The sequence below is a fragment of the Aedes albopictus genome, chromosome 1, assembly GCF_035046485.1.
Source record: "Aedes albopictus strain Foshan chromosome 1, AalbF5, whole genome shotgun sequence".
Classification (NCBI taxonomy): domain Eukaryota; kingdom Metazoa; phylum Arthropoda; class Insecta; order Diptera; family Culicidae; genus Aedes; species Aedes albopictus.
The window spans coordinates 257,610,199-258,741,464 of record NC_085136.1 but is presented as its reverse complement, the minus strand read 5'-3'; the positions used below and the strand labels follow the sequence as shown (position 1 = coordinate 258,741,464).

Sequence of the window (1,131,266 nt, the reverse complement as noted above, 5' to 3'; positions counted from 1 at the left end):
AGCGGCAACGAACAGTTGCGAAGTGGAATACATCGCGCTTTCCATTGCAATCCTGTAGGAAATCTCAGTTTGGTGCGTCGTAAGGATATATAAATCTAATATAAATATAAAAATCTAAAATAAATTCAGTTCAAAACCGAATTTGCGACATTTTTTTTTACTTCCGCTGCTTTGCCTTGCGTTAAACACAATGCATTTCAGGAGGAATCCTTGAAAGAAGTCCTGCTGGGACTTCTCCTATTGCTTCTTCCGGGATTTCTCCCGGATTTCCTTCAGGAAATCCTCCTGGAATTACGTCGGGAATTTCTTCTGGACTTTCTTAGGGATTCCTCCTGGGCTTACTCCTGGAATTTCTTCGGGGCTCTCTCTTCAAAATCTTTCGATTATCCCGCATGGAAATTCTTCTGAGATTCCTCCCAGAATTCTTTCAGGGGCATCTCCTGAAATTCATGCAGAGATTACTCCTATAATTTCTTCGGGGATTTCTCCTGGAATTGCTTCATGGAATCCTCTTGGAATTCCGCAGGGCATTCCTTCTGGACTTCCTTCAAGGATTCCTTCTGGACTCTCCTAGGGGATTTCTCCTGGAATTACTTCGGTGATTCCTCCTGGAATTCCTTCGGGGTTTCCTCCTGAAATTATTTCGGAGATTCCTTTCAAAATTCCTCCGGAGAATCCTCCTAGAATTTCTTCGGGAATTCGTCTTGGAATTACTTCGGAGATTCCTCCTTGAATTCTTTCTGAGATTTGCATTTGAGATTCCTTCAAGGATACCTCCTAGAGTTAAGGATTTCTACTGGAATTCTTTCGGGCTTCCTCTTGGAATTCCTTTTGGACTTCTTTCAAGGATTCCTCCTGAAATTGTAGAGTATCAGGTGTTTAACTCAAGGCAAAAAGGGAGCATTCATAAATTACGTCACGTTAAAATTGCCCATTTTCAATTAAAATATAATATTAAAATATAAATCCAGATCTTATCTAGTTTTTTAAACACTATTGTGGTAACCGCGTCTTGCAAGCGCGAGTGTGTATATAAGACTGATTGTTCTGCTGTTCTGCTGCGCAGAGTGGGACGGCTACAAAGACTTCACGCAGGTGCGCGTATGCGCGCGACTGCCTTTGTATGAAGGTGAATGATTAAGACGCTCGTCACCACATCCCCCTTTCAATAATCTGAATTTGTACATAGGCTTAGAGAGTTCTAAAGTTTTACTAATACTTTAAACCGTTGTATATCAAAACCGTCTAAACGTCCTATGGGATAATCATCAATTCAATGTAGTGATTCGATGCCGCACTCAATGAATAAACTACACCTACTGGTACTTCTTAACTTCTACTTTATCGGCACGCATCATCCTTCAGACAATCGTGAACACTTCCGAAGCAAAGCTGCTCCGTATCTCCCCCCTTACAGTAACATATGTCTCCTTACCAAAACAATCGACCGGCCCTATATGACTTATGAAAAGCGTGACACTCTCCTCTCTAAGCACCAATCACCATCTGACAAATGGTAACGGCAGACAACCACGACCAGACACAGTTAGTTCAAATACTCTGACAATATTTTTTTTTCTTGAGCAGTTGTTCCACTTACTCCTTCTTATAGGTTCACTAGTCATTAACACACACATATTATATTCAAGTTCCGCAAATACGACTTTCTAAATATCTTCCAACAAATTATCACTTCTTATTAGTTATCGTGGAATTGTGGTTCCGTTCTTCATTTGGTCAAGTGAAATGCTTTCAGTCACTATGAATATTTACTTATGCAAAAACCATCAACACGTTCAATTTTTTCTGTATGGCTTTCATTTTATCTTAGAAGGGAGCACGACACCAGACAACAGACCAGATAACGCACAGTCAAATACACCACATGACGACTGCGTCGTGAATCGAACCAGCATTCCACATCATAAAACGGCCACATGGATCATGACATTAACCATACGACCCCGATGCCACGAATATCCTTTGCAACAGCAAAATTCCTTCATGTGAGCGGCGTGGAATGAAGGCAACATCATATTATGCTTTCCCATTGAATACCTCTTCCAAAAGACGCTCTTCTTGTGTCCCTCCTATGTGACGGCTGCAGTGTCTTCCAAAGTGTACTGGTGAATCCTTTTCTAAGACCATCCGCACTTCAGCACTATTCCGCAGTACCAGCGATGCTCTCTAAAATATGACTTTCCAGAACACACTTTGTCGCAGCAGAACCTATCCAATTACTGACCTCTCGCTTTACTGGATTCGTTTCTCGAAATATTCTCAAGTTGAATTTAATTCATTTATCATCCTCCACAATGGATTCTTTTTACCTATTAAATCCATTGATACTTGTACACCCTCAGTGAATTGAATCACAGCAATACGCTTCTAGTGAATTTAATCACAAGTTCTCAAAATGTTGCACCGACCTAAACTTAAAGAGCAGATATCTCTCCTCCTCCTGGTGCAATGCACCAACAAGACAATGCCTGCTTCTTAATCCATTGCTCGAGTTAAGGATAGCCTTGGTAAGAAACCCAAAATGGCCGCTACAATGGCCGACTTCTGCATCTACTATCGATTTTCAGTCGCACAAATCTCATTAAAAACAAAACCAGCACTCTTGATCTCCTCATTTTAAGCTTTTCACAAGCAAGCAAGAACAAAATAAAAGTGACACTGTTATTCGAAGCTTGCTTCTTGAGATTTGTGCATTTGAAGTTCTAGTGCGCTGTTGAACCAGGATTGCAAGGCGTTTGTCCTTTACTGAGACCACCCTCTGCCAATGACAATCTTGCAACTGAATTAAAAGACTCTCCACGCTCAAGGAATCCAAGGAAATCACCATTATGTCTTGCCGAACGCTCGCTCATGCACCGCTTCGACCACAGGACAGATACAACTAATCACATTCATAACAGGGTCCTGTTTACACACTGTTTGTACAACCACTCCAAACAACGCGGATTCAAACATAAAAATCTGCTACGCTCAATCAAACCACTCTTTGCATTCAAACTTGCAACACTTGTAACAAACCTTGCATTACTACGTAACAAACCAAAAAGATCCATTACATGAATAAGGCTGCAAACGCACAGCATCCAGGATCAGAACTCACTTTGTGTGAACACATACCTAATCAGACCGCTGTCAATTCACTTTAGAACCACAGATCCGTTTCTAATGCCAAAAACATTTACACAACAAGCCCCAAGTTTTACACAATAAATGTTACCGTTTTATTCTGATGGAAGAACTGACTGAAAATCTGATCCAAAGAAAAAATAGAGTATTCATGATGACCCAGACTCGCATCTCACTCAGTGTTGTAGCCTTAGATTCCAGTCAACCCACTGCACTCCACCAAATCGCACTCTGGCTATGCATTTGTCAAGCAGAAGCCCTTTCTCCAACAACAAAGACGTGAACCTGGATCATTATAATAACAACATTCATTTGGTTTACACAAAAAAAATGCGGACTTGAAATACAAAATTTCAACTGTGTTTGCTATATTTGAAGCAATCCTTTCCTCGCTCAACCGCTCCAACGATGCAGCTGAATAAAAACAATGCATAACAGAAATAATTGATACACGAAACTAGCATGATCATTGAAGAAAACCACTCTTTCCAGTTTAAAGGTCGTTCATTATCTCCTAGCACAAAAACACAATCACAAATCCAATCCAAAACATGATATGAAAAACAATGCTGTCTTTCCTGATGTCATCCAGTTCAATCACAATCTTCCATGTTTCTTCATTCCTCTGACGCTAGACCACCCTTTTGCACAAAGCCAGATCGAATTGCCAAGTGTTTAATGAGCTCTTCCGGCATCTATCGAAGTTTGGCCATCTGTGCCGGATGATCCGCTTTTTCTTTTGGACTCGTAGGGTATGTGTGCCATCAGTAATTTCACGCTCCCATATTCATCCTATTCGAAAACAAGCGATTACGGTCCCGATTGATCCCGTTCTTTTTGTTTTCATGGGTGCTCACTTTTAATAAAAAATACAAAAAATAAGAAACAAAACAAACAGTGCTTCAATCCCTTGTTTTTCGTAAGATGAAAATTAAAGCCAAATGCTTAATAAGGGAATCAATACCCTATATCAGCAGAGCGAAAAAAATACAATTTGAAAAGATCTTCCACAGGACCAGGATTCGAACCAAGGCTCTCGACAGAATCTCGTTGAGCAGCCTCTCGCCAGCCTTATTGACTATGATCCCTCTATGCATTCTCAGTGAATTCACCTCTGCTCTGCTCTAATACATTTCTTTTTCCTACCGCATGCAAGCGAGCGAATTCAATCCCAACTTCTTGCTACTCCTACTCAGACAGTCAGTCAGTGAATTCAATCACAGTTGGTCCCATGAGGTCTCAGTAACCCGATTAGTCAATTTCACCACAATGTTAGTGAATTGAATCACATGACTTATTCCTATCCGTGGTTTTCGAGTGAATCCAATCACAACATCCTCCTGCTCTTAATGAATTCAATCACAGTCTCTTCAATGCATGTTACCATTTTCATACTCACGTCCTCTCATCATCTTTTTAGTGAATTTAATCACGTATCTTCTCGTGGTTTCCAAGTGAATCTAATCACAAATACCTTCCATATGTCTTCAGTGAATCAAATCACAACATCCTTCATGCACTTTCTGTGAATTTAGTCCCAAACCAACTAAATCCAAAATAGACTAGATCCGAAACATGAGGAAAATCCAAACTGCATGAACAACCGTTGGGTGCTTGAACTAAATTATGGACTTTCTGGTGTGTCTGTTGAATGTAGTTCAAAATTAAGATAGTGCCATGCAACGCTGAAGTTTTTTTTAGACTGGGAACGATTGTCTTAAAGACTAGACATTTTTTGATAAAATGATAATTGTCAACCGAATGTGTGGATCAAAGGCTAGAATGCACCATCCGATACAAACCGAAGACAACTCATCCTATACATCATATGTTCGACACAAAACATGTTTTCAATTTCTATTTTTCACTACCTGGCCCGGCAAACTTTATCTTGCCAAGTTGCGGTGGTTTGACAACTGTTAAGGTCATTGTAGCACCGCACTCTAGATCGGTTTCATTCCGATCATGTTGATTTTCTTCGCAGCTAATAAAAAATCAGTACTTTGTCAATTTTCTTTCTTTTTTTTTAGTTGATTTTTATAACTTTTTTTTTTTACATATAAACACAGCCACCATGAATACGAATCGAACCATGCAAAAGTCATGCTGATTGGTTCACCCGTTCTTGACTTTTGTTGCCTCAAAGGAACTTCAAACTCATTTTTATATAGATAGATAGATAAACATGCAACTAGTTACCTGTGAAAACATGTACAGAAAAACGTTGCGTAAATTTCGTTGCATCTGAAAAAAAAACACGAATAAATAGGTGCTGGAAACTTGAAGAAGTCATGACATTTTTTTTTTAATAACACAGCAGCACTCTCAGTGATTGCACTGTCCCAAATACCCGCAGTGAATTTAATCACAATATTTCAAAGTATTTCTCTTTCATCATTAGTGAATTTAATCACGATGTCTTCAAAGTTTCTGGTAAAATTATGGGCATTCACAAAATTAGACGTCGTCTGATTCAATCTTTCTTTTGCTTTAAACCTCAACCATTTCGAAATGTAGGTTTATCAATAAATATCTCACGGAACTCCGTATATATTTAAAATACTCGAATTCTCCTCTCATTGATTGCTGCAAATTCAATTACAAAAAATGCCAACATACCTCGCAGTACAAAACAGCACACATCCTTCGCCGCGCCAGTGCATCTGGAACAACCCCGACGCTACAATCATTATACTTACTTTGTATGCTTTTCTGCTGAACATCACCGCATCTTGCAGTAAGTTCCAGCAAAAACAGACACAGTTGCACAATCTGTGTTACCTTTGCTCACCTGCGGTTGATCACTAGCACAGTCACTGTAAAACAATACTCTCGCATGCCGCGCGCATGGAACAATGGCTCAAGGTCATATTTTTTTCCTGCGCGCAGCATCCACGCTACAAGCGGCGCGGCGTCACCTCGTTGCTTTCTTTTCTTTCGTCACTTATTTGATAACCCTGCTGGGAAATCGAAACTATTCACATTATAATCCTTCTTCCTTCACTTTTCACGATTGAATTTCTATTACTTTTTTCTTCCAGGATCTATTTGCATTTTTCACTAACGAATAATATATTTTTTTCTCTCATGAACGATAATCACGTGATTTTTCTTTTCATCACTCCACTGCAATTAAAATTTCTCAGAAACGTGGCAATATATCAACACATAATATGAGCGTAATTCAATTCAATTGAAAACGAATCAAAATCGATTCATACGCGACCGAACACGATTTTTTTTTTTCATCCTCGTCGCCACTTGTGGTAACCGCGTCTTGCAAGCGCGAGTGTGTATATAAGACTGATTGTTCTGCTGTTCTGCTGCGCAGAGTGGGACGGCTACAAAGACTTCACGCAGGTGCGCGTATGCGCGCGACTGCCTTTGTATGAAGGTGAATGATTAAGACGCTCGTCACCACAACTATCAAATCAAAAAAAGTTTTTAAAACTTCACGTTACGAACATCCTTTTGAATATAGTTATCACCCACCAATCAGGCTCGGGATCATTTCGCTCGGCTGTATATATGACTCGCTCCTATAGTCTTTTTCGCATGCTGTCACACAAATGGCAAGAGGCTCGATGGTTCTCTATCATATGCATCTACCTTTCAAAAACATTAGCTATGTGTTTAGTTATTCTAGCACACATTACCAGATTGCACAGTTAGTTGGCTTCGGGAAGCCGTATCGTACGTACGCACTACGATAAGTTTGCATTTAAGTTCATTTTCATGAAATCACAAGGTTTCAAGATACGCAGATTTCTGTCTCACCGAGTAAGATTATACGGTGGACCATAAATGTAGGTTCTTTAAGTCAAATTAGCTATTTGAATTTTATAGGCGAAGTACCAAATAACAAGGATTCGTCAAACATCGGAGTCTGAGACTGATAATCTGGTAAAGCTCAACACACATTCCGAATTCATGAACTTAGTAGGAGACTGCAGATGCTGATCCAGCTAAGTCAGTGTACTTAACTGTGAAGTGATGTAACGTGTCGTATGTACTTATGTGCAACCATCACACAACGATAAGTTATTTTATTGCAATAAAATAGTAGGTAGTGCGAGAGATCAACTCAAAAGTGTATAGTGTAAGTGACCATCAAGAAGCGGTGTGCTTGAGACTGCAATAGATAACATTCAAAAACTGAATCAACCTGAAAGAAGCAGAGGTGAAGGTAGCTGATTGTTTCAATCGTCGTGAGCTTGTTGAACGTTGTTCGGCCTACTATATTGTCGCCGGGATCGCTTTATAGACTATCCGGTTTCCATCGAGCAACAGGTGAGTGGTGTGGTGGCTCAGTAGGCTTTGTAGTTTGAATGATGTGCATTTAGTCTTATCTGCCATTCAACCAGATATGTTCAATTCGCGACAAATCCCACGACTAGTATTGGAAAACTACAATATCTGAGTATCTGTGGTCAGTGACAAATATTTAATTTACTGATGGTAACGATAAAACTGCACCAATCAGAGGCACGTACCGTTTCTGGTGTCTTATGTGAGTTGTGTTATCTGAATGATTTATAAACGCATTGCGATATCTGGAGAAACAAATCTGAGACGAAAATGTTGTTCAACATTTCAGGTGTTATCACTGTAGGATTGAAACCAAAACTTGATTTCGGAACCGCTTTAAATCCGTGTGTATTATTATGATAAGGAATCCCATCATTCGCCGATGTGATGAGTTCTACCTCACTATAACCTAAAACCTTGGACAGACTGGTGGTGTACGTACCATGGTACAATTATCTTGAAATGAGTTTCATACTGATTATTGTCTCCAATCAAGATAGGCTTGGAATAATTTTCTTGACAACTTGTACCATGGTACGAATACCACCAATCTGTCCCTGACTTAAGACACCAACGAATACCGAATACGATGCAATGAATTGTATGAATGAGTTAAATTAGGTGTCTAGTAGCTCGCAATAAATCTGCTGTCGTAGGATGTGCGGTCACGTTTGCAGTCCAGGTGAATAGAATGCTAATGTGTGCGCTTGATATATCTATTGAAAATTTTAGACCGGGATTTGGTAGGTGATTCTACCTTTCTGCCAGCGATGGTGATTCCCTCAGTTTCATATCTGTTTTTTTCTTGGATACCCGAGCAGGAGAAAATAGCTGCAGAATAACAAACTCAGGTATGGGAAACTAAATAGGGGCTGTCCATTAATTACGTAAGGGTTTATGGGAGGAGGGGGGGGTTTGAGAAATCTTACGCGCCAGACAAAAATATTTGGGTTCTCATACAAAAAATCTTACAAGGGGGGGAGGGGGTGTCGAAAAGTCGCAAAAATCCCCTTACGTAATAAATGGACAGCCCCATACCTACAACCTGAATGAGATATTATGAAGCCCTGTATAAGAGGTATTGTGAGTTTCCTTGGCCACTGGATTCGAAGGTCGATTCGACACCCTATTTCAAACGTCCTTTTCTACGAACCTCGTCAATTTGATGTCTCCTTGCTGCCACTTTTGCACAAACTACCTCGTTTTTTGATGCGACCTTCTGCTGTCATCGTTGAAAAAGAAAGAGAGCAAGGATTAAATGGTCGGCGTTAAGTCAGAGGGGACCAAGTAACAAAATTGACGAAAATTAGATTTTTAAGGCATTTGATTAAGAATTACTTTGGCTACTTGGAGCATTCATCCGATTTTCTTAATGATACAATTAACGAGAGTTATAGCACAATTTTCTTTTGATAGAACTGCGAAAATTGATAATAGTGTGCAGTCAGAGTGGACCAAATGCTTGATGTCAAGAGAATTGAAAAAATATGTATTGGTTAAAATCCAATAACCAAACTAGTTTATCATTAAAATATAATACGTTTCCAAATCGTATGACTGTCTAACGCATTTTCTGATGATTATTGATCAAAAAAGCACGTGAAAATCCATTTTATTATGGTCAATATCGTATTTTACAGATCACCGTGTTGAAGTAAATTGTGACAATTCGCATGCAGACAGAGTGGACCATGTGTCTCTAAGAAAAAAAAGTTGAAATTTCCTTATTCTTTGTTATCCCTTCCCAATCAAAATATGTTTGTTTGGTAGCTGTTGGGCATCATATTGAAATGTACCAATACCCGTTTCACGAAGAAATTGATTTTACCGGTTATTTAAGAATTGTGTACTTGGTTCACTGTGTCTGAACGATTTTTTTGAAAAACGTCAGTCTTCTGAATGAATTATTATAAACTGTGTAACTACAATATTACAAATACGTACCGAACTATGAAAATACGTTCAAAAGTTGTTAGCTATTGAATGTTCAAGTTAAGAATTCTTAAGGTGAAACATCAAGAAATCCCATTGCAATTTTGCATACAAACTTTAGAGGCACAAATCTGACGAACGAAGTATCGAATCATGCCGCACTTGATTATCCTGGCTTTGCTCACTTGTAAAAGAAGGCAGCTTTTCCAAATCGAGTGCATTTGTTTACGAATTTTTAAGATTTGTGCTCTTGAAAACGTGAGTAGGGGTCCAACTCGGCCATTGTGGCAGCCATATTGGTATTCTTTGAAGTTTCTCCTTAAATAGCTCATTAATTGACTACTCTTCATGTGATATTGAACTGTTGTACTTGATCCACTCTGACTGAACATAAAAATTGAAAATGGTAATTAACAGTGTAATAACAAAATAATATCAAATTTAAAACTTCCCGCTCACATTATACATCAATCCTATTAACTGTTGTCCTACTTGTGCATTATTTTTTCATCAAATATGTACAAACTTGAGGGTGAACTGTAGTTGGTTGAAGATTTTCCTAAAATCGTTCAGTCAGAGTGGACTAAGTACAAATCAATTTCTTGGCAATTTCTCGGTTTCATGATTTTTTACACGTTTTTTCGCGATCAATACAGAGCGATGCTTTGATGAATAGTTATTAATATTTATGGCAAAAATTCAATAACATTTGTTGAAAAATTGAAAACTTATAGAGTTGCAAACTTTAGAGTCGTTTTTCTAGAAATTAGTTAAAAGACACATGGTCCTCTCTGACTTAACACCGACCAATTGTGAGTGAGGCAGCAAAAAAGCACGCGCCACTCTGTCACTTTTGACACATTCGACTGTGAAACCAGGTGTGAAGGCAAAAACGGACAATTTTTGGGACTGTTCGAGGCACGAACGTACCCAGTGGGGTGACACGGCTGTCAAACTCGGTACATCGCCGCTTCACCCAACATCATTTTTGGTACGGCGCGTTTTGGTACCCACTTTCTGGTCGGTTTACCCTAACTTGCTCCTGATTTTCGGGTGTGTTGCTAGTGTTTATTTCAGAAATTACACATTTCAAACGAAATCGTTGTTTTTGATGATTGTTTTTCTTTCCTTATCACTTTGCACGATATTATATGTAGCAGCGAAGCAGTGTCGATGTTTCCAGCGCATTTTTTCCATGAATTAAGCAATCAAAACAAAAACATTGGACGCCATGTTGCATTGAATGCTGGGTAGATGATTCTGGCCCTTCGTCATCCCCCTGCATGTTAACCCATATCCGCCCAGCGTCCTATTTATAGGACAGATGCCCCGAACGCCCAGCGTCCTTTAAATAGGACAGTCTTTTTGATGTGAATATCTCCAGAATTATGCAAAATTTAAGAATACTTTCTTCATAGAAAATATTCTCCACATCTATACCTTGCTCATAGTGGACAATATAGTTTATAACTGGTTCACTAGGTGACGTAAACGATACTGCAAAGATAACATATTGTCACGATCTATGAGTTTCATTTCCAATGCGAAAAAAAAATATTTCCCTGGAATCTTGACTATGGTTAATAATTTACAGTTCATTTCTTCGGCAGAGTTGTTAATCAATACATACAAAAGTCGATGTATGTATGTTTGTATGTTTATATGCTTGTATGTTTATTTGTTTGTATGTTTGTCTATTTGTATGTTTATATGTATGTATGTTTGTATGTATGTATATATTGCATCTTGCATTGCTTTATAGATTATCGTGCAAATGTTCAATCGTCTAAAATATTTGTTCACACGTCAAACACCAAGGAAAGTAGCAAGTAAACAAACCGATTATTCCATGCACCACCCAAAAAGTGTAACCGACGCTTAAACTTTCTAGCAGCGAAACGAACCAATGTATGCTTAAACTGGTGGGAACATATTGTGGTGTGACAAAAAATTTCTGCAGGGGGTCGAATACGGTGCAAAAAAAGCAATACATATGTATGCCAGAACATAGGCATAACTCTGAAATGCGTCAAGAAATTTCAATCAAATTTGGTATACACATTCCTTAGGATGTGGAGGTGGTAGCAGGGATATTGAAATTCAAGATGGCGGCTTAGGTTTCAAGATGGTGGTCAAAACTCCAGAATATGTTTTTAACGGCAATGCTGCTTCGGATATTATGCAATATGGGTATCTATCGATCGGACTTCACAAGTAGATCTCAAAGATGAATATCCGACGCCATTTTGAAATCCAAGATGGCGGACCATATCCAATATGGCAGCCATGGAATGGTAGTTTGATCTATAATATCATGCAATATGGGTATCTATCGATCGGGCTTGATGAGTAGAAGTCAAAAGTCTACATTTTACGCCATTTTGAAATCCAAGATGGCGGATCATATCGAAGATAGCGGTCACGGAATGGTAGTTTGAGCTATGATACCATGCAATATGGGTATTGATCGATCGGGCTTCAAGAGTAGAAGTCAAAAATCGACATTTGACCGAATTTCGAAAATCAAGATGGGTATCTATCGATCGGATTTCATGAGTAGAAGTCAAAATCGATATTTGACCCTATTTCGGAATCAAAGATGGTGGACCATATCCAAGATGGCGGCCATGGAATGGTAGTTTGAGCTACGATACCGTGCAATATGGGTATCTATCGATCGGGAATAATGAGTAGATGTAAACAATCGATATTAACGCCATTTTGAAATCCAAGATGGCGGACCATATCCAAGATGGCGGCCACGGAATGGTAGTTTGAGCTATGATACTATGCAATATGGGTATCTATCGATGGGATGCTAACATAAGGCTGAATTTCAAAAGGCTGAATGCACAAAAGGCTGAACACGATAGGCTGAAAGTAACATAAGGCTGAATTTCAAAAGGCTGAATGCACAAAAGGCTGAAATTGCAAAAATGCAGGAAATTAGTTATAGTACTTCTTTTTTTTCTGGCGTAACGTCCCAACTGAGACAAGGCCTGCTTTCAGCTTCTATACGCATTTCAACAGGTTTTAATTGAGAGCCTTCTCTGCCAATGACCACTTTGCATTTGTATATCGTGTGACAGGCAGGAAGATACTTTATGCTCGCGGTTGTTAAGGAATTTTCCATTACAAAAAGTTTCTGGCCCGAGGGAGAATCGAACCCGTCACCCTCAGCATGACTACCCGTTCGCTAACCAGATCGACTACATATATGAGTCCTAGTCATAGAATATGCTTAGTGAAGAGGCTAATACCAACTAACACAACAAATGACTGATGGTATTTCAATCGGAGATTTTTCCTTCTTTGAGCATGAGCTATTCTTTCGAGTCATGCTGTTACGGAGATTGGTTGCCATTACAGCTGCCAACAATGTGATCAGAGATTTTTCCTTCTTTTAAATATATGCTATTCTTTGGAGAAATACTGGCGATCAATAATGCATACTTTAGCGCGGAAAAACAGTCCTAACGCTTTCCGATTTCGAACATAGTAACGGAAGCATGTTCGTCCAATGAACCATCAATCAATGAGCGGTAGTGTGCGTCAAATGTCAAACTCAAACAAAACCAATGCAAGTGTCAGGACTGAGTGGTCGGCCAACTAGCAAATTTTCATAAAGATCATTATATCAGTGTACGCTATAGATAATTAGAGTGTTATGTATGTTTGTCTGTGATGTTAGTGTTGCCTTTAGGCCCGCATGACTGCCTTAAGGCTCGCCGTTTTAAAACTAGTCGAATCTTTATTTCAGCCTTATGTTATTTCAGCCTTTTGACATTTTCAGCCTTTTGTGATTCAGCCTTTCGTAATTCAGCCTTTTGTTATTTCAGCCTTTCGTGTTTCAGCCTTTTGTACGTAACCCCTATCGATCGGGCTTCATGAGTAGAGCTCAAAAATGAATATCCGACCAGTGTCGCGAAGCATCAGCGTACATGTCACAAAAAAGCTGATAAACACCAAACTTGTATCACCCTGTCTCTGCGGTTTCTGATTCGCTCTCTCTACAGTCGCTAACACCAGAAAAGACAGAATCCCATCATAGTCACCCGGTCACCCTTGTTTTGCTACAATCATCCTGACTTGGATACGGCTCATGTGAGTGTCATGACTCTCTCCGTCGCCTCAAGCAGATGCACGCGCAACAGCATGTAAAACTATGCATGTGTATTATCACAAGCACGGTACTACGTCATAAATCCTATTCGTTTTGCATAGCTCAGTTTAAACGCACACATTGAGCGCACCACTCAGTTCGCCCTGGCTACGGGAAACGCTCTCACTTCGCCCGTTATGCATCGTTGCTCAGAGAGATTGATTCTCTAGCAACCCGCCTGAAGCATACTCAGCAACTGCTATCGCTGCAAAGCTGCGAAGGGTGGAACCCACAACATGTTTGTCATTCCAGGCATGACATGCTAGCTGGTTCGTATCACCTTGGGAAGGGTGACTCCAGCAAGCGGTTCAAGTGATTGTCTCGTGATGGTCGTGATTATTCGCAAGACTGTATCCGACGCCATTTTGAAGCCCAAGATGACGGACCATACCTAAGATAGTGGCCACGGAATGGTAGTTTGAGCTAAAATATCATACAATATGGGTATCTACAGATCGGGCTTTGTGAGACACAGGGTACACAGATAAAAACAATGATTTTTACACGTCATGTAAACTTCATTTTAGTTATGTAAACTTAGTGTTATGAGGATTACATGATATATCATATAAATTTGTGTTATATGTCATGTAAACTCTCAGAGTCATGCTGATTTACATGACATATAATGGAAGTTTACATTATACTAGCTGTACCCGGCAAACTTTGTCTTGCCTACTGCGTTTTTTGACGTTTCAAGTTTCTAAAAACCAAGTCCCCGGTCAAAATGTATGGAAGATCGATTTCCAAAAACTCTCAATTTTCCCATGTTTTTTGCCTCATAAACCTTCCTTGGGTGAAAACTAACGGAACAAAACTAAGACGACCAAAATCGGCCCTTCCGTTCGCAAGTTATGCGCGGTCCCACGTATGCCACTGCATTTATATATATATAGATTTCATGAACTTTACATGATATGTCATGTAAACTTCTGTGATATCCCACGCTCCAATTATGTGCATCACATGTCACAGAATTTTACACTTTTTTTTCGATCTGTGTAGAGGGTCATGGTAGATGGTAGGGTAGCGGCCCGCTACTAGCGGGTAGGATAAAGGGTGGAGCAGACGGTCGGGTAGAGGGTTTGGGTGAAGGATATAGTAGAGGGAGTGGAGTAGAAGGTTAGTGTAGAGCAACGCTTCCCAACCTTTGCTTTCGCGACCCCCCAGTCTGTTGTCACCCCGCTTTTCGTAGAACAATCGCAGCATGCCTGCAAGCAGTTGGGGGGTCGCGAAAAAAGGTTGGGAAGGCGGGAATATTCAAATGTTGTAAATAAGCTTACATTACTACCTTCATGGTTTCGCTTAATGCGTTTTCGCCATTGGCGTTTTTCAATTGGGTTCTTTAGGGGTATCCGGATTATTTCAAAATCGGATTCTCCGCCCAAAAAATAGTCGAAATCCAAAATTTCATAATTTTTGGAGTTCGGGAACTATTTTTAAAATCCATTTAAAGTTTGTATGGAGAAAATTTTTTGTTCGGGTCGAACTGTCACTTTAACGATTGAACTGTCATTCTATCCACGAAAATTAAAACTGTTTTGTTGATTTAACCATCAAAACAAAAGTGTTGTAATCCAATAAAATCACGTTATACTCAGAAAAATGAGCTCTTTCGATTAGGCTATAGAAAATAGCAATATTTTATTCACTAAACAACCCAATTGACACCGATTTGGTTTGTTGTTGATGTTTCCTTTTTGTGCTGTGATTGTGAAGAGTGTAATCAATGATTACTAATCATGTCTAGTTTGGGTAGTGGCTTCGGCTAGGAAACCTCAGATCAATTTTCAGCGTAAGAAGCGCGTAGCCCAAGTGGCTCTACTTCGAAAAGTTCATTTTCGTAGGGTAACTTCTGTATAGATTACCTTGTGAACCCAGTTTGCTTGTTTCATTATAAATGAAGTGTCGTGCCTCGAGCATGCTATATCTTAGAATAACGTTAACAGTATGTTTCAACATTTCCTTATGGATGCCTTCAAGCAAGCTCTTGTATTCAGCATCTTTTCGCTGGTATTTGGCAGCATTGCTACGATGATTACATCACCTGAAGTAGCTCAAACATTAATTTGAGATGCTTCAGTTGGATGTATTACTTAGGTACAGTTCATGGATAACTTGACATAGAATTGCACGTAACCCAACTCTGCATGAGCAGAATTTGTCATGAGTTGACTGATTGGCATGTGTCAGATGAGGAGTCTCCATTTGACCTTCTTTGCACTTTTGAGTGTTCCTTCGCAAAATTTGCGTATTCAGGCGATCCTGCTTAACAAACTAGGGAACCTGTACTAATTGGTTGCGACCACATTTTACGGATAACTCGCATCCATTGCTACTCCAAGAGAGTTTCATTGTGGTTTTGTACCTACAACGCCCTCCATTGTGGTATGCCATAACTATTGCTTTGAAAGAAGCTTGTCCTCTGCGGTCTGTGCGAACCGTAAGAGGTATTCCTGAATAGAACTCTGATCTGTTCAAGTTCAAAATATCTTCGGATAAACCATTCTTTTGTATAGTTACGAATCTCTAGCTTCCGCTTGAGAATTATAGCTGTATAATCGACTTAGTGGGCCCTAAAAAGCTCTGCTTACATCAAATCTCCAGGTGCAAATGGGGGTTTGTCCTATTTTTCTCCAAAGGGATTTGAGTATTTCAAACATGTTTTGAGCTCTCGTAGTTTGCTATTGGGTATTTTCATGGCGTAAAATTGCTCTATAGTTTTAACCCGAAAGGGTGCGTGCGTTGTATAAAGAAGAAATGAGTTCCAGATTCATCTGGTTACCTCGTTCTTTCTGAAATGCTTGAAACGCATTGTCGATTATCACATCTGTGATATTCGTCTGGCTGACATGCCTTTTCATGTGAACTCACACGCTTCCCAATTTGGGATGTCCACAGTAACTCTTTTACACAAAGTTGTATACGTTTTCAAGAAAGTACTTGCTCAAACGTAGTTTTTGCTTGGGTGATTTCTTGAATATTGAGGATGCTTTCAATGTCACATTGAAAGTGGCATGACGTCACAAGCTACCTCCAATGAGCTATAGGCTCTCTTTACGCTTATGCGTTTTACAATGTCCTTTTCAGGGCACTGATTAAACCCGTTGTGGTATGGGCTATAAGCTCTCGTTGCGCTTATGCCTTCATTCCTTCTTCTACACTGAAAAACAAGAGAACCCAAATTTGAGTATTTTTAAACTCACTTTTGAGTTCTTTTTTGCATCCTGTTTCATTCGCTCTCTTTATTGTTGTCAAAGAGTGAATAGCAAAACAACCCAACTTTGAGAGTTCGATGCGGGAAGCCAAAATTGAGTAAGTGGCACAGTACCGAAAGTTGAGTAATTTTAACTGACGGTTGAGTAAAAAGAACCTTGACTTTAGGTACTTTGGCCGTATACGCCTAAATGCAAACTACCTACCTAAACATCGACTCCAGCAACTCAAAATTGGCTTCCCGCACGCAACCTCGAAGTTGGGTGGAATGAACTCACTTTTGGGTACTTTCGTTTTTCCGTGTAGGGCACCCCTTTCTATTTCATCACCTTTCCCTTTCCTAATCCCATTCCATCCCTTGCCCCATTCCCTCAGGTAAATGATGAAATAGGCTTATGGACTTATCCACCGATGAACTGAATTTATCGCGGTCCGAGAATTTTGACACTAGAGCGGGGCCGTTTCCAATCAGAATTGGACGATTCTGATTGGAACAGACCCCGCTCTAGTGTCAAAATTCTCGGACCGCGATGAATTCGGTTCATCGGTGGATAAGTCCATATGTATGGCGATGGCACAAATGTCCCAAATGGAGGATAACGTGCCTCTGGAGGCGGCCTTCTGATACCAGTTCAAAAACTGGTTGTCTAAATAATAGTGTTTTACCCGAACGGTTCTAACTTCGCGATTATTAATTATTCAATCGAGCCCAAATTTGTACCAAACAGTCAAAATTTGAGATTTTTTTATGCACTCTATGAAAAGTTACAGCGTGTTGAATTTTTTTATAGAGAGAAAAAAAAGTTGCCTATCCCAAACATTTTGGCCATCCCCTGTATATCTATTGCAGGAACAATGAAAAGAACTCCATCAGTTGCTATATATGCCCATCTCAATATACTGCCATTGCATCAATTTGGTAAACTACAAGCGGCAAAAAGTGCCCTGCAGTTTATCCGTTACAATAAAGTACTAGATGGGGATCTTGTTGGACATTTGAGGATCATCAAAGACTTCAAATTAAACATGGACATAAAAACAGGAGAAAATTGGATGATAACGAAAACCAACTGTGATGTTCCCTTCAAAGTGGTGAAACCATGTCGCTATGTTTGAGATGCTGGTGGGCCAAGTTTACGTTCAGGTTCTATTGTATTTTATACTGATGGGTCAAGAAGGGAGAAAAAACTGGAGCTGGTGTTTTTGGCCCTGGTATCAGTAAGGCTATACCGATGGGATGCAGTCCCACTGTATTTCAAGCGGAAGTTCAAGCTATTTTAGAGTGTGCCAACATTTGTCTAAAAAGAAATTACAGATTTTCCAAAATCTGTATTTTTTCGGACAGATTAAATGCACTAAAAGCTTTCACTTGTTAATCAAAGCTAGTTGTGGAAATGCATTATTTCTCTGAAGCAATTGACCAATAGGAACAAGGTAACTTTATACTGGATGGTCATTGTGGAATTCTGGGAAATGAAAAGGCCGACAATTTAGCCCGACAGGGTGCAGCATCAAGCTTTGCACGCCCTGAACCTTTCTGTGGAGTTCCTGAGTGTACTCTTCGGATGAAACTAAAAACTTGGGAAAATGTCCACGGTAGAATCTGTTTGGAATGCCACGGATACATCCAAGCAAGCGGAAGGGTTCATAAAACCCAGTACAGAAAAAGCCAGGTCCATATTGAATCTAAACAAAAGAGATATCAGGGTAATTACTGGTCTGATGACTGGCCACTGCCCGAGTAAATATCATCTAAGTAAGATTGGGAATATCCAATCCTCCGAAACTGTCGAGCATTTACTCTGCCCCTGCAGAGTGCTATCCCATCACAGATTGGCGGTACCGTCAACCCCTGTTGGTTTGTGTAGTGTCTACCTAATGGTTGTGTGCATAGGATATCTACCTACATGAAATACTATTCATTACAGTACCTAAGTGTCTAGGTATAATTCATTATGTCTACCTAAGGTAGTATAAATACGTGTGATCATTGGATCACACAGGAGAGACTGCACAAGCCTTGGACTGTCAACATCTTTAATATTCTTCTTTTGAAGGATATAAAAGTGGCGACGAGGATCAAGGAACGTGTAATTTCTTTTGAGTTATTGTTATTTTTGTGGAGAACGGAATTGTTCTTCTATGGCTTGCCATTATGTTGTGAACAGAATGTTCTTTTTGGCCGATGTTGCATTGACGAAATTGTCTTTTTGTTTTGGTAATAACGAAATGTTATTTTTTGTGGTGAACGAAATTGTTCTTTTGTGGCGGAATTGTCATATGTATGTTATGTTTTAGTGAATGGATTTGTGTTATTTGTACTTTTTGGTAAAGTTGCCGATATTGGGATGACGAAATTGTCTTTTTGTTTTTGTAGTTTTGTTAGCGAACAGATATGTTCTTTGAAAGTGACTCGTCAGTTTATTTGTGCTATTATTATTTTGGTGATGACTTTCTGAGTTTTCTAAAGGGGAAAGGACTGTAGTGTCTACCTAATGGTTGTGTGCATAGGATATCTACCTACATGAAATACTATTCATTACCTAAGTGTCTAGGTATAATTCATTATGTCTACCTAAGGTAGTATAAATACGTGTGATCATTGGATCACACAGGAGAGACTGCACAAGCCTTGGACTGTCAACATCTTTAATATTCTTCTTTTGAAGGATATAAAAGTTTGAACGACACCTCATGCAAACCAACAGGGTTCATTTTCTAATTTGAACTTCTAGTAACCCTGTGGGCGTCAAAAAACACACTGATGGTAACCCTTTTAGCTGTTTTGTTTTGATTCTGCGTTCCGTTTCACCCCGTTCCATAAGCAGAATGACGTTTGAACCATTTTTTTTAGTTTGAAAGATGTGCAGATCAGCAGGGGTCAAATTAAAAGGTGTTCAGATTAGATGAGGTCAAACCAACGTGGTCACACGGTATTTGGTAAAGAGTTTCTAGAGCCCTTGAAAATTTGGAGAAGTAATGTCAACAGGGTAATAAACTTTATAAAACGAGTTGTGCCTAGTTGCGATCAGGTGTTACATCAACCATTGTCCATCACAGCTCAATTGTGACAGGATATTTGACTAGCACCAAATTAAATATGGGTCATACCACAATATTCCTAAATAATGGACGCAGTGTTTGAAAACCTCTACAGATGAAGGATAAAAAAACATCTCGAACAATTCCAGATATAAAAAAAACTGTTCCATATTTCTGAAAAGACTATACAAAAGTAGTTATTCACGCTATGTATCAGTTACTTTGTTTCTTCAAGCTTCTAGTTATCCAGCTTTTTACGCTGGCTATAAAACAGTGAGGGGTGATTCGATTATGACATTTCTTGCCGACAGATTTTATAGTTAGGTCTGAGTATTCTAAAAATGTAGGTTGTTGATTCGACTGTCAAAAATTTTCACAAATGTTTGTAGTTGGCCGTATCGTTTCATGATTCTCATTTGTAATTACTTTTTTTGTAATTTTAGGCACAATTGATAGGATCAACATTATATTGGCAGCTGAGAATACATTTTTTAAAAAGTATTGGTAAAGGCTCATTGCAATCGAATGGAAGTAAGTGATGTGTCTCTTTGTGATGTGTCTCTTACCAAGCATGGAACAGTGGAATACGAAGCAACAGTTTAAATAGGAAGGATGTCTCATGTTTCGTCTGGGATCTGGCCGGATCTCTTCCCATTCACGACCCTTTTACATAATACATTTCGTTTTCCAGGGAATGCGTTAAAACAAAAACTGTATGCACCCAAGGAAAAACTTTGAGAATTTAACTGGATCCCTATGTTTTCATTTAACCTTCTGATAAGAGGTTCAAAAACTGAAAGTACCCACTTATGCACGAGCGGTAATAATGGCAATGGGTTTCAATGTTTCACATTGGGTAGGTTCATCTGAGCGCTTGAAATTTCGACGTTTCTTGGGGATCGCCTCGGGGATCATCTTCGAATGGTGGACAAAGGAACGAAACCGCTTCTATTTTCCTCTAAGAAACGCTCGTTTGTACTCCACTACCGCCATTACCGTTCGCGGATAAGTGAATACACCTGCTGGGCTATGAGGATCCAGATCGTTTGATATTTTCAATGCACGGAATTATGACGCTCAGTGAGTGTTGTTATGCCGGAATCTTAGTCAGACTTTCATAATCAAAATCCTCCTACAAGTTGTACAACCCTTCAGGATCGCTATTAGGACCCTGCAATTTTCTGATCTAATAGTCGAAAAAGTTTTTGCTGCAAACGTTTTGCACTCCATTTACAGGTGCCAGATCGTTCTGTATTTGACGAGGGTTAGTACTACAGTTAATTTTTAGTGAAATCCCTTCCTTGGTCCATGAATTGATATCCTGGCATTTATTTCATACCACACAGAGCGTATTTTTCACAGTATGAACCTAAAAAGCAAGATTTTTATGAATAAATTGGCAATTATAAAATAAATTTCATTTCACGAAAACCAGAATTATGAAATCCTTGACGTTTTATCGTAAACAACATTTTTTTTTTTCAATCTTGAGCTTGCTTCGATCAAACTATAAAAAAATTATAGTGTCGGCAAGAAATGTCAGAGAGGGGTGATTAAAACTTTATGGCACGCCAGCGTAAAAAGCTGGATACATGATACTCTTACGATGTCAATGAAGTCCTCAACTCAATTATGTACTAATATTTTCTCCTAATAAAGGAAAGGATTCTAAATAACTTTACCGATATAACTTTGTCATAGAGTCCAGCCCCAAGGGATTGAAGCATATTCACCGGGCAACAATCGAACTGAGGGTGTTAATTTACGGAAAGTAGGCCACCTTGCTCGAGCCTCGAAGGGCTTAATTGGTAGTTCAACTTTCAGACCAATGTTCAAACACCATGCAAACAATGCCACACTTATCAATAATCCTGCAAACTAGTCATCGAACATCGTCTTTCCAGAAAGTAATAACCAGTATAGGTGGTAGTCGTATTTCATAACTCATTCCACTTCTATTTGGCTTTCTATTTCTAATCAACGAGAGATCGCGTGATTATGATAAGTCATCATTGGCCATTATCCTTTTCACTCGTCATCAGTGAATCAATTTCCACTATCGCGCAACAATAATGACAATGTCTCAACCAGACTTCAACACTGCGACATAGATTTGTTATAGAAATCCTAAATACAGAGAAACTGGTTGTCAAAAATGTTTGAGCAAAAATTATCTACTTGTTTTATCGCTGACTTATGATTGTTCTCCATGCAGCGTGAAAACTTCTATAAGTGTAGTCCACGTGTGCGGAAAGCCTCCTTATAGCGGTTGCCAAAAGGTTTTGGTCAGAGTTGTTGGCTTTATTAAAAGTTTTGTGAAACAAGTCGGGAGAACCTTTAATAGAACATAATAAAATAAAAATGTTACTTAGATAAATAATGAATTCATTAAGTTGATGAACTTTTCAAACTATTAGGTTTTAACATTGAATGTCTAGTTATGTCCAGACATCGCAATGTGTTGAACAGTACTATCAGACAAGCATCTCTTCATTTTCACCCTTTCTCTACTCTTTACTATTCCATGCAACTACATCGTGATGGCGATAAGCTAAACTTATCATTTATCCGCACACTTCAAACTAAATAGAAACCGTTTGATAGTCCACGACCGATTACAATTTTCTTTTCTACACACTATCCCACAGCTGACGACGAACGCACTCAGTGTTGTAACCTCCTAACGTTCGGACGCATGGGACCACGATGACCTGCCCGCTGCTCAGTTTCGTCGTCTTCCTGGCTGTGGTGCTTCTGCATCTGGTGGCCTATTGTAAAGCGGCTCTCGTCGATTCATCCGGAATTGTTGTCGGCGGTGCGGGCCGGTTTAAGGATGATGACCCTCTGTGGACAGCCCGGTACGATCCGGCCACGCTGCTGATCCACATGAACACCGTTGGAAACATCAGCCTTCGCTTGGAAGGCTTCACGACCGCGGATCTGCAGGATCAGCCGAACATTCAGCTGAAGAGCGAACGGAGTCACGTGGCCACCGTGCTGGAAGGTGCCATTCCGATAGCGGAGATTCGGAACAACGGGATCTTCGAGGGCGAATTCAACGTGACGGGGTCGTTTTTGGGGTCTGCGAACTTGTACGTAGAACTCCGGACAAAGGATAACCGAACCGTAGCTTCGAAGGAGAAACTCCCGGTGACGGTCATTCGGGAGGAACGGGTCATTGATAAGGTGTTCACGATATCTGTTGCGGTGCTGGTTTCGATCTTGTACATCAACTTTGGCGCGGCCTTGGACATTCCAACGCTGAAGGTCATTGCCCGGAAGCCGATAGGGCCGGTTATTGGATTCCTAGCGCAGTTTCTGTTCATGCCCCTGCTGAGCTATGGACTGGGGCATGTCCTGTTTCCGGATAGCTACGAAATGCAGCTAGGTTTATTTTTCACCGGAGTTTCTCCCGCTGGCGGGGCGTCGAATATCTGGACCGTAGTGCTGGGCGGAAATTTGAATCTCTCGTTGGCCATGACCACGATCAGCACCTTTGCCGCGTTTGGTATGATGCCCCTGTGGATCTTCACCCTGGGTAAAACCATCTTCAACAAGGGGAACCTGGGAGTTCCCTATCGCAACATTGCCTCGTTTGCCATAGGGTTGGTGGTGCCTCTTGGAATAGGACTGCTCATCCAGCGTTACAGCCCAAGAACTTCCCGAATCCTCGTGCGAATCCTGAAACCCATGGCCGCCATCCTGATCCTGTTCATTGTTATCTTCGCCATCGTCACCAACCTCTACCTGTTCGAGTTGTTCTCGTGGCAGATTATAGTGGCCGGATTGGGACTGCCGTGGATCGGCTACGTTTTCGGATACATTGCGAGTAAGGTAGCTCGGCTGCCCACCACCGACGCTTTGGCCATTTCGGTGGAAACCGGAATCCAGAACACCGGCATTGCCATCTTTTTGCTACGGTTCGCACTGCCACAGCCGGAGGCCGATCTGACGACGGTTGTTCCGGTGTCGGCCGCCATTATGACGCCGTTCCCGCTCATGGCGCTGTATCTGGTGATGAAGTTACGCGAACGGTAAGTTGTTCCATTGTTCTTCTTCTGTTATAAGCTACATATACACATCACTCAAACGGTTGTTCGTACCATGCATCAACGATCTAGCATAGCAATTATGTAAGCAGGTTGGCCTGAGTTTGTCGGTCGTGTGGCCGGATTTAGCCAACCATTTGAGTGGTGCGTAAATAACCTTTATTTTTTCAGCAGGGCTGGTAGCGAATGTACAATGTAAAACACAGTTTTCTATCATAACCCGACTTTAGCCTGGCAATATCCTTTAGTGTCCTTGTTTTTATACGGTTAGAGTAGCTCGTGACGGGCTTGGTGGTCTGGGCGGCTGTTCGAGCCGGTATGAAGTTGATCATCAATATTAACTTTTTTTCTCGATCAGCCTAGATAGCTGTGTAGTGTCGGTAGCGATTGTCTTAATTGGCTAAGAATAACACTACGGATCGCCTGTTCCGGTGGTAAGAATCCACCAACAGGTGACCCCTAATTCATGGTGTGATGCGGCTTTATAAAGCATATATGCTTACCGTGCCTAGGAATGAATGGCTAGGGGGGGGGGTCTAATAAAACCAATACCAGGGCGCCTTCCACAGTATGTAGCCCTTACTGCGCTAACCGGAGCAATGATGGAGTGGACCTTATGTTTCTCCGAGACAATCGGCTGCCCATCTTTAGTCTCACTTGAGGCTAAATAAGGGCGGGATTATGAAGATGTTGTTAATTAGTTTAAATTTTCACCTATATGGTTTCGCATTATGCGATTTACACAGTGTATTCTGTGTATCCTCGCCTTTGGCGTTTTCCAATCGATACCGATCTGGTTTTATTGCTGTTGTTCTTTATTGTGCTGTTATTGCCAAGAGTTTAATCTTACCTAGCTTGGGTAGCGGCTACGGTTAGGATAGCTCAGATCAATCTTCAGCATAAAAGAACAGCAACGATCAATCTTTGCAGACTTATGCAGAATGGTACAACTCAAGTGGCCTTGGTACAAGAACCTTACTTTCGTAAGGGAAATTTTTATCTAGGAAACCTTGTGAACCCGGTGTTTGCTACTTTCAGTAAACATTAAAATGCAAACTCGCGTGTCTTGCCTCGAGCCTGTGTGCTTGTCAACAACGCAATAGTTGCTACACTCATCTCTAAACTAACCACCAGAGATGTATGTACCATCACAATTGATGTATTTGTTGGAAACCTCAGCAGGAAATACTGTCTGTGTGTTCGATGTATTTACAGCATGATGAATCATCCCCTACGGATGCTTTCAAACAAGTCATCGCATACTGCACTTCAAAAGACCTTCCGCTAATTGTTGGCAGTGATGCTAATGCTCACCATATTATCTAGGGCAGCTCAGACATTAACTCACTAGCGTGCACAGGGGGGGGGGGTGGCAAAGGGTGGGCACTTTTTATTTATTTTTTTTATTTATTTGGTATTCAAATGCATGTAACTTAAGATAATCATCTTTTTTAATGTTACAATGTGGTTCTTCATCTGGAGTTCACGTAATTTCTTAAAACTATAATTTGTTCTCTTTTGCTAATCATACCCAATCACCGCAGATTCTGCAGAAGATCCTTCTTGAATTGTGATGTAGAATTAAGATCTTTCAAATAAGTTGGCAAACTGTTCCAGCTAACAACACCCCTAACAAAAAACGATTGGCTATAATAACAAGAACTATGCTGCGGAACTCTGAAGCTTTTCGTCCGTGTTCCTCGTAGTGGCACGAGCTTTTCAAAGAGATAAGCGGGCGAAGAAGTTTTGATTATTCTAAACAAAGACACGCACGATCTGTATTTGTAAAAATTTACGAAGGAACAACCTATTAAGTTTTTTTGTAAGTGAGAAACGTGAGCATAGCGCGAAAGATTATACACATAACGTACACAAGCATTTAAAGCAACCCTGAGCTTATCGACTGATCCGGCCGTTGCATTAGAGTAGACAAAATCACCATATATAAAGTGAGGTAAAATCAAAGATTTAAAAAGTTTTAACTTAGTTCCAGAGTCATAATGCTTAGTTATCAAACTCAATCTTTTCAAAGACCCATAAACTTTGGAGCATTGGTTATTTATATGGGCATCCCATTCTAAATTATTTTTGAAAAGAAGTCCTAAATTTTTAGCATTATCAACAAATTCAACTACTTCACCATCAATTAAAATTAGAGGTGGTTGAGGAGGAACTTTACGCTTCGAAATAAGCATCGCCTTTGTTTTTTCTGAATTAATGGGAAGTAAGTTTTCTTTAGACCATTTTATGACATTGCGAAGATCATGGTTTATTAAATTACCAATGGTAAACAAGTCGCTGCTACCATCGGTATAAATATAAATTTGGACATCATCAGCAAAAAGATGTACCGAACAAAACTCTAGAACACTTGGTAAATCGTTTATAAAAAGGGAAAAAAGTACTGGTCCCAGGACGGATCCCTGTGGAACTCCAGAAATGGTTGATGTGAAATCAGATAGCTCATCGTTACAGGACACAGCTTGAGTACGATTTTCTAAATAATTTCTTATCAATTTTGCAGCAGGATTTGAAAAATTGTACAGAGAAATCAATTTGTTTATCAATTTACTGTGTACTACACGGTCGAAAGCTTTAGCAAAGTCTATTAATAATAGAATTGTTACGCCATTTTTGTCAACTGTCTGTGCGATGTCATCATGTACTTTCAACAAAGCAGTTTCGGTACTATGTTGACTTCTGAAGCCTGATTGGAAAGGATGGATAAAATTCATTCTATTAACATATTGCAGGATTTGGCCTTTAAGCAGCTTCTCAAACACTTTAGAAACCGTAGACAGTAAACTTATTGGCCGCAAATTCGAAATAGATTTTACATTGGGTTTTTTGTAGATTGGAATGACTTTGCTACGTTTCCAATTGGTAGGAAATTTACTAGCAGATATTATTGAGTTAAAAAGGTGTTCAAAAACAGGTAAGGCATAGGAAATAATAATTCTTAGAAAACTTATGGGTATTCCATCGAAGCCAGTCGCATTAGATTTGATATTAAATATTGCATTTATTATCTCATAGTCAAACACCGGTCTAAAGCGAAATCCATTATCATTTGAAGAAAACTGGATTCTTTCATTACCTAGAGCCGAAAAGTTTGATGAAAAGTAATCATTGATTGAATTCACGGAATGCTCACAAACAACAGATGAAGAATTTTTCGGTGAAATTCCAAGATTCTTTACATTTTTCCATAGCTGCTTACTAGGAAGATTCAGATTTAACCTCTGGCGATCGTAGGCTGCTTTAGCATTGAAAATCATTGAATTCACAGTGTTTCGCAATCTTTTGTATTGAGTTTTATTCTCAACAGTTTTTGACCGCTTCCAATTGCGATATGCTAAATCTCTTTCGATTATCGCTTTTTCAATATCGTGATTAAACCACGGATTCTTGCGAAACTTTCGAAATTTCAATGGAAAAAATTGGTCATGTAGTAAACTAAAATGATTATTCAACATATCAGTTAGAATATTCGGGTCATCAATACAAAAATAACTGTTCCAGTCAATTTCGAAAAAGGCTTCGAATAGAGATGCGTTATCGAAATTGAAGTAATCACGGTACCAGTAACCGGATTGTCTATCCAGCTTTGAAAAATTCAACGATGCAAAAATGAGATCGTGTTTAGAAATTCCTGGCATTGAAATCTGGCTGAATTTCAGTACTTCAACTGGTGTATTTGTTAACAACAAGTCTAATAGCGAACTTCCCGAATTGAAGAAGAAAGTAGGCTCATAATTTACAACATTAAAAGACATACTTTCAACTACATCGTTGAAAAGTTTAGATCTTCTAGTTTCTTTAAGGAGATCGGTATTGAAATCACCAACGAAAAAGGAAGAGGAATATCTGAAAGAAAATTCATTAATATGATTCTGTAGCAAATCAGAGCAGTCAACTTCAGGGGGGTTGTAATAAACAGCTAGTAGTAAACGATTATTACCTACTTGAATTTCTAAAATCATATATTCGGTGACATTAGATGAACGACTCAAATTTACTAATGATTTCCTGATCAGTCGATAAGTCAAGTCTTTTCGCAAGTAAATACAGATTCCTCCCCCATGCCGGTTTCGATCATTCCGAATAAGATGAGAACCCTCAATATTTATCATGGCGTCACTTATTGTATTATTAAGCCAAGTTTCTGTGAAACAAGCAATGTCTATCTTACAATCCGTTAGCATATTTTTAAGCTCCTCAGATTTACTAAATTTGCGCGCACACAAACTTTGCACGTTTATGTGGGCAATATTGAGCTTGTTCTTTTGCAGCACGGCGTTGACTACAGCTTTACAAATGATATTATTGTCAGAGATATTGCCGCTGGAAACCATAGTATCATCCATTGTCAATTAAGAGTTCAAGATACTTCAAGAAGAACCCACCCACAAAACCTACAGCAAAAGAGTAATCTACAGCAAAAGAGAACAACCACTTAAAACTAAACATAATCCATAGCATACGACGAATCATCGATCTCAATTTTGTCGCAGCAAAATCAAACTAATATAGCACATCTAATTCCACAATACTGATTCATTAGGCAATTCAAAATCTAATTCATATAGCAATTCATAATCTTCCAAAAACACATTCAATTCAAATCATATCAACTAAAGTTAGATCTGCATCTCTGCTGAACGGCAGCAGCATCTATACACGAATTCAGAATTATGAGAATAGAATCCCTATTAGTAGCAACAATCCAACAGCACCAGCAACAGCAACCCAGCAACAGCAACCCAGCAACAGCAGTACACCAGCAGCATCAAAAATACCCATTATTGATTCCCGGCAGAGGCAGCTACAAGCTTTTAGGAAGGAATGGATTCACGGAAAAAATCAGGAAAGAATTCACGGATAAACGCGGACTAGGAGAATGATATTGCAAGGAAAGGGTAAAACTGTTGTTAACTTTCAGGAGTGGATGGATTGATGGAATAAAAGTAGGAATGGAATCAAGGAAAAAGTAGGTAGGAAAAGAATATTTTATGAGGTAAGGGTTTTACTTCGTGGAGCAATCTGTTGGAGTGAATAGATTGCAGATGCGGCTTCCGATCCCTTCCGTTTAACAAAAACAACTCCGTTCCGAGTAGTAACATTCTCCAGTTGTCCCGATTTTCTCAACTTGATAGCTTCGGCCCGAATTTGTCTCGCATTGCTTGTTAGGTTCTCGTTTATGTAAACACGATTTGCACTCTCAAAGCCAATGTTTTGCAGGCATAACGAACGTTTTGAGAGATATTGGCGGTAGAACTCATTTCTCTCCTGGCGAAGAGAAAACTCGCAGAGAATGAGTGGCGATGCACCCGATGATATCGGCCCTCGGGTCATACGCCGCAGACAAACGATCGGGAGGTTGTTTTCGTCAAATCCAATTGAGACAGCAATTTTGCGAAAAATATCGCTCAGATCCTCACGACTTTGATATGGAATACCAGAAAAAACGAGATCCCTATTCTTCTCGATACGGCAAGCAGCTTCGGCAGCAAGATCAACATCGGCGCATACATCTGCTATAGCGTCTTCTAGCTTGGCAACTTTTTCCGAACACTCTTCCCGCACAGCCGTCAGCTTATCTTCGATGTTCGACATTCTTTTCTCCAGTGCCGCATTACAGCTCTCGATTTTCGTCTCAATTCTCTCGCTGGTAGTCCTGAGCATTGATTGCATCTTATTCCACAGATCATCCAGGCTCACTATCTCACCATCATCGTGTTTGGTGAGGTCATCACGGGATCGCTTAGCTGATGATCCAACCAGGGAAGATGTCGATCCAGATCGAGTAACCATACCAGCACTCAGCGACATTTTGAAGAAATGACAAGTGATAGCAGGCGATAGAAGAAATCTGAAGGGGTATAGCCACGAAATTTGTTTACGGGCAAGGCAATTTGCGACAATAATCGCTCAGAAAACACTTTTCACTATGATACTTCAATCGCTACGGCTTCTGGATGCTTTTGTTGATAATTCGGCGCACTCGTTTTATTCGACGGAATTATTTTACAGATGAAAAAATAGATTTGGCTGCGAACACCTTAGCACTAGGTACTGTCGCACATCCCTTCAGAATTACTTGCCCCCCCCCCCTTCTATAAAAAAATATATGCACCATTTTTGCAATTTGGATCTTACCACGCAATGTTGAGAATCACTGAGCTATGGTGCACCATTGACACATACAATTTCTTAGTATTTCATGCACAACCATGACGTTCTCAGAATCATCTAGACTAAACTCACACACGATCTTCTAACTAATCAGTGATGTCAGCACCACATTTGAAAAACATGCACCATTTTGGCATTTTGTATTCCAAAACTGTATTCCATGTACGTGAACCATGGTGACTTCGGCACCACATTGAATTCTAAGCACCATTTTTGCAATTCGCGCACCTAGCCATACAAAATAACGAGTATCACTGAATAATATTGACGACTAATACAGCACACTAACATCATGCACCTTCTTCAAAGCTTTCAATACACCATCATGATGTCCACAGAATGATCTAGGTAATCACGTATTATGATGATCGCATGAAATGCCTTTTTATCAATTAAGTATCTAATACCTCATACTGATATGCACCATCATGAAACTTCATGCACCATCACAGCTCTTCAAGCACCATTTCAGCGTTTATCATATCATCTAGGCATCTAAAGCACCGTAATGCCGTGAGCATCACATAAAATACATTTTTTGTATGCTATGCACCATTTTTGCAATTCATGCACCTAACCATATTGATAAGCTTTGAAAAACGGTGACAACTAATGCATCATCTAGCATCATGTACCTTCTTCAGAGCTATCCAACCACCATTTTGGCATTCACTATATCATCTAGGCATCTTATGCACCATTATGATGCGGTTCACAAGTGAATTTGATGCACCATTTTGACATTTCGCATACAAAATAGCATTCCTTGTTCCTGGTCTATGTTGATTTCTGTGCCGTATTGAGTTTCCTGCACCATTTTTGCAATTCGTGCACCTACATATGGAGTTTGTTGAGTATAACTGAATTATGGTAAAACTAATGCACCATACAAACATCATGTAGCTCCTTTGCATTCCATGCACCACCATGATGATCACATAAATATCTAAGCACCAACTCACGCTTCATCTAAGCATTTAATTCACATTTGAACTTCATAAGCTCAATTTTGCCATATCGTAATTTGTATTTCGATACCTGATCCATGTTGACTTCCGCACCACATTAAATTCTATGCATCATTTTTGCAATTCTTGCATTTTGGATCTAATCACCCAATGTTGAAAATCACTGAATCATAGTGGCAACAAATGCACCCCTGATACATACAATTTTTTTAGTATCTCATGCACACCCATGATGTTCTCAGAATCATTTTTAGGCTAATTTCACGCACCATCTTTTAACTAATCAGTGATGTCAGCACCATAGTCGAATAACATGCACCATTTTGGCATTTCGTATTCCAAAACTGTAATCCATGTTTGTGAACCATGGTGAGTTCGGCACCACGTTGAATTCCAAGCACCATTTTTGCAATTCGTGCACCTAGCCATACATAATGTCGAGTGTCGCTGAATAACGGTGACAACTAATACAGCACACTAACATCATGTACCTTCTTCAAAGCGTCCACAGAATGAACTAGGTATCCACGCATTATGCTGATCTCATGCACTATCTTTTAATCAACTAGAAATCAAATGCATCATACTGATATGCACCAACGTTAAATTTCATGCACCATCAAAGCTTTACAAGCACCATTTCAGCGTTTATTATATCATCTAGGCATCTGATGCACCATTATGTTGTGAGCTTCACATAAAATACTTTTATTTTATATTCTATGCACCATTTTTGCAATTCGTGCACCTAATCATGCAACATGTTGATAATCTTTGAATAACGCGACAACCAATGCAGCACACTAGCATCATACGTCTTCTTCAAAGCTTTTCATGCACCATTTTGGCATTCATTATACCATCTAGGTATCTTATGCACCATTATGATGTGGTTTACATTTGAATTTGATGCACCATTTTGGCATTTCGCATACAAAATAGTATTCCACGTACCTGGAACATGTTGATTTCTGTGCCACATTGAGTTTCCTGCACCTTTGCACGAATTGCATGTGCACCTTAATATGAAACATGACGAGTATAACAGAATCATAGCTAATGCACCATACATACATCATTCATTCCATGCACCACCATGATGTTCACAGAATCATCCAGGCACCATCTCACGCACCATCTTTGAATCAAATATGTGTCCTAGTATGTGTCTAATTGCGAAATAATGCACCAATTTGTGGAGAAATATTTCGAAAAACTCCTGGAAAAACTTCTGGAAGAGTTCCAGCAGGGGCTCATTAACGAACCCCTGGAGTAAACTCTGGAGGCATTCCTGGAAGAAACCCTGGAGAAATTCCTGGAAGAATTTCTGGAGGATTCTCTGAAGGCATTCCTGAAGGAATCCTTGGGAGAATGCCTGGAGGTTTCCTTGGAGGAACTTCTGGATGAATGTCCGGAGGAATTTCTGCAGGAATCACTGAGGAAATTTCTGGAGGGACATTTGGAGGAGTTTCTAGAAGAATTCCTGGAGGAAGCTATGAGAAATTCCTGGAGAAATCCCTGGAGGAATTCGTGAAGGAATCCGTGAAGGAATAACAGGATGAAACACTGGAGGGGTAACAGAAGGATTCCATGAAGGAATCCATGAAATAATTCATGGAGGAATTCCAGGGTGAATTGCTGGAGAAATTCCTAAAGGATTTTTTGGAAAAAATCCTGCATGAATTTGTGGAAGAATTACTCGAGGAATTCAATGACGAATCCTTGCAGAAATAACTGGGAAAATCTCTGGAGGAATTTGTGGAGCAATTTCTGGAGGAATCAGTGGAGTCATTCCTGAAGAATTTTTTGGAAGAATCCGCGAAAAAATTCTTGGAGCAATTTCTGAAGGCATGCTTTCAAGAATCATTGGAAGAATTTCTGGAGGATTTTCAGGAGGAATACTTGGAGGAATCCCAGGAGACAATCATAGAGAAAATCCTAGAGAAAGCTTTGGAAAAATTCCTAGAGAAATCCCTGCTGTAATCCTAGGAGGAATTCCTGAAGGAATCCGTAAAGCAATTCAAGGATGAATCCCCGGAGAATTATTAGAGAAACTTCTGGAAGAATCCCTAGAGGTTTTTCTGGAGAAATTCCTAAAAAAATGTAGGAATTCCTGGAAGAATTTCTGGAGGATTTCCTGAACGAATTCTTTGAAAAATTTCTGGAAAAATATTTGCGGCTTCCTGAAGGAATGATTAAAGGAATTCCTCGAGCAAAAGAATTCCTAGAGGGATTTTTGAGGAATATCTAAAAAAATCATTGATGAATCCCTGGAGAAATTCCTAGCGAAATCTATGGAGGAATACCTGATGAAATTTTTCGAAGAATTCCTGGAATAGTTCCAGGAGAAGTTTTTTTTCTGGAGAAAACCGTAGATAAATTCTTGTAGGAATACCTAGAAGAATTCTTGGAGGAATCCATGAAGAATTTTTAAGATGATTTTCTGGAGCAATTAATAGACAAATTTGTATAGTTGTTCCAGGAGAAATTTCTGGAGAGATTCCTTGAAAAATTCCAGAAAAAAATCCTGAAAAAATGTCTGTAGAAATCCCTGGAGAAATTTATCGAGGAACTCCTGGAAGAGTTCCGGGAGAAATTTCTTTAGGATTTTCTGGAGAAATCCGAACAGGAATTCATTTAGGAGTTCTTGCAGAAATTCCTGGAGGAATCTCTGTAGAAATTCCCGAGGGTATTCAAGATGGAATTAACGAAGGAATTTTTGCAGGAATAATGGAGGAGTTCCTAGAGGAATTTCCGAAAGATTTTTTTGAGAAATTTTTTGCGAAACAATCCTGGAGAAATTCCTGGATGATTTTCTTGAGGAATCTCTGCGGAAATTCCTGGAGGAATACATGTTTGAATTCCGGGAGGTATTTCTGGATAAATGGATCATTGAAGCCGACTTTTCCGCTACCCACCGCATCAAAACAAAAGCGCCACCGTATATGGACGGTAACACAGTGACAGCAGTCGAGTTACGTCAAACACACAAGGCTACGGTGGCGCTATCTGTTCATTTCATAGCGGCCGTTTTAGTTATTTTAGTGATCCATTCCTGAATAATTTTTTGGTGGAATAAATAAAGAAATTCCTGGATAATTTTTTTAAGAAATTTCTGGACAAATATTTAAGGCTTGCCGGAGGAATGTCAAGAGGAACTCCTCGAGGAATTTGTGAAGGATTTTTTTTAGTAATTTCTGAAGAAACTCATGGATGGACTCCTGGATACATTCCCGACGAAATTCCTGGAGGAATCCATGGAGAAATCCCTAAAGGAATCCATGGAGAAATCCCTAAAGGAATTCCTAGAGAAATTCCCAGAAAAGATCCGGGAAAAATCCCTGCTGTAATCCTAGGAGGGATTCCTGAAGGAATCTGTGAAGGAATTCAAGGATGAATCCCTGGAGAATTCCTAGAAAAAAAATCTGGAAGAATCCTTAAAGATTTTTCTGGAGAAATTCCTAAAAAAATGAAGTAATTCCTGGAAAAAATTCTGGAGGATTTCCTGAAGGAATTTTTTGAAAAATTTCTGGAACAGTTCCGGGAGAAGTTTTTTTTTTTCTGGAGAAATTTGGAATACCTAGAGGAATTCTTGGGGGTATCCATGAAGATTTTTTTAGACAATTTTCTGGAGCAAAAACTAGAGAAATTTGTATAGTTTTCCCAGGAGATTCCTGAAAAAAATCCAGAAAAAAAATCCTGAAAAAAGTTCTGTAAAAATCCCTGGAAAAATTTCACGAGGAATTCCTGGAAGAGTTCCGGGACAAATTTCTTCAGGGTTTTCTGGAGAAATCCGAGCAGGAATTCCTTAAGGTATCCTTGCAGAAATTCCTGGAGGAATCCCTGTTGAAATTCAAGATGGAATTACTGAAGAAATTTTTGAAGGAATGAATAGAGGAATTTCTGGAGGAATTCGCGAAAGAATTCTTTGAGATATTTTTTGCGAAACATTCCTGGAGGAATTCCTAGAGAAATTCCTGGATGATTTTCTTCAGGAATCTCTGGAGAAATTTCTGGGAGAATCCATGTTTGCATTCCGGGAGGTATTTCTAGATAAATTTACAGAGATGAACCAGCCACGGGCTGAAAGTCTCTTTAATAAAGATAATAAAAAAAAATAGATAAATTATTTATGAATTCTTAGAGGAATAACTAGAGAAATTCCTGGATGACTTCTTTAAGGAATTTCTGGGCAAATATTTTCCTGGAGGAATGTCCTCGAGGAATTAATAAAGGATTTTTTAAAAGAAATTTCTAAAGAAACTCATGGATGAATTCCCGAAGAAATTTCAGAGGGATCCATGAAGAAATCTGTGGAAGAATTCCTAGAGAAATTCCCGGAAGAGATCCGGAAAAAAATATTTTGAATTTCCTGGAGGAATCCATGGGGGAATTTTTCGAGGAATTCTAGGAGGAGTTCCTGAAAGAGTTCCGTTTCATTTAGGATTATCTGGAGGAATGCGAGGATCAATTCTTGGAGGAATCCCTAGATGAAATATTGTAGGAATTCTGACAGTCATTCCTAAAAGAAAATTTCAGGAGGAATCTCTGGATGAATTATTGGAGTATTTACCGGAGGAATTATTTGGGAAATTTCTGGTGAAATATATGAGGCTTCCTGGAAAATTAATGGAGGAATGCCTGAAGGAACTTCTCGAGGAATTTCTGAAGGAATGTCTGGAGGAATTTCTGAAGATATTAATTATTGCATCCCTGGAGGAATTCCTGAAGAAATTTCAGGAAAAAAATCCTGGAGAAATTCCTAGGGGATTCCGTGGAGGATTCCCTGGTGGAATTTCTCGCGGAATCATTCGAGGAACTCCCGGAATTCCTGGAAGAGTTTCGGGTGAAATTACTTTAGGATTTTCTGGTGGAGTCGATGGATGAATTTCGGGGAGAAATCTCTGGAGGCATCTCGGAGGAATTTCTGGAGGAATGTCTAAAGGAACTACTCGGGCAAATTCTGAACGAATACTTGGTGGATTTTTTTGAGGAATTTCTGAAGAAATTTATGAATGAATTCCTGCAGGAATTCGTGGATAAATTGCTGGAAAAATCCTGAAGAAATGCCTGAAGGAATCCGTGGAGGATTTCCTGGACGACTTCCTTGTGGGATTCCTCGAGGAATTCTTGGAAGGGTTCCGGGTGACATTCTTGGGGAACTCAGGCAGAAATTCCTAGAGGATTTTCTGGAGGAATGCCTGGAGGAACTGCTGGAGGAATTTCAGGAGTTCTTCCTCGATAAATTTCTGAAAGAATTCCTGGTGGAATTTCTGGAGGATTTTTTGTGGAATTTCTGAAGAAATCCATGAAGGAATTTCTGATGAAATTGTTTGAGAATTCCCTGAAGGAATCCATGGAAAAATCCTTGGAGAAATTTTTTGAGGAATACCTGGAAGAATTCCGTGAGAAATTCCTTTAGCATGTTATGGAGGCATCCGTGGAGGAAATATTGGGGGACTTCTGACAGACAGACATTCACAGTTTTCCTAGAAAAATGTCAGGAGGGATCTCTGGAGGAATTTTAGGAGTATTTACTGGAGGAATTCCTGGGGGATTTATATGAAGAATTTCTGGAGAAATATATGAGGCTTCCTGGAGAAATAAAATTTCTGAAGGAATTCCTGGAGGAATTTCTGGAAGAAGTTTCTGAGGAATTTCTGAAGAAATTCAGTAATGAATCCCTGGAGAAATTCCTTAAGAAACTTTTGGAAAAAATCCTAAAGAAATTCCTAGAGGATTGCTTGGAGGTATTCCTGGAAGAGTTTTGGAAGAAATTCCTTTAGGATTTTCTGCAGGAATCCGTGAAGGGATTCCTGAAAGAAATCACTGGTTGCATATTGGAGGAATTTCCAAAGAAATGTCTGAAGGAACCCCTCGAGGAATTTCAAAAGGAATATCTGGAGGAATTTCAGAAGAAATTCATTATTGAATCCCTGAAAGAATTCCTGAAAAAAAAAAACCTGGAGAAACTACTGGAGGAATCTGTGCAGATTCCTCGCTAAATTTTTGGAAGAGTTCCGGGAGACATTCTTTTAGGATTCTCTGGAGAAATTCTGGCTGAAATTCCTAGTAGATTTTCTGGAGAAATCCCTGGAGGAATTTCACGAGGAATTCTTGGAGGATTTTTTTTAGGAATTCCTGTAGGAATTTCTGGCGTTATTTTTCGAGAAATTTCTGGAGGAATTTGTTGAGGATTTTAAGAAGGATTTTTTGCAATGATTCATGAATGAACCCCTGAAGGAATTCCTGAAGAAATTCGTTGAGAATTCCCTGGATAATTTTCTGAAGGAACTCCTGGAGGAATTTCTCAAGGAATTCTAGGAGATATTCTTCAGAAATTCCTTTAGGATTTTCTAGGGGATTCCGTGGGGCAACTTCTAGAGGAATCCCTGGAGGAAATTTTTGGGGGAAGTGGATTTTTCTTAGAAGAAATTTCTGGCGGAATTCCTGGAGGTAATTTTGGAAGAATTCCTGGAGTATTTACTGGAGGCATTCCTGGAGGAATTCCTGGAGGAATTATTTGAGGAATTATTGGAGAAATATATGAGACTTCCTGGAGGAATTTCTGAAGGAATTATTGGAAGATTTTTTGAGGGAATTCCTGGAGGAACGCATGCACGAATCTTTGGAAAAATCCTGGAGGAATCTCTGTAGATTGCAATAAGGATTCCGATCAAAATGTTCTATCTAGGAGTTCCGACATTCTCCTAGCATCATTAATTGTCTAGAATCAAAATTCTTTCACAACGACAATATTTTTTTCTATAATTGATAATTTTCTAGATATTCTCCATTGTATTTGATACGTTTATAAAATTTTATAAGAGTCGAGATAATGACTTCATATTTAAGTTTCTTATTGCCTTGAAAACATTACCATCCGAAGCCTTCTCTAGAATCCCAATATGAAGTGCTTGGTGATGTTGGCACAACAACATGTTGAAACCCCTACTTCGGAATTTATATTGTGTGTAACACCATCATTCTATTTTGCACCATGATCACACATATATTACACCATTATTATAGTGCCAACGTGCCTCTTCATGTGAACCAACATGCCTACCAATCTGGTAAGTCCACTGTGACTATTTTACACAAGGTTGTTTACGATATCGAGAAAGCACTCGCTCAAAAACAATCTTTTTTGTGTGTTTTCTTAGATATCGAGGCTCGAGGGTGTCGAGGGCTTTGACAACGTGCCTTTCGATGCCATATTGGAAGCCGCACGGGGTCATGGTATATCTCCAATGATTTCCAATTGGATTCACCAAATGCTCAAAAGCCGATATCTCTTCTCTATAGAATATATATATATACATTGCGTCTAGCAGGGATTGAGAAATTGAGTGTTTGTGGATGCCCCCAAGGGGGAGTCTTACCACCGCTTTTGTGGAATCTCGTAGCAGATACGCTATTGAGGCAACTCAGTAATAACGGTTTTCCTACTTATGGTTTTGCCGACGACTACCTAGCATTGTTAGTTGGTATGTGTATCACCACCCTTTTCGACCTGATGCAAAGCGCCCTTCAGGTATAGTTGTGGGTTGGTGTCGCCAATATGGCCTTTCGGTTAATCCGAGTAAAACATCTATTGTTCATTTTACGGAAAGGCGAAACCGTAATGGCGTTCCACCTTTGCGTCTCTTTGATTCTGAAATCGATGTGACTGAACAGGTAAAGTACGTTGGAGTCATTTTTGATTCCGAGCTTTCCTGGACACCTCACATTGAGTTCAGAATCAAGAAAGCTTGTATGGCCTTCGGGCAATGCCGGCGAACCGTTGATACAACTTGGGGTCTAAAACCCAAGTATAACAAATGGATTTACACAACTGTATTTCTGTGCATTCTATTCCTCATGTGGAGTGTAGTGAATAGAATTTTCAAAGCAGACTTTTATTTTGAAAGAAAAAACTGCTTTTAAATGTTTGAAGATGACGATGATTTCAATGACGTATTGTTCAACGTTAATGGCCATGTCTGAAGCGTTCTCTTCAACTCCCACGGCAACGCTCGAAGTTCTATAAAAGGAATAGACCTTATTAATCCCCACGATCACTCCTTCATATCCATACCCTCGACTTGGCTTAAAAATAGAATAATTGGTTTCAAATCATCAGCCTTGTATGGGAAGTCGAAAAAAAAACTACTCTACCGTTAATGTTTTACATCAAAACAATATCAGCTTACCAAGTTCTGAAAAGATGTAAATCAGAAGTGTAATCAGTGGCTCGCTACCAGCCTTCGCTCGTATATACCGATGTCCCCATTTATATGTTTGTGTCAAACGTCAATATGTGTTTCTTGGAAGTCAATCTTCCTACCATTCCCCTTCACGTTCCTTTCCAGATATTCGGTACGCAAGGATGAACTGATCCCCAAGGGCCAGAGCCGCCATGCGTTGGCACCCACTGCCGAGGATGAAACTCCCTAATCGATGCCGATACGAATATATTTTCTTGCAATGCATGATATTGTAATAAACGTTTAAAAGAAGTTTCTGCATTGGGTACAAATAGAAATAGCATCGAGGAGATCGATTTTGTACTGATTTTTAGAAGAAACAATATATTGTTTTGTGATATAAATTTAACCGACCTCAATCCTTACTCGAATATCCGAATGTCCATCTCCGGTGTTTATTACTCCCTCTCACACACGTTACCTTAAATCTAGTAGTCGCAGTTCTCACATACTCTAGCAGTAGCCCTAGTCCCTCATTTCTCCTTCCTCGTCATCGTCGTCTATGCCCCGGATGTACAGGACATTATTGCACCGGATCAGTACCTCGCCCAGGTGACCGGTGTTCTGTCCATCGACAAACTCCTCGGTGTTGGCCAGCTGCATGTTCATATAACCATCCACGGACACCAGGAAGCCTTTGTACTCGTGGCCCCACTTGAGCTTGATGATCACCGGTTTGCCGGTAAGTCCGTTCAGGAACGGCTTCGGATTGATTGGCATAGCAGTCGTCATTTTGGCGGACGGTTTGAGGTTATATACCTGTAAGCGAAACAAGCAAAATATTATCAGAAATCTCATTATTCAAGTAAAACATTTGAAGGTACGGCATATTTATATAGTACTTACCAAACTGGACTACAAGCAATGGATTTTAAATACGTATTTCACGTAATTTACGCAAAAATAGTTTCCAGAAGAAGCGAACGCGTCTTTCGCAGAAAATGTCAACAAAACGTTTTGACAGTTTGCACAAATGAACACCGTACAGATGCGAATGAACACGCGATACAGTGACGTGTGGTAGGGGGATCCAAAACGGGTGATCGAGGAGCAGGTCAGTCGAATCCGAATCAAAACTACGCCTACCCTACACTGTATTAAAGTGCCCCACACTAACGAGTCTGGAATAACAAAGAGGAGAAACGTCAAAATTGGAACAGCCGATTTGCTGTCATCCCCATAGTTCCAATCTGGTTTCAACAGAAAAGCACCTGTTCATGGTACAGTAACAGTAACATATAAAGGAAACATACTGTGTGGAGATTACCCAAACTGCACTCAGGAAAATTGCCTCATACTTAATGGCAAATATCCATTAGCGTGGTTCAAAAAATCGTTTTTGCTCCACACCGCTTATTCGATTCCTAACCAGGTTATATGCCTTCTCCCAAAATTTGAGCTCATTTGGTCAAAAATTGAGACTGCACAAGCCCTTCAAAGTTTGTATGGGAATTACTATGGGAAAACGATGTTTTTCATTCGATCCACCGTAGCATTTCCCCAAGTGCCCTAGTGGGTTAGTCGACCCTTGGTAACCCTAGGCTACTCTATCAGCTACAACTTTGCCGAAGACCGCATTCAAATCGGACGCCTCATTAATTAGTTATCGATTTGTATCCAACTGGGCAAGTGATCCTCCAGCTTTCCAGCAGGCAACATTGTTGCACATGGCGCCAAAGATAGCACACTGAAATCATGGCTACTATGTTTCACTGCAAAATGCAGTGATGCCCACCGAACAGTTCAACCATCATGAGTAAAGATTTCGATTCTGGATAAAAATCGGTAACTAATTAATGAGGTGTTCGATTTGAATGCGGTCTTCGGCAAAGTTGTAGCTGATAAAGTAGCCTAGGATTACCAAGGGTCGACTAACCCACTAGGGCACTTGGGGAAATGCTAAGGTGGATCGAATGAAAAACATCGTTTTCCCATAGTAATTCCCATACAAACTTTGAAGGGCTTGTGCAGTCTCAATTTTCAACCAAATGAACTCAAATTTTGGGAGAAGGCATATAATCTGGTTAGCAATCGAATAAGCGGTGTGGAGCAAAAACGATTTTTTGAACCACGCTAATATCCATGTGCCAAACCATATCCAAAGTATATGCAACCAATACCCGATTACGCAGGCAAATTAGCACATGAATAGTATGTGCTCTAAATTGTATGAGTCGCTGCTGTATGGTGCCTCATCAAAAGTATGAGTCGCACTAATGGAAAACATTTGTTTACCCCCATTGCAAAAATCCATGTCCGGGACACAAAAGGAATGAAGATTTTTTTCCCAGTGTGGAGCAAGAGTTCGATTGTGGGACAACGGAGACCAGAAGGCGCGAGCGATGATTGGCCTGTTGCTTGAGGATAGCCAACTGAACCTCATCAAAGGCACAAAAACGGCTCGGGACACCTGGGAAAGCCTCCGCCGTCACTACGAAAAAGCAACCTTGACATCGAAGGTATCCCTCCTGAAGCAAATGTGTGAGAAGCGATACAGCAATGGTGAGGATATAGAACGGCATATCTTTGAGATGGAGGACCTCTTCGAGCGATTGACTTTGGCAGGCCAAGATTTGGATGAAAATCTGCAAGTTGCAATGGTGCTTCGAAGCCTTCCGGAGTCGTTCAATACACTCACCACTGCTCTGGAGAGTCACACTAAGATCAGCTCGGTATTTTCCCCATCTTTTTACTGAGTTCTCAACAGCAGATTTAACTCGGTACGCTCGGTTATTTATTTTGCGGATATTCTGTAAATGAGTTACCGAGCTCAGCTCACAAACTGTCAAAAGTTACTAAAGCACGGTAAATATCGTTACTGGTGAACGGTAAATACGATTACCGAGTGTACCGAAATAAATCTGCTGTTGAAAACTCAGTAAAAAGATGGAAAAAATACTGAACTCGGTGAAAAAATTACTGAGCTGGAACATCTGAATCTTAGTGTGTAGATCCGACGACGAGCTAATGTTGGAACTAATCAAGTTTAAGCTCGTAGATGAAGTAGCAAAACGCTGCGAAAAGGTGCCCAACGAGTCTTTGCTGATGGCTGGCGTGGACAGGAGGAAACTGGTTTGTAAGTACTGCCTGAAGCCCGGTCATAAAGAGAAGCATTGCAAGGCGTTGGCGGAACAACGGATCATCGACGAAAAATCGGAAGATCAACCAACGAGACGGAACGTGCCCAGGGCACAATCAGCCCGTCAAGAAATCCTCGAAGAATATTCCTTTCTGGCTAGACGAAAATCAAACTTCTCCAATGGGTGGCTGATCGATTCGGGCGCATCATCCCACGCGCGGATGTGGATTTGTTCCTCACCTTGGACAATACAGTCGGAACCCACTCGTTGAGCCACAACCTCCACCCAACCAACGAATTCGATTCGCTAGTTGGGTGAAGTGACAGCAGCACAAGGGGCGTGCGCATTGTTTTTTTTTATAATCATGTTTAGGTTGGAAGCAAAAAGGAAATTTTTTCAATTTGTTTCACATTTAGAGCAAAATTGATACGTTTTGCAAGATACATATATGGCCAATGCGAGAAATAATTATTTTCACCCATTTTTAGTCGGTGAAGTGAAAATATAGATGTTTATGAAACCACCCGGACCAAAAGCAAGCACAAAACGCTTTCAATGATCGACAAAATAAAGATTACCGATGTTTTGCATTTGTTTCGAAGTAATTGTACATATTCTTTTTTTTAGGAAGAAATATGAAATAGAAATTCTTTTCGATTATCAGTAAAGTTAAAGAAACCAAAAACTCATTAGCTCGCCCCTCGGAATTACAGATTGGTTGTCATTTTCAGTTTGACATTGAATTATGACATCCAGGTACTTTTTCGTTGGCTGGCAGCTCAACTAATACCCCGGACAGACATGTGATACGAGTGTGATTCCTGTACAACGGTACGCAGTGTCAAGAAAATTCTAACAAGGCTGACTTGAATTGAGAGAATTTCCAGTATGGCACTCATTTCAAAAGCAATTGTACAGTGATTCTTGTATCACATGTGTGTCATAAGTATAACGGGGCCCCAACTAAAAAGTCACCCAACTATTAAGCCCCCAACCAGCGAGTCATGACTGTACCGTAAAGCAGGAGGTAAGTCTCGCGGATGGGAGAACGACCAGCTCCGCCGGCATGGGGTCATGTCGCATTGTGCTCCTTCCTCCTGATGGCAGCCTCAACCGAATCACTCTTGCGGAAATGCTGTACGTGCCGGAATTGAAATCAAACCTTATATCAGTGAAGAAATTGGCATCCAAAGAAGCTGTTATTTGTTTCGACACTAACCCCACGTCTCCACTAGACAGAAATGTCTTGCCATTTTGCTGCCAGAAAGAGAAAACGTAACAGAAAGGATCAACACCGCTGCTTTCCATGCAAACAGCGAGAGAACATTTCTGTCATGACACATCTGTCCAGCAAAATGGCAAGACATTTCTGTCTAGTGGAGACGTCGGGTAACGGTTGCCGCATTCTCAAACACGGCAAGGTAATCGGGACAGCCACCATGACTGGAGGACTGTATTCGCTGAACATGCACCGAGATATTCTCATCAACACGTGGACCGGCGGCGATGAGTACCAGCATGGCAAGGACCCCAGCGGTGGCGGCATTGGATCAGCATCCCTCAATCGATGTTTTCTGGTAAGAGGACAAGCAGGAGGAGCCAGACGTCAAATGGTGTGCCTGTCGGTGCGATCATACTCAAGTCGGATTACACTGATCGATGGAAGAAAACACACCAAGTTTCATGAAGTGACGAAAGGTGATGTAATCAAGCTCGAATTTCATATGATTGTTCTGTATTTTGTCTTCCGAGCTTGAGGAGGAGTGATAGCGAAGCAATCTCGGAAGAATATTTAGATCGTAGTAGCCTGTAATTATATTGTTTTGAATAAAACTTAGTTCTCTCTCTGTGCTTGTACTAGACGGTTGTTCTTTCATTACACCCTACCAACATCCCTACGTAATAAGAAAATGTGACATTTTAAAGAACCGAGACTTTTCAAAAACTTATAACTGAGGACGAATCCTGGTGGGTTTGATAGGAACAAGCCAGAAGTTTCACCAGAAACATGACCAGCACACGATCTAAACGATACACGACACTATCTTGCTACGGAAACGGCTGCAAAGATGTAGGGATAGAAGTTTTGGAAACTGAAACCCTAAATACAGACCGATTCCGACATGTTGACAGCAGCACAACGACAATCAATCTTCACAAAGCAACTCAAATCAACACATACTGTGCACGTTTAGCTCTACGCGGAGATAGACCACTGCGCGTTATATCCGCACCGGGATCCAAATTTTTAAATTTCCGCATAAAACCGAAGATTGATCACAATTTGCGAACTTGAATGCGGAAAAAAGGCGACCATGACGCCGCTGGTTTCACCGTTAAGATGCGTGTCCAAAATCTCTAGAAATGTCCCTTAGTACCCGGCCTCAGAGCGAGTCCTTTCTTCAAACCTAAACCCGGTTTCGAAACCTCAGCACGACCAAAAACCAAACCAAAAGAATAACTATTGAATATATCCTATAGAAAACTATTTACAATTCACAGGGTGGGTTGGTTACCATCTTGGTTACCATGAGGGTTTCCTTCCCAGAGCCTGAAGCTTACTACCGATTTGAGTTGAACTCCCTCTTTTATTGTACGTGGATTTGCTAACTGAACACGACGAATCAGAACCGTCGTTTTTGGAATCGCCGTTCGAATCGCCGTTGGAATAGGGCACCGCATTGTTTTGATTTTGTATGGGATTTTGAAGTTTCTTGGCCTTGTTGTTTACAACATTTCTGTAAGAGTGAAAGAGAAGGAGAGAATTTCATGCAGTTCCCTATAGTCGTTCGATTGCAGATCGAGACAGCAACCAAACTCACACATCGCTTTGACATATTTAACGTAGGAGCAACACGTGCGTGAGATTTTCTCTCTCGGTTGATGTGGTTTGTTTCGATCCAATCTGACATTTCTTTTATGCTGCTCATGCATGCCGATGCTGCCAGCTGATGGCGGCAAGGATGGAGGAGCATAGTCGGAGGGGTGCTCCAATGCGTTTTCGGAAGAATTTGTCGAGATAAAAAGTTTTCGTTATAAAAAAATATGGAAAATTCTAGTTTAAAATTCAGCATTAAACTTTTCAATGCGTGTTTCATATATTATTTAACAGAGAATCAGTCTACACAGCAAAAAAAGTTGTTGAATATTACATCGAAATCGCTGCAACCAGGTCGTTACATCGATCGTTGAATATTACACAGCCCGATGTACTCGACGGCTTTTGATGTAATAAACAGATCCGATGTAATTTTTGGCGGTGTAATAAATTAGACGTACTTTCGATGATGTAATGGAGGCGATGTAAATAAAACCTATTGCAAAAGCTCCCCGAATGGTTGATCAAATTGAATTTTTGCCTTTTTCGTTCAGAATTCAGTATAGTTGCAGAAAATACCAGAACTATATTGAATTCAAGACGAAAAAGGATAAAATTCAATTTAATCAGCCAATGAGAAGATGTCGATAGTAAATGGATGAAGTACCTTATATGTTTATTTTCTTTTTTTTTCAATAATATACATGTTTGAACATAAACAACATTAATATTGTTCTATTCTATTAATATCTTTAGATGATGAACATGGTGCGCTCTCCTGCTCCTGCAAACTGCTGATGTTCGCACCGGCGCGAATGCATTTCCAAATTTTAGAGCAGCGTGTTCATTACTCGCTCCGAGCACCTTGCACTCGCCCCATGGATATCCTCGTAGACTTTGTCAAGGACTTTGTAGATTTCGCTTGTGCAGACCGAGCCATCAACGGTATCCAGCTGTTGTATTCCGAGATGTATTCCCACCTTTCAACGTTAAGTCTGGCGTGTCCTGGAGCAACTGTGGGACGTGTGCGACACTCGATTGATGTGGCGCTGCAGATCATGGACCCTCAGAACGGACGTGAGGATGTTGTATCGCCGGAGCAGACTGCTTTCTGCACCCCTGTGGAATAGAGAAAAGAGACATTCATTTATATCTTTCAAAAACATACAAAATAAAACAAAGTAGGTATAGGGCACTGCAAGCCGCGGTTGCAAAAAAGATGAACTTTTCCAGGTCTTTGGCGTTTCGTGGTCTCCAGGAGTTGTATGTGGTATTTTCCAGGGAGTTCTTAATGATTCTCTGGGGGTTCTTCCAGGAGCTTCTTTTGAGATTATTAAAGAGATTCCACCTGTTATTCCTTCAAGAGCTCTTGTCAGGATTCCTGCAGGAAGTACTCCCGAGATTCTTACAGAGATTTTTTGTGGGAAAGTAATACCTTTTGAGATTACTTCAGGAACTCCTAGATTCCTTCATCCTCCAGGAATTCCATCCTAGGTTCTTCTAAAAGTTTCTTTTATAATGTCTTCAGATTTTTTTTACTTCCAGAAGCTACTCCTCTTTCGGGATTCCTTCAGGAGTTTTCACGAGGATTGTTCCAAGATATCGTTACGAGATTCCTTAAGAAACTCCTTCCAAAATTCTGTCACGGATTCCTTCCAGAAATTCTATGCGAGATTCCTCCCGCAGTTCCTTTTCGTACTTCTTCAGGAATTCCTGGAGTTCCTTCCGGGATTCTTTCAGGTGCTACTTCTGGGAATTCTTCAAGAATTTCTTCCGCGATTCATGCGGTATTTCCACCGGGAACTTCTTCTGGGATTCATCCAGGAACTACTTCCAGGATTTTTTCGGGAACTCCTTTCGGGATTCCTTCAGGAGCTCCATCAGGGATGTCTCCGGGAATTATGACTGGGCTTTTGCCAGGAATAGCTTCTTGAATTTCTTCAGGAACTCTTTCCAGGATTCATTAAGGAGCTCTTTTCTAGTTTCCTCCTAGTGTTCCATTTGAAATTCGTATAGATCCTTCTGGAATTCTTCTGGAGGTTCATTCATTGGCGTAGCTAGGATTTTTGTCTGGAGGAGACCCAGGTAAGGGGGGGCCTGATTTGAGATTACTTTTAAGCGGCATGGGCGCCCGATATGTAAATATGCAAACCGGCATTGCAGTTTTGAGGAATCAAATAACTGTTTTAGATTTGTTCCTTATTTTGTAAACTATATAGATAATTCCTCCAGGAAATTTTCCATAGCTTGCTGCAGTGATTCCATCATGAATTACTCCAGAGATTTCATCAGGTAATCATCTAAGGATTTCGCCAGACACCACCAAATATTGTTGTTTCAGCGCGTTTTTCGAGGCTTTCTTTCAGGCTTCAGGAATTTCTCCAGAGATCATCTAATGTATTTCTGCAGGTACTTTCATGTACTCCTTGTACTCCTTCCTGAATTCCACTAGATATTGCTCCAAAAATTCCATCTGAAATTATTCGAAGTATTTGTAGGAATGTATTCCAGAAATTATTTCAGAGAGATTATTCACAAATTAATCCAGGAATTGCTTCAACATGTTGTACAAAAAACCCTTTAGCAGTCCATCCAAGTATTCCTTCAATACTTCGTCAAGAAGTTACTGCATACATGGATTTCTTAATATTTTTTATCTAGGAATCTCTACAAAAATTTTTACAGGAATTCGATAAGATTGCTCTCCTGAGATTCCCTAAGGATGTGCTTCCGGAATTCTTCATGGGGTTCCTTCAGGTATTCACCCGGGAATTTCTTCTGTGATTCTTTCAGAAACGATTTCAGGGATTATTTTAAAAATACCTCGAAGAACTCTTTTTGGGATGCCTTCAGGAAATCCTCCTAGAATAAAAGAAACACCTCGAGGAATTAATCCAAGGTTTCCTCCAGGAATTTCTCTTGGGTTGCTTCCGAAATTCCTCCTGGGGTTTCTTCAGGAACTCCTCCAGGAAGTCTTTCAGGAACTGCTACGGAGATTCCTCCAAGAGACCCTCTATGAAATCTTTTTAGAAATACTTCAGGATTTTCTCAGGAATGTTAGCGATTTCTTTAGTACCTCCTGGGATTTCTTCAGAAACTCCTCCTGGAATTCTTTCAGGAATTGCTCCTTGGATTTCAACAGGAATTTTTCCTCAAGGGATTCCTCCAGAAATTGCTACAGGAATTATTCCAGGATTCCTCTGGAAATTTCTGCAGGAGTTCCTCTAGAAATTTCAACAGATTTTCGTCCAGGAATAGCTCTAGAGATTCCTCCAGTTAGAGATTCCTCTAGGGATTTTTCCCGGAATTCCTCCAGAGATTCCTTTTGAAAGTGCTCCAGGGATTCTTCAAAGAAATCCCCCAAGAATTCCTCCAAGGATTTTCTCTAGGGATTCCTCCAGTAATTCCTGATGGAATTTATGCGGGGATTCCTACAGGAATTGCTCAAGAGATTTCTCAAGGAACTTCTCTGCAGATTGTAGTGTCTACCTAATGGTTGTGTGCATAGGATATCTACCTACATGAAATACTATTCATTACAGTACCTAAATGTCTAGGTATGATTCATTGGTAGACATAATGAGGTAGTATAAATACGGGTGGTCATTGGACCACACAGCAGATACTGCACAAGCCAATGACTTGTTAACATCTTTAATATTCTTCTGTTGAAGGATATAAAACTTATTACCCAGGAATGTTTAGGGTTCCTCCGGGCATTCCTTCAGGAACTCCTTTAGGAATACCTCCATGCATTCCTCCATAAGTAGCTCCAGAGATTTCTATATGGAATTGCTTCGAAAATTTCTCCAGGAATATACGCACTCGTTCATATCTTCAGGTAGAGTTGTAGAGGTTTCAACTGTATTCAGAGTGCAGCTAGAAACCTAACAAAAAAAAAAGAAATTTCTCCAGGGATTTCTCCAAAAATTCCTCTAGAGATACTTCATTCAGGAGAAAATGAATTCCTATATGGGTTTCTCCAGGAATTTGTCTAGAATTCCTTCTGTGTTCCAGAAATTGTTTCAAAGAATTCTCCAGGGATTTTTCCAAAAATTCCTCCAGAGATTCTCCAAGATTTTCTCCAGAAATTGCTCTAAGGATTGCTCCAGTAATTCCTCAAGGGTTTTTTTTTCAGAAATTTTACCTGTGATTCCTCCCAGAATTCCTCTACAGAATCTTGTAGGAATTCATCCAAGGATTCCTTCAGGATTTCTTCCAGGGTTTGTTCCAGGCATTCCTCTAGGGAGCCCTCCAGGAATTTCTCTTGGAATTCCTCCAGATAATCCTTCAGAAATTCTTCCACAGATTCATCCAGCAATTTCTCTAGCAATTCATCTAGGGATTGCTCCAGGATTTTTTTTTTCAGAGGTCCCTTCCAAAATTTCTCTAAGATATTCCACCAGGAATTCATCTAGGAATTCATACAATAATTGGACCATGCATTCGTCCAGGAATTTCTGCGATGCCTCCAAGAAGTCCATCATTTATTCCTTCAGAAATTCCTACAGAGATTCCCCCAAACATTCCGCTAGCAATTTCTTCAGGAATTCCTCAAGGTATACTTTCAGAAATCCTTCCAACCAACAATTTCTCCATGGATTCCGGCAGCAATTTATCCAGAAGATCCTCCAGGAATTGCTTTAGAGATTTCTCCAGGAATTCCTCTAGAGATTCCTAAAGAGATCCTCCAGGGATCGCTCCGGGAGCTCCAGATTGCGCCAGAAATTCCTGTAATGATGCCTCCAGAAATTCCTCTCGGGATCTTTTTAAAAATTTATGCAGGGGTCAGAAATTTCAGAAAATCCGTCCATCAAATCAACTTTTCCGGGGAACCTAAGATTTTTTCCAAATGAATACCAAAGGAATTCCTCCAGCCATTTTTATTGTAATTCTTTAAGATAACTTTAGAGGGATACAGGAGCCAGGAAATTCTTTCAAAATTATTTCCGAGAAATCTTCAAGATTTATTCTGTAATCCATCCATGAATTCTTTCAAGAGCTTTCTCTGCAGCTCTTGCAGTTTTTTTTTCAGAAATACGTCCTTCGACGCTTTTAGGAATATATCCTGTGATTCTTTCACAGTCACTGTGGCTTACCCTCAACATAAAAGTACTTATATGCTAGAAGCGCTTTTAGACATTTCTCCAGGAGATCCTTCATGAATTTTCTCATGGTTTCCTCCGGGAATTTCTCTAGAAAATGCACCACAAATCCCCATAGGAATTCCTTCTTAAATTCCACCAGACATTTATTTTTGAATACATTTCATAGCTATTGGTCCAGGAGGATTTTTCGAAAATTCCATAATCTTAGAGTTCTCCGGAAATACCTCCAAAAAAATTCAGGAATTTCTCCAGGGAATCCTTTCAGAAAATTTTACAGAGACATCGAGGGTTTCCTCCACTGATAGTTTCAAGGCTTTTACATATTTATTAGATTATGTTCTGTGATGAGTTCATATGCAGTATAGGAGTATAGAAAACTGTCTTTAGTGAAATTCCTGTAAGCATGTACTCGAAACGATACAACTGAATGTTTATTCTTAGAGAAATAGAGATCCAGGTGGAATATACTGCTAATAAGCATAGACAAAATTAATGAAAGAACTCGAGCTAGTCATGGAAGACATTATGTAGACATTTTCAAATCGGACGGGTTTGCATTATGTTCTATTGGCAAAAATTATGAATCGTGATACATCAAGGGAATCATGAAGAATACTCTGTAATTTCCAAAAGAGTTCCGCTGAGGGGCGGATCACTATACCAAAACAACTGAATCGAAAATGTGTTAGAAAATTCTTGATTTGGCCTAATGCGTTGAAAAATGCATAAAAATGCACCAAAAAATTCAATGCGTTGAAAAATGCACGAAATACTCACGTATTTTTAAACCCTAATGCACTAATGCGCAACAAAATGCATCAATGTGTAATGTCAGTACGTAAGGCTGTATCGAAAATGCGCCAGTGATCCGCTCCTCGAGTTCCGCTTTGATTTGTTACGATAGTTTTGTAACAAAAAAAATATAAGCTCCAGAAGAAATAATGCACGAATAAAAAAACTTTAATCTTCCAGAAATTGGCGGATTATGGGGGGGGGGGGGGGCTGAATAGCCGATATAGCCGAGGCGGTAAACGCACGGGTATTCAGCATGACCATGCTGAGGGTGACGGGTTCGATTCCCGGTCGGTCCAGGATCTTTTCGTAAAGGAAATTTCCTTGACTTCCTTGGGCATAAAGTATCTTCGTGCCTGCCACACGATATATATGCATGCAAAATGGTCATTGGCATAGGAAGCTCTCAGTTAATAACTGTGGAAATGCTCATAGAACACTAAGCTGAGAAGCAGGCTTTGTCCCAATGAGGACGTTACGCCAAGAAGAGAGAGAAGAGAGAGAGAGGGGAGGGGGGGGGGCTGACCCTCAGCCCCCCCTCTAGTTACGCAAAAAGGGTTCTTCGGAAATTGTTCAGGAGTTTGTTAGGGAGTATTTTAAAAAATTCATCCTGTAGTTTTTGTTTATAGAATTCCTCATGAAGTTTCTACAGGATTTTCCTGAGAAAATACTCCAGCAAAGAGTTCCTGAGATGGAACTTGTTACGAATCTCAGAAGAAATTCCTGGAAGAACCCCAGAGGGAACTTCTGAAGGAATTCAAAATAAATCTCCGGAAGAATCTCAACAGAAAGTCCGTGGGAGCCCCTCAAGAGTCTCCCGGAGATTTCCTAGTACATATTTGTGGAGAAACCGCGAAAGATTCCTGGGATTCCTGTGGAATCCCAAATGCACCTCCTGGAGGGGTGCCACCGTGCCGTCATCAAGTCATAAATCAGCGAAATGGCTGGAAAAAAAATCTTTGACTGGGAAGTACGCAGATCACTAGAAATTTATTGCTCTATCTCGATGCGTGAAAATTTCAGGCAAGGAATTGCTCAAGAAATGAGCAAGTTTTTGATTTTTTTTAACCCCAGTTCGGACTTCCGAAGAAACCTCAAATTTAATGAATGTAGAAAGGATTCCAAAGGAACTTGTTCTTCAGTGCCAAAGGAACTCCCAAAGCTTTTTTTTTTTATATCGAGCTCCGGGAGATTCAGGAAAGCGAGTCTAGAGAAATCCCAAAAGGAATACGTGGAGAAATCATAGAAGGAATTCCTAATGTAAACCCAGGAACCTTGGAAGACATTCCGGGACAACTTGAGGAGTACTAGAGGCTATTACAATTATAAAATCGGAAAGAATGATAAAAAATGGATCGGAAAAATTTGTGAATTTGGTAGGAGTCCATGATAAAATCATTAAAGCTATATCTGAAGGCATCCTCGGGATAACTTCCTTAGGATTTCTCGGAGGAACTTCTGAGGGATTCCTAAAATAAACGAACGCATTTTTGAATTAATATTTACAATAATTTAAGACGAATTAATGAAGAAATATTTAGAGTAAATTCAGAAGAAGAATCTTCAGAAAATACTTCAAATTTTTGAAAGACTTATCCTTGGAATAATACTTGAAAGAATCCATGATAAAATCATAGCAAGAATTTCTGGTTTCAGAAATACTGTAAAAATATATCTTATAAAATACTTATACGACTGATGCCGCTAACCATACGACCGAAAAAAACTTCGGAAAATATCTGGAGGGTTACTAAAAAAATCTTTTTTAAGAATATCCAAAGGATTTTTATGGATGAGCTTCTCGAAGAAATTTTGATGGAAACTTCGAAAAAATCCTGGTGAAATTTTCAACGATCCTTTAATAAAGGAACTTATAAAGTAGTCCTGGAAGTAGTCTTTGAGGAAAAAATACCTAGACAATTGGTGGGATTCTTGAAGGAATTTGTAGGAAGTTTTACAGAAACCTTGACAAAAAATGGAAGAATCCTTGGAAGATTTTTTAGAGCAATCCTTGTAGTATCTTTGAAAAAAAAAATGCGATCCTTGGAGAAATCTAGAAGGAATTCCTGATGGAATACCATAGTAATTCCTGCAGTACTAAAAGGCTTTACTGGAAGAAATATTAGAAGACAATCTTAGGAATTCCAGAAATAATTTTTGAAGGTATCCCTGTAGAAGTTGCTGGAGATATCTTAGACAGGGTTGCTTGAAGGAATATCAAAAGAAATTTCTTGAAAAGTCCAAGAAGAATTTTTGGTCGCATTTCAAGTCGATTCCCTAAATAAATAATAAGAAAAAATTCTAGAAGAATTCCTCAAAGAAAACTAGATGAAATTTCTGGAAGAATAGTAGAAGGAATTCTTGAAAAAAATGCCAGAAGGAATTTCTGGAGAAATCTCAGAGGAAAAAACCTATTTTTTTTGTTTTACCTTTTCATAGGTGACTAGCCAGTCGCTGAATAGCGCTGAAACCTCTAAACTAGACCTTGGATAGGAAAGAACTTAATCCTTCTGAAGCAGTTTACCAGACGTGCACGGATGGGGTGGCATCCAAGAAGACACTGTTGCAAACTGACCCGGAAGGTTACCGTAGAAAGAGCGAAAATCAGTTTTTTTTAGTAAGGTCTATGTAATCAGCTAGGTGCTCGTAAATGATATGTTTCACTAAAAAACACTATATTACAATAAATCAAAATGAAACACCTTCACTTACCGTCGACTCCTGCGAATTTGGCCAAGGAATCTCAGAAGAAAAAAAATCTGAAAAATGTTAGAAAGATTTTTTAGAGGAATACCACAACGTATTCCTTAAGGCATCTGAGATGGAACTTTTGGAAAAAATCTTGAAAAAATCTCACATAGCCAGGAATACCAGAAAAAAAATCTAGATAAATTATAGAGGGAAATTCTATAGGATAACTAGAAGTAATTCCAGAAGAAATCCCAGAAAGATATCCAAGAGGAACCTCAAAAGGAATTCCTCTTCAGGAAGAACCAGAGTCGAAAGAAATTTATACAAAAATAGCAGAAGGCATTCCTGGAAATTCTAGAATTCCATAAAAAATACTGAAGAAATTTTGAAAATAAATCGTGGAGAAGAGGAATCTTTGAATAAACATTCTGGAAGAGTCCCAGTCCTGGAAGAACTCCAGAATGAATTCCTGGAAAAATGCCAGATGGAACTCCAGGAGGAATCCCAACAATAATTCTTTAAAGAATACCAGAAATGGTTTCTGCAGTACCATGAGGAATTTCTTAAAGAATACTATAAAAACCTGATTTAATCCGTCTATGATGAACAAAACCCTTCGAACAGGCAAAAATTATTGTTAACCATATTTCAGTTACCTTTGGGGTATCCTCCGTAGCAGCCATGCTCGGCCTCATTAGTCACGCTTTCGTAGGCCACATTCGTTGTAACTGGTGGCTTGAACTGCCGTCTTCCACTTCCTGGCCTTGCCACCTCCCGGCGTTTCGTTCTTCAACGCTTTTTCTATGGAACTTTTCTGCTTCTCGTCCGTTGCCTCGGAGAATTTTCGATCTTTTGGCGTTTTTGCCCGACTTGCGTCGACCGCAGGATCCTCAACGGAAAAGATACATTCGTCCGATGAAGCCGTAGCATTTGCTTGTGTTTCAGTGGCAATCTTCTTCTCGGAACCTTAGCTTCCAAAATTATGATTGAAAGTTAGCTCCTCGCCCTATAGTAGAGGGAAAATCTTGGGGAAAATGGTTTAAATTCTAAAGGGTTTTCCTTATTGGAGTCAAATCCATCACAACTTTACTATTTCACTTACCGCAAACAACCCGACCAACTATGCACCGCCGGCCTTTCAAAGTATCGCAAGGTTCTCCATCGGGATACTCATCGATTGTCCGCTCGGAGTCCACCGCAATGAAATAGTAGCTCTCGTCCTTTCGAGCCACTTTCTGCTGTAACCTCCACGCCAGTTCCTTGTTTATCACCTCGCCAATATACTCGCTCGACAACTGTCCATACTGGATGTCTTCTTGGGGCCCACCGGGCAGCCAACACTGGATACTGCCTCTTCTCGAAACATTGTTACTGACAGCTTTCACCAGCTGGCCACAACTTTGGATGGCACTCCACCGGTAGTCGATTGCTCGCACTTTTCTTCCTGAAAGTAAATAGCAATAATGATAGTTAATTTTCGATCAACCGGCTGCCAAGTCCCAACTTACCATTTCTTCCTTAGTTTGATAGGGTGGCTTCAGCGGGGCCACACTTGCCACAGTCCGGAAGTGGCTTGATTGTGATACCGTCGCCTAGGAACGGAACCTTCGGATTTGCTAGTGTTAAATTTGCAGGGGAAAACCTTTTCGGGCAATAGTCGGAATGGGCACCAGCGATCATCCACTTACATTCCAATTCCTGCGCTCATCGAAAAAACAATACTCCTTCGCCAACTGTAAATTTGTTCAAAAAGATTACATTATATATTTATTATACTTTAACTTAACAAAATTGCCAAAATACCTATAAAAAGTTACGAAAAGTAGAAAAACGGCAGCCACTTTGAGAAGAAACAAAAACAATATGGCTGCATCATCGCGAGACTGCCGTCGATCCGGTCGATGACAGCAGTGTTGCGAGACTTAATATTGCCTGACAAACGAATGCGATATGACATCGGTTTTGTGTAATCATACGCACGTTTAATTGTAACCAGTTGGTTGCAGCTGATTCTGTGTAATATTCACATTTGCTCGATGTGAATATTACACAAATACAACGGAAACGAGAATCGTTACGGTTTTTCTGTGTAATGATGAGCCAGATGTAATTCTACGCAAAATCGGTGTGATAGTACATCTGAAAAAAGTGATTGCATAGGTTTTTTGTTACATAGGTCCAATTACATCGAGGCGGATTACAATATTTTTTGCTGTGTAGAGGTCGTTTGACGTAATAAGAGCATTAACATAAAGGTCTAGAATTTTACAAGAACGCATTGAAACGCTTCTTGAAATTTAACGGCGATTCCCAACCAGCTCAAGCAAATTCCCCTGGAATTACCTTCGAAGCAAAATCACAATACGACAATACTAAAACCGTCAAAAACTCTACTAGATTCAGAACAGGTTCCGAAACGACTTCTTTGGTGTGCTAGATGCAAGGAGAATACATTTTACTAAGGTGGCGCAGATAAACATTGCAAACCACTGGTTGTCTCTTCCATTCTTCTGGTGTTCTTATGGAACCGAAATAGTGACGTCACTATTTTAGTTGCATAAGAACACCAGAAGAGTGGAAGAGACAACCAGTGGTTTGCAATGTTTATCTGCGCCACCTTAGTAAAATGTATTCTCCTTGTGCTAGATGCACGTCGGGTAGGCGTAGTTTGTTCAAGTTTTGACGGTCCTGCTCCCTCCTTGATGTTCATTTCGGGTGGCGATAAATTTCATTTTCGAACAAAGCAACACACTCCTGGGCGCGCGCTTGACAGTCACTGTTGTGTGTGCTACTTTGGAAGACACCGCACCGATCCGGTATCAAAACAAAAATATTTGGAAAACTGTACATAAAAAAGCTGCTAAATTTTTAGTCCAACAAAATTCTTTGATTCCTGTTTGTTAGTCGAGTGTTTGGTATAACTTTTGCCATGGAAATGAAACAGATTGTAAGTAGCGATACAAAAATAGCTAATTTACTACCGGCGATCAATGGTTAGTTCCGCTCAATTCTAACATCTATTTTGGCTGAATACAGATCCAAACGGAGGAAACCGACAGCGGCCCCGTCAGGTTGCCGGTTGATAGCGAAAGCCACACGTTCGACGACTGGACCATCGCGTACACCAAGTCGCATATCCTGAAGAGCGTCTGCACCAACGACAACAAATGTGTTCAGGGCGAAACCGGCTGCTGTGAGCTGTGCGTGTAAGTTGACTTCGCTAACCGTATAGGATTCACTATTGTTGATCCTATAATCGTGGATTATGATTGTCCCCTCAGGTACAACTACGCGCTGGATTTGCCCCATCTGCCGGATATGGTGTTCCACAAGAACATTCTAACGATAAGTCACAAAAACGGCGCACGGCTGGAGTTCAATCCGATGGACGCCCTCAAGCTGGTTCGAAACGAAAAGCTGGACCTAAAGGTGGCCTGTTCCGACGAGTGGAAAGAGAGTCGCTCGTCGGCGGATACTCAGGAGAAGGTGAAACCATTCGATTGGTCGTTCACGACGGAATACAAGGGCACGGTAAACGAAGGCATTGCGGTGCAGGTGACCGACCAAAAAATCGACATGTTCAAGCTGATGAAGCGAGAACCGATTCTGTTCTACCACGATCTGACGCTGTTCGAAGATGAACTGCACGATCATGGTATATCGGTGCTTTCGGTTAAAGTGGTGAGTATTCAGTGGGATCGGGTTAATTGCAGTTAAGATTTAGGAGCTATAATCTGATTTTTTGTCATTTCAGCGAGTCATGCCATCCGGGTTCTACATCCTGCAGCGCTTCTTCCTGCGCGTGGACCATGTGCTTATACGCATCAACGACACACGCTTCCACTACGAGAAAGGCAACGATTACATGTTGAGGGAGTACACCCACCGGGAGGCCAAAATCGAACAACTGAAACGTGTTCCTCCGGCGCTGTTTACCAGTCCGAACGAAATTGCCGAGCACTTGCCGGTCGTTTCGAAAATCACGGAAAAATTGTCCCTGACGGGGAACGGATCCGATGCTGCCGCACCGACTGAGGACATGTCATCGTAAAACAAAAACGGAGACGCATCCTTTTTACACTATATGAATGAGTAGTCATAAGTTTATTCTAGCGAAGACCTCGCTCGGACAGCAAATCATGTGTGTCGTTTTTAGAATTGGATCGTGTAAAAAGAATCCTTTACTTAAATGCGATTTAAATAGTGAATGTACCGTTTACTTACATTAGCTTGGTGTGAGAGATGCCGATGACACGCCCCTCCTGGTCCAATCAGTCTATTGCCCTTACCCATCAGATTGTTCCACCTCCGGTTGTTCGTTGGATTTGGGAGGCGATAGGAAGTCATCCTGGAACTTCCGGTAGTCTCCGATGAGGGTGGTCAGAGTGCTTAGGGCGTTTGCAGTCGTTTCGACGTAGGTGTACTCGTCGTGGTCGAACTCGGTTGCCGTCGCTGTGGAGCAAAAAAAAAATGGAGGTCAACGGTTATTCTGTTCGTCAGGTTAAGGACACTTACCAACTTTCACCGGTCGATAGGTGGAGAAAATGGATTTCTTTTGTCGCACTTCCATCGAGTACATTTTCAAACATCCAAAGTCTTGCAACATCTAGTATGGGGAAGAGGAAACGTTTAAGTTTGGTTGTCCCTTGATTGATATTATACTTTGAAGTACTCACCTCCAGCAAATAGTACAGATGTACCGGGGCCATCATGTTGAACCGGGAATAGATGAACGTCAGTTGCACCCCCGGGTGGGACAGGCAATAGAGTAAAACAGCGGTCATCCACCGGTACAGCAGTCTGCGGTTGATCGCACCGTCGATCTTTATCCACGGTGTCAATGAGAGAGATAAGGTCTTCTTTGGTTTGCTGTGTGAAGAAAGATACAAAAAATGGAACATGTTGAAGGCGGTCTTTCAGGGAATTTCTCCGGAAATCCTATTTTAGGATTACTTGAGGAATTCCATCTGAGGATTTTTTTCGGATTCCTTCTCCCAGGAAATCCACTTGTGAATTCTTCTAGGAATGTCTCGTTGAGATTTCTTCAGTAATTCCTTTTGAGGATTCTTCGAGGAATTATGTCTGGTACATTTTTGCTGTACAAGAGAGTGGAACAAACAACTCTTAAGCAAACTTTGACCTAAGAAGCTGTTATTCAACTAGTTCTGTTCCTCAACGAATGCCTTCTGTGGATCCGGATTCTTTATAGATTCCTTCTGTAGAATGGATAAATCCAATATAATAATCCTTTGGAAGCTTTCGAAGTCTTTGATTCCTCCAAGAATTCCTTCTGGGATTAATCAAGGAATTCGATCAATGTATTTCTCCAGAAACCCCTAGAAGATTCCCAAACCGAACTCATGGAGGGTTTCCAGAAAAAAATAACTCCTGAGAATTTCCAAAAGAAACTTCTGAAAGGATATCAAGATGGAACTCCAAAGGAGAATTGCAAAAAAAAATCCTGGAGAATTTTCACAAGAAACTACAAAAGGACTCCCTGGAGCAACCAGAAAAAAAACTCCATAAGGATCTACTGGAGGATTTCTAAAGAGGAAGTCTCATAATAGCTTCCCACTAGAAATTTCTAAGAAATCTCACAAGAAACTACTTGAGGATTTTCAGGAGAAACTTTTGGACTTTTTTAAGAAAATGTATTTCGATAAGAAACACAAGAAGGAGAATTCTCAGAAAGAACTATTGAAGTAATCCCAGTAGGAAATCCAGAAGAAATTCCAAACACAATTCTAGAGGGAAGAATATTCTGGTAAATCTTAGAAGAAGAAGAACCCTGAATGAATTTACAGAAAATCTCAAAAGGAAGCTCTGGAGAAACCAGGCCCCTGGCATGAATGAAATTTATCGTAGCCAACATCTAACTGCCTTATACTCATATTCGTGCAAATTGAAACGAGCGTGTAATCAACAAACGCAACTTTTGTTTGATGTTGTGAGCCACACACGAAATCACATTCACAATGCGTGTTTGTTGGGTTGCTTTATTCAACTAATCGTATGCTCCTCTTACCGTACATTAATATTAAAGCGAGTTTGAAGTGTTTTGTGATCATAAGCGGTGGAAAAAATGATTCCAAAAACTGATCAACAAACCAAAATAAACGTTAAACAAAAAATTGTTGATGTTTTCGCATTTGACAGTGGGCGCTATTTATTAGCGCCCAGGACATCCTGTCTACCATGATTCCAATGCATTGATATAGGCCGTGTCAGGGGCCTGGGAGAAACCCTAGGGATTAGGAATTCTTTTAAGTATCCAAACAAAAAACTGTTCAAGTGATATCGTACGAGAATACGCAGAAAAAAATCCCTTGGGAAATTACTTTAATTCTAGATAAATTCCAAGAGAGTTCATAGAAAACCCCTATTAGGATTCCTGCAGGTAATCTTTTTTTTTTTTTTTTTTTTTTTTTTTTTTTTTTTTTTTTTTTTTGAAGAGTGACCAGGTGGAGCTGCAGGACAGCTGATGGCAAAGCCTGGACCCTTTCCCAACTTTCCCCCTACTAGGACTAATACTCACGATGGACTAGACGATGTCGTCAACTTGAGCAAAGTGTGTAGTAATTAGCATTAGGTCGTAGTAGTTTTTTTTTAAATACTGTTAACTTTTCCCATCGCACTAGTGTTTTGATCGAATGGAAGCTCCAAAGATGATTTGATAATTGAACAATATTTCAATAATCGAAAATCTCCGAGGTCACTGGACAACATTCAGAGATAAAAAAGGGTGTCTATGTCTATGCTAACGCCTTCAGAGTACTATTCTTAAGAAATATACAAAGAGCAAAAAGAAAAAAAACATGTGTCGTAGCTAATTTTTAATGATTTGATATTTCTGAAAATTATTCGAAGACAGCTACCAGAACTAGCGTTTTTAGCCGATATGGGCAACTAGTTTTTCTGACAGCTTCCCCAAACAATAATCAGATAATATCCTCAGTTATTTTATAATACATTCTGAAAATTATTTCAAGCTGATTACCAATAGTGTCAATAACCGATGTTAGTCATTGACAGCACCAGCATCATCTCCAAATAACTCATATTAGTGTTAGATAACACTTTTTGAGCTTCCATTCGATATTGTAAAGAAATTTGTCAAACCCTATTTATCAATATATAGTCAATAATGTATCAAATTGTGTTTCTAATTTCGCTAGTCGTCTTCTGCATATCTGTGATCATCTCAGTCCAAAGTAATATTATATCCATCGTAACCCTTTACAATGTCAACCGTCCTAAATCCTAACTAAATTCCTGCTTTTTTGATCAGTGAAATAATACCGTCTAAGATATAAAAACAAACAAGTTCAGTCAACTGATTTTTGTCAAAAATAAAAATGATAATGATTATTTGTCAACTTTTATAAATTCACAAAACCCATAAAAATAAGAAATACAAATACAAACTCCTATAATCAACAGTTTTATCTTTACCTAATCAGTCCATAATGTTCTAATTGTAATGAATCTAATCTGTAAGGCTAGTCAACTTATCCTAGCGTCCCCTGTCCTGTGTACTAACGAATTCAAGTAACGAATGATGAGTGTAACACAGAGACCTCCTCTACCCACTCTTGCGTTACGTTAAATTTAACAATTATTGTTAAATTTGAGAAAATTCAAAAAATGCAAAGATTAGGTCTATGCAAGCTGAATTATAATTTGTTTTTGACTTGTGATAAATGCACGACGGATACTCCTTTGGTTCCCATTAACACTTACGGCGATTCCTTCACTTGCGCTCAACTCGTAAACTAGATATATCTAGCTCAAAGTCCAAGCGGTGGTGAATGAACTGGCGCTAAAGTGCTAAGTGCTAATGGGTTAAGCCCTCCCATCGCGTCAAGATCGAATATCCAGGGGGAGGGCTATTAGGATTCCTGCAGGTAATCAAACAATAAAACTCATAAACGAATCCATCAAGGCATTCCTGAATAAATCTCCGTATAAACGCACTGAAGCATTCCTAGTGTTAATACTATTTTAAGTCCCAAAGCCAGTCTTGGTGGACTTTCCGATGGAACGCCTGGAAGAATTTTAAAAAGAACTTCTACGAAAACCAAATGAGAAACTTCTCAAGGAACGCCAAGATTTAAAAATAAATCACCCTCATTCTCAGGGATGGGAACACTCACTTGCAACGAGTTACATTCACTTGCTATTTTCTCAGCTCAGAGGCGTGCAATCAAGAAGCGATGTATGGGCGACTTTTACGTTGTGATTTCGTCTGAAACTTTGCCGAATAGAGTAGGGGTCGCACACGAATTCCAAGGTCGTGACAGAGCTGAGTGTAATTTACATTCACCTCGTGGAGAGTTGCCTTCGCAGCTCCCTCACGACTTCGGTATGCGTGTGCGACCTTTACTCTATTCGGCAATATTTTAGACGAAATCACAAGGTAAAAGTCGTCCATACATCGCTTCTTGATTGCACGCTTCTGAGGTGAGAAAACTGCAAGTGAGTGTAACTCTTTCCAAGTGAGTGTTCCCATCCTTGCTCATTCTTGTTTTCGATCGAATCCACTTCGTATTACCGTTTACGCCAGAAGAATACTACGAGATTACATATAGAATCCTTTAAAAAGGAATCACAGGAACATGCTTAGGATGCTATTACACTCTTTGCCCAGACGCCAAATATTTGACCACTTTTGACAGATAAATTTTGGTAGGTTGTTTGGCTTTGTTTGTCCCTATTCCTTTTTCGAGAGTGACAAATATTTTTGTTTGCCAGGTACACCTTGGTCAAAATTTTACTGTCAAAAGTGGTCAAATATTTGGCATTGGTCAAAGAGTGTCATACTAGCTTTAGCCTTAGCGAAATCTTAAGGCCGGACGGAACGGTGGTTGAATGGTTCGCCATTGCTCTGTTGTTAGTAAGATGCAAATCTCAACTTCCACTTCATATTATTGGCTAAAAATTTGATCGTTCATTTGCTCACTTGCGGTGCAAAATCGACTAAAGTTTCAGCTACGTCAGTGCGATGGAATTTGATATTTGCTTCTTCAAAATAGTGAGGCAAATTGTTAGAAAGAGAGGGAAGATAGGAAAAATTACACGTCGTCCCGCGCGGCCTTAAGGAAATCTCTGAAAGGTTCCTCGAGCAAATCCATAAGAATTTCTGGAGCAACTCAAATAGTTAGAAGAATTCCAGAAAAATCATATAATATTACCTAGGAACCTGAGAAGAAACACTCACACTTACAGGATTTAAAAAAGGAATTCCTGGATGAATTTCAAAAGTCACCCATTATTGTATTTTTTTTTTTTGGTGGAACTCCTGAGACAATTCCAGTAGAAACTACAAGAAGTGTTTGAAAAGAAACATGAAACAGAAGAGGAATTTCAGAAAGCATTTTTGGAAGAATCTCAAAAGAAATTCTAAAAAAATGCTTCTTAATACTTAATACACTTATAGCACAATTATGGGTCACTCAAGGAACAATCATTTCATAATATGAATCGTTTTTCATGCAAAAATAACACTTTCATTATTTTTATTTTATATTCTGTTCATTGAAACTCCTTTTCATTGTTTTTAATAAAAATCTGCTTGTACAATTCACTTTGGGCGGCGAAAATTACTAATATGTTGGTGAATAATGAAAACCACAATAATGGGTCAAAATTGGCTGTGTAACAATTATGGGTCAATTTGTTGCCTATTATGGGTCACTCAAGAGGAATCGGCTCAACAATAATGTTTTGTCTATTTTTTCAATGAATGATCACTTATCCTCGATCGATCAACTATAGTAGAATCTAAAACTGGTCTCAAATCTCTTAACGAAGCGTGTTTTCAAGATTTGGAATCAAATTTTCAAAATTGGGACAAAATCTTCAACACAACCACCGTTAAACGCCTAAAAGTATGCAATGCCCATGTACACAGAACTGTCAATATTATGCTGCACAAAAAGTGACCCATAATTGTGTGATTTTCGGTGTTCCTTGGCACAATAATGAGTCGCTTAAATTTTGCCTGAAATAAGCTTTAATTAGCTGCAGTCACATGAATTTATACATTTAGAACGTAAATTATACCTTTGTTCTGGTGACGATGCCATTTCGCACTTGAAAATCACTAAAGCTCGCTTTCAATGAGCTTACGAAAGCTGCGCACGCACTTTTCGATATTCACAACCGAGGCGTTACTTTGACAGATGGTTTTGCACCGAACAAAAAATATTAAGAGGAAACAAACCATCATCGTTTAGCAAAAACTCAAAAGCAGTTTTCTCGCTGAAATCTCAACCAATGTTAATAAGAATTTATCATTGCACTCTGGCCACCATCTGGATAACAGTGAAATAATTTTCAATGACGGTTTTGTGACTTCGAGGAAGAAAACTGCTTTTGAAAAATTGATGATTGCTGCAGGGATGGGAACACTCACTTGGAAAGAGTTACATTCACTTGGTATTTTCTCAGTTCAGAAGCATGCTATCAAAAAACAGTGTATGGAGCACTTATACCTTGTGGTTTTATCTAAAACATTGCCGAACACATCAAGGGTCGTACATGCATACCAACGTCGTGAGAGGGCTATGAAGACGAGTCTCCACGAGGTGAATGCAAATTACACTCACCTCGTGGAGTTGCCTTCAATTCTCTGTCACGACTTTTGAATGCGTGTGCGACCCTTACCTTATTCGGAAAAGTTTGAGATAAAACCACAAGGTAAAAGTGCTCCATACACTATTTTTTGATAGCATGCTTCTGAGATAAGAAAATAGCAAGTGAGTGTAACTCTTTCCAAGTGAGTGTTCCCATCCCTGGATTGCTGATGACTGAATGATGGTTATTTGAGCCTTAAAAATATGTATGTTTTAACGTAAAGGCCTGTGAGCGATACGCATACTGATACAAAACAAATCAACTTATGAACGAAAAATGATAATGGCTAACAAAAGCTTGCAAATAATTAGTATTTATCTATTAAAGTGGAAAGTGACTAATAATTGTGCGTGACCCATAATTGTGCAATGAGTGTACTAACCAAACAAAATCGTACAAGAGTACATGTAGCCAAGAACAAAAAAAAATGGAGATATAAGTGAGCAGAGAGGAAACGATAAGTGAACGATAAATCAATAAACCGAGATCGAGTTCGGTCTCTTATAGTTTGGAAGTCTAACGAAGCAGATGTGTTTTTACTTTTATTAAAGAAACCTCAAGTGATATCTTTAATGAACATTATAAATTTTAAGAAAAACTATATGCTCCAAGATTTTCAAACGCCATATTTTAATATTAAGCTTCTAGAATAAGCCAAATTCTTATCAGATGATCGAAAGGATTGAGAGCATCATTGCCAGGTATGCATATCCATATACAGTCGGGTCTCCTATTAGACGCTGCCACCCACTCTACGCCAAACGTGATTTCCAGGTTGTCTTCCAACCAATTGAGTTCATTTTTGGAATGTTACAAGCTTGTAATATACTCTAATCACAGTCAAAAAATCACCTAGATCGGTTGCAAGGACAACCTGGAAATTACGGTGGGCGTAAAGTGGGTGGCGTCTAATAGGAGACCCGATTGTATTAAAATTTTGTTAGTTAAGGTACACCAGGGCAAGTTGAAACAGGTGGGGTAAGATGAAACAGCGAGATAACATGAAGTTATCTAACCATTATAAACACTTTGAATGCCATAACACATAGTTTTTCAATCAAACAAACTTTCAGTAAAGGAAACACTTTTAATAATTATAAATTAAGGACAAGGTATTTGGAGTACATAGCTCAAAATTTCTAGAGCACCGTTTTTTAGAACCGTTGAACGGATTTGGATGAAAATGCATCACGCTAATTGTTCAGTGGTTGTCAACAGCGTGATGCATTTTCATCCAAATCCGTTCAATGGTTCCAAAAAACGGTGATCTAGAAATCTTGAGCAATGTACTCCAAATACCTTGTCCTTAAAATAAATTATAATTGGGGGATTCACTAAACAGCGTAAACTGATTAAACTGATTAAACGTTGCGATCACCAAGGCAATCTTTGATTATTTCACTCGCAAAATCATGAAACATTTCAAATAAGCAGAAAATCATGGCTTAATCTGTTTAGTGAGTACCCCTAATGAAATCTTTTCTAAAACTTCGCGTTTAATCTTGCCCCGGTGTACCTTATGTTGTATGTATGTACATACTTTTTTTTTACCCTTCTTACACTCCTAAAAGAATAAATACCGTTCGATAGAAGGCCCTAAGGGCCATGTCGCATGATTCAGCTCGACGATATGAGAAAATGTCTGGATGTGTGTTTCTTTTTCTTTTTTGAATTGCTTAATATCGTTATTCTGGGTTATTCTGCTCAACAGACACCCGAACGGCCCAGGTCCAGGTAGTGGTTGGGGATCGTCTCCTACAAGCAAAGTAGAAGGCTAGACTACACCCCGACCCACTAAACATATTCCCATTGCCGCCAAACCCTACGTCTCTCCTCCGATTCACCAAGAATTGATTTATCTTTATTTTAGAGACTTTCAGCCCTTGGCTGGTTCGTCTCTTTCCCACCAAGAAGGCATTGTTTCGGAGACGGACTAGTGCACCTTCAAGGTTTGCTATGTAGCCATGCACCGTGATTTGACCTCCTGATGGCTATCAGCTAGTACACAGAAGGACTTAACGACATGGGGCCTCCACCTGCCCCGGTCCTTACCGGGGACCACATGTTCGGATCCAACCCAGTAGACCGACGCCTGAAGGGGTATTTAGGGAGGTGCTCCGCCGTGAGCGGAACTTACTTGGTTTAGACGGTGACGAGCTGGTAGCGGTGCTCTCACGTGTGTGTGATGCGACCATGCCTAGGCGAGTCCACCCTAGAAATGGGAGGCCACCGGCCTACTGGTGGACCGACACGATTGCGGACCTGCGCCGCGCCTGCCTACGGGCTAGGCGGCGGATGCAGCGATCACGATCAGAGGAAAAGCGAAACAAACGGCGGGTGGTGTTCGCCGCTGCAAAAGCTACGCTGAAGACCGTGATAAGAGCAAGCAAAAAGGTCTGCTTTGACAGAGTGCCAATACGAACCCGTGGGGTGACGCCTACAGGATCGTTATGGCCAAGACGAGAGGTGTGATGGCTCCTACAGAGTAATCTCCAGAGATGTTGGAGGGGATCATTGGAGGACTTTTTCCGCGTCATGATCCTAGTCCTTGGCCTCCTTTCGTAGGTCAGCCGGGGACTGGGGCTGGCGATGAGGAGAGGGTCACCGATGTGGAACTAGCAGGGATAGCAAAGTCCCTTAGCATAGGTAAGGCCCCAGGTCCGGATGGAGCTATTGCAGAGGCTCCCGAGATGTTCAGGTCTGCTATGCAGAAATGCCTGGACGAGGGAGTTTTCCCAGAAGCTTGGAAGAGGCAGAGCCTGGTACTATTGCCAAAGGCGGGGAAACCACCCGGAGACCCGTCGGCTTATAGACCAATATGCTTGATTGACACGGCGGGGAAGGTGCTCGAAAAGATCAACCTCAATAGAATGTTGAGGTTCACCGAGGGCGAAAATGGTCTTTCGAGCAACCAGTACGGCTTCCGGAAGGGGAGGTCCACCGTAGAAGCTATCTTGTCGGTTACAAAAACCGCCGAGAAAGCACTCGAGCACACTCGAACCTAAGAGAAGGGGGATTCGTTTCTGTGCGGTAGTGACTCTGGATGTAAGGAATGCGTTTAATAGCGCCAGCTGGTCTGCTATTGCCAATGCGCTCTTGCGTCTGCGGATACCCGGGTATCAGTACAAGATTCTCGAAAGTTACTTACAGAATCGAGTACTAGTTTACATCACGGCGGTGGGTCGGAAGTGCTTCCACATAATCTCAGGAGTCCCGCAAGGTTTCATCCTGGATCCGGTGTTATGGAATGTCATGTACGACGAGGTGTTGAGGTTGGAGAACCCAGTGGGAGTGAAGATTATCGAATTTGCCGGCGACCCTGCTGTCTGCAACCTTCTGGTGCATCTGATAGGGCCTGAAGGGTAGTGATACCCTTCCTTTGCGGGCAGGTCAGATCGGGTTGCACGTGGGCATCAGTTCTTGATGTCTGTAAGCAGTTGGGCGCGGCCGGGGTTGGACCATTTGGGAAACTGGCTAAGCGCCAGCATGCTACAGTGATGGACTCTCCAAAGCGAGTCATCGATGTTCGTTGCTGCAGACTACGCAGCTAACCTTGAGGGTGCGATGTGCACTAGCCCCTCTCTGAAGCAATACCTTCTAGGTAGTTCCGGAGAGTCATAGGGTTTGGCGACTAAAGGAATGTGTTTAGTGGGTACGAGGAGAGAGTAGTCCTGGCTTTTACTATTGTAGTAGAAGACGGCCTCAACCCCACACTACCCCATCTTTGTTATTAGGGTGTCTGTTTGCAGATTATCCCCCTCCTATGGTTTAGAAGGAGGAAGAAGAAGACCGACGCCACGACAGCAACGCTATCAGGACTTCCTCTCCGTGGCCACTTGATCGTTGTAAGGGTCGATTTCGACCACAGGGCACCGGTATGACCTACGAAACCGACTCTGAACCCCGGAACCAGCTATTATGCCATCTGAACTAGCCATTCTCCGAGTCCACGTACCACCTCCTCTGTAGCTCCAAGACGATGTGGGTGATAGCCGTTAAAACGGCATTCCAGCCAAACTCATCCCTACACATCTTCTGGACAAGATTGTCCGGAGTTGTGTCCTCCCTGCATGTGGTAAGCATGCGGTCACGCATTGTGTGAAAATGCGGGCACACGAACAAAACGTGTTCCTCCGTTTCCTCTATACCAGCAGGAGAACCCGCATGACCGAAACGATGTAGATACTGTAAATGCTGCCTACAAAGTGCTATCCCAGATAATCTTCCATCATCTGTCATCTAAAACGAATGCGTTCAGGGGAAGTTATCAAGCCGTCGTCTTCGACGGCCAGTCGACAACGGTCTAGATCTTTACCGAACGGCAAATCCACCAGAAATGTCGTGAATACCAGGTCCCAACGCACCACCTGTTCATCGATTTCAAAGCGGCATACAACAATATCGACCGCACAGAGCTATGAAAAATCATGGGCGAAAACGGTTTTCCTGGGAAGCTGACTAGACTGATTGAAGCAACCTTGAGGGGGGAGGGGGGTGGGGGACACCTTGGGCCACTCGTTGGGTGTCTGTTGTTCAAGGATTTCCCGGAACAATTTAAATACATGGGTGGACTCGTATAGCCTTGTGCCTTATGACCTTCGCCGCTGCATCGCCGTCAGCACAGTTTGCGCCTGTCAGCACCTTTGCAGTCTTATGACTTGTGTCCTAGTTCCAGATACCTGAAGCAAACCTCCAGTGGCTCTTGCAATGTCAGATGACATACCTACCTTGATTCTCCCTACTTTAACGGACTTTTTTACGTCCACCACAGGTAGCTGAACCAAAGCTACCTGTGTCCCTGCCGGCCCCTTCCGTAGCCTAACGGCGACGGCAACCACCTGCACCTGCAGATCCACCTGCAGATCCACGAACTTGGCGTCGCTTCGCATCGCTTACAAGTCGTCCGAGTACTTCGACTGTTCGGTCTTGATGACGAGCACGTCGCCTTTCTCGCGCTTGGCACCTTCTTTTTTACGCCTTCTTGGTTTGGCGTCCCTGATTTCCTCGACTCGCGGCTTTTCCTACTTCCTCTTCCGTTCAACTTTCGTCCAAGGGGGGTCCTTCCCTGGCTTCACCCTTCTCTGTGGTTGCTTGGGCCTAACAACGGTCGCAACCCCCGGTTCTCTTCCATCCGGGACGGGCCAGGCTTTTCAGGCCCTTCCTTCCCAGCTTTCCGGAACACACCGACTTGTCGGCATTATTGCCGAACTTCGGGGTTAGTAAATATTTACCTAAATTTGCTAGCACCGCCAGACAGCTCCTCACATGACGGCTGACTTTTGGACTACCTGCGAAAACGAAGGCCTCCGTCTGGGTAGACTTCGTATTTTTTTCTTTCACACGTTTCACCGCAGTCTTCACGAGTCTCACGTGTTCCTGTTTGGCAGCGTCCATCGACTTACGAAGTCGCAACAGGGCTGTTTCCAGGTCTTTGCTAATGTTGGACTTCGTAGACGCAAAGTCGATGATCATGCCGAACTGCTGCTCAGTCACCTCGATTGGTTGATGGCCCTCAACAACAACGCTCCATCCAGCATCTTCACTGGCTGGCTTGCCGGGGAGTGGACCGGAGCTCCCACACTGGAGCTGCGTGCGCAGCTTGTCGCACCTACATCCTCAACGGAGACCTCTCCAACCCACTCCTTGCGAAGGGGTTAGCATCGGCACTAACAATTCCTCCTGATTGATTTTTGTTTAAATTGTTTTTCATGATTAATCCCACGAGTAGCACGGGAAAGGAGGTCCACCACGCCAGAGCCCTGCATTAACGCGGTAAGGGACGAAATACTGTGGAAGTGTCCAAGTACCCCACAGGCTCCGTTAACGATCGAGCATCTTTTTCACCCCTTCTATCACTCATTCCTCGGCACGATTCGCTTGAATTCTTGAATCTGCGTTAGTAGTCCTATTTTTAGGGGGTGAGTTGGTTCGTCTGGTAGCTCCTTACCTGACGGCTGCTTCACACGCTTCTGCGATTGCTTGCCGTAGTAAGCCACCGCGTCCGCCGCACTTTTAGATCGATCGAACATCTTTTTCACCCCCTGGACCATTTATTCCTCGACACGGGTCGCTTGACACCATGAGATTAGGTTAGCCTGTTTGGTGGGCTCTTACTACCGCAACAGGTCATAACTAAGTGCTATTCAAAGCTGGCAGTTACACAGTTACACAGGCAGGCACGAAGATACTCTATGTTTAAGGAAGTCAAAGAAATTTCCTTTCCTTTCCTTTCTGGACCGACCAGGAATCAAACCCGTCACCCTCAACAAGGTCGTGCTAAATACCCGTGCACTTCCCGTACCGGCTATATGGGCCCTAGTATCTAAATGGGACAGGTCTCTAGTCCTCATAGGCCGAGAAGCATGATAAGTCCCACCCAGTTGGAAAGTTACGCAAGGAAAAATAGTAAGAAGAACTAGAACAGATTAATGGCAATACTTACAATCGATTCCTCTCCTCGATGACGGCCACCCTCCGGTTGAATTCATCGCGCCGCGTTTTCGGCGGCGGTCCCATTTCTTCGTTGTTCACCTCCTCTATCGTTACGTCGTCCTCTTCGTCGTCGGACGACAGCCGCAAACTGTCATCCGGTTCGGCTCTTTTCGGATGCGAAGTGCCCGGTTCCTGTTTGATACGCACCCCATCGGTGGTAACCGAATCGCTGTTTGGGTCGGCGCTCAGGATACAGGTGGTCCGCAGCAACCACGGCGCAACGTGCTGCCAGTGAACGTAGGTAATGTGCCGGATGCCGGTTCGCAGGATGAACTTGAAGTTGAGCAGTACCTGAAGATCCTGGGCTAGCTCGGCGTGGTTGTTGCGGAAGTGGGCGCCCAGCTCCTGGACGGTAGCTCCCTGCTCGGCCTTGCCTTCGATAAAGTGGGCCACCGACCAGAGCCGCTGGTTCTGGTGGATTAGTGGTGTGGCCTCTTCCAGCAGTGGCCGTAGCTCGTCGATGTTGGGCCACAAAGTGTCGTTAGAGATTTTCGTTAGCAGGTTCTGCCGAGTGCCGAATGACGTCGGTAGGAAAACAGCCGGTATCGATCGGTTTTCCAGTTTGAGCCGGTAGTTCAGATCGCTGGGATGCCGGTAGAGAAGTCGAAGGCTTATTTTTAGATAGTTGACGACGTAGAAGTTGTGCAGCTTGTGGACCTTCTCGGTTAGATCATCGGTACCGGCTTTTTCGTTTTCCGGGTCCATCAGCAATCCATTGTCATCCTCGATGTGCGTGATTTCGTAACGATCCAACCAGTTGAAGTCCTGGACCTTCTGGAACTGCACAATGTCGTACGCCAGATCTACCATGTTAATCGGAGACTTGATCCCATCCGGCAACCGACCGAGATCCCGTTTCTGGAAGTCCCGCTGCGTTTTGGTGTACTCCTTGACCGTTCGGGTGAAATATTGCGCCAGGTTGTCCTCGCTGATTACCAACAGAGGAGTCATGCAAACGCGAGACGGTCGGATTCCTTTGACGCGTTCGATGATGTCCTTGTTTTTCAGGGCAACCGAGACGCACTTCTGGATAATGTTCCGGTCGTTGCTTTGAAGCAAGCAGTCGGGCGTCGAGCAAATGTTGGACGTCTCGTCGATCTTGATGGCCCGCAGTAGGGCGCCTCCGTTGAGGCTGTCCAGAATGCAGAAGAAGTGTAAGTATTCCGTGGGAATTTTGGTGAGCTTCTCGATCGGATGCATAACGTAGTTGAAGTAGACATCACTGGTTGACTCGAAACGGACTTTGGCGACCGATCGCGGTTCGTTCTTGATTTCCTTGGCCGGGCCTACTGTAGTGACCTGCGCAGGTTGTGCAAACTCTGGGAATTCGTTGTTCTGTAAATCACCTTGTTGGGCCAGCTCCGGGTCTGTATTTCGCAGATCCGGATGCATACTGATGAACTCGGTGGGCGATTCCAGTTCCAACTCGATGGCGTTTGTGGTGGCTAGTTCGCCGAGGAGTAATACGAGGCCTTGACTGCCGTCTTCAAACGTCACAGGTTCATCGTAGTCCAGACGATCCAGCAGTTGGATGTAGTGATTGTACACAAAGGTAAACATTTCCAATGGAATTCTGGTTGAAATTTGATTGAGATACGTTATGGAAATGTGATAAGGGTTATCTCCAGAGGATGACGGCACGATGCTTCTTTGGATGCTGATATTTGATTTAAGCTTTTTGGACAGTGAAATCAATCGGTAGTTGCGAATCATCTTCATCGCCATGGACAAATGCTTTTCGGAATAGTTCTTATAGATGTTGAAGAGCTGTACGCTGAACGAAGTTTTAGCTCGAGCGTTTGACACCGTTCCGTGAATCAATGTGGCCAATTTGTGGACGATTATGTCTTCTTGGGTCGTTGGGTTCACGCTGAAGTTCAGTTTTTCCTGTGTGTCTTGTGCCTGCCGGATGTCATAGCGCTGCTCAAAATCAGCGATTGTATCCGGAATGAACTGACTTACCGGGCGTGATCTGCCATCGTTCTGACCTTCAATCGGCCGGACGCCCTCATTCATCTTCAGCTTAGTCAGGGTAGTTCTAAGCATGTATACCAATTCTATGAAGTGAATCTTGAGTGCCATGGTGAAACTATCGACTGTGGTATAGATGTTCTTCAATTGATTCACAAAATTCTTCCCAAACCGCGCCTCCAACACCGGATTGAGACGAGCTTCCTCGACACAGAGCTTAATATTGGCGGCCACTCCACTTTTGTGCTTCACCATATAGCTGATACGTCGCTGGCAGGCCCGGGCAGTTTTGTTAGCCGACGCCGGAATGGTCCAGTGGAGAATGTCCCGATAAAGAATTGAATTGATTATAGTGTTTGCTTTGGTGGTATCGTTAAACAGATATTTCATAGCGATTCTACAGATCAGCAGTACGGTATCCTCGTTACGACTCCAGTCCACCCGGAGTTTGCTCATCAACTTCAGCGCCCGGCGATCAACTTCGTCGTACAGATTCCGCATCCTTTTGCCCGACGGCCGCTTTTCGATGCGGCGAACATGGATGGTCGGTTTCCGATCGTACCGTTTGTAGGTCGAGGCAAACGGTTTCACCGAAAGTTTAGCCTTCAAGCAAAGTTTCTTCTCTTTCAGAGTGGACATTTTCTTAGGGTTTGCGCCTCGGCTCGGCGTTGAGGAGGCGCCAGGTTTGTGCAGGGTCGCTATCTTTTTCAGTGTCTTCAGCCGTTTCAGTTTCGCCTGCTGGCTCTTCACTGCCGGGGCGTAATTCATTATCTTGCTCCAGTTGGATTTCAAGTGAACGAACATGGCCGTATCCATTCCAGCAGCTCCCCGATTATCCCCAGGCGGTAGTTTAAACACATCATTCACAAACGCCTGTTCTGGCGTACGAGGCTTACAAGCTTCTATGATTTCAGGCTTGACATGCAACTGCTGAACCATAATCTCCTTCCCGAAGGCGACGCTTCTTCGATTCAGTGGAGTGTTCACAGCAATTTTGTACAACGTCTCCCAATAGTTTTGCACATCATCCAAGTTAGCGAACGTGAACGACTTCATGGAGTACTCCTTCTCCTCGATCTCGTGGTAACCGACGGCAGAGTCCCTGGTATCCAATAGTGCTGTGTGTCGGTTGAGGTAGATAAATGTTTGATCCCGATCTTTCATTCGCTGTGGACCAAACTGGATCAATCCGGCATGACACAGCTTCTGACACATCTCGAAAATGTTGAAAATATACTTCCTCTGGCGGAACAACTGCAACCGAACCGCTTTCGGTAGCTGTTTAACCAGCATATGCTGCCGAATGGGATGATCCAACCAATAGTCGAGATCCTTCGTATAGAATCCAAACGTACAGATCTGACAGAACACGGACAATGGCAGCCGGAGAGTGATGTCCGTCAACAACGCCCAACCTTGCCCGTAGCTCTCGTACACATTCAGCGGTGGAACGAACAACTTCCACCCTTCCACACTGTAGATAGGGCCGATCTCCTCCTCGACGCAGCTCAAATCCAGCGACCTCAGATCCTCACCCGGCAGCGGAATTGCATCCGGCGAGAATTGGTAAATCAAATAGAACATGAACTCGTGGAACAACTTCATTCTCAAGCACTTGGCCAGTGTTCCCTCGTAACTCGTTCCGACAATCGCCGTCACGGTCTCAACCTCATTCGGCACCTTCTTCACAGTTTGCTGCCCTATGACCGACATCATCATCCTTGCCTTGGCCGCTTCAATCTTCCCCTTCAAAATGGGACTGCTGTCGTCCACAGTCAAATCACACGCGTACACCACATTGGACACCTTGTCATCCTTGGCCAGCCGAACATTCGCAATCTTCAAATAGTTATCCGTAGCCAGCTTGGCAATCAACCTCTGAACCGACTTCTGGCAAGCCTCCGCCTTATAACCGGACTCCCTTTCGAACCGCGCGATCTGCTTCAGCACCTCCCTGGGCTCGATCACGTGGAACTTCTTCACCAGCTCCAGTATCATATTGCACCGCTTGAGCACCTTCGCACTAATGTGCTTCGAGTTCATCATGGCCGAAATACCTCCCGGTACCTTCACCCCGTTTATCTCGTTGCATATGTTGAGCTGAACGTCGATCGAATCGATCACCGTTGTGTTGGCCGACGCGTACAGGTTCAGATTTATCTTGTAGTGCTCATCCTCCTCGTCGTTGTCATCATCATCCAACGATATGCTGAAATTACTCGATTCGCTCATATTGGAAATGCCGGAAGTGGATGCCATTGGATTCAGCGGAAGTGATGCGGAAGGTATTTGTTGCTGCGGCTGTGGCTTTTGCTCCTGGTGCTGCAGTGCCGATACATCGGGCTTCTGGTCTTGGACGCCACTCACAGAGACCGAGTGGTGGCTGCTCATTAGTTGAATCATTTCCTTGTCGAGCGAAATGGTTCGTTGGGTCATGCCCGGAAGGAAGTACCTGGAAAATGTAAAAGTTTTATAGTTAGATCTTGATATGTAGTAGTAGCGATACAGCGAACGAACTATAGCAGATAATGATAGAACATGATTTTTAACGAAACTGATTAGGCTGATCAGTGCAACGTTGGATCGATAGAACTCATGTGTTTGGGTTGCGGATGATAATTCGACGTTTTTTGTAACCTAAGCTGCCCCCACTCGCATAACAGTCCCATTTGCAAAAAGTAGGAATTGAGAAAACGGCATTTGAAGTTTGAAAACTTGTTTTCATATAAAACTTTGAAAAATCGCCAAAATTTGAGAAATATTTCGATCATCTCGAAACTTTCACAGATTGCTTTGCACATGAATATATAACTGTAAAAATTATTACAATCACTACAAAGTTGTTCAGTTTTGTGTTACGTAACACAAAAATCCATGATGGGACTGTTATGCGGGTACTTTTGATATGGGACGCTCATAACTTGGTATTTTTTCACACATTGACATAAAAATTCGTAATTTTTATTGTTGTTTTTGGAAGTACATAAAAAATGATGACTATTCATAACGTTAACTCAAAAGTGATGAAAAGTCAAATGTGACTGTTATGCGAGTGGGGGCAGTAAGGCGGATCGAAACAGAGTGGTGAAACAGGAGAATCCTTTCAGGATTCTAAGGAGAATCCTATCAGGATTCTAAGGAGAATCCTTTCAGGATTCTGAGGAGAATCCGTTCAGGATTCTGAGGAGAATCCGTTCAGGATTCTGAGGAGAATCCGTTCAGGATTCTGAGGAGAATCCGTTCAGGATTCTGAGGAGAATCCGTTCAGGATTCTGAGGAGAATCCGTTCAGGATTCTGAGGAGAATCCGTTCAGGATTCTGAGGAGAATCCGTTCAGGATTCTGAGGAGAATCCGTTCAGGATTCTGAGGAGAATCCGTTCAGGATTCTGAGGAGAATCCTTTCAGGATTCTGAGGAGAATCCGTTCAGGATTCTGAGGAGAATCCTTTCAGGATTCGGGGGAGAATCCTTTCAGGATTCGGGGGAGAATCCTTTCAGGATTCGGGGGAGAATCCTTTCAGGATTCGGGGGAGAATCCTTTCAGGATTCGGGGGAGAATCCTTTCAGGATTCGGGGGAGAATCCTTTCAGGATTCGGGGGAGAATCCTTTCAGGATTCGGGGGAGAATCCTTTCAGGATTCGGGGGAGAATCCTTTCAGGATTCGGGGGAGAATCCTTTCAGGATTCGGGGGAGAATCCTTTCAGGATTCGGGGGAGAATCCTTTCAGGATTCGGGGGAGAATCCTTTCAGGATTCGGGGGAGAATCCTTTCAGGATTCGGGGGAGAATCCTTTCAGGATTCGGGGGAGAATCCTTTCAGGATTCGGGGGAGAATCCTTTCAGGATTCGGGGGAGAATCCTTTCAGGATTCGGGGGAGAATCCTTTCAGGATTCGGGGGAGAATCCTTTCAGGATTCGGGGGAGAATCCTTTCAGGATTCGGGGGAGAATCCTTTCAGGATTCGGGGGAGAATCCTTTCAGGATTCGGGGGAGAATCCTTTCAGGATTCGGGGGAGAATCCTTTCAGGATTCGGGGGAGAATCCTTTCAGGATTCGGGGGAGAATCCTTTCAGGATTCGGGGGAGAATCCTTTCAGGATTCGGGGAGAATCCTTTCAGGATTCGGGGGAGAATCCTTTCAGGATTCGGGGGAGAATCCTTTCAGGATTCGGGGGAGAATCCTTTCAGGATTCGGGGGAGAATCCTTTCAGGATTCGGGGGAGAATCCTTTCAGGATTCGGGGGAGAATCCTTTCAGGATTCGGGGGAGAATCCTTTCAGGATTCGGGGGAGAATCCTTTCAGGATTCGGGGGAGAATCCTTTCAGGATTCGGGGGAGAATCCTTTCAGGATTCGGGGGAGAATCCTTTCAGGATTCGGGGGAGAATCCTTTCAGGATTCGGGGGAGAATCCTTTCAGGATTCGGGGGAGAATCCTTTCAGGATTCGGGGGAGAATCCTTTCAGGATTCGGGGGAGAATCCTTTCAGGATTCGGGGGAGAATCCTTTCAGGATTCGGGGGAGAATCCTTTCAGGATTCGGGGGAGAATCCTTTCAGGATTCGGGGGAGAATCCTTTCAGGATTCGGGGGAGAATCCTTTCAGGATTCGGGGGAGAATCCTTTCAGGATTCGGGGGAGAATCCTTTCAGGATTCGGGGGAGAATCCTTTCAGGATTCGGGGGAGAATCCTTTCAGGATTCGGGGGAGAATCCTTTCAGGATTCGGGGGAGAATCCTTTCAGGATTCGGGGGAGAATCCTTTCAGGATTCGGGGGAGAATCCTTTCAGGATTCGGGGGAGAATCCTTTCAGGATTCGGGGGAGAATCCTTTCAGGATTCGGGGGAGAATCCTTTCAGGATTCGGGGGAGAATCCTTTCAGGATTCGGGGGAGAATCCTTTCAGGATTCGGGGGAGAATCCTTTCAGGATTCGGGGGAGAATCCTTTCAGGATTCGGGGGAGAATCCTTTCAGGATTCGGGGGAGAATCCTTTCAGGATTCGGGGGAGAATCCTTTCAGGATTCGGGGGAGAATCCTTTCAGGATTCGGGGGAGAATCCTTTCAGGATTCGGGGGAGAATCCTTTCAGGATTCGGGGGAGAATCCTTTCAGGATTCGGGGGAGAATCCTTTCAGGATTCGGGGGAGAATCCTTTCAGGATTCGGGGGAGAATCCTTTCAGGATTCGGGGGAGAATCCTTTCAGGATTCGGGGGAGAATCCTTTCAGGATTCGGGGGAGAATCCTTTCAGGATTCGGGGGAGAATCCTTTCAGGATTCGGGCGAGAATCCTTTCAGGATTCGGGCGAGAATCCTTTCAGGATTCGGGCGAGAATCCTTTCAGGATTCGGGCGAGAATCCTTTCAGGATTCGGGGGAGAATCCTTTCAGGATTCGGGGGAGAATCCTTTCAGGATTCGGGGGAGAATCCTTTCAGGATTCGGGGGAGTATCCTTTCAGGATTCGGGGGAGAATCCTTTCAGGATTCGGGGGAGAATCCTTTCAGGATTCGGGGGAGAATCCTTTCAGGATTCGGGGGAGTATCCTTTCAGGATTCGGGGGAGAATCCTTTCAGGATTCGGGGGAGTATCCTTTCAGGATTCGGGGGAGAATCCTTTCAGGATTCGGGGGAGAATCCTTTCAGGATTCGGGGGAGAATCCTTTCAGGATTCGGGGGAGAATCCTTTCAGGATTCGGGGGAGAATCTTTTCAGGATTCGGGGGAGAATCCTTTCAGGATTCGGGGGAGAATCCTTTCAGGATTCGGGGGAGAATCTTTTCAGGATTCGGGGGAGAATCCTTTCAGGATTCGGGGGAGAATCCTTTCAGGATTCGGGGGAGAATCCTTTCAGGATTCGGGGGAGAATCCTTTCAGGATTCGGGGGAGAATCCTTTCAGGATTCGGGGGAGAATCCTTTCAGGATTCGGGGGAGAATCCTTTCAGGATTCGGGGAGAATCCTTTCAGGATTCGGGGGAGAATCCTTTCAGGATTCGGGGGAGAATCCTTTCAGGATTCTGAGGAGAATCCTTTCAGGATTCTGAGGAGAATCCTTTCAGGATTCTGAGGAGAATCCTTTCAGGATTCTGAGGAGAATCCTTTCAGGATTCTGAGGAGAATCCTTTCAGGATTCTGAGGAGAATCCTTTCAGGATTCTGAGGAGAATCCTTTCAGGATTCTGAGGAGAATCCTTTCAGGATTCTGTGGAGAATCCTTTCAGGATTCTGTGGAGAATCCTTTCAGGATTCTGTGGAGAATCCTTTCAGGATTCTGTGGAGAATCCTTTCAGGATTCTGTGGAGAATCCTTTCAGGATTCTGTGGAGAATCCTTTCAGGATTCTGTGGAGAATCCTTTCAGGATTCTGAGGAGAATCCTTTCAGGATTCTGAGGAGAATCTTTCAGGATTCTGAGGAGAATCCTTTCAGGATTCTGAGGAGAATCCTTTCAGGATTCTGAGGAGAATCCTTTCAGGATTCTGAGGAGAATCCTTTCAGGATTCTGAGGAGAATCCTTTCAGGATTCTGAGGAGAATCCTTTCAGGATTCTGAGGAGAATCCTTTCAGGATTCTGAGGAGAATCCTTTCAGGATTCTGAGGAGAATCCTTTCAGGATTCTGAGGAGAATCCTTTCAGGATTCTGAGGAGAATCCTTTCAGGATTCTGAGGAGAATCCTTTCAGGATTCTGAGGAGAATCCTTTCAGGATTCTGAGGAGAATCCTTTCAGGATTCTGAGGAGAATCCTATCAGGATTCTGAGGAGAATCCTATCAGGATTCTGAGGAGAATCCTTTCAGGATTCCGAGGAGAATCCTTTCAGGATTCTGAGGAGAATCCTTTCAGGATTCTGAGGAGAATCCTTTCAGGATTCTGAGGAGAATCCTTTCAGGATTCTGAGGAGAATCCTATCAGGATTCTGAGGAGAATCCTTTCAGGATTCCGAGGAGAATCCTTTCAGGATTCTGAGGAGAATCCTTTCAGGATTCTGAGGAGAATCCTTTCAGGATTCTGAGGAGAATCCTTTCAGGATTCTGTGGAGAATCCTTTCAGGATTCTGTGGAGAATCCTTTCAGGATTCTGTGGAGAATCCTTTCAGGATTCTGTGGAGAATCTTTTCAGGATTCTGAGGAGAATCCTTTCAGGATTCTGAGGAGAATCCTTTCAGGATTCTGAGGAGAATCCTTTCAGGATTCTGAGGAGAATCCTTTCAGGATTCTGAGGAGAATCCTTTCAGGATTCTGAGGAGAATCCTTTCAGGATTCTGAGGAGAATCCTTTCAGGATTCTGAGGAGAATCCTTTCAGGATTCTGAGGAGAATCCTTTCAGGATTCTGAGGAGAATCCTTTCAGGGTTCTGAGGAGAATCCTTTCAGGATTCTGAGGAGAATCCTTTCAGGATTCTGAGGAGAATCCTTTCAGGATTCTGAGGAGAATCCTTTCAGGATTCTGAGGAGAATCCTTTCAGGATTCTGAGGAGAATCCTTTCAGGATTTTGAGGAGAATCCTTCCAGGATTCTGAGGAGAATCCTTTCAGGATTCTGAGGAGAATCCTTTCAGGATTCTGAGGAGAATCCTTTCAGGATTCTGAGGAGAATCCTTTCAGGATTCTGAGGAGAATCCTTTCAGGATTCTGAGGAGAATCCTTTCAGGATTCTGAGGAGAATCCTTTCAGGATTCTGAGGAGAATCCTTTCAGGATTCTGAGGAGAATCCTTTCAGGATTCTGAGGAGAATCCTTTCAGGATTCTGAGGAGAATCCTTTCAGGATTCTGAGGAGAATCCTTTCAGGATTCTGAGGAGAATCCTTTCAGGATTCTGAGGAGAATCCTTTCAGGATTCTGAGGAGAATCCTTTCAGGATTCTGAGGAGAATCCTTTCAGGATTCTGAGAATCCTTTCAGCATTCTGAGGAGAATCCTTTCAGGGTTCAGAGGAGAATCCTTTCAGGATGCAGAGGAGAATCCTTTCAGGATTCAGAGGAGAATCCTTTCAGGATTCTGAGGAGAATCCTTTCAGGATTCTGAGGAGAATCCTTTCAGGATTCGAAGGAGAATTCTCTCACAAGGATCCCAAGAAAAACTATTGGTTCAAAACTTTATACCTAGTTATAGCAGAAAAATGCCAAAACAGAAACCCTGCCGAGATGGTTCCACTTCCCTACATATTGCGAAAAAAAAAATACTTTTTACATAATAGGATATTGGTTCCCTTATTAAGCATGTGGCTCCCATTGTCATCCTACGTTTCTTATTTTTGTATTTTTTGTTAGAACCCATGAAAACAAAAAGAACGGAATGAATCGGTGCTGTAATCGCTTGTTTTCAAATAGGACGAATATGGGAGCGTGAGATTACTGATGGCACACATACCCTATTATAATACCATTTATCATTTTTTTCGACGAACAAAATTAATACTGAAATTTCAAATACTCACTTTGTTGTCCGTTGCCGTCCCTCGTCCACGGAGCTTCCATCGATCGCCTTGATTCGCATCAAATTTTTCACCAGCGCGCGGGCATTCAGCCGATCTAGCCCCAGCTGTGTTGCCAGTGCCGATTGTGAGATGCCCTGTTCACCCGAGCTGGCAATAACATTGTACGCCTGCTGCAACACCGGCATATCGATGTACGCCTTCTGCGAGTCCAGGAATCCATCCTTCTGGTCCTCCTCGGGCTGCTCGTCCTTGTACCAGAGATCGTACACATCGGCATCCGGATCAATGAGCCTCATAATGCGAACCTGCTTCTCTTCATTCTTCTTGTTCTTCAGCATGTACTCGCGACGTTCCGCTTCCGGATAGAGCGTACGATACGTAACTGTCTCATCGGTTCTGACGTACTTCGTGAACTCATTACCTCGGAACCACTTACGCGCCTCAGCTCGTCCCAAAACCATCAGCTTAATCTCGTCATAATCGGCCATGTAGTTTGGGCGAGTCTTCAGGATATTAACCACCTTCTCGGTGATCAGCAGTCCTTTCGGTTTCATCTCGCAATAGTATCGAGGAAGATGGAAAACCATGCCCTGAATACTGGTCTCACCTGTCCTCTGGCAGAGGGCTTGGCGTGTGATGAGTTTGCAGTCGGTTAGAAATTTCCTGTTGTAGTACAGAATGCTGGAGTCCTTCGTCAACTCAACCAAAGAATATTTGCCCTGAGAGGTTTCCCCATTGAAACGGGAGCGGGCAATCCACTCTAGCATGCAGTACTGGATTATGGTCAACTCGGCGGTGAAATTCGGTTCGATGATAAACGATTCCCGCATTTTTTGCGACGCCACGATTGCAAATTTGTTGGGCCATCTGAAAATTAGGAAGACTTTGTATGAATACCTATGCTTGAGACTTCACAATCAATAATAGAATGAGCCGCATCAGATTTTTAGCCTTCGGAGATTCGGAGGCATTGGAATTAACGACGAACTGAGTGAAACGAAAAAATATAAAAGTAATCCTGAATCCTGGTGAAGAGGAAGTTGCGGTTGTTGAACCTTGGAAAACAACATGCAGAACATCATGAACACATTTGTCAGTTGAGCACTAACAGGGTGTTCCCATTTGGTGAGTTCGCTCCATGCTTTTTGCTCTGTAGGTACATTTTACATTACCATTATTTCGAATCACATGTAATTTCATAATAATCCATTAGCATTGATTAATAATACCATATCCCAAACCATTCCCGTACCGAAAACCCCATCAACTTTCTATTTACGAGGGCGTCGGTGAGTCGCTGGCATCTCGAAAATAGATATCCTCCCCTTCCCTACTATCCCTTTCCATCCACAAAACGTCTTTCTTTTCGTTTCAGAGAGCGATCAATGGCGCTTAAGCCTAGGCTTGTTAGCCAGGACACAGTGTAAATGCCTGTGCCCCATCCCTGGAGCAAGAAGGCCCAAGGAGTGACAAAATCTTTTAGCTACGTCACTCCCAACGTTCATGTTTAAATATACTTAAACACATACACTTAAGACCAACACATTTACATGATACAAATACAGTTACACAATCTGAACCTTGTCACATCACTCGCTTATGGTGAATATATGACGAAGCCACAGCTACAATTTTTAAGAGCACAAATCTGAAGAACGGAATGACGGTTTGCGCTGAAAAGTTGATCGATTGGTTACCCGCTGGTGTTGATCAATCGATCAACTTTTCAGCGCAAACCGACATTCGGTTCTTCAGATTTGTGCTCTTGAAAATTTTAGGTGTGGCTTCGTTATATATTCACCTTATAGTGAATCCCAAATCAACCCATTCCTAATATCCAACTCCTTGACACCTATGGGGGCGCCGGTGAGTCGCTGGTCTTTCATAAAGTAGGTGCCATATCATCACATCCTTTCCTATCCTCGTAACGGAGAAGATGGGCGTGGCCAGCAATGGAAGTTCTCATGTCTTTTTTGCTTCAACCTCTGATTGGATAGCTGTTCCTTCCCAAATAGCATCCCATAAGCAATTAGAATAGGAGTATTAAAGTTTTAACATGACAACTTCCAGTATGCAATCTACGAATTACTCCGTTACCACGCAACGCAACGCAACACAACGCAATAATAGAATGAGCCGCATCAGATTTTAACCTATCCTGAGTTTTCCAGAAAAAAAAATGCCGAGTGATCCGTATTTCAAGTACATTGTGGAACTGCTGTAACGCAAATCAACAACAAAGGGACCAATTCCATACCTAGCCTCGACTTGCTGATAGGTCATTGCGGCCAGTTCCTCCCGGGCAATCACCTGCCGAGTGTCGTAATGTTCACAAGAACCTCTAATGCCACTGGCCGTAATCGGACTGTATTTAAACCGGTGGCCGGGAAAATCCTTGGGCTCCTTCAACACGCCTGTGGCCGGATCGACGTGCTCCAAACGTTCGAAGAAAACGAAGCCCTTTCGCGGTTCCGGAAGCTGGTAGAACATGTACTCGCTGTTTATCAGAATCAGTGACCACACATTGTGGCAGAATTTCTCCGGAAGCGGCAACTTGATTTTCAGCCGAGTCCCCAGGCGGTTCCATAAATCTGTTGGGAATGCTTCATGTAAACAAAGCCGAACAAAGAATTACATTTTCCGACGCGAATAAGTACTTACAGTCGAGAGTTGTACCCTCCAGGCCTTCTAGGGCCACTTCCTCGTTGAGCACCGCCGAAAGCGGTGCGTTTCGGAGCATTTTACGAGTAAAATATCAGGTTTTTTCACGCGCTGCACTAAAAAACGGTGATTGTTGTGACATTTGCAAATTTGTGTGCCTTTGACAGGGCGTCGCGGCGTCCAGCTGATCCTAGAGTCCCTATAATTAGAGTCTGGCGGACTGTCACTTTAGACCGGAGCCAATCGAGCATGACGTCATAGTGTCCTCACCGATAAATGCTACACCGTGACGTCATGCTCGATTGGCTCCGATCGAAAGTGACAGTCCGCCAGACTCTAACTAGACTGACTCTAGCTGATCCATGGAGTTCGGCTTTCTTCGTGAGCGTCACCCTGTGTTGTTTGACAACATCACTGATGGTGCCGAAGAAAGCCGACCGCTACCCGAGCAAGCACGTGCTTGCACACATATCAGCTTTTACTCATTTATATTTTAAAAAGTGCACCACACTCCGAATAATCGTAAGAATTAGGTTAGGGCGGATAGGGTTGTCAGGATTATTTCATAATCCAAATCTGCATCTGAAAATCAATCGAAATCGAAGTTAATAAGTTCATATGATTTTTTTTTCAAATTCATGTGAAGATTTTATGCGGATTTTTTTTACGGAACAAACTGTCACTTTTTTATCGATTCGAGTTTCTTTCTTGAGGATACCTGAGGCCGAGCCTCAGGCAATTCCTGCAAGGAATCATCCTGAAATTATTGGAGGACTCCCAAGAGCAAATGTTGGAAATAATCCAGCTGAAAATGGTTGAGAAGCCCTGGCAAGGATACCTCGTTGGGATTTATCCTAAAAGAATCCTTGAAAAAATCTTTGAGGAAATCGCAAAAGGAATACTATAAAATCTTTAGAGAAATCTCTGCAGAAATTCTCGGAGGAACCACAAGAAGAATATGTGAAGGGTTACTTGCAATCTCAACAAGAATGTTTAGAAGAGTCCCTTCTTGAATTTGTGAAGCAATTCCAAGTGGATTTCTCTCGGATTGCCCTAATGAGGGACTGCCTGACGGAGTTCTCTAGAATTTCTTGCTGGGCTTGCTGAAGACATATACCTTCAAGAATTCGCCCAGAAATTCCTCCTGGGATTCCTCCAGGAAGTTCCATTGAAGTTCTTCCATTAATTTTACCTGTAATTTGTCCAGGGATTTCTACATATTCTTCCAGTGATTTTTCGAAAAAAATCGCAATATAGCTCTCCACAATCCACCAGAAATTTATCCTATGGTGTCTTGCGATGTTTCTTCAAAGATTTCTCCAAGGATTCCTCCTGAAATTTCTCGTGAGATTCATCCAGAAACTTCTACAAGGATTCATCCAAGAATTCTTCTGGCATTATCTCTAGGAATTCCTGCTGGGATTGCTTCTGGACTGTGTTATAACCGGTAATTTATGAACAAAGAGGCATTCTTCAAATGCGAATAGCATACGACCGAGTATGTTCATAGTCAAATCAGAACTGACCTTTATTCTTTATTTCTATATCCCGGATTGAAGGATGTCTACTTGTCGAGTTCATTTCTACTTCGTCTAGACACCAACCCTAATTTTCTTTAACAATTTTGTCTGGTTCTGACCTTAACTACTCACATGACATTTGACCATTCGCAAGACTGTCAAAAAAAAAATCGCGCCAAAAAACTTCTTGTCGCGTTTTAGCATGTTCTGTGGAAAGTAAGTTTTTTGAAGAATTTTCCTTTTTTGCAGTTGTGGAATTTCCTGATCGGATCCTGGAACTGCCGCTAATCGTTGTTGCCGTTCATTCTGCCTGCTCCTGCTGGTAAGTATTTTAGTTTTTACCAGAAGATAATTAATTTCACCAGAGACTTTTCATTTGCAGTGAAATATGCAATCATCTTCCGGAACCTCCTTGAGGCCGAAGCTGCTGGATGAAACGAGCTCGTCTGGAGTTGTGGAGCTTCCTGATCGGATCCTGGAACTGCCGCCAATTGTTGTTACCGTCCATTCCGTCCTCCCTCGCGTCCTCCTGCTGGTAAGTATTGAAGTTTTTACCTGAAGATAGAGAATTTCACCAGAAGCCTTTTATTTGTAGGGAAATGTGCAAGTATCTGCCGGAACTCCTTTGATGCCGAAGCTGCCGGATGAATAGCTGCCAATATGCTGACGAAAATCTTGCAGTTCCTAGAGCTTCCGCCTACTATACAAATTTTCGGTTTGGTTAACTATAGTGTTACTTTAATGGGTTTTCAATAAATGTAGAATGGGGGACAAGGGGGAGGGGGGGGGGTATCGGCGACGGAGCGGTTGATTTATGCAAATGAGTCATGGTTTGAGTTGCGTCGTAAGCAGTTTCCTCCCGCGTTTTGTCCCAGCTGCGTTGTTCAAGAAGTCTGGGAGTTGCCGGAAAGTCCTCGAAGGAGATCCACTAAATCCGCCTGCGTGCAGTCCCAGCTGCGTCGAAAGGAGATCCATTCAGGAGTTGCTGGAAAGTCTTCCAAAGAAATCAGCCCGCGTGTCGTCCCAGCTGCGTCGTAAGGTGATTCATTCAGGAGCTTCCGGAGAGCCTTCCAAAAAGATCCTCTCTAGAGTCGTCCCAGCTGCTTTCATCCAGGAGTTGCTTGAGGGTCATCCAAGGAGATCCGCCCGCCCATCGCCCTAGCTGCTTCGTCCGGTGACCAGTCCGGAAATTGCCAGAACCCTCCAAAGATTGCGCATATGGTAAGTTGCCGGACAGTTCTGGAATCCCGTCGGTGATTTATAGAGTAAGTTTAACATTTATGGGTTATTTATACGTTTTTATTTAAGTATTTATTAGATTTATAATAAAATAAAATTTACGAATAAACAATTTGTTGTTCCTTAATTATATGTGTTGACAAAGAAAAACAAATAAAAAAAAGAAAAAGATTTTTTGACGTATCGATGTCTGATAGATATCAGATAGATGTCTGGTACCCAATGTCTAGTAGATATTTAGATGATATCTAGTAGACACCATCTGTCACCGACATTTTCAGGTAGACAAAATGTTGCATTGGAAGGAGATTTCTAGTTGACTTGTAGAAGATATCTACTTCAATATCTACTAGATATTTTTTTCTGTCTAGTAGATATTTAGTAGATATCTAGTTGAATTTTCCGACCGGGATACATCATCATCTGTTTCACTTGAGAACCCATGTTAGTGGGTTCGGCGGTTTTACCGAGTGGGCAAAGCCACTACAGTTCTTCCCCCTTTAATTGAGATTATGTACAATTGTTTTCGTTAACAATCTTTTAAAATTCTGAATGCAAAGTATGCAAATAATCAAAGTGTTTAAAACATTCTAGCAGAAGAAACAATTTACAATCGTGAATTTAACGAACTAAATATTAAACTATTTTAAGCTTCAATCACGGAGATGGCTTCTTCTTACTGGATCAGATTCGTCTGTCTCCAAAAACTCGACGTGGAACGTAAACTCTGGAGCAACATTTGAAAAGGGCCCAAGAGGTCTTGTGTCTTTTTTCTAAAACGCTCCGTAGGGCACAACAGCAGCCCGCCCACGCAAATGAACACCGTTATCCGAAAGATCGATGTTTGCTCTATCTGATAACGGTCTGAGTTTTTGTGAATAAGTTGAGGGGGGCTCAGGAGCGACGTGTGAAGTCATTGTTTACCAATGCTTGTATGCCCTTTTCAAATGTTGCTCCAGAACTATGTGTTGAATGGGCTGCTTTGCTCCTGACAAATCTGAAATCACCGACTAAGGGGTTTCTTCACGGCCGCTTCATCTTCATCAGCCCTTCATCGCCGGTCCGCTTATTGATTGCCTTCAGCTGCAGTTCTTGCCTTTGCCGTCCAGCTTTTTCCTCTTAGTCCATGGTGGGGTTGATCTTAATGCTGGATATTTCCAAGTATTCCAAATGCACCTTTCCAGTATAGGATACTGCAAGATGACGTCACGAAGCCGTGAACTGACAGTTCAGCGAGCTTGTTTATATGGACTTAGTCTCTGGTGGAGATCCGGCAAAACTGTTTTTCGATACAATTTCAGTAAAACGGTACCCGGATAAAAACTAACCATAGAGTGTTTGGTGAAAACAATTTCTGCACCATACAGTATACCAGCTACAATAAAGTGTATTGTAATGAAATGGTTCGCCATACTATACATTTACATTGGATTTTTATGTAACAATATATCATACTGTTTTTCTTACGTTTGAACCATTCACTTTTCCGAAACATTATTTTTCCGTGAATTTTTAATTATTAAATCTCGCGTTTAGTATCATACAGGCGTATCTACAATGATCGATTTCTCTTCGTCGATTTTCTCTTCGGATTATTCCGGAAAATACGATCAATATTCGGATGATCTCTCGGTGTATTTTGGTGAAGGACGACTAGGGCTAGCATTTAAAACAACAAAAACAACCAAAAATGATTTGCAGGCTAAGTTATTAGCCGAAGAGATAATCGATGAAGAGAAATCGATCATTGTAGATACGCCCGTATGATACTGAGCGCGAGAATAATAATTTTATTCGTTTGAGATTTTTTCCGTGCTTTGTTTTGTTAATGTTTGTGACTTTTTTGCTGCAAAGGAAAGGAAAGAGAAAAAAGTGAATAAGTTGAAACATCAATTTTAAGTCAATAACCAAGATTGCTTTCGATAACCTGGCAATCATTTGACTCATTTATCCATAACTCAGTTCAGAAGCATAATATTGAAACAAGATGTTTGACAAACTTGTAGATAAGGGTCTGTCCATAAACTACGTAGACTCTTAGGGGGGGGAGGGGGGGTGTGGCCAAAGTCTACGCTCCATACAAATTTCGAAAATTTTGTATGAACAAAAGTCTACAAGGGGGGAGGGGGGGTCTGAGATGGCCAAAAAAAGTCTACGTAGTTTATGGACAGCGCCTAAGTGGTTTTCCTACAATTATCACCAAGGACGCCATATCCTAAATCTCATATATGCGGCGTGAGAGAGCTAGTACCACCTACTCATACTAAACGATCAAAAAACACTTTTACGCCGTAAATATAAAAGTTAGAATATGGCGTCCTTGGTGATAATTGTAGGAAAAACACTTATCTACAAGTTTGACGAACATCTCATTTCAATATTAGGCTTCTGAACTGAGTTATAGACAAATGAGTCAAATGATTGCCAGATGATCGAAAACATCCTTGTCAATAACATGTGTAAATCAGTGATAAACCAGATGTCCTAAGAACTGCAGGTCCAAGCAGGGATCCAAGAGATATGGCGGGCTAGGTGTGTAGAGTGCGATGAGAGAAATACGAATGTAGGCCAACTCGGAAAGATGCAGGTCAGATTACCGTAAATCAGTGGATGAGTTCAACACTATTCTTTCGGTATTTGCCTTTAGGGGAGTTTTCTCCTCTTCTCTCATGTGAACTTGCCTTCGACCACAATTGAATCAAATGCGATTGACAAACTTTATCTTTGACGTAGAGCCATCTTTAACATATGGACTGGACTGTACATTGAAATGACTTCTAATATAGGTTCGTCTGCGGGTTCGCTTTTTAACCTAACTTATATTTGAATAGAACTTGACAGTTTTCTTATGAGTTGTTATGTATTTCAAACTTTAGTCAAACTGGAGCCTCAATATTGCAATAACGATGAAGCACGCTGTAATGATACTTATGTACCTCGTCACCCACTTCATGCAACTACATTAGTGGTCTAATAACACTTAGCGCGCTCGGCATAGTTCCATCATGCCGCTTAAAGTGTTGCCACAAATACTGCTTAGTTTGCAAAACCCGGTTATCTGGCTGGTGGGGCATGGGAGCCTAAGCTTCAACTGTTAATGCAATCAGAGACTACTCAGACTTAGACGTGGGCGATCCTATATATGAAGGGTTATCCAAAACGCTGTGGAGAATTCCCAAAGCGCATAATAATACAACATAACAAAAGAAAAACATTCCAAAACCATTTGATTAAATGTATAACCAGTAGTGAAATTACAATTAAAAACAATTTATTTACGGTACATTTTATTGTTCGAAACCATTCATGTACCATACAACGTACGGTATATTTAAACCCACGTATCAGAATTTAGAACAATTCATTAACAATAAAATGTATGGTTTTGCAAAAATATATATATGGAGAAAAATATTTTTTTATATTGTTACGATACTTAACAACCTGTATAATATATTGTAAAAACCTTATTTACAATTCACGGTATGGTTTTCTACATTACATCTTATTGTTTTTGTATTTTTATTTTTACAGTGGTGTCTATTGTAAAAATATGGTTCTAAATAGTACTGTTACAATACAACGTTCGGTTTTTCTACTGTATTTTTTATTCGGGTAATAAGACGATTGGTTTTGTACTAAGAGAGTTGAATATAACCAATATTGCATCTTGCTTTGCTTCATAGATTACCGTGCAAATGTTCAATCGTCTGAAATATTTGTTCACACGTCAAACACAAAGGAAAGTAGCATATAAACAAACCGATTATTCCATGCACCACCCAAAAAGTGTAACTGACGCTTAAAATTTCTAGCAGTGAAACGAACCAATGTATGCTGAAACTGGTGGGAACATATTGTGGTGTGACAAAAAATTTCTGCAGGGGGTCGAATACGGTGCAAAAAAAGCAATATTTATTTATTTATTTATTTATTTGTAAGTTAATTCATCTGACAATAAATATTAGTCTTAATGAATCTTAAATACTATTTCTAAAACTATTCACATTCATTCCGAAGTCAAAATTAGGATATGCTTCATTAAAAACATTCATCATTGAGCGAATGGGCTCATTCACATCATAGTTATAAAAACGACGAGGAAAACGAAAGAAATCGCTAGAACGAAGCGTATAGGCGGGCACATTTATATCCAACGACGCTAGAAGGTATGGAGCATCCATTTTACCGGCCAGGATTTTGAACACAAATACTGCCTTGGCAGTTTTCCTTCGATGCTCTAATGTCTCGATGTTTATCAGCCGACATCTTGCTTCATACGGTGGCAGATTAAAGGGATCATTCCAATGAAGATTGCGTAGGGCAAACCTTACGAACTTACGTTGAACAGCTTCCATACGGTCAATCATTGTGGCATGATATGGGTCCCACACCACCGAAGAGGTTTCCAGTATGGGTCGTACTAGTGAAACGTACAAAGCCTTCAATGTATACGGGTCACGGAACTCCTTTGTGATTTTAGACACAAATCCTAGCTGGCGGCGAGCTTTCCGGAGAATTTCCTCATAGTGAATTTTGTACGTAATTTCGCTGTCTAGTATAACTCCGAGGTCACGTACAGATTCAACACGCAGGAGTGGTTCGTCATCCACGGCATATTCGTACACAATTGGACTTTTTTTGCGTTGGAAACTTATGACGGAGCACTTGGGGACACTGAGCGTCATGTTGTTCGCCCGGCACCAAACGACAAGCCGATCAAGCAGGTTTTGTAAACGAACACAGTCAGATAGTTCCTCAATTATCATGAAAATTTTCATATCGTCAGCGTACAAAATGCAGAAATTTTCACCGATTTCAAGGACGACGTCATTGAAAAAGAGAGAGAACAAAAGAGGGCCCAAATTGCTTCCTTGAGGGACACCAGAGCTGTTCGTAAACCATTCAGAGATAGATGAACCAATCTTCACCGCAAGTTTTCTGTTGCATAGATACGATCTAAGCCAATTAACGAGCTGAGCAGAAACCCCTAGCTTTTCCAGTTTAGCCAGAAGGATCGAATGACTGACGCGGTCGAAAGCAGCTTTCAAATCGGTGTACACGGCATCCAGTTGCTTGCCACGCGCGATAGTGCATACACAGAGCGATGAAAATTCAACCAGGTTAGTCGTTACGCTGCGTCCAGGGTAAAACCCATGTTGCTTTGGACTGATGTAGTTTTTTACGCGAGACAGCAGGTAGGTGGATACTACAATTTCAAACAACTTCGAGCACGCGCACAAAGACGTAATCCCTCGATAATTCCTGATGTTGCTTTTCGTATCCTTCTTATGGACTGGAAACATATATGAGGCCTTCCATAGAGTAGGAAAGCGACATTGTTGCATTGACAGATTGTACAAATGGCTCAGGGGGACTGACAGACTAGCGAAGCATTTTTTAAGGACACAGGCAGGGATCCCATCAGGTCCAGCTTGGTATGACATCTTCAGCTTTGACAGCGCTTTCGTAAAATCTTCAGCTGTAACCGTAAAAGTACCGGCATCAATAACATCAGCAGGAACGTACGAAAGTGCATCAGGAAAATTACGATCGTTTTGCGATTCGTCGAAAACTGATTCGAAGAACTCTGCCATCAATGCGCATTTTTCTTCTGTGGTGTTCGCCTTGCGTTCGTCTAGGTGCATAACAAAAGGTAGCCCAGAGTCCTTCCTCTTCGAATTCACGAAACACCAAAACTGTTTAGGGTTGCGCTTCAGGTCACGTTCAGTTTTTCTTGCAAAGCGCCGATAAAGCCGGTTGTTCAACTGCTTATAACGCTGGCTGTAGTATTTATATCTAGATTGAGTTTAAATAAGGGCGAAAGTAACATGAGAGAGTTCTCTTCATCGACTCTCTCTTCTCCAAATTAAAGTGACAAGATGCAAATTCAATTGAACTTTTTTATGTTTAGACGCTAGATTGCATCGCAATCTAGCGATTTATGACCAAAAAGTTCAACCATACTTGCATCTTGTCACTTTAATTTGAAGAAGAGAGAGTCGATGAAGAGAACTCTCTCATGTTACTTTCGCCCTTATTTAAACTCAATATGATGCTTTGCTCAACGATGTTTTATTTCTGCGATGTGCTCGACGTGCGGCGTTTCTTTCTCGTTTAGAAATCCGAAGCTCCCGACATGACCACGGTGGTTTCACTGGAGGACGTTGTAGTGGCACACAATCCGTGAAAACATGATGAAGGATCCGCTTAAACTTGTCTACGCTGTCATCAACGTCAGAGGAACGGCAAACCACAGACCAGTCGATTTCCATCAGCCGCTGGCTCAATACATCATAGTTGGCTTTTTTGAAATTGAATGCCGAGAGGTCGCATATGTCGTCCACATCAAAGGAATCAGTACAGCCGTGCACCGTCAGGATGTGTGGAGGATGAGCAGGATCAGCAGCAATCAGTGGATCAACAGCTTCATCAAGATCGCATTCTCCTACAAGCGACTCACTAACGAGGACAAGATCGAGAGTGTTTCCAGCGTGGTTCTTTACATCATTAACCTGTTCGAGTCCATTCGAATTCATGCCATCCAGAAACGTAGTACAGGAGCGAGATAGGCAAGCATTCGAGCAATCAACTGCACAAGCCAAACGATTATACCGTACCCACCGCAGACCGGGCAAGTTATAATCCCCAAAAATCACAATTTTATCGCCAGCTTCTATGCTTAAAGATATTTCCTCCACGCAGGCAAAATGTCTGTTAACAACAGTATGGATGCTTGACAAGTCAGGAGGTAAATAAATTCCACCGACAATAAGCGAATAGTGACTCAACTTAACAGTAACCCAAACGTGCTCAAATGTACGATCGTTGACAGACACAGATGTTGAAGAGAGATGGTTAAGTACAGCGATCAACACACCTCCAGAACGCTTTTTCTGACTATTTAAAGGGTTACGATCGCACCGATAAACCGTGTACTTTTCGTCAAACAGCATCCGAGATTCGATGATGTCGTCAAGCCATGTTTCCGTCAGTATCACGATATCATACGACGATCCGTTTACGGCGCTGTAGAAGTCATCCAATTTTGTGCGTAATCCACGTACGTTTTGATAGTACATCGTAACGTCTTGAAGATTCAACAAGCCATGTCTGCGAACGGTTGAAGATTCAGGGATTGTATAGTTCATACCGGAATTAAACTTGCCTGCATTCGGGGTTTGGAAGACCCCTCCTCCGACCTCATGCACAGGACCGGGATGACTGCTGGTCGCTGGCAGGAATGGCTCGACTGTGACAAGGGGAATTGGGGCTTCCATATGACTCGCAGGCGTGCATCCCAGTGACTGTTGAGTTAAGGCAAGTGCTTCAGATGATACTGGTTGATTTGAGATAGTTTGTCCAAAGCATGATGAAAGTCTGCAAGCGTTAAAGGGTTCAGGGAGCGTATTGTTCAAATCGAAAGAATACTTGCCTGCACTCGGGGTTTGGAAGACCCCTCCTCCGGCCTCGTACACAGGACCGGGATGGCTGCTGGTCGCTGGCGGGAATGGCTCGACTGTGACAGGGGGATTTGGGGCTTCCATGTAACTTGCAGGCGTGCATCCCAGTAATGACATCGTTGCATAATGAGGCTTATAGGCGTCCATGCTGGTAATTGAACAACAATCAGCGTACGAAGAAACTCTATTTTTTGAATACTTGCCTGAGCAAGCAAGCTGGAAGACCCCCTCACCGATTCCGAACACAGGAACGGAACGACTTGGATGGCCGGAACAAACAGTAGAGGAAACAGGAGAACACCGGCGGAGCTCGACTGTGTCGGAGGGCTTGGGGTCTTCCATCATGCTTAGTGATGTGCGTTCCGTTATCGACAAACTTCTTATTGAGGTGGTGATGCTACGCTGGAGGCTGAAAGATGGACCATCGGTGTCCGAGTAGCGGAAGGGGTCCCATCGTCGATCCTTGGAATTTTTACAGGTCCCCAAAAATCCCGTTCAGATGACAGGTTTTCGAATTCGCGAAAATAGATTCCTTTCGGCCAGACAGATGGATCAAGTGCAGCATTTTTCAGCTTCATATCCACTCCAACTTTGAACGAGATGAATGCCATTTGCTGTAAGTCCGCTCCCTTTCGCACAAGTTTCCTTACTACAATGGAATCTTGAGTTTGTAGGCAATGCTTCACCAACTCCAAAATCAGGCCAAACATTTCAATAGGTCCTATCTGCATTTGAGAGGCTCTCTTTGTTCACTTTCTCTTTCAATTATTGCAATATAATGGTACACTTTTCAACTATTTTTGCAGTACAAATCAAAAGACGATTGTTTTGACCATCGTTCAATGCAAGGAGACAATCATAATACAAATAAACAGCAGAGATATTAACGAAAGAGAGGGAAACCAAAGAGAGCCTCTCTTCTGCAGATAGGACCTTTAGACATGTTTGGCCTGAAATATCGTCTTCAGTCACGTGACGAGCGATTCTGGACAAATAAAGCCAGAACCTTTCGGGAGGCTTAGCAACCGTTTCCACAGTGCGACTGTCTTTCTCGATTGATTTAGTGCCTACAATCAGCTTCGCGTCAGGACGAGATGTTGGCGTGTCTTTGGCAGTAGTGCGAGTCCGCTTAATACTAGGCCAAGCAGATCGAGTCATCACAGGCGTTTCAGTCCGTATTTCCGTATCATAATGGTTTCGGGACGGAAAACGTAAATTTAATTTTCGCCGCTTGTTAAAAATTCTAACACCTTGTAAACAAGCTCGCTGAACTGTCAGACAAAGTGAGGTTAGATCAGGTGCTTGCAGTACCCTATAGATAGTAGAGTAAACATAGATCCGCTAAGATGAATCCGTTGTATCCAAACGAACTGTCAAAATCTGTATCCAAACGAGCATGACGTCACGATTTGGACAACATCAATGGAACGCATGACGTCATATTCAATCGTCGCACTTTTGAAAATTACTACTTACACGCTTGAAACATTTTAGTCAGCGGTGTCCGCGGATCTATGTTTACTCTACTATCTATACTTTCCAGCTTCTGCGATATCGTATACCCTTCAACATGAGAACCATCCTCGCCAATCAGTGTTGTTGCATCATCGACTATCGCATATCCCGAAGCAATTTCTCTAAAATTTAATTGTCTCCGGGGAAAAGCACCAAAAATAAAATAAAATAACAGCTAAAAATTGTGCTCAAAAAGCAAACGTAGTCCTACGGCAAAATTAGTCGGAAAAAAATATGCATTCATACACCGAGAAAAATTTCTACTCAATGACTGAGTTGGCCTTACTCAGAAATCGAAAAATCCTTTGTTTTCTTACTCAGTTTCGGCTAAAAGTGGGACAACCCATTGGCAATGGGTTGTCCCACTTTTAACGGAAACTGAGTAAGAAAACAAAGGATTTTTCGATTTCTGAGTAAGGCCAACTCAGTCATTGAGTAGAAATTTTTCCCTGTGTATGCACTCGACTGTAAATAGTTGATGCTCCAAAACAACTGTTCGACATATTATCCGGTCGAACTATAAAACACTGTCAACATTTGGTGCCAACACGAAATACGGAAACAAAATCCTTCCAGCATACAAAAACATAATTTGACGCGACACAGGCATTGAAAAAAAAACGGTTGAACAAATTGTCTCTTCAAAACAAGCTCACTGTAATATCACAAAAACCAACAGCAATCATACTCGCATAATGACACTTTCCACACAATAAATGCAAATGTAGAGTCAGATGGTAAACAATGCAACTTCGTATCGCTATTCGGCTATGTTCACTTGCTTCATCGCAAGTACTGTCATCCATATGAAAATGATGAGTGCGAGTTCGTTGTCGATTTTACCACTCTTCCAAAATGACTGACTCGATCTACCGAAACACACAAAAAATCACACGAAAAATAGGGTATTTTATCCAATAGTGGACCCTTAGCCTATAGTGGACCCCTAGCAATTATTCTCAAATTTCCCGCTCGAATCTGCTTCTACAGGTAAACTTCCACCGAGAGACTATGGCTCATGTTCCTAGACAGCAGTTTCATGGGACGAAACTAGGTTAGAAAGCGATAATTTGATTATTTTATCAAATTTGTAAATGTAAACAACTCGAGGGGGTCCACTATTGGTTAAATCTAAGGGGGTCCACTATTGTCACCGATTTAACATGCTAAGATAATACGATCTACCCAATAGTGGACCCCAACAATCCTATAGTGGACCCCGTGGGGTCCACTATAGGACAATTTGATCGAGATTTGAAATGATTATTTTATTAGAAATATAAGATGTTTTCGCTCGATTTTTGTGTGCAATGGGTAGGAAAGATATAGAACTTGTTGTGCAACCATTGGTAAAGACAATTCAATTAAGATATCATAATGTTTTTACGATCAGAGCAAATTTCAGTTACTAAGGGGTCCACTATTGGTTAAAATACCCTACACTACCGGCGGCATGAATCAAAAATATATACTAAATAAATAGCACGCTTGTCGCCAAATTGAATTTTGCACCGAAAACTATACGCCAAAGATAAAAATACCGATGGTCTTAAAAAAAATATTGTACAAAACTCAGTAACATCCCATCCTCGTCGCCACTGTTATAACCGGTAATTTATGAACAAAGAGGCATTCTTCAAATGCGAATAGCATACGACCGAGTATGTTCATAGTCAAATCAGAACTGACCTTTATTCTTTATTTCTATATACATCATCATCTGTTTCACTTGAGAACCCATGTTAGTGGGTTCGGCGGTTTTACCGAGTGGGCAAAGCCACTATACAGACTGCTACTGGGATTTCTCTAGAATCATTGATTCTCCATGATTTTTTCTTGGTTTTCCATGCAATACCTACAGGGAATTTATCAGACATTTTTGGAGGACTCTATATAGAGTAATAATTTGAGATATTCCTACTGAAAATTATTGAGAAATTTCCTAGGAAATTTCAACAAATTCAACAAATTGTTGTAGGAATGCCAGCAGTAATAACTGGAATACATGGGGGTTCTCCCATCAGCCTAGCAGGCAAAGAAAGCCCTTCAATTAATAACTGTGGAAGTGCTCAAAGAACACTAAGTTGAAGCGAGCCAGGCCAAGTCCCAGTGGGGACTTAGAGCCATAAAGAAGAAGAACTGGAATATAAAGAACGATTGCTAGATAAATCCTTGAGGATTTTTTTGAAGAAATCATTGCAGGTATTGCTGGAAGAACTTTGAGAGGATATTTGGAATAACTTTAAGAGGAATATCTAGGAGGAATTGCTGGAGAAATCTTTTGTGAAATCCTTTTTAAGTTCCTCCAGGAATGCCTGTGGTGACCCAATTTCTACTGGGATTCATTTGGTGATTCCTTTAGAGGTTTCTTCTGGGATTATTGCCGAAATTTCTCAAGCATTTCCAGATGCTGTTTCCGCAGTTATTGTTCTCAGGAGTTCTCCAGGAATTGCTTGAAGAACCCCAGCAAGACTTCTTGGGAGATTCACATCACGAATGCCTCGAGAAATTCCAGCAGCATTCCAGGGATAATTTCAACAGAATTTCTAAAGGGATCCTTAGAGGAATTCTAAAGGAATTGCTGAAAAAATCCGGTTGAATTTCATGAGCAACCCATACAAGTTGCAGCAGAATGAATGAATGAATGAATTTCATCGAAAATAATTGAAGAAATCCCAGCAAGAGTTTCTACAAGTAGTCCCAGAGGATTTTTTTGGATAAATCTCACAATTTTTAAAGGGAATTTCTGGAGAAATCCTTGGAAAAGCCTCTAGAGAGGAGTTTTTGGAGGAAATCCAGCAGGCATTCTAGGAGAATTTCCAAGAGGAATTTGTAGAGCAGGGAAATCTTTTGAAAATCCCTGTAGAAATCTCAGAAGGAACTTCGCTGTTCCCGCAGGAGTTCCTTCTGAGATTTCTACAGGGATTTTCAAAAGATTTCCCTCTGTGGGAACCTCTAACTAGAGGAAATCCGTTTGGAACTCTTGGAGCAATCCGTGGAGAAATGTCAAGAGGATCTCTTGGATGAATCTATGTAGAAATATTTGGAAAAATCCTCTTGGAATTCCTCCTCCTGAGATTGTTCCAGAGATTTCTCAAAGTTATTCTTATACAAGTTCTTAATATTAAATATTTTTCCAAATGTTACTATTAACCTTTCAGCACGCGCGCTGTTGTAAAAAGTACAACACTCACTACCAGAAAACCTCGCTCGTCGTATACAACGTGAGCGCGGTGTAGCTTCGGTTGCTTGATGGCGCGCGTCCTGAAAGGTTAACACCACAGACTAATTCAACACCAGGGCTGGTAGCAAAGACTGATGGTTGAAATAGTTATTTTAGTGACCAAGTTCACGAAAATAGTGACTAAATAGTGACTTACACATGGCAAAAAAGTGACTAAATAGTGACTTTTGGGAAACAAAAATATAATTAGCAGCCTAAAATTGTGAGCCGAACTTGATTCAGAAAATCTTGGGCTACCGCATAATAAACATTTTCGGGAAAAGCTTCTCTATCAAAAATTATAAAAAATGCATGTGTATACAATAGTTAACAAGCAGATATTGTGCAGAACTAGATGAATAGTAAGTCAATGAACGAAAAGGGTTGTTGAAACCTACAGCTTCTCTTTAGTCGGTTCTAGAGAAATTCAATGCGGAAACAAAGGTGCAAGTTCCTGGTATTTTTTTTTAGTGAAAGCTGATATTATCTTTAAGAATTTGAGATGAGGCTAACTGAACAAATTTCTAAATAGATTTATATGGAAACTAGATATTTCTTTGGATCTTATAGAGAAATTCAGGTCAAATTAGGCCCTTGAGCATTATTTGAAAGAGCTGCGGGATTTACTGCTGGCAAAAATCATGGAATAGTGTTTGCTAAAATTTCTAGAGAAAATTGTACAAAATTACAAACAAACGAAATTAAAAGAAATATATATTTTCCTGGTAGGGAATAACAATGTTTCAGATACGAAATTGCTTTTAAAAATTCCGGGAGAATTTATTTGATGATTTTTTTAAGAAAATCAAGAAAGCATAGATAGATAAATAGACCATATGTGGGCAAATTTATGTAAGAATTTCTCACATTTCTTTGAAAATATTTGCGAGGAACCTGTCAAAACTATAAGAAGGGGAAATTTAAGCAGAATTTGTTATAGAATTCCTGTAGTATTTGTTAACGTATACATTTCAAACATTTCCGAGGAATTACAAAAAACGATCATTGACGAAAATTACATTTTAATTTTAAATTTCTCCCACATTTGAAGTTTTTGAAAAAATAGTTCGAGGTGCAATTTCTCATTTATTTTTGAGTGGATTCTCCGTGGAAGTTATTGAATTTACAGAGTAGCTAGTGACTGGAGTATCTGGAAATCTGGGAAGCTGGGGAATAATAAGTGTTGATAGCTATCGTTTCCAATAAGCTTCAAAAATATCAGCAAAAAGGAAAGCAAAAAGTTAAAAACAAAATAGTCAAAACAGTATTTGACGGTGTTCCCGAAAAAAACTGTTGTCAAAAGTAGTGGACAATTTTTGAAAATCGAATGGTAAAAAAATGTCTAGGCGTGGAACTAGAATATCATACCTACAGAAATTTAGACAAAAGCTTAGCTAGAGATAAAATTTCAAGTAATATTCAGTGATTTTCGCCAAAATCCTGCATGAATTTATGCAGAAATTGTCATGGAGATCATACAGGAACATATTTCGAAGTCCGCATCGACAATTATTGTAACGTTAATTCCGTCGAGAACTTCTTCAAGAGTTTGGCAAATATTTTCTGCTTTTTATTTCCGAGAATGCCATTACAAGTTTATTCAGATTTTTCACCAATATTTGTTCCGGTAATAGTTCAAAAACATTCATCAATTTACTGTAGAAACTTCAATGGGAAAGAATGCTTGTTAGTTTGTCGTATAATTCTTGTGCAAAAAGACAACCCTTTCACTGAATAGATGAATCAGTTTCGGACTGGAGATTTTTCTGTTAAAGACACCTAACTTGACTTAACAATACTACAATACTCAAAATCAATTAGTCTATTTTGACAATTGATACATTTGCTAACACAGCTACTAAACATGTTATTGTCTCCAGTCACACAATGCTTCATTTGCACTTTTATCACTCCAAATCTTATTTTTCTCGCTGAATAGATTATCATTTGCCACAAAACATTAAAAATAGTTGAAAATAGTGACTTTTTAACAGAAAAAGTGACTTTAGTTGAAACATCTTGAAAATAGTGACTTTTTAGTGACTGACCCGAAAATAGTGACCAAGTCACTAAATAGTGACTCGCTACCAGGCCTGCAACACTCCTTTTGTGATTTTTTTAGATTTCTTTAGAAGCTTCTATTGGAATTTCAGCGTAATTTCCTACTTGCTAGGATTTTTTCGGATGTTCATACTCTGATTTCTTCAGGGATTGTTGCTGAGATTTTTTCAGTAATTCCTCTTAGAAGTTCTAAAAGGAGTCGCCTGAGGAATCTTAGCAAGACTTCCTGGTGCATTTCACCAGAAATTCCTTAATGAATACAAGCAGAATCCTTGGAGCAATCTATGCAAAATTATCAAGTGGATTTTCAGCTGCAATTACTAGGTAAATAGAAATCCCTGAAGGAATCACAGCAGCACCCTTAGCTGTTTGAAGGATTTCTGATTTTTTTGAAGGAACTCCTGAACGAATTTTTGAAGAGAACCAGAGAGGAATTTCTTAAGGAAACTCTTGAGGAATTCCCGGAGAAATCCCTGGAAGACTTCTTGGATAAATCCCTGAAGAAAAACCTGGATGAATTCCTGTTGCAATTCCAACAGGAATGGAATCCCTGGCAGAATTTTTGAAAGTATACCTGTAGAAATTCCTGTATTAATTGTTGGAGGAATACCTAGAGAAATTTATGAAGAGATCTCATGAGAAAATTCTAGAAGAAATCCTACATAAATTTCTGGAGGATTCCTTGGGGGAATTCTTGGAGAAATCCCAGAAGAGATTCCTGGAGGAATTCTTGTAGTAATTACTGGGAAAATCTCTAGTGAGAATCCTGGAAGAATGCCTGGAGAAACTTCTGAACAAATTCCGGGCGTAATTCCTGGATGAATACTTGGATATTAAGACCCAGCCGGAATTCCTGGATAAATTTCTTGGATGAATTTTTGGAGCAATCCCTGAAAGAAGTCCTGAACAAATCTCCAGAGGAATTCTGGAAGGAATTGCTGAAGAAATTTCTGAAAAAAATCCCTTGAGAAATTCCAGGAGGATTTCCTGGAAGAACCTTTGGAGCAATTTCTGGAGGAATCCTGGGAATATCCTTGGAGATATACGTGGGGGAATCCCTGGAGGAATCCCTGAAGAAAACCCTGTAGGAATCCCTGAAAAAAAAATCCTGAAAGTATTCGTGGAGAATTTCCTGGAAGAATCTCTGAAGAAATCCCTAGAGGATTTCCTGAAGAAATTCCTGAAGGAATCGCTGATATAATTTCTGAAGGATGTCCAGAAGCAATTCCTAGAGAAGTTCCTGGAGAAATTCCTGGATAAAATCCTGGAGGAATTCCTAGAGGTGTTCTTGTTGGAATTGCTTGAGGAATCTCTAGAGGAAATCTTGAAAGAATTACTGGATGTATCTTTGAAGAAATCTCCAGAGGAATTCTGGAAGACTGCTATTTCTATTACTTTTCTATTTCCGGAAAAAAAAATCCCTTGGGAAACCCCCGAAGGAATTCCTGAGAGAATTCCTGGGATAATCCTTGAAGAAATTTGTGGAGAAATCCCTGGAGGAATCTCTGGAGAAATTTCTGGAGGAATACCTGGAGAAATCCCTGAAAAAATCCTGGAAGTATTCCTGGAGAATTTCTAGGAAGAATTTCTGAAGATCTGCTGGGGGATTTCCTGGAGGAATCTTTGAGGGATTTCGTGGAGGAATCCTTGGGAAAATCCCTGGAGAAATTTCCGGAGGAATCCCTGAAGCTATTCCTGATGGAATCTCAGGAGAAATTCATGAGAAATTCCTGGAGAAATCCCTAGAAGAGTTTCTGACATAATTTCTGAACTTGTTTCTGAAGGATGTTCAGGAGCAATTCCTGGAGAAATATTTGAAGGAATTCCTGAAAAAATCCTGGGGTAATTCCTGGAGGAGTTTCTGAAGAAATTCCTTGATAAAATTCTGGAGGAATTGCTGTGGAAATTGTTGGAGGAATCCATGAGGTTATTCCTGGTGGAATCTCTAGAGGAATGTTTGGAAGAATTACTCGAATAATTTCTAGAGGAATTTCCAGGCAAATTTCCTAAAACATTCCTGAAGGTATTCCTGGAGAATTTCCTATATTTTGTGAAGAAATCCCTATAGGATTTCCTGGAGGAATCTTCGAAGGATTTCCTGGAGGAATCGCTGGGAAAATCCCTGAAAAAAACATCGTGAAGAAATCCCTGGATAAATACCAGAAGCAAGGAATCTCAGGAGAAATTCCTGGAGAAATGCCAGGAGGAATCCCTGAAAAATTTCTGAGGATATTCTTAGAGAATTTCCTGGAAGAATTTCTGAAAAAAATCCCCAGAAAGTTTTATTAAGTAAATCCTGGAGCGGCTGCCATGCTTTCTGAAGGATGTCCAGGAGCAATTCCTGGATAAATTCCTAGAGAAATTCTTGGGGCAATTCCTCGAGAATTCCCCGGAGGAGTTCCTGGATCAAATCTTGGGAGAATGCCTTTGGGAGTTGCTGGAGGGATCCTTGATGGAATTCATGGAGGAATTCTTACGACAATTACTGAATAAATATCTGAGGGAATCTCTAGAGGAACCCTGGGAGAAATTTCTGAAAAAAATCTCCTTAGAAATTCCTGGAAGAATTTTTAGAGACATTTCTGGAGAAATCCTCAAAGAAATCCCTGGGGAATTATATTCCTGGATAAATTTCTGTAAGAATTCCAGGTGGAATTCTATCAATCCCGGAAGCAATTTCTGGAGGAATTCATGAAGGAATGCATTGAGGAAACCTTGGGGGATTTCTTGGAAGAATCGTTGAAAAAAATGTAGGAATTCTTGGAAAGATCCATGGAGGATATCCTAGAGGAATGCCTGTAGGAATTCCTTCAGAGGAATTCCTGGAGAAATCTCTAGAGGAATTTCTGGAGGAATGTCTAGATGAATTCCTGGAGGAATATTTGAAGAAATCTCTGCAGGAATTCCTGGAAAAAATCCTAAAGGAATTCCTACAAAAACAAAATTGTGGATGAATTTCTTATGGAATTCGTAGAAGAATACCAGGAATAATTCCTGAAGTAATCGCAGATGGAATTTTTGGACAAATTTTGGAGGAATCCTTAGAAGAGTTCCTGAAGAAACTCCAGAAGGAACCCCGGAAGCAATTTTAAGAGGATTTAGTAAGGGAATCCCTAAACAGTTCCTGGAGGAAGTACAACAAATCCTTTTTTTACACGACTTTTTTTACGCGATTTTATTTTGCACGATTTTTTTACGCGATTTTCTCGAAGTTACGCGACTTTTTTTACGCGATTTTGGTTATTTGTGGAGGGCAAATCGCGTAAAAAAAGATTTCCCTTCGATTTTTTTACGCGATTTTACGAAGTTACGCGAATTTTTTTTACACGATCTTTTTTTGCGCGGACGCATCCATCGCGTAAAAAAAGGATTTAGTGTACTGAATTAATTCCTAGAGGAAATCCCTAATGAATACAAGGAGCAATTCCTGAAGAAATCTAAAGAAGAGTTCCTGGGAAAATCTTTGGAGGAATTTTTAAAATAAGTTGTTCCAGAAAGAATCACAGAAGCAATTCCCAAGTTAAACCCTTTAGAAATTCTTGGAGATATCCCTGGAGGATATCCTAGAGGAATGCCTGTACGGATTAACGAAGGAGTTTCTAGAAATACTCCTGGAGGAATCTCTAGAGGCATTTCTGAAGGAATTCCTGGATGCAGATTCCCAGAGGAATAATTCCTGGAGGAATCTCTGAAGAAATTTGTGGGAGAGTTTCTTGAGAAATTCCTGGAGAAATCCCAGAAAGAATTCCTGAAGAAATTGCAGATGGAATCCTTAGACAAATCCTGAAGGAATTCAAAGAAGAGTTTGCGGAAGAACTCCTTGAGGAATCCCTGTAGCAGTTCCTGAATCCTGTAATCCCTGCATGAGTTCCTGAATCCCGGAAGCAGTCCCATGAGAAATTCCTTAGGAAATCCCAGGAAAGCTTACTTAACAAATTCCTGGAAGAACTTCTGTAGGAAATAAAAATGAAGGAATCAAGGTCTGCAACAATTTTTAGACGAATTATTGTTGGAATCTTTGAATAGACTCCCAAAACAATGTTTTATACAATGTTTCATGGAAAAATTTCCAGCAAGGGTTTCTGAAAGATATTGCAGCTGAAATACTTCGAATTATTCCAGATTGAATTATTGAAGCAATCTCTAGTGGAATTCTTGAAGGAATATATGGAGAAATCGCTGAAGAAATCTTTGAAAGAATACTTGCAGAAATACCTAAAAGAATTGACATACCTTAGGGAATCCCTGGAGGAATCCTCGAAAAAATCACTGGAACAATCACTGGAGAAACCTCTAAAGATATCCCAGGATAAATACCCGGAGGAATTTCTGGTGAAACCCATAACCCAAGTAACATAACTAGCTGACTAACAGTTTCTTAAGCTTAAATTTGAATGGTTTGTTCCACTCTTGTACAACAAAAATGTTTGTTGGGAAGGGCTGTTTGCAGATCAGAAGGAATTTCCCAGCCTATCTTGATGCATGGGAAATTCCTTGCCTGAATTCCTTAAGAAACCGTTTTTTCTTCGATCGTAGTGCGCAGTTGCGAAGAAATGACAGTTCAAATGGCAGTCACTGTGAAAAGTTTTTGCCAGGAATCGGTTAAGAAGTTTCTTGAGCGATTCCTGTTGAACTTGAAACTAGGCTATAGTCTCTATGACATAGAGGAATTCTTGAAAAATTCTCTGGAGCAATTCATGATCAAATCAAATCACTGATGGAAGCTATGAAAAAAATCCTGAAGGAATTCGTCCATGCATTCTTACAGAAGCATCTGTAAAAATTTCTGAAGGAATCGTGGGAAGAATTCTTGAAGCATTTCTCGGAACAAACCCTAAAACAATTACTATCGGAATCCTGCAAGATACTCATGGAAGAATTCACGAAAAAGAAACTTCTAGAAAAGGCCCCTGAGGAATTTCTGAACAATTCCTGGAGAAGTTCTTGAATAAATGCTTAAAAGAATTTCTGATGGTGTCCTTGAAAGAATTCGTAAAGAAATTCCAAGTTTTTTTTTGCTCTTAGCATGATGTTGTTTGAATTGAATACTAGTGAAATTCGTGTAGCAGTAGCACATAACTGCACTCTATATAAATATAGTATTTATTTATTTCGTCAACCGTTCGTATCGTAGATGTCTGTATGGTCCTTCGTTTGTCTTCTTTTTCATCTGTTCGTTGTAGTCTTTTTTTATCAATAATAAGTACCCTTTGTCTGCCTTCATGTAGTATAGGTACTGGTTTCCTGAGTTCCGTTAAAATCCTCGCCTCGTCCGAATTTTCTTACACTGCGTTGTCCTGTTTTAATGGCGTCTGCTACGATGTTCCTGGCTGTATGTTGGTCCTTGATGGCAACGTGTTGTATGATCGTTATCTCCATGTCAAGATCATCGTAGATTCAGGCTTTTTTGTCCTTGATACCGCTGAAACCCTCCATAAGTGGCAAATTTCGGCATTCAAAGAACTTACCCACGCCGGTTTTTTTTATGCTCAATCAATTTATTAATAAGTATTACTAGTTCATAATATCCATATAAGGTTTTGTTGTATAATTTTCACGTTTCAGCTATGTTGTAATTGTTGTGTTCGTGTATCTTTTTCCACACCCACAGAATTTACTTGCTAACATCCTATACTTACGCGGAAATAGTACTTTCTCGCTTGTTTCCGTTCTGCGCACTTTGCCAATTGCTTTCTTATTTGTTTTACGGTAGGTAGGTATACTGCCGTGAATCGCATATCAGTCCCATCTTTGCTGGATTTCCTATGCAAATGGGACTGATATGCGATTCACGGTAGTATAGGTCTATACTTCTCGTTTTCTCTCAATTCTCGTATCCTTCATCTTCTCTTCATAATCATCCACTGGGAGAGAGAGTACAGAAAGTGTTTTCCGGGCTTTTTTTAGGTTTTACCAACTAATAAAATAATCCAAAAAGCGTATTGGTTCGTAAGGGGTTCTTATATAACTAGCTAACGCAAAAAATGGGCAAAGTAAATCCATCCTATTGTTTTATTTCGTATAAAATGTTTTGAACTACAAAATCAACCATTTTCTTTTATCAGTACGAATATTAAACCTTACAGTTCGGATTGGATACAATTGAAATGAACTTAAAACCTAGTGCGTATTCCAATCAATAAATAAATAATCAAAATATACTTGCTTTGAAATAATAAAACAAAAACGATGTTGGAATCACCTTTCTCTTTCTCTTTCTACATTATGGCTATTTTTATTTCTTTGATTTCGGCGCGCTTATTACGACAGGCAGTTAGAAGTCAAGGAGAATACATTTTACTAAGGTGGCGCAGATAAACATTGCAAACCACTGGTTGTCTCTTCCATTCTTCTGGTGTTCTTATGGAACTGAAATAGTGACGTCACTACTTTAGTTGCATAAGAACACCAGAAGAGTGGAAGAGACAACCAGTGGTTTGCAATGTTTATCTGCGCCACCTTAGTAAAATGTATTCTCCTTGGTTAGAAGTAACTTTCCATCGATTTGACAGAGATGACGCAAGTGTTTTCCTGTCTTCGGGGAATAATGCTAAGTCCTGTTTTCTATGGTTTGTTTTTTTTTTCTCTGTTCTCTAGTACATGAAGGATTTCCCTAAATATTGATTTGTTGATTTGCTATAATGTGGATTTTGATTAGCGGTTTTGCGGACCTACAAAATCTTTGTCCAGTGGAGGATTTGTCTTCATTCCTAGCCTCCATCATTCAGTGCTCTTGCCTCGAACATATGCTTCCAGTTTTTTGAAACTACAATTTGGCGTCTATGATCTGAAAAACCATCGGAAAAATAATCTTTTGTTGGAAGATCGAAAAATAATGGCAGAATAACTACAAAGGCAGATTTCTAAAAGACAGTAAACATTGAAAGACGATTCATTAATTTAATTTCGATCAGCCAATGGCTGACGAAAAATAAAATAAAGTCTGTACTGCATTGTAAATTTGATTCAGAATTTGTAAAAAAAAATGATGCCTTCTTAAGGTTTACGGTCTTTATAAATTTGCTCTTGCGAAAATTCTGCCTTCTATTTTTAGAGTTTTGAAAGCAACTCAAGAAAATGTCCAACACAGTACTCACGCATACTGTTTTAACTTAAACAATAGAAGGCTTCTCGTCTTTGCACTGATGCTCCAGGACTAAGATGACATGCATTCGGACACGGACAAGTACCACAACTTACCACACCATCGAAAGGACAATCTCCTCCGGCGACAGGTCCGGATTTTCCTCCTGGCCGTCGTCCGGAATGCTGGTTCCCTTGTCGTTGCTGCTACTGCTGCTACTGCCCTCACCACCAACAACCACATCGTCCACATCAGCCTTTATGATCACTTCGTCGACGACTTCAACGTTCTCGTCTTCGTCGTCCATCACGATTGCATCCTCGCCGGATTGTAAGAGCAGTTCGCTTTCGTCTTCGTCCTCCAAGGTGGCCAAAGGTTTTTCCGGGGGCGATGGAGTCGATGCATCAACTACCGGTGCGCCACTGCCAGAACCACCACCAACGACAACCTGGGTCGACGGTGTTGTCGGCGTGATGCCCGTCACGAAGGGGTAGTCCGCCTCTTCAAGGCCTTCCGGAGGCTTCAGCTTGGCGAACTCCTCGCGAAGCTGTCGATACTGCCGCCGGAGTACCATCGCGTTGAATGATATCGTACGGCCGGTACGCTCGTTCTGCAGCGGTTTGCTCAGCTCCGCTATCCAGTCTTCGATTTGTGCACAGATTTCGTTCCGCTTCAACCAGAAGTGCGTGTGGATGACCTGAAAAAAGTTTGGAAATAGAATTAGGTATAGAAAATGCACATGGGTACGACCACTGTCCAAGCTACAGCGTCAACATTATCTTAGGAGACCAAAACACTCAGGCAGGCCAGGAGAAGGAATTCAGACCGACGGACGTTTGGGAGTTCCAGCTGACGAGAGCCGCCTCCGAGAATAGGTTATCCGTAGTATACCTTCTTCAAACACCGACGTGTATATCGGTGCTCCTGGAGATTACCACAGCAGATCGAATCTCTGATCAACTACGTTCTAGGTAATGGACAGCACTTCCCTGACATTATCGACGTCAGGACGTGACACTAAAAACTCTTGTAATCAGCAATGTACGGTACCGACGGCCGCCTCGGTACTAGTGTACATAACTGAAACAGCCAGCGATAGCCCTAGCATGAGATTAAAATCTTGAGGAAGCGATGCCCGAAACTATCGCCGAGCTATTTGCTATCATCTTCGACACCACTATGCTGCAGGAGAGCGCCTAGAGTTGATCGTGCACTCGCCTGCGATGACCACTGTCTATTGCTCAGATACAAGATTCCGTTTTGTGATTGCGAGCTGTTTCGACCTCATCTTATCCTTCACTATGACGATCGAATGCGTCTCTGTTAGCTCCACTTTCACTATCGACTAACCGTATACTACGAGGGTAATGTAGATTCACGCCCGCTCAGCGGTAGTGTGACCCTCAATACGCCGTCATACGCCGCGTTCCATAGTATCAGGCCCAGCATTTACCCTTGAGGTGCCGTAGTGGTAATGTTGTGGCACCTCTCTCTTTCGTCGTAGAGGAACATCCGGAGCATCTTTCCAGAAGCTCTTATAGTATCCGGTAAAGTCTATCCGGGACTCTTAGGTAATGTATAGGATGTATCTCGATGGCGACTCAGCTGACACTGTTGAATGTGTTATTCACGTCTAGCGTACAACCGTACAATAGCGCATTCTTCTTCGCTTCTTTTGGTGCGCTATCTCACTAACTGGTTATTCGAGAGCCCAGCGTCATCTGACATATCGGCATAGATAGTCAGCCTCGATAGAATAATGCCTGTCCAGTAGACAATTTGGTCTGTACGCCGACGGGTCGCCAGATGGCTTTCCGTGTTTGAGCAGTAGGGTTTCGAACTACTTGGCCACTCGCGTCAATTCCCAGCACCTCACTTGCCACATATTTTACAAACGCACTTCCGTAGATAATCATCTCTAGCAACATTTCTGCAACGAGATCCACAGTCAATAAGCTACACGTTCACTCTGAAGCCGCTGAAGTGCTCAAAACAACTTTTATACGCAGACGGGTGCACTTCGTCAGCACAAAGATGGGTGCCGAAGTGATTTCCCATTTGATATTGCTGGAAGTTCGGCACTGTTGGTGCCGAGAATGGGTACTGGACTAGGTGCTGCAGTAAACTCGTTGAAAATCAACTTTCCAGCAGAAAATCTTCACAACAATCACTGTTAACAACAAATTCACGCAATAAGGTATCTGATTCAAATGGAAGAAGTGGACAAAAACGGTCGTTTCGTTGTGAATTTAGGTATTGAAAACTTTGTTTACTTGTAGTGCCGGGAATGGGGTAAAAACCCCTATGGATCGCCAATCCGGAGACGGCGGGTTCGATTTCCGTTCCGGTCGGGAATTTTTTTTTGTCTCCCTGGGCATAGTGCATCATTGTACATCATTGGGGACATCTTTGATTAATTTATTAGAATTGGTTCATTGGGGGGCTCGTTTCCTTTGGCATTCTTAGGAAATTCGATAAAAAATTTATTAACTTCTGTCTGCTTGTCGCAGAGCGTTCCTTTCATTTTCTTCGAGATTTTTTCAATTTTATATTCCAGATACAATAGTCTTATATAGCGCTATCAGTCATCCACATTATTGGTCGATTTATGAATCTAATATCTCATCAAGCTCATAGCTTGTTCAAAACTATCACGGTGCACTTGGCAAGGCTTTGCGGTGCACCAAGTGCACCGCGGTGCACGATCTGAAAACCCCTGGTTTAGGTTATGAGTTATGACTACTCTGGAGGCATCAGGGGTAGTGTTGAAGGAGGGGTAGTGTTGGCAGTCTGGCAGAGATTATCCAAGCTCATTCTCCTATTTACGCGCCTTGTTCAGTGCCAGCTATTGGATGGAAATAGCAGAGAAAGCTGTGGAACACGTCTTGACAGGTCGAGGTAACAAACTGGTGTGATTCATTATTCATTTCCTTTCTTACTACATACATATCACCAATGGCACAGCCATCACTTTTTCTCATCGCGCTGAGATCATACACCAATCCTCTCGCGTTTGTTATCCAGCTTCACCCTGTTGAGCAGTTTTGTCATTATGTCCGCCAACATGTCCGCCGATGGGCAATACGTCACATTTATGTTGCGTGATTCTGCCAAATCCTTCACGAAGTGATATTAGGTGTCCGTCCACGTGCTTGGATCACTTCAGTCCTGCATTCTCGTCCAACATCGTGATGCAACTTTGGTTGTCTTCGAAGATCTGCACTGGTTTCTGTACAGGCTCCCCGAAGTCCTTCAGTAACTTTTCGAGCCAAAGCAGCTCCCGACAACTTTCAGCTAACGAAATGTACTCCGCTTGGCTTCGGACCGGTCGATGAAAGTGCCACGCACGCACGCTTGCTTTCTGGCACACCACGAAATCAAACCACCACCCAAGCGAAACAGGTAGCTTGAATTCGATTTCCGGTCCTTCACATTTCCGACCCAATCTGCGTCAGCGTACCCCTGAAGTTCATTTTTGCCGGCACCTAATACCAGCTTCAGTTCACTTGTTGCCTACACCGCCTATAACTGCATAAGTCACATTCGCAAAAGTAGACGTTGGAGAAAATTGAGCTCAAAGTTTGCAACTTGCAATAGTATGGAAAAGGATCTAAATTTTAAATCAGGTATCGCAGAACCTTGCTTGCTTGCTCACCTGTCTTCCAAGAATCGATATATTTATAGTAATGTCTGGCTGGGTATTCACTGATCAGTACAGCAAACTACCGACGAGGCTCTGGAACTTGTCATAGTTCGGTAGACTCCTCAACTCCTCCTTTTGCAATAGATATCCGACGTGCATGATACCTTCGCATCCGCTAGTCCAAACTGTTCAACCAGCTTGTCGATATATGCCTTATGATCCAAGCAGTTGTTATTTGGAACCATTTAGCCAAGGCCTTCACAATCCGTCGTAATCCATGTTATTAGAGATGACGACCAGTGTAGCATCCACATAGACGATATACACTGCGCTGTTCCGCTTCTTCTGCACAAACAGGCACGGGTCAGCTTCCGCCTGCTTGAACGACGAGGTGTACCTGTGAGTTGCTCCTCCTAAAAATGGTCTGACTCCTCCTGGATAGGAATGATATCCTCATCTCGGCAAGATTCTTCACTTCCACTGGCATCTTCATAGACACTTTGGTCTGCTGGATCGTCGAAGCCATGCTCCAAATTTTCTCAAGACTCATTAAACCACGGAATTCTTCTTCATCGCTATCTTGGTCGGCCCACCTTCCGAATAATCGGATTCTTCATCGGACTCGTCCGATTCCTCCTGCTTCACGGTGCCTATCGACTTTGTCGGCAGCTTAGCTAGCTCGAAGAAATTGTCAGCGACTGCATCTTCAACCTTCTCACCCAACTGCAAAAAACGATCATCACGACTGAAAACGACTTCGTTTGCTTTCAAGTCGATGAAATGCCACGCTTTATGCTGCTGGGAATACCCAACGAAAATCATTTTCCTCGTCTTCGACTGCAGCTTCGTCCGCTTCTCCTTCGGGAGGAACACATACGCATCTGAACCGAACACCTGAAGCATGCTCATGTCCGGGTTCGTCCCGTACCATACCTCAACGGGCGTCTGTTGTACCGGCTTTGATCGCAGCATATTCTGCAGGAATTTTGCCGTGTTAACCGCTTCGGCCCAGTACCGGTAGTGCAATCCTGATTCAATGATCAAGCACCGAGCCATTTCCACGAGCGAACGGTTCTTCCGCTCCGCCACTCCGTTCTGCTGCGGCCTGTCGTATAGGGTAGAAGCTTCAGTTTTGGCCAGTCCGGAGTTTTGGCCATAGTGCGGTATTGAGCCTGTTGCGATCTAAACCTGCGTAAATTTATTTTTTACTAGTAGATCCTAATACAATATGATGATTACAGCCGTGAAAACCACACATTTCGATTAGAAACTGGCAGAAAAAAATATATTTCCTTAAAAAATCAGCTCCCATATATCTATTTTGGCCAGGGTGCTTCTAATTTGGCCACTCCCATAAGAAATACACGTGATTGGTCAAAACAGAAACCAAACTTAAGAATATGGCCAAAACTGCGGCAGTGCTTCTATTTTGGCCAGTGCCACTTTTAATAGAAAAATCAAGTATTGGCTTGATTTCTGCATTTTTGCTTCAAAATATAGATTGAAACCTTTCATTTGACACATTGGTTGTCTTCATAGGATTATTGATTATTTTTATAAAAATGATTTCCCTTAGACTGGCCAAAACCGGTGCCCGCACCCTACTGCTACTGAATGCCCTCCTACTTGAGAAATTTGACCAACTCTGCGCTGCGATACTCTCCTCCTTGATCCGATCTAATGATCTTTGGAGGCCTTCCGAACTGCGTTTTCAGCAGACGCATGACGTCCCGGATAGCATCCACCGTATACGACCTTCTCTTCAGAATGTACAGAGTGGTGTAGCGGCTGTAGTCATCGATTAGCGATAGGAAGTATCGACGACCACCGGGTGTAGCCGTCTTCATCGCCCCGCATAAGTCGGTGTGGATCAATTCCAACACTGCCTTCGAATTCCGCTTTACTTTTTTGGGGAATGGCAGCCTTTCCATCTTCCCTTCCAAGTAGAGTTCACAAGAATATTTAACTGAGCAGCTACGTACCTTGATACCGGTTGCCAAACCTTCACGCTCCAGATCCAGAATAGCTTGTGGATAACGGTGCCCCAGTTTCCTGTGCCACTCGTGTATGCAATCCGATTCCGATTTGGCAAGCTCTGCCTTAGCTTGCTTTTTCGACACCTTTCTCTGTTGACCGTGCCCAATCGCTTCTGAGCTACTGGTAGGTACCTTCTTTTTTCTTCTGCCGCTGGCACATGATGCAGTTCTTCTTCTTATGGCCGGGCTTTTCACAAAAAAAAACACCACACTTTTCTTCTTATCGTCCGCTTTCAGAACAACAGAATTCACTACCGATGGTTCCCGCCGCTTGAGCGCTTCGTTAATTATCTTCCCTTTCACTAGCTGTATGTATATGGTCATCGGCTTGTTGCTGCATCCTGCTCTTACCCATTTGTTGGTGAAAGGTAAGAGCAAGATGCAGCAACCTGGACCATGTTCAACCTACTTCATTGTACAGGACAAATAGCTTCATCATCAATTTTGCTCCGGTAGACTTCAATCTGCGAAACCAGTTGATCGGACCGCATGAAATGAGCTTCAATACTTGACCGATTATCATGCTTCATCTCGAGCACTTGCGTTTCAGAATGAATCGACTCGTGTTGCCGTCCCAAATTTGTTTTGGGTCTTCTTATCCTTTATATATTCGAGGTGACTGTCCGCAACTGCTCCAGTTAGTACCGGGTGATATTGTTATCTTTCTTTCTTTGCCTTGTTTATTCTCTGTTACTTCTCCAGGTTGATCGCAGCCATATCTCTAGGACCTCCCAGATATCTTCCTCGATAGCTTTCTTCTCGATACAATGTACAACTGCTAACTGCTCCCGAAAGGCCAGAAGTATGAATCGTTCGCTATTGAAGAAATTATTGAAGTTCGTACCACCGAAAGGCTTGATTCGCAGGATTTTCTTCAACTCCCATCTTAACGATCTTTTACGTACTGCTGCCGGAACAAAAACGATTCGAAATTATCTGAGTCCAAAATGCATTAGCAGAGCTGCCTCAGCGGTTGAAGGTTGATAACAGAATGAATGCTTTAATAAGTTCACCGACAAACTGACCATGTGTCATTGTTGAATTTCCGACAAAGAAGGAGCTGTCGCTTTGGGTGGACCTCTCATCTTTGTCACCGACTTGCGAAGTTTCAGCAAGTCCTGTTTAAGGTCCTTCTTCTTCTTCTTGGCGTAACGTCCTCATTGGGACAAAGCCTGCTTCTCAGCTTAGTGTTCTATGAGCACTAAGGTCCTTGCTGATGTTATTTCGCCCTCTGGTGTTCCCGATCACCTCATCGAGCTGCTCGGCGACTACCAACGTCTTTGGTAACCCAGTCCTGTTGCGGTTCAGCGCTTGAGTGAGATCTGCGCCACTCATCTTCGCTTCCTCCGTTGGTGCTGCTCCGCCATGAGCATATCCTGACTGCTTGTTCCGGCTTCCGCCCTTAGCCGTCACTCTCTCTACCTCGCCACTCGTACTCTTTGTAGTGTTATCTATGTAAGAAAGGGACTACCCGAGGGTTGGCACAGCCGCTTATTGAGACTGAGCGCAGAGCCGAATCAGTGCTTATCAGGAGTGTTCATCTGAACCTATGTACTTCCACCCAGTTAGTTGCCAAAGCTGTATACACACTCAGATTTGATTACCGAAGTCGGTAAAATTTTACTGGGTTTTTGAACAGCAGAGTTAAGTCGGTAAATAGTTGTGAAAACCGAAAAGTCGGTAACACATAAAATTTCGATCTGTCAAACAAATACTGATTTAGTCAGTAATAGCTGATAAAGCCTGTATCCGCAATAATCGGGACACAGTAGTACGGCTGTAGCTCTGTAATGAATCGGTAAAATTGGCCAAATCATTGACCGAGAACTCTTTGGAATATGTTTATTATGTGTGCCAAATTTCATAAAAGTCGATGCATTACTTTTAACTGTGGATGAAAAACAAACAGACGTGGTTTTGAGCATTTTGTACAATCATGACCAATTTTCATTCGCATGGTAGATGGTTCTTTCACGCTACAGTCCAAAGTTCTGTGATGATAATAATAAAATTTCGTTAGCAGCTATGATACTTATAGAGACACTTTCCTGCAAAAGTTCTGTTGGCACCCCTAGCGCCGACTCTGTTATCCTTCCCCGAGCAAAGTCCAACAACAAAATGACAGCAAATCGAAAACATGTTTTGTTTTCAGCAACAAATTGATATCACATTTTGATATCAGTTTATCTTTACTCAATTTGATTTCAAATTTTGTTTTCAGTTTGCTGTCATTTTACATTAATGCTAATGTTTAGTGTTAGAATAGTTTTACCTCTTTTAAGTAAACTATGTGTGGTAGATCGCGATTGCTCTTAGTAGGCCTGGTAGATACTGATTAGTTTTAAGAGAAGCTGTCAATAAAATAGGATGTGACCCATTATCTTGCCCACCACAAATGGCTGACGAGGATGGCATCCGAATCACACACAATGACCAAAGAGAATCTAGAAGTAGTGGTAGTTCATACGATTCAGACGTAGTTTCCCTTGAGTTTAATGACTGAAGTCGTGATGCTGTTATGGACAAAGAACTTGGAAGAGCATTGGCAGTTGAAAACAAATTGCAGAAGTAGTTGATGCTGGTAGATGAAGGAGAACCGGAATGAAAAATCGAATCTGCGCTTGAGACGACAGTACAAACAAATCCAGTGATTGCCAAGACAAGTCATGGAAAAGATGTCTCAAATAACGTCAAGAAAACATCGAATCAATGGGAGTATTCTATAGTTCCATAATTATGGCGACAAAGTAATCCAAATTGGGCGTATGATTTGTTGGACGGAGATTCTTGATGAGGACTTTCTGTGATAGGTAAATATATGTAAGATAGACGTCAAAGACCTTCACAGACATCGCGACGACGCGTTGGTCTGGAGGAGGTATGTATAATCAAAGTCCTTAACAGACAACGCGATGAGTTGTTGGTCCGGAGAAGGCAGAAAATGTCAAAATCCTTAACGAGCAACACGTTAGCAATGTGTTGGCTCGGAGAAGGTAGACATATCAAAGACCTTAACGGACAACGTGCTGCCAACTCGTTGGTCCGGAGAAGGCAAAGTTGTATCAAAGTCCTTAACGAGCAACTCGCTGGCAACGTGTTGGCTCGGAGAAGGCAAGAGAAATTATCCAAGTCCTTAACGGACAACGCGCTAGCAACGCGTTGGACGAGGAAGGCACTAAAAAATCCTTAACGAGCAAAACGTTAACAGCGTTTTGGCTCGGAGAAGGTAGAAAGCAAAGTCCTTAATGGACAACGCACTAACACTGCGTTGGTCCAGAGAAGGCAAAATAATACCTTTGTACAGTTTTCAGGAAAGAGTGAGATGACTTCAAAACATGTTGAGGAAAATCCAAATGACAATTGGAAAAAGGAGAAGACAATCCAGCTTAAAATGTGAACAATGAAAGACGATGAAGTAACAAAAAAGATTATTCGGAACTATTACTGCTAAGAATTCAGAGCACGACAACACTGGATAAGATTGATGGAGTTTAAATGCAATCAACACTCCTAGAGTACGCTGAGAATTATGTCACAAAAGTGTTTATGCAGTAACTTGGCTCGGATAAGGTATGTCCAATCATATTACTTATTTCTTTGCAGATATCTGGAGTTTATCACAAATTACATTTGCGTAATGATGAAAAACTCGAACGGGAACAGAACCTGATATAATTATTTTACTTAAATCGAGATGGAGGAGTTTGACCAAAGATGAATATGGGATGCCCATTAGAATGAACATGAAGAAAGATCGTCGATCGATGGTGGCTCTCAGCTATATTGTGAATGGAAACTACACATTTTCTAATTTGAAACAAAAGGAGATGTGGTAGATTGGACTGCTCTTAGTAGGCCTGGTAGATACTGATTAGTTTTAAGAGAAGCTGTCAATAAAATAGGATGTGACCCATTACCTTGCCCACCACACTATGTAAAGTAATTCTAGGGATATATCATTAGTGCAATTATACTTTTGCATTTATAATTTGATATCAATCGAAAAACTCTACATTTTACGATTTTTTTATTTTTCTTGCGCTGATAACAAAAGCAGTTATCAATTTGCTATCATCGATAGCAGGAATTGTTTTCAATTTGCTGTCACAGGAACATTTTTATGTTCTCATTTTTGATGTTTTAACCGTTAAAACGACCAAAGCGACAACAACCTGAGTTATCAAAATTTGCAATATCACAACATCAAAATTAGTTGTCAATTTGCTATCAGACTTTGCTCGGGTCTACTGTCAAAGGCTCGGGTCTAACTGCCACGTATACCGAGACTGTCATCGTTCGTTCACCACGAGTAGAAGTACCGCAACGTGCGCGTCCAGTATATTTTAATTCGTACTTTATTTGTATATTCGCTTTAATAAAGTTATTGTTTGTTACGAGTCATAATTCTCGGCCTTATTTCCCATCGTAACAAAGTGGCGACGAGTCTGCGGAATTTTCGCGTCGAAAGTTTAGACAATAACCGCCGTGGGGGAAACATGTCGCAGTCGCAACCACCTCAAGCACAATCATCGATGTCGGGCGGCGGAGAGCAGCCATTCAAGGAAACGATCTTGCAGATACTCAGCAATCAGCAGGCGCTGATGACACAGTTATCGCAGCAGGTATCGGCAATCCAAGGGAACGTCCAGAATGCAAATCGCAATGAACTGATTTTGGACTCCCTAGCGACGAATATCACTGAATTCGCCTATGACCTTGAGAAAGGTTGTTCATTCGATGCCTGGTTTTCGCGTTATGCTGACCTTTTTGAGAAGGACGCCGCTCAGCTTGCGGACGATGCGAAGGTGCGGTTGTTATTGAGAAAACTGAATCCCTCAGCGCACGAACGGTACACGTCATTCATCCTCCCCAAACTGTCGAAGGAGTTTACGTTCGAGGAAACCGTCGCCAAATTGAAGATTATCTTTGGCACACCTGTCTCTACGTTCCATCGACGTTATCAGTGCCTTCAGACGATGAAGGACGAAGATGAGGATTTTATCAGCTACTCGTGTAAAGTAAACAAGGCGTGTGTTGACTTCAAGCTCCAAGAACTGAAGGAAGATCAGTTCAAATGCCTTATCTTCGTATGTGGGCTGAAATCATCCAAGGATTCGGACATCCGAATGCGCCTTCTATCCAGAATGAACGAGACCAGCGATATGACCCTCGAGAAGATCGTCGAAGAGTGTAAGAGTCTCATCAATTTGAAGCGGGACACGGTGCTCATTGGGGGAAAACCACCCTCGTCAACTGTGGTCGCCTCGAATGCCGTTCGGACGCAGCCGAATCGAAAGGAGAAACCGAACCGAGCGAAGGATCAAGCACCGAAAACGCCATGTTGGTCATGTGGCGGCATGCACTTTTCAAGCCAGTGCAACTTCAAGGATCACAAGTGCCGGGATTGCGGTAGGACGGGCCACAAAGAAGGCTATTGCAGCTGTTTTTCATCCAAGCCTCGGCCAAAGCCGGGAAAAGGAAAGCAAGGAAATTGGAACAAGCATTCAACGAAAATTGTCGTCGTTAAAAATGTCACGCGCAGCCGGAGATACGTCGAGACAACCATAAACGGTGTTCCGGTCAACCTCCAGCTAGATTCCGGCTCCGATATTACCATCATATCCAGACAGAACTGGGTCAAGATCGGAGCGCCCAAAACATCGCCACCGGACTGTGAAGTGCAGACAGCATCCGGTGACAAGCTGGGAATCGATGCCATGTTCCGTGCCAACATTTCGATCAGTGGCGACCAACGAGAAGGTAACTGTTACGTCTGTAGCTCTAATCTCTCTCTAAACGTTTTAGGCTCAGACCTCCTCGATGAGTTTGGGCTGTGGGACGTACCATTCTCGTCCTTTTGCAAACTGGTGGACACCAAACAAGAAGACCACCAAGTCGCCGAACTGAAGTCCAAGTTCCCGACCGTTTTCACCGGCCAGTTGGGGTTATGCTCCAAAATGCAGGTGCACTTGTCGCTCAAGAAGGACGCCAGGCCGGTGTTCAAGCCAAAGCGACCGGTTTCGTACAATATGGAGGCCGTTGTGGAAGATGAACTGAAGCGACTCCAGGACAACGGTATCATCACGCCAATTACGTACGCAGATTGGGCTGCACCAATCGTGGTGGTACGTAAACCAGACCGCACTGTCAGGATATGCGCCGATTTTTCCACCGGACTCAACAACGCACTGGAGGCAAACAATTATCCACTGCCTCTTCCGGAGGATATCTTCAATCGAATGGCTAACTGCACAATGTTTAGCCATATCGATTTATCCGATGCGTATCTCCAGGTCCAGGTGGATGAAGAAAGTAGGAAGCTGATCAATATCAACACTCACAAGGGCCTCTACCAGTTTAACCGGTTGTCACCCGGTATCAAGAGCGCCCCAGGAGCGTTCCAACAAATCATGGATGCGATGCTAGCCGGACTAGACTGCACGTGTCCGTACCTCGACGACGTCCTCGTTGGGGGACGCACAGAAGAAGAGCATAGGAAGAACCTGTACAAAGTGCTAGAACGCCTCCAGGAATACGGATTCACCGTGAAAATTGAAAAATGCCGTTTCTTCATGCGCCAGGTGAACTATCTGGGCCAACTTCTGGACAAGGAGGGCATCCGCCCTGATCCCGAAAAGGTGAAAGCGATAGTGAACATGCCCCCGCCAAACGACGTCCCGACGCTGCGGTCGTACTTAGGTGCGATAAATTATTACGGGAAGTATATTCGGGAGATGCGACAACTTCGTCACCCGCTGGATGGACTGTTGAAGCAAGGAGTCAGTTTCGAATGGACAGATGAGTGCCAACGGTCATTCGATCGTTTCAAGGAGATTTTGCAGTCTCCACTCATGCTGACGCACTATAACCCCCGAATGGACATAGTTGTATCAGCAGACGCATCAAATGTGGGCATTGGCGCCCGCATAGCTCATCGATTCCCAGACGGCTCCGAAAAGGCAGTCTACCATGCTTCCAGAAGCCTCACCCCTGCTGAATCCCGATACAGCCAAATCGAGAAAGAAGCACTGGGGCTGGTTTACGCGGTCACCAAATTTCATCGAATGGTCTACGGAAGACGCTTCACCCTACAGACCGACCATAAACCGCTGGTGGCTATTTTTGGTTCCAAGCAAGGAATCCCCCCTTACACTGCCAACCGCCTACAAAGGTGGGCCCTAACTATGCTGTTGTACGATTTCCAAATCGAGTACATTTCTACGGATCACTTCGGACACGCAGACATTCTGTCACGACTAATAAATTCTCACATCAAGCCAGATGAGGATTTCGTGATTGCTTCCATCGAAATCGAGAAGGTTATCTGCAACATCGTCGGCCAATCTATCGAGTACCTACCAGTGTCATACAAAATAATAGCGGAGGCGACATCCGAAGACGACACCCTCCGCATGGTGAGGGATTACATCAGGAAAGGTTGGCTGAGTAAAGCAACATCCGAAGATCCAGGAGTACAACAGTTTTTCGCTCGACGGGAATCGCTGTATGAAGCCCAAAAGGTCCTGATGTACGGCGATCGAGTTGTCATTCCCAAGAAGCTCCAACAGAAGGTGCTTCATCAGTTACACAAAGGACACCCGGGGATCGATCGAATGAGATCCTTGGCGCGAACTTTTGTGTATTGGCCAAACATAGACGACCATATAACTGCTTTGGTCCGAAACTGTCAGGAATGCGCAGCTGTAGCGAAGACGGACACAAAAACGAAATTGGAATCCTGGCCAGTCCCCGAGAAACCATGGCAGAGGGTTCACGTGGACTTTGCCGGACCCGTCAACGATACCTACTACCTTGTGCTAGTTGATTCACTCTCCAAATGGCCGGAGGTAGTACCAACCAAGCGCATCACATCAGAAGCCACCATAGCAATTCTTCGCAAAATCTTCAGCCGATTCGGCATGCCGGAGGTCCTAGTCTCCGACAACGGGGCCCAGCTTACCAGCGACGTTTTCGAACGGTTCTGCGAGTCCAACGGTATCACCCACTTGAGAACAGCGCCTTTCCACCCCCAAAGCAATGGGTTGGCAGAAAGGTTCGTCGATACTTTCAAAAGAACAATGAAGAAAATTCAAGCAGGAGGGGAAGATCTAGAACAAGCCATAGATACTTTCTTACTCTGCTATCGCTCTACACCCAGCCGAAATGCACCAGGAGGAAAATCACCAGCCGAGATCCTTTTCGGCAAGCCGCTTCGAACATCGTTTGAGCTCATGAGACCACCAAGCAAGTTCTACAAGGATGTCAACTCCAAGCAAGCTAGCCAGTACAACGAGAAACATGGGGCTAAGACGAAATGCTTCGAAGTCAAGGACAAAGTGTACGCGCAAGTACACCACGGAAACGATTGGAGCTGGGTACCAGGAGAAGTAGTGGAGCGTATTGGGCAAGTCATGTACAACATTTGGCTGCCTGATCGACAACGGCTAATTCGCTGCCACGGCAACCAGTTACGAAAACGCTACGATACTAGCAGCAGCCCGCCGGAGGTTATCGGCCCTCAAGTTCCGCTCGAGATCTTGCTCGACACTTGGAGTTTGAACCCATCTAACTCCGGTGCTGCAGTAGAAACAGTTGAACCGCCTGCGGAGCCTGAAGGACTGGACGAGTTGCAGTTGGAATTCTTGCGTAGCTTGATGGAGCCTGATCAGCAACGACGTCGACTGCGTACTCCGGTTAGGCAACCTGAGTTAGAGGAAGTTATCCAGCGAAGATCGTCCCGGCAGCGGCGCGCACCAGTTCGGTACGAACCGTATCAGCTTTATTAAACAGGGGAGGTGTTGGCACCCCTAGCGCCGACTCTGTTATCCTTCTACTGTCAAAGGCTCGGGTCTAACTGCCACGTATACCGAGACTGTCATCGTTCGTTCACCACGAGTAGAAGTACCGCAACGTGCGCGTCCAGTATATTTTAATTCGTACTTTATTTGTATATTCGCTTTAATAAAGTTATTGTTTGTTACGAGTCATAATTCTCGGCCTTATTTCCCATCGTAACAAGTTCATCAACTTTGATCAATTGGTTTGAAAGTTACTGGTGTTGGTATACACACTAAGAAAGAATCGCAGAATTCTGTGAAAGAATTCACCGAATCAAAACTGTAAAACATGTTTTCACAGATCTTTCTATGAAATTTGATGTTTTCCAATCCAACTGTCACAACTTCACATAAAATTCGGTAAATGCAAACAAATTACCAAATTCTGTGAAATTTTTACACTACGGTTCGGCGAACATTAACATTTTCACCGTACGCTGCGATTTTTACCGAACTTCTGTGAAACCAGTAGTCGGTCATATTACCAAGTGCAAGCTGTCAAAAATTAATAGGTTTTTAATTTTTTTGCGTGAGAATAATAAAGTCATCGGTAAACTAAAGATAGAACAGCAGAACAACAAAAATGAAGATTTTACGATTTTCAACAGAAGTGCGAGATGCTGGTAGCTGGTATTCCCAGTATGTACTAATTTCTCAACAATAATATATTTTTGTAGTCATTCTTTTGAATTGCAGTTCCCGGATCCGTCATCGCGTTGGGAAGAGCAACATCCCATGAACGATCATACAAGACAACAGGCACTTTCGTCCCGTTAATTTGCGTGTTGCCCTCTCACTGACCAGCGTAATGAATAAATAATAGTATTTCAAATTAAAAAAAAAACTTGTTTTATTATGGTTTTGATTTGAGGAAGCAGTAAAATTTACCGAACAGTTTCGTGAATCACAAATATTCCAATTGGAAAATCGCCGAAAATTTGTAAAAAAATCACCGAAAGTGCTGTGAAACCTACGTAAATAAAGTACAAATTCACAGAAAAACTGTAAAACAAATCACCGAAATGTTCGGTGAATTTGACAAATGAGCATTTTTATTCTTTACAATATGTTCGGTGAATCAAAAAATCACCGAACAGTTCACCGAAAATTCTGCTGTTGAGATTTCGGTGAAATTTCACCGAATTCGGTGATTTATTCTTAGTGTGTAAGGGTGAGTGTTAGTGAAAAATTTTCGTGTTTTTCATGTGTGATGTTTGCCTATTCATAACTTTTGAATTTCTCTGCCAATTTTCATGAAATTTTTACAGAAGATAGTTGATTACGTGTATATTATGCCTGCAAAATTTGATTATTATTGATATAGTACTTTCAATAGTACAATCGAAACAATAAAGGGTGCTGACTGATTGCTGTCTGAGAGGCTAAAATCACGTTCAGTCCCAATACATGTTTCGACTATAAAATTGTTGATAGTGCATCAATTTTTTTGAAATTTTGCCTATGCAACAAATGTAGATTGAGAGGTTTGTGTTCAAAATTTCAGCCATTTTCTTCGCCAAATTCAAAAGTTACAGCGCTGGCAAGCAAAACTAGGGTCTGTACAAAATTCAATGGCGCACATTCTATTCTTTCATCGCTACAACAAAAAGTACTAGGGTAATTCGCTAATTGTTGAACACTACCCAAATGTTGAACAGTTTCTGAAAATTTTATTATAAATCTTACTTAAGTAATTTTTGCTCAACGTAAACGTATGATGTAGATGCATATACATGTGGGTCACGATATTGCTTCAATTAAGTTACTAAATTAAACATATTTTACGTCAAAAATATTGATTGAAAATTTTGTACCGCTGATGACACGAAAACTGCACAATTCTTAAGATTTATTTTAAGAAATTGCTGTTACGAAATAAGCTTTGCGGGCAAATCGACCACAAATATCAAAATCACACCATAGTTACAAGAACTGGAAGGATGTGCTTAACAGTTTAACATTGTTTAAAATCATATTTTCATTGTAATTTAATTTGAAAAAAATATTTTTCCTATCACACTATCATTATGCATCCATGATCCAATTGTTGAACACTGGCATAACCTACGATGTTAGCATGACCGCTAGAATTTTTTTTTTTTCACTTTACCTAACCGTGCATTTCATGAGGTTTCAAGGGCGTTCCAGGGATGTTCTAGGGGTGTACCAGTGGGCTTCAGAAAGATTCCAGTGGTTTTCAATGGGATTCAAGGGCGTTCCAGAGGTGTTCAAGAGGAATTCAGAGTGTTAAGGGGCTCCCAGGAGTATTTTAAGGCGTTCCAGGAGGCTCAGGAGCAACCCATGGGTTTTCAAGGGATTTCAGGGTCGTCCCATGAGTGTTCTTGGGGGTTGAGTGGGTCCCAGGGGTTTCTAGGAGAGTTTCAGGGGCTTTTAAAGGCCTACTTTTCTTCTATCGTTTTCGCTTCTAATCAAATCTTCTCTGCCATTTTTGCATCTAGTCATGTTTAAAACAATTTCAGTCCAGTAGAGCTCTCTTCAAATGAGCGATCCCTTGTCATTTAAATGAATTGTCACTAGCTCGGACTAGCTGGGCACAGAACACGAAAAACCTGAAAAAAAATCCGCCAGAGTGAAAAAATATCGGATGTCGGGTCAAAGTCGGGTCAAATTTTCTCAAATGTTAGACCACTGTTGGACTCACATCGGATAACTGTTGGGTCTATGTTGGGTTTGGTGGCCAAAATAAAAACAGGTGAATGATAGGTTGATGTCGGGTTATACGTCATCAATTACGAACAAAGCTTCAACCGTTCAACAATTGGCGAGAACCGTCCAACATTAGGATGAGCTAGCTTAAGGAAGCGTTCAACATTTGGGTTACAGACTTTCCATACAAATGTTCTATTTTCTCTTAGAAAATGGAATTTAAGGGAATACAAATTCAATGGGCAGCATAAGGGATAAGTAGATCTAGACGTTCACTGGATATTTTTCAACTAAAGTGAAATTATGCACGGAAAAACAAATGAAAACCAAAATGCCGGTACTAACCGTTCAACAATTGGCGAATTACCCTACAACGATCCACATGAAATTTTGCAGGTGAAATGAATACGTCTCAAGATGTTATGGAGCCAAATTTGAGCAATTTTAATGTATCTAATGCAGAGTTACAGGTGTATTTCTGTGTCCCGATTATTGCGGATACAGGCTTTATACATGTTGCTGTCTTTTTCGGTAATTTAACATTTAATTTGATTGGTCTTACTGAGATTTTCAGTTCCGGAAAATATTTTGTTCCCACCAGATTTGTCCCACTTTTCGATACATTTTGGATCCGTCCATGTTATATAGGAGCCTCCGATTCATGAGCCCCTGCCGACCGCTTTTGGAAGGATTGAAAATCCACGACGTAATGATTCATAACAACTACGGCAGAACCGGAACGACCTCTGGGCAAAGCTCGATGCGCGGGAATATCTAGTCAGTGAACGAGTAATATTCCGTCTGGAGATGCCGCAAAATATATCCAGTCTGCTGTAACCTAGGCTGTAACACTTGCACAAACATAGTCCCTGAAGGATTATCCAAGGCCGTTCCAGTTCTCTGGTGCAGAAGATCTCCGAGTACTTACCAAATGAGCGGCAAGGGCACAGGAATCGGTGTTGAACATGTAAAATCATGGCGATAGCTCTGATGATCGAAGCTATTTTATATTTTGACAGTTTGGAGCACGCGCGGATTATTGTTTATAGTTTACTTTAACGAAAGCTGAGTAAAAACTAACCGATGCTGAAAAGTCAGTACAGTTTTTTACTGACATTTGACTGAACTCAGTAAATCTACAACTTTGCTGAATTCTCGGTATAAACTATAACCGTGTTCAGTAAAATGTCAAAAAATATTACTGAACATCAGTAACGTTGTACGAAAATGCTGAAAACTCAGTAACTTTTGTATTTTACGGTTCAAAAACTGTAAAATAAATTACCGAACAGAGAAATCGAAATTGAGTGTGTACAAATCGGGAACGTATTTTTAGGACTCGCTACGAAAAAGAAGCCGGCGCTGACATTAGCCCTTCCACCATTCCAGGTCAGTGTCACTCGGCACTACTAAGAAAATAGAATGTCGTCACTACCAGCTTACCTTGGGCATGATTCGTTCGAATTTCATCAGCAGGAACTTTACAATGCAACGAATAAAAGTAAGAATCATTAATAGGTACTCACCTCTTTGAAGCACGGGCAAGGATTCTTCAACTGCTCCAGCATAGCGTATCGCACACACGCCTGGTAGATGTTACTGTTGTACTCCCGAGAGCTGTGCGTCCCACTCGGCGTACCACGGCTTCGCTCGAATCCTGGCTCGTTAAAGTATGGCTCCGGAACTAGGATGAGACTTTGAATTGAGACTAGTACCTGAGCAGCAAAAAAGATAACATGAGTTTTAGAAACCGTGACTAACAGTGAGTGATAGTGTGTGACCAACCTGCAGGAAACTCGACGTATGCGCATTCCACTTCTCCTCGGGTCGCCCATGCCACGTGTTCAGCACCGATAAGCACACCTTACCGTCGTTGTACAAATTGGGATTGAAGCGGACTGTGTTTCGGCCGGTCGTTTCCAAGTTGATCATCATCGGCGAGTTTGGATAGTCCGGCGGGAAGTACACGTCGAACTCGAAGCAACCGTTCGCGTACGGCGTCTCCGCCGGTCCGGTGATTAATACTTTCATTATATCTAACCTATCGGTATCACAGCGCACAAACACGGAACTACTGTAGGACAGTGGCAAACTGGTGGACAGGGTGACCGTCTCCTGTGCCAGCCGTTTCACCCGACCCGGATGGCCCCGGTCGCCGGCCATGCGCACGTTCGTCTCGAAATGGTGCGAAATGGTAAAACGGTAGCCGTTCTCCGTTTCCGCAATCATTTCGAAGGTGTCTGAAAATCAATACATGGAATTGTCAATCAGGGTTGCCAGATGTTTTTTTTTTGCCACTGGAACACAAACTTACCGAACTGCAACGCCTTCATCAGTTCCATATACTTCTCCTCGACCGATTTGGCCATCGGGCGCGAAACGACTTCCTTCTGTTCCTCCTCCACCGTTAGCGTTTCCACGTTGGTGGCGTTCTGGACCAGCATGGACGTCTCCTGGATGTCCGGAATCAACAGTGCCAGCCCTTCGTCGTCTCCGTCATCCAAGCTAACCGTTATCTTCTGCGTTTGCCCCTTGAGATTGGACTTTTTGTTAACCCTGGAAAAATAATTGCAATAATGAGCAACAGGGGGTCTCATCGCGATTCCAAATGCAGCGTACTTCAAACGACTCGCATAGGTGTCCACGCAGGCCTTCATGTTGGCCAACAGGGCTGCGATCGAAATCTTGCCTTCATTGTTCTTATTGACCAGCAACGATACGAGCTGATTCGAAAGTGAAATGGCCCTCAGCAGCTGCAGAATCGCTCGGTACAGCGGAATGTGACGCGTGATGTCCAAAACTGAAAGAAACGTTACGGAAACATTAATTCATCCTATCTTTAGAAGTAGACTGGTGAAAGTACCGGAATCGTTTCTCAAGTAGGAACTAAGCGCCGGAATCATGCAGGACTGTTGCAGCAGATCTAGGAAGATTGGTGGCAATTCCGGAAGCGTTTCGCTGCATTCGCGATAGCTTAGTACTTCGCTATCCAAGTTGGAAGGAACCTTGTCTCCGGGATTAATGTAACTTGAAAGTACCTAGAATAACGCTTGGTTAGGGTCTTGATGATCCGAGCAAGTTATACGACAACCAACCTGAAGCAACACAGTGACATGTTCCTCTTCGCTCTTCTGCCGCAGTAGAGCTTGCTCCACATTCCAGGACTGTTGCGTCGATCCCGTACCAAAGCCCGTTCCTTTCGCCCAGTACATATGGCTTTTGTCGTCCGAGTTGAGTTGATCATCGGCTGCTGCTGCCGTCGTCGTTGTTGCTGTCGCCGTACCATTGGCAGTGGCACCATTTGTAGCCTTGTTGCTGGCAGCGGCTTGAATCTGGAATGTGTAGTTTTGCATACATGCACAACAACCGTTAATAATCCACTCTTACTTAGGCGGACCCTACGCGAGCGTCAATACTTCATCAATATCAGTATTTTTTGTCGAAATTTTCATCAAACCTTCAGCTAAATCCAAACATTTCTCTAAAATACATTAAGCGACCCCAGACGACGTCAATATTTTGATGGTTTAACGAAACTTATCAATATAGTGATGCCGTTAGAATACATGCATATTTATTGATATACGACATCAGTATATTGATGTGCAACATCAATATGTTGATACAAATATTGAAGAAAAACAAAAAAAAAGTTATGTTCCCTCATTTCCACTCTCAGTTCGACCACGCTAGCTGAGAGCAGCTGAAGCGAAGCAATTGACAATAAAAATATTGTCAATATTGCTGTTGTCTGAGGCCCGTTTTAGAAAAAAAAATATGTCTAACGAAAACTCCTACAAAAAGTACTGATATTGATAAAGAGTTGATGCCCGCTTTAAAGCGGACCCAGACGACTGCATTACATATTGACAATATTTTTATTGTCAACTAGCTGTCCCGGCAAACTTTGTCTTGCCGTCTTATGGTGGTATGACAACTGTTGAGCTCAAAATAGCACCGCACCCTAGATTGATTTCATTTCGATCGTGTTGATTTCCTTCCCAGCTCATGAAAAATCAGTACTTTATAATTTTTCGTACTTTTCTAGTAGATTTTTGTAACTTTTTGTACATATAAACACAGCCACCATGAATACGTATCAAACCATGCAAGAGTCATCCTGATCGGTTCAGCCGTTCGTGAGTTGTGTTGCCTCAAAGGGACTTCAAACTCATTTTTATATATATATAGATAATTTTCATCCAGATTTTCGTGGAATCCGAGTCAAGTCACCCAGTTTAAGTCGCCCCACACAAAAATCGAAAACATCGGACTGAGAGGGAAAATGAGGGATATTTTTTCTAATTTTCTTCAATATTGGCATCAATATATTAATGTCGTCTTTATACGTGTGCAGGTGACATCAATAAATTGATGCAATTATTGAGAAAATCAGATAAGTTTGACGAAATCTACACGAGCATCAATTCTTAATATTTATTTGATCAATATTTCAAACATGTTAGAAAACCCATGAATTTGACGAAAATTCTAGTCAATATACTAATATTGATAAAGTATTGATGATTGTGTAGGGTCTGCTGTTGATCTCGCATTTCAATATTTCCGCTCCCAGTTCGACCACCGACCAGAATAGCGACTCAATAGGTGATCCGCGCTCGGACTCCGTGGAAATGTTGATGAAAGTTATTGACAATGAAAATATTGTCAATAATGCTGTCGTCTAGGGTCCGTATACAGCGCACACAACACGAACATCAATATTTCATCAATATCAGTCCGTTTTCTCGGAATTTTCATCGAACTCATGGGTTTTCCAATGTATTTTCGAAAAATTCTTCATTTGACCTGAAAGTTTAATGAAATTTCCGACAAAAAATACTGATATTGACGAAGCGGATTCAATACATAAACATGCAGCAAGAATATTGAAGAAAACCCTCCCCCACACCAGACTTACATTATCCGATGAGTTGGAATTGCTGCTCACTCCGGCGTTGTTATGGTGAGTGAAAATGCTCAAGCAGTTCAGTACCAGATGGATCGCCCCGACTTCGATGACCATCCTCCGGAGCAGCACTCCGTCGTCCGTGGTCAGTGGTGAACTGTCGAGCAGTTGTCGGAACACTTCAAAGGGTAGCGTTGGCAGTGACGATGAGAGGGCCAAACTGTAGATCTCGTTGCCTTCGCCATCTCCGGTAACGCCCAGTATCAGTCGCAGCAGGCACTGCGCTCGCACCTTGTCCCGCAGGAGGACCTCCGAGTAGGCGGGTAACTTCAGGAACAACGCAAACGCCGCTAAAGAATGCTGCGGAACGGCAGAAATGGCTTGCGTTTTGGGGGAGGCGTCCGCTAGGATGTCATCCAGGTCTTCGTAGATTTCCTCGTTTTGCTCAACCTTGACCCAATCACCACCGGGCGGACTCTTGTCTTTGTCGCCGAGTTGCTGCTGAGATTTGGGCGATTCTGGATATACCATGGGCAGGTAGTGCGCCAGCAGCGAAAGACCACCACGGCTGGAGAATATTTGCAGCGGCGAGGACAGTGGGATGCAATCGGCTGCCTTGAGGATCGGCGAAGAGGACGAAGAACTGCTAGCTTCGCAGGTCAGATCTACGTCTGGTTTGTTTTTGGCAAGGCTCTGTTGGAGACAAAATTGTTTGGGAATTATACAAGGAAGTTATGTTTTGAAGTTAACATTCTTACCAGATTGAGATTTATACATGGTGTGGAAAGTGAAATTCCTGATGATTTCAACATGGCAAGAACCTGCGAGATGGTGGTATCACTTGTAATCACTCCGTTTGGAATGGCCGTATGCCGCAGGATTACTCCATCCGGCGCGGTAAGCTTAGGGTCATCAATTTTCATTTCTAGAAAGAATAAAACACATATCTCAGTTCAAAATCTTATCAAAAATTTACAAATTTCAACTTACTGAACATTGACAGGATGTCCTTCTGCTTCATGGTGGTGGCCTGATTCTTGGCCTCCTTCAGTCGTTTGTCCTTGGCCGTCACTCCAGCGGCCACACTGAGAAATTCCATTCCAAGTCCCATCTCCCAAAGTTCCTTTCGATTGTCGCTACTGCCAGCCGCTCCTGCAATAGTCGCACTGCCACCAGAGTTGGATGCCCCAATCAGTGCCTCACTCATCCGACTGTCCGATGATCCGAGGTTCGGAATGATCCTATTGTACGCGGTGACGCAGTGGTCCAGAATATCCTGGCACTTGGAGTTTGTACTCAGGTAGAACAGCCTGAAGTGGGTGTTTGGTCGCTTCGACGGGTGGTTGCTCAAGTTGTACGGATTCGGGTCCTTGTTCTGGAGAGGAAGCTCGCTCTGAACGGCGACCATGATTTTCTCGCTTTCCAGCAGGATTTGCAACACCAACCGCCTTGTGAAACCGGATATGCACGATTTACCAGTGCTGTTCATTCGGTTGTTAAGCCCAGTTAGGTTTGCGCTACCACCATTGACAGTGTTGCCAACATTCACGGACGAATCGGACTTTCTAATCACGGAAATCAGGTTCAGCGTGAAAACTTCCTGATTCTTCGGATGACACACAGTAACTTTGGACAGGAACTTGATAAGGCATTCTTCCAGATCGAGGCACGCTTGGGGTGTCACTTCCGAAGAGATATTCGCTAGTTTGTTATTGCACAGCAGCAAGAGTAACGGTTCCCAAAAGATCGAACCTTCGAAACAGCCCAACCAGTCGCGCATGTGACCTTCGGAACAGACCTCCGAGAAGAATCCCAGTATTTCAGTTACCTTCTGAACGTTGACCATGGGGTAAACGACATCCCTGGAGCAGGAGCCGGAATATTTATGGTGTTCCTTATCGGCGTCGGTCATGCAAGAGCCGGATTCATCCGAGACACCATCAACTGAGGCAGCAGCGGCAGCTGCGGCTTGTTCCTCTTCGAAGACCTCGCGATTATCTCGCTCAACACTCTGGCCACTGGCTACGTCCGCCGATTGCTTTTGATGCTGATTGATACTGTTCAACGTGCGATGACAGAATTCCAAAATGACCGATGTCAACAGATTTGGCAACCCGGAATCGATCAGCTGTTGCACGGCCAGCGGTGACTGACAGGCCATCGAAATGGTAGCCAAGTGCGCCTTGGAAAGGTTCAACCGACTTATATCCTCAATCACCAGATGGCTGTACCATTCTGCGGCATCCGATTCCTCCTGTTTGATATCGTCCGTGATACATTCGCCATCCTTGCGATCGTCGGAGATCGATGCGGTCAGATCAGTGGACAAATTCGGCACCAGTACGCCCATGCGCTTCAGCAACATTGTGAACAACTCGGGTCGGATGCAGCACACCGAACACAGCATGGCATCGATGGCCTTCTTCAATGGTTCGTCATGTTCTAACTCCTGGTTCCAATCGTAGAGGGTTTCGAACAGTTCCTTGGTGATCATGTTTGGGAGATCCGGGATCAGATCGGTTGCGTACGATTGCCACAGGATCGATGACAGACATCGGATGAATCCGCTGTACGGATTGGTGGCGTGCAGTACAAATCGGTTCACCTGGTTCTGGTGGTAGCGCTCGTAGAGCCGCTGAACCCACGTCAGCATCGCTTCCACTCGATCACCCGTGTACTCGTTCTGGGTCGTGCAGAGATGATACAGAAGGTCCGATATTGAGTCATTGCACAGCTGGAACGTTTGTGGGATGCTTTCTTTTAGCAGGATATTGATTAGATTCAAACCACATTCTCTGCTGGAGAGTCCTATTTTGAGCAGTACGGTTTCCAGATTGTTCAGAGCGATGTTCGGACAAAGTGGAGCAATGTTCAACAAGGAACAGCAAGCTTCCAAGAATCCAGGAACCTCGGTTGCTGCCATGATCACTCGATTGGCCAGCTGCCGATCAGTGTTGTACATGACCACGCTGGAACACTGCGCCAAGATCCGCAGCCAACCGAGGCTGGTTTTAGCGGCCTTATCGTCATCGTTGAAGAAGTCACTTGTACCATCCGATGTTCCTGATTTGGTCGCCGGAGCCGTTCCGGCAGCCCAACTTGGTCCAGCTGCAGAGCCAGCACCGTTTCCGTCACTGAACGTTGTCGTTCCAAGGACCGATATTTGCGTCAAGCCTATGTTGGTGGCATCGCGAGGCCTGTACAGCCGGATGATAATGCTGGTGGCGATTTCCGGCTGGGCGAACTTCAATCGAATGCAGGTCATCCCGACGGTGGAGATCGGCTGGGTGATCGGAATCGGTCCCAGGTTACTGTCACGTGTAATCTCTATCGCAACCGCCGATGGGCATGAGGCAAGCGTGGATAGATGGGGTTGAAGTTGAACTTCTTTCAGGAGAACGGCTGTCGGAAGTGTGATCGTCAGATCCACGTGCGATTCGTTCGGGTAGAACAGATAACTCCAGGCCGGGTTGCGCGCTCGCCGGTGCGATGCGATCGGGGCTTGGATCAGAACGTCGGCAGGTTGGGCGGTTTGATTTTCGGACGAAATGGTACAGTACGGGGCGAAGTTGATGAGGCCGTCTTCGTTCCGCGTGGCGGCCATGGAACTCTTCTTGGACGAACTCGATAGGGTCGTTTGGAGATTGGAGGATTTGGACAACCGTTGCATAATCATCGATACCAAGCTCGGTTGGGTATTGATAAGGGCTCGATTACTTCGTACTAGGCTCTCGCAGAGTACCTTGATTCCGCCCATGTCGGTGAATATAGCAATGGACGAGGAATTGTCCAGAACCTTCAGGATGAACCAAAGGAACGGCTCGGATAGGTGTAACTTCGGCATGGCGTGCCGCATACTCGAAGCATTGTTTATGTAATCGAACAGGGGTTTCACTACCAGGACGGTTTGGGTAGCTGCTCGACAGATGTATAGCAGAAGTTGGAATACGGCATCGGCCACGGTTTGAGGTTCGGTCAGGCTACTACTCTTCGAATCGTTAATGGATGCACAGTACATGGACGAGGCAACTAACATGGCAAACGACGAAGTCGAACAGTGCGATAAGGTGCTCAACAGCCGGGTCATCGTTGGTGAATGCTGGAGAACCGTATCAGCGAAGCACGGAGTTTTTGGTCTGCTGGGTTCAATGTTTTGCTGTTCGGCTTTGATCTCGTCCGTTTGGCTTTCGTTGGAAGTATTCAAATCATTAAGAGTGGAGTTTTCGTAAGCTGCAGCATTGTCACTGTCTCCCGAGCGTGGATTCTTTGTGTTGACAAGAATCGATGCCAGTTTCAGCAGATCGATCAAAAGTGTACTATCGGTTACCGTTTTGCACTGGCGGGCATTTTCCGGACCCAGGACGGTCGCGAACAAACTGCCAAATCGGGTGGCGTACATGTTGTTGGAATGGCTATTCTCTGAAGCACGGTAGCAGTACAGTTTTTCCACGTTGACAATGTTGTTGTACACCAAGTGAGCTGTCCGAAGGGAAGAAACAATGCACTTGCTGTAGACTACCTGGTTAGAACGTTAGGACGCCGAGGTATGGCTAAGGTTTTTTAATTCAGTGTATACGAAACAAAGTCGGAACGGTATTGTCAGATTTCTTGAAACGTAAACACCGCGCGGTCGTTGAAATGTTTCAAAAAGGGGCTTTGCACAAAAGTTCACGCGGTCTATCGTTTTCGAAAGGAACAGCCGCACCGTAGGAAACGCCGCAATGTTATTTCCCATAAGCATGCAGTAAACAGGGGGTGAAAACCGCGGTTGTACCTTTCGGAAACGATAGGCCGCGTGCACTTTTGTGCAAATCCCTCAATATTAGCCTGTGCATGCCGGCAGGATCGACATACGAATGACACTAATGAGTGGAGCTTTTTTGTCGACCATTCAAAGCTTTTAACAGTGTTCGACATTCGATGAGAAAATCTTATTAGAATCGTATGTTTACGATTCCAATAAGATTCCAATAAGATTTTCCCATTGAACCATCATTGACTGAAATTTAATTCAACCGTTATTTTAAAGATAGAATTTTGATTTTTTTTTGTCACGCGAAAATTGATTTTTTCGTTAACCGTATGTTGGACGTACTTCGAACATATTGCGCTGGATAGAGGGCCATATCTGCTGTCCAGCGCATTACGTCCGACGTTATGTTTCACATATTCATTTGAAGAAAAAATTATTGTTTCAACCGCGACGACAATAGACTTACGTGAAGGTAGGTTTCATTCGTTAAATGAAAAAATAATTGAAGATCAAATTAGATTAGAACTAACAAAATTAGTTAGAAACAGTAACGTTACTGCAAGTATAACAATAGCTGGAAATTCAATCCTTCTTAATACATTTTTTTCGTTAAAATTAACCCTTATGTGACCGGCAGGGTACCCGGGTACCTTTTTCGATTTCGAATCTCGATATTTAAATTATTATTGAGAATAGGAAGTAGAAACTCTGCTAGATCCAAGAACTCGTAAATATTATCTAATTAATGTATCTATTAATGGGGTTGACCGAATTTTCAAGTGACGAGGGTCAGGGGAGTGGCTTTTGTTTTTTTATTACGTGGAATGCCGCTAAGGTACCCGGGTACCCACGAAACTGAAATGATCATATCTTCGTCAATTTTTCATCGTTTTTTCGGGAGCATGTGCTTATTGAAGCCCACATTGTTTAGCCTGGGATACCGTAAAGTAGCCATGACCAGCCAGAACCCCCACGGGAAGCCTGATCTGGAATCGCAGCTTCAAAGCCAACACATTTTATGATCCCAGGCTGATCAGACACTATGTGCTGAAGCAATTAAGGCAAGATTGATACCGATATTGCTACTAACCTACCGAAAATCCCGAGCATTGTTTTGTATGAAAACATGGGCGAAATCCGGATTTTCACCCACGGTGATCGGACCGGTCCAACCAAATATTATCTCGATAGGTAATGAGTTTGTGAGTTGAATGAGCCAAAAAAAAATCGGTGGAAAATTGACGGAGATATGATCATTTCAGTTTCCTGGGTACCCGGGTACCCTATTGACATTCTACGGGTGTTTTTTTATTGCTGGCCACACTACGGTTAATGCAAAACTGCAAACTAGAAAGGTGATTTTTTCAACGGTTGGAAGTTAAATTTAATTATTTATTGTAACGACCTCCATCTAACAAAATGTCTTTAATTAATTTATTAATTCTAGCTGTACCCGGCAAACTTTGTCTTACCTACTGCGTTTTTTGACGTTTCAAGTTTCTAGCCAAGCCCAAGTAGCCGGTGGAAGAGGTATAGAAAATCGTTTTTTGAAAACTCTCAATTTGTCCATGTTTTAGGCCTCATAAACCTTCCTTGGGTGAAAACTAACAGAACAAAACTAAGACGACCAAAATCGGACCTTCCGTTCGCAAGTTATGCGCGGTCCCACGTATGCCACTGCATTTTTATATATATACTAGCTGTACCCGGCAAACTTTGTCTTGCCTACTGCGTTTTTTTTTTTTTTTTTTTTTTTTTTTTTTTTTTTTTTTTTTTTTTTTGACGTTTCAAGTTTCTATCCGAGACCAAGCCCCCAGTCACAAAATGTATGGATGACCGATTTTCAAAAACTCTCAATTTTCTCATGTTTTAGGCCTCATAAACCTTCCTTGGGTGAAAACTAACAGAACAAAACTTGGACGACTCAAATCGGACCATCCATTCGCAAGTTATGCGCGGTCCCACGTATGCCACTGCATTTTTATATATATAGATATAGATAGAATATAGATTAAATGGTGTAATTTTCAGATTATATATCTCACAAAACGCCAAAAAATTGCAACCTGATTTTTTTTAGCAAATACACATTAATACATACTAGGCATACATTGTTGTACATACTGTCGAAAATTTGGAGAGGCACCACCTTTCTTAATACTATTACAAAAGATCAAATATTTCAAAAACACCAAAATATACCTCTTGATGTGTATTTGCTAAAAATTTAAGATTGCGATTTTTGCGATCTGTGAGATATTATAATCTTAAAATTAAAATAACGGTTGAATTGAATTTCAGTCAACGAGGGTTCAATAGGAAAAGCTGTTGTTTACGATTCCAATAAGATTCCAATAAGATTTTCTTATCTAATGTCGAACACTGTTGAAAGCTTTAAATGATCGACAAAAAAAGCTCCACTCATTAGTGTCATTCGTATGTCGATCCTGCCGGCATGCACAGGCTAATAGACCACCTCACGGTGAAATTCTATCTCTTTCGCTCTTTCAGAGAGTTTGAAAACAACAGGACCAGTACCCGTCAAATTTGACAGGTGTTGGTCCTGTTGTTTTCTAATTTCCCATAGGAGAGAAAGAGAGCGATTTCTTGATGACGTCACCGTGCAATGGAGTATTGATGTTATACAAGCCCAGATAAGTTAACTACACTGAGAAATATTTCTACTCAATGGCTGAGTTGGGCTTACTCAGAAATCGAAAAATCCTTTGTTTTCTTACTCAGTTTCTGTTAAAAGTGGGACAACCCATTGGCAATGGGTTGTCCCACTTTTAGCTGAAACTGAGTAAGAATACAAAGGATTTTTCGATTTCTGAGTAAGGCCAACTCAGTCACTGAGTAGAATTTTTTCTCTGTGTAACGGTTCGTTTTACATGGGTCTGTGTCATTTAGCATAAAGTAATTTTACTTAAGGCCGTTTAGTACAAGATCACTTGGCATAAAGACATTTGGCATAACTGACACTTGGCATAATAAAAAAGGGGTCTGGTACGTTTGGCATAAGGCCGTTTGGCATAATGCCATTTGGCATAAGGACGTTTGGCATAAAGGACACTTGGCATAAAGGACGTTTGGCATAATGGACATTTGGCATAAAATGATTTCAGTAAAAAGTGAACTACATACTTAACGTAAAAGAAGGAAAAGTATTCGAAAGAAGGATAATACATTACCGTCGTGCGGGGCTACTTTTGAAATGCGGGGCTACTTTGGACACTTTTGAATATGGATTTTTTGAATTCGAAATATGGTTCAAATCTGTTTGATGTCTTTGGGACTATTATGAAGCAATAGTTTTCCCTCCATTTGGTTGAAATTATTTTTCAAACAGACCGTTTATTGCTTGTCAGGACGCGAAAAAACATCAAATAAATCAATAAAATATACATATCGTATCAGAACATTTGGTCTGTATGCATTATTTCTACAGTTAATAAATTTCAAAGGGTTGATCAATTCATTCAAAATATATCAACGTAGCATATACAATCGAATATTTGTATCGTTATACATTATAAATGACCATTTCACCCAAATAAAGGATTGATGGTCCCTTTTTTCAGGCTATTTATATAGCAACATCACGCTGCTCATAATACCAAAGGTAGCACAGAACCATCTTCAAACGCATAAATTTATTGAAATCATGTCTGATATAGTATACTACAGTATTGGTACAAAGTAGTTTTCTAAATAAAGCTGGAATATGAAATGCAATTTGGTTATAGATACAAATGTCCAAAGTAGCCCTCATTCGGTTCTATATGAGATGTGTCCGATTGGTGTATGAACAACTTTTTTGTTTATTGGTGAATTTAGTTCAAATTTTGCATACATCCTACATACATACTCACAATTATTATGTGTAAAAATTGTAGAAATCCATTCACTACTCTGGGAGTTATAATGTCATAAAGTTGAAAAACCATGAAAAAGTGTCAAAAGAAGCCCCGCACGACGGTATAATGCATTATTTTTTATGGATATAAAATGCAGACAAGAACAGCCTATATACAAAAGAAGGAACATTCCCATTCCGAAAAAAATCATATTTATGGAAGCAAAAGGTTATTTCGAAAATAAGAGATCTAATATAATGCATCAACTACAAGTTTGCCTTCTTTCGCTTGAAGGCTGTTCTTTAATTTTTCTCCAGAGGGAAAATATATCTCACATATTCTTTATGCCAAACGTCCTTTATGCCAAACGTCCTTTATGCCAAACGTCCCTTATGCCAAATGTCCCTTATGCCAAACGTCCTTATGCCAAATGGCATTACGCCATACGGGCCAAATGTCTTTATGCCAAGTGACCTTATGCCAAACGAACTTATGCCAAATGACTTGTAACAAATAAAAAGTTTTGCGGAACACGACAAATACATCGCACTCCATGTGAGGCGACATGCAACGAGTAGCTTGAAATAAAACCCTACAAATGCGTTATTTTATAAGTCGTATTATGCACCACGTTGGACGCTGCTGTGAAAATTCAACATTACATAAATTATATGCGGTTATCAAAATGGATTACGAAGATTAATCCCTGTATGAGGAAGTTTCATAATTGTTCTTGGTCCATCGGTCAATCCAGTAATCCAAACAAATTTCCAACATTTCGTATGGAAAAAAGTCTACGGTGGGGGAGGGGGATGGGTCTGAGATGGTCAAAAATGAGTCTACGTAGTTTATGGACAGCGTTTTTTGTTCACAGCGTTAGTTGCTTACATAGTTTATGTTTGGTCCAGGAGTTTCTAATCCTAAGAAGGGTACCTTGATCCGGGGAACAGTACAAGACCGTCTTCATTTTGATGTCTGTGCTAGAGGACGATTTGCTTGTCTTGTACTTGATCGTTGCTCGAAATGGCCTGAACACCACAAATGCTTATTAAAGTATAGAAACGGAAGTACAAACCACATTCTATGATACAAAATAAACTGACAAAATGCTCACAATAAATTACAAACCTAACAGACTTCATACCAAATGTCCCGGTCCCGTTTTGCATTGCTTAAGATTTGAGATACGGAATAGCAACTAATTCCGAGATAATAGGAATATGGAAAACTAATGAATTTAGATAGAGCAGCAAATGTGGTGAGGGGAAAACGCAATATATTGAATAAGTGTTTCCTATGCTTGGAACAGGTGATGAACGCTCCTAGTGGGAGTAAATGAACGTATCCCGCAATTATTTAACACACCGTCCCTTACAAGTTTCCCAATATGTTTCAGACATACCCGCAGATCTGGCTAAATACCAGTAAAGTCAAGACAGAGACATACTTACAGACACACTCGATGATACTCATGGCCACTCCGAGATCGCTCTTGTCATACGAAAACGACAGCAGCTCTTTAATCAGCTGACTTTGGGCGTCAATCGGACCCTGTTGGCTGGAAATGGCACCACCAAACTGCACTAGATGCAAGATGACCTTTAGCAGAATTTCCTTCAACTTTTCCTTCACGTTGCACTTGAGCTCGAGCCAGATGAACAATTCCAACACCAGTTTGCACACCGTCGGACCAGCCTATTGGAAAGAAAAGACGCTCCAGTGAATCAAAATTCCCAGACAAATATCCATCAAACTCACGTATCGATTGCTATCCAGCGACGAAATCGACTGATCAACACCGGAGAAGAATCGTAGCAGCATTTTTTCGAAGTTCTCATCCCCGACAATCAGATTGCCCATCTTGCGGAAGTGATTGTCGCTGGTGGCCGAATTGGAATCGATGTAGTCCGCCTCGAAGTGCGGCTTGCAGGCAAGAATCAAGCACTGGAACCCAAGGCACCACGCTCGCAGTTTAATGTTCGGGTGTGTGGCCAACGCCTTCAACAGTCCATGTACAGCGCGATCCCCGAACGGTATCTTCGGAAACGAGTATGCATTCAACCCGGGGGCACTGCTACCGGGAACCTGCTCAAGCGTTTCCCCATTGAGAGTTAGCCAAAGCTGCAGGATCTTCTCCAGGTTCAACCAGGAATCGACCAGATGCAGATCGCAAAGAATGTTATCGAACACCTCCGTCAGCATGGTGTTGGTCTCCAAGCCTTGCTGGTATTCTTCGCCGGACCACGCCTCGACGATCGATTCCGGCCAGGCGGTAAGCTCTATTTGGGTGGGGTTTAGTGGATCCGTTGCCGTTACTTGGGGTAGGCTGGCAATCAGATTGAATGTTGCCTTCATGGCTAGCCTTCGTAGGGTTATCTCTACGTTGGTGTCCAGTCCTGTTTCCAGCCGGGCATCCATGGCCGATGATACGGTTCTGCGGTAAATAAAGGGAAAATAGTGGTTATAAGCATTTTTATTAGTAGAGCATTGGCAAGGGTTTGCTAGTTGAACATTGGCTTAATCCAAACGGTTAGCATGACTGCCAGATTTGTGTATCATTCATGTAGGAGCGCACTAGAGGTGTTTACAGGAGGTTACAGTGGGTCTTTCGGGCTTTACAAGAGAATTCCAGGAGCGATGTATTCCAGAAGTATTCTGGGGGTTTTAGGAGCGTTCCAGACGTCTACTATGTGTTTAAAGGGCGTTTCACTTGATTTCAGGGGGTCCCATGAGCGTTCCAAAAGAGTTCAAGATATTTTGTGGGCGTTCTTTGAGGTTTCAGAGGTGTTCAACGGGACTTCGGGAGTATTTTAGGGTGTTCCACGGACGTTGCATGGTCTTCCAGGGATGTTCAAGGGTGCCCCAGCGGTTTTCAGGAGCTTTTCAGGGGTTTTCAGGGACGTTGTAGGGAGTTCCAGGAGCTTTTCAGGGGTTTTCAGGGACGTTGTAGGGAGTTCCAGGAATGTTCCAGGGGGTTTCGGGAACGTTCCATGGGGTTTCATGAACGTTTCAGCGGGTTTTAGGAGCGTTCCAGGGGTTTCAGAGGCATTGCAGAAAATTTCAGGGATGTTCCAGGGGTTTCTGGAGTCCCAGAGGGTTTCGGATGCGTTCCAAGGGTTTCAGAGGCGTTCCAGTGTATTTCAGGGGGTTTCAAGGGTGTTCCAGCGGTTTTCATGGGGATTCAGGAGGTTCCAGGGGGTTCAAATCGTTTTGGGGCATTCCAGGGAGTTTCAGGAACAAAGTTTGACATTTCAACCACCACCACATATGCAGGAGGTTTCAAGAGTATTCCAGGGGATTTCAGGGAGTCCCGAGGGCGTTCCTCAAGGAATGTTCTAGCAGACTCAGGGGTTTCAGTAGCGTTCCAGGGAATAACATGGGGTTTCATCAACATACCAGTGGTTTCCGGGGGTTTCGGAAGGCGTTTTGTAGGGTTTCAGGGTGCTCTAGTGGAATTCAGGGGTGTTCCAGGGAATTTAAAAGGAGGTGTTCCAGGGAGTGCTTCAGGGAATCCCAGTAGCGTTCCAAGAGGTTTCAGGGGCGTTTGATGGGGTTTCAGGGACGTACCAGAGTTTTAGCAGGTTTCAAGGATTTTTTGGAGTGTTCCAAGGGTTTTCAGTTCCAGGTGTGTTTCAAGAGAGTTCAGGGGGCTCCGAGAACGGTCCAGGGGTATTCCAAGGGGTTTCAAGGGCGTTTCATGGGGTTTCAAGGGAGTTCCAGAGTGTTCCAGCGGGTTTCATGGGGTTTCAAGAGCGTTACAGAAGTTTTACCCTGATATCACCTGAAACCCCTGGAAACCCCTCCGGAATCTTCCTGAAACTCTTTCAAGCTACAAGGAACCCCGCGGATCCCCATGTTACCCTCCGAAACCTTTCTGAAACTCCCATGAAACGTGGAAATGAAGATCAGATAAATTTGTAACTTAGATAATTTAAAATGTTCACTACCGGAGTGATTCTGTTGTAAGTAGGCTGGTAACCGCGTCGCTATGCACTTGTTAGTTAGATAAACAGTTGAGAAAATAAATCTGTTCATTCCATTGTGTAACGTTCAATAGAACAGTTCGTTTTTCCTCTGCGTATTACAATTGGTTATGGGCCCAGGACCCAAATCGGAATAAAGTTGAATAGCGGAAGTATCGTTTTTGTGAAGAATGGCGAATTCAGGAAGTTCTCGTTCCGGCCAGTTTGGAGATGGATCAGGACACGGAAGTTCGGCTGTCACAGGAAGTGTTCGAGTCAACGGAGGATCCGTGGCGCTGCCTGCCATAGAAAAGCTGCGCGGAAGAGACAACTATTCAACTTGGGCCTTTGCTATGCGGATGATTCTAATCCGGGAAGGAAGCTGGAATGCCGTAAGCAACGACGAAGGATTGAGCGAGGACATCAAGCAACGTGCACTGGCAACAATTTGTTTGAGCCTTGAAAGCTATAACTACAGCTCAGTACAGGACGCAGCCAACGCGAAGGAAGCTTGGAAGAAGCTGGAGGCGGCCTTTCAAGATAGCGGATTAACCAGGAAGATTGGATTACTGCGGAAATTCACGTCGGTGCGTCTGGTAAACTGTGCAAGTGTAGAAGCTTACGTCGACGAACTCATGAGCACGAGCCATAAGCTGGCGTCAATCGGATTTAAGGTGGACGATTCCTGGCTAGCTGCAATCCTCTTGATGGGACTTCCCGATCAATATGAGCCGATGATTATGGGGCTTGAAGCATCAGGAGCGGCATTGACGGCGGACGCTGTAAAAGCTAAAATATTGCAAGATGTGAAGCTGGAACGTGGTCCGGTAAGCAGCAATACCGAAGGAGCTTTGTACAGCAAAGGGAATGTGAAGAAATCCAGCTCATCGAAGTCGAAGGACAGGACGGACTCAAGAATTTGTTTCAATTGTCAGAAGCCAGGTCACTTTGCTGCGAAATGTCCAGAGAAGAAATCTACGATGAAGCCGAGCAAGTCCAAGGGACTTTGCAGTATTTTTGCGATTGGAAACGTGAAGACGAGCGAATGGTACTTTGACTCCGGCGCGACCTGTCACATGGCGAGGGCGGAACAAAGATTTATCGATGAAGAGGCGATGAACCATGATGTCGGAACAGCTAACAACAGCAGTATGAAGGCAATTGCGAAAGGTTCTGTATCCCTGGATGGCAGTGAAGGTTGTGTGAATGTCGGAAGCGTGCTCAAGATACCGGATTTGGCTACTAATTTACTATCCGTAAGTACGATTTGCAAACGTGGTCACAAGATGATTTTTACGGCGGACAAATGTGAAGTATGGGACGAAGATGGAGAACTGATTATCACTGGTGTTGAAGATGGTGGGCTGTACCGAGTGAACCGTCAAGAACAAGCTTTCCTCACGAGCGGTATTGAACTGTGGCACAGACGCCTTGGACATCTCAACGAAGCAAGTCTGAAGAAGCTGAAACAAATTGCTTGTGGTATCGATTTCGAGAATGAAGCCTTAGCCAGCTGTGTATCCTGTCTGGAAGGTAAGCAAGTGCGACAACCGTTTCCAAGCAGCGAATCGAGGACCGAGGAACTACTGCAGTTGGTGCATTCAGACTTATGTGGTCCAATCGAAGTTCCGTCGAAAGGAGGCAGCCGCTATTTTATGACGTTTGTGGACGATGCCAGCCGGAAGGTGAATGTTTCCTTTCTCCAGAATAAAAGTCAGGCGTTTGAAGCATTCAAGATTTTTAAAGCCAAGGCTGAGAAGCAAACCGGTAAGCAGATCAAAATTGTACGATCGGATAATGGCACGGAATATGTGAATGGAGAGTTTCGCCAACTGTTTCAAGCCGAGGGTATTCGTCACCAAACAACATGTCCATACACGCCGCAGCAGAACGGCGTTGCTGAGAGAATGAATCGTACTCTGGTAGAGAAGGCTAGATGTTTGTTGAACGACGCTAAACTAGGCAAAGAGTTTTGGGCAGAAGCAATATCGACTGCAGCATATTTGGTAAATCGAAGTCCGTCACGAGCGTTGGAAAACAAGACACCTGAAGAAGCCTGGTCTGGTACAAAACCCAACCTGAAGCACCTGAAGATTTTCGGATCAAGTGTAATGGTTCACGTTCCCAAAGTCAAACGGCGGAAATTGGATCCCAAATCCAGGAGAGCCATTTTTGTTGGATAGTGTGAAGACACTGAAGGCTACAGAGTGTATGACCCAGCCAGCGACAGCTTCGAAATCAGCCGAGATGTAGCAATGTTGACTGAAGGCGTTCAAGTGTCGGAAGCGAGCCGTACCGAATCCGTCAAGCCCGTAGAATTCATGGAATTGTATTTCGAAGACGTTGTTGTTCCTGCGATAGAATCTGTGGAACAATACTGCGAACGGGCCGACGATAGCTTGGGAAGCGAAGATTTTGAGGATGCTTGCGATGAAGTTGCGCTCCACCGCAAACAAGTAGACCAGCTGATGAAATGCAGCAAGGGTTAAGGCGCAGCGGTCGGGAGCGCCGATGTCCAGGCAAGTATAACGATTTTATTTCTTATGGTTCATTTACTGGCGGAACCGTTTCCTCTCAGATGCCAACGAACGATGCGAATCCAACTGATGATCCAACGAGTTACGAGGAAGTCCTGCGTCGGCCGGATCGAAAGCGCTGGATCGAGGCTATGAAGGACGAGATGAAATCCTTGTACGAGAACCAAACGTGGGTCCTGGACAATCTCCCAGAAGGACGGAAGGCGATCAAAAACAAATGGGTGTTTAAGACGAAGCGTGGTCCCGATGGAAGTATTCAACGATATAAAGCGCGACTTGTGGTGAAGGGATGTTCTCAACGCCCAGGGATGGACTACGACGAGGTATACTCTCCAGTAGTAAGGTATGCGACGGTGCGTTTCTTGATGGCAATGGCAGTGAAACATGACCTGGACGTAGATCGAATGGATGCGGTGACAGCATTTCTCCAGGGTGAGCTGAATGACGAGGACATTTTCATGATGCAGCCGGAAGGATTTCCTGAAGTGACCGGCAAAGTCTGCAAACTCAAGAAAGCGCTTTATGGTCTGAAACAATCTAGTCGAGTGTGGAACATGCAGCTTGATGTCGTCCTGAAAGATTTCGGCCTTAACCGTTCAAGCGTTGATCCGTGTTTATACTGGATGATTCGTGATGACCAGATGATGTTTGTTACCATATACGTGGATGATTTCCTGATATTTACCAATGATCGGAATTTGAAGAAGCAGTTGAAGAGATACCTATGCACAAGATTCAAAATGAAAGACTTGGGAGAAGCAAAGTGTTGTCTAGGAATACGGATTTCGAGGAATCGTGCGGAAGGCAAGCTTTGGCTGGATCAACAGAGATACGTTGAAGAAATAATCGAGAGGTTTGGCATGGCCGATTCTCACCCAGTTACTACACCTACCGAACCAAGCGTTAAATTGGATAAATCGATGGCACCCAAAAACCAGACTGAAAAGGAGGAAATGGATCGTGTACCTTTCAAAGAAGCGGTTGGATGTCTATCATTCGTAGCACAAGTGACTCGTCCGGATATCTCGTATGCTGTTAACGTTGTAAGCCAATATTCTTCGAACCCCGGAAGGCAACACTGGGAAGCCGTGAAAAGAATTATACGATATCTGAAGGGAACAGCGGAGAAGAAACTGGAGTATTCAAAGCAAGGATCCCCTGATATCATTGGATATAGCGATGCAGATTGGGGAGGAGATCCGGACAATCGCAAGTCTACAACCGGATATGTTTTCACGATGCAAGGCGGAGCAATCTCTTGGTGTGTCAAGAAGCAACCAACGGTGGCTTTATCCTCTTGTGAAGCGGAATATATGGCACTATATCGCGCTATCCAGGAAGGCATGTGGTGGAACACATTGCGTACTCAAATTTTCGAAGAAGGACCTATTACCATTTTCTGCGATAACCAGTCCGCAATCTCCATCGCTGGTAATGAAGCATACAATCCTCGCACAAAGCATATCAGCATTCGTTACCATTTCGTGCATGACAGTTTACGGCAAGGTGAAGTCAAACTTGGCTATATTCCAACCAACGAGCAACCTGCGGATGGCTTTACAAAACCGATTGCAGTATTGAAGCAAAAGAAGTTCTGTAAGCTCATAGGCGTCGCGGATTAGGGAGGAGTGTTGTAAGTAGGCTGGTAACCGCGTCGCTATGCACTTGTTAGTTAGATAAACAGTTGAGAAAATAAATCTGTTCATTCCATTGTGTAACGTTCAATAGAACAGTTCGTTTTTCCTCTGCGTATTACAATTGATTCGTTAACAATTAGAGAGAATCGGTTAACATTAGGATGAACTAGCTGGACGCGTTCAACATTTGGGTTCCAGACATCCGATACAAATGTTCTGTTTTCCCTTAGAAAATTGAATTTAAGGGAAAACCAAATTCATTGGGAAGTAATGACCCGTCGCCGCCGGCTATTGTTATATTGTGTTTTGTTTATCCTTTTCCAAATATAACCTCACAACCCTCTGATGTTTTAGGGGTAGGCGGGGCAATATGGACACCCGGGGCAGAATGGACACCCTCAATATTTTGAAATATGCAAACTTTTTTGAACTTTTAATGAATGGAAAATATAGTCCATTTGTCTAAAACGTAGTTTCAGGAAAGAAACATTCGAAATTAAAATTGTACTTGATTTTAAACGAAAAAGTTGCGTCCTCCGTTTTTTGTGCATGGAAATTATGATTTTCATACCATCTAAAATAAGATTTAGTGATTAATTTATTGCAGGTCGATTAAAACCTGATATTTCTAGAACACATGCAAGTAGTTTTGCTGTATCTACATGCTTAACATGTTTATATTTTCTTCTTTATTATATCAAAAATCAAGTTTGGAAATATCTTCTGCTGCCGGGGCAAAATGGACACTCACCTTTTTGAAAGAAGCGGCAAGGGAAAAATATAACCTAAATCACAAACCAAACAAATTCTTCGATTTCATTATATTTTCGGTCAAATGTTCACTGTAGTAGACATAAGGTGAAACAAATTGGTTAAAAACGACAGAAGTGGAAAATAGTTGTTCTAGGCACAGCTGTACATGCCGACAAAAACAAAGCTTTATCCAAAACAGCCTGAATTTAAATTAACTGAACAAACATGAACTACTTCGGCGTATTATTCATCCATAATAGTTGTTTTGTAATGAAATGACTGTATAGGTGTAAATAATGTACGAAATTCGTAAAAGTCTCATGGTGTTCATATTGCCCCATGGGGGTGTCCATTCTGCCCCGTATGCTTGAAGACGGTCATGAAAAACTAACATTTTTCATAACATTTTTTGAAGTGGATAAATCATTTTTCTTCGTGAGCATTCTCATGCAATAGATGCTAAATAGACTTTAAAAGGATACATGTATCAAAAAACTAAACTTTTTTGACATCTTGCCAGGTAAAGTTGGCAAAAACCTTAGGGTGTCCATATTGCCCCGCCTACCCCTACTACATAAATTCAAAACGATCGATCCAAACGTGTTCGATGGAAATTCTGCCAGTGTTACGTCTGTTTGTCTGATGTATCTACTATGAATCTACCATCAAAGCATGTGCACTACTTACTTGTACAAAAAGGTCATCCCGTTCCTGCCGCTGCTAACCGTAGCGCTGGCATCCTTCTTGAAGACCCGCTTTTCCCGTTCCAGAATATCGTCCAGAATCAGAATGTCTTCCATGTCGGCGTCGTCGCACTCCATCAGCGAGGGAAGCTGATTTTTAACCGCGTCCGCGTAGCTGATGTCCTTCGAAACCTGAACACTGTGCGGAACCGGTTTGAAGGCGGTGTCAGGCGGCACCGGGGGTCGGGCCGCCGATGTACCCGCGGCTTCCGACGATGTGGTCGCCTCGTCACCGGAAGAATTCCCAGAGTCGTTTTCATCGTCCTTGTAGTTTTTGTCGGCTTCCAGGACGTCCTGGAGTAGGCAGGTGATGGCATGGACGGCCCACGGCTGCTGTTGGTTTTCCCAAACCGCTATCCGAACCAGCTGTAGTAGTTGATTGGTGGTAATGATCTTGGACAGCTGCACCACTGGTCTACAAGCCAGAACAAGTCGGGCGATAATTTTACAGGTGATCAGGAATAGGTCCATATTGCAGGTGAAGTCCATACTCAGAATCAAACCGATCAGTCCTCGGATCACCACGATTATGTTACCGATTTTCAGCGATTTCAGACCCTTGTCAAAAGCCGTTTCGTTGTCGTTGGTACTACTTTCGGAGCTGTTGTCCTTCGAACCACTTCCGCTACTACCGGACTGGGAACTTCGCGAAGCTCCATCTCCACTGGGAATTTTAACCGATTTAGCTTTGGTGATTTCGTTGAAGTAATCCCCAAACGATTGTTTGACACTGTTCTGCAGCTTCTTCAGTTGATTCTCGTGTTGCTTCAAGGCTATCTCCAGCTTGCTGGCCGGGGTTTGTAGCGGTTCCGAGTTTATCATATACATCTTCTCGGTAACGGCATTACCGTTGCCCCCGCCGGTCAAACTAGAAGTGTAGTGTTTACTCTGCAGGAACCGTTTCTTGAACGTCCTGGTCAACGTTCGTAGCCCACCGCTTCCCATGTTGAGCCGCGCCTTTACCATGTCCGTCTCGCCAGACATGAAATCCCACCGAATGTTGCTCTGGTCCTTTTTTCCATCGGCAATTCCGTCGTCCAAGCAAACCGACAGGAACAGCAGGATCCATCCCAGCAGATTCAAGTCCGTGTTGCACCAAATATTCAAACCACTGGCGCTGTTCTGCGACAGCGGGGCAAGCAGAGTTGCCAGACTTTTCAGAATGGCATCGATAACGATCGATCGGCAGCTTCCCATTGAAATGCTCTTGCGTCCGAGGTATGTCAGCAGGAAAAATACCCGATCCTGCGGGAAAATCCGGCTGTTCTGGGACGAGTACAGCTTGAGGAACTTGTCGGCGAGGAATTCACCCCACCACGGTTGGAAGCAGCACATACGAACCAGCATCGAGCAGGTAGCCAGCTGAATGTGGGTATCGCCATTGATGACCAGGGTGTCGAACAGTAGATTGCACGTCTCCAGGTCGAAGTACGGATATATGTTGGCCACGTTCTGGACGCCATAGGTGGTGATCAGGTGCAGGAGGGTTTCGATGAGGCACTCGCTTAAGACGCGTAGTTTGTCGGTGTAGATGGATGACAGGTCCGGACCGGATTTGAGTTGCTTGGGAGGGTCGGGTACCGAGGCGGGAAGTTTGATACGGTCGATTACCCGTTTGATGACGTTGAGCTGATGCTGGAAAGCCATGCATTCTTCGTAGACAGCGTACACTTTGGCGTTGTCTTGGAAGGACGCCGAGTTGGAGCTGCCGGAGCCGGCTTGGTCTCCGTTGTTCTCCCTGATTCTGTTAAGGAATGCTTGCATATGGGCTATGTTGGAAGATTCGCTGTTGATCAGCGGTTGTAGCAAATCCATGAGCTTACTGCTAGACAGACAGTATCGGCAGTGAACGTCTTCGTACAGGGCTTTGAGAATTTTGACCTGAGCTGGCAGATTGTTCTTTTTGTTTTTCAGATACTTCATAACGGGATCGGCGTAGCCTTCCCGATCAAGGATAACGATATGCCCGTAGAATGATCCCATGGGAATGCGACAGCGGGTTGCGGACATTCCGTATCGACCGGTTATGGTGATCTTCAGATACCGACATATGGGTGGAGGTTGGAGATCGCTCAGGACCAGAGTCCGTGAGCCAATGTCCTGGGAAACCACCAGCCGAACACTGTCGGCCTCCTCCTCGAAGCACCAGATGTCGATGAAGAGCGAAGCCAAATCCGAACAGGCCGGAATGATCAAATCAGTCAGCATAATTGGTGCGCCAAAGTCCAGGGTTATGTAACGCATCGCTCCGGAGTGCATTCGTTCCACGACGATCATCTGTTTCGGGGGCGTGCTGAGCAGTTTGTGCCACGGCAGCCCATTGGCGTTTTCGTCGGCGTTGCTGTCCTCGAAGAATTCCTGAATTTTGTTGTTCAGAGCGATGGACGCCTGAGGTTTTTCCTCAATGATCGAGGAATTGTTGACATTTCCTCCGACAAACACCATCCTGGGCTCAGTGCCGGACGGACCCCAACCTCCTTCTATTTCAGTGAAATTCCCATTCTGCGCATCGATTTCCTCAGCCGACGACTTTTTCGCTTCATTGTAATCATCCTTCATCTTGTGCTTCTTCAACGCCGAGTAGAAGATCTTATCCACCAGAATGTTTTTCACGTTGTTCATCATGTCGTCATCCAGATTCTCTTTCTCGTCCAACTTGATATGATTCTGCACCGGCTCAATATTGTTTTGCGCAGTATTCTCCATCAGGAAATCATCGATGATGTTAGTGGCTTGCATACTACTGGCGTCTACATTCTCCAGCCGCGTTGCATCCGACGTCGAACTGCACACGTAGTGCAGCGGTTCGACTTCCAACAAGCCCTTGAAATGATTCCCGATTCCCCTCCTCCTCAGCTGCAACGGAAGAAACTTCAGCTCGGATCCATCCGCAATGCAAACCGATCGCAAATCGATCGACTGATTGTTCGCCCCGGTTCCGGTTGTTTTCGTGATCGAGCAGGTATACGTCACGTTCGTGCTCTTCGACGCCAACGGTTGCGAGTCGAATATTTCCGACTCAAACGGCGCACCATACAGCCCAAACCTCGTCCGGAGCAGCGCCGTGTAGGGATTGGTTCGCTTCCGCATTTCACCGGCCACATCCTTCAGTATGGAAATGCACTTTTCCGAAATGGATCCATGGGAATCGCACGTGGATGTGCCCGAAATGAGCAGCGTAAACCAACGTAGCGCACCGGCATGGTTCGAGTGGACAATCTCCGGCAGGCAGGTGATGATCGCTTGTTTCAGTGACTTTTCGAACGAATTGCACACGTCCTTGACGATCATATTCTGGGCACCACTGGAATTGAAAGAACGAAATACATGTACAACACCTTAAATATCCACGTTTGTGAAAATTTACGCTGAACAATCATACTTACTCCAAAGCCACGCTGACAAACTTGACGCACTTGTGCGCAATGCTCCGGTTACCCCTCACCACACAGTGGCGAATGATTTCCTCCAGGTGGCGCTCCACAATCTGCACGCACTCCGACTGCTGCACGTTGATGTCGCTGGACGCGACATCTTTGACCTCGGCCGATGGCACCACCTTTTTGGCAAACGGATTCTTCGGATACCGATAGCGCACCATGCGGATCGACACGATCCAGATCAGTATGTCGAACAGGACGTTCTGGTGCAGCTGGATGGTTTCCTCCGCGCTGTACAGCAGCTTGAGCAGGTTCCTTAGCAGCAGGTTGGAGTCCAGCATGGCCAACCGTTGGGCGCGTTCGTTCTCGATTTTGTACACCTGCCGCGTCGACCGGACGGTGACGGAAATTTCGTTCAACCAGTCGCAGCCTGGAAATGTTTCGGGATTAGATTAATGGACCCTAACAGATTTTTCGCATTTGAATCAAATTACATGAAGTTGAAATTAAAAATCGGTGGCAGACAGCGGATAAAACTCTTGTTAGTAATGACAATGAAAACTGCGGTGGGTTGCAGTTAACTTGCAAGTCGCTGGTTAGTTTAAAAGGAAGAAAAACAATTATTTTGTAGAAAAACTTTTAGAGGCGCCATGAAACTTGTTTTCTTAGTTTAAATTCATTCGATGACATATTTGCTTTGCTACTGTGGGATAGTTCCGTTTCTCATAGGTAAGTAAAATAAGAGTGCATTTTTGGTTATGCCAAATATCATTAATTCATTTCATTTATTTAGTATTACATCAAATTCAAGATAAAACTGAATCAACAATATTTCTCCATAATACACGGTTCGTGGCTGCCGCTCTCCATCCTCGGTCGCACCCGATGCTCGCCAAGTCACGCTACACCTGGTCCGCCCATCGTGCTCTCTGCGCTCCACGCCTTCTTGTGCCAACCGGATCAGTTGCAAACACCAGCTTTGCAGGGTTGTTGTCCGGCATTCTTGCAACATGCCCTGCCCACCGTATCCTTCCGGCTTTTGCCACCTTCTGGATGCTGGGTTCGCCGTAGAGTGCAGCGAGCTCGTGGTTCATCCTTCTCCACCGCACACCGTTCTCCTGCACACCGCCGAAGATCGTCCTTAGCACGCGTCGCTCGAAAACTCCGAGTGCTTGCAGGTCCTCCTCGAGCATGGTCCATGTCTCGTGCCCGTAGAGGATTACCGGTCTTATCAGCGTTTTGTACATGGTGCATTTGGTGCGTGGGTGAATCTTTTTCGACCGCAGTTTCTTCTGGACCCTGTAGTAGGCCCGACTTCTGCTGATGATGCGCCTCCGAATTTTCACGACTCACGTTGTTGTCAGCGGTCAGTAAGAATCCGAGGTAGACGAATTGCTCCACCATCTCGAAGGTATCCCCGTCTATCGTAACATTACTACCCAGACGGATCCGGTCGTGTTCGGTTCTGCCTAATAGCATGTACTTTGTTTTGAACGCATTCACCAACAGTCCGACCTTTGCTGCTTCGCGTTTCAGGCGGGTGTACAGTTCTGCCACCGTTTCAAATGTTCTGGCAATAATGTCCATTGTCCGGATTTTGTGAAAATCGTTCCCCGGCTGTTGAGCCCGGCTCGTCGCATCACACCTTCCAGCGCGATGTTGAAGAGTAGGCATGATAGTCCATCACCTTGTCGCAGTCCCCGGCGAGATTCGAATGAACTGGATAGTTCACCCGAAACCCTTACGCAGTTTTGAACACCGTCCATCGTTGCTTTAATCAGTCTAGTCAGCTTCCTAGGAAAGCCGTTTTCGGCCATGATTCTCCATAGCTCTGCGCGGTTGATACTGTCGTATGCCGCTTTGAAGTCGATGAACAGGTGATGCGTTGGGACCTGGTATTCATGGCATTTCTGGAGGATCTTTGTCGTACGGTAAAGATCTGGTCCGTTGTCGACCGGCCGTCGATGAAGCCGGCTTGATAACTTCCCACGAACTCATTCGTTTTAGGTGACAGACGACGGAAGATGATCTGGAATAGCAATTTGTAGGCAGCATTCAAAATAGTGATCGCCCTGAAGTTCTCACATTCCAAATGGTCGCCTTTCTTGTGAATGGGGCAGATTACCCCTTCCTTCCACTCCTCCGGTAGCTGTTCGGTTTCTCAGATCCTGACTATCAGCCGATACAGACAGGTGGCCAACTTTTCTGGGCCCAGCTTGATGAGTTCAGCTGCGATACCATCCTTACCAGCTGCTTTGTTGGTTTTGAGCTGGTGAATGGCATCCTTAACTTCCCTCAGCGTGGGAGTTGGTTCATTTCCGTCCTCCGCTGCACTGACGTCGTCGTTTCCTCCGTTTCCATGGGCTCCCGTGCCTACGTTCTTCACGCCGTTCAGGTGCTGATCGAAGTGCTGCTTCCACCTTCCGATCACCTCACGTCCATCCGTCAAGAGGCCTGCGTCCTTATCTCTGCATATTTAGGTTCTGCACTCTTCGTCGAATCATTCGTTCCGTCGATTCCGTTCCACGTACCCGATGGTGCTCTCGGCTGCGTCGTTGATGGCTGCTTTCACTGTACTCCAGCAGTCCTCTAGAGGGGCCTCATCGAGCTCGCCCTCGTCTGGCAACGCGGCCTCGAGATTCTGCGCGTATGCTGAGGCGACATCCGGTTGCTTCAGTCGCTCTAGGTTGTAGCGTGGCGGTCGCCGGTATCGTACATTGTTGATGACGGAGATTTTTGGGCGCAGTTTGACCATCGCCAGATAGTGGTCGGAGTCGATGTTGGCGCCACGATAGGTCCTGATGTCGATAATGTTGGAGAAGTGCCGTCCGTCAATCAGAACGTGGTCGATTTGAGATTCCGTCTTCTGTGATGATCTTCAGGTGTAACGATAAGAGAGGCTGTGTTGGAAAAAGGTGCTACGTATGGCCATATTTTTGGAGGCGGCGAAATCAATGAGTCGTAGGCCGTTTTCGTTCGTCTGCTGGTGGGCGCTGAACTTACCAATCGTCGGTCTGAATTCCTCCTCCTGGCCTACCTGAGCGTTCAAATCACCTATGATGATCTTGACGTCGTGGCTTGGGCAGCGATCGTACTCGCGTTCGAGCTGCGCGTAAAATGCGTTCTTGTCATCATCAGTACTTCCGGAGTGTGGGCTGTGCACGTTTATTATGCTGAAGTTGAAGAATCGGCCTTTGATTCTCAATCTGCACATTCTTTCGTCGATCGGCCACCAACCAATCACGCGCCTCTGCATATCACCCATCACGATGAAAGCTGTTCCCAGCTCGCGTGTGTTGCCGCAGCTCTGGTAGATGGTATGATTACCTCTAAACGTTCGCACCATGGATCCCGTCCAACACACCTCCTGCAGCGCTACGATGCCGAGCCCGCGGCCCTTCAGTAGATCGGCGAGTATGCGGGTGCTCCCAATGAAGTTGAGAGATCGGCAGTTCCACGTACCGAGTTTCCAATCGCAAGTCCTTTTTGTTCGCTGGGGTTGTTGCCGTTGGTCTCGGTTCGTATTATTCTGTTGCTGATTTTCCGTTACAATGGTTTTTTACGGCTGGCTCGTAGGGCCTGACACCAACCCCCTACTTTCCGGAGGACCATAAGCACAGTTGAGCTTAGAGTCCTTCCCTGGCACTCGGACGTAGATCAGCCGCCCCTAACATGGGGATCAGACGCTGTTGTGAGCCGCTCCTCCTGGAGAACAGACGCCATTGTATCTGGTGTTGATATGTTTTGTCCGTCTGGTTCCTCTCTCGGCGTTTGGTATAGAGATGCAACTCTGGTAGTGGTAGTCATCCTCGATTATCACAGGGTCCTCGCCAAGTTCTTGCATCAGCTTCAGTAGCCAGACTAGCTTCTTGCTTGCTTCAGCAGATGCGACATATCGGTGGACGACAAGGTTACGCACTAATGCTTTCGTGCTGTTCAGCTGGGAAGTGGAACCATTTCGGCAGGGCTCCTTTTGTGCTATCACTCAGCCAATTTTAAACCAATTGACACAGTTTTTGAAACGGGGTGAGATATGTATAGTATCTAGCCGTGTACAAAATTTCAAGTTAATTGGCGAAAAGTGCCCGAAATATCGGCCACTGCCCAAGTGCCGAGCTTGAACAAGGAACCGAAATTCGATTTCTGATCGATGCGATCACCAGCCCAACATGTGTCAGCGTAGCCCTCTAGATGACCAGCTCCTCCTAGTAGCAGCTTCAGTCCAGCGGTTCCCTTCAAGTACCACAACGCTCGCTCCGTTTCCGTCCAGTCGCTCTTCATTGGCCTGCTGACCTTACACCGGAGGATGGACGGCCGAATGTATATAGCGACTTAGAGTAAAGCGCATACTAGACTCTGGTATTTCTCGGTGGTGGCCATTATCTTCTCCTTTTGCTTTGCGGTGACGTAGCTAAGATCCTTCGGTATCTGTGACGGTTTTACATACTGGATCTCGAATATAGTTAAAACCTTCGTTATGAAGCTTTTTTGACAGAAATCCTCCGTCTTATCGCCAGACATGGATGTCGAGATACTGCTTCACATTACCCAGACCAGTAATCTTCAATCTTCTTTTCCAGGTGTTTCCGTACTCACTGGTACTCTGTGTCGTCTTCGGTGGCGATCAACATGTCATCTACGTAAAGAAGGATGAACGACATGTCAGCCTTCACAAAAAGGCAGCTGTTAGCTTCCGTAGCTTCGCAACCAGCTCCTTCAAGACATCGGTGATGCTCAGGTTCCAGACCCTTCCAGCTTGCTTAAGTCCATATAAGGTCCTCCTCAAATGGCACACATCTTCCGGATTCCCGCATTCATTCCCGGGCAGCTGCCGCATGTAGATGGTTTCCGAAAGCTTGTCATGCAAATGCGCCATCTTGATATCGATATGCTTCACTTGCATCTTCCATTGAGCTGCAATCGACAATAGTGCTCGGAAAGTGGTGTGCTTCGTAACTGACGCGTGGACCTCATCGTAGTCGGTACCAAATTTTTGGCTGCATCTTTTCGCGGCGAGTCGAGCCTTGTACCTCGCCACACTCCTATACTCGTCAAACTTCTTCTGAAAAAACACCGACAGCCTATCGGTTTCCGGTTAGAGTATAAACGCATGATGTCCCAGGTGAAGTTTTCTTGCTGAGCTGTATACTCTTCATCTATCGTAGTCTTCCACTGTTCCCACTCTGGATTCGATAGCGCGTCTGATAGCAAATTGTGGTTCCTACGTTTGCTGACTCATCAGGTTGCCGGTTTCACGTAACCATTTCGATTCCGGCACTCCCTTGTTCGGTCGGCTTGACACATGTATCGGCGTGCTCGTTGACGATAATCCTTTCGGTGCGTTGAGGCGTCGTTCATCAGCAAAGATATTCTTCGTGCAATTCAATGAACGTACCGTTCTCATCTTCTTTCTCATTCGGATCTGACCGACCCGAAGCAAATTCTCCTTCATCGTTCGCTGGTTCACCGAGAACGTCTCGACGATAACAAAAAGGAATTAGCTTTTATATTGTCGGTCGAAGGGAAGTGCTCGATGGCATGAACCAAGCATTACGACTACTGATGACGCACCCGGTAACGTCTACGGTATGCCTTCTGATGAGGCTGGAAATTTGAAAGTCATCTTCCGTGTTGCTACATCCAAGTTTGTTCTCCTTCGTGATCCACACAAACGCGTCAACTCTATATGGTGACACGTGACTCATGTACAACTCTTCCCCCACCACGCTTGGTGTGGTGTAACCTCCAGTGCCCTATTCGGTAATCGATTTTAAAGGTAATTCACCATGTTTACAGTCGCTGCCCAGTACTTCGCCGGTAGTTCTGCACTAGTGATCCTCAGCCTAACTGTCTTTGCGGGCCAAAATTGAGTTTTGAAAAGAGACTGCGGGCCGCAAGTCATTCCAGAGTTTATTTTCAACCATTTTCAAGATTCAACACAAAATTCATTTGTTTAATTTTTTGAAACTATTGAACAAGGGGCAAAGATCTTAAAATATCGTAGGGAATTAAAACAGGATTTTCAAAACCGTAACATTTAGGTTCATTTCAGATTCATTTCAGAATGAATTGTAGGGATTTCAGGATTCTGGGAAAAATTTTCGGAAAATTTGTTGGAGATAACTGAGATCCTTGATGATTTTTTTTAGTTTTTCTTGCGTAATTTATTGGGAAGCCAATGAAGAAAAACCTGCAGACATGATTTCCTGAGCAATGTGTGCAAGTATTTGTAGCCGATATAGAATAGATATTTTAAGATGAATTCTCAAAAGTATTGCTAGGGAAATGAAGACTGAATAGTATCTTGCCTAATCCCTGAAGTTTTTAGCTAAATTCCAGAAGTTTGGGCAACACTTGCTTTTACGAGAACTTGCAGGCAAAAATTCTGTAAAATTTTTTGGAATAATTTCTTGATAGAAGTGCTGTAAATAAAAAACTTTCAAAAATCTTAAAAATATCTTCATGATATGGGCAAAATTTCAGTAGTTAATATTCATTCTCGTATTCATTTACACGAAAGTTTTAAAATATGGTGAAATTTCCGATTTCTTAATGGAACTTATGAGTGGGCCGCTTTCTAATACATTTCAAAATCAGTTCGCGGGCCGCACAAAACCTGGTTGAGGGCCGCATGCGGCCCGCGGGCCGCAGTTTGGTGACCACTGTTCTGCATCATGCACCACGCCGTTTCGTCAAACATGCGGTTTTTGCAATCTTGCTTAAAGTACTTCTTCAGGGATCAATTCTTGAACTCGCCACCGTTGTCGCAGGGAAAGATCTTCGGCGGTCTACCGAACGTCGTCCTCACCTCTATTACGAAATCCCTCAGCTCATCCTCAACGTCACGTCCGCATGGATCAGGTCCAACGATTGCTGAGATTACTTCTTGGCCTTCTTCGGAAACCTGAGTCTTGCGAATTTCGCTTTTTGACAGCACTTACACACGGATCGAATGCCGCAGTCCCCGAGGAGCACTGTGGTCGCTAATTTGTGCTTGAAAAGCTTCTGAACGGCATTGTTGTTTCGGTGGTCGAGCTTTCTGTGTCACACGACTTTTTTGCGGGTGGTTTTATTCGAATCCAGTCCCCATCGCGGTGAAAGCGCAGTTGCCATTCGTCTCACTAACCGCTTTCGCTTTGGATGGATTTTTCCGGTTTCTCTGGTCGCTTTTGGTGTCCGATTCTTGATCACTGGCTTGCTTCCGGCACTTCCCCTGCTTGTTTGTTACAGGAGAGATGCCCGTAAACTTCATCCATTTCGTCCTCGTGCTTCTACATGTCATCGCCTTTCCAGTACCGTTTGCAATCTAACTCATGAGATACGATACTTTGAATGTCAGCGTTAGCTTCTCGAAATGGTCTTTCAGTCTGTCCAATGCTTCGCGTACTGTTTTCATCTGTTTGATTAGGCCATGCTGGCTGCTCTCCATCAAAAGACCGATTTCGCTTGCGCACGCTCGCTGGTCTCCGACCAAGCTTCAACGGCAGCAATATTTCCCAGAGCGTTTTCCGTCGCAGCCACTTCTTCTGGTCGTGGCTTGATGATGAATTTCCAGAGGTCTTCCCGGATCAGCAGCAATGGAACACTTAAATAACTAAAACGTCCGCTATGGAATGAACAGATAGCGCCACCGTAGCCTTGTATGATAGACATAGCTCCACAGCCGTCACAATGTTTATGTCCATATACGGTGGCGCCTCTATTTGCATGCGATGAACGCTAGAAAAGTTGGTTTCATTGATCTATTCGGTGCTGAACTTCCAGCTGGTGTAATTCGATCCATTCAGCTTCGGAACATGAACTTTCTCAATTTCGGAAACATTTTCCACTTGTTGAATGGTTACTACGACAACGGATGCCCAAACGCTGGGCCCACAACCTCTTGAGAAGTTGAAATGAAAGTTCAGCCGACTGGGTTGATGGTCTAACAATAATTGATCATTGGGGAGGTATTTCTAATTGACTACAAACAATGTCATGGCATGCTTAGCATCACACTTGCTTATGTCCCTACTTCAACATCTCCTTCCGCAGAACGTTGGCGGACACACCGAGGACACTAATTAATTATTCAGTGTTAAAACGAGAGCAAAAAAACACCGATTAACTATAGACCAGAATAATAGTTATTTTTTTTTGCCTAAAATAAAACGATAAAAAAGGTCTCGGTAGTTCATTTTTCTTCTCAAATTTCGACCGGCATTTCCCTTTCTCGATTCCCTCACCAAGGTTGAGAAAATATATCAAAAGCTAAGAGACAGAAGCCTGTATAGATATTATAGTAAAACAATATGTTATATTAGTGCAAAAGCATATTCAAAATGATGAACATTGAACAACTGAGTGGAACGATTATTTTAAAAAGTAATCGATTAGTATTTGCTTTTAGGAAAACACAATCAAAACACAGCTAGAAACAAACTGAACAGGAGACAAAGGAAAGGAAAGTCAACACCGGACTCGAGCCGGGTGCTATATATCATTATGCTCAGTTACCTATGTAAAAGTCATTTTTGCGCGTCTTGTTACTGCTGAGACCGGTGGCGGAGTCGGGAAAGAAGCTGACGCCGTCCTTGCCCGCTGAACCGCCGGCCCCGGCCGTTGCGTGGTTGTTGTTGTTGGTCGTCGAGGCAGTATTGTGGTTTTGTTGCGAAATATTTGCGAATGATGTTAGCAGGATACTGGTTATGCCCTTCTTACGCACTGGAACTAGCGATGTGTGTGTTTGTTTGTGAATTGGTGGGATGCGGCCATCAAACCGAGAGTGCGCGTCACCGAAGCGAGATAGAGGACACGATATAAAAAAAAGAAGAAAAAGACACAAAAGGAAACGGGGGGCCCATTGTGGGGCCGATTAGCTTCTTCGGTGGTTCGGTTTCGGGTGAATGGGATCGGAGGAGAACAGGGATGGAATGTTTTGACCTATGGGGATGGGGAAACCAGTGCGACAATAAAGGAACAATGGTGCGTTTTATGCTTAAGCGTGATAACCGCGATTGGTGAACACACATAGCCAGTGTTGAGAGCCGGGGGATAGGAAATGCAGAATATGGCGGGCTGGGAATTAGGATGTGTGAGAAATGCGAAATCTTAAGCACCGACTCCGTGGCAAGGGAATATGAGTGAGTGACACACGGCAACAAATTTGCTGAAATGCCTGAAAGCGATTTCTAGCTTACCTCTCGTTTTCGCCTGGCCATCTTTGGACAGGTCCGTCATTGTTTTGATGTGAAGCAAATAGTTTCGGCCCTTAGATTTCAGCAACTTCGGGCTGGTGAGCGTCACTGAACCAGCCTGCTCACTAAGATCCATGCAAGTTGCCAGCTCTATGGGGCCCACCAGAATCTCTGCATTCCTTGCCTGGAGATACTCTTCGCTCAGTACGGGATTTTCGACAAAATCTGTAAAACCGAAATAATGTCAATTCGCAAAAATGGACGCTGATTCACAGTTTCAGACTCACTTTTTCCATCGCTAGATCCGATATTGAAGTTGATCGACTCATCGACGCGATTGATCGACTGGGTTTTGCGCCGTGAGCAAAGCCCAATAGACTTTTGTTTCAGCAGCGTGACTTGAATGGCCGGTGGGTTGGTGCAAGGTTGATAAAGAGAAAACTTGAAATCGATGTGACCCAACGAAGTGCACTTTGGCAGGTTCAGCTCGATGAGATGTTCGTCCCAGGTGGTACTGTGGACAATAAATCATATGATTATATTTGAGAGGAGATTGCGAGATAATACTTACGCATCGTTATGTAGCCTCCATGTCTTGGTCAGATGGGTGTCATCCCCGGGTCGAAGATGTTGCGGATGACGTCGCTGTTTCTGTGCCTGTTCCAACTCGCTCCAACAGCCGGGAACTTCTGCCGAGTACGGAGTCAGCATTTCGTTGAACAGGGTCAACGAATATAGTACTTTCAGGGTCGGAAGTGTAAGCTCCGGCTTGTAAGCCAACAGGATATCTGCCAGATGATTCTCGCCCAATACCTGACCTGCCCCAACTGCGGCAGTAGGCATCTGCGGAGGTGACGACGACGTTGAGGGCGTTGCATCGTATTTCAGCAGATTGGCGGCCGTGCTGGAAGTTGCGCCGTCTACTTCCGCGTATTGTGATCGATCGGATCCGGTTGCGGTCTTGCTACCGTTACCAATCATGGTAGCCATATCGTCATCCCGCTCGTCACTCGAATCCGCGTCCAAATCGTAGAACGAGTAGAAATGTAGACAACCTTTAACCGTACAGCCACACAACCGTTCCAAACTTTTGCAATACGTCGCCGATACAAAGCGGTCGTCCTTTACGCTGGCTTCCGAAACAATACCCAACGTCTTCAGCGAGAGTATTCGCAGCTTCCCGTCCTCACACGTCATCACGAAAATTCCGTTCTCGGTATCGGGACCTCCGAAACTTCGACCACTACTGTCACACTTTGGTAGCATCACGATTTCAACTGGGGTCTCCTCATCTGACAACAGCTTAACCGACGGATCATCCGGTTTCACTAAGCCCTCTTCGTTCAGATGGTACAGATACAATATCGTTTTCCATTCCTCCTCTTCGATCTCCTCCGGAATTTCTTCTTCCTGTTCGGCCTTCTCCCCTTCATCTGTTTTCTCCGCCGCTTCCTTCTCAATCGCCACTTCATTCGACAGTTCTTGCTTATCTTCAGCCGGTGATTTTGGATTTAACCGCAGTACCACCAACAAATACTTGTTATCACTCGACGGAATAACTTCAGCGATCCGGTAGTTATCGTGCGATTCGGCGTACATCGCCGGGATTTCGATGTACTGCAGCGGGATGCAGGTGATGCCGTGATTGGGCTAGAATAAAAATGCGAAATGCATGTTTATTAAATTTAGTAAAGTCAGTGTGTAGGAGATCGTGTTCTACAGCGCTCCTCTTATCGATGAAGAAATGAAGTTTACTATTAAAATATTAACCTAATTTAGATTCTCTTGTCGATCTTCATCTTTTTTTTTTTTTTTTTTTTGCTAGGTTTCTAGCTGCACTCTGAATAGAGTTGGAACCTCTACACTAGACCCGAAGATAGAAAAGAGTACGTAATCTTTCAGAAGCAGTTTGCCAGCCGTACGCGGAAAATGATATCCATTAAGACACTGTTGCCTACTGACTCAGAAAGTTACGGTAGAAGGTTGGAAAGTTTTCAATTGGTCAGTCAGTCAGGATTTGCCTATGTAGTGTTATGGGCAGTTGGTTTGTGTTTGTCGTCTTGTTAGATTTTGTGGTATGGTTCAATTTGTTTTTCTTCCCGTTAAGTCAGTTGTCGTATGTTTGTTTTTTTTCATCGAATCAATCAAACCCTGTATGTTAAAATATAGTCGATCCTGTGTCAAATTGTTTTCTTGATTTCGCTAATCGTTTTCTACTTCTCTGTGTTCATCTTTTGTGTCCTTAAATTGTCATCGGTCCAAAACCCACAGAAACATGCAACTGAACTTCTGATATTTTTCTGTTGGTGTCAAAATGCCATCTAAGAGATAAAAAAAAATACGTCAAGTTGGTCAGTTGATTGCAATAAAATTTTAAAATAATAAAGATTGCTTGTCAACTATTATGTATTCGTCCCCCTACAAATACTATGAAAAATGTTCAAATTCGTTCAATTGTCCTATCGGTCCTACCTAGATAAACCATGTCATTTTCTCAAGCGTAGCCTAGAAATGTCAACCTAGTCATAAACAAGTAACGTTGTTCAGTTAATAAAGCAGTCAGTTTTTGTCCAAAATGTCACGTCGAACGCATTGACGTCAACAATGCGTTTAAGTGTTCGCACGTTAGCTTCGAATCTATCAGCACAATTAAGTGCTGCAAATCTCCTTCCCACTATTAATTCTTCGGTCGATTTTAATTGCTTTATTTAAAGAAAATGTGACCAACTAACATTCTAAAAATTCGAAAAAGCGACTATGACATTAATGAATTACTAATCAAAATCAACCGAGAAACGGGAAATAGAGCCCAAACAACATTTTGAAGTCAGCTGGCTGTAAAAGGTTCCAAAACCTGTCACAAATCCTACAATACTTTTATTAGGATTTGTAACGATCATCAAAACCTTCTTAAATCCAACCGACTTGGAACTATTGCTTGGGAATAGACTCTAATGAGCCCTGGCGGATCCTCCATGTTTATCGAGCATGTCTGATGCATATGATCAGCCATACTCCATCTGCAGCAGCCGGTTCGTGATGAACCGTTGGAGGCGCATTAAAGTGTCAAAAAGGTGATATGTTTCACTAAAGAACACTACATTACAATAATCAAAATGAAACTCCTTCACTTTAATACCGTCAACCCCTGCGAACTTGGCCAGGGTAGATTCTCTTGTCGATCTTCATCTTGGATATGTAATATCAACTGAAATCGTTTTTATGCCGAACGTCCTTATGTCAAATGACCCAAATGTTCTTATCCCAGTTGAAGCGAGCCTACGAGGGGCTTATGCCAAATGTCATAATGCCAAACGTATACAAGATCCAGATAAGACACCGTTGTGCAATACTCTGCTGGATAGTGTCAAATATGGCATCAGGTCATTTGGCATAACGATTATTTTCATTTATTATTATTAAGGCTCAAGCATCCGTCATCATTTTTCGGAAAACGAAAAGCAGTTTTTTCATTGCAAATCAAAACAATGACCATGAAAATATATTCACTGTATTCCATTCCTCATGTGGAATGCAGTGAATACATTTTCATGGCAAAATCTTTTAATTTGAACGAGAAAACTGCTTTTAAATTCTTGATGATGGCAATAATTTCAATGACAAATGGTTCAACGTTAATGGACATTTCGCATACGCGAAATACACCTTCCTTTTTATGCCAAGTGTCTGTTAGGCCATATGACTTTATGTTAAATGACACAAACCCCCCGTATAGTTCTTCTGTAAGGCTGACGATTCTCTCAGAGCACACCTTTGCGCCTTCCGCTTGTATCGTCGGAGAAGTTCTACCAGAAGGTCAACACGTCCCACGACGGCTTCGTGCTGCGAGCCGAAATATTCAACGATAAAGATGGGAGCCTCTCGCCGGACGAACGATGTGAGGTGATCGAAAGGTGGAAGCAGCACTTCAATGAGCATCTGAATGGTGTGGAGATCGCAGACATGGAGGACTAAGGCAGTGGGATAAACAACTACGTCTGTGATGCAGGGAGCACCAACGAGCCAGCTACCACGTTGGGGGAAGTTAAAGATACTATGCAGAAGCTCAAGAACTCACCATACGGCAAATCCTCCAAAAAATGCCGCGCATACCAGGTCCCAACTCACCACCTGTTCATCTCATCAACTTCAAGGCGACGTACGAAAGTATCGACCGCCAAGAGCCATGAACAATCATGGACGAGAACGGCTTTTCCGACTGATGTACGGTGTACGGTGTATAGCTGCGCAAAGGTTTCGGGCGATCTGTCTAGTTCGTTCGAATCTCGCAGGGGACTACGACAACATGTCTGTTGTTCAATATCGCCCGGGAAGGTGTTACACGACGAGCTGAGCTTATTAGCCGCGGCACTATTTTCACGAAATCCGGCCAATTCGTCGTGAGTCACGAAAGGTCGGATTTCCCGTGACTTTCTAGCAGAACTGGTCTAGCCGCACAAGTTTTTCATATAACATATTCTCAGGTTCAGCTTCTAAAATTAGTTGTAGGCGATTGAATTTAGATATGACGAAATGAATTTTTCAACACTGGGTCGGACTGATGATGAACGCGTCGAAAAAGAAGTACATGCTGCCTGGGGGGACCGCGAACGACAGGGCAAGCCTAAGCAGCAGTGTTACGATAGACGGGGACACTTTCGAGGTGGTGGAGGACTTCAAACAGATCCTTGTTAACAATAGACAACAACGTTAGTCGTGAAATATGGAAGCGCATCATCAGTGGATATCGGACCTACTATGGGCACCGCAATAACCTGCGGTCAAAAAGGATTCTCATAAGCACTAAATGTACCGTGTACAAGGCGGCGGTTCTCTACGGGCACGAGACCTGGAGGACATGCAGGCACTCGAAGTGTTCGAGCGTCTTGTGCTTAGGACCGTATTAAGCGGTATGCAAGAGAATGATGTGTGGCGGAGAAAGATGAACCACGAACTCGCTGCCCTATACGGCGAACCTAGCATTCGGAAGGTGGCAAAAAACTGGAAGAATACGATGGGCAGGGCATATTGCGAGAATGCTGGACAACAACCTTCCAAAACTAGTGTTTGCAAGAGATCCGGACGGTACAAAAAGACAAAGTTGTTTGGCATAAAGTTACCTACAAGAATACTAAAGGTTTTAATTATTGAACGCTCACAGCGCCACCTAGTGGCAAAAATCGAGAATTTTAGATTTCTGCATAAATTTGACTAAGTTTTACCATACAAACTTCAAGCTCGTTGAGCTTGACTTAATCGATTTCGCTCAGATTTTGAACGTAACTTCTGGGATTTCAAAACAACTGATTGAGGAGGTCGTATTTTCCCGGAAGATTCCCGGATAAACTGATACGATTGATCAAGGCGACGATGGATCGAATGATGTGCGTAGTTCTAGTATCTAGTATCTCGAGTCCCTTCGAATCTCGTAGAGGATTACGGCAAGGTGATGGTCTTTCGTGCTTACTGTTTAACATCGCCTAAGGAGAGCGGGGATGAACAGGAGTGGAATGATTTTCAGTTTCACGAAGTCCGTTCAGCTGCTTGGTTTCGCTGATGATATTGATATTATAGCTCGTAAATTTGAGACGATGGCGGAAACGTACATCCGACTAAGGAGTGAAGCCAGGTGAATCGGATTAGTCATTAATGTGTCTAAGACAGAGTACAAGATTGCAAAGGGCTACAGGGAGGAATCACCGCACCCGCCACTCCGAATTTCTATCGAGGCGGTTGAAGAATTCGTTTACTTGGGCTCACTGGTGACCGCCGACAACGACACCAGCAAAGACATTCAGAGACGCATTGTGACAGGAAATCGAGCTCACTTTGGACTCCGCAGAACTCTACGATAGAACAAAGTTCGCCGTCACACGAAGTCAACTATCTACAAAACGCTGATTAGACCGGTAGTCCTCTATAGGCACGAAGCTTGGACCCTACGTGCAGAGGACCAACGCGCCCTTGGAGTTTTCGACGGCGGAGTGCAGATGGAAGACGGGACTTGGAGAAGGCGAATGAACCACGAGCTGCATCAGCTGCTGGGAGAACCAACCATCGTCCACACCGCGAAAATCGGGAGGCTACGGTGGACGGTTCACGTCATCAGGATGTCGGATAGCAACCAGACTAAAATGGTTCTCGAGAGTCATCCGACCGGTACAAGAAGTCGTGGTGCGCAGCGAGCTACACTGAAATAATTCTAAGAGCCTATTCTACACATACATTGTACCCGTAGTCTGACACGTTCACATCAAATGCATCGTTATACGTATCATATCATAAACAGTTCCGATTGAAAAGCCTTCTAATAAAACTCAACGACACTTGCCGGACTTATATGCACATAACACGATTTATGCATTAGCTGTGCATATAACTTTGACCGGGAGGAAAAGCAACATTGGAAGATAAAGTGGAATACAGTTTTGCAGAATGTCGCAATTCCAGTAAGTGAGCTTCGTGGTTGTGTGGCTAGCGGCGTCGGTCACTTAGGCGTTGTGAGTTCGATTCCCGCTCGAGCCCAAGGAAACTTTTTTTCAAAATGTGAAGGATATTATTGGAGTTGCATATACATTGTCGTACCCAGCCCACATGATAGAAGCAAAATGCAAGACATATAACAATATAATGGCGATTTGAGAGTCATACCACATGCGTCGCATATAACTCTCACTTCTCATTTTCAACCTAGATTAGATTCATATGATACTCCAATAGTGCAGTAATATAGGACTGACATATAACTATGATCGGAAGAATTGGCTCAGTGTAGGTGGGTCGACCAAGTGGAGGACGATCTGCGGACCCTACGCAGAGTGCAGAACTGGAGACAAACAGCCATGGACCGAGTGGAATGGAGACGGCTACTATGTACAGCAGAGGCCACCCAGGCCTTAGCCTGATCGGTAAGGTAAGTATGTAAGCGCCCCTCAGGCTATCTTGACATAATAAAAATTTTCTTGAAATTTGCCAGTTCCGTTTGAGCGTGCGCCGTCTGCGACGCAATACCAGAACAAAAGAGCAAGTCATTCGGTGAAGACGCAAAAATCATGCTCTAATAAATTCAACCTTTATACAGCCCAAAAGAAGTTTGAAACGATTTATTTTTTGATTGACGAAACCGCGAACACACGATTAGGTAGGGTGGGGCGGGGCAAGATGGGTCGCGGGGCAAGATGGGTCAGTGTTATTTTCGGGCGCATTACTCATTTTTTTGATTATGGTAATAATTTTGTTAGATGACCAGCATGAATATACAAAAGATTGGGGCATTGATTGAAAAATTATTCACTCTCATTGGAAATAAAAAATAAAATGGTTTTTAGCCATTTTTCTTATGCGATACATTCCATATAATCTCCATATAAACGGCCGCGGGGCAAGATGGGTCACCTTCAATTTTGAACGTTTTTTGGAGCATTCAAAAGTTATTTATTTTTTATTACAAGATTATCTCATAAATGACTTCAATTAAGCGGAATGAACGCTCAAAATTATAACATAAAATTATGATATTTTTTTAGTGAAAACATCGATTTTCAAGTCGCATTAGGACCACTGAAATCGTAAAGTTTTTTATCTTCCAAATAAATTTATAAAATGTTTACTAGTAGCTCTTGTTTACTTACACTGAGGATACTGATCGTAAGTTTTTCATAGTTTACATATTATGAACCAGTTATTTTTATTTTTTTCATCATTTCATAGTTCTCGTATGCTTTTCATACATTGAAAAGCGAAATCCATAAGACTTGTCGTATGAAAAATCTCATAAGAAGCATCGTATGAAAATCATAAGATGTGTTATGAAACATCATTGCTAAAAAACATTAAAACCTTTTATTGGCTTCTAACCACTTCAACTTCCGAAGCGTCGATGGGCGAATGAGTAAAGCACGCACTCGCCAACTTTGACGTTCCTGGTTCGATTCCAGGTTGCAATTTTTTTTAAATTTGTGCAAAATATTTCACAAAAATATGTATGATAGTCATAAGACATACTTTCTTATACGTTTTAGGTATGATTTTCATACGTGAATGTAATGAAATTTATACAATAACAGTATGACAATAATAATTGGCGCTTTGAATCCAAAATCATAGTTCGGAACTATGATTTTCGCAAGAAATTCTTGTGGCAAAAAATCATAGTTGATTCGTATGATTTTCGGAGTTGCAGTATCCTCAGTGTAGTATGGATATGGAACATATATGAATGCGGAACAAATCTTATATTTTGACGTTTTTCGTTGAGAAAATGTGAATTACGTAAAAGGTGACCCATCTTGCCCCGCACTTTTTTCACGACGCAAAATCGATCACTTTTTAAAACTGCTTGTTTAACATCATATTTTGTATTTATTGAACTTTTTTTCGATTCTTAGCATAGCTAACTAGTGTATTAAAGAGAAGCGGGCGAATACAAACCAATACGATTTGTATTTACAAAGTTATGGTGATCCATCCTTAGGTGACCCATCTTGCCCCGCCCCACCCTATGCCTTTTTTTGGGATTATATTAACTAATTGTTCACAACTGACTATTATAGTAAGTTCGATCACCTTTCACTGCTTCACCTAATTCTGCTTTGCAGTTTAATTTGGCGGGAAAAACTACAAGTATTGCGAGAGTGTGAGTTCAACTCATTTGAATGCAATTGCGTTACGGATGCAGTACAGTCTGGTTGAGCTAATCCAGACTCCTAGTTTCTAAATCATATCTGTATTTAGAGACAGGGAATCACACTTAGAATATTCAGATGGTTAAAAGAATACATACCTCTGCTCGGGAGTTACAGGATGCTACGCTGCTGGCAGCCGTGGACAGAGTCGACGATACGTTCGTGTTACTGCTGCCCACGGTGCTACTGATGCTGGTGGCACTATCCGCTTGCGTCGATGACTTCACCGAGGTCAGCTGGGTTGACGAATTGCTGGCACTGCTGCCACTGCCAATAACAGACGACGGTGGAGTTGGTGGAAGTGATAAAATGCTGCTGGATCCCTTGACTGCCGGCTCCAAGAGACCCATCGGCGGTGGGTTTGATGGGGAATCATCCGGAGTCAGCTTGTCAAGGGAACCCACCGACGGTGAACCGGAAGCTTCCATCAGTTTGCGTAACGTGTCGTCCAACTTGGCACCGAACTGCTGGCAGAGCGCAGCATCGTCCTTTTTCAGTGTATCCAGGTGGATGAGTTTATCAATCGATTCCAACAGCTGGGACTCGGTGTTACCGGATAGGAACTTGATAAAGTCATCTTCGTACTTTTCGTCAATGGTGCTCAGAGAAGATTTTTTCGGTGGAATGACAGTTATACTGGAGACCGGATTCATTCGAAATTTTGGTTCCGCAACCTCATCTCCAGACGTCGCTGACTCTTCTACGTTGTAGACAATCAGCAGCAAAGTGGTTTCTGTCTCGTCCTTGTCGACTTCCGGCTCGGTGCTATTAACTCGAATTCCACATACAATTTTGGTTCCAAGCATTTTCGGCTTCAGTGAAAGCGATGCTACCTTAGATTTGTTAACCACTCCTGCATGCTTCAAGTAGTACGTCGAAAGAGCAGTCAGTTCTATGTTGTTTACAACAGCGTTACAACTAATCGTAGTGGTCGTAAGAATGTCCGGATGGAGCTGCACTTTGAAGTTGAAGACTTTGACAAGCTGACGCTCTACGTTCCACACGGTAACATCCGCTGAAGGAATTCCAGTGCAGAACACATTTCCCCGATCCCCAGACGATATAATGGAGAATCCTTCGGTAGATACTGCCGGACTCGTGGCATAGGTCACCGAAAGCGGTACATTCTGAGTAAATTCTCCCTTCACGAACGGACACTCTGGCGAGTGTCGCTCGTGTTCACTCCACGGTTCGTCGGTTTTTTCCCAGCATACCAGGCACACGTTGCACGTAAAACACATCGCCCGATCGTCATTCCCATTGTCTCCCGGAAAGTGATAGAACCCGGCCTGGGCCATCTGATCCGGCAGCACCCACTTGTAGTCCATGTGGGGCCAACCCTCGAACGTTTGCCGCCGGGTCGCTTCCGAGAACATGTAGAAACGATTCAGGGCCGATGGTTCCGTGACACGGGCGCCCTCGAGCAGATCCGTCAACCGTTCGTTGATGGCCGAGGCAATCGCCAGCGCTGGAATGTGGCGATCGAGTCGCTTCAGCTGCATCACCATTTCGCCGGCCACCATCCGGAGCGACGAATGGGACAGCTCCAAACAGATCGTTTCCCACTGTAACGAAAAAGAAAATAATTCAATGCAAGAGTTTGTTCTCCTAGCTTCAAATAAGCAACATACCTTCTGCGCTTTGATGCCCCGCTTGGCATGCTGCTGGGCTTCGCCGACTTTCAACGTCAGCTCGTTGATAACGTCTGCCGTGTTTTCCAGTCCATGCTGTTCAAGATTCTGTAGGCACTGCAGGAACAGTACCGCTTCCGATAGGAGCAGCTCTATCCGGATGATGTCGTCCGCTTGTGAAACAGGCGCCTGGAGGATGGTGTCCAGCAGCAGGACACCGTTATAGTCGCCCCGCAGCGACACGTTTCGGCCGTTCCAGAACAGGATTTTGTCCTGGTCGGGCAGGTAGCGACATTGTGCCGGGAGATTTTCTGTAATACAGGAGAAAACATACGCATGGAAATGTTAGAAAATGTGATCAAATTATAATAATTGGCCAATTGTTGACCAGTGTAAGAAACTATATATTATAAATCGAACTAAACTGCCGTGAATCGCATATCAGTCCCATCTTTGCTGTATTTCCTATGCAAATGGGACAGATATGCGATTCACGGCAGTAAAGTAATTGTAAATGGCTGAAATAGAGGCGTATACCCTCAGTGTACCACTTACGAGTGTAGGAAACAAAGTTCCCTGCAAAAATACGCTCTTTTTTCCACGGATATTCAAAATACAGTAGACGTTCGATAACTACAACATGTTTACGTTTCACTTACTGAATGGAATTCGATAACTGCAACAACTGACAGGCGTCAAAGAACTACCACTTGTTGCAGAATGCAACTAATGTGCATTCGAAAAACATCGCATTGCATTAAAAGTGTATGCGAAAAACATCGCATCGCTGTTGACATTTCAGTTTGACGGATAGCGGTGCGATAACTGCAAAATGATTGCATTTAGCGGACTTGCAGTTAAAAAGCATTGCAGTTAAAGTGTTTGCACCGATTTATGCCAATAAACATCATTTTCGAGACAGTGAGCGGCTATTATGGAACACGAGCGGCTACTGGTACACTGAATGTCATTTATGGGCAAGGAGGCCAAGCTGTTTCAGGGGCGTTTCAGAATGCTTCAGATGCGTTTATACCTAGGGTGCCCAGGGGTTTTCAGGCGGTTTTAGGGGCGTTCCAGAGGGTTTCAGGAGCCTTTAGAAAACAATCTATATCGCCTTGAAAAGACTTCCAACGTTTTGAAATTCCTCTGAAACACCTCTGAATCTTCCGGAAACCATTTTAAAATCCCCCTGAGACACCCTGAATCCACTGAAAATCACCTAAAACGTATTTTAAATATATTGAAATTTTTTCTAAAAACCACCTTGAATCACCTTTAAAATTCACCTAAAGCCTCCAAAAATCCGCTAAAACGTCACCCTTGAAACATCTCTGGAACCTTCTGGACAACTTCCTGAGATATCCAGACTGATGGGATTTTCGAAGCCCTCCTATAACTTCCTGAAACGTCTAGACTCTAGAAATTTCCCTGAAAACCTCCTTTGAAATTTCCGAAAGACCCACTTAAATCTCCAAAAATTCCTCTGGAACTTCCTCAAACGTATTGGAAGCCTTAAAGCCCCTCTGGAACTTGAAATTCCTTTAAACTCCCCGAGTGGAAGTTTCACATAAGCCCGGAACAAATCACATTTTCTTCTTTTGTCACAGTGCCCTTTGACTCGCCAAGGGGGAGGACAATAAATAATAAAGGTAACACAGCGCAACATTATTTTGTCTCAAAAGCAAACTTATGTGTCTCTGACAGATTTTGGGCCGCTGAATCCGAATCTGGGCTCAGATTTGCTCTAGCACGTCACAACCCGCATAGAGAAATACAATTTGTATTTCAGTCCACACAATATGTCTCTTTTATCTGATACCACCTGATACTGTTACTGTACCACGGACAGTTGCTTTTCTGTTGAAACTATGAAACTCGAAGCATTCGATCAGAAAAAACGGTTTATGTAAGCCATTTCATGTTGTAACAGCATATCATATTGTGCAAAAATGGTCAAATATGGTAAGTGGGGGCAGGATGGGTCACCTAAGAAATGGACCCCTATAACTGTCTGAATATAAATCGCATTTCTCTGTATTCTACCACGACTCTCAGATACACTAGTCAGCTATGATATAAAAGTATAGAAAGGTCATAAAGTTTGAAACCTGTTTCTTGACAAGCAATTTTCAAAACATGACCCATCTTGCCCCACTTCATTTTTACGGGGGCAAGATGGGTCAGCTATCAGGAAACTCGATTTTTCTCCAACAAAAAAATACTATATCTTCTATTTTTTCTCTATACATCTAAACTTCACAGACGTAAAGATTACATAAAAAAGTGTTGAAACATATCGGTAGATTATTCTCAGAACTAGAAGATTTTTGTTCAGGTAGCCATGAACGGACTTTGAAAACCTATATTTTTTGTAGGAAAATTTCAAAAATAGTTTCGATAATGTAGATCACAGAATAGCCTTTCAATGAAGAATAAAACATTTTCAAAAACTATGCAAACATACCGAAAAATTAGGGTGACCCATCTTGCCCCGTCTACACAATACACGTAATTATATGGAATGTATAGCATAAGGAGTATAACGAAAAAATATTTTATTTTTTTCTGTGCAAGAAACGTAAAGAATTTTCAAAACAATATATCACTTTTTTGTGTATCCACTTCGTTCATCTGGGAAAATTATTGAAAGATTCAAAAAATATATAGTACGGTTGAAAACGGTACTGACCCATCTTGCCCCCTGACCCATCTTGCCCCCACATACCATAATATAAGAGTGAAAAATCGGAAGGCATGGTGGCAATATACAATGACCTTTTCTCAAACGGTTCGTGATTATTTTTGCGCAACATAATTACACATGCGTATTTCACTGTATGCTACTTAAAATGGACAGTTTGACAAATAGTTGCTTACATTGGTACCTATCTGTAACGATTGAACTTTGCAGCTTTCAATTTTGTAGAAAAGAAAAACAAAATCTTTCGCCCGTAGGTGGGGTGACAACAAACTGTAAATTGCCTCGGTTAACGGTTTCAAGCGCATGTAGCGGTCTTGATTTTTCAGGAAGAATGTGTTGTTAATTAAATCGTCAACATTATTTACCTTTACGCACAAAATTAACAAGTTTGACGATATGGTGCTTGATTTTCAGTGAACTTGCATAAACAGCTCTTCTTGCAATTCTTGTTCTTGTTGACTCTTGAGTCTTCAATATTGCAAGCTTGGCTAATAATAATTTCAAAAAATAGAAGGACAAATTGTGTATCACAGTGGCGATTCCCTAACCTCAAATCTACCTGTTCAACGAATGTAAATTCTTCAATTTTCTCAACAAACTGGCTTGTAATTTGTAGAAAATAACGAGAATAGCCGTTTCCGTCCATTTGCAATTTGATTCTGATCCTGAATGCTCCGCGATTGCAAGTTTTAGGGTCGTTGAACAGGTAAAAAGTGAGGTTACGAGACGCCACTGGTGTATCAACTTCCTTCCTGAAAATAGAAATCACATATATCAAAAACAACAAAAAAGGACCATGACGCTTCTTTGTTTGATCACGAAAAGTATCGGTTCTTGTTGGCACCACGAGTGTGTATCTTTCTCTGTAGAATAAATATACATTTAAGCCCCGAGACCTGACAGCAATCAACCAGATGATCACAAGGTTGTGCATTTGCCCAGGGACCCTGAAACGCATTAAAATACATTGAAATTTGTTGTCGTAGTCGCAATCGGCTGCGCTACACACCTAGTTACAGCACCTAGTGACCCTAGGTAATCAGTTTGTTTGTAACTGTCAAAAACTTATTCCCGACGCCGTTATAGTTACGCGTGAGAGTGGGAGTGTGCGTGTGCGAAGCCGCAAAGAAGAATATCAATAACAGCAAATCCACGAAAATCCTTTGGACGCGCACTCTCACTCTCACTTTCACGCGGCACTATGGCAGCGCGGTAACCAGAACTCCTACAAACTAGTCGTATTTTTAATAAAGCTCTTATTACTTGTTAAAGTCTGCCCAAGTTATTCCTGTCCTAAAACCCGAAACTCAATAGGTTATGGGCTCAACACCGAAGGATTTGGCGTTTGGAATTCCACAATTCCGAGGACACGGGGATCAGTACGAGAACTGGAGCTACAGAGTTCGATTATTTCTGGAAGCGGCTGGTGTTTCGGAAGTGCTAACCGGAGTAGCACCAGGTGTAGCTGCCGCAAAAGGGAAGTTTGAAGAGTTGTACCATAGAGCGAAATCGGTGCTGGTGAGCTGTCTGGCTGATGAATGCCTGGAGGTCGTTCGAGAGCGAAAAACGGCAAGAGAAATGTGGACTAGTCTCGAAACGACATTCGCGAAGAAATCAGTGGTCAACCAGACGCTCGTGAGGAAGCAATTGTCAAGATTAAGAATGGAAGATAGAACGGACATGCGAACACACCTCCTGGAGTTCGACGGGCTCGTGCGCAAGCTAAAGACGGCTGGAGCTACGTTGACGGAGGGGGATTTGGTGTCGCAGTTGTTCCTGACACTGCCAGAATCGTACGACCCGTTAGTCACCGCCTTGGAGAATGTACAGGAAAAGGTACTGACACTGGAAATGGTGAAGCAACGACTATTGTCCGAATAATCCAAGCGATCCGATCGACAAGGCAGTTTTGGTGAATACAGTCCCACGGCCTTTACAGGAAGATTCTAGGAGCTGAAAAAAAAGTTTACTGGAAAATGCCACAAGTGCGGAAGACGTGGACATGTCATGAAAGATCGCTGGAGACGTTCGGAAGAAGATGATGTATATGAAGAAAAGGGAAGTTCAAATGCTGCGGTTAGTTTTGTAGCTGATGCGACCAAAACATGTCTGAAGATGAAGCTTGATTCCGGGTGCAGCGACCACCTAGAGTGTGACAAGTCGGTATTCACAAGTATCCACAAGTTGGCAAGACCGGTGGATATCCAGGTAGCGAAAGATGGACAATGTATGATAAGCAAAAATGATTGGAGAAATTGCGGGATTGAGAAGTAACAAAGGAATTGAGATGAATTTGAAGAACGTTCTGTACGTGCCAGATCTTCGAGAGAATCTCATCTCAGTGCGAAAAATGACGAAAGCAGGCATCAACGTTGTATTCAAGAAATCCGAGGCCCTGATGGAGAAAAATGGTGTAGTGCTAGCGACGGGGAAGCTCAAAGGAGGTCTTTATGAGCTGGAGCTGTCAAAAAACCAAAACAGAGCCTACTATTGTAAATTGGAAAGCTATGTTCAAGGTAAGTTGGTTCGAACAAAGCCCAATGAAGCAGGCGTACGCAAAAAAAACCTGCCTCAAGTTTCTGGAAAGGTTGTAACGAAAGAACCGTCATCGAAGCCAAGAGAACACTCAAACACTCAGCGGAACATACGGTGCTGGACAATGCAGGAAGGATGGCGCACAAATACCAAAATGGCGATTCACACCAAAGTTTTGCGGGAAAGGAATCGTGCTGAAGTCGGATTGCCGGTTCGTAACAAGGTCTCAAGATTTGAAGACAACTTGGAGAAGACCACGGATGTTCGATTGAGAGGGGGTGTTGTCGTAGTAGCAATCGGCTGCGCTACACACCTAGTTACAGCACCTAGTGACCCTAGGTAACCAGTTTGTTTGTTACTGTAAAAAACTTATTCCCTAACCAGAACTCCTACAAGCTAGTCGTATTTTTAATAAAGCTCTTATTACTTGTTCAAGTCTGCTCAAGTTATTCCTGTCCTCAAACCCGAAACTCAATAAAATATATCTAAAAACCCCTTGAAGCATCTTTAAAATTTACCTCGAGCACCCTAAAATCCCCTAAAACGTCAGCCCCCTAAAACATCCCTGGAAATTTCTAGAGAACTTTCTGACACCTCTGCAGATTCCTTCAAAACCACCCCATCACCTCCTGAAACGTCTTGAAATTTCCCTGAAACCCCCTTGAACCTTCTTTGAAATTTCCCAAAAGACCCACTGGAACCCCCAAAAATTCCTCTGGAACTCCCTCTAACGTCTTGAAACGCCTTGAAGCCTCCATAAACCCCTTTAAGGACAAACGTCTTGAAATCCCGCTCCAACATTGCATCAGAACTTTAGACGCACAAATCTCAAGAAGCAAGCTTCAAACAACAGTATATTTTATTATTTCGTCCTTGCTCACTTGGAATAAGCATATAATAAGAATATAAGGTGCGCTGGTTTTGTTTACCAAGAGATTTGTGCGCTCGAAATCGTGAGTAGGTGTCAAAGTCGGCCATTGTGACAGCAATTTTGGGATTCTAACAAGTCTGTCCTTAAACTCCTGGAAATCATAAATAATTATTTATCGATATTTGCGGCTAAATCAACCGAGTTTCAAATAATTAAAAAAAAACGTAAATCTACAAATACTGGCGTGAGTGAAAAATGGACAATTGGAGCCCCTGAAACGCCTTGAAACTCCTCTAAAACACCTCCCACAGAAAAAAAACGTGTTAGTTAACGATTCTTTCTGGATAACGTTGATCCAAGTATGCTGCCTATGATCGCATAACTGTCCCATATGAATAGGAAACCCAGCAAATATGGGACTCACATGCGATCACAAGTAGAATAAGTCAGGTAGAAACGTTCGATTCCATTTTTTTTAGTTCGATTTCGCAGAATAATTTTTCTTTTTTTTAAGGTAACATCGGTGAATAGTGCTAAAACCTCGAAACTAGACCTTGAATAGGACATAGGACAGGAATCCTTCTGAAGCAGTTTACCCGACGTGCACGGATGGGGTCGTTATACGAAGAATTTTTCTAGCTACTTCAGAGAAAGTCTTAATGCACTTAATCATGATTTCCGTTACAAATAAGTCAGATATTCCTTGAAGGATTTCCTAAACAAAAATTCAGACAATTTTGCGAGCTTTTTCAAGAATCTTTCTTCTAGAAATTTTCTAAGATCTACCAGTAACAAAAAAATGGAATCTCTAAGCTTTTCAGTTAATTTCAAAACAAAGCCATAAGGGAACTGTTAGAAAATTTTAACCGGGTTCGGTCGCTAACTCCCCTCAAAAATCTATCAAAATCCATGACTTGTAATCTTGGTTCTGAAAAGAAACTTAAGAAATGCAAGCAATGGTTACATGTATTTCTCCTAAGTTTCTCCAAGAACGTTATATTGGTCTACCTAGTTCAAACTAATTTCAACAAAAAATTCTTACCACCAAAAATTCCCTGATTGACCCCATAATTCTCTGATAATTCCAGGTTTTTTTTCCAGGGTAAATAAAATTCCCTGATAATTTCAGGTTTAGACACCCTGCTTTACCCACTTAAAAATCTCCTGTCGAACTTTTTGTCGCAATCAAGAGAAGAAAAGTACCCCAAACGGACAGTGGCAAGAATATTACCACCAGCGCTGGTGGCCTAAACGGGCAGTGGCAGCTGTATTGTCACCTAAAGAAGCTCGAAGTACGCCAAATTGGCAGTGGCAACTATATTGCCACCTAGATTTTTGAGAGTTTCATACATTGCATACATTTGATAGTATGCGTAGACACCTCGTCTAGTTTTCTCAGTCTTATAAAGGGTTAAGGAGAAACATCAGAGGATACAAATATGGCAGCCACAATGGAAGACTTGGACCCCTATTCACGTTTGCAAGAGCACCAATTTTGAAAATTCGTAGACAAATACGCTCGATTTGGGAAAGCTGCCTCTTTTTGCAAGTGAGCAAAGCCAGGATAAACATGTGCGGCTTGGTTCGAAGCTTTGTTCGTCAGATTTGTGCCTCTAAAGTTTGTATGCAAAATTGCAATGGGATTTCTTGATGTTTCACCGTAAAAGGAGATTCAGGGGCGTTCCAAGGGGTTACGTGATGTTCGAGAGGGTTTCAAAGGGTTTTGGTGGATTACGTGGCGTTTCAGGGGTTTCGTTACAGGAGGTTTCTGGGGCGTTCCTGAGGATTTGAGGTCAATTAGTTTCAGCGGAGTTCCAGGACAAATCAAAAAGAAGATTCATAGGTTTTCAAGGTGGTTTAGGAACGTTCCAGGGGGTTCAGGGATAGTTCAGAGAGTTGTAAAGACGCTCCAGAGGGTTTTATTGGCGTTCCAGACGTTTCCATGAAGTTTCAGGGTCGTTCCAGGGGATTTCAGGGCTTTACAAGGGGTTTCAGGGATGTTTCTGGAGCGTTCCAGAGGATCTGAGGGAATTTCAGAATGGTAAAAGACTTTCCAAAGGCTTTCATGCGCTTTCAGAAGAGTTCCAGGGGCGTTTCAGGAATTTTCTGGAGGGTTCGAAGGCGTTTTAGGTATGTTCTAGGGGTCTCAGGGGGTTGCAGTGACGTTCCAAGGGAATTCAGATGATTTCAATGGCGTCCTCTCAATCCAACAAAAATGTCTTCAGAACCTTCCTGTAATTTTCTGATACGCCATTGAAACATATTGAAACCTCCCTTGGAAGCTATTGAAACCACCGGGAACCCTTCTGAAACTCCCATGAAACTTCAAAATGAAAATTTGACTTATCGAAATATTAAAATTTCAACTACCATTTTGAACCGTTCAACACTTGGCGACGATCATTTCTTTTAGGGAATGGAATTGATCGGAATTCAAATTCAATGGTAAGTGTAAGAAATGGCTAGATCTAGACAATCACTGGATATTTTTCTACACGCAAAAAAAAAACTCCACCTGTTCAACAATTGGCGATTTACCCTACTTTTTATTTGACTCAGCTTGATTTATAAAAGTGATTCATTTTATTACTCAGCAGCTGTATAGCAAGTTCATGAAATTTCCTGACTTTGCAGCTGTATTCTGATGGAAGCAGTCATGGAAGTTACATATAGACGATTCATCAAAAGAATAGGACCACTTCCACACTACCACAACAAAAGTATATTTTTGGATATTTAATTCTGAATACTAAAATACTAAAAAAATTCTGAAGAACCAGTAATTCTATGAACGATGACATTGTATGCAGGCCATACGGAAGCATATCTACTGAATTGGCCCTAAACACTAAATAATGGTCTTATTATTTTGTCTGACTGATATCTGAAGTTTAAATGCTATGTATCGTATCCAATAATTTCCACACATAAAAATTCTCATAATTTGATTAAATTTCTACCCAATCGCTATTGAAATTTCCACCCAATCGGTTCACTGGAAATCAAGCACCGTATCGTCAAAGATGACCGTTTTGCATTGAAATCGACTGCTAGTTTTATTGTTTTATCGTGAACTGTATTTTTACACGTTCCAAATAACATAAACTAGCCGAAAAAGTTCTTATAGCTTTGTTTTAGACGAGCACTTCATCTTGTATTGCTTGATTCATATCACAACAGATACAACTAGAGACGCACTCATTCATTCAGACACTGCCAACACCCACAGAAGAAAAGAAAAACTAAATAAAGCCACTTACCGGAAACGCGATAGCTCTGCAGGATCACCCCGGAGTTCACGTCGAGCACTTTAACCTCGCCGGCCCGGGTAAACACCAGGATCACATTCAGGAACGGATGATAAACGATCCGAACCGATTCGGTATCCACATTCAGGTAGCCATCCTCTTTCAGCCATTGGTCATCGGCGGCACCACCACCGTTGGCCATTGCCTACTGCTGTTGCTGCTGCTGCGTCTGGCTGCTTCACCAGTCGGAAGTAGGCGACTATGAAGCCAAGAGGGAAAATGACGCCCCTCCTCGCACAGCACTTTTTTTTCAAACACTCGCACTCTTCACTTGACACTCTTAGAAAAAGCTAGAAATAGTAGTCACTTCCTGTTCGAAATTGAAAATTTGCACCGTCGACGTATCCTCTTCCTGATTTTTTCATTGTTGTTGGTGTTGCGTAGATCACCATCGCGCCGTGGAGATTTTCGTGACATGAAAAGAACCAGATAAGAAAAACAACAAATCGAAATTAGTATACAGGTGATTAACACTGAGATGGTTGTGAAATTCGTACGTGAAAACGACGACGATGAACGTGGAATTTTCTTTCTAGGGCACTCAGGATTAGCAGCAGATGTTTCCAACATCCGCCGCCATTCGAGTTTTCCGCGAAAGAAAAAAAAACTAAACTGCCTATACTTTTGTGGAAAATAAAGAAACTTCAACTGCAGCAAGCAAACTGCGATGTCTGACTGCCCGATCGGTTGCGCTGTCAAAGAACGATTCAGACATCTAGCGTAACATGTGGGAATGGCTTTGACATCAATGGGATTACTCGAGGCAAGGAGAATACATTTTACTAAGGTGGCGCAGATAAACATTGCAAACCACTGGTTGTCTCTTCCATTCTTCTGGTGTTCTTATGGAACTGAAATAGTGACGTCACTATTTTAGTTGCATAAGAACACCAGAAGAGTGGAAGAGACAACCAGTGGTTTGTAATGTTTATCTGCGCCACCTTAGTAAAATGTATTCTCCTTGTACTCGAGGGGCCCCGATGCAAAGGAGTGTAAGCGGCGTAAGTGACCTTTTTGTCGATTTTGAGCCGAGCAAATCAAAAAAATCTTTAGATTTCAAGCTTTTCGGAGCTTATTTAAGTTATAACTTATATTAAGTCTATGGTGAACAACTTTGAGCTTCATTTAATCAAAACTGGGTTATCACCCCTTTGCTTAACCCCCTTTGCTAACCCCCTCACTTGCCACTACCGACATAATTAAATAAAAGTTTCCGAAGATCTGGCTTTCTCAGTCTTGGACTATTCAAAACGGTGAGTTTTGCTTTGCCCGACGTTTCGGCTCTATTATTGGGCCTTTTTCCAGGGGATACTATAAACATAGAACATTTAAAAAAAGAGTCTAGATATTCGCACTTCATTTAACAGATAATTTTCTTACGCTGTCAACCGCTCCTCGTTACATTGGTTTTGGTCTGATTTGAGGGGGAGCTTCTTGTATCTGACTTTGAATTTATAACATGAAAACACAGAGATTTCACTAATTTGAATGGACTTATTTACAATTTTGTTATAACTCAAATTCAGATATGCATACAAGAAGAACGAGGAACGATTAACAGCGTAAGAAAATTATCTGTTAAATGTAGTGCGAATAGTCTCTTTTATTAAAATGTTCTATGTTTATAGTATCCCCTTGAAAAAGGCTCAATATAAGAGCCGAAACGTCGGGCAAAGCAAAACACACCGTTTTCAATAGTCCAAGACTGAGGAAGCCAGATCTTCGGAAGTAACAGATTTCCAATCGCACTCATCCAGCTTAAATAATATACGTTGCGCGAAAATTTTCGAGCGCAAGTGCTCGTATACCACCGCCAGTACGGTAAATCATGTTTCGGCGCAGTATTCTTTGGTTCATTCGCGCACTTATTGTTAAAGACCAGAACGATTAAACGTACGAGCGGAGATCTATTAGCGATTTTGCACCATTTTCGCTCTCTATTTTCTTGCAACGGATAAGAATTATTTAAGTGAAAAGAAAATAGGGTTAAGTACTGTTCCTTTGAATTCCACTAAGAATTTGCATCCTTCGGCAGTTGTAAACAGTGGCATGCGCGGACCTGTCAACTGAAAAGGCCTATTCACTATCCTCTGCGCCTTTCCCACCTCCGCCATATGTTCCCTGAATCTAACCTCCAAAGACCGTTTTGTTTGACCAACGTAGACTTTATCACAATGGGAGCAACTGATTTTGTGAATGCCAGCCTTGTTTAGGGTGTTGACCGGATCCTTTGGAGAGCCTAATGAAGTCTTCAACTGATTGCTTCTGCTAGAAAAAACTAAATCGATCCCGAAATTTCTGAGCCTAAAACGTAAATTATTAGTGATGTGTTGATCGAAGGGGACTGACACTCGCTTCAAAGACTCTGAAATAGGGGTAAGAGTTGTTAGGGAACCTCGATATCGCAACCTCTCCTTTTTGTCGATGATGGCCTGAATTGTCCTCTCCTAGTATCCGTTGATTTTCGCTGTTTCGAATATGTGAGTGAGTTCCTTATTCTTCCCGTCATCGCTTAGAGGTAGAATCTGCATTCGGTGAACCATGTGGTGAAAAGCTGCCATCTTATGTTGGAAGGAGTGATTCGACGAATAGGGGATGACACGCATGGTATTGGCAGGTTTCCTGTAAATCTCGAATTCGAACGATGAACTGTCTTCCCTCTTAACTAAAACATCCAAAAATGGAAGTTTTCCCTTCTTTACGTCCTCGTGAGTGAACCTGATATCCTTATGCACATTGTTGATAACCTCTAGAACCTTAGATAAAGCTTCCCGTTTGATCACACTGAAAATATCGTCGACGTACCTCCACCATTTCTCCGGAAGTAAACCTTGCTCCTTAAGATTGGTTTCTAAATTTGCCATGAAAAGCTCGCATAAAAATGGGGATAGGGGATTTCCCATGGGGGCACCTTTGGTCTGCTTGTAGAACTGTCCACGGAATTGGAAGTAATTCTCATCCATGCACAGTCTGGCTAAACGTAAATAAGTCCTAACTTTTCTTTTCCAAGCTGCGTCAGACTTTTGGGGTAGTAACCAATCCTCGAGAAGCTTAAGAGCATCCTTTACAGGGACACTTGGGAATAGTGCTGCGACGTCGAAAGAAACCATAATCTCGTCCTCCTCGATGGATGATGATTCCAACAACTTTTGGGTGAATTCCTGACTGTTTTTGACCGAACTGGTGGGGAAGGGTTTTGGCATACTTTGGAACTCTTGGACTAACCATTTAGCCAATTTGTGGGTAGGGGATCCTTCAGCTAAAATAATCTCTCGCATCTGTTTCTTCCTTTAAACGAGCCTCTCCGATGATGGGTTTACAATCTTTCAGGGTCTTGTCTGTCAGCCTAATTAGTCCGGGTAGTGGGTCTACTCGTACATGTCTGTATGGTCCTTCGTTTATCTTCTTTTCCATCTTTTCGTCGTAGTCCTTCTTGTCCATAATAACAACCGCGTTACCTTTGTCTGCCTTCTTGTAGTATACTAGTTTTTTTTAAGTTCCGTTACAATCCTTTTCTCGTCTGAATTTACTTTACTGCGCTGTCCTGTTTTGATGGCGTCTGCTACGATGTTCCTGGCTGTATTTTGGTCTTTGATGTTAACGTTCTGTGTGATCGCTGTTTCCATGTCCACGATGATCTGTTACACGTACAAAAATTGGCCTATTAGTGGATACAACGTTGGCCTATTGCTTTCCATGCTCTAGAACCACAATTTTTTCAATATTTCTGCTGAAGTATTATCTCTGTTTGTTCACCAATCTTACTTGTTAATTACATTTTCGGAGCCAAATTTTCGAAAAACTGTAAATAAATTACTTAAACTAAAGTTCTATCTTAATTTATTAACGAAAACAACGCAACCCTATTTATTGGGTTATATTTTTACAGTCACCGTACACAAAATCTTTCTTCCTATTCGATCTTTTTGGTTCTTACGCAAGCAATGTTGTTGACGTCACTTTATTGGTGTTGTTGACGTCACTTTACTGATGGGTCAAGATTTGGGTACATAGTGAAAAAAATGTCCTCAATATTCGGCCCACATTCAATTTGTAAAATATTTATTATTCGTTGAAAACAAATATACAAGTTCAAAATAGCGTCTTTGATCGTCGCATAAAATGTTCAGTTATTGAAAAGTCAGTTCGAAATGTTCCAGAATCATGCCATTTATGATCATGTGTATAGACTACCCACTAAGCCGAAGAATCATGGCGTCTACAAAAGCTAAACAAAGTGACATTTTCCTCCTCTTCTCTTCTTCTTGGCGTAACGTCCTCACTGGGACAAAGCCTGCTTCTCAGCTTAGTGTTCTATGAGCACTTCCACAGTTTTTAACTGAGAGCTTCCTCTGCCAATGACCATTTTGCATGTGTATATCGTGTGGCAGGCACGAAGATACTCTATGCCCAAGGAAGTCAAGGAAATTTCCTTTACGAAAAGATCCTGGACCGACCGGGAATCGAACCCGTCACCCTCAGCATGGTCATGCTGAATACCCGTGCGTTTACCGCCTCGGCTATATGGGCCCATGTGACATTTTCATTTAATTTTAATGCTCCAAAGTGCTAAAATTGAAACGAAATGTTACAGTTGTATGCCGCATACCTTTTCCGATATCCAGTTATGCGTGTTTGTTTGAGTTTTTGGTTAACGTTGAGATAGGCCAAACGAGGGGACTATGCCAACGAAGCATCCCGATACCCTATGATCTAAATATTGAAGTTGAGGAAAATGCAAAAAAAAAGAGTTCTGACGAAAACAGTAAAATCTTATGTTAATCTACTGTTTGCTAATAGAAAATTCTGTAACAATGAAATCTAATGTTATTCTATTGTAACGATTCAAGTTTAAAAGTGTACTCTACAATACATATACAATAGAAATCATGGTTAACATAAGAATCTATTGTTTTTCCACAGTTTTTCCCATACACTCAATGGTTCATTTTTATACGGGTATCCTAACCCCTTATTGAGGTATGTCAATTGTTCCTGTGTGAACTGTTGCGTCGAACGGTTTACTACGAATCATTCAATGGGTTGAACCATCGGAACTGGAGTGTGGGTGTCCTTTATCGCTCTGGTCTCGTTTCGTAGATTCGTCAGCTTCTTTTTGTGTAGTCGTCTCTTCCTGTCTGCTTCACATTCCTCTGCTCGCTTTACCTTGGTGAGGAACAATGGGAAGCCTTTTGGATATTCGTTGGCCAACTTTAAATGCAGGGAATAGCACTTAAGTGTCAGCTTGTCCAACTTGGCGTAGTGGCGTTTGATGGTGTCTGCGATGTACTCTCCTTCGGCCTTCCTGGTGACGCTGGGTGGGATGTGCTTTTTAACCTCAATCCTATGATTAACTGGTGTTAGTTTCTCCTTTTGACACTTTTTCAGAAATGTTACGTCCTTCTGAATGCTGATGATGGATCTCTTCAAATCGATGAAGTAACTCTGCTCCGTCCGCTTGGTAGCCATGATGATGATAATCGTGGACATGGAAACAGCGATCACACAGAACGTTAACATCAAAGACAAAAATACAGCCAGGAACATCGTAGCAGACGCCATCAAAACAGGACAGCGCAGTAAGGTAAAGAAGCGTTTACCAAGAAGCGTTTCCAATATCTCCAGTTGGTAAAGGAGCGAATCTGAAGATATAATCAGCTATGGTGGACATGTCAACCGAGCCTGTAAAGATTTTCAATTCCAAAACCTTACCCTGGACCTTCAAAAGCCTCATTTTCGTCAGTGGACTCAAAGCCTCAAAAGACGCCGATGTCCGAGCAAAACTTCTTTCGATCCTGGAACACGAGAAACCTGAAGCACCAGCCACTCTCCAGTCGTTAATTGGCGAGTATCAACGCCTCATTATCCTGAAGGAAGGCACAAGCATCATCGCACAGCAATCCAGTTCGAAGTCAGCGTTTCACGTCATCAGGGACAGGAAGGATGCAGCGCCTGAGAATAGTTTCTCGAAGCCGGAAAGTAAGAAGCCGAAGACACCTTGTTGGCAATGCGGTCAAATGCACTTTGTGAAGGAATGCGCTTTCAACAAGCACCTCTACAGAGACTGCAACCGCGTCAGCCATAAACAAGGATACTGTCCCTGCTCCAAGAAATCGGCGAATCCGGCTAAAACCACACAGTCACAATTCACAATCAACCATCAGCAAGAAGCGAAAGAAAGGGGAAATCCAACGTTGAAACCAAAGGCGTGTTCGTTGTCAACCACGTTGAACACCGGGAAAGCAAGCGGAAGTTCGTTACCGTGGCAATCAACGGAGTACCAGTCCCTCTCCAACTCGATTCGGCCAGCGATATTTCCATTGCTTCGGAAACAGTTTGGAAGCAACTCGGCAAGTGAGCCGGCGATCAATCCATCATCAACTCAGACGAACCATAAGCCACTGCTGACAATATTCGGATCGAAAAAGGGCATTCCGATGCACACGGCAAATCGCTTGCAGCGCTGGGCTCTCATCATGCTGAATAATGTCTCAACAAACGAATTTGGATGTGCTGCTGACATGCTTTCCCGCCTTATCGATAGAAGCTTGCGTCCAGAGGAAGACTACATACATCATTGCTGCCGTATCCTTCGAAGAAGACATCCCAAGTAACCACAGTACTGAAGCCTTATTGCATGCAGACACCGTGGTTACTTGGGATGGCAAGTATCCTCAAGTTGATGGGCAACCAACCGTTACATCAAGATTCACCACTCACGATTTTCCTCGATGAATATGGTTTTCGACAAATGCCAACTACAGAACCAAGAATTGAGGGACAAATACCTGCTGGTGCAGAAGTTCCAATCTATGAAGTTCCTTCTTTACCGGTACCTGAATTGGTAAGACGCATACCAGAACAAGATGAACTACGAAATGAACCCGCAAATATAGAACCGCGTGCAAACCCAGAAACACCTGAACGACCTAGACAATTTCTTAGGCTCCCATTCAAGCTTTTTGGAGAAGAACGCAGCGCGACCGATAATGCTGCAGCATGGAACCAGACAGAGAGCATTTGCTGTTTGGGGGAAAAAATGGACTGTATCGGGACAAGTCAAAACTCGCGTCTGCTCTTGCAACAGTCAAACTTAGAACTAACTTTATTCAGGAAGATACAATAGTATTGGTATAGTCAAGTATGGTTAATTCATGGAATGTTTTCTCTACTGATGGTTTTCCTGATGGATGGATCGTGTTTCCAAGTGTAACAGCAAAGACAAAAGCGGAAGCAACTGACCCGGCTCTTCTGGGAGAAAAAGCGCCTCCTGGAAGAAGCGAATTGCGAGGAAATTGAATTACTGTGCCGTTCTCAAGATACATGTAAGTTCTATCAAATGCAAAAGACATCTCGCAGAAGCTTCGTGCCACAACGAAAAGTGGAAGCAGCACTACGACGAACACCTGAATGGCCTAGAAAATGTAGGAACGGGGGATCAAGGCAATCGAGGAAAGGTTATGTTGGTGCAGCAGAGGACCGGAACGAACCAACTCCCACGTTGATGGAACGCAAGGATGCTAACCACCTGATCAAAAATAACAAAGCAGCTAGTAAGGACGGTATGGCAGCAGCACTCACCACGCCCGGATGAGGGCCGGAACAGTGGGCCGCCTGTCTGCATCGGGTAGTAGTCAAGATCTGGGAACCGGAGGAGTGAGAGGAAGAGTTAATTTGTCCTATCCACAAGAAAGGCGACAAGTTAGTGTATGAGAACCTTCGATCATTTTGATTGTCGCTTACAAATTATCTTGCGTCGTCTATCACCTAAAGTAAATGAGTTGATATGAAGTTATCAAGTCGGTTTCATTGACGGCCGGTCGACAACGGACCAGATCTTCACAGTACGGCAAAACCTCCAGAAATGCCACGAACACTAGATCCCAACGCACCACCTGTTCATCGACTTCTGTCGGCGTACGACAGAATCGACCGCAAAGAGCTATGGAAAACCATGGACGAGAACAGCTTTCCCGGGAAGTTCACCAGACTGATAAGAGCAACGATGGCCGGTGTGGAAAACAGCATAAGGACTTCGGGTGAACTATCCAGTTCATTCGTATTTAGCCGGTGACGGCGATAAGGTGATGGACTTTCCTGTCTATTATTAAACATCGCCATGGAAGGCGTAAAAACTTTCTGTTTTATGGATGACATCGATATTGTAATTGTAATTTATTGCGGATTTTTTATTATTAGGAACATTTGGAACGGTGGCAGAACTGTCGGAGTGAATGCGGCTGAAACAAAGTACATGCTGGAAGGTGGAACTGAGCGAGAAAGAACAGGCCTTGGCAGTAGTATTACAATATACTACAATATACGGGTATACTTTCGAGGTAGTAGAATTCGTCTCAGCGGTCACTCCCGCACTACGGAAGTACAGGGGTTACTCAAAATAACTGGGACAGGTAAAATTTTCACTTTTCAAAAAATGTTCAACTCGCCATAACTTTTCGAAAAATGCATCAAATATTCTCATTTTTTTACTGTAAGTTCATCAACTAGTAGTGTATCAGTAGTCCAATTTTGGAGAAGATCGGATCATTGTCCACGGAGTTATAAAGATTCTAGAAAAAGGTAAAATTATCCGATAGCCAACTTTGAGCTGCTATATCTCCGGATTCAATGAACCGAATGCAATGGAATTTTGACCATTCATGACTTGTATAATGAGCTATGAAAAACCTTTGACTAAACTTAAAATACTAAACACGGAAGAAAATTATAACGATTAGAATATTTTTCTAATAAAACACCAATTTATCCAAAACTTTAACATCGTTTCAAAATTCAAGATGCAAATTATAGTTCAATTAATTTCCCTCTAAATGACTTATATATAAATGTGTTTTGAAGGAAAGTTACAACATAGCCGCTAATAAATTGAGAAAGTAATGGGATGCATATTAGAAATTGATGAATTTACTAAAAAATCGTGAAATGAATGAAATCGTTATAACTTTTTCTCTGCTATTCTGCTATTCTGCTATTATCAACGCATCCCCTGGCTTTCGCCCATCTGCGTTGTCTTTTCACTAGGCAATACGTCTACCAATTGATGTTTATGGGCTTGCCGGACCAAGTCATGTAGCTAAGCCAAACACCCCACCTACAACTGTTGGGTAGGCACCATTGTCCCGCCCACTGGTCTTTTACAGCTAGTTGTAGGTGCATGTGTGCGTGTAAGTATTGGAGTGTTTGTGTCAGTGTTGGTGTATTGTAGGCGCCAACTCGTTCTAATCCACTCTGATAGCTAACACCCTATTGAACCATTACCCTTAAATTTGGCAATCTATGAAATAGAATGAGTTAAACGCCTGTAAAAAACAGTTAGTTAAATCAAACAAGGAATATTAGTATTAAAGCGAAGATACAACGAAGCAACGCCCCGAACCTCGAGAGCACAAACCCCAAGAACCAAATGACAGGCAGTGCCGATAAGTCGATCGACTGGCCACCATCAGTGAATAACCAATCGAGTAAACCCCCCAGCACAAACTGCCACCAGCTCTCCCGACCTGCGCCCAACAAATCCGAGGCACAGCCCAGCCTTAGCTTCACCTTAAAACCAAAATCTAGATTACAGAGCACAATACTTCCCAAGTAACCACGCAGCTCGAGCCGCAAATCACGCACAACACGGCACAAATAAGACAAACACTACCACGCCCGTACAACCGAAACCGACCTAGAGTAGAGAAGGGTCTCTTTCCACTCCAACCCGGACTCAACTGCACCCACAGGGCAGCGCACCTCACCCACACCGCACTCATTCATGCATCACTGTCCGAGCCGCACGGTCACCTGGGTTGAGTCTATCTGCATGACCTCGCCCAACCCGTAACGCAGAGTTTAAATCCCTCTCTTGCATTACAAAGTACTCCCTCTTCCCAAAAATCTGTGCGTGGTATAAATGAGATCTTAAGGCTGAAGAAATCGTCACCAATACAACCGCCAACACTGAGCACTCAATGATGTCGGCCTTATCAACGACGACCCCCTCAGTCCCAAACCCAATTATCCCACACTACCCAAGTAACCACCCTGCTGAAGCCGTAAGCACCGCACGCACAAAGCACACACACACACCGACACGCACCACCCCACACAAACCACCAAGGCCGAACAAAAGCGGAAAGCGGTGCCACCACTGCTGAATCACGACTTTTTCAGTATAATGCAGCAATCGTAGATCCATTCATCCACCCTACTCAGCCCTAACGGTCCATAGCAATGCCTGTCAATATATGCGCCTCACACATGCAACCCCTACACCCTAACAGTATGGTCACTTGGGTATCCCTGGGTTTTGACATGATGGTCAGGGATCACAGCCATCAAAACGTTCCACACTTTATCAGGGCTTACGACCTGTAGACATGATGATTTCTCAATAGTTTCAAGCTCTTTCGGACCTTCCGCTATTGGAGACCATCATGGCTAGCGGTGTTAAAATCGTTATAACTTTTTCTCTTGTTAAAAATTTGAAGATAAGTTAAACGTTTTTAAGAGTTCATCATATAAGTCATGAATGGTCAAAATTTCATTGCAATCAGTTCATTGAATCCGGAGATATAAAAGCTCAAAGTTGGCTATCGAATAATTATACCCTTTTCAAGAATCTTTATATCTTCGTAAAGAATAGTCCGATCTTTTCCAAATTTGAATCACTGATACACAACTAGTTGATGAACTTACAGTAAAAATTTGAGAATATTTGATGCCCTTTTCAAAAAGTTACAGCGAGTTGAACATTTTTTGAAAAGTGAAAATTTTACCTGTCCTAGTTATTTTGAGTATCCCCTGTAACTCGCCCTAACATTTAGTGACAACATGTACCATGTATAAAACGCTAGTTGGTTCACCACAGGCCAGCTGATGCACTCTGTGGTGAACCTACGTTCGGAGTGTTGTTGGGAAGTGATTATTATTAGTAGAGGGTTCACGCTAATCACGCATTGATGCGTGGATGCCAAAGTGACAGATTGTACGAAGATAATGCGTAACTCGTAGGCATATGATAGATTGAACTGTGTTGTGGAAGTTGAAAGGAAGGAAAACTAACTTTTCATTTTGTTTCTACTTCTAGCGAAGGCTATGAACATACGAATTGTTTAGATTCTGCAGCACGGATAAATATGAATATACTTTTTAGCTTATTTCTTAATAATTCATTTCGTAGATTTAAACATTGACATGTGTGAAATGTATGCATTACGTTCATTTATGTTATACACTCCAAAGGATATCTGAAATTTATTGGTTTCCATGCATATCGGGGCATTGTTATTAGTCTAAGGACTTATGAAAATTTTTCAGTTGCCAACCGCCATTGCTTCTAAATGGATTTTTGTCGTCCGAGGATATTTTGCTGGATTTTCCTAATTTCGGTAAGTTAAATATGTATATTTGTTTGGTAGTAAATAAAATCCAATATTTTTCTTTCCATACCAGATTTTGCCATTCCTGTCTGAACGGATCCGGATAACTCGAAACAGTGGAGGAACTTCGGGAACAACTTGGAACCTCGCCAGGATTCCGAGAATTTTCTAATTGAGGTAAGTAAAAGCTGGATATTTGATTGAAACAATCAATTACAATATTGTTCTTTCCATAACAGATTTTGTCATCAACGGAAACATAAAATTACTGCATCCGGAAAACTTCGAATGGTGGAGGAACCTCAGGAGCACTTGGGAGCCTTGCTAGGAACTGCTGGTGCATCACATGGATCATACGTATTAGGGGCTGTCCATTAATTACGTAAGGGAAATTTTACGATTTTTCGACACCCCCACCCCCCCTTGTAAGATTTTTTGTATGAGAACCCAAATATTTTTTATGGCGCGTAAGATTTTTCAAACCCCCCCTTCCCCCATAAACCCTTACGTAATTAATGGACAGCCCCTTACTAGTTGTTATTGTTAAGTTTTGAAATAATTGTATTTTACAATGGAAATAAAGTAAAAATTTAGCCAAATGTGTATGTAATTGCTTTCTTTCTATAGTTGCGAAGAATAAAAAAAAACAAAAACAAAATCGAATATGCATTCTACAAGAATAAAGCCGATATATGCATCCTAATGCAAAAACGAAATATATGCATTGATTAAATAAACTTAAGGCCGGACGGGACGGTGGTTGAATCGTCCGCCATTGCTCTGTTGTTAGTAAGATGCAAATCTCAACTTCTACTTCATATTATTGACTAGAAATTTGATCGTTCATTTGCTCACTTGTGGTGCACAATCGACTAAAGTTTCAGTTACGTCAGTGCAGTGGAAATTGAGATTTGCTTCTTCAAAATCGCGAGGCAAATTGTTAGAAAGAGAGGGAAGATAGGAAAAATTACACGTCGTCCCGTGCGGCCTTAAAATATGCATTCCAATGGACTAATCCACGGTTTTCTTTTTCCTCTGGATTGCTTCTTCTTTTCATCTGTAACTGCGGGCAATGTTTACAAAAATGACATATTCATGAACATCCAGCGACCGAAAGTTCACTGGATGTTCACCGGATCTCGCCGGATGCAAGATGTGAGCAGTGATTTTAGTAAACACGGCCCGCAGTTACCGTTTCACAGCATGCTGTCAGTTGGCGTGTGACGTCATCGTGGATAAGTTCATGGGTGGGCAGATCGATATGGTTTTAGCACAGACAAACAGACGTTACGTCTGTTTGTCTGTGGAAAAACCACAAATGGGGAAAAATACAGATAACACTGGAGTACATAATACAATATTACAAATACCTAAAACAAACTGCTAATATGAAAATAGTGCACCATTTTTAATTAGTCTCTTTTTATATGTCACTCTAGAAATCTGATGTTGAAGAGCTGCTGGAAAAAGCATAATCGATTACTTTTGTACAAAAACATGTAGAAGGAATGTAATTAAAAAAAAATACAGTATTTCAATGGTTAATTCTCATATTAACAAAAAATAGGCCACAATATTACTGTAAAAAATAAAATAATATTTTAGCGGATTTCCTAGCAAATCTTGCAACCCAGCGCCTAATCGGCAGAAAGAGAACCAAAAAAACACACATCGATCGTCCTCCCCTAGGATAGGATACGACAACTAGTCAGCCCAAAAGGGACCAATTTGGGGACCAATAATCTTAGCAACGCGGAAAAACAAGACAGCAAGCAGTGAAATTAGACAGAGAAGTTGCAGGTGTCACATCCTATCCTAGGTCCTCCCTGTCTCCCCAACCCCCCGCACCCAATAATCAGAAGGAGAAAGAAAACTTACACATTTTTCTCCTGCCACCAGGCGACCCACTCACACTTGACTCGACTCGACACGACTTTGCGAAACAACGAAACTCACGAACCCCACGGCACGGATCGAAACCAACAAAAACCGAGAGAAAAATCTAGCTGGCCGCACGCGACACCGAACGAATCCACTTGCCACCGGAAGTTCCGGATCTGGGGCACACTTTGCACTACTTTTGGGCTGCTGCGGTTACTGGTAGCACAGGAAATTTTACGCGTGAAAAATCCAATCCCTTTTCCGAGTTCTTTCCTTGATGGCAGACGTCGCGAGAATTTTCTCCTTCGCCTTTCTCCGCTGCTTCGTTGATGGTGGCGATCTTCGCAACGAGGTGACTTACGGGCCTGTCTACCATGGGTTCGCATGTCGTTGACCATAACCGGAAGATAGTGGGATTTCAGGCCAAACATTTCAATAGGTCCTATCTGCATTTGAGAGGCTCTCTTTGTTCACTTTCTCTTTCAATTATTGCAATGTAATGGTACACTTTTAAACTATTTTTGCAGTACAAATCAAAAGACGATTGTTTTGACCATCGTTCACTGCAAGGAGACAATCATAATACAAATAAACAGCTGATATATTAACGAAAGAGAGAGAAACCAAAGAGAGCCTCTCTTCTGCAGATTGGACCTTTAGACATGTTTGGCCTGATTTCTGCAAGATAGGTGGTAAGAATTGAGTTCTTTATCCACTTATCCACGAGCGGTAATGGCGGCGGCGGGCACAAATAACCGATTCGAATTTTGACGTTTCTTGGGGATGGCAATCGGTTGGCGCCACCGAACGGTGGGTAAAGGGGTGAGAAGGAGAATGACACTGTTTTGACTTTCCCCCAACAAACGTCAAAATCCGAACCGGTTGGGTATGCCCGCCGCCGCCATTACCGCTCGCGGATAAGTGGATATTGTCGTTGTGGTTGAAACCCGAAGTTTCCCCACACCCGACAATCGAATTTTCTCAAAATCCATAGTGAAACCTAACGTCAGACGTAATGCGCTGGACAGCGGACCTGCCCGGATAAAAAATACAATCCACTTATCCGCTAGCGGTAATGGCGGCGGCGGGCACAAATAACCGGTTCGAATTTTGACGTTTCTTGGGGATCGAAATCGGTTGGCGCCAACAAACGGTGGGCGAAGGCGTGAGGAGGAGAATGAAATTGTTTTGACTTTCCCCCAACAAACGTCAACATCCAAACCGGTCCGATATGCCCGCCGCCGCCATTGCCGCTCGCGGATAAGTGGATAGAAAAACATACCCGAATAAAACGGTATCATTCAACAATTGCACAGGTTATCGTTTTCGCACTATATGTGTTATCATTCACAGGATCATAAATCAATCATACAACGTATCATATTAATGATAGCAGTTATAGTTTTCAGAGTCTCAATGATAGACTGAATGGGTTGTTAAGTATCGTTACCATTCAAAAATGCCTTTTTTCTCGAACAAAATTTTTGGTGAATTATTCATGTTATAATCACTGAATCATATTTTTTATGATACAGTGAATAATAAAAACAAAACGGAAATATTTCATCAACCCTGTTTTATCGGCAAGAAAAAAGTTACACCCCTGCAGATTTGATCGATTCCATGAACCATTACGTGAGTCGTTGTATCGAATTGATTTGTTTTTTTTATTTGTTTTGTTTCTTGGGGATCGCAATCGGTTGGTGCCACCGATCGGTGGGTGAAGGGGTGGAGAGGAGAATGGAACTATTTTGACTTTCCCCCAAGAAACGTCAAAATCTATAAATAAATATTTTAATTATATCTAATGTACGTCCATGCCAGCACTTCGACAGAATGATTAGCCCGGACAAGGAGGATTTATGAGAAGTAAAAGCCAGCTTCCGTTCCCAACCGGCGCTGAGAATAACAGCTGAGAAGTACAACTCAAGTAACCACAAGCATTATATCATTGCACGAATTAGACTGCATATCAACCTTTGCAATGCGAAATGCAGTAATTCTACACTTGTCATGCAATAATCCTTTAGATTGGCATTATCAATGTTTTGATGCATTACATTTTTTCTTTACATTAGGGTGCATTAAAAGGTGATACCGTCTACCCCCGTTGGTTTGAACGACACCTCATGCAAACCAACGGGATTAATTTTTAATTTGAACGTCTAGCAACTCTGTTAGCATCGAAAAATACACTACTGGCAACCTGATTTGGTGTTTTGTTTTGGTTCTGCGTTCCGTTTCACACCGTTCCATTAGCAGAATGACGTTTGAATCATTTTTAGTTTGAATGATGTGCAGATTAGAGGGGGTCAAACTAAAAAGTGTTCAAATTACATGCGGTCAAACCAACGAGGGTAGACGGTATACGATAATTCAATTATTCAACACTGCAGAAACTGTATAAATGCAATGTACAAACTAGCAAAGGTTGCTCTAACAATACAATAGGCTCCTAAAGGCCTATTTCAATTTCTGCATAATTCGATCAAGCATTGATTAAAACGACATGTTTACTCATTTTTTAAGTATTCCTATTAAATAAAGCCCATAAAATATATTTTCAAAAATTTTAATAATTTTTGCAACACTTCTTGTTTAGCACTAAATTTTGGGTAAATTTTGTTTACCGTGTATGTCAAACAGGAACATTTATTGTCAAAAGTGAGCCAATGTGGTGTCTTTTGCAACCCGCCGTTTCACTTTCGTTACGTCAAGGTTGACCTCGAATGTCAAACAAGACCTGCTCATCATTATTTTATTTTCAAGTTTATTAACTATTCTGTTATTGTTTAAGTTCGGAAAAATTACTATTGAGATCAGAAAAGCATGCTCTTCCGTGTTATGCAGCAAAACCGGGGAAATATTTTTCATTTTAGGACCCTATTATAAAAGCTTGACCCCAATGGTAAACAAATGAAATCAAGAAGAGCTAACAACTTCACGGTCAACCGGAATATCCGCATTTATCCGTTTCTAACCGTCGTTAACCGCGTCTAACTTCTGCTCACTTAGCAGCTCGCTTAGCAACGGTTAGCGACGGTTAGAAACGGATAAATGCGGATATTCCCGTTAGAAAAGGATATGTCATTCCCCTTGCGGTCAACTATAGCGGTCTTCAACACTTCTGGTTCGACTCCCGACCAACTTAATCCACCGATCGACGACTTTCTTCAGCAACACCATTTTAAAGATGACCTTTTCTCTTTTCTGATGATCACATGCCAATAATGATGGAAACCGCAATAGGAAGCAATCAGTGAAGTACTAGATCGAAAGTAGTGAGCTGGATTTTTGTATGGTGAGATGATCAATTCTCCGTTTCTGCAAAGAAATGCTGCAAACAGCGTGGGTTATATGATTTCTTGCCTAATTCGATGCTGTTTGAGCAAAAGTTTGGGTAACTGTGTTGTTGTATTATTTATTTCTTGCAACTTCAACAACACAGTTACCCAAAGTTTTGCTCAAACAGCATCAACTTAGGCAAGAAATCATATAACCCACGCTGTTTGCAGCATTTCTTTGCAGAAACGGAGAATTGATCATCTCACCATACAAAAATCCAGCTCACTACTTTCAATCTAGTACTTCACTGATTGCTTCCTATTAGCATAATGTTGTGAGCAGTGTACGAAGGGTGCTTCAATTTTCTTATATTGGTTAAATATCTTCTAGAATGCATTATGTATTTATCAGTGATTTATCAGAATGTGATTACAGGGATTCTATTACATATGCCATAGTCGTTTTGCCCTCTACTGAAATGGTTGAGGCAGAAGAACGGTTTCCTTTTAGTTAATGAAATATCTCTTGTTACCACTGTAGCAGAAACGGTCTACGGCACCACTGTATGGAACTCATAGCGGTCTTCAACACTTCTGTTTCGACTCTCGACCCGGCAACAAAAAAAATGGTTAAAACATTCATGTGGGGGGGGGCATTAGTACCGTCGATAACGAAACGGTGCTAAAATAGATTTTTGTTTTGGTTTTTCATGTTAAACGTATTAAACTGTGCTAATGCAAATGTACAGCACATGCATTTATGTCACTTTAGCAATGGCTGTCAACGTGCTGCAATATGTGGCACTAATTTAATTTTAGTGGGGCCCTTTTCGACTTTAATATTGCTTCAATGAGGTGTTTAAAGTAGTGCAGCATTATTTACACAATTTTAAATATAAATATATGGCCAAATTGATGCACTTATATACAGCTTCGTGGTTACTTGGGAAGTGGACGACATTGCCAAATACGTCAAGATTGGCCAGAAGAGGTAATAATCTCAATTGAGTACGGGACCCTCTGGAAGCTATATTTTCGGCACCGGTTTTGCACAACAGCCACACCGACAAGTTTCTGAAGAACCATCAACAAACCGGCAACTCCACGCGTAGGTCGACACACCACAACCATTCGAACATTTGAAGGCCGTTTAAATTTTAGCACAACCGGGTTCCTTTTCGGGAACAAAGCTTAAAAATCCAACAGTCTTGGGACCGGATCTGCCTTGGACTTGGAATCAAAAGGAAAGGTTGTTGCTCTAAAACCTGCACAAGCCGCAGCTCAAACACCAACGAAGTTCAAAACCATAATCAAATCCTCGGGCGCTTCCCCTTAAGGCAACAGTCTGAAGTTCTTGCACAAAAATACAATGTTGTAGATTTCCAAATAAAATAGCCTCAAAACTTATTTAATTCTTTTACTCTATTGAGCCGCCACACTATCGGAGAAATTAAAATTCGAAGGTCACGATAAGTGTACGACGGTACGGCAGCCAAGACGGCAGCACCCTCATAGAACCCCTTGCAAACGGAATGCCAAACAACAAACTTATCAAACTTAAGCGTCGATATTGCTTTTTTCATTGAAAATTTTCTTTGCCTCGCTGAGTTGTATGACGTTCTTATCCAGCGAAAGCTTGCGCGATACAGCAAATCGCTATATTTTACACTAACACAGCAAAAAATCTGTCAACAATAACAAAATACACATGCATCTAGATTGAGTTTAAATAAGGGCGAAACTAACATGAGAGAGTTCTCTTCATTGACTCTCTCTTCTGCAAATTAAAGTGACAAGATGCAAATTCAATCGATCTTTTTTATAGTCAGACGCTTGATTGCATCGCAACCTAGCGATTTATGACCAAAAAGTTCAACAATACTTGCAACTTGTCACTTAAATTTGAAGAAGAGAGAGTCGATGAAGAGAACTCTCTCATGTTACTTTCGCCCTTATTTAAACTCAATCTAGGCATTTTCAGCGAAATGCTCTATGTGCATGACAACAATCCACTCTCACAGCTAACGGATGACCGCCGTCAAATATCAGGATTGCCAACTGTCCGGCGACTGCTGTCAAATCTCTTTGTCGCCGAATCTGGCGCTGGGTCTTCGGCGCGGAAACCCAAAGGTGGGAATAAAATGTTGGGGTTTGCGCGCAATACCAAATCGTCCAACCTTCCGGCAATGACTTCATCGACGCCAAGGACCCGCATAGAAATTAACCAAACAAGACAAACCGTATCGTGAACGCTGTGTGAATGGTAACCTATTTTGATTATAGTTTTTGTATGTTCATCCGATTACGGTAAAATCATAGCAGGACTGCAACTACTGCTGGAACATAAGCCGTTATTGTTCAGAAATTTATCTGATAATGTTGCGATTCGACCACATTCGCATCTACCATATGAGAACATTTTCGAACCGCACTACATGTGGTTCACTTGCTGGGCTGAATCGCAACTCGAAAAATTGGCAGCCATCTTTCAATTTGCAGGAAATTAGGTAAAGGAATGTTTTCGTTTATATTTGTTTTTATTTTGCTCGGTAGTTTGCTATTATCCTATGAGTTCGTGCCGCTTAATCGGGAGCTCTAATAACTGCACTGGACGTGGAAATGGAGGTAAGTTGTGTTTTTTTTTTACATTCGTAGAGCCGAAGCATTGCGTCAACAATTGTTAACATCAAACACAGCTGCGGATACTGAGCCAACAAGGGCACCAACTGTGCCTCCTGATATGTCTACAAGGCTGTTGTTCGAGAAATTCGTGGTTGTGTTTCGTCCGAATATGCCGAAATGTAATGTATTCGTGGAAGTGGATCCATCCGCTCATTCGTCTGAGCTGCTGCAGTACTCGTCGGGAATTCAACCAGAATTGAAAATATCAGTTGTTGTGATTTATTGTGGATTTACCGGCTACTTGTATTCTACCGGTTACTTAAGTAGCCGTTACAAAGTAGCCGTTTTCATATAAAAATCAACTTGATTGTCAAAAAATGAATGTCGCTGAGTAGCGGCAACGAGGAATAGCGCATACAATAAAAATGTTTAAAAACAGTTTTAAGTTACTTTTTTTACAAAACGGCTACTTTGGAGGCCATACTGAAGCGACCGGTAGAATACAAGTAGCCGGTAAATCAACAATAATGACACATTAAGAGATTTTTTTTCATAATACATGATTAGAAATGTTTGCGTTTTGAATTTTACCTCAATTAAGTTTAGAAATAAATCAAAAAAGAACGCCTTATTTGAACCACACCACCAACTGTTTCCTGTTATTGTACGATTGTAGCCCAACCATAGTTCCAACAATAGAAGTACAAGTATAGAACGATAGAGGCGCTATTTCCCCATACTGTGGTTGTGACTAGGATGATTCAACCATAGTAGTCCTGATTTTCGAAAGGCGTGCTTCGGTGGTACTTAATGTGTCAAATAGTATTTATTTATTTTTCTATTTTTAGATACAGTCTGCGGGAGCGAACCGTTTGGAGACTGATCTGGCCTAGGATCTGGCATATACGGGACATACCACTTATACCGATGACAATGCGGATTCTTGCAGACAAGCAGTCCTACACAGCATTTATTAAAAGTTGAGCCCAAAATGCTTCCGCCGGTCAATTTGCGTTTACCTGTTCCAATTCATTAAATTTATCTATCAACCAGGACCCTCTCCCCGCTCCGCCCCGTGAGAATTTAATTGGAATACTATTTAAAAGATCCAATTTATTCTAGAGTGAACAAATCTATAGATCTTTGAAGAGTCTGGCTTTGTTAGTTTAGGAAATTTTATCAGAACCACTATGATGGCCAGACTCCCCTTCTGGGCGAAAATTCCGTAGTAATTCAGGCTACTGTAGGCATTTAGACCTCACTGTTATTGGTATTTTAAGGTGCCAAATCAACTTCCCCGATACATTATCTTTTACGAGAGTCTCGGATACTAGTTTGGATGACCACTGCAGCAAGCAGAAGAAATTTCCGATACACACTATTCTACTTTTAAATGCAGTTAGATGCTCCATTTCAGATTCAATCGCAATTTCCTGTGTATCAAAAGTAGTTTCGGGTCACCCGTATTCAGTCAAAGAGCAGGAAGTGCGAACGATGGCACTTTTCAGGTCCTTCACAAGGTAGCCAAGCTGAATCTTGGCGGTTGTTGAAGTAAAACCATCTAACAGTTTCTTACAATTTTCATTTCTGCACATCCATTAGTACAGAGAGCCATCGGCGACACAAAACCCCAAATATTAAGAATGAAGATCGTAACGATTGACTTGTCACAAGGAACATCTAAGGATTTGTTTTGGTATTCATTTAAGATTGCTATGATCAAAATCATTGAAATTTGACACCTTAAGTACCACATCCAAGACACACACCTACTAGATGTTAGTCACAAGATTTGTTGCGCCATTAGAAGTCTGATATATGTCTATTGTTCCAACTTTCCGGCAGTAGATTTCTCAACCTTATTGGATATGTTTACATTACTGTCGTCGGGCGAAATTCTTTCACAAAAAGTAGTATTTTGATATGGTAAACATTCTTAACGACCCGTTTCTCATATGGTCGAGTCTTCAAAAACTTTATTCATTATTGTCGAAACTTTACTCAGTAATGGTTGACTTATGGTTGAGATTACCATAATGATTATGGTTTAGAATCGACTATAAACCATATTCCGTGATGTTTTGGTGTGGTTTGGATTTATGCGGGGAGAACCCAATCAATTCGTTCATAACTGGACCCGGTCGACACGCAATCCTCAGAACGTGACACCAGCTGACGCAGCTTCTGAGCTCAATGTTCTAGCCTCGAACGCTCTGGACAAAGTTCGGCTTGTAATCACAACTCTCATCACAACTTTTGTAAACAATAACAAAAACGAGGAAATTTGACATTATCGGTTATATTCGATTCCGAGTTCGATTCGCTGATAATGCCAAAATCGAGGCCAAAATTATAATCGATGCACGATTTTAATCGATTATTGATGATTCTTCTAATTTAATCCACTTATCCGCGAGCGGCAATGGCGGCGGCGGGCATATCGGACCGGTTTGGATGTTGACGTTTGTTGGGGGAAAGTCAAAACAATTTCATTCTCCTCCTCACGCCTTCGCCCACCGTTTGTTGGCGCCAACCGATTTCGATCCCCAAGAAACGTCAAAATTCGAACCGGTTATTTGTGCCCGCCGCCGCCATTACCGCTAGCGGATAAGTGGATTGAAGTCCACTTATCCGCGAGCGGTAATGGCGGCGGCGGGCACAATTAACCGATTCGAATTTTGACGTTTCTTGGGGATCACAATCGGTTGGCGCCACTAAACGGTGAGTGAAGGGGTGAGGAGGAGAATGAAACTATTTTGACTTTCCCCCATGAAACGTCAAAATCTAAACCGATTGGATATGCCCGCCGCCGCCATTACCGCTCGCGGATAAGTGGATAAAGCATGATTAATTTAGTTATGGTCTAAAATCAAGATAATCTGCAGATGTCGCCCCCCTCGGTGAGGAATGCGCAATAAATATTTTTTACCAGTTTGAGTTTCATAATGTTCCACTGTTTCCGAAACGGTTCAGAATGCTTCAATCTAGTACCTCCTGCGAATCACCAACCAAAAAGGAGAAGAACACAATTTGACGTCTGCTCACTCTTTCGATGCACCAGCACTTTTCGCGGTTTTGTTTTGACCACCTTCTTCTTTTAGCACGTAAACGTTCACGCAAGCTGATGCGATGCAATTTTCTTGCATCCCATCTGTTTTGCTCCAAAAGTTTTCGGGGTTTTTTTTTGTGCATGAAATAAAATTGCACAATCCGCGTGCCGCCCCGTGAATCCGAACCCCGGGTAAGTCAATCAAAGTGGATAATCTGGTGTACGCGGTTGCAAACTGGAACTTGTTTGCTCGCATCTGGATCGCTTCCAAAACGATGGATGACGGTGATGGAGCGAATGGGCAGCTGGGGGCTGGCGCGGTAGCACCGGAGGAAGATCAGAATGTGTTCCTGACGGTTTCGGATGTTCACCTTTCACCGCTGGTTTCGGTCGGCGCCTGCTTTGTGATAGCCGTCATATACGTCGGTAGTTTGTACGTGTGGCAGTCGGAGCACGACCGGTGAGTTATGGGCCCAGGAACTAGGTAGTCAAGTGGACTCAATCGTCATTTTGCGCATTTCAGTGATCACCCCTCGACCATCAAGAGGCGTTTTTTCAGCGTATTCGTCGTAATGATGATTGCACCGGTTTTCGTCATGACCCTGACCTGTGACGCCGTGTTCCAGAAGCACACCATGTGGGAAATTATGGGTTTCCGGTTAGAGGGCCTACTGACGGCCATAGCTCTGCCCTTATTATTGACTGCCATCCTTTTCCTGGGACCATTGAGCGGAACGCTGACCAACGGGTTGTGGCGCGTCTACTCGGAACCAATGTACTGGCTGAATGCCGCGCAGGATTTGAAGTGGCTACGGAACCATCTGGTGGCGCCACTCTCGGAGGAGTTCACCTTTCGTGCCTGCATGCTGCCACTGCTGTTGCAGACCTTCCGGCCGCACACGGCCATGCTCATCACACCGCTGCTGTTCGGATTGGGTAAGTACCTCGTTTGATTGTTTGAAGGGACAGAGAGACCTTGCGAGAAATTACATGGGGAACTTCGAATAGACTTTCTATTAGGTCTTCCCTGAATTTGTAACAAAGCAACTCGAATTAATCCACCGACGGTGAACAGTAGCCTTCATACACGTATCAACTATTCTCCAGCACATCTGCACCACATCAAGGAGCGTCTGCGGGACGGAATGCCCCTGCGGATCGTGCTGACGGTGTCGTTCTTCCAGTTCTTCTACACCACCATCTTCGGCATCTATTCGGCGTATCTGTTCGTACGAACCGGTCACTTTGCGGCCCCCTTTGTGGCCCACGCCTTCTGCAACCACATGGGATTCCCAGATTTCCAAGAGGTGCTCAGTCAACCGGACCGGAAGAAGTTCATCTTCATCGGTCTGTACGTGCTGGGGCTGGTCGGTTGGATAGTGCTGCTGCCGACGCTTACCACACCCAGTTGGTACGCGAACAATCTGTTTTGGGCCGGAGCGGTGTGACGGAGGTGAGTGCTAGGAAAGTGTTCAGAAGGGATGTAAAACTTCCTCTAAGAATTTTGCCATTTTTGTAGCCTTCAGCAGGCTGCACTAGTTTAGTGTTTGTATAAATTTCCACGACTATACGCAACATACATACTACACAATCGAATTTTATACTGAGCTGCGCATTAAGATCACTGTTTTTGCTGTTAGGGTCTCTAGTATAGTTCTAGAATTTGAATTTGCTTGAAATAGAGGGAGCTATTGGCCAGCCATACATGTCATAGACATAAAAGAACAAGTCGATTAAGATCTCCAATTTAAGACGTGAACAAACAAAATACGATGTGTATTATAAACGACTTAGATACCTTTTGTAGAACAAATACAAAAATAAAATGTTTGATTTTTTAAGTTGAGTTATTCGTGTCACAAATATTTGTCACAAGTGTTCCATGCCAAACAAATTCCCCATTAATGACTACTTCAGCACTAACATCACTTAGGCCTGCCTCTATCTCTACTCGCAATCATGTACTTCGTCTTTAAAAAAGACAGTACACACCGCTGTAGTGAATGTAGCAAGTAATTGATTGAAATTAGTTGAGCGTGCTTTCGGAGCAGTACTAGATTGACTGCGAAAGTCATTGATAATGATGACGGCTCGGATGATGAGATGAGATCACCACCCCCGGAAACAGCAGCAGCCAAGGCAGCAGCTACAGTGCTGCTAATAAAACAAAACAAAAAGCCGCTCGTTCGATCACTAATCGGTAATAAATCAATAACTTTTTCCACAAGTATCCAATCGTTTTGCGGTCTTCGAAAGAAAGTTTCATAAATGATTTTTCCACAAGAAATGTTGATCAATGTGAATTAAGGAGACGAAGGGCGACCTTGTTAGAGTACAATAGATCATAGCAACCTTTGATTATTCGATGTATGACTTTTAGAAAATAAATTAGATCATTCCTTTGTCAACCACCAACCAGTAAAGGTGTCTCAAGTTTTCACTCTGTTAAAAGGTTGTGGGCCCAGTGAACCCAAACCGAGAAGATTCTGGAAGCCGATTGAAAAAATCCGCCACGATGGGAGACGACGAGAAGTTCCTCAAGATCAAGCCTTTCGACGGGACGGGTTTCAACAACTGGCGGTTCAGGATGCTGGCATTCCTGGAACAGCTGGAAATCGCGCACTGTGTCGAAGAGGAAGCGGAAGAGGAAATTTTCTGGGAAATCCTGGAAACGGATTCGGCGGCTGTCAAGAAAGAAAAAGAGGAGAAGAAAGCGTGCCGGAAGAGGCAGGACAACAAGTGTCGCTCGGTCCTGATCGGTGCGGTAGCGGATAGTCACCTGGAATACATTAAAGACAAGAGGAGTCCGAAGGAAATCTGGGACGGACTGCATGAAGTTTTCGAGCGGAAGAGCTTGACGAACCGGTTCATGCTGAAACGGAAGTTGCTGGAGATGAAGCACGACGAGCGTTCAAGTCTGGAGTCCCACTTTCTTCGTTTCGACCAGTTGGTTCGAGAACTGAAGTCAACCGGTGCGAAAATGGACGAGGAGGACATCGTGTGCCACCTGATGCTGACCATGCCGTCGTCGTATGAGTCGGTGAACACGGCAATGGAGGCGGTTTCGGAGAAATTGACCCTGGAATTCGTGAAGGGAAAGTACCTGGACGTCGAATCGAAGCGCAAGGGAAGAAGCTCATCGAATCAAGAACCGGAAGACGTCGCGTTTGCTGGTAAGTCCGGTGGAAAGTGTCGACTGAAGTGCTTCGGCTGCGGAAAATTTGGCCACAAACGAGCCGAATGCCCGGAATCTGGACCGCGTCAAGAGCAGGTCCGGAACCACGAGAGGAAGAAGCCTACAAAAGTCGGCGCTGGCGCTGCTGCGAAAACTGTGTCGTTTGTTGCCGGTTCTGGGGCAATCTCGGATGAAGAATCGCGGCGCTGGTACCTGGATAGCGGGGCGTCCGACCACATGGCCAATCAACGGGAGCTGTTTGAAAATCTGGAAGTGCTAGAAGAGCCTGTATGGATAGCAACAGCGAAGAAAGGTGTCAAACTGGTCGCTAGGCAACGTGGCGAAATCAACGTGTACTCGATTGTCGACGGCAAGCAGATCCGCATCCGCATGGAGAATGTGCTCTATGTCCCGGAGCTGACGCTGAATCTGATGTCCCTGCGCCGGCTGGAAAGTGCTGGAAAGAAGGTAATTTTCCACAAAGGGAAGGTTGTCGTTCAGGACGAAGACGAGGATGTTGTAGCAACCGGCAAGCAAGTTGGTGTTCTGTACGCGATGGATTTCCATTACCTAACAACGCCAAAACATGCCATGGTAACGGGAAAAATAACCAAGGAAATGGAGTTGTGGCATCAACGATTTGGTCACCTTGGCAGCGGAAACCTGATGAAGCTCATCGACAAGAAAATGGTGGATGGACTGGATCTGGACAGCAGCGTGAAACCTGGATGCTCGCCACCAGTGGTGTGTGAGCCGTGCCTGGCTGGCAAACAAACACGAGATCCGTTTGTCAGTCGTGATGCGAAGCGGACAACCCGTCCGTTGGAGCTAGTCCATAGCGACGTCTGTGGTCCCATCTCGCCTGTGTCCTGGGACGGATACCGGTATTTCATCACCTTCACGGATGACTACACCCACCTGACGGTCGTCTATTTGATGAGGTCGAAAGATGAAGCGCTGGAGTGTTTGAAGACGTACGAGGCCATGGCGACAGCACATTTCCAAACCAGGATGTCTCGTCTTCGCTGCGATAATGGAGGCGAATACAGCGGTAAGCTAGTGAAAACGTTCTGTCGGCAAAAAGGTATCCGGTTGGAAATGACGGTTCCGTACACACCGGAACAAAATGGCTTGAGCGAACGGATGAATCGAACCATCGTCGAGAAGGTACGGGCCATGCTGGCTGGAAGCAAAGTTTCGAAGCGCTTGTGGGGCGAAGCTGTATATGCGGCGGTGTACTTAATCAACCGTAGCCCGACCGTTGCCGTGGATGGAAACCGTACTCCGTATGAAGTCTGGAATGGAAGAAAGCCAAACGTGAGTAATCTTCGAGTTTTTGGGTCAGAATGTTTCGTCCACATCCCGAAACAAAAGCGGAAGAAGCTGGACACGAAATCCGAGAAGGCGACGTTCGTCGGATACGCACCAAACGGGTACCGTATTTGGAATGGAAAGAAGGTCTTCGTTGCTCGTGACATCGTGTTCAACGAATGCAAGATGAGTCCGGCTCCACTGGACGATAGCAAAAATGACGAAGAGCAGCTGATCGTGATTCAAGACTGTGTGCACCGACCGGCTCGTGTCGCAGAAGAGGACGAAAATGAGCCAGTGATCCATGACGAGCCTGAAGCTATCGCTGAAGATGACCTGGATGATACGTTGATGGACGAAGCTGCTGGAGGCGATCTGGATGAAACTGAGGTGCGTAGAAGCTGTAGAAATCGTGCACCTCCTATCTGGCATGAGGACTACAACATTTCGGCTTTCGCGCTGAACGCCGAAGAGTATGTGGACAACATTCCAAGCGATATGGAGGAATTGAAGAAGCGCGATGACTGGCCCCTATGGAAGGACGCAATCGAAGCTGAAATGGCATCCCTGGAAAAGAACCACACGTGGGTACTGACCAAGCTGCCCGCTGGGAGACGGCCTGTAGGCAACAAATGGGTGTTCACTATCAAGCGTGACGGTGAAGGTAAGATCGATCGTTACAAAGCCCGACTAGTTGCGAAGGGTTTTACGCAAACAAAAGGTTTCGACTACTCGGAGACGTATTCGCCAGTGGCAAAGATGACGACCTTGAGGATTCTGCTAGCATTGGCGAACCAGCGGGACCTGTACGTGCATCAAATGGACGTGAAAACCGCGTTCTTGAATGGCGAATTGACGGAAGAAATTTTCATGCGGCAACCAGCAGGCTTTGAGGCGGGAAACGATCTGGTCTGCAAGCTCAACAAGGCGATTTATGGACTGAAGCAGGCATCCAGGAGTTGGAACATGCGGTTCCATAGTTTCATCACCAGCATCGGATTCAAGCGTAGTCAGCACGACCACTGTCTGTACCACTGGTCGGAAGGAGAGGTGACCATTTACCTCGTTATATATGTTGACGACATCCTGATTGCTGGGAACTCGATTGCGGCGATCAACGGATTGAAGAAAAGATTATCCCGAGAGTTCGAGATGAAGGATCTGGATGACGTGAAATGTTTCCTTGGACTGAACATCAACCGGAATAGAACGAAGGGCGTTATGACGGTTGATCAGAAGCAGTACGTGATGAAGATTCTGCAGCGGTTCGGGATGGCAGATTGTCGACCTTCTGCTATACCGATGGATCCTCATCTGAAGCTACTCAAGTGTGAAGATCCGAAACGGTTCACGAAGAAGCCGTACAAGGAGCTGATCGGTTGCTTGATGTACCTGATGGTAACGTCGAGGCCGGACATCTGCGCAGCGGTAAGTTACTTCGCGAGTTTCCAGTGTTGCGCGACGGACGAACATTGGACACACCTGAAGAGGATACTGATGTACCTGCGAGCTACTGCCGATTATCACTTGGCTTTCCGGCGGTCGACGGATTCGGAAACACTCTCCGTGTTTGCTGATGCGGACTGGGGCAACAATCCAAATGACCGGCGATCCGTCTCTGGGTACGTAGTGAAGCTACATGGCGCAACGATTTCGTGGGCAACCAGGAAGCAGACGTCGGTGGCATTGTCGACCACTGAAGCGGAGTTCATGGCTCTTTGTCATGCTAGCTGCGAAGCGATGTGGGTGGTGAACCTCTTGAAGATGCTTGACGTGTCAGTTGCCTTACCGGTGACTGTATATGAAGACAATCAGCCGTGCATTGCCATCTGTGAAGAACCAAGAAAGCATAGAAGAATGAAGCACATTGATATACAGTACTTTTTCCTGCGTGACCTGATTCAACAGAAGCAGATCAAACTTCAGTACCAACCAACCGAGGTTCAAATAGCGGACTTGATGACGAAAGGCCTTCCTGCTCCACGATTTGGAAAACTTCGGACGATGCTGGGATTGATCAATTGAGGCGGGATGTTAGAGTACAATAGATCATAGCAACCTTTGATTATTCGATGTATGACTTTTAGAAAATAAATTAGATCATTCCTTTGTCAACCACCAACCAGTAAAGGTGTCTCAAGTTTTCACTCTGTTAAAAGACCTCTGGGATTTTTTATCTGAAAGTGTAACTTTTCCCATAGTAAATCCTATGAAAACTTTGAAACGCTTGCGCTAAATTATAGTTTCACCGATCGCGCTGAAATTTTGCACGGTTCATATGGGACCTAAATGGAATCTAAAAAGTCGACTGGAGCGAGGATTTGATATTTGTCCCATACTAATAAACACTCAATGGTGTCGGCAGAATCAATTACGACCCCCTCAGTCCCAAACCCAATTATCCTACACTACCCAAGTAACCACAATGCTGAAGCCGTACGCACTGCACGTACGAAGTATACTTACTGCACGTACGAAGTATACATACAGACCTACCCGCACCGCCTAAACAAACCACCAAGGCCGAACACAAGCGAAAAGCGGCTCCACCACTGTTGAACCACGACTATACCACGACAGTAGGTATAATCGCAATTAACCCGGGAGCGGTCGCGTCGTGTACTGAGTATACGCACCATGAAAAATGCACGCTTGTGATAAACAGTGTGAACGTAGTGCCGTTGTAGGTAGTCGAAGACGCGACTGCTCGAGGGTTAAGCAATCGTAGATCCATTCCCCGCTCCTACTCAGCCCTAACGATCCATAGCAATGCTTGTCAATATATGCACCCCACACACGCAACCCCCACAGCCCAACAGTATGGTCACTTGAGTATCCCTGGGATTTTGATTACGATGGTCAGGGATCACAGCCATCAAAACGTTCCACACTTTACCAGGGCTTGCGACCTGTAACCATGATGATCTCCGCTATGGGAAACCATGATGGCTAGCGGTGTTAGAGATTTTTCCTTCTTTTGAAAATAGGCTGTTCTTTCTAGTTTAACTATTCTGCTCATTATAAGTATTACAGCCATTAATTTTTGCATAAAAGTTTTTCCATCTTCTGTACATAGGCTTTTCTTCTAGCCTAACTGTTATACTCACTATGAACATAACAGCTATTAAATTCTTCATCGGATTTTTTCCTTCTTTTGAAAATAGGCTGTTCTTTTTTCATTATAAAGATTACAGCCATTAACTTTTTCATCAGAACTCCTTCTTCTTCGGAACATAGGCTGTTTTACTCATATTCGTATTATAGCAAATAACTTTTTCATCTGAAATTTGACTTCTTCTAAACACTTTCTAGTTTAACTGTTCTGTTTCACGGCGGCAGTCTACTGCTGCTCTTTCTAGTTTAAATGTTTTACTCATTATGGCGACTACAGCGCTACAGCCCTCAACAGAGTTTTTCCTTCTTCTGAACATAGGGTGTTTTTTCGTAATTTTACTTTTATACTCACTATAAGCATAACGGCTAACAACTTTTTCATCGGAGATTTTTCCTTCTTTTAAACATAGGCTGTTCTTTCTAAGTTTTAGAGAACTTGATTCAGTTGCACTTAATCTTGTTTATCATGTTCGTACTGGAACTCTGAATTTGTTTCCGGTGTAACTATAATTTAGACTTTAAAACGTGGAAAACTATTAGTGTGTTTATTCAATTAACCATTCAAAGCCAACCAAAATTTCAAGGTCGAAGACCGTTTCCCTCAAACATTAAACAGTTTCCTAGGGGCAAGACACTGTGCAATCCGGAGCAACTCTGAGCAATCCTGAGTAACATTTTTTGATCGAATCCATTCAGAAACGTCTCTACGAAGCGGGAAATCGGGCAAGACTGCTCGATTTTTCACTGGTATCAGGCAACATTTCGGGAAAATCAGAGTGATCCAGAGCTATCCAGTGAAATTCTGAGCAACACTTCGATAACAGAGTTACTCTCGCTGTATCTGTCTTGCCCCTAGACAGTTTCTCACCATCCAGTTGCCTTAGCAAACCGTTTAACCTTACAACCCATTTGGCCTAGTGGCCAGTTCGGCCTAACGACCCGACCCATCCGGCCTAATGGTTTATTCGGCCTAACGACCCTTTCGGCCTAACGACCCTTTCGGCCTAACGACCCTTTCGGCCTAACGACCCTTTCGGCCTAACGACCCTTTCGGCCTAACGACCCTTTCGGCCTAACTGCATTCGGCCTAACGACATTCGGCCTAACGGCATTCGGCCTAACGGCTTTCGGCCTAACGGGGTAGAACCCTAGAAAACTTTCTGAAGAAATGCTTGGAGAAGTTCCTGAAAAAATATTGTAAGTATTCCTAAATCGAAGCTTAGAGGAATTCAATTCCTGAAAAAAGTCTTCGAAGTAACTGCTAGATAAATCGTAAAATATATCCCCGGAGCCGGAGGCAAGGTAAGTATTAACACTTGGAAAGAAATAATAGTTGTAAAACGTGGATTGCACTTATTTTTATACGAGAGCAAAAAAACGTGCTGTTTTGACGTGACATGTGTTCAGATCAAAATTTTCATAAACGGGGCCCCAGAATTTCAGCTGTTACCTTAAGCTATTGCAGAGAAAAAAAAATAAAGAACGAAAACTTTACAAAAACCAGATGAAAAACCACAAGAACATTACCAGCATAAGAACTCCATTTGTTATTTCAAAAACTAAATTAATATTACGCCTTACTACAGTAGACGTTCGGTCGGTGCAAACGGTTTAACTGCAATGCTTTTTAACTGCAAGTCCGATAAGTGCAACAAATTTGCAGTTATCGCACCGCCAAGCGTCAAAATGGTGCGCCATGTTAGCCCAAATGAACAGTAGGATCACGTTCACGGTTATTTTTTGTCGTTTGACAACTTGTTGACATCTGTCAGTCGTTGCAGTTACCGAATTTCATTCGTTAAGTGAAACGTAAACATGTTGCAGTTATCGAACGTCAACTGTACTTTCAGATTTTCTATGAAAATTAAAAAGGATACAGCGAGAGTAACTCTGCTACTCTCCAGTTAGCCAGGTCTCCAGTTAGCCTAGTGGTTAAGACTATGGATCAGCAATCCGGAGACGTTTTCCCGTTCCGCTCGGAAAAATTTTCTTGACTCCTGTAGTGTATCATTGTCCTTGCCTCACAATGTACAAATAGGCTCCTAAAGTCCTATCTGGATTCTAGTTTTAAACCACAATATTTATATGGTACAAGAGTACATATTTATTTATTTTTTGACGTTTTTATTAACCGTAGTTGAAAATATATAATTTTTATTTTTTTAGTCTTTTGTCTCGTCCCTAGCCTAGGGGCAAGACACTGTGCAATCCGGAGCAACTCTGAGCAATCCTGAGTAACATTTTTTGATCGAATCCATTCAGAAACGTCTCTACGAAGCGGGAAATCGGGCAAGACTGCTCGATTTTTCACTGGTATCAGGCAACATTTCGGGAAAATCAGTGTGATCCAGAGCTATCCAGTGAAATTCTGAGCAACACTTCGATAACAGAGTTACTCTCGCTGTATCTGTCTTGCCCCTAGTCCCTAGCATATAACACATAGTTTGAGTGATTTTTTCACCGTGTATGTCAGATAAGGCATTTTATGAGACGTTTCAAATCAGCTGTTTTTTGAATGTTTTCCAGTTTTGAAGTCCAACCGCTGGGCCCATTTATTGACATTTTCGCTAGCATAACATGTGACACAGGCCCATCAAATAAACGGGGTTCATTCATCTGCAAAAATGCGTTAATCCGCCCACTATAATCAATATCCGTAGACCGTGGAGAGGTTTTTTTTATCTGCTAGTGATATCATGCACCTCGGGGGATTGATAAATGCCACATTAGAAATCAAAACATTTCTGTCAGCAAAAATCTGATTGGGGCTCACCACATGTTATGCTACTTTTCGCGAAAACAAAAACATAAAATGTAAACAATAACAATCAGCGGCCCACCGGTAGAACGTCTCGTAAAATAGCTTATTGATTGATGCACCAAGCGAAAAGAAGAAGAAGAAGTTTTGACATCCAAGCGGTGTGCCGTCGATGAGATCCTCGTCGCTGATTGGTCGATGGATGTAAACGGCACACCGCTTGGATGTCAAAACTGCTTCTTCTTATCGCTTGGTGCATCAATCAATACACTGAAATAATTCTAAGAGCCTATTTTATCAGACACCACATATACATTGTACCCCTAGTCTGACACGTTCACTTCAAATGAATCGTCATACGTATCATTTAATAAACAGTTCCGATTGAAAAGCCTTCTAATAAAACTAAATGACACTTGCGCATATCGGAGTTATATGCACATAACACGATCGATACATTAGCTGTGCACTAGGGGCAAGACAGATACAGCGAGAGTAACTCTGTTATCGAAGTGTTGCTCAGAATTTCACTGGATAGCTCTGGATCACACTGATTTTCCCGAAATGTTGCCTGATACCAGTGAAAAATCGAGCAGTCTTGCCCGATTTCCCGCTTCGTAGAGACGTTTCTGAATGGATTCGATCAAAAAATGTTACTCAGGATTGCTCAGAGTTGCTCCGGATTGCACAGTGTCTTGCCCCTAGGCTGTGCATATAACTTTGACCAGGTGGAAAAGCAACATTGGCAGATAAAATTGAACACGTTTTGCAGAATTCCGCATTTCCAATAAGTGAGCTTCGTGGTCGTGCGGCTAGCGGCGTCGGTCATTTGGGCGATGTGAGTTCGATTCCCGCTCCAGCCTAAGGAAACTTTTTTTTAATATATTAAGGATATTATTGGAGTTGCATATACATTGGCGTACCCATGGGTGTGGGCTGCAGCCCACATAATAGAAGTAAAATGCATGACATATGACAGTATCATGGCCATCTGAGAGTCATACCACATGCGTCGCATATAACTCTCACTTCCTATTTTCAACTTCTGATTAGATTCATATGATATTCCAATAGTGCAGTAATATATGACTGGCATATAACTGCGATCGAGAGAGTTGGCTCAGTGTAGGAACATTTTTGAATTCCCATAGTGCGAAAAATGTCGAGCTCCGTCACACAAGGTTGACCTCAAGTGTCAAAGTAGACCTACAGGTAGATGGAACTCTTTATTCAGGACTTCGAGACTTCAACACCAATAGTCGAATACTTCCTCTCGTGACAGCTCTGGTGGATATCACCACAGAAGGTGCTCAGAATCCCTCTGGATAGCTCTGGATCCAAGTCTGGATCACTCTGGTTTTCCAGAAGTGTTGCCTGATACCAGTGAAAAATCGAGTAGTCTCAGAGCCACTCTGAGCAATCCTGGAGTAACACTATTGGTTCGAATCCATTCAAAAACGTCTCTACGAAGCGGGAAACTGCCCCAGTACGGAGGGTTAGCCTAACATTAGCCTAACGTGAGACTAACTGGCCAGCATGTTAGGCTAACTTTTTGTCTCACTTTTGCCTAATGTTAGTCTAAAATTAGACAGATATGACACACTTTTGTTAGACATGTTGCAAATTCGAAACATGTTTGTTAGCCTAACATTAGACTAACGTTAGACATGTTTTAGTATGGGCTGTTAGACGAATGTTAGGCATAGATTTTATGCTGCTTGTTTTCATTCCAGCTGTCATCCGAGCAAGAAGTGTGATTGTAGTAGTGAACTTTTATCGGCGTTCACTACTACAACCGCACTTCTGCCTCGAATGAAAGCTGGACGAAACATATTTAAGGTGAATATATAACGAAGCCACCCCTCGAATTTTCGAGAGTACAAATCTGAAGAACCAAATGATGGGTTGTGATGAAAAGTTGATCGATTGGTCACCACCAGCGGGTGACCAATCGATCAACTTTTCAGCGTGGTGAGACATTGGATTCTTCAGATTTGTGCTCTTGAAAATTCTATGGGTGGCTTCGTTATATATTCACTATAGATAGTAGAGTAAACATAGATCCGCGGACACCGCTGACTAAAATGTTTCAAGCGTGTAAGTAGTAATTTTCAAGAGTGTGACGGTTGAATATGACGTCATGCGCTCCATTGATGTTGTTCAAATCGTGACGTCATGCTCGTTTGGATACAGATTTTGACAGTTCGTTTGGATACAACGGATTCATCAACACGGATCTATGTTTACTCTACTATCTATAATATTCACCATAATAAAAAAAAATCGGAGCCTGTTTTAATTTAATTTTTTTATTTTAATTTAAATTTAAATTAAAATTAAAATTTAAGTTTAAATTTAATTTTAATTAATATTAATATTAATTTTAATTTTAATTTTAATTTTAATTTTAATTTTAATTTCAATTTTAATTTTAATTCTAGGGGCAAGACACTGTGCAATCCGGAGCAACTCTGAGCAATCCTGAGTAACATTTTTTGATCGAATCCATTCAGAAACGTCTCTACGAAGCGGGAAATCGGGCAAGACTGCTCGATTTTTCACTGGTATCAGGCAACATTTCGGGAAAATCAGTGTGATCCAGAGCTATCCAGTGAAATTCTGAGCAACACTTCGATAACAGAGTTACTCTCGCTGTATCTGTCTTGCCCCTAGTTTTAATTTTAATTTTGATTTTAATTTTAATTTTAATTTTAATTTTAATTTTAATTTTAATTTTAATTTTAATTTTAATTTTAATTTTATTTTTAATTTTAATTTTAATTTTAATTTTAATTTTAATTTTAATTTTAATTTTAATTTTAATTTTAATTTTAATTTTAATTTTAATTTTAATTTTATTTTTAATTTTAATTTTAATTTTAATTTTAATTTTAATTTTAATTTTAATTTTAATTTTAATTTTAATTTTAATTTTAATTTTAATTTTAATTTTAATTTTAATTTTAATTATAATTTTAATTTTAATTTTAATTTTAATTTTAATTTTAATTTTAATTCTAATTTTAATTTTAATTTTAATTTTAATTTTAATTTTAATTTTAATTTTAATTTTAATTTTAATTTTAATTTTAATTTTAATTTTAATTTTAATTTTAATTTTAATTTTAATTTTAATTTTAATTTTAATTTTAATTTTAATTTTAATTTTAATTTTAATTTTAATTTTAATTTTAATTTTAATTTTAATTTTAATTTTAATTTTAATTTTAATTTTAATTTTAATTTTAATTTTAATTTTAATTTTAATTTTAATTTTAATTTTAATTTTAATTTTAATTTTAATTTTAATTTTAATTTTAATTTTAATTTTAATTTTAATTTTAATTTTAATTTTAATTTTAATTTTAATTTTAATTTTAATTTTAATTTTAATTTTAATTTTAATTTTAATTTTAATTTTAATTTTAATTTTAATTTTAATTTTAATTTTAATTTTAATTTTAATTTTAATTTTAATTTTAATTTTAATTTTAATTTTAATTTTAATTTTAATTTTAATTTTAATTTTAATTTTAATTTTAATTTTAATTTTAATTTTAATTTTAATTTTAATTTTAATTTTAATTTTAATTTTAATTTTAATTTTAATTTTAATTTTAATTTTAATTTTAATTTTAATTTTAATTTTAATTTTAATTTTAATTTTAATTTTAATTTTAATTTTAATTTTAATTTTAATTTTAATTTTAATTTTAATTTTAATTTTAATTTTAATTTTAATTTTAATTTTAATTTTAATTTTAATTTTAATTTTAATTTTAATTTTAATTTTAATTTTAATTTTAATTTTAATTTTAATTTTAATTTTAATTTTAATTTTAATTTTAATTTTAATTTTAATTTTAATTTTAATTTTAATTTTAATTTTAATTTTAATTTTAATTTTAATTTTAATTTTAATTTTAATTTTAATTTTAATTTTAATTTTAATTTTAATTTTAATTTTAATTTTAATTTTAATTTTAATTTTAATTTTAATTTTAATTTTAATTTTAATTTTAATTTTAATTTTAATTTTAATTTTAATTTTAATTTTAATTTTAATTTTAATTTTAATTTTAATTTTAATTTTAATTTTAATTTTAATTTTAATTTTAATTTTAATTTTAATTTTAATTTTAATTTTAATTTTAATTTTAATTTTAATTTTAATTTTAATTTTAATTTTAATTTTAATTTTAATTTTAATTTTAATTTTAATTTTAATTTTAATTTTAATTTTAATTTTAATTTTAATTTTAATTTTAATTTTAATTTTAATTTTAATTTTAATTTTAATTTTAATTTTAATTTTAATTTTAATTTTAATTTTAATTTTAATTTTAATTTTAATTTTAATTTTAATTTTAATTTTAATTTTAATTTTAATTTTAATTTTAATTTTAATTTTAATTTTAATTTTAATTTTAATTTTAATTTTAATTTTAATTTTAATTTTAATTTTAATTTTAATTTTAATTTTAATTTTAATTTTAATTTTAATTTTAATTTTAATTTTAATTTTAATTTTAATTTTAATTTTAATTTTAATTTTAATTTTAATTTTAATTTTAATTTTAATTTTAATTTTAATTTTAATTTTAATTTTAATTTTAATTTTAATTTTAATTTTAATTTTAATTTTAATTTTTTAATTTTAAATTAAATTAAAACTAAATTGAAATTAAATCTACATTAAATTAAAACTGAATTGAAATTGAATTAAAATTAAAGTGACTCACCGACACCGACACGATGAGGCCAAACTTAACGGAATCGGACACTGTTTTGGTGATGACTGGTTCCGGCGACAGTGCGAAGAGAACGAACCGAACTTATTGGCCAGCAGCAGCGACGAGGAACTGACGGGTTGGACGACGGAACGACTGAAATGGTTCCTACGAGTTTAAACTAATTGAGACCGCAAATTTTTCTCATTTTCTCGACCGACGAACGCGATTTTTAAGCTGCCGCAACTAACAAAGTTTTTTTCCACTGCCATTTGCTCAACTGTCAATGACGCGCGAAAAAATCGAACATTCAGCATAAATTCGGGGTTATGATTTATGCTCTCGAAAATTTTTCGATGAGCAACATAACTAACAAATGCCTAACAGTGTCGAACGCCTAACTTCCTCCGTGCTGGGGGGCAAGACTGCTCGATTTTTCACTGGAATCTGTCTTGCTCCTATAGGTCTTGCCCGATTTCCCGCTTCGTAGAGACGTTTCTGAATGGATTTGAACAAAAAGTGTTATTACTCAGGATTGCTCAGAGTTGATCCGGATTGCACAGTGTCTTGCCCTTAGGCATCAACCACCCGGCAACTCGTTTCCGAAACACACCGTCAGCTGCTTCTACGCCAGCTTTCCGACGGATACCAGGCTGGTGAACAGCCCTGGCACGTATACTTGACGTCCCCCATGGTGGTCCGCACATTGGGGCAAGACACTGTGCAACCCGAAGCAACTCTATGAGCAATTCTGAGTAACTGTTTCTGTTCGAATCCATTCAGAAACATCTCTACGAAGCGGGAAATCAGGCAAGACTGCTCGATTTTTCACTGGTATCAGGCAACATTTCGGGAAAACCAGAGTGATCCAGAGCTATCCAGAGGAATTCTGAGCAACACTTTGATAACTGAGTCCCAAGTAACAATTATACTTTTGTGGCAATCCTGAAGTAATTTCTAAGATTGAATAATAAAACTTAGCTATAAAGCTCTTTGTTCTGCAAATTCGAGATAAAATAGGTATAAACTATCCATAAGACTAATCTGGCCCACTCTTCAGGAGATCTTCAAGACTGGTTTTGAAGACTGCTTTGAAACTAGTTGTATTTATGTACTAACACTGATGATTGGTTATAAGAACTTCATAAAACTTTAACAAGAATAGCTTGAAGCATGTTGATCTTTTAGCTGTCTTTCTCAAAAATGCTAATAGTGCATGATAAATGAAATCTTTTACCTCAGCATTATGCAGATGCGAACTAGTTTTGTTTCATGGATGAAATGTTAATTGAACTGCGAATTAATTTTCATCAAATTGAAATGACTAATGCATCAAAATTGCCTGACAGATCATTGATGACAGGGAATCAAAATTTTCCGTGCCATACCCACTTTGTCGTTGATATGCCACCCAAAACATACGAAAATAACGAAGCGCCTCAAAAATAATATCATTAATTAATATACGAAGACATAAATTTCCTGTAAAAACAAAAGGCTACGCCACTTTTTCAATTCTTTCTAAACATGGCTGCCGTTCCAGGCGAACAAAACTCATGCAGCCGCCATCAATTGGCTTCTTTAGCGGTGTTGAGATAATTCCATATTCAGAATCTGCATGCAAAACTGAGCCGAAATCCAAATTTTCATGAATTTTGGTGCCCGGGAACCTATTTAAAAATCAGTTTGAAGTTTGAATGGGAGCGATTTGTCGAATCACCCCTTGTCGCATTTTGTACTGGGCGGAGCTGTCAAGCAGTTGGCCAGCTGTCAAAAGATGATTTCGAAAAATCTCTTCGAAAGCGATTTTAGGTCTCAAAATGAAGTTCTAAAAATCTGAAAAAAATCATGGTGGTTCAGAAAAAGGTGCTCTTTCGTATAAAATCAAAAAATCAATACATTTTTCTTAATTTAAAAACCCAATTGTTATTACCTTTAATCCAAACCACCTCAAAACAATGATGGAACCAAGTCACCTTGCATGAAATCTACAGCATTTATTGAAGATTGTTTTTACTAGTGATGATCTTAAGGCAGATTTGTTCGTCTTAAATGAAACTTATTCGTTTTATTCAAGAGTAACAGCCTTCGACAATTGTTTGTTTACCTTTTTGGAGCTAGAAAGTTGTTTCTGTACATTTTGCTTCAGGAACTGCCAATTCTATTATAATTTCGTATATTTCATAAGTGCATTTCTAAAACTTACTAGTACATATTACACTATTTAGCATACGCACGAGAAGAGTCACAGTAAGTACCCATTTTAGTTTCGATTCAAGCTGCTGTGGCCTGTGTGAGTAACTGGCTGAAGGTTGGACGACCTCAGCAAGCTACTCGCATTTTTGATTGGCTATAAAATGAATATTTCGTCGATATGATTACTTTTGATCTTCAAAACGGCAAAATTAACAGTGAGCAAAAATGTTTGAGTGTTTATATTTGCATAAAAAAGCCAATTTATTGCATAATTTATTAATTGAATTAATAAGATTTTATTACTCCGCTTAGTTCTTGTTCCAGACTAGTGGCTCTAGCTCAAGAATTGAAAGCTTTATTATGTTTCCAGTTCAAAACCGAATTAGCGACATTTTTTCTTTGACTTCCGCTGCCTTTGCCCTGCGTTAAACATAATGTCGGAAGTGGGGCGCTGTATTGTACACCTGGTGCTCTATTCAGCGCCCACTTCCGACATTGTGTCCAACGCAAGGCAAAAGCAGCGGAAGTCAAAGAAAAAATGTCGCTAATTCGGTTTTGAACTGGAAACATAATAAGAAGTTTTTAAAGGAGAATAACTCAGATGAATGGATCACTAAAATAACTAAAACGGCCGCTATGAAATGAACAGATAGCGCCACCGTAGCCTTGTGTGTTTGACGTAACTCGACTGCTGTCACTGTGTTACCGTCCATATATGGTGGCGCTTTTGTTTTGATGCGGTGAGTAGCGGAAAAGTCGGCTTCAGTGATCCATTGTACTTGAATAAATGAAGCATATACTTTTAATAAAGTTTGTTGATGTTATGTGTTGAAAATAACTTCAAATATGTCTTAAAACTCATAATAAGATCAAATGCCTTAGGGAATCAAGTTGTTTTATGCGGAGTTTTCAAAATTAACTTGAAGAAAACTTAAAAACCGCATACGAACGGAGATTATTTTCTCTTGATAAAAACAACTATAAATGTTTCATGAATTCTTCATGCTATGACAAAGCTTCCATAAAAATAAACAAATCTAAAAGGAATTTAAATTGTTACTTGGGAGTTACTCTCGCTGTATCTGTCTTGCGCCCTAGGGAACGTTCAAAAATTACGTCCAACATTTGGGGGAGGGGGGGGGGGTCTAGAAAAGTGTGACAGTACGTGTATTGGGTATAGGGAAATTGCGTGACAGAGGGGGGAGGGGGGGTCTAGAAATCCCGAAAAACGATGGACGTAATTTTTGAATCTTCCCCTAGGGCAAGACACTGTGCAACCCGAATCAACTCTATGAGCAATTCTGAGTAACTTTTTTTTTTGTTCAAAACCATTCTGAAACACGGGAACTGCTCGATTTTTCTCTGGCATCAGACAAAACTTTGGAAAAATGAAGTAATTCAGAAAGATCCTACACGCTAAGGTCAGTTTACCTATTTTTCTAAAATATGGGTAAATTTTACTCAAATTTGCGTAAACTTTACGCAAATATGGGTAAATAAAACTCATATTTTGAAAAAGTAAACATTCGCATTTATGGGTAATATTTACCCATATTTGGGTTACAATTACTCATATTTAGGTACACATTACCCATATTTGAGTCTTGTTTACCTATATTTGAGTATCATTTACGCATATTTGCGGTTGTGCACTTTTTGGAAAAAAGGTAAACTGATCTTAGCGTGTAAGGAATTGTGAGCAACTTTTTGAAAACTGATTCACTCTCGTTATATCTGTCTTGCCCCTGGGGTTTAAGCCGTACAATATTTTGATGTTAAACGGTTTAAACTGATTGGGTTTTTGGCACTTAGGCCAGCGCTAGCGCTGGAAATGAAATTTACTCTTTTTTTTCGATCAACATAGAAAAGAAGAGAAAAAAAAATGGTTAAATTCTCTAAAATGAGTGAATTCTGTTACCGTGTAGAGTCAATGAGTAGATATTTTTCTGCGTGTAGTTGGTGATGCGCCTACGCTTCTGCAACCATATATGCACATAAAAGCATAAAAAAGGCCTTTTGTTTTGTTGAGCTTTCATGCTTTCATTCATGAGTTGGCAACCCGCCCCTTTTTCTGAAAGCAGTGACTTCGCTGCTGATTCACCAAGCATAAATTTTACCACCGCATTGAAAGGTAAAAGTTACCGATTTTCAAATTGTCCTTGGTCAGTATCAGTGTTGCCACATTTAAATCTGTATTTTGCCTTTCAAAAATCTTTATAATCTGTATCACCATTTTTTGTCAAAAATCTTTATGAAATCTGTAATATTTCGCGAAAAATCTGTTTGAAATTCTGTAAGTTTCTGAAAAATCTGTATAATCTGTATCATTTCCAAAAATCTGTATAGGGTATTGGTTCCCTTGTTAAGCATGTGGCTCCCATTTTCATCCTACGAAAAACAAAGGATTGAAGCGCTGTTTGTTTTGTTTCTTATTTTTGTATTTTTTGTTAAAAGTGAGCACCCATGAAAACAAAAAGAACGGAATCAATCGGTGCCGTAATCGCTTGTTTTCGAATGAGATGAAAATGGGAGCGTGAGATTACTGATGGAACACATACCCTATATTGGTATACAGAATTCTGTATGAAAAGCTGCAAGAAAATCTGCATGATTACAGAAAAATCTAATGTGGCATCCCTGGTCAGTATTCAAAATAGTAATCTATCAACATAAAAGGTAGCAAACATGCCATGGTTTAACGCCCTCATTCGGGATATGCAGTTTCCCACGAATCACGTCGCTCGGAGTGATTTGGCTGTTGTAATTCGTGACAAATTTCCCAAATCTAGGTACCACTTTTTGGTGCTGCCTTGGGCGGACATCGACAACGTTTATCAGGTATACTCCAGTATGGCAAATACCATCGACATTCCTATATACAGAGCTTCCTCATTTCAGCTAACCTCGCAGCATATTCCGTTGCTAAACGAAATGCTTCGACTCGGGCTACAGGCCATCGAAGTAAGCCGATGCCTCCGGGCGGATTTTTCCATGGGATTCCACATGAAGCCAAGCATGCGACGGTTGCATCTGCACGTCATCTCCAATGATTTCACCGGCAGGGGAATGAAAACGGAGAAGCACTGGAACATCTTTCACACGGATCTGTTTATGCCATTCGGAAGTGAGTAAAAAATTGAATGGCTCATCCCGATTAGCATAAATTTAAATGTTTTCGCTTGTTGAATTATTTTTTTCGACGTTTTCAGGCATTTTGGCGGAACTGGAAGAACGAGGTCACATTCATCAGCGATCGCCAGCGTACATCCAAAGCCTGCTCAGCACTCCGCTGGAATGCAATCAATGTGACCGTCAATTTGAAACGATAGTCACGCTGAAAGCACACCTTCTGGGCCATCTAGTAGCCATTGGAGCAGAACCGTAACAAACGCGCAGAGAAAAAACACCTTCATTTTGCGTCGCCATGGAAACACACCCAGAGGAAGACTGTGCGAGAGATTCGAGGCTGTGATCAACACGTGGTGGTCGATTCAGCACGGGGATAATCTCTCGCTGGTTTTTACTGTATCTGCTTTGATCGAGGCGATAACTATCCGGGAGCTAAAGCCCCTCAAATATAGCAGAATACGTATGTATAATAATCCAAAGGTGGTTTCCATATCGGCTCGGCCAAAATCCAGTGTTTCTCAGTTGGTAAGTTTCAGCAGTGATGACGACGACCACGCTGCCAAAGAAAATGGCGTTTTTTGTTATGTTCCAGCTTCAACGAGGCATGGGTTTCGGGTAGACACACAAGCACAGCACCGGGTAACTGGTGGAACGCGAATAAGAACGAGCAAGTGGAATGTAAGGCTTTTTAAAGAGTATTCGCTCTGTGTTCTGGAAAAGTATACTGGAACAGACATACGGCGTTTTGTTGGTCAACATTACACGCACACAAACGAATTATTTTTATTTTGAAGTTTAGTGAACGTGTTCTGTTTATGGACCGGTGCACGCGAATTGGGTTTTTTAATTTTGTAAAATGTATTGAATTTTTGATTTTATATGATAGAGCACCTTTTTCAAAGCCACTATGTTTTTTTCCAGATTTTTAGAACTCAATTTGGTACCTACAATCAATTTCAAAGATATTTTTTTAAATCACCTTTTGACAGCTGGGCAAATGCTTGACAGCTGCGCCCAGTACAAAATGCGACGAGGGGTGATTCGACAAATCGCTCCCATACAAACTTCAAATTGATTTTTGAATAGGTTCCCGGCCACCGAAAATCATGAAAATTTGGATTTCGGCTTAGCTTGGAATACAGATTAAGAATATGCAATTATCTCAACACCCATTAAAAAGCCAATTGGGTTTTTAAATTAAGAAAAATTTAATGATTTTTCATTTTTAAACAAAAGAGCACCTTTTTCTGAGCCGCTATGATTTTTTTTTCAGATTTTTAGAACATTATTTTGGTATCTAAAATCAATTTCAAAGAGATTTTTTGAAATCACCTTTTGACAGCTGGGCAACTGCTTGACAGCTCCGCTCAGTACAATATGCGACGAGGGGTGATTCGACAAATCGCTCCCATACAAATTTCAAATTGATTTTTAAATAGGTTCCCGGGCACCAAAATTGATGAAAATTTGAATTTTAGCTCAGTTTGGCATGCAGATTCAGAATATGGAGTTATCTCAACACCACTAAAGAAGCCAATTCCCTTTTGTGACATTTGAGTGGGGCCGTGTCTAATACTGTATTTATGACACACATGTGATACGGGGTGTGGAGCGGAGCTGGTGTAATGGTTTGAACATTTGACTATCACGCTGAGGACCTGGGATCGAATTCCACTCCCGACAAGCTCACAAAATGTGGGCTCTTCCTTCAGAAGGGAAGTAAAGCGTGGGTCCCGAGATGTGCTACGGGAATCACTGTACAAATGCGCTTGAAATGAGTGCCATACTTATAATTCTCTCCGTTCAAGTCAGTCTTTTTACATTTTACAATTTTCTTGACACTGCGTACCATACGTGTATCACACTCGTATCACATGTCTGTCCGTGGTATAAGACAAATAAAGATATAATCTAACAAAATCGCTTTGAAGTATTTAAAATGTAAGTTCCAGAAGGAAACTTGCTACAAAATTTCGGATGGATCTCAAAAGGATCTCCTGGAAAAATACTAGAAGTAACTCTTTGAAGAATCCGAGAAGGAGGTTCTGATGAAATCCTAGAAAAAAATTTAAGGAATCCTCAGGGGGAATGACACTTCTTTTGTTAACCGAAAAAATCCACATTTATCCGTTGCTAGCCGTTGTTAACCGCGTCTAACTCCAACTCAGTTAGCAGTGGTTAGCGACTATTAGGAACGGATAAATGCAGATTTTAGAAAAGGATATGCCATTCCCGATGGGAATGCTAGAAAGATATTCTGAGAGAACCTCAGGAGAACTCCTGTATCAGGAAGAATTTTTGATTTCCCGTATTCTGAGATATTCTGAGAGAACCTCAGGAGAACTCCTGTATCAGGAAGAATTTTTGATTTCCCGTACGAATGGGAGGAATTTTGGATGAAATCTATCATGGTAAATCTTAAAAGCAAGTCTTTCTCAAAATTTTAGAAAAATCATTCATCGGATGTCAACAATACATAGTAAACAAAAAAAAAATCAGGTGATCTTATTGGTATATATCGGAACCGTAGACTACTGTGTAGTGAATATGATGATGATGATGATAAATTATTCAAAATGAAATTGTAAAATGATCGATCTTCAAAGTTGACCAATACCAAAAATAGTGAATGAATTATGTTTAGTGTATATGCCACTTTAATGTGGCCTGCAGAAAAGAGAATGCAATGGAAGCATTACAAGTGACACCACTATGCGCGTGTGTGCGTGATCAGTAGATTCGATTCATGCTGCCTGGAAAGATGAATGGAATGTTGCACAACCCATCACGGGGAGATGAAAGGAGGATGGTGATGCGAGAGAATGATATGATGGTAAGAATGGAAAAGAGAGAGCGAGAGAGAAAAATTGATGACTCGGTGGGATAGGAATAAGGCCGTTATTCTGCAAAGTATATAAATATGTACCAAGGTAAGAGATTCCCGTAAATGTCAAAAATGAGACTCACCAACACATCTGCGTTAGTTATGAAAAGTTGGTGTTTTTACACTAAAATGTCATTATTTCAGCAAAGTTTTTGAAGTTTTGTTAGTTTGGATGTTTCTAAATGCTGAAAAAATATGTTTAGAATCAATTAAAAAAAAATTGTTACCGATTTTCAAATGGCGATATTTTCTGTTTTATTGCATGGAGGTCACATTTAATCCAGTCAGATGCAATTAAATAATAGCTTCTAAGATGGGAGCGAGGGGGGCGACATATGCAGATTATCTCGATTTTAGACCATAACTCAATTATTTATGCATAATTTCAATCAAATTTGACGAATGAGCAATAATCGATTAAAATCATCCATATCCGAGAAATCCGATAAAATCGATTTTAATTTTGGCATAATCATCGAATCGAATATAATCGATTCACATCTCTTACCTAATAAGTGTCAAATTTCCTCGTTTTTTTTTTGTTTTTTGTTTACAAAAGTTGTGAGTACAAGCTGGACTTTGATTCCAGGAAAAGCGTCAGCTGGTGTCCTGGTCGGAGGATTGCGTGTCGACTAGTTCGACCAGGATCAATTATGAAATAATTATTTGGAAGTTTGGATGATTTGGAATCGACGATGCAGGCATTCCATTTGAAAAAGGATTCTATGAGGGTGCTGTCTGAGATACTGTGGTACCGTCGTACTCTTCCCATAACCATCGAATATGAAGTTCTCCGCGTTTGGCGGTTCAATAGAGATGAATAATAAAATCAAATTTGGGGCTTGTCCCGAGGCTATTATATTTTGAATTCTATGTTTCATTCAGGGTTTCATTTAAAAAACTTAAACAAGGAAAACTACGAAATACATTTTATGTTTGTTCAAGAACTTAAGTGCCCGAGGATTGATTGGTGGTTTTGAGCTTCGTTGATGTTTGAACTGCGGCTTGTGTGGATGTTTGAGCTCCAAGGCAGATCCGGTGCCAAGACCAAGGCCAAGACTGTTGGTCTGGTAAGCTGGTGTCCCCGAAAAGTGATCCGGAGCCAAAGTTTTAACAGCCTTTAAATTAATGTTCCCTTCAAAGACAAGGTGTTTCGACGTATGCTGGAGTTGCCAATTTGTTCATGATTCTTCAGAAACTTGTCGTTGTGGCCGGTGCCGAAAATTTTGCTTCCGGATAGGAACGGGACATATGCGCCGGATAGGAACGGGAGCCGGCTTTGGCTTCTCCATAAGTCCTTGTTCGAATAAACATTCTGCCAAAGTGCTGGCATGGCAGTACATAGAATATGATAATAACAACGGTTATGATTAAAATATCTAACTTATTTTTTCAACTCACCTTTATTTTTCAACGAATTACGAATTCCGATATGAACTCGACAGAAGTTTTTGTTTTGATTACAGCTGATAAACGACGCCTGGAAGAGCTGTTAAGTTACGGCGTCGCGACGTCTCAACCGTTTGAGCGATTTCTACCGGTATTGAGCGGATATCGTCATTTTATCCGATTTTTTCAGATAATTTCGGATTTTGACCATTTTGTTGAGAATAAAAAGCGATGAAAATAATCCAAAATGGAAAAATGGGGAATAATCCGATTAAATCGATTTAAAATCCAATGTAATGGAAGTAATGGTTGATAATTGGTAAAATCAAGATAATCAAATATAATAACGCATTATCGCATGATAATTGATCCAAAATGGATTATTGTCGCCCCCCTCGGATGGGAGTGCTTAATTTCTTAAGAAAGTTTGCTAAATAGTGATGTGCCCATACAAATCAGCGCAAACTTCATAACTATTTTTTGCTTTTTTCCTTTTCTCACTAATCCGTGAATATTAGCGGGAATCTCTTACCTTGGTATTTAGATACTTTGGTTATTCTGTAGACGATTTTCATGGCGGAAAGACGCTTATTAAGCTGCTAGTACACAGGGTCAAATATTTGTCCAAAAAGAAACCAATGCTCAAACATCGTGTTTGACTCGATCGAATTTTCATTAGTGTCAAACTGATGTTGTTTCTTGAGTTCTTTCCTTGTCAAATATTTGACCCTGTGTACTACTGGCCTTAGGTTTCGGAAAAAAAGTTGAATCAGTAGTGAAATTTTATTATTGTACGTGGATTTGCTAACTGAACACGACGAATCAGAACCGTCGTTTTTGGAATCACCGTTCGAATCGCCGTTGGAATCGTCGTTCGATTGCAGAGCGAGACAGCAACAAAACTGACACATCGCTTTGACATATTTAACGTAGGAGCAACACGTGCGTGATATTCTCTCTCTCTGTTGGTGTGGTTTGTTTTGATTCAATCTGACATTTCTTTTATGCTGCTCATGCTGCCGATGCTGCCAGCTGATGGTGGTAAGGATGGAGGAGCATAGTCGGAGGGGTGGTCCAATGTGTTTTCAGAAGAATTCGTCGAGATAAAATGTTTTCATTATAAAAAATATGGAAAATTCTAGTTTAAAAGTTCAGCATTAAACTTTTCAATGCGTGTTACGTATATTATTTTATAGAGAATCAGTCTAGAGATCGTTTAACGTAATAAGAGCATTAACATAAAAGTCCATAATTTTACAAGAACGCATTGAAACGCCCCTTGAAATTTAACGGCGATTCCCAACCAGCTCAAGCAAATTCCCTTGGAATTCACCTTCGAAGTAAAATCACAATAATTTGTTGAAAAATGGTTCCGGTTGTAGCCGTTGCTGGGCGATCCAGCATAAAACACGTGGCTTATGCGCCACTCCTCGAAAGGAGACCACGAGCCCAATTTTAAATTGCCCGGATGAGACTCCCAAAGGGCGAGTCCATTTAATTTCCTGGAAAGGATTTATGGATCGATCCAGCTGGCTACGATCTAAAACGGCCAAACGGGAAATCCCTATTACCACAACATAACAGCACAATCACGACGACACTCAGAGACGACGGTGAGAGATCTCACCTGAACCCCTACGATCCCACTAAAGAGAAGTTCTCATCACTGGCAGAACTCTCTCTTCTCACCACCAGATCCCTCACTGAGCTGGAAGACACTCATAAGATAACCCAATCAAACTCTACGTGTGGAGGACGGGACACGAAACTACAGCAAACCGCGCAGTGATGCTAAATACAATTAAACAATCATATTGCTAGGATGGAAACTAATAACACATTTATTTGGGGTTTGACGAAACTGATACGAATATATTCACTTACTACCTAGGATAACATACATTTTTATTGCAACGATCGAATTCGAATTCCTGTCATTGTATGTGTTCGTTCCCTATTTACAAACTCCTAGCTGGTGTGCGATTACTAGCCACTCCCTCTCTATCTCCCTATCTGTGCTCAGTGCTCTACTGCTCTATTCCCGTGACGTCACTTATCGGAAGCTCAGCTACGGCTATGTCTGCGCTCCTAGTATCCGACCTTCCTGCAGTGGTGGCTAAGACGGGCTCACGCACGCATTTTCACGGAACCGAAGACGGTGGCTCCCAAGACGCTATCGAAAGGAATTTCGATGTTCAAAAAGGGTCGATTGGCTCTAATGGCACTTCATCTCATCAGTCTTTTGACTGGCAAAAAAGATCCTCCGCGGTGCCCTCTGCGGACACCGCACTTCCCAACAAAAAAAGAATGGTGGACTCACCGATCGGTTCTGCTTACACACCTTCGCAGTCGATGACCTGCAGGCCGGGTCGTTGACTCACCGGCGGCTTGGCTGATTGATGGCGGTCGTTGGTCGTTGATCGGCTCGACACCGCGTGATCGCAATGGCAGTTGGCGTGCCCTATGCAATGGCGGTTTCTGGCAATTGATGCTGCCCGGCTGGTTTGTTGACGAACCAGCTTGTGGACCTCGTCCACTTGAAGGTCCCCGGGCCTTCTCGGACCGATATGGTGGCGGATCCGTCCGCTTCCGGCTGTATGGCGGTTGCCGGGTACTTCTCGTCCGTTGGGGAGGAAGCGGTCGCGCTTGGGCGCGGCGAACTGCGGATTGAAGAGAAACTGGCGGGATACGAAACATAAGCACTGGCACAAGAGCACATTCAGAGCACAGATTTCTTACCTCGGTATTTAGTTAACTAATCACTATCAATCGCACACAATTCTCTACGCACACCTTATAGCCTACTGTAGAACGAACAATTATTTAATTATTTAGCTATATCGAACATCACTTTAAACACCTACTTCTGGCATACGAAAACTAAGCACAAACGCGGACACTTCCAATTCTTTGGACGATCACGGACGAAATGATCGAGTCTTTGAAGCCTCAGATAAGGGAAAGTGAATGATCTCGGACGTACCCGGAAGTACGTCATTTCCCGAAACCCTTCGTGTTACATCGTGACTACACCGCTATGCGGATAACTTGACCGATAGTCGTGCTGCTTTCCCTTTCCCACCTTATCCAGAAAACAAATGGCCTCGACCTCGGAAAGCGTTTGTTAATGGATGCCTTTTCATTTGCCTAAGCTAAGGGGTATGCACAAATTCAAATAATTAGAGATAGATCGTATTTCCTTACAATCTATCTTATTTCAAATATTTACAGACTTATCTTACAAAAATATATACAAATTCTCCTGACCGCTACATTGCACCAGGGCTATTTTACGAAAATTTGGTTTAAGGACTTAAACCAAATTTTCGTAGTGGTTAATTTTGCATTATGTACAAATTCATTTTTTGTTTTGTTTTTTTTCAATCCCTTATAAGTTTAGTTTATTCTCATAATTTCAATATTTATCCGGGTTCCTAACCTATTCACCATACATCAAATTCAAAATATTTCAAAAATTATAACTCTACACATCATACAAAAATATTTACAAAATAATTACAAAATATAGGTTCATCCCAAAGAAGATTTCTACGAGCCATTCAACGTTCTCTGAGCAAGTGTGAGTACAGACACCAACAAATTCTCAAACCATAACAAATCTTAAAACGGCATTACTGCAGACACCTCACAGTCTCGGCAGAAGCCAACCATAACAACACACCATTGAGATCGTTTCTCGAACATCTCAATGAACGTAAACATACATATAACAGGTACACATGGAGAGAAACAAACATCGAACCTTGCTGTCGATTAACTGCCTCTCTCCGATACAACCGCACATAACATCAATAAACAGGATCATCCAGACTCGAAGCACACCAATCCTCATCGCTGGTACTACGCTCCGCATCTGAATTCTCCGCAACTGTTTCATCTCACAGAAACCCTCCAAGCCTGTTACTTGGATTTGCGCCTCTGTGTATGATAAAACACAATACAACCACAATCATCTACACACAACATGTATTGACACACCAGAGTAAACCCCGGCTCTCGTCAATAGATGTGTATGAAACGTGAATTCTCCCTACAATTCTCCCAAACAAACATTCAAAATGTTCCAAATGCCGATGCTCTATCCCGGCTCACACGAAACATTAATAAATGAGAAATACACAAGACCAACTCTATTACGTCACTCAGAGAAAATTCTCTTCGGACACTCACGACACTCATATACTGAAACACCCACTTACTCAGAGAAACGTCAAAGTAAAATGTAAACATTGAAAAGTGCAGTGCGACGGAAATTTGTGAAAGTTTTTAGGTAATTTTGCAGCAAAATACGGACGGGAAACGGCTCAAACTATTGGAAAAACTAAAGGAAGTGTCTATTGAACAGTAAGTAATCATGTTTTCTTTGTTTATTTGTGGTTTAGGTTCGCATTCGACGAAAATCGAGTTGACGACGGAGGCGATAACGGACGACTGACGGAGGCACGGCGCACAGGATTTGGACAGGACTGGATGACGAATCGATGGACGACCTGCTTTGAAGACCCTTGGCCGGCCGAATGGAGGTGGTTTAGGATGACCGATAAGGAAAGTATTGCTCCAACTTTTTATTACTTATTTATTAGATTTTAATGCTTTGTATTTGTTTTTAGGTACACGAGACGGACGGACATTGACGTGGAATGGACTAATGCGGCTAATAATATAATTACATCAAAGCGATTTTTATTTACATGTTTTGAATAAAGAAATAATTTTAAGTACTAATTTAACTTTAAGACTACCTTTGTGAACTACAAAACTAATATTATTCACAAATTTCGGGAACTTCCCACGTCTTATGAATGAATATTTTAATTGACCTTGAGGTCTGACCTCACCTTTCCCACATTCGGGCAGTACATCGATCCTTTCAAGTAAGAGCCAGTTTTTGAAGATGTTGTTGCTATCGCTCGATTGACTCGGGTTGCTCAACATCGTATTCTTCAATGAGAAACTTCTGAGTCTTGATTTTCGGTCATCATCTGACAATCCCCAATATCAGACTCGCGATTTTGACTTCCCATGAATGGTACTGCTCGTCATCACCCAACGGCTCTGAGCTTCTGTTTACGAGATCATCGCCCGGGAATTCTTCCAGGGCTCTCTCTGACTTCTGGTCGAGGGGATCGCGTATAGCACAACTTCTACTACTTAATGGATCTACTTTGAAAGAACCAATTCCTTTCTTCAACACACTACAAAGCTTCTTCTTGGACTGTTGAACAGTCCAAGGATGCCCCTAGTAAGTGAATGGTTTTGTAGGGGCAGCAGCTGATCCAAGGATCAGCGCTAAGCTTTGCAGTGGCGAACTAGTATTTTCGTTACCCGGAGCACTGCTCAACGGAGTAATCGTAACTCTTGGGCGTACCCAAGAGTTCATAGCTGGAAAAGAAAAGCTCTCTTCAAGTATTTTTGCGAGACCAGGCAAAGCACTGGTTCTTCGTTGCTGCCCAAGACAGTTACATAGCTTTTAAACAATTCCAGTCAAATTATGGAGGGTTTGGCTTGGCAAGCTTCTTGAGAAACTTGCAATGGAAAATGCCAAGTCTTTTCCCATCCAAACCCTCTAAATCGTAGCAATGACTACCAACTACTCGCTTGACAACCGCTGGTATATACTTTGGAGCCAGCTTAGCCGACACGCCCTTCCCTTTGTCCGAAAGTATGGTGTTCTTCTTCAACACAGATTCACCAACCGAATAAGTTGGACAATTGGCATTGGATCTCAGGTTGTAATACGACGAATGCTTCTGATAAGCGGCTTTCAGATTATCCCGTACTTCTTGAAGTAGCTTCTCCTTCTCTTCCGGTTTAAGGTCGGCATGGTCAGCTGCATTCGTATCGCGCATCTGCCGATACTCCCTGCCATCGGAGACTTGGTTCCTTCCGAATACAAGGAAATATGGTGAATACTTTGTCGTACTGTGGACCGTGTTTCGAATAGCGTTCGCAATCCGCTGCAGATTGTTCGCCCACTCTTTGTGGTTGTTCTTAATAGTGGCACGGATAGCGGTGGTGATTACTCTGTTCACCCTTTCAGAGTCGTTCACCTGAGGGTGATAGTTCGGAGTCTTCCAGTGCGACACGTGGTATCGTTCTAGCAAGTCTCCAAACGTCTTTGATGCGAACTGGGTTCCGTTGTCGGTTAACACCACTTCGGGAACTCCAAACAGCAGAAAAATCGAATTTTCAACGAAGTGAGTAAGCGTCTCGGCCGTCGCTTCTCTAAAGGGCTGGACCATGACAAACTTGCTGAAAAGGTCAGTTACTACCAACAAGCAGGTTACTCTCCCCTTTCCAGATGATGGTAACGGACCGACGTAGTCCATGGCCAAGAACTGCCACGGGTGCTCTACAACCTTCTTCTGCTCCATCATCGGTGGCGTTGTATTTTGGTTGGACGCTTTGCTTGTTTGGCACCTCATACACGCCTGACACTGCCGCTTTACCTGAATTCCCATTTTTGGCCACCAAAACCTCTGGCGAACCGCCGCTAGTGTCTTTTCTGGACCTAGATGCGCTTCTTCGTGAATTTTCCGGACGATTTCCGCCCGCTCCGCTTTCGGAGGATATTTCTTCCACCGGAAACGTCCGTCCTCGATCGTATCTGTCGATTTACAGTATCGCAAGATCTCTCCATCAACCACACGAAAATTACAGTATTCTGTGGGACTATCTTCGATCTTGGACGCTAGTTTCTGGTATTCTTCGTCTATTCCAACTGCCAGTATCGTCTCCACCGACCTCGATAGACAATCTGCCACAATATTATTTTTACCCTTCCTATACTCCAGCTCAATGTCATATGACTGGATCTTCAGGGCCCACCTCAACAGTTTTGCATTGCCGGATTCTACGCCGATCGTGAAAAGCCATAAGAGACTACGCGCATCCGTTACTACGCGGAAACGGGTGCCTTCTACGAAATGGCGGAAATGCTGAATCGCCAGCAGCACCCCAAGACACTCTTTCTCTACACTGGAGTACTTTCGCTGTGTGCTGCTCAATTTCTTACTGAAATAAGCGATTACTCGAGACTGGCCTTCTTGCTGTTGAATCAACGCGGCTCCCACGGCAAGGTCTGACGCGTCCGACTCTATGCAGAATGGCTGGGTGAAATCGGGATTTCCAAGGATCGGTGCTGCTATCAACGCCGCTTTCAAATCGCCAAACGCAGTTTCCGCCGCCTCTGTCCAGATAAACTTCTGTTTTGACTTCTTCAGAAGATCTGACATCGGCGCTACTATTCGGCTGTACTCTCCGATGAAACGCTGATAGAAGCCAGCTAGTCCCAACAATCGTCTCACGTCCTTGACATTTTTCGGACGAGCGTAGTCCAAAATCGGAGCAATCCGCGAGTTGTCAATCGAAACGCCTTCGTCCGTCAGCAAGTACCCAAGATAGGAGACTTTCTTCCTGCAGAATCGACTTTTGTCCAATGATATAGTCAAATTTGCCTTGGCCAACCTCTCGCCTACGATACGTAGCAGTCGGACATGCTCACTAAACGACTTTGTGGCGATCACAATGTCGTCTAAGTATACAAATACATAGGGTTCGAGGTCGAACCCTATGACCTTATCCATAAGCCGACACATCGTGAAGGGTGCGTTTGTCAATCCGAAGGGACACACCTTAAAACGGTACAAGCCCTTGGGTGTCCTGAATGCCGTGAAGTCTCTGCAGTCCTCCTTCAGGGGGATCTGAAAATAAGCATCTTTCAGATCCACCACTGAGTAGTACTTCGCCTTACCCAAACGATGGAATATTTCTCCCATATTCCTCATTGGGTAAGAGTCCTTTTTAGTGAGAGCGTTTATTCTTCGGGAGTCTAGACAAACACGTAGTTTCCCGTTAGATTTCCGAACGGGAACTAGTGCACTAGCCCACTCACTGGCGCATTCTTCTATGGCGTCCATTCGCCTATACCGCTCAAGCTCCGCGTCCATCTCTGCTTGAATAGCCGGTGAGCACCGGTACAGCGGCTGACGCCTCGGTTTCGCCTCCTCATTCAAAACGATCTCGTGCTGAATCACCGACGTCCTCCCTAATCGGTTCTCCGTAGTACACGGAAACGCCCTGATAGCCGCTGCCAACTCCTTCCTCTGTTCCATCGTCAGGTCATGCTCGGTTTCAATGGTATCCGGGGTTGCTATCGAAGGTTCCGGCAACTCTAGAGCCGGAATATCCAACGTTTCGTCTGGATCGGCTCCTTTGATCACCGGTAACGTCTCAATCGGAAGGACGGGCTGGCAGCTGACTTCGTTGGACTCCAGCCTGGTCTCTACCATTGCTACCTGTTCAAACCCATCCGTTCCTTGAATCATTGGCTGAATCCCGAAGGTCTTCCAAAAATTGTACCCTAATATCAAGCTCCTAGCAACCTGTGGCACTATCAGTGTAGGAATAACCTTCGTTATTCCGCGGAATTCCATCGGTAAATTCACATACCCTAAACTTCTATGCACGGTTTTATCAGCCGTCACAATCTTAATCGGACTTTGGTGCACCGCCAGACCGTTTTCCTCTGCTATCCCTGCCAAACTCGTGACGCTTACGCTTGCACCCGAATCCAACAGCGCGTCGAAGTCCTTATTGAAGATTCTGACTGCTACGTGCGGGCACATGTCTGTATGAACCTTCACCTCACACACGTCCTGATAGGGATCTACGAACGGAGTCACATCTGCATCTATGGGAACTCTCGAAACCGGAATGCTTTCGTTCCCTACCTGGCATTCCTGGTTTAGTTTCCCGAATTCTCCTTAGCGTGCGCTCTACCATCTCCAGAATGGTTCTCGCACGTTGTTACCGTCTTACCCAGCGCACCACACAGATAGCAGAACAGCCTTTTTTCTTCTGGACAATTTCGCCACAAGTGACCGTTTTTCCTGCAATTCCAGCACAACGGTAGTTGCGCAGAAGAGGAAGATTCTCGATTACCTACTCCCTGATTTCTTCCACTAACGCCAGCTGGCCGCTGATCCCTGTATCTCCTGTCTCTATCGAACTTGCCCCCGATGGCATTCACGTTTTCCGACTCAGAGTCTGAGCTATACGATTCGTCCTCTTTCTGCTCCACCTCAATATTATGGACCGCATTTGCCTTATTCGGTCCTTCTCGAGCATTTCTAAGACCGGATCGTTAGCATCGATCCTATACGCGTAGTACTCCAGTTTACGCAAACTGTCGACAGTTTTACAGGCCAATTTTGACCGGTAATGGGGTCGCATGTTATCCCAAATAACTTCAAAGATTCGCTGTTTATCTAAGGGAGTGCTAAGAAGTTTATTGAGCCGCTCAATTTCCATTTTGAAACTCAGAAAAGTTTCATTGCGACTCTGCTTCCTTTCATAAATCTTCTGGCGATTCCCTTGATCCTTATTTGGGTTACCATACATATACCGGATCCTCTCCTCAAACTGCTTCCAATCGTTGAACTCGTCAGCGTAACACAGGTACCAGTCGTACGCCTCTCCTCGCAGAATAGTGTGTATCCTCTGCATGAGGACGTCGTCGGCGATCCTATCCATTTTCGCAAGCCGACGAACCTTTAGCAGGAAATCCTCTAGAGACCTGCTTCGCGCATCGCCACTGAAGCTCACGTGCCACTTCTCCATCCTACGGTCTGCGTCTCGAATCTCAGCTTCGTTGATTCTTCTAACGTTACGCACCGGCTCCTGTTCTCTCCTGTTCCACCTTCTCTCATCTTCCGAAAATTCATCCGAGCTGAATACCATCTGCGGTTCTCCCCCAGCGAACGGTCTCGGAGACTCGTCTGGTCGACGATTCCAATGTCGTGTTGCATTCTCTCCCGAACGACGCTGATCGGCCTCTCTATACCCGCCTCGCTGCTGTCTCCACGATCTGTCGGACTGATTCCCATCGTACGGATTTCCCCACCGTTCATTACGCATCCTCTCACTTCTTCGCTGATCCCGATACTCGTTTCTACCCATATCCGCTTCTGTATCGTGTGCTATCTCATCTCTCCACGGTTCTCTCATTCTATACTGTTCTTGTTCCCGTTCCCGCTGAAGCTGTCTGTTCCCGACGAAGAAAGTTCCATCGCTTCGACGCATCGCTCGCTCATCACGGGTCCTGTAACTATCTAACCGATTACGCTGCCTGTCCCAACTCCCATTTCTTTCGTTTCCTTGGGAAAAACGATTCTCCCTCTGCATAACCCGATCATCTGTTATTCCTGGATTCCTGTCATCTTGTTGATAGTAACCGCAACTTTCAAGCCTTTGTCTGTCCCTGTCATTCACTTCATTTCCGAGAGCGACGTTCCTATCTAGATCTTTTTGCCTCGAGCTATGACTGCTTGGGAACTGCCTTGTTGTCGCCTCGGTTTTCCCATGTCGATTCGGGTATTTACCGCTGCTTTCAGATCCCGCATATCGTTCGCTACTTCCATGTCTGCTTGCCAAGTTTCCATTCTCCGAACCACTTTCTCCGTTTCCACCTTTGGCCCCCTCAGATTGACTCAAAAGCATCTCCACTTTCCGTTGTAACTCCTTGACCTGCGCTTCTAAAGCTCTCTCCCTCTCGCTAGGCTGTACCTGTAGTCCGTTAGCTTCTACTGGTGCCTCTGTCCTCGAATCCTGATTCAAATTTGGCTCAACCTGTCCCTTTGGTTTTGCACCATTCCTACTGGACTTTCCATCCCCTTCGAAGTTGAAAGGGTCTGGTCGCTTCTCTTGTTCCTTTCTACCTTCGAATTTGTTTAACTCCACCCGAATATCCTGCAGTAACTCTTTCCGCATCCGCTCAGAATCAGCATCCTTAGTCATTATTCTATAGACTCTGCCATAATAATGCTTCAACCGAGAAAACGTTCTGTCATCCAAACCATTTGCCAACTTATTCCTCAACTCTCCAACCCTAGAGCAAATTATATCGTATTCCTGGTCAATAGTAAACGGCGACTCATATACCCTTCCTTCCTTTTCATCCTCCTTAAACAAATACCTCAACATCCGATATTTCGCCTCAACATCATTATTCGTCTCTTCACCTTTTCCCCGAATCGTTAACTCATAATCCACTTCCTCATTTATCAAATGGTCCGCATAAGGAAGTCTAAGAGCCATTTTAACAAAATATTATAAATACAAAAAAAAGGAATATATAAGAAAAGAAGCTTTAATTCAACGATAATTTTCAACGTAATAGATTTACAACAAAATATAATGTCACACTACACAAATTCAATATTTCCCAAAGCTCAATATCTCCTAAATTCTCAATAATCACAAAAATTACTTTAACACTCAAAGAACTTTCCACAGACTCAAAATATCGAAAGAAACACTAAATCATTCGAAAACTATCAACACATGAACCTAAAACTATCCATAAATACCACAAAATTCATAAATTCACATAATTTTACATCAGAAACTCAATAAATTACTCAAATATTACGAAAACCTTTAGTTGGGCGCCAATTTGTAGCCGCTGCTGGGCGATCCAGCATAAAACACGTGGCTTATGCGCCACTCCTCGAAAGGAGACCACGAGCCCAATTTTAAATTGCCCGGATGAGACTCCCAAAGGGCGAGTCCATTTAATTTCCTGGAAAGGATTTATGGATCGATCCAGCTGGCTACGATCTAAAACGGCCAAACGGGAAATCCCTATTACCACAACATAACAGCACAATCACGACGACACTCAGAGACGACGGTGAGAGATCTCACCTGAATCAAACTCTACGTGTGGAGGACGGGACACGAAACTACAGCAAACCGCGCAGTGATGCTAAATACAATTAAACAATCATATTGCTAGGATGGAAACTAATAACACATTTATTTGGGGTTTGACGAAACTGATACGAATATATTCACTTACTACCTAGGATAACATACATTTTTATTGCAACGATCGAATTCGAATTCCTGTCATTGTATGTGTTCGTTCCCTATTTACAAACTCCTAGCTGGTGTGCGATTACTAGCCACTCCCTCTCTATCTCCCTATCTGTGCTCAGTGCTCTACTGCTCTATTCCCGTGACGTCACTTATCGGAAGCTCAGCTACGGCTATGTCTGCGCTCCTAGTATCCGACCTTCCTGCAGTGGTGGCTAAGACGGGCTCACGCACGCATTTTCACGGAACCGAAGACGGTGGCTCCCAAGACGCTATCGAAAGGAATTTCGATGTTCAAAAAGGGTCGATTGGCTCTAATGGCACTTCATCTCATCAGTCTTTTGACTGGCAAAAAAGATCCTCCGCGGTGCCCTCTGCGGACACCGCACTTCCCAACAAAAAAAGAATGGTGGACTCACCGATCGGTTCTGCTTACACACCTTCGCAGTCGATGACCTGCAGGCCGGGTCGTTGACTCACCGGCGGCTTGGCTGATTGATGGCGGTCGTTGGTCGTTGATCGGCTCGACACCGCGTGATCGCAATGGCAGTTGGCGTGCCCTATGCAATGGCGGTTTCTGGCAATTGATGCTGCCCGGCTGGTTTGTTGACGAACCAGCTGCCCGGCTGGTTTGTTGACGAACCAGCTTGTGGACCTCGTCCACTTGAAGGTCCCCGGGCCTTCTCGGACCGATATGGTGGCGGATCCGTCCGCTTCCGGCTGTATGGCGGTTGCCGGGTACTTCTCGTCCGTTGGGGAGGAAGCGGTCGCGCTTGGGCGCGGCGAACTGCGGATTGAAGAGAAACTGGCGGGATACGAAACATAAGCACTGGCACAAGAGCACATTCAGAGCACAGATTTCTTACCTCGGTATTTAGTTAACTAATCACTATCAATCGCACACAATTCTCTACGCACACCTTATAGCCTACTGTAGAACGAACAATTATTTAATTATTTAGCTATATCGAACATCACTTTAAACACCTACTTCTGGCATACGAAAACTAAGCACAAACGCGGACACTTCCAATTCTTTGGACGATCACGGACGAAATGATCGAGTCTTTGAAGCCTCAGATAAGGGAAAGTGAATGATCTCGGACGTACCCGGAAGTACGTCATTTCCCGAAACCCTTCGTGTTACATCGTGACTACACCGCTATGCGGATAACTTGACCGATAGTCGTGCTGCTTTCCCTTTCCCACCTTATCCAGAAAACAAATGGCCTCGACCTCGGAAAGCGTTTGTTAATGGATGCCTTTTCATTTGCCTAAGCTAAGGGGTATGCACAAATTCAAATAATTAGAGATAGATCGTATTTCCTTACAATCTATCTTATTTCAAATATTTACAGACTTATCTTACAAAAATATATACAAATTCTCCTGACCGCTACACGGTTACTACATGGCGCAGTTGGTAGGTTTAATTGAGAGTATGAATTGTATTGGAGAAAATTTGGATTTTGTACCGTAATTATTTCAAGAAAAATGTGCGGACGAGTGGGTACCGACACGGCAAACACAACATGTTCAGACGAGTGGGTTCTGACAAAAAATAAAGTGCGGACGCCCAGCACGGAGGAAGTTAGGCGTTCGACAATGTTAGGCATTTGTTAGTTATGTTGCTCATCGAAAATTTTTGGAGAGCATAAATCATAACCCCGAATTTATGCTGAATGTTCGATTTTTTCGCGCATCATTGACAGTTGAGCAAATGGCAGTAGAAAAACACTTTGTTAGTTGCGGCAGCTTAAAAATCGCGTTCGTCGGTCGAGAAAAAGAAAAAAAATGCTCGTCTCAAATAGTTAAACCCGTAGGAACCATTTCCGTCGTTGCGTTGTCCAAACCGTCAGTTAATCGTCGCTGCTCCTGGCCACTAAGTCCGTTTCGTTCGCGTCGTACCGTCGCCGGAACCAGTCATCTCCAAAACAGTGACCGATTCCGTTAAGTTTGGCACCATCGTGTCGGTGAGTCATTTCATTTTCAATTTGATTTATTTTTCATTTAATTTCAATTAAATTTTAATGAAATTTTAATTAAATTTAAATTAAATTATAATTAAATTTTAATTAATTTTTAATAAAATTTTAATAAAATTTTAATAAAATTTTAATAAAATTTTAATAAAATTTTAATAAAATTTTAATAAAATTTTAATTAAATTTTAGTTAAATTTTAATAAAATTTTAATTAAATTTTAATTAAATTTTAAATTTTAATTTATTTTAATTTAATTTTAATTTAATTTTAATTTAATTTTAATTTAATTTTAATTTAATTTTAATTTAATTTTAATTTAATTTTAATTTAATTTTAATTTAATTTTAATTTAATTTTAATTTAATTTTAATTTAATTTTAATTTAATTTTAATTTAATTTTAATTTAATTTTAATTTAATTTTAATTTAATTTTAATTTAATTTTAATTTAATTTTAATTTAATTTTAATTTAATTTTAATTTAATTTTAATTTAATTTTAATTTAATTTTAATTTAATTTTAATTTAATTTTAATTTAATTTTAATTTAATTTTAATTTAATTTTAATTTAATTTTAATTTAATTTTAATTTAATTTTAATTTAATTTTAATTTAATTTTAATTTAATTTTAATTTAATTTTAATTTAATTTTAATTTAATTTTAATTTAATTTTAATTTAATTTTAATTTAATTTTAATTTAATTTTAATTTAATTTTAATTTAATTTTAATTTAATTTTAATTTAATTTTAATTTAATTTTAATTTAATTTTAATTTAATTTTAATTTAATTTTAATTTAATTTTAATTTAATTTTAATTTAATTTTAATTTAATTTTAATTTAATTTTAATTTAATTTTAATTTAATTTTAATTTAATTTTAATTTAATTTTAATTTAATTTTAATTTAATTTTAATTTAATTTTAATTTAATTTTAATTTAATTTTAATTTAATTTTAATTTAATTTTAATTTAATTTTAATTTAATTTTAATTTAATTTTAATTTAATTTTAATTTAATTTTAATTTAATTTTAATTTAATTTTAATTTAATTTTAATTTAATTTTAATTTAATTTTAATTTAATTTTAATTTAATTTTAATTTAATTTTAATTTAATTTTAATTTAATTTTAATTTAATTTTAATTTAATTTTAATTTAATTTTAATTTAATTTTAATTTAATTTTAATTTAATTTTAATTTAATTTTAATTTAATTTTAATTTAATTTTAATTTAATTTTAATTTAATTTTAATTTAATTTTAATTTAATTTTAATTTAATTTTAATTTAATTTTAATTTAATTTTAATTTAATTTTAATTTAATTTTAATTTAATTTTAATTTAATTTTAATTTAATTTTAATTTAATTTTAATTTAATTTTAATTTAATTTTAATTTAATTTTAATTTAATTTTAATTTAATTTTAATTTAATTTTAATTTAATTTTAATTTAATTTTAATTTAATTTTAATTTAATTTTAATTTAATTTTAATTTAATTTTAATTTAATTTTAATTTAATTTTAATTTAATTTTAATTTAATTTTAATTTAATTTTAATTTAATTTTAATTTAATTTTAATTTAATTTTAATTTAATTTTAATTTAATTTTAATTTAATTTTAATTTAATTTTAATTTAATTTTAATTTAATTTTAATTTAATTTTAATTTAATTTTAATTTAATTTTAATTTAATTTTAATTTAATTTTAATTTAATTTTAATTTAATTTTAATTTAATTTTAATTTAATTTTAATTTAATTTTAATTTAATTTTAATTTAATTTTAATTTAATTTTAATTTAATTTTAATTTAATTTTAATTTAATTTTAATTTAATTTTAATTTAATTTTAATTTAATTTTAATTTAATTTTAATTTAATTTTAATTTAATTTTAATTTAATTTTAATTTAATTTTAATTTAATTTTAATTTAATTTTAATTTAATTTTAATTTAATTTTAATTTAATTTTAATTTAATTTTAATTTAATTTTAATTTAATTTTAATTTAATTTTAATTTAATTTTAATTTAATTTTAATTTAATTTTAATTTAATTTTAATTTAATTTTAATTTAATTTTAATTTAATTTTAATTTAATTTTAATTTAATTTTAATTTAATTTTAATTTAATTTTAATTTAATTTTAATTTAATTTTAATTTAATTTTAATTTAATTTTAATTTAATTTTAATTTAATTTTAATTTAATTTTAATTTAATTTTAATTTAATTTTAATTTAATTTTAATTTAATTTTAATTTAATTTTAATTTAATTTTAATTTAATTTTAATTTAATTTTAATTTAATTTTAATTTAATTTTAATTTAATTTTAATTTAATTTTAATTTAATTTTAATTTAATTTTAATTTAATTTTAATTTAATTTTAATTTAATTTTAATTTAATTTTAATTTAATTTTAATTTAATTTTAATTTAATTTTAATTTAATTTTAATTTAATTTTAATTTAATTTTAATTTAATTTTAATTTAATTTTAATTTAATTTTAATTTAATTTTAATTTAATTTTAATTTAATTTTAATTTAATTTTAATTTAATTTTAATTTAATTTTAATTTAATTTTAATTTAATTTTAATTTAATTTTAATTTAATTTTAATTTAATTTTAATTTAATTTTAATTTAATTTTAATTTAATTTTAATTTAATTTTAATTTAATTTTAATTTAATTTTAATTTAATTTTAATTTAATTTTAATTTAATTTTAATTTAATTTTAATTTAATTTTAATTTAATTTTAATTTAATTTTAATTTAATTTTAATTTAATTTTAATTTAATTTTAATTTAATTTTAATTTAATTTTAATTTAATTTTAATTTAATTTTAATTTAATTTTAATTTAATTTTAATTTAATTTTAATTTAATTTTAATTTAATTTTAATTTAATTTTAATTTAATTTTAATTTAATTTTAATTTAATTTTAATTTAATTTTAATTTAATTTTAATTTAATTTTAATTTAATTTTAATTTAATTTTAATTTAATTTTAATTTAATTTTAATTTAATTTTAATTTAATTTTAATTTAATTTTAATTTAATTTTAATTTAATTTTAATTTAATTTTAATTTAATTTTAATTTAATTTTAATTTAATTTTAATTTAATTTTAATTTAATTTTAATTTAATTTTAATTTAATTTTAATTTAATTTTAATTTAATTTTAATTTAATTTTAATTTAATTTTAATTTAATTTTAATTTAATTTTAATTTAATTTTAATTTAATTTTAATTTAATTTTAATTTAATTTTAATTTAATTTTAATTTAATTTTAATTTAATTTTAATTTAATTTTAATTTAATTTTAATTTAATTTTAATTTAATTTTAATTTAATTTTAATTTAATTTTAATTTAATTTTAATTTAATTTTAATTTAATTTTAATTTAATTTTAATTTAATTTTAATTTAATTTTAATTTAATTTTAATTTAATTTTAATTTAATTTTAATTTAATTTTAATTTAATTTTAATTTAATTTTAATTTAATTTTAATTTAATTTTAATTTAATTTTAATTTAATTTTAATTTAATTTTAATTTAATTTTAATTTAATTTTAATTTAATTTTAATTTAATTTTAATTTAATTTTAATTTAATTTTAATTTAATTTTAATTTAATTTTAATTTAATTTTAATTTAATTTTAATTTAATTTTAATTTAATTTTAATTTAATTTTAATTTAATTTTAATTTAATTTTAATTTAATTTTAATTTAATTTTAATTTAATTTTAATTTAATTTTAATTTAATTTTAATTTAATTTTAATTTAATTTTAATTTAATTTTAATTTAATTTTAATTTAATTTTAATTTAATTTTAATTTAATTTTAATTTAATTTTAATTTAATTTTAATTTAATTTTAATTTAATTTTAATTTAATTTTAATTTAATTTTAATTTAATTTTAATTTAATTTTAATTTAATTTTAATTTAATTTTAATTTAATTCAAGTTAAAATTAAAATTAAAATAAATATTAAAATCACAATTACAATTACAATAACAATTACAATTACAATCAAAATTATAATTAAAATTAAAATTAAAACTTAAACTAAAACTAAAACTAAAACTTAAATTAAAATTAAAATCAAAATTAAAATTAAAACTAAAACTAAAACTAAAATTAAAATTAAAATTAAAATTAAAATTAAAATTAAAATTAAAATTAAAATTAAAATTAAAATTAAAATTAAAATTAAAATTAAAATTAAAATTAAAATTAAAATTAAAATTAAAATTAAAATTAAAATAAAATTAAAATTAAAATTAAAATTAAAATTAAAATTAAAATTAAAATTAAAATAAAATTAAAATTAAAATTAAAATTAAAATTAAAATTAAAATTAAAATTAAAATTAAAATTAAAATTAAAATTAAAATTAAAATTAAAATTAAAATTAAAATTAAAATTAAAATTAAAATTAAAATTAAAATTAAAATTAAAATTAAAATTAAAATTAAAATTAAAATTAAAATTAAAATTAAAATTAAAATTAAAATTAAAATTAAAATTAAAATTAAAATTAAAATTAAAATTAAAATTAAAATTAAAATTAAAATTAAAATTAAAATTAAAATTAAAATTAAAATTAAAATTAAAATTAAAATTAAAATTAAAATTAAAATTAAAATTAAAATTAAAATTAAAATTAAAATTAAAATTAAAATTAAAATTAAAATTAAAATTAAAATTAAAATTAAAATTAAAATTAAAATTAAAATTAAAATTAAAATTAAAATTACAATTAAAATTAAAATTAAAATTAAAATTAAAATTAAAATTAAAATTAAAATTAAAATTAAAATTAAAATTAAAATTAAAATTAAAATTTAAATTTAAATTAAAATTAAAATTAAAATTAAAATTAAAATTAAAATTAAAATTAAAATTAAAATTAAAATTAAAATTAAAATTAAAATTAAAATTAAAATTAAAATTAAAATTAAAATTAAAATTAAAATTAAAATTAAAATTAAAATTAAAATTAAAATTAAAATTAAAATTAAAATTAAAATTAAAATTAAAATTAAAATTAAAATTAAAATTAAAATTAAAATTAAAATTAAAATTAAAATTAAAATTAAAATTAAAATTAAAATTAAAATTAAAATTAAAATTAAAATTAAAATTAAAATTAAAATTAAAATTAAAATTAAAATTAAAATTAAAATTAAAATTAAAATTAAAATTAAAATTAAAATTAAAATTAAAATTAAAATTTAAATTTAAATTTAAATTTAAATTTAAATTTAAATTTAAATTTAAATTTAAATTTAAATTTAAATTTAAATTTAAATTTAAATTTAAATTTAAATTTAAATTAAAATTAAAATTAAAATTAAAATTAAAATTAAAATTAAAATTAAAATTAAAATTAAAATTAAAATTAAAATTAAAATTAAAATTAAAATTAAAATTAAAATTAAAATTAAAATTAAAATTAAAATTAAAATTAAAATTAAAATTAAAATTAAAATTAAAATTAAAATTAAAATTAAAATTAAAATTAAAATTAAAATTAAAATTTAAATTTAAATTTAAATTTAAATTTAAATTTAAATTTAAATTTAAATTTAAATTTAAATTTAAATTTAAATTTAAATTTAAATTTAAATTTAAATTTAAATTTAAATTTAAATTTAAATTTAAATTTAAATTTAAATTTAAATTTAAATTTAAATTTAAATTTAAATTTAAATTAAAATTAAAATTAAAATTAAAATTAAAATTAAAATTAAAATTAAAATTAAAATTAAAATTAAAATTAAAATTAAAATTTAAACAGGCTCCGATTTTTTTTATCAAATATGTTTCGTCCAGCTTTCATTCGAGGCAGAAGTGCGGTTGTAGTAGTGAACGCCGATAAAAGTTCACTACTACAATCACACTTCTTGCTCGGATGACAGCTGGAATGAAAACAAGCAGCATAAAATCTATGCCTAATATTCGTCTAACAGCCCATACTAAAACATGTCTAACGTTAGTCTAATGTTAGACTAACAAACATGTTTCGAATTTGCAACATGTCTAACAAAAGTGTGTCATATCTGTCTAATTTTAGACTAACATTAGGCAAAAGTGAGACAAAAAGTTAGCCTAACATGCTGGCCAGTTAGTCTCACATTAGGCTAATGTTAGGCTAACCCTCCGTACTGGGCGAGTAAGTACCGACACAATAAATCAAAAGTACTTAAATTGTGCGGACGAGTGGGTACCGACACACTAATTAAAAAGTACATAAAATGTGCGGACGAGTGGGTACCGACACAATAACAAAATTATGTGCAGACGAGTGGGTTCTGACACTAAAAAAAAAAAGTGCGGACGAGTGGGTACCGACACAAAAATACAAAAGTACAGAGAAATGCGCGGAAGAGTAAGTACCGACACAGTTACAAAAAAATAATTTCGGACGAGTGGGTTCCAGCACAACAAAAAAAAATTGAAATGTTACAGAATACGTTATGAGCGAAAATCGAAAAAAAAGGTGGCACAGTGACAGTATCACAAGCTTATCATGTACATTATAAAACCTTATAAGAGTGTCAACGGATTCTAGTGGATTGAATTCGGATTGGGAGTTTGATGAGATTCGAATGGGGTTGGTTTTGGACTAGATTTGGACTGAATTCGGAATATATTCAGTCTAGATTTGGATCGGATTTAAAGTATAGTCAGATTAGATTTGGATTTGATTGGAATTGTATTTGAATTGACTAGATGATTTGATTTAGATTGGATATGGATTTGAATTTCGATTGGATTTGGATTGAATTGGTTTTGGACTTGAATTGGATTGGATTTGGATTTGATTGGATTCTGATTTGATTGGAATTGGACGTGGATTGTATGAAGATGATAGGATTTTGACTGGATTTAGATTGAAATTGAATTTGAACTGGATTTGAATTGGATCTAGATGATTGGATTTGAATTGTATTTGCATTGAATTTGAATTCCTATTAGAATTGGATTGAAAATGAATCGGATTTGGATTTCGATTTAGATTGGAATTGGATTGAAATTGTATTGGATTTGGATTGGATTTGAATTTCTATTGGAATTGGATTGAAAGTGAATCGGATTTGGATCGGATTTCGAATTAGATTGGAATTGGATTGAAATTGTATTGAATTTGGATTTGGATTGGAATTGGATTGAAAATATATTGGATTTGGATTGGACTTGCATTGAATTATTTTTGGATTTGAATTGGATTGGACCATGATTGGATTTAGATTTGGATTTGCATTTTATTCGGATACGGTTTGGATTTGATTTAGATTGGATTTGAATTGGATTTAGATTCAATTGGTTTTGGATTTTGGTTTGATTAGATTTTGTTTTGATTGGATTGGATTTGAATTGGATTTAGATTGGTTTTGGATTGGATTTAGATTGAATTTGGATTTGAATGAGAATGAATTGGTTTTGGTTTTGAATTTGATTTTATTGGATTCAGGTAGGATTTGGATTAAGTTTGGATTTGGATTGGATATGGATCGGATTTAGATATAGATAAGATTTAGATTAAATTTGGATTGGATTTGGATTTGATTTAGATTGGATTTGGATTGGATTTGGATTCAATTGGTTTTTGATTTTGTTTTGATTGGAATTGGATTTGAATTGGATTTGGATTGGTTTTGGATTGGGTTTGGATTGGATTTAGATTGGTTTTGGATTGGGTTGAGATTGAATTTGGATTTGGATGAGAATGAATTGGTTTCAGTTTTGAATTTGATTTTATTGGATTCAGGTAGGATTTGGATTAAGTTTGGATATGGATTAGATATGGATTGGATTTAGATATAGATAAGATTAAGATTGAATTTGGATTGGATTAGGATTGGATTTGGATTAGATTTGAATTGGACTTGGATTGGATTTGGATTGAATTTGGATTGGATTTGGATTGGATTTGGATTGGATTTGAATTGGATTTGGATTGGATTTGGATTAGATTTGGATTTGGATTGGATTTGGATTGGATTTGGATTGATCTGATCGGATATTGATTTGATTGAAATTGGATTTATATCAGATTCGAATTGGATCCAGATGATTGGATCAATATGATTGGATTTGGATTTGGATTTAGGTCGGATTTAGATTTGGATTGGATAGAATATGGATTGGATTTAAATCAGATTCGAATTGGATCTAGAGGATTGGATTTGGATGGGATTAAGGTTGGATTTGGATTGAATTTTGATTGGATTTTGATTTGATTTGGATTGGTTGTGGAATTGGATTGGATTTGGATTAGATTTGTATTGGATTTGGATTGGAGTTGGATTGGATTTGGACTAAATTTGGATTGCGTTTTGATTGGATTTGGATTAGATTAGAATTGCATTTGAATTGGATTTGGATTTGAATGGAATTGGATTTAGATTAAATCTGGACTGGATTTGGATTAGATTAGAATTGGATTTGAATTGGATTAGAAATGGCTTGGATTTGAATTGGGTTTTTATGGAATTTGGATTTGGATTGAATTTGTATTGAAATGGTTTTGATTTTGAATTGGATTTGGATTGTATTTGGATTGGATTTGGATTGGATTTGGATTGGATTTGGATTGGAATTGGTTTGGATTTGGATTGGATTTGAATTGAATTTGAATTGGATTTGGATTGGATTTGGATTGGATTTGGATTGGATTTGGATTGGATTTGGATTGAATTTGGATTGGCTTTGGATTGGATTTGTATTGGATTTGGATTGGATTTGCATTGCATTTGCATTGGATTTAGATTGGATTTCGATTAGATTGGAATTGGATTTGGTTTGGATTTAAATTGTATTTGGATTTGAACTACATAGAATTGGATAGGGTTTGGATGGGACTTGGATTTGGATTAGATTTCGACTGGATTTGTATTGAATTGGTTTTGAATTGGATTTGGATTGATCTGATCGGATATTTATTTAATTGAAATCGGATTTAAATCAGATTCGAATTGGATCCAGTTGATTGGATCTATATGATTGGATTTGGATTGGATTTAGGTCGGATTTAAAATTGGATTGGATAGAATATGGATTGGATTTAAATCAGATTCGAATTGGATCTAGAGGATTGGATTTGGATAGGATTTAGGTTGGATGTGGATTGAATTTTGATTGGATTTTGATTTGATTTTTATTGGTTGTGGAATTGGATTGGATATGGATTAGATTTGTATTGGATTTTTATTGGATTTCTATAGAACGTGGATTGGATTTGTATTGAATTTGGATTTGATTTGGATGTGTTTTGATTGGATTTGAACTGGATATGAACTGGATTTGGATTGGATTCAGACTGCATTTTGATTGAATTTCGATTGGATTTTGATTGGATTTGGACTGGATATGGACTGGATTTGAATTGCATTTGGATTGAAATATTGATTTGATTTGGATTGGTTTTGGAATGGATTTGGAATAATTTGGATTGGATTTGGATTGGATTTGGATTGGATTTACAGTGGATTTGGTTTGAATTTGGAGTTGATTTGCATTGAAATTGGATTTGAATTGTTTTTTTCATTGTAGGTTTAGATTGAATTCAGAATGGGTTTGGATTGGAGTCGGAATGGATATTGACTGGATTAGGATTGGATTTTAACCGATTTAGATTAAATTTGGATTGGATTTGGATTGAAACCGAATGGATTTTAGTATATCATTTTGATTGGATTTTGAATTGAATCAGATGGGTTTGTTGTTAAAATTTTGTTATCACTTCCACGTTTTCGTTGAAAATAATGTATTGATTGGTATTGAAAAACAATTTTAGATATAATCACTTTCAAATGATTTAAGTGTAGAGAAGGAGGCGAATGTAGTGAATATGATGATGATGATGATAAATTATTCAAAATGAAATTGTAAAATGATCGATCTTCAAAGTTGACCAATACCAAAAATAGTGAATGAATTATGTTTAGTGTATATGCCACTTTAATGTGGCCTGCAGAAAAGAGAATGCAATGGAAGCATTACAAGTGACACCACTATGCGCGTGTGTGCGTGATCAGTACACTCAGAAAAAAATCAAAACTAAATAGTATACATCCTACACTATTTCAGTTTCGCCTGGTTGACCCTAGGCCCAGTATAAATGCAGAATAAACTGACCTAGTATAACTTCCACTTAAACGTCTATTAGTATAAGTGAAGTATACCTAGCTTAGTTTAACCCAGATTTAGTTTTTTTACTGCTTAAAGTGGCTTATTTTCAGGCATCAAATTTCTCACTCACGTGATCGGATTCCTCGGATTTATCCACCTCCGCCATCATGATTTTTCACTGCATGGGGTGAAAAATAAAAGTCTCTCACTCCAGCGTTCGCGATAATTCTCTTTCTCTCCATGCACAACTCACGGATAAACAACAACGCATCAACTTTTTCACTCCGTATCCGAGTCACATACCGTCTCCACCGATGCACGTTTTGACGTTTAGTACTGCCGTGTTTACATTAATTGTTCTTGTTTTCATGGCCATCTAGATAACACGGAACCGCTCAGACGTCAACCGGATGGAAACATGGGTTGGTGCAGACTTAGCAACCATTTTCTCCTGCGAGAACAAACGATTTTGTGAGTGAGCGCTAGTTGGAGAGAGCATACTTTTATCACGCCAAGGAACCGGAGTGAGAGCCTTTTCAATCGTTTATGGGTGCAAGGAAAATATCACAGGCTGCTTTATCCGGATAATATCGCTGTGTGATAGATCGTTACTCGCTTGAGTGAGGGAAAAATTTGGTGCCTGCTTATTTTCCGATATTGTAAAAAATGAAAACGGCACAATAAAAAAAAAACAAGCAGTAAACACAGTTTATTACATTACATAGTTATACAAATGAAATTTTAAAAAATCGAAAAAAACTCTTTGGCTACGACTGTGGGCACCACCATGACGAACGTACAGCAGGTGCTTGCTGACTGGATTCGCAGATTCCACTCCGACCTCTGTTCGATGAGCTGAAGAGTATGATGATCCGTCTCGTGCGGAGTCCTTCAAGCGTCCGAACAGCTTCATCCTCCGTACACGTCCATGACCGGCTCCGGAGGTCCAGGCTCACTTGGCCGGCAAAACTATTACTGGGTTAGGATCACCTCCAAGTACCGCTGCACAGTTTCGACATACCCCTTTCAAATCTGTGGAGGTGTATTTACACCGTGGGATATTTGAGGACACTGTGATCCGAATGCTCCGGCTTCTCCTTTTTCCCCAGCGCTTGTAGGCTGCTGCAGCTCCGTTTTCTGGGGGGTCTTCTTGTATTATTTTCCGGTTAGTCCTCCTCACGACGAATATGCACCACACGGCAGGGAAAAAATCACGCGCGATTCTCCCAGCCGTGAGATTTTGGTGTGCGTTCAAGCGAGCTGAAAAAAAAAACGCAAAATTTGATATTGGGAATCTTTGAAAGTATATTTCTGTACATTACCTGCACATGGTTATCGGAATCGGAACGCTGGCCATGCCCCGGGACATCCGATATTATTTTCCGTTCCGATGATTTTTGCTACAGCTGGCGGCAACAACAACAACCTAAACACTGGTCAAAATAACTTCGTGCAAATCTTGCATAGTTTAGTTTTCTATGCGAGCCTAGTATAAGTTTTATACTAAGTTAAGTGTATATTTGGGGAATGATGAAAAATATTAAATTTAAAACTGATCACGATTTGTATCATTTCTGAGTGTAGATTCGATTCATGCTGCCTGGAAAGATGAATGGAATGTTGCACAACCCATCACGGGGAGATGAAAGGAGGATGGTGATGCGAGAGAATGATATGATGGTAAGAATGGAAAAGAGAGAGCGAGAGAGAAAAATTGATGACTCGGTGGGATAGGAATAAGGCCGTTATTCTGTAGACGATTTTCATGGCGGAAAGACGCTTATTAGGTTTCGGAAAAAAAGTTGAATCAGTAGTGAAATTTTATTAATTTGTTGAAAAATGGTTCCGGTTACTACATACTGGACTACTGTGATTGCTAGTCTTGACGCTTCACACTCCAATACTCCTCCTCGACAAAACTCCAATCTTCTCCCGTAATGTCTTGATCCTAACGTTTTGTCAAGGGGAATGACATATCCTTTTCTAACCGGAATATCCGCATTTATCCGTTTCTAACCGTCGCTAACCGTTGCTAAGCGAGCTGCTAAGTGAGCAGCAGTTAGACGCGGTTAACGACGGTTAGATACGGATAAATGCGGATATTCCGGTTAGAAAAGGATATGTCATTCCCCTTGCGTTTTGTAAAGGTTTCGTCACAATGTCTGCTAACATGACTTCAGTGGGGCAATACCGAGGGCAATACTTCAAAGTAATCTCCCTCTTGTCATTCATGTCGCGCAAATAAAATATTTTGTATCGATGTGCTTTGTTCGTTTTTCAATTTTGTCTCCTTCTACCAACTTGATACAACCTTGATAAAGACGGGCTTGGTGGTCTAGTGGCTACAGCTTCTGATTCGTATGCAGAAGGTCGTGGGTTCAAACCCTGGCCCATCACTTTCATCCTACTTTGTATCTTTCTATCCACTTTCTCTCTCTTTCTCTTCTCTACATATACAACTCATGTATATCCATATGTTCATAGCCATCGCTAGAACTAGAATCGAATTGCAAAAATTCGTTTCCCTTCCTTCTAACTTCCACTGCACAGTGTATATAACGTCTACAAGTTATGCTACCAAAGCGTGCCGCTTGTCCTTCATAGTAATCACCAAACAATCTATCACCTTACGAACATCCCCAATCCTTGGATCGCATCACCGACAAAACGGTGACCCCCAGATCTCACATCCTTTCCGTCTAACAAACCCAAGCAACCAAAAGTTCCGATTCCACTTGAAGAACCAACCAGTTTCGTTGAACTTAATTTTCCAAAAAGTTACTCATGTATTGTTTATGAACTTGGAAGTACAGTGTATCAAACAATTGTCCGTACAGCAAATTTATTATATTATAATGTATTGTATTGTTTATGAACTTGGAAGTACATGTACAAGCTTTTGATTTCTCTTCAAAACTACATTAAAGTAGAAAAGAGGTCCACAAAAAACTTACTTTGAACTTTTGAGCAGAGTTCAATTAAAATTTATCCGAACTCATGTTGAACTTTTGCGTGCCTCTAAAGCTCAAATAAAGTACAGTTGGACATATTCCAACAACTTGAAAAGTTCCGTTTCGAACTTGTTTCGTACTTGTTTTGAACTTACTACACAAAGTATAGATAAATATTAACCGTACCAAAAGTGAATTTCACTTGAACATCGGCGACAGCGAAGCTCGGGAGAAGTTCTCATTCAATTAAATCACTCGGAAATCGAGCTCATCAGCTACCCTGATAAAAAATATCATAAAAATACGATAAATTTTATTGTTACAACACCATTTTTTCGAAAAATATTCACCATTAAACGTATTGTAATTTACACGGCACACTCACCATCATCACCCCTATTGTTCTATACCATTCGGCGAATGGTAAATGGCATTTTAACAATAAAAAAATGGTGGTCGTTATGTATCTTAACCATAAAATTTTGAGAAAATTTTCATACACTTTTTCGCGAAAAACAATAGAATGTATTGTGTTTTTATCACGGGGCTGCTCACTCTAATAATATTAAGAAATGTTAAATATATTTATTCAAATTTTATAAATATGAATGCTATAAAATTTTGGACACTGAACTGAAATATCTTTCAGCAATCTTAGCAACCGCAGAAAATCTACATATTTTTCATTGTTTGTGACTGTCATTGTGGAAATCGGCAGTTCTTGTAATTAATATTTATATTCTTAATTTGATTTTACTCCAATATTTTTTTTAATTCTAGGGTGAAGATATTGATTGATCTCGTGGTTGGAATTTCCAAAAGTGCTGCTTCCAATCTCAAGAAACTGCAGCTTTGACCCCATTTCGGATTCTATAAAAGTTCGTCCAAGTTGTGCAATGGCCGCCTCCAAAAACTCCACCGTTTTGCACCCAGAAATTATGTCTTACAACCAAGCTACAACCCTTTGTGCAGGAATTGCCAACATGCTCCAAATAAACGATAACCTTTGTACTTAGAATTTTTTTTTTCTTTATTAAAGTGGCTTTTCGCCCGAGGCGAGTTCGCCACTCACTTAGAATTTTAAGGAATGTCGAAGGTCAAGATTTTGCACAAAACAATAAAGCAAATGTTGTTAATAATACAAAATAGTATTTAATTCTTTTTGGATTGTTCTACAACAAAATTTTGTGTGAGGCAGTTTTACTTGGGCGATTTGTATTAGTCGACTTTTGTTTTGTTTTTTTTGTTATAGGTACTTTTTAGCCAGGTGGATTGATGAGCATTATATAGAGAAATTGGGTTCTTTAGGGGTATCCGGATTATTTCATAATCGGATTCTCCGCCCAAAAATCAGTCGAAATCCAAAATTTCATAATTTTTGGAGTCTTTAAACTATTTTTAAAATGAATTTTAAGTTTGTATGGGGAAATTTTTTTGTTCGGGTCGACCTGTCATTTTATCGATTGAACTGTCATTCTATCCACGAAAATTGAAACTCTTTTGTTAATTTTACCATCAAAACAAAGGTATTGGGATCTAATAAAATCACGTTATACTCAGAAAAATGAGCTCTTTCGATTAGGCTATAGAAAATAGGAATATTTTTTTCACTAAACAACCCAATTGCACGTAGACTTCAGAGAGGCTGCCTAAAGTCTACATAAGCGGAGGAAGTTATATTGCCAACAACTGATCTTCGTAATTTGAGCAGCTCACGGAACAACACATATCAGTCACAGATAACTGAAAATGAATTATTGACAGACCGACGCAAAAGTGCTGTATGGAGATTCCTAATTTAAACTTTATCAAAGAGATGGTCTTAGGTACGACTTTAATCCAATCGTGCATCAAATAGGTTAACAGCAGCCTTGCTGCCTGATTGAAACCCGCGAGTGAAATAGCGTAATTCCTAACTTAAAGTTTTCGAATCCATTGAAATCTGGAGAATCACACCAAAACCGCAAAAAATGAAATTTTTGCTTCAGAAATAATTTTTTTTTGTTGACAGTCAAATAAACAAATAAGAATAAAGCAAAGGCAAAGTTTGCTGAGACCAAAATTTCAGTTCAAGTACATTTTTATGGCATCAGAACAAAGCTATAAATATTAAATATATTTAATCGTATGCGTACTCGTATTAAATATTATTTTTGGAGTGATCACCCCCGTGGTTTTTATGAGACATTTTTAGGGCAATTTTCAAGAGAAAACAATATATCTTAATGTTTTTTCATTGTTCTTACAATACAAATACAATTAATTGAATGGCGTCAAATGAATCGTTGTGACAATAAAAATACAATAATATTTGTTGTTATTTGTAAGCAGTTTTCGCTTTTGAAAATCCATAGAATTTATATTTCCCGCTAACATTTATATTGCGCGCAAACCCCAAAATTTTATTCCCACCTTTGGGTTTCCGCGCCGAAGACCCAGCGCCAGATTCGGCGACAAAGAGAGCTGACAGCAGTCGCCGGGCAGTTGGCAATCCTGATATTTGACGGCGGTCGCCCGTTAGTCATGGGAGTGGATTGTTGTCACGCAAATAGAGCTTTTCGCTGAAAATGCATGTGTATTGAGGTCTTGTTGACAGATTTTCTGCTGTGTTAGTGTGAAATTCAGTGATTTCCTGTATCGCGTAAGCCTTCGCTCGAAGGAAACGTCATGTTGCTCAGCGAAGCAAGGAAAATTTTCAGTGAAAAAAGCAATATGCACATTTTATGATAAGAATCAAACACTCTGATGTCTGTCTGGTATGTATTGCTTGACAGCAACGCTTCCCTCAAATATTACGGTAACGCCAGCCTTCGTCAAACGCTTAACCGACAACAAGTTCTCCCGCAGCTCTGGAACGTACACGGAGAAACTGAAAAACTCAAAATTAGGTACTTTTAAACTCAATTTTGAGTTCTTTTTCATCTCCCTTTTCATGCGCTCTTTCTGTTGTTGTCAGAGAGTGAAGAGAGAAACAGCTCAACTTTTGCAGTTCCGTGCGTCAAGCCAACGCTGAGTTTCTAGCACAGTACTCAAATTTGAGTGAATACAACCTAGTCAAAATTTCGGTTGGGTGGAAAAAACTTAAAATTAGGTATTTTTTTCACATGGAAGCAAGCGGGAACAACCCAACAAAAACATCGATTCCATCAACTCAAAATTGGCTTGACGCACGCAACCCCGAAGTTGGGTGGAAAGAACTCACTTTTGGGTAGTTTCGTCTCTCCGTGTAGAGCACCTGGGCCCTGTAGCATAATCAGGCCTAGGATAGGATGTGACACCTGCAACTTCTCTGTCTAATTTCACAGCTTGCTGTCTTGTTTTTCCGCGTTGCTAAGATTATTGGTCCCCAAATTGGTCTCTTTTGGGCTGACTAGTTGTCGTATCCTATCCTAGAATCAGGCTAATCCAGCTTTTTACGCTAGCTTACCATAAACTGTGAATCACCCCCTTTTCTTGCCGACACTATAAATTTTATTATGGTAGAATCAAAGTAAGCCTTGTAGAAATGTTTCAATGTTTACAATGCGGAACGTCAAGAATTTTCATTCCTTCGGTAACAAGAGAAATTCATTTTCAATTTTTTTATGATCTCGGTTCTAACGTTTTTACTATTTTAGGTTGATAAAGATGCTGTCGATAATTAGTTGGCAGGAAATATGGAAACAATGAGTACATTTCAAAATGGCTCTTCCATCCACAATTGAAGAAACTACACTGAACTGTATCCAGGTCTCAGTTTTGTTTTGGCTGAATATAGACATTTTTTATTTCGTCTAAACACCTGTGTCTGCCAATAATTTGAGCCTAGTTTAGGCTGATTTTACTGAACAAGACCTAGCAGGATCGAGATCTGGCGATATTTGGCGGAGTCGGTGATTTATTTCTGCCCAGAATGATTTGTTTCCCTTAACCCGCTTTCGGTATAGCGTGATCGACCGAAGACTTTTTAAACGGAAGTTATTATGTTTCCAGTTCAAAACCGAATTAGCGATATTTTTTCTTTGACTTCCGCTGCTTTTGCCTTGCGTTAAACATAATGTCGGAAGTGGGGCGCTGTATAGAGCACCAGGGGTACAATACAGCGCCCCACTTCCGACATTGTGTTTAACGCAAGGCAAAAGCAGCGGAAGTCAAAGAAAAAATGTCGCTAATTCGGGTTTGAACTGGAAACATAATACTTAAAAACAGAACCCGGCCTGCGACCTATGCACGGTTGGTTTGGCGTCGTTCATAAATTACTGAACGCTATAGGAGAATGCGTTATGGTTCATACAAGAAGTTTAGAATTTTCATACAGAAAAGCGTTACGGAGGGGGGAGGAGGGTTTACCTTCTCTGGTCGGTTTTAGTGTTACGTAATAAATGGATACTGCCTCAATACAAAAGAACCTCTATAATTTAATACATTGCCTTTGGAGACATCCTGCCTTGTATCGTAGTTTTCCTTCACAACCCTTAATGATTTCCCAAACATGCCTGATAAAAACCAGGTTGTAGTTGATAATGGAGTCAATTATCACTTCATTGTATATTGTTGCGCTAAAATAATCAGTAGAATTTGGCTAGGCTGGTAGAGGGTGTCAACAAACGATCAAACAAACGATTCGTTATTTCTTCACCGTAATGAACACTGTTCGTTGTGAATTCAGTAGTCGGGCCTACAATGATATCTGGGCTACGATGAACTTTGTAATATCTCTTCTCAACTCCATTTGACAAGGTCCTTTTAGATAGTTTTACAATCCTCCTCCGTTGCCTAAAACCGTAAAAAATATCAATTAAATTAAATGTAGTTTGCATTAAAGAGCCCAAAACTTTTTCGGCTTCCACACAATGAAAATTTTTGACAGATGAATCAACAAACCTCAACACCAAGCCTACTAAGATTAATCTATAAAAGTTGTCGGCAAGAATTGTCAAAAACGAATCACCCCCCGTAGTTTTATAGCCAGCGTAAAAAGCTGGATAATATTAGCTACAAGTTATAAGTTACAAGTACTAATATTACAAGTGCTAATAATTTGTGTTGCATAAAGGCTCAATTTTCCACTAATATTATTAGCACTTGTAATATTAGTGACCATGAAAATACAAGTTGTTTTGGTTCATTTACCTGTCAAAATTCATCCGACAGTTCACTATTAATTTGAAATGGCAGTTGATGTTTGTTTATATTCTGCATTTTCCGCGTAACATCCGGAAATAACTTTATTTCGAAGTTTTGCATTCTTTATACGATAGGGTAATTGATCCGATCATGGAGGAGTTAAGCGCTGGGTTCATGTTTAAACCACAATTGTATCGCCCCAAGCAAACTTTTTACATGGATTGAATTGAAAATAATAAAATCCATCCTTAATCTACGGGAAAATAATGAAATATTGCCACTTTGATGTTGTTATGAGCATTTTATTCGTTTTTATCTGAAAGATCATTGTGTTCCTAATGTTGCGGTATGTGTTCCTAATGTTGCGGTATTTTGTTCCTATTGTTGCGGTATCCCATTGAAATCATATGGGATACCGCAACATTAGGAACACTACCGCAACAATAGGAACACAGCAGCAAACACATTTATGAAAATATTTTTTTTAAATAGGTTTTTGGGCAAATCATAAGCAAACAAATGGTGCAATCTCATAATTTAAGCACCATACATCTATTAAAAATACCTTTTGGTAACATTTCAGTCGAAAAAGTGCTCAATTGCCATTACCGCAACAATAGGTACTACCGCAACGATGGGAACAATTACCCTAGGTGAAGAAAAGCATGTGCTGTTTGGATAATTTTCGGCCGCTCTGACGAAATATTTTTCTTACAAAGTATGGCACTGCAAGTACCTAGATTTTTAGTAAAATGTCCCAAAGATTTAATAGTACTGGTTGAAAAACAATGTATAAAGATTTAGCAACATGTATTATGCTTCTTGTTAAAATCCTAAGTGATCTGGGATGCAAAAATTGAGCTTTTACCTACTTTTATATGTCGCCACTCGATTCGAGTTAGTGTATGTATATTGTAGCTCTTGATTAGCTTAATGATGCGCAATACAAGCAATTGATTCAAATTTATTTCGCATCTGCAACTTTACCTGTGCTTATGCAGTGACCATAATATATAACTTCACCAAGAACCTCCAATCAAAGATGGGTATTGTAGAAACTTTGGAGAACTTGAGAGACTCAGCAGAAATTATATTTTGAATACAAAGTGTACATCAAAGCAATTTTCTCTTCAATGAGTTTCGAATACATACTGCCTAATTTAATCGTCGAAAACTGGAATTAAGGTTGACATGTTAGATAAATAACATCTTTTGAGTTCATCAAAATGGTAAATCGATATATTCAAAACTAAATATGACTTCTGCAATACTTAAAATCTAACTTGTAAATTATTATACAAGACCTTTGAGACTTGTAATAAAAAGTACAAGTCATAGCTAATATTTTATACTTGTAGTTTGTTTATGCAACATACACTTGTAAATTCTACTAATAATATTAGTCCAACCGACTTGTAGTATTGGACTTGTAACTTGTACTTGTAGTATTTTTATGCAACAGAAAATTATAAATTACAAGCTACAAGACTAATATTATTAGTAAAATTTTCATTATGCTACAGGGCCCTGGTTGACGTTGAGTGGTACTCCTCTATTACTCTGACCGTCAATAACGCCAACCGCTTCCGCTTCGAGAGTCTGTCCTTCCTTCGCAATGTCGAAAGTGATCGGTGCCCTCAGTTGCCTTGCCAATGAAAATGCCTCCAAATCGTTCACTACATGGTCACTCGTGCCGGAATCCAGTCTGAACGTCAATTTGCTGGAGCCGTTCCGTTGAAACTTACCGCCTTCCTGTTTGCCGCTGCTGATTCCGAACTGAACTCTTCTTCGCAATCCTTTTTCATGTGGCTTTTCTTTCCACACCTGTGACACCGGCCACCGAATTTCGTCTGCTTGAGCCTCGCTTTTTCTCCAGAAAACGCCGTGGGTACCCCTTCAAATGGATCATGATGCCGTTCTTGTTACTTCATCTCCTCCGCAAGCAGCCGCTGCTTCACGTGGTCCAGCGTTATTTCATCGTCCCCCAGATTTTCAAGCGCCGTGATTAGAGGGTCGTATGAATCTGGAAGCGTTCCGAACAGTGATACCACCATATCCGCATCCGACAGCTTGGCACCAGCAACACGTAGTTGGCGGATCAAGTCTTCAAATGCCACCAGGTGTTCACGCATCGACGAACCTTCCTTCATCTTCAAACGGCTCAACTGCTTCCGCACCAGGTTCTGCGTTCCCAAGGACTTCTTCGCAAACGTGTTTTGCAGGCTTGTCCACATAGCCTTGGTCGACTTCTTCTCCCGTATAACTTCGAGACACTCATCAGCGAGGAATCCGATCAGCAAGGATTTTGCCTTCTTATCCGCCTCTGCAAATTTGGCTTTCAAAGCTTCTTGCGCGGGAGGGTCCTCCGTCAACGTATGGTCTACTCCCATTGCTTCAACAGAATCCTATGTTTTTCTATTGTATTTTTTATCCGGGTATCTCCACCAGCAAAAGATGTTGCAGCAGCGATGCCAGCGACATTCTTCCTCTATAGTTAATGAGTTTATTATTGCTGACTGCACCCCAAATTGGACTGACACAATAGTGTGCAGTGTGCACACACCTTCAAAGTGTGATTATAGCGCAGGGATACATCGGATCGAAATGAGGTCTTCGGTGCACTTATTCTTTGTAAATGGAGGAATAAGTGCCCCTAAGACGTCAAGACGATCCGAGGCACTTTTATCACACTTTTTAAGCTGTTAGTACACAGGGTCAAATATTTGTCCAAAAAGAAACCAATGCTCAAACATCTTGTTTGACTCGATCGAATTTTCATTAGTGTAAAACTGATGTTGTTTCTTGAGTTCTTTCCTTGTCAAATTCTAGATTGAGTTTAAATAAGGGCGAAAGTAACATGAGAGAGTTCTCTTCATCGACTCTCTCTTCTTCAAATTAAATTGACAAGATGCAAGTATTGTTGAAATTTTTGATCATAAATCGCTAGGTTGCGATGCAATCTAGCGTCTAAGTGTAAAAAAGTTCGATTGAATTTGCATCTTGTCACTTTAATTTGCAGAAGAGAGAGTCGATGAAGAGAACTCTCTCATGTTACTTTCGCCCTTATTTAAACTCAATCTAGAAATATTTGACCCTGTGTACTACTGGCCTTAGGCGTACCATAAAAAGTGTGATAGTCCAATTTGGGATGTAGTCTGCAATAACTCTATTCCTGTTCACGATCAATGAGGTACAGATACAGGTGGCGCAGATAAACATTGCGAACCACTAGTTGTCTCTTTTGTTCTACCGCTGATCAAATGCAACTCAATTAGTGACGTCACTAATTGAGTTGCATAAGATCAGCGGTAGAACAAAAGAGACAACTAGTGGTTCGCAATGTTTATCTGCGCCACCTGTATCTGTACCTCATTGGTTCACGATCACGAATTTTCCGAATTTTAAAATCAGTGTGAACGCAGCCCGTCTGAGGAATATCACCTGATTTTGACAGTTCTCTTCACCCGCTTCACTTGCCGCTGATCCACACGAAAGAGAGAAAGGCGAGAGCAAAATCCCGCACGAGAGAGCACACGAACTAAAAAAAAGTTAAAAAAACACCTCGCGGTCGCGGCGCGGTGTGCAACTCGCAAAAACTCTTTGCAGTTTTCTTTGCTACGCGAACCGTCCGGGTCGGGTCGATCCGGGTCCGCCGCGAGTGTGTGTTTTTGCGCGCTTGACCAGACCATGTTCAAGGCTTTCTCTGCTGCTACCGTCGTCATCGTCAACGCCATCAGTTTGCAGGAAGAGTGAATTTGACTCGCCAGCGCCACTGCATCAGTTGGCACTACAAAGCAGTGCAGTGCATTGAAATTTCTCTGCGCGCGGGCTGCTACGATTGGTCGGTCGCTAGCTGCACAACGCGCCATACGGTCCGGTCGGTATTTATCTGCATTCCCACTAGTCTACTAGTCTGGGGCGGTAGATGTAGGATGTAGTGTGCCGTGCGCGATTCGCGAATATAGTGGATAGTCGTTAGTTTACCTGAGAATAACGGTTCGATCGCGATTGATTCGATAATCTAAAGGCATAGGTACTGTCGCGACTCCTTGGGTCACACCGTCACACCTCAGAAGCGGGCAGTGGGGTTGCGCGCGTGAGTGCGTGCTGCTGCGGTGTTTCGTTCGTTTTTGTGAAAGTCTATCAAACTCGTCACCACATCGGTCGGATTAATTAGCATACGACAAATCGCGATGTTTTGCTTATACGTTTTCATCCATTAGTATAATTTTCATTTTTTCTTGTTCCGGTCTGGTTGTGGCAGTGGTTGCTTAGCCGGTGGTTTCACTTGATGTGTGACACATCTAGGAGTCATCACAGAAGAATCTCAACTCATCCTGGTTGGCCGAAGTACGAAAAGTTCAGTGTCCAGTAGTGTTGCAGCAGCAGGAATTATCATGAGTGTTATTGATTTTATGTTCAGGTAATCATCTTGTGATGCATTCGAGGGGAAAGTATTGCTTACCATGAAACACATTCATTTGAATGTCCAGTCGTTTCCATATTCCATTGATGTTGCTTTCGTTTTGTGGCTACTACGATCATCTATAAATGGGTATAAATAGATTTTGCCAAATCGGCATCATATGTCGCAACATTCGCTTGCTTCGATTTTTCTGAGCACAGAATCTGATCTCTTTATTCTTCTTATTTTTGCGGCCCAACCAAGATTTAGTCTACATCTCATTACAAACAGTGTTCTATGAACACTTGTTCGAAAAAGTGGCTGTTTTTGCCTTCGCATGCATTTTAAATGACTCGAAAACTATACCGGAAGTCGAATCCAAACACCCACAGCATGGCTACACGTTGCAGCAGAGGGTTATTCATCTGAGCTAAGGAAGCCCCCACAGAAGAGTATTTTCCTCACTGAATAGCGACAGAAATGACAGAGGAGCAAAATCAGCTTCATATTTTGCGACACCTGTCTGATGACAGCGAGTTGAAAGACCGAAGAATGCTTCTGCCAATTCTACTGATCACAGAAACAACATAACACAACAAGAACGCCAGAGAGAGTGGGTCGTTTTTCTCCCTTGTCTTTATCTCATTTACCCTACGTCTCCACTAGACAGGAATGTTTTGCCATTTTGCTGCCAGAAAAAGAAAACGTAACAAAAATGATCAACACCGCTGCTTTCCATCAGGGATTGGCGGCATGCACCGTGCGGTGCGAAAAAAGGGTGTGCTTCACACAATCGCAAGTGCTCGTCTCCCGTTTTGCCGAGAGACAAGAGACGTATGAGTGAGAGCTTTCGTAATTGTGCGAGAGACAATCGCAGCACTAGCTCTACGGCGCAGGGAGTAATGCACGGTGCTTGGGACTGCGCTTATCTCCAAACAGAAAAAATCAATTAATAAATTAATTGAAGAGTTTGTGTTTTCGACAAAGTTGTTAAGCTTGTCAAGGGTTGACAAGTGATGGGTCGTTTGATTCGAAATGTTTGCAATCATGCGTAGTATCAAGCCAAGTGCAAAGTACGGAGACAAGCACCGAGAGAGTGCAGCGTGAGAGACAGGAGAGCTCCAGCGCGCGGCAAAGCAAGCGAGCAACACACAACCGATTGCGCGTACTCGTCTCCTTCTAGTTTGTTGTGCTGTCTCGTAGCAGAGTGTGCGGCACGCAAAGAGTTTTGAGTCGCACCCTATCCCTGCTTTCCATGCAAACAGCGAGAGAACATTTCTGTCAAGACACATCTGTCCAGCAAAAAGGCAAGACATTTCTGTCTAGTGGAGACGTCGGGTTAATGGTACAACAGGCGTCCTGTCATATTATTTTTTGAATCAATCGATAGGGTAATTCAAAAAGTTGTTCGAAATATAATTCATGTCGAAAATAACAATCAAAAGTGAATTGGCTTCTTTAGGGGTATCCATATTATTTCATAATCAGATTCTCCGCCCAAAAATTAGTCGAAATCCAAAATTTCATAATTTTTGGAGCTCGGGAACTATTTTTAAAATGCATTTAAAGTTTGTATGGGAATTTTTTTTTGTTCGGGTCGAACTGTCATTTTATCGATCGAACTGTCATTCTATCCACGAAAATTAAAACTGTTTTGTTAATTTACCCATCAAAACAAAGGTATTGGAATTCAATAAAACAACTCAAAAGTGAGTTTAAAAATACTCAAATTTAGGTTCTTGAGTTTCTCCGTGAACGTCGTTGAACAGGACTAATGACTGCTTCGACATCTTGACAGTCGCCAACATTCCTCCCTCCTTATCCCCAAAGTAGGTATAGGCCACTGCATTAAATTCTCTCTTTCTCTTTCACTCATACAGAAATTTTGTAAACAACAAGGCCACGAAACGTCAAAATCCCATACAAAATCAAAACAATGCAGTGCCCTATGGTTCAAATTTGGAAGGCATCCGAATTCAGTAACAAATTTTGAAAACGACGTATACCTAATCAATGCTACACCATTGATTATACGTCGTTTTCAAAATTTGTTACTGAATTGTTCTATGAGGGCGGCTTGATCTTGCTGGTGTGAAATTGACCTCGACCGGTGGATCATTGATTTCATCGATTAGTTCCGGTTGCTCGGTACGACCATTCTCTATCATTAACTCGGAACCGTCCTCAGTGCGTCCTAGTTGATTTGAAACTGCCGGTAATTGTTCATCCAGTACGACTGCAGCGACCAACACGTTTGGCCGTTTTCCGCGGCGTGCTCGCCAGAAAGTAAACTCCATTGGAGTATAAACGAAAACTCGTTGGCAATATAGCGCTAGTTCGCTGCGCCATTTTTGCGCTCTTTAGCTCTGTGCAAAGAGCACCAGAATTGAGAAGAAGAAGAAGAAGAAGAAGAAGAAGAAGAAGAAGAAGAAGAAGAGAATTGTTCATCCATTTCTGGTTGTAGTTCGACGTTGGAGGTTGATGGAATTGGAATCGTTTCCTGCTCACGTTGAATCCTTTGGATTTGCGATGCCGGTGATCTGGTTTGAAGGCCGAACATGGACTACCAGGATGTCCAAGGTGGTTGAATCCGTTTCGACCGATGTTTCATTGAAACGAAGCTTGAGTTGGTTTGAATGCGACCTTATCAGCTTATTTCGTCCATGCCAGTCGTCCAGTAGCACGTTATGGTTGACTCGAGCGATAGCTTCAATGATGACGGCGGAACCCCACGGCCATTTGGTATTGCTTCTGTAGACCTAAGCGTAGACCATGTCACATCTATGGAAGTCTCGTTTAGCTGACCCATGCTTTCGGTGCAACTGTCCTTCTTGGTGATGATTGCGAATCGCCGGTGGTGGTTGTTCATGATGAAGCAGATCCAGAGTTGTCCTTATGTTCCGACCAAGCATCAGCTGCGATGGAGTCTTGCCGTCCAGCACACCAGTTGGAGTGGTCCGGTATACTTGAAGGCATGTCTTTAGCGTTTCTGACATGTTTTCCCCCTCGTTGATTTTGTGCAAAGATCTCTTCAGAATATCGACGAATCGTTCCGCCTGGCCATTGTGTTGTAGGTGATACCATAGACTAATACGTGATATGGTGAAATCCGGAAGTGTTGAATGCTGTTTCTTCTGCACAGAACTGTGAACTGTTCCGATGTGAATTGTGTGCCATTATCAGAAACTATGACGTTGAGAATGCCAAAACGTGAAAACAGTTCGTTCAGGAACTCGGTTACTGCTGCTGTTGTCGAAGATCATACGATGCGAAGTTCTGGCCACTTGGAATAACCGTCAACAATTACCAGAAAGTACAAACCGTTGAGCGGGCCAGCAAAATCGATTTGAAGACGTTCCCAGGGTGATTTGGTTAGTGGCCAGGACTGCAGACGAACTTTCGTCGGTGTCTTCGAATGGATAGCGCAGCTCTCACATCGTCTAACAAAATCGGCAATGTTGTCATCGATCCTTGTCCAATACACGTAGCTGCGTTCGACAGCTTTCATCCTCTCTATTCCTGGATGTCCTCTATGGAGCTGTTTGAAGATACGCTGACGGAAGTTCTCCGGAGTGACAATACTTTACTACTGATAGTGCATCTCGATGAACGAAGAAAGGTTGTATTGTTGTGTTGATGATGTACCGGGATTCCCTTCTTTAGTCCAAAAATTCGCAGGAGTCTGGAGAGTGAATTTGCGACCTAGCAGCATTAGATGGAATTTTGTTACAGCGAACACCAGTTCGAGTCCTTCCTTCTCGATCTGTCCGTAGTTTATCTCTGTCGGAGTGAGTGATCGAGATGCATGTGCCACGGCTTTGATTGAACCATCCGGAAGCTTGTGTAGAAGGCAGGCACCGATTCCAGAATGCGATGCATCGGCAGCAACACTTATATTTTTTTTTTGTTTGTATTTATGTGTATTTTAACTTATGCTAATTCTACACTTAAAAAGCAACACTTATATCCATTGAAGGGTCATAGATAGTCAGGAGCAAATCCGATTGGAGTACGCTGGAACGTAGGGTTGTGAGTCACAACTTGTGACATGTTTGGGAGGCGGCATCTTCACAATAGCATCCACATTGGCTGGGTCAGGATGGAGGCCTTTCTCGTCTACGATGTGCGCCAGAAACTTCACTTGACTCTGACGATTGTTGCACTTTTCTTCTCGCAAAAAGAAACCATATTCTTGAAGTCGTTTGAACAGTGCGTTGAGAATCTGGTGATGTTCCTTTTCGGTTTTGTTGTAGATAAAAAAGTCGTCCAAAAACGAATCAACTCCTTTGAGACCAGCGATCACGGTATTCATCAATTGCTGCAAGGCCCCGGGGGCAGATTTGACATCAGGTGCGAGCCGGTTGAAACGGAAAAGTCCCCGGTGAGTATTGATTGTGAGCAGCTGCTTTGAACCATCGTCCACTTTCACTTGAAGGTAGGCGACGCTGAGCTTCGTAAAATTGTCATCAGGGACTGGTAGTGGATAGTGGTTCGGCTCCAAGACAGCGTTCACTCCTGTTGAGTAGTCAGCACATATTCAAACTTTTCCTCCAGATTTCTTCACAACTACGATCGGAGCAGCCCACTGTGAAAAATCCGAGGGGGGCGACACATCTAAATCGTGCAATAGATGTCGACGAAGATGCATCTACTTTTTTAGATCGGTGTGCAGCTGTGAGATTTTTCTATCTACTTTTCGCTGGATCCACTTTCAAATCCTGTTGCATGCTGCTTTGAGATAGAAGGAGATGTAAGTGGATGGGATGTAGATGTGCGATGGGCAGTCTAGTACAGAAAGTGAAAAGAGTTTAATTGCCTTTGACAAACAAATCCGTTTTGGCTAATTTACATCTGCTTCGACCTTATCCACTTAATTAAGCCCAGTATCATATGGATTGAATATTTATTCAATCATTTATATACTTTTTGTTTGACCCAAGTTGTATAATTATGAGAACAGCCACAAAAGACCGCGTTAATGTAAGCTGGTACAAAAATATATTTAAGCTCTTTTCACATTTGTTTGCTAGAACTCCGAATGTAAATAATCACTCGTTAAAAAAAAGTAAATCTGGCAGTAAACTTACCGGGCAAATTCACCTGCAATTTCTCCTGGAAAATTGTCCAACAATTCCTTCTGTTGCACGTGAACCCTCCATCAAATAATGTCGGAAAAATATCCAGCAATTCCTTTTATGGCGTTTTTCAGTAGGTTCTTCCCGGGAGTCCTCCAGCAAGTCACTACGGTGAATCCACCAGCAGTTCCCTTCAGCCGGAGAGACCAGTTTTAATTCCGAGAAAGCTTAGGCCCATTTTTCTTATAGCTCTCCAGTAATTGCTTCCTGGAAACTGTAGTTATTACTTCCAAAGGATCCTTTAGAATTTCTCAGAAAATTCATGAACTACCCACGGGAAACCCTCCAGCAATTCCTTCCGGATAATGCTCCAGTCATTGCCTGAAGGGTCAATGCTCCAGCAATTCTTTCGGGTTATCATCTAGTAATTTCTTACAGAAAATACTTAAGCAATTTAACAGCCATTGTTCCCGCGAATCTTTCATTAATTTCGTCCACTAAATCCGTCAGATACTACCTCCCGGGAATCATCTGGGCATTTTTAGCTGAATAACTTCCGGCAGTCCCTCCTTTCTGGCCAATCTTTCAGCAATTTCAATGTTTAAGTAATCTGTTTTGAAGCTAATTCGTCGGAGAAATCCTCCGCGATCGTCCATCAATTCTTTTCAGAGAATCCTCGAACTCGAGGATTCTCTGTAGCAATTCCTTCCAATCATGATCTGGAGGAATTTTCGAAGGAATTCCCGGAGCACTTCGCGAACGAACTTTCGGAACTTGATGCATCTCCCGGAATGATCCCTGAAAAAACTGCTGAAGGGATTCTCACTCCTGAACACCGAGATGAGTTTCATGATTAATACCTCACAGCTCACAGGACATCCTTATACAATTTCCCAGAAAATTATATATACGAGTCCTTGCACAGAATTTCTGGGAGAAAACCCGGAAGTCGTTCCTAGGCTCATCACCGTCAAGATTCTCTTTGAAATAAAAAAAAAAATGCAAGAACTCTTAGTGTATAACAATAGCGATAAGCATCTAAAATGCATAAACTACGTAGACTTATTTTTGGTCATGCCAGACCTACACCTTTCCCATCGTAGACTATTGTTAATACTAAATTTTCGAACTGTGTATGAACCGTAGACTTGGGCCAGATCCCCTCTTCTTCCTAAGGGTCTACATAGATTATGAATGAACCCGTTTGTCAAATTTTACGAAGTGGAATAATTTTTTATTCAGAAAGCTACTGATTGTGTACAATTCACCGCTACTTTTTTTCTTTTCATTCAGTTTCAACTTAGATACAATTTCAAATTCAGATCGGTGCCGTTGGTAGCAATTCCAACGGATCCGAAGTGCATTATAGGTCCCGATAGCAGACTACTCCTGGCATCACATTAGTAGGTACCCGTCATAGGTTCTTGCATTCCCCACCGGGAATTGAATTATGCAGCATGCAAATGGTGAGAGCCTAAAAACTATGTAATCAAATTAGTCAACGGTTCCTTACTACTAACGCCAAAATTCGGACATACCTCTTAGCTTCATATCGCCTATCGTACAGCAACGCAAAGGGAGGCTCTTTGAATCCATAGGGCCCATTTTCTACAGTGATTATAAGCCATAATTGTTCCATCGACCACCGGAACATTTAGCTTCAATCCGGCATTGTCGTTAATGTTGAGAGCAAAGTTGTATGTAAAACTTGCCATTTCTTCGCCGCTGTGAGGATTATCATTGTCGTCCGTTAGCAGCATTCACCCATTCAGCTGCCGATTGCGCTTCATCATTTTCATTTGTTGAGCTTGTTGAATCCTTCGGGTGCTTCATTCAATTTCCTTCTTCCTCAGAAACTTCCCGAGTGCGCCTATCCTAATAGTCACTTAGGGGTTTGAATGATGATTGTTGGTGGTCTACATCCGCAAGCTGATCCGGAAGAAGACAATGCTGTTATTTATTAACATACATCCATCAGCTAATTCAACGATTGTCGTCGTTAAACCTTGCAATTAAACACCGAATTGTGATGAGGTGAGTCATTATGGTCGGACCGATCGCTAGTTTCCGGAGATCAACATCTTCGCTGCCGTACAATCTGAAAATAAAATTTTATCAATTCATAATGAACTAGGTATAATCAACACTAAACAGGTCTCATACACATCGATTGAAACTTGTTTTGTGGTTCCTCCGCGGGTTCCTTCCAGCTTCTTGATGGTTGCCTCCGTTGGTGAAGCCGTCGTTACTGTTTCTGCTTGCTCAACATCCGTACTCTCATCAGATTCGCTGCAGGTGACCGTAGAAGGTGAAATAGAGCATCTCGACGTCGAAGAAATATCCGTTCTTGTCTCGGAAGCGGAATACGGAGATCAACCCCTGGCTCCAGCTGCAAAATACGTTGTATGTGTTAAACTGCATCGAGTGCTCGTCGATTGTGGTAGATTTTACTGAAATGTCACTTACCTCCCTCAGCCGAATCATATCAGCTCCGATACTGTTATTGGATTGCTCCTGTTGCTTCTCTACCGGATGCGGCAGGAGATAATCCTTGCTGCTTCCAGACGACCAACTTTGATTACGCAGTTCATTGTTTTGAAGTTTGACTACAAAATCTTTTGTCGTGTTTACGTCGGTTGCGTTAGATGCAAAGAGATGTGAATAGCTCGAAAAAAAGATTTGAGATGGATTTAGGATGGGAGCAGATAGTAAGATGGAAACGGATAATGCACAGTGCAAAAGATGTGTAAGATTATTTGTAAAACTAATGTCGTTTTCGGATTTGAACCTGGGTTAGAGCTGACCCTGACCCGCAATAAACGAACGAAAACGGATCCAGATCCGACCCGAGTCGAGTCAACATGTAAACAATGTGAAAATGCATCAAACTGTCAGTTGCGCATTTTCATTAAATTACTCTTTTCAGCGCACACTTGAATGCTGAAATGCTATTTGGTGCACTTATTTAATAATGCACATACCATCAATGAAAGTTTTCTACCCTCTGAATGCCCAAAGAGATAGCAATTTTGATTTTCAAGTTTTGTTTTGTTGGTTTGTTTACATCCATTTTGACAGATGGACCCCGCTCGGGTTGGATCGGAAAAAATCGGCAGAGCGAACCTCGCTCTGTTTGGGTCGGATCTGGAGCGGATCCAGATCCGACTCGATTGAATAACCGAACGTTTTGACAGCAGTTAGGGCGGATCCAGGGCGAAACTAGGTTCGCTCAAGGAATAAACGAAAACGACATAAGATAATCTGGATGTGTCGCCCCCCTCGGAAAAATCCACTGGGTGTGATTTTTATCCCCAATGATTGAAGTCAGCCCAACTTTAGGCCGTTCAAAGTGAAATTCACTAGTGTTTTCACCCGGGTGAAAATCTCTGCGCGCTCCGTGTGGCTCTGCGGTGCGGTTTTTTGACAGTTCGAAATGACATTTACAATATTTCAACATCCTTCTATCTGATCAGATGAAAAGATGTCTAATTTATGATGTCCATCAAGTCCATCAAGTAAATCCAAAGAGCAGAATTTTCATGCGCTCAGTGCGGACAAGCCTGCTGTCGGCCATGATGGATTTCGATTTGACGTTTGTCTAACAAGCATACTACTACAAAAATCGCCTGTAATTGGCTCTGACGGCAGCAAAATTGCACTCACTCCAATGGGAAATCCCATTTGTATCTGTCATCGTGTGCGTGAAGAAGTATAAACAAACGTGTTTTGTCTCGTTTTTTTCTCACGTTTGCCATACGACTCCCGCCAGGCGGCAGCACTGCGGCGCTGTCAAGGCCTATTTTCGTTTACATCATTCAGCAACATGTACATTTACACAGGCATACATCAAAGCGATTGAACGCTAGTGCCTCTGTTGGAAGGATCGCGGAAATCAAAAGAAATTTGAATTGATCGTTAAATGCATGTACCAAGCCCTTTTAAGAGTGTTACGTCTGTTTGTCTGTGGTTCCGGCATACGTCAGAAAGTCGTCCGCTTCGTTCTTGGTAATCTGAGAACACTTGTACCGCTTGCTGAACAAAGAGATTCGGGTACTGAAAAGCTCTTTCAACTTCTTCACTGTTACTCCAAACGAGGCTTTTCGTGCTTCGGGAGGGCAAAGTTGAAGTACTTACCATGGGCCGTAACGCTGAGGCTTCTAATTTGATTGCTACCGGTGTGGAAAAGGGTGATTAAGTCAAAATAGTAGCGCTGCGCGGGTTGCTCGAATAGTAGCCGCCGTTAATGTTGCTCTAACAGCAACCGAACTTTCGTCCAAGTTTGCTCCGTTCTTGAGGAAAATGTCTTCGTATTTCCTGTTCCAACGTTCGAAAACAAGGCCGTTTTTGGGATCGTATACGAATTCCTTGATGTTGGATGCCAGAGATTCTAGTATGAATTCCGGGTTGCCCGCTGACCGAATGAGACCGCTCTCTTGCAAGCCGAAGCGTTCCATCATCTGGACCAAACCAGCGTTTTGCTCTGCCATCTGCTGGATCTGCTACAAGATATGTTGGTATAATTCTTCCATCTTGGAACTGCAGCTCTTCCTCGAAAGCGATGAATTCGTGGTTAATCCTCGTCGCCAACTGATGTACTTCAGATTGATTACAAATTAAAGGTGTTTATTGTTTATGGCTAGTTTCCACTTCGTACGTACTGTGCAAAAGGATAGGACAAGTAATGGTCAAGTAATGATTCCGCTTCAAAATTACTTGTGCAGTTCGCAGATGGCAAGTAAGGAAAAAAGTGTAACACTCGTAACGCCACCCATGCGTATCAAATGGAGCTGTCACTTTTCCTGGCGGAAAAATAGCCCGCGCTATTATTCCGTAAGGAAAAGTAACGTTTCTCCCCATACTGGGTCAGTTGTCAAAATTACTTGCGGAAAAATGTGGAATTTTACTTGAGCGCTCTACTTGGCAACAAGAAACTAAGCTTTAACTTGAAGATACAGAATGAATCTACGGAATCTACCCAGCGTGGGACCTTACTTTTATATGGAAGTGTTGCTAGGTAGATGTGAGCAAGTGTGTGTTACTAAGATCAACAATTAACAAAATCAATGACTGTTTCAACTTCTTGGCAGTCTCCAAGAATTATACAAAGCTACGATTTGTATTCAATCATGTCCAGTAAGTCTTCTAAAACTATCCTAGGTCAATCCAAACTGTTCTTGAGTTTAGATTTTATAAAGTCTACCGGTGTTACGATAACTTCTTTCATTACACAAAGCTACGATATGTAATCTATCATACCACTTTTGGCAACACGTGGAATATTTCAACTCAAATGACATTTTAGATTTCATGAGCTTCACGAATTACAGCAGATTATGCATGATGAAAACACTAAGCTATTCTTGTAGATTTGAAGCACTTCATTATATAACATGTCTGGACGACCCTGAATATCCCAAAGGTTTATAATAATATCCAGTATACTTCAGATTGTATCAATAACTGCGGTTGATTATGTAACGTTACTGAGTATAACATGGTTGATTATGCAACGTTACTCAGTATAACGTATATGATTACTGTTACGAGTGTACCCTTTGAAGATGCCCCAATTTCGATCGAATATTTCTCCCTTCGCCCTTTTTCAACCTCTCAAGACATCCATAGGTCAATATTGGCCGAACAACAGTTGTGTGATCCATTTGATATTAACTTGGTTTTAAACCCCAAGTTGTACCAAAGGTTCGTCGGCATTACCCGAAAGCCACGCAAGCTTTCTTGATTCTGAACTCAATGTGAGGTGTCCAGGAAAACTTGGAATCAAGAATAACTCCAACATACTCTACCTGATCAGTCACATTGATTTCAGAATCAAAGAGACAAAAAGGTCGAACGCCATTACGGTTTCGCCTTTCCGTGAAAAGAACAATAGATGTTTTACTCGGATTTACCGAAAGGCCATATTGGCGACACCACCCCTCAACCAAATGAAGGGCGCTTTGCGTCAGGTTGACGAGGGTGCTGATGCACATACCGACTTACAATGTTAGGTAGTCGTCGGTAAAACCATAAGTACCCAGGTAACCAATAAGCATTTGAATAAGCCGTGTTTCTGTTTTATATCTGCATTTGACCTGCTTACTGCCGTATGATAGCAGTTCGACGGCTAAACTGCCCTATATTAGCAATTGAAATGCTACTTAAAATCTGACAGCAGTTATGTAGCATTTCAGATGCACGGTATGTGTTGGTCAACAAGCAGCATAACTGCTACGTTAGTGCCATAAAACTGCTAAGTGGGAGGAGTGATGCTAAACCCACAACACATTTCGACTTTTTAATTTACGTGCCCCGGCTGTAGATTAGCGTGGTTCAAAAAATCGTTTTTGCTCCACACCGCTTATTCGATTCCTAACCAGATTATATGCCTTCTCCCAAAATTTGAGCTCATTTGGTTGAAAATTGAGACTGCACAAGCCCTTCAAAGTTTGTATGGGAATTACTATGGGAAAACGATGTGTTTCATTCGATCCACCGTAGCATTTCCCCAAGTGCCCTAGTGGGTTAGTCGACCCTTGGTTATCCTAGGCTACTCTATCAGCTACAACTTTGCCGAAGACCGCATTCAAATCGGACGTCTCATTAATTAGTTATCGATTTGTATTCAACTGGGTAAACTTTAACAGTGATCCTCCAGCTTCCCAGCAGGCAACATTGCTGCACATGGCGCCAAAGATAGCACACTGAAATCATGGCTACTATGTTTCACTGCAAAATGCAGTGATGCCCACCGAATAGTTCAGCCATCATGAGTAAAGATTTCGATTCTGGATAAAAATCGGTAACTAATTAATGAGGTGTTCGATTTGAATGCGGTCTTCGGCAAAGTTGTAGCTGATAGAGTAGCCTAGGATAACCAAGGGTCGACTAACCCATTAGGGCACTTGGGGAAATGCTACGGTTGATTTAATGAAAAAAGTCGATTTCCCATAGTAATTCCCATACAAACTTTGACGGGCTTGTGCAGTCTCAATTTTCAACCAAATGAGCTCAAATTTTGTGAGAAGACATATAATCTGAATAGAAATCGAATAAGCAGTGTGGAGCAAAAACGATTTTTTGAACCACGCTACTGTAGATGCCATTATCATTCACTTGTCCTTTCATAGTAGCAACTAAAAAAACATGCTTTGGCAAATAAATTCCATGGTTTTGGCTACTTTCCAATGTTCGATTTAATTATCAGCACATGCCGGGCACATAGCATATCTGACGAAGCTTCTGCCGGTGTAATATTCAAGCTTTAAATTGATCAAAAAACCAACGCACATTATCTAATCATCTATAGCTTACATCGTAGCGAGGTTCAGCACCATCGTCAACCCGAAGATCGAGGGATCAAATCCAGAATTCGCCGAACTCAGCAAAAAAACAACAACAGAATTTCAAAACGTGCCCCCAAGCCTCAAAAGTTGCACAGGAGAGTGAAGATAAAAATAGAAGAAAAAGAGAAGCCGTAAAATGGGCAGGGGAAATTTTTTGTTTTTATTTTTTGACAATCTGGGGGTATGAAATTTAAGCATTTAATCAACCGTATGTTGGGCCAAAACCTGCATTTAAGTAGCACTTATGGCGCATATGGGGCAAATTAGCATTTAATGACCTGCCGTAAAGGCGCATATAGTGCCGAATTAATGCCATTTTAACTGCTTATTGGTTACCTGGGTAGGAAAGCCGCTATTATTGAGTTGCCTCAATGGCGTATCTGCTACGAGATTCCACAAAAATGTTGATAAGACTCCCCCTTGGGGGCATCCACAAACACTCAATTTCCTAATCGTTGCCAGATGCAACGTCGAGAAGAGATGTCGGTTTTTGAGCATTTGCTGAATCCAATTGGAAATCATTGGAGAAATATCACGACCCCGTGCGGCTTCCAATATGGCATCGAAAGCACCCTCGATATTTAAATATCTAAAAAAAACACCCAAACAAGATTGCTTTTGAGTGAATGCTTTCTCAATACAGTAGACGTTCGGTCGGTGCAAACGGTTTAACTGCAATGCTTTTTAACTGCAAGTCCGATAAGTGCAACAAATTTGCAGTTATCGCACCGCCAAGCGTCAAAATGGTGCGCCATGTTAGCCCAAATGAACAGTAGGATCACGTTCACGGTTATTTTTTGTCGTTTGACAACTTGTTGACATCTGTCAGTCGTTGCAGTTACCGAATTTCATTCGTTAAGTGAAACGTAAACATGTTGCAGTTATCGAACGTCAACTGTATCGTAAACAAGCATGTTGGTTCACATGAAGAGGTACGTTCCCGGGTAGAGCTTAATGGCAAAAGAATGGAAAATTTTACCATTAAAACAGAATGTTTGAATGGCAAAATGTGTTATTTGTTTGTTTGAAATAAGAGTTAAAATAACAAAAATAATAACAAAATTTTGTTAGCAGAAAAACTTAAAAATAACTTATTTTGCCATTGTAATAACAAAGTAATGGTAAAGCATGCGGATTAAATTGAAGAACAAAATAAGTTATTATTGAGATATTTATAACAAAATAAGACCTAAATTAACTGTTATCGGTGAATAACAAAATATGACGTTCTTGAGTTATTGATAACATAATAAGAACAAATTTAGCTGTTTATGTGGCGATCAAAATAATGGTAGGTTTAGTTGTTCAAATTCTATTTTAAAATAATGGTAGATTCAGTTATTATTTCAAAGTACCAGAAGAAAGGTAAAATGAGCTATTTCTATTAATTGTTTGAGGTCTAAATTAACATAAATTGATGTGCATCAAATAGAATCCATTGCGAATCAAAAACACAGCTGAGAATCCGGATTTGTTTACTTTTGCGAGATACGTCGAATTGAAAAGTAATGCTTGAAATATACAATATAATAGTTAATGGTATACACACTAAGATTCAGATGTTCCAGCTCAGTAATTTTTTCACTGAGTTCTGTATTTTTTCCATCTTTTTACTGAGTTTTCAACAGCAGATTTATTTCGGTACACTCGGTAATCGTATTTACCGTTCACCAGTAACGATATTTACCGTGCTTCAGTAACTTTTGACAGTTTGTGAGCTGAGCTCGGTAACTCATTTACAGAATATCCGCAAAATAAATAACCGAGCGTACCGAGTTAAATCTGCTGTTGAGAACTCACACACTAAGATCAGCTCGGTATTTTCACCATCTTTTTACTGAGTTCTCAACAGCAGATTTAACTCGGTACGCTCGGTTATTTATTTTGCGGATATTCTGTAAATGAGTTACCGAGCTCAGCTCACAAACTGTCAAAAGTTACTGAAGCACGGTAAATATCGTTACTGGTGAACGGTAAATACGATTACCGAGTGTACCGAAATAAATCTGCTGTTGAAAACTCAGTAAAAAGATGGAAAAAATACTGAACTAAGTGAAAAAATTACTGAGCTGGAACATCTGAATCTTAGTGTGCAGTAAAAAGATGGGGAAAATACCGAGCTGATCTTAGTGTGTATTAAGAGTAAAATATGTTATGGTGCCTAATGTTTATAAATAATTTCTCACAATATCAAAATAATGGCAAATTTAGCTAGGAATGTAAATTATGTTATTGTTTTGATATTTTGTGCAATTCATTATAAAAGGTGCTAAATTGCAAGTTTTACCATGATAGTAATTTTTGTTATTGATGTGTTATTTAGCATTATTCATGAATAACATATCAATGACAAGATTTGCAATGATTGTATATTTTGCTATTGATTTGCCATTTTATGTTTTTCATAATAACAGAAGAATGGCAAAACGAGATATGATGGCAAAACCAGTTATTATTTTGTCCTTTGTTTGCCATTTGCCTCTACCCGGGTTGGCCAAATGAACATCACGAATGTGATGATTGATAATGCGTTCTAAGAATTTCAGAAGAAAAGAAGTAAAACCAATAGGTCTGAAATACTCGATTCACTTTCGGAATAAAAAGAAAAAAATGTCTTTTCAATACCATCGTCATTTGGACCACCCTGTGTTAGATGGGGACAGCCTTTCAGTCTATCTGTTTTCATTCCCTCGTTCTTTTCTGTTGTCGGTGTTGTTTATGTAATCGTAAACGTTCTTCGCTTTCGTCTGTCATTTTGCCTGGCCGCTGGCTGAAATTTCATTCTTCAAAGTACAGACGTCGACGTGTTCACCCGCCGAACCAGTTGAATTAGTGTTGTTGATAACCAGAGCGTAAATTTTGCGAACTCAGCTGATGGTTCGCGCATGTTATCAGTGCCATTCAAATATACCTATAGCGGGGCAGGCGCCGTAAACGTCATAATAGAAGCACGCGGAGTTCATCGGACCGACAGATCGGGGGCGAATCGACAGTGGTCGCACTATTTAGGGAGGTGTTCCAAGGTAGCGAGTGGTTCGAGAAAGGTAAGCCCTTGATGGGAGATGCTATTACTTAGATCTAGTTAGTTCTTGTGGATATGTGGATTGCTCTGATGCGTAGTTTGTTCGGTAGCACTATTTCATTTGTGGTGTGAGATGTAGTACTTTTCTGTTAGATCCTCTTCTATCGTATCCTGTATGGAAAGTTTCAAGTTAGGTAATGTGAACACTGAATGAAAGATATTTCATTGCACTTTGCGGTAGCTATACATCAACTTTTGTTTAAATGTTTTATGGCACTTTGGTTCTGAGGATTTTCATCACATCTCTGTGTGATTGCGTCACTCTGTCTCTCGGCGCACAAGTGTCCACATTTGATCGGTATTGTTGTTTGAATTTCCGTGGATATGGTTTAACCATTATTCTGCCAATCGTTTATAACCGCAGTAGCCACAACAATCACGAAATATAACCCTGTAAACTGATAATACACCACTGCTTCTCTATCTTTTCTCGGAATTTTCGCGTCTCGTCCGTACGTAGCATAAGCGCTTGAGCACGGTGTTCGATTTGTTTACATCCTGATTCTTCAAGTGTTTTAGTTTTTATTTAGTTTTCTTCGTAAGCAAATAATATTGAACAGGCTACCATACATCAGTTGTTAGCCTTATGGATGTATGGATAACTGGCAGTATATATCTTGAGTTTTCCACGATTCTTCATTCTTGTGCCATTATTTTTCAGAATTTGATTCGATAGCTCGTTCAGAAGTTTAGGAGTCCACATTCAATTAAATCACATAATTTATGCAAAATTCTTTGTAGGTCTTAAACAATAAGAAAAGTAAATGATCTAATTATAGTAGACAGCGAAGTAATCGTACAGATTATTGAAGGTGGAGATAACTTACTTTGGAATTTACAGAGTGAGTACATCAAGAACACACTGATTAAAAGAAATGGATTTTCGTCGGAAGGAATTACGATCAGTTACAACTTGGAAATTACAATTATCCTGATCAATCACTTCGACCGGAAGAAAAACAATTACGTTAAGAGCATCAAATTCAGACATATCGTTCAACAAAAAGGTGACTCGGTTGCTCAGTTTGTTCTTCGTTTGAGATGGGGTGCTGCAGGTTGTGAATATGAAGACTTCCTCGACCGAATATTTACCGAATAACTCCTGCGTGTGATGAGATCATAGCAAAGGACGCAGTAACTTTCCAGGAAGCGTACGGATTGCATACACTTTCGTAGCGACTCGCAACACGGCGCTGGAAGTTAATACAGGTGCGTGGTCCCTTGTAACTGAGGAGACGTATAAGCTGGCGTATGAGATCGTGTGGACACCGAAGAAGTCGTCCTTCAACCAACGAAACAACAATCAAGAAACAGCGTCCTGCAAATGATGTGGATGGTAGCATGCATCTATCAAGCCAGAACCGTTCCCGTGATGTCATATGCCACAACAGCAATAACAAGAGCACATTGAGAATGTGTGGACATCTGATCAACAAAACACATCGAAAGATCAGGTGGACTCACAGAAGTTTCCACCATCGGAAATCGAAGTCGTCCAGGACGTTGTATAATCGCTGAGCTAAATTCACGATATAGCGTCCACGGGTAAGAAAATGATTGATGTCGAAATTTATGGTAGAACCATAGACAGTTGATAGAACCCTACTCATGGAACTGGATATAGTAAGTTAGTGCGACATCCTGCCTAGGTTCATCTGAAATCCAATGTATCTCCTGTGTTCGTCAAAGCTCGGGATATGCCACATACTCTGCGTGAGCAATATGCAGCTGAGATAAAAACTGGCGTCTGGATTCTTCAAGAAGGTGTATTATTCCGAGAAGTCATCCCAGCCAGTCCCACATAGTGGTGAAAAAAAAGGAGACTTCCGGCTCAACGAAAACTACAAATCCACCGCTAATCAGAGAATGGTGATCTATAGATCTATAGATGAGCATTTCATACCGAAAATCGAAACGATTTTCAATAAGATAAACGAAAGCCAAACATTTCAATAGGCCCTATCTGCATTTGAGAGGCTCTCTTTCAATTATTGCAATGTAATGGTACACCTTTCAACTACTTTTGCAGTTCAAATCAAAAGACGATTGTTTTGACCATCGTTCAATGAAAGGAGACAATCATAATACAAATAAACAGCAGAGATATTAACGAAAGAGAGAGAAACTAAAGAGAGCCTCTCTTCTGCAGATAGGACCTTTAGACATGTTTGGCCTGAATTGCTTTCACAAGCTTCCTCAAGCTTCCCCGTAGAGTCATTTCAAAATGCAGAAAGGCGATTACGGAATCACATGTCACATCAAGATAACTCACTTGAATGAAAGAAGTGAATCTTCTACGGAAGGACTTACGATCAGTTGGCGTTCCGGATGTGTGTGTGTGTTATTGAATGACAGAAAAAAGGCCATACCGAAGAATTCAACAATGATGAAGATACGCCTAGCAGATACTGCAAAAGGGTGAGGAGGAAGCACCAATTAGAGCAAAAATGGAAGCACGATCGTACACCATATGGAATGAATGAATGCTGAGATAGTCTGTAAGGAGCTTTCCATTCGTTTGTATTTTCGAAAAATGTTTGCATAAATTAAACAGCATGTACAAGCATACACATAAGGCGCTAGAAACAATGTCATTCGAGAAACTTTCAATGGAGAATAGTTCCTATACGTTAAGCTCTTTGTGGAACTGGCAACCCTGAAACAATAGCGACGTGCACCACAGTGGCTGCCTAACTGATGAATTAGAACGATAGGGCAGTGTGTTTCTGTTCGTGATAACAAGAACTATGGCAAGTCGTGCACCGCTGTTAGGAGATTGGCCGGAGAACTGATACCACAATGTGAAATGGTTTTGTTTTAATTATTTACCAATTAAAGTTAAATAAATGTGCAGCTATTGAAGCAGCTTGAAATAGAAGTTTGCCGGAAGAAAAGTAAACGAATCGCTTTAAAAGAACAGTTATTGTCTCGACGAATAACCTTGCTCGGAATCTGCATTTGTTGAAAAAAAAGGTTACGTTCAAGTGCTACACCTGTGGAAACGTCAGGCATAAGCGATTTGACGGCAGACAAAAGCCGTTGCAAAAAATGGTCTATTGTTAATCGATCTTGATGGAAGCTTGGAGTCGAGAAACTGCTAAGTCGGCCGGATTACTGGACGCGGATGCGCCTGCCCTTTCAGTCATATTAGCAAAGTTTCAAGAGATGGACGTTAAGGTAGTTACCCTGACCATTTCCTCCATATATGATGATTTGTGGAATTTGATCCGGGAGAAGGGATCGGTCAACGACATGGGGGACGTTGGAAGGTGTCTTCGCCAAGAGATGGGTTTCGTCGCAAACGCTAATAGAAAATTCGTCCATCAAGAATCACCTGATGAGCTAATCCGGAAACTCAAGCCGGCGCGGCGTGAGCGAAACTTGAAGAAAGCGATTTGCTTTCGCAGCTGTTCGTTACTCTTCCGGAATCCTACGATCATGGACGAAGACAAATTGACCCTGGATGCCCTAAGAGAGAGGCTGTTAGCAAAAAACAGGAAGAAAAGTGACCGAATGACCGATGGGTGACTCATTAGCGTTTGTTGCAAGCATTCACAAGCCGTGAAATGGACAACGAAACAAGTGATGGAAGTTCCACAAAAGCGAATCTACAAACAATGTTTCTAAAACTGGGGAGAATACAGTGGAGTTTATCTTACACATGGAGGACCCAAAGACCAAATTTAGTCTTTGGAGGAGCCGATTGCTTGGCAAACGCCGGACAACGGTTGGTGGAACATCTCATGGTCGGGGTGGTTCTGAGAAGTCTGCCAAGCTCGTTCGACACCCTGAACACCGGCCTCGAAAACTGTTCGGCTTTCTAACAATGCATGGTTAGTCGGGGACGAACACGAAGAGTCCCTCGAAAACGGTGAGAAGAATACGGCCGAGTTCAATCGCCACTGAAGACTTCTGTCAGCCCAGCGTAGTGAGTAAAGCAAAGAAAAGAGAACATACGTCCCAAAGTGAAGACTACAACGTTATTGGATACGATGCGGCTGCCGGTGGTATATAGTTGATATACCGAAGTGAAGACGAAGTGACTGCCAATATCGAATCGGAGGGAATGCTGCCAGAGCGTTGCCGAGAAGTCGTGATGTCGGAATTCTGTAATTCCGCAGCTGAGCCACGAAGGAATCCAATACATACCTAAATGGAAGAAGCCTGACAAAAAGTGACAAAGGAAGAGATCCAATCGTTGAAGGAGCACTGCGATCAAGTTAGCGTTCGGAACAACCGAGATATCCCTCACTACGCTGCTGCTTCAGCTATGTATTGTTTTTTTCCCTAAGACCCTAACACTTTACTTTGCAATAACCTCCTCAACCTAGAATAACGCATTCGAAACTGTGTCCGGTAGTTCTTATCGAAACTGTATCCTATGCTAAGAGGTTATGGGCTCGACTAGTAAGAACTCGGTGCAGGCATTCCTCCGTTCCACGGAAGTTCAGGGTTCCATATATGGACGTTATAGGATTACAGCCTGGATTCGCTGGTTGGGTCACAACTGCGCCCCGATTAGCGAATCGTGTTCATTCATTGGGGCAACTGACAACTGACCAAAATGCTCTAGACACACGCAAGTAACGAGAAATACGTCACGAAACAGTCGCAGATTTGCACAAACGTCCTGTATATTGTGGATTTAGCACCAAATTGGTGTCGGAAGTAACTTTATTGACTTCCGCTGCCTTTCGTATGCGTTAAACATACGTCGGAAGTAGTGCGCTGTATAGTAAATCTGATGTTATATACAGCGCACTACTTCCGACGTTATGTTTAACGCATAGGAAAGGTAGCGGAAGTCAATGAAGTTACTTCCGACACCAATTTAGTGCTAAATCCACAATATAAGAGGTGCAATGCAACGGCGGTCAGACGTCAAACTCATTTGGACAACGATTTTCACATTGACAGTGCTTTTTAGTTGGGTTTTGGCCCAACCAGTGAACATCCAACCATCGAGGCAGTCCAAAGAGCAGCCAACGAACGAATCGGCACTGTAAAATATACCTAAACTGAAGATTCCTCGGAAGTGGCTGCAGAAAAAGTTAAGTTCAACGAAGCGGACTAGAAGGAAAAGCCAATGCTGATTGGCTTTCTCGGAGATGATTACCTGGAGATTGTTCGTGATAAACGGACAGTGAAACAGATATGTGGCGAGCGTTGGAGAATTCATTTGCCAAAAAAAAAATCGCCTCCGACTTAAAACCTGGTTTGGAAGCAACTTGGTGCGTTGGAAGATGAAAGAAAGAAAATACTTGCGGAATCATCTGATGTGTTTCGATTACCTGATCCGACAGGTACGAGTGGCATGAGCGAAGCGAACCTTATATAATGTGGACGGTGTTCGGGACTCTTTCCAAGTCATACGAACCGTTAGCAACTGCTTTGGAGAATCTCGGCGATGACGATTTCACACTAGCGTGTGGGCACTTAACATAGATTTCAATAATGGCTTTTTCCCAACCATATGGCGTATATCCATCGTAAGTTGTAGATATGAAACGCATTCGCGACAACTACATATAACATCAATAAGCGAGTAATGAAAGTAATGTAAATTCCTAAGCATGTTTGCCTCAGTGTACGTCGTGCAGCCCACTGGATAGAGGCCAGGTCCGCTGTCCAGCGCACTACGTCCAACGTTAGGTTTCACGTAAGGATTTTGGGAAAATTCTATTGTCGGGTGTGGGGAAACCTACTACACAAATCGCCTGTCATATTCGTTTGCATCTTTCAGCAACGTGTACACTGGCAAACGTCAAAGCGATCGAATACGAGCGCCTCTGGTGGAACCATCGCGCAAATCAAATTAAATTTTGGTTGATCGTTAAATGCATGTGCCAAGCCGTTTCTAGAAGTGTTAAGCCTTCAGTACACGCTTTGCCAAGTGTGCAAACTTTTCCGCACGAATCCACCAACATCTAAGCAAACGCTTGAAATTTCCGATGTTTTGTCAATGTTGCGACCGCTGTTGGCCTGCTGGATTATGCGTGCGGAAAAATTTGCACACTTGGCAAACATTGCACGGTCAGAAAATTCACTCATTTTGGAGCTAAAGTGGGACAACTCAAAAATGAGTAAATTTTATTTCCAGCCATAGCACTGGCCCAAGTGCGAAAATTTCATCAGTTTAAGTCGTATAATATTTTTGCTGATGTGAAGAATATTATACCGCTTAAATTGGTTGGACTTTTGCACTTGGGCCAGTGCTATCGCTGGAAATGCAATTTACTCATTTTTTTTAGCTGTTCCAGTTTAGCTCAGTTTTGTGTGAATCTTACTCATTTTAGAGTAACTTTTTCTTAGCGTGTGGCGTAGCTAGGATTTTTTTCTGGAGGGGGCCCAGGGGGGGCCTGATTTGAAATGCAAATCGGCATTGCAGTTTTGAGGAAATAAAATGACTGTTTGAGATTTGTTTCTAGTTTCGTAAACTATTTGAGTATGAACAATTCCTCCAGGATTTTCTCCATACCTTGTTGCATCATGGATTCCTCCAGAGATTCGTTCAAGAATTCACCCAGACATTTCTTCGGATTTATTCTGGAATATCTTTAGAACTTCCTCTTCTTCGAGGTTTCCTTCAGAAATTTCTCCATAGATCTTCCAAGATATTTTTGCAGGTTTTACTTCAAAGATTTCTACAGGGATTTCTCCGATAATTCCACCTGAAATAATACTAAGTATTTCTGAAGGAATGTATTGAAAAAAGTTCTTTCAGAAAATTTTACTAGAAATTATTTCAAAATAATCCAGGAATTGCTTGAAAAATTTGTACAAAAAAATCCTTTAAGGGTCCATACAAGTATTCCTTCAATAATTCGTTTAGAAATTATTGCAGATACGGATTTTTTCATATTTTTTATCCAGGGATTCATGCAGAAATTCTTCCAGTAATTCGCTAAGAAAGCTCTCCTGAGATTACCTAAGGAATTCCTCATGGAGTCTCTTCAGAAACCCTCAGGGGATTCACCCGGAAATTCCTTCTGTAATTCGTTCAGGAACAGCTTCCGGGACTATTTTAGAAATGCGTGCAAGAACTCTTCTTGGGATTCCTTCCAAAACTTCTCCTGAAATTAATCCAGGATTTCAGGACTTCCTCAGGTATTTCAGCGATTTCTTCAGTACTGAGATTTCCTCAGAAACTCCTCCTCTGGAATTCCCTCAGAAAATGAAAATTGTATTTCTTCTGGAATTATTCCTAGGGTTGCTCGAGAAATTCCTCAAGTGATTCCTCCAGCAATTTTTCCAAGCTTCCTCTGAGAGTTCCACTAAAAAATCCTACAAGGATTCGTCCAGAAATTCCTCCAGAAATTCTTTAGAGGTTTCTTTAGAATTACACCAGGAATTCCTTCAGAAATTCCTCCAGCAATTGATCCAGGAATTACTACCGCAACTTCCCGGAGTTTATCTAGGTACTATTCCAAGAATTCCTCCAGGGTTTTTAACATGAATTCCTCCTGAGATTCCTCTAGGATTTCTTCAGGTATCCTCCAGGGTTTTCTTCAAAAATTTCCTCAGAAATTTGTCCCGGAATTTATTCAGAAATTATTCCAAATATTTCTCCAGGCATTCCTCCAGGATTTCATCCAAGCATTTCTCTAGGAACTCTTTCAGGAACTCCTCCAAGAATTCCTGCAGAAATCACCCCAGGTATTTTTGTCAGGAATTCCTCCAGAAATTTCTCCAGGAATTGATCCAGGAATTTTACCCAGGAATTTCTTCTGAAATAACTACAGCAATTCCTTCAGGTATTTTCCCCAATGCCTGTAGGGATTCCTTCAGGGATTACCCCCAGGTATTTCTTCAGGAATTCCTCCAGGAATTTCTTCAGGAATTGGTCCAGATCTTCGGAAGTTCCTACAGCAATTCCTCCAGAATTGTTTCCAGGGTTTCCTCCAGAAATTGTTTTATAAATATTTCCCCATGATTTCCTCTAGGGATTTGTCCAGGAATGCTTCCTAGGTTTCTAGCAGGTTTTTTTTTCAGAAGTTCCTCCTGAGGTTCCTTCAGAAATCCCGAGGATTATTCCAAGAGTTTCTCTAGAACATAGGTTCCCAGACTTTCAGGTGCGCGACCCCCTTTTGCCAGCAGACATACTTTTCGCGACCCACCATAGAAATTTCCTCATTTGATGTCTGTTACAGTAAAATGTTCTACTGTCCCTCGCGACCCCCTGGATGAAGGCTGGCGACCTCCCTGTGGGGTCGCGACCCACAGTTTGGGAAACCATGCTCTACAAATTTCTCTAAGGTTTCCTCCGGGAATTCCTCAAGAGGTTTCTTTAGAATTACATTAGGAATTCCTTAAGAAATTCCTCCAGCAATTGATCCAGGAATTAATACCGCAACTTCCCGGAGTTTATCCAGGTACTATTCCAAGAATTCCTCCAGGATTTCTTGCATGAATTCCTTCTGAGATTCCTCTAGGATTTCTTGCATAAATTCCTCCAGAGATTCCTATAGGATTTCTTCAGGTATCCTCCAGGAAATCCTCCAGGGGTTTCTTCAGAAATTTCCTCAGAAATTTGTCCCGGAATTTATCCAGAAATTATTCCAGATATTCCACCAGGCATTCCTCCAGGATTTCATCCAAGCATTTATCTAGGAACACCTTCAGGAATTCCACCTAGAATTCCTGCAGAAATTACCCTAGGTGTTTTTGTCAGGAATTCCTCCAGGAATTTCTCCAGGAATTGATCCAGGAATTCCTTCATGAATTTCTTCGGGAATAACTACAGCAATTCCTCCAGGTATGGATTTATCCAGGAATTCTTCCTGGGATTCCGCCAGGAATTTGTCCAGAAGTTCCTCCAGGCATTCCTTCTGAGGTTCTTCCAGTAATTGCTTCAGGCATTCCTCCAAGGATTTGTCCAAGAATTCCCCCAGGGATTCTTCCAAGAATTTCTCTAGAAATTTCAAAAGGTTCCTTCAGAAATTTCTCCACGGAGTCCTCCTAGAATTTCTTTAGGGAATCTTCCAGGAATTTATCCAGGGATTCCTTCTGGATTTCTTCCAGAGTTTGCTCCAGGAATTCATATAGGAATTATCCAGGGTGTCCTCCAGTAATTTCACTTGGAATTCATCCAGCGATTCCTCCAGGTATTCCTGTAGGAATTCCTGTAGGAATTCCTGTAGGAATTCCTTTGGGAATTCCTCCACGGATTCATCCAGGAATTTCTATAAGAATTCATCTAGGGATTGCTCCGGGAGTTCTTCTGGAGGTTCCTCCCAGAGTTCCTCCAATGATCCCATCAGGAATTCATCTAGGAATTTATCCAGGGATTATTCCAGGCATTCTTATAGGAATTTCTCCAGGGATGCCTCCAAGAAATCCTCCAATTATTCCATCAGAAATTCCTTAAGGAACTTCTCCAGGGATTCCGTCAGAGATTCCTCTAGGAGTTGCTTCAGGGATTTCTCCGAGAATTCTTTTAGGAATTCCTCCAAGGATTAATGTAGAAAATTTTCAAGGAATTTTCTACAGGGATTACTGATGCTGTTTCTTCAGATTTTTTCCAGGGATTCATCCCATAATTGCTTTTAGGATTCCTCCAGGTATACTTTCAGAAATTCCTCCAAGGATTCGTATATTATTTACTCCAGGCATACCTGCATTTCCTGGATGAATTACTTGAAGGATTTTCAGAAGAATTGAAGGATTTCTAGAGGAATATCTCCAAGAAGTCATCCAGGTATTCTTTCAAAATTATCTTCGAGATATCTTTATGGAGATCATCCAGAGATTTATTTAGGAATCCATCCATAAATTTCTTCAAGAGTACCCCCTATAGTTCCTGTGTAATTCTTCAGGAATTCACCCAAAGAAGATTCTTTCGAAATTCTCCCAGGAATTGTCCAGAAATTGAATTCTATATTCCTTCAGGTGAATTCTAGGATTTTACTCCGGAAATACCTCTAAGAAATTCTTCAATAATTTCTCCATGGATTCCCTGCAGAAATTCTTACTATGACACCTCGAGGATTTACTCGGCTTTTACGAGAATACCTTCAAAAAATCTTCCAATGATCCTTCCGGGAAAACGTCAATCAACGTTTCTATAAGATTATGTTCTGAATGATTTGAAAAACCAGAAATTGGAACCGCTACCAATACCACGCTGATTTGTATAGAATAGGCGAGGTTTTTTCAACTTAAGGCGAAACTAGAAGCAATTCTTCACTTTTTGGTTTTTGATTTTTTATTAAATAACAAAGCAATATTTTCAAAATCGGTTTTCGTGCACATGTAAAGTACGGATCAAGGTATCTTCTGAATTTTTTTGTGGTGGAAAATGTTTTTCGTTTTTGCAGAAACCATTTTCGAACAAAATTTCACAAAAAAATGGTTTCTGCAAAAATGGAAAACATTTTCCACCTCAAAAAAAATCAGAAGATACCTTGATCCATACTCTACATGTGCACGAAAACCGATTTTGAAAATATTGCTTCGTTATTTAATAAAAAATCAAAAACCAAAAAAATGAGGAAATGTTTCCAGTTTCGCCTTAATGTAAGTGTGACTGCTGAAGAGTGCAGTAATGCTTTTCTAGAATATAATGTTACTATTTTCAATTTCATCGTGTTACGTTTAGTTATAATAGGTTGTTGGTATGAATTTGCTGAGGCTGCTCAAAACACCCGCCCTCCTCCTTAACCAAATAGCTGTCTACTTTTTTTTTGGCGTAACGTCGAAACTAGGATAACGCCTGAATCTCAGCTTAGAATTTAATGGGAACTTTGAAAGATACTATAACTTCCTCAATGAACATATGAATTTGTGCAGACGCGCAAAAACTCGATGCCCAAGAAAGTCAAGGAAATTTATGGTTACCGACTATAAATCACCTTCAGCATGGTTTTAATTAATACACCCGCGTTTACGCTTCAGCTATATGGGCCCTTTAATATGTGCGATCTATTTTCTGTAGGGGTCCAAAAACTTCTGCTGTATTCCATTTAAATTCCCAACAGATTTTTTTCCACATGATGTTTAAATTCCACAAGGAAGCATTCAACATTATTTTGCAGTAATGCTGCTTGAAATTTCAGAGGTTCTTTGGGATATCCATTAAAGAATTCCTTTGCAAACTTAAGATTTCATTTCTCGGCAAAAAAAAATTGTTCAAAACATAATTCTGGTTTATATGTTTGGTATTATATTTATTCCAAACAAAACCAACAGAGTAAATATTGTCGTTGCGGTTGAAACCCGAAGTTTTCCCACACCCGACAATCGATTTTTCTCAAAATCCATACGTGAAACCTAACGTCGGACGTAGTGCGCTGGACAGCGGACCTGGTCCTCTATCCAGCGCACTGTGTCCGACGTACGTCCGACACACGGTTTAGGAGAAAAATCGATTTTCGCGTGTCAAAAATTCCGATTTTCAACTGCACGAACAATACGTAGACGATTTTGGACAATGATCTTGTAAAGTGTGACATGTTGAGATAAGTCTCTAATAACTATCAATTTAAACACATATCAAGCATAACTTTTCAATCCGACGTAACTCGAGAATGTAAACAAATCCGGGTTAACTGCTGTATGCATGATTCATAAAGCAAATTGAAGAATCCACATCACTGTTTGATGATTTATTGCTTAATTTGTTTAACTAAGCATATTATTCGAAACGACGTATCTAACTGTTTTGATGTTTACAACTTTACTGATAGATACACCGTTTTGATATATGAGAAAACCAAACGACGTATCTAGCCAAAATCAAAAGTAACAGATACACCAAACTGGCACCATACAAAAGCGACGTATCTGGCATGACGTATCTCTAACCAACCCGGTGTATGTGTATTTTTATCAAAATTCATTGTGAAAATGATATGGAATGAGTAGGTTTTGTTTCTTACCTAGTGTGTGCTATATCCCTGGTGATGTTAAGCACGAAAAAACTTATGAAAAGTCTTTTTATAAAAAACTATTTTAGTGAAATGGTCGTCAACATTGATCATGAATTTACTCAGATCAGTGAAAAAGTTAGATACGTCGATTTGAAAAATTATGCTTGATATTATGCCAAATCCTAGGGGCAAGACACTGTGAAATCCGGAGCAACTCTGAGCAATCCTGAGTAACTATTTTTGTTCGAATCCATTCAGAAACGTCTCTACGAAGCGGGAAATCGGGTACGACGGGTACGACTGCTCGATTTTTCACTGTTATCAGGCAACATTTCGGGAAAACCAGAGTGATCCAGACACGCCATTGACACGCCTTTTGATTGATGCACCAAGCGGTAAGAAGAAGAATTTTGACATCCAAGCGGTGTGCCGTTTACATCCATCGACCAATCAGCGACGAGGATCTAATCGACGGCACACCGCTTGGATGTCAAAACTTCTTCTTCTTTTCGATTGGTGCATCAATCAATACCTATAGCATGGAAACATTAGGGGCCCAATTTCGTTTGATCAGCACATTTTGGGCCCTTTTTAACAAAAGAGATGTTGACAACAATGCCTGTCAGTGGGTTGGATCCAGAGCTATCCAGAGGAATTCTGAGCAACACTTTGATAACAGAGTTACTCTCGCTGTATCTGTCTGGCCCCTAGGCCCCCCCAGACCCCCCCTCTAGGTACGCCAATATTGGCAAAGCGTGTACTGAAGGGGAACGTTCAAAAAATACGTCCAACATTTTGGGGGGAGGGGGGGTCTAAGAAAGTGTGACAGTACCAGGGGACTGTTACGGTCTTCTTGTTTTCTTACTCCGCATTAAAATTATGCTGCTGTGTTGAAAGATAGGTTGTCAGCTTGAGCCCTTCGCTTGAGCCGCTGTTATGCTGGCTACGAAAACATTGCATTGGTGGGATAGGGATGCCAATTCCTTGGACAGTACGTGTACTAGGTATAGGAAAATAGCGTGACAGAGGGGGGAGGGGGGTCTAGAAATCCCGAAAATCGATGGACGTAATAAATGAATCTTGTCAAGGCTGTACGTCTGTTTGTCTGTGCCTGCACTATAAAGTGCAACTTCGTCGGTGGTGCAACGCCTGATGTGTTGTTGCATGTTTGCGATCAATACTTATTACGTGAGGAAGGAACGGACAAAAGGCGGATGGATAGTTTCGCACCTGACCGATCAGATTATATCTAACGATTCATTAGAGCTTTAGGGAAGCATCCACTTGAGTGCGAAATCAGTTGTCTATTGGTTAACATCAACATTGTCGATTCAGGATGCTCTATTGGCTAAGGTAACTCAAATGATTTAAATTGTTTATTATCGGGATGGGGTTAGTGATCCTTCCAAATATAGTATAGCGCATTTAGTTTACCACTGGACTATCGCACTAGTTTTCACGAGTGCGAAAACGCTAATAAAAGTGCGCGATTGCATCAAATCAACTCGGTGTCTTCAGAGCACTTGTTCTCTATAGATTGAAGAAATAGTGCGCCGAAGACATCAACCTGATTTGATGCAATCGCGCACTTTTATTTACGTTTTCGCACTTATAATGTCGCAGTTCGCAGTCCAGTAGTGAACTAAATGCGGTATATTAAATGATTTAAATATATATAAATTTATTTAATAATTATTGACAAAGGCGTTAAGGCCTTCATTAATCTTAGGATAGTTCACAAGAAATGTTATGCATTCTGGACGAACATTTGAAAAGGGCCTATCTGCTTTGCGTAAACAAACATGTTTTTGTCTCTGTAGGGCCCAACTGCATCCACCCACGCACATCAACACCCTTATCAGAAAGACTGTTCTTCAAGCTATCTGTTAAGGGTGTTGATGTGCGTGGGTGGATGCAGATGGGCCATACAGAGACAGAAACATGTTTGTTTACAAAAAGCAGATAGGCCCTCCCCCTGGATATTCGATCTTGACGCGATGGGAGGGCTTAACCCATTAGCACTTTAGCGCCAGTTCATTCTCCACCGCTTGGACTTTGAGCTAGATATATCTAGTTTACGAGTTGAGCGCAAGTGAAGGAATCGCCGTAAGTGCTAATGGGAACCAAAGGAGTATCCGTCGTGCATTTATCACAAGTCAAAAACAAATTATAATTCAGCTTGCATAGACCTAATCTTTGCATTCTTTGAATTTTCTCAAATTTAACAATAATTGTTAAATTTAACGTAACGCAAGAGTGGGTAGAGGAGGTCTCTGCGTTACACTCATCACTCGTTACTTGAATTCGTTAGTACACAGGACAGGGGACGCTAGGATAAGTTGACTTACAGCCTTACAGATTAGATTCATTACAATTAGAAAATTATGGACTGATTAGGTAAAGATAAAACTGCTGATTATAGGAGTTTTTATTTGTATTTCTTATTTTTATGGGTTTTGTGAATTTATAAAAGTTGACAAATAATCATTATCATTTTTATTTTTGACAAATTCAGTTGACTGAACTTTTTTGTTTTTATATCTTAGACGGTATTATTTCACTGATCAAAAAAAAAAAAAAACAGGAATTTAGTTAGGACTTAGGACGGTTGACATTGTAAAGGGTTACGATGGATATAATATTACTTTGGACTGAGATGATCACAGATATGCAGAAGACGACTAGCGAAATTAGAAACACAATTTGATACATTATTGACTATATTTTGACAAATAGGGTTTGACAAATTTCTTTACAATATCGAATGGAAGCTCAAAAAGTGTTATCTAACACTAACATGAGGGTTATTTGGGGATGATGCTGGTACTGTCAATGACTAACATCGGTTATTGACACTATTGGTAATCAGCTTGAAATAATTTTCAGAATGTATTATAAAATAACTGAGAATATTATCTGATTATTGTTTAGGGAAGCTGTCAGAAAACTAGTTGCCCATATCGGCTAAAAACGCTAGTTCTGGTAGCTGTCTTCGAATAATTTTCAGAAATATCAAATCTTTAAAAATTAGCTACGACACATTTTTTTTTTCTTTTTGCTCTTTGTATATTTCTTAAGAATAGTACTCTGAAGGCGTTAACATAGACATAGACACCCTTTTTTTATCTCTGAATGTTGTCCAGTGACCTCGGAGATTTTCGATCATTGAAATATTGTTCAATTATCAAATCATCTTTGGAGCTTCCATTCGATCAAAACACTAGTGCGATGGGAAAAGTTAAAAACAGTATTTTTAAAAACTACTACGACCCAATGCTAATTACTACACACTTTGCTCAAGTTGACGACATCGTCTAGTCCATCGTGAGTATTGGTCCTAGTAGGGGGAAAGTTGGGAAAGGGTCCAGGCTTTGCTATCAGCTGTCCTGCAGCTCCACCTGGTCACTCTTCAAAAAAAAAAAAAAAAAAAAAAAAAAAAAAAAAAAAAAAAAAAAAAAAAAAAAAAAAAAAAGCAGATAGGCCCTTTTCAAATGTTCGTCCAGCATTGTTCAACGATAGAAAAGCTTAAATGTGATTACATATGTATATGAAAGCCCCAGGTAAGAGGTTGTAAATTCCAATGGAATTAACTCATCAGAATGTAGGTAAAACTGTTAATCTTATAGGTTGATTTGCACTGTAGGTAATTAGTTGCACGTGGTGTCACACTTCATCTCATTACGTTCGCTTCTATGGAAGTTTTAATTTCTATGCCCAAAACCCACATCCAACCCACTCTTACTTTATTCCCATCTTCTTCCGTCTCAAACGTTCCAGTTGGCAAATCATCCTCCTACCACTGTTCAAGATGATTCGCCGCCTCTTCAGTACCCTCATCACCGACTACCCACCCGTGGGTGAGTTCCTTCCGGCCGCTTCCACCAATCCATCACAATCCGCCCAGAACGGATCGGCCAACAACGGTGGCGTCACAACCTTCCGCTCGCCGCATCTGGAATCGCTCAACTGGCTACACACCGTATCGCCCTGCTTCCCCGTTTCGGGCGATCGCATCGAAATCATCTACGAGCCATCCGCCTTCTACAACACCCTGGTGTCCAAATGTTCCGTAGCCAAGCGGAGGATTATGCTGGCCAGCTTATACCTGGGCATCGGCAGCAAAGAGACCCAGCTGGTGAACGCCATCCACGACAACATGAAGCAGAACCTGCAGCTGAAGGTGGACGTCCTGCTGGATTTCACTCGAGGAACTCGAGGCGAGAAGAACTCCCAAACCACGCTGATGCCGCTGCTGCGAGAGAGCGATAACTTCCGACTTTCCCTATACCACACTCCGGTGCTCCGAGGGCTCACCAAAAAGCTGGCGCCTCCCCGGTGGAACGAACTGCTCGGAATACAGCACATGAAGCTGTACCTGGTGGACGACACGGTGATCATCAGTGGAGCGAATCTGTCGAACGACTACTTCACCAACCGACAGGACCGGTACGTCATGATCGAGGACGCCAAGCTGGCGGATTTCTACGCTGATTTCCTGAACAAAGTGCAGGAGTTCAGCTTGAAGGTGAACCGGAACGGTGAAGCGTGTCTGCACGAGAACTGGAACATGCTGCCGTATAAGAGTGCCCAGGTGGATTTCGCAGGCGAAGCACGCGAGCGCATACGTAGCTACTTCAAAGGGGTGCTGGAACGGCAAAGGAGTGTCTGCGAGGAGGATACAGGTAAGTGTATTGAAGTGATTCTCCTCTAAAGCCTGAAGGGATTCTCCTCAGAATCCTGAAAGGATTCTCCCCAGAATCCTGAAAGGATTCTCCTCAGAATCCTGAAAGAATTCTCCTCGGAATCCTGAGAGGATTCTCCTCAGAATCCTGAAAGGATTCTCCCCAGAATCCTGAAAGGATTCTCCCCAGAATCCTGAAAGGATTCTCCCCAGAATCCTGAAAGGGTTCTCCCCAGAATCCTGAAAGGATTCTCCCCAGAATCCTGAAAGGGTTCTCCCCAGAATCCTGAAAGGGTTCTCTCCAGAATCCTGAAAGGATTCTCCCCAGAATCCTGAAAGGATTCTCCCCAGAATCCTGAAAGGATTCTCCCCAGAATCCTGAAAGGATTCTCCCCAGAATTCTGAAAGGATTCTCCCCAGAATTCTGAAAGGATTCTCCCCAGAATTCTGAAAGGATTCTCCCCAGAATTCTGAAAGGATTCTCCCCAGAATCCTGAAAGGATTCTCCCCAGAATCCTGAAAGGATTCTCCCCAGAATCCTGAAAGGATTCTACCCAGAATCCTGAAAGGATTCTCCCCAGAATCCTGAAAGGATTCTCCCCAGAATCCTGAAAGGATTCTCCCCAGAATCCTGAAAGGATTCTCCCCAGAATCCTGAAAGGATTCTCCCCAGAATCCTGAAAGGATTCTCCCCAGAATCCTGAAAGGATTCTCCCCAGAATTCTGAAAGGATTCTCCCCAGAATTCTGAAAGGATTCTCCCCAGAATCCTGAAAGGATTCTCCCAGAATCCTGAAAGGATTCTACCCAGAATCCTGAAAGGATTCTCCCCAGAATCCTGAAAGGATTCTCCCCAGAATCCTGAAAGGATTCTCCCCAGAATCCTGAAAGGATTCTCCCCAGAATCCTGAAAGGATTCTCCCCAGAATCCTGAAAGGATTCTCCCCAGAATCCTGAAAGGATTCTCCCCAGAATCCTGAAAGGATTCTCCCCAGAATCCTGAAAGGATTCTCCCCAGAATCCTGAAAGGATTCTCCCCAGAATCCTGAAAGGATTCTCCCCAGAATCCTGAAAGGATTCTCCCCAGAATCCTGAAAGGATTCTCCCCAGAATCCTGAAAGGATTCTCCCCAGAATCCTGAAAGGATTCTCCCCAGAATCCTGAAAGGATTCTCCCCAGAATCCTGAAAGGATTCTCCCCAGAATCCTGAAAGGATTCTCCCCAGAATCCTGAAAGGATTCTCCCCAGAATCCTGAAAGGATTCTCCCCAGAATCCTGAAAGGATTCTCCCCAGAATCCTGAAAGGATTCTCCCCAGAATCCTGAAAGGATTCTCCCCAGAATCCTGAAAGGATTCTCCCCAGAATCCTGAAAGGATTCTCCCCAGAATCCTGGAAGGATTCTCCCCAGAATCCTGAAAGGATTCTCCCCAGAATCCTGAAAGGATTCTCCCCAGAATCCTGAAAGGATTCTCCCTAGAATCCTGAAAGGATTCTCCCCAGAATCCTGAAAGGATTCTCCCCAGAATCCTGAAAGGATTCTCCCCAGAATCCTGAAAGGATTCTCCCCAGAATCCTGAAAGGATTCTCCCCAGAATCCTGAAAGGATTCTCCCCAGAATCCTGAAAGGATTCTCCCCAGAATCCTGAAAGGATTCTCCCCAGAATCCTGAAAGGATTCTCCCCAGAATCCTGAAAGGATTCTCCCCAGAATCCTGAAAGGATTCTCCCCAGAATCCTGAAAGGATTCTCCCCAGAATCCTGAAAGGATTCTCCCCAGAATCCTGAAAGGATTCTCCCCAGAATCCTGAAAGGATTCTCCCCAGAATCCTGAAAGGATTCTCCCCAGAATCCTGAAAGGATTCTCCCCAGAATCCTGAAAGGACTCTCCCCAGAATCCTGAAAGGATTCTCCCCAGAATCCTGAAAGGATTCTCTCCAAAATCCTGAAAGAATTCTCCCCAGAATCCTGAAAGAATTCTCCCCAGAATCCTGAAAGAATTCTCCTCACAATCCTGAAAGGATTCTCCTCAGAATCCTGAAAGGATTCTCCTCAGAATCCTGAAAGGATTCTCCTCAGAATCCTGAAAGGATTCTCCTCAGAATCCTGAAAGGATTCTCCTCAGAATCCTGAAAGGATTCTCCTCAGAATCCTGAAAGGATTCTCCTCAGAATCCTGAAAGGATTCTCCTCAGAATCCTGAAAGGATTCTCCTCAGAATCCTGAAAGGATTCTCCTCAGAATCCTGAAAGGATTCTCCTCAGAATCCTGAAAGGATTCTCCTCAGAATCCTGAACGGATTCTCCTCAGAATCCTGAACGGATTCTCCTCAGAATCCTGAAAGGATTCTCCTCAGAATCCTGAAAGGATTCTCCTCAGAATCCTGAAAGGATTCTCCTCAGAATCCTGAAAGGATTCTCCTCAGAATCCTGAAAGGATTCTCCTCAGAATCCTGAAAGGATTCTCCTCAGAATCCTGAAAGGATTCTCCTCAGAATCCTGAAAGGATTCTCCTCAGAATCCTGAAAGGATTCTCCTCAGAATCCTGAAAGGATTCTCCTCAGAATCCTGAAAGGATTCTCCTCAGAATCCTGAAAGGATTCTCCTCAGAATCCTGAAAGGATTCTCCTCAGAATCCTGAAAGGATTCTCCTCAGAATCCTGAAAGGATTCTCCTCAGAATCCTGAAAGGATTCTCCTCAGAATCCTGAAAGGATTCTCCTCAGAATCCTGAAAGGATTCTCCTCAGAATCCTGAAAGGATTTTCCTCAGAATCCTGAAAGGATTCTCCTCAGAATCCTGAAAGGATTCTTCTTAGAATCCTGAAAGGATTCTCCTTAGAATCCTGAAAGGATTCTCCTTAGAATCCTGAAGGATTCTTCTTAGAATCCTGAAAGGATTCTCCTTAGAATCCTGAAAGGATTCTCCTTAGAATCCTGAAAGGATTCTCCTTAGAATCCTGAAAGGATTCTCCTTAGAATCCTGAAAGGATTCTCCTTAGAATCCTGAAAGGATTCTCCTTAGAATCCTGAAAGGATTCTCCTTAGAATCCTGAAAGGATTCTCCTTAGAATCCTGAAAGGATTCTCCTTAGAATCCTGAAAGGATTCTCCTTAGAATCCTGAAAGGATTCTCCTTAGAATCCTGAAAGGATTCTCCTTAGAATCCTGAAAGGATTCTCCTTAGAATCCTGAAAGGATTCTCCTTAGAATCCTGAAAGGATTCTCCTTAGAATCTTGAAAGGATTCTCCTCTGAATCCTGAAAGGATTCTTCTCTGAATCCTGAAAGGATTCTCCTCTGAATCCTGAAAGGATTCTCCTCTGAATCCTGAAAGGATTCTCCTCTGAATCCTGAAAGGATTCTCCTCTGAATCCTGAAAGGATTCTCCTCTGAATCCTGAAAGGATTCTCCTCTGAATCCTGAAAGGATTCTCCTCTGAATCCTGAAAGGATTCTCCTCTGAATCCTGAAAGGATTCTCCTCTGAATCCTGAAAGGATTCTCCTCTGAATCCTGAAAGGATTCTCCTCTGAATCCTGAAAGGATTCTCCTCTGAATCCTGAAAGGATTCTCCTCTGAATCCTGAAAGGATTCTCCTCTGAATCCTGAAAGGATTCTCCTCTGAATCCTGAAAGGATTCTCCTCTGAATCCTGAAAGGATTCTCCTCTGAATCCTGAAAGGATTCTCCTCTGAATCCTGAAAGGATTCTCCTCTGAATCCTGAAAGGATTCTCCTCTGAATCCTGAAAGGATTCTCCTCTGAATCCTGAAAGGATTCTCCTCTGAATCCTGAAAGGATTCTCCTCTGAATCCTGAAAGGATTCTCCTCTGAATCCTGAAAGGATTCTCCTCTGAATCCTGAAAGGATTCTCCTCTGAATCCTGAAAGGATTCTCCTCTGAATCCTGAAAGGATTCTCCTCTGAATCCTGAAAGGATTCTCCTCTGAATCCTGAAAGGATTCTCCTCTGAATCCTGAAAGGATTCTCCTCTGAATCCTGAAAGGATTCTCCTCTGAATCCTGAAAGGATTCTTCTCTGAATCCTGAAAGGATTCTCCTCTGAATCCTGAAAGGATTCTCCTCTGAATCCTGAAAGGATTCTCCTCTGAATCCTGAAAGGATTCTCCTCTGAATCCTGAAAGGATTCTCCTCTGAATCCTGAAAGGATTCTCCTCTGAATCCTGAAAGGATTCTCCTCTGAATCCTGAAAGGATTCTCCTCTGAATCCTGAAAGGATTCTCCTCTGAATCCTGAAAGGATTCTCCTCTGAATCCTGAAAGGATTCTCCTCTGAATCCTGAAAGGATTCTCCTCTGAATCCTGAAAGGATTCTCCTCTGAATCCTGAAAGGATTCTCCTCTGAATCCTGAAAGGATTCTCCTCTGAATCCTGAAAGGATTCTCCTCTGAATCCTGAAAGGATTCTCCTCTGAATCCTGAAAGGATTCTCCTCTGAATCCTGAAAGGATTCTCCTCTGAATCCTGAAAGGATTCTCCTCTGAATCCTGAAAGGATTCTCCTCTGAATCCTGAGAGGATTCTCCACAGAATCCTGAGAGGATTCTCCACAGCATCCTGAGAGGATTCTCCACAGAATCCTGAGAGGATTCTCCACAGCATCCTGAGAGGATTCTCCACAGAATCCTGAGAGGATTCTCCACAGAATCCTGAGAGGATTCTCCACAGAATCAGTGTTGGTAAACTCACACTCTGTTGTACTTCTTTATTCAAGGAAACTTAAGAACTAGAGAAAATTCTGACAATGCTAGGTATTTATAACCCGAGTTTGTTTATCGGTTGCCAAGGGTTACTATGGGTTGCTAACTAACATAGATAGATTTCAAATTCAAGTATTGATTGCTTTGATACTCTCCAACATTCCTCCCTTCTTATTTCCAGAACAGGTACGGCTCGAATCTTGAAGGCATACGGATCATCCTCTGAGGCCGAGCCGAAGGAGGCTCTGGAATGGAACCGGGTGGTTGCTGGTCATCTTCATCCTGCTGCGAGTCGGATTGACTTGCTTCTACTTCGGAATCAGCTTGCTCGGAATGAGCCGAAACTATTTCATCTTCTTCAGATTCCTCATCGGCTGCCGGGTTGGCAGCTGCTTCGGATTGTGGTCGAACTTGACGAATTTCAGGCGCTGGTGGTCTTGTGGATTGCAGGCCAAACATGTCCACCAGAATTCCTAGCGGCGTCGAATCTTCTTCAATGGAAGCCTCTTCGCTGCAACGGAATTTGAGTTGGTTGGAGTGACTTCGGATGAGCTTCTTCCGTCCGTGCCAGTCGTCCAAGAGCACATTGTGATTGACACGTCCGATGACTTCGATGATTACGCCGGAAGCCCACTGCCACTTCGTGTTGCTCGTGTAGACCTTGGCGTAGACCTCGTCACCTTTCTTGAATTCACGTGGAACCGCACCATGTTTGCGATTGAACTGCTCGTCCTGGTGATGATTGCGGACCACGGGCTTCGGTTGATCGTGGTGTAGGAGATCCAGAACTGTCTTGATGTTCCGGCCAAGCATCTGCTGCGAAGGTGTCCTTCCGTTTAGGACACGACTGGGGGTAGTCCTATATACCTGGAGGAAAGTCTGGAGCGTTTCGGAGATGTTCTCCCCCTCGTTGATTTTGCGTAACGACCTCTTCAAGGTGTCCACAAACCTTTCCGCCTGGCCATTGGACTGCGGGTGGTACGGCGAGATACGGAAATGCTGAACACCGTTCTTCCTGCAGAAAGTCGCAAATTGCTCCGATGTGAATTGGGAGCCGTTGTCGGAAACGATGACGTTTGGAATACCAAAACGTGCGAACAGTTCATTCAGGAACTCGGTGACTGCTGATGTCGTCGGATTCCTCACGATGCAGATTTCTGGCCACTTGGAGAAAGCGTCCACAACTACCAGGAAGTGTAGACCGTTGAGCGGTCCAGCGAAGTCAATGTGGATTCGCTCCCAGGGAGATTGTGCGAGTGGCCACGATTGTAGCGGAACCTTGGGTGGCGTCTTGGAGTGGATGGAGCAGCTTTCACACCTCTTGACATAGTCAGCAATGTCGTCGTCTATCCTTGGCCAGTACACGTGGCTACGTGCAACAGCCTTCATACGCTCCATTCCCGGATGTCCTCTATGGAGTTGCTTGAGAATTCGTTGGTAGAAGCTTGCCGGAATCACCAGACGGTTGGACTTCATGATGCAGCCCTTCACCACCGACAGGGCGTCTCGGTGGGCGAAGAATGGCCGAACTGCTGTGCTGGTGATGCTGTCCACGTTGGAGGGCCATCCACACTGGGTGTACTGGATCACTTGCTTGAGAACCGGGCACCGGGACGTAGCTTCTTGCACCGACTTGAATGTTACCGGTAGCGAGCTGATGGCTTCTTGAAGCGGTACCTCGACGTCATCTTCGAGTTGAATGGAAGCGATGATGAAATCCTCGTCGGGTTTGACGTGGCTGTCGATGAGACGAGAGAGTACGTCGGCGTATCCAAATTTCGTTGTGGAGACATACTCGATTTCGAAGTTGTAGCACAGAAGCGTCAGTGCCCATCGTTGGAGGCGGTTTGCCGTATGGACCGGAATTCCCTTTTTGTCACCGAAAATCCGCATAAGTGGCTGGTGATCTGTCTGGAGGGTGAACTTTCGTCCGAGCAGCATGCGATGGAATTTCGTCACAGCAAACACCAACGCAAGACCTTCCTTTTCGATTTGTCCATAATTTGCCTCTGCGGGGGTGAGAGAGCGGGATGCGTGGGCGACAGCTTTGAGCGAGCCGTCGGGAAATCTATGGAGAAGGCAAGCACCTATTCCATATTGCGACGCGTCGGCCGCAACGATGATTTCCAATGCCGGATCGTAGTGCGTGAGTAGCAGATCCGACTGTAGCACTTCCTTGAATCGCTCGAATGACTTCTGGCACTCGGGGGACCACGTGAACTTGGCATCCTTCTTTAGCAGCGCGTCGAGTGGCCGCCGCAGTTGGTGCATCTCCTGGACAAACTTACCATAGAAATTTACAGCACCGAGGAACGAGCGCAGACCCGTGACATCCTTGGGAGGTGGCATCTTGACGATTGCTTCCACCTTGGACGGATCAGGATGGAGTCCGTCGGCATCTACGATGTGGGCGAGGTATTTGATCTGCAACTGAAGAAGGTTGCATTTTTCCTCGCGCAGAACGAAACCAAATGCTTGAAGTCGTTGGAATAGAGCGGTGAGGTACTTGTGGTGCTCTTCTTGAGTTTTGCTGAACACCAGGACGTCATCCAGGAACGATTCCACTCCTTCGAGGTCGGCAATCATGCTGTTCATTAGCTGCTGAAAGGCCCCCGGTGCGGATTTCACACCAGGCGCGAGCCGGTTGAAGCGAAAGAGACCTCGATGCGTGTTGATTGTGAGGAGTTGCTTGGAGTCGTCGTCAACTTCCACCTGAAGGTAAGCATCACTGAGATCGATGATGCTGAAATAGCGGCAACCGTTGAGCTTGCTAAAGATGTCATCCGGGACCGGCAGCGGGTAGTGGTTGGGTTCCAAGGCAGCGTTGAGTCCGGTTGAGTAGTCGGCACAGATTCGAACTTTTCCTCCGGGTTTCTTCACTGCGACAATTGGAGCAGCCCATGGCGAATATTCCACTGGCGTGATGATGTCCAGGGACTGGAGGCGGTCCAGTTCAGCTTCAATCTTCTCCATGGACGTGAACGGAACTGGTCTCTTCGGCTTGAAAACGGGTCTGGCTCCGGGCTTGAGATAAAGTCGCACCTTCATCTTCTTGCAGTGTCCGAGGCCGGGCTTGAACACATCAGGAAACGCTGCTTTGTACCGTTGAATCTGATCGGTTGGAGCAGCAACGTGGACCTGGTTGCAAATCGTTGATAACGGGGTGTCCCATAGACCGAATAGCTCGATCCAGTCCAGACCGAACAGGTTGATTGGGCTGTTGGTTACGTAGAACGTTGCTGTTTTAGTGACACATCCGAGCGTGACTGTCGATCGGAGTTCACCAAGTAGACGGAGCGGATCACCTGATGCCGTTTTCGCCGTCCGTGTGGTGGGAGTCAGCGTTGGTGCCCCCAGCTTCTTCCTCCACTGCTTCTTCGAGATGATCGTGATGTCCGACGCGGTGTCCAGCTGCAGGGTGGCTTGCGATCCGTCGATGTCCACTGTCAGGAACTTCCGGTTCGAGGAGCCATCTTCCTGGTTGATGCTGAAAACGCCGTTCACGTTCGTCTTCTTCTTACCCGCAGCCTTCGATGAGTAGCAGCTACAGTACCCCTCTTTGTGGCCGGTTTGCTTGCAGTCCCGACAAACGTGCTTCGTGTAATTGCAGTCGCGGACGTAATGCATTCCGCCACACTGCCAGCAGGGCGTCTTGGGGTGATCAGCTTTCGTTTTCTTCCTGTCCTTGGATCCAGATCTGGGCGGTGCGGATTTGCGCTGCTTGACTGCACAAATTGTACTCACCGATTTCTTCTGCTCCACCAAGGCAGTGTCGTGTTTGAGGTTTTGGAGGCGTTGGCACTCGGTGATGAGTGATTCCAGAGTGCATTCGCCTTCCGCATTTCCCTCGAGCTTGGAAAGGAGTCTCGTCCTGATGTCAGCGTCCTTGGAAGATCGTAACCCGCAGATGAAAATCAGGCTCTTGAATTGATCCGCCGTGATGTTGTTGAGGTCGAAATCTTCGCAGCACCTGTTGACCGTTCCAGCGTACGTCAGGAAATCGTCGGCGTCGTTCTTGGCCAACTGGAAGCACAGGTAGCGCTTGCTGAACAACGAGATCCGTACGCCGAAAAGCTCCTTCAGTTTCTTCACCGTCTCCTCGAATGTGTAGTCCCGGGGGTGGCTTGGCAGCACGAAATTGACGTACTTGTCGTGGACAAGCACGCTGAGGCTCCGCAGCAGCAATCGCACTTTCGCAGCATCGTCCAACTTCGCGCCGTCCTTCAGGAAGAGGTCTTCGTACTTCCGGTACCAACGGTCAAAAACGAGACCATTCTCCGGATCGTACACGAACTCCCGGATGTTGGAAGCCAGAGATTCGATGATGAATTCCGGACTGTCCGTGGGCCGATGGGAACCGTTTTCTTGAATGCCGAAACGTTCCATCATCTGCATCATCCGAGCGTTTTGTTCCGCCATCTGCCGATTCTGGTCCAGGATTTGCTGGTAGAGGTCTTGAATGTGGGCTTCTCCAGATTTTGCCATCCTGATTCTTGATTCAGCAGCTCTTCCTCCAGCGTTGGATTCGTTACTTCTCGTCGCCAAATGTTGTACTTCTTTATTCAAGGAAACTTAAGAACTAGAGAAAATTCTGACAATGCTAGGTATTTATAACCCGAGTTTGTTTATCGGTTGCCAAGGGTTACTATGGGTTGCTAACTAACATAGATAGATTTCAAATTCAAGTATTGATTGCTTTGATACTCTCCAACACACTCAAAGCACATTCATGAGCTGCTTCTGCGTGAGCAAACTCATGTGCGATTCTGAAGCTAATCCAATTTCCGTCTTTCACAGTCTCAGACACCTGGATCTTCCCGCTGATTGAGATGGGACAACTGGGAATCCATCACGACAGCCTTGCCACCAAACACCTTCTCTCCGGATGCTTGAAGGATTCGAAACTCAAACTGGCGACCGGCTACTTCAATCTCACAGAGACCTACATGGACACGCTTACCAAAGATTGTCAGGCGGAGTGCAACATTTTGATGGCGCATCCGAATGTAAGTAGAATCCATTCCCAAAACTGTGGAACTGTGCTCCTATCCAAATGGTAATTAATTAAATTTCATGATCTCCTTTTAGGCGAACGGTTTCCTTGGCGCCAAAGGCCCGGCCGGCGGAATCCCGGCAGCTTACTCCCTGATCGCACGTAAGTTCTACGAAAAGCTAAAACAATCCGGCCAGGACCATCGGGTGTCGCTGTTCGAGTACGAACGGCCCGGCTGGACGTACCACGCCAAGGGTCTGTGGTACTACCTGCCCGATTCCTCACTACCGAACGTCACCCTGATCGGATCGTCCAACTTCGGGGAACGGTCGGTCAACCGCGATCTGGAGGCGCAGATCTGCGTCGTAACGACCAACGGTGGCCTGCAGCGGAAACTGCAGTCCGAGTTTGAGAACATCCTGCAACATTCGACGACGGCGGAAGCGGAACTGACGGCACGACCGGTGCCACGGTGGGTCCGGGCCGTTGTCGGACTATTTAGGAACTTTTTCTAAGGCCACATTCGTGGAAGTTGATGCCATGTCTTCTGCTTTGCTAGCATGTAGGGTGCCAGCGAAAATACTAAAGGGATCGACAACGGTCTTGAATTTTCGGTAAAAATATGACGTGGAATTCGGGAAAGCTATCAAAGTCTGAATTAATCATTTAACAATTGACTATATCAAAGTTTTAACGGTATTGAATTAATTTTACCGGATTTTGTTTCTACCGAAAACACAACACCGATGTCGGTAATTTGCGAGTGTTTGAGAGTGGAGAATTCTCATATTATTAGTCGATAATAACCAAGTTAAACCATCGGAATGCGCCGCATACGTCACCAAATTTAGCCAACTAAAAAGGTAAGAGTTAATTTGTTGACTTCCTACTTAATTTATTTTAACTTGCGAGCCAGGCAAACAAACTACATACAAGTGTTGAACGCTTTTTTTAAAGAAATTCAAAGATTCCTGATTATAAAATACCGATACCATGTTGAACTTATGAACAAAGGGTTTAATTGTTCTCGAAAAGCAGCAGATTTGGGTTGTGTTGTTAATCTGAAAGAAAGCCAAAATCTGTAATGACTGAAATACAACTCAAGACAGTTTAATATCCTAGTCAGTAAATGACTACACTAGTTTTTCCAATGTATGTTGAGCTCCGAGACTGACTCTAGAGAACACCTGGCGTGATGACCAAATCATTAAAGCACTTTTATATCCTGCAAATAAATAATACAATAGGGTAGAAGCTTCAGTTTTGGCCAGTCCGGAGTTTTGGCCATAGTGCGGTATTGAGCCTGTTGCGATCTAATTCGGCGTAAATTTATTTTTTACTAGTAGATCCTAATACAATATGATGATAACAGCTGTGAAAACCTCACATTTTGATTAAAAACTGGAAGAAAAAAATATATTTCCTTAAAAAATCTGCTCCCATATATCTATTTTGGCCAGGGTGCTTCTAATTTGGCCACTCCCATAAGAAATACACGTGATTGGCCAAAATAGAAACCAAACTTAATAATATGGCCAAAACTGCGGCAGAGCTTCTATTTTGGCCAGTGCCACTTTTAATACAAAAATCAAGTATTGGCATGATTTCTGCATTTTTCCTTCAAAATATAGATCGAAACCTTTCTTTTGACGCATTGGTTGTTTTTATAGGATTACTAGTTATTTTTATAAAAATGATTTCCCTTAGACTGGCCAAAACCGGTGCCCGCACCCTACCAATTGTACGCGCCCAACGCGTGCAGAACAGAGAGGTACCATTCATCAATACTCAGCGACGTGCCTCCAACGAGGCGCTTTCTTACACAATGCGCTTCGCATGGGCGGGGCCTAATTTGCAGCGTGCTCTGCGCTGACCGGTTGCCAAGACGATGGCAGGATCTATATAAACAATGTCAATTTTCATGTTTCTATCAGTATCAATAAATCCATTGACGCGTACGGATCGCACAAAAAGTGTTTTTCTCTAACCAGTGCCGAAAAGTGGTGGCTAGTTCGATCGAAGCGAGGATCGGCTGGCGTTTTCCCTTCCTTCCACCCCGAGACGGTGGCGAGTGTTTGTGTGCTCCTTGTTCCGAGTCGGCGCTGGCGTGCAGAGCGGCGGACGTGTTGGATCCTGTACGTCGTCGTTTGGATTGTGGTTCGCTTCCACCGATCGTGGCGATTGGTGTGCGGCGGTACGGCTGCATCGAAGCGGAGTCGTTGTAAGCTGTCGTGCTTGCTAATTGTGTGGTGCCCGGGAGTTGACACCAAGAGTTATTCATAAATTTTCCTTTTTCCTCGTTCGGTGTCACTTCTGGCATCCGGTGGCAAGCAAGACACGACGGTTTCGACGGCCAGCGGTGTTTCGGCATTCAAGCCGTGGTCCTTCGACGGAGAGAACGACGCGCTGGTGGCAGTGGAGTGCACTGCTGTCGGCACTTCATCGACGTCGGCTGGTGACCGTGGCAAGCACGGTCGTCGGCATCTATTGGCTGGTGGCAGCAACGAGCGCAGCTGTCAGCATCGAGTGTCGGTGGCTTGGGTAAGTCGTTGGTGCTGCAATATCAGGTGAGTGCAACGAACCTACCTCCAGTGAGTGTATACCCAACACCAATCTTGATACCTTGTTGGCTACAAACTAACTTACTCAACCTAGCTTAGGTTACGCAAATATTTAAAGGCCCTATTCGGAACTGCAATAGATATGCCTTTTTACTTCAAGGTATTCGTCATTGTCATCACATGTCACAAGTGTTTTAAGATGAACGAATTCCTCAACAACTTCAAACATATCCTCATCAATCGATTCTTTATAAGTAATACCACTAGGACCGCCTCTGTCTCTATCCGCAATCGTGTACTTCGTCTTGGTCGAGTTTACCGTCAAGCCTATCCTTGCTGTCTCCCTCTTCAAGGAGCATAAGCTTTCAACACTGCTCAACGATTGCTGCCGATGAGATCAATATCGTCCGAAAGGCCGAGGACAATGTGTGACCATCGATGATAGTGACATGCATAGGCGCCAACTTAGGGGGGGCAAGCATGGTTTTGCCCCCCCAATATTTGACGATTTTTAGATTTTCCCATACAAAAAATCAGAAAAACCAGGCTTTGCCCCCCCAATAATTTGACCAAGTTGGCGCGTCTGGTGACATGCATTCATACGCCAGACCTTCTTATCGCTCCTTCGAGTGCATTGTAGTCTTGGATTGCAGGTACATCCTTGAGGTACATCACACATCACAGAGGGACCTCCAGATACCAACTGGTTGGTAAAGTACATATGACGGAAACAAATTGTTATTATGCTTGTACCTAGTAGATTGAATAAAGAAGAGGCACTGAGGCGATATTCTAGCCCTTTGTATTTGTTGTTTTCAACAGGTTATGGGCCCAAGGTGTTCGGGAAGCGAGGAAACCAAGGAATTGTGGGAGATAGCGACGAGCTAGGAACAAGCAAGCCATGACTTTTATAATCTATGACAGCCATTAATAAAATGTTCATTCGTTATTAGAACCTTAAACAATACAGACGTTTACCTTAATCGATCTACGGCCATATCCAACAGGTTATGGGCCAGCTGTGAATTTGGAGAATATTGAAGTCGAATTTCAAGTCCTGTGAAGAGTCCGCCGCAATTGGATTTGCCGGAAGCTATCAAGATGGACAAATTTCCCTGATAAAAAGTATCATAAAAATACAATAAATTTTATTGTTACAACACCATTTTTTCGAAAAACATTCACCATTAAACATATTGTAATTCACACAACACACTCACCATCACCCCTATTGTTCTATACCATTCGGCGAATGGTAAATGGCACTTTTACAATAAAAAATGGTGGTCGTTATGTATCTTAACCATAAAATTCTGAGAAAATTTTCATACACTTTTTCGCGAAAAACAATAGAATGTATTGTGTTTTTATGAGACATTTTTAGGGCAATTTTCAAAAGATAACAATATATCTTAATGTTTTTTCATTGTTCTTACAATACAAATACAATTAATTGAATGGCGTCAAATGAATCGTTGTTACAATAAAAATACAATAATATTTGTTGTAATTTGTAAGCAGTTTTCGCTTTTGAAAATCCATAGAATTTATATTTCCCGCTAACATTTATATCCAGCATTTACGAGCACTAACGTCCGCCAGAATGATATGCACATTTTATGATAAGAATCAAACACTCTGATGTCTGTCTGGTATGTATTGCTTGGCAGCTGTTGATAAGATCTATCTTCAATCTTTTCAAATAACTGCCAAATATCACAAGTCAGACCTCAGGTCGTATGATCCATACCATAAATCGTTCACAATTCATGTGGCCATTAGTATCTGTAAATGCTGGAGAAAAATGTTACCGAGAAATATGGTTTTTCAAAGGCGAAATCTGTTTACATAACAACAAATATTATTGCATGTTTATTTTAACATCGGTTCAATTGACCCCATTAAACTAATTGTATTTGTATTGTTATCAATTGTAGTTTACTATTTACTAGATTCCTTTAATTTATTAGAAAACATTAGAAAAATCATTGTTCATCTTTTTCTTGTCTTAACATCCTCACTTGGCTAAACCTGCTTTTCAGCTAGTTTTCTATAAGTACTTCCTCAGTTATTCATTGAGAGCTTCCTCTGCCAACACGGCTTGACGTCTGTCAGTTTTAGCGAATAACATTCGATAACTGAAACATCTACTGTACTCAAATTTAAAACGAAAACTATAAAAAATATGCCAAGTGATTTTGTATTTGATTATACAAACATGATCCAAGCAACAATAATACTTATTGTTATTCATTTGTTACAAATTGTTTTTTAGTGTAATTGAGAAATAAACTCTTTTTTAATAAAAAGTCCATGAGAACTTTGCAGGCACTTTTGCAACTATTTAAAAACAACTTAAATTAATTTTTACTGATAGTAACTTTAAATTATTATAGAACTATTGAAAAACAATCGAATCAATCAGTCACTAATAAAGCTAATGTTCACTTATTGTACGAACTATGTGGGCTTGATTTCTATTGTAAAAAGTAACAATATATCTACTATGTGTTTTATTGTGAACAATAAAACCAGTCATTTGTTAATAATATTTACCATGTAATGAATGGTAATTTTTTATCCGGGTTGGAATCGAGAGGCTAGGAAGCGAGAATTATGAAAATTGGAGTTTCCAGGTCAAGAGTTTGCTGATGCGGGAAGAGCTTTGGAAGTTTGCCACGACTGCTCCGCCGGTTCCCGTCACCGAAGCCTGGAAGAATGGAGATGCCAAGACCCAGGGAACAATCTCGTTATTCGTTGGGATCATGCAGCAATCGTTGATCCGGAAGTGCAATTCAGCCAAGGAGATCTGGGACACGCTCAAGAACCATTACCAGAAGACGTCGCTCACCACCAAGGTATCGATCCTCAAGAAAATCTGCAACCTGACATACACCGATGGGGACGATATGGAGAACCACCTTCATGAAATGGAAGACATGTTCCAGAGGCTGACGAACGCGGGATTGGAGCTCGGGGCAACCCTGACAGTAGTGTTGGTTCTGAGAAGCCTTCCATCATCATTTGAAGCGCTAACCACGGCTTTGGAGAGCCGCCCGGAGGACGAATTGACGATGGACGTAATCAAGCATAAGTTACTGGATGAATGTCTGAAGCGAAGTGACAAATCGGGTCGCGCGGAAACCATGCTGCGTGCCGAAGTTGGACCCAAGAGTATCATCTGCCATCACTGCCAGAAACCCGGTCACGTGAAAAGAGAGTGTCGTTTGCTGAATCAGAAGACGGATGAAAAGCGAAAGTTCAAACCGAAACCACCGATGTCCAAACAAAGAGCTAGAGCCGTTAAGGAGAACGATCCGGCCGATTTTGCGTTTGTTGCTGCTTCTTCGACTGTCCCACCCACAGTTCGGGAGCGTCCGGTGATGAAGGAATGGATCGTAGACTCCGGGGCATCCAGCCACATGTGTAGCGATGAAGATTTTTTCGAAGACATCAAACCCGTATCAAACATGTCCGTAACACTAGCTGATGGTCGAGTAGCTGAAGTAGCCGCAAGAGGAACAGGAAAACTGCGCTGCCGAAACAAAAACGGTAAGGAAACGGTTATCACATTGTCGGACGTGCTTCATGTTCCAGAACTCGACGCGAATTTGATATCGGTTGGTCAACTGGCCGACAAGGGTGCGGAGGTCAGATTCACTGCCAAGGAATGTTCTATCGAGCACAACAACTTTGTAGCTGCGGTAGCTGCCAGACGAGGCGGCCTTTACAACCTGCAAGTTTCGAAGGGCAATGCGATGGCGGTTGCGGAACAACATCCGAAGAATTGTTTGCATAACTGGCACCGAAGACTTGGACATCGTGACGTGGAAGCAATTCAACGCATGGTTCGCGAGGGGCTCACGACTGGCCTGCCCATTCAAGACTGCTCCATCCAGGAAGATTGCGAGTGTTGCCTGGCAGGTAAGATGGCCCGATTGCCTTTTCCGCATCACACCAGACCACAATCCACGAAGATAGCCGACTTGGTGCACACCGATATCTGCGGACCGATGAATACAGTAACCCCAGGAGGAGCGAGATATTTCATGGTGATGATAGATGACTTCAGCCGCTATACTGTAGTCTATTTCCTGAAGCGCAAATCCGAAGCAGTGGAGAAAATCCAGGAGTATGCAGAGATGGTGCACACCCGTTTTGGACGATATCCGACTGCCATCCGTTCGGATCAAGGAGGAGAATATAAAGCGAAGCAGCTGGGAAGATTCTACCAAGAGAAGGGAATAACACCGCAGTACACCACCGTCTACACGCCACAGCAAAATGGCGTTGCAGAGCGGAAAAATCGAACCCTGGTTGAAATGGCAAGATGCATGTTACTGGACGCTGAAATGAGCTACCGCTATTGGGCCGAGGCGGTCAATACTGCAACGTATTTGCAGAACCTGTTGCCCAGCAGATCCGTCAAGATGACTCCTCAAGAAATATGGCATGGACAAAAACCCGACGTTAACCACCTGCACGTCTTTGGTTGTCAAGCGTACGTGCACATCCCAGCGCAGAACCGTACAAAACTGGAACCGAAGGCAACGAAGATGACGTTTGTGGGTTACTCGGACCATCACAAGGCGTACCGTTTCATCGATCCAGCGAGCGACAAGATTACCTTCAGTCGAGATGCACGGTTTTTGGAGAATGAGAAGGCCGTCAAGCAACACCCGAAGAATCCCCACGTAGTTGAAATCGAGTCGACGATTATTTCCGAGAGTGACCCTGAGGCGGTGCCAGCCGTTGCAGCAGACGAGATTGAAAGCGAATCGGAGTACGAATCCGGCGAGGAGACGCTAACATCATCGTCTGAAGAGGTAGTGACGCCAATACGACGTTCGGAGCGAATTACACGAGGACTGCCGCCGGTAAGGTACAGTGAAACCATCAATATGGCAAAGAAGTTTATTCCTGAACCGAGAACTTATGATGAAGCTATTAGTGGACCAGAAAGCGCCCTGTGGAAAGCCGCAATTGAGGAGGAGATGAAGTCACTCAACAAGAATTGCACCTGGGAGATGACCACGTTACCACCCGGGAGGAAGGCAATAGGATCGAAGTGGATTTTCAAGCGGAAAGAAGATGAGCATGGCAACGTTGTTCGCTACAAAGCACGTTTAGTGGCGCAAGGATTTACGCAAAAATACGGCACCGACTACGATGAAGTTTTTGCGCCAGTTGTGAAGCAGATGACCTTCCGGGTATTGCTGTCTGTCGCAAGTCAGAAGGGTATGATCATCAAGCATGCGGATGTGAAGACAGCCTACCTGCATGGAAAATTGGAGGAAAATATTTTCATGCGGCCGCCACCGGGATCAGAGGTCGATCCGAGTCTCGTGTGTCACCTACGACGAAGTCTGTATGGATTGAAACAAGCCGCCCGTGTGTGGAACAAAACCTTCGATACCGTCGTCAAGAAAATGGGATTTGTACAATCAAAAAACGACTCGTGTTTGTACATCCGGAACAACGGTGGAAAGATCGCCTACCTGGTTGTATACGTGGATGATCTCGTGGTGGCCTGTGAGGAAGAAGCGGAGTACGAAGAAATTATTCGAACACTGAATCAAAACTTTGAAGTTACGTCCTTGGGAGATATTCGCCATTTTCTCGGCATCGAAGTTCAACGAACAAACCAAGGAGTATCCCTGAAGCAAAAAACATACATTAGCAAGTTACTTCAACGTTTTGGAATGCAAGATGCGAAATCATCCAAAATTCCCCTGAGCCCCGGCCACATCCAAACAAAGGAGGAGGAGTCAGACAACTTGCCGAACAACCATCAGTATGCAAGTCTGATCGGTGGGTTGTTGTATGTTGCCGTCAACACTCGCCCGGATATTGCTGTAAGCGTGTCTATTCTGGGAAGAAAAACAAGCAACCCTTCTCAAGCCGACTGGATTGAAGCCAAAAGAGTACTACGGTATCTCAAGGAGACGATGGACTTCGAGCTGGTGCTGGGTGTGGATGACTCTCCGTTGCACATCTACGTTGACGCTGACTGGGCCGGCGATTCAAGCGACAGAAAATCAACCTCAGGATTCCTGTTTCGGTTTGCCGGAGGATCAATTAGCTGGAGTGCCAGAAAGCAAACGTGTGTGACTTTGAGTAGTACAGAGGCCGAATATGTCGCACTAACTGAATGCTGCCAAGAATTCCGGTGGGTTCAACGCATACTTGAAGATTTTTCCGTGGAGATTCCAAGTCCGGTGATCGTGTTTGTAGACAACCAAGGATGTATCAAACAATCAAGTTCACCTTCCGTGGGACGACGATCGAAACACATCGAAACAAAATATCACTACGTCCGGGAGTTGCAGCAGAACGGCGAAATCGAACTTCGGTACTGCCCGACGGGAGAAATGGTGGCGGACATGCTGACCAAGCCACTTCAAGCCGTGAAGCTGAAACTGTTCCGGGAGTCTGCCGGTGTCCTGCCGTCGAGGAGGAGTGTGGGAGATAGCGACGAGCTAGGAACAAGCAAGCCATGACTTTTATAATCTATGACAGCCATTAATAAAATGTTCATTCGTTATTAGAACCTTAAACAATACAGACGTTTACCTTAATCGATCTACGGCCATATCCAACAGGAATGGTATCCAAGAGACAATGAGGCGGTCAATACCCGATGAGGTTTTAAAATGCGATTAGGCTGAGTTCCAATACTCTTTGATATACTAAGAGGCGGTGAGGGGACCAACACTCGTTAAGGATTGATAACCTGCGCTGGAACCAAGAGGTAGAGGGTGCTGGCTGATCGATGCACGCTGGAGCTGGATGGCAGAAGGTGCTCTGGACGGAAGGCGCTTTTAGCCAGGAGGAGCTTGGTAGCCTCTTCAGTAGGGCAGTTCAGACTTCAAACATATAAAAAAATTCAAAGCTCCCATATGTTCATTGCAATCCTTGGTGCAAAACTAGAGTCCTGTCAAATTTTCTGCCATTTCGGTGGTGATTTAATGGTCCACTGCACGAATGTATACTGGTGTCGGCACCGCTCAAACGTCAAATTTTATGTGAGAGTAAGCAGGCCAGCATAAATTCGTGCAGTGGACCATAGTGGCACAAAAGCAAAATAGGTTTGTATGGGAATTACTATGGAGAATTTTCTAAAAAGGTTTGCCGCGCTGTAGAGCATTACCCACATGGATGAAGTCATAGGGTCAAAGCCGAATTGAATTCTTCAGACCTCAATGTGAATGTTGCCGAAAACTGGAACTTATTTCGACAATCGGGTAAAAAGTTATTAAACAAATTTTCACTCACATGCGCATCTTTATACACGATGTCCTGCAAGATGTGCAAGAAGGTAACACGCATACTATGATTGCGTGTCAAGCGTGTCGATCGAGCTGCGGTCTTCTGTTCAAGCATGCATGGATGATTATTGATTAATAACTTCTGTCTCGTAAGTCGAAACTAGTTGCGGTCTTCGGTAACATTCATCATTGAGGTCTGAAGAATTAAATTTGGCTTTGACCCTATGACTTCATCCATGTGTCTAAACTCTACAGCGCGGAGAACCTTTTTTTTTAATTCTCCATAGTAATTCCCATATAAACCTATTTTGCTTTCGTCAGCATATCTGCCTTCTGCCGTTTCAATTCCACGTACAATCGCATTACGTTCGACCTGTTCCCTCCCGAAATGTTGTCGCAAGTCGATGTGCTTGCTATGGGAATTCAGGAGTTGAATAAGACCTTAGGTTGTAATTAATCTTCCTTCTTCAGTAGTGGTCAAAAGCAGAATGAACAATTTATTCTAGAGGACTGACCTATATAATCGTCAAAATAATCATAGCCTCCTAGGCATTAAGATGGATTTTTAGTGGCCTCGTTGCTGCGCACCTTCTCGACGGAAGCTTTGCCTTTAGAGTTCATCAGAGCCGCCGCCTAGCTTCCATTACTCCTCCTCGACGGGTGAACTTCTGCTACTTCCCTGGATAGTTACACATTGGTCAGGGGTTTCGTCAGCATGTCGGCCACCATCTTCTCAGTGGAACAGAACTGCATCCAGATGATCCCATCTTCCTTCAGCTGGTTTACGAAGTGGAACTTAGTATCCACATTCCACATGTTTTGAACGATTGGTTGAACGTCCAATTGTTTAATACAAGATTGGTTATCTTCATGGTTTTCATGTTTTCACTAAGGGCCGATTTCACCTCGGCTTAACTCGTAAACCAGGCTTACCCATAGTTACGGCTAGATGGCTGGAGCTGTCGTGGATCAGCAACAGGTTGTTGTGGATTATGACCGGACTGCATAAGAATGTGTAACTCGGTTTAAAAACATATACAGAGGTGGAACTAATATTTTGCATGAGGGTGTATGTTTTCTTCTGAGTTTCTCGACTATATCTACAAAGGAGACACGCATTTATTTGACCATTTCAGCGATATGAGATGGCAATGGCAGTGCCGTGATTTAAGGGCCGCAATGACAGCTATGCATATGATATTGCTGACTGCACCCCAAATTGGACTGACACAATAGTGTGCACACACCTTCAAAGTGTGATTGCAGCGCAGGGCTACGTCGGATCGAGTTGAGGTCTTCGGTGCACTTATTCCTTGTAAATGGAGGAATAAGTGCACCGAAGACGTCGAGACGATCCGAGGCAAATGTGCACTTTTATCACACTTTTTATGCGTTTCAAAAAAAGTGTGATAGTCCAATTTGGGATGTAGTCTGCAATAATATTGTTTCTAATGGTTACGATTTATGCAGCAACGAAGAGGTTGGGTGAAGGAAACTGAAACAAGTTAGTATTGCTTTGTATTCCATTATGATTGATGTTCAATTAATAAATATAGGCCATTACCTAGTGGCATTGTAATCGGAGAATATGCATTGCGTTGTGTGAAGGCTCTCTTTTTGGAGAATGGATTCAAAAGGAATTATTTAGATCAGTTAAAAGTCGTCATTCAGTTTCAAGGGACAAGTGAGTGCATGTAGATGAATTAGCTTTTCATAGCAGATGCCGTTTGAAACGAAATTTCTTGTCAACTGCAATGTACGATTAGCAGAATAGTTTCATGATTGTTGTCCTGAACTTAATTGATAGACGCGAGGCCACATGGTAGAACGAGTAGAGGGTTTCCTTTTGTAGGAGTGTTTTGTAATGTGTGTTGGTTGAAATCCGAAGTGACCTGGGGTGAGATAATTGATTTTTACCTACTTTTGTGTGTCGTAAACTCGATTTGGATGAGTGAATGGTGCGCAATGCAAATAATCGTTTCAAACTTACTTCGCATCTGTAACTTCGCATGTCGCACAAGTTGCGACTTCGATTTGGTGCTGCGACGATAATAATGATAATATAGCGCATTTAGTTCACCACTGGACTATCGCACTAGTTTTCACGAGTGCGAAAACGCTAATAAAAGTGCGCGATTGCATCAAATCAACTCGGTCTCTTCAGAGCACTTGTTCACCAAAGATTGAAGAATTAGTGCGCCGAAGACATCAACCTGATTTGAAGCAATCGCGCACTTTTATTTACGTTTTCGCACTATAGAAGTCGCAGTTCGCAGTCCAGTGGTGAACTAAATGCGGTATAATAAATGTAATCAACATGTATAGAATTACATTAATTTTTTGGTATTTACATTGATTCTCTTATGTTTTGATATACACTAGAGTGCAAGTTGATAGAGAGGCTGGGTCTGCCAAAAGGGGACGCTACGCCAAGAAGAGAAGATGGTTGATAGAGAATAAATTGGCGCCTACCTACTTCATATTATTAGATGAAACCTAGTGCTTCCATGAGCTTGGTTTGGTTGGATAACATCAGCTTTGTGCCCATTTCCGTTCGAATGTTGGTATCTCAACGGCTGTTTTATATGCTATACATTTTGAATCGTTCGAGGGATTTCAGGTAATCATTGAGCAAACTAGCGGCTGCAACATGGCTGATATAGGTTATGATGTTGTGTGTTTCCGAGGAAGGAAGGGGAAATATGTATGTCTGTGCTTCTTTATTCAAGGCTCGATTCTGAGTTACTATCCAGTTCCAAGAAGGTAAGACATTGATTCGGTAATCTTCGTTTGTACAAACAGAGCTTTGATATTAATATTCGAAAAAGGATTTAGAAGATTAAGTGTAATATCAAATAGAGAGTTTAAATAAAACCATTATGTATTAAAATAAACACTGTACCAAAAGGAATAAGTAACTAATGGGAGTCGTTGAATGAAGCGAGGGAACTTCATGTATGTTTTGGTGGTTGGATCAGATTAAAACGATAAATAAGTTTATAGTCAAGTTTATAGAAATCATAATCATAACAATTATTAGATTTTGAGTTTCTAGTTAGACAACTGAAATGGTGTCGATTTGAATTGTGAATCTGATTAAATGTTTTTTTGATAGTGATGAGTAATTATCAGATTATTCTTTGAATACATTTGGAATTATATTAACGTGGAGTCTGAGGGGATTTTGATTTGTGCTTAATCGAGTCATGTCATTTGAAGTTTCATGGAGTGCTGTAATTGGTAGATGGGTGTTGCTTTATGATGGTTTAATGTTTAGACATCTTCGCCATATCATTGTTCGCAGTTAATCGGTGTGTTTAATCAAAGAAGGAAAATATTAGAGGAATGGAATAATATGGCTGTTATTTGAGTAATGAGTGACTTGATCGTTTGTGATTTTTTTATTGTAGGAAATGAGCTGATCACGACGGAATTCCTGATTGTAAATCATCAATATTTCAAGTGTAACAACGCAGTACGTAAATTCATTAACACAACGTTATTATCGAAATGTTATTATTCATAATCTACATACTACAACAAGTAAATATACAGTACAGTAAGTGTTGGGAAAATGCTACATAGTACTTTCTTTGAGATGTTTGATAGCAAAATATGAAATTGGTTACTAGAGCGATCGCTGTCTAGAGCGAATCCATGCTGAGGGTTTCGGGTTAGATTCCCGGTCGATCCAGGAACCTTCCGTAGTGCAAGGTTTCTTGGACTTCCTTGTGAATGGAATGTCTCCGTGTCTGCTGCACGATGTAATTAACACAGTCAATAACTGTGAGTGATCGTAAAAGGCTGGGCATAGAAGATAACTTTTGTTTCAGTTGGAGCGTTATGCTGAGAAGAAGGGCGAGAAGAATAATAATCAAAAAAAGAAGAAGAAGAAGAAGAAGAAGAAGAAGAAAAAGGAATAGTAGAAAAAGAAGGAAAAGTAGAACAAGAAAAGTAGATGAAGAAGAAAAAGTAGAAGAAGAGAAAGAAGAGAATAGTTACAACTAAATGGCAAGCAAATCACTACTTCAACTGTGCTTGAACGAATCAAAGTGTACGGCTGGTTTGAAATTGAAAAGGAGTTTACATAGAGGTAAGTCAAGTTTCTTTCATTAATTTTCGTATTTTAATCACTTACAGATGTGGGAGTTCGACCACCGATATCATCAACGCCAACAGTCGACAATAGGTTCAATCATTTCATCAGATTCGTTGCCTGATGTGTTGCAATGCAATCTACATGTGAGTTGATGCCACGATGAAGAGCGTTCTCTACTTGGCATCGTCGTCCAGGAGTATCGGTTGCAATACCAACATTGTAGCAACACACCGCATCAAAGAATGTTCAGTTGACCAGATGGACCAACGCAACATATTCGATGCAGGATGACTTGTCGATCGTATGATAATATACTTAAAAAAATATTAAAAAAGGGAGATGTGGTAATGATATTTATATTACATTTGTCAATTGTATGTCTATTGTCTGTGACGCATTGGTTGTCTATTTGTCTATGGAAATGTCATATTGATGATGCTTACACTGAAAAAAAATTACACGCCTGAGTAATGTGTTTTACATATAGATTTGCGCAAATTGTAAAAACCCATGAATGTCACGTGTGAAACATATTGAATCATCAACATCATTTTTGCACAGATCTATCAACAATCCACACTATTCTCATGTGTACCTTACACGGAATTCGAATGTAATACTTATGCATTTGGTTTGAAGTGCCAATCCAATTTCATGTTGTAAGGCATATGGACTTCATGTTTCGCTCCCCATATAATCGTCCAGGCAAAAATTGCAATAAGAAGTGCCCTTATTTCACGCGAGCTCGAAGTTTGCCATTACGATTTTAGTTTTGAATTTCAAATGATGTGTAAAAGTTAAATTACTTTTACACATCGTTTGTTATTCAAAACTAAATCGTTATGGCAAAAACGAACTCGCGCAAAATATGAGCACTATATAGGCGAATGCAATAATCTGTATTAATTAAAACTCGGAGACTGTGTTATAACAATTTATTGTAGCTCTATTATACAATTTAAACATTACTTACTTGGTTGGATACCCAACAAACATTTTTGTTGTACAAGAGTGGAATAAACCACTCTTAAGCAAACTTTAGCTTAAGAAACTGTTGTTCAGCTAGTTCTGTTACTTGGGTACTTCGTTCAATCTACGCCGGACAGAGCATCCTTCTCCATTACTAGTCCCGACCACCAAATGCTTCCAGTATCGCCGGACGATTAAATGTACTTACATCCGAGCCAAGACTTTTCCATAACCACAATCTCATGCGCGGCCTACCTCGGAGTCACCGGGCTCTTTCTGGTTCCTTACTGGATAAGTATTATTCTCGGATGTTGCTCTTCCAACATCCTTGCGACGTGATCAGTCTGGTTACGGAGGCCGACATATCAGTCGTTTACGGATGCCGTAGATTCTCAAAATTGCAGCTGCAAGTCGCTTTTTCACATTGCAGATAACCAACATCGCAATACTAGACCCTCGTATTTTATGGTTATGCCTGCAAAAATAGGATTATGTGAAATCAAATTAACGGCATTGGTTCCATATAATTGTTTATACTACTTAATTTTGTAGGATTGTTTTGTACTTACCGTAAAAACGAGATTAAGCTGCTCCTTAGTTAAGTTCTCCACCAGTCGGTTGGCCATGACGAAAAACCCAAGGAAAAACCGTTGAAGTTAAACCGTCTTTATTCATGTGTCACCAGTTATGAATTACAATTGAAAGAAACAGTAACGCAAATTCGTTTGAAAAATTACTTCATTTTCAATTATATCACATATGAAATTTTTATGATTTGACTTTTGGATTCAGGTCAAGATAGAGCTATTTGAATCCGAAGTGCAGCAAATATTTCATTGAAGTGAATTACATTTGATTCGGTGATATAAGCTTTGCTGTGAAATCCATGTTATGAATCAGATTTATGTAATGTGTAGAGAACATATAATACGTAGGAAAAGCACATCAGACTAACGTGTACGCTTTTGGCTCAGCTCAAAAGTCAAAACACATGAATCGATCGTGTCTATTTTTTTCAATGTATAATAAACAATAATAGTAAAAGAATGTGTTACATTATTTTGGTTATTGAAATACCACAATATGCAATGATAGGGATCTAGAGTGCGGGTCAATATCAAGTCGTTGTATGTCATGGTCGTCTCGATATTGATCGGCCTGCAGTGATAGTGACGGTGGAGCAATATCAGTAGTCAGCTGACAAGACTCATTTTGCACAACACTGACTGCAACATGTTTACGTTTCACTTACCGAATGAAATTCGATAACTGCACAAGTAACTGCAACAAATATAACAGGCGTCAATGAACTGTCACTTGTTGCCGAATGCAACAGGGGGATGACGAAGGGCCAGAATCATCTACCCAGCATTCAATTCAACATGGCGTCCAATGTTTTTGTTTTGATTGCTTAATTCATGAAAAAAAAGCGCTGGAAACATCGACACTTCTTCGCAGCTACTTATAATATCGTGCAAAGTGATAAGGAAAGAGAAACAATCATCAGAAACAACGATTTCGTTTAAAATGTGTAATTTCTGAAATAAGCACTAGCAACACATGAGACACACACCCGAAAATCACGAGCAAGTTAGGGTAAACCGACCAGAGTGTGGGTACCAAAACGCGCCGTACCAAAAATGATGTTGGGTGGAGCGGCGATGTACCGAGTTTGACAGTCGTGTCACCCCACTGGAATGCAACTAATGTGCATTCGGAAAACATCGCATTGCATCAAAAGTGCAGGCGAAAAACATCGCATCACTGTTGACATTTCAGTTTGACGGATAGCGGTGCAATAACTGCAAAATTGTTGCACTTAGCGGACTTGAAGTTAAAAAGCATTGCAGTTAAAGCGATTGCACCGAGCGAACGTCTACTGTAATGTAACATAATGGATCATATTTACAAATGTTCTTCAAAGACTATTAGGCATTGTTCTGTACCTTTGAAACATTTAAGCACAGACAAACAGACGTAACACTCTTCCAAACGGCACATGCATTTAACGATCAATTCAAATTTCATTTGGTTTGCGCAATCCTTCCACCAGATGCGCTAGTGTTCGCTCGCTTTGACGTTTGCTAGTGTACACGTTGCTGAATGATGCAAACGAAAATGGCAGGCGATTTGTGTAGTAGTGTGCGTGTTATACAAACGTCAAATCGAAATCCACCATGGCCGACAGTGTCTCGCGCGGTTCTAGCAACAGGTGGCAGTGTGCTCATGAGAAAGACACAGGGAAAAAGTTTTTGATGAATTTCCTCTAAGAGTTACGTTGGTTTGTCTGTGATTTAAGGTTGTTCAAACTTTTATGAAACTCATTAGTTGAAATCGGCATTTGTCGTAGTCATTATTTGTGCTATAAAAAGTGACGTTACCTAGTCTAACGCACCCAGATCCGTGAACTTCTATGAAACTCAGAGTCTTTTTAAAATACCTTTGAGATATTTCAGGATTACTAAACTTCCCCACAACTAAGACCTTCCAGCTAAGGGGAAGTTATGACGAAGCCACATCTCAAGCGCAAATCTGAAGGCAAATGTGGGACGCGACCGAGGATAAAGACTGCAGCCACGAACCGAGTGTTGTGGTGAAACTTATTATCCTGCTTTATATAGCCAAATCAGAAACTTAAATGAATTAACTACATCGGCTGTTTTCCTACTCTCCGCATCGACCAATGTGGCGCTAGCTTCTATGCGCGAAAAATCGCTAAAAGTAAACCGTAAAAATATTGTATGGCGAATAGCCTCTAAAGGCAAATATATCGAAGTGGAATACATTATTCGAAAAAATATTTGGTAGTGGTTGTGCACAATGGTGACTACTATTAAGCCTACCAAATATTTTATCAGTAGAAGCTTTCTATTTCAAGTAATTCAAGTTTAGATGCTTTTCACCATACAAAATAAAATGGATTTACTCCTGCTGATCAACTGTGGGTGTGCGCCAAGCGGGTAGTCCATTGCTGTAGATGCTAGATTTTAAACATAATAATAGTTTGGATAACCCCAGTTAATCTGATGATGTCCATTGAACATTCAGCAGATTCACTGGACATGATAGAATACAAATCATAGCATGTATAATGAAAGAAGTTACTGTTACACCCGTAGACTTATGGATCTAAACTCACGAACAGTTTGGATGACCTGGGATATCCCGACTAACCTGATACTGTCTATTGAACTTTCAGAAGACTCACTGGACATGATAGAATACAAATCGTAGCATGTATAATAAAAGAAGTTACTGTTACACCCGTAGACTTTAAGATCTAAGCTCAAGGGCAGTTAGGATGACCTAGGATATCCCGACTGATCTGGTACTGTCTATTGAACTTTCAGAATACTTACTGGGCATGATAGAAACCAAACCGTAGCTTTGTATAATGAAATAAGTTACTGTTACATCCGTAGACTTTAGGATCTAAACTCAAGAACAGTTTGGATGACCTAAGAAGATATCTCAACTTATCTGATACGGTCTACTGATCTTTCAGAAGACTCAGTGGACAGTTACACCCGTAGACTTTAGTATCTAAACTCAAGAACAGTTTGGATGACCTGGGATACCCCGACTGACCTGATGCTGTCTATTGAACTTTCAGAAGACTCACTGGACATGATAGAATACAAATCATAGCTTTGTATAATGAAAACAGTTACTGTTACACCCGCAGACTTTAGGATCTGTACTCAAGAATAGTTAGGATGACCTAGGATATCAAAAAAAAAAATATTCTGCATCATATTTCACCCTTTTTATGTTGTTGAGCACCAAAACCACAGATATAGGGTATTGGTTCCCTTATTAAGCATGTGGCTCCCATTTTCATCCCACGAAAAACAAAGGATTGAAGCGCTGTTTTGTTTCTTATTTTTGTATTTTTTGTTAGAAGTGAGTACCCATGAAATCAAAAAGAACGGAGTCAATCGGTGCCGTAATCGCTTGTTTTCGAATAGGATGAAAATGGGAGCATGAGATTACTGATGGCACACATACCCTACGTAGAAAAAACTTTAGCTTGGTTAAGTCGCTGGGTCAACTTTTTTGTAGAAGGCGAAAAGCGACTTTACTAAGTTGGATTTTCTCTGTGTGTTTCTCAAGCGTTATAAGCTCTCTCGCAAAGCTCCCAAAAACGCTCAAATAAGCTCGTGCTTCTTTCGCATCGTTCGCGCGTCGCGACGCCCAAGACACGATTGCGGGTGGATCTCCGAATGATCAGTTCGTCGCTGTGTTTTCGTAGTCAGTCCTAAACTAGCCCTCGACTCGATCGCTTCGGGTTCCGCGACGTCCCACAGTGTAGACTGCTCTTTTCGTTCGGTGTGTTCGCCTCGCCTGCTTAGCAGCGCAATGGTTTGCTTTGATCCATTGTTTACCGTTTATGTGTAATAATAATTTAAAACCACAATGATTGGAGGTACTAGACGGAGCTATGAAGCTAATCCAGTGCAGTGTTAATATTCACATCGATGATGTTTGCGTTTAGTTAACACATGTTGGGTTGTTTCGCAAGTTTTACAACAACGGTGCGGACCTGTGTCGAACGCGCGTGATCGACGGGATCGTGGTGTATGCGCGCCGGTGAGGGGTGCGAGGTGGCGGCGACGACAACGTTGTGTTTAGATGCGAAAAGTAAGCAAAGGACTTCTGCCTATGCGCCTGATGTGTGTTGATAGTGAGGCGTACACAGTGGGTAAACATCGTTTTTATTACGCAATGCTGCAAGTGCTTACTACGATGCGGGGTGCACACAGTTGGTGAACAAGTGCCTACTTGGATTGTAGTGTCGTATGCTTTGATAAGAAGAGAACTAGTGCGTGGTCCAAGCAAGACGAAGGAAGGCCTTTGATGTGTGTTCGACGCGTAGTGCGGAAGGTGATGTAGATCCAATTACCGAAAATACAGTGAGTATTGTGTGGGTGAAAAGCAAACGAGTGCAACAGCGTATAGTTGTACAGTACAAATTCATTGTGCAACAAGTGTTCTCTGCCTGGAAGCTGAAGTTGCGACTGTAAACGGATACTTGACCGTGCCGAGTGTGCTGAAAAGGCAGAACAACGATCTTCAATTGAGCAATATCTACTACACGGAGGAGAACAAATTAAACCTTTGTTGGCGAGAAGCGTAGCGTGTCGGCACAAGTAGTGCGACCGGAGAAGAAATTTAAAGGTCAATTCCGCTAATAGAATAAGTGACTTTGCGCTTAATTAGTGTGATCGCAAGCGCTGTGCGGGACCTAGCGGGACGGGTTGAGATCAGCCAAAAGGTCTCTTTTCCAGTCCAAACGTGTGCAATAACAGTGCGGAAGTTTCTATGTATGTGGTCGAGACGTGTATTGAGGAATGATCAAGTGATCAAGTTGATTTGTCACCAACGGCGGCAGCAGCCGAGTGCACTTGGCAATGACTGTTGCACCGTGGCAGTCGTTCTAGGTATCCTCTAATCGATATATGAGACGATCATATATGAGGCGGATGCGATCGTTTGAAGAACCGTGTGATGCGAAGAGTTAAAAGATCGAAAACGAAGAACCCGAACAAAATACCGGGAATTACGAGTCATTATCCGACGAGAGAAACAAAAACGGGTTAGGAGGAAAGCCCAACAGGAGCCGCCGAGAATCGATCTTCTTCAGGAAGGAGAACCACCACCAGAAGGTGGTGATGCTGTTTGGTTGGTTCACTTTTTTCTCATGTGCATCAGGGTGAGGCTTATTTTACGAAATTTCTTTAAAGCATTAAACATCGTAGATTCAAACAGCATGAAAGAGAATACATCAGGCAAGTAAAGATTCACTTCTACGTTGAAACCCACGTTAATATCGATAAAAATAAAATAAAAATATACAAGGGAATGTACGATTGTAAAAAGATTTTGCTAAACTAATTTTAGAAAGCATTTAGGTGAAATTCTAAAGAACTGAATCCCTCTAGAATCGTATTTCGACTACACTTGTAATTTTCCTCAGTGTCAGTTATCTAGGTATTTCTACAAGTGTTCCCTTCAGAGATTTCTTCAGGGAATTCTCCATATTTTCTTCAAAAATTCCACTAGATATTGCTCCAATAATTCAATCTAGAACAACCCGAAGTATTTCAGTAGGAATATCTTCCAGAATCCCTTACAGGATATTTTACCAGAGATTAGCTATAAATTAATCCAAGAGCTCCTTAAAACACTGTACAAAACATTCTTTTCGATGTCCATCCAAATATTACAACAATAATTCGTCCAAAAATTAGTGCCCTCCAATTTTTTTTTACAGAATTCTAGGAATTTGTTAAGAAAGCTCTCCTGGGATTTCCTAAGGAATTCCTCATGGAATTGCTTGAAGAGTTCATCCAGGGGGGGAACTTTCCTTCAGGGGGGGATTTCCTTCAGGATTTCCTCTTGGAATTCTTCCAGGAACTCCTCCAGTTACTAATCCAGTACTTCCTCCAGGGGCTGTTTACGGATTCTCTTAGGAATTCTTCTTAAAATTGCTTTGGGGATTCCTTCTAGAGTTTCTTCAGGAACCCTTCTAAGTATTCCTCCAGGATTTCTCCAAGAATTCCATCTGCGATTTCTTCAGGAGTTATTCCTGGTATTCCTCTGCGAGTTTTTTAAGAGATTTATCCACGAATTTCTTCAGGAATTCCTCTAAATTTTTTTCCAAGGATTCCACTATGAATTCCTGCAGGTATTTCTCTAGAAATTCCTCCAGAAATTCATCTAGAGATTCCTTCAGAAATTCCGTCAGGAATTCCACTAGAGGTTTCTCCAGGAATTCCTCTGGAGATTCCTTCAGGAATTCCTACAGGCAGATATTTTTTAAAGGTTCCAAGAAATCCTCCAGGGTTTCCTCAATGCATTCCTTCATGACTTCCTCCAGGCATTTCTCCAGAAATTTCTCCATTTCGGGATCCCTCCAAGAATTCCACCAGGAACTCCTACAGAAGTTTATCCAGGAATTTTTCAAGGGATTCCTCCAAGGATTTTTTCCAGAGACTTTTACAGAAATTCCTCCAACGATTTCTCCAGGAAATACTCCTGGGAATCGTCCAAGAATTCCACCAGAAATTCTTCTAGGTATTCTTTCAGGTATTCTTCCTTGGAATCTTGCAGAGATTTCTCCAGGTTTTTTTCAGCGATTCCTCCAGGAATTCTACCAGATATTCCTCCAGAAATTGCTTTAAGGACTCCTCCAGAATTGCTTCAGCAATTCTTCCGTGGATCCCTTCAGAAATGCATGATGGCATCCTCCAGCAATTACTCCAGGAATTTCTTCAGGAACTCCTCCACGAAAATCACCAGGAGTTAATCAAGGAATTCCATCATAAATTATGTCAGCAGTTCATCCAGGAGTGTCTCCAGAAAATCCTTCAGGAATTCCTTCAGAAGTTCTTCCAGGATTTTCTCTAGGAATTCTTCCAGATTTTCCTCCAGGAATTCCGCTAGAAACTCATCCAGGAACTTCTTCAGGATTTTTTCCAGGCGTTTCTCCACAAATTTATCCAAGAATTCTCTCAGGGATTCCTTCAGATGTTCCTTCGAAGATTTCTCCAGGAATTCCTCCTGAAATTTCTCTAGAAATTCATTCAGGAATTGCCTCAGCAATTCCCAAACAAAAACCTCCAGGAATTCCTCCAGGCATTCCTGCAGGATTCTATTTTTGCATTTTTCCAGGATCTCCTCTAGAAAATTCTCTAGGAATTAGGGTAGCGCACCCAGAAATCGCCCACACCCCAGTTTTCGCCCACGTACTGGATCTTTTTTATTTTAAATACATTAAATCTGTTTTTGAATGATTAATTCTAATGCCAATACATAGTTTTACATTATTCTTAATCAAAAACCTAAAATTTAGCATCACATTCTGAAATTGATTCGTAAATCGTATGCCTTGACAAACCATGCTAGACCAAGCCCTCAGCATATGTTAAATCACTAGAAATGCCATACATGAAAATAGGCATAAATGTATATATTGAAAGTGTTTATCGATATATTTTCGTTTATAACGTTGAATATTAATTTAATTATATTGTAAAAGCTCTTTTAAACGGAAATTTTGTTATTAAATTCGCAAAATTCCATTTAAATCAGATGGCGAAAACTGGTACTCGAATTAAGACACTGATCCATAATTCGCCCTGGGCGAATCTTCATATACTGTACTTCTCATACCCGCTGAGCCAGTTTTCGACCCTCTTGGGCGAATTTTACCGAAAAGCTGTTATTTTTATGAAAGCGGTGCGAAGGCCTAAACTTGCTTTATTCTAGTTCAAAATCGTTTATCTGGTAGGTATTTTGATAAGAAGGTGGATTGGATAAAATCTAAGAGGGGAAGGGATATATTGTTAAGCAATCTCGCATAGAAAAATACCAATTGACATAAAGTCCAAAGAAGGTTAGTTTTTCTCATGATGTTTATTGTTGAACAATGTAAAATCATATGCTGACAACCATAAATTACAATTTAGGCAAACCATATCAGATAGTGGCAATATGTTAAAGTACCAAAGTATTGTTGAGCTATAAGTAGATGCAAACTCGTTTGTAATGTAAACTTTTTCGAGAAGATAGCAAAATTCTTGGCGTTCATCCAAAATTTGTTATTTTTTGCGATAGAGTCCCGCTACCATGTGTTTCTTTGTTTCGTCTGAAGTAAAAAGACCCAATTCCTAATAAGAAAGCATAAATTGAAGCTTGTAATATTCAAATCTGATCGCTTGATGCGCTGGTTATCATGCATTTAATAACATAACAATTTCTGAAACAAAAGTTTGATTCTCGCTCAAAACGTAACGCGTAAAATGTGTCCAATATGATGATCAGAAATATTTCCTCCTTTGGATCATTCTTCTTAAGCCTTCAGTACACGCTTTGCCAAGTGTGCAAACTTTTCCGCACGCATAACCCAGCAGGCCAAAAACGGTCGCAACATTGACAAAACATTGGAAATGTCAAGCGTTTACTTCGATGTTTTAGTTTTGCAATTTAAGGGATTAGTAGGCGCTGAAATTGTAAATATTTTTGTCAGATTTATCCTTCTTTTCTGTTTTTTAGAGTTATTAATAGTGAAAACAGTGACATGATCACTCAAGTTCATCATTCCCTTTTCGGCCAAAAGGCATTCGGCCAAACGGCAATCGGCCAAATTACCCTTTTGGCCAAATGGCGTTCGGCTAAATGACATTCGGCCAAATAATATGAAACCAGGTCACTATGTTGTGTAAGAGGCAATAAATGGAGAATGCTACAACTCAAAATTCAGACTACTTCTGATCTAGTACTCGATTGTTTTATTTTTGAAAAAAAAAACTGCACCGGTTCATTATGATAATTGTTTAATAGAGAACAAATTTCAAATCATGGCCTTATTTAAATTAAATGATATAAACAAAAGATGGAAAATTAACGGAAATAGAAGTAATTCTATCATGTGGGAACCCATGGCTGGCTATTTGTGGTGTATTTTCTTAACTGGCAACACAATAGATACATCATTTTGACGTCATACATTAATGTTTTAGTTCATCTGCAGATAAATTACATTATCTTAAGCATCAAAACATGTAAAGAATGTTAAAACAATAAGTTTTTAAAGTGGGCGAAAACTGGTTCCAATGGTGGGCGAAAATAGGATCAAGGGGGTCGAAATTGGGGACCTTGAGGTCGTTTTTAATTAAACCATTTATTAAAGATTTCACGACATTATTTATAAATTTTTGTCCCGTAATAGCAAGAACACATGCGTTTTTACATATTTACCGAAAAAATGTAGTTGACTTGTCCTAGAAGTATGATTTTTAAGCTGCGGAAGACAAATTCCCGCATAAACTGGGCGATTTCTGGGTGCGCTACCCTACCCCAAGATTTTTTTTCAGGAATTCCTTCAGTTTCTCTAGGATCAAGGACCTCTGATCCAGAAATTGATCCTGGACATCCTTCAGTTATTATGTCAGCAATTTCTCCAGGATTTTTCCAGCAAATCCTCCAGTGATTTCTTCAGAAATTCTTCTAAGAAATTCCTGGAGGAATACCTTCAGGAATTTTTCACGGATTCATTCAGGAGTTCCTCTAGAGATTCCCCCAGGGATTTCTCCACAAATTTCTTCAAGGATTCTCCCAGGATTCTTTTACGAATTCCTACGAGGATTAATCCAGGAATTCCGCTAAAAATTCTTCCAGAATTTCCCCAAGGGATTTTTTTCAGAAATAGAAAAATATTAGAAATATAAATAGGAATCTCCCAGAATGCTTCAGGAGATTTCTCTAGAAATTCATCCAGTAGTTCTTTCAAAAATTCCTCTAGAGATTTCTCAACGAATTCCATCATGATTCCACAGGAATGCCTCTAGGAATTCCTGCAAGATTTTATACAGGAACTCCTTCAGGAATTCCTCCAGGAATTTCCCCAGGAATTCCTTCAGGAATTCCTCCAGGAACCAGAACCAAAGACATCCTTCAGAAAATATGTCAGCATATCCCTAGGGATTCTTACAGGCATTTCTGCAGGAAATTCTCTGGGGATTTCTTCAGAATTTTTTTTTCTTAGGGATTCCTCTAGGTATTCCTCCAGGAGTTCCTCCACAGATTCCTTCAGGGATTTCTCCACAACTATTTTTAAGGATTCCCCCAAGGATTCCTTCAAGGATTCCCCCAAGGATTCCTTCGGGAATTCCTTCGTCGATTTCTAGAAATTCCTCCAGGATTTTCTCAATGGATTTTTTTTAGAAAAAGAAAATAATACAGAAATAGAAATAGAAATCTCCCAGAATTCCTGTGCAGATTCCTCTAGAAACTCATCCAGTAATTCTTTCAAGAATTCCTCCAGCAATTCCCACAGGAATACCTTTTAGAAATTCGTCCAGGTATCACACCAGGATTTTATCCAGGCATTTCTCCACGAATCCATCTCCCATGAAATATCCCAGGAATTTCTCCAGGAATTCCTCCAGGAATTTCCCTATGGATTTCTTCAGATATTCTTCTAAGAAATTCTTCAGGAGTACTTCCAGGAATTTTACAGGGATTCCCCCAGACATTCCTCCAGGAATTTCTCCAGAGATTCTTCCAGGAGTTGCTTCAAGGATTCCTCCAGGGATTTCTCCTCGATTTTTTCCGGGGATATTCCCAGAGAATCCACCAGGAAATCCTCTAGAAATTCCTCAAAGTGTTCTTCCAGGAAATCCTTCTGAAAATTCTCCAGGGTTTTTTTTTCAGAAATTTATCCAGCAATTCCTGCCAGAATTCCACTGGTGATTTCCTCCAGAAATTCTTCCAGGGATTGCTCCAAGAATTCATCTAAGTATTTCTCCAGGAATTACGCCAGGAATTTACTCGGAAGTTTCTCCAGACATTCCTCCAGGATTCTCTCTAAGAATCTCTAGAAATCTCTAGAGAAATTTTCCTCTGGGAATTCTTCCAGGGATTGCTCCAAGAATTCATCTAAGAATTTCTCCAAAAATTTCTATCGGTATTCCTCCCATAATTTATCCAGGAGTTCCTCCAGATATACTTTCGGAATTTGTCCAGGAACTCCTTCGACAATTTCTCCAGGAATCCTTCAATCATCTTTTCAGAGATGTATGTTCCCAAAAACTTCTCCAGGATTACCCGATGTTTTTTTTTCAATATAACGAAAATTTCAGGAGGAATTCCTCCAGCGAATAATATTGGAATATAATTCAAAAAAACGCAAACAGGAACCAGGAAATTCCAGATTAGTCCTTTCTTATAGATGTTTTGTAGACATAAACAAAAAAATCATAGCAAAATAAATAATAAAAATAATAATTAAATAATAATAATAATAATATAATGTTATTATTGTAGTGCACAATCTACAATGATTGATGATTGGGAACTGAATGACTTTATTTGACAATGATTTCCTAGCTTGCAATAATCGCTACGCCTACTTCAACGGAAACGGAAGTAATGAACGTACAACGTATGTCTCCAGTTTAAACCCAGCCATTCTTAAAAAAAAAAACAATTCCCTTAGATTTTTCTTAACAGATTGCAGAGAAGTTCCTCTAGCCAATCCTTCAGAAATTTCATCAAAGGAGATTTTTCTAGAAATTTGTCCTGGGGGTTTCTCAGAAGTTCCACTAACATTCCTCCAGGAATATTCTCTTGGAATTTATTGAAACTTTCCTCCAGGGATTTTTTCAGAAATTTGTCCGGGGACGCTTCAGGAATCCCTCCAGAGATTCTTTCATAAATTATTTCCGGAATTATTTCCCAGGAGGGACATCTTAAGAAATTCTTCATGGAATTACTGCAGAGCATTCTCCAGATTTCCAGACATTCTGCAGAGATTCCTTCGAAAAAAAAAAACAGTTTCTTTAGAAATGAATTTTAGTGATTCCTTCAAGGATTCTTCCAGATTTGTTTAAAATTTCTGCTGGGTTTCCTTCGAAAATTCCTCTGACGATAATTTAAGAAAATATTTTAGGGATTTTTGTTCACTTCTACCTTCAGACAATTTGCAAGAAATTCTTTTATGGCAGTTCATCCAGGGTTTGCTTCAGGGCATAATCCAATAATCCCTTCAGAAATATATTCATGGATTTATTCAAGAACTCTTTTAATACCTTCGTCTGCCATTTCTGATCGGATTTCTACAGAAATTATTTCAAGGACTCCTTCAGGAGTTCTTCCGAGATTTACTTCCGAAATTTCTCAAGAGTGTCCTTAAGAAATCTCTTCAGGGATTTTTTCAGAATCTCCTTGAATGTTTCTCATAAAATTTGTCTATGAATTCCTCCAGGTATTCCTCAAAGATTCCTTCAGAAAGATTTTTAGAAATTGCTTCAGAATTATTTTTTTGAGAATTCTCGTCAGGAAATATTGAAAAAAAATCTTGCAATCTTCAGAGGTATCTCCAGGAATTCCTCTAGAAAATCTTTCAGGGTATCCTTGAAGTATTCCTCCAGTATTTTTGTATAATTTCATGAAGTACTTCTGTAAAATTTGAAGAAATATCTGAACGAATTCCTGGAGAAATTTCTGAAGGAATCACAGGAGTTATTTCCGAAGGTATCGCAGGAGCAGTATCGAAGAGAGTCTTTCTAGAAATTTCTAGGAGAATCCCTCTCAGGATTCTGGAAGAATTCGTCAGTTAGTTCTGGGGATATTCGTCTAAGCATTCTGGGAGAATCCCGAGGAAAAACTTCTCTCAGGATTCTGAGGAAATCCATCACAGGATTTCAGGAGAATCCATCTCGGAAATCTGAGGAAATCTCTCAGGATTCTGAAAGAATTTCTCTAAAGATTCTGAGAGAATCCATGACAGAAAACTGGAGTAATCTCTGCCAGAATTCTAGGGAAATTCAGGAAGAATTCACATTGGAAGAGTTTTTCTCTCTTTTCTGGAATAAGGTCTCTCAGGATGCTGGTGTGATAATTTTCAGCATTTTGGAGGAATCTTTCACATAATTTTAGAGGAATCCGTAGAATTATGGAAGAATCTCTTTAAAAATTCTGGAGGATTTTTTCACAACACTATTATATGGGAATACCTATCAAAATTCTAAGGAATCTCTGGATTCTTGGGGAATTCATTTCAGGATTTTGCGGGTTTCCTACCAAGGGTGAAATCTCTTTCAGGATTCTAAGAAAATTCCGGATGATCTGGGCTAATTCCTCTAAGGATTCTGGAAGACCCTCACTTAGGTTCCCACTCGGAATTCTGAGAAAATCTTTCTCAGCATTTTCAGGAACTCCTATCAGACTTCTTGGAGAATCATACTCAGCATTCTCAGAATTGTGGCGAAATTCCTCTCAGAATTGTGAAAAATTATTTCTTAGGATTCTGGGGGAATCCCACACAGTATCACTTAAATCAGTCTCAGGATTCTGCGTAAGATCCTTTTAAGATTCTGGGGGAATATCACTAAGTATTCTGCGGGTACTCTTCCACAGATTCTCTGAAAATTCGGCTTTCTGTGGTAATCCCCGTCAGTATTGTGAGTAAATTTCTGGAGAAATCCTTGGGATTCAGGGGCTATATTTTTAGAGATTCTAGGGCACTTTCTTTCAGAACTATTAATTATTGAAGAACCTCTCACAAGATTCTGGGCAAAATTTTCTAGTGAAATTTGGATGTTGGAGAATCCCTCGCATAAATTTTGTGATTCCTCTTAGGGTTCGGAAGAAATACTTCTCAGAATTCTTCGAGAATCCCAGTAAAATTCTGTTTTCTGTGTTCTGAAAGAGTTGCTCTCAGAAATCACTTTCTGGATTCTGGGAGAATCCCTCTTAGTAATCAGGAAAAATCCCTGACAAGATTATGGGGAAATTCTGGCGTAATAGTTCAAAAAATACTAGAGGAATCACTATCAGAGTTCTGGGACAATCCCTTTCAGAAGTTTAGGGGAGTCTTTTCAAAGATTCTAGGGGAATGTCTTTCTCAGAATTCCAGAGAATCCTTCTCAGGATGCTGGGGAAGTCCATTCTAGAAGTTTTCATAATCCCTTCCAGGGGAATCCTTATCAGATTTTCGGAAAAAAAAATCTCTTAGGTTTCTAGATATATTTCTCTCAAGAATCTGGAATTACCCCTCTTATGATCCCTCTCAAGATGCTGAGGAATGACTTGTAGAATTTTGAGGAATATCTTTCAGGATTCTGGCAGCATTATTCTCAGTATTCTAATGGATTCCACCCAGCATATTTTGGGAATTCTGGGAGAATTCCTAAAAGGATTCTGGAGGAATTCTTCTCAAGATTTTGGGGTCCTATTTCCCAGATTTCTGTGAGAGTATATCTCAGGTTGGCGATCGCGCCCAGTATTTTCAGAGAATCTTTCTCAGGATTCTGGAATAATCCTTCTTAGGGTTCTAAGCCAACCTTCTCAGGATTCAGCTTCATTTATTTTAAGTTTCTTGGGAAGTTCATCTTAGGAATCCGAAAATCTTTTGTTTTTGTGAGAATCTCTCACAATTTGTCTCTAGAATGTGGAAGAACCGCTCTTGGAATTCCTCTCAGGATTCTGGGAGAATTCATCTTAGGATTACGAAACATTTTGGAGAATCCCAAGGGAAAGCTTCTCTTAGGATGCTGAGACAATCTATCACAGGATTCTGGGAGAATTCCTCTCGGGACTCTGAGATAATCCGTCTCATAGATACGGAGTTATCTCTCTCAGGATTCTAGGAAAATCCTTAATAGAATTCAGAAGGACCCATATAGCCGAGGCGGTAAACGCACGGGTATTCAGCATGACCATGCTGAGGGTGACGGGTTCGATTCCCGGTCGGTCCAGGATATTTTCGTAAGGGAAATTTCCTTGACTTCCTTGGGCATAGAGTATCTTCGTGCCTGCCACACGATATACACATGCAAAATGGTCATTGGCAGAGGAAGCTCTCAGTTAATAACTGTGGAAGTGCTCATAGAACACTAAGCTGAGAAGCAGGCTTTGTCCCAGTGAGGACGTTACGCCAAGAAGAGAGAGGGAGAGAAGGAATTCCTACCAAGATACCGTCTTGCTTTGTTTTCTAGATGGTTCGCTCAGGATTATGGTGAATTTTCAGCATTCTGAAGAAATCTCTCTCATAATTCTAAAGGAACTCTTTCAGAATTCTTAAGGAGTCTCTTTGATGATTCTGGAGGAATATATCTCAGCAGTCTGTGTGAATTAATCCCAGTACTATTTGGGAATACTTCTTAGGGGTTCTGGGAAATCTCAGGATTTCTCAGGATTTTTCTTTCGATTCAAAAATATTTATTTAATTTTTTTTCAGAATGCTGTCTCAACGTTATATTCATTTTCGAATCAGTTTCGCGAAGTGTTTGATGAGCACAAATAAAACATATCATGAACTTGAACTACAGGGGATAGACAAAATGATCGGGACAGGCAAAATTTTCCATTCTCAAAAAAATTTCAAATTGCTATAACTTTTCGAAAAGTGTATCAAATATTTTCAAATTTTCACTGTAAGTTGATCAACTATTTGTATATCAGTGGACAAAATTTGGAAAAGATCGAACTGTTCTGCACAAAGTTATGAAGATTCTAAAAAAAGGCATAATTATTCGATAGCCAACTTTGAGCTGTTATATCTCCGGATTCAACGAACCGAATGCAATGAAATTTTGACCATTTATGACTTATATAATGAGCTATGAAAAACTTTTGACATAACTTAAAATTCTTAACACGGAAAAAATTATAACGGTTAGATTTTTTTTCTAATAAAACACTAAATTTTCTCAAATTTCAAACATCGTTTCAAAATTCAAGATGCTAATTATAGTTCAAATAAATTCCCTAAGATTGTCTTGGATACAGATATGTTTTGAAAGAAAGTAACAACATTGGCGGCAATTCATTGAAAAAGTAATGAGATGCATATTAAAAATAGACCAATTTACTAAAAAAACATAAAATTAATGAAATCGCTATAACTTTTTCTCTTGCTAATAATTTCAAGTTTAATCAAACGTCTTTTAGAGCTCATTATAGAAGTCATAAATGGACAAAATTTCATTGCATTCGGTACATTGAATCCGGAGATATAACAGCTCAAAGTTAGTTAGCGGATAATAATACCTTTTTTCTAAAATGCTTATAACTTCGTGCAAAATAGCCCGATCTTTTCCAAATTTTGTCCACTGATACACAACTAGTTGATCAACTTACAGTGAAAATTTGAGAATATTTGATGCACTTTTCGAAAAGTTACAGCAAATTGAAATTTTTTTGAGAATGGAAAATTTTGCCTGTCCCGATCATTTTGGCTATCCCCTGTACATGCAGCAAACGAATCATTTTATAGTTTTGTAATATTTTATAATATCGAATCAATGTGAAAACATCGATTCAAAGCATTCGATAATTCGGTAAATTGATTCTGCTGATCCGATTCGAATCGATTCACAAAAATCGATGTCTCAGCCAGATTTGTCCAATGCTACCATCTCTGTGCTGTGAAATTATTTGGGTAACTTTTATTGCACTTTAATTCAACTCCGGAAGATTTGCCGGAAGATGTGCAAATCGATAAAGACTTCCAACCAATAAAACAGCAGCTTTTATACAGTAGGCTTTGTAATGTTGCCAAATACACATAACAACAGCGCATCGTAGCTGTTCAAAGAACATTCTTCCATCTAGAAGCTGTGATGAAGAATCTGTTGGCGCCACCACACAGCTTGTTCAATGTAAACATTTGTAAGACACAATCAAACAACGGTGTTATTTATCTTCTCCAAAATTTATTCCAGAATGATCAGAAGTTCGGTGGTCCTTGTCATTCATCTTAGTAATGCTTACATTGATTTTACATATAGTAAGTCCAGCTCTAGGATAGCATGCGTCACGTAGTCAGCCAATTTGAGACCATTTTGCTGTCAAACGGAGACCAGTCGCTGATTGATCGAAAGGGGCTGTTCATAAACCACGTAGACCAAAATTTGGCCATCTCAGACCCCCCCCTCCCCCCTCGTAGACTTTTGTTCATACAAAAAAATTAAAATTTGTATGGAGCGTAGACTTTGGCCAGACCCCCCCTCCCCCCAAAAAGTCTACGTGGTTTATGAACGGCCCCAAATTGATACCCGTTTGCTGTGATCAGATCGCATTGTTATTGGTTTGGCCGTGTTGCTAGTTTATAGGTTAAGCATGTGATACCTATATTCAAAATCTTTATATTTTTCTGCTCAAGTTTTATCGACTTAAAAATGTCAGCATTCAAATGTAAACCATCCTAAAGTGGCTCCTATACATATCTGAAAATTTATAAATACCATTGATTTGATGCAAAATCAATTGAATTTTTGATATATTTCACTATAATTGAGAGAATTGATTTCTAACGAAATAATCAATTTTACTTGAAAGTTATGCTATTCCAGATGCAATTAATTATTTACGGTGCAAAATATGCATCCAAATTTCAATCGTTAAATTTAAATCGTTTGTTGGAATAAGAAAAGTGGCAGCACTGGATTTTCATCGTCGACGAAATCGAACAAAAAAACATCAAGGCAGGCGAATTTCTGTTGTCACATCCTATCCTAGGTCCAGCCCAGAGAAAATAAGTAGAGAAGCGAATAGTGTGAAGCCAAAAATACCTTATCGAACCGTCAAACTGGTATCCTAATGAACAAAATCAACAAACCTTGACGATTGCCGCAAAAGTGAAGATAAGTATTGCACTAATTTCAAACAAATTTTCACCAAAGTTTCCAAATATTATGGATAACAGTGCAAACAACATTGATTTCTTGAATTAATGAAAATTGTTCCATTTTGGAACATCAGTTTGATAATTCCTAGTTAATGCAACAACAGTATAAAAACTTTTCAAATGCGGTATGCGCGATAGGCACTACCTTAGATGGGTGGATTAATCTGCTTTGCGACAGTTGCCAGCATCCGAGCAATGAAATCAAAACAGAAAAAGTGTTGCCGTTCAGGCGGCTGTTCACTCTTCGCTTCTCTACCTATTTTCTCTGGTCCAGCCTACTACAACATTATTGCGTTTGACGTTTCGCAAGCTTTTGCAGCAAGATGAAGTTGAGTAAGGTTTCTTGTGGCACAATTATAAAACCTTGTCCGGAGTAACACAAAGCGGGCTATTTTCTATGCTATTTATATACAGGGTGTTAGGTTCCTGAGTGCAAACTTTTTAAAGGGTGATAGAGGACCATAAATGGAGAAAAAAATTGTTCTACGCATATGGTCAAATCTCAACCGTTACGTAGTTATTGAACTTCCCATGTTTATGACTCTTATTGCCTTAACTGGCAATAACTTGAAAATGGTCAAACTTATCGAAGTTTTTTTACCCTTATTCGAAAGATTATTCAATTTTCTAACAAATGGCATCTTTGAATCGATTGGTTTAGTTAAATAACTAAGTTTTCTAAAGCAAAATAGCTAAAAATAGTGTATTTTTATTGGTTTTTGTCAATTATCTTTGAAACATGCGTAATAAATTAAAATTCTTTCTTTGGCAAAGTTGTGGCCCCTGTTACACTCTACAATTCGTTCTTTGGCACCAAACTTCTATCTCTTATCGTTTTGTTGCAATTTCGATTTTACCATCGCATTTCAGATCATAAATTTGCAACTGTCATGGAAAGCACTTTTTTGCGCATTGTGTCGCACATTTAAATCAAAATTTCAAGAAAACGATAAGAGCTAGAAGTTTGATGTCAAAGAACGAATTGTAGAGTGTAACAGGGGCCACAACTTTGCCAAAGAAAGAATTTTAATTTATTACGCATGTTTCAAAGATAATTGACAAAAACCAATAAAAATACACTCTTTTTAGCTATTTTGCACTAGAAAACTTAGTTATTTAACTAAACCAATCGATTCAAAGATGCCATTTGTTAGAAAATTGAATAATCTTTCGAATAAGGGTAAAAAAACTTCGATAAGTTTGACCATTTTCAAGTTATTGCCAGTTAAGGCAATAAGAGTCATAAACATGGGAAGTTCAATAACTACGTAACGGTTGAGATTTGACCATATGCGTAGAACAATTTTTTCTCCATTTGTGGTCCTCTATCACCCTTTAAAAAGTTTGCACTCAGGAACCTAACACCCTGTATAGCAGAGTGGCAGCGTGGTTACCTCTCACCCCAGTCGGTCGAGATTCAATTCCCGTCGACGCCGATGGGATTTTCTGAGACATAAAACCCGTGATCACGGCTTCCCTCGGATAGGAAGTAAAGCCGTAGGTTCCGGCCCATGTGTTCGATTCCAAGTAACGGCAAGTGCTTTAAGTATTTAATTTTAAATGCGATAGTTCCAATTCCACATGTATTGTGTCACGGTATTATCGATTGAGGTATATTTAATCGATTCGATTCGTTTAGAGATGTCGTATAACTATTATTTAACAACTGTGAGAAGGCTGGAAAAGCGCCTTCTCAAGATGTTATTCAGTTAGTGGTTACATATGTAGGAGCCGAGAAAAGAGCTATGACTTGGTGGAATTGAAGCTGCTTGCACAGCATTTACATGTGGATTAAGTTCGCCAGATTCATTGGTGTAGGACTTGCATAGAAGCTTCCGTCCATATGCACAACACAGTTGTAGCATACTAATAACACGGGCTATTTGGATACAGTTCTTAACATGAATGACATTTATTGTTAAGCTCTTTATCCCAGGGGGATGACGAAGGGCCAGAATCATCAACCCAGCATTCGATTCAACATGGCGTCCAATGTTTTTGTTTTGATTGCTTAATTCATGGAATAAATGCGCTGGAAACATCGACACTGCTTCACTGCTACATATAATATCGTGCAAAGTTATAAAGAAAGAGAAACAATAATCAAAAAAACAACGATTTCGTTTGAAATGTGTAATTTCAGAAATAAGCACTAGCAACACACCCGAAAATCAGGAGCAAGTTAGGGTAAAGCGACCAGAAAGTGGGTACCAAAACGCGCCGTACCAAAAAAGATGATGGGTAGAGCGACGATGTATCGAGTTTGACAACTGTGTCACTGCTCTATCCTCAGCCTACTACAACAATCTATTCGAGTATCAGCCTACTACAACAGTAACTCAGCATCAAGTGGTATTGAGGACGTTTTGTTGATGTTTACAATGGGGGTTGGGTTGTTCCTCTTTCAGTCCGATTAGGGGTCCATTATGAGTTGCAGTAAGCAGATAGTCCAATTATCCTGGTCCATTAGAGCTATTAGCTCAGAAGAGGATCAGTGCCAGCCGTTCCCGGGACGGAGAGCAGCTGACGAAAAATTGCAAGTGCCGGGGCTGGAATCGAACCGAACCCATGATCATCCACTTATGAAGTGAAGGTGTGACCTCTACGCCACGGCCCGGGGCCCGGATTTCTCTGTGTAATGGGAATATGCCTGACTTCTTTGATCATTGAGTATTTTCGCACACGTTATACGAATGGAATATCGTCGAAGGTAGCTCTCACCTATGTGGAATTGATCATAGAGCACTATACATTTAATTTCACTTTTCTTGTAAACGTACAAGTTTTCTACTTTATGAAATTTGGATAATGAGCCACACCCTACTAATATTCACCTCCTCTGAATCTTCCAGGTTCTGTTCGGATGCGCTGACCTGAGATGATCGCTGCGCTGCTTTCACACATCCGCCGGATGACGAAGACACCCCGAACTCCGAAGGATGGTTCAAAAGTGCGTGCGCTGCATTCAGTGGTGAACGAGATCAAGTGAGTTGTGGGTGTGCAAGGTAATAGGAAATCTCATTTCCTTACCAGCAGCCGCCGGCCCGCGCAAAGAATCTAGCCTACTTTGTGAATCGATCAAGCCAGGGGTAAAAAAAGTGAAAGAAGGAAGCGATTAGCTACCTTCCTTCGACGACCGCGGTGAAGAGAGTGCTTCGAGGGGGTAAAAAGTACAAACCTACTGCATACTGCATAGTCTATGGTCTGAGTGCCGGTTCGCGGGGGCAGGTTCGTGGGAAGCCGTCTGCTTTGATCGATCGAGGTGAGGTAATTACCTCCGAAAATATATACGAAAAAAAAGGTGGAGCGGTGATTGAACCGGTAGCGCCGCTACCGCGGTGAAGTTCACTGTAGTGTGTTCATAGAGGAAAACAACGCCACGACGGTATTGTTCAGCCAGTATTATAACGGTGGCCCAGAAGCAACTGCGGGAAGCTGTCTGTCTGTCGGTCACGTAGTGGAGTGGAGTGGAGTGCCAAACTGCCAAAACAACGGCTAAATCAGCTCATATACATACGTCGTAAGCTTCGAAGCCGAAGTAGTAAGAAAAGAAGTGCTCGTCCAGATTGAAGAGATGGGTATTTTGGTTCTGGGGGCCTTGGCCCGGAGTAGCCAGGTGGTAAAGCTGACGCTGCTGGTGTTGCTGTTAGCCGGTACCGTTTCCGGGAATCACCACAACACGTCGCAATCAAGAGGTGAGTTTTGGGTTTTGTTTGTTTTTTTGATAGTATTTTTTTCGGGGCACTTTGCATCTGGGGGATGCAGATAAATCTAGGAGGAAAAAGGCCACAATTGGAATCAGCCAACCGTTACATGATGTGCCATTTTCCGTTGGTCGTCAAAACAGATAAACAAATGGTTTTCGCTCCTATTTGACGTTTGTTCACTATCACCACCTATTGAGCGCTTTGTGAAACACTACATTGGGTTATTATGATATCAATCGCAATGTGTTCCAAATGACACGTCTGTTTGTCTGTGGCAAAACCCATCTTTCGAGATGAATATGGCACTCCGACTCCCAGGGAGTGATCACCGCAAGTAAACAAGCAAACAAAAGTCCAATGAAAATTTATCGCCTCATACTTTGAAAGATCATTTTGCAGGTTGATCTTGACGGGTCGGGCTGTAAAGCGCAAAGTGCAAACATGAAGAACGACGGGCACATGATTGGTCCCAGATCAGTCTCTCCCATCCATAGCACACTGCGTCAAGTCAAGTCGTCAACACGCTCATTGAAGATGATGGTCAATGTAAACATATGCTGTTTGTTTTCACATTCTTTCTTCCTTGACTGCGCGCGCAGCAGCAAGTGCATTTTATACACTTCTAACGGTTCTCCATCAGCTTTCTGTGAAATTGTTGGCGTCAATATGTACCTAACCCTTCATCAGCCAAATGGCCCGTTGACGATTCAATAGAGTAGCCTAAGATTTATGGAAACCATGGGAATCAATCGAAGGGCGTCCGCCATCTTTGATTGAACTACTGGCGAATGACGTGACACGACGACCATCGGTATATCATCGTTATCTACTTCACAGTTCCGTTCCGTCCCTTCGCTGTCGCTGTCGACCCAATCATTTTTAATTAAACATAACCGAAAAAGGTGAAACTTGCTTGCTCATCCAAAAACAATGAGAAATAGGTTCAACTATTTAAAAAAAACCCTTGAGAAGCTATAAGATAAGCAAGCAACGCTCAACTCAAAGCTAATTTCCATCGATTGCTCCTTAACCCATTCTCGTTCGAGCACCGAAAGCAACAAGCACCATCAAAGAAGGCGCATAAAACATAACAGAGCAGCATCATATGCCAGGCTTACTTTGTTTTAACTTTTTCCTCACCATTATTCGATCCACACACTTCACCAGCGTTCATTACATGCGAGTCTGGTGTGGTATTTTTTGTTTTCTCAATACAGATACTCGGCGGAGTGTTTTTCTCGTTTGTCTGGAAGAAGCCTTTCTTTCCTATACTTGCAGCATCCAGCACTCCAGCAGCAGTGATTCCGTCCATGTCTTTGTTTTTGTGTTTCTCGAAATTCGTCTCTCATCCTTGCTTTCCGTTGTGCGCCGTCCGCTTGACTTGATAGTTCACACGCAACGACCGATTGGTCTCTGATGTGTCTGCGGCGGTCGGTCGTGGTTGCTGTGACCCCGGCAAGAGCCCTCCCCGAATGTACGGCCTATGCTATAGGTAACCTACACTTACTCGCTTCACAGTCAGTCAGTGTTATGGGTTATGGTGCAGACAAGACTCGAGATCGCTCACTTTGGGGGTAATTTTCTGTAGGTTGCAGTCAGTGATCACTACCGCTATAATTACATTTACGTGGCTGTACGTGTGGTACATTTGTACTTCTTTTCCTGCATTTCACTGAAAGTATGTCTATTCGTAAACGAAAATGAATTTCCTGGTAATAATTCCAGGTTCATTCGAAATCTATTTGAAAAAAATTTAAAAAAATGACAGAGTGTAAAGAATTTGTAAAATGTGTTATAATAAAAATTACTGACCGAACTTCCTCTGAAGCCAGGAATTCATTCCTTGATGAATGCCTGTCGCAATTCCTAGAGGAACTTCTGGTCGAATTTTGACGGAATCCTTGGAGGAATTCCTGAATGACACCCAGGAGGAATTCAGGGAAGAACCCCTTATGAAATTTCTGAAAAAATCAATAGAGGAATTTATGGAGGAATTTCTGGAGAAGTTCCTAGAGGATACCCTGAAAAAATCCCTGAACGAATTCCTGGCGAAATTCTTGTAGGAATCCCTAGAGAAACTTCTGAAAGTATACCTGTTGTAATTCTTGGAGCAATTCCTGTTAGAAGTCCTGGAAGAATCTCTGGCTGAATTCCTGGAGGAATCTCTTGCTCAATTTTTGAAGAAATTCCTTGAGGAATTCGTTGAGGAATTCCTGGAGAAATTCTTGGAGGAATCCTCAGAGAAATTTGTGGAGGAATTCCAAAACGAATTTCTTGAGAAATTCCTGGAGAAATGTTTGGAGGAATTCCTGGAATCTCTGGAAAAACCCCTGGAGGAATTCCTAGATAAATTCCCGGAGTAATTCCTGGAGAAATTCCTACACGAAACCCTGAAGTAATCCCTTGAGAAACTTCTGAAGAAATACCTGATGAAATTCCTGGAGCATTCCTGTAAGAAGTCCTGGAAGAATCTCTGGATAAATTCCTGGTGGAATTCCTGGGGGAATACCTAGATCAATTTCTGAAGATATTCCTTGAGGAATTCGTGGAGAAATTCCTGGAGAAATCCTTTAAGAAATTTCTGGAAGAATCCTCAGAAAAATTTGTGGAGAAATTCTAAACTGAATTTCTTGAAGAATTTCTGGAGAAATCTTTAGAAGAATTTATGGGGGAATTCCTGGAGGAATCTCTGGAAAAACCCCTAGAGATATTCCTAGATAAATTCCCGGAGGAATTCCTGGAGGAATCTCTAAAGTAATTTCTGGAGGAATCTCTGGAAGGATTCATGGAGGAATTTCTGGAGGCATGCCTGGGGAAATTCCTTGAGGAATTTCTGGTCAAATTATTGACGGAATCCCTGGAGCAATTACTGGATGACACCCACGAGGATTTCAGGGTGGAATCCCTTATGAAATTTTTGAAGAAATCCCTAGAGAAATTTCTGAAGGAATTAATGGAGGAATTTATGGAGAAATTTCTGAAGTAATTCTTGGAAGAATTTCTGGAGGAATTCCTGGAGAAGTTCCTAAAGGAAACCCTGAAGAAATCCCAGGACGAATTTCTGGCGAAATTCTTAGAGGAATCCCTAGAGAAATTTCTGAAGGAATACCTGTTGAAATTACTGGACCATTTCCTGTAAGAAGTCCAGGAAGAATCTCTGGATGTATTCCTGGTGGAATTCCTGGAGGAATCCCTAGTGCAATTTCTGAAGAAATCCTTTGAGGAATTCATTGAGGAATTCGTGGAGAAATCCTTGGGGGAATTTCTTAAGGAATTTGCGGAGGAGTTCCATAAGGAATTTCTGGAGGAATTCCTGGAGAAATCTTTTGAGGAATTTCTGAAGGAATTCCTGGAGAAATCTTTGGAAGAATTTCTGAAGGAATTCCTGGAGGAATCTTTGGAAAAACCCCTGGAGGAATTCCTAGGGGAGCATCCATTTAGTACGTCACGCTAAAAATGGGAATTTTCAACCCCCCCTCCCCCCTTCGTACGGGTTTTTCCTATACCTAATACATTGCTTGTCACACTTTTCAGAACCCCCCCTCCCCCCTCTAAGCGTGACGTACTTTATGGATGCCCCCATAAATTTCCGGAAGAATCCCTGGAGGAATCCCTAAGCCATTCCTGGAGGAATCTCTGGAGGAATTCCTGGAAGAATTTCTAAAGGCATGTCTAGAGGAATTTCTTGAGGAATCCCTAGAGGAGTTCCTGGAGGAATCCCAAGCGAAATCTCCATTTAGGGAGAAGAAATTCCTGGATAAATACCTGTAAAAATTCTTCTAGGAATTCCTGGAGAAATTCCTGGAATAATTGCTTAATGAATTCCTGATATGTCTGGAGAAATTTCGGGAGGAATGCCTGGACGAATTCCGGGAGGAATTCCAGAAGGAATTCCTGAGGGAAATTTCTGTAGGAATCCCTGGAGGCTTTCCTGAAGAATTTTCTGGAGAGTTTCCTTGAGAAATTGCTGTAGAAAACTCTGGAGGAATTCCTTAGGGAATTCCTGGAGGATTATTTGAAGGAATTGCTGCAGAAATTCGAAGAAAAATTTGTGGGGTAATTCCTGATATAAATCTGAAGGAATTCCTGGAGGAGTCGTTTTAGAAATTCCTGGATGAACTCTTGGAGGAATGTCTGGAAATGGGAGAATTCCTGGAGGGATGCCTAGAGGAATATCTGGAGGTATCCCTATGGAAATCCCTGTTTGATTTCTCGGATAAACTCCAGGAGGGATTTCTTGGAGGAATACTTGGAAAAATGTTTGCAAGAATTCCTTGAGCAATTTGTATTTATTTGTATATCCATCTGACCTAATTGGTCTCAATGAAATCTTAGAAACTAGATTACATCATAACACATTAAAAACGTATAATTACAAACTAAAACCATATAAAAACAACTACATCAATAATTTTCAAACATATCAATTTCAAACGCTGTATCAAATACTACATACAAAAATACACACATTCAATTCAAGAAACATAATTTACGCGTTAAAAGTAATCAAAGTTGCATCAACTACGGCCTCCATGTATCATTATATCGGTTAACGAACTCGCGAAACTTGACTCGTTTTGGCCAGGTAGTACCACTCATAGCTTGTATTCTATAATTTTCGTTCAACACTACTTTGAAAGATACATAATCAAGTTTCGAACTATCAATTTGCTTAGACACTAATTTTTTTACGTCTAAATTATCGTTCGAATTAGTTCCAAGACATCGAGATACCATTAGGCTTATTTCATGCTCTGTCACATTTGGATTAATATTCGTAAGGAATAACTCAAAAGTATTGTTGTCGGTCTGCGGGTGCTGCTCATCAGCTCTATATCCATCTGCGTGAGAATAAACACACGAAGAACTTTCTCCACGAAAGCCGGGCGACGACACAGGAGTAGAATGCCGTTGTGTGTTTCCATCTGACGAGGGCTTCTTAGTTGCGGTGATAGTGGCTAACGTTTCGCATATCGTTGCGACTTTGACTTTCAAGTCCATTATCTCCTCGTCTACGGATCGAGTTGCATTGGGAACATTAACCGACTGCTGCCGATCGCGGTATTTGCAGAAATCAGTCATACAGAATTCACACAGCCATATGACGTTGTTGAATAAAGCGTTCCATTGGTCTTTGTCCATACCGACACATGGTGTATGGAAGCGTTTACCACACTTGCCTTCGCACACTGCATACATGTCAACTTCGTGGATGGCTCCCGAACACTTTTCGCAGTTCATGGTGAATAGCAATGGAGCGCTATTGATCGAGGATCAAGATCATATACCGCCAACCACCGGGTATAAATGGGCAGATTTTGAAGGTTTAATCACAACTGAACAAGTATAACTCACTGAAGCGTTGTAAAATGTACACGAAGAGATGATACACTGATCGTGAAAGGAATAAAACCGTTGAAATAACATAGAAATTTGCGTTCAATCGCGAGCAAACTTTGATCACGTCTTCCGAAAAACACACACACTTCTCACTTTGAGAGTTCACTAAAGGAATGCTTGGGGGACCCCTGGAAGAATGCTTGTTGGAATTCCTGGATACATGCCTGGTGAAATTCCAGGATGAATCTCTAGACTAGATGATTTCCTGGAGAAATATCTAGTGGAATTGTTGCAGGAATTTCTGAAGGAATTTGTGGAGGAATCCCTGCTTAAATTCCCGGAGAAATCTCTGGAGGAATTTTTGGAGAAATCCATGGAAGAACTCCTTGAGGATTCTCTGGAGGCATCCTTGGGGAAATTTCTGGAGGAATACCTTGAGGAATATCTTGAGGAATTCCTGGAGGAATCCCGTGAAGAATCCCAGGATGAATTGCCAAGGGAATTCCAAGAGGTATTTCTGAAGAAATCCCAGGAGGAAGTACTTAAGAAATCGTAGAAAGAATTCTTGAAGAAATCCTGAAGGAATCCAATGAAAAGTTTGTGAACGAACTCCAGGAGGAATCCCTGTAGCAGTTTTTTAAGGAACCTCTGGAGAAATACCTGAAAAAAAACCCCCAGAAGGAATTCCGGAAGCAATCCCACGAGGAATTCTCTAGCAAATGCCAGGAGAGATTTTTAAATGAATTCCTGGAAGAATTTATATAAAAATCCCTGGAGAAATCTCCAGCCATCCATGTCTGCACTAATTTCTGGACAAATTATAGAAGAAATTTGTGGATGGACTATTTTTTGAATAATTTCTGGTAAAATTTTCTTAAACAATTCCTGCAGGAAATTTTTACAGTTATACTTCGAATAATTCCAGATGAAATTATTGGAGCAATCTCTGGCGGAATCCTTGATGAAGTAATCTCTGAAGGAATACCTGCAGAAATACCTCAAAGGATCTATGGTGAAATTCCTATCGGAATTCTTTGAGAAGTTTCTAAGAAATCGTCGAAAAAAAAATCATTTGAGAATCTTTATAACTTCGTGGAGAATGGTCCAATCTTCTCCAAATTTTGACCACTGATACGCTCAATAACAGGATATGGTTCAAGAAAGTTCTTCTTTTTCCCTACCGGAACCGCTTTCGGTCCGTAAAATTTGGCATGTTGTTTTTGTATTCTTCAAATAAAATTCATTAAATTTAGTCATTCAACCAAGCTTGTTATTTGGTAAAATTCTATAAGATTGAAGTGGTACTTTTAGAGAAATGCCTTTAGTATACCAGTAGCCGCTCATGTTCCAACAGCTGCTGAAATTTTGAGAAAAAAATGTTTTATAATTTTCGATATAATCCTAAATTATTAGTTTTCCAGGATTTTCCACAGGTTTCTTACACAGTTTCGATACTTGAATGTCTGTTCTCTGTGCTGGATGTGTGGTATTGTTGAAATTTCAGTATTATATCCATGATTCTTTCTTGAGTTCCTTCCGGGATTCCTCCTTGCATTTCTACCGTAATTCCTCCTTTAAATTCTTTCGCAGTTTCTCGCAGAATTCTTCCCGTGAGTTCGTCCTTGAATTGCTTGCTGGAGGAACTCCCAGGGATTTCTTACAAAGGTTTTTCCGATATGCTTCTAGAGTTTTTCGCTGGATTCCTTCCGCAGATCCAGTTCAGGATTTTCTTTTAGTTGTTTTTCGGGATAGCTTTCCAACAATCTCTCACGGGATTTTTGCGGGATTTCTCCAGTAGCTCCTCCCGGGATTTCTCTTAAAGGTTTCCAGAGTTCCTCCTCGAGCTCTCTTCCTTTCTTTTTACCGGGATCAGGTATCAGAAGGCCGACTCCAGAGGCACGTTATCCTCCATTTGGGATTACTCCGAAGATTTTTTTTCCAAGTTGTCCCAGTTTTTCTCAGGATTGCTTCTGTAGTTCCTCTGGAGATTTTTCCAACAAATCTGAACAAATTTTACACGGACTCCTTCCGATATTTCTCCGGGAGTTTCTCACAAGGAATTTCGTAAGTTATACCAGAAGACATAAAAAAATACCTGAAACAATTCCTTGTAAGAGCTCTGCGAGCAACTATTAACCATCCATTGGCATTAGGGTCATTTTTTGACCCAAACAGTACACTACGTCTGCGAGCTGCTGCCATCGTTATGCAAGAGGAAGGTTAAAGGAATCCCAAAAGGAGCATCCAGAATTCGGTACAATGTCTGGTAGAGATTCCGTGAATAATTCCGAGAAACTCGAAAAAATATTTAGGTGGATCACTGCATGAAATCCGGTAAACAACTACGAGGAAGAGCCTGGAAAAAGCCCTGAAAGAAATCACGGGAAGAACACCACATGAAATATCAGTAATAGACCCTGAAAAAAATCTTGGGAGAAAGTTCAGGGAGAATTCCGAAAAATACCAACAGCGGAAGGAATGTCCCGGAAGTAATTACGAGAGATTTCACTGGTGACACTTCAAAAGTAATCCCACAATCATCTTTAGGAAGTATCCCAGTTAAAATTCCTGTAGAAATCCAAGGAGAAGCTCCTGAAGAAATCGCTCGAAAGTTTATTGGAGACATTAAAGGAAATATACGGAAAAAATCCTTAGAGGAACTCCTCCGGAAAATTCGTGAAAAACTCCTCAAAAAATCCTTGGAGGAGCTCTAGGGGAAACCTCAGAAATAACTCCTATAGAAACTCTGGAAGAAATCACGGCAACATCTCCTGGGAAAGTCCCAAGAGAAATACCGAAAGGATTCCCGGAAAATCTTCAATGGTAATGCCTCAAGGGGAAACTCCGCAACAACATCTGCGATATATGTTTAGAGAAGCTGTTGTGGAGATCTCGGGATAAATCCTGTTAGAAATCTCACGAAAATGTCTTTGGGCAAAACGCAGGAGGAATTTCACGAGGGTCTCTCTGGGAGCAATAGCTGGAAAAGCTCTGGAAGAAAATCTAGAAAGAAATTCTGCAAGTATGTCGTGGATAACTCCAGGAGAAATCGGTCGGAGCCCTGGAAGATTCACAACGAAGAATTCAAGAAAGAATTGTTTGAATCTTGGAAAAATTGAATGCAGGAGTATCTCCGGAAGAAATTTACAAAGGATTACCGAGAACAATAGCGTAAAAAAATACTGTAGGAAGATTTCTGAACTTCAGACTCTAGTTTAATTTAAAAACACTTCACTAATACTTTACTTTTGCAAAAGAAAATAAAAAATGAATAACTCTTTTAAAGAAAAACTAGAAAGGACGAGCAAATTCCTTTTAATTCTACTACTGTGCTTATCTTCGGACAGATAGGCCTATTTCGTCTGTGACTTACAGACTTCTTCAGTGTCAAGTGCTCGACAGTCGAGCACTTGACACTGAAGAAGTCTGTAAGTCACAGACGAAATAGGCCTATCTGTCCGAAGATAAGCACAGTAGTAGAATTAAAAGGAATTTGCTCGTCCTTTCTAGTTTTTCTTTAAAAGAGTTATTCATTTTTTATTTTCTTTTGCAAAAGTAAAGTATTAGTGAAGTGTTTTTAAATTAAACTAGAGTCTGAAGTAACAAGTTCTACTAAAAGCTCTAAAGTAATAGTAAAGAGATTTCTGAAGAAATCCTGAAAGATATTCCAAGAGATATTTCTAAATAAGTTCCAGAAAGAATCCCTGACGTAATTTTTGGAAAAATCATTGTAGTGAAGTTTCCAGATGGACGCCAGATTCATCCGCGTCCACATGAAATTTACGGCATCTTATCTGGATCGTCGATTCGCCGGAAATATCTGCTAGATCCAGGTGCCCTCCGCTTGTTCCTCTAGCACGGCTATTCAGTTCCTTTCTTGATTTAAGTTGCTTTTCGAATGGCATTCCGGGGAAATTCCAGAGGGTTTCGAGGGGTTTTTTTAATGTTTTAAGGGTACTCCAGAAGAGTTTCAGGAGAGTTTTAGGGGGTTCAGAGGGTTTCCAATGTGTTTCAAGGAATTTTATGAGATTCAACCTCCCTGAAACACATCTAAACACCTCGGATCCCCATGGAAGCCTCATGAAATCTCATGAAAGATGTGTTTAAATCTTTAAACTCTTGAATGTGCTGGGACTCCCTGTAACACCCCAGAAATACCTCTGAAACCTTTGCAGTCCACTGAAACCTCTTGAATCGCACCGGAAACCGCTCTGAATCCCTGAAGCCCTATGAATCGCCCGCGTAACCCCAGGAAGCCTATATGAGATTTTCTTGAGAACCTATTTTTATATTAACCTCAAACAACTTCCAGTCATCAGTCTGTCATGCATCCTGAGCACCCCTGGAGGTGGTCCATCCGGGGCTCAGTTTAACCTTGACCTTAGATGCTTATCGACTTCCTTAATTTCTTTGTCGACCTGGATAAATAATACATTAGAAAAACATAGGCTTCTAATATAACAGTAGCATTGAAAACCATGCTTTCACAATAGAATACAATGTTTAAATAACAATAGAAAACAATAGAATCAAACGTGTTTAAACCGGTAGTTAACGATCGTAGCCCTAGTGTTCATGTACAACATAATATAGTAATTAAGTTCATAATCTCATCAAATTAAAGAAACTTACTTTGATTTTATGAATTTAATTTAGATTGTAGAATCAATTATATAGGCAATTCATAGGAATCTAGGTTATCAAATTTTAGGTTTTAGCTAGGGTAATAAATGTATAATTAGTTGCATGAAATTTAATGTGTATGTTGCGCAAACTCACATAATTCACATATGCGCTACGTTTAGAATAGAAGTAACTGAAATTCACTCTGTATCGATAGAATTATGTTTTAACTAAATCTCCGTAACTATCCTAATCAACGTGATTCATCAATTTTCGATTGTTTTCTCTTTTGCCTATACTTTTCGGCCTTCCTACATGTATAGGTAGCTCTTATGACGGTCTTTTGACGCACGCCGATTCTATCCCCGTTGGTCGCAACTGGTCACATCTTCAAAAGGGGTATCGGTATGCTCGGCGGTACAGGGTTGTCCCGATATTCCGAACATACTGCCTGCTAGAAAGAATTCTGAATAAAACTAAACTGAACTATCATTATGCATTTGAACTAGAAGTTTGTTTATTTTAGGCAAAATTTTAAGAAAACAGATCGAACAATTATCGAATACTTGGAACACTTATGTTGCAAATCGAGTAATGTTTAACTGCATTGATGGTTGAAGCTTTAGCTCCCATGCCCCACCAGCCAGATAACTGGGTTTAGCAAACTAAGCATTATATGTGGCAACACTTTGAGCGGCATGATGGAGCCGTGCCGAGCACGCTTAGTGTTATTAGACCAGTTAGTTGTATTTGACTTAACGCCGACCATATATAAATTAAAAACATTGCGTCAAACAATCTCGTTTGGCATAAACTAATAAGGACATTTATTATAATCAAAGATGGGATCATTCATTTGCAATCATTTACATTCACTTGCGAATAACTCGCTCCAGAAACATCGTAGAAAAAACTAATGTATGGAGTACTTTTTCATTTTTGTTTTACCTGAATCTTTGTAGAACAATGTACTAGCGTAGCGTCAATAATAAAGTCAACAGAAGGCAGCAAACGCAACTCTCCACGGCGTGATTGTATTTATTCGGCGAACTTTCAGATAAAACTACAAGGTTCAATTCATCCATACATAGTTTTTTTGATAGATTGCTTCTGAACTGAAATAGTATCAAATGAATGTAGCTCTTTGCAAATGAATGATCCCATCCTTGATTATAATATCGCCCAAGCATTGGCGACCCATTGAATATCAGCCAGCGACTAGAGGGTCTTGTTTCCCGGACTGAAAAAAATCCCGGGATTCGGGATTTTTATTTTCCAAATCCCGGGATTTCCCGGGATCCCGGGAAAAATCTAAGTTTTCTAAAAAACGATGAAAAAGTTAATGGAACGATTTCTTAAGCACTTTTAATTAAATTCGATCAACTAATAACCATTATATTTGAAAGAAAATACATATTTCATAGACATTTGATTGTGTGAGGGCAGTTGGAGACATTCAAAGGTATTTGAAAATTTTCAAATAAAGTTCATCTTCTTCCGCAATAGTTTAACTTGGGCTGTAGGTTAACTTCTGCCTTACTTATCCGAAGGAATTTTTTGAACGAACTTGATGATATTTCTAGAGTAATCCCTTATAATTCACCCTGAGACGTGAATGAATTCTGTTTGAGAATTTTATGAGGGAATTAAAATGGCAGTGTTAGAATGGTGGTTTGAAAATTTCAAACGGCAATTTCTCAAGATATTATTTGTCCGCATTTTGTTTTTTTTTCTTTGAGAAAATGAGAAAATTCTTCGATATTATTGTACGATTCGCTTTATTTTTTTTTTTTTGCAATTCGATATCACTCTGTTTTTTGCCATAAATCATCACAGAAATTTCTGCTGAAGATCTAAGAACGGTGTGCTGTTCCTTCTTGTAAATAAATTACTGATTTCTCTTAGAAATTTTGTCAAAATTATCACTTGTATTATCTCTAGTGATTGTTGAAATGAGCTCCGCAGAAAATTTCACCTGGACTTAAGAACAAAATGTCTCAACGAATATCTTTACGAAATCGTCAACAAATATTTTAAAGATTGTCAAAGTCCTGCAGAGGTTAGGGATTGTTTATCCGTTTTCTTTTGAACATTCTGCGAATTTTCCTCATAATTTAAACGTAAATGCACAGATCGAAAAAAGAGTGTAAAATTCTGTGACATATGATGCACATAATTGGAGCGTGGGATATCATGGAAGTTTACATGACATGTCATGTAAAGTTCATGAAATATCATGTAAACTTCCATTATATGTCATGTAATTCAGCATAACTCTGAGAGTTTACATGACATATAACACAAATTTACATGATATATCATGTAAACCATCATAACATTAAGTTTACATGAGTTAAATGAAGTTTACATGACGAGTAAATCTCATTATTTTTATCTGTGTGTGCAATCAATTGATCAGGGCTGTTGAATATTATATAACAACACAATATTTTTAAGGGATAACTCCAGAAACATCTAAAAATATTTGCAACAGTTTACATATTTCACATATTGTAAAAATGTTGAACATTGCCATAAATTCCAAGAATACTACCAGAACAATCTAGCTTAAAATAAATCATTTTATTTCACATTCCGATATTCTGTCTGTTGATTTAGTTTGATTATAATTGTAATGTAACGCCACATAAATGAAAAATGGAAAGGCAGTAATAAATTGTAAAATGTAAAATCAATGTAAAAACAAACGATTTCGGCTCAGTTATGCCCATGTGGCACCCGAGCCTTCCAAATAAACGAATGAGTAAAAAAAAATGAAAAATGAATGACATAAATTCAGCCACAATATCTTTGGTTTAATTAGTTGGACTTTCATCTAAACTTGATTTAAGTAGAAGCAAACTATAACTGACAGATAGCGTAGAATTGGATGGAAAAAAAGAAACATTGACAAAAAGAAGATTTCAAAGGGAAAAGATTTGTTTTAGTATTGCCTTTTTTATTTTCGGGAAATCCCGGGAATTTCTGAAAAACATCCCGGGATTCGGGATTTTTCAGATCCCGGGATATCCCGGGATTTTTGTCCCGGGAAATCCCGGGCAAGACCCTCTACCAGCGACCCGCCACTAGGTTGCGGCCCATAGTTTAAGAAACGCTGCAGGATAGAAGGATAGATGATGTAAACAGCATTAGCATCACTGCCAGAAAATTTCGGAAGTTCTTTTGAAGTGCAGTATGCAATTGCTTGTTTCGTAGGTGTTGGTTCGTCATACTACGCCGCATACACCAAAAAATAGTCATCTTTCCTATTGACGTGTTTCCAACTGTAACACGTCTCTGGCAGTTAGTTTAGAGTAGAAATCCTCTACATAGAGATGAGCGGAAGTTACATACGTCGATTCGGCAACGCTGTTTGTTTTGTTTACAACAGCTGCCAACACTTGCTACAAAACTAGATGTTCAAACTTTGTGCGTGACTTCGTTGTGGTTCAAGTTGTTTTGTTTACATTTTCTAATTATGGTAGATTTTTTTTTTCAAAATTTTGTTGAAATAGCGGAGCAATCGAAGAAATCTGAAATTCAATGCAAAAGTGTTACGCTAATCATATCGGCAGAAGTGAAGCAAGAAGCAGCAATGGAAGTTTTTTCGACAAGTGCAGCAACAAAAGTGTCGTCATAAGCATGAGCTTTTGAAAGCAGAATTAATAAATTTTTATCTTTTTACTAAACATACATATTGCCGCCAATATCTCGATATTAAAAATAAATAATTTTAATTTATTTAGTTCCGATTGCAATACCGTTCGAACGACGCCTTCCTACGAACGATAAGCATGTTCATTTGGCTCACACTTTGACAGTTCTCTCTGCACGATTGGCTCACAATGGCCGCCTCCGCAGATCTCTATAATGTAGGATTACTAGTTTAGAGACGAGTGAAGCGACTATTGCGTTATTGACATGCACACATGCTCGAGGTATCAATGCTATCGATACTTACCTTACCGGTCAGGCTAAGGCCGGGGTTGCCTCTGCTGTACATAGTAGCCGCCTCCATTCCACTCGGTCCATGGCTGTTTGTCTCCAGTTCCGCACTCTGCGTAGGGTCCGCAGATCGTCCTCCACTTGGTCGACCCACCTAGCTCGCTGCGCTCCACGTCTTCTTGTTCCGGTCGGATGACTCTCGAGAACCATTTTAGTCGGGTTGCTATCCGACATCCTGATGACGTGACCCGCCCACCGTAGCCTCCCGATTTTCGCGGTATGGACGATGGTTGGTTCTCCCAGCAGCTGATGCAGCTCGTGGTTCATTCGCCTTCTCCAAGTCCCGTCTTCCATCTGCACTCCGCCGTAGATGGTACGCAACACCTTCCGTTCGAAAACTCCAAGGGCGCGTTGGTCCTCTGCACGTAGGGTCCATGTTTCGTGCCCATAGAGGACGACCGGTCTAATCAACGTTTTGTAGATGGTTAACTTCGTGTTACGGCGAACTTTATTCGATCGTAGAGTTCTGCGGAGTCCAAAGTAGGCACGATTTCCTGCCACAATGCGCCTCTGAATTTCTCTGCTGGTGTCGTTGTCGTCGGTTACCAGTGAGCCCAAGTACACGAATTCTTCAACCGCCTCGATTTCATCACCGTCGATATGAATTCGGGGTGGCGGGCGCGGTGGTTCCTCCCTGGAGCCATTTGCCATCATGTACTTTGTCTTCGACACATTAATGACTAATCCGATTCGCCTGGCTTCACTCTTTAGTCGGATGTACGTTTCCGCCATCGTCTCAAATTTACGAGCAATAATATCAATATCATCGGCGAAACCAAGCAGCTGAACGGACTTCGTGAAAATCGTCCCACTCGTGTTTATCCCCGCTCTTCGTATTACACCCTCCAAAGCAATGCTGAACAGCAAGCACGGAAGACCATCACCTTGCCGTAACCCTCTGCGAGATTCGAAGGGACTCGAGAGTGTCCCTGATACTCGAACTACGCACATCACTCGTTCCATCGTCGCCTTGATCAACCGTATCAGTTTATCCGGGAATCCGTATTCGTGCATAATCTGCCATAGCTGTTCTCGATCGATTGTATCATACGCCGATTTGAAATCGATGATCAAGTGATGTGTGGGCACATTGTATTCGCGGCATTTCTGCAACACCTGGCGGATGGCGAAGACACGCTGTCGATTATAGAACGCCAAAGGTGAGATTCGCAAAGATCTTAATTCATCCGCAGCCGGCCATATTCAAAGCAAACGCGTGGGAGACGGTTTTGAAAGCGCAGCCGCTTGCTCGCACAGTCTGCTACAATCCTGCAGAGTTTACTGAACAAATCAGCACTGAATTTCAGATAATGGTTTGCTGAAATCTTCGGCTCGGCTTAACTCCGGGTGTTAAGTTGTTATTCCTAGGACGCATTCTGCCGTGACGTTACAACGTAAGGCGTCAAAACGTTTGGCCAGATTTTACACTACATATAACTCGTAAATTCGATCGCAAACCGTCAAATATTTTTGCATATTCGGATTCCTTGTAAAATTTCCAATAAGTTTAATCTGTTGAACAGTTGATTTTCATTGGAAAAGTATGTTAAAAATGAGAATTAGTAGCGTGACGTTACAACGTTGTAACGTCACGCTACTCATTCCATTTTTTAACATACTTTTTCGATGAAAACTAACTGTTCAACAGATCATACTTATTGGAAATTTTACAAGGAATCAAAATATGCAAACATATTTGAAAGTTTACGGTCGAATTTACGAGTTATAGTGAAAAATCTGACCAAAAAGGCGTCAAAACGTTGTAACGTCACGGTAGAATGTGTCCTAGTTAGTTGAAAATCGCTACCGACACTACCCAGGGAACAATTTGCCATCATTTAAACAAAAGCTGAGCACAAGAGGAACAATCCTTCATTCTGCTCCTAAACATCCAATTTTGGTGATTTTATTCAACCTTTAGCTGATTTGAGGTTCATTGGAAGGCTGATTTAAGGCTTAATATGCGCTTAATCAGTAATCAATCAAATTTATTAATTGGGTTTTTAAATTAAGAAAAATGTATCAATTTTTTGATTTTATACGAAAGAGCACCTTTTTCTGAGCCACTATGATTTTTTTCAGATTGTTTGAACTTTATTTTGGTACCTAAAATCAATTTCAAAGAAATTTTTTGAAATCACCTTTTGACAGCTGGGCAACTGCTTGACAGCTCCACCCAGTACAAAATGCGACGAGGGGTGTTTCGACAAATCGCTCCCATACAAACTTCAAATTGATTTTTAAATAGGTTCCCGGGCACCAAAATTCATGAAAATTTGGATTTCGGCTCAGTTTCGCATGCAGATTCAGAATATGGAATTATCTCAACACCGCTAAAGAAGCCAATTGTGTAAAATAAAATAAAAACACTTTCGTGAGCCTATTTTTACCATTAGCTGCGTCTATTTCCAGAAGAGATGTTTAGGGATGTATAAAATAATCTGTGGGAAAACTTGGAATTGAACTCGCACTCCTGTTTTATAGTCACTCACCTTAGAACCTACACCACACATAATTGTATACATATTCTCGAAAACAAGAGCATTACTTGTTGTGTCTGAATAGTCACGAACATAAGTTGAACTAAGTCTGTATTGAGGCTGAAGAAGCGATGTGGACTTCACGGTCAGCAGTCAAAAGTTATTTGATTAAAGGTTGATCAACAGATGATTAATTTTGCTTGTTGGTGTATGTTTTAAGGCTGGTTACCCAGGTGAATAATATTCTATTCATCTTGATATTCAGCCATCTATGTATTGCTGATTAAAGAGGTTGAACAAGCCATACTTCAGACCTATATTCAGCTGTCATTGTGTTCAGCCATTGACACCGTTAACCAGCTATTGATCAGCTAATACTCTCACTGTTCAGCATTCATTGTTACTTCAGTACACAACTATCTATGCTGATCGAGAAAAGAGGGGGTAATATTGATTTTTTTTTATTCTTAATCACTTAACCTAATTTCACAGCTCTATTGTTCACTAGGGCACTACGTGAGCGATTTCAATTGACAGCTGTACCTACAGTATTGTACAGAGCCTAGATGTATTCTATTATGCTTTATCGAACTGGTTGCCTTTCTGCTGCTTTCACTTTTCTACTCTACATGGTAGAATGATGAGCACAAGGATGATTGGTGGCCGTTGTTCCTTTCCAGTCCGATTGGGGGTCCATTATGAGTGCAATTCGCCGATGTCCAGGTATCCGGGTCCGTTTGAGCCATGGGGCTCAGAAGAGGGTCAGTGTCAGCCGCTCTCGGTGAAGAGCAACTGACGAAAAATTGCAAGTGCCGGGGCTGGGAATCAAACCCATGACCATTCGCATTTGAAGCGAACGTGTGACCAACTACGCCACGGGCCCCGGCCAGGGGTAATATTGATAATCAGCTTCATAATATTATATAGAATCATTTTCTGTTCCTGTAGGTATGTTTTACTACGGGGTCTCCAGTTAGCCTTGGGGATAAGGCTTTGGATTGCATATCCGGAGACGGCGATTTCCGTGCCGGTCGGGAACTTTTCTCGACTTCCCTGGGCATAGTATATCATTGTGCTTGCCTCATAATATACAAATTCATGCAATGGCTGGCAAAGGAAGCCCTTCAATTAACAACTGTGGAAGTGCTCAAAGAACACTAAGTTGAAGAGAGGCAGGTCAAGTTTCAGTGGGTACGTTGAGCCATACAGAAGAAGATGAAGAAGAAGGAGAAGAAGAAGAAGAAGAAGAAGAATAAGAAGGAGAAGATGAAGAAGAAGAAGTTGAACACAGGGACATAGACTGAACAAGGGAGCTCTTTTTTTGTAAAATTGAAATAGGATTTCTTAATGTTTCACCTTAAAAAAGGGTTCTCAACATTTGTATTTGTAAATGTACTTCCGTGTAAGTGCTGTTAAATTTAACTGTCACAAATCTAAATATTCAATTGCTTGTTTAGGGTTTTAGTCAAGTGGCATTTATTCATGGATACAAACATTTACCTGATAATCTGGATCAGGTACAATAGTATAGCAGTTTTATTTATTTGTTTACCATGGCGAACCAGTGAGAGTGTTGCTTTCTTAGAACCCATGCTTAGCAGCACAAGTGCACCTATATCATAAATTTGATAATCTCTTTTGATCCTCTGAACAAGATGCTCTAGATCTATGGATCCATTGTTGATTCCTCCCGACTACAACACAAAAGCGGTTTAAAGGGGGCAATAAATCTAATTCTTTCGAACCTTTCTCTGGTGCAGCTCGAGGCCACCACACCGACGCGACGTGGGCCTATTTCAGCGCAAACCAGAAACGGACGAGAAAGAAGCCATGGTAATCTAATTTATATTTTATGCTCTGTTTTACGACCGGACCGCCACCGACGTCGTCTTCAACGATCACCATTCTCGGTCGTTGCTTGTGGGTGCAATTGTCTTTCGATCTTCCGCTGAGCTGAGCTGGTAAGTGCAACTATACTATTTTCATTTCGGCAGCGGTAATAATAGCCTTTGCGCGAACCAATCTAGTCGATCTTATAATCGGTGCTTTTTACACCGTGTATCCATCCATACAATGCGCGCCTACTACCTAAAGGGGCATCACGGCTGGAGGCTTCCCGAACCAGATCAACTTCGAGGATTGAAGCGTAGGAGCTTCAGCCTAACAGTATCTGGCGTGTGCCGAGTCCGAATGGATAACAAACTGGAGATAAAGTAATCTTCGGGGTCTATCGGAGTAATCTATGAGGTACCAAGAGGCGTATGCTGGTAATGTAATTGTGTTGTTTATCGAGAAATGAACTACCATTACTGTTATAGAGTTGAAGTACTGATTTCGTTGACAGTTTGGACGACCTAGAACATCTCAGGATACTAAAAAACTGTGTTTTTTTTATTAATATAGAACAGAGAGAAAGTGATGATACATTCGCTCGCCCAGGTAGATGGAGAACATGAGGTAGTTAGTCAACAAAACCACTATTTTTTTTTCTAATGTTGTCGAGTACAGAACTCGGGATATTTTGAATGTGCTAGTATGCCTAGACAACTATCGCAAAGGGGAGCCAAACACTAAACACAAAACAGGCACGCTTGTTTACGGGTTTCGATTAATAGCTTTCTCGAAAATTGGTTCAGCCACGACGAAAACGACGACGACGACGATCAACGTGTACCGTACACAACAACTTTGCACAAAAGGAGATAGCAACTCGCTCGCTCGTTAGAGAAAATAGTGGAGTTCCTTTTCCATAAAAGGTAAGACCCAGGCCCACCACAATCGGACGGACAGCGCGTGGCCCAGAGGGCCACCTCGCGCTCTCCGGTTCGCCTAGTGTCCATTATTGAGCGGTTTGCGTGTGATCACTGCCCTATCTGCTGATCTACGAAGTGGTGAACGGTGGTTTCCTAGAAGAGTTGATCCTCTGGACTTCGTCCGTTTGACTGTGACTATGTAACTACTGGGTAGACTGCGAACGAAGGCCCATTTCAGGTGTATGGCGTTCTAATTTTGCTCACCATCATCGTTGTGGGCCCTTCTTCGTGCCAGCATTAATGTTATGCCCAAGCAATCGAGAGGAAATCCAGTCCGCGTCGACGTCGCAAATATGGCACATTCTTTCACGTACCTACCTCTTGCGGCAGCTTCACCGTTTGTCAGTGGCGAAGATCGAAGTGAATTGGCCTGAAGAAGTGAACAAGATTGAAATTGAGGAAGCCAACGAATATTTCGAGCTTGCAGTTAGACAATGGCCGCTGCATGACTGACAGGAATCAATCAACACAGACTGCCAACTTTGCCAGAGTGTCGATGATTTTATGTATTATATAATTGTTTGAAATATTTATTCCCTATACTTATTCTGACTGAATTTCTTTAAGACTTCCTGGATAAAGCAAATCTACGAGGAGTTTCCAAAGGAGTCCCCTAAAGAATTTCTTTAAGAATCTCTGGGAGATTTTTTCGGGAACTCGTGAAAGATTGTTTAAGTGGATCCTTATTTCAAAGTAATGGGAGATTTTCTGAAAGACTCCCTCGGAAAATTTAAGAAGGAACTCCTGGGGGAGTTCCTATAGGAATCCCTACAGAAATTCTCGAATGGATCTTACAATTTTTTTAACAACAGTACCTGTAAGAATTTCTAAAGAAATCCCAGAAAGATTTTCTGACATAATGTCAGATTTTCAAATAAAAAAGATCCCTGCTGAAATCTAATGCAAACTCCGGAGAAAGTTTTGAAATAGGTAAATCCATGGAAGATCGTTTGAGAGAATGTTTAAGGGAATTTCCAAAGGTTTTGTCGGGAAAAAAATCTCTAGAAAAGTCTTGAAAAAGGGGTAAATCTCTGAAGGATTTCCTTAAGAAGTTCCTGGAGGAAATTCTGCAGATACTCATACACAATTTTCTTACACAACAATCCCTAGTGGATTTTTTTTATGAAATCCTTGGAATATTTTCCAGTAATCTCAGTACAAATTTTTGAAGGAATTTTCGGAACATTTGCTAAAACTTTGTAATAGTGGCTGAAGGCATCGCTGAAAGTTTTATTAAAGGAATCTCTGAAATCCGACAGATTCTCCGAATTTTAGAAAGAATCCCTGGAGTAATTTCTGCTCAAATTCATGAATAATTTTATGGAAAAATAGATGAATTCCAGAAGTAAATCATGCACGATTGAAAGAATAAAAAAATAATAAAAAAAGACACGGACACGTTCAATGCTGCGACGGGAATCGAACCCGTGCTCCTCGGCACGATGCGACTAAGAGCTTGGTGACACTAGCCGCACGACCACGGAGCCACAATTCCACGAATTCTGCGTGGAATTTGTCGAATTAGATGAATTTTCAAACAAATCCCTGAACAAATCTGGAAGATTTTTTTTATGAATCCGTGAGGGAAATTTTGATTGAATACTCCGACAAATTTCCAAAAGATTTTTTTTAGAAGAATTTCCGTGGTAGATTTTTTAAAGTAATTTCCAAACGAATGCCTAGAGAAATTTCTGAATAAATATCCAGAGTAATTTCTGAAGTAATCTCTGGGCGAATTTCTCTAACAATCTCTGACATGATTTGTGAGAAATCATAGAGGAATTGGTAAAGCAATTCATGCCACATTTAGTAAAAGATTTTTTTGTAAAACTTCTGGAGGAACACATGGAAGACCGTCGTAATAAAGTTGAAAATGGTGGAGCCTCGTAGCCGTGCGGTTAGGGTCACCAAGCTTCTAATCGCACCATGCTATGGGGTGAGGGTTCGATTCCCGCTCCGGCCGCTTTTCGAGAGAACAGTTTCTTCTCCGCATCCACTGGTGCATGCTCCGTGTGTCCTTTGTCTTGTGTTTCAGTTCCATTCAGTCTGTACTGTACAGCCTCTGGCTGAAGACGGTGTCCGCATCTTTTTTCTTTTTTAAAAATTCTGGGTTCACATACTTTTATTTAACACCACAGAATTACAACAAAAGGCAACCGAGCAGATAGCGATATAAACCTACACTACTCGTACAGAAAGATCCTTCGGCAAATACAGCACAACCAGTAACCACGCTCTATCAAGTGCTTGTCGCGACCCAAGTAACCAGTAAGCATTTAAAATAGCACTCCTTCAGCTTTATAGTTGTCTTTACGACCAAGCAATTAATGCTAACTAGTCGTATATACGCCTTTAGTGCTACTCTACAGCAGGTTTTGGCAAAATAACGGGCTGTCTAAGTGCTACCCCTTCAGGCACGTCGTGATAAAATGTCAAAGAAGCGTAACAAAAATAGATTTACGTCTGCTTCTCGGTCTCTCAGTCCGTTTCTCCGCTTCCTCATCCTTCCACACCACTATGGGGCGGCTCCATACAAACAGGTGGCCAAACATATTTTCGCGTCAATTTCATAATGTCTTGCTCCTATTCGTAGGGTTTATGTCTGAAAAAACATGTAAAAACATGTTGAACAAGTTGTTTTAATACTTTTCGGCGTTTAAGGATTTCTGTTCCTATTTACAAAATGTATTCCAATTCGTAAAAACACGCTTCGTTAAGAGATCCAAGACCAGATTTAGACTGCACTATGATTGATCTACCGAGAAAAGCGGCCATGACGACCAAATGTTTCCTCAGATGGCCAATAGCGAGATTTTATATAGCAATATCTCAATCATCGCCGACAACTTGACTGAAATTTCAGAATAGCAGTTAGTAACAGCCAAATTTGGTTTCAATGTCTCCCAGGGATCCTAAGCTCAGACATAGAAGTAGTACCGAAGCGAAACTTTGCGAAACTTTTTTTTGTATAGAACGGTTTGTATGAAGAAAATTTGATGTTTTTAATATGGTATCGTTTAATAGTTTTACAGTCAACATTTCTACGTCAGATACGTCATTCGAAAGGTTTATAAGCAAGCTTTTAGAAACTACTTTAAAAGTATGACATTTTTCATTTAAGCCAAAGATATGTAAAGTTGAACACTTCATTCGTTTTACCAAAAATCGGCAATGGTTCCATTCTGCTACCAATATCTCGATAAGTATAGGGATTAGCAAACTAATATTCTAGGGTGTACTGGTCCAAGTGGTCTATTTTGAACTACCGAAATTGAATGGCCAGTTTTCGAATTTTGGCCACCTGAATCCCCTTAGTGCACACTCCAGCTGGTGATAGGTGGTACTTTTTGCTTGTTTTAGTAGTGATTTGGGTTCGAACTTAGGATTCGAAGATACTGAAATATATTTACTTCTCAATCTCTTGGTACTGCTCCACGATGCCACAGCTGTGCCGATGTCGTGCGTTGAATTTATCCCCAATATAAAGAATGCTTAGGGCCCATATAGCCGAGGCGGCAAACGCACGGGTATTCAGCATGACCATGCTGAGGATGACGGGTTCGATTCCCGGTCGGTCCAGGATCTTTTCGTAAAGGAAATTTCCTTGACTTCCTTGGGCATAGAGTATCTTCGTGCCTGCCACACGATATACGCATGCAAAATGGTCATTGGCAGAGGAAGCTCTCAGTTAATAACTGTGGAAGTGCTCATAGAACACTAAGCTGAGAAGCAGGCTTTGTCCAAATGTGGACGTTACGCCAAGAAGAGAGAGAGATAAAGAATGCTTGGAAAACAGCTTTAGTTTGAACACCTAAAACTTGTTTTCAAAAAGATATTCCGTTGCACAGTGGGAAAAAATAAGTGTAAAACGCGAATTAATTCAATATCTCTGCTCGGAGTGGATGGATTTGAACGAATTTTTGACACAAACTGTAAAAATCTCTATAGTTTCTGATAAGGAGGGTATCATTCGCCGCACGATGCTGGAAATCAGCGTATTGAGCTCGTTTTACCCCGTTCTCTCTCTCACACACCTTTTTGAGAAAATCCTCATTTATTCCCGACTGGCGTGCAAAATGAATGACTTATTCAACTCGTATTTGTGTAAAAACTTCCATAGTATCGGCAATTTGACATAGGGTTGGTCCTGCTCCTATTGATTGCGTTCCACTCCGGGCGGAGATGCATGTGAAATTTCAAAGAATTAGGGGATCTCGGGGTAATTTGAAGATATTTCAATTTTTAGGGCCGTGCGGTGAGCCAAATCAGCTCCATTCAATACTACGAAAGTTTTTACACAAACACGAATTAAATAAAACGTTTATTTTGCACTCCAGGATTTTTCTAAAAAGGTGAAAAAGAGAGAGAGAGTGGGGTAAAACGGGCCCGATACACTGATTTCCAGCATCGTGCGGCGAATGACACCCTCCTAATCTGAACCTGTAGGGATTTTTGCAGTGCGTGTCAAAAAAACATTCGAATCCATCTACTCCGAGCAGAGATATTGAATTTATTCGCGTTTTATACCTGTTCCCGAAGGGAAACCGCAATTTTCAAAGCAGCCGATTGGTTTTCAGCAACGCTTAAAACTGAAATTTATTTCACTAATTATTCCAACATTTCTAATTTAACTTAATCTAAATACTTACAAGAAGTGGTTTCCTTCCCCACTACTTCTTCTCCAAATTATGCCAAGTCGATATTTGGCGCATTTACCCTACCTGTACAAAGGGATGAGGATTGGATAAAGATGTTCACATAAATGTTCAGGTAAGTCACTTTTTGGATTTTTCTTTCTGCATCTACTTACTGTGTCCAAATTGACCTTTCTCCCCTATTTTGCTCTGGTGCGTATCTGCAGTAAATTGACCGCGACTAAGAAAGTGTTTTGGTAAACATTATTGCTCCCACATTAATCACTTAGTATCAATTGCTTACCTACGAACATTTGTTAAAGTGCTCAACAGATCTTTGGGCCTTCTAGCTCACCGTAATACAAAAATTACAAAACTATTAAAATGCACTTCTGAACGAGCTTTCTTCTGAATTTAACTGTTTTTATCGCGATGGCGCTATTCTTCCCTCGATATCAACGATACTCTCATTTCTGTTTTTTTTCTCCTCTTTCTCTATTCCAAACCTACCACTACTACAGCGTGTAGGTTGTCATGTTGGTCTATGCTATGAAACTAGAGCTGTTTAAAGTTAGACCTGTTCACTGTCCCTATCAAACTTATTACGGCGTCGTAACAATACCTATTTTTTCCCAATGTGCGTTGTGTGTCGAGCATTTTCATTTCTTTTTCGATCTGTAGCATATGATTTTCTCTTCCTCTTTCGAATACACTGAAGTTTCTTTTTACGACGGTAAAACCGCTTAAAAAAAACAGCCCTATTTCAAAATACGTTGTAAAAAACGCGTTTTTTAAAAACCGTCGTAAAAAAACGCGTTATTTCAAAAAACGTCGTAAAAAATGTCAAGTCACGTTAGATGTGATCCTGACTATTTTGCGCGTGTTTTTAAAAAAAAAACTCGATTTTTTCCGTACCGCGTAAAAAAAACCGCGTAAAAAAACTTCAGTGTAATCTTATGATCCGACCTAGGATCCATCAAACCATTCACCTATTCAGCATCAACGCACATTTTCCGACGAAATCATAATTAGTTATTTTTTTAAAAAAAAAGACACGGACAACGTCTTCAGCTTTTGGCTGTACAGACTGTATTAAACTTAACACTAGACAACGGACAAACGGAGCATGCACCAGTGGAAACGGGGAAAAAACTATTCTCACGAAAAGTTCCAACGCCCGAAGCGGGAATCGAACCCTCACCCCATAGCATGGTGCAATTATAAGCTTGGTGACCCTAACCGCACGGCTACGAGGGCCAAGTTCCATCAAACCCAGCTGCAGCTATGTTTGCTTCTGAGCTCTTGGATTGGCGAGGAAAAAACGTGGAAGCAAATCAGATGTGCAAATTTGTAAACAGAAGCATAGGCCCTGTAAAAGAGAGACAACATGTGCTGTGAAATGCATAACACATCTCCCATCCTCTTTGCCCTTAGCATTTAAAGAGCAGTTGGGAAGCATTCTGATTGCTTCCGAACGCAAACACCTCAAGCAGTTGAAATGCTAATTTACAGCCTAAAGCTTTTGAGCAGTACAGCTTATGCTATTTCAAGGCAGTTATGCATTCGAACTGCTTATGTATGGCAGCAAGCATCTCAGATGCATACTACGGGCTGCTGTACGGCTTATTTAAATGCTTAGTGGTTACCTGGGGAATCTATAAATTTCCGAAGGAACCCCTTGAGGAATTTCAGAAGGGATCCCTGGAGAAAAATCTGAAGCAATTCGTAAATGAATTCTAGGGTAAATCTTCGGAGACATTTTCTAGAAATCCTTGAATGTATTGTTATCTTAAGTAGGTACCATTTGGACTACCCTAATTCTACAATATTAATATATTAAAAATATACGAATAAACTGCTCCGAAAACATCGTACAGTTAAAACTAAAGCCTTCAGTACACGCTTTGCCAAGTGTGCAAACTTTTCCGCACGCATAATCCAACAGGCCAACAGTGGTCTCAACATTGACAAAACATCGGAAATGTAAAGCGTATGCTTTGCTGTTGGTTGATGCGTGCGGAAAAGTTTGCACACTTGGCAAAGCGTGTACTGAAGGCTTAACAGTTTTAGCGTAAAAAAAATCCTGATAAGTACGGACAAATTGTGCACTGGGGTGCACTGGCTCAGTGAAGAGATATAAAAACTACGTATTCAATAAAACCATTATTGGTTAAGAGCCGTGTGCCAAAAATGCTTCCTTCCAGTCAGATAAATACTATTGCACCAGATGGCACTGATATATAAACAATCATACATGGCTTCCTGCAGGGATTTTTCCGTGAACATATTCAGCAATTCCTTCCTATATTTATCCTGCACAGAAAAAAAATATGTAATCAAAATTAAGCGAGAAATCATGCACATAAAGGGAATGCTAGAGATAATGCACTTTTACATGAGATATAATGTAAAATTACATTACCATCGTGTAAATTTCCGCCAAACATCGTGTAAACCATCATGGACTCCAATCGGTTACGCGACTATAAGCGGAAATTTACACGAACGTAACGTAATTTTAGCATTCCCTTTATGTGCATGATTTTTCGCTGAATTTTACATGAATATTTTTTTCTGTGTGGGATTCCTACCGGGATTCATTACGTGTTGCCTCCCGAGAATTCACTAACTAGGGTTTTCCCCAGGATTTCTCCTAAAATTTCTTCAAGTATTCTTCCATGCAATACTTCCACGAATTCCGCCCGGGATGTTTTTCTAGGATTCCTCTCGGTATTCCCAAAGGGATTTACCCGGGATTTCTCCTTTGATTCTTCCAGGTTTTTCTCTTGGGATTATACACGAGATTTCAAGATGAATTCAGCCAGAATGCTTTCAGGGATTCTATTCATAACTCCTTCAGGTATTTCTCTCGAATTTCCTTCTTGAGTTTTATCTGGGATTCCTTCTGAATGTCTCCTGGAGTTCCTTCAAGAATTCCTCCAGAGATTCTTCCCGACATTCCTTCGATGATTTTTTCTAGGTTTCGCATAGCAATTTCACCTGGAAGCTGGAATTCCTTCACTGATTTTTCCTTTCAAGTTTTCTTTTCGATATTTTCAGCATTCCTCCGGGATCCATTCAGGTATTTTTTCCAGGATTCTTTCAAGGATTTCAGCAGTGATACTTTTGGGATTAGGATACTTCCCGGAATTTCTGCATTCATCATTCCCGGGTTGTCCACAAGGATTTCTTCCGGAAATTCATCAATGATTTTTTCAGAGATTTCTCATGAAGTTCCTTTGAGGATTCATCTAGGTATTTTTCTAGGATTCTTTCAAGGATTTTGCCCGTGATTACTTGAGGGATTAGTTTTAGGATTCTTTCCGGGAATCCTTCCAGCATTTATAAATTTATCACTCTCGGGTTTCCCTTAAGAATATTCGTCAGTGTCAGTTATTCACTTCACCTCAGTGGATAACTGACACTGAGGAAGATCACTAGTGGTAGTCGAAATACGCGTATGTGTCACAGGATGAGCAAAATAGGATGAAATTAAAAGGTACAAACTGATAACACTCATATGAAGATATCAAATCGTCAAAAATTAATACCATACAGTTTTGCTTACCTAAAGAACCTCAATATTAATAAATTTGTTTGATATTAGCTTTAGCATTAAGCAAGTCGCACAAATTCGTAGGTGGTACAGTCCCAGACCGCTGTTAAGAGAATTGCCTCTTTCCCGTCCTTTACTAACGCACAGAGATTTGATGCTAATCACTGACTCTAAGACAAGATTGACGCAATACTCCAATGACTGAGAGATGTCCTGGCCACGTCCTTGCGACAGCTGAGGGATAGAAAAGAAAGATAAGTTGGACACCTATGAAAGGTATGCAGAGACCTCTTTGTCCTCTCAGGCCTGTGTTACGGGAATTTGGGTATTTTTAGTAGAGGGTTCAGCCCGAAGGATACGTTTGGTCAGCGTTTAGGCACCATAACGATGTACAGGAACAGACTCACCAAATTATATGAAATCCAGTGCTCCAGTGAAAATTGTTGACTTCCATTTTCGTGTCCCGGACATCCAGCAGCAGTATCACAAAAAACTACAGATGAATCACGTGAAAATGAAGACGAATTCCGGCGCCCCCATGGGAATAAGACAAACTCTCATAACAAATGCGAATTATCCGGAGATCATTTTACAAGCACTTTTCGTGGCAAAATTTGCAACACCAGCCGTTTTTCAATTCGGCCGGCCATAATCAAAACAACGCGAAGCAAAGAAAACGCGTGACAGTTTCGAAAACGCAACCGCTCGCGCGCACAGCCTGCTACGAACTCCTACATTTTGTTTCAAAGAATTTGAAAAATATTCACAAAAATCTAAATATTGTTATTGTGGATTTGCTTCAATTATTTGCCTAGAACGATCCAAAGAGCACAATTTCATAATACTTTCCTTGTTTTTAGCTGCATGTGTTTGTTTATTATGACACATGTAATCAAGAATAAAAATAATTCCAAAACTTCTCTCGAAGAACAGCCAAATCGATCATAAAGAATCAAAGACTACAGGAAATTATTGCTTTGTTTTCAATTCTCGATCGCTTTTTAACACCCAAACAGATCAAATCACCAGATCTCATTCTCAAGCATCAAACACACGCGGTTAACTTTGTTGCGGTGTTTGGTTCCTTCCCATTATGCCCCTAAACATGTTGAAGGGCGTGCTCTGCTCGACAAATGCATCCGATTATTCTTCCCTTTCGTAAACAATGGCTTATAAAGTTAATCCGATTATTGATCCCTATGGTGAGGTGGCGCGGCGATCGGATATATTGTTTGGTGGCCGAGAGATTGTAAATCTCCGAGACGACGATAGTGATCGTCTACAAACGTGGCGCGGATGCTTTATTTTATTGCATTGTTTGAAGCGGTGCGTGATGGTGATTCAGTGTTCCATCTCAATTCGTGGCCCTGTTAAAGACGGTGGTGTGGAGTTCTTACCACAATCAAGGGCAATCAATTTGGGTTGATTTACAACCCAAAATGAAATGAGATGGGCGGCATTTGTTATATACCTACTTATTATTATTATTATTACTATCAGGGTGTTATCGACATAATGGTTTATTATGGTTGGGATGATGTTTATTTTGACTTATTTATAAATGACAGCCTTAAGTTGGTTTATCAACTTAATGTATCAACGTTATGTATTATCTGTAACTAACGGATCGTATCACCAATCATTGGTGACCTATAGATCCACGCCCTAACCTACTAACAAATACTCCTTCCCGAACTAACATTCTTTAGCTGCTAGTACACAGGGTCAAATATTTGTCCAAAAAGAAACCAATGCTCAAACATCTTGTTTGACTCGATCGAATTTTCATTAGTGTCAAACTGATGTTGTTTCTTGAGTTCTTTCCTTGTCAAATATTTGACCCTGTGTACTACTGGCCTTTTACTTTCCCGATGTTTGCAAGGACGTGGCCAGCGTCGTGATTGACTTTCTAAGTGATGAGTAAGTTACAAACCTTTTTCACTCATTCTCTTCAAATTCTCTCTGTATTTTCTATTGTTCTTGTCAATCCTGGAGCAGCAATTTCGCTGCGCACGGTCATCTATGCTCATGTTGATCAAGCACGCAGGCCTGAAGACTGATCGTTTTCACTTTCTTTCTACGTGTGGCGTCCAGGTGACGGACGCCGAAGCTTGACTAAATACACCGATGGCTACTGTTTTTCTTTTCTTTCATTTTTCGATGCTTTGTCTTAATCATCGTGATTAGAGACGCCGCCGCCACCGGCGTTGCCACGGTGATAATTAGCGGACTGCGTTTCTCTTACTTAAAAATCAGCTCGGTTTTTCCTTCGTGCGGTTCAGCTCGACTGACTGATCGCGCATCTCTCTGCACTCTTTGTCGCACCGCACCCTTTGTCGTCGAACGATAGTTGCAAAGATCGCGATCGTCGCGGCGGCGACGACTGAAAGTGAAACCATGGCGACGGCGACGGGAGGCGAAGCGTCGCAAGTTCGATCGCGGCGGAGATGGCTCTCGATACGGTTTCATTATTATTTGCGATCAAAAAAGCTGCCAAGAGGAGAAAAATTGGGTCACGACACATGCCGATATCACCGCGACACTCGTGTGTCGATCGATCCATCGACCTACCAGCGACCGCGGCGTGACATCTTTTCCTTTCTCCTTCTTCGCTTCGTTCTTCGACACTCTAAGTTGAAGGTGCTCATAATAACGTGTTTTTGTACCCACTTCCGGAAAAGTGACAAACATTTTTGGTTTTCGTTAAAATCTAAGCAAAACGGTCTGATGTAACAACTGCACAGGTTACCCGGGTAGAGCTTAATGGCAAAAGAATGGCAAATTTTACCATTAAAACAGAATGTTTGAATGGCAAAATGCGTTATTTGTTTGTTTGAAATAAGAGTTAAAATAACAAAAATAATAACAAAATTTTGGTAGCAGAAAAACTTAAAAATAACTTATTTTGCCATTGTAATAACAAAGTAATGGTAAAGCATGCGGATTAAATTGAAGAACAAAATAAGTTATTATTGAGATATTGATAACAAAATAAGACCCAAATTAACTGTTATCGGTGAATAACAAAATATGACATTCTAGAGTTATTGATAACAGAATAAGAACAAATTTAGCTGTTTATGTGGCGATCAAAATAAAGGTAGGTAGGTTGAAATTAGTCTATGGTTTAGTTGTTCAAATTCAATTTTAAAATAATGGTAGATTCAGTTATTATTTCAAAGTAGCAGAAGAAAGGTAAAATGAGCTATTTCTTTTTTTTTCTTCAATAAAATTTAAGTTCATCAATCAATGTAAAAACAGTTTTATTTAATGGAAACTAAAAACTCAAAACTAAAAAATCCGGATTTGTTTACTTTTGCGAGATACGTCGAATTGAAAAGTTATACTTGAAATATACAATATAATAGTTAATGGTATATTAAGAGTAAAATATTTTATAATGCCTAATGTTTATAAATAATTTCTCACAATATCAAAATAATGGCAAATTTAGCTAAGAATGTAAATTATGTTATTGTTTTGATATTTTATACAATTCATTATAAAAGGTGCTAAATTGCAAGTTTTACCATGATAGTAATTTTTGTTATTGATGTGTTATTTAGCATTATTCATGAATAACATATCAATGACAAGATTTGCTATGATTGTATATTTTGCTATTGATTTGCCATTTTAAGTTTTTCATAATAACAGAAGAATGGCAAAACGAGATATGATGTCAAAACCAGTTATTATTTTATCCTTTGTTTGCCATTAGCCTCTACCCGGGTATTGTTCTTTAAACGTATGAACCGTAAGAACAGATCTTCGAATCATATCTCATCAGCACTCCAATTTAGATGAAAATATCGCATTTTGTAATTCTTCTATGAATGTATGAACGGGTGTTACTATACAGTAGACGTTCGCTCGGTGCAAACGGTTTAACTGCAATGCTTTTTAACTGCAATTCCGCAAAGTGCAACAATTTTGCAGTTATCGCACCGCTATCTGTCAAAAACAAAACGTCAACAGAGTTGCGATGTTTTTCGGATGCACTGCAGCTGCATTGCGATGTTTTTTAGTGCATTTTGGCTGCGTCCAACAACATTTGACAATTGTTTGACGGCTGTCACTCGTTGCAGTTAGCGAATTTCATTCGGTAACTGAAACATAAACATGTTGCACTTACCGAACGCCTACTGTGCCACAAATCAGATTCTAGTAATCTAATCTAAAACGTTACTATTTTCTTATTTTTAAATCTAATCGTATACATAACTGGTTGTGGGAAAGCGTTCAGAACCACCTTCCGAAGGGCTACTTCCAATTTAGCGTGTACAAAAAACGAGAAGAAAGAGACAATAGCCGCAATAATCTTTCCGCGTTACTAGAGAGAGCGATGATTAGCAGCGCTTTCGCTGCTCATGATTTCCGTTCCGGACCAGCAACCGGTTGGGCGAGCAAACGCCAAAAATTTGCATAAAAATCTCGAATGACCTGGCGACTTCGACGACAACCACGGCGACGAGTGTGGCCAAGTCATGCGGGAAAAGTTTTGAGGTTATTTACTTTTGTTGGCCCGACTGCCTGGTGGTCACGAAATGCCGATTGGTCCTGGGCTCGTCTCGAGGAGAGTGACACATAGACACGTAAGAGCAAGCAACAACGAGTTGATCAGAAACAAAAACAAAAAAAAAATCGCGCCGAAACTGGTTGCGTTCGTGGATCACGATCTCGATCTTTGTGGCGGCGGGCTCTCACTCTCGAAGTGGGTATGTAGGTGACAGAAGCCAAATTGAGATATGTCGCGCTTTTGCCCTGATCATACACCTCTGATAGGATGTCACACAGCCGGAGGTTTGCCATCCATGGAGGGTGTTGTGTAAATGCTGTTTGGGGTTCATGTTCGAAATCATGCTTTTGACGGGAGTGAACGCGTGGGTCACGGCTTTTGACTGCGAGGAATTTCTAATGTGTATGTTTAGAAACTATGTGAATATGTCTGTGATTTTATTTGCATCAGTTAGAAGAGGCAATGTTTATGTTGATGTGAGCAATAGGCTTGGAATGGTAAGTGGTACTGTACCATAGATAATTAGATCTATGTGATACCCAGAATAGAATGGAAAGAGCTCACCAATCTGTTCTTTATTCTTACTTTGCATTGCGTAGGAGTTTTAAAGATACTAGAGACGCCATGTTATTCTATTCTCTCTTACGTTTAATAAAAACGTGACTGCTGCTCACAAGTCATAGTGCAGAGGAATACAAAATACAACATGTTCGCAAGTATCTTGAACATCCCTAGCTACGATCAATTGCGGCTCTCGAAGAACAAGCGCTACAATGCTCTTGCCCTCTAGGATGGGGTTAGGGTCTCCAGCAAAGTTTTCTAGATTGATTGGTGCTGCACTTTTATTACCTGGTTTTGATGTAGATTTGCTGAAACTGATCTAGATAAGTTTTATCTTTCAATACGACGCTCTAGTGTTCCCGATATGCATCCCAAAGGGTTGGAGTCTTCGACAAAGTGCTTTGGATTTGTTGGTACTACATTCTTACGTCTTCGGTTTTGATCTAGATCTGCTAAAACTGATCTAGATAAGTTTTATCTTTCAATACGACGCTCTAGTGTTCCCAATATGCATCCTAAAGGGTTGGAGTCTTCGACAAAGTGTTTAGAATTGGTTGGTACTACATTTTAACGTCTTCGGTTTTGATCTAGATCTGCTGAAACTGATCTAGCTAAGTTTTATGTTTCGATATGGCGCTCTAGTGTTCTCGACATGCATCATAGAGGGTTGGAGTCTTCGACAAAATGCTCTGGATTTGTTGGTACACTACAATCTTACGTCTTCGGTTTTAATCCAGATCTTCTGAAACTGATCTAGCAAAATTAACTATTTTCCATGCACGTCAGCTAATTCTTCAATATAACGACGACCATAATTAGCGAAAATAAAACGAAATCAAGTTTACTTTTAATTATTGCTGTAATAAAACCGCAATAAAAATCAAACAAAACCAATCAGCAATGGAATTGTTACTTGGGTTGACAATCTGAGACGCTCCAGCAGTAAATCGTATAGGAGATTCTTAAGGAATTCACAGAAAGCTATTAATTGGTGGCTCCCTGGAGGAACCTGCTAAAAGCCATAGACAGAATTCCTAGTACTTTCACCAGCGAAGTATCTCGGTTGTTTTTGTCAACATACCTGAACTGGCGGATGGAAATACCTTTCAGATCAAACGTTGGCGAAGTTTCAGTAAAGAACAACTTTAGCTTGTTGTGACTTGTAGACAGAACCCCCGAGGAAAATTCCAATCTCCCTGTCGAAAACTACCAGCAGTTCAGAATTTGCAAATGCATCAAATCGATTCAAGATTATTACAAGTAGTATAACTATAGATCTTGATTAGATTGTTTTTGTCTTAAAATCCGACAGTAACCGTCGCTATCAATTTATTCAAGAATTTCGCTTTGACAATTGAGAAATAGAATTTTAAAGTATGTCTAGTTTTAATTGAATTACTCCAAATTGTGAAGGAATTCTCAAAGTTCTTCTGAAAATTTCTCCGACATTACTCAAGAAATCTGTTTCCATTGTCAAGAAAACCACCAAGATTTACTTTAGGATTTGTCACGAAAGTAACTTAAAAGTTCCTTCACAAATTTCTCAGCTGTATTTAGAGAATGTCCTGGGAAACTGTGTAGTTACTCTATTTGTTTAGGTAGATATTTAATCAAAACTTTTTCCAATATTTGTTAGAGAACTTCTTCCAAAACTTTTTCAGGGATCCTTTTTGCTAAAATTCTTCTAAGAATTCTATTTAATAAAAAATGCATTTGTAGATTCCCTCTTAAGTGCCGCTATGCTTTGTGATTACCTCAGGAATTCCTCTTGAAATATTTGCAGCATTTTTGCCTGCTGACTGCGGCTGTTTTTATAATTTGTATTGTTGGAAGTTATTCTTTCCCCGAAGGGATTTTCTTAAAATTTCGGTACAAATTTGGCCAGAGATTTTGTGGAATATTTTTTCCGAAGTTTCTCCTGGAATTTCCCTATGAACGCAATCTTATGATTGGTCACTGTGTTAAAACATGCTAGAAGTGAAATTTTAATCAAACGTTCACTTGCGTCGATCTACATCGAAATTCTAAGAAAATCCTAAAATTTTGAAAATACAGTGCTTCCAATTTCGCTAAATTATCCAAGGGGACTCGAAGAATCATTACCAGCTTTAAATCCGGTGAGTTCGTTTTATGCTATTTTTAACTGTTTGTAAATTTTTACCCATATACTAATTGATACAATATTCATCTGCATTAGAGCAGAAAAACCCACTTGGCCTATATCTTGGTAATATATTATCTTATGCTGCCTTATTATCGATATGCTGCCAGGAAATATCCCCGAAAGTATTCCTACAGCCATTTTCAAAAAAGTCCATAAAACCTAAGCATTTTTGAAGAAATTCTTTAAGGAATTTTGGGAGGTTTGCCATGATGAAAATACGAGAAATTTCTGGAGTAACTTTCAGAAAAATCTCTGAAAGAATCCTCTGAGGGATTCTTGAAGAAAGAGCCGGAAAAAACTATCGAGCAAACTTCAGAGAACTATTCTTAGATTCCTTCTTAAGAATTCCAGGGAAAGCACTTGTGTTAATAATCTGGAAGGACCCTTGAGGAGATTTTTGAGATAATTTTTGTAAGAATCCACGAAAAAAACTTTACTGACGGAATTCATGAAGGAATCTCTTTGCAGGAGTCTTATTAGGAGATATTTTTGAATGAATGCTCGAAAGAATGGGAGGCTTCGGAGAAATTCCAGGTTGAATCCTTTTTTGTATTTTAGAGAGATTTCTAGTTTAAAATTCGGAGGAATGACACGATCGCTGTTTAGATTAATTTTTGAAGGAGGTTCTGGATGATTTTCTGAAGTATCCTTGGACTAACATCTTGAGGAGCAATTTTAAGAGTAATTCTCGGACGAATCCTCTTAGTTTTTCAAGTACTTCTCGAAGGGATTTATAAAAGATTCCTTGGAAAAATTTCTTTGGGGATATTTGGTAGCACCATCGGCAAGTTTTTCAGAAGAATTCTCGGGCAAAATATTGGCCCAAAACCCGTGTGAGAAAAATTTAAGAATCCTTGGAAAAAACTTCGAAGAAACATTTAAAGAAAATTTTAGATAAACTTTGCAAGATTTTTTAAAGGAATCCTCGGAGAAATTTATAAATCAGTGCTAAACGCTGAAGAAATCCTTGAAAGAATTTGTGGATGATCGTTGGAGGAACCCTCACAGAAAATTTGAAAATAATTCTCGGTAGAATTTCTGGAGGAATCCTTCGATGAATTTCCGAAGGAGACATTTTTAGAAATTCCCGGAAAAGAATGAGTATGACTTTTCGAAGAAATTTCTGGAGGAATTCCTGCGGAAATCCTTGAAGAAATTGTTGAAGCAATCCTTGGAAGAATTCATGGAGACTTTTTTATAGAGAAACCCATAGCAGGAGTCCTGATTTCAAGGGTTCCTTGGATAATTTTTCAGTAAAGTTTCTTCTGTTTTTTACGATAAATCCTCGAAAAGCTCTATGGATGAATCCTTGAGAAAGAAGATTGTTTGTGGGATTCTTGGAAAATGTTTTGACAATGTTTTGTTGAGATTATCAGAGGGAGAGGGGGTCAATAAATGTCGATTAAAACTTACGGACACGTTTAATGCTTCCAGAGAGCTATTCGCTCTTTGAAGGAAGCACGACCAGTGAATCAAAATTCAACCATCGCGCAACAATAACGACAATGTCGCAACCTGAATAGGTTTGTCCCAACTTGAACAGAATAGGACAAAGATCGTGCAACACTCGTTTAGAGATGTTTATGCTTTGCATTGTGATTTTCGAGTGGTAACTTCGAGTCAGTAAACACAACAACGCAACTGAAGATATACCGTCTACCCCCGTTGGTTTGAACGACACCTCATGCATACCAACGGGGTTCATTTTTAGTTTGAACTTCTAGTAACCCTGTGAGCATCAAAAAACACAATGATGGTTACCTTATTTGCTGTTTTGTTTTGATTATGCGTTCCGTTTCACCCCGTTCCAAGGGCAGATGACGTTTGGACCATTTTTAATTTGAACGATATGCAGATTAGAGGGGGTCAAAATAAAACGTGTTCAGATTAGATGCGGTCAAACCAACTAGGGTAGACGGTATCATCAAGAAGTTTTGATTTTGTGTTGGTAATAATTGATTATTCACGAGTTGAAAAGTACGCAACAAATTCAGCTTCCGTTTGGTCAAGAAAGTGAATCGTTCCCTAACAGGAACATCAAAATGATTACCCGAATCAGAATGCTCTCTTAGGATTTGAAATTCATAGACAAAACTCAAGCTATGAAAGCAACTTATGCTGCGAACAAAAGGCAACCCGCCAGAGAACATACGATCATATGATTGACTGATAGATCAATAACATTAACCTTCCGTAACCCGCGCGGTTGAGCACCTCCGTCAGCACCACGCTAATGCTGAGTACAAAAAGTGAGATTTTTTCAACGTGTTGTACAAAATATAACAGCGCGATCGCTCAAGGGTTAAGGAAACCTCGTCATCCTGCCATCGGAAATTATTACCGTCTACCCCCGTTGGTTTTGATTGAAAAGTGTTCAGATTAGATGCGGTCAAACCAACGGGGGTAGACGGTATCTAATAGAGTAACGGGCAAAATTTATGTTCTGTGTTATATATGTCCATATGTGACGTCCTATTTTATTACGCATTTGTAGTGCTCTACTATAGATGTCATATTTGTAATATGCATTTGTAGTGCTTCGTTATTTTTTCGTAATCATGGCGCCCAACGTGGGGCGCGGGTATTGGTAGGGATCCATATTTTTTCGTAATAGCTATTCTTTGAGTAAACTTTCGATACTTTCCAGAAGATGTCTTTTTGGAAATTCCAGGAGCAATCTTAGACTGACATTCAAGAAAAATCATTGAAGTAGCTTCTGGACCACTTAGGGGGATACTGTCTTTGGCAATGTTGATCAGAAGACTAAGAGCTTTTACAAAGAAAACAATTTAGTTCGAAAATCAGTCACTGTGTGGCGCTAGTGTTCTTAGGAGCTTCTAGTTTAGTCTAAACCTCGGTCTAAACGGCATATATCTCGCGTCATTAGAAGGGAACTGGATTTGGCAAAGTTGCTCCGAAGACTAAGTGCTTTCGCATAGAAAACAATTCAGTTCAAGAATCACTCACTACGTGGCTAGAAGCTTCCAATTTAGTCTAAATTTCGTGTATCTCACGTTCTGTACTACTTAGAAGTATACTGTCTTTGTCAAAGTTGCTCATAAGACTTAAAACTTTAACATAAAAACAATCTAGTTCGAGAATCATTCACTGCGTGGCGCTAGTGATATTGAGAGCATCCAATTTAGTTCAAACGTCATATACACTCCCGATCAAAAGCTTGGGGTCAACATGTAATTTTTCAAGGCTCCATATCTCCATCAATTTGCGTCCGATTTCAAAAATCTAGATCTTATTCGAAAGATAATAAGTCAAAGAAACTTTGAACATGATTTTTTTTTTAAATTTTTTTGACGTTTAATGTTTGTATATAAACTTTAGCTAAAGTTGCCAATTAAAAAAAAACGAATTTAAACTTACGGCAGTGTCGCTGGAAATTGGGTCGACCAAATTTTAAGATGAGAGCGGTAATATAACCTATTTTCTCTTAGCTTTCAACTAAAAAGCAGTTAGAACTTAGCTAAAAAATCTAGGTAAAAAGTAATTAAGTACATTAACTCACGATGTCATCGACCAAAAGTTTGGGGTCACTATCGTAAAACATGGAAAAGTGATTTGTTAAAAACTTTGTCATTTTCCATTCAATTTTAATTCTTGGACAAAGTTGCTCAAATTTAAATCTTGGACAAAGTTGCTCAGAAGAATAAGAGCTTTCATCTAGAAAACAATTTAGTTCGAAATTTGCCCATTATGTAACGCTAGTGATCTTAGCAGCTTCCAGTTTAGTCTAAGCGTCATTGATCCCTCATTTTGGACCACTTGAAAGAATTCCGCAAGGCAAAGTCTCGACAATTAGGTTCGAGATTCGCTCACTATAGTGTTGTAATAAGCTACGAGTTTGGTCTAAGCGTTTAAGAAATTCCCAAAGATATTGCTGAAGGAACGTTCAGAGTAATTTTCGAACCGATTTTCAAGGAAATTCCATACATTTCTTAAGGAATTTAATTGCTGCACGGATCTTCAAAGTAATGCTACCTCTCGGAATCACACAAGTGATTCCTAAAATAACTAAAACGGCCGCTATGGAATGAACAGATAGCGCCACCGTAGCCTTGTGTGTTTGACATAACTTCACTGCTGTCACAATGCTAATGTCCATATATGGTGCGCCTTTGTTTATATTCTGCGAACACTAGAAAAGTTTGCTTCATTGATCCATTACCGTTCAGTGCAATGAATTTTCTTTGACCGGAATGTTCAAGAAATTTAACACAGCATACTCCGTTCGATTTGACGTTTCTTCTCAGCTTCGTATTGGGGTCAAGAAAAATCAAAAGCTTGCTCATTTCTAGACCATGCCCTGAAATTTTCACGCATCGAGATTGACCAAGAAATTTCTTGCATTCTGCATACTACAGAGAAGATACTTGACGCTTAGATCAAACTGACAGCTCTATAGCTAGGGTGCCAATTATTGCACTACCTAAGAACGAATATTTCTATAAAAATAAGAAGAAGACCGTCGAATGTCATCGATATGTCAAATGATTGATTAGTTTTCATACTTTACAGGAAAAATATAGAAACGGGTGCAAAACTACTTTTAGTATTTATTACGGCGTGTGCCATGCCAATGATAGGAACCCTGTACCAGTTATGGATACATTTGCTAATTTGTGTTCCACTTCGCACTATTTACATGCATTCCTTATGGGATTAGCCACAACTGGTACACTATGGTGAAATAGGGTGCAAGGAAGCCGAAAATTTAAGGAAAATGATTTATTTCTATCATAATTTGAGCAAATTGTAAAGTTCAAATGATTGCAACCATCTTTTGTGAACGTGATTTGTTATTCAAAATTTTTTTCTTGTTGATTTGCATCATTAAAGGTTGAAAATCGACTATGACGAATTTGAGGTACTATAGCCATAATTGGTACACTGAGCCTACTTTTAATGACTTAATTCCCCCAACAGGGGAGGAAAAAAAGATTTTCTAGCACAGTACTCAAATTTGAGGGAATACAACCTAGTCAAAATTTCAGTTGGGTGAAAAAAACTTAAAATTAGTTATTTTTTTCACATGGAAGCAAGCGAGAACAACCCTACAAAAACATTGATTCCATCAACTCAAAATTGGCTTGTCACACGCAACCCCGAAGTTAAGTGGAAAGAACTTATTTTTGGGTAGTTTCGTCTCTCCGTGTAGAACACAAGTGCCACTTTGTGAGTAAATTTCTGTTTTAACTGTTCTTTTAATGCGGAAGCTTCTTTAGCCCATATGACGATGTGAATTTCTATCCCGCACAGAAAGAAATTCTGAAAACTACACATGACGTAAATATTAGAACTTTTAAATTTCCAATGTAATATTACACAAAATAATTTCTTGCACACAAAGTTGTAAGCAAGCTCCATACTGCAGACAACCTGTAATACCCCAGACAGACATGTGATACGAGTGTGATGTGATTCCTGTACAACGGTACGCAGTGTCAAGAAAATTCTAACAAGACTGACTTGAACTGAGAGAATTTTCAGTGTGGCACTGATTTCAAGCGCAATTGTACAGTGATTCTTGTATCACATGTGTGTCATAAGTATAATTTTACAATTCGATGAAGAATTATGTTGATAGCGATGGAGGTCATTATGTTACAGCGAACTCAACGTAGCAATTTTGATCTGTGTTAGATTATAGATTCTGCGGAAGGAAATCCACATTGATTCCAATTGATTGCAACCATTATTGTTGCCGCAATGTAATTTGAATTGTAATTTGTAATTTTATTAGTGATAACGTAAACCTGGTAGTTACAGAACTATTTTTCAAGTCAAGGAAAAAAACAATTGCTTAAAGTTGGAAAACAATGTCAGCCGTTGCTTCCATATTTTTTTCATAGGACAGATTCCGATACATATTATCTATTTGCTCCGCAATTCACTTGCACTCTATGTTCAACTTCTCGGTTGCGTACGTTGTTTGTTTCCGCGCTCTCAGATTAGATATTAATACGTAGTTCTAACGTTTCTGAAATCAAATAATTACAATTGAGGGGCCCAGCTGCATAGGGGTGTAAATGACCATATTATGTCCATTTTGAGCTGAGCATAAAAGAAAAATAGATTTCAAGCTTTTAGGAACTTTTTTATTAAAGATTATTACAACAAATCGGAGAAAATTGGGTCGATTTTGACACTCCATACACTCAAAAAGATAGCATGAAAACAGCAAGAGAGTGAGAGAGATGTGGACAGAAATATGTAATAGTAATTCCGTGTATACTATTATTTTTGAGTATACATTTTAAATGCAATGAAAATGATGAAAAAAAAACTTTAAACCTCATTCACCCAAAAGCAGGGTTTTGTGACTTACACCCCTTTACTTCTAATCCCCTCAATTTTCTTAAGTCTATGCATTGCAATCGCTTGCGATCGTTACTATTGTAGTAATAATGAGTTATAACGACATATTCCGGATTCGATTTCACTTCGACGACCTCAGGCACTCGACTGGCATCCCTTCCGGCTACGTACTTTTGTTTTTTTTTTTGGGTTATCCCATTTGAAAATGCCTTACAATGTTGAGAATTTGTCTCCATTTCCCAATCCAATAAGGTTTACTGTCGCTGCAATACATTACAGTGAACGCAAAATCCACATTCCAATCGATTGCGATCACCATTATTGTCACACTAGGTATACTGTGAGCTGTCGCTTTTGTCAGCTTTGCAAACGACAAATTCCGGACTGAATTTCACTTCGTCGACGGTTAGATTCCAACGTAAGTGTGCCTAGTGGGAGATGACGAACTATACGTTCAGACTACGTACGATCATCAGTCACTGAGGCGCTAATGGATTTCTACTTCATCACCAATTCAATCCGAGAGAAACCATTACAACCTTTTGCAACGGACGATGGTCTTGGGTGGCAGGGTGGCAGCACACAATGACAAACACAATTGGTCATTAATTATTCACCACGCAGCGTTTTCCTTATGGGGCGTCGTTGTCGCGTAAAGTGCAATCGATTGGTTGCCTACACATATCCATCAACTTTACACCGAACCGGGTGATCGTAGCTTGGATCGTAGTGATCGCATAGCGTAGCGGAGCGGGTTGTTTCAAAGCACGCAGCCATTAGGTAATGTCAAGTCAATCGTCAATCTGGTAATCGCTCCTATGACTACGCGTGCATTCGAAAACATCTTGTTTTTGCTCTCAGACTCAGAGCCTACTAGCTGATCATATGTCTGTGAGGATCATTGCAGTTTGCAGTTGCACTACTAGCAGGGGCGACTGTCAGTGATCGATTAATGTATTCCAATCTAAGCTACTGCGACGACGCCTGGTGGTGATCGCGACGATCAGATCACGTAACAACAAATTGTCGCACATCAACAAGCAGGGTGCACCTGGCTTGCTCGAAACAAGTGCGGCTCATTAGTGCCCCTGCTATCGGTGATTTTCGTACGGAATTGGCTGCATCATTAGCATTTTGCAACCAACATCGCACATGGCGCATGCCCTGCGTTGACTAAAAAGAACAAAACTGCGTTCCTCGAACACACGATCAATTAACATTCCAATAGGGTGCATTCGCTCCGGTCGTCGAATCGTTCGGCACGAAGTTGGACAGGTCTGGTGGAGCCTATAATGGGAGATGGCTCCTCTATTTGGTGGAGAATTTCTTGCGTTGTCCAAAAATTGGAACCATAGAGTAACAGATGTGAGTTTATAGCAATAGTAATGTCTCGCAATTCAAATTTTCACCGGCTCAACGATTCTCAGAAAAATGCTATTCCTACGAAATTGTAATCATTCGTCACTAGGAAGCATCACTAGCTAGATCACTAGTAGATACTCCAGTCCCGCCAGAACCAGAACCACCATGCACACAAGGGATCAATGAGATATCTGTTGGGACTAACAGGAATCTTCAGAGTGTGAGTGTTGTTGATCTTCTTATTTTAGGCGAGAATGGCGTCAGCTACGTCAAACTACAGCTGTTGAGAAGATGAGGGAAGTGATGCTTGCAATCACTTGCCCACTTCAGGCCGTTGAGTCCTCTACGCCTGTATAATGTCATGCATGTGTCGGAGTGTTGTTGGGAAAATGTTATTTTTGGCAAAGGGTTCACGCATTAATGCGTGGATGCCAGGCAGTGATAGATTGTGTAAATATTACTGGGTGAAAATGATGCGGCATAGTTCGCTTGGTTGCATAACTTGTAGGTGTTATATGATAGATTGGCGCTGCACTGTGCTGTGGAAGTTGGAAGGTTGCAGTGCTGTCATGGTAAAATCAGAAATCAGGCTACACAAGGCACATAAAATCCCACCTTTTTTTAAATTTACTCGCCCTCTTACTGGCACGATCCAATGGAAATAACTTCAATATGGCGCCCAATTAAGAATTATTCCAGGAAAATCCCGTCATGAATTGTTTTTTTTTCTGTAATTATCGTAGAAGGGGCGATCTTGCAGGACTTCCTTCTATGAGATGAGCCAGAATTCTTCTATAGTTTCTTCCGAGTATTTTACTGGAATGTATTTCCTGCTCCCATTTACGATTTTAGAATTTTCTCCACCAGGTATTCCTTTAGGGATTCTTCCAGGAGTTATGAAACTGGAATTTTTATAAAAAAGAATATTCTGGCAGGACTTCCTGGAATGATTTCAACGAAAGCTCATATAAAGATTCTTCCATGCATTCCTCTACATTCCTGTCCATGTATTTGTTTAATGATTTCTCCAGAGATTCCTCCAGAGACTCTGCCCTCAAGAAAGGTTCCTTGGATCCTCTTCAGGAGTTTCTCAAGGAATTCCTCTAAAGATTCATCAGTAAACTTGTCCACGAGTTTCTTTAGATATTCTTCGGAAATTCCTTCAGCGGTTTCTTCAGAGGTTTTAAAGCGAATTCTTTCAGAAGTTCATGTATGTATGTTATAAAGGAATTGGTGTAGGAAAAAATCTGAATTTCTTCTTGGGATTTCTCTAGGGATTTTTCTTAAAATTATTCAAAAAAATCTTGTAGGAATTTCACCAGGGACTTCTGAACAAATTCCTTAAATGGTGCAATTCCGGAAGAGTTTTTTTTTCATAGAGATTCGGATATTCGTTCAGAAATTATCCAGGGTTTCCCTTAAAAATCTGATTTTTCCCAGGAACGCCTTCAGAAATAATTGTTGGAATCTCTCCAGAGGTTCATATCCACAGTCATACCTAAAGACACTAGCGTGCACAGGGGGGGGGGCAAGGGGGGGCACTTGCCCCCCCTTCTATTAAAAAATTCTATGCACCATTTTTGCAATTCTTGCACCTTGGATTTTACCACGCAATGTTGAGAATAACTGAGCTATGGTGCACCATTGACACATACAATTTCTTAGTATCTCATGCACAACCATGATGTTCTCAGAATCATCTAGGCTAAGCTCACGCACCATCTTCTAACTAATCAGTGATGTCAGCACCACATTTGAAAAACATGCACCATTTTGTCATTTCGTATTCAAAAACTGTATTCCATGTACGTGAACCATGGTGACTTCGGCACCACATTGAATTCTAAGCACCATTATTGCAATTCGTGCACCTATAGTTATACAAAACAACGAGTATCACTGAATAACAGTGACGACTAATACAGCACACTAACATCATGTACCTTCTTCAAAGCTTTCAATGCACCATCATGATGTCCACAGAATGATCTAGGTATCCACGTATTATGATGATCGCATGAAATGTCTTTTTATCAATTAAGTATCTAATACCTCATTCTGATATGCACCATCATGAAACTTCATGCACCATCACAACTCTTCAAGCACCATTTCAGCGTTTATTATATCATCTAGGCATCTAAAGCACCGTAATGCCGTGAGCATCACATAAAATATTTTTTTTGTATGCTATGCACCATTTTTGCAATTCGTGCACCTAACCATATTGATAAGCTTTGAAAAACGGTGACAACTAATGCATCATCTAGTATCATGCACCTTCTTCAAAGCTTTCCAACCACCATTTTGGCATTCACTATATCATCTAGGCATCTTATGCACCATTATGATGTGGTTCACAAGTGAATTTGATGCACCATTTTGGCATTTCGCATACAAAATAGCATTCATTGTTCCTGGACTATGGTGATTTCTGTGCCGTATTGAGTTTCCTGCACCATTTTTGCAATTCGTGCACCTACATATGGAATTTGTTGAGTATAACTGAATCATGGTAAAACTAATGCACCATACAGACATCATGTAGCTCCTTTGCATTCCATGCACCACCATGATGTTCACATAAATATCTAAGCACCATCTCACGCATCATCTAAGCATTTAATTCATATTTGAATTTCATAAGCTCCATTTTGCCATATCGTACACCCAAATGTATTCCATGTACCTGATCCATGTTGACTTCCGCACCACATTAAATTCTATGCATCATTTTTGCATTTCTTGTATTTTGGATCTAACCACCCAATGTTGAGAATCACTGAATCATGGTGGCAACAAATGCACCCCTGATACATACAGTTTCTTGGTATCTCATGCACGCCCATGATGTTCTCAGAATCATTTTTAGGCTAATCTCACGCACCATCTTTTAACTAATCAGTGATGTCAGCACCATACTCGAATAACATGCACCATTTTGGCATTTCGTATTCCAAAACTGTAATCCATGTACGTGAACCATGGTGACTTCGGCACCACATTGAATTCCAAGCACCGTTTTTGCAATTCGTACACCTAGCCATACACAATGCCGAGTGTCGCTGAATAACGGTGACAACTAATACAGCACACTAACATCATGTACCTTCTTCAAAGCGTCCACAGAATGAACTAGGTATCCACGCATTATGCTGATCTCATTCACTATCTTTTAATCAACTAGAAATCTAATGCATCATACTGATATGCACCATCATTTAATTTCATACACCATCAAAGCTTTCCAAGCACCATTTCAGCGTTTAATATATCATCTAGGCATCTGATGCACCATTATGTTGTGAGCATCACATAAAATACTTTTATTTTGCATACTACGCACCATTTTTTGCAATTCGTGCACCTAACCATGCAATATGTTGATAATCTTTGAATAACGGCGACAACTAATGCAGCACACTAGCATCATACACCTTCTTCAATGCTTTCCATGCACCATTTTGGCATTCATTATACCATCTAGGCATCTTATGCACCATTATGATGTGGTTTACATTTGAATTTGATGCACCATTTTGGCATTTCGCATACAAAATAGTATTCCACGTACCTGGAACATGTTGGTTTCAGTGCCACATTGAGTTTCCTGCACCTTTGCACGAATTGCATGTGCACCTTAATATGAAACATGACGAGTATAAAAGAATCATAGTGAAGCTAATGCACCATACATACACATTCATTCCATGCACCACCATGATGTTCACAGAATCATCTAGGCACCATCTCATCTTTGAATCAAATATGTGTCTAATTGCGAAATAATGCACCATCGTTAAATTTCATGCATTACTAAAGCTTTTAATGCGTAATCGTGGCGTTCACTATATCATCTAGGCATCTATTGCACCATTATTATTGTATGAAGTTTCGTACATCGAAAATGCATTTCTTGTACGATGTCAACTCTAATGCATCATACTGACATCAAACACCATCTTTGAATGACATGCTCCATATCAGCATTCAATGCACCATACCAATGAACTCAATGTTATCAGAAGATCCTATACACCACGTTGACATCATGCACCTTTATTGCCGCACGCAATTTTATTTTTACGCAGCACCAACATTTTTATGTTTACACCATCTCCAAATCTCATGTTTTATCTTCTTCTATATTCTATGAATCAAATTGCAATTACTTGTCACGCATGCACTATCTCGACGTTCCCTTGATCATTAAGGTATATAATGTACTGTTATCGCGGATACGTTCCGGGATGAGACTTAAACACGGATAGTACTTGTCACTTCTATGGTTTATTTGATACTGCTTGATACAATCCATTGTGTCCTATTTATATTCGGCTCTACCCTATTGATACTGTGTAAAGAGCCTTATTATCGTTGTATACAATGTTGTATAGAAACTGTGTTACAATAGTTCAATATGGAACAAAGGAATCAATACGAAGTAATATAACAATAACAATATTGTCCTGAGAATTTATAATGATCATAAAGGCAAGTAACGTTAAACGTGAGTTGCGAAACGGAGCTGTAGTCTAAGCTGGCAGCATAAGGCATACTAGTACGGTGCGTTTCAGCCCGGTGTATTGCTACTGGCCTCGACATGTACCATACTCACATCACACACCTTTTTAAAATTCTATGCACCTTCTTAGTGTTCATTGTATCATCCACAATTGCATTTTATATACCATTTTGTGATTCGCGCATCAAAACAGCATTCCGCCCAAGTAACAATTATACTTTTGTGGCAATCCTGAAGTAATTTCTAAGATAGAATAATAAAACTTAGCAATAAAGCTCTTTGTTCTGCAAATCTGAGATAAAATAGGCATAAAACATCCATAAGACTAATCTGGCCCACTCTTCAGGAGATCTTCAAAGCTGCTTTTGAAGAATGCTTTGAAACTAGTTGTATTTATGTACTTGCACTGATGATTGATCATAAGAACTTCATGAAACTTTAACAAGAATTGCTTGAGGCATGTTGATCTTTTGGCTGTCTTTCTCAAAAGTGTCAACAGTGCATAATAAATGAAATCTTTTACCTAAGCATTATGCAGATGCAAACAAGTTTTGTTTCATGGATGAAATGTTAATTGAAATGCAAATTAATTTTCATCAAATTGGAATGGCTAAAGCATTAAAATTGCCTGACAGATCATTGATGACAGGGAATCAAAATTTTCCATGCCATACTCACTTTTTCGTTGATATGCCGCCCAAAACATACGAAAATAACAAAGCGCCCTAAAAATAATATCAATCATTAATATAAGAAGACATACATTTCCTATAAAAACAAAAGGCTACGCCACTTTTTCAATTCTATCTAAACATGGCTGCCGTTCCAAGCGAACAAAACTCTTGCAGCCGCCATCAATTGTTATTACCTTTAATCCAAACCCCCTCAAGATAATCATGGAACCAAGTCACCTTGCATGAAAACTACAGCCTTTATTGAAGATTGTTTTTACTAGTTATGATCTTAAGGCAGATTTGTTCGTCTTAAATGAAACTTATTCGTTTTATTCAAGAGTAACAGCCTTTGACAATTGTTTGTTTACGTTTACGATGCTAGAAAGTTGTCTTCGCGTCAAATTGTGCCAATTCTATTTTGTTTCTCTGTATTTTTGCAAATAATAATGAAGTGCAACTTACTAAAATTACACTATTTGGCATGAGCTTGAGCAGAGTCACAGTAAGTACCCATTTCATATTCGATTCGCATAGCTGTGGCCTGTGTGAGGAACTGGTTGAAGGCAGGACGGCAGCAGCCAGCTACTCGCATTTTTGATTGGCCGTAAAATCATTATTTCGTTGACATGATTACTTTTTCGCACAAGAATGGCTAAATTATCAGTGAGCAAACATGTTTATGTGTTTATATTTGCATGAGAACGCGGTTTTTCAACCAATTTGTTACATTTATTATTTGGATAGAAAAATAGTTCGTTGTCTTATTATTATTTCGCATAGTTCTTGTTCCAGAGTAATGGCACTAGCTCAAGAATAGAAGGCTTCAAGAAGTTTTTAAAGGAGGATTAGCCAGATGAAATGCACTTGAATAAACGAAGCATAAACTTTTATTAAAATATGTTGATGTTATGTGTTGAAAATAACTTCAAATATGCCTTAAATCTTATTATAAGATTTAATGCTCTTGTAAATTCAGTTGTTTTATGCGCGAATTTCAAAATTAACTTGAAGACAACTTAAAAACCGCAAACGAACGAAGATTGTTTTCTCTTGATAAAAACAACTACAAATATTCCATGAATTGGTCATGCTGTGATAAAGCTTCCATAAAAATAATCAAATCTAAAAGGAATTGAAATTGTTACTTGGGCGTGGATCATTTTGAGAATCACTTTACCAGCTCGAGAAATATCTGGAGTAATCCGTGAAGGCATTCCAGGAGAAATTTCAGGAGGAATCTTTGAAGGACTTTCTGGAGGAATCTCTGAAGGCATTACTAAAGAAGTGCTTGAAAGAATTCTTGAACGAAGCTCTCAAAACTGGAAGAGGAGTCTAGAGAAATTCCTGTAGAATTTGCAGGAGGAACTACTAAAGGAATTGCTGGAAAAATTATTGAAGTAATTCCCTGGAGGCATTCCTAAAGGAATCCTTGAAGAATTTCCGGGGGGAATCCGTAGAGGAATTCATGAAAGAATTCATGGAGGAATTTGTGGAGAAATAGTTCGAAAAAATCCTGGACAAATTTCTGGAAGAGTTCCAGCAGGGGCTCATTAACGAACCCCTGGAGGCATTCCTGAAGGAATCCTTGGGAGAATGCCTGGAGGTTTCCTTGTAAGAATTCCTGGAGGAACTTCTGGAAGAATGTCCGGAAGAATTTCTGCAGGAATCCCTGAGGAAATTTCTGGAGGGACATTTGGAGGAGCTTCTAGAAGAATTCCTGGAGGAAGCTATGAGAAATTCCTGGAGAAATCCCTGGTGTAATCTCTGGAGGAATTCCTGAAGGAATCCGTGAATTATAGGATGAAACACTGGAGGGGTTAAAGAAGGAATCCATGAAATAATTCATGGAGGAATTCCAGGATGAATTGCTAGAGGAATTCCTGAAAGATTTTTTGAAAGAATTCTTGCATGAATTTGTGGAAGAATTACTCCAGGAATTCAATGACGAATCCTTGCAGAAATTACTGGAGAAATCTCTGGAGGAATTTGTAGAGCAATTTCTGGAGGAATCAGTTGAGTCATTCCTGAAGGAATTTTTGGAAGAATCCGCGAAAATAATCTTGGAGGAATTTCTGGAGGCATTCTTTCAAGAATCATTGGAAGAATTTCTGGAAGATTTTCAGGAGGAATACTTGGAGGAATCCCTGAAGACATAGGAGGAATTCCTGAAGGAATCCGTAAAGCAATTCAAGGATGAATCCCTGGAGAATTATTAGAGAAACTTCTGAAAGAATTCAGAAAAACCTCTAGGGTTCTGGAGAAATTCCTAAAAAAATGTAGGAATTCCTGGAAGAATTTTTGGAGGATTCCCTGAAGGAATTCTTTGAAAATTTTCTGGAAAAATATTTGCGGCTTCCTGGAGGAATGATTAAAGGAACTCCTCGAGCAAAAGAATTCCTAGAGGGATTTTTGAGCAATATCTGAAAAAAAAACATTGATGAATCCCTGGAGGAATTCCTGAAGAAATTCCTGGCGAAAGCTATGGAGGAATACCTGAAGAAATTTTTCGAGGAATTGCTGGAACAGTTCCATATTTTCCGGAGCAATTAATAAAGAAATTTTTATAGTTGTCCCAGGAGAAATTTCTGGACAGATTCGTTGAAAAATTCCTGAAAAAAATCCTGAAAAAATGTCTGTAGAAATCCCTGGAGAAATTTCTCGAGGAATTTCTGGATATGTTCCAGGAGAAATTTCTTCAGGATTTTCTGGAGAAATCCGAGCGGGAATTCCTTTATGAGTCCTTGAAGAAATTCCTGGAGGAATCTCTGTAGAAATTCCCGAAGGTATTGGATGATTTTCTTGAGGAATCTCTGGAGGAATTCCTGGAGGAATCCATGTTTGAATTCCGGGAGGTATTTTTGGATAAATTCCTGAAGATTTTTTTTGGTGAAATAACCAGAGAAATTCCTGGATGAATTCTTTAAGTAATTTCTGGACAAATATTTAAGGCTTCCCGGAGGAACTCCTCGAGGAATTTGTGAAGGATTTTTTTTGAGTAATTTCTGAAGAAACTCATGGATGGACTCCTGGATGAATTCCTGGAGAAATTCCTGGAGGAATCCATGGAGAAATCCCTAAAGGAATTCCTAGAGAAATTCCCAGAAAAGATCCGGGAAAAATCCTTGCTGTAATCCTAGGAGGGATCCCTGAAGGAATCTGTGAAGGAATTCAAGGATGAATCCCTGGAGAATTCCCCGAAAAATTTCTGGAAGAATCATTAAAGGGTTTTCTGGAGAAATTCCTGAAAAAATGAAGTAATTCCTGGAAAAAATTCTGGAGGATTTCCTTAAGGAATTCTTTGAAAAATTTCTGGAAAAATGTTTGCGGCTTCCTGGAGGAATGATTTAAGGAACTCCTCGAGCAATTTCTGAAAGATTTCCTAGAAGGATTTTTGAGGAATATCTGAAGAAATTCATTGTTGGAATTACTGGCGAAATCCATGGAGGAATCCCTGGAGAAATTTTTCGAGGAATTCCTAGAGGAACTCCTGGAACAGTTCCAAGAGAAGTTTTTTCTGGAGAAATACGTGAATGAACTCTTGGAGGAATAACTAGAGGAATTCTTGGGGGTATCCATGGAGAATTTTTTAGAGGATTTTCTGGAGCAAAAACTACAGAAATTTTTATAGTTGTGGCAGGAGAAATTTCTGGAGAGATTCCTGGAAAAAAAATCCAGAAAAAAAAATTCTGTAGAAATCCCTGGAAAAACTTCTCGAGGAATTTCAGGAAGAGTTCCGGGAGAAATTAATTCAGGATTTTCTGGAGAAATCCGAGCAAGAATTCCTTAAGGTATCCTTGCAGAAATTCTTGGAGGAATCCCTGTAGAAATTCAAGATGGAATTACTGAAGAAATTTTTGAAGGAATGAATGGAGGAATTCCCGAAAGAATTCGTTGAGGTATTTTTTGCAAAACATTCCTGGAGGAATTCCTAGAGAAATTCCTGGATGATTTTCTTCAGGAATCTCAGGAAAATTTTCTGGGAGAATCCTTATTTGCATTCCGGGAGGTATTTCTGGATCAATTCCTCCAGATTTTTTTTGGATTCATTTATGAATTCTTTGAGGAATGACTAGAGAAATTCCTGGATGAATTCTTCAAGCAATTTCTGGACAACCATTTAAAGCTTCCTGGAGGAATGTCCTCGAGGAATTAATGAAGGATTTTTTTGAGCAATTTATGAAGAAACTCATGGATGAATTCCCGAAGAAATTTCAGAGGAATCCATGAAGAAATCTCTGGAGGAATTCCTAGAGAAATTCCCGGAAAAGATCCGGAAAATAATATTTTAGGATTTTCTGGAGGAATTAGTCGAGGAATTTCTGGAAAAATCCCTGGAGACAATATTGGAGGAATACTGGCAGAAATTCTTAGGGAATTTTCTGTAGGAATTCCGGCAGCAATCCCTGGAGGTATTTCATGAAGATTCCATGGAAGTATCCCTGGAGGAATTCCTAGAAGAGTTCTAGGAGAAATTGATTTAGGATTATGTGGAGGATTCCGTGAATGATTTCCTGGAAAAATCCCTGGATGAATGCCTTGAGAAATTTTTGGTGGAATCCATGGAGGGAGGAATTTCTGAAGGAATTCCTGAAAAAATCCTGGAGAAATTCCTGGAGGAATCCATGGAGGTATCCCTGAAAGAATTCTTGGAAGGGTTCCCGGAAACATTCCTTTAAGATTCTCTGGAGGAATTCTGACAGAAATCCCTAGAGGATTTTCTGGAGTAATTCCTGGACGTATTTCTGGATAAATTTTTGAAGAAATTCATTAATAAATCGTTGAAAGAATGAATCCCTGAAGAAGTCCTTGAGAATTTCCTGGAGAAATCCATGGAAGAATTGCTCGAGAAATTCCAGGAGGAGTTCCTGGAAGAGTTCCGGGAGAAATTCCTCTAGGATTTTCAGGAGGAATTTATAGAGCAATTCCTTGAAGAATCCCTGGAGGAAATATTGAAGAAATTCTGGCAGACATTCCTAGAGGATTTTTTCTAGAAGAAATTTCATGAGGAATCTCTGGAGGAATTCCTGGGGGTAATTCTGGAGGAATTCCTGGTGGTGATTCTGAAGAAATTTCTGGAGTATTTACTGGAGGAATTATTTGGGGAAATTCTGGAGAAATATATGAGGCTTCATGGAGAAATTTCTGAAGGAACTCCTCGAGGAATTTCTGAAGGAATTTCTGGAGGAATTTCCGCAGGATTTTTTTAAAGAATTTCTGAAGAAATTTTTTAACGAATCCCTGCAAGAACTCCTTTAGAAACTCCTAGAAAAAGTTCTTGAGGAATTCTTTGAGGAATGCAAGGAGAAATCCCTGTAGTTCGGGTGAAAATTTCCAGAGGATTTTTTAGAGGAATCCCTGGAGGAGTTCCTGGTAGAATTTCTGGCGCTCTTCCTTAAGCAGAAATTTCTTAAGAATTCCCGGAGGAATTTTGCGGAATTTCTGAAGAAATTCATGGATGGATTCCTCGGAAAAAATTCTGAAGAAATGCCTTGGGAATTTCCTGGAGGAATCCATGGGGGAATTTTTCGAGGAATTCTAGGAGGAATTATTGGAAGAGTTCCGTTAAAAATTCATTTAGGATTATCTAAAGGAATGTGAGGATCAATTCTTGGAGGAATCCCTAGAAGAAATATTGTAGGAATTCTGACAGTCATTCCTAAAAGAAATTTTCAGGTGGAATCTCTGGAGGAATTATTGAAGTATTTACCAGAGGCATTATTTGAGGAATTTGTGGTGAAATATATGAGGCTTTCTGGAAAGTTAATGGAGGAATGCCTGAAGGAACTTCTCAAGGAATTTCTGAAGGAATATCTGGAGGAATTTCTGAAGACATTAATTATTGCTCCCTGGAGGAATTCCTAAACAAATTTCAGGAAAAAAATCCTGGAGAAATTCCTAGGGGATTCCATGGAGGATTCCCTGGTGGAATTTCTCGCGGAATCATTCGAGGATTTCCAGGAGGAATTCCTGGGAGAGTTTCGGGTGAAATTACTTTAGGATTTTCTGGTGGAGTCCATGGATGAATTTCGGGGAGAAATCGAAGGCATCTCGGAAGAATTTCTGGAGGAATGTCTGAAGGAACTACTCGAGCAAATTCTGAACGAATACCTGGAGGATGTTTTTGATCAATTTCTGAAGAAATTTATGAATGAATTCCTGCAGGAATTCTTGGATAAATTGCTGGAAAAAATCCTGGATAAATTCCTTGCGGAACTCCTCGAGGAATTTTTGGAACGGTTCCGGGAGACATTCTTGGGGAACTCAGGCAGAAATTCCTAGAAGATTTTCTGGAGGAATTTTTTGTGGAATTTCTGAAGAAATCCATGGAGAATTCTGACAGACAGACATTTAGAATTTTTCCTAGAAAAATGTCAGGAGGGATCTCTGGAGGAATATTAAGAGTATTTACTGGAGGAATTCCTGGAGGATTTATTTGAGGAATTTCTGTAGAAATATATGAGGCTTCCTGGAGAAATGTCTGAAAGAACCCCTCGAGGAATTTCTGAAGGAATTCCTGGAAGAATTTCTGGAAGAAATTCCTGGAAGAATTTCTGGAAGAAATTTCTGAGGAATTTCTGAAGAAATTCAGTAATGAATCCCTGGAAAGATTCCTTAGGAAATTTCTGGAAAAAATCCTAAAGAAATTCCTGGAGGATTGCCTAGAGGTATTCCTGGAAGAGTTTGGAGGATTTTTTTTAGGATTTTCTGCAGGAATCCGTTGAGGGATTCCTGAAAGAAATCACTGGTTGCATATTGGAGGAATTTCTAAAGAAATGTCTGAAGGAACCCCTCGAGAAATTCCGAAAAGAATATCTGGAGGAATTTCTGAAGAAATTCATTATTGAATCCCTGAAGGAATTCCTGAAAAAAAAACCTGGAAAAAATCCTGGAGAAATTACTGGAGGAATCTGTGAAGGATTTTCTGTAGAGATTCCTGGCGGAATTTTTGGAAAAGTTCCGGGAGACATTATTTTAGGATTCTCTGGAGAAATTCTGGCAGAAATTCTTAGAGGATTTTCTGGAGTAATCCCTGGAGGAATTTCATGAGGAATTCTTGGAGGATTTGTTTTTTGAGGAATTCCTGTAGGAATATCTGGCGTTATTTTTCGAGAAATTTCTGGAGGAATTTGTTGAGGAATTTAAGGATTTTTTTTAAATAATTCATGGATGAATCCCTGAAGGAATTCCTGAAGAAATTCGTTGAGAATTTCCTGGATAATTTTCTGAAGGAACTCCTGGAGGAATTTCTCGAGGAATTCCTGGAAGATATTCTTTAGGATTTTCTGGGGGATTCCGTGGAGCAACTCCTAGAGGAATCCCTGGAGGAAATATTGGGGGAATTCTGGCAAACATTTCTAGAGGAGTTTTCCTAGACGAAATTTCAGGAGGAATTCCTGGAGGTAATTTTGGAAGAATTCCTGGAGGAATTATTTGAGGAATTTCTGGAGAAATATATGAGACTTCCTGGAGGAATTTCTGAAGGAATTATTGGAAGAACTCATGCACGAATCTTTGGAGAAATCCTGGAGGAATCTCTGTTGATTGCAACAAGGATTCCGATCAACATTTTCTATCTAGGAGTTCTGACATTCTCCAATTCTAGCATCACTAATTGTCTAGGATCAAAATTCTTTCACAACGACAATATTTTTTTACTATAATTGATAATTATCTAGATATTCTCCATTGTATTTGATACGTTTATAAAATTTTATAAGAGTCGAGATAATGACTTCATATTAAAGTTTCGTATTGCCTTGAAATCATCACCATCCGAAGCCTTCTCCAGAATCCCAACATGAAGTACTTGGCGATGTTAGCACCACAACATGTTGAAACCCCTACTTTGGAATTCATATTGCGTGTAACACCATCATTCTATTTTGCACCATGATCATACATATATTGCACCATTATTATAGTGCCCCCCCTAAGCAAGAATCCTGCGCACGCTAGTGCCTAAAGACTTAATTATTTAGAAATTCATGTAGATTTTCTACATTTTCTACATTCTCAGCAGCTTATTTTGGCAGTTCCTCCCGGGGTTTCTCCCAAAGTTCCTTCAGGTATTCCTCCAGAGATTGCACAGCATTTATTAAGCATTTATTCATAATCTCTGGTGAAAGTTCGTTGAAAAAAAAACGGAGGTGCTCTCACCAATTCCTGCGTACATTCAAACTGTAGTCGGAATTCCTTTTAGTTGTGTTGTATACTTTATTTGTGAAGTTTGTTACAATGGTGTTTTAAGTTGTTTTATGATTTATGTGTCAATTTGCTTTGTCAAAACTTAATCAGTTACAGTTCTGCTGCTCTTTAAGGTATTCTTTCAAAATTCCCTCGAAAAACGTATTTTTTCTCAGAGATTTCTCCTGTGGCTTTTTAAAGAATTCCTCCAGGAGTTTTTCGAAAGACTTTTTCAGAAAATCTTCTGCGGGATCCCTAAGAAATTTGTTGATGGATTTCTTCCATAACTCCACCAGTACCTTTGTCGGCAATTTCAGCAGGGATTTCTACAGACATTTTTCCAAGAGATTCCTTCAGACATTCATTTACGGGTTTGTACAGGAACCCCTCCAGAAAATTCTCAAGAAATTATTCTATAGGTTAATTTCCAGAGTTCCTGCAAAAGTTTTTCTTGTTGTTTTTCTAGGAATTAAAGGAGTATCTTAAGAAATTCCTTCAGGCATTTTTCAGGAATTCATGCTTGAGGAATCCTTGTAGAAATCTCAGAAAGTACTCTTGAATGAATCTCAGCAGTTATATCTGATTGAATTCTAGAGAAATTCTGGAAATTCCCAAGAAGAATTTCTTTGTAAAATAGCTGAAAAACTTTCTTTGATAAAATTCCTGCTGAATTTTTTAAAAGTAATTCGGGAGCAATCTGTGGACATATTCATGGAGAAATTCCTTTATGAATACTTGGGGCAACGTCTCAATAAGCTTCTGTAATGATCCAGACTTACTCTCGCACTCCGCGTCCGCAGTCTCGGCTTCATAAACAATTCGCTCTCACTTGTATTTAGTGGGCACAAACGCGAGAGTGTTGTGGATTGGCATCTAAGCCAAAAGAGAGATGGGCTTGTGAAAAAAGAGTGTTCGCGGTATGGCTTCGGAGCCAGTTCAGCGTTCTATTCCGCAGAACTGTTACTTGTTCTTTGGCTTGGTTGGTGAAAGCGCAGGTCTAGCGAATATGGAGTCATGAGTTCGATTCCCACCAGAATGCATTTTTTTCACAAATTTCATCTCTCCATTTTTTAAATTAGCAACATTTCCTGCCTTCTAATTACAAGTTTTTCCAGTAAGCCCTGTAGTAATATCATAAAAACTCATGCAAGAATTCCATACGAAACTCCTGGAGTAAGTCCAATATGTAGGAATTCTAATAAAAAACATAATGGAGTATTTCAACTTTTTGCAACTGAAAGAATTTTAGAGGAATTCCAGCTGGGTCTGCAAGAATTCCAGGGAGAACTTCTAAAGGAATCCCACAAGGAGCTCTTGTAGGAATCCCAGACAAAACTTCTGGATGAAACTCTTCTCGGGAGTAAATCATGGAAGAATCCCGGATGAAGTTCCTGGAGGAATCTTCAAAGGAATACCTGAGTGAATCCCGAAAGGAATTCTTGAAGGAATTCTTGATGGAACTCATGAAAGATTCGCAGAAGGAAATTCTGGAAGAAATTCCTGATGGAATCTCAAAAGAAGCCACTCAAGAAAAATCCTACATGGGTCTCAGAAGGAGCATCACTTGAGGAACACCTATGAATTCCTGAGGGACTCCCAGATGGGGTCTCAAAAGAAAACTCCTGTTGGAATTACAAAAAAAAACCTGGAGGAAATCCTGAATTTACTCCTAGAGGAACTCGTGTAGGAACTCCTGGAGGGATCTCAGAAGCTACTCTCGGAAGAATCTCAAAATGAACACCGTGAAGAATTTGCGAACGGACTTCTGGAATAAATTTCTGGAGAAATTCTTACTAGAGTCCCAAGAAGTACTCCTGAGGGAATCTAAGATGGAAATCCTGAAGAAATCGGAGAAGAAATGCCTGCAGAAATCTTAGAACGAGCTCCCGTAGTATTTCGAAAGCGATTCACGGATGAGTCCCGGTAATCCTGAAGAAACACCACACCTATCTACAGAAATTCCGGAAAGAATGCCAGAAGGAGTTTAACATGGGTTTTTAGGTGTGATGAGGTACTTTATGGGGTTTCAGAGGGTTTTATAAGTGGTGTTGAGGGTTTCATGGAATTAAAAGGGGTGCTACAAGAGATGCTCAAGAGATATCAGTGGATTACAGAGTGGTTTCAGAGGGATTAAAGGGGGTTTCAGGGGGTACCAGCAGATATTAGGGACGTTTCAAGAGATTACATGTGGTTTCATAAGGATATTTAGGAATATTTTAAAGGATTTAAAGATGTCTTGTTGCTTCAGGGGGTTCAAGAGAGTTTCTAGGGGTTCCAGAGGCGTTATTGGGCGTTTCTGGTCGTTTTAGGGCACTTTAGGGGGTTTTCAGGAACATTTCGGAGCATTTCAAAGCCTTCAGAGGGTTTAAGGAGCATTTTAAACCTTCAGGTCGCGAGCCGTTGTAAAAAATACAACAATTCCCAAAAACTTCGTTCGTCATATACAGCGCGAGCGCAGTGCAGTTCTAGAATGAAACCAACACTGAAAGCTTAAGGACAAGGTATTTGGAGTACATTGCTCAAAATTCCTAGAGCATCGTTTTTTAGAACCTTTGAACGGAATTGGATTAAAATGACGCTGTTGACAACCACTGAACAATTAGCGTGATGAATTTTCATACACATCCGTTCAATGCTTCTTAAAAACGGTGGTCTAGAAATTTTGAGCTATGTACTCCAAATACCTTGTCCTTAAAGCACAGACAAACAGACGTAACGCTTGTGAACTTTCCATGGATCACGCTTTTAACCCTCAAGCGATCGCGCTGTTGTATTTTGTACAACACGTTGAAAAAATCTCGCTTTTTGTACTCAGCATTAGCGTGGTGCTGGCGGTGGTGGCCAACCGCGCGAGTTACGGAAGGTTAACCATTATTTTAAACCTTCATAGTTGTGGCTTTCACAACCAGAGGCGCGCGCATAGTTTTCCTTGTGTTTGACGTTTCACACTAGCGCCTTCTGTTGACGATATGACACTACGCAGTGTTTCGTGAAACATTTCCACCAGGTGATGGTAGTGTGGACTGGGCGATGGATTTTCCCGAAAATTGTTCTAGGTGTTACGTCTGTTTGTCTGTGGTTAAAGGTTCTCATGGTAATCCAAGTGCTTTCATGGGCATTTCTGGGGGTTTTAAAGAAGTTTGCAGGATCACGTAAGAATAATTCAGAAATTTTCAGGGAGCTTCAGTGGCATTTTTGGAATCTAGGGCATTTCATGGGGTTTCAGAACCGATTTAGGGCTTTCCAGAGGGTTTCAAGAATGTTTCTGGGAGTTTCTTGGCATCTTTCAGTTTGAGGGAGTTTCCGAGGCAAAAAAGTTCGGAAAGTCAGAAAGGGGTTTTTAAGAGCATTTCCGGAGATCTCAGGGATTTTAAAGAAGTTACAGCCCAAGTAACATTTTTAGTCGAATAGTCTAGAAGAGGTTCTTAGAACCATCACAATTTTAAAACGGTTTTAGAGAAATTTCAGGGGGCCTGAAGGGGATTCAGGATGTATAAAAGGTGTTTTAAAGGGTTACCAGGGGAGTCCTGAAGATTATCCCTCTTTTAGAGCATTCGCAGAGCAAGACTTTAAGCTAGGATGGTGGCTACTTCTACCATCTACCTACAGGACATCTTGTGACTTCCAGGGGGTAGTTTAAAAGAGTTTCAGGGGTGTTTTTAGGTATGTATTTCCGGCCAGTTTAGTGTGATCCAGGATGTTTTCAGGAGCACTTCGGAGCGTCCCAACAGGTTTTAAGAGTATTTTAAAGGTTCTCATGGGGATTTATGTGGTTTTACGGGCGTTTCAGGAATGGTTGCGAAGGTTTTGAAATGGGTTTGTAGGGGTTAGCAGTGTTTATGGATGCTTCAGAGCATTTTAGGGAACCAGGTTGTTTCAGGGAGTTTCAGAACTGTTTTGGGGGATTTCAGGGGCACTTCAGCGGATTTTAGGGGGCTCAAAGGACGTTCCAGGAACGTTTCTGGGTGTTTCTGAGCACCTTTCAGGGAGTTTTAGTGGGTTTCTGAGGTCTGAACAGAGGGGAATTCAGGTGGCTTCAAGGAGGTTTTAAAAGTGATTCTGGAGATCTCAGAGGAGGAGAGTTTCGGGGGGTTCCAGTAGCGTTTCAGGAGCTTCATGGCGTCGCGATCATCTAGGTAATCTTGGATTATTTCAATCGCAATTTCATGAAACATTTCAATAATCAGATAATCATTGCGTAAGCCATGATCTGTTATTTATTCTGTTTAGTGAATCCCCCAAATATTTTCACAGTTATGTATTGAAGTGCAAAGCAATCTGTGTAATCTGTTTTGAAATGATCGAAATATTTTTCAAATTGGTGATTCTTCATCATTTTACATGGAAACTTCAAATGCCTTTTTCTCCATTCCTAGTTTTTACAAATGGGACTGATATGCGAGTGGGGGCAGTATAGGAATTTGTCAAATTCCCAATGAGTTTTATATCCACATTCATCAAGCGATGTTTTAGCTTCAACGAGACCATTCCGAACTACCGAATTTTTTGAAGGGTTGGGAACATCAAAAGTAGGTATCTTCTGAAATAAAAATGAGGTTTGAAATAAAAAATGCATGAAAGATCAATGAAACTTGTGAATCATAAAAAATACGATTGGGACGAATAATTAAAATCTAAAGTCAATATTTTCCAACTCGTTTACACAGTCCTACCGTCCTACATCCATTTGTCTGTGCAGAGTTTCTAAGAGCCCAATCACCGGCTACCACTTGTCGTTGACCAAATTAGCAAAGTTGTTATTCACAACTTTGGATGCATGCAGCTCTTCTTCCTACTTTTTCGGATTCGGATGAATAGTGGCTGTTTTAATTGCCGCGGTTGTCGTCGTCGTTCGCAGCCCTTTTATTTATTTGTACATGCATGGCAAATTCTTACACCAGAGAGACAGAAGATTTTTGCGTTTCTCATGCGAATGTTTTGTTTGAATTTAAATTGAAATTTATGAGACGCCAGAAGGAAGAAATATGAGCATTGAACACATGGAGATCACCGAAAGGATGGGATGATCTGGTTTTGGGTTTGAATTGTTTTGGATCATCGCTTCATCGGACACAGTGTTGCCAAAAGGACTCAACGCAATGAATTGTTGTTATTGAACTTTTATATTTTTATGTGTATAGATCTAAAAAAACCAAAGTTATCCATTATTTTTTCTTCTTGTGTTTTACAGGTACGTTATCAAGTGGATCAAAATTCCAGAAAAAATATGTCACACCAAGGTAATTTAAGTTACTGTTTTCCAAAACCGTACACAGAAAAATCCGGTTATATGCACCATACGTGAATAGTACAAAACAAATTAAATCGGTGTAAATTCTAAAATTACTCCACTAGGGTAGCACTCCTTGACATAAAAAAGCATTCGATAGTGAAAGTACAAGAAAAAGCGGTGATACTGAAAGTACAAAGGGAAATAGTTATTTATGCAACAAGTTGCAAAATGATGATTTTTTCAGCACGAGTCGTACATTTATCCAACGAGGCTTGCCGAGTTGGATAAATACGACGAGTGCTGAAAAAATCGGGTTTGGAACGAGTTGCATACAAAGTTTTTTGTAATTACGAAAAATACCCATTTAGAGCGATCTTTTCTAGCTACACAAATATGTACCTATCAGTACGAACCACGTGCGCGCACTCATGCTTGTCGGCGTAGTTTCTGTTTGATCAGGTAGGCTCTGGTGTAGTAGGCGTCACCAATGATCGAGCTCCCATAGGGCACTGCATGAAATTCTCTCCTTCTCTTTCACTCTTACAGAAATTTTGTAAACAACAAGGCCAAGAAACGTCAAAATCCCATACAATATCAAAACAATGCAGTGACCTATTGTCAAACAGTTGTGTGCAGGCAAAAGCAAAAGCAGATTCAGCAGCTGCCTCTAATTGATTTGTAGCTCGAATCCGAATTGAAATTGTCCTGATTCGGATTCGAGCTGCTCAGTAGATGTAGAGGCAGAGGTTGAATCTACGGAAGGCATGGTGGTAAATAAAAAGTGCGTATGAGGAAAAGTGCCGAAAAGTGTTACTTTTCAGCACTCTTAAGAGTGCCGAAAAGTAGTACTTTTCGGCACACCTGCATTAGGGGTGAAAAGTAGGCCATTTCAGCATACTTCAGCCAACTGAAATGTTCTACTTTTCACAACGTAATTACAAAAAAATTATTTCGAAGAAAAAGTGATATGATATATGATATGATATGATATGATATGATATGATATGATATAATAATATCTGCCACTTTATGATACCATGACTACAAGTCATGATATCATGACGATAACATCCATTATTATAAATACTTCTAACTCTTTTCATAAAAAAATCATGATGACCAATAGCGTTGGTTACTATGTACTCGTTTTCATTTATCAATCATCATGACACTGAGTATTCTTTTTAAAGGGTTCTCTTTGTCTGCCATTACATAAACAAATTTTAACATTCCTTCAGAAATATCCGTTGGTTTTTTTCCAGTAATCGAAACCACTCCACAAGTTTCTCCGGAAAATTCTCCAGGAGTTGCTTTGTGGGTTCTCCAGGAGCTTGTGTGGGATTTCTCATGGAAATCTCTTGGAATTCTTCCTGAGCTGATGATTCACTTAAATAGGAATACCTTCTATGATTCCCTCTTCATTTTTTGGGATTCCTCTAGATAATATCGTACAATTTCGCTTCGTTATTTTTGAGTTTGCATGCGAAGGTTTTGTTTGGATTCTTAAAAGAGTTGCTAATCAAAAAAGTTCCACCCGGAGTTTCTACGGGAATTCTATTCCTTCAGGAGTTCCACAAGGAATTGCAAAACCACAACGAATTCATTCTGAGGTTTGCTCGAAAAAATCCTTATGAAATTCCTTCAGTTTTTTTTTAGATTTTTTGAGATTTTGAGAGCTTTTGAGGTTCACCGTGATGATCCTTTGAATTTCCTTAAGCGATTCATCTCTTTCCAGATTTTTTTTGAAATTCGTCCAAAAATTCGTTTCAGATTCCTTTCGGAAGCACGTTTTGGAGTTTCCTCAAGACGTTCTTACTGGGATTCCTTCAAAAAATATTTTCTGACATTTCATCAGAAGTTTCTTCTGAAATGAATCAAAGAGTTCATTTTGGCTTTCCTAGAGAAACCACCGCGCACCGAAGGATTGTAAGGCAGGAAAAAAATCCTGTTTCTGAGATTGGTCCAGCAATTTATTCAGGTCTTTAGTCTTGAATACCTCCAAGAGTTGGATTCCCTTCAGAATCGTCGTCAGAAATTGTTCTGCAATTCTCTAGGAGTTACTACTGGGGATCCTTTATGGACATCTTCTGGAAATACTCCCGGAGTTCTTTTTAAAAACCCCGAGTTCATTCTGGAAACTGCCAGGAGTTCATTCTGAGAATTTTCCAGAAGCTCCTGATGAAAATCGTCCAAAATTTCGTAATAAGAATCCTTTGGGAAGTGCCATTTGAATGATGCTGGGTCTTTAGGCCGAAGGCCATTAGGCCGAATGGTCATCAGGACGAATTGAAAGTTAGCCGTTGTTTTTACCTTTTCCAACAATTTTTGCCAAAAACTAGTTTAACAATGAAACTAGAAAGAATAGCCTATGTGTTAAAGAAGGAAAAATTTATGAATTGAATATCAGCAGTTTCAGCGTCAAAAACTATTTTAGCAATGATACTAGAAAGAACAGCCTATATTTAAAAGAAGGAAAAATTCATGGGTAAAATATCAGTAGATTCAGCATCAATAAAGTATCTTCGTGCCTGTCACACGATACACACATGCAAAATGGTCATTTGCAGAGGAAGCTCTCAGTTAATAACTGTGGAAGTGTTCATAGAACACTAAGCTGAAGCTGAGAAGCAGGCTTTGTCTCAGTGGGGACGTAACGGCAAGAAGAAGACTCAATGACCATTCGGCCTAATGACCATTCGGCCTAATGACCATTCGGCCTAATGACCTTCGGCCGAATGGCCTGACACCCATTTGAATATCTTCCAGGGTTTTTTTACAACTCTGCTTGTCAAAAATGACTCTAATTCGTATTCTACGTCAGCGAGCAGTTCCCAACGTGATGCATTTGGAAGGTTAAGGAAATCTTTTCAGGTGTTTTTTTCTACGAATCTTCCAGGAGTTGTTTTGCCGGGAAATTCTTCATAAGTTTCTGAAAAAAAAAATACCTAAATACAATTTCTGGATTAGTTAGTCGTCAAAAAGAATTCTTGGAAGGATTCCCAGACTAAAGATCTTCTCCAGAAGGAATCCATAAAGAAAGTTTCTGTGTGGAGGAATCCATAGAAGTCATTTGTGATGAAATATTCAGAAAGAATTCCAGGAGTAATCCTCAGATTCGTGAATGAATTCGCAGCAGAGGGCTCCTTGAAAGAATTCCCAGGAAAAATCTCTGCTGGAATCCCGTGAAACATTTTCAGGAGGAGCCCCCAGCAAGAATTCCTGGAAGAATCCCCAGTAGTAATTCATGAGGAAATGCCCATGTAACATTTCTGAAGTAATCTGGAGTTCTTAGAGAAATTCTAAAACGGATTTCTGGAAGAATAGAAGGACTTTAGGGAGAAAACCCAAAATGCAGTGCTCGAAAGAATCTCTAGAAGCATATCCGGAGCAATTCTTAGCAGGAATGCATGAACGAATCTTCAGATGGTATGTATTCCTGGGGAAATCTACAATTTCCAGAGGAATCCTCTGCAGGAAATTCTGGAGTAAGCCGCAGATGGAATTTTTGGAGTAATTCACAGATGGAGCACTCATAAAGTTGCACTAACACAAAAAAGATAAAAGGAAACAGAAAAATAAATGGCTCGATTATTCAAGGTGAACGCAGGTGACGGCGGGTTCGATTCCCGTTCCAGTCGGGAAAAATTTCTCGACTCCCTGGGCCTCACAATATACAAATTCATGCAATGGCAGGCAAAGAAAGCCCTTCAATTAATAACTGTGGAAGTGCTCAAAGAACACTACGTTGAAGTGAGGACGTAGAGCCATAAAGAAGAAGAAGAAGAAGAAGATTGTAGTCGTTTCTCAATTCGGCTGGCCATACCCGAAACAACGTAAGAAAGCAAAGAAAAGGCGTGACAGTTTTGAAAAGGCAGCCGCTCGCGCGCACAGTCTGCTACGATCTATCTCTATCTTAAAAATAAGACACTTTACTTCAGTGTTCAAAAGTCCCCTAGGTGAATTGAATAAAACCTTAATGCTATCAATAAGGTTGATCGGAGAAGCTTTGTTTCAATGGACATCACGAATATGTTTCAATGTATTTTGTGAAGCTACATAATATGGCTGACTCTTAACTGGCTTCTTACTAAAAATAAGCTGATTTCATGCCTAAACATCGCTCCTAATTTGACTATCCAACACATGTTTCGCATCTCCAAAACTAATAATAAACTGCCAAATAAACACGCCCTTGAATGTGCAGATCACCCATCTCCCCAATCATTCACGATTTGCGGTCCGGACATTACTCTGGCGGCATCAATGGAACCGTCTATCAACCAACATCAAAAACCTCTTCACGTCCGTCCATCATCAGCCAGCAGCACGGCGTTTCCTGGTTCTACTTCAATATTCATAACAATCTCCCTCCACATATGGCAACCAACTTGTCTACGGGTCGACCGGCCGTGTCCATAAAAATCCAAACAGTAGCAGTGTGAAAAGTCATAAATTAATAAATAGCAAACACTTTGAAAGCACGGTGGTGTATTGCTTACAATTTGTAATCGTTTCTCTAAATTCTCTTCATGCGCCGTCAAGCATTTATTGATGGTTCATTACGCACGCACACGGTTTGCGTTTTCATCTGAGAAGGCTTTGATAGATTGATCGGTCACTACTGGTTACCATTGTCGTCATCCGTCAGCCTACTAGATCTGAAAGAAGTAGTAGAATGACGGTTAAATTTTGGTCGGCTCCAGAAACTTCAAGTAGCAGTTTCTGGAGCTGATCAGGAGTCGACCAACATTTAACCGTCATTCTACTACTTCTTCCAGATCTAGTAGGCTGACGGAAGACGACGCGACCATGGCCAATAAAAAGTGAAATTTTGTGGATTTCAATGTTCAAGTAACAAAGTTTTGTTTACATCGGCAAGTTTGTTCACATCACGATATTTTCTGTTCTTACGGTGTTGAAATACTCGTACGGATGACGAAATTTACATATGGAAATAATTTCAAAGCAAATAATGCTATTTTCTGTAAGAAAATAATTGCTGCAAGTGCAAGACAACCAAATCTAGCAAATGACTCATGAAATTTACTTCATAAACTTTTTAAAAATCAAAACAAACTAAAGAAAGACCAATAGATGAATTAGTATTGGGCTGAAAATCTTTATAATAAAGTCATAATAATAATAACCTGAGGGACCACATTTATGTACTACGCTATGTAGGTAGCAAATCCCGTTCGCTGCGGCTCGTTAGGTTCATTGCTTGCTGTGATGGTGAGTGACGAGGGGAACACATCATCGTACGATGTCATCGTCCAGTTCAAGCTCTGGTCGTAATGTTCGCGTTATTTGGGTCATTGCGATCGTATCGATCATACCGCATCGATAGGTATAAAGCTAGCTGAGTTATAAGCAGTGCTGAAAATGTCATTTCGACATATCTAAATTCAACCACATCCAGCTGATTTTAGAAGCTCAACCTGAGAATATGGTATATGAAAAACTTGTGCGGCTAGATCAGCTCTACAAGTGCTGGTTTGGCGTGCATTCTTTTGGTAGTCCATTCAAGGATTCCAATAATAATTCGTCCAACAATTATTGTAGACATGGATTCCTTCATATTATTTCCTAAAGAAATTTTTCCAGGAATTTGTTAGGAAAGCTTTCCTGGGATTTCCTGAGAAATTCCTCGTTGGATTGCTTCAGTAATTCCTCCTGGTTCTCCTCCAGGGATTCACCCGGGAGTTTCTTCTGTGTTTATTTCAGGAACAACTCCAGTGATTATTTAAAAAAATCTTCCAAGGATTCCCCCAGGAACACTTTTTAATGAGTTCCTCTTTGAATTCTTTCAGGAACTTCTCCAGGAATAAATCCAGTACTTCTTCTGGGGACTGTTTGGGGATGCATCCGGGATTCCTCCTGGGGTTCCTTCTGGAACTGCTACAGGGATTCCTCAAACATTTCCTCCACGAACTATTCTTAGAATTCTTTCAGGATTTCTCCACGGATCCATCTGAAATTTCTTCAGGAATTCTTCCAGGGCTCTCTCCACAAATTTCTTCAGAGATTCCTCCAAAAATTATTCCAGGGATTCGTCTGGGAATTGCTGCAGGGATTCCCTTAAAAATACCTCTAGAGTTTCCTCCAGAAATTCTTCTGGAGATTCTTCCAGGAGTATTTCTAGGTATTCCTCTAGAATATCCTGCAGGGATGCCTCCACGGATTCCTTCAAGAATTTCTGCAGGGCTTAACTCGAGAATTCCTTCTGTGATTCTTTACGGAACAACTTTTTAAAAAAAAATCCTCCAAATATTCTACCAGGAACTCTTCTTAGAATTCCTTCAGGAATTCCTCCTTGTATTCTTTAAGGAACTCCTCCAGGAATTAATGCAATTTAGGGGTTCCCCTAGGAATTCCTTTTGAAATGGCTTCTGGGATTCCTTCTGGAGTCTCTTCAGGAACTTTTCTTAGGATTCCTCCAGAATTTTTCCAAGAATTTGATCTGCGATTTCTTCAGGAATTATTCCTGGTATTCGAATTCCTTAAGAGATTCAATTTCTTCAGGAATTCCTCTAGGAATTTTTCCAGGGATACCTGCAGGGATTCCAGGGAATTTCTTCTGGGATTTCTTTAAAAATTCCTCCAGGAATTTATCTAGAGATTCCTCTAGAATTTCCACCAGAAATTCCACTAGAGATTTCTCCAGGAATTCCTCTGGAGATTCGTTCAGGAATTCCTACAGGCATTCCTCTAGGATCCATCTAAAAATTCTTACATATTTTTTCCAGAGATCTTTCCAAGAAATCCTCCAGGATTTCCTCAATGCATTCCTTCAGGACTTATTCCTCCAGTTATTGCTTCCGGGATTTTTCCAAGAATTCTACCAGGAATTCCTACAGAAATTTATCTAAAAAATCTTCAAGGGTTTTTTTCTAAGGATTTTTCCCAGAGACTCCTACAGGAATTCATCCAAAGTTTTCTTCAGGAATTACTTCAGGGAATCCTCCAAGAATTCCACCAGGAATTCTCCTAGTAATTTTTCCAGGAAATTTTCTTGGCATTCTTCCAAGAATTCCTCCTTGGATTCTTATAAAGATTTCCCCAGGACTTTTTTCAGCGATTGCTCCAGGAATTCAACTAGATATTCTTCGAGGGTCTCCTCGAGGAATTATTCCAGGAATTTCATCAGGGATTCCTCCAGGAATTTCGCCAGGAATTAATCAAGAAATTCTATCATAAATTATGTCAGCAAATCATCCAGTAATTTCTCTAGGAAATCCTTCAGGGATTCCCCCACGAATTTCTTCAGATATTCCTTGGAGGATTTCTCTAAGATTTTCTCCAGAAATTTTTTTACAAATTTCTCAAGGTATTTCTCAAAAGGATTTTTCAGATATTTAGCCCAGAGCTCCTCTAGAGGTTCCGCCAGAAATTTATCCAGTAATTGAAGCAAGAATTCCTCCAAAGATTCCTCTATTAATTCCTTCAAGGATTCTTCCAGCAATTCCCAAAGGAAAACCTCCAGGCATTCTTCCAGGATTTAATCCAGGAATTTCTCCAGGCACTCCTCCATGAAATTCTCCATGAATTACCCCAAGAATTTCTTCAGCAATTTCTCTAGGAATTGATCCAGGAATTGCTCCTGGATATCCTTCAGAAATTATGTCAGAAATTTCTCCAGGAATTTTTCCAGAAAATCTACCGGGGATTTTTTTTAAAATTCTTCCAGGAATACCCTCAGGAATTTTTCAGAGATTCTTCCAAACATTTTTCCAGGTATTTCTCCTGAGATTCCTTTATGAATTGCTTCAGGCATTCCTCCAGGGATTTCTCAAGAGATTTCTCCAGGAATGCCTTCAGAAATTCCGCTAGAAATTCTTCCAGAATCTTCTCAAGTGATTTTTTCAGAAATAAAAACATAATAGAAATCTCCCAGAATTCCTATGGTGATTCCTCCAGGAATTTCATCATGGATTTCTCTAGCAATTCTCACAGGAATACCTCTAGGAATTCCTCCAGGAATTTCTCTAGGAACTCCTCCAGGAAATTCTCCAGGAATTGCTTCTGGACATCCTTCAGAAATTATGTTAGCAATTCCTGTAGGTATTCCTCCAGGCTTTTCTCCGGAATTTCTCCTGAGATTCCATCAGGAATTGCTTCAAGAATTTCTGCAGAGATTTCTCCACGAATTTCTCCAGGAATTTTCCCATGGACTTATCCAGGAAATCCTTCGAGAATTCCTCCAGGAAATCCTCCAGAAGTTTCTCCAAGGATTCTTCCAGGAAATCCTCCAGTGATTAAGAAGTTCCTTAAGAAATTCTTCCAGGAAGTTCTTCAGGTATACCTTCAAGAATTTTTCAGGGATTCCCCCAGGTTTTCCTCCAGAGGTTTCTACACAAATTTCTGCAAGCATTCTCCCAGGGATTCGTTCGGAAATTCCTTCGAAAATTTCTCCAGGAATTCCTTTAGAAATACCGCTAGAAATTCCTCCAGGAGTTTCTCAAGGGATTTTTTTTTCAGAAATAGAAATAGAAATCTCTCAGAACCCCTCTGAAGATTCCTCTAGAAATTCATCCAGTAAATCTTTAAAGAAATCCTTTAGAGATTCTCCAGCAATTCCTCCAGGATTGCATCGAGAAATTCCTCCAGCAAATACCCCAGAAATTTCTTCAGAAATTCCTGCATGAGTCGCATCCTTCAGAAATTATGTCAGCTATTCCTTCAGGAATTTCTTCAGGATATCCTCTAGGGATTTCTTCAGAGATCCTTCCAGGAAATTCTCCATGAATGCTTTCAGGAGACATTCCTCTAGGAATTCCTCCAGAGATTCGTCCAGGAATTGCTTCAGGGATTCCTCCAGAGATTTCTTCACGAATTCCTCCAGGGAATCCTCCAGAAATTCCTTCAAGGGCTCTACCAGGAAATCCTCCTGGAATTTCTCAAGGTATTTTTTTCAGAAATTCTCCATCAAATCCTCCCAGAATTCCTCTGGATATATATCCAGCAATTCCTCAAGGATTTTTTTTCAGGGATTGCTCCAAGAATTCATCCAAGAGATTTCTCCAGGAATTCCTGTTGGGTCTCATCCAAGAATTCTTCCAGGAATTACGCCAGGAATTTGTTCAGAAGTTTCTCCAGGCATTCATCCAGTCTCTAGAGATTTTCCCATGAATTGCTTCAGGGATTCCTGCAGGAGTTCCTTCAGCGATTTCTCCTAGAATTCCCCTAATGATTCCTTCTGAAATTTCTCTAAGATTTCCTCTAGGAATTCCTCAAGAGAATACTTCTCAAAAATTTCTATGGATTCCTCCCAGAATTCTTTCAGGAATTTCTCCTGAATTTTGTCCAAGGATTCCTCCAGAAATTTATCTAGGATTTATTCTAGGGTTTCCTTACAAGATTTTTTTAGAAATTTCCTAGGTATTCTTCCACTAACTTATTCAGAAATTCCTTTACGTATACTTTCAGAAATTCCTTCAGGGATTCCTCCGGGAATTCCTCTAGGGATCCTAAGGGCTCCCTCCAGGCATTCCTGTTAGTATTGCTCCAGGAATTGCTCCGGGAGTTCTTCCAGGGATTGCTCCAGGAATTCCTAAAACGATTTCTTTAGAAATTTCTCTAAGGTTCTCTTCAAAAATTCATTCAGGAGTTCCTTCGGAAATTTCAGATTTCTTTCAATCATCTTTTCAGGGATATACGCAACAACTTCTCCAGGAATACCTGTTGACGTTTTTGAATTATTTCAAGGATTTCTGTTATTATATTCAATTCCATCATATTGCGCGATATATAAAAGCTAGTAGGTACAAATTTGCTGAGGGGGCTTGTCCCCCTCTGACCGAAAAGCTGGCTACGCCCTTGATTGACAGGCAACGCAACTATCTGTATCGCAGCGCTACCGTTTCACTGTGTCCGGACCTTTACACCCAGGGGTGAAAAGCACCACACAAAGAACGAAACTATGTCGATTTGAATATTTCAAGGTTACTCTGATGCACCGTTGTTGGTTGTTCGGTGGCGCATTCGTTTATTCCATAGAGGAGGAAATTCGAATTTAGCCGATTTTCAGTTTCATTCATGCGCTTCGCTTGTAGTACTGCAGTACCGTGACATAGTAACGAACACGGTAGCGGATGAGGGGGTAGAACTGAATCGCGATCGCGTGGGAAAGAGCAACCCTTTGGCATTTTACCGTAGTCTCTCTTAGTAGACACATATGTCGAGGTATGTATCGGTATGCTTCCGACGACCGCGAGTGCGGCTTTCGATGTCGCGTGGGAAGTCGTACGCCCACATACACCTGATCGATCCCACGCGTCGTCGTCGCTGTCGTTGATTCATTCATGGAGTTTGTGCTTTCGCTTATTGGACGGCTTTACTGGTACGACCTTTGTGCCCCATGGACCATGTCGCTGTTGCTCTTTATAACTGGCAGGTAAAGATCGAGTGATTTTAATCCAAGATATGCAACCTAACAGAACTAACTGCTAATTGAGCAACCTGCGCGTTGTGGTTGCCGGTTGTTGTAGAGATACGCTGTAGACGAGCAGCTGCTCGCCACAGATCAGTGTTTTCCAATTTTTTTGCACAAAGTTTGAAAACTTTTGAATTTTGAAATTAATGCCCGGAATAGGGCACAATCGATGAAGTACTAGATTTGTAGTAATGAGATTAATTTTAGTGTGGTGAGAAGGTAAATTCACCATTTCTGCAAAAATTCTCACCATACAAAAATTACTACAAATCTAGTAGTTCACCGATCATGTCCTATTGCATTTTGCGTGTGCCACACAAATTCCGCAAGAATACAAGTGTTAGAAATAAGGGAATATGTTCTTCGGATTGGTCATCTCAAGAAGGAGTATTTTCAATATATATGTGTTGCAAATATCAGTGGTTTTCAATTTATCATTACGGGCCACGCGAATTTCTTAAGGACCGAAAGTGTGGAAACGAAGTGAAATTATTTTCCGGGACATTCAGAATGTCTCAGGTGGTTTCAGGGGTCCCAGGTCATTTTAGGGGTTCTCAGGGGGGTTTCAAAAGAAGTCCCAGGGGTCTCAGAATGATTCAGAAGGTCTCTGGAGTGTTTCAAGTCTCAGTGTCATTCCAGGGGTTCGCAAAGGTTTTCAACAGGGACTTCAATGGTCTCGGAGGCGTTTCAGAGGTTTCTAAAGGAATCTGTCTCTGGATTCTGGAGAAATCCACCTCCATCGGGTTTCGGAAGCATCTTTCCCTCTTATTCTGAATGAATCTTCCTTCCAACAAATCGGACTCTTTATATTTACCATCGCCTGGAATTCATCCAACTCCATCGGTCAATCTTTCAGCGAACTGGCAACGTTGGCCTTCTTGAACTCGCCAATCCAGTTTTACACCGTCCAGCTCTGCACCCTCCTCTTGTGTGGTGGGTTCTTACTCATTGGGAAAAACCGAAGACCACTTTATCAAGAAGACTTGCAGAATTGCTGAAAATCCGGATTCACTGTTAGCAGCGCCATCACGGATGAAGGTGGCACTATTCTTGATAGTGTGTGTAAATCTTCATACTCGCACCAATACACTCCTACACTTTTATACATAGATACCACTTTAGCTCAACAGGCGGTGGTGCCGTCGGTGACGATTGCCGGTAGTATGGGGAAATAACAGAGTTCCATGTCTTCGTGATAAAGTAGTCTTCGGAAAAACCAACGCTGACTGTGATGCGGTGGGAAAACTCTTCACTCCCGCCCGTTCGAACCACGTCTCTCACGCCTTGGCGGAAAAATAATGGGAAATCCGCGATTTTCCCTTCGACAACCCAGGGTGGAAACCTCTGAGCTTTACAACACCACTTTATTACAATTTTTGCTCCTTGAGATATAGAATCTAGAATCCAAAAACCATTCAAACCTTCTCCTCCGACTTTCGGTTCTTGCGAAATTAGGATGGTCCGTGACTCCAGCTTGGGAACCATAGAGCTTTGCAACACCCATTTATTGTATTGAGTGCTCCTTGCGACGCAGAATCTTAAAATTATTCACACCTTCTCCTCGGACTTTCGATTCTTGCGAAATCAGCATGGCCCTTGACCACAGCTTGAGGACCACTGAGTTTTGAAACGCCACGGTATTGTAGTAATTGCTTCTTGAGACGTAGAATCTGAAAACCATTTTCACATTCACAACACCATTTTATTTCAATTAGTACTTTTTGAGATATAGAATCTAAAAAGCATTTGCTCCTTCTCCTTGGTCTTTCGGTTCTTGCGAAATCAGCATGGCCCGTGACACCAGCTTGGGAATCACTGAACTTTGCAACGCCACTCATTATACTGCGATAAATGCTTCTTTAGACGCAGAATCTGAAAACCTTTTTTTACTTTCTAATCGCACTATCGGTACTAGAGAAATTGGCATGGCCCGTGGCCTCAACTTGGGAGCAACTGATCTGTGAAACACCACTTTATTGCAACACATGTAATGTAGGGTCTTGTACCATTTGGGCAGGTGTACCTATTTTGGGCACTTGTCGCTATAACTAAGTCAATTTCAAACCGATTGATTTGAATTTTTGTACAGAGTTAAATTCTGTGCGTGCCTAACTCTATACAAAATTTCGAATCAATCGGTTTGAAATTGATTTAGTTATAGCGGCAAGTGTCCAAAATAGGTACACCTGCCCAAATGGTACAAGACCCTACATGCTTTTTTAGACGCAGAATCCGAAATTAATTTCAGTACTAGAACTTTCGGATTTTAAGAAGTGATATGTATCATAGTTAGTTGTTCCTGAATACCTAGAACCCCAATTTACGCCCAAGGAGCGTAAATCGGGGGAGCGCTATGTGGGAATCAGTGCGAAAATGGCAATGAGTTTCTTTCAGTATTCCTTTAACGAAACTCTTCCAGGATTGCTCCAGAAATTGCATCCGTGATTGCTGCGGGAACTTTCACCTAGATTATGTCAGAAATCGATTCCGGGATTTCTTTAGTAGCTCGTTCCTGGAATCCGTCGGGAACTTATTCCGGGATTACTTTGAGAGTTCTCTCCGGAGCCGGATCCTTCCGGGATTCCTCCGAGAGCTTATTCCGGGATTCTTTCAGAAACCAATTCCGAGATTTCTTCAAGAACTCCTTCTAGGATTCCTCTAGGAACCCTTTTCTGGGTTCTTCCAAGTGTTCCGTCTAGATTTCCTGCAGATCGTTCTGAGAATCCTTCGGTAGTTTATTCTGGAATTCTTTATTTGTAATGGAAATCCTAGTGAAGTTTGTTAAGAAATTCCTCCAGTATTTTAAGGAATACTACTGGAAGTTTTCGTTTTTGAGGAATTCCTTATGATTTTTTCTCCAATTTGTTTGCATGTTCCTTCTAGTTTTCCAATAGTTCCTTCCGGGATTCCATTTTTCTAGAAATGCCTTTTGGAAGTCAAAAAAGAAACTTTTGAAGACACTGCAAATGAAACTGTTAGAAGAATTGCGGGAGGAATTCCTGAAGGAATCCCTGGAGGATTTCATGGAGATATTCCTGGAGGAGTTTCTGGATGAATCCTTTGATTAATCCCTAGAGGAATCCCTGGAAGAACTCTTGGAAAAAAATCTGGAGGAATACCTCGAGGTTAGCGTGGCTCAAAATACCACATGTCAAAAAGTTCGATGGGCCCCATTCTCATTTCGTTTTATATGACGCCACGATGCTCTGGTCAAATTTTCAGCTAAATCCGTTAACATTAGGGCGGTGCTAAACTCGTTTGAAGTTTGTATGGGAGTTCATATGGAAAAACATCGTTTTTAGCATATTTCTCATGAGGAGCATTATTTTTACATAAAACATATAACCGATTATATAGAACTATAGTCTCACATGTGCTGAAAAACTTTGTCGAAGACCGCAAAGTCATCCGAAGCTTGTAAGAAAAGATATTACATGCAGACCATCTGGTGGTGCTTAACAATTAACATGTAAAGGAATAACAATAGCAATAAAATCTCATTGAATGAGCCCGCCCTGTCTAGGCAATAGCTTTTTTCGCAAGTGTCTGATCACGTTGCGGTCTTCGACAAAGTTTTTCGGCATATCCCAGGCTATATTTCTATGGGATCGATTACATGTTTTAAGGAAAACCTGAACCCCTCCGAAGAAAACTTCAAAAAACGATGTTTTCCCATATAAACGCCCATACAAACTTCAAACGAGTTTAGCACCGCCCTAATGTTAACGGATTTAGCTGAAAATTTGACCAGAGCATCGTGGCGTCATATAGAACGAAATGAGAAGGGGGCCCATCGAACTTTTTGACATGTGGTTTTGCCATACAAGCTTGAGCCACCCTACTAGGGTAATCCTTAAGGGAATCTTTCGATGATTCCTTGATGAATCTTCGAAGAATACTTGGAGAAATACTTGAAGGAATCGCTGGGGAAGGTCATGAAGCAATGCCTGGAAGAATTCCTGGAGGAATTCCTAAAGGAATACCAAGAGAACCTCAGAATAAATCTCTGCAGGAATCCCAGGAGAAATCTCTGATAAAAATCCACAAATTTCTGAACATAGTCAATAAAATAAACCAGGTTGATTTATTAAAAAAAAACATAGTTCAATTTAAACGTCTGAGAGTGGCATCAATTTCTACTTCTAGAGAAGGAACTGTTCATGAATAAATTACATCCGTAGCAGTCACTAGAATTCGAATTTGATTATGATGGAATTCTTGGAGAAATCCCTGGAGGAATTCCTAGAAAAATCCAGCAGAAATCTATGTTGGATTCCCTGGAGAAATCTCTGAAGGAATTCCTGGAGGAGTCCCTGGAGGAATTATTGAATGAATCCCTTGAGACATCCCTCGAAGAATTCATGGAGGAACTCCTGGAGAAAAGCCTGGTGGAATACCTGAAGGTTTTTCTAGAATAATCCCTAAGGGAATTCCTAGATGAATTTCTAGAGAAATCCCTGAAGGAATACTTGAAGAAATACCTGGAGGAATTCCTGGAGGAAATCTCAGAGGAATCCCAGGATGAATTCCTTAAGAAATTCCAGGAGAAAGTACTGAAGAAATCACAGATGAAATTTTTGAAAAAAATCCTGAAAGAATCCACAGAAGAGTTTGCGGAGAAACCCCTATAGCAGTTCCTGAAGATTCCACCAAGAGGAATATCGGAATCAATCTCAAGAGGAAGTCCTAAGGGAATCCGTTAACAATTTCTGGGAGAATTCCTGGATGAATACCTGGAGGAGTTTCTGAAACAATTCCAGGATGAACTCCTGGGGGAATTCTTGAAGGAATCCCAAGAAGAGTTCCTGGAGGAATCCTTGGAGAAGTTTTGAAAAGGAATTTCCGTGAGAATTCCTGGAGGAATCCTTGGAGGAATTTTCGGAGAAATTTCTCAAGAATCCCCAGGAGGAATCCCGGATACATTTACATGAGAAAATCCTTGGGAAATCCCAGGAGAGATTTCAAACGAAAACGAGAGAAACGAATTCCTGAAAAAATCTCTGGGAATCCCTAAAAAATCTGAAGGAATCCATGTTTGCAATTATTTCTGGTATGGAAGATATTATTGGCTGAACTTCCAAAGGATTTTTTGTAGAAAATGATAGAGGAATTCTTGTAATAACTTTGGAATAAGCTCTGGTAGAATTATAATGCCTTTGAGAATTCCTTCCTCTTTTTTTCGGGAAATTTTTCATCAATTGCTTTTGAACTTTCTTTTTTAATTCCTTCGATATTTGCTAGAGGTTTTCTTTGAAAAGTTATTCTTAATTATTTTCGACAATTTTCTGACACTACTGCTAAAATCGTCAGAATAAAATCATTGGTCGTTTAATTGATTTTTATGGTGTTTTTTTTTTCTTCTTGTTTTTAGCAAGTCATTTGCGAATTCCATCGGTAGTTCAGCAGTTATATTGAAGTGTTTATATTTCTTCGGAAATTATTTAAAATTTCGAAAATTTCCTTTGGAAATTTCTTAATTTTTTTCGGTAGTTTCTTTGGGATTTTTTCAAAAAAAAATCACTGAGATCCCTGCATAATTTTCTTTGGTTATGAAGTTACTTTTTATTTCCTTTGGCAATTGTTTTTTTAATCTTTCGGTAGAACTAGAACCCTTTTTGAGGTCGGGAACTACTGTGGGACTTCAGTCGACTTTTTTTTTTGAATTCTCGTTCGTCAATTTCTTCGAGAAAACTTTCGGAAATTTTTCAAAAACTGGCAGTTTATTTGGGCATTTTTCAGTCATTCTCATTTGAAATTCATGAGGTCTTATAGAAAGTATCAGAGGAATTCGCAAGCAAAAGTCTTACAGAAATAATTCTCAAAATAATTTGTAAAATAATTTTGGAAGAAATCGCTAAATTCCAAAAGAACTGCTGAAACAATTTAGAAAGGAAAAAAAAAGGAATTGCCAAATAAATTTTCAGCACAAAAGAAAACAACCTGAAAACTGATGATAAAACCAGGGCGTGTTTGTGGAATACTTATTAGTAAAAGAAATGCAAGTAAAATACTGTTCCATTTGATTCTAACACTGTGTTTGCATCCTATGACGAGATACTGAAAGTGACCTTACATTCGTGGGCTGATCTCAAAAGTAATTGGAATTAATCGTAACAATATTGACCTTGATTTTCTTTTACTAGCCTGAAAACTTCCAAAAGTAATTGCCAACGGAATATTGACCGCTAGAGTTACCATAATTGGTCTAAAGTAATTGACAAAAGCATTCCCAAAGGAATTGACCTATTCAAAAGATCAAAGATCAAAAGATTTACCAAATTAGTTGACAAAGACAGAAGTTTCAGAAAACAATCCAAATCCAAAGAAATTACCAAATGAATTTCCATAAGAATTTCGAAAAAAATTGCTGAATGTTTTTATTTAACGAAAAAGAGAAACATTGCTTGAAAATTTTATAAAATAATTGGCTAAGAAACTCCAAAAAAACTTTAAGAATTACCTATAAAATTTCTAAACTTTTTTCCCAAACAATTCCCAAAGGAACTGCCGAAGCAGTTTCCAAAGAATTTGTCGAAGATGTTTCCAAAGTAATGATCAAAAAAGTTTTCGGAATAATTGCCTGATAAATTGTCGAAGGAATTTCCTACTACACATTGCTAACAAAATTCCCGAAAAAATTACTGAATGGATTTTCTCAGGAATTACTGAAATAGTTTTCAAATAAACTATCAAAGAATTTATGTGCTGAACGAATGAAGAAATTGTATTAAGAGTTTCATAAAAAAAATCGGAAGAATGTTCCATACAATTGAATTTAAAGAAAAAAAAAACTAATCGATCAAATATTTTAATATTTTTTTCAGTTAGCGGTTGTATTGAACATACACCTGATTGGGTTCAGCCAATTTCAATAGGGTTGTACGTAATTTTTGGATACCTTTTTGTGTAGTGTTTCTACAACTTCCTTTGCGGTTGTACGCAAACTCAGGAACTAAAGAAAATTATATATAAAAAGCTTTTTTCTCACCACGACCTTTCTGCTCGCCGTCTTTTCCTATCGCTCCTCTAATTATCTTCCAAGTAATATATTATACATCTATTGTCCAGGTTCATACGATCAGGTCATACAAAATCTTATTATGATAAACGTTTCTTATCAGAAGCTGAAATTAGAAAGCTGAAAGCTCATTAGAATTATATTTCTAAAGCATGGCATATAGTTCTCGTCATAATCATATTTCTCAAGCATAGAAAACACCTCAATGATGTTGAATTCTCAAAATACGATCACAAATAATTTATCTCAGAAGCTCAGAATGCTTCTCACTGAAGCAAGGTTTCCATGGAAACTGAGAAAGCTTCTTACAGAAGCTGATAAAGTTTGGCAGGAAGCTTCTCGTAGAAGCTGAGAAAGCTTCTCGCAGAAGCCGAGAAAGCTTCTCGCAGAAGCTGAGAAAGCTTCTCGCAGAAGCTGAGAATGCTTTTCGCAGAAGCTGAGAAAGCTTCTCGCAGAAGCTGAGAAAGCTTCTCGCAGAAGCTGAGAAAGCTTCTCGCAGAAGCTGAGAAAGCTTCTCGCAGAAGCTGAGAAAGCTTCTCGCAGAAGCTGAGAAAGCTTCTCGCAGAAGCTGAGAAAGCTTCTCGCAGAAGCTGAGAAAGCTTCTCGCAGAAGCTGAGAAAGCTTCTCGTAGATTCTCGTAGAAGTTGAGAAAGCTTCTCGCAGAAGCTGAGAAAGCTTCTCGCAGAAGCTGAGAAAGCTTCTCGCAGAAACTGAGAAAGCTTCTCGCAGAAGCTGAGAAAGCTTCTCGCAGAAGCTGAGAAAGCTTCTCGCAGAAGCTGAGAAAGCTTCTCGCAGAAGCTGAGAAAGCTTCTCGCAGAAGCTGAGAAAGCTTCTCGCAGAAGCTGAGAAAGCTTCTCGCAGAAGCTGAGAAAGCTTCTCGCAGAAGCTGAGAAAGCTTCTCGCAGATGCTGAAAAAGCTTCTCGCAGAAGCTGAGAAAGCTTCTCGCAGAAGCTGAGAAAGCTTCTCGCAGAAGCTGAGAAAGCTTCTCGCAGAAGCTGAGAAAGCTTCTCGCAGAAGCTGAGAAAGCTTCTCGCAGAAGCTGAGAAAGCTTCTCGCAGAAGCTGAGAAAGCTTCTCGCAGAAGCTGAGAAAGCTTCTCGCAGAAGCTGAGAAAGCTTCTCGCAGAAGCTGAGAAAGCTTCTCGCAGAAGCTGAGAAAGCTTCTCGCAGAAGCTGAGAAAGCTTCTCGCAGAAGCTGAGAAAGCTCCTCGCAGAAGCTGAGAAGCTTCTAGCAGAAGCTGAGAAAACTTCTCGCAGAAGCTAAGAAAGCTTCTCGCAGAAGCTGAGAAAGCTTCTCGCAGAAGCTGAGAAAGCTTCCCGCAGAAGCTGAGAAAGCGTCTCGCAGAAGCTTAGAAAGCTTCTTGTTGAATCTGAGAAAGCTTCTGGTGGAAGCTGAGAAAGCTTCTCGCAGAAGCTGAGAAAGCTTTTCGCAGAAGCTGAGAAAGCTTCTCGCAGAAGCTGAGAAAGCTTCTCGCAGAAGCTGAGAAAGCTTCATACAGAAGAAGAGCAAGCTTCTCGCAGAAGCAGAACATGCTTCTGGTATAAATTGAGAAAGCTTCTCGCAGAAGCTAGTCGAGCTTCTGGTAGAAGCTGAGGAAGCTTCTCACATAATCAAAGCTTCCATGGAAGCTGAGAAAGCTTCTTACAGAAGCAGTTTTTATGCGAATTTCAAGTGAATTCAAGGGGTTTCAAAGCTCTTTAAGCAGTATTTCTGGTGGGGTTCGGAGTGATTTCCCCGGGGTTTAAGGTATTTCAGGGGTCTTTTAATGGAGTTTCAGAGGGTTTTCAATACGTCCCAGGATGTTCTAGGGAGTGGCTTCCTGGGATTTTAGGATGCTTCAAGGTGGTTTCAAAGATGTTTCAGAGTTGTTTATGGCGTTTCAAGACGTTTCAGAAGATTTCTGAGGGATTTTTGGGAGCTTCAGGGGGTTTTTGGTCGATTTCAATGGCGAATCAAAGGGGATTCAGAAAAGTTTCAAGGCTTTTCCATGTGTATCAGAGGGTTCCAGCTAGTTTAAGGAGATATCGGGGGGATTTGGAAGTGGTTTCCGAAGGTTTCGTGAAGCTGTAAATAACGTTTTCGAGAGGTTTTAGGGGGAGCCTATCTGATTGAAAACTTATTCGAGTACAGGGAGAGATATGATAAAGACAGATACTTGAAACACATAAGTTTACAAAACTGGCTTTTAAACTGCTCAGCCTGATAGGTTAACAACAGTCCAGACGATTCTAACCCGAGCATCATAGCATTTATATTGGTCCCGTTAAGGCGTCTGTTGTCCCGTCTACATATGCGTTAACCGAATAGCGCGGACGAGCTGCGGCTTTGGCTCCTCGTGTTTTTGCTCGCTAAACCGCTGCTTTGTGATCTAATACTGTTATCTCTGAGTGGGTAACTCATCCAGGTTATACTCTCAAGATGGTTGGAAACCACTGACGCTTCAGAACGATTGGACATCAAGAGGGGAAAATGCCCACTTTAATTGATGAATGTGATTTAATCGTGTTTTAATCCTGCTCGTCCATCTCCGCACACACGGGAACCGGTCGGTCGGTACCTATCGGTTGGTGGCTCTTGTGTCTTAGATATCGGTCCATAACACCAAGGCTACTGAAACTGGTAGCTGGCACTTGTCGTCGTCGTCATTCTCCGTTCGCCTTTGAGTGGGTTACCGGTGGCAATTGAATCTGTTACATTAGGATAAGGTTGCCGCGCAACGCTAGCTGATGACGAACGGGTTGGATGAACCAGTATGACTCAAGGGGTGCGAACGCCGGCACCACACCGGCATGTTAATGCGGGTACACATACGCTTGCTGCACATTGCACGAGCTCTCACACCAGCAGCGAACGACAGGAAGGAGTGTTGAGCCGGGTGTGGTCCAGGTCGGACGGCAGCAGGATTTGCTGTATCGTCGTTAGAGGCAAGTGTTTATGAATAAATCTTGTTCGCCCCCTGCAGGAGGGCGACCAGTAATCTTGTAATTGGGTGCGCGCATTTTGCCACATGCATTTATGCACTTGCTGCAGCCGGAGGAGTGCTAGCTGCAGTGAGTTGATTTCGCGTTCGTACTATTTGTAGAAGATGGAAGACTCAAAGACTAGAAGACTAACGGACTAGAAGATTAGCAGACAAGTAGAGTAGAGGACTAAAAGAAGACTAGAAGACTAGAAGACTAGAAGACTAGAAGACTAGAAGACTAGAAGACTAGAAGACTAGAAGACTAGAAGACTAGAGGACTAGAAGACTAGAACACTAGAAGACTAGAAGACTAGAAGACTAGAAGACTAGAAGACTAGAAGACTAGAAGACTAGAAAACTAGAAGACTAGAAGACTAGAAGACTAGAAGACTAGAAGACTAGAAGACTAGAAGACTAGAAGACTAGAAGACTAGAAGATTAGAAGACTAGAAGACTAGAAGACTAGAAGACTAGAAGACTAGAAGACCAGAAGACTAGAAGACTAGAAGACTAGAAGACTAGAAGACTAGAAGACTAGAAGACTAGAAGACTAGAAGACTAGAAGACTAGAAGACTAGAAGACTAGAAGACTAGAAGACTAGAAGACTAGAAGACTAGAAGACTAGAAGACTAGAAGACTAGAAGACTAGAAGACTAGAAGACTAGAAGACTAGAAGACTAGAAGACTAGAAGACTAGAAGGCTAGAAGACTAGAAGACTAGAAGACTAGAAGACTAGAAGACTAGAAGACTAGAAGACTAGAAGACTAGAACACTAGAACACTAGAACACTAGAAGACTAGAAGACTAGAAGACTAGAAGACTAGAAGACTAGAAGACTAGAAGACTAGAAGACTAGAAGACTAGAAGACTAGAAGACTAGAAGTCTAGAAGACTAGAAGACTAGAAGACTAGAAGACTAGAAGACTAGAAGACTAGAAGACTAGAAGACTAGAAGACTAGAAGACTAGAAGACTAGAAGACTAGAAGACTAGAAGACTAGAAGACTAGAAGACTAGAAGACTAGAAGACTAGAAGACTAGAAGACTAGAAGACTAGAAGACTAGAAGACTAGAAGGCTAGAAGAGTAGAAGACTAGAAGATTAGAAGACTAGAATACTAGAAGAGTAGAAGACTAGAAGACTAGAAGACTAGAAGAGACTAGAAGAGACTAGAAGACTAGAAGTAGACTAGAAGAAGACTAGAGGAAGACTAGAATGAGACTAGAGGAAGGCTGCAATAAGACTAGAATAAGACTAGAGCAAGACTAGAATAAGACTAGAGGAAGACTAGAGGAAGATCAGAGGAAGACTAGAGGAAGACTAGAGGAAGACTAGAGCAAGACTAGAGGAAGACTAGAGGAAGACTAGAGGAAGACTAGAGGAAGACTAGAGGAAGACTAGAGGGAGACTAGAGGAAGACTATAGGAAGACTAGAGGAAGAGTAGAGAAAGACTAGAGGAAGACTAGAGGAAGATTAGAGGAAGACTAGAGGAAGACTAGAGGAAGACTAGATGAAGACTAGAGGAAGACTAGAGGAAGACGAGAGGAAGACTAGAAGAAGACTAGAGAAAAACTTGAGGAAGACTAGGGGAAGACTAGAGAAAGACTAGAGAAGGACTAGAGGAAGACTAGAAGAAGACTAGAGGAAGACTAGAGGAAGACTAGAGGAAGACTAGAGGAAGACTAGAGGAAGACTAGAGGAAGATTAGAGGAAGACTAGAGAAGGACTAGAGGAAGACTAGAGGAAGACTAGAGAAAGACTAGAGGAAGACTAGAGGAAGACTAGAGGAAGACTAGAGGAAGACTAGAGGAAGACTAGAGGAAGACTAAAGGAAGACTAGAGGAAGACTAGAGGAAGATTAGAGGAAGACTAGAGAAGGACTAGAGGAAGACTAGAGGAAGACTAGAGAAGGACTAGAGGAAGACTAGAGGAAGACTAGAGGAAGACTAGAGGAAGACTAGGAGAAGACTGAAGGAAGACTAGAGGAAGACTAGAGGAAGACTGAAGGAAGACTGTAGAAAGACTAGAGGAAGACTAGAGTAAGGCTAGAGGAAGACTAGAGGAAGACTAGAGGAAGACTAGAGAAAGACTAGTCGAAGACTAGAGGAAGACTAGAGAAAGACTAGAGGTAGACTAGAGGTAGACTAGAGGTAGACTAGAGGAAGACTAGAGGAGACTAGAGGATGACAAGAGGAAGACTAAAGGAAGACTAGAGGAAGACTAGGGGAAGACTAGAGAAAGACTAGAGGAAGACTAGAGGAAGACTAGAGGAAGACTGAAGAAAGACTAGAGGAAGACTAGAGGAAGGCTAGAGGAAGACTGGAGGAAGACTAGAGGAAGACTAGAGAAAGACTAGACGAAGACTAGAGGAAGACTAGAGAAAGACTAGAAGTAGACTAGAGGAAGACTAGAGGAAGACTAGAAGACTAGATTGAACATATAATATGGAAAAGTAAATATTTAGATGGAAAACTAAAGCCATAATATAGGAAATAGAAAATAGAAGGAAGAAACAATTAATAGAAGAAAGCAGATAGAAAACAGAAAACATGCAGCAAAAAACAAGGAACAGAAAACAAAAGAAATAGCACATAAAAAGTAAATAGAAGAAGAAAGCCAGAAGGACACAAAAGGGAAATTGTCTTGAATTATTGAAAAACAACCTGTACTAACATAAACGTGAATCACTGTGGTGAACAGCTGCAGTGCAAACATTCATTTACCGCTGATTGATGATGAAGAATGACTTACCGGCTTCAATGATTGCATTAGTTCACGATTGCTGATCGAAAAGATCGAAGACCGGTTCGTTCGGAATAACCAATGCAGCTTGAACACTCTGTCTCAACCGGATAGCTTGTGCTAACGGTCGTCTCGATCGCAGAGTATGGAGAAGGCACACCTTTGGATCATTATATTTTTCAACTACGAAAGCCAAAGGGCCAACACATTGAACCTGTTTCCCGCAGACCGAGACGGAACGGAATCAATTCCGTTTGGGCATTGCTAACGTTATAAAAGAACTGACAGAGGGGCAGAACATTCGAAATCCCATCAACAACTGCGCGAGAGATGAGTCAGTTCCATCACGACGAATGCGCCGATTATTAACATCTTCCTCTTCTTCTGGTGCCAATGCAGCTTGGGGCAACGATAAAATAAGAAATTTCTTTTGTTGGTGTCTGAGATGTAGCCAGAATTCTTTGAATAGCTTTATCTACTCTTTCTCTCTGTTATCTTCCATCTCCTATTTTCCATCTACTAACTACTTTTTTTCATTTTTATTATTTCTTTTTTCTCCTGTTTCTTTTATTATTTTCGTGTTTTGTCTTCTACTTTCTATTATTTATCTTCTGTCTTTTACGATTTATATTTGTTTCCATCCTCTTCCTGTAATATTTAAGGTTGCTGCTAATCCTCTATTTATCCTTACTTACTTACTTACTTACTTACTTACTTACTTACTTACTTACTTACTTACTTACTTATTTACTTACTTACTATCTTACTTACTTGCTTGCTTGCTTACTTACGTATTTACTTACTTACTTACTTATTTACTTACTTACTGCTGCTAATCCTCTATTTATCCTTACTTACTTTTTTACTTACTTTTTTACTTACTTATTTACTTACTTACTTACTTACTTACTTACTTACTTTCTTACTTACTATCTTACTTACTTACTTGCTTGCTAGCTTGCTTACTTACTTACTTATTTACTTACTTAGTTTCTTACTTACTTACTCACTTCCTTACTTACTTTGTTACTAAATTACATTCTTTTTCATTTATCTACTTATCGAGTCAGTTTAAAAGCACTGCCAAACGAGTGTTCTATGTATAACTCACTTAGCACATCACTGTGCATCATTGCACCAGCCAGCCATTCCCAACATGAGACAGGTTATCATCGGCACAAGTTTGCCAAGATTACCAAGAATTGACGAGCAATATCTCCTGTGGTATGTGGTGGCCACCGCCACTGCCACCGAAGAAAGATGATGCTGCAGCGGAATCCTCCTGATGATGGAACGCGGCCCAATAAAAAAAGCAATAATAATAGTAATAATAACAACAAAAAGATTGACCACGCGCGACGTGCTCTTTTGGCTGCAACTCTTCCGTCTCTTTCTTCGGATTCTTTGCGCAGAAAGCCGGGTCGCCGGGCGGATGCACGCCATGCACTTTCGGGAACCGTGTAGCCAGAGTGCATCGGCGTGCAAAAAGCGCAGCAGGGCACATGTCTCTCTCGTGTGCGCTGCGCGCACACATTCTTCTCTTCGTCGACTTCTTCTTCCCCGTTCGGTCGAAGAGTTGGAACTAATCATAATTATGGAAATTTCTTAGCCCTGGGCGCTTGATTTATTGGTGCAGACGGGCGGTAACCGTGGTGAAAGAACGGCGATGCCTCAACAAGAATGATTCATGGAATGTCGGAGGGGCACAGTCAGTCGCGTCGCGGTTAGGACGATGAGCGACGATTCGTCTTTTTTTGTCGTATTTCTCTCCTCTAATAGCACCTTAATGTCGTGTAATGACATTTTGATGACTGACTGTGGTGTTGATGCGTCGTCGAGTAGGCTGTGGTCGGGTGGCTGTGCGCTGGTGACCATGGCGACGAAACGGTTAGCACCAATTTCTACTGAATTTTTTAGTATGAAATAAAGGCATGTCGGCGATGATGCGCGTTCGTGTTTTGTTGGCGGAACGAAGTGAAAGATGCAGCAAAAACAAGAAACAAGAATATTTCGCAACTAAAAAGTTAAGAATAATTCGTCTAATGGAAGATGCTGCCTTCCTTTATCTTTTGCGAATATGTCAGATTTCATTTTAAACTTTTATTGGAGTTTCAGAAGGGGTTTGGAGGGGGTTCCCGGGTAATGCAGGGAGATTTTAATAGAATTTCAGGTATGTTTCAGAGGCGTATCAAGGCTTTACGGGATTTTCAGAACGGTTCCGAAGTAACCCCCTAAGCCATCGCCGTCACGAATGAACTTTATAGTTTAAAGTGATGTCAATAAAAATGGCCCCTAAGCCATCGCTTCCCTACCTTAGCTCTCGCGACCCCCCAGTTTGTTGTCATCCCGCTTTTTGTAGAACAATCGCTACGTGACTGCAAGCAGTTGGGGGCTCGCAAAACGAAGGTTGGGAAACCATGCCCTAAGCTCGTATGAAAGCGTTTAAACGCCTTTGAAACGCCTTTGACGCTTCTGATACTCCCTGAAATCCCTTGGAACATTCCTGGATGGCTCTGAAATCCTCTGGAACACACCTGAAGCTATTGGAAAACATCTGGAACACTCCCAAAATCCACAAATATAATTCTGGAACACCTCTGCAACACCCTTGAGAATCCCTGAATTATCCTTCAAACTACTGTTTTTACTTCTAAGCCCATATAGCCGAGGCGGTAAACGCACGGGTATTCAGCATGACCATGCTGAGGGTGACGGGTTCGATTCCCGGTCGGTCCAGGATCTTTTCGTAAAGGAAATTTCCTTGACTTCCTTGAGCATAGAGTATCTTCGTGCCTGCCACACGATATACACATGAAAAATGGTCATTGGCAGAGGAAGCTCTCAGTTAATAACTGTGGAAGTGCTCATAGAACACTAAGCTGAGAAGCAGGCTTTGTCCCATTGATGACGTTACGCCAAGAAGAGGAGAGGAGGACTTCTAAGAATGGGGGGGGGTGTAATCTGCTCAACAGACACCTGAATAGGGAGGTCCATATATTGTAGGGGTGGGGACCGTCATCTACAACAATAGAAGTCTATTTCTACAACCAAAAAAGGAGCCCGAACTACCATTTCCTCATTCCAACATTCTCATCGCCGCCAAACCCTACGTCTGTCTCTTCGAAACCACCAAGGAGGCATTGCTCCAGAGAAGGGCTAGTGAATATCGGACCCTCAAGGTTAGCTGCGTAGCCTGCAGCCACGAACATTGATGAACTGATACTTCGTACACAGCGATTCGACTTTTCCGCAAGTAAAGCCGTATCAGCCAACACATAGAAGGACTTGCCGAGGTTTCTTTTCCAACCGCGGTCTTTGATCCAATTAAACATAAGCCTGGAGCTGGGTAAAAACTAGGCACGATGCGCATGAACAAACCAGACACCAACTCCTGGACGGGATATTTACTCGTCTGCCATATCGCTGCCATTTTTCCGAACCCCTCAGTGAACCAATTACCGTTGCCGACGGATACTCGATATGGGTCCTTCATGATGGCGATATCCGTCCTTCACTCATAAACTGCCTGACAAAGCAGTTGATGGGCTGCGTCATAGTGGTTCAGGTTCAGCTGTGTTACCTGCACTGGGATTTGTCAGCTGTGGATCTTCTGAAGGCTGGGCATCTTAGGACTCCCTCCTGTTGGGTGCTGGGTGACTTGTGTCCTGGTTCAAGACACCTGAAGCAAGCTTTCGGTAGCTCGTACAAGGTTAGTTGACATACTAACCAGCCCAACTTGAGCTTCCCTACTTTAACGGATCTGTTAGTGTCCGCCACAGGTAGCTTTACCAAGGCTACGTGTGTCCCTGCCGGGCCCTTCCGTAACGGAACGGCTGTTGTGGCCATCCTTTGCCTTATTCTTTCTCTTCTTCCACTCCACAATGGTCTAGGGGGCGTCCTCCCCTTTTCCCTCCCTAACTTGTGATTGCTGAAAACCTGCCAATGGTCGCTACCCCCTTTTCCCTTCAATCCGGAACGGGCCGACCTTTTCAGGCACACCATTCCCAGCTTTCTTGGCCGGGGTCTGACTTACCGGCATTACTGCCGACTTTCTGGGTTAACAATCGCCTAGCTCGTGGCGCCTGGTAGCTCCTCACCTGACTGCTGCCTCATATGCTTCTGCGAATGCTTGTTAAAAGCAACCGCTGCAGCGCTGTACTGCCCCTGAAACGCCCTGGAACACCGTTGAAACCCCTTGAAAACCCTTGGAACGTCTCTGAACTTCCTGAATCGCTCTTGAAACTGCCTGGAACACCACTGAAGTTTCTCAAACGCCCCTGAAATCCCCTGATACGCCTCTGAACTTCTGAAACGTCTTTGAAACCCTTTGGAACACTCTTGATTGCCCTTGAAAACCCATGGAACATCCCTGAAACCCTCAGGCACACATCTAAAGCCCCTGGAACGCTCTAGAAACTCTTGGATCACTCCTGAATCCCCCCTGAAATTCCTTGAAAATTCTTGGAACACATTTAAACCCCCTGGAATATCCCTGAAAGCCCTTGGAAACCCCTGAAACGCCCTTGAAATTCCTTGAAAGTCTCTGAAAACCACTGGAATGCCTTTGAAACCGCTTAAACACTTCTGGCACAGACAAATAGACGTAACACTCTTCAAAGTGACTTGGCATATGCGTTTAACGACCAATTCAAATTTCATTTTATTTGCGCGATCCTTCCACCAGAGGCGCTAGTGTTCGATCACTTTGACATTCGCCCGTGTACACGTTGCTGTATGATGCAAACGAAAAGTACAGGTAAGGTACCCCGGGGCAAGTGAGAATCGGGGGCAAGTGAGACCTATAGCTAGTATTTTTATTATTATTTATTTTTAAGACTAACATTCTTCATGGAAAACATAGGTATCACACCTACGTATACTTTGAATGCAAAAAATGTTATTGTTTCAACCATAAAGAGACCATATACGTTATTGTTGTTCATATGTAATTTTCAATTCACTAGGTGAGATTGACGTGCTCTACTACATTCGTCGTTTAAAAATAGATTTGTCATTATACAAATACTTTTTCGGTTTCAGGACAGTATTTGGAGTTCTTGCAAATGATTTCAAGCGAAAAAGCTGTATTTTATTTTTTTTTATTACCTTTAGTTTACTGCTCTCACTTGCCCCAGTGCATTTCGCTGTCTGGGGTAAGTGGGACCTATGAGAATAAACAAACACGATTTTATGGGTTCATCTCGCCTTGTCCAGCCTAAGATGAAATTAGCACGAAAGTCAATAAAAATTGACGCGTTAAGTAATCTACTGTTGAATTATACTTTATTACCTCTATTTAGATGATGAAATTCTTGTTAAAAATGGTAAAACCTTGAGTAAAACAAAAAAAATAATCAAAAGCATGTATTTTTTATGTTTTTCTCTAAATATCTTCCATTATTTTTTCACTTAACGCTGCATAATGAATTCTTTTGAGCATTCAGGAATAACAAATTAAAATAGGGTAATTACCTTTTCAAAATTCATGATTAAAGAAAACATTATTTAATGATCGTAAGATTATGTAAGGGAGAAGATATTACTGAAAATCTCGAAACCCCAGATTTACTTTTGGCGAGATTCATCAACTATATAATATAGAGACCAAGTTTCGAAATCTTTTGTCCCTTCACTTTACGGCGCTTTTTGTATAAAAAATCAATTTATATTGCATGAGCTGTTAGAGTTTATTCAAATATTTTTCCCCAGCGATTTTTTATGTCTTACGTAATTTATGCACGATACCATAAACCTCTTCTTATTTTAATCTCTAAAGATAGTCATTCATATAAGAGATTTATGATTTATGTTATCTTATTTGTTGCAACTTATATTAAGCCCTTTGAACAAAAACTCTGAATAGGTCCCACTTGCCCCGTGAAACGCAGTAAATGGAGATCTGCTACACTTTTCATTATATGCATAATATATGGAATTTTAAAATTTTGAAACAGTTTTAATGCACGTTAATAAGTACAAATATACTAACAAAGTCTTTTGGGTTCATTAGAATTATTAAAAAAAATGTGTTCTGAAATTTTTGGCATGACAAAACCAAATTAGCGATTTTTTAGGTCCCACTTGCCCCGGGGTACCTTATGTCACAAATATAGTGTGTGTGGTGTCCTGCTAACCAGAATCACCTTAAGCGCTACTGAATATATAAACCTTGTCATGAGTATATAAATACCGTGACATTTAGGTTGACGTTAACACTAAATGAGTTGTGCTAAATAAGTGTGTAGAGGAGTGAGGAGAAGAAGTCCGAAGGTGTTGCGACCTGTTCATAGTGTCGTGGAGTTTTCTCGGAAGTCCGGAAGATCACCGGGACATCTTTTATATTTTGTTAACTGGAGAATCCCACAGTGTGCGTGTTAGCAAACGTCAAATCGAAATCCATCATGGCCGACAGTGTCTCACGCGGTTATACCAACACGTGACAGTGTGCTCATGAAAAAGACACCGGGAAAAAGTTGTTGATGAATTTCCTTTAAGAGTTACGTTTGTTTGTCTGTGCTTCTGGAACCCCTTGAAAACGCCTGAAATACTTAATGAAAACCACTGAAATGCCCCTGGAACATGCCCTGAAATCTTATTAAACAACCCTGTAATGCTCCTAAACCACCTGAAACCCCTTGAAACCTTATCAAACGCCCTTAAAATCCGCTGGAACACCATGAACCATGAAACCTCCTGCAACCTTCTGGAGCCACTCGGAACGCCTCTGAAACCCTTGAAGTGCTTCTGAAATCCGCTGGAACCCTTCGAAACACCCCTAAAATTGCTTGATAATCTCTGGTACTCTCTTGAAACCCCCTTGAAACTTCACTGGTAGACCTTGAAAACCCCTGCAACGCCCCTGAAACCCCGTGAAAACCCCTGCAACGATAGTTAATTATTTTTGTAAAAAATGGCATTATAAATAAACCTCTTTCCAGGCCTCCCTGAAGAGTTCCCAAACCAAGGATCGAAACGTTGGAAGATATAAAATAATTTCGCCTAAAAATCAGTTGTGACCGCAAAAGCTTACAACAAACCATTTTTACGCCAGATCAACTACACTCAATCAAGAAAAGGCATGTCCATAAACTACATGGACTGCAAGGGGAAGGGGGAGGGTCTCGCTTAAGTATACCGTCTACTACCGTTGGATTGGCCGCATCTAATCTGAACACTTTTAATTTGACCCCCTCTAATCTGCACATCGTTCAAATTAAAAATAGGCCAAACGTCATTCTGCTGGAACGGGGCGAAATGAAACGCAGAATTAAAACAAAACATCAAATAAGGCTGCCAGTAGTGTGTAATGAACCCCGTTGGTTTGCATGAGGTGTCGTTCAAACCAACGGGGGTAGACGGTACGGTCCATACGAATTTTCAATTTTTTTTAATGGACAAAAGTCTACGAGGCACAAGGGTGCAATTTTGAGAAAAACTAGCAGAAACTCAATTTTTAATATCTCTTTAATGAGTTTCAGTCCAGCAAACATTATTGCAATGGATGAATAAACCGTTCTTAAGCTTGATTTCACAAATTTTAGCTGAAGAGGCTGTTATTCAGCTATCATTGTTACAGCATTGACTAGCTTTCAAAGAACTTGTAAATATTGATTTTGCATCTGTATTACAGCACTGAATATAGCTGCTGATCGAACAATTACTGAATTTATGATACAGAACACAGACCAGTTAAACCACTACAAAAGCATGTTAATATAAGTAATTCAATTTCTTCCAAAAATTTATTCGTAAGTTCTTGTGTATATATGGCATCTACAATAGCGCAAGAGATCGAAATAATACTTTTGGCTCCAAAATTGATATCCTCTCCTCTCCTTGGCGTAACGTCCTCACTGGGACAAAGCCTGCTGCTCAGCTTAGTGTTCTATGAGCACTTCCACAGTTATTAACTGAGAGCTTCCTCTGCCAATGACCATTTTGCATGCGTATATCGTGTGGCAGGCACGAAGATACTCTATGCCCAAGGAAGTCAAGGAAATTTCCTTTACGAAAAGATCCTGGACCGACCGGGAATCGAACCCGTCACCCTCAGCATGGTCATGCTGAATACCCGTGCGTTTACCGCCTCGGCTATATGGGCCCTATCCAAAATTGATATGTCTTTAGCAAAAGAAACTCTTACACTTCGACATCAAAATGTCTTACAAATCTCCCCGCGGGGATATTCCGTTCAAATGCTCGTTCAAGTATGCAGATTTGATTAGGTAAAAATGCAGCTGTCAAAACATTAGCACCATGATGATGTTGTCAAATTGTATGAAAAACAGCCATTTTCTTCAGATTTCGTTCGAAGAAATTGACAAACTACATATGAAAATGTCATAAATATTTGAGAGTTATTCGAGAGCTAAATAATGTTCCAATTCATTTATTTAGGCTAAAACTTACAGACTACTATGATTTGGGAATTTTTGCCCTTTTTTTTAAATCTTGACCACTGTGCGAGGTGTTATGAGATGACCCCATCTTACACAGTATCAACAAAACCTGTATAATTATGACAAATGGAATATAACAACGTCATATATGATGGGAATTTTTAAAATGTCTGCTAGAAAACGATTTGAAGGTGTTGAAGTTGAGTTCCGAGTGAGAATCGAACTCAGATCTTTAGGGTGTTATTAGCATGCCCTAGCTTTCTCAGCTATCTCAGCTTGTTGTAGAGCAGACAGTCAAAGTTGAACAGCTTTAACGATAATGAACAAATTGCAGACCTGCTTCGGCCGTGTATTAGTTGCTGCAGAGAGTACTGAGAGAGATAACGAGGAAAACTGTCAAGCGAAGTAAACTATCGAAATTCATCAAAATACCTTATGAAATTTAGCCAAAACTGTAAAGTGTGGATGCCATAAGCATTATCTTATGACAATAGATGATGCTTGTTATGACCTAATTACATAAGATAAACTTATGAAAAGAGCAGAAAAACCGTAAAATGATGAAGACTGGAATCGATCCATGAACGTCGAGATCACTGAGCTCGTGCCCAACATACACGGCTATCGACACTTGATAATACACTGATAGACAGCTTGCGGTAATGACGAGCACACAAATGTTTTCAAATTTACCATGGCAAAACGTGATCATCGACCAACAAACGCTTCTTGTGTGCGTTTTGTTTCCTTACTTATCAACCGGTTCGATAGCCGAGTGGTAGCGTGCGAGCCTGGTGATCTCAAGGTTCTTGGTTCGAATCCGACTGCCAACAGACCCTTTTTTTAATTGTAAATCGGGTCCATGGTAGAATTGAAAACATAAATCTGTTGAGATGAAACGAAAATCAGTCTGCACAAATCAAGTGGCGTTGTGCATTTAAGTTGACCCTCAGAATAGTAATTTCAACTGCAAGCCGCCTTTCAGTGTATCGTGTTTCTCAATGTGTATAAAAGCCAAGCAGTGCACAGTGGAAAAAAACAGTGCAAACCTACACTAAATTCTGTATCTCACGAACGCATCCAGTTTTTTCTAATAAACAAAACGGTTTTAGGCGTAAAATTGTCTGGAGAATCGAATGAAAGTGGATAAACAGACCGCACGGATCATTATCCTGCTCATTTTGCCCTAATTCCCCAGTTTTTTATTGACATTTATATGAAACTAGCTCTAAAACACTTCTGAAACATGAATGCGGTTTGCCTTGAAAGACTAAGATGTAGAGAATCGATTGGAAGTGATTGCAGTGACCGCAGGAATGTATTTATACTTATTTTACCCTAATTCTCCACACATATTGTGTTTTGTATGAAATTAGCTCTATAACTCACAAGAAACATGTGATGGTATATTCAGAAGCGTTTATTTGGAGAATTAAGATACAAGGAATCGATTAGAAGTGATGGCAATGACCGCGCTAATGAAATTATGCTCATTTTACCCTCATTCCCCACATATATTGAGTTTTGTATGAAATTAGTCTTATAATTCACAAGAAACTTATGGGTGGTATGTTATGAAGGGCTTTTATATCGATTAGAAGTGATTTGAATGACCGCGCGAATGTAATTATGCTCATTTTACCCTGATTCCCCACATATATTGAGTTTTGTATGAAATTAGCTATATACCTCACATGAAACTTAAGGGTGGTATGCTATGAAGGATGTCTTTAGTGGATCATGATACAAGGAATCGATAAGAAGTGATGGCAGTGTCCGCGCGAATGTAGTTATGCTCATTTTACCCCAATTGCCCACATATATTGAGTTTTGTTTGAATTTAGTCTTGTAATTCACAAGAATCTTTTATGTGGTATGTTATGAAGGATTCTGATACAAGAAATCGATTAAAAGTGATTTCAATGACCGCGCGAATGTTATTATGCTCATTTTACCCTCATTACCCACATATATTGAGTTTTGTATGAAATTAGCCGTATAAATCACAAGAAACTTAAGGGTGGTATGCTATGGAGGGGTTCTTTAGTGGATAATACAAGAAATCGATTGGAAGTGATGGCAGTGTCCGCGCGAATGTAGTTATGCTCATTTTACCCTAATTCCCCACATATATTAAGTTTTGTATGAAATTAGCTCTATAATTCACAAGGAAATTATGGGTGGTATGTAAAGAAGCGTTCATTTGAAGGATTATGATATAAGGAATCGATTAGAAGTTATTGCGCGAATGTAATCATGATCATTTTACCCTCATTTTCCACACATATTGTGTTTTGTATGAAATTAGCTATACATATGACTCACAAGAAATTTATGGGCGGTATGCTGTGAAGAAGTTCTTTAGTGAATCAATACAAGGAATCGATAAGAAGTGATTACAGTGACCGTAATGTAATTATGTACGTTTTACCCTAATTCCCCTCATATATTGAGCTTGGTATGAAATTAGCTCTATAATCCATGAGAAACTTAAGGGTGTTATGCTATGAAGGGTTTATTTAGTGGACTATGATACAATGAATCGAATAGAGGTGACGGCAGTGTCCGAGCGAATGTAATTATGCACATTTTATCTTAATTCCCCACATATGTTGAGTTTTGTTTGCAATTAGCTCCATAACTCACAAGGAAATTATGGGTGGGTATACTAAGAAGGGTTTCTTTAGCGATTTATGATACAATGAAGCGATTAAAAATGATTGCAGTCACCGCGCGAATGTAATTATGCTCATTTTTACCCTAATTCCTCCTATATATTGCATTTTGCATGAATTTAGCTAAGGTACACCGGGGCAAGTTGAAACGGGTGGGGCTAGATGAAACACGAAGTTTTGAAATGGATTTCAATACAATTTGGAAATTATTGTATTGAAATCCATTTCAAAACTTCGTGTTTCATCTTGCCCCACCCGTTTCAACTTGCCCCGGTGTACCTTATATAACTCACAAAACTTATGAGCGATATGCTGTGAAGAAGTTCTTTTAAGTGTAGAATAAGCTCAATGTTAAAATGCACGTTAATAAAAACAACAAAAAATAAAGAAGTTTCTTTGATCGATAAGAAGTTAATGCAGTGATCGCGTGAATGTTATTATGGTTATTCTTCCCTACTTCGCTACGTATATTGAGTTTTGTTTGGTATAAGCCCTATAACTCACAAGAAACAGCAATCATTTTTAAAGGATTCCTTGTATCATAATTCACTAAAGAAACTTTTCCTTGCATACCATTCATAATTTCTTTGTGAGTTGTGGAGCTACTTTCATACAAAACGCTATATATTTGTGGAATTAGGGTAAAATAAGCATAGTTACATTCACGCGGTCACTACAATCACTTCGAATCGATTCTTGTATCATATTTCACTAAAGAACTCCTTCAAAGCACACCACCCATAAGCTTCATATGAATTATATAGCTAATTCCATGCAAAATGCAATATATGTGGGGAATTAGGGTAAAATAAGCATTATTACATTCACGCGGTGAGTGCAATCATTTTTAATTGATTCCTTATGTCGTAATTCGCCATAGAAACCCTCCTTAGCAAACCACTCATAATTTCCTTTTGAGTTATGGCGCTTATTTCATACAAAACTCAACATATGTGGGGAATTAGGGTAATATGAGCATAACTACATCTCCGTGGATATTGTCATCACTTCTAATCGATCCCTTGTATCATAATCCACTGAAGAAACCCTTCATAGCATACCACCCTTAAGTTTCTTGTGAGTTACGCATATAGCTAATTTTATGCAAAACTCAATATATGTGGCGAGTTAGGCTAAAATGAGCATAACTACATATGCGTGAACACTGCCATCACTTCTAATCGCTTATTTGTACCATAATCATCTAAAGAAACTCTTCATAGCATACCACACTTAATTTTCTTATGAGTTATAGAGCTAATTTCAAACAAAACTCAATATAAGTGGGGAATTAGGGTAAAATTAGCATAACTACATTTGTGTGGTCACAGCAATCACTTCCAATCGATTCCTTGTATCATAATCCACTATTAGAAACCCTTCATAGCATACCACCCTTAAGTTTCTTGAGAGTTATATAGCTAATTTAATACAAAATTCAATAAAAAAACTAGGGAATTAGGGCAAAATGAGCAGGATAATGATCCGTGCGGTCTGTTTAACCACTTACATTCGATTCTCCAGACAATTTTACACCTAAAATCGTTTTGTTAATTAAAAAAACTGGATGCGTTCGTGAGATACAGAATTTAGTGTAGGTTTGCACTGTTTTTCCCCACTGTGCAGTGAGTCGATTCTGCGTCATAAAGTGGCCTTATGAAATTCATTCATTCATCGTTATGAATTGTTTAAAGGCCATTTCATAAGTGAGAATTTATGATAATCTTAGGTTTATTTAGCTGAGTGATAGCTGCGAGCAGGCAGAGCAGCCGTTCGATTAGCTGATGATGGAGAGTGGATGGCATGGTTTATAGCAGACGCATGTAAATGTCAAGCGAATATGCTTTAACCCTCTAATACCCAAATTTTTGGTTTTGATCTAAATATCATTTTTCGTCATCTAAAATCGATTTAAACATGTTTTGGAAGATGATTCTTTTTAATTCTCGATTTCGTGAATTTCAGTTTTTGATTTTTCTAATTTTTATTTTTAAACATTCCCACACTTTTATATTTTTCCTGGAAGCCTATTTGGGGTACGGATTTTTTGAGATGAAAACATTTTGAGATTTTATGATTATTGTTGAAATATTTTTATTTTAAACTTTTGTCTAAGAAAATTTTATTTTCCGTGTAATTTTAAGGAAAATAATTTTAGAGTGTATTCGATTCCTTTAAACTATTAAACTAGGATAGAATGATTTGGGAAAAAATCAAAACATGTTAATTGTAGCGATTCAATATAAAATAAACAATGATTTCTGACAGGTGACCAAAACATCAATTTTTCAATGATTTTTAAAAAATGTAAATACGCTTCAAAATACACCAAAAACCATTTTGAGATATACAAAACAGTCCTAAATTTCAGCCAAAAATATAAAAATTTTGATTTTCCACGAAACAAAAATTACAAAAATGCTCAAACTATACCCCGTCTAAAGGCGGGGTTGGGTATTAGAGGGTTAATATCTGTAAACAAGCTGCCTCCTTGTGATTTACAAATTTGTGCTGCAATTTTCAGATGATCTTTAATTTACTTGTTTATTTTTTACATTTTTGTGCTGTGTACCGTCTTACCACCGACGAACCGACCTGACAGTGGTGATTCAAAACTGCCCCCCCTCAATTTAACGGTCGACTAGCAAAGCGAGCGAACCCTTCTGTCAAATCAGCGCAGACGCGAACCTCTTCCTATATCAACACACGGGGGTTTGGAATCAAGCTAGCAAACCAACGCGAACCGTTATAGAGGTGGCGATAGTGTTTGGCTATTTTTCTTCTTCTTCTTTCTCGTTTGAGCCGTCTCTTGACCGCTCTAGTACAGGGCCAGTGACTAAGACTATATGCCCTATATGAAACTTTTTAACCGATACTGTAAAATGATAGCCTAGGATGTTCTGAAAAGCTTTGTTGGAGACCGCAAAACAATCCGATGCTGGTAAAAGTAGTTATAACCAACGAACCACATGCATGTGTTTATGTTTTAACATGTAAAGGAATAACAATAGGGGGATTCACTTAACAGCGCAAACTGATTAAACTGATTAAACGTCGTGATCACCAAGGCAATCTTTGATTATTTCATTAGCAAAATCATGAAACATTTCAAATAAGCATAAAATCATGGCTTACGCAGCAATTTAATCTGTTTAGTGAGTACCCCTAATAGCAACAAAATCATGCTGTTTCGCCAAGCAATGCCAACGCTATAATTTTTTTCATAAGCATCAGATCCCTTCGCGGTCTTCGACGAAGTTTTTCAGGACACCCTAGCCTATGTTTTCACATTATTGGTTACATTAGTGGGCTTCGTGGCCGTGCGGTTAGCGGCGTCAGTCGTCTAGGCGTTTCGTAAGTCTCGGAGTGCGGGTTCGATTCCCGCTCCAGTCGGGGAAAACTTTTCGTCAAACGAAAAATTCTCCATTGGGCCACTGGGTGTTATGTGTGTTGTCCGTTGTCTCGTGTTGGTAATGTTCAGTCTGTGCAGCCTCTGGCTGAAGACGGTGTAGTGCCCAGATAACCAGTAATCGTATAAGATGTTGCACAAGATGATAAAGTGGAGGCCATATGCGTGCATGCCTCCATTTAGGCGCTTGTAAAATGTACGCATATCGCCTCCACTTTAACATCTTAGTAAACATTTTATACGATCACTGGTTGACTGGGTGTCTTTTTTTACATGGTTTTAGAAACATTCGAGCTCTGTATGAAAGAAATGCAAAAAAGTGTGTTTTCCCATGTAAACCCCCATACAAACTTCAATCGCGATGCGCAAAACGTAGACATAACCGATCGTGCCCAAATTTTGCACACTTATTTGGATCCTGAAATGGGATCAAAAAAACTTAGATCTGATGGGATACCATTGAATTTTTCATTTTTCCATATAAACGATGACCCACTCTAGTGACCAGTTTGTCGAATTGAAAGTTTACCCCGGTTATTCGACAACAGTCGGTGTCGTATTAGTGGGGTAATACGGTAGTTTATGGACAGCGCCAAACCAACAATGAGATGGCTGCTTGGGACTAACAGGCATCTTCAGTGTGTTAGTGTTGATGATCCTCTATTCCAGGCTAGAATGACGCCTGGTACGTCAGGGTCGTCAGGTTGCATGTCAGTGTGGGGGAAATGAAGGCACTGATAATTGCAATCCCTTGCTCACGGCAGACCGTATCACTGCATCTGAGCAAGTTTCTTGTGGATGCCACAGTGTTTTTGGGAAACGGTTGTGTAGCACAGCTGAATTACATGCAGGCTTGATAATCCTCCTCGAAATCAAAAGAGTTTTGCAACATGCTCTAGAGCGGTGTTTTGCTTTTGCCTCGTCGCGAGGGAGCGAACGAACCCCAAACAAAGAGGCAATAAAAACTGAGCGAGGTAGAGGGGAACGAAAAAAGAGCCGATGATTATATCGGGTTTTTGAGTGCGATTTTCGCCTCGAGAGTCTTTCTTTGTATGGGAGTGGAACTCGCGAGAGCTTTTTGAGTGTGTGTGGACATGAGAAACACAACAAGCACTTATGAGTGTTGGACGAACTCCTCGCTGCGCGGCAAGCTCGCGCTCGGTGCTGTTGAGGATTTGCATTGTGATTTCTGAGTTTCATTGTCACTCCTCAGAAAATCGCCAAAATCGTTTCCTCATTTTCTCGCGAGGGAGTTTCTGTCAAGCCTGACATGACATAATAACGGAAGTTTACATGATATATTATGAAACGTACATACTCAGCTCTGGGAAATTCACCGCTCCAATTATGTATTTACATGATTGGTCCATTCTACGTCTGGTAACCTGTTTAGTGGGATCTTAACACCGGAACAGGCTTCATAGATAGCTTATTGAGAACTCACTATAATACAGAAAAGCTCTTCATATTATAGCGCATTTAGTTCACCACTGGACTATCGCACCAGTTTTCACGAGTGCGAAAACGCTAATAAAAGTGCGCGATTGCATCAAATCAACTCTGTGTCTTCAGAGCACTTGTTCACCATAGATTGAAGAAATAGTGCGCCGAAGACATCAACTTGATTTGATGCAATCGCGCACTTTTATTTACGTTTTCGCACTTGTGAAGTCGCAGTTCGCAGTCCAGTGGTGAACTAAATGCGGTATAACCAAAAAATATATTCGATTATGATTGTACTGGCCTTCAAAAGGTTCAAAATGCTTGCTTGTTTAGAGAGAAAAGATAGCCTTTCAGCTTTTCAGTAAAGCCCAGTAAAACGAGACATAATAAGGCAAAAAAGGTCAAAGACAGTCCGGAAAACAAGTTTCCGTTTTTTTTTTCTCGCTGCAGCATGCAATGATCAGCAGAACCATAATGCATCGTCGTGACGAGCTGTTCTGCAACGATCCGCGCTTCGAGCGTGCGATAACACACGACAAGCACATGTTGCTAGCTGTCGATGTTGATGTTGGTGCAAGAATAACTGTTTTTTGATCGTACAGCAATCGCACGCAGCCACTACTGGAAGGGTTTCTTCCACTGAAAAAAAAAAGTCATTTTACGGCCTGACAGAACCATTATCGCCCAAATTGGTGACTGTCAGCACCGGCTTAACACAAAATTCGAACAACAAAAAACAAGCTTGACAACTCAGGCCAAACATGTCTGAAGGTCCAATCTGCAAAAGAGAGGCTCTCTTTGGTTTTTGTATTATGATTGTCTCCTTGCATTGAACGATGATCAAAACAATCGTCTTTTGATTTGTACTGCAAAAATAGTTGAAAAGTGTACCATTACATTGCAGTAATTTAAAGAGAAAGTGAACAAAGAGAGCCTCTCAAATGCAGATAGGACCTATTGAAATGTTTTGCCTGAACTATTTGGAACAGTGCGGAACGTGTACTGGCATACTTGTCAACGGTAACACGCATCGTCTAGGGCGGTTGTCAAAACAACTCCCTGATGGATGGGCAGCTTCCTCCAATCGGAAGCTGCAACTTTGTTTTGTAGCAGCAATCTGCCAATCTACGTCTAATGGGGGTGTCAGTAAGTGTATCACGTGTCGTCGTCACTTGACAGGACTATAATTAGCCCTCTTTTTCTGCATCCGACTCTCGGCTTGATGGTTGGTTGGTTATATAAAGTCATGCCGATGACGACGGTTATAAAACACCGACATGATTGTTGTTTGATATATCCGCCACTCTTGTTCAGTCAATTTTCCACCCTACCAGCAATGCCGGTAGCAAAAGGGTCAACGTTTTCTAAATATAAAACCTAAAACCACATGGCGAAAGGCCGAAATCAAGAGACGAGACGGGGTGTATCCAATCAAATTAGCTTGTCACAATGGAATGGAACTCGCTTCAGGTCTCCAACCTTACCCAATATAGTAGGTTCCTGAAAGCTTTGACTGCCTTTGATAGCCGATTCGCTTGATTTAAAAATAGGATTAAGATTCTGCGGATTACCAACCAGCAGCGACGCGGCGGTGTAGGTTCGCTGGACTCTTGTTGGGGATTTCCCCAATCAGATAGGATTTGCAGCACCATGTGGCAAATGTGATCTTTCCTAATCAGGAGTATATCGGACGCTTAACTGTCGGACAAGTGGATTAAACGAGTTCGGAATTAGCATACAACTGGCTTCTGCTCTAGTTCATCACCAATCTGATGTGTATTAAAATGTTGATGCTACACACTCAAATTCAGAAATCTATCTCGGTAAACGGCACGATGAGAATCCAAAAGCTTATACAGTGATAGACATTCGTTTAGCCGAGGCCAAAAAGTTTTCAAAAAAGTGTCAGAAAACTCATACAAAAGATTTTAAGATAAAACTTTTTTATGTCAGTGATAGTATATCTAGCACTGTTCTTTAAAAATGTGATACATCACACTTACATATACACTGAAACAAAAACGAGGGTAAAAACCCTTCAAATGTAATTTTTTGCCTAGACATTCGTTTAGCCGAGGTAAATGAAAAATTGGTTTTCAATAGATTTTTTTGCAATTTCGTGAGAATATTTCGAGAATATACCCCAAGGCATTTAGTTTATGACGTGTTAGCAAGATAATTGACCTTAAAAGCGTATTTATTTGTGAAATTCAGAGAAATATTATAAAAAAATGTCCCGATAGGGAGAAGCGATGATAAACAAATTTATTCAAGAAAAATGATTTCTGTAAACACTCAAACGTTAGCTAGATTAGTAGTTTTGAAAATATGGCACAGAATTATTGTAAGAAATGTTCAAATTATTGCATAAAATGTCATGAAAAAATAAGTATATGGGTTTTTGGTTGGTTAAACCTTAAAATGGGATTGATAGAAGCTAAAATAAATAGTTCTGCGTTGAAATAAAGACGTGCCCTAATGCCTGTGGAGTATACCTGTTTGATACTAGCATTACCAAATGAGTTAGAAGACTGCTAAGTGAAATAACTGCAAGAAGTGTCAAAATTTGTGTACCCTGTTTATTTAAAAGCAGATGCTCATACAAAAATGCAAGATATGGTCAAACAATTAGCTTATTTCATTCAACCTGAAGAAATATATTATAAATAAGTCTTAGTTTTGAACCACATTCATTTTTTACATGATTTATTTGAAAAAAACGTCTAAATTTTTAAACAAGTAGTTCATGCTAGAAATTTGAATACTTTCGGTGCCATTTCTCGAAATGTGAGCCGTCCAGTGTATGTTATTTCAACCACAATACAGTCTAGAAGATACAGGGAGCTATGAGAAGACGTAATAGTAGTAAACGATGTGATTTATGCAAGTGAAACCATAATATTTCATCAAAACAATACTTAAATATGTGATTTTTTGATGGTTTGCGTTATTTTTGTCTGTTAAAAACATTGTTTTTCGTAAATTTACAACCTGCACTCGTCATGAAACTTTTATTAGATTCTTTTGCAACATTTCCGATTAAAATAAATCCATCAAATCTCAATTTGGAAACATATACAAATTTAAGACATATTTATATGAGATGCATGTAAAATTAATATGGCAACACTTTCGTAAACGATAAAATTCATGATTTACAAGCCGATCTATAATGCAGGTCGCCATACAAAATGATTTTGTTGGATATTTTTCAAAATTTGTTAACTTTTTATCATGGAATTCTAAAAATTGTACAATTCGGCTAAACGAATGTCTAGGCAAAAAATTACATTTGAAAGTTTTCTAACCTCGTTTTTGTTTCAGTGTATATGTAAGTGTGATGTATCACATTTTTATAAAACAGTACTAGATATACTATCACTGTCATAAAAAAGTTTTATCATAAAATCTTTTGTATGAGTTTCCTGACACTTTTTTGAAAACTTTTTGGCCTCGGCTAAACGAATGTCTATCACTGTACTAGCTTATAGGGTATTGTACCATTTGGGCAGGTGTACCTATTTAGGGCACTTGCCGCCAGTCTTGTAAACATTCGACACTTTTCACTACCTTCATTTCGTTGCCACAGTCGGGTGTCAGCTTGCTTTGTTACATTCGTGCGCTACCGTTACCTCTTACACACAACACGAGCGGTGGAACGAAGTTCAATAAACATAAGAAAGCGTCAAATCATTATCGTCTAACACGATGACATTTGTCTAATTCAAGCTTTTCGCATAGATTTGCAACCAATTCCGATTATGAATGTTAGTATTAGTTTATTCTTGCATGTTGCATTGAATACGACACACATTTGGCCAACACAGCTCTCATTATGGAAGAAGACAGGAATAACAAAAGCCGAACTGTCTCCCGAAGACGCTATCGTGGAGAAGTGCATTCGTTTGACATTTTTGTTTCGTACAGTAGTTTGATTGCTTGTGTGGCGAATGTCGGAGACAAAGGAGGCCGAATATCGACGAAAAGGTTCAAATGAATGTGATCTCTAACAAGACTGCTTGCCGCTATAACTAAGTCAATTTCAAACTGATTGATTTGAATTTTTGTACAGAATTAGATACTGTACGTGCCTAACTCTATACAAAATTTCAAATCAATCGGTTTGAAATTGACTTAGTTATAGCGACAAGTGCCCAAAATAGGTACACCTGCCCAAATGGTACAAGACCCTACTAACTTTAACCAAGATGCACAAATTCGTAGGTGGAACAGTCTCAGACCGATGTTATGAGAATTGCCTCCTTCCCGTCTGTTAGCAAAGAACAGAGATTTGGGACTAATCACTGACTCTAAGACAAGATTGATGAAATCCTCCAACGGTTGAAAGCTGTTCTGCCCACGTCTTTGCGACGACTGAGGAATGGGAATGAAAGATTAGTTGAACACTTAAGAAAGGTATGTAGACACCTCCACATCCTCTGAGGTCTAGGTCTCACGGGAATTAGGGTGTTGTTAGTGGAAGGGTTCAATCGAAAGGATACATTTTAACATTTATTTATTTGTCAACAGGTAAAAATACAGACCCAAATGACACAGCTATTCTAACATAACTTAATTAACTAACATAAAATTTGCTTAAATCTATGCTTAATCACTACACGAGAAACATTGAAATCAAAAACAGCAAAACAACTATTAAAAACACGGCACATACTCTGCATCGGCTCATTTATAATGTAATTGGCTCTGGCATGGCGAATGGATAGAAAAGAATAGGAACGAAGAGACCGACTTGGAATGTGGATTCCAATCTGACCAAGCAACGAAGAGCAGTCGATCTGATTTTGAAGAAGGTCGGATATGAAGCAGGCTTTAGCAACGTTCCTTCTATCATTCAGAAGCTCCAAGTTTATGAGTTTGCAACGACTTGGATAACTTGGCAGATTCAAGGGGTTTTGCCAAGCGAGAAAACGCAAAGCAAAGCGAATAAACTTTCGTTGCACCGCCTCGATACGCTGTATTTCGTTTTGATAAAACGGAGCCCAAACTACAGAGCAATACTCGAGCAACGGTCTAACAAGTGCGCAATACAACGACTTTAGGCAATAAACATCTTTGAAGTTTTTAGCAAAACGAAATATAAAACCTAATTGTGAAGACGCCTTGGAAACCATATAGGCGACATGGTCCTTGAAAGTCAACTGAGAATCCATCAAGACACCCAGATCTTTGACGGTAGACTCTCGTTTTAGATGAGTGTGATTTAGACAATAATCGTAATGTATTAGAGATTTTTTCCGACCAAATGAAATTATCGAGCATTTGGACCCATTTAGGACCATGCGATTGACATGGCACCAGTTAGCGAATGTTGCGAGTTGCTGCTGCAAGAAATTTGCATCATGTTGGCCCTTGATAATGTGGTACAGTTTTAGGTCATCCGCGTATGACAGTTTGAAGCAGTCTAGTACATAATTCACGTCGTTCATGTACAAAAGGAATAAAAAGGGTCCAAGATGGCTGCCTTGAGGGACACCTGAGGTAACTGCAAACGGAGATGAAGCGTGAGTTCCAATTTTGACAGACATTGTGCGACCAGTGAGGTATGAGTATAACCAAGACAGCAAGCTATTACCGATACCCAACTTACGGAATTTGGCGAGAGCGACATCGTGGTTCATCTTGTCGAATGCTGCTGAGAGATCTGTGTAAATTGCATCTACTTGGTGACCTTTCTCCATTTCGCGTATAATGAAAGAAGTAAACGTTGTCAAATTAGTGGTTGTTGATCGCTTAGACATAAATCCGTGCTGTTCTGGAGCTATGTAAGAGCCGCAGGTCTGAACCAGATGCTCAAGAACAATGCTTTCAAACAGCTTGGAGGTAGCACTCAGGGCAGCGATTCCTCGGTAGTTAGAAACTGTTCGTCTGCATCCTTTTTTATGAACCGGAAACACAAAAGAATCCTTCCAGCAACAGGGAAATACGCCGGTAGTCAAGGAAAGATTGAATACAGTTGAAAGCGGTATGGCCAACGAATTCGCACACTGTTTGAGTACCAGTGACGGTATGCAGTCGGGACCATATCCACTTGAAGATTTCAAATCCTTAAGCCCTGAAACAACCTTATCAGGGCTTACAATAAGTCCCAGTCCAGTGTAGGAAACGAGAGGTACATGTTGAGTAGCAGAAGCAATGTCCGAATCATCTAAAGCTTCGTCGGTAAAAACACTGCTGAATTGTGACCGAAACATTTCAGCGATTTCTGTTGTTGAATTGGCCTCAAGTTCACCATTCGTCATGGACGTTGGTAAACCGGTTTGCTTGCGCTGGTCATTAACGTAATGCCAGAAACTCTTGGGATCGGATCTTTGGATAGGTTTGGTCCATGTTTAAGAACCAAAACGATATACAAGAACAAACCCACTACAATATACGAATTCTAGTACTCTCGAGGCGAAGTTGTTGACTTCCATTTGTACCTTCTGGACATCCAGCCTTAACATCACCAAAAATTATACAGAAATCAAGAGAAAAATGAAGATGAATTCCGGCACACCAATGGGAATAAGACAAAATCTCTTAAAAATCGTGAATTATCCTACTCAACATTAGAGTAGGATAATTCACACACGTTAGAGAAATATGTTGTCCACTGAAAATTATTTTGCAAGCACTTCTCGAGGTAAAATTTGCGGGAAACGTTTCTCAATTCGACCGGCCGCATTCAAAACAACGTGGAGCAAAGAAAAAGCGTGACAGTTTTGAAAACAGCCGCTCGCGCGCACTGTCTGCTTCGATCGTTCCTAATGAGAATCGAACACCTAATAATCTCGATAAAAAACTTGCCAAGATTTCGGTAAACAATTGCCGGGATTCTGGTAGAGAAACTTTCTTCCTATGCCGAGATTTCATCAAAGTTTTACGACAGCTTGATCAATTTCTTGCTGAGAATCGGTATTGGTAAAAACTGTTGGATAATCGACAACACGTTTGTGCAGGTGTCAGGTCGACAATAGTAGTTTACGCAACAAGGTGCAGAATGGCGATTTTTACAGCACCAGTCGTACATTTATCCAACGAGGCTTGCCGAGTTGGATAATTACGACGAGTGCTGTAAAAATCGAGTTCTGCACGGAGTTGCGTACAACGTTTTTTGGAAGTTCATAAATTACCGCTTGAACAAAAATTTTCATCAAACTGCATATTGATGCTCATAGCCATGTTTAAAAAAATCTGATCATAGCAGGTTATACTGTGCAGATGTCACAGTTTTTCAAAACTGCATCCAGAAAGCATCAAGAAGTTGATCAAAACTGAAAACAGTGCTGTAATGGTTCATTACGCAACGCAAATCAGTGCTGTAATGAACCATTACAGCACTGTTAATTCTGTGTGGGAAAGTAGGCCTTTTCCTGTCAGATTTGCGTGAGGTAAAACAGCCTATTACGATGAGGAATTGCAAAAAAAAAATCAAGTATGTAGAGATACAGCACTTTTAATTTTGTCCTATGGGGTTGTTCGTTTCAATTACCTAAGGGTTTAACCGAGGAAGGAGGTTCGAAAAATCACGTAAAATATGTCTTTCTAGGATTCATCTCATCGTGTTTCCGTCTGAGAATCCACTAGGAATTCCTCTTTTTTTCTTTCTGGGTTTTGTCACAGTCATCTCAACGGCATTTCTGCAGAGATTTCCTCCAAGAAGATTTTTTCAGGGATACAAGGATTTCACACGAGATTCTATCAGAAATTCTTACCGAATTAATTCAGAAATTTCTCCCAACATTCCTTCAGGGATTTATCCCGGGATTCCTTTATGGGTTTCTCATGCATTTCCATCAGCGACTCCTCTTCAGGGATGCAGCCTGAAAATCTTTCAGGGCTACTCTAGCATTGTTTTCAAATATTCCTTCATTGATCCATCACAGATTTCCAAAAGAAATTTCCTCAAATATTATTCAAGATATTCCTCCAGAATTACTTCCCGAGATTCTCAAAAGGATTCAACCTGGGATTCTTTCAGGAACTTCTACCGGGATTCTTTCAGGATTTCTTGTGGGGTTTCTTATGGGAATTTTTCAGGATTTTTTCAAGTATTCCTCCGGCATGTCTCCACGAACTCCTCTGGGTATTTCTTTTGTGCATGATCCAGGTATTTGTTCAGGATTTTGTCCTGAGGTTCCGTCTGAGATTTTTGTTTCAGGATTACTTTCATGATTATTTCAAAGATTTTCCCCAGAGACTGGATTCTTCCAGATAATCTTTCCAGGATTCTAGTGAGGATTAAATATTCTAAGAATGGTCCTACTGAATAGAAATGTATCAATTACTACAAATTAGAGTGGAAGATTAAAAGAAAAAGAAAGAGAGATACCCAAGTAATCACGCTTTTGAAGCTATACGTATTGCATAAATAACGCACATATATTGACATGCATTACTCTAAATAAACCATAAAAGTTGAAATAAAGTGGGAAGTGGCGCCACTATTATTAAATCTAGACCAACATTTGAAAAAGGCGTAACAGCCATTTCGAATTTCTACTTCTCCCGTCCCTCCTAGGCTTACCCCCCATTATTCATGAAATCTTTTACCAGTAACAGATAGGTCTGACTAGCCTCTATCTGATAACGGGAAAAGTTTGCATAAAAATATTGAAATACGCCCAGGAGGGACGGAACAAGTGAGAATTTGCAATGGTTGTTCCGCCCTTTTCAAATGTTAGTCTAGAAATTACGATTATACCAGTATAATCGTAAGTCAGCAATAGTGGTGCCACTTGCCACTTTAATTCAACTTTAATGGTTAATGTAGGGCAATGCATGCCAATACATGCGCTTTAAATATGCAATACGTACAGCTTCAACATCATGGTTACTTGGGTAGGTATTAGCTAGATAGACATTTCTGTAGTAAGGCGTGATTCTTACTTTAATTTTTCTATTCGTTTTGAGTAGGTAACATGTTTTCACTCGTTTACAATGTCTGCTCAATTACAAATAAGAATGTAACGATAGTATAAGTTATGTTGAAATCGAACTTGCTCCTGTCACTTGACCCAACCCAAATCGAATTCGTTGTTTGGAACGAGGTTGTGGCTCAACGAGTGGGTTCCGACTGTATTATTGGAATATTACTATTGATAAACAAATATATTTGAAAATTTCAATGACGTACCTTGGGTGTACCTGTTTCATGTTAACGCTTTAACACCGAATGAGTTATATTTCTTCTAAAGTTTTCTTTCCTAAAGTTATTTCAAGAATTTCTCCGAGGGATATTTTTGGAACTTTTTGAGCAATTCCTTGTGGAGTTCTTCTAGAAACTCCTTTTACGGATTCCTCAGAAGGTGTTTCTGTCATTCCTCATGGAGTTTTGGGATTGGTCCAGTGATTGTTCTAGTTTTTTTTTTCAGGAATTCCTGATGGGGTTCTATGAGAAATTTCTTTTGGGTTTCTTCCAGAAAGTCCATCTGAGATTCCTCAAGTTATATCTATTAAAATTGTTGGTGGAGAAAAAATCCCAGAAGAAACTTTTGGAGGGATTCCTATCCTCCCGAATTCTTGGAACGTACTGTTGAAAAGCGATCAATGACTATTTTTTGTGTATACAAATTTTACAAATTTTACATAAAAACTGACAAGCCAGGTTTTGAAATTCCAAAAAGCTGGCAACTTCTCTGGTGAATTCAAAACAATTTGAAAATATTAAGTGTTTGGATTGTTGCAACAGGTCCGTTGCTCCCATTTCGGTTCTTACACATATTCTTTCTCTCCATTATCTTTCTCGAGCGAATGTCAGTTGGCTTTGTGCGTTGGAAATTTCTTAAATTGTGTTCATTCACCGGTCGCTTCCAAAACAGGCGAATTAAATTAAATGAGTCTGATGAGTAATGAAGTTTTCATTAGATAATTGAACAACAGTTTCGTTAACCGGGGTCAAATTATTCACCGGGTCAAAATTGATCAGACGTTTTTCCGTTAGATAAAGCATTCTCAACCCTTATGTGTCCGACAGAGTACCCGGGTACCTAGCTCCCATTTAAAAAGCACGGTGTAGAAAAAAGCAAAATGTTTGTCGGACATATAACGGTTAAAAAATCCTTACGTATAGCGTTTAGTATCTGATTTGAACAGCAAGAAACTTTTTAAAGTATGTTTAGTCTTACTGAAAAACGTCTGATCAATTTCGACCCTGAGATCATTTTGACCCCGGTTTACGGTACCCGATTTTTTTTTCTTTTGCCAAGAAAAGTGTTGCTTTTGATCCTTTGATGTAACTTAGGTGGTTTTAGCTGAACTAGACTACGTTAAATGAAAAATTCTGTAGAATAAATGTGTCAGTGTTGCCAGTTTATTAATTATGGGTATTTTGGAATCGATAAGAAACAAATGTTTTTGGAATTCCGCACTATAAAACGTGTTTCATATTTGCCATTGTAGTGGCACAACAACCTACTTTATTTCACCAAATCAATCAGTTGCATTATGGTTCATAATGCAACTCATTTCGATTGCATTATTAACCATAATACGATTGTTTGATTGACAACCAAAGTTTCCACGCTAAGACTTGGAAAATTGTGAGGGTTATAGCACGGCTTGCTTGATCCTAGTTTCATGCCTAGCATGATGGAGCACGAGGGTGTTCTCATTCAACCACATCGCGCAGCACGATGATACTGATGGTAATGATCAGTGAATAGTTTTTGGCATTGCAAAAAATGTTGTATGCAGCTCGTTGCAAAACTCGATTTTTACAGCACTCGTCATAATTATCTAACTCGGCAAGCCTCGTTGGATAAATGTACGGCTCGTGCTGTAAAAATCTTCATTTTGCACCTCGTTGCATAAATAGCTATGAAAATGTGTCTATTGGGATCTTTATTCCAATTGCCGTTTTATTTATCTCATTATTAATGTTGACGGAAAGTGTTGTAAAATATGTATTTCAAATCCGGTGCGTACACTTGGCGTGAAATGACCTGTATCAAAAGACACATATCGGCAACATTAGGTATGCGTAGCATCACGTAGCACCCCCGGAAAAACTCCGGAACCAAATGATCAAATGACTTTCTTTGTTTCAGATTTAAAAACTATTGTTATTTTGGTTAAAAAATTAAAATCGCTTGCAGAGAAAACCGATACAATAAAAGATTTTTTTTGCCATTTTAAAATTTTAAATGATCGCAATTTCATACTAATTTTGGCAAATGTTACATATATTCTCTTATTTTTTTTTCTTTTCCAGGTAAGTTGCCATGCATATTCATCTTCTAAGCAGCACCAGTGGTAATAAAATATTCATTACAGAGATCAGAAAAGTATGATATCAATTCCGCTTAAATCACGTATTGATTGAACGTTTTCGTCACAGGCCAATAAATTGACTCTGCTAGATTTTTGTGGATTTTAACCATTATTATAAAGTATGAAGGATTGATGCATATGGAGTTATTCATTTCTGACCGGGAATTGATTCATCACCATCCGACCAAGAACCAACACACAGTCAGCAGGAAAACCCTAATTGCGTTTTATAGACTAGTCGGCAGAGGATGACCCCAGCGAAGCCTACGCCGCCGCATGTGATCCAGTAACCTTCGCCTAGACAGGCAACTTCATCGTACGATCAAGGCCCGTGCCCGTGCATAATTAATTGGACCCTCGAAAATATTATCGGACCTTTCGCGCGGACGGCAGCCTCTCGATCGTCCTGGTCCAAAAATTATGGTGCTCGGAGAGATTGCACAGCGTCGCACGTGGTTCGACGAGGAACCCCATTCCCTCGAAATGTGAGTTAAACGTTCCTCTTGCGGAACAGGTTTAACTTGTTCGTCCACTGACTGGGCGAAGGCAAGGGTGATTCGTTTGGTTTATGTAGGTTCATACCTACATGCATAACTTTGCAGTTTCTCCTTCCATCGAGCCCTATCCGTTGTGATGGGTTCGATTGCCAAAAAGAAAGCATTTTGTAAGGCCTCTCATAAAAAAAACCTTACTCTTCATACTCATCAAATGTGTAGAATGTAGAATCTGACAATGACCAGAGCTAATTGGTTCTATATCCTCTAATAGAGCTGCTCAAAAGTCACTTTATGGCTAATTATTCGGTTGATATATGGCCAACTTTAAAATATCGTACCCAGTCTCAGCAGCGAGAGTTGGCAAAAGTGAGACAAAGAAAAAAAAATGTTGTCTATTAGCCAGTTTTTTTCTAGCACTTCTATTGAAGTTGTTTTTTTCGTTGCTTTATCCAGATTCTAACTGCTGCCCTACTTAAAAAATTACGGAACTCAAACGTTTGAGGTTCATACCTAGTATAAGATGCGAACTGCACCTCTTATTTAGTTGTGAAATGTCCAATCTATTGCATATCTAAAGTCTATGGATGATGAATGACTCTCGTCGTAGCATAAAACTATCTTCAGCTTTTTATGTCTCAAACCGCAAAACCGCACATTGTGCTTATTAGTTGCATCATACAGTCGGTTATAACCTGCACTATCCAACCTAACATCGAGCCCATTTCATAACATCGTTTCGGACAATAACCTTCCAAATTATCAATCGGGCTCAACCGTGCCTTATCCTCCTCTACTACACTACTGCCTAATACCAACAACGATACAAACCATGTGTAGTTTCAGTGTGGCCAATTTAGAACGGCTATGCGCCTGCTCAAAAGCACAAATACCACACTCCATATTGCGTAAGATTTCACATTTGCGCGCGCGCCCAATGTCCATAGTGCAATCGCGAGTTTTTGTGATCATTATTACTATTAGGTATAGCCGAACCTTGGCTTGGAAATATAGGGACAGAGAGGGTGCCTATCACAACGAATGGCAATCGCACCTTCAACTCTATGTTGGTATCTCGCAGGCTGGTGGTCATGGGCAATTCCCATTGCTGGGGCATCTGTTCCAAACCCTACTAGGTATCAAGTATCACTGATTATGATGACTTTAGCACATTGTTGGGTACCTCCGATTAGACATTCCTCAAATCATTGCATTGTATAACCTTCATTTTATGGTTTGTTAATTTGGGAACCATTGATCAATTCCAAAAACGGCGTACAAAAAGTTGGCACGACTTTGTCAAATTCATAGAAGGCCAATTGACGATCACATTGATCACATTCGACTGCAGCGCAACGATATGCTTCTAACAGAATGGGATTTCATGTATTGGAAACACATTCGCGATAATTATCACTTTATTTTCTAAGATCATTTGTGAACTTTTCAACTCTGCCGCGTATTTACATATTATTTAACGTATTTATGCTGATTTGAAATATTTGAAACAAACAGATTGAGATCGCCTTTTGCCGTCATTGGCGTCACCAATGAAGGATCCATCAATTCTCACCCAAATGTGTTAAAATATCCACCAAATGCCTACAATAAATTCAGAATTTATTGTTTCCGGTACTTCAGTTTGATTTAGTGCCAGGCGGTAACCCGCATTCGTGTGGGACGACGCGACGTCGCAGTCAATTGATTAACCACGAGAACTTCATTACGACTTTTGGGTTCATCGCTTCAATTGACCTACTTCCTGTGCTGCAGAGAGTTGAGTGTGATCAGTAACAGTCGAAACCGATGCGACCGAAGCGAAGGGCGCGAACAACAACGTAGAGACAGGGGGACCTACATGTTCTTCGCGAACGAAATTGAAATACCTCCAGAGAGCGGACCAAAAACGGGGGTATACTAATATCACAGAACAGATGTGTATTAGTGTGGGTCATCGGAACCGTTTTTTCAGATCAAAGCTTTTTTGGTTCCGTTTCGGGTCCTGAGTATCTGTGCAAAATTTGAGCACGATCGGTTGCGTCTACACTTTGCGCATTGTAATTGAAATTTGTATGGGATTTTGTATGGGAAAACATACTTTTTTTGCATTTTTGTCAGTTGAAAAAGTTTGTCTGAAACTTTTTAACCGATACTGTAAAATGATAGCCTAGGATGTTCTGAAAAACTTTATTGAAGACCGCAAAGCGATCCGATGCTTGCAAAAATAGTTATAATCAACGAACCGCATGCATGTGTTTATGTTTTAACATGTAAAGGAATAACAATATCAACAAAATCATGCTGTTTCGCCAAGCAATGCCAACGCTATAACTTTTTTCATAAGCATCAGATCACTTCGCGGTCTTCGACAAAGTTTTTCAGGATACCCTAGGCTATGTTTTCACCTTATCGGTTACATGGTTTTAGAAAAATTCGAGCTTGCTATGAGAAAAATGCAAAAAAGTGTGTTTTCCCATTAAAATCCCATATAAACTTCAAACGCGATGCGCAAAACGTAGGCATAACCGATCGTGCCCAAAATTTGCACACTTATTTGAGACCTGAAATGGAATCAAATAAGCTTTGATCTGATGGGATACCATTGAATTTTTCATTTTTCCATATAAACAATGACCCACTCTAATGTGTATCTTCGAACAAATGTGAAGTTTCGAGGTGGAAGTCGTGAAAATTTCATTTGGAAAACTAGATTGGAATGATTTTCCATGGGATAATAAAAAATAATCAAAGCGTGCTTCGCCGCCTCCCTATGCTCGCTGCAGGCTAAAGCTTGACTTCCACCACCAGGTTCGCTAGTGTTGAGCTATCAAACGGGCAGTGCTTTTCGTGACAAAGATTCACCCCCGTGCTAATATGGTGGACGGTGGTGCGGTGCTATCAACGCATGATCGTCTCATTTTCCGGAGGAACTTATGAAAAGATACAATAGCGAGTTTTTTTTTTCGCATTTAATTTATCATCCAGAAAATGCGAATAAATTAGGTTAATGTTTGGATCACGATCAGTTAAAATAAATATGAATTCTCTATTTAGCATAGCATAGGGCCCATATAGCCGAGGCGGTAAACGCACGGGTATTCAGCATCACCATGCTGAGGGTGACGGGTTCGATTCCCGGTCGGTCCAGGAACTTTTCGTAAAGGAAATTTCCTTGACTTCCTTGGGCATATAGTATCTTCGTGCCTGCCACACGATATACACATGCAAAATGGTCATTGGCAGAGGAAGCTCTCAGTTAAAAACTGTGGAAGTGCTCATAGAACACTAAGCTGAGAAGCAGGCTTTGCCCCAGTGAGGGCGTTACGCCAAGAAAAGGAGAGGAGGATTTAGCATAGCTTGGCGACACCGAATAAGTAACAAATGAGGGGTCTCCAGTTAGCCTAGTGCTTGAGGCTATGGATCGCCAATCCGGAGACGGCGGGTTCGATTCCCGTTACGGTCGGGGAAATTTTTTCGACTCCCTGGGCATAGTGTATCATTGTATTAGCTACACAATGTACAAATTCATGCAATGGCAGGCAAAGAAAGCCCTTCAACTAATAACTGTGGAAGTGCTCTAAGAACACTAAGTTGAAGAGAGGCAGGCCAAATTCCAATGCGAACGTCGAGTCATAAAGAAGAAGAAGTAGAAGTAACAAATGAGTATGTCAGTGAACTTTACTAACATATTTTAAGGAACAAGTTCCTTATCGAAACATTTTCAACGTTTTTGAGTGGTTTTGAATATTTCCTTTTCTACTGGACGTAATGTCCCTACGATATACAAAGCTTGCTTCTTCTCAGCTTGGTGTATTATAGCATTACCACATTTATTAACTAAGATCTTTCTCTGTCAACGATCATTTTGCATTTGTATATCATGTAGTACTCACGAAGATACTCCCTCCATACCCGTAACACCATAACTTCTATTTATGTAATGGGTCCAGAATGCACAGCTATGGAGTTTTATCCTGAACGGTTTCACCACCAAAAGGGGATCAGTTTATTATCTAAATTGATTTCAAGGTTGCATTAAGAAAATTCAAGGGCATGTGGGGTTTCAGAGGGTTTCAAGAGGTCTTTTATGATATTTTCAGGGCAGTTTCAAAGAGGTTTTAAGGCATTTCGAGTGGCTTCGGGAGGTTTCCCGGTGGTATTAGGGGGCTTCAGAGGCTTGCAGAAGGTTTCAGATGTGTTTGTTCAGGAAGATTCCAATTCGTAACAGGGCGTTTTGAGTATTTCCTGATAGTTTCAAGCGACATCATAGAGAGCTTCAGCGCACAGAGGTCCAATTTTGAGAAAAGCTGGCAGAAACTCAATTTTTAAACATGTCTTATATGGGATACAGTATATTGAGCATTCATCCATAATACCCGGAGCACTAACTGGCGTTTAAAAAATTTGGAAATATTGATTTTGTATCTTGTTACAGCACTGAATAGCTGTTGATGGAAAAAGTCCTGAATTTTTGATAAAGAACACAAACCAGTTCAACCACTACAAAAGTCTATTGATATAAGTAATACAATCGCTTTCAAAAGTTTATTTGTAAGTACATCAGACATCTGCAATGGAGTAAGAGATCAAAATAACACTTTTGGCTTCAAAATTGACATTACATGTCATTAGAACGAGAAATTCTTACAGTTCGACTTCAAAGTGTCTTACAAATCACTCCCCGCTGCTCCCCGCGGGGAGATTCTGTTCAAATGCTTGTTTATACAGGGTGTTAGGTTCCTGAGTGCAAACTTTTTAAAGGGTGATAGAGGACCATAAATGGAGAAAAAAATTGTTCTACGCATATGGTCAAATCTCACCCGTTACGTAGTTATTGAACTTCCCATGTTTATGACTCTTATTGCCTTAACTGGCAATAACTTGAAAATGGTCAAACTTATCGAAGTTTTTTTTACCCTTATTCGAAAGATTATTGAATTTTCTAACAAATGACATCTTTGAATCGATTGGTTTAGTTAAATAACTAAGTTTTCTAGAGCAAAATAGCTAAAAATAGTGTATTTTTATTGGGTTTTGTCAATTATCTTTGAAACATGCGTAATAAATTAAAATTCTTTCTTTGGCAAAGTTGTGGCCCCTGTTACACTCTACAATTCGTTCTTTGACACCAAACTTCTATCTCTTATCGTTTTGTTGCAATTTTGATTTTAACATCGCATTTCAGATCATAAATGTGCAACTGTCATGGAAAGCACTTTTTTGCGCATTGTGTCGCACATTTAAATCAAAATTGCAAGAAAACGATAAGAGCTAGAAGTTTGGTGTCAAAGAATGAATTGTAGAATGTAATAGGGGCCACAACTTTGCCAAAGAAAGAATTTTAATTTATTACGCATGTTTCAAAGATAATTGACAAAAACCAATAAAAATACACTATTTTTAGCTATTTTGCTCTAGAAAACTTAGTTATTTAACTAATCCAATCGAATCAAAGATGCCATTTGATAGAAAATTCAATAATCTTTCGAATAAGGGTCAAAATACTGCGATAAGTTTGACCATTTTCAAGTTATAGCCAGTCAAGGCAATAAGAGTCAAAAACATGGGAAGTTCAATAACTACGTAACGGTTGAGTTTTGACCATATGCGTAGAACATTTTTTTCACTATTTATGGTCCTCTATCACCCTTTAAAAAGTTTGCACTCAGGAACCTAACACCCTGTATATAAAAATGTACTACAAACGTCCAGGAAATTTCCATTACACCATATTTACTGAAGTGCATACAAACTCACATTTAAATTTCCACATTTTACAGTTACAGTTTCCGGATGTTAATTTAGACAGGTTAGATAGACCCAACAAATTCCTAGTGACTATGACACTGACATCCATTCTGTCCATAGGGCACTGCACTGTTTTGATTTTGTATGGGATTTTGACGTTTCGTGGCCTTGTTGTTTACAAAATTTCTGTAAGAGTGAAAGAGAAGGAGATAATTTCATGCACTGCCCTATTGCCCAGCATTTCGCATGCGTTTGAGTTTTGCACGTTGCTTGGCAACGCACCTATCTACTCATCACACACGTGCCATGTCATGCTGCTACCGTGATGCTGCGCCATATGGTAGATGTAGGCACTTGTACTGCACCAGCAGCACGGTTGCGATGTGGATGGATAACTGTAAACAGCAAGTAGGATAGCGATGGGTTATGTTTATTCCGGCGAGGAAGTTCACGTTCAGCACACACTGCGTTGTAATTTACTACGTGCGGGAAATAATAATCAAGATTTGTGCGGAATGGAAGCTGCTACCCGAATGAAAATTTAAATTGGATGATCATACTGTGAATTCGTATGGTTTTCTAGTTTATCCGCCCTTTTGATAGAAATCGTTCACATTTATTTTTTGTTTTTGAGTCAGATGGCAAATTCCAAAAAAAAATGAAACTCTTAGGCAATTTCGAAACGGGAGTCTACTCACGCGATTTGCCGCGTACTTCACTTCAACTTGCCTGCCAGAATGTAACTGTACGTAGATATAAATACCTAAACCACCCTAAACTACCGACCAAATGTTTGAGTCTTACATTCTTCTCAAATTTCCAAGAGCACAAATCTGATGATATAGTAGACCAACAATACTGAAAAAGGACTCGTTTATGGCTTACTCGCAGTTAACAATGGGTAACTGCTTCAGTCTGCTGTGTTCAACCGATCATAAGATTCGTGCACGAGAAAACATCCAAATTTGCACCCGATATCTAATATTTCCAGCTAACATAAAGTCGTAAATGATATTGAATACGATGCTAAAGTGGAAGTCGCATGCATACATGCTTCCCTTCAATGACGTAAAAGTGTACGAATACTGTCTACTACACTTTAGCGTCCTATTCAACATCAAATGTGATCGTGTTGACTGGGTTGTAGGATCATGAACTTGGGCTATCCTAAATAACATTTTAGGTTTTGCTCTATAAGAGATTTCCATGGCCAACATTATAAAACTTGCAATAAAAGTGATATATACATCAAAACCTCTTGATAACCTCTTTAAGAGCTTCTTCAGGATAAGTGGACCACTCTCGGAGAGGTTCTGCGAACCGTATTAAGAGTAGCACTAAAACTGTTTTAAAACTCAGTTGAAAAATTTTCCGTGCACGAAAAGAGGTTATGATTATTGTTGTTGTTCTTTTTTTTTTACAAAAACTATGACAGCTCAAGATTCAGAGAGGATTTTTCAATGGCACGTAAAGTTCAGGAGGAGACATCATTCGTAAATAGAAAGCAATCATTTCAAAGTAATATTTTAGTATTTATTGTGTTGCTAGGTTTATGCGCACTCAATTTTACCGTGAATATTGAGGTTGCAGAAATATAAAATTATTGCGCTTCGAAAATGGTGAATATTATCATCTTGGAATGAAATTAATTAGTTTGTTAATTTAGTAAAACTATTTCGAACTACAACAAAACTCAGCTGAAGGAATTTATTCATGCATAGCATGTTATGGAAATGACGGCAAACTATCAATTCATTGCTTATTTGAGCAAAATTATCTATTTTTGATTCACTCTATCCAATTCTTCAATATGGAGACGACCATAATTAGCGAAAATAAACGCAATGCAAGTTTACTTTTATGGTGACCGCAATGAACCTAGCAGTGTTATGGTTTCTGCTTTTCCACCAACAAATGTCGTTACTAATCGAACGGATCGCCATCTGTTGAGAGTTTGTACAGTTTTATTGTGGTAATAATAAATGCCAAAAGGATACATATCGGAGAGTTTTGTTTAGCATTTAGCATTAGCATTAAGCGAGTCGCACAAATTCGTAGGTGGTACAGTCCTAAACCGCTGTTATGAGGGTTGCCTCCTTCCCGTCCGAACCAAAGCACAAGGATTTGGGACTAATCTCTGCTCTTAGACAAGACTGACGCAATCATCCAATGGTCGAGCACTGTCCTGGCCACGTCCTTGCGACTGCTGAGGAGTGGGAAAGGATGGTTAGTTTTGGACACCTATGAAAAATGTAGACAACTCTACGATCTCTCAGGCCTAGGTGTCACGGGAATTAGGGTGTTGTTAGTGGAAGGGTAAACTCCAAAGGATACGCTTGGTTAACGTTCAGGCACACCATTGTTAGACTGCTTCGAATCTGTTGTCTGCCCAATTCATCCTGGTTGGCATTTGGTTGAATTACTAGATTCTTCGGTTGATAATCTGAAATATAGAATAATATTAACATCTTGACATACGATGGTACATAAGGTACATATTAGTGATACGCTCGCCACAGTTACATATTTTTAAAATATTATTTATATCGTACGATACATTTACCTGAATCCTGCTGAAATAAAATGTTAATTAGCAGTACATTGAAACACAAATACTACAAAACACAAGGAAAAGAGCATCAAACTTTGATCTTGGAATATTTAAAAATACGGTAAATATCAAGATCAAAATTTGATTTGGTAGATCTTACACCGCAACGCACCATTCTAAGGTGATCTACCCAAGTTACGAGTCACATATCGGAGAGTTTTGTTTACTCTTAAAATCTGGCTTTATTGATATCTTCAAGTATATATAAAACATAAACTGGTCGGCCGTACCTCTTGCCTAAACATTACAATAACAAAGCCTAGTACTATTTTCGCCGATCAGATAAACAAACCGACTGCTCGACCTCGAAGCAACTGTGTCGGTTGGTCGATACCTACCTACTCTCCAACTACACTAGACCGCGCACTCGACTTACAGTAAGGGCGCTTCTCTTTGCACTAGTAAATAATAGATGGATAGATAGATGAATCCGACGTGTTGTTGTGGCCGCGGTCCGCAAGCCCCCAACCAGCAGCTCTGGGCCTTACCGCCGACCAATAACCATGGCATGGTGCTGAAAGATGAAAAACATACGCCGGAATAAGCCGCGGCAGTTGGTGATCTTCATCGCCGCGGCCGCCGCCAGCACGTATAAATATAATTACTATTTATACGGTAACGCGAGAAAGACGCGAGTTCTGCGGAGCAAGATCAATGATATGATACGGTTGGAAGTTCAACACTGTTTGGGTTGAACTTGCGGGGCGTGATTGGAACTTTACTCTGACGGGGCCAAGTATGGGACCAGTTTACTAGTAGGTACATTGCTTATACTTAGCACTAGACTCGTTATAAATAAAGGCACCTCTTCTACTCTTCATATGGAGCTATGCATTGCTTCGCAAATTGGAACAATTTAGTTGTGAATTTGTGGAAAAGACAAAAACATCACATTTTTTGCCTAAGGCTGTATGTTCACTCCAAAAACCAAAATTTGATAGAGCCCCCGGAAGGGTCAAGTGTTATATACCAATCGACTCAGCTCGACGAATTGAGGTGATGTCTGTGTGTGTATGTGTGTATGTGTGTATGTGTGTGTATGTGTGTGTACAAATAAACTCACATCACTTTTTGGCAGTAAACCTCAACCGATTTTAATGACCAACGGTTCATTCGACGCGGAATCTGGTCCCATTGTTTCCTATTGAAAATGGTTCGGATCGGTCCAGCGGTTCCCGAGTTATGGCCATTTAGGTGTTCCGGACCGGTACCCCAGGAAGGGGCCAGATATGAAAACGCTACAAACCCATCCATGCGACACATCAAACTACGGTATTTTCGATAACTTGATGAATGGTAACCATGAAAATGGTCTCAGACCATATCTGAACCGGTAATGTCCCGGAACCGGTTCCGGGTGTTCCGCCGGAAGTGGCCAAACATAAAAATGAACTAAACCCATGCTTGCAACATATCAAACCGCGGCTTTTTTGATAACCTGATCAACAGTAAGCAGGAAAACAGATCTCAGATCATATCGGAACCGTTAGTGTTCCAGAACCGGTTCCAGATGTCCCGCTGGAGGTGACCAAGTATAAAAGTTAACCAAACCCATGCATGCGATATATCAAATGGTGGCTTTTTTGATATCCTGATGAACAGTAAGCAGGAAAATATTCTCATAACATATTTGAACCGGTAGTGATCTGGAACCGGTTCCAGGTATCCCGCCAGAAGTAGCCAAATATAAAAGTGAACTAAACCCATGCATGCGACATATCAAAGCGCGGCTTTTTCGATAACCTCTCTTCGATAATTCTCAAAACATATCTGAACCTGTAGTAATCCGGAACCGGTTCCGGGTGTCCGGCCAGAAATGGCCATATATGAAAGTAAACCCAACCCGTGAAAGCGACACATCAAATCTGTTTTTTTTCGATAACCTGATGATCGGTTAGCAAGAAAATAGGTTCAGACAACATCAGAAACTACCGGTACTGTTCCGGAATCTATTCCGGGTGCCCCGCTGAAAGTAAGCAAATATAAAAGTGAACCAAACCCATGCATGCGATACATCAAATCGCGGCTTTTTAGGCATCTTGATTTAGCAAAAGATAGTTTCGGATCATATTTAGGACTACCGCAACCGATTACGGATGTTCCATTGAAAATGGTCAAACGTAAAGGAGAACCAACCCATAAATGCGACACATTAAATTACTTTTTAGGTAACCTGATGAATGGTTAACAAGAAAAAATCATAGACCATACTTTGGAAAACCAATAGTGTGCCGAAACCGGTTCCAGGTGACTCACCGGAAGTGGTCAAATGTAGAATGGAACCAAACGTATGCACGCAGCGTATTAACGCGAAGAACGGTCAGCGCAAGAAAATAGTCTCAGGCCATATTAAAGACTACTACCGGTAGTGCTCCGGAACAAGTTTCGAGTACCTCGCCGGAACTGGCGAATTGCAAAAATGAACCACACTTATGCATGCGGTACATCAATTCGCGATTTTTTAGGAAAACTTATTAACACTTTGCATGGAGCTAGTCTAAGACCACATCAGGAACAATCGGTACAATCCCGGAACTGGTTCTGGGTGTCCATGCATACCCATGCAGGCGATACATCAAATCGTGGAGTTTAGGTAACCTAATGAACATTAGTAATGAAATATAGTCTCAGACTATATTTGGGAGACCTGGTAGTGCTGCGGAACCAGTTCGGGGTACCCCACCGAGAGTGATCAAATGTACCATGTGACACATCAAACCACGGCTTTTTTAAAAACCTGAGGAACGGTTAGCTAAAAAATAGGCTAGTATGGTACGTAAAATGAACGCTCACGGCGCACGCCGCGTTTTTGCTCCTGTTTAACGTTTAGTCACTACCACCGTCTAGCTAGCCGTGAAGAGAACTCACCAATTCACACAATTTCAGATTCCTGAGGTGTCAATATACAGTAGGATGAGTCAACGTTGCAGGTTTGATAAAATTTAAAATTAATCGCATCAACCCCTAACTAAGGTTTTCCAATTCCCTTTTGTGTCTAAAATTACGTGATAAAATTTTAATGCAATTGGTTGCGCCCTCGCGCACTGTAATGTGGTTGAAGTTTGTATAGGAAATTCCACATGCTTGCATTTTTTGTCAAATTTTACATGAATGTTGTAACCTATGATATGATAATAAAATATAGCCTTAAGTGTGCCTGCAAATATGTTGCAACAAGTGAACGGCCGCTGTTATAGATGGTTGGCTGAACGCCATTTGGTCGAATGCCATTTGGCCGAACGCGGTGATGCTGATGAACCTAAGTGATCTTGCCACTGTTTCCTATATCAGTATAACTCGAAAGAACAGCCATTGATTCAAAGAAAGAAAAATCTCTGACAAAAAATCCCAGTTTCAACGTCAACTAATATCCCTTGATGGTAAAACTTGAAAGAAATACTTATGATTAAAAAAGAAGGAAATATTTCTGATGATCATATTGGCAGCTAGAATGTTATCCAGAGTTTGCCCACGCCTCCAAATCCTTTTTATAATAATTCAGCCAAACGGCATTCGGCCAAACGGCTTTCGGCTAATTGGCCGGACACCGCTATGAAAATATAGCGACTGGCCGTTGGTTTTCGGCAATATCTCTTAAACGGTAAGAGATTCCGTTTAGGCGTCAAAAAACAAAAGGAAGAACTTAAGTTTTTGCGCTTAGAAAATTTTTGTTAAAAATAATCTATGATACAGACGGTACTTTTATCAGTATTTTTAGACGTTTTTTCTCTATGGTTAAGAATTTTTTTCACAGTGTATTTTATTGGATTGCTGAGATAATTAGGCGCCGATTTCATTGAAAAAAGTTTGTTTTACGATGCATAGTTTTTGAGATATCATTTTTGGAAGTTTGGGGCGTATTTCAAAATTTTGAAAAATCGTGAAATTTTATCTAGTGTTTGCCGGAAAATAGTCCATTATGATTTTTTTTTGAATTCTATATATGATCATATATCCGCGATCTCTAGCACTGGTGAAATTTTTATTGAAATCGGAGACCCTTCGGCCCAAACCTGTTCGGTAAAAAAATCCCCTGCTGAAAAAACCGCAAAGCGATCTGTGATTGTGTAAAAAGTTATATCTTAGCTTGTAAATATCGTCTTGATATTGTTTGGCCTCCAGTGTTAGTGAAGGTGCTCAAGAAGTCAACCGAAAATGCTGATATATTTCAGCTCTTCTCATACGTTGAACATAACGTCGGACTATGTCCCATCAATAATTTTTGAGTCAATTCAATGATGGCTTTGATGAAATGCTTGCTTTTCTTATAACATATTCAACGAGAAAGGCACTATCACCACTAGGTGGATTAATTTGGGTTTTTTATTATACCAAACCAATATCCAAATCCTATGTATTGTAGGCTGTACCAAAACTATGTCACCTTACACTTGTGGATTTTCCTGAGCATTGGTGATGAAATTGCACCAAGACTAGAATTCTTCACAGATTTTCTAACAGAGTCGTTAAACATCTAGGTATATTATCCCAAGTAACAATTCCATTGCTTCATGGTTTTGTTTTATTGTTATTAGGGTTTATTTAATTACAGCAATAATTAAAACTCACAGTTTTATGACTACTTTTATAAAAATCATAGATGAAATGTTTTATAGCATACTTGAAGATATCCATGAAGCCAGATTTTAAGAGTAAACAAAACTCTCCGATATGTAAACCTTCTGGCATTCATTATTACCACAATAAAACTGTTCAAACTCTCAACAGATGGCGATCCGTTCGATTAGTAACGACATCTGTTGGTGGAAAAGCAGAAACTACTCAACCGACACACATGTTATATAAAAGTTACGACAGCGCAAGTTTTGGTTGTATAGCAGTTAATTGGACGTAATTTTAACATTGTGTTGGAAAAACGTCAAATAAACTTCTATACAACCAAAACTTACGCTATGATAACTTTTATATAACATGTGTGTTGCTTGGGTACGACCCTACTAGGTTTATTGCGGTCATCATAAAAGTAAACTTGCTTTCGTTTTACTTTCGCTTATTATGGTCGTCGGTCGCCATATTGGATAATTAGCTGACGTGAATGAAAAATAGTTAATTTTGCTCAAACAAGCAATGAATTGATAGTTTTCCGCCAATTCCATAACATGCTCACATAAATAAACTCTCTCAGCTGAGTTTTCTTGTGATTCGAGATAGTTTTACTGAATTAACAAATTGATTTATTTCATTCCAAGACGATAATACTGACCATTTTCGAAGTGCATTAATTTTACGCTTCTGCGACCCCAATATTCACGGTAAAATTGAATGCGCATAAGCCTACCAACACAAACTACTAAAATATTACTTTGAAATCATCGCTTTCTACTTACGAATGATGTCTCCTCCTGAACTTTACGTGCCATCGAAGAAGCTTCTCTGTATCTTGAGCTGTCATAGTCTTTGTTGAAAAAAAAACAACAACAATCATCATAACCTCTTTTCGAGAATGGAAAATTTTTCAACTAGGTTTTGAAACAGCTTTATTGCTACTCTTAATGTGGTTTGCAAAACCTCTCCGAGAGTGGTCCACTTAGCCGGAAGATGCTCTTAAAGAGGTTATCCAGAGGTTTTGATGTATAAATCAGTTTTAATGCAACTTTTATAAAATTGGTCATGAAGATCTCTTATAGAGCCGAACAAAACTTAAAATGTTACTTGGGAGTCCTAAAAACCTCAAAAAATGTTTTTGAAGATTATTTCAATGGAACAATCACTTATTAGATGTTAGTCACTATTGAAAGGTTTAATGATCAAATGGTAGGATGAACGAAGGGTTCGATTAAATGAAAATTGGAATTAACGAACGTTGAAATCAAAATAAGGTCAAATAGATAACATATCCAAAACCACGCAAATAATAGCGAGGTTGCGGCAGCAGTGATGAAACAATCCGGCTCCAAAAGGTTAAGACATAGCAACATTAAACATATGACATATGGTTCAATAGATAAATGATAAAATAGGCATATTTTTCATATTTTCTAATGACAGCTGTCGAATTAGCGCAAAAACAAAAGGTCGAAATTAGACACTAGCGAATAGACTGCTTGGTCGCTAGGTATGCGGAGTGCTAAAGTAAGTCTAGGCTTCATAAAAACAATTCGCTTTCACTTGTAGTTAGTGGGCACAAACGTGAGCATGTTGTGGATTGGCATCTAAGCCGAAAGAGAGATTAATTTGTAGAAAAGGAGAGTGAGAAGGGCCCACATAGCCGAGGCGGTAAACGCACGGGTATTCAGCATGACCATGATGAGGGTGACGGGTTCGATTCCCGCTCGGTCCAGGATCTTTTCGCAAAGGAAATTTCCTTGACTTCCTTGGGCATAGAGTATCTTCGTGCCTGCCATACGATATACGCATGCAAAATGGTCATTGGCAGAGGAAGCTCTCAGTTAATAACTGTGGAAGTGCTCATAGAACACTAAGCTGAGAAGCAGGCTTTGTCCCAATGAGGACGTTACGCCAAGAAGAGAGAGAGAGTGCTCATGGTGTGGCTTCGGAGTCAGTTTGACTTTCTATTCCGCAGAACCGTTACATGTTCTGTGGTTTAGTGGGTTAAAGCGCCGGTCTCGCGAATACGGAGTCGTGGGTTCAAATCCCACCAGAACGCGATTTTTTTTCCAAATTTAATCTCTCAATTTGTCAATTAGCAACATTTCGTGCCTTCTAATTACAAGTTTTCCTAGTATTGGATTACATCCTATATGGTGGGATGCTGTGTATAAACTCTGGTAAGATTGTGGTTACGCTACGGTGAGAGGAATTCTTCTGGGACGCCGAAGGTAATCTTGTGCAATTCTAAAAGAAATACTATCCCACGGGACAAAGCTTTACGGAAAATTGATTGGAACTAAATGGAGCTCCACGGAGGATTCTTTTTGACATATGTTTTGGCATTCCGTAAGAAGATTCTTGGAGTTTAACAGAACATTCTCTTTCAATTCTTCCAGGAGTTCCCTCCGGATCGATCAAGAGTTTCACTGGGGATTCAACAAGAATTTCTTTGGGATTTTCGTTGCCCGGAATGCCTACCATGAGTTTCTTTGAGATTTTTTTTATCTGTATTAACGAGATTTTTAGCCCTAGGCTAGTTCATCTCGGGACCCACATTTTACCTCCCTTCCGAAGGAAAAATTCACATTTTGCGAGTTTGTCGGGAGTGGGATTCGATCCCAGGTCCTCGGCGTGATAGTCAAGTGTTCTAACCATCACACCAGGTCCGCTCCACAGTTTCTTTGAGATTCCTACAGGTACTAATTTATTGATTTCTTCAGGAGTTTCTTCTGAAATACGTAAAGGAAGAAAATCTCATGGGAATTATCTCCAGGAACTCACCCAGAACTATATTTACGTGTCCCCAAGGGCTTCCTTCTACGAGTTCTCTCTAGAATGCCCTGAAGTTCATTTTGAATCTCTGCTTCTCTGAAACTACTTGGGGGTTTCATTTAGAAGTTTCTACGAGACTTCTTCCAAGATTTGGTTTCTTTCTAAAATTTCTCCGGAAATTCCTTTCAAGATTCCTCCTGGAGTTTCTTCTGGGGTTCCCCCAGATCTTCCACCTAGGGTTTCTAAAAAGTTTATCTAGGATTTCAACAGGATTTTCTTCGAGAATTCCTCAATGAGTTGCTTCTGCTAGCAGTTTTTCAAGAACTCTTCTGGGATCCGTACAGAAATTTCTCTATGAGTTCCTCCTTTGATTCCTGCAGATGTCTCGTTTGGCATTCCTACAGGAGCTGCTTTTGGAATTAATCAATAACTTCTTCCTATGATTTCTACAAAGAGTGTCTGCTGGGCTTTATCCACAACGTTTTTTGGAATTTTTATATGATTAACAACTAGAATTTCTCCAGGAATTCTTTCCGGGAGTCCGGTACTCCAAGGGTTCTTTCTGAAAATCCCTCTGGAAATTATGTCGCAGTTCATGCTTGAAATCTCCCAGGACTTTATTCTTTCTGAAAATTCTCTGGGAGTTTCTTGTGGAAATCCAACAGAAGTGCCTTTTATGGATCTTCCAGAAGTTCTTTCTTCGAATTTTCCAAGAGCTGCTTCTGAAAATGCTCCCCAAGTTCCTTTTGGATACCCTCAAGGAGTTCCTTCTTATTTCTTGTCTTCCAGGATTTTTTTCTGGAAATCCTACGGAATTTTCCTCTGAAAATCGGAATTCAACAGAAATTCCTTTTGGGAATCTTCCGCGAGTATGACTCTCTATATTCAAAAAATCATATCTCAAAAACAAAACAACATACAATTCTGATTTTTTGATATGTTACGCTAAATATCCTGAATTTTCTGATAAAAATATAAAACCAGGGTACCTCTTTGGTCCCGAGACCATGAAAACGTGAAAAAACTAATATATTTGCATGTTTAACCTTAGTAAGGTCTTGGGGTCTTTTTTGACCTTTTCCGAATTTCAATTCGCTATAGCTTTTGTTTCAAAAGGCCTAGAAATCTGAAATTTTCAGACAATTATTTTTTTGTGGAAAACTATCATTTCCATTCATCCAAAACATTGGACGACCTCTAGGGGAGCTCCCATAAAAAAAAGTGACAAATAAGACCCTGGGGTCATTTTTGACCCCAAACTTTGAACGGCTCTCAAAAATCAAAAAGTGGCTGGGCCGATTTTGATTTTCTTTGGCCCAAATGAAAGCCACACATGTCTAGTTTTCAAAACCCCCGGAGAGTTCCGGGTTTGGTCACTGTGGCCACCGGGAACCTGCTTCAACTGAAAAATGCCGCTTTAGAGACCCTAACTTTGGCAAGCTATAACTTGGCAACCGAAAAAGTAATCAGGACCGTTCAAGAATCGTTGGAAAGGTATTCACGTGGACTTTGATTAAAGACATTAATATTGACTAATTCTTAAGAACCGGTTCCGGAAATCCGGAACATCCGGAAAGTAATGTTTTTCACGATAATGTGCTAGAAAGCACATTCATATTATTTACAGGATAGAAGTTTTTGCATCAAACTTCTTTAGGCCATAATACAATCTGTCGAGAACTATTTCTGTATGTTTCTGGTTATGTCCCGTCCTTCTGGAACCGGTTCCAGGGATCCCACAAGATGACCAACGAGTTGACTGTAACGAATTTGAACGGTTTTCCGCGCTAAACACATCTGCGTTGGTTAACTCATGATGAAATCTCAATAATTTTACATGCTCCATATTGTTGTGATATGTAAAAATATTGTTGGACATTGTGGTTTTATGTGGCCACCGGAGTGACCACCGGAGAAACCCGTATTAAGGGACTTCCATGTTTTTGCAACAAAGATAGGCATTCGACGGCTCTAACTTCATGATTTTTCATGGCCATGTGGCTTCTGGCATTAAATAGAAGAATTGACCATTCTGGTCTGTTTTGGCCACCGGAGTGACCACCGGAGAAATCCGTAATGAGGGAGTTTCATGTTTTTGCAACAAAGATAGGCATTCGACGGCTCTAACTTCATGATTTTTCATGGCCATGTGAGTTCTGGCATTGAAAAGAAGAATTGACCACAATAGTCTGTTTTGGCCACCGGAGTGACCACCGGAGAAACCCGTATTGAGGGACTTCCATGTTTTTGCAACAAAGATAGGCATTCGGCGGCTCTAACTTCATGGTTTTTTCATGGCCATGTGGCTTCTGGCATTAAATAGAAGAATTGACCATTCTGGTCTGTTTTGGCTACCGGAGTGACCACCGGAGAAATCCGTATTGAGGGACTTCCATGTTTTTGCAACAAAGATAGGCATTCGACGGCTCTAACTTCATGATTTTTCATGGCCATGTGGCTTCTGGCATTAAATAGAAGAATTGACCATTCTGGTCTGTTTTGGCTACCGGAGTGACCACCGGAGAAATCCGTATTGAGGGACTTCCATGTTTTTGCAACAAAGATAGGCATTCGACGGCTCTAACTTCATGATTTTTCATGGCCATGTGGCTTCTGGCATTAAATAGAAGAATTGACCATTCTGGTCTGTTTTGGCTACCGGAGTGACCACCGGAGAAATCCGTATTGAGGGACTTCCATGTTTTTGCAACAAAGATAGGCATTCGACGGCTCTAACTTCATGGTTTTTCATGGCCATGTGGCTTCTGGCATTAAATAGAAGAATTGACCATTCTGGTCTGTTTTGGCCACCGGAGTGACCACCGTAAAAAATCGCATTGAGGGACTTCCATGCAGTGTCTTAATTTGTCAAATTACAGTCATCCTTATCGACGCCCAGTGGCTCCTGCGTCGTAGATTTGTTTTTGTTGTGATTATCGTATCGACAACCCGTGTGCCACTCTCTGAAGTTCAAGCGATGAAAATTCATTACCTCGCGGTCTGCTGAATTTCAACCACCCACTGATATTCAAAGTCAGCATATTCATCTTCAATTGATATTTTTTGGTTTAAGCACGATTTAAAAGCAAAAAGTGCTGCTGGTTGATACCATTCACCTAAAGCAAGCATAATAAATATAATTAGGGCAACATATCGATATTTGCGTGCCTTAAATAGCCTAAAATCATAAAAAGTCATTTCCAAATTAAAAAAAATCATATTCACATTCACCGAGCTCGGGCTGAAGATCAAAACAGATCATCAGCAACAGTTGATTACACTACGAGGCGTCTCTCTCATTGGCTTGCTTTCTCTTTGTCATGTTCATTCTCGGCGTCATGTTGGTGGGAGACCGCATTCGTTTATTTGTGTTCGTTTTCGCACTGAGTGAACTTCATTAGACTGAATTTTTTAAGCACTGCTTCCATGTTTTTGCAACAAAGATGGGCATTCGACGGCTATAACTTCACGATTGTGCACGATTTTTAAACGCTCATATTATCTAGATTTATCACCAGAAGCAGTCTTTCGACGGCTCAATTTTCATGCTTCGACACGCGACATATTATCTTTATGCTCAGTCGTTATTCTTATTGTTCAACAAGGTTATTCTGTAGTAGAGGCAATTCATGTTAAAATATACTGCGATTCTTGTAGTCTGATACTGCACTGTCAATGGTAATATAGTTAGTTCGAGAATTGAGGATAGTTTTACTTCGGTTCACAAACAAACCTTTCATCGTATATTTTGGTTAACACCACTTAACGTTTTGGTCGTCTATGTTCACTGTTCTTGAAAATCACATCGTTTCTTTTCATTATTTTTTTAGATATGTCCACATTATTTGTTAGTACTTGATATGCTTTCTCCTTTCTTGCTGGCTCTATTTTCTTATACTTACGTGAAGTCAGCTTTTTCAGAATGAAAAGTTGTCTTAGTTGGTAGGAGAAGGGCTTTCTTGAGGAAGACAAACAATGTTTCCCTTGAATTAGGGAATTATCAAGTTCTGCAATCGAGGAATTCAGTCACAAATATTATCCATTTAGTGAGTTTTATGAACATTTCGCAATTCTTTAATTTTATAAATTAAATTAATTCGTCTAGTAGTTTCAACTGGCATACTCTTAAAAGTTCCACGGAGGATTCCTTTCGAGTCCGACTGACATCAAGGTATACACTTAATAAAATGTGCATGCTGCCCAGGGGCAGAATTTCAAACCAAGTATCTCATCAATGAAGAATACAGTCTCTCCAAGATTGCAGAATTCTGAGCTATGAGATTTTTAAAATTTGCGTGTTTACTGGTGCCACGTAGAGGTAGAATTCTGACACAAGTGTCCCATTTTGTGCAAGTCTATGTCATACTGATCAACTTTGCCGAAGACACCATCTTCCTAAGTTATTGGGATTCTGAGCTATACAATTTCTAAAATTTGCAAGTTCACTAGCGCCACCTAATGGCAGAATTGCGAAACAAGGTTTCCCTTTTATGTAAGTCTATGTCATACTGGTCAATTTTGCTGAAGACACCAACTTTCTTAGTTATCGGGGGGAGCGACACTAGTTTTGCTGAGCCGAAAAACTTCAAAAAAAGTCGAAAAAACCGGTAAAGGCCGCCTAGTGGCAGAACTTTGAAACAAGTGTTTTTTTTTTTTATGTAAGTTTATGTCATACTGATCAACTTTGCCGAAGACACCAACTTTCTAAGTTATCAGGATTCTGAGCTATGAGATTTCTAAAACTTGCATGGTCACTAGCTTTACCTAGTGGCAGAATTGCGAAACAAGTGTTTATTGTTATGAAAGTTTATGTCATACTGATTAACTTTTCCAAAGACACCAACTTAATGAGTTATCGGGGGGAGCGACACTTGTTTTGCCAAGCCGAAAAACTCCAAAAAAGTCGGAAAAAGACAAAAAAAACGTTAACGCCACCTAGTGGCAGAATTTTGAAACGTGTGTTTATTTTTATGTAAGTTTATGTCATACTGCTCAACTTTGCCGAAGACATCAACTTTCTAAGTTATCAGGATTCTGAGCTATGAATTTCTAAAATTTGCATATTCACTAGCGCCGCCCAGTGGAGGAATTTTGAACTTCGCAACTCATCGTCAGTAAGTTATTGGCGTACCCAACAACTTTTCCGAAGACACTATCCTTCCAAATTATCAGGGTCTTGAGCTGTCGCATATCGTAACGTTTGCTTGACAACCTGATATGGTTTCTGTAGTGCAATTTAGCACAAACTGTTGATGGTCCCTCTAGCGGTCAAGTTGCCAACTAATCCTATGAACCAAAATTCTAAATGGTAGATCTTATCAAGCCCTAAAACTTTGCCGAAGAAAGTATTGCGCTCACTCTTAACATACCCGAGATAATAGGCCATGCCCCCAAAAGGCCGAAAATCCATAAGCTCTTAGTCTCCTATTAAGCGGATTCCTATTGCACCCCCCGACCTGTGAACTTATAAGAGTCTCGACTGTATATACAAAGTTATAAAACAAGTTGAAAGAGACTGGCCAGGGCCAGGGGTAAAACCCAGTGCCCAGGAGTAATCAGGAACATTAAACATTAAACCACAAAATCCGTCAAATGAATCAGAGCCTTAATTCAATAAAGCTTTAAATAACAGTATAGTAAAATTTCCACAACTGTCGTATACACAATATTTGCGCCGATAAATAAATAACGTATCCAGCTACGCCTCTGACAACATCACGATTGGTGACCCCAAAAAATTTTCTTGCGCCCCGTTGTTGATCCTCATCATCATATGCTCGATCATTATCCTCGTTTCGTTCCAACTACTTTGCGTGGTCTCCCCCAAACCAAACTGTCGTTAATTTATTCTTCATCATCACTTCGTCGTCGTCGTCATCGCCGTCGCCGTGGACCGGTGCCCGTGTGCCACTCTCTGAAGTTCAAGCGATGAAAATTCATTACCTCGCGGTCTGCTGAATTTCAACCACCCACTGATATTCAAAGTCAGCATATTCATCTTCAATTGATATTTTTTGGTTTAAGCACGATTTAAAAGCAAAAAGTGCTGCTGGTTGATACCATTCACCTAAAGCAAGCATAATAAATATAATTAGGGCAACATATCGATATTTGCGTGCCTTAAATAGCCTAAAATCATAAAAAGTCATTTCCAAATTAAAAAAAATCATATTCACATTCACCGAGCTCGGGCTGAAGATCAAAACAGATCATCAGCAACAGTTGATTACACTACGAGGCGTCTCTCTCATTGGCTTGCTTTCTCTTTGTCATGTTCATTCTCGGCGTCATGTTGGTGGGAGACCGCATTCGTTTATTTGTGTTCGTTTTCGCACTGAGTGAACTTCATTAGACTGAATTTTTTAAGCACTGCTTCCATGTTTTTGCAACAAAGATGGGCATTCGACGGCTATAACTTCACGATTGTGCACGATTTTTAAACGCTCATATTATCTAGATTTATCACCAGAAGCAGTCTTTCGACGGCTCAATTTTCATGCTTCGACACGCGACATATTATCTTTATGCTCAGTCGTTATTCTTATTGTTCAACAAGGTTATTCTGTAGTAGAGGCAATTCATGTTAAAATATACTGCGATTCTTGTAGTCTGATACTGCACTGTCAATGGTAATATAGTTAGTTCGAGAATTGAGGATAGTTTTACTTCGGTTCACAAACAAACCTTTCATCGTATATTTTGGTTAACACCACTTAACGTTTTGGTCGTCTATGTTCACTGTTCTTGAAAATCACATCGTTTCTTTTCATTATTTTTTTAGATATGTCCACATTATTTGTTAGTACTTGATATGCTTTCTCCTTTCTTGCTGGCTCTATTTTCTTATACTTACGTGAAGTCAGCTTTTTCAGAATGAAAAGTTGTCTTAGTTGGTAGGAGAAGGGCTTTCTTGAGGAAGACAAACAATGTTTCCCTTGAATTAGGGAATTATCAAGTTCTGCAATCGAGGAATTCAGTCACAAATATTATCCATTTAGTGAGTTTTATGAACATTTCGCAATTCTTTAATTTTATAAATTAAATTAATTCGTCTAGTAGTTTCAACTGGCATACTCTTAAAAGTTCCACGGAGGATTCCTTTCGAGTCCGACTGACATCAAGGTATACACTTAATAAAATGTGCATGCTGCCCAGGGGCAGAATTTCAAACCAAGTATCTCATCAATGAAGAATACAGTCTCTCCAAGATTGCAGAATTCTGAGCTATGAGATTTTTAAAATTTGCGTGTTTACTGGTGCCACGTAGAGGTAGAATTCTGACACAAGTGTCCCATTTTGTGCAAGTCTATGTCATACTGATCAACTTTGCCGAAGACACCATCTTCCTAAGTTATTGGGATTCTGAGCTATACAATTTCTAAAATTTGCAAGTTCACTAGCGCCACCTAATGGCAGAATTGCGAAACAAGGTTTCCCTTTTATGTAAGTCTATGTCATACTGGTCAATTTTGCTGAAGACACCAACTTTCTTAGTTATCGGGGGGAGCGACACTAGTTTTGCTGAGCCGAAAAACTTCAAAAAAAGTCGAAAAAACCGGTAAAGGCCGCCTAGTGGCAGAACTTTGAAACAAGTGTTTTTTTTTTTTATGTAAGTTTATGTCATACTGATCAACTTTGCCGAAGACACCAACTTTCTAAGTTATCAGGATTCTGAGCTATGAGATTTCTAAAACTTGCATGGTCACTAGCTTTACCTAGTGGCAGAATTGCGAAACAAGTGTTTATTGTTATGAAAGTTTATGTCATACTGATTAACTTTTCCAAAGACACCAACTTAATGAGTTATCGGGGGGAGCGACACTTGTTTTGCCAAGCCGAAAAACTCCAAAAAAGTCGGAAAAAGACAAAAAAAACGTTAACGCCACCTAGTGGCAGAATTTTGAAACGTGTGTTTATTTTTATGTAAGTTTATGTCATACTGCTCAACTTTGCCGAAGACATCAACTTTCTAAGTTATCAGGATTCTGAGCTATGAATTTCTAAAATTTGCATATTCACTAGCGCCGCCCAGTGGAGGAATTTTGAACTTCGCAACTCATCGTCAGTAAGTTATTGGCGTACCCAACAACTTTTCCGAAGACACTATCCTTCCAAATTATCAGGGTCTTGAGCTGTCGCATATCGTAACGTTTGCTTGACAACCTGATATGGTTTCTGTAGTGCAATTTAGCACAAACTGTTGATGGTCCCTCTAGCGGTCAAGTTGCCAACTAATCCTATGAACCAAAATTCTAAATGGTAGATCTTATCAAGCCCTAAAACTTTGCCGAAGAAAGTATTGCGCTCACTCTTAACATACCCGAGATAATAGGCCATGCCCCCAAAAGGCCGAAAATCCATAAGCTCTTAGTCTCCTATTAAGCGGATTCCTATTGCACCCCCCGACCTGTGAACTTATAAGAGTCTCGACTGTATATACAAAGTTATAAAACAAGTTGAAAGAGACTGGCCAGGGCCAGGGGTAAAACCCAGTGCCCAGGAGTAATCAGGAACATTAAACATTAAACCACAAAATCCGTCAAATGAATCAGAGCCTTAATTCAATAAAGCTTTAAATAACAGTATAGTAAAATTTCCACAACTGTCGTATACACAATATTTGCGCCAATAAATAAATAACGTATCCAGCTACGCCTCTGACAACATCACGATTGGTGACCCCAAAAAATTTTCTTGCGCCCCGTTGTTGATCCTCATCATCATATGCTCGATCATTATCCTCGTTTCGTTCCAACTACTTTGCGTGGTCTCCCCCAAACCAAACTGTCGTTAATTTATTCTTCATCATCACTTCGTCGTCGTCGTCATCGCCGTCGCCGTGGACCGGTGCCCGTGTGCCACTCTCTGAAGTTCAAGCGATGAAAATTCATTACCTCGCGGTCTGCTGAATTTCAACCACCCACTGATATTCAAAGTCAGCATATTCATCTTCAATTGATATTTTTTGGTTTAAGCACGATTTAAAAGCAAAAAGTGCTGCTGGTTGATACCATTCACCTAAAGCAAGCATAATAAATATAATTAGGGCAACATATCGATATTTGCGTGCCTTAAATAGCCTAAAATCATAAAAAGTCATTTCCAAATTAAAAAAAATCATATTCACATTCACCGAGCTCGGGCTGAAGATCAAAACAGATCATCAGCAACAGTTGATTACACTACGAGGCGTCTCTCTCATTGGCTTGCTTTCTCTTTGTCATGTTCATTCTCGGCGTCATGTTGGTGGGAGACCGCATTCGTTTATTTGTGTTCGTTTTCGCACTGAGTGAACTTCATTAGACTGAATTTTTTAAGCACTGCTTCCATGTTTTTGCAACAAAGATGGGCATTCGACGGCTATAACTTCACGATTGTGCACGATTTTTAAACGCTCATATTATCTAGATTTATCACCAGAAGCAGTCTTTCGACGGCTCAATTTTCATGCTTCGACACGCGACATATTATCTTTATGCTCAGTCGTTATTCTTATTGTTCAACAAGGTTATTCTGTAGTAGAGGCAATTCATGTTAAAATATACTGCGATTCTTGTAGTCTGATACTGCACTGTCAATGGTAATATAGTTAGTTCGAGAATTGAGGATAGTTTTACTTCGGTTCACAAACAAACCTTTCATCGTATATTTTGGTTAACACCACTTAACGTTTTGGTCGTCTATGTTCACTGTTCTTGAAAATCACATCGTTTCTTTTCATTATTTTTTTAGATATGTCCACATTATTTGTTAGTACTTGATATGCTTTCTCCTTTCTTGCTGGCTCTATTTTCTTATACTTACGTGAAGTCAGCTTTTTCAGAATGAAAAGTTGTCTTAGTTGGTAGGAGAAGGGCTTTCTTGAGGAAGACAAACAATGTTTCCCTTGAATTAGGGAATTATCAAGTTCTGCAATCGAGGAATTCAGTCACAAATATTATCCATTTAGTGAGTTTTATGAACATTTCGCAATTCTTTAATTTTATAAATTAAATTAATTCGTCTAGTAGTTTCAACTGGCATACTCTTAAAAGTTCCACGGAGGATTCCTTTCGAGTCCGACTGACATCAAGGTATACACTTAATAAAATGTGCATGCTGCCCAGGGGCAGAATTTCAAACCAAGTATCTCATCAATGAAGAATACAGTCTCTCCAAGATTGCAGAATTCTGAGCTATGAGATTTTTAAAATTTGCGTGTTTACTGGTGCCACGTAGAGGTAGAATTCTGACACAAGTGTCCCATTTTGTGCAAGTCTATGTCATACTGATCAACTTTGCCGAAGACACCATCTTCCTAAGTTATTGGGATTCTGAGCTATACAATTTCTAAAATTTGCAAGTTCACTAGCGCCACCTAATGGCAGAATTGCGAAACAAGGTTTCCCTTTTATGTAAGTCTATGTCATACTGGTCAATTTTGCTGAAGACACCAACTTTCTTAGTTATCGGGGGGAGCGACACTAGTTTTGCTGAGCCGAAAAACTTCAAAAAAAGTCGAAAAAACCGGTAAAGGCCGCCTAGTGGCAGAACTTTGAAACAAGTGTTTTTTTTTTTTATGTAAGTTTATGTCATACTGATCAACTTTGCCGAAGACACCAACTTTCTAAGTTATCAGGATTCTGAGCTATGAGATTTCTAAAACTTGCATGGTCACTAGCTTTACCTAGTGGCAGAATTGCGAAACAAGTGTTTATTGTTATGAAAGTTTATGTCATACTGATTAACTTTTCCAAAGACACCAACTTAATGAGTTATCGGGGGGAGCGACACTTGTTTTGCCAAGCCGAAAAACTCCAAAAAAGTCGGAAAAAGACAAAAAAAACGTTAACGCCACCTAGTGGCAGAATTTTGAAACGTGTGTTTATTTTTATGTAAGTTTATGTCATACTGCTCAACTTTGCCGAAGACATCAACTTTCTAAGTTATCAGGATTCTGAGCTATGAATTTCTAAAATTTGCATATTCACTAGCGCCGCCCAGTGGAGGAATTTTGAACTTCGCAACTCATCGTCAGTAAGTTATTGGCGTACCCAACAACTTTTCCGAAGACACTATCCTTCCAAATTATCAGGGTCTTGAGCTGTCGCATATCGTAACGTTTGCTTGACAACCTGATATGGTTTCTGTAGTGCAATTTAGCACAAACTGTTGATGGTCCCTCTAGCGGTCAAGTTGCCAACTAATCCTATGAACCAAAATTCTAAATGGTAGATCTTATCAAGCCCTAAAACTTTGCCGAAGAAAGTATTGCGCTCACTCTTAACATACCCGAGATAATAGGCCATGCCCCCAAAAGGCCGAAAATCCATAAGCTCTTAGTCTCCTATTAAGCGGATTCCTATTGCACCCCCCGACCTGTGAACTTATAAGAGTCTCGACTGTATATACAAAGTTATAAAACAAGTTGAAAGAGACTGGCCAGGGCCAGGGGTAAAACCCAGTGCCCAGGAGTAATCAGGAACATTAAACATTAAACCACAAAATCCGTCAAATGAATCAGAGCCTTAATTCAATAAAGCTTTAAATAACAGTATAGTAAAATTTCCACAACTGTCGTATACACAATATTTGCGCCGATAAATAAATAACGTATCCAGCTACGCCTCTGACAACATCACGATTGGTGACCCCAAAAAATTTTCTTGCGCCCCGTTGTTGATCCTCATCATCATATGCTCGATCATTATCCTCGTTTCGTTCCAACTACTTTGCGTGGTCTCCCCCAAACCAAACTGTCGTTAATTTATTCTTCATCATCACTTCGTCGTCGTCGTCATCGCCGTCGCCGTGGACCGAGCCAGTGCCAAAACGGACCAGAATGGTCAATTCTTCTTTTTAATGCCAGAAGCCACATGGCCATGAAAAATCATGAAGTTAGAGCCGTCGAATGCCTACCTTTGTTGCAAAAACATGAAACTCCCTCAATACGGATTTCTCCGGTGGTCACTCCGGTAACCAAAACAGACCAGAATGGTCAATTCTTCTTTTTAATGCCAGAACCCACATGGCCATGAAAAATCATGAAGTTAGAACCGTCGAATGCCTATATTTGTTGCAAAAACATGAAACTCCCTCAATACGGATTTCTCCGGTGGTCACTCCGGTGGCCAAAACAGACCAGAATGGTTAATTCTTCTATTTAATGCCAGAACCCACATGGTCATGAAAAATCATGAAGTTAGAACTGTCGAATGCCTATCTTTGTTGCAAAAACATGAAACTCCCTCAATACGGATTTCTCCGGTGGTCACTCTGGTGGCCAAAACAGACCAGAATGGTCAATTCTTCTATTTAATGCCAGAAGCCACATGGCCATGAAAAATCATGAAGTTGGAGTCGTCGAATGCCTATCTTCGTTGCAAAAACATGGAAGTCCCTCAATACGGGTTTCTCCGGTGGTCACTCCGGTGGCCACATAAGACCACAATGTCCAACAATATTTTTACACATCACAACAATATGGAGCATGTAAAATTATTGAGATTTCATCATGAGTTAACCAACGCAGATGTGTTTAGCGCGGAAAACCGTTCAAATTCGTTACAGTCAACTCGTTGGCCATCTTGTGGGATCCCTGGAACCGGTTCCAGAAGGACGGGACATAACCAGAAACATACAGAAATAGTTCTCGACAGATTGTATTATGGCCTAAAGAAGTTTGATGCAAAAACTTCTATCCTGTAAATAATATGAATGTGCTTTCTAGCACATTATCGTGAAAAACATTACTTTCCGGATGTTCCGGATTTCCGGAACCGGTTCTTAAGAATTAGTCAATATTAATGTCTTTAATCAAAGTCCACGTGAATACCTTTCCAACGATTCTTGAACGGTCCTGATTACTTTTTCGGTTGCCAAGTTATAGCTTGCCAAAGTTAGGGTCTCTAAAGCGGCATTTTTCAGTTGAAGCAGGTTCCCGGTGGCCACAGTGACCAAACCCGGAACTCTCCGGGGGTTTTGAAAACTAGACATGTGTGGCTTTCATTTGGGCCAAAGAAAATCAAAATCGGCCCAACCACTGATTTTTGAGAGCCGTTCAAAGTTTGGGGTCAAAAATGACCCCAGGGTCTTATTTGTAACTTTTTTTTAGGGACTAAGGAAGGTTAATAGTACTCTGTACATTGTAGCCCCTTTAACGTATTTTTCCTGAAAACTACAATTCAATAGCTTTCAAACAAAAACAAAGAAGTTTGAAATCGGTCAAATGGTTCAAAAGTTACAATTTTTTGAAAATTTTTAGTTTTGAAAAACCTTGATTTTTTGAACCACCCTATATGAAAATTGGTCACCCTAATGACGAAATAAAAAAATACGGGTCTAATTATTTCCGAAGAACTACAAGCCCACCAAGTTTCACGACAATCGGAGATGCACTATATCGTTTTTCTATGGAATGGCTGTATATAAAAATGAATTTCTGTCTGTCTGTCTGTCTGTCTGTCTGTCTGTCTGTCTGTCTGTCTGTCTGTTTTTTTTTTTTTTTTTTATTCTAGGAGTCCAAAAATCTTCTAAAGACGCTGTGTGGGATTCGAATGTGCGCCTACCCACTAAAAACACTCTCCTAGTTCACCTCCACCTTAAATTCCCCTCCGGTACCACCATGCAGTATTTCTTCGGAGGGGAGGCGTTTTGTGCCTTGTGCACCATCACCAATTTGTTATTCTACGCTTTTGTTGTTATAGTTTCCTAAGCTCTTTCGCTACCTTCATGCTGAGCCATTTAGCTCTTGCTATTAATTTGTTTAATTTCTAGCGTTTCACCGATCAGCGTGCAACATGCGTCGTGCTGAGCCATTTAGCTCATGTTAGTGAATTTGTTATTTTCCTATTTTTGTCGCCATTCAGCGACACTTTAACTCCAGTCAGTGCACATTACAATTTGTTAATTTGTTAATTTGCAATTTGTTAATCTTCTACGTGTTTTCGCCATTAAGCGACTTACTTCGGCTCCTGTTAGTCCAAAACTATCAGTTCACCACGGTCGCTCGCTACTCGGATAGCCCCCGGCGGTGGACCCATCCTACTCCGACGAAGAGTTCCCCGGCGATGGAAGTTCTTCCGAACCGATCTTCCCGGGTCGGGGTCAAGGTCAGTCCTGAGATTCCGGTTGGAGACTGGCTTCCGGTTCAAAGGCGCCCCAACGACCGTTCTCCGGTGCTTTTCACGGCCTACTCTGTCTAGTCCCCGGCGGTGGACCTAGCCTACTCCGACGGAGAAAATCCCCGGCGACGGAAGTTCTCCCGAACGCGCAGTTCAATCACGACCGGCCAGGTGCCGAGGTCGACCCAGCGATTCCAGTTGGAGGTTGGCTTCCGGTTCACTGGCGCCCCGACGACCAAAAACCAGTACTACGTCACGGTCTACTCGGTCTTGTCCCCGACGGTGGATCAAGCCTACTCCGATCGCGGTCAGAGATCCTCTGGTCTTCACGCCATTTCCTTTGCAGCTCGGACAGTATTCGCCTTACTACGCGGTCGACAGCGTTCCATTTCTCTTCTTCGCGGCACATTTCACGGACGACATTGTCAGCTGTCATACCAGGCAAATCCCTGCGCGCTTCGTCGAATCTGGGACATTCGAAGACGACGTGTTCTGGTGTCTCTTCTTCGTTTCCGCACTCTGGACAGAGAGGCGAAGGTGCGTGACCAAACCGATGCAGATATTTCCGAAAGCAGCCGTGCCTGGACAGGAACTGCGTCAGATGAAAGTTCACCTCTCCATGCTTCCTGTTCACCCACTCAGATACATTCGGGATGAGCCGATGGGTCCACCTTCCATTTCCCGCATTGTCCCACTCTTGCTGCCACTTAGACAACGAATCCGTTCTAACGATGCTCCGTACGTTCCTTGTATTCCTTCGCTGATAGCATTCCACGTCCTCGGCCAGGGTAATGCAAATGGGCATCATCCCAGCGATAACGCATACTGCCTCCGATGAAATCGTACGATAGGCGCTTGCGACCCGCATGGCCATTAGTCGGAACACTCTGTTCAGCTTCCCTCGGTTACACTGTGTTTTCAGCGCTGCGGCCCAGGCCGGAACTGCATATCTCAGGGTTGAGGTTGCAACGCTAGCCAGAAGGCGTCTCTTGCTGCTTCTCAGTCCGCCGACGTTTGGCATAATCGTAGCAATCGCGTTGACAGCCTTCGACGCCCTTTCGCAGGCGTAATCGACGTGTGCGTTAAAATTTAAACGGTCGTCGACCATCACCCCCAGGTGCTTCAGCGCACGCTTCGACGCAATTTCGTATTCTCCGACGTTGATGTTTACTGATTGAACGGCTTTCAGCACTACTTCCGTTTTATGATGAGCCAACTGTAGTTTAGCTCCCGTCATCCACGCTTCAACGGTGTCCAACGCCTCCGCCGTCAACATCTCGACCTCTTCTAGCGTCTCGCCGGTTACCGTAAGAACGACATCGTCCGCGAATCCAACGATTTAAACTCCACTGGGCAGCTGCAATGTTAGTACTCCATCGTACATCGCGTTCCAGAGCGTAGGACCTAGAATGGAACCTTGTGGCACCCCTGCCGTAATCGTGGTTGATTTTTGGCCCAACTCCGTTTCGTACACCAGCACTCTGTTCTGGAAGTAACTTTTCAGTATTCTGCACAAGTAACTAGGAACACGCATCCTGTGTAGTGCTACGGCGATAGCCTCCCAGCTAGCACTATTGAAAGCGTTTTTCACGTCGAGTGTTACTACCGCGCAAAACCGTTTTCCTCTCCTCTTTTGCGTGGCTGCCTTCTCTGCACTATGCACGACTGTCCGGATTGCATCCACCGTTGAGATACCCTTTCGGAACCCGAATTGCTTCCTCGATAGACCATTCTCGCTCTCCGTGCAATGTGTGAGCCTGTTAAGGATTATCCTTTCCAATAGCTTCCCGAGGGTATCCAACAAACATATGGGTCTGTACGATGCTGGGTCCCCTGGCTGTTTCCCCGGTTTCGGCAGTAAGACCAACTTCTGGATCTTCCATCTATCTGGAAAATAGCCTTCATCAAAGCATTTTTGCAATACTATCCTGAACATGTCAGGGAACGCCTGTATCGCCGTTTTCAGCACTACATTGGGTATTCCATCCGGGCCAGGAGCTTTCTTCACCTTCAGACCCTTCGCAACTATTATTAGCTCTTCGTTGGAGATCCGTGAACCTCTGGATTCATCTTCTTCGTCCTCATATGGCGTAGGCGGCCACAGCGTTGGATCATGGTGCGGAAAAAGGCCTTCTACGATCGTCTTCAACTTTTGTCTGTCTGTCTGTCTGTCTGTCTGTCTGTCTGTCTGTCTGTCTGTCTGTCTGTCTGTCTGTCTGTCTGTCTGTCTGTCTGTCTGTCTGTCTGTCTGTCTGTCTGTCTGTCTGTCTGTCTGTCTGTCTGTCTGTCTGTCTGTCTGTCTGTCTGTCTGTCTGTCTGTCTGTCTGTCTGTCTGTCTGTCTGTCTGTCTGTCTGTCTGTCTGTCTGTCTGTCTGTCTGTCTGTCTGTCTGTCTGTCTGTCTGTCTGTCTGTCTGTCTGTCTGTCTGTCTGTCTGTCTGTCTGTCTGTCTGTCTGTCTGTCTGTCTGTCTGTCTGTCTGTCTGTCTGTCTGTCTGTCTGTCTGTCTGTCTGTCTGTCTGTCTGTCTGTCTGTCTGTCTGTCTGTCTGTCTGTCTGTCTGTCTGTCTGTCTGTCTGTCTGTCTGTCTGTCTGTCTGTCTGTCTGTCTGTCTGTCTGTCTGTCTGTCTGTCTGTCTGTCTGTCTGTCTGTCTGTCTGTCTGTCTGTCTGTCTGTCTGTCTGTCTGTCTGTCTGTCTGTCTGTCTGTCTGTCTGTCTGTCTGTCTGTCTGTCTGTCTGTCTGTCTGTCTGTCTGTCTGTCTGTCTGTCTGTCTGTCTGTCTGTCTGTCTGTCTGTCTGTCTGTCTGTCTGTCTGTCTGTCTGTCTGTCTGTCTGTCTGTCTGTCTGTCTGTCTGTCTGTCTGTCTGTCTGTCTGTCTGTCTGTCTGTCTGTCTGTCTGTCTGTCTGTCTGTCTGTCTGTCTGTCTGTCTGTCTGTCTGTCTGTCTGTCTGTCTGTCTGTCTGTCTGTCTGTCTGTCTGTCTGTCTGTCTGTCTGTCTGTCTGTCTGTCTGTCTGTCTGTCTGTCTGTCTGTCTGTCTGTCTGTCTGTCTGTCTGTCTGTCTGTCTGTCTGTCTGTCTGTCTGTCTGTCTGTCTGTCTGTCTGTCTGTCTGTCTGTCTGTCTGTCTGTCTGTCTGTCTGTCTGTCTGTCTGTCTGTCTGTCTGTCTGTCTGTCTGTCTGTCTGTCTGTCTGTCTGTCTGTCTGTCTGTCTGTCTGTCTGTCTGTCTGTCTGTCTGTCTGTCTGTCTGTCTGTCTGTCTGTCTGTCTGTCTGTCTGTCTGTCTGTCTGTCTGTCTGTCTGTCTGTCTGTCTGTCTGTCTGTCTGTCTGTCTGTCTGTCTGTCTGTCTGTCTGTCTGTCTGTCTGTCTGTCTGTCTGTCTGTCTGTCTGTCTGTCTGTCTGTCTGTCTGTCTGTCTGTCTGTCTGTCTGTCTGTCTGTCTGTCTGTCTGTCTGTCTGTCTGTCTGTCTGTCTGTCTGTCTGTCTGTCTGTCTGTCTGTCTGTCTGTCTGTCTGTCTGTCTGTCTGTCTGTCTGTCTGTCTGTCTGTCTGTCTGTCTGTCTGTCTGTCTGTCTGTCTGTCTGTCTGTCTGTCTGTCTGTCTGTCTGTCTGTCTGTCTGTCTGTCTGTCTGTCTGTCTGTCTGTCTGTCTGTCTGTCTGTCTGTCTGTCTGTCTGTCTGTCTGTCTGTCTGTCTGTCTGTCTGTCTGTCTGTCTGTCTGTCTGTCTGTCTGTCTGTCTGTCTGTCTGTCTGTCTGTCTGTCTGTCTGTCTGTCTGTCTGTCTGTCTGTCTGTCTGTCTGTCTGTCTGTCTGTCTGTCTGTCTGTCTGTCTGTCTGTCTGTCTGTCTGTCTGTCTGTCTGTCTGTCTGTCTGTCTGGCTGTCTGTCTGGCTGTCTGGCTGTCTGGCTGTCTGGCTGTCTGGCTGTCTGGCTGTCTGGCTGTCTGGCTGTCTGGCTGTCTGGCTGTCTGGCTGTCTGGCTGTCTGGCTGTCTGGCTGTCTGGCTGTCTGGCTGTCTGGCTGTCTGGCTGTCTGGCTGTCTGGCTGTCTGGCTGTCTGGCTGTCTGGCTGTCTGGCTGTCTGGCTGTCTGGCTGTCTGGCTGTCTGGCTGTCTGGCTGTCTGGCTGTCTGGCTGTCTGGCTGTCTGGCTGTCTGGCTGTCTGGCTGTCTGGCTGTCTGGCTGTCTGGCTGTCTGGCTGTCTGGCTGTCTGGCTGTCTGGCTGTCTGGCTGTCTGGCTGTCTGGCTGTCTGGCTGTCTGGCTGTCTGGCTGTCTGGCTGTCTGGCTGTCTGGCTGTCTGGCTGTCTGGCTGTCTGGCTGTCTGGCTGTCTGGCTGTCTGGCTGTCTGGCTGTCTGGCTGTCTGGCTGTCTGGCTGTCTGGCTGTCTGGCTGTCTGGCTGTCTGGCTGTCTGGCTGTCTGGCTGTCTGGCTGTCTGGCTGTCTGGCTGTCTGGCTGTCTGGCTGTCTGGCTGTCTGGCTGTCTGGCTGTCTGGCTGTCTGGCTGTCTGGCTGTCTGGCTGTCTGGCTGTCTGGCTGTCTGGCTGTCTGGCTGTCTGGCTGTCTGGCTGTCTGGCTGTCTGGCTGTCTGGCTGTCTGGCTGTCTGGCTGTCTGGCTGTCTGGCTGTCTGGCTGTCTGGCTGTCTGGCTGTCTGGCTGTCTGGCTGTCTGGCTGTCTGGCTGTCTGGCTGTCTGGCTGTCTGGCTGTCTGGCTGTCTGGCTGTCTGGCTGTCTGGCTGTCTGGCTGTCTGGCTGTCTGGCTGTCTGGCTGTCTGGCTGTCTGGCTGTCTGGCTGTCTGGCTGTCTGGCTGTCTGGCTGTCTGGCTGTCTGGCTGTCTGGCTGTCTGGCTGTCTGGCTGTCTGGCTGTCTGGCTGTCTGGCTGTCTGGCTGTCTGGCTGTCTGGCTGTCTGGCTGTCTGGCTGTCTGGCTGTCTGGCTGTCTGGCTGTCTGGCTGTCTGGCTGTCTGTCTGTCTGTCTGTCTGTCTGTCTGTCTGTCTGTCTGTCTGTCTGTCTGTCTGTCTGTCTGTCTGGCTGTCTGTCTGGCTGTCTGGCTGTCTGGCTGTCTGGCTGTCTGGCTGTCTGGCTGTCTGGCTGTCTGGCTGTCTGGCTGTCTGGCTGTCTGGCTGTCTGGCTGTCTGGCTGTCTGGCTGTCTGGCTGTCTGGCTGTCTGGCTGTCTGGCTGTCTGGCTGTCTGGCTGTCTGGCTGTCTGGCTGTCTGGCTGTCTGGCTGTCTGGCTGTCTGGCTGTCTGGCTGTCTGGCTGTCTGGCTGTCTGGCTGTCTGGCTGTCTGGCTGTCTGGCTGTCTGGCTGTCTGGCTGTCTGGCTGTCTGGCTGTCTGGCTGTCTGGCTGTCTGGCTGTCTGGCTGTCTGGCTGTCTGGCTGTCTGGCTGTCTGGCTGTCTGGCTGTCTGGCTGTCTGGCTGTCTGGCTGTCTGGCTGTCTGGCTGTCTGGCTGTCTGGCTGTCTGGCTGTCTGGCTGTCTGGCTGTCTGGCTGTCTGGCTGTCTGGCTGTCTGGCTGTCTGGCTGTCTGGCTGTCTGGCTGTCTGGCTGTCTGGCTGTCTGGCTGTCTGGCTGTCTGGCTGTCTGGCTGTCTGGCTGTCTGGCTGTCTGGCTGTCTGGCTGTCTGGCTGTCTGGCTGTCTGGCTGTCTGGCTGTCTGGCTGTCTGGCTGTCTGGCTGTCTGGCTGTCTGGCTGTCTGGCTGTCTGGCTGTCTGGCTGTCTGGCTGTCTGGCTGTCTGGCTGTCTGGCTGTCTGGCTGTCTGGCTGTCTGGCTGTCTGGCTGTCTGGCTGTCTGGCTGTCTGGCTGTCTGGCTGTCTGGCTGTCTGGCTGTCTGGCTGTCTGGCTGTCTGGCTGTCTGGCTGTCTGGCTGTCTGGCTGTCTGGCTGTCTGGCTGTCTGGCTGTCTGGCTGTCTGGCTGTCTGGCTGTCTGGCTGTCTGGCTGTCTGGCTGTCTGGCTGTCTGGCTGTCTGGCTGTCTGGCTGTCTGGCTGTCTGGCTGTCTGGCTGTCTGGCTGTCTGGCTGTCTGGCTGTCTGGCTGTCTGGCTGTCTGGCTGTCTGGCTGTCTGGCTGTCTGGCTGTCTGGCTGTCTGGCTGTCTGGCTGTCTGGCTGTCTGGCTGTCTGGCTGTCTGGCTGTCTGGCTGTCTGGCTGTCTGGCTGTCTGGCTGTCTGGCTGTCTGGCTGTCTGGCTGTCTGGCTGTCTGGCTGTCTGGCTGTCTGGCTGTCTGGCTGTCTGGCTGTCTGGCTGTCTGGCTGTCTGGCTGTCTGGCTGTCTGGCTGTCTGGCTGTCTGGCTGTCTGGCTGTCTGGCTGTCTGGCTGTCTGGCTGTCTGGCTGTCTGGCTGTCTGGCTGTCTGGCTGTCTGGCTGTCTGGCTGTCTGGCTGTCTGGCTGTCTGGCTGTCTGGCTGTCTGGCTGTCTGGCTGTCTGGCTGTCTGGCTGTCTGGCTGTCTGGCTGTCTGGCTGTCTGGCTGTCTGGCTGTCTGGCTGTCTGGCTGTCTGGCTGTCTGGCTGTCTGGCTGTCTGGCTGTCTGGCTGTCTGGCTGTCTGGCTGTCTGGCTGTCTGGCTGTCTGGCTGTCTGGCTGTCTGGCTGTCTGGCTGTCTGGCTGTCTGGCTGTCTGGCTGTCTGGCTGTCTGGCTGTCTGGCTGTCTGGCTGTCTGGCTGTCTGGCTGTCTGGCTGTCTGGCTGTCTGGCTGTCTGTCTGTCTGTCTGTCTGTCTGTCTGTCTGTCTGTCTGTCTGTCTGTCTGTCTGTCTGTCTGTCTGTCTGTCTGTCTGTCTGTCTGTCTGTCTGTCTGTCTGTCTGTCTGTCTGTCTGTCTGTCTGTCTGTCTGTCTGTCTGTCTGTCTGTCTGTCTGTCTGTCTGTCTGTCTGTCTGTCTGTCTGTCTGTCTGTCTGTCTGTCTGTCTGTCTGTCTGTCTGTCTGTCTGTCTGTCTGTCTGTCTGTCTGTCTGTCTGTCTGTCTGTCTGTCTGTCTGTCTGTCTGTCTGTCTGTCTGTCTGTCTGTCTGTCTGTCTGTCTGTCTGTCTGTCTGTCTGTCTGTCTGTCTGTCTGTCTGTCTGTCTGTCTGTCTGTCTGTCTGTCTGTCTGTCTGTCTGTCTGTCTGTCTGTCTGTCTGTCTGTCTGTCTGTCTGTCTGTCTGTCTGTCTGTCTGTCTGTCTGTCTGTCTGTCTGTCTGTCTGTCTGTCTGTCTGTCTGTCTGTCTGTCTGTCTGTCTGTCTGTCTGTCTGTCTGTCTGTCTGTCTGTCTGTCTGTCTGTCTGTCTGTCTGTCTGTCTGTCTGTCTGTCTGTCTGTCTGTCTGTCTGTCTGTCTGTCTGTCTGTCTGTCTGTCTGTCTGTCTGTCTGTCTGTCTGTCTGTCTGTCTGTCTGTCTGTCTGTCTGTCTGTCTGTCTGTCTGTCTGTCTGTCTGTCTGTCTGTCTGTCTGTCTGTCTGTCTGTCTGTCTGTCTGTCTGTCTGTCTGTCTGTCTGTCTGTCTGTCTGTCTGTCTGTCTGTCTGTCTGTCTGTCTGTCTGTCTGTCTGTCTGTCTGTCTGTCTGTCTGTCTGTCTGTCTGTCTGTCTGTCTGTCTGTCTGTCTGTCTGTCTGTCTGTCTGTCTGTCTGTCTGTCTGTCTGTCTGTCTGTCTGTCTGTCTGTCTGTCTGTCTGTCTGTCTGTCTGTCTGTCTGTCTGTCTGTCTGTCTGTCTGTCTGTCTGTCTGTCTGTCTGTCTGTCTGTCTGTCTGTCTGTCTGTCTGTCTGTCTGTCTGTCTGTCTGTCTGTCTGTCTGTCTGTCTGTCTGTCTGTCTGTCTGTCTGTCTGTCTGTCTGTCTGTCTGTCTGTCTGTCTGTCTGTCTGTCTGTCTGTCTGTCTGTCTGTCTGTCTGTCTGTCTGTCTGTCTGTCTGTCTGTCTGTCTGTCTGTCTGTCTGTCTGTCTGTCTGTCTGTCTGTCTGTCTGTCTGTCTGTCTGTCTGTCGTTGCTCATATTTAGTTATATAATATTTAGGTAAACAGAAGATAGAAGATTTGAGATACAAGATAGTGAATTGACGATAAATGGTAGAACATAAAGTATAGCAGATTTAAGGTTTTAGATAAAAGATTACTTGTTAACTGATATTTGACAAAAAGACCAAGTAGGTATGTATTTGTACCCAACTTTTTCCAGCAATGCTACCTTTTTTCCGAAACGCTAAGTTATGCATTCATTGTTGATCGTATCCGCGAAGCAATCGATTTCTTCACGCATTTTTTGCAGGGTTTTGCTTTACGAAGCCAACCTCTCTACGCAGCCGATCGATCACCACACATATTATTTGGGTCGCCCTACAACGACAGACTTCACGTCGTCTCGCCCGGTTGTTGTTTTGCCCTCGAATGGTTTTATAATTACTCCATCGTATTGGTCCACTTGTGGGGAGGTCTCTTGGACCAAGCCACCGCAGATGGTTCCATGTTAATCATAATTGCTCCATTTTTCCTGTCCGTTCATCGTGCGCGTAGGTACGTTTGTTTTACTTCGCTCGAAAAGTCGATTAATTGAACTCATTGGGACCGCGCGCGTAAAACTCGTCGTCTTCATCGTCGTAGTCCATGACTTTCGAAATTGACCTTTTTCGCCTTCTTTCCTCTCGAGTGACGTCGCTCGGCTGGTGCCTACTGGACCACATCAACCCAAGTAGGCGGTCCGTAGGATTGATTCGAACTTTTCACCGATCACCGTCCGACCACGCCACCGCGATGGCCCTCTTCGATCCACGCGGTTGTCAACGACCGACGGCGCTATGACTTTATCTATACACGCTCATTGTTTGCCTACTAATTACCTACAACTTTCTTTTCCTTTCGTTTCAGGTAAGCAATCAAGCGCAAAACGGCCTAATCTGACGGCGGTCTCGCCACGACACGAGTGCGTTCATTATCTCCCGGTGTAGATCTACGCGTGGTGTCGTCGAGGCGACTTAACGCCACAGCCGCCGTCAACAGTTTTCCAACGCCGCTAATAGGTAGGAGATTAGGCGAGGCGACGTGATCGCAAACATTGGATGTTGTCTGATCGCCTTGTCGGAATGCTATAGGGCACTGCATGAAATTCTTTCCATCTCTTTCTCGCCTACTGAAATTTGGTAAACAACAAGGCCAAGAAACGTGAAACTCCCATACAAAATCAAAACAATGCAGTGCCCTATAGGGCACTGTATGAAATTCTCTCCTTCTCTTTCACTCTTACAGAAATTTTGTAAACAACAATGCCAAGAAACTTCAAAATCCCATATAAAATCAAAACAATGCAGTGCCCTATGGTCCACTGCACGAATTTCTGCTGGCCTACTTACTCTCACACGAAATTTGACGTTTGAGCGGCGCCGACACCGCTCAAACGTCAAATTTCGTGTGAGAGTAAGCAGGCCAGCTGAAATTCGTGCAGTGGACCATTGCGTTACGTCTGTTACGCTGTTAGGAATGAGACTTGAATATCGCTTCGCGTTTCTTGAGCTTCTCTGCTTGCTGCGTTTCGTCTCACGATTCTTGGCCATACTGATGCAGCCACGGTTTTTTACATGTTTATTTTTTTATTCTTCAACTACTTAACCTAATTTACAGCTCTTTTGTCCACTAGGACACTGCGTGAGCGATTCCAATTGGCTGATGCTGTTACACTTTGTACAGCGCGTAAATGTATTCTTTTCTAAAACTACTATATCGAACTGGTTGCCGTTGCACTGCTGTCACTTTTCTACCATGTCCTTGGATAGAATGATGGACACAAGGATGTTGATGTGTGGTGTGGCTCTGTTCTTTTTCCAGTCCAGTCCGATTGGGGGTCCATTATGAGTTGCCGTTAGCCGATATCCAAGTTTCCGGGTCCGTTGGGGCATATGCTCAGAAGAGGGTCAGGTGTCAGCTGCTCTCGGGAAGATGAAAGTGCCGGGGCTGGGATTGATCCCATGACCATCCACTTATGAAGGTAACGTGCAGTCACGGTTGTCCTCGTAGATAATGACGGGCTTCACCGTTATCTTCAGGTCTTTAAGGATACCTGTCAACCTAATCGCTTCGGATGCTGCTGCGCTTAAGGCAACGTATTCGGCTTCGCTTGAAGATGTTGCCTGCCACCGTCGACCGTGACAAGGTTGCTCCGAATACCTTAAGTAGTCACTAACGGATTTTCGGTCCTCGGTATCCGCTGCCCAGTAGTATGGGACTCGCTTGTATGGAAAAAATAAATACTCGCTCCAGTCGACTTTTTAGATCCCATTTAGGTCCCATATGAACTGTGCAAAATTTCAGCGCAATCGGTGAAACTATAATTTAGCGCAAGCGGTTCAAAGTTTGCATAGAATTTACTATGGGAAAAGTTACACTTTCAGATAAAAAATCCCAGAGGTCGCCCCTTGTCTCCTTAATGCAAATCGATGAATGTTTCTTGTAGAAAAATCATTTATGAAACTTTCCCTCGAAGACCGCAAAACAATTGGATCAATTGGGGAATCAAAAAAGCCGACTGGAGCGAGAATTTGATGTGTGTCCCATACTACTGCCCAGTCTGCGTCGGCGAATTCCACCAGCGGTTCTGCAGCTTCTTCACGTCTGTATTACAAACAGAGCCCCTGCACCCCTTGCAAGTATCGTACGATCCGCTTCAACGTCTGCCAGTGATGATCGGATCGATTCTGCTGGAAACGTCCCATGTAGCTCACAGGTTAGCAAATGTCCGGACGCGCACAAAACATGGTGTATATTATACTACCCAACAACTCTCTATACGGTACCTTCGTCAATGTTCCGTCACGCTTCAGTTGGAGTCCTTTCCTCATCGGAGTTTTGCAAGAATTGCAGTTTACCATATCAAATCGCTGCAGGATCTTCGTTACTTGGGCCTCTTGTGAAAGTCGAAGGGTTCCTTCCTCACAATTGTACACCAGCTTCTTGAATACGGTAGAAGGTTCTTTCTTGAGCCTCACGATGGATGTCAGCTTCCTTCCAGCGATTAACAGGTCGTCCACGTATATAATGATGATCAGCTCGTCCCCTAGCGTGCATTTAGTGTACAGGCAGAAGTCGTGGGATGACCAAGTGAATCCCATCTTCAGCAACTGTCCATCCAGCCGCTCGCTATAGCAGTGGGGAGACTGCTTTAGTCCATACAGGGACTTCTGTAGCTTGCACACCATTCCTTGGTTCCCTTTTATGCCGTCCGGAACCGCCATATAAACTTCGATTAGGCCACCATGAAGGAACGCTGTTTTCACGTCCATCTGGTGGAACAGGAAACGATTATGCAAGCTGACAGTCAGAACAGTATGGATGGTGGCCAACTTCCCAACAGGAGCATAGGTATCCTCGTAGTCGATGCCTTGACGCTGAAGGTATCCTTTCACCACCAAACGAGCCTTGTGGCGAGCCTTCATTGCCGTTGTTGTCCTCCTTCACACGAAACACCCATTTCGACTGAAGCGGCTTGATACTCCGGGGACAGCGTTGCAATTTGCACACTTCGTTCGCCTCTATCGAAGCCAGTTTCTCTTGAACGGCTTTCAGCCAAAGAGCACGGTCGTCTCGGCCTCCGATATCGTTGCAGCAGTTTGGGATAGCTGTAATACATAGACCGGCAGAAACAGCTCCGTAACCATTGAAGAAATTGAGAAGCTTCCCGGGGAGCTTGCGCTCCCGTTCGCTGCGCGTCAAACTTGAAAATTTCAAGCCGAGCTTCGCCGCCGCCATGGCTTCATATTCCTAGAACATGCTGAAGACCTCGGACTTCCTCCGCATCATGTACAGCACCACAAAGTGGGTATGGTCATCGATGAAGCTCACGAAGTAGCGGGATCCGTCCCAAGCAGTGGGGTCTATGGGGCCACACACGTACGAGTGGATCCTCTCCAGGGGCCTGGTCGCTCGATCATGAGATCCGCCGAAAGGGTCGCGGCATTGCTTCCCTAGCGCACAAGCGTCGCAGAGTTTCAGCTTGCCTCCACGAAATTCAGCACCAGTTACCAGGTTATTCGATTCCATCGCCTTCATTCCTTGCTCGCTCAAATGCCCGAGCCGCCTGTACCAGAGCTCATCTGTCTCCGACATGCACAAGCTCACGGTAGGGCGTTCCAGGTCAATCTCTAGCTCGTACAGTCCGCCCCTCAGTTGGGCAGTGGCAATAACTTCCCCGTCTTTCTTCAATATTGCGACCTTGTCGACGAAGTTTACCTGTACGCTGGCTGTGACGAGCTTCTTCACGGACATCAAATTGTCGCGCAACTCCGGGATGTACATATGCAACGGGAATTATTTGTTGCTGTTGCCATGGAGCTCACCGACCGTTTTCGCAAGAAGAGATTGTCCTTCCTTGGCAACGTTAATAACAATCGGTTGCTTCAGCTTCCGGACCACCGAAAACGCTTTGCTATTGTTGATGAGGTGGTCACTGGATCCGGAATCGAGCTTGAAGACGATCTTGCCACTCTTCGAGTTGATGTTGCCCCGGTTCGCCACAAAACTTACTGCTTTCCGCTGATTGGCTGCAGCGTTAGCTTCACTACCGGCCTTCTGCCGACAGTCCTTCTTGAGGTGGCCACGCTTGCCACACTTGTGGCACTTACCCAGGAAGGGTTCCTTCGTTTTGTCGCCGGAAAACGCAGCCCCTTTGGCCACGCCAACTCCTCCACTTCGTTATTGACGTTTCAAATCTTCAGATAAGAGCCGCTGCTTCACGACTTCTATCTTCAGATCCAGCTCAGGAACATTTTCGAGGGTCGTCACCAGAGGGTCATAGGAATCTGGCAGCGCCTGGAGCAGCAGCACCCCCAGGTCAGCATCGTCTACTTTCGCAGCAGCTGTTTTCATTTGCCGGACCAAATCGTCGAACGCCAGTAGATGAGGTCTCATCGGATCGCTTTCCTTCAGCTTCAGTCGGTTGAGCTGCTTCCAGACCAGGTGTTGCGATCCAATCGAATTGGTTGCGAACGTCGCTTCGAGGGCTGCCCACATGTCCTTGGCCGTTGACTTCTCACGGATGACCTCCAAACATTCGTTGGCCAGCAAACTCACTATTAACGCTTTCGCCTTCCGGTCCGCTTCTTTGAACTCGATCTTCTCCGTCGCGACTTCTGGGATATTCTCCGTCAATTTCTTCAACACGCCGACCGAATCCAGGTGCATCTTCACTCTGAAGCTCCAATGTTGGAAATCCGGTCCGCCCTTGAATTGCAGAATTCCGCCTGCAGTGTTCACCGTGGTGCCCATAACCTTTTATAAGTGAAGGTAGGCAGAGCTTCAAATATTAGGTCTAGTTTATTTGAATAACAGTTTCAGACTAATCGTTAAGAAAAAATAACAATCTTAGTAACTAAGGTGTAGCTAGAGAAGCCTAAGGCGGTTGCGCCGGGTTGCTTCGTCTTCAAGGTCCCGTCAAAAGTTGCTCAGAAGCCTATCCGACTACCTTATGTGAACTTTCAAGTTCCGAAATTACCTAAATATGAAGCTTCTTAGAATGCTATTTACAAAGTAACCTCTAACAAGCTATTTAACTCAAAACATACTCTCTTATCAGATTTTTTGTTTACTTGGGTTTACTTTGGGATTATTCAAATTTTCCTACTCTAATCAATAATCTAAACAATAATTCGTTTCGGTCACGTTTGATGTTATGACGACAGCATATCAAACATACTTTAAGAGCACACCCACGCAACTTGCATTCCCTGCGGCGCGGTAAACCCTTCCAGAAGTGAAAGCCCAATCATCACCACCATTCATGGTCAACCGGAGACGGAATCACTACCACTACGCTCGCGGCCTACGGCCACGAGTTACACACTCTTCACATCCCACACTCGAGACGACGAAGAGAGTCTCCAAAAACCCAAACAATGCTAACCTTTCTTCAGCCATGGCAGACATTCAAAACAATCTCTTCCGTCCCATCCCAATCGCAGTAGCCCCGCGGTCGTAACCCTGCGTTAGTTAAAATGATACTGTAAACACATGGGATTATTATATCTAAATTGAGATCTCCGCAAGCGCAACATTTTGTTGTTGTTTTCACTTTCGTTACGCGATTCCTTTCAATTCGGTAGATACCTTAGTAGGCATAGCGGTTCGACTTCGGAACAACAAACCAACAACAACGGAACGATTGGTCTTTCAGCAGGCTTGGCACTTACTGGCGTAAAAATTCACCTTATTTCACACTTTCTTCGTATCTCGCGGCTGGCAAGGTGTCCCGAGAAAAAAAAAACACACACAGGGTGTTCTGTCCAATTTAATTTGTTTAATTTACTTTCGAATTTATGTACTACGCAGAAAAACTAAATATTTCAATTATACCTACATATTTTCTGTTCAACCTCTTGGATTTCGAAAAATTGGCTACTTCCGGGTCACCCTAATCAGCAAAGGCCGGTGCCGCGCCGCGAAACACGTCACAAGGTTTGGCAAAAACGGCCCAAGAGGAAAAGTGATATTAACTTTTCTTTCTTATCCGCTTTCAGACCTGTGGTAGAGTCCATTCAGTGAATCGGACAATTTTTCGGTGGCCAGGGCCAAACCGAACCGTTTCGTAACCGCTTTGACACGGCATTGCCATGGTAGTTAGGTCGGTCGGGTATGCTTTATGGCTTTGGTTCGGTAATTTGTCGCTTGTTGGAGCTAGTCTTTTTGCTACAATGGATCAATGAAGCCAACTTTTCCAGCGTTCACCGCATGTAAACAGAGGCGCCACCGTATATGGACATTAACATTGTGACAGCAGTGGAGTTATGTCAAACACACACGGCTACGGTGGCGCAATCTGATCTTTCCATAGCGGCCGTTTTAGTTATTTTAGTGATCCATTGGAGAAATTAAGCTCCAACGAAGGTAGAAATGACGCAAAATATAAGTCGAAAGAGATAAACATTTTGACGTTTCTTTGTCCGAAATGTAATGGATTTGGTTTTGATCATGTTTGCGTAACTGTCGTCGATTGGAATTTCGAACCGTACCCACGGATTTAGTTGCTGAATGGACCACGATTCCATGCAATTATTAGTCGGTCAAGGTTTTTTTGGTTCCACTTCCTGAACTAATGCACAAAATTTGAACGCGATTGGTGGCGTCTACACTTTGCGCATTGCAATTGTAATTAACTAGTACGATATTTTGCATGAGAAGATATTGTTTTTTTTACACTTTGTTCGAAGTTACAACATGCCAAAGACTATGTAAACGATTGTGTAAAAGTATCCCGACTAAAAAATTAGATCAAGTTTGTATCATATTGTGTTATGATGTTATAATATTTTTCTCTAACTTATTATGTTATAAACTAGCTGCAGGATGATGTTAAAATAACTAAAATTGTAACAAAAAGTACACTGGACTAATCAAGGTTAAAACCTATTTTGTTATAATCATATCAAAATTATAACAAAATGTGATATGAGTTTTAGCCTCTGGATTACTGCTTTCTATCATAATTTGTTATAATTTTGTTACATTATTTCCCAAATATCGAAGATTCAAAACGAAATTATAATACAATGAGTTATGAAACAACATTTATAACAGAATGTAATATAATTTAGTTATAGTATTTTGAAAACACCATCGGGTCATCGGAACCGTTTTCTCAGATCAAAGCTTTTTTGGTTCCGTTTCGGGTCCTGAGTATCTGTGCAAAATTTGAGTACGATCGGTTGCGTCTACACTTTGCGCATTGCAACCGAAATTTGTATGGGATTTTGTACGGGAAAACATACTTTTTTGCATTTTTGTCATAAGTTGAAAAAGTTTGTCTGAAACTTTTTAATCAATACTGTAAAATGATAGCCTAGGATGTTCTGAAAAACTTTGTTGAAGACCGCAAAGCGATCCGATGCTTGTGAAAAATGTTATAACCAACGAATTGCATGCATGTGTTTATGTTTTAACATGTAAAGGAATAATAATAGCAACATAATCATGCTGTTTCGCCAAGCAATGCCAACGCTATAACTTGTTTCATAAGCATCAGATCACTTCGCGATCTTCAACAAAGTTTTTCAGGACACCCTAGGCTATGTTTTTACTTTGTCGGTTACGTGGTTTCAGACAAGTTCGAGCTTGTTAAGAGAGAAATGCAAAAAAGTGTGTTTTCCCATGTAAAACCCCATACAAACTTCATACGCGATGCGCAAAACGTAGACATAATCGATCGTGCCCAAATTTTGCACACTTATTTGGGTCCTGAAATGGGATGAAAAAAGCTTTGATCTGGTGGGATGCCATTGATTTTTTCATTTTTCCATATAAACGTGGGTCATCGTCTCTAATGATTATATCATAATGAGTTATGAATATCATGATTTGTTAGGATTATGTTATATTTTTGTTACAATTTTCTAGTCGGGATAACCTAGGATGTCATGAAAAAAATTGTCGGACCACTTCTCTCCTTCTCTTTCACGCTTACAGAAATTTTGTAAACAACAAGGCCAGGAAACGTCAAAATTCCATACAAAATCAAAACAATGCAGAGCCCTATAGGGCCTTGTTGTTTACAAAATTTCTGGAAGAGTGAAAGAGAAGGAGAGAACTTCGTGCAGTGCTCTATTCGACAAAAGGCATCAACTCGACTATAATTTGTTTGATTTTCTTCGAGAACTTTTGAAACGTCTTTGACCCTTCTGAAACCCCCAGAGATTCCCTGGAACGCTCTGAAATCCGCAAGACCACCCCTGGAATGCCCCTAAAACTCCTAAATCTCGTGGAACCCCCTTGAAACCACATGAATACCCCTGAAGCCTCGGGAACGTCACTAAAATCACCTGGAACGCCTCTGAACCACCTTGAAAATCCCTGGAACGCTATGATCCATATTCTTTTCCTTCTTCTTATTTATGGCTCTATGTTCTCACTCATATTAATTGAAGGGATTTCTTTGCCTGCCGTATTGCATGAATTTGTATATTGTGAGACAAGCACAATGATACACTATGTCCAGAGAGTCGAGAAAATGCTCCCGACCGGAACGGAAATCGAACCCGCTGCCTTTGGATTTGCGATCCATAGCCTTAACCACTAGGCAAACTGGAGACCCTTATGAAACGTATTGGGACACCCTGGAAACTCCTTGAAAACTCATTAAACGCTCCTGGAATTCACAGGAACCCCTGTAATTCCATGAAACACCAACCCCAGAAATCCTCTAAAACATCCCTGAAACTCATTGAAAATCCTTGGAACGCCAATAGAACATCCATGAAACCTTCTATAAAATCTCTGAAGCCTCGGCAGCGCCGCTATAATGCCCTTGAACCTCATTTAACTCCATGAAATGCCCCTTAAATGATCTGGAATACGCTTAAAACCATTTGAAAATCTCTAGATCGCCCTAGAATCCCTCTTGAACACCTCTGAAGCCTCTGCAATGCCGCTGAAACGCCCTATAGTCAGGAATGGATAATAGTGAGGTTTGCCACTGAGCAGACACAAACGCAAATCAAGCCTGCTGGTAAACAACAGAGACCTGGATATATTCGCACTTATTCATTCGCGAGCTAACGAAGCTGGTACTCACTGGTCTGTGATTCACGAAGTCGCTCTGAGTATTTTGCACATCCCGCAGCTCCATTAGTTCTTCGCGAATAAAAACTCGTGAGTGTTTTTGTTTTTGTTTTGCTTCATAGTCACGAAGCAGGCGGATGCTAATAAACTCACACACGGCTTACTCTCGAAGCCGTGGGTAACCCGTTTGTTGGTTTTTTACTCGTGAGTTGCTTCACGATGAGGACAATTCCATCCCTGGCCTATAACGCCTCTCACATATCTTTAAAAGAAAAATCTGTAACGCCCCTGAAACGCCTTCTAATACCATCGAAACCCCTTGAAATTGCCTGGAACGCCCCTGAAGTTTCTGAAACGCTTCAACATGGTCCGCTAAAATCTCCTGGAACGTCCCTTGAAAACTGCTGAAACGTTACTGAAACACCTCTGAAATGTTCTGGAACACCTCTGAAATGCCCCTGATATTCCCTGGAACTCCATGAAATCCTTGGAACGTCCCATTAAATCCAATAAAACTCCTTAGAACTGCCTGGAGTGCTCCTGAAACTCCTAGGCGCTCCTGAAACTTAATTAAATCCCCGAAAACGCTCCTGAAACCCCTGGAACGTTTAAAAACGTCTGAATCGCCCATGAAGCCCTCTGAAACCCCTTGGAATGTCCCTGAAACGCCCCTGAAATTCCCTGGAACACGCTTAAAACCCCGTGGAAACTTCTCGAGCACCCTTGAAATCCCCTAGAACACACCTGAAACGCCTTGAAACCCATGAAACTCCTGGAACGCATTTGAAAACCCCTAGAACAACTCTGTCACACCTTTGAAACCTTTTGAAAACCCCTGAAACGTCTTTAAATCTCCTGGGACACCTCTGAAACAACTGGAACACCTCTAAAATCACCTGAAAGTTAATGAAAAACTCTGGAAACCCTGTGAAATGTCCTGGAAGTTAATGAAAACCTCTGGAACGCCCCTACAACCCCTTGAAAGCTGCTAGAACGTTCATAAAATCCACTGGAACACACCTGCAACGCCTTGAACCCCCTGGAATATCCCTAAAACTCCTGAAACATCTCTGAAAATCCTTGGAACGCTCCTGGAATACCCAAAAACAACTCCATAACGCTCTTGAATCCCTTTGAATAACCCTGGAACATCCCTAAAATGTAGTGGAACACCCCTGCAATGCCACAAACACCCCTAGAACGCTCCTAAAACTTCTTACAACCCCATGGAGCCCCTTGAATACTCTTGTATCCTACAAGACGCTGTCACCCATTTTATGCCCATTGCAGTTTCCAGTTTGTTTTGTAAGCGACACAGTTCATTATACTATAGCTATAGTAGGCACAAATAGCTCTCAAAAATTTAGCTGGATTGCATGCGAGGAAAGCTGAGAAATTGCGCTTGGCGTAAAATGGGTGGCAACGTTTATAGGAGAGCCGAGTGTACTCCTGAAGCCCCTATAAATACCACTGCTACGCCCGTGGAACCCCCTGAAAACCCATTGTACGTCCCTGAATCCCCTTGAAACACCCCAAGAAGGCCTATCAAACTCCTTGAAACCTCGTGAGATCATCTGCAATACCCATGGAACGCCTTTGAAATCGAAAAGATCTGGCAGTCATCTGAAGTATCTTGAAATCCTTTAAAGCCTTGAACACACAGAAATCCCGAAAGAAATCCCATCAAGAATTTTGAAAGGAATCATGAGGGAATCCCTGAAAGAATCCTTGGGGAAATCCCTAAAAGAAATCCGAGAAAAATCAATAATGGAATTTTGGGAGCAATCATGAAAAAATCTCCGAAAAAGAACTCCCTGAAAATATCCTGGAGAGAGATCTCTTAAAGAATCTCGGGTGAAATCCCTGGAAGAGTCTCGGAAAGACTATCGGGAGGAAACCCTGAAAAAAATCCAAAAGAATTTAATTAATATCTTTATTAAAGAAACTTTCAGCCCTTGGCTGTTTTGCTCTGAAAACCAAAAGAAATCCCTGAAGGAATCTCGCTTAAGAAATTTCGGGAGCAACCCCTACATAAATTCTGAGAAAAATCCTTGATGGAATCCCAGAAAAAAAACCCCAAAAAGCAATCCGAGAATAATCAATGAAGGAATCACGGAAAGAATCCCTAATGGAAACCCAGGGATGCTAAAAAAATCCGGGAGGAATTCCTTGCGAGAATCTCAGAGAGGAATCTCTGATGGAATCCCGGAAAATCCCTGAATGAATGATGCTATCTTGGAAGAAAACAAAAAAACTTCGAAAAAAATCCAGGTAGTTCTCCCGAACAAAGGTGGATAACAAAATGATATCACTTTGATACTTTGTTATCGGTGTTATCATTTTGTTATTCTTGTTATCATATTTTCCGATTGATGATAATCAGATGATAACAAATTTAGTTATCGATAATTTTGATCTATCGCGATAACATAAAAATACTAAAATGATAATAAAATATGTTATCTGTTTCCAAACGCATATTTAAAAGCTTTCCCAAAACTGAGAGTCTGATGAACCTCGAATCTAAAAATAGATTCCGCTTTCCATCTTCCATGCGACTGTAGTACGAAAGCATAACCTTCAATTACTATCACTCTCACTTAGTCCCGTTGGTATAGGGGCTATCAGCTGCGACCGACTATCACTCGATCAAGGTTCGAGACCCGCCTGGGCGCAATAGTTGAAAACTGGTTTTAAATTACAAGAAACTTTTTTCAATTGCTGACGATGTCGGTAAAGCAGATTTTTATTGTTTTGGTTGATAAAATAGCTTAGAACGATAATCAATTGATAACACAACCAGTTATCAATCATCTGTATTTTTTTATCTTGATAACTAAATGTAATGTTGAACAAAAAGTTGTATAACACAATCAGTTATCAATTTGAACTCGATGATAACTTAACTTCTTATCATTCTGGTATACGAGAAGTAAGTTTGAGATATTATTTTTGTTATGTTGTTTAATTCAACCTAAATGATAACAAACTCAATTATCAAACGAATGATAACCATGTGACAGAACTTGTTATAATTTTATTATTCGCCTCTGCTCGGGATAGTTGGGCGTTGACCAACTCGGTCACAGAAAAGATAGCGATTCTGCGAAGCAGAAAGCCAATCTGAATCCAACGCTCATTACACCACACGTTCTTCCTCGTAATTCGCCATCTCCTACGGTATCAGTAGGTCGGCTACAGAGGCACCGTCTCCTTCATTTGGGAGATTTGTGCCACTCCTTCGCTGCCCATAACTGCATAACAGTCACATTCAACAAAAGTAGGCATGGGAGATAATGGAGCTCAATGTTTGCAATTTGCGTTAGTATGAAAAAGGATTCAAATTTCAAAAAAATATCATGAATTCAAAATGAATCCTTTTGCAATGAAATCTTCTACAGCTCTTCTTCTATGCTGGGCGAATAGATGAAAAAATAATTAGACCAAAATATGATTGGCGGTACACTATGAGGCCAGTGTGTATTCTCAGTGTGACTGTTATGCGGTTACATTCGTGAATACTTGATAATGAGACAAAATGACTTGGTATTTTTTTTCACATTTCGTAGAACAAACTTGTCAAGTTCATTTGTGTGAATGTAAGTGCTCATGGTGTGGAGTTGATCCCCGGTATTAATTCAATATTGACATAAACTACAAATGTTACAAATATGCAGTTATGGGCAGTTCGGTCCTTCGATGTCCATTTCCAACACTCTCCGAGTGTACTATGAACAACAGTGAGAGCATTTTATTGTGAAGTGAGCATCTAAAAACCGAATGATATGGTCAATTTCGAGGAAGAACGTGGGATGAGGTGGGCGTTTGATTCAGATTGGCCTTCTTCTTGACGGAATCGTTATCTGTTCTGTGACGGAGTTGGTATAGGTGTGGTGAGAAAAATTCTAACTAAAGCTTGTTGGAATAAAAGATTCACACCCTTATGAATAACGCCGAGAGGAACAAACATGTTATTTACGTTTGAAATTGCACTCATAATTCGCAACTATATGTAATCTTTGCAGCAGCGTTTGCGCCATCAAGTGAGCCAGTTCTTAAGTCAATCGCCTATGGACGAAGAAAGTATGCTTAAAATTTTAAAGATATTCACTTCAAAAGTACTGTCCTAGAAAAAACGACGTTCGACGTGATCCAAAATTCTTCATTTCTTTTTTATAAAAATGACTGAAACTTTTGTATTCAAGAGTACGTTTGGGTAATCTGTTATGTTCTATAAACAATATCTGAGCCCATCGCTGAAGCACCATCTTTACTTTGCTGTTACCACTGCGAGGAACCCGGATACAAAAAAGCTGTGAACTTAAGTCTTCACTATAATCACACCGTGGTGGTTGCTTAAATCACACAATCACGACCATTACGCCATTTAACCATCAACTGTGGAGGTGTGAAACTAAAACCGCATAAATATCGCCGCCGTTTACAGCGCTGCGCTCTTCACGGCCTACTGCGATGAAGCTGATTGCTGCCATCATCCCCAGAGCAGCTCGATGATGAAATATGACTTTTTTTTTTCTTGAGTGCCTTCCCAAACTATTTACAACAACGGAACCAAAACTTTCTCGATGGTGTCGTCGTCGTCGCCGATTTCTTTGTTGTTTGCCAACGTACCTCGAAATTATTCATTCTTTGATGACGATGGGAAGTAAAGCAACCGACGGCGCACGACCACGACCGAACTCATTTCCGTTCTAAATTGCATTACGCCATATTTCCCAGCAAGATTGAACTCAAGCGCAAGCCGCCGCTTGCTCCGCTTTTGGAGGCACGACATCTAAAGAAAAGGAACTTCAGCGTATGTAAAAAGTGAATTATACCTAGATGGTAAACGCTGAAGCATCGCCGTTGTTCATCATGGATGGTTACCGCATTCGGTTCAAGTACGGGCTCAAACTTGGGTCCGAATCTGGTGACATGACGACAAACGATGCCGAGTGGTTTCCTCGGTTTGGTTTCGGATTACCTAGGGAATCGCGCTACTTGGGCAGTGGCTTCTATATTCGTCTGTTTTCCACTATAACTCAGTCAAATTTGAACCAATTGACACAACTTTTGGAATGTGGTGAGATAGGTATAGTATCTACCCGTGTACAACATTTCAAGTCAATTTGTTTAAAATTGACTGAGTTATAGTGGGAAACAGACGAATATAGAAGCCACCGCCCAAGTGGCGCGATACCCTACTTGGCGCGATTTCCGATTGCAGCTAGGCGTGGAAATGAACTACAAGGGCTACCCTAGTAATGCCTGTTGCCATCATACTGGTGATGTACCTAGTGTAATAGGAAGCAATCAGTGAAGTACTAGATTGAAAGTAGTGAGCTGGATTTTTGTATGGTGAGATGATCAGTTCTCCATTTCTGCAAAGAAATGGTGCAAACAGCGTGGGTTATATGGTTTCTTGCCTAATTTAATGCTGTTTGAGCAAAAGTTTGAGAAACTGTGTTGTTGAAGTTTCAAGAAATAAATATTACAATAACACAGTTACTCAAACTTTTGCTCAAATAGCATCAAGTTAGTCAAGGAATCATGTAACCCACACTGTTTGTACCGTTTCATTACAGAAATGGAGAACTGATCATCTCACCATACAAAAATCCAGCTCACTACTTTCAATCTAGTACTTCACTGATTGCTTCCTATTGCGTAAAGGTGTGAGACAGCCGGGACAGCAGTCATGCAACGGTGTGTGACAGACCTGTTAACATCGGATTCATAGTAGTATGCTCTGACATTCTTCACGGCAATTTTCGAATGAAATGAACGCAATTGGAGTATCATTTGATTCAAACGTGAAATCTGTATACAGTAGACGTTCGATAACTGCAACATGTTTATGTTTCACTTAGCGAATAAAATTCGATAATTGCACTTAGCGGTCTTGCAGTTAACAAGCATTGCAGTTAAAGCGTTTGCACCGAGCGAACGTCTACTGTAGTTCTGTTCGCCAGTGAAGCATGGTGTGTATCAGTGGATAACACTCAGCGGCATCAGATATTCATTAAAATATGCCTATTTATCCCATTACGCCCGAACCATGCTACAATCGTGATAAACGTCTCATTTTTTTCGGGAGTATCTCAAAATCATAAAATATAGTTATTGCAGTCATTTAAACGGACATCTATGGTGACATTTTTGATTAAATAAGCAGTGGGGCATATGCAAGTGAAACATTGAAAAAAAAGAACTATTATTCTTGATTTTTACGCAGTTGCCAACTACCTTATTATCGTATAGCTATTAAAATTTCTAAAACCAACTAGCGTCATTTAGCGGATATACATAGAATCAATTAGTTCAATATGTGCGATTGCTCTTGTTGTCCTGATTGATCATCTTTGCCGAAGACGAAATTCTTCTATGTGTTCTCATTCGAAAGAAACAGAAGTTTAGAATTTCCAAGATTTACTAGCGTCATCTAGCGGTTATATTCAGGTTCAACTTGATTGTCAACGAACCTGATCAACTTTTCTGAAGACACAATTTTTCTATATGGATTACTCTAGCACCACCTAGCGGATAAACCTAGAATCAACTAGTTGATTATCAGATAGCTCTTAATGTCACGAAGAACTTTGCCGAAAACGAAATTCTTCTATGTGGTTCAATTCTCGAGATACAGCAGTTTAGAAATTCAAAGACTAGCGGAGATGTTTATACAGTCTTGACCCGATTTTGTCTACCCCCGATTCTATTACATTTTTAACCCGAGTTTATCATACCCTGGGATTTCATAGGTTGTAGTGTAGAACATCGGCCCATAAAAGCATCATTCAATCAATTTTGCTTTTTTTATCTCATGTTTCAGAAAAGTTGTTCAATGTGGGCCACATAGGCCTGAGGGTTCTTTGGAAGCATATTTAAGCACCAATTACATACCGCTGGGTTGTTCTAGTCCATGTCAATAACTGTTGATAAATGAAACAGACGTTGGTAATACAAATAAGGAAGTAGACAAAGCTGAGAGGTAGTATCATGGTGTGCTATCAAGGTTCCTAGAAAACGTAAGAGTTCATTTCAGCTTCTTGATGCTTACATAAAGAATTATATAAAAAAACACCTTTGAAGATTCCAAGATAAATCGAGCGGCATTCTGGAGATACCAGGAGGAATCCAGAGTGAATCCTTGGGGGAATTTCAAAGAAAATACCTGGAGGAGTCCTTGATGAATTAATGAAAGGAAACAATAATATTTGAAAAACAAAATCCAAGATAAAGCCGTGGGTGTATACAACCAGAAATTTCGGAACGAATAATGGAAAAAATACGAGGACAATCTACTAAGGTTCCCAGGAAAATCCCTAGTGAAGTCCCAGGATTAATACCGGAAGATATGTTTTTGAAAGCATTCACGAATATTACCAAGGAAAAATGCTGAAAGTAAACTTGTAGGTATCGCTTGAAGAATCCTGATAAGAATCCCCAGAAAAGAATCTCGAAGAAGTCTCGAGATAACGGAAAAGAATCTGAAATTGAACCGAATGGAACTGTGGAAGAAATTCCATAAATAATCACAGAAGGAATCCCTGAGGTAAACTTTGAAAAAAAAAATCATAGCTACGCCAAGAAGAAGGAAACGAACACCAGGAGGAAAATTGGAACAATTTCGTTCACCATCTTTTTAATCTTGACTCTCTGATAAACTTTACCGAGAACTTGCTTGAATCCAGAGATACAACTAGTATCAATAAGTAGTGAAATCACAAGCTAATTGATAAATTATTAGGTTATTCTTGGGAAATGTCACAAAAATGTCATTTCGTTATTTGCTAATTTCACTGCACTTAGTCGGTAATGGTAATCGGCAACATTATTGATAACTTATCAGCGTTATGGACTGGTGGTAAATACGAACAGAAATTTTCATCGAAAGTGGTGTAAATAGAAAAAAATGTCATGACATGTTTTTCATGCAATGCCATGACATTTTCCATCCCTGTTTTTGACCTCCTGAAGAACGCTACCGGAGACAGCATTCTTACATCTGCTTTTTGTATCCCGAGATAGAGAAGTTTAAAAGTAAACTTGCTGACTAGCACCACCTCGCGACGGAATCACCAATTATTGACTCACCAGACTACTGTTGACTTTCAGAATAACTTTGTCAAAAACGACACTCTTCTATTTGCTCTGGATCTCGAGCTAGAGAAATTGAAACCTTTTTTCGCTAACCACCTAACGGCGAAATCAGCAGCTAATTATTGAACACCAGATTGCTCCTGCTTTTCTAAGGTACTTTGCCGAGAACAACATTCTTTTATCTGTTTTGGATCCCAAGATAGATAAGATTAAAACTTAACAACTAGCGCCACCTAGCAGCGTAATCACCAACTAAATGTTGAATCACCAGATAAGTTTCGACTTCCTGAAGAACTTTGCCGAAGATGGCCCTCTTCCATATGCTCTGGACCGCGAGCTGGACGGATTTAAAATTTTACTCGACAACTAGCGCCATCTTTCGGGATGAACCTGCCTACGGCAGAAAATCCCTAAATAAAAAAGAAAAAAAAAATAGCGCCATCTAACGGCGAAATCATCGCCTAAAAGTTGGATCACCAGTTGGCGCTTGACTTTCTGAAGAACTTTGCCGAAGACGACTCTCTTTTATCTGCTCTGGATTAGGAACTAGAGAAGTTTAAAATTTCACTTGACAACTAGCCCCACCAAACGGCGAAACCATCAAATAAATAAATAATCACTAGATAGGTCTTGACTCCCTGAAGAACTTTGCCGTAGACGACACTTTTCTATCTGCTCTGGATCCCGAGATGAAGAAATTTGAAATTTTACTTGACAGCTAGCGCCATCTAGCAACGAGATCACAAACTAATTAGTGAATCACCAGATTGTTCTTGACTCCCTGAAGAACTTTGCCGAAGACGACACTTTTCTATCTGCTATGGATCGCGAGCTAAAGAAGTTTGAAACTTTGCTTGACAACTATCGCCACCTAGCGGCGAAATCACAAACAAATTGTTGAATCACCAGATAGCTGTTGACTTCTTGAAGAATTTTGCCGACGACGACACTTTTCTTTCTGCTCTGGATCGCGAGCTAGAGAAGTCTAAAATTTAACTTGACAACTAACGCCACCTAGTGACGAAATCACCAATTAAATGTTGAATCACCAGATTGGTTTAACTTCTTGAAGAACTTTGCCGAAGACGACGCTTTTCTACCTGCTCTGGATCCCGAGATAGAGACGTTTGTAACTTTACTTGACAACTAGCGCCACCTAGCGGTGAAATCACAAACTAATTGTGGAATCACTAGATAGCTGTTGACTTCTTGAAGAACTTTGCCGAAGACGACACTTTTCTATCTGCTCTAGATCCCGAGATAGAGACATTTGAAACTTTACTTGACCACTAGCGCTACCTAGCGACAAAATCACAAACTAATTGGTGAATCGCCAGATTGTTCTTGACCTACTGAACAACTTTGCCGAAGACAGCATTGTTCCAAATCAAGTAGATATTCAGATATCGCATGTGATAACTTATGAGTGCCTCTACTGGCGAGTGAATATAAGCAACCAGTTCTACATAGCGTCTCTATCGGCCAAAATGCCAACTAATTGGATGTTAGTTCGCATTGTGTGGTAGATCTATTCTAGTATTACATTTTTTTCAAAGAAAGTATGGTGCTATCTTGTAATACTTCTGATATATTCGCTCACACCCCCAATTAGGCGAAATCCCATAAGCTCTGGGATTCCTACAACACGGATTCCTACTGCATCCCCGAACCAATTGTGTAGTAGGAGTCTAGACTGTAGTTTGGATTTTCTTGGACTCACTAACGCCACCTAACGGATACACCTAGAATCAACTAGTTCACTTTCTGGTAGCTCTTAATGTCCTGATCAACTTTGCTTGAGACGAAATTCTTCAAAGTGGTCTGGTTCTCGAGATACAGCAGTTCGGATTTTCTTGGTTTCATTAACGCTACCTAGCGGATAAACCTAGAATCAACTAGTTCACTATCGAATAGCTCTTGAAATACTTATCAACCTTGCCGAAGTCGACATTCTTCTGAGTGATCTGGTTTACGAGATACATAAGTTTAGCATTTCTAAGAATCACAAGTGCCATCTAGCGGATAAACCTGGAATCAACTAGTTCATTATCAGACAACTCCTGATGTATTGATCAACTTTGCTGAAGACGAAATTATTCTAAGTGTTTTAATTCTCGAGATACAGTAGTTTGGATTTTCTTGGACTCACTAATGCCACCTAACGGATACGCCTAGAATGAACTAGTTCACTTTCGGGTAGCTCTTAATGTCCTGATCAACTTTGCTTGAGACGAAATTCTTCAAAGAGGTCTGGTTTTCGAGATAGAGCAGTTTGGATATTCTTAGATCTACTAACGCATCTAGCGGATAAACCTAGAAACAACTAGTTCACTATCGAATAGCTCTTGAAGTCCTTATCAGCCTTGCCGAAGACGACATTCTTCTAAATGATCTGGTTTTCGAGATACATACATCAGTTTAGAATTTATAAGAATCACAAGCGCCATCTAACGGATAAACCTAGAATCAACTAGTTCATTATCGGACAGCTCCTGATGTCCTGATCAACCTTGCCGAAGACGAAATTATTCTAAGATACTTATTATATTCTCGAGATACAGCGGTTTGGATTTACTTGGTTTCAATAACGCCACCTAGCGGATAAACCTAAAATCAACTAGTTCATTGTTCCAAAAGCAGTTAAACCCTTTTGAAATGTTGGAATCTGATCGGAATGTTAACAAACATTAAGCCGAGTATACCGTATAGCCCCGATAGTTTGAACGATATCTCATGCAAACCAACGGGGTTCATTTTCTAATTTGAACTTCTAGTAACCCTGTGGGCATCGAAAAAACATACTGATGGTAACCCTTTATGTTATTTTGTTTTGATCATGCGTTCCGTTTCACCCTGTTCCATGAGGAGAATGACGTTTGAACCAGCGGGGTAGCGCGGACGTCAACCACGAATAGATGTGCCGTAGTCCACATCAACGGGGATGACATATCCTTTTCTAACCGGAATATCCGCATTTATCCGTTTCTAACCGTCGCTAACCGCGTCTAACCGCTGCTCACTTAGCAGCTCGCTTAGCGACGGTTAGAAACGGATAAATGCAGATATTCCGGTTAGAAAAGGATATGCCATTCCCCTTGGTCCACATGGATTTGACATGTTTTGGAAATTGACACTTTGGGCACTCTGACAGATCTGGGATGTGCACGACATTTGCGAATTAGTCATTACCATAAGTTATTACTTTGGTAAAACGTGTAAAACTAGCAAAAGGTTACCAAAATTTTGGAGTGCAATCTTTCGAAATTACACGACAACGCGGAGATAGCAAATAAATCTGTAAGAAATTGTGTAATGCATCAATTTTCAGCACAAAACATTTTGAACGTGTTTTTGTTGTGAGCTACGGGGATTCTGCCTTTTGCTGGCCCCCTGGTTTGAACCATTTTTAGTTTGCACGATGTGCAGATTAGAGGGGGTCAAATTAAAAAGTGTTCAGATTAGATAAGGTCAAATCAACGGGGGTAGACGGTACCTCACCCATGTTTTCAATTAGTGCATCTGCCAGTTGGGTGTAGTTAGTTTATTCTCCACAAGACGAATGATAAACTGAATGCGACTGATTGTTTTCGACGCATTGCCGTTTGCCCTGCTTGTGCAGTTATCTACAGATCATATACCTACGTTCTTTACACATATGACCGTTCGGAAAGCGGAAGATCACATTCTTACAGCTTGACTTGTTGATTCAGTGCGCGTTTGGTACATTTCCTATCAATGCGTGCGTAACGCTACAACCACTGACTGACTGGCACTGGACCCACTTGCTGGTGCAAACGAGGGAACTCGTTTTCCAAAGATTTATTCCCCTTGTTTACTGTCACTTCTTTCGTTGGTTCTACTAAGATCCATCTGCTGCGCCACCACGGTGAAGATCATTGAACTTTGAGTTTGTGGAGCGAGATCAAAGACATCCCAGTCAGTGGCATTTTTCGTTATATTTTTGTATGAGTAAGGACCACCTCGTTGTTGTTTGCCTTCCATTGCACGAGAAAAGTACCGTAAGCTTGTTAATTCTTACTGGAATTTAAAGAAAAAACGATAAATTACTATCAGCTTTTCTGGTGAAAAATGACATAATCCCTCGCAAAGATTGGGAGTTTGGGGATCATTTCAATTTGTAATCTTTAACCACGCTTATTGATTTCCTGCTGGCTTTTTTATAGACCATTATCGATCATCGTACGGCGTCCACCATTCACTCAACCAAACTCGCTTCTATGTACCGGCAATATTCTAGCCACGTGTGCGATCGTTAACTTCGGAAAAAAGAAACGACTTCTCTGCTTCTGTTGATACCCGGGCCCGTTGAACCAGGCGCAAATTACCATTAAAACGGCGTTAAGTGAAGGCGCGACACCGACTGCCTCTAGTCTCTACTACTGCTGTAACGAGCGTTTGATGACGTTTTTTTTACATTCATTGTAATGCATAACAGTATGCTAATGATGAAATGCATATGAAAGTAATTCCGTTGCACACGTCACTGAACTAGTCCTACCATACATGGCGACCGACGCCCACGAGGCCCGCGTTTAACATGTCAACTTCCAGTTCGATTAGAATGTCTGATTCGCTAATTGCATATTTGTACCATTTCTCAGCTCAATGAGCTAATTCACGGAAGTTTCAAGAAATTTTCAGAGATCGTCAGAGAAGGATTTTAAGGGGCTTCCAGTATGAGTTCTGGATGCTTTTTGCGGGTTTCAATGAGGAATCCCCCCAAGATTCCATGGGGTATCTCCACAAGAGGAATCTGCACGAGATTCGAGGAGGAATCTGCACGAGATTCCAGGGGGATTCTCCACGAGATTACAATAGGTATTTCCAGATTCCAGGGGGAATCTCCACGGGAATCCAGGAGGAATCTCCACGGGATTCTGTAGGGTTCTCCTCCGGGAGGACACTCGCCACAGTCCACTCCGGTAATTCCGTGTCTCGATAACTTCCTCTTGTCTGCCTATCACCGGTGCTACTCCTACTTCCCCGCCACCGTTCCTTACTCCGCTCCGGCGCCTGTCTACACGCTGATCAGTGACAACCCAAATTTCACTCTTTACACATTCAATGTAAACCCAGCAAGTACATGCTAGTTCGAACCCTACACCCCCATCCTTCTTTAAATGAAGAAATGCTTAGAATAACTTTTCGTTTAAACAAGTTCATCTTTCTTATTGTATGATTTTCTTGAATCGACCACTGAATATGGTACACATTCTTTTCTTTGGACTCCCACGCTATTAATCACATACGTAACAACCAGCTACAGATTTATTATCTGAGTCCTCTCCCATCATACAGAAGAGATGCCTTGTTATCTAGGGGCAAGACACATATCACGACTCACGGGGGAAAATCTGCGTACAAAGTGTTACTCAGGAGTACTTACAACTTCTCAACTTTTCTCCAGTCTGCACCAAAGTGTAATCTGGCATTAGTTTCAAATCCAAAAGTGTTATATGTGCTGAAGGAAAACAATTAGATTCAATGGGAATTTTTCACATAGAGTTGTTCACAATTTCTCAGAGTTGCTCCCGTTTGCACAGTGTCTTGCCACAAGCCTGCCATACTCTCGTCTATGTCACATACATTAATTCATAGCATTAATTTTGCTTCTTCATAGAAACCCCCCCCCCCACTTATTCATAAATCACTAATCGGTAGCATACAATTCTGCGAAGTAGCTACGCATAACTCTTTTTTTATCAATTTTGGCTTAAGTCGAGCACATTAAAGTATTATACATTACAGAAACGTATCTTATAAATTCCATATGCAAACCTATGTCAATCTATATATATATATAACCGTCATTATCATCTGTTGTTTATAACCACCCGCATAAACGATAACTAAAAGACGTACATAACCCAACATTCGGAATACAATTCGAACAGTATGCGGTATTGTTGAACCGTCTACATTACGGTCCGTGTATGATGTTGGTTTATTAGGGCATTCACACCCTGGCCCAAAATAGTCGTCAAGTTGTCCTATATGCTGAAGAAGATTTTTTTCTTACAAATAAAATAGACTATTTCGTGGAAATCCTTTTTCTTCTAACAGGCATTGTCAAGATATTTGGTTTTCTTGTGAATTCCTGCACGAACAAGCCTACGAAAAGAACAACCTTTCCAATCGTTCTGAAAACAATAGCGAATGTCTACAAGTTAAATATAATTATCTTTGTACAATTTGCTCTTAAATTTAGGGCTTTCCTAACCACAAAAATAATGCATCAGCCTCCCATAATGTTCATTCACTATGCTCATAATGTTGAATAAAAAAACTCAGAACTGTTTCTTCCAAGATCTTAAAAACTCTCCTACTACAAGTATTGGAATGCGTCAGAGTTAACTCGTTACAACATTTTTTTTTAAGATGAAGCGTTTAAATCATGAATACATCTACTCTATCTGTTAAACACAATGACGTATCAGTTTCAATTTGGGATTTTCCATCATAACACTTGATCATTGCAAAATTACATGATGATACTAGGGAATACTCAATTCGTCTTGTGACGTAGAAAGGTCTTTATAATTCATCGCCATCATGACGGTCACGACCATTAACAGTGCTGCTCACTAGTTCAAATACCCCAAGCAAACGTGAACGCAAGAGAGAACGTAGAGTCCAGCAACAGTTGTAAAACGGAAAATACAAAAAAAAAAGAATTTTGAAGAACACTACCACAAAGCAACACTATCCCTAGTTATTTCTCATATCATCTTTCAGGGTTAGAACAGTGTATCAGTTTACCACAGAACGTTGCCATTTCAACATTGTTGTACTTATTTGTATCAATCGCCTTCCGTGCTGTGAAGAAACTCAGAAAGACAGTCCATCTTTATAATACAGTTAGCCTGAATCTGATGTGCCGCCTCCTGGACATACCTTCAGCTTTCCATTTCACACAAACAAAATCATACGTAATCCCAGAAACCCAAACACGATCCATCATATCCCTAATACGAGACGTATATACAATACAACAATGATTTGCCGGATTCGAGAATTTTTTTTAATTACATGCTACTGCGCAAATTCGCGATTATGGATCCTCAAATCATCTCAAAGGTTAACTAATCTTGATTTGTGATGATCATCACCAAATATATTTCAGTTCTGCGCGTTGAGCTTCAACTTGCGTAAAATCATTAACTCCTTTAAATTTTTTTTAAGTAATTAAATATATTCACAATAACACTATAGTACTTTAAGGACTTTTAGACTGTTGTTGTTCTAGATCATCTTCTACATCATCATTTCAACTTCAAAGATCCACCCTGAGATCAAGCGAATCACTAAATTTGTGCATTTGAAAAAAATCCTACTTTCCCGTTGTTCAATACTTACTCAGAACTACATAAAATGAAATTTCCCAAGTAGAATAATTAATTAATTTTGACTCACGCAAAATAGTTTTGACCCACTCTGCACACCTAATGCACATCACATGTAAATAGTAGCATAAGAAATGTAAATAAAGTTAGTTGAATTTCGCATCTCGCCGCGTTTACACCTATCCAGGTCTTGCTTCGGTTTGTGGTGTCCGAAAATTACCAAATCGCGACGATCCCACCCGATTATACCCGCCTGCTTGTGCAGTGCTTTGTGGAAGTAATTTGTGCAAGAGTTGAAATCGGAGTGGGAAAGAAAACTTGTCTTCCGCTGGGAAAAGTGTCCCACGGACGAATGAAACAAGAAGAGTGGTTAAGTGCTAAACAAAATTTGGTCCTTCGAGCCGGATATTTGGACCGCCGGTGAAGAAAAAGTGTCCATAGAAGCGCCTACAAAAGGCCATAAATTAGCCAGTGCAGTGAAAACTACCTAGCGAAACGGCAAAACCAGTGCAACGGGCATACAATTGCCTCGTGAAAAGTGCGCGAAATTGTGATTCCCGGTAGCATTTAGACGCCTTGAACCACCATTGCTGTGACAAAATCCCGAAGAGAGTGCATTCCCCCCAAGAATCTCCCATTCTGCGCAACATTTTGTTGCCGTTTGTGTGAACGATCGTCATCAATCGTTGAACCCGCCGGCGCCGACCGACGACCGAAACGTTCTAGTTGTGTGGTGCAAAGTGCACAGAGGGTCGCGCGTCGAATTTGCTTGGACGAAAGTCGGTTAAAAATTCAAAATTTGAATTTCGATTTCGGGGAGAGTGATAAATCGTGGAGTTGATTCTTGGCGGTGGAAAACTACGTGTGTGTAGACTTTTTGATACTACCGGTGAACAAAATGGCGGAAGAAGCGAAAACCTTTGATGAGTGGCTGCAGAAGAAGCAAAATGTGACGGATTCCGTGGCCTTGTTGGAGTATTATGTGAAGAACTTTGACAAGGAGGAGACCAGAAAGGAGCAGGTAGAAGCTTGGGCGGAGAAGCTTGAGCGGTTTTACGATGAGTTCCATCGGGTAGCCGTCAAGATGGAGGCCTTATCCACGGAGGAGAATCCCATCGACTTGAAAGGTGAGCGTCAAAAATTTGATTCCCGTTATTATGTCTTGCGTGCATTCTATTTGAAGCAGATTGCGAGGGCCGCCAGTTCCTCTTCCTCCAGTCACTCCTCACCTACAAAGCCAATGAACGTTCGGCTGCCGGAGCTGATTCTCCCTAAGTTTAGTGGTCGTTTGGAGGACTGGTGCGTCTTTCGCGATTCCTTCCAGTCTGCTATCGGTTCTCGGAGTGATATCGGCCCCGTTGAGAAGCTGCACTACTTGAAAGGTCTGGTTCACGGTGAAGCGGCACGTATTCTCGACCCAATCAAAGTCAGTGAGCAGGGCTACAAGGATGCTTGGAGAACACTTACACTGCGATTCGAAAACAAGCGGCAGCTCATCAAGTGCCACATACGGACCCTCTTCGACACTCCAGCGATGCGTCATGAATCTGCCGAAGATCTTTTGGCGCTGGTCGATCGCTTCGAACAGCAAATCTCCGTGTTGAAGAGTTTAGGTGAACCAGCCGACAAGTGGAGTTCATTACTGGTTTATCTGTTGACAGTCCGCCTCGATTCGTGTACGCTCCGAGAGTGGGAGAACCACTGCGCCAAACTCGATGCCGACAACATCGCTTCCGTTCTGGGAGGAACCGCTTCGACATCCAGCGTAGTTGCTGATGACTCGACTTCCATGCCATCGTACATCCAGATGGTCAACTTCCTCCAGAACTATGCTCGAGTCCTGCACGCAGTTTCCCCGGCCACATTCGCTCCTTCTCCTCGCAACAAGCCCAAGCTTCCGCCTAACTCAGCCGCATTCCCCGTCGTAGCACCGCAGAAGAGCGCATCTAGTTCGACACCTTCGAGCTCCAGCACCAGCAACTCGGAGAAGCCGTGCGAGAAGTGTGGACAGGGACACTACCTGTACCACTGCCCGGAGTTCCAGAAACTGGACATCGCGCAACGAACCGACCTGGTAAAACAAAGGAACATTTGCTTAAATTGTTTGCGCTCCTCCTCCCATTTTGCCCGAACGTGTTCGGGCTCCCGCTGCCGCGTCTGCTACCGAAAACACCACACGCTGCTTCACACGGACAGCAGCGATACGAAGTCTACGTCCAGCACCCAGTCTGAAGAATCTACCTGCTGCGTCGCTGTCGAGGAAATGCTTCCCGGTCCGTCGAATCCAGCACAGTCGAAGTCCATTCTACAAGTTCAAGCCCAGCAACCGTGCACTCCTAGTACGTCGATCGTTCCCTCTCTTCGTGTTCATGACATTTCCGGGAATCCCCAGTGTGCTTTGGTCTCGCAATCCCAAGCCGTGATCCCTGGAACCGTTTTCCTTCCAACTGCGCTCGTGAACATCCGTAGCAGTAGAGGTCGCGTCATTACCGCACGGTGCTTGCTAGACTGTGCATCTCAACGAAACTTCGTGTCTGCCGGACTCTGTGAGAAGCTCCAACTACCACGGACTCGTCTGCCACAGCCGATGACAATCAGCGGAATTGGCAACACCACCACGCGTGTAGAGCACGAAGTATGCGTGAGCGTCTCTTCTCGTATTTCATCGTTCTCCGTGAAATGTTCTATGCTGATTCTCCCGTCGATCACCGTGAAGCTCCCACAGTTCTCCGTCGACACCCGTCAATGGTCGATACCAGAGCGCGTCGACCTTGCCGATCCGACTTTCGCGATCACCAGTAACATCGACATGATCTTGGGTGCTGCCCACTTCTTCCGTGTTCTCCGCTATGGTAGAATCTCTCTCGGTAACGATCTTCCGCTGCTCCAGAACACCGAATTCGGATGGGTCGTCTCTGGAGAGTGCATGCTGGAAAACCACGATCACGAGGATCCCCGTAACTGCCAGTTCAGCAATCCCTGCACAATCGACGAGCTGGTCAACCACTTCTGGCAGCTAGAAGAGGTGCAGCAGTCAAAAGGCTGGTCTCCGTCCGAACGATACTGCGAGGAACACTTCGTCGAACACACCGTCCGAAACGCAGATGGTCGCTACGTCGTCAAGCTCCCAAAGCGAGAAGAGTTGCTTCCCCAGTTAGACGATAATTGGTACAACGCAACGCGGCGGTTCTACTCCTTGGAACGATCGCTGGCCAGAGATCCAGAGAAACACGCCATGTACCAGAAATTCGTCCATGAATACCAAGCTCTCGGACATATGAGGGAAATTGATCCCAACGAGCGAGACAGCAAACCTCGCTACTATCTTCCCCATCACGCAGTCATTAAGATGGACAGCACCACTACCAAGCTCCGGACGGTCTTCGATGCGTCTTGCCGGTCGAAATCCGGCCTGTCCCTCAACGATGTTCTCCTCGCTGGCCCCACCGTCCAAGATACCCTAGTCACGATCGTCATTCGCTTCCGAATCTTCGAATTTGTCGTATCGGCGGACATCGAAAAAATGTACCGTCAGGTGCTGGTATCGGAACAGGATCAACCGCTGACTCGAATAGTATGGCGCGATCATCCTGATCTTCCGCTGAAGATTTACCAGCTACTCACCGTCACATACGGCACCAGTTGTGCCCCGTTCCTGGCGATCAGGGTGTTGCAGAAGCTCGCCGATGACGAAGAACAGCAATTCCCGCTGGCAGCTCCTGTGCTCCGCCGCGACTTTTACGTGGACAACCTGCTAACTGGCTCCAACGACACTTCATCTCTCGCCGCTACCTGCAAGCAGCTCACCGCTATGCTGGCGTCTGCAGGCCTTCCGCTTCGGCAATGGTCGTCCAATAACCAGACTGTGCTCAACGCCATTCCGCCGGAGCTCCGGGAGACTGAAACGCTGCTCGATTTGGACCATGAAGCCTCCGTCACCACGCTCGGTTTACGCTGGGAACCTGCCACCGACCTTTTGTCCTTCAAGCAGCCGAAGTGGAAGGAATATTCCACACTCACGAAGCGGGAGATTCTTTCGCAGATCAGCAGTCTGTTCGACCCTCTTGGACTTATTGGTCCGACCATCTCGAAGGCGAAAATTCTTCTTCAAGGCTTGTGGAAGCTCCACCTTGACTGGGACACACCAGTTCCTCCGGCAGTCGTCAGTGAGTGGCAGGATATACAGCAGAAATTCGCCGGTCTTGTGCACCTGCGGATTCCCCGGCATGCCGTCAGCCCCGGTTACGCACGCCTGGAAGTCCATGGCTTCAGTGACGCTTCGGAGGCCGCCTACGGTGCTTGCTTGTTTCTCCGTTCCATCTCTTCCGCTGGATCCTGCACTGTTCGGCTGCTCATGTCGAAGTCGAAGGTGGCACCAGTCGACACGAAGTCCATTCCGCGCCTAGAGCTCTGTGCGGCTCACCTGCTCGCCAAGCTTCTCGTCCATGCCATGAATTCCGTCGAGATTACCGCCACGGTCTACCTGTGGACCGACTCTACCATCGTACTGGACTGGCTCGCCGCAACACCGTCATCATGGAAGACGTTTGTGGCAAATCGCGTGTCTGAAATCCAGGAACTCACCACACACGCGATCTGGAATCACGTTCCGTCCAAAGACAATCCAGCTGATCTCATTTCTCGCGGTATGACCCTCGATGAGCTCGCAGCGTATTCTCTTTGGTGGCAAGGACCAGTATGGCTTGGTGCACTAGACATTCCGTGGCCAGCCAAGTATGCAACGTCGAAATCAACCAGTCTCGAAGCTCGCAAGATCGTCGCTCTTCCCGTCGCCGAAGATGAACCGTCGTGCAATCTAGTCCTCCGCTACTCCAGTCTCCGTTCGCTACTTCGGATCGGCGCCCTCATTCGTCGGTTCCGTGAGAACTGCCTCCGCCATAAGAACCAGCAAGAGCGTGTTGTCGGCCCTCTGACCGTAGCCGAAATGGACCAGACTCTGCTCGCCTTGATCCGTCAGGCTCAGCACGAGCATTTCGAGAAGGAAGTCCGTCAACTGTCCTCCACTGCGAAGGTGGACCGAAAATCCAAACTTCGGTTCCTAAATCCACAAGTGGTGGATGGTGTGATCCGCCTCGGCGGCCGGTTGCACAATGCTTCGATTCCGAACGACGAGAAGCACCCTATACTTTTGCCTGCCAAGCATCGTTTAACCGACCTCATCGTGACGAGAGAGCATCAGAAGACACTCCACGCTGGTCCTGGGTTGTTGCTTTCGTCCCTCCGCCAGAAGTACTGGCCTCTTGGCGGCCGGAACCTGGTGCGAACGATCGTCCACCGATGCGTAACGTGCGCCCGCGCTCGACCAAAGCCGCTCGAGCAGCTGATGGGCCAACTTCCTCCGGTGCGAGTCACTCAGGCGTACCCTTTTGACAATGTTGGCATCGATCTCGCAGGCCCGCTCTACGTGCGTTCGTCCACCAGAAGCCGCAACTCTCAACTGGAAAAAATGTACATTGTCGTGTACGTCTGCCTAGCGACTAAAGCGGCGCACCTTGATATTGTATCCAACCTTACCACCGAAGCCTTCATCGCGAGCCTCCGGCGCTTTACCAGCCGGAGAGGCAGGCCAGCGCACATCTACTGTGACAACGCCACCAACTTTGTTGGTGCTACAAGAGAATTGAAGGAGCTCCGCAAGTTGTTCCTGTCCCAACAACACAAAGAGTCCGTAGCACGCGAGTGTGGAGAAGATGGAATCCAGTTTCACTTTATTCCGCCACGATCGCCATCTTTCGGTGGCATCTGGGAAGCTTGCGTGAAATCCGTCAAGACCCTGCTGCGAAAGATCCTCGGCAATGCTCACCTCACGGAATCGGAACTCCAAACCGCTCTCGTGCAGGTTGAGGCAATGCTGAATTCACGCCCTATCACCCCACTACCGGACGATCCTTCCGAGGAACGCGCCCTCACACCAGGGCACTTCCTGATCGGTAGACCGCTGAACGCGATACCCGATCCCGACCTTCAGGATGTCCCAGAAAACCGTCTCTCCCGCTACCAAAGAGTACAGCAGCTCGCTGGACACTTTTGGTCTCGGTGGCACAAGGAGTACCTAGCCACCCTGCAAACCCGATACCGTTGGACTGAAGCGTTCGACAACCTCGCCGTCGGCTCCATCGTCGTCCTCAAGGAAGAAAAGATTCCTCCGCTCCAATGGCCTCTCGGACGTGTGATCAGCGTCCACCCCGGCTCCGACGGACGAGTTCGGGTCGCCACTGTGCGAACCAGCACCGGTACCACCCAGCGTGCCATCTCGAAACTATGCCTTCTTCCGGTCGAAGTTGATCCTGCCACCGTCGTCATTGATGCCTCGCAGTCGCCAGATGTTGGCCCTCGCTCAGGGAACAGAGCCGCCGGACGAGATCCCGGCCCTTGCTCAGGGAACAGAGCCGCCGGACGAGGTCCCGGCCCCTACTCGGGGAAATGAGTCGCCAGATGAGATTCTGGCCCACGCTCGGGGGAATCGAGTAGAACGAGAAGCATCTGTAAAGACGTTAAGCCTTCCATGTGGGTTCGCCCCATGGACCGGACTTAACTCAAGTTAAGTACCATTTCCCGTTCTATATGTTCAAACAATCTGGCCACAGATGCTCCGTTTTTTCAGTTCGTCATCCGCACCCAATTGCCAAGGACCCTGACCCTGGAGAGCGGCTTGTGCCCGCTGCACCACATCCGATCCTGTTGCGTTCATCCAAGATACACCATAAGCTGAAGAAGTTCCACCGCCAGTGGCTGATGAACTACAAATTTCATTGGCGGCCGGAATGTTCAATACTTACTCAGAACTACATAAAATGAAATTTCCCAAGTAGAATAATTAATTAATTTTGACTCACGCAAAATAGTTTTGACCCACTCTGCACACCTAATGCACATCACATGTAAATAGTAGCATAAGAAATGTAAATAAAGTTAGTTGAATTTCGCATCTCGCCGCGTTTACACCTATCCAGGTCTTGCTTCGGTTTGTGGTGTCCGAAAATTACCAAATCGCGACGATCCCACCCGATTATACCCGCCTGCTTGTGCAGTGCTTTGTGGAAGTAATTTGTGCAAGAGTTGAAATCGGAGTGGGAAAGAAAACTTGTCTTCCGCTGGGAAAAGTGTCCCACGGACGAATGAAACAAGAAGAGTGGTTAAGTGCTAAACACCCGTATTACCATATCTTGCCAACTGTGTCAATTGGTCACTTCGATAAACTGCATCGCATGCTAAACAATCATCCTGTTGTTGCTGTAATTAGTCCTTCCTATTCACAACTTTCCATATATTCCTGATGCAACGTTTCGCTGGTGACAAAGCCCATTTCTCAGTCTCTGTGCTGTGCCAGTGCTGAACGAGCACATCTACACTTATTATCTGCGAGGTCCGTTCACCATATGACCACCCATGCGCTCGTATTAACTGAGGAATGCACGAAGATACTCCATGCCTAAGAAAGCAAAGAAAATTTAAAAGAAAACTGCGAACAATTCGCGAAGCGATCGAGAATCTGTAGAAACCCTATTGTGAAAAACCCTCCTTCACTCTTTTTGGTGTTCTAGACAACTTCATGCTATAGAAAACATCAGAATTCTATTTCCACCGTAATCTTCCAGGAAACTTTTTTTTTCCACGTTCTCATGCTCAATTGGGATTCTGTCACATTCGCCCGCAAACCATTCGCCCGAAAAGACCATTCGCCCGAAAGACCATTTACCCGAAAGTCATGCGCCAATTCCATGCAATTTCTTTTTTTGGTTTGCCATGATGAAAGTTTAAGGACAGGCCCATGGTGTACTTAGTATCCGACCAATCGCAAGAACACCTGGACTACCGCCAATAATAATCATATCAGCTTAGTTTGAAAGAACGGCCTATGTTTTGAAGAAGGCCTAATTACTTGTGAAAATATTACATATTAGGTCATTAATTGTTACAGCATTGCTGATCGGAAGGATAAAGACAATACTTCAGCACAGAGTAGTCAACACTTTTAAGTTAATAGTGTTCACGACTGATCTCTCTCTCTCTCTTCTTGGCGTAACGTCCTCAGTGGGACAAAGCCTGCTTCTCAGCTTCCACAGTTATTAACTGAGAGCTTCCTCTGCCAATGACCATTTTGCATGTGTATATCGTGTGACAGGCACGAAGATACTCTATGCCCAAGGAAGTCAAGGAAATTTCCTTTACGAAAAGATCCTGGACCGACCGGGAATCGAACCCGTCACCCTCAGCATGGTCATGCTGAATACCCGTGCGTTTACCGCCTCGGCTATATGGGCCCTTAACATGTTCACGACTGATCTACTTATAACTACGTTCAGGCTTTCCAAATGTACAGCCTTCTCGCAACAGCCCGCGCAAGGCTGAATCGACACTCTCTTATGTGTGCAGACCATCTCTCGTTACCGCGTGCAACACCATCAGTGAGAAATGTATCGCCAACAGCACGCACACGCATGAGAGAAAGATGTATGGAAACAGCCGCTGCTTCGGCTGCTTGTCTGACAGTTGCATACTCGAGTCGTATCGAGCCGAGTGGGAAACGTCGCGAGTATTGTTGGCCGCATGGCGATGACATAGGCTGTCACGGGAGCACATGGCTTAACGCTAAAAGTTATTCACAAAATATGTGCTCAATAAATATTTTTTACAAACATGATATGCCTTTTGCAAGATGCCCCAGGGGCGGAAAGAAATTTGTGCCAGCGTTTTTCAAAATTGTAATCTGGCTAAAATATACCACTGATGTGAGATTAAACTCTCTTTTATATTGAAAACATGGCAGTGCATTTCACGTGCCAATAAAATATATTGCTATGCAAAATACTCTACTAGAACAAGACTTACAAGTACATATTCTCTATTTGAAAAAATACATAATACATTAAATGCGTCAAAAGTTTTGAGCGTGGCATATACCACGATACTCGAACGTTCAACAGAAGTAAAATGCTAGGGCCAGGCGCAGCGATTTTCGTCACTTCGTGTACATCCAACGAGAGACGGTTTGGGTGAGAACCGAGGTTGTCATCGGCGAACGAACGCACAGCGAAAGCAGACGATGTGAGCAGTTCCCGACAGTGATGTTGTACGTCGCATGAGTTTTATTCTTTGGGCTGTCATGAACCATGCATTCACAAGGCTGTCATGGGAATAAGAGTGTGACAGCCATCAAAATGCTATCATGATGCGGTACTTTTGGGAAGCCTCTACGTTTCGTTAAAATGAATAATAATTGATAAAAATCAGAACGTGTGAGCTGATTCATCATTCTTATTTGAGCAAGCTGTTCTTTTGAAATCATGTTTGGAATCCAGAAGTTGTAAAAACGCGAAGACGGCTAATAACAAGACAGACATCTACCCTCTTGCTCCATATACTTTGGGAGCTACAAGCACACTAGCGCCGCAAACGACTTCAGGGAACAACATCATGAATGAGTGTGCGTGCGATGCAACAATTTCCGTGTACGTATTAGCATGTACACGCACACAATCATGATTTAATGTTCCTGTGAATCGTTGAGGGCGTTTCAACCTGAGACGAGACTCGCGAAGACGGTCTTCTTTTTCACCGTTTTGTTATTTTTTTCTTCTTCCTATCTGTGTTGACATTATGTTTTGGGCTGGTGGTTCAAACACGTACGTGACCGCATCACCTCACATGCAGTGAGGCTGAATCCCATTCACGCACAAAATCATGTTGAGGTGAAATTTTGCATCGCCAACAATCGCCAAGCAAAGTAATCAGTGGAATATTTTGTTTTCAACTTTATTTTTGACAGTACAGGAGAAGAAAATGCTGCTCGGAGTGAATTTTGGCTTCAGAATTTATCTCGGATAGCAATACTTTCCTCGTTTTAGGTAACGTAATCAAACGGGCTACAACTGACAGCTCAGTTGGGCTGCACTTGACGTTGCTTTTTTTTCCTCTTCGCGAGTCTCGTCTCAGGTTTCAACCATGTCGCCTGCGACAGGGTGGGAGCTGTCTGTCTTGTTATTAGCCGTCTTCGAAAAACGTCAAGGTTTCCTATAACAGAATAATTTAAAAGAACAGCCCATGATTGCAAGAAGGGCAAATTTCTGGTAACAAATGACATAAAATTGAATTTAATTTCCTTGAAGGTGAAACTAGAAAGAAAAGCCTAATAGCAAAAGAAGGGACAATTCCAATCAATGTTTCTACAGCTATATTGGCGAAAATGTTTGTAACAGTATAAGTCTTAAATCAGACTGTGTTCAAAGAAAGCAAAAACCTCTGATGAAAATGGTTGCAGTAACTTTTAGTTGATAATGGCGTTCAGCCATACGCGTGAACGACGCCTAAACTGATTTCAGAAAGTGTTGTAGATTGTTATAGTTTTCGGGCGAATGGTCTTTCGGGCAAATGGTCTTTTCGGGCGAATGGTATTTCGGGCGAATGGTCTTTTCGGGTGAATGGTCTTTTCGGGCGAATGACTTTCGGGCGTTTGTTACATTCGGGTGTTTGTCATTCGGGCATTTGGAATTCGGGCGAATGGTTTTCGGGCGAATGTGACAGAACCCTCAATTGGAACTTCAAAGGTAAACCCCTTTTGCCCTCAGTCATATTCAAGGTATAAAACAACTATTCCGTCCTACGCCTCTAAGAGCAACAAGTGAAAATTAACTTTCCTTCCCAGTGCTTTCACGTAGTGCAAATATCATCCTGCTCCCAAAACCATTAACATTTGCTAGGACCTGCTGGGCAAACCATTCTTTCGTTTGCCGCCAAGCCATGAACCTGTCTTGTTACTACGCTCAAGAACCAGCCACAAACACCACACCCTTACTTTGGCCGGCCTTCCTCCACGATTATTCACCACGGTAGAAAGGCTGTTTTCTAGATCGGCACCCTGCCACAATCTATAGTTCTCCATTAATCGACTCCCTGTGACGATCTTCCTTGGACCGGCACCCGCCACGGTCGAAAATCTCTAGATCGGGAACCCGTCACGATCTTTACCTCTCCATTGATCGGCACCCGCAACGATCTTCAATAGACCGGCATCCGCCACGGTCACAAATGTCTAGATCGGCAACCCGCCACGATCTTTACTTATCTACTGATCGGCACCCGCAACGATCTTCCTTGGACCGGCACCCGCCACGGTCGAAAATTTCTAGATCGGCAACCCGCCACGATCTTTACTTCTGCACTGATCGGCACCCGCAACGATCTTTCTTGGACCGGCACCCGCCACGGTCTGCAGACATGTTTTCCCACTGATCACGGAAACAAATCTGATCCCGCTTTCATGATTCACAAATCATGAAACATGAAAGTCGGTAATTTTATGAAAACATGATCACGAATCTTAATTGTAGGATCCGATCAACTAATATTATGATTCGGTGCAACCATTTTCATGAGCTCGAAATCATGAAAATTATCAAGCGTTACGCGTACCTGTCAAAACGTGGTCATTCAGTGTGCGGCATCGTTTGTGAATGGTGGAAAAAATGTAAGAAGCCATTAATTTAATGGAAATATTGGTTTTAATTCAATAATTATGTATTTTTTGTGCTCTCTAGTGTATTGTTAGCAGAAGCCTTCTCCTAAAGAAACCGGTGAGTATAAAAAAAGTGCCAAAAATGTTTTTATTTCTAAATAACATCCGATTGCACGCCATCGTTCTCGTTCTAGTTAAAACGACTGCGGCTGTCATCCCTCGCGCCGGATCCGTCCAATCCCGTTCCGGCTTCGTCCGTTTCTGTCGACGCAGACGCATCCTATTGCACGCCATCATTCCCGTTCTACCGCAAACGACTGCGGCTGTCATCCCTCGCCCCGGATCCGTCCAATTCCGGCTTCGTTCGTTTCTGTCCCGGTGGCGTCAAACGACACCAGTCCCATCCCGAGTTATCGTTTCTGCAGCACCAAACGACGCAGGCACCGTCCGATTCCATTTCCGTGCCGGCCCGACTGCATCAATCCGTGCCGTGCCTCGCCCCGTACCTGTTCGATCCGGTTCCGGCTCGGTCAAACGACGGAATATCACCGACCCTGTTCTGACTCCGCCGTCTCCGTCGAAAGTCTTTGTTTCGTGGTAAGTGAATTTTATTTATAATCTTTCTTTTTGCGAAATTGAAACTAAGGGATGTAGCTGATGTAGCTGAATGGCCATATAAAACCCTCTAGAAACATAAGCGCTGCGCATCCGAAACCATGAGTCCAAGTCCCGCTACCATGATTTAGCTTCATGGTCCTTGAAATTTCACCAGAATAATAAGCGCTGCGCATCTGAAACCATGAGTCCAAATCCCGCTATCATGATTCACCTTCATGATCCTAGAAAAACAACCAGAATCATAAGCGATGCGCACCCGAAACCATGAGTCCAGCTCTCAATATCATGATTCAGCTTCATGGTCCTAGAAATTCCACCAGAATCATAGGCGCTGCGCATCCGAAACCATGAGTCCAAATCCCGCTACCATGAGTCCAAATCCCGCTACCATGATTCAGCTTCATGATCCTAGAAAAACAACCAGAATCATAAGCGATGCGCACCGAAACCATGAGTCCAACTCTCAACATCATGATTTAGCTTCATGGTCCTAGAAATTCCACCAGAATCATAAGCGCTGCGCATCCGAAACCATGAGTCCAAGTCCTGCTACCATGATTTAGCTTCATGGTCCTTGAAATTTCACTAGGATCATAGGCGCTGCGCATCCGAAACCATGAGTCCAAATCCCGCTACCATGATTCAGCTTCATGTTCCTAGAAAAACAACCAGAATCATAAGCGATGCGCATCCGAAACCATGAGTCCAAATCCCGCTACCATGATTAATCTTCATAATTTTAGCAAAAAAGTAACGCATTGGTAGCGTTACGAGAGAATGGATCATACTATCATGATCATAAATCATGGTGTATTTTTATAAAACGAAAATGCACTAGGCTCATGAAATCATGAGTCGTTTTTATGATTTTTGGGAGCAGAATTTCACCCGTGATAACCTTATCATATTTATCCAGTTGATCCAAAAATCAAGCAATCAGGCCGAATTCATCAAGAACGAACCAAGCAAGAATAGATCCGAAAAATAGATCCGAACAAATCATATCAACTACATTCACACACGCTGTCCCACATCACTCTTTGCCCGACTGACAACTTCGATAGCAGTTTCTGGAAAAAATCGGACACGATTCATCGTAGCCAATCTAAAAAACTGCACGCTGTGTAAACAACAGTGACATCATCGTTATTTTCTCATCATTCACTACTACACCTACATACAACGATTCCTGCTACCTTTTACTGGCGCTTAATCGCACGGAACTTTTGCCACAACCAAAATCGAAAACAAAACATTCAAAATCTTACTTACCGTAACGAGTGACCATCCCATCCTCGTCGCCAGATGTAGGGTTCTCCTCCGGGAGGACACTCGCCACAGTCCACTCCGGTAATTCCGTGTCTCGATAACTTCCTCTTGTCTGCCTATCACCGGTGCTACTCCTACTTCCCCGCCACCGTTCCTTACTCCGCTCCGGCGCCTGTCTACACGCTGATCAGTGACAACCCAAATTTCACTCTTTACACATTCAATGTAAACCCAGCAAGTACATGCTAGTTCGAACCCTACAGATTCCAGGAGGCATCTCCACGAGAACGCAGGAAGCATCTCCACGAGATTCCAGGAGGAAACTTGACGCGATTTCAGGAGCAAACTCCTCGAGATTTCAGTGGGAATATCCTCGAGATTTCAGTGGGAATATTGTTACGTTTGTAAATAGTTGTGAACATTTTGTCAGTTGATTTTCCATTTTATACTAAGGTTTGTACATCTGTCCCTGAATTTGAATGTGCATTTGTAGTGCTCCAAACATTTTAGGAGTGATCCAGTACAAAACACACATGCCGTCCCCTAACACGGACATCAAATTGTAGACGGTCTTGTGTTGTTGCTCAAATCAGGATGCCCCCTTAGGATTAGAAATTCCTAGACCAAAACAAGCTATGAATGCCGCAACAGATGCTGCGAACTTAAAGGCGAACTGCCAGAAAAAATACGATTACAGGATTGACTGATGGACCAAGAACAAAAATGAAACCTCGTCATCCTGGGATTGGACTACGTTATCTATTTAGATAACTGGGCACAATTTATGTTATCTGTTGCATGTTTGTGTTTTGTGCATTTGTAATGTTCCATTTTATTTTTCATATCTAAGTTCCCAAACGAGGGGCCCGATACGGAAAATAAAATGTGCATTTATAAGGTTTCAATGTACTATTCGTTATATTGGCGCCCAACGTGGGGCCTTGCGCATTTGTAAGGGTCCAATGTACTATTCGTTACATTGGCGCCCAACTAAAAAACCCACGTTCATGTTATAGTTTATTGTTTCTTTGTTGATCCATCTGGTTTAGGTTAGGTAAACTTAGAGTAGATCAGATATGACTGTCCGCAACAGTAAAGATAGATAAAGGCTAAGTGCTTGGTTGATGGAAGTTCTTTGGCCGTTGGCGTTAGATCATACCCTTTGCCAGGATTCGCTGGCGTTATTAGTTTTAAGTTAGCCTGGTGGCAATTAGTTTAAGGTTAGCCTGGTGGCAATTTAACTCGCGGAGTTATCTGGTAAGCGTTTGGCTTACGTATTTTAGTTGGTCTGGTGACACCAAATAAAATGATCATCGCTGCCATCAACCGACCACTTGGAAGGATGGTAAATAGGAGTTTTTTAGAATTTTTCAAGAATCGCGATTTCGATTCTTGAAAAATTCTTCCGCTGTTGCTGGTGTTGTGTTACGTTTGTAATTAGTTGTGACGTATGTAAAGTAGTTTTAAGAATTTTCCATGAATTGGACAATGCAATTCTTGGAAAATTCTTCGATTGTTGCATGGAGTGTGTTACGTTTGTAAATAGTTGTGAACATTTTGTCAGTTGATTTTCCATTTTATACTAAGGTTTGTACATCTGTCCCTGAATTTGAATGTGCATTTGTAGTGCTCCAAACATTTTAGGAGTGATCCAGTACAAAACACACAAGCCGTCCCCTAACACGGACATCAAATTGTAGACGGTCTTGTGTTGTTGCTCAAATCAGGATGCCCCTTAGGATTAGAAATTCCTAGACCAAAACAAGCTATGTAAGCAAGTAACGCTGCAAACAAAAGGCAATCCGCCAGAAGAAATACGATTACAGGATTGACTGATGGACCAAGAACAAAAATGAAACCTCGTCATCCTGGGTTCGGACTTAGTTATCTATTTGGATAACTGGGCACAATTTATGTTATGTGTTGCATGTTTGTGTTTTGTGCATTTGTAATGTTCCATTTTATTTTGCGTATCTAAGTTCCCAGACGTGGGGCCCGATACGGAAAATAAAATGTGCATTTGTAAGGTTCCAATGTATTCGTTATATCTTACTTTTCGTATCCCACTAGCTTCAAAATGTGGGGCTCGATGCGGAAAATAAAATGCGCATTTGTAGGGTTCTTTTAGCAGTTGTCTACATTGTGGTACCCATCGGGAGCACAATGCATTTGTAGTGTTTCGCAAAACTTTTTTTTCCGTTACAATATCCTCGAGATTTCAGAGGGATCTCCTCGAGAACCCGGGGGAATCTCCACGAGATTCCGAGGGGAATCTCCACGAGATTCCGAGGGGAATCTCCACGAGATTCCGAGGGGAATCTCCACGAGATTCCGAGGGGAATCTCCACGAGATTCCGAGGGGAATCTCCACGAGATTCCGAGGGGAATCTCCACGAGATTCCTGGAGAAATCTCCACGAGATTCCTGGAGGAATCTCCACGAGATTCCTGGAGGAATCTCCACGAGATTCCTGGAGGAATCTCCACGAGATTCCTGGAGGAATTTCCACGAGATTCCAGGAGGAATCTTCACGAGATTCCAGGAGGAATCTCCACGAGATTCCAGGAGGAATCTCCACAAGATTCCTGGAGGAATCTCCACGAGATTCCTGGAGGAATCTCCACGAGATTCCTGGAGGAATCTCCACGAGATTCCTGGAGGAATCTCCACGAGATTCCTGGAGGAATCTCCACGAGATTCCTGGAGGAATCTCCACGAGATTCCTGGAGGAATCTCCACGAGATTCCTGGAGGAATCTCCACGAGATTCCTGGAGGAATCTCCACGAGATTCCTGGAGGAATCTCCACGAGATTCCTGGAGGAATCTCCACGAGATTCCTGGAGGAATCTCCACGAGATTCCTGGAGGAATCTCCACGAGATTCCTGGAGGAATCTCCACGAGATTCCTGGAGGAATCTCCACGAGATTCCTGGAGGAATCTCCACGAGATTCCTGGAGGAATCTCCACGAGATTCCTGGAGGAATCTCCACGAGATTCCTGGAGGAATCTCCACGAGATTCCTGGAGGAATCTCCACGAGATTCCTGGAGGAATCTCCACGAGATTCCTGGAGGAATCTCCACGAGATTCCTGGAGGAATCTCCACGAGATTCCTGGAGGAATCTCCACGAGATTCCTGGAGGAATCTCCACGAGATACCTGGAGGAATCTCCACGAGATTCCTGGAGGAATCTCCACGAGATTCCAGGAGAAATTTTCACGAGATTCCAGGAGGAATTTCCACGAGATTCCAGGAGGAATCTCCACGAGATTCCAGGAGGAATCTCCACGAGATTCCAGGAGGAATCTCCACAAGATTCCAGGAGGAATCTCCACGAGATTCCAGGAGGAATCTCCACGAGATTCCAGGAGGAATCTCCACGAGATTCCAGGAGGAATCTCCACGAGATTCCAGGAGGAATCTCCACGAGATTCCAGGAGGAATCTCCACGAGATTCCAGGAGGAATCTCCACGAGATTCCAGGAGGAATCTCCACGAGATTCCAGGAGGAATCTCCACGAGATTCCAGGAGGAATCTCCACGAGATTCCAGGAGGAATCTCCACGAGATTCCAGAAGGAATCTCCACGAGATTCCAGGTGGAATCTTCACGAGATTCCAGGAGGAATCTTCACGAGATTCCAGGAGGAATCTCCACGAGATTCAAGGAGGAATCTCCACGAGATTCAAGGAGGAATCTCCACGACATTCCAGGTGGAATCTCCACGAGATTCCAGGTGGAATCTCCACGAGATTCCAGGTGGAATCTCCACGAGATTCCTGGAGGAATCTCCACGAGATTCCTGGAGGAATCTCCACGAGATTCCTGGAGGAATCTCCACGAGATTCCTGGAGGAATCTCCACGAGATTCCTGGAGGAATCTCCACGAGATTCCTGGAGGAATCTCCACGAGATTCCTGGAGGAATCTCCACGAGATTCCTGGAGGAATCTCCACGAGATTCCTGGAGGAATCTCCACGAGATTCCTGGAGGAATCTCCACGAGATTCCTGGAGGAATCTCCACGAGATTCCTGGAGGAATCTCCACGAGATTTCTGGAGGAATCTCCACGAGATTCCAGGAGGAATCTCCACGAGATTCCAGGAGGAATCTCCACGAGATTCCAGGAGGAATCTCCACGAGATTCCAGGAGGAATCTCCACGAGATTCCAGGAGGAATCTCCACGAGATTCCAGGAGGAATCTCCACGAGATTCCAGGAGGAATCTCCACGAGATTCCAGGAGGAATCTCCACGAGATTCCAGGAGGAATCTCCACGAGATTCCAGGAGGAATCTCCACGAGATTCCAGGAGGAATCTCCACGAGATTCCAGGAGGAATCTCCACGAGATTCCAGGAGGAATCTCCACGAGATTCCAGGAGGAATCTCCACGAGATTCCAGGAGGAATCTCCACGAGATTCCAGGAGGAATCTCCACGAGATTCCAGGAGGAATCTCCACGAGATTCCAGGAGGAATCTCCACGAGATTCCAGGAGGAATCTCCACGAGATTCCAGGAGGAATCTCCACGAGATTCCAGGAGGAATCTCCACGAGATTCCAGGAGGAATCTCCACGAGATTCCAGGAGGAATCTCCACGAGATTCCAGGAGGAATCTCCACGAGATTCCAGGAGGAATCTCCACGAGATTCCAGGAGGAATCTCCACGAGATTCCAGGAGGAATCTCCACGAGATTCCAGGAGGAATCTCCACGAGATTCCAGGAGGAATCTCCACGAGATTCCAGGAGGAATCTCCACGAGATTCCAGGAGGAATCTCCACGAGATTCCAGGAGGAATCTCCACGAGATTCCAGGAGGAATCTCCACGAGATTCCAGGAGGAATCTCCACGAGATTCCAGGAGGAATCTCCACGAGATTCCAGGAGGAATCTCCACGAGATTCCAGGAGGAATCTCCACGAGATTCCAGGAGGAATCTCCACGAGATTCCAGGAGGAATCTCCACGAGATTCCAGGAGGAATCTCCACGAGATTCCAGGAGGAATCTCCACGAGATTCCAGGAGGAATCTCCACGAGATTCCAGGAGGAATCTCCACGAGATTCCAGGAGGAATCTCCACGAGATTCCAGGAGGAATCTCCACGAGATTCCAGGAGGAATCTCCACGAGATTCCAGGAGGAATCTCCACGAGATTCCAGGAGGAATCTCCACGAGATCCCTGGAGGAATCTCCACGAGATTCCAGGAGAAATTTTCACGAGATTCCTGGAGGAATCTCCACGAGATTCCAGGAGGAATCTCCACGAGATTCCAGGAGGAATCTCCACGAGATTCCAGGAGGAATCTCCACGAGATTCCAGGAGGAATCTCCACGAGATTCCAGGAGGAATCTCCACGAGATTCCAGGAGGAATCTCCACGAGATTCCAGGAGGAATCTCCACGAGATTCCAGAAGGAATCTCCACGAGATTCCAGAAGGAATCTCCGCGAGATTCCAGGAGGAATCTTCACGAGATTCCAGGAGGAATCTCCACGAGACTCAAGGAGGAATCTCCACGAGATTCCAGGAGGAATCTCCACGAGATTCCAGGAGGAATCTCCACGAGATTCCAGGAGGAATCTCCACGAGATTCCAGGAGGAATCTCCACGAGATTCCAGGAGGAATCTCCACGAGATTCCAGGAGGAATCTCCACGAGATTCCAGGAGGAATCTTTACGAGATTCCAGGAGGAATCTTTACGAGATTCCAGGAGGCATCTCCACGAGATTCCGAGGGGAATCTCCACGAGATTCCGAGGGGAATCTCCACGAGATTCCAGGTGGGATCTCCACGAGATTCCAAGTGGAGTCTCCACGAGATTCCAGGTGGAATCTCCACGAGATTCCAGGTGGAATCTCCACGAGATTCCAGGTGGAATCTCCACGAGATTCCAGGTGGAATCTCCACGAGATTCCAGGTGGAATCTCCACGAGATTCCAGGTGGAATCTCCACGAGATTCCAGGTGGAATCTCCACGAGATTCCAGGTGGAATCTCCACGAGATTCCAGGTGGAATCTCCACGAGATTCCAGGTGGAATCTCCACGAGATTCCAGGTGGAATCTCCACGAGATTCCAGGTGGAATCTCCACGAGATTCCAGGTGGGACCTCCACGAGATTCCAGGTGGAATCTCCACGAGATTCCAGGTGGAATCTCCACGAGATTCCAGGTGGAATCTCCACGAGATTCCAGGTGGAATCTCCACGAGATTCCAGGTGGAATCTCGTGGAGGTCCCAGGTGGAATCTCCACGAGATTCCAGGTGGAATCTCCACGAGATTCCAGGTGGAATCTCCACGAGATTCCAGGTGGAATCTCCACGAGATTCCAGGTGGAATCTCCACGAGATTCCAGGTGGAATCTCCACGAGATTCCAGGTGGAACCTCCACGAGATTCCAGGTGGAATCTCCACGAGATTCCAGGTGGAATCTCCACGAGATTCCTGGAGGAATCTCCACGAGATTCCAGGAGAAATTTTCACGAGATTCCAGGAGGAATTTCCACGAAATTCCAGGAGGAATCTTCACGAGATTCCAGGGGGAATCTCCACGTGATTCCAGGAGGAATCTCCACAAGATTCCAGGAGGAATCTCCACGAGATTCCAGGAGGAATCTCCACGAGATTCCAGGAGGAATCTCCACGAGATTCCAGGAGGAATCTCCACGAGATTCCAGGAGGAATCTCCACGAGATTCCAGGAGGAATCTCCACGAGATTCCAGGAGGAATCTCCACGAGATTCCAGGAGGAATCTCCACGAGATTCCAGGAGGAATCTCCACGAGATTCCAGGAGGAATCTCCACGAGATTCCAGGAGGAATCTCCACGAGATTCCAGGAGGAATCTCCACGAGATTCCAGGAGGAATCTCCACGAGATTCCAGGAGGAATCTCCACGAGATTCCAGGAGGAATCTCCACGAGATTCCAGGAGGAATCTCCACGAGATTCCTGGAGGAATCTCCACGAGATTCCAGGAGAAATTTTCACGAGATTCCTGGAGGAAACTCCACGAGATTCCAGGAGGAATCTCCACGAGATTCCAGAAGGAATCTCCACGAGATTCCAGGAGGAATCTTAACGAGATTCCAGGAGGAATCTCCACGAGATTCAAGGAGGAATCTCCACGAGATTCAAGGAGGAATCTCCACGAGATTCCAGGAGGAATCTCCACGAGATTCCAGGAGGAATCTTTACGAGATTCCAGGAGGCATCTTTACGAGATTCCAGGAGGAATCTTTACGAGATTCCAGGAGGCATCTCCACGAGATTCCAGGAGGAATCTCCACGAGATTCCAGAAGGAATCTCCACAAGATTCCAGGAGGAATCTTCACGAGATTCCAGGAGGAATCTCCACGAGATTCAAGGAGGAATCTCCACGAGATTCCAGGAGGAATCTTCACGAGATTCCAGGAGGAATCTCCTCGAGATTCCAGGAGGAATCTCCTCGAGATTCCAGGAGAAATCTCCTCGAGATTCCAGGAGGAATCTCCTCGAGATTCCAGGAGGAATCTCCTCGAGATTCCAGGAGGAATCTCCTCGAGATTCCAGGAGGAATCTCCTCGAGATTCCAGGAGGAATCTCCTCGAGATTCCAGGAGGAATCTCCTCGAGATTCCAGGAGGAATCTCCTCGAGATTCCAGGAGGAATCTCCTCGAGATTCCAGGAGGAATCTCCTCGAGATTCCAGGAGGAAACTCCTCGAGATTCCAGGAGGAATCTCCTCGAGATTCCTGGAGGAATCTCCTCGAGATTTCAGGGGGAATCTTTACGAGATTCCAGGGAGAATCTTCACGAGATTTCAGGGGGAATCTTCACAAGATTCCTGGAGGAATCTCCACAAGATTCCAGGAGAAATCTCCACGATATTCTGAGGGGAATCTCCACGAGATTCCGAGGGGAATCTCCACGGAATTCCGAGTGGAATCTCCACGAGATTTCGAGTGGAATCTCCACGAGATTCCTGGAGGAATCTCCACGAGATTCCTGGAGGAATCTCCACGAGATTCCAGGAGGAATCTCCACGAGATTCCTGGAGGAATCTCCACGAGATTCCTGGAGGAATCTCCACGAGATTCCTGGAGGAATCTCCACGAGATTCCTGGAGGAATCTCCACAAGATTCCTGGAGGAATCTCCACGAGATTCCTGGAGGAATCTCCACGAGATTCCTGGAGGAATCTCCACGAGATTCCTGGAGGAATCTCCACGAGATTCCTGGAGGAATCTCCACGAGATTCCTGGAGGAATCTCCACGAGATTCCTGGAGGAATCTCCACGAGATTCCTGGAGGAATCTCCACGAGATTCCTGGAGGAATCTCCACGAGATTCCTGGAGGAATCTCCACGAGATTCCTGGAGGAATCTCCACGAGATTCCTCCACGAGGGATTCCTCCACGAGATTCCTGGAGGAATCTCCACGAGATTCCTGGAGGAATCTCCACGAGGTTCCTGGAGGAATCTCCACAAGATTCCTGGAGAAATCTCCACAAGATTCCAGGAGGAATCTCCACAAGATTCCAGGAGGAATCTCCACAAGATTCCTGGAGGAATCTCCACGAGATTCCTGGAGGAATCTCCACAAGATTCCTGGAGGAATCTCCACAAGATTCCTGGAGGAATCTCCACAAGATTTCTGGATCAAAACCAAAGACAAAACCAAAGACGTAGAAGTGTAGTACCAATCAATCTAGATAACTTTGCTGATGACCCAAAGCCTTTTGGATGCCTAGCAAAAGCACTGGATCTTAGTTAGGGATGTTCAAGATTAGTTTTGCATTACCACTGCATTATGTCTTATTAGCGAAATCCTTTTTTGTAGTCATTTATTGTCGGCACGACTTAAATTTGACATGCAAATATGAGATTTCAAGCCAATCGGTATGGAATTTACTATCGAAAAGGCCCACTTCCTAGTTGTGCAACTTATTATCCATCCTGCACTAACAACATCCGGTTCGACATCGTGAACGATGCCGCGCCGCCATCTATAATTACAAAAGTGAATTATTATCGTCATTTCCCTCCCTCTACAATATAACATTGCTGCTAAGAAGCAAAACATTCTTTCTAGCTGCTCAGAACTGTATGGAGGCATCACCCCTTGGGGCAAGGACGGAAAAAACTTAAATATCATGTTCTGGAGCTAAGTGCATACACTGGGTGCTGTTTAGTTGCTCTTGTTGTAAATCAACACCATGCTGCACGCGGCAGCTTGCCGGCTGCCGCCTCAGATTAATCGTTGCACCCCTGTGCACTTTATTAGCATATGCGCCGCAGCAACTGCAATACAACACTCATACAGCCAAACTGATTAAATCATTGCTCTTATGAAGTCAACGCCGTCGCCGCCGTCGACAACGACGACGGCAAATCACAATCTGTATCGTTGTTGTTAATCTCAATCTCAACAGTTCAGCCTCCCTGCCGCGCGCGCCGCTGCGGCTCAGCGCTCAGATTCGTTCTCGTTTAAGGTATCGCAAAGGCAGCCGGCGACCTCATCTGGGCTGGCGCGTTAAGTGCACCACTTACATTTCCATGTTCAAGAATGATATCTGCGTTTTTTTTTTCGTCTGATCTGACTTCCGTCTCCCTTCATCCGCATCCCTTTTCTTTGATTTGATTTTGACTCTCTGCCTCTGCTCGGATCCCTGTCAGAAATCCCGGTAATCCGTCTTGTTCTCTTTAGAACCAATCAACAAGTGTTCCGATCTGACTGACTGATCGTGTTCTTCGGCGCGGTGGTGGTAAAAGCCCTCGCCTCGTGACTCACTGTAGATAGGTAGGTGTAGGCAGTGGCGTAGCTAAGGATTTGGGGGCCCGGTGCGGAAAGAAATTGGTAGGCCCCCCAGAAAATTACATAAATCTTTACATTTAACTGTCGAATGATCGCACTGTTGCATTTTGTACAAATCGTTGAAAAAATCTCGCTTTTTGTACTAAGCATTCTAGTGATGCTGGCAGTGATGGCCAACGGAAGGTTAAACATTATCTATCTTATCTTATTTTCTGTATTCCTTTATGATTTTTTTTCGGGAGCGAAAGATTTTTTATAAGAATTATGCCGAAAAAGTTCTTTTTTTTATCTGTATTAACGAGGTTTTTAGCCCTAGGCTAGTTCATCCCGGGACCCACGATTTACTTCCCTTCCGATGGAAGAACTCTCATTTTGCGAGTTTGTCGGGAGTGGGGTTCGATCCCAGGTCCTCGGCGTGATAGTCAAGTGTTCTAACTATCACACCAGATCCGCTCCGCTGAAAAAGTTTTTAACAAATTATTTAGAAATTGCACAAAATAATCCTCTATAAACGCTTTCAAAAATTGCTTTACCTTTTTCTTTGGGAAATCTTTCTTGAAGAATAATTTGTGCAAGGATGTCATTCAGTATTCCTCTAAAAGCGCTCCTTCAGGAATGATGTTATTATTAGCTTTATTAATGAGGATTTCAGCCCCTTGGCTGGTTCACCTCAGACATTCAGCAATGTTTTGAAAAGTACTACAGAGTAATTCAAAAGATTCTTGCAAAGGCTTCATCGAGTATAGACATATTAGTTCAGGAATCTATCAATTATATCTCTGAGGATTTATCTAGAAGATCATCTAAAGAATTCTTGAAAAATTCCAAGAAAAATACTAAACAAAAACCACCAATGATTCATTCAGAACCAGATATTCTTCCAAGAAATTACATCGCGATCCCCTCAGAGGAAGAGAAGCCCTTCTAGAATTTCCTTAAAAATTCTTCCGTTTCTTCCAGGGAATCCTCTAAATATTCCTTTGGTGATTCTCCACGAAAGTCAAATATTTCTCCATAAATTTTTCAAGCATTTCTCAATTATTCCCTCAAATAACTTTTTCAGATATTTCTACAATAATTAAACTTGTTATTTCCTCAAGCATTCATAACTTTTCTTGGCATCCTTTTTAAGATTTCTTAAGAATTATTCCCTAGGATTACTTCAGAAATCCCACCAAAGATTCCTTTTTCCAAAAGTATTCTTCAAGAAGTTTCTCTAAAGGTTTTACTAAGAGATTCATCCTAGAATTCCTCCTAGAAATATCCAAAGAATCAATTGGATAATAATTAAAAAATAATTAATTAAATTAAGAATTTGTGATTGATTCCTCCAGAATTATTACGTTATTTTTTATATTATCCGTGCTCACTTCTAACAAATATACAAAAATAAGAAGCAGAACAAAAAGCGCTTCATTCCTTTGTTTTGAGTGGTATGAAAATGGGAGCGTATATGCTTAAATAGTAAAAGAACAGATACCCAATCGTGTCAAAACAAATAACTTCTCCAGAAGTCTCTCGAAGGATTCCTCCTAAGACTATTTTACCACTTTCTGCAGGAGTTCTTTAAGAATAGCTAGGAGCATCCTTTAAGTAATTAATGCAAGGCTAAGATTTCATAGAGGATATTCATCGGGAATTTTTCAGGAATCGCTTCAAGAATTCGTACGAGTATTTTTCCAAGGATTTCTTAAATATTTCTTCAAAAAAATCTCCTGGAAATTATCACAAGAGTCTGTCAGAATTTATTCAAGGATCTTGATAGAAACTCCTGCGAAGTTGCTGTTGGGAATCGACTGTAATCTTGACTCTGTAGATTAACGGCTACACAGTCTTAGGGTTCAAAAAAACCGTTGAACTGTTTAAGTGATTTCGAAGTGTAAGCATGTACCAATAACGACACAAAACGAGACAGTTAAAGTTAGACAAAACATTTGACCAAAAACGTTAATATTTATTTTCCCCCTGAGGAAGACACTATCCCCGTGTCGAAACGTCGGGTGAATAATAAAACTCGTTTTTTGAACCCTAAGACTGCGTAGCCGTTAATCTACAGACTCCTGCGAAGGTTTCATTAATCGTATAAAGCATTCTGCTTATTTTTTTAAATAACATCTCCAAAGCTTCCACCATTACTTTTGGGATTTTTCCAGGAATCGATTTTCTAAGGTTATTCAACATTCTAAAGGAATTCCTTCAAAGAAGCCTTTAGAAATTGCTCCCAAATTTCCTTCAGGAATTTTTCAAGAGATTTCTTTAGTAGCTCATCCAATAAGTTCTCTTGCAATTTCTCCGAAGATTACTTCAGATTTTATTCAAGTAAGTATTCTCTTAGATTTTTTTCAATTATTTTATTCATTCATTCTTAAACTGATTTTCCCAGGTATTTAGCAAATAATTTTATACAAGAAATCTTTTGGGAGGCTTTCATGCAAAGATTTCTTATTGTATTAATTTAATTACTCCTGTAAAGTTTTCCGGAGATTCTTACACAAATTCCTCCGAGAAATTCTATAGGAAATGCTCCAGAGGAGGCATTGAATGTTTTGCTAGATTTTTTTTTTTTGAAAATTCCTTTAACCTTCCAGGACGCGTGCCATCAAACAACCGAAACTGCACCGCGATCGCGCTATATACGAAAAGCGAGGTTTTTTGGTAGTGTTGTACTTTTTACAACAGCGCGCGCGCTGAAGGGTTAATAAGCCTATTCAAGGATTCATAAATTCCTCCAATGAATACTTAAGAAACTCAAATTAAAAAATATAGGAATTCTTTCAATTCTAACAGAAATTCCCCCAAGAAATTCTAATGGAATTTCTTCATTCATTTTTAGGAAATTGTTTGTGATCTCTTCTGGTAATCATCTTAATTTTTTGGGATTTTTCAAAGTAATTCTCTAGAGATTTTTCTCGGTCGTTCCGTTGTAAATTCTTGGATTTTTTTTAATTTGCAAAAGTGTATCTCATAGAACTTCAAAAGTAATAACAAACAAGCTTTTAAAAGTTGTCACTTAAATTTACAAATGAATTGACTTATTAATTTTCAAAGTACCTATCGAATGAATTTCAACATTGAACTATTGAAAGAATTACAAATGTAATTGTCAGGTATATTTGCATAGGGATTGCTGGTGGAACTTTCAAAGAATTTGCTGAAATCCCGTGATAAATTTCCAAAGCAGTTGCCCAAAGAGTTTCAAAAAGTGATGTTAAAGAAATTTTCAAAAATAATCTAATTCAACTTCGAGTATTATTGCTGAGAAATTTCCAAAAGAGTTATCGAAGATTTCGAAGGAAGTGCCGAAGTAGTTTTCAAAAACATTTGCAAAGAAAACCCCAAGAATAATTTTATAGGAATTTTCGGATTAAATCCAATCAAAGCATTTCCCAATAATTTGCCAAAAAAAAACTCCGTCAAAAGATATTCGATTTTTTTTCAGGTAACTCACAGAAAACTTGCCAAATAAATTACCAAAAAAATGCCATGTGAATTACCCAATCAATTCCCGTAGGGATTGGCACAGAAGATTCCAGAAAAGTGTTGAAGTTGTTCCGAAAGTAATTACCAGAGGCTTTCTCAAACGCATTGTCAAAAAAAATCAGAGAAATGTTGCAGACGGAATTCCCAACGAAATTTCCGTTGAAATAAAAATCTGATGAAGTTCGTAGAGATAAAAATCAGAAGCCATTTTTGTAGCATTGCCGAGAATAAGTTGAAGAAGTTTCCAAAGGAATTGCCTAACAATAAATCAAAGGAAATTTTCAGAGCAATTGCCGAATGGATTTCCAAATTAATGTTTAAAGATAATCCTTAATGAATTTGTACACGGGTTTCCAAATTAGTTTCTGAAAAAAAATAAAATAAAAATAATTCTGGAAATTCTAATAAATAATGTAAAAGTTCTTACGGAATTACTCCAAGAAATTCAGGCTTGTCCGCACTCGGCGCATGAAAATTCTGCTCTTTTGATTTACATCCCCTAAACCATCGTATTTATTCAATCTTTCAATCTTGCCTGATAGAAGGATGTTGAAATATCCTAAATGTCATTTCGAACTGTCAAAAAATCGCACCGCAGTGCCACACTGTGCGCGCAAAGAGAATTTCACCCGGGTGAATTCACCCCAGTGAATTTCTCTTTGCACGCTCAGTGCGGCACTATGGTGCGATTTTTTGACAGTTCGAAATGACATTTAAAATATTCAAACATCCTTCTATCAGGTAATTTAGGAAGATTGGATAAATACGATGGTTTTGGTGGTGTAAATCAAAAGAGCAGAATTTTCATGCGTTCAGTGCGGACAAGCCTGAAGAAATTCTACTTGCATTCCTCAATGAATCATTTAGGAATTCTTCCAAGGTTTTTATTAGATGTTTTTCTATTGATACCCCAACGAATTTCTTTAGCGATAACACCAGTTTCGTCCGGATTTCCTTCACGAAACTTCTAAGGAAAGTTTCTAACGATTTCATCAAGCATTTTTTTTCCATGTGCGGAGCTCCAAGAACTCTTTCTGGGATATCTTTTACAATTCATCTGGAAAATACTTCAAGGACTTCTTTACAAAACCCTCCAAGATTTCCTGCGAAATTTGCTACAGCGATTCCTTAGGAAATTCCTCCTTCATTTCTAAAGAAATTTCTTCAGTATTATGTAATCCCAAGAACTCCATAAAGAGTATATCCACAAACGATTCCTTTGGAGCTACCCCACATGTTTTCTTCAGCATTTTATAAAGAGGAATACTTTAGGAATTCCTTCAAGATTTTTTTAGAAACTTCTTCAAGAATTCTTTTTGCACTCATATGATTTTGAAGCCCTTCCAAGTATTTCTTGAGAATTTGTTCAAGCATTTCTTTAGTCATACCTGCAGGGATTTCCTCAGAAATTTCTCTAATAATTGCTGTTGGAAATCATCCAAAGATTACTTAGGCATTGTTTTCAAGTCCTCTTTAACAATTCGGTCAAGAATCTTTTAAGAAATTCCAGTAAAGATTTAATCTTTTCTCCAAGGATTTTTTTTTCCAAGTTACGAATAAAGATTCGTTCATGGATTTTTCAGTTTTTCTTCAGATAACCCTACAAGGATGAACATATTTATCCCCAAAGTATTCTTGCACAAATTTCCTCAGGGGATCTTGCAGAAATTCAACCAAGGCCCCCTGCAGAAATTCCTCCAAGGATTTTTTTTGAAGATTGTTTTTATTTATTTGCACCAAAGAATTTGGAATTCTTCACTAATTCGGTAAAAATTTTCCAGAACATCATCAAATATGCCTCCAAAATCAACCCAATGATTCTTTCCTAACACATCTTGGAATTGATTCAGGCGGTTTTGCAAGGATTTTTTTCAAATTTCTACAAAAAATGCTACAGACATTTCTACAAGGATTCCATCGGGAATTCATTCAAATTTCTTTAGAAAATCTCCCAAGAATCCATTCAGGTATGGCTCCAATCATGATCTCAATGATATTTTCCGTGAGGAACTCCTGCAAGATTCCTTCTCGAAGAAGTCTCTAAAATCATTCTTGGAAAGATTTCTTATGGTCCATCTAAAAGATTTCTTGAAGGGCTTTATGACATAATCCTTGAATGGCTTTATGACCGTTTCCGAAGAGGTATTTCTGAACGACTGCTTGAAGAAATTCCTACATAAAAAAATCTCAAAGAAATTCCTGAAGGATTTCTTGATATCCTGAAATCCTGAAAAAATGTTAGGAGGAGTTCCTTTAGGAATCATTGTAAGTATTCGTACACCAATGCTTAGAATTTTTTTTTAAGCAATCCCTAAAACATGTTCTGAAGTAAATCTTAGAGGATTTTTTGTAGAAGTCTTTGGAGTAACTGCCTGATAAATCGAAAAAGATATTCTTGCCCGAAGGAATTCCCACAGAAAGCCTTCAAGGACGTTGAATGCGTTCAGTTCTTAATTTTGATAAATGGGGCCCCTGAATTTCAGCTGCTATCTTAAGCTAAATCAACAGCTATGTTTGGTTCTGTGGTTAGGATATCATGGATGTTTTCATAATGGTCATGAATTTTACTTCCATTTCGGTATTGAATGTCATAAAATTCAATTTTGATCTCAAGCACTTTTTTTTTATTGTATTTTGGGGCTCCTGCAGGTGCAAAGAGTAGTCATCAAACTAATATAAACAAAACTGACAAAACTACACGAATAAAGTGTGTACATTTTGAATTGTTAATAATAGAACTTCAAAATAGCCATATGTGTTTCCCATTCCAAAATCTCTTGATAATAACAAAGAGGCCCCTATATAACTATCAGCAGATCGGCAAGTGTTGAACTTATACTTATAAAAACTTTCTCTAATCACAGAACTTTATTCAAACTGGGGCCCCGAATTCAGGGGGCCTCCAAATCAGTGATGGTTTATAACACTAGACCTGCCCCGATTTGGAGGCCCCCTGAATTCAGGGGCCCGGTGCGGACCGCACCCTCCGCCCCCCCCTTGCTACGCCACTGGGTGTAGGTAGACCAGGTAGACACCTTCTCACGCGGCCTGCTTCGCTTTGATCTAGACCGCCACCATCAAGCTCGGACGACGCGACCGTTCGTTGATCGCAGGCGGCTGGTCTACGGTATAAGGCTCATGTTGAAATCGCCGCGCAACCCTGTGTGCACTTGATGCCTGCGGTGAAGTGTTAATCAGCATGCGCCAGCTTAAGTCAACTCACTAAACGTCCGCCTGCCTGATGGTTCGTCCCGGTGCGCCGTGGTTCGCGCTGTGTCAGCTTATCGCAGGCGAAAGTGTGTTACATCGTAGTAGTAGACACTTTTCAACAATTTACGATCAGGGGCAACTGAAGCGCGAATCCACGCTGAAACGTGTCTGTTACAAGGATTTTAATTACCATTACCATAATTAACACACCCCTCGTACGTGCGGAGTTTTGTTTGACAGCGGTACTGGTGGCGCCACTGTCGCTGTTGTGAAACTTGGCAGTTACAATTAGGGTGGCTAGACATAATGATGATGGTGGCGCAAACACGGCGGAAATTAGAACTCCATAAAACGGTAATTTGATCACATATATGTATGATCCCGGGGTTATCACTAAGAATTTAAAGAAGTTATACAGCAGACCGTATTAAGTATTTAAACTGCATGCTGCCCTATATAAACAGTTTGAATGCATAACTGCCTTGAATTAGCATAGGCGGTGCCGCTCAAAAGCTTTGAATTTGTAACATACTTACCTTTCCGGTCAGACTAAGGCCTGAGTGCCCTCTGCTGTACGTACTCAGGATTCGTCTCCAGTCTACTCTGTCCATGGCTGTGTTTCTCCAGTTCCGCACTCTGCGAAGGGTTCACAAATCGTCCTCCACTTGATCGACCCACCTAGCTCACTGCGCACCACGTCTTCTTGTACCGGTCGGATGACTCTCGAGAACCATTCTAGTCGGGTTGCTATCCAACCTGCCCACCGTAGCCTCCCGATATTCGCGGTGTGGACGATGGTTGGCTCTCTCAGCAGCTGATGCAGTTCATGGTTCATTCACCTTGTCCAAGTCCCGTCTTCCATCTGTACTTTGCCGTAGATGGTACACAACAGCTTCCGTTCAAAAACTCCAAGGGCGCGTTAGTCCTCTGCACGTAGGGTCCATGCTTCGTACCCATAAATAACTACCGGTCTAATCAGTGTTTTGTAGATAGTTAGCTTCGTTTGATCGTAGAGTTCTGCGGAGTCCAAAGTAAGCACTATTTCCTGCCACAATGCGCCTCTGTATTTCTCTGCTGGTGTCGTTATCGGCGGTCACCAGTGAGCCCAAGTACACGAATTCTTCAACCGCCTCGATTTCATCACCGTCGATAGAAATTCTGGGTGGCGGGCGCGGCGATTCCTCCCTGGAGCCCTTTTCCATCATGTACTTTGTCTTCGACCCATTAATGACTAATCCGATTCGCCTGGCTTCACTCTTTAGTCGGATGTACGTTTCCGCCATCGTTTCAAATTTATGAGCTATAATATCAATATCATCAGCGAAACCAAGCAGCTGAGCGGACTTCGTGAAAATCACTCCACTCGTGTTAGTCCCCGCTCTCCTAATTACACCCTCTAAAACAATGTTGAACAGCAAGAAAGAAAGACCATCGCCTTGCCGTAACCCTTTGCGAGATTCGAAGGGACTCGATAGTGTCCCTGATACTCGAACTACACACATCACTCGATCCATCGTCGCCTTGATCAATCGTATCAGTTTATCCGGGAATCGGTATTCGTGCATAATCTGCCATAGCTGTTCTCGATCGATTGTATCATATGCCAATTTGAAATCGATGAACAAGTGATGTGTGGGCACGTTGTATTCGCGGCATTTCTGCAACACCTGGCGGATGGGCGGATGGCGAACATCTGGTCCGTTGTAGCGCGTTCACCCATAAATCCAGCCTGATATTGCCCCACGAACTCTCTTGCAATTGGTGATAGACGGCGGCATAAAATTTGAGAGAGTATCTTGTAGGCAGCGCTCAGTAGTGTGATCGTGCGGTAGTTCCCGCAATCCAACTTGTCGCCCTTTTTGTAGATGGGACACACGATACCTTCCATCCATTCCTCCGGTAATACTTCCTCCTTCCAAATCTTGGTAATGTTCCATTGTAGTGCTTCTCCACCGTATTTAAGAAGCTCGCTTGGTAGTTTATCGTTTCAACCGGCCAACCTCTTCCTCAACCTCTTGGAGGGGCCGGAAGTCTTTCGTCCTGCCCACGTTGACTTGTAAAAGATATCTTTATAGCCTAGTTTCGTGTTCGAAAGGAATCGTTCAAGAAACTTCTTCACCGATTCCTGGCAGAAACTTTCCACGGTGACTGGCATTTGAACTGTCATTTCTTCGCAACTGCGTACTGATCGAAGAAAAACGGTTTCTTGTGTAACCGTTGGTTCCAAGGTAGTCTTGTGGCTCCACCACAATTATAGATTTTCCCAATTTTCCTTCCTAGATTTCCCCTCAATACGCCCCTGATAAATATTTCCTATTAAACTTCGGGTCTGTGGCACTCATGGTAGTGGTAGACGTGTAAGTGTATGGGTGCTCCACTTTAATGTCACTGTCAGATGAGATCTCTATGTAAAGTATGTGACGTCACCAATAAACCATTGTATATAGTAGTTATAGAAGCCACAGGGTATTCCAAATATTAGAATTGAATCTTCTTGAATAGTCTTTCCACCATCTTTTGTGATTGCGTCGTTGTCCCGGGCTCGAAGAAGCCACCAAGCCTCGTCGTTTTAGTGGTCCAGTGAAAGCCCTTTTGTGTTTGTGACCCCCCCCCCCCCCCCCCCCCCCATCCGGCATCATTCTTACTATTCAACTGTTCTAGCATCCCTGAGTTTCCTCAATAGGCACCTTCATACGACTCCTGTTCCCATCTCAAGAGAACACTGACAGAAACAGAACGAATTAACTCAAAGTCACGCTTTACGACCCTGAAGATCCCTTACCACCCCAATCCCTGAGCTTGCAGGTTACACTTGGACGATTCAAGCATGGAATTTCTCATGCATCAAGATAGGGCGAAAAATTCCTTCTGAACTGCAAACAGCCCTTATACCAAAAAAAAATGAGAAGCGAGACAAGACGCGTCCGAAAGCTTATAGGCCAATTAGTCTTTTTTCAGTTTTGTTGAAGGCTATGGAAAAGGTTTTGATGGATTTTATCAATTCTTCTAGCATAAAAGAGCATCCTCTATCTGACTTCCCGTTTGCTTATCAATCTGGTAAATCAACGGTTATGGCACTTCATTCGTTAGTAACAGCGGTGTAAAAAAAAGTTTTCAGCGAAAAAAATAGCTCTATGCGCTTTTTAGACATATAAGAAGCTTTTGTTAATGCCTCCTATTCAGCTATGAGGAGTGGCACGAAGAATAAAATCTTTGACCAAGGTATCATACATTGGATTTACATTGCGCTTACAAAAAGTAAAATCACCACTGAGCTAAGAAGTTTTTCTATAATAGTAAGGGCAACAAAGGTTTGCTCTCAAGGAGGAGTCCTCGCACCACTAATGTGGTCTTTAGTTGTAGACGATCTTCTAAAAAGCTTGAAGGAAAAAATGGTTTAGAAGTTGTGGGCTTTGCAGATGATACAGTCATTATAGTGAGAGGAAAGTATGACGAAACTGTTTCGGAGAGAATGCAAAGGGCCCATACACATTCATGGAAGGCATTAGCATCAACCCTTTCACTAGGAGAAGGAAGATCAACCTAAGAACTTTTCGGCTTGGAGTGATACACATTCATCCTCAAATTGAGTCCGTGATCAGCAAGGCTTGTCACCTTTGATGATGCTCCAAAACTATCTGCAGTCCTGCGTCAATATTGCTATTACAGGAGCGATGCGCAGTACTCCGACAAAAGCTTTAGATGGAGATTCACGTAGATTTTTTTGCATTTGTTTTGGCATTTCTTAAGCTTGGGGTTTCAGATTTTCGATCTTTTTTTAAACTCTTCCAAAAGATTTTTTTCGGAAAATCCACCAGGAGTTCCACCAGTAATTCCTCCATGAATTTCTCCTCATTAATTGATTCCTTAAGAAGTTCATCTGGAAAAGTTCATGTGATTTTTTTATGTAATCTCTTTGAACTTCTCCAGAACTCCAGACCCGAGCAGAAGGGAATAGCAACAGCATAATAAAATGTGTTATTTTGGAAAAATAACTGAGTAGCGGAAAGAGTTATTTTCATGTTATTTACATAACATATCTTGTTATAAACTTGTCTGTCATAAGCGGCAAAATAACAAATATTATAACAAAGAAATGTTCCTGGAAGACCTGTTTAATAACATGTTTTGTTAGTTTCAATAACAACTTAATAACAGCGAATTTTGAAAATATTTCAATAACAAATTTTGATATGAATACGTTATTGATAACAATCTGAAAACAAAATTTGCTTTTTTTCTGTTGTGGATAGGAAAGGAACTTCTCCAAAGTCCCATATGCATTCAATGGGATACGCAACAATAGGATCTATTGTTAAATGTTTCATTCATATTTGGGACGCTATTGTTCTCGCAAGCGATTTCTTATCGAAAACAGAGAGAAACAATAGTTCTCGTTTATTTTCCAAACAACTTACGATGAAAAACTACCGTCGTTATGAAACCCTTTATTAGGTGGTTCATTGTTTATAAGATTAATTTACATTATTACCTCATTGATTGATCTAAGTGGGCTCGATGCAGTTAAATCAATAAAAATAAAATGTCTAAAAATAATCAATGGAGTTCTTGATGATTTATTTTTGTCGAAAATGTGTTGTTCGTCGTTAACCCGTAGGCTACGGGGCTTACAACAAAATTTCAAACCGCTGCCAAAGACGCAAAAATCAATATTTTTCAATGAAATTTTTAGGTTCACTTCACTATTAGTTGTAGTTTCAGTTATGCTGGGAGCCACAAAAATTGAAGCCACGAGGACAGTTTTATTCCGGTGGACGTCTGGGTCAGGAGGGGTCAAAATTGCATAACCTTCTTTTTAGCAAGGCCCCATTAGTTGGAATTCAAATGAATTCATCTGAAAAGTTGTTAGTTCTATGTATTGTTGTATATTACGTCAGGCCTGGGGGTTAAGAAGTACATAGGTGGTGTAGAACTTTTTCCAGGCCTCCAAAATATTTTCAATTTTGAGTCTAATTTCTTTGCGCTTGTAAAAGATTTTGAGGCACGCAAGAAGTAGATTTTTCTGTTCTAAGCTAGGTCTTGAGCATATTGAATTTAACTATAAGTAAAACTTGATGGTACCATACTGTTTTCGTTAGAAAAATCATGTTTTTCACGAAAGTAACACGATTTTTCAAGAAATTGCCTACTTTTAGGCGTTTAATGTTTCACAAAAGGTACCGCATTTATCGCCTAAAAGTAGGCAATTTCTTGCAAAATCATCTTACTTTCGTGGAAAACATGATTTAACTAACAAAAACAGTGTGTTACCATCAAGTTTTACTTATAGTTAAATTCTATATGCTTAAGACCTGGGACAGAAAAATCTACTTCTTGCGTGCCTCAAAATCTTTCACAAGTGCATAGAAATTAGACTCAAAATTGAAAATATTTTGGAGGCCTGGAAAAAGTTCTACACCACCTCTATACTTCTTAACCCCCAGGCCTGACGTAATATACAATAATACATAGAACTAACAACTTTTCAGATAAATTCATTTGAATTCCAACTAATGGGGCCTTGCTAAAAAGAAGGTTATGCAATTTTGACCCCTCCTGACCCAGACGTCCACCGGAATAAAACTGTCCTCGTGGCTTCAATTTTTGTGGCTCCCAGCATAACTGAAACTACAACTAATAGTGAAGTGAACCTCAAAATTTCATTGTAAAATATTGATGTTTGCGTCTTTGGCAGCGGTTTGAAATTTTGTTGTAAGCCCCGTAGCCTACGGGTTAAATTCCACCAGTTGATCCAAAATGTTTCATAAAATGGCTAACACTCTATTACACTCTCTATTTTCGTATTCATACCTAACTGAAACTGGGACAAAAAACAGGTATACTTTTCAAAGTACTTATAAAACAAAAGGCTGATAAGTTGGCACTGTAACGTAATGTCAGTAAGAAGAGGAACTGATGACAAAATAATATTTTCTCTTACAGTTCCTCACGGAATGCTGTGACCAACGAAAATCTCGAATGGTGTAGTTTTGATTGCAAAGCTAGTTATGTTGTAATATTAATGATCGAATATTTGTACTATGTAGTCTCAATGACACAATAATAACTGAACTTGTGCTACAACAAAACATGTTATTGAAATGTAATTTAAAGAAAATATACCAAGAGCACGATCATAACAAAATAAGATTGCCCAACAGAACATGTTATGGAACGGTGATGACTTAATAAGTTAATAATAACAAACCGAGATATAAAAACAGGTTTTGTGATTCCGTTGTTATTATTTTGATATTTTCCTCTGCTCGGGGAACATTTTCGTGTCCCCGTGGAAACCCTTCAAAATTGTATCTGGTATTTCTCTATTAAATCTCATAAAAATACTCTTGAAATTTTAAAGTTGCTTAAAGTTTATGTTTGGATACCTATGAGATTTCTCCAGGACTTCCTTTTGAACTCAGATGTTGCTTTTCTGAAATTTCATAGGTTTTTTTTTAGTTAAAAGTTCCTACGCCAATTCATGCATTTTTTTAATGTTATCAAGGATTTTGACAGGAATTTCTTTTGGTCTTCAAAGAGTTGTTTCATTCAGTATTCTTTCAGAAATTTCTTCTGAGATTGGTTCAAAAACTTCTTCATGAGTTCTTTATGGGATTCCTGCAGGAGTTCAGGTTTTTGTTTGGTTTTATTAATGTGTATTTTATCTTGAAGTTAGTTTTACACTTTTCTACAAAAATAAAAAGGTTTTGCTGGGTTTCATCCTAAACGTTGTTTATTATTTAAATTTTTTATTTAAAGACTATTTGTAAGTTGAGATATTCCGGCATAGTGAATTGGCAAAACCGTAATATTCTCTTGAATTAATATCAATGACACATTCTACCGTGACGTTACAACGTTTTGACGCCTTTTCTGTCAGATTTTCCACTATAACTCGTAAATTCAACCGCAAACCCTCGAATATTTTTACATATTCGGATTCCTTGAAAAATTTCCAATGAGTATGATCTGTTGAACAGTCAGTTTTCATTGGGAAAGTACGTTAAAAATGGGTATGAGTAGCGTGACGTTACAACGTTGTTCATCCACTTATGAAGTGAACGCGTGGCCACTATACGCCACGGGCCGGGCCTCAGCTTTCTGCAGGGCCGGATCTAAGGGGGGGCCGGGGGGGCCCGGGCCCCGGGCCCCCACATTTTAAGGGCCCCCACAAAAACCTTTTTTGGTTGCTAACATTAGCTTTATTTTTCATATTACTCAAGTACTGTTTTGAAAATAAGGATAAACATTTTTGGTCATCTCTCCGAGGGGCCTCCACATCCCCTCGGGCCCCGGGCCCCCACAATCCTTAATCCGGGCCTGGCTTTCTGGCATTCGTTATTACCACAATAAAACTGTTCAAACTCTCAACAGAAGGCATCCCGTTTGATTAGTAAAGACATCTGTTGGTGGGAAAGCAGAAACTATGACACTGCTAGGTTTATTGCGGTCATCATAAAAGTATTTAAACTTGTTTTCGTATTTTCCCTAATTATGATTGTCCCCATATTGAAGAATTAGATAACGTGTATAGTAAATAAGCAATGAATTAAAAGTTTGTCGTCATTTTCATGCTCACATAAATAAACTCTCTCAGCTAAATTTTCAGTTAATTCGAGATAGTTTTACCAAATTCACAAATTGATTTATTTCATTCCAAAATGATAATATTCACCATTTTTGAAGCGCAATAATTTTACGTTTTTCCAATTTTCACGGTAAATTTGAATGCGTATAAGCCGAACAACAGAATAACTACTAAAATATTTCTTTGAAATGATCGCTTTCTACTTGAGAATGATGTTTCCTCCTGAATCTTACGTGCAATTAAAGAAGTTTCTCTGCATCTTGCGCTGTCACAGTTTTTGTTGAAAAAAAAAAAACAACAACAATCATCATAACCTTTTTGCGAGTGGAAAAATTTTCAACTTGGTTTTAAAATAGTTTTAATGCTACTCTTAAGACGGTTTGTAATTTGCTATTTTGGGTCAGAATAAGATAGAACCACTAAACGTAAATCGGAAGTTGAATCACAAAAACGATTGCTCTTATTATGTGTATGTATCAATTCTAGAAAATTTCGCAGTCAAATATACCGTTTAAAATTTGAAAATCTGAGTTCTTCCAGATGTGTCAGCAACACCAGGAGTTTCTGTTTAAAACATTTCAGTTGGTCTCCAAGGAGTATTTTTCGGTATTCCTCCTGGAGTTCCTTAATTCTAAAGCTCCTTATGAGAATCTTTCAGGATGGTTTCTATGTACTTTGCTCGAATTTCTCTTGAGAAACTTCTTGGTTGGAAATGATGCTAGAAATAATTCCTAAAATTAATCATCAGAAGGAATTCTTGGAGAAATCCCGAACTTCACTCTTGTAGGTATTTCTTATTTTTTTTTATTGAATGCCAACAAGGAATTCTCAGAGGAATCTGCAGAAATCCACAAGGCATCCGTGAAGGTATCCTCAAAAGGAGCTCCAGGAAGAATGTCGAACGGAATTTCTGGAGGAATTTAAATATAATACAGGAAAAATTCTCGTTGAAACTTTCGAGGAAACCTCCTGAGGAGTTTCAGAGAAGAAGCATCTGGGTACAGAATAAACTCCTGGAAATTTCAGAAGGAACTTCTAGAGAATTCTTATAGGTATCCAATCAAAAACTTTTTATCGAGTTTCAAGAGATAATCAGTGGATCGAGTTTCAAGAGATTAAATAGTGGAATCCCTGAGCCTGTTACGTTCTTGGGGATTTTTTCCTGAAGCAGTTTCAGGAGATAACATAAAAAAATGAGATTTTCCAGAGGTATCCCAGACAAAACTTCTAAAAAAATCAGTTTATTAATTCCTGGAGGAATCGCAGAACAACCTCATGGAGGAATTCCTAGTAGAACACCCAATGCAAATCCCCAAGAAATTATTGTAGTGAGATCTTGATGGATCTCCTGGTGGATTACTCTTGGTGGAGTTCTCCTGGGAGAATTTTAAGAGAATCTTCTGTGAAACCCCAAGCAGAATCTTCTTATGGAGTACTTAAACATACGCCAAAAAATCCTCCTTGGATCTCTATTTAATTCCTATCAAATTCCTTGCAAAATTTGGTCCCAGTATTTCTTTAAGGTATCTCATAAGGTAACCGTCGAACCTAAATATGCCCTAGGAAGTAAAGAAAATTTCCATTACGAAAAAATCCTAGGCCAACCGGTAATCGAACCCATCATCACCGACAAACCGACAAACCAGCTAATACCAATTTCCCAATTTTTCTTGGTAAGAGACTCTCCTGCTCTCCTTTCAATCACTAGCACCATCTGTGCGATGATTTACACAGCTTCCTCTTCATGTGTGCGTGCGTATTCTCCTTACTTCGAAGCCTAATATTGCGGATTTTACCCCGTAATAGACTCACGCGCGGAAAATTTTGTCCCACTAAAATATCCTCCCACCGCTTTTCCAATAGATTGGATTTTGCCACCGCAGGCCACCGCTAACGAAAACAGCATTGAACGCACACTCTCGGTTGGTGCAATGAATGCATGGTTCGTTCAGCTGCTAAATGCCTTGCAAACTGACGTGTGAGTATTTATTTTTTCTCTTCGAAAATTTGCTCGAAAGTCTATCGACGAATAAAAAATGCAATAATCCGCAATGAATATTTTTTCGCAATAAGAAGACATTTCGAAAAACAATGTCATCCGCTGGTAGTTTTTGCGGGAATATTTTATTTGGTGACTTATCAACTACTTCGCCTTATGCGGTGCAATTCCATTGAACAATTCCATTCCATGCTAAATTATTTCTTCTACTGGTTAGATAGAAACAAGAGTACATGTGATGTGCACATCATTCAGCTGATTTTTTTTTTCGCTGTTCCATGACATCTTACTCGTGGTTTCTTTTGTCAGAAACGGAAATGACAGAACGAGTTACGATTTTCAAACGGTTTTAGATTCATATTTCTTGCCAATCCTGGATAAAGAGTGTCACGTCGGTTTGTCGGTGCCATCACCATCAACATGGTCACGTGGGTATTCAACGTATTCACAACTGTGGTTATATGGGCCCTAAGTACTAAGCATTGCAAAACCATGCTTGCTGTTCACAACACGAGCGCGACGGTTATTGACGTACAACACTGTAGTATCTATGATGGGTAAATTAAAACAAATTTATTATAACACACATCCTGAGTGCTTTGCTTTTGGCGTTTATACTGGTTGCTTTTATTTTAGCGTGTATGACAGCTAGAGCCAGAATGAGCCATTTTACGAAGTGACAACAATGTTGATGATGATATTGCTTTTCACGGGTTAGGACGCCACCTACTGTCAAAATTTCATTCATAAAATCGGCTCGTAAAATGAACTATTTTCAGTTTTGTGAGTGTTGTTGTCGCGGACGGTTGGATGTTAAATCTCACGTAAAAGTGATTCGGCTGATGGCGGATCAGCCGAATAGCAATAGGTTAGGTATTTTTGGCTCGGCTCGGACACTACAATGGCGTAAGTCGGTTTGGAATCGTTGCGCTTCCTCTTGTGGTAACGATGCCAAAAAAAAAGGTTTGTATGTTTACGGAATAATGGTTCCGGAAATGTCCGGAAGGCTCCATGGATAGAAATAGGGTAGGCAAGTTTTCTTGGTAGGCCACCTGTCAAACGGGCAGTGTGGTAGGCCAGGAGGAAACCTAAACAGGAGATTCCCTGGAGGAAATGTAAACAGAAGATTCCCTGGTAGGCCACCTGTCTGAAGAGCAGTACGGTAGGCCGGGAGGAAACTGAAACAGATGATTCCTTGGTAGGCCATCTGCTAGAAGAGCAGCTTGGTAGGCTGAGAGGAGGACAACAAAATTCCCCGGAAAGGCTCCCTGACGCAAGGGAAGAGGAGTAGGCCGGGAGGTAAGATTACAGACAAACAGATAATGTGATGCTGATCATCAGGCTTGTTCGCACTGAGTGCTTGAAAATTCTGCTCTTTGGATTTACACCTGTTACGAACGCGACGCGTGAAGTACATCAATTTCTAACAACTAGAGCACACTAATTCCAATCATTTCCTACATCTAGCATTAAACAAATCGCTTATTATAATCTAATGCAAAAGCTTGTATAATAATCGTAGAGGTAACGTTTTGTGAATCGTGTTGGTCACATATTCATGATAACCAGTGTAAATTGCAATATGCAAAATCAATTAGATCGAATTGAAAACGAGCGACCTTTCACACAACGTTGTATACGATATGTTACGATAGCGCAGCATCGAGGATGACTGATCAAGAACGAAACAAACTGCGCGTGCGTAGTAATCGATTAGCCCGGAACGCATACTCATTGCATACATGGGGATGAATCATTCTGATTCATATTAGAAACGATATCATATTCAAGTATGTTCACGGTTTCACAGCGTAAATGCGCAAGCGCGGTATGGAATTTCACCATCGGATTTAATGTTGCGCAATCGGATAGCACTTACACATAAGCATGATTTATAATTACGCAATATTGTGAAATTCATTAAACTAGAATACAAGCTACGCCATTTGTAATTGTTAGTTCCAGACATGCACCGATAGGATATAAAATTGTAATCAATTATCAATGCTCACAACTAACGTAAAGTCAAGAACACAACCCCAATGTATTGTAATGGTCGAGTACCAGAAAAGGTTTTGATCAGGGATTAATTATTTGTTAGCAAAACTTGTTAGCAAAACTTGTTGGAAAGATTCATTGCAGGATTGTATGTATACAAGTTAGAATTTTGATGAATCATGAGTTAATTAATGATGTAAAGAGGGTGAGCATAGTTTCTGGACGATACACATATAATAATTATGCTTTACGTAGGAATCAGGAAAAGACATGTAAAAAGAGGGTGCGAATAATGTCTGGACGAGAGTATAAAAGGCGATCGAACAATAAAGACGGTAGCAGTTTTGCCTTGTACGTCACAAGCTACAGAACGCTCATTTACTTGCTACTCGAAATCCTTCTTACCAAGCACTTTGAGAAGCTTTATCTTTTCTAATCCCTCCTATTACCCAAGCCTTCGAATGCGAAAGGAGTTGGCTGGAGCTTGATTGGAAAACTTAAGTCTTTGAAAAGTCACTTGGTACTTAGAATCGAGGAAGTCCTAAATCATACTGAATCGATCAAACTTTTTCCACTCTGCCACGCTACGGTTCCGAATGCGAGTAACTTTGGCAAGAGTCTGAAAAGGCCAGTTTGACACCGATTCAAGTGTGGGCAAGCATTTATTTTCTCACTCTGGTACGCCACGGTTCCGAATGCGAGTAACTTTGGCATGAGTCTAGAAAAAATATAAATGCATTGCGATCAACTTTTCCTCATCCGACTAAGTCACGTCTTCGAATGCGAAAGAATTTGACCGGATCTAGGAAGGCCAGTTGATTGCTCCCACATTCGATTTGGACCAATCGATTTTAATTATCTACCACTCAATCCTCCGAGTATCAGTAAGTAGTTTCGGTCGTCGACAGTTCAGTTCAGTGCGTTTCTCTTGCCTGTTGATCGGCACACGCGGAATCAAATACCGTCCCCCTTCGCAACGGTAAGTGCCCCGTCGTCAACAACACCATCAAACACATCATAAATTATAAACCTTTTCATTTTATCAGATACAAGGATGTTGAACTATCCTAAATGTCATTTCGAACTGTCAAAAAACCGCACCGCAGAGCCGCACGGGCCGTTCAAAGTGAAATTCACTAGAGTGTTTTCACCCGGGTGAAAATCTCTTTGCGCGCTCAATGTGGCTCTGCGGTGCGGTTTTTTGACGGTTTAAAATGACATTAAGGATATTTCAACATCCTTCTATCTGATAAGATAAAAAGATTTCTAATTTATGATATGTTTGATGGTGTAAATAAAAAAGAGCAGAATTTTCATGCGCTCAGTGCGGACAAGTCTGCTGATCATAAACAGATAATGTGATGATGATCACAGACAAACAGTTAATGTGATGCTGATCACAGACAAACATATGATGTGATGATGACACAGCCAAACAGATGATTTTTTTGGACACAATGGCAAAAAAAGAGATCAGAAGAAGGCGGATGTAATATCTATGATGGATAAATTAAAACAAATTTATTATAACGCACATCTTGAGTGCTTTTCTTTTAGCGTTTATACTGGTTGATGTTATTTTAGCGTGTTTGACAGCTAGAGCCAGAATTTTCAGTTTTGTGAGTGTTGGTGTCGTGGACGGTTGGCAAAGTATCTAAATATTTACCAAGGTAAGAGATTCCCGCAAATGTCAAAATCGAGACTCACCAACACATCTGCGTTAGTTATGAAAAGTTGGTGTTTTTACACTAAAATGTCATTATTTCAGCAAAGTTTGTGAAGTTTTATTAGTTTGGATGTTTCTAAAGGCTGAAAAAATATGTTTAGAACCAATAAAAAATATTTTGTAACCGATTTTCAAATGGCGATATTTCCTGTTTTATTGCATGGAGGTCACTTTTAATCCAGTGAGATGCAATTAAATAATTGCTTCTATGATGGGAGTGCTTAATTTCTTAAGAAAGTTTGCTAAATAGTGATGTGCCCATACAAATCAGCGCAAACTTCATAACTATTTTTTGCTTTTTTCCTTTTCTTACAAATCCATGAATATTAGAGGGAATCTCTTACCTTGGTATTTAGATACTTTGGACGGTTGGGTGTTAAATCCCACGTGAAAGTGATTCGGCTGATGGCGGATCAGCCGAATAGAAATAGGTTAGGTATATTTGGCTCGGATCGGACACTTCAAACACGTCAAACATGAATGTTTCATACGGTCACTAGCTCCACCTGTTGGAGCAAATATGTACTAAAATAGTACTTTTTGTTTCTGAACAGGATCATATGTACCTCCTTAACAACTAAGCTGTACTGTTGGACAGTAGTAGTCCAACATACACCATTTCTCCACGATAATTGCAAAAGTTACTTATTTTAAAAAAGATCGCTGAGCGTAAATAGCATAAAATTTGTGTGGAGAGTTTGTGCAGGCACATTGAAATTGATCTTCAAAGAGATAAACAGCTCCACAACGGGGAGGGGAGCACTGGAAGACAAAATATGTGCTAAAGTTGAATGACAACAACAGTTGAGTCTGCACCCCTCAATCATTTTCTTCTAAACGGGCTGTTTTCTTGATGAGTTATAACTAAACAAGTTCTTCTACAGTTTTTTTATGAATATCTTATTTTATCACCAAGTAAAATGTCACGTTCGAACACATACTCGGCATATGATCAGTGGCGGATGATTGGGTTATCGACATCTTTGATGGAGCTTTACTGTTACTATTGTGCATTGCATGGTTGCTGTCGGTAGTCATAGGATAACAATACAGCGAACAAAGCACGTGTCCTGTGAGTCAAGTGTCGCCACTTTAGAATTGATCACGTTCATTTATAAAACAAACCCCTGACAAAAAGTGGATAGGTCATTGTCATGCTTGTTTGTGCGTGCCCGATTAGGTTACATATGCACAAGTTACGTAACCTCCACCAATCCAAATTTCGGTAAAAAGTGGCCCCAATCGCCTTCGGGATGATTTCATCGAATCAGCAACTACCGTTAAATAGGAAGCACAGTCGAATGATTTAGCTGATTTAGTAGTCATCACCAGACAGAACAAGCAGCGCACCTCAATTCGATTTATTACTCATTCAGGCTACGTTTCCAGGTTATGTCAGTGTGGGAAAATCGCGATCGATTTTTTTTTGTTCCTCAGCGACTGATACCTACCTGTATCCCCATATGGAGCTTAGCTACTATGTACTATCAACACCGGCATCGGCTGATGGTGGTGGCATTTTTATGGTTCTTTGTGCAAGAAGAAAGCGAACGGCGGCTTCAATGTGGTATACATACGTTGGAACCTCGAGCAAATATTTCAATAGGACCCGGACCATCAGAAGTCGGCTGATGAACGTGAGTTGATTGCGAATTCGGATAGTCTTTGATTTGGGTGCTTTGAATTTGGGGTATAAACACAACAAATATTTGACCTAATTTTCACTGGAATTTATTATTCGCAAATTTATGGTTTTGTTTTGCATCTATGGCTTATCCATGCGCGGGTCAAATATTATAACCCATGATCACTTTTGTATTTGAATTTAAGAATAACAAAGTAACGTGAAATGAGCTCACCAATTCATGTGCATCCGTTCTTTACTCCTTTGCTGGCTGGAAGAGTTCTTTTGTCTGTCATCGCCTACTGTCTGGAACGAAGTACACCAGCCGAAAAACTACGTGTACATTTCGCGATAAACGATGCATACGTGAGAAATCATTTTTCCGATACTAGTAAGAAAAAGAGTCATTGGTAGCTACTTCAATGGAAAAGTAGGAGACTGCGTAAAGCACATTGCCACAAACATGTGCACCACTTTTGCAATACTTACATCCCTTCACGAACAGTCCCTTTTTCAACCCAACATCAACATGTCGAAATAAATTTGCCATTAATTTTGTCAGCGCCTACACACAGAGCGCAGATTGTGTTTTGCTTCGGTCATTTCACCACATGTCCATATCCTAGGTCTAGGTACATACAACCATTCAATAAACTCGCTCGTATTTCTTTCGAAACAACATAACCTTAAAACTGTGCCACCTCCGTCCGTAGATGACGGCAACGACGGTGACGTGCCGTCAAGTCAACAATGCGGCCGGTGCAACCCTCCTAGAGGAGGGTGCTCGAGAATGCATTTTTCCATATGCACCGATCGATGGAAATGCAGAAAGAAAAAAAAAACACGGCTTGGGAATCGGGCCGAACGGGTCAAGATTGTGCGCGATCCGATGACGATGATGGCGAAATCTATGCACAGCCCTGACGACGCTGGCGCAGGGTTGAACACATCAGGGTTGCTGATAAACGTCCGATCATGCTCTTTAATTTTGAAATCCATTGGTGAGAGTTCAGCAACTCATTTTCATTTCATTTATTTATTCTCCGATAGCTTAAGACTAAAGTCTTTTAAATGCTACACTACACAAATAAACACTCAGATTTAGAGGAATTTCTTCTTTCATGATCACTCAACAATCGCAATCAACATTCCCCTTCATTGAGTTCAACCCTGGTTGTCCGTGGTGAATTATGAATGAACTGCAAATACCTGACAACTGGCAAGACAACCCACATTTCACGTGAGTGGAACCCAATAATGCTTAGCCGGCGGTGATCGTTGAGCATACTTCAGCCTACACGAACCAGAGGCGTAGAAGCTTAGGTAGTATCGCTAGGGGTGAAATAAGAAGGTGGATTTTGATTGGATTGGATTTGGATTGGATTTGGATTGGATTTGGATTGGATTTGGATTGGATTTGGATTGGATTTGGATTGGATTTGGATTGGATTTGGATTGGATTTGGATTGGATTTGGATTGGATTTGGATTGGATTTGGATTGGATTTGGATTGGATTTGGATTGGATTTGGATTGGATTTGGATTGGATTTGGATTGGATTTGGATTGGATTTGGATTGGATTTGGATTGGATTTGGATTGGATTTGGATTGGATTTGGATTGGATTTGGATTGGATTCGGATTAGATTTTGATTGGATTTAGATTGGATTTGGATTGGATTTGGATTGGATTTGGATTGGATTTGGATTGGATTTAGATTGGATTTGGATTGGATTTGGATTGGATTTTGATTTGGGTTTGGATTGGATTTAGATTTGATTTGGATTTGGATTGGATTTGGATTGGATTTGGATTGGATTTGGATTGGATTTGGATTGGATTTGGATTGGATTTGGATTGGATTTGGATTGGATTTGGATTGGATTTGGATTGGATTTGGATTGGATTTGGATTTGGATTGGATTTGGATTGGATTTGGATTGGATTTGGATTGGATTTGGATTGGATTTGGATTGGATTTGGATTGGATTTGGATTGGATTTGGATTGGATTTGGATTGGATTTGGATTGGATTTGGATTGGATTTGGATTGGATTTGGATTGGATTTGGATTGAATTTGGATTTTGAGCTGAATAGTTGTTAGCCGAGGATGGACCTATTGCATTGTCATTCACTTTATATTGACTCTAATGTAGCTTTAGTTCAACTGTGGATTGGCATTAGGTTTGCTTCGAAAAGGTGTTTGGTATTGGCCTTAAATAAGCTTTAGAAATGCCTTGAATTGGCTTTAGATCAACTGCATTTTAGCTTTAGATTAATTTTGGTTGGCTTCAGGTTAGCTTTACATTTGTTATGGATTGGTTAAAGGTTTTAATGAAGCCTTAGAATGGCTTTGGTTTTTTCTTGGCTGTATACAGTCGATCCTCCATGAGTCGATGTTCCTTGACTCGATAACGACTTATGGAGGTAAATTTTTCCATACTAAAAAATAATTTTTGGGTTACTATGATGGTCCCCCCAAAAAGCTTTTCAAAGGATTTTTATTCCACTACTCGATATTTCCTTGAGTCGATGGTCCCTTCAATATCGACTCATGGAGGTTTTACTGTATTAGCGTTGGAAAGGTTAAGATTGGCTTTATGGCCCTAAATATGCTTTAGATTAAACTTGTTTAGATTTATTTTATTTTTTCTTGTAATTAGTGCTACATTCGGAAGTTAACAATCAGGAAACCCCGTTACACGATCCTCGCTACGCCAGCGTCGCCTAGCGATCAATTGAAGCAGACCACGGAGCATTATTAGTGACGGACGGACAGTCGACTGTGAAACGGATGAGAGTGCGCTCGCGCTTGTGGCGAATGCATAATTTAATAATGTAAATAAATTTGTTTTTATTGTTGCCATAAGTCGTAGCTAAACAGCGATATTATGAATCGTTTACGACGAGCTGAGATCGACTGGAGATCGGATACGGTGCGGTTGAGTGAATCCGAAAGTCGCGCAGTGGTGGCGGCGCTCTTTTCTTGATGTGCGCACGACCGCCGCAAGCACGTTCGGTTGAATGAGATCGCGATTCGCGGCGCGTCTTCTCGGTTTGCTGCGTTGCCTGAATAGATAAAGAGGTTGCACCTTTGACCCATTTTTTTGTTTGTTGTCGCTGGAGTTGAGAAGTTATGGATAAAAGCCATGCGGACATTTCCAGTTCTGTAAGCGCACTCAGCGGCTTAAGAGTCTTCAGACTCTCACATTTCAGCGCTGCCTAATGGGAAACAATCTTTCAACTTGTTTTAAAATTCCAGTTCGGATTGTGAACCGATCCGTTTTGGACAGGCTGGGAATTTATGAATGGAGCATTACCGCTTGCTTGGATTGCGATCAGTTTATCAACCGTTGATCTCGCTTGGTTTCGCCGGAAAGGAGTGGGTGTTCAACTGGTGGTGGTACCTTAGCGATCGCGGAAAAAAACGTTCACTAACAATTTTGTTTGGTAATTCTCTGCTGTTCTGGAGAACCGGTCTCGATCGAAATCCTAGTGGGCGATGACGACGTTGCATTGCAACAGTTTTTTTTACACCTTGCGAGAGACAGACACAAAGGACTTGGTTCACTGCCGCGCACCCAATCCGGAGAGGACAAAATGCAACAAAGTTGGCGATGACATGCGGACATGACACGGGCTGCTTTGTTATACAGTGTAGTCTTCACCGTACGGTGCCTCGAAGATCTAGCACAATGCATCAAAACCTGCGCCTACTGTTGACCTCCCTACTCGTTTCCCACCTGCATGATCCCTTCAATATCTGAAGTCTTCAACAGCCCCCTGCTGTTGCGACTTTGAGCCTCTCTGGGACGACGGTTCCTCCAAGTTCCTCCGAGCTTTAGGTGCATTCTGTTTTCTGTCAACAACGCGTTGCCGCCTTGCTGCAATTTATACAGTAAAACCTCCATGAGTCGATATTGAAGGGACCATTGACTCAAGGAAATATCGAGTAGTGGAACAAAAATCCTTTGGGAAGCTTTTTGGGGGACCATCATAGTAACCCAGCAATTATTTTTCAGTATAGAAAAAATTACCTCCATGAGTCGATATCGAGTCAAGGAACATCGACTCATGGAGGTTCGACTGTATCTTTATTGCACAATAATTGAACTTGTCTCGCCTCGACCCGGTTGGTCTTGGTGGAGCCCGCCTAGCAAGCTAGAATCCACCAAGTGGAGGACAACAACGATTAATTGAATTGGATGAATCGTAAACTTAATTATTGTGGTCGTCCGAGAGGCAAGTGGCTCTCGCCGCCACTAACTGGCTGCGCGGAGTTTTATGTAGTTCATTTGTAGGTTTGTAGTTATGACAAAGAATCAGCTTACGAACTTGGCGCAAAAGATACCAACTATGGCGGCGAGGTTTATAGGCGTCTGCGCAGAAGTAATAAAGTCGTTCTTGTCGATAATCGTTTAATGAGTGGACATTTTAGAATTAGTGGTTATCATTTCCTAGAACACTGTGATATCGTTGCCATCCGGTAAGCATCCCTTTTAGTCATTTTTCTTGAAATCTTCTTCAGAATTTATATCTCGTAGATAAACAGCATAAACATACATATATATTCGGTTTCTCATTGATGTTTAGACTACTGTGATAATTCGAGAACCCATTAGATCATCATTTTCCAGCGATATTTTACACTAATCAAACTTATTTGGTTTACCTGCTGTGCATCCGACGCCCCTGTCATGAAATCAACCGAACTTGTGTAGGGGAGGAAGGGGTAACCCCGTCACCTTAAGCATTCGGAGTTTTTAAAATAAATGTAAGACGTAAATTGACATTTTCAGTACGCAGAATATTTGATTCACTAGTTTTTTATAAGACTTGTGCATTAGAATTGTCAAATAATGTTTATTCTGACGAACAATGTGCATAACACAACCATATTAAATATTGATGTTTTTAATTCAGTGCGGGTAAGACCGTCACCCCTATGGGGTAAGTCCGTCATACATATTTTTTAAGATACTTTTGAAGATTTCAATTTAAAAATATTTTCAAGGCATTTTTGAAGTGCAGTGATTGTTTACCAATCATTGTACAGTCGATACTCTTATAAAATCTTTGGTCGGGGGGCGCAATTGGAATCCGCTTAATAGGAGACTAAGCTTATGGGATTTGGGCTTTTCGGGGGTTTGGCCAATTATCTCGGGTGTGTTAAGAGATAGCGCAATACTTTCTTCGGCAAAGTTTTAGTGCTTGAAAAGATCTACCATTTAGAACTTTGGTTCAAATGATTAGCTGGTAACTTGACCGCCAGAGGCGCAACCAACAGTTTGATGCTAAATTGCACTACAGGAACTATATGAGGTTGACAAGCAAACGTTACGATATGCGACAGCTCAAGACCCTGATAATTAGGAATAGTGTCTTCGGAAAAATTATTGGATACGCCAATAACTTACTGATGATGAGTTACGAAGTTCGAAATTCTTCCACTGGGCGGCGCTAGTGAGCATGTAAATTTTTAAAACCTCATATCTCAGAATCCAATAATTTAGAAAGTTGGTGTCTTTGGCAAAGTTGATCAGTATGACATAGACTTACATAAAACGGGACACGTGTATCGGAATTCTGGTACAAGGCGGCGCTAGTGAATTTGCAATCGCTAAAAAAAATCCACAAATTATGTCCTTAGAAGGTCCAGAAGGAACAGAAAGAGTCCACGCAGGAACTCCTGGAGAAATGCTAGTAGATTTAGTTGGATAATTCAGGAAACGTAGGAAATGCTGAAAGAAGCCTTAGAAAAAATCCCGCAGGAATCCCAGGAGAAACCCATATGGGATCGTCCATGAATGACGTAGCATTTTTGACGATTTTTTACACCCCGTTCCCCTTCCCTCGTAGCCTATTTTCCAATACGTAATACATGACTCGTAGCATAATCCGAGACTCCAACTGCCCCCCCCCCCTCCGCCATAAAATGCTACGTCATTAATGGACGACCCCTATAGAAATTTCCCCGTTCGGTCATCATTTTGTAGTTGCGTGGCATCTGATAGAAATGCCTAGCCAGTTCAACAAACATCCGGTGATCCGAAGTGCATGACGGTGTTACCCCAGCCGATGAGTGACGGGCTTACCCGAAAAGGCCACTATTCTTAAATAACACCGTATTTTCTGAAAAATTGTTGAAACTGACCATTCAATGAATCTTGACACTAAAGAATAGTACAGATGAGAATACGTAATTGATGAAAGTGAATTCCTGCACTTCTTTTGTAATCCAGAAGCTAAATTCTACCGACGAAATATTACATCCGCCGTTGATGTATTGACGCGTGCGTTTGTTTTGTTTATTTTCTTCGTGTTTGACAGGTCAATTTTGGTATCATTTGTCTCAAAAGAGTAAAATGGTAAAAAACAAATAAGGCATGTGGCCAAAAAGCTACTAAATAATTGTTTCCTGGTAAAATCATTGGGGTGACGGGCTTACCCACCCTGACGGTGTTACCCGCTTTTCCCCTACACTAGCCGCTGCGAAGTCGTGTGCGAAATTCGACTATGATAAGAATGAATTCGGGCCGAGTCTAAATGAGTGCAAATGTTGCAATAAAGGCTTGATAATCTCTTTTATATTTTCCAGCTTTTGATTCGCGTGCAGAACGTCCTGAGTTCGCTCCCTGGCCACTTTTAGACTTTTCTCCTATTTTGTACACTGCACTGGGACCTCCTTTGAGGTAATGAGTCGGGACTACCTAAACAGAATGTTAACCTAAAATAAATGGAATTTCAGGGTTGCCAAGAAGTTAACAGGGAACGATTGAAGGAGAGAGGGTCCATGTGGAGTTTCAGAGGGCTCACGTGGGAATAGGTTCCTAAAGACCAACCTAGATTATTGGTTTAAACCATAAAAGATGGTCTAAGGTTGCATATTATTAACTCATTTTTCAATGTTTTTATTGATTGTGGTTGAAACTGTTCACCCTGCGGCAGATTCTCGATAAATTTCTGGAGTACAACTTGCAGATCCATCATCTGTTTATTGATTTCTAGGCGGCGTACGATTCAGTGAAGAGAAATGAGTTATGGCAGATTATGATCGAACATGGTTTTCCGACGAAGCTGATTAGACTGATTCGTGCGACGCTTGACGGTTCGAAATCAAGTGTACGGGTTGCGGATGAAATTTTGTCATTGTTCGTAACTTTAGACGGGCTGAAGCAGGGCGATGCTCTTTCGAACTTACTGTTCAACATAGCGCTGGAAGGAGCGATAAGGAGAGCTGGTGTGCAAAGAAGCGAAACCATTGTCACGAGGTCACATATGCTCCTGGGCTTCGCGGATGATATCGACATTATCGGGATCGACCGTCGGGCCGTGGAAGAGGCGTTCATACCTTTTTAAAAGACAGTTACACCGTCTTCGACCTTGCGGCCTCTACAGACTGAGCATTACAAACATTTTACAACGGACAACACATAGAACACCCAGTGGAGAATTTTCCGTTGGACGAAAAGTTTTCCCCGACTGGAGCGGGAATCGAACCCACACTCCGAGGCTTACGAGAAACCTAAACGACTGACGCCGCTAACCGCTCGGCCACGAAGCCCATAAAAGCTGATTTAAAAGGGAGACTGCGAGGATAGACTAACCACAAAGACCAAGTACATGATTGCCGGTCCGGCCGTGGTAGTGGTGATTCACTGGTGACGAAGTGGTGCTAGGTGGTGAAAAGTTTGATGTTGTGGACCAATTTGTTTATCTTGGTACTCTAGTAACGTGCGATAATGATGTTACCCGCGAGGGGAAAAGACGGATTGCAGCTGCAAATCAGGCCTTTTTCGGTCTGCGAAACCAGCTGAAGTCCCGTAGGCTGCAAACGAAGACAAAACTCGCGTTATACAAGACTCTGATTCATCTGGTCGCTTTATACGGCAATGAATCGTGGACGTTCAGAGAAGCTGATCGGAGAGCCTTTGAAGTCTTCGAACGTAAAGTGCTGCGAACAATACTCGGCGGTAAACTGGAGGACGGTATCTGGCGGCGTCGCATGAACCACGAATTGTACCAAGTATATAAAGAGATGGATATAGTGAAGCAAATAAAACACGGCATGCTGCGGTGGGTTACGCACGTAGCTCGTATGCCGGAGGAACGACAAGCTAAAACCATATTCAGTAGAGAACCAGGAAGGGGTCGTCGACTTCGTGGTAGGCCGCGCACAAGGTGGTTTTTTGCAGTTGTGGAGGACCTAAGGGCTCTAAACGTTCAGGGAAGCGATTGGCCCAGGAGCGAGACCAGTGGAGGCGAATGCTTCATTAGGCGTAGACTCACCGCTACAAGTTGTAGTCCATCAAGTAAATAAGGTTGAAACTATAAGTTTTTTAGACTTTTGATCTTTTGTCCCACCCCTAGCTTTAAACTCACACTGAAAGACGGCCTGCGGTTAAAATTACTATTCTGAGGGTCAATTTAAATGCACACCGCCATTAAATTTAATTGTTTACCATTTTACTTATTTTGAGTTTTTTCATTATTATTTCGCTTTTTGAGTTGGGGAAAATTTTAGTTGCGATGACAAATAGCATACTTGACCATATTCAATAAAAACGGGATTTCGTCATTAATTTTAGGACCCTATTATGGAGAGAGAGAAGGGGTTTGATGGTGCTGTTGGAAGCTTTTCACGTCGTTTCAAGGGCGTTTCAGGTGGTTCCAGTAAATGTTTAGGCTCTCAGATGTCCTAGCTCAGATGAGTTTCACAGAGTTTTCAGGATGGATTTTGTAGCAGGCTATACCATAGGATCACTTGAATAAACGTCACTTTTGTATAGTACACTGAAATAAGAAGAAGCGTTTTACGGTTTTACGCAACACTACAGGTTTTACATCTATATCAAGGCGTCTCGGTCAGTTCCATGGAGATTTAAGGGGAAATTTTGGAAGCGGTTCAAGGCATTTCATGGTATTTCAGAGCGTTTCAGAACGTTTATTTGGCACCACAGGCTCTCAGGTCTGTTTCATGGGGGTTTTACGGGGCTACTAGGGCTCTCGGGACAGGGTTTTTGGGAAGGTTTTTAGAAACATTTCAAGGTGTTTCAAGGCGTTCAAGGGTGTTTCAGAAAGATTTAGAGGAGGTTTAAGGGGACACACGGTCACACGGCTTTTAGATCGATTCCACAAGGTGATTAGGGGTTTCAGAAGCGTTTCAGTGCGTTTCAGGGCTTTTCAGAATGTTTCAAAGAGGTTTTAGGGGGCTTCATAAGCTCTCAGGTCCAGTTCCGTTGAGGTTTTAAGCAGCGTTTCAGTCTGTTTCAAATCGTTACAATGCAACACAAGGCATTTCAGTGCGTTTCAGAAGGTTTTAGGGGGCTGCATGAGCTCTAGGGGTCAATGGAGATTTGAGGGGGATTTCAGAAGCGTTTCAAAACGTTTGGTTTTCTCAGCTTTTGACCTTAAACCCAGCTTTTGACTAGTTTTCATTTTTTTTTCTTTTAGTAATTCTTACATTTTTGTCCCAGAGGAAACTGGTACATTTATTTTCTATTTTTTACCAATGGTTCGCAAATATTATAATGTTACTATGTTTCTTTATTTTCAGGTAAGCTGCTATGCCCAATCATCTGGTGATAACAGTAAGTTGATATCTTTGTCCACAATGAAAATCTTATATTCACAGCAAACCATCTCAGCGCCAGGATAGAAATCTAGCGGAACAAAATTAATTACTTCGAAACGAAGCATTTCCGACATCTGGTGTCTTCGACAAAGTTTTTTTTGTCATGATTAGGGGCGTCCATTGTCGAAAATTTAGTAGTTCGCAATTTTTCCGCATAGGTGGCGCCACCATTTTACTTTTACGTAAAACGCCCTGGAGAATTTGCGTCTTCGGAAAAGTTGTTCATTTTGACAAAATAAACAACTCTTTTTCGAACGTCAAAATTTCATAGCTTACTGTTTTTGAGTTATTTTGAAAACAAAATTATATTACATTTGACTCTCTACATCTCGATATTGAAGGGACCATCGAGATAGGGAGAGATTGAATTGAAGAACCAATTGCACACTAGATTGAAAAATCATCCGTAACTAGGAAAAACTGTCGACAAACAGATGTCACTTTGCCTTCCCATAATGTTTTGCACCTAAGAAATGAGATCTAGCAACCTGTAAAAACAGGCATATCGACATATGGAGAGAAAATCTGGAGCAAAAACGAACGAGATCGCATCGAGATAGAGAGATATCGAGATAAGGAGATATCGACATGTAGAAAGGTAAAATGTATGCAGATTGAAGGGGCCGACCAAACCATCGAGATAGGGAGAGATATCGAGATGTAGAACATCGACATGGGGAGAGTCGACTGTATCAAAAATCAGTTTTTGAGCTGATTTCGATATTATTTACAAAAAAAAACGTGTGAGATCAAAAAACATTTTCTGATTCAGATATGGAACTCATTCTGGGAAATTCTTCTGGAATTCTCTCAGAAACTGCTTCCAGAATTGCTTTCCAGGATTCATCCAGGAACTCTTTTCTGGATTCCTTCAAGCTTTGTTTGGAATTTCTGCAGATCTCTCTGGAATTCCTCTGGAAGTTCATTCTGGAATTTCTTCACATGTTTGTAATGGAAATCCTCCAAAGATTTATTTATTAGGGAGTATATTGAGAAGTTCCTCCTGCAGTTTTCGTATAGATTTCCTCATGAGATTCGTACGAGATTTACATGACGAAATACTTCAGCAAGTTCCTCCTGGTTTTCATCAGAAGCTATAAGGAGAATCTCGGATAGAATTCCTGGAGGATTCCCGAAACTCCATGAGAAATCCCTTGAAGTCCCAGAAGGAAGTTCAGAAGAAATCCTGGTAGGAGTTCTTGAGATGGAACCTGTTAGAAATCTCAGATGAAACTCCTGAAAGGATCCCAGAGGAAACTTCAGAAGCAACCCCAAAAAGAATCTCAGATATCAGCTCCCTGAGGAATCACAGATGGAATCCTAGAGGTAGCCTAAAAAAAATGTGGAGAAACCACAGAAGGAATTCCTGGAAAAATCTCAGGAAATGTTGCTTGGGTAACCTTGGAAGGAGTAATCCTAGAGGTATCTCGGAATTAATTTGAAGAGAAATTTCGGAAGGTATTTTTGAAATATCTGGGAACTCCTGAAAACTTTAGCCAGCACCTCCTACAACCGGAAAAGTCTCAGAAAATATTCCTCAAGCAAACCAGGAAAGAATCCCTGGAAGAATCCCGGGAGTACTGTCTGGACTCTGGAGGAATCCTGGCAAGAGGAATCCCAGAATAAACCTCTTTAGGAATCTCAAAAGAAATTCTTGGAAGAACCGCAGAAGGAGCTTCTGAAGGAATCCTAATTAATAATCTAATCAAGAACTCCTTGAGACTGCTGGAGGAGCCCTGGAACTAATTTGTGAGGAAATCGCGAAAGATTCCTGGGATTCCGAAAAACCACTTGGAGGGGTGCCATCGTACCGCCATCAAATCATAAATTAGCACACTTTCCCACGCAAGCGCACTCCACATTTTGAATCAAATTAAACTACCTACACATGAGAAGCTGGCGAAAGTCCGGAGGCTGGTCAAATTGCTTGTAACTACTGGCGGTTTGACCATAGCTACCGTTGGCTTGAGGAGTGCGTCACAGAAGGTGACCCTTCCCAGCGGCTAACGAGACTCTGTATTTACCCTCAATTCCAGGGTCGGCACGCTTATCCTTCCTATTTCGCGGATTCAGGAAAACACTTGAGATCGTCTTTTCACACTCCTGTTTATTACGTGCACTTCCTATCTACCTTCACTCTACTTCGCTTTACCCACTTTCTTATTCTAATCTGACCTTATTTCTTCGGGGCCTCTTTCTCCTGCCGCCATCATCCACCGATCCTCTCTTTTCTCGTCCTTCTTCTGCTTCCCGTTCGATACGACATTTGCCGCCTATCCGAATCGGGTGTTCCTCGGCTCTTGGCGAACGAGCCTTCGCTAGTCTTCGGCCGGGTATTGCGAATGGTCGGATCCTCACCTACCCAAGTCTTCGCCGGATGTAGCCACGGCGGAAGGTGACCAATTTTGGGGTTAAGGTTCACCTGTTTGGCTGAGGTAAAACCACGGTTTCTGATAAAACCTCGGGGTTCTGTGCAAGAGGAGGGGGGGGGGGGTGGATTCCAGGTATTCTATAGTCGATTGAATGATCTTTTGGTTTAACCAGTGTCCTTGGAATCGCTCACACCTGGTCGGTCCTGCAAGCACATGCAATTTCAAATCTCTGGCATTATTTTCAGATGTACAGTAGACGTTCGCTCGGTGCAAACGGTTTAACTGCAATGCTTTTTAACTGCAAGTCCGCTAAGTGCAACAATTTTGCAGTTACCGCACCGCTGTCTGTCAAAAACAAAACGTCAACAGAATTGCGATGTTTTTCGGATGCACTTCAGCTGCATTACGATGTTTTTGAGTGCATTCTGGCTGCGTCCAACAGCAATTGACAACTGTTTGACGGCTGTCAGTCGTTGCAGTTAGCGAATTTCATTCGGTAACTGAAACGTAAACATGTTGCACTTATCGAACGTCTACTGTACTATTATTCTTTTATGTAATGACACATCTGCATATTTTTTTATTCCTTGTTGGGTATATGAGTCACTGCGACCTGTTTTTAGATCTATTGTGACATAAAAATAACGTCGAAAAGTTCAGATTTAACGAATTCCTCAGCTTTCCTTGGTTTGCCCAAAAAATGCGTAATCCACTCTGACTGAACGCCGACCGCCTGATCTACAGATATATCACTTCTTGTATGTTTTCTTCTGGACTTTATTGCTACAAATTACTTGGGAAAATGACCGATCCTAGGCTCTATTGAGGGTCTCCAAGATCCTGACGGCCTCCTTTCGCTACCACCGTCTACGTCCATGTTTCAGGCAGGGCAAAGTCATGTGGAGACTAATGTTGAAGGATTATGGTAACAGCCAGTGAATCAAAATTCAACCATCGCGCAACAATAACGACAATGTCGCAACCTGAATTTGTTGCGACATTCTACCCAATGCGACATACGTTTGTCCCAACTTGAACAGAATAGAACAAAGATCGTGCACCACAAGTTTAGAGATTTTTATGGCTTGCATTGTGATTTTCGAGCGGTAACTTCGACTCGGTAAACACTGCAACGCTGCTGAAGATGTACACACTAAGATCAGCTCGGTATTTTTCCCATCTTTTTACTGAGTTCTCAACAGCAGATTTAACTCGGTACGCTCGGTTATTTATTTTGCGGATATTCTGTACATGAGTTACCGAGCTCAGCTAAGAAACTGTCAAAAGTTACTGAAGCACGGTAAATATCGTTACTGATGAACGGTAAATACGATTACCGAGTGTACCGAGATAAATCTGCTGTTGAAAACTCAGTAAAAAGATGGAAAAATTACTGAATTCAGTGAAAAAATTACTGAGCTGGAACATCTGAATCTTAGTGTGTATCATCAAAAAGTTTCGATTTTTGGTTGGTAATAATTGATTATTCACGAGTTGAAAAATACGCAACAAAATCAGGTTCCGTTTTGTCTGCAACAAAAATTTTCGAGATCATGTCATTATCTGCTACCAGTTGGGATAAAGAGTAATCGCTGCGTCTTCTTTGTTGCTTGTTTTGTGACTCTTTTGTCTGACAATTCTCTTCACTGGTAACTGCTATTCATGGCTGCGTCCTTTTCGGGTTGCCAGCAAACATAAAGAATGGAAACAAACACAAACACTTTCCTGAATTCTAATTGAACAAATAGAAGAAAACTACACTAGACCGCGACAAAATCTTACAAGCCTGATGAGGGGGTACTACGAACCGTTACATTAGTTTGGGGAAAAAATCGAATCCATGCTCCAGTCGACTTTTTGGATTCCATTTAGGTCCCATATGGACTGTGCAAAATTTCAGCGCAAGCGGTTCAAAGTTTGCTTAGAATTTACTATGCGAAATGTTGCACTTACAAAGAAAAAAATCCCAGAGGTCGCCCCTTGTCTCCTCAATTTAAATCGATCAATGTTTCTTGTAGAATGTAGAATATTAATCCATGAATCATTCCTTCGAAGACCGCAAAACGATTGAATGCTTGTGAAAAAAGTTTTTAATAATTACCAATTAGAGATCCGACGAATGACTCATTGCTTTGTTTTATTGGCAGCACTGCAGCTGCTGCTTTGGTTGCTGCTGATGCTGGGGGTGGTGATGCCTCCCGCCACTCCATGCAATAGTCTCAGCTCAATTGAGGCTATTCGCTCAATGAGACCGGTGAAGCACTCCCCGTATTTCCTGATCGAAATTCGATCACTTTTGAGTGCTTTATAAAGACGCGGACACCGTCTTCAGCCAGAGGCTGTACAGACTGAACGAAACGTAACACTAGACAAACGACACACGGAGCATGCACCAGTGGATACGGAGAAGAAACTATTCTCACGAAAAGTTTCATCGCCCGGAGCGGAAATCGAGCCCTCACCCCACAGCATGGTGCGATTAGAAGCTTGGTAACCCAACCCGCACGGCTACGAGGCTCTACAATCCACATCGTTTCAAGCATATACAGTAGACGTTCGCTCGGTTCAAACGGTTTAATTGCAAGGCTTTTTAACTGCAAGTCCGCTAAAAGCAAAAATTTTGTAGTTATCGCACCGCTATCTGTCAAAAACGAAACGTCAACAGAGTTGCGATTTTTCAGATGCACTACATCTGCATTGCGATGTTTTTGAGTGCATTCTGGCTGCGTCCAACAGCATTTGACAACTGTTTCACGGCTGTCAGTCGTTGCAATTAGCGAATTTCATTCGGCTCCGTTATGCTTGTTGGCGCATGAGCCTAAAATAAACATTTAAGTCAAAAAAGTAAATATATGTGGAATTGGTTTTCGACGCGTTAAATATAAATGAGTAGCTTGAGCATAAGTGGCGTTGAGTCGTTCTTTTAGTGGGAGAGATCTGTAGAGGTAAATGTAGAAGCAGTTTCACGTTTCACAAACTTGAACCCTACCCTGAAGGGTCTCAACAAGGTCGGGCAACCATCAATCTCGGTAAGTGGTCTCCCTCGGGAGCCATTCTTACTTATCACCGGGAAACTCGCAAGGCATTGCGATTTTCTAGTCGGTTAAATACTGCATCGTTCAAGCATCACCATCGATTTCGGGTTTGTAGGATAATCGATAATTCACGAGTTGGAAAGTATGTAACAAGTTTTAGCTTCTGTTTTGTCATATACAAAAAATGAGATTATTTCATTTTCTGTTACATGTTGGGGTGAAGCGAAGACTATTTTATCAAGAAGACATGGAACTCTGCTATTTTTCCATGCTCACGTCAAGCGTCATCGACGGCACCGCCACCTGTTGAGTATGAGTTAAAGTGACATTTTGGTGCTAAATAGTATGAAGATTTACTCACACTATCATGAATAGCTCCACCTTGACCCGTGGGATGTGCTGCTAACAGTGACTCCTCCTAAGCCACGTTAATAAAGACAAAGCAAAACAGTGACTCCAGATTTCCAGCAGCGCTGCTAGTTTTCTTGATAAAGTGGTCTTCGCATAAAGAATAATTTCTGTACCTTCTTTGTAACTTGTTTTATGTATATTTTATTTGACATTTTTCTTCTCTTGTTGTGTATATGAAAGTCAAAGAAATTGTAGTGTCCACTTGGTTTGGTTCAGCCTAAGAAAAGAAATGTACATTACATTTACTGATTCAAGTTTGTTGCAGCTCAATAACAATCTGTAACACGTATCGTCTTACACAATAAATTTATGGCGCTGCTTATACATAGTTAAATAGGTTACCAGTCTGACAACCCTCTTTATGCTAATTGACCTTCGGTGAAGAAAATGTGTACTCAACTGACGTCACCAAAAACTTATTGTATTCCGTGGCGGCATAAGGCCTAACTATACCCACAGACAAGCAGACGTAACACCTTGAACGATTTTCATGGAAATCCATCGCCCAGTTCACACTACCATCACCTGGTGGAAAAGTTGCTCGAATCACTGTGTTCTGTCATATCGTCAAAAGAAGGCGCTAGTGTGAAACGTCAAACACATAGAAAAACGATGCGCGCGCCTCTGGTTGTGAAAGCCTCAACCATGAAAATTTAAAATGATCGTTAAAAGCGTGGTCGATGGAAATTTTGCAAGTGTTACATCTGTTTGTCTGTGCCATACCTATTCATACTATGTATTTGCCTATTCATAATTTCACATTCAATGCCCATAGAGAGTAAATATTGAGCCACTCTTCAAGCGGATGGTTTGTTTATCCATGTACGCATACCGGTCACTTAAGGTTTGCAAAAAAAAAACACTCATTATTATTTCTCCTCACTACATAACTAGAGGACGGACTTGCTGGGCGATTCATCATCGTCGCTCTCTTCGCTTGAGTCCAAATCCATGTGGGTATCCCTGGCCCTGCTACGAACGTAAAATAATTAACACTAATTGATAAACTGTTTCTCTGTTGGTTTTGTTATTGTTTACTTCGCATTTGCCCGCGAAGAAAACAATGATGAGTCTCTAGTGCGCGGGGCACGTTGTTGTTCGAGAAGCCCAAAAACCCGTTAAAGTCCGTACCTAAAGCATTTCAAATGGATCGTGTTTCTGGTTATTTTTTGTTTCCATTTTTTGCTGCCCATCGAGAAAAAAACTGCAGTAAAAAAAAAACGTGGATTTTCGAACGTTGAACGCCGCATGGTAACTGTGCGATTTAACAACTAAGTACAATAATGACAGCTATCAATTTCAAACAACCCGCGTATTTTGGAGCCCAGAAACACTAGACAGGGATCCCAGTCACCGGCGGTGTCGTAACTTCGGACGGTAGATTAATGTTCACGCCTACTTCGGTGACGTCTTCCAATAATGGCACGGTAAATACCCGGGAAAGTATGAGAAATATCCCGCGAACGATAACAATAAAAACAGCTATATTTCTCGCTCATTATCGCCGGTTGAACCGTGTGGTATTTAAATGTCATTGTGCAATAACTAGCAGTTTATCGATGTCGATGCCATAGGTTCTCCTTTAGTCAGAGAACGTCCAGTGGTGGACGACAGTCTTGGTTATGACTGCATTGCTGACGTAACCACCAACACCGTCTTTGCAACAAGAATGCGTTTTTTCTGTTATTTACACATTGTTTGCAACACTATATCGTTAATTTGTTTAAACATAAACTTTCCATTTGAAGATCATTCATTTTCGCAAATATAAGGTTGTTTACGTCTATTTAAGCGACAAATTGAGTTGTCAAAAAGTCTCAAGAAAGCTTAAGCAACAAATGTTACACAAAATCTTATGAAAAGATGTTTGTAAACAAATTATTACCATGCAGACATTTTGATTGGTCAATAACTGTGTTGTCGAATTTGATCATTAAGAAACGAATAGCATAAGAACTCGGTTTTCAACATAGATTAATGCAAACAAACATGCTTCAAACAGCGGGTAATATAGATTTATCCCTTTCGTGACGGAGCGCAAAAAAGTGAAATCTCCATACAAATTGCTCAACTTTGGATCTCCAGAACTCTTAGATTTCCCAACACACCAACAATTATTTTTCCTCATTTGAAAGAACTACTCTTTATCTTTCGATTTCTAGCTTTGATTGCCTTTATAAATCGGAAATAAAAAAAATATGCGATGGATAAAATTTTTTCATGTTTTACGGTTTTTGTCCATTTTTTGGTTACCTTGTTGTGGTAAATCTCACAGGCAACGTAAGCAAAAGATTATTTACTTACACACATACAAGTACAAGTGATGGCAGATTATGGAAACAGTTTACATCACTTAAAACAAAGTCTAAACAGATGAAAAAAATATGCAAACATGTTACTGCTCAACAGCACAATTGTGCTGGTTTGTCACGAAAGGGTTATGCAAACAATAATGCTTCAAGTGGGAGGGTCAAAAATCCTAGTCAAAGTTGGTCAAAATTGATCCAAGTGGTCCAAAATACGTCCGTCACCATAGAGACGTTCAACAAGCATTCTTACATTTTTAAGCACAACTATCAAAAAATTTTGATCACATCGGCGGTAACGTCAACTATGCTATTATGGGGCCAGTGGCGGTAGATGAGGTCACCCGTGGGACAAAGTGGGTATGGACGGGTACAGCTGATGTTGTTGTGTAAACAACAATGACACGGACCACCGCACCGTCATGCGCACGATTTGGAAGTGGCGTCGTGCCGGTGAGGGACACGGACCGGCCAACCGGTTCTATACTTTGCTACTTTAGCATGTTCGTGCGAAATGATCTCAGTTTCGTGGAACTGCAACTACATACCTAGTGACATGAGATCAGAAAAGAATGTCACAGTAAGCGAACCATACTGCATTGCAGCAATACTAGAACTCCCAGAAGCATTAGTTGATCTGGGATCATTGACAGGTTCGTGTTGTGCGGGTAGTGATCATACATAAATCACCGAACCGGCTTTCTAGGTGGACCTTGGTCTGGACCATGGATGGTTTCAAAGACACCATGCCATGCAGCCGACGACGTTCGCTAACTACCATGCAATCAACAATAACTGCATGGTTGAGTATGTTTTGCATTCCTTAACAAATGACAGATTATTGACGGTTGTCAGTCGTTGCTCGGCCAGAAGCACATAACAAGATTATAACAAAATTATGACAACTGTTGTAAGAAACAACAAAAGTTGATATAGTTTTGCCGTAAGATTTTTACTCTGATCTATAGCAAAACTTTTTTTATTTATTTATTTATTTATTTGTCTCCGTCTTCAGAAATACTGTACAGACTGATTATGCTTATACTAAATTAATTCTAATAAAATTTCTAAATCGATCCCTACTTACATTAAAATCAAAAACATCGACTTCGTTGAGTGCATTGAAGCACCGTTCAAGCGGATGGTTTTGTCCAAACACGGTGCGATGTCGAGCAGCCCTGAAGAGAGATCGCTGACGCGTTCGTCGTGCCGGTACGAAAAATTGAGCTTGCTGAAGCAGCTCAGGACAGTCAATTCGGTTGCTCAAAAGATCGAACGCAAACATCAGTTGAAGATACACTCGACGCTTGCGCAGTGACTCCAACCTTATCATTTGGCATCGTTCGTTGTACGGAGGCAGCTGTAGCGGGTTAGACCATGGACTTATCCACCGATGAACCGAATTCATCGCGGTCCGAGAATTTTGACACTAGAGCGGGGCCATTCCAATCAGAATTGGACGATTCTGATTGGAACAGACCCCGCTCTAGTGTCAAAATTCTCGGACCGCGATGAATTTGGTTCATCGGTGGATAAGTCCATGGTAGTCGACGTAAGGCATAACGAACGAAGCACCGTTGAACCCGTTCGATACGTCCAATTTGAGTTTCGTGAAATGGAGCCCAGATCTGAACTGCATACTCGAGTATACTTCGGACAAGCGAGCAATAAACAGTTTTAAGAGCGTACACGTCATGGAATTCTGAAGCATTTCGACGAATGAACCCGAGTACCGCAAAAGCCTTAGCGGTTGTGGATGCCACGTGCTCATTAAAGCTTAATTTGCAGTCCATTATTACTCCTAGGTTCTTGATAGAAGTCACACGGTCTAACGCAATACGGTTTGCTCTGTACGCAAAGTTCAACTGTGAATACGATTTGCTGAAGCTGATGACTTTACATTTGATTGCATTCAGTTCCATTCCGTTTGATACGCACCAAGAAGCTACAACGTCGATGTCCTGTTGCAGAGCGGCACAGTCTACTAGTGAACTTATGATCCGGTAGATCTTTAGGTCGTCAGCGTACATGAGGTGATGAGAACTGATTCGGTGGCTCAGATCATTGACGAATAATATAAATATCAACGGTCCGAGATGGCTACCTTGCGGAACGCCTGAAGGTGTCGAAAAACGAGTTGACTCTACGGATTTCAATTTCACATATGCAGATCTACCATGCAAGTATGAGCGTAGCCAAGAGATAAGCCAATCAGGAAAGCCTAGAACGTTGAGTTTTCTCAGTGCTAGATCATGAGGGACTTTATCAAATGCTTTGGAAAAATCCACGTAAACACTGTCCACTTGGCAGCGCTTTTCTAAACTGGAATTCAGCAAGCTAGTGTACGCCATTAGGTTAGTTGTGGTGGACCGGTTTTTCACGAAGCCATGCTGGTATTGCGAAATTATGGGCTTGGCAGCAAGGTACATTCTTTCGTGAACCAATAGCTCGAGTGTCTTCGCTAGGCAGGAAAGAATCGAAATGGGTCGATAGTTTTCAACGCTATGAACATCACCTGCTTTATGTATAGGCGTAGCTGCGGCTAGCTTCCACATATCCGGAAACTCTGCTTCTGACAGTGAGAGGTTGAACAGGCGGCAAACAGGTAAAGCGAGTACATTAGCACAGCGTTTGATAAATAAGGGAGGAAGTTTATCCGATCCAGCACCCTTAGAGGGATCTACGTCATTTAACGCCCTGGTAACTTCAGCTATGGTAAACGTTGGACGTGGAAAATGAATATTGTAAGACGGTAAAGAATTCAACAATTCCGTTGAGTCCACGGGAGAGTCAGGATTGTACACCGACTTGAAGAAGTGAGCAAAAAGTTCGGCAGAATCTTCGCTACAGTGAGCTGTTTTGTCACCGAGAGACACATCGGACGGTATTGCCTGCGCGTCTTTTCTGGTTTTGAAGAATCTCCAAAATGAGGAGGGATCGTTGTTAACCTCGTCTTCGATTCGGAGGATGTACTCACGGAATGATGAAGAAACACATTCTTCGTATTCAGCTTCAAGTCTGCGATGAATGGTTCTGTTGTCATCAGTTCGGCGACGCAGGTAACGGCGACGGGCTTTTCGAAGAGTGTTTCGACGATGACGCAGCTCAGCATTCCACCACGGTTTGTTGTTCAAATGACGAGGGTTGATTCTGCGGAGAGGAGTATGTCTACTTATGCTTCCGAAGATCACACTGTAGAAGGTTGCAACTGCTTCATTAACACCGACGCCGTGTAGTAGCTCATCCCAGTCCAGAAAACGTAACTCATCGGCAACGGCGGCAAAATTACATCGGTTGAAGTCAAAATCGAAATCTTCGGAAACACTTAGAGGATTCGCAGATTCACTTACGTTGGTTAAACGAAGAACGAGTGCTTTGTGATGTTGGTCAAGAGGTAAAATTGATAATGGAGCTTCGAGCAATTCAGCTTCCCTGCTGTTGCTGACAAAGACCAAGTCAAGCAGTCTGTCATTAGAATTTCGTACATCGGAGATCTGCTGCAAGCCACTGGCAATCATACTCTCGGTGAACTCTTGCTCTTGCTCAGAGGACGCATTTGTCGGAAGGAAAGAATCCAAATCGTTATCATACGACCACTGCAAGCGAGACAAATTGTAGTCACCTAAAACCATCACAGAGTCCCCACAAGCAGCCTTTCTTATTATCTGTTGAACGCAGTCAGAGTGTGCAGCATAACTTGCAGGATCGCTATTTGGTCTCAGATAAATAGCACAGACAAAAATAGACTTAGACGGGAATCGGAGTTTTACTACGACTTGTTCGAGTGAGTCAGATCTCTGGAGACGGACAACGGCGCTGGGGATGGATCTTTTAACAGCGATCAGCACGCCACCTCCTCTACGGAAACGACTAGATGCTCTGTTACGATCACAACGGTAGATATTGTAGTTTGATGATATTTCTGAATTACTTACATCGGCCTGAAGCCACGTTTCGGAAAGGGCAATAACGTCATAATCACTGGAAGCTGTGGCCAGGAAAAACCGGTTCGTCTTCGTTCGCATACCACCAGCGTTTTGGTAGTAAACCGTTAACGGAGGGTTTGTACTTTCAGGCTGCTGAGAATCCTGGGTCAACGTCGGTGCGATGGGAGGAGAAGTAGTACAGGGAGCGAAAGGCGGGTGGTTGAAAGCTGCATCTCCCGGGACACTACTATTGTTTCGGGGGTACTCTTGCTCCGAAATTAACGATGGTGATTGTTCAGGACGGATGATGCTTTCGGTGTTTCTGTTATAGCTGTTGGATCGGGCCCCTGTTCTGTCGGTCTCCAGAAAAACTGCTTCTGACTTCCCATGTTTTCAAACTCACGGAAGCGGATTCCACGAGGCCACGTTTCTGTTGAAAGTGCGATTGGCTTCAATTCGACAGGCATACCAATTTTGTAAGACACGAAAGTCAATGATCTAGTGTCTCTTCCACGTGCGACAAGTTTGACTAGAAATCCTCTACATAGAGATAAGCGGAAGTTACATATGTCGATTCGGCAACGCTGTTCATTTTGTTTACATCAGCTGCCAACACTTGCTGCAAAGCTAGATGTTCAAACTTTGTGCGTGACTTCGTAGTGGTTCAAGTTGTTTTGTTTACATTTTCTAATTATGGTAGATTTTTTTTTTTCAAAATTTTGAAAAAAATAGCGGAAATCTGAAATTTATTGCAAAGTGTTAAGCTAAACATATCGGCAGAAATGAAGCAAGAAGCAGCAATGAAAGTTTTTTCGAGAAGTGCAGCAACAAAAGTTTCGTCATAAGCTTGAGCTTTTGAAAGCAGAATTAATTAAATTCTATCTTTTTACTAAACTTACATATACCGTCAATTTCTCGATATTAAAAATAAATAATTTTAATTTATTTAGTTCGGATTGCAATACCGTTCAATCGACGCCTTCTTACGAACGATCAGCCTGTTCATTTGGCTCACACTTTGACAGTTCTTTCTGCACGATTGGCTTACAATGGCCGCCTCCGCAGATCTCTATAATGTAGGATTACTAAGTTTGACCACCTTCAGATTGGTAGTTTTTAACTTGGATTCTGCTAGTTCCACTACTTTGCTCTCTGGAACCTCAGGTAAAATCCCAGACAAGTACAACCAGAACTTGTTGGAATAATCCACAGCAGTTTCCGGGACGACTAGATTCGTGATTTCAGCATCAGTACCAATGCCGCACATGGCTTTGGCTGGACGGCGAACAGAAATGTCATCTACATCATCGTTTTCACGCGGACGCTTATGTTTTGATGAAGCTACGAGTGGTGTGCGGTAATTAGATGCCGGTGTTCGTGGTACGGAATTTATCAACGTTTTGAAATTGGAATTTCGTGTTTGATCTCCGCCAACACACTCTCACGAATTTCAGCTTTCATCGACTCAATCACTGATTCGCTAGCCTTATCAACAGATACAAGTGCATTGGAGAAACGTGCTTTGCTCAGCAGATTTTTGCAACAGGTACACAGCCATACTAGATGTAAGTTTGCTCTGACGGAAGAGTACTCGCTGTCAGCAATTCCGGAGCATTTTAAGCAAACGATTGAAGAACAGAAACCGCCGCACTTAACGCTAACCCCGACGATTTGGTTTGCACATTTTTCACAGACGTTCGCCATTTCGGTAGTATTGGCAACACTGGAGAAGTTCAGCTAGTACCAAATAGATGGCCGGTTTGAAAACAATCGATGAGACGGTGACGAGCGACAATGACGGACAACAGTGAGAATCTCAAAATGTTTCTCACCTCACTTCCTCTTGTCAAACGATGCTTATTGCGTGAACGGAGCGATATCAATGATGACGTGTGTAGATGTATGGTCGACTACTCACACAATTGCCGATGGGTGCGATTTACGTTGATGAGTCCAAAGGGCTGAAGCTGACCGATGTTGAGATGCAATTATGAGACTGGTTGATGCGGATGGTTTTCGGATGTTGCGGAATAATAAAACAGGACAGCAAACGGGCGTATATTGCATGGAAGTTGATACAAACGATGAGCAATCTATTTGATCAACGAAACGCCGAAGTTTGATGCTGCGGTGTTGGTATTGGTGCGTGTTTGTTGCTGTTTGGTTGATGGTAGCGAGTGCAGCGAGGACAGGTGGAGAGCGGCGAGGTGGGAATCAATTGCTGGGCGAGGCAATGGCGGCGAGGGCTAAAACATCCACTCTCAAGCCGGCTCGGATTTATTAATTCAAATCACGATCCTACCTGTCCAAGACTGATGATGATATCGGTTGCGAGCGGTTGATTGAAGAGTTCGAAGCGAGAATGACGGTGGTTGGCGATTTGTTGTGGTGATTGCAGGTGAGAAATCGAACAAAACAACACAAATTCCGAGAGCAGTGATGCCAGGGTCGTTGTTACTAACATAATAACATTTGTTATTATGTTAGTAACAAAAATAAAACAAAACTTGTTTTTTCTTCAAACAGATGTATCGCAACTTTTGTTACATTATACATTATTATTGCCAATAACAATAACTTCGTAACATATTTATTGTAATACTTGTTTAAGTTTTTGTAGCAAAATTATTTCGAAATGTGTTATTTTTTTTGTATTGTCTCGAAAAAGCTTGATAGAGAGGAAGATTTGCCTGATTTTTTGTTGTTTTAACTATTAACGGTACATGTTTTATAACAATCGTTGTTATAAATATCGTTATAGCAAAATGGTAATAATGTTATTTCTCTCACCTAGCCACGTGTTGTTATCGAGTATATTCCACAAGTACTGTATAAACGTTGTTTAGTAATCGGGTCCCAAAAAATCCCGTTTCCTCAACACCACGTTACTCAAACTTGGAAAATTAGGCAATTGAATGGTTGCTGTCTACATTTTTATTGATTGCTCTCAGTCGGCACCAGCAGCGAAAAGTACAGACACAGACAAACAGACGTAACAATTAGAACCATTTTCGTGAAAATTTATTGCTCAGTTCACACTTACATCACCTGGTGGAAATGTTTCACGAAACATTGCGTTATGCAACATCGTCAAAAGAAGGCGCTCACGCTAGCGTCAAACGTAAAGATAAACGATGCGCGTGCCTCTGGTTGTGAAAGCCACAACTATGAAGATTTAAAATGATCGTTAAAAGCGTGGTCCATGGAAATTTTGTAAGTGTAACGTCTGTTTGTCTGTGGTGCAGATAAGAACCTTTATAGCATCTAGTTTCCAGCGCTGACAGCCCGGCGGCGACACCATCGCTTGTATTCAATGCATCGTCTGTGCTACTATCGGTTGTCAACTTTCTCAAATTCTCACCTCAAGCTCACGGAAGCATGGTAGTCCAGAATTGTCAAATCGTATGGAAACATCGCGAAAAACGTTAATGGACTACCCGCTTGGCGCCCACCCACAGTTGATCAGCAAGAGTAAACCCATTTTATTTTGTATGGTGAAAAGCATCTAAACTTGAATTACTTGAAATAGAAAGCTTTTACTAAAAAAATATTTGGTAGCCTTAATAGTAGTCACCATTGTGCACAACCACTACCAAATATTTTTTCGAATAATGTATTCCACTTCTATAAATTTGACTTTAGATGCTATTCGTCATACAATATTTTTGCGATTTACTTTTAGCGATTTTTCGCGCATAGAAGCTAGCGCCACATTGGTCGATGCGGAGAGTAGGAAAACAGCCGATGTAGTTAATTTATTGTTAAAAAACGGGATAGTTTTTTAAAAAGTTAGTAAATAGAAATCAACAATGGTTTGAAAAGGCAACTTTCTATGTTTACACCACAGACAAACAGACGTAACACCTTGAACGATTTTCATGGAAATCCATCGCCCAGTTCACACTACCGTGTACCCCCGTTGGTTTGACCGCATCTAATCTGAACACTTTTTAATTAGATTCCCGCTAATCTGCACATCGTTCAAACTAAAAATGTTTCAAACGTCATTCTGCTAATGGAACGGAGTGAAATGGAACGCAGAATCAAAATAAAACAGCAAAAAGGGTTACCATCAGTGTATTTTTCGAAGCCCACAGGGTTACTAGAAATTCAAATTAAAAATGAACCCCGTTGGTTTGCATGAGGTATCGTTCAAACCAACGGGGGTAAACGGTACCATCACGTGGTGGAAAAGTTGCACGAATCACTGTGTTTTGCAATATCGTCAACAGAAGGCGCTAGTGTGAAACGTCAAACGCATAGAAAAACGATGCGCGCGTCTCTGGTTGTGAAAGCCACAACTTTGAAAATTTAAAATTATCATTAAAAGCGTGGTCGATGGAAATTTCGCAAGTGTTACGTCTGTTTGTCTGTGTTTACACTTTTTATGTTTACATAACAACTTCTTCACCGAGAAAATTCGATTTTACTATCACACAGGAAAGTAACATCTGTTATATTTTTAGTTTGAAATGTCGATCTATAATGAATAAACTCGAGCGGGCCTCTATAACCAGAGCTATATTCAGCGTTGCCACGCTGAGGGCCCATATAGCCGAGGCGGTAAACGCACGGGTATTCAGCATGACCATGCTGAGGGTGACGGGTTCGATTCCCGGTCGGTCCAGGATCTTTTCGTAAAGGAAATTTCCTTGACTTCCTTGGGCATAGAGTATCTTCGTGCCTGCCACACGATATACGCATGTAAAATGGTCATTGGCAGAGGAAGCTCTCAGTTAATAACTGTGGAAGTGCTCATAGAATAGCTGAGAAGCAGGCTTTGTCCCAATGAGGACGTTACGCCAAGAAGAGAGAGAGAGACGCTGAGGGTGATGAGTTCGATTCCTGGTCGGTCAAGGAGCTTTTCGTAATGAAAATTTCTTCGAATTCCATGGGCATTGAGTATTTTCATGCCTGCCACACGATATTCACATTGGCAAAATGGTCATTGGCAGAGGAAGTTCTTAGTTAAACTGTGGGAGTGCTCATAGAACACTAAGCTGAGAATCAGGCTTTGTCCCAGCGAAACTTTAACGCCAAGAAGAGCAGGAGGATGTATGGGTTTGAAACACTTATATATTTGACACCATACTCGTTCAGCTATAATAGTTTGTTTCCGCTATAATATATAGGTGTAACATCTTTTTCCTATATTTTGTACAGAAAACTGAGAATGACTATGGCTTCCTTTATTGCCCCACATCGCACTTGCAGGAACAAGGACGTAGCCAGATTTTAGGTAAGGAGGGGATGGTTTGCGAGCACTCTTTTCAAATTTGTACGAACTAATTTTAATAACTAAACGCTACACAATGAAACTGAATTTAATAAAAATATATTCTTTAAGCTTTATTTAACTCTTTGGTAGTCACGCTGATTGTATTTTGTATCATACGTTAAAAAAAAGCTCATAATATTTTTTTTAATTCTACAAAGCTTCCGTAAGAAATCATAGTAGAATTCTTTTGGAAATTACTCTTCTTAGGACTAGCCCAGAGTTTTCTTCATGATTTCCTTCAACATTTTCTCTAGTAGAACATAATGTCTACCCGTCCGAAGCTTTTTTTAATGTCTACATAATATGGAAGACTAACTGAAGTTCTTTCAGTAATTAAACATCTATGTTTACTAGTAATCTTGAAATATCCTAGATCTCTGTTCCTGACAATAAACTTTCAGTTATTATTATTTCTGCATGTACTCATCTCAGAGCATAATCCTACGGAAATGTCAATTGGCGTATTCCCGGAAGGATCCTTTGAAGAATTCTTGACGGCATTCTCGTGAAAACCCTGAAACTATCACTGGATGAAACCCTCGAGGTATCCTTGTATGCATTCCTGAAGAAAGTTTCTGGAGAAATTCTTGCAAAATTCCCTGGAGGTGTTTTCGGAAAACTCGTAAATAATAGAATTCTCGGAAAAAACATGGAATGATAAAACTCACCTCAAGTAATTCCTGGATGAATTACTGGAATATATTCAAAAATAAATATCTGGAGAAATTTAAGGAAATTTCTGGTGAATTTCCTAGAGAAATTCCGGGAGGAAACCCTGGGAGAATTCCGAAAAAGTTCTCCCTGGGTGAATTCCTGAAGGATTCCCTGGAAAAATGTTTGATAGCGCTTCTAGACTGTAAGTATCCATTTGTTTAAAGTACGTTACAGTGACTTGTGCGCAACCAAAACCTGTGCTGCTGTTACTCTTCTGTGACATATGTGTTGCTTGAAAGAATCCCTAGAAAACTTGCTGTAAAAATTCCTGATGTAATTCCTAAAGAATCTGCTGGAGTGATTTCTGAAGGAATCTCTGAAAAATGTAGGGATTGGAGAAATTCCACGAGAAAATTCTGGAGAAATCCCTACACAAATGTCGGCAGGTGATCCCTGGTGAAATTCCTGAAGGAATCCAAAGATAAGTCTTTAAACAATCGTTGGATGAAACCCTTGAGGTATTCCTGGGGGAATTTCGAAAGGAAACCCTTGACAAATTTTTGGAAGATTGACTGAAGGACTTTCTGGAGAAACACTCTCAAAACATCCATGGAAAAGCTCCTAGAAGAACTCTGGAGTAGTTCTCGAAAAAAAAAATCAATGGATAACTTCTTGAAATTTCTTGGAGAATAAAACGCTTCTCAGAACATATTCCTGAAAGAATCGCAGGACAAATTTCTGAAGGAATTCCTTTGCAGGAGCTGCAGGAGGTATTCTTGAAGGAATTCATGGATGAATTCCTGAACAAACCCGTGGATGAACTTCCAAACATTCCATGGAGATTATTGTGAAAGAATTCCTGGATGACTTCTTTGAGTATTCCCTAGCTTCTGTATACATCTCTCCAAAATTATCTTAAAGAATTCCAGATTGCATATCTCTGGAGGAATTCATCTGGAAATCCATGAGGAAAGTCATCTAGAAATCCATCTAGGATCCATCTAGAAATCCATGAAGAAAAGTTTTCAGGTTATCATGATCAAAATATTGAGTGTATCACTGAAAAAGATGAGGAAAGGGTTTCTGAAGGAACAAACCCCGAACAAATTGTTGAAGAGATCCTGAAAGGAATTTCTGAAGGAATCACTAGAGGAATCACTATAGCCATCTGTTTGCTCCCAACGCGAAGATCCATTTTGATTTGACCCCCTTTTCCCATACAACTAAACTCGAGTCGCCGCGAGTATATTACGGCTCCAATCCCGACTAACAACCACCCTATTTACTCTAATTGTGGGAGGAATGCTTGGATAAATTTCTGATCTCTTGAGGAATTCCTGGAAGAATTCACAGAAGAATTTCTGCTGGAATCCCTATAGGAATTCTGAGAGAAATCCCGGGAGAAATTTCTGAAGAAATCCCTTGAGAAATTCCCGGAGGAATTTCTGGAGGAATCCCCGAAGCAATTTCTGTGTTTCTACTTACTAGAGAAAAGATTCATTAAAGTAATTACCGGATTAATCTCTGTAGGAATTCCTGAAAGAACGCCTGGAAGAATTCCTGAAGGATTGACTGGACAAATCCCTGAAGCAATGCATGCAACTCCTGGAGGAATTTTTGGTGGAAAGCCTGGAGGAATTCCTAGAGAATTCCTAAAGCATACCCTGGAGAAATCCCAGGAGCAATCCCTGGGAGAATCCCTGGAGGAATTCTTAGAGGAGAAGTTCTTGGATAAAATCCTTGGAGGAATCCATGGAAAAACTAAAGGAATTTCAGGAGAAATTCTCTGCGGTAATTGCTGAAGGATTTCTTGGAGTCCCTGGAGAAATTTCTTGATGAACTCCTGCAGGTATCCCTGGAGGATTGAAATCTTGGAGGATTGCCTTGAGAAATTCTTGGAGGATGCCTAGAGAATTCCTGGAGAAATCCCTTGAGAAATTTCCGGAGGTATCCCGGAACTCCTGGAAAAACTTCTGAAAATCTTGAAGGAATGCCTGCACAAATATCTGGAGGAATGCTCCTGTAGGAATTCTTGAAGAAATCCTTGGAGGAATTCCTGGATAAATTCCGGGAGGAATTCCTGGGATAATTGTGGAGGAATTCTCGAAGGAATTCCCGGAGGAGTCCCTTAAGGAATTCCTGGAGGAATGCTTGGAGGTACATATTCATAGACGAATACCAGATGGAATCCCCACAGCAATCCCTAGAGTATTCTCTAGAGGAATGCATGGAAGAACCCCTGGAGGAACCCCTGGTGGAACGCCTGGAGGAATTCCTGGAGACATGCCTGAAGAAAATGCTGGAGGAATCTCTAGACTCTATACTCTAAGGACTGTATCGGAAATTCCCTATAAACATTAAAAATGCTCTATCTCGACGCACGGTTGGTCTTTTCATTCCGGTTCTTCTATGAAATCTTCACAATATAGTTAAATTTAGAACAGCTTGAAGAAATTTGGAAATATTTAGTATAATTGAAAATATGGTTCCGCACAAAATAACAATCTGTACAAACCGCATTTTTTTTAAATTTTTTTAACGTTTCAAACATTTGTAGCGAAAAAAATTTGTACGGGGAAAAATCTGGAAAATAATGATTATTACTAGCAGTTATGTACACATAACATATCACTCAAAACCAACTTTTAAAATTCTTATTTTGGATAGAAAAACCTCCAACATTAAGAATATCGTCTATCCCAAAAAACATCTACTTTTTTGGTCGAACTTTGACGCTCTGTTTTAAATATCTTCAGAGGTTATAAAATTCCGTTCTCTGGTAAAACTACCCCTTCAATAGATTTAAATACATACCCAATGATAAAAAAAATGCAAATTTTCAACTTTATGTATTTTTTATTTGCGTAATCGTTCTTTGAAGACGCATTAAAAAAGAGTTCCTCGAAAAATGGCCTTTTTAATTTTTAGAATTTCCCTAAACTGCAGAGGAATTTTTTCTTGATAAAAATAATTTGCCTATATCATGAGCATTCTGGAAAAGAATATATTTGCGCAAAAATAAGAGAAAAAATTGAATATTTTCCCACAGTTTTCGCAATTTTAATTTTTTAGGTGTCCAAAATTTTAAAAACATATGTGCAATCTTTGAGATAAAAGTCCAAGTTAAATGATTATTTTTTGAAAAAGAACTGGCATTCTTTATTTAAGAGATTTATATAGTATCTCCAAAAATAAAGTTATGTTTATTTCGAACAGATTATTTTTCAGGCAATTGTGAACGTTTATAGTTAATTTCCGCTACAGTCCACACTGTTTCCAAAGGCCCAATTTCGTGATCGAAATTGTTTTGGGCATGAAAAACTGATTTAGGAGATTTGGTGTCTTCGAAGAAGTTGTTTGGTATATCAGAGCCCTTCTTTTGGAAGTATCACTAATGTGATTAATCCACCTAAAAGTGAGATAGAAATTCAATTTTTTTCATAAGTGAAGATAGCGTGTTTATGTCTTCAGCAAAGTTGTAGAAAATGTCATTATGAGAAAACTTGCCGAACAAACTTTTGCTCTATCTGCACAATTTCTAGAGATATGGGCCATTATTTGTGAATGACCCCTTAAAATCATTTTTTTTGTTTAACTTTTTTCCAGACAATTTTGGGAATTTTCAAATGATCTACAAAGTTATTTAACATGACAAAATACATGTTTCTTCTGAAGACGGCCACATTGTATCTTTGATAGTTTTTGAGATATTCAATAATTTATTTAAAAAAAAGAGCCTTTTTTACGGCTTTGTGACATTTACAGAGGCAAAATGGGGCAAGATTTTTCGATTAAAAATGAAAGAAGTTTATTATAGGTGTAAATTTTGTTTCAACTCAGGCTGGACACTTGCTTCCTTGACAGTAAAATTGAGCTGTGAAATATTATAGTTCGTAACTGAAATTTCCAAAAAAAACTCAAAAAGTATTGAAGATAGAACTTTGTCGTCTTTAATTAAAACATGTATTTTATCATATATAATAAGTTTGTAGAACATTTGAAAATTCCTAAAAATGTCTGAAAAAAGTTACAATGAAAAAACTAATATTTAGGGGTCGTTAACAGAAAATGACCCATATCTTTCAAAACGGAGCAGATAGGACAAAAGTTTGTTGCAAGAAGTTGTTCGATAGACAAGAATCCTTCTTTTGAAAGTACATATTACTTTTGTGATCAATTCACCTAGTAGTGAGATGAAAATTCAGTATTTACCATATGTGAATATAGTATACTGATGTCTTCAGGAAAGTTGTAGGAAATATCATTATAAGAAAACTTGCCGAACAAACTATTGTTCTATATGCTCCATTTTGAAAGGTATGGGTCATTTTCTGAAAATATATTAAATAACTTTGTAGAACATTTTAAAATTCCCAGAATTGTCTGGAAAAAGTTACAACAAAAAAACTGATTTTAAGGGGTCATTCACAAATAATGGCCCATATCTCTAGAAATTGTGCAGATAGAGCAAAAGTTTGTTCGGCAAGTTTTCTCATAATGACATTTTCTACAACTTTGCTGAAGACATAAACACGCTATCTTGACTTATGAAAAAAAAAATCGAATTTCTATCTCACTTCTATCATATTAGTGATACTAGAAGGGTTCTGATATACCAAACAACTTCTTCGAAGACATCAAACCTCTAAAATCAATTTTTCATGCCCAAAACAATTTCGATCACGATATTGGGCCTTTGGAAACAGTGTGCAGTCCTTAGAGGAATTCGCTAGAAGAATTCCAGGATGAACCCCTGCATCAATTCCCAGATGAATTCTTGGAGGAATTCTTGGAGGAATTCGTAGAGGAACTCCTGGTGGAATCTTCAGAGAAATTCCTGGTGGGATCTCTAAAGAAATTCCAAGCGGAATCTCTAGAAAACTTCCAGGATTGATCCCGGAATAATTCTCGGAGGAATCCCTGGCAAAATTCTTTGAGGAATCACCGCAGGATTTCCCTAGAAAAGGATTCCCTAGAAGAACACCTGGAGGAAATCGTGGGGGAATGTCTGGAGGAATCCCTTCGAGGAAATCCTGGAGGAATCAGAGGAAGAAATTATGAAAATAAAATCCAGGAGGAATTTCTGAGGGAATTCCAAGAGGGAATCCTAGAAGCATGTACCGTCAAACGGGGTTACATGTAACAGCGGTGTAACTTGCAACACGATGCCATACACTAAATGTGAAGCATTTTCTAATAATAATAAAAACTAGTATGCCCTACTATTTCGGTTATAGAGATTATGTGTATCAAAGATCGATTTAGTATAAAAATTAGTTTTGTTTCTTTGTTTATGGTTTAGCTACACTGTTAAAACGGATTGCTCATTTTATGCCATAAAAACAAGTATGAAAATCGTGCTTGACCTCTCCCTTATGGTAAGTGCGATATGTCTGATGACCTTGCTTGCAGTTAGGGTACCTAATAGTAAGCTTAGCTAAACGATAAAAGTTTGATAAACTTATCGATTAGGTAATGCAAAAAATCATTATTATATTCGACAACCACTATGGGGTAACTTGCAACAGTTGATTTTGACGAAACCTTCTATTATTTATCTTCATCTCACGACATACTTGACAGAAATAACCGAAATGGATCGTTTATTGATTACGTAACGCGTTCATTTTCAAATGACAATTCATTTTTTACATTCTTTTCGCACGTGACCTTCAAACATTGATGGGGAATTCCACATTTTGAAGTTTTATTCATGTTTCATCATGTTAAAAGTTCATTTTTTGTTTATGAACGCTGGAAAGAAATCACCAACATCAATTCTGAATCTAGATGGAGTAAATTATTTCAGTTTAATACCCAAATTAGCGAATTTGACATTTACAAAGTAGAATAAGTGTGTTTCAATCATGTTAATTTAGCTGGAATTGCCAAACATCACTTCAAACTGAAAACTACTTGAAGATGACTCACTCTACCTTTTCAAGAAACGACCATTATCATTGTTGACATTTTGTAACGAATACTGAGTCACGAGAATCATATATATTTTGTGTTTGAGGGACGTGAGACCTGTTGCTAAACGATATACTCTCGCTTGCAATAACTATCAATCCTTTCATGAAAAATTATATGTCAATTGGTTAGTGTACATCTTTTCATGGTATGTTTTATGCATAACATCAAAAAACTACAATACGACTAAATACTAGAATGTTAGTGCTGTTTAATGATAGCTAAATTAGCTTCATGACCTATGTTGCAAGTTACCCCACAGATGGGGAAACTTGCAACAAGCATGTATTTCGCACCTCCTGATTAAGTGGCAACATATTTTAGTAAACCAAGTGCTGCATAGTATTCTACTCGGGGTAATTAGCGTACACGATGCTTCACAGGATGTTTCAAATGTTTAGATTTTCAATGATATTGCTTCAAAGTTGAAAAGTGTTGCAAGTTACCCCCTTTGACGGTACTGTAGAAATCGCAGAAAGAATTCTTGGAGAAATCCTGAAAGAATTCTAAGAATAGTTCGCGGAAGAACTCCTGAAAGAATCCCTGTAGCGGTTTCAGATGGAATCCTTGGATGAAATCTTGAAGAATCCCCAGGAGGAATCCCGGAAGCAATCCCAAGAGAAATGCCCAAGGATACCCCTAAACAATTCAAGGAGGAAGTTCTGGATTAATTCTTGGATGAGTTCCTGAAATAGTTCCAGGATAAATTCCTGAATTAATCCCGAGTAGAGTTCCTTGAGGAATCCTTGGAGAATTTTTTTAAAATAATCGCTGGAGTTATTTCTGAGAGAATCACAGAAGAATTTTTTGGAGGAATACCTGGAGATATTCCTGAATAAACCACATGAGGAATTTCTTAGGAAATCCCAGGAAAGCTTTCTTAACGAATTATTCGGAGAACCCCTGGAAGAATCTGAAGGAATCCATTTCTGCAGTAATTTCTGGACGATTCATTGAAGGAATCCTAGGTTGGGCTCCCAAAGGAGTTTTGTACAATATGCTTAAGAAATTGCTGGATTGATTTATGAATAATCTCGGGTAAAATTTTCTGGATAAATTCCTGGAAGAAATTCCAGCAGAATTAGTTTGAATAGTTCCAGATGCAGTTATTGGAGCAATCTCTAGCGGAATTCTTCAAGGAATATATGTGAAAAGTTCTAAAGGAATACCTGAAAAATCCTCTTAAGAGCACAGAAACAATAACTGGGGGAACTTCTAAAGATATCTCAGGAGAAATTCCCAGAGGAATGTCTGGTGAAATCCTTAGAGGAATTCTTGAAGGAGTTCATGCTGGAATTACTGAAGGAAGGTATAGGAAAATTCCTGGAGGAATTCATCGATGCATCCTTACAGAAGTACCTGTAAACAATTCTAAATCGTGGGAGAGGAGGCATTCCTGACGTCAAGAGGTTCCGATAGTGTTAGGGCATGTTCCAAGATATACGAACATGCCCTAACACTATCGGAACCTCTTGACGTCCATGGAGGAAAACCCTAGGGTGTTCCTGAAGAAATACCTGGATGAATTTCTGAAGGTGTCCCTGGAAGAATTCATGAAGAAATCCCAGGTGTTTGCTCTTATCAAAATTTTGTACTAGTGACATATCTATAACATTCAGTATAAGAAAGTTTTTCTTTTTTTCTACCGAACCGGATCAGGGATATCGGGATAATTTGGCTTGTTGTTTTTGTATTTCATGATTAAAAATTAAGCCATTCTACCAATGTTATTTGGTAGAATTCTACACAGAAAAAAATATGTAATTAAAATTCAGTGAGAAATCATGCACATAAAGGGAATGCTAGAGTTAGTGCACTTTTACATGGAATATAATGTAAAATTACATAACCATCGTGTAAATTTCCGCCAACCATCGCGTAAACCATCATTGACTCCAACCGGTTACGCGACTATTGGCGGAAATTTACGCGAACGTAACGTAATTTTACATGATATCTCATGTAAATATGCACTAACTCTAGCATTCCCTTTATGTACATGATTTCTCGCTGAATTTTAATTACATATTTTTATCTGTGTATGATAAGATTGAAGCGCGTGTTCTTAGAGAAACACTTTGCGAAAGAGTCTATTTCTTAAGAGAGTTTTTTTCTGGAACATTGATTATTGGAAAATTGAATATTGAGTTGCCACGAATTAAAAGAAAGGGCAAGCCATGGGAAGAGGCCTCCCTGCCTCCTCGGGTTACGCCCATGTACCGGAAGGCTATTTATTGGATTATTTATGCGATAGCATGTTCATACTGCTTCGATTGTGCAAAACGAGCCGGTAAAGATCACGCTACTTTTATCACTAAGGCCAGGCGGTAGCGGTGGATAGCCCTCAGTTATAAAGATCTCGACGACAACCAATCATCGAGCGAAACGAACCCGATTCGCCTTGTCAGTCAGCTTAAGATCTTATCATCCCAACGTCATCGTTTATCAAAACTCACTTACGACCACGGCCGAGATTGTCGTGCTCCCTCTGCGGTGGCACGTTCTGTCTGATGAATAGGTATCTCGAGGCTGCTGCTGCTGATGCTGTCCTATAATCGTAACCATACAATCTCACCATACGGTCAGCAAGGTTCTGCGAAACGAAGGAGGAGTTGAACTCAATCGTAAATTTTCCAGCGATAATAAACACCCATTATAGTGGTAACTTGTGTTGGATATACCTATGGGTACCTACAGCGTGTCTCGTGTTTCGCAAGTGCGAATCGAGTGTAAACCATAGTGACTGGTGAGTGAGGTGGTGACTTTATCATTTCACACTTCCTTGCAGCCAGGTCGTCCGTTCCGTCTAGTAGAGCGGTACGTCTCCATAGGGCCGCCTCTGATATTTACGATTGAATCACGCGCCACTGTCGGCCGTTGTTGTAGGATTGGATTGCCATCTCTGTGCGGAGTCCACTACTAGCGAGCCAAACAGAAGGTGACGATTACGCAATTAAGCCTTCTGTGCTTACCTACTTCTGTACATAGTGCAAACGTTGCGGCGCCTGAACACCGCATCTTTTCTCGGACCGTCGACGGGTTCGTTAGTAATTCGATCGTTTAAGTTATCGCATGACCTATAATTGTGCGAGTTCTCCGCAGCGCGCCGACTCACTCGTTCTTCTTTGTGTTCCACTGGGTTGTTGCCTTCCATGTGGGAGTGAAGGCCTTCAGCAATTTTCATTCAAAACACCACCCTTACAACTGCTTGATTAAACAGTATTCAATTCAGGACTCTGAGGAGAATCCTCTCAGGATTCTGAGGAGAATTCTCCCAGGATCCTGAGGAAAGCCCTCTCAGGGTTCAGAGTAGAATCCTTTCATGATTTTGAGAAGAATCATTTCATGATTCTGAGAAGAATCCTTTCAGGATTCTGAGGAGAATCCTCTCAGGATTCTGAGGAGAATCCTCTCAGGATTCTGAGGAGAATCCTCTCAGGATTCTGAGGAGAATCCTCTCAGGATTCTGAGGAGAATTCTCCCAGGATCCTGAGGAAAGCCCTCTCAGGGTTCAGAGTAGAATCCTTTCATGATTCTGAGAAGAATCATTTCATGATTCTGAGAAGAATCATTTCATGATTTTGAGAAGAATCCTCTCAGGATTCTGAGAAGAATCCTCTCAGGATTCTGAGGAGAATCCTCTCAGGAATCTGAGGAGATTCCTCTCAGGGTTCTGAGGAGAATCCTCTCAGGATTCTGAGGAGAATCCTCTCAAGATTCTGGGGAGAATCCTCTCAGGATTCTGAGGAGAATCCTCTCAGGATTCTGAGGAGAATCCTCTCAGGATTCTGAGGAGAACCCTCTCAGGATTCTAAGGAGAACCCTTTCAGGATTCTGAGGAGAATCCTCTCAGGATCCTGTAGAGAATCCTTTCAGGATCCAGTGGAGAAACCTCTCAGGATCCTGTGGAGAAACCTCTCGTGATCCTGTGGAGAATCCTCTCAGGATTCTGTGGAGAATCTTCTCAGGATTCTGAGGAGAATCTTCTCAGGATTCTGAGGAGAATCCTCTCAGGATTCTGAGGAGAATCCTCTCAGGATTCTGAGGAGAATCCTCTCAGGATTCTAAGGAGAATCCTCTCAGGATTCTCAGGATTCTCAGGAGAATCCTCTCAGGATTCTCAGGAGAATCCTCTCAGGATTCTCAGGAGAATCCTCTCAGGATTCTCAGAAGAATCCTCTCAGGATTCTCAGGAGAATCCTCTCAGGATTCTCAGGAGAATCCTCTCAGGATTCTCAGGAGAATCCTCTCAGGATTCTCAGGAGAATCCTCTCAGGATTCTCAGGAGAATCCTCTCAGGATTCTCAGGAGAATCCTCTCAGGATTCTCAGGAGAATCCTCTCAGGATTCTCAGGAGAATCCTCTCAGGATTCTCAGGAGAATCCTCTCAGGATTCTCAGGAGAATCCTCTCAGGATTCTCAGGAGAATCCTCTCAGGATTCTCAGGAGAATCCTCTCAGGATTCTCAGGAGAATCCTCTCAGGATTCTGTGGACAATCCTCTCAGGATTCTGTGGAAAATCCTCTCAGGATTCTGTGGAGAATCCTCTCAGGATTCTGTGGAAAATCCTCTCAGGATTCTGTGGAGAATCCTCTCAGGATTCTGTGGAGAATCCTCTCAGGATTCTGTGGAGAATCCTCTCAGGATTCTGTGGAGAATCCTCTCAGGATTCTGTGGAGAATCCTCTCAGGATTCTGTGGAGAATCCTCGCAGGATTCTGTGGAGAATCCTCGCAGGATTCTGTGGAGAATCCTCGCAGGATTCTGTGGAGAATCCTCGCAGGATTCTGTGGAGAATCCTCGCAGAATTCTGTGGAGAATCCTCGCAGGATTCTGTGGAGAATCCTCGCAGGATTCTGTGGAGAATCCTCGCAGGATTCTGTGGAGAATCCTCGCAGGATTCTGTGGAGATTCCTCGCAGGATTCTGTGGAGAATCCTCGCAGGATTCTGTGGAGAATCCTCGCAGGATTCTGTGGAGAATCCTCGCAGGATTCTGTGGAGAATCCTCGCAGGATTTTGTGGAGAATCCTCGCAGGATTCTGTGGAGAATCCTCGCAGGATTCTGTGGAGAATCCTCGCAGGATTCTGTGGAGAATCCTCGCAGGATTCTGTGGAGAATACTCGCAGGATTCTGTGGAGAATCCTCGCAGGATTCTGTGGAGAATCCTCGCAGGATTCTGTGGAGAATCCTCGCAGGATTCTGTGGAGAATCCTCGCAGGATTCTGTGGAGAATCCTCGCAGGATTCTGTGGAGAATCCTCGCAGGATTCTGTGGAGAATCCTCGCAGGATTCTGTGGAGAATCCTCGCAGGATTCTGTGGAGAATCCTCGCAGGATTCTGTGGAGAATCCTCGCAGGATTCTGTGGAGAATCCTCGCAGGATTCTGTGGATAATCCTCGCAGGATTCTGTGGAGAATCCTCGCAGGATTCTATGGAGACTCCTCGCAGGATTCTGGGCAAAATCCTCGCAGGATTCTGGGCAAAATCCTCGCAGGATTCTGTGGAGAATTCTCGCAGGATTCTGTGGAGAATCCTCGCAGGATTCTGTGGAGAATCCTCGCAGGATTCTGTGGAGAATCCTCGCAGGATTCTGTGGAGAATCCTCGCAGGATTCTGTGCAGAATCCTCGCAGGATTCTGGGCAAAATCCTCGCAGGATTCTGTGGAGAATTCTCGCAGGATTCTGTGGAGAATCCTCGCAGGATTCTGTGGAGATTCCTCGCAGGATTCTGTGGAGAATCCTCGCAGGATTCTGTGGAGAATCCTCGCAGGATGCTGTGGAGAATCCTCGCAGGATTCTGTGGAGAATCCTCGCAGGATTCTGTGGAGAATCCTCGCAGGATTCTGTGGAGAATCCTCGCAGGATTCTGTGGAGAATCCTCGCAGGATTCTGTGGAGAATCCTCGCAGGATTCTGTGGAGAATCCTCGCAGGATTCTGTGGAGAATCCTCGCAGGATTCTGTGGAGAATCCTCGCAGGATTCTGTGGAGAATCCTCGCAGGATTCTGTGGAGAATCCTCGCAGGATTCTGTGGAGAATCCTCGCAGGATTCTGTGGAGAATCCTCGCAGGATTCTGTGGAGAATCCTCGCAGGATTCTGTGGAGAATCCTCGCAGGATTCTGTGGAGAATCCTCGCAGGATTCTGTGGAGAATCCTCGCAGGATTCTGTGGAGAATCCTCGCAGGATTCTGTGGAGAATCCTCGCAGGATTCTGTGGAGAATCCTCGCAGGATTCTGTGGAGAATCCTCGCAGGATTCTGTGGAGAATCCTCGCAGGATTCTGTGGAGAATCCTCGCCGGATTCTGTGGAGAATCCTCGCAGGATTCTGTGGAGAATCCTCGCAGGATTCTGTGGAGAATCCTCGCAGGATTCTGTGGAGAATCCTCGCAGGATTCTGTGGAGAATCCTCGCAGGATTCTGTGGAGAATCCTCGCAGGATTCTGTGGAGAATCCTCGCAGGATTCTGTGGAGAATCCTCGCAGGATTCTGTGGAGAATCCTCGCAGGATTCTGTGGAGAATCCTCGCAGGATTCTGTGGAGAATCCTCGCAGGATTCTGTGGAGAATCCTCGCAGGATTCTGTGGAGAATCCTCGCAGGATTCTGTGGAGAATCCTCGCAGGATTCTGTGGAGAATCCTCGCAGGATTCTGTGGAGAATCCTCGCAGGATTCTGTGGAGAATCCTCGCAGGATTCTGTGGAGAATCCTCGCAGGATTCTGTGGAGAATCCTCGCAGGATTCTGTGGAGAATCCTCTTAGGATTCTGTGGAGAATCCTCTTAGGATTCTGTGCAGAATCCTCTTAGGATTCAGTGCAGAATCCTCTTAGGATTCTGTGCAGAATCCTCTTAGGATTCTGTGCAGAATCCTCTTAGAATTCTGTGCAGAATCCTCTTAGGATTCTGTGCAGAATCCTCTTAGGATTCTGTGCAGAATCCTCTTAGGATTCTGTGCAGAATCCTCTTAGGATTCTGTGCAGAATCCTCTCAGGATTCTGTGGAGAATCCTCTCAGGATTCTGTGGAGAATCCTCTCAGGATTCTGTGGAGAATCCTCTCAGGACGCTGTGGAGAATCCTCTCAGGATTCTGTGGAGAATCCTCTCAGGATTCTGTGGAGAATCCTCTCGGGATTCTGTGGAGAATCCTCTCAGGATTTTGAGGAGAATCCTCGCAGGATTCTGTGGAGAATCCTCTCAGGATTCTGTGGAGAATCCTCTCAGGATTCTGTGGAGAATCCTCTCAGGATTCTGTGGAGAATCCTCTCAGGATTCTGAGGAGAATCCTCTCAGGATTCTGAGGAGAATCCTCACAGGATTCTGTGGAGAATCCTCTCAGGATTCTGAGAAGAATCCTCTCAGGATTCTGAGGAGAATTCTCTCAGGATTCTGAGAAGAATCCTCTCAGGATTCTGAGAAGAATCCTCTCAGGATTCTGAGAAGAATCCTCTCAGGATTCTGAGAAGAATCCTCTCAGGATTCTGAGAAGAATCCTCTCAGAATTCTGTCTCTATTTAAATAATTTCGGTTGAAATAAAAACTCACTTCCTATAAGGATCCAAAATGTGACCGTTACCCTACTAGTATGCGTCATTATTTTTAACGCCGTTGCAGAAATTCAGCCCATAACATTTGAAGCGATCGATTATACTGGTAATTAGCGCTCAATTGTTGTTTCAGTCGTGCATTCGATAGATGGTGAACTACTTTTATGGAAGTTGTTAATGAAATTAGAGCCCAACGCTACCATTGCTGCATTCGGCCGACATCATCGGTAATTCTTTCAATCGATGCCGACCGACCGTTTGAAATTCGTGCTTCCATTGTTCTCCGCTTGTCAGTGTTTCGGTATTGTTCAATTTGCAGCTCGCCAATAGAAGAAAGGGCACCCATAAAAGGAACTGACTTCTCTCGTTAGGCTTACTCGCACCTTTTGGGTGCACTAAACAAGCAAGTAGATCACGACCAACCAACCTCCAAGAGAAGATCTTGATTGTCCGCTTTACATGGTCTCCGCCGGTGGTGCACCAACCTACAGGTTATAGTTTCCATTACGCCACGCTTTGCATTAACCAACCGCACGGTTCAGGTTGCTCATCTTGGAATGCTGGAGACCCCCGCACCGGGACCCCAGGATTATATAAATTTCGTTAATGTCATTATGGTAAGGGGGCTCGCCCATTGACTTATCAGACGAGATGGATCTCACCGAAGAAAATTGTAACAATGGATAGGCAGACAACCTCAGTCCCATCCCGGAACAGATCAAATCTTATGGCCAAAGACTGAGCTGCGACCACACTTTCGATTTTCTTTGAGCGCCACCACAAGCTCGGTCGCATCAATAGGGTTTCCCGTTCGGTTCGTCGAATCGTAGAAGTCACTTCTGCGTGGGGTAACCAAGGAAACCGCATCGCATCGTCGTGCGCAAGTTGGCGTGTGGTTTATCTACGCGTAGTAAATAATGCTGTTTTATGGCTACCCTTGGTGAGTTATGAGAGACGTTGAGGTTTTAGAAGCTCGTGCAGTTTGCTAAAGGGTTTGTCGATAGAAAGAATGAACGATCAACGTTACCTACCGGTGTGATGCGTAAATATAAATAATCGAAAAATGTCATCGACGGCGCTCTCGGAACAAGGTAACGGTTAGGTGTTGAGATAATTCGCAACGTTTGATGGATGGGATTTGTAATCATAAATCAATTAGTTTATGTTTCTTGAGAAATATTGATGCTTGAATAATGCCTAGTAAGTGACATATGTCACTGACATTTGCATAGCAAGATACAATCTGACCAATCATGGGCGTAGCCAAAGGGTGGCGTGCCCCCCTGGCCGACAGATTTTTGTTTATTTCGAGCCAACTAAAAAAATAAACTATTCTATTAATTATGATTTTAATCAATAATTAATAAACCTTTTTTTACTTGAAAACAGGAAAAAAATTGCCAGTGGTGATTTAAAAGTGTTCCAGGTCGACCACCGAAGCGAGCGATCGCTTCTGTCAAATCAGCGCAGACGCGAACCCGTTTCCTATGTGAACAGACGGGGGTTCGGTGTCGAGCTATCAAATCATCGCGAGCTGTTATAGAGGTGGCGATAGTGTTTGGCTATTTTTCATCATGGCGTCGCGGACAACAAATTTTAATTTATTTGTTCTAGCTGTCACGTCGGTTCGTCGGTGGTACTAGATCACCTATGAACGATTTGAATTACGTCATCAAAAAACTGTCAGATTTCGGGAATATATCACCTTCTGTACACCGTGCTCTAGGGGTTTCATCAGACATTCTTTCTCGTCTTTGACTGTCTTCTTGCTCTTCCAAAGTTATCGCTTCATCATTACCCAGTACAGTTCCACCGGCCGCAGCTCCGGCCAGTTTGGCGGATTCATGTTCTTTGGAACAAAATGAACGGAATTGGCCTCATACCAGGACACTTTTAGAATAGTGGCATGATGCTAAATCTGGCCAAAATAGAGGAGCTTCGTCGTGCTGCTGCAAGAGCGGCAAAAGGCGCTTCTCGAGGCACTCAGTTTTGTAGAACTCGCCATTTGCTGTGCCCCTTTGTCACGAAAGGCTCACTCCTCAGTCCGCAAGAGCAGATGGCCTGCCAAATGAGGTATTTGGAAGCGAACTTCGACATTTTCTTCTTCTTGAATTTGTCGTCCACATCGAACTTCCTCTTGCCGGTGAAAAACTCCAACCCAGGAATTTGCTTAAAATCGGCTTTTATATACGTTTCGTCGTCCATCACACAGCAGCCATATTTTGTCAGCTTCTTCTCGTAGAGCTTCCGTGCCCGAGTTTTATCCGATGATTGTTGGCGCTCATCGCGGGTTGGGAAGTTCTGTACTCTGTATGTATGTAGTCCAGCTCTTTTCTTCACATTCTGGGCCTAGCTCTGCGACATGCCGATATTTTTAGCCAAATCACGGCTTGAGACGTTGGGATTTGCTTTAATCATCCGCTTCACCTTTCCCTCCGTCTTTTTGTTCTCCGGTCCCGGTTTTCTTCGAGCTCCTTTGCCGTGGTCCAACGTCAACTGCTTCAACACTCTGGAGACGGTATTAAGTCTATGGTTTAATGGTGAATGTTCGAAATTTTTCCCAACTGCCGGTGCGACAGGTCAGGAAATTCCAGGTGTTTGGAAAGAATTTGTTCCCTCGACTCGCGTTGGTTCACCTTCATTTTCGTTGAATCGAAAAACACGACTTCGAGTTTGACAGCATGTAAACAATACACATCAATTAGAAAGTGTGCAAAATTTGTTTAATATTTACCCAATAGTAAAAAAGTTATGCCCTGTTGAATGTGTCGCAATAATTTCGTGTTCGCCCTTTTTTCCTTCAAGAATTACATTTTTTTTATTAACGTGTATTCAAGAATTACACTAGAGATTGCTCAAATAATTCAATTTGGAATAATTCGAAGTAATTCAGCAGGAATATCTTCCAGAAACCCTTTCAGATATTTTTACCACAAATTTTCTAAAAATGAATCCATAAATCTCTTAAAACATTGTACAAAACATATTTTGGTTATAAATTGCAGACATGGATTCCTTCATATTTTTTCTCTAAGTATTCCTACAGAAATTCTTCCAGGAATTTGTTAAGAAAGCTTCCCTGGGATTTCCTAAGGAATTTTTTCATGGGTTTGCTTCCGGGATTCCTCAAAGGATTTCTCCAGGATTCCTCAAAGGATTTCTACAGGCATTCCTCAAGGATATCCTCCAGAGATTCCTCCAATAATTTCTCCAGGGCTGCCCTCGGGAATTCCTTCTGTGATTCCTTCTGGAACAACCTAAAAACAAAAATTTCCCCAGGAATTCTTCTTACGATTCCTCGAGGAATTCCTTCTTGTATTCTTTAAGGAACTCCCCCAGGAATTGATTCAGTACTTCCTCAAGGAACTGTTTATGGATTCCCTTGAGAATTCCTCTTGAAATTGCTTTCGGGATTCCTTACGGAGTTTCTTCAGGTATTCCTCTAGGGGAATTGTTCAGGAACTGCTACAGGGATTCCTCTACGAACTCTTCTAAGGATTCCTTCAGAATTTCTCAAAGAATTCCATCTTCAGGAATTATTCCTGGTATTCCCCTAAGAATTCCTTCGAAGATTCATCCAGAAATTCCTTAATGAATTCCTTTAGGAATTCTTTCAGGAATTCCTCTGGAAATTCCTGCGGGGATTTCTCAAAAAATCCTTTACGAATTCCTCCATAGGGTCCTCCAGAAATTCCGCCAGAAATTCCTGTAGAGTTTTCTTTAGGAGTTTCTCAGGAGATTCTTTCACTAGCTCCTCCAAGGATCCCTCCAAGATTTCCTACAGGTATTCTTTCAGGTATTCCTCCAAGAATTCCTTCAGGATTTCCTTCATGCATTCCTTCAGGAGTTCTTTCAGGCATTGCTCCAGAGCTTTCTGTAGGAATTGCTTCAGGAATTCCTCCAAGAATTCCAGGAATTCTTCAAGGATTCATTCAAGGATTTTTCCAGAGACTCTTACAGGAATTTCCCCAAAGATTTCTCCAGGAACTCCTTCAGATATTCCTTAAAGAATTGATTCAGGAACTCCTTCAAGAATTCATTGCAGGATTTCGTCTAGGAATTTCTCCAGGTTCTCCTCGAGGAATTTCACAAGAAATCATCCCAGGAATTTCTTCATGAATTATTCTAGGAATACTTTCATTATTTTTGTCAGCAATTCAGTCAGGAATTTCTCCAGGAAATCCTTCAGGAATTCTTCCAGGATTTTCTTTGGAATTTTTTCCAGGGATTCCTCCAGGAATTCTTCCAGATTTTCCTCCAGGAATTCCACCACGATTTTTCCAGAGATTTCTCCTAGATTTCTCCTCTTCAAGGATTCCTCTAGGGATTCCTTCAGAAAATCCTTAGAGGATTTCTCCAGGAATTCACATGGGGTTTTTTTCAGAAAATTTTCCCAGAGTTGCTCTAGAGATTCTTCCAGAAACTCATTCAGGAAATCCTCCTGTAATTCCCACAGGAATATGTCTAGGAATTCCTTCAGGTATTTCTCCAGGATTTTATCCAGGAATTTCTCCAGGTTTCCCCGAATGGCTCATGGACATCCTTCAGAATTAAAGTAATCAATTTCTCCACGAATATTTCAAGGAATTTCTCCAGGTAATCCTCTAAGAATTTCAACAGAAATTCCTCCAGGAATTTTTCAGGGATTCCTTCAGGCATTTCTCCAGGAATTTCTCCCGAGATTTCTTCAGGGATTGCTTCAGGGATTCCTCCAGGGGTTTCTCCACGATTTTTTCCAGGGATTCCTCCAGGAAACCCTTCAAAAATTCCCCCAAAGATTCTTCCAGGAAGTCCTCTAGGGATTTTTTCAGAATTTTTTCCAGAAAATTCTCCAGGAATACCTTCACGATTTTTCAGGCATTCCTCCAAAGATTCCTCCAGGAATTGCTTCTGGGATTTCTCCACAAATTTCTCCAAGCATCCCCCAGGGATTCTTCCAGGAATTTCTCAAGGGATTTTTTTTTTCAAAAATAGAAAAATAATAGAAATAAAAATATCCCAGAAATCCTCTAGAGATTTTTCCAGAAACTCATCCAGTAATTTTTTCAAGGCATTCCTTCAGGATTTTATCCAGGAATTTCTCTAGAAACTCCTCCAGGATATACCCTAAGAATTTCTTCAGGAATTCCTCCAGGAATTTCTCCTGGAATTGCTCCTGGTCCTCCTTCAGAAATTTTGTCAGCAATTTCTCTAGGATTTTCTCCAGGAAATCTTCTAGGGATTTCTTCAAAGATTCTTCAGGAATTTTTCAGGGATGCCTCCAGGTGCTTGGATTCCATGGGTATTTCTGCAGGAGTTCCTCCAAGAGTTCCATGTGAATTCTTCAAGCTGTTCCTCAGAAACATCTCCAGGAGTTCTTCGGGAATACCTCAACAAGTTCCACGAAAATTCCTTCAGGAGTTCCTCGGGAACTCCTCCAGGAGTTTCACGGGAATACCTTTACTGCCCCCATTCGCACAACAGTCCCATGTGAATAGGAAATCCAGCAAACATGGGACTGTTATGCGAATAGGGGTAGTTTAGAAATACTTCTGAAATTCCTCAATAAGATCTCCAGGACTTTCTCGGGAATATCTCCAGGAGTTCCTCGGTAATGTTCCCATGAGATCCCTTGCAACTTTTCCAGAAGTTCCTAGGAAATTGTTTCATAATTTCCTCCGGAATTCCTCTTCAAGATTACCCTAGAAAGTTCTCTGAGAATTTATCAAGGAGTTTCTCAAACACCTCCAGGAGTTCCTCTGGGCTTCTTCTAGAAACTGCTTGGGAATTTCTCCACAAGTTAAATGAGGAATCCTGCATAAGTTCTGCATGAATTCATTCAGAAGCTCCTCGGGAATATCTCCAGGAGTTCCTAAAAAAATTTCAAGGAGAACTCTTGGAAGAATTTCTAAGGAATCTCCAAGAAACTCCTCGAGGAATTTCTGAAGAATTTCCGAGGAATTTCCAAGGAACTTCTGGAGGAATTTCTGAGGGGCTCCTGGATGAATTCCCGAGGAACTCCTGGAGGAATTCCAGAGGAACTCGTGGAAGAATTCCCGGGGAACTTCGGGAGGAATTCCCGGTGACTTCCTGGAGAAATTCTAGGAGAACTCGTGAGGGAATTCCCTGGGAACTCTAGGAGAAATTGCCGGGGTACTACTACAGGAATTCCCGGGGAACTCTTGGAGGAATTCCTGTAGGAATTGGTGGGGAACTTCTGGAAGAATTTCCTGGGAACTCCAAGAGAAATTCCTAAGGAACTCCTGGAGGTCTTCCTTGGGAATTTCAGGAGGGATTTTCGGAATTTTTTGGGGAACTTCTGGATGTATTCTCAGAGAATTTTTGGAGGAATTCCCGGGAAACTCATGAAGTAATTCTCGGAGAACACCTCATTGAGGAATTCCCGGTAAAATCCTAGAAAAAATCCCAGGGAACTCCTGGAGATATTCCCGAAGAATTCTTTTAAGAATTACCGGGGAGCTCCTGGAGAAATTGTGAAGGACCTTCTGAAGGAACTCTCAGGATATTCCTGGAGGAGTTCTCAGGACACTCGTGAAGGAATTCCCGGGGAACTCTGGAGGATTTTTTTTGTAAGAAACATGTGCAAATATTTTCAGGAAACTGCTGGATGAGTTTCCGGGCGTTATTACTAGAGGACTTTTTGGGGGAATCTTCAACTCCTAAAACAAAATTCGTGGAAATCCTAGAAAGAATATTGGGATCATTTATGTGGGAACTACCGTAAAGGAATTCACTGGAGGTTTGGCCAAAAATGCTGGAGGAATTATTGAGAAATTTCTATAAATATCCCGATTAATTCTTGGGGGTATTCCCGGGGCTCCCGTAGGAATTTCCTAGCAGCTCCTAGAAAAAATCTCGTGGAAACCCGGAGGGACTTCCCGGGGTACTTTTGAAAGAAGTTCTGTGTAGATTCTGAAGAAATTCTCTGGGTTATTATGGAGGAATTTTCGGAAAACTCTTATGAATTCTTGGGGAATTGCTTGAGACAAGAAGTATCACATAAGATATTCTGGGAGAACTTTAGGAGGAAACTCAGAAAGTGCTTTTGAAAGAATCTCAAAAGGAACTGTTGTAGAAATCCCTAAAGAAACGACTTAAGGACCTCCTGAAGGATCTACTGTAAGAATTTCAGAAGCATAACAAAAAAAACTGAGGCATGCCCAGAAGAATCTATTTAAGGAATTCCACAAGGAAGAATTCCACTCCCACAAGGAACTCCTGTAGGAATTGTCAATTTTATTATTCTTCACAACCTTCTTACAGCATCGTTTCGTTAAAATGCTGTCAGTTATGCAAATGTCAAAATTACTTACGGAAAATGAAGAATTTAACTTGAGCGATCTACTTGTGAACAGTAAACTTACCATAAAGGAACTGCTGACGCAGTAACTGAAATTTGTTCCAAGAGTTACGTCTGTTTCTCTCTGTTTATGTGTTTGTATGTGTGTATGTATGTAATGTATGTATGTATGTTCCGGTATAACTCTGAAATGCCTCAACCAATTTCAACCAAATTTGGTATACACTTTCCTTAGGTTGTGGAGACGTTTATAGGTGCATTGGAAGTCAAGATGGCGGCGTGGGTTCCAAGATGGTGGTCAAAACTCCAGAATGTATGCTATTTAACGGCAATTCCGCTTCGGATACCGTGTAATATGGGAATCTGTCGATCAGGCTTGATGAGTAGAAGTCAAAAATCGAAATTTTCCGCTATTGTGAAATGCAAGATGGCGGCCGTGGAATGGTAGTTTGAGCTGTGATACCATGCAAAATGGGTATCTGTCAATCGGGCTCAATGAGTAGAAATCAAAAATCGATATTCGACGACATTTTGAAATTCAATATGGCGAACGCAATATGCTAGGGGCAAGACAGATACTGCGAGAGTAACTCTGTTATCGTAATGTTGCTCAGAATTCCTTAGGATAGCTCTGGATCACTCTGGTTTTCCCGAAGTGTTGTCTGATACCAGTGAAAAATCGAGCAGTCTTGCCCGATTTACCGCTTCGTAGAGACGCTTCTGAATGGATTCGAACAAAAATAGTTACTCAGGATTGCGCAGAGATGCTCCGGATTGCACAGTGTCTTGCCCCTAGGCAATATGGGTGTCGATCGTGCTTGATAAGTAGAATGATAGAGACTGGGGTAGACGGTAGGATAGAGGCTCAGGGTAGATGGTAGGGTAGAGAAGATGGTGAGGAAGACGGCGCGGTAGAGAGGGTTAGGGTAGTGGTTAAAGTAGAGAGTAGGTTACAGGGTATGGTAGACGGTAGGGATTAGGGTAGGACGTTGAGTAGGGTAGAGGGTAGGGTAGATAGTCAGGGTAGAAGATAGGATAGAGGGTAGGGTAGATAGTCAGGGTAGAAGATAGGATAGAGGGTATAGTAGAGGGTTAGGTTAGATGGTAAGGTAGACGGTACATATTATAGAGTACCCTCTCGGGTAGACCGTAGGGCAGAGGGTTTGGGCGAAAAGTAGGGTTAGTAAGGACGATAGGATGGAGGGTAGGGTAGACGGTAGGACAGAAGATTAGGGCGAATGGGAGCGTAGAAGGTTACAATAAAGGATAGTGTAGAGGGTTAGTCTTGACGATAAGGCAGAGGGTAGGGTAGGGTGAAGGGTTACGATAGAGCGTTGGCACAAGTTTCTCAAATGGAGGAGAACGTGCCTCTGGAGCCGGCCTACTGATACCTAATAGGGTAGAGGGTAGGATGGACGTTTAGATTAGAGGATATGGTAGGGAGCTACGGTAGAGGCTGGGTAGATGCTAGGGTAGAGAGTTAAGGTAGACGGTAGGATTAAGGATACTGGAGAGATTAGAGTGACGGGTTAGGGTAGAGGCTACGATAAAAGGTAGGGTAGAGGGTTGGGCAGACGGTAGAATTGAGGGATAGGATGGAGCGTAGGAAAGGTTGGGACAGAAGGCAGTGCAGACGGTAAGGTAGAAGATAGCGAGATAGCATAGAATGAAGAAATGAGATAAGATATAACGAGAAGAGATTCTCTCGAGATCTGCAGGAATTCTTACTGGGATTTCTTCAAGCATTCCTCTCAATAATCTTCCCAGATGTTCTTTGGGGTCGTACACAAATTATGTCACGCTTTTAGGGGGGAGGGGGAGTTTTGCATAACGTGACGACCCTTTACAAAAAATATTGAGGTCCCATACAAAAAGTGTGACATAGGGGGAGGGGGGGGGGGTTGAAAAGGTCGATTTTTGCGTGATATAATTTGTGTATCACCCCTTTCCAGAATTCCTGTAGGGATGGCCCTCAAGAGCTCTTCAGAGATTTTCGCAGGGAAGAATTTAGAAAATCCTAAAAGGATACTTTTAGGTATTGCATTCGGTGTTCCTTCTGGGATTCGTGCTGGGATGTCTTCAAAGATTCCTTCCGACATTCCTACTGTGATTCTTGAAGAGATTCCTCCCGAAAAAGAATATAAAAGAATATAGATTTCGTCGAGGATTTCGTAGTCATTGCAGAGGTTCGCGAGAACTGGTTTGCAGAAAACAAGTCTCCCTCTTTCATTTCGTAGTTTCAACATATTTCAGTTGCGTACTCGGGCAAGCCATACCCAGCCGGCATTCCACATAGTACCATCCCTATCCTACCGACTGCTTGACCGACTTTAACGCAACACTATATTGATTTTATTTCATTTACTTTTAAAATCGCTTCGTCATCTTGGTTCAACTTTCAAACTAATCCCAACATTTTACTCTACTCTCTCATCCGCAGACTGTTCCCTGCTGCACCCGGCATGCGTCCGCTGCAACGAGCGTGGCTGCGTCAAGTGTGTCGAGCTAATCCAACTGGACACCCGAGACTGCGTCAGCGACTGCCCCGGCGGCTACGTCGCCAAATGGTCCAGCACGTCCGAGTTCATGGGCCGCGTGTGCCACCCTGTAGGGCTCTCGGGCTCGTTCCTGGCGGCCGTCGTTGGAATTGCCGCCGGTGCCGTGCTGTGCATCGTTCTGATCATTGCCGCCATGGCCGTCATCCGCCGTAAGCAGAAGCGGAAAAAGTACCGGGAAACCTTCATCGATGAGAACATCGATCGACTAGAGTTTCTCAAACAGCTGGATGAACTGCGACCGCAGGCGGAGTACTTCCTCCAGATGCTCAACGACACCAGGCGGCAGATTCGCAAGCTCCACCTGGCGGGAGATAGCTCCGGTGCTGCCACCTATCATCCAGTAGTGCGTGATCTTGCCAAGATCCTTATCCTACTCAACAAACCGATCGAGTTGATCAGTTCTCCGCCGCACGACTGGCAACGGCTGTACGTATGGGCCGAGAAGGTGCTCGATCGGTACAAACCCGAGTTGACGCAGTTGATCGAGTTTCTTCAGCAGCCCTCGATTCCATCGTCCGCTTCGGATCCTCGGCTCGGTACTAGTGAGCATTCCACCTTCAAGTCCAAATTCAGCGGAAGCGCAACGGCCGTCAACGAGGTTGATGCATCACCTAGCTTAAGTGCCAAGAACCAGCGGAATCTGCTACAACCGGAATCGGCATCCAAACAGCCGAATCACTTCCTCGGTTCGCTCATCAGTCTACACGAGTTCGATGAACGATCGTCGTGCTCGCAGAACGACGGTGGCAATTCCAGCAACCCTTTTGGGGATACGTTCGACCACGTGCGATCGTACCTGTCCACGTCGGGCATCAACGACAGTTCGCTTTGGCTGCAGGATGAGTTCTTCAAGCTGGGTTTCCGGCCGCAGGATGAGATCACCACGGAGCTGTAGCTGTGAAGATTGGACGAGAAACGACATTCCAACCGCGTGTAAATAGAAAAGTATTATATTTAAATTCTACGATGTGAACTGAGCAATCACCCGAAAAGATCCATACAATCACCAAACTAGTCAAAGCTATTGAATTATTATTTGTAGTGAAGAGAGAGATCGTTTATAAATTTAATATATTTGTAATAAAGTATTTTGCAACGCCTCACGCGCTAGTTTAAGGATTCTGAATTCGAAGGATCGTAATAGAGTATTTGATAGATTCGACCGGCAGGGTCTTCGGTAGAAGGAGAATATTTCAACGCCGAATTGCAGTTTGATTTTCCGATTTTTGTTTCCCTCAAATATGAGAAAGGTAGTACAATCATGTGTCACTAGCACACCATATATGGCGAAGGCGTTTACTAAATTGAACAAAATCTGCATAGGAATAAAATAAACAGACTATTGAATAAAGTTCAGAGTTTTCATTACAAGTAAGAATTTGAAGGAAATCATTGTTCCAGGGATAGTGAATGTCGACAGTATTTGTAAAATTCCAGCCTTTGTTAGGGGGTCCGCTCACTCTCTTTTGTTCCGTCTACATGGGCTTTTCATTTTTTTCTCGAGCGCCGAACTACAAACTATGGACTACGGCTGTGGCCCCTCGCGTTTTCGCTCGGGTAATCGCGCCTTTGACGTTGCTTCGCTCTACTACTAGAGGCAAGACACTGTGAAATCCGGAGCAGCTCTGAGCAATCCTGAGTAACTAAGTAACTGAAGTAATACTGCTCCATTTTTTACTGGTATCAGACAACATTTCGGGAAAACCAGAGTGATCCAGAGCTATCCAGAGGAATTCTGAGCAACACTTTGATAACAGAGTTACTCTCGCTGTATCTGTCTTGCCCCTAGAGTCGCATTGAACACAGTTGACGCAGAACATGAATCTTATTCGACAACGACCCACGCTCATGGTAGCCCTTGAGCCGCTCCCAAATGTCACTAGCACTTACAGCGTCCATGATATGACTCAACTGTCCATCTCCAAGTGCCAGTCCTATCATTGCACGAGCTTTCTAATCTTTTCGCGTCCATGTTAAAGTAGTATCTGCCGGCACCGGTTTCGGATCTTTCACTGTCGACCACAAATCTTCCTTCATTAACATCAATTCCTTCCGAAACCGCCACGTCGCCCAGTTAAAATCGTTTAACCGCTCAAATATCACTTTTCGACCACTGTGCAGTTCTTTTCGCTTCTACTGTTGTTTTATAATGCCTTGTAATTTATTATGTCTTACAGTGTCTAACGCCTAACTTTCTCCATACTGGGTACGTCCGTAGCTTCGTTCTCTATAGACCACCTCACGGCGAAATTCTATCTCTTTTGCTCCTTCAGAGAGTTTAAAAACAACAGGACCAGTACCTGTCAAATTTGACAGGTGTTGGTCCTGTTGTTTTCTAATTTCCCGTAGGAGAGAAAGAGAGCGATTTCTTGATGACGTCACCGTGCAATGGGCAATAGAGCTTGCTGACGTTTATTCACCTTTCTCTTTCAAACATGCAGGTGGAATAGGATTTGTTGTCATCAGGAAAGGTTTCCCGATGAAAACAAATCCTATCCCGCCTGCATGCTTGAAAGAGAGAGGTGAATAAACGTCAGCAAGCTCTATAGTGGTTTCTGCTTTTAGTGGTGTTGCGTGTACGTGCACGTTGCATTACACGAATACTACCTGAGTTACTGGTTGAAAATAGTAAACAAAAATCAGCTGTTCCCAGCAAAATCAAATGGGCATATTGTCGGGCCGCTACCAAACCGGACTTCGCACAATCAAGTCGCGACGCGACCCAACTCGCGACGTTCTTCAATCATGTCAAAGGTAGTGCGCATCCTTCCCGTTGTTGTCAGCAACACAGCGCACTAGATGAGAAACAGTTGCGACACTTGTGGACCAAGAAAATGGCAATTTTTGATTGAATGTCGGTCTTGATTCCAACCGGATAGACAATATTTTCAACCAGTAGATTTGCATTAGTGTTCGTGACGCCACGCTGCGAAACCACTATGTTCCACTGCTTACTCTCACACGAAATTTGACGTTTGAGAGGTGCCGACACCTCTTAGTCTCACATGTGCCTAACGTTTCTTGCTGGGAGTGGAGCATGCCAACCCTTCAGAAATAACAACGGTTTTATCAACTGTACCGCTGTAACAAAACAATATGAGCTGTCATTTTTTCATTCGCGATTCGCGAAAGTAAACACTGAACATCGCGATGATCTACTCCGAAACGTGTTAATTTTGATGCTAGAAGCATTTGTATATTATTTTATTAATTCAGTTAGGTATTTGTATAATATTTCCATAATCCAGTGCTCTCAAAAGTGACGCAAAATGTCCAGCTGGAAAAAAGCTGCCAAATCGAACCAAAAGGTTCACCGTGAGCGAGCTCAACCGGCAGCGCGCGCTCACTTGGGCATCCTCGAGAAAAAGCAGGACTACAAACGGCGCGCCGAGGACCGCCACCAGAAAGAAGACACGCTCAAACTGCTCCGGAAGCGAGCGCTGACCCGCAATCCGGATGAATTCTATCACCACATGATAAACTCCAAGGTCGAAGCCGGTGAACACCATGAATTGGAGAAACAGGATGAACATTCGCCGGCCCAGATCCGTTTGATGCAAACGCAAGACCTCAAGTATATCAACATGAAGCGCACGATGGAGGCCAACAAAATCCAACGGCTGCAGGGAAGGTTGCACATGACCGAGGTGGCCAACCGGACCCACAATAAGCACATTTTCTTCGTGGACGATGAAGCGGAGGCCAGGGGGTTCGATGTGGCAGAGCGGCTCCAAACGCACCCCAGTTTGCTGGGCAGGAAGTCCAATCGGCCGAAGCTGGATCAGCTGGACAAACTGGTTCTTGGGGTGCAGGATGAGGAGGTATGGCAATAGGAAGTCTTTCCGGGGAGTTCATCCCTAGATGGCCTATGTTTTGAAATGCAATCAGGGTTTACGAACATTTGAATAAACTTTTTTTTCTCTCACTATTACAGACGATTGTGACGATGAATCAGGAACGAGAGAAATCTTACAAAGAATTGCAACGTCGAGTCGAGCGCGAGAAGGAACTCACCATCGTGCAACAAAAGCTGGAATTGAAACGGGCCCTGCAGGAGAAACGTTCCCGAAAGCCGAAACGAGTGGCCAAGGGTACCAAGGATCAGGCTCCCGTTTATAAGTTCAAGTACGAAAGAAAACGATGAAGCACGATTTCGTTCTGTTTATTGTAATATCAATATAATATGATTGTAATAGAGCATAATCTTAAACTTCGTAGATAAATTCAATTTAACGTTATTGTAAACTTTATAAGTGTAAAAATAAATGAAAATTCATTGTCAAACCGAAACTCAATCGCAATCCCGATCGTAACCGTCGTACGAATTACTGTGGACATAAGCGCACCCTTCCTGCACCAAACTGGATAGTTCCGACGCGTTGTAGCCGATCAGTTCCCGCAGATCGCACACAAACTTGTACACAAACCGTTTGCCGTGCACCTTGGAGATCATATCCCCATCGTAGTAATAGCGCAGGGCACGTGACAACTTCTCGTAGTTCATGGTCGGTTTGTTCTTCCGTTCGCCCCACAGCTGAGCCACCAATTCCGGATTGCACAGCTTGAATTCGCCTTCCTTGCCTAAGGTGAAATTTATTCAAGTGAAAATCAGTTATTTGAGATGAAATAGTTCATCAGCCATACCAATCCATTGAATGATTCCTTGGTGCTCCTTATCGGTGAGTATTTCCAGGAGGAATTGCCACAGCTGGATTTGTCCGTTGTTTCCGCTTCGATTGCCACAGTAGCTTTCATCTGAAAGTAATCACAATTTATCCACACGATCCAACAGTTGACATTGACCTAGGTTTGTTACTCACTTGCCAAACTATTCCTGGGAACTTTCCTCAAAATAGCCATCTCGTCGTAATCATCCTCTTCGCCGCCATGCTTTTGAACAACGGCCACAAATTTGCACTTTCGCAACAGCTCCAAATGCGTCCAGAACAGATCCCCAGGATCGCTCGGTACCTTCTGCTTAAACTCGGCGTGATCCATGTCGCACAGTTCCTTTCCACTGATGCTCCAATCCTGCAGCTTTATACTGGTCAACTGGAATATCTTAACCGCCCACTGGATCCAGTGTTTGACCTGCGCCACGGTCCACTCGAGCGGATCGTCCGGAATGTTTAGCCGCTGCTGATCCCGTTTGAAATTCGTATCGCAAACCCACCGCAGTGCCGATTGACCTCCGTCGCCCATCATCTCGTCATCGTCATCGTCGTCATCGATAATCGTGGGAGATTCCATCATCGGCGGAGTCGATTTGACCGATGCCGTTCCGTTTGTAACCTGTGAGGTTGTGGTGGTGGTAGTTGTGGTTACCGGAGCTGCGGCCACTGTCGTCGTAATCTGGGCTGCTGCTGCTACCTTCTCAGCGTTCGCTTCCGCATTGGCGGAGTTTATGATGGCAGCGACAGCCGAAGCCGTCTCCATCTCTTCCTTTGCGGTCTGCTGCGGCGTTTTAGGCGGCGGAGCAGAATCATTAGAAACACTAGCTGCCACCGGAGATGGCACGGCGGGAGATGATGCTGACTGCTGCTGTTGCTGAGAAGAAGACGTGCTTTCCGTGTTGGAAATTGAAGCTGCTGCAGCGGCTACTGCTTCTGCCTGCGCAACCGCTGCTGCCTGAGCCGCGGCCAGTTCCAGCTCTTGCTGGTAGCTTTCCAGAACCTCATCCGTCGGTTTCAACACATCAGCGATATTGATGCGGCGTTTGGCCGTCTGCACCTGCACATTGATCTGAACCAATCCCTCACCTTGGACGCACTGATCGACCAGATTCTTGTGCGATTCCAGCATCTGAGTATCCTGCAGCCAGAATTCATAGTGCTTCAGCGAGACTCCAATTCGTTGTTCAACAAGACCCCTGAAAAAGCAACCATAAAGGGAAAGTTACTTCCGGTCAATGACCTTTCTCCAGCCCCCTCGACTTACCTCAGCGTCGACAGATTTTCCCGCAGGTCCATATGCACCACAATGGTATCATCATCGTCATCGCCATCGTCCGTTTCGCCCAAAAACAACCCATTGCTATTGGCCAGAAATTCAGAGTTTGCAATCATGCCCAGCCCATCTTCGCCAAGCTGCGAGATGTGATCCGGAAGTGGCAGATCCGGTACCTCCATTTTGATATTCAACGAATCCATAGCACTCGCACTGGAGACGATCAATGATCGAAACTTTCTTCGCTTCCTTTATCGAGTTAAACTACTCACTTCTAATTAGTTATTTGATCCGACGCAGGTACGTTAGTAAAATGATCACATTTCCTGAAAATAATTAGATTTCCTCGCGAAATTTACTAACAAAAACACGCACAACCAAAGGCCAACGATTCGAGATCACCCAAAAAATGCAACCACAAACTGGTTTTGTAGCTGGCTGGCTGAATGGTTACTTTGACAGACGCCATATGTGAGCAGCGGTACCTTCTGATGATTCTGAAGGACATGCGATGTTTTCAGGAATCCACATCACGTTTAAAATTTACGACACAGACATGTGTGATAAAAAACTGTCTGGTCCAAAAAAAAAAATCCCCAAAGTAGCCGTTTTATCAGCGGCGTCATGGTCGCAAGGGGTTGGTCACTCGGCACATTGTGCCCGGCACACATGCCGGCACATCTCGGCACACATGCCGGCACAATCCGGCACACATGGGCACAACATAGAAATCCAACTTTGCGGTATGGAATCAAACTGTCATTATACTTACGATTGCAAAAAATCCCTTCATACAGATTCTAGACAAGTGTTCTGGGTAGAATTTTGTCGGTAAACACCGACTAGACCAATAACATTCGCCAAAAATAGACAGGATTATAAATAGCGCAAAAACATTCTAAGAAAATATTCCACTGGGCACATTTGGCACACCTCCGGCACGTTCGGCACACTTCGGCACACACTGAAAAACAACCGGCACAGTTTAGGCACATATTGGCACACGCTCAAAAATCACGGCGCAAATGAAGTGTGCTGAATGACCAACCCCTTGGCTGCTGAAGAATTTCTTGGGGTTGGATGCCGTCAAGGTGTTGGACACGCTGCTCCCAGTGGCGGATCAAGTGAATCCCGGAGTGATCTTAAACGCGTTGGGGGGATACTGTTTGCCCCAGACTAACGAGACATACGAACGTTTTGTCTTCAATACGGCTGTGCAACGGGAAAGCGAAGAAGTGATCGAGTTCGTCAGTCGGCTGAGAAAGTTGTCTGTGTCGTGCAATTTTGGAAATCTTAAGGACAAGGTATGTGGAGTACATTGCTCAAAATTTCTAGAGCACCGTTTTTTAGAACCGTTGAACGGATTTGGATTAAAATGCATCACGCTGTTGACAACCACTGAACAATTAGCGTGATGCATTTTCATTTAAATCTGTTCAACGGTTCTAAAAAACGGTGCTCTAGAAATTTTGAGCTATGTACTCCAAATACCTTGTCCTTAAGGACTCCATGATTCGTGACCGCATAGTGGTCGGAATCAGGTCTGACGATACGCGGAAAGCATTGCTGAAAACAGTGAACCTAACATTGGCTGGTGCGATTGATATTTGTCGGGCACAGAAGCTAGTTGACGGTCGTCTGACGGCGATGAAAGTGAAGCAAGAGCCACGCGAACCGGAAGGGGAACCGGAAACTATCGCGAAGTGCAAAGTGGAAAAATCGAAGTACAGAGAGCGAGTGAAGTGCAAATATTGCGGGCGCGATGACCATAAGATTGGTAACCGTGAAGAGTGCCCAGCAAATGGAGTCACGTGTCGCAGCTGTGGGAAGCAAAATCATTATGCGAGGGTTTGCCGCATGAAGCCAGAGAAGAAAGAAGAATCAAGATCTGAAGAATCACGCAATCCGAAGAAAAGGCACACACTTAACTTTTATTACCGGGCTCAGTTATCAGATTACCGAATTCTCAACTGCTGAGCTCTCGGTGATCATCTCGGTAATTGAGTTCAACTACCGATTACTCGGTATTACGTTACATCTGATGAAATGTCAAAAATCACTGAGCTGCTCGTCAAATTATTACTGAATACTTTGTAAAAGAAGTACCGAGTACTCAGTAACTTTTTTTTACAGTTTACCGAGCGACTCAGTATTTTGTATGGTTTTCCGGAAATTTTATTAGTAAATAATGCAAAAATAAGGAAAATTTTTAGAAAATGAATTGAAGCATAGATGTTTTAAGTTATCTTGATTTTTATTCAGATATCAATCTGCATTCGGTGCAAGGGCAACCACAAACTGTTGGCAGTGTTAAATTAGGTATATCGCAGGTTCCGCCGGAGGGATCTGGGGATGTTTAAAGTTCATCGGCCCCTCCGCAGAGCGTTTGGCCAAGAATTGTGGTATTCCGAGAATTCCAGTTTGTACAAAGCACTTTCCTGTTAGTGCTTTAATATAATTCATATAAAGGCGATCTTCCAACTCAGTCAGCTATCCTGAAACAGAACGAAGAGAGAAAAATATGCTTCGCTGTAAAATTCAAGGGGAATGACATATCCTTTTCTAACCGGAATATCCGCATTTATCCGTTTCTAACCGTCGTTAACCGCGTCTAACTTCTGCTCACTTAGCAGCTCGCTTAGCAACGGTTAGCGACGGTTAGAAACGGATAAATGCGGATATTCCGGTTAGAAAAGGATATGTCATTCCCCTTGGTAAAATTTCAACTAACTTCGTTTATTATGCATACTTCCCGAATAGATTTTTACAATTCGTGGTATCTTGCATATTATAAGCTTTGAATTCACTGAATGATAATCATAGAAGTAATCATTTCTCAATGATCAGATGATGCAAACTTTAAAAACGAGATCATTCAATATTTTTGATATATCATAGTACAAATGATTATGACACACCTAATGATAAGTATTCAATTTTAAATAATTCGATTTTCCTACATGTTTCGATTTTTGTGTGTTTATAGGGAGAAAGCTTGTGAGTAAGAGTTCAAAAAGTTTGGTTAGAAGGATACAGAGAAGTTGTAGAATCCTAAATCCTGAGCGCATGCGAAATATCGTAAATATTGACACGGAAAAGCATTGCAATGTATCACACTGCAGCATATTTCTCCCGATTTTGCCACACCTGTGCATTGGCTACTGTCTGACAACTAACTTTTTGCACTATAATGATACTGCCAAAATTAGCGTAGGATAGAGCACGCATTCCTCATTGATAGGTCCTAAGTATTAGAATAACGTATCTTGTAGGAAACGGTTGTTTCGCGATGACACACATTGAGACGAGCATTGAGACCTAGGACAGGTCCTTTTTGCATAGCGATTTTCAGCTTTCACAAAACTGATTTCAAACCACCCGCGAGCACATTGCCGATGTGGTCAAACGAGAAAACGCATCGCAAGAATAAACGAAGCCGCCCAGCAGCAGCAGCAGCAGTAGTTCGATTCCCAACCGTGAACAAAAAAAACTTCCAGGAGGCACAGAAATAAACACAACAGATAACATCACGAACTTTGACAGTAGAAGGATCTGCAGGGGTGTATCATTTTTTAAGTCGGTAAGGCAGAACTGTGAAATATTTCAATTTTTGTTTTTATTATTCAGTGTATCTTAAAATCAATGATAAAGTGATTATAGCGTGTATAATTTGATGAAATTTTTGTACGAGAAAATAGTCGTTTTTGAATGGTAACGATACTTAACAACCCATTCGGTCTATCATTCAAACTCCGGATATGATTCCTGTTATCATTAATATCATTCACATAATCATCAGTTTATGATCCATTTTATGATTCCACTAATAATCAGAAAATGATTGACTGTATCACAGTCGTATGATATCGTTTTATTCGGGTTACCAAATGATTCTTTCACGTCATAAGCTTCACAAAAACACAAAATTGTTTGAGTCAAAAATAAGCTACAAGCCAACAAATTTGAGAAAAAAGGTGTTCGAATGAACCGCGCAAGAATAAATCTGACTATCATTTATAAATACAAATGGCGTCACCCCGGGCGTCACTCAAGTACTCCAGGAGCTGAGGTCTCGGTTATAGTTTTGAAGAGTATTCAGCACTTTTTTACTGATTGTACGGCACAATTATTTACGGAGCTCAATAGAAGTACCGAGCAATGCAATATACAATACTAATCGGTATTTTCTATTACTGATATTTGTAAAAATATTTTATTTTGCCGGGTGATCGGTAAAACTAAATACTGAGATCGGATAAATGTTCAATAGTTTACTGATTCCTCAGTATAAATTAACTTTTACAGTTTTAACTCAGCAAAAAATATTACCGAGGTGGAATTCAAGCTTTTAGTGTGCACACGAAGAAAGTAGACAACATCGAAGAAAGTGATAGTGATTCGTCCGACTATGTGGCCAATGTGGAAGAGGTCAATGTTGTAGATAAGAAAATCACTACCGAGATCAGTTTTTCAGTGGGGAAGAGCGATGAGGCAAAGAAGATTCGGTGTCAAGTCGATACTGGCGCGTCATGCAATGTAATCACATTGCATGCACTGAAGTACATTACCGGTGGTCAAACGGAGCTTGAACCTAGTGATACGAAGTTGAAGGGATTTGGTGGTCAAATGGTTCCGGCGGTCGGTAAATCCGTACTGCGGCACCGTGGGGAATCGAAGCGGTTCAGAGTGGCTTTCCAAGTAGTTGACTTGCCTCCGAAAATCTTGCCCATGCCTCTTCTTGGCTACAAAACATGCATTGCGCTGGGAATCGTGAGCATAAAGAGTGTGAAAGTGTGCGATGAAGAAGCGAAGCGGGAAAGTGTGATAAAGGAAGAAGCAGACGAAGTCGTGGAGCGGTTCAGTGATGTGTTTGTGGGGGACGGAAAACTGAAAGGAAAAGTAAACATTGAACTTTATGACGAGCTACCGAGAGTACAAGAGCCGAGAAGAGTACCGGTGCAGGTAAGAGGAAAGTTGATCAGTGAACTGGAGAATCTTAGAGAAAAGAGGACTGATAGAAAAAGTGAATGAACCTACAGAGTGGACGAGTAATATCGTCATAGTGATGCGGAAGGACAAAATTCGAATTTGCCTGGATCCTACGGATTTAAATCGTGCCATCAGGCGTCCGAGGTATCAGATAGCAACCTTGGAGGAGATACTTCCAGATCTGAAGGATGCCAAGGTGTTTTCGACACTAGACGTCCGAAACGGATTTTGGCACGTAGAGTTGACCGACAGTAGCAGCAGATTGACAGCTTTCTGGACACCCGAGGGAAGGTACGTCTGGAAGAGGCTGCCCTTCGGTCTGTCATGTGCGCCAGAAATTTTTCAGCTCAAATTCCAAGAAGCACTACATGGGCTGGAGGGCATCGAGGTGCTCGTTGACGATATCCTCTGTGTTGGGCGAGGAAAAACACAGCAGGAAGCCACGGAAGACCATAACAAAAATCTAGCCGCCCGGTTGCAACGTTGTCAAGAGAAGGGAATAAAGCTGAACCGGAACAAGATGAAGCTGAATCAGACGGAGGTGCGGTTTTTTGGACATATATTGTCAAAAGAAGGCCTGAAACCGGAACCTCTGAAAACATCGGCAATACAAGAGATGCCTGAGCCGAAGAACGTGGCCGAGCTACATCGGTTCATGGGACTGGCGACGTACATGGCGAAGTTCATCCCTCGTCTATCGGAGGTAAGTGTGCCCCTGAGAAACTTATTGAAAGGAGATCGGTGGAATTGGGGAAAACCGGAGCAGGTTGCTTTCAACCAGTTGAAGGAGAAGATTACCAACATTTCGTCACTGAAGTATTTCGACCCTGAACTGCAAACAACTATACAATGCGATGCGAGCGGATATGTGTTGGGAGCGGTGTTGCTCCAAGAAGGCCGGCCGATAATGTTCGCGTCCAGAATGTTGTCGGTTACAGAGCAGCGATACGCGCAAATCGAAAAGGAGACGCTGGCGATCCTGTTTGGGTGTAAACGTTTTGACCAATACATATTCGGAGGGAAGAAGGTGATTGTGAAGTCGGACCATCAGCCGTTACAAACCATCTTTAAGAAACCGTTGGCCGCGGCACCCAATCGATTCAAGCAAATGATGCTGAGTCTGCAGAGATACAGCTTGGAGATCAGGTATGTAAAGGGTTCCAAATTGGTCTTGGCGGATACACTATCGAGAAATATTGACGTGAAGAAGGGAAGGGAAGATGACGAATGGAGTAAGCTGTGGTACGGGATCGAAAGCGTGAACGCTTTGGACGAGGTGGATATGCAGGATGCAGTGTTGGATCAAATCCGGCGAGAGACTCAACAGGATGAAGTTCTGCAGAATCTCAAGACTTTCATTATGAACGGTTGGCCCGAAGACTAATCAACGATGGCTGATTGCATCAAACCCTATCACGGATTTCGACAAGAACTGGTGATCCAGGACGGTATCATCCTACGAAACGATCGTGTAGTTGTCCCAACGGCTTACCGGAAGAAAGTGTCCGAGTTGTTACACTACAACCACCAAGGAGAGCAGGCGATTCTGCGAAAGGCTCGCGGAATAGTCTTTTGGCCGAACATGAACGATCATCTACGGAACTTCGTGAAGACCTGCGAAATCTGTAACCGGTTCAAGGGGTACCAGCAGAGTGAACCGATGCAAACCTGTCAAACAGCAACGTTCCCGTTCGAGATCATGTCTTTGGACATCGGAGAGGTATCCTGTGGCGACAAAAAGTTGTTGATACTTGTAACGGTAGACCACTTCTCCAACTTTTTCGAGGTCAACATTCTCAATAGCCAGGCAACCCACAATTTGGTCGAATGTACAAAGCAGATATTCAGCAGATTTGGCATCCCACGTAAAGCAATTACGGACTCAGCGAAGCAATTCGTCAGCGTTGAATGGCAAACGTTCATGAAGAAATACGGAATCGCTCATTCAACTAGCGCACCCTATCACCATGCTGCGAACGGAAAGGCTGAGTCGGCTATCAAAATAGCCAAAAATATCATCAAGAAGGCGCTACACGACGGCAAAGACTATTGGTTGGCGATTTTGGAGTGGCGAAACATACCTCAAGCAGATGGTTATTCGCCTGCCCAGAAAGTAATGGGACGAAACATCCGAGGGCTATGGCCTGTTCCCCTCGACCAATTGAAGGTGCAAGGTGTAGACTCGACCAAAATCAGTGATCAAATAGAGATGAGAAAAATCAAATCCAAGTTCTATCACGACCGCAAGTCTCAGCCACTACCGGCTCTGGTGAGAGGACAGGATGTGTACGTCCAGTTGAGGCCTGAAGCAACTCATCAGTGGACCAGAGGGCGAGTAGCTGAAGTTTTGAGTGACCGGGACTACAGCATCAAAGTTAATGGGAGCAACTATCGTCGTAACCGTGTACACATCAGAGAGGGAACAGGAATGGTATTGCCAGAACGAGAAGCTGAAGATGCTGATGACCGTTACCTCAGTTTCGAAGATCCGCTGGCAGTGACCAGTACGCCGAACACCAATCAATCAATCAAAGCGGAGCCCCTGGCAGAATCCGGAAGCACATCCAGAAGCAGCTGTACCAATCAAACAAGCAGGGGAGCTTACTCAACATCAACATCTGAGACAACGCAAGCCGATGATCGTCCTCAACGTCAAGTTCGTAGACCGCTGAAGTTTAAGGATTTTGTTCTTGATTAATCAGAGTAAATATGTGAGCTATAAAGAGAGGAGGGTGATATGATATTTGTTAACATGAATTTAACTTGTATGGATTTAACGTGTAATAAATACTGGCAGCACTTGCGTTACTGACTCCAATCAGGAATCACATCAAATAGTTTTTCACGTAGATCCCCCGGCGCATATTGTATGATCTTATCCACCACTGCGATTTGACGGCTCTCCAATGATGTTTTCCCGAACGCACACTTTTCAGCCTTTTGTTGCACCCGCTCCACGAATTTCTCAATCGGTTCTTCCGTTTCTGGTGACATCATCCAAAACAAGTAGGTACCTCTCAAAGCTCTCGTGTTGTTTTGGGGAAAAATGATTGTCCAGCTTCGTTCTGGCAACAGCAAAAGGATCAGCCGATTCTTCGGACTCTTCGTCGGCTCCTGGGATACCGTCGAAAACGTTTTGCAATTCTAAACCGCCCATTGCAAGCATTTGAATTTTCTTCATCGATCCATCCGTAATACTCGAAGCCTTCATAACACGTTCGAAACCACGAATCCATCCATTCCAGGCGTTGCGCACTTCTGATGAAGGAAGATGTTTGTACCGGAACTGCGGCAGATTGTACGCTGCCGGGTTGAACGCCGTTGCTGTTTGTAACAGCAGAACCTGGTTCTGTGCATCATTTTGGTTTTGGGTTCCGTCCTGATTACCGCTTGCTTGCTAAAACACAAACCAACAAAACGAAAAGAAAAGAAAAAAACAACTTTGTTTACCATCAGTATTTTTTTTTTCAACGTGAGCTGATTTTCGGTGAATTAAATTCAGCTTCTCACTTCTCATCTTCCAACGAATTGAATCATTGGCATCATTTCGACGAATTTAATCATCGACTACACGCATACAAAAACCCCAACGAATTCAATCATTGGCATCATTTCGACGAATTTAATCATCGACGTCACTTTCTCTTTTCCCCTTTCCGACGTTCTCTCAGCGGGGTAGAAAAAATATGGCGTCTTTTCACGCCCATGCAGAGAAAATTGCCGACGCTTGCTTTTAATCTTTTTCTGTTTCACTAAATGCACTTTAATAACAGCATGATAAGTTACCTCCATTTCCACAAATTTGATGATATTCTTTCCGATTATTTGATGTTTTTCTCCGATTCACTGATGATCCTTCTAATCCGAGAAAAATGATCCCTCTCGACGCCAATATGTGGTAGCGACTGCTTGACACGAGGTGTAGAGTAAGACTGACGAAGCCGAGTTGACTGTCTCGCGACTTGCCCGAAACACACATATTCATAGACGAAGACCAAGGGTACCACAACATCCAACATAATTGTTCCTCAAGCAATATTGCTTATTGCTTGAGCAAATAGGGGATCAATTTTGTGAGATTTTTCTGTAGAAAACTTGAAAAAGTGGTTGGCTGAGCACTCCATATCGAAGCGGCAACAGCAGCACAGGAACCTCGACAGGAACAACGTTCACAACGGACGTTGTCGTCGTAACGTCCGTTGAATCCGGTGGGTGAGAGGAATGCAGATGGTAACAGCTACTAATAATTGGTGTCATTTCACTACGACTGAACATAATTTTCTCTATTTTTATGTTCAAATGCACGAGTAAACCATGAAATGCTACATTCTGAGTTCCGACGAAGCCGCAGACTCATATGACCGTCATCACGTGTTCTTGTTTACAAATCATTCGAACAAGACGACGCCTGCATAGGCGTCGTCATTTTGTGTAACGTCACTTTCAATAATTTGACATTTGCGATCACTGGCTTTTGAATTGATCGTTTTATGTTTTCGGTCATGTGCTGAGATCCAGAGTCACGTCAGTTCGTCGGTGCCCCACCAACCTACCACCTCGTCGCCCCGTTTACCCGCCTGACGATGCCACCGCTCCGATCTCCAACGTCGCCATTCCTATAGTCCCTATCGTCCGGACGGGGCCCTGTTCTTGCTTATCCAAGCGTTGCCGGCCGGCCAAACACTCTACACCAGTGTTTCCCAAACTTATTGGAGAAATCGCCCCCTTGGAGCTTGGGAAAAATATTTTCGCCCCCCTATTAATGTTTCTATAGTACAAGGCTGATACTGTGCTAAGCTGAAGCCGGAAGGATTCGTTATTGACATATTCATTATCATTGAAAGCAGTTTTCTTGTTCAAAAATGAAATCTCCGTAGTGAAAATTTATTCTCTGAATTGTGGGTACAAACATTTGCTTTCCGAGCGAGAAAACTGCTTTCGAAGATGATGATTATTTGAATGACGAATCCTTCAACATTAAAAGCCCATTATTTGACGCTATACTGTGGCAAAACCGGTGGTGGCAGTAATGTATTGATCTAAAATAGTATCGCTCTGATTTTCATTGCATGGTTTTGTAAACGCATCGATTTTTTTTTGCATTTGAATAAACTATTTTGAACCCTATTGATCGTTCTTACATAAATTTTGAAATGATGTTTGTGCTATATTTTTGAAGGTCTCAGGCCATTCGGCTGAAGGCCATTGGGCCAAATGATCATTGGGTCTTTTTTTGCCGTTACGTCCCCACTGAGACACAGTATGCTTTTCAGATTAGTGATCTATGAGCACTTTCACTGTTATTAACTGAGAGCTTCCTTTGCTAATGACCATTTTCCATTTGTATGAACTTTTCCTTCTTTGTAACATAGGCTGTTCTTCCTTGTATTATTGTTAAAATAGTTTTTTACTATAATAGTTGAATAAGATGATAACAACACATCCGTTTACAGATAACTGCTAAATATCTATTAGTACTGATGACAATTCAGCCTAATGTCCATTCCGCCTAATGACCTTCGGCCTAATGACCCAGCATCATTCTTGAACAGTTGTTCATTAAGCAAAATAGAACGATCTGTGAACACTTATGATCATTCGATATCTTTAACGAGATGTTCTACCAGTGTTCTAAAAAGAATGGTTTTCAACCCCGATGTCAATTTCAAACATTGTTTCAATTGTTTGACAAAAATATCTTTCATGCAAAAAGCATAACTCAGAAATATATTGGGGTGTTTGCAATTGTAGTCAGTTTTTCTCAGTAAAGAAAAGCTTGTGATCCAAACTGACAAGCTTCGTATGGAATGGAGTACTTCCTATGTTTTAATTATATTATTAAATAAGTAGACATGCAGCAGTCATTTGCAGCAGTTTTGAGGGAATTTAACAATGAATTTCTGGAAAGTTTCAAACTTACTCTTAGTAATTCAAAGTTTGGAGTTCATCCAGGAAGCTTCTCTTAAATATTTTCAAAGTATTATGACGAACTTCATCCGAAAAGTGTTCTGTAATTCGTCTGAAACTTCATGTTTTTGGTTGAAGATTTCTTGAAGACATCTACCAATGAATTAAAATAAAACTTTCTCGTTAAGTCAAGAAACCTATCTCCTTACATAATTTTGATGAAAATCAATCAAGAATGTTGGCCATAAAAGTTTTTTGATGTATGTTTGTTAGATTTCCAGAAACCATAGAATTTGCTTTGGAAATTCATTTAGTAGTCTCACTACTCTCACATTACTTGTTTTCTAGGAATTTTTGCAAAAAGAGTCCACATGAACACCAAAAATTCTGTAAAATTAAGTCGAATTCTAAGTATGAAGCATTATTTCAATAGTCCCAGAAACAAAACATCTAAAAATGTGAGAGGGTTTCATTATTCAGTTAACATTTTGGACCCGTGTAAACTATTTATATTTTCCAATCATTTGAAAAATCGCCCCCTTGTTAGTATTTTCGCCCCCCAATTTTGGTTTTTCAAATTTTCGCCCCCTTTGGTATGATTTTCGCCCCCTAGGGGGCGATTTCGCCCACTTTGGGAATCACTGCTCTACACAATGGTGTAGAATTAGCTTAAAAAGTTAAAAAAACAACATGAACACATCCTAGATATGTTTGTTAATAAATTAATGAGAAAAAGTAATCCTGCTCGTTTGCATTTCTGATTCGTGGAAGAAAACCGTATTGGGAGCTGGACATCGAGAGCTGATCCTCTGAAGCTCAAACTAGTCGTCCCTCGTAAACAGCACCAGAGAGCTCAGATGATAGCATAAAAATCTTTCGAGAGTTGAGACAACGCAAGAGTTTGACATGTTGCATTCAGTGTTGATATCTACGTTGGTTGTCATAGGTTACTAAGGAACAAGTTATAAGCGGAGCACCCAGCGGAATGTGATACGCGAGAGCAAAACAAACACGTGTGTTACGGTCGAGTATAAAAGTACAGAATGAATTTTATTTGACAAGTGATACACTGTAAAGTTCAAGTACCCAAATATCTGATGGGATTTACCCAGTGAATAGTTTGTTCTTCACACCCCTCCTCAAACGAATCACGCTTCAATTCCCATGAAGGTTCGGTGCCTGGAGAATGGCACAACTGACAGACCCTTGGTGAGTATATCGGCCGGTTGATCAGCCGTCGGGATGTAGCATAAGTTCACCTTACCTTCTTGGACGCACTCCTTGATGAAATGTAGCTTTACCTCAGTATGCTTGAGTTTCTTGGATGAGCCGTCCGACTCGGCAATGGCGATTGTAGACTGATTGTCTTCGAAGATAACCGCAGGCTGATGGTCATGGATGCCCAATTCCGTGAATAGCTTAGAGATCCACAAAACTTCGCAAACACAGTCAGCCAGCGCATAGCACTCAGCCTCGGTCGAGGAAAGCGCCACGGTCCGCTGCTTCTTGGTGCTCCACGCTGTCGTAGCACCGTAGATCTGGATCAGGTATCCTGAGACCGAATGTCGGTCGTTCACGTCAGTGGCCCAATTTGCATCGGCAAACCCCACTATTTGGCGACCAGCAGTATCCGTTCTCCTGTAGATCAGTCCATATTCCGGTGTTCCCTTTAGATAGCGAAGCATTCTTTTTGCGTGTTGCCAATGTTCTTCTCCAGGGTTGCACTGGAACTGGCTAAAGTACGAGACGGCCGCGCTCAGATCCGGGCGAGACGTCACCACCAGGTAAGTTATGCAGCCGATCAGTTCCCTATATGGTTTGTGCAAGTTCTGGTTGAGTTCCGCTTTCTTAAGCTGCAAGCCTGGTTCCATCGGGGTCGATGACGGCTTACACGACTCCATTCCGAAGCGCTTCAGCACAGAATCCACATACTTCGGCTGACTCAGCTTCATTACGCCTTTCTGTCTGTCTCTGTCGATTCGAAGTCCCAGGAACATTCGAGCTTCACCGAGGTCCTGCATCTTGAATTCCTTCCTCAGCATTCGCTTCACCGTCTTCACTTCGTCCAAGTTCTTCGCGATGATCAGGACATCGTCCACGTACAGCAACAGGTACACTGGTCCTGATTTGCCTGCCCGGACGTACAGACAGCTATCCTCCTTGCACCGACGGAATCCGCACCGTAAAATAAATTCATTGAAGCGGTCGTTCCAGGCCTTGGACGCCTGCCTCAACCCATAAATGGATTTGTTGAGTCTGCATACTTTATCCCCCTCCTCAAATCCTTTTGGTTGACGCATATAGATGTCCTCAGTAAGGACTCCATTAAGGAAGGCGGATGTCACGTCCATTTGATGGACTTCAAGGTCGAACTGATTGGCAAGAGCAAGCATTGTACGAACGGTCGACATTTTGATGACTGGCGCATACGTTTCCGAAAAGTCGAATCCGAAACGCTGCGTGAAGCCTTTGGCGACTAAACGCGCCTTCCGCTTCTGAACAGAACCATCCGGGTCGAACTTGAGCCGGAAAACCCACTTGCAGTCAATCGGTTTTCGCCCGGCCGGCAAGTCCACCAGCTGCCAGGTGTTGTTTTCAGCCAGTGACTTCAGCTCCTCGTCTATGGCAAGCTTCCATTCAGGCCAATCTTCCAGTTTCTGCAGCTCCTCGACGGTTTCAGGAACATTTTCGACGTAGCTTTCGGCGTTCAGTGTATATGCGATGCACAGGTAATCACTCAGCTTCTCTGGGGGCTTCCGAACTCGCTCACTACGACGTAGACCTTCTTCCGCGTCACCGTTGTTCCCCTCCTCAGCTTGATCCCGATTTTCGCCGAACAGCCTATCATCCGCTTCATCAAACACCTCATCATCGGAATCTTCATCATTGCGGGAACCAGGAACGGAGCCGCCTCCAGCGTTAGGCAATTCACGCTGGGCATCCTCACAATCAGCAATGATTCTCGAAGAAAATGGCCCAAGCAGTCGACCATGACTCACTCCGTGGCCGACGTCGTTCGAACTCTCCGACTTGCATTCGATGTTCCGCTGTCGCAGGGCTGGTTCATCCACCACGACATCACGAGCGATGAAAATCCGCTTGCCGTCCCACAAACGGTACCCGCCACCGCCATATCCAACGAAGTAGCTGATCTTGCTGCGAGAATCCAGCTTTCCTCGCTTCTCCTTCGGAATCAGGCTGTATGCCTTGCTCCCGAAAATCCGAATCCTGGATACGTCCGGCTTATGCCCGTACCATAGCTCATACGGTGTCTTATTTGTGGTTAGCGCTGCCGTAGGGCTCCGGTTGACGAGATAGACGGCCGCCAACACAGCCTCATTCCACATATTCCGATCCAGTCCGGAATCCGCTATCATTGCTCTGGCCTTGTCGAGAATGGTGCGATTGAACCGCTCACTGACCCCATTCTGCTGGGGAGTATATGGGACGGTGAACTCCACCTGAATACCCTTGCCTTTGCAGAAATCAGCAAATGCCTTGCCGACGTATTCCCCGCCGTTATCGCATCGTAAACGGCTGATGCTGGTATCGAAACGGGCTTCGACCATCGCTACGTAGGTTTTAAAGCAATCAAACACCTCATCTTTTGTGCTCAGGATGTAGACCGCACAAAAGTGAGTGAAATCATCTGTAAAGGTAACGAAATAGCGCTTACCGTTCCATGAAGCCGGGGACATCGCTCCGCAGACGTCGCTGTACACCAACTCGAGAGGCCGAGAGCTCCGCGGAAGTGGCATATCCTGGAAGGGTTTGCGTGTCTGCTTGCCTTCCACGCAAGGGACACACACGCCACCGTCGCCACTGTTTACAGCTTCTTTCTGCAGCGACATTCCTTTCACCATATCTTCACGGATCATCTTCAGTAAGCCACTCTTCCCAATGTGGCCGAATCTTCTGTGCCACAGCTCGGCATTTCCGATAGCCTTCTGCGACACTAGCACCTCAGAGTTCACTGGTTTCTCAATGTCAACGTTCAGTTCGTACAGTCGATCCGACCGACTGCCCGTACACACAACCTCACCATCCCGTTTGATCACCGCACTGTTCTTGGAGAAAATCACTTCCATTCCAAGCTGTCCCACGCGACGGATCGAGAAGAGGTTGTAGTTCAAGCCCGGGACGAACAAGACGTTGTCGACGACGCACTTCAACCGACGTTTCCCGACGCGAGCCACGATATCCACTTTTCCCTTGTGGTGGCTACTAAGCACTTCACCCGATGCAACCTTTATCATCACTGGTGCATCTAGCTTCTGCACGTCTCGGAGGTATTCACTCGAACAAATCATGTGGTCGGACGCGCCGGAGTCCAAAATCCACTTGAATCCATCTTCCCCACACAATTTTTCGTTTTTGTCTACACAACTACTGACAAACGTGACCTCCGTTTCACTGACGTGCGCTTTTTCCTTCTTCTCGAACTTGTTTTCCTTCTTCTTCGGCTTTACGCCATCCGAATCGCGACGATGGTGACACTCCAACCGTTTGTGCCCCACCTTCCCGCACGAAAAACACTTCAGTTTCGATTTGGCACTTTTTCCGGCGAATGCCGTTGATTCCCCACTTCCTCTAGCATCGTCACAATGTTCGCGCTTCACACTCTCACTCAGCAGACGGGCTTTGACAAAGTCAAGAGTGCACTGGTCTGCCGACAGTGTTTCCAACACGGTGACGAGTTGTCCGTACGATGGCGGCATCGTTTGCAGGAGGTAAAATACCACCAACTGTTCCTGCAGTTTGATTCCGGCTGACTCCAAGTCCCGCACCATCCGCTCGAACTGGAGCAGGTGCGCCTGAAGCGGTCCGGATTCCTCAAACTTCATCGCTGATAGCTTTTTCAGGAGGTAAAATTGCCCGGAGATACCCTTCCGAGCGAACGTATTTTCAAGCGTCGTCCAGATTTGCCGCGGCGTTCGCTTGCCCTTGATGTATTCAAGTTGCGAGTCGGCAATATTCCGGACTAGCACCGACTTGCATTTTACGTCCTTCTTCTTCCTCGCCAGCAGTTTTTCCTCCTTCACGCGCTTGACGTCTGCACTGTCGGTCACCAACACCTGGATTTCGGCTACCTCCTCCGGTTCCGCACGAATGCACTCGATGAGGTCCAGCTCCTCCAGGTGAATTTCCATTCGGAAACACCAGTTGTTGAAATTGGCACCGTCGAAAAGATAAACTTTCTTTTCCTCCTCCATTTCAACGCACTGCGCACTACCGACGACGTCAACAGCAACGAGAAAAACACTCACACTCGCGACGACTTTATTACCGCACGGCCCGGGGCAACACAACTTTTTGCCATACGCTGCGGGGCAGCTTCTCTTTCCGACGACCAAAAAAAGTTTCGCGACGCGTTCCAACGTGCTCACAAAAGGGGCTCGGGCTATGCTGGGACCATAACCTATAAGCGGAGCACCCAGCGGAATGTGATACGCGAGAGCAAAACAAACACGTGTGTTACGGTCGAGTATAAAAGTACAGAATGAATTTTATTTGACAAGTGATACACTGTAAAGTTCAAGTACCCAAATATCTGATGGGATTTACCCAGTGAATAGTTTGTTCTTCACACAAGTTTAATATAAAAGAGGTAATCAGTCAAATGTCAAACTTGGGTACCGGGGACCAAATGCAGTACTAGAGTTGGTACCCAGTCTGAGCCCGAGGGCTACGACTTTATTTGGACTTTGTCGTAGACGCTAGATTGCATCGCAACCTAGCGATTTATGACCAAAAAGTTCAACAATACTTGCAACTTTTCACTTTAATTTGAAGAAGAGAGAGTCGATAAAGAGAACTCTCTCATGTTACTTTCGCCCTTATTTAAACTAAATCTAGAGATAAGCGCGACAATAGGGCACTGCATGAAATTATCTCCTTCTCTTTCACTCTTACAGAAATTTTGTAAACAACAAGGCCAAGAAACGTCAAAATCCCATACAAAATCAAAACAGTGCGGTTCCCTACACTGAAAGGAGCCTTGCAGTAATGACAAACACAAAAATGTTTTTAAATTTACCATGGCAAAACATGATCATCGACCCACCAACGCTTCTTGTGTGCGTTTTGTTTCATCTCACATCAACCGGTTCGATAGCTGAGTGGTAGCGTGCGAGCCTGGTGATGTCAAGATTCTTGGTTCGAATCCGGTTGCCAACAGAAACTTTTTTTAATTGAAAATCGAGTCCATGGTAAAATTGAAAACATAATTCTGTTGAATTAAAACGAAACTCAGTCTGCACAAATTTAGTGGCGTTGTGCATTTAAATTAACCCTCAGAATAGTAATTTTCACCGCAAGCCACCGTTCAGTGTATACCGAGCTGATCTTAATAGTGTGAAGACACCTCAATAAAATAAATACATACAAAACTGCCACTGCACCCCTCCTTGCTTCGACTCGATGTTTTTATTTTGCAGCGGCACGTGCGGGCGATGTTTTCGCAAAGTATCTAAATACCAAGGTAAGAGATTCCCGCTAATATTCACGGATTAGTGAGAAAAGGAAAAAAGCAAAAAATAGTTATGAAGTTTGCGCTGATTTGTATGGGCGCATCACTATTTAGTAAACTTTCTTAAGAAATTAAGCACTCTCATCATAGAAGCAATTATTTAATTGCATCTTACTGGATTAAAAGTGACTTCCATGCAATAAAACAGGAAATATCGCCATTTGAAAATCGGTAACAATTTTTTTTAATTGGTTCTAAACATATTTTTTCAGCATTTAGAAACATCCAAACTACTAAAACTATACAAACTTTGCTGAAATAATGACATTTTAGTGTAAAAACACCAACTTTTCATAACTAACGCAGATGTGTTGGTGAGTCTCATTTTTGACATTTGCGGGAATCTCTTACCTTGGGTATTTAGATACGTTGATGTTTTCGTTGGTTTTTGACGTTCCTTTTTCTTCACTGGCCTCCGTTCCAAAATTTCAAACGTTCGTTTACCAACGCGAAAGCGAAGCGTCCATCATCACGTCACGATCTACTTTTCCAGGCGAATATTACGAACATTCCAATGTTATTTCTTTATAAAAATAGTTTTAACACGTGATTGAAACATTTACTACCGAAATGGCAAAAAGAAAGCCGTCAATTGTGTAAGTATTGCATAATTCGTTAGGACTACGCGTCAGATCCGAGTAATTCGGGGTGCATTTTTGTTTGACGGTTTTTCTTTGTTTACCTTCTGCCCGCTTTCAAATGCGTCCAGGATAGAGGATGTGCTACCGGACGACGACCGGCTCGGACAACGCGGAAAGCTATGGAAGAGTTTTATGGAAGTAAGTATGCCTGCCAGAAGGGGGGATGTGATCCGATGGTTTCGATTGATTTCACAGATGCGCTATCACCATTCGTTTGGTTCCCGTTTTGTGCGGGCGTTGCGGAACAGGATAAAGAATGTTGAATACACTGATGATTGAATGTATTCCTCCCCCTCATCTTTGCAGACGATTACGGTTACATCGGTTGTGATCGAACAGCAGTTGAGGTGCTGGTATCTGTTGATAGTGCATAGCATACAGGCGCTTCAACGGTGGCTTGTGCTACGAGGACGCAAACGTAAGCTAGAATTGCCTCGGTTGCCGCCGTTGGACGTGGCGAAGGATCTGACCTCCGGTGAACCGCTCCCGGTAAGAATGCCAAACGAATGGTGATAGTGAACTTTTGTAACAGTACTTAATAATTGGCTTGTATGTGCAATCACTAATTACTAGACCAGATTTTGAACGGGTCAAGGAATTAATGGAATCGTAATAATTAGCGAGCCTCATCCTTACACACGCCATGTAGAGAATATAATGCAGTACTTGATTCAACTCAGAGTGTAACTTATTTTCATATCTTCTTTCCCCTCCCTTAGAAATACGCCAAAAAGAAGGAGGATAAAGAAATGGTATTCGATAGCGTATGTAACATGTTGGACTATGAGCCAAGCGATCATAGCGATGCCAGCGATGTCGAAACGGATGCCCAGTGCGAGGAAGATGATTTTCCGCTGGAAAATCGCGAGGAACTGGACAAACAATTGGAGCGAGTGGTTGCAGTGAGGAAACGCAATTGGGCTCAGAACGGATTGCTCAAACTTATGGAATCCATCGAAGATCCCGGCCACAACATGCTGAGCCATGAAAAAGTCGAAAAGTGGTTGTTCGGCCAGAGGGGTCCCTTCGACGTGACTCAGGCAAACGAGACGGTAATGACCGAACGAAACGCCGATGGCGATCGAATGAAGTACCATCGGAAGCAACAGGTCACGGTTTCCAGGAGTGTGGACGATGCGGATTCGTTGTATTCCGTTGACACGGCAAAGTACATTCTGCAGAACAAAAGAGATCGAAGCACGACCAGTAAGATTAAGGTCACGACCATGATCAAAAAGTATACCATTTCAACGAATAATTCGAATGCACTGGCAATTCGGCCGAATTTACACTCGATCAGCGGGTTTCCTATTATCAGCGAAGAGCCTAGCAGCAGTCTGTTGCATAAAACGTCGAAATCGGATTCTGCCTTCGAAACGGGCGAAGATCAGGTAAGCAATGAAAAGCTTCTTTTTATAGCTCTTAGATTCCACATAAGCTTGATCCACTTTTATTAATTTCTCTGCCATTGCATGCATTTGAGCCTAATGTAAGACAAGCTCCATGAGATACTAGCAAAACGAGAAAATTTCCCGACTGGAAACGGGTATCGAAACCGCAGCCTCCAGTTTGGCAATTCAAAGCCTGATCAACCCTTCAGAACGCGCGCCGTTGTAAAAAGTACAACATTACCAAAAAACTTCGCTCATCATTCACAGCGCGAGCGCGGTGTGGTTTCAGCTGCTAGATGGCGCGCGTCCTGAAAGGTGAACTAGGCCAGCTGGAGATCCGAAAAGAAATTGCCATAAATATGCATTAGTATGGGACAGGGAAAATATTTCATTCTTGTTCACTTTTTGGGTTTTATTTTGATTTCATCGATAAGGAGAGCGTAAAACATAGGTAGCTTAGGTCCTCACAAGTTCCTACATCATGCTTCCACGGTTCAAGCGATGACACAGACCGCCAGCTAAGAGTTGCGTTTGTGTGCTTAGCTGGTATTGCAGCCTGGGCATTGTTGTCCTTCTGATTTCACCAAGGATCAGATGGCATCCCAATTTCCTAACTCCTGTGTCCTTTCATCCTCCCTCTCCTGGCTTACCTATTCAATCTTATCATCGACACAAGTTTTATCGGCATGGAAAAAAGGAATAATTACTCCCATCCCGAAATCGCCGAACCCTACGCAACCCAAGGATTTCCGTCCGATCAGTGTTTTACCTGCGATTTCGAAAGTACTCGAAAAAACCTTGTCCAGATTACCGAACACCTCAACGAAGCAGATCCACCACTCCTCGCACGCAACCAGTCCGGCTACAGGGAAGGCTTCAGCACCACAACAGCTCGCACGAAAGTAGTTCACGACATCTACAGTAACTTTGACGACAACCGCTGCACATTGATGGTATTAGTGAAGTTTTCACTGCACCAGGGTGCTAGGCCGCCATCTTTAAGAATCCATAATGTTATATGTAAACATTTGGGTATCCACAAAGGATTCCATTGTGGATACACGATAGATGTTGGCTCCTGTCAGATGCATTAGGTAGGATTAGGGCTGCCACATACGTGTTTCACTGCCTTCAGCTGTGTGGATCATCGGCGCTGAAGAATAAACTCCTAAACGAATTTAAATTCTCTCGTGCTGCATGCGAACTGCATGCGTCTTTTCTTGTAGGGCGCACTCAGGCAGTTCGGCTTGGAAATTTGTTGTCAGCCGAAAAAGAGGTTCCAGATGGTACACCACAGGGGTCTTGTCTCAGCGCAATGCTGTTCAGCCTCTACAGTTTGCCCGAGACACTGAGATGTGAGTGGCAATTGTATGCCGACGACCACCAAATCTACCTTTCCGGACCTGCTGATGAAGTTGATAGACTAATAAGAACTATCGTGGACCTAGGTTCCACAGCTGAGTGGGTGAAACGCAATTGTCTCTCGCCGAACCCGAAGAAAACGCAGGCACAACAACATCAAAACAAGACATCATTTTCAAGGACATCGTTATCCCACTGAGCAACCATGTTACAAACCTTGGACTACACATGGATAGCAAACACTCCTGGACGCATCAAGTCAACGACATCATTGAAGGAATACGGAGCAAGCCAAACTTCGTCCGATGCTGTAGCGCTTAAGAGCCAGTTCGCGAGAGCCGCAACCCCTTCTTGTATCGATGTGCTCCGATTGAGCTGAAATTTTCAGGGTATGGTTTTCCATATAAAAGATGATATCTGGCCGATTTTCAGATTTTTCCGTTAGGGGGAAGTGGGGTAAAATAGCCCTCAAAGATTTCATGTCTAAAAATAGGTAAAATCACTAAAGTCGCAATAACTTCCGCAAAAGTTAACGGATTCAGCTGAAATTTTGCATGGACACTCTACTCCTATGGCATGATTTTTTGGACAAATATGATCTACTACAAAGTTGTTCCCAAAAATAAGGCCCTCTTTTCAATGTACATAAAAATTAGGGTGGTCCATATTTTCAAATAAACTGGGAACCAAACTTTTTTATTTGCTAGAATAACTGTATACATTCTTTGAGATATCTATCGATTTTGAGCAAGTTTCCTGAAGACACCTTTTTATGTAGCTTTGAAATTGACCGATCTAGAGATATTTTTCTGAATAAGCTTAGGGTGGTTCAAGAAAAACCGGTTTTCTGGCGTTAGCTTTTTCAGTTTCGATTTTTCATCAAAGTCGCCCAAGAAACACTTGTAGAGCATTTGAAGACGCGTCGTTTCATGCGCTGGTCTTTATCTCTTTTGGTTCAATAGTTACAGGTGTTTTTCCTAAAAAATCATATTTTTTTTTAAAAAAAGGTGATATGATCGATTGGTGTGTGAAAAATACTGAAAGTGCCTATTTTTTCTAGAAAATCATCAATATATTTTGAACGGAATGACGAAGCAACATTCCCAGCGCGTGCTTTATTTTTGTGTTCTAAAAATGGTTCTTAGACAACTTTGACGTGAAATTTGAAACAAAAAAGATAAAGGGGACGCTAGAACAAATCGTTTTATAGCTTTATTTTTTTTGTTTAAAACTTCTCGTCTAAGTTGCATAAGAACCACTTTTACAGCTTCCAAAAAAGCGCATTTGCGTTCGCTGAGAATGTTGCTATGTCATTCAGTTCAAAAGTTATTGATGATTATCTAGAAAAAATAGGTACTTTTCAAGTATTTTTCACTTGAGTTATAAAAAAACACCCTTCTAATTTTTTTATATGTTTCATAACAACGTTTCTTCTTTTGAATGTGGGCAAAAGATAATTTTTATGATTGCTCCAAACCGTCATAACACCTTTTCAAAAAACTATGCTCTACAAGTGTTTCTTGGGTGACTTTGATGAAAAATCGAAAGTGAAACAGTGAACGCCAGAAAACTGATTTTTCTTGAATCACCCTAAACTTATTCAGAAAAATATCTCTTGATCGGTAAATTTTAAAGCTACATAAAAAGCGTCTTCAGAAAATCTGCTCAAAGTTGATAGATCTACAACTTTCCCGAAGAATGTATACAGTTATTCTTACAAATAAAAAAGTTTGGTTCCCAATTGTTTTGAAAATATGGACCACCCTAATTTTTATGTACATTGAAAAGAGGGCCTGATTTTTAGGAACAACTTTGTAGAAGACCATATTTTTTCCAAAAATCATTTGAAGGCGCTGAATGCATCTTTCCTCGTAAATCTTTTTCGTGGACCATTGTGCACTGCTGCAACTTTCACGAGAAAAAAAGAGAGAAAATTGAACCGGAGATGCATGTCAAAAGAAAAATCGAGAAAGAATCCGGTAAATCACACACGTGCTAATCTGTGAGCAATAAAAATTAAGAATTTTTTTCTAATTTCATGAAATTTCGCCAAGTTTTACCAAAGCATTTATAAGTTTTGAAATTTTGATTATTTTCAACATTTTTTCTAAGAATTTTTTTACCCCGTTATCCTCTCAAGAATAAAAAATAATATGTGATCAAGCATCTATTCTTGAGTAGAATAAAGAACTCTGAAAATTCGAGTCCGATCAGAGAACATCGTAGCAACGTTATTTCGAAAGGAGGTTGAGTTAGTCCGTTTTACCCTCCTTTCCCCAAATGAAAAAAATCTAATAATTGCATTTCTTAGTCATCATTTTTCTGTTGAACAACATTTCTTTAGACAGCAAAAATATGGGGTAAAATGCATACCCCGAGAAAAAAAATTTTTTTTTCGAAAGTTTTTAAGTTGGCGCCTCTGGGTCACATATCAAATGAAAGCTCTTGGGTAATCCTTCAAAACGTAGTACTCAGTTTTTCATCCTAGTTCTGTTGGTACGAAAACAGGCGCCCTGAAAATCATCAAAAAAATTATGAAAATAACCTATTTCTTCAAATTAAATATCAAAGAATATCCAACGCTTGGCTTAAATGGAAGTGCCATAGGAGTAGAGTGTCCATGCAAAATTTCAGCTGAATCCGTCAACTTTTGCGGAAGTTATTGCGACTTTAGTGATTTTACCTATTTTTAGACATGAAATCTTTGAGGGCTATTTTACCCCACTTCCCCCTAACGGAAAAATCTGAAAATCGGCCAGATATCATCTTTTATATGGAAAACCATACCCTGAAAATTTCAGCTCAATCGGAGCACATCGATTCCACTTCCTATGGAAAGGGGGTCGCGGTTCTCGCGAACTGGCTCTTAATGCAACATACTCTGCTTCACTCGATGAGGTTGCCACCGTCGTCTGCTTTTTGCTTGACCAGGTCACAGTTGATCCAAATCCAAATACCTGGAACACGAAACCGCTCACTGACTTCCGGTCTTCGGTGTCGGTAGCCCAGTCTGCATCCGCGAATCCCACTGCTTGGTCGTCTCGGGTAAAGGTCAGGAAATGGTCCATTGTTCCTCTTAGGTAGCGCACCATTCGCTTGAGTGCCGTCCAGTGCTGATGCCCGGGCTGAGCTTGGAATCTTCTCAAGTATCCGACAGGAAAACAAATATCCGGCCTCGTCGAAACCATACCGTACATTAGACTTCCTAGAAGCTCCCGATAAGGTTCTTCAATTACACCGGAAATCTCCCGTTCCAATTGCAGCGCTTTCTCCATTGGGATCCTTGTAGAGTTGCATTCCGACAAGCCAAACTTCTGGAACATCTTCTCTAAATTCGCTTCTTGAGACAACATCATCCGCCCGTTGGTTCGATCATAACGTATCTTGATTCCAAGGAAGTGATTGAGTTCTCCACAGTCGGTCTTCGAAAACATCTGGGACAGTTCACGCTTCAGCTTCAGAATTGTTGCTAACTTCAATCCAACAATGAGCAGGTCATCAACATAGAGAACGACGTAAATCGCATCATTCCCCCCTCTCGTCGGTACGAGTGTATAGACAATAGTCATGCTTGGAACGGACGAATCCCAACTTCAGCAGCGCTTGATTGAACTTCTCGTTCCAACACCGAGGGGATTGCTTCCACCCGTTAAGTGATTTCAACAGTCGGCACACCGATCCTGGTTTCGCTTTGACGCCATCCGTCTGCCATGTATATTGTAATTGTATCCCTCAGATCCCTCAGAAAATGGAATCCTCGTTGAACACCAACGGCCAGGACCATTCGTATCGTCGTTAGCTTCGCAACAGGGGCATACGTTTCGTGGTAGTCAAATCCAGATTTTTGCAAGACTCCCTTGACGACCAGTCTTGCCTTTCGCCGTACAGGATTTCCTTCCTCATCTTCTTTGGTTCGGAAGACCCACTTGGATTGGAGGGGTTTGACGCCGGCTGGACATGGCACCAGCTTCCACACACCGTTTCCTTCCATGAATTTGAGTTCCTCACCAACTGCATCCATCCACAGCTGCCGGTCATCTCGCGCTCTGATGTCATCGTACGTTTGCGGGGGATCTGAGAATGTCGGAATTTTGCCAGCAGATGTTGCTCTGAACCCAGTTAAAAAGTCGAACAACTTACCTGGGAGCTTGCGTTCCCGTTCACTACGCCTGGTGCTAGACTCCGAACAGTCATTACCTCTCAATTGTGAAGGGAGCGCGCCAGGGTTTTCGAATTGATCGTCAGATTCAACTTCAGCTTCATCTTCGTCGCCACTCGATACCGGAATCGAATCTTCCTGATTAATCTGCTGATCAGTCTCCTCGGCCGGATACACCGTCGGAATCACCAACGGAACTTTCGATTCTTCATCATCTTCTAGAGAGTACGGTAAAGAGTTTTCGTCGAATTTGATGTCACGGGCAACAAAGACCTTCCTCGATGTCCTATCCCAGAGTCGATAGCCGTTGGGTGCATAGCCAATCATCACTGCTGACCAGGCACCCAGGCAAACGCCTTGCATCCGAAAATCCTTAACTTGGAAAGGTCAGGTTTGGCGCCGGTCCAATACTCAGCAGGTGTACGATTATCAGGAACGGCAGCAGTAGGGCAACGATTCAGGATATACGTACCAGCAGGCTTGTCCGCACTGAGCGCATGAAAATTCTGCTCTTTGGATTTACACCATCAAGCACATCATAAATTAGAAATCTTTTCATCTTATCAGATAGAAGGATGTTGAAATATTGTTAATGTCATTTCGAACTGTAAAAAAACCGCACCGCAGCGCCGCATGGGCCGTTCAAAGTGAAATTCACTAGAGTGTTTTCACCCGGGTGAAAATCTCTTTGGGCGCTCCGTGTGGCTCTGCACGGAGAAACTGAAAAACTCAAAATTAGGTACTTTTAAACTCAATTTTGAGTTCTTTTACATCTCCCTTTTCATGCGCTCTTTCTGTTGTTGTCAGAGAGTGAAGAGAGAAACAGCCCAACTTTTGCAGTTCCGTGCGTCAAGCCAACGCTGAGTTTCTAGCACAGTACTCAAATTTGAGTGAATACAACCTAGTCAAAATTTCGGTTGGGTGGAAAAAACTTAAAATTAGGTATTTTTTTCACATGGAAGCAAGCGGGAACAACCCAACAAAAACATCGATTCCATCAACTCAAAATTGGCTTGACGCACGCAACCCCGAAGTTGGGTGGAAAGAACTCACTTTTGGGTAGTTTCGTCTCTCCGTGTGCGGTGCGGTTTTTTGACAGTTCGAAATGACATTTACAACATTTCAACATCCTTCTATCTGATAAGATGGAAATATTTCTAGTTTATGATGTGCTTGATGGTGTAGCTTCAAAGAGCAGAATTTTCATGCGCTCAGTGCGGACAAGCCTGCGTACCAGTAAGCACCGTTTCGGACCACATGTGATGTACTTCGACATATTCAAGTCAATCAGCATTGTCCTCACCTTTTCAACCAGCGTGCGGTTGAATCTCTCCGCAACACCGTTTTTCTGTGGCGAATACGCTACGGTCGGTTGGACATGAATACCCTTCCGTCTGTAGTACGCTTCTTGTTCCTTCGAGCAGTATTCCCTTCCATGATCTACTGTTAGTTTGCTGATCCGTTTCTCAAACTGGGCAGTCGCCATCGCTTCATACTCTTTAAAACGACCAAATACTTCGGACTTCCTTGTCATCACGTAAACGCATGCAAAGTGGCTGTAATCATCGATGAAAGACACAAAGTATCTTGATCTGTCCCAGCCCGGGGGATCTATCGGCCCGCAGACGTCCGAGTGTATCCGCTCCAGTAAACGTCCAGCTCTTTCACGAGTTCCATCGAAGGGCTCTCGGCATTGCTTGCCAAAGACACAGGTATCGCAGAATCCAACAGCATTGACCTTCGGCCCGATTCCTTCCGCCATATTGTATCGCACCAACGTGTTCGTCATGGTCTGGCTAGCGTGACCCAACCGAAGGTGCCAGAGGTTTCCAACATCCATGGCGCACAGATTTGCTGAAGCGCCTGCAACATCCAAGTCTAAATCGAGCACATATAAAATACCTCTGAGATTTGCTACTCCGACAACCGAGTCATCCTTCTTCATAATCGCTTGATGCTTTCCATCACGGCTTGTGAACAGCACATCGATTCCATCTTGGGACATTTTCTTCACGAACAGCAGGTTTCCTCTCAGCTCGGGGACGAAGATTACGTTTTTCATCTCGAAGCGCACACCTTCTTTCGAAAGCCCGGTTACTTCTCCTTCGTACTTTCCAACGATCGAAACGCCGTCCTTGGCCACATCTATCACGAACGGTTCTTCGAGCTTCCTAACTGACTGCATACAGTCCACGTTGTTTACTAGATGATCTCTACATCTGGAATCGACTACGAAGCTCGACTTCTTCCGCTCCACTTGCGCCGGCATCTTGTTGACCATGAACGAAACCGATTTACTTCCAAAAGCAGCATTGACCTTACCTTCGGGCTTCTTGACGTGATAATCCTTCTGCATGTAGCCTTGTTTGCCGCAACGATGACACTTGCCGGAAAACTTTTTAGGTTTCTTGCTTCCTCCTCCGACAAACGCAGCGCTTCGATCATGACAAGAATCTTCCATCCGGTCAGACCTCTTGGATTCTTCTGCCAGCAATCGTTGCTTCACGGTCTCCAACGTCAGATCGTTTCCACCGATGTTCTCCAAAGCCGTTACCAAAGAGTCGTATCTGTCGGGAAGGGTCAAAAATAACTGCGACACCGTTTCGTTCTCCTCGAGTTTCGCGCCAGCGATCTTGAGTTGTCGTTCGATGTCGTCAAACTGCTGGAAATGATGCCGCATTGAAGTTCCCACCTTCATCCGAAGTCTCGCCAGCTGTTTTCGTAGCAGTGTCTGACTTGCAACAGACTTCTTCGCGTAAGTATCTTCAAGGGCCTTCCACATATCGCGAGCTGTCTCCTTTTCTCGGACTATGCCGAGACACTCATCGGAAAGGAATCCATCCAAGAGAGATTTCGCCTTCCGATCTGTCTGCAGGAACTTCGCTCTTCCAGCATCCGCTTCACCGGGGACTGGCTTCGTTAGGACCTCCGAAACTTCCGCTGCATCCTGATAGAGTTGAACACGAAAACGCCAGTTCTCGAAATTCGTTCCGTTCAGCTGCGGAATTCCGAAAACTTCCTTCGTTGACGAGCCCATAACCTGAAGGAATACGACGGTGTGGGGAGGGCTGGACGGAATGAACAGACGCGGCTCAAACAACAACGAACAAGTTTTATTAAACGTGTACACTTCGGTGTCTTGGTGTGGAATAAGATTGAAAATTTTCAGAAGTGTTAAAGACAGTTATCCAACGCCTATTTCGTTAACAATCATGATAAAGGTCTACAACACTCTCCGTACCTTCAGGAAATTTGCAACTGTATTGACACTACCGACTCGACTCAAACTGGTGCAAGCCATGGTGATGCCCATATTCACCTATAGGGCACTGCATGAAATCTCTCCTTCTCTATCATTCTTACGGAAATTTCGTAAACAACAAGGCCAAGAAACGTCAGAATCCCATACAAAATCAAAACGGTGCAGTGCCCTATGGTGATAAAGTTTACTACCCAGGGCTGTCAGCGGCTCTCCGTGAGCAATTGCATCGCTGCTTTAAGTCGTCCGTTCGTTTCGTGTACAACTTTCGGCGACGCGATACAACTGGATGAAGCAGGCATTCGAAAGATCGTTGCCTGATTACCTTATGCAGCACATACAACACGGGCGCCAGGAACTAACCGTCAGTCTTATAGTGCCCAGACACACAACATCTAGCGGCAAAAGTGTAATGGTAAATGGTGCAATATGCTGGAATAGACTACCTACGACTGTAATGCAGGAGCGTCGATTACATACATACATTTATTTGTTAAACATCATATTTAAGACAAGACATAATCAACAATAGTAGGTCACAATACTCGGTTTGTGGCTGCCGCTCTCCATCCTCGGTCGCGCCCAATGCTCGCCAGATCATGCTCCACCTGGTCCGCCCATCGTGCTCTCTGCGCTCCACGCCTTCTTGTGCCAACCGGATCAGCACCAGCTTTGCTCCAGAATTCCATGAGGGAATCTTCTTGAGCGATTCCTAAAGAACGTCAGAAGAAATCCCCTGTTGCAATTTTAGAGGAATTCCTGAAGAAAATTCAGAAGGAACTCAGACTAATCTCTGATAAATGTATGGGATTCTCTGAAGGATCTTCTGGATGAATTTATCATGTATCTCTAGGAGGAATCCCTGAATCCTCCCGAAAGCATTTCTAAAGAAACTCCGGAGTTTTCCTTGAAGGTGCTTGTTCCGTCGAAGGAACAGCACAGGACCGGTAGCTCGATGGGAAGGAGGGACTTAGCACATAACAGATGTGTATCTTCGAACAAGTGTGAACCCAAGGAACAATTCAAAGTCATTAATAAGCATACATGTCGAACAATTGTTGGTTTATAACATTCGCAGCTGAACAATACCAAATGCTGAATGATAAGCTGAAATGATGCTAATTACATTGTAAATAAGCCAAAATGCAACATTTGGCACGTATGCGAACAGCAATTTAATTATAAGCTTAACAAACGTCAGCAATTTTTGTTTGTTCGATTTGCCCTTACTAGCTTTAATATAAGCTAAAGAAGAACTTTTTTCTACACGTTAAAAAGCTTATGTTCCACAGTTTCCGATAGCTGATTATTGTGGTCTACATAAATTGAACAAATGCTTGCGATGTTAATACTTCAGCTATTGTGGGAACGTTGAATAATGGCTTAACAGTAAACTATTTAAACGGGTTTATGATTTATTTGTTCGATTATCACTTTTCGATTGAACAACAGGTCAAAGTGATTATAATAGAGCAGTACTGGAACGTTCCTCATTATTAAATATGTATTGATGTTTGTTGCACACCAATGCAAAATATTCGAAACATTTGCTAATTTTCGTAGCAATTTCAAAGTTGCAGTTATCTTCACAACTTTTTTTAAATAAATATTTACAACCTTCCATAAAACTTTCAAAACATTCCAATTTTCACATCTTCATAGCATTGCGAAGATGTTACACTCTCAGCGAGCAACTTACCAATTCCAGGATGGCGTTGTGGGCAAGGCATGCGACGGGTGATTGGGAGATCACGAGTTCAAATCCCAAGTTGAGAAATTTTTAGAAGAGCTTGTGAGTTATGAATGCGTTGAGGTGCGACAAATAAACATGATTGGACGGACTATAATTGCACCTCGCACTTCAATTTGTTTTTGTTTTCGCAGCAGGTTATTATAGCTGAATACAAGTTTAATATGAGGCTGATATAACACAGATTACTTCCGACTGTAAAGCCTGTATCGCGCTTGCAGAAAAGATTGCTGAATAACTTCTCCACTTTTGTTTGAACAACGCCTGATTTCAAGATGTGATGAAATAATGTTAAACTGTAATTCAATCAAATGTGGAATAAAAATGACATTGCAATGTTAGTTAAATGTGTGAATGTTCCTTGGGAAGTTTGAGCTGGAAGTCGTGAAATTGTCACTTGAAAAACTAGATTGGAATGAATTTCCATGGGAAAATAAAAAATCATCAAAGCATGCTACGCCGCCTCCCTATGCTCGCTGCAGGCTAAAGCTTGACTTCCACCACCAGGTTCGCTAGTGTTGAGCTATCAAACGGGCAGTGCTTTTCGTGACGAAGATTCACCCCCGTCCTTCGGAAAGGCTGTGGCTTCCACTGGGGAGGAAAAGGCGGTTTTCACTAAAAACTAAACTGCTGGACCAACAATTGAAAAGGCCGCAACAACATTGCGTAAACAAACACGTTTCTGTCGACTTAGGGCCTTCTGGGATCCACCCACGCATCTCACCACCATTAACAGAAAGCTTGATGTTTGCGCTTTCTGTTAGTGGTGGTGAGGTGTGTGGGTGGAGTTCAAAAGGCCTCAAGTCGACAGAAACATGTTTGTTTACAAAATGTTGATGCGGCCTTTTCAATTGTTGGTCCGGAACTAGACTATATTTCCCTTCTGTATAGGTCGGTGGTTGAATCAAGAGTGTTTTTCTTCTCTGCGCACGCAATCTTCCAAGGATGGAAGGAGGTAGAAAAAACTGCCTGCGCAGCGCTGTGTGGATAATGGAATCTTCCATTTACATAGGCGGTGGTGTGATGGTTCGGTCGTCGTCTTCGGCTGGCACAGGACACGCAATAGATGCGTGATCGGTCGGACGATCCTTGCATGATCGAGCAATACGTCGTCGCTCGGTGGGCAGGCACAGACAAACGACGTGGTGTGTGTGAGGGTGATAGGGTGATTGTTAGTGGGTTTGGAGCCGTAATATACTCGCGACGACTCGAGGTTAGTTGCATGGGAACAGGGGGTCAAATCAAAATGAATCTTTGCGTTGGGAGCGAACAGTGCTCCTGTCGAGATCTTCCTAAGAGATCTTCTAAAAAATCAATGATGAAACGCCTAGAGGCATTCCTGAATAATTTTCTGGAGGAATCCCTGGTGAATCTCCTGGAGGCATCACTGATTCCTTCTGGAATAATCTGTGAAGAAACTTCTGGGGAGATGTAAATGATGAATAATGAATAAAATCTAATGATAAATAAAAAAAAAGTCTAAAGGTTTCGTATTTGAATGGATACCCAAAAATTCTAGGAAATTACAATGTCGTAAAGCAGTAACATAGAACTCAGAAATATCCTGACTTTTCCTAAACATCGATGAGAAAAAAAACCAAGTAACTATTAGCACTATATTTCGGCTTTTTGGGCTTATGGAGCTATAACTCGGCTTATGTAGAGCACGTCAGTTCTACGGTAGCACTATATTAGCACACAAGGCGAATAATAGTGTCTTGTGGTCACTGACGCATGTGAATAAAATTATTGACTAAAAACCGAATAGCAAGGCAACGCTACGCTGTTTGACTTGTAAGGAATAAATGACATTGTAGACAATAAATAATAAAATCTCATCTCAATTGGCTTTTTAAGCGATGTTGAGATAATTACATATTCTGAATCTGCACGCCAAACTGAGCCGAAATCCAAATTTTCATAAGTTTTGGAGCCCGGGAACCTATTTAAAAATCAATTTGAAGTTTGTATGGGAGCGATTTGTCGGATCACCCCTCGTCGTATTTTGTACTGGACGGAGCTGTCAAGCAGTTGCCCAGCTGTCAAAAGGTGATTTGAATAAATCTTTTTGAAGTTGATTTTAGGTATCAAAACAAAGTTCTAAAATCTGAAAAAAATCATAGAGGCTTAGAAAAAGGTGCTTTTTCGTTTAAAAATATAAAATCATTGAATTTTTCTAAATTTAAAAACCTAATTTTCGCGTATTTCGACTAATCACTTGTAATCTTCCTCAGTGCCCCTGTCCGATCACTTTTGCACATTTTGCGGCACTGGCCCCCTCTTTCATTCCGCTCACTCTCTTGTTTATCATGGGGAATGAATGAGAAAAAAGAAAAGGCTAGCTACTCCAATGGCGAGTATGCGGGTGCTCCTAATGAAGTTGAGAGATCGGCTGTTCCACGTACTGAGTTTTTAATCGCAAGTCCTTGCCGTTGGTCTCGTCGGTTTGTATTATACTGTTGGTGATTTCCGATTGCAATGATTACTTACGGCTGGCTCAGAGGGCCAGACACCGACCCCCTATTTTCCGGAGCACCATAGCGCACAGTTAAGCTTAGAGCCCTTCCCTGGCATTCGGACATCGAAAAGCCACCCCTAACATGGGACCATATTTAAGCCGCTCCTCCTGGAGAACAGACGCTTAGGTTTGCAGAAGCACCATTACTCTCGCTATATCCTGAAATTGAACCAAAATATCCATTCATTAGTAGCAGCCAGCCAGTACTTTTATAGCCTTTGCTCAGTAGAAAGATGATTGGTCATTATGGTCATACTTCTGGCGTTCTTCGTCATCAAAACTACCGAATTCGGTAAATCAAGTTCAGAATGTAATATTTTATTGAACTCGGCACTGGGCTCAGTTAACAAAGTTTATAGGATTTTAATGGTATTTATTGAAATGGGATGGCAATGGCATTGTCAAAAGTCTGTAATGCAAATTACGAACTTCCTGTAATTAATTTAATTATTGGTAGGTAGTAGTTTTTAGTTTATGAAAATTCATAGTACTGGTTTTTGTAGTACTGAATTTATTTCATTTATTATGATTAATTTCAACATATCCCAGCGTGCCTCTTGAAATCTTTTGAACTATTTCTTTCCTTTTCACAGACCCAAAACCGATCGAACGAACGCAGCACAATTTCGCAACCGTCGCAAATAGTAAAACCTCCAGTTATAGCAGCAACACAACCGGAGAAACCCAACAAACGAAAAAAGGTGTTCAAAAAGACGGTAAAAAAGTCCTCATTAAAGAGCCCATCCAGCAGAAAAAGCACAGCCGCCGGTTCGCAAAAATACGAGGAGGCACTCAAATCCTGCGTGCATGTTAAGAAGCTTCCCAATCAGAAGGCACGTCGAATTCATTGGCAGGAAACGTCTCACGTGGCGCAGAGCAGCAGCAGCGATGAATCGGATGAAGTTTTCACTAGGACCACCAGATCTAAAACCAATTCGTCGAAGCGGGGTCTTCAAACAAGGAGCCGAGCTAGTAAGACACCGGAAACGACACCCCCAAGGTCGCCCCGGAAGAAAGCACTACTCCCCTCGCCGAAAACGGTTGGTTCTCCGAGAAAAACCGTAGACCGGGATCTGGTTCTACCATTCGAGGCCATCTGTCTGAGCCCTACCAAAAAGTTCACGAAACATCAAACAGCAGCGTCTCAGCAGATGAACAAAACCGTTGACCAAACGACGAACCTGACGGCGCTTTTCAGCGGTGCGAATGAGAAGATTACCAACTCCACTGAGATTATCAACACAACGGCAAACAGTAGCCGATCCGTGAGAAGTGGTTATTCCGGGAATCGCACTCTCAGCGGTATGCCAGATGCGTCTCGTAGTATAGTGGTGTACGAACCGAAGAAAATTCAACCGAATATCGGGGCCAACGATGCGGTACGGATCACCTATTCGGATTTGACCCTGGATCAGGTGACCAAAGCGCGGCATTTGGAGAAGTTTAAAAAGTTCAACTACCTCATCCATCCTAACTCGACGGTCAGGTTTTTCCCGTCCGATTCCGAGGAGGATGGGCCAGCACCCACAATTGCAACCACGACCACCACTTTCCCGTCGGACGACGACGACGGCGACGAGAGCTTCGATGAGGACGATCCCATTCTGACGTTCAATCCGAGGGAAGCCAGTCGACTGAATGTGCTGGAATACCCGTACAATAGGACGCATTTTTAGCGCTAGGAGTTTTTGAGATGTGTTTTTTTTTTCGTTTAATATTAAGTCAAACCGTGCCGATCGATGGTTGATAGTTTTTACGTGAATGAGATTGTACGATACGAGAAAGGTAAATAATCATCTTATTGATATGACGCGAAAATGAACTTGCTTTCTACATAAACAATCGAACATCCATGAATTAGGGTAGGACGGGGCAAGATGGCCATCCGGGGCAAGATGAGCACCCCTCCGTTTTACTACTTTTATGATGAATTTTGCCCAAACAACTTCATAATCCTTTAGAATAATGTTCATCCTGTTTGTAAACCTGATAAAAGGTACTTCATAATGAACAAATTAAAAAATATTGTCAAATTAGTCAATAGCATGGATTTTTAGCATTTTCTTATAAGAAATCATCAGAATAAAATAAGGTTTTTATGTCAGAATCAAATTTTTACCATAATTCTGGTTATTAGCCAACATTACTAGCTTATTGCAAAGCATTTTAATTTACATTAGAAAATATTTTCTAAAAACAAACATTAAAATTTATTCAATTTTAGTTATTCAACTATAGTGGGGCAAGATGAGCACCCATTATTCCCCATCAGGGGAATATAGAAAATATTTTGAAATTATTGTAATCCACTCAATAGTGCCGAGCATAGATTTCCGTAACCTCTGCAACTATTTGGTTGCGTAAATTTCTAAAAATAAGCAACTTAATAATCATTTATTGTTTTTCGGATCATTTTGTATAAAGTATTATAAAATCGCATTTTTTTTCAATAATCGAAAAAATTATTAATTTTAGAACGTGATACCATAGCTATAAACAAGGTTTACTATATCAATCACTGTATGGCCAATTTATTGTTAAAATATTGCGATTTTAATGAAGTGCTCTTCTTGCCCCGTAGGGGTGCTCGTCTTGCCCCGTACCATGTTCTAACTGACCATAAAACATCTTTTTTGTTTAGTCAAATAAATCATTCTTATTGTGAATTTTGAACCCTCCCATGTTTATGGGTGATAGAAAACATGATATAGAAAAGAACTACTGAGAGGTACTTTGAAAAATTGTGTTAACTTTCAATAAACTCAACGTAATCCTTAGGGTGCTCATCTTGCCCCGCCCTACCCTAACCCCGGTCCTGGGACCACCGCCGCCCAATTCACTGCAGCTCAGGTGCCTATACCTTCTTCAAGAAGCGTTTTAGCAAGCACTTCAACAACAAAATAAATCGATAAAATCCAAATTCAACAACCTCATCTACAAGTTCAGCTAGGGTAGAAGCTTCAGTTTTGGCCAGTCCGGAGTTTTGGCCATGGTGCGGTATTGAGCCTGTTGCGATCTAAATCGACGTAAATTTATTTTTTACTAGGAGATCCTATTACAATATGATGATTAGGTACAGCTGTGAAAACCACACGTTTTGATTAAAAACTAAAAGAAAAAAATATATTTCCTTAAAAAATCAGCTCTCATATATCTATTTTGGCCAGGGTGCTTCTAATTTGGCCACTCCCATAAGAAATACACGTGATTGGCCAAAATAGAAACCAAACTTAAAAATATGGCCAAAACTGCGGCAGTGCTTCTATTTTGACCAGTGCCACTTTTAATGCAAAAATCAAGTACCTATTGGCTTGATTTCTGCATTTTTTCTTCAAAATATAGATTGAAACCTTTCATTTGACACATTGGTTGTTTTCATAGGATTATTGGTTATTTTTGTAAAAATGATTTTCCTTAGACTGGCCAAAATCGGTGCCCGCACCCTATATGGTTCTAATCTGCAAAGACGAAGAGACTGTTGATACTTGTGCTTATTCTGCGAATGGAGTGACGTGAGAAAAGTCGGAGTCGTATATCGAGGTGAGAAATATCGACTCGAATGAGGTAACTCTCCATTTGATTTACACGGCGAGTCACTTCATTCGAGACGGGATTCCTCACCTCGATATACGACTCCGACTTTTCTCACGTCACTCCATTCGCAGAATGAGCACAACTGAGTCGTTGAAGAGAATAACTCCATCCACGGCTTCCGGTTGATGTGCATTGGGAAGGAGCAGAGCTGATGGAAGTAGACGAAGCGACGATAGTCATAGAGAGTATGGTGCATTGGATTACTCTTTGCAGGCCGAACAGAGACTGATAAGAATTACTGCATAAACTGTCAAGAAACTTGACTGTTACCTTCCACAGACATCCAATATATCCAATATATCATCACAACTAATTGGTCTATTGTGAGACGACCCATTCAACACAGCATCGCAGCATGATCAACCCTTACAGTTTCACGATAGCTGCTCAACTAGTGGAAAATGTTAAAAGCTTCCAATACCCTGGCGGCCGATGCCAAATACAAATAAGAAAACTAGTAGCAGTAGTAGTGGTGAGGTTAACTCCTTCGCAAGAAATTACTTAGCCAAGTTCAACACAGTAAGGACCTCAATCGGGTCCTGTTGAGTCTTCGTAAGTCAATGATGGCAGCTAAACAGGACCATGAGAAACTCATGGCAACTGTGGCAGTGGCAGAACCCGTGAAGTTGAAGATACCGAAGTCTACGCCGACGGAAGCCTTCGCATTCACGGCTAGCCCTAGAAGTGTGGCGGACGCGATTGCTTATGACAATCAATCGCAGGAGCGTGTGAGCTAGCCGTCAGGTGAGGAGCTATCAGTCGGAGCATAAAAGGCTAGGGCGCCACCTACGGAGTCTGGCGTATGAGATTCTTGGCGAGAGTGCCGAGCTGAGGGCTCGCACAACGGAGGCGATTCTGAATGTGAAAAACCTAGACGAGGACACAGACGCGGAATAGCTTGTAACGGTCCTGCGGCAACAGAGTGTGGTGCAGCTGACCAACGTAACCGTTCAGCTGCGGAAAGGCCCGGAAGGGACACAGGTGGCCTTGGTACAGCTATCTGTGGCGGACGTTAACAAGTACGTCAAAGTAAGGAAGCTCAAGGTGACCTGATCAGTATACCAACATACCATACACGAGCCAGCGGAGGCTTGCTTCGGGTGTCTGGAACCAGGACATAAGTGATTGGACTGTGAAGACGGTGAAGACCCTGACATGATCTAGCTAGGGAGCAAGCTGAATAGGCGATGTGGAAGAGAAGACCATAAGGTACAAGGCTGCACGAACCCTCCATTAAAAGTCTTCTGTGGGCTTGGTGGCCGTGCGATTAGGGGCGTCCGTTTCGTATGTCTCGGAGTGTTGTTTTTGTTGGGAACAGCTCACCTAAGCCTACTACAACGGTGTACTGTCTTTTTTAGTTTAATGTGATGTTATTGCTTCTATTGCATTGATCTAGTTCTAGTAGATCCACAGTGTAGCGTGGAGTAAAAATAGAAAACTGTTGTCATCGATGACTCAATAACCTCTTATAGTTTTGCCGCTTGGAACCGAATCAAATCGCATTCCAGTGTTAGGATTTCTCAATTTTTCCATCTAATCAGCCAAACCACCTCGGACACTTTTATTATTTAACGTTTTTATTTTGATATTTTTAAAAATGGTTCCTTTCGAAAGAAATAATAAATAATTTCGATACCATTTCTTCTCTGTTGGGTCTTAAAAATGATTCAACGTAAGGTAAACTAAACGTATATAGGTTAAAACTAATAAAGAAAACAAAAGAGATAAACGAATTACAGAAAACGTAAAAAGTCTATGAGGGTAAAAACAGAGTACGATGGAAAGGTTGGAAAAACAATAGTGATGCTTCATTTGAAGAACGGATTAAAAAATAAAATTATCAAAAGACTCGGAAGGATAAACTTAATCGAACATTATCGTAAATTGATAATAATAACTAGAATAACATTAATATGTTTTCTCTTTCTCTCGCTCTCGCGCTGCTGATGGCTGTAGTTTAGCTGCGTGACCGGGTCTCATGTGATTGTGGGGTGGTGGTGTTCAAAGTCGTGTTTGTCTTTGTCTCGTTTATATTGTATAAAAGTGGAGGCACGTGTTCGTTTTGATTTTTTGTTTGTGAGAGAACTCTGAATTTTCATAAACTTATTTATTGCCGGACTGTTACAACGCTGTGTTAGGTCCCGCCTGGTTGTGAACTTTCCTATCTAAAAAAAACAAATTGCTTCTGTCGAGACCTTTTCGCAATAAACGGTAAGCTGATTTTGAGCTCTTTTATAATTCTTCTATGGAAAATGACAGTTGGACAAAACTGTCCAATGAAAAGGCCCGCTGTTGTAGTGTTTTGAGTGTTGGTTGTATGCAGGACGTCGAGATGTTAAAGTTCTGTGTTTTCATTGATCATGTCTTTCAAGAATAAAATCTAGTTTGCTGGCTCCAAGAGTAGAGTATGTAACTTAAAATGACACTGACTGGCCCTTTCTGTGCGGGATTGGCATTTGTAGGGGGTGATTGTGTTTCTTAATCAAAATAAAACAAAATGGCGGATACCGAGACCTTCAAACGGTGTCGGCTGAGGTTTCCCCAAAACAAGTAGTGGTTTGAAGTGTTCTTTTTTCTTTTGTTCTGAGAAGAGGCACAACTAACGCGCACACACACAACGACGCATTTCTTCGAAATGGTGGTGGGGAGGGGATGGACGACGGTGATGGCGTGGCGGTGGCGATGGTTTATTTCCTCCGGTGGTGACCAGAGGGGCCGGCTTACACTTCGACCTTGAAGGGGGAACCGGGAATATGGTCGTCGCCCCATTTTACCAGCAGAATGTAGTCGCCACGTTCGCGAACCAGGTAGTTTACCTGGTACTGGTTGCGGCCGGTATGCTTGATGAACACTTCGTCGCAGGGTCCCTTCGGTCCGTAAATGCCAACGAATAGGATGTTGTTTCCTGTGGAAAGTGGTAGAAAAAGATGATGTATTATATTTGTTATTTGTATGTCTATTGTCTGTCAATTTGTCTATGGAAGTGTCACAATGTAGAAGCTCATAATAAACAATAATAGTGAAATGTATAGATTGAATAAATTGTGTTACTTTATTCTGGTATGTAAATAGCTCAAATTGGCGACGAGAATGAGATTCTACATCCGCAGTTGTGTGAAATAGTGATATGTGTTGTTAGTGTTTATTGGGAAGTGCAAAGTTGTAGACACAAAGTCGTTTATCAGGTAAATGTGGAAGTGTTTGCTCCTTGAGCTACAGCTAGAGTTTATAGGATAAAATATTGAGAATTCACATATAAAGCTGTGTAAAATAGTTTGGATCACGGTATACAATTTTCACAAGGAAGGCCAGTAACACGTGTAAAGGTGTAAACAAATAGTTTCAAAGTAAACAAGTGTTGTCATTGCTATCCTTGCGCATGGTTGCTTGCATGATAGTATGAGGTAGCAGGCTATGTTTTCTTTTGCATGAACGAGTGCAGCGATATTAACTACCTTCGAGTTTCGACTGTTGGTGATTATGTTGGAAGGGGAATGGCGTTCAGTCTTTGGAGGAATAACTCAAAAACGGATTCTTAAGCTTTCATCCGACGTTTCGGTCGCTATATTGCGCCTTCTTCTGGGAATTAACTATGCTCCGTTTTGTCGTAAGTATGAGCCCACAACATAGGCCACATTTGTCCCAGACGTAACGTATCGTCTGCCGCCGCCGGCGGATGGATGGGATAAAATATCCGAAAAACTATCCGGGTCGTTTTTGAGTTATTCCTCCAAAGACTGAACGCCATTCCCCTTCCAAGATATTAACTACGCCATCACCAAATGTCAGTTTTCCGGAATGTATCACCTTCTAAATGATGTACACAGTGGTTTGGATTAGTGATACGCGACTTGATAGTGGACTTGGATGGAAGATTCAATGGGCTTCGCGACATGTGAGCGTGAATGAAAGTTTTCATTAGCTACGCGGCTTGGAAGCGGAAGAAAAACAAAGTCTGGATACGCGACTGGATAACGGAAACAAAGAATTTGAAACAGATCAACAAAGACCAAATAAGGTTGTCGCATTGGACTTGTGCTGAAGCCCATCCAAGTCTTTATGAAGAAGTTCACCAACCTCACTAGCTCGACCTTTAACTTGATGATTTTGTGGCTATATCGGTCTTTTTCTACTCATAGTATAAGGGAGTGGAGATCAAAGTGGATAATGAAATGATAGATATGATAGAATTCGCTAGGTAGCGATCAAGTGTGAAAATTTTATAGAAGGTGACATAGGCAGTCGGGTGCTTGAAACTTTTGCCAGTCTTGGTAAGGTGGTATGAACTACCAACCAAGCCGATCTGTTTAAAAGCACAGGTCGCACGGCAGAAGTTTCACGCATTCGATGTATTCGTTCAATACATGGCCTACTTGCCTAATTTAGTAGGATTGACTAGGTCGCCACTACGAGTGGCTGGTGTACCCAACAGCGAGCAGGCGGCAAGAGGTTAAACAGGATGAGCACGAGGTGGCACAGCATTGGCCGAGAAAGCGCAGATGACTTGCGCGGACCTCACGCGGGCGTTGAACCGCAACGTGAGTGGGTTACGAAAGATGTTAGTAGTTGCCAAACAGCTGGAAACGGACAGCTTCCTCTTTACTGGCAACGCGACGATGCAGCACGAAACCATGCAACTCGCCGGAGCCGTAGTGGAGAGATCAAACCGCCCTACGACTCGAGCTGCATGATCGAAACCTGGCGAGGAGAAGCGTCCGGCATAGGCGGGCGAAAAACCAAAGAGGAAAAAGGGACCGCCAGCGCGAGTAACCAAGCTGTCAAGTTGGTTGCGAATCGCGCAAGGGGCAACCAAGCCCCAAGACACGGGGGTGAATCTTCATCGCGAAAAATGTCGCTCGTTTTATTGCTGGACACTAGCGAACCTGGTGGTGGAAAGCAAGCTTTTTTGTACAGCGAGCATAGGGCGGGAGCGAGGCACGCTTTGATGATTTCTTATTTTTCCAAAGAAATTCATTCCAATCTTGTTCTCCAAGTGACAATTTTACGACTTCCACCTCGAAACTTCAAATTTGTTCGAAGATACACATCTGTTCTGCGCCCAAGAGACAAATCGTAAGAGGAACGACTGCAAACCGGATCAAGGGTACCCTTGGATTACGGTTGGAAAGAAGAAGGTAGTTGGAAAAGTGAGGTCAGCCCGTAAACGCGAACGAAGCGACCTGCTGGTCTTCAAAAACCGAGGCAGACACGTACACCAAGGTGCTGAGGGCCATGCGAGGCGAAAATCGTCTCTCACTGCTGGGCGCGGATGTAGAAAGCATCCGGCGCACCAGGATTAGAGCGATGACCACCGATGCTGAGGAGCTCGCAGCTGCATCAAGTGCATCGGCCCGGCCGGCACGCAGATTGGCACGATTAAGCTCCCCGTGGGGAAGGTGATCAAGGCGACAGCAGGGTAGGCTGGACAGTGTGCCAGCTCAGCATATACGAGCCGCCAGTGGCGCGCTTCAAGTGCTTTGAGCAAGGTCATAAGTCGTGGGCGTGTAAAGGCCCTGATAGGAGCAAACTCTGCATGAAGTGCGGAATGGAGGGACAAATCGCCTGGGAGTGCAACTCGGCTCCAAAATGCCTGATTTGCACGGCGAACAAGGGTCACACGACGACCGGGTCAAAATTTCCAGGCATGCGAGGAGTTCTAACCAACCGACGATAATCCAGATTAATGAGCTAAACCTGAACAACTGTGAAGCCGCACAACAGTTGCTGTGGTAGTCGGTCTCGGAGTCAGACATCGTCCTACTATCGGACCTATACCGCATCCCTCCCAATAACGGGAAATGGGTAGCGGATAAGGCCAAGCTCATGGCAATTTGCATAACCGGTCGTTTTGCGGTTCAGGAAGTAATTTCCACTTCGCTCGAGGGCTTCACAATAGCGAAGATCAACGAGGTATACTGCAGTTGTTATTTGTTAGTTTATTATTTCTTCACGTCTATGTGCGTGCATATGACGCCGTAATGCCAAGGCGATCCCTGCCCAGGAATAGACGCAAACCGGTACACTGGTAGTGTCCAGAAATCGCAGAACTCCGCGCATCCTGCCTAAAAGCTAGGAGAAGAATGTAAGGAGCTTGCACCGATGAGGGAAAAATGGAGCGAAGTGAGACCAAAAGGGCGGCTATACTGGCACTGAACAAAGAGATTAAGGCGCGTAAGCGGGCGTGCTTCGATAATCTCTATCAGGTAGCCAACACGATCCCCTTCAGGGTTGTCATGGCCAAAACGCCAAAGCATCCTCAGAACATTGCCCCAAGATGCTGCAGAAGGTCGTGGACACGTTGTTCCCGCGCCACGATATAACACCAAGGGCCTCCGTTCCCTATGGTCAAACCGGCAACAGCGAGGTCGCCCCTGTGACGAACGACAAGCGCATCGCAAAAGCGAAGTTACTCAAGTTGAACAAGGTTCCGGGTCCGGAAGATATCCCGACAGAAGCCATTGAGTCGGTCATCAAGGCTAGCTCTGACATGTTCCAAATGGCTATACAGATGCGCCTAGACAGAGGCGAATTTCCAGAAAGGTTTGGCTGGAATGTCGTTTCAACGACTATCACCCAAATCGTCTTGGAGCTACAGAGGAGGTGGCGCGTGGACTCGGAGAATGGCTAGTTCAGATGCGGTACAAGAGGTGGTCCAAGGGTTCGGAGTCGGTTTCGTAGGTCATACCGGTGCCCTGCAGTTGAAATCGACCCTTACAGCGATTAAGTGGCCGCGGAGAGGACATCCTGATAGCGTTGTTGTCGTGGCGTCGATCTATTGGGTTGGATTCGAGCCCGCGATTGGAACGGGGTCTCCGGTAAGGGCCGGGGTAGGTGGAGAACCTACTGTCAGCAACCTTCTGGTGTAGCTGATAGGGCCTGAACGGTAGTGATACCCTTGCCTTCAGCAGGTCAGATCGGGTTGCACGGTAGGCATCAGTTCTTGATGCTTGCAAAACAGTTGGGCGCGGGCGTAGGGTCGCCCCTGCCCGCCTTTTGGAGGACAATATGGAGTGGTGAGGTCCGCTCGGGAAACTAGCTAAGCATTTGCGGGCTACCTTGATGGACTCCCCAAAGCGTGTCATCGATGTTCGTTGCTGCAGACTACGCAGCTAACCTTGAGGGTGGAATGTGCACTAGCCCCTCTCTGAAGCAATGCCTTCTTGGTGGTTCCGGAGAGACGATGGGTTTGGTGGCAATGGGAATGTGTTTAGTGGGTCGAAAAGAGAGTAGTCCTGGCTTCTACCTTTTTGAGGTAGAAGAAGGCCTCAACCCCATACTACCCGGACCTTCTGTCTGGGTGTCTGTTGATCAGATTATCCCCCATAGTTTTGAAAAAAGAGAGGTGAACAAGGCAAAGGTTGGTTCTACTACCCAAACCCGGGAAGCCACCTGACGACCCGTCGGCATACAGACCTATCTGCCTTCTGGACACCGCCGGGAAACTGTTCGAATGGTTCATTCTGTCGAGGCTGACGGTCTATGCAAAGAAACCCGATCACTCTGGCCTCTCGGATAACCAGCTCGGCTTCCGAATGGGTCGATCGACGGTGGGCCGCCATCGAGTGCGCCACACACCACCTAGAAGACCCGGATAGCCTAATACCGGATACTATGGATACTATGACACTGAGGAAGGAGAGAGGTACTACAATATCACCGCGCGAGTACCTCTGAGGTTCATCCCATGTCCGGTACTATGGAACGCAGCATATGATGGCGTATTGAGGCTCACACTTCCACCGGGCGTAAAGCTGGTCGACTTTGCCGACGATATTACCCTCGTAGTGTACAGCGAGTGGAGTATGACGATAATGACATTGTCCAAGATAATGTCAAAAAGCTCGGCCTCGAGTAAGCGTAAGCTGCTCGCGGCAGTAGCGGTCTCCATACTACGGTATGGCGCAGCTGCATGGTCGAAGGCACTAGTGGTCAATCGAAACGTGAAGCGACTCGAGACTACAAACCGAGTGACGTGCCTTAGGATGGTCAGCTCATGCCGCACGGTCTCAAAGGGCGCGGTATGTGTGCTAACGGGCATCGTGGGCATTCCAACATGAAGCGTATGGAAGCGATCGCCTGAAGCTACGATGCCGACATAGTCAATTTTGTCAAGGCATGCCAACAATGTGCGTCCGTAGCCAGGTCGCTTCCTCACTCTCCGCCGGTGGCGTGATCCAAGCTGACCGCTTCGTGGCAGCGTGTCCACGTCAACTACGCCTGTCCGATCGAAGGCGAGTACTATTGGATCACCGTCGACGCCTTCTCCAAGTGGCCAGAGATCATCCAAACGACCCAAATCACCTCAGCGGTGACGATCATCATTCATCGTGGATTGTTTGCTCGACTGGATAGGCTCATAACGCTTGTCACAGACTACGATACCCAGTCCACGATCACCGAGAGGACAAGCACTGGACCTCTTCTTACTGGCATGCGTACCGAAGAACGCCCAACCAGGCTCTAACGTACCAGAACTTCTAACACCAGTGCAGCCATCTGACGACTGCAAGAAATCGAGATCAATCGGCCAGAACGACCCCGTCTACGCAAAATTTTACAGCCGGAACAGTTGGGAATGGGCCCGTCGAGATTATCGGAGACACGATGTATAACGTGTGGGTCGAAGATCGCCGAATGCTGCTCTCCCATATCAATCAGCTCCGGAGTTGCCAAGCTACTGATACGACACCGAAGCAACCCGTCAGGGTAACCGCCTCTAGCCAGCATTCGTTGCCACTCGACGTCCTCTTGTGTGCTTGGAAACTCCAAAGTTGACCATCAGGCACGCCGACATCGTCGCTTGTCCCGAGCGCTTGTGCATCGTCACCTGCGCAAGCGTCTCTCTCTACGTCCCGAGCCTACCCTGGCTAGGTTCCCCAACCGCGCGTGCGTCGTCTACGCAACGGCATGAGACCTCGGAGATTCCGTACATGTCATCGTCACCTACAGCGTCACCATCTACCGGATACGCATCCGCTGCAGCGAAGTGTTGAACCGGTCGTAGATCTCCCTAGGCATTCTTCATGGACTCGACCTTTACCACCTCTATTGTGATGGGAGATGTTGAGGCATATCATGAATATGAAATGTACTCACTTAGCACACCTCACCTATAGATGGAGGGTTGAAGACTTTGAAGACTACGGGAGTGGAAGCCGCCTCTAACATCTACTTCCAGCACAGCCTCTCTTATCGTTACATGTGGAGATCACCATAGCAGACGGAAACTTAAATTGGTCACGTCCTGTTGGATGGACGGAATTTCTCCGACATAATTGACGTCAGGACCTCTGACCACTAGCTGGTGATGGCAAAAAATGCGTGAAAAAATTCTTGAGGATTGTTGGAGTACGACAAAAGCAGCCATCCCCAACGCAGCTGCGATCAACGTTGGGTATGCCGATTTATTCGACGAGGAGTGCAGAGCGATTTTGGAAGAGAATAACGCAGTAAGAGCGGACATGCTGCAGCACGGCACTCGGCACAACGTGGAACCAGAAGCTCAACGCATCCCACAAAGGCATCGTGCCGCAAGTCGAAATCTGCAGGGATAAGGACGGAAGCATCTTGACGGATGGACGTGCGCTCATCTAAAGTCTGCAAAGCAGTTGGGCGCGGGTGGGGTTGACCCTGCCCGCCTTCCGAGGACAAAGGGAGTGGCGAGGACCACTCGGGAAACTGGATAAGCGCCAGCATGTTACCGTGATGCACTCTCCAAAGCGAGTCATCGATGTTCGTTGCTGCAGGCTACGCAGCTAACCTTGAGGGTGCGATGTGCACTAGCCCCTCTCTGAAGCAATGCCTTCTTGGTGGTTCCGGAGAGACGAAGGGTTTGGCGACCATAGGAATGTGTTTTAGTGGGTCGAGGATAGAGTAGTCCTGACTTTTACTATTGTTGTAGAAGACGGCCTAAACCCCACACTACCCTAACCTTCCTGTTAGGGTGTCTGTTGAGCAGATTTTCCCCCCTATGGTTTAGAAGGAAAAAAAAAATCTAAAGGGGAATCAGTACTACGACGATCACCTCAATGGCGGAGAATGCAGATATGGAGGATCAAGGCAGCGGGAGAAATGACTACATCAGTACAGCAGGGAGCAACAATGAGCCAACACCCACGAGACCTGGACCATGCTCGAGAGGGATCTGCAGGAACTTTAAGTACTCGAGAGACGTTTGTCGCGGAAGATCTTTGGCGGTGTGTATGAGAATTGAGTGTGTTGAAGAAAGATGAACCACGAGATCGTTGTATTCTACAGCGAACCTTGAATCTAGGAGGTGGCCAAAGCCGGAAGGATACAGTGGACAGAGCATGCAATAAGGCATTCATCTGCGTATGGCATCTTTTCCAGTTCTTTTGAACATGGAATTGCGAATAAAGATAGAAACTTTTATCAAACATCTCACTTAACTCTTTGGAGCCAGAGGGGTCATATATGACCCCAACATAGAAACGGCTATATAAATTTACCCATTCGATAAAACTGAATACTGTCTTCAGCAAAGTTGCTGCAGATTGAGTCCTCTATTAGGGATAAATGGGCATATTTGTATTTGGGACTTCATTGACAACCTAGAACATCCTGAGCACCATGAAATTTGGCAAAACGAAATAATAGACATACCAGTTAATCTAAAAGCTGAATTTGGATGTAGGTTACGTTCATTGGTATTCATTTAACCTTTGCCAAGAATATCAAAAGTTGTTTTATATTCTGGAATGTTCTAGGTGTTCCAAACTGTCCTTCAAATGTACAAGAATAATTTTATGTATTTTCACCACAAATAATATCACTGCATAACCTACTGGGATTCGTGAAGCTCTTAACATCTACAATGTCATTTATAGACACTATAGGGATATTCTAGGTCAGCCAAACTACCTTGGAGTTCAGAACTTCAGGTCTACACTCGTTACAAGAGCTATATCTGATATACTGAGTAACGTTGCATAACCAACCGCAGTTACTGGAGCAATCTGAAGTCTACCAGCTTATTACAAACCTTTGGGATATTCAGGATTGTCCAAACTGTTCTTTAATGAAGTCCTTCAAATCTACAAAAAAAAAACTATGTGTTTTCGCCATAAATAATAGTATTGCGTAATCTGCTGGGATCCGCGAAGCTTTTAAAATCTCAAATGTCATTTAGACTAGAGACACTACAGGGATATTCCAGGTCAGCCAAACTACCTTGGAGTGCAGGACTTAAGGTCTACACTCGTTACAAGAGCTATATCTGATATACTGAGTAACGTTGCATAACCAACCGCAGTTACTGGAGCAATCTGAAGTCAACTAGCTTATTACAAACCTTTTAGACATTCAGGATGATCGTCCAAACTGTTCAATAATGAAGTCCTTCAAATCTACAAAAATAGCTTGTATGTGTTTTCGTCATAAATAATAGTATTGCATAATCTGCTGAGATCCGCGAAGCTCTTGAAATCTCAAAGGCCATTTATAGACACTGCAGGTATATTCCAGGTCAGCCAAACTACTTTAGAGTTAAGGACTTCAGGTCTACACTCGTAAAAACAGTCGTATCTGCTATACTGAGTAACGTTGCATATTTATCCGTGGCTACTGGACCAATCTGAAGTCTACTTGTTTATTATGAACCTGAATGTCCCGGTTGGTCCAAACTGTTCTATAATGAAGTCCTTCAAATCTACAAGAAAAACTTTATATGTTTTCATCATAAATAATAGCGTAGCATAATCTGCTGAGATCTGCAAAGCTCTTGAAATCTCAAAATGCCATTTAGAGACACTATGGGAATGTTCCAGTTCAGCTAAACTATATTGGAGTTAAGAACTTCAGGTCTACATTCAGAAAATTAGCTATATTTAACATACTGAGTAACGTTTCATAATCAATCGCGGTAACTGGACCAACCTAAAGTCTGGGATATTGTGGGCTTCTTTAGTGTTATGAAGCTTAATTGAAAAAAATCAACCACTGATGGCATGAGGCGTTTTCGTTTCAGATAGTAATATTACACAATATTTTTTTGATAATTTAGCTATATAGTAGTCAATAGTTGTATTCTGTGAGCTTCAGTAAGTGTAATAGATTATGCAACATAACTCTATATAATCAAAACAGAAACTTCAATTTCTATAGATGCTAGCCCCGGCTGATCTTATGATGTCCATTTAAGGACAAGGTATTTGGAGTACATAGCTCAAAATTTCTAGAGCACCGTTTTTTAGAACCGTTGAAAGGATTTGGACTAAAATGCATCACGCTGTTGACAACCACTGAACAATTGGCGTGATGCATTTGCATCCAAATCCGTTCAACGGTTCTAAAAAACGGTGCTCTAGAAATTTTGAGCTATGTACTCCAAATACCTTGTCCTTAACATTCAGAAGATTTATTGGACATGATACATTACAAATCGTAGCTTTGTATAATGAAGGAAACTACCGTTACACCCATGGACTCAAGAGTGTAATCTCAAGAACGGTTTGGATGACCTAGGATATCCGAACAGATCTAATACTGTCTATTGAACTTTCAGAAGACTTACTGAACATTATAGATTACAAATAGTAGCTTTGTATGATGGAAGAAGTTACCGTTACACCCGTAGACTTTAGGATCTAAACGCAAGAACAGTTTGGATGACCTAGGATATCCCGACTGAACTTTCAGAAGACATGATAGCTTACAAATCATAGCTTTGTATACTAAAAGAAGTTACCGTTACACCCGTAAACTTGAGGATCTAAACTCAAGAACAGTTTGGATGACCTAGAAAAACGAGACTGATCTGATACTGTCTATTGAACTTTCAGAAGATTTACTGGACATGATAAATTACAAATCGTAGCTTTGCATAATGAAAGAAGTTACCGTTACACCCGTAAATTTTAGGATTTAAACGCAAGAACAGTTTGAATGACCTAGGTCATCCCAACTTATCTTATACTGTCTATTGAACTTTCTGAAGACTTATTGGACATGAAAGATTGCAAATCGTAGCTTTGAATACTAAAAAAAAGTTACCGTTACCGTTTGCATAATGAAAGAAGTTACCGTTACACCCGTAGACTTTAGGATCTAAACTCAAGAACAGTTAGAATGACCAAGGATATCCCGGCTGATCTGATATTGTCTCTTGAACTTTCAGAAGACTTACTGGACATGATAGATTACAAATCGTAGCTTTGTACACTAAAAATATTACCGTTACACCCGTAAACTTAAGGATCTTAACTTAAGAACAGTTTGGATGACCTAGGGTATCCCGACTGATCTGATACTGTCTATTGCACTTACAAGAGACTTACAGGACATGATAGATTACAAATCGTAGCTTTGTATAATGGAAGAAGTTGCCATTACACCCGTAGACTTTAGGATCTAAATTCAAGAACAGTTTGGATGACCTAGGATATCCAGAAAAAATATTTTGTATAATATTTTACCCTTTTATGCTATTGAGCACTAAAACAACAGAAAAACGTATAAAATGTTCCATAATAACGCTTGAAAAAATTCCGGTTTTAAAGGGTTCAAAGGTGGAAGATACACTACGATAAACATACGGACGTTGAACTGAGGCTTTGTAGTCTATGGAAGCTGAAGTGATACCGAATCCCAGCTGAAATAAACCTAGCTATAGATGTTACTAACCTGCATCTCCGGCGTTCAACGTGAACTGATTCTGTTTGCCTAGGTACGCCTTCTTAAGTCCCATGCCCTTGGATTGCACTTTGCTGGCGTCCGATTTGAAGATGGGTAGAATGACTCCGGTTCTGTTGCCTCCCTTGGACACCTTGGCTACCGTTTCCACTATGACCGAGGACGTTTCCTGGCCGCCTTCTTCCGCCAGTTTGTCACCTGTGGGGGATATATCTATGGATATTTTATGGAGTTTCTACGGAAGAGGAGTCTTCCCACAAACCTGTGCACTTGATTTTGAACGGCGATCCAACGATATGCATCTGGTTGTACTTGATGGTCATGTAGTAGTGTCCCGGTAGCAGCGGCGTGTATCGTACTTTGTAGCCTTCCTCGACCTCGGTACAGTCCATAGCCACCTTGGAGGGTCCATCGATGGTGACGGCCAGGGTTCCAGCGCCAGCGTTGCAGGTGTCGATGATGAGGTCCGTCTTCTCGCCGGTCTTGATGTCGCCGAGGCCCTTGCCGGAAGCGTGCACCGCAGCCGGATCGACGTCGTCCTTACCGACCTTGATGCGGTATGGCGATCCAGGGATGTGCACTCCGTTGAACTTGACGTGGATGGCGTGGATTCCGTTCTCGCGCGGGTAGAAACGCACCGAGTATTGGTCCTGGTCGATCAGCTGGATGAAGCAATCGTCCTCGTTGTTGGATGGGGCTACGACCTGAGGTTGGGAAATGACAGTGAATACTGTGTTGATGGCATCGAGAACGAAGAACCTACCTTGGCATCCAGGTCACCCTTGGCACCGTTCTTTCGGACCATGAACTGCGCGGGCTTGTCCGCTTGCACCGCTCCACTTGGGAACTGAGCAATCTCCAGCTTGTGGGCTTCACCCATGGCCGGCGAAACGTACACCTTGAAGGGCGAGTCCGGAATATGGCGGTCGTTGAACTTCAGACCAATGCGGTAGTCACCTAAGAGGAGAAAACCCAAGACAGTTTGAACCTCTCTGCAAATATAATAGAATTTAGAACAAACCTGGTTCGCTGACGACGTACGATACGTCGCACGAGCCGTCCTTGCGGTCCTTGAACTCGATTTCGGCCTTGCTGGGACCCTCGACGGAGATGGCCAGGGTGCCACCGCCGGCTTCGCGGGTCCACACGTTGAACTCGCACGGCATGCCCTGCTCACCGTGCTCCAGACCTGGTCCGCCGGCCTTCACCAAATGGGCACCGGTGTCCTTCAGTGGACCGACGGTGAACTGGAATGGGGATCCTAGAGAAGCATAACTGGGTTAGTAAACGAGCAGTGTCAATCTACGAAGTGTTCAACGCACCAGGGATATGGATCTGCTTGTACTTGACGGATACGGTGTGCACGCCGAGTTCCTTCGGGACGAAGTGTACCGCGTAGAGGCCGTCTTCGATTTCCTGGATTTCGGCATCTTCCGTGACTCCACCGGGCGAGGTTACGGTTGCGGACAGATCGAACGAGGTAATTCCTGGCATTTTGAACGTCAGCTTACATTGGCTACCGACTTCGGTAACCGGGACGGCATCGCGTTGGCGTTGGATCTTCTCGCGTTGCCGGTTGGTGCCTTCGCCGGAAACCTTGACGGTGAAGGGTGACCCGTTAACATGATGATCGGCGAACTTCAGGTTGACAATGTAGTAGCCAGGTTCGGTTGGTTTGTAGGAGATGTTCAAGGTACCGTCTTCCTTGTCGGTGCACTGGATTTCGGCTTTGCTAGGTCCTTCAATGGATAGCGACAGACCGCCGTATCCAGCGTTGCGGGTATCCACGGAGAAGACGTTTTCGGTATGGGTCTTGCCTTCTTGGAGGGCATTACCGGTTACGACAACCTTCTTGGCGTCGCCCACTTCACGTTCGCACACGTTCACTTTGAAGGGCGAGTTGGCGATGTGCTTTCCAAGTCGCTTGACCGACACGGTGTGTTCTCCGATTTCTCGGGGCGTGAACGAGATGCCAATGTTGCCGGTGGGCATGCGCTTCAGGAAGCACGGCTCCTCCAGGCCGGACGGAGCCTGGATCGAGGCGTTCAGGGAACGGAGATCCTGATCGGAGATCACACCGGGCAGGGTGACTTCAGAGCAGGAACCCACGGAGATCTGGTTACGCTTGCGACCCTCACCGGTGATCTTGGCAAAGAACGGCGAACCCTTGATGTGCTTGTCGCCGAACCGAACGGAGATCTTGTACTCGCCGGGAGCCGTTGGCAGGTAGGATACGGAAACGGTGCCGTCTTTGTTGTCGTGGTAGGTGATCTGTTACGGAGAAGTGTAAACTTAGTATTTGATTGGCGTTTAGGATACGTATTAACGAGCACCCAACAACAACTATACTAAGGTCTCAATAAGTCTTATAGATATCTCAGCAAAGCTTACGGAGAACTCTGTGGATATCACCGGGAACTCAATACATAAACTTTAAGGACTCAGCATAGTTTATATCCAATTTGGTTAAGTTTATAAAGAAGAAAAAACAAGAAAATAAAAGAGATATCGACGCCACACTTACATCGGCCTTGCTGGGGCCCTCGACGGCCATCTGCAGTCCACCGGCACCGGCTCCCTTAGTGGAGATGGTGAACTGGGCCGGTTCGCCGGTCACGCCATGGGTCAGTCCAGGCCCGTAGGCCGTCACGTAGCCGCTGGAGATGCTGTCGACGTGGAACTTGAACGGAGATCCCTGCACGTGTTCGCCGTTGTACTTGACGGCCAGCTCGTGGATGCCTTCCTCCTTGGGGTCGTACCGGATCGACACGGTTCCATCGTGGTTGTCGTCGATGACAGGCTTGTCTACTTCTCCGCTGGGCATCTTGACTTCGGCTGTGGAAGAATTAAGGAGGGGAAGACGACCGTTAGTGGATGACTAGCTTTCGATTAGGTCACGCGGGAGGTTCGGTTGAGTTTAGCACTAGATTTCATTACGTTGGAATCGCTAGGACAACGAATTTTCCAAATCCCAATTCCAAGTACATAGTGGTTTGTATCCCTTCGTAGAAACTCTTACAACAGTTGTGATCGTTTGAGTATTGGTTGAATCAGCTAAAATTTCAGCCATTTCTCCACGCGGCTCAGCCAATCTCTAGATACATATCGGGTACACCTGTTGGCCCCGGTACAAATTATTTGTGTAATATACCGAATTGGCTGGCGACGAGGATGATGCGCTGTTACGACTTACCACGGTTCATGATGGGAATGGTTTATTTTCGATCGCCACTTTCGTCAGACGAATCGATATGCATGAATAAAGATTGAAAAGAGTTGTGAGAAAACTCTATACCCTCTCGATAGAAATTATTGCAGAAATATATTGGAGGGAGTTGGTATTGGGGCGAGAAACGAATTGGCTTTTTTTGGGCAGTGATTGATCAAAGCCATGGCCAAGAAGAGTGAGAGTATAAATGGGATCGAGTCGTATGTAGTTTTTGCCGTGAATTACTTTCAACAGCGGAGTGTAATCAGCATGCGATACAGGGAATCCCCATATTTACTTGATCAATACACAATTGCACTGTTTATGCATGAACACGATCTATAGGGACATTTGAAGACCGATCTCTATCGGCTTTTCTGTAAATTATTTAATAGGATAACTTTACGTATTTTCGGCAGTTTTGTTTTCTTCGTCATGGGTGTTTTTTTTTATTCCGGTTGGACCTAGATTTGGCCTCAAATCCTCCTCAACCAAGCTGAATTATATGGCCAAGTTTCAGGCAATTTGGTCGACAAAAACCCCATGACAAACCTGCCGATAATACCCTAAGTTATCCAACGTATATCTTATCTTTACCGTTTTTTGTTCAAATCATAAATTCAAATTAAGAGTTCAATTTGCATAGACCTTCTGTTCCTCTTGTTTCCATCAACCTACGATCTATTTGAATCGAACTTCAGAAATACTTAGACATATATGCAAAAATTTTACTAATTTTTTCACGAACTGAAAATTGAGTTTTTTAACAAAGCCGACGTATCTCTGATCTAAGATAATTTCTGGTGCTCGAACTATTAATTACTAAATCTTGCCTTGTACTGTATGTAGTAAAGATTTGATAACTAGAAAGAAATGCTTGGACTGCAACAACTTTATCGCATTGCTATCCATCTAGCTGGGGAAAACCGTCACCAACAATACAGTAAGGACCCGATTTTTTTTTGTATGTATTAACGAGATTTTTAACCCTAGGCTAGTTCATCTCGGGACCCACGTTGTACTTCTCTTCCGAAGGAAGAACCCACATTTTGTGAGTATGTCGGGAGTGGGACTCGATCCCAGGTCCCCAGCGTGATAGTCAAGTGTTCTAACCACCACGCCAGGTCCGCTCCACAGACCCGATTTTGTCAGCCCCATTTTGCGACAAACTTTTTGCTCTCAATATCTTACGGTCACATTTTAAGCAATTTATTAATATTTATAATCAAACTACAGCTAAGACGCAGAACATAAAGGAATAAATAGTTTGAAAAACTGTTTAAGTTTTTGAAGAGAGCAAAAAATGTGATCCGAAAAGGGGCTGACAAAATCGGGTCTTTTATGTACCTACAACCAAACTAGTAGGTGTGTTATTACCAGTGTTGGTAAAAACTCAAATTCTCAAATCTCATGGTTGAGTTGTTTCACGCGCGATTCTTGACTCGCCAATATCACCGCCGAAAAAATCATGCATGAGTTAACTCGTGATTTCACTCATTGCTTTATTTCTTGGTGTTGTTATTATTTGCATCGTAGTTTTTAGGATTGCATGATAGAACAAAAGCATATCTAGCGTACAACAACATTGAATGTCGTTGAAATTGATTTGAATTCGTTTTACAAGCAAATGAGATTTTGGCGCTTGACTCGTGAGAGCGAGATTTTGCATGGAAAACTCGCGCATGAGAAAACGATTCAGAATCGCGCGCGAGTTTGCTCACGTAAGAGCGGCTCATGAGTGTGCTTTGAGTGTGAGTTTACCAACACTGGTTATTACTCATATGTCAAATCTACAAGAAATGGTACAAACTACAGTGTGCCAGTTACAGAAGGACTACTCTTCCAAATTCGGCATACAAGATACTGCCACGTGCCCTATTCAACAGACTGAGACCTCTTGAAAAGTCCTTCGGAGGCGAATACCAGGCTGGTTCTAATGAGAGCCGATCGAGGACAGATCACATGTTTAACCTGTGGATAACTTGTGTAAAGGAATGAGATATGGCAAATGAGGCACCGTTCACAAATTAGGGAACGTCCATAAATTACGTCACGCTTTTAGGGGGGAGGGGGGGTTCAGTAAAGTGTGACAACCCATACAAAAAATTCAGAGGTCTCATACAAAAAGTGTGACATAGGAGGGAGGGGGGGGGTTGAAAATGGGCAATTTTTGCGTGACGTAATTTATGGACGCTCCCTTACGTAACACTCTAGGCTCTAGGGGGAGAGTATGGCCATACAAAAAAGCGTTACGGAGGGGTAAGGAGGTTCAACGTATGCCTATTTTTGCGTTACGTAACAAACGGACGTTGCCCAATGATAAAATACGGTTTTCCGACGAAGCTGATTGGGCTGATTCGTGCAACGCTTGATGGATCGAAATCAAGCGCACCGAAAAAAAATTTCTACTCAGTGACTGAGTTGGTCTGAGTTTCAGCTAAAAGTGGGCCATCAGGGCCTTGAAGGACTATTTTCCTTTATGTTTCAACAAATCATGAAGTTAAAGGTGTCACACGGTTTATTTTGATAACATTGTGGAAATGGCCACTTTTGTCACATCCCTGGGGGCACCCGGAACATTCCGGGTATGGCCAGGTCGTTCCCGAGGGGTCATAAGAGCTTTTTATTAGGTTAGATTATTATCCTTCACGTTCTGACAAATCATGAAGTTTGAGGTGCCACACGATTGATTTGACCAACGTTGTGGAAATGGCCATTTCGGTCACTTTTCTGGGGACATCCGGAATATTTCAGGTGTGACCGGAACCACTCTAAGGGATCATGGGAGCCCAAAGGGACTGTTATTCTTCATGTTTCGACAAATCATGAAGTTTGAGATGTCACACGGCTGATTTTAACTATGTTTGAGAAATAACCACTTCCCTGAGGGCATCCGGAACATTCCGGGTATGGCCAGACCGGTCCCAAGGGGCCATAAGGGCCTAGAAGGACTATTTTTCTTTATGTTTCAACAAAACATGAAGTAAAAGGTGTCGCACGGTTGTTTTTGATAACATTGTGGAAATGGCCACTTTTGTCACATCCCTGGAGGCACTCGGAACATTCTGGGTATGGCCAGGCCGTTCCCGAGGGATCTTAGGAGCGTGGAACTACTATTTTCCTTCATGTTTCAACAAATCATGAAGTTCGAGGTTCCGCATGAATGATTCTGACAATGTTACTATAATGGCCACATCCCTGGGGGCACCCGGGATATATCCGGTTCATGAGACTGCTTGGTTGTCTCATTTCAAGTCAATGGTTCCTTGCAGTTATATAGTTTCTGTATTCCTGGTGTATAATATGTGCAAATTTTCAAAATAACAATAGATGCAGAGTAAAATGCATTCATGTGTCATTTTCCGCCCGGTCATGACCCCAACAGAATCTGGTATAACTCCGGAACGGATGGGTGAACCGATTCCGTATGATAGTCCTTGACAATTTGGACAACCCTGCAGCGAATGCAATTGACTTGGCAATCGGTTGGAAAATGCCTGTTTCAAAGGCTGATTCTAGATTCGAAAATCATCCGAAATAGGTAGACGTTTGCGTTGCGTAATGAACCATTACAGCACTGTTTTCAGTTTTTTTTTTTTTTTTTTTAATTGTTTTAACGACCCTTTAACCATAACAGTCATTCAGGTCGGTGCATTTTATTTTCAATACTACAAATAACCGTTACAATTTTTCAAAGTGTTTCCCATATTTTTGTTCCCGTTTTCGATCTTGTTTCTGAAACCTTGCTATCCATCCTTCGATGTCTCCGGGTTCGGGTTCTGGCTCAGTGTCTGTGTTTAATTGAACGCTACTGACGGTCTCCATATCACTGTCCGATCCATCGCTCACGCATTGTTCTTCGGGCTGCTTTGTTGTAGTCATTACTGTTGTCTGCTTGCGGTCTGCTTTTTTCCTCGGTGGTGATTTTGTCTGCACTTCGTCGACTGGTTGATCGGTGCGGTTTGCATCAGAGGTTCGTTTAGAAGTTTGTGGATGTTGTTTTATTGCTTTAGCTTGGGATGATTCCTGTTGTGGTATATCGGATTGCGTCATCGGGGTAGAAATCTTAGTTTGTTTTTCTTTGGCTGCTTCTTTCTTGGTTTCGGAACATGTTTTACCGGGATGCAGGTTTTGCATGCAGTGGCGACATGACTTTACCTGAGTTTTGTAAGAGATTAAAGTCTCTTCTCCGTGCACCGTAACATACGATTTTATGTGGTTTCGTAGTGTCATTCTCGCCACACGAACGCCGCTCGAAATTCCTTTGTAGGGAAATGATGAACCCCAAATGACTTCTTTTACGGAGTGAACATCTCCATACTGCCGTAAATACACGGCCAGCTCTTCGTTTGAAATGTTTTCCGAGAGATCGTGGATTTTAACTTGGATGCTCTCGTCGTCCAACGCGAGACGCACAACGTATTTTACCCCTTTCACTTCAATCGTATGTTTTTCGTTATGCTTATCAACAGCATTTTCTGCTACTTGCTGGCTGCTGCACTTTACATACGCACAGTTTCGAGCATGGTTCATTTGAAGCCTTTTGACATCACTCGGACGTAAACCAACATCTTTGTGAAGAAATTCATGGATGTCTTCAAACGAAGGCCGCACTGGGAAGTTTGCGAAATCCACTTTAAAAGTGAATTCGCGCAATCCGATGACCGCCATTGGCGGCAACACAATGTAATTGTCCCAAAAAACAGAGCGACAGCAAATGCGTGTGAACTGAAACAATGCTAGACCAGAACTGTTTTCAGTTTTGATCAACTACTTGATGCTTTATGGACGCAGGTTTGAGAAATTGTGACAACTGCACAGTATTGTGACAACTAACCTGATATGATCAGACTTTCTTATACATAGCTATGAACAAAAGTGTGCAGTTTGATGAACAAGTTTTGTTAAAAACTATCCTCAAGTAATAATTTATGAAATTACCGGCAAGCCTCGTTGGATAGATGTACGACTCGTGCTGTAAAAATCTTCATTCTGCACCTTGTTGCGTAAACTACTATTAGTGTAAGGATTGGAGCCGGGCGATGCGCTGTCGGACTTATTGTTCGCTATTGCTTATTAAGGAGCCAACTGGTGTGCTAAGAGAAGCGGTGCTATCGTATCGTGGACTCACATATGCTCCTAGGATTTGCGGAAGATATCGATATCATCGGAATTGACCTTCAAGTGGTGCCTTTTAGGCATCATTCATTCATTATGTAACGCTAAAATCGGTTTTCTTAGACCCCTGTAACTTTTTTTTGTATGAAAACCCGAATTTTTGGTACGAATCGTAAATCTCGGCCATGACCTACTAACCTCGAGCTGCTACGAGTATCCTGGCCCTGTCTCCCTTATTAGCTAAGTTAAGCTTGAAGATATTTGTGAATAACTTACAAAATAATGCACGGCTCCGTAAAGCGTTAAATGCGATTGAGCCTCAAATAAATGAACTAGATAAGGGTCTCCAGTTAGCCTAGTAGTTAAGGCTATGAATCGCCGATCCGGAGACGGCGGGTTCGATTCCCGTTCCGGTCTGGAAAATTTTCTCGACTCCTTGGGCATAGTGTATCATTGTACTTGCCTCACAATATACAAATTCATGCAATGGCAGGCAAAGAAAGCCCTTCAATTAATAACTGTGGAAGTGCTCAAAGAACACTAAGTTGAAGCGAGGCAGGTCAAGTCCCAGTGGGAACGTAGAGCCATAAAGAAGAAGAAGAAGTAGATAAAAAAAACCCCCGGCCATACATTCTTCCTCGCTTAAGTCCCATAGTTTGCGGGCGAAGAAAAAAAAACGCGTTTAATGAGACACCGATCCTACCGGTTGCGATTGGCCTCAGAGTTCAGAGGAGGAGGATGCTTTTATTCTATTAGATTCAATGAAGCGAACTATAGTCCACCATGTCTCGAGAGCTTGAAGATCCTCACTCCCACCGACTACTCTGATTGGGTCGTGCAAGCAGAGCAATTAGAATTTGCGGCGATTACTCGACTGGCTTGAATGACGCACCAATACCTGTTGCCGTTACCGCAGGACAATTTCGCCGAACTCGCCAACTGTTAGGTGTTCAGCATTATCGACATGTCGGAGTCGTACCTCCTTTGAGTTTTAACACAGTACAACAAACACCAAATTGGATCCGGTACTCAAGAAGGTTTACCGGTACATCCACGATGGTTGGCCAAATCCTTGGCTAGTAACGCAGACCAAGAACTTCTTCGCTTTCACAATTGCCGTGAATCCCTGTCTTCGGTGTAAGGCTGCATCCATTTCGACGAAAAGTTTCTGATTCCAGCCCCTCTGCGTAAGAGGTGCCTGGAAGTGCTTCACCGAGGTCACCCATAAATTCAGAGAATAAGGCTCTTTCTTGCAGCTACGTCTATTGGCCGTCGTTCGACAGTGAAGTCGCCGGTTACGTCAAAACATGCTCCCCATGCGCTCTAACAGCGAAGTCACCCGCAGCAGGCTCACCCGTGCCGTGGCCAAAACCCGTCCGTCCCTGGCAACAAGTATAGACTACGCCGGCCCCGTGGACGGTGACTACTTCCTGCTCGTCGTGGACTCCCTTTCGAAATGGCCGGAATCATCCTTACATCAGCAAACGGGATCGTAACCACGTAACCACTGCTCCGTTCCACCCACAATTCAACGGGTAGGCCGAACGGCTCGTCGATACCTTTAAGCGATAAGGAAACTCGAAGAAGGGAAAGGTTCAACCGATGAAGCTTTGGAAACGTTCTTGCTGGTCTATCGAAGTACACCAAACCGATCAGCACCCGATGGTCTCTCGCCGTCGGAAATCATGTTCGGACGTCGCATGAGCACATGCGTCAAACTGCTGCGTCCGCCAGTCGAATGTCCCTCACCGGTCGACCCGAAGAAGCCCTGCATGAGGTCGTTCAACGTCAATGACCTCGTCTACGTCAAGATCTACGCCAAAAACGCCTGGAGCTGGATTCCTAGTAGGACGAATCATGTTCACCGTACTGACCGAGAAACGTTGCTTGGTTCCATCTGAACCAACTAAGAAGTCGAGTATCATCCGGCTTCGATAAAAAAACTGGTACCAACAAACCGTCAGGACAGAAACAACTTTCGCTAAACGTCCTTTCTGATGCGTGGAACGCGTCACCCCGTTCAAGCAGCGAAGTGACCGCCTCGACTTCGCAATTAAGCGACACCATTCGGATTCCGTCGTTATCACTACCTTGTCCGGCAGTGGAATCGAATCTGTCGTCGTCGTCCTCAAGCACTACATCTTCCAGATGAAATTTGTGAAAAAAATCGCGTTTTGGTGGGATTCGAACACACGACTCCGTTTTCGCTAGACCGGCGCTTTGACCAACTAAGCCACAGAACAAGTAATGATTCTGCGGAATAGAAAGCCAAACTGACCCCGAAGCCGCACCGTGAATAACTGTGTTCTCGGCTTCGGAGTCGGTTTGGCTTTCTGTTCTACTCATTGTTCTACTGAATGTTCCACTGTTCTAATCATTACTTGTTCTATGGCTTAGTTGGTTAAAGCGCTGGTCTAGCGAATACGGAGTCATGGGTTAAAATCCCACCAGAACGCGATTTTTTCACAAATATTATCTCTCAATTTGTCAATTAGCAGCATTTCGTGTCTTCTAATTACAAGTTCTTCCAGAACGGAGCAATATTTTAAAAATCGGTTTTCGTACACATGTAATGAATGGATCTGATATTTTTCCCGGATGAAATAGTTTTTAGCTTTTACAAGAACCATTTATCTAGAAATTTTGTTAAAAAATAGTTTTTGATAAACTGGAAAACATTTACCACTCTCATACTCTCATTCAGGCGCAACCAAAATACTGTTTATCCGTTTCTGGGAATCTGGGATGTAGTCAGTTGCAGCTGTGCAGTGTGCAGGCTAGCTATTGAATGAAGTAGCACTCGAAAACTAAAGTATAAACGTATGCATAAAAAATGATTTTGTTTTGATATTTTTGTGATAATGCATAAGCTCGGTTCTGTCATATAGGAATAGAATTTTTGATTTTAAACATGAGGCGGATGACGAAAAATACGAATCAAGGTTGCTGTTTGGGTTCAGTGCAGCGGATGAATCAGAAAGAAGTTGAAGAAATGTTGTAGGTACACCGTGCATTATCAATAGGGCACTGCAAGCCGTGGTTGCTAAGATATTTTTTTCTAAGGCCTGAAGTACACAGGGTCAAATAATTGACAAGAATTTGACAAGAATCAAATTTGACACTAATGGAAAATTCGATCGAGTCAAACAACATGTTTGAGCATTGGTTTCTTATTTGACCCTGTGTACTAACAGCTTATGTCTTCGACGATTCGTGGCGTTGTTGTTTACGGTTAAAACCTGAAAAAAATCGCCAGCTTTTCTTGGGTGATTTGATTTATTTCAAAATGTAGGGTTCACTAGCGTGGAAAAGTGTGCTGATTTATGACTTGATGACGGCACGGTGGCACCTCTTCAGGAGGTCCTTCTGGCATCCACAGGAATTCAATCCAGGATACCTCCAAGAAATCCTTTGCGGTTTCTCCACAAATTTGTTACAGGACTTACACAGGAGTTTCTTCTGAGATTCCCAGGGATTGTTTGATGAGATTCTTCCAAGGGTTTATTTAGGATTTCTTCAGAAGTTCCCTTTGAAGGCTTTCCAGGAGTCTCTTCTGAGATTCTTCAAAAAAAAAAAAAAAAACACTACACCGTCTTCAACCGGAGAGGTTGCACAGACTGAACACGATCACAAACATGAGGCAACGGACAACACACGAAACACCCAGTGGTCCAGTGGAGAATTTTCCATTTGACGAAAAGTTTTCACCGACTGAAGCGGGAATCGAACCCACACTCCGAGGCTTACGAAACGCCTAGACGGCTGGCGCCGCTAACCGTACGGCCACGAAGCCCACTCTCAGAGATTCCGTCTGGGATTCTTTCATGAGCTCTTGTTAGGATTCCACAGGGAAGATCTCCTGGGATTCTTCCCGAGATCCTTTCAGGGATTTTTTAAGGAATACATTTTGAAATTACTTCAGAAGTTTCTAGATTCTTACAAAATTCTATCCGAAATTTCCAATCAATTCCGAGATTCCTTCAGGAATTATTATAAGATTACCACTGCAATTTCTCCTGAGATACCTCCGGGAAATTTATCCGTTGTTTCTCTAGGAAGGGATCGTTTCCAAGGATTATCTTCTGCGATACTTCAGGGAGCTCCATCTGAGATTCTTTTTGGAGTTCCTTCAGAAACTTCAGGGATCCCCCTTCTGAGATTATTTAGAGGTTCCATCTGAGATTCCTCCAGAAGCTTCCAGGATTCCTGCAGAGATTCCTTCTGGTACGTCAAGGGCTTTCTTCGGAGACTTATCAATGAGTTCCGGGCATCCTTCAGCAATTCCATCCGAGATTCTCCCGAATGTTTTTTTGAATGTCTTTAGAAGTTTTGTTGCACTTCCAGAAAGTATTTTGGAATTGGTATTTCGGGGATTGCTTCAAGAATTCTTTCCGAGATTCTTTCAGAAACTCCTTCCAAAATTCCGTCAAGGATTCCTTCCAGAAATTCAATGCGAGATTACTTTTGCAGTCCCTTTAAGGATTTCTTCAGGGATTATTTATGGGATCAATTCAGGAATCCTACAAGAACCCTGACGAAAACTTCTTTCAGTATTCCTCCAAAATACTCTCCGGGATCCCTCTAGGAACTTCTTCCGGAATTTTTTAAGGAACTTGGGATTGTTCCTGGAATTTCTGCCGGAACTCTTTCGTGGATTCCTTCGGTAACTTTTTTTGTAATTTCTTTGGGAACTCTTTCCTAGAAAGAGTAATACTGGAGAAGTCTCGGAAATAATTTGTTGAGATATCCAGGAAATAATATCTGGGAGCATCCCGGGAATACTTCCTGGAGGAATTCTGACAAGACCTTTTGGTAATATCCTAGATGGAACATTTTAAAAAAATACCAGAAGGAACTTCTGGAAAAACTTCAGAGGGAACTTCCGTATGAATCCTTAATAAACCCCCGGAATAATCTCATTAAAAGTTTCTGGAAATCGCAGAAGAAACTCATGGAAAAAAATTGTGGAGAAACCGCGAATGGAATTCCTGTGGAATCCCAGAAAGACCTCCTGGAGGGCTGCCACCATCAAGCCATAAATTGGCAAACTGTCCCACACACGCGTACCCCACACCAAATCAAACCACCCATAAAAAGCTGGCGAGTCAAAAAGCTGATGAAATTTCTCGAAGTCCAGTTCGTAAACAACAAGCCTACGAAACGTCAAAGACTTCGAAAATATCTTGCAGTGCCCTATTGCAGCACGCATTAATAATTCCTAGTAGCACACATGTTCTACAGAAGTATATGCAACTCTTGTATGACGGTCATATAAGCGTTGCATATGCATGTCTAGAACATGGCTGCCGCTAGGAATGGCAAGAAAAATTATAGAAGTAGTCGATAGAGTGGAAGTGTACATAGAGCACTAAGCTGAGGAGTAGGTTTTGTCCCAGTAGGGACGTTACGCCCAAAAGAAAAAAACTCAGTTAAAAATAGAAAAAATACTGAATTCAGGGAAAAAACCTGAACCTCAAAATCATGATCTAAATGTATTCCTTTGCCTGCCATTGCATGTATGTATTTGTATATTGTGTGGCAACGTGGCATGCACAATCATACATTACTAACAGGAAGGATTCAAAGCTATATGGCGCCGTCCACAAATTACGTAACGCTCCTGGGGGGAGTATGGCCAAGCGTTACGATCCATACAAAAAATTTAGGATTTTCATACAAAAAAGCGTTACGGAGAGGGGAGGGGGGTCAAAAATTGTCGATTTTAGCGTTACGTAATAAATGGATGCTGCCTATACTCTAGTCTAGGATGACTGTCTAGGCTAGCGTTTGTGCTTTCTTACTACAAGCGAGAGTAATTGTTTCTGTGACCACGAGACTTGCATTTGTGCGAGTGTGTAAAGAGATCGGCATCTAAGTTGAATGCTGGGATGTCACGCCAAGAAGAAGGAGAAGTATGATAAAGATATGAAAAGAAAGAAGAGACGTTCCAATCATATAGATAGAAACTTCCTGGGTCAAGGTTATCTTTGTCTTTTACAAGATGGATGCGGAATCCCGCTGCCATTTGCCGTTGGAACTGATGTAGGAAGTCTACACTAATTACTTCGAACATGCAGTGCAGATACAAAGTAAAATCGATGTGGAAGAATAGGAAACACATCATACCCGCTCACTTTCAGCTCAGTTCATTTTCAAATATTTAGCTTAGGAATAAACAAACAATTTTTCCATATATACAAACTCAAGGCCACCATCATCAATCATAATCCATCGTGATTGGCCTCGGAGATCAGAACTCCCAACGAGATCCAAACAAACGTTCGTGTAAGCACAAAATCCACGATCGTGCTAGTTTTCTTGATCAAGAACGTGAAAGCTTCTCTTCTGATTGATATCGTCTACCTTTTCTACACAATGAAAAATATGCTTTCTATTTGTTGCCACAAATAAAATGGGATAAAAGTTATCACTTCTACAATAATCAATACCTACGATTTAAGGACAAGGTATTTGGAGTATATAGCTCAAAATTTCTAGAGCACCGTTTTTTAGCACCGTTGAACTGATTTTGATGAAAATAAATCACGCTAATTGTTCAGTGGTTGTCAACAGCGTGATGCATTTAATCCAAATCCGTTCAACGGTGCTAAAAAACGGTGCTCTAGAAATTTTGAGCTATGTACTCCAAATACCTTGTCCATAAACCGCTACGCAGTCTTTTAATATGCGAAAGCGAGGTTTATTATTGGGTAAATAATAAACCTCGTTTTCCCTTATTAAAAGATGCGTAGCCGTTTAAATAGTAGATTACAATTCTCAGTCGATCCTCCAGAAGATAACCAATGCCGAGAAAATTTATGTTGTTAACGTGTCAGCTGGTTACCGTGAGTGCTGTGCTCTCCAGGACGCGCGCTCCATTATTGTAGCTTTAAAAATCCCTACCTCGCTCGTTTTGTGCAAGGTTTTTCTGTTGTGTGTACGTTGTGTCATTTTGATTCATCTGCCGTGATCGTCTGTATGCTTCACTTCAGAATCGAAGATTTTCATTAAAATACCATGCGTCTCCACCACTCTGCGCTGAGTCAAACACTTCTCGCGCTGAGTATCATACGGGCGTATCTACAATGATCGATTTCTCTTCATCGATTTTCTCTTTGGATTATTCCGGGGAATTCGTCTAATGTTCGGATGATCTCTTGATACGTTTCGGTGAAGGACAATTAGGACTAGCATCTAGAACAATAAAAACAACCGAAACTGTTTTGCCAGCTAAGTTATTAACCAAAGAGAAAATCGATGAAGAGAAATCGATCATTGCAGTTACGCCTGTATGATACTAAACGCGAGACTTGGAGTCGGCGGATGCCAGTAACTGCGCAGCAGATTAATGGTACATTCCGAGCTGATGAGCCGCAAACAAATTTGGCCTGCTCTACTCTGAACCGTTGAACCACTGCAGAAGAAAGTATCTCATCCTTCGGCAATTAGGTGCTTAGATGTTTCTGCGCCAAAAGCGTTCGCAAAAATGTTTGCAAAATGCTGGTTAAACTAACTATACACTTGCCTGTGCGATTTATTTATAGATAATGCTACCTTAAAAAACAAATTAGCAACTTGTGTAGAATCGAAATCACAGAATATTAGACATTTCAAGAATTGTGATAATTAACAAAAGTTTACCACTGTACAATTGAATTTCCGATAGCGCCTAGTCCTTTACTTTAAAGGTGAAAGGGAATTGAACGAATGACCATCCGTTTACAAAGCGAACATGGGATCCTCGTGGCCGCGTCATCTCTGCATCGGTAATATGGGCCCTAGACCTGTTCACTTTGAAACTTTTTTTCTCCGATTCTCCGTGACACATCAAATTATCAATCCACATGCAAAAACAAGTCTTCAGTCCAAAATTGAGCCAAATTGATAAAGATTTAAAGGTGTATCAAATCGATTTTGTGTCTTTTTAACCGTTTTCACAGAAATTTATTCATAAATCCAGAAAATTACTCCGAAAGGATGCCGAAAATACCGTTAGGATATAGTTAGCACAATACTCTACAACTTTGCCGAAGACATTACGGTGTTTAAATTGCTTATTTCGAAGTTATTCAATAATTTTTGTTGAGAAATCACGAAAAAACACGATATTTTTACGATTTTACATATAAAAGTCATGTAATTTTACATTATTTTAAGTGACTAAATTAATTAGCTATTTCTCCTTTGTGTAACGAACATTTCGTCCATACATTGTTTTTGTGTAGGAATTCGTTTTCAATGACTAATTATCAAAAGTATGTCACGTTGATACTAAAAATCGCGTAGAGTTGCCAGCACGAATTAAAACAAAGTTACCCATGATTAAGACGTCATGCCATCGTATTCTAATGTCTTCTGATTGAAGTATCAGAAATGGCGCAGATGATAAGGCTCGAGCCTGCGGATCAGAAGGTCCCAGGTTCAAGCTCAAATACATAATAAACTTTTTTTCTTTCTTTGTAGCAGTTAAGATGATGAATCTGCCATGACCTACACGCAATCTCCCAAATAATAATGATCGGGACCTGCCAATTAAGCCCATTCCAGACTAGCTAGATATTTAGTTTATTTGTTGACAAAAAATCGTGTCGACGAGATCAGCTGGGCGAAATATTGAGCATCTGTTTGATACCGATTTATTTAGCTAAAACAATTCAATACGATGATGGAACTGCTTCTGGATGCAAAATTTATCATACAACTGTGGAGATTACTTCCTTCTATCTAGCCACAAGCAACACAACTACACGATAAAGGGAAACTTCATTCTTATTATGCACTCTACGGTTTCGAAACAAGGCTATGGTGCCAAATTGCAATGAGATGCAGTGCGTAGTCTCATTAACTTATAGCTGGATCGAGACGCAAACAATTCTATTCCCGGGCTCGAACCTTCAATCTTCGAATCGGCAGTCTCATGCTTAACCATCTACACCAAATTGAAACTGATGAAGATGCGACAAAGAAATGTAATGACGTTTTAATCATGGGTAACTTTGTTTAATTTTGTGCTGGCAACTCTATGCGATTTTTAGTATCAACGTGACATACTTTTGATAATTACCCAGGTAACCACTAAGCATTTGAATAAGCCGTGTATCAGCCCGTATTACGCATTTGAACTGCTTGCTGCCCTACATAAGCAGTTCGAATGCATAGCTGCCTTGAGTTAGCATAAACTGTGCTGCTCAAATGCTTTCGGCTGTTAATTAGCATTTCAACTGCTTGAAGAGGTTTCACTTGGGAGCATACAGAATGCTTTTCAACTGCTCTTTAAATGCTAGGAGCAAAAAGGTTGGGAGATATGTTACGCAATTGGCAACACATTTTGTCTCTCTCTTACAGAGCCTATGCTTCTGTTTACAAATTTGTGCATCTTATTTATTTCTTTGTTTTCTCCTACTCATCCAAACGCACCAAAGAAAACATTACTGCAGCTGGATTGTATTGGGAACTTGTTCATAAAAAAATCACCAATTATTTACCATTTCGTCGGAAAATATGTGCCGAATAGGTGGATGCTTTGGTGGATCATAGGATTGTTTGAAAGAGAGAAGAAACAATCTTATTCCACAGATATTTAAAAGAAGGGATCGTAATGCTCTACCACAATGAAATATCTTAATGAAAACAAGTTTTGGATGTTGAATCTGAAGCTGTTATTGAATCATTATTTATATTGGCGATTAAATCAACGCACGCCACCGGAACAGCTTTAGCATCGTGGATGAGGAGCAACATAATCCGAAGCAGATATGATTAATCAATCTCCGGATCGTAAGTTCAAACCTATATCACTACAAAAATCAGCAAAAAAGTACCACCTAGCACCGGCTGGAATATGGAAGGACGATGACGCGGGGAAGCAGGCTGAGAGAACGAGAAGCAGACGTCAATCTATTTTTGTTTTTTTTTTTGCTCGACGAGGCGTTACGCTTCTTTGACATTTCGTCTCGACGTTCCTGAAGGGATAGCACTAAGACAGCCCGTTATTTTGCCAAAACTTGCTGTGAGGCAGCACTATAGGCGCATATACGGCTAATTAGCATTTAACGCCTTGACGTAAAGGCTACTATAATGCTGAAGGAATGCTATTTTAAATGCTTACTAGTTACTTGGGTAGTCAATGAAAACGAATTCCTACACTAAAATGATGTATGGACGAAGTGTTCGTAACACATAGGAGCAATAGCTAATTAAATTAGTCACTTGAAACAATGTAAAATTACGTGACTTTTACATGAAAAACCGTAAAAATATTGTATTTTTTCGCGATTTTTTAACGAAAATTGTTTAATAACTTTGAAATAAGCAATTTAAACACCGTAGTGTCTTCGGCAAAGTTGTAGAGTATTGTTCCAACTATATTTTAACGGTGTTGTTGGTACCTTTTCGGTGCAATTTTTTGGATATTGGAGTACATTTTCGTGAAAATGCTCGAAAAAACACAAAATCGATTTGATACACCTCTAAACCTTTACCAATTTGGCTCATTTTTGGACTGAAGACTTGTTTTTGCATGTGGATTGATAATTTGATGTGACACGGGTAGGTAAAAAAAAGTGAACAGGTCTAATGGGCCCTAATGATTGTCAGTAAATTGTTTCGTCTGACTTGTCAAAATTGTAAAAGAAAATTTCATCGCACCATTCAAAATTCTTCAGCAACTCAAACGACTTTTCTCCCTCTCCCCCCAAAAATTCGCCACCTGCTTGAGAAAGTCATAAGCGTATAATATCCATCAACAACAGCCGGCTTGGCGCGTCTATCTTCGGAAGACAATAAATTTCAACGAGACATCAAGCCGCTTAAAATGTAGCTAGATCGTCGTCGTCGTCGTACATCTGGCGCTAGGTGTTCAAGTACTACAGGAACGATGGGGCCAACGCCAGCAGCGCAGAAGATTTGAACGCTTCGAGCTTCATCGCCCACCAATTAGCGTCACAAAGCGTGCCCATATTTCAAACGACCGAAGACAAAACTCGTAATCCCCCCTACGGTTGGCTGCTGTGTGTTATGGGTGGCGGTGGACTGTATTGTTCAACATCGTTAAAATTATATACCGCGCTACAACGGTTCTCGTCGGTGCGGTAGTACGGCGAATCTTGACCGCACTAAATCTCGGCGTCCCAACAGGTTGTAACTGACGATCATTATACGCTACGTTCCTTTAAGACGGGGAGCTGAGCTGGGTCGGGATGGTGGTTTTGTTTATTTTCAAATCTATCCACGCGTCGGATTCACTTTCGCGTATTTAGCAGAGAATACCTCTATGTATGATGTGTATGGTATAGAGATGGTTAGTCTACTTTGGGAGAAACGTGTGCATCAGCTACTTAAATGGGCAGCGGAGGAATTTCACGGATGGTGCCAGTTGATGAATGGGAAAAGCGATAAATTTAAGTGTCGATGGATGAGTGCACGGTTTTTCATTCAGATTCAGCCGAATGAAAGGGAAATGAATTGTGCTGTTTGTCGTTCTTGTATGCTTGTATGGAAATACCACATCTCATAAAGTTCGATGGGCACCCTACTCATTTTGATATAGAACATAGACGCCACGATTCTCTGGTCAAATTTTCAGCTCAATCTGTCAACATTTGGGACTCGTTGAAGAAGTTTGTACTGCTGAAAATGTCATTTTGACGTATCTAAATTCATCCACCTACAGCTTTCACCATGAATATCAACTGGAATTTTTCTAAGGTAGTCCGTGACATTTATCTTAAATATTCGAAAAAGAGCACTTTTCGAGAGTGACTTTCTTGTAGAACTGGTCACAAGTTTTTCATATACCATAATCTCAGATTCAGCTTCTAAAATGAGCTGTAGGTGGGCAAATTTAGTTATGTCGAAATAACATTTTCAGCACTGCACGTAATCGATTAATTAAAGTTATAGCCTAGGATACGCCGAAAAAGTTTCCCGAAAAAACGAAACGTGCGGTCTTCAACAAAGTTTTTCGGCGCTTATAATACTATAGTCAAAGAATAAAAAGAAAGAATGTCATTACTTGCCTTTTTTCTATGTAAACGTCAAGCGACAAGGTAAGTGGTGCTCTCTAATGCCTAGTTTACATTGTTCAACTGAAACGAACATTCCACTTGCTAACTTCTCAAAGATGTTCCATCCAAATGAATGATGTATTTAGACTGAGCAAATGACTTGAGTGTTCACTTGAATGCTCTTGAATGCATCTCAGTTGATACAAGTGTTTACATTGTTCAACTCGTGCGGAGCGTAAGCAAACTGAATGGAATTAATCTCACTGACAGATGACTTGAATTCAGCTCACATGAATCGCGGGTTTAGACGGAGCAAGTGAGACGATTTCGTTTGACTTGAATGAAAAAGTTCAACATGTTCAACTTTCGTTCAAGTCAAGTGAGTTGCTCATGTGAGATGAATGGTGGTGTTTACACGTTCAATTCGCATTCAATTCTGCTTTTTCCATTGACTTGAATCAAGTCACTTGCACTGTCTAAACCAGGCATAAGCGTATCAAGGTGGCAGCTCTATGTAACGGTGTTCGTGATTTCTCATAAGAGAAGGTGGTGTGCGTATGTTTTGGTATCCACATACAATCAGTAACGCACACTACCACATGAAGGTTGAACTTTTATCCGCAGTTAACGCTGCGGTAGTATCCCCCCGAGCATCAGCGGAGTGGGCATTCCTGATATCAAGGTTGCAACCATTCATTTGCAAAGATTTACATTCATTTGCTATTATCTCAGTTCAGAAGCATGCTATCGAAAAACAATGTATGGATGAATTTAACCTTGTAGTTTTATCTGAAAGTTTGCCGAATAATATTGGGGTCACACACGCATTCCAAAGTCGTGAGCGAGCTGTGAAGGCAACTTTCCACAGCGTGAATGAAATTTACATTCACCGCGTGGAGAGTTGCCTTCACAGCTCGCTCACGACGTTGGTATACGTTTGCGACCCCAATGTTATTCGGCAAACTTTCAGATAAAACTACAAGGTTAAATTTATCCATACATTGTTTTTCGATAGCATGCTTCTGAACTGAGATAATAGCAAATGAATGTAAATCTTTGCAAATGAATGGTCACAACCTTGCCTGATATTCTTATTCTTTGCTGTAGTTCTATATAGTCGGTTATGTGATTTAAGCAAAAATGGAGCCCTTCACAAGAAAAATGCAAAAAAAACGATGATTTTTCATATAACTTCCCATAGAGCATTTCCAGCTCAACGCACAAATCGCGTATACGCGACCTTTTTCAGTTCAAATAATATTTTGCTCATGTAATCTATCTGAAAATGATTTTCATGTTATTTATTTTGCAATATTCTTCACTCTGCGGATACAGACTTTGTGTTAAACTTAAGATATTTTTTCATGGATTTTTGTCCATGAATCCCTGCAAAAAATGTTCCTCTGATATGTTTTTCTATGATTTCCTTCTTTTGCAGGATTTCAAGGATTTTTACCAGAATTTCTCCCGGAATCTTTTTTTGAAATTCCTTCAGAAATCACTGCTGGGAATCCTGCAGAAATTCCTCCACGAATTTCAACTGTTACTCTTTCAGGAATTTGTATACAATCTGCCCCAGGGATTTCTTCAGAAACTCTTCCAGTGTTTCATTCAGCAATCCTTACAGAGATTCCTCCTGGAGTTCTCTAGGGATTCCTGTACAGAATTCCACTGAAATCTCCAGTAAACTTATCAAGAAATTCTTCACGGAATTCCTCCCGAGGGACCTCTACGAGTCCTTGTTGGTAGGTAGGATTATGTTAATCTTCAGATCAAGAATTTTGCCCAGGAATCCCTCCAGAAAACTTCCCAAGAAAATCTTCTAGAAATTCCTTCAGACGTATTATCAGGAGTTCTTCCAGGTATTCGGGTCTTCCTTAAAAAAGCTCATCAGTGATTTTGTCAAGAATTCCTGCAGGATGATTTTTTTTTTCTGAAATTCTCGCAACGGTTTCTGCAGCAATTCCCACAGAGTTTCTTACAGAAAAACCTTCAGTGCTTGATCCACAAGTTTCTACAAAAATAACTTAAAGAATTTCTGCAGTTTTTTTTTTAATTTCTGCAGGGTTTTATTCAGAGATTTCTTTGGAGATTTGTCCAGAAGTTGCTCTAAAGTTTTCTTCAGTAACTCTCCCAAAGATTTTCTTTATTCTATGGCAGTGTTATGGAAGATACACCTGATTTTTCAGGTTTTTAAGAGCTTTCTTATTGTTTTACCTACTATCGGCGCCTCCCTGATATGTCAAACACATTTGTTATATGTACTCCGTTTTATTGTTGGGGTCATAATTCACGCTAATTTTAACAACTTATCTACCCGACACAGTAGTACAAAAAGAACGAATTACAAAAAATATTTTCCATCATTAAGTTTCTGAAGTGGTATTTTTGACTGACGGTCGAAGAGATTTTTGTAAACAAATAAATAAAACTGTACAGCATAGAAGTTACAGTGACACGTGTGCTTCGAGTTGCTTTCGGGGATTGATTTTCGCATAATTTGGCGCTGGATATTCTGGTTCCCCTTTTATTGTGAATTTACTTGGAAGATGAATTCCAAGGGAATTTGCTTGAGCTGTTTGGAAATCGCCGTTCAATTCAAGGGGTGTTTCCATGTGTTCTTGTAAAATTATAGACTTCCAAGTGAATGCGCGTATTACGTTAACCCTTTATAAGGCAGTGGCAACTATATTGCTACCTTATACACATATTTTTTTTCTGTTCGTTTAGAAATTTTTTACAACTTCTGTTTTAACTGATGGACACATAAGGCCTTTGTGAACACTCATGATTTTTTTTGAGCCATAACAAATATGAATGGGCTTTTTTAGAACAAAATGTCTCTCCAAAAACATCCATTTTTGAGTGTATGAAGGTTTATAAGCTCGAAATTCTGTTATGGTGAGCGAATTGAAAATCGAATGATGGGGAATGAAAGGCATATGTTCCTTTTACTTGTGGACAAAATTTCAACTTGATTGCTTCATTATTATTAGAAACTCAGCCTTTTGAAAAAGTGTACTATAATAAATGGGCATGTACTAAAATTGCCATAACGTCAAAAATAATTGACCAATCGAGTTCAAATCCACACAAGTAACTCATGAATATTAGGGCAATAACCTGTCAAAAAATCAGCATGATTGATTAACGCATCACAAAATAACAACATTTTAAACTTTGTTTCCAAAAAGTTGAAATTTAGACCAATTTTTTTCATACAAAATCGACCATCGATTTTTTTGAAAATAAAAACGTTTTTGTTCATTACACCACATGTACTTTATGTTCCAATGTAGAACGAGTGAATTCCGTGCCTGGTTCTCTCGGCCTTATAAAGGGTTAAACGGCCTTTACAATGATTCTCTGTAAAATAATATATTAAACACGCATTGTTACGTAAGAATGGTATTACGAACTCCTGAGCCAAACCCGGGAGCATGTGTCGGACTTTGTCTGACTTCGTTTTGTTGTGTTGTCTATCTTCGGTGTTTTCTGCTCTGCTTCGTTTGTATCAAAAGCTTATAAGAATAAACAATGCGAACAAGCAACAACGGGTGCAAGATCCAATCTCGTTCCTTGCAAAAACACCGAAGATGTAAGTTTATAATAAGTTAATTGTATGTACCGTGTATGTACCAAACTTTGCGCAGTTAAGAAAAATCAAATTTCTAGTCGTTATAAAAAAAACAAACAAACAAAATATATCATGAACAACATGCTCATACGATAGACTAATGATCCTTCTTTGAGTCTGCAATATAAAAAAAATCATAATATTAACCAAAAAATACTTAAAATAGAAAAACTATTTCATTGCCTTGTTCCTAACTTTGCGCACAAAATCTTCGATTGTTCCTAACTTTGCGCATAGTGTGCCTAACTTTGCGCATGCTCTGAATTGTTCAAAAAAGTAATCAAAAATGCTATTATTTAATATTTGCCCATGAAACTAAAGTAATTCAGATCAGGTAGTGTGCCCTTAATTGATCTTTGTTGAAAAACTTTGTCCTACGAGGGAGGGGGAACGGAGGCCTCTGGAGTTCTTAATTTCGTCTGCGGTTCGTACTAGGCACCTACCGTGTGAACAATCCAAACTTCATGAGGGGTTGTTTCCTGTGGCTAAAGATCAAAGGTAAAAGCTTCCTGATAAATGAAGTGATCGTTACGGATAGGAACAATAAGGGGTTATTTAAATATGACGTCCATCTTTGGGGGAGAGGCCTGGACTTGTCTGAAAAAGTGTGATATGCCATGTATTAGGTATACTAGGTATACTATGAAGCGTGACGGGGTGGCCCAGGGGAAGAGGGGGTTCTAAAAATCTAAAAAAATGGTGGACGTCATATTTGAACCGTCCCTAACATTGACCGCCGGAAAATTCAAATGAAGGACTGTTCACAAATCACGTCTTATTGTAGACAGATGGAGAGTGCCGTAGTGCTACGGTTCATACAATTTTCTACTAATTTCTATACAAAATCTGCTACATGGTGGAGAGGCAGGCCTGAAACAATCAGTTCTGGTGTTACATAATATTTGAATGGTTCATATGTCATGTATTAACGTCCAACATGCATTTACTGAAAGTGCGCAAAAATTAGGAACACAGGGCAAATAATGGTTCCAAACATTGCGCACCACTATTTACTGATTAAATTGAAAAATTTATTTCGAACTGTGATTGATATTACTAGAATATCACCTTTTTTGTTAATTAACTGCAAAATTAATCATCGTTGCACAGTTTTATCGAGGAAAATGTTGATTTTTAGTAGAGTTACTTCTTGACAACCGTGTTAAGGCGAGGCAAATTTTGACATCTTTGTGTATTTTTTGTTTATTATTCAACATAAACAAAGATTTTATGGCAATTAAATATTTGTCAAATAATGGTTATGTTAACACAATGCTAGTGCAATGATTAAACTGGTGAATATGTTGACATTTAGTTATTTGTTTCGTTATTTTACAAGAATGCGCAAAGTTTGGACCTGCGCAAAGTTAGGTGCGCACACGGTATATAATTACTCTAATATTACAAAACAATAAATTTCAGCTTTATAGCATGACGCAATATGAAATGCCATGTTTACATCAATATTGCCCTGCTAGAAGATCGGTGCCCTTTGCTGCTGTTCGCAACACGCATTGAAAAGTTTAATACTGAACTTTTAAACCAGAATTTCACAAAATTGTTACAACGAAAACATTTTATCTCGACAAACTCTTGCATTGGAGCACCCCGCCGACTATGCTCCTCCATCAGCTGACAGCACCGGCAGCATGAGCAGCATAAAAGTAATGTCAGATTGGATCAAAACAAACCACACCAACCGAGAGCACGTGTTGCTCCTACGTTAAATTAACGAGTCTGGAATAACAAAGAGGAGAAACGTCAAAATTGGAACAGCCGATTTGCTGTCATCCCCATAGTTCCAATCGAGCAGGAGACCTGTCAAAATGACCAGGATTCGCCACTTTGGTATACTCGAGACACTTTACGTTAAATATGTCATAGCGATGTGTCAGTTTGCCTGCTATCTCGCTCTTCAAGCGAACGGCGATTCGAACGGCGATTCCAAAAACGACGGTTCTGATTCGTCGTGTTCAGTTAGCAAATCCACGTACAATATTTTTTTGAATATTCACAAAACAAACAATAACATTTTCAAACATAGTGTATGAACTTATCCAAGGTCTTCTTTTTTATCTGGATTGCTTCTTCTTTTCTTCTGTAACTTCGGGCACTGTGACATATTCATGAACATCCAGCGACTGAAAGTTCACTGGATGTTCACCGGATCTCGTCGGATGCAAGATGTGAGCAGTGATTTTAGGAAACACGACCCGCAGTTACCGTTTCATAGCATGCTGTCAGTTCACGTGTGACGTCATCGTGGACAAGTTCATAGCAAGGAATTGGCATCCCTATCCCACCAATGCAATGTTTTCGTAGCCAGCATAACAGCGGCTCAAGCGTAGGGCTCAAGCTGACAACCTATCTCTCAACACAGCAGCATAATTTTAATGCGGGGTAAGAAAACAAGAAGACCATAACAGCCCCCTGGTTCATAGGTTTACAATGAACTTATCCACGATGACGTCACACGCCAACTGACAGCATGCTGTGAAACGGTAACTGCGGGTCGTGTTTACAAAAATCACTGTTCACATCTTGCATCCGGCAAGATCCAGTGAACTTTCGGCCGCTGGATGTTCATGAATATGTCAGTTTTTGTAAACAGTGCCCGCAGTTACATAAGAAAAGAAGAAGAAATACAGAGGAAAAGAAGACCGTGGATAAGTCTATAGCCAAACTTTCCAGCCTTCATAACAGTGTACCGTCTTACCCCACTGGTTCGACACGTTTTAATACGACACTTTTTAATTCGTACCCCGCTTATTCGACACATGTCGAATTAAAAAGTGTTCAAATGTCACAGCGATGTACAGTGTAAATGCAAAACAGTTTGATATTGCGCTTATACTCGCACCCTCAGCAGCTCCTCTTGCAGAAGCTAATTCCGGAAGTTCTGAGTTGATGCTATTCGACACCCAAACCGCCTGTAGACCAACCGGAATGAACTGATGATGGTAACAATCGTACAAAGAACGAGCTTTTCATTCGCACTACCACAATATCTGTTGAAATTATGTTCCATAACAAATCCAGAAATCAAAACAAAATCAATAATAGGGTTGCCAAATTTCAATGAGCATGGTCGTGTAGGGTGACCAGTTTGTCGAATTAAAAGTTTACCCCGGTTATTCGACAACAGTCGGTGTCGTATTAGCGGGGTAATACGGTATACGTTTTCAACTGCTTCTAATTCGTTCACCCAGTGTTGCCAGTTTCACAAAATTCGCCACATCAGGTTCTATGTGCAACATTGATTATTCTGGCCAAGCACGAATTATCTACATCGTAGAGTATTATTAACCCATACACGCCCAAGGTGTGTCACAATTCAAATATTCCATTGATTTGTTGTCAATAATAAAGTTCAAATAATATAAACATGATTACACAAAAAAGAGAAGTCGGTGGCACAGCTCTGATCTGATCTGATAATTTTCTTAGGTTTATTTCAGCATAACTGTTATACTTACGGTGTAAAAGTGTTAGTACTACATGAACAGGTAGTACTAGTGCATCACACCATATAAGGGGCTGTCCATAAACCACGTGGTCATGGGGGGGGGGGCGAAAATGGCGTCCTTAGTGATAATTGTAAGAAAAACGCTCTTTCTCAAGTTTGCCGAACACCTCATTTCATTATTATACTTTTGCACTGAGTTATAGAAAATGAGACAACCGATTGCCAGGTGATCGAAAACATCCTAGACAAATGATAGAGACGATAATCACTCAAAAACAAAAAAAAAATAAAAAAGAACTTTCAGATTACTCACTTCATTTAGTTCAAAAATGTTTAGATAAAGCTCTTGCTCTTATTTGATCAAATTCGAACATTTTTATTTAGTAAGATCGTGCTGAGAGTGTGTGGGCTTAATTTCCGGCCGGTCAAAGATCTTTTTGTAACGAAGAATCCAAGAATGACGTGGCATTTTCAATAATATTTTGACATTCTCCTGCCCTTGTAGCATACTTTCCTATATTAATTACATAACTCTTTAGACTATCGAAGACTATGGCAATCCTCGTTCACGTGGTATATGGACGGTCCCTAAGAGAATCTAGGAGAAGTCTCGGAAGGAATCTCCAGATAAATGCTTAGAGAAATATTGGAAAGAATCCAGAGAGAAATCCTGCAAGGCATACAGAAAGGATTTATAGAGAAATAAAAAAGATTCCCTGAAAAATATCGGAAAACTCCTTAAGGAAATCCGAGAAAAAATAATTAATCAGTCGGGAGAGAAATACTGAAGCTATCTCTGAAAGACTCCAGTAAAAATCCTCGAAAGAAAGCTCCAAATATAACTCGGGAGGAATATCCAAAAGATTGGCGGAAGGAATCCCGCAAGACCAATGATCCAATGAAAAATCCACGGAAAAATCTACGAATCAATCAATGAAAAGATCTCGGAGAAATCCTTAAAAAAATAACTTAAAGAATCCCGGGAGGAATCCCCAAAGGAGTCCCGGGAAGAATCAATACAGGAATCCTTACAAGATTCAATGGAAGAATCCTAGGTGGAATTCCTGAAGGAGTCCGGGAAGGAATCCATGAAGAAACACGGGAGAGATCACTAAAGGAACGCCTAAAAATTCTTCAAAAAGTCTCAAAAATAATCTCAAAAGAAATCCCTTTGAATGTCCTCGAGGACTCGCACCAGAATTTTGGGAGAGATCCTTAAAAAAAGTATGGAGAAATCCCTGAAGGAATTCTACGAGAAATCCATGAAACTAGTAAATTCCTGGAGGAATTCCAGGAAGAACTAATGTAAGAATCCTGGAAGAAATTCCTAAAGTATCCCGAAAAAAAAAACAGGATTAATCCTGAAAGAATCCCTGATGCAATCTCGAGAATAATCCGTGAGAGAATCGCGGGAAAAATTCCTGAAGGAATCGCGGTAGGGTTCTCTGATGGAAAGCAGGAAAATATTCATGAATGAATCTTGGAAGAATTTCCAGAATTGAAGAAATTCCAAGAGGAATCAATGAAGGGACGAAATTCCAGAAAAAATGTCCTGAAAGGATCTTTGACAGAATTCTGGAGATATCCCTGAAGGAATCCCAGGAGAATGATCCAAAGATGATAGGGCAGGATCGTGGCTTCCGGCTGGGATTGGTATCACACACGGACAGAACACTACCGGGGCCGGTCACTATCGGCGGAACTGGGTACCACAAGATTTCACCACACAAAAACTACTACCTTTGTTCACTTTGGATTGACTTTATTAGGTTTTTGAAGAAAGAACTTTATTTCTCGAAGGTTCGATTCTTACTGAAAACTCGGAAAGCATCGCTGACGGAATCGTGGGAAAAATTCCGAAATAAATCCATAAAAGAATTTTGAGTGAAATAAATTATGAAATCTCGGGAGCGTTTTCTGCAGGAATCCAGGAAGAAACTCGTGGTGGAGTGTCTAGGGAAACCTAAAAAAACTGAAGGAATCATTTAAGGAATTCCTTAAGGAATTCCGGAAAAAATACGTGAAGGGGTGTTGGGAGGAATCTCTGGAGAAATCTCTAAAGAAGTCCTGGAAAGAATGCTTTATAGATTCCCTGCATTAATCTTGGGTGAAATCCCTTTAGGAAACCCGAGAAAAAAACAACGAAGAAATCGCGGGAGATATCGTCTTGTAATTCCAGTAATGGAAGAGAATCCAGGAAGAAATTTTTGAAGGAATGTCTGAAAATATCCTTGAAGGAGTTCCGGGAGAAATGCTTCGAGAAATCCTGGGAGTAATCTCTAATGGAATATCTGGAATAATTGAAAAAAAAAACTAAAGAAATTACGGGAGGAGTCAATAAGAAACTCCTGGGAGAAATTCCTAATGTTTTTTCGGTAAAAATACTGGATGAATTCTTGGCAGAATCCTGGAAGAATCGCCAATGGAATCCCAGAAAAAATCCTCAAGTAAATCGCTAACAGAATTAAAAAAAAATAAATAAAAATAAAATCTAAAAAAAAAATCCTGATAGGATCCCGGTGGAAAAAAAAAAAATAGAAGAAACCCTGGGAGGTTTCTCTGAAGCAAAGAAATCTCTTGATGAAAACTCAGGAGATATCTTTTGTATATTTTATTGAAGGAACTCGGGGGTTCCAGTTACACTCCCTGGAATTTTGTAGTTTTCTTTTTCATACTCTTTCCATCGTAAATATGTTCTGTCACATTGCGACGCACGGTTTCAAACATGCGTCGCATTGTGCCAGAACGTGATTACGACGAAAAGTAGTGAAATTCTGTAGTTTCGCCAATTGGAAGAAGCCGGATTGGTATTCTGGAAGGAATTCCTGAATGATGTCTGGATAAATCCTTGAAAAAATCTCGGGAGGAATCCCTTTGAGAATGCTGAGAGGAAGAAATCCGAAGAAGATTACAAGAAGGGATCCCAGGAAGAATCTCGAGTGGAAAGCCGGGAGAAATTTCAGAATAAGTTAATTTCTACAAAATTCTCGGGTGGAATTACAAGACGACATCTGGTAGGAATTCTAGGAGAATTATCAGGAGAAATCATAGAAGATGGGACAACTACTATGCTACACACGGCAGCTTTCCTATAACGCTGTGGACGCTGGGCGGATATGAGTTAAGTCACATAATGTGTTACATTGTATCGCAGTATTGCACACCGTAAATCATATAAGATAATGCTTCAAGTTGTATAACGTTTTATTGTCCCGTAAACGCAGATTTATTGCCTCCACTTTTGTACTCATAACACAATTTTGTTGCATATTTGGGGTTTAACTTTCACGGATAAAAGTACGTATAATGCGGTCAAACTTCCTTATATACGTACAATCGTTGTCTGGGCGAGTTCGATTATCTTTTTTAGGAAACAACTGTTTGAATTATTTTTATAAAAGTAATGGAAGTAGAATACAATAGAATAAAATCACTGATTGACCTTGGGTCCCTGCTGCTATATACTGAACCATCAAGCCATGTGCGTTTACCTTTGTGCGTGTGCAGAAACACCGCCGACAGCATATTGGTCGGCACAAAGTCCAGCACGCCGTCCTCCGACGGTGGCACATCCTGCTCGATGAAGAACACCCGGACCGTTTCCTTGCGGTCGTGCTCGGAGATGGTCATGAAGCGCTCGTAGCTCCGGTACACCTGCGCGTACTCCTCCCACGTTTCGACGATCGGTTCCCGCTTGCGGCCAAAGTGCGACTCTTCTTCGTCACTCCACATGATTTACCGGGGTGGTGGCTTTTTTTCCGAGGCGGATTCGAGTTCGGTCACTTTCACTACTTGATCGTGCGAATTCTGAGCTTTCTTTTTCTGTGGTAGGGTTTGATCACGGGAAATTCCTTTCTTATTTTTTTGCACTTTTGCGGTGACGACCTTCCAGGGTTCGGACGGTGAAAATTGATTGCTTTAAGATCGTTGGGAATTTCGTTTAGTTTTAGTATGCTGGGCTAGTTTTGGTAGTGAAAGTTTAGATGTGAACCCGTTGGCCATGTGGAGTGATAGAAGAGACCGCTTCGGTCGGGCAGTGGAGCTGAACCGATCGATCGTCTTCGAACGACGCGCAGGATGGTCTGGGTGTTCCAAATCTTCAGGCTGCGGGGGCCAAATTGTTTGTTTGATCTCATTCAATTTTGGGTTTTGGAAATTTCAGACCACCTTGTTGAAGTTCTGTTGTAGGAATTTCTTAAAATCAATTCGTTTTTTTTTGAATCTCACAGCTTTAAGATTCGATCGTTTTCTGTGGGTTTTCTTAGAATTCAAGGTTTAGTCGGGAAACGTGTGATCGTTAGTAGGGAAATGCCAACAAAAAGTGGTGTTAGTGTTACTGGGATTAGTTACAGAAAAAATCAGAGCAAGTTAAATGGTTTTCAACATTAGGAAAAACCGAAATGAAAATCTTAAAGCAATCAACTGTCATAACCCTGGAAGAAAGTAACTGATTTTATCATTCGCACAACATCTTCAACAACTCGTTCGCAGCGTGTGGGAGCTGAGAAATGTGGATGGAATTTCCAAAATGGCCGTTTTCGTCGTTCGGAAAATGGTTCCACGCAAAGAGCACAGACACAAACGCACGCACATTCTTCCAATCCGGAGTATCCGAAAGTGTGTCGCAGCGAGGCTACACCAATTTCACCACCGCCGAATTCCGATCTATGATTGGATTTTTTTTCTCGCATATCAAAAAATTCACATTCCACATTGGGTGTGACCCTCACACCGTTCGAGAATAGAATATCCACAGAAAGAGATCACCTTGCAGCAACGGATCATCTTCTTTGGCGTTTGCCGAACTTCTGATCAGCACACACAGTTGCAAAACTCGAAAACCAGTTAAAATGCTCCAGAATAATCAATGAAGTCACACACTCACTCAAGCCCTTTCGTGCCACGAGATCGAGCGAACGATCTCACCAAAAGGGCCGAAGTATCCAGCCTACTACGTACAATTAATTTCGTTCGATTCTGCACCGATACTCCAGGCCGATTGCTCGCGTGCTCTTTTCCTCTCTTTCTCGTTCCAGGGTATCGATCACATACACTTCACACACCGATGATCCTCCTCCACTGTTTCCGGTCGGCTTTCTTCTTCTATCCTACTGAAGGCACTGCTCCCTACCGTACGAAACTCAGCAGTGCATCAAGTTAGGACCTCTCTTCTTGTCCAGCACGACAGAACCCGATCGATATTTCCTTTTATGGTCAACGCGGCGATCGGACACTCGCGTAGCACTACTCTGAATCACGGCGATCACTCTCACTCACGACCAGATCGTCCGGAGTTTTGTCCAGCAGTGGCCAAGGCAATGATTGAACCAATCGAACACACAGGACACACCGAAAGTGTGATGACCACACGCACTGCACAAAAAAGGACAAAAGAAGAGAGACCGAAACCCGCGGGTGTCTCCGGGTCTGCACGTCCAAACGTTCCTAGCGACGTTTTATAAATGAGACAAAATATTTTGGATACTGGGTGTCCGCTTATTGCAACACCGGAATCGTGATTGAGCAGCACCGCGCGGTGTTGAATTTTCCTCTGCGCGTTTGTGTTGGAGAAAAAATTCTGACCCCCGTCCCCCCTTCCGGAGGGGGGCCGACCTTTCTTCCAAAATCCCCGCCAAAAATTTTCTCCACGCACGCGGCCCGACAGAGAGAGACAGAGAGTAAGAGTGCGCGCCTCACCACCAGATACGATATGCTTCTTCCTTCGGGGATTACTTCGATGGATGGATGATGACCGATGATGATCATCATCAAGCGAACGTCGTCGCCACCCACCCACCAACCCGCAGCCTGCCTGGACCGACAGAAAGTCTTCTTTCCAAATCCGCGCGAATCAACACCACACGATCACCACCTACCCATACAAAGTTGATCGTGGTGCGCGCGGTTTCCGATTCGATCCGATCCGAATGAGTGAGTGGTGGCCGCTTTGATGGAGTGTGCGGCAGGCGCACGCGGTGGGAAATGAGAACTCACTCCAACCCACTTGGCGGTGGCGGCGGCGGTGGTCGACGGTGTGAAGTCGCTACTTGTTGCATAAGGTTGGTCTTCCGCCGACCGACATGGTCGGCATGGACTGGACTGGATCGCACTTTCCTACATGGCACGACGGAGGGCCATTGGCGGTGATCATTCCCACCTCAACCACAGTGCAGTTATTCCATGTTATTGTTGTTTACTTTTTGCTTACATTGCACATTGCAATGCATTGTACCTACCGCACCGTGCTGAAAGCGAACGCACGGTTGGCCAGGTGCTTGGGATTATAAGCGTACTCCGTGGTGGAGGAGGCGCGTGGTGCTTTGTAAAAACATCAGCAACAGAAATGTGCTCCACTCCAAGATGAATAATCTGTACCTTATAGATTGTGTAGCGGGACTTGTGTTTAATGATTTTGTAATATTGAAGTGAACTTGAACTGTGTACAAATGGGTACGTAGAACTCATTTCTTCATTTTTTTTTGGTGGCACATCCCAACTGGAGTAGAACCTGTTTCTCAACTTGAGGTATAAAAGAATCTTTGAGGGTGTCATAACAAGACATTTAAAAAAAAAATGTCAACATAAATCCGGTAGTGATACAAAGTGACGACTGGATGCAACAAAAACCCATATTAGATATACAATACAAAGGATTTAGGGACATAACGTCAAAAGACAAAACGTCGAATTCCAAAACGTCGAAAGGGTCAGAACATCGAAAGGACAAAACGTCGAAAACGAGTAATATTAGCAAATAATGAGTTCTTTATTCTTTTAAAGTAAACTAATTCTTTCACTTGTATCTGCCAACTAGTTCAAATGGGAACCTTCCTGAGACTCCCTAAATTAACACCTAAGGGTCGGCAAGTTATTCACGGGTTGGGAATATTTGCACTGTCGTATATAAAAAAACACACGTCACGTCACGTTAAGTGTAACATTATTTATTCCCGAACTTTCCCGGCTTTTTGTTCACCCTACACTTTCTCACGTTTTTATCGCTACTCTAGCCTGTCTTTGTCCATTCCTTACTTCTATTGGCACCCAGTGCAGTGTTGCATTTGAACTAAACGTGAGCCAAAAACTGAACTGTCATCAAATCTTATGTGCGTTCTGACCAGGGTGCTGCCCTAAAAATGGCAGAAACATGGCCATTTCAGTTTTCCAGGTATCAGGGTATCATGTTAGCATTCTGCGGGTGCAGTTCTTGTTCAAGTTACGATCTTCCTGCCATCTTGGTGGATCTACCGTACCGCCACCACCCCTCTCAGGCTACCAACAGGATCGATTTATATTTACACAAAAACTAAAAAAAAATCCACAGTAACTGCGAACACTTACACACTTCTCGACGTTTTGTCTTTCGACGTTTTGTCACCCATTCAACGATCAGAACATTTGGGAATCTGGTGGACCAACAGTTTCACCAGGATGTTTTGTATTTTACACAGACGTTTCAAAAATGGGTGATAGAACTGGGGTTGGATTGTATGGACCCGCCAGGATAAAAGGCCTACGCTGAAATTCAAGAAATACTGAATTGAGCTGCAGTCTGTCTTCAAAACTTTCAAAACAAATTCAGACACGCCCATATCTGTATCTTCTCAGACATCCAGGCAACTTTGAAAGCTATCCGCGCATTTGAGTGTTATTCCAAGCTTGTAAGGGAATGCATTGAATTACTATAAGAACTGCCTCCAAAGAATAGGGTGAACCAATTCTGGGTACCAGGATAACTTGCTTGAGATGGGTCTCTGAGCACCTTCTATGGACCAGAACATTTCTGTGAAGTAACTTTAAGTGCGTTTTCGATGGAGGTTAACAACTGGTAGAAACATATTGTAAATTGGCAGACTGCAACTGAAATAAAACAGTCAAAAAGATTCATTGTTCCAAGCGTGAAAAACACGAATGCACTGCTGAAACTTAGCGTGAATTAAATGTGCAAGTAGGCTTAATAACCGGCCACTGCCCATCTCGACACTTCTGCATTCTGAAGAATGTCGGTTCTGTGCTTTCATAACGGAATCCTCTGAGCACCTACTTTGTGAATACAGTTTTCTCTTCAACAAGAGGAAACGTTGTTTTGGAAGTTGCTTTATACACCCTTGAGATATCTGGTGGAATATAAATGCCAAGAAGGTAGTAGCATTCATTATGGATTCTATTCAGAACTGGGGTATAACGCAGGCCTAAAAAACAATCTCCAGTCCTTAATACTGCTGGGTGTAGAAATGAACTGAACACAATAGACCAGAAAATGGATGCAGTGGGTTTGTACCCCGACATAAGAAGAAGACGTGGAGCATTGTGGCCGTGCGGTTAGCGTCATCAAGCCGGTCCAAGCGTATAGCCGTACCATGCCAAGGGGTGAGGGTTCGATTCCGGATTTTAATTATTTCTACACTGAATATTCAAAACAAATATTTCATTTTTGCTCTTTCTTTTCACACAGTCAGTCAATTCGTATAAGAATGTGTGACAACAATGACTATAGCCATTGAATATGAAGCTGATCCAGAAACATCTTCATAATAATCTATGTTTATAGCTACAATTCCCACCAACATTTTTCAAAACAATCAAATGGAACAAGATTTATGTAAAGCATTATCAAATGTAATCGAAACGGTAATATTTTATCGAAAATTTAACACTTTGTAAGATGTTTACAAATATTCATTGACTTTCATTCAGTTGACAAACGAGTATCAAACAGCTGACTACGAATATGCAGATAAGTGAATGACAATTGCCACCCGGTGAACTGCAACGCGTCTGCTCGAAAATTTTGCGCACTGTTTGTGGATTTTCAAGCACATAGCAACGATGAAAACTAACTTTTACGAAAAGTTAGTTTTCATCGTTGCTTTATGCTTGAAAATCCACAAATCAGTAACAAATTTTGAAAACGACGTATAATCAATGATGTAGCTTTGATTATACGTCGTTTTCAAAATTTGTTACTGAAATGTTATTCACTCATGCATTTTTTTTGCATAACTTCTCTGAACACTTCTCTGACATTAGAAACATATTGCTTAGGACCATTTTTGAGGTCAGGTCTGGTCAATGCGGAACCGGTTCCAGGGATCACAGAAGGTGGTCGATAGGCTAACGACAAAGAATGTCGTATAGTTTTCGCTCCAAAATCCGATGGCACAGGGTTCAAATTCAGAGATTTTAATGTTCTTGTGATACACAAATAAGTAACGTCCTCATTGGTACAAAGCCTGCTTCTCTGTAAGTATTCTATGAGAACATCCACAATTATTAACTGATAGCTGACAGCTTGTCAATTACCATTTTGCATATTGTGTATAACGTGAGGCAGGCACGAAGATATTTTAACACTCTATGTCTATACTATGCCCAAGGAAGTCAAGGAAATTTCCTTTACGAAAAGTTCCTGGACCGATTTACCAGTTCGATTTTCCCGTCGTTTAGCATGGTCATGCTAAATACTCATGCCTTTACAGCTATAGCTATAGGGGCCCAAATAAATAGTCATACATATTAAAAAAGACACTACACCAAAGATGTTTGCATATTATATTTGACTACACTGTCTTCAACCAGAGGTTTTGCAGACTGAACAAGCACTAACATATGACTAACGCCTCTAGCCACACGGCCACGAAGCCCCCTTCGTTCCATATTGATTTCATATTGTCGCCGGAGTAACCACCGAAGAAATCCATATTGTATTGCTCTCTGATTTGTAACAAAAAAAAAGTTGGCTTTCGACGGCTCAATCTTTGTGAATAAATGACAATTTTATCGCTGCTGTGATGCTGTTGGTTTAAAAATGAACAAATGATGATCTCGAACTTTCAGGCAACCGGAGTGACTACCAGAGAAACCTCAATTTTTGAAACTGGCCCCCCTTTTTGAGCATATGTCGGGAGTGGGGTTCGATCCCAGGTCCTCGACGTGATAGTCACGTTTTTTAATCATAACACATTCCCTATGACAGCTTTTCTCAAACGGCTTTATCGACGCGTGCATTTGGTGTGAGGCTGATGGGTTGCACCCCATTATTTGGAAATGGCGGCTCTAGAGGATCCACAAATAATTACTCCAGAAGTTATACTTAGAATTTCTCTTGGAGATCCACTAGAAATTTCTTCAGATGTTCCACCTGGAATTCAACCTGAAGTTTCAGCGGTATATCCTCCAAAATTTTTGGCGTGGAATTCCTCTAAGAGTTTCCCGTATAAATTTTTGAAGAAATTCCAGGGCGATCTCCCATAGTAAAACTTTACAAAACTGCTGGAAAATTGAAGAAAAAAATTCCGGAGGAATTCTTGAAGAAAGTTGCAGACAATCACCTGCTGAAAATTCCTGAAGGAATTTCTGCAGGAGAGATTCCTGGTAGAAACCCTAAAAGAATTCGCGGTGAAACTCCTAGAAGGATTCCCGTGGAAGTCATACGGGAATTTTCGGTAGAGCTCCTAGAGAAATTACCGGTGTAACACCTAGTTCTTGGTGAAACTGCTACAGGATTCCCCGATGAAACTTCTTGAAGGTTTTCTGTAGGAAATCCTCGAGGGTCTGCCGTTAAAAACTTTCGGTGAAAGTCCCTGAAGAATTCCCTGTGACATCCAGAGAAATTCGCAGTGGAACTCCTAGAAGATGTTCTAGTGAAGCTTCTGAAGGATTTCCTGATGAAACTCCTCAGGGTATCCCTGGTGTAAATTCTAGAGGAATTTCCAGTGGAAATCCCTACAAAAATTCTCGGTGTCACTCTTAAATGTATTCCCGCAGGATCTCCTGGAGGAAATCACGAAACATCTATGTGGCGCATCTTCTACAGGTATTCACAGAGAAACTCTTAGAAGACTTTCTGGTGGAGCTCCCAGAAGAATTTCCGGTTAAACTTCTAAACGAATTTACGGTGGCATTCTTTTTTTTAATGGCTCATGGGTAGTATACAGATCACAAGAAATTTCTTGGCCTATCACGATGCGTGGAAAATTCAGGCAAGGAATCGCCCAAGAAATGAGAAAGCGTCGCTTTATTTCGGATCCTAGTACGGAGCTGAAACGAAACGTCAAATCAAATGGGGCTTGCTGTGTTAAATTTCTTGACCATTTCGGTCACGGAAAAATAATGCACTGAACGAAAATTACTTTAGCGATTCCGTTTGAAGTGCATACCTCCCATCACCAACTACCGACACACCAAAAAGAATAAGAAATTCTTAGAGGATCGTAGTGGCCTGTGATTGTGAGCGGTCGCTAATTTTTACCGCGCTGTCAAGTTTCTTTGAATATAAAGTACAATTTTAAGAATTTTGGAAAACTGGACCCAAAATTTTTTTTTGAGCTTGTGTTTTGGAAAATATGAAGAATGCTGCTTTGACGTTCGTGCCATATCCTTGATATAGGGGAAATTACCTATTCTCGGCCGTTTTGTTCTCTTCGTCTTGGGGGTTTTTTTGAACCCTATTGAACTCAGAGTTGGCCTCAAATCCTTCCCAACTAAGCTGAATGATATGACCAATTTTGTTGACAGAAACCCCCCATGACGAAGAGAACAAACCTGCCGATAATACCCAATGTCACCCTACCATAAACTTCAATATTAACAAAAAAATAATTGGGCGCAATCTAACCTGATTATTTTCCAGGATGCTTTCTTTTACTGCATGCGTATTATATAATTAGATTAGATAAGATTAGATGAGATAAGAGTAACCTTAGGAAGCCGGAAGGGTCCTATTGACCCCGACGATGAAACCGAGAATAATGAACATGTTTGCTGCCAGCGGAAATACCCATTTTCATCCAAACATCTAATCATTGTCATGCCAGTTCAAGACAATACTTGGACATAGGATAATATAATGAAACTGAAATATTAAATCACAGAGAACAGACGAACATGCTCGAACAAAATTGCTTGAAAATCTTGTGTAAAGAAAAAACAAGCTCAGTAGCAACATCGACGATGACTTTCCCACTCAAAAACTTGTTTCGACACCATGATGGCGCTTTATGAAGAAATATTTCACTAGCGCACCTTTAAATTTTCCTACTTAGATTCTGAGCTGTATTTGCTTAAATAACGAGATGTTCATAAGTGTAGAATTAGCATTTAAGTTAAAATACACGTTAAAATAAACAAAAAAAAAAAGAAGTTTATGATTATTTCACTAATCCAGCAAGAAAATTTGAGCAACCCATTGATAATTAGTTTAATTATTTTCGATAAGAAACAAGTTTAACAAGAATTCAATTATTGTTTTCCAAGTAAAACCAACACAATCTCTGGGTGGAACTATACTAGGGTGCACACTTGGTGACACTAGCGCCAAAAGGTAAAACAACGGCAAATTTGTACCCCGATTCGAAATTTGACAGCGCCGCGTAATGGCCACATTCCTAGTTATTTCAAAACAACCGTTGCAATGCTTTACACAATAGCACTACATGAGCTTGGACGTCTGTTCTCTGTGATTAAATGGAAACAAGTATTAAACTGCTCTGTTAAATTAGACATAGCTAAATATTTCAGAAATTTATCTATAATCAAGCCACATTCATTTTCCCTACTTCCAAATACGAATTAAAACTATAAGCCCTAAGAACAAGCTCGTTAGAATCCCAAGATAGCCGCAACAATGACCGACTTTCGCACCTACAGGGTGCGGCAGGAAAAAATGCGAAAAGTTCAAGGCACTATTACACGCTAAATATGGGTTATATATGACTATTTTTTCATGACAGTGTATCAGTCAATGTCTATATTCTAGCACTGCAAAATAGAAATCAACATATTTGATGTTTAACATGTGATAATGTAAGCTTAATAAGCGGGTATCAATAAACTGCGCGCCCAATGGTCATCAAACAAAATGACTATAACAGTAAAAAAATTAAATTAAATTCGATGAAAAACCAGACCACACTGACCCAAAGCCATGTAGTTTCACATACTAGATGAAATAAGTACATATATTTGATGATATTGTAGAGAAAATTAAAATTTTTGTTTTATCAGATACGAAATTTAGCGATCTGTGTACTTTTCTGCGGTTTGAAAATTCTGATTGTCTTCAGTTTCAGGCGCCACCCTGTAAAGGTTAGTGACCAAAATGGGAAATTTTTTGATTTACTTTTCAGAAAACTAGCCTATTAGAGATCATGGAACGTTGAAACATAGATTGGTCAACGTCAAATGGACGAAAATGAGGTTTGAAGTTGAAAAACACTTTCGCATTTTTTCCTGCCGCATACTGTACTGACGCTACCAGCGCACCGAATCTTCTTATATTAGGCTTCTTACAAGTGAGCAAGAGCAAAGTAAAAATTACATTATCGTTAGAAGTTTACTTCTTAAGATTTGAGCATCTTAGGTTCTAATGCAGTGTCCCAATACGTTTGTCCTTAGTAAAGACAACCAAAATAAACCATACAATAGGCGGCGCAGCCGAATTTGTTTTTGAAAAGCTAGTATTCTGAAGTAAATCTCTACATTGATATTGGCATTGCTGTTTTACCTTAATTCCTATATGATCTTCTCGATGTTGTCATATTTACAAAAACAGTTAATAGTGACTTTTTGGTAACTTACTCGAAAATAGTGACCAAATCACTAAAAATGACTTGTTACCAGACCTAAATGAACCTTTGATGATAATAGATCGTTACTTTGGAATTAGGATCGATTGTAGAATCAACTGTTTTCGGGTGGCTTCTCAGTCTAGCAATTAATCAAGACAAGTACTAATTCTTTGATTCCGACGTTTCGGTCATTGGACACGGCCTTTTTCAGGGGATATAAACTTGAGTCGTCACTCGTATGCTGCAAGAAGCTTTGTGCTGAATTGTCCTATGCTTTTTAAACGTGATGTCCAGGAAAAAAACTTCAAAAGCCACCCGAAAACAATAAGTCGTTAAAAAAGTTCCCAGAAGACTCCTAGAAAATCCTGAAAACTGTTTGGTGAAATCCCTAAATAATTAATCAGCGGATTACGCTGTTTAGTGAGTCCCCTATTGTTTGTATTAAAAAAATGGTAAATAAAGAGGGCAAACCTAACGAACAAGAGGTAGTATTCAATATTCCAAATTTTACAAAATTTGTTCAAATACTTTAGTTTGACACTGTAAGTTTCATTTTCTAGGTAAGATCGACATAACATGTGACTCAAAGCTTCTGACTCATTCGTTATACTCTTTTCCCGCGAAAATATATAGACATTCATAGCGAATTTCCCCTACCAGTTGCCAACTGCCGTGTGCTCCAATGAAGTGTTTCCGACCTGACCCACCGCACCAAACTAGCTTCCTGTTCCTACCCAAAAATTCTTTCGGCCTTCTCCCCGCACGTTCAATCCCAAAAAAAGTCAACGATAAAGATGGAAACGTTCAGAAATCAATTAGTGTGTCGCTCGCTACTACTACTACTACTGCTGCTAAGAAGTCAACTCCTGGCAATCTTCTCCGGTTTGTTGGTTCAAAATAGATGTCTCCTCGCACACATGTCGTCACAATCGGGTGACATGGCGACCGACGGTTCCTGGCCTATAGGGCGACTACCACGATCACCACGCTTGCGCAATAGACGGGAAGGGGATCATGGGGGCCGTTCCAACAGGTGCCATCGACGCCGTAATCTTGGTTGTCGTTGCCGCCATCGCATCGTCGTGGAGACAACTTTCTCGAACACACAAATTTTCATCATCCAGCTCTGCAAAAAATGAGCTACTGGTAGGTAGTGGTTGGTGATTATGGTTATAATCTTGTTGATAGCAGTAAGCCACTACCACTGTGAGCACTCATTCCTATTCTGTGACTGGCTTATTTGATATCCGGCCGATTAACACAAAAAAATAAAAATAAAAAATATAAAAAAAAACACTTTTAACTTAAAACAGTTAACTTAATAGTTCAATATCATTTTGAATAACTAAAAAGAACACAAATGTTCGTGTTCGTTTCATTTTCTTATGGGTAGAAAGATTCCATAATATAACAAACATTACCGAATTGTAGTTACTGAACGCACCACGAATTTGTTATTCAATTTCGATGTTAACTGGATTTATGTACAAACAAAGCTGCATCAAATTCTGCTTGCACAAGCAAAACTGTTAACGACCCAGCGAAAACAGTTTGGAAAATTCCAACGGAAACTTATCCCAAAGTAAACTTCCAGTCGTTCGTCTGTTGGTCACATAGCACACGACGGCGGTCATTTCTTTGATTTCACTCGCATTGCGCTCTCCGGGCGGCGGCCAGCGATGGAAAAACTAATAAAAATAGCTTTAATCTCCGCCCAACAGCTGCAATTTTCAATGTCGCCGCACGCTGGCTTCTAGCTGCTCTCTGCTGTAGCGGAAGAAAGCAAATATTTTGCAGCCAACAGCAGAAGGCGAAAAAAAAAATTGTATATCGCAAAACGTAACCGACGTGCATAAAATTCCGTTGACCGTTGACGTATGTAGGGATCGTTTCGAAATGCAGCACCACAACTAAATAGAGCTAGATGCGACGGAATCCAGAATCGTGGGTAGGGTTGCAACATTCTATAGAGCTCGTCCAAGCACGAGATCGGTACGACGGCAAAGATTGGAGAATCTGCTTCGGAACCTGCCGTGTCTGTCTGACGGCGGAGATCACGTGAAACCCGTGACCAAATTGTCAAACTTGACTCATGGGCCTTCGCCAAAACGGATGCGATCCAAAGGAGTCATGCGTCATTCCTGGCGGATGGGAATGAGATATTTTTGCCATTCTGGTACGGAAATAACAGCGATAATTTGCTTACCAACTGTAGTGAGTTAATCTCAATATAGCTGATAATTACAAATGATTTTTTTTAACTACAACGTTCATTTCAGATCACTGAATCAAATTTCAACCATCGTGCATCAATAATAACAATGTCTGCAGCCTGCATTTGTTGCGACAATCCACCCAAATGCGACATAGGTTTTGTTCCAACTTGAATAGAATAGGACAAAAATTGTACACCGCGGGTTTGGAGATTTTTCAGCCTTGCATTGCGATTTTCGAGAGGTAACTTCGAGTCGGGTCGGTACACATCGCATCATTATTGAAGAGCAATGTTATTTTGAATTAATATATGATGCATATAATACATATAATAATTGATTATTCACGAGTTGTAAAATGCACAACATTTAACTTCTGTTTTGCCACCAATGAACATATTGGTGTTTATTTTCTTGATTTAATTCTTATATAGTATGCCTGACTATATTCCCAAAGAAATCCTTGAAAGAACTGCTAGAGGTATCCCTGTAGAAGTATTCCTGTAGGAATCCCTGAAGGAACTTCTGGAGAAATCTTTGATATAGTATTACTGGAATATTCTTGGAGGCATTCTTGAATCCTTCTGGAAAATCTCTTAAAGACTTCCAGGAGGAATTGCTGGAAGAATCTCTAAAGGAATTGCTGGAGCTTTGCCTGAAAAAAAAAAAAAAAACTCTTGGAGTAATCTTAGAAGGAACTCCTAGACTAATCCCTGGAGAATGCAGGAATTCCTGAAGAAGATTTTGAAAGAATCCCTGATACTCCTGGAGGCATCCCAGGACGCATCCTTGAATCTTCCTGAAAAAATCTACAAAGGTCATCCTGGAGAGATCCCTGAAGGAACTCCTGAAGAAATCATTGAAGAAACCCCTGCAGGAATCCCTAATTGGAATTTTAGACGAATCCCTGACTTCTGTCGGACTACCTGAGGGAACTTCTGAACGAACCTCTGATGAAACTCCTGAAGGCATCCCTGAATCCTCCTGGAAAAACTACTGAAGTACTGGGGAGATCCCAACAGGAATTGCTGAAGCAATCCCTGAAAGAATTACTACACTGCGGGAAACCTCGAAGGAACTCCTGAATTAATCCTTGGAGGAATTTCTGTAGGAATACCTGAAGGAACTTCTAGAAAAATCCCTAAAGAGACTCCTGGTAGAATCGTTTGAAAATCTCCATGAGGCATTCCGAAGGTATTGCAAGAGGACTCCTCGAGGGAATTTTAGAAGGAAATTCAGAAGAAATAATGTCCTGGAGGAATCCTTGAAGGAATTCCTACTGAGATTGTTAAAGGAACTACTGTGGTAATCCCTGAAAGAATTCTAGGGGGTCTGAGATCGCCCAAATTTTGCCCACGTGGCTTATGAACAGTCCTTTGGTAATCTCTTGGAATTCAACGAAAAGCTTTCGATAAAAGAGCTGCTGATCCCTGGGATTGTGCCAGGAGCTCCTTCTGAGATTTATTCAGAGCAGTTCCTTCTGGGATTGAACCAGATGTCCCAAATTTCAGTAATTTGGAGTAATATGCAGAATCCTTTAGGAGTTCCACCAGGAATAGAAATTCATTAGGGAACTAGTTCTGGAATGTAACCAAGATCTGATAAAAACAGTACACGGTACAGTGTGCTACCGTTGTCAATAAATATTACAATTACAATAACAAAAAAAGAAAAGAAATTCTCTAGATATTTCTCCAAAAGTTGCTTTTGGGAATCACTCAGATGATCCAAAAAAAATCCTACCAAAAGGGAATTTCTAAGAAGTTTCCCCCGGATTTCCTCAACATTATTTTTTGAAATCCCTCCAGACATTCCTTCTAATATTCTTCTAGAAGTTCTTTCTGGGATTTCATCAGCATGTCTTTCTGGCCTTTTTTTTTTTAAAAAAAAAACTTCATCTGGCATTCATCCAGTAAATTCATCTGGGACCTGTCCTAGAACATCTCCCGGAGTTCCTTTCTGGATTCCTGCAGAAGTTTCATCTGGAATTTCAACAGGAGTTCTTCTTTTTGATAGCCCTGCAAAAGTTCCTTCCGGAATCTCCCCAAGAGTTCTTGCTGGGAATCCTCCAGGAGTATAATCTAGGTATCCTGTTGGAGTTGCTTCTGGCAATCCTCCCGAATCGCTTTAGCAGTATTAGAGATGAACCAGCCTCGGGCTGAAAATCTCTCTAATAAAGACACCTAACCTTTAGTAGACACGCTGTTGTATTTTGTACAATACGTCAAAAAACGCCCGCCTGTTCTACACAAATCAGCGTGGTGTTGGTAGCGGTGGTTAATTCCTGGAAGCAAGATAAATAGATCAATTATCCGGATGTTCCGGTAGAGCTTGGAGAGCCATGACTACAACACTTTGTAATTCTGTTGTGCAACAGCTCAAAATACGTGATTTTCCATCAAATTTCGAATGCATTCTGTACCGTAGATCAAAATTTAGATCTACAGCTTCCGAAGAATGCGACCAAATTTGATTTGAAAAGTCATATTGACTATGAATATACTTCAAGTTGAAGTTTGAAGTTGAAGTCTTCAACATAAACAGAACGGCATACAGTACTGGCCAAAATTATAGGCAGTGATGATGGTACGATGCATAGATCGATATAGCTTTCGTCGGGTTAGCATAACTCAAATGCTATAATTCGAATATAAGTGTTTATTGATCATGAAATAAAATTGCATTGTTTCAAATGTGCAGAAAAACTTAAGAAAGGAGAACGAATTCAAATCTTAAATTTGGTCGAACATTGTCTGGCCAAAATTATAGGCACTTTGTCGACCTTCCTAAGAAAGATTGATGTTCTATTTCAGACGTAAGTAATAACATCACCAGGATTCTTCATTACTTTGTTTAGTAGAGGTGTTAGTATGGTTTAGAATCAAGATCACTAGTTTGTGGATTTGATTTGGGGTGTATTTTATCAAATGTCAATGAGAGCTATCTCGAGATTCTTGTGCTGTCTTGCTTATGAAATTGCAGTTAATAATAAATGCCCTCCGAACGTTTCTAAATGGTTTTAAGTCTAGGTTAGTGAGCAACCCACCCAGAATATGAACTTCCAGAAATTGTAATGGATAAGTTTTGATTGTGTAGTATTGATGATGATTGATTTTGAATTGTGAGATGAAGCGTTGACTTGTTCAAAATACCTGTAACCATCATTACGACTAAAGTTCTTATTGAGATATTTCTCGTGGGCGTTGGAAATGATTCTGATATACCAAATGGCATTCAGTCTACCTTTCTATGAAACCCGCAGTCCAGCTTCTATTGAAGAAATGCAGTTTCACACACTGTTAGCATCCAGTTTCCCTTGCTGTTATAAGTTATTCACTACAGCTACTCAAAAAAAGCGGTTTTTAGTCTGAGACAACAAACGAATTAAAATCGCCTTGAAGGGTGCCAAAAACATACCTATTGGAGCCGAATACAACAGTACCAGGTTGTATTTAGTGATTTTATCGTTTTTGAGGAAATTTACTGGAATATGGGGTGTCTGTTAGGTGGAAAGTAGAATAACGCAATGCTATTCAGCATCCAAACACGACTGCAAGGATCTGGGGTAGTAACAATGTGTGGAGATGATTTTTTTTTCACAAGATATTGATCCCCTGATTTCGTATGGGGGTATACTGAATGCCAAACGATATTTCAAAACTATATCTATTGTCTAGGATAAACAAAACACTTTGATGAGAACTTCCGTTATAATGGTGATAAATGGTATTTCCTATCTTGCTGGAAATCATATCACAACGTGAAATATCAATTCATTGGTTTCAAAGCCATGAAATTCCTATCCTAGCTTGATGGGTAACTAGCATAGACAACAATCGTATTGAGAACATTTGAAGAATATTGATTATCAGTTGTAATATTATCATACTACACATCGCCAGGTATTCGTTGTAGCTTTCGTGGATATTTGTTCAAAATACACCAAACGCCAAAGGCATAACCTTATGATACCGATTCCAAACCGTACTAAAAGAATATTGAAGGCTCGTGGAAGTATTATGATAAGGATCGATGATAAGGAGTTCCTTAGATAGAACATCAAACTTTCTTTAGTAGGTCAACATAGTGCCTATAATTTTGGCCAGAGAGTTTTTAACCAATTTCAAGATTTTAATTAGTTTCTCTATGTTGGAAATCGTTTAAAGTAACATATGTTGTATTGTTAATATATTGTCAATAGACAATAATACTAAAATTATTGCGTTTGAATAGAGCTATCTTAAAGGGAGATTTATTAACCTAAACATCGTATCATGAGTATTGCCAGTAATGTATGTTGCTTGAGAAATGTGAGCACAATGAAATGAAGAATCATAACTTTTTATAACTCTGGTCGTATAGAGTAGAAAAGATACACATGCGCTTCATGAAAAATGTACAATCGAATCATATCAGAGGATAACAAAAAAAAAACAATCTACAACGTCCAGGGATGCTTATTAGTAATGTTGGAATATCTGGGATCTGCATACCTCTAAGAATAAACGTTCAGTTGTATTGTTCCAAGTATATCCTTGCCGAAATTCCACTAAAGACAGTTTTATATTTTTATGCTTATATACTGCATATTATCATCTCAGAGTATGATCCGAGATAAAAGCCAATTGACGTATTTCCGAAAGCATCTATGGAAGAATTATTGAAGGTATTTTCGTAAAAGCCTTGAAATTATCACTGGCGGAAACCCTAGAGGTATCCCTGCAGGAATTCCTGAAGGGAATCCCTAGAGAATTTTTTGAAGAATTTCCTGGCGGTATTCCCGGAGAACTTTCAAATAATGGAATGCTTCGGAATATCCTTGAATTCACCTGGAAGAATCCCTGGATCCCAAGAGGAATTCCAGATGCATTCCCTAGAAAAAATGGGGAGGACTCCCTGGAAGAATTCCGCAAGTCTTTCCTGGATGAATGCCTGAAAGAATCCTTGAAGGAATTATTGTGATTAAAATTCTTGAGTAAGTTCCTCAATAAACTACTGGAGCTGGAGGGATTCTCGAAACATACCTTGGAAAATTTCAAGGCAATTTCTTGGAGAAATTCCAAGAGAAATTTCTGGAGAAATCCCTAAACAAAGTTCGAAAGGAAGTTCCTTGTGGAATTCCTGAAGGAATCCTAGGATAAGTCCTGAAACAATCGCTAGAACAATTTTTGGAAGAATCCTTGAAGCACTTTCTAATGGAATGCTCTCAAAATATCCCTGGAAAACCCCCTAGGGGAATATCTAGAGGAGTTCCTGAAGAAACCGATAGATAACTTGTTGAAGGGTTTCTTGGATTCAAGAAAGAAAGAAGAAAACCCTTCATCGCAGCTGCAGGGGGTGTTCTTGGAGGTATTCATGGACGGATTCTGGAACAAATACGTAGATAAACTCCTAAAAGATTTAATAATTGGGTTGCATTGGCTTTTCTCGGTGACAGGACAACCTGTCACCGAGAAAAGCCAATGCAACCCAATTATTATATATTGCACGGTGATTACTCAAGTTTATAACCTAAAAGATTTGTTGGAGAAAACTGTGAAAGAATTCCAGAATGAGTTCTCGGAGAATTTCTTGGCTCCTGTATGCATCCCTGTAAAATTATCCAAAATAATGCCAATAGAAACCACCGTAGGAATTCTTCTAGAAATTCTTGAAGGAATTTCGGGCGGGATTCCTGGAGAAATTCTTAGAGGAATTCCTTTGGGAACCCCAGGAAAGATTTCAAAACGAATTCCCGGAAGAATTTTTGTATGAATCCCTGGAATTTTTTTGAAAGAATGCATGTTTGCAGTAATCTCTGGATAATGGCTTTTAGGCAGGAAATTTTGTAGGAATTTCTTAGTTAATTTCTGAATAATCTATGGTAAGATTTTGTGAAAGAATTCTTGGAAGAAATTCTTGCAGAAATACTTTGAATGATTCCAGATGAAAATAATGGAACAATTTAAAGTGGAATTCTTGAAGGAATATATGGAGAAATCCATAAAGTAATCTCTGAAGGAAAAAAATACTCAAAAGGATCTCTTGTAAAATTTCTTTGGGAATCATTGGAGAAATTCCTCAAAAAAAGCACTAGAACAATTACTGGAGGAACGACTAATGATATCCCAGAATAATTTCCCGGAGGACTGTCTGGCGAAATCCATATAGGAATTCTCGAAGGAATCTCTCGATGAATTCATGAGGGAAACACTGACGGAAGCTATGGACAAATTCCTGGGGAAATTCTTCGATGCATCCTTGAAGAAGTATCTGTAAGAATTTCTGAAGGAATCGTGCGAAGAACTCATGAAGTATTTCTTCAAGCCCTAAAACAATCACTATTAGAACCCCGAAAGACGCCCATGGAGAAATTAACGAGGGAAAATATCCCGGAGAAGTCCCTTGAGGAATTTCTGAAGAGATCCATGCAGAAATTCCTGAAAAAATACCTGCAGGTATTTCTGAACGTGTCCCTGAAGACCGACAAAGTTAAAGGAAGTACTTCTTCAGGGATCTCCTCTTACAGAAAGCAGTAACAAACCATTCCACTCGGTCACAGTTACAGTTGGTTAGAAAACTTGATGAAAGTCCTGCGGGAAGCAGTATAAAATTTCGCTTTCAGAAACGTTCGCAAACGTGATAAAACCTAATAGTGAATGTTCACTTCATTCATTATCAGTTGGGAGTGTTCGTTTTTTAGGGATCTGTTTCTGTAGAAGCAGTTATACAGGACTTCCCGATCGTTCGTGGGGATAGTTTGATGGTTTTGTTGCGCAACCCAAATCAAATGACTGTGAATTCATAAATCAATGGTCCTCTAGAGCAGCCAAGACGAAGAAAGTGTTAACATCAAGAACAACAGGATGATAATTCAGCTCATATCAGATGAGAAATCGCTTCATTTGTAACATGAGAAAGCTACTTTCATCATCATGTGGATTGAACAGGGTTAAGAATTTCAACAAATCCACCCTGCTCAAAGCTAATACCTACTAATGATCACATTCCACCAGTATTAGGTACAACAGGCGATCCCACCCATTGAATCCAATCTAATCTTCATCCTTATTAAAAAAGAATCCAACACCGGTGAAAATGTTCAGTAAAGCCTCACAGCGCGAAGAAAATAAGATAAATTGAACGCAGTGATGAAAGTAAACACGTGCTTTTAGCCACTCGCAGTATGTAGTGGACGTATACTTAAGCCTGGTTTGATTACTCACTAGGTTGTCCCAAAATTGCACATGGTCAGAAAGCTTGGGGGCTCACCCTGCAAATGATAGCTAAGGGTGTTAGAAACAAACTTTTGTATGACGGAAACTTTCAGAAATGACGTTTAGAGGTCGCCCCGGCGAGATTTTTGAAAAATGGCAATTTTTCGTAATAAATTTCATACAAATATTTTTTACCGTACAAAAATTGGCAATACTCACTATTTTTATATTTTTTACAGCTTGATAGGAATCCAAAATTCTTGGGAAAAATAATTAACGACTTGTTTTGCAGGTAACTTTTTGATACTGAATTTTTGAATTTACTAAAATTTGTAATTTTTTGATATACTGTGCATTTTACCCATCATAAAAAGTATCTGAACATTATGCTAATTTAAAACAATTTCCATAGAAAGATAGGAAATTTTATGAGGAAAAACTTTGCCGAAGACAGCATGGCGTTTTTTCTATCCGTTTTAGAGTTATTCACGATTTACTATTTGGTGAAATTTTGATTTTTAGGTATTTTTAAGAAAAATCACATAAGAACTGCCCAAAAACACATACAAAGTAAAAAATCACGTATAGTCAACAAGTTTTTCTCTTCATTGTGTTCAGGAATTATGGTGACATAATTAATTGTTTTTTTATTATTCAATCCCTTCATACAGAAATCAACTAGCAAAGATTTCTTAAAAAGCTAGCTCTCTTGAAAAGTTACGTACTGCCTATTGATTTTAAAAGATACATATTCTCCACAAAATGTTGAGCCATATTTTCGCGTTTGTCTTTCTTTCCTGTCGATATTCTCAATTATTTTTCTACACGAAGACGTATGAGTCCTGGACCAGTGAAACAGCCCAGGAAACTATGGCAAAATGAATAAAGGCGAATACGTTGATCCATACCAAATTCAAATCGCGTTTACGAACATCTTACGTAAGAGTACCAATTTTTAGATACTAAGTTCCAATTCAAGATATTCTAAAAAGCAGAGCATGTTTTTTCTTACATTTACTGACTTGAACTATCTTATCAACACCGAAAATAAGATATACCGAGGCAATTTGAAACGGGTGGGATAAGATGAACCAGTAAGTTAACGTAATGTTATCCAAGGTTAAGCCTGGAACATATAGCGTCCGTTCCGTCGAGGTTTGCGTTTTTTTTGACAGTTTTCCCATGGGAAATGTGTCAAACTACTGTCTCGCACACGCAAACGTATGCATTGTGTGAGGCACTTTAGAACAATTTGTTTACCATAACACATACACGGCATACAATAAGATAAGGTAGGCTATTATTGGCAAACAACAGTTTTGGACGTAAACAAGTGACGTCATTTTTATCGTCCTATGTGTTCATCAAAATGATAGGGACTAGGGTAAAAGCACTAGACTTCGCCACTGCTCTAGTCTTCGCCCCTTCCATACAATTACCATTTTTTATTTATGAAGTGGCGAAGATTAGTGCAGAATTTTAGGGGGACGAAGTCTAGTGTTTTTACTCTACTAGAACGTTTTATTCATGTCTTTGAACGATTTGAACAACATCATTGAAAACCAAAACGGCATATTTTGAGGAATGTATCACCTTTTGAATGATATAGAAAATGTGCCGTGCGCATAGGCGCCAACTTAGGGGGGCAAGCATAGGTTTGCCCCCCCAATATTTGACGATTTTTTAACATTCCCATACAAAATATCAGGAAAAACAAGCTTTGCCCCCCCAATAATTTGACCAAGTTGGCGCGTCTGGCCGTGCGTTTGATTGTGTATTATGCTCGTATAAACCATGAGCCATTTTACGATGTGACAACAATGTTGTTGATGATATGATTTTCACGGGTTATTGGACGCTACCTCCTGTCAAAATTCATTCATAAAATCGGCTCGTAAAATGGACTATTGTCAGTACAAAACCGTTAAAAATGCCATGGCCTACTGAGGCATCTCAAAATGGTACCTAATGATAAAGTTTCTCGCTAGTAGGTACCTTTCTATATCAAAGAAAATGGATTTGTCAACGGAAACAAAAATTCAATAAATGATGCCACCATAATTCCTAAACACAATGAAGAGAAAAACTTTTTGATTATACGTGATTTTTTACTTTGTATGTGTTTTTGGGCAGTTCTTATGTGATTTTTATTAAAAATACCTAAAAATCAAAATTTCACCAAATAGTAAATCGTGAATAACTCTAAAACGGATAGAAAAAACGCCATGCTGTCTTCGGCAAAGTTTTTCCTCATAAAATTTCCTATCTTTCTATGGAAATTGTTTTAAATTAGCATAATGTTCAGATACTTTTTATGATGGGTAAAATGCACAGTATATCAAAAAATTACAAATTTTAGTAAATTCAAAAATTCAGTATCAAAAAGTTACCTGCATAACATGTCGTTAATTATTTTTCCCAAGTAGTTTGGATCCATATCAAGCTGTAAAAAATATAAAAATAGTGAGTATTGCCAATTTTTGTACGGTAAAAAATATTTGTATGAAATTTATTACGAAAAATGGTCATTTTTCAAAATTCTCGCCGGGGCGACCTCTAAACGTCATTTCTGAAAGTTGCCGCCATACAAAAGTTTGTTTCTAACACCCTTAGCTATCATTTGCAGGGTGAGCCCCCAAGCTTTTCGACCATGTGCAAATTTTGGGACAACCTATTACTCACTCTCTCGCAGCCAGCGCAGTTTAACGACTTTTTCTCTGCGTTGAACATCGGTTCGCATCATTGTCGCTATTAATCATTTTGTGTGGCACTGCGAGCGAGGGGTTAAAAAGGTGAACACCTGCCCCAAACCAATAGGCAGTTGGAATGGGGTTCATTTATTCTGGTTAAGTGATTTTTTTTTTCGAGAATGACACTTGGAATTCTTACCGAGTAATTTGTGGAGTCGATATCTTTTATGATTGATCACCCATTCTAATTGACGAATTTGTTATATTTTCATTGATTTTTTTTTGCTAGAATAACATGTTTTTCTCCATTCATGTTGATTTAACCAAATTAGGACAGTGGAGCCTTCAACTCGATTGGTTCATCTCACCCTGAAAAAAACATTCAATCTTTGATTTAAAAACATCTAAAAAGAATGGAGCATGTCTGCTGGGAAAATAAACAAGACAAATTAACAATTTTCGATCCCCATTTGATCACACGTGTATGTCATAAAACGTAGAAAAGAAAACCGACAAATCGTCGTGCATTATTGTAGCAGCAGGAAAAACTTCTGCACCGCACACTGCATGGATCGTTTGATTTGGAGAATCCAAAGTTTTTTTTTCAATCATTTTTTTTTGATTCCACAAATTGGGCACGAGGGTGAAATATCCGACTCGGGTGTGCGATCTTGTATCATAAACATAATTTATTTATTTTAGCACCCGTGATTGCCTTGAAACACCGGACCGGATGGAGCAGTTGATCGTTTTGTTTCGATTTTATTTTCCCCATGTATTTTTTTTCTTTTTCTCACTGCTCCGTTGCACTGTGAGATAAGTGTTCAAATAGGGAGTCAAAACTTTTGTGTGTGCACTAGAAACACTTCTGAATCCACCTTGCTTGGATGTTCTGATGATGCTGTTGTTGTACGTTCAACAATAATCTGCTTGTGTATTGACAAAAACACAAGCCTCCTGAAACCAGCCGTAGTTGGCAACACTGTAACTGTCAAAATTATCACGAAACAACATATCAGTACACTAGACTGATATAATGGCGGAGGGTTTATGATTAATCGGAATATTAGAAAATTTTAATTGCTACGGCAATCTTGTTCATCGGGAATCTCCGGCCTCATAACAAGTTGTTGGACCACGTGCCTGGCAGATGAATGGAAACGTCAATCGAGCTTTTAATACTTCCACTGACATGCTATAAATAACTTACACCAACCGCCATGCCTCGAAACGGTAGGTCATAACCTCGCTTACGTCAAAAAACGTTTGTTAGGCTCAGTTTTATCGAAGGGGTTATGTATGGCCACGAAGTGTTTAGAAAATGGCAATTATAAAAAAAAAACTACGAAATTTTCACTTAATTGGCTGTAACACAGAAAAATTTGTTGTTTGATTCAATCTTTAGTACAGCAACAATAACCCTCCATGTTTATGGCATGGAAGAAATTGAACAATTGAATCTACAACATAAATTATTCGATTTAATTGTTCGAAAACCTTGAGAGGATCTCTTCCAAAATTGTTGAAGCTTTTCTTCTGAAATTCCTACTTTCTAGAAATGACTTTGGACATGTTGGGTCTCCAGTTAACCTAACGGGTTAGGGCTATGGATCGCCAATCCGGAGACGGCGGGTTCGATTCCCGTTCCGGTCGGGAAAATTTTCTCGACTCGCTGGGCATAGTGTATCATTGTACTTGCCTCACAATATACAAATTCATGCAATGGCAGACAAAGAAGGCCCTTCAATTAATAACTGTGGAAATGCTCAAAGAACACTAAGTTGAAGCGAAGCAGGCCAAGCCCCAGTGGGGATGTAGAGCCATAAAGAATAAGAAAAAGAAGAAGAAGAAGAAGAAAAAGAAGAAGAAGAAGAAGAAGAAGAAGAAGAAGAAGAAGAAGAAGAAGAAGAAGAAGCAGAAAAAGAAGATGATTTCGTCATTTCGTATTTTTTGCAATTCTCGAGGCAATTTATTTGGTAATTTCTTTAGAAATTTCTTCGGAAATTCCCTCAGTAATGCCTTTGAAAAATTAAGTGGCAATGACTTTGGGAATTTCTATGAAATTTGCTTTGAATCCCCTTCGGAAATTTCATCAAAGAATCCTTAAGCATATCCTTTAAAATTTTCTTCGGTAATTCATTTGGAAACTGCTTGGACATTTTCTTTAACTTGGCATTTTTTATAGCAATTACATCAACAAACCAATCGGAAGTTGTTACAAGTGTTTTTTGCCAATCATTTTGGGAATTTCTGATTTTCTTTGCAATTGTTTTGGTTGTTTTATTTTGTTGGAATTTGCCCTGTTATCCATCCGGCAATATCCCTTTGAGAATTCCTTCGGTAATGCGATCAGTAATGAATTCGGAAATGCTTTTGGGAATTTCTTTGCGAATTTATTTAGAACTTTTTTGGCAATTCCTTTGAAATTTCCAAAGCAATTTTTTCAGGTGAGTTTTCTATAAATTCTTTGGGAATTTCTACATCAATGTCTTACGAAATTCTGTCTGTGAAGCATTTTTTTATGAATATTTTGGTAATTCTTTTAAAAATTCCTTGCAGAAGAAATTTACAAAATTCTTTTTTGAATTTCTTCTGCAATACCTATGATTTTCTTAATTCCTTTGTGAATTTTTCTTTTGGGAATTTTTGCGGCAGTTTCTTTCAGAATAATCTCAGCAATTCCTTTTAAACTTGCTTCGAAACTGTTTTTATCAATGTCATCGGCAAATGCATTAAAAATTTCTCAGGCAAATACCTGTGATGTTTTTTTTTGAGAATTTCTTCAAAAGATTCTTTGGCAGTTCTTTCAAGATTCCTTTGGCAATTCCTACGGAATATCTACGAAAATTCCTTTGTTAATTCCTTTGAAAATTCGTTCGATTATTCCATTAAGGAATTTTTCAGAAATTCCTTTAGGAGTTTCTCTGGCATTGTCTTTAAAAAACCGTTCGATAATTACTTTTACTTTCCCCGAGTAATTCTTTTTGGAATCCTTTCGGAAATCCCTTCGGCATATTCTTTGGGATGATTCAGAAATTTCTTTCTGAATTCTCGCGGAAATATTTATTGAAATTTCTTCTGAAATCCATTGGAATCTTTTTTTGATTGATGGCACATCCTTTAAAAATTTCTTCGGTAATTCATTTGAAAACTGCTTGGACAATTTCTTCCGGAGTAAACTTGGCATTTTTAAGCAATTACATCAGCATTCGGAAGTTGTTATGGGAGTTTGGGAATTTCCAAGGTTTATTTTCAATTGCTTTAGCAGTTTTTTTTTTAATTTATGGGGTTTGTCCAGCAACCCTTTTGAGAATTCGTTCAATAATGCCTTCAGGCATGCATTCGGCAATGCTTTTGGGAATTTCTTCGCAAACTTCTTTAGAAATGTTTTGGCAATTTTTCTGGGAATATTTTCATGTCGTTCGAAATTCCGTCGACTTTTTTGTGAAAAATTCCTTGCAAGTTTGCGAGGTTTTCTTCAAGTCGAGCACTCGACACTGAAGAAGACAATCTGCCCATCTGTCCGAAGATAAGCAAAGTATAGTTGAATCAAAAGGAATTTGCTCGTACTTTCAAGTTTTTTTTTTCATAATTTCATTTTTTAGTTTTTGTTTTGCAAATGTGAAGTGTTTTCAAATTTCAAATGCTGTTTCAATTGAAAAATGTACTACTAAAAGATCCAAAGTGATAGTAAAGTGAAGAGAAGGAGTTTACAGAATTGTTTTGCGAATTTCTTCTGCAAGAATTTCTATGATGAACCTGGGCTTGTTAGGGGAATATCTGTAAATAAAAAGAAAATCGGGTTAAGTACGGTTCCTTTGAATTCCACTAAAAATTTGCATCCTTTGACAGATACGTATTTCGACCTCAACTGTAAGGTCGTCTTCAGTGTCTTGTACTTGACTCGACTCGACTCGACTCGACGAAGAATTTCTAGATTTTTTTGTCTATATTATAGAGACTTTCAGCCTGGGCTGGTTCGTCTCTAGAATTTATAGATGATTTCTTCGTGAATTCTATTTTTGGACTTTTTTGCGGAAGTTTCTTCGATAATGTCCTCGGCAATTCCATTCGAAGCCGTTTCGAAACTGTTTTTAGGAGTTTCATCGACAATTGCATTGATTTTTTTCCCTGACAAATATCTTGATGTTTTTTTGGATTTTTTTTTGAAAAATTCTCCGGCAATTCTTTCAGGATTTTTTAGACAATTCCATAAATTTCTTCGGAAATGCTTTCAGTTATTTATTTGAGAAATCCTTCAGCAACTCTTTCAGGAGTTTCTCGGCATTACCTTTGAAAAACCGTTCGAAAACTACTGTTAAATTCATCAAGTATTTTTTTGAGAAGCCTTTCCGAACTTTCCTCAACATGTTCTTTGAGAGATTCTTCAGAAATTTCTTTGTAAACTCTCGCGGAAATTTCTATTGAAATTTGTTCTACAAATCCTTTGAAATTTTTTTCCGGTTTTCGGCACATCCTATTTTTATATTTTTTTTGGTTACTCATTTGGAACTGTTTGGATAATTTCTTCAGGAGTAAAAAACTTGTTATTTTTACGGCAATTACATCAGCAAATTCTTCGGAGTTTTTGCCAAAAGTTTTGGGAATTTCCAAGGGTTTTTTTTAAATGCGGTTCGTTTGGAAATTTCTTGGCAATTGTTTTGGCCATTTTATTTTTGGAATTTGGCCAAAAACCCCTCTGAAATTCCCTTTGAGAATTCCTTCGGCAATGCTTTCATAACTGAATTCGACAATGGCCTTGAGAATTTCTTCACAAATTTATTTAGAAATTTTTCCGGCAATACCTTTGGATTTTTTTTATTTTTAAAACTTAACTTAAGCTAATACTTTACAGCCCTTTTGAATTCACTGGACATTTTTTTCAGGCATATTTTCTGTAAATACTTTGGGCATTTATACCTCAATGCTTTTCGAAATTCCCTCGGTATTTTTTTTATGAATATTTCGGTAATCTTTTTTAAAAATTTCTTGCAAAAGAAATTTATAAAACTCTTTTGTGAATTCTTGCTGCAATTATTATTCAGACAACTTTTCGTAAATTCTTCAAATCTAATTTTTTTGGGAAATTTCTACCGCAGTTTTTTTTGGGAATGTCCTCGGCAATTCCTTTGAAACTTTTGTTTGTTGCTTGCTTCGAGACATTTCTCAACATTTCTCAGGCAAATAACTTTAATGTATTTCTTTGAAAAATTCTCCGGCAATTCTTCTAAGATTCCTTTGGAAATACCTTCGCCAATTTTTCAAATTCCTTCGCCAATTTCTTAAATTGCTATGAGTTGCTCCATTGAGGAATCCTATAGCAATTCCATTAGTAATTTCTTTGGCATTGTTTTTTTTTTTAAACCGTTCGGAAATTACTTTAAAATTTCTCGAGTAAATCTTCTGAGAATCCTATCCTATTCAATTCACTTAGCATTTGCTTTAGATTTTTTTGTGAATTCCCGCGGAAATTCCTATTAAAATTTCTTCTACAAATCAATGTTTATTTTTTTTTAATTTTTTCGGAAACTTTTATACGCTTATATATAGCAATTTATTTGGAAATTCCTTCGGCAACTCCTATGCAAACTATGCAATTTTCTCAGGCAGTTTTTAGGAAATTTCTTCGATTTTTTTGTGACAGTGACTCATCAGAATTCCTTTGAAAATTCCGGCCATTCCCATTTTTGGATTCCTTCGGCTATTCTTTTGGATTTCGCAATTCCATCTGAAACGAATTTGTTCAAAAAATCCTTCAGAAATTCCGATTTGGAATGTCTAGAAAAAAAGAATGACCGAAGGATTTGATTGATTGATTTGTCTTTATTAAAGAGACTTTCAGCCCTTGGCTGGTTCGTCTCTCCGAAGGATTTCACAAGGAAACTGCCGAAGGAATTCCCAAAGAATATGGCGAAAGAATTGTGGAAAAATTTTTAACACAGTTGTTTTGAAAATTTCCAAATAGATGGCGGATAGAATTTCCAGTCAAATTGCTGTAGAAGCTTTCATTGCTAGCTTCTTTTCTAAAAACAAGTTTCGAGAATTATCGAAGAATAAAAAAGTAAAAAAAAATCGGTTCAATTTAATAAGGAAATTGCCGACGAAATTCTGGAAAAACTAGTTGTGTAAATTTCGTTAGAATTCTTAACAATTAACAATTATCTTTAGAATTATTAACAATTCACGAACATTTTTTCAGAGAAAATTCCAAACAACTTTCCAAAGAAATTGCCGAAGGAATCCCAAAAGGAATTGCCACAGAAATTCTCAAAAATAAAATAAACAAGCCCTTGAAACTGGTCATACTTGGTTGGAAACACTGTCATTCAACATTTTTATGAAACAATATTCGTTTGGCAATTCCTTTAAAATACCTTCGCCAATTTCTTGAATTCCTTTTGAAATGCCTACAGTTATTTTGTTGAGCAATCCTTCAGCAATTTCTTTAGAAATTTCTCTATCATTGTCTTTGAAAAGCCGTTTGGAAATAGCTTTAAAATTCCTCGGGTAATTCTTCTCGAAATCCTTTCTAAAATTCCTTCAGCATATTAGAAATTTCTTAATAATCGAGAAAATTTCTATTGGAATTTCTTTCAATAATAAAATTTCTTTTAAAATTCTAATGGATATTCCTTCAGCATTTTTTTTTGAAATTCTATCGACAATTTCTATCTAAACTCCATCGAAAGTTTCTCAATCAGTTTTTCGGAAATTTTTTCGTTTTTTTTGTAGCAATTTCTTATGAGAAGTCCCTTAGAAATTTATATGACAATTCCCATGTTCAGATATCTTCGGCTATTCTTTTAAAAACAGTAATTCCTAAAATACATTTGTTTAAAAATTCCTTCAGCAATTCCAATTAAGAATGGCCAAAAAAAAAAAGAATGACTGAGGAATTCACAAGGAAACTGTCGAAGCAATTCCCAAAGAATATTGCGAAAGAATTGCGGAAAATTTTATAATATAATTGCCTTGGAAATTTCCAAATAGATGGCAAATAGCAGATAGAATTTCTAGTATATTTGATATGAAGTTTTCTTAAAAATAAATGGAATTTACCGGAGAATTTTCTAAAAAAACACAGAATTCAGTATGAATTTACAAAGAAATTTCCGAAAAGACATACTATATAAAATGTTTAATAATTATTAGAGCAATTCACATACACCATTTTAGGAGGAATAAATATAAATATAATAAAATACTAAGAAATAACAGATAGAATTTCAATAAAACTGCCAAAGAAATTCTCAAAAAAAAAAAAAAAATATATCAAGTCATTGACAATATATGGTAACATTTTTATGAAACAATATATCAGGATAGTTAACTGATAATGTGACAAAGGGTGTATCATTGATAGGAAATTTTGAACACTCGAATACCTAAGGCAACCTTATGTCCATATTTAGGAATGCCCTAAAAAGTTGTTGAATCACGTGCCTGGCAGATGAATGGAAACGCCAACGGATTTGGATAGCATTTCCATCAGCGTACGTTCTTCTCAGTCTAGCCAAACTTTTCAAAAGGCCATATCTGCAAAAGATACGATCACGATCTCTTTATCTTTTTGCTTTTTCGATTATAACAACGTCATAGAAGTTTTTTTTTATCAATCTTGCAGTACAGATCACTGTCATCCTAGCCAAGGAGCAATTCAAACTTCGAATGATCGTGTGAGATACTAACGGAACCCGCATGGACCGCACATCACCATTAGTCAACGCAATTGACAACCAGCAAATTCCTGTGTCACGCCGTCACTTTGAAAAAGAGTCAACCTTCACGAAACGTCAAACAATTATGCAGCTCAATTTTCTGCCTCACACCGTTCCGTCGCCATCGTATCCGTCCGATGACTACCTACGACTAGATACTACGTGCATATAGACTGTTTCAGAAATTATAAATACACTAACGATTGATCGCCATTCCAATTTGCGCACAATATCCAAAAAAGTTCCTTCTAGCTCTTATAGCAAACATACTAACAAAGTAAATAATACCAATTTTGTGGATGTTTCTTGTAAAAGTTAAAGAACAGGGCTCTGTAAACAAGATGATTAAAATTTTAAGTTGCACAAAGTGGTCAAAAACTGTAGCATAGTAGAAAAGAAAAAAATCTCACAAATAAATTCTAAATGCAAAAGTTTTTGTTTCAAATTTCTCAACAACACCAGTAGCAACTAACGTTGAGTAAACGAATGACTTAATCACTGTCTACTGCATTCGATTTTATTGTTATACCTTATATGCTTTGCCATCTGAAGGATCGAATGAGCTGAAAAAAGAAATTTGTCCCAATTAAATGCGTTCAGGAAAGCTAAGAAACTGTATGGTAGTTCTTATGTTCCGTAGAAAACCTTAAAAAATAAGAAACATGATCTCAGAAAATATGTTGTGGAAATGCCTTTATCGATTTTTCAAAGATTTTAATCAAGGCATTCCTTAGATAACTTGTTAAGAAAGCGAATGTGATAAAAATTTAGATAATTTTTGGTATTTAGTGATAAATAATGTTGAAATAATTAAAAAACACCTTTGTGCAAATTCAAATTTGGAGAATGAAGTTAATTGTAAGAGAACTCGACCGTTCTTCAAAATATCCAACCAATTGAGAGGAAATACAAAAATATGGAGTACAATATGCCATATTCTGAAAGAAGTTGGTAAACATCATTAGAACAGTTCATTTTATTTAATAAACATAGTGTATTTATAATTTCTGAAACAGTCTATACGTGCTGCATGCGATCGGCAGAGCTCGTGCAGCACCAGGGGCCACACAGCTGTCACCTAATGCTAAATGTTCCAAAAATAATGGCAAGCCCGACCCCATCCGTTCTGTCATAAAACTGCATAAATTTATGATCACTTTCCTTTGGGAGTCGGCAGTACCGCAACAGCGCAACAGTAGGGGAGCGTTCTATAATGCACACCATTTAGAGGTTTCTGATTATTTCTAGCTTGTTAATCACGTTTCAAGATAGCTGTTGGTGTTAAGGCTCATTTGAATAAATATTATACTGGTTCAAAAAGACGGTATCATACAACGATTGCACAGGTTATTTTTTTTTCTATTTACTCTTGCTGTCATTGAGTGGATTATAAATCAACGATACAATGTATCATTATACCATCGAAATTAACATAAAAGTTATCATTTCTGAGTTTCGATCGTTGAATAGGAAACATAACTAAAAAGTGGTATTAGCCGTTTAAGTTCCCAAAAATGATATAATTCAAAATGTTTCTTGTAATATTACATGTATAGTTATCATGAGTCTTATGGTGTTTTTAAACCTTCACAAGTCAATCATACAATTCTTATTCCAGTAGAAATTTGCTCGGTGCGAAGTTATTTGGCGTCTGTAAATTGTTTCAGTTTTAGAAATTCATTCATTAGTGAAACATAAATATCTTGCAGTTATCGAACGTCTACTGTACCTCCCTGTATCATAACCATTCCATGAATTATGACTTTATAATAGCAACGAGTGGAAATTAGTAAAAGATGATTGTCCTCTTATCGTCTGTTCATTTCTGCAGCACTTTTCCCTAGGAATGAGCGACATCACACTGCCGTTCGCTGCTTCGCACGCACACGCCCAGTAGTGGCGGAAAATGGTTTTCCCGTCGAAAGTTGTCGTCGTTGCGTCGTCTTCGTCGAGATTCGGCGGAGGAGACGCACCATCAGCATCATCATCATCGTCGCCGCCAACTCATTCGAAAGACTGCGATGCCGCATAAATAAAGCGTTGCTAAATATTTCCGCTCCCTACTTATATACCTAAATACAACTGCTGGAATTCTGATTCTGGTGGGGCCCAGCGCGTTACGATGGTGATAGTGGAATGCACTATGTATCACTCACTCACTCAGACACGGCACAAATTATGATTCCGTTTCGATTTTGGGGAAGGAAAACTCAAACAAGTCGATCTCGTTCTCGTTTGGATCGCGGTAATGGGACAAACAATCCGTTTCCGGAGCATGTGTTCGAAATCGGGAGCAAGACAGCTGGTGGAAGCGGATTTTGGTGATTTGAGATCGTTATCGTTGCCGTTACCGCTACATTATGAATGGGAAATCAGACTTATGCTTGAGTATGTTGTAAGGGACGCTTGAAGTAGTACATCGATTATGGGATACGGGATAAAGAACGTTTCAAGAACATCATAAAACTAGTTTTCCTACTTGGGAACTGACATGGAAGATAGTTGTTAAAAACAATAAAACCAAAACTACCTTAACATAATCCGTCAAAAATGTCAAACAGCAACGTGAAGTTTTTCGCATGCACTTTAGTCGCAGTGCGATGCTTTCCAAATGTACATGGACTGTTTTCTGCATGAACTGACAGTTTTCTTTGACGTCTGTTATTTTCCTATAACTCATGGAGGGAATCATATCACCTATCAAAGGTAACTCCTTGGTTCTCACCTTATCCTAAATTACTAGCAAAAAACTCCTTCCTTTTCCCGATGACCGTAAGGACGTGGCCGGCGCGGTTATTGACTTTTCAAATGTTGTTATGTACATTTAGAATGGTTAGCTAACCCCAAGCGCTCCATTGGTTCTCTGTGCAGCTTTGATTGTTCTGGTCAATCACGGAGTAGCTACTACGATGTGTATCGAATTTCATTCGATAAGCAAAATGTTGCAGTTATCGAACGCCTGCTGTAAAAGTCGTCTATTGCACCACACTGAGAGCTACTCAACGATGCGAAGCGAAATTAATCAAATTTGGAAAATTTATTCGATTGTTTACATCGCCGCATCTCGGTAATGCGGACTCTCTTTCTCCGGACTCAATGACAGCCGTCTATTTTTACGCGATCATCGTCGACGTCGTCGTCGGTGTCGATTTGGTCTTTGGTGGCAGCCTGCGCCCGCATCGGAAAACACATCGACCGGATGAAATCATCTCACGGTGGTGATGTTGATCATCATCAGCTCAAATTCCAGAACGCATTCGCATCAGCCACTTGTCTGTCTGGGGTTGGGTATTGAAAATCTAATTTTTGATGGACTAAGACTTCTCGGCAGCATTTTGGGGCCTATTTATCAATGGAGTTGGGACAGATTGTAGTTATAAACTGTTAAGTAGTGCCTTCTTGGTCTTGGCAAATTCAATATACTGTAATTTTATTTATCTAACGTTTCCGTCTGTTTGAGATTTTCTTCAAGGTCTCAACGGGCCAGTCAATAGAAGAAGAAGAAGGTTCCAAAAGGACCGAAACGTAGGACCAAATAAAATAACAGCTGCCAAGTAAAGTGAAAAGCTACTTACGTAAGTCGAGTACTTACGAGTCGAATCAAAACCCCAGGTTGACAAATTGTTAATGTGTATGTATCTGTTGCCCAACAGATACAGGGCTAATAGTCAGCACTGTTCAACATTGATTCGTGATTTGGGATGAAGCGTAGGATAAAACCCTCAACATACACTGATTCATACAAATAGTTAACTATGGTTTGGTTTGATTAATTAAGCTTTAATTTTGACACGGATCTAAAAATATACAGATGATTTCATTGACCTTCACCGGCTATACCAGTCGGCTGAAATAGACGAAAAAACTTAAATTTTGAAGACACAGTGTGTGATTCATTGACAGCTTGAGAGATAAATTTGTGAAAACATTACCACTTGCTTCGCTAGGATTCGAACCCACGACTCTGTATCGGTAGTCCGACGCTTTAACCATCTAGGCCACAGAACAAGATACGTTTCTGCAGAATAGAAAGTCAAGCTGGATTCGAAACATCACCCTAACCGTGTCGATTTTCATTTATTTATTTATTTGACAACCCAACAGACAACAATGGTCCCAATGGTTGAATAAAACTTAAACTATACAAATATATTTTTTTACAAAAAAAACAACATGAAAAGTTTGTTACTAATCGTTATCCGAACTAGAGGAAAAGCTACGACGAACATTTTCACGACTTATATTAAAATCAAACACTGTTGCCACCCTGTTGAAAGTTCGCTGAATGCCCAATAGTGCGCTGTTTAGGATCTTTCACAACTTTATCTCTCTTTCGGCATATAGGGTAAAAGCACTAGATTTCGCGAATGGTATTGTCTTCGCTTCCTCCATAAAAATCCCATTTTTAATGTATGAAGTTGGCGAAGATTAGAGCATAATTAAAGGAGAGGGGGGCGAAGTCTAGTGTTTTTACCCTATGTCAATCTCCCACACGCTCACGGTTGTGGCTTCGGAATGATGAGCGCGAGGGAATTGTTTATGGGATGAAATTCGATGCCCTACTTGCTTAGATCAGTTTACTTATTTTATGAAAATATTAGCAAATGCATATTTGAGTAAAAATTAAGCAAATGGATAGAAAACTCATAATTGAAAAATGAAATGAAAAATGAACATACTCATTCATGGGTAATAATTTTTTTATGTTTAGGTATGCTCGGCATGCTCTCAGGATGCTGCAAAGAATCCCTGTTAGGACTCTGTAGAAAACCCGCTCAAGATGCTGTTGATATTCAAGACTCTCCCGGCATCTACGGTGAATGCTCTTAAGATTTTGAAGAGAAATCCTGCAAATCCTTCTGTAGAGAACCCAGTCAACCAATGATCGTATGTACGCATATGGCATCCACTTTATCATCTTATGCAACATCTTATACGATTAATGGTTGTCTGGGAATTCTCCCAGGATTCTGAAGAGACTCCGCTTTGGATTCTGTAGATAATGCTATTCTAATACTGGATTCTGTGGGAAAAACTGTCCCGATAATGTGGAAAATCCTCTGAAGATTATGTGCACAATTTTTGAAGATTCTGTGAAAAATTCTCTCAGGATTCCCGGCCGAACAAAAACTCTCACGAATGTGTGAAAAATCCTTTCACGATTCTTTGCAGACCTCTCACAATTCTGTGCGGGAAATGCTCCAAGACTATGTGTAGAAAGCATCCAAAATTGTGTTGAGAATGATATCTGGCACACAATACACAAAGAACGCAGCGCGAGACAGGACATAACACTTATGGTTCTTATACAAAAAATTGAAAGAATTTTTACCTTTCAGGACGCGCGCCTGTGTTAGCCTAAAACTGCACCGCGCTCACGCGAAATACGATAAGCGAGGTTTGGATGGTGTTGTATTTTTTACAACAGCGCGCGTCCTGAAGGGTTAATTTACCTTTAACTCGACCGATTTCAAGCTCGACGTTGCCCATCGACAGGACAATGTCCGACCACAAACCTCAAGAAATTAAAGTGAACTGATCTGTGGATTCTGCCAACAATTCGTCTAGCATTTTGTGGAAAGCAGGTTTTGCACCAGATTGATGAAATTCAAGAAATTGGAGAGCTTAAGGGGCGATCTCCTTAAATTTTAGCAAATTTTCAAAAAATATATGAAGAAATGTGTTTTTTTTTCAATAAGAATAAAACAATTAAAGTAATCTTTCTCAACGTTTATTTGACATACCATTTGTAGCCGAGATACAGTAAAAAAATCAGCTCAATTGGAGCATTGATTACGAAGAATGAGATGAATGAAGTGAGCGACTTTGCTTAAGAATAGAACAAACATCGTTTCAAATCATCAACCTTAATGGAAAGTCGAAAAAAAATTCCGCTCTACTGTAATTTTTTCCTTCGCGTTTTCGAACTCAGGGCATGATTCTACACCAAAAAAGATCATCAGCTTACCGAGTTCAAAAATGCTGTAAACTAGTGTTATGAGAGCATTCTCTTCGAAATTTGGAAACGAATTTCCATCTTGAGAGGATTTCAAAGAATATCGACTCTCGTTTATACTTATGACACACATGTGAAACAGGAATCACTGTACAAGTGCGCTTGAAATGAGTGCCACACTGATAATTCTCTCCGTTCAAGTCAGTCTTGTTAGAATTTTCTTGACGCTGAGTACCGTTGTACGTGTATCACGCTCGTATCACATGTCTGTCCGGGGTATTACGTAAAGAATCTTTCCAGGATTCTCTAAAGAATCGTTCCAGAAAAGAACTTGCTCAGGATAGTGAAGAAATTGTTCTCAGGATTCTAGAGGGGCGTTTTCTAAGATTGTGCTGACAATTCTCTCTGGATCTAGCTGAGAATTGTTAAACTGCACGTAGAATTCTCAAATATTTACAATTATCATTCTCTCGAGATTATGATACGTCGCATGCAAGATTTTGGTTAAAGACCAGAAATGTCCCCGAAGAAGCTCCGGTGGAACCTGTGCCAGATGCTCCGGAGCGGCCCTTACAGTTGATAGACATCAGCTATATAGTTGTTTGCTATCTTTTCTGGCCCATTGTCTCGAAATCATGAAGATTGATACGTCGCACGGCAGGTTTTGGTTGAAAGCCTGAAGTATTCCCAATAAGGCCCCCGCGGAACTTGTCACCGGTGATCCGAATGGGTCAACTTTTTAAAATCTGGTTACAGCAGTTGTGGATTATTGTTTTCAAAACAAATCTAAACTCGAAAAACACACTAAACAATCACTTTTGCCTATTTTGGCAGTCCTCTGACCCCAGTACAATCCGGAATATATCCGGAACGGTTCCGGGTATTGCATGACAAGTTGGATATAGTCAACTTTCACTGAATAATGATCGATTGAGGGCGGTGTCAAATAAATCGGGTGAAAATTGACGAAATGTCTACATTTTGAAAATCAGTTGTCGGGGATCGGGACCGTAAAGGTTATTGTCTACGAATTGGCAAGTTCAACGTCTGTTGTGAGCGAGCGAAAATACGAAGAGCCATGACTGGATTTACGTATTTTTGGTTTTTTGGTACACAGATCGAAAAAATAGTGTAAAATTCTGTGACATATGATGCACATGTTTGGAGCGTGGGATATCACAGAAGTTTACATGACATATCATGTAAAAGTCATAAAATATCATGTAAACTTCCATTATATGCCATGTAATTCAGCATGACTCTGTGTGTTTACATGACATATAACACAAATTTACATGATATATCATGTAAACCATCATAACATTAAGTTTACATGACTGAACTAAAGTTTACATGACGTGTAAATCAGCGAGGGCGGTAATGCTGCAGCAAGGGACTCGACAGAACGTGGAACGTTACAAACAGAAGCGGAAACAGCAGACCCGCCTCTTTCGGGAGAAAAAGCGCCGCCTGGAAGAAGCGGAGTGTGAAGAAATGGAACTGCTGTGCCGTTCCCAAGAAACACGGAAGTTCTATCAGAAACTCAACGCATCCCGCAACGGCTTCGTGCCGCGAGCCGAAATATGCAGGGATAAAGACGGAGGCCTCTTGACGGACGGACGTGAGGTGATCGAAAGGTGGAAGCAGCACTTCGATCAGCACCTGAACGGCGTGGAGAACGTAGGCACGGGAGCCCACGGCAACGGAAGGAACGACGACGCCAGTGCAGCGGAGGACGGAAATGAACCAACTCCCACGCTGAGGGAAGTTAAGGATGCCATTCACCAGCTCAAAACCAACAAAGCAGCTGGTAAGGATGGTATCGCAGCTGAACTCATCAAGATGGGCCCAGAAAAGTTGGCCACCTGTCTGCATCGGCTGATAGTCAGGATCTGGGAAACCGAACAGCTACCGGAGGAGTGGAAGGAAGGGGTAATCTGCCCCATTCACAAGAAAGGCGACCATTTGGAATGTGAGAACTTCAGGGCGATCACTATTTTGAATGCTGCCTACAAAGTGCTATCCCAGATCATCTTCCGTCGTCTGTCACCTAAAACAAATGAGTTCGTGGGAAGTTATCAAGCCGGCTTCATCGACGGCCGGTCGACAACGGACCAGATCTTTACCGTACGGCAAATCCTCCAGAAATGCCGTGAATACCAGGTCCCAACGCATCACCTGTTCATCGACTTCAAAGCGGCATACGATAGTATCGACCGCGCAGAGCTATGGAGAATCATGGACGAAAACGGCTTTCCTGGGAAGCTGACTAGACTGATTAAAGCAACGATGGACGGTGTGCAAAACTGCGTAAGGGTTTCGGGTGAACTATCCAGTTCATTCGTATCTCGCCGGGGACTGCGACAAGGTGACGGACTCTCATGTCTACTCTTCAACATCGCGCTGGAAGGTGTGATGCGACGAGCCGGGCTCAACAGCCGGGGAACGATTTTCACAAAATCCGGTCAATTTGTGTGCTTTGCGGACGACATGGACATTATCGCTAGAACATTTGGAACGGTGGCAGAACTGTACACCCGCCTGAAACGCGAAGCAGCAAAGGTCGGACTGGTGGTGAATGCCTCAAAAACAAAGTACATGCTGGTAGGCGGAACCGAACACGACCGGATCCGTCTGGGTAGTAATGTTACGATAGACGGGGATACTTTCGAGGTGGTGGAGGAATTCGTCTACCTCGGATCCTTACTAACGGCTGACAACAACGTGAGCCGTGAAATTCGGAGGCGCATCATCAGCGGAAGTCGGGCCTACTACGGGCTCCAGAAGAAACTGCGGTCGAAAAAGATTCACCCACGCACCAAATGCACCATGTACAAAACGTTAATAAGACCGGTAATCCTCTACGGGCACGAGACATGGACCATGCTCGAGGAGGACCTACAAGCACTCGGAGTTTTCGAGCGACGCGTGCTAAGAACGATCTTCGGCGGTGTGCAGGAGAACGGTGTGTGGCGGAGAAGAATGAACCACGAGCTCGCTGCACTTTACGGCGAACCCAGCATCCAGAAGGTGGCCAAAGCCGGAAGGATACGGTGGGCAGGGCATGTTGCAAGAATGCCGGACAACAACCCTGCAAAGCTGGTGTTTGCAACGGATCCGGTTGGCACAAGAAGGCGTGGAGCGCAGAGAGCACGATGGGCGGACCAGGTGGAGCGTGACTTGGCGAGCATTGGGCGTGACCGAGGATGGAGAGCGGCAGCCACAAACCGAGTATTGTGGCGTACTATTGTTGATTATGTCTTGTCTTAATGATGTGGAACAAATAAATGTATGTATGTATGTGTATGACGTGTAAATCTCATTATTTTTATCTGTGTATTTTTCGATTTTTCAGTCACAGAAAATCGTTGATTATTTTAGATCATTGCCAATGTTTCGATTCTGCGGTTACGATCTTTATCAGGGCCTAATTATTGTGAAAAGAGGGGGAGTTCTTTTTCTTATTATTTATGGCTCTACGTTTCTACTGGAACTTGGCCTTCCTCTCTTCAACTTAGTATTCTTTGAGCACTTCCACAGTTAATAATTGAAGGGATTTCTTTGCCTACTATTGCATGAATTTGTATATTATGAGGCAAGCACAATGATAAACTATGTCCAAGGAGTCAAGAAAATATTCCGAACCCGCCGTCTCCGAATTGGCGATCCATAGACTAACAGGAGAAGTTGTATGTTACTACTCACTCGATTCGATGTGAATAAACTTTTTTGAGATTCGTGTAGATCACATGGTGGAATATCGCCATCCAAAACTATTCGGTTGTCGAGAAGGAAACGTTCAGGTGGACAGAGTAGAAGAGTGATAGCCAAATGGCGTCCAAATGGTGCTAAGTTTTAAGAAAGCGAGGGCTACTTTCGCTACTATTGTTGTTTCAATAGATAATACTCAACAAACAAATGCCTGTGTTATATCATTCGTGCATGGGGGCTTAACAACTTAATCTCCAATGCTGAGCCAATGTTATCAAATGGCAAAAGCGACAGACTATGGAGTCTACAGTGGTGTAAACTCGGAACTTTCAAGAATCTCAATATTAAGCATTGTCCATTTAGAATCCGGATGCAAGGTTTACAGCGTATCAAACAATTGTCCGTACAGCAATTTTTTGGTCAAAATAATTTTTCATTTAAAAGTTTATACCTTTTTTTACGTTAATCAAAAATGCTGAAATTTTGACCAATTATAACCCATATATTAAAGCTCCATTGGTAAAGTTTTGATCGAGATCGAATAAGTTTTCTGAAAGTTATAGAACTTTTAGCGAAACTTATAAGATTTTTGAACACATTTTGAAAACATTATATCTCAATATGTACTTGATGAAACTTTTTTTTAATTTTTTTGTGTTGCAGCTTAAACCTGAGGCTTTCATATGCAGCTTCGTTTAAGGTTTTATATTCACTACAAAAAATATAAAAAATCTGAATATGTTCAGAGTAACATTTGGAAATTTATCATATTTTGATCAATAAAAGTGCCAAGTGTTTTTTACTTTTTTTAAACACTCTTAATGTAATATTTTTATACAGGACCTACTAAACTACATATGAAGAGTAGATCCTATGGATTTTTCGTTCAGTTAATGCACTTTTATTGGTGGAAAACGTTTGGCAGATTATATGTGCAAAATATGGGGAATTATTAAAAACCGTCAACTACATAAGCACATTTTTCATATTTTTTATAGTGAATATAAAACCCTAAACATAGCTGCATATGAAAGCCTTAGCAGGGTGTCTGCTCGCTAACGAAAATAAAATTCCCTGATTTTTCCAGGTTTTTCCAGGTCTGAGAAAATAATTCCAGGTTCAGAAATAATAACTATCAGAAATAAATTGAACGAACCATCAAATTTACCATATACACGACAGAGAAGAATTTGCCAAATTCTGTTAGAAGAAATTTGTGGCGGCAATAGTAGATTTATTTCTGGTTTAACTTCTGGCAGAAATGTAGCAGCTCCAAAAATATTTAGCGGATTTCCGAGATAAGTTATTATAGAATTTCAAATAATATTTAATGCATAAGTCTAATTAAATTTTCTGTCAATTAATATAGATATTATTATTTTAATTCAGTAGGATATTGGTGAGAGTCTTAAAGAAAATTCGACAAATGTTTTGAAAATTTATGATAGCATAAGATGAAAATGAGTTGTAAAAACATATCATGTATGTAATGTAATGTACTGAGGAGAATGTAAAAGTCGCAGAAAATTCTAAATTGAAATAATGAAAATTTGCAACATTTCTTAAAAAACTTTATGGGATTCTTTGCTGTCGACATTCTTGATTAATAATTCTTAGCAAGTCTGATTCCAAAAACTATTTGAAAAGTCTATACAGACATGTCTTTCAAGAATTCACTTCAAAGTGCTCTAATTTTTTTTAAATATTTTCAGGAAAAATAACTTCTAAACTACATACTATTTAAAACTACTCCTAGACAATCCAACAATTTGGGAAGCTCCTCATTGGTTCAGCCACATTATTTGTCAGAAGTTTTACCAATTATTCCTTTCAGGGGTTTTGTTAAAATTAATTTAACAATGATCAGGGATTTGCACGATACTCTTGCAGGGGTTTCTTAGAAATACTTCCAGAAGATCCACACGTCAGGCATTTTTAAGGAAACGACAAAAATCCTCACTCTTCAGATGTTTTTCTTGAAAGTTTGTTTAAATCCTATCTGGTACAGATATGTTCAGATTTTCACCAAAATTTTTTCCGAAACTTCTGGACCTTAATTTTTTGGAGATTATTTCTAGCTTCCTATTTCAATTATTTGGTATACGGAACTTTTTTCTAGCTATTTCAGAGAACGTCTTAATGATTCCCGTTAGAAGTCATCAGTCAGATAAAGAAATGCTTAAGAAAATTCCGCGAGATTTTTTTCAAGAGTCTGGAATTTCCTTGAAGAAAATTTCTAAGATACACCAGTAATCAAAAATAATCTCGAAGCATTTCAGCTTGATTTCAAAATAAAGCTATTAATTATTATTATTACTTTATTTTAGAGATTTTCAGCTCTAAGCTGGATCATCTCTTGAAGCCATTGAAGAACTGTTAGAAATTTCTCCCAAGCCTCGGACGCCTATTCCCCTCCAAGATCTATCAAAATCAACTTCATGAATTCTGAATGATCTGATTGAAGAAAAGCAAGCAATGGTTCCATATAATTTCATCAGAATTTATTTATAAAAATTATATTGGTCTAGTTCACTCTAGTTTCAATAAAAATTCCTTTCCACCAAAAATTCCCTGATTGACTCCGGAATTCCCTGATAATTCCAGGTTTTTTCCAGGGTAAATGAAATTCCCTGATAATTCCAGGTTTTCCAGGTTTTTCCAGGTAGTAGACGCCCTGCTTAGGTATAAGTTGTAACACAAAAAAAATGGAAAAATTTCATCGAGTACATATTGAGATATAATGTTTTAAAAATGTGTTCAAAAATCGTATAAGTTTTACTAAAAGTTCTATAACTTTCAGAAAACTTATTCGATCTCGCTCAAAATTTTACCAATAATGGAGCTTTATTATATGATTCATGATTGGTCAAATTTTCAGCGTTTTTGATAAACGCATAAAAAAGTTATACACAATTGAAAGAAAAAATATTTTGACAAAAAAATTGCAGTACGGACAATTGTTTGATACACTGTACATATTTTTGTTAGCAGTACGATCATAAACTAGTCCTCTTTTTATGGTGAAAATATCATTCTTGCTTTTCTTGCAATGAGTTTAAATAAACGTTGAAAATTTAGCCTGGTCAGCTAAGGACAGCCGCGAAAACGTTAATATCTTCAAAACCAAACTGTTGTATTCAGATGTTGTTAACTATGTCATGAGGAAGTGTTCCCGGAAGAATAGCGATCATGGATAAATCTGCTTCGAATTCTAAGATTTGGCAGGAATCTCGAGCTCTGGGCATCGTTTTCTCACATCACGATGATAACACCAAATGTGTACAAGGATGAAAGCTTCAACCCGAGCAGAGGGGAATATCAAATTAATAACTACAAAATCACAAAACCTGTTTTATATCTTGTTGTGTTATTATTGAATTATCAAGGCATTACGTTTCCATAACATGTTTTGTTGGACAATCTTATTTAGTTATGACCAAGCTATTGGTATACAGCAATTAAACAACATTTCAATATTACATTTTGTTGTGGAACAAGTTAAGTTATTATTGTATAATGGAGAGTGTACAAATACTTTATGCTATTGCTATCAAAACTAAAACAAGTTTTGAAATAAAACCTACGTCATTATACAACGTTATTTACAGCATTTTGTGAGTGAGGGGAACAACTGCATATTCTCTCATCAATTTGTCTTCCTCTTCCATTTTTTATTACATCCAAACTGAGACAGAGTGCAAGCAAACTTTTTCCCACGGAATACTAGCTAGTGATAGTATTCCGTGGGAAAAAGTTTGCATAATGCACCAGCAAAATTTTGGAACGATTTTATGAAAAATGCGCAAAGTTAGGCCCTAGGTGCGCAAAGTATGTTACGCTTACAGTATCACATTTGATAAGAGATGTGGTGTATTACGTGACATGGAGGTGCTGTAATGTGTACAAAACCAAGTTCCTGCTGGGCGGTGCGAGGTTTGAAATTGACTGAGATGTAACTGAAAAGTACCTTACATACATCAAAACGAGAACATAGCAGACGATATTAAAGGTGCGATTTGAAAAGGACGTTCCAGATTCCATCTTTGACATGAGAATTTCAATGATAAAAATGTCAAACTTATTGAGTAAACTTGTTTGAACGAATCTAATACAGATAGCTGAATCCAAACTTGTAGATGGTTTTGAATGGGATTTTTCAGAAATGTTTTTGTTTTTTTATTCACATGTTTACCTGTCGTTCCAGAGGATGAAGTCGGATCTACCTATTTGTGGTAGAAAATTACACGAGTAGTTGAAAATGCGCCTATGAGGGAAGAGGGAAACCGAAGTTCGCAATGATTGTTCCGCCCTTCTCACATGTTGGTATAAATATGTATAACATTCTTAGCCATCACGAAGTCAAATATGATGTAGACTTGTAGAATAGGATGCTAAAGTGGAGGCCATATGCGTACTTGCTTCCATTTAACCACGAGTAAAGTGTACGCATATCGCCTTCACTTTAGCATCATATTCAACAGCAAATGCGATCGTTTGATATCATAACTAATTTTGCTTTCGGAATGTTATCAATAACTTATTAATATCAAAATTTGTTATTGTAACATTTCCCAAATTCACTGTTATTAAGTTGTTAATGACACTAACAAAACATGTTATTGGATTGATTTTCCAGGAACAAATTTTTGTTATGTGACTTGTTATTTTGCCGCTTATGACAGACAAGTTTATAACTCAATATGTTATGTTAATAACATAAAAAATACTAATTCCATTATGCAGTTATTTTGCCAAAATAACGCAATTTGTTATGCTGTTGTTATTCTCTTCTGCTCGGGAAGAATCGCGTGCTGGTCTTCAAAAATGCTCACGAGGGATCTGTAGAGGCTTGAACTATTTTGGTGAGCTACCACGAAAGCCTGTTTAGTGGTTTCATCACAGATGGATAGTGTTTATTAACGAAAAAAACCTCAAATTTCGCCTCTTCTGAATTCACTGAATTGCTCTTAATTTCGCAAGAAGCGAAATGTTTGACAACGTTTCTTTGGAATTCTAATCAGACTGGTAGAGGGTCTGAGGACACTACAGAAGTTACCAAATTGTGACACAATCATGCCGAAAAGGTTGATGCTAAAATTTTCTACCGTTTTAAGAAGGTTAATAAGACAAAAAGGGAGAAAATTCATGACAAATTAAATTAAATAATTTTAATGATATTTTTCCTTGAAAGTACTATATATTAGCGTTGTTTTGAGGGCCCAACCATTTTTGATTATTATAGCATGTCTGAGATATAAGTGATTTTCTTCATCAAGATTTCAAATGGACATTGCCTTAGATCTATACAGTAGACGTCCGATAACTGCAGCATGTTTACGTTCCAATATACCGAATGAAGTTCGATAACTGCACCACAGATAAAAGATAATTTAAAAGAAAATTGGGTAATGTACTGTGCCTTTTAATTCCACTAAGAATTTGCATCCAGGAACAGTACCTACTTAACCTGATTTTCTTTTTACTTACAAGTATTCCACTAACACGTCCACGATCATCATCATCATGGCTACCAAGATGCTAACATACGACATGTGTATTAACACTACCAATCGTCCTTTCAAAAACGATCGCTTTCATAACGTATAAGTGCAACTTACAAACGTAAACAATCTCTTTCAGACAACAGTTACTGTAGCAAGTATAAATGGCCACCCAAGTAACATTTTAATGGCCAATTCAGTAATAAATTTTGAAAACGACGTATGAACAATGCTGCACCATTGATTATACGTCGTTTTTAAAATTTGTGACTGAATTAGTCTTGTAGAGGTTTTGAGAACCGGCATAAAACCTAATACCTTTCATTTTGGTTTGTAAGAACCTCGTGTAGTTGTAAGAACCTCGTCTAATATATTTGACGAAAAAATGTTACTTAGGAACAGTGAGCAACGTATTTGGTTTTTGACAGTTGACACAGATTTTACATCAAAATTTGTTCTAGGATAAACGTCAGTGCTGGATTAGTACGACTGGAAATTTCGTTACTTCGAAAAAAACTGGCTTTCTCAGTCTTGGACTTATTATCGTTTCGGCTCTTTTATTGGGTCTTTTTCAAGGGGATAGCAGCCAACCGTTCCTCGTTACATTGAAATTCGCCGGTTGACAGCTATCTTCTTGAAAAAGGTCCAATAAAAGAGCCGAAACGTCGGGCAAAGCATAACGACCCGTTTTGATAAGTCCAAGACTGAGAAAACCAGTTTTTTTTTGGATAAACGTTATTACAAGTTTTATTTTCGTGTTAAATGTTGTATTTTAACTTGTAAATATTCCCCTTGTATTAATGCACATTTATAGGGTTCTGGCAGAATGGAGGCCCGCAATCCTGTTTCGATTGCCAACATTCAGGCCATTTCGGGCCACGATTAAGTACTAGAGATGTAAACCTTTCCCTGGCACAACCTTCAAGTTATAGAACTCTAGTGATGAAACTGGAATCGGGATGCCCCCTTAGGAATGAAAAATCCTAGACAAAACTCAAGCTATGAAAGCAACCAATGCTGCGAACAAAAGGCAACCTGCCAAAGAACATACGATTACAGGATTGACTGATGGAACAACAACATTTATGAAACCTCGTCATCCTGTCATTGGAAACTGTTATCTAATAGGGTAACAGGGCAAAATATCTGTTCTGTGTTATATTTGTCCAAATGTGATGTCCTAATTTATTACGCATTTGTAAGGTTCCACTATAATATGCTATATTTTAATATGCATTTGTAGTGCTCCAATATTTTTTCGTAATAACGTAAGTTATCTGTGACTGGCGCAACTGACAGACGTCAAAGAGTTGCTAAAGCCAGCAGATTGCAGCCATTGTTCACTTGGAGGAAATATCGCATTGCAACAAAAGCGTATATGTACAAGAAAACACCGTCCTGCTGTTGATGTTTTAGTTTTGACGGGTAGCGGTGTATGAACTGCAATTTTTACATTCAAAGAGCTTTCAGTTAAAAAGCATTGGAACATTATGATTACAAAACATGTTTTTTCCGTGCTACCATCCTCATCGTGTCAGGTTATGTAACTGTTGATCGCCTCATCCCGAATCGCGTGCACATCAACATTTTCTAATTCCTGTCGGTAATTAAAATACTATTTAGCGATGCACCGGCAGCCAGCAACCAGCAGCGATGGATGGATGACGATGACACAAGTAGTAGCTGCATACCTACATAGGTAGGTTGGTACACAGACCAGAGGGAAGGTTTAATTAAAATTCCTCCCCGGTCCGATCACGCGTCACGCTTCACGATTCTGGAGGATCCGAAATTAAGATGTTTTCACCCTGTCCTTCCTTGAGCCGATCGTAATCTTTGTCTTTTCGACGCCGGTTGCCTGCCTCTCTTCTAATGATCCCGATGCCAACATCAACAACGATCAAGGGGCCAATGCAATGCAATGGAGCCGCATGGCACTTTAAAATCCACACTTGAGCTGCCATGGATATTGACCGAATTATTGCGCCATTCTTGTTGCCTGCCAGCAGCCAGGACAGGACCGACCGAGGCAAGCGTGAAAACTATTCAGAAATTGTTAGGAATTTTATTCATCATTCGAATTGGCTCTGCTGCCAGCCTGCATCGTGCTGTGCTGCTGCAGTCAGTGAGGCCAAGCGTGATGAACGGCGAGCGACCAGCTCTCAGCTCTGGGGAAGAATCGAAAGGGTGACAATTTTCACACCCAAATTTACGAGTCGATTTCGACCGAGGGGTCCACCACCACTGTCGGTAATGTGCGTCTTCTGAATGGACATGAAATAAAACGATTCGCAGATGTTGTACGGTAGCTACAGTTGACGTTCGATAAGTGCAACATGCTTGCGTTTTAAACACCGATAACTTTTTAGTCAAATAGACTACAAGAAGTTCTAAGAATTATCATAAAACTAAAATAAAAGGTATGAGGTTTTATGACGGTTCTCAAATCCTCTACAAGGCTAATTAGTCTTAAAAAATGTTACTTGGGATAAGTGACAAACGTCAAAAAGCTGTAAGTTACTGCAGAATGAAGCAAAGCAAGCAAATTGCTTCTGAAAAACATCGCATCACAATAATTGAGCATTCGGAAAACATCGCACCGACGTTGACGTTTCTTTGAGATGGATAGCGGTGTGATAAGAGAAAAGCTGTTGCAGTTAGAGGATTGTTGTTCGAGTGCATAAACTGATCTAAAGCTTCGTTCAATAGCTACAAGAGTTATCTACATGGGTTATAAAAGTTATCTGCAATCTGATGTTAAAAAATATTTTTTTTTCAAGAGTCATCTAGATAACGGTGACGTTCAAACGTCAAACCAGTAAATTTATGCACTTCACAGCAAAAATTTAGTCCGTAATGCGTAAAAAATGTATCAAATAGGAAAAAAAACTACTATGCGATGTTTTTAACGTTTGATGCGATGTTTTTTTTTCTAAGTGTAATTGGAATGCATTTGAAAACAAATATCTGGTATTGGACGCCTGGCAGTTACAGTCTAAAAAAGAGACTTGTTCCATTTTCATTTTCCATGAAGGCTCAGATGTCAATAACACCTTACAGAGCCGAAGTTATTGTCGTTGTGCTTACAATAGCAAGATAAACATATGTAAAAACGCTTCCAGTTATCGAACACGAACTGTACCTACATCTTTTGATCGTTCATTATATTTTTCTCGGTCCGGAGATCAAGGCAGTGGGATTGCGGCGCCCGAGACAGGTGGTAAACAGAATATAAATGTAGCTGCTAACGGTCGAAAGCTGGACCGAACCAAACCGAACTACCCGCCACATGCACTAATAATAGTTCCCTTGCTACACAGAAGAAAGAGAGATGACTGACTGGGTACTGTGAGTCTTGGACCCGGTCCCATCTTTGGCACCAAGTCCAAGCCTGACGACCAAAGACCAGAGACCAGCAGAGAGGGAGAGAAAGTATCTATGTTTTTTCGGTCTTGCAAATGACAAATTGTACAATAAATTACACCGAATGTACGTCAGCGAGGCCGTTTGCGAGTGCACTTTTGCAGGCGAACTTGGTCGCGTTGCTCTTCGGCTTGGCTGGCAAGGATGCAAACTCAAAAGTGTTCCCTTCGGGAAGAATGTTGATTTATTCGTTTTAAATTGTATATTTTTGGGTGGACGACTTGCTGTGTTAAGCTGTACGGAATTGTGACTGTTTCAAATATTGCATAAATCTTCTATCTAATCTGTTATCTTCTAATCTTTTATCTTCCATCTTCTATCTTCTATCTTCTAGTCTTTTTGTCTTCTAGTGTTCTAGTGTTCTAGACTTCTAGTCTTCTAGTCTTCTAGTCTTCTAGTCTTCTAGTCTTCTAGTCTTCTAGTCTTTTAGTCTTCTAGTCTTCTAGTCTTCTAGTCTTCTAGTCTTCTAGTCTTCTAGTCTTCTAGTCTTCAAGTCTTCTAGTCTTCTAGTCTTCTAGTCTTCTAGTCTTCTAGTCTTCTAGTCTTCTAGTCTTCTAGTCTTCTAGTCTTCTAGTCTTCTAGTCTTCTAGTCTTCTAGTCTTCTAGTCTTCTAGTCTTCTAGTCTTCTAGTCTTCTAGTCTTCTAGTCTTCTAGTCTTCTAGTCTTCTAGTCTTCTAGTCTTCTAGTCTTCTAGTCTTCTAGTCTTCTAGTCTTCTAGTCTGCTAGTCTTCTAGTCTTCTAGTCTTCTAGTCTTCTAGTCTTCTAGTCTTCTAGTCTTCTAGTCTTCTAGTCTTCTAGTCTTCTAGTCTTCTAGTCTTCTAGTCTTCTAGTCTTCTAGTCTTCTAGTCTTCTAGTCTTCTAGTCTTCTAGTCTTCTAGTCTTCTAGTCTTCTAGTCTTCTAGTCTTCTAGTCTTCTAGTCTTCTAGTCTTCTAGTCTTCTAGTCTTCTAGTCTTCTAGTCTTCTATCTTCTATCTTCTATCTTCTATCTCCTATCTTCCATCTTCCATCTTCCATCTTCCATCTTCCATCTTCTGTCTTCTACCTTCTATCTTTTATCTTCTATCTTCTATCTTCTATCTTCCATCTTCCATCTTCCATCTTCCATCTTCTGTCTTCTACCTTCTATCTTTTATCTTCTATCTTCTATCTTCTATCTTCTAGTCTTCTAGTCTTCTAGTCTTCTAGTCTTCTAGTCTTCTAGTCTTCTAGTCTTCTAGTCTTCTAGTCTTCTAGTCTTCTAGTCTTCTAGTCTTCTAGTCTTCTATCTTCTATCTTCTATCTTCTATCTTCTATCTCCTATCTTCCATCTTCCATCTTCCATCTTCCATCTTCCATCTTCCATCTTCCATCTTCTGTCTTCTACCTTCTATCTTTTATCTTCTATCTTCTATCTTCTATCTTCCATCTTCCATCTTCCATCTTCCATCTTCTGTCTTCTACCTTCTATCTTTTATCTTCTATCTTCTATCTTCTATCTTCTAGTCTTCTAGTCTTCTAATCTTCTAGTCTTCTAGTCTTCTAGTCTTCTAGTCTTCTAGTCTTCTAGTCTTCTAGTCTTCTAGTCTTCTAGTCTTCTAGTCTGCTAGTCTTCTAGTCTTCTATCTTCTATCTTCTATCTTCTATCTTCTATCTTCTGTCTTCTATCTTCTATCTTCTATCTTCTATCTTCTATCTCCAATCTGTTATCTGTTATCTTCTATCTTCTATCTTCTATCTTCCATCTTTAATCTTCTTCAATCTTCTATCCTTAATCTTCTATCTTCTATCTTCTATCTTCTAGTCTTCTAGTCTTCTTGTCTTCTGTTCTTCTAGTCTTCTAGTCTTCTAGTCTTCTAGTCTTCTAGTCTTCTATCTTCTATCTTCTATCGTCTATCTTCTAGTCTTCTAGTCTTCTAATCTTCTAGTCTTCTAGTCTTCTAGTCTTCTAGTCTTCTAGTCATTTAGTCTTCTAGTCTTCTAGTCTTCTAGTCTTCTAGTCTTCTAGTCTTCTAGTCTTCTAGTTTTCTAGTCTTCTAGTCTTCTAGTTTTCTAGTCTTCTAGTCTTCTATCTTCTATGGTCTGTCTTCTATCGTCTATCTTTTCTTTTTTGTCCTATGCCTTTCTCAGTCATCTTCTTCTAGTATCTTCTCTTTTCTATTTTTTCTATTTTATCTTCTATCTTCTTTTTTGTTGTTTTCTATCTGCTAACTTCTGTCTTTTATTCTTTTTCATTACTCATCTTGAATTTTCTGTCTTCTCCTTTTTCTACTTTCTACGATTTACTTCTTACGTTAACTTAACCAGCGCGCACCGGCTGCAGTCAGCAGTGCAGTGTTGTTGGATCGAGCCGAACGAGTATTTTTAGCCCAACATGACACCTGCCAAGAAATTTGCCAGGCCAATTTAGATCTACTGAAGGGAAATTGTAATTTCCTGTAGCAAAGGTACACACTCCAAGCACACTCTAAGTACCTGAGTTGGGAACGCTTCAATTTCTGCTGACATCACCATAAGGACGGAAAGCCAGCGATAATCCACTTCTCGCGGAGCGGTGGAATAAGCGTGCGCTTCTCTGGTAGAGATCATACATAGTTGGGAGCAACGAGTTCGAACGAGCTGAATGAAATCAAAGTGATGCGCGGCGAATATTCGACGCTGCCGCCACTTGAGGCAGCCAGCGTTTATCGGTGCAATAAACAGAAGATTTGAGCCAATCGCCAGTTTTTGAAGTGGTGTTGAAGGAGGGCTATTAATGTGCTCGTGGGGTGAGAATTTGCAGGATTAGTTTTGATTGGATGGGATTGTGTTTTGTAGTGTATACTGCTGGAGTAACTATAGCACACTTGAGCCTAACAAAATGTTGTAGTTAAGCTTCCAGAATTCCTATGGATAGTTTACTCATAGTTTAGTCTAGTAGCACTCCGAGTATAATCTTGGTTTAAATTGGTTTTAAATCCTATTTTCATTATTTATAACTCTCTTAAAACTCAAAATGTCATTAGAGATGTCTCCTTTCCAAAGACAGTTTGGTATCCATTCTCCGTATTCGGATTTCTTAGAGATATAACAATATTTGAAATCACGAAGATACCAATTTCGAACCTCAATAAGTTCTATGTACCTTCACCGATAATTTTGGTTTTAAGATGGTTCTCAAAACGTTTTGAGAACCGCCTCAAAACCAAATGGACTTCGAATTGCTACTTTTGGATGCTTTCTAAGTTAAAATCATTAGACTGTTAAAATAAAACAGCTTTAGTTTTATTACGGTCTTTGAAACCTCTCTAAGACTTCTGGACTTAAAAATGTCACTTTAAAACTTTCAAAGGATAACGTCGAACGATTCTGAAAGTATACGAAGGGTGTGGCTTAAAGTAAAAGGATGGCTTCTCGGAAGGCTAACAGTGGATTGAGGAGTAGGAAAGAGGTGGCTACAGGAGCCCAAATGGGGACTATGGCAATGAAAATGTCAAAGGACTTTAAGAGCAGACTCAAATTTGAACCCTAGATTATCAAATTCAAATGTTGGTCAAGAGGAACTAGAGAGGGCCATTTCAGATCAGTTGAGGGGAGGTAATAGGGTTCATGGGTTTCAAGGTGTATTGAGTGGTTTCAGGGTGGTTGGGTCTCCAGTTAGCCTAGTGGTTAAGGCTATGGATGGCCAATGCGAAGACAGCGGGTTCGATTCCCGTTCTAGGCATCGTGTATCATTGTACTTGCCTATCAATATACAAATTCATGCAATGGCAGGCAAAGAAAGCTCTTTAAATAATAACTGTGGAAGTGTGGAAGAAGAGTGGTTTCAGCGGGATTTAAAACGGGTTCAGTTGGCTTACATCAATATTTCTGGGGGTTTCAAGGGCTTTCAGGGGGATTACAACTTCAGGAAGTTTCAGGGATTTTCGGTGGGTCTCAGGGGTTTTCAATGGGTTTCAGGAGGATTTGAATGGTTCCAGGATTTCAGAAGGTTACAGTGCGTATCACGTGATATCAAAGAGTTTCGAAGAGTTTGTTAGAGATTTTTTTGGGTTTTAGCGGGCCTATAGGTGATTTTCAGTGGGCTTCATGAGAATTTCAGGGGATGTCAGTGAGGTCAGCTGCAGAGGAGTTTCTGAAGGTTTCAGGCTTTTTGGCAGCTATAAGGGCTTCCCAAAGACTTCAGGTCGTTTCGGTGGCTTTCATGGCGCCTCAGGAGTTTCTTTGAGTTTGAGCATGCTTCCAATGAGCTGTCAAGGATGTTCAGAGGGATCTCTTTCGGGTGGTTTCAGAGGGGTTTGTAAGTGGTTTCCTGAGGGAGTTAAAACAGCTGTTTGTAAAGCTATAATCTTTACATCTAGAAGGGCATTTCTATCTCATCCCAATTTTGATTTCGAAGGTGGAGACATTTGCCGAAATTTTCAAGTTAACTGAATTCGAGACGGCCCTTAGAACCAAACTGAAACATTTTTGGTTTTATAATGGTTCTCGAAACCTCCCCAAAACTAATTATCTAAAATTGCTGCTTGCGGATGCCTCTTATGCAACATTTTAAAGTTGAATGCACTCTCGGAGGCGTTTAAAAACATTATAAAACCAAAATAACACAGCTTTGGTTTTATTACGGGTTTCAGAACCTCTCCAAGACTAATAAGACTTAAAAATGTAACTTAGCTGTTCTATAACGTCTTCTAAATGCTTTGAAAACGTTTCTTCCGGATATATGTGAATTACTGCTTTTGGAATGCCATGAGTTAAAGTTTCCTCGAGTGGTTCCGTTTCAATTCCTCAAAGGAACTTGTTCTGGGTGCCTTGTAGAGATCAATTCTATAAATACTATTTTCTGCTGAGTTTTACCTGTTTTTTTTAAAGATTTTTCTTTGAGAAACACTTCCTGAATACTTTCAGAATCCTTTGGGATATTTCTACCTCATCCCTTCAAAAACTCATTGGGGTCCAGTGAAGATCTGTTATAAATGTTTAAGAGGAGTTCCCGTTATACTTCGCAGAGAAATTTCGTCTAAATATCATCGAGGGATCTTGATCGGCCGATCTTTATTTCTTTGGAACAGTCATGGGAAAGATATTTTCTGAATGTCTTGAAGTAATTTCATTTCTTTTTAGCAAAAGTACTCGGTGTAATTTTGTCAGCGTTTTTTACTGGAAGAATTTTTGGTGGAAATCCAATTGTATTATTCGTGAGATTTAAAAAAAAATCAACAAAAACCTGGGTGTAGGAGTACGTGGTCTTGAGAATGCAGTTCCTATTTAATCTATCTCTGTTTTACCTTATGGATGCTTGGCATTTGTTTTTTATTCATCTGCTAAAGTTTTTTTTGGGATTATGAAGTGATCACCGAAGGTCGCACCTTGTTCCATATCACTCCACAATCAAAAGGAGGTGTCTAGAAGATCTAGGGATGCGAAGGGCAAAAAGGAGTGTAAGAGGATTTTAGGGAGGAGGAGGAACAACAGAAAGACTTAAAGGTATTTAAGGTCTTAAGGAAAGTATACTAAGGGGGGTCTCAGGAAGCGAGAACAGAAGCGGGATTAAAGGAGCATACGGAGGTCTTAACCCTCTAATACCCAAATTTTTGATTTTGATCTAAATATCATTTTTCGTCATCTAAAATCGATGTTTTGGAAGATGATTCTTCTTTATTCTCGATTTCGTGAGTTTCAGTTTTCGATTTTTCTAATTTTTATTTTTGAACATCCCCACAGTTTTATATTTTTTCTGGAAGCCTATTTGGGGTACGGATTTTTTGAGATGAAAACATTTTGAGATTTTATGACTATTGTCAAAATATTTTTATTTTAAATGTTTTTCATAGAAAATTTTATTTTCCGTGTAATTTTAAGGAAAATAATTTTAGAGTGTATTCGATTCCCTTAAACTATAACACTAAGATAGAATGATTTGGGAAAAATTAAAAATATGTTATTTGTAGCGATTCAATACAAAATAAACAATGACTTCTAGAAGGTGACTAAAACATCAATTTTTCATTGATTTTTAAAAAATGTAAATACGCTTTAAAATACACCAAACACTTTTTTGAGATATACAAAACAGTCCTAAATATCAGCCAAAAATATAAAAAAAATGGTTTTCCACGAAACAAAAATTACAAAAATGCTCAAACTACACTCATTGCACAATTATGGATCACACAAGGAACAATCATTTCATAATATGAATCGTTTTTCATACAAAAATAACATTTTCATTATTTTTATTTTATATTCTCTTGATTGAAACTCCTTTTTATTGTTTTATATAAAAATTTGCTTGTAAAATTCACTTAAGATGGTGAAAATTACTAAAATATTGGTGAACAATGAAAACCACAATAATGGGTCAAAATTGGCTGTGTAACAATTATGGGTCAATTTGTTGCCTATTATGGGTCACTCAAGAGGAATTGGCTCAACGATAATGTTTTATCTATTTTTTCAATGAATGATCACTTCTCGATAGATCAATTATAGTAGAAACTAAAACTGGTCTCAAACCTCTTAACGGAGCGTGTTTTCGCGATTTGGAATCAATTTTTCAAAATTGGGACAAAATCCTCAACACAACCACCGATAAACGCCTAAAAGTATGCAATACCCATGTACACAGAACTGTCAATATTATGCTGCACAAAAAGTGACCCATAATTGTGTGATTTTCGGCGTTCCTTGGCACAATAATGAGTCACTTCAATTTTGCCTGAAATAAGCTTTAATAAGCTGCAGTCACATGAATTTATACATTTAGAACGTAAATAATACCTTTATTTTGGTGACGATACCATTTTGCATTTGAAAATCACTGAAGCTCGCTTTTACAGAGCTTACGAAAGCAGCGCACGGACTTTCCGACATTCACAATCGAAGCGTTACTTTGACAGATGGTTTTGCGCCCAACAAAGAAATATCGAAAATATGTATATTTTGACGTATAAGCCCGTGTGCGATACGTATAGTGATAATGGCTAACAAAAGCTTGCAATTAACTAGTATTTTTCTATTAAAGTGAAAAGTGACTAATAATTGTGTGTGACCCATAATTGTGCAATGAGTGTATACCCCATCTAAAGGCGGGGTTGGGTATTAGAGGGTTAAGGGAGTTAAGGAAATGAATGGCAAAAAGGAGCCAAAGTGTGACTCAAAGGAGAAGGATTGTCCACGGATGGCCCACATTGGATTAAGGAGTATCGAAGACGGGGCTAAAAGTGTCCAAAAGGGGCTAGGGTAATGGGAATTACAAAGGATTTTAAGAGCAGACTTAGATTTGAACCCTGGGGGTTCTACTAGAGAAATTGTATAAAACTTGAAGAGTGTAATATAAAACGTTTAAACTTGGAGTTTTTCACCGTACATATTTTATTCACTACAGGTTATGGAAACGCTTAAAAATTATTTGCATTAAAAACAGCAATTTGTCCAAAGCTTTAATCTGTGAGATGCATTCATTCAACTATATTTTCAATAATACTAAACATTTTTCAAATTTCTTCAGGCCATTCTAAATTTGACTATATTGTGAAGATTTGATGGAAGAACCGAAGTGATAAGACCAAACATGCCTCGAGATAGAGCATCCTGAACATTTACAGTTAATTTGCGATACACTCCTTATACAGAATAAATCACATTTTTTTGGGAATGGCAAGATGGAGCCGCACGGTAGCTAATATGCAAAGCTGGACCTTTTCCCAGCATTTCCCTTACTTGAAGCAATACTCACACTGGACTAGATGGTGTCACCGCAGACAGACGTTCTAGCTCGAACAAATTTATTCAAATTTTCTATGTAAATTTTCACTAGCGACACCTAGGCAACCGATTGCCACAGTGCAGTCGCGTGCAATTGACAGTTTGAGAAACCACGTGCTTCCAGCCGCTTACTTACCACCCAATTCACCACCCACCGAAAAATAAAATCAAAACAAACACTGTCAAAATCATTCCTACATTTGCGTCACATTCACAAAGATTTCCCAATGCTAGTGAAGTTCATCCAAATGCAATTTTATTCAAGCAAATATATGTAAAATAAAAGTAATAATGTGTAAACTATTTTACAAGAGTCCTGCGCTAATTTCAGGCCAAACATTTCAATAGGTCCTATCTGCATTTGAGAGTCTCTCTTTGTTCACTTTCTCTTTCAATTATTGCAATGTAATGATACACTTTTCAACTATTTTTGCAGTACAAATCAAAAGACGATTGTTTTGACCATCGTTCAATGCAAGGAGACAATCATAATACAAATAAACAGCTGAGATATTAACGGAAGAGAGGGAAACCAAAGAGAGCCTCTCTTCTGCAGATAGGACCTTTAGACATGTTTGGCCTGATTTGTGCAAAAGATTTTAGACATTAAATAAAAGTCATTTACTCTGCACAAATTATGTGGAAACATTATTAGCGTGCAACACGTGCGGTCTTTTCCCGCCATCCGGCTGGAAGACGACCGTGGTGACAGTTGTTGGTCGCAACGCACATGTGAGGCAGCGATTGAATATGAACGTCGCTAACGCCATCTGTTCGCTGATTGCCACTTGGCAATTTGTGGCGGCCATGTTTTTTACACAAGCTGCTGAGTCAAACTTGAACGTCTGTCTGCGGTGTCACTGTGTATACACTTTTCCATGCAGAAGCAACCTAACCTAAACATCGATTGTAGCTACTCAAAACAAGCTTGGTGTACGTTACCTCGAAGTTTGGTGCAACAAACTCACTTTTGAATAGCTTCGTTCCATATTCATATATTTTGGAAAACAAATGTCTCCACCAAAGCGGGAAATCCCTCCAGCTTTGTGAGCGACATAAAACTGTCAACGCAGCGATTGATGGAAGCGGTACGCGGCCATACTCTGCGTCTGCAGGGATGCCAGCCCAGTCAATTTTTTAAAAATCTGAATGTTCTTTGATTTGTTTTTCTCAGAATAGTCTGAATCGCGTATGTAGTATATGAAGAACCTTGCAAATTCCAGGCAAATGTTGTCTGCAATGTCTGTGTCTCTCAGATACTTGAAAGTTGAAGCAGAACAAATCAGGAATGTATGGCAACGCTGCCATTCTGCCCTGTTGGCAACAGGCAGCTGGTCTCTTCGGTGCGTCGTCCTCCTCCAGAACTCATGAAAGGGTTCCAAAGTGGTTAATTCATGGCGATACAAATGTTGCAACAGCAGCCGCTCGATTTTGATCGTAGCCATCGCAGTTCAATGGCAACATTCCGACCTTTTGACATCGCGGTGCGGTACCGCGCCGTTTTCCACCAGTCACGCACGCCCTATCAACAGTGGAAATATTACCGCCTGTTCTTCGCGGATTACGTGCGTGGGTTGGGTGATGCGCGAAATGATTCAACCGCGTCGAATCAAAATAGCGCACCCGGCGTGCGATCGTATAATAACAATCGAACAATTTTTAAAAATACCATGGGGTTCGTTCTGTTCGAATCGCGCCAGAAGTGTGCTTCCATCTACAGCGGAACACTTGTCGCGCGCGGAGATTGATCATATCACTCGAAACCCACGCAATCATGCACGACTCGAACATCATCCATCGCTGGCCATTTTTCATCATATGTATGTACTCCGGACCCGCGCGGACGATGCTTTGTGAGGGAACAAGTGTTCCTGTCGGTTTCGGTTCTATAAACAGTTCCGGAGGTGTGGAACCGAAATAGAAACTTGGTTTGAATTTGAGACAACCGACGCGACGGATTGGAATTGGTGAAGATGCATATCAAGTAGTAGATCCATCAAGAATCACAACTTGTACCGGGTTAGTCTACGCCGAATGAAACAATTGCCTCCAGTGGTCTCAATCGGTTTCAGTCGCCGCCCAAGTTTAGAGTCCTTGGGTCCTCCTCAGCTGCACAAATTCAACGTGGGCGCGGCCTTCTCTGAAGCCAACATCCCCTTCCTGGTTCTCTGCTGAATATGATTTTAACTTGTCGTTCCTCCGGCACACGAGCTACATGTCCAGCCCACCGCAGTCTTCCGTGTTTTAGTAGCTTAATTGTATCCATCTATTTATGTACTTGGAACAATTCGGAGTTCATGGGACACCGCCAGATGCCGTCCTCCAGTTTACTACCAAGTATTGCTCGCAGCACTTTACGTTCGAAGATTCCTAAGGCTCTCCATTCAACTTCTCTTAACGATTTATGGCCGGATCGTGTCATAGACCGAAAGAATCAGAGTCTGTAACGCGAGTTTTGTCTTCGTTTGGAGCCTAAGGGATTTCAGCAGGTTTGCAGACCGAAAAAGATCCGCAATCACAACCCGTCTTCTCATCTTGGCGGGTAGCCTCATTATCGCACGTCACTAGAGTACCAAGATAAACGAATTCATCCCCAATTCAAACTTTTCACCATACATAGCATCACTCCGTCACAACTGCCACGGTTGTACCGATGCTGACTTCCAGCAGTAATTTACTTGGTCTTTGTGGTGTTAATCGTCAGTTCAATCCTCATAGACGGGCTTGGTGGTCTAGTGGCTACCGCTTCATTCGTATGCAGAAGGTCATGGGTTCAATCCCTGGCCCGTCCCTTTTCATCCTACTTTGTATCTTTCTATCCACTTTCTTTCTCTCTCTCTTCTCTACATATACAACGCATGTATATTCATATGTTCATAGCCATCGCTAGAACAAGAAACGAATTGAAATAAAAGTCGTTTCCCTCCCTTCCAACTTCCACTCACAGCACAGTGTATATAACGCCTACAAGTTATGCAACCAAAGCGTGCTGTGCCGCTTGACCTTATTCACCTCATTCACCACACAATCTATCACCTTACGAACACTATAAAATAACCCCCTATCCATGGATCGCATCACCGACCCAACGGCGACTCCCAGAACTCCCATCCTTTCCGTTTAACAAATACCCCAGTCCGTGCTGGTTGTGGGGATTTAGGGATCGCAGTACCGACCATGTTTGGTGAGTACGGTATTTCGGTATTGAGGCTTACAGTACCGGTAGTACCGGTAAAATACCGGTACTGGGAAAATTTTCACTAAATTAAGAATAATCTATATTGCACGGGAAATCTACAACTTACCAGGTATTTGTGAATTCCGATTTTCAGGGATGTCAAATAAGCTAACCAGAAAATACTAAATTAAACAAAAAATATAGATAGATAAAAAAGATAGAAATAAATGAGTTGTAAGGAACTATTTCTGGCGCTATTCTTTAGCTTCTGCTTAGTTTCACAGTTAGTATCTTGGTCAGTCTAAAATTATACAGGTACAACCTTACATCTACCAATATCAGATAGATAACTGCAAAGTGAAGACAGAAAAATATTTAACTGGTTTTTCTTTGATGATGCTGTCAACGGATTCTAAAAACTGAAGAAATAACAAGAAACCTTAATCTAACAAGTTTCATTCTATGCTATTCCATTTCCAAAATTCAACGTTCATTAAACCAATCATTGCTATGACATCCTGGATTTGCAGAAAGGTAGCAAATATGAAATGTTTGTTTGTGAAAGTACTTGGTTTTAAATGTGTTCGTTTATTCACATTGCATATTGGCTATACTAATGACCGGACTCAGTACTTCGGGAAAGATATCACGGTACCGAAAATACCGGTACCAAAGTTCAGTCAGTACCGGTATTTCGGTACCAAAAATTGGTCGGTAATACCGGTATTTTCGGTACCGGTACTACCGGTACTACATCTCTAGTGGGGATGCAGAGGTGATCTCGGTCTTCAGTAGCAACAACCAGCACACTCTAACATTCCTTTCCCTTCCCAACTGACTATATGGACGTGGCCGGCGCCGTTATTGATCCAAAATGTATGAGATGCTAGAATTGCACCTTGAGAATAAGCGGAGTGTCCCAGCCCTTATTCATTTGGATCTCAGTGCAATTGATACCAGCTCAGATCAATCACGGAGTAGCAACCATTGACATGTATAGTCAGATTTGATCGTTGAGCGTGGTCGTTAATCGACAATTCAATCCTCATTATCTACCTCTTAAAAGGTATGAACGCGTCTTTCACAGCCAGACTGTTTGTTGTTTCTCTTCACTTAATCGTACACCGCCTTAAAATCAAAAATATCTTCAATATAATACAGTGTAAGAGTAGATACAGCTGCTCACTACCGTGCTTGAGAAGCTCAGCCGGGAGTTCGTCCTGTCCAGCAGCCTTCTCGTTCTTCACTTCTCTAATGATTGTCTTGACTTCAGCTAGCGTTGGAGGTTCCAAAGCCTGCCCGTTGTTGTCGATTTGAATTCTGCTTGAGGTTCTTCCATTCTTACCGTTCAACAATTTCCCAAAGTGCTCTCTGGCAGCCATCATTGTACATGACGGAAGAAGGCACTCCGCTGCCCAAACCACGATGTCAAGATCATCATAGGGGATCTAAACGCTCAGGTAGGCCAGGAGGAGGAATTCAGACCGACGATTGAAAAGTTCAGCGCCCACCAGCAAACGAACGAAAATGGCCTACGCCTCATCGCTTTCGCCGCCTCCAAGAACATGGCCATTCGTAGCACCTTCTTCCAGCGCAGCCTCCCGTATCATTACAACTGAAGGTCTCCACAACAAACGGAATCGCAAATCGACCACGTTCTGATTGATGGGCGGCACTTCTCCGACATAATCGACGTCAGGACATATCGTGGCGCTAATATCGACTCTAATCACTACCTGATGATGGTTAACCTTCCGTAATTCGCGCGGTTGACTACCTGCGTCAGCACCACGCTAATGCTGAGTACAAAAAGCGAGATTTTTTCAACGTGTTGTACAAAATACAACAGCGCGATCGCTCGAGGGTTAAACTGCGCCCAAAACTTTTCGTTATTAACAATGTACAGTACCGGCGCCGCCCCGGTACGATCTAGAGCGACTGGAGCAAACGGATGCCACCACCGCATACGCGTAGAATCTCGAGGCAGCGTTGCCGGACGGGAGTGTGCTCGATGTGGCCCCTCTGGAGGACTGCTGGAGTACAGTCAAAGCAGCCATCAACAACGCAGCCGAGAGCACTGTTAGGTACGTAGAACGGAGTCGACGAGTCGACGAAACGATTGGTTTGACGAGGAGTGCAGAGCGGTTCTGGAGGAGAAGGACGCAGCGCGGACGGTAATGCTGCAGCATGGAACCCGACAGAATGTGGAGCGAAACAGACAGAAGCGGAAGCAGCGTCTCTTCCGGGAGAAAAAGCGCTGCCTGGAAGAAGCGGAGTGTGAGGAAATGGAACTGTTGTGCCGTTCACAAGAAACATGTAAGTTCTACCAGAAGCTCAACGCATCCCACAAAGGCTACGTGCCGCAAGCCAAATTCGGCGGAGATAAGGACGGGAGCCTCCTGATGGACAAACGTGAGGTGATCGAAAGGTGGAAGCAGCACTTCAACGAACACCTGCATGGCGAAGAAGAATGTAGGCACAAGGGATCAAAGCAGCGGAGGATATGACTATGTTGGCGCAGCAGAGGACGGGAACGAACCAACTCCCACGCTGAGGGAAGTTAAGGATGCCATCCACCAGCTCAAAAACAACAAAGCGACTGGTAAGGACGGTATCGCAGCAGAACAAATCAAGCTGGGCCCGGAAAAGTTAGTCACCTGTCTGCATCGGCTGATAGTCAGGATCTGGGAAACCGAACAGCTACCGGAGGAGTTGAAGGAAGGGGTTATCTGCCCCATTCACAAGAAAGGCGACCATTTGGAATGTGAGAACTTCAGGGCGATCACTATTTCGAATGCTGCCTACAAAGTGTTATTCCAGATCATCTTCCGTCGTCTGTCACCTAAAACAAATGAGCTCGTGGGAAGTTATCAAGCCGGCTTCATCGATGGCCGGTCGACAACGGACCAGATCTTCACCGTACGGTAAATCCTGCAGCAATGCCGTGAATACCAGGTCCCAACGCATCACCTGTTCATCGACATCAAAGCGGCATACGACAGTATCTACCGCGCAGAGCTATGGATAATCATGGACGAAAACGGCTTTCCTGGGCAGCTGACTAGACTGATTAATGCAACGATGGACTGTGTGCAAAACTGCGTGAGAATTTCCGGTTCATTCGAATCTCGCCGGGGACTGAGACAAGGTGATGGACTCTCATGCCTACTATTCAACATCGCTCTGGAAGGTGTGATGTGACGAGCCGGGCTCAACAGCCGGGGAACGATTTTCACAAAATCCGGTCAATTTGTGTGCTTTGAGGACTACATGGACATTATTGCCAGAACATTTGGAACAGTGGCAGAGCTGTAAACCCGCCTGAAACGCGAAGCAGCAAAGGTCGGACTCGTGGGTAATCGAAAACGACCGGATCCGTCTGGGTAGTAGTGTTACGATAGACGGGGATACTTTCGAGGTGGTGGAGGAATTCATCTACCTCGGATCCTTACTGACGGCTGACAACAACGTGAGCCGTGAAATTCGGAGGCGCATCATCAGCGGAAGTCGGGCCTACTACGGGCTCCAGAAGAAACCGCGGTCGAAAAAGATTCACCCACGCACCAAATGCACCATGTACAAAACGCTAATAAGACCGGTAATCCTCTACGGGCATGAGACATGGACCATGCTCGAGAAGGACCTGCAAGCACTCGGAGTTTTCGAGCGACGCGTGCTAAGGACGGTGTGTGGCAGAGAAGGATGAACTACGAGCTCGCTGCACTCTACATTGAACCCAACATCCTGAAAGTGGCTAAAGCTGGACGGATACGGTGGGCAGGGCATGTTGCAAGAATGCCGGACAACAACCCTGCAAAGCTGGTGTTTGCAACTGATCTGGTTGGCACAAAAAGGCGTGGAGCGCAGAGAGCACGATGGGCGGACCAGGTGGAGCCTGACCTAACGAGCATTTGGCGCGACCGAGGATGGAGAGCGGCAGCCACAAACCGAGTATTGTGGCGTACTATTGTTGATTATGTCTTGTCTTAAATATGATGTTGAACAAATAAATGTATGTATGTAATGTAGTGCTCCGAAATGTTAAATTTAAATTAAATATTAAAACTAGAGAAAACAAAAAAAAAGATATATAAGATTAATCAAAGTTGAAGTGCCTAAAGGGCAGAACTCTTGACATGTAATATTACTTGATAAACAAAAAAAAAAAAAAAACAAGCATATAAACATAAATTATAAGTAAGTGAGAAAATCGGAGTTGAACTGGATCTTTAATAACCAAACGACATTGTTAAGTCAAATGGTAAGATACCACCGGCATAAGTACGATCATCGCCGAATACGTTGTAAATCTTGACCCTGACCATTTGCTCAGATGAGAAATCCCCCATACACATTGCATCAGAGTATAAAACGTCCAAACATCATATCCTCTATCACATGACGGTGACGAAACGTTCTATCACATTCCACCGCCGTAACAGTTCCTATAAATCCCCCGAAAAAAAAATATTTTCACGCCGTTCCGGCTTTGTGTTGCCGAGCGCGGAAAAATCAAGAACTCAATTAAAAGCATCTCTTTTGGGGCTGCTGCTGCTCCGGCGACATGACGCATTTGCCATTGGCCCAATAAAAAGGCATGATTTAAACAAATCGGGGTCATATTTTTCCCTGATCCCACTGCCCGAGACCACCACGGATATCTTAGCTGCGCGGTGATGGACATTATCACCTCCACCACCACCGATGGTGGTGGACAAAACGTTCACTTTTTCTCTCCGTTGATGTCGACCGGATCGCGCGCCTTGGCGCTTACTTGGCGTTCGTTACACGCACAATTCGGAGGATTTATGATGTGCGACATGAGTGAGCCTCGCACATGAAAAATGTCCACCGCGCGCGCTGCGCTGTTGCCTGTCGCGAGAGGCATTCTTTCCGCCATCAACAACGACATGATGGGAACCGGAGGTTCCCTCTGAGCTCTGAGGAAGATGAAACAAACAAAAATCGAACGTTGTTCGTTTCGCTCGAGAGTCACTTTGACCCCTCGCTCCCCTACCATTGCGTTGGGCATGGCAACATCCTTCATGGTCCAGCAGTTAGCGAGCGATCGCGCCGAGAAATCAAGACATTCCGAAGAGGACCGCACGAAAAGGACACAAATCTGCCACACTGTAGTGGGTTATTTTTAATCTCGGTAAACAGGTGTCCTCCCGTCGTCGATCGTCGGTCGTCGTCGTTGCGGACACGGTCTATGCCTTCGGATGACAAAAACGAAGTAGAAGAGCAAGATACTAATTTGTGTAGTTTTTTTGCAAGTTGTTGGGCAGCTCAATCTTTATACTAAAATGATTGGCTCTTCTTCTTTTATTAGCGGACAGTGGGAATAAAGAATGCCCATGGGCTGGCGCCAAAAACGTCATTGAGAGCGTACTTTTTAAGACTTGAGATGACCGATGAATCAGTTCCCGGAGGGGAAAAATAAGCGTCGTGCGGAAATTTGTAAGATTTTTTTACGATGACGAAAAAGAACATAAAAACCAAATGACAGATGTTTGCACAGGAATAATACCTTGTCAAAGCCATGTCTCCGATGGAAGCACAAGATGTTAGTTTTTATTTTAGGATTTTTGTGTCTACATTCAAGTTGTTTTTGGACAGAAATGTCAACTCTTTTTTTACCTTCTGATGGAAGACACGACATATTAGTGAGCTGGGACATTCAGCACAGTCACTGGTTTCCTACAATATGTATAACAAAGGGGGTACGAAAGGACAATTTTTGCATTACGTTATTTATAGATGTTCTCTATAACATGCTACAAACCCCATCCACATGAACATCTCGAATCCATCGAGGATTCTTCTACGAGATATTTTTTTCAAAGATTTTAACTATCGTTTGCTGGATTTCTACATGGGATTCCAGGATTCCTGAAGTCCGACCCATTTCTCCTGAAGTTTTTTCGGGATCCCACAGATTTTTTTCCAGATTGCTCCCAAAATTTATCGAAGAATTTTTCACGGAGTTTTTCCCAACAAACTTTTAAGGAATTTCCTCTATATTGTTTATCCCGGGATCACAAAATGAGTTTCTCTCAGGATGTTTTTCAGAAGTTTTCGGAGATTTTTCTTTCAAGAGTTCCTTCTAGGGCGCTTCATGAATGATTTTTCACTATTCCTTCTGGTGTTTCTCTTGGAAGTTTCCAAGAAGATCTTCCCGAAATTTCTCCAAGAGTTTCTACAGGAATTATTTCTGGGATTTATACTAGAGCTTCTCCAAGATTTTTTTCTGAAGTTTTTAACCCGTTTGTCCCCAGCTGCGAAATTAGGGTTCAAATAATCTTTTTTTTTGTCTGTATTAACGAGATTTTTAACCCTAGGCTAGTTCATCTCGGCTTCAAATAATCGCACACTGCCTATTTCTCAACAAAATTTGAACAAATTTTGAATACAAACTCGCACAACACTCTAGTTGGAAATATAAGGGATCACAAGTTTCTGGGACTTCTGGACGGAGTAAGGCACGTGACTATCACGCCGTAGACCTGGCGATCGAATCCCACTCCCAGCATACTCACAAAAAAATGTGAGTTCTTCCTTCGGAAGTGAAGTAAAAGCGTGGGTCCCGAGATGAACTAGCCCAGAGCTAAAAATCTCGTTAATACAGATAAAAAAAATCCTCTTAACCCTCAAAAGGATACCTAAAATGAAGGTCCGTTATGGGATCCTGGGGTCCATTGGACCCCAACATATGGGGGGTGGCCGAAATGTTTGCGGTCGGCAATTTTTTTGTTCTTTCACAAAAAAAGTTCATCATGCTGCAACTTTTCATAGAGTGCATCAAAAATTTTCAAATTTTGACTGTTTGTCAACTTTTAATATGTGCAGCATTCTCAGCCAACACACGATCGCATATGATGTTGAATAGGATGCAAAAGTGGAGGCGTTATGCGTACACTTTACACACGGTGAAATGGGAGCATGTACACTCCCGATCAAAAGTTTGGGTCACCCCCTCAAAAAATATGTCATACTTTAGGCCCATATCTTCGCTAATTTGCGTCCAATTTCAAAACCCTAGGTCTCATTCAAAAGATAATAAGTCAAAGAAACTTTGAACATGATTTAAAAGAAACTTTTTCATAAAAAAATTGTATGTAAACTTAACTCAAAGTTGCCAAATTTTCTAAAAAACTTACGGCAGTGTCGCTGGAAATTTGGTCGACCAAATTTTAAGATGAGAGCGGTAATATAACCCATTTTCTATTAGCTTTCAACTGCTTTTTACAGAACTTAGTTAAAAAATCTATGAAAAAAAGTTATTAAGTAAATTAATCCTTGATGTCATCGACCAAAAGTTTGGGGTCATCCCTCAAAATGATGAATCGGCCAAAAGTTTGGGGTCACTATCGTAAAACATGGAAAAGTGATTTGTTGATATCTTCGTCATCTTTAATTCATTTTTAATTCTTCTTGGCTTATTTGAAACAAAATGAATGATATTTACTGCATAGACATTGAACCACACATATTTGTTGAAATTTACATACTCAAACTTAACGTAAAGTTGCCTCATTTTTTGAAGTGTGGTGAAATGTGTTAACTTTACATAATATTTTTATATACAAAAACCGTTAAATACGTTAAGTTAAAGACATCAAACGTAAATTTAGTTGATTATCTTTGAAATGAGTTAAAAAGAATTTAAATTGAACAACAGATGACGAAGATATCACCAAATCACTTTTCCATGTTTTACGAAAGTGACCCAAACTTTTGGTCGATGACATCAAGGATTGATTTACTTAATAACTTTTTTTCTAGATTTTTAGCTAAGTTCTGTAAGAAGCAGTTTAAAGCTAATAGAAAATGGGTTATATTATCGCTCTCATCTTAAAATTTGGTCGACTCAATTTCCGGCGACACTGCCGTAAGTTTTTTAGAAAATTTGGGTTAAGTTTACATACAAACTTTGGGTTAAGTTTACATACAAATTTTTTTGAAAAAGTTTCATTTAAATCATGTTCAAAGTTTCTTTGACTTATTATCTTATGAATGAAACCTAGGGTTTTGAAATCGGACGCAAATTGGCGGAGATATAGGCCTAAAAAAATGACATGTTTTTGAGGGGGTGACCTCAAACTTTTGATCCGGAGTGTACACATTTAAGAACTTTCATACAAAAAAGCGTTACGATGTGGCGAAGAGAGGTGGGGGGGGCAGCAATTTTAAATTCGCAGAATTCTATATTTTAAGCTACACAAAAAGTGACCCATAATTGAGGAACCCAAATACAAATGGGTGTAAGTGACCATTTTGTCGGTTTTGAGCTGAGTATTTCAAAAAATTCTACAGATTTCAAGCTAATATTCCGTTTTTGTCAACATTGAAAGATTTCTTCTGGAGATGGGATGAAGGATTTTCATCTAAGGATATCTTCAGGAATTCCTGAAGGGTTCATAGAAACTCCTGGAGGACTCCTAGAAAAAAAGTTTTTGAGGAATACTAGCAGTAAACCTCTGAAGAAACTCCTGCAAGATTCATAAAGAGAATATCTGACGAATACCGACAAGGAAGGAGAGGATTTGAGGATTTTCAGATGGTAGGATTCCCAGAAATCACTACTGAAAGCTGTTCATTTAAAAAAAAAATGGAGGGTTTTCCAAAGAAACTGCTGGAGGATTACCAGAAAGAACTCCTAAGGGGTCCCAGAAAGAAGGAATTGCAATAAAAAATAATGGAGAAATTCCAAAGACGATCACGGAGAGAATCCAGCAAGAGCTCTTGGAAGAATTCGAAATTGAAATTCCACAAATACCAAAAACAAACTTCTGGGAAGGAACTCCGGCAAAAACTCTTAGACGAGTTCCAGGAAGATTTGGTTCCGTGGCCATGAAACATGAAATAACCTAATATATTTGAGAAAAACTTGTGAAAACATGAAAATGGTTCATCACGCTATTTTGAATCTTGTTTCCAACATACATTGATATGGACAGTTTCGAAACGAATGGACCTGTTTCATCTACGTAGCAGGTCGAAACCGGTTCCGTTAGGGACCCCACTTTCAGAATTGCTTGCAAATTCATCGTTCAATGACTCAAAATTCATAATTTCGCATCCAGATGTAAGCAGGATCGACGAAAGAATGTGCAGGTTGAGGATCAAGGGCCGATTCTTCAACATTAGCATAATAAACGTGCACAGCCCTCACTCCGGAAGCACTGATGATGACAAAGACGCATTTTACGCGCAGCTCGAACGCGAGTACGACCGCTGCCCAAACCACGACGTCAAGATCATCATAGGGGATCTAAACGCTCAGGTAGGCCAGGAGGAGGAATTCAGACCGACGATTGGAAAGTTCAGCGCCCACCAGCTGACGAACGAAAATGGCCTACGCCTCATCGATTTCGCCGCCTCCAAGAACATGGCCATTCGTAGCACCTTCTTCCAGCACAGCCTCCCGTATCGTTACACCTGGAGATCACCACAACAAACGGAATCGCAAATCGACCACGTTCTGATTGATGGACGGCACTTCTCCGACATTATCGACGTCAGGACCTATCGTGGCGCTAATATCGACTCCGATCACTACCTGGTGATGGTTAAACTGCGCCCAAAACTCTCCGTTATTAACAACGTACATTACCGGCGGCCGCCCCGGTACGATCTAGAGCGACTGAAGCAACCGAATGTCGCCACCGCATACGCGCAGAATCTCGAGGCAGCGTTGTCGGACGAGGGTGTGCTCGATGTGGCCCCTCTAGAGGACTGCTGGAGTACAATCAAAGCAGCCATCAACAACGCAGCTGAGAGCACTATCGGGTACGTAGAACGGAGTCGACGAAACGATTGGTTCGACGAGGAGTGCAGAGCGGTTCTGGAGGAGAAGGATGCAGCGCGGGCGGTAATGCTGCAGCATGGAACCCGACAGAATGTGGAGCGATACAGACAGAAGCGGAAGCAGCAGACCCGTCTCTTCCGGGAGAAAAAGCACCGCCTGGAAGAAGCGGAGTGCGAGGAAATGGAACAGGAAACACGCAAGTTCTACCAGAAGCTCAACGCATCCCGCAAAGGCTACGTGCCGCAAGCCGAAATCTGCAGGGATAAGGACGGGAGCCTCCTGACGGACAAACGTGAGGTGATCGAAAGGTGGAAGCAGCACTTCGACGAGCACCTGAATGGCGAAGAGAATGTAGGCACGGAGGACCAAGGGAGCGGAGGAAATGACTATGTTGGTGCAGCAGAGGACGGGAACGAACCAACTCCCACGCTGAGGGAAGTTAAGGATGCCATCCACCAGCTCAAAAACAACAAATCGGCTGGTAAGGACGGTATCGCAGCGGAACTCATCAAGATGGGCCCGGAAAAGTTGGCCACCTGTCTGCACCAGTTAGTAGTCAAGATCTGGGAAACCGAACAGCTACCGGAGGAGTGGAAGGAAGGGATAATCTGTCCCATCCACAAGAAAGGCGACAAGTTAATGTGTGAGAACTTTCGAGCGATCACCATTTTGAATGCCGCCTACAAAGTGCTATCCCAGATCATCTTCCGTCGTCTTTCACCTAAAGTAAATGAGTTCGTGGGAAGTTACCAAGCCGGTTTCATCGACGGCCGGTCGACAACGGACCAGATCTTCACCGTACGGCAAATCCTCCAGAAATGCCGTGAATACCAGGTCCCAACGCATCACCTGTTCATCGACTTCAAAGCGGCATACGACAGTATCGACCGCACAGAGCTATGGAAAATTATGGACGAGAACAGCTTTCCCGGGAAGCTGACTAGACTGATAAGAGCAACGATGGACGGTGTGCAGAACAGCGTAAGGATTTCGGGTGAACTATCCAGTTCATTTGAATCTCGACGGGGACTACGACAAGGTGATGGACTTTCCTGCCTACTATTCAACATCGCCCTGGAAGGTGTTATGCGACGAGCCGGGCTCAACAGCCGGGGTACGATCTTCACGAAATCCAGCCAATTTGTATGTTTTGCGGATGACATGGATATTATTGCTAGGACATTTGGAACGGTGGCAGAACAGTACACCCGCCTGAAACGTGAAGCAGCAAAGGTCGGACTGGTGGTGAATGCGGCTAAGACAAAGTACATGCTGGTAGGTGGGACTGAGCGAGACAGGACAAGCCTTGGCAGCAGTGTTACGATAGACGGGGATACTTTCGAGGTGGTAGAAGAATTCGTCTACCTCGGTTCCTTGCTAACGGCTGACAATAACGTGAGCCGTGAAATACGAAGGCGCATCATCAGTGGAAGTCGTGCCTATTATGGGCTCCAGAAGAAACTGCGGTCAAAAAAGATTCACCCCCGCACCAAATGTACCATGTACAAGACGTTAATAAGACCGGTGGTTCTCTACGGGCACGAGACGTGGACGATGCTCGAGGAGGACATGCAAGCACTCGGAGTTTTCGAGCGACGGGTGCTAAGGACGATCTTCGGCGGCGTGCAGGAGAACGGTGTGTGGCGGAGAAGGATGAACCACGAGCTCGCTGCACTTTATGGCGAACCCAGCATCCAGAAGGTAGCCAAAGCCGGAAGGATACGGTGGGCAGGGCATGTTGCAAGAATGCCGGACAACAACCCTGCAAAGTTGGTGTTTGCTAACCATCCGGTTGGTACAAGAAGGCGTGGAGCGCAGAGAGCACGATGGGCGGACCAGGTGGAGCGTGATCTGGCGAGTGTTGGGCGTGACCGACGTTGGAGAGCTGCAGCTGCAAATCGAGTATTATGGCGGCAAATTGTTGATTCAGTATTATCATGAATTTGATGTTAACTAAATAAATGAAATGAATGTAAGCAGGCACTGTGTCGATGGTTATCAATGGAGTCTCCACACTTTTATTTTCGGGTTCCCTAGGTACCTCAGGTTTTTCCACCATGATTCGGGCACTACTTAAAATTTATAAAATTCCATTCCATATATCACAAATGAAACTATTTTTAGATTTTCTGTAAAATTATTACCAAAATCAGATAAACTAAAGTAATAGCTACAAAATTTTGAAAAATTGGTGTTGGAACTTGGTACTGTTAAGGTTAATATGTACCATCAAATGGGGTAAATTGCAGTATTTTTAGACCTTGAAGCAAAATAAATGAAAATCTAAACATTTGAAACATACTATAAAGCATCGTGTAAATTAATTATCACGAGTAAAATATTATGCAGCACTTGATTTACCAAGTTGCCACCTAATTAGCCCCTAACCTCCAAGAGATTGAGGAGGAGGTTGGCCAGTTAAAAAACTACAAAGCCACTGGAGCAGATCAAATGCCAAGCGAGCTTCCAAAATACGGCGGAGAAGCACTGGTGGGAGCGCTACAATGGGTCATTATCAAGATTTCGGAGGAGGAAGTATTACCGGAGGAATGGATGGAAGGTATCGTGTGTCCCATCTACAAAAAGGGCGACAAGTTGGATTTCGGGAACTATCGCGCAACCAGTTGTTCGCCATCCGCCTGATGTTGCATAAATGCCGCGAATACAACGTGCCCAAACATCACTAGTTCATCGATCTTAAAACGGCGTATGATACAATCGGTCGAGACCAGCTATGGCAGCATATGCACGACTGATACGATTGATCAAGGCGACGATGGATCGAGTGATGTACGTAGTTCGAGTTTCAGCGACACTCTCGAGTCTCTTCGCATCTCGCAGAGGGCTACGGCAAGGTGATGGTCTTTCGTGTTTGCTGTTCAACATTGCTTTAGATGGTGTAATTAGGAGATCGGGGATAAACACGAGTGGAACGATTTTCACGAAGTTCGTTCAGCTGCTTGGTTTCGCTAATGATATTGATGTTTTTTTTTTTTTTTTATTCTTACTCACTTAACCTAATTTACAGCTCTTTTGTCCACTAGGGCACTACGTGAGCGATTCCAATTGGACGCTGCACTTACATTACGTACAGCGCCTACATGTATTCTATTCTAATTCAACTATTTCGAACTGGTGTCTTGTTCTGCTTCAACTTTTCTACCCTGTCCATGGTAGACTGATGAGCACGATGATGCTGATGTGTGGCTGTTGTTCCTTTTCCAGTCCGATTGGGGGTCCATTATGAGTTGCGGTTCGCCGATATCCAAATTCCGGGTCCGTTAGAGCTATATGCTCCGAAGAGGGTCAGGTGCCAGCTGCTCTCGGGGGGAAGAGCAACTGACGAAAAATTGCAAGTGCCGGGGCTGGGTTCGAACCCATGACCATCCGCTTATGAAGCGAACGTGTGGACCACTGCGCCACGGGCCCCGACATTTATATTGATGTTATAGCTCACAAATTTGAGACAATGGCGGAAGCGTGCATGCGACTGAAGAATGAAGCCAGGCAAATAGGAATAGTCATTAATGTGTCGAAGACAAAATACATGATGGCAAAGGGCTCTAGGAAGGATCAAATGTGCCCACCATCCCGTATTTCAATCGACAGTGATGAAATTGAGACGATTGAATAGTTCGTGTACTTGGGCGCACTGGTGACCGCCGAAAACGATACTAGCAGAGCAATTCAGAGACGCATTGTGGCAGGAAATCGAGCTTCATTTGCACTCCGCAGTACTCTACGATCGAACAAAGTTCGCCGTCACACGAAGTTAACCAGCTTCAAAACGCTGATTATACCGATAGTCCTCTATGGGCGCGAAACGTGAACTCTACGTGCAGAGAACCAAGAAGATGTTGCGTACCATCTACGGCGAAGTACAGATGGAAGACGGGACTTGGAGAATGCGAATGAACCACGAGCTGCATCAGTTGCTGACAAAACCAACCATCGTCCAAACTGTGAAAATCGGGAGGCTACGGTGGGCGGATCACGTCATCAGGATGCCGGATAGCAACCCGATAATCACGAGAACGATTCGACCGGTACAAGAGGGCGTGGTGCACAACGAGCTAGGTGGGTCGATCAAGTGCGAGACGATTTGCGGACCTTTCGCAGAGTGCGAGACTGGAGACACACAGCCATGGACCGAGTAGAATGGTGAAGACTCCTACATACAGCAGAGAATACTCAGGCCGTAGTCTGAACGGTAAGCCAAGTATGCTAGGGGAACCTCCTCAAGCGTTTCATACTTATACTATTATATAGGTACCTCAATGTTCATAAACAACGAAACAAAACACACACGCATCTCGTCTCATAAATCCAACTCCCCCATTGTTTTGCCACTAATGGGCTGTAACGCAATTCCCAAGTTGACAAAACGCCAACAATCAACATCAAATGGCACCAATTTACGATGCGGAAAATCGTCGTAAACTGCAGCCGGGAAACATTACCGCATGGCAGAACTCATCCAACAAACGCCCCCACATTTCCTTCCACAATGGACGCCCACCAATCACAACTAATCTTGCTGAATGATGACTGATGCATGAGATCCTGCGCTGTAAGGAATGAATGACATGTGATGTCAATAGCGAATGATTGCTATTGATTTCAAACTGAAATTTGAGAAACTATTTTGAAACTGTATCGATTGATTTTTGACAAGTTCCTCACCCCACTCACATGTGAGCAGACAAACCTGTGAACTCTGTTCGATGGTAATCGATGAGTGACCACCTAGCGAACCCATAAAACAACCGAGCGCAAGCTCGTAAAACCACGTTTGAAAATGACACCAACCTATTCAAAGCCTTGAGCACGTTGGACGCGTCGGTCGAGTCGAGTTCAAGGAAAGGTGTGTAGTAAGTTGTTGCAATAATATTGCTGAGACATGTAACACATGGTGTAGGTACATGGTAGATCCGCCGATGATCAACCAACGACCAGTTGAGGGGATTGCATTGCGTGCTCTATAAATATCGCGTTTCGTGTGGCGGCGGCTTTCGCTCCAAACCAAATCGTCACAGCTTGGGCTTGGCTGGGCTGGAATGGTACCCCGAATATCAGCGTTGTTTTTCCGACGAGATGTTTGCGAGCGATGATGGCGCGATGACACATGTAGGTACACTTTGGAAGCTGATGGGTGGAAAATGTTACGTCACTCCCCCGCGATCAGCACTGAATGCACTAAGGGAAATTTCATCAGTTTAGGTGGACGACTTTAGTTCTACTACTATCGCCAACTATCGATTTCTCTTCATATTTAGCGTCGAACCAACCGCAGCCTGTCGTGTTTTATTCGCTTCCATCTCCATAAAGTATAAGGTACAGTTTGTAGTCCATGCGATGCCGTCCTTAAGTTCACCATCGAGTATTGTTCGCAGCACTTTACGTTCGAAGACTCCAAGACTCTCCGATCAACTTCTCTCTACAGTTTCGTAAAATCTTCACACATCATTCTGTCCCATACCTTCTCGCACCTGAGCAATCATGTATTCCTCATAGTATTTTTTTTATTTTTGCGTTGGATTCGGTTTTCGACTACTCTTGATTCATTATATCGCTGTCTTCTTTAAGCTACAACCGATTACTTCGGTTTGTTTGACATTTGGGGTGGAAAACATTAAGCAGATAAATATCTCGATTCAAGTTCAACCGAGTTCGGTACAATTCATTAAGTGTGTTTCGAAGTATTTCTAGAAATACGGATGATGTAGTCCAATAGAAGACGAGTAGCACTAGCATGTAAATATTATCCAATTTTCCAAAGATTTTGGAAGAAAATTTAATGTTAACTTCAATTTATTTGCGCCAGCTGTATTTGATGATTTAGATACAGTCTTGCTCCCGGCACGCCGGATTGTCATGTTCGGTTTGGTTCAAATTGAAGAAAGCAGCAGTTAATACCCTAAGGAACACTTTTTAGAATTTTTCAATTTCATTGTAGTTTTAGCTAAGGAAAGAATAATTAGAATATGTGCCTTAGTATCTCCTCCACTACTGCAATGAAACTTCTTAAAGGCATGTTGAGGAAAGGGCCGGGGAAAGCGGAGTCCTTGAGGGTTTAAAAGGTTGGCATTAAGGGGTCCCTTAGTGGTTAAAGAGGGAAGCGGGCGGACACAAAGGGATCTTAGAGAGCGTAAATGGGTTGGGACAAAAGGGAGGTTGAATGAAGGGGACAAAGGGGGAGCTCAGAGGAATTCAAAGAGAGGAGACATTAGGTGGGATGGAGAGCAATGGCAGGATAGTGGCTGGAAAAGAGATTGCAACAGCGATTTCATGTGGAAAGGCAGAGAGATTTTAGGGGTGGAGAATTTCAATGGATTTGGGGTGGGGATTTCTGTTGAGATTCAGATGAAATTTTGAAGTATCAGGGGCTTCCATTGGGTTATAGGATGTTTCACGGGAGATTCAAAAATGTTAGAGGGATGCAGGTTGTTGAGACTTTTCGTAAGCCTGTCAGTTAATCTTCTTTTGAACTCCCCTCCAGCTCCCTGACGTTGTGGTCGATAGAGTAGCCTAGGAGTACCAAGGGTCAACTAACGCTCTAGGGCACTTGGGGGAATACTACGGTTGATTGAATGAAAAACATCGTTTTCCCATAGTAATTCCCATACAAACTTTGAAGGGCTTGTGCAGTCTCAATTTTCAACCAAATGAGCTCAAATTTTGGGAGAAGGCATAGAATCTGGTTATGAATCGAATAAGCGGTGTGGAGCAAAAACGATTTTTTGAACCACGCTAATAAATACCCCAGAAAGCTGTCGCTCTATGGCACGATCTACATAGTACAGTGAACCTTTCTTTTCCAGTCCCTCATGGCACCAACAATGAGTACAAATTCAACAAACAATCTACAAGATGATGACTCCTCTCTGAATCGTGTGAGAGCCAAATTGACTGAGCCAGCTTGCCAATGCTGAAGACCAGTTTCTCAGTAGCCCGCAGGAGAAGATGGAAGTATCCTGTTCCTCAACACCTACCTCCCGGAGCAACACATATTTCGATGAAGCTACTGGTTCAAATTTATAATACTCCCATCGACCGACGCCAACCTGCTGGACATGAAAGATAACGTGGGTGATAATCAGGATGAGGAGCATTATCACCTCCAATAAAAAGTTGACAATAATAACAATAATCAACCCACATGAATCTCTAGGAAGCAATAGAATATGAAACATATCTTGGGATATTCAAACTGACCCAAACTGTTCTGAAACTCAGTCTTTCAAATCTACAGGACTTGTTTGGTCATTTCATCAACCAATTGAAACATTGCATAATCTGCTGTAATCTGTGAATTTCTTGGAACCACGGAAGCCATTCATAGACATTATTAGGATAATGCAGGTCATCCAAACTATCTTGAAGTTTAGAATCTCAAATCTATAACCGTACTAGTAGTCATATCCGCTATAAAAAGTAACGTTTCATAATCAACTAAAACTTCTGGATCTACTTGAAGACTGATATAAATTATTGCATACTTTTGAGATATTTAGCGTCTTCCGAACTCTCCTGGAGTTTAGTCCTTGACATCTACGGCAGTCGTTACGTTGTTGTTTTTTTTGCTGTTATCTGAAACACCACATTTTCAACTATGATTCAACAAATCATTCCAAAATTCTTTAGGGATATTATAGACCAACTGAACTATTCCGAAGAACAGAACTTCAGGTCTACACTCCTAACAGTAGTCATATCCATTTTACAGAGTGTTATAGTAGTTGCATCACTTAATATGGTTAACGGGTTCCTTGGTAGACTAATAAATAATATCTGTTATATCTTTGGGACATTCAGGACAATCCAAACTATCCTGGAGTTTAGTCCTTGACGTCTACAGCTGTACAGTAATTAATTTCGCTATGAAATGTTGTCCAACTACAATCTATGACCCACTTGGAATTATTCGAACCATTCCAAAATTCATCTGGGATGTTCCAGATCCAGACCAAACTACACCGATGAGAAGAACTTCAAATTTACAATAGTAACAGTGGTCGTATTGAGTAACGTTGCCTTTGATTGCTGAATTTATTTAAAGACTGATAGGTATTACTGTATTTGTACTAGCATTACATATTCAACTATTAAATGTGAACTCCTCGGAATTGTATGAATCATTTCAAAGTGGTATTAAGATATTCCAGATCAATCGAACTACCCCGAAGAGCAGGTCTACATTCTTAGCAGCAGTGATATCTGCTGCATCAAGAAGTTGATCAAAACTGAAAACAGTACTGTAATGGTTCATTAAGCAAAGCAAATCAGTGCTGTAATGAACCATTACAGCACTGATTTGCGTTGCGTAATGAACCATTATAGCACTGTTTTCAATTTCGATCAACTTCTTGATGCTTTCTGGACCCAGGTTTGAAAAATTGTGACAACGGCACAGTATAACCTGCTATGATCAGACTTTCTTAAACATGGCTTTGAACATCAGTGTGCAGTTTGACGAAAACAAATTGTTGAAAACTATCGTCAAGTGGTAATTTATGAAATTGCAAGAAATACGTTGTACGCAACTCAGTGCAGAACTCGATTTTTACAGCACTCGTCATAATTATCCAACTCGGCTAGCCTCGTTGAATAAATGTACGACTCGTGCTGAGAAAATCTTCTTTTGCACCTTGTTGCGTAAACTACTATTTTAAAACTCGACACTATAAATTCTATGTTTATACTATCCCTTTCAGTAACGAAACAGCATACTTTTCCGGACTATACCAAACAATTGCATTATGGTTGATAATGCAACTCATTTCAGTTGCATTATGAATCATAATGCAATTGTTTGATCCATAACTAAAGTTTCCACAGCAAGAACTGGCAAAATTGTAACGTTTATAGCACGATTTGCTTGATCCAAATATCGTCTCGAGCACGTGGTCGTTCTCATTAAATCACCGTGAAGTACGATGGTACTGACGGATATGATCGTGTACTAGTGAAAGTTTATTGTCATTGCAAAAAATGTTGTATGCAACTCGTTGCATAACTCGATTCTTACAGCACTCGTAGATTTGACTTCATTATATCCAAAAAATATCGTTTAAATAATCCTTTTGTCAAGTGATCAACCAACTTGTGACTGAAAATCGGTATAATAAAGAAATGATATTAATAACAAGCGAGGAAATGAATAATTTCAATACTATTATTTGATCCTAGTAATTTTTCAGAGAAATTTTTATACACGTTCTAAGAGGAATCACCACAGTAAGTCTTTGTAGAATTTACCTATCCGTCGGAGACATTTTTATTCTAATCTTTGAAGACCCATCTGTTTTTGTCCATCCTAAGCTTTATTGCGTTAAATTTTACACGTTTTATATCTTCTCGTACTAACTACGTCATTTATAAGTAATCTGATGAAGCAAATGGATCATTGAAGCCGACTTTTCCGCTACTCACCGCTTCAAAACAAAAGCGCCACCGTATATGGACGGTAGCACAGTGACAGCTGTCGAGTTACGTCAAACACACAAGGCTACGGTGGCGCTATCTGTTCAATTCATAGCGGCCGTTTTAGTTATTTTAGTGATCCATTATCTTTTTCATAGTCAAAGACACTTTCTGGTTATCGTCTTTGCAAACCATGGAATCATTTTACATGAACCAATGGAATCAATGACTGGCTTATGGATTTATCCAGTGGTTATCAGTTTCAGTTTCAGTTCACAGGTGGATAAATTCATTGCCAACATTTATCTATGGACTAATGCACGTATTCACTCGTCACGATTGAGCGATACCATATTATTTAGTAGGCCATGGGAACGAGTTCATTTCTCGTAAACTGGTGAACAATGCCCTGTCTGCGTAAATTTAGTGAACTTGTTCATCGATCTGTAAGGCTATGGATCTGTGCACGAGTTCACTAATTTAACGTTTGAACGTTGTCGTGTTTACAGAAAATGAACTGGTTCCCAATGCCACCTAGATAACATTGCAGTGCCCAAAAGTCAAGTGGATGAACACGCGCATAGATCCGAGAATTTTGACACTAGAGCGTGGCCACTTCCAATTAGAATCCCTGAATTCTGATTAGAAACGGCCCTGCTCTAGTGTTTATAAACATCAATAAACGTCAATTTATAGTGAACTCGTGCAAAAAAAACGATAGAAGAGTGTACCGATGAATTCGGAGTTCACTCGTCTTGAAATTTTTCAACCAGCCATTCATTTTTTTACCTTTCTAACATGAATTTTCTTTTAAAGTGATGCACATGTATAAAGTTAACGAATTAGCTCTCATTTCAGCAATTTCACAAAGAAAACAAGGTGAAATAAATTTAACAAATAATCATGGTATAAACATAGACCCCGATGTGGTCTCAATATTCGCTGATCGTGTGAACTCGCAACTGGCAGTGCACTCATTTATTCGTACGTTTATTTGTTAGATTTGTGCCTCCGAAATTTGTATGTAGATTTGACATGCGGTTCAAACATAGTTCCCCTGTTTTGTGTTATCCGTTGTTGGGCGAACACCCGTGAAAGTTTGTGGGTTTGCGAATTATTCAACCGAAATTCCATTAAGACCCAAATTCAGTAGAAATCCCTTATGGGTACTTACCGCTCACTGCACCCCCGGTCTGCGGAAGATTCAACCGCTCGAGCTTGAAATCGCGCAACCGATTAGCTGCACCAGTGCTAGTAACGGCACTACTGCTATGGCTGGTACTACTACTGCTGGTGGTGCAGGTTTCCTGTACTGCTGAACTAGTTTTGCTTACACTACTGCTGCTACTGGTATTGTTAACGGCGTTAACCGAAGTCGCCGACGACGAGTGCACGTGGTTACCGTTTGTGGTAGCGTGATGACCGTTACTCAAACCGTTTTCGTACTTGTTGTTGCTGTTGCTGCTGCTGCCGTTGACTAGCTGGCGTTCGCGGACCTGAAACGGAAAGGGGAAGGACGTGAGATTTTCTGGGAAGCGTCAATGTATAGCTTTGAAGGGGGAAGAACTTACGAGGAACTCCTCGCACGCGGTTTGCTGGTGGAATAGTTTGGATTTGGACACGGACGAGACCTGCTCTACGTACGATTCCTGGTGTTGGTAGATTTGCTGGTTCTCCGATACGGTGGCCGATGAGGATTTGGTTGTACTGCTGGTGGTGCTAGTGACCTGTTGTTCGACGTTTTCAACGGCCTGAAAGTATATGGATAAGAAAAGGTAAAACATTAGGTTGATGTGTTATATGGTAGGATGAGGCACCGGATCCAAAGCCATTATGTCAAAAGGTTAACGGACGGATTCAATTCCCGGTAGGTTCAGGCATTTTTCGTAAAGTAAATTTCAGAATTTCTTGGACATAGAGTTTCTGCGTGCCTACAAGATGACATACATATGCAAAATTGTCACTGACAGAGGAAGGTCTCAGTTAATAACTGTGGAAGTGTTCATAGAACATTAAGCTGAAAAGCAAGCTTTGTTTCAGATGGGACGTTACGTTACGTCAGAATAAGACAGAAAGTCTAGAATATGAACACGCTTAGATTCGTTGCAGTACGGCCGGAAGATTACGAACGGCCGAATCCATGTTCAACAGGCGGCTGACAAGCTTAAGTCATCACGTGGATGGACAAAACTGTGAAACTGTTATGAGCGGGATTTCAACAGCGTCTCAATCATCGTCATCATCATCATCGCATCGGCGGGGTAGCTCCTCCGAAATGGTAAAAGTCGGCGGCACTCAGTGCATATTAATATGACGTATCGACGACAGGTGTCGCGTGTGTACAGCCATACTCGCGGCTGTGGCGTTGAGTCGGTGTTTTTCGGAGAATTTATTTTTGAAACATTTTTGCTACACGGTTTAACTTTTTGTATACGAAGGAGCGTTGCTCTCAGAATCGAAGAACAAGAGCGAGAGTGTGCGCTAAATCGACCAAAACGCCTAAAGGTAGGCATTAGTTCCGGAATGATAGGCACGTGGCGCTGAAACGTCGCAGCTTGCGAATGTCGCCGCCTGCTCGTCGTTGAAAAAAATACTTTCAATTTGAGCATCCCTAGCGCTGCTGTGTTCGATGAACACATCCCCCCGTGCAACTCAATTCCCTTTAAACTGTAAATGTTTCTTTTTTTGGTGCAAGCAAGTTGCTTGACAGACGGCACAAGTTGCGGATTTAATGCGATCACTCAAGCGCGAAGCGCGAGTTCCCGGCTAGCTAATATGCTAATCAATGCAGTTAATTGTCACTTGCACGTGATGCGAAGCACCATAAATCTTGCGCGGTAGGGTTAGGGATGCTGCAGGGATCGCCGGATGAATGGTTGGGAAATGTGACGAGCGGTGGCGTACGTGTGCCACTCGTCAAAGTGTCGAGCGTTACAAGGTAGACATTGGGAGGATTGTTGTACCTACGATGACGGCTGGCTGGTGCTTGCTGCCAAGAAGATGCCGCTGACTGTCTGTCATGTGGATGACAGTTGGCGCGTGATGATCCAATGAATGGATGAGTGAAAGAGTTGTTTTAAATATCACACTTTCTTCACAGGTGTCGTGCCGGTGTCTGGCGATATTTGCGTGGCAGGCAATTTGGAAGTGGCGCCAATTCGGTGTGGTATGGCACAAATTGTTGTTACCAAAATAGGATTTATGACCAAGTGGTTCATTAAGCACGTGACAGGAATTGCATGCCAAATAGAATAGAAGAGCGGGCAAGAGGTGCGTGATTAACAACTTCCATGGATCTATTCCTATATGCATCAGAGTAATCCCAGGAGTATTTTCTAGAAGAATTTCTTAAAGTTTCCTGGAGGGTCCACAAGTTATTTATGGAGGAATTTCTAGAGGAATTCTTGAAAAAAAAATATTAAAAAAATCCTGTGGGAATTCCTGAAAGAATTCTTCTAGGAATTCCTGAAGAAGTTCCTGAAGTATTCTATAGGACTTCCTTGAAAAATTTCTTCACGAAATCCTGGAGGAATTTCTAGAGAAATGCTTGAAAGTCCTCGAGGCATTTCCATTGGCGTAAATACGGGGGGGGGGGGGGGGGGGGGGGTCTAGGAAGGGCTTAGACCCCCCTAGAATCCGAATAGCCCTTTCTAGAAAATCTTCAAATTACACTGCGAAGCCTCCCTGGATATTGAAATTGGCTCTTAAGCCCCCCCTGGGCGCTTCATGGCAATGGCATTTTCAAGGAATTCGTCGAGGTTCCTTGGAGAACATCACGGTGAATTTTTCAGGGACTCCTGGAAGAATTTCCGAGGAAGGCCTGGAGGAATTTTTGGGTAATTTCCGATAGTTCAAAATACCATTAAGATTAACTGTATGTCAGTGGATGCACAAGTAAAACAAAGAAATATTCAAAATATTATGAAAAACAACAGAGGCAATCGTGAAAGAATTACATCGATAAAGTAAAGAGATACAAGAGTAGAGCTTGCAGAGCTTGAAGGTCTTAATTCCAGAATAGTTTTGATGCCCTAGATCACCAAGTGAATGTTGCTTAGATCAGAATTCTACTATGAGGCTCTAAGAAGTCTAATTGTAGCGTAGATTATATTCCGCGAGTATTCGCCACAGTAAAAATATCACAAAATTTACAGATATTGCGACCCATACTTCAAAATACATTGGGGTACCTTTGTATACCACTGGACACCCAAATAGCGACATATAGAAATACCCGTAATATAATGAGGTGCATCAGACACGATCGTGAAAGAATTATGCCTCTATCGGCAAGAGAAGCAATAGTAGAGCCTGTAGACCTTGAAGTTCCTAATTCCAGAATAGTTTGGAAAGCCTGGAATATCCCATGGATGTACCAAAGGCATTATAGCTGTGTACCGAGGCTTCATCAGCAGCAAAAACTACATTCCACGAATATTTCTTTTACAACTAAAGCATGAATCAGTAGGTAGATATCGTAACCCAAACTTCAAAGTGTGTTGGAGGCCATTTGTATTTCACGGGATGCCCAACTACCACAATATCAAGTTGCTGGTAGTATTGCGAGGTCTACACAAACGATGGCATGTTGTGGATCTTAAGGAAATGAATTCCAGAGTAGTTTGGATGACCTAGATCACCCTATTTAAGAACCATGATTTTTTTTTCTAGGGGTGCTTTAAAGCTTTTTGAGTACCGTAGACTATGTACTGTGATCATTCATCGTGTATAAAATTTGGTTCAGAATGTTGGATTTGTGTTACAAACTTCGGAGTACTTTGGAGGCCTCAGAATAGCTCTGGGATTAATAAAAAAAATACAAAAAAGTCACGTATTATCGGCTCCCAGCAAAAGGGGGGCGGGTGCAAATAGGGGAGGTACCATGCATTTCTTAGCACAACTATTCTCCTTGACTATAAAAAATCCAGGGTAAAATGTTTTCAAACAAAGAAGATATTGCATTTTTACCTACAGAAGATCGTCCCGGGTGTTTACGGGTTAAAAGAGTTGTGTTAGTCATCTGGTATACAAGGCATTGTTGGGATGAGAGGTGATGTTTTAAAAGACAATCTTTCATCGAGCTTTATAACACATCCAGAAAAATCGATATTTTTATATGAAACCTGGCATTATTTAGCGTGAAAAGTATTATACAATAATAAGTTCAAAATTGATTTACGTCAAAATTTCTTTTATTCCTCGAGCAGTCGCGTCTCCTGCTACCCCCAACGACACCACGCTCATGTTGTGCCTTTTCAATGGTGCGTGTACTCAGTACACGACGCGACCACTATTGATACAGAATTGTTGTATTGGTTGAAGTACGACGTAGATCCCATGGTGATCAACTTGTTCTCAGATTACGCTACATAAATTATTTTGCTAATCACACTTTCATTCTTAACCCATAATTCAATTGCGCTGGCATAACCTAAACTGTTGACACGACTGCTTGACAGGGTTTCATGCGGTTTCCAATGGCGTTTCTGGGGTGTTCATGGGCGCCATATGGGGGGTTTCAGTGGCGCTTTATAGTGTTTCAGGGACGTCCCAGAGGTGTTGCAGGGGCATTCCTGTTGCTTTCCGTGAGTGTTCCAGGGGGCTTTAGAGGGTTTCATGGGTTTAAAAAGCTTCCAGGTAGTTCATGATATTTCAGTGGAGTTCCAGAAGTGTTCCAGAGAGGATTTTAAAGGGTTTCACGGGCGCTCCAGAGTGTTTTTTTTTTTCAGGGGAGTTCCAGGAGGTTTCAGGAACGTTCCAGAGGCTTCAAAGGGCTGTCAATAAACTACGTGGTCATTTTTTGGGAGATTCCGAACCCCCTCCCCATTCGTGGTATTTTGTCTATACAGAAATTGTAATATTCGTATGGACCGTGGTCTTTGCCCAAACCGCCCTCCTGGTTTTTGGATGGCCTCTGAAAGGTTTTCAGGGGCGTTCCAAGTGAGGTATTCCAAGAGGGTTCAGGGGATTTCAAGAGCGCTCGTGGGAGTTTTATTGGGTTTCAGGAGGTACTGGAGATGTTCCAGGTAAATTCTGGGATTTCAAAGGAGTTCCCGTGAGTTTAAGAGGTTTCAGGAGCTTTCCAATGGTGCTCTTGAGATATTAAGGGCATTTCAGGAGGTTTCAGGGTTGTCAGGAAAATCATAACTGCATTGTGTGATGTGTGTCTACCTAACTACAATTCAATTATATTGCATGACACATTCGTTTAACGCAATCGTGTACATTAGCAATTCTAAAAAGACACTACACCACCACCACCACCACACTAAACACAACCAATTCTTACTATGGTCTCCTGCTGCGAGTGGATCGAGTGACCCTTTCGTACCTGTGGAGTGCTGATTTCTTGTCGTTCAGAACATCTCACGCATCCGGATTGCTTGAAGTCTTCTTCAGCGGTACCACTGACTGCCAAAACCGCCAGCTTCACTACTGACCGAACCAGCACTCCTGTAATGGCAGTCGCTACTTCCGCATCCCGTATACGGCCGCCGTCTCGTTCTCTCAACCATCCATTTCGGATTCGATCTTTCACCACTACCAGTAGATGTCCTACTTGAACATGCTTGATAGCATTTGGTAACCGTTCCAAATGCAGTAACTGCTTCCTAGCAACGTTATGGTGTAGGTGGATCGGACGAAGTTCCTCCAAGAGTTTTTCTCTTTTCATCGTTTGCTGTCGGATCGGATGCTTGTACAAGAATGTCAGCACTTGGAACCAGCGACTGCCTGAGCTGATATCGGGACCTTTGCCCCACTTTGTAGCATCGTCAGCGACATCCATACGCGATGGTACCCAACACCAAGGCACCAGTGTGCTATGAATAAGGCTCAAAATCACATACACTCTAATTCCCCTGTGAACACCTTTCAATCCGTCTGAAACTTCCTCATTCTGTCTGGTAAGCCCCCTGAAATCCGTGTAAACCCCAGAAAACTTTACGAAACATCCTGAAACCACCTGGAACGCCTTGAATCCCTTTGGAAGTCCCTCTGGAACTCGCTCGAATCCCGTGGAAAGGCTTGAAATGCTTTTGTACACCTTGAAATCCCGATAGAACATCATTGCAAACACCTCAAACAAGAGTTTCCGGAGACCACTTCGGCTCTGTGTGTAAACTTCGTAATTGTAGATTGTGGATTTTAGACTTTGGCCAGATTCTCCCTCCACTTAAGAGTTTACGTAGTTTAAGGACAAACCCTCCTGAAACTCCCTGATACCAGTTGATACCCCTGAAGCACCTTGCAACACCTCGAAATCCCTCTGAAAACCCCCTGAAACTTTCTTGAAAGCCCCCTCAGGAACCCTCAGGAGCCGTTCCGATTTTTTTTTTAAATCTATGGAAAATCCAATACCAAACAGTGCACTGCAGTGCGTCTACAATTTTCTCGATAAGGATTGGAACCATAAACACAAATTTCAAACTGTTTTTGCTTTTTAGTCGTTGTATTTTTTTAATATTTCGGATCAAACTGAATCTTTACATTGAGATTTCCTTGAACGGGATGATAAAAACTGAGTCTAAATTGTGGGAAAAAAAATACCAAATCATTGTCTGAGAAATTTACAAAAAATAATGACCTAAAGAATTTCCAGATGAGTTAAAAAAAAAGTTTGCTATGAAAATTTCGAAGAAGATTTGAAAGGAATTACTTATGGATTTTCCAAACAAATTGTTGAAGAAATTTCCAAAGAAAGTCCTGAACACCATAGTAACTCACTAAGATGAATGGAACAGACAAAGGAATTCCCAAAGAAATTCCAAATGAATTTTCAAAAAAAAAAATGCAAATTGTCCAGGCAATTTTCGTCAGCAATAAATATGTGTATAATCAAATCTTCGCTAGACTTTGTCAAGTCTACCAGCTTAGTAGAAATGCCTCTAAGCAAGTTTCAATTTGCTTATCAAACAGGCAAATCTACTATAACAGCGCTACAGTCGCTAGTCGGCAAAATTGAGAAATCGTTTCAAGCCAAGGAAATAGCCGTGGTTGCTTTTCTCGACATTGAAGGAGCATTCGATAACGCATCCTACAGCTCAATGCGTTCTGCAATGGAAGCAAGGGGCTTGGATAAATGCATTATTGAATGAATAATATCGATGCTTAGAGATCGAGAGATCTCTTCCGTTCTTGGAGGTGCGCAACTATCAGTAAGATCTGTGACGGGCTGTCCTCAAGGAGGAGTACTATCGCCCTTATTGTGGTCTTTGGTAGTGGACGAACTCCTTAAAAAACTCATCAATCAAGGCTTTGAGGTTATTGGATACGCAGATGATGTAGCTATTCTGATACGTGGAAAATATGACGACACGATATCTAGCCGGCTACAATCTGCGTTGAATGTTACCATCAAATGGTGCCGAGAGGAGGGATTAAACGTAAACCCTTCAAAAACTGTAATTGTACCTTTTACTAGAAGGTTAAAAATTAATCTTACTGAACCTTCTTTAGATGGAGTTCAAATTCAGTTCTCAGAAGAAGTTAAACATCTTGGGGTAACTTTGGACAAAAGACTGAATTGGAATTCTCATTTAAACAATGTTTTAACCAAGGGTACCAATGCCCTTTGGGTCTGCAGCAAAGCCTTAGGAAAAACCTGGGGTCTTAGACCTAACATGATTCACTGGATCTATGCTGCAATAGTCCGGCCTAAGATTACTTATGCTTCATTTGTTTGGTGGCCCAAAACAAATGAGGTAACCTGTCAAAAGAAGCTAAGTAAGTTACAAAGACTTGCATGTATATCTATGACAGGAGCAATGAAAAGCACTCCATCAGTTGCTTTGGATGCCCTTCTTAATTTACTGCCATTGCATCAATTTGTTAAACTACAAGCGGCAAAAAGTGCCCTGCAGTTTATACGTTACAATAAAGTCCTAGACGGGGATCTTGCTGGACATTTGAGGATCATCAAAGACTTCAAATTAAACATGGACATAAAAACAGTAGAAGATTGGATGATAACGAAGACCAACTATGATGTTCCCTTCAAAGTGGTGAAACCATGTCGCTATGTTTGGGATGCTGGTGGGCCAAGTTTACGTCCAGGTTCTATTGTATTTTATACTGATGGGTCCAAGATGGGAGAAAATACTGGAGCTGGTGTTTTTGGCCCCGGTATCAGTAAGGCTATACCAATGGGATGCAGTCCCACTGTATTTCAAGCGGAAGTTCAAGCCATTCTAGAGTGTGCCAACATTTGTCTGAAAAGAAATTATAGGTTTGCCAAGATCTGTATTTTTTCGGACAGTCAGGCGGCTCTAAATGCGCTAAAAGCTTTCACGTGTCAATCAAAGCTAGTGTGGGAATGCATTATTTCTCTGAAGCAATTGGCCAGTAGGAACGAGATAACTTTATACTGGGTGCCCGGTCATTGTGGAATTCTGGGAAATGAAAACGCCGACAATTTAGCTAGACAGGGTGCGGCATCAAGCTTTGTAGGCCCTGAACCTTTCTGTGGAGTTCCTGAGTGTGCTCTTCGGATGAAACTAAAAACTTGGGAAATGTCCACGGTAGAATCTAATTGGAATGCCACGGATACATCCAAGCAAGCAAAAAGGTTCATAAAACCCAGTGCAGAAAAAGCCAGGTCCATACTGAATCTAAACAAAAGAGATCTCAGGGTAATTACTGGTCTGATGACTGGCCACTGCCCGAGTAAATATCATCTAAGTAAGATTGGAAAAATCCAATCCTCCGAGTGTCGTTTCCGTCAAACGGAAAACGAAACTGCCGAGCATTTACTCTGCAACTGCGGAGTGCTGTACCATCACAGATTGGCGATATTTGGTAAAGGGTTTCTAGAGCCCTTGGAAATTTGGAGAAGTAATCCCAACAGGGTAATAAACTTTATAAAACGAGTTGTGCCTAGTTGGGATCAGGTGTTACATCAACCATTGTCCATCACAGCTCAATTGTGACAGGATACTTGACTACCACCAAATTAAATATGGGTCATACCACAATATTCCTAAATAATGGACACAGAGGTTAAAAGGCTCTACAGATGAGGGGAAAAAAAATCAAATCTTAAAGAATTACAAAAAACATCACAAAAAAAAATGCCGAAGAAATTTGCAAAGGAACTTTGGAAGGAATTTCTAAAAGAATTGCAGAAGAAAAGTTGAAAAGGAATTGAAATTTCAGTAGTACACATTTTCAAAGATATTGCTAATTAAATTCCAATGGAAACACCGCAGAAAATTCTCAAAAAAAAAACAAACATGCTGAAGGAATCTTTAAAGAAATGACCAAACCAATATCTGAAGTAAGTCACTTGTCACCAAACAGGGAACCCCAATCCAAAGTGTCAGGCGACCCGTGCTGATGGATGAATGATTGAGTGGGTTTCAAAGATGCTCGATCGTTAACGGAGCCCGTAACGTGGGTAGATCACCTTTTCGTGTTGCGTTACGGAGTAAAATCTACCAAAACCTAGTGTCGTCCTACTTTTCCAATTTTGGAATATGCGTTCTGGCAATTCAAGGAATCATAGTATTTAGTCCTTGTCACTGGTATCGTGGTGGCTTACGGTCTCTGAATAAAACTAAGTTAACCAACTTTACTTTGCAGTGTAGCATGGTTACTTTTTTGTAAATATTATTTTAGGATTTATTCAATATATAATAGAAAATGTATATAAAATGTACATAAATTGTATAATAAATTAAATATTTTTCATGTTCTTCAATGTTAATTTATTATTCGTGTTAATTTATTTTTCCATTCAATTTATTGTTTTCATTGTCAAATGTACTATATTCCAAAGTTCACTATAAATGTTTTGCGATATTCAATGTCACCATTCAAAATGACATGCACTTCAAAACCGCATACAACTTGCATGCAAGTCGCCTTCTCAAGTCTAATACATACAAATAAAATCCCTGCTGCTCTATCCACTACACCACGAAACCCGAACAATCTCGAGGTTCAATGTTCAAGCCCGAACTCTCTCGATAAAAATGGATCGGGTATTTAAAAACAGAGGGAGCGATACAGATCATTCAGATGGGTATGAAAGTGAAAGAGATAGCATTTATTCGGTTCTCATTCGTGGTTGATGAGAATTGTCGTTTGAAAAGATCGTAAAATTACTTCGGTAATTTTACGTATTTCCGGCCACGAAGTCTTGGGATCCGACCTTATCTGAGGACCTACAGAACTTCTACTCGTCCATTTTGACCTGGACCGTGGAAGAGGCGAGAGTGCGTGTTCTAAGTTTAGTGTCGCGGTGTGTTTAATTTGGTAATAGTTCAAATGTGAGAAGTCTTTTAGATTGAATTAATGTTACTTTTCGTTCCTTTCCGTTAGTTAGCCAAGTTCATTAACCTAAGCCAAAAGGTTACGTGCGGTCAAGATAGTTCGTGTGTGCGTGTGTGTGAATAGAAAAAAAGGTAATTGTGAAATTTGTTGTGTGGAGTAAACTTTTTGTTAAACGCGTCGAACAGCCGTTCGACGGCTTTTTATTCAGGATTTGATCCACGGCCGAAAGCTCGGCACACCGCCCCTTTTTCGCCAAACGCGCTCTCGACCCCACGTTGCAGCGTCAAAAGTCCCGGTTTGAGGGGAAAGCCGGAAGGGAACAACCGTTCCGACAGAGCGGCCGAAACCACTTTTTTTCGTCGGCGTTCATGTGGTAGCAACCATACCAACCAAGCCACCGACGACCCCCATCGTCAAATCCGCCATCAAGTAACTTTTTCGGTGATCGGAACATTCACCCACCGGAGGCGGCCGAAAACCACGTTTTTCCTTCGGCGTTCATGTGGTAGCCATCACACCGACCAAGCCCTCGACGACCCCCATCGTCATCAACACCAAGGAGCAACTGCGCCGGTGATACGGTCCGATTAGCGACCGGCAGAGAGTAAGGCGCATTCTCCGAACCGCCGCGCGTCGCACGCATTTGGAGGTAGCGGCGCAATACCACCGTAGGATGCGGTAAGAATAGCGTGCTTCTTTACCAAACCGTCCGTCGACCGCCACGCCGTCGCTTCTTCTTTGCCGGCGGCATTCATCAGCAGCTAAAAGGGTACCGTGAGTAGACAACAACCAATCAAATTAACCATGCGCATGTGTTGAAACCTCCACACAACTAACCGAGCTCGGGGAGATTATGAGTCGATAAATGTCGACAGAATCAAAACTAGGATAGTAACAAATTTAAACCGCACACACATTAGGGAAAGCTAGAAGAAGAAGCATGGAAAGGAACATGTTCGAATAAAACCTAGGTTATCAAATTTTCAATAAATGTTCCTTTAGTTTGTTGTTACCTGCAAATGCTGTTTTTGTAGAATGTTAGTGCTTTCCCCGATGTAACAGTTTTTGGTCTTTGAGATTTCTCACGTTCGCGTCGTTCTACCTGTTTTTTAGTTAATTCTTGTACGCCAGGGTAGACTGCCTGGGAAATCAGTCTCTCCACTCACGTGTCCGAAGCTAACAGGAAAATTTGAATTGGTGAGTTCTTCCAATGATGATACTTGTGAGTGGTGTCTTTGTGAGTTGGTAGAACGACGGTTAGCATCAACCATATTTTGAGAATCGCTTAAGGCGACCTCTATAAGTGAGATATCTCGATTAGCCGTACTTTTGAGTTTTCTGTATCGTCCCTAAATCGCTATTTGGTCTCTTATAAAACAAACCCGCCCTGAGGTTGGGTTTCTTGCCGGGCAAACATAACTCGACAGACGGTCCTCTTCGGAGGTGGCGCTTAAGCCGTCTGTTTTCGGAGCCAGGGAACGAAGCAGAAGACGGGAAAACTCTAAGCCGCAATTTGCGTGCTACAGCAGATAGTTAAAAACCTCGCCATTCGAGGCTAAACTTGATGCAAAGGACATCAAATCGGGTTAGGGATCCATGTATGCACTAACTCATCAAAGACTAATAAGTGCTGGTATGCAAGGAACATACTAGAATCCTTATTACTGAACATATGTTCCATTATTGGATTGGTATTGCTGCTAATGTTGAAACCCGGGCTCTAAACTTCTTACTGGGGAGAATTTAGCAGTAAAACAAGGGTGATGCTAGGTTTCCGATGCATGGCCAATTATCAGTACTCGTCTTTTGTTTTCTATATTGCTCCTGAAGCACATAAGAAAACAAAACAAAAACTGTATCAAAATCGATACTTTATTGCCCTTCAATGGCAATTGAGTAATGCGACATGCACTACACTAAGGATACGGGTAATGTCACAATAGATCTAAAAACTGGTCGCAGTGACAGACCCGAACAGGAATAAAAAACAAGACACTTGTCACAGAAAAGTCACAACGCGCATGTTTTTGTTGTGCAGAAGTCACTGTGACTTACTTCTAACAAATAAATACTTACTTGCTAGTTTATGACCATGGTATACATCCTTTTACGCGGATAAGTTCCATCGCATTAGAAGCAGCAAAAGTTTCTAATGCGTGCAACAGTGGATACGTGTATTGGCAGGATGAAAATAATGCCATATGATTTGAAGCGATATCTTATACGATGTACGGTGTGCACTATTGCGACGGCTATTGCATAATATAGCATATTATGCGACTTAATAATATTCGACAAAAAAAAAACAGTTATTGTCACCTCAGTGGCTCAGTGTCGAACTAATGACCTTTGGAATATTGAGTCCCACTTTATACTTCACACCAAACACTACTTGCGAAACAAGCCAACTACCCGAGCAGAGTCTAACAACAAAATGAAAGCAAATCGAAAACTCGATATGTGTTCAGCATCAAATTGATATCACATTTTGATATCAGTTTGTCTTGACTAAACTTGATTTCAAATTTAGATTTCGTTTTGCTGTCACTTCAAACTATTAGAAAAAAAAAACAAGTTTTTAAATTATTGCAAAACTCCGAGGTAACCTTGTATAATAACTCTAAGCATATACCATTAGTGTAATTATCTTATGAAATTAAGGATTTCATATCAATCGAAAAACCACTATATTTAACGATTTTTCAATTTTTTCGTACTGATAACAAAAACAGTTATCAATTTGCTATCACTGATAGCAGGAATTGTTTTCAGCTTGCTGTTTCGGGAACATTTTTCTGCTCTCATTTTTGATGTTTTAACCGTTAAAACGACCAAAACGGAAACAACCTGAGTTATCATAATTTGCAATATCACAACATCAAAATAAGTTTTCAATTTGCTGTCAGACCTTGCTCGGGTAACTATCATGACATTCTAATTCACCTCAGTATTTGTTGAAATGTACTTGCACACCTAAAAATTCTGGAATTTGTACGATACAGAACCATCAAAGAACGTAAACATTTCCAAGACTGAATCACAAATTAGACTCAATTTTACGTGCATCATGTAAGTACTGGTTAGTTGCGTTAGATGTCAACAAATCCGATTGTACGTCGTTTCCCGGAAAACCATTTCCCGGAAACCCGTTTCCCGGAAAGCCATTTCCCGGAATGTACCATTTCCCGGAAAACCATTTCCCGGAATGTACCATTTCCCGGAAAACCATTTCCCGGAATGACCATTTCCCGGAAAACATATTCAATATGAAAAAACAACATTTCTATTACTTTCATTATTTTTTTTGCATAAAAATAATAAAATTATGTACTACTCTCAATTTGTATTAGTTATTTTATGACGAGTATTATGAATACTTGAAAGCTCTAAATTACGGTATGCCTCCACAGCTAATCGGAGGGACAAGAACATTGCCATTGTCTCTTTTCCAGTATTTTGATCTTACGTTTCAAATATCTATTATAGCAATATAACTTTAAAGAACTGCCTATGTTAAAAAGAAGGGAAAATATTCGATGAAATAGTTAGCAGTTTGATCTCGATAAACACGAAAGAACGGCATATGCGTAAAAGAAGGGAATACATCATATGGAAATATTGCTAGCATAATGTCAACAACTATTCTAACAGTGTAACTAGAAAGAACAGGCATATGTTTAAAAGAAGGGGCAATATTTGATGAAAACATGGACAGGTTAATGCCGAAAACTAGTTTGAAAGATAACTCGGAAGAACAGCCCAGGTGTAAAAGAAGGGAAAATATCGATTGTATAACATTTCGCCGAAAACCATTTCGCGGAATTCCTTTTCGCGGTGTAACATTTCACAGAATGACATTTGGCGGAATGAACCATTTCGCAGAAAGCACCGTTTTACCGAAAGTCATTTGGCGGGATGTACCGTTTTGCGGAAAATCGTTAATATGATACAAAAATTTAACTGATCGAGAGACCACATCATGATAAGATCTAAGTTTCAAAACTCAAAACAGCAAATGAAATATGGAATGTTTCATATTAATAATTAATTTTTTGTAAGGGTATACTTCAAAAGAACAGCTTATGCATGAAAGAAGGAAAATTCTTCGATAATATTAATTCAGCAGTTGTTATGACGAATTTCGCGCCAACTCGACCAGTGGTTGGCAACACCCTCTCAGAATCGAATGAAACTTGGTGGGCATAAAGACTAGGTTTTTATAAGCAACTTTGCATACTTAAATTTTCGAAAATTTTCAAGAGTAACATTTGAAGAGGGCCTAACTTTTTTTCGAAGAATTTTTTAAAATCGATGTAACTCAAAAATGACAAGACCTATAGAAAAGTGTTGTGTGGGGGACTTTTAGAGAATTGTCCAAGCTTTCATGAAAAAATATTTAAAAAATTCTAAATACATTTTTACACGCTAAAAAATATATTTTTAAAATTAAAAGTCAATTTACAGAAAATGCCCACGTTTTTATGTTTCGAAATTTTTTTTTCAAGAAAGTCAATATTGTTGCCTAACTTTCCTCCATACATCACAAGATGGGCACTTTTAAGGAAAAAAAGTTTTTCTAACAAAAACTTTTTCATGTTATTTTTTTAGCGTGTTACGTATTAACTCGTACAGGATGTATCAAGAATCCTTATACCCATTTAATAACACTCAATGGGCATTACAACTTTGTTTGATTGGGTGCCTTCTTTTCCTTGGCGTTACATCCCAACTGGAATAGAACCTGTTTCTCAGCTTGTTTTGATATCTGAATGCTTAAAACAGCATTCTGTTTGCTGAAATTGTATTATTGTGTGCCTAGAACCAGTGAACTAACATCAATATTAGAAGCGAATGATAAAGAATCGGTTTTATTTCAACAATGGCTAACCACTGATCGATGCAATTTGGAAACTATTACTAAGACTATAGACGAGTTTGTTCCGTATTTTGTAGAAAAAGTTGATAAGCTTATAACTCATGATTTCATTTATAAAGAACAATCCTCATTTTTGCGGGATAAAAAAGAATCTCTTAAACAGGGTGAAGTATTAACAATTTGTGAATTTTCAGAAAATTATTCATTTATCATTCAAAATTCAGCTCAAGGTTACCATTGGAATAATTCTCAAGCTACCATTCACCCCTTTGAAGTGTACTACAGAAAAGAAAATAAGTTGGAAAACTTGAGCTTTATAATAATATCTGTAGTACTTACACAAGATACAACAGCAGTTCAGTTATTTATATCAAAACTGCTGGATTTCATTAAACAATCGATTGATTTCTCAAAAATTACTTTCATGTCAGATGGAGCAGCAGCTCATTATAAGAAAAAAAAAAATTGCCAGTTTGTGCAGTTTTCGGTCCAAGTATGGATTGGAAGCAGAATGGCACTTCTTCGCAACTTCACATGGCAAAGGTCCATATGACGCTGTTGGAGGTACTCTCAAGTGAATGGCAAAACGAGCAAGTCTTGCTCGAGATTATGTAAACACAATCACAACTCCTCGAGAACTGTATGACTGGGCAGTTAAACAGTCAGATATACATATAACAAAATTGAATTTCTGCTTTATTTCAAATGAACAATATGCAAAAATGACGGATGAACTTGAAGAACTATACACATACAGTCACGTAAAAACAATACCTGGTACACAAAAATTTCATTCATTTGTGCCAATTTCTGAAAATCAAATTGAAGCGAAGAAGTTTTCGAATTCAAAAGATAATCCAAAAAAGTTTACTTTGTTTCAGATAGACTAAAGATCTAATATTCAAAAAACGTTACAATAGAATGTATAAAAGAAGGATGTATATATTGTAGAAAAGAAAATAATTGAATACACATATACATATGTACATATTTCATCAATACACAAGCGTTTTCATTGATATAAAACCCTAAAAGCAAATTTGTCTTGAGCCCTTTCCAATATCAAGCACGTTTTCAATGTCAAGCACGTTAAGATATTAAAAAAGTAGTTGAGCCCATTAAGTTTTAATGGATTGTCATTAGGATTCTGGATACATTACTGTACGAGTTAATGCACAACACGCAAAAAAAAAATGAAAAAGTTTTTTTTAGAAATTTTTTTTCCCTTAAAAGTGCCCATCTTGTGATGTATGGAGGAAAGTTAGGCAACTATATTGTCTTTCTTGGGAAAAAAAAAAATTCAAAACATAAAAAAGTGGGCTTTTTCTGTAAATTGACTTTTAATTTTGAAAAGTTATTTTTTAGCGTGTAAAACATTTTTTTATATTTTTTAAATATGTTTTCTTGAAAGCTTGGACAATTCCCTAAAAGTCCCCCATACATCACTTTTTTGTACAACTTATCATATTCGAGTTATATTTTTTGTGAAAAAAACGGCTAATGCGCAACACGCTAAAAAAACTAACAAGAAAAAGTTTTTGTTAGAAAAACTTTTTTTCCTTAAAAGTGCCCATCTTGTGATGTATGGAGGAAAGTTAGGCAATAATATTGACTTTCTTGGAAAAAAATTTCAAAACATAAAAAAGTGGGCATTTTCTGTAAATTGACTTTTAATTTTAAAAATATATTTTTTAACGTGTAAAAATGTATTTAGAATTTTTAAAATATTTTTTCATGAAAGCTTGGACAATTCTCTAAATGTCCCCCATACATCACTTTTTTGTACATCTTATCATATTCGAGTTATTTTTTTTGTGAAAAAAAACGGTTAAAAAACTTTGACTCTTTTTAAATGTTAGTCTAGGTTAATTTTGAAAAAACAAAATATGCAAAGTTGCTTGAAAAGGTAAAGTCTTGAAACCTACAAAATTTCATAACATTCTGAGGGGGTGCTGCCAACCCCGAAGACGAGTTGGTGCGAAATTCGTCTATTCTAAAATCAGCATAACGCATAATATTTGTCAAAAAACAGCCTTTGTTGAGAAAAAGGGCTGATATCTGATTAATAGCATAAAGCCATAAACAGCCATAAATAGCATATCTTTAAAAAAATCCTCTGATACAAAAATGAGATTTGTTTTGATTTCTGTTATAACAGTACAAACTAGATGGAACATCAAAAATAAGAGAAAGCCGATAAAGTTATCCCTAGGGGCAAGACACTGTGCAAACGAGAGTAACTCTGAGAAATTCTGAGTAACTCTTTTCACCAATGATCGACGAAATTCGTTGAAAAACACCCCTAAAACTGCAAGAAAAGCGAGATATCGGGTAATATTGTTTTGATTTTGCGATAAATCAGGCAACACTAAAGCAAAAACGGGAGCAATCCAGAGAAATTCTGAGCAACTCTGTGAAGGAAAATGCACTCTCCAGCACAGTGTCTTGCCCCAAGAGTTATCCCCAAGGAGTGTTACTTGACTTTAGGGTTACGCGGTCACTTGGTTTACAAAAAGCAACATTTTAACATATAATGATTTCAGTCAATAAGGGCGAACGTGTAGAAGATGAGAAGTAGGCTCAGTGCGAAAATTATGATGCTGGGAGATTAGGCTCAATTGACATGAGGCGATTAATCACTGAGCTGAATAGATGTTAGATCAATTGGATTGAAAGATCTGCCTATTATTAAAAGAAAGAAAAACCTCATAAGAATGAATTAGTTGCTGGCTTACTAAATAATACTGTAGCACTGCAACTTATAAGTTAACAACTTATTCTTTAAAGAAGGAAATTTTTAAAATGTAGATATCAGTTTGGTCACCACACGACTATAAACTTATATCAAGTTTGCATCATATTGTGTTATGATGTTATAATATTTTTCTCTTACTTATTATGTTATAAACTAGCTGCAGGATGATGTTAAAACAACTAAAATTGTAACAAAAAGTACATTGGTATAATCAAGATTATATCCTAATTTGTTATATTCATATCAAAATTATAACAGAATGTGATATGAATTTTAGCCTCTGGATTACTGGTTTCAATCATAATTTGATATAATTTTGTTACATTATTTCCCAAATGTCGAAGATTCAAAACTAAATTATAATACAATTATTTATGAAACAACATTTATAACACAATGTGATATAATTGAGCTATAGTATTTTGAAAACACCAAGGATGTTGAACGTGATTATATCACAATGAGTTATAAATATCATGATTTGTTAGGATTATGTTACATTTTTGTTACAATTTTCTAGTCGGGCAGCAAGTATTATTTGAAAGGCGAGCACATTCAAAACGAAGGACAAACGTCCTACGGAGTTAGCAGTGGACCACTAATAAACAACATAACTGTGCAACTCTGAAGCCTGGCCACCAAAAAACACACTAATAGTGTTACTCTAAAGAACAGCCCATTTTTAATAGAAGAAAAAATGTTCATTTGATTTGTAGTTTGATCACTGGCCAAAATTTTCAACAGTGTAACTTGAAAGAACAGCCTATTATCAAAAGAAGGTGAAATCTTCTATAGAGTGTCGAATTTTATCGCCGCAAACTTAACAACACATATACAGCCTTTGATGAAGAAGAATATGCCAAACTATAATTTTGCTGGAAAGAACAGCCTTACTTGAAAGAAAGAAGATTTTTTGATGGAGTTACCAATATAAACGCCTTAAAGTACAATCTATGTGACAACGATTGCTTATGGATTATTACTCCTAATGGCCTTTGACCTTACGTTCGAAATTCTTGAGAACAGATTACAAATCAAACAAAGCAAATTTTTATTCAGGAAGGTATTAGATTTACAATTAATTAGTATAATCGGAGAGCTAATGTTAAGCAGAGTTTAAGTTAAGCAGTGAAAATAATTTGTCATTTTTTTTTTATTGTCAAATGTTAATTTCTTGATTTTGCTTTGGTTGACCAAACCATGCGGAAATTACACTGTTGATTCTTATATCGTTTCTAAAATATTAAATTCCACAAAATAGTATTCCGCGAAATGGTATTCCGCGAAAGAGTACATTCCGCGAAAAGTCATTCTGCAAAATGGTATTCGGCGAAATGGTTCATTCCGATAAATGTTACACTGCCAAGAAAAATCCCGCGAAATGGTAAACCAAAATATCCTATGAAATTATCAGCAGCTTAATGTCAACAACTATTTTAGCAATTTAACTAGAAGGAACAGCCTATGCTTGGAAGAAAGGAAAATATGTGATGAAAACTTAGCAGTTTGATTTCGTCGGTGGTTTGATGCCGACAACTATTTTAACAAAAAACTCGAGAGGAGAAATTTACTATTTGTGAGAATTACAATAATTCTAAAAATTACGGTCCCTTATGTATTCTGCAGTAAATGATTTTGTGTCCTTCTTGTCGATTACTGTTCTTTGAATATCAATACTGTCAAACATTATACAATTACAATTCACTGCCATCATTTACAGAACACAAACGGAAAATTAATTTTAAATATTTTTTCCGGAAAATGGTGCATTCCGGGAAATGGTGCATTCCGGGAAATGGTACACTCCGGGAAATGGATTTCCGGGAAATGGTCCATTCCGGGAAATGGATTTCCGGGAAACGTCTTTCCGGGAAACGGTTTTCCGGGAAATGGTTTTCCGGGAAATGGGGGACAACCAACAAATCCATTTCACAAGAAACGTAGAATCAGTATCATATTCATCAGCCACCTTCTAGCTTGGTAAAATAGCCGAGAGGTAAAAGATACGGCTCACAATCAGCAGATCCGATATTCGAATCCATGCATGGCAATATTTTACTTTCACATGTATTATCTGTCAAATCGGTTCTAGAGATTGCTAGACGCTAAAAAAGATAAATTTTATTTTGTGGTGTCCCGGAATCTCTAAATTTATGTCTCTGAAGACGTTCGTATATGTCAGGTTCAGGACTCCTAAAATGACATGATATTTTCTAGGTATGTGGTTTACACCTGGTTTGTGCGTGTCGGCAGACTATCTGGAGTTAAAACCGACAAATCGTGATTTCCAGCACTGTATCCACTGCATCGTTATTTATTATTGATTATTCGAGCCACAAAAACAATGATAAGTGAATAACCATAATGATGGCTATTCACTTTCTTATAGCTTTTTGGCACTGCATCTGCAGTCCAACAGCACCGTTTGTTGTTTTCACATATCAAATCGCATTATGTCAACGTACCTAAACGATTCTAGCTTATGCGAGTTTGTATGCACTCTTTAATGAGTTTATATTTACATTTATGCGATTTCATTCGTACACCAATGCGAGTTGAACTGGCATTATATAAAAAGTATCAAGCGAAGTCCTATAATCATCACAGTACGCAATTATGCGAATTCATTTGACACTTTGCGAGTTCGCTCGCACACATTTACGAATAAGCTAAATTCATCGCAATATAACATCAGAATATCGTTTACTACGACGTAGTTAGCTACGAATAAAAGTTGATTTGTATTCTTATGTGAGCTTTCCAGATACATCGCAATGAATACAAAAAAAACAACATATGCGATGAAAATTGTCCCCTGCCGTATATATATGCGATAGTTTAAGTTAACTGGTACTTTATACGATGTACTGCGTGCAATCTTAAGCGACTCCTGGTTGTATCGGTTTTTCAAAACCTTTTTTTTTTCTTGGTAAGGAGGCATTACCTAGAAACATGTCAATTACTATTAAATTAGTAAACAGAAGAAGGTGGTATTTTATTTGTTTTTTTTTTCTACTTCGGGGTTTTGGTATTGGCGTTATTGGCGGAGTTCAGATATATTTATATTTCGACGTATTTTGTAGTAAAAAATGTAGAGGTATATTTTCCAGACATTTTTTTAATATCAGGGAGGTTTGATCGGGACTTTTTGTTTAAAATTTTGCAGAAATTCCTCATGAATTTCAAAGAGAACTTGATGTCTTTCTGTCGAAGTTTCTAGTAAATATAACAGATAACTTTGAAAAAAAAATCTCACAGAGGTCGTTTGGAACTGGTAAAGAAGTTCTTTGGAAAGTTTCTGTAGGAATTTCTAAATAATAATCTCACAGAGTTATATGGAAAATTTTCCAGTCAAATTTCAGTAAAAAATGTGGAAAATAGTTTGATTTTTTTCCGAACTCAGTCAATTGGATGTAAATACAGTTACAAATGTAAGGAAATGATCGTTTAACGGGCTTACCGAGCTACTATCTGAACTGTTGAGAGCTCAGTAATTCATTACAGAAACAGGAGATAGACAAGCTTATCGGGACAGGCAAAAAATTCGCTGTTCAAAAATGTTTAAATAGCTGTAGCTTTTCGTAAAATGTTGATGCAAATTTTTACTGTTAAAATCTTTAATATAGAAAAACGTAAAATTAGCTTTTTTTCCAGAGATACCTTAAGATATATTTGGGATTACTTTTTTTAGAGATTCATTATAAATTCTTCTCGGGATTCCTCTAAAAATTTCCATTAAAAATCTTTCAGGAAATCGTAGTGGCTTTTCTTCTGAAATTCTTCAGGGACTTTCAATATAAAAATATCTTCAGACATTTACTTTATATTTCATTCAGGCACTTCTCCTGTGATACCTCCATATGTTTTTATTAAGTAGCATTCGTGCAGTTTTTTTTTCCTAGAATGGAATTTTTCCAAGAACTACTCTGCATCCAGAGTCCACTGGTACGGATTTTTCCAATAATTCCTACTAGAATTACTCCGTGTGCGGAGGGATTTTCCTTGAGACTTTTTCAGGAATACAACCAGGAATCCAACCGGGGATTCATCCAGGGATTTCTCCGGCGATCTCCCTAGGGATTTCATAAAATATTCAATTTAGTGGTACCTTTAGTTATTACTCAAGGAATCCCTAAATAATTTATCAAGGAATTCATCTGGGAATTTTCAAGAATTCCTCTACTGACTTCTCTGTAGGGTTTCCTCTATGGATTTCTTGGTTCCTATTCAGATTCCTCTAGGATATCCTTTGAGTATTCCTACAGAAATATGCCTTGCTATTGGTTCAGGAATTTTTCTTATGATTTATTCCGGAATTCATGTGGATATTTTTCTAGAAATTGTTACTGAAAATTCTCCTGGAATGTATGCTAGAATAATTCATGCCAGTTCTGCTGGGGATCCTCTGGAAATCGCTCCATATATTCCTCCAGCAGTTTTTTTTCCACGGATTTCTACAGGAGTTTCATCTGGAATCCTAACAGGGATTTCTTCAGAGAATTCACCAATGATTCTTCCAGGAATCACTCCAGGGATTTATCCAAGATTTCTTCTAAGGATTTCTCTAGCGATTTGTTCGACGGTAAGAATTCCTCCAGAAATCACTCAAAGAGCTATCCGGTGACCCATATAGCCGAGGCGGTAAACGGACGGGTATTCAGCATGACCATGCTGAGGGTGACGGGTTCGATTCCCGGTCGGTCCAGGATCTTTTCATAAAGGAAATTTCCTTGATTTCCTTGGGCATAGAGTATCTTCGTGCCTGCCACACGATATACGCATGCAAAATGGTCATTGGCAGAGGAAGCTCTCAGTTAATAACTGTGGAAGTGCTCATAGAACACTAAGCTGAGAAGCAGGCTTTGTCCCAATGAGGACGTTACGCCAAGAAGAGAGAGAGAGAGAGCTATCCGGTGGTTTCTACAGATATTACTATGGATTCCTTCAGGAATTTATGTAATTGCTCCGGCTAATTTCTCGAGGAATTATTCCACGGATTTCTCCAGATTCCTCATGGGATTTTTAGAGAATTTTCTAAGGATTCTTCCTCAGAAATTCTTTGAAAGATATCTGTTGTGATAAACGTGCTTTTGCCTTGCTAGCGTAACTGCGTCCAGTAATCAGTGTGTGATGTTTGATGCGATGTCTTTCGCTTGCGCGTTAGTTGCAGTGCGATGTTCTCTAAGTGCACATTGGCTGCATTCTGTAACAACTGACAACTTTTTATTTAACGTCTGTCAGTTGTTACAGTTATCAAACATCTACTGAATAAGTTTTTTTACACAGATTCTATAATTGTCAATTATTTTAAGAATTGCATCATCCTGTTCCGCAGTTCCGCTATTAAAAAAATCACTGAGATAACATGTTTGTCAACATGTTTATTTCGGTCTACACTCAACTCTTCTAGATCAGCGAAACGGTCAGTATTGTGTACACCCATTAATTTTGTCAAAACGATTGCAAATTTCGTCGCAAATAACCCTCCTTAATCACTAAATAATTAGACAACGCAACGACCATTCGTCCATTCATCCTCATCTCGTATCTACTTTGGGCTGACTGAAAATTTGCAAATAGAACATATTGTACGCCCACTTCCGCGCTGAGCAGATGCGATCAGGATGGGTTGGATAATCAACTTCAATTCGAAAACATTGTCCCCGAAAATAACTGACCAAGACCCATTGCAAAAAAACGTTAAAAATATAAGTTGCGTTGGGATAATATAAACCTTTCGCGAGATATGTAATCCAAAAATATGCGTCCACCGTATTTGTTTCACCAGTCGGAACAAATTTTCGCGCTCGGTAGCGCATTTCGCTACGTTATGCGAAATTCAAAGCAACCGACTAATTAAAATTGCGCGATCTTCACCATTGCATTGAGAAGATCAGATGAGATTGGAGGACATCTCTCTCTTCATCCACCTCCCCTGACGAACGACGAAAACTAAGCAACTCGTGTTTTGATCGCTTTTCTTCTTGGATTTTCCTGCTGGCTGGTTGTGTATCTTCTACCTAAGTACATGCACTCCCCCGCAAAACCGGCAGAATCGCAGAAAAATACCGTTGCAAAATACTGGCGCAAAATTTTTGCAGTCGACAACTTTTATAACGATCGCGTCGCCGAGCGATCGTAAATCACTCCATGGCGGCCGTGGAGATTATTTTTCAACGCCGACCGACGAAGGTTGAACTTGGTTTCTCTGAAGTAGGTTGCTGGCTCCTTTGCAAATTATGCAAGATCAGTTGGATGCTCCAAAAATGAACGCGATGTCATTCGGTTGACCTTGACCTGATTGTTTATTTGCGCGGGGGAGAAGATTCGCATTTGATGTGATGTTCTAGCTCATCCGAACGGGTTATATTTATTTATTTTGCGAATCGCGAGTTTATTTATTTGCTGTTTGTGGAGCAGATGTTATTGCCGGCGTACTGATGTTTGGAAAAGACACTAATTTTATCTTTTTCTATTCAGGATACAGAAATGCCATAAGCAGAAGAATTGACACTTGTCTGTCGAAATACGGCTCAGTGACGTTAACTTATAATTTCAGCAAATTTTCGGAGAATTCCTTTCGGGAATTCCGGAAAATTCCTTTCGGGAATTCCGGAAAATTCCTTTCGGGAATTCCGGAAAATTCCTTTCGGGAATTCCGGAGAATTCCTCTCGGGAAATTCCGGAGAATTCCTTTCGGGAATTCCGGAGAATCCATTTCGGGAATTCCTTCCAGGAATTTCGTAGAATTCCTTCCAGGAATTTCGGAGAATTCCTTCCAGGAATTTCGGAGAATTCCTTCCAGGAATTTCGGAGAATTCCTTCCAGGAATTTCGGAGAATTCCTTCCAGGAATTTCGGAAAATTTCTTCCAGGAATTTCGGAGAATTCCTTCCAGGAATTTCGGAGAATTCCTTCCAGGAATTTCGGAAAATTTCTTCCAGGAATTTCGGAGAATTCCTTCCAGGAATTTCGGAGAATTCCTTCCAGGAATTTCGGAGAATTCCTTCCAGGAATTTCGGAGAATTCCTTCCAGGAATTTCGGAGAATTCCTTCCAGGAATTTCGGAGAATTCCTTCCAGGAATTTCGGAGAATTCCTTCCAGGAATTTCGGAGAATTCCTTCCAGGAATTTCGGAGAATTCCTTCCAGGAATTTCGGAGAATTCCTTCCAGGAATTTCGGAGAATTCCTTCCAGGAATTTCGGAGAATTCCTTCCAGGAATTTCGGAGAATTCCTTCCAGGAATTTCGGAGAATTCCTTCCAGGAATTTCGGAGAATTCCTTCCAGGAATTTCGGAGAATTCCTTCCAGGAATTTCGGAGAATTCCTTCCAGGAATTTCGGAGAATTCCTTCCAGGAATTTCGGAGAATTCCTTCCAGGAATTTCGGAGAATTCCTTCCAGGAATTTCGGAGAATTCCTTCCAGGAATTTCGGAGAATTCCTTCCAGGAATTTCGGAGAATTCCTTCCAGGAATTTCGGAGAATTCCTTCCAGGAATTTCGGAGAATTCCTTCCAGGAATTTCGGAGAATTCCTTCCAGGAATTTCGGAGAATTCCTTCCAGGAATTTCGGAGAATTCCTTCCAGGAATTTCGGAGAATTCCTTCCAGGAATTTCGGAGAATTCCTTCCAGGAATTTCGGAGAATTCCTTCCAGGAATTTCGGAGAATTCCTTCCAGGAATTTCGGAGAATTCCTTCCAGGAATTTCGGAGAATTCCTTCCAGGAATTTCGGAGAATTCCTTCCAGGAATTTCGGAGAATTCCTTCCAGGAATTTCGGAGAATTCCTTCCAGGAATTTCGGAGAATTCCTTCCAGGAATTTCGGAGAATTCCTTCCAGGAATTTCGGAGAATTCCTTCCAGGAATTTCGGAGAATTCCTTCCAGGAATTTCGGAGAATTCCTTCCAGGAATTTCGGAGAATTCCTTCCAGGAATTTCGGAGAATTCCTTCCAGGAATTTCGGAGAATTCCTTCCAGGAATTTCGGAGAATTCCTTCCAGGAATTTCGGAGAATTCCTTCCAGAAATTCCGGAGAATTCCTTTCAGAAATTCCGGAGAATTCCTTTCAGAAATTCCGGAGAATTCCTTTCAGAAATTCCGGAGAATTCCTTTCAGAAATTCCGGAGAATTCCTTTCAGAAATTCCGGAGAATTCCTTTCAGGAATTCCGGAGAATTCCTTTCAGAAATTCCGGAGAATTCCTTTCAGGAATTCCGGAGAATTCCTTTCAGGAATTCCGGAGAATTCCTTTCAGGAATTCCGGAGAATTCCTTTCAGGAATTCCGGAGAATTCCTTTCAGGAATTCCGGAGAATTCCTTTCAGGAATTCCGGAGAATTCCTTTCAGGAATTCCGGAGAACTCCTTCCAGGAATTACGGAGAATTCCTTCCAGAAGCTCCGGAGAATTCCTTCCAGGAATTCCGGAGAATTCCTTTCAGGAATTCCGGAGAATTCCTTTCAGGAATTCCGGAGAATTCCTTTCAGGAATTCCGGAGAATTCCTTTCAGGAATTCCGGAGAATTCCTTCCAGGAATTCCGGAGAACTCCTCCCAGGAATTACGGAGAATTCCTTCCAGGAGTTCCGGAGAATTCCTTCCAGAAGCTCCGGAGAATTCCTTCCAGGAATTCCGGAGAACTCCTTCCAGGAATTACGGAGAATTCCTTCCAGGAATTCCGGAGAACTCCTTCCAGGAATTACGGAGAATTCCTTCCAGGAATTCCGGAGAATTCCTTCCAGGAATTTCGGAGAATTCCTTCCAGGAATTTCGGAGAATTCCTTCCAGGAGTTCCGGAGAATTCCTTCCAGAAGCTCCGGAGAATTCCTTCCAGGAGTTCCGGAGAATTCCTTCCAGGAATTACGGAGAATTCCTTCCAGGAGTTCCGGAGAATTCCTTCCAGGAGTTCCGGAGAATTCCTTCCAGAAATTCCGGAGAATTCCTTCCAGGAATTCCGGAGAACTCCTTCCAGGAATTACGGAGAATTCCTTCCAGGAATTCCGGAGAACTCCTTCCAGGAATTACGGAGAATTCCTTCCAGGAATTCCGGAGAATTCCTTCCAGGAATTTCGGAGAATTCCTTCCAGGAATTTCGGAGAATTCCTTCCAGGAATTCCGGAGAATTCCTTCCAGGAATTCCGGAGAATTCCTTCCAGGAGTTCCGGAGAATTCCTTCCAGGAGTTCCGGAGAATTCCTTCCAGGAGTTCCGGAGAATTCCTTCCAGGAGTTCCGGAGAATTCCTTCCAGGAGTTCCGGAGAATTCCTTCCAGGAGTTCTGGAGAATTCCTTCCAGGAATTCCGGAGAATGCCTTCCAGGAATTCCGGAGAATTCCTTCCAGGAATTCCGGAGAACTCCTTCCAGGAATTACGGAGAATTCCTTCCAGGAGTTCCGGAGAATTCCTTCCAGAAGCTCCGGAGAATTCCTTCCAGGAATTCCGGAGAACTCCTTCCAGGAATTACGGAGAATTCCTTCCAGGAGTTCCGGAGAATTCCTTCCAGAAGCTCCGGAGAATTCCTTCCAGGAGTTCCGGAGAATTCCTTCCAGGAATTACGGAGAATTCCTTCCAGGAGTTCCGGAGAATTCCTTCAAGGAGTTCCGGAGAATTCCTTCCAGAAATTCCGGAGAATTCCTTCCAGAAATTCCGGAGAATTCCTTCCAGAAATTCCGGAGAATTCCTTCCAGGAATTACGGAGAATTCCTTCCAGGAATTCCGGAGAACTCCTTCCAGGAATTACGGAGAATTCCTTCCAGGAGTTCCGGAGAATTCCTTCCAGAAGCTCCGGAGAATTCCTTCCAGGAGTTCCGGAGAATTCCTTCCAGGAATTACGGAGAATTCCTTCCAGGAGTTCCGGAGAATTCCTTCAAGGAGTTCCGGAGAATTCCTTCCAGGAATTCCGGAGAATTCCTTTCAGGAATTCCGGAGAATTCCTTTCAGGAATTCCGGAGAATTCCTTTCAGGAATTCCGGAGAATTCCTTTCAGGAATTCCGGAGAATTCCTTTCAGGAATTCCGGAGAACTCCTTCCAGGAATTACGGAGAATTCCTTCCAAAAGCTCCGGAGAATTCCTTCCAGGAATTCCGGAGAATTCCTTTCAGGAATTCCGGAGAATTCCTTTCAGGAATTCCGGAGAATTCCTTTCAGGAATTCCGGAGAATTCCTTCCAGGAATTCCGGAGAACTCCTCCCAGGAATTACGGAGAATTCCTTCCAGGAGTTCCGGAGAATTCCTTCCAGAAGCTCCGGAGAATTCCTTCCAGGAATTCCGGAGAACTCCTTCCAGGAATTACGGAGAATTCCTTCCAGGAATTCCGGAGAACTCCTTCCAGGAATTACGGAGAATTCCTTCCAGGAATTCCGGAGAATTCCTTCCAGGAATTTCGGAGAATTCCTTCCAGGAATTTCGGAGAATTCCTTCCAGGAGTTCCGGAGAATTCCTTCCAGAAGCTCCGGAGAATTCCTTCCAGGAGTTCCGGAGAATTCCTTCCAGGAATTACGGAGAATTCCTTCCAGGAGTTCCGGAGAATTCCTTCAAGGAGTTCCGGAGAATTCCTTCCAGAAATTCCGGAGAATTCCTTCCAGGAATTCCGGAGAACTCCTTCCAGGAATTACGGAGAATTCCTTCCAGGAATTCCGGAGAACTCCTTCCAGGAATTACGGAGAATTCCTTCCAGGAATTCCGGAGAATTCCTTCCAGGAATTCCGGAGAATTCCTTCCAGGAATTTCGGAGAATTCCTTCCAGGAATTTCGGAGAATTCCTTCCAGGAATTTCGGAGAATTCCTTCCAGGAATTCCGGAGAATTCCTTCCAGGAATTCCGGAGAATTCCTTCCAGGAGTTCCGGAGAATTCCTTCCAGGAGTTCCGGAGAATTCCTTCCAGGAGTTCCGGAGAATTCCTTCCAGGAGTTCCGGAGAATTCCTTCCAGGAGTTCTGGAGAATTCCTTCCAGGAATTCCGGAGAATGCCTTCCAGGAATTCCGGAGAATTCCTTCCAGGAATTCCGGAGAACTCCTTCCAGGAATTACGGAGAATTCCTTCCAGGAGTTCCGGAGAATTCCTTCCAGAAGCTCCGGAGAATTCCTTCCAGGAATTCCGGAGAACTCCTTCCAGGAATTACGGAGAATTCCTTCCAGGAGTTCCGGAGAATTCCTTCCAGAAGCTCCGGAGAATTCCTTCCAGGAGTTCCGGAGAATTCCTTCCAGGAATTACGGAGAATTCCTTCCAGGAGTTCCGGAGAATTCCTTCAAGGAGTTCCGGAGAATTCCTTCCAGAAATTCCGGAGAATTCCTTCCAGAAATTCCGGAGAATTCCTTCCAGAAATTCCGGAGAATTCCTTCCAGGAATTACGGAGAATTCCTTCCAGGAATTCCGGAGAACTCCTTCCAGGAATTACGGAGAATTCCTTCCAGGAATTCCGGAGAATTCCTTCCAGGAATTCCGGAGAATTCCTTCCAGGAGTTCCGGAGAATTCCTTCCAGGAGTTCCGGAGAATTCCTTCCAGGAGTTCCGGAGAATTCCTTCCAGGAGTTCCGGAGAATTCCTTCCAGGAGTTCCGGAGAATTCCTTCCAGGAGTTCCGGAGAATTCCTTCCAGGAGTTCCGGAGAATTCCTTCCAGGAGTTCCGGAGAATTCCTTCCAGGAGTTCCGGAGAATTCCTTCCAGGAGTTCCGGAGAATTCCTTCCAGGAGTTCCGGAGAATTCCTTCCAGGAGTTCCGGAGAATTCCTTCCAGGAGTTCCGGAGAATTCCTTCCAGGAGTTCCGGAGAATTCCTTCCAGGAGTTCCGGAGAATTCCTTCCAGGAGTTCCGGAGAATTCCTTCCAGGAGTTCCGGAGAATTCCTTCCAGGAGTTCCGGAGAATTCCTTCCAGGAGTTCCGGAGAATTCCTTCCAGGAGTTCCGGAGAATTCCTTCCAGGAGTTCCGGAGAATTCCTTCCAGGAATTCCGGAGAATTCCTTCCAGGAATTCCGGAGAATTCCTTCCAGGAATTCCGGAGAATTCCTTCCAGGAATTCCGGAGAATTCCTTCCAGGAATTCCGGAGAATTCCTTCCAGGAATTCCGGAGAATTCCTTCAAGGAGTTCCGGAGAATTCCTTCCAGAAATTCCGGAGAATTCCTTCCAGGAATTCCGGAGAACTCCTTCCAGGAATTACGGAGAATTCCTTCCAGGAATTACGGAGAATTCCTTCCAGGAGTTCCGGAGAATTCCTTCCAGGAGTTCCGGAGAATTCCTTCCAGGAGTTCCGGAGAATTCCTTCCAGGAGTTCCGGAGAATTCCTTCCAGGAGTTCCGGAGAATTCCTTCCAGGAGTTCCGGAGAATTCCTTCCAGGAGTTCCGGAGAATTCCTTCCAGGAGTTCCGGAGAATTCCTTCCAGGAGTTCCGGAGAATTCCTTCCAGGAGTTCCGGAGAATTCCTTCCAGGAGTTCCGGAGAATTCCTTCCAGGAGTTCCGGAGAATTCCTTCCAGGAGTTCCGGAGAATTCCTTCCAGGAATTCCGGAGAATTCCTTCCAGGAATTCCGGAGAATTCCTTCCAGGAATTCCGGAGAATTCCTTCCAGGAATTCCGGAGAATTCCTTCCAGGAATTCCGGAGAATTCCTTCCAGGAATTCCGGAGAATTCCTTCCAGGAATTCCGGAGAATTCCTTCCAGGAATTCCGGAGAATTCCTTCCAGGAATTCCGGAGAATTCCTTCCAGGAATTCCGGAGAATTCCTTCCAGGAATTCCGGAGAATTCCTTCCAGGAATTCCGGAGAATTCCTTCCAGGAATTCCGGAGAATTCCTTCCAGGAATTCCGGAGAATTCCTTCCAGGAATTCCGGAGAATTCCTTCCAGGAATTCCGGAGAATTCCTTCCAGGAATTCCGGAGAATTCCTTCCAGGAATTCCGGAGAATTCCTTCCAGGAATTCCGGAGAATTCCTTCCAGGAATTCCGGAGAATTCCTTCCAGGAATTCCGGAGAATTCCTTTCAGGAATTCCGGAGAATTCCTTTCAGGAATTCCGGAGAATTTCTTCCAGGAATTCCGGAGAATTTCTTCCAGGAATTCCGGAGAATTTCTTCCAGGAATTCCGGAGAATTCCTTCCAGGAATTCCGGAGAATTCCTTCCAGGAATTCCGGAGAATTCCTTCCAGGAATTCCGGAGAATTCCTTCCAGGAATTCCGGAGAATTCCTTCCAGGAATTCCGGAGAATTCCTTCCAGGAATTCCGGAGAATTCCTTCCAGGAATTCCGGAGAATTCCTTCCAGGAATTCCGGAGAATTCCTTCCAGGAATTCCGGAGAATGCCTTCCAGGAATTCCGGAGAATGCCTTCCAGGAATTCCGGAGAATGCCTTCCAGGAATTCCGGAGAATGCCTTCCAGGAATTCCGGAGAATGCCTTCCAGGAATTCCGGAGAATGCCTTCCAGGAATTCCGGAGAATGCCTTCCAGGAATTCCGGAGAATGCCTTCCAGGAATTCCGGAGAATGCCTTCCAGGAATTCCGGAGAATGCCTTCCAGGAATTCCGGAGAATGCCTTCCAGGAATTCCGGAGAATGCCTTCCAGGAATTCCGGAGAATGCCTTCCAGGAATTCCGGAGAATGCCTTCCAGGAATTCCGGAGAATGCCTTCCAGGAATTCCGGAGAATGCCTTCCAGGAATTCCGGAGAATGCCTTCCAGGAATTCCGGAGAATGCCTTCCAGGAATTCCGGAGAATGCCTTCCAGGAATTCCGGAGAATTCCTTCCAGGAATTCCGGAGAATTCCTTCCAGGAATTCCGGAGAATTCCTTCCAGGAATTCCGGAGAATTCCTTCCAGGAATTCCGGAGAATTCCTTCCAGGAATTCCGGAGAATTCCTTCCAGGAATTCCGGAGAATTCCTTCCAGGAATTCCGGAGACTTCCTTCCAGGAATTCCGGAGAATTCCTTCCAGGAATTTCGCCGCATTACTTTCCGGAATTTTGGAGAATTTCTCGCAGGAATTCTAATTAATTCCCTTCAGGAATGTCAGAGAATTCCTCTCAAGATTTCCAGAGAATTCCTTTCAGGAATTCCAGTGGAGCGGACCTGGTGTGATAGTTAGAGCACGTGACTATCACGTGGAGGACCTGGGAACGAATCTCACTCCCGACAAATTCACAAAATGTGAGTTCTTCCTTCGGAAGGGAAGCACAACGTGGGTCCCGAGATGAACTAGCCTACGGCTAGTCTCAAGCATTCTGAAGAATTCATTCCAGGAAATTTTAACAATTCCTCTCAGGAGTTCTAAAGTATTCTACTTAGGAATTCCAAAAAAAAATTCTGAATAATGCCTTTAGGGAATTCCGGAGAATTCCATTCAGGATAGCTGAAGAATTCATCTTAGGAATTATCGAAAATTTCTCTCAGGAATCATGGAGAATTGCTCTCAGAAATTCGGAGATTTCCTCTAAGGAATTCCTGAACATTACCCTCTAAAATTTCGAAGAATTCCTCTCAGGAATTTCAAAGAATTCCTCTCAAGAATTTCAGAGAATTCCAGTCAGGAATTCTGAGGAATTTCCCTCAAGAATTCTGAAGAATTCCTCTCAGAAATTCTGAAGAATCGCTCTTAACAAATCCGGAGAATTCCTCTCAGGAATTCCTGAAAATTTTTCGCCGGAATTTTGAAGATTTTTTCTTAGGAATTTCAAAGAATTCCTCTCAAGCATTTAGGAGGATTCCAGTCAGGAATTCTGAAGAATTTCTCTCAAGAATTCTGAAGAATTCCTTTCAGGATAGCTGGAGAATTCCTCACAGAAATTCTCGAAAATTCCTCTCTGGAGTACTGGAGAATTCCTTTCAGAGGATTTTTCTCAAAAAATCCGGAGAATTCCTCTCAGAAATTCAAGAGAATTCATCTCAGAAACCCTCTCAGAAGTCATCTCAGAAATTCCGATGATACCACTCAGGAATTGCAAAGAATTCCTCTCAGGAACTCCGGCGAATTCTACTAAAGAATTCCGGAGAATTCCTCTCAGAAATTCCAAAGAATTTCTCTAAGGAATTCCGAAGAAATCCTTTCAGACCTCCCAAGAATTTCTTTCAGGAATTCTGAAGAATTCCCCTCAAGAATTTCTGAGAACTCCTTTCGAAAATTGCGGACATTTTTTTTAAGAATTCTGGAAAATTCAAGAAAACTTTTTTCAGGAATACAGGAGAATTCGTTTGAGGAATAACGGAGAGTTGGTTTCAATTTTTTTCAAGAATTTCAGCAAATTTTAAGAAAGTTCTGTTTTCTAAACGTTTTGGAATTCGACTTTATGCCGCCTTAGCACCTTTAGATACAAGGTTTCTTCAACTTGAACTTTTTCACATTATAAACAAATGTATTTTTTCCATATCCCGTTTTTCGCTGCCTTATTGCTCATTTTTCAATATCTTATAGACTGCCATCAGGTTAAACACATCAATTTATTGCTTAGTTGATTTCATTTTACAAAATCTATGAATGTCGAGCTAGATTTAAAAGCTGTTTACGTCGATCCCCTAAAATCTAAAATCCCAAACATTCCATCTAGCCCCAATTGTGTTTGTTGTGGTAAGCGTGCGAATCATAAACACATCATATACCTCCAACCCACCTAATGGTCTAATGGCACGCGGTCCTAGAGGAATAAGAAAAAAAAAATCGGCACAGCAAACAGAAAAACACTAATCTTCAAAATTCTGCTCCAAATAAATGACTCAGGCCGCGGCATCGAGCTCGCCTCGCTTGGAAATCTCTCTCTCTCTCGCGCGCGTTCATGTGATGTGGTTTATTTTCCGACTAATAATAAACACTTCTGGGCCCTAGGGGCGGGACAGTGTCTAATACCGGCGCTAATACTGGCTAATAAATATTAGTTTCGTAATCTTCACTCTCCATCTAAACATTTTTTTTGTAGTATGTCATGAGTTTTCATACAACAACTAACTGTCACAAAAAGAGAGGATAAAGTACGGTTTGTCTGCGGTGTTTCTTTTAAATTTTCAAATTATAATATTTATTTCCGTTGTTTGTTTTAGGAAATCAAATACCCTGAGCTTCAATTATCACCATCGATGATGAAGCTTTCGAAAACCCATGGCACTGTGCTGAGAGAAATGAAGTAGATGGCTCGATTGGATGGGATCAAAAAGTTTCTGTGCTGGCCAGATCATGACCCTCCTGGTGTATTTCTGATGAGATGCCTGGCGTATTGGTGAAATCATGTATTTCTGTTTCTAACGAACTTCGAAGTTTCTTGAATACAAATAAACCTAACTTGGAAATTGACACTGATCTTTTAAGCTTCCCTTGGTTGTTTGACGCTGCATTTCTTATTTTCGTGTATGTCTCTGGTTGCCTCAGAGATGGTAGCGTGCTGATTGAAAGTAGATTGAGAGAGAATTGGCATCCAAATTAGCAGTAACAGAAATGTAAATATTTCTATTCATGATGTTCTGCACTCTGCCTTTCTCATTTTGAATGTCACTGTTATTTCCAGACATATGCGCTGCAAGTTTAGCCAAATGATTTTCGTACAACGAACCATATGTCCCACATGTATAACATAACATTACATTACATTGTAGTGTTTGTCCTATTATACACATCACTTTTTGAACATAGCTGTAAATGACATGACAAAGTTTTAATGTTGCGGGTCGTGTTCCCCAGCGAGTTTTTAGTTGATCCTCCCGGAGTAAAAAGAGTGCAATGGAAGCGATATCTAACGATTTCTTTCGTAATAAGCCGTAATCCTGATTGAATGTTTTCTTTATTTATTTTAATTTAATCGATGAAAGCTAAACGACTATTTTTTGTCACATTTTGTTGTTGTCATTGCAAATCAATCATGCTCGATTGGCATGGCTTACTTGATTAAAAACAGGTTTGGCTTCGGGATTAATATTTCCTAATACTACTAATACTGCTAATCAGTATTAGAGCTGTCCCGCCCCTAGTCTGGGCCCATAACACAGGAGAACACGTGAACCGCCGCCAAGCAGAGGGGACGACACGCTGTCGATCCCACGCGCATTCAAGCAACCAAGACGCCGCTGGCTGCTTCGACCACCGCCACCACTGACTAGGGCAGGTTGCAGCCGTCGCGTTCCATTTAGTGCGCCATCCAAGATGATGAGGATTGTTGAACCACTAGCTCTCGTACTACGAGGCGTCTGAACTGAATTTTCATCAATTAATCTCGGGGAATGGAACCCCTCGTGTACACCGCAACAAAGTAAGCCGGAAAACCGATAGGTAGTTGACAGTTCAATTTCCCATCCGTCCGTGGTGCTCATGATGATGATGTTGCAGGTGACAGGTTGTCACATGACGACATGACGGGTCAGCTCGCGCTGCTAATGATGGATTAGGGTTTCCTAACAATTTCACGGATTTTGAAACAATATACACGGCGGGGCGCTCTGTGGTTTGTGGGATCATAATGTAGAAAGAAATCCTCTCAGGAATTTACAAGAAAATCCTCCGAACTTCCTCCAATGAATTCTCCGGAACTCCTGGAAGGAATTTTCCGGAATTCCATGAAGAAATTCTTCGGAATTCCTGAAAAAATTCCGAAATTATACGAAAGGATTTTCTGGAATTCATGAGAGGAATTCTCAGAAATTTTTGTGACGAATTCTTTGGAATTCGTGAGAGGAATTCTCTGCAATATCTGAGCGGAATTCTCCGGAATTCCTGAGAGAAATTCTTTGGAATTCCTAAGAGGTATTCAACGGAATTCCTGAAAGGAATTCTCCACAATTCATGAGAAGAATTCTCTGGAATTTCTGAGAGGATTTCTCTGGAATTGCTGATGGGAATTCTCTGGAATTTCTGAGAAAAAATCTCTGGAATTCCCGAGATAAATTCTTTGAAATTGCTTGAAGCAATTCTCCGGAATTCCTGAGAGGAATTCTTCGGGTATCCTGAGAGGAATTCTCTGGAATTTCTACGAGGAATTCTCCGGAATTCTTGAGAGGAATTCTCCGGAATTCCTGAGAGGAATTCTCCAGAATTCCTGATAGGAATTCTTCGGAATTCCTGATAGGAATTCTTCGGAATTCCTGAGAGGAATTCTCTGGAATTCCTGAGAGGAATTCTCCGGAATTCCTGAGAGGAATTCTCTGGAATTTCTGAGAGGATTTCTCTGGAATTCCTTATAGGAGTTCTCTGTAATTTCTGAGAGAAATTCTTCGGAATTCTTGAGAGGAATTGTCCGGAATTCCTGAGAAGAATTGTCCGGAATTCCTGAGAGGAATTGTCCGGAATTCCTGAGTGGAATTGTCCGGAATTCCTGAGAGGAATCGTCCGGAATTCCTGAGAGGAATTGTCCGGAATTCCTGAGAGGAATTCTCTGGAATTTCTGAGAGGATTTCTCCGGAATTCCTGAGAGGAATTCTCCGGAATTCCTGAGAGGAATTCTCCCAAAATTCTCCGGAACTGCTGAGACGAATGATCCGGAATTCCTGAGAGGAATTATCCGGAATTCCTGAGAGGAATGTTCCTGAATTCCTGAGACGAATTCTTCAGAATACCAGCGAAGAATTCTCCTGAATTCGTGAGAGGAATTCTCCGGAATTCGTGAGAGGAATTCTCTGGAATTTCTGAGAGGATTTCTCTGGAATTGCTGATGGGAATTCTCTGGAATTTCTGAGAGAAATTCTCTGGAATTCCCGAGAGAAATTCTTTGAAATTCCTTGAAGCAATTCTCCGGAATTTCTGAGAGGAATTCTTCGGGTATCTTGAGAGGACTTCTCCGGAATTCCTGAGAGGAATTCTCCGAAATTCCTGAGAGGAATTCTCCTGAGTTCGTGAGAAGAAATCTCCGGAATTTCTGAGAGGATTTCTCTGGAATTCCTGATAGGAATTCTCTGGAATTTCTGAGAGAAATTCTCTGGAATTGCCGAGAGAAATTCTTCGAAATTCCTTGAAGCAATTCTCCGGAATTCCTGAGAGGAATTCTTCGGGTATCCTGAGAGGAATTCTCTTGAATTTCTTAGAGGAATTCTCCAAAATTCTTGAGAGGAATTCTCCGGAATTTCTGAGAGGAATTCTCCGGGATTCCTGAGAGGAATTCTCCGCAATTCCTGATAGGAATTCTCCGGAATTCCTGAGAGGAATTCTCCGGAATTCCTGAGAGGAATTCTCCGGAATTCCTGAGAGGAATTGTCCGGAATTCCTGTGAGGAATTGTCCGGAATTCCTGAGAGGAATTGTCCGGAATTCCTGAGAGGAATTGTCCGGAATTCCTGAGAGGAATTGTCCGGAATTCCTGAGAGGAATTGTCCGGAATTCCTGAGAGCAATTGTCCGGAATTCCTGAGAGGAATTGTCCGGAATTCCTGAGAGAAATTCTCTGGAACTTCTGAGAGGATTTCTCTGGAATTCCTGATAGGAGTTCTCTGGAATTCCCGAAATTTCTTGGAGCAATCCTCCGGAATTCCTGAGAGGAATTCTTCGGAATTCCTAAAAGGTATTCTATGGAATTTCTGAGAGGAATTCTCCGGAATTCCTGAGAGGAATTCTTCGGAATTCCTGAGAGGAATTCTCTGGAATTCCTGAGAGGAATTCTCCGGAATTCCTGAGAGGAATTCTTCGGAATTCCTGAGAGGAATTCTCCGGAATTCCTGAGAGGAATTCTCCGGAATTCCTAAGATGAATTATCCGGAATTCCTGGGAGGATTCTCCGAATTCCCTAAACGGAATTCTCCGGAATTGCTCCGGAATTCCTGGAAAGAGTTCCTCGGAGAGGAATTCTGCGGAATTCCTGAGAAGAATTCTTCGGAATTCCTGAGAGGAATCCTCCTGAATTCTGGATAGGAATCCTTCGAAATTTCTGAGTGGAATTTTTGTCAGCAATTTGTGAGAGAAAATGTGTTGATTTCCTGAAAATACTTCTACAGATTTCTTGAAATAAATGCTTCGGTATTTACTAAAGAAAATGTTTTAAATAGAACTGCCATAGTATCATTATTGTACGTTGAAAAATAACCATCACAATACGATCCTGCACCATGAAATCATCTAGCAATTCATTCTCATCTAAATTTGTCTCCCACTGCAATACATTAATTTTATTTTTGTCCGTTATTTTGAGAAAGACTTCATACTGCACGGCTATCGCAAAATCTAATCCGCCGATGTCCCATGTGCGTCATGTGTATGTCCCCCAAACGCTTAACTCTTCTGATGGCGATCACAAACCCTTGTTTTTGCCCATTAATTTCGTCGGTTGAAAGCAGTTTGCTTGCAAACACAACACACTGACAACGTAAATAACCCACTTAATCACTCGATAATTGAACAACGGTACGCCCATTCACATATTTGCGTGGCTTAGGAGTGCACATTTGCAAATTGAAAATTTTTCACGCCCCCTCCCAGCGAGTTCAAAAGCGATTGTAAATATAGGGAGACTGTTCCTACTATTCAGCTGTGCTCTTCTATGGTGATTCTAGTTACAATATATAGTCTAACACTGCTTGTGTTTCTTATTGTTTTTTTTTTTAATTTTTGGTAGAAAATGAGCACGTATGATAACAATAAGAACGGTATCAATCGGTGCCAGAACTACTTGTTTTCAAGTGGGATGAATATTCCAAATTAAACAAATACAATTTAGTGTATCGTCCATATTAAAAAGTGGTTAATCATTGAAATGAGTACAACTTTATAATACAGACGATACCATTAACTGTATTTTTCGATGCGGGATTTCCTTTCGTATTTAATATTCACTGTATCATAAAATTGACGATAAGCTGGTTATGCCATGACACAAAACAGTTCATTCGGTATATCGTTTAAATGCGGTAAACCATAAGTGTTATCATCCGAATCATACACTGTATCTTACATTTGTAACCCAACTTATAATAACACGAATATATAGAACATGATGAACTGTACAATTTTTTTTATGATACCACCATTTCAGGGTGAGTCGTAGGATTATTAATGGAACTGTGACCTTATCCTCTCTCAAATATGCGCTGTGACTATACACTTCCTCAAAAGAATAGTAGGGACGTAAATCCAAACCTATCCAAATCATTCCGATTACCCACCGTCTAATGAAGACACTTTTATTAGCTTTAAGTAAACTAACTTCCCAATCGTAATGCAATCCAATGGCGCAGCATATTTAGTTGTCTGCCTACACTCGATTGGTTGATGCCCGTTTGTAGTTGCCGCAGCAGGTTGAAAATGGGACATGGAAAAATTAGATACCTATGCTCTTGTGTAGTAGGTACCTAATCGTGGAAACAGTAGTTTCGTAAACTACTCGCTAATGAAGTGGATTTAGAGTGGAAAATTCTCACTTAGAACACCCACTCGATTTTTGAGAATGGTTGGAATTTCAATCAACGTTCTCGTTAATAATGCGAAGCACTGTGAATGAATATGTGTGTCGATTTTCTGTTTTTGTAGATACCTCTGCTGTGGTTCTAAGGAAAGTTATGATGATGGATGATGCACTCGAGATTTTCCCATCGATCAAATATGCCGAAAGGGTTGTTACTTTGTTTGGTTTTGCCGCTGCCGGCTGCTGGTTAGGTGATTCTTTACCTCATACACTCCACATATACACCAAAGGTGACATACCAATCGGCTAAGCACGACAAGTATAGATTAGCGTGGGTCATCGGAATAGTTTTCTCAGATCAAAGCTTTTTTGGTTCCGTTTCGGGTTCTGAGTATCTGTGCAAAATTTGAGAACAATCGGTTGCGTCTACACTTTGCGCATTGCAATTGAAATTTGTATGGAATTTTGTATGGGAAAACATACTTTTTTGCATTTTTGTCATAAGTTGGAAAAGTTTGTCTGAAACTTTTTAACCGATAATGTAAAATGATAGCCTAGGATGCCCTGAAAAACTTTGTCGAAGACCGCAAAGCGACCCCAACTTATTAGAAAACTTGCTATCAGGTCTGTTTCAAGATTTCCTTAAACGCTTTCCAGCAAAGTGTTTCAGAAAATAACGCGCTCAATTTGATAACTCAAGTGCTTGCAGGACCTATTCGCAGAGTCATTGAAAAACACATGCTCCCTTTTGACTTCACACCGATTAACTAATCCAGGTAAAAAATAGACAAATATAAAGAAGGAAATGATAGAGCCAGACTAACTGGTGAGAGTGTTCCATACTAGTTCTTTTCAATATGAGCTAGAATTTAACGAGCTCACCAGTTTGACTTGCTCTTACAATTTTACACCACAGCCAAACAAAAATACATATGTGAAACATTCAGTGCAGTTTTTGAATAAATTAATTTCATGAAGTGCTTCTTCTTGCAAACGAAGGAATTGAGTGAGGATGGAGATATTTTCAATGGCAGCCATCGGATTTTTTTGTTTATATTATAGAGACTTCATCAGAGGACGTACTGTCCCAACGAAGACAGAAATCTGCTTTCACTGCCAATGCCCATTTTGTATAAGAAGTCAAGAATATCGTCAAACGTTCCTAGGTCGACCGGTAATCAAACTCATTACTGCCAATATTGTCTTGCTGGATACTTGCGCAATTATCACTTTGATTTCTCTCCGGGACAGCATTTTTTTTTTTAATTCTTCAGGTTTTATGTTTAAACTTATTTCCAAGAGATCTCGTAAAAATCCTTAAACGATACAAAAATTCCACAAATTTAGTATTCTTCAGCTCAATCGTAAGGTTTATGCATTTCTTCCCATCAGCCAAATGGTTTCGTAAATTTCATCGAGACATTCATTTGAAAGTTTTTCGCAAAACCCAAAGGATATATTGTGGAAATCTTTCCTAGCATTATGTTAAGCAATATTTAGCAATATTTTCAGGAATTCACCAGAAAGGGTGTGATAATTCCACCTAAAATTTATTCACGGATGACTTCAGGAAATTCATTATGAATACATTGTTTAATCTCTTTCGTGAATTCCATAAGCAGATACTCCATATTTTCGCCAGAATATTGGAAATTTGTTCGTGCCACTACTTCTACCACGAATACTTCAAAGTGTTTTCCTTATATTTCTCTAGAAGCTCCACCATGGACCATGCAAAAAAAAAAAAATACTCAAAAATCATCGACTTTTGAAAACCATTGGCTTCATTTATAAAAAAAGAAATCTTTACCAATTCAAAGTAATCCCCAAAAAAATATACTAGGAGAAATGATGGGAACATTTTCGATGAATCTCTACAAAAAGGATTCATTAATCAGAAATTGTAAGCACTTCCTAAACACCTTTGAAAGAAATTTTAGTGGATTGTTCAAAGAAATTACGTTTATTGGGCACTATTTGAACATTGACTACTACAAGCCATTAGTTACTCTCGCTTTTTACCTAAAAAAATCCAACAAAACACTTGAAAAGACTTAGTTTTACGAGGAAAAACATTTTTTTAAACACGGATTTTGAAATTCATTGAAAAAAAAAGAAATACACAAAGTCTGTTTTTTGGTGGCATTCTGGAAGCGATGTATGTTGAAGGACTCGTAATTCCTGAGGAACTTTTTGATGAAATTTCTGAAAATTGTTGGAAACCCACGGTAAAAGTTTCCTGTGGAAATTTGGAGACTTTTTGAAAACCTTGTAGCAATTTTAGAAAAAAAAAATCGTCAGAAATATACAATTTTAAAAATTTCTGGCGAAATTCCTTTAGATTATTATATAATAAACTCCTAAAGGGCTTTATTATGTTTGTAGCTTGTGATTTTTTTTATACAAAATTATTGTTTTGTCTTCAGGTGCAACTTCTGTCGAAACTTACGCAAAACATTCTGAGATAAAATAATGCTGAATAATCAAGAGACATTTTGGAATAATTTTAAGAAAATAAGGGCTTCAGGGGCTTATATTTTCTTTGAACTTACATACATTTTTTTCTTAAGTTTCTTATAAATCATGTTCAAAGTTACTTTGACTTATTATCTTTTGAATGAGATCTAGGGTTTTGAAATCGGACTCAAATTGGCGGAGATATGGGCCTAAAAAAATACATGTTTTTGAGAAGGTGACCCCAAACTTTCGATCGGGAGTGTATATCTCCACAAAGTTCCTAGAAAAATCTGAGTAATGAGACTAATGTCAATGCGATAAACGCACAGTTCTTCAGTAAAATTCGATCTTTTCGAGCTAGGATTATATTTAACTCTTCAGGATAATTATTCAGGATTATATTTAACCCGTTGTAAAAAGTACAACACTATCAAACAACCTTGCTCGTCGTATACAGCGTGCGCGGTGCAGTTTCAGCTGCGTTAAGGCGCGTCCTGAAAGGTTTAGTCTCTGAACATGCAACATGTGGAGCCTCGTGGCCGTGCGATTAGCGTCACCAAGCGTATAGCCGTACCATGTCGATTCCCGCTCCGAGTGATAAAACTTTTTGTAAAGAAGTTTTTCTTCCTCATATCCACTGGTGCTTGTAATATGTGTCGTGTCCGTTGTCTAGTGCTACGTTTCGTTCAGTCTGCACAGCCTCTGGTCTGAAGACGGTGTCCGTGTCTTTATAGAATCACTCTCAAAAAGTTCCCTGCAGAACCTTCTCCTTCAGAGGAATTTCAGGGAGAATCCCTGGAGCAATTCCAGGAGGAATACCCGAAGGAACTCTAAGAGGAATCTCTGAAAGTATTCCAGGAGGAATTGTCGAAGACATCTCAGGAGAAACCTCTGAAGGAATTCTAAGAGGAATCCCCGAAGGAATTCCAGGAGTAATTCTCGAAGGATTTCCAAGAGTTATTTCTGGGCGATTTCCAGGAGGAGCCTCCGAGAGATTTTCAGAAGGCAGAAATTCTTGAAGGAATACTTGGAGAAGTTGCTGAAAGAATCCCAGCAGGAGTCCTCGAAGAATTTTCAGAAGGAGTGCACAATGGATTTCCAGGATAAGTGTCTGAAAATCCCCGGAAAAAATCCTGGAGAAGTTCGAGAAGAAAAACTTGGAGAATACCCTGAAACAAATCATTGCAAAATTCCTATAGGAATTCAATGACAAAATCTTGGAGATATGCCTGATTATAGTTCTAAAGAAATTTCTGAAGGAACACCTAGCAAAATCCCTGAAGAAACTCCTGAACGAGTTCCTAAAGGAACTTCTGGAAAAATGTTAGATGTAACTCTTAGATCCATCCCTGAATCCTCAAGGAAAAATTTCCGAAAGAACTCCAGGAGCGATCCCTGGAAGAACTCCTGGAGGAATCGCTGAAGGAACTCCTGGACTAATCCTTGTATGTACTTCTGTCAATCCCTGAATTTTCCTGGAGGTATTCTTGGATCCTCCTGCAAGAATCTTTTGAGGCAATCCTGGATAGATCCCTGAGAGAAGTCTTGGAGAGATCTCTGAAGGAATTCCAGGAGGAATTCCTGAAGATGTATCTGCACGAATCCCTGAAACTCCTGGAGGAAGCACTGAAAGGAACTCCTGGTCTAATCCCTGTAGAATCTCCTGTAGGAATTGCTGAAGGAACTTCTGAAGGAGTCCCTGAAGGAACTTCTGGGGGAATCATTGATGGATCTCCTGGAGGCATTCCTGAATCCTCCTGAAAGAATCTCTGAAAAAACTTCTGGAAGACTACCTGAGGAGTTCTCTCAGAATAGCTGAGGCAACTTCTAAAGGCATTGCTGATGAAATATTTGGAGGCATCCCTGAATCTTCCAGAACTGCTGGGGAGATCCCTGACGGAACTTCTGGAGCAATCCCAGAATAAACTACTTTACTGCAGGAATCATTCAAGGAACACCTGGATGAATCCCTAATGGAACTTCTGTAGGAATTTGTGAAGGAACTCCTAGAGAAATCTAAAAAAAATCCTGAAAGAATCTCTGAAAAGTATCCATGAGGCTTCCCGAAGAAATTTCAGAAGGGATCCTTACCAAAGCAACAATTTGATGCCTTATTTGTTTTCAAGAGGATTTGAGACCGGCGTAAATCTATAATGATTCTATTATGGCCGCATGTTGGTGTTTATAAACTCTTGGAAGCTATCCGACTTAAAAATGTTACCCCACGTCTTCACTAGACAGAAATGTATTGGCATTTTGCTACCAGAAAGCGAAAACGTGATAGAAATGATCATCACCGTTGCTCTCCATGCAAACAGCGAGAGAACATTTCAGTCATGACGCATCTGTCCAGAAAAAAGGCAAGACATTTCTGTCTAGTGGAGACGTCGGGTTACTTGGGTGAAGAAACTCCAAAAGATCCACTCCAAAAGATAAATTTCTAAAAGAATTCTTGGAGGAACTCCTGCATAAATTACTGGAGAAATTCCAGAAGCGATGCCAGAAGGAACTCCTGTAGGAACCCTTGATTCCTGAACTTCTAGAGAGATTCCTGCAGGAACTCCAAGAGGAATCCCCGATGGAACGTCAGAAGAAATCCCTGATTTGAATTTTAGAGTAATTTCTGGGGGGATATCTGAAGTATCTCCTGGAATAATTCCAGAAGAAACTTTTGTAGGAATTTCTGAAGGAACTTCAGAAGAAATCTCTCAAGGACCTCCTATGGGAATCCCTGAAGGGTCGTCTCCTCGAATCATCCTGAATGAATATCTGAAGGAATTCCCGGAGTAATCCCCGAAGGATCTCCTGTATATATGAGAGATCTCCTGAAGAAAAAAATCCATTCCTAGGGGCAACCGAGAGGGATCTATGAGGGATCATTGAATTTTTCTTGAAGAATTTCTGAAGAAACTTCTGGAGCGATGTGAATGATAAATGAAATCTAATGAAAAATAAAAAGAATAGTTGCAACAGTCTCGTACTTGAATGGACACCCTGGAATACCATTTGAATTTCTTCTGAAAAAGAAACAACAGAAAGAAAAACATAGGTTTGGCGTGGCGGTGCATAGATCTACTCCTCGGGTACTTTCAAGACCTTATCCAAACATTTCTTATGAAATTTGACTATACATTTCTTCGTTAATTCTTTTAGAAGTTCATTTAGAGATTCTGTCAGACATCCACTTAAAAATTCCTGACGGAATTGCATCAAATACCTTCAAAAACTTCTTAAGTATCTTAAGATTTTTTTTCGAAAATTTTAGCAAGGATTTCTTGAGAATTTCTTCCATGTTCCAAACATATTCCAGGAACTCCTTCATAAATTCCTTGAGTTATGATGAGCTTAACTTTTCTTGCCGATACAAATTCATGTATGAGAACTATGATGAAATTATAATGTTTTTATTTTTAATCACTTGAAAATAAGTCGATAGATGATTTCTGTAGAAAACTTCACGAGGAATCAGATCCTTGAAGACCGCAAAGCGATACAATGTTAGTAGAAAAAGTTATCAAGCCTTACCCCGATTGATAAAATGACAAGATTTTATTAGTTTTTGTTAACCCCCGAGTGATCGCGCTGTTGTATTTTGAACATCACGTCGAAAAAATCTTGCTTTTCGTACTCAGTATTAGCGTGGTGCTAGCTGTGGTGGCCAACCGCGTGAGTTACGGAAAGTTAATCCTAACATGTTGCCATGGTTTTCGGTCTTTAGTTAATTACTTATTTTACATGCCCTAAATCGCTTTGCGATCTTCGGAGGGCTGGTTCCTCGTAAAATTTTCAATAGAAATTATTTATCGATTTATTTTTAGGGTAAAGATGTAACCTGTGGCGAATTTTTTTTTTGAAAAAGTGTTTTTCCCCATAGTAAATTTTATCAAAATTTAAAACGGGTGGCGTCAAAATATAGTTTCTCCGATCGAGCTGAATTTTGCACTCAAAAAGTGTACAGGAGTGAAATGTATTTTTCTGTCGGCTTAGGGACAAAACGTCGAAAGACAAAGCGTCGAATGACAAAACGTCGAATGCCAAAAGGTCGAATGCCAAAACGTCGAAAGGGACAAAACGTCGAAAGGACAAAACGTCGAAAATGAGCAAATAGTGAATTCTTTATTCTTTTAAGGGAAACTCATTCTTTCACTTGTACCAGCCAACTAGTTTACAGGGGAGCCTTCCTGAGACTCCCTGGAACAACACCTTAGGGTTGGCATTGGCATGTGTCTTGACCAATTCTTCGCGGGTAGCGAATATTAGCACTGTCTTTATCGATTCTTTCCTTACTTTTTCGGTGTCTCATCTACTGGCACCCAGTGTTGCATTTGAACTGAACGTGAGCCAAAAATGAACTGAGCTTGGATGTGCCATCAAATCCTGTCCGTCCTGACCAAGGTCCTGCTCTATTTAGGACGTTGTGACGCATCTGCATACATGCGTTGTTGCGCGAAAATATGCACCACAATAAAGTGCGACATTGTGGCATCGGGCATTAGGATTCTGCACCAAAATCCGGATTTTCCGCAATTCACGGTGATCGAACCGGTTCCCCCTCTCGGTAGAGAGTGGGTTTTGTGAATCGATTCAGCCCAAGATTGCTAGAATTGGTGAAAAAATGGCAGAAACATGACCATTTCAGTTTACCAGGTACCAGGGTACCAGGTTGGCATTCTGCGCGTTCCAAATTTTGAACTGAACAATGTTCAAATATGTTTGATCGCAGTGTGCCGTATTTGAACTTCAAAGCAAATTGAACGCGTTCAAATGCACACTGTCAGTGGCACCTTCTCCAATTTTTCAGCATCACGACACAACTTCCTTCAGCGGCCGGATCCTCATAATAGTAGTATCCTCATAATAATCTTCACTCAGCAGGTGGTTTCAACCTTGGTCTAAAACATCATAAAGTGCAAAATGAGTCACTGACATTCAGCGCTCGGGCAGTGTCCCGAGATAACGAGACAATGTTCGTGTATTCCATTTAACCAGTTCATCATCCTGGCATCTTGGTGGATCTACTGTATCGCCACCCCCCTCAGGCTACCAACAGGATCGATTTAAATTCACACAAAATAAAAAAAAAATCCACACCGAACTGCGAACACTTACACACTTTTCGACGTTTTGTCCTTTCGACGTTTTGTCCCTTCGACGTTTTGTCCTTTCGACGTTTTGGCATTCGACGTTCTGGCATTCGAAGTTTTGTCTTTCGACGTTTTGTCACCCATTCTTTTCTGTCCCGTGTTACTAATCAGCCTCATGCTAAAAGTATCGACAATGAAGATAAAAATAAAAAAGAAATAAAAAATGTGTCGATTCTTTCAGGCATTATTACTAAAAAACCATACACTCAATCAGTTGCAGCTTCTTCAGAAAATTGTTATTTTTTTTCTTATGATGAGAAAAAAAAACTAAGACTAATTGCACGCTATTTTGGTAAGAAGATGAACTTGAAACAAAAAAGTTTCACTGAACTAAAGAATTATCTTACAAGAAAAATCATCCAGATGATGTCCCGCAGGCGCAATACTAAAGTTTCCAGGGAGGTTAACCGGTAATCTTTAGTAACTTGTTGGGTCTCCAATAAGCCTAGCGGTTAAGGCTATGGATCGCCAATCCGGAGACGGCGTGTTCGATTTCCGTTCCAGTCGAGAAAATTTTCTCGATTCCCTGGGCATATTGTATCATTGTCCTTGCCTCACAATATACAAATTCATGCAAAGGTAGGCAAATAAAGCCCTTCAATTAAAAACTGTGGAAGTGCTCAAAGAACACTAAGATGAAGGGAGGCAGGCCAAGTCCCAGTGGGGACGTCGAGCCATAAAAAAGAAGAAGAAGAAGAAGAAGAAGAAAAAGAAGAAGAAGAAGAAGAAGAAGAAGAAGAAGAAGAAGAAGAAGAAGAAGAAGAAGAAGAAGAAGAAGAAGAATTCCAATGGGTTCTATCTGAAACTCCACTAGGAGTTTCTTTTGAAATACTTCTAGAGATTCGTTTAAAAAATTCATCGGAAATTTTCGCCAGGGATTCCTTTAGAATATTGTACAGGAATTTCTTTAAAAAATATTTTCAAGATTCTTCAATACATTTTCCTCATGAAATTTTCCAGATATTCCACCAGAAAATCGTTCATGTATTTTTTTTCGGAAAGTCCACCAGAGATTTGTTCAGGAATTGCTCTACGGATTTCATTGAAAATTCTCACATGAATGTGTCCGATTTTTTTTTCACGGATTCATCCAGAAAATCCAGCATGAACTCCTCCAGAGATTCTTGCATTATAACTTTCAGTGATTCAGATGGGTACATGTATTCCTCTAAAAATTTCTTACCAACTCCAATAATTTCTCCACGGGTTCTTCAATAAATTCGTTCAAACATATTTCTTGGGAATTTCTTTGCAAATTCCTTTGGAAATATCTCAAGTATTTTTCCAACAATCTTTGCAGAAGCTTTTTTGTGTTTCATGGGTATTCAGAGTTTTCCAGAAAATCCTCCAGTAATTTCATTGAAGGCTTACCCCATGAACTTTCCAATAAATTCCTCAACATTTTATTTCCTAGGAATTCCTCCAAGGATTTTCCGAGAAGTTGCTTCTGGTATTTCTACAGGAAGTTCTTAATTTAGCCCTCCTGTGATATTTTCAAGAATTTCTCCGGGATTTTTTTTTTTGAATTTTCCTTGAAAGATACATTCAAAAGAGCTTCTTAAGAATTCTAGGTACTTTTCTGAAGATTTCTCCATAAATTCTTTCAGGGCTACTTTCAACACATTTTCTCAAAGACTTTCTCAACATTTTTGGGATTTCTTCGGGAAATTTAGCAAGGCATCTCAACCATTTTCCATGGAGTTTTTCAGATACTTCTATAAAAACTTCTTTAAAAACCCTACAGGGTTTGCTTCGGAAATTCTTCTCAGCGTTTCTTCAAGAATTATTTGTAAAATTTCTTCAGTGATTTCTGCAAAAAAATCATTTCTCTTAGATGTTGCTTTTGTGGTCTCATCAGAAATATCTCCTCGAAAGTTCACTGCACAATTTGTTCAGATATTCATCTAGAGAGTTTTTAGAAATTCCACAAGAAATTGCCTAAAGTTTACTAAAAAAATCAAAGGAGTTTTTCTAAGAAAGCCTTGGAGGATTGTTTCAAGAAATGCCTTGAGGAATTACTGAAGCTTTTTTTGTGCTCTTGTGGTATTCAGTTTTTTTAGAAATATATTTCTCAAAAAAAATCATAAAGATTTCCTTAGTAATTTCATTGAAGGCTTTCTCCATGAACTTTCCAATGAATTCCTCAATATTTCATTTTCTAGGAATTCCGTCAAGGATTTTCCAAGAAGTTTCTTCTGGTATTTCTTTAGGAAGTTCTTAAGATCCCTCCTGTGATTCTTTTAAGAATTTTCCCGGGATTTGTTTTCGAATTTTACTCGAAAGTTACATTCAAAAGAGCTTCCTAAGATTTTAAAGGGAGTTTACTGAAGATTTCTTCAGAAATTCTGACAGGACTACTTTCAGAAATTTTTGCTGAGTTTTCTTTAGGAATTACTTTTAGAAAATATTTAAATCTTCAAAGAATTCCTCAAAATTTAAGGGATTTCTTCGGGAAATTTGGCAAGGGATTTCATCAAAACATTTTTCCATGGAGTTTTTTAGATACTTCTATAAAACCATCTTTACAAACCCTACAGGGTTTGCTTCGGAAATTCTTCTCAGCGTTTCTTCAAGAATTATTTGTAAAATTTCTTCAGTGATTTCTGCAAAAAAAAATCATTTCTCTTAGATGTTGCTTTTGCGGTCTGATCAGAAATATCTCCTCGAAGGTCTTTAGAAATCACTGCGGAATTTGTTCAGATATTCCTCAAGGGAATTTTTAGAAATTCTACAAGGAATTGCCTAAAAATTACTAAAAAAATCAAAGGAGTTTTTCTAAGAAAGCCTTGCAGGATCGTTTCAAGAAATCCCTTGGAGAAATACTGAAGCTTTTTTGTGTTTCTTGGGGTATTCAGTTTTTTTTAGAAATATATTTCTCTAAAACAAAAACTCCCAGAGATTCCTCTAGTAATTTCATTGAAGGCTTTCCCCATGAACTTTCCAATAAATTCCTCTATATTTCATTATCAAGGAACTCCTCCAAGGATTTTCCGAGAAGTTTGTTCTGGTATTTTTTTAGGAAGTTCTTAAGATCCCTCCTGTGATTCTTTCAAGAATTTCCTCGGGATTTGTTTTCGAACTTTCCTCAAAAGTTACATTCAAAAAAGCTTCCTAAGATTTTAAAGGGAGTTTACTGAAGATTTCTTCAGAAATTCTGACAGGGCCACTTTCAGAAATTTTTGCTGAGTTTTCCTCTGGAATTCCTTTTAGAAGATATTTAAATCTCCTAAGACTTCCTAAAAATTTTAGGGATTTCTTCGGGAAATTTGGCAAGGGGTTTCATCAAATTTTTTTCCATGGAGTTTTTCAGATTACTTCTATAAAAACTTCTTTATAAACCCTAGAGGGTTTGCTTCGGAAATTCTTCTCAGCATTTCTTTAAGAATTATTTGTACAATTTCTTCAGTGATTTCTGCAAAAAAATAATTAATTTTTTTTAGATGTTGCTTTTGCAGTCCAATCAGAAATATTTTCTCTAATGTTTTTAGAGATCACTGCAGCATTTGTTCAGATATCCTAGACATCTAGAGATACATATGGAAAGCCCTGGTAGAAAATCTTGAAATTATTTTATAAGAATTTCTGAATAAAAATCGCTGAAGCAATTTCTACAGTTATCTCTTGCGCAATTCCTGGATGAATGCCTTTGATAATAACTAGAAAAATATTTGAAGAAACATCTTAACTGCCGTAATTCTGCAAAGTGACGTAAGCGACATTGATAGTTTTGACCCATTTTTTGGTTATTATGCATACAACTCTTGGTCATCTTCTAAATTTCTTTCCATAGATCATAGATTACGACTAGATCTTGCATTCTAATACAGCAGGCATACCACAGTGTTATTATTACTCCAGATATTATATATAATAGACCAAAAAATTTCGACATTTTGAATGGCGCTTACGTCACTTTGCAGAATTACGGCAGTTAAGAAATCCCTTATTTTTTTAAAAACTAAATCATGAGTGACTTATGGAAGAACTACGGAAGTGATTCCAAGAAAATATGCTGGGAGGCACTTCTGCGAAAATCCGTAGAGGAATTCCTGTAGGAATCTTTTAAAAAATCTGTAGAAATCGCAATCAGAGGTACTGGTGGAATTATTTTTTTTTCTTCAAATAAACGTATGAGTGATCCCTGAAGGGATCATTGGAAGAATTCCTGGAGATACTTCTGAAGAAATTCTCAGAAACAATTCTTGTACAATATCTAGAGGGATTTGTACATAAAAATGCCCAAACTACTACCTGGAGAATTTTCTGAAATAAATTCTACAGAAGCAATAAAAAATCTTGGAAAATAAAAAAAAACATTGAAAAAAAAAGAAAAAAACTAATTTTGAAAAAATAAAACACTTAGAAATAATATCGGGAATAATTGGAGAACCCTCTGCAAGTGTTCATAGAACAATTTCTTAAACAATTCATTGAAAATGCTGAAGAATAGATTCTGAAGTAATTTTTGCTAGACTTTTTTAAAGAATCTTTTGAAAAAATAATTCTGAAAGAACCCCTGAAGGAAGGCCCAAATAGTTACAAAGTAATGCCTAGAGGAATACCTGGAGGAACTTCCAGAAGAATCACTGGAGATTTTTTTTATTAATGATATTTTAAGCCCTAGGCTAGTTCATCTCGGGACCCACGCTTTACTTCCCTTCCGAAGAAAGAACTCACATTTTGTAAGTTTGTGTTTGTCGGGAATGGGATTCGATCCCAGGTTCTCGGCGTGATAGTCACGTGTTCTAACCATTAAACCAGGTCCGCTAAGAAGTTTCTAAACAAATGCCCTGATAAAATTGAATTACACCTGAAGGTACCTCTGAAAAAATAAAGCAATAGTTTCGAAAATGTTTCTGGAAGAATTTCTTGAATTTCTGAAAAAGTTTTCTAATCTTTATGAAGATCTTGATGAAAATACTACTGGAATTGCATGAGATCCTCTGAAGCGCACTTGAAACCACCTCAAACCCCCTAAAGTCCCTTGATTCGCTGTCGATTTCATTCAGGAATTCCGGAAAATTTCTTTAAGGTAATCCGAAGAACTTTTTTTTTTAGGAATTCTGGAGAACTCCTTTCAGGAATTTCGGAGAATTCTTTTCAGGAATTTCGGAGAATTCCTTCCAAGAATTCCGGAGAATTCCTTCCCGATTTCTAACTAAGCTGAAGAACAATCCTATTGTCTAAACTCGGTATCGATTTCAGTGTGCTGTTCTGTGAAATATGTATCCTGTCGTTCGTTTTGAGAACCACTTCCTGCATTTGATCCAGCTGAAAACTCCAGCTGTTCGTGAACAGTGAATAGTGACTAAACCGCGTGCCCACGCGGCTCAAAAATTTCAAAACATCCGTTGCAAATCACCTCCCCGGTTCTAACAAGATGCCAAAACTAAACTAAGTAGTGGCAACCATATAGCCGAGGCGGTAAACGCACGGGTATTCAGCATGACCATGCTGAGGGTGACGGGTTCGATTCCCGGTCGGTCCAGGATCTTTTCGTAAAGGAAATTTCCTTGACTTCCTTGGGCATAGAGTATCTTCGTGCCTGCCACACGATATACACATGCAAAATGGTCATTGGCAGAGGAAGCTCTCAGTTAATAACTGTGGAAGTGCTCATAGTGTTCTATGCTAAGCTGAGAAGCAGGCTTTGTCCCAGTGAGGACGTTACGCCAAGAAGAGGAGAGGAGGAGTGGCAACCAACGCGCGCAAATGGTCCAGCAAAGGAGCACAGTGTAGAGATAGACGATGTTTGTGCAAATTTTAAATTTCGTGAATCGCTGCTAAACAGTAGGTAAAACTAGATGCTAGGTATGAACTGACTGGATTCTGTTCCTCGAGATCGGATGAGTGATCACTTTCACTTTCAAGTTTTCATGAGCAATTTAGCTGTAGCTGACGTGATTGATGCGGGGACAGTCTCCTTTGGGGCGATGTTTGTTACTCTTCTGCACACTGCTGCGGCGGTGATGATCCGTTACACGGAGAGCTTCCAATTAAAATTCAAGACGTAGTAAAGCGACAGTTTTCGGTATTTTTTTTTCTTTCTTTCTGGGAGGTTCATAATTATCACACACTAATGCAACAGCGAAGGAGAAAAAAAAGTCCGGCCTACCACCACAAATATTCACACACCGTTGATTAATCTCCAAGAACACGTTGAGACGTTGGATGAGGACGATCCGTTTTGAATCTCGATGTAAGATTTGGAAATTGTTGCACCTCACAGTTGTATGCTGCTACTGCTAGCTAATGCTAACGCCAATGCTGGCTGGCTGGCTGGTTGTTGCACACGCACGAATTAGACTTTTTTTTTGCCCGACAGGGGGAGAAAAACTATTCAACTTGCGACCACTCGGCCCGAAACGGACTATTCGAATGTCTGTGTCTCGGTGGACCGGGATAGGATCGGGTCGGTCGGTTCGGTTTGGTTGGCGCGCGTTGTTGGTTGGATTTGACTCCGGGCCTGGCTTCTGGCCGGGAATGAGTTGATCGAGGAGGGTGTGGGAGAGGGGAAACTGGGAAAAGCGACGGGAACGAGTCGTTGGGATGAAGAGCTCCTTCTGAAGGAGGCAGAGTGGGTGCAGGATAGGGTGACCAGCGAGCGAGAGTTAGGGACCGATTGTTAGCGATATAGAGTCCAAGTCGACCATTGTGCCAGCCATATTTGTACTTTCCCATAACCCTAAAAGGGATACCTGGGGTCCATCGGACCCCAGGCACCTTTCAGAGCTCGTCTTTGATGGAAGATACTCAGCGAGGTGACGAAACTGAGGCCATGAAGGTATCCCTTTTAGGGTTAAGAATAAAAACTGCGTAGCCACTAAAAGTTCATATGTAAAAACAGAGTTATTAGGAATTTTCTGCTCTATTAAGGGAAAATATGAGTAATTAGGGATGAGACCTAATTGATATCCTAGAACATCCTGAACACCAATATGAGTTCAAGATGTTCTAGGTACTCCAAACTGTCCTTCAATTCTGTCCTTCAAATCTACAAACTACAGAAGTAGTTTTTTCGTTTTAACAACAAATAATAGTATTGCAAAATTTTCTGGAATCCATGAACTTATTCATTCGACATCCAAAGACAGACCCTAAAAGGGATACCTTAATACCATGGCCTCAGTTTCGTCACCTCGCAAGACGACCCAGACAACCAGGAATCGCATAAGGATGCACGCTGTACATCGTATAAAGTACTATTTTAAGTCACTATCGCATATATGTACGGCTGAGGGACAATTTTCATCGCATATGATGTTATTTTTTGAACTTACTGCGAAGTATCTGGTAAAATCATATAAGAGAGCAAATTAACTTTTATAATGCATGACTACATCGTAGTAGATGATATTCCGATGTTTTGTTGCGACGAATTTTTTTTGGCCCATATTAATGGCACAAATTTCCGCCTCTGGAGGCGACATACTGATAGCTAAAGACCTATATAGCATTCCCATGCAAAATGGTCATTGACAGAGGAAGCTCTCAGTTATTGAGTGGAAATGCTCATAGTAGATTAAGCTGAAAAGCAGACTTTGTCCTAGTGGGGACGTTACTCCAAGAAGTAGATGAAGAAGAAGCAGAAGAAGAAAAAGAAAACAGATGAAGAAGAAGAAGAAAAAGTAGAACACTTAAAGTACACCTGGACCTCCATTTAGGTAACGAGTTGGGACTGCCTAATTAGAATATTCACCTAAATGGATTTCAAGGTTGCAAAGAAGTTTGAGAAGGGCAAGTGGCTTGCAGATGCAAAGGGGAAGGGATCAAAGCTTTCAGATGTAAAGGGGAGGGGGATGGTCAGAGGGATTTCAAGGGAGTTATTAGGAGGGAGGCGGAGAGGCATTTCCATGCGTTTCAGAGCGGTTCAGAGCGTTTCATGAGGTTTCAAAGGGATTTAAGGGGGCTTCATATGCTCTCAGTTGAACTTTACGGTAGTTTCAGAGGCGTTCCAAAGCGTTTCAGGAGGTTTCAGAGGTATTTTAGGGGGCTTCAGAGGCTTTCAGGTGCGTTTCACATGGATTTCATTTGTGTTTCAGAGCGTTTCAAAGTGTTTAAATACGTTTCAGGGCGTTTCATGGCCTTTCAGGAGGTTAATGGGTGCCTTCAGAAGGTCACAGGTGAATTTGACGGAGGTCTAATAGAGGTTTTAGAGGCGTTTCAAGGCGTTCCAAGGCGTTTTAATGCGTTTCAGGGCAATGCAGTTGTAAAAGGGGCTTAAGTTTGCTTCAGGGCTTCAGAAGCTCGCAAGTGAGTTTCACTTAGGTTTCATGGGGGTTAAGAGGCGTTTCGAAGCGCTTCAATGCGTTTCAGGGCATTTCAGATGGTTTCCGATAAATTTTGGGGGGCTCAAAAGGCTCGCAGGTGATTTTCACGGAGGTTTCATGAGGGTTACAGAGGTGCTTCAAAGCGGTTCAAGGCGTTTCAATGCGTTTCAAGAGGGTTCACAGGGGTTTCAGCTGGCTTTAGAGGATCTCAGGTGAATTTCACGGAGGTTTTACAGGGATTTCATAGGCGTTTGAAGGCGTTTCAGGGCGTTTCATGAGGTTTTACAGGGGTTTAAGGGGGCTTCAGAGGCTCTCATGTGAATTTTAAAGTAATTTTAGAGGCATTCCAAGCGTTTCAATGCGTTTCAGGGAGTTTTAATGCGTTTCAGAAGGTTAAGGGGGCTTTAAGGGGGCTTCAGATGCTCGAAGGTGAATTTAACGGAGGTTTTATGGGGGTCTCATATACGTTTCAAAGCGTTTCAAGGCGTTTCAGGGCATTTCAGGGGGTTTCACAGAGGTTTTAGAGGGCTTCAGAGGCTCTCAGGTGAATTTAACGGAGGATTTATAGGGGTTTAAGAGGCGTTTCAAAGCGTTTCAATGCGTTTCATGAGGTTTCACAAGGGCTTAAGGGGGCTTCAGAGACTCTCAGGTGAATCTCACGGAGAATCTAAAGGAATTTTAGAGGCATTTTAGAGCGGTTGAAAACGTTTTGAGGCGCTTCAGAGCGTTTCAGGGCGTTTCAGGAGGTTTCACAGGGGTTTTAGGAAGCTTCAGAAGTTCTCAGGTGAAATTCATGGAGGTTTTGTAGGGGTTTTAGAGGCGTTTCAAGCCCTTTCAAAGCGTTTCAATACGTTTCAAGGGTTTTCAAAGCGTTGCAGGGCGTCCCAGGTGGTTTAAGGAGGGTTTTATTAGGGGGATTCAGACAGAGGTTTCAGAGGCGGTTCAAAGAGTTTCAAGGCGTTTCAAAGCGTTTCAAGGTGTTTCAAATCGTTTCAAGGCGCTTCAAAGCGTTTCAAGAAGGTTAAAGGGGCCTCATGGCTCATGGGGTTTCATGGGGGTTTTGAAGGCATTTCCAAAGCGTTTCAAGGCGTTTCAGGGCGTTTCAGGAGGTTTCAGAGTGGTTTCAGGGGGTTCAGAGGCTCTCAGCTAAATTTCATGAAGATATCATGGGGGTTTTAGAGGCGTTTCAAAACGTTTCAAGGCGTTTCAAAGCGTTTCAAGGCGTTTCAAAGCATTTCAAGAAGGTTAAGGGCGCCTCAGAGGCTCATGGGGTTTCAAAGCGCTTCAAGGCGTTTCAATGTGTTTCAGGGCGTTTCACGAGGTTTCAGAGTGGTTTCAGGGGGGTTGGAAGGCTCTCAGGTAAATTTCATGAAGATTTCATGGGGGTTCTAGAGGCGTTTCAAGGCATACCATTGATATGCTTCAGAGTGGTTTCAGGGGAATATAGAATCCTATTTAACTTATCCTCTATTGCGTAAATCTCTTAGAGACAACCGAATACGTTAGTAGATCCGATGATCTATACTCAAGGAAGTTCTTGGAGATCCTCAAGCTGACAATGAATTCACCACTTGATAGCACATAGCTGCATGAGGCTGTGCAAGCATAAATTACATTCATAGTGCTCCAATAGATCACTGATTACAGTTGTAGATCCGATGGCCTGAACTCCAGGGAGTTCTCGAATACTCCCACTCCTATACAATCATAGAAGCCACCACTTGATAGAACATAGATACCTGGGGCTGTGTGAGCATTAAACTTATTCTTGATGCTCTTAGATACAACTAGTAGCCGTCGTAGATTCGATGACCCATATTCAAGGGAGTTCTTGGAGATGCTTAAAGATTTTTCGAACTCAATACTTGAAAGACCATAGTTACCCGAGGTTGAGTGAGTATGAACCTTAGTCGTTAATCTCTTAGAGACAACCAAATACGTTAGTAGATCCGATGACCTATACTCAGAGAAGTTCTTGGGGATCCTGAAACTGACAACGAACTCACCACTTGACAGCACATAGTTGCATGAGGCTATGCAATCATACATTTCATATATAATACTCCAATAGGTCACTGATTACGCTTGTAGATCAGCTAACCTTAACTTTAGGTAATTCTCAGATATGCTATACAATCATAGAACTTGATAGAACATTGATGCCTTGGGCAGTGTGAGTATAAACCTCATTCTTAATGCTCTTAGATACAACTAGTAGCCCTCGTAGATTCTATGACATATACTCAAGGGAGTTCTTGGAGACCATTGGAGAATCATTGGTAGATCCGATGACCTACATATATGCATGGAGGTTCTCGGAGATCCTCAAACTGACAACGAACTCACCACTTGACAACACATAGCAACATGAGGCTGTGTAAGCATAAATTTCATTCGTAATGCTCCAATAGATCACTGAATACGCTTGTAGATCAGATGACAACGAACTTACCACTTGACAGCACATAGTTGCATGAGGCTATGCAATCATACATTTCATATATAATACTCCAATAGGTCACTGATTACGCTTGTAGATCAGCTCCAGGGAGCTCTCGGATACTCTTAAACTTTTAACCCTTAATCACTCCGGAAACGTCTTAATTCTGCTTTTTTCCCCCGTAACCTAACTGTATCTGTAATCTTGACTACTCCAACTGCTCTGAATACAATCAAATTCAAAAAGGACCTATGTAAATAGATTTTACCTAAATTGATCCCACCTAAATGGAGGTTTCAGTGTAGCTATTTATTCATAGCAGAAATAGCTACTGCAAAGGTTGTAGATCTTCCACTTCTTTTTCTTCGGTACCATCATATATTTATCTTAAGATAACCATGACCCCTTGAAATTGAACGAACTAATGCTATTTAATGGCTTTGAGGAAACTCCTATTGAAAACTCAAATGAAAATTTTATAAGATGTTTTAAAACCCAGATTAATCCACCTAGTGGCGATAGTGCATTTCTCGTCGAATATGTACTCGTGATCTTTTCGTCGACGTCAACCAAAATGTTCCAGAATTCTGAGAACACTTTATATAGAAAACCAACAAGTTTAACATATTGATGGCACATATTCCGATGTTATGCTCACTTTTAATATTATTCAACGTGCCGCATGCATGGATTTGGTTCAATTTCAAGTTTTACTACTTTCGGCTGGACACCTGGTGCAGATTCCATGACGCTACCGGTTCTCACAAATATGATATGAACCGCTTTGCTGGCTAACTGTCCATTAGGTTACTACGGGACACCCAAAATCGGTTTCCAGACGCAACCTGTTGTCCCAAATATTATCGAAAAAGACGTTCTTTGATGTGTCGCATGCATGGGTTTGGTTCACCTTTATATCTGGCCACTTAAGGCGGGACACCCGGAACTAGTTCCGGAGTACTACCAACAGTCTCCAAAGAAGACTTAGCCTACTTCCTTGATAACCGGTTATCAGGTTATTCGAAAAGCCGTGATTTGATGTGTCCCATGCATGAGTTTGGTTCATTTTTATATAGCGCCAGTTCCAGCGGGACACCCGGACCGGAACCGATTCCAGAACACTGCCGGTTCAGATATGGTCTGAGACTATTTTCTTGCTAACCATTCATCAGGTTATAGAAAAGGCCACAGTTTGATGTGTCGCATGTATGGGTTTGTTGCATAATTTCATGTCTGGCTTCTTCCAGGTGTACTTAGTACACTTGGCAAGTAATATATTTACCTTTCATTATGTGACATACACGAGAATGAGATCCACTTCATTTTCCATTCTCCTTGTAAAATGAGTTTTGTACAATGTACAATACATCAAAACGATCTTTGCATTTTTTCAATGCATTTCAAGGTTTTTAAAATTTAAACCTAATTTAAGTGGTTGAACCTTATTACTAATAATTCTCTAAATGGTTGCTAGTAAGGTTTCCATATTGAAATGATGGTTGAAAGGGTTCGTATTTTGGCACGAACGTCTGTTATCTGTGAGGGTAGTTTAATAGGCGTTGTAGGAGCGTTCCAGAGAGTCCCATTGGATTTCAGGGGCGTTCCAGCGGTTATATACATGATATTTCCATAAATCCTAAAACGCCTGGGAACGCTTTAAAGCACCTATGAAAAATTCCTGAAACATTCTTGAAAGATCCCTAAATTTCCCCTGAATCCTCCGGATATCCCTCCAGAACACTCCTTAGCAGACCCAGAAATACAACTAGCGGTTTTGAGGAAAATTTCTAAAAAATTTCATTTTTTTTATTTTTTTTAAATTTACGATTGATTACCCACAAAATTTCCCTCGATGTTTCGAATGTAAGCCTTTCCATTTTCGGCAGAATTCATTCTGGGATTCTTCAATCTACATATTCAGCGCAACTCTTGGAATCTCTAAAAGCATTTTTGAAGGAACACCTGAAAAATTCGTTGAAAAAAAAAGAAAAATCCTTGGAAAATATCTTGGAGTGATCTAGGGAGTGATTTGAATAGAAACTATGCCAAAAATTTCGAAGGAATTTACTCCAATTGATGGACCCCCCGTTAGTGAGTGCCACAGCAATTTTTGCAGACCCCTCGATTTTGGTCAAATGGTGGCTCATTTAAACCGTTATAACTCGAAAGTTTTTCCAGAAACCACCTCAAAACGAATTGTTGTTGAAACGAGAAAATATAGAGCTACTATTTACAGCCGTTTTTCCCTATTTTTTAGCGAGGACTTTCAGAAAATCACCATCTTAAACATTTTTGAAGACAAGGTATAAATAGTGGGCCGGGAAGAATTACCCCACGATATTTGTTTTTAAGGATTGTTTAAGGACCTTTGATGAAATTCTCCATATACATTTCCGATAAAATCCCTGGAACAATTAATCAAGGAATCTCTGAAGGAAGAAGACTTAGAATAACTTTGCAAGGAATCTTTGGAGGCATGGAACTCATAGAGGAATTCCTAAAATTAAGTATCATGATGCAATCACTGCAGGAACTTCAGATGGAGATTCGAGAGAAATTTCTTCTGAGTTTTCCTTAGTTATCTAAGTGGTAATGTGCAAAAAAAACCTTCGTGCAATTTCCTCATGGAGCTTTTTCAGCTCGAAACACGAAAAAATATACCATTTCTGACTCAATATTTTTCAATTTGTTCAAGCGTTGGATTTCGTGAATCATTTACTCTTACAAAAACACTTAACTATTCTTCCTCACCTAGCTGTTGAAAAGGGCGCATGAAAAAAACCTAATCTTGTTCAAACAACTGTAACTTGAAAAAGTTTCGTTTGTGTGAAATGATGTCTTCGAAGATGTTTCTGGATATTTGAAGGACTTGTAGAAAAATAAAAACACAGAGAGTAATATTTATCGCGGATTTATGTTAGATGTCATGTAATTTTAATGTCCCAAAAAAGTTTACCCTTCGATTTTTTTCAAATTTTCCTGTGAAAAGCTGACTTTTAGCCTCAAAATTTGCCAACATTTGGTAGTGTTGTACTTTTCACAACTGCGCGCGTCCTCAAGGGCTTAAGGAACAAAATATAAAACTAAAAAATAAAAAATAAATGGGCCATGTAAAATGTTATTGGACACGGTCTGAAAATTAACATATGTAAAAATGTAAAAATATGTAAAAAATAGTTGACTAGTTTTGACGAAATTGGTACAACAGTAAAACAAATATCAAATAACATTTAACAAGGTCTCATACATTTTTCTTGTTTTTTTTATTTATTTTTTAAACCTCCGTAATTTAAGTACGGTTGAATGTAGGAAAAAAGTTATGTATTTTTTTTAGAAATTGTAGATTCTATTTTTGGTATTATTTTTTATTTTGCTTGTTCTAAAAAACGATGAAAAAAATTCGGAAAATTAAAGTTAGAGTTAGAGAAAGTTAGAGAAAAATTATTAAAAAAAAAAATGAAAAGCTAGGACTTGGGAAATCAAATTATGTAACATCTTATTCTTACTACTTATTTTAATTATTCGCAATGAATAATTACTCTGTGGTTTTTTTTCTCCTAAAAGTCCTTTAAATATCCTGAAACATCTTTGAAGACATCATTTCAATCAAACGAACCGTTTTCGAGTTATAAAAACAAGTTTTTGAAGAGGTTTGAAAAAGAAAATTACGTTTTTTATACTCCCTTTTCAAAAGTGGAAGAGATATTGGAAATGAAATATTTCATTTCCAACCCCTGCTGGTTACCCTACCTTTACCGGTGCCATCAACAACGTAAAAACCGAATTACACATAGCCGGGAAGCGCGCAAATCCAAAGAGGAGCGCTTTGGTAGGGTTGCGCAGGTCATCGTCTTCCGGCTCACATGCGCATCAACGACGACGACGACTATATGTAGCAGAAACCGGCGGCGGGACTTGGTTCGATCCGTCTCCCGAAATCTTCGTCGTCGTCATTACACTCCGGCAAAAGGCTCACACTTCACAGCTTCACACCAACCAACCAATCGAACGCTGAAGCTAGCGGCGTCGTTGTCGGTATGAACGTGACATCGTGCATGAACGGGCAAAGTTGTTTGGAATTTTATTTATTTATTGCCCCAGAAGTTTAATGGAGAGTCGAATGGAATGGAGGCCACTTTGCGTCGTTCGGACTAGCCGTATAACGTGAATTAAAAGAAAATCCTGAATGAAAGGGAGCGTCGTGGTGGCGGTGCCGCAACTTTGTGACTGACCATGCGGCTACATTAGACTATTCTATAGTGGCGACGGTTCGTTTTGGATTTATTTATTGCGCTTTCAAGCGAGCTGACCAACATTTGCATATCTGGAAGATGTTTGCCATCGGCGGGGAGATCATAAACTTAATAAATACGGTTTATGATGGGATTAAAAGGCAGATCTACCTACATATAGATGTGGAATATCTGGTGACGCAGGAGCCGTCTGTTTCATCTTCATGTAGTTGTTTTGCCATCCGGTTAGAGCAGGAAACAACTTCCGAAGATTCCAGTTCGCATCATACTTTCGTGCTGAGTGGAATACAAATACACTGCTGACGGAAGGATGTACTATCTACAGCAAAATCTCTTTATCCTACCTGCGTACTACTTAAGTAATTTTCATAGTGAAATCATTACTTCTCTGTTTTTTTTTGACGTAGGACTACGTCTCTGTTTTCTATACCCGGTGTCATTTCAAAATTTATGAAACCAAGAGCGTTACGTTTGAGTGAAAGATTTTAAACTCTCACAGTATCCTTCCCACTGAATGAAATGATAAACAAATCCCGTTATCCGAGAGATGAAACTCCCACGTTCAATTTGTAATATTCGGTGAACCTAAAAATCACTGATAAATAGTTGAAAAGTTGTTTTAAAGTTAGACATTGAAATCGCTGAAATCTATAAATATGGGTAGCGGACTAATTTTCTCGTTCAGTCTACCAACGCTCTCTGATTGGTGCGCATCGTGGGGGCAACTACCTACGATGCAGGAAGGAATGCGATCATGCGAGAGCTGTTCGTCAGTTCCATTTCGACCACCGTCGAGGTGACACCTCGAGCTGGGCAGCGGCACATCGACTCAGCGACGACACTCGGCTATCGTACTGATAGCACCGGGAATCTCATTCACGGCAGCAAGCGGCGGGCCAGTTTTCGATGGCGTCTAGCGTTGAGCACGGAGAAAATCAACACGAATTGCGTGGCATTGTAAATTCATCAAAATCGTCCATTATTCAAACGGTCCTTTTTAGGACCATCGAAAATGATTTCTCAAGAGTTAATTGGATAAATTTCCACCCTCGATCGAGAAGTGTGCAAAGCAAGGACAGAGCATCGTTTTTCAGCAAGAGTGAAGCCGGTCATTAATCGCATCCATGGCAGCAAGCGGGGGGGGGGCAGTTTTCGACGGCGTTCAGCATTTAGTGCGGAGAAAACAAACACGCATAGTGGCATAGTGAATTCGTTTAATTTTCTTCCTAGAATTATTCATTATCCAAACGGTCCTTTTAAGGACCATCGAAAATGATTTTTCGAGAGCTGTGAATCGGATAATTTCATTCCAACGAACGGGAAAAGTGTAGTACAACCGTAAAAGTGAATTATTGAATGCTTGGTGACTCAGTCAGCAACAATTATGACGCCTAATTGTTCCACCCGGACTTTGGCAACGCATTATCATATCCGGACCATTTTGCTTGAAAAATGTTTCAATTCTAACATTTTCCACATTAAAATGATCTAAATCATCTAATATTTTGGTTACATTATCCGTTCAATGGAAATTTTCTCATTTCTCGGTTGATTAATCGTTTGATGCGTCTGGAGCAAGAGGGGCGGGTCATGCAAACGAAATTAACTGAAAAGCCAGCCGAATGGGAGGAGCTTCATATGCTAATCTAGGGGTATAAAAGCTGTGTCCTCTGTTTTCTGTCTTCATTTACGTTGGATCGGCCAAGGGGGTAGGATGTCATCTCCAGCAAGCAGCCGCACATCGACTGCGATGACTCTCGGTTGATAGCACCAGGAATCTAATCCACGGCAGCAAGCGGCGGGCGAGTTTTCGGCGGCGCCTAGTATTGAACGCGGAGAAATCCAACACGCATTGCGTGGCATGATGAATTCATCAAATTCGTCCATTATTCAAACGGTCCTTTTCAGGACCATCGAAAGTGATTCCTCAAGAGTTAATTGAAGAAATTTCAATCCTCGATCGAGAAAGGTGTACTTCGTTGCCAGCAAGAGTGAAGCCGGTCATTAATCTCATCCACGGCAGCAAGCATCGGGGCAGTTTCAGGTGGCGTCCATCATTCAGCACTGAGAAAACCAACACACCTTGCGTGGCATGGTGAATTCATGCCACTTCTTTCCTAAAATCGTCAATTAATCATACGGTCTTTTACAGAAACACCAAAAATTATTCCTCAAGAGTTGTGAATTAGATAATTTCATTCCATCGAACGAGAAAAGTGTGGTTCAACCACATATTTTGGTTACTTCAGCCGTTCAATGAAAATTTTCTCATTTCTTGGTTGATTAATCGTTTGAAGCGTCTGTAGCATGCAAACGGAATAAACTGCAAAGGCAGCCAAATGGGAGGTGCTTTATCTGCTAATCTAGGGGTATAAAAGCATTGTTCTCTGTTTTCTTTCGTCATTTTCGTTGGATCAGTCAAGGAGATTGGAGGTGGAAGTCACCTCCGGCAAGGCAGCAGCACAACAACCCAGCGACTCTCGGCTATCGTGCTGATGATAGCACTTGGAATCGCATCCATGGCAGCGGAGCGGTGGGCCAATTTTTGACGGCGTTCAGCATTCTCCGCACTCCGTAGAGAAAACCAACACGCATTGCGTGGCATGGTGAATGAATCAAAATCGTCCATTATTCAAAACGGTCCTTTTCAGGACCATCGAAAATGATTCTTCAAGAGTTAATTGGATAATTTCCAACATCAATCGAGATGTAGTGCAACCAAAAAGCAAAAGACAGAGCATCGTTGCCAGCAATAGTGAAACTGGTCATTATTCTAATCCACGGCAGCAAGCGGCGGTCCAGTTTTCGGTGGCGTTTATCATTCAGCACGGAGAAAACCAACACGCATTGCGTGGCATGGTAAATTCATGCCATTTCGTTCCTAAACTCGTCAAATAATCAAACGGTCATGTTCAGGACCACCGTTAATTATTCCTTAAGAGTTTGTGAATCAGCTAATTTCATTCCTTCGAACGAGAAAAGTGTAGTGCAACTGAAAAGTGAAAGATTGAATACTTGGTGGCCCAGCAATAATGATGAAGCCGGTCACTAATGGCCTAATGGTTCCACCCGGAATTTAACAACGCATTATTCTATCCGGACTATTTTGCGTGAAACATTGTTTAATTAAAATTAGTTTGAACATTTTTCGAATTAAACTGATCGAAATTATCCAATATTTTGGTTACTCTATCCGTTCAATGAAAATTTGCTCATTTCTCGGTTGATTAGTTGCTTGATGCGTCTGGAGCATTCGGGGCGGGTCATGCAGACGAAATAACCTGGAAAGCCAGCCAAATGGGAGGAGCCTAATCTGCTAATCAAGGGGAATAAAAGCAGTGACCTCTGTTTTCTTCCGTCATTTTCGTTGGATCAGTCAAAGGGAGTGAAAGTCACCTCCGCAGCTGCGCACCAATCCTGCGACGACTCTCGGCTATTTAGCTGATAGAACCAGGAATCTCATCCACGGCAGTAAGCGATGGCAGTTTTCGACGGCTTCCAGCATTCAGTGCGGATAATTTTCAATTGTCTTGCCGAAATCTTCTATTACTTAAATCGAAAATGATTCCTCCAGAATTATGAATCGGATAATTAAAAGCGACAGACTGAAAACTTAGCAACAGTATAGCCGGCCTCAATTGTTCTAATTGTTCTAGTATCTTATTCGGACAAATTGTGCCTGAAACATTGTTGCGTTCTAATATTTATCGAATTAAAATGATCTTAACTTTTCAATACTTCGGTTAGTTCATCCGTTCGATTAGAAATTGTCTCAAAGAACGGCTTTGATTAGTCGTTTAAAGCGTCTGACACAATGTGGGCGGGTCATGCAAACGGAATAAATTGGAAAGCCCGCCGAATGGGAGGAGCTTCATCTGCTAATCTAGGGGCATAACAGCTGTTTCCTCTGTTAACTTTCGTCATTTTCCTTGGATCAGTCAAGGAGAAGGGAGATGTCACCTCCCAGCTAGGCAGCAGCACACAAACTCACCGATGACTCTCGGCTATCGTGGTGGCAGCACCAGAAATCTCATCCACGACAGCAAACGGCCGCATTCCGTATGGGTAAAATCAACTCGCATTGCGTGATGAATTCATGCAATAATTGTCTTGCCAAAATCTTCCGTTTTATGAACGGTCTTTTCCAGGATCAGCGAAAATGATTTCTCAAGAGTTATGTTTCGGTAATTAAAAGCGACAGACTGAAAGCTTGGTAGTTCAGCAATAGTGAAGTCGGCCACTAATATGTTCTTCCCAGATGAAAACAACGTATTATTGAATGAGTTTCACGCTAATCTTCTATTAAAAGGATCTATCTAACGCCGTTCAATTATCTAATAATTTTATCCGCTCGATGAAAATTCTCTCGTAGAAGAGTAAATTGATCATTTCTCTTCAAAACGAAATAACTCTTGAACTATTCAAAATCTTCCCAAGTAACCGGACCAGCTGAATAACAGCTTCTTGAGCTTAAGTTAGCTTAAGAGTGATTTGTTTTACTCTTATACAGCAAAAATGATTGTTGGGTTATGAATGCGTTCAGCGATAGCGATCACACAACAACTTTACTCAACACATCAGTCCACCCATTTGTATTATCATAACAACAAACATTGTATTATGAGAATATAAAAGTCCTTCCAGCCTTTGTCCTACGTCAACATTGCGGTTATGTCTCAGACATTACCCACTCCTAGTTTTTTCGAGAATCCCTTCGACAATGGCTTTGCAATTTTTTTCGGTAATTTCTTTGGGAATACTCCAATATTTAGTTATTTTTAAATTTAAACTCTTTCAGCAATTCCATTCTTGATTTCTTTTTAAATTGCTTGAATTCATTTGGAAATTGTTCAAGCAATTGTTGTTAAAATTGATTTCGCTATTGCTGTGAAAGATTTGCCAAGATTTCCTTAAGAAATTACCTCTGAATTTTCTTCGAAAATTCTTCTGGCAGTTTTTTAAGCGATTGCTTTAAAAGTTAAATAATTCAACTGCTATTCCGGCTGCGGCATTTATTTAAACTTCCTTAGATATACCTTCAGAATTCTTACGGCAATCTCTTTGGTTAGTTCTCCAGAAATTCTGATTTTCTACGGCAATTAATTTTAAAAACTTCTTCGATAATTCCTTAAAAAAAACTTCGGCGATTCTTACGGAAATTGTTAATGTAATTCCATCCTTCCAGTAGTGTAATTTCATTTACCGATTCCCTTGACAAATTCTCTGGAATTTTTCTGATAATGTCAATTCTTTAGAATTTACTATGGTATTTCCTTTGGCTGAATTTCTTCGAAGTTAGATTTTTTCCAGCAATTTCTCTTCGATTTCAGTCAACAATAAGATTCTACTGAGATTTTGTTCGATTTTTTTTTGCAAATACTTAGAGGAATGTCCTTTGGGGTTCCAGCGACAATTATTCGGAAATTTTTCGGTTTTTCCTCTGGAAATTTGTTAAGCAAACATTTTGGCAATTGATCTAGGCATTTTTTTTTTAATTCCTACGTCATTTCTTTTGGCAATAGCTTTCAGAATTGATCAGATAATTCCTACGGAATTGTTTTCACCAATTTCTTTGGTAGTTTCACCAGCTATCTTATTAGTTATTCCTTTGGTAGTTCCTTCGGATATTCCTTTTGACAATTCCTTTCGGAATTCCATATGCTATTAGTTTAGAATTGTTATCAGATATTTTATTGTGGATTTACAAACTTTCAAATAAATTACTAAAAAAAATATAATGTCCCTAACTCAGCCTTTCTGAAACATCTTTACCGACGCATGTATTTCATATGAGGCTGGTGGGTCACGACGTAAATTTGAGAAAAGCGGCCCTAACTAATGGCTAGAGGCATTCACCAATGAACTGTCGAGAAATTCCTAGAATAATTTTGCATGGAATACTTGAAAACAAAGAATCCCTGGAGGAATTTCAATGTAAATGTAATTTCTGTAGGGATTTCTGAAGTAATCCAAGTCGTAATGTGTGAACAAAAAGTGTGAGAAGTTTTCATATTAATTCTTGGAATAAAAAAAAATCCGAAAGATTCTCAGAATTTTCTCAGGAATTCCTGATTTTGTTTGCTTAAAAAAACTTTCCATGGGTTCCCTGTAGACATCTCGTACCACTATACTGTTTGTCATAAGGTCACATATTTGCTAATGTACTCAGACATTCATCCAAAGTTGCCATGATTCACGTAAAGTGGAATAAAAGAATTTTTGAAATAATTGCCAAAGAAATTTCCAATAGCAAAGGAAATTGAGAGATAAATTTACCGAAGATTTTTTGAAACAATTAAAAAAAAATTGATGAAGAAATTAACAGAGAAATTTCCACAAACGTTCCTAAGAAATAAACGAAAAAGTTTTCAAATACATTTCCAAAAGGGATTCCCCAAAAAAATCAATAGCTAAAAATAAATCCTGTACAATTTGCCGAACGAATTTCTTATGGAATGTCCAAAGGAATTCTCGAAATATTTCTTAAAGAATATCTGTTCGAAATTACAATAAAGTAGCCAATGATCTGCTCACGGAATTGTGGAAAGAATTCAAAAAGAAATTGCCGGTAGAATTCTGAGACATTTTTGTCAGTTTAACCAATTTATTTGCCGAAGAAAGTATAAAAATTAGATAAGCTTTAAAAAAATGTTTTTTTTTCAAAAAATTGTTAAAAATTATCAAAAGAACATCCAAATATTTTGTCACAAATAACAGTTTGCAATAGAATCATTGGAAAAATGTTCAATGGAAATGTCGAAAAATTGAGGAAGATTTTTTTTAAGAATTGCCAAAGAAATCTCCTAAAGAATTACCGATGGAGTTCGACGAAAAAAGAAAAAGCAGTTCTCAAAGGTGTTGCTGAGAAATTATCAAAATAATTCCTGAAAAAAATGGCCGAAAAATGTACTGAATCAGTGCCCAAGTCAATTGCCAGAGAATTTATCAAAATAGTAGCCGAAGCAGTTCATAAATAAATATCAGAATAAGTTCCCAACGGATTAACCGAAAAAAAATAAGAGGAATTGCTGAATTAATCACCTTGAGAATTTCCAAAGCAGCTTCCCTAGAAACTGTTTCAAAAAATTACTGAGCAAATTCTTTGGATGTTTTCAAATAAATTCTCTGAGAAATTTCCAGCGGAATTTTCAAGAAATTTATTTAAAAAAAATACTGAAAATTTCTACTCCTCTGAGCAATTTAGCCGAAACCATTATCCTTCACAATGACCTACTATTCTTGACGCTCTTCTGGGAACTTCTTTAGCGATTCATACGGAAATTTATTAGATAATTGTTTCAGAAATTCCAGTGTCAATTCATTCGACAATTTTTTTGGCAAATTATTTTTTTCTGGAAATGTTTTGGAAACTTCCATTGGTATTTCCTAGGATTTGATCCAGCAATTACGGTGGGGTTTTCTGGAATTTTATTCAATAACTTTTTGGTAATAAATTCAGGAATGCCTTTTGGGGTTCCAGTGATTTTTTTTTCTGGAAACTGTTTCGGTTATTCCTCTGTAAAATTGTTTGACAACTGGTTTGGAAACTTCTTCGGCTGAATTAGTAGTAAGTTAAAATTCACTAACATAAAACAATGTTTTCGGCAATTATTTTGGAAATTGATCTAAGCATTTTTTTTTTATTTCGACACAATTTCTTTTGGAAATTGTTTTGGCTATTGTTTCTGAATGTGTTCCCAAGGGAATTTGCCCAAGAGTTTTCCAAACAAATTTCTTAATGAATTTCCATAAAAAATTGTCGAAAAAAATAAAATAAAATCCTAAGAAGTTTTTAAATAAATTCCCTCAGAAATTCCCATCGGAATTTCTACAAAGATTTCTTAAAAAAATCTTGGTTTCGTATGCCAAAAAGTTATTCGTAGGAATTTAAAATAAGTAATAGTCGGAAACGCTGAGGTTTTTTGTGAAAAGTAAATTGCCATTGCAAATAGGAATTCTCCAACATTTTTGAGAAGCATTCGCAACAGTTTTTGGAAATACATAAGAAATCTTCGTGAAACATTTTGTTGGCATTCCAAAGAGCTATGTGCCGAATTTCCCAAGACATATCCTGCGCTGAAATTTCGTAGATGAATTCATAGAAATGCCTTCTTAGTGGATTGAGTCAGAATTTCTGAAAGGAATCAATTTTTAGGATTTCGACTGAACTCTAAATATTTCGTCAGAATAATTGAGGAGAATGCTCCTAAAACATCATATCAACATGTGAAACTAACAAACATCGTCATGATCACTGAGAGCAATGTATTTCTATTTTCTGAAAGCACTTCTCCAAAAATTCTTGGAGGATAGAAGTCGATATTCCTCAAGGTGATTAGACTGATTTCCTAATGAGGACTCAAGGAAACTATCGACAGAAGTTCGCCGGACTCCTTGTTGTGATTTTTCAGAATTCTTGAGAGCAGTTCTTTGGCACTCCTGCGGGAACTCTTACAACTCTTGTTATTTACTGGTAGAATTCCTGTTTAAAAATTTTTGAAAGAAGCTCGACGAAATTCCAGAAAATAATTCTTAGGCATTCCTCTTCGGAATTACTGAGGAGGGATTCTTCGGTGGTTTTAGAGGTGATTCTCCAAAATAAAGACACATTTTTCGGAGTTTTACTAAGAAATTGCTAAAAAGAAATGGTAAGAAATAACATAAGGGCACCCTTTTCAGTCATAGTAGATATGAGGAGAAAGCATTTCTTGCTAAATGTTTTACCCCATAGAGTGAAAATCGAACCCTTACGCAACAGAAAGGTGCGGTTATACGGTTAAGAAGTTGCACTATTCTTCGGATTTCCTGAGAGCATTACCATAGAAACTCAGAGTGCATTTTTTCGGACTTCCTGAGATGAATTTCGAGATTCTTGAATTACACAGAATTCCTGAGTAAACTTTCAAAATTACTGTGAGAAGTTTTTCAGATTTTTTTTTTATTTCTCGAGAGAAACTCGAAGCTATTTTAGAGAGAAACTATTAGATTCGTTGGAATTCCTAAGTAGAATTGGCCGTAATTCCTAGGAGAGATTTCACGAAGGTTCTGAAAGAAACTGAGAGAACAATTCTCCGAAAATACTGAGAGTAATTGTTTGGAACTACTGACAGCAATTTTCTGGAATCTAGAAAAAAAAAATGTCCGATTTTCAAGGGCAAAATTCTTAGAGAATCCTCAAAGAATTTATTCGCATTTTTTAGATGAGTTCTTCAAAGTTTCTGTGGGTAATGTTTTAGAATTCTGGAAAAGAACCCTTCGTTTTTGCTGAGTAGGATACTCTGGAGCTCTTGAGGGAAAATCCCAGGAATTCTCCGTGATTTTTGAATAAATGAGTATTCTAGCAAAAATCTCCATAAGCTCTTAAAAGAATACTCTCCTAAGTTTTCGAGAGTAATTTTAAAAATTCTCGGAATTTTTCGAAACTTTTTAATGCTCGGGAATTTTGGGGAGAAACATTCCGAAATTCCTAACAGTAGTCTTACAATGTTTCTGAGATGAGTCTCTGGAATTACTGACAGCAATTTTCTGGATTTTCTGGAAGTAATTTTTACAATTACTGGAATTCTTAGAAGTTCCAGAGGTCATTTCTTTGAAAAAGATAACTCCTTTTGAGAATTTTCCAATTTTTGTCGATGGTAAACATCTCCCGTTTTCTCTTATTTATTGTGATGTACAAGTTTGTTGAATTATTTGATTATTTGGTGCATAAGCCGGATTGCTACAGCAGAAAAATTCCAAAATCCAAACAGGTGGAATGTATCACTCTCGTTTCACAATCTTTCTGCATGAAGGCCACGCTAGAAACATTCTTCCATTGGAGGCCAAAACGGAGCTCTCAACTGGATAGCTCAAACAGAAATTATTTATTTATTCACATATTGCTTTCCAGAGGAAAGCAGGTGTTGAAAAGTGAACATTCTGATTGGGAACGCGATTTTGCACTAATGTCTACCAGAAACGTGCCACTTATGGGAAAGAAATCTTTTTCGATCATTCTCATCATGTTGGTTAATGTTTTTCAATCGAAAATTTTCCTAATGCGATGGGTGAGAAGGATTGGTCGTGAAACGAAGCATATCGAGTTCTGCAGGAACACAACATTTACCAATACCCTCCATGTATTTTGAAAATTAGAAATGGGGATTTGGTTTGCGTAAAACACAATCAAAAGTTAGCTTACACAACACTGTACTGCTTTGGCTAGACTGCTGTCCGCCTGCATTATGTTTGCCAGACGGATTAGGTAGTTACGTACGTAGAATTACGAACATTCTAAATGTCACCAACTTTATGCAACATCAGTGGAAACCTGCGCCGCGTGAGTTGCGTCGGATGACACGAAAAGTGTGAATTTCACGCACGAATTCCGCAGAACCTCGTTCACATAATAGGTACCCATTCAAATGATGGGTACATTGAGAGCGACGCTGTCGCGCCGGTTTCAAGTGTTCTCTACGTTAGATTTGCGGAGCAGACTCTTCCTTAGTGGCATCTAGAGCCGATTCAAATTAACTCTATTTACATGCCAACCAAACATCAGCAACAACAGTTGGACGGACGGGCAGATCACAGTCAGCATGAGCCATTCCGACAATTCATTCCCATTAGGCGTGCACCTGTTTTTGGGCGGGCGTTGCCACAAGCAATCAACCAGGTTCGCGTTCCGACCCGATTAGATGAAAGTAGCACAATCATGCCCAGTAAAATTAATTAAAAAATTTAAAACTTTAAAAAATCTATCAAAAATTTTTTTTGGAAATTTTTTTTAGAAATTTCTATAATTATCTACAGGAATTAATTCAGATATTTTACTTGTTGTTCTTTCAAAACTTCTCAACAGATTGTTCTAGAAAGTCTTGCTTCAGAAATTATTCCATGATTTTTTTCAGAAATTCTCTAGTGATTCCTTCAAATAATTTTTGAAAGATTCCTCCAAAAAATATCGAATGCTTCATTTAAAAACTGGCAGAAAACAATCCTCCAGCGAATCATTCTCTAAATCTCACAGAGCATTTTAAAAACATTCTGCTCAGGAATGCCTTCGAAGATTACTCCGTTAAATCATTCAGGAAACTTCAAATGATTATTTTGAAAAATTCTTAGTTCCTTTAGTTTTCTAGCAATTACCTCAGAAATCAACGTAAGAACTTTTCATTAAACCTTCCCTAGATTTCCTTTGATATTGCTCCAAGAAAATCCTTCAGCAATTCCTTTCGGATAATTTCCGACTGATTTCTCAAGTATTTCAGTACATCTTCCATGGGTTTCTTCAGAATTTCCTCTAGTTTTTTTTTCGGAATTTTCGATAAAAACCTAAAACACCTCTATGAAAGTTACCATGGGAAACAATCTATAGATTGTTTTCAGGAATCGGTAATTCTTTCTGAGAAATTCTTCCACAAACTCCTTTAGAAATTCTTGCAAAGATTACTTCAAAAATTCTTCCAGCGATTCTTTTGGAAATATCTCTGGAGATTCCTTCAAAAGCCCCTGACAATACTCCTCCCAATTGAAGAATTCCTAGTCCATAGAAATCTTCTATGGATGTCTACCAACATTGATCCCTGGATTCCTTCAGAAATTACTCCAGGAATTCGGTCTTAAAATCTACCAAGGTTACTTTCAGGAACTCTTCCATCAGTCCCTTTCACGATAATTACAGCGAAATTTCGTGAAATATTAATGCATGAAGGGGTACCCATAATGATTCTCAATTAGGCGCAATAGTGAAGTCATTTGCTTGGGATCGTAACATACAAGTAGTTATAGGAGGCGCAGAAATTTGTGGAAACCATGAGTAAAAAACCATGATAGCACTGAGAATGAGGCTATGCCTCTCAATCAGTAGATTAGTGTACGAATCCATGACAATATGCTACTTTTATGCTTTTATGTTACAATTATGCTTTTTTTAATAACTTATTTTGTACTTACTTTGCTCTGAATAACTCGATAACAACTGATTCAGTTATTCTACATTTAAACATATTTTGCCCTTGATTTGTTCTTACCCGAGCAAAGGAAAAAAAGCGCAATAATAGAAAATTTTGATATGGAGGAAGTAATATTTTTTTGTTTGAGATAAGAGGTATAAGTACTGAAAATAATAACTTAATTTTACTCCTGTGACATCGTCATCATAGCACATTAAAGAGCTAAATTTTAGCTCTTGGTAAGATCTAACCAATAGCAGTGAGCTATTTGATTGATCTTCAAATATCAAATTTTGTTATTGGTAAGAAGGTTCAAGAACAAATGTTTGATATTATTTTCAGTACTTTTATCTCTTATCTCAATCAAACCAATATCACGTTTTGATCGTCAGTACTTGACCTCTACCATCGTTATCATCGCTAGTTATTATTGAGTTATTTTCCGGTTCGAAGTCAGTTACCTTTTTTGTTCTTTTAGCTGTTATTTCCAACAAATCAATAACACATTTTATCATTAAGCTATTCATTTTTAATTGCAAAATTTGATCCTTTTTTGTTATTTTTTTATGCCCGGCATGTGCATCTGAAGTGATGCGATATTACAAGCTATTTTTCGGTGTGCCAAGATATGTTATTAATATAGGATGTAAAATAACACAAATAAATACAAAAAAGGTATAACAAAACATCTTAGTTGAATGGCAAATCAATGAACAATTTATTATTCATTCGCCATTTAACTAAATTTTAATATTTGTTTTGGTAATTTTCCTCTACATAACAGCTCTTGTTATCCAGGTATTGGCTTCGGCTCGGGGAGCAAAATAACGCGCAAATAACTACAGCATACCAAATTGGGGCATTGGAAAGTTATCCTGGTATTGAACATATTTTTTGGTATTGTGCAGGTATTAAGTTACCAACAATAATACCTCAACGAGTTATTGGCTGCAGTGTTGGTAAAAACTCAAATTCTCAAATCTCATGGTTGAGTTGTTTCACACGCGATTCTTGACTGTGAGTTTGATACTACCGAAAAAATCAAGCATGAGTTGACTCGCGATTTCACTCATTGCTTCATTTGTTGGTGTTCTTATTATTTACATCAAAGTTTTTAGGATTATATGATAGAACAAAAGCAAATCTAGCGTACAATAACATTGAATGCCGTACAAGTTGATTTGGGTTCGTTTTACAAGCGAACGAGATTTCGGCGCTTGACTCGTGAGAGTGAGATTTTGCATGAAAATCTCGCGCGTGAGAAAATGATTCAGTATCGCGCGCGAGTTTGCTCACGCAGGAGCGGTTCATGAGTCAACTTTGAGTTTGATTTTACCAACACTGATTGGCTGGGTATTGAACACTGTTAGCTAGGGGTATCAATCTTTTATTAAAACATCTCTGTAAGTAAAAATCATATCACAATAGATAAAAAAAAAAAACAAAAAATGGTCGCAATGATGGAAAAACCCGACATGGAATAAAAAAAAAAAGGAAAAATCAAAGAATTATTCAGCTAGTATTCGTAGAAAATACACAAGTTATCAGCTCATGAAATATTGCCTCTTATGCAGGGCAATTCAATTCCTTGCTCAGGTTGTAGCCATTGGATTTTGCATACCAGAGTTTGATATCATATAACTCATTTCTTCTGCTCGGGATTTCATGAAAACACCTCACCAGCTGCCAGGCAAATGGCTCGATTAGTGTCGGAATGAACAACCGTGATGACAATCCACGCTATGCCGCTAGGAGTATTTGGCATTCAACATAGAAACCGAATAAGAATTTGACTCTTATTAGTTGATAAATTGCATATTTCGAATTCCACTCAAATGGAACAGATTATTCCCGTTGTAGCGTCATTCCATATGGATCATCCCGTGCTGCGGAGAGCTGAGTCAAAATCTTGAAATTTCAAAAATTTGGCACCCACATCCGATCGATGGCGGACGTTTTCAACCGGTAGAAATGCAAAACAAAACAGCGTTTAATTTGAAAACGGTTAAGTTTAGTAGTGCAGCCGCAACTGTTGTTGGCACAGCTTTTCCATCAGATGGCGTTTGATGGATCATCAATCAAACCGGTGCTGTGGTGTGTGTAGTTGTGGTTGTAATTGTCACTATACAGAAAGGTCAAATATCGAAAAAAATGGTGATTGAAAAAGAGACAATACACATAGATTAAGACACGACGAGTACTGAACAACTTGAGTGTCAGTATCTATAAAATAAATAACTTCGCTAACAAAAACATTTGCATATTTTTTTTACTTAATCATTTATTGAAGGCTCATGCGCCATTAGGCATAACGGAGCCAAGTTCATTTGAAATTCTTATTTTTACAATTTCGTGTTGTTTTCTTATACATTATGTTAGTTTTGGGGAACCGTAAAACTCGCGGTTTGGTCGAGATTAGGGGTAACAGAAATTGTTTTGGAAGGGATGGGATTATAGGTACTTTCCTTTGACATTCAGCAGCGTAGAGTTTAGGCGTTCGCTGCTGGTCAAAGGAAGAGTGGACAAACGACCTGTAACGAAACAAACGGGTTTCGAGGGGGGAACGAGGTGGACAACCAAAGCGATAACAAGGGATCAAACAACTACATCAATTTTCCTTAAATCTTCGTAAACGAGCTTCATGTATTCTAGGTCCAGCTTACCCAGAACATCTCTAATGTCTTCCTTTTCTGGTTTTCCTTGGGTCCTTAGGGATGCACATAAATCGGATCTGGCAATACCGTATTCGGGACATTCCCACACAACATGGTTGATATCCTGATAGCCTGCACCACAGCTACAACGATTGCTATCTGTGAACCCTATTCGATAGAAATGCGAGCCAAGAGAAAAGTGGTCGGACATAAGCCGACACATTACCTTGATAAAATCTCGACCTATGTCCAAACCCTTAAACCACGGTTTCTTCGACACCTGCGGGAGAATGGAATGTAACCGACTGCCCAAATCTCCACCATCCCATTTTTGTTGCCTACTGATCAAGGCTTGTTGACGAGCAATAGAGAAAAATTCTTCAAAGGCGATTTGTCGGTCATAAATATCGCCTTCCATAGTGCTTCACCGGCCTCATTGAACGAATAGCCTCTATGGAGCTGAGGCTATCCGTAAAAATGAAGTATTGATCAGAGGGAAGAGTGGGACATTTGCATATTGTACTAAACGTATGTAAGCTGTACAAAAGCTCAAAAATCTGTAAAACAAAGAACAATCTAGAGGGGATAGACAGAATGATCGGGACAGGTTTAATTTTCTTTTTTTTAACCCTCTACTAAGGTGAAGCAGCTGTAGGGTCTGAAAACTCTATAATAAAGAAAAAAAACCCCTCTACTTCCCATGGCTGTTCTAGAGCACCAGCGAATTTCGGCGAACTCGAGACAAATGGAATTAAATGAACATGATGCCCTCAAAAGGATACCTTAATGAAGGTCCGTTTTGGGACCCTGGGGTCCATTGGACCCCAACATATATTCTCGCGTATCTCGTGATCCTTACTTTTTGAAAGGATGATGTTTTCAGCAAAGATGTTGGGAAAGTCAAGGACTATCTAGTGATTAACAATTTAGTTCGGGAAGTTTCCGCTAGGTGGAACTAGGCATTCAAAAATGCTCCTTATCAATAGGATATAACGTATCTAAACAAGCGGACATGCCCGTGTAGCTGCCGGCTTAGAATAGCACTACGGACCCCCTGTTCCGGGGGTAAAAGTCCACCAAACAGGGAACCCCAATCCAAGGTGTCAGGCGACCCGTGCTGATGGATGAATGATTGAGGGGGTTTCAAAGATGCTCGATCGTTAACGGAGCCCGTAACGTGGGTAGATCGCCTTTTCGTGTTGCGTTACGGAGTAAAATCTACCGAAACCTAGTGTCGTCCTACTTTTCCAATTTTGGAATAAGCGTTCTGGCAATTCAAGGAATCATAGTATTTAGTCCTTGTCACTGGTATCGTGGTGGCTTACGGTCTCTGAATAAAACTAAGGTATCCAACTTTACTTTGCAGATAGTTAAAAACCTCACCGTTCGAGGCTAAACTTAATGCAAAGGACATCAAATCGGGTTAGGGATCCATGTATGTACTAACTCTTCAAAGACAGGTAAGTGCTGGTATGCAAGGTATTGGAATGGTATTGCTGCTAATGTTAAAACCCGGGTTCTAAACTTCTTACTGGGGAGAATTTAGCAGTAAAACAAGGGTGATGCTAGGTTTCCGATGCATGGCCAATATCAGTACTCTTGTTTTGTTTTCTAAGAAAACAAAACAAAAACTGTATCAAAATCGATACTTTATTGCCCCTCAATGGCAATTGAGTAATGCGACATGCACTACACTAAGGATACGGGTAATGTCACAATAGATCTAAAAACTGGTCGCACCCGAACAGGAATAAAAAAAAAAAAAACAAGCGGACAAGACGCACCGAAACAATAGGGTAAATCGCACTGCTGTAGACGGGTAGACATATATATCCGGCGGATCAAAGGGGGTCGTTCAAATATTACGTAACGCAAGGGGGTGGGAGGAGGTGCGCCGTGTTACGTTTCATTCAAAATTTCCCATACATAAGTTGTTATGCGGGGGAGAGAGGAACTCTAAAATTGTCAAATTTTGCATTACGTAATATTTGAATGAACCCAAAGCGGAATCAGAGACAAACAGACGTAAAACTATTAAAATTTATGAGATTTAAATCTCAGGAGCCTAATTACTTATATAGTCTTCGGCAAAGTTGTTTGGTTGGTCAAGAACTTACAAATGATGGACCGTTTGATTCGATATTCCACCACTAGGCAGTGCTAGTGAGCATGCAAAATTTATATATCATATAGCTCAGGATCCTGATTTCTTAAAAAAAAATGGTGTCTTAGTTGTTTGGTAAGTCAAACATTTGGAGATGATGAGCCATTTGAAACGGTCCCTCCTATTAGGAGGCGCTGGTGCGGGAAGCTTATTATTTATAGAGAAGGTGTCTACGGATAAGTTATTTGGCAGGACATGGACCTACAGAATATAGACATTAGAGAATCTACAGACTTGCGGAGATATAGTTGAATAACGCAATTTTAGAGTGTTTTATAGTGAATTTAGTTTAAACTAATAGAAAATGACGTCACACAACCCACTGTCGTTATCGAAATCGTTCCGTAAATCTCATTTGGCTAAACGAATTGACAGCCCATACAACCAGTAATCGTATAAGATGTTGCTTAAGATGATAAAGTGGAGGCCATATGCGTGCATGCCTCCATTTAGGCGCATATAAAATGTACGCATATCGCCTCCACTTTAGCATCTTATGCAACATCTTATACGATCACTCAAAAGAGTTAAAACTATTCTAACACTAAACATTTGCATTAATGTAAAATGACAGCAATCTGCAAATAAAATTTGAAATCAAATTGAGTAAAGATAAACTGATATCAAAATGTGATATCAATTTGTTGCTGAATACAACACATGTTTTCGATTTGCTGTAATTTTGTTGTTGGACTTTGCTCGGGTAGTTTGTTTGTTTATTTGTTTGTTTATTTTCGACACTTTACATCAGAAGGTGCATTCATGTCGTTTGCTCGGGTAGTGTCTATATTACAGAATATAGGATATATACCTCGAACATAATCTACTTATTTTTCCATCGCTTTGTGAAATAACAGGATGGCTTAATTATGATGCTTGCATAGAACGTTCCATACAAGCACAGAGAACAGACATCCAAGTCGACTTTCAAAACTGTGTAAGGAATTCAACGGTCATTTGAAATGGCAACACAAGTGGCAACATCATGGTGACGCTGCTATCGCAAAGTTCCCACGCTGTTGTCGGTGGTGAATACAAAACTTATCTAGATATGCGTAGGGTAGATCAAGGTTTTAAATTGATGTGCCGTTTGGTTCGGAACTCTAGGAATAGAAAGGAATGACATGGTGGTGCTAGTTAGCATTCAAATTGTATGCCTTGGAGGAATCCCGGAAGGAATTTCACGAGGAATTCCCGGAGGAATTCCTGGAGGAATCCCGGGAGGAATTCCTGGAGGAATCCTGGGAGAAAGTCCTAGAGGAATCTCGGGAGCAACTCCTGGAGGAATTCCGGGAGGAATTTCTGGAGAATCCCGAAAGGAATTCCTGGAAGAATCTCGGAGAAATTTCTGGAGAATCTCGGGAGAAATTCCTGAAGGAATCCCGGGAGGAATTCCTGGATGAATGCCGGGAAGAATTCTTTGAGGAATCCCGGGAGGAATTCCTGAAGCAATCTCGGGAGGAATTCCTGAAGGAATCCCTGGAGAAATTTCAATTTCTGAAGAAACCCCGGGACGATTCGGAGAGGAATTCCTGGATACATCCTGAGAGGAATTCATGGAGGAATCCCGGGAAGCATTTGTGGAAGAATCCTTTTACGAATTTCTAGTTGAATCCCTGGTGGAATTACTGAAGCAGTCTCGGGAGTAATTTCCGGAGTACTTCTAAGTGGATTTCCCAGATGAACTTCTGGAGGAGCCTCGGGAGGAATTACTGAAAGAATCCCTGTATTAATTTCTGAAAGAATCCTGGGAGGAGTTCCTTCAGAAATTTTGGAAGGAATTCCTGGAGTTATTCGGGTGAGTCAATTCTGAAGTAAATTATCCAATAAATAGGAAGTATTGGTGTTGTGAACAGAATGTAATTATATTGTGTTATTCTCAAGATATTCACTTCAAAAGAAGTGTACTTATTTGAAGACGCTTGTCACTCGGGATTCTAGGTTGCGGGGCATATACGAACTAATTAGCGCCATTTTGCAGGAAAACTTTAAAATAATTTTCATTACCAAATAGCCCTTGATGTATTGAACACTTTTGCCGAAGACACAAACTTTCTATACATTCACAATCTCAAGATATTCAAGCTAAATTTAACTTTTAATCCATAATTTGAATACACACTAGCGCCATCTACCGGGCTAATTCCAATTCAATTTGTTCGTCATAAGACTTCCCTTGGTCTATTGAACAATTTTGTCGAAGACAGCATTATTCTAGGAAGTGACGATCACAAGATACGATCATTCGTGTTGTGGGGTCCAATGGACCCCAGGGGACCAAAATCGCTCAGTTCAACATTGACTCTAGAATTAGAACACACTGTATATCTTCCGAGTGTCGTCCATATCCCTTTCGGGACGGGGAGCAAAAAACTGAAATTTCCATACAAATTGCTCAATTTTGGCTCTCCAAAACTCTCAGACTTTTTAATAAATCAACACTTTTTCTTTGGCATTTGCAAGAACTACTCTCCAGGTAGCCTAGTGGTTAAGGCTATGGATCGCCAATCCGGAGACGGCGGGTTCGATTCCCGTTCCAGTCGGGAAAATTTTCTCGACTCCCTGGGCATAGTGTATCATTGTACTTGCCTCACAATATACAAAATCATGCAATGGCAGGCAAAGGAAGCCTTTCAATTAATAACTGTGGAAATGCTCAAAAAGAACACTAAGTTGAAGCGAGGCAGGCCAAGTCCCTGTGGGGACGTAGAGCCATAAAGAAGAAGAAGGAGAACTACTCTTTAACTTTCGATTCGTAGTTTTGTCCACCTAGATAAATAAAAAAAAAACAAAAATTTGCGACAGATAAAACTTTTTCATGTTTTACCGTTTTTGCTTACTTTTTATTCAACTTGTTGTGACAAATCTCACACACAACGTAAACAAAAGTTTGTTTGCACACATGCAAGTATATGTAATGGCTCAATATATAAAACAATTTACATCAGGTAAATCAAAGACTTAACAGTTGAAAAAATTACGCAAAACTGTTGTTGCTCAACAGCACAATTGTATTGGTTCGTCACGAAAGAGATATATAATTGACTTAACTTAAAATTGTTAATACGAAAAAAAAATATAACTATTAGATTATTCATTGGTGTGCTCGACTGTAGTTGGAAACTGATGTTTTGTGGCTTCTCAGTCTTGACAAAATCAAAACGCTTTTATTTTATTTTGTCCTACGTTTCGGTCCGTTTGCGACCTTCTTCAGGGTAGGGACTCAATAGTTACAGTGTACTCAACCAGTGTGGTTCGGCAGAACCTGTTACTGTCACATGGATCGAGTTTTCCCGCACAATCGCAGCCAAATCGGATGCCCTATCGGAAAGAAAACTCGGTCCAAAGTTAGCACACTCCGGAATTTAGCACCTAACCCGTGAACGATCACCATTGCTTTTCATCAATTAGATTATTCCTTAAGTGTGAAATTTGACACAATTTCAATAGAGTACAAAAATGTACTAAAATAATTTGATCGTGAATGTAAATACAGCTCACATAGCTACACTGTGGTGCACAATTGAAAGAACAAGTTCTGATTTTCATTCAAAGAAGCGTAAATTCACATTAGCAATGGAAAATCTAAAAATCCCATAGACAGGTATCAAAAACAGAACCAATTTTGAGACGAATTTACCCGGCGCGCGGTGATACCTGCTGACAAATATGCAGCTCTCATCACATCCCGAAGTTATTCGTGGTCATGTGACAACGATACAACGCCAGCGGTGCAGCGTGCAGGTGCGCGGGAAGATTTGCGACATCATTTGATAGACGAACGGATGGTCGACCCCGGGGCGTATGATGAGCATGTGCGAATTCAACTCGCGAACAAACATATTTATTGGTCCATCTTGGCTGCGTCCTCCACACACGCTCCCCTGGCAGACATCCTGCATGCTCTGCTTGATGTGCTGCAGAACTAGAGCTTCATGGTACTCGCTCGCTTGGTTTGAATGATTTGTTTTGATAGCCCGTAGACAGCGGCGCAGCAGCCAGTCAGCGTACTGTGTGAGCTCATATTTACACAAACTTTGTCGTTGCATGAGTTGATCACTTTCGACAGTTTTCAAGGCCAAAACAAGCCAAACGATGATGATATTGAGCTATTGAGAGGAGAGAAAGTCGATCTCCAAAACAAAATAAAACCGAAAACAGTTGTCAATTTGTTTGCACATGCATCATTGTGTTTACAGTGATCAAAAATAGAACCTCGGTGTATTGGGACTATGACGCCTATGCGATTCTTAGGGGATCTGACTTGGTTTAACGGCCATCAGATCTCGGCGAAAAGAAAAGAAATTGACATTTGTAAATCACACTACAAAGCGACGTTTAGACGAAAACCATTTTATAGAACAGAAAACATGACATGGAAAATAATCCATATCAGCAACCATCCCATAGAATGTGGATAGAAAAGACCCGTCATGCACCTCTGCACGGACAACAGGGAAGTCCTCGAGGAAATTCGGAAGGAATTCCTGAAGGAATTCTGAGGAAATTCTGGAAGAAATCGTAAAAGAAACCAGCAAGAAGTTCTTGAAGGGATGTTGAACGAAATTCCTGAAGAATTCTGGGAAGCGATTTCCGAAGAAGCCCGGAATGATTTCTTGAAGCAACCTGGGAAGGAACTTCTGAAGGATTTCCGGAGACAATCCCGGAATAATTTCTTGGAGGGATCCCAGAAGAAATTTGGGGAAAAATTCGTGAAGGAACTTCTTGAGGAATCCAGGAAAGTGGTCTTGGAAAAATCCAGGAAGGAGTTCCAGGAGGAATTTCAAAAACATTTCCTGAAGATATCCCAGAAAAAAAAACTCCTGGAGGAATTACTGAAGAACTCTTGGACGAATTTTAGACAAAATGGCTGGAGATATCCCAGAAGGAAGCCCAGGAATGTTTGCAGAAGGAATTTATGAATAATCTAAAAACAATCTTGGAGGATTCCTGGAACTTCTGGAGGAATCAACACATGAATAATCTATGAAGAAGAAACCATAAAAAGAAGAAAAACCTGAAATTAACTCCGTGAGGAATTCTAGAAGGAACTCCTAGGGATCCCAAAATAAACTCTAGAGTTCTTGAACTCTTTAACTTCTGGTTCATCCAAGAAGAACATCTTGAAGGAATCCGGAACTCCGGAAGAAACCCGTGATGGAATCCTAAGAGTCTCAAAAAAAAAAAGAAAAAAATCCCAGACGGAACTCCTAGAGAAGTTTCTGGAAGAATCTCGGAAGGAATTTCAGAAGGAGCTACTGATATAATCTCAGAAAAAGATCCTGCATGAGACCAGGAACGCGTCAAGAAAGAAATCCTTCTATGATTTCTGTGGGAGTTTAAGTTTAAAATTAATTTCCTTGACAATTCCTCCAGGAGTACCACCTGAAATTTCTCGGAGAGCTCTTTCTGAAATTCCTTCAGGAGTTTCTTGTGTGATTCCTCTAGGAGATCTTCGTGGAATTCTTCGAGGAGTTGCTTTGGGGATTTCTCTATAGGTTACTTCTGGGGTTCTACCTTCTGAGGATCCCTCTTTATGAGGATTCCTCCAGGATATTTTCTATGATTTTTCCATGAGTTTCTTCTAGAAACTTTCCCAGGTTTTTTTTTTCCAGAGTTTCCTCTGAGAGTTCCTTCTGAGTTTTCTGCCGAGATTCATCGAGAAGCTCTTTCCGGAGTCCTCCAGGGATTCCATACAAATTCATTCCACCAGGAGTTTCTTCTGGGATTTTTCCAGGTATTTTTCGTCGATTCAACCAGGGATTTATTTCGTGATTCTTTCCAAGATTCCTACATGAGTTGCTTCAGCGGTTCCTACAGGAGGTCCTGCTGAGATTTATGCAGGAGCTGCTTCTGGGAGCCCTCTTCGAGTTCTTTTTGGAGCTTCCATCTTCTGATTAATGGTATGTTTCTCATCTAAATACATTTTGTTGATTGCAGATTAAGTGCATATTCAGCTTCAAATCAGCCTTTCAATGAACCTCATATCAGCCAAAGGTTGAATAAAATCACCAAAATTAGATGTTAAGGGGCTGAATAAATGATTATATTATTTAATACTGCTTTAAAATAGTCGAAAAAAAACGTTTGTACAGCATCAAATTTTTACCTAAGTATTTAAGGGTTAGAGTATCCGAGAACTCTTTGGAGTTTAGGCCATCCGATCTACTAGCGTAATTAGTGCTCTATTGGAGCATTATGAATGAAATTAACTCTTGCATAGCCCTATCCAACTAAGTGCTGTCAAGTGGTGAGTTTATTTTCTGTTTCAGAACCCCCAGGAATTCTCTTGAATATAGGTCATCGAATCTACCAACGTATTTGGTTGTCTCTAAGAGCATCATGACCAAAATACATACATTGAATCAGCTATTGCCCTTGAATAAAGATTAGCGAATCCACGAGAGCTTGCATCAATTACGATTATGAATAAGGTTCATACTCACACAGCCTCAGGCATCTTTGTTCTATCAAATTTTAAGTACTATGATTGTATGGGATTATCCGATAATTCCTTGGAGTTTAGGCCATCTAATCTACAAGTGTAATCAGTAGTGATCTATTGGAGCATTATCAATGAAATTTATGCTTACACAGCCTTATGTATTTTTTTTTATCTGTGTTAACGAGATTTTTAGCCCTTGGCTAGTTCATCTCGGGACCCACGCTTTACTTCCCTTCCGAAGGAAGAACTCACATTTTGCGAGTTTGTCGGGAGTGGGATTCGATCCCAGGTCCTCGGCGTGATAGTCACGTGTTTTAACCATCACACCAGGTCCGCTCCACCTTATGTAATTATGTTTTGTTAAGTAGTGTCAGTTTGAGAATTTCCATGAACTTCCTTGAGCATAGGTCATCAGATCTACCAAGAACCTCTTTGCGTAAGGGTCAGCGAATCTACGAGAGCTACTATTTGAATCTAAGAGCATTATAAATAATGTTCATGCTCTTACAGCCTCAGGTATCTATGTTCTATCAAGTGGTGGGCTCTATGATTGTATAGGAGTATTCGAGAAATCCATGGAGCCATCTGATCTACAAGCGTAATCAGTGATCTATTGGAATATTATGAATTAAAGGTATGCTTGCCATGCCTCATGCAACCATGTTCTGTCAAGTAGAGAGGTATTATCTATTTGAGGAACTCTAAGAATTCTCCTGGAACGTCCTGAAACGCTTTGGAACGCCTCTGGAACACCTATGAAACCTCCTGCGAGCCCTTAAGCCCCCCCCCCGGAAACCTCCTGAAACACCCTGAAACGCCTTGACACGCTGTGAAACGCTTTGAAATGCCTCTTAAACTTCTATGAAACCTCCGTGAAGTTTACCTGAGAGCCTACGAAGGCCCCTTAAAACTCTCGGAAACCGCTCGAAACGCCTTGAAATGCATTGAAACGTCCTGAAACGCATTGACACGGTTTGAGACGTCTCTTGAACCATTATGAAATCTTCGTTAAATTCACCTGCGAGTTTCTGCAACACCCTTAAACCCCCTTAACACTTCCGAAACGCCCTGAAATGCCATGAAACCTCCATGAAATTCACCTGCGAACCTCTGAATCCCCCTCAAGCCCTCTTAAAACCGTTTGAAACGCTATGAAACGCCCTGAAACACCTTGAAACGCTTAAAATACCTCTGAAACACCAATGAAATCTCTGTTAAATTCTGCTGCGAGCCTCTGAAGACCTCCCGAAACCTCCTGAAACGCCCCTAAGCGCATGAAAACGCTGTGAAATGCTTTGAAATGCCCTTTGAAATCTCCGTAAAGAATATGAAGCCCTCTTAAAACTCTCGGAAACCTTCCGAAATGCCTTGAAATGCATTGAAACGTCCTGAAACGCAATGACACGCTTTGAGACGCCTCTTGAACCGTCATGAAATCTTCGTTAAATTCACCTGCGAGCTTCTGGAGCCTCCTTAAACACCCATAAAACTTCTGAAATGCGTTGAAACGCTTTGAACCCCCCATGAAACCTCCATGAAATTCACCTGCGAGCCTCTGAATCTCCCTTAAGCCCTTTTAAAACCGTTTGAAACGCCCTGAAACACCTTGAAACGCTTAAAATACCTCTGAAACCCCAATGAAATCTCTGTTAAATTTACCTGCGAGCCTCTGAAGACCTCCCGAAACCTCCTGAAACGCCCCGAATCGCATTAAAACGCTGTGAAATGCTTTGAAATGCCTGTTAAACTACCATGAAACCTCCGTGAAGTTTACCTGATAGTCTATGAAGCCCTCTTAAAACTCTCGGAAACCTCTCGAAATGCATTGAAACGTCCTGAAACGCATTGACACGCTTTGAGACGCCTCTTGAACCATCATGAAATCTTCGTTAAATTCACCTGCGAGCCTCTGAAGACCTCCCGAAACCTCCTGAAACGCCCCGCAGCGCATTAAAACGCTGTGAAATGCTTTTAAATGTCTCTTAAACTACCATGAAACCTCCGTGAAGTTTACTTGATGGCATATGAAGCCCTCTTAAAACTCTCGGAAACCTCCCGAAATGCATTGAAACGTTCTGAAACGCATTGACACGCTTTGAGACGCCTCTTGAACCCTCATGAAATCTTCGTTAAATTTGCCCTGAAACGCTATGAAAGCTCATTGAAATCTCCATGAAATTTACCTGCGAGCCTCTGAAGTCCCTTTAAGCCCATTAAAAACCACTTGAAACACTATGAAACGCCTTGAAATGAACCTTGAAACGCTGAAAAATGAAAATAAAGCTCTTTCATCTTGTGATGAGAAGCTTTCACACTTTCCGATTTGAATCTTTCTTATTTTCTGATGGGAAGCTTTTTCATCATTTGATGAGAAGTATTCTGCCGTAATTCTGCAAAGTGACGTAAGCGCCATTCGAAATGTCGATATTTTATGGTATATTATGTATAATATCTGGTATAATAATAACACTGTGGTATGCCTGCTGTATTAGAATGCAAGATCTAGTCGTAATCTATCATCTATGGAAAAAAACTTAGAGGATGAGCAAGAGTTTTATGCATAATAACCAAAAAATGGGCCAAAACTATCAATGTCGCTTACGTCACTTTGCAGAATTACGGCAGTATTTGCACTGTTTGATGCGAAGCTTCATCATCTTCTGAAGAGAATCTTTCTCTTCTTCTGATGAGAAGTTTCCAAATCTTCAGTGCAAAAGTCTATTCATCTTTTGATAAGAAGCTGTTGCATCTATACAAGAGAAAGATTCTCATCAACTTAGGAGAACTTTTTCTTCCTAAGAGAAGCTTATGCATTCTACGGTGAGGTTGTCAAGAACCTCTCCCATTTCTTCATGAAAAGATTTCCCGTTTTTCAATAATTTCATCATCAATGATCTTCTAATGAAAAGCTTTTGCATCTTTTGATGAGTAGCTTTACCATCTTATGAAGAGAAGTATTCTCATCTACTGATGAGAAGCATTCTCATCTTCTGATGACACTGTTTCATATTCTAGTGAGGGAGTTCTCAAACCTCTGATGAGAATCATTCCTATCTTCCGATGAGATGATTTCTCATGATTTGATTACAATCTTCTTCTTGTTCTGAATTTTAGCGGTTTTATTTTGTGATGAGAAGATTTTCTAGCATCTGATGAGTACCTCATATTCTGATGAGATGTTTGTTTTTTTTTTTTTTGGTTAGAAGCATTTCCATTGCTGCTAAGCTTGAATTTTTAAGCTAATATGTAAGTTCAATGTTTTTTGCCTTTGTGGGCTTCGTGGCCGAGCGGTTAGCGGCGTCAGTCGTTTAGGTGTCTCGTAAGCCTGTAATGCCCACAAGGTCGAAGACGGTGTAATTGTCTTTCTCGTACACCAAAGTGTACCGAAAAGCTATATGTTCACTCAAAAAACGAATTTTCGATAGAAGGCTCGGAGGGTCTAGTCACATATACCAATCAACTCAGTTCGACGAATTGAGATGATGTCTGTATGTGTGTATGTGTGTATGTATGTCTGTGTACAAAAAAGATAACTCACTTTTAAGGCACTTCCCATTGACCGATTTTACGGATTATAGCACGAATTGAACCGGACTATCACCGCATTGTTTGGTATTGAAAATGGTTAGGATCGGTCAAGACGTTCCGGAGTTATAGCCATTTTAATAGTGATCCGGACCAGCACGGCACACTGGGCCAGGAACAGACATTAGCAAGACAAAACCTCTAGCGCATTGGGGTTACGTCGTATCAAGTTGGTGTCTTCATCAAAGTTGTTGGGGTTTATCTGCGCCTCAAATTGCGCTTGGAATTTAGTTCGTAAAACCGCCGCATAGGTGGCGCTGCGGTGCCAACTTCTTTATTTCACATCCTAGAGCTTTGGCGTCTTGGGCAAAGTTATAGAACAGGCAAAAATATGAAAAGTTATCGAAGACACCAAATCTCTAGCTCTCGAAATAACAAAGTTACATTGAATATTATAAACGAACGACTTAAATTTGCGCTTTTATGTCATTCTCTTGTTTATCACCCTACATGTTGCCATGGCAACAGAAAACAATAATCGCAGAAGTCGAACAAGACCGTATGTGAAATTTGAAATTCTTGCAACAATCATGCGTTTTGAGTAATAATATACACATTTTTCTAGGTATGTATTACTAGTAGAAATTCCTGTTTTAATGTACCTATATAAATGTTATATCGCTAGCTGTCGATGTGCACCTTCCTGATTTTGCCCGAATTAAACGCATTTTTCGTAGATGAATTCACTTATAGTACGTATCTTTTATACTTTTATATTATTCGTTTTAACATCAAATCAGAAACAATATGAACAGCTGAATGGAACTGAAAGATTTATCTGATAAATGTTGAAAAATTATCCATTCACGGTTTTTGTCGGTTGTCACGATAGCAAATTAAAGGTAAATTATTTAAATTCACTTATATAGTTATTATATTAAGTATAATTAAAGTAAACAGCCATTAGCATGCGGGATATTGCGGGGTTTCGATGAAGTAGGTGGAATTTTATGTGTAAATTAAAATCAATTGCCCCGATAGTGAAATATTTCAAAAGATAATCATGAAATCTCTCAGCAAACGCATTACGATATAATAATGAGGGTGTAAAATTGGGACTCATATAAGATGCTGCCATCCACTTTACGCCAACCACAATATTTCAGCTAACTTGTATCCGACTCAGTTTATTTTTTTAATTCGATCAGGCTCAAATTTGAGGTGCAGATAAAACCCAACAACTTTGCCGAAGACACCAACTTGATACGACGTAACCCCAATGCGCTAGAGGTTTTGTCTTGCTAATGTCTGTTCCTGGCCCAGTGTGCACGGGTGGAACACATCAAGCTGCGCCGATTTTTGTAACCTTTAGCATGGTTGACGAATTTTGTGCGGAAATAAATACTGGAGACTAGAAAATCCCCAATATCGGTCCAATATTCAAGATGGCGACCAGAATATCCAAGATGGCGGTTGAAAATATTTAATCCTAAAACCATGCAATATGTATCCAAGATGGCGGCTAAAAATTCAATATGGCGGCTCTTTAATGGAGTTCTAGGCCCCAATCCATGCAATATGGGTATTTTGTATAGAGAAGATGTCCGGAGTCCCAAAATGGTGGCTAGAATATCCAAGATGGTGGACTAAAATCCAAGATTGTGGCTCCAAATTCAAGATGGCGGCTCGTTAATGGAGTTTTAGGCCCCAAACCATGAAATATGGGTATATTTGGTACGGAGAAGATGTGCAATATGGGTATATTTGGTATGGAGAAGATGTCCGGAGTCCAAACGTGGCAACCAGAATATCCAAGATGGCGGCTCAAAATTCAAGATGTCGGCGTTCAAAAGAGGTTTAGGCCCTAAATCATGCAATATGGGTATATTTGGTGTTGGGAAGATTTCCGGAGTCCAAAAATAGCAGTCACAATATCCAAGACGGCGGTCTGAAATCCAAAATGGCGGCTCAAAATTCAAGATGGCAATTGTTTAATAGATTTTATGACCATAAAACCATGCAATATGGGTATATTTGGTGTGGGAAGGCGTCCGGAGTTCGAAAACGGCGGTCAGAATATCCAAGATGGTGGTCTAAAATCCAATATGGCGGCTCAACATTCAAGATGGAGGTTGTTTGATGGAGTTTAAGGCCCTAAAACCATGCAACATGGATATGTTTGTTATGGGGAAGATGTCCGGAGTCCAAAAATGGTGACCAGAATATCCAAGATGGCGGTCTCATATCCAAGATGGCGGCAATTTGATGTAGTTTCAGGCCTTAAAACCATGCAATATGAATATATTTGGTATGAGAAAGATGTCGGGAGTTCAAAAATGGAGACCAGAATATCCAAGATGGCGGTCTAAAATCCAAACTGGCAGCTGAATATTCAAGATGGCTCCTATTCGATGGAGTTTTAGGTCCTAAATCCATGAAATATGGGTGTATGTATTTGGTATGGGGAAGATGTCCGGAGTCCAAAATTGGCAGTCAGAATATCCAAGATGGCAGTCTAAAATCAAAGATGGCGGCTCAACATTCAAGATGGCGGCATTTTAATGGAGTTTTAGGCCCTAAAACCGTGCAATATGGGTATATTTGGTATGGAGAAGATGTCCGGAGTTCGTAAATAGCAGTCAGAATATCCAAAATGGCAGTTGAAAATCCAAGATGGCGGTTCAACATTGATGGTGATTGTTTAATGGAGTTTAAGGCCCTAAACCCATGCAACATAGGTACCGCGGTTGGTATGGGGAAGATGTCCGGTGGTCAAACATGGCGACCAGAATATCCAAGATGGCGGTCTAAAATTCAAGATGGCGGCTATTCAATGTAGTTTTAGGCCCTAAAACAATGCAATATGGGTGTTTTTTTTTTGAGGAAGATGTTGAGGGTCCAATGGGATGGCGGTTCAAAATTTAAGATGGCTGATGTTGAAAGGAGTTTTAGGCCCTAAAACCATACAATATGGGTAGGGTATATATGGTATGGGGAAGATGTCCGGAGTCCAAAATTGACGACCAAAATATTCAAGATGGCGGTATAAAATCCAAAATGGCGGCCCCAAATTTAAGATGGCAGCTATTTCATAGAGTTTTCGGCTCCAAAACCATGTAATATGGGTATATTTGGTATGGGGAAGATGTCAGGACTCCAAAAATTACGACCAGTATATCTAAGATGGCAGCTCAAAATTCAATATGACGGCTGTTTAATGGAGTTTTAGGCCCTAAAACCATGCAATATGGGTATGGTATATTTGGTATGGGGAAGATGTCCGGAGTCCAGAAATGGTGTCCGGGATATCCAAGATAGCGGTCTAAAATCCAAAATTTCGGCTCAAAATTCAAAATAGCGGCTTTTTCTTAAGATTTTGAGGCTCAATCATCAAAAGTTATATAAACGAAATGATTTCTGGTGCCATAAAACGGATTTTTATTAAACATATGAAAGTGCTATACAGTTTCTTACCGATGGCAACATAAAATTCACCTCATGTTGCCAAAATCGGTAAGATACGGTATTCATCAACATGTCACTTGAGTTTTGTTGAAATGGGTTTTCAAAGGCACGAGAAAGGCGCCAGCACCACTAGATAGATTAACTAGGGTTTTTTTTTGTTGTAAGACGACGATTAAATACCATTTTCTATAGGATATACAATTATGAATTTGGAAAGAAACAAAAATAAAAACAAAAAACGCACTTGTACTAAACATCTTTGGCTCATCTCTAGACTTCAAGAAAATGCATCATTCTACACATCATTTCTTTCAACACGTTTGATGCACTGCCCTCAGCCGGCCACAATTCTCAATTTGCTGCAATTACTTCGTGTAACCGATAGCAATGTGACTCAAGTCATAATGCAGCGCACGTTTGGCCACATTAGCTACTGTACTCGCGCTCGTCGTCGTCGTCGTCAAGAAACTCTTACCTACCTGCCACGAGGAAGACGATGTTGACGTTGACACGACGACACGGCAATCTGTCGCTTCGCATGAGTTGAGATCCTAATTTCTCATCGAGGAGCTAAGGGGGGAGGGTTCCATTATTCAGACGAAATTTGTCGTTTTTTTTTTCTTTCTTGGCATCAATTCGTCGAACTAGACGAAGCGCACATGCTTCGGATGACGACAAGGCCTCGATCTCTAGTAGATACTGTTTGCATGAGTTATAAATCATATGTAGCAGACTTAGTACAATGTTAGACATTTGGGAGCTATATGCATTAGAGGTGAAACTGGGAAGGAAGGTAGCGCAAACGAAAGGGAAGGGCAGGAAGGTTAGCAAAAAAAAAAACACTGACTAAAACACGTTAAATTCGGGTTATTTATGAAACTCTGAGAAGAGATATTCCGTCAATTGTTTGCTCTCTATGATGTCGAGTTTTGATGAAGAGCTGCTGATTGAGTTTGCTTCGGGATGTTCTGGGAGGAGAGGCAAGGAATGAGCACAGAGCAGGGATGTCAGCGGGCAAAACATATACTTTTCCTTTAGGTTGAGTGTTTTGGGAAGTGGCGAAGCCAAGGAATTTAGAGCGAAGGAATTTTGAAATCTCAACTGCGGATAAGATCATTCCTGGCGCAAGTCTACTCTGCTGCATTATGTCACAAAATCAAACGGGTTGTTGGAAGCGGAAACTCGCATGCAAACTACTAGAATTAGCGTATTTTTGATTGGGTTTGATGTGAAATGATATGACCCGAATAAAATTTGTGTTCGAAAAGTTTAGTGTTCAAACTCAATGGAAAAGTTAAGTATTTTCGTCAAACAAGGTGTTTACGTTCCCAAAACGCTTCTAATTTGCAGATAAAAAAGAATCATCTCAACAGGAGATGAGAAAATTTCTCATCTGAATATAAGAGAGTCTCTCATAAAAAAATGAGAGAGTTTGTCATCCCAGATATCTCATAAAAAGATGGGAAAGCTTCTTGTTTTTTGATGAGAAACATTGCATTCAGGAGATCAGGAAGGTTCTAATCAGAAAAACCTAAAGCTTCTCATCAAAAGATGAGAACACATCTCATCAGAAGATGAGAAAGCTTCTCATCAGAAGATGGGAAAGCTTCTCATCAGAAGATGAGAAAGCTTCTCTTCAGAAAATGGGACAGATCAGAATATATCCTTTTAAAAGCTTGAGAAATCTGCAGAAAATCAATACATTCTTCAAATGTGTTGAGTGTTCCTTTGACATTTGTTGACTTTTCGAACATTGATTTTGTTTTTTCGGGTCACCCTGATGAATATCAAGACAGTGGTTATTTCTAGCTACGGCAGCTGTTAGATCATTACTCCTACGAATTTCCGCGCAAATAATAAGAAAACAAAAAAAAAAACGCCGAACAACAAAAATCAACCAAACAAATTGCGGACTCGTGTCAAGAAACTGAAATCAAAATAAAGGAAAGGTATATGTTTTGGTTCTGGGTTTTTCGCTTAAATTTCTTTATTGACCTAATTAGTTTTTCGCACGCTTATTTTTTTTCTCAATCTTCAAATAGCCGCCGTTGCCGTTGCCATCACCACCACTGATCGTGTGTTTTTTTTTCTGGGGGACTAACTCTTCTGCTGAACTGTTTCATAAATAACACGAACATAACAACGAGCTTATAGCCTAAATGTTTGATGCTTCTTAATCTTCTTAATCTTTTGAGATGAGATGTGATCAACAACACCCACCACCACGCCACCGCCACCACGATTATTGACTAGATTGGGTTCGACATAATGACTAGGAACAGAGGACAGATGGTCACAAAGAACGAACAGTAGTTTAGCGGAAAGAACTATTAGTCTACCTTGATGGTGAAGGTTCCGTTGGGGATGTGCTGGCCGCCGAACTTGATGTCCAGGTCGTAGTCTCCCGGGTCCTTGAGGGTGTAGAAGATGTCGAAGAAGCCATCCTTCTCGATCACCTCCAGGTCGACGTCCCTGTGGAAGAGATAGAATAGGGGCAATGATTATACATTATCTTATATATATAAAAATGAGTTTGAATCCCCTTTGAGGCAACAAAACTCACGAACGGCTGAACCGATCAGGATGACTCTTGCACGGTACGATTCGTATTCGCTGTGGCTGTGTTCATATGTACAAAAAGTTACGAAAATCAACTTAGAAGAAGAGTAATTGTAAAATTACTTAAATTCTTATGAGCGGGGAAGAAATTCAAAGCGGTGGCAATAAAACCAATCTAGAGTGCGGTGCCTAAATGAGCTCACAGCAGTTGTCAAACATTCACAACCAAAATGGCAGTACAACGTCTGCCGGGACATCTAGTATATAATATATGTTACATATCCGGAGTAATTCGCAAACAGGGCGTAACTGACCAAGCAATAACAATGCGGAAACAACAATCGAAACTTGCTGATACAATTTCAATTCTTATTTAGAAGTAATTCAGAGTAATTCAACATGAACAAACTTAAATGACACAGTTTTAACACATTTTATTAATTTTCTAAGAATACAGTACGAATTTGGTATTTTATGTACGAAAAAATACATTTAATTTAATACGCTCGAATCGTTACCCGATAATGCTCAATACGCCCAACACTATGCACCTCATGGGCGTAGCCAGAGGGGGGCAGCCTCCCTCCCCTAAACTTTTCTATTCAATTAAAGTTAACATCCATTATTATCAAACCTTTTTAACGTATTTCGCCAAGTATTTCGCCAAGAGAACCACTTGAATCTTATAATAGAATTTTACGAGTTTACGAGTTTTCCAGATATGCCGGAACCGGTTACGGTAGGGAAAAAGAAGGACATTGTAGAACTACACTATCCGCCATAAATATGGAATCGCATCGTCTAGTATTGCATAACCCCAATTGAATATTGCAGCACCACGAAAAATTTGGCATCACCTGAAAACCTTATGATTTACTAAACTGTATCTCAAAAACCGTAACCTCTGCATAGTTTAAATCAACGAAAAAAATCCAGGAGAAAACCCGAAAGGATTTTCAGCAGGAATCCTCAAAAGAATTCTAGTGGAAGTTTCCAAGAGAATTGGAAAAAGAATCCCCAAATGATTTCTAAGAGGAATCAACGAAAAATACCTTAGAGGAATTTCAGGATAAATTCCAGAAGAAATCCCTGAGAGAACTCTAGGAGGAATCTCCGCAGGAATTCCAGAAGGAATCCCCGAAGAAATTCAAGAAGGAACCCAACTAACATTTTTGCTGTATAAGAGATTAAGCAAGCTTTCTCCTAAGAGCATTTGCTTCATAAGCTGTTATGCAGCTACTTTTGTTAGTAGGGAATCTTCGAAGGAACTCTAGGAAGAATCCACGAATTCTAGAATGGATTTCCGAAGGAATTCTTGGAGAAATCACCGAATAAATTTTAGAAGGAAACCCCGAAGGAACTCAAGGAGGAATCCTGGAGGAATTCAATAAAAAAAATTTAGAAATTCGAGGAGAAATCTGCTAAAAAATAAAAGAGGATTCACCACAGGAATTCCAAGAGGAAACTTCAAAGATATTTCAGGAGGAGTTACCGCGAAATATCAGGAGCAATACCCGAACAAATTTCAGGAGGAAACTTTGAAGGAAGTCCAGCAGGAATCCACGAAGGAATTCCAAGATAAATCCCCGAAGGAACTCTAAGAGGATATCCAGAAGGAATTCCCGGAGGAATACTCGACGGCATATCAAGAGGAATCCCCGAAAGAATTTCAGGAGGAATCCATGAAGGAAGTCCAGAAGTAATCCCCTTAGAAATTCCAGAAATAATTTTTAAAGTAATTCGTGAAGGAATCCTCAAAAGATTTCTAGGAGGAATCATGAAAAAAAACCTAGAGGAATCCTCGACGAAATTCCATGAGGAATTCCTGGATGAATTTGAAAAGGAATCTTCGAAGGAATTTTAGGTGGAATCCTCAAAGGCATTTCAGGAGGAATTCCCGCAGGTATTTCAAGAGCAAATTCCGAAAAAAATCCTGCGTGAATCCCAAAGGAATTCCAGCAATTATCCACAAAGAAATTCCAGCAGACTCCCCAAATTTCCAAGGGAATTCGAGGAAGAATCCCCAAAGGATCTCTAGAAGGGATTAACGAAAAATATCCTGAGGGTATCTCTGAAAGAGTTCCAGAAGAAATTCGTGAGGGAATTCTTGGGGGAATCACTGAAGGAATTCCAAGAGGAATCCCCGAATGGATTCCAGAAGAAATTTTCCCAAGGAATACCAGTATGAAACTCAGAAGGAGTTCCAGGTGGAATCCCCGGAGGAATTCCATGAGAATTTTTTGGAGGAGTCTCCGAAGCAATTTGAAGAGGAATCACAACAGGAATTCTAAGAGGAAACTCCCAAGAAAATCCAGGAGGAATCTCCGCAGTAATTGCAGAAGGAGTTCCCGTAGAAATTTCAGGAGGAGTCCTTGAAGGAAGTTCTGCAGCAGTTTCCGAAAGAACTCTAGGAGCAATCCCCGAATTAATTCCAGGAGAAATCTCCAAAGGGCCTGTCCATAAACTACGTAGACTCCTGGGGGGGGGGGGTCTGGCCAAAGTCTACGCTCCATACAAATTTAGAAAATTTTGTATGAACGAAAGTCTACGAGGGGTGAGGGGGTTCTGAAAAGACCAAATGAGTCTACGTAGTTTATGGACAGCGCCAAAGGAACTCTAGGAGGAATCCCGTAAGGAATTCCAAAAGAAATCTCCGAAAGAATTCAAGGAGGAATATCCAAAGGAATCCCTGAAGAACGTCCAGAAAGAATACCCGACGGAATTCCAGAAGGATTTCCTGAAAGAATTTCAAGAGAAATCCCCGAAGAAATTACAAGAAAAATCCCTGCAGGAATCACAGGGGGAACCCCTAAAGGAATTCTGGGAGGAATCTCCAAAGGATTTCCAAACGGAATAATCGACGGATTTTCAAGAAGAAATTCCGAAAGAATTCCAAGAGGTAGTTCAACCATAGGTAGTTCAGGAGAAATCTCCGAAGGAATTCTAGGAGGAATCCCCGAAGAAATTCCAGGAGGACTCCTGGAGGAATTCCATGAGGAATCCCTGGAGGAATTCTAAAAGGAGGAATCTCCGTAGGAATTCTAAAAGAAATCATCAAAGAAATTCCAGGAGGTAACCCCGAAGTAATTTCTGCAGAAATCCACGACAGTATATCAGGAGAAATCCCCAAAAAATTTTCAAGAGGAATCCTTGAAGGAAGTCCAGGTGGAATCTTCGATAAAAATTCCAGGAGCAAGTACAGAATGAATTCTAGGACGAATCTCCGAACGAATTCCTGAAGGAATCCCCGAAAGTATTCCAGGAAGTATCCACAAAGGAAGTCCAGGAGAAATCCCCGGGAGAATTCCATGAGGAATCCCCGAAGTTAACACAAGAGGGATCTTCGAAGAAATTCTATGAGAAATCAACAAAGGAATTCCAGGATGAGGCCGAAGGAATTTCAAGAGAAATCCACGACAGAATATCAGAAGACATCCCCGAAAGAACTTCAGGAAGAATTCTCGGTGTAAGTCAAAGACAAAACTTCAAAAAAAAAAAAAACTAGGAGAAATCCTCAAAGGAATTCTAAGAGGAATCCCTGAAAGAATTCCAGGCGAATTTCCCGATAGAATTCTAGGAAGAATCTTTGAAGATATTCCAGGAGGAATTCTCGAAGGAAGTTCAGGAGGAATCCCCGAAGAAATTACAAGAGAAATCCCCGCAGGAATTCTATGAGGCACTCCTGAAAAAATCCGGTAGGAAACTCCGATGCAACTCTAGGTGGAATCCTCGACGGATTTTCAGCGGAATCTCTCAAAGGGAATTTTTCCGAGTAGGAGGACCCAGCCAACCACATATCGTAAATCATTGTGTGGAAAAAATCGTATATTTTCATATATTGAATCAGAATTGTATAATAATATGTATATTTGTTGACAATGATTGCGTTAAATCGCATTTCATGCCAAATTAAATTTCAAGTGCGATTTTGTTTCATACAGTCGTTTCTGATCATAAAAGGTGCGAGATACTATCGGTAGGATCGCACAGAATCGGATCGTAAAAAAAACATACATTCGTAGTGTCAAGCTGCAAGTTCGCTAGCATCGTATATATGATTTCTTTGAATCGTGGAAATCGCCGCTTCACATCGTATATGAATCTACTAAATCGAGCTTGCTACCTAAAGGTATGATGAAAATCGGTGAAATCGTATACAACTATAACAATGTTCTATATTGATCGTTTGCGTCATACTTGCATCGTATACGAAGTGAACGAAATCGTAGAAATCGTATATTCACTTTTACAGTCGCATATGATTGTTACTGCACTTTTAATAGTCGTATCTTAATCTCTGAAATCGTAAATGGTTTTGTTTACATATTTGTATGATGGAGAAAAAGAAAACATGGCTTTCATCACAAATTTGTGTTTTTGTTGTTATTGACACACTCCAACCATGGTAGCAATAAATTCGACCAAATATATAGGCTTTCATACTATTTATATACAGCAGATGACTTACAATAAGTGCATGCATAGATTCCAACAACGATGTCAATTCCGGGCCTCTTGCACGGCACCACTTTTGATACCACTTGATGCACAACAACAACGCTCCCACCATAAGTCTCGCACCGGATCGTACTAATTTTTATTCGTTTCATGCCATTCACTTTTAACTCTCTGTTTCCAACTTGGCAATATAGCCAATAGAGATAACGCGCAGTTCTCAATCAAAAGATCTAAGTTCGATTCCCACTGAACACCAAGTGTTTTTTTTTTATTTGAAAATCTTGAGTCGTATATAAGTACACTCAATCGTAATAAGATCATGCATAATCGTATATTTAGGCGGATAAAATCGGCGAAATCGTAGAAATTTTTCGAGAAACCGTAAATCATGTTGGATGGAATCGCAGTAATCGTATATATGTTTCGATATGGCCTCCACTTTAGTATGTATATGCCTGTTTCGTGCATTGAATACGATTTCTTTGATGCTATATATATGTGACTATTTCAGTTGCAATTTGGATATAGCAACCAAATTGCTGGCTGGGGAAGGATTTGCAGGAGGTATCCCCTAAAACAAAAACGGCTTTCCTGGGAAGCTGACTAGACTGATTAAAGCAACGATGGACGGTGTGCAAAACTGCGTGAGGGTTTCGGGTGAACTATCCAGCTCATTCGAATCTCCGAATTGAGCCGGGATCAACAGCCGGAGAACGATTTTCACAAAATCCGGTCAATTTGTGTGCTTTGCGGTCGACATGGACATTATTGCCAGAACATTTGGAACGGTGGCAGAGCTGTACACCCGCCTGAAATGTGAAGCAGCAAAGGTCGGACTGGTGGTGAATGCCTCAAAAACAAAGTACACGCTGGTAGGCGCTGGTAGGTCGTGAAATTCGAAGGCGCATCATCAGCGGAAGTCGGGCCTACTACGGGCTCCAGAAGAAGTGAGTTTTGAAACTATCACGGGAGGAAATTGTGAAGAGAATCCGTGGGGTGATTCTTGAAGATGTTTCTGGAGGTATTCCCGGAGAACCATCAAATAATGGACTCCTTGGAAAAATCTTTGATTTCAGCTGTTTCTGGAGGAATTCAAGAAGGAATTCTTAGAGGAATTCCTAGAGCATCACCTAGAAAAATTCGGGAGGAACTCCGAAAGAGTCTTCCCTGGAATCCCTGAGTTCTGAAAAAATCTCTGGAGAAACTATTGATAAAATTCCGGAAGGAATCCTTGATTAACTCCTGAAGATACTGCTGGAAAAAATACCGAAGGAATCCCTGGAGAATTTAAGAAAACGTCTTGGAAATATTCCAAGCGAAACTTCAGGAGAAATTCCTGCACAAATTTGGGGAGGAAATCCCCGATGGAATTCTTGAAGCATTCCTAGAATAAATCCTAAAACAATCGTTGAAGGAAACCTTCGATGCACTCCCGGTGAAGTTTCTGAACGAATCTTTTAAATTTTTTTTGGAAGAATCCCTTAAGGACTTTCTAAAGGAACACCCTCAAAACATCCCTGGAAAAAAATCCTAGAGGAATCTCTGGAGAAGTTCCTAGAAGCAAGATAACTTCTCGAAAGATTTCTTCGAGAAAAAAAAGGAATGGCAGAAAGAATGTCTGAAGGTGTTCCTTTGCAGAAACTGCTGAGGGTGTTCTTCAAGGAATTCATGGATGGACTTCTGAATAAATCCGTAGATATTCCCGAAATTATTTCCTAAAAATCCCAAAGGATTTCTTGGAGAAAACTGTGAAAGAATTCCTGGATGACTTCTTGTATGCATCCGTGTAAAATTACCTTAACCTTTCAGGATGCGCACCGCTGTTAAAAGTACAACTACACCTCTCTCGTCGTATACAACGCGCGCGGTGCAGTTCAGAATCGAACAGGCGCGCGTCCTGAAAGGCTAAAGAATTCCAATTTAAATCTTTGGAGAACTTCCTTAGGTAATTAAAAAAAAAACTGCAGGTTTTTCTGAAGGCATCCCTGGATAAATAGCTGAAGGAATCTTTAGAAAAAAAAAACTGGAAGGAATCCCTGGATAAGTTTCTCAAGAAATCTCAGGAGGATTTTTCTGGATTAATTCCTAGAGGACTTTCTCGAGGAATTCCTAGAGGAAACGTTGAGTTCTTGGAGGAATCCTTGTAGGAATTCCTAGAGGAATTTCTCGAGGAATCTCTGATGGAATGCTTGGAGGAATGCAAAGAATAATGAATGAAGGAATCCCAAAAGGATTCCCTGTAAGAATCTCTGAAGCAATGCTTGGAGAAATCCCTCAAAGAATTCCAGGAAAATTCCTGACGAAATCCTATGATGCGTTCCTGAAGTAACATTAGAAGAACTACTGAAGAAATCGCAGAAGGAATTCTTGAAAAATCCTGACGGAATCCCAAGAAGAATTCGTGGAGGAACTCCTGAAGGAATCCTTCGAGGAAATTCTGAAGAAACCCAAGGAGGAATCGAATTCCCTATAGAATACCAGGAGAGATGTCTAAACGAAACCCTGAAAAAAAATCAGTGGGAATCCATGTCTGTAGTAAATTCTGAACGTATTAGTGAAGGAATCCTGGATAAACTCGTAAAGGATTTTTTATAGAAAATTTTGAAGGAATACCTAGATTACTTTTTGAATAATCTTTGGAGGAATTCATGGAGAAATTCCTGAAGGAACCCTCGAAGCACTGGAACAATCACTGGAGATATCCATGGTGAAATTTCCGGAATAATATCTGGAAAATCTCTTAATAAATTCTGAAATCTCTGGGGAACCCATGATGGAAGGAATTCTTCGATGCATCCTTGCAGAAATATCTGCAAGAATTTCTGAAGGAATCGTGAAAAAAATTCCGAAGGCAGTGCCGGATTTAGGGGCTTACACAAAATTTCACTTCACGAAAAAAAAAAATGGGAACTTCAAATTACTGTCTACTGGTAAAATTTATGTGATAAGTTGTGATTCTTTTGAGGAAGACTGCAACCATTTGCCCATCTATTTATGAGATTTTTGATATGCCTTTAAAAGTTATTACCATTTTTTTGTGCAATTGCTTAAGAAAAATCACCGGATATCCTGAAAAAAAAAATCTTCGACTGAATTCTAGACAACCTCCAAAACTATATAAATTGGAGAGTCAAAAAGTTCTTGCTAAATTTGTTTGTTATTTTTCTGTCTAAAGTTTTTAAAAACATTTTGAGAAATTTTCATAGAGTTCTTGAAAGAATCAAATGTTTTTTTAGAAATTTAGAAGTGTTTTTGTAAATTTTGAGTTTGTTTTCATTTACGACTTACTCAAATCGGAGAACACAAAAAATGTTAAAAATTTTTTGGAGGAAATCTAGCATGGATCTAAAAGAGATTATTTTGAAGAGTTTTAGTTCGAATTATTTGAGTTGAGTGATTTGCTTACTGAAATAACGAAGAATCCATGGCAAACACCAGACAAAATTAATTGAGAAAATGTGAGTAAAAAGTTGTTAGCTAGAAAATTTTCCGGGCTCCGTTTTAGATTTTCAAGAAATTTAATAGGAAATTCTATTGGAAATGAAGTCAGTAATTCCATCAGTAACTTTTTATTGATTTCCTCAACAACTTCTTCAGCATTTTTCATTAGGATTATGTATCTCTTTGATAGGTATCAGAGTTTTGTGGTACAATTTTTGAGAAGTCACCAGAATCTTTCCTACCCCTCGCGTTAGAACAAGTTTTTGATAAGTGTTCATTCTTTGATCGACCAGCCAATTCTCCAGAGATTGCAGCAGGGATCCACTAGAAAATCTCTTTGGATTTCTTAAAAACGACATCACCGATTGCGCTACAAATTTTACTTGAAATTTGTTGAAAATTTCAACTAGAAATTCTTCTAGCAGATTCTTTATGAACTCTGGCATTAAATCAGGAATCTAATGCCGCAAAGACACACGTTAAACCCATTTTTTACTTCACATAAAATGTATTTTATCATTGGGGGTATTCACTAAACAGATTAAATAACTGCGTTAGCCATAATTATCTGATTACTGAAATTTTTCATGAAATCGCGATTGAAATAATAAATGATTGCCTTGTTGATTGCGACGCAGTCCAGTAAATCTTCTAATCGTTTTCACGCTAGAATTTCAAATCTGATATGAGTAAATTTAGTGGATATCAACATTTTTCCTAGCTTTGCTTATTGTTCACGATTCAAATTCTTCCACGACAATAATATTTTCATTACCATATTTTTAAGAATGATTTATATTTTTAGGTTAGTTCCATGTTATATGGGCAAAACATATTCTCTATAAAAAGGGCCCCCACATGTATAAATTCGGCCCTGCACGAAGAAGACACTTTGGCGAAGTCCCTGAGGAAATTCCTGAAGAAATACCTGCGTGAAGTGTTTTTTCAAGTTTAACTAATGTGGAAAATGTTAAAAATTTCCACTAAGAGTTCCAAAATGTTGGTGAGATATCCGGAAAGTTTGGAAAAATCGAAACATTATTATGTGTCGCCACCTTCGTAACAAAGATTTGTTGATTCACTTATTTGCAAATTACTCAGATATTTTCTTACAAAAAAATGATATCCGTTACGACTGTCGGTGTGTCAACCGGCAGATGAGATGTTTTCAGCCTTGGCAGTCTTCAAACGTCTTCAAAGTCTTCCGGCAGTACAGAAGGAATTTCAAAATGCAATGACCGAATGAATTCACAAATAGATTACTAAAAAAATAAAAAAAAAAACAAAGTTCCAAAGGAAAATTAAAAAAATGATACAAATGGAATGTCTAAAGAACTTACGAAAGCATTTTCAGAGAAATTAGACAAATCAATTCTCAAAAGTATTGCTAAACAAGTTCCCAAAAATGTTTACCACAAATTAAAAAAACCCAAATTAATCCACCTAGTGGTGATAGTGCCTTTCTCGTCGAATATGTTCTCACGATCTTTCCGTCGACGTAAGTCAAAGTGTTCCTGAATCCTGATATTTTTTAAGAAATGCAAAATTTTTATCAAAGCCATCATTGAGTTGAAAACTTATGATGGCACATAGTCCGACGTTGCAGAGCTGAATATCAGACTTCTCAGTTGAATGCTTGAGCACCTTCACTAGCACTGGAGACTGATCAATATCAAGACGATACTAACATGCTAAGATATAACTTTTTACACAATCTTTGCGGTCTTCGACTAAGCTTTTTCTGCGTATTTTAGGCTATATTTTAATGACAGTTGAAAACAAGAACGATAGGTAGTGAGTATAGTAAGACGTCTGTTGTGGACTTAATTTGTCAAGATTTTGTTCTCTTACACATTTTTATCGCTTGCATTGATTTTATTTACTTTCGCAGTTCTGGCGAAACATTAAACGCTGGTTGTGCAACCCTACTGGTAGTCACTAATGTGGTATGAGCCTACCGTGCTACCGGTCTAGTTAACCGTTCATCAGGTTATTAAAAAAGCCGAGATGTGATGTGTTACATGGTACATTTGGTTACTTTCGATGTGATACCGGAACAGGTTCCAGAGCACTACTGGGTCTCCCAAATATAGTCTGAGACTATTTTAATGCTAACGTTCATATGGTTACCTAAAAACCACGATTTGATTTGTCTCATGCATGGGTATAGATCACTTTTACATTTAATCACTTCCAGTGGGACACTCAGAACCGGTTTCGAGACACTATTAGTTTTCCAAAGTTTGGTCTATGATTTTTTTTCTTGTTAACCGTTCATCAGGTTACCTAAAAAGTCATTTAATGTGTCGCATTTATGGGTTTGGTTCTCCTTTATATTTGACCACTTCCAGTGGGGCACCCGTAATCGGTTGCGGAACACTACCGGTTGTTCCAAATATGGCCCATTTCGCATGAATGGGTTTGGTTCACATTTATATTTGGCCACCCGGACACCCGGACACCCGGAGCCGGTTTCGGATAACTACCGGTTCAGATATGTTCTGAGAATATTTTACTGCTTACTGTTCATCAGGATATGAAACAAGCCGCTATTTGATATGTCGCATGCATAGGTTTGGGTAACTTTCATACTTGGCCACCTCCTGCGGGATATCTGGAACCGGTTCCGGAATATTACGGGTTCCGATATGATCTGAGAATGTTTTATTGCTTACTGTTCATCAGGTTATCGAAAAAGACACGGTTTGAGGTGTCGCATGCATGGTTTTAGTGCACTATTATATTTTGCCACTTCCGGCGGGACATCCAGAATCGGTTCCGGATCACTACCGGTTCAGATACGTTCTGAGAATATTTTCATGCATATTTTTCATCAAGATATCAAAAAAGCCACTATTTGATATGTCGCATGAATAGGTTTGGGTATCTTTTATACTTGGCAACCTCCGGTGGGACATCTGAAACCGGTTCCGGAACACTACCGGTTCCGATATGGTCTAAGAATGATTTCCTGCTTGCTGGTCATCAGGTTATCGAAAATGCCGCGGTTTTACATGTCGCATGCATGGGTTTAGTTTACTTTTATGTTTGGTCACTTCCGGCGGGGCACCCGGAACCGGTTTCGGGACACTACCGGTTCAGATATGGTATAAGACCATTTTTCTGCTTACCGTTCATCAAGTTAAGAAAAATGCCGTAGTTAGATGAGTCGCATGGATGGGTTTGTGGCGTTTTCATATCTGGCCCCTTCCTGGGGTACCGGTCCGGAACACCTAAATGGCCATAACTCCGGAACCGCTGGACCGATCTGAACCATTTTCAATAGGAAACAATGGGACCAGATTGCGCGTCGAATGAACCATCGGTCATTAAAATCGGTTCAGGTTTACTGCCTAAAAGTGATGTGAGTTTATTTTGTACACACACATATACACACACAGACATCACCTCAACTCGTCGAGCTGAGTTGATTGGTATATGTGACTCGACCCTCCGGGCCTCGTATCAAAAAGTCATTTTTGGAGTGAACATATAGCTTTTCCAGTACACTTAGTGTACGAGAAAGGCAAAAAAAAATACTAAAACAATTTCCAAATATCAAAGGAAACAGCCGAAAATGTTCCAGGGAGTTACTAAAAAATCACAGAGTAAAAATTCGTAAAAAAAATCCAAAAGGAATATAGGAAATTTTCAATAAATTGATTAGGAATTTCTAACAGTATTACCAATAGAAATTTCCAACGAAATCGCAAAAGCAATTTGGAAAAAAAATTCTCTTATATTTTGGGAATATTTACCGAATCAAAAAAAAAAAAAACAATAAATGAATACTTTGAGCTAAATTATATATTTCTGTTTGATTTAGGAGAATATGACTGCCCTGGTTTTGCATCTTTCTAATCTAAATTTGTAGAATTTTTAAAGAGAAGATGCACAATTAATAATGTTTTCTTTCTGCTTGCGTCCATCACAACTTTATCAAAAGTTAATGAACCGTAACAAAATTTGTATCACTGAAGTCAGCGAACTTTGGGACTGTCCCTAGACTAAGTAGATGCATTTATGGCCATGTCAGACCCTTCCCTTTTCAGTATTTTTCCATCTCTAACCCCAATATCTGCAGTTCCTGATGCAACCTATGTAATTATTTCTGGAAATAATTATTGGAGGAATCTTTAGAAAGTTAATGATAAATCTCTGGAGTCTCGGATTAACGTCCAAATAATTCCAGAAAGTAATTTTTGAGTACTTCCAGAAAAATCTTTGAAGAAATTTCCTGCGCAAATTCTAGTGGAATTCTTGTAAAGGACTTCATGGAGAGGAAGTGTGGGATAAATCTCTAGAAAAGACATCAGTTCTATCTCTGGAATAGAACTTGAAAGAGTATCTGCAACATTTTGGGAAGGAACATTTGAATAAATATTTAAATTATTCCAGCGAAGAGTTCATGCACAAATTACGCCACGATTCTAGGGGGAGGGAGGTGTTGCAAAACGTGACGACCCATACTAACTTAAATGAGCTCCTATACAACAAAAAGTGTAACAGAAGGGGTTGAAAAAGATCGATTTTTGCGTGACATAATAGAAATTCCGGAAAAGTTGCAAGTGGAATTTTTGGAAAAAAAAACATTGAAGAATTGTTAGAAATATTTCTAGAATGATTCTCAAGAAAAAAAAAACTTTTAGAGTCAACAGATGCGTAAGGAAATTATGGAGAAATATATGAAGAAATTCCTAGACGAATAGGTATGTGCGATTCTTGAAAGCATCTCTGCACAAGTTCTTAGAAGAGCTAGGAGGAATTCTGAAAGTATCTGTACGTATTCGGACCGGCACACTGAGAAAACTTCGGACGCGTAGAGATTCGAAACTCGCGGAATTCAGGGTCACTGTTTATTGAAACGATTTAAATAAAACTAAACTTTATTGCTCGGTAGCCTTTTGGTTCAGAGGGTCTATTCTATGCTCATTCGCGCATTGTTTTTGCAACTAACGACTGCCCCGACATCTACAGTGCTACCGAGTCAGTGGTGAATTTGAATCACGATCAGTCAGGGGCGATCGCTTCTATCGGCCTACCTGGTAACAGTGATGAAGATGGGAACCTAATTTGCGAGCGATAAAGCGCACTAATGATAAGAGATTGTGGAACTTATCTGTGCTGCCAGAAGGGCTGATATTACTGGGCCTTAACAGTATCTCTGGAGGTACCACAAAGCAATTCCTGCTGGAATCTTTTAAGGCGAAACTGGAAGCATTTCCTGATTTTTTTGGTTTTTGATGTTTTATTAAATAACGAAGCAATATTTTCAAAATCGGTTTCGTGCACATGTAGAGTATGGATCAAGGTATCTTCTGAGTTTTTTTGAGGTGGAAAATGTTTTCCATTTTTGCAGAAACCATTTTTTTGTGAAATTTTGTTCAAAAATGGTTTCTGCAAAAACGAAAAACATTTTCCATCACAAAAAAATTCAGAAGATACCTTGATCAATAAAGGGTGAGTCGATAATTATTGTGCCATTTTCAAACTAACGTTACTTTTTTCCTACTTCACAAAAATTTACCAAATTTTGCACAGTTTTTCCTTATAGTCTGTTATTCACATTTGTGTAATTGGAGAGTTGTCAGTGAGATTCCGGTAGATATATAATAAATTTAGTTAATAGTTCTCAAAAAGATGTTGTACAATTGCATGCTAAAATCTAAAATTATGGTATCGTGCCTTGAAAAAGTTAATGATTCTACTTTATCCGATCATCTTAATGTTCATCAATTGGTTTCAGGAAGGGTTGTCAGTGAAACATAAGCCTGGAGCTGGGTGAAAATCAGGTACGATGCGCAGAAACAACCCAGAGAGCATTAATTATTTGTTTCAAGATGAACTTGAACACGTCCACATGGAGAGTGTCAATCAAAAATGTCGTGAATTTTACTAAAACGCATTCTAAATTTCAGCCGATATTAAAAAGATGTTATACATATATATACCAAACTAATGTGAAAAATTAGTTTCATTTTGTTAACTGTAGACAGTTTGCGAATTAGGGGTAGGCGGGGCATAATGAGCAGCTTAAGCATTTTGCCACCAAATCCAGTAAATTACGCGCAATCAATGTGTAATTTTGACGTATAATCCTCATTTGAACCTTAACTGACAAAAACTAATCGTTGAAATTTTGAATATAGCTATAAATGTTGCAAAATTTAATATTTTTAAAAACGTATAAAATCGTGGATTGCGTTTTAGAGGTGGGGCATAATGAGCACCCTAGGTGGGGCGGGATGATCAATCCCTGTTTTGTACACAATCAAATGTTAACTGACTGTTCTTGTCAATGATAAAGCATACCGGCAACAACCAATAAGAATTTGAGGGTATTATGGGGTTTAATTTGTAGGGAACGGTAGGGTTCCATCTATTTTACTATTAAGGCATTTTTAAACGGTGATTATTTACAGATACTGATTTTTTAAAGCTAATAAATTGAAAATTAATGATAAAACCTTACTATATGCATCGTAACAGAGAAAACCAAAAGTGAAAATCGTTTGTTTAAAATGTTAAAAATTTTCATCATTTTTCCATCAGTTGCTCATTTTGCCCCACCCTACTATCTACTTTTTAAAGTATATTTTTTTAACAAAATAATTATACAAATATTTTGAAAGTGTTACAAAAACATTTCATTGACCCAGTAAACATCAAGAAATTTGATAGATACCCATTACTTCCTTATGTTGATTCCAAAACCTTATTTTAGGTCAGCTGGTTCTTATAATATTTCCCCAGTACATGACCACTTCACGCATTTTGACTATTTTTTCAAAGCAAACGGCTTTTTTTGACAAATGGTTCGTCATCAATTCATTGGATTTGAGGTAGTTAAACTACAATCAAGGAATTTGTTTAAAAAATTTGGAAATTTACAGTGAAAATACAAGGTGCTGATTATGCCCCACCTGCTCATTATGCCCCGCCTATCCCTAGTTGAAGGTAGGGTGGTACAATAATTAACGACTCACCCTTTACTCTACATGTGCACGAAACCGATTTTGAAAATATTGCTTCGTTCTTTAATAAAAAAATCAAAAACCTAAAAGTGAGGAAATGCATCCAGTTTCGCCTTAATTTACTCCTGGTGCTCTTCATTGTGGAATCTTTAGAGGGATTCGTGGAAGAATTCTCGGAAGAATCTCCCGAAGAATTTGTAAGGCAATATCTAGAATAGATCCTAGAAGAATCGAATTCCTAAAATCTATAGAAATTCTGGATGGAATCTTTGGAGGACATCCTATATCAAACTTTGAAGGAATTTTTGGAATAATTTATGAAATCCTTATACATACCTACGTCCTGAATACTTTTAGGAATTCATATCGAAATGTCTGAGGAAATCTTTTGAGGAATTCCTAAAGAAACCTCTTGTTCAAGAAAGATTTGATGGAATTCCCGTTAAAATATTTAAGCAAACTCGTGGAAGAAACTGTTGAACGCCTGGAAAATTTATGGAAAGATTTCTCGAACAAGTGTTGGAAGAATCTCAGAATAATGTATTGCCCGATCCCTTTACCATCAATGAAGAAAAAATAAGTTCCATTAACGGTTATAATACTTACCCTGCTTCCGAATGGGACACAATCTTGCACGTGACGGCACCAGTTCCAGCCTCGCGCGCATCTACGGCCACGTGATTCTTCTTGCCGTATTCTTGATTGGTTGGAATCGCTTCCAACAGTTTTACTTTCTCCGCCTAAAAAGCATATTATTTCATAAATTGCCAACAAGACTTCCCTACGAACTCCCGGAAACTTACCTCCCCGGTGGGGATGGCCTGCAGCAGGAAGGGCGATCCCACCACGTCCTTTCCGCCGCACTTAATACTGACATTGTAAGGTCCGCACTCGTCCGGAACGAACGTCACGGCGTACGTGCCGTCCTCGACCTGTTCCATCTTGGGCACCAGCGACTTCCCGTCGGGACCCTTAATACTAACGTTGATGTCTTCCTTGGCACCGGTCGATCCCGGGGTGCCCTTTTTCGGAGCATCGATCTGGAACTTGGCCGGCAGCGACGCCGGGAGATTCTTCTTGGTGGCGGCATCGCCGTAGACCTTGAACGGAGAGGCGTCCTCGGGAGCGGGTTGCACGGTCATAACGAACGGACTGCAGCTGACGTCCTGGTCGGCAAAGCGAACCTTGGCCGTGAGGACTGAGCCTTCTTTCGGGGGACTGTAGGATACGGCGTAGACTCCGTCACCCTTGTCTTCGACGTGCACCTTGATGGGGCTTCCGTCGGAGGAGGTGAGCTTGACGGCGACCGCGCCAGGTCCGGCCTGGCCGCAGTCGATGTAAAACTCTGCCGGCAGACCTTCGTAAACTTGTCCGGGCTCGATTCCCGGACCGTATACCTTGACCTTCTCCGGGCGCGTAGATTCGTTGACGATGACCTTGAACGGCGATCCGGGGATGTGCTTTTCAGCGAATCGGATGGTGATGTCGTACTCTCCCGGTTCGGTTGGTACGTACTCTACGTCGCACGATCCGTCACGGTTATCGGTGCAGCTCATCTTGGCTTCGGAAGGCCCTTCGATGGCAAGTGATAGACCTCCAGCACCGGCACCTCGAGTTTCCACCGTGAACGTAGCCGACTGGTCCGTGAGGGCATGCTCTAGGCCTGGACCGTAAGCGCGACAACGTGTCGGGTCACATCCGGATTTGACGTTGACTACGAATGGCGATCCCGGGACAGGGACATTGTCGTACAGGAGGTCGATGGTGTGGCGACCCGCCTCGAACGGTGTGTACATAATCCGGAAGATGTCACTGTTATCGCTGGGAACCAGCTTGCTCGGGATCTCGTTGCCTCGCGGATCGAAGATGTTGCACGAGAGTTTGCTCTTGTCCACGTCGTCTCCGACCTTGCTCATGTCGACCATAAAGTCGGTTGGAGCGTTCATGATGACACCTGGAATTGTTGGGGGAGAGCGGGAATTAGTAATCGTCGTATCTAAACACATTGCGCTACTTCAGATTAGTTCAAACAGTTCGAAAAACAAAGCCATGCAAATATCTGTGGGGAGAAGGATTCGGTTTTTAGTGATCAACGGGTAGAGCGGAAGGCGAACACTGACAAACAACGACGGAAACACTCGAGCACGCAAACACGACCGCTTTACCATGCGGTTGGATGCCCATTCCGGACACCCGGATTCGGCTCAGGTTCGGTTCGGGGACGATGATCGCCTGGAAGGGAGATCCGGCGATGTGATCGTCGTTGAAGGTGATGTTGATGGTGTAGTCTCCGATCTCCGTCGGTAGATAGGCTACGTTGCACGTCCCATCTCCGTTATCCCTGCAGTTGATGGCCGCCTCGCAAGGACCTTCGACGGTAACTCCAAGTCCACCCTGTCCGGCACCTCGGGTATCGATCATGAACTCCGCCGGACGGTTGATGATACCCTTGACCAAGCCAGGCCCGCTGGCCTGAACCTTGCGCGAATCGGAACCTACCAGACACTGCAGGCGGAAGGGTTGGGGAGTTATCGGTGTACCACCGAAACTTACACTGAGAAGGTACTCGCCGAGCTGGGTGGGAGTGAAATTGACCAGGAAACCTTCGGCCGTAGGAATGACGTGCGCTTTGATACGATTGCCCGAAGGGCTGGTGATCGTAACGGCAAGATCGGCCTTGCCGATGCCGTTCGTTATCACTCGGAACTGTTGAAGACTGTTCAACGGTGCCGCTGATTGAAGGGTTTGAAGGATCAATAGAAGGTTGATAAGGAATTTAAAATAGGATACTTACTTGGTTCTAAGCCATCGACCTTGATCTTGGAGACGTCCACAGCTGGGTTGACGGTGACCTTCGGGGCGATCGGGACTTTGAGTCCTCCGTAGACCAGGTTCGTGGTGTACGTCCCTGCCAATGGAGGAATCACCTCCACAGCGTAGGTGTTGTCGTCGTTATCGATTATGCGCACAGGAACCTTCTGCTTGGTTTCTTCGTGGACGAGATTAACCTCCAGCAGTCCGTTGCCAGCGTTTCTAGCGTCGACGTTGAAGTGGGTAGCTGCGTTAGGGCGATTGCCGGATTCCAACCAAGGTCCGAAGAATTGAACCTTGGATGGGTCCAGCGGAGTTGACACGTTGACTCGGAATGGAGATCCAGGGATGGCGACCCCTCCGTAGTTCACTTCGACGGTGACGGGGTCAGCGGTTGGAGCGGTGTACATCACCTTCTTGGTACCATCCGAGTTCTTCATGAACTTGTGCTGGATAGTGTTGGCGAACACGTCGTTGATCTTCACCTCCAGCGGAGCGTCTCCCGCTTTGGAGGCGTCCACCGTGAACTCAGTCGGCTTGTTAGTAATGACGCTTCCGTTCTTTTCGATTCCGGGTCCAAAGACCTTGACCAGTTCGGGGTGGAAGCCATCCACCTTGGGCAAGATGTGGGCAATGTAAGGACTCTTCGGGATATCTTCATTGTCACAAAGGATATGTACAGCGTATTCGCCCGGGGCGGTTGGATGATATTTGACTAGAGCCGAACCATCCCCGTTGTCATGGCATTCAATCTCTGCTTGCGAGGGGCCAGCTATGCTGAAGCCCAGATTACCGGTTTCACCGTTGGTCTCCACCACGAAGCTTGCCGGATTGCCCACCATTCCGGATTTAAGTCCGGGACCATACGCCACTATTGAAGTATGTTTCTGTGGACCAACCTTAACTTCGAAGGGAGACTTGGGGATCTCCACTCCTCCGAACAGCACCAGAATCTTGTAGCGACCCTCCTTCAATGGAATGTATTGAGCTTCATAGGTTGTACCGTCGACCTTCCGGATGCTGTACTCGGGGATGACACCTCCCGGACCAAACACTTTTACCTCTGGGATGCCTTCGCCGGCACCTTCCGTGTAGATGCGGAAGGTGCAATCCTCGTCATTCACACGAACTCCCACCGGTTGAAGTCCACGGCCGCTTGCTCTGACCTTCTTGGGATCACAAACCGGAGCCACTCGAACTCCGAAGGGGCTGTTCTTGATCTGCTGCCCATTGTAGAACACATTGACGGAGTGCAAACCAACCTCATTAGCGGTGTACTCGCACCGGTACTGATTCTGAGCGAGCTGCCGAAGTTTTGCCGCCACCGAAGTCTTGTGGTTTGCCGGATCGAGGATGATCACCTCGGGAACCCCCTTGCCGGCGTCCTTGGTCGAAATTTCAAAGTACGTTTGCTTGTTGACGGTTACCCCGTCCGGTTGGATACCGGGACCGCTGGCGGTCACCTTGGATGGATCCCCGGCCTGGCAGTCCACCAGCACTTCGTAGGGACTCTTGGGGATATCGCGGCCACAGAACTTGACGTACACCTTGTGGGGACCCTCGATCTTCGGCACGTACGAACACGAGTAGGTGAGGTTCTTGTCGTTGTTGAAACGGCAGTCCACCTTCTCGGAGTTGCCGTTCGGGTTGACGACGGCCACGTCGACGGTTCCTGTTGGGGAGGGTTGAGATTAAAGGGGGTTTCGGAGTTTACGCGGTCGCGTAAGTGACATACCTTTACCGGCGGAGAACGTTTCCACCGTGAAATTAGCGGGGGCTCCGACAACCGGTCCGGTTGGTTCGATTCCGGGACCGTACGCACGAACCCTAGAGTGAACGAATGGGGAAGGAAGTCCAGGTTAGTGGTCTAGCTAGGAGGTGCCGCGCGCAGTTGAATTCTTCCGGAAGATGATGAAGAACTCAACGGATCAAAACGAGAAACTGTGGCAAGGCCACCGCATGCTAGTTGGAAGCGTTGTTGCTATTTACATTAGCTTTTGTTCTTCTGCTTTTTTGAAAACTTTAAGGTCTTAACGTGTAGGTGTCGAAATCACGGGCGGGTGAGTACTTTACTAGTGGTGCCATCTGTGAGCGATTAGTCAAAACAGCAACGACGCGTCAACGCTACACACGGATAGATGTCGCTACGGCAGAATTTGGAATTTTGAACTCGGGTTTTAGAAAACGTTCGATATTGACTTGATTTTTTTGTTTGCTGATCAAGACTGTACAGAAACTATATGAGCAAAATGCGTAACTTTAATAATGCAACTGAGAGCTGAGCAATTGAGAGGCAAACGACACGGCAACTTACCGCGGCGGTGGAGTACTGTGCAGCGTGCGAGAATGGGAGAAAGATAAAACAAAGAGTAAAATATGGCTTTGTCGTTCCTGGCTGTCTGTCCGTCGTTTTAGGGATAGAAGGTTTCGTTTTTTTTGTTGGGTAGGGCTAGGGGTCAAAACAGATTATCTACAACTATATCAAAATCGTTCAAGGTCGGTTGCTTTCAGGAATTTTGGTTTCAACCGATAGTTTGGTATGTAATTTCAGTCAATATGGTCAAAACAAATTTTCGAGCCGCAACCCCCACCCACTTACCTGTTCGGGTTGGTTTTGGGTCGCAGAGGAGCACCTTGCTTCAGTTTGGCGTTGGGATATTGCGACAGGTAGGTCATCATGGACTGCTCGTCAATGTTCGGGTTGACCATTTCCTCCGGTCGGATGAGCTGCCTCACATCCAGCCAATCATCCGCCAGACCCATGGCCTCAGTAGCATTCTGGACGGCATCCTTTGGATCCCACATGGGCCAATCCGGGCACAGACCGGGGGCCACTCCGTCCACCAGAGCACCAATGGCCTTGCCACTGGTCCAGTCGTTTGTGAAGTTGTTGATCGGCAGGTCCGGAACCAGCCGGTGGATCCAGTTCATGAGTCGCTGCTTGGGGGTGGTGTTGTTGCCGTTGGCCTGATTCTCGCTGTCGTCGCCCTCCCACATCGGCAGCGAGATCGAGTAGTGCAAGATCAACGTCCATATCAGACCCATGATCAGCTTCAGCTTGCAGTCGACGATGTCCGACGAATCTGCGGGGAAACAAAGTGGGCAAACAATCGATTAAGACAGTTGTCATTTATCACGTCATCGCGTGTGGAGAGAAACATTCCATAAATGAATAATAAACTCAGATGCAAGATCGAGCTTGTGCGATCGTATGCCTTTCTACTCATATGGGGATCTGGGGTGTGAAACGTTTATTTGAACTTACAGAAGAGGCGTAAGCAGATTTTCTCAATGTATAGTTCGAAACCGGTTTGTTTGATTGAAATGATGCCTTCAAACATGTTTTAGGATATATCAAAGACTTATAGGAAAATTTATCCACCTAACGTAGATGGAGCCTTTCTCGAAGGTTCAGTAAAACATTTCAACAAAATACATTTCAAACCTTTAAACATTGCGTTTTGTTTAAATGCGCTGAAATATCTTGGATAAAAAAAAACACGATGAAAATGTGATTGCTTAGGCGCAAAAGAGTATGGAACAGAATGGTATGCGGAGATTCTCCGAAACTGTCAAAGGCCAAGATAGCCAGTGGAGGGCTAAAGAACAACTGGGAGGACCAAACTCCCGGCCGAGCTTCTCAAGCATGGTAATAAGCAGATGAATCAACTCTTACACCGTACTCAGAAAAAAACATTGTGCATAAGAATATTTATTAATGACGATAACTATTGCAACGGCGACCAGGGCGTTGAGGGATGAGCAAAGGGAGGTCGCAGGGAAGTTTCAGGGGGTCCCAAGGGACTTCCGCGGGGTTCCAAGAGATCTCAGGGAAGTTTTCGGGAGTCTGAGGGGAGGGGTTTTCAAAAGCATTGCAGAGAGTTTCAAAGGATTTTCGACGCTAACCATCGGCGGCCAGGGGCGTTTATATGGGAGAGAAGGGTGATTGCAGGGGCGCTTCAGGGGATCCCAAGGGGTTTCAGGAGGAGGGGGGGTACCAGGAGATCTCAGGGGCGTTTGAAGGGGATCCCAAGGGGTTTCAAGGGGGTGTCTGGCAATCTCAGAAGAGTTTCAGGGTGTTTTGGAGGCGTTACAGGTACCTTTTAAAGAGTTTCCGAGTGTCTCACTTGCGTTACATGGGATCCGAGTGGGTTTTGGAGGGATTCGGAGCCGTTTTTGGGGGTTAAGATGCGTTACACTGGGTCCGAGGGGATTTTTGGGGGATTTTTGGAGGCATTCCAGGAGCATTTTCGGCGGAATTCAGAGGCGTTACGAAGGAGTTTTCGGGGTTTTAGGAGCATCTCAGGTGTGTTACGTTACATGAGATCCATGGGGGTTTAAGGGAGATTTCGGAGGCATTTCAGGATGTATCAGAGCGTTTTCGGCGGGATTCGGAGGCGTTACGGAGAAGTTTTCGGGAGTTTCGAAACGTCGCCGGTGCGTTATATGGGGTCCGAAGGGGTTTTAGGGGGATGTCGGAGTCATTTTAAGAAGTTTCAGAGCTTTTTCGGCAGGATTCAGAGGCGTTACGGAAGCGTTACGGAGAAGTTTTAGAAGGTTTCTGAGCGTCTCAGGTGCGTTACATGGGGTCCGAGCTGGGGGAGCGATACTAGTTTTGCTAAGCAGAAAAACTCCAAAACAAGTCGCCGGTAAAACCCGTACAACTTTTTCGGGTTTTAGCGACATTTTTCGGCTTTTTTTAGGTTTTTAGTCTTGGCGAAATAAGTGTTGCTCCCCCTGGGTCCAAGGGGGATTTTTGTAGGCAGTTTAGGAACTTTCAGAGCATATTTGGTAGGATTCGGAGGCGTTACGGAAGTACCACGAAGGAGTTTTCGAGGGTTTCTGAGTGTCTTAGGTGTGTTAACCCACTGAAAACCTCTTGAAGTGCTCCTAAAATGCTTTCAAACGCCCCTAAAAACTCTAGGAACACCCTTAAAATGTTCCTAAAACCACCTTAAATTCTCTGAAATTTCTCTAAAACTCCGTGAAACGCCCTTCAAACCCCTTGTAACGTATTTTAAAGGCCCTGCGATCCCCTGAATTGCCCTTAAAACCTCTTGAAACGTCCCTGAACCCCCTAGTTTCTATTGAAATGCCCCTGAATTCCCCGTAATCCCACTAAAACGCCATCAAAACCTGACAGAACGCCCTTAAAAGGCACCTCAAATCCCCTGAAACAACCTCCTGAAACGTCCCTGAAGCCCCTTGGAACCCCCATTTTTAGACTATCTGGGAACATTCTGGAAACCCCCTTAGCCCCACCTTGAATACCCAGGAACAAGACCTGTTCTCGCTAACTAGATTTCCTCATTAAAGCCCCAACTTAATTTATGCACAAATCTCCCTCTTTTCATGCATATTTTAATTTATGCACATTTTTAATTTATGCACCTCCAGCCATGTGCATAAATTGATACTTCAGTGTATGATAATAAAGATATGAAAAGACGAACAGCTGCCTGCTAGTTGGTTAGATGGTCTCATTTTCAGTACGGTCATGATGAAATAAGAGCTAGTTATTTACTCAAGATTTTCACATATCAGCTAATTTTTTTCACGAAATATTTATGGAACTATCGCGGAAGGAACATTTTTACTGGAATTCCTTCTATGTGTTTTGCAAGAATTATTCTTGAAATTTCTAAAAAAATCTCTAGGATCAAAATGCATCCTGTCTGTGGATTTCTTTGAAAATCTCTCCAGGGATTGCTCCAGAGATTTTTTCAGGAATTTTCCCAGGAATTTTCTTTGGCTCTTTTTCAGCATTTTTCAAGAAATTTCTCAAAGGATTCATGTTGAAATTGGTCCATGGGTGTCCTCAGAAATTTCTTCAGAAAATTCATTCAAGGAATGCAACATAAGTTCATGCTTGTATTTCTTCTTGGATTTCTTCAAAAATTGCTGAAGGAATCCTCCTGAAATATTGTCAAAATTGTTCCTTGGAATTTCTCCGAATACTCATCTAGAAAAACCTCAAGAAATTCTTCTGAAAACTTCTCCAGGGATTTCCCCAGGAATTTCTCCAAAGGTATCTTCAAAAGATGCAATCCCAGGGAAAATGTTTTCTTCAAGATTCTGAGATTTTTTTCAGAAATCCCTCTTGGATGTTTCTTTTGAAATTTACAACTTCTTCAAGATTTTTTTTAAGAAATTATTTCTTGAATTTCTCTTGAGGTACCTTCAGGTATTGCTCAATTAATTCAGGGATTTTATTGAGCATTTGTTTATTTGGAAACTCCTCTAAAAAATCAGAAGAGATTTTTTGTGGAAGTTCCGTTAGGCATTCCTTTGGGGATATATTTGGACAAGGGATTCTTTCAGAATTATTTTTCCAAAAAATCTATCCACAATTGCTGCAGTAATTACTCCAGAATCTAATCCTTACAATCATTCAGAAAAAAACTATGTTAAAATCAAAAATATTTGAGGTAAATTCAAATAAATTGTCAATTTGTTCAGGGAGCAAAAATAAAACTGTTTGGAGCAAATCAAACTTCACATTTAAAGCAAATGCAATCCATGTTTGAAACAAAAATGTATCTTCTGACAGATGATGTTAGAAAAAAATGTAAATATTTTTGTTTTTTTTGTGGCGGGTCGGCCCTAGGGAAATATTTGTTTTCCCATCAAACTTATTAAGTCATTTCCTTCGCTGGAAAATTCACCTCCCATGTTGTACTTCAATGCCAACATCTTGTAAACATCTATTAGATAACATATGCTCCCGAAAACAACGGGATTTCATGGAGAGTTTCGGTGAAACTTATCTTTATTGCAGGAGGAAATCTTGTTTAATGTTGCAGCTGCAACTTGTGAGTTTTGTTTATTGTTTATTTAGTTTATGTTCTCGACGGTGGAACGGGGGGCTTCTCAATGGGTGTTGTCGAAATAAATATGTAATTGAGTTAGTTTTAAAAATTGAAATTTTAGATTTGCACGTTTTTTCAGTTCACCGAATAAACATGAATATTTTTGTTTCAAACAAACGAAATTTGTCTCCGTGTATTCTATTGTTTCTTCGAAAACTTCTTCAGTAGTTCTCAAAAAAAAAAAATGCTTAGGATTTTTTATTGTTTCTGCAGGATTTCCTACAGAAATTTCTCCAGGTAGTAGTTTAGGTATGTTTGTGTACAAATCCCTTTGAATAGTTTTGAAGTTTCTCTGTAGGAAAGGTTCTTTCAAGGATTTCCTTCATAAAGGAGAGAAAAGAATAATTCAATCAGTACCTGTATCTGCGATTTGCACTGAATTTTTTGAAAGTTTGAAAGTTGAGGATTTCCATTACGGGTTGTTCCAGGAGTCTCTCTAGAAGTTACTAAAGCGTTTTTCTTGGGAATTGCTTGCAAATTTCTTTCATTATTCTCCCAAGATTTTTGTCTCTGAGTATAAAGGGGTTTTTTGAGGTGTTTCTTTAAATATTCTCCTAAGCATTATTCATGTATGCCATTCAGGAACTTCTGCAGAAGAAATATGCACCAGAAATTTTAGGAAGCACTTTTGATTGAATCTCTGGAGAAATAATCGAAAGAATCTGAAGAAATTCCTCGAAAAAATTCTTAGTGGAATTCATAGAGAAAAATAGAGAAATTTATAGGATAATTCATCAGAAAACCTTTAATAAAATTATTGGAGGATTTTCTAGTAGTTTTCTTGGAGAAATCTGAGGACGAATTAATAAATAAAACAGAATTCCTAGGAAATATTTTTGAATTTATGAAGAACTTGTGAAGAAATAATAGGAGTTATCCTTAGAGGTCATTAGGCCGAATAGGGCATTAGGCCGAATAGGTTATTAGGCCGAATAGGTCATTAGGCCTAATAGGTCATTAGGCCTAATAGGTCATTAGGCCGAATAGGTCATTAGGCCGAATAGGTCATTAGGCCGAATAGGTCATTAGGCCGAATAGGTCATTAGGCCGAATTGGTCATTAGGCCGATTAGGTCATTAGGCCGAATAGGTCATTAGGCCGAATGGGACGAATAGGTCATTAGAACGAATTGGTCATTAGGCTGAATAGGTCATCAGGCCGAATAGGTCATTAGGTCGAATAGGTCATTAGGCCTAACAGGTCATTAGGCCGAATAGGTCATTAGGACGAATTGGTCATTAGGCTGAATAGGTCATTAGACCGAATAGGTCTTTTCGGCCTCAAGACCTTTTCGGCCCAAAGACCTCTTCGGCCTAAAGACCTTTTTAGCCTAAGCACCTTTTTGGCCAAAAGACCTTTTCGATATAAAGACCTTCTCAACATAAAGACCGTTTCGGCCTAAAGCCCTTTGCAGCCTAATGATCTTTGCGGCCTAACGATTTTTGAGGCCCAATGACGTATTCAACCTAATGACCTATACGGCCTATTGACCTGTTCGGCATAATGACGTATTCAGCCTCATAAAAGGTTCCTATTCGGCCTATTCAGCCTAATGACCTTTTCGAAGAACAGATATTCACGAAACCGTAGCATATTAACATTTGTTTTGCTGTGAATACAGTCAAATTCCATTTAAGTTCCAGTAACTTTAATGGAATTTACTATAATGGATTTGATCTTTCATTGGTAAGAGCACCGCCGTGGAATACGAACGGGCGGCAGAATTTTTCTGATGATGACCGAAAAAATAAAAAAAAGTAGGTTGAAACGTTAAATGGTTCTTTAAATGACATTCAACATCACCGAGAAAAACCAATTAAAACCAACAAATTTAATGGATTTGACTTAATTGGAGGTTTGAATGTTAGGATGTTTGAGAGATAGGGATTTTTTTCATGCTAAGGCGTGGATTCGGACTATTGATTGTGGAATGGCCACAAACAAAATTCTTCAATAATTTTAAGAATGTTTACCACACACCGAAAGAATGGGAAAGCCGAAAGAGAGATGGTATTGTAAAAATATGAGTACATTGGAATGACATTTACTGGGGGGTGCGTAAACAAAAAATGCGCATAAATTGAAAAGGGCATAAAAAGAGGGCATTTTATGCATACATTAAGTCAGAGCTTCAACAAAGGAATCTAGTTCGCGTGTCTTGCTCCTGGCCAGTTGAGATGAGGCCAAGGGGGCTTCCATTAAGTTCCCAGAGTGCCCAAAGAAGGTGGTTCCAAGGTGCTTCATGAGCGTTTCAGGGGATTTCAGGAGCCTTTCAACCTTTCAGGACGCACGCCTGATTGATCCGAGCGAGTTTTTTTTGGCAGTGCTGCACTTTTTACAATGGCGCGCGTCCTAAAGGGTTAAGGTACAAAGTACAGCACTACCAAAAAACCTCACTCGTCATTACAGCACGAGCGCAGTGCAGTTTAAGCATCAAATAGGCGTGCATTCTGAAAGGATAAAGGGCATTCCTAGGTGTTTTAGGAGCGCTTGATACTATTTCAGGGGCATTTCAAGGGGTTTTTCGGTGCATTTCAGGGGGTTTCTGAAGCCCTTTGAAGGCGATCCAAGGGATTTCAGAGGCATTTTAAATTGATTATGATGATTTCCTTGAATCAAAGGGATTTTAAGGGCCTTTCAATGGGATTATGGAGGTTTACAGGGCGTTATAAAGGGTTTCGAGAGTTTTTGTGAAGGAGTATCTGAAACTCCTACGAAACACTTCTGTAACCCACCGAAAATCATCAGAAACTTCTTAAAATGCCACCGAAGTCCATCTAAAACCCCCTCGGACCCAATGTAACACACCTGAGACCCTTCGAAACCCCCGAAAATGCCTCTGACATCCATCGAAACGCCCCCTATGATCCCCTGAGACCCTTTGAAGCGCCCAAAAGACTCCCTGGAGCCCTTGAGAACCTCTGAGACTCCTTAAGGCGTTATTAAGACCCTTTTAAACGCTTGAGACCTCCTGGTATCTCCCAAATGGTTCCCCCTCCTTGAAACGTTTCTGAGATTCGCTGTAACACCTCTGGAACGCCCAGAGGCCGCTTGAAGCGCCCCTGAGGCTCTTAGAACACCCATCGGACCCCTTGGTACCCTCTGAAATGCCCCTGTAACCTTCCTTTGCATTACCCTATCAACTACCTCTGCCCACCGTTGCCATAGTTATCGTCATGATTACATTTTCTAATGCACAATAATGGCTCTGAGCTGCTCACTCTCTTTTTATGCACGGCACATGAAAATGTGCATACTTTTCCTTACAAATAAATAAAATCTGGAAGGTTGAAAATCCCGGATGTGATAGGCTTTTTTGACTCCCACGTATTTCAGTTCAGGGCGTTCAGGGCGTCAGCGCGAGGATCAGACTCGGTCCAGTGGGATCCGTTTCTCCCTTGTGTGCGTCGGTTTAATGGGTTTTTCGATTCCAGATAAATTGGTGAGCACGTTTCATGCTATTGTTTTATTGTAAAAGGTGAAATTAGGCAAGTAGGCCATGTATTGAACGAATACATCGAATGCGTGATACTTCTGCCGTGCGACCTGTGCTTTTAAACAGATCGGCTTGGTTGGTAGTTCATACCACCTTACCAAGACTGGTAATGAAAACAGAACAATACATAGGCAGTCGGGTGCCTGAAACTTTTGCCAGTCTTGGTAAGGTGGTATGAACTACCAACCAAGCCGATCTGTTTAAAAGCACAGGTCGCACGGCAGAAGTTTCACGCATTCGATGTATTCGTTCAATACATGGCCTACTTGCCTAATTTCACCTTCTATAAAATTTTCACACTTGTTCGCTACCTAGCGAAATCTATCATATCTATCATTTCATTATCCACTTTGATCTCTTCTGGAACACCTCCAAGAACTAAATCCAGATTTTTTCGGGAGTTCCTGCATGTGTTCCTCCGAGGAATCTTTTTGGAATACCTCCAGGAGCTCCTTCGAGGATTCTTTCAGAAACTGTTTCCAGGATTTCATCAGGAAGTTTCCTCTCCTAAATGTGTCTGAAATAAAAAAAAAAAGAAGTTTTTTGGGGAACTCCACCTGGAGTTTGTATTTGTGGAATACGTTATAGAATTGCTCAAGAAGTTCCTTATAAAGTTCCAACAGTAGGTCCTTGAGGAATTCCTACAAAAATGCTTCAATAAACTTCTCCAGCAGCTTTGCTGGGAATTCCCCCGAAGTTTTTTCTGGGTTTGCTCCTAATGTTTCCTCTGGGATTTCATTTTTCGAGGTATTCTTTCTGCAGAATCACGGAAAGAATTCTAGCAAGATCCCTTAATCTACTGGAGAAATTCCAGAACAAATCCCTTGAAGTCCCAGAAAGAATTACTATACTATTCTAATACTAATAAAGGAGTAGCTGCAGGAATCCCAGATTGAACTTTTTAACCGCTTTGGGACGACTTTTTTCACCAACCTCGCCGCTGTAGAACGCGTCAGCGAGGTGCAAATGAGCCAACCGGTATGAAAGGGTTAAGGGATCTCAAAAGAAACTCCTGGAAGAATTCTGGACGGAGCGTCTGACGGAGCTTCCTGAGGAATCGTATAAGGAACTCGTAGAAAATTTCTGGAGAAACCATATGTAAAAAGAATTTTTAAAAAGCGAACTTGCGACACGTTGGGGCGCCGCAAAAACCAAGTTTGAGTGAAACGCAAAAACCAAGTAAAATCCTCAAAAAAGCTGCTCAGGGATGAGATTCACCCAAAATCCTCCGGAACTTTTTCCGGGATTTATTCAGAGATTTTTTCCAAACTTGCTCCAGTAGTTTCTTTTTTGGTAATCTAGAAGTTCTGGAGGTATTCGTCCCGAGATTACTTCTGGAATTTCTTCTAGGATTCCTTCCACGATTTCTCCAGAAGTTCTTTCTAAGATTCTCCTAGAAATCCTCCCTGGAATTGCTTCAGAAGCTTCTCCAGGGATTCTATTAACCATCGAGTGGTCGCACTATTGTATTTTGTAAAACACGATGAAAAAGTCTCGCTTTTTGTACTCAGCATCAGGGTAGGTGCGGTGGTGTCCAACCACGAGAGTGCCGGAAGGTTAAGAGTTCCTTCTGGAATTGTTCAAGGAGTTCCTTCAAGCATTCCTCCATTTGATCATTTCATTTTCTGATATTTCTCCAGGAGCTCTCTCTGGGATTCCTAAATGAGGTCCTTCTGACATTGCTATAGAAGTTCATTTTGGGCCTCCTCAAGGAGTTTTTCTTGGATTCATTGAGGAGCTAATTCTGGGATATCTCCACAAGTACTTTCTAGGACTCCTCCAAGTGTTGCTTCGCAGGATGGAATTCCTATAAGTTTCTCGAAACTCCTTGAAAAAAATCCAGGAAGAGTTTCTGGGGAATCTCAAATGAAATACCTGGATGAATCTTGAGATGAATTCCTGAAGGTTTATCGGAACGAAGTCCCGGAGGAATATTCTTGTACGAAATTTCGTAAGAAATCTCTAGAGAAACCCCCAGAAGGAGTTCCTGGAAGAATTCTGTATGGCACCTCTTGAGGAAACTCAGAAGAAACTCCTGTAAGAATCGCAGAAATAGCTCCCTGCGGAAACCCAGAACAAACTCCTGCAAAATGGTCATCGGCACAGAAAATTCTCAATCAATAACTGCTGAACTGCTCATGGGACACTGGCTGAGAAGCAGGCATTTTCCCTAGTTGGCACAATACGTCAAGAAAAAGAAGCTTTTTCTTTTACATAAATGTATGTTGAAAACCCTGATTTAATCCAACAACCTATTTTACATTTTCATTCAACGTACATTTTCCCCCCAGGTTCCTCTGAATTTCTCGCGCTTATTTTTCGATTCGGTTGATTCGTTAAGCGCCGTCGTCGGTCGGGTGGCTGGCATCAAATCATTTCTACCATGTATGTAGATACCCTTCTGTCGCTTCAGCCAGCTATTGATAGCGATGACGACAGTCGAGGGGACAACGGCAGCACTGGCGCAGGACGCATCGGGGTCTTTCGCTATTAAGTCATTCGTTATTAAGTATTCAGTCAGAAGATGATTTAACCTTCACCCAGTGGGGATTGTACGTACCTATACTATGTTCAACTTGACAATTCAGCAGAACCAACAACGTCGTCGCCGTCGCACTGACTGGTGATAATGCATCTAATGGCCAAGCTAATGGCCTTTATTTAGCGGACGATTGGACGCTTGGATTGGGTTGGTAACATGCGGGATAGTATGCGCACGATGCTAGATAGGAGCTGGAGTATGAGGTCATTCTCAATTTTGGGGATTTAAGAAGTTGATTCGGATTAGGCTGAGATTGAATTTGAACTTGATTTTCTTATGTCATCAATATTGATTTGCTCTACAGCCCTTCAACTTTGCGAACTCAAATCCGGTATCATATGGCGACGATTATTCCTGGAACAAACTGAATGCAGCATTCTCTTTCGGAATTCCTTCGAACAATGTTCTTAGTAGGTAAGCTGACCTCACTTGCAGCACGGTTAGTACGACCATCACCGTCGCACAGGTGTGGCGGCGGCTCTTCCCATGCCGATGCATTCCATAAGCTATAATATCTCCTCGGTGTTACACACGTCCGACTACGACTGAACATGATTCGTTCATTAGGCGGCGACGACCAGACCGCAGATACAGACAGATCGACCCACACCCAGCCGGGCCGCCAGAACGAAAACTCCACAAAGGGAGCAGAGCTAATCTGATCAGTCAGTGCGTTTGTCGCACATCGCACCGCACCATCAGAATTGGGATCAATTGGTTTAGCTCTCCCGCCTCAGGTTCAATGCAGTTCGATCCGTTCCTGTGCCGTCGCGACACGCGACGGTTGAGAGGTGTGGTCCCTTGTTGTTAGCTGTGATTTTGGGTCAACATTCGCTGTCTGAGGCAGTGCACAGTGGTTCAATAAATTAGTTTTCTCTCACGAGCCGATTTTATGAATGAATTTTGACAGGAGGTAGCGTCCAATAACCCGGGAAAATCAATACCATCATCAACATTGTTGTCACTTCGTAAAATGGCTCATTCACGCAATTTTTAGCCCTACCCGACTAGGGAATTGTAACAAAAATATAACACAAACCTAACAAACTATGATATTTTTAACTCATTGTGATATAATCATGTTCAAGATCCTTGGTGTTTTCTAAACAGTATAACTCATTTGTATCACATTATGTAATAAATGAAGTTTGATAACTTATTATATTATAATTTATATTTGAATATTCGATATTTGAAAAATAATAATACAAAATTCTATCAAACTTTGATAGAACCTAGTTATCCGGAGGCCAAAACTCATATCACATATAATTATAACAAAATAGGTGATAATCTTGATTAGACCCGAGTACTTTTTGTTAGAATTTTAGTTATTTTAACATTATCCTGCATCTAGTTTATAACATAATAAGTTATAGAAAATATTATAACATTCTAACACAATATGATATAAACTTGATATAATTTCCTAGTCGGGTAGGCTAGTTAGTCTCCCACGCTTTACTTCCCTTCCGAAGGAAGAACTCACTATTTTGTGAGGTTTTCAGGGGTGGGATTCGATCACAGGTCCTCGGCGTGATAGTCACATGCTTTAACCAACACACCAAATCCGCTGGTACAATAATTTGAAAGCACACATTTATTACAAAAAAAAACAAACAAAAACGCTTTTGCCTACACTGAAATAAATTTTGTTGTGGAAACTACCGATTCCATAGTAAAATTACTATCCTATGATTCTCAACCGATAACAAAATCTGTTAAGGTAACTGAAATATGCTTGAAATTACAATGCATTGTAGTAAATTCAACTAAAAGCATAGTCGTCTCAACAACAAAACATTGTTAATTTTTCCAGCATTTTACAACACAGTATGGTTAAAAATACAATGCTCATTTGTTAAATTAAGATTACTTTTGATAATGTTAACTGCACTGCTAGTGAAGTTGACAGTGTTTTAGTGGAATTAACTGAAAATTGTTGTTGGTTGAGAGTCATAGGTACGGTTAGTAATTTTACTATGGAATCGGTAGTTTCCACGACAAAATTTATTTCAGTGTATAAGTATACTGATTAATGAGTACAGTACACATTCGATACCTGCAAATGGTCTAATTACAACGATTTTAAACAGTCAGCAGTAGGTTTATGGACAAATGCCTCTTCATGAACTGAAAAAAGGACAGGCCGTCTGAGCCATCTGGGACCACCATGCAGCGTTGCAGCGAGCCAACTGAATGCACCGCATTCCCAAACAAAAAAAGTCGAGTGAGTAAACACAGACAGCGTTGCATTTCTTCGACTGGCCTGAGAGAGATACGAGAGAGCTCATCCTTTGCCTGCAATAATAAGGTTTGTTTTATGTTTTTGGGTCGAATGTGTCATACGGATTGTCACCGCCGCCACTTCCGTCGCGGTGCACCATAACGTCATCAATCGCACCCTTTGGTGCATCCAAACAGTCAGAGGTAGGGTGGGGTACGATGACGAGATCAAGCAGCGATATCGAATCATCTTCCCATTCTTCAGAACTGAACTGAAATCCGATGAGCCACGTTCGGAATGGTGGATAACAGAAGCGCTGCGTGGGTAAATGATTAATCAGCTTTTGATTGGTTTGTTTGCGCTGAACAGCAACTTCTGCTCTTCTCTGATGTAGATTTGCTAAGGTGGTTTAGTTTCTTCGAATCGCGGTTGATTGGTTCGTTGAGTCAGCACCACCAGCACCACCACCGTCTTCGTATGCAAGTGGACAAAATTTTGACATCTCAATCAATGCGGCCCCCCTCGGTCATAATCATAATCAAGTCATAATCAAGTCATTTCCAAATATAGCAAGGGGCCATTTGGGAAAGTGGTATTATTTTGGATACTTTTCACTATAACGCAAACCGACTAGAAAATTGTAACAAAAATATAACATAATTATAACAAACCATGGTGTTTATAACTCTTCACTGGGTCATTACCAAGTTCTGGGAGGAGGAAGTATTACCGGAAGAATGGATGGAAGATATCATGTGTCTCATCTACAAAAACTACTCTCTCAAATTTTATGCCGCCGTCTATCACCGATTGCAAGAGAGTTCGTGGGGCAACACAGGCTGGATTCATGGCTGAACGCGCTACAGCGGACCAGATGTTCGCCATCCGCCAGGTGTTGCAGAAATGCCGCGAATGCAACGTGCCCACACATCACTTGTTCATCGATTTTAAATCGGCGTATGATGCAATCGATCGAGAACAGCTATGGCAAATTAAGCACGAATACGGACTCCCGGATAAGCTGATACGATTGATCAAGGCGACGTTGGATCGCATGATGTGCGTAATTCCTAATATCAGGGACACTCTCGAATACCTTTGAATCTCGCAGAGGGTTACGGCAAGGTGATGGTCTTTCGTGCTTGCTGTTCAACATTGCTTTAGAGGGTGTAATTAGGAGAGCGGGGATAAACACGAGTGGGACGATTTTCACGAAGTCCGTTCAGCTGCTTGGTTTCGCTGATGATATTGATATTATAGCTCGCATAGTAGCTAAAGAATGAAGCCAGGTGAATCCGATTAGTCATTAATGTGTCGAAGATAAAGTACATGATGGCAAAGGGCTCCGGGGAGGAATCATCGCACCCGCCACTCCGAATTTCTAACGATGGTAATGAAAGCGAGGAGGTTGAAGAATTCGTGTACTTGAACTCACTGGTGACCGCCAACATGACACCAGCAGAGAAATTCAGAGGCGCATTTTGGCAGGAAATCGAGCTTACTTTGGACTCCGCAGAACTCTGCGATCGAACAAAGTTCGCCGTCACACGAAGTTAACCAGCTACAAAACGCTGATTAGACCGGTAGTCCTCCATGGGCACGAAACATGGACCCTACGTGCAGAGGACCAACGCGCCCTTGGAGTTTACGAACGGAAGGTGTTGCGTACCACCTACGCACGGCGTAGTGCGGATGGAAGATGGGAGTTGGAGAAGGCGAATGAGCCACGAGCTGCATCAGCTGCTGAAACAAGCAACCATCGTCCACACCGCGAAAATCGGGAAGCTGCGGAGGGCGGGTCACGTCATCAGGATGACGGATAGCAACCCGATTGAAATGGTTCTCGAAAGCCATCCGACCGATATAAGAAGACTTGGTGCGCAGCAAGCTAGATAGGCCGATCAAGTGGAGGACGATTCACGGACCCTTCGCAGAGCCATGGATCGAGTAGAATGGAGACGACTCCTACGTACAGCAGAGGACACGCAGGCATTAGTTTCACCGGTAAGGTAAGTAAGTTTCTGCAAGCTACTCCGTACAAGTGACCTGATACCGCTTCCAAAGTGCCTCAGCCCAAACTCCCGTAGCGCCAACCGTCACATCAGGATTGATGCCAGCAACATCCTGGTTATAGCATATTGATCAACGCAAACGATAACGGACAACGGAATGCGGGTCGAATGTCGACTATGGGCTGACATACGTGCTATTCTGCTCCCTGAGTAGAGTAGGGTGGCCCCAACTTGAAATGGCGAGTGGGCTAATGGTAGGGTGGGGCGGGGCAAGATGGGTCGCGGGGCAAGATGGGTCAGTGCCATTTTCGGGTGCATTACTCATGTTTTGATTATGTTAATAATTTTGTTAGATGACCAGCATGAATATACAAAAGTTTGGGGCATTGATTGAAAAATTATTCCCCCTCATTGGAAATAAAAAATAAAATGGTTTTTAGCCATTTTTCTTAAGCGATACATTCCATATAATCTCCATATAAACGGCCGCGGGGCAAGATGGGTCACCTTCAATTTTGAACGTATTTTTGGAGCATTCAAAAGTTATTTATTTTTTATTACAAGACTATCCCATAAATGACTTTAATGAAGCGGAATGAACGCTCAAAATTATAACATAAAATTATGATAATTTATTTGTGAAAACATCGGTTTTCAAGTCGTCTTAAAACCACTGAAATCGTAAAGTTTTTTATATTCCAAATAAATTTATAAAATGTTTACTAGTAGCTCTTGTCTACTCAGTATGGATATGGAGCATATATGAATGCGGAACAAATCTTATATTTTGACGTTTTTCGTTGAGAAAATGTGAATTATTTAAAAGGTGACCCATCTTGCCCCGCACTTTTTTCACGGCGCAAAATCGATCACTTTTTAAAACTGCTTGTTTAACGTCATATTTTGTATTTAATGAACTTTTTATCGACTTTTAGCATAGCTAACTAGTGTATTAAAGAGTAGTGGACGAATACAAACCAATACGATTTGTATTTACAAAGTTATGGTGATCCATCCTTAGGTGACCCATCTTGCCCCGCCCCACCCTACGTTTGCCTCCGTCCCGGTAAAACCTTGGCATGCCTTCAGATACGTTCATCAAGTTGATGGGTACTAGGCTCGGATGTAAAATTTTCGACTTATGCTGATTTGGCTCTGGACGGACACGAACCCCATTAAGGAATGTCATCAACCCTAGCTTTGCCTCCCTGTTTCATAGACAACCAAGAGATCACGAAAGCGACTAGGTACAACGGATGGTGATAACGGTACAGAAGGATTGCCAATAGAATGGACACATAAAACTATACCGAAGTAGTTGGAGAGAACACAGACGCGTTCAGAAGAAGTGAAATAATGCAGCGATACCGTTGGGAATCGCTGCGAGAGTAAATTCAGCCAAAACATTTCAATAGGTCCTATCTGCATATGAGAGGCTCTCTTTGTTTACTTTCTCTTCCAATTATTGCAATGTAATGGTACATTTTCAACTATTTTTGCAGTACAAATCAAAAGACGATTGTTTTGACCATCGTTCAATGCAAGGAGACAATCATAATATAAATAAACAACTGAGATATTCACGAAAGAGAGGGAAACCAAAGAGAGCCTCTCTTCTGCAGATAGGACCTTTAGACATGTTCGGCCTGAAATAGTCGCGCGATACGGAGCGAGCCCCAAGGATGCCAGTGGAAGCTTGCGTTCTTGCGTTCCTAAATCAGCGAGTGCTCACACCGAACCCGACCGGCAGCACTTTTCAAGAATCGAGCTTAGTAGTCGAGGTGAGGCGATAGGTGAACGAGCTCTACGAGTTTGTCAAAGACAAACATAACGTGCAACTGAAGATAAAGCAAGCGCAGCGCTCAAGTTGAGAGCGAAAACAGCTAAGAAGTGTTTGGCAGAAGCTGCGGAGAGAACTACGGCTGAACATCAGGAGACGCCGAAAAGCCACCTGAATACTCGATCAGTGAAAAGAGGCAGGGATGCTCCAGGGGAAGCGAATTTCCGAAGAAACCGAGTAGCGAACAGAAGCGCGCCATCGATCTGAGAGAGTATGGATGGCGCACTGTGGAGAGTCAGCAGGGGAAGAAGAAGAAGCAAAGGGAGAAGTAAGAAAAGAAGGAACAGAAGAAGAAAGAAATTCGCCGGCCCCCTAGGGAGAGGATAAAGGGCGATGCATTGATCGTCGAGGCGAACGAGAAGACGGCGTAGCCTGCGTTCCTTAGGAGAGTGAGAGAAGACCCGGAGTTAAAGGAGTTAGACGAAAACGTGGCGAAAACCAGACGCACCCAAAAAGAAGGGATTGTTGCAAAATCCTTGGGTGACGAAGCCAACGTGAGAGCCTTATTACACGAAGCGGTGAATGGGGTTAAGCATATGAACGAAATAACGACCGAAGAAGAACTGAGGCAGGCAAGTACATACTGTGAAAACCGAAGGACGGCAACTGTTGCGATACTATTTCGAAGATGGTCATATCAAATTGGGAACAAGTATGGAATATTATAGGGATCAAAATGGAAATGGAATTGAGACAATTGCGAAGGGAGAGATAAAAAGTATACCATCTAGAGAAGCGTAGTTCAGTTAGCGAGTGAATAAGTTTAGTTTTTATTTCAATAGGCAAGTAAGTACGTGCTAGTAGAATGCCTTGAGAAGTGCACGAAATTCATACAGTAACGACCATAAGACTGGAGGCTTTAAATGCCTGGCATATAAGAGGCGAAGGCAGGTCAACCATGATTGAGATAACCCAAATCAATCTCAACCATTGCGACACCGCACAGTAGCTGTTGTGGCAGTCGACAGCAGAGACTATATGATGTTGCAATAATTGCAGAGCCATATCGGGTGCCCCTCGGGAACCGGAATTTGGTAGCGGATAGAGCCAAGATAGTGGCGATTCAGGTCATGGGTCGTTCCTCACCGAAGAAGTGGTCCAGAATTCATATGGCGATTATGTGGTGTCCAAGATCGATGGAGTCTTCGTGTGCAGCTGTTATGAAAAGGCGCTGCGGGCATACGGTGGTGCAAATCTTAAAGCAGGAAAATTAACAGAAGCGATTGTAACGGCATATGGTGCAACCATGCCGAAGAAGATAGAGCCTAGAAAAGGAAGAGGACCAGCGTACTGGTGGAATGTGACGCTCAGTACCCTCCGTGCTGCTTGCCTCCGAGCTAGAAGACGCGCCCAGAAGGGCAGAAATGAAGCTGAGAGAGAAGAAAGACGAATCGTCTTCCGGGCGTTCCCGGCTACAAAAATGCCTAGACGAAGGTTACTTCCCAGACAGATGGAAGGTCCAGAAGTTGGTGTTGCTACCGAAACCAGGAAAGCCGCCTGGGTATCCAGGATCGTATAGACCCATATGCGTACTGAGTACCCTAGGAAAACTGTTTGTGAAGATCATTCTTCACAGGTTGGCACTTCGGCGATGCAGTTCGGATTTCACAAGGGAAAATCGACAGTGGATGCGATTTGGGCAGTCATCGGGTATGCCGAGAAGGCGTCAAGAAAAAGCGGAGAGGTGAACGATTCTGCGCCGTGATAACGATAGACGTCAAAAACGCGTTCAACAGCACCAGTTAGGAAGCTATCGCTGTAGCGCTGCACAGTGTACGAGCTCCAGATTATTTGTGAAACATTTTATGAAGCTACTTCCACAACAGGGTGTACGAGACTAGCACTGGGCAGAGGTCTATAAGAGTGGTGGCAGGTGTTCCACAAGGTCCACACTCGATCCAAAGCTCTATAATCTTTGAATCTTCCGAAAGGAGTCATCATTGTGGGCTTCGCAGACGACGTCGTATTGACGACGGTAACAGGAGAGACACTTGGAAGAAGTGGAATTGCTGGCGACGAAAGCTTCAGATTGCCCATTATAAAAACTTCAAAGGGCACGTCAACTACGCCTGCGGAAAGGCAGCGAAGGCTAGCAAATCAACACTATAGCGACGATCATGCCGAACGTCAGGGGACCACGAAGCAGTAAGAAGCGTCTTCTCGCGAGCGTAGCAGGCTCAATACTCAGTTATGGTGCCTCAGCATGGGCGTACGAAGCGTAATCGAAGGGTGCTAAACAGTGCTATCCGACTCATGGCCATACGAGTCGCGACCCAGCAAAGACAAAGTCTTATATGATGTTGAATAGGATGCTAAAGTGGAGGCCATATGCGTACATGCTTCCATTTAACCGCATGTAAAGTGTGCGTACATATATCGCCTCCACTTTTGCATCCTATCCAACATCATATACGATCGTGTGTTGACTGAGGAGTGTCTACAGAACTATTTCGCCGGAGACTGTATGCGTGGTGGTGACCAGGATGTTTATTTTTTGCACTACCCTAACCGAGGATGTCGAATGCTACCAGCGGAGGAATGAAAGAAACGTAAGGAGCATAATTAGAGCGGACTCGTAGGCTAAGTGGCAGTAAGAGTGGGATAACACGGTGAAAGGCAGGTGGACCCACCGGCTCATCCCAAGTGTGCAGCATGGGTGAATAGGAAGCATGGAGATCTCGAGGTGAACTTCCGTCTGACGCAGTTTCTCCCCGGCCACGGCTGCTTCAGGAAATACCTGCATCGCTTTGGACACGCTTCCTCACCATTTTTGCCGGAGTGCATTTCTCTGCGCGGCGTAGCAACGTTGTCGAAGCAACGTGCCGCGAAGAAGAGATTTCGGAACGCTGTTGATAAGACAGTAACGAGAATTCTCTCAGAACTGCAGAAGAAGTGGCGAGAAGATCAGAAGACGTGGAGCTGCGATCGGAGTAAACTTGATCCACCGCCGGGGTCATGACCGAATCGTCCGTAACGTGACTGGTTACAGTGGTTTTTGGTCGTCGGAGCGCCGGCGAACCGGAAGTCTACCACCAACCAGAATCGCCGGACCAACTTCAGCACCTGACTGGTCGGGATAGAACCATCGGTGTTATGATAACTTCCGCTGTAGAGGTTTTCCTTCGTCGAAGTAGGCTAGGTCCAGAGTTATTTACTTATTATCAAGTACTTATATAGTAATTATTCGACGAATAAATATTGTACAATATAAACGATACCATGGATTGTATACATAATATTGTATAATTGAATTTCTATTCAGGTTTTTTTTCAGAATGTCAAGGCCTTGAGATACGGACTTGAAGTTTTGCACTACTAGCGAAGCCGCGTTGCCAGACGAGGGCGAGCTCGATGAGGCCCCTCTAGAGGACTGCTGGAGTACAGTGAAAGCAGCCATCAACGACGCAGCCGAGAGCACCATCGGGTACGTGGAACGGAATCGACGGAACGAATGGTTCGACGAAGAGTGCAGAAGGGTTTTGGAGGAGAAGAACGCAGCGAGGGCGTTAATGCTGCAGCAAGGGACTCGACAGAACGTGGAACGTTATAAATAGAAGCGGAAACAGCAAACCCGCCTCTTTCGGGAGAAAAAGCGCCGCCTGGAAGAAACGGAGTGTGAAGAAATGGAACTGCTGTGCCGTTTCCAAGAAACACGGAAGTTCTACCAGAAGCTCAACGCATCCCGCAACGGCTTCGTGCCGCGAGCCGAAATATGCAGGGATAAAGACGGAGGCCTCTTGACAGACGGACGTGAGGTGATCGAAAGGTGGAAGCAGCACTTCGATCCGCACCTGAACGGCGTGGAGAACGTAGGCACGGGAGCCCACGGCAACGGAGGAAACGACGACGCCAGTGCAGCGGAGGACGGAAATGAATCAACTCCTACGCTGAGGGAAGTTAAGGATGCCATTCACCAGCTCAAAACCTACAAAGTAGCTGGTAAGGATGGTATCGCCGCTGAACTCATCAAGATGGGACCAGAAAAGTTGGCCACCTGTCTGCATCGGTTGATAGTAAGGATCTGGGAAACCGAACAGCTACCGGAGGAGTGGAAGGAAGGGGTAATCTGCCCCATTCACAAGAAAGGCGACCATTTGGAATGTGAGAACTTCAGGGAGATCACTATTTTGAATGCTGCCTACAAAGTGCTATCCCAGATCATCTTCCGTCGTCTGTCACCTAAAACGAATGAGTTCGTGGGAAGTTATAAAGCCGACTTCATCGACGGCCGGTCGACAACGGACCAGATCTTTACCGTACGGCAAATCCTCCAGAAATGCCGTGAATATCAGGTCCCAACGCACCAACTGTTATCGACTTCAAGGCGGCATACGACAGTATCGACCGCGCAGAGCTATGAAGAATCATGGACGAAAACGGCTTTCCTGGGAAGCTGACTAGACTGAATAAAGCAACGATGGACGGTGTGCAAAACTGCGTAAGGGTTTCGGATAAACTATCCAGTTCATTCGAATCTCGCCGGGGACTGCGAGATGCCTACTGCCTCATGCCTACTCTTCAACATCGCTCTGGAAGGTGTGATGCGACGAGCCTGGCTCAACAGCCGGCGAACGATTTTCACAAAATCCGGACAATTTGTGTGCTTTGCGGACGTTATTGTCAGAACATTTGGAACTGTGACAGAGCTGTACACCCGCCTGAAACGCGAAGCAGCAAAGGTCGGACTGGTGGCGAATACCTCAAAAACAAAGTACATGCTGGTAGACGGAACCGAACACGACCGGATCCGTCTGGGTAGTAATGTTACGATAGACGGGGATACTTTCGAGGTGGTGGAGGAATTCATCTACCTCGGATCCTTACTGACGGCTGACAACAACGTGAGCCGCGAAATTCGGAGGCGCATCATCAGCGGAAGTCGGGCCTACTACGGGCTCCAGAAGAAACTGCGGTCGAAAAAGATTCACCCACGCACCAAATGCACCTGGTACAAAACGCTAATAAGACCGGTGGTCCTCTACGGGCACGAGACATGGACCATGCTCGAGGAGGACCTGCAAGCACTCGGAGTTTTCGAGCGACGCGTGCTAAGGACGATCTTCGGCGGTGTACAGGAGAACGGTGTGTGGCGGAGAAGGATGAACCACGAGCTCGCTGCACTCTACGGGGTGAACCCAACATCCAGAAAGTGACTGAAGCTGGACGGATACGGTGGGCAGGGCACGTTGTAAGAATGCCGGACAACAACCCTGCAAAGTTGGTGTTTGCAATTGATCCGGTTGGCACAAGAAGGCGTGGAGCGCAGAGAGCACGATGGGCGGACCAGGTGGAGTGTGATCTGGCGAGCGTTGGGCGTGACCGACGTTAGAGAGCTGCAGCCACAAACCGTGTATTATGAAGAAATATTATTGATTCAGTTTTATTTTGAATTTGACGTAATACTAAATAAATGAAAAATGAATTGGATCCACGAATGCCTCCATACAACTGGCATCGCTGCTCAACATTACGTCATCGTCCACCGCACAACTATGGTGCGACCTGGTGCGACTGGAGTCGCGCCAGACGCAATCGACCGCTGCTGGAGCTGGAGAACGAGCTTAGGTCATAAAAAGGAAACAAATTCGCGCATAATTTCAGAACTAACCCAAGCGTCTTCCCATCGCCGCCGCCGCCGCCAGCCGCATGTCCACCCTGATCATCCAGGGTCATCATGGTATGCATGTAGATACAATCGAACCGTTTGTATGAAAACGAACACAGTCTCAAAAACGATTACCGACCGACTATGGCATGCGGCGATGCATAAATGATAGGGAGTTTTTGGGTCCGTTTTTGGTGTGCTGATTCTTTCGGACTACATTGCCAGCTTAGATTATGCGCAGTAAAACTCATTCCAGCTGCTGCTGCTGGTGCGGTGGTGTGGTGAGATGTGCCGAAAGAATTTGTACTGACCCCCTTCTCTGAACCCCGCCCTGATCGTTTACACCGCACGTTCTCACTTCGGAGCTGGTTGGCAGCCGGCGACAACAGCAACAACGGAAGCATCGGTGCAGAAAAACGAGCCAAAATCAATTCAATGGAAATTAAGCTGTGGCTGGCGGGCTGGCTGCGGCTTTTATGTGGCGATGGTGCTGGCCGTGAACGCATGTTGTGACTGACTAAGGTATGGGGACTAGGATCTGGATGAGGGGGTTAGGCAACGGGGTAAAACATAAATTTAAATATGCACGGTCGCCAAGTGGCGTGTTGCAGCCAGCCAGTGTATGAGATCATTTCGCGCGAAGGATTTCGGTCCAATACGGTCATCACGTAGCAGCAGCGATGCGATTGGAGCGATTGGAGTCTCTCGCAAAACAAGTTGACGATATGATCTCTATCCATACGCGAGGTTTGACGCGGAATTTGTATTTATCTAGAAGTCAGTTTTCGTAGCAGCACCAAGTGATGGTACAAGCTATTTGTTGAAACTTAGGGTACCGGCTTGCGAAATATGTGTCATAGTACTCAATTAAGAATTGACTTCAACTGAGTTGAGAATTTTAATAACACTTGGCAAACTCGTTATTTATCAACATCGATTTTCATGAACATAAAAGCAGAATCAGAAGTCATTTCACTAAACGTCTTCACACCGTCGAGTCACAAATCAACCTTCTTCATTTCCCTCACGATGAGTCCAGTTAGGTATGTGTGCTGATTTGCTGAGCATGATGATTGGCCATATTTCAAGTACCCATCTTCAACGGGTTTGTGTCTAGTTTTTTTTATCTGGTTCCGAACCTGATTAAACATACACGATGAGTACAAGCAGTATAGAATTCAATCAGTTTACAAATTAAACCATGCACAAAACCAGCACTTGAGAATGTGGGGCTTTTCCAATCATCGCCCATCGACAACCACGGAGATAAGTGGCGATAAAACAAGAGAATTAACCGTGAATGGCTTCTCCTGAAAGAATTTCAGCTTCAACCGATTGGTGGTGTTTGGAGCTTTATGGGGAGTCTCAACGACACCCGGTTGTGTCCGGTTTAACACCTTGCTTGAGGAAAAGCTACTTCTATGGGAACCGGTATTTAGCGGAGAACCGTAAGAATCGAATGGTAAGACCACCATCATCGGTCGTCGAGTGGTTATCACGTTAGGCGTCTGGGGAGTGATTTCTTTTTATCTTAAAGTGGAAGTAAATAGATGTCATGTGCACCACGAATCCCAAATCTAGCGATACATTTGAAAACAGCCAAAAACTTTTGCAAACTTACGTACTCCTGCCACTCATGCGCCTATCGAAAATTTTAAACCAGTATCACTATCAAATTAGGATCCTACACTAATTCTTTATGCGTTTCCTTCAGACATTACACACACGTCAGTGGCTTTTCAAACGTTTCCTCCGGAGATTTATCCAGAATTTCCACTAGAAATTTGATTTCAAGAAATTTCTGTACCAATTCACGAGTAATTTCTCCAGGAATACTTGACAAGCTGCAGCTCGTAGCAATGAGCCTACGCCGAATGAATCATCGGCCTCAACTGGTCTCGCTTCTGGGCCAATTGCTTCCAGTCGCCCTGAACGTTTAGAGTTCTTAGGTCCTAAATAATACGCTACCATGAATCAATAAACAGACGATGGGTCTGCAAGTTGTACTCCCGAAATTTATCTAGAATCTGCCGCAGGGTAAACATTCCGACTAGAAGATTCTAACAAAAATATAACATAATTATTACAAACCATGATATGTATAATTCATTGTGATATAATCATGTTTAACATAATTGGTGTTTAAAAATATTATAACTCAATTGTATCAAATTATGTTATAAATGTTGTTCAATAACTCATTGTGAAATAATTGAGTTCTGATTCTTTGACATTCAGAACATCATTTTACACAATTGTATCAAAATATGATAGAAACTAGTTTTCTTGAAGCTAAAATTTATATCATATTGTGTTATAATTTTGTTCTGATTATAATAAAATAGGTTATTATTTTGATTAGATCGGTGTACTTTTTGTTACAGTTTTAGTTATTTTAACATCATCCTGCATCTAGTTTATAACAAAATAAGTTATAGAAAAAAATCGTATCATCATAACACAATGTGTTATAGACTTGATGTATTTTTCTAGTCAGGATCTGATCCGTCGTTGATCGGCCCTCACGAAAACCAGCCTGATATTCGCCGTCGAAGGACTCCTCAATCGGCCCCAGCCTGTTAGACAGAATTTCGGACAAAGTTTTGTACCTTGAATTGAGAAGTGTTATTCCTTTGTAATTCGCGCACTCCAGTCGATGCCCTTTCTTGTGTAGAAGGCTAATGAGACCATCCAACCAACTAGCAGGCAGTTCTATCTCTACTCATATCTTATATTGAAGATACGGTGTAAGAGTAGATACAGCTGCTCACTACCGTGAGGAGTTCTTCCTTTCCAGCAGCCTTGCTGTTTTTCAGCCCTACAATGCCTGTCATGACCTCGTCTAGCGTTGGTGGTTCCACAGCCTATCCGTCGTCGTCGATTAGAATTCTGTCTGTCGCTCTTCCATTCCCAAAGTTCAAAATATCCTGCGCTCTCCTCTTGGCAACCACCATTCTATGTTTTGTCTATCAGCAAGTTTCCATCATGGTCGTTGCACATGCCAGCAGAAAGTGCTGTTTTTCTCCGCGCGTCAGTGAAAGCTTCGTAAAATCTTCGCATATCATTCTGTTGGATACTTTCTTGCGCTTGAATAAGTACATTTTCCTCATGCTCTTCATGCCATCGCTCCACGCTCTGCTGGGTCCCCTTTGACATTCCTCGTCTAACCACCCGTTCCTAGGTCATCTTTGAGAAGTTCCTATCACCTCCCGCGTTCCGTGGATAGACTCCCACAGAGTGTTGAGATTATCGCTCTCGTTGATCTCACTAATTCGTTCGTCCAGCTTCTGGTGATAGTCAGCTACCGTAGAGTCCAACACGGTTGATAATCGAGCTCGAATTTTACTAACTACGAGATAATGATAAGAGTCGATGTTGGGTGGGACCCCTTAAAGTTCTAACATGGATGACGTCCGAGAAGTGTCGGATTGAATTCACCAGGAATTCCTGCAGACAGAGGCGCCTCGTTCACATGTTCGACCTGTTCTTGGTATAGGTTGTAGCGTATAGGCTGAGAATAAAACTTGTTAAATAATCTTCAAGTAGATACCTATAGCAAAAGAATAAACCAAACTTGAAACCCCCACCGCACATACCCCATAACAACTTGCACACAAGGTGCAAACATCGTTCCCGGCTTATGGAGAACGAAAGACGACTCCAAGTCAGCCACCGGCAAAAACCATACAGCAAGAGCATGCGAGAGCCAACCTTGCGCAGCTCTCTATCTTGCTTGAATCTTCGAAACCACAGGCCACCAGTTCCCCGATTCATGCGAACGTAGAATGTTGTTGCCAAACCAACAGTTTCCTCCACGTACAATAGACAAAATGATCGGGACAGGCAAAATTTTTACTTTACAAAAAATGTTCAACTAGCTGTAACTTTTCGAAAAGTGCATCGAATATTCTCAATTTTTTACTGTAAGTTCTTCAACTAGTTGTGTATCAGTGGACATAATTTGGAAAAGATCGGACAATTCTTCACGAAGTTATAAAGATTTTTGAAAAAGATAAAATTATCCGATAGCCAACTTTGAGCTGTTATACCTCCGGATTAAATGAACCGATTGCAATGAAATTTTGACCATTCATGACTTATATAATGAACTCTGGAAAACATTTGACTTAACTTGAAATTTTTAACAAGCGAAAAAGTTATAGCGATTTAATTTTTTCGCGATTTTTTACTAAATTGGTCTATTTTTATTATGCATCCCATTACTTTTTCAATTTATTAGCGGCTATGTTGTTACTTTCCTTCAAAACGCATTTATATATAAGTCAATTAGAGGGAAACTAAATGAACTACAATTTGCATCTTGAATTTTGAAACGATGTTGATGTTTTGGATAATTTGGTGTTTTACTAGAAAAATAATGTAATCGTTATAATTTTCTTCCGTGTTAAGAATATCAAGTTAAGTCAATGGTTTTTCATAGCTCATTATATAAGTCATTAATGGTCAAAATTTCATTACATTCGGTTAATTGAATCCGAAGATATAACAGCTCAAAGTTGGCTATCCGATAATTTTACCATTTTCAAAAATCTTTATAACTTCGTGAAGAATTGTCCGATCTTTTCCAAATTTTGTCCACTGATACACAACTAGTTGAAGAACTTACAGTAAAAATTTGAGAATATTTGATGCACTTTTCGAATAGTTACAGCTAATTAAACATTTTTTGAAAAGTGAAAATTTTGCCTGTCCCGATCTTTTTGTCTATCCCCTGTATGTGGCAGCCCTAATCCCACCTAATGCAGCTGACTGGAGCCAACATCTATCGTGTATCCACAATGGAATTTTTTGTGGATACACAAATGTTTACAAACAAGATGTTGAACTCTTTAAAATGGCGGCCTTGCGCCCGGTTTCCTCACGTTTTGCCTCCGAATAGGGCACTGCACTGATTTTGTATGGGATTTTGAAGTTTCGTGGCCTTGTTGTTTACAAAATAAGAGTGAAAGAGAAGGAGAGAATTCCATGCAGTGCCCTAGGGCACTGCATACGGCGGTTGCTATGATATCGCTGCCCGTCAGGACTGCGGATCGACGATTTACGCCGACAAGGAAGTTCCAAATCAAGTTGGATGTGCAGCAAATTAAAAATTTCGGTGAAGGCCTCCGACAACAGCATCATTATCTACCAGTACTTCATTCAGCGCTACACCCTTCCACCAGGACACGATTCCAACCAGATCAACTCGTTGATTTCGTCGGACGGCACCTTGACGATTTCGGCTCCGAAGAGGGCGGTTGCGGATGCGAGAGGCCACAAGTCGATTCCGATTCTTCAGACAGGTCAACCGCTGAAGAGAATCGGTGCCGATCACGAGAAGAAGGAGGGCATTGCCCACAAATCTTAGTGGAGTGGTGGTCGAGGTATTGCTGTTGCATCAATTTGCACGGTCAGGACACTTTGTTCGCACAGTACTTGTTACTTTTTAGCTGAATAAATGATATTTGTTAGTGATTGAATTCCTTTCAAGGTTCCTTCAGGAATTTCGTTCGCGATTTCTCCAGTTCTGTCATGATTTCTCCCAGAGTTATTCCTGGGATTCCTCAGGAAGCACCTTCAGAGATTCCTCTAGGGGCTTGTTCAGGATTTCTTCATAAGTTCCCTCTGGAATTCTTCCAGGAGGTCCTACTGGCATCTCTAAAATGGATCCAACGGGGATTCCCCTAGCAGTTCTTTCCGGAATTACTCTAGGAGTTCCTTCTGAGATTTATTCTGAAATTTTCCCGGGAATACTTCCAATTGCTATATAAATTCCATCCGTAGTTTCTCCAAAAATGTATTCCAGGATTTCTCCATGAGTTTATTCTTGAATTTCTTATGGAGCACCTTCAGAGATAAGGGGTTTATTCAGTATTCCTTCATAAGCTCCCTCTGGGGTAGTTCCAGAAGTTTCTTATGAGATACCTAAAGAGGTTCCATCTATTTCATTAGTAGTTTATTTCATGATTCCTCCGGGAACTCTTCCAGGGATTCCTTCAGAGGTTCTTTTCTGGATTTCTCCAAAAAATAGTTCTAAGACTGATTCAGGAAACCCTCCCGGGCTTCATCCAGGAGTTTCTTTAGTAGATATCTGAGGAATTCTTCCTTGGAATCAGTTCCTATATTCCTCTATGTGTTCCATCTGGAATTCCTCAAGGAGTTCCTGCTGGGATTCATGAAGTTGTTACGGCTTGGTTAAGGAGGTCCTTATGGAATTTCTGCAGATCCCTATGCAGGAGTTTATTTTGAATTTTTCGCAGAAGTTCCCAATTGGAATCGTCTCGGAGATTATTACGGAAATTCTTTAAAAAGATTTTTTCATTGGACTACATACGACATTACTCAAGAAGATCCATATGAAATTCTTCCATGAGTTCCCTATAAACTTCCTACAGCAGGTCTTCTAAAGGATTTCTTGCAAAAGATGCTTCTGAGTTTCCTCCAATAATTCTTTCAGGATATTATTTACCTTGTGAGAATCCCAGAAAAAAAAAACTGCCGAAGACATTCCCAAAATGAACTGGAAGAATCTCAGAAAATACGCCAATAGAAATCCTTGTATGTAGTAACTTCTAGATGAATCTCAGAAGAAACTTCCGGAGGAATCTCAGTACAAACTCTTGGAGAATACGGAAAGAATACCTGAAGGAATCCCGGAACTCTTGCAAAACCAGGCCAGTGATTTCCTCCAAGGATAACTCCAGAGATTCTACATCTACAAGAAGTTCCTTCGGGATTGCTGACTATTTTGATAAGGGCGCATTCGTTGTTGTTATGTTATTTATGTTGTCATCACTTCTTTCATCACATGTACATCAAACACATTGTCTTATATTCCATATTTTCAGGTTCAGCTTCTGAAATTAGATGTGGGTAATTGAATGTAGTTACACAGACAAACAGACGTCTCACTCTACTCACTTCTCATCGTTTCCCTTTTAAACGGATTATTTAAATATTCCGTAGTTCGCAAATCACTCGCTCATGGCGCTTGCATCATTTTTGCACCTGTTTGACGTTTGCTCACTACCGCCATCTACTCAGTGGGTTTGCGTACCACAGCGTAATTAGCATTGGGCGATTATGTTTGCGTGACGATGATATTTATCGCATTTTGTTCCAAGTGATACGTCTGTTTGTCTGTGGTAGTTATATTGAAATGACATTTTCAGCACTGTTGCTTATAAATACACCCATTAAATGTTTTCCTGAATATATTTTACGCCGATGTTGCCAAATGTACGAAATCTAAATGAAAAAAAAAATACTTTTGGCCTGTTAATTAGATTTTATACTAAAGTTCTCATAAAATTAAGATTTCTACTATAAATATTACATATTTGGCAGCACTTCCGTTCAGATAATGTTAAAATATATGAAATTTGTTTAGAATTGATGATCTATATGATGTATCTATATTTTTTTAGTTCAACAGGTTATGCTAGTCCATTACGATAGACTCATAACTGATGAACTGGCAACACTGTTACATTTTTTTAATCTTTATTATACTTGATATAGTTCAAATGAACACAAAACGTCTTTATACAGCATCGAACAATTTGTTTTACGAAATTTATAAACTGCACCTGATTTTATTTGATACTTTATATGAAAAAAAGAATATTTTTTCTTAAAAACGCTATATCTCAGGAACGACGCAAATTACCTTGGGGAGTTAAGCTTTTTCGATCGAAAAACGTCTGATAAACACGATGGAATCAAAATTTTTAAAACCAAAATATACGTATTTTGAGAAAAATCGATTTTTAGTTATAAAATTGAAAAAAAAATGATATCTGGCAACACTGTATCAAAAAAGAATATTTTTTCTGGATTTCCTGAACGATTTCTTTCAAAAAAGTCGAAAATGTGTATGTGCAATCGTTTCAATGGTTCAATGGCGATGAAACTTTTCGTGAGAATAGTTTCTTTTCCGTATCCACTGGTGCATGCTCCGTGTGTCCCTTGTCTAATGTTTAGTTTCATTCAGTCTGTACAGCCTCTGGCTGAAGACGGTGTCCGCGTCTTGTTCTTTTTTTTTTAATGTTTCAACCAAATTTGGTTCAAATCCGTGATGGTCGATTGCAAGTTTTCACATTTTCTCGGTCACTTTATATGGAATGACCCATCTATAAAACCAAGAGTTTAGGGTATACAAAAAAATGTAATCAGTAATGCACGAAAATGCCCTGTCCTGTGCTTCAATAAGGTCGATGATTTTCTCAGGAACACCCTTCCGCGATTGTACGACATTTCCCCGAAAACCAGTTCCCCGAATGAAGTTTCCCCGAAAGTTAATTCCCCGAAAAACGATTCCCCGAACGAACCGTTTCCCCGATTAACCGTTTCCTCGAATGTACTGTTTCCCCGAATGTACCGTTTCCCCGAAATATTTATAATACTATTTTTAGTACTGGTTTCAAATCATTTTCTTGATTAATTCCATTGTCTGAACTAGTCATTGAAACGAAGTAGCGGAAAGTTAGCCTGAGTACAAAGTGGGTCGATGTGTAGTCTTTAGAAAGATATCAAGATCATAGAAACGTTCACATCTCATTGATATTGTGTATTCCCTCTTACAATAAATTCTAATATAATTCTAAAATAAATATAATGTTCTTCATGATGCTTCAATGAGGTTTGTTTTTTTTTTTTTAAATATGGGTCGTTCTTTTCTGTTGTACCAATTGAAAATGACATGGCACTCAATTAAGAACACGCTCATCATAATTTTCCCTTCTTCTATTCATAGGCTGTTCTTTCTAGGGAATCGCGCCACTTGGACGGTGGCTTCTATATTCGTCTGTTTTCCACTATAACTCAGTCAAATTTGAACCAATTGACACAACTTTTGGAATGTGGTGAGATAGGTACAGTATCTACCCGTGTACAACATTTCAAGTCAATTGGTTCAAAATTGACTGAGTTATAGTGGGAAACAGACGAATATAGAAGCCACCGCCCAAGTGACGCGATACCCTATTTATTTTTGAATTTTCAATTGATGAAAACGCCCTTTAAACGCATAATACCTTTAAAACGAGTCATCGTGATTGTGGTAGTAATCTGCTAAAGTTCATTGTCATTGTAAAACACATGATCCAGATGACTTCAACTTTAAGTCTTAAGATATTCTTGCTAGCGAAGGAAGTCTATGAGCACAATTTAATGTGTATTAAGAGGCTTTAAAACAAAAGTCAATATAATTCAATAAGTTTGACAAACAGATTTGAAGCTAAGCACTCTTCAGTTTTTTTGTAAATCAATGGATCAATTATGACCGAAGTAGCATTTGGAATTGACATTTCTACGCAACATACTAGTAGTTAGACCACCGGCAATATTTTGAAAGAACAGTATATGATGAAAGAAGGGAGAATTTTTGATGAAGATTTCTACTATAACGCCTATAGATACCTACTAGAACAGTCGGTCACAAAAAAATAATAAATATAGCAGCAGTCAAATTACTGATGATTGATTGTGCAGTTCAATTTGAAAGAACAGCCTAAGTTTGAAAGAAGGAAAATTTTATTAAATGAAAGGTTATCAGTCTAGCCAAAAACACGCTACTGGATCTTTAGGCAGAAGTATGTCAGGCCGGAGTACGTTAGGTTGTAATCACTAGGCCGAAAGTATCATTACGCCGGACGAGCATCATTACGATTGAGTTGAAAGCCAAGAAAAAACCTAGTTTGATCATATATAACCCAATACTCAAAAGAATAGCCGAAGGGTAATCCATAAAGTACGTCACGCTTAGAGGGGAAAGGGGGGGTGGTGTTCTGAAAAGTGTGACAAGCAATGTGTTAAGTATAGGAAAAACCCGTACGAAGGGGAGAGGGGGGTTGAAAATTCCCATTTTAGCGTGACGTACTAAATGGATGCCCCCTCATGGGACAGTCAGTGGTTTGATCAATTACTACCGTCAATAAGTTATGCAATATTACAATTGCGTGTTATAAAAATAGGCGAAATTTTCAGATGGAATATTGGCAAAGTGATCACTTCCCAAGTAACATTGTTTAGTCAAATACACTACAAGAGGTTCATAGATCCATAATAAAACCAAAATAATGGATAGAAAGATTTATGGCGGTTTTCAAAACCTTTACAAGACTAATTGCCAATCAACATGTAACTTGGGTTGATCATCAGTTCTTCAGTAACAGTATAACATCAATATCAAGAAATTATCTATGTGAGAAAAGGGAAAAGGATAAAAGAATATTGTATAATCATGGAAGTATATCCCAGTATCCATAGAATTCCCTAGATTCGAGGAATGTAAAACACTCAAGGGACTCAAACATCTTCTAGGCCTTCGAAAACAAATTTTAATACCGTTTATGAAGAAAATTAAGAAGACGGCCTACTGATCCATTCTACCCTATGAACTTCAGCTTCGCAACCCATTCGGCTTAACGTACTTCGGTCTGACGTACTTTGGCTAAGCGAACTTCGTCCGGATGCCCCTAGTTGTACATTGGGTCAATGTTAAATGGCATATGCAATAATCTTTTCGGGGAAACGGTACATTTGGGGAAACGGTACATTCGGGGAAACGGTACATTCGGGGAAACATTTTTCGGGAAAATGGTACATTCGGGGAAAAAACTTTCGGGGAAACTTCATTCGGGGAACTGGTTTTCGGGGAAATGTCGTACAATCCCCTTCCGCTTGAGGTCTTTCCACACGTTTATTTGATTGAGATGGTCAAAAGCTTTTTCGTAATGCAGAGGACTTTGAGAAAGATACACAGTAACATGATGCCCCGCCAATTATCGCATACATATAGTCAGGTCACCCATTTTGGGTACCTTACTTGTCTCCAGTCGGCCGGAAATGTCGCGGTTTTCTATGTGATGCAGAATAATTGAAGCACAGTTTTGCACAGCTTCGGCGTTGACACGGGTAATGCGTCGAAACCGAGGTGATGATGGCGTGGACAATATTTGAAAAAGGATTCCAAAGTGCTCGAATCAGCGTTTCAAGTGGTCAACCGGGTCGATCAATCTGTCCAGAAGTTGTTTTTCACGGGCATCGTAGCGTTCATCTTAGTCCACTGGACGAATGTTGCCAGTTAGTAGCTTTCTCGCCTTCGTCGGCCAGGGAGTCCACCCACGCTCTTTTGTCCCATCTACATGAACGTTTGGCTCGCTCGATTGTGGCTTTGGCGTTCCTTCGCTTCTCTATCTTCCTCTAGGTATCATGTGATTCACTGCTTTCTCCGGGTACGCAGCTCACCCAAATTATTCTCGCCGGTGGCGATGAAGGCGTTCTTGATGGCGCTCCATTGATCTTCTACCTGCTGGAATTTCCGCAGCACGGTTCACTTGCTTCTTGACGAAGGACCTTTTCACCGCAGCGTCTTCCAGTCGGCGTGTGTTGAACCGTTGCTCGATTTTCTCCTCCTGTCCATGGATCCGAGCAATGCGCAGCTGGATGTTGCCGATTAGGAGATGATGATCGAACGCTATGTCGGCGCTACGTTTGTTCCGCACATCAAGCAGGTTCCGTCTTCATTTTCGGCTCGATTTGATTTTCCGTGGTGCCATCACGGGCAACACTTTGTGCACTGGTCGACGTACAAAGAGCAATTCTCCATTCACCATGTCATTGTTGGCACAACACTCTGCAAACAGCTCACCGTTCTCGCCCATTTCTCTGAGACCATGGCGTCCCATGACGTGCTCATAGTCCGAGTTGTCGGAACAAACCTTAAACGTTGAAGTCGCCCATGAGGAGTTGATATCACCTTTCGGAATCTTGTCCACGACAGCATTCAGTTGGCTGTAAAAGTTCTCTTTGTTTTGCAATTCAGCAGCATCAGTTGGCGCGTAACATTGCTGGATCATGGTAAGCTTTCGAACCCGTGTTTAGAATCTGGCCACAATTATCCTCTCAATCTCACTATCATGAAAAAGGTATCATTGATCGTCAAAAGCCCCTCCCAGAGAAAATTCCTGGCTACGCCGCTGTACGTAATGAACTCTTTTTGGAAAAGTTCAAAGAATCTGTTTTGAACACCTACTGAATTTATTTACAGCGATTTCTGCAAAAAAAAGTCCTCCGTTGATTTGTAAATAGTTCTTCAGACAGGTTTCGGAAAAGTGCTTGATGCATCATGCCCATCGCTGCATGTACCACTGCTTATTTTATTATTTTATTGTTTTAGCAAGACATTTAAAAAAAAGTTATATGGCAACCCTGTCTCAACCAACAGAAAGGCGAAAAGTCCGGCTAAAATAGCACATTCAGAAATGGCTTTCGCCTTGCCAGCAAAGATCAAGTGTATGCTTCACTCTCGGATCGTACGTGACCAGAGTGCCACATTTCTTCAACTCCTTCGCATGGAACAATGTTTCTTCCAAATTGTTTATTTATTCCGTCGGGGTTGGGACGTGCACAATTGGATTGGACTGGCGACGACAACTACGACCATTAGCTAGAGATGTGACTTGACCACGCACGCGGGCTTCAGTTTGGGAAATTTCTCTCTGTGAGGTGAGGTGACAGCCGGAGGCCAATTACACCGGTCGGTGCGGTGGTGGTGAAGATCTTCTTCGGCTGCTGGCGCGATAAAACCCCCATTCAACAGAACACCTACTTAGCGCACCAGACCGTATCCAATAAATTGTGGATGCTTCCTCCCACTGCACTGTTGAATTGCTCCATTCAGAACAGCCTACGGAAATTCCTTCTTCGCTCTGGAAACGTTCCTGCCGCTAATGAGGTGCATTCCATCTCTCTAGTCTGGGCTACGGAGCTCTTAATCTGCTTTACCGACACTGGGAATCGGGGACCTACCGCCGAAGTCAAATCCGACTTCGTTCGAACCAAAAGGGAGAAACAATTGCAGCGTTCTTCCGTTGTGCAAATGATGATTCGACTTTCGCTTTCAAGGCCATCACCACCACCACGACCATCGCATACCTAATCCCACCGGTGCCTATCTGTACGACGACGATCGGTGTGCTTGCAAGACGTGTGTCGTGTTGTAGCAAAGCGCCCTTCTCATCCAAGTCACGTGCGAGGTTCGGTCATCCGCCGTCGAGTCGGTACCGCGCGCGCCGGTTGCCTCCACCATAGAGTTTTGATCATCGTGTCCGAGCCGTGATAGTGAATCTAATATCAAACCTGCACCATCATCACACATAACTGCGGATGATAGTTGGACTGCACTATACCCCGTTTCGGATTAGGAACAACTAAAAACCAACATCAAGTATTGGTGCTGGTGGTGATTCAAGCAAGAACGAAGAGGAAGAAGGGCACGCGCGAGTCAGACCCCAGACACAAGCCGTAAAGCCAAATATGGAAACAGGTTTGCGCTGCGCTGGCTGCCTGCCGCTGAAGCTGAGCTGAGTAATAATACCTATACTACATAGTAGGCCTTGACTTGCGCGAAGCGAGCGGCGTTGATACGGGTTATAACAGTGCAGTGTGACATGTCAAAGTCAGCAGGTAAATGTCAGCCCAGTAAACATTTTGGTCTGTATAATTTATAATATTCACAACCATATAAGAGCCAAATCCATCGTACAAAATGCACAAAACTGCTATATACGTACCAAAGTGGAGGCCATATACATACTCTTCATTGTTTTTCCTGATTTCTCATAACTAGTAATACGATGTCCCAAATCATCGATGAAAAGTGAACAAATACGACGAGAACTGATTTTTATACGATTGCCGAAGAAAAGAAATAAAAATTAATAAGTTGATATCCAAAAGCCTCGAACATGGGACCCTTCGATTCCTGGTTCAACTCTTTACCACTGTACCAACCTGTCGTTCTTGAATATGATGTGGATTTTGCCCAATATAAATTTAAAACTAATCCACTTCAGTAGCCTTATCATAAATATACAGAGATTGATCGGCATTTCTTTCCTAAGTCATTGCGATTCCTTTCGATACTTTTCTAACATGATATATGCCACAATGATTTCTATCAGTTTATACGACTTGATCTGACTTCAGATTGCGTGCATTTCGGCATGTTTTGTTTACATCACAACAGTTCCGTCTCTCCTACACGTCGTCAACGTCGTCGCGACGAAAAGTCCTCGCGAAATTTGTTTTATGGTTGATAGCTGGTTGAATTAACTACCATCTGGATCATCATGGGGCAAGGCCACTGCAACGAAGAAAATAGCCATAGGAAGAAAACTGGAGCAACGTATCACCAAGGATGGAAAGGAGATTCCCACATCAAATACCGGGTACGGTCAGGAGAAAATATCGTGGTTTGCTGCCATAGCTTGGCTTCCAGAAATTCTAAGCAATTTGATATTAGAATTTTGAATCGGGCGAGTGGAATCACGAATGGCTGTGAGGTGGATAGACGAACCGGACCATCACGGTATCCGTGAAAACAGTGTGAAATTTCAACCAGCTGTTGTGATGTGGAGATGTTCAAAATGAGTAAAACTGTGTATAAAAAATAGTGGCAATAAAACATTTGTTTCGTCTTCATGGATGACTTCCAAGAGGCGTTTCCTTCTTCCTATATGATCCGAAAAAAAGATCCCTATGGCGTAAAAATCAGAAATAAATGGCTCAAACATTGTTCATACAAAAATTTCGGCTTTTCAATGGTATCCTATTTAAGATTTTACGATTCCATTTCATACTTTGCTGACTTGACTACGATCTGTTTAGTTTATAGAACCAGAGATGATTTTGATTTGTGCTATATACGACTGTATTTGGTGGTTTGGCAGTTTGTCGTTCATAAATCGCAAGGCTGATTGATATACTACTACATTTATCATTCTTATCGCAAGATTCACCATTTTTTACGATTTTGATTTTGGTTAGATAAAAATGCGATTTCGCTTGCACGTCCTTTTACGATGTGTGGTTTACTGGGAGTGGTGTGTTCAGGGAGACATGGATTGCAAACGGGAGCCTACGCAGTAACATCTGCATTTATCTGCATCTCTTTCTCTCCATCGGTCCCTATAGAGATTCTTGGAAAATCGCTAAAAACGCTACCCATAATTGTTGCAATACGACAATGTTTTGTGATATGTAAGTTAGTGAACGAAAATCAACAACGGATTAGCTACGCAGCTTTTTATGTTTAGTTCATGTTCCGTAATACTTTCTTCGATAAGAAAATTCTATTTTACTACGGAAGTGGAACCATCTTGGCAGGCCTTCTATTTTAACTCTCCTTAGATGTTAGGTTTTTCTCACCACGATAGCGCAGTGTACGTTCAACGTGTCTATATCTGGGTCATATTGACCCCAATATCCTACTAGGGTTAAGAACTTTTCTGCTACAACTCAGTCAAGTTTAGACGGGATCAGAAAATTTATATTTCCACATAAATGCCCTGGGACAACCCCCCCAACCCTTCTTAGCACTCTTGGAACCAGTGCACACAATTTTCGAGCAGACGTGTTGAAGTGAAAATGTCATTCACTTGCCTGTATAGGTATTCATAGTCGGCTGCTCGATACTCGTTTGTCAATTGAATGATAATCAATGAATATTTGTAGACATCTTACAAAGTGTTTAATTGCTCATAAAATATTGACGTTTTCGTGCAGTTTCCAGTCAATGACTGTGAACATTTTGCATCCTGCTTGGAACACCCCGGAATGCCCCTGAAATCCCATTAAATGCTTCAGAAACTGCCTGTAACTCCATGGAATTCTTAGGAACGCCCCTTGAACCACCCCTGAAACCTCCTGAAATCTTTGGAACGTCCCTAAATTCATTTGGAATTCCTCTGAAATTCCCTGTTACCCTCTGTAACGCCCATGAACCACCTGAATTCCCTCTGAAAAGCCCTGACATCCCCTAAAGCTCCCAGGAGCATCCCTGAAGCGCACCTGGAATCCCCTCGTGGAGCGTGCGACCGTGCCGAGCTCTCGACGCATACTGAATTAGACACCAGCAAACAGACTGCTGGTATGCTAGGTATGCGGAGTGCGAGAATTAGTCTCGGCTTCAAATAAAAATAATACGCTCTCACTTGTAGTTCTTGGGCACAAACGAGGCTGTGTTGTGGATTGACATCTAAGCCGAAAGAGAGATGGTTCTTGAAAAAGTGAATGTTCATGGTGAGGGCTCGGGGTTCAGTTTGGCTTTCTATTCCGCAGAATTATCACCTGTTCTGTGGCTTAGTTGGTTAAAGCACCGGTCTAGCGAATACGGGGTCGTGGGTTCAAATCCCACCAGAACGCGTTTCAAAAATTCATCCCTCAATTTGTCAATTAGCAACATTCTGTGTCTTCTAACTACAAGTTTTTCTGAATCCCCTTAAATCACCTGAAATAAACATGGAACGACACTAAACCCCTTGAAAACTTTTGGAACGCCCATGAGATCCCCTAAAACCCAATTGAACGCCCCTGAAATCCTTGGAGTCCTGAAGCCCCCTTGAGCATTCCTAGAACGTAGAACGTCTCAGAATCCCCTTGAAACTCTGAGGCCCATAGCAATACAGCAATACGTATGGAACGCTCCTGGAAAGCCCATTAGATTCCATGAAAACCGCTGAAAACCTGGAACGCCTTTGAGATCATTTGGAACACACCTGAGTAGCCCATGAAACTACCCGAAACGCTCTTGAAAAAATATAATGTACAGAATACACTAGAACCCCTGAAACATTTGTGGAACAATTCCTAATACGCCCCTAAAACCTCCTGGGACGCCCCTGAAACCACACGAAACTTCACGGGATGCCTCTGGAACGCTATTGAAGCGCACTTGAGACTCGCTGGAACACCCCAGGAACAGTCCTGGAAAGTTCCTGAAATCACCAAGTACGCCCTTGAAACTCCCTGAAACCCTATGGAATGACCAACTGTAACACCATCCGAAGCCACCATCCGTTGATAACCACTGGAACGCTTTTGGAATGCATGACTAGGTAATTGAAAATAAAAAAACATCTTGGAGTCTTCCCGACCAGAAGCATATAACAAGATTATAACAAAATTATGACAACTGTTGTTAGAAATAACAATAGTTGATATAATTCTGTTATATAGATTTTTCCATGTGAATATCCATAACAAAATTATATTGACATTTGTTATAATTTTTGAGTAACAAAATTATAACAAAACTTGTTTCATTTATTCAAACAGATGTATAACAACATGTGTTATATTATGCATTATAATATAATTGTCTCTAACATAATTTCGTAACAAGTTTATTGCAGACGTAAAAACTTGAAGTATTTTTAGGCAAAGTACGTTTAATTGGCAAATTGAGAGATAAATTTGTGAAAAAATTACCACTTGTTTTGGTGGGATTCGAACCCACGACTCCGTTATCGCTAGTCCGGCGCTTTAATCAACTAAGCTACAGAACAAGTTACAACTCTGCAGAATAGAAAGTCAAACTGGATTCGAAGCTATTTTCTATTCTGTAGTTGTAACTTGTTCTGTAGCTTAGTTGGTTAAAGCGCCGGACTAGCGATAACGGAGTCGTGGGTTCGAATCCCACCAAAACAAGTGGTAATTTTTTCACAAACTAGCTGTACCCGGCAAACTTTGTCTTGCCTACTGCGTTTTTTGACGTTTCAAGTTTCTAGCCAAGCCCAAGTCCCCGGTGAAAAAGGTGTAGAAAATCGATTTTCGAAAACTCTCAATTTGTCCATGTTTTAGGCCTCATAAACCTTACTTGGGTGAAAACTAACAGAACAAAACTAAGACGACCAAAATCGGACCTTCCGTTCGCAAGTTATGCGCGGTCCCACGTATGCCACTGCATTTTTATATATATAGATTTATCTCTCAATTAGCCAATTAAACGTATTTTGCCTAAAATACTTCAAGTTTTTACGTCTATTTCAGACATACTAGCCGACTGGTATAGCCGGAAAAGGGCAATAAAATCATTGCCACGTTTATTGCAATCTTTGTTATATTTTTTGTAACAAATTTCAGAATTTATAAGGTTTTTTGTGTTGTCCCAACAAAGATCGATAATTTTTGTTATTTTTGTCACTCGAGCCAAGAGATTCGTAACAATACTTGTAACAAATTTGTTCTGAAATTTATAACAGAACTTGTTATAATTTGATATGATTTCGCAAGTTTGATATAATCTTATTATGATTATACACTCCCGTTCAAAAGTTTGGGGTCACCCCCTCAAAAACATGTCATTTTTTTAGGCCCATATCTCCGTCAATTTGCGTCCGATTTCAAAACCCTAGGTTTCATTCAAAAGATAATAAGTCAAAGAAACTTTGAACATGATTTAAAAGAAACTTTTTCAAAAAATTTGTATGTAAACTTAACCCAAAGTTGCCAAATTTTCTAAAAAATGAATATAAACTTACGGCAGTGTCGCTGGAAGTTGGGCCGACCAAATTTTAAGATGAGAGCGGCAATATGGCCCATTTTCTATTAGCTTTCATCTGCTTTTTACAGAACTTAGCTAAAAAATCTAGAAAAAAAGTTATTAAGTAAATTAATCCTTGATGTCATCGACCAAAAGTTTGGGGTCACCCTCAAAATGATGTATCGGTCAAAAGTTTGGGGTCACTATCGTAAAACATGGAAAAGTGATATGTTGATATCTTTGTCATCTTTCATTCAATTTTAATTCTTCTTGGCTTATTTGAAATAAAATGAATGATACTTACTGCATAGACATTGAACCACACATATTTGTTGAAATTTACATACTAAAACTTAACGTAAAGTTGCCTCATTTTTTGAAGCGTGGTAAAATGTACTAACTTTACATAACATTTTTATATACAAAAATCGTTAAATACGTTAATTTGAAGACATCAAACGTAAATTTAATTAATTATCTTTGAAATGAGTCAAAAATAATTAAAATTGAACTATAGATGACGAAGATATCACCAAATCACTTTTCCATGTTTTACGAAAGTGACCCCAAACTTTTGGCCGATACATCATATTGAGGGGTGACCCCAAACTTTTGGTCGATGACATCAAGGATTAATTTACTTAATAACTTTTTTTCTAGATTTTTTAGCTAAGTTCTGTAAAAAGCAGTTGAAAGCTAATAGAAAATGGGTCATATTACCGCTCTCACCTTAAAATTTGGTCTACCCAACTTCCAGCGACACTGCCGTAAGTTTATATTCATTTTTTAGAAAATTTGGCAGCTTTGGGTTAAGTTTACATACAAATTTTTTTGAAAAAGATTCTTTTAAATCATGTTCAAAGTTTCTTTGACTTATTATCTTTTGAATGAAACCTAGGGTTTTGAAATCGGACGCAAATTGGCGGAGATATGGGCCTAAAAAAATGACATGTTTTTGAGGGGGTGACCCCAAACTTTTGAACGGGAGTGTATCTCAACTTGTTATATTTTTGTTTTAATCGGAAAGACTTTAGTTAGAATGTTTGTTATTTTAACTACTAACGGTACATGTTTTATAACAACCGTTGTTACTCAATAACACAACCTGTAATAATTTTGTTTTTTTTTTCATCTAGGGTTCCTAACAGTTTATGTTATGCCAGTAGTCAAGGATTTGGAATTCCTCTGAAACGCCCTGAAACCCTCTAGAACCTCCATGACACCCACTGTAACGCTCCTGAAATCCCTCAGAAAAGCCCTGATACGCCCTGAACTCTCTTGGAACATCCCTGTAGCGCCCCTGGAACCCCCTAAATCCCATAAACACACCTGGAACGAATCTGAAACCCCCATTTTTTGTAGGGTAACTTATCACTGCGACCATTTCTCTGATCTATTGTGAAACCCCTAAAAATCCCTCAAAATTCACTGGAACCCTCCGGAATCTCCTCCTCCTGAAACCATCTGGAGTGCCCCTGAAATCCCTTTTAAAACCGCTGGAAAGTTACTCAAACTCCCGAAGCTTTTTTTAACACCCTGGAGCTCCCCTGGGTAGCACATGAAACACCCCCGGAAATACCTTGAAACTCCCTGGAACACCCCTGAAGCCCACTGAAACCCTGCAACCCCTTGGAATACCCATGGAACGCCCCTAAAATCTCCGAAACCTCATGAAACACCACGGAGATCCCCGTGGAACATCTTTTGAAAGTCCCTGAAATCACCTGGAATGCACCTGAACCTAATTTTATAGGGAAAGTGTCTTCGAAGATGTTGATTGGTATGCAAAAGAAGGACTCTTCTTTTGAAAGTTTCACTAATGAGATTAACCCACCTAGACGTGAGATAGAAATATGTTTTTTTATGATAGCGTGTTTATGACTTTAGCTGAGTGGTGGCAAAAATCACTATACCTAGGAAAACTTGCTAAACAAAAGCTTGTTCTATCTGCTCAATTTTTAAAAATATTGGCAATTTTGTGAACGACCCCTCAAAATCAGTTTGTTTGTTTTAACTTTATCCAGACATTTTTAAGAATTTTCAAATGTTCTAAAAAGTTATTCAATATGCCTAAATACTTCTGAGAACGACAAGATTGTAGTTCTGATATTTTTTGGGATATTAAGGAATTTACGTTAAAAAGTAGACTTTTTCTCATAATTTTAACATTTACAGAGGCAAAATGGTGCAAGATTTTTCAATTGGATATGAAAGAATTTATGTTGCAACTCATACTCGGCACTGGTTTCCTTAATATTGAAATCGGGATGTAAAATATGTATGTTAGTTCGCAACTGAAATTTTCAAAAATCCCAAAAAGTATTGAGGATAAAATGTTGTCGTTTAAGAAAAAACATGTATTTTATGAAATACAAAAACTATGTAGAACATTTGAAAATTCCTAAACAATTCTAGAAAAAAAGTTACAATAAAAAAACTAATTTTTAGGGATCGTTCACAGAAAATGACCAATATCTTTAAAAATAGAGCTAAGGGAACAATAGCTAGTTCTGCAAGTTTTCATATACAGGTCGAACTCGATTATCCGGAGTCGGGTTCTGATGCTTCTCAAACATATATCTGGGGAACGGAAAGCTCTATAAAGCTGAAATTTTGACAATTTGTCAAGCCAACTTTGATTACTAATCAGTCGAAATTTCAGCTTCTTACAGCTTTCCGTTTGTGAGATATTATTTTGGAAAGCACCAGAACCCGACTCCGAATAATCGAGTCTGACCTGTAAATATATTTCCTACAACTTTGCTGAGGCCAACAGTACACTATCTTCAAATATGGTAAAAATTGAATTTTCATCTCACTACTAGGTGAATTGATCACAAGAGTGACGCTTTCAAAAGACGGACGCTTGTCTATCATACAACTTCTTCGAACAAACTAAACATGTAAAAGCAACTTTTCCAAAATAATTTATATCATGGATTTACATAAAATGTAAATGTGTTACCAATATCTCCAAAAATTAAACAGATAAAACAATAGTTTGTTCGTTAAGTTTTCTCACAATGACACTTTATACAACTTTGGTGAAGACAAAAATACGATATTCATGGAATAGAATCGAATTTCGAAAAATTAATCAAACAAGTGATACTTTCAAAATAAGGGCTCCAACATACCAAGCAACTCCTTCAAAGACACTAACCTTCTAAAATCAACTTTTCAGTCCATAATGATTATGACCACGAAATTTGGCCATTGGAAACAATGTTAATCCCCCTCCCCAAAATATCCTGAAACCCCTTGGAACACTCCCAAAACCACCTGAAACCCCATGAAATGCACATAAAACTTCCTGAAATGCTCCTAAAATTCTCTGAGACCACTTGTAACACTACTGGAACAAGCAATTTTTTTATGGGAAAAGGTTTATAATATTGTACCAAATCGGTGCAATATCTTAACAATCATGTAAATGCATCTACATACATCACCCGTTCACATTGAGCGAGAATTGCTTAAATTCGAATAATAATAAGATTTTGAGGTTAACTGTTTTACATTGGGGCAGTGTTCAACATTTGATGAAATGTGTTGCTATTAGTGCATCCGACGAGATGGTACTTAGTGAGATCTTTCCGATTATTTCGTTTTATAGGGTAGAAGCATCAGTTTTGGCCATAGTGCGTTATTCAGCCTGTTCCAATCTAAATAAACAAAACAATATGCTGGATCCTAATATAATATGATGCTTAAAGCTGTGAAAACCATAGATTTTGATTAAAAATGCAGAAAATGTTTCCCTAAGAAATCAGATCCCATATGTTTAGATATGATTTTGGCCAGGATGCTTATAATTTGGCCACTCCTCTAAGAAATACACGTTATTGGCCAAAATAGAAATCAAAGTTGAGAATATGGCCAAAACTGACGCAGTGGCACTCTAAATGCAAAAATCAAGTATCAGATTGATTTCTGAATTTTTCCTACAAAATATAGATTGCAACCTTTCATTTGACACAATGGTATTTTTATAGGATTGTTGGTTATTTGTATAAAAAAAATGATTTCCCTTAGACTGGCCAAAACCGGAGCCAGTACCCTTCTTATGGTATTACAATACCATACATCTTTCAAATAGGGTATCGCGCCACTTGGGCGGTGGCTTCTATATTCGTCTGTTTTCCACTATAAATCAGTCAATTTTGAACCAATTGACTTGAAATGTTGTACACGGGTAGATACTATACCTATCTCACCACATTCCAAAAGGTGTGTCAATTGGTTCAAATTTGACTAAGTTATAATGGAAAACAGACGAATATAGAAGCCACCTCCCAAGTGGGGCGATTCCCTATCCGCTATTTTTAACATCCTACCATTTATCGGATAATTACTTTCAGGTCAGACCTTCTTCTTCTTCATCTTGGCGTCCCAACTGGAACAAAGCCTGCTTCTCAGCTAATTGTTCTTATGATTACTTCCACAGCTATTAACTGAGAGCTTACTCTGCCAATGACCATTTTGCAATTATATTTCGTATGGCAGGCACGAAGATACTCTATGCCCACGGAAGTCATTCAGGCCAAACCCTGACAATCCACAGCTTAGCGTACTAATTTCGGGCGTAAAAAAACACACCAATGATGACGCAAATCAACCTCATGGTCACTTCCCAGAACCAGATCGGGGAGTCCACCTGATAATTACCAATGTAGCTGGTGCTGGTGGTATGTAGTTACTAGGGGTTCCGTTTTACGCTCCCACTAACAAAAAAAACGTGCTAATTTTTGCGTGCCAGTGCCTACTGTTGAAGCGGAATTGCAGCGCAACAGGTCCGTTGTCTACACGAGGCACCACCGCGGTTTAAAAAAGGTGAGCCGACAGTTTTTTTGTGTTGATTGTTTCAAGGTTGCCACCGTTTGCTGCAACGAAGGGAAAGACCAAAAAAAAAACACCAACCAACGATGATAACGTATAATCGTGGCAGCGAGGAATCGCATGGGGAAATGGGATAGTTTGGCGACTCATATAAAAAATCGACTGAAGACATAAGATAGGTAAATCTTAGCATTCTGATAATACTAACACCACACTCTTCTGTTTCTTGTTGGCGAAACTTTCTGATTAGGACAAAGTCTGACAAATTATGTGATATATAAGTCGCAACAGAGGCTATATTACATCACAACAGTGCACACTGTAAATCGCATAAGATTACGCTAAAAGTCATATAGCGTTAGTATTGTCCCGTTAATGCGCGACGCACGTACATCGACTCCAGTTGTGTACGCATAAGACACTTTTGTTGCATCTTATGCGATGTAACTTTATCGACGTAACTGTATCGCATAAATTCCATAATACGTTCAAATTGGTTATCTAGGTGTTAATGTTGTTCAGTAATTTTTGACAGACATTTTGCGTATAAAAATAGTGAAAGATAAAACTTGTTGACATCAGCTCTATTATGGTCATCAATACTTCTTTGGGTGGATTATTCTAGGGAATTATTTCCACTCGCCGACAAGCAAAGCAACCGAAAAATATAAGTTTATGGTTGTATTGAATCGTTGTTTCTGCCATAAACAGCCCCGCCTCTGCCACCATCGTCACCGTCGCCACCTCTACTACAGTACCAGTGAACTAATGTCCGTTGGACGAGAGTTCCCATCGTATAACCCCGAAAACGCACCCATCGAAATGGAAAGGTTTTTTTTGGGGTTTTAAATGCCCAAATGAAAACAAAATCGATTCACAGAAACGCGCGTGTGTGTGTGTTTGTGCATATCTACTTTACGGTTGTTATAAATCTTGCCGTTTTTACTGCGGCGGTAGCTGCCGCAAAAGGTCCGCGCACTATGGGGAAAGTGGTGGCCAAAAATCGAAAAATTTACTTGCTTTGAATGACGTGTCTTATACACCATTTGAGAGCCAGATAGTTCAAACCTAGATTCCCAAAATTTCAGTTCACTGTGATGGAAACTCATTGCGCCACAGATATCAGACTTAGAAAAATAGTGGAAATTGTAGAAAAAATGCATTTTAAACAAATGCAATTTTCTCAGTGAAAAAAACGGTTTAATTTTAGAATTTAATCCACCGTTGGAAATGTTATTCATTGAACTTTATAATGGGTGTGTTGTTGGGGTTACACGGTTAATTAAAATTAGTAAAAAATGAGTAATTATTTACAAAAACAACTTTTTTTGCCTAAGTTGGTCTATATCTAACAATCAGGGTCGAGCAGTCTCAAGGGACCGCCTCCACAGTTTAGTTTGGGGTCTATACTATCTGCGGAACGCGAATCCAGCTGCGGATAGCTGCGGATGAGCGTCATTTTGACAAAAGCCTGAAAATTGGATTTTTTTTTATTATTTTTTTTATTAATTACGATTATTGATTATGCGAGCACATACAAAAAAAATCGTACAATTTAAACAGTGCTTCAAAGATGGAACTGTTAATTATCAAATTAAGTCTTAAAAAGCTTACACACTTAATTATTGTTATGTTAAAAATGGGTAAAAACTGACCGAAAATTATCGTTTCATACATAAACTGTACCATCCCATCTGGACTGAAATGCTTCTTTTGTTCACGAAAATCTTGTTTATATTATCAATACATATTTACCATCAGAGAAAGAAATACCACATCTTACATATTCTTACATATTAGTTTTACTAAAAACTACCTTCTTGTATTTAAAAGACGAGGTCAATATTTTCAATTCATAAGTTTGTTTTCAACTTAAACGCTAGCAACGTGAATATCGCACAGTAGTTAATTTAACGAAAACAAATCTGAAAATAGTTGTTTGTGGTAATATGGAACATAGGAGCATCAAGTTACCACAGACGAGTAGACGTACCACTTGGAACAGAATGCGATAAAAATCATCGTCAAATATGGTGAATTTGATTGGCCATGGGATTGGGATGATGTTACCTGAATAGAAAAATGAGTAGGTATTGCTTGTGAAATTGAAATTTCAAGAGACAGTAAATTAATAAAATTTATGACGGGAATTTATCTATGAAAATTATGTTCTATTTAGCAGTATATTCACTCCTGCAGTATAAAAAATGGAGACAAATCATCAAGTTGGTTAATGATGTTGAAATGTGTTCAGTAAAATAATTGAAGCATATTAAAAAATATCGTTTCGACGAGTTTGAACAAAAATACAACAGGGGGGGGGGGGGGTTGCAGATAATTGGGGGGGGGGGGGTTCTCTTGATAGATAAACAATCCTTTACCAAAATACCTGATTGATAAAACAACACTCTTATATAACATTAAAAAATGGGGGGGTCAGATTAGCCTTGAGGGGGGGGGGGGGGTGCTTCCACTTTCACCTCTCCGATTTTATCTTATGCATGGCAATCTCATTCTAGTTTTGATTTGCATTTGAACTGCCTCAAAAATTAACAACAAACGTTTAAGTTTATTGTTCAGGAATAAGTAGTTCCTAACTGGGTTAAATACTAGTTACACCTTCCAGATGTGATGAAAATACAAAAATTAGACCAATGTTATGCTAATCTTACTAAAATATTTTCAAAAAATTTGGAAAACCCAAAAAAATATTTTTGGCCACCACTTTGTATGGAGCCGCCCCATAGTGCCGCGTACGGTCAGAAAAATCCGCACACGCAGACCAAAGATTTAGATGCACTGGCAAGTGGGGAAACTTCTTGGAATCCGCACATTTCTTGTCTGCCTCGCTTCAGTTTTTTTCTTCTCTAATTGATTGATTATTGAGTTAGGTAGGTATACAGTGTTGGTCAATATATTTGTAACTTTTCTTTGTCGTACGGAATGGACAACTTTGTCCTATAATGCCGATGCGCTAAACGCACGGGTATTCAGCAAGACAACGCTGAGGATGACGAGTACGAATCCCAATCGGTTCAGAAACTTTTCTTAAAGGAAGTTTCCTTAACTTCCTTGGGAAAAGAGTATCTTTGTGCCTGCTACACGATATACACAAGCAAAATGGTCATTGGCAAAGAAAGCTCTCAGAAATAACTGTGGAGTTAATAACACATAAAACACTTCGCTGGGAAGTATGCTTGGTTCCAGTGAAAACTTACAATTAAATTTGAACTGCTGACTGATCAAAGTATGAAGAAAACGAAAGAGCCTTTTTGGCATACCAAAATGCGAGTGGGTCAAGGCGAGACGCCACACCGTTTATTTCCCCAATCGCTCCCTTTTCTTTGCCTTGCGATTTTGAAAATCAAAATTTCGGTTTCTTCTGCACTGACGTAGCTGAAACTTGGGTCGATTGTACACAACAGATGAGCAAGCAAATGATCCAAATTTCTAGTTTATAATATAGGAAAATAAAAATGTTATCTCAGCTCACTGCCAGCTGCAGTCCATTTGGCTAAAATCATTGTGGAAATGGCTGTGATTGTGATTGAACTAAAAGGACAAATGCCTGACTATCAGCGGATATCCGAGTAGCTTTCATCCCATTTCATACCCATCCCAAATGCATCCATTTCATCCCTAATTGCTAAATTACTCGATTATTTACTCTTGACCTCCTACTGTGTGAAGAATTAGCATTAAGTTAAAATTCACAAATACAAAAAAACTAAAAAAAAAGCTTGACCTCCTGAAGAACTTTGCCGACGACGACACGTTTCTATCTGCTTTGGATCCAGAGATAAAGAAGCTCAACATTCACTTCACAACTAGTCCCAGGCCACCTAGCGACATTTTTTTTTTCTCTCTATCTGTTTTGTATCCAGAAATAGAGGCCTGACAATTAGTGCTACCCAGCGGCGAAATCACCAAGCTGGATTAACTGGACCACTAAATTATTCTTGACGTCTTGAAGAACTTCTTATCTTCTTATCGGATTTGGTTTGGATCCCGAGGTAGAGAAGTTTAAATTTCACTTGGCAACTAGCGTCACCTATCAGTGAAATCAACAATTAATGACTGAATCATTTGATTACTCTTCACTTCCTAAAGAACTTCGCCCACGACGAAACTATTCTATTAAATTTGGATCCCGAAATATTTAGAGAAGTTTAAATTATGCTTGACAATAAATGCCACCTAGCGAAATCAACAAATAAAACTAAATCGTTTGATTGCTCGTGACTTCCTGAAGAACTTCGCCCAAGACAACACTTTTCTATCTGCTTTGGATCCCGAGATAGAAAAGTTTAACATTTTACTTGACAACTAGCGTCACCTAGTGGTGAAATCATCATTGGTGTATCACTAGATTGTTCTTGAGCGTGCGAGTAACATTGTCGAAGACCCCATTGTTCCAAATAAACTAGATCTTGAGATATTACATGTGAATAAGAGTGTACATAGAAGCTACTTCTGCAATCGCCAACTAATAACTCATAACTCCCAGTATGAGCGCTCTCGCAAATATAAGAAGAACACCCTAGAGAACACCTATGTTTTTCAACTTATTTTTATTGTGCTTTCATGCATGTACGAAAAACTTCTCAGAAAAATAGGGAATTGTTTCCGCCCTACTGGATATAAAAAGAGCGCCTAGGTACAGGGTATAGACAAAATGATCGGGACAGGCAAAATTTTCTTTTCGCAAAAAAATTTGAAATAGCTGTAACCTTTCGAAAAGTGCATCAAATATTCTCAAATTTTCACTGTTAGTTGATCAACTATTTGTGTATCTGTGGACAAAATTTTAAAAATATCGAATCATTCTGCACGAAGTTATAAAGATTCTAAAAAAAAGCTATAATTATCCGATAGCCAACTTTGAACTGTTATATCTCCGGATTCAATGAACCGAATGCAATGAAATTTAGACCATTTATGACTTATATCATTAGCTTTGAAAAACTTTTGACATATAGTTAAATTCTTAACACGGAAGAAAATTATAGCGATTAGATTATTTTTCTAATAAAACACCAAATTTTCTTAAATTACAACATCGTTTCAAAATTCAAGATAGTGATTATAGTTTATTTAAATTCCCTCTGATTGTCTTGAATAAAGATATGTTTTGAAAGGAAGTATCAACATAGGCGGCAATTCATTGAAAAAGTAATGGGATGCATATTAAAAATAGACCAATTTACTAAAAAGTCATAAAGTTAATGAAATCGCTATAACTTTTTCTCTCTTTAATAATTTCAAGTTAAGTCAAACGTTTTTAAGAGCTCATTATATAAGTCATAAATGGACAAAATTTCATTGCATTCGGTTCATTGAATCCGGAGATATAACAGCTCAAAGTTGGCTATCGGATAATTCTACCTTTTTCTAAAACGCTTATAAATTCGTGCCGAACAGCCCGATCTTTTCCAAATTTTGTCCACTGATACACAACTAGTTGATGAACTTACAGTGAAAATTTGAGAATATTTGATGCGCTTTTCGAAAAGTTACAGCTAATTGGACTTTTTTTGATAAGTGAAAGTTTTGTCTGCCCCGATCATTTTGTCTATCCCCTGTATTTTTTTTAAATATTTTTGCACTCTCCAGGCCGATGCACAGAAAAGGCACAAGGGAGGGGTTTTTAGTATTTTCAGTAAAAAACGAAGTAGTGCCTACTAAATAGAACTAATTGGGGAATACTTTCAGAAAGTCGTCCCGGGATTTCTTCAGAAGTATATTCAAGGATTACCTCACAAATTCCTTCTGTAAATTGCAGCATGGGTATTTAAAAAAAATCTAATAAAGATTCATTTAGAAAAGTTTTTCCAGGGATTTCTTTAGTTCCTCATGGATATCTTCAGTAAATCATCAAAAAAAAACCTCCAAGTGTTTCTTCAGAAATTCCTCCAGATATTCCTTCACAAAATCGTATAGTGACTTTTAACAAAAAAAAAAAAATGCCATGAATGGCCCCCAGGATTTTTTGAGAAATTTTTAAGAATACTTCCATTGATTCCTTTAAAAAAATCTTAGTTCCCTTCAACATTTTCTCCAAAGTTTCCTATAGATTACCCTAGAAACCTAGGATTTTTTATATAACACTCCCTGCATATTTCCCCCAGAAAATCCTGCAGAAATTTCATTCAAAAAGCCTTCAACGAATTTCTTTTGAAAGTTCTTCTGAGCATCTTCCATGGAACGCTTCAAAGTTTCCTCTAGAATTTCTTTCGGAGTTTTCGTTAGAGAACCCGTCAGATTTTTCTCTAAAAATTCACCTAGGAAATCTTCATAGAGAGTTTTCTTAAAAAATCCTTCGATTTCTTTTTCTGGAATCCGTACGAGAATTGTTTCCGGAAATCATCCACGGGTTCCCTCAGAAATGCTTTAAGCCGTTCTTCAAGAAAAGGTTCTGTCAGATTTTTCCTTAATTAATCCGTGGATTCCTTCATAAATCACTCCAGGTCTTAAAATCTATCAATGATGTTTTTTTCAGAAATTCTTCCAAAGATTCTTTAAGAAACTGCTCCAGGGCTTCCTTCAGGTATTCCCTGATGAGTTTCTCAAGAAATTTCTCCATGGTAGATTTTTCAAGGGTTTCTTCTAAAACTCCATCAGAAATTAATTTAGAAATTCTTAACGTTTAAAAATTCATCGCAAATTTCTTCAATGATTCCATCAGAATTTTCTACGGGGATTTCTTTAGACATTATTTCAAATATTCTTTAATACATTGTTTTAGTGATTTCTTCAGAAATATTGCCAGATGTTCCTTTAGAAATTCGTTTAGGTATTTCTTCTGTCTAACAGCGATTCGTGCAATAGTTGCTCTAGGGATTCCATTGAAAATTCCCACATAAATGTGTCTAGAAATTTCTTCAAGGATTCACCCAGAAAATCTTGCAGGAATTCCTACAGAGATTATGGCATTACTACTCTACGTGATTCAGGCATAAATTCATCTAGAAATTCCTGCAGCAGTTCATGCAGAGATTCCTTCAGAATTTTCTCCAAATATTGCTCAATTTATTACTCCATAAATTTATGCGGCAAGATATCTGTTTTCAAAGATATTTACAAGGAATTTCTACGGAAATTATTTTAGCTAAATTTTTGTAGGGATCTTTGCAGACGTTCATCTAAGCGTTTCCCCAGGTATTCTTATAGGATATTTTTTCAGAAGTTCGAACACATACTTTCAGAAATGCTTCCAGAAAATCATCCAAGACTTTTATGCTCAAGGATTTCTCAAGGAAGTTGCTTGAAATATTTTTTAACTATGAAGTCCACCAAGGGTTTCCCGAGAAGTTTCTCCTGGAAGTTCTTAAGAAATTCCTCACAGGATTCCTTCAAGAATTTCCCTGATATTCCTGCTGATATCTTTGCAAGGATTCAGTCAGTGCTTCCGAAGATGTCAACAGGGATTCTACTTAAAATTTCTTCAGAAATTCCTCCAGTGTTTCTTTTAGAAATTCCTTCTGAGATTCCTTATAGAATATCTTTGAGAAGATATGTTCCAGAGGTTTCATCCAAATTTTAGGGATTTTTTTTATCAAATTCTTCAAAAGTTTCCTTTCATGGGTTTTTTTTTAGAAATTATTCCAAAAAAATATTTACGAATCCTACTGGTATTACGTCGGAGATTCTTTCCAGGGATTTTCCAAGAATTCTTAAAAAAAACCTTCAATGATTCTGGCAGAAATTTTAACCAGGATTTTTCTTTGTAGAAATTTCTTGTAGTACCATTATAAATACCTCCTGGGATTCCCTAAGGGGTCCCTGCTGAATTCTAGTTACCGAAGATCTCATTGAGGAATCCCTGAAGGAATTTCTAAGAAATCCCTGGAGGATTGCTTATAGAAATCCTTCAAAATACTCCTGAAAAGTGAAAATACATTTCGAAATTTCGAGAAGGAATTCTTGGATTTTTTTAAGAAACTCCTGAACAAAAATTCCTGATGCAATTTCTGTAGTTATCTCTTGATCCATTCTTGCATGAAAGTCTAGGAAAATATCTGAAGAAACGTCTTAAAAAACCTTGTATTGGAAAAACATCTTGAGAGAGTTCTGGAGAAACTCTGAAAAAGATTCCAAAGAAAAATAGTAGAGAAATTTCTGAGGACATCTCTTGGAAAATGTCTGCAGAAAACGCAGACAAAAAAAAAATAAAAATTGCAAAAGATTTCATTTTGAAAATTTCTTAGAGGATCCTCAGAAAAAAATCTTTTGCAATTTCTGAAGCGATATCCTGGCGGAGTTATTTAGAAAACCATCAAAGAAATAAAAAAAATGGTATTTTGCGATTGTTAAAAAAAACTTATAAAAAATCCTGAATACATATATCCAAATCCAATCATGCCACAAAAGTTCAGTTTACTGGAAATAGTGGCTTAATTCCCCAACAGAGGAGAAAAAAAAGAAAAGAAGCAATGCCTGGAGGAATCCCTGGAGTAATTTTCAATAGAATCTTTTGAAAAATTCTAGTGGAATTTCCAAATAAACGCACGATAAATCCTTGAAAACATGGAGTAATACCTGAAGAAACCTTTGGAGAAATTAAAGTTATAATTTTTGGAAAGTTTCCGGAAAAAAAATCTGAATTTCATAAGTAAAACTTTAGATGTATTTCTGAAATAATCTCCGAATCTTTATGCAAACAAATCTCCTGGAATTGCATCATTTGAATAAACTTTTGGAGAAATTCATAGAATAATTTTCAAAGAAATCTCGAAGAAAATCTCCTGGCATAAAATCAGACAATTATTCTGGATGATTTCTTTCAGAAATGTTTGACGAAATACATAAAGGAATACAAGCATAAACTTAGGGAATTTTCCTTTAAAGAATTTTCTGTAGGAATTCCAGGAGGGATTTCGCAGGGATTTTTTTCAGGAAATCCGTGGACTAGTTTCAAGATGATTTTTTTAGAAACTTCTTGAGAAACTCTCTGGAAAAATTTTCAGAGAATCCTTAAAGGAATTTCTGGCGACAACTAGATCATAATTAACTTTAATCGTTTTTTTTCGTTGATATGAATACGACTTCTGAGAGTTATTTCTGGGATTTCTTCCAGAGGTTTTCCCGATATGCTATCAGATTTTCACACTGAATTTCTTCCGGACATCCTTCCAAAATTCATCTAAGTTCCTTTAGGAATACCTCAAAGTGGTGTTCCCCTTCAATATTGTCTACCTGGGTTTTAACGAAATTTCTTCAGAAGTTCTTCCAGAGAGTTCGCAGGGGTTTCTCTTGGAGTTCCTTGCGAGATTTCTTTTGGTTGTTTTTAGATTTACTCCTGGAGTTTCCCTAATATTGCGTCCAAGGATTACTTCTAGATCCCCTTTTCCAGAATTTTAGTGGTCTCAGCAATAGATCTTTCCGAAATTTTTCGTTAGATTTCAATTGGATTACTTTCCAGGATCTCAAGAAATTTCTTTGAAGAAATTGTGAAAGTTATCTCTGCACACTGGGCCAGGAACAGAGATTAGCAAGACAAAACCTCTAGCACATTGGGGTTACGTCCTATCAAGTTGGTGTCTTCGGCAAAGTTGTTGGGTTTTATCTGCGCCTCAAATTGCGCTTGGAATTTAGTTTGTAAAACCGCCGCATAGGTGGCGCTGCGGTACTAACTTTTTTATTTTACATCCTAGAGCTTTGGCGTCTTCGGCAAAGTTGTAGAACAGGCAAAAATATGAATAGTTGTCGAAGACACTAAAACTGTAGCTCTTAAAATTACAAAGTTACATTGAATTTAATAAACGAACCACTTAAATTTTCGGTTTTATGTCAATACAGTAAGGACCCGATTTTGTCAGCCCCATTTTGCGACAAACTTTTTGTTCTCGTTATATTACGGTTGAACTTTAATCAATTAATTCATGTTTATCATCGAACTACAGCTTAAATGCAGAACATAGAGGAATAAAAAGTTTGAAAAACTGTTCAGATATTTGAGGAGAGCAAAAAATGTGTTCTGAAAAGGGGCTGACAAAATCGGGTCACTAATGTATCTTGTTTTTCAGCCTACATGTTTCCATGGCAACAGAAAACAAAAATCGCAGTAGTCGAACAGGATCGTACATTTGAAATTGTTTTTCTCTCTTGCAACAATCATGCGTTTTGAGGAATAATATATACATTTGTATTACTAGTAGAAATTCCTGTATTAGTGTATATGAATGTTATATCGCTAGCTGTCGATGTGCACCTTCCTGATTTTGCCCGAATCAAACGCATTTTACGTAGGTGAATTCACTTCTAGTATCTTTTATGCTTTTGTTTCATGCATTTTAAAACCAAATCAGAAACAATATCAACAGCAAAACTGAAGAATTTATCAGATAAAAGTTAACAAATTATCCATTCACGGCCTTTGTGGGTTGTGAAGATAGCGGACAAAAGGTATATTAATTCACTTATATATTTATTATATTAAGTATGATTGAAGTAAGGTGCCAGCCACAAATTACGTAACGCTCTAGGGGGAGGGGGGAGTATGGCCAAGCGTTACGGCCCATACAAAAATTTTCGGGTTTTCATACAAAAAAGCGTTACGGAGGGGGATTTTAGCGTTACGTAATAAATGGATGCTGCCTAAGCAGCATTACCATGTGGAATATTGCGGGATTTTTCTAGAAAATAAAACTGTCGATGAAGTAGGGGGCCGTCCATATACCACGTGGACAGAAAATTCATGGTTTTTGACCCCCTCCCCCCTCCCCATGGACAAGCGTGGACTTTTCGTTGACCCCTACCCCCCTCCCCCAATGTCCACGTGGACATTCGAAAAAAAGTTTTATTTTTCATATTTCTAAAATAAATGGAAAAAGTGATTTTGAAAAGTTTTTTTTAATATTGTTTTTTTTTTTAATTTTTAATATTGTTTTTACATATAATACAAACAAGTAGTACAAAATAGGTACCTACAATTTTTCAACATTGTTTTAAATTCAGCTTAATGTTTGTGAGAGTGTGGGTTCGATTCCCGCTACAGTTGGTGAAAAATTTTCGTCAAATGGAAAATTCTTCACTGGGTGTGTTCCGTGTGAAGTCCATCACCTAATGTTAGTGATTGTTCAATGTAAAGTCTGTACAGCCTCTGGTTGAAGACGGTGTTTTTCGGAATGTTTGTTCAATCTATGATTGTCTGATTGTTTTGTTGAGATAAGGTAATTTTAAATCTTGGATTTTTTGTTGAGATGAGATTATATTTCTTAGATTCTTACAAAAGAAAAAACAAGATTTACAGCAACTACCGTCAGTGTACCAGTAGCCGCTCATGACCCAATAGTCGCTCACTGTTGCAAAAATCAAGTTTTCACGCATAAATACATTCTTTTCGTCGCTGATATTCTTGGACAATATGAATCATATGAGAGCAAAGGAGTTTTATGCAATATTTACCGAATAACATAAATTTTAAAAACAAAACAGTAGATTTTTTGAGCGGCTATTGGGCCCAAAGAAGCCGTAGGAAATTTAATGTGTTCCACGCAAAAAAATACGTGAAAATCGTAAAATCTGTCGATTTTAGTACACAGTGTATTTAATCAGTATTATACACTCCCACTGAACAGGAAAAAATAATTGTAAAAACATAGAGTTGCAAAAATAATTCACTTTTCCGCAAAAGTCTATTTAAAAGATAGCATATATGGTGACAAAGGGTATTATCGGCAGGTTTGTTCTCTTCGTCATGGGGGGTTTTTGTGGGCCAAATTGCCTGAAATTCGGATATATAACTCAGCTTGGTTAGGAAGGATTTGAGGCCAACTCTGAGATCAACAGGTTTCAAAAAAACCCTCATGACGAAGAGAACAAAACTGCCGAGAATACGTAAGTTCCCCTATTTGTCCGTGAGCGGAATTAGGACCACTTTGGTCTCACACAAATTGTAATAAAATCATACTTTTTTGAAAAGTTCTACATAAGTCTTGTTTTCTATCTGATTGTACACATAAAATGCAAAAACATTACAAATTGGCTCACCAGTCATTTAACAGATGATGTTTTTCTACAAAACTGGCCTTAGATGAGCGGAACCCTGGTACCCTGATGGTACATTGTATTGCTGAGGTTTACACTTTAATATCCATTAGAAACATCTTAAATTTTAAAGGAAACAACAAAAAAGTTTTTGAGACAAGCCTGCAAATCCCTACACGTATTTTGAAACTTTGAAGTAGTTTAAAAATTGGATATGAAACTTCGAGAAATCTATACAGAACTGATTATGTTTGGCTACGCAGTCATTTATTGAACAAACGACGTTCTTTATTTGCCCGACGTTTCGACACGGGGAAACGTCGGGCAAATAAAGAACGTCGTTTGTTCAATAAATGACTGCGTAGCCAAACATAATCAATTCCACCAAATCAGTCGATTTATCATCAGTCTATACAGAACTTCAATGAAAATTTTCTAACTGAAATACCAACATTTGCATGGTCTACACTCCATTTTCAATCTCCAGAATAATCCTCGATGAAGAAAACTAAGTAATTAGAAACTTTGTAAATTTAAAACCAATCAGTCTGTAAATCAATACTATGATTTTTTTCCTTGATAAAGTAACTTACAACTAAAAGACAATAAAATAAAATGTATGAATGAACTTTTAAAGAGAATCACATCAATAATGCGACATAATTTGTTTCGTTTGTAGATTTTTGTTTCCTAATTTTTATGTCAATGTTGTCCACGTGGACATTTGACGAACCCCCACCCCCCTCTCCATGGACAAGCATGGACTTTTCGCGAACCCCCTCCCCCCTCCAAGCTGTCCACGTGGTATATGGACGGCCCCTAGGTGGAATCTTAAACTGCCTATGACCGCATATTAGTCCCATATATGCTGGGTTTCTTATTCATATGCGATCATGGGCAGTATATGAAAATTAAATCAATCGCCCCGATGGTGAAATGTTTTAAAAGATGCTCGTCAACTCATTACGCTTGGTATAATAATTAGGGTGTAAGTGTCATAAGTAATCTCACGCTCCCAAATTCATCCTATTTGTAAACAAGCGATTACGGCACCGTTTGATTCTGTTCTTTTTGTTTTTTTTTGTGCTCACATCTAACAAAAGTACAAAAATAAGAAACAAAACAAACAGCACTTCAGTCCCGTGTTCTTCGTAGGATGAGAAGGGTACGAATACTCTATTAGTGAAATAAAAAAATCTACCTCTAGCCATTCCGCTATTTTGTAATCGCACTAAAACTGTGAAATGAATAATTCGAAAACTTTTATCTGACAAATCTTTTAGATTTTCTGTTGCAGTTGATATTGTTTCAGATTTGACGTGAAAACGGATAAAACAAAGGTAAAGTTGGGGCTCAAAAGACGCTGTCATCCATTTTACGCCAACCACAATAGCTCAGCTAACTTATATCCGATCCAGTTTATTTTTTGAATTCGTTTGGGCTCAAATTAGGCTCCTCGTTAGACTTGTCTAATACTGAAAATAAACTTATTTGGATGCACGACAATCTGGAATTTGCGGTGGGCGTGAAGTGAGTGGCAGCGTCTTGTTGCGGTCCCGAATGTTTAAAAAGATTCAAGAAGCGAATTTACTAACCTACATGCGTTTCATTCAGGCAAAATCAGGAAGGTGCACATTACGCTATATCACTCATACACTAAAACAGGGATTTCTACTAGTAATACCTAGACAAATGTATGTATTATACCTCAAAACGCATGATTGTTGCAAGAGTGAAATACAATTTCAAATGTACGATCTTGTTCGACTGCTGCGATTGTTGTTTTCTGTTGCCATGGCAACATGTAGGCTGAGAAACAAGATAATGACATAAAACTGAAAATTTAAGTCGTTCGTTTATAAAATTCAATGTAATTTTGTTATTTTAAGAGCTACAGTTTTAGTGTCTTCGACAACTATTCATATTTTTGCCTGTTCTACAACTTTGCCGAAGACGCCAAAGCTCTAGGATGTAAAATAAAAAAGTTAGTACCGCAGCGCCACCTATGCGGCGGTTTTACGAACTAAATTCCAAGCGCAATTTGAGGCGCAGATAAAACCCAACAACTTTGCCGAAGACACCAACTTGATAGGACGTAACCCCAATGTGCTAGAGGTTTTGTCTTGCTAATCTCTGTTCCTGGCCCAGTGTGCTCTGGAGGTATTCCAAGAAAAAACTCATCGCAGAATCTCGGCATGAACTTTGGTAGCTTCTATTAGAGAAATCATAAAAAGAATACCCAGAATCCCGGTCAACTTTTCGGTTGGGGCTTCGGAAAACCTGGGAGTAATCCCGGCAAAATTTCCAAAAACCAACTCAAGACCACTTCAAGAAATTCTGCGGAAAAGCCTGGAAAGTCCTCTGAAAGAAATTGCTGGGAGAGCTTCATGAAAAAATACAAGCAGTAGCTCCTGCAGGTAAAAAGAATCTGAAAGGAAACTTCAAAAGAAACCCGGGAAACAATATTGGAAGAAAGTCCCTAATAAATTCTTAAAACTCTGAGAGATACCCCAGAGAACACACTAAAAGGGATCTTATAAGAGAAATCTAAGGAGAAACTCCAAGACAACTCCCACAGGATCCTTTAAGAGATTTCCCCGGAGGAACTCCTGTAGAAATCAAACATGTCTTGAAAAAATCCCGAGAAGATCCCCAGAAGATGATTCGAGAAGAGCTCCTGAAGAAATTCTTGGAGGAACTCTTGTAGGACACCATTGGAAACACTCGGAGAATTCCTAGGAAGAAAACCTGTAGAAATCCCAAGGGATACATGGGAAGAATTCGCCGCAAATCATACAAGAAGAATCCCGAGGGAAACTCCAAGAAAATTCTTTTTTTTTATGTCTTTATTTATGAGATTTTCAGCCCGAGGCTGGTTCATCTCAGGGAAAGAGAAATCTCCCAACAACATCTGAAAATTCAAAAAGAGAAACTCTGGGATAAATCCTGAGAGAAATCCCACGAAACTGTTTTGGAATAAAAGCAGGAGGATCTCTGGGAAAAGACCTGCCCGGAATGCTGGGAGCAAAACCTGGAAAACTCCTGTAAGAAATTCTACAGAATCTGCAGAATTAAGGAATCTTGGAAGATTCTTAAGGAGGAATTTCGGAAAGAATTGTCAAATCTAGGGAAAATGCCACTTGAAATCCGGGAGAACCGTCGCAATAAATTCAAGAACTAAGATGCATACCGTAAGAAAATACGGAATCTTGTGAGAAATCATGAAGGGCATTTCAAGAGGTATCTCTGGAGAAGCTCTAGAAAGAAACCCCGACGGAATTTCTGGAGAAATACTTGGGGATGATTTTTTGGGTGAATGCATCCACGTAGGATGTCTTCTGAAGTTCCTCTTCTCTTGAGTTTTCCCGGCGTTTTCCGCAATATTTCACTAGTTTTGTAGGTTATTCTAGAAAAGTTTTCAAGAAAAAATGCTGAAAAAATCCTCAAAAATCCCAAAGGAAACGTCCGCAATTGCGGGAGAATTTCCGATAGGGATTTCGGGAATCTCTAGGAAAAATCCCATGATCACTGCAAGAAAATCCAGAAACAACTACGCGGCAATGCCTGGAAAACATTTTTAAAAGAAATCGCAGAAAAAACTCCATGAGAAAAAAAATACGGAAAAAGGTTGGGAGAAAGTCCTGAAAAACTCTGATACGCAACTCTGCGAACACCACCGGAAGGAATCTTCTAACAGAAGTCCCTGAAAAAACTTCGAGAGAAATCGAGAATCTTAAATAAATATTCTGGGAGAAACTCCTCTAGAAATCCTGGAAACAACTTAAGAACACATTTCTTGAAGAAAATACAGCAAAAGTTTCAAAAGAACATGAGATCCGTGAGGAACTTTATAACCTCTGGACGAAATTCCGAAAAAAATGTGAAAAACTCCCTGGAGTAACTCTATTGGAAATCGTAGGAAGGAATCCCACGAAATTTATTTGAATGAAACGTAGCAGGAGCATCGAAGAAAATCGTGCCTGGAACTCTGGTAGCAATTTCAGGAAAACTTTTGCAAGAAATTTTGCTGGATAACCGTGAAAAGCTCCAGGAGAACTCGATCGAATTTCTGGAATTTTGGAAGATTCTCAAAGAAGAATTCCGGAAGGAGTAGTGGAAATCTTGAAAAAATGCCGGTAGAAATCCGGAAGATCTTTCGGGATGAATTCAAGGATGGAGTACTATGACAGTATGCGACTGTTTTGTTTTACACACATGTAGTAATAGCTCATGTTCGAAAGACTTCATTTTTTTTTAAGCATACCAACCATGTAGCAATCCTGTAGACTTTATTTCTGAATAGATACTATAAGTAGTATAGTACGCTTCTTTTTTATTCATACGAGCCCATGTATGAACAATCCATTCAATTTCGAATGCATTGGCCACTACTGTAGTATAGCTAACTAATCAAAATCGCTTGATCTTCCCGAACCGAGAAAACAACAATCCTTCTACGGTCTGTGCTGCAGCAGCTCCTCTCGGTAAGTAACTAATCAACAGAAGGTCGCGTCTTCAACGGTCAGTCAGTCTTTGAAGGTACTAGTCCACTCGAATATGGTCAGATAGATGCGATCTCGATCGACAACAACTACGTACACTCATCATGAGTAGAGGTGAGAAAAGGCAATCAACTCGAAGCGACTTCCTTTTCGAGTGCGGCGGGGAGCTCCGAGAGCGCGTGAATGCGTGAAATGACACGTTCAGAGCAAACCTGCAAGCAGTTATTTGGCGTTGTTTGTTTGTAATATTAGAACTGACATGACAGGCGGCGCATGGCGTTCGTCGTGAGTGAAGTGCGTGAAGGACTGACAAGTTGTCACGTAGGCTGTCAAAAAATAGCCGATGCAGGAGCTCATCTCTTGAACATAAATTCACCGATAAATCGTCTTATCTTTGACGACACCACGGATTTCAAATGATGAGTTTTGAATGAGTTCCCTTCAATGATCCAACAACACTGACCACTTAAATGATGAGTGACTGTAAAAAACTTATCTAATCCTGAGACACTTATCGCTTCAATTTACAGCTAAAGAGTATTCAGAAGAGGTACTCACCGATATTGACGATCTTGATCCCTTCGCACTCGAGGAACTTCAGTGCCACCGAGACATTCTCCAGCTTCTGGCTGCGGAACGTGGGCCGTTTGTTGTGTTTGCTCATGCGCTTCTGCGACAGCACCTCGATCAGGGCGATCAGCTTCAGCCCGTCCGACAGGTCGGACTCCAGGCTGGCAATGTTCTTGTCGATGATCTTCAGGTGCTCGTTGGCCCACCGGGTGAAGGTGTTCTGCTGTATCCGCTTCCACTGGGCATCCTCGGCCAGTTCACGTTCCGCTTCCATCTCGGCTTCCTCGTCCTCCGGGTCGTCGTACTCGCGCGGATGCTGCTGCGCCGTGAGCTCCTGGTAGTACTGGGGATGGGATCCCTGCGGGTTCTGCGGAATGGAGATGGGAGTTTGTATGAGTGTTTTGTTGATTTGTGAAGAATAAAGGTTTATTAATGTTGAATTATTTTAACCGTCGGTTATTCATGGAACAAAAGCTTGTTAATAATGGTAAAGCAAACAACAGAATCAACAGATGTTAGCTTGCTCAAATTGCGTCTAGTTCAAGCATGTAAAACAAGCAAACGCAAAATGCAATTATTTGTAATGTATTATTAAGTCTAGATTTGCTCATTTGTAAGAACAATCATATTCACACAAAAATTGGCCGGACAAAAAACCTCTGAGATTAGTGCTCTTGAAAACGTAAGCTATACCACTACCTTTCGTCAGCAGCCATAATGGCGACTACGTTTGGATTCTTTTATCTTTCTCCTTAATTGGAAGCTTTGGGCAAAAACCAACCGCATTATTCAAATATAGATATAGCGCAAAATGCTCACTAAGTTCCTGAAAATGAATGAATTCTCAACTTAACCCATTAACGCCCGAATTATGCCACAATCACAGTAGATGTCTGATTTTTTCTAGAGTACCTCAACCCCATAAAAGAAAGTTATTGCAGTCATTTAAACGAAAATCTACGGTGAAATTTTCGTTTTAATACACAGTGGGGCATATGCACGTGAAACGTTGAAAAAATATTTTTTTTTTATTTTTTTTTGCGCGGCTACCTTATTTCTATGAGCTATGTAAATCTATTTCAGATGACTGATCATAGTTGATATTCTCCTAATAAAAAAAAGTTACAGTTTGAAATGTTCCAGAAATGGATTACATTACTAAAACAATCTGCTAGTAACTTATCAATGGATAGTTTTCAACAGTTTTTAGGCATTTCAATATGCATCATTTTAAAAATTTCTAAATATAATAGGTTGATATTCTTCATTCTAATAGTATATCCTGCCCACCGTATGCTTCTGGCTTTGCGAGCACGTGGCTCACCCTCTGCCGCCACACACCGTTATCTAGTACAAAGCGAAAGATTATCTTAGCAATCGTCATTCGAAAACTTGCAAATATTTGCAAGTGTTCTTTGAGCATCGTTTATGTTTCATTTTTATAAAGGACCAAATTATTAGCGTTCTGCTCATCTCATTCTCCCGCGCAGAGCTATGGAAAATCATGGACGAAAACGGCTTTCATGGGAAGCTTACTAGACTGATAAATAAAAGTAACGATGGAGGGTGTGCAAAACTGCGTAAGGGTTTCGGGTGAACTATCTAGTTCATTCGAATCTCGCCGGGGATTACGACAAGACTGTCATGCCTACTCTTCAACATCGTTCTGGAAGGTGTGATGTGACGAGCCGGGCTCAACTGTCGGGGAACGATTTCACAAAATCCGTTCAATTTGTGTGCTTTACGGACGACATGGACATTATCGCCAGAACATTTGGAACGGTGGCAGAGCTGTACATCCGCCTGAAACGCGAAGCAGTAAAGATCGGACTGGTGGTGAATGCCTCAAAAACAAAGTACATGCTGGTAGGCGGAACCGAACACGACCGGATCCGTCTGGGTAGTAATGTTACGATAGTCGGGGATACTTTCGAGGTGGTGGAGGAATTCGTCCTTACTGATGGCTGACAACAACGTGAGCCGTGAAAGTCGGAGGCGCATCATCAGCGGAAGTCGGGCCTACTACGGGCTCCAGAAGAAACTGCTGTCGAAAAAGATTCACCCACGCACCAAATGCACCATGTACAAAACGCTATTAAGACCGGTGGTCTTCTACGGGCACGAAACATGGACCATGCTCGGGGAGGACCTGCAAACACTCGGAGTTTTCAAGCGACGCGTGCTAAGGACGATCTTCGGCGGCGTGCAGGAGAACGGTGTGTGGCGGAGAAGGATGAACCACGAGCTCGTTGCACTTTACGGCGAACCCAGCATCCAGAAGGTGGCCAAAACCGGAAGGATATGACGGGCAGGGCATGTTGCAAGAATGCCGGACAACAAGTCTGCAAAGTTGGTGTTCGCGACAGATCCGGTTGGCACTAGAAGGCGATGAGCGCAGAGAGCACGATGGGCGGATCAGGTGGAGCGTGACTTGGCGAGCATCGGACGTGAGCGAGGATGGAGAACGGCAGCCACGAACCGTGTATTATGGAGAAATATTGTTGATTCAATTTTATCTTGAACTTGTTGTTATACTAAGTAAATGAATGAAATGAATCAACATCTCATTCTCATCTATCTCAGCTTCTTCCGAAGCTCACAGTGGAAACGATTTCCACGATTTTACGGATCACGTAATTTACAGCTGTGGTTATATGGACCAGAGTCCTTTAGGTAGTTCTATTCTCGAGATACACAAGTTCAAAATTTCTATGAATCATTGAAGCCGCCTAACGGGAAAATATAAACCAACCCATTCATCATCGGATAATAACTCTCCTGAACGAGCACGAAAAAGAGAGGAGAATGCAAGACGGTGCAACATGCTTCATTTTCCACGGTATTTGCAAAACTTACAGATTATAGACCATTGGGCATTCAAGTCTTCTGGCCTCTAACCAAATTGCTGGGCGTTAATTGATCAAATTACGCTCAATTTATCTATCTACAGCTTTTTTGCATGAAGCCGACCAATCACTAGGTCGGCTCCAGAGGCACGTTCGACCTAAACGAATGTCTTTGAGTTGAGAGTCACAATGAACCTGAGTAAAGATAACAAATTGATAGCACATAGCACGTTATCGAAAATTACGTTATCATTAGTTCAAGTTGATAACTAATTATACTATACTATACTATATTTTGTTCAATATTATATTTAGTTAAATGAGACGGCTGTTTGATACCTACCTTTGTTATCAATCAGTAGCCATGCAGTTCTATTTCATCGTCACTACTTTATCGATATTTGTTCAGAATTTTTAGAGCCCACCTGCGCCACCTAGCGGACAAACCTATAACCAACTAGTTCACTATTAGAAAGCTCTTGATGTCCTGATCGACCTTATCGAAGTCAAAATTCTTCTATGTACTCTGAATCTCGAGATACAGAAGTTCAGAATTTTTAGAGCTCACTAGCGCCACCTAACGGATAAACCCAGAACCAACTAGTTCACTATCCGTTAGCCATTGATGTACTGATCAACTTTGCCGACGACAAAATTCTTCTATGTAGCCTGATTTTCGAGATACAGAAGTTCAGAATTTGTAGGGCTCATTAGCGCCACTTAGCGGATAAACCTAAAATGAACTAGTTAACTATCCATTAGCCCTTGTTCTGATAAACTTTGCTGAAGACTAAATTTATGAAGCCTGATTTTCGAGATTCAGCAGCTAAGAATGTTTAAAACTCACTAGCGCTACCAAGCGGAAAAACCTTTAACCAACTAGTTCACTATCGGATAGCTTGTGATGTCCTGATCAACTTTGCCGAAGACAAAAATTGTCTATGTAGTCTGCTTGATGAGAAACAGAAGTTAAGAATTTCTATGACTCGCTAGCGCCACCTAGTGGATAAACCTAGAACCAACTAGTTCAGTATCGGATAGCTCATGATGCCCTAATCGACCTTGTCGAAGATGGAATTTTGGAATTCTTCTATGTAGTCGGATTCTCGAGATACAGAAGTTCAGAATATTTAGAGCCCAGTTGCGCCACCTAGCGGACAAACCTACAATCAACTAGTTCTCTATCGGATAGCTGTTGATGTCCTGATCGAGATTGCCGAAGACAGAATTCTTCTATGTAGCCGGATTCTCGAGATAGAGGTTTAAATTTGTTTGGACTCACTAGCGCCACCTAACGGTTAAACCCAAAACCAACTAGTTCACTATCGGATAGCTATTGATGTCCTGATCAACTTTGCCGAAGACGAAATTCTTCTATGTAGTCGGATTCTCGAGATACAGATATTTAATTTTTTTAGGACTCACTAGCGCCACCTCACGGATAAACCTAGAACCAACTAGTTCACTATCGGATAGCTCTTGATGTCTTGATCAACTTTGACGAAGACAAAATATTTCTATGTATTCTGGATGTTAAGAAACAGAAATTAAGAATTTCTATGACTCGCTAGCGCCACCTAGTGGATAAAGCTAGAACCAGCTAGTTTAGTATCGGTTAGCTCTTGATGTCCTGATCGACCTTGTCGAAGACGAGATTTTGAAATTCTTCTATGTAGTCTGATTCTCGAGATACAAAAATTCAGAATTTTTAGAGCCCACTTGCGCCACCTAGCGGACAAACCTACAATCAACTAGTTCACTATCGAATAGCTGTTGATGTCCTGATCAACTTTGCCGAAGACGAAATTTTTCTATGTAATTGGATTCTCGAGATACAGAGGTTCAATTTTTTTAGGACTCACTAAAGCCACCTAGCGGACAAACCTACAATCAACTAGTTCACTATCGGATAGCTATTGATGTCCTGATTAACCTTGCCGAAGACGAAATTCTTCTATGTAGTCGGATTCTCGAGATACAGAGGTTAAAATTTTTCAGGACTCATTAGCCCCACCTAGTGGATAAACCTAGAACCAACTAGTTCACTATCGGATAGCTGTTGATGTCCTGTCCAACTTTGCCGAAGACAGAATTCTTCTATGAAGTCAGATTCTCGATATAAAGAGGTTTATTTTTTTAGAGCCCACTAGCGCCATCTAACGTATAAACCTAGAACCAACTATTTCGCTATCGGATAGCTATTGATGTCCTGAATAACTTTGCCGAAGACGAAATTCTTTTATGTAGTCGGATTCTCGAGATACAGAGGATTAAATTTTACAGGGCTCACTAGCGCCACCTAGCGGATAAACCTAGAACCAACTAGTTCACTATCGGATAGCTCTGACCAACTTTGCTGAATATATATTTTTTCTATGTAGTCCGATTCTCAAGATACGAGGGCGACAGCATTTCAATGGCGAATACATTGTGTTGACGAAACACCTGTCAAAGCACAATGTTTCGTGATCACTAGTGCCACCTACTGGAGCGAATACGTACTAAACTACGTACTACCGAAGAGTCCTTGATCTCCTCAACAACTTTGCTGAAGATACCAGTCTTCCAAAATGCTTCATTTCTCCGCAGTTATCGCAAAAGTTACTGATCTATAAATAGATCACTGGGCGTTCGAGGCATCTGTTCTATAAATAGATCACCGGGCGGAAATGGGTTAAAGTATTCTGGTGATTACCTGCTAAAAATCTTCCAGTGTTAAAGCACTTTCGATTCAAAATCTTCTAGCGAAAGGCTTTCTCAGCTTCTGTAAAACATCTTATTGCTACCTACTGTGAGAAGCTTCCTCACTTTCTGTGTAAGGTTCCCTCACTTTCTGTGAGAAGTCTTCTCAGTTTCTGCTAGAAGCTTTCTTAGCTTCTTCGGTGCTTTATGAGGCTTTTTCAGCTTACAAGAGAGAAACAACTACCTAGGATTCGGTGAGAAGCTTTCACAGATCATGAGAGGCTTTTTCTGATGAGAAGCTTTCCAGCTTCTAATGAGAAGCTTTTCAGCTTCTAATGAGAAGCTCTCCAGTTTCTGATGAGAAGCTTTCCAGCTAATGATGAAAAGCTTTCCAGCTTCTGATGAGAAGCTTTCCAGCTTATGATGAGAAGCTTTCCAGCTTATGATGAGAAGCTTTCCAGCTTCTGATGAGAAGCTTTCCAGCTTCTGATGAGAAGCTTTCCAGCTTCTGATAAGAGACTTTCCAGCTTCTCATGGGGTTGCTTTTGGGATTCCTCATGGGGTTCTTTCAGGAATCCATCCAGGTATTTCTCCAAGAATTCCTCCAGGGAAATTCCTTCTGTGATTTTTTCAGGAACAACTCCAGGGATTATTTTCAAAAATCAATTCAAGGACTCCTCCAGGGTCTCTTCTTGGGAATTCTTCAGCAATTTCTCTAGGAATTCTTTCATAAACTCCTCCAGGAATTGATCCAGGGCATCCTTCAAGATTGGGATTCCCTTAAAAATTCCGTTTGGGATCACTTGCGGGATTCCTCTTGGATTATCTCCAGGGATACCTTCAGGAACTGCTACAACAATTGCTTCAGGAGTTCCTCCACGAACTTTTCTCAGGATTCTTTCAAGATTTCTTTTCTCCCTCCTGGGATTTCTTCAGAAACTCTTACTGGTATTCCTTCAGGAATTGCTCCTGGGATTTCTTCAGAAATTCATCCAGGAATTCTCCAGGGATTCCTTTAGGAGTTCTTCCAGGGATTCCTCTAGGAATTCTTCCAAACATTCCTCTAAGAATTCCTCTAGGGATTCCTCCGAGAATTCCTACAGGCATTCTTCCAGGAATTCCTCCAGGGATTACTCATAGAATTTCTCCAGGGATTCTTCCTGGAGTTGCTCCAGTGAATCTTCAAAGAATTCCTCCAGGCGCTTCTCTAGAGATTCCTCCAGGGATTCCTTGAAAAATATCTCCAGGGATTCCTCTGGAAATTTATGCAGGGGTTACTCCAAAATTCTCTCTAGATTCCTCCAGGTATTCCTACATACATTCCGCCAGGGGTTCCTCTAGGCATTGCTCTTGGGAATCCTGTAAGGACTACTCTAGGGATTTCTTAAGGAATTTCGTCAAGAATACTTCCACGCATTGCTCCAGGTATTTCTTCAGGGATTCGTCCAGGCATTCCTCCAGAGAATTCTCTAGAGACTGCTTCAGTGATTTCTTCAAGAATACCTCCTGGCATTCCTTCAAAAACTTTTCCAGGCATCCGTCCAGAAATTCCTCCAGGGGTTTCCATAGGAATACCTTCAGGAATTCCTCTAGGAATTCCTCCTGGAGTTGCTCCAGTGATTCTTCAAGAAATTCCTCCCGCAATTCCAAGGGATTACTCTAGGGATTCCTCCAGAGATCCATCCAGGTATTCTTCCAAGACTTCTTTCAGGAATTCTTGCAGGATTTCATCCAAGAGTTTCTCCAGGAGTTCCTCTAGAGATACCTCCAGAAAATCCTTCAAGCATGTCTCCAGGAATCCCTCCAGGCATTCCTACAGGGAATTCTCTAAGAACTTCTCTAGGAATTCCCTCCAAGAATTCCTCTAGGGACTTCTTCAGGAATTAACCCAAGAGTTCCTTCAGATTTTTTTCAGAACTTGATCCAGGAAATCCTCCATAAAGTTCTACAACAATTTCTCCAGGAAATCCTAAGGAATCTTTTTCAGAAATTCATCCAGGAATCGCTCTCAGGATTGCTCTAAGAAGTCCTTCAGAGCTTCTGCCAAGAATTCCTCCAGAAGTTCTGGGAGGAGTTCCTCCAGGAATACCCCAGAAATTTCATTAGAAATTCCTCCAAGAAATGATTCAGGATTGCTCTAGGAATTTCTACAGAAATTCCTAACGCAATTTCTCTAGAATCCTTTTCAGGGATTCCTTCAGATTTACTTTTCCAGGATTTTTTCCAGGGATTCCTCTAGAAATTCCTCTGGGGATTTCTGTAGAGATTCCTCTAAGCATTCCTCAAGAATTTCTTCCAGACATTCCTCCAGGCATGCCCTAAGGAATTACTCTAGATATTCCTTTAGGAATTCCTCCAGATTCCTTCAGGAATTCTTTCAGGAATTCTTTCCGGAATTCTTGATGTGATTTTCTTAGGAATTCCTATAGTAATTCATCCAGGAATACCCCTGAAGGTCATCCAAAGATTCCTCCAGGATTGCATCAAGGATTTTTCTACGAATTCTGCAGGGATTCTTCCAGGCATTCTTCCTTGGTTTCCTTCAAGAATTCCTCCAAGGATTCCTCCATGAATTCCCTCAAAAACTCCTCCAAGGATTCGAACAGGAATTCCTCCAGAATTTTCTCAAGGGATTTCACTCAGAAATTTGTCCTGGGATTCATCCTAGAATTTCATCACGTTTATCTCTAGGAATCCCTTCAGGGACTCCGCCAGGAAATTTTTCAGGGATTTCTCTAGGGATTCCTCTAGGTATCCCTCAAGGAATTCTTCCATGAATTCCTCCAGGAATTCTCTCACGGTTTCATCAAAGAGCTCCTCCAGGAATTCTTCCGGGAATTTATGTTGGGATTTCTCCAGGAACTCCTCTATAGATTTCTCCAGGAAATCCTTCAAGCATATCTCCAGCAATTCCTCCAGGGAATCCTCTAGGGTCTTCTCTAGAAATTCCCGCCCAGGAAGTTTTCCAGGGACACCTCCAGGAATTTCTCCAAGAGTTCTTCCTTTTTTTTACAGAAATTCCCCCAGGAATCCCTTGCAGGTTTTATCCATGGAATTCCTCCAGTGATTCTCCCAGGCATTCCTCCAAGAGTTCCTCCAGGAGTTCATCGACAAATTTCTCTAGGGATTTACCCAAGCATTCCTCCAGGATTTCACCCAGGAATTTCTTCTGGGACTTCTCCAAACATTCTACAAGAATTGATTCAGGTATTCATACAATAATTCCTAAAGCAACCCCTCCAGGAATTACTCCAGAAATGCTTCAGGGATTATTTCAGAGATTGTTTCAAGAATTTCTCCAGGAATTTCGCCTGGGATTCTTCCAGGGATTCGTCTGGGGATTTCTGTACAAATTTCTCTAAGCATTCCTCCAGCAATTTTTCCAGACATTCCTCCAGGCATGCCTTCTCAGATATTCCTGAAGGATTTGATTACGAAATTCCTTCAGAAATTCCTGATGAAATTCCCCTAGGAATTCCTACAATAATTTATCCAGGAATACCTGCAGGGGTTTGTCCAAAGTTTCATGCAGGGATTTCTTCACGAATTACTTCAGGATTTTCTTCAAGGTTTCCTCCAGAATTTCCTCTAGGAATTCCTTCAAAAACTTCTCAAGGTATTTCTCCCAGAATGCCTCTAAGGATTTCTACCATAAATACCTCCGGGAATTTCTCCATGGACTCCACCAGGAATTTGTCCAGAAGTTCCTCCAGGTGTCTCTCCAGAATTTCTTACGGAGATTTTTTTTCAGAAATTGCTTCAGGAATTCCTCCTAGATATCTTTCAGGGATTTCTCTAAGAATTCCTACAGGAATACTTAATCAAATTTCATCCGAAATTCCTTTAGGGATTCCTCCCAAAATTCCTCTAGGGATTCTTCTCAGAGTTACCCTAGAGATTCCTCCAGGGATTCCTACAAGATCTCTTCCAGGAATTTATTTAGGAATTTCTCCAGGGATTCCTGTAGGACTACTTTCCGGAATTCCTCCAGGGATTCCTTCAGACAATCCTTCAGACATTCCTCTAGGAATGCCTTCAGGAATTCCTCCAGGAATGCCTTCAGGAATTCCTCCAGAAATTTATAAAGAAATTCTTCCAGGGATTTCACTAGAAATTCCTGCAGAGATTGCTCCGGGATTTTTTCCAGGGGTAGCTCCAGAAATCCCTCTAGTGATTCCTTCAGAAATTCCTCTCGGGGTCTCTTCGAAAATGTATTCAGGGTTTCTTCAGAAATTCCAGATACTCTTCCATCATCTTTTTCTGAGATGCGTCCAAGCATTTCTCCAGGAATAAGTGAAGCCTTTTTTAAATTGCTTCAAGGGTATTCCTGCAGCGATTTGTATTGGAATTCTTCAAGATAATTTTAGAGGGATGCATACAGGAGCCAGGAAATTCTCCAAGAAGTCATTCAGGAATTTTTTCACAATTATATCCAAGAATTCTTTTAGAAATTCATTTACGTTTTTGTTTAGGAATCCATCCATGAATTCCTTCAAGAGTACCCCCTGCAGCTTTTGCTACGAAATTGATCCTGCGATTCTTTCAGGGATATTTCCTGAGACTCTTCACTTCTCCAGGATATCCTTAAAGAAGTCAGCCAATGATTTTTTTTAAGAATTGATTACCACTTTTTTCCCTTACTTAACCCCTTATATACTTTGAAGGGCTTGTGCAGTCTCAATGTGCAACTAAATGGGCTCAAATTTTGAGAGGAGGTAAAGGAAATCTGGTTACAAATTGAACAAGCGGTCTAGAGTAAAAACTATTTCTTGGACTACCCTAGATAAATAATTGATATCACTGACAGGCCATCATGAAAGCTCGTTTGAAATTTCAAATGAATACTTATCCGGATGATGCGTTTTGACTAAAACTACCGATATACCATATTAGCTGCTATAGCAATGAACTAGAGTGTTAGGCAATATCAAGTCATTGGTTTCCTGCCATCATCGTCTTCATATTCATCAGCCAACAGGTGATAGTGATGGTGGCTCAATATCAGTAGCAGGGTTGGAAAATGTCACAAAAATGTCATATGGTTATTTGTCAAATTCACTGCTCCTAGTAAGAAAAGTTTATCGCTGATGAAGGTTTGTGTTTACGGGAGGGAATTCCATGGGATATAGTCGAACTGGAACATGTCATGACATTTTTCCATGACATTTTCGTGACATTCAGTAGTCAACTGATAGGACTGATATTTTCGTTGCTTTGCCAGTGATCATCGGCGTAATCATCATGAATCGCTCTGTAGATTATGCAGAATTGATAGAAGAACTAAAAAATGACTATCTTTTATTTAGTGCTTAATTTACAATATTGAATGAATGAGGATATTTCAAGAAATCTTTTTGACATGCCATGAGAACATTTCACCTGGCATCCATCGCTGGTGTACCCTTTCACATAACGAAAATGAAAAAAAAAATGCATTTCAGGTTTAACCATCACCCCAAAAAATAAACCGGTCCCTTCCAGTTCGGGCCCATTGAAAGGAACAAACTACCAAAAGCTAAAAAATTGAAATAAATTTCCCGAAAACGACGGATGATAATGGAAGTCTCTGTCTGGGATGGGTTGCTTTGATTACGGCGGCAGCCAGCAGACAGCTACCGACCGACAAACTGCAGAGACAGGCACATCCAACAAGCTGAACAAGCCAGAGTTCGTCGAGAACGCGAACGGCCTGCTGTGCGAGTAAACAAGTTCAGTTCGCCACGCGTTTGGTGATTGCAGTTCTGTTGTTGATAAAGATTCCAGAAACGAAGAATGTTTTCGGTTTTTATTCAAATTCGACTTACCTTTGCTAGAGTTTTGTTTTGATCAAAACCTGTACAGATTCACTTAAACACTATACTAGCACTTTGCTTATCTATGGAATGATTTTCTTTATTACCAATCACACAGCTATCGCTGTGACTTCACAATCATATAAATCTAGACCGATATAAGAATCTTCTTTTCCTTCACACTTTCTAAACAAACGAAAACCGTGAAAATCAACAATTAATAAAACTGCCATGCAAAACAATTTCACAAGCACACACGAAAGCCGTAAATCGAGCACATTTTTGTTTGCTCTCGACGATATGACGAATCGCGTCGCGAACTCTTCGTTCACACCTGGACGACGCGACGTTCTGTTGATAAAACTAATAAATAACAATGACCGCACACTTTCTTGATGGTCATCCATCACATCTCACATCATATTCATGCTCTCGCTCTCGCTCCAGTCTCGGCGATCAGCGATGACATTCTAGTAGCGACGCAACGCGACGGTCCTTCGCTTGGAATTCGTGAAACGAGAGCGTTGATATCAGCGAAATTGGATTTTCGTAGGCGCGAATGCGAAGTTCGACTGTTTGGCTATTTTTGCATCGGTCGTCATCGAGTCATTGTGTCCGTTATCTGTGTTCCGCTTGATGATGGATGAATATTCAACAAAACGATACCGTTATCTGAGGATGCAACGCGCGTTGGCAGTGATTTGGATTCAATGCGATGCACTCGCCACACCACACCGGAATACCTGCCGGCTTAGTGGATTGCGCTTGATGATGGTCATTGGGGGATTAGCCATCGGGTATTAAATTTGATTTGTTGAGCAATGGCTTATCGTAGCCTATTTTTGGAGTGATATCAAAGAGGGTGGTAGTGATTTTGGCAGATTAAGTAAACATTTTAAAATTTCTGTCAGCCCCTACGATCCAGCAGTTCAGTTATAGGTGTTCTTGAAACATTGTAACTCTAATTATTTGAACACATGAATTAAAGCTTGAGTTAAAGTAAACATACTAATACTAAATGCAAAAGATGAAAATTCGAAAAAAAAAATCACGCACTTAGAATTGAGAGCAAATGTTGAAGCCGAACATAAGTAATCACGAACAGTAGTGGATCTAGTATGTTCACGAGAATAAAAACTCGCGAATGTTTTCGTTTTTTTTTTCTGTTTTGCTTCGTAGGTACTCACGAAACAGCCAACGGGAGCGAAAAAACTCACACACGATTGCCTTTCGGAGTCACGTGTGGAGACATTGCGGTGTTTCAATGTGTTGGTTCTCACTCGCGCGTTGTTTCACGAAGCGAACATTTCCGCTCCACTAGACGTTTCTCTATTGACCAATCCAAACGCATGTGTGGTAGTGATTTGTGTTCAAATTCCCCGTGTTAAGAATTTGTTAGAACTTTGTAAACAACTTTTGTTCTCCCGTATACGGATAGGCTTGCAGTTGGTTTCGTGAGACATTTTTCGGGCAACTCAATGGTGTGTGATACTTCTCCCCAAAATGCTCAAGCATAGAACATGATCATAGATGACCGCATAATTCGTAGTTGCTACTCCGTGATTGACCGGAGCAATCGAAATTGCTCAGAGAATCAATGAATGAGTCTTGGGACTAGCACAGTATTCTCAATGTAAGCAGTTCATGAACTCTCAACTATAGACGAGTGCACCGCCCGCGGAAAGTTCACTCGGGCAGCAAATTTTGACACCACAGCGGGGACTTTCAACAACTTCTACCCAGCTGAAAATTTGATTAATTTATTGCATCTAGTTTTCGCGATGAAGTTGCAAAAATATGGGCTAGTGTATTAAGTGTATGCATATGAATCACTTTGAATGTAAATTCATGTAAGAAATCAAAGAAAAATATTATCAACACATTTTGGTTATGTATTTCTGAGTAGAAGTTGTTGAGAGTCGACCCCGCTGTGCTGTCAAAAAATTTCAGGCTCAGTGAACTCAATGTTCATCGGTGCACTCGTCTATATTAAGGTCAATAACAGCGCCGGCCACGTCCTTACGGTCATCGAGGATGGGAAGGAATGCAAGTAAGACAAACGTTGTTATAGAGACCGAGAATTGCTGCATCTCCACGTGTGATGCTTCTCCTCAAAATGAAGTAGAAAAATGTGTGGATTTCAGGCTTAAATAAATTCCAAATCCACATAAAACTACTGAAAATTATTTATCACAAATTCTTTTTTAAAAATAGTTAAATATTATCCAACCATTTGTACGAAAAGCGATTCATTTACTGTTGAATAAAAAAAATCGTCTCCATTACTGATTCGTGAGCAATCTAGTCTTCTGGATTTTATTCAATTGAATTGGAAATGAACTCATGATCAGTTGGTGAACAATTTTGGAACGCTGAACGCTCTCTGTACATGAGCGTTCAAAAAACATCTTCGGTTGAAACTAGTTGCCTATCTAACAAGCGTCTCTTCATCAACGACTATGCCGAGGAAGAACAATTGAAACCTGGAATGCAACCATCGTGTCGTTCACACTCTTAACCCTCCGCTAGAATATTAGGTTTTTCACACCACGATGGCGTAGTGCACATTCAATGTGCCTTTCTGGATCATATTGAACCTAACATCTTACTATGGTTAAGCACAATACATTACTACAGAAGAGGTAGAAGCTTGCTAACACGCATAAATGAGATGGATCGGGTTATGGTGAGAAAAAGAGAAAGATGGATGACATTTTAATTTCCATAGATCAACTAATAGGCTGTGTATTTTTTCCCGGTAGCTTAGTTGACAAAGCACCATAAGGTTCGTGAATTCAAACCTTCAACTGCAAGCAAGGATTGAGCAGCTATGGTGCCGCATCCGAAATCCTATCCTTTCTAGGATTTCCACAGACGATTCCTACAGAAACTCTACCTGAGGATTATTCCAGAAATGTCAGATAGGGAAACTTCTAGAAATCCTTGATGAAAATTGCTCAAGGAACTTCTACGGGGAGTTCTGCAAAATATCCTATCTGAGAATTCCTCAAAGAATTAGTGGGGAATTCCGCAGAAACGCTATCCTGGGATTCATTGTCAAGAGAAATCTTCTGGAATTTCTGCTTTGGATTACTCCAGAAATTCTTTTTTTGTGATTCTTACAAAACATTCTTCTGGAGATTCTTCAATAAATTCTGGGTTTATTCTGAAGATTTCTTCAGACACTCGTTCCGAAGTTCCTTTAGTGTTTCTTGTATCAATTTTGACTGATATTCTCTCTAGAAGTCTCCTAGGAGACTCGGTCAAGAGAATTCTCCATGAGCTCCTGGAAGATCACCAGAACATACTCCTGAGAGATTCCAAAAAGGATCTGCTGGAGAAATCCCAAAATAAACACCTGTAGAGTTCTTAAAGATAGAAGATTCCCATAAGTAAGTATTGCAAACGAACTTATTGGGATTTCTAGAAAAACAAACTACTGGTAGGTTCCCAAAGAGGAACTTTAAAAAAAAATTGGATTTTCAGAAATAGATTCTGCAGGGATTCTAGATGGAACTCCTGGAGGATATCCTGGAAGTAACCTGGATCCCCAAAAGGATTCTTAGTAGAAACCTTTCAAAGGATTTCAAGAAAGAATCTCGGAAGATTTCCAAAAGTAACTTTTAGAGCATTCTCAGACGTGGACGAGTGCAATCTAGCTGAAGCTATTGGAGAAATCGAAGAATCGAAAATCGAAGAAAGTTAAGGATGAATTCCGGATGGAACTCCTGCAGGAATCCCTAAACTAAATCCTGCACAAATGCCTGGCTAAATCTCAGAAGGATTTTAAGGCACTATGCATCAAGGAACTATGTATTTGAAAAAAATCACATGGAACTCCTGAAAGAATCCCAGAAGAATTTCTGGAGGAATGCCGAGGACCCCCAGCGCCCATCAGGAACTCCAAGAGGCAGTGGAAATATGTTTAGAATTTGAAGAAAAACATATCATGGAAGAATTTCCGTGGGAGCTTCTGAAGAAGACCTTGGTGGCATTTCGGCAGGGCTTTCAGCAAATCTGGGGAAATCTCAGAAAAAAAGCTCTAGGGGGTATTCCAAGAGGAAATTCGAGTAAAACTCAAAAGAATTTCTTGAAAATACCAATTTCAGGGGAGCATCTGAAATAACGCCCGTGGAAACTCCATAAGGGTTTTAGACCAGGAATAGTCCAATCGTCTGGAAGTCATTCTGGTATCCAAACAAAACTTGTAATTAAATTTCAAAAGGAAACCAAGCAGAATCGTGCAAGACTACTTGGAGGAATACCACAAAATTTTAAAAGGAATACCAGAAGAACTTTCTCAGGGAAACCGTGAAGTAGTTCTGGAGGTATTCCAAGAGATTGCATATAACAATCTTAGAGAAACATCCTAGAAGATTTCCATAACGAACTCTAAAAGGAACCCCAGAAAGTATTCAAAAAAAATCATGAAGGATTCCTAGAGAGAAACTTCTAAACAAGTCCCAAAAAAGAACATCTGATGGATTCTTAAGGTATTACTGGATGATTTCAAGAAGCAGATTCGGCAAAGTTTTTAGATAGATTTCCTGAAGAATTTCCAGGAAGCACTCCTACAGGTTTTCTAAAACTGACTCCTGGAGAATTCCAAGAAGGTACCCTAGGAGGATTCCCGGAAAGAACTTTTGGAAACTTCCAGAAGTAAATCTTGGAGAATTCCCAGAAGGACCTTCCGGACCACTCCGAGAATGAGCTCCGGAAGGATACGCTGAAGAAGCTAATGAAGGAATCCCAGTTGGGAATCTTGTAGAAATTCCAACAAAAAAAACTATTGTAAAGGCAGTCCAGCTCAAGCTCTTGGAGGAATCAAAAAAGGAAGTCAAGGATGAATTTCAGATGGAACTTCTGCAGGAATCCCTAAAATGAACATCGGCAGAAAATCTAGAAGAAAGTCCCGGAGCTACATATGCCTGAAATAACTTCTTAAAAAATCGCAGATGGAACTTCTGATAGAACCCAGAAGAATTTCTGGAGGGATCCCAGGGACCCCAAGAAGGTACTGCAGGAAGCAGCTTAGTGGGAATTTTTGAAAGATTATCCGATAAAAAATCTTGAAAGAATTTCCGTAGAAACTTCTGAAGAAAACCTAGGGGGCATTTCGGCAAATCTGGAAAAATACCAAATCCAGGTGGAACTTTTGAAGTAATATCCTTGGAAAATTCATTAGGATTTTGAGAAGGAATGTGTGGGATCCAGAAGCAACTTCTTTGAAACTCCAAGCGTCTGGAAGTCTTTAACGTATTCAGATAAATTCTAGAATGATAACCAAGCGGACGACTACCCTAAGGAAGAAGTTTGAAAAGTTAGGGAATTTCCAAAAAATTGAATAGAAAAATCCTCAGAGGTTCTCTGATAACAAGAACAAATTCTGCCAGCACATATTTGTTATTTAGCTGAGAATTGCTGCTGAAACTTCTCTACAAGTTTTTCTTCTGGAGTTTGTATAGGATTTCTCTATTGGATAGGTCCAACTCTTGGAATTTCTCTCAAAATTCAACGAGAAGTTCCAATCAATTTCATCGAGAATTTCCCTATGGTCAACCATGAATTTCGCTGGAATTTCTCCAAAAATAATGTATCCCTTTGAATTCTTCAGGAATGTAACAGGGAATTCGTCCAGGACTTCTTTCAAGAAGTTTGCTTAAAATTCAACAAAGAGCTTTTGAAGGATGTTTTCTGGAAATTACCTCAAGAATTTCTCTGATACTTCTCTTCAAATTCATTAAGCGATTCCCCTATGATCTTCTGTAGAAATACCCTAGGATATCGTCCCGGAATTTTGCCAAATATTTCTCCCGCTAAATCTTTAGGACTTTCTTTTGGAACGCCTCTGAGAAGCTTCTATAAACAATGTCATTAAACATTTTCTTATGAATTTGTTTATGAATTTTTCCAGTGGTCTCCCTTTAATTTTTCGAGAAATTATCTGGAAACTCCTCCCGGAGATTTAGCTAAAATACATCCAGGGATATCTTTTGATACTTTTTCAGGCGTTTATCTGAAAAATGCTCCCGGAACTTATGTGGGAATTGTTCCAGCAGATTTTATATGAACTGGAAATTACTCCAGGATTTTTTATAGGAATTCCACCAGCAGCTTCGCTAGGAGGTAACTTTTTCCCTGATATTTTCATTGAGAATTGATTAAGGAATTTTTCTAGCAATTCTTACAAGGATTTCTTTACGAATTTTTCTTGAAATTTCCATTGGAAATTCCCTGATTAACTAACCTAGGAATTTAGCTAGATTTTCTTTTAGATATTTACTAGTAATTCCTTTCAGAAAATCCACTACAATTCTGCCAGAAAATTCTCTGAAGATTGCTCAATAAATTTGTCTAGGTATTCCTAGAGAATTCCAGCAGTTTTTCTAGCAATTATTTCAGAAATTTCTTCAAGATTTCCTAAAGGAATTTCTCTGGATTGACTCCCGAAATCCCCTAGAAAGTCTTTCAAGAATATAGCTAGGGATTCCTCTAGGAATTCTTCCAGTGTTCACTTAGGGAACTTCTCTGGTAATTTCTTCCAAAAGGATTTTTTTTTCCAAATATCTTTTGAAGCTATGCTTAGAGCTCCTCTCGAAATGGTCTTTGGTAATTTGTTCAATTTATCTGGGAACTGGTTCAGAAATTCACATTGGAATACCTTTAGCTAATTCTCTTTCAGTTGCTCCAGGAATTTTGCTGCGAACTTTTTTGGAATTTCTCTGAAAGAAACCCTTCATGTATTCGTAAGGAATCTCCTTCAAGATTTTTTCTAGAAATTATAACAAGGATCTCTTTACGAATTATTTTTGGAATTTTCGGAGTAAAATCCTCCAGAAACTATTCCAAGAGTTTCACAAGAAATATTTTCGAAAATCTCCCAGGAATTCCTCCCAGAATATGCATAGAAACTCTTCCAGAAATCACTCAGGAGATTGCGCAACAAATTTGAGTAGGTATTCTTCCATCAATTTCTGTCTTTGCAATGATTCGAAATTTCTCAGACATTCTTCTAAAGATATAGCTAGAAATTCCATCAGGAATTCTACAATCTCAAGCAACAGGAATTTTGCTAGGAAGTCCCCTGGGAATGTTATTGTGAGCTTGTCCAGAAATGAATCTGTGAACTGAATCAGAAATTTCCTTTGGAACGGCTCTAGTAATTTTTCCAGGAATTCCTTCATGAATTGCTCTTCAAATAACTCCACGAGTTTCACTAGGAATTCTCAAAGGGTATTCTGTACGAATTATTCCAGGAGATGCACTGGGAATTCCTCCACAAACAATTATAGGATTTTTGCTAGAAATTCCTTCAGATAGTTCGCTAGAAATTCCTCCTAGAACATTCCTAGCCATTTCTCCCAGAATAACCATAGAAATTCTTCCAGAAATTTAAAAGATTGTTCAAGAAATTTATATAGGTACTAGTTGTCCCGGCAAACATCGTACTGCCTACTTACTATGTTTTTGACATGCAGTTCAGGAGAGAAATGGCCCGTAAAAATGAATTTCAAGTTTTCCATTTCTTGATGCTTTCCCGATCGATTTTCGTAATTTTTATTTCGTACGAACACGTCGGAGCCCTGCATGAATGAATCAGTGAAAGAATGGTGTAAATCCGTTGGCCCGTTTTTGAGCCTATTCGTGACATACAAACACCATTCCATTTTTATCTATATATATAGGTATTCCTCCAGCAGTTTCTCTGATAATCGTTCCAATAATATCAATTCGAATTATGCTAAGATATTCTTTGAGAATGATTCCAGGAACTTTCCTAGGAATTTCGCTACAAATTTCTTCCAAAATTTTCCTCAAAATAACTCCCGGAATTTCCGAAGAAATGCTTTCAGAAATCAGCTGAGAATTTCTTTAAGAATTTCTCTGGAAATTGTTATAGGCATTTCTCGAGGAATTCTCCTGCATTTACTCTTGGAAATTCTCTATAAATTTGTCTCGGAATTTTGCTAAGAATTCCTCCCTGAATATCTTATTCCATTTGGAGTTTTTTTAAGAATTCCTACCTGAATATCTTTGGGAATTCTTCGGGAAATAATCTTAAAATTGCGTCCAGAATTTCTGTGGAGGTTGTTCCAAGGGTTCTATAAGATTTTTTGTCTTGGTCTTCTATATTAAATCCTCCAGGAATTTCTCAAGAAATTTGTTAAAAAATTTCGCCAGGAATTCCCGAAGGAATAACTCTGAAAATTCTACTTGCGATTTGCCTAGAAATTTCTATAGAAATTCAGGAATGTTTCTTGTTATTTCTCCCCAAAATTGTTCCAGGTATTTCGTTTATAGCTCCTGAGTTTTGCTGGGAATTCTTTTTAAAATTACTCCATAAGTTTTCCTAGAAATTTATCAGTAAACTTCTCTTGGAATTTATCTAAAAATTGCCCCTGAAATTTTTCTGGGAATTCCTCCAGAAAATTTTTCCAGAGATTTCCCTAGGAACTTCTCTAGAAATGCCCTTGAAATTTCTTTGGGAGATTTGCAAAGAAATCCTTCAAGAAATGTTCTATGGATTCCTTCCAAAATTGCCCCATGGATTCCTTCAGAAATTCCTTCCTGAATATCTTTGGAAACTCCAGGGATTCTACAAGATGTTTTTCTAGAATTTTTACAGAAAATCCTCCTGGAATTTCTCAAACTTTTTTTTTTGAAAAATTTCGCCAGGAATTCTTCAAAGAATTTCTACTTGTCATTTGCCTAGTTGTAACTTTCGATATTCTGGAATGGTCCTTGAAATTTCGTTTCTAAATTTTCCTGGAAACTGCTCCAGGTATTACACTTTATAATACCTGCATGAATTTTGTTGGGAATTCTTTTAGAAATTACTTCATTAGTTTTCCTAGTAATCCAGCAGGAAACTTTTCTTTAAATTTCTCAAAATTGCCTCAGAAATTTCTCCGGGAATTTATGCAGGAATTTCTTTTCAATTTTTTCCAGAGATTTTCCTAGGAATACTCTTGGAATTTCTTACGGGGTTTTGCTCAGAATGCTTTCCTGAAAATCTTGGAAATTCTTCAGAAAATTATTCCCACAATTGCCTGTGAGATATAAGATGTACTGAATAAAGCGTGATAAAGAGAATGATCACAGCAGGCGATATAGCGCATTTGAATGTGATGCGAACTGTCAAGCAGACAATGTTAGCATCCCTGCTTGCGTAGCAACAACTCCAGGCGTCACCCAACCGCGTTCACTCTTGTCACTTGCGAACCGACGTCAGCCTGGGTAAGTTGTGTGTGCTGCACGTGAGGGGTGATTCTATCCCAGTGAAATACCAAACTCCACATTGCCGAAGTTCCCAATGATATAGTTTCTACAAATCTAAACCTATGTGGAAACAACTTCGCGCAGTGTGTGAAATGCATTAATGATTCAAAGATGCTCAACCCCAAACAATTTCGAAGACAATTATCCCATTCCCAATCACCGGTAACCTTCAGCCCATCACAGCCCGAGCGGATGACGCCATTTGCCCGTCCCAGGGACAACAAATCCGTAACCCCAACTCATAAAAAAAAACTTCCAAGAACTAAACCATCGTGATTCACAATTCGCGCGATCACTGCCTGCGATTGCGATGATCCTCATAGCCACTTGTTGATTCAGCACCATCAGAGTCAGACAGACGATGACACGACGACGACCGACGCTGCGCTGCTGACTAAACAGCACCGCGACTCTCATTCAAGTGCACCACTGGCGCGGCACGGCGATCACCCAACTCAGGGCCATCTTGGATGATCGTAGTAGCCACGTAAAAGCAGGAGTTAGTTCCGCGCATTAGTAAGCAAAATCCGCACAGCCAAGCCAAGCAACCGGACAACTTCGGTCCGAACTGGATTATGTATATCTTATTGTATGCTAACAACGCACTCGGATCACACGGTAACAGAGCAGAGGCACACAACTAAAATAACTAAAGCGAGCGATCATAAAAAAAAACTCCGGCGATCTTCTCCGGCAATTGCCAAAAGCCACTCGAGCCAAAAGTCTCACACTTGCGGGCTAATTCGATTCTGTTCGAGTGTTCCCGATTTTGTCTTCTTCACCTGCCGCTGCTGCACCAAACTGTTGCTTCTGCTGCTGCTGTTGTTGCTTCTCTGGCCGAAAACACTGCTCAGTTGACTGAGGACACTGGCCCGATTCTTCAAAATATTTTGATCATACAACTCCGACGACGACGGGTTGCCCAGAACTCGAGGGCCTGCGGCGATTCGATTGTCCACCGAAGAACAACTGCCACCGTTGCCGGTTTTCTGATTACACGAGGAGATACTGCGACGAACGTCTCGACTTGAACGCGGTCCGGATTCAACTAACGACGACGTCGACGAGGACGTCGAAGAATCGCTGCAGCCACCAACACTACTGCTGCTGGTGCCGCCGCCGCCGCTGCTGACGAGGCTTTGGGCTCTACCGCCCATGTCGCGGGCTCCACCATCACCACCTTCACCGCTACCGCTACCGCCAGCGACGGAATTTATGCTCGATCTTCCATACATGGCTATCACTGTCGGAGCTTGGCGCTCTCTCCGTCTGTTGATCCGTCCGCGACTTCGACTTCGACGACAACGACGCCAAAAGCGTTGTTTTGTTTACTCGCTCTCCTCCCAAAAAAAAACCGGCTCAAAACAACACACCACTCGCTCCCAAACAAACCACTTGTTGATCGTTTCTACACCAACACTAATTGCCGAGGGCTGCGTCGCGCCGGCCGCAGGTTGATCCTACAGAGATCACTCTCCGCTAAGCACGCGAATCACTCCACCAACACCACCATCTTTTATGTTAAATCTCTTGAACACTGACTTCGCTTAGTCACTTCGTGGATTCTTTGAACAGCTCCCCCGAAGAAGAAACAATTTCACCTGTATCCTGTAAAACAAATCAAAGTAGACCATTGAACGACGAGTTCCCCTCTTCATGATCCCGTGAGTAGTGTGCCTCTGATAGCAAACACACTTCCCGGCCCGGCATTATTGCATGGATTGGACGAAGAGCGCAATTAACGTCGCTTAAGCCGTTTACAGCTTATTCTCTCCTCAAGAGGCCAATCATCGAATTATTGTTATGAAATTGCCGGTGCATCTTCCTCCTCCCCCAGACGACGGCGTCTGCTGACCGCAACCATCCACCCACTTCACCAGGAAGAGTCAACAACGCAGCGGTGTCGAGAGTTGTGTGAGAGCTTGGTGTGTCGTGATTGTATGCGTGTGCAATCCTCTCGCGGTGAATTGCGCGTGAGAGAGAATCACAGAAGTGAAGGTGGCGAACGGGCGCCTCAATGTATGCAATGCAACAAACACGTAATGAGACCGTTCCATGTTGTTTTGCTTTTGGAAAGCTTTCTTCGGTAGGAGTTTTAAGCTTTTTTTTTGCTCAAAGTAATGTGTTATGCTGGCAAGGTGCTTTACTGATGTATTGAACGGCTTCGAATCATTTCTCCTGGAGGATTGCTCAAAAAAATCACCAGGAATTCCTTCCGAAACTTCTCGAGGGTGTCCGTTAGCAACCTTTTCAGGGATTTCCCATTTCAAGAAAAAATGCTAAATTACAATTAAAAAATTATTTTGTAAACGAAATGTTTTAAGTAAATATTAGTCTGAAAATATTGAAATTTCGAAATTATTGCAAAATCTTTTTTTATTTGATTTTTTCTCGAAATGAGAGATTTGCAATAATTTTTAAAAGATTGGAATAGTCTAATTTCTTAACAAGTCGAGTTTTAAGCTATTAAAAGTGTGATACTGTTAAAATGTAAGGTCCAATCGTACACTAGAAGCTGAGATTAAGAGCTCCAAACTTGAGCATTTTATTATATATATGAAAATTGACCAATGCGTACTTTATTCTGTCCGGTAATGTATGTGCTACTTAGGTTCTGGGATTTCAACAGCAGATCCGTCTGGATTTCTTCCTGGAGTTCTACTAGAATTTCTTCTGGGATACTTCCAAGAATTGGTTCTAAATTTTCTCCTGGAGTTCCCCAAGAATTCTTAAAAGTTCCTCGGAAATTTGTCTAGAATTACCCTGGGATTTTCTCCAGAATTTCCGCAGAAAATTCTCCTGGAGTATCTCAGGAATAGCTTCTCGAAATTGTTTGCAGTTCAACGGCCTTAGCAACACACAAGTCATATAAGAATTACGGCAGCGCAGATTTTGGTTATATAGTAGTTAATTTGACTTTATTCAAGCGTTATGCTAGAATAACGTCAAATTAACTGCTGCACAACCAAAACTTGCACTGCCGTAACTCTTATATGATATGCGTGTTACATGGGGGGAAGCCCTCCTGAAGTTCCCAAGAATGAGTCTAGGAGCTCTCCAGGCATTTCTCCATGGCACCCCCAGGAATATTACGGGAATTCCTTTAGAAGTATTTACCCCAAGAATTCCTCCAGCATTTTTGATAGAGTCCCTTCAGGATTTTCTCCATTATTCCTCTGGAAATCTCTGCATAAATACTCCGGAAATTCCCCTCAGGACTTCTACTTCAGGAGTTCACCAAGAAGTTCTCCAGCATAAATACGCCCAGACAACCAGGAATCGCATAAGGATGCACGCTGTACATCGTCTAAAGTACTATTTTATGTCACTATCGCATATATGTACGGTTTAGGGACAATTTGAATCGCATATGATGTTATTTTTTTAGCTTACTGTGATGTATCTGGTTAAATCATATGAGAGTGCAATTTTTTTTTTATAATGTATGTCTTCATCGTAATTCATTTTTTTTTATTGCGACGAACTTTGCTTATTCGCAAAAGCTTTCGAGTGAACTCGCAAAGTGTCAATTGAATTCGCATAATTGCGTACTGCGATGAATATTCGACTTCGCTTGGTACTTTTCTAATTATGTCAGTTTAACCCGCATTGGTGTACAAATTAAATCGCATAAAAGTGAAAATAAACTCGTTCAAATGTACATACAAACTCGCATATGGGTAATTCTCGCTGAGACCGGCCCACTATTTACACCTTGTCTTCAAAAATGTTTAAGGTGCCGATTTTCTGAAAGCCCTCGCCTAAAAAGTAAGAAAAATGCATTTGGTTACTCAAATTGATGGACCCCCGTTAGTTAGAGCCACAACAATTTTCGCAGACCCCTCGATTTTGGTCAAATTGTGGCTCACTTAAACCGTTATAACTCGAAAGTTTCTCCAACAACCACCCCAAAACGAATTGTTATTGAAAAGAGGAAAAATAGAGCTACTTTTTACAATAATAAAAAGTTGGGTCGGCCATATTGATTTTGGCTGCCATCTTGAATTTTTATACCAAGACATATTTTTCACCATGAGGGCAACCACCGATTTTCAAAAACTTTGCATCAATTAAAAGCTGGGACATTTATACATAACATATCAAAAAATTAGGGATGTCTTTTTCTTCTTTCAAAAGTTATCTGCCGTTTTGTAAATCATGCCACTTTTGCGCACTGGGCCCGGTGCCGGCCGTTTACATAAATGCAGCGTTATTTAGCAGTGTTTACGAACACGAATTTGAATTCTGAACCCACTAATGGAAAGCTGAAGGTTTAAGCTTTTCAAAACACTAAACAAGTTATGAAAACAATGCCCGTATTATTGAGAAACAGTCAAAAACGGAAACGAACCGCCGATTTGGCCAAGTTTTGCGGCACGCACCTTTGTGTATACATGCAGGCGTAAACTCGGATGCTGTTGCATGTCGTTGCCGGTGCGCATGGAAATGTATGGAGAAAACGTGGCTTAATTTATAAAACTGCAGATAACTTTTGAAAGAAGAAAAAGACATCTCTATTTTTTTGATATGTTATGTATAAATGTCCCATCTTTCAATTGATGCAAAAATTTTAAAAATCGGTGTTTGCCCTAATGGTGAAAAATATGTTTTGGTATAAAAATCCAAGATGGCGGCCAAAATCAATATGGCTGACCCAACTTTTTATTATTGGAAATAGTAGCTCTATCTATCGTGCAAATTGGTTGTCTGGGCGTGCTTCTCTCCCGGATTTTTCCAAATATTAATAAAGGACTTACTCGGGCATATTTACACGAGTTCCAGGAGTTCCTCGGCAAATCCTCCGGAAATACCCCAACCCTCGGAAATTCATGGTGGTGTTCTCCGAGAATACTTCTACGAGTTCTTAGGTTATTTCTGCAGAACTACCCTCGAGTTTCCCGAGTGTTTCACGGATACTTCTTCAGCAGCTATTCTGGAATTACTCCAGGAGTTTCCCGAACATTCTTCGGGAGTCCCCCAAGGATCCAGGAGTTACCTGAAAAATCCTCCAGGTAATTGTCCTGAGAGTTCCTCTAGAAATTTCTCCTGCGATTCCTCTAGGAAGATTTCCAGGGATTTTTCCAGGGATTTCCTCAGTGTTTCCTCCAGAAGTTCCCCGAGGATTCCTTGGGAGTTCGTCAAGGATTTTTCCAGGAGTTCCATGAAAACTCCTCCAGGTAACTTTAGCAAGAGTTCCTCTAGAAATTTCTCCTGGGATTTCTCAAGAAATTACCCCAAGAATTCCTTCAGGGATTCCTTCAGGAGTACTCCCAGGGATTCCTTCACGAACTCCTCTAAAGACTCCTTCATGGATTCATCTAGAAAATCCTCCAACAACTAGTCCAGGAATTTCTTCAGGGATTCCTCAACGGAATTCCTCAAGGGATTCTTCCTGAAATTCCTGCAAGAATTGCTCCAGATTTTCTTCCAGGGATTCTTCATGGAAGTCCTACAGGAATTCCTACAACTAATTTCTCCAAAGATCAGTAGGGCTTGTTGTGGAGCTTGGAGTTTTTAATTCCAAAATAGTTTGGATGACCTAGATCACCAAGTGAATGTTGCTAAGCCATCAGAATTGCACTCTGAGGCACTATGAGTAGCGTAGACTATATTCCGTGAGCATTTGCTTCAATAAAACTATCCTAAGATTTACAGATATTGCGACCCATACTTCAAAATACGTTTGGGCCCATTTGTAGGCCAGTGGACAGCCAAATAGCAACACATAGAGATACTCGTAATATTATGAAGTGCAACAGACACAATCGTGAAAGAATTATGCCGATCGAGTGTACAGGAACAAGAGTAGAGCCTGTAGACCTTGAAGGTCCTAATTCCAAAATAGTTTGGAAAGCCTGGAATATCCCATGAATGTATCTGGAGCATTATAGTTGTGTATCGAGGCTCCATCAGTAGTATAGACTACATTCCACGAATATTTTTTGCAATTTAAACATGATACAGAATGTAGATATCGTAACCCAATCTTCTAAGTGTATCGGAGGCCATTTATATTTTACGAAATTTCCAACTACCACAATATCGAGTTGCTCGTAGCATTGCGAGGTCTAATGTGCATCGTCGTGACTAAATTTCTTGAACAGAGTGAACACAAATGGTGGTAGATGTTGTAGATCTTAAGAAAATGAACTCCAGGGTAGTTTGGATGATCTTGGTCACCCAATTCATGTACCATGAATTTTCCAGGGGAGCTTTGAGTCTTTTTGAGTACCGTAGAGTATGTTATGTGTTCATTCATCGTGTATAAAATTTGATTTGAATGTTGGATTTGAGACACAAGTACAAGTACACTTCGTAGTACTTTGGAGGCCTTAGAATAGTTCTGGTATGAAAACTTCAACAGATTCATCATTCTGATGGAAGTGATGCATTGCATGTCAAGGGTCAGTGAAAACTATTGATGATTAGTAATTCGACGAAATTTGAGCAAAAACATGTAGAATTTAAATTGAAAAAAAAAACAAAAGAGCCATGTATTTTCGGCTACCAGCAAAGAGGGAGGCACCATACATGTCTTAGCACAACTATTCCCCTTGACTATTGTATTTCTACCAAAAGAAGATCTTCCCGGGTGTTTACGGGTTTAACGAATTTCTTCTAATAATTTCCACAGGTATCTTCTAGAGATCTTTCAAGGATTCCTTTAGAAAATCCTTAATCCGGGAGCAGTCGATACGTGTACTGTGTACACTAAAGTGACCAGACGTCCCGCGTTTCGTGGGACAGTCCCGCATTTTGACCAAATGTCCCGCGACAAATTACGTCCCGCGAAATGTCCCGCGTTCGTTTCAAATCGTAAAAATGTCCTGTGTTTAAAAAAGTTTCAACAAGCATACAACATATTGTAGTATCTTCAGTGTCAAAATAGTCAAACCGGTTTTGTACAAAGCACAAATCACATCAAACATATTAACAAAACTTTCAACATCAGAGTTCAATAACTGAAAGACTTTTTTTGCGAGAAAGTACATCAAGATTCTGGGTTACAGTACAGTTTGGACTTTTGAAAGCTTTTTTATCGAGCGATAGAAGTCCCAGCATTTTTTTATTTTTAAATAAAAAAAAAAGAATATTCGGTTGATGTTTATGCACAGTAGTGTGGGATCCGTTCCGGGTCCTGAGTATCTGTGCAAAATTTGAGCACGATCGCTTGCGTCTACACTTTGCGCATTGCAATTGAAATTTGTATGGGATTTTGTATGGGAAAACATACTTTTTTGCATTTTAGCCATAAATTGAAAAAGTTTGTCTGAAACTTTTTAACCGATATTGTAAATTGATAGCCTAGGATGTTCTGAAGAACGTTGTTGAAGACCACAAAGCGATCCGATGCTTGTGAAAATAGTTATAACCAACGAACCGCATGCATGTGTTTATGTTTTAACATGTAATGGAATAACAATAGCAACAAAATCATGATGTTTCGCCAAGCAATGCCAACGCTATAACTTTTTTCATAAGCATCAGAACACTTCGCGGTCTTCGACAAAGTTTTTCAGGACACCGTAGGCTATGTTTTCACTTTAACAGTTACACGGTTTTAGAAAAATTCGAGCTTGTTATGAGAGAAATGCAAAAAAGTGTGTTTTCCCATGTAAAATCCCATACAAACTTCAAACGCGATGCGCAAAACGTAGACATAACCGATCGTGCCCAAATTTTGCACACTTATTTGGGTCCTGAAATGGGATCAAAAAAGCTTTGATCTGATGGGAGCAAAGCCATTTCCAAAGTTTTTTTTTCAAAGAAATTTCGGATGGAAAGCTCAACGAAATTTGCCAAATGAATTGTCATTGAAAATAACAGAAGAATGCGGCAATTTCAAGGAAATAGCCAGAGAAATAACCGAAGTTTCCAACAGAATAACTTGAGAAATTCTCAAAGGAATTTTCGATGATATTTCTTGTGTAATTACCAAATTTATTCCAGAAGAACTATCGAAGAATTTTCCGAAGCATTAGCCTAAGACATTTCCAAAGAATCTGTGAAATGATTTAAACATCAAAATGCCTGAGATGTTTTGTTAATTTGGAAAAGTGGGCGATTCCCATGGAAATTTTCAAAGAGTACTTCGAAGAAATTGCTGAAGAATCTCCTAAAAGCAATGTTGAAACATTTACGAAACAATTGTCTTAGAAATTAGGGAAAGAGGGCATTACCAAAAGTATTTTTTAAACTGAAACTTCTTCAACAAATTACCGAAGGAACTCCCAATGGAATTATTTAAAAAAGTTTTCAAAAAAAAAAATCTGGAGAGATGCTAAAGGAATACCAATGAAAATTTCAAAGGTTTTCATCAAGTAATTTCTGAATATATTTCCAAAGGCATTACCGATCGATTGAACAAAGGAATTACATGAGTGATTTTGAAATAAATTGTCTACCAAATTTCCGAAGGAGCTCACAAAGAATATGCGAAGGAAATGTCTAAGAAATTTTCAAAGAAAATGCTGAGAAAATTTTAAAGGAAATTATCAGCAGCATTTTTTTTTTAATTTTCCACTGGAAATTATTCTAAAAGCCCCTCCGGAATCGCTGTAGCCATTCCTCTGGAAGTTCCACTATTAGTTCAACTGGGAAATTATTCAGGATTTCCACTGAAAATTCCATTAGGAAGTCTATTTTGAAATACTCCTGGTGATTGCGATAATTTGCAGGATTTTGGAAGTTACGTAGGAACTCTTACCTCCAAAAATTGCCCTAGGAATTCCAGCAGAAGTTTCTCTACGAAGTTCACCGGGAGTTTGTACAGATTCACAGAGAACTTCTCTAGAAGTATTACTGGGAATTCTTTCAGGAGAAATTTGCTAAAAATACCTCTGGAATTTTCTCTATTAGTTCCACGGAGACTTACTTCAGGAATTCCATCTGAATTACCTTCAGGAGTTCTACTGAAAATTCTTCTAAGAGTTGCACCCGGAATTCCTTAAGGAATACCACTAGGAATTCCACAAAAAAAATCTCAGGAGAAATTCACCGGAATTTGCTTTGGGACCTTTTCCAGATGTTCCAGCGGGAAATCTTCTAGAAGTTTGTTCGGGAACTTTTGTAGAAATTTCTCTGTTTATCCGAATTCGGAAATTTCCTAATGAATTAATCCAGAAATTTGTACAAAAGTAGCTCAACGCTTTTGTACCTCCTGGAACTCCTCCAGATGTTCTACCGTGAGATTTTTCAGCAATTTCGCCAAGAATTCTCTCACGAATTGCTCCGGAAATCATCCAGAAGCTCTTCTATGAGTTCTTGTCCTTCCGAATTTGTCCTTCAGTTCCTCCGTGCTCCTCAATGAAAGCTTCCAAAGATCATCTATAAATTCTTTCAAAATATTATCCGTGAATTCTCCAAGTTTTTTTGAGGAAATTCTTTCGGAAGTTCCTCCGGGAGCTCTTCTTCAGGAAGTACCTTGATTCAATAACTGATCCGGAAGTTCCTCCGGGCTATTAACCGGAAGTTTATCCGAGAATTTTGTCTGGAATCTCCTCACGTTTTTTTCAATGTTCCTCCGGAATTTTCTTCAAAAGATGCTGTGGAAGTTTTGCAGTAAAATCTTCAGGAGTTCTTCCGGAGGTTTTCTGTGAAATGCTGCCGAAAATTCTTGTGAAAATTATTGAGGAAAATCCTGTTGGATTTTTTCTGGGAGTTTTCTTTTTCGGAATAGCTGCAGTTTGTTCAAGAGTATTTCCAGGAGTTCCTGCAGTGACAAATCCGAGAGTTCCGCCGAAATTCATGCAGAAGCTCCTCCAGTGTTTCATCATGGAAATCCACATGGGACTCCTCCAGAAGTTTCATTTGGAAATCCTTCAAGATTTTCAAGTAGGACTTTTTTTTTGAGATCTGCCTAGGATTCATTCTGAATTTTTACTACAATGGAGAAAACTCTGTAAAAGCTCCCGTAATCAATCCAAAATTAAAATTTTTAATCTAATCTAAAAATCTAATCTTATAATCTAAAAATCTCGGAAAAGTTCCTGAATTTATTATAAGAATCAATTAAATGTTAACATATTTCGAAAAGTAAATGATAAATGATATAGAAATTTTGAAGAAATTTCCAATGGAAGTCTTTGAAAAAAAAAAAACGAAGAAAAGTTCCTAAGGTGTTCAATAAAGAAAACCTTACAAAAATCAAAACCGTTGTAAAAATTACTGAAAGAATTTTTAATAAAATTCTACATTTCAGAAACAAACAAGTCATAAATGTGTTGCAGAATTTCAGAGAAAATACTTACAGGAGTTTCCTAACAAACGAATTGAACATTTTCAAATGGAGCATATAGAAACATTGGAAGAGGAAATGTACCTTTGATATCATAGCCAAGAGAATAATGTTGTCAAAAATAGTATTAGTTCCCCTATTTTTCATGGGATTTTAGGATATTTTAAGAACTCGCACAAATAGCTCTGAATGGTACTTTGAATGACTTTCAGTGTCTGAAAATCAAACGCCGACTGTACTATTTTGTGGAGGTTTCTATGAAACGTTCCTGCAAAAATGTTGAGAAATGCTGTAAGCGACTTTTTGAAGCCTGAAAGTAATCTTTAAAGACATTCTAAAAAGAATTGACAAATAAGCTTTTGAAAAAAATGAGCAGATTCTCAGAAGGAACTTATAAAGACATTATGCAAAACAAAATCTTGAAGGAATTTTGAAAAGGTCTTTGGAGGAGTTGCTGGAGGACCTCCAGTAAACGTCGCAGAAACTACTTTAGTTATTCTTGTAGCCATTTTCGAGGAAACTTTAGAAGAAATACTTAAGGCATTCCAGGAGGAACTCCTGAAGAAATTGTCGGTGAAAGTTTTTACGAAATTCATTAAACACTCTCGAAAAAACTCTATAAATGTATTTTATAGAGCCATTTGAGAGTATATTCAAGAAATTCCGAAGGAGCTTTTGAAAAAAGTGGACTGGAATTTTCGGAGCAATTTCTGAAAGAAGAAATCTAGAGAAAAATCTCAAAGGAACTCCTACAATGACGAAAAAAGTTTCAGAAGGGATTTCCGGATGAACTTCTGGGGAAATTTCTGGAAAAACAATTGGTAGAATACCTGGGACAAATTTTTAAAAACAAATCCAATGTAGACTTCCCGGGAACATTCTAAGTGGAACACATCGGGAATATTAGGTGGAACTTGAAAGTTCAAAATCGAACTTCTGGAGATATCCCAGGTTGAGCTCCCGGAGGGATCCGAAATAAAACTCCTACAGGAGTTCCTGGTGGAACTTCTACATAGAGTAAATACCAGATGGAACTACCAGAGAATTTCATGGTGGAATTGGTTGAACAAAAAACCAAAAGTGAAACACCTGGAAAATCCCCGGTGGAACTGCAAAAAAAAAATCTATCTGGAATTTCTCAGGTGGAAGTTCTAGATGAATCTCAAGTAGACCTCCTGGAGAATCCCAGGAGGAACTCTTGAAAAAAAAAAAACAAAGGTGGAACTCCTTGGAAAATCTCAATGAAACTCCTAGGTAAATCCCAGATGGAGCAGTTGGAGAAATTCAAGGTGAAACTTCTGGAAAAAAAAAATTACAGGCTCTTGGAAAATTTACGGATGAAAGTGCTGGAGAAATCCTAGGTGCAACTCCTGAAAAAAAAATCATAGGTGAAACTACTGGAGAAATCTAAAATGTATCTAAAGAAATTCCTTGTAAACTCCTTTGGGAAATCCTAGATTGAACTTCCAAGGAAATTTCAGGTGGAGCTCCTGAAGGAAACCAAAGTGAATCCTGGATTCCTGGATTAAAATTTTCAACCATTCTTTTTTGCGTTCTAAGTTTTTAGAACTGTTATTCTGAAATGTTTGTATAGGCAAAAATGTACAACCACCCACAATTCGCTCTAAAAACATCTTCTCTCTGACCGGTCGGCTTGCGAAAATGATTCACGTCATCAAGTAAATAAACGAAAGTGAAATTATTACGTTCTATCTATATGTACCTATACACTCTCTCACAGAAAGAAAAATTCGACAATGATTTTTCATAAGGGCCTAACTGACTTGATCGATTTCTCTTCGTCGACTCGCTCTTTCGCTAATAACTTTATCAAAACAAACAAAATCATTATTCTTTTTGTTTCTAAAGCAAGATGTAGACATCTCCTTCGCATTTCAATCAAAAAATTTTGGGAAAACTCAATACACATTCTGTAATAACACAAAGAGAGGATCGATGAAGAGAAAACGAAAATGTCAGTTAGGCCCTAATGAAGAATCAGTGTCGAATTATCGTCCGCACGGTTTGACCGACCGGCTGCTGAATCATCCTGCGAGTTTCTGCGTTTTGTTTTCCTCCGTAGTGCTGCTTGTTTAGGGCAAGGGTACTAAACATCATCAATTGATCAAAAGCTTCGACAATCACATTTTTCAACATTGTATTTTTTTTTTAATTTTTGTTCATTATTATTTTTATATATATATATTAACGAGATTTTTAGCCCTAGGCTAGTTCCTCTCGGGACCCACGCTTTACTTCCCTTCCGAAGGAAGAACTCGCATTTTGCGAGTATGTCGGGAGTGAGATTCGATCCCAGGTCCTCGGCGTGATAGTCAAGTGTTCTAACCATCACACCAGATCCGCTCCCCTTCATTATTATTATTATTTTTTATTTTTAATAACATGTCAAAAAATAGATCTCAATGTCCAAAATCTGTACACCTACCCTTTGAATGCATCACCGTAAAGATATTTGATTTCAGGCAAATCCGTACGGCTTAGAAGAGAAGGGGCTCAATAAATTTTCACCCTCAAGCAGCTGATCGTTCTCCGATCGAAATGTGGCTGGTGGTGAATCACTCAGTTCACCCAATTTGCCTATCAGGGCAGATCAGAGCATCTTTCACTCTTCATTCAGGATGGGTTAGTCCCAATGCCACGACCATTCGATCTTCGAGCAAGTGTAAACAAACAATCTTCTGCCATAACATGTATGGCGATCCTTATGTACTGTGGCGGATATCGTTTAGAAATTGGATACAAGTTTGCTAAAAACTTATTTTTGTAGTACTACTTAGTAACCACTGTTCACCAAGAAGGTGCGTGTTGCGGCACCTGGCATCACTGCACAAGTGGTGCATTGTACAGTGGTGCATTGTACAGTGCGGCTCAAACAGCGTCTGTTCTGGTATATAGCGGCTAAGTATGAAATGCTCCTTCACCGAAAGCTATACCTAAGGTGGCAGCCCCACCACGGTGGATAGGGGACCTTATGCCAACAACCTACTGTTTCCGAAACCCAAAAAAAAACCCGATTTAATCCACCTATGGTGAACAGAACCCTTCTTACACTTATTAAAATAATTGTTGTATTATTTGTATTTAACATATTTATTTTGTGTAATTGACCAAAAGTTCTGGAAAATATTGTGGATTTGGCATCTAGTGGATTGGTTTCCAAAATAGCATTATGGATCATGGACTAAACCACCATAAATGCCAGACATCTCCTAGAATCTTGTATGGGATGTTTAAAAAATAGCTTACATATTCTGAAATATTGTATATTTTGTTAACTGCCTAAAGATCTTGAATCTATTAACCCGTTTCGGTCCTAGTTGGGAATTTAATTTCAAAAAATCACCGTGACTTCATTTTCCATCCGATTTTTACGAAATTTTGAACGAAGATCGCGCTACATCTCTAGTTGTATGGAAAAATATTAAAATGGTATTTTGGTCCTTGGGGTCTGAGTTATTGAAGGGGTTATATGGGTCAAATCGGGTCAAAAATGGACCAACTTCCTTTTAACCACTGATTACTTGTAAAAAACACATGCAATATGATTGCAAACATGTTCAATTATCTTTATATTATTACATACACATAGTTTGAGTAAATTGGGATTGTCTGGTTTTGGTTCCGGATGTTCCGGGTCGCGTTTGGGGTGCGTTCGGAGGACACTTCTCACACGTTCCCTACACTTGACATTTTTTCTCGCATAATTCTAAAAACAGGCTTGTCCTGATTCATTCTTCATAATTTTGTGTACTGAGTATGATGAAGGAATATTCAAAGTTTTTTTTTGACATATTGGCCGTCATCCCGGATGTTCCGGGAACCTGGAACCACCCGGGGAAGTGGCCATTCTCCAAATTGTTATGAAACATGGCTTGCGACATATCAATCTTCATGATTTTGCAAAACAAGTATGTTAGAGGAGAATTTAGAGGTTTTTGGACATATTGGCCTCCATTCCGGATGTTCCGGGAACCTGGAACCACCCGGGGAAGTGGCCATTCTCCAAATTGTTATGAAACATGGCTTGCGACATATCAATCTTCATGATTTGGCAAAACAAGTATGTAAGAGTGGAGTTCAGAGGTTTTTGGACATATTGGCCACCATCCCGGATGTTCCTGGAACCTGGAACCACCTGGGGAAGTGGCCGTTTCCCAAACAGTTATGAAACAAGGCTTGCGACAAATCAATCTTCATGATTTAGCAAAACAAATATGTTAGAGTAGAATTCAGAGGTTTTTGGACATATTGACCACCATGTTGGATGTTCCAGGAACCTGGGACCACCCGGGGAAGTGGCCATTCTCCAAATTGTTATGAAACATGGCTTGCGACATATCAATCTTCATGATTTTGCAAAACAAGTATGGTAGAGGAGAATTTAGAGGTTTTTAGACATATTGGCCACAATTCCGGATGTTCCGGGAAACTGGAACTACCCGGGAAGTGGCCATTTTCCAAACAGTTATGAAACATGGCTTGCGACATATCAATCTTCATGATTTTGCAAAACAAGTATGTAAGAGTGGAGTTCAGAGGTTTTTGGACATATTGGCCACCATCCCGGATGTTCCTGGAACCTTGAACCACCTGGGGAAGTGGCCGTTTCCCAAACAGTTATGAAACAAGGCTTGCGACAAATCAATCTTCATGATTTAGCAAAACAAATATGTTAGAGTAGAATTCAGAGGTTTTTGGACATATTGACCACCATGTTGGATGTTCCGGGAACCTGGAACCACCCAGGGAAATGGGCATTTCCTTAAACAGTTATGCAACATGGCTTGCGACAGATCAGCCTTCATGATTTTGCAAAACAAGTATGCTAGAGTAGAATTCAGAGGGTTTTTGGACATATTGGCCACCATCCCGGATGTTCCAGGAACCTGGGACCACCCGGGGAAGTGGCCATTTTCCAAACAGTTATGAAACATGGCTTGCGATATATCAATCTTCATGATTTTGCAAAACAAGTAAGTTAGAGTAGAACTCAGAGATTGTTGAACATATTGGCCGCCATCCCGGATGTTCTGGGAACCTGGAACCACCTGGGTAAGTGGCCATTTTCCAAATTGTTATGAAACATAGCTTGCGACATATCAATCTTCATGATTTTGCAAAACAAGTATGTTAGAGTAGATTTTAGAGGGTTTTGGACATATTGCCATCCATCTTGAATATTCTGGTAACCGGGGACCATCCGGGGAAGTGACCATGCCCCAATAAATTATGCAACATGGCTTGACATATCAATTTTCATGATATTTATTATTAGGAAGGTAAGAGGAGAATCCAGATGGCTGTGGACATATTGTATAATACTCTGGATGATCTAGGAACTTGCAGCCATCCAAGGAAGTAGCCATTTTTCCGGAACATCCAGATATGGTTGCCAATATGTCCAAAAACCTCTGAACTCCACTCTTACATACTTGTTTGGCAAAAACATGAAGATTGATATGTCGCAAGCCATGTTTCATAATTGTTATGGAAACGGCCACTTCCCCGGGTGGTTCCAGGTTCCCGGAACATCCAAAATTGTGGCCAATATGTCTAAAAATCTTCGAATTCTACTCTAATATATTTGTTTTGCAGAATCATGAAGACTGATATGTCGCAAGCCATTTTGCATAACTGTTATGGAAATGGCCACTTCCCTGGGTGGTTCCAGATTCCCGGAACATCCTAGATGGTGGCCAATATGTCCAAATACCTCTGAATTCTACTCTAACATACTTGTTTTGCAAAATCATGAAGATTGATATGTCGCAAGCCATGTTTCATAACAATTTGGAGAATGGCCACTTCCCCGGGTGGTTCCAGGTTCCCGGAGCATCCGGGATGACGGCCAATATGTCAAAAAAAAAAAAACTTTGAATATTCCTTCATCATACTCAGTACACAAAATTATGAAGAATGAATCAGGACAAGCCTGTTTTTAGAATTATGCGAGAAAAAATGTCAAGTGTAGGGAACGCGTGAGAAGTGTCCTCCGAACGCACCCCAAACGCGACCCGGAACATCCGGAACCAAAACCAGACAATCCCAATTTACTCAAACTATGCGTCTGTAATAATAAAAAGATAACTGAACATGTTTGCAATCATATTGCATGTGTTTTTTTTTACAAATAATCAGAGGTTAAAAGGAAGTTGGTCCATTTTTGACCCGATTTGACCCATATAACCCCTTCAATAACTCAGACCCCAAGGACCAAAATACCATTTTAATATTTTTCCATACAACTAGAGATGTAGCGCGATCTTCGTTCAAAATTTCGTAAAAATCGGATGGAAAATGAAGTCACGGTGATTTTTTGAAATTAAATTCCCAACTAGGACCGAAACGGGTTAACAAATGGGTGAGAAAATCAGCGAGATACACTTTGTCTAATATCTTTTAATCAATCGATTAAATTAGCTCCGAAGTACAGGGTGCGACAGGAAAAAATGCGAATAGTTCAAGGCACTATCACACGTTAAATATGGGATATATATCACTATTTTTTCAAGACAGTGTATCAGTCAATGTCTATATTCTAGCACTACAAAATAAAAATGAACATATTTGATTTTTAACATGTGATAATGCAAGCCTTAAAAGTGGGTATCGACTGCGCGCCCAATGGTCACAAGAGAAAATGGCTAAAATAGTAAAAAATAGCTTTAATTCGATGAACAAACAGGGCATACTAATCCAGAGCCATGTAGTTTCACATACCAGATGAAATAAGCACATAATTTTATGATATTGTAGAGAAAATTAAAATTTTTGTTTCATCACATATGAAATTTACACAGGTCGCGTATATTTTAGTGGTTTGAAAATTCTGATAGTCTTCAGCTTCAGGCACCGTCTTGTAAAGGTGAGTGACCAAAATGGGAATTTTTTTCAAAAAATTTTCAGAAAATTAGCCATGGAACGTTGAAACATAGATTGGTCAACGTCGAATGGACAAAATTGAGGCTTGAGGTTGAAAAACACTTTCGCATTTTTCCCTGCCGCATACTGTACTTGGTATTCATGGTAATGGTGTAGAAAGGACATAAATGCTATATCTACTAAGTTAATCAATTTTGGCATTAGCTAGTTATTTTGGCTGTCCAGTTCTTGCATTTTTCCCACAATATATAAATTCAAAGCTTTCATTCAACATATAATTAGTTTTCATAGAATTCCTGTGTATTTGTAATTTGTTATTTATAATTTTGTTGAAAACAATAACCTGCTCGTATACACTTTGTATGAGGTCAGCATTATTTATTGAAAAATAATTTCCCATAGACTGGTCAAAAACTCATGCAAGATAACAAGTGAATATAATAATAAAAAAAAGAATTTATTGAAATACTCTTCGTAAGATATCTCAGTAATCGAATGTCGAATCGAAATGAAATTTCAGGGCCTTCTACAAGGTTATTGTAGCTTTCATTTGATGCTTAGAGAACCCAAATCGGTTGACAGACGACTGAGATATTTATTATGATACACTTGGTCAAAAATCTCAAAAGGTTTAGTTGTATAGATCCTAAGTACTCTTCGTAAGATATCTCTGTAACCAAATGTTCAATCGAAATAAAATTTCTGGGCGATCTATTAGGATGCTAGAGCTTTCATTTGGTGCCAAGAGAACCCAAATCGATGGACAAACGGCCGAAATATTAAATAAACGCCTGGATCTTTATTCAATTTGCGTTCGAAGCACTCCAGTCGCCGCATTGCCATTGGGAAACTGTTCGGGAACTTTACAATGTCAGTTCGCCACAACAAACCGTCACAGTGATCCTTGACCGGATACATGAGAAGATTGACGCAACTCTCCGACGGCAGCCAGCAGGATTCCGTGCCGAACGATCCTGTGTGGACCATATTGTCACGCTTCGTATCATTCTGGACCAAATCAATGAATTCCACGAGTCTCTCTACCTCGTTTGTAAGAACAATACGTGTTGTGTCCGTTCTCGTATCGTGTCCCGTGGGTGTCTCTACTTCGTGTTCATTGATTACGAAAAAGCTTTCGACCGTCTCGTAATCGACGAGATCCTGGTTGGTGCGATTGACCGTGAACCAAATCGTGGATTGCTGTGGCAACCCAATAGCATGGAGCACCCAAATGACTTCGAACTGGCTGATGACGTTACTCTCCTAGCTCAACGGCGATCTGATATGCAGAGCAAGCTCGATGATCTTGCCAATCGCTCCTCAGCGGCAGGTCTTACCATCCAAGGTTGTTAACCGATAAATTATCGACAGTTAACTCATCGCAAACTCGATAACGATAAAGGTTGTTCGATAATCTTTCGATAACGATAATCAAACGATAAATCAACGCGAAGATCAACGTACCTTCGATAATATTGCGATAAATCTAGTTACCGTAGTGACGGCATCAACAACGGTTCAGATCGCGTAGAACATTTTTCGGAGACGTTATCGAGTCGATAATTTCCACAGTTAACTGTATCGCCGATGACGTTTCCGCCTGAAGACGTTATCGTTATCGACGATAATCGATAACAGACGTTAACTTTATCGCCGATAACGATAATTTATCGATTAACAACCTTGTTACCATCAACGTCAACAAGACCAAATCGTTGGATGTAAACACGGTCAACCTTTCCAGCTTTACGGTAGCTGGACAATTGGTGGAGAATGTTGAAAGCATCCAATATCATGGTAGCCAAATGGCGGCCGATGGCGGCAACAAGATCGACATAGGTGCACGGTTCAAGAGGACTGTTCAGGCGAGGACTGCTTTTGCGAGTTTAAGAAATGTATGGAAAAACAACCAGATCAACCGACGCACCAAAATCGGATTTTTTGACTCGAACGTGAAATCTATGCTGCTATACGCCAGTGAAACCTGGTGTGTATCAGCGGAGAATACGCAACGGATGCAGGTCTTCATCAAAAGATGCCTGCGGTATATAATTCGTGCATGGTGGCCTCACAATTAGATCTCCAACGTGGAGCTCCATCGTTGATGTCATCAAAAACCGATAGCGACAGAAATTCGGGAGCGAATATGGAGATGGGTCGGCCACACTCTACGCAGGGGCGGAAACGAAATCTGCAAACAAGCGTTAGACTGGAACCCAGCAGGACATCGCAGCAGAGGCAGACCCAGAGGCTCATGGCGGCGCAGCCTCAATAACGAAATCAAACAAGTCGACATAAATTTTACCTGGCCACAGGTCAAGGCGATGGCTGGCAATCGCCAGGATGGAAATCTTTCAATTCGGCACTCTGCACCACCGTGGGTGCCCAGGACTGAAAGTAAGTAAGTTTCGTGGGAATCCAGGTGCGTTTCATAGAGTTTAAGAAGCGTTTTTGGAGAGTTCCACGATGTTTCACAGGTTTGATGGGTATTTCAGGAGCTTAGCAGGGGTTTTCCATGCGTTTCAGGACGTTTCAAGGGGTTTAAGAGGTGTTTCAGGTGCTTTGCATGGGGTTTTGTTGAGGCTTCTGGATGCTTCAGAACATACGGATTTCAGTGAAGTTTCAGAGAGCTTTAAGGAGTTTCGGGAACACTTAAAGGCTCTTCAATAACATTTCAGAAGGTATCAAGAGCATTACAGAGAGTTTCTGGGGAATTTAGGGAGCGGTTATAGGGGTTTCCGGGCGTTTTAAGGGGTTTTATTGAAGTTTCAGTGGGTTTTTAAGTTTCGGTGGTTCAACAGGGGTTCAGAAGCGTTTTTTAGGGGTTTCAGAGCCGCTTTAGGGTGTTTCCCAGGGTTTCATGGGGTCTAAGGGGTTTCAGGAGCGTTTCAGGGGGTTTCAGAGAGATGTCAATAGCATTTTTGGATGTTTCAGATGGATTCAGGGCATTTCAAGTTGTTTCAATGCAATTGTTTCATGAATTTGATGTTGAAATCAGTTTAAGGGCAATTGTTTCACAACAGTTTTAAGACTCTCTTTCCCTGGAGGCTATTTAAACCCACTGCGAACCTTGAAATCCCTAAAAATTTCACTGGTTTAGTCCCTGAAACCGCCTTAAACATCCCTGAAATTTTCCGAATCTACGTGAAACATTCCTTAAACCTCTCGAAACCCACTCAAACAATCCTGAAACCTAATGAGATGCACCCTGAAATATCCCCAAACCACCAAAAACTTTTTTTTATTTTCTTCCTGAAACATCCATAAAACCTTCTGAAGACCTCTAAAAGCCCTGAAACGCCATTTGGAACCCTCTAATATCCATGGAACACTCAGAACTCCATCCTGTATCAAAAGTGTCTATAATCTAGTAGACCATGGTTATCATTGCATCCATTGTGCAGTGCCGATACACAGCGGATATATTGACGCCCAATTTATAAACGATCCGAGCTTCACTTCCACTTCACCGTGCGCCTCTCCAAGACTATTTTGGGCGCGTTACTTATCTCAACATGTTGATCATCCTCACACAGAGAGGGAGAGAGAGGTGTGATCTAATTTTAGCTTGCCCCGTTGCCTGAGTCGTCGTCGACGTCGGACGCATCAGCACCATCGCAGGTTATTTTGATTTCGGTTGATACAACAATATCCCACAAGACAATATCCAACACCGCGAGTAAGCGGTGTTGTCGGTTTTATGCTTTGAACACACGCATGATGTTTCTAAAGTTAGAAGGTAGGTAGCGGTCAATGAATCCTTTATTGTACTATAGTAGTATAATGTTATCATCTTATTGGGATGCATGCACACCGCATATATTTATAGAGCCGGTTGGTGACGGCGTAGCCACTGTGGCGACCAAGTGACAAAGTTTCGCACAACAATGAAACACACCTCCCTTGCGGCGTATGGTGATGAATGGCTTTTTAAGATTAATGAGTTGCTCGAAAATAGATCGAGAAATCATCTTGTGACTTGTTGCTATCTGTTTGAGGTGAACTCAGCGAAAGTGTTGAGTCAGGACTGCAGTCATTTGATGTTCTACAGCTAAAAAATGTTGTTTAAGTCGTATAATTCACCAATATGATCCATATGTGGTGAGCTCGTTCCATTTGTGCTATTTCGGTTAGCATAATAGTTTTATCTGAAAAGTGTCCATAATAGGATCTCCTGTCAAAGTGGCCCGCACCTTATCACCGTTTACCTTAAATTAGTGAGTGATTAGAGTTATTGTTAGCAAGTGCTACCAACACCAATTCTAGTAGTGAAGCATCAATTGTTCTAGTGTAAATTAGTGTAAGTATGGAGCTGTACTACTGGTAAATACCTGAATCTGCACATCCATGTTGGACAGCTTTGTTGTAGTGTACTGGCACTGCTGGTGTATGTTCTGGTGTTCTTCGTGTTCTGTTCTGATCCTGTCCAAGGGTGTCTGTTTGTAGTGCTCGCCCGAATAATGTATGCAAATTGGTGTACTATTCTGCAACTTTATATCAGTTTTACGGTTTCCGGATGTGATTGGCGATGGGTTTTGAAGAAGAACTGGAGAGGAAATTCGATGTGTTTTGCCTGTGTGGTGGTTTCCTGTTGAATACTGGAGCAGTGGGTGGATGGATCACGGTTCGAAGAAGCACGTTCTCAATTTAATATCATTTGCTTCCTTTCTTTGTCACAGGTGGAAGCGCTACACCAAGATCGGATGGAACCGATGAAAAGAAAGAAACAGGAGAATCACGTTCACTTTTGTACGACTGTTTTTTTTTATCGTTGTGGTCGAATATTTTTAGACGGTGATGGCAGTCGCTAAACTGTTGGACGTTTGAATTCAAAGACCAATTATATTTTTTTGATTAGCCACTGGAAGACACTTTCTGAGGATATTCGTTAGCACGGTGCTGAAAATAACAATATTAATCACATTTCACGTAAAAATCACATGACCTGCTACTGATGGCTGCCGCTTCCGAGTGACTCAGCTGGCTTTCAAACGATGCACTTTTTCTTCTTCCGTGAATTGGTGTTTAGGTGCATTCTTCTTTGTCTTCTTCTGTTGTTCGAATTCACAGCGTGTTCACGAGCGATTCACAGCTAATTCGGTGCGCACTGTTTTCCGTCCCAAAATCAGCAGGTGAGTATTCGTCACTAAGATGCGCGTCGTTAACAGTGACTCATTTTTTTTGTGCGTACAGGGTTGTGGTCAGAAATCGTGCTGATCGTCACAGAGAACAGACATTCCAACTCGAACAAAAGTTCGTTGAAAATGTGTCTAAAGAATTGAGAAGAATCTCAACCCTAGTATCGAAGATCGTATAGCATATAAACTCGTTTTGTTCAAACGATGATGATAATGATAGTATGCCTTTGTTAAAAAACACTAGCACACACATGCGATGCTAGCGCCAAGAAGTCATAAACGGTAAATCCGAGAAACAAAAATAACAACGTACCTATTACTGTAAGTGTTGGGATCAGCGATGGAAAATGTCGCGGAATGTAATTTAAAAAATGTCATGACATTTTTCTATTTACACCATTTCCAGTGTAAACTTCTGTTCTTAAGTATCGCCAATCCATATTGTTGATCAGTTATGGAGCCCTAATGATGTCGTCGATTACCATTTCTTACTAGGCGCAGCGAAATTAGCAAATAATAAAATGACATTCTTATGACATTTCCCATCCCTGGTTGGGATGCTAACGGCTCGCAACGGGAGCATCATTCAAAAAAGTAGGGAATGTTTTGACATGGTGGATACCAGTTGAGAGATCTTTGAAGTCAGACCTTAAAATTTGCGGAAAAAGTTCAAAAACTAAGCATCTACTGTAGTACATTGTACTACTAGTACAATATCATCACTCTGGGGACACACAATAAAGTGAGTCACTGTAGAGATGTTCTGCGATCGAACATCTGTTTTATCTTTGCCGCCGAGCCGACCAGCAAGCGTAGCGTCGTCGATTTGTGGGGGAAAGCAGTCTGCCTGCCTGTTTGTGTGTTTCTTTCTATTTTGGTGGACCAGGATCTTCTTCGCAATTTTCACACTTTGGGCTTTTCTTTTCGCACACACTTTTCCGCCGCCGTTGATTCTGCCTTGCTATGGGATGAGCTCGATTTGCGACGATGTAAACACGGCATTTACTTTCTTTTGGCGATTTCGTCGTTCGTTTGGTAGCACGCGCGCGCGTGCTGGATGAGAGTGAGGTGGGATAAGCTATAACTATTTGCTTACTAAAGTATACATACATTGACACTTGGATGGTAAGCTATCATAGTATGTACTTATTGATCTTTGAGTGATTGTTAGGGTCAGTATGAAGTTGGCCATCAATACTAAAAGAGCATTTCCAGCTCAACGTATGAACCGTTTAGACACGACCTTTTTTAATTGAAATGAAATTTTGATCATGTACCTGTGAGCTACTATCTGAAAATATTTTTCATGTTATTTGTTTTGCATATACTACACCTAACTTTCAAAAAGAGCGTATGAAAAGAAACAAATAGTCTTCTTCCAAAACTTATAAGACTTATAAGGATTGTAACGATTTCTTCGAAGATGTTTGAGGATATTTGAAGAACTTTTAGAAATACACTGGGAGCAATATTCATCGCGCATCCAGGTTAGATGTCATGTACTTTCAATTTTCCAAAAACTTTACTCTTCATTTTTTTTTTTTCTTTAGAAAGCTGACTTTCAGCTTCAAAATTTGCTAACTAGTCCAGAATGGTCAAATGCTTCTAACTTTTATTTTTATTTTTCACAGATGTTTAAGAGGGGCAAAAGAAAACAATTTTTGGGATTTTTTTATAACCAAACCTGATTTCACATTATTGGCATGCAGGCTGAATTCATGGGTGAACGCGCTAAAACGGACCAAGTGTGCAGAAATGCCGCGAATACAACGTGCCCACGCATCAGTTGTTAATCGATTTTAAATCGTGGCTTCGTGGTCGTGCGGCTAGTGGCACCAAGCAGTTAGTCACATCGTGCTGAGGAGCGCGAGTTCCGCTCCCACCGCAGCTGTCAGGAAAAGTTTTCGGCTGTGCTACTGGGCGTTGCATGAAGGATGGGATAAACAGTCAGTGGAACGATTTTTACGAAGTCCGTTCAGCTGCTTGGTTTCGCTGATGACATGGCATGGACATTACAGCTTGTAAAATTTGAGACGAAAGCGGAAACGTACAACGTCGACTAAAGAACAAAGCCAGTCGAGTCAGCTTAGTCATTAACACTGCTCATACAAACAGGGTTTTTGTAACGTAAAGTACCGACAGGCAATAACACGTGGAGCTATCTTTTTTTTTTTTCGCAAATCCGTATCTCGACAGTTAGTGAACCAAACTTCAATCTTTTTGCGTTATCGGAATCCTGCACTATCCAAGAAAGGTGTAGTGAAAGCTGATTGGAAATTCATGCAGCTTCCGGTGAGAACCAGGCGAATACATTAGTTCCACATTTTTAACTTCTTCCGGTTCCGTTTTGTTCCCAGATTGGTTATGCGAAGCATGTCTTTGTAGCGAGTTTTCTCGGAACCACGACATGATAACAACATTCTGTCTTCAGCAAAGTTGTTCAGAGCAACAACCACTTCCTGGTGATAGAGTTCATAGTTCCGAATTTCTTCACCACGTGGCAATAGTGTACCTAGTGATTTCCGGTACGACTTTAGTGGGATATAGCACGAGATTGAAGCCAGATAGAAAGGTACGAACCTAGCTTCCAAGTTTAAGGACCAGTGCAGGAACACTTTGAGAGTATTACCCAAGAATACTTTCATACAAGACATTCGTTTAGCCGAGACCAAAAAAAAATTTGAAAAAGTGTCAGGAAACTCATTCAAAAGATTTTATGATAAAATTTTTTTATCGTATTGACAGCATATCTAAGACTGTTTAATAAAAATGTGATACATCACACTTACATATACACTGAACCAAAAACGGGGGTAAAACCCCTTCAAATGTCATTTTTTGCCTAGACATTCGTTTAGCCGATTTGTACAATTTTTGAAATTCCATAATAAAAACTAACAAATTTCGAAATATATCCAACAAAATCATATTGTATCGTGATCTGCATTATAGATCGACTTGTAAATCATGAATTAGATCGTTTTTGGAAGTGTTGCCATATTAATTTTACATGCATCTCATATTAATACGTTATAATATTGTAACTGTTTCCAAATTGAGATTTGATGTAGTTATTTTTATCGGAAGTGTTTCAAAAGAATCTAATGGAAGTTTCATGACGAAAGCAGGTTGAAAATTTACGAAAAACAATGTTTTAAACTAAAAAAAAAAAAATAACGCAAACCATCAAAAAATCACGTATTTAAGTATTGTTTTGATGAAATATGATGATTTCACTTGCATAAATCACAGCGTTTACTATTATTACGTCTTCTTATAGCTCCCAATATATTGTAGACTGTATTCTGACTGAAATAACATACATTGGACGGCTCACATTTCGAGAAATGGCAGCGATAGTATTCAAATTTCTAGCATGAACTACTTGTTTCATAATTTAGACGTTCTTTTCAAATAAATTATGTTAACCCTTATGTGGCCCGCAGGGTACCCGGGTACCCAGCACCCATTTAAAATACACGGTGTAGAAAAAAGCAAAAAGTTTGCCGGCCACATAACGGTTAAAAATGAATGTGCTTCAATACTAAGACTCATTTATAATATATTTCTTCAGATTGAATGAAATAAGCCAATCGTTTGACCATATATTGTATTTTTGTATGAACATTTGCTTTTAAATAAACAGTGTACAAAAATTCTGACACTTCATGCAGTTCTTTCACTTAGCAGTCTTCTAACTCATTTGGTAATGCTAGTATCGAACAGGTATACTACACAGGCATTAGGGCACGTCTTTATTTCTACGCAGAACTACTTATTTTAGCTTTTATCAATCCCATTTTAAGGTTTAACCAACCAAAACCCAATATACTTTATATTTTCATGACATTTTATGCTATAATTTGAACATTACCAACAATAATTCTGTGCCATATTTTCAAAACTGCTAGTCTAGCTTACGTTTGAATGTTTACAGAACTAATTTTTCTTAAATAAATTTGTAAATCCTCGCTTTTCCTTATCGGGACATTATTTTTAATAATATTTCTTTGAATTTAACAAATGAATAAACTTTCAAGGTCAATTATCTTGCTAACACGTCATAAACTAAATGCTTTGGGGTATATCCTCGAAATATACTCACGAAATTGCAAAAAAAATCTATTGAAAACCAGTTTTTCATTTACCTCGGCTAAACGAATGTCTTGGAAAAAAAAATGGCATTTGAAGGGTTTTTACCCTCGTTTTTGTTTCAGTGTATATATAAGTTTGATGTATCACATTTTTTTAAAAACAGTACTACATATACTATCACTACGATGAAAACGTTTTATCATAAAATCTTTTGTATGTGTTTCCTGACACTTTTTTGAAAATTTTTTGGTCTCGGCTAAACGAATGTCTATCACTGTATCTACAGAACACTGAATCAAAATTCAACAATCACGCAACACTAATGACAATAAGGCAATCCATGACGACTTTTCGCAATGGGGTGACAGCCAAAAGTGTAAACACAGTGTGAGTACAACCGAAGACGGCTAATAACAAGACAGACATCTACTCTCTTGCTACATATACTTTGGCAGCTACAAGCACACTAGCGCCACGAACGACTTCAGGGAACAACATCATGAATGAGTGTGTATGCGATGTTACCATTTCCGTGTACGTATTTGCATGTACACGCACACAATCATGTTTTAATGTTCCTGTAAATCGTTGAGGGCGTTTCGACCATGTCGCCTGAAACAGGGTGGGAGTTGTCTGTCTTGTTATTAGCCGTCTTCGGTACAACTTAAATTTCTTCAAGTGTCATCGGTGCTTAACAAATTCCTTTTTTATTCAACTGTCCCCCCAATCATTGTTTTCTCGGTAGAGCCATGCAAGCGATAGTGTGGAATGCGGAATCAGATTAGCTTGAGAATTTTCGTATGGCTGACAATTTTCAGGTAAGAGTGATGGAAGTGCGAGTGAAAAATCCGGGTTCAGAATCGCGCTACAATAATCGTAGATCAGTCGGTTTCCACGGTAGGGCGATGGAAACGCGAGCACGAAATCCGGGATCAGTGGTCATCGTGATCAAATAAATCATAATCATGATGAAGACCGCGACGTGTATTTCCATATAACTAGTGGATCATATCACCTAACAGAGGTGGCTCCTAGATCCACACCTTACCCTACCCTACTAACCACCATTCCTTCCCGTGACAACTGTGGGGATGCTGTGGATTCCACGGTTTCTAGTAGCAACGGTTGTCGAACTAACATTCCTTCCCTTTCCTGATGACCGTAAGGACGTGGCCAGCGCCGTTATTGACTTTAAATAGCTGAACTCTCGAATTGTGCACATTGAGAATGGTTAGCTAGTCCCAAGCTTTCACATTCATTGGCTCTCTGTGCAACTTCGATTGTTCTGGTCAATCACGGAGTAGCAACTACGATGGGTACGGTTATCTTTGCTTTTGCTTTTGCTTTTATTCAACTGTCCCCCCAATCATTGGATGTTAAAAATTCATGGTAAACATAAAAATCAGCTTATTGCACCTGTCTTGTGGATTGCCTTATGCTTCTTCTTTTTCTTTATGGCTCTACGTTCCCACTGGAACTTGACCTGCCTCTCTTCAACTTAGTGTTATTCGAGCATTTCCATAGTTATTAATTGAAGAGGCTTTCTTTGCCTGTCATTGCATGAATTTGTACATTGTGTGGCAAGTACAATGATACGCTATGCCCAGGGAGTCGGAAATATTTTCCCGACCGGAACGGGAATCGAACCCGCCCTCTCCGGATTGCCGATCCATAGCCTTAATCACTAGACTAACTGGATGACAATGTCACAACCTGTATTTGTTGCGACAATCCACCCAATGCGACATAAGTTTGTCCCAACTTGAAAATAATAGGATAAACGTGGATAAACATCGTACACCACGAGTTTAGAGAATGAATATTTTAACGTTAATGTAAGGGCTTCGTGAATTTCATGGAAGATTTTTGTTTTCGTGAAAAAATGTAAACACCTGAGCAATAAATCAAAATCCTAATTACCCTTCAAGCGTCTAATGAAATGAAACAGTTCTTCCTCACTCTTTATCTCGAAATATTGCGATATACCTCTCAGAGTGAGCCCTATGTATAGGCAAGGGACCGTTCGTAAATTATGCCCTGACTTTTGATGACTAAAATTGTTTGATCTCTTCAGATCATCAAGGATCCCACTTGAAAATATGATAACATTAAGCGTAGAAGATTGTATCTCGTACATAACGTAATTATTGAACGCCTCTAAACCAGAAGCTAGTCGCTAAAATTAGGTCAATAATTGCCAAAAATATGTCAGTGTTGACTGGCAAAAAGAACCTGAACGAAATAGAACAGAAAATAACATCCCGTCGTCGTAGTCGTCGGACCACAACACACAACTCATGAGAAAACACGACTCAGAGCAATCGCGCTATGTAAATGCGAAACGAGATGTTCCGAAAATGGGAGGGGAGAGGGGGGAAACATTTTCACCGTTACTCTCCTGGGTTTCCACCTTTTCGCACACACACGCCACGATTAGGGTGCAACGGTGTGTCTGAAACCGTCAATCTATAGAATAATTAAAGATCTATAGATTATCATGATTCTGTCACATTCGCCCGAAAACCATTCGCCCGAATGTCAAACGCCCGAATGACAAACGCCCGAATTCCATTCGCCCGAATAGACCATTCGCCCGAAAAGGCCATTTGCCCGAAAAGACCATTCGCCCGAATGACCATTCACCCGAAAAAACCACTCGCCCGAAAGACCATTCGCCCGAAAGTCATCCGCCAGAACGATTCCATACTATTTCTTAGAACAAGTTTTTTTTTCTGGTTTGCCATGATAAAAGTTTAAGGTCAGACGCATGGTGTATTTAGTATCCGACCAATCGCAAGAACAACTGGATTAGCGCCAATAATAACACAAGTTTACAAAATAAAACGAAAGTCGTGAACTTCTGTCAACGACCAAAATTTTTGAAGCACAATTTAGTGCTGATTTCGAAACCAACCTTCAAAAAATTTAAAGTAGAACAGTTTTTGAGTTTTAGCTCAAAATCGAGTTTTGCAACTTTTCAAAATATGTAATTTATTAAAATTCAAATATATTGCGTTTCGTTCAACCAATTATAAATCTTTTTCCATAAATTAAAAGCTGAATACAATACCATTCGATCATCTGAATACAGGTTTTGCGTCAGATTGATGAAATTCAAGATATTGACGAGTTTTAGGGACGATCTTCTTAAATTTTAGCAGAATTCCCAAATTTTTTTGAAGAAATGTATTTTTTGCAATAAGAAAAAACCAACTTAAAAATTCTTTCTCGACGTTTATTTGACTAATCATATGTAGGCGAGTTACAGTAAAAATTTCAGCTCAATCGGAGCATTGATTACGGAGAATGAGATGTTTGAAGTGAGCGACTTTGCTTAAAAATAGAACAAAAATCGATTTCAAATCATCAACCTTGTATGGAAAGTCGAAAAAATTTCCGCTCTACTGTAATTTTTTTCTTTCGCGTTTTCGAACTCAGGGCACGATTCTACACCAAAAATGATCATTAGCTTACCGAGTTCAAAAATGCTGTAAACTAGTGTAATCATATTAGCTTAGTTTGAAAGAACGGCTTATGTTTTGAAGAAGGCCAAATTGCTTGTGAAAATATTACATAACAGGATATTAATTGTTGTAGCACTGTTGATCGAAAGGATAAAGACAAAACTTCAGCACAGAGTAGTCAACACTTTTAAGTTAATAGTGTTAGCGACTGATCTGCTCGGAATAACTACGTTCCCATTCTTATCTAAACAAGCTGTTCTTTTGGAACCATGATTGGAATCCAGAATTTCAAAAGTTACATGTACATATAACGTTACGGTTCCCTACAACAGAACAACTTAAAAGAACAGCTCATGTCATGTCAAGAAGGGCAAATTTCTGGTAAAAAATGACACCAAATTGAATTTAATTCCCTTGGAGGTGAAACTAGAAAGAAAAGCCTATTAACAAAAGAAGGGACAATTCCAATCAATGTTCCACAGTTATATTGCCGAAAATGTCTGTAACTCTTACATCAGACTGTGTTCAAAGAAAGCAAAACCCTCTGATGAAAATGATTGCAGTTACTTTTAGTTAACAAATGGTTTTCGGGCGAATGTGACAGAACCGATTATCATATTGCAGCTGCATATTTGTCCAGCTATTTATGATATTTAAAAATTTTCCTCCAAAACTGATAAACATTCATTTTTTTGTACAATTCCTCAAAATAATTTACCGGAATTTGTAAGGGTTTTATGCTGAAGATGTTCAAGATATTCAAAAGGAAATTCAGTTGAAATTTCCTCTTTGATTTCAGAGTTTTGTGAAAAATTCACTTGGAAAGTCGCCTCCCCTAGCAGTCGCGTTAGAACCAGCTTTATGTGTTCATTCTTTATCTTGATTGAACTTCAACTTCTCCAGAAATTGCAGCAGGGATCCGCTAGTAGTTGACTTTCAATTTCGCAAAAAAGACAGCACAACCAGTATGATTGTGCTAAAATTTTACTTTAAACTTCTCGAAATTTTCAGCTATAAAGCTTTGGATAACTGACACTGAGGAAGATTACAAGTGGTAGTCGAAATACGCGTATCTGTAAAAAATAAGCAAAATAGGGTGGAATTAAAAGGTACAACACTAATTTCACTCATTCGAAGTATAAATTCTATTATTTACTAATTCCTACTAAATCTGGGAAAACATATTTTTACTTTACACAAGACTTTACATAATTTTTATCATTGTTTTCATAATGGATTTCCAAATCTGTTATGAATAAATTTAATGGAAATCACCACTTTTCATAGCTCTGCTGATTGTTCTAGAAAATTAAAATTCTTATACAACGGCATTGATATCTTCAGCGATACATTTTTGTAAGAATGATTATTATTTTTTAATTTTTGTACCACGTTATATGGCAAAAACAATTCCTTTACATAAAGTGCCCCAACATTAGTTAATCCGGCCCTGTCCTCGATGGTGATAGGCTAACTGCAATTCAACTCTCCCTACGCTTTCTTGAGTCATCGTTACCTTGCTTATGCCATCAGAGCTGGACTGACTGTGATGGTGTGTGAACATCAGTGATAGGCCATCTAATAAATTCTTTTAAAAATCTAAATGAAAACTTAACAGGATGATGTTTTGAAACGTAGTAGGGGGATTAGGGGCATAATGGACACCCTAAGCAAAAGAGTATGTTAGGCCTGTATAACAGACAAAACCCTAACATATTATCAATTGGCTTACAACTTTACCTTGTTTCCTACATATTTCAATCATTTACAGCAGTTAGAATGTCATTATTGTGAAGAAATAATGAATTGTAAATCGTGTGTTTTTTAGGGCTGGCAGGAAAGGTACGAGGCGAAATGGACACCCATCGGGGCATAATGAACACCCCTGCATATTTTATGCTGTTTTTTCGTTAATATCGACCAGTTAAGTAATTTGCCTACGGGGATCAATACCACAGATATAATACTCCAACTTAGACAAGTTTACATAACATCAAAGTTAATTAAATAAGTTTTAAGCTAAAATAATCGGTTTGATTTTTTCCAAACTTTCTAAAACGCCTAACAGTATGCAACACGCGTACATCCATTTATAATTGCCAGTGTTCATTTCGCCCCGAATTGACTACAACATTGAAATTGCTATTTTGAGTATGATCTGATCAAAAATGTAATACTTCATCCATTGCTAAATCTGCGTAAACATGTAGATAAGCTAAAAATTCACTTATTGTTATTGTGGACACACTCAAACACTCGTAATACCTTATTTGCTACTGCTTCGAAATTATAAGAAATCCACCATATGAAAAACATACTTCAATTTCAATGATATTTTGGTTATTTTGAAGGAATATAAATGGTACTTTTGAAAAATAGAATAATGACTTGTTCCTTTACACTTATGCATTAAAAGTTTTACATAAAAGTCAACAGTTTCGGCAAAAAACAGGGGTGTCCATTTCGCCACGGGTGTCCATTATGCCCCTAATCCCCCTACACTATTGCAAATTCTGTAGTGATCTAGACTGCAAGTCAAAAACAGGTCGATGCCTGTCATTGTCGTCTTAATAAGCCTACATGTTGCATGTAAACCTGTACGCCGACTATATTTTGTTCGGCGGCGGCGTGAGGGCCATTTTTGGCCGGTGGCGGCGCCGTCATCGGCGTCACGCCGGAGGCAGCTTTCGGCGGCGGCGGCGGCGTGAATCGGCGTGACCAAAATTTGACCATAATGTCATCATTGATAAAGCAGAGAAGTTGTTATTACGGTCTAGAATTTGTAGTCTGAGCTTTTTCACCAGTGATTATACATATTGTGACATTACCTGTATCCTTAGTGTAATGCATGTTGCAAATGAAGGGCAATAAAATATCGATGTTGCTATAGTATTTGTTTTGTTTTCTTGAACCTTCAGAAGCTATCAAACTTGATAATAAGGTCACACTATTTACACTAAGGAATCCCTAAATGATTTCAGGAAGGAACCTCAAAGGAATTCCAAGAGCACCCTTGAAGAAACTCCTGAAGGAATCCACGAAGAAAATTCTGGACTAATCTCTGCAGGAGCTGCTGTATGAAACCCTGAAGAAACTTCTGCAGGAACCTCTGGTGGATCGAGAATCTCTCTTAAAAAGATCCCTGCAGAAACTTCTGAAGAAATCGCTGATTGTAGTTTTCGAGGAATTTCAGAAGGAAATCCATGACGAATCTTCCTAACAAATTCCAGGAGGATTCCCCAAATGAATTCAAGAAGGAATCCCAAGGGAATTGAACCAGGAATTCCAAAAGAAATCGCCTAAGGATTTCTAGGAGGAATCAGCGAAAAATATCCAGGAGGAATTTCAGGAGGAATCCCATGAGGGATTCCAGCAGAAATCCCCGTAGGAATTCCAGGACAAATCTCCGAAGAAATTCGAAGAGGAATCACCAAAGAACTTCCAAGAGGGAATCCCGACAGAAATCCAGAAGGAATCCTCGACGAAATATCAGGAGAAATCCCGAAGGGATTTTTGGAGATATCTTCAAAGGAAGAATCCCTCTGGAGAAACCCCCGAAGGAATTCTAGAAGAATACCCGAAGGAATTCCAAGATGTATCCCATATAGAATTACAGAAGAAATTCTCAAAATAATTCTAGGAAAAATCGCCCCGCAGGAATTCTAGGAGGAATCACCAAAGAAATTCCAAGAGGGAATCCCGATTAAAATCCTGAAGAAATCCTCGACGAAACATCAGCAGGAATCCCCGAAGGAATTTTAACAGGAACCCTCAAAGAAAGTCTGGAAAAGATCCTCGAAGAAATTACAGTAGAAATCCCGGGGGGGCACCATCAAATTGATTCCGGAAGGAATCTCCGAAGTAATTCCAAGCGGAGCATCAAAGGTTTTTCAAAAGAAAACCCCATAGGAAGTTCAGGAGGAATCCTCATAGAAATTGTAGGAAAAAATATCAGGAGAAATCCATGAATGAATCCGAGGAGTAATTCTGGAGTAATTCCATGAAGTATTACTGAAGGCATTTCAGGAAAAACCTCGAAGGAATTCCAGAAGGAATCCACGGCTGAATATCAAGAGGAATCTCCGAAAACATACCAGGAGGAATTCAAGAAGGATGTCCAGGAGGAATCCTCAACGGAATTCCAGAGAGAATTTTTAAAGGAATTCAAGAAGAAATAATCAAGTATTTCTAGGAAGAATCATCGAAAAATCCAGTACGAATCCTCGAAGGAGTTCCATGAGGAACCCCTGAAATAATTCTAAGAGGATAATTGAATTTCATTGGCTATTCTCGGTGAATTTAATACTTCTCAAAGAAGTGTAATGTCTACCTAATGGTTGTGTGTATAGGATATCTACCTACATGAAATACTATTCATGACAGTACCTAAATGTCTAGGTATGATTCATTATGTCTACCTAAGGTAGTATAAATACGGGTGGTCATTGGACCATACAGGAGATACGGCACAAGCACAAGGACTTGTCAACATCTTTATTATTCTTCTTTTGAAGGATATAAAAAGAAGGAGGGAGCTTCGAGTAGTATTAAGTTCACCGAGAAAAGCCGGTGATTAAACCTAGAAAGTAAATTCCAACAGGACAAGTGGAAACCCCGAAAGAATTCCAGCACGAATCCCAAAGAAATTTCATCAGGAATCCCCAAAAACACCCAGGGGGAATTTCCAAGCGAATTTGAGAAAGAATCCCCGAAGGATTTCTAGGAGAAATCAACAAACAATATCGAGAAGAAATCTCAGACGGAGTTCCAGGAGAAATTCTAGGAGGAATCACCGAAAGAATTTCCCAAAGGAACAATAGGAGGATTCCCTGAAGGAATTCTAGGACGAATCATCGAATTAATTCCAGGAGGATTCCCCAAAAGAAATCCAGTAGTAATCCCTGAGGTAGTCCAGAAGGAATACGCGACGGAATTCATGGAAGAATTCCTGGAGAAATAAAAAAAAATACAGGAGAGAATGATTTCTAAGCGGTATACACGTAGGATTGTCGAATCCCCATAGGAAGTCCAGGAAGTATTCCCGAAGGAATTTCAGGAGGATCCTGACGGAATTGCATGAGAAATACCCGAATCAAATTTGGGAGGAATCTCCTAAGGAATTCTAAGAAAATCAAATCCAGAAGGAAGCCCCGAAGAGATTTCAAGAGAAATCCACGTTAGAATATTAGCAGAAATCCCCGAGAGAATTTTAAGAGGAATTTATGAAGGATGTCCAGGAGGAATACCCGAAGTCCAAGAGAAATCCCTGGAGGAACTATATGAGAAATCCCCTATGTAATTCCAGGAGTGATCTCCGAAGAATTCTAAGAGAAGCCATCAAAGAAATTCCAGGCGGAATCCTTGAAGAATTTTCAGCGGATATTTCCAGGTAGGGGAAAGAATTTGCCGGAGGCATTCCCTAAAATAATTCCTTGAAGAATTCCAGAAGAAAATCCTTGCGCAATTTTTGTAGAAACTCCATGAAAGGTCCATCAAGAATATTCTGGATATTATAATCCTAAAAAAATATTGAAGGAACTTCTTCAAGATTCCTTGAAGGAATCCCTGAATGAGCTTCTGGAGGAATCTCTGACATAACTCCTGAAGGCATCCATGAGTCTTCCTGAAAAAAAACTCGATCTTAATCTACAATCTGAAAGAACCCCAGAAGCTATCCCTGGATTAACTTCTGGAAGAATCCCTAAAGGAACTTCTCGAGGAATCCCCTAAGGATATCCTGAAGAAATCTTTGAAGGAACTCTTATGGAGTGAAAACACTAGACTTCGCCACTGTTCTAGTCTTCGCCCCCTCCATACAAACTCCATTTTTATGTATGAAGTGGCGAAGATTAGATCAGGATTTTGGGGGTGGGCAAAGTCTAAAGCTTTTATCCTATTGATTGATTGATTGATTGATTTGTCTTTATTAAAGAGACTTTCAGCCCTTGGCTGGTTCGTCTCTATCCTAAACAAGAGGTGGAACTTTTATCCTATAAAAATCCTTGAACAAACTTCTGGGGGAATCCCTGAATTCTCCTGGAGGTATCCTTGGATCTTCCTATAAGATTCTCTGAAGGAACTTCTGTGGAGATTTCTGAAAGAACCTCTGTAGGAATCCTGAAGAAAATCAGGAGGAATCTCTGAAGAAACATCTGCAAGAATCCCTGCAACTCCTGGAGGGATTTCTGATGGAACTCCTGGACTCATTTCTCTAAGAACTCCTGTAGGAATTTCTAAAGGAATTTCAGAAGAAATCCCTGCAAGAACGCCTGGACTAATTTCTAAAGACCTTCTGCAAAAATTCCTGAAAAAACTTCTCACGAGATTCTTGATCGATCTCCAGGTGGCATTTATGAATCGTTCTGAAGATTCTTTGAAGGGACTTCTGGAAGGATTGCTGAAAGAACTCCTGTTAAAATAACTTAGGGAACTACCGAAGGAACTCCTAATGAACACCCGTAGGTATCCCTGGAGTATCTCCTGGAGCTATTGGGGAGATACCTTAGCGAACTCCTGAAGAGATCACCAAAGGAACTTCTGGACCAATCCTTGAAAGAACTCCTGAAATAATCTCTGAAAAATTTTCATGAGGCATCTCGAAATAATTTCAAGAGGAATCCCCGAAGGAATTTCAGGAGGGATTCTTGAACAAATTCCAGGAGGAATGATGGAAGGAATTCCTGTAGGAACTCTAAACTCCCGGAGTGATCCCTGAAAGATCTTCTAGAGCAATCCCTACAGAACGTCAAGAGAAATCCCTAGTTGGAATTCTAGATGAATTTTTGCACGATATCCTGAAGGAATCTCGGAGGAAACTCCTGTATGAATTCTTGAAGCAACTTCAGAAGGAATCCATGTAGAAACTCTCAGACTAATCTCTGAAAGACCTACTATGAGAATCCCTGAAGGATTTTCTGCATGAATCTCTGATTATCTCTTGGAGGCATCTCTGAAGAATTTTCTGGAGGAATCCCAGGTAGAGGCATCACCGAATCTTCTGAAGGATTTCTGAAGAAACTTCTGGAGAGATGTGAATGAGGAATAATAATTACAATCTAATGAAAAATGAAAACAAAAGTTCTAAGAATTGAGAAATCAATTATTGTAGTCAATCATTTATGATAGTGATCGGGAGATTTTTTTATCTCAACTTAATGTAAACTTAATTTTTTTCGTGCATTGATCACCGGCGCGAAAAATGAAAATCGTCGGAGTGACAAACAGCGGCGTATGGCGCGCCGCCGATACCTCGGTCGGCGTCGGCGTGGGACAAAAAGTGTCGGCGGCGGCGGCGTGGCGCGGCGGCGCACAGGTCTAGTTGCATGACGGTGCTGCAATATCAATAGGCAGCTGACACGACTGATATTGCACAGCTCTGCTAAGAGATGTAGAAGAGGCATTTCGTTTTTTTTACAAGAGTGATCGATATATTTAATTTGGATTATATTTTTCTCAACACGCTTAAATGAGATTTCCTTTTCAAACATTTCACTTTCTGACTTGACATGGTTGGTTGAATCTATCAACCAAGTTGTTTCCATTTCGGCGACGTGGGGCAAAGGATTTACTTACGCATCTGAAGTATTGCTCATAATGGTCTATATGTCTAATTTTCACCTTCATCTCTTAAAAATGTCGTTTGCTAACGTTTTGGTCGAAACAGTACAAAATTGCCTATTAGTACTACCACCAGTAAAGGGGCGTTAACCCTATGAATAAACTTGTAAAACATTAATTTATTTATTTACAAAATCACGAAAAATATTAGTTTTTATGTTTTGTTTTTTTTTTCTTCATTTTACACAGAATTGTAACTTTAGGGCCCGATAATTATTCAATTGTGAGTTCTTCCTTCGGAAAGGAAGTAAAGCGTGGGTCCCGAGATGAACTAGCCAAGGGCTAAAAATCTCGTTTATACAGATAAAAAAAATCAATTGCTTGACAAATTTTAACATTTTTTTGAATGCTATGCTAAATCAACACATTCAAAAAATGTCTACAAAAGCATGATGCACAAATTATTCCTTTCAAAATTGATCTGTATGATAATTTTGTCCAAAATGTTGAATTTTCTGCCTAAATGTGCCTAAACACTAGCGTTTTTCATGTAAAATAAAAGGTTAGGAAGACTTTTTTGGTGATAAAGAAGAAAAGGTGGAAGCTACAATAAACTACAAAAGTTCCATAAACAAATCAAAAAGTGCATACAAAATAAAAAATCCCATAAATCATTGATTTTTGAGCAACATAAAATGTCGAAGTTCCAAAAATCATCAATTGCTATATATAATTTTATTTTTTCCACCAAAAAAGTTCAAATTTTCCATAAATTATTCCGATTTATCCTTGTATAAAATAAATAATCACAATTGAAAAACATAAAAAAAAACAATTCAAAATTTGGCAATAAATACGAAACAACAATTAGCTTGGATGCTTTTCTAGCTAAAAGTAACAAACTAGCCATACGGCGAAGCCGAATAGAGGATTGAGGAACTGAGGCTGCAGAAGGGCATCTCTGATGGTGATCTACATTATAGATCGTTTCGTTGATTTAATCAACGAAAGTGTTCCATGCAAATTTTGTTCAGTAGTTGCGGCATATCGCAAGCTTATTACCTTCCAAAAATGAACTGAAATTGTTGAAAGACAACAGAGAAATTGCGATGGGCGTAAAGTTGGTGGCACCGTGTATAACGAATCTTGACATTTTTTTTTGAAGAAATATGTCATCAGATTGAAAACGGTTATAAAGTGAGATGATTTTTCAGTTGTTTGCATCTGAAGTGAAATAATAGAGTAGAAGTACAAAACATGATGTTTTTCTCAGAAAAAAAAAATTAAAACTAGCTGTCCCGGACGGAAAAAGCGTCCTTTGCCTGCCTACTGTGTTTTCTGACATGCAGCTCTGTAGTAAAATGCCCCGCAAAATGTAATTTCAAACTTTATCGTTTTCGGTGTGTGCCTGGTCGATTTTCTCAATTATTTTTTCGTACGAACACGTCAGAGCTCTGCACAAATGAAACACTGAAATAATGGTATAGATTCGTTGGCCCGTTTCCGAGTCTATCGTGACATATAAAAACCATTCCATTTTTATTTATATAGACTTAAAAATGTGTAAATGTCACGGACTAACTTCGAAAAATGTCAACTGATATTCACCATGGATAATATCTTTGGAATTTTTCGAAGGTAATCCGTGACGGTTCTGGGTCATTTGGCCGAATGCCGTTTGGCCAAAAAATGAATGATGAACTTAAGTGACCATGCCACTGTTCTCCGCATCAATATGACTCGAAAAAACAGCCGATGATTCAAAGAAGGAAAAATATTTGATAACGCCAATTAATCCCAAAACGTCAGAACTAGAAAGAATAGCATATGGTTAAAAGAAGGAAATATTTGTGATGATTATAATGGTAGTAAGACTGTCAAAAACTTCCTCTGAATTCTTTTGATCATAATTCGACCAAACGACCCATTCGGCAAGATGGCATTCGGCCAAATGGCATTCGGCCAAACGGCATTCGGCCAAACGGCGTTCGCCCAAATGGCTGGACACCGTCCGTGACATTTATCTTAAATATTCGAAAAAGATCTGATTTCCGTGACATTCTTGTAGAGCAGCACAAGTTTTTGGTATACCATATTCTTAGGTTGAGCTTCTAAAATGAGCAGGATGTGGTTGAATTTAGATAGGTATGTCGAAATTACATTTCAGTACTGCTGGATTCCTCATTTCTGGTTTTTGATTTTTTATCAAATAATGGAGTAATATTTAAAAAAATCGGTTTTCACACACAGTAATAGAAAGGAATAAGGTATCTTTTTAATTTTTTTCCTCATGGAAAACGCTCACCATTTTTCCAGAAGCCATTTTTTTCGAAATCGTGTAGAAATCGCAAGAGATGAACGAGCCGTGGGCTCAAAAGTAAAAATAACAGGATTCGACTTCAGAAAACGATTGAGTAATGATTCTGGAACCATCTCAGAAGGATTTTTAAGCCGTCCCATTGTTCAGGAACGATCTCAGGAGGATTGTGGAATTATCACGGAAGGCTGAATTGCTCCAACATTTTTTTTCCGAGAATTCCATCAACGATTCTTTTGAGGAATCCTCCAAGGGTTCTCTGTAGATTTTTTCTGGAATTCTTCCAAAGACTCTTCTAGGAAATTTTCCAATGATTCCTCTATACTTTTTATCTGAGATTCCCCCAAGTTTTTTCCAAAGATTTCACCAGGAGTATTTTTCGAGATTTTTTTCAAGGATCGCTCGAAGAATTCTTCCAATGAAGTATTTTTGCAGAAAATCCTTCAAAGATAATTTCACAAAAATCTGTAAATGACTTCTGGAGGAATTCATCGATTGTTTACATGATGACATTTAATAAAACAGCTCTTCATTCTATTATGTGGTATAGTTGTTTTGCTTTTGGAATATGCTTTCGCATGTAAAAAAATATGAAAAAATCATTTTCTATGTTCTAGACACGAAATTTTACCAATCGCCCTCCAAGCAAGTCTTCTACAGCTTCCTCAAGGATTTCTTCCTGGAATAACTCTCGAGATTCTGCTGGCATTTCTTTCAGAGCGTCATCCCAGAATTCATTAAGAGATTCATCAAAAACTTCCTGCACACGATGTACTCCTGAAGTTCCCCCTTTTAATCTCTCAGAGATTTCTAAAAAAAAATTTGCAAATTTTCAAAGAAACTCCTGGAGATATCTCTGCAAGAACTCAAAGAGGAAACAGTGGAGCAATTACATGGGGGGAATTATTAGAAGAACCTTTAGAGAATCATTGACGAAACTTTTGACATACTTCTTCAGGAATCTTGAAGAACAAATAGCAAAATTTTTTTCGGAAAGGGGTGTTCAGCCATTTGCCCGAACGCCATTTCGCCGAATGTGTCATTTGGCCGAATGCCATCTGGCTGAATTGTTGGCGTTGAAACTGCAATTGTTTTATCAGAGATTTATCCTCCTATGAAACATAGGCTGTTTTTTAGAATTATACTGATTTGGGGAACAGTGGCAATATCACTTGAGTTCATAGTTCATAATCAGCCAAACAGCGTTCGGTCGAATGACTTGGAACCTTGTAAAGTGTAGATCAACTGTTGGATGACTTCGTGGTGGAGGAATCTCTGAAAGAATTCCTTTGCTAATCTTAGGAGCATTTACAAGTAGAGTCAAATTCTTAAAATCTCTGAAGGAGATCCTGAAGGAGAATGGCTGTAGAAATCCCTATACCCCAGTAAATGTGAAAAAGTACTGAAAGAATCGCATTAGGAATCGCTTGTAGAATCTCTGCAAGAAACCCTAGAAAAATCTCAGGTGGAATTCCTGAAAAAATAATCTCTGGAAAAATTCTTGCAAGTAACTTATGAAATCTGTAAAAGACTTTCCGGAGGAATTGCTGAACAAATCGTTGGAAGATTAGCATTAACGTATCCCTAGAAGAATGCCTTAAGATTTCCTTGTAAGATACCTTGAGGAATTTCAGATGAATCCTTGGAAAAGTTTTTGAAGGACACTCTGAAGCTACAGCACTACAGCAGGCACTCATACAGGAGTTCATCTAGGAAGCTTTCAGAAAACTTCCGCGGAACTCACTGGAGAAATTTTTGGTGGAATCTTTTAAGTAAATCCTGAAAAATCCTTTGGACGAGTAGTCTCTGGAAGAGTTTCTGGATGAATCTCTAAGAAAACATTCTTGAGGATTCGATTGTTGATGTTTAGGTTATGGGGCTATGGCTTTCATTCTTGGGATGATCAACTCAAAAACTTCAGGATCCATTTTTGAGTTATTCCTCCCAAGACTGAAAACCACAACCCCCAAACATCTCTGAGAAAACTCCAGCAGAAATATCTGAAACCTCAGACGCAACCAATAGATGGTAAATAAAAAGAAAATCGGGTTAAGTACGGTTCCTTTGAATTAAACTAAGAATGTGCATCCTTTGACAGATACGTATTTCGACCTCAACTGTAAGGTCGTCTTCAGTGTCTTGTACTCAGGCATTGCATTTATCATCTGATCAAAAGATCATCTTTGTGTGGATGAAAGATTATATCCCTAATCAAAGATGGCACAGCAATGATCCATCTCGTCATCTTAAAATGATCTTGACCCATCTTTACAGTTAATCGAACAGCGAGAGTAAGTAAATGTTTAATTTTTATAAACTTGATCAGTTTGAGGTACATTAGAACGTACATCGGTGATCTGGGGTAACATCCGTATAATTTGGAAGTAGTGTGATTTCCGTGCGTGTTTCCGTGGCATCTTCATAGGGAAATAGTCAATGAATTTCCCGTTAAATTGCTACTTTAATACTGGGACAGACAAAATCTGAGTCCATTTCTTTTTCAACGTTACTTTATAACAGTAAGTCCGCCTGAGTAACGCATTTTAATTTTCTTCTCGGAGAAAGTGGCACCATGACTCTGAGGGGGCGGGGGTGATTCAGCCAAAGTCAACGATTTATATACCTAGGCGTTGAAAATAATGTTTCAATAAAAGTCTATGAGGGGGTAGGCTGCCCCAAGATGGCCAACAATAAGTATTCCTAGTTTATGGACAGTGCCATGTGGTGAGAAGTCGAATTATCAAATCATTCCAAATACCTTATTTGTTAACTGTAATTACATAGAATCCAAGAAAAAGCTACAGCACTCAAGCGATACAATCAATTGTAGTCTTTATTAAATTTTCAACAACTTGTTTAACATGTTTCTTTTCACACATTTAAAAAAAACATATATGGTAATATAAGAGTTTTCAATTTTCAATAACGTTAGCTATCAGATGCTTCTTTTTATGTTTAACGCATTTCGTCTAGCCGTCCCAGTAAGGGAAGTCGGAGTTTTACGTATCCTGACACAGCATGAAAGGCTCATCGAAAGTAAAGTTCATAGTTAGATCTTCGAACTTGGAGTGCTGAAATTGAAAAAAGGCAACTCTCAATGCGTGATAACTTATACTTACTCTATATTCCCTCACCAAATCATCTAAATTCCACCGGACGTCTCCCTTGTACTGTCAAAACTTTCGAGAATGATGTCAACACAGCCTTTCCGGTTTGCTAAGATAGCGTTTCTAATCAGATGATCAGATGAGCAGACGATTGTTATGAAAAATTAAATCCTAGAGCACTGGGATGATCTCGTACCATTCGATCAGTATCCCGCTCCAAAGATGGAAAGATGAGATAAATTGCAATGCCTGCTTGTACTTGACTCGACTTAAGTACAAGACACTGAAGACGACCTTACAGTTGAGGTCGAAATACGTATCTGTCACAGGATGCAAATTCTTAGTGGAATTCAAAGGAACCGTACTTAACCCGATTTTCTTTTTATTTACAGATATTCCCCTAACAAGCCCAGGTTAATCATCATCAATAGATGGAGTTCTATTGAAATCTCTGGTGGGAATTTCAGAATGATCTTGAGGGATAGTTGAAAGATATCTCTGAAACACATTTACTCTAGACAATTCTCAGATAAAGCTCTGGATGGATTTTTAAGGAAGTGTGGTGATACTGTGCTGGACAATCTCTTGGAGCACGTCTTGGTGCAATTTCTAGAGAGATTCCTAGAGGAATCTCTAAAGGAAACACTGGTTGAAACTTTCAAGAATTTAAGAGTATTTCTTTGGAATAATTTCTAGAAGAATCTATTCCTAGTATCTCTCTTCAGGAATTTTTGTGGAATGTTTGCAAGAAACCAAAGAGAAGCTACTGAAAAAATCCATAAAAAAAAACTCTGGGACAACTTTTAGAGTAAACCGAAAGAATTCTGAGAGAAATTTTTGGAAGACATTCTGAAAATAATTTGCAGCGAATTCTTTGGGAAACAATTCGTGGAGAATTCTTTAAGAAATCCATCTCTGGAAGAACTGCCTTGCCAAATCTGGAAGAATTTTCCGTGGATCCTCAAGAAAGCTGCGGAAGACTTTTTGAAAAATAAAACCCTGGACGAAATCCTACAGGATTGCTTTTGAGGATATGTTAATTCTCAGATAGAGAGCTCAGCGAAATCCATCCCTTAAAAAATCGTTGCAGAATGAAATTCACATTTTACACGTTTCAAAATTTACTCCAATCATTTTTCAAGGCGGAATTGAATGCACTCTAAAATAAGTTTTGTTTAAATAAAAATAAAAATAAAAGTTTCGATTGGAGCGGACCTGGTGTGGTGGTTAGAACACAAGACTATCATGCCGAGGACCTGGGATCGAATCCCACTCCCGACATACTCACAAAATGTGGGTTCTTCCTTCGGAAGGAAAGTAAAGCGTGGGTCCCGAGATGAACTAGCCTAGGGCTAAAAATCTCGTTAATACAGACAAAAAAAAAAAAAGTTTCAATAAAAGAAAAATCAAAATCGCGAATCTAAAAGAATCGCCGTCCAAAATAAGTTTGAATCGATTCAAGATAATGAAACATTATTTTAAGATCAAAACCAAAAAGTTAGGGATGGGAAGGGAAATATCGGAGCAGCACGTTCAGAATCGGTTTCCATACACAATTAGGGGAATAATCAAGGCATGACTTTATCCACAGTGGAAAATGTACGTCAATTTTTCAGAAACCATTTTTTTAAATTTCGTTTAAAATGGTTTTTGTAAAACCATTAAAAATTTTCTACTAGGAAAAAAAATCAGATGCTATATTGATAGTGGAAGGATCAACTGTATAGGGAAGAGTTTGAAAATATTACTCCGTTATTAAAAAAAAATCAATAACTAAAAAAATGCCTCAATATTTTGTTTTCAGTTTGTAGTAATCGTCAATTTAGTTTTGTTTTTTTTTTAAGGTGAAGTGGTTTTGTGCCTTTTCGATTTCGAAAGCAACTCAATCATAGGAACTTTTTCCCTTACTCAAAATTATAACCTTAAAATAAACAATAATAATAACGGTGTCTAACCCACCGTGGCACCATCCCAATTTGATCCAACTCACTCTCATTTTCACACCGCGCTTTTCCCGATTGCACTTCGGTTCTTCTTTCCGGCGAATTTTCTTCTTGTACTCTTGACTTTTTTTTAGAAGAGTGAGCACTTGTTTTCCTCGACACGCATCCGTATTTTTGTTCTGTTGTGATCATGCGCTGGTAATGGTTCGAGAAAATTCATCTTCCTCTTCTGCCTTCATATCGATCCTTCACTGAATTTAAGCGTGATTTTCACGCCATTATGGTAACGAGTTAACATTTGGACAATCGTCGAACAGGCACTTCACTGGACAGATCAAGCACTACGCTCTCCCCTCACAAATCGACCACACGCACACACTCTAAGTGATTTTTCACGATCACGTCACGGTTCACGATTCGGCCAACAACATTCCAACCGTGTTTATAGGAATGGGGCACTTGCTAGCTGCTTCCACTACTGATTTCCGTGCAGATCATTCTGACGTAACAAACGGCCAAACAATGGCCCGTCGGGAAATTTGTCGCAGTTGTCCTACACACTGAAATGGAATTACCGACTTTTATGATGTGATCAGTATCAGTAATCAGTAAAAATCTAATTTGCGGTAATTTTTACCGAACGTCGTTGGTCAAGATCACTAAAATACTTGATCGAAATTTAAACATCAAATTCAGTAATCTATTTCACTGTGTAAGATCAAACTGCAAGAACGTTTTTCACCTTTTCCGCAACGACTTTCCGTTTCACGAATACATCCGTGAGCGGGAGCTCCTCTTTCACTTGTTAGTATATCACGAACGGACGCACGCACGCATGCACGAACCACGACCGACGGGCGTTGAGACAAGGTAGGTAGGGTAAGGAGTAGAATATATGGTATAGCACTGCTGAGATGGGGTGGTACTGGGACGGATCCGCGTTCTTTTACTGCTGCTTCTGAGTCGACTTTACCGAGCGAGTTGAGAATCGAGACTGATCGAGCGAGGATCAGCCTCAAACACGGTGGTGGTCAGCCGTACCGTACCACCTTTCGTTGTTGGTTGTCGTTGCACGAGGTGAGCGAGGCTTATGTGTGGACGCGGACGGTTTTGAGAGGATCTTCCGAAGCCAAATTGCGGCTGCGCGGTGAGTGATTGACCATATGGTTGGCAGTTTTTCCGATTTTCTGAAGATATGACGGGAAAATCTATGATGTTGTGGGTGGGAGTTTTCCTTTGGAAAATAACACTATAAATGATTTTTTGAGAATTAATATTGGAACAAAAAATACGGTGATAAAATCAAATGTACGCTTCACTAGCTTTTAGTTATCCATCAATGGTAACCGATCAGCCGATGACTTTTCTCCCGGAATAACATAAGCGCGATATTCGCGATGTGGAAATGTCAAAGTCACGTGGAATTCGCAATATTTAACGGCACTGGAGAATAGCCTAAAATTTTGGGATCATAAAACTCAATCAATAAACACGCATTTATCCCATCAAGGTCGTGTAGAAAATGTCTGAATTGAGTCTTCGGTATGATCTTGTATCTTTGCAATGGGAATATAAAAAGTCATATTTTCCCATTACTATAGTACACAAACTTGATTGTGTGTAGGTATTTTGAATCTCAATAAAACTATATACAGGCAAACTATCGAGGTATGCCACCGCTTCGTTTAGTGTACGTACTATCTTATCACAAATTTTTATTTCAAATTTCATTTTCAAATCAAAGAATGTTATTTCTAGAATGTCAGGATTGGCAAAAAAATACATGTGGCCTAAGGATCCGTTTATTAATTACGTAATTTTGCTTGTTTGGAATCCTATCGCTATTGGAAAAATCTTCTTGTGCTCTGATGGGGATGCTTCGTAGAGGCATCTTGTCTCTGGGAACTTATATTGATTTTATTTGAGTTATGTTTTAGAATCATCCAAACTGGTCTAGATATAATCAAGTCGATCTACATCAGTTATATCTTGTTATAGCAATATTATAGATGTATTTTCTCCTGCAATATCTATTGCCATGATACATTCAAAATCTTCTGAACATTGCTCCTTCTAGGACTCCTCCAAGGGCTTAAGTTTTAACGAGGAGCGATTCCTAGTGGTATCCCGGAACTCTTAGAGGAATTCAAAGAAAAATTACTTGATGAATCTTAGAAAGAATTTCTGTAGGAATCTTGGAATGAATTCATGGAAAAATCCCGAAACGAAATTCCTGCAGGTATTCTGGAAGAAATTCCTGAAGCAATCCTGGGAGTCCTGAAAGTATTACAGAAGAAATTCTTGGTGAAGTTTCGGAAGGAATCTCTGAAGAAATCTGTGAAAGAGACTCTGGAATATTATTAGGAATCGCAGAAAAAAACTCCTGGAAGAATCCCTAAGGAATCCCAGAAAGAATTCCTGGAGAAATATCGGAACCAACACCTAGAGGAACTGAAAGAAACTTGAAACTTGAAGAAATCCCTAAAGCAAGCGAGAAAGCGAAATGTCTTTCCCCGAATCGCATAATTCGGATTTAACCAGAAACAATTGAATTGGTACAGTCTACACAGCTAATCGCGTTCGGTAATTTTTACCGAAATCTCAACCGCTGAGCGTTCCGTAATAGATTTTTAACGAAATTCTGTAAAAAAATACCAAATTTCGGTAAAATGTTATTTTTTATCTGTCAAACTCTAACGAATTTCGGTAAAAGTTGCTACCTTTACCGATTTTCTCTTGTAATGTAAAACAAACTTGAGGGTTGAGATTTCGGTAAAACATTACCGAAGTCGGTGATTTTTTCTAACTGTGTATAGGGCAATGCAAACCGCGGTAGCTGAAGAATTTTTTAAAGTTTTTGACGTTTTGTGATCTTCTTGTTTACGTTTCGGACTGCAAGAGATTTCTTCCAGAATTTCTCAAGGAGTCCCCGGAATCTTCCAGGAATTTCATCCGAGATTATCCAAATAGTTTCATTTAGAATGTCTCTGGATTTATTTTTTTGGGCTCCCAGATGGCAATCCTGGAAATTCTAGCAACTTCATCCAGAATTTCTCTAGGGGTTCTTTCGGAAATTGTATCAGAAATTCTTACCGAGATTCCTTCAAAAACTCCTTGCAACAATCCGTAAGGATTTATTCCTGGAACTTCATACGAGGTTCTTCCCGGAGTATCTTCTGGGAATTATTCAGGAATTTCTTCTGAAACCCTTCCAGAAATCCAACAAGATCCCTGACAAGAACTTCATTCAGTATTCCTCTTAAAGCATCTCCGAGATCCCTCCAGAAACTTCTTCCGGTTTTTTTTCGGGAGCTACTTCTGATTCAAGTATTCCTTCTGGGATTCCTACAATAATTTCACCAGGTAATCTTTCTGGGATTTTTCCAAGATTCTTTCGGAAAATCCTTCCGAGAACTCTTTCCAGGAATCGTGTAGGGATTCTTTTTTGGTTTCTACCAAGAGCTCCATCAGGAATTCCGACATACCCTTCTGGAATTCTTTCAGATGTTTGTAATGGAAATCCTCCAGGAGTTTATTATGAATTTTTTGGAGTATTTTGTTTATGGAATTCCTCATGTTGTTCCTGTAGGATTTCCTTGAATGAACACAGGAAAAAGCGACTTAGTTGTAGCCTGAAGAACCACATAAATCCTAGAGGGATTCTGGAAAAAGTTTGTGGAGAAATCACGGAAGGAATACCTGGAAGAGTTTCAGGAAAAATGACTAAGATAATCCTAGAAGGAGTAATGCTGAAGTTTTTATTTTTGTGTATTTTAACTTATATGAGTAATGCTGAAGGAATCTCGGAATCAATTTCTACAGAAATCCAACAATCTCTGGAAGAATCTCGGGGAACTTCCTGGAACAATCCTGGTAAGAGCTTTTGACGGAACCTCGGAAGAATCTCATTAAGAGCTTAGGTAATCCCAGAAGAAATCTCTGAAACAAATTTGAGAGAAACCACGAGGGGAGTCCCGGATGGAATTCTTGTGGAATCCCAGAAGGAACTCCATGAGGTGAGCCACCATGCCACCATCAAGTTATAAAACAGCACACGCACGCATATCCCACATTTTGAATTAAACCCAACCACTCATGATAAGCTGGTGATTTTTTTTATTCAATCCGAGAGCAGACGCTTTTTTAAAAGTCCGATTCGTAAACAACAAAGCCAAGAAACGTCAAAAACTAAGAACATTTTCCTTGGAAACCGCGGCTTGCAGTGCCTACGGTACTCAAAGTTGTTTAAATTTCCAAACTTATGGAAAACTGTCAAATATTTTATACGTATAGCAAAAAAAACGTTAATTGTTGGAAAACGAAAAAAAAACAAGTAAGTGAACTGAAATTAATGGTTTGGATAAGTTGGAAAATCCCTGGAGGAATTAAAAAGACAAATCTCAAGAGGAATTTCAATTGGACTTCCTGGAGGAATCCATAAAGGCAGTTTTTCAGCAATCCCAACAAGAATTTCTAGAAAATCTTATCAGGCATTCCTGGAGGCAATCCAAGAGATTTTTTCGTAGAAATCTCGTAGAATAATACCTGATGGGTTTCTCTAAAGTTTAAAAATTCGTGTTGGGATTGCTTCAGATGTTTCTGCAAGAATTTTTCAACATATCCTTCCTGTGATTCCTCCAGAGATTTCTTCAAGCATTCTTCTAGGTATGAGCACATTGAATTCTCTAGGAATTGATTTGATGCAATCGCGCAGTTTTATTTAGGTTTACGCACTTATGAAGACTCAGTGCGCAGTCCAGTGGTGAACTTAATGCGGTATATGATTTCAGAGATTTTTTTGCGAAACCAATTTATAATTGAGGTATATATGATTGTTTCCACGAATCTCAGCTACAATCAATTAAAAACCAAGTCAGCCAATACATTGATACCGATTGTTATAAACATATTGCACTTGGAACCAATAGAGCTTGCTGACGTTTATTCACCTCTCTCTTTCAAGCTTGCAGGCGGGATAGGATTTGTTTTCATCGGGAAACCTTTCCTGATGACAACAAATCCTATTCCGCCTGCATGTTTGAAAGAGAAAGATGAATAAACGTCAGCAAGCTCTATTTATAACGCAACGAAAAAATTTGACAAGAGGAGTGCAAGCTGCAAAAAGTATGGTAAATGGTTTTTGCGACCACATGAAATATAAAATTCACCATAAAAAAATAATAATAATAAATAATGAAGTCATACACCAATAAAACGTAAAGCTAGACCTTACGTTTTTTCCTTAACATAAATAAGGTACACCGGGGCAAGTTGAAATGGGTGGGGCAAGATGAAACAGCGGGTTAACATGATGTTTTCTAATGATGATAAACAGTTTGATCGCCATAACACATAGTTTTTGATTCGAACAATCTTTTAGCGAAGGACAAATTTCCAAATTGTATTGAAATCTATTTCAAAACTTCGTGTTTCATCTTGCCCCACCCGTTTCAACTTGCCCCGGTGTACCTTACATCATTAAATTGAAGTGCAAATCAACCGATTTATTAGTCGTGAATGACTAACAATTTCATATACACAAAGCCAGAATGTGATTGTATTGTTGGCGGCAGCTCCAGCGTCAGCTTATAAATATATTTTTAGACCATTGTTAGCGGATGGAAACGAAATCAAAGACAAAAAGCGAAATGAACAAGGGGTTGGTCATTCAGCACACTTCATTTGTGCCGTGATTTTTGAGCGTGTGCCAATATGTGCCTAAACTGTGCCGGTTGTTTTTCAGTGTGTGCCGAACTTGGTGCCGAACGTGCCGGAGGTGTGCCGAATGTGCCCAGTGAAATATTATGCCTCTCAAGAAAAATCAAAATATGGCGATTATCTGCCTCTGGCTTCTGATATCAGCGCGACAGTCACTAATCATAACAGCGTCAACAGATTTAAAAGTATATAATTCCACTATATGGGGTTTGACAGCAAGATCACTCATTCCACTGAGCTACTCTCGCCGTTCGTCACAAATACATTCAATAACATCTGTCACTTCGCGAAACCCACGTGCTTTTGTTTTTGGCGGGAACACTTTTTCTTCTGTTTTGCCTTGCGGCTGTCATGTGGCGGTATGCCTTGCGAGCGTACGACCGCCGCAGGACTCTAATAAAAGATAAGCGCGACAATATTTTCTTAGAATGTTTTTGCGCTAATTATAATCCTGTCTATTTTTGGCGAATGTCATTGGTCTAGTCGGTGTTTACCGACAAAATTCCACCCAGAACACTTGTCTAGAATCTGTATGAAGGGATTTTTTGCAATCGTAAGTATAATGACAGTTTGATTCCATAAAGCAAAGTTGGATTTCTATGTTGTGCCCATGTGTGCCGAGATGTGCCGGCATGTGTGCCGGGCACAATGTGCCGAGTGACCAACCCCTTGGAAATGAACCATTTTTCGTGAATCCTGTCTTGAGTACTTGCGCGTTATCCATCACGACCAAAACTGCGCTTTGTAGCTGATGTGATGGGTATGCTATACAATAAATACACCTTTCTCATTGCGACACCGTTTAGGTAACCATTATTATTATTATTAGTTTTATTAAGGAGATTTTCAGCCCGCGGCTGGATCATCTCCAACTTTAGGTAACCATTTTAAAGACGTGTGAGTGATTCCGCGCCATGTTTGTGATCCCCATTCTGTAGAAAAAATTGCCGAAAAAGTTGCCGAAATGTATTCAATCAAAGCAACGCGTGAGTTCTTCCTTCGGGAGGGAAGTATATATGGCAATTAAAATGAGCAGTAGAATGAACAATAGGGGAACTTACGTATTTTCAGCAGTATTGCTCTCTTCGTCAATGGGGGGATTTTTGAAACTTGTTGAACTCAGAGTTGGCTTCAAATCCTTCCCAACCCAGCTGAGTCATAGGTCCAAATTTCAGGCTACTCGGCCCACAAAAACCCCCCATGACAAAAAGAACAAATCTGCCTTCGTCACCCTATATAATTTGCCATGATTTTCGAATGCATTTTAGAATCATCACATGTGAATTTGATATGCAACCTCCTTGCAATATATTTAGAAAGGCATCAGTCACGAAGATAAACTACTGTTCAGGAGTAGCTCCCCTGGCAACCCTAACATGTTCCACAGTCTCGAAACCATAGTACTCTCGCTCACCCTTATCGATTCGTTATTGCTATTGCGCTTAACAAAGATGTAGTCTAGGGGAAAGTGGGGCAATATGCCATTTTTCAAACTTTCATCGTTTTCAATGATATATAGCCTCATTTGTTAGGCTTTCAAAGTGGTAACAGCAACTAGACAATATTTGCTCGATGCTTCAACAAAAATATTCACTAAATTATTGCATTTTCATCGATTTTTTGCGATTTCAAAAACTGGTTCGTAAAACGGAAGTGGTGCAAAAAGCCCATCTGCCATGGGGTAAGATGCCACTTCATGAAAACATTCAAAAATTACGTCCATCAGTTTTCTGGCATCTTAGACTTACTTTCACCCCTCTGTCACGTTTTTTTCGTATACTTAATACAAGGAGTGTCACTCCCTTTCCCGCTAAACGATGGTCGTCATATTTGAATGACCCCTAACATGGATAGCGCAGACTTCAACAACCATGCGCCTCCATGGGTGCCTCAATCTACTTGGAAACACTTGGCTGGTAATAAAATCACCCGAAAACCTTAATTGCAAGCACGAAAAACCGGAAGTTGCAAATTTTCATTGGGAAATCAAAAGATTTTCCGTGGGTTTGGCGGCCTAGCTTCTAGAAGAATGTTTAATGCAAACATATCTTGACACTATTCACCTATAACAATGATCAAGTCCCATTCAGGAATGATTTTATGCGTTGGGCCATTTTACCCCATCTTGGCATTTTGGGCTCTGTTCCCCTAGGTAGTTTTTGGTGAGACCGAATCGACCCGCGATCGGCTATATTCGCGCGTATACTCACCACCCTGACTCTGGTGTATCGTTCCATATACACAGGGCAGTTAGTCAGCTCTCGATCGCGCGCGCATGAGCATCAAACAGAAGTGCAATACAATTCTATCGAGCCTAAATAAAGTGTTATCTCTCGTAGTTAGGGCCGATTTCTTCACCTACCCGGCTTAACGACGTAAGCCTGGTTTATCTTAAACCACACCTAAAGTTAAGCCAAATTCTTAAGCCAGGTTTAAATATTTGCATTTCTTCACACCGGTTTAGCAAATAAAGGCGACGGCTTATGGTAAGCCAAGCTTAACGAAATTTCCCATATCATTCCAGTGACTTTCCAATGGAAACGTCATTTTAAGCCGCCGATATTTTGAAATGCCCGTTATATGCAGTATGAAGTAACAACAACAAAACATCCGCTGAAATTTTAGCAGGAAAAGCGGAATCGTTCGGTATTTTTTTTTCGGATAAAGAAGGAAATTAATAATAATGATCTACCTAGACTGTTGTGTTGATGTTTTACCCAACGCTAGTATCGAAGATCTACGATTTAGTACCTACTACATATGATCGTTCCACAACATTTGGTGTTCGAATTTGCCTCTCATTGTACAAAGTTGGAGTGCCACATTGCAGAAAAGGTGTTGCAATGTTGATTTTATGTTTTGATATCCATAATCGCCTTCGAATAAAGTTGCATTTCGATAGTGATTTTTTGAAAATGTGTTTGTCGTGAGATGCTCCAGAGTTCAGACCATTTTTCGAATATATTTAAAATTATGAACTATGTACATTCAATGAAAGCCACAGCAAAGTTCAAGTTACACTAGAAACTGAAATCCCTTAATAGAAACAGTTTATTCTACTTTTATTCCATTCGTTAGTGTTTTTAATACTTTATTTTAAAAATGTTTACGTGCAGTTCACAACGCTCTAAAGAAAAGAAAAATATGGTCGTGCGTTACAACCCATGCAAACAATTTAGAATTTTAATATAAAAATGCGTTAATACGAAACGGAACGTTTTTTGCAGTGCTGAAATAGTTATTTATGTGACGAGTTGCAAAAAGTTGATTTTTTCAGCACGAGTCGTACATTTATCCAACGAGGCCTGCCGAGTTGGATAAATACGTCGAGTGCTGAAAATATCGAGTTTTGCAACGAGTAGCATACAAAATTTTATGCAATGATTTTTTCATTATACAACTCATTTGAGTTGCATAATGTTCATAATGCAACTCAAATGGGTTGCATAATGAAGATTATGCAACTATTTTTCATTATGCAACTCATTTCAGTTGCATAATGAACCAGTTCGGAAAAAATGACCATTATGATACCGAAATGAGTTAAATAAAATAGAAATTATGATACTGAATTGCATAATAGTTATTTATGCCACAAGTTGCAAAAACGATGATTTTTTCAGCACGAATTGTACATTTATCCAACCAGGCTTGCCGAGTTGGATAAACACAACGAGTGCTGAAAAAATCGAGTTTTACAACGTGTTGCATACAAAGTTTTTTGTAATTACGAAAAACACCCATCCTTAACTGCACATTCTGAGAAAACATGCAAGCGTGCTTCCACGTGTTTTAGCCGTCTTAGCCTATTATCCGATCAAGTAGGCGTTTCACTAGGCCTACAGACCAGGACAGAGCGAGATGGCTGTCACAAATTTTCAAGCTTCCGTCCAGTTCAGTCTGGCACTTTTTCTTCTAAGAGGAGAAGTTTTTGGAAGAAATAACACAGGAAAGGAACCGAAAGGACGTGCGCGGACATAAAATTTATAGATTTCTGGCATATTAACTTTGTTAACTATGATAAATTAAGCCAAACTAGGAGCAAATTGTCTAATCAAACAACAGTGCCGAAAAGTACTACTTTTCAACACACTTAAGAGTGCCAAAAAGTAGTACTTTCGGCACACTTGTTAAAGTTTGGTTGGAAAAGAAGGCCAATTCGCTGCCTTTTCACCGATTGAAAAGTAAGCACTTTCGAAACGTAATTACAAAAATGTAATTTCGACCTATCTAGATTCAATGTCATCGAATATCTTCGGCGAAGCACTAGATTTGTAGTAATGAGCTAAATTGTTGTATGGTAAGAAGTTGAATGCTCTGTTTTTATATGGAAATCGTGCAAAAAGCGTGGGTATTGTGATTCCTTGGCTAATTTTATGCTGTTTGAGCAAAACTTTGGAAAACTGTACTGATTAAGGGACAAGAAATAGCCAAAACAACACAGTTTTCTAAAGCTTTGATCAAACAGCATCAAATTAGGCAAGGAACCATAATACCCACGCTTTTTGCACGATTTCCTTCCAGAAACGGAGAATTCACCTTCTCAACATACAAAAATTCAGCTCATTACTACAAATCTAGTACTTTACCGATCGTGTCCTATTAATATTCATCATGAAAAAAATGGGATTAAATGTGCGCTTTAAAAATCGAGTTTTGCAACGAGTTGCAAAACATTTTTGCAATGAAAAACAAATCACTAGAATATGCTCATTTCTATCAGTACCATCATGCTTCGCGGTGGTTCGATGGGAACAGTCATGTGTTCTATCATGCTAGACATTAAATTTTGATTAGCAAGCTGTACCATAACCGTGACAATTTGGCAAACTCTTGCAGTGACAACTCGGGTTGTGGATCAAACAATTGCATTATGTTTCATAATACAACCGAAATCAGTTGCATTATGAATCATATTGCAATTGTATACCAAACAATAAACGACGATAAACTAGTCCGTTGTGATACGGTAAGTATAAATCAAATTTCATAGTGCTGAGTTGCAAAAAGATACATATTTAAAATCCACTTGCGTCGTGTTTTCGGCAGTTTTGTTCTCTTCGTCACGGGAGGTTTTTAGAAACCTATTGAACTCAAAGTTGGCCTCAAATCCTTCCAAAGTAAACTGAATGATATGGCAATATTTCCGGTATTTTGGCCGACAAAAACCCCCCACGACGGAGAGGACAAACCTGCCAATAATATCCAACGTCACCCTATTAGGTATTCAAAATAAGTCATGTTTAGAAGTACACTACGAATAAAACTTTTTATATTTAGAATTATGAGTCAAAATGTTGAATATTCGATGGGCTAAACGTGCTTTGAACTAAGTTTTTATAAGAAACTAGCTGTATCCGGCAAACTTTGTCTTGCCTACTGCGTTTTTTGAAGTTTCAAGTCTCTAGCCAAACCCATAAGTCCCCGTTCAAAATGTATGAAAACCCGATTTTCAAAAACTCTCAATTTTCCCATGTTTTTTGCCTCATAAACCTTCCTTGGGTGAAAAGTAACAGAAGAAAATATAGACGACTAAAATCGGACCATCCGTTCGCAAGTTATGTGCGGTCTCACGTATGCCACTGCATTTTTATATATATAGACAGTAAATAAAAAGGTATTAGAAGATTTTTTTTTAGTGTCATCCTAAGTTTGTAAAAAAAAAATATCTCTTGAACCATAAGAGACGAAAATGTTTATTGTGATATGTGACCTGAAATTATGGAAGGACCGGGTTAAAAAAATATAAATTTCAATGCAAATGTACTTTCGACTTCCAAATCAGTATGACAAATTTGTAAAACTAAAACACGGTGCCTTTTTGAAGGACTTAAATCTAATGTAAAATTTTTATTGTCCCAAACCCGATGTGAATATTTTATATTGACGACCCCCCCCGGCTATAGGTTATCATTTTCTTTATCATCGTCCGTAACCAAACGTTTTACAATTTTATCGTTTCTAGGTGTACCTACATGTTTCTTAAAAAATATTTTCTGCCGTTTCAAAAATTTATTTATAAAGCAGGTGAAGAAACCCAAACTCTGCAATTTGCGGATTAAGCCTGACTTAGCGCTGCTAAGCCACCTCAGAGCACCGCTTAAAATAAGCCACACTTAACGTAAACCGTAGCTTTATTAAACCTGGTTTAGTGGTTAAGCCGAGGTGAAGAAATTGAAAAAAAGTTAAGCCCGGCTTAAAATGTTACTAAGCCTGGTTTAAAATTTAAGCTCGGGTGAAGAAATCGGCCCTTAGAAGTAATAAAGTGTTTCGAGTTTTAGTAGTTCAACGCGTGTGTCTTTTTTGGTGATCTGGAACGATTTTCCGTAGCGTGTCCGAATCAGGGTTTTCTCCAACGGTCCCGGTAAGAACAACTACATTGCCTGGCATCTGAAAGCCTTCGCTCAATCATTTGACAACTTAATTTACACCAAAAATAATCACATTACACATGCATTTATGTTGAACTATTTATGCACACCTATTTTTTTTTCTTTTTTATTTAGGGATTTTCTGCCGTAGGCAGGTTCATCCCGAGTCTCGATCAACAGGACGATCCAGAAGGGTTCGCCTGAAAAAACTACACAAGTTCTTCTTAAAACTATTTCACAGAGTATCATTTACAGAGTATAACAAACACAGTTCAAAAGTTACAGAAGGATACAATCTAAAAACGTCTATACAACACTTGATCGGAGAAATCTTAAATCACAGAGCGGACGAAATCCGAAAATCTTACAAATAGATAATGCGACAAAAAGAGGAACGTTGCAATACGAGGATACAGCATATAACTAACAAAAATAGACATTTAAGGAGCAAATCTAAATCTTAAAATAGAGTCCAGCGTCTTTCACGAAGCACAGAAGAGCCGCGAGTGCCGACGCATCGTCGCTGAGGGCATCGCAAATACTTCCCGGAATCCCGTACAGCTGCCGTGGGCCCTCGTATGCTGGGCAGACACAGACGATGTGCTCAGCAGAGTTGTGAACTCCGCAAATTTCACAGGTCCGGTGGAAAGGACCACCTCCGAAGTCATGAGACATCCTGGTGTGCCCCGTTCGCAGTCTAGATATGATGATCTGATCCTTCATAGATTTGAGGTCAGTCCACGGATCCACGCTTCTCTTTATTTTCTTCAAATACGCTCCGCTAGGTTGAATCCATTCCCTCTGCCAAGCATCGTGTAGTATTGAGCGAACCCAGCGTTTGGCGTCGATCGATGGTACTGTACGTGTGTAGCGACTGTCGGATGCACCTGTCCCTGCTAGGTGGTCTGCAGTTTCGTTTCCAGGAACACCGCAGTGCCCTGGGACCCAGAGAAATGTCACGCCAGGTGGGGCGCATTTAATTATTCGCTGAATCCATGGATGCCGAGGCCTTTCGGATTGTAAGGCTGAGATACAGCTCGCTGAATCTGTTATGATGACGACAGGCCGATTTGCCGGTGTTGTGGCGGCAGCGAGAATGGCCGCGGCCTCGGCAGAAAAAACCGAGCATTGGTTAGGAAGGCTCCTGCTGATCGCCAAGTTTTCCCCAGCGACTCCCATGCCGACACCCTGCGAAGACAGCGAGCCATCGGTGTACCGCCGGTGATGGTTGTCATACTTAGTACGGAGTAGTTCAGCTACGGATTGTCGTAGCTGGACAGAGTTGTCTCCGGCATTAAAATTGTTTTGAATCTTGCATTCAAATTTAAACTTAAACCCACGCCAATTGCGCTCTCCGGACCAGTGGGACTTGGCGATTGGTGGTAGTGAGACACCCGCAATGTTCTGGAGTAGACTGTTAGCCATTTCTAGCAGGTAGGTTCTGGCATTTCCTGCGGTATTCTCCGCTATAGCGACAGCCTTACAGCAGAGGGCCGCAACTATTCGATAACGGAAGGGCAGAAGGCCTGCTTCAACACAAGCGGTGTCCGCCGGCGTAGAAGGCAGAAGACCAGAGATTATCCTTAAGTACCGGTTGTACACCGGCGCGAATGTTCTGATCAAGGTATCAATGGACAAGCTGGTTATCTCCAGACCATACAGTAAACGGCTGTCGACAGTGGCGGTGGCTACGCGAAAACGAAGTTTCCGATTGTTGCTTCGGTGGGAACTGGAAAGCGCTTTTATTAGATTAAGGCGGCTCTGGCAACTAGCCTTGACGCCGTCGAAGTGTGGTTTGAAGGTTAGACTGCGATCGATAGTAATCCCTAGGAGCCTAACAGTTTTGCGTAACGGAATCGGCAGGTTGTTTATGCTGATGGGTGGTCCTTTTACCCGATGACCGGAGTTACAGATGTGGCAGCGAACACTCTTTGGAGCTGACATGGTGAACCCTACAGATGCAGCCCATTTGGCTACCCTGGTCACGGCTGCCTGCGCCTTCCTGCGAGTGGCGAGGATGGTAGGGCCAGACACGACAATGACGTTGTCATCGGCGTACACGAAGATTTGGACGCCATTTGGAAGGTCCTCGAAGACACCATTCATCAAGATGAGAAATAACGTCACTGAGATTACAGATCCTTGTGGAACGCCAGTTTCCTCTCTGAAGGACTCTGATTTGCTGTCCCCTATTATGACTCTAAAGGTACGATCAGTTAAAAAGTTTTTAATGAATTGGAGAATGTTACCAGCGAGGCCCCAGCGTACTAGTTTACGGAGAATTAAAGGCGTCCAAGTTCTGTTGAACGCCTTCGAGATATCCAAGGAAATGATCTCGGTATGGTGGCCTAAGTTCTTAGCTTTCTGTAGAGCTTCCCCTAGGGCAGCAAAATACGTGTTGGTTCCGTACCCTGATCTGAAAGCGTGTTGACGATGATCGAGGAACCTGTTTTCTTGCAGATAATGTGTTAAACGCCTGTTGACCATGCGTTCGGCTACCTTCGAAAGGCAACACGTGAGGGAGATGGGTCGAAAACTGGATGGCTCGCGTGTCTGGCTGCCGGGCTTAGGTATAGGGACCACCAAACTCTCCCGCCACTCAGGGGGGTAATGATGACGACTCCATATTGAGTTTAGAAGCTCGAGCAGAACAAGCTTACTAGACGAGTCGAGGTTTTTTAGCATCGGATACCCAATGTCATCGGGGCCGGCTGATTTGCCGCTACTATAGCTCAGGGCGAATTGCAATTCACTGTAGGAGAATGGTTGATTGATGTCCAGCGGTATGCTGTCCACTGGGACGTAGAAACTCGCAATATCGGTAGTAGTAGCGCCAGTCTGCCGCACAAAGTTCGTGTCATAGCTGTCGAAGGCTGCTAGCTCAGCAAAATATTTGCCAAGACCACTTGCAATGGCGATCGGATCCGTGGTGTTGGTCCCATCCAAGCTAACGGTGGCTGGCACGGCAGTACGTTTACCGCTAAGGGCGTTAACCCTGGACCACAGTTCGGCAGAAGATTGACTGGCATCGATACTCTCTAGGAATTTTTTCCAAGAGGTTCTTTTTGCTTCACGTATGGCTTGCCGGCAGTCATTACGCAATGATCGGTAGCGATCCAGCATCATTTCTCGGTTTGGATGATCGAGGGCCACTCGCTTGACGGCTCGAAGTGCTTTCCTTCGAGCTTTAACTATCTTTTTAATCTCCGGCGACCACCAACGTAGTGCTTTGCGACCAGGTTTGCTCCCGGATTTTGGGATAGACAACGTCGCCGCTTGCGTAAGAAGAGCAGTAAATTCGGCCATGTCTTTCGGACTGGAGGTTTGTTGTATTCTGTCCAATTAGCAAGATCGTAGACCCAGCGAGGACGCCTCGTCGTAGCAGGTGCTTCAGTTGCCACTGAAATTTGTAACGGGTGGTGATTGCTACCATGTAGATCCGGGTTACGAGTCCAAAAAAAACGCTGGATTTCGGACCGACTGACGACGGAAACATCGATCGCGGTCGAGTGAGGTCCGCTGAAGTACGTTGGCGATCCGTCGTTGAGGATGGTTAGATCACCAGCCTCGAAGGCCTCAAAAAGTGTCGTCCACCTGTGGTCAGAACGCGTTCCGCCCCAAGCTGGGTGGTGTGAGTTGAAATCGCCAAGAATCATTCTCGGCTGTGGGATTTGGTTTAGCAGACTTTCTAGCTCGCTATGAAGATTCGGTATAGCCCCGCATGGCAGGTAAACACAGATCATCGCCATCTTGATTGGGCCCTGCAGTTTAACACCGACAATAGGGAGGGGAGAGTCAATGTCCAGGTTTACAAAAGGGAGGGACCTAAGAACACCTAGGGCTACGGAGTGTCGAAAATTGACTCCACGTTTTATGGTCCAGCTGTATCTCCCACCGAGGGAGCGGTTTAGTTGATCAACTGTAATCTTGTTAATCTCTTGAAGGGCCAAAGTCCAGGGGGGTTCACTATTAACCAGTAGCTCAAGGTCCGCCAGATTGTTAAAGAATCCGTTGATGTTCCATTGCAGACAAAATCTGACCGGTTTGGGCAGGGCCGGAATAGGGTGATTAGACCTTACCTGAGGAGTTGGGCTGGTGACAAACGTGGTGCTCGAACGAAACAGAGCCCCACCAGTGGCAGGTCCTGATGGTGAACCCACCAAAGGCAGGGATGATCCGACGGCGGAAAAAAAGGATGTTGCTGTCTCTGCTGTTTCTTCGCTAATACAGGACCTAGGTGACGGACCCGTTGAGTGTCCGAGAGGTCCAGTGGTGGTTGGGAAAAATGGGGTAGCGTATGGTGACAGACAACTTATTTGGCCATCCGGAATGACCGATATCCTTGGCGAGCTGCTTGTTTGGCCATCAGAGGCGGAAAAAGTGCTTGGTAGGCGGCTTTCTAAGCCGTCCGTGGTGGGTACTTGTCCTAAAGAAGCTTGATTTCCCACGCTGTCCTTCGGGGTAGCGGGTAGAGCCCGGCGCGTCCCGACTTCGTTAAAACCTTCACTTCTTCCCACGTCGTCCAGTGTAGCAGGCATTGAGGCCGTACTACCCTCTTCCAGATCTCCCCCCGGCGCCGCAGGTGGTCCGTCAGTTCCGGTGTGGGAGACGTCCGCACTGAGGGGGCCACGGCTACCGGCGGATTTAGCTGGGCATCGATTGTTCTGGAGCTCTTCGTATATATCCGTTCCAAGATGCCGGAGTCGACCCAGCGATTCCGGTTGAGGAAAGGCTTCCGGTACGCTGGCGCCCCGACTATCAAGGTGGACAGTGATACAGTTTTGGGTGGCTGGGTGCCGGAGTCGGTCCGGCGATTCCGGTTGGGACAGGGCTTCCTATTCTTATTGGCATTGTGAATGTTTTGAACTATGCTAAAAATTGGTTTATCCATCACTGCATCGATTGAAAAAAAAAGGCGAATACAATTTATTACCTTGCGCGTTGCTGTGTGAAATGTGTGAAATAAGCTTAGCGTTATTTTGCATGTGCGTTTGTTTTGACATTTTTCCGAAAATAAATTAAGAGCGGGAGAGCGGCGCTATTCATCTCGCCTGTTAGGAGCGGGAGTCGTTAATCTTTTATCTTCTAACCATATTTGCCTAAACTGTTAAAATTCCTTATTTTTTTTTTTAATTAACCTCATCATGCGTTTCAAGGAAGACATGCACTTATACCGACTAGGAGCGTTCCAGGGTTTTTTAAAAGGGTTTCTGAGCTGTTCCAGGAGTGTGCCAGTAGATTTTAGACTATTTCTGGGGCACCCAGGTTTTCAAGGGGTTTCACAGGCGTTACAATGGTGTTTCAGGGGTATTCCAGGGGTTTTCAAGGGGCGTCAGGAAGTTTCTAAATAATTTCGGGGGCTTTCCTGGGTGCTTCAGGGCGTTTCACAGGCTTTTCATGAGATTTTCATGGGGCTTTAGGAAAATTCAGGGGCGCTCCAGGGCATTTCATGAACGTTTCATGAGTCTTTAGGGGGTTTCAGGGGCGTTTCAGAGGGGGGTTCAGAGATTCATTGGCGTTCCAGTGGGTTATAGAGTGTTCAGGGGTGTTTCAAGGGGCCTCTGAGAGTTTTAGAGGCGTCGGGGAGGTTCCGAAGGATTACCGAGGGTTTCAGGTGCGTTCTAGAAGTTTTCAGTGATTTTTCATTGATGTTCCAGGAGGTTTCAGGTAGTTTCAAGGAGCTTGAAGGGCGTTTCAGGAGTGTTCCAGGACACTCTCAGTGTGTTCTAGTGGCCGTCAGGACGGTCCAAGTGTGTTACAGGGATGTTTCTCGAGGTTTCAGGAAGTTTCATGAGCTTTCCAAGAGCATTCAATGTGTTTCAGGGGCGATCCGAAGGTTCCAAGGGGTTTTTGGAGGGATTTCATAAGCGTTTCAGGGTGTTTCAATGGGTTTCAGGGACGTTCCCGGGGTTTATTCGAAAAACTACTTCATATTTTCATGAATTTCTCTATGTGTTCCTTCGGGTGTTTTCTGAAAGCTATTTCAGCAATATATCTGAGAGTGTTCAAAGTTCTGCAATTTATTCAGGAATGCCTTAGGAATGCCCGGAATTTTTCTCAGGAGTTTTCACGACAGTTCCTTCAGCAGTTCTTCTAGGAATTGAGGATTTCTCCAATTATTTCATCGTGAGCTCCTCCTCATTTACAAGTTTTTCCGGGAATTTCTTCAGAAGTTCCTACAGAAATTCCTTCGAAAATCATTTCAAATCTTTTTCTAGAAACTCCTTAGAAAACACCATCGATAATTCCATCAAGAGCTTTTTTTCCAGAAGTTTCTTCATGAGTTCGCCAGGGAATCCAAATTCATTCATAATTTTCAACGAGAATTGTTTCAACATGTTTTAGGAGAAAATCCTTCTTCCTTTTTGTGGAAATTACTTCTTTTTTCTTGAGTTTTTTCGGAAATTTTTTCTGGAGCTTCTCCAGAAAATCCTTCAGGCACTTCATGGCTGTGCGATTAGGTGCAGCAGTCGTCTGGCCGATTCGTTAGCCTCGGAGTGTGGCTTTGATTCCCGCTCCAGTCGGTGAAAACTTCTCGTCAAATGGAAAATTCTCCACTTCAACTGTAAGTTAGGCAAACAGTGTCAACAGTAAATAAATCGCCTCGCTCTTCATGCATGTGTTCATAAGAGATGGATATATTTGCGGTGCAGTTAAGGGAAAGATAAAGCATGATCGATGATATTTGAATTACCTTGTACCAAACAAAATGCCGTGTTTTAATTGGCACTTGTCTAGCGTATAAGGGTCGTGAGTTCAAATCTCACCTGAGCTGTGGATTTTTTCCCAATTCATCCATCTGTACCTATGTACTTTAAGTCGCAAAGTTCATTAAAAATCATTAATTGACCAGACGGATTGGTATACCGAGGACTTTGTCACTTAAGTAACTATTTTTTAAACAGCTTATTTTTGAACTGTCATATCTCGGACACAAGTGAACCGAATTGAACCAAATGTTTAACGTTTATCAACAATATATTAATGCTTCACAAGTATTCAAAACGAAGGTACTTTTTAAAAAGTGCTTGTGAATTGAATTGTACTTCAGGAGGTCTCCGGGTTGCTTTAGGGGCTCTCAAATGGTTTCAAATGGGAACCTGGAGGTGTAAAAGGCGTTTCAGTGGGTCTTAGGGCGTTTAAGAAGGGTACATGGTGGTCTCAAGGACGTCTCGGGGGGATTCAGAGGGCACCCGCAGGTCTCAGGGGCGTATCAATGGGTTTCATGGGGTTACAGGGGTGCTTTATTCCTAGCCAGTAGCATAAAAAGAGGTTCTAGACTAGAACCTAGTATATAGCGTATTTAAAAATAAATTCCTGTCTGTCTGACCTGTATATACTCGGAAACTATTGGACCGATCGGCGTGAAAATTTGCATGCGGAGGTTTCTGAGGCCGTGGAAGGTACTTAACATGAGACTCTTCTTATCTATGGAAATGGGGCTCCCATACAAATGAATTGGCGAAGTATTTCTCTATGAAGCTGTATGACAAAACAACGCAGTAGGCAAGCAGTACTACGGTACTACCATAGATTTAATTACGTAGGCCGGGACAGCTAGTATTGAATAAACAAAAGCTTTTGATTTGATGAGCATCACATTCTTCGGTGCATATCCATTTCTACCATTCAACAAATCTAAGTTCTCTACCTGGCTACCACCGTTTTTGTTGTTAGTTGTCAGCAAATTCACATGGCAGACACTGCCGTAGTCTTTTGCGGCGCACCATTGGCAGATACATAAAACTTCCGCATATCGTTCGCATCTATGTTCTCCTGCGCCGCAATCACACCCTCTTCCACTCTCACACTCGCTGCTTTTTTTGCTGCGGTGGGTTCATATCTGTTTTGTTCTTCCGAAACAGTAGCGCTCCCCGTTGACTAGCATTCTACCTGTGACGGTAGAAAGCACTACCCATCTGAAATATTTGGTTTATGTATGTATGTACTTTTAAAAATAACGTCAATTTGAAAAGCATAATAATGAGTACGAAAATCTAATTTATGCATTAATCAGAAGAACCTCAATTCATAGCTGTGAAATACAAAAAAGATTCCAAGGTTATGACTCACAAGAGTAATAAAAACTACTATCGATGACTACATACCTACAGAGATACTCTGATACCTGCCACTTCGAAGCCCAAGCTGGGCTGTTGAAGCCTGATAAATGATTTAGAAGCAATATGAGCAAAGTTGAACTGCCCATACCACCCAAAAATTGTATTAGAATATTACAAAACCATTACAGCTTGATGGAAAATCCTAATCGCTGGTAAACAGCTTGATTATCGCCAAAAACAGAATGACCTCCAACGTCGCCAAAGAGGTATTTCCTTCGAATGCGCAAATCCTCGCGGCTCCTCTCCTCATTGTACAAAACCACGACGAGAGTAAGCAATCACAAAAAAATACAAAAACCAGACAGCCACTTTAGCGCCATATAAAGATATTCAATAATAACGATCCAACAACCGCAGGCAGCTTGGAACATAGGCACATACAGCGAATTCAATAAAGCACTCCTCATTCACTGGGGCGCTCGCGTGCCTCTGTGCCAGTACCAGCACTGTGGTCCAACACACTTGACGTGGAAGCAGAAGAAGGCTCACGCCGCGCCGCCCGTCGGACTGTGACTGGGTCAGCAAGATTCGCACCATTTAAGGAAGTCACCGTTCTTGGGCCAGTCAGCTTCGGGATATTTTATGTTTGCTGTGTAGTACATATCTACCAATCCTATAGCCGTTGTTGCTGTGGATGGTAGCAGTTCGGACGAACGGTTTTCTTCTAGCTGTCTCCTTTAACCTCCAAAGACATTCAATTGGCGACACCATGCAGCAGGTACAGATCTAGGTAAAGTGAGAGACTTGATGAGCGTCCACCATACCACCGGCGACACCGACCGTCCGTCGTCAGCGCGCAAATCCGGATTGAGTTTCGCGACTGACTGCGGATGGATAAGGTCGTGGCTGTCGGCTTGTCAAGGGAAATGCCATTTTCGTCCGTTTTTTATTGCGGTGGTATTAGTGGTTAAGGGTCCCTCCCGAAATGGTGATCTTACGTATGGAGAGATGTATTTCAGAGCGTTCGAAGGTGGGGTCCCCCAAATTGAATATTGTGGTCACGAAGAGTAAACAAGTGATCATACATACGTGAAGGACAGCTAGATGCAGTTATGGAAGTGCTGATTCCTCCTGGGCATATTGTACTCGGTGACAAATGTTTGTCAAATAAAGGTTGGTTTTTAGAAAAGTAACCGCAAAATTTCCGTGAGCAATCGGGTTCCTGTTGCGCTCTAAGGTTTGGTTTAACTTTCAGAAATAGCAGAACGTGTCTCGTTCCATTGAATTTTGTATTACGTCTACACGAACCCGATAATTAAAGAGCACTACCCGTTACATGTAATGTATTTTTTTAGAATTTTCTGACTAAACTTCCTTCAGAAGTTTTTCTTTGAGATTTCTGCAGGAATTCCTCTAGAAATTTATTACTTGAGAAGTTTTTTGAAGTTAAAGATTTTTTTTTTCAAATACTCCTTAAATTTTTTTCTAAAAAATAGTGCTTCTCTAAAGAATTGTTTCTATTTTTTTTTTGTTTCTGCACAATTTTCTTCATAAATCCCTGAAGGGAGAGCTTAGTGTATACTATTACATTCAGAAGTTGTATAAGAAATTCTTCCGGCAATTCCTTTAGAACATCACTATGAGTTCTTACAAAGATTCATTCAGAAAATCTTCCAGGCCTCTGAAATTTATTGAAGGATTTCTTTGATATTTTCGCCAGTTCCTTTTTTTGTAATTTCTACTGGGATTTATGCAGACATTTCTAAGAGCTTCTTTCAGAAATTCCTCTACGAATTTCCCCCGAAATTCTTTAAAAAAAATCCTGATACAAATTTTCCATGGAATTTATTTCAAAGTTTCTCCAGAAGGTTCTTATATTTTTGGAAATCCTCCATAGACAACTTATGGTTTTAGAGAAATTTCATATACGTTAACTCACATACCTAAGGCGTGGCGTAAGGTTCGTGTTGTGTTTATCCCAAAAGCTGGCAAACGGGACAAAACAACTCCAAAAGCCTTCAGACCAATAAGCCTTTCTTGTGTTCTGTTAAAGACTATGGAAAAAATCATGGATGACTTTATTAAGTCAACAAGTTTAGTAGAAATGCCTCTTTGTAAATTTCAATATGCTTATCAATCGGGTAAATCTACGATAACGGCGCTACAGTCGTTAGTTAGCAAAGTTGAGAAATCGCTTCAAGCCAAGGAAGTAGCCGTGGTTGCTTTTCTCGACATTGAGGGAGCATTTGACAATGCATCCTACAGCTCCATGCGTTCAGCAATGGAAGCAAGGGGCTTGGATAAACGCATTATTGAATGGATAATATCTATGCTAGAAGATCGGGAAATTTCTACTGATCTAGGAGGTGCGCAGCTATCTGTTAGACCTATAAAGGGCTGTCCTCAAGGAGGAGTACTATCGCCCTTACTGTGGTCTCTGGTAGTGGACGAACTCCTTAAAAAGCTAATAAATCAAGGTTTTGAGGTGATAGGATACGCAGATGATGTGGATACGCAGATGATGTGGCCATTTTGGTACGTGGGAAATATGATACTACGATTTCAAATCGGCTTCAACATGCGCTGAATGTTACTCTCAAATGGTGTAGGAAAGAGGGGTTAAGCGTAAACCCTTCTAAAACTGTTATCGTTCCTTTTACTAGAAGGAAGAAATTACATCTTACCCAACCTTCTTTAGATGGAGTTCAAATTCAGTTCTCGGAAGAAATTAAACATCTCGGAGTAACTTTGGACAAAAGATTGAATTGGAATTCTCATCTAAACAAGGTATTAACTAAGGGTACAAATGCCCTTTGGATTTGCAATAAAGCCTTGGGGAAAACCTGGGGGCTGAGACCAAACATGACAAACTGGATTTATGCAGCAATAGTCCGGCCAAAAGTTACATATGCTTCACTTGTATGGTGGCCTAAAACAATCGAGGCAACCGCTCAAAAGAAGCTAAGCAAGCTTCAAAGACTTGCATGTATATCAATTACAGGGGCAATGAAAAGCACACCATCGGTTGCATTAGATGCCCTTCTCAATATGTTACCATTGCACCAATTTGTTCAACTGCAAGCGGCAAAAAGTGCCCTGCAGTTTCTGCGTCACAACAAACTGCTAGAAGGTGATCTAGTAGGACATTTGAAGATCGTCAAAGACTTCAATTTAAACTCAGATATTAAAACAGTAGAGGATTGGATGATAACGAAGACCAACTATGATGTTCCCTTTAATGTGGTTAAACCAAGCCGCAATATTTGGGATTCTGGTGGGCCAAGCTTACGTCCAGGTTCTATTGTATTTTATACTGATGGGTCTAAGATGGGGGAAAATACTGGTGCTGGAGTTTTTGGCCCAGGTATAAGTAAAGCTATACCAATGGGATGTAGTCCCACTGTGTTTCAAGCAGAGATTCAAGCCATATTAGAGTGTGCTAATACTTGCCTGAGGAGAAATTACAGATTTGCAAAAATCTGCATCTTCTCAGACAGTCAAGCTGCTCTAAATGCGCTAAGGGCATTCACTTGCCAGTCCAAGCTAGTGTGGGAATGCATTCTTTGTCTGAAGCAGTTGGCCAGTAGGAACGAAGTAACATTATACTGGGTGCCCGGCCATTGCGGAATTCAGGGAAATGAAAACGCCGACAATCTAGCCAGACAGGGTGCAGCATCGAGCTTCGTAGGCCCTGAACCATTCTGTGGAGTTCCTGAGTGTACTCTTAGGACGAAACAAAAAATATGGGAAATGTCTATGGTAGAAACCAATTGGAATGCCACGGATACATCCAGACAAGCAAAAAGATTTATAAGACCTAGTGCAGCAAAAGCCAGGACCATACTAAATTTAAACAAGAGAGACCTGAGGGTAATAACGGGCCTGATGACCGGTCACTGCCCCAGTAGGTACCATCTACACAAGATTGGAAAAATCCAATCATCTGAGTGTCGTTTTTGTCAAGGTGAAAACGAAACCGCTGAACATTTACTCTGCAGCTGTGGAGAGCTATCCAATCAAAGGTTGTCAATATTTGGAAAAGGGTTATTAGAGTCCTTGGAAGTTTGGCAAAGTAGTCCTAACAGGGTAATAGACTTTATAAAACGAGTTGTGCCTAGTTGGGATCGAGTGCTATATCAACCAATGTCCATCACAGCTCAATTGTGACAGGATAATCGATTAGCACCAAATTAAATATGGGTCATACCACAATATTCCTAAATAATGGACGCAGTGGTTAAAAGGCTCTACAGATGAGGAAAAAAAATAGAGAAATTTCTGATAACTCGATGATAGAACTTCAAAGAAATCGTCCTATTCTTGAGTAAATCTCTGAAATTCTGAACAAGTCTTCGGAGACGTTTTTGAAGACGCCCTTGAAGAAATTTCAGAAGCAATCTAACCAGGAATTTCTGAAGAATCCCTGAAGAAAACTCAAGGAGCACTCTTTTAATTCAATCTCTAGACGAATATCTGAAGAAGTTCCAGAGATATGCTTGTAGGAATCCTAAGAGATTTTTTTTTCGAAATTTCGTTCAATGCTTCTCCCAGATTTTTTTTTTTTGTTTCTGCAAGATGTTACGTTTGTAAATTGTTGTGAACAATTCGTCAATTTAGTTTGTATGTTATATTTGGTTTGTAATTTGTCCCTGACTTCAATTCGCATTTGTAGCGCTCCAGTCATTCGGGCAGCGATCCAGCATAAAATACGCAAGCCGTCCCCTGACACGGACATCAAACGACAGACGGTCTTGTGTAGTTGCCCAAATCAGGATTAGAAGGATTAGTTGCCGCCTACACCCCCCCCCCCCTTAGGATTAGAAAATCCTAGACCAAACACAAGCTATGTAAGCAAGTAATACTGCAAACAAAAAGGCTATCCGCCAGAAGAAATACGATTACAGGATTGACTGATGGACCAAGAACAATAAGGAAACCTCGTTATCCTGGTATTGGACTTCGTTATCTATTTAGATAACTGGGCACAATTTATGTAAGGTGTTGCATGTTTGTGTTTTGTGCATTTATAATGTTCCATTTCATTTTTGGTATCTAGTTCCAAAACGTGGCCCGATATGGAAAATAAAATGAGCATTTGTAGGGTTCCAATTTATCTGTTACAAAGACTTCCTTTATAAATTTCTGCCATCAGGGATTTTTGTATACTGCTCCATCCAGAAATTGTTTTTTTTAGAAAGGTTCTTCCAGAGTGTTTCTATGAGTTCTTCCAAAGATTCATTCATAAAATCCTCCAGGCGTCAGAGATTCATAGGAGGATTCCAATATGTGAACGTATTTCTGTAGGAATACCAGGAGAAAGGACTAGGTTAGCTTTTATAAAGAACCCTAGTGTAAACCGTTGAGATATTTTCAATGGAATTCTTGTAGAAATTCATAGGAAATATGATCAGATTAAACATATAATAAGGTTCAAACAGTGTGTAATAAATGAATGAATAAAAATTTGAATGATTGCCTCGAAGAATCCGCGGAAAAATTCATACAGTTGAGCATAGAGGAAATGATGGAGAAATTTTTGGGAAAATACATGGCAATACATACTTGAAGAAAATCCTGCAGAAATCTCTGGAGTAATTCGTGCCTAAATCACTGAAAGTAATAAAACAAGAATCCCTGGAGGAATTCATGTTGGATGTTCTTCTGGATGAATCGCTGAAAAAAAAACCTGGACACATTCCTGGGGAAATTTCTAATGGAATCCCAATAGCAATTGCTGTACAAATCTTTAGTGGATTTCTTAAAAAAAAAATACCTCTGTTAATATCTGAAAGAATCTTTGGAAGATTTTCTGAAGAAATGACTGACAGAGTATCAAAAGAAACCCAGTGAAATTTACCTAAATTAATTCTTGGGGATATTTCTGGAGAAACTTTTGTGGCAATATCTGAAGGAAGCTTTTTCTGAAAGGAATTCCTGGAGGGTTTTCAAAAGAAATCTATGGATCAGTTTGGAAAGGAATTCAAGGAAGGTTTTACGAAGGAATTTCTAAATTAATTTCTAGGAAAAGGAAATTTAGAGTAAAAATTCTTTAACATTTTCTCATCAGCTTTGACGACGACTGTTTGGTAGACTTTTTGGGTATTTTTGTGGCGTTTCAGTCTTTTCGGGAATCAAAAACATATAGTTGTTTTTGATCCCCGAAAAGACTTAAACGCCACAAAAATACCCAAAAACATTTTCTCATCTATTGTCTGAGCTTTTTATAAATTGATGTTTAGATTATTGAAATGGAAATGCTTTCAAGAACATGACCAGGTAAATATGTAGCGACATCAGCAATGTCAATTCAGATATGTTCAACTTTACAATTTAATCCAAGATTTATGCAAGTTATAATAATATGCTATGTCGAGGAACTTTGAAGAAACAAATAGAGAAAACTATGCATTTTCTAGAGAACTCCGCAGAGAATTCGCAGAGAACCCTCAAAAGCGATACTTATCAGAAATTCTTTAAATTTCCCTAGACGATTTTGTGAAGAAACCTACAGGTTTTTTTACAGTATTCCATGAAGAAATTCCCAAAGATATCCAATGTTTTACTAAATTATTTTTTTGATAAACGAGATAGCTGGCGAAACAATTCCTAATTCCACTGCGAAGCTATTTTCTTTCATATATGGATGCGCAAAAAAATGAAAAAAAAAATACAAAACAATTGATTTGGTTATTCACAAAAAAAATCCCTCAACGATTCTTTTGACAACTTCTTTGAATTGTTTTATGGCGTTTCCTTAGTGATTTCCTTCAGCAATGTGACAGGAATCTGTTAGTCATTTGTTTTTGAAAATTACTTTGGTGATGCCTTTGCATATTGCATCGCCTACTTCCTCAAGAATTCCATCGAAACAGAAGTTTCTTTGATACCTACTTTTTCAGTTATTCCAATAGATTCCAATATTAAATCTTGCAGCAATTCATTTTATCATGCCTTTGAGGATTTCTTTGGTAAATTTTATTGAGGCTTCGTCTGTAATTACTGTACATTTTATTGTGTCCATGTTTATTCTTCCGAAAAGTACTCGGCAATTCGTTAAGAGATTTTTTGGTAACTTTTTTGAAAATCCTTTCGGAAAGTGTTCTTATTAGAGTTGGCGCAGCAATTCCTTTGAAAATTCCTTCGGCATTTTTTTTTTGTTAATGCCTGCGACAATTTAATTGGAAAATCCTTTGGTAATCCCTTTCAAATTCTCTTCGAAAACTTCATGGGTGCAAGAATTTCTTTCAGTTTTTTTTATGTGGAAATTCCACCGGCCACTGGCCATTTGTATGAAATAGGACCGGCGGTCTTTATTGTTCTGTCCGACACTGTAACTACAACCATTTTAAACTCCTCAGAAGATCCTTAAATCTTTCTGGATTCTCATTGTTACACGTAAGTATTAACCCTCGAGCAGTCGCGTCTTCAGCCAACTTCAACGACACCACGCTCACACTGAGTACCGCAAGCGTGCTTTTTTTGGTGCGTGTACTCAGTACACGACGCGATCGCTCTCGGATTAAGAATGATTTTACATACCCTTTGTAGCCATCTAACTCTCGAATGGATGAACCGAATGGCATGATTATAAATTCCTAGACCAAAAAACGATCACATGATTGACTGATGGACCAAGTGCTTTATCCACGACTGTTGCAGTTATACTCTTGGGATCTTTTCGGCATATCAGTCTTCTCCTAAAAACCAAAAACTACGGTTTGATTTCTTTCTCCAATGTTTTCGATCCTTATTGGATCTTTTTCAAGGATTCGAAATATTTGTCGTTTTTTCGTCAAACAGATTTTTAAACCTTTTAACCGTCATTTGATATTTAGAATTTTAGAAGAAGCAGCGAACAGTAATCCGAATTCCGACTATCAATTTTTGAAAAATTATGGTTTTCCGGTTAAAAACGTAAGGAATTCTAAAATATCAAATGTCGGTTATAAGGTTTAAAAATCTGTTTGACGAAAAAACGACAAATATTTCGAATCCTTGAAAAAGATCCAATAAGGATCGAAAACATTGGAGAAAGAAATCAAACCGTAGTTTTTGGTTTTTACGAGAAAACTGATACGCCGAAAAGATCCCAAGAGTGATGGACCGAGAACAATAATTAAAACTCATCATCCTAGGATAGGATTTCGTTGCCCATTTGGTTAACCGGGCATAATTTGTATTTTGTGTTGAATGTTGTTAGCTGTGATGTAATGCTTGTGCATTTGTAGGGTTTCTGATTTTTGTCACATTAGCTAGCACATTGGCCAGTGCAAGTTCCCGGTTAGGGCAGAGCTCATTGTTCGCTATTCCAAAGAATATGGACATTGGGCAGAGCTAACTACCGAGAGCAAATGACTCAAACTCAACACCAGAGGGCAAATGCACCAACGAATAATCCAAAACACACAAAGCTTGATTTTTATACACATGTTGAAGCAAAAATAATTGTTTCGTGAGCCAACATATAAGACTGCAAGCCAGAAAGAAATTATCGCTGTAACTCTCTCAGTCGAAACAATTTAAAAAGAATTATAAGCATGTCAAATACTGCCAGAACCGGTTTTTATGGTGGTACGTTCGGCCAAAACACTCGCAAACTATTCAAAGATTATACCAACAACAGAAGGCTTGCAAGCATGATTTCTTGAAAAAAAATTTGATCTCATGCCGGAGGAATGGTGTGACACCATCACATATAGATAACTTGTTCCAGTGTACCTTCTCACTCATTGAAACAAGAAGTCCATACATTCCTAAACTGCAAAGAAATTATGTTTGTAGCGATTCCTAGTTAAAATTTCGAGAAATGTAAGAATTGTAAATTGAAGACACTCCGCGCATAAAATTTCATATAAAGTAGCACTACGCTTTTACCAAGAATGCGGTAACCCATACCCGCAATGGTATTAGAAACCCTACTCCAAATGAAAGTTCGCTTCTATATATAAATGAACAACACTACATACACGCTCACAATCAGGTGGCAGCACCGGCGAGCTGCAAGAAAAAAGCTTTCTCACGTATGTACAACTAAAGCAACCAACTCGCTTGCGTGCAATGAAAATAAAATGTGCCAGCAGCTTGACATCGTTCTAAAATTAAGTAGCGCTATAGATGATGCTAGCAGGTGGAAGCTAGCAGATAACGATTATAAAATAGAAGATTAGGGGTAAAAGCTAGTAATTAGAAGCTAGAACATATGAACTAGACGATAGAAAATGTAGGCTAGAAGTTAGAAAAAAAAACATCTTCAGAATAGAAGTTTGAAGCCATAGGCTTCAACATAATGATAAGAAACTAGAAGCAGGAAGATGAAAGATAGACAATTAGCTGAATGTCAAAAGTTAGAAGAAAAAAAGCTGAAAGCTGGAAGCTATATGTTTGAACTTAAAAAATAGAAGACAACAATTTTTATAATAAGTTAGAATATAGAAGGTACAGGCTAAAAAAATACTGTTAATTGTGTTTTGGCAGCGACCTGAGTTCCGAGTAACAATAATGGTTTTTCATTATGAGGAAATTTGCTTTTCCGATTTGGAAACATACACTATTGATTTTTGGGACTTACGGAATAAACTGTCTTATATGTTTTTATTTCGTTAACTTGACAACAGTTCCCAGGAACTAAAATAACAAATAATAATTTTTCATAATTTTATGGAACCTTGCAATTTCCCCACACAAATATTTCAGCGTCTCTCAGTTCTACGCACTTGCCATCTCCTAGCCAAAGACCTGATCGGTACGCCCCATTAGATGGTCACTCGACGCATTACTGCATCTCCGAAAGAATTAAATTACTGCAACTCACGCGATACCGCGATGGCAGGCAGCTAGTGTAGGTACCTATCAGAAATAATTAATTTTTACACCTATCCACGTGGCAACCTATCCTGGACTGGAATTTAATCTGCGTTCATACAGAACCGCGGGGCGTTTTTTTTTTTTTTTTTCAACACGCAAAAACCAACCGATAATCAATTTTGTGGCCACCAAGCGCCAGAAGAAAATTGGTTGGTCGCGCGCACTTTCGCTCGATATGTGGCGCTTTCGCAGATGGGTCTCGTGGTTACTGGTGGTGGGCGGTCTGGTCATCCACAACCATGAGGGGTGGTATTGCATGCGGAAAGTGGACAAATTGAGAGAATGCTTTATTGAGCTGGAGTCAGTTTGCAAAATGAACTAAAGAAGATACAATTTACGCATCACAAAGAATTTGAAGAATTTCTTGTATTCTCTTCTCTTCCAGGCTTTTCTTATCTCTTCTTATTTTTTATCTTGTTTTCTCTCTTCTTTTCATTTTATTTTTCAATTTTCTATCTTCTATCTTCTCTCTTCTATCTTCTATCTTCTATTTCTATCTTCTATCCTTTATCTTCTATCTTCTATCTTCTATCTTCTATCTTCTATCTTCTATCTTCTATCTTCTATCTTCTATCTTCTATCTTCTATCTTCTATCTTCTATCTTCTATCTTCTATCTTCTATCTTCTATCTTCTATCTTCTATCTTCTATCTTCTATCTTCTATCTTCTATCTTCTATCTTCTATCTTCTATCTTCTATCTTCTATCTTCTATCTTCTATCTTCTATCTTCTATCTTCTATCTTCTATCTTCTATCTTCTATCTTCTATCTTCTATCTTCTATCTTCTATCTTCTATCTTCTATCTTCTATCTTCTATCTTCTATCTTCTATCTTCTATCTTCTATCTTCTATCTTCTATCTTCTATCTTCTATCTTCTATCTTCTATCTTCTATCTTCTATCTTCTATCTTCTATCTTCTATCTTCTATCTTCTATCTTCTATCTTCTATCTTCTATCTTCTATCTTCTATCTTCTATCTTCTATCTTCTATCTTCTATCTTCTGTCTTCTATCGTCTATCTTCTTTTTCTACCTTCTATCTTCTTTCTTTATATCTTTCAATCTTCCTATCTACCTATCTTCCTGTCTTCCTATCTTCCTATCTTCCTATCTTCCTATCTACCTATCTACCTATCTTCCTATCTTCCTATCTTCCTATCTTCCTATCTTCCTATCTTCCTATCTTCCTACCTTCCTATCTTCCTATTTTCCTATCTTCCTATCTTCCTATCTTCCTATCTTCTATCTTCCTATCTTCCTATCTTCCTATCTTCCTATCTTCCTATCTTCCTATCTTCCTATCTTCCTATCTTCCTATATTCTTATCTTCTTATCTTCCTATCTTCCTATCTTCCTATCTTCCTATCTTCCTATCTTCATATCTTCCAATCTTCCTATCTTCCTATCTTTCTTCCTATCTTCCTATCTTCCAATCTTTTTATCCTCCTATCTTCTTATCTTCCTATCTTTTTATCTTCCTATCTTTCTATGTTCCTATGTTCCTATCATCCTTTCATCCTATCTTTCTATCTTCCTGTCTTCCTATCTCCCTATCTTCTTGTCTTCCTATCTTGCTAACTTCCTAACTTCCGATTTTCCTATTTTCTGTCTTCCATCCTCTTTCTTCCATAACTTACTGTTCATCTCCTACTATCCCTCTTTAATTTTCCAAAATTCTGTTATTCACTTTCTTGAGTGATTGCATACTACTTGAATCTGAGTGCAAAAAAAAAATCGCCAAATCGCAGGGCTTTTTTTCGCTTTTTGCGCGATTACCGATCAGAAAACCTAAATTGGGTCACTGTCACCCAAATAACCTGCAATTTCATCGGCATTGTAACGTGCATTCCTCATTCAACTCTCACTAGATGATGGTATAGGCACCCAACAGCTTTTTGTTTCATCGGCCTCGCCACAGCAGCAACAGCAGCTATAATCAATTGGATTGTGAATTGTCGTTCGGGTTTTTGCTTCCTCTCGTCGTTAATTCGATATGATTGGAAGTTGGGCGTTGGATCCAACTGTGTGTAGGTATTCATCACAAGAAGGGTACCACCACCGACGCGGTTTCGGGAGGAAGCTTTCGCGCTACTGCCTGAACCCCGATTCCATTCCAGCTGTTCGATCTCACTTTTGTTGTGGAAGTAGGTACCTCGGTACAACCACGTATGGAAAATGCACTTGGCACCGAAAGCGGCAAAATTAGCTCCAAGGTTTCGAGGTTTTTCCTCTCCGCGCTATGGGCATCCGCCGCCCGTGCGGTTCGTCGCTCCGTGACGACGCGATTAGTCGAGTCCAGTTTGGTTTTTGTTGTGTCGCGGCTTCGCTTCACCACTGCGCTGGGGACTTTGGTGGAGAGGACGGATGGCGAATTGGTGAAATTGGAATGTGCGGCGCAAAAAAGTCCCAAAGCGACCGGATAAATGCTCCAATCGATCGATAAGGTACTTTTCGATGAAAAAGAGATCGAAATAAAGTAGAGTGTAAATTGTGATTACTTTTTTTCTCTTTCGACTTTCTAAAATAAGGAGACTTGAAAAATTAAGAAAAATAAGGCCGTGAGCTATATAGCTATTTAACACTGTAGTTGGAAGAAATGTCAATTCAGAACCCGTAGCTTCCGGGAATGTAAGCCCAGTTCCCTGGGTTAGTGGGTTGGTGTCAGGCCCTGCAAGCCAGCCGTTAAAAGACTAGCTCCGAAAAATCAACAAAAGAAGAACTGATACCAATGGCGACGGGACTTGCTATTGAAAGGGACTTGCAAAAGGGACTTGCTATTGAAAGCTCGGTACGTGGAACTGCAGATCTCTCAACTTCATCGGGAGCACCCGCATACTTGCCGATTGTACTGAAGAACCGCGGGTTCGTAACGCTGCAGGAGGTGTGTTGGACAGGATCTGTGGTGCAAACGTAAAGAGACCTAATCAAACCATCTACCAGAGTTGCGGAAACACACGTGAGCTGTGAACAGATGGTGATGGGCGACATGCAGAGGCACGTGATCGGTTGGAGGCCGATCGACAAGAGAATGTGAAGGTAGAGGATCAAGGGCTGATTCTTCAACATCAACGTTATTAACGTGCACAGCCCTCACTCCAGAAGCACTGATGATGACAAAGACGCATTTTACGCGCAACTCAAACGCGAATAATACCGCTGCCCAAACCACGAAGTCAAGATCATCATAGGAGACCTAAACGTTCAGGTAGGCCAGGTGGAGTAATTCAGACCGACGACGATTGGAAAGTTCAGCGCCCACCAATTGACGAACGAAAACGGCATACGCCTCATCGATTTTGCCGCCTCCAAGAACATGTCCATTCGTAGAACCTTCTTCCAGCGCAGCCTCCTTTATCGTTACACCTGGAGACCACCACAGCAGACGGAATTTCAAATCGACCACATTCTGATTGACGGACGGCAGTTCTCCGACATTATCGACGTCAGGACCTATCGTGGCGCCAACATAGACTCCGACCACTATCTGGTGATGGTCAAACTGCGCCCAAAACTCTCCGTCATCAACAATGTACGGTACCGTCGACCGCCACGGTACAACCTAGAGCGACTGAAACAACCGGATGTCACCTCAGCATAAATACGCTCAGAATCTCGAAGCCGCGTTGCCAGACGAAGGCGAGCTCGATGAGACCCCCCTGGAGGACCGCTGGAGTACAGTGAAAGCAGCCATGAACGACGCAGCCGAGAGCACCATCGGGTACGTGGAACGGAATCGACGGAACGAATGGTTCGACGAAGAGTGCAGAACGGTTTTGGAGGAGAAGAACGCAGCGAGGGCGGTAATGCTGCAGCAAGGGACTCGACAGAACGTGGAACGTTACAAACAGAAGCGGAAACAGCAGACCCGCCTCTTTCGGGAGAAAAAGCGCCGCCTGGAAGAAGCGGAGTGTGAAGAAATGGAACTGCTGTGCCGTTCCCAAGAAACACGGAAGTTCTATCAGAAGCTCAACGCATCCCGCAACGGCTTCGTGCCGCGAGCCGAAATATGCATTGATAAAGACGGAGGCCTCTTGACGGACGAACGTAAGGTAATCGAAAGGTGGAAGCAGCACTTCGATCAGCACCTGAATGGCGTGGAGAACGTAGGCACGGGAAACCACGGCAACGGAGGAAACGACGACGCCAGTACAGCGGAGGACGGAAATGAACCAACTCCCACGCTGAGGGAAGTTAAGGATGCCATTCATCAGCTCAAAACTAACAAAGCAGCTGGTAAGGATGGTATTGCAGCTGAACTCATCAAGATAGGCCCAGAAAAGTTGGCCACCTGTCTGCATCGGCTGATAGTCAGGATCCGGGAAACCGAACAGCTACCGGAGGAGTGGAAGGAAGGAGTAATCTGCCTATCCATAAGAAAGGCGACCACTTGGAATGTGAGAACTTCAGGGCGATCACTATTTTGAATGCCGCCTACATGTTGCCATCCCAGATCATCTTCCGTTGTCTTTCACCTAAAGTAAATGAGTTCGTGGGAAGTTATCAAGCCAGCTTCATCGACGGCCGGTCGACAACGGACCAGATCTTCATCGTACGGCAAATCCTCCAGAAATGCCGTGAATACCAGGTCCCAACGCATCACTTGTTCATCGACTTCAAATCGGCATACGACAGTATCGACCGCACAGAGCTATGGAAAATTATGGACGAGAACAGCTTTCCCGGGAAGCTGACTAGACTGATAAGAGCAACGATGGACGGTGTGCAGAACAGCGTAAGGATTTCGGGTGAACTATCCAGTTCATTTGAATCCCGACGGGGACTACGACAAGGTGATGGATTCTCATGCCTACTCTTCAACATCGCTCTGGAAGGTGTTATGCGACGAGCCAGGCTCAACAGCCGGGGAACGATTTCCACAAAATCCGATAAATTTGTGTGCTTTGCGGACCACATGGACATTATTGCCAGAACATTTGGAACGGTGGCAGAGCTGTTCACCCGCCTGAAACGCGAAGCAGCAAAGGTCGGACTGGTGGTGAATGCCTCAAAAAAAAGTACATACTGGTAGGCGGTACCGAACACGACCGGATCCGTCTCGGTAGTAAAGTTACGATAGACGGGGTTACCTTCGAGGTGGTGAGCCGTGAAATGCGAAGGCGCATCATCAGTGGAAGTCGGGCCTACTACGGGCTCCAGAAGAAGCTGCGGTTTAAAAAGATTCACCCACTAATAAGACCGGTGGTCCTCTACGGGCACGAGACATGGACCATGCTCGAGGAGGACCTTCAAGCACTCGGAGTTTTCGAGCGACGCGTGCTAAGGACGATCTTCGGCGGTGTGTAGGAAAACGGTGTGTGACGGAGAAGGATGAACCACGACCTCGCTGCACTTTACGGTGAACCCAGTATCCAGAAGGTGGCCAAAGCCGGAAGGATACGGTGGGCAGGGAATGTTGCAAGAATGCCGGACAACAACCCTGCAAAGCTGGTGTTTCTTAACCATACGGTTGGTACAAGAAGGCGTGGAGCGCAGAGAGCACGATGGGCGGATCAGATGGAGCGTGACCTGGCGAGCATAAGGTGCGACCGAGGATGGAAAGCGGCAGCCACGAACCGTGTGTTATTGAGAAATATTGTTGATTCAGTTTTATCTTTTGATTTTATACTAAATAAATGAATCAACATCAAAGTAGTTTCAAAAATATATCATGGTCTACCAAAATCAAGTGGTAAAAGTGTTTTCATTTGAACCCCGATTTGGTCAGCGTTACTATGTCAGTTTTCTCGGTGTACTCGCTTCTCTAGATAAACATCTCTTGTATATACGGATGTTCATAGCCAGCGCTAGAACTCGAACCGTATTAAAGATCTTCTTCCATCATTCACAGCACAGTGTAAATCCATCATATAACGCCTACAAGTTATGCAACCAAAGCGAACTATGCCGCTTTATAGTAATCCGCATGACCTAGTGCAGGTGCAGAGGATTCAACGGCCTGTTGGCAACATTACGATTGCAATAATCATTTTCCTCCCTTCCCCCCATGGACCTGCAACCTGACGTAGCAGGCGCAATTCCCGCCTAAAAATAGAGGATCATCAATACTCACACACTGAAGATGTCTGTTAGTCCCAAGCAGCTATCTTATTGGTTCCTTGCGTGAGTATAGCTGGTTTGGCGATATTATTGACTGTCAAACGATAAACTGCAACGATCGACGCGCCACCATCTTTCGAATAGTGGAGGGTGTAGGTACCTTTTTCGCGGTGTTGTTTACGGTTCAGCAACACCGCGAAAAAAGGTACCTGTGCTCTCCAACATTCGAAAAATGGTGGCGCGTCGATCGTTCTATGCTAGCGATTTTGCGGTGGGGTGATGACGTTTGGAGGCGAATAGTAGCAACTGTTGGAAATATCGCACAGTGGACAACTTCAACAGCGGACGAAAAATCAACGGCCAACGGAATTCACGGACCGGGACGAAAGCAAAACACCGGTGTACTTCTTAACAGTACTCGAACGAATGATTTATTCACAATAAATATTTACATAAACAATGACAACATTCGACAACACACACTCATGGTGTGTCTACATTACATAAAGGTCGTCTTGATATGAGGGTTGTCTGATTGAAACATGAAACACATTCAGCACGCCCCTTAAGTTGACATCCCGAGTACTTATCACAGATTCTACATATCACAGATCTATCAACGACAGTCAAACAAAAAAAAACATCGATAATTTGGTATGTCACAAGCTCTTCGCATCATCTGAACTTCAGTCTTGTCAATTTCTACAAAACAATTCATCGCTTCCAAAACACACGGCATCAAACGTCTAAAAACAATTCTTCTTCACTCGGCCGTTTCTGCTCGCCAGAGGTCACACATCTTTCTCATTGCTACGTCATGCTGCCAGCCATCTTCTTTCTTCTTTCTAACGCTCGCTCTCCATTTACAATGTACTCATACTGGCTAGCAAGGCTGCAACTTCCTTATCTCCCTCGCACTTGCACAAAACATCCAACATATACAGTTTACCATTGTGCTGTCCAACGGCCATCACCGTCCCGTTTCTCACTATGTGTGTCCTGCCGCCGACGAACCTAACCTCCAATCCCGCTCTTGTCACTCGGTTTACTGACAGTACATATGTTACAGTTCAATCCGGGGAGGTACAACACATTCCGAACTTCACATTTCTTCTTATTTCCTACTGTCGCGTACAGGACCACATCACCACAATAATCTGCTCTCAACTTCTAGCCGTTCGCTACCAGCACTTCCACAGGTCGTCCAGCCGACGCATCGCAAAAAAAAAAACGCTGGAATCCTTCCCTTCACCATGTGGTTCGTCGCTCCCGAATCCAGGATCCACTCCGCATTCCCCAGCTCTTCTTCTTCCTTCGACGCCAAAAACACAACATCCGCACCTTGATCCGAGCAACGGTCTTCCTCATTTGCAATATTCACTTTACGCTTTTCAAATTTCCTCCATTCATGGTGGTCACTCGAATCCCCAACAGCTTCACACGACAATCGGCTCGCTTTAGCCCCCACCCCGAAAACACGTAATATTCCTCCTGGTGTGCCTGCTCATCATGGCAACACCATCCTTGTTACCGTCACTGTTCACAAGATTTTTCTTTTTCAAGTCTACATCGAGTAAACGCTTCTTTACGAAAGCCATCGTAACACCACCAGGAAGCGTCTCGATCGCGGTCACCACCGAATCGAACGACGACGGGAGTGTCAATAACAAGTGACAAATTGCATCCGAGTCTTCTACTGTTGCACCACTTTCTTTCAACTCGCGAATCAGCCTATCGAACTGCAGCAAGTGTTCCGGCAAACTAACACCCGCCCCCTCAACGTAACGCAAGGTGACACCGCGACGCTCAAACACTGCCCTCAGCGTATCCCATATTCGTTTCGGAGCCACGCAACCCTTCACCAACTCGAGCTGATTATCAGCGATGGCCGAAATCATTAGCGCATTGCACTTTTTCACAGCACCAGTTCGCACAACCATTTGCCTTTTCTTCAATGCTTTCAAATCAGCCGTATCGTCAGCCATCACTCGCAAATCATCGATTTCATCAATTTCCCGGTGCACACAATCCAGCAAATCGTACGTGTCGAGTACGGTCTTCATCCGGGACTTCCAATTGTGGAAGCCGGTACCGTCGAACGCGGCGATTTTCATTTTCTCGTCCATGCCTGGGATCCACAACCTGTTGGAAATATCGCACAGTAGGCAACTTCCGGGCAACCGGGACGAAAGCAAAACACCGGTGTACTTCTTTTATCAGTACTCGAACGAATGATTTATACACAATAAATATTTACATAAACAATGACAACATTCGACAAGACACACTCATGGTGTGTCTACATTACATAAAGGTCGTCTTGATATGAGGGTTGTCTGATTGAAATTAGTACATACACATTCAACAGCAACTAGACAACGGACTAGCATCAGCGCCCAGCGGCACAATCGAAAACTTTCCTGACAGCTACGGTGGGAATCGAAACCGCGCTCCTCAGCACAATGCGACTAATTGCTTAGTGACACTAGCCGCACAAACACGAAGTAACGAACTTAGTTTCAAATTGGTGAGAGATCGATCGTTGAAATAGATTAAAAATTATAATGAAAACTGTCAAAGCCTTTGTCACGTAAAATATTACCCTTCTTTTTATGAAATGCATAAACAGTTACTGATAAATTCCATGGGTTTGCCAGTAATCCAACAATACGACTCTCTGATCAACAAGGGTTGGTCAAAATGTTTAAGGCTCCAAAACCATGCAATATGGGTATATTTGGTATGGGGAAGATATCTGGATTCCGAAAATGGTGACTGGAATATCAAAAATTTAGGTTTAAAATCCAAGATGAAGCTGAAAATTCAGAATGGCGACTGTTAAACGGAGTTTCAAGCTCCAAAATCATGGAATATGTATGGGGAAGATATCTGGAGTCCAAAAATGGCACCCAGGGTCTAAAACCCAATATGGCGGCTGAAAGTTGAAGATGACGGCTGTTTAACGGAGTTGTCGGAGAGCATCCGACCGCAGTAGTGTTCGACCTCCACACGACCTTGCCCAAGAACGTACCTTTTCCTTCTTTGCCAGTCCAAACCAGTCATCCAGCTTCGGTGAATCTTATACTGGTCCGTATCCTCAGGTCCAAGTCATCTGTAGACCTTCCTCCTCGCATGCAGTAAGAACACCACCGTTCCACACAAAACACCTTCTTTATTCACAAAACAAAATACTATTTATTTTTACTACACTACGAACATTTATTGCTTAAAACTAACATGAAAAAACAGCAAGGGTTCGCCCCTTGTATTGCTCGCGACGACGGACTGATATGCACTGACCGCTCTCGATCGCCGTGCTAGTTTTCTCCCGATGACCAGTGATGACCGTAGTGGTGGTAGATAGTCCGAGAGTCCGAGTTCACAAATCGGTTCACCACTACATAGCCACAGTAGCTCAGATTCCAACGGAGTTCCTAAACGCGGCGAGTATTACAACTGTTGGCTGCGTCCGTACAAATAATTGGTGAGCTCGTAGACAGGAGTTTTTTGCTCCATATCCATGTAAGATGGCGGCTGAAAATTCAAGATGGTGACTGTTTAATGGAGTTTCAGGCTCCAAAACAATGAAATATGAGTATATTTGGTATGGGGAAGATGTCTGGAGTCCTTAAATTATTATTATTAATATTTATTAAAGACACTTTACCACTTATAGGAGTCCTTAAATGGCGACCAGAATTTCTCAGATGGCGGTCTAAATTCTAAGATGGTGGCTGAAAATTCAAGAAGGCGGTTGTTTAATAAACTTTTTGGCTCCAAATCCAAGGAATATGGGTATATTTGGTATGGAGAAGATTTCTGGAGTCCAAAAATGGCGACAAGAATATTCAAGATGGCGGTATAAAACCCAAGATGGCGGCTGTTTAACGGAGATTTAGGCTCCAAAATCAAGGAACATAGGTATATTCGGTTTGGGAAAGATGTCCGGACTCTAAAAAAGGCGACTAGAATATCCAAAATGGCATCAGAATGTTCAAGATGGCGGCTCCAAATTCTGTATGGTGGCATTTTTAAGAGTTTAAGAAGAAACATCAAAAGCCAGATAAGCGATATGACTTCTGGTGCTTTAAAATGGATTTCTGTACAATATTCATCAACATGTCACTTGAGTTTGGTTGAAATGGGTTTTCGAAAGCACGAGAAAAGCGCCACCACCACTAGGTGGATTGATTAGGGTTTTTATTCATATATCCATGAGTAGTGCCTGTGAAAAAAGTTCCTTGTAAATGTGAGACCTTTCGGCCCAATTTGTACGATAATAAAATAAATCCCCATTTGCAACATTTTTTTTTGTGTGAGACCTCTAAAATGTTTGTACGGGTCGTCACACTTTATTGGACATCCCCTTCCACCTCAGAGCATAACGTAGTTTATGAATGCGGCAGACTTATTCCTGAAGGAATTCCTTGACGATTCCCGGAAGTAATTCCATGAGAAATTCCTAAAGAAATCCTAGGAGATCGAACGAAGTTTAACGAAAGAAGCTTAACGAAGATTTTTTGTGGGAATGCCTAGAAAAAATCTAAACGAATCCATGTCTGCAGTAATTTCTGGACGAATTATTGAAAGAATCCTTAGATGGACTTCTAGAAATTTTTTTTGTACTTTTTTTTAGGAATTCCTAAATTTATTTCTGAAGTAATCCTGAAAGAAATTCCTACAGAACTGTTTCGAATAATTTCATTGGAGCAATCTCTAGCGGAATTTTTGAAAGAATATATGGAGAAATCCGTGAATAAATCTCTGAAGGAAGACCTGCCTGAAAAACCTGTGGCAAAATTCATGAGGGAATCATCAAAAAAAGCACTGGAACAACCTAAATATCTCCCAGGGGAATTTCCCGGAGAAATACCTGATGAAATCCCTAGAAGAATTCTAGAAAAAAAAATCACTGTATGAATCCATGATAGAATTACTAAAGGAAGCTATGGGAAAATTGCTGGAGGAATCCTTGTAGAAGTGTCTGTTAAAGTTTCTGGAACGTGCCCTGAAAAATTCACTATCGGAACTCCGCCAGATGTCCATGGAAGAATTCACGAAGAATAAATTCTTGGAGATGTTTCTGAATAAATACCTGGAGAAGTTCATAAAAAAACCCAGGTTTTTTGCTCTTAGCATGATGTTTATTTGAATTGAATGCAAGTGAAAATGGGGGTCTCCAGTTAGCCTAGTGGTTAAGGTTATGGATTGCCAAACCGGGGACGGCGGGTTCGATTCCCGTTCCGGTCGGGAAGATTTTCTCGACTCCCTGGGCATAGTGTATCATTGTACTTGCCTCACAATTTACAAATTCATGCAATGGAAGGCAAAGAAAGCCCTTCAATTAATAACTGTGGAAGTGCTCAAAGAACACTTAGTTGAAGCGAGGCAGGCCAAGTCCCAAGTCGGCGGTCACCAGTGAGCCCAAGTACACGAATTCTTCAACCGCCTCGATATCATCACCGTCGATATAAATTCGGGGTGGCGGGCGCGCTGATTCCTCCCTGGATCCCTTTGCCATCATGTACTTTGCATTCGACGCATTAGTGACTGATTCGATTCGCCTGGCTTCACTCTTTAGTCGGATGTACGTTTCCGCCATCGTCTCAAATTTACGAGCTATAATATCAATATCATAAGCGAAACCAAGCAGCTGAACGGACTTTGTGAAAATCGTTCCACTCGTGTTTATCCCCGCTCTCCTTATTACACCCTCTAAAGCAATGTTAAACTGCAAGAACGAAAGATCATCACCTTGCCGTAACCCTCTGCGAGATTCGAAGGGACTCGAGAGTGTCCCTGATACTCGAACTACGCACATCACTCGATCCATCGTCGCCTTGATTAATCGTATCAGTTTATCCGGAAATCCGTATTCGTGCATAATCTGCCATAGCTGTTCTCGATCGATTGTATCATATGCCGATTTGAAATCGATGAACAAGTGATGTATGGGCACGTTGTATTCGTGACATTTCTGCAACACGTGGCGGATGGTGAACATCTGGTTCGTTGTAGCGCGTTCACCCATAAATCCAGGCTGATATTGCCCCACGAACTCTCTTGCAATCGGTGATAGACGGCGGCAGAGTAACTACCTAGAGAAAATACGTTTTTGTGTTAATTGACTACTTTTTTTTATTGTTCACGGTGCGTTGACACTGACACTGAGTTATAGTGGAATGTGCTTACTAAGATCCTCTGCCCAAATGATACTTTCTACTGATTCTACTCAGTATATTTTTCCATAAAATATTTAATTTAAAATATTCAAGTTCTACTATAATACTGTTTTTTTTTTCAATAATTCCCAATCTGGCCATTAATTTCAGAAACCATACCATGTACATTCAACAATTTCAAACAATTCATCAATTCGGATCTTATTGATTCGCCCGCCTACCCAAGAGAGTACAGTCGTCGTCACGGGAAATGAATCAGTTTCGCCATTCATGCATTCCCATTCCGTTGTGTCCCCTCTTTTGATTTGATTTATTCGTTCATATTTCCCAGCAGGAAGTGGGAAAAAAGAGTCCTTCCAATCCGATTAATGGCTCCATAACTTTTTGTTTGTCCCGTCGCGTCGCGTCGGTCGCCATTCAATCGTGTTCTCATGCCATCACAGAACCACGATTTGGGCGGTTGTTAACTGCTTACGATGAACATTCTATCGTTGACAAAGTTTTTTTCTGTCTTTTTCTCTGTCGCTTCGATTTTCTTTCGGATGATCGTTTTTCTTTCCGGTTAACTTTTTGCTCTCCGAACACAAAACACTGATTTCCGTCTTCGTTCGAATTTCTTCACTGGCAAACGACCTATCTAATATCGACGACCGACAACAGAGAAGCGAACTTTCCCATCGGAGCCAACATAAATATCGAATTACATCAAGGACAAAGTTTTATCTTACTTATTAGGACAGGACAGGGATAAGTTCTTATCCATTCGGATGTGATTAATTTTACCAGGAGCTGATTAATTGAGTTCTGTCGTTCCGGCTGACACCTCAATTGGGATTGAGTATATACTTTCAGAAAAGTCTTATATCTGCCATTCATAGCTAGGGAGAACTCCTGTTGACTGTTCTCTTTTACGATGTCGTATTAAAGCACTTGAATCGTTTCAACTTTTCACTTGCCATGCCAGTCCAACTCAAAAGCGTGTCCGTTTTGAAATATGATTCGTGTTACTTGTCAGATGCTAGGCAAGTAGCTTTACACCGTCGTAGGACAGGATGTCAGAGAACAGAATGTCTTTGGAGTGCAATAGTATATGAATAAAACCATGACGGATGGTTCCAAACATAGGAAAAGACTGTGTAACTAAAGCCAAGCAGCCAGCAAAGCTTCTTCCACGTTGATTCCCATGCAGTCATATTCATTTCATGCGGTGTCACTCAATGACAAAAGAACAGAGCTCATTTCGGAACGTGAGTCGGCAAGGAAAGGACACTTTTAAATGGACCTGTCGGAATATTTTGGTCGGTTTTGTCATTTGGTTTGTTGGGCTTATATATTCCTTGTGATCCAGCTCTCTGGCAAAAGAACATGCTCAGGGTGTCTTACCTTGATTCTTCTTCGATTTAACACCAGTACTGTCATGGTAAAATCAGAGCTGGTTACTCAAGCTTTCCAAATTTTAGCGTCACTGCTGGAACGCCTTCTTGGAAATGGCTTTAGTTATTCCTGGGAAATCGCACCATGAATACCATATATTATTTTTCCACTATTTGTTTTCTAATTATCAAGGAATGTCCTTTGCAAGAAGTATTTTATTGAAATCATTAAGAATGTCTCCGAGAACTCTTTGAAAACGCATTCCATCCCATGTACTTTCTTAATATTTTCGCCATGATGACCTCCAGGGAAACCGCCAAAGATTCCTTTAACTTCTATCCGGATTTATCAAACATTTTCCGGAATTTGTATTAAAAAGATTCATGGAGGATTTTCTAGAATGATTTCTGAGAGAATTATTCCAGAAATTCCGCCGGCCTTCCTTTTAGAATGAATTTTCACCCATGTTTTTCTTTGAGAATTTCTCCAGGCATTTCTCCTGAAAATTTTTGAAGAATTTCTCCAGAAATATTCTTTGGGATTGAGAGTTTCTGTAGAAATTTCTCAACAGATGCATCTTGAATCCAGTCCACGGGTTTCCTAAAAAAACGATCCGCTTGGGGTTCTTCCAATAATTCTTTGGGAAATGACTACAGTTACAGAAGTTCGTGCGTGTATTTCTTTAAACATTTCTGGGGGTATTTCTCCTGGAATATTATCAGCATTTCCTTAGACTTTTTGGACTTCTCCTAGAAGTCTTCTAGAAAGTTCTGCAATTATTCTAAATATTTCATCAAAAGATGCAATTCCTGGAAAAAAATGTGTTAAGAAATTCAAAGATTTTTTTTTCAGATATTCCTCCAGGGTTTTCCATTGGAAATGCAGATATTTTCCAAGAAACTCAGAATTCATTATTGGCATTTCTGGACGATGCTTTACGTGTCCTTTTATATATTTATTTAGTCATTCCTCAACCAAATTCTCAATAGACTCTGCTGGAACTCTCTCAGAGGTTTCTTAAGAAGCTCCTCCATGCATTCCTCCAGCAAGGTTTGCTTTTCTTTCAGATTTTTTTCCGGTAATGTTTCATAAATTGCTTCATATATTCTCACGACAATTCCTGCAAAAAAATTCCAGAAAGTATTTATTCGCATTTTCAAACAACTTTTCAAGATGTTCTTCTATGAATACTTGCAGAGGATTCTCCACTTCTTCCACGTATTCATTCAAAGATTCCTTCACAAGTTCATTTTTACAGCAGTTTCTTCGGCGAATCTCAACTGATTTTTGCAGCTTTTCGTTTTTTTTTCTGCTGGATTTCCTACAGAAATTTTTCCATGTAGTTCATTTATGATTTTTGTGTACTAAATCCCTCAGCTATTGTTAAACAAATTCTTATAAAAAACCCTCACGAAGTATCTCAACAGGTCGAAGCATCCTCAGAAATTGAGTGACAAATTTCATTAGAAATTGCAAAGTACCGTAAACCGGGGTGAAATTGATCTCAGGGTCGAAATTGATCAAAAGTTTGGAAAAGCACACTTTAAATAGTTTCTCAACAAGATTTGTGCTGCTAGTATCAGATACTGAACGATATTTGCAAGGAAACTATTTAAAGTACGCTTTTTCTAACAGAAAAACGTCTGATCAATTTCGACCCTGAGATCAATTTGACTCCGGTTTACGGTACCTTTGTCTGCAGCTTCTGCAAACATTTTTGAAATGATATCCTCAGAAACTCATCAACGGGTATCTACAGGAATCAATTAAGAATCCTTCACCAATTCATACAGGAATTCCTCCAAACATTCACGAATTCCTTCAAGAAGTCTGCCATGCATTCCTCCTGGAAGAAAATTTTCAAGCTATTTTTCCTTGGAATCACTTTCAGAGTTCGTCGAGAAGTTTCAACTGTTTTTTTTGGAAATCCGGAGGCATTTTAAGAAGTTTCCACGGATTAGTATCAGGCGTTCATCCCGAAACTCCTCCAGGGATAACTTCAAAAGTTGTTCTGCTGAATACTTTTAAGAATTTCTTCTGGTACATATTTGCCAATGGTATTACCAAGACTTTTATAAGGGATGCCTTCAGAGATTTTTCAAAGATTTTTTCCAGCTTTTTTGTGCATTTTTTGAAAAAAAAACTTCTCAGAAAATTCCTGTAGGAATATCTGAAGCAATTCTTAAACCGCAATTTCTAAACAACAATTATTGTAACATTCTCTGTGGGAATCTCCGAAGGTTTTTTCAAAGAATTCTTGGAAGATCCCTTGGAATAATTCACAAAGGAATCTAAAAAAAATGTTTCCAAAAAAATTCAACGGAAAAACTTTTGAAAAATTCTTAAGAAATACCTACAATTTTGAGAAAGTCTCTGGAGGTACTTTTGAAGGAATCCGAGCAAACTTTCGGAAAAAAAATCGCTGAAAGAATTTCTGAACAAATTTTCCAGTAGAAGCCCTGGAAGAAGGAACTCCAATCCCACGAAATTTCCTGGTGAAATTACAAGAGAAATCGTTTGTGGAATATCGAGAAAAGTTAATTGAAAAATTTCTAGGAATATTCTTGAAGAAATTCAACAATAAAATTCATGAATGGTTTGCTGGTGAAATTCTTGAAGGTATTCCTGGAGGAATCCGTGGAGGTATTTCAGAAGGAATCCCTGAAAGACCTTCTGGAGGAATCCCTGGAGGCATGACTGAAGGATACTTACCTTACCGGTCAGGCTAAGGCCGGGGTGGCCTCTGCTGTACATAGTAGCCGCCTCCATTCCACTCGGTCCATGGTTGCTTGTCTCCAGTTCCGCACTCTGCGTAGGGTCCGCAGATCGTCCTCCACTTGGTCGATCCACCTAGCTCGCTGCGCTCCACGTCTTCTTGTACCGGTCGGATGACTCTCGAGAACCATTTTAGTCGGGTTGCTATCCGACATCCTGATGACGTGACCCGCCCACCGTAGCCTCCCGATTTTCGCGGTATGGACGATGGTTGGTTCTCTCAGTAGCTGATGCAGCTCGTGGTTCATTCGCCTTCTCCAAGTCCCGTCTTCCATCTGCACTCCGCCGTAGATGGTACGCAACACCTTCCGTTCGAAAACTCCAAGGGCGCGTTGGTCCTCTGCACGTAGGGTCCATGTTTCGTGCCCATAGAGGACGACCGGTCTAATCAGCGTTTTGTAGATGGTTAGCTTCGTGTTACGGCGAACTTTATTCGATCGTAGAGTTCTGCGGAGTCCAAAGTAAGAACGATTTCCTGCCACAATGCGCCTCTGAATTTCTCTGCTGGTGTCGTTGTCGGCGGTCACCAGTGAGCCCAAGTACACGAATTCTTCAACCGCCTCGATTTCATCACCGTCGATATGAATTCGGGGTGGCGGGCGCGGTGATTCCTCCCTGGAGCCCTTTGCCAGCATGTACTTTGTCTTCGACACATTAATGACTAGTCCGATTCGCCTGGCTTCACTCTTTAGTCGGATGTACGTTTCCGCCATCGTCTCAAATTTACGAGCAATAATATCAATATCATCGGCGAAACCAAGCAGCTGAACGGATTTCGTGAAAATCGTCCCACTCGTGTTTATCCCCGCTCTTCTTATTACACCCTCCAAAGCAATGTTGAACAGCAAGCACGAAAGACCATCACCTTGCCGTAGCCCTCTGCGAGATTCGAAGGGACTCGAGAGTGTCCCTGATACTCGAACTACGCACATCACTCGATCCATCGTCGCCTTGATCAACCGTATCAGTTTATCCGGGAATCCGTATTCGTGCATAATCTGCCATAGCTGTTCTCGATCGATTGTATCATACGCCGATTTGAAATCGATGAACAAGTGATGTGTGGGCACGTTGTATTCGCGGCATTTCTGCAACACCTGGCGGATGGCGAACAACTGGTCCGTTGTAGCGCGTTCACCCATAAATCCGGCCTGATATTGCCCCACGAACTCTCTTGCAATCGGTGATAGACGGCGGCATAAGATTTGAGAGAGTATCTTGTAGGCAGCGCTCAGTAGTGTGATCGCGCGTAGTGTGTGACTGAAGGATGCTTGGAAGTATTTCTTTAGAAAGTTCTGAAAAACTACTGGAGGAATCCCAGGAGGAGTTTCTGGAGGTATATCTAGAGGAATTCCTGTAGAACTTATATGCAGAAAATGTGGAAGAATTCTGGAGGATTTCTTGGAGGCAAGGCCGTGGACATAGGGGGAGGGAAGGGGTTATGGCTTTTAACCCAGAAACGCCCCCTGACCTGCCTCCGAGGAGGCATTCCAGGAGAAATCCCTGGAAGAGTTTCAGAAGGAATCCTTTGAAGGTTTGCTTGAAAAAATTCAAGAAGGAGTTTCTGGAAGAATTTTTGAAGGATTTTCTGTAGAATTTCCAGGAGGAAATTCTGAAGGAATTGATGGAGTAATTCCTAAAGCATATCCATGAGGAAACCGCGAAGGAATTTCAGGATAAATCCCTGATGGAATTTTAGGAGGAATCTCTGGACGAATTTCTGGAGAAATTCCTGGAGGCACTTCTAGGAGGGGAATCCTTGGAGGATTTCCTAAATAAATCTGTGGAAGCATTCCTGAAGGAATCCTTGGAAGAATTCTTAAAGGAATCCGTGGAAGATTTTCTGAAGGAATCCGTGCTAGTATTCCACCAGAAATCTCTGATGGAATCTCTAATCGAATTCCTGGAGGAAGCTTCTGAAACTTCCTGGTGTAATCCCTGAAAGAACTCTTGGAGAATTTCCTGGAGATATTCCTGGAGACAAGCATGGGAAATCTCACTCGCTCACCCGAACGCCAGCGATGTACAATAGCAAAACAACGCCAACTACCCAATGCTGAGTGAGAGCATGGCGCATCAAGAATAAACGCGACACAAACGATTTACACACGACGTCACCGAAGCGAATTAGAGGAGAAACAAATAGAGTGTAAATGAGATTCAGCTTGGATCGGTGCAAAGGCACGAGAGTGTTCTCACTCTCAGCCACCGAGTGACATTCAGCTGATTGAGTCAAAACGCTCTCACTGATTCAATTCGCAGTACTGAATCCTTCCTGTGAACGCTAAATTAGCGTTCCAAACCGAATGCTCTCTCGCTCCACTCAGAACGTCAACAATCATTCAGTTTTGGTTCGCTCGTCTTCGGCATACCGATTCGGTAGCGACTCGTTCGGCTGTCGTTTCTTGCGTCATTCGGTGCTCGGCGAATGAACAAAATGGGCAATGGAATAGGAAAGATTTTGCTTGGTTAGGGGAGAAACACACTCGCATCAGATTGTGCATGGTAGTGAGTGAGGGATACGCACTCACTTGAATGAGTTTTTCCCATCCTTGCCTGGAGATATCATCGGAGCGATTCCAGGATGAACCTCAGAATGAATTTCAGGAGGAATCCCTGGACAAATTTCAGGAAAAAGTCCTGAAAGTTCGTAGAAGAATACCTAGATAAATTCTTGGAACAATACGTGGAGGATATCGTGGAGTAATCCGTGAAAGCTCCTTGAAAAACTCCTGGTGGAATTCCTGGAAGAATTTTTGGAGAAATACGTGGATGGATGGATGTTCACTAGGGCAGTTCAGACTTCAAACATGTTAAAAATTCAAAGCTCCCATATGTTCATTACAATTCTTGGTGCAAAGCTAGAGTCCTGTCAAATTTTCAGCCATTTCGGTGATGATTAAATGGTGGCCCAAAAGTAAAATAGGTTTATATGGGAATTACTATGGAGAATTTAAAACAAAAGTTCTCCGCGTTGTAGAGCATTCACGCATGGATAAAGTCATAAGGTCAAAGTCAATTTGAATTCTTCAGATCTCAATGATGAATGTTGCCGAAGACCGAAACTCATTTCGACTCACGAGACAGAAGTTATTAATCAATATTCATCCATCCATGCTTGAACAGAAGACCACAGCTCGACCGACACGCTTGACACGCAATCATAGTATGCGTGTTAGGTTCTTGCACACCTTGCAGGACAACGTGGATGAAGATGCGCATGCGAGTGAGAATTTGCTCAATATCTTTTTAGCCGATTGTCGAAATAAGTTCCGGTCTTCAGTAACATTCATCATTGAGATCTGAAGAATTCAAATTGACTTTGACGCTATGACTTCATCCATGCGTGAATGCTCTACAACGCGGAGAACTTTTTTTGAAAATTCTCCATAGTAATTCCCATATAAACAAATTTTGCTTTTGGGCCACCATTAAATCACCACCGAAATGGCTGAAAATTTGACAGGACTCCAGTTTTGCACCAAGGATTGTAATGAACATATGGGAGCTTTTAATTTTTAACATGTTTGAAGTCTGAACTGCCCTAGTTCACTTATTGATTCAAACCCCTATTAAAAAGCACTGTATGTCAAAATCGACGTCAAAATGAGCTTCACTTCTGACCGCCGTCGCACCGCAGCACTTTTAAACAGAACGTTTGTGCGAATATATGAGTGTTTGTGACGTATTTCTCATCCCTTGCGTGTATGTAGAGCATTTTGATCAGTTGTCAATTGCCCCAATGAACGAACAATGTAAATAAAACAATGATGTTTTGACAGCGATTTCCCGCGTTCGTAACAAGCACTTAAAATGCTTATTCAACCTCGACACAGCCTTTGTTCAGAACTACATACATACAAACATTTATTTGTTCAACATCATTAAGACAAGACATAATCAAAAATAGTACGCCACAATACTCGGTTTGTGGCTGCCGCTCTCCATCCTCGGTCGCGCCCAATGCTCGCCAAGTCACGCTCCGCCAAGTCACCTGGTCCGCCCATCGTGCTCTCTGCGCTCCACGCCTTCTTGTGCCAACCGGATCCGTTGCAAACACCAGCTTTGCAGGGTTGTTATCCAGCATTCTTGCAACATGCCCTGCCCACCGTATCTTTCCGGCTTTGACCACCTTCTGGATGCTGGGTTCGCCGTAAAGTGCAGCGAGCTCGTGGTTCATCCTTCTCCGCCACACACCGTTCTCCAGCACACCGCCTAAGATCATCCTTAGCACGCGTCGCTCAAAAACTCCGAGTGTTTGCAGGTCCTCCTCGAGCATGGTCCATGCAGGGGACTGTTATGGTCTTCTTCTTTTCTTACCCCGCATTAAAATTATGCTGCTGTGTTGAAAGATAGGTTGTCAGCTTGAGCCCTACGCTTGAGCCGCTGTTATGCTGGCTACGAAAACATTGCATTGGCGGGATAGGGATGCCAATTCCTTGGGTCCATGTCTCATGTCCGTAGAGAACCACCGGTCTTATTAGCGTTTTGTACATGGTGTTTTTGGTGCGTGGGTGAATCTTTTTCGACCGCAGTTTCTTCTGGAGCCCGTAGCAGGCCCGACTTCCGCTGATGATGCGCCTCCGAATTAAGCATCCGAGGTAGACGAATTCCTCCACCACCTCGAAAGTATCCCCGTCTATCGTAACACTATTACCCAGACGGATCCGGTCGTGTTCGGTTCCGCCTACCAGCATGTACTTTGTTTTTGAGGCATTCACCACCAGTCCGACCTTTGCTGCTTCGCGTTTCAGACGGGTGTACAGCTCTGCCACCGTTCCAAATGTTCTTGCAATAATGTTCATGTCTTCCGCAAAGCACACAAATTGACCGGATTTTGTGAAAATTGTTCCCCGGCTGTTGAGCCCGGCTCGTCGCATCACACCTTCCAGAGCGATGTTGAAGAGTAGGCATGAGAGTCCATCACCTTGTCGCAGTCCCCGGCGAGATTCGAATGAACTGGATAGTTCACACGAAACCCTTACGCAGTTTTGCACACCGTCCATCGTTGCTTTAATCAGTCTAGTCAGCTTCCCAGGAAAGCCGTTTTCGTCCATGACTCTTCATAGCTCTGCGCGGTCGATACTGTCGTATGCCGCTTTGAAGTCGATGAACAGGTGATGCGTTGGGACCTGGTATTCGCGGCATTTCTGGAGCATTTGCCGTACGGTTAAGATCTGGTCCGTTGTCGACCGGCCGCGCTTTGATATGTCACATGCATCGATTTGGTTCACTGTCAGATTAGGTCACTTCCGGCGGGACACTCAGAACTGGTTTCGGAACACTACCGGTTCAGATATGGTCTGAGACCATTTTCCAGCTTACTGTTCATCAGGTTATCGAATATGCCGCAGATTGATGTGTCGTATGCATGGGTTTGGATCACTTTTATATTTGGCCACTTCCGGCGAGACACCCGGAACCGGTTCCGAAACACTACTGGTTCAGATATGGTCTAAGGCTTATTTCATGCTAACTCTTCATCAGGTTATCGACAATGTTGCAGTTTCATGTGCCGCATGGATGGGGTTCGATAACTTTTATATTTGGCCACTTTTAGCGGGACATCCGGAATCGATTCCGGAACACTAAAGGCTCTGATATGGTCTGAGACTATTTTCTTGCCGCCTTTCAATAGGTAATCAAAAAAGTCGCGCTTTGGTATGTCGCATGCATGGATTTGGTTCACTTTTATATTTGGTCACTTCCGGCGGGACACGCGGAACCGGTTCTGGATCATTACCGGTTCAGATATGGTCTGGGACTGTTTGTTTTTGCTAACTGTTCATCAGATTATCGAAAATGCCGCAGTTTTATGTGTCGCATGTATGTGTTTATTTCATTTTTATGTCTTACCCCTTCCAAGGGTACTGGTCCGGAACACCTAAATGGCCATAACTCCGGAACGGCTGAACCGATCCGAACCATTCTCAATTGGAAACAATGGGACCAGATTCCGCGTCGAATGAACCGTCGATCATTAAAATCGGTTGAGGATTACTGTCAAAAAGTGGTGCGAGTTTTTTTGTATACATACACACATACACACACAGACATCACCTCAATTCGTCGAGATGAGTTGATTGGTATATGTGACTCGACCCTCCGGGCCTTCTATAATAAAGTCATTTTTGGAGTGAACATATAGCCTTTCCAGTACACTTAGTGTAGGGAATCGCGCCACTTGGGCGGTGGCTTCTATATTCGTCTGTTTTCCACTATAACTCAGTCAAATTTGAACCAATTGGCACAACTTTTGGAATGTGGTGAGATAGGTATAGTATCTACCCGTGTACAACATTTCAAGTCAATTGGATCAATATTGACCAAGTTATAGTGGAAAACAGACGAATATAGAAGCCACCGCCCAAGTAGCGCGATACCCTACGAGAAGGGAAAAAGACGAACAAGAAGAAGAACAGATGAGTCTATGCGAGTAATAGTTATGGTTATAGATCCAATGCCCTATTCTCAAGGGAGTTATTGGAGACTTTTAGATAGTTCTATAAGGTCATCATCCCTTCATGGCAATGTTACCTTAGTGGATATCTTAAACATAATTCTACTTAAATGCTCTAACGTAGTTTATCATGCTTTAACAATTTATTCTTCGTCAACATTGCGATTATGTTCACCCACCCTAGTTTTTTCGATGACCTAAACATTCACTCTTATTGCTTTCCATTTATTTCGTAGGTCACTCCATGTCTCAACGTTCGAAGGGATATTCCAAGACGGTTTCCGATTAAATTGCATCATGTCTTGCTACATCCGCACCGGATCTATTTAGGTATATGTATAACTCTGTTTTGATCGCTCGACCGATACGCCACATCCTCAAACGGAAGGTCAACCTCACTACACTTCTCTTCAGCAGCAGCAGCAGTGGATCGACAAAATCACGCACTTCACGCAACAGCAGCAGCAAAAACGACCGGCGGATTTACCGTCCATCGCGGAATTGGTTGATTACTGACTCATCGATGCACAAACGCTGTGTTTCTGCTGCTGCTGTGTCTATTGGAGTGCCATGCAACTAGCCTTCGGGGTTTGCCAGCGATTGATTGCCTTACCGTTTACCACACGTGATCAACTATCACCCGGATCACACCTTTTTCGGCTAACGATTTAAACCTCGATTAAATCCTATTGCGCCAATGATGGCCATGTGTCAACTGTCATCAATCACATTCTGATGAAATTTCTATGAATTTGGTTGGAGGATGATGCCACCATTTTCATCATGCGCCAACCGACAACTGAATTACCGCAGCCAAACTATCATCAATGAGGCTCGAAGCGGTGAAGAAATCCGAACACTTTGGTCTCCAGAACATGAAGCGTGGGCGGTTGATCCGCGGAGTCACTTTCCAGTCCCTTTTTAATGGTGCCATAGACCTTTCTTTCAGCGTTGTCGTCGTCTGCCTGGCACAGCGCGGCGGCGATTCATTCAAGTTCTGTGCGTATACCAAGAAGTAACGAAAAGCGTGGGCAAAGACCTGCTGTATACCGCGCGCGCGAAGACGGTGGTGGCGTATGTCACTTGACTGCTAATTAGAATAATTTCTTCGGGTCCGGTTTTCCGAGTTCTGAACGGCGCGCGGCAGAACGGGCGACACTCGAGCCAAGAAATGGTTCTCGTTTGTATGCAGAACCCGTACCGGGGGGTGTCAAACGTCACACGGCTCGCGGCTCGATTGCTCGACTTTTTACGCGTTTTTATGCTTTTTATTGTTATGGATATTGTTCTCGATAAAGGGAAACACAAGAACACTCACTCGTCGCTCGGTGGCTTTTTCGTAGTCAATGGCACGCGTGTGAATGGTTCTGGTTGGTGTTTCGGATGGTGGTGGCGGCAGGGCGTCATAAAGAAGCATGTTTGTCGCAGCGTTGATGATACTGAGATAAGCGATAAAAACGTGTGCTGTTTTCGGATAAAAGCTGAGCTGAATATCAAATTACAACAGCAGACACATTTACTGTCTGTACATATATCTGAAGATTCTTTTCGAAAGATATGTTTCTCAACCATACTAGGATAATTGAATGTCCATTCCCAATATTGTGGATTTAGCACCAAATTGGTGTCGGAAGTAACTTCATTGACTTCCGCTGCCTTTCCTGTGCGTTAAACATATCGTCGGAAGTAGTGCGTTGAACATCAGAGCAACAAATTCACTATACAGCGCACTACTTCCGACGTTATGTTTAATGCACAGGAAAGCCAGCGGAAGTCAATGAAGTTACGTCCGACACCAATTTGGTACTAAATCCACAATAGTTCGATAATTTATTTTCGCATTTCTCGTACGCCACGGTCTCGGAGAAATGAGCGAGAACGGTAAGCTTTTTGAAGGGTTTTGTGACAACAAAAACATGGTGGAGCGTGCCCCCCCCCCCTGGCCACCAGATTTTTTTTTTGAATTCGAACCATCTCAAGATTTCCAATAATTGAGAGTTCCAGAAAAAAATAACCATTCCAATAGTTAAGGATTTTATCTAAAACATGTCTAAATTTTGTGATTTTAATTCTCAAATACAAAAAAGCCAAATTTTCCGAATTTGCTGGAACCAGTTGAAAGGCTTTTTAGAACCTTATGCTGCTATAAAGTGTAGGGTTCCGGGTCATTTGGCCGAATGCCGTTTGGCCAAAAATAAATGATGAACTTAAGTGACCATGTCACTATTTCTCGCATAAGCATAACTTGAAAGAACATCCTATGATTCAAAGGAGGAAAAATCTTTGATAAAATATTGACAGGTTAAACGCCAACTCATGCTTGAATGTCAAAACTAGAAAGAATAGCCTATGATTAAAAGAAGGAAATATTTCTGATGATCATATTGGTAGTTGGAATGTCAAAAACTTCCTCTGAATTCTTTTGAACATAATTCGACCAAACGGCATTCGGCCAACCGACAATTCGGTCAGATGGCATTCGGCCAAATGGCGTTCGGTCAAACGGCGTTCGGCCAAATAGCCGGACACCAAAGAGTAGTATTCAATTCAATTCAAACAAAGGTCATGCTAAGTGCGAAAACCTGGGATTATTTATGAATTCCGCCAGGAACAGCTTCACAAATTCCTTCAAGTATTTCTTCAGGAACTTCTCCAAGAATGATTGGTGAATTCTTCCATGGACGCCTTGCGAAGTTCCGACAGTGTTTGCTTCAAAGGCTTGTTCCAAGAAATGTTTCAGGAATTACTTCGAAGATCCCTTCAGAAATTTTAACAGCTACTTCGGCAAGAATTTCCATAGCTTCCTTCAGTGATTCCATCATGGATTCCTACAGAGATTTCTTCAAAAATTTCTCAAAAGATCTCACCAGACAATCCTCCGGAAATTTTCCCTAGGATATCTTTAGAGGTTTCTCCAGTTATCTTTCCAGTACTTTTTATGAGACTCCCTCAAGGAATTTATCCATGGATTCCCGAATAAATTTCACCAGAAATCCTTTTAGGTTTCTTCAGAGATTTCTCCATGTATTCCTTCGAGTATTTCGCTAGAGATTGCTCCAATAATTCAATATGGCGTTATTCGAAATGTTTCTGCAGGAATTTCTTCCAGGAATTATTTCAGAAAATTTTACCAGAAATTATTTAAAAATTCATTCATGAATTTCTTTAGCATTTTGTACAAAAAAATATTAAGGAGTCCATCTAAAAGAATCAATACTGTGTCCAGAAATTACTGAATACATGGATCCCTTCTGATTTTTTCCAAGGATTCAAGGGAAATTCTTCGTCAAGAAAACTCTCGTGAGATTTCCTACGGATTTCTTCAGCAGATTGCTTCCGGGGTTCTTAGAGGAGATCCTTCAGGAATTCCTCTAGATATTTCTCCAAGAATTTCTCCAGAGATGCACTCAAGAACTCCTTCTGTGATTATTTCAGGAACAACTTCAGGGTTTATTTTAAAAATTCTTCTAAGGGTTCCTCTAGGAACCTGGGATTCCCTCAAGAATTCCTCCTGGGATTATTTAAGCATTTTTATCTGGGATTCCTCGAGGGATTACTCCAGCAAATCCTCCATTGATTCCTTCAGATGTTATTCCAGGAATTTCTTTGGAAATTCTTGCTGGAATTCCTCTAAAAATTTGAACTTGATATTCCTCCAGCAATTTCTCTAGAGATTCCTCAAGGAATTCCGCCACAGATTCCTCCAAAAATTTCCCTTGAGATTCTTCCAGAAGTTCTTCTAGAGATTCCTACAGGCATTCCGCCAAAATCTCATCCAGAGATTCCTCCAGAAAATTTCTCCAGGAATATCTCCAGAAATTCCTCCTAGAATTCCTCCAGGAATTCTTCCAGGGATTTCCCCTGGAATTGCTCCAGTGATTCTTCAAGGAATTCCTCCAGAGATTTCTCCAAGAATAACTCTAGGGATTCCTCCGTGAATTTATGTAGGGATTCCTCCAGGAATTCCTATAGAGATTCCCTCAAGAATTTCTCAAGAGATTCCTCCAGGAATTCCTACAGGCGGGTCTCCAGGAATTTCTCCAGAAATTTCTCCAGGCATTCCTTGCAGGAATTCTTTCAGAAATTCCTTTATGAAGTCCTTTAGGAATGACATTAGAGATTCTTCAAGGAATTTCTCCAGGGGATTTCTATTGGGATTTCTATATGGATTCTTCCAGGGATTTCTTCAGGAATTTCTCCAAACATTCATCCAGTGACTCCTCTTTTCATCAAGAATTAATCCAGGAAATTCTTAAGGAATTCCTCCAGAGATTCCTTGAGAAGCCTTTTCGGACATTGATCAAAGAACTCTTCCAGGAAATCCTCCGAGAAATTCCCCAGGCATTTCTTCAGAAACTCCTTCAAAAATTCTTTTTGGATTTTATTCACAAATTCTTCCAGGAATTCAAGATCTTTTATAGAGATTCCTAAAGAAGTTGCTTCAGGGATTCTTTAAAAAAATGTTCCAGAAATTCTTCCAGACATTCCCCCATGAATTCCTCCAAGAATTTATCCAGGAATTACTCAAGGAATTTCTCTTGGGATTCCTTAAAAAATCCCTCCAATGAGTTCTTCCAGGAATTCCTTTGGAAATTCTTCCGGAATTCAACCATAAATTGTTCCAGGAATTCTTCCAGGGATTCCTTCAAGATCTCTTCCAGATGTTCCTCCAGGAATTGCTCCACGGATTTTTCCGGGAATTCCTACAGAAATAACTACTGGAATTCCTAAAGGAATTCCTCCAGGCATTCTTCCAGACATTCCTCCAGGAATTTCTCAAAGCAAATCCTCCACGAATATCTCCAGCAATTGTCCTTCAGGAATTCGCTCAGAAATTTCTTTCGTAATTCGTACAGTATTTCCTTTAGGAGTTTCTCCAGGAAATCCTCCATGGATTTCTTCAGAAATTCATCCAGGAACTCCTCCAGAGATTCCTCCAGTAATTGCTTCAGGGATTTATCCAGGAATTCCACCAAAAATTCCCTTAGGAATTAATCTGGAAATTTATCCGGGAATCGCTGGAAGATTCCCCCAAGGATTCTTCCTAACATTCTACCAAGAATTGCTTCATGGATACTCCCAGGTATTCCTCCAGGGATTTCTCTACGAATTTCTTCAGGTATTCTCATAGGAATTCAGGAATTTTTCCGTGTACTTCTTAGGAATTCATCCAGAATTTCTTCCAAGGCTTGCTCCAAGAATTCCTTCAGAAGTTCTTCTAGGAATTCCTCTCAGAAATTCTCTGGAGATTTCTTCAGGGATTCCTCCAGGAATTCTTCCAAAGACAGCTCCAGGATTTTTTTCCAGAGTTTCCTCCAGAAAATTCGCCCCCCCCCCTGACCGAAAAGCTGACTACGCCCTATCGCTCTTTCCCCATCGACCAGTGCACAAAATGACATGGGTTTCCCGTGATGGCTTCCCGGAAAATCAACCACATCTGCATCAGCCGAAAATGGAGACGGAGTCTTCTTAAAGTGCGGAACATACGTAGTGCCGATAATGCATCCGATCATCATCTTTTAATCGGCGAGGTTTGGCTGCGCATTGCTAGGATCCATTGACAGAAGGAGAAAATCGGGCGCTGGTTCAACACACGCCGACTGGAAGACGCTGCGGTGAAAAGGTCCTTCGTTGAGGAGCTGGAGAACCGTGCTGTGGATATTCCGGGAGATGAAAGCGTTGGAGATTGAAGGAGCGCCATCAAGAACGCCTTGATCGCCACTGGTGAGAATAATTTGCGTGAGCTACGCACCCAGAGATAGCAGTGAATCACAGATGATACCTGGAGGAAGATAGAGGAGCAAAGGAACGCCAAAGCCGCGATAGAGCGAGCGAAAACACGAGGAGCCAAAGTCGTAGCCCGTTAGCGCTATTCGGCTCTCGAGAAGGAAGTGAAACGCTCATGTAGACGGGACAAAAGAGCGTGGGCGGACTCCTTAGCCGACGAAGGCGAGAAAGCCGCAATCACAGACGACATTCGTCTCCTCTACGATGTCTAACGTCACATTAGTGGGACTAAGATGAATGCTGCGATGCCCGTGAAAGACACATCCGGGCAACAGCACTTGAATCTGAGTGAATATGAAAAATACGACCAGTTATCAGGGACAGTAACCACTAAGAACAAATACGCAAAAGGAGCGAAGAGAAACCGAACCAACTGCGACTGCTGTTCCTCATCGGTTGATTCGCTTATGAAGCAAATTGACTGGTAATCGTTCATGCTCACGCTCAGTTGCTGCGGTGAGTGTGAAGATGGGGAAATGATTCAGTAAAACCACAGTTGTTGTTCAAAACTTGTAAAAACAATCATTCTGTTGGTATGGGAATGTTGTACGTGACTATTGTAATCGATTTAATTTGAGTTTATGTTATTTGCACTGTAATAACGGGATAAAAACTAAGTATATTCATTGCCGTATGCGCCGGCAAAGAGAAAGATTCAGAGAGCCACCACGCATATGAATCAGTAATAAATTTGATTGCTCATGCTCCCACTTGCTTCTGAAGCATGTTAGCCAATGAAGGTATACAGCTATCGCTCTGGATTGAAAAGCGTCGGTCAAAGAGGAGCAAATTTTGCTTCGTTCGGGGGAAAACGCTTCATTTTGCAAGCACTGTGAACAGGTATTGACGGACAGGGCTGATCAGCTGAAACGCTGGTTCGAGCACTTTGGAAACCTAGTTTTAAGTGTCGGTCACGTCACCAACACCTCAGCATGATATGCCAAGGGTTCGACGCATTACCCGTGTCAACATCGAAGCTCCGGGGCATCGGGAGGTAACCGAGCACCGGGACATACGAACTGCTTAAGCGGGGTAAGCCAAGGCGAGGCGGGGACCAGCAGTGGGCTCTGCTGGACCTCTTTTGAAATTCCACACATCCGGAAGCAACTCTGTACAAGTGACATGGCACGCTTCAAAAGTGTCATAGCCCAGCTAGGATTGCCTCGGGTACATCAGGAACGACGCCAGTAAATTCCTGATTGTGGTATACTGGTCATGCTTTGTAATTGGTAACTGAATTGGTACACGTTTAGTAAACTTTGCACAAGTGAGCTGGTAGTGACACGCTAACTCACACCGACATAGCGGCTGTGTTGGTCACTCTCAAATCGATCTCTATGTGTTGCGTAGGTCGTACACATTCATGTGTTCGGGTCCATGAAGTCTTGTCATGTGTGGAAAACACACATTCTGTGGAACGCCCGGAATATGGAATTCGCTTCCATATTAGTTTTTGTTTAGGAAATTTAGAAAAAAAAAAGATTCAATTTCCATGAATTTCACAGATTTTTTCTATCGCAGCTATTCGAAGCAGTTGGAAATGCGTCAAAAACATTTCCATTTCCATCTGCTCTCAAGCTTTTCGATGAAAAAAATCCCTAAAATCCACCTCATGTTTGCATGCAGCAAACTGTTTGGCCGCGGCTCAGGGGACGATTGACTGTTCTGTTTCCAAAACTGAGTATGAGGCCGGGAACACATGGAATGTGTGTGGCGCGCACACATTTTTAACACATTCGGTCATTTGTCGTGATTTGTCCATGTGTTGCGGCGCTCTGTGCGTCGCCAACATAGTCGATGAGCGAGGCCAAATTAGCGTGGACGGCATTCTATACTGTCTTAGTAAGGTCGGTGTAGTATCCAGAGATGCCTGAGTAGAAAAAGCGAATATTTGATATTCTATGAGTTTAATTTTGTACTTTGTACTGTAGGGGTGGTGGGGGTAAAGTGGACAGGTGGAGTGAATAGGACAGGGTACTGTTTCATGGCTTTTATTGTTTTTCAAAATATTTCAACGATTGCAGCTTATGCCTAAGCATGAATCATTATACTATTGCTGATCTTGAACATTAAAATCAAATAAATCTCTTCAACATGACAAAAACTTTAAAACTCACGTGAAAAATCGGAAATGATGTAACTCTGCTTATAATTGCTAAGGTTTTCTCGTAAGTTGTTTTCAAATTATTACAAGTTTTACACCCCAAACCGATAAAGACCACGTAGAAGAATATATTTGACCGAAAAAAATATAAAGTTTTGTAAAAAATAGTTTTGGAATTTTTTTTTAACAAAATCAGACCGTGGGGGTAAAATGGACAATCGGTTCAAATTTCACCAAAATTTCATGGTTTTTTTTGCAAACTTTAGAATCATCAGCCGCCATACCTATCGTGAGATAGTTAAAGTGAAAAGTTATAAAAAAATATTTTATATCAACAAAATATACAGGGATTAGGGGCATAATGGACACCCGGGGCGAAATGGACACCCCTGTTTTTGCCGAAATCGTTGACTTTTATGTAAAACTTTTAATGCATAATTGTAAAGGAACAAGTCATTGTTCTATTTTTCAAAAGTACCATTTATATTCCTTCAAAATAACCAAAATATCATTGAAATTGAAATGTGTTTTTCATATGGTGGATTTCTTATAATTTCGCAGCAGCAGCAATTAACGTATTGCGAGTGTTTGAGTGTGTCTACCATAAAAACAAGTGAATTGTTAGCTTATCTACATATATACGCAGATTAGACAATGGATGAAGTATTATATTTTTCATCAAAACTTACTTAAAATAGCAATTTCAATGTTGTAGTCGATTGGGGGCGAAATGAACACAGCAATTATCCCAAGCAACACACATGTTCTATATTAGTTACGACAGCGCAAGTTTTGGTTGTATAGAAGTTTATTTAACGTTATTTCAACACAAGGTTAGAATTACGTAAAATAAACTGCTATACAACCAAAACTTGCGCTGTCGTAACTCTTATATAACATGTGTGTTGCTTGGGATGGATGGTTGTACGCGCGTTGCATACTGTTAGGCGTTTTAGAGAGCTTGGAAAAATTCAATCCGGTTATTTTAGCTTAAAATTTATTTAATAAACTATGATGTTATGTAAACTCATCTAAGATGGAGTATTATATCTGTTATATTGATCTCCATAGGCAAGTTACTTAACTGGTCGATGTTATCAAAGATACAGCATAAAATATGCAGGGGTGTCCATTATGCCCCGTACCTTTCCTGCCAGCTCCAATAAAACACCAAAAAAATTCATTATTTCTACACAATAATGACATTCTAACTGATGTTAATGATTGAAATACGTAGGAAACAAGATAAAGTTGTAAGCCAACTGATAATATGTTAAGTTTTTGTTTGTTATACAGGCCTACCATACTCATTCGCTTAAGGTGTCCATTATGCCCCTAATCCCCCTAATTTTCATTCAAAACAGTGCTTGTTTTTTACACTATTTTTACAATTATTAATTAAGTGTGTTTCAAAGTTTGTATTAAAAATTTGAAAAACAACAAAATAAAGGTATCGTATGAAATTTGATAGTTTGTATTTAAAAACATAGATACAATATGCTGTTGTATAACTTTTAACGACTTGTTCATTTTACCCCATCGATTGTCCATTTTACCCCCACCAATTTTTTTCACGCTATTTTGATGCACGATTTGGTGAAGAAAATAATCAAAGAAAACAATATTTTTTAAATGCAACCCCTTACAAGATTTCTAGAGTATATCATTACCTTCCATGTTACTCGGAAAAGCAGATGGATTTTGCCGCATTTCCGCGGGAAACGACAAAAATGCTTAGGTTGTCCACTTTACCCCCACCACCCCTACTCCATTTTCGTAACGTACACGCATGCATTCATCCTAGGCATTTATCATAGCGTGAATTAATAGATTTGTAAACGTAACGCGTCTTAAACGTCAAATATGTGTTGATCCGTATTTGATGCTTCAGTTCAGTGAATGTTGTTGTGACGGACGAATATTCGTCGTCGTACGCGTAAAATTCAGAAAAAGAATTCGGCTGATGACAGATCGGCCGAATGGTAAAAAAAAGTGACCGGATACCATTTTATTGAGTTGTCCAAAAAATGTCTCACGAAACCTAATGCAAGCCTATCCATATACGTGAGAACAAAAGACGTTTACAAAGTTTTTACAGATAGATTACCACGGAAAATCTGAACACAAACCACTACCACACAGGAATTTGGATTGGTCAATAATTTCCTGGTAGTACATTACTATCGGGATGGGTTGAGCATTCCAGCTTTTTTAGTAGACTTTAGCAGACAAAAATCAAAGGATTCCATCGGAGATAACTTCACGACATTGCCAAAAATACTCCAAAGATTACATAATATAGCCCTGGGACAGCTCCGTTAGAAACATTTTAACAAACCTCCAAAAATACTTAGTTTTATATGAGCGGCTTTTCACTATAATTTTGATGGAAATATGTTATTTCTAATGTTATGAAAATATCAATATATTATTCTAAAGGAACCTTATAGCTTAAAATATATCCTCAAAATCCACATTCTGATAATCTACCAAAAACAATAAAAATAATGGCGATTGAACATGCCAAATAGTGTAGAATCGAATGCAAAAACGAAAATATTGGTAAGGCATGGTACACAAATTACGTAACGCTAAAATCGGTCATTTCAGACCCCCCCCCCCCCCCCCTATGTAACGCTTTTTGTATGAAAACCCAAAATTTTTTGTATGGATCGTAACGCAACGCTGGACTCCCCCCCTCCCCCTATAGCGTTACGTAATTTGTGTACGATGCCTAAAACATATTATTAATGACGTGATCTGTTTCAGTAGAATTCATTATTGTCATTATGTAATTTTTCGGGAAATCCCGGGCAAAACCCTCTAGATGACACTGACTTGAAACGGCGGTTCAGATGAACACTCCTAATTGGCGCTGATCTGGTTCTGTCCACAGTCCTCCGGTAGCCTCCCCGCTTGCATAGATAACAGCCAGGATCATTGGCGACCAATTACACAGCGCAACATTTTTTTGTCTCAAGAGCAAACTTATGTGTCTCCGAAGGATTTTGGGCCGCTGAATCCGAATCCGGGGTCAGATTTGCTCTAACACGTCACAATTTTGAGCTTTACCTCAATTTATAGGGCAAAATATGCGATTTCGGGCTTTTTTGACTGCAAGCTTTTAAGCTTGGAAATATTTTTTTTAGGCAATCAAAAGGTTAATTGGTCAATTAACATCTAAATTAACGACTCATGCAAAATATTTCGTTTTACCTAATCAAATTTGATAGATTTAAGCATTTTATGTTAGTATGAAAACTTGCATGCAACTTTTGGAGGGTGACTTGTATGGGAAATATCGTACCTATCATAAATCGCTTAAAACTATCAAATTCGATTTGGTAAAACGAAATAATTTGCATGAGTCGTTAATTTAGATGTTAATTGACCAATTAACCTTTTGATTGATTGAAAAAAATATTTCCTTGCTTAATGGCTTGCAGTCAAAAAAGCCCAAAATCGCATATTTTGCCCTACAGATTGAGGTAGCTCAAAATTGTGACGTGTTAGAGCAAATCTGAGCCCGGATTCGGATTCAGCAGCCCAAAATCCTTCGGCGACACATAAGTTTTCTCTTGAGACAGATAAAAAGTTATTTTTTGTTACGCTGTGTTATTGACCATTGACAGTGATGGATAGCGGCTCTAAGGGGGAACCAACAGAAATGTCTACTAAATCCATAAACCATGTGATCGATAGTGAGTGGAGAGGTAGAGGGAACGGCGTTGAACCCGTTCGGGCGGAGGACTGACGAGATTGCCACTTACGAATGGCTGGTGTACCTACCAGCGCACATGTGGAAGAAGGTTCAACAGGTGGAGCACAAGGCGGTGCAACACTGGCCTAAGAAGCGCAGATGACCGGCGTGGACCTTACGCGGGCGCTGAACTACAATAAGAACTGGCTAACAAAGATGGTGGTAGTTGCCGAACAACTGGACGAGCTGATCGGCTTCACGAGTTGGCAGACTAACATCAGCAAGGACCTGAAACAGGGTCTGCTGAAGCTCCACAAATCGCTAGCTTCTGACGCTACGATCTCCTGGTTGAAGAGAAGAGTGCGGTTGATGCGAGCTAGGAAAAGCGAGTCACCCAAACAGACAGCTCCTTCTTCTTTGCTGGCAACGCGATGGCGTATGAGACCATGCAGCTCTCTGGAGCCGTAGCGGCCAAAACCTGCCGAGGAGACGCGGCCCGCGGACGCAAGAAGCGTCCGGCAGAGGCGGACGGAAAGCTGAAGAGGAAGAAAGGGACGGTCAGCGCGAGCAACCAGGCTCGTAAATCTGTAGCGAAACGCACAAGGGGCAGGGAAACCAAGCCCCAGAAGGCCTAAGAGAAACGAGGGGCAACCGGACCAAGGGAAGGAGAGCCCTTGGTTTGCGATTGGAAAGAAGAAGGAGTTGAGGACACTGAAACCAGCCCGCAAACGTGAATGGGTCGACGAGTTGGTCTTCAAAACTGAGGCAGAAGCTTACGCCACGGTGCTGAGGGCCATGCGGGGCGAAAATCGTCTCTCACTGCTGGGCGCGGATGCAAAAAGCACCTGGCGCACCAGGACTTGAGAGATGATGGTACATGGTGTGATATCGGCCCCCGGACAACTAAACGTATAAGAACTCGGATACACAGAATCACGTCCGACTCGATTGATAGTCTGTACTCAACTGCCCTCTTGGCTTCTTTATCATCTGTACCTCTTTTACAATCTTGAATGTATGTGTGATATGTTCGTAGCATCGCCCTACTTTAAACCCCTGGTCATTACACCGACACTACACATGGAAGTGTTGAAAAAGAAGGCGGCCAATAAAGGCACCTTCCACAAGGCACAAGCCTACAAACCTGGACGAGATCACTGACGCAGAGGTGCTCGCAGCCGCACGTAGGCAGCAGAGCAAAGTTAATGCACCAAGTGCATTGATCCGCTTGCGAAAGGGTCTGGCAGGCACGCAGATCGTCACGATCAAGCTCCCTGGAGGGATGAACAAGGCGACTGCAGTCGGCAAGATCAGAGGCCCGTTCAACGACCCGCCTAAGTCGTCTTTCAAGTGCTTCGAGCAAGGGCACAAGTCGTGGGCGTGTAAAGGCTCCGACAGGAGCAAACTCTGCAGGAAGTGTGCAGAAAGGCCACATCTTCAGGGAGTACAATTCGGCCTTTTTTTTTTTTTTTTTTTCTTCTAAACCATAGGGGGATAAATCTGCTCATCAGACACCCTAACAGGAAGGTTAGGGTAGTGTGGGGATGAGGCCGTCTTCTACAATGCCGGTAGAAGCCAGGACTACTCTCTCCTCGACCCACTAAAACACATTCCTATGGTCGCCAAACCCTACGTCTCTCCGGAACCACCAAGAAGGTATTGCTTCAGAGAGGGGCTAGTGCATATCGCACCCTCAAGGTTAGCTGCCGTAGCCTAGCAGCAACGAACATCGATGACTCGCTCTGGAGAGTCCATCACGATAGCATGCTGGCGCTTAGCCAGTTTCCCGAGTGGTCCTCGCCACTCCCTTTGTCCTCGGAAGGCGGGCAGGGTCAACCCCGCCCGCGCTCTACTGCTGAGCGGACATCAAGAACTGATGCCCACGTGCAACCCGATCTGACCTGCCCGTAAGGAAGGGTATCACTACCCTTCAGGCCCTATCAGATGCACCCGTAGGTTGCAGACAGCAGGATCTCACCTACACCGACCCTATCCGAGGCCCAGTTGCCGTTGCCGGCGGGTACTCGGTATGGGTCCGAAATGATGGCGATATCCGTCTCCCACTCAGAAACTGCCTGACAAAGCAGTTGCTGAGCCGCATCACAGTGGTTCAGGTTCAGCTGCGTTACCTGCACTGTGATTTGTTGCTCACTGCGGCTTTCTTAAAGGCCGGGCACCCTGGACCACCCATCGTATGTCTGTTTTTCGAGGTTTTCCCGGTACAGATCATGCAGATGGGCGGACTCGTGCAGCTTTGGGCCTTATGACCTTCAGCGCCGCATCGCCTACACAGTTTGCGCCTGTCGGGGCCTTTGCAGTCCCACGACTTGTGTCCTGGTTCCAGACACCTGAAGCAAACCTCAGGTGGCTCGTGGAATGTCAGGTGACATACACACCAGCCCACCTTAATACTCCCTACTTTAACGGACTTTTTAACGTCCGCCACAGGTAGCTGAACCAGAGCTATCTGTGTCCCTGCTGGCCCCTTCCGCAGCCTGACGGCTGTGGCGGCCACCTGATCATCGCACTGTTGCCGCAGTGCCGTGACGAGCTCTTCCGCTTCGGTGATCTCGTCTAGGTCTTTGACCTTCAGAGTCGCCTCATGCGTAAGAGCCCTCACCTCCACTCCATCACCAAGGACCTCTTCTGCCAGCCTCTTGTAGGCGGCGCCCTTGTGATCCTTCTCGCGCTTAAGCTCCAGGATCATTTCGCCCGTACGAGTACGTCTGATACTGCGTACGTCGGCTCCAAGACCCTCGAGCTTGGCGTCGCACCTCATCGCCTTCAAGACGTCCGAGTATTTCGACTGTTCGGTCTTGATGACGATAGCGTCACCTTTTTCGCGCCTGGCACCTGCCTTCCTACGCCTTGGCTTGACACCTGCACTTCTGCCTGCGGATTCACCTTCTTCTTCCTCTTCCGCTCTACCTTTGTCCAAGGAGGGTCATCTCCTTGGATCGCCCTGCTCTGTGGCTGCTGAGGGCCCACCATTGGTCGCAACCCCTTGTTCCCATCATTCCGGGACGGGCCGGCCTTTTCAGGCCCACCCTTCCCAGCTTTCCGGGAACCCTGGCTGGGGTCCGACTTTCCGGCATAACCACCGGCTTTCGGGGTTATTATACGCCTGGCCTTGCGGGCACCGCCAGGCAGCTCCTCACCTGACGGCTGCCTCGCCCGCTTCTGCGAATGCTTGTCACGTTTGTCACGAGCATTCGCTTCCACACTCTTCGGACTACCCGCGAAAGAGAAGGCCTCCGTTTGCGTAAGCTTAGACGCTTTCTCCTTTGCGGGTTCCGCCGCTGCCGCAGTTAGCAACGCGACCGCGTGCTCCTGCTTGGCCTCATCGACTGACGCTCTAAGCCGAAGCAAGGCCGTTTTCAGGTCCTTACTTATATTCGACTTAGTTGTCGCGAAGTCAATAATTTTGCCAAGCTGCTGCTCAGCTACCTCCAATGCGGGCCGTCCTTTTCCTGCTACTTGGCTGATGGCCCTCAGCAACCATGCTCCGTCCATAACCTCCGCCGGCTGGCTTGCCGTGGAGTGGACAGGAGCTCCCACGCTTGAGCTGCGTAAGCAGCTTCCAGCACCTGACTCCTCGCTTCTCCTTGTTGGAGACCGCATCAACCCGCTTCTTGCGAAGGGGTTGATCGCACCACTACTACCTGTTACACTTGTTTTCGAAATTTGTTTACTCATATTTGATTCCCACGAGTCGCACGAGAAAGAATATCCACCACGCCAGAGCTCTGCATTAACGCGGTAAGGGACAGCTTACTGTGGGGGGTGCCCAGGTACCCCACAGGCTCCGTTAAAGATCAAGCATCTTTTTCACCCCCTCGATCACTCATTCCTCGGCACGGGTCGCTTGACACCTTGAATAGGGGTTAGTAGTCCTATTCTTAGCCGGCAACTACGCGGCTGACTCGCAAGCGGGGGGGTGCGTCAGGCCCCAGGACATTCGTCCCTGCTGCCCCAATTCGGCCTAAAAATACATGATTGTATGGTGAACAAGGGTCACACAACGGATAAACCTAAGCGGCCAGGCACGCGAGGAGGTCGAACCAACCGACGAAAAGCAGGTTATACAGCTAAACCTGAACCACTGATAGCCGCATACTTGAACTACAGAAAAAAAAATGCAGTTTACGATAGTGTCAACCACACTGGGCAATGGAAAATCAGGATGAAAACGTTTCCTGGGAAGGCCACTAGACTGATCAAAGCAGCGATGGCCAGTGTGCAGAATATTTCGAGTTAACTATTGCTGACTGCACCTCAAATTGGACTGACATAATAGTGTGCACACAGCTTCAAAGTGTGATTGCAGCGCAGGGCCACGTCGAGTTGAGGTCTTCGGTGCACTTATTCCTTGTAAATGGAGGAATAAGTGCACCGAAGACGTCGAGACGATCCGAGGCAAATGTTCACTTTTATCACACTTTTTATGCGTACCAAAAAAAGTGTGATAGTCCAATTTGGGATGTAGTCAGCAATAATATCCATTTCACTCGTCGCATCTCGTCGGCGACTGGCGCTCATGCCTATTCTTAAACATCATTCTGGAAGGTGTATACTACTGTATACACTGTATAGTCCCTGATATTCGTCGATTTGATTGTTTTCTATTTCAATGTTGGTACATACTGTCATTTCACCAAGATTTAGAAAATTTAAGGTGACAGTATTACTGAAGTGGACGACAATCGTGAAACCGTTGAGTTTATTTTGCCTGTAATAGAAAAGAGTGTAAACTTACCCAATAAAAACAAATTACGGTTCTAATGGTTCTAATCTTTATCCCAGTTGAAAAAAAATGGGTTCCCGATCCCAGCATGTCGTTAACGAGTTAAGCCGCGGGAATTTTCCGCTGATGTGCACTACTGACCAACATTCCGGTTCGTTATGACGACCGTCGTCGCTTATTGCGTTTCCGAGCTGGGAAATGGTGTGTTCACAGCGGGGCAGGTCAACCAACGTTAACGAACGGGTTCCCTTGTAAACTCAGCTTCTATCTACTGAAATTTTGCTACCGGAACAACGTGCAGTGCCGATTGTCGTCGTTGTCGCGTTGAGCAAGGGGGTTTCCACATTTTTTTGCTCTTGTCCGTTATGTTGTTGAACCAACATAAATTTTGGACAAGCATTTAATGGGCAACTATCAGCCTAGTGCCCCAGTTCCCTTGCAGGTTCCTCAACGCTAGTTGTACCTACAGCACCGGTAACGTTTTCACTGATACTTCTTCTTTTTCTTCTCGGCTTAACGTCCCTACTGTCCAAATGTAGTCAAGTAAGTTCCCATTACGAAGTCGATTCAAGGACCGACCAGTTTGACAATATGGGTCAAATTATAATCAAAAAATTGTTAAAGTTTTTTGACCGCCTATTGGTAGGAACGTGCATCGTGGAAAACGACCCTCGTAGAGAAAAAAACAACAAGCTCAACAACAGATGATGTCAAGTACCTACGAGAACACCAGTGTAGTGGCCAGATCCGTTTTCTGCGATGTCTGGAAAATGAGAAAAATGGGCAAGGTCAAAGGTAACTGGAGCTCTGTGTTGGTCCTACTGCTGTCGTCATCATTGTCCACCCAAGCAACATGGCTGATGATCCAACGCGAAAACGAAAATGTTAAAAGTGCTCTTCACTTGGGTAGGTACCATACCCGAGACGACAGAACCGTCAAGAATATGGAGCACATGGCATAACATGCTAGCAGGCCACTTAAAAAGCTTGCTTTTATGACTCTATTTCAGAGTCATAAAAAACCGGGGGTTTAGAGTGGATGGTTGTGGATGAAGCTGATTCTGCTTTATTTTACGCTGCAGTTTATGGCTTGCTTCATACAATTTATATAAGAAGTAAAAGTTGTTTCCGATTGCCAATATCAAGTAGCATCCAAAATTGTAAGGATTTGGAGAGGGCATAGCTGTTACAAAAAATAGCATGAAGAAATAACAACGATACCAATGCCTTGTTCTGGTCAATTTCCACTCCAACACCAAGGGAAGAATTCTAATTCTGTTATTTATTTGCCATCTGATTTCGCCAGCCAGCGTCGTCGTTCGTGTCTATGCGTAATAGAAATTTCCATCATCGAGGAGGTCGTTAGCAGCGCCCAGAGCGCTGATTCTCCCTGGAATGCTAATCACGCTGGATGGCGGCAAGTCACGTGCCGACTGGCGGCTGCTCAATCCTATTTCCTAATCATGGCTTACGACTTCTAACATTTGGCATAGTCAGCAGGATCGGACTGGCCATTAGAAGTATTTGGGTATATTAACGACTGGCATTAAATAAACAGAATTAGTGAACGTTGAGCTCTTCAATACTCCTCATATCATATGACAACACTGCAATACAGTTCGATTTATATCCTCATTTAGGAAACGTTCACAAATTACGTCCAACATTTGGAACAACTGGGATCTAGAAAAATGTACGTTAGGGTGGGGCTTATTTTGCAAAATCTCCAGTTTTCCCGAACGTGTAGGGATCGCAGATCTTCTTCAACCTTGCAGACAGCGCGTTTGCGTGTCCAGCACACCGAAGTCTGCCGTATTTTATGCGTTTCACAATACTCGTATCTTTATACATTTGGTACAACTCGTGATTCATGCATCTGCGCCACACTCCATTTTCTTTTTACGGGACCTAAGCTGGTTACGCAGTCCGTAAAAGGCCCTATTCGCAGCTGCAATACGCCTTTTCACTTCACGGGAAACGTCATTGTCACGTATCACAAGTGTTCCAAGATAAACAAAGTTTTCAAAAACTTCAAAACATTCTCATCAATCACTACCACAGCACTAACGCTACTAGGCTTGCCTCTGTCTCTACCCGCTATCATGTACTTCGTCTTGGTAGAGTTAATCGTTAAGCCTATCCACGCTGTCTCTCTCTTCAGCGGAGCATAAGCTTCCTGCACTGCCCTACGATCGATGCCGGTGAGATCAATATCGTCTGCAAAGCCAAGGAACATGTGCGACCGTGTGATGTAAGTGCCATTTCTTTGCAAGTCAGACCTTCTGATCGCTCCTTCGAGTACAATGTTATACAAGCAAATTTAAGATAGCATCACCCTGCTTCAAACCATCCAAGGTCAAAAACGAGGTAGGCAATTCGTCTGCGATCCGAATACTTGGTTTTCATTCATCCAGCGTTGCGCGTCGTATCAGCCCAATTAGTTTCGACGAAGGACTCCTCAAGAGGTGTCAGTCTGTTGAACAGAACACGCGACAGTATCGTATATGCCGAATTTGAAAGGGTAATCCCCCTGTAATTGGCGCACTCTAGTCGGTGCCCTTTCTTGTAGATTGGGCATATGAGGCCATCCAACCAGATCGCAGTCTTGTGCCGCGTACCATTGACAATTGCATAAAATATCCGCATATCGTTCCTGTTCACACTTTCCTTCGCTTCAGCAATCAAACTCTCTTTATGCTGCCGTTTTTTTTTTACTGCGGTGGATTCGTTTCTCTGCTGCCCTTGCTACCCTGTATTGCTCCCTCAATCTCAAAAACACTCCAAACTGATCTGCGAACACTTACAAGCTTTCGAATTTTGGTGGCATTCTTTTCGTTCGTCACTTGTTGGCTCTCCTCTTCCAACCAACCATTACGCTGGCGTCGCTGAGCGGTACCTATCAAATCTTGCGCTGCACGGTGTGTTGAAACAGGATTATTATCGCACTTTCATGAACCTAAAATATTTTTTCGTTATTAGTTAGCCTTAGCTGTATATATGAGGATTCTGGAGGTTAAAAAATCTTTCATCGGGGAAAATTAAAATAAATACGATTTTAGTAGTTTACCACTTTTCCCATATGATATGGTACTACGCAAATCTGATGAACCTAAACTCCGCTAGAAAAAGTCCCCTTTCTATTAATAAATTGGAAACCTTTTAGTGAGAAACGAATGTAAAAGTCTTTACAACGTTTGACTTTGTTTGGCGTTCGTTTCATGTGTCCAGCCCACTACAGTGTGCCGAAAGTCATAAATCATAAAAGTCTACATTTCTTCCATTTGTCTGGCACATTGATATTTGTAATGGAGGTAAGCAAATACTTCCCATTAGTGCGACTCATACATTTGAGGAAGCGCCATACACCTGTGACTCATACCATTTGCAGCACATGCCCTTCATGTGCTAATTTGCCTGAAATGGCGGTTATTTGTTGCACATACTTTACATGTCAAACCACATCCACATGGATATTTGCCAAAAAGTTTGAGTCGACTATACTGAGCGTGCATGGCTCATTTGTAAAAGTTTTACCTCTGATCTGTTGAGGACTTTTGTCCATATAAAATCATAAAATTATGATACCTTTAGGGTTAAGTGGGCTGTTGAGTCTCAAACAACAAAAAGTTGACGCAAAATACATAAGATTGGCGTTGTCATATTATGTTAATGCATCCGAAACGATTATTCAACATTTGGTTTAAAATAAGGCACACCGGGCCAAGTTAAAACGGGTGAGGTAAGAAGAAACAGCGGGTTAACGTGATATTATCTAGTCATGATAAGCAATTTGAATGTCATAACATTTTTTTTAATCAAACAATCATTTGTTCAAGAATAATTATAGAAATTGTATTGAAAACATCACAAGTTTTTATTAAGAATATACCGAATGCAGCGCATGCTTAATATATGTCAATGTGAATCATAAATCATAAAAATGCATAAAGTTTTTATCAAAGTGTCTCATAAAATAAAACTACAGATAATACAGACGAACATAGTAAAAAATCATTGCACGAGACTAAGATTATTGAAATTAATCAGATTACTTGCAAATTGATGTTTCCAATATATTCTAAGCTTATACTTTACAAAGTATAGGCCTAGATTATATTGGAAACATATCAATTTGCAAGTAATCTGATTAATTTCAATAATATTAGTCTCGTGCAGTGATTTTTTTTTCTATGTTCGTCTGTATTATATGTAGTTTTATTTTATAAGACACTTTGGTCTTGATAAAAACTTTATGCATTTTTATGGTTTCAATGTTATGACTGCATAAAATAAAATGTCTTTTTCACAAGTAAAATCCCTTCATTTTTTGCAAAGTGAGTTTGACAACAGATTCAGTATGGGGAGAAATGTGATAAAAATGAATTAAAAAGTCACCCGTACACTCAATACCTTCCAACCAAATTCTATGTTTGATAACTATTTAATTTAGCAATCAAAACCTATCCAATGATTCCGAAATGAAGTATAAAATAACTAATAAAAGTGCTTAAAAAGTTGTATTGAAACCTTAAATTGCGTCAATCTTGCCTCACTTTACACATCACTGTTGTTGTTTTTTAAATATATTTTATGACATTCCCAGAACATTGTTGTCTTCAGAATATTGTTCTACATTTTCAATTTTCATTTTATCTGTAGATTAATGTCGTTTTCGTTTATTCCTAGAGCGAACCTAGTTTCGCCCTGGATCCGCCCTAACTGCTGTCAAAACGTTCGGTTATTCAATCGAGTCGGATCAGGATCCGCCCCAGATCCGACCCAAACAGAGCGAGGTTCGCTCTGCCGATTTTTTCCGATCCAACCCGAGCGGGGTCCATCTGTCAAAATGGATGTAAACAAACCAACAAAACAAAACGTGAAAATCAAAATTGCTATCTCTTTGAGCAATCAGAGGATAGAAAACTTTCATTGATGGTATGTGCAGTATTAAATTAGTGCACCAAATAGCATTTCAGCATCCAATTGTGCGCTGAGGAGAGTAATTTAATGAAAATACGCAACTGGCAGTTTGATGCATTTTCACATTGTTTACATGTTGACTCGACTCGGGTCGGATCTGGATCCGTTTTCGTTCGTTTATTGCGAGTCAGGGTCAGCTCTAACCCAGGTTCAAATCCGAAAACGACATTAGTTAAATTTGTTCTCAGCATAAACAACAATGAACATATCTAAAACTAAGAAAAAATGAAAATAGAGTCAAGGACTGTTCCTTTTAATTGCACTATGATTTTGCATTCTTTGATAGATACGTATTTCGACCTCAACTGTGAGGCGTCTTCAGTGTCTCGTACTTATTCCGATATTCTGTTTACGTGCATTCCGCTAAAACGCCCAGGTTCATCATTATCAAATCTAAAACTGTTTCAATCAAACATTGGTTGATTTCACAATAAAAAAGTGATAACATATGCTTACCTTAAAGTACGTGTATCAAGGGCTTGTGCCGAAGGAGTAATCAAAAGCTATTCTCTAAGGGCTGATTTTTTCACCTCGTATCAACCGGTAAACCAGGCATACGCATATAGTTGAACCTGGTTTTACGCTTAAGCCAGGGTGAAGAAATCGGCCCTATGTGTCCTACATGCAAACAGAAGTATTCATAGAATGAATTTTCACTTGTTAGTAAAACATCAAGCCCAGCAAAATCAGAGCACAATATGGTGTATGGCGCTTCCTCAAATGTATGTGTCGCACTAATGGGAAGTATTTGTTTACCTCCATTGCAAATATCTATATGCCAGACAAATGGAAGAAATGTAGACTTTTATGATTTATGACTTTCAGCACACTGTAGTGGGCTGGACACATGAAACGAACGCCAAACAAATTTAAACTCGTTGCAAAGACTTTTACATTCGTTTCTCACTAAATGGTTTCAAATTTATTAATAGAAAGTGGACTTTTTCTAGCGGAGTTTAGGTTCATCATATTTGCGTAGTACCATATCATATGGGAAAAGTGGTAAACTACTAAAATCGAATTTATTTTAATTTTCCCCGATGAAAGATTTTTTAACCTCCAGAATCTTAATATATGCAGCTAAGGCTAACTAATAACGAAAAAATATTTTAGGTTCATGAAAGTGCGATAATAATCCTGTTTCAACACACCGTGCGCTGTTGTAGTCACTGCTTCATGGATAAACCCCCACAAACTGTTGACATCTCCAGATCCGTTTGGTTTCTCCAACCCTCTCGTCTAACTTCTTATGGCACAGTGCAGCAACCCCTTCGACTGACAAGCGTTGGATATTGGAGCGCATTGTTCTGTTGTTTCTTGAATTCGTGACGCTGGATAATCGCACCCGAATTTTTGCGGCTTCAAGATAATGTTCCGAGGCAGTATTAGGGCCTCACATCTTTAGCGTCGTAAAAAACAATCTTAAAAACGTTCCTAAAAGCTTGAAATCTGAAGAATTTGCTGATATGCTCAACTCAAAACCGACAAAATTGTCACTTACACCTGTTTAACTCTGGGCCCCTCAAATACATCTTTCAATTTGTCAATGAAACGCATTTTGTACCTTCAAATATGGAAGTTTCACCTCTGTTCCTTCCAGTTCCCTTCAGTTCCTTTTCAGTTCTTATTTACTCTATTCAATATTGTGCCTTGTAGAGCTGTGTGCCACCGCTGGCGATGCTTTTTGTCTCACGCTGACGTCGAATGAGGTATTGCGGATATTTTGTAAAGATTTTCTTTTGTCGCGTAATTTACGCACCAGGCAGTTACGCGCAGCCAATCAGGAGCAAGAAAGCAGAAGACATCGTTGCGCGCCAAAGCTACATGCATCACGTTCCCATTGTCTGTGACCAAAACAAACATTGACGGGAGCGGACCTGGTGTGATGGTTAGAACACTTGACTATCACGCCGAGGACCTGGGATCAAATCCCACTCCTGACAAACTCACAAAATGTGAGTTCTTCCTTCGGAAGGGAAGTAAAGCGTGAGTCCCGAGATAAACTAGCCTAGGGCTAAATATCTCGTTAATACAGATAAAAAAAAAAAATATTGACGCTCGCTCACCGGCTAATTGTTGTTGTTGACTTGCGTAGAATGGTAAGTTAACTCATTATGGTCCCTTTCGAGATTATTTCAATGGTACGGAAGAAAAATAATATTTGATGGAATTGTTCATGATTCGATTGGTTGTGCCATTGTGTATTGCTCGCAGTCTTGTACTGATCGCACGCGGTCGATACCGGTTGGATATGTTTTGAGTAATGCAAATACGGATACTGTCCATGACATGAGATTCACCCTGGTGCACAACTGAGTAAAAAGTGTGAAACTATTTTCTTGCAAAGCGCAATATCGGCCGCTTTCTGTTACGCCGCCGTTTTTATTTTATCGCGCCAATGATCATCGCACGACAATAATTAATTTATCAAGCAGCTGCTACACTGAACGGCGGCTTGCGTTGAAAATTACTATTCTGAGGGTCAATTTAAATGCACAACGCCACTAAATTTGTGCAGACTAAGTTTCGTTTTAATTCAACAGAATTATGTTTTCAATTTTACCATGGACTCGATTTTCAATTAAAAAAAGTTTCTGTTGGCAACCGGATTCGAACCAAGAATCTTGACATCACCAGGTTCGCACGCTACCACACAGCTATCGAACCGGTTGATGTGAGAAGAAACAAAACGCACACAAGAAGCGTTGGTGGGTCGATGATCATGTTTTGCCATGGTAAATTTAAAAACATTTTTGTGCTTGTCATTACTGCAAGGCTCCTTTCAGTGTAGGTGAAACACCTAGAGATTCACCTAGGTGAAACAAAAAACCAAATGTTAACTGTCATAAGAGTTTTATTGCAAAAATCGGTTTTTTATCATCGATTTTCTTTTTCGTTAATGATCATACATATTTGAATAGTTTTGTTATTGTAGCCGCCAATCAAAACCGCCACACTATCACTTTGAGATTTAAGTTCAACTTTTTCACTTGAAATATTAGTTTACATATAACATTATACTATTACTTCACTTTTGCAAAAGAATAACTAGAAAGCACGAGCAAATTTGCTTTTAATTTCACTACTGTGCTTATCTTCGTACAGATACGCCAATTTCGTTTGCGACTAGCAGACTTTTTCAGTATCGAGTGCTCGCTCGACTGCACACGACTTCAGAGCGTTGCCGCAAAAAATCTTCCTGATGCTCCAACGGGAGATCATTCAGAAATTACTTGAAGAGTTCTTTCAGAAGTTCTCATTAAGAAGTGGTTATGATAATTCTTCCAGTAATTATCGTTGTAATTTTTCAGAATGTTGTACTGAGTACCGGGTTCTTATAGGAATTGCTCTAATATGTCTTCCAGAAGTTCGTCTGAGGAACGTTCTCGGGCATTTTTATGAAAACCCATCCAGAAGTTTCTCCAGAAATACTTTCCGATGTTCCTCCTGCAGTTGAAATAGTAACTCCTCCGCAAGGTCTACCAGGATTTCCATAGGAATTCGTTCAGAAGTTCTTCCAGCAGTTTCACCAGAAATGTATGCCGGAGTTTTTCCAGAATTTTTTGTAAGAGTTTCTTGAGCTATTTTCAGAATTCTTTAAGAGATACTGCTAGGAGTTTCTACAAGAATTTATTCGGAGTTCTCTGAGGACTGCTCCAGAAATTCCTCCTGGAAACCCTTTAGAGATTCCTCCATACAATCATGGGTTACTCTAGATTTCCTCCAGGAAATTTATTTTAAGAAATTTTTGGAATTGATTTGATCAGAATTTTATTCCAAAATTTCAGCAAAAGGTTAAATCTCAGAAATTCTGTGCAGACTTTCTACGGAAATAACTCTTAGGAATTCTTCCAATGATTTATCGAAAACCTCATTAATGGCATTTCTCCAAGGTTTTTTTTCGGGATTTTTCCAGAACCTGAAGTCTCAGTACGAATTTCAAATTTTCGAAACAATTTTTTAGAGATTCTTTCATTATTTTTCGAGGATTCCTCCAACGATTATTCATAGCATTTCTTAAATAATTTATTATTCAAGGACTGCGCCACAAAATACTCAAAGGTATCCTCTACAGCATCTCCAATTCGTGCAAGAATTTTGCTGGAAATACCTCAAGTATCCCTCTGGAAATTTCACCTGGAAATTTCTCCTGAAATTTTCCCGAAGATTTTTTCAAAAATTCTTCAATCATCTTTAAGATTGTTTTCCATGAATCCTCCCAAGGAATCCTTTTGCAATGCTCCCAAAAATTTCTCCAGGAAATCTTTCAAGGATTTCCCGGAAACTCTTGCAAATTTTGTTTCAAGAGTTCTTCGAAAAAATCATCCGGGAATTCTTCAAAGATTCCTCTAGAAAATACTCAAACGCTCCCTCAGAAATTCTTCTAAGAAATCCTCAATTACTCCTTCACGAATTCTTCCAATAATTTCTCTGGGATTTCTTCAACCCTTTGGAGCCGGAGGGGTCATATATGGCCCCAACACAGAAACGGCTGTATAAAATCACCCAATCGATAAAACAGAATACTGTCTTCGGCATAGTTGTTTGGACAATTTGGGTCCTCTATTAGGAAAAAAATGGGAATATTTGTATTTGGGGCTTCATTGATAGAACATCCTAAACACCATGAAATTTGGAAAAACGAAATAATTGATATACCAGTTGTTCTTAAAGCTGAACTTCGATGTTTGGTTACGTTTATATGTATTCATTCAGTCTTCGTCAAGAATATCAAAAGGTGTTTTATATTCTGGGATGTTCTAGGTGTTCCAAACTGTCCTATAGTGAAGTCCTTCAAATCTATAAGAATAATTTTATGTATTTTCGCCACGAATAATAGCATTGCATGACCTACTGATATCCGTGAAGCTCTAGGCATCTACAATGTGATTCATAGACACTACTGAGATATTCCAGGTCAGCCAAACTACCTTGGAGTTCAGGACTTCAGGACTCGTAACAGTATCCATATCTGTTATACTGAGTAACGCTGCATAATCAACAGTTACTGGAACAATTTGAAGTCTACTAGCTTATTATAAACCTTTGGGACATTGAGGGTCTTCCAAACTATTATATATTGAAGTCTTTCAAATCTACAAAAAAAAAACTTTGTTTTCGCCATAAATAATAGTATTGCATTATCTGCTGGAATCCGCGAAGCTCTTGAAATCAATTACCTGGACCAATCTGAAGTATACTTTTTTATTATAAATTTTTGGGACATTGAGGTTTGTCCCAACTGTTCTATAATAAAGGCCAAGAAAAACTTTATGTGTTTTCACCAAAAACAATAGCATAGCATAATCTGCTGAGGTCTGTGAAGCTCTTGAAATCTCAAATATCATTTACAGACACTATGGGAATGTTACAGGGCAGCCAAACTATCTTTGAATTCAAAACTTCTGGTCTACACTCGTATCATCAGCTATATCATACTGAGACATACTGAGTAACGTTTCATAATCAATCGCGGTGACTGGATAATCTGAACTATACTATATATTATTATGAAGCTTCGGGACATTGAGGGTCGTTCAAACTATCCTGAAATTTAGCACTTGATAGTAACAGTAGTTATTCTAGCATTGAACTATACTGTTATCTGTTATGCCCCTGGCATATCATGGGTCATTTCAAGATAGTTTTAAGATAATCCAAATCAGCAACACTTGTGATAATAGCTTTTGCCACTACGTTTACTAGTGTTACATAATCCACTGTACTCACTTAAGCAGTTAGAGGAATAATAAGTGTTGTTATATATTTTGGCAAGGGTGCGGCCATTCATTTGCAAAGATTTACATTCATTTGCTATTATCTCAGTTCAAAAGCATGCTGTCGAAAAACAATGTATGGATGAATTTAACCTTGTAGTTTTATCTGAAAGTTTGCCGAATAACATTGGGGTCGCAAACGCATACCAAAGTCGTCAACGAGCTGTGAAAGCAACTCTCCACGCGGTAAATGTAAATTACATTCACGCTGTGGAAAGTTGCCTTCACAGCTCGTTGACGACTTTGGTATACGTTTGCGACCCCAATGTTATTCGGCAAACTTTCAGATAAAACTACAAGGTTAAAATCATCCATACATTGTTTTTAGATAGCATGCTTCTGAACTAGATAAAAGCAAATGAATGTAAATCTTTTCATATGAATGGTCGCACCCTTGTATTTTGGGGATATTATGGGCTTCCTTACTGTTATGAATCTTAGTTGATAAAAACAACCACTGTAACTTTCAGAAGACTTACTAGGAAAAGTAGATTACAAATCGTAGCTTTAAATGAAAGAAGTTACCATTACACCCATAGACTTTGGGATCTAAACTCAAGAACAGTTTGGGTGATCTAGGATATCCCGTTGTTTATTAATCAATGCTAGTGTCTATTAACCTTTCAGAAGACTTACTGGACACGATAGATTACATATCGTAGCTTTGTATAGTGAAAGAAGTTACCGTTACACCCGCAGACTTCAGGATCTAAACTCAAGAACAGTTTGGGTGACCTAGGATATCCCGACTGATCTGATACTGTCTATTAACCTTCCAGACGACTTACTGGACATGATAGATTACAAAACGAAGCTTTGTATAATGAAAAAAGTTACCGTTGCACCCGTGGACTTTAGGATCTAAACTCTTGGGATACCTAGGATATCCCAACTGATCTGATACTTTCAGAAGACTTACTGTACATAATAGATTACAAATTGTAGCTTTGTATAATGAAAGAAGTTGCCGTTTTACCCATAGACTTAAGGATCTAAACTCAAGAATAGTTTGGATGACCTAGGATATCCAGAAAAAATATGCTTCCTAATATTCTACCGTTTTTGTGCTATTGACCACCTTAACTACAGAAAAACGTAGAAAAGGCTTCATAATAACGCTTGGAAAAATTCCGGCTTCAAAGGGTTAAATGATTTATCCGGGTATTTTCAGTTCTCTTGTACGTTCTTTAGGAATTCAAATTCTTTAAGAATTGTTTCAAATATTACTCAAAAATACTGCAGGATTTCTTCATCTGGGAACTCTAGCAGTATTTCTCCTGAAATTGTTCCAAGAGTTTCTTCGCGAATTTCCCCAAGAGCTGTATTACTGTAATCCAGTTTTTCTTCAAGGATTCCTCCAGAAATTGTTCTAACACATTGTTTTTATGCTTTCTCCAAGTGTTTCTTTATGGGTTTTCCCATGGATTGCTCCAAGAACTTTTCCAGGGGATCTTCCAGAAGTTTCTTCTAAGATCCAAAAAAATAATTACATGAGTACGTCCACGGATTTACCTTGAAAATCCTCCACTATTATTTTTTTGCAAAAGCTTTTTTTTCAAAAATCCCTATAGGTTTCTTACTAAAAATTTCCATGGAAACTTCTTCAGAAACCCAAGAGGAATTTTTGGAAAAATCCTCGGGAGAGTTTCAAAATAAAAAAAAAATAAAAAAAATGAAACCCCAGAGATGTCCTTGGAAATATTATGAGAAAGAATCCTATTAAGAATTCCTGAAAAAATCTTTGGAAGAATTTCCGGAGCAATTTTTGCAAGAATTCCTAAATACATCTTCAAATGGTTGCCTAGAAGTATCTGTGAAAGAATTTCCAAAAAAAATCCTAGAATGAAATTCTTGAGAAAATTTTTGGAAGAATACTGGTAGAGATTAGTGAAAGAGTTACTGGAAGTAAGAAAAATTATCCAAGGAATTCATTTGTTGGAGTATACCTTAGCAGAATATTTGGAGAAATTTTTGTAATATTTTTTGCAGGAATTTGTAAGATAGTTTTCCAAGAAATCCTTGGAAAATTACATGAATAATCAGAGGAGAAAAATCTGGAGTAATCGTTTTATTAATTTGGATGAATTCTTGGGAAAAACACAAGGCAAGCCCTTAAACGAATTCCTGGAAAATTGTCTGGAATGTCTGGATAAATTATTTGAAGTTATTTGAAAAATTAAAGGTCGAAATCTTAAAAGATTTTTTATGGATTCTTGAAGAAATTCTTGGAAAAGTTCACAGTGTAATCTTTCAATTAATTTCTGAGCAAATCCTTGAAAGAACCACCGAACATCTGATCAATCAAATTTCTTGAGAAGCCCTAGAAGAATTTCTGTTGACATTCTAAGAAGAATTGTAAGAAATTTTATAAAAAAAAAACCTTGGAAATTTTCGGAGTCTTAAGAGATTATTATTTTTATCTGTATTAACGAGATTTTTAGCCGTGGACTAGTTCATCTCGGGACCCACGCCTTACTTCCCTTTCGAAGGAAGAACTCACATTTTGTGAGTTTGACGGAAGTGGAATTCGATCCCAGGTCCTCGGCGTGATGAGAGAACTTCTGGAACATTACAATTACTGCAGATTGTTCTTGAAAAAACAACTCTTGAATTACGAGAATTCATAGATAAATCCTTGGAAAAATTATTGGAAACATTATTTGGAGAATTCAACGACGGATCTCCTGGTGTCGGAGAACTAGCTGGTTTGGCCGATGCAACAATACAGCGGAATGTCGATGAAACGGTACATTCAGACGGTGGACACGTTCGTTCGATTAGTCGCATAGATCCTGGCTCGAGGATAGATGTTTCTCCCTTGGGCAACAATCCAGTAAACAGTACACCGTTATCCGGAAGGTTGACAGCGTGCCCTTCGGCTCAACAATTAGCGGCCAGACACGTAGTACCGAAAGATTTGCCAATATTTTTCGGAGATCCACTTGATTGGCCGCTCTTCATAAGTGCGTACAAAACCTCTACCGATTTGTGCGGCTTCAGTGATGGAGAAAATTTAATGCGCCTTCAGCGTTGTTTAAAGGGGAATGCGTTGGATGCAGTAAGGAGTCATTTGTTGTTACCATCGGCCGTTCCTCTGATCATATCAACTTTGACTACCTTATACGGGCGTCCAGAGCTGATAATCCACAACCTCCTTTCCAAAGTGCGTGAATTACCACCTCCGAAGGCCGATAAATTGGAAACCCTTGTCAGCTACGGGCTATCGGTTCAGAATCTATGCGGGCACCTACGTGCTTCAGGATTGGATCATCATCTGAACAATCCTAGTCTCCTTCAAGAACTGGTTGGAAAGCTTCCTGCCTCGATTAAACTGGACTGGGCGCTCTACAAACGCTACTTGCCAGTAGTCGACTTGGGCCGTTTTGGAGATTATATGGCATCGATGGTGGCAGCTGCAAGTGATAATAATCCCGGTGCCCACCGAACCAACGAAAACTGAACGACCTAAATCCAAAGGGTTTGTCAGTGCACATGTTGAGGATGGACAAGCTGAAGAATACAAACTGAAGTCTTTCCAAAACGCTACTGTTATGGGCCAGAAGGAAGGATCTGAAGAAATCCATTGTTTGCTGTGTAACAAATCGGGGCACAAGATAAGAGATTGTGGTGAATTCCGAAGGCAGTCGTTAGCTCTACGCTGGGAAATCTCAGAACGACATAACCTTTGCAAGCGTTGTTTAATCCCTCATGGAAGATGGCCTTGCAAGGCAAAGTTTGACTGCGGAGTAGGAGAATGTACAGATCGTCATCACAGCTTGTTACATCCTGGGAAGCCAACCCAAACAGCCAAACCATCATCCACGGCACACTCCGGAATCATTGGGGCACACGGCTATGACCAAGGTGGAGCAATGTTCAAGATAGTACCAGTTATACTGCATGGAGACCGAGCATCAATCGAAACCTTTGCGTTCCTCGATAGTGGTTCCTCTTTGACGATGGTAGATGAAGAGTTAGCTGAACAAATTGGTGTTACTGGAGAGGCAAAGCGATTGTGTTTGAAATGGACAGCAAATGTTTCGAGAGAAGAAGCAAAATCACAGCGCATCACGATGGAAATTTCCGACATCAAAGATACAAATCGTTATAAAATATCTAACGTCTGCACCGTTGCCAAACTTGACCTTCCTGAACAAACATTGAATTTCGTGGACCTAGCAGCTAAGCATTCATATCTTCGAGGTTTACCAGTTGCGAGTTACGTGAATGCTGTTCCGAGGATCCTCATTGGATTAGAACACACTCATCTGAAGATCACGCAACGGAAGCGAGAAGGTCGAGTTGGTGAACCAGTCGCGGCTAAGACTCGTTTAGGCTGGACTGTATTTGGACGTTCTGGTGTCGGCTTTGACGTAGGAACATCTCTGCACATCCGGGAGGATTCTTCTAATGAACATCTGCATGACTTGGTCAAATCCTTTTTTGAAGTAGAGTTGTTGGGAGTTGAAGTTAAGAACACGTTACTGTCTGAAGAAAACCAGCGAGCAGTGCGGATTCTCCGGGAGACTACAAAGCGAACCGATAATGGCAAATACGAAACGGGGTTGCTGTGGAAGGAGGATATGGTGGAATTTCCTGAAAGCTTTAGTATGGCAGTGCGTCGATGGAAATCATTGGAGAAAAGGCTGCGGAACACTCCAGAGCTGCAGGCAAACGTACAACAGCAAATTCGTGAATATCTGAAGAAAGGCTATGCACATAAAGTTTCCAAAGAAGAGCTAAGATCGTTGAATCCTAAGCGATCCTGGTTTCTACCACTTGGAGTAGTATTGAACCCGAAGAAACCTGGAAAAGTGAGACTTATATGGGACGCAGCAGCCGAGGTTGGTGGAGTATCGTTTAACTCCTTACTCCTCAAAGGACCGGACTTACTAACATCTCTTCCGGCAGTCTTATGTCGATTCCGACAACGGCAGGTAGCAGTCAACGGAGATATAAAAGAAATGTTCCACCAAATCCAAATTCGAGGTGAAGATCGGTCAGCACAGCTATTCCTGTTTAAAGGAACCAACGGAGAATTAGAGGTGTACATGATGGACGTGGCTACTTTTGGATCCTCATGTTCGCCCTGTGCCGCACAATATGTGAAGAACTTAAACGCAAAGCAATATGAGAAAGAATTTCCTGAAGCAGCAACTGCCATAATCGAAAATCATTATGTCGATGATTATCTCGATAGCAGAGATACGGAAGATGAAGCGGTAAAGCTTGCTCTTGAAGTTAAGGAGATACACGCTAGAGGAGGATTCGAGATAAGGAACTGGATGTCGAATTCTGAAACGGTTTTGAGACGGGTCGGGGAGCAGAGCATAGACGGGATGAAATCGTTTGCAATGGACAAATCTGGAGCAGCAGAACGTGTTCTAGGTCTAGTGTGGCTGCCATGGTCGGATGAATTCACGTTCAACATGGAATTTCGAGAGGATTTGAGGCCCTTGGTGTTTGACGGAGTGATCCCTACAAAGCGTCAAGTATTACAGGTCGTTATGAGCTTTTACGACCCTCTAGGGATGATATCAACGTTCCTCATTCATGGGAAAACCCTCATACAGAGTATCTGGCGGGCTGGAATCGATTGGGATGAGCAAATTCCCGAGTCTCTTTTTGCGGTTTGGAAACAATGGATCGAGTTGATTGATGAATTGCGGAATGTGAGAATACCACGCTGTTACTTTCCGGGATATTCACCGGAGAGCATTGGTTCACTAGAGCTATATATATTTGTAGATGGAAGTGAGACTGCATATTGCTGCGTTGCGTACTTCCGCATAGTTGACCGTGGTATAGCGAGATGTGCATTAGTAGCCTCCAAAACCAAGGTTGCGCCGCTGAAATTCCTATCCATCCCTCGTATGGAGCTCCAAGCTGCCCTAATAGGAGTGCGTTTGGCTAAGATGATAGAAGAATACCATACTTTACTCATCACCCGTCGATACTTTTGGACTGACTCATGTACCGTACTAGCGTGGCTGAGATCGGATTCTCGTCGGTACCGACAGTTCGTTGCGTATAGGGTTGGCGAGATACTCACAAAATCTGACGTGAAAGAATGGAATTATGTGCAGTCGGCGTTGAACGTTGCTGATGACGGAACGAAGTGGAAAAATGGAGTGTCGTTCAGCCCAGACAGTCGTTGGTACGCCGGACCTAAATTTCTGCATGAAGCTGAACAATGCTGGCCCAAGATGGAAAAGACGCTTACGGCAACAAAGGAGGAGTTGAGACAACCAGTTCTGCATCACATCGAATTAGCTTCTCCGTGGATACTAGTCAACCGCTTTTCGCGCTGGGAAAGGCTTCTACGATCCACTTCGTACGTTTACCGGTTTTTGAGTCGTAGAAAGCGGTCTATTTTAGGAGATACCATGTTGACGAAAGAAGAATTGCAACAAGCAGAAAGATCGTTGTGGCGGTTGGCACAATCGGAAGCGTATTCGGAGGAATTGCGGATTTTGGAGAAAAATAAGTTGCTAAATCGTAATCATAAAAGGATCATCGACTGCCGTAGCCCTTTAGCGAAGTTGTCACCATTTGTGGATGAACATGGAGTGATTCGAATGGAGACAAGATCGTTGAATGCAGCCTACGCACCGTGCAGTATTGTTATACTTCCCCGTTATCATCGAGTGACCTACCTTATAGCAGATTGGTACCACCGACACTACGGTCATGCAAATAATGAAACCGTGGTGAATGAAATACGGCAGATTTTCCACGTGTCGCGGTTACGTACACTTGTCAGAAAGGTAGCAACGGAGTGTCAATACTGCAGAGTGAAGAAAGCCAAACCTCAAATACCAAGAATGGGACCTCTACCGGATGTAAGAACAACACCATATGTTCGCCCATTTACACATACTGGCGTAGATTATTGTGGTCCATTCCTCGTGAAGGTTGGCAGAAGTTTAGTGAAACGATGGATAGCGCTCTTCACTTGTATGACGGTGCGAGCGATTCATCTCGAGGTTGTTTGCAGTTTATCAACGGAATCGTTCAAAATGGCAGTACGGCGTTTCATTGCTCGACGAGGAGCTCCTTCAACTATTTTCAGTGACAATGGAACTAATTTTCGTGGAGCAAGTAACGAGCTGAAAGATAACTTAAGTGTGATCAACCAAAATCTGGCGGCATCGTTTACAAACGCCACAACAGAATGGCGGTTCAACCCACCGTTTGCACCGCATATGGGAGGGTGCTGGGAAAGACTCGTGCGCTCAGTGAAATCTGCTTTAGCGGCTTTGCAAATAGAGAGGAACCCAGATGACGAAACGTTGTGGACTGTAGTTACTGAGGCTGAAGCCATTGTTAATTCCCGTCCTCTTACGTACGTCCCATTAGATACGGAAGACCAAGAAGCCCTTACACCAAATCACTTCCTGATGCTGAGTTCGAGTGGAGTTTGTCAACCACAGAAAGATTTGGTGGACGATAGAAGACAGCTTAGTTGTAACTGGCGGCTGATTCAAAATCTACTAAGCCAATTTTGGATTAGATGGGTGAAGGAATACTTGCCGACGATAACAAGACGGACGAAATGGTTCAAGGAGACCAAACCAGTTCAAAACGGAGACGTGGTGGTGGTGGTCGACGAAGGTGCTAGGAATGGATGGATACGCGGTCGAGTGGTAAGGACGTTAGCAGGCAAGGATGGCAGAGTACGGCAAGCAGATGTTAAACAAATACTGGTGTGATCCGTAGACCGGTTGCAAAGATAGCGATCCTGGACGTACTACAAAGTAAAGCCTGAGAGGCATTACGGGTCGGGGAATGTTCGCTCCGTGTTCCGCCACTTCAATCTGTTTGGCAACACGGCGTCACGAGATACGGGGATGACTGCTGCGAGGACTGCTGTCAACGTCAACGTTGGAGATGACAAAGAAAAGAAATGTGATGATTCATGGTGAAAGTGATTTGGAATGCTAGCTGGAAAATTATTGGAATATTGAACTTGAAATTATTGTTGGACTATTGTGTAGATTGGATTATTAGATTGCTGAGAAGAAAAGGGTAAATGGACTGGTTGCTTAAATAGTTAAATACTTACCTGTATGCATGTTTTAGTAGCTTACATCGCTGAGGTGTGATAAGAGGTCCTTGTTGAGTAACACACGATTACGCGGTTGCTCATAATTAGTAAGTTACGAATGAGATTGAATTGTGTCGAATACTGAATGTCAATGCTTAATTTAGTAGGATCAAGGAGCAATTTGTTTGTTGGCTTTTGGGTACGTTCGGATTGGCGAAATAGGTATCAGTATTTTGTAAGTATGCGATTGTATGGGGAAATTATGTATGCTAATTAAAAATCATTTGCAGTTTGAGCTGTCTACACCTAGATTGCTACAGGAACTGATTTCCACTAATCCGAACACTTGGGAAAATAAAAAAAGTGCCTTTAAATGGACCGAAGTAATCATATGTGACCCCGGCGATGGATCCGAGCATAACAAACGTGTTTGCGGCAGCATCGGCAAAATAATTCGGACCCAGAAGGTTGAAGAGTTACAGAAGGAATTTTGGAGAAGAATTTATGGAGATATACGTAGAAAAAAAATCCTGGAAGAATCCTTTGTAGAAATTCTTACAGAATTTTAGAAAATGTATGAACCAATTCCTGGAAATTTGCAGAAGATTTATGGAGATGGTTTCTCGAGGAATCCATAATATTTTTCCAGGATTTTTTGGAAACGTTTGTGAAGCAATTCTCAAAAAGTTAAGAAAATCTGGAGAAATTATCGAAAGAATTCTAGGAAACATCATTGGAAGAATTTTTCAAAAGAATGCTTTAAGAGGCCATTGAATTAATCCTTATGTACGTGGTGGCTACCACCGTCAGTACTATGCTGATGCTGTGTTCAGCAAGCAAATTATGCCTGAAAAAATACTTCGAATATTCCGGAGGAATTTAAAGCTGAGTTTTTTTTTTTCCTGGAGGAGTCTTCAGAATGATTTCTGAATAAATCCGTGGAAGCATTTCCAAACAAATTCTATAGCATCTGTAGAGAATTCCTAGAATAACCCTTGAAATAGTTCTCGGAGGGATTCTTGAATGAATTTCCTGTGAAATTCTCGTAAAAAAAAATCTTGGAGGATCTTTACCATTGCAGCATTGAAGAAATTCGAGGAATAATTTTTAGAAGAATTCGTGAAGGTTTTTTGAATATTACAGTAGAAGTTCCTGGAATGATTGTTTGAAGCATTTTTAGAGGATTTATTAGAGTTAATCCCTTCAAGGAATCCTTTGAGTTATTCCAAGAGGAATCATAAAGCGAATTAGTCATTGGAAGTATTCTTGGATTAGTGGTAAGAAAAAATCGTGAAAGGAATCGTGAAAAACAATCTGGGAAATTCTTGAAAGAATTCCACGAGCGATCTTTACAACAAAACTCTGAGAGAAATTCCTTGTGGTCTGTTCATAAACCACGTAGACCAAAATTTGGCAATCTCAGAGCCTCTCCTCCCCCCACGTAGACTTGCGTCCATACAAAAATTTTGATTTTTGTATGGAGCGTAGATTTAGGCCAGACCCCCCCTCCCCCCAAAAAGTCTACGTGGTTTATGAACGGCCCCTTGTAAAAGTTCCTGGAGGTATTTTTGGGTAATTCACTAGAAAAATACCTCTCTCTTGGAGATATAGTAAAACTTAGGTCACGCCAATCACGCCGCTGCCGAAGGAAACGACGCACAGGCCTATGCTGTACATGTTCATAATCTCATAATTGGATATTAATCCCCTAACATTATGAATACAGAGTAACTTCAATTTCTATTTTCATCCACTTAGAGAAGAGATTGTGTGGTGGGCTATAAATTTGAAACTGATATCTCCTGTCGCTTAATTATTTTCCAATTCACTGATACCACATTATTCACATACCCATTCCATTCTAGAACGCTTCGTTCGTGCTTATCAATTCGAGTCGATTGGCCAGTGGAAAATAAATAACCCTTCAGTGATACAGTGTAGTGTCCGTACGGAAAGCTCAAATTGGATTCCATGCGGAATTTAAATGAGCTGTTGCCATTCCACACATTTCCAAGCCACCCACCTACACCTACCTACTCCACATTCAATTGGATTCCACTCTGCGGAAATTCGTCCATTTCGATAGCAAAATCAATACATCATACGCCACCGTCCGAACTCTTTGCTTTCGCATCCATCCACACCCACGCTCTGTGAAGAATGGAAACAAATAGCCCCAATCGTAGTTAGGTATATTGTGACATTTTCAATTTACTGAAGCTGGTAGAGCTTCGTGCATGCATTCCGCACGTCGTCTGGACTGCACCAGGATATGGACCAAGTGGTGGGTTTAGAAATGCCACTCGGAGTTAGTTTGGCAGAAACTTCTATTTTTTTGTGTTTCGAATATGCAACAGTTTTCGTCTGGGGACTGACTGGACGTCCGACTAAATATCCGTCCAATCGGCCATATGGGTGCTGGCAGGGGTGTTTGCTCGTCTTTTCACTGAGAATTGTTACAGAAGAATATATATTTCGCTTGTTTTACGGCTCTTTCAGTCTATATTAAGCAGCTAAAACACCTTTCGCATCTACTGTCCTACGTTTCGGTGTGTATTTCACCTTTCCAGAAGAAGGTGAAATACACACCGAAACGTAGGACAGTAGATGCGAAAGGCGTTTTAGCTGCTTAATATAGACTGAAAGAGCCGTAAAACAAGCGAAATACTCGTCAATACAGTCGTTAGCAGTCAGTCTTGTTGATGCTACTCTCTTCTACTGCAGCAAAAAGAAATCGGCAGCACGAAGAGAATCTCATTGCAGAAGCCCAGTAAAGCATGGATCGGAACGATGTGTGAAGGTTTTATGCAGATGTCTATGATGCGCGGCACAAGACTGCGCCACGTGCAAGAAAGGAAACTAGCAGATATACATTTTTTTCAACGTATTTGACTGAATCTAAGTACAAACGATTACCGAAACTATCGCAATGGCATTACACTATTCTAATTCAGTCAGAAACGCCGAACAGGTGGACCTGAACGAGCCCTGCATATCACGTGTAGAAACTAGCTTGGCATGCCAACGAATTAAGCCACCCGGTGACACGCGCAATCCCAATTACTGATTGATGACTATAAAGCACGTAAGAGGAAAATCCAAGCCGATCGGTTTTTAGTTTTTTTCCCTCTGTTGCCATTGTAACTATACCTAGCAAAGTGCAATTCGTTTTGTAAAATATGCCACCACATAAAAGTTAGTCGACTTGACTGACACGACAAACCCAGTTTTTGATTGATGGGGAAAATTTCCGAAGCGACTGAGTGCAGTTGTTGGTATGTGCAAAATGCAAACATCCACCCTATCCCGTCTCTTAGTGGTAGGTATGGACCGGCGATCCGGCGAAGGAATAACAATGCATTCCAAATGTGATTGAATGCGAATCGTTTCTGATGGCGAGAGTTGAATAAGTCGTATAAATTTAAATGATTTTTTTTTCTTGAAATTTGTTGTGAATGCAATATATGCTGACTACAATGTGTGTGGTTCGTTGAATTGGCAATTGTCGACTGAAAGTAAGACTGTAATGGATACTGGACAATAGGGAATTCAGGAAGTAATACTAATCTAGACACATGTTACCACAATCAAGGAGATTTTAAACAACATAATCTAAGCATTTTCAACTCAAACCACGAATCACGTGGACATTGCCTTTTCGAATTAAATCAAAATTTCACTGCGTTTTACCTGCGAGGATACTCTAAATGTTAATTAATCTTATATTTTTTTACAATACATACTTCATTGGGGCATTAGGGGTCGTCCATTGTGAGTTTCCGTTCGCCGATATCCAAGTTTTCGGGTCCGTTAGAGTTATAGGCTCAGAAGACGGTCAGGTGTCAGTCGCTCTCGGGGGGAAAAGCAATTGACGAAAAATTGCAAATTGCTGGGATCGAACCCATGACCATCCGCTTATGAAGCACCAGGCCTGAAACTGTTTATTGCTAGCCGTTATCTGGTATCTAAAGAGCCGCGATTTAATGTGTCGCATGCATGTATTTGGTTCACTTTTATTTTTAGACACTTTAAGCGGGACACCCGGAAACGCTTTCGGAACACTACCGGTAGTTTTCTAGTGTGGTCTGAGCTTATTTTCTTGCTAACCGATCATAAGGTTATCAAAAAGGCCACGATTTGATGTGTCGCTTGCATGTGTTTGGCTCACTTTATATTCGGTCACTTCCGGCGGGACACCCGGAATCGGTTCCGGAACACTTGCTGTTCACACATAGTCAAAAGGAAATAATGGGACAAAATTCTCCGTCAAATGAACCAACGGTCATTGATATCGATTAATATTTACTATCTAAAAATGCAATGAGCTTTTTGTACACATACATATTACACACCCATTCATACACACAGACATCATCTTAATTCGTCCTGGGGCTCTATCGAATTTTCACTTTTGGAGTGAACATATAGCCTTTCGGTACACCTTGATGTACGTGAATGGAAAAAGGGCATTTCAATGGGATTACGTTTAAGAAGGGGCATTTCAAAGCATTTTAGGTGCGTTTGAAGGAGTTTCAAATGTTCTTCTGCGGGGATCTGAGGGCGTTCGGGGGTATTTGAAAGAGATTAGGAGCCGTTCATAAACCACCACGTAGACAATTTAGAAGGGAAGGGAGCGTCTGACATGGCCAAAATTTTCTACACGTATTTTATGGACGGTCCCTTACGAGGCGTTCAGGAGCGTTTCAACAGTATAAGGCGTCCCAGAGACAACCAGGGATTCCCCTAAAACCCCGCGACACCCTCTGATATCGCCTGAATCTATCTGAAATCCTTCGAGATCCCCTTGAAATGCCCCTGAGATCCCCTATAACAGCTCTGAGATCTCCTTAGACACCTCCAGGTACTTCCCTAAAGTGCTCCAGAGATATGCTGGAATCCCTTAAAATTTACTCCGTTGCAAAAAGTCCTTGGATTGACAGGTAGTGAAGCGGACTGTAATTTGCTCCTCAATCTCCCAACGCAAATGAAAAATTTCTTCGGATTTCCAGACGTAACCAAAGGGGAGGAGCGTCCTTGGGAAAACTAAGATCCTCCATTCTGCCTAGGTAGCAGTGGGTTTTCCGGTTTACACCAATTATAATTCGCGACGTGAAATTAGTAAACCGTACTTAAACACCTTTATTATACACGATACATATATTTACAAGGGACACTTATATTAAAACACGTTGAAATCTTTTTACTATATGCCATGATTTGGCGGATCAGAGACAAAACTCCTGATGCCTAGTGTTCCCTAATCTGGTCTTAAATACTCCTCCCTTATAATTTCGTAGTATTGCATCTTTTTTACCTAATAAGTTGCGGCCCTGAAGCCCTTGGAATGCCTCTGAGGCCTTCTAGTACTCCATGGAACCTCCTTGAAATTTCCCTGAGATCTTCTGGTACCCCCTGAAACCCCCTGAAACTCATCTGAAACTCCCCTGAGACCCTCTGGAACTTCCTAAGACTCCTGGAAACGCCTATGAGGCCCCATGAAATCCCCCTGAGACCCCTTGAAATGCCCCTTAGAGCCCCTGAAACGCCCGTGAGACCTCCTACAGTCCCCAGGAATCTCCTAAAAACCCCTAAAAGGTTTAGGGAAACCTTCGACAATTTATATGAAAATTCCTTAATTATTTACTAAGGTAGTTAAAGTCGACAAGCGCTCCCACAAATTTTGCGCTGGTTCTTTTGAAAATAACTTCAATGGTTGTTTTGGGAACCTAACCAGCAATATATTTAGAAATTTAATCAGAAACTTTAGCTGATTTTTTAAGCTATTTTGGAATTGGGACAATTTAGTTATTTTTTTCTATAATTCGTTTGAAATTTCCTTCGGCTAGTTCATTATGAAATCTTTAGCCATTTCTCTTACATTTTTTCAGCTATTCCATCAAATATTCATTGGAGAAATTTTGGCATTTTTGTTTTGTTTTCGAAGTTCTTCTATACGTCTTATGGTATTCTATTAACGATTGCTTTGGAAGTAATCTAAGTAATCTCATTGGAATTACGTTTCACGTAAGTGTGTTGCTCTAAAAAACTGTTTTCGTTCATGCTTTGCCATTGTTCTGTAAGACAGGTGATGCGTTGGGATCTGGTATACACGGCATTTCTGGAGGATTTGCCGTATGGTGAAGATTTTGTCCGTTGTCGAACGGCCGTTGATGATGCTGGCTTGATTACTTCCCACGAACTAATTCGTTTTAGGTGATGGACGACAGAATATGATATGAAATGGCACTTTGGGATGCTAACATAAGGCTGAATTTCAAAAGGCTGAATGCACAAAAGGCTGAAATTGCAAAAATGCAGGAAATGAGTTATAGTACTTCTTCTTCTTTTTTTCTGGCGTAACGTCCCAACTGATACAAAGCCTGATTTCAGCTTCTATACGCATTTCAACAGTTATTAATTGGGAGCCTTCTCTGCCAATGACCACTTTGCATTTGTATATCATGTGACAGGCAGGAAGATAGTTTATGCCCGAGGTTGTCAGGGAATTTTCTATTACAAAAAGTTTCTGGCCCGAGGGAGAATCGAACCCGTCACTCTCAGCATGGCTACCCGTTCGCTAACCAGATCGGCTACATATATGAGTCCTAGTCATAGAATGTGCTTAGTGAAGAGGATAATGATGCATACCAACTAACACAAAAAATGACTGATGGTATTTCAATCGGAGAGTTTTCCTTCTTTGAGCATGAGCTATTCTTTCGAGTCATGCTGTTATGGAGATTGGTTGCCATTACAGCTACCAACAATGTGATCAGAGATTTTTCCTTCTTTTAAATATATGCTATTCTTTGAAGAAATACTGTCATAGTTATGTAGGCGATAAATAATGCATACTTTAACGCGGAAAAACAGTCCCAACGCTTTCCGATTTCGAACATAGTTACGGAAGCATGTTCGTCCAATGAACCATCAACCAATGAGCGGTACACGCTATGTCTGAACTAACAGATTATAAAAATTGAATGTACATCGGGTTTCTTTCCACAGTATGTTAGAATTCATGCTATGTTATCATATGCAGAAAGTTTTAAAATATTTCATCGGGGAAATTTTGTTTTTTTCGCTTTTTTAGCTGTTTTTCATACAAATTTGCATGAAATTCTCATTTTCACCGATGGAATATTTTGAAACCTTCTGCAAATGAAAATATAGCCTTAATTCTGATGTTTGATGGAAAGAAACCCGATGTACATTTTTTTTATAATCTGCTGGTTCAGGCATAGCGTGCGGTAGTGTGCGTCAAATGTCAAACTCAAGCAAAACGCAAAACTAATGCAAGTGTCAGGGCTGAGTGGTCGGCCTACTAGCAAATTTTCATAAAGATCATTATATCAGTGTGCGATATGAATAATTAGAGTGTTATGTCTGCTTGTCTGTGATGTTAGTGTTGCCTTTAGGCTCACCGTTTGAAAACTAGTCGAATCATTATTTCAGCCTTATGTTATTTCAGCCTTTTGTGATTCAGCCTTTCGTAATTCAGCCTTTTTGTTATTTCAGCCTTTCGTGTTTCAGCCTTTTGTACGTAACCCGGCACTTTGTAGGCGGCATTCGGTGATTGCTCTGAAATTCTCACATTCCAAATGGTCGCCTTTCTTGCGTATGGGGCAGATTACCCCTTCTTTCCACTCCTCCGGTAGCTGTTCGGTTTCCCAGATCCTGACTATCAGCCGATGCAGACAGGTGGCCAACTTTTCTGGGCCCATCTTGATGAGTTCAGCTGCGATACCATCCTTACCAGCTGCTTTGTTGGTTTTGAGCTGGTGGATGGCATCCTTAACTTCCCTCAGCGTGGGAGTTGGCTCGTTTCCGTCCTCTGCTGCATTGGCGTCGTCGTTCCCTCCATTGCCGTAGGCTCCCGTGCCTACGTTCTCCACGCCGTTCAGGTGCTGTTCGAAGTGCTGCTTCCACCTTTCGATCACCTCAAGTCCGTCCGTCAAGAGGCCTCCTTCTTTATCCCTGCATATTTCGCCTCGTGGTACGAAGCCATTGCGGGATGCGTTGAGCTTCTGATAGAACCTCCGTGTTTCTTGGGAACGGCACAGCAGTTCCATTTCTTCACACTCCGCTTCTTCTAGGCGACGATTTTTCTCCCGAAAGAGGCGGGTCTGCTGTTTCCGCTTCTGTTTATAACGTTCCACGTTCTGTCGAGTACCTTGCTGCAGCATTACCACCCTCGATGCGTTCTTCTCCTCCAAAACCGTTATGCTTCGTCTTCGTGGAACCATTCGTTCCGTCGATTCCGTTCCACGTACCCGATGGTGCTCTCGGCTGCGTCGTTGATGGCTGCTTTCACTGTACTCCAGCAGTCCTCTATAGGGGCCTCATCGAGCTCGCCCTCGTCGGGCAACGCGGCCTCGAGATTCTGCTCGTATGCTGAGGTGACATCCGGTTGCTTCAGTCGCTCTAGGTTGTACCGTGGCGGTCGCCGGTACCGTACATTGTTGATGACGGAGAGTTTTGGGCGCAGTTTGTCCATTATCAGGTAGTGATCGGAGTCGATGTTAGCGCCACGATAGGTCCTGACGTCGATGATGTAGTCGGAGCAGTGTCGTCCATCAATCTGAACGTGGTCGAATTGCGATTCCGTCTGCTGTGGTGATCTCCAGGTTTAACGATAAGGGAGCTGCTACGTATGACCATGTTTTTGGAGGCGGTAAATTCATTGGGTCGTAGGCCGTGTTCGTTTGTCATCCGGTGGACGCTGAACTTCTCAATCTTCGGTCTGAATGCGTCCTCCTAGCCTAGCCGATTGTGCGATATTTGCCAGAAAACCGTTCGCCAGAAAACCATTTGCCAGAATGACAAACGCCAGAAAACCATTTGCCAGAATGTACCTTTTGCCAGAATACTATTTGCCCGAAAGTACCATTTGAAAGAATGTACCAATCCCCAGAATTTAATATTAAATATTAAATTCTGGGGATTGGTACATTCTGGCAAATGGTACTTTCGGGCAAATAGAAATTATCTCCATTTTCTAAGAATCAATTGAAACTAAAAGTGTGATTGTGAGAATTTGGTGGATATATTCCAGTCCATTAACATAACAAATGTCGTCCGTTTCAATCTTTTACAATAATTCAATATGTTCACTGCTAGGATGATCTCTTGGTTTGTTTCGATAAAAGACGACTAGGGCTAGAACAACAAAAACAGCTGGAAATGATTCACCAGTAGTTATTGAGCAAAGAGAAAATCGATGAAGAGAAATCGATCATTGCAGATACGCCTGTATGATACTAAGCGTGAGACTTCGATGTAACTAGGCTATAAGTGCATAGATCCACAAACATCTGGTATGGCAAAAATACTGTTGACCGAAGTCCATTGGGCCGAAAAGTCAATGGAAAGAAATGATGATCACGAATCGTAATTCAGTGATTATGGAACAGGAATCGGAACGGTTTCTTAAATTTGATCGATTTTCCAATAATTAGCTGATACTTCTACAATATTAATATTGCCCTATTACCGCAATCAACAATTTATGTCAATATCTAGTCTTACTAACTAAGAAGAACAGCCTATGTTCAAAAGAAGGCAAAATTCACTAGTTGAGCATCAACGGTTTCGGTGCAAAAAACTATTGTTCTTCAACGAAACTATTCTCTCTAGTCCAAATAGTGAATTTTTCCTTCTTCAAAACACAGGCTGTTCTTTCTAGTTTCACTGTAAGACTAGTTTTTGGCATAAATTGTTGATTATGTTAGAACCATAAAGTAATAGTGGTATTACGGAACTAATAGTTTAATCATTGAAAAAAAATAATAGATCTTATTTATTGTTTATCGTTTATTGTTCCTTTATTTAATAGAAGAAAATATTCATGGGTAAAATACAGTAGCTCCAACTTCAATTATTATTTTAACAGCATAAAAGGAGAAATCGAAAAAATATGGCCATTCGGCAAAATAACTTTTTGACCTAATGAACTGCTACCAAATGATATTCGACCCAACGGCCTTCAGCCTAACTAACATCATTGATATTAAGATTCTATAACAGTAGCCGGAGCGCCATTAGCCATATTACCATAAGCCCAAATATGTTAAGCTCCCATGTTACAATCACCGTGATAAGGGAATATATTGCTTAAAATTGGCGCAAATAAACTAAGAAGTTCATCTAGAAAGAACAGCAGATGATTAAAAGAAGGAAAAAACTCTGCTGGAATTATTAGAAATAATTTACTCAAAAACAAGCTTTTTTAGCATTTGATCAAGTGATTTTCGGCCTAATGGTACATTCAAGCGAACATTCAAGCACAGACAAACAGACGTAACACTCTGATAATTCGCATCGTACACCGATTTAACGGTCCATTTGAAAATTTGATAGTTGGCCAACTGACCATCCGTGGCGCTCGCATAGTTTTTGCTCGAGTTTGACGTTTGTCCACTATCGCCACCTAGTTGATGGTCGGCCAAACGCAGTCCGTTTAGCATTGGGCGAACATGTTTCGTGACTATGATTTGATTCGAAAAATGTTCAAAGTGTTACGTCTGTTTGTCTGTGATTCAAGCTTGTGATATTGGGGGTACTGGCTTTCGGGCAGTTACAGTCAGGCTAATGGTATAGGTATAACCGTCACTTAAGTTATTATTTTTGTGTATTTTACTCGTTGCTCCCAAAGGGTTTTGTTTATGGTATTCGATTGACTTAAGTGTGTGATCAACAATTCCAAGTAGTTTTGCTGTTTGGCACAAAAAATATTATTTAAAGTGATCATGTTATTGTTATTGTCAAAAATAAGCCTGAAAAATTACTGTCAATTCCGTCAAAATAATATTTGATCAACTGGATCCCCATCATGATTAACTTGTCCACAAGACAAATTTGTGGAAATGTTCTAATTGAAAAAATAGGCTGTTGTGCGCAATAAAATAATTAAATAACATAAAAGATTTAATGTATTGTGAAGATTGAAAGGTTTGAGCTCATATCATTTTTTTATTGAGAGTGATTTGCCCTTCTTCAAGCTATAGGTTTTTCTTTAAAAGTTACTTTAAAACCATTTCTTGTTTGCTCTCAGGTCCAATAATTTATTTAACTTTCGCATATAAATCTGAACAAAAATAAAATCTTACATTTTACAATCGTTATCGTTGGATAAACGATCCCAAACAAATAAAAAAACAAGATTTATTTTTCAATAAGAAAATTTTAAATTATCATTAGATTGGGAACACTTCTGTGTGCAGCTTTTTCTTTTTTCTTACTCACTCTCGTAAACAAACAAGAAAAAAGAAAGATGAAGGAGGGGGCACTTGCCATGGTGCACAGTTGAGCTTACAATCCTGATACTTGGCCGTTGGTCAGCCGGAGTGGCGTAGCAAGAGGGATGCGGAGGGTGCGGTCCGCACCGGGCTCCGTATTCAGAGGGCCCTCCAAATCAGAGAAAGTTTCCAACACTAGTTTGAATGAAGTTCTTTAAATAGCGAAAGTTTTCTAAAGTAAAAGTTCTTCTTCTTCTTCATGGCTCGACGTCCCCACTGGGACTTGGCCTGCCTCGCTTCAACTTAGTGTTCTTAGAGCATTTCCACAGTTATTAAAAATTGAAGTGCTTTCTTTGCCTGCCATTGCATGAATTTGTATATTGTGAGGCAAGTACTATGATACACCATGCCCAGGGAGTCGAGAAAATTTTCCCGACCGGAACGGGAATCGAACCCGCCGTCTCCGGATTGGCGATCCATAGCCTTAACCACTAGGCTAACTGGAGTAAAAGTTCAATACTTGCAAATCTGCTGATAGGTATGTAGGGGTCACTTTGAAGTCCCGTAAACTGGGGTGTAGTTGATCAGTGGGGTGAACCTGATCACTCAATTACTCACGGATATCGACTTTCAAGGAATTTACAATTCCATTTTAGTATTACGTCATTGAATTGCGAATGGTTAAAATATGATTGTTGCTTCCTTGATAGTCGATATCCGCGGGTAATTGAGTGATCAGGTTCACCCCACTGATCAACTACACCCCAGTTTACGGTCCTTTCTTTACCAATTGTAAATGTGTACACTTTATTCAAGTAGTTTAGTTTGTTTAGTTTTGATTAGTTTGATGATTACTTTTTGTACCTACAGGGGCCCCAAAATACAAGAAAAAATGTACTACTAATGAAAATTCTACGGGAATTCCTTCGGGCAAGGTAAATTCTTACCTGGCCTCCGGGGATATATTTTACGAATGATCTAGCAGTTACTTCAAAGGCTTCCACAAACATTAACCTAAGATTAACTTCAGAACTTTTTTTCAGGGATTGCTTCAGAAATTCTTCTAAGTATAGATTTATTAATACTTACAATGATTTCTTCAGAAACTCTTCCAAGCATTTCTTCAGGAACTTTTCAAGAAATCCTTCAAGGATTTTTTAGGAATTTCTTCATGCATTCGTTTAGGAATACCTCTTCGGATTCCTTCATAAAGTCCTTCAAGGATTACGTAATGAATTCCTTTTAAGGAATCCTACAGATGAATTTTAAGGAATTTTTCTAAAAATCTTTAAGAGATTTCTCCAAGAAGGAATCGCAGGGGTTCCTTATGGATCTTTCATGAATTTCAGAGATCATGCTTGAAGCCATACCTGATTGGATCATTTTTTGTATAAGATTTTCTAAAGGAATTTTAAACGAATTCTCGTGAAAATGGAGGAATTTCTAAAGGAATCTTTGAAAAATGAAGACAAATTCCATAATATATTCGGAAAGAATCATTGCTTTGATTTTAGAGGTATCTTTGATAACATTCTTGAAGGATTAAGTAAAGGGTTCCTAAAGATGAAAGCAGAGGGGTTTTAGGAAAAACTAATGATGAATTGCCTTTCCCAAAGAAATCAATGGTGGTAACCCTAAACAATTCCGCTCAAATTCTTTGGAGTAAATAAAAAAAAAATCTTCAAAACAATTCTTATATATTCCCTTGGACGAATTTCTGCAGGATGCCTTGGGGGAATTTCTGAGGATATTTCTCCAGGAATCCTTTGGGAAATTTTTGCAGGAAAACTTTGAGAAATCCATGAACGAGTTTTTGTAACTTTGCTTGGAAAAATCTTCATTGGATTTTCTTTTAACGGATTCTTGAACGAATTGTGCAAGAGTACTTGAAAAAATTGCCTAAGAAATCTTTGTTTAATTTTCTACATCAATTATTGGAGAAATTTCTGAAGAAATCTCTGCAGGTTTAACTAAAGAAATGATTGAACAAATTCGTAAATAATCCTTGGAAGGACTTCAAGAAAAACCATTTGAGGCACTGCAAAAGTAAGTCTTTAAGAAAAGTCTTACAAAAATTCTTGAAGAAATTCCTAAAGGATTCCTCGGGAAAATGTGGGGTAGCTTCGAAGGAATCGTTTGTGGAAATCTTTTAGAAACTTTTTATGGAATTCTTGGGAGTACATATTACTGAAGAAATTCCTTAAGAAATCTTTGAGAAATTTATAAAGAAGTCCTTGAAGTAATTCTAAGATAAATCGTTAAAGATACCCAAGAAAGAATTCTTGGAGTTCCTCACTTGGAACCAGAGAGTAAAAAATTCGACGATTGAAAGTGAAGATTGACATTCTCATTTTCTCATTCGTGTTTGGTCACATTCATTGTCAGCTGAATGCCTCTCTTTTTTCATTCAATTCTCTGTCACGAATATTTTTTCGCACGTCGTAAAATGTCCAATTTCTGTTAACAGACGCACAATCCGACTTAATGGACAAATAGAGAACATAATTAATATATTAATTAACTACTTTACACAAGTTTTGAAGTAATTGGAAGTATAATCGGTAGTTACGGTCCAGTTTTATTTCTCAGTGAAAATTGTCAGTGACAGAAAAATGAATGAATAGGTGAAAAAATTCATTCACCAAAATGAATTTTATTTTGATCCCTCAGTTGAGAATCTTCAAAATTCACGCTGAATTTCACTCATTGAAAATGAAAATTTTAAACTCTGCTGGAACAAATACTTGATGAAATCTTGAGAAGTTTCGTGAAATGAATCCGGACAAAACGGGTGTTATCGCTAAAAATATTTAAAGGTATTATTAGAAAAAATCCTGATGGAAACAATACCTAAAGGATTTATTGAAAGAATCCCAGTAAAATTTCTTGGAGGAATTTCTGTGAGAATTTTTGAAGGTATGTTTATATTTTTAGTAAGAATTTCTGAAGTATTTCATCTGAAATTTCGGTTGAATCTTTTCCAGTAATCACTGCAGGAAATCGTTAAGGAATATCTTGAAAAATATTTGGAAATCGCTTCAGCAATTACTCTAAAAACTTCCTTCAACAACACCTTAAACATTTTTTTCTGAATTTATTCTGCATTATTTTTAGAAAATTTCTTTGTCAATTCTTTTGGAAACTGGCTCAGCTATTTTGTCGAAAATTGAGTTCGCTATTCCTTTGGTAAAAATTGTTATCTCCGATAGAAGTCTCATTAAACAATTCTGCAGCAATTTTTTGAGAAATCGTTCGGCAATTCCTTTGAAAACTTCTTAATTCAATTCTCGCCAATGATTTAGCAATGGCTTTGTGAACTTCTTCAGATTTTTATTTATATGCAAATTTGTTTAAAAAATTTCATCTGCGACTTTTCGCTAGTATTCTTTTTTTTTTTTTGACAATTCGTTTGAAAAATCCTCTAGTATTTATTTAGGAATAATTTTAACACTCTTCCAGAAACCTCTTTGCCAATTCCTTCGGGAGTTGATTGGTTAATTCATTGGCATTTGCTTTGGAATTTCATTCGACGAATCTTCCGATTTTTTAAGGAGTTATTTCGGCAAATTCTTTGGAAATGCTTTTTTCTTGGACAATTTTGTTTGAAAACTATTTCGGCTATTTCTGTGGAATTTGACTAGGTAACTCTCTTAAAATTTCTCTTCAATAACATTCGAAATTGATTTTGGCAATAATATTTCGAAATTTGTAATTGTTTTTGAAAATATCTATTTTTTGAAATTCTTTGGGCAATGTCATCCAATCTTGGCTATCGACCACTACGTTGAAAACTCCAATGCGACCCACTTGGTGAATACCAGGATGGCCATCGCACCGTAATTAAATGTAAGTCCGTAGCGTTTGCACCGTAGCCGTGGTCGAAAGTGCAACCGCAATTATATCTCAGTATGCAGTGTACGTGAAAACTGGAAGAAATCAGAAAATAGAATCGCAATAGAACATTTTAGAAGAGTTCCCAGAGGAATGCTAGCAACAACAATTTCTGAATGAATCCTTGAGAAAACTCCTAGAGTTGATGTATATTAAAGAAGTTGTTGGAGAAATTGCAGAAGGAGTTTTCGAACTTCAGAACTCCTAAAGAAATTCCTCTGAGAATTTTCTTAGAGGAACTTCTGTTTGGAGATTTTTATTATAAAATGAATTATTTGTAAATTTCCTGAAGGAGTTCTAGAATTAATCTCTGAGTAAAACTTTAAAGATTATCCTTGAAGAATCCTTACAGGAATTAAAAAAAAAGTGTTGCAGTAATTTTTGAAGAAATCTTTGGAGGAAATTTAGAAGAAATCCTTGGAAAAAACTCTTTAGAAATCTTCAAAAAAAAAACGCCAAGACAGGCGCTGTCCATAAACTACGTAGACTCATTTTTGACCATCCTAGAAGCCCCCCCCTCCCCTCGTAGACTTTCGTTCATACATAATTTTTGAAATTTGTATAGAACGTAGACCCCCCCCCCCCCCGTCCCCCCTTAGAGTCTACGTAGTTTATGGACAGGCCCACAAGTGACAAATGCTTGAGGAAATGCCAAGATAAGTTGTTAGAGAAATCTGTGATAGAGTTACGTGAGGAAATAATTGAGAAATCCTTGAAGAGTCTATGGAGAAATACTTACCCGACCAGTTGCTCCTAACAAGATAATAACAAAATTATAACAACCGTTGTTAGAAATAACAGAATTTGTTACAATTTTGTTGTAAGGATTCTTATAGGTGTGTAATCATAACAGAATTGTACCAAAATTTGTTATTATTTTAAAAACAAAACCAAAACAAAACTTGTTTTACTCATTCAAACAGATATATAACAGCATTTGTTACATTATGCATATTAAAATAATTGTCTATAGCATAATTTCGTAACACATTTATTGTAATATTTGCTATATTTTCTGTAACAAAATAATATCAAATTTTGTTAGATTTTTTGTATTTACGAGAAAAAGTTAGATCATTTTCGTTATCTTGACCACTTGAGCCAAAAGACTTGAAACAAAGCTTATAATATAGATAGCATTTATTTATAATGTAACGCTAAAATCGTTAAGTTTTATCATCCCCTCCGCTTCCGTTACGCTTGTTTGTATTAAAGTCCTAAAATTTGTGATTTTTTTTACTTAAACGTTTATTTTAGACTCAAATAAAATTTGTGTATTGACCATAACGCTAAATTGTACTTCCCCCTCTTCCTTGAGCGATACGTAATTTGTGTATGACGTCATATTTGTTTTAAAAAATGTAACAGAACTTGTTATCATTTAGTTATAATCTGTTAGAAGCTGTAATAAAAAAAACTGTTGGAATATCAACATGGTTTGTCAGATGTAAACATTATTATCAATATAAACTGTAAACTGGATAGTGTGACGAAGGGTATTATCGGCAGGTTTGTTCTCTTCGGCATGAGGGGTTTTTGTAGGCCGAATTGCCTTAAATTTGAGCATATAACTCAGCTTGATTGGGAAGGATTTGGGTCCAGTTTTGAGCTCAACAGGTTTCAGAAAACCCCCCATGACGAAGAAAAATAAACTTCCGAAAATACGTAAGTTCTCCTATATAATTAGCTGCAAATCAAATGCTTCGCAGCTATCTGTGAATCGGAGCACGATTTTATGCGGATTTTAGAAAAACCATTTGTTATAAAAAATATGTTTCAATACCAGAATATGCTTCTACAAGAAAAATCGAATCGAAATGCCTTTAATAATAATCTTTCTTAAAGTACCCGTTTCCAAAATATTCGGAATTTATTTATGAGTGTCTCAATATGTAAGAAAATGTGACCTTTAATTTATTCGTGATACTTCATCAACAACACTATGTTAATTCCAACACATTTCCCGCGCAAAGTCTAACAACAAAATGATAGCAAATCGAAAACACGATTTGTAATCAGCAGCAAATTGATATCATATTTATGCAATTCAGTATCATAATTTACATTTTATATAACTCATTTTGGTATCATAATGGCCAATTTTTCCGAACTGGCTCATTATGCAACTGAAATGAGTTGCATAATGAAAAATAGTTGTATAATGTTCATAATGCAACTCATTTGAGTTGCATTATGAACATTATGCAACTCAAATGGGTTGCATTATGAAAAAAATCATTGCATAAAATTTTGTATGGAACTCGTTGCAAAGCTCGATTTTTTCAGCACTCTTCGTATTTATTCAACTCGGCAAGCCTCGTTGGATAAATGTACGACTCGTGCTGAAAAAATTATCTTTTTGCAAATCGTTACATAAATAACTATTTTGAGTGAACATTTAGCTTTTCAGTACACTGTGGTATATACGAAAAAGGCAATAAAGTATCAGTCGTATCAGTGATAAAGTGTACACAAATAATTTAATTATTACAGTTGACTTTACAGAGAGACTCGTACACTGCCGATAGTAAAATTCATTCTTTTGTATGACCACGACAGTCCCCATATTTATACATACTTCTATGCCATTCATGACAAAAGTAAAACATCTCATCACTAAAACGATTCACTTCTTCTTCAAGAATAACCTTCAAAGAGCGAGATCCGGTCTCGTCATCGAAACTCTCGGATAACGTCATATCGAACAACCGACGACGAATGACGAAGCCGCATCGAAAGTTGGCTGAAGATGGAAGGTATGCACCACAGCCAGAGCCAACAGCAGCCAGCCAATGTTGACATTGGCAGAGGGTCTCTACGGTCCGGAGGCAAAGCAGGGGACGCAATCAATGGGGCCGTCCCAAAAGCACTTTGTACCTCTATATGCATACATGCGTGTGTTTTGTATATGTACGTATGGCTTCACTTTCACTGGCTGTTGGCTGAAGCTTCTTTCCTGTTTTCGAGTGTCTATGCCATCATCATCACTCCGGACTTCGGAGCCGTGCCGTGCTCAGGCATAAATAGGTTGCTGAACTTGAAATATGAAAGAAGCAAAAAAAGAAGTTCGATTCAACCCAACTTCAACTAATGGACCTTATAGCCAGACGCGATGATGGGCTGGGCACTATCTACCAAGTGGAAGAGTGTACGGGGTGAGACCAGTGAAAGACCCCTTGGCCGTTCGTGCTCGATCGTGTTTAGCTTCAGCTTCATCAGTAGAGCAAAAGAAAGTGACAGTAACCATGGTGATGGCGCGGGTTGCTTCCCTGCTTCCAAGCGTCCAAGGGGCAAGGATGGAAATCTAGTGATCATGATCAGATCTCGAATGTGTTCGTATCCTGTATCATTTATCGCTTGAAGTGATTTTCTTCCATCCTTGCCAAGGGGTGACCAACAAGAGAATGATGAACAACACGCTGTCCGCCTTTAGTGTCGTCCGTCGCATGAAAAATGGGGAAATAAAAACGATCAACCAGGATATGGAAACCAAAAGTTGGACACAGGTTTCTTCTTTGATTTATAATCTTACACACATTATTAACACGATGATGTTTTGCTGCACGTGACCATGCGGAACAACGCCGTTTTCGATGGGTCTCGGCTCGGTAGCTATAAATACGTAAGTGAATAAACGTTGAACGATGTGTGTCAAAGGTATGAATGAGTATGATGCACAACGCAGGTAGTGATGAAGCTGGTTTGATCCGGAATCGGTGCTTCCGGTTTGGTAGCTGATGGTTACTTTTGCACTACTTTGGCGATCTGATTGATATCAGGTTAGAGATCAACTGTTGTGTATGGGCTACAATAACAGTTGCAGGTAATCGTTCCTGCTCGGGTAAAGGAAGAGTATACACGGAGAAATCAAACTACCTAATTTTTGGGTCGATTTTACTCAAAGCTGAGTATATCGAATAAACTAGTTACCCAAAATTAAGTTGTTTTCCCTCTTTCCCCCACCGATGTTGTCAAAAACAAACAGAGATGCATCTACCCAATGGGGGTCCTTGAGCCCAATAAGCCAATTTTGAGTAAATGTAGGTATACTCAAATTTGGGTTGAATGAGGGGGGGGTCTTGGGTTGAATTAACCTACTCTAAAGTATATTCTTTTGCTGGAGGTAAAGGCAATTTACCTAGTGTGAGTTTAATCGATTTACTCAAAATTGGCTTATTGGGCAGAACTATGGGATTGCGTCAAAAGAACTCAATTTTGGGTAGTTTGGCGGCTCCGTGTAAGTTTATAAAAAACAGTACTGTTTTGGGTTAGGGGCGGCTGACCAGTGGCGTAGCTAGGAATTTAGGGGTCCGGTGAGGAGCCAAATTTGTGGGCCCCCATGAAAATAACAGATGTACGTATTTTACAATGATATATCATAGATTCAACTCTCGAATGATTGCGCCGTTGTATTTTGTACAAAACGTTGAAAAAATCTCGACTTTTGTACTCAGCTTAGCGTGATGCTGGCAGTGTTGGCCAACAGACTGCCGGAAGGTTAAAAATTATTCTCTGTATTCCTTTATGAACTTCTTCGGAGATTTCTGCAAGGAGTTCCATCGATGAGCGTAAGATTAAGTTTTAAGAATTATGTCTATTTTTTTGAACAATTTATTTAGGAATTGTACTAAGTTAACCTTTAGTGATTCCTTTTAAGTAGTTATTAAGTATTTTTCTAAGTACTCCTTAGTGTTGTCTTCGAGGATGTTTTCTCGAAAGATTTATTTAGGAAGTCCACCAGGAATTCTATCAATAATATCTCTGAGGATTCATCTAGATTCTCATCATCAGAATCATTCAAAAAATTTTAGTAGTATTTTTCTCTGAAATTTCTTAAAAATTCTATAGAAGATCTTTTAGATTCTGAAAGATATCCATAGAATTTTTAAGAAATTCCAGAAAAAGTACTACCAATTTTTTATGATTCTTCCAATAATCGAAACATCGAAATTTCACTAGAGGAAGAGAAGTCTGTTACGTCCACCGCAAATTGAATTGTACAATTGAATTCACACAAAATTGTACCACATAACACCAATTGAACCATTTTGTCTCTCTACATGATTTTTTGTAATCATTGAATTACACACTCCCCATACCAGTTATATATAGCAATAGAAGTCAGTTATTACCGTCTCTTTAACCCGTGCGGTCGCAAAATATACGTTACACAAACGACGCAGTGAAGTTCCCCAACTAAAGACCGAAAACCCACAGTAAAGTGACCGTACACTGAAAGACAGCTTGCGGTTGAAATTACTATTCTGAGGGTCAATTTAAAAACACAACGCCACTAAATTTGTGCAGACTGAATTTCGTTTCAATTCAACAGATTAATGTTTTCAATTTTACCGTGGACCAGATTTACAAATAACATTTTTTTTCTGTTGGCAACCGGACTCGAACCAAGAACCTTGAAATCACCAGGCTCGCACGCTACCACTCGGCTATCGAACCGGTTGATATAGGAGGAAACAAAACGCACACAAGAAGCGTTTGTTGGTCGATTATCACGTTTTGCCATGGTAAATTGGAAAACATTTGTATGGTTGTCATTACCGCAAGCTGTGTTTCAGTGTACCTTCCCGCGATCCAGTGACTTATTCCGAGTTCCGTCCGTTCCGCCGTTGTAGGCATAAAAGCTATCGGAGAGGAGTCCGTGCGTGGACAAAGTCCTTCTAGAATTTCTTCAAACATTCTTTCATGGTTTCTTGCAGAAAATTTCCAAATATTTTTTGATGATTTTTCCACCCCGACTAGATGGACGTTACAAAATTATAACAAGCTGTGTTATTTTGTTACAATAAATTTTTATAACAAGGGTTGTTATAAAACATGTACCGTTAGTAGTTAAAATAACAAAAATTCTAACAAAGTTCCCACTTGAAAAGAACAAAAATTTAATAACTTTTGTTATGATCATAACAGAAATATTACAAAGCTTATTTCCTGAAATATGGTAGAAATTAACAAAATTATAACAAATTGTGTTATAATTTCTTGACAAGATTTTAGGGTAAAAACTAAATTTTTATACTCATTTTTTGGGTAAATATTTTTAAGTGTGTTATTCTATTTTTAGAAAAAGCAGGTAACATAAAAAAAGGTTCCAGTACGTTATAAAATTTTTGGATCCGAACGGGATTCGAACCAAGACACCTACCACCGGTAGAAATTTGGCGCCTCTGCCAATGAGGCCATCACAGCACTTGAAGAGAGCGGTGATAGAAGCTTTACTGGTTCTACGTATTGCCAGTTTCCTCATTCAAATCTTTGTTTGTCAGAGGTACACGAGCGGGGTCACATGCCAACAATGAGCTCGATGACATCCCGATCAGAAGCACCTAACAAGATTATAACAAAATTATTACAACCATTGTTAGAAATTACTGAATTTGATATAATTTTGTTGTAAGGATTCTTATAGGTGAATTACCATAACAAAATTGTAACGAAATTTGTTATAATTTTAGAAACAAAATTATTACAAAACTAGTATTATTCATTCAAACAGATGTATAACAACATTTG

The 1,131,266-nt window shown here is 40.9% G+C and overlaps 16 protein-coding genes and 4 long non-coding RNA genes across 42 annotated transcripts; 12 read left to right on the top strand and 8 right to left on the bottom strand.

Moving 5' to 3' along the window:
- The first annotated feature begins 6,800 nt into the window (after positions 1-6,800).
- LOC109417286 (ileal sodium/bile acid cotransporter) lies at positions 6,801-39,617 on the top strand. Of its 2 annotated transcripts, none has more exons than XM_029860622.2 (3): positions 6,801-7,437; positions 22,456-23,841; positions 39,336-39,617. In XM_029860622.2, the coding sequence occupies exons 2-3, from the start codon at positions 22,514-22,516 to the stop codon at positions 39,397-39,399; spliced, it is 1,392 nt and encodes a 463-aa protein (XP_029716482.2). In that variant the 5' UTR covers positions 6,801-7,437; positions 22,456-22,513; the 3' UTR covers positions 39,400-39,617. The 2 variants fall into 2 exon arrangements, with proteins under 2 accessions (XP_029716482.2, XP_019546936.3); XM_019691391.3 differs by having other exon boundaries at positions 6,802-7,437; positions 39,374-39,617.
- Positions 39,618-39,630: 13 nt separating this feature from the next.
- Positions 39,631-40,270, bottom strand: LOC109417287 (small nuclear ribonucleoprotein F). Its single transcript, XM_019691393.3, has 2 exons — positions 40,115-40,270; positions 39,631-40,027 (listed from the first exon to the last, which is right to left on the bottom strand). Exon 2 carries the CDS (start codon positions 39,998-40,000, stop codon positions 39,734-39,736), a length of 267 nt encoding a protein of 88 aa, XP_019546938.1. The 5' UTR covers positions 40,001-40,027; positions 40,115-40,270; the 3' UTR covers positions 39,631-39,733.
- Positions 40,271-54,867: 14,597 nt separating this feature from the next.
- LOC109404228 (uncharacterized) lies at positions 54,868-55,970 on the bottom strand. The gene is made up of 3 exons (XR_009997243.1): positions 55,561-55,970; positions 55,266-55,490; positions 54,868-55,201 (listed from the first exon to the last, which is right to left on the bottom strand). It is a non-coding gene; the product is annotated as an uncharacterized LOC109404228 (long non-coding RNA).
- A 574-nt stretch (positions 55,971-56,544) lies between these two features.
- On the top strand, positions 56,545-57,980 carry LOC109417290 (TIP41-like protein). Its single transcript, XM_019691395.3, has 4 exons — positions 56,545-56,704; positions 56,794-56,963; positions 57,039-57,438; positions 57,512-57,980. Exons 1-4 carry the CDS (start codon positions 56,687-56,689, stop codon positions 57,806-57,808), a joined length of 885 nt encoding a protein of 294 aa, XP_019546940.3. The 5' UTR covers positions 56,545-56,686; the 3' UTR covers positions 57,809-57,980.
- Positions 57,827-84,100, bottom strand: LOC109417289 (general transcription factor 3C polypeptide 1). The gene is made up of 7 exons (XM_019691394.3): positions 83,937-84,100; positions 83,533-83,866; positions 81,276-82,142; positions 70,835-75,307; positions 58,434-58,626; positions 58,273-58,363; positions 57,827-58,209 (listed from the first exon to the last, which is right to left on the bottom strand). The coding sequence occupies exons 1-7, from the start codon at positions 84,013-84,015 to the stop codon at positions 58,043-58,045; spliced, it is 6,204 nt and encodes a 2,067-aa protein (XP_019546939.3). The 5' UTR covers positions 84,016-84,100; the 3' UTR covers positions 57,827-58,042.
- A 1,388-nt stretch (positions 84,101-85,488) lies between these two features.
- LOC109432820 (uncharacterized) lies at positions 85,489-86,177 on the top strand. Its single transcript, XR_002135512.3, has 3 exons — positions 85,489-85,778; positions 85,839-85,991; positions 86,052-86,177. It is a non-coding gene; the product is annotated as an uncharacterized LOC109432820 (long non-coding RNA).
- A 21,306-nt stretch (positions 86,178-107,483) lies between these two features.
- On the bottom strand, positions 107,484-194,247 carry LOC109411403 (baculoviral IAP repeat-containing protein 6). Of its 6 annotated transcripts, XM_062846670.1 has the most exons (23): positions 193,924-194,247; positions 180,614-181,013; positions 171,247-171,557; positions 169,714-171,180; positions 161,503-162,581; positions 161,219-161,445; positions 160,935-161,156; positions 160,252-160,464; positions 151,762-152,185; positions 148,320-151,679; positions 140,502-141,177; positions 140,195-140,438; positions 131,124-134,612; positions 130,892-131,058; positions 130,146-130,826; positions 128,320-128,556; positions 128,088-128,262; positions 127,844-128,024; positions 127,539-127,780; positions 127,010-127,464; positions 126,751-126,939; positions 108,158-108,738; positions 107,484-107,744 (listed from the first exon to the last, which is right to left on the bottom strand). In XM_062846670.1, coding segments are annotated over exons 2-23 (14,811 nt in total). In that variant the 5' UTR covers positions 180,804-181,013; positions 193,924-194,247; the 3' UTR covers positions 107,484-107,743. The 6 variants fall into 6 exon arrangements, with proteins under 6 accessions (XP_062702654.1, XP_029716189.2, XP_062702653.1 ...); XM_029860329.2 differs by having other exon boundaries at positions 107,484-108,738; XM_062846669.1 differs by lacking the exon at positions 193,924-194,247 and adding an exon at positions 181,284-181,368 and having other exon boundaries at positions 107,484-108,738; positions 180,614-180,971.
- On the top strand, positions 191,871-192,385 carry LOC115264864 (uncharacterized). Its single transcript, XR_009997239.1, has 3 exons — positions 191,871-192,054; positions 192,119-192,222; positions 192,285-192,385. It is a non-coding gene; the product is annotated as an uncharacterized LOC115264864 (long non-coding RNA).
- On the top strand, positions 193,357-194,159 carry LOC134285594 (uncharacterized). The gene is made up of 2 exons (XR_009996492.1): positions 193,357-193,722; positions 193,865-194,159. It is a non-coding gene; the product is annotated as an uncharacterized LOC134285594 (long non-coding RNA).
- An 8,674-nt stretch (positions 194,248-202,921) lies between the features above and the next one.
- LOC109623054 (CAAX prenyl protease 2) lies at positions 202,922-204,727 on the top strand. Its single transcript, XM_020077520.3, has 3 exons — positions 202,922-203,341; positions 203,405-203,817; positions 203,989-204,727. The coding sequence occupies exons 1-3, from the start codon at positions 203,157-203,159 to the stop codon at positions 204,327-204,329; spliced, it is 939 nt and encodes a 312-aa protein (XP_019933079.3). The 5' UTR covers positions 202,922-203,156; the 3' UTR covers positions 204,330-204,727.
- Positions 204,728-222,805: 18,078 nt separating this feature from the next.
- Positions 222,806-224,481, top strand: LOC109623040 (aprataxin-like protein). 2 transcript variants are annotated; one of them, XM_020077491.3, is made up of 3 exons: positions 222,806-223,003; positions 223,064-223,289; positions 223,375-224,481. In XM_020077491.3, exons 1-3 carry the CDS (start codon positions 222,851-222,853, stop codon positions 223,548-223,550), a joined length of 555 nt encoding a protein of 184 aa, XP_019933050.3. In that variant the 5' UTR covers positions 222,806-222,850; the 3' UTR covers positions 223,551-224,481. The 2 variants fall into 2 exon arrangements, with proteins under 2 accessions (XP_019933050.3, XP_062705010.1); XM_062849026.1 differs by having other exon boundaries at positions 222,806-223,289.
- Positions 224,482-263,293: 38,812 nt separating this feature from the next.
- On the top strand, positions 263,294-306,870 carry LOC109411406 (CDP-diacylglycerol--glycerol-3-phosphate 3-phosphatidyltransferase, mitochondrial). 6 transcript variants are annotated; one of them, XM_062846666.1, is made up of 6 exons: positions 263,295-263,715; positions 263,947-264,105; positions 279,423-279,549; positions 295,232-296,136; positions 305,638-305,846; positions 305,929-306,870. In XM_062846666.1, exons 4-6 carry the CDS (start codon positions 295,263-295,265, stop codon positions 306,346-306,348), a joined length of 1,503 nt encoding a protein of 500 aa, XP_062702650.1. In that variant the 5' UTR covers positions 263,295-263,715; positions 263,947-264,105; positions 279,423-279,549; positions 295,232-295,262; the 3' UTR covers positions 306,349-306,870. The 6 variants fall into 6 exon arrangements, with proteins under 6 accessions (XP_029716508.2, XP_019540468.3, XP_019540466.3 ...); XM_029860648.2 differs by lacking the exon at positions 279,423-279,549 and having other exon boundaries at positions 263,294-263,554; XM_019684923.3 differs by lacking the exon at positions 279,423-279,549 and having other exon boundaries at positions 263,294-263,559.
- LOC134285593 (uncharacterized protein K02A2.6-like) lies at positions 300,643-305,586 on the bottom strand. Of its 2 annotated transcripts, XM_062846664.1 has the most exons (2): positions 301,708-305,586; positions 300,643-301,596 (listed from the first exon to the last, which is right to left on the bottom strand). In XM_062846664.1, exons 1-2 carry the CDS (start codon positions 305,323-305,325, stop codon positions 301,012-301,014), a joined length of 4,203 nt encoding a protein of 1,400 aa, XP_062702648.1. In that variant the 5' UTR covers positions 305,326-305,586; the 3' UTR covers positions 300,643-301,011. The 2 variants fall into 2 exon arrangements, with proteins under 2 accessions (XP_062702648.1, XP_062702647.1); XM_062846663.1 differs by having other exon boundaries at positions 300,643-305,586.
- Positions 306,871-324,999: 18,129 nt separating the features above from the next.
- LOC109400488 (uncharacterized) lies at positions 325,000-614,367 on the top strand. Of its 3 annotated transcripts, none has more exons than XM_019673002.3 (3): positions 325,000-325,643; positions 341,779-342,621; positions 612,899-614,367. In XM_019673002.3, exons 2-3 carry the CDS (start codon positions 342,501-342,503, stop codon positions 613,909-613,911), a joined length of 1,134 nt encoding a protein of 377 aa, XP_019528547.3. In that variant the 5' UTR covers positions 325,000-325,643; positions 341,779-342,500; the 3' UTR covers positions 613,912-614,367. The 3 variants fall into 3 exon arrangements, with proteins under 3 accessions (XP_019528547.3, XP_062702660.1, XP_062702659.1); XM_062846676.1 differs by having other exon boundaries at positions 325,000-326,412; XM_062846675.1 differs by having other exon boundaries at positions 325,000-326,443.
- A 1,779-nt stretch (positions 614,368-616,146) lies between these two features.
- On the top strand, positions 616,147-617,317 carry LOC109621642 (probable U3 small nucleolar RNA-associated protein 11). Its single transcript, XM_020075731.3, has 2 exons — positions 616,147-616,837; positions 616,951-617,317. The coding sequence occupies exons 1-2, from the start codon at positions 616,286-616,288 to the stop codon at positions 617,158-617,160; spliced, it is 762 nt and encodes a 253-aa protein (XP_019931290.3). The 5' UTR covers positions 616,147-616,285; the 3' UTR covers positions 617,161-617,317.
- LOC109623050 (DNA-binding protein Ets97D) lies at positions 617,163-619,388 on the bottom strand. The gene is made up of 4 exons (XM_020077509.3): positions 618,954-619,388; positions 617,837-618,885; positions 617,661-617,771; positions 617,163-617,597 (listed from the first exon to the last, which is right to left on the bottom strand). Exons 1-4 carry the CDS (start codon positions 619,163-619,165, stop codon positions 617,308-617,310), a joined length of 1,662 nt encoding a protein of 553 aa, XP_019933068.3. The 5' UTR covers positions 619,166-619,388; the 3' UTR covers positions 617,163-617,307.
- A 5,953-nt stretch (positions 619,389-625,341) lies between these two features.
- Positions 625,342-626,649, top strand: LOC134291614 (uncharacterized protein K02A2.6-like). The gene has a single exon (XM_062859586.1). The coding sequence runs from the start codon at positions 625,342-625,344 to the stop codon at positions 626,647-626,649; it is 1,308 nt and encodes a 435-aa protein (XP_062715570.1).
- A 267-nt stretch (positions 626,650-626,916) lies between these two features.
- Positions 626,917-627,961, bottom strand: LOC134291612 (uncharacterized). Its single transcript, XM_062859576.1, has 2 exons — positions 627,738-627,961; positions 626,917-627,348 (listed from the first exon to the last, which is right to left on the bottom strand). Exons 1-2 carry the CDS (start codon positions 627,741-627,743, stop codon positions 626,917-626,919), a joined length of 438 nt encoding a protein of 145 aa, XP_062715560.1. The 5' UTR covers positions 627,744-627,961.
- Positions 627,962-636,823: 8,862 nt separating this feature from the next.
- Positions 636,824-653,508, top strand: LOC109400497 (uncharacterized). Of its 2 annotated transcripts, XM_019673012.4 has the most exons (5): positions 636,824-636,983; positions 637,097-637,166; positions 637,335-637,517; positions 637,748-638,419; positions 652,061-653,508. In XM_019673012.4, exons 1-5 carry the CDS (start codon positions 636,958-636,960, stop codon positions 653,141-653,143), a joined length of 2,034 nt encoding a protein of 677 aa, XP_019528557.3. In that variant the 5' UTR covers positions 636,824-636,957; the 3' UTR covers positions 653,144-653,508. The 2 variants fall into 2 exon arrangements, with proteins under 2 accessions (XP_019528557.3, XP_019933067.3); XM_020077508.3 differs by lacking the exon at positions 637,335-637,517.
- A 3,107-nt stretch (positions 653,509-656,615) lies between these two features.
- Positions 656,616-1,022,567, bottom strand: LOC109400433 (filamin-A). 7 transcript variants are annotated; one of them, XM_062846659.1, is made up of 20 exons: positions 1,022,345-1,022,567; positions 998,313-998,880; positions 956,231-956,609; positions 894,024-894,507; positions 893,739-893,753; positions 893,160-893,251; positions 891,408-893,096; positions 890,779-891,345; positions 889,417-890,567; positions 889,220-889,353; positions 873,521-873,653; positions 779,828-780,007; positions 779,431-779,752; positions 671,236-671,546; positions 670,034-670,982; positions 669,733-669,972; positions 669,475-669,668; positions 668,974-669,415; positions 668,703-668,924; positions 656,616-657,966 (listed from the first exon to the last, which is right to left on the bottom strand). In XM_062846659.1, the coding sequence occupies exons 2-20, from the start codon at positions 998,328-998,330 to the stop codon at positions 657,782-657,784; spliced, it is 7,707 nt and encodes a 2,568-aa protein (XP_062702643.1). In that variant the 5' UTR covers positions 998,331-998,880; positions 1,022,345-1,022,567; the 3' UTR covers positions 656,616-657,781. The 7 variants fall into 7 exon arrangements, with proteins under 7 accessions (XP_062702643.1, XP_062702639.1, XP_062702640.1 ...); XM_062846655.1 differs by lacking the exon at positions 998,313-998,880 and adding an exon at positions 977,624-978,449; XM_062846656.1 differs by lacking the exon at positions 998,313-998,880 and adding an exon at positions 977,624-978,449 and having other exon boundaries at positions 668,703-668,909; positions 1,022,345-1,022,565.
- Between the last annotated feature and the right edge of the window lie 108,699 nt (positions 1,022,568-1,131,266).

What these genes read in the sequence shown, in the direction of transcription:
- LOC109417286 (XM_019691391.3), top strand. Translation starts at nt 22,514, where the DNA reads ATGACCTGCCCGCTGCTCAGTTTCGTCGTCTTCCTGGCTGTGGTGCTT. An exon ending in GTGATGAAGTTACGCGAACG is followed by an intron (nt 23,842 to 39,373) that starts GTAAGTTGTTCC and finishes GTTCCTTTCCAG; the next exon opens with ATATTCGGTACGCAAGGATG.
- LOC109411406 (XM_029860648.2), top strand. Translation starts at nt 264,080, where the DNA reads ATGAGTGTTATTGATTTTATGTTCAG. An exon ending in GTTATTGATTTTATGTTCAG is followed by an intron (nt 264,106 to 295,231) that starts GTAATCATCTTG and finishes CAAACGTTCCAG; the next exon opens with TTGGCAAATCATCCTCCTAC. An exon ending in TTTTGATGGCGCATCCGAAT is followed by an intron (nt 305,847 to 305,928) that starts GTAAGTAGAATC and finishes ATCTCCTTTTAG; the next exon opens with GCGAACGGTTTCCTTGGCGC.
- LOC109623054 (XM_020077520.3), top strand. Translation starts at nt 203,157, where the DNA reads ATGGATGACGGTGATGGAGCGAATGGGCAGCTGGGGGCTGGCGCGGTA. An exon ending in TGGCAGTCGGAGCACGACCG is followed by an intron (nt 203,342 to 203,404) that starts GTGAGTTATGGG and finishes TGCGCATTTCAG; the next exon opens with TGATCACCCCTCGACCATCA. An exon ending in ACCGCTGCTGTTCGGATTGG is followed by an intron (nt 203,818 to 203,988) that starts GTAAGTACCTCG and finishes ACTATTCTCCAG; the next exon opens with CACATCTGCACCACATCAAG.
- LOC109417287 (XM_019691393.3), bottom strand. Translation starts at nt 40,000, where the DNA reads ATGACGACTGCTATGCCAATCAATCCGAAGCCGTTCCTGAACGGACTT.
- LOC109400488 (XM_019673002.3), top strand. Translation starts at nt 342,501, where the DNA reads ATGGGTATTTTGGTTCTGGGGGCCTTGGCCCGGAGTAGCCAGGTGGTA. An exon ending in CAACACGTCGCAATCAAGAG is followed by an intron (nt 342,622 to 612,898) that starts GTGAGTTTTGGG and finishes TCTCATCCGCAG; the next exon opens with ACTGTTCCCTGCTGCACCCG.
- LOC109400433 (XM_062846655.1), bottom strand. Translation starts at nt 978,076, where the DNA reads ATGTATGGAAGATCGAGCATAAATTCCGTCGCTGGCGGTAGCGGTAGC. An exon ending in ACGGAACCTTCACCATCAAG is followed by an intron (nt 780,008 to 873,520) that starts GTAGACTAATAG and finishes ATATACTTTCAG; the next exon opens with GCCGTTGAAAACGTCGAACA. An exon ending in GTACGTCGTCAGCGAACCAG is followed by an intron (nt 669,669 to 669,732) that starts GTTTGTTCTAAA and finishes TTCTCCTCTTAG; the next exon opens with GTGACTACCGCATTGGTCTG.
- LOC134285593 (XM_062846663.1), bottom strand. Translation starts at nt 305,325, where the DNA reads ATGGCAAAATCTGGAGAAGCCCACATTCAAGACCTCTACCAGCAAATC.
- LOC109411403 (XM_029860329.2), bottom strand. Translation starts at nt 180,803, where the DNA reads ATGGCCAACGGTGGTGGTGCCGCCGATGACCAATGGCTGAAAGAGGAT. An exon ending in GGGGCATCAAAGCGCAGAAG is followed by an intron (nt 171,181 to 171,246) that starts GTATGTTGCTTA and finishes TTTTCGTTACAG; the next exon opens with TGGGAAACGATCTGTTTGGA. An exon ending in GGACATCCTGTCAATGTTCA is followed by an intron (nt 131,059 to 131,123) that starts GTAAGTTGAAAT and finishes TATTCTTTCTAG; the next exon opens with AAATGAAAATTGATGACCCT.
- LOC109400497 (XM_019673012.4), top strand. Translation starts at nt 636,958, where the DNA reads ATGGCAAAAAGAAAGCCGTCAATTGT. An exon ending in AAAAGAAAGCCGTCAATTGT is followed by an intron (nt 636,984 to 637,096) that starts GTAAGTATTGCA and finishes AAATGCGTCCAG; the next exon opens with GATAGAGGATGTGCTACCGG. An exon ending in CCTCCGGTGAACCGCTCCCG is followed by an intron (nt 637,518 to 637,747) that starts GTAAGAATGCCA and finishes CCCCTCCCTTAG; the next exon opens with AAATACGCCAAAAAGAAGGA.
- LOC109623040 (XM_062849026.1), top strand. Translation starts at nt 222,851, where the DNA reads ATGCCATGGTTTAACGCCCTCATTCGGGATATGCAGTTTCCCACGAAT. An exon ending in TCTGTTTATGCCATTCGGAA is followed by an intron (nt 223,290 to 223,374) that starts GTGAGTAAAAAA and finishes CGACGTTTTCAG; the next exon opens with GCATTTTGGCGGAACTGGAA.
- LOC109417289 (XM_019691394.3), bottom strand. Translation starts at nt 84,015, where the DNA reads ATGCTCCGAAACGCACCGCTTTCGGCGGTGCTCAACGAGGAAGTGGCC. An exon ending in GGAGGGTACAACTCTCGACT is followed by an intron (nt 83,867 to 83,936) that starts GTAAGTACTTAT and finishes CATTCCCAACAG; the next exon opens with ATTTATGGAACCGCCTGGGG. An exon ending in GGACGGCAACGGACAACAAA is followed by an intron (nt 75,308 to 81,275) that starts GTGAGTATTTGA and finishes TACATTTTCCAG; the next exon opens with GTACTTCCTTCCGGGCATGA.
- LOC109621642 (XM_020075731.3), top strand. Translation starts at nt 616,286, where the DNA reads ATGTCCAGCTGGAAAAAAGCTGCCAAATCGAACCAAAAGGTTCACCGT. An exon ending in TTGGGGTGCAGGATGAGGAG is followed by an intron (nt 616,838 to 616,950) that starts GTATGGCAATAG and finishes TCACTATTACAG; the next exon opens with ACGATTGTGACGATGAATCA.
- LOC109417290 (XM_019691395.3), top strand. An exon ending in GGCTGCTGTGAGCTGTGCGT is followed by an intron (nt 56,964 to 57,038) that starts GTAAGTTGACTT and finishes TTGTCCCCTCAG; the next exon opens with GTACAACTACGCGCTGGATT. An exon ending in CGGTGCTTTCGGTTAAAGTG is followed by an intron (nt 57,439 to 57,511) that starts GTGAGTATTCAG and finishes TTGTCATTTCAG; the next exon opens with CGAGTCATGCCATCCGGGTT.
- LOC134291614 (XM_062859586.1), top strand. Translation starts at nt 625,342, where the DNA reads ATGGCTGATTGCATCAAACCCTATCACGGATTTCGACAAGAACTGGTG.
- LOC109623050 (XM_020077509.3), bottom strand. Translation starts at nt 619,165, where the DNA reads ATGGATTCGTTGAATATCAAAATGGAGGTACCGGATCTGCCACTTCCG. An exon ending in TCCCAGGAATAGTTTGGCAA is followed by an intron (nt 617,772 to 617,836) that starts GTGAGTAACAAA and finishes GATTACTTTCAG; the next exon opens with ATGAAAGCTACTGTGGCAAT. An exon ending in AGGAATCATTCAATGGATTG is followed by an intron (nt 617,598 to 617,660) that starts GTATGGCTGATG and finishes ATTTCACCTTAG; the next exon opens with GCAAGGAAGGCGAATTCAAG.